At 42.8% G+C, this 1,153,433-nt stretch overlaps 4 protein-coding genes and 2 long non-coding RNA genes across 12 annotated transcripts; 4 read left to right on the forward strand and 2 right to left on the reverse strand.

Annotated features, from left to right (window-relative positions):
- Positions 1 to 24,628: 24,628 nt before the first annotated feature.
- Positions 24,629 to 108,669, forward strand: DNAJC15 (DnaJ heat shock protein family (Hsp40) member C15). Its single transcript, XM_070380251.1, has 6 exons — positions 24,629 to 24,785; positions 57,668 to 57,719; positions 60,871 to 60,944; positions 69,563 to 69,639; positions 81,618 to 81,688; positions 106,731 to 108,669. Exons 1-6 carry the CDS (start codon positions 24,681 to 24,683, stop codon positions 106,799 to 106,801), a joined length of 450 nt encoding a protein of 149 aa, XP_070236352.1. The 5' UTR covers positions 24,629 to 24,680; the 3' UTR covers positions 106,802 to 108,669.
- Positions 108,670 to 177,264: 68,595 nt separating this feature from the next.
- Positions 177,265 to 234,963, forward strand: LOC138990179 (uncharacterized). Its single transcript, XR_011466274.1, has 3 exons — positions 177,265 to 177,569; positions 222,840 to 222,927; positions 234,383 to 234,963. It is a non-coding gene; the product is annotated as an uncharacterized lncRNA (long non-coding RNA).
- On the reverse strand, positions 221,428 to 908,769 carry ENOX1 (ecto-NOX disulfide-thiol exchanger 1). 5 transcript variants are annotated; one of them, XM_070380253.1, is made up of 18 exons: positions 908,635 to 908,769; positions 772,556 to 772,621; positions 572,893 to 573,036; positions 536,034 to 536,180; positions 482,992 to 483,135; positions 481,851 to 481,988; positions 411,488 to 411,661; positions 410,053 to 410,259; positions 405,685 to 405,918; positions 392,502 to 392,714; positions 368,496 to 368,602; positions 364,457 to 364,574; positions 336,617 to 336,801; positions 294,646 to 294,753; positions 290,748 to 290,804; positions 258,589 to 258,691; positions 242,835 to 242,920; positions 221,428 to 222,373 (listed from the first exon to the last, which is right to left on the reverse strand). In XM_070380253.1, the coding sequence occupies exons 4-18, from the start codon at positions 536,119 to 536,121 to the stop codon at positions 222,242 to 222,244; spliced, it is 2,094 nt and encodes a 697-aa protein (XP_070236354.1). In that variant the 5' UTR covers positions 536,122 to 536,180; positions 572,893 to 573,036; positions 772,556 to 772,621; positions 908,635 to 908,769; the 3' UTR covers positions 221,428 to 222,241. The 5 variants fall into 5 exon arrangements, with proteins under 5 accessions (XP_070236354.1, XP_070236353.1, XP_070236356.1 ...); XM_070380252.1 differs by having other exon boundaries at positions 772,545 to 772,621; XM_070380255.1 differs by lacking the exon at positions 908,635 to 908,769 and adding an exon at positions 791,007 to 791,061.
- LOC106700849 (uncharacterized) lies at positions 908,690 to 916,573 on the forward strand. The gene is made up of 3 exons (XR_011466273.1): positions 908,690 to 908,827; positions 915,620 to 915,749; positions 916,074 to 916,573. It is a non-coding gene; the product is annotated as an uncharacterized lncRNA (long non-coding RNA).
- A 30,992-nt stretch (positions 916,574 to 947,565) lies between these two features.
- On the reverse strand, positions 947,566 to 973,199 carry CCDC122 (coiled-coil domain containing 122). Its single transcript, XM_005896128.2, has 5 exons — positions 973,157 to 973,199; positions 972,530 to 972,645; positions 965,136 to 965,534; positions 964,279 to 964,395; positions 947,566 to 947,715 (listed from the first exon to the last, which is right to left on the reverse strand). The coding sequence occupies exons 1-5, from the start codon at positions 973,197 to 973,199 to the stop codon at positions 947,566 to 947,568; spliced, it is 825 nt and encodes a 274-aa protein (XP_005896190.2).
- Positions 973,200 to 980,781: 7,582 nt separating this feature from the next.
- Positions 980,782 to 993,241, forward strand: LACC1 (laccase domain containing 1). Of its 3 annotated transcripts, none has more exons than XM_070380258.1 (7): positions 980,782 to 981,419; positions 983,104 to 983,708; positions 984,359 to 984,537; positions 987,743 to 987,908; positions 990,205 to 990,430; positions 990,858 to 991,018; positions 991,930 to 993,241. In XM_070380258.1, the coding sequence occupies exons 2-6, from the start codon at positions 983,159 to 983,161 to the stop codon at positions 991,015 to 991,017; spliced, it is 1,281 nt and encodes a 426-aa protein (XP_070236359.1). In that variant the 5' UTR covers positions 980,782 to 981,419; positions 983,104 to 983,158; the 3' UTR covers position 991,018; positions 991,930 to 993,241. The 3 variants fall into 3 exon arrangements, with proteins under 3 accessions (XP_070236359.1, XP_070236358.1, XP_070236360.1); XM_070380257.1 differs by having other exon boundaries at positions 980,783 to 981,326; XM_070380259.1 differs by lacking the exon at positions 980,782 to 981,419 and adding an exon at positions 981,506 to 981,715.
- The last annotated feature ends 160,192 nt before the right edge of the window (positions 993,242 to 1,153,433 follow it).

Here is a 1,153,433-nt window from a genome sequence, read left to right on the forward strand (position 1 = left end):
TGTTGAAACAGACTGCTGGCCCCTAATCCTTGTGTCTGAGACTCAGTAGGTCTGGGGTGGGACCCTGTCCGGTATTTTGAGGATTTACAAATAATCCGCATCAGTGGTTCTCAAATGGAGTTGGTTTTGCCTCCCGCAGACATTTGGCAATGCCTAGAGGTCATTATTGTGGAGCCTGGAAGTTGCTGGAGGGGGGACTACCGGCATCTAGTGGAGGCCGAGGAAGCTGCTAAACGCCCCACAGAGCACAGGACAGGCTTCCCCACACAGAACATCATCCTGCCCCAAACACAATGGATCAAGTTAAAAGCTTTTGAACAGCCAAGGAAACCATAAACAAGATGAAAAGACAACCTTCAGAATGGGAGAAAATAATTGCAAATGAAGCAACTGGCTATGGATTAATCTCCAAAATATGCAAGCAGCTCAGGCAGCTCAATATCAGAAAAACAAACAACCCAATCAAAAATGGACTGAAGACCTAAACAGGCATTTCTCCAAAGACATACAGACGGCCAAAAAACACATGAAAAGATGCTCAACATCGCTCATTATTAGAGAAATGCAAAGCAAGACTACAATATGGTATCATCTCACAGGGGTCAGAATGGCCCTCATCAAAAAATCTATAGACAAATACTGGAGAGGATGTGGAGAAAAGACAACCCTCTCGCACTATTGGTGGGAACGTAAACTGATCCAGCTACTTTGGAGAACAATATGGAGATTTCTTTAAAAACTAGGAATATAACTACCGTATGACCCAGAAATCCCACTACTGGGCATATAACCTGAGAAAACCACAGTTCTTAAAGACATATACACCCCAGTGTGCATTGCAGCACCATTTACAATAGCCAGGACATGGAAGCCACCTCATTGTCTATCGACGGATGAATGGATAAGAAGCGGTGGTACATATATACAAAGATATATTACTCAGCTATAAAAGTGAACAAATTTGAGTCAGTTCTAGTGAGTTGGATTAACCTAGAGCCTGTTATACAGAATGAAGTAAGTCAGAAAGAGAAAAATATCATATATTAATGCATACACATGGAATCTAGAGAAATGTTACTGATGAACCTATTTGTAGGACAGCAATAGAGATGCAGACATAAAGAACAGACTTGTGAACATAGTGAGGGAAGGAGAGGGTGGGATGAATTGAGAGAGTAGCATTGAAATATATACATGACTATATGTAAAACGATAGCCAGTGGGAATTCGCTGTATAACACAGGGAGCTCAACCCGGTGCTCTGTGACAACCTAAAGGGGTGGGATGGGGTGGGAGGTGGGAAGGAGATTCAAGAGGGAGAGGACGTATGTATACCTATGGCTGATTCATGTTGACGTATGGTAGAAACCAGCACCACATTGTAAAGCAATTATCCTCCAATTAAAAATAAATAAATTAGGAAAAGGAAGCAACAACCCACACCTGTATTCTTGTCTGGGTAATCTCGTGGACAGAGGAGCCTGATGGCCTACAGTTCATGGGGTCACAGGAGTTAGAGACGATTTACTGACTAAGCAACAACAAAGAGCCAGAGTCTAATGGTTGCTACTTTGTGGTGACTTTAAGGTTTTAGCTTTGTAAGTGGGTAAGTGGTACCACCATTCATTATTAATCAGGCGGAAGGTGAGAGAGTTTGATTTGAGACTGGGTGGGCTGGAGGTGCCCGAAAGGTGAGACATGCTTCCCATGGATCTGAGTGGTCTTTCTGGAGGTGATGAGCGTCAGAATCTCTACCCCTGGGAAAACACCACAGAAGCTTTTGTTTCAGAAGAGAAAGCAGTTGTTTTTGGTGGTTAGATCACATTCAGATTTTGAGTAAGGGAAAGCCCATTAGGGGAAAACCAGTTCTGTTAGAGGTAATAGTAAAACTGACTTTAGGAATGCACTTAGTTGACCATGTTTATTTTACAACACAACCGTGCAACACACCCATGTTTCAAACATAAAACAGAAATAGAAGATAATGGTCAAAATCTAAATCGCTTATTCTATTAATATTCACTACTCTTGGCTATGTTCTCAAAGTGTTTTTATTTTTATTTATTTATTTATTTTTTTTAATTAATTTTTATTACTTCTGTTCTTTTGGCCACACTATAGTGGTATGTGGAACTTCCCCAACTAGAGATTGAACCTGTGCTCTCTGCAATGGAAGCACAGAGTCTTAATCACTGGACCACCAGGGAAGTCCTCAAAGTGTTTTTAAAACCGTGAATCTGATTTGTGATTACAACAGACATCTACAAGCTTCTTCAGGTGCTTAAGAGGGAGTCATCTACCGCCTTACCACCCACCGTCTCACCTTCATGTGTTAGTCACTCAGTTGTGTCGGACTCTGCGACCCACGGGCTGTTGCCAGTCCAAGCTCACTCAGCTCAACACAAGAGGCCAATGAAAGAGACCAGGTGTTGAGGCAAGGAAAACTACTTTATTCTGAAAACCAGCTGACTGAGATGGCAGGCTAGTGCCTCAAAATAACCAATCACTGGGGGTCTGGATGCTCGGCTCTTCTATAGATCAGAGGAGGAGGGGCAGGGGAGGTGAGGAAGCAAAGTAAAAAGGCCATTAATCTTGCCAACATCTCCCAGAACAGGCAAGCGTCAGGCAGGGGATCTATAGGTGGACAGAGTCCTGAACAAAGGCGCTTAGTTTAACAGTCAGCCAGAGGGGCAGGATTCTCTGAGGCAGGCCATTCTGTATATTATAATAACAATAGCAACAAAAAATAAGCCAAAGCAACAGTTCCAACATGGAGTCAGCATTGGCTTCTTCTCTGCAACAGGACTGCAGCCCTCCAGGCTCCTCTGTCCATGGACTTCTCCAGGCAAGAATACTGGAATGGGCTGCCACTTCCTCCTCCAGGGGATCTTCCCGACCCAGGGATCATCCCAGATCTCCTGCATTGCAGGCACATTCTTTACCATCTGAGCCACCAGACAAGCCCACCGTATGTGTGTGCATTTGTATGAGAAGATGGGCTGGCCTTTTGCATGGCTTGTCCTGAGGTGTGTGCCTCTGCGGCATCACCGGTGGAGAGAAGCAGGGTAAGGGGGCAAGATTCTGGATCTCCATGCCTGCTCCCACTGGGGTCTTCCAGCCCTCATCTCTTCTGTACAGTGGACTGCTGCCTGATTTCTGTTTGAAGCAAGAGTTCTATGGCTTTAAAAGTTTGTAGAACCACTGTACTTATATGTTTTAAGACAGCAGTGCCCAACCTTTTTGACACCTGGGACCTGTTTCATAGAAGACAATTTTTCCACAGACCTGGGGGCAGGGGAGTGGTTTTGGGGATGATTCAAGCACATTACAGTGAAGTGAAAGTCGCTCAGTCATGTCCAACTCTTTGAGACCCCACGGGCTATACAGTCCATGGAATTCTCCAGGCTGGAATCCTGGAGTGGGTAGCCTTTCCCTTCTCCGGGGGATCTTCCCAACCCAGGGATTGAACCAGGGTCTCCTGCATCACAGGCAGATTCTTTACCAACTGAGCCACAAGGGAAGCCCGACTTGGATGGCATCACCGACTTGATGGACATGAGTGTGAGCAAGCTCCGGGAGTTGGTGATGGACAGGGAAGCCTGGCGTGCCGCAGTCCGTGGGGTCGCAAAGAGCCGGACACGACTGAGCGAGTGAACTGAACTGAAGCACGTTACTTTTACTGCGCGTTTTATTATTATTACATCAGCTCTACCTCCGATCATCAGGCGTTAGATCCTGGAGGATGGGGACCCCTGTTTTAGGGGACCGGGGGAATAGCTGAGGCCTAGTGAGATAAATTGCCTGAAATGTGGCCAATTAGTGATTTGTTTAGGAAATAGTTTTCTATTAAAATAGAACTGCCTCTGGGAAATAATCATTATTCATTCCTTTAGGTAAAGGAGTTTAATCTGAGCACAAGATATTTTGATGGGGGAAGAGGGAAGCTGAGGGAAAGAGGAGGATTCCAAAAAGCTGTGCAAAGGAAAACGCTGTTTAAATGAGACATTGTTGAGAAATGGCAATTCAGGGCTCAATGAGCAGGTTTAGCCAGCACCATAAGCAAAGATTGCAGCAAAAACAACCTTCACCAATTTGGTCTAATGCTAAAATATCCAGGTGTGTCTTTATTTTCTGAGGAAATAAATGGAAATATATAAAAATGTATCTGATTTTTAAATCAGTTGCCTTAGATATTCCTTCATTAGTGTGAATAAATAAATATAAATAGATATACATTGTAGTTGTTTAGTCCCTAAAGTGAAAGTGTTAGTCACTTGGTCGTGTCTGACTCTGACCTCATGAGCTGTCCATGGAATTCTTCAGGCAAGAGTCCTGGAGTGGGTGGGTTTCCGTTTCCTTCTTCAGGAGATCTTCCCAACTCAGGGATGGAACCCGGGTCTCCTACATTGCAGGCGGATTCTTTACAGATGAACCACCAGAGAAGCCCAAATAAAAATACATAGACTTGGCTTTTTCTTGTCATTAAGTGTCCCATGAAGGGCTTCCCTAGTGGCTCAGCTGGTAAAGAATCCGCCTGCAATGCAGGAGACCTGGGTTTGATCCCTGGGTTGGGAAGATCCCTTGAAGAAAGGAAAGGCTACCCACTCCAGTATTCTGGCCTGGAGAATTCCATGGACTGTATTGTCCATGGGCTCACAAAGAATCAGACATGACTGAGAACTTTCACTTTCACTTTCAAGTGTCCCATGAAAACAGTCTGAAAATTCTAAAAAGTCCTGCTTCCTTAAATTTGATCCTACAGCGGAAAGTTAGATTAACCCAATAGATTTAGGACAACAGTTACTTTAAAGGTTTTTTTTTTTTTTTTCTCTTGTAACAAAGGAACCACATGAAACACCCAATACTTGGCATAACCTCATTTTACGCATGTGTGTGTGTGTGTGAGTGTGTGTGAGAAAGAATGAGCATATCTATATCATGACAATTTCATATTCATTAGAAATTCTTCAAATTTGTAGCATAATATCATAGAATGCTGCAGTAATAAGTCACCTTAAATTCTTAAAGAAGAAATCTTTATTTAATGTTAAGCATATACCATCTACTCTGTCAACCCCAGATGCTATGGTGGGGAACAGACAGAACCTTGTTATTCCAGCTCCAAGTTTAAAATTATCTAACTACCACCTTATTTTAGGAAACAGAAAGTTAGAGAGGTAAAGTGAATGTCAGCATTATGTAACAATCCATGGCAGAACCAGAACTTGATTTAGGTCTTCTGACTACAAGTCTAGCAAACATTTTGAAAGATGATTGTGACAAAATATATTTTTGACAAAGTTCAAAATTTGGAACATTTCTCAATTATTATAATTTTGCCAGAGTGCAGCTATATATTATTTTTCCAAAACAGTTGTGTCAAAGGTTCTAAACCTATCAGAATCAACATTAATAGAAGCCTTAACACTTCAATATGCCTCCCTATAATTACATGATCAATTGATCTATATCATGACAGTACTTTATGCAACATGTCAAATTTGCAGCAAAACATGCTCATTTTAGCTCAAATTCCTTCTCTTTAACAGTATGAAAATACTTTATAGTGTAGCACAAAGACTTCTACTTAAGAATGGAAAGATGTACGTTTTCTCCCTCTATTTTTCTATTTACAGTGTGTCCTGTCACTTGGGAAAACAGGAAATGTAGAAATGTGCTTTTGATGCTATTTCCTGTCTTCTGGAAGGTGGCTGAATTTGTTTGTACATTTGACTCTGAGGAATACATAATCGCTCCCATCTCTGGGTTCTAATACTGTGTGGTAGCTGTCACAGGACTTCTACTGGAGCTTCTGTGGTGGTCTGGTGGTTGGGAATCTGCCTGCCATTGTAAGTGATGTAGGTTCGATCCCTGGTCTGGGAAGACCCCACATGCCACAGGGAAACTAAGCCCGTGCACCATAAGTATTGAGCCCAAGTGATCTAGAGCCCATGCTCTGCAACAAGAGAAGCCACTGCAGTGAGGAGCCCTTGCACCACAGCTAGAGAGTAGCTGCTGCTCGCCGCAACTAGAGAAAGTCTGAGAGCGTCAACAAAGACTCAGCGCAGCCCAAAATAAATAAATCTTTAAAAAAAAAAAAAAAAAGGCCTCTACTGGCTGCAGGGAGAAAGGAATCTCCCTTAACTCTGGAAAAACTTTTGAAGACTTGGTCAGTGGCTTGGGAGATTCCTCTGAACCGGTTCTTTAGCTGTGATAGATGAATCAAACAGAAACTCTACAGAGCACGGTCAGTTTTTTACCCAGCCACTGTGCTTTTTCCACAGGTGCCCCCTCTTTGGGAACTCCTAATTGTTACGATGTGTTAACTCTCAGCCAACTCTTTTGTGAGCATTCACAGTCCTTTGTAAATATGGCCAAGTCAATAAGAGAATGTGTGTTGCTAGAGACCTGGGGGCAAGGAGAGGTTAGGCAAAAGACTTGACCTTGAGACCTGGCAGTGCCATTTAAGAGTTTTTGACCTCAGGCAACCACTAAATCTCTCTGAACTTTGGTTGCTTCATTCGTAAGATGGAAATATGGATCATAATAATACCACCTGTCCGATCTACCTTTAGGGGTTTGCGAGGACCAAATGAGATAACATGTGAAAGTGGATCATAAATTACCTCTTGATGCCATATATAAATGGAGGTTATTTTTTTGAGCTGTCAATGCAAGAGCTTTATATATGTTTTCTAATAATACTTAAATTTGTCCTCATAGAGTTCTTAACTTCAGTTCCCACAGTGCTTGGCTTTCAATTGCTAAAACATTACAGAGCTATATCCTCAGTGTGTTTTATCTTGAACTCCCTTTCAGAATAGAAATAAAGCAGTATATACTTTTACTTACCAACATATAAATGCCTGGCACAGACGTGGAGTCCCCAATGGAACTGAAACTCTGTTGGCATAACTGGAAGACACTGGGCACTTCATAGACATTTGTGACACTGTTCTATCCCTAATACCTCTGGAAGCTGACAAGAGTTTCATTTACGTGGATAAAACCTAGGGTTCTCCTGTTTGACTTGATTTGAAATTCCCATGGCCTTTCAGTAATTCCAGGAGTGTGACTTGCGGTTGGGTTCCCCATAGGCATACCACACAGGTTGAAGTTGAAGACTCTTCTGAGTGGTCCTCAGCAGCCCAACTAGGTGGCTTCTTTTCTTGAGGTAGCAGTAAGACAATTCCTAAAAATGGTTAAGATAATGAAGTTACATGTAGCCCCAGGAAAGGGAGTGCTTCCTGTATTGTCTACCAAGGTTTGCTGTTCAAACTTTAGACTATGGATCTCTGTTTAGATCTTGGCTCCACCATTTACAACTGAGAGGTTTTGGGTGAATTACTGAATATCAAGAGGCTTCATTTCTTCATCAGTTAAATGGGAATAAAAGTCATGCTGCTGCTGCTAAGTCGCTACAGTCATGTCTGACTCTGTGCGACCCCACAGACGGCAGCCCACCAGGCTCCTCTGTCCCTGGGATTCTCCAGGCAAGGATACTGGATTATCCAGTATCCAACTGGATAATCCAGTATCCAACTGGAGTTGCCATTTCCTTCTCCAATGCATGCATGCATGTTAAGTCCCTTCAGTCATGACTGACTCTTGCAACCCCATGGACAGCAGCCCATCAGGGTCCTCTGCACATGGGATTCTCTAGGTAAGAATACTGGATTGGGTTGCCATTTCCTTCTCTGGAATAAGAGTCATCTGCTGCTGCTGTTGCTAAGTTGCTTCAGTCGTGTCCAACTCTGTGTGACCCCATAGACGGCCACCAGGCTCCCCCGTCCCTGGGATTCTCAAGGCAAGAACACTGGAATGGGTTGCCATTTCCTTCTCCAATGCAAGAAAGTGAAAAGTGAAAGTGAAGTCGCTCAGTCATGTCCGACCCTCAGCGACCCCATGGACTGCAGCCTACCAGGATGCTCGGTCCATGGGCTTTTCCAGGCAAGAGTACTGGAGCGGGGTGCTATTGCCTTCTTCGGAATAAGAGTCATAAGACCAACTAAATGGTGTTGTTGTATGCATTAGGTGGCTTCCCTGGTGGCTCAGTGGTAAAGAATCTGCCTGCCAATACAGGAGACACAGGTTCGATCCCTGGGTTAGGATAATCCCCTGGAGAAGGACAAGGAAACCCACTTCAGTTTTCTTACCAGGGAAATCCCATGGACAGAGGAGCCTGGCGCACTACAGTCCACAGGGTCACAAAAGAGTCAGACATGACTTAGTGACTAAACAACAACAGTGCTTGCTACCATGTATCCAACCTAGTATACTCAATAAATAAATGCAGTGATCATTTTTTAAACCCCAAAACTAAAACAAACTGGGCAATATACTTGAATAAACACTTTATACAGAAGAAGATATCCAAATAACTAACAAATAAATGAAAAGGAGCTCTGCTTCATTTGTCTTGGGGAAAATGCAAATTGAAATTACAATGATATACCTCCATGCACACAATAGAAGGGCTAAAATTAAAGAGAAAACTATTGTGAGCAAGGATGTGAAACAACTAGAAGTCTCATGCTCAGCTAATGGGCTTGTAAATTAGTATTACAACCTGTTTGGAAAACTGTTTGGCAGAATCTTCTAAGGCTGAATACTTTCATATCCAGCCATCCCACTGTACATGTGTTCTCTTAAGTCATGTGCAAGAATGTTTATATGAGGATCTTTCAGGGGAGTAGAAAACTAGAAACTGCTCACAAGTCTATCAACAAGAGATTAATAAATTGTAGTAAATTCCTCCAGGGTACTGCCATATAATAGTGGGTCTATATTTATCAAAATAGGAGCTAGTTGGCTTCCCTGGTGGCTCAGCGGTAGAGAATCCGCCTGCAATGCAGGAGATATGGGTTCGATCCCTAGGTCGGGAAGATCCTCCGGAGAAGGAAATGGCAACCCTCTCCAGTATTCTTGCTTGGAAAATCCTAATGGACAGAGGAGGCTAGTGGGTTGCAGTTTATGGGGTTGCAAAGACTCTTACATGACTTAGTGATTAAACAGCTAAATACTAGTTAGCCATTGTATTACTTCCTCAGGCCATTTGCAGTTATCACTGTATTTCTATCAAGCCTCTCCCCCTCCCCCCATGTAACTTAGACTGAATAAACTTTAGGTCCAGCTGCAATAGTAGAGACTCAAGTTAACTGTGGTTTAAACAGCTTAGAAATTTGCTCTTAGGTACCAGTTCTGGCATACGCAGGCTGCAGCCAGTATAGTAATTCTATGATGCCAAAGGTCTAGGCTCCTATTGTGTTGCTCTGCCTTCTCTAGGGTGTTTCCCTTATGTGCATCTAATGCATAAATAATCCAGCCAGTGACGAGGGAGAAAAGGAAATCAGAGGACAAGTCCATTCCTTTCAAGTGTACAACCCGGAGACTGCTCTCATCACTTTTGCTCACACATCATTGGTCAAATTTAGTTAATGGTCAAGCTCACTTGTAAGAGTGGCCAAGAAATTTAGTCTTAATTCAGTCATTCAAAACTTATTTCTTGAGTATCTAGTGTATACCAGGTATTGGGGTTAGAGCAGTGAATCAATCCACTGAAAAGCCCTGCCATTCTAGAAAACCCTTTCATTCTAGATGCGTGTGGTCATGAGTGCTCAGCTGCTTCAGTTGTGTCCGACTCTCTGGGACCCTATGGACTACAGCCCGCCAGGCTCCTCTGTCCATGGGATTCTTCAGGCAAGAATACTGGAGTGGGTTGCCATGCCCTCCTCCAGGGGATCTTCCTGACCCAGGGATTGAAACCAGGTCTCCAGTGTCCCCTGCACTGCAGGCAGATTCTTTACCACTGAGCCAAGGGGGAAGCCTCATTCTAGATGGACAACTAACAAAAATAAGATGTGTACTGTGTTAGATATTGTTAAGAACTATGGTAGTCAGATTTCAAGATGGCCTTCAGTAATTCTTGCTTCCTACCCCAAATCTGGGATAAAATGTAATGTAGTAGTAGGCATTTAATATAGATTTTAATACTTGGAAGTGTGGTGCAGTTTAACAAAAACTGAGAATATGGGCTTGGCTTTGGAACAGAGAACAGTACTTAAAAGACTTTTAGGAAAAAGATAGTGAAGTTTAGGACCATTAAAAACTGTTATTGGAAGCCTATTACCCTGTAAGGATGCTGCCAATGAAAGACGAGGGAATATGTTATCAGGAACTAAAGAATAGGGGATATTTGGTGTGCAGTGGTAGATAGTTTAGCAACATTGTTAGCTATGGTAATGTAGGCAGCAGGAAATATACTCAATAAATTGTTATCTAGCTAAGGAAATTTCCGGGCAGAATGTTGAAGATCCTGCCTAATTTATTCTTGCTGCTTATAATAAAATATAAGAAAGTGAAAGTGTTGGTCTCTCAATCATGTCTGACCCTTTGCAACCCCATGGACTATAGCCCACCAGGCTCCTCTGTCCGTGGGATTCTCTGTGCAACAATACTGGAGTGGGTTGCCATTACCTTCTCCAGGGGATCTTCCCAACCCAGGGATAGAACCTGGGTCTCCTGCAATGCAGGCAGATTCTTTACCATCTGAGACAAAAATATGAGAGGAGAGAGAGAGAACCTCAATGAAGGATTATGAAACAAAAAGGAGCCAGGACTTACTGGTTTTGGAAGCACCCTCTCAAATAGCAAACTAGGCTAAATTTAAGAAATGAGTTGTTGAAGGGACCAGATCAGAGCACCATCCTGAAAACCTAATGGAAAGAGGAAGCTGAGAGAGCAGCTGTTAATTCTTTTATTAAGACATCAGCATGACCTAAGGTTATAAATACCTCAGGAAATCATTCAGTCCAAGAATAAAAATTTTCAGAAACTCAAGAGTGTTGACCTTCAAAGTTTGTCCTTCAAGACAAAAAGCCAAGGTGGTGTTTTTTGTCCAATGGAATAAATCCAAATAAGATTCATTAAAAAAAAACAAAAAAAAAACCTTCAGACATTTTAAGAGAATGGTATTTGTAGAAACACTACCAGTTTGGACTGAAAGAGATGTATATTAAAAAAATGAAAAAAAGTCATACTGACATGAATTGGGCTGAGAAAACTTCACAGCTGTACACCTGGAGTACCTTTCCTGGGAGAAAGGTAACTTAAAGGACCGAACTTAAAGCCCCACATATAACCAAATGCCATAAAGAGTTATTCCTGGACTTCCCTGGTGGCCCCGTGGCTAAGAATCTGCCTGTTCATGAAGGGGTCATGGGTTCGATCCCAGATCCAGGAAGATTCCACCTGCCACGGAGCAATGAAGCCCGTGCACCACAGCTACTGAGCCTACATGCCCCCGAGCCCATGTTCCACAGCAGGAAAAGCCACTGTAGTGAGAAGCCCATACATTTCAAGGAAGAGTAGCCCCTGCTCGCCCCAACTAGAGGAAACCCACGTGCACCAACAAAGACCCAGCACAGCCAAAAATAAAAATAAATGAATAAGAAGGTCTGAGTCCTTATCAAGGGAGTATCAATCTGTGTCTCACTGGAGTTCAGAGTTGCTATAGCCCGGGGGTACCAGAGTATCATATTGGATATACTGGGGAAAGATACTTATCCCTTCACTTCATACACATGTAAGGAACCTCAGCTGTATAAGACCTGATTTAGATGACAAATTCTAGATTTGAGCTGGTGCTCTAATGGGATGAGATTTACAGGGGGGTAGGAGAAGGTGGGTGTATTGTGCATGTTGGAGAGATATGAGTCTTTGGGGACCCATGAGCACACTGTGGCAGCTAACCTCCAAGAGGGCTTCCAATGACTATTTAGGATAGACTGAAGGAAATCAAGGACGGAAGCAAGAAGGCGAGTTGAGAAGCTATTGCAATAATCCAGATGAGAAATGATGGTGGCTTGGGCCAGCACAATAGCCATAACAAGGTAATGAGAAATGGCAAGATTCTGGGATATGTCTTAAAAGTATAATGAACATGACTTTGAAAGTAGGATTAATAAGAAAAGACTGGATGTGAGTTATGCAGAAAGGATTCAAGATGATATAAAGTTATTTGGCATTATTGGCTGGAAGGATGGAGTTGCCATCAACTAATTTGGGGAAGGCTGAAGGTGATGGCACCCCACTCCAGTACTCTTGCCTGAAGAACCCCATGGATGGAGGAGCCTGGTGGGCTGAAGTCCACAGGGTCTCAAAGAGTCGGACACGACTGAGCGACTTCCCTTTCACTTTTCACTTTCATGCATTGGAGAAGGAAATGACAACCCACTCCAGTGTTCTTGCCTGGAGAATCCCAGGGACGGGGCATCCTGGTGGGCTGCCATCTATGGGGTTGCACAGAGTTGGACACGACTTAAGTGACTTAGCAGCAGCAGCAGCAGTAGCAGCAGAGAGAGAGACATGAGCTCACTTTCAGACTTGTTAAGTTTTAAAAGCCTACTTGATAACCAAGTACAGAAAGTTATTGAACTCCAAGGGTGAGTTCAAGAGCTTGCTTTTGAAAGTCACTCAGTCATGTCTGACTCTTTGCGACCCCGTGGACTATATAGTTCATGGAATTCTCCAGGCCAGAATACTGGAGTGGGTAGCCTTTTCCTTCTCCAGGGGATCTTCCCAACCCAGGGATCGAACACAGGTCTTCCACATTGCAGGTGGATTCTTTACCAGCTGAGAGTTCAAGAGAGATATTCCCAAACCGAAGATATAAATTTGGAACTCATCAGCAGGAAGATCCCCTGAGGAAGGCATGGAAATTCACTCCAGTATTCTTGCCTAGAGAATCCCATGGACAGAGGAGCATGGCAGACTACAGTCCATTGGGTCGCAAAGAGTCAGACATGACTCAAGTGATTTAGCATGCACTCAGCAACAGATAGAGAGTATTTAAAGTGAAGTGATTGGATGAGATTACCCAGGGAGTGAGTTTAGATAGAAAAGGGAGTTTGGGTGTCCCCTCCCCTTGTTTTAAAATATAAAATCAATTTTATAGTATTAAAATTTTACGAAACTTTTAAATATAGAAGAAGAGGAGAAAAGATATGTAAAGGAGAACTAGAATTCTCTCCCTGCTCGCTCCAGGCCCAGACTGGTCGGTCAGTACAAATGCACTGGGAATCCAGGAATGAATATTCATGAACCAGACTAAAGTTCCAGACGTGTGGGGTCAACACTGAAATGTAAGAACAAACAGACACATCTGAACCTCCATATCTCAAGTCCAACCAGGAAATATGGTAATAGACAAACTAGAAAAGCTATTGACTAGCAGTTGGTAAACCAGTTCTTTAGCTTCTAGCTCAGCGGTTCTCAATGTTGGCTATGCTGTGGAATCACTGAGGTTTGGGGTCTACCCAGAAGTACTCCACTGATTTAACTGGTCAGGGGCACGGCCTGGATGCTGGGAGTTCAATGTATAGCAAGGTTGGGAATCAGCATGTAGATGAAGAACCCTCCAGCGAATATCATCATTCTCAGCACCTTTAGGAGCAGCTCTCAATTTGCTTTTTACCCAAAAAGGTTAGAGAGAAGTTGCTATACTATAATAGAATGATGGCTTGAAAGGCTGAAAAATAGACAACATATAGGGAGAAGTCCTGAACATTTATTTTAAATTGCTTCTAGGAAATCATTTCTCAGACCATTAGGCTAAGACCACAGGGCTGTGTGCAAGCAGAATGACAATTTGGGCTCTTTTGCAGCTTGTGATAGGGTAGGCGTTGTAGTGTATAGCAGAAGAATCAGCAGCTGGTCTGTGAGGGAAGGATGTTGAAATATGTACACAGAATGCACTAAAGCAGAGGCTCTGGGGTGAATTTAATACCTGGCACTTCTCAGGGGAATGTGGGAAGAGTAAAGATACTAAAAAAAAATGTACTGATATAAGAAACACCTAACTATTGAGACAGTGCTTTCGGAACTCCTTCCAAACACGTATCTGTTGTGTCTGTTTGTCAGGGTCTCATTTCTTTGGATCCTGTGTAGGTGACCCCAAAAGTTCACATTGTTCTTTCAGGTAGAGTATAGGGGCATCACAGCAATGGGATGGGTTTTGTAGCACCGTGTTGTAAAAAATAAAAATGCTTTGAAGACCAAACCCACATTACCCTAAGTCCCTTTTGCTTTCAATGATTTATCTTGGGGACTTCCCAGGTGGTCCATTGATTAAGAATCAGCCTTCCAATGCAGGGAATGCAAGTTCGATCCTTGGTCGAGGCATTAAGATTCCACTTGACTCTGGGCAGCTGGAGACACCCCTGCCTCACAACTAGAGAAGCCACCTCCTCCCCCATCACCTCAAACAGAGAAAGACCAAGCACTGCAACAAAGGCCCAGGACAGCCAAAATAAATAATTAAAAATAATAATAAATAAATGATCATGGCTATAATCTAGGAAGGACATGTAAAATGCAAGAAAAGTAGTGCAGTTTGTACAATGTCAGTATTCAATATAGGTTTGGGGGCTCAATTTAGGTTAAAACAATGCAATAAACTTCTCAAAACCTCACACACTTATGCAGACTTTGGCCACAAGAACGAAGTCAAGACCCAAGCAAAACATGGTGTTTTTCTGTTTCCACGCTGTGTTTGTCAAGAGTGCTTTCTCTAAGGCAAAAGACCTTGGACTATCATGCTGTTATTCCCTTTCAGGGTGTATTCAATCCAAGAAATATGTGCTTCTGGCTTATGAAGCTCTACAATTGAGTTTTAAATCCCTGAGACAATAAATGAAGCAATCAATGTATCCTGTTATAAATAGTAATAGGCAGATTAGTTCTCAGTTATCATCCACAGTCTGTGCTTCAGACCAGATGTTTAATTCTGGCCCGAATGCTAAGCTGTGTTCTAAGGAGATGACTGATACTGGTTATTTGGGGAATTTTAAACAAGAAAGTTACTATATTGTCTCTTTTTCTTAAAGGGAACATGACCTTGAAATGAATTATGAGAGTCCTGTGAACCAGTTTCATTTTCTGTAAAACCTCTCCTACCCATTTACTTCTCGATTTCAGAGCCAGATGTCATTATTCCACACAGGAAATCATAAGGTGTTTTTTTTTTTTTTTTAATAATTGTTATGTAACTAGTGAACAATGACATACTGGATAATCTGGATCTACAAATAGTATTGTAACAGTGAGATGGTAGCATTTTTATAGATAATATAAATGTGCTCTACAGGAGGGTTGAGAATCTACAAAGAAATTTTCCATTTATTATCTCATTATTTATCCCGACTACTTCTACTATGTGAAGACTGTTAGTTTCTTAGTTTTAAAGATGAAAGCAACTCAGAATGAACACACTCGCACACAGACACACACACACACAAACACACTGGACTACTGGGGCTTCCCTGGTGGCTCAGATGGTAAAGAATCTCCCTGCAGTGTGGGAGACCCAGGTTCAATCTTGGGGAAGATCCTCTGGAGAAAGGAATGGCAGCCCACTACTGTATGTCAAACATTGTTAGGCACTGTGTTCGTTTCTGTACTACATCAGTTCCAAAATCAGGCTTCAAATCTAATTCCTCTAACTCTCTACCGCTCTCTACACTCTCTGGATAACATTGGGTATTTTTAAAGGAAGATACTATCCAGCAAGGAAATAAGGATTAAAGATACTGTCTTAATCCATTCAAGCTGCAATAACAAAATACCACAGACGGGGTGGCTTAGAAATTCATTGCTCACAGTTCCAGAAGTCAGAAAGCCCAAGATGGGGACACCAGCCGAGCTGGGTGAGGACCCTCTTCTGGGTCATAGACTTTTTGTTGTAGCCTCATGTGGCAGACTAGGCTAAGGTGTTCTGAGGAATCTGTTTTATAAAGGCACTAACCCCATTCATGAGGGCTGCACCCTCATGACCTAATCAGCTCCAAAAGACCCCACCTACTGATACCACCACCTTTACCAAGATTGCAATCCAAGTGTCAGCCAGGACAGCAATCTAATCTGAGGTTCAGGGTCCTCTTTCAAACCCACTGCTTGTTAGCAGAATTCAGTTCTTTGTGATAAAAGGAAAGAGGCCTTCATCTCTTAGAAGCCACTTACTATTTCCTGCCATGTGAGGAAGACAGTAATTTGCTACTACAAGGTCAAAAAGAGCTTCCAATCTCTCTTTTCAAAGTTTTCTCAATTTGAATTTTCAAGGGCTCACTGAATGTGATCTGGCCTGACCAAGCTAACATCAATTTTGATTAACCAAAAGTCAACTTACTGAAAGTGCAAGTGAAGTCATTCAGTCGTGTCCGACTCTTTGCCACCCCATGGATACCAGGCTCCTCCGTCCATGGGATTTTCTAGGCAAGAATACTGGAGTGGGTTGCCATTTCCTTCTCCAGGAAATCTTCCCCACCCAGGGATCAAACCCAGGTCTCCCGCATTGTAGACAGAAGCTTTACCGTCTGAGCCACCAGGGAAAATTCTTTCTCTTCCATCATGTTCACAAGTCCCATCTACACTAAGGGGTGAGGAATATATAACATGGTGTATACCCCAGGGGTCGCAATAAAAGAAAAGATTTAAACATATAAATTTGGGGAGGGTCACAGATATTCAGAAGATGAAGAGGTTGGTGGGTGGGGCTAAAAATCTCAAACTTCTAATCCCTTTGACTATCCTTATCCTAAGGTTACCCAGGGTGTATGGGGTGTGTGTGCTCAGTCACTCAGCCGTGTCCAACTCTTTGCAACCCCATGGACTGTAACCCACCAGGTTCCTCTGTCCATGGGATTCTCCAGGCAAGAATAATAGAATGGGTTGCCATTTCCTTCTCCAGGGGATCTTCCTGACCCAGGGATCGAACCCACTTCTCTTGCGTCTCCTGCATTGCAGGCGCATTCTCTACCATTAGGGCTACCTGGGAAGGCTACTGGGGGCCCCACCCTAAATCACGTTATTAGCTTAAACTCAGAGGGGCTCAGAAGCAACTCCCTAGGAATAACAAAAGGTGCTTCTCAGCGGAAATCCCAAGTGTTTTAGGAGCATTGTGCCCCAGACCATGGACAAAGACCAAATACATTTCTTATCATACCACAATTAGGAACCTATCTTCCACACACTTCTCCTCCTTTGGGGACAGAGAGAGACAAGGGAAGGGCTGGATTTGGAAAAATGTAGAACACACTAAATTTTCATTGTAATAGTGAGGTAATAACACAAAACTTGTTTTGCTGTCTTGTAGAAAAAGGCCGCCTCTCTCAACTATAAATTTGGCTGAGAGACAAGGAAAAAAATAATTATATATTCACCTCAGTCTTTCAACAAAGGCAGAAGGAGCTTTCCATTTCAAATTTGTTTTGTTTTGTACCACATGTGGGTTAATTAGATAAAACCATGTCATGTGCCAGATTCAATCAGCCTGAAAATAATCAGAAAACTGGGTTTGGCATTGTTTATGCTGTTTTGGCTCAGCTAAACAAAAGCACAAAATGTAAATTGGATCCAGAAAATAACGTATGGGTGTTGGTGCCAGGTTTTCGTTCATGGGATTATCTCTAGCTGGCACCTGAGCTGCAGATGCTGCTCGAGGGGACCATTAGACAAAACCACACGATGCTGACGCCCATTTTCCATGATTAGACAGTGAACACCCCCACAAAGGGCACTTAGTTTATTGCCTTTGACACAGGCCAAGCCCAGCTTTCCAGCTGTTGGCAGTCAACTTGAAAATACATGTTGGAGTTAAAAAATGAAAGCATGCTTTTGTTTGACTTATCACTAGTGATTTCCTTTAGATTCATTTTTGTTGTTGTTGTTTTCAAAAATCTGGAAGATTAGAAATACAGTCCTGAAACCACTCTTCAGCTATGTTTCAGATAGTTCAGCAAATATCATTAAGGAGAAGGCAGATCATTTCATTGTCATCCTACTGAAGTTCTAAAGAGTGAACATTTTAGCAAATATGCAAGTGATCACAAGAGTAACAAATAGTCATTTTAAAAACCTAATCATCTGTTTGATGATAAAATCCAAATTAGCTAGTTTTGCCTTCTCTTCCTGCTACATAAACTGTCTGTTATCAATACAGAGAGACATAGGATTGCACACTGCTCTCCTTATACCTTTTGTAAAAAGGATGTTCTGTAGAATATTCTAAAATGTGGTGTGGGTGGTGATGACTATCTCTTTAGTATGGGTGAAATTCTACCAGCAACCACATTCAACTTGCCACATTCAACGGGCACATTTTTTTCATTATCTGGGGGTACGTGGCATTTCTCATTATTTCAGCCCTTTTGAAATTTTCTTGGCTTTCATAACTCCACTCTCCCTGACTTCCAGCTCTTCTCCCACTGGGGAGTTCAGGTTTTGTGAGCATTAGCTGCCCGTGCTCCTTGTCTGATGCCTTACAATAAGCACCAGCACTTTCTCTCACCACAACCCAGTGTCAGAAGATTGGTGAGGTGACCCCAGTTTGGTTTGGTAACAAATGAACACAGAAACAAATGGGCTTCCCTTGTGGTGCTAGTGGTGGAGGATCTGCTTGGCAATGCAGGAGATGCAAGAGATTGAATTCTTGCATTCAATCCTTGGGTCAGGAAGATCCCCTTGAGTAGGAAATGGAAACCCACTCCAGTATTCTTGCCTGGAAAATCCCACGGATGGAGGAGGCTGGTGGGCTACAGTCCATGGGGTCACAAAGAGTCAGACACTATTGAGCGGCTGAGCACAAACACAGAAGCAAGGCAAAAGTAGAAAAGCAACAGAGCAGTGATAAGCCGGAATCCTAGTTCTTCCTCAAGGGATACATATAACAATATCTTTGAGTTCTTCTACAGAAACTAAGGCCCCTACCCAGTGATTTCCAGAACACCACCCTGTTACATCACTACCAACCAATCAGAAGAAAGTCTCACACTGCAGCCCACCCCCCATGTTGCCTATCAAACCTCTTCCCCCAAGACTATCGGGGAGTTCAGAGTTTTCGAGTACAAGCCATCTGTAGTGCTTTCTTGGCCCTTGTCATAAACCTTTCTCTGCTCCAAACTCTGACATTTTGGTCTGTTTGGCTTCACTGCACTAGGCACACAAAGTTGACACTTGACAGCAAGTGGTATGAAAAAATGCGGGGAAAGGGATGTTTGTGATTCAGTTCAGTTCAGTTCGGTCTCTCAATCATGTCTGTCTCTGTGCGACCCCATGAATCACAGCACGCCAGGCCTCCCTGTCCATCACCAACTCCCGGAGTCCACCCAAACCCATGTCCATTGAGTTGGTGATGCCATCCAACCATCTCATCCTCTGTCATCCCCCTCTCCTCCTGCCCTCAATCTTTCCCAGCATCAGGGTCTTTTCAGATGACTCTTTTCATTTGAAAAGAGTCAGCTCTTTGCATCAGGTGGCCAAAGTATTGGAATTTCAGATTCAACATCAATCCCTCCAATGAACACCTAGGAGTGATCTCCTTTAGGATGGACTGGTTGGATCTCCTTGCAGTCCAAGGAACTCTCAAGAGTCTTCTCCAACACTACAGTTCAAAAGCATCAATTCTTTGGCGCTTAGCTTTCTTTATAGTCCAATTATCACATCCATTCATGACTATTGGAAAAAGCATAGCCTTGACTAGACAGACCTTTGTTGGCAAAGTAATGTCTCTGCTTTTTAATATGCTGTCTAGATTGGTCATAACTTTCCTTCCAAGGAGTAAGCGTCTTTTAATTTCATGGCTGCAGTCACCATCTGCAGTGATTTTTGAGCCCCCCAAAAATAAAGTCAGCCACTGTTTCCCCATCTATTTCCCATGAAGTGATGGGACCAGATGCCATGATCTTCGTTTTCTGAATGCTGAGCTTTAAGTCAACTTTTTCACTCTCCTCTTTCACCTTCATCAAGAGGCTCTTTAGTTCTTCTTCACTTTCTGCCATAAGAGTGGTGTCATCTGCATATCTGAGGTTATTGATATTTCTCCTGGCAATCTTGATTTCCAGCTTGTGCTTATTCCAGCCCAGCGTTTCTCATGATGTACTCTGAATATAAGTTAAATAAGCAGGGTGACAATATATAGCCTTGAGGTACTCCTTTTCCTATTTGGAACCAGTCTGTTGTTCCATGTCCAGTTCTAACTGTTGCTTCCTGACCTGCATACACATTTCTCAAGAGGCAGGTCAGGTGGTCTGGTATTCCCATCTCTTTCAGAATTTTCCAGTTTATTGTGATCCACACAGTCTGTGAAGCTAACATGACACAAAAATCAACTGCTGTGTGTGGGCTTTATTTGGATCCAGACATCAATAAATCAGCTATTTAAACAATTTTTGTAACACTGTGAGAAATTTGGATATGAACTAGATGACAAAAAAAGTTATTAATTTTTATTGGATGTCACAATGGTATGATGTGTTAGAAAATGTCTATATTTAGCAGGAACATAAACTAAAATATTCAGAGTGAAATGAAATGGTATCTTAATTTGCTTTAAAATACTCCATCCAAAAAAGGAAAATAGAGAAGAGTATTGTGGCAGAATCTTGACAATTGTTTAATCTGGACTTAGGGGATGTGAGGTCTCATTATACTGTTCTTTCTACTCTTTAAATGCTTACATTTTAAAGTACAAAATTAAAGAGAAAGTAAAATAAAGATAACTTTCACTTCAAAACTATAAACTTCAGAGATGGAATAAACTTCAAGTGAAGTCTAATTAAGGACTCGGTTTCTTCTTAACCTCCTTGTAACTTTCAATGGCGTCTGCTGCATCCTCAGGCTAGCCTTCTAATGATCAGGGCACCATATGTCCTGGTAGGCCAGGACACTCCCAGTTACATCTGTTGTCCTAACACAACTATTTATAGCACTGTCTTTCATTCAGATGTGACCTAGTTTGGGATGATAAATTACATGGTCACCCTAGCTCACGGTTGTCAGCCAACTGTCAACCACAATTAGGGCTGCATACTACTCTGTTTATGTTCACCTGAATAGGAAGAAAGTGCTTTCCCTGAAGCAACCAGTAAACCTCTCCAATAATCCCTGTGTCCCAGAAGGGCTGTGTACCCATCCATGAACAAACATCATGGCCAGAGTGGTGGGTCCACTCTTGAGAGCAGGGAACAGTCAGTCCTTGGGTCCTTGTTTGGTGGGGCCAAGACCGATTGAACGTGGGGAGGAAACCACTAAATGTCACAACACGTCTTGCCATGTGTCTGCCAGCACCCTAGTTTAGGTCTCAACATCTCTTACTCTTACTCAGGCCACTGAAATAACTCTTGATGATCTCCTTCTTTTGACCCCACATGACTACCAGAATCTGATCATATCACTGCCACATTTGACATTTTTTGATGTCTTGCCTTCACCTGTAAAATAAAATCTAAATGCCTTTGCTCAATAAACAAAGCTGCTCCATATCTGGTCTTTGTCTGGTTATCTGTCTACCCTTATCCAACTTTGTTGTCTTTTTCACACTTTTCAGTTCAGTTCAGTTCAGTCACTCAGTTGTGTCCGACTCTGCGACCCCATGAATCGCAGCTTGCCAAGGCCTCCCTGTCCATCACCAACTCCCGGAGTTCACCCAAACTCATGTCCATCGAGTCAGTGATACCATCCAGCCATCTCATCCTCTGTTGTCCCCTTCTCCTCCTGCCCCCAATCCCTCCCAGCATCAGAGTCTTCCAATGAGTCAACTCTTTGCATGAGGTGGCCAAAGTACTTTAAGTTTAGCGAAACTGAATGACTTTCAGGACTGTTCGTATACAATGCTTTCATTGTCTCATACCCCCAAGCTTGCTTCCTTTTTATCTGTCCAGCAAACTTGTAGTCACCCTTCTATGGCCAACTTGAGCACTAACTTCTCCAACTCCTGCCTGGGTCCTTCTAGAACTTACTAGGTATATGGCATTGTTCTAAGAGTTTTACAAAAGTCAGTTTATTTAGTCCTCACACAGGAGGGGCTATTATGTTACTACTACCACAGACATACACTAGATTCACTATGTCTATGTCTATTCACGTACTCTATGTTTATCTGCAGGGTCAGAGTCTTTTTTTCTTCTTCTTTTTTTTTTTTTTTTAGAGCCAAAGTCTTTTATTTGAATGAGAGTCCTCTGATTCAATCTGCCTTTACTTTCTCCTACATTGGTAATCTATCTGTAACAAAGAAGAGTCAATTTTGACTCTTCCATGCTAGATCTGTTTCTTTGACTTTAACCCTTTTTTTTTTTTCGCCTGTTTTGTTATTATAATCACTCATAATGTCCTGACTCAGGGAATCCTGCCCCTCTGCCTGTGCTGTGCTGTGCTCAGTCTTATTTGACTCTTAGTGACCCCATGGACTCTAGCCCTCCAGGGCCCTCTGTCTATGGGATTCTCCAGGCAAGAACATTGGAGTGGGTTGCCATTTCCTTCTTCAGCCCCTCTGACTGGTAAGCTCAAGTTCAGAACCCTTGAGGCTCCAGGTCTAGTGGAAGTCAGCTGGTTTGCTATCCTGGACCTATTGGTTATAATCAGTTTATGTCCTATTCTCAGACTGTATCATTCTTTTAAATACTGTGCTTTGCCCCCTTCCCTTCCCATAACAGTTGGGGCTGGGAAGCAAGAAGAAAATATACAAGGAAGCAAACCCATGAAAGAGGTAATATAAGGAAAATAGTAGTTAATACTTATAGAATTTAACTCAGTATCCAGCACTGTTCTAAAAGCTTTACAAAAGTCAATTCATTTAATCCTCATACAGGAGGTGCTATTATTATCCCTCACTTTAGTAGTTCAGCTGGTAAAGAATCTATCTGCAATGCAGGAGAACCTGGTTCAATTCCTGGGTCAGGAAGATCTGCTGGAGAAGGAATAGGCTACCCACTCCAGTATTCTGGCCTGGAGAATTCAGGACTATACAGTCCACGGGGTCATAAGGAGTCCGACACTACTGAGTGACTTCTACTTTCACTTACTGATGAGAAGCTGAGGCACACAGAGGTCAATTTTTTTTTGCCAAAATCTTTTTAAACAAAAAATGTTGAAAACCTTTTTTTACTGAGATATATCTAAGATAAATTGCCTATATCTGCTTTTCTTTAAGAAAGTGTCAACTACAAATTCACTCTTGCCAAGAGGTTCGGCATCTGCCTCTCAAATGAACCCTCTGAGATTGAACCCTGTGCTGCAGCTGTTGACTGTCAACAGGCCCTAAAGGGAGTTAAGGGTGGAGAAAGACGCACTTTGTGCTCCAGGAGAACTGGAGGACAGGTCTTTAGATAAATATTTCCAGGAACTAAATTTCATGATCTCAATCCTTGCATGTCTTCATATCTAGAAAAGCACTAACTTCTTTCATGGTGACATCGGTTTCTCCTGACTAGCAGAAAACCTTTTGAAAGTTAGGTGCTTGATTGCTCTGAGCTCCCCCTTCACCAAAATCATATATACTGACCTTCCCCCACTACCTCTTCAGAGCGGTCTCTCAGAGCTATCTGAGGTAATGTCTCCCAGGCTGCAGTTCTCATTTTGCCCCAGGTGAAACTTAACTGGCAACTTTCACACTGTGTATCTTTTTTAGTAGACAAAAGTCTACTGAATGTAGTGTTGTAACAGGAGCAAAAGGGGCAGGGCACAACTTTTCAAAGAATGACTTAGCCCAAGGACGCAACGTAAACCGATTAGAATCAAATGGCAGACAAGACTAGACCTTGATCCTCCATCAGCAAGTGAAATGACACCCCCCAGAGGTGCCATGACAGTTCCAAGGCACTGTCAAAAGACCAAGGAGTGGGCAGTGACCCAAATTCTGGAAATCTCCACCCCTTCCCAAAAAGAGTTGGAATAATCCTCCCACTCATCAATATATGAAATTAACCAGCCACTAACCACACATTTCACAGCCTCACTCGCCCTCACTCTGCTATGGCCCACACTCTCAGTTCAGTTGAGTTACTCAGTCGTGTCCAACTCTTTGCGACCCCATGGACTGCAGCACATAAGGCCTCCCTTCCTGTCCATCACCAACTCCTGGAGTCCACCCAAACTCATGTCCATTGAGTTGATGATGCCATCCAACCATCTCATCCTCTGTCGTCCCTTTTTCCTCATGCCTTCAATCTTTCCCAGCATCAGGGTCTTTTCCAATGAGTCAGCTCTTTGCATCAGGTGGCCGAAGTATTGGAGTTTCAGCTTCAGCATCAGTCCTTCCAATGAACGCTCAGGACTGATTTCCTTTAGGATGGACAATAACAAAGTGGGTCTCTCTATATCCAAGTCAGCGCAAAACCATTTGTCGGGTGGAAGATAAAACAAGTTTCTTTGTAATTTCACCTTAAATATAGCCAGTCCTACGGGGGGAAGGGGTGGAATAAACAGATGGTCACTTCGATTGCCCTCGTGGATGGGAGAATTGTGGTTTTAAACAGAAGTATGATCAGTAGTTGAGGTGTGTGTGTAGGGGAGCGGGTATGGGTGGGTCTTAGGGACTTTCGGGGAACTTCAGTCACTGCACTGAGATCTCAGGATGTCTCCTCGTGTGGCTCAACACCAGATCTAACATCAGATTGTAAGGATGCGGGGAGGAAGCTCCTCGGGCTTTGTCCCCGGAGGTCTGCAAATGGGAAACAAACGACTTGATGGCACAAGCTGGGTGCGAACGAGATACCCTGGGGCCGCGGCCTCCACCAGCGAGGCGGGCGTGGCGTAGGTGAAACCCGCGAGCGCGTCCCGGCCTCACTAGTTTGTCCCTGCGGCCGCCCCGTAGGCACCGCGGCGCTCCGAGGGTCCCGAGCCGCGCCGCCATGGCTGCCGGGGTCGGCGTCGCGCCCGCCGGCGATGGCCTGCGCTATTCCGGGTCCTTGCAGCCCCCCGCCCAGCCGTCGGACGCCGACCTCGACCGCGGGCTGGTGAGTCTTAACCGGAGCTGCCGCCGTTCTGCCGCTCCGAGCTGCCCGGGCACGCCCGCTGGCGCCCCCTGGAGCCCCGCAGGCCCTGCCCGCGCCCCTCTGCGCCCCTTTACCCCCGAACCGGGGTCGTCCCGGCTGTTCATCCATTCTGACCCACCCCTCGTTCATTCAGCGTTCGTGCTGCTCTGTGCCCCGCGTCGACGAGTCGGCGTGTTGGGAGACTCTCTGGTCCCTCAAGGAGCTTCCCCTCTTCTCGGGGAGACGGACCAGCACCAGGCGAGCAGTTGCTGTGTGACGAGCTGTGGGATGGATGCTCGCATCCTAGGTGGAGACCCCAGGCCAGTCTGTCGGGGCTCGAGGGTGAGAGGCCAGGGGAGGCTTCTTGGAGAGAGCGGTGTAACCTTCGGTGTGAAGCTAAGATCTGAAGATTGAGTAGCAGCAAACTCGGTGAGGAGGGAAAAGTGTTTCAGACGCCAGCAGTAGTACCTACAAAGTCGTAGCTCAGGGGACACAGGGCTCATAGCAAGGGGTCTCTTCAGGCTGAATTGTAGAGCTGGGAAAAGAAACTGTCCAGTATCAACATACTGCGAGCCACATGTGTTTTTGTTCCTTTTTGTTTCGGTTGGTCCGGGTCTTAGTTGTGGCACGTTGAGGCACGCGGGGTTTTTAGTTGCAGCGTGTGAACTCTTTAGTTGTGGAACGTGGGGTCTAGTCCCCCTGACCAGGGATTGGAACCTGTGTCCCCGGCATTGGGACCTCAGATTCTCAGCCTCTGGACCACCTGGGAAGTCCACCACATACGTGTTCTCAGATTTTCCCTAGTAGTTAAGTCGCTAAGTCTTGTCCGACTCTTGGGACCCCATGGACTGTAGCCCAGCAGGCTCCTCTGTCCATGGGATTTTCCAGGCAAGAATACTGAAGTGGGTTGCCATTTCCTTCTCCAGGGCATCTTCCCGACCTAGGAATCGAACCGTGGTCTCCTGCATTGCAGGCAGATTCTTTACCAACTGAGCTATAAGGGAAGCCCATTATATACGGATTTTTTGTAGCCATATTAAAAAGTGAAAAATAAGTAGGTGGATTTAATTTTAATAATGTGTTTTTATTTAATCCTGTATGTCCACAGTGATGTCTTGACCTGAAATCAAATAAACATTATTAATGAGATGTTTTTTTTTTTTTTTTGGTACTAAGTCTTTGAAATCCAGTGAAACTTACACTTTCAGGATCTTTCAGTTTAGACACATTTCATGTACTCACTTGCCACCTGTAGTTAGTGGCTACTTTATTAATCTGTGCTCTTCTCCTATGGTGGGTACCAGGACATGGAAGCTTCTGGTAAGCAACACATAAACAGGTAGGTGAATGCTGAGAACATTAGTACCATTTTGATGAGCTTTAGGGGAGAGACAGGTTTGGGCTACTGTAAAGTTCTCTCAGGCTATGTGTGAGAAGAATGGATTAATTGGAGAAAAATCTGGAAACTTGGCTCTTTTATCTCTTATTCACATCACATTCCATCCTGATCCCACCCACAGTAATGTGTCTTGCCCTTAGATACACTGCACTTAATGTCCTTACTGTTGGTTGATTAGTCATACACAGTCTTGTGACGTCTTTTATGTTGCCCTGTCATTTTCCAGAGTTTTTTTGTTTCTTAAGAGCAGAGCCTGGGTATTTTCTTCTGTGGTGGTGCTTTAGTCGATAAGTTGTGTCCGACTCTTACAATCCCATGGACTGTAGCCTGCTAGGCTCCTCTGTCCATGGGATTCTCCAGGCAAGAATACTGGAGTGGGTTGCCATTTCCTTCTCCAGAGGATCTTCCCGACCCAGGAATTGAACCCTGGTCTCCTGCATTGCAGGCAGATTCTTTACTAACTGAAGGATTCTTTACCAACTGAGGGAAGCCCTTTTGTTCTAGTAAACACTCAATTTGTGCGGCTTCCCAGGTGGCGCTAGTGGTAAAGAAACCATCTGCTGATGTGGGGGACGCTAGAGACCAGTTAGATCCTTAGGTTGGGAAGATGCCCTGCAGGAGTGCATGGCAACCCACTCCAGTATTCTTGCCTGGAGAATCCCATGCACAGAGGAGCCTGGCAGGCTACAGTCCATGGGGTCGCAAAGAGTGAAGCAGCTTAGCATGCACGAAAGAACACGCAACTTATTCTTACCTGATTAACTGATAAATTTCTGGAACAGAGTCAGATGGGCTGGAAAGGTTTCAGAAAACAATATGCTTTCATTCAACAGACATTTCTTGACCACTGCTGGATACCTACCAGGTATCATCCTTGGAATGAGTAAATGAACAAAACAGATAAAGGTTTGAAGTAGCAAACTCTTTGAGTTCTTGCTGTGTCTGATTCATGCCACACCGCAACCCTGTGAGCAAGGTCCTTCTCAGTTGTCACTTAAATGAGGAGACAGAGACTCAGAAAGTGGTAACTCATCCAGGGTACTTCACCTAATAAGTGGCAGACCTAGGTTCTAAATCCTAACGCTCTCTGTTATTTATTTGGTTGTGCTGGGTTTTAGTTGCGAAAAACTCTTAGTTGTGGCATGAGGGATCTAGTTCCCTGACCAGGCATTGAACCAGGGCCCCCTACATTGGGAGCGTGAACTCTTAGCCACTGGACCATCAGGAAGTCCCCTAACACTCTTTCTACTGTGACTTGCTGACTCCTTAGAAATAAGGCTTTCTTTCTTTCTTTTTTTTCATTATTCAACTTTAAAAAGAAAATTGTAGTTGATTTACAGTGTTGTGCTCATTTCAGGTACATAGCAAAGTGATTGAGATATATATATATATATATTAGATTCTTTCCCCTTATAGGTTATTACAAAATATTGATTATAGTTCCCAGAAATAAGCCTTTCAGAATGGAGTGTTCTATCTGTGATATAAAGCAGATAAGATATTAGGTTGGGTAGAGCTCATCTCTTTATGGAGAATTGTAAAAATCTCAGTCCTGGACTGATTTGCAAGGCAATTGGAACCCTGTGGTATTTTGGAGATAGAAATAATAATGGTGATTTTTTTTTTTTTTTTTTTAACATCTGTAGATACTTCGGAAAAGGCATGTAGAGAATCTAAGCTGTCAGTCAGGAGACATCTTCAGTAGTCCAGGCACGTGGAGGCTAATGTGTAGGCCAGTGATTCTAAACCTTTCTAGCCCAGTGTCTCCTTTTTATAACGAATATGAAAGTCTCCTGTAATATCCTAAAGATTTATAGTCAATAAAAAATACCCATAAACATAATTTTTAAAAAGCAGTCTACTGCTCTAGTTGAAGCATAAAGTGCAATAAGTATTTTATTAGAAAATGACATGTCTGCTATTTAAATATGTAAGTGCTCAAGTATGATTACATTAGAAGACACAGTGAAGTACTGATCAGTTGCTGGCATATTGCACCAGGCCACAGAAATCATTGTGAGTGTGATGGCAAAAATGCAGGCTGATTTCAGATGTACTACACTGGCAGTTCAAATACCGTAAGTGCCATTGTCATCAACAAACTAATTTCTCCCAAGTTGTGAACAAGTTTTGGTTAAACCGTGGAATCTTTCCTCAATCTACATGGTAGCTGCACTTCTGGAAAATTCAGTCTTCACTAACACAAATGTTATATGTAGTAAAGTCCTAGACTAAGATGGTCGTACGCAGGCTTTTCACCTACTCAGTGTCCAGTGGAGTCTTTTGAAACCTTAAGGGATCCAGTTCGTTGTCCAGTGATGTCTCATGCATTTTAGGACTGCTAGGATCAAGAGTTGCTATCCATCAAATACCCGCCCTCCTATCCCTTATCGTGACAACCAAAATGTCCTCACAGATTTTCAGAAGGCCCCTGAGGGTCTTTTCTGCTTTTGTAGGGAATCATTGGTGCAGGCAGTGACCCGTGATGAGGTAAAAGATAAGAAAGTTGGTAGTAGTAACCTTGGGGGAACTCAGAGGTCCTGAGAGTGATGGGAAGGTGACAAAAGGTGGTGTAACAAAGAACAGAAAACTTAGGTATGGGATGCATTCACTCATCTCATTGAAAATAGTAGAAAATAAAGTGTCAAGGAATTGAAGACATTTTTCATATCATTTTTTAAAAGGATGCAACTTATTTTAAAGTTTTTGAAATGTGTATCTGTAGTCATATATAGTTCTGTCTCAGATAAGCTTGGGGATTAAGAATTCATGTTCACTAGCCTGTTTGAGAGATTAAAAAGATTAACATATAGGCAGAAACACCTGTGTAATACTTTGAATAAAATATCTTACAATTAAATATTTCATAATCAGAGGTCACAGTCAACTTTGTTTTAGCAAAGCTGCTTCTCATGGACAAGTAGAAAGGAAACTTTAGATTTTAGAGAAGAATATGAACAATCTTTGAAGCAGTTTGAACCATGCTCAGTTTGTATGATGTGGTAGCCTTTTAATTTTAGTACTTTCCCAAAGAGCATTCCTCCTAGTGTTGTTGGGCTGGTGTAGCTAGCTTCCTGGGTGGCTCAACGGTAAAGAATCTGCCTGCCAATGCAGGAGCCACTAGGAGACATGGCTTCTGTCCCTTGGTCCCCTTGGTGCCCTGGATCAGGAAGATCCCCTGGAGAAGGAAATGCCAACCCACCCCAGTATTCTTACCTGGAGAATTCCATGCACAGAGGAGCCTGGCAGGCTATAGTCCATGGGGTCACAAAGAGTCAGATAAGACTGAACACACACACACACACCCTTTTAAGAAAATTAGCCACATATGTTTCTGTGCAAGCAAAACTGATACATGAAAATCAAAACATATCAAACATGAAAATTATCAGCTGCTTATTCATTACCCAAAAAAGACCACTTTTGTTTTTCAATTGCAATTTGAATTTAAAATATTTGCCTTGAAGCTTCACTTTGAAGAAACCATATGGATTGTCTATTATATGCCCATATTTTCAGCCTTGCCCTATTTCGTTGCTGTTCCTTTTACCGTAGAATAGTGTTCCTGTCACTGTATCATAAGAGGAGGCTAAAATGTAAGCTGCATGGACAGGGACTTTGCTGTATTTCCAGCATTTGTAATGGTACCTGATACATGGTAAGCACTTCAAAAATAAACTGTTGAATGAGTAATTGTTATTGTGGAATGGAAGGAGTTTATTTTATCCTACAAATAAAAATACAAGATTCAGCTTATCTGAAGTGTAGTTCATTACATCCCCTCTCCATACATGGCAATTCTTGTCTGTCACCTACCTTGAATAATGCCATCATCATTCTTTCTCTTTTACCTCCATCAAGATATCTTCAGTCCATAAAGATACTTATTCTGTAATTCCTTTTTCTCTCTTCTCACTATTGGTTTTTATCATCTCTACCCTGGCCTGTTGTAATAGCCTTTAAAAACAGGTCTTTTTGCTCTGATCCTTTATAGTTTTAAACGTCACACTGCTATCAGTTATTTTTCTATACTTCAGGCCTAATTATAGGACTATAAATTTTTTAAATTATTTTACCAAGGTCCTTTTTATTAATTTACCAAGGTCCAAACTTTCCATGGGTTTCCACGGTGGCTCAGTGGTAAGAAGGAACCCGCCTACCAATGCAGGAGACGTGAGTTGTATCCCTGGAGAAGGAAATGACAGCCCACTCCAGTATTCTTGCCTGGAAAATCCCACGGACAGAGGAGCCTGGTGGGCTACAGTTCATGGGGTTGCAAAGAATCGGACATGACGTAGCGAGTAAACAACAACAAACTTCCGTGGTAACTGTTTAAATTGTATAAATATACCATTGTGATCTACAGGAGTCTTCATGAACTGACCCCTAAATAAACTGAGTTACCCAGCCCCATTTTCCATTCTCTGTTTGTACCCTGAGCTGTGACTTTACCTACTGTAGTTTTCTCCTCATCTGAAATTCTTTGCCTGCCAAACTCCTTTTAATTTTTTAAGACTCAGGTTATTGATGTGACACCTTGCCTGACTCTAGTCCCCTAGTAGAATAAAGTTGTTTCATCCTCAGTACTTCCTTAGAAAGTCATACAGTTTTTTATTAAATTATTTCTTATATCAAAATTATTTGTTTATGTATAAGCACCTGCGTTGTGAAGTCTCAAGGGTAAGAACTCACCTGCTTCTGTGATTGGCATTACAGTTGACCATGGTAGTCACTTAGTTGCTTATTTAAAGAACAGCTGTTAACTTTTATTACTACTGAGTGGCTTTATAAATAAACAGGGATGTTTAGTTCCATATACTTTTTTAAAATTTTAGTTTATTTTTTGGCTGCACTAGATCTTGCTTGCTGCACGCGGGCTTTCTCTAGTTGTGGCGAGCGGGTTTCTCTGCTTGCAGCAAGCTGGCTACTCATTGCTGTGGCTTCTGTTGTCGCAGAGCATGGGCTCTGGCACATGGGCTCAGTTGCCCCATGGCACCTGTGATCGTACCAGGCCCAGGGTCATGTCCCCTGCATTGGCAGCTGGGCTCCTAACCTCTGGGCCACCCAGGAAGTCCTTGGGTTCAACATATTGATGAGTGTGTTCTTTCTCTGGTGGATTTCTCCTTTATGTTAACGAAGGGAGAACAAGGGTCTGTATATGTCTTGCTCACTCCTCTTTTCCCCAGAATTTAGCACAAGGCCTGGCATAGATGCTAAATAAGTGTGTATTGATAAATAAATGCTAAGTGAACTTTCAGAGAGTGACTGGTCTCCCACCTTTGCTTTCTCCATCACAACTACTTTTTTGAGGCTGAATACTTTTTTACTTTTATTTCCCTCTGGTACAACTATTATCTATCTTGAACTTAAATGTTGCAGTCTCAGGATAGAAGTTTTAGCATTTTATAACACTTTCAGGCAGTTTATATTTATCTAGAAGGTTATTTACTGCTTATGCTGTTTTGGAAGAATAAAATGCCTTAGGGAATTTGTACACAATTTTTATGCTCCACCATCCCCTTCTCGCCCACCAGCAGCAGCGGCTTTGCTGGAGTGCACTGTTTTCCCTGTTCTCAGAAATGCTTTGATTCATGATAGCGGAACATTTAAAGTAATTTTTCTCGGTGTGTGTGTGTTTTGGTGAATATTTGAAACTAGTTGATGATAACAGATACCTGACTTGTCCCACCTGTTGACTTGCTGGCATTATTTAAATAGTGCTTCTTCTCTTGGAAATGTGTCTTTTAAACTAAAATTAGATATTCTTTACAGGCAAAGACAGTTTTAAAAATCTTTACTCTCTCAGTTCTCAACGTGTTACCAGGCATGGTTTATGCTGTATACATTTCTACCTAATGATTAACAGAGGAATGAAACAACTAGATGAAAGAAAAATGGAAGATTAGAGGACATAATGAATAAAAAAGACTGTCATAAATGAGATTCTCTGATTATTATTTTTTTTAATGGTAAAGAGACCATGTATTAAATGTCAAGTATAGTCAGAGTATACATATACTCTGACTTCTCCTGATGTTGCTTTTCAACTTTTGGGAATTGTATTGCTTGATGCTTCTGATAACATAGTTAGTCTCCAACTCTGTTTTTAAAGTCTGTCGATGCGCTTCAGTTTAATCGTTCTTCTGTAACACCAAGTATGTGGAAGCTGTGTGCTGGGTGTGTCGGGGAGATGAGTGAGCCAGCCCTGCCACCCTCAAGGTTGGAGGGCAGCCAACCTCTTTTGTAAAAGGCTGAGTAGTAGTTTCGGTTTGAGAACCTTATGGCCCCTGTCAGAGAATTTTAAGTAGAAGTTTTAGTAAGTGCCATGTTGTTGTTAAGGACTTCCCTGGTGGCACAAGCAGGAAAGAATCTGCCACCTGAGTTTGATCCCTGGGTCAGGAAGATTCCCCTGGAGAAGGAAATGGCAACCCACTCCAGTATTCTTGCCTGGAGAATCCTACGGACAGAGGAGCCTGGGGGGCTACCGTCCGTGGAATTGCAAAGAGTCGGACACGACTGAGTGCCTAACACTACGTTGTTCAGTCGCTAAGTTGTGTCTGACTTTGCAACCCCATGGACTGCAGCACGCCAGGCTTCCCTGTCCTTCACTGTCTCCCAGAGTTTACTCAAACTCATGTCTACTGAGTTGATGGTGCCATCCAGTCATCTCATCCTCTGTCACCCCCTTCTCCTCCTGCCCTCAATTTTTCCCAGTGTCAGGGTCTTTTCCGGTGAGTAGGCTCTTTGCATCAGGTGGCCAAGGTATTGGAGTTGATACCAAATTTGTTGATACCTTATTTATATTCCCACTTGGCATAACTCATTCCTTCCGTTTTAGAAAACTTGTGATATTCTACTGTTTAGAAACAGCTTAGAGTTGTTGACTGCTGTACTCTCATTTTTAAGTGTCAGTGTATCTATTTCTGGCACTGCTTATTGTCTATATTCTATCAATATGATAAAGTTTTTTTAACTGAGATTTTGTGGAGGATTTGTCTCAGGTGCTTATAGTATAAAATCACTTTTGGCCAGAACAAAAAGTGTGACCATGTGGGATCTTCTAAAGTCTTTTCTTTATTAATAATCTTTCTTAATATCATTAATAAACTTTTTTCTGAGTTTGTTTCTCCTTAAACAATGCTTCTCAATCTTTTCAACCTTTAATAAGGTACAAATTTTCATACCTGTCTCCTGCCCCCATATATTAATAATATTTTTTATTTTTGATCATTGAATATATACAATTGAGATAAAAATGCTATGAATGTATTGAGTTCATAATATGCAAACAAATAGGGAGGAAATGAACTAACTTTTTAGTGAATGCTATTAATCAAACACTGTTATATTTTTCCACTTCTCATAATAACCAGTGAAGTTAGATACTACTTTTTGTCATTTTACTCATAAGAAAACTAAGGATCAAAGTGGTCAATTAACTCTCTCAAGGTCATAGAGCTAGCAAGTGACCAGACTAGGATATGAAACCAACTTTAACTTTAAAAGTCCTTGACTGTTTTACATTACCATATTTTTTCCTGTTTTTACTTTCTGTTGTACATATTTTTTACTGTTCCATCATTTAGAAATCAGAAATTGATGAAATTCAGTTCCAAAAAATGATATACAGTCTTGGTTTGGGGGGTAATTTTTAGAGCCTTCAGAAGCTTCAAGATGTGTTTAAAAATTCTTAAATTTCAAAACAGAATTAATTTCATTTCATCTCAACTCAAAAAGGAAGAAAATAATACTGTATTATGAAACTTAAGCTAAAAGCATTGCTACTTTCAGAAATTATGGCCTTAAACTAAAAGACCCTATTGTAAAGGAGTAAAAGTAGCTTTCAGAAAATGTTGATTTCCCAAGAAAAAAGAATAAGCAAATTGCAAGGTGTTGCAGGTAAACCAAAAGAAAGAGTTTAAGGACTACTGGCCAGGGAATTCAAAGTGGGCATAATAAAAGACTAAGAGTACATGACGGGGGTGGTGCTAGCAGGAGACACAGCCATCACTCTTACAGTCAGGGGAGGGATAAAATTAAGGGATTAACTTCTCAAGGATCAAAAGGGAGATACCAAAGATCAGGTGTATTTGTTTTTATTGAAGAATTTGTTTTTAAAGTTTATTTTAAAGTAGACAGGTCAGAGGGTTTTCTGACTGGAGAAGTTAGTTATTATTAATAAACCCCTTGGCAACCACTCCAGTATTCTTGCCTAGAGAATCCCATGGATGGAGGAGCCTGGTGAGCTCTGGTCCATGGGGTCACAAAGAGTTGGACACGACTGAAGCAACTTAGCGCACCACTGAGTGGTGGGCTCATCCCAAGATTTTTCTTTTTTAATAACCTTTATTTTTTCCCCTGATTTTAAAAGAAACGATTGTATAATATCATATAGTAATCGAAATAGCTACCATTTATTGAATGTTTACTGCATGTAAAAATACAAGGTGACGTATCAGATCAGATCAGTCACTCAGTCGTGTCCGACTCTTTACGACCCCATGAATCGCAGCACGCCAGGCCTTCCTGTCCATCACCAACTCCCGGAGTTCACTGAGACTCACGTCCATCGAGTCAGTGATGCCATCCAGCCATCTCATCCTCCGTCGTCCCCTTCTCCTCCTGCCCCCAATCCCTCCCAGCATCAGAGTCTTTTCCAGTGAGTCAACTCTTCGCATCAGGTGGCCAAAGTACTGGAGTTTCAGCTTTAGCATCATTCCTTCCAAAGAAATCCCAGGGCTGATCTCCTTCAGAATGGACTGGTTGGATCTCCTTGCAGTCCAAGGGACTCTCAAGAGTCTTCTCCAACACCACAGTTCAAAAGCATCAATTCTTCAGTGCTCAGCCTTCTTCACAGTCCAACTCTCACATCCATACATGACCACAGGAAAAACCGTAGCCTTGACTAGACGAACCTTTGGTGGCAAAGTAATAGTAATGTCTTTGTTTTTGAATATGCTATCTAGGTTGGTCATAACTTTCCTTCCAAGGAGTAAGCGTCTTTTAATTTCATGGCTGCAGTCACCATCTGTAGCGATTTTGGCACCCCAAAAAATAAAGTCTGACACTGTTTCCACTGTTTCCCCATCTATTTCCCATGAAGTGATGGGACCGGATGCCATGATCTTCGTTTTGTGAATGTTGAGCTTTAAGCCAACTTTTTCACTGTCCTCTTTCACTTTCATCAAGAGGCTTTTGAGTTCCTCTTCACTTTCTGCCATAAGGGTGGTGTCATCTGCATATCTGAGGTTATTGATATTTTTCCCGGCAATCTTGATTCCAGCTTGTGTTTCTTCCAGCCCAGTGTTTCTCATGATGTACTCTGCATATAAGTTAAATAAACAGGGTGACTATCTATATACAGCCTTGACGTACTCCTTTTCCTATTTGGAACCAGTCTGTTGTTCCATGTCCAGTTCTAACTGTTGCTTCCTGACCTGCATACAGATTTCTCAAGAGGCAGGTCAGGTGCTCTGGTATTCCCATCTCTTCAGAATTTTCCACAGTTCCTTGTGATCCACACAGTCAAAGGCTTTGGCATAGTCAGTAAAGCAGAAATAGATGCTTTTTTGGAACTCTCTTGCTTTTTCTATGATGCAGTGGATGTTGGCAATTTGATCTCTGGTTCCTCTGCCTTTTCTAAAACCAGCTTGAACATCAGGAAGTTCACGGTTCACATATTGCTGAAGCCTGGCTTGGAGAATTTTGAGCATTACTTTGCTAGCGTGTGAGATGAGTGCAATTGTGTGGTAGTTTGAGCATTCTTTGGGATTGGAATGAACACTGACCTTTTCCAGTCCTGTGGCCACTGCTGAGTTTTCCAGATTTGCTGGCATATTGAGTGCAGCACTTTGACAGCATCATCTTTCAGGATTTGGAATAGCTCAATTGGAATTCCATCACCTCCACTAGCTTTGTTCGTAGTAATGCTTTCTAAGGCCCACTTGACTTCACATTCCAGGATGTCTGGCTCTAGGTGAGTGATCACACCATTGTGATTATCTGGGTCGTGAAGCTCTTTTTTGTACAGTTCTTCTGTGTATTCTTGCCATCTCTCCTTAATATCTTCTGCTTCTGTTAGGTCCATACCATTTCTGTCCTTTATCGAGCCCATCTTTGCATGAAATGTTCCTTTGGTATCTCTGATTTTCTTGAAGAATTGATGTATATATATGTCCTAATTCATAAAAACTCAGAGCAACCCGAGAGGTAGGTTATTATTAACCTCATTTTACAGATGAAGAAACACTGGTATCCCTGGAGAAGGAAACAGCAACCCACTCCAGTATTCTTACCAGGATAATCCCATGGACAGAGGAGCCTGGTGGGCTACAGTACATGGAGTTGCAGAGAGTCCGACATGACAGAGGATTGTGCACAGAGCATGAAACGCTAGTATAGAGGTTAAGTAACTTGTTCAGGGTTACATTGCAGACATGTAGAGAGCAATTCAAACCATGTTTCTCTGAATTGCAAAGTCTGTGATACAAAGTCTTTGTTTCAGTGAAAAAAGGTAATAAGAATATATAACTACTGTTAAATGTTTTGGTTTATAGGATTCCATTTTTTTTTTCCTGGTGTATATGCTGACCCTTCTGTCTTGTAACTTTTATTCTCTACCATGGTCTGTAAACATTCCTCAATATATTATTTAATTGTGGGTGCACATTTTTGATATGCCTTTGTTTATTTAACTATTCTATTGTTGGGTATTCAAATTGTTTCCAGTTTTATATATTACAAATAATGCAGTGATGCATATTCTCATGTAGACGTTTTTATGCACCTCTCTGTTTTCTTAGCCTAATGACATGAATATGTTTAAGGCTGTTGATTCCTAGGATGAAATTAACAGGCTGTCCCAACTTGAATTTGCAGCATCAGTTTGAGAATGTTCATTGAACCACTCCCTTGACAACCTGTAAGGCTTTGAGTTATTAGCTAAATGGATGCCTCTCTTTATTAATGGCCTTTATACTGGACTGTGACAGATTGCCACATGGCCCTACCCAGAAGTTGAAGGAGGTACTGGTAATTGTACTTTCATACTTAACAAACTGGTTGGTTTTATTTTAAATGTAGGACTTTTGGACATACAACTTCCTGTTGGAGGATGAGGGAAGGTAACATTTTGTGGGGTGGGGGGGGGAAATTGTAAGCAATGGGGACATCAAGAACCAGTGCTAGGGTCTAGTTTGACATTAGATAATTGACACTATTTTCTCTAGGTAGTTTATAAAACTACCCAGTAAGTGGTTGTGCAAGACTTCTTAAGGCTTTTGTGAACAGGCACTGAAGTCAGATAGGGATGTTTCTTTGAGTATGAACTCACACTGTAAACATAATTGAATGCTTTTATAGTCTATTAAAAGAGTGTGGAAGTAGTTTTTAATTGTTGCTTGAAGACCTAGGCTGTGTCTGGGATTAGGGTACCTGCGTTCCAGCCCCAGGGCAGACACTGATGATCATTGCTACATCTCAGACATGGCATGTGACTATTTAGGACCTGCATAAAAGGAAGGAAGTAGAGTGGGTTTTGACTAGATATTTTCTGTTATTTCTTTGAACTCTAGAAATGCCAACAAAACATTGGACAGCTTAAGGAAACTATTAAAAATAAAACAGAAACTTTTTTTGTATAAAAGTATAATGTCTCTGTTCCTAGCATATCATGTGTACTTCTGTTTGCACCTTTCAAAAGTCAGATAGAAACGGTTTCCAGAAAGAGACAATAAACAGGTGAATTGGCAGAAGTGTGTGATTGTGTGAGAGGAAGAGAGACAGGGAAGGCTCACTTGAAGGCAGGCTAAAATAGTTTAGAACTTCGTTTAGCATTTAGGAATAGTGTAGAACTCAATTCAGGAAGTTACTGGACAAAAGTAATCTAATGGAAGTACAATAATAAAATGATACAGGATATCAATGGGCTAAAAAAGTCCCCTTTCTCCAAATTTTAGAAAGTAGAATTAGGGAAACTCCCTAAACCTGAAAGAGTTAAATTTAGGGCCATTGAATAAAATAGCAGTGATGAACAAGTTAAACTAATTTCAGTATATGTATGTGTGTATGAAAATCGCTCAGTCATGTTCGACTCTGTGCGACCCCATGGACTGTATAGTCCATGGAATTCTCCAGGCCAGAATACTGGAGTAAGTAGCCTTTCCCTTCTCCAGGGGGTCTTCCCAACCCAGTGATCGAACCCAGGTCTTTACCCACTGAGCCACAAGGGAAGCCCAAGAATACTGGAGTGGGTATCCTACCCCTTCTCCAGCAGATCTTCCCAACCCAGGAATCAAACCGGGGTCTCCTGCATTGCAGGCAGATTCCTTACCAACTGAGCTATCAGGGAAGCCCTAGAACTAAATGAACCTTGAATTGCTCAGAAGACCAAGCTCTTGAGAGTGGGTATATCTGAAGCTTCAGGCCAAAGAACTCCTCTCACTGATAGACTTGACACATCTGGTGTCAGGAGGAATGAGCATGGATGCAAAGCCTGCCTGAGTTCTTACTTCCTAACATATCTTCCAAACACTGCAGTCATCTTTCAGTATCATTCTCATTTAATTTTTCTAATTAGAATTTGGTTTGTCCCTTTTTGGCCTGTCTGCTTAGGGTTATCATCTTGAGATGATTCCTATTGTTAGATAGATGGACGTTGACCTTATATTTTATAAGTTGTCCTGATATTTGAAATATTTCACAGGTTACTGGTATAATCTGTATTTAACATATTCTGTAGATGACCTCTGCCCTCTAACACACATGTATATTCAGTTGCAAAGACCTAAGGTCATGGTGGGGCTTCTCAAGTGGCTCAGTGGTAAGGAATCCACTTGCCAAGCAAGAAGTGTGGATTCGATGCCTGGGTCAAGATTCCCCTGGAGAAGGAAATGGCAACCCACTCAAGTATTCTTGCTTGGGAAATCCCATGGACAGGGGAGCCTGATACAGTCCATGGAGTTGCATTAAGTCACACATGACGTAATGACTAAACAGCAGCTGTAGCAGCAGCAAGGTCACAGTGAGTTAGGGCAGAATCTGAATCAAGATTGAGGTTTCCCAGCTTCTAACCTTTGTTCTCGCCTGTATCCTTCCTTTTCCTATCCTCACCTGTATCCTATCCCTCAGTTTTATCTTGACTCTTCTCAGAAGCCGTCTATGATACAGAAGCAGAGTCCTTAGCAACTGGCCATCTGTCTAGGGGCCATCTACCCACACATTGATCCATTCAGTCAGTTGACACTAACTTTTATTTAACCCATCATATATTCTAGGAATACAAAAATGAATAACGCTTGCTTCCTGCTCTCTGGAGGCTCACAGTTCAGTAAAGGAGACAAGTTATGAAGTTGTAATCTGGGATCACAGTAGACAAATAAACTGGGATGTAGAGAGACAAGGGAGTTTGAATAGAGGAGGGGGATTCAACAGCCACTGGCATTGATTTCTTTCATATTTGGAAGTTTACTTGATGCTGCTGCCTATCTAGAGTAGTTCTTTTTTTTTTTTTTTGCTATTTAGTAACTGATGTATAAAAATAGATTTAAGGGACTAGATCTGATAGAGTGCCTGATGAACTATCGACGGAGGTTCGTGACATTGTACAGGAGACAGGAATCAAGACCATCCCCAAGAAAAAGAAATGCAAAAATGCAAAATGGCTGTCTGAGGAGGCCTTACAAATAGCTGTGAAAAGAAGGGAAGTGAAACAGTAAAGGAAAAAAGGAAAGATATACCCATTTGAATGCAGAGTTCCAAAGAATAACAAGGAGAGATACGAAAGCCTTCCTCAGCAATCAATGCAAAGAAATAGAGGAAAACAATAGAATGGGAAAGACTAGAGATCTCTTCAAGAAAATTAGAGATACCAAGGGAACATTTCATGCAAAGATGGGGTCAATAAAGGACAGAAATGGTATGGACCTAACAAAAGCAGAAGATATTAAGAAGAAGTGGCAAGAATACACAGAAGAACTGTACAAAAAAGATCTTCACAACCCAGATCATCACGATGGTGTGATCACTCACCTAGAGCCAGACATCCTGGAATGTGAAGTCAAGTTGGCCTCAGGAAGCATCACTATGAACAAAGCTAGTGGAGGTGATGGAATTCCAGTTGAGCTATTTCAAATCCTAAAAGGTGATGCTATGAAAGTGCTGCACTCAATATGCCAGCAAATTTGGAAAACTCGGCAGTGGCCACAGGACTGGAAAAGGTCAGTTTTCATTCCAATCCAAAGAAAGGCAATGCCAAAAAATGCTCAAACTACCGCACAATTGCACTCATCTCACATGCTGCTAAAGTGATGCTTAAAATTCTCTAAGCCAGGCTTCAGCAATATGCGAACAGTGAACTTCCAGATGTGCAAGCTGGATTTAGAAAAGGCAGAGGAACCAGAGATCAAATTGCCAACATCCTCTGGATCATAGAAAAAGCAAGAGAGTTCCAGAAAAACATCTATTTCTGCTTTATTGACTATGCCAAAGCCTTTGACTGTGTGGATCACAAGAAACTGTGGAAAATTCTGAAAGAGATGGGAATACCAGACCACCTGATCTGCCTCTTGAGAAATTTGTATGCAGGTCAGGAAGCAACAGTTAGAACTGGACATGGAACAACAGACTGGTTCCAAATAGGAAAAGGAGTATGTCAAGGCTGTATATTGTCACCCTGCTTATTTAACTTATATGCAGAGTACATCATGAGAAATGCTGGGCTGAAAGAAACACAAGCTGGAATCAAGATTGCCGGGAGAAATATCAATAACCTTAGATATAGATGACACCACCTTTATGGCAGAAAGTGAAGAACTAAAGAGCCTCTTGATGAAAGTGAAAAAGGAGAGTGAAAAAGTTGGCTTAAAATTCAACATTCAGAAAACTAAGATCATGGCATCCGGTCCTATTACTTCATGGGAAATAGACGGGGAAACAGTGGACACAGTGGCTGACTTTATTTTTGTGGGCTCCAAAATCACTGCAGATGGTGATTGCAGCCATGAAATTAAAAGATGCTTATTCCTTGGAAGGAAAATTATGACCAACCTAGATAGCATATTAAAAAGCAGAGATGTTACTTTGCCAACAAAGATCCTTCTAGTCAAGGCTGTGGTTTTTCCAGTGGTCATGTATGGATGTGAGAGTTGGACTATAAAGAAAGCTGAGCACCAAAGAATTGATGCTTTTGAACTGTGGTGTTGGAGAAGACTCTTAGGGTCCCTTGGACTGCAAGGAGATCCAACCAGTCCATCCTAAATGAGATCAGTCCTGGGTGTTCATTGGAAGGACTGATGTTGAAGTTGAAACTCCAATAATTTGGCCACCTAATGCGGAGAGCTAACTCATTTGAAAAGACCCTGATGCTGGGAAAGATTGAGGGCAGGAGGAGAAGGGTACAACAGAGGATGAGATGGTTGGATGGCATCATCGACTCAATGGACATGGGTGGGTAGACTCCGAGAGTTGGTGATGGACAGGGAGGCCTGGCGTGCTGCGATTCATGGGGTCTCAGAGTCAGACATGACTGAGCGACCGAACTGAACTGATGTATATATATATATCTATCTGACATCCTGATGTGTTAGCGGCTATGGTCACTAATGCTATCTTTACATGAGCAGTGGTGAAAAAAATCTAATAAGTTCTAAAAGAAATTAGATAAATTTATGAATAAATAAATAGTTTTTGAGAACTCACATGTTTTGTTTTGAGATTGTGAATCAGTTTGTAACCTTTGTGAGATGATCTTATTAATCTGTATCTCTACCCCTAGTACAGTGCCTGGTTTGTAGTCAGCACCCAGATTAAATGTCACAAATTCAACATTTATTTATCTTGAATGAGTCAAGGGTTATGCCTAAAAGCAGTATTTTCTGGTTCTGAAACACAGCAGAAATACGTATCATTCAGGGTTCTCCGAAGAAACTGAGCTAAGTTGTTTGTATTACTTCTAAAGGAATCAGCTTACCTAGTTGTGGGAGCTGGCAAGTTTAAAATCTGTAGGGCAGGCCCACAGGGTGGAAACCTTCAGACGGCAGCTCATTCTTGAGTAGAATTTCTACTTCCCCAGGGAAATCTCAGTTTTTCATCTTAAGGCCTTTCAACTGATTGGATGAGGCCACTTGCATGATCAAAGAAACCCCTTTCCTTAATAAAGTCAGCTGAATATAGATGTCAGCCTGATGTACAAAATACCAATATGCCAACACCTGGCTTGGGATTTAATGGACTGACCTGACACGTAAAATTGACACATAAAATGAACCATCACAGTATCCTTGGGTTTGAGAACTTGAAGCCGAATGTGCAGCTTGGTTTGGCAAACCTATGATGAGCCCAGGGGCTCCTGATGCTCTGCAGGGCCACCAGGACTAGGCTGGTACTGAGACAGGACTTTCTGACTAGTCACATTTAATGTGAACAAAGAATACCTGCTTGTGTTACTAGAGACAAGGTTCGTATCATTAGGTCCCTGAATGAATGCACAGCAGCACTTTCTCACAAGTTACAGCAAGGATTTAAGTTTGGGGAACTTGTTGTCAGTTACATTAGAGAGTGGAGAAGCACTCGCTTGGCGTGAGCCTAGGGTTTTGTTTCTGACTGTCTTTGCTTCCGGATGTTGTTGTTTTGATTTGTTTCTGTTTTGCCCTTTTATTTCCTCTCTAGTCATGCTGTAGAAATGAATGCTTGCCTCTGGTTTAAAACAAGTGACTTTAACATTGAGCAAGTAAGATGTCACTAGCATTGTTTTTTCTCTTTTACTTAGGTTAAGTTTTTCACTTCAATTAGTTACAGAATTGGTGTTTTGAGTAAAGTGCAGGTGTATTTGTTTTGGGCAATGTAATGGTAAGGGCCAGGTAGATTAATGTGGATTGGTCCAATTTAGATACGAAAATCTGTGAAATTCATGTCAGCTTGAAATTTTAGGGAAGGATAATTGTAAAAAAAATAAAAATAAAAATTCTCTTCCTAAATGTCTTTGTATCATGTCTGCCCCTCTTTCTGGAATATAAATCCTCTCCTTCTTTTGATCTGCATGTGCAATACCTCTTTCTCCAATTCTGCTAATTTGCCAGCAGTCTTTCTTATTTCTTCCCTTTTTTCTCCTTTCCACTTGCTGTTGTTTAAATTCAAAGAGCTTTCTTTGGAGAAATTGAACCAAGTAATGAGGCCACATAAAACACCGAGTTCAGCAGAAAGTGATTTGCTTGTGATTAACCCTTGAGAATTGAACCACTGCCAGATAACGAAGAATGCAGTTTGAGACAACCTGCTCACTCTTCTTTTCCATTAGTAGATGAGACCCTTTCTTCCCCAGGTGTTAGGAATTCATGTACAGCTTTGCTCAGGTTTAATTTATCAAACTCAGGGTGGCATGTTTTTAGAAAAGCAAGACCAAAAGGGAGCTTATGACAGCCCTTCCCTCTGCCCCACTTCCTCCTACAGACTTTCCAGCAAAAGGCAACTCCATTCCTCCAGTTGTTTAAGGCAGTAACATTGACGTCTTTCCCCAAGCTTTATTAAAGTATAATTGGCAAATAAAACTGTGTGTATGTATGGTTTACAGCATGATGATTTCGTAGACATATACATTGTGAAATGATTACCATGCTGCTGCTGCTAAGTCGCTTCAGTCGTGTCTGACTCTGTGCCACCCCATAGACGGCAGCCCATAGGTTCCCCGTCCCTGGGATTCTCCAGGCAAGAACACTGGAGTGGGTTGCCATTTCCCTCTCCAATGCATGAAAATGAAAAGTGAAAGTGAAGTCGCTCAGTCGTGTTCGACTCTTAGCGACCCCATGGACTGCAGCCTACCAGGCTCCTCCGTCCATGGGATTTTCCAGGCAAGAGTACTGGAGTGGCAGTGATTACCATAATTCAGGCTAATCAACACATCTGTCATGTCCATCACATTGTTACTTTCTGTGTGTATATATGTGTGAGAACACTCAAGTTTCCTCTTTCAGCAAATTTCAAGTGTAAAACTTATTCATCTAACAGGAATTTTGACCCACATTACCCCATTTCACCCACTAATCACTGTTCTACTCTCTGCTTCTATGAGTTTGACTTTTTTTTAGATTCTACATATATATGTGAGGTCAATCAGTAATTTGTCCTTCTGTGTCTGACTTTATTTCATTTTGTGTTATGGCTTCCCTCGTGGCTCAGACAATAAAGAATCCACCTGCAATGCAGGAGTCCTGGGTTTGATCCCTGGGTCAGGAAGATCCCCTGGAGAAGGGAATGACAACCCACTCCAGTATTCTTGCCTAAGAATTCCATGGACAGAGAGGCCTAGTGAACTACAGTCCATGGGATCACAAAGAGTTGAACACATCCTCCAGGTTCATCCATGTTGTCACAAATGCTAGAATTTCCTTCTCTTTATGGGTGAGTAATATTCCATTGTACATGCATACCACATTTTCTTCGTTCATCGTCTTCTCTTTCCTTTATACCTCACATCCAGTCTCTCTCAACAAATCTTATTGGCTTTATCTTCAGAATATATCCAGAATCTGACCACTTCCCCCCAACTTCATGGCTAATCACTTCGGTCCAAGCTATCACAATCTCCTTCCTGGATTATTTTAAATGACTCCTAGCTCATCAGTGCCTCTGTCTTTGACATGTCTTTTCTCAGCATGACAACTAATAACCATTTTAGAATTGTACGTATGAAGTCTTAGGCCTCTTAAAACACATGGTTTATCGCACTCAGAAAAACTGAAGTCCTTATGCTGATGCTAAGGCCTGACGCAACCTGCTGTCCATGTTGCTTCTCTGCGCTCATTTTCTGTTCCTCCTTCTCTCCTTTCTTTGTGCGTGCTGGCCTCCTGAGTGTTCGCGGGCACAGCAGTTTATACACGCTTGCCTTAGGGACTTCGGATTTGTTGCCTCTGCCCACAATGGTTTCTCCTTAAATACTGACATGACTACACTTTCTTCCTATTTTTCGCCACCCAAAAGTCACCTTTTCAGTGAAGCTTCCTCTGTTCACTAATTTGTTGCTTTCATTGTATAAACACACGTGAATTCTCTGGTCGCTTCATTTTCTCCATTGCATGTATCACTTTCTGTGTATATTTTTCTGATTTCTGTTGTTTGTTGTCCGTCTCTTTGAAATACTCAGAGATGGGAGAAAGCCTCCAAATGGCTGAAAAAATGCCTGACTTTTTTTATTGGGAGTTTTGGTATTTTTCTTTGTTTAGCAGTTCAGTTACTCCTCCTTATTTCTCTACGTGGATATGTGAATTGTATTCATTTAAATTTTTGTAATGAAATTTACCTGGCACAGACCCTTAATTTCATCTTCTTTGTCTTCTGTGAGACTTTTGGATGTATTTACCTGGTCCAGGATATTTTGAAACATGATTATGTGTTAATTTCTTAATTAAATTTAACTGTCATTTTGCATTATATTTTCCCATTTCAATCATAATTCCATTCATTAGCAGACACCAATACACAGAACAAATAATACAAGTTCCAAAAGGCATCTGGGTAGTGAGGATGTTGCTTAAGATCATTTTCATCCCTTTATATTAATTTTTGAGAAACTGTGTGTGTGTGTGTGTATGCTCAGTTGTTTCCACCTCTGTGACCCCATGGACTGTAGCCTGCCAGGCTCCTCTGCCTGTGAAATTTCCCAGGCAAGAACACTGGAGTGGGTTGCCCTTTCCTTCTCCAGTGCATGAAAGTGAAAAGTAAAAGTGAAGTCGCTCAGTCGTGTCCGACTGGCAGTGCCCCCATGGACTTCGGCCCACCAGGCTCCTCCGTCCATGGGATTTTCCAGGCAAGAGTACTGGAGTGGGGTGCCATTGCCTTCTCCTATTACTAACTACTTTGTTAGACTGAAAATCTAGAGATAAGCAGTCCCTACATCCAGAAGCTCACATTTTAGAAGGGGTTTAAAATAGGTAAATCAGGGGAAAGGTTGGGGGAGGGATAGGTCGGGAGTTTGGGATTGGTATGTACAAACTGCTGTATTTAAAATAAAATGCTTTTCCATTAAATAAATAAAACATATGTCTAATTCTAAAAATAGAGAAAGGAATAGGCAAACTATTATTATTAATAAAGAATGTGCTATGTACTGTAATAGAACTGCTAAGTATTGGGTTGACCAAAAGTTTCGTTTGGGTTTTTCTAACAAACGAACCTTTTGGCCAACCCAGTACCTTGGGGTCACTGAAATGTTTTACTTGAGTGAAGAGATGGGTGATGAAATGAGGTGACCTTAAAGCTGTTTGTTGAAAAATAAGCAGGGATTTTCCAGGAGGACTGAAAATAGAAGAACAGGAAGGATTAGGAGTGAAAATGTGAGAGTGAAGGAAGGACTCACAGACATCTGCCATGTGTACACGGTGTATCGGCTGCTCTTCATGATCTTTTCTCATTATCATTTTGAGCTTCCTGTGATGTATATTTTCATATTCCCATTTTATAGATGAGGAAATGGGCCTAGAGACATCAGCTTAGGGTCCCAGATTTGGTCAAGATTGAGTTGAAATTAGAGCCCATACCTGATTAACTCTGAAGCCCGTGGAGTCTCCATTCAAGGCTGAAGGGATGAAAGACTGAGGAAGTTCATGCTTGCTTCACAGATGGAGACTGAAAAAAGTAAAGTACAGTAGTGGCAAAGAGGGATGGGGAGTGCTGTGAGTAAAGGGTGAGGGAGAGGGCGAAAGCCCAGCCAACAGCGGAAACCGTAGTTTTATAGTGGTGCTCTTTAGCGTAGATGTAAGACTTTTCTCCAGCCAGATTTAGCAGTCTAGGCAAAGGATTCTTTATGGTAACTCTCCAACCATTTTGAAATCAATCAGCAATTTCACTGGGAATATACTGTTTGTTAATTTATGCAGTGCTGTTATACATACGCTTGGACATTTTAAAATCTAAAATATTCATGTGTTGTTTGTAGTCATAGGGGATGCAGCGAAAACTATGCTGTTTGGCATTTTGAGAAATATCTGAAGTTGTCATGAATTTTTAAAACTTTTAATTCAATACCATTAGCCAGTAACACATACATTTGTTATGTGCATACATATCATCTTTGTTTTCCCTGGTGACCACGATAGGATTGCTAAAAACCAAATTTCCAAATTTGGCATGAATAGAATTTTTCTGTTTTCCTTATATAGACCACTTTCCCAAAACACTGGCCTAGACCAGTTGTAAAATAATTAGTGGGTAGAATTTTTACCTGACTGTAACTGATCTAAATTTTAGATATACATACCTTTTTTATAAAAAAGATCAAGTTGTTATAAATACGTGCTAGCATAATTTTACGTAGGAAAAAAAAATGGATCTAAGAATTCATTTAGATCTTTTACTTGAAAAATGTTAGCTACTTTTCCAGCCCTCTGAATCTTCAAAGAAAATGTTACAAAACTAAAACTTGCTGAAGGCAGTCTTGTGGATATTTAAAACCAATGAAAACACCTTGTGTGGCATCTACATTTACCATCTACTGTCAAGATTGCTGGGAGAAATATCAATAACCCCAGATATGCAGATGACACCACCCTTACGGCAGAAAGTGAAGAGGAACTAAAAAGCCTCTTGATGAAAGTGAAAGAGGAAAGTGAAAAAATTGGCTTAAAGCTCAACATTCAGAAAACTAAGATCATGGCATCTGGTCCATCACTTCATGGAAATAGATGGGGAAACAGTGTCAGACTTTATTTTTTGGGGCTCCAAAATCACTGCAGATGGTGACTGCAGCCATGAAATTAAAAGATGCTTACTCCTTGGAAGGAAAGTTATGACCAACCTAGATAGCATATTCAAAAGAGAGACATTACTTTGCCAACAAAGGTCGATCTAGTCAAGGCTATGGTTTTTCCTGTGGTCATGTATGGATGTGAGAGTTGGACTGTGAAGAAGGCTGAGTACCGAAGAATTGATGCTTTTGAACTGTAGTGTTGAGAAGACTCTTGAGAGTCCCTTGGACTGCAAGGAGATCCAACCAGTCCATTCTAAAGGAGATCAGTCCTGGGTGTTCTTTGGAAGGACTGATGCTAAAGTTGAAACTCCAATACTGTGGCCACCTCATGCGAAGAGCTGACTCACTGGAAAAGACTCTGATACTGGGAGGGATTGGGGGCAGGAGGAGAAGGGGACGACAGAGGATGAGATGGCTGGATGGCATCACTGACTTGATGGACGTGAGTCTGAGTGAACTCCGGGAGTTGGTGATGGACAGGGAGGCCTGGCGTGCTGTGTGATTCATGGGGTCGCAAAGAGTCGGACACGACTGAGCGACTGAACTGAACTGACTGACTGACTGATCTCCTACATATGTACGATACCTATGGCAGTTTTAGCTCAGGCCAGAGTACACGTGTATACATATCTGTCCTTTTAAATCACACTGCCTTATTTCTTTTCTTTTTAGCACATATTCTAATTTTCCAAAGTCAAAGAAATAGGAACATTTCTCTAGTTTCTATAAAAACACAGGCGTAGCATGATGTCAGTCTGGTTGCATGAAAGCAGTTTTGGACATTTAACCTGGCTATTGCCTGGTTGGTGGAAAATTACAGTACTAGTGTTACTAACCCCATGCCTCATTCTCCATTTTGCTTTTAAATGGTCTTTTCAACGTTTTGTTCTGTTACTGACAATTTAATTTTGAAGCATCATTGTTTAAAAAACATTCAAAATAGAAATTGAAGCACATCATTGTGCTTGACACTAGATCAAATATGGTGTTGTGTCTATAAAAGAAATAAAATAGATCCTGTTAGCCTGACGGTACAATACGAACATTTAAATAAATGTGAAATAGCATAGTGATAAAGCAAATGTGAAATTTTTTCAACAGTGGTAAAGTAGAGAAGATGTTGATGGAATTCTCTATTATTTACACAATTATGCTAAATGAACCATCGGCTATTTCCTTTTTTAAACCTCAGTTAGCTTAGATGTAATTTTATACTTTAAAAAATTTAAGGACAGATACAGGTATGGTTGAGAGTTCTCTGAACTACTTGGTTAGATGTCAGATAGACTCTCTTGTGCCTCCTACTTCCTGTATTTGTAGTTAGATGGTTACTTTTTTCTGTTTGGGTCATTCACATATATGAAGGGTTGGGGGAGCTTGTTGTTATTGTTGTTTAGTCGCTAAGTTGTGTCTGACTCTTTGTGACCCCGTGGACTGTAGCCTGCCAGGCTCCTCTGTCCATGGGATTTCCCAGGCAAGAATAATGGAGTGGCTTGCCCTTGCCATCTCCAAAGGATTTTCCAGACCCAGGGGTCAAACCCCTGTCTCCTGCTTGGCAGGCAGATTCTTTACTACTGAGCCACCTGGGAAGAGCTATCTAAATTCATGTCTGGAAAAAAATTCCATTGACTTTTTAGTGAATGAAAAACTGTTAGATAGGAAATAAATATTCTTTTCTAGGAAACAAATGATATTCTTATTTTGGACCATTTGAGGTTCAGTTCAGTTCAGTTGCTCAGCCGTGTCCGACTCTTTGCGACCCCACGAACTGCAGCACGCCAGGCCTCCCTGTCCATCACCAACTCCTGGAGTTCACTCAAACTCAAATCCATCGAGTTGGTGATGCCATCCAACCATCTCATCCTCTGTCGTCCCCTTCTCCTGCCCTCAATCTTTCCCACCATCAGGGACTTTTCAAATGAGTCAGTTCTTCACATCAGGTGGCCAAACTACTGGAGTTTCAGCTTCAACATCAGTCCTTCCAGTGAACACTCAGGACTCATTTCCTTTAGGATGGACTGGGTGGATCTCCTAGCAGTCCAAGGGACTCTCAAGAGTCTTCTCCAACACCATGGTTCAAAAGCATCAATTCTTCGGCGCTCAGCGTTATTCACAGTCCAATTCTCATATCCATACATGACCACTGGAAAAACCATAGCCTTGACTAGACGGACCTCTGTTGACAAAGCGATGTCTCTGCTTTTGAATATGCTATCTAGGTTGGTCATAACTTTCCTTCCAAGGAGTAAGCGTCTTTTAATTTCATGGCTGCAGTCACCATCTGCAGTGATTTTGGAGCCCCCAAAAATAAAGTCTGACACTGTTTCCACTGTTTCCCATCTATTTCCTATGATGTGATAGGACCAGATGCCATGATCTTCATTTTCTGAATGTTGAGTTTTAAGCCAACATTTTCACTCTCCTCTTTCACTTTCATCAAGAGGCTTTTTAGTTCCTCTTAACTTTCTGCCATAAGGGTGGTGTCATCTGCATATCTGAGGTTATTGATATTTCTCCCGGCAATCCTGATTCCAGCTTGTGCTTCTTCCAGCTCAGCGTTTCTCATGATGTACTCTGCATATAAGTTAAATAAGCAGGGTGACAATATACAGCCTTGACGTACTCCTTTTCCTATTTGGAACCAGTCTGTTGTTCCATGTCCAGTTCTAACTGTTGCTTCCTGACCTGCATACAGATTTCTCAAGAGGCAGGTCAGGTCTTCTGGTATTCTCATCTCTTTCAGAATTTTCCACAGTTTCCTGTGATCCACACAGTCAAAGGCTTTGGCATAGTCAGTAAAGCAGAAATAGATTTTTTTCTGGAACTCTCTTGCTTTTTCGATGATCCAGAGGATGTTGGCAATTTGATCTCTGGTTCCTCTGCCTTTTCTAAATCCAGCTTAAACATCTGGAAGTTCATGGTTCACGTATTGCTGAAGCCTGGCTTGGAGAATTTTGAGCATTACTTTACTAGCATGTGAGATGAGTGCAATTGTGCAGTAGTTTGACCATTCTTTGGCATTGCCTTTCTTTGGGATTGGAATGAAAACTGACCTTTTCCAGTCCTGTGGCCACTCCTGAGTTTTCCAAATTTGCTGGAGTATTGAGTGCAGCACTTTCACAGCATCATCTTTCAGGATTTGAAATAGCTCACCTGGAATTCCATCACCTCCACTAGCTTTGTTCGTAGTGATGCTTCCTGAGGCCAACTTGACTTCACATTCTAGGATGTCTGGCTCTAGGTGAGTGATCACACTATCGTGATTATCTGGGTTGTGAAGATCTTTTTTTACAGGTCTTCTGTGTATTCTTGCCATCTCTTCTTAATATCTTTTGCTTCTGTTAGGTCCATACCATTTCTGTCCTTTATCGAGCCCATCTTGGCATGAAATGTTCCCTTGGTATCTCTAATTTTCTTGAAGAGATCTCTAGTCTTTCCCATTCTGTTGTTTTCCTCTATTTCTTTGCATTGATTGCTGAGGAAGGCTTTCTTATCTCTCCTTGCTATTCTTTGGAACTCTGCATACAGATGATTATATCTTTCCTTTTCTCCTTTGCTTTTCACTTCTCTTCTTTTCACAGCTATTTGTAAGGCATCCTCAGACAGCCATTTTGCCTTTTTGCATTTCTTTTCCATGGGGATGGTCTTGATTCCTGTCTCCTGTACAATGTCAGGAACCTCTGTCCATAGTTCATCAGGCACTCTGTCTGTCAGATCTAGTCCCTTAAATCTATTTCTCACTTCCACTGTATAATCGTAAGGGATTTGATTTAGGTCATACCTGAATGGTCTAGTGGTTTTCCCTACTTGCTTCAATTTCAGTCTGAATTTGGCAATAAGGAGTTCATGATCTGAGCCACAGTCAGCTCTTGGTCATGTCTTTGCTGACTGTATAGAGCTTCTCCATCTTTGACTACAAAGAATATAGTCAGTCTGATTTTGGTGTTGACCATCTGGTGATGTCCATGTGTAGAGTCTTCTTTTGTGTCGTTGGAAGAGGGTGTTTGCTATGACCAGTGCGTTCTTTTGGCAAAACTCTTAGCCTTTGCCCTGCTTCATTCCGTACTCCAAGGGCAAATATGCCTGTTACTCCAGGCGTTCCTTGACTTGCTACTTTTGCATTCCGGTCCCATATAATGAAAAGGATATCTTTTTTGGGTGTTAGTTCTAAAAGGTCTTGCAGGTCTTCATAGAACCGTTCAACTTTAGCATCTTTAGCGTTACCAGTTGGGGCATAGGCTTGGATTACCGTGATATTGAATGGTTTGCCTTGGAAACAAACAGAGATCATTCTGTCATTTTTGAGATTGCATCCAAGTATTGCATTTCGGACTCTCTAGTTGACCATGATGGCTACTCCATTTCTTCTAAGGGATTCCTGCCCACAGTAGTAGATATAATGATCATCTGAGTTAAATTCACCCATTCCAGTCCATTTTAGTTCGCTGATTCCTAGAATGTCGACGTTCACTCTCGCCATCTCCTGTTGGACCACTTCCAATTTGCCTTGATTCATGGACCTAACATTCCAGGTTCCTATGCAATATTGCTCTTCACAGCATCAGACCTTGCTTCTATCAGCAGTCACATCCACAACTGGGTATTGTTTTGCTTTGACTCCATCCCTTCATTCTTTCTGGAGTTATTTCTCCACTGATCTCCAGTTCCAAATAGGGAAAGGAGTTTGTCAAGGCTATATATTGTCACCTGCTTATTTAACTTATATGTAGAATACACCTTGAGAAACACTGGGCTTGAAGAAGCACAAACTGGAATCAAGATTGCCAGGAGAAATATCAATAACCTCAGATATGCAGATGACACCACCCTTATGGCAGAAAGTGAAGAAGAACTAAAGAGCCTCTTGATGAAAGTGAAAGAGGAGAGTGAAAAAGTTGGCTTAAAGCTCAACATTCAGAAAACTAAGATCATGGCATCCAGTCCCATCGCTTCATGGGAAATAGATGGGGAAACAGTGGAAACAGTGTCAGATTTTATTTTGGGGGGCTCCAAAACAATGCAGATGGTGACTGCAGCCATGAAATTAAAATACGCTTACTCCTTGGAAGACAAGTTATGACCAACCTAGACAGCATATTAAAAAGCAGAGACATTACTTTGCCAACAAAGTCCGTCTAGTCAAAGGTATAGTTTTTCTAGTAGTCATGTATGGATGTGAGAGTTGGAGTGTAAAGAATGCTGAACGCCGAAGAATTGATGCTTTTGAACTATGGTGTTGGAGAAGACTCTTTAGAGTCTCTTGGACTGCAAGGAAATCTAACCAGTCTATCCTAAAGGAAATTAGTCCTGAGTTTTCATTGGAAGGACTGATGTTGAAACTGAAACTCTTAATACTTTGGCCACCTGATGTGAAGAACTGACTCATTTGCAAAGACTCTGACGTTGGGAAAGATTGAAGGTGCAAGGAGAAAGAGATGACGGAGGATGAGATGGTTGGATGGCGTCACCGACACAATGGACATTAGTCTGAATAAACCCCAGGAGTTGGTGATGGCCAGGGAAGCCTGACGTGCTGCAGACCATTGGGTTGCAAAGAGTTGGACATGACTGAGCAACTGAACTGAACTGAAGGTTAAAGATAAAGACCTTTGGGAGGTTAGCATTAGCAGTGGAGGCTCACCATGTTCAGCATCCTGTAGAGGACCCATTTGATACAAGCCTTTGCCTTATACGCTGCATCTCTTATGCATAATATAGTGACTCATGTATACTAATGCATGTGTCAGTGAGTAGTAATGGGTGGGTTTGGGGGACATAGTTTAATGAAGGGACTATGTGCAGAGTTGTGGGTAAACAAGAAAGGATGATGAATGACCCAGGGACTAGTGACAGTTGGAAACAGTACCTACTGAGGCAGAGAGGCAAGGGGTTGGGAACTGTGCTCCAGAACCCAGTGAGAGTTACAGGTGTGGGGGAGGAGCCGCTGAACAGGAGCTGTGGCTGAAGAGGAGGCACAGCAGGGAATAAATGGTACTGCTTTTCTGTGTCCTTCCACTGGTACTTTTCTGCTGATTCTTCCTTTTGAGAAAAGCAGTTTCACGTGCACAGGCTTTCAGCCCTGCTCGGCCTCATGAGGAGAGGTCTTGGACTCAGAGCACTTTTTTAGCAAAAGGTGAGGAGCTCACACAGCCTGTGTTTTGTGGGGTGATCGTTTCCTGTTTCAGTCTTGCCCCCAGCTTTCAGTATCTCAGATTCCAGGGATGGTGTGGGCTAAAGAGGGGAAGGGAGCACCGGGCCAGTTTCCTCTTGTCAGCCGTCATCCCCCAGCCCCGTGAAACTGGTGCACACAGCTGGGCTGGAGCTGATCTTTCTCTGCCCCTTCTCTGGGTAAGAAATGTTATTCTATCCAGTGCTTGAGCATCGTGGTTGGCTTCGAAACTTTGGTACCAAGATATACTGGGCAGAGATGTTTAGAGTCCTTTTCTGTGATTGGTAGCTAGTGCTTGGTGTTTTGTGAAACTTCCTCTCATTGGCAAACCCAACCAGTAGCAGGAGTGCAAATGAGGACTGGATAATGTAGTCTTTTGAGCTAAATGGAGACAGAGATATAGAGCAAGTCAGGGAAGAGCGGGAAATGAACCTGGGGGGACAAATGGACAGTAATCATTGGCGTATCCAATACTTATTTATTGAAAATTAAATTGAATTTTTAGCTGTTAAGTACAGTTGAGCCTTACATATTGTTAGATTAAAGTGGAAAATGACCAAATGCCTAATGGTTGAATGTTTTTGATATAAATATCTTGACATAAAAATCTCTTTAGTAAGGCAACTATTTTGTCTCATATATATTTGAATAGTCAGAATAGTAAAAATGATATAATAATTAATCTATAAAAAAGAGCCTACCTCAAAAACCACTTCTGTGAGTCTTCTTTTACTCAGACAAATTTAAAAGTGTATGTGCCAAGCCACTGTGCTAAGTCCTTTTAGTACATTATTACTATTATTCTAGAAGTGTATCCTAGAAGAATATCCTGGAAGAATCACCCCAGAAGTGTAGATACTGCTGCTCGGTGCTTGATTCATTGGTGAACAGAACAAATTCCACAAAGGTCAGAGATCTTTGTATTCTGGTATTAATATTTCTACACCATTTTGGTTTGGTGATTGTTATCATTAGTATTCATGTTTATCAGCCGTTTAGATTTTTGTTTTCTATGAAGTCCCCGACCTACTCTTTTGTCCATTTCTATTGGATTGTCTGTCTTATTAATGGGGAAGAACTCTCTGTATTTTTGGATATGTGCTTATTTTATGTGTTGCAAATGAGTTCTCCCATTCTGTGGCTGGTTCAAGCTGAAATACTGAGAATATGTCAAATCTTGATAGGCACAGATAGATATTTCTAGTGAGATAAAAGAGTAAGTAGAGTTTATAAGGAAGGACAATAAATTCACACATGAAGCAGTTGAGTACTTTGGTTGAACTGAGGATTTTTAAAGTGAACCAATGGAAAATAAGACTGGGAAACTCAAAATATGTAGTCCCTGGGAAGCTCTGGAAAATGGCAAAAATACACCTCAACAGAACTTCCTTTTCTTCCTTCTTTAAATGTTTCTTTTGTGTTTGCGTACAGCTGGTTAACAGTGTGGTGGCCCATTGTGTGCTGTTTCAGGTGAACAGCAAAGGGATTCAGCCAACCCAGAACATCTTCTTTAAGCCAATACACATCTCCCTTCAGTTTCAGGAGTAATTAAGTCTAGGCAGCCTGAAGGGAGGGCTTCCCTTGTGGCTCAGCTGGTAAAGAATCTGCCTGCAATGCAGGAGACCTGGGTTCGATCCTGGGTTGGGAAGATCCCCTGGAGAAGGGAAGGGCTACCCACTCCAGTATTCTGGCCTGGAGAATTCCATGGACTGTATAGTCCATGGGGTCGCAAAGACTCAGACACGACTGAGCGACTTTCACTTTCACTTAACCTAAAGGGAACCTTGAAGACTGTTTGGCCCCTCTGGCTAGCTAGCTCTAGGCTTGACCTCTACCAGAGAAAGAATCTTCCTTCCCTGAGATTGTCCCAGTGCTCTGCCCAGTGAGAAGGTGCATCTTAAAACTGGAACTGAAGAAACCTAGATGAACTTTCTTCATCTTGTCTATAAAGAGCTCTAGATTTCTCAGAGAGCGTTGCGTGCATGAGTGCTCAGTTGCTTTGGTCGTGTCCGACTCTTTGCGAGCCTATGGATTGTAGTCCACCAGGCCCCTCTGTCCATGGGATTCTTCAGGCAAGAATACTGGAGTGGGTTTGCTGTGCCCTTCTCCAAAGAGAGCCCTACTGGGTGTTAAAGTTAGAGCACCTTCATATGGTTGGCCTTTGTGTCCTGATGTTTATCCTTTTAGAGTCTCTTGTTGAATATTTAGGGGTTTAATTTCCTAAGACTTGCATTCCCTTACAGAACTTGAAAACTAATAGCTGTAGGGCTTTTTGGTTTTACTGTCCTTCCAGTCTCAACCTCCATTTTTTGACTTCTGCACTGATGTGAAATGAATCCATTCCTGTCCACTGGTGAGATTGTTGTAGCTATTCTTAGTCTTTGCTGGATGTGACGGATTTGCCTCTCTCACCACTAATCAGACAAAATCATTTCTATAGTGTCTCTCTTCAATTATGACCCCATCAAAATTTTGATTTGGCTGCAGATACCTGAAAACTGAAAATATGAGTAGTATCTTAGGAAGCCAGAATTTTATTTTTGTCTCTTATAAATAGAGGCTATCCAGGGGCACTGGCAGCTCCATGATCGTCCAGACCAGTGTCCTTCCACCTCATTTTTCCTCCTTCCTTGTCCGACACGGCGGCTTCTGGTATAATGTCTATATCGCAGCCAGTAGGAAGGAGGAATGGAGCAGGGGAGGGACATTCCCCCGCCCCCTGAAAGACTTCGCAGATGCTGCACGCACTGCTCTGCTTATATCCTATAAGCCAACATTTACTAAACAGTGCTGTACCTAAGCCTAAGGGATGCTTGGAAATATGTGTGTGGCTAAAAATAGGAATTTTTGATCCTGTAGAAGAAAGGGAGAATGGATCTTGGGGGCATCCATTGATCTTTGCTACCTAAAACCTTTTTCTGTTGTGACTTAAATATTTTCCCCAGGTGGTTAAGGAGAAAAGCAGAGAATAATATGGAGTGTATACCTAATTCAGAATTTATCTGGATGAGCTCATATTTTTAGACTCTGGATTTTTCGCTCTTATTTTAAAAGTTTTACCTTGGTCTAGGAAGGTAGAAATAAGCTAGTTATTAAGCTTTTCATCACTTTTACTAATTTTCCACAATTTGGCTTCTTGGCTACACTTGGATATCATATTTTATCAAATTTTTAAATAGAGCGGAGTCCATTTGTGCCTCACATATGTAAAGGAGGAGGAAATATTTGCCTTTTATATTTATGGAAGATAAATACACTAGACCCACTGTTAAGAATAGTCTATAGAAAACATTTTAGCAACAAGTAACATAAAAGCTCTTGGTCAGAATGAAGTCAAATACATGGAAATTGAATGAAGTCTAAAATTAGTTCACTGAAAATCAGCCAATATAATGTGTAGGAGATAGAATCTCATAGACACTGCAGATATTTAAACCTTCTACAGAGCAGAGCTTGAAGAAAATGTGATATTTAACATAATTGTTCTCATTATTTTAAATGATTTACTTTAAAAACTCATATGTAGCACTGTAAATGATAATCATTTTTTTCCTCTGTAGGCAAGAAGTTTGATAGCTGTGGGGCTGGGTATTGCAGCTCTTGGCTTTGCAGGTAAGATAAATAAAGGATACATATCAATAAATGTTGTAGGAGAAATATTTCCAAATAGCTTTTAGTGAATTTTGAGAAGACTCTCAGTTTTCTGAGGTTTTTGGTTTTAAGACATACATTCCCGTTCTTGACAGCGTTCATAGTCTGTGAACATTTGTCAGTATAGATAAACTTTGTGGTGAAGGAAATTAATGCTACCAAAGTTTGGGAAACTAGCCCCTGTAATAATTGATCTTCCTGACATTTTTTTAGTGTGAGCTATAGTATACTGTTAAAAAATAAACTTTAATGTGAAGCAGTATAAGTGATATGGGGCTCTTCTGTACGCCCATATTTATTTTTTTCTTGCAGATAAGTTTATACATTTTCTGTCAGTTCTTTCTGATGAGCTAGTTAGCCTTGGTAGTGTGTTTATTACTCAACTTAATGTATTGGTGTAATTTCTTTGGAAACCCAGGAGGATTTCTTTAACTGCCAAAAATCTTTTTAGAAAGAATAGTTATAAAGATTTAAAGTAAAATTGCTATTGCTTCCAGTCATTAATTTATAATTTTAAATTACATAGCTATTCTCTAATTAAATGTTCATCTGAGAGCATTTCTTTGTTGATAAAGATTTACATTTTTCAGTTAGCTTTTGTGTCTCCTAAGGGCCATGGGTTTGATCGTATTAATTGGATCTTCTTTGTAGGTGGAGCTATTAATACATTCTATTGTGGTTATATACAGTGACATCCAATAGGAAAAGAGACTTAAAAGATTTTATTCTGTTTTACATAATATTTAATTGCACACAGCTCTATTTAAAACACCTTACCAGTGAGAACTTTAAAAACAGGACGATCAGTGGTTCAGTTTTTCTTGGTTCTTATACCATCAAAGTCTTATGTCTCGTTATGTAACTATAGTTAACTACTTATGGAGGTTTCATGTGAAGAGTATCATGTCTGAAAAGGAATTTTGACAGACTTGCCCATAAACATAAAATAATTTTAGTATTAATTGCTATGGCAGAACAGGCATCAGTTCAGTTCAGTTGCTCAGTTGGGTCTGACTCTTTGTGACCCCATAGACTGCAGCACGCCAGCCCTCCCTGTCCATCACCAGCTCCCGGAGCTTGCTCAAACTCATGTCCATCAAGTCGGTGATGCCATCCAACCATCTCATCCTCTGTCATCCCCTTTTCCTTGCACCTTCAATCTTTCTCAGCATCAGGGTCTTTTCCAATGAGTCAGTTCTTCGCAACAGGTGGCCAAAGTATTGGAGTTTCAGCTTCAGCATCAGTCCTTCCAATGAACACCCAGCACTGATCTCCTTTAGGATGGACTGGTTGGATCTCCTTGCAGTCCAAGGGACTTTCAAGAGTCTTCTCCAACACCACAGTTCAAAAGCATCATTTCTTTGGCACTCAGCTTTCTTTATAGTCCAATTCTCATATCTATACATGACTACTAGAAAAACCATAGTTTTAACTAGACGGACCTTTGTTGGCAAAGTAATGTCTTTGCTTTTTAATATGTCTAGGTTGGTCATAGATTTTCTTCCAAGGAGCAAGCATCTTTTAATTTCATGGCTGCAGTCACCATCTGCAGTGATTTTGGAGCCCAAAAGAATAAAGCCTCTCACTGTTTCCATTATTTCCCCATCTATTTGCCATGAAGTCATAGGACTGGATGCCATGATCTTAGTTTTCTGAAAGCATGTCTTTCTCATTTCAAATAAAAATCTTATATTTGAATGTAAAATAAGAATAGGCATAGTTCAAATTCAAATGTAAGATTTTTATTTGAAATTAGAGAAAGATATGCTTTTGCCAAGGTCTTCTTTCTAAAATGAGAAGCATTGGTATATGTACTGCATACATATTACACTGTTGCCAAATTCATTTTACTAAGTAGAATATTAAATAGCAGGCATTTCTTTTTCATAGTCAACTACAACGAAAGTGTAGAATTTAGAAGAAAAGTATTCCTAGACTGTTAGAACTTTGTCTTCTCTTTTATGGTTAAAGTAAATGTCCAAATGTCAGTTCTTGAAGCCTTTGATTGCTTTTTTACATCAAGATTGCATGACTGTGGTTTTCAAGTAATTTTGAGACACTTTAAAAGCCATGGACATGAGTTTGAGCAAGCTCTGGGAGTTGGTGATGGACAGGGAAGCCTGGTGTGCTGCAGTCCATGGGGTTGCAAAGAGTTGGACACGATTGAGCGACTGAACTGAATTGAAAAGCCATATTTTATACTATTGAAGAATCAAATGAAAGTTGATCTCTATGTGATAAGAGATTTAGACGAGTTAGGGTTTCAGCTTTTTTAATTTTACTTTAACGTTCTCCTTGGTTTCAAGAGCTTTTTGTCTCCTACTTAGGTTGACTACTTCACATCTTCCTAGGTCTAACTAGCATCCTTTATTTTTCACTATAGCATGTTGTCTGAACAGGAATAACAGTATATTTAGACAGATAACTTGTTATAAGAAATCTATGTAGTTGAATTTTCCCAGTAGAAATCTTAATTTGCAAATAACGTGGTTAGAAACTTAAGAGGATCGTAGCTTTTAGAAAAGAGACACTAGTATTAGTAGACACACAGTCTGGTTAGGACACACAGTCTGATTGGCCTGATGATATTTTATTCCTGTTCTGTGCCCTCAAAACTGGTTAGGACCTGTTTTGCTATTGATTCTTAGTTGTCTAGTCTCAGAGGGGTTTTGAAATTAGGGTGACTAAGAAAGAAAAGCACTAAAATAAAAGAAGCTTTTGGTTATCCTCTGTGAGGAATTGATAGTAAACACATTCTTTATAAATATTTCCTACGTAATTGCTTTATTACTTTAGCGGTAACTTCATTAAAAGCAGTCCTGTGTTGTATAGATCATAAACATGACTTGTTTTCTATATATTTCAAAGTGATTATCATTGTGAGAAGCAATAGAATTGTTTTTTTTTAATTGGAGTAATTAAAATGAAATCTGTCCTCCATTTAACAAATTAGAAGTTTGAAAAAATGACTTGTCTTTCTGGTAGGTTTTGAAATAGTTATTTAACATATATAAAGTAGACTATAAATAACTGCTATGGTGAGCACCTTGTGGGTATTGGCTTTCATTACAGAAAATGTATTTGCCTTTATTCCTGTTACTATTATATTTAGGTCGCTACGCATTTCAGATCTGGAAACCTCTAGGACAAGTAATCACAGAAACTGCGAAGAAGATTTCAACTCCTGTAAGTTAAAAAAAATAGTTTAGTTAGAAATCTAAACTTACTTTGAAGTTTCCTGGGCATATTATATCTATGCTTATTCCTGACTTTGCTAATTACTATATTCCTTTTAGTAGTATTACATCAACTCTGAGATAATTTACTTTCCTTGTTTAATTAGTGTTCATTTATTCATTCAGTGATTGTCCTGTGCCAGGGCCTGGGCATAGCCGGTGAACAAAACAGACATGGTCCCTGTCCAGATGGAGTATACCCCCAAATTTATTTCATCTTGAAATTTGAAACTAGCTTCCTTGTACCACCACACCTGGCTGTCTCAAACTTGAAATTATATGATTCCAACTTTGAAACCCTATAGAGCTTATACATCCATCTACCAGCATCACGGCTACTCTGCTGAGTGGAATCTAAGTGAAGAATGAATGGTAGTAGGTATCTAAGAAGCTATATAGCCTAGTGAGCTGGGGTTTGTGACGCCTGGAGACCATGCCCAGAAAGCTCACGGAAGCAATGCAGCATTAACACTGACTTCTGGGAAACAGAAGATCTGGGATACATCAGCTTGGCTTACAGCAATTTGAGAATGAGTGACTTGTTTCAGCAAAGGCATTATAGGCCCCTGAGGCTTAGTTATGAACAATAACCATACTTTAAAAGGATGACAAGTGGACAGATAATTAAACTCAGGGACGAAAGAACTATAAGTGATTTTGCCGATTGAAAATGCATGTCTGTGATTAGAAGGAGCATGTGTTTATCTTCTGCTTTCCTGTTTATATTTCATCTTAAGTATTAATCGGTATTTACTAATAGCATTCATTCAACAAATGTTCATTAAGCACCTACTGCGTGAAAGTGGAAGTTGCTCAATCATGTCCGACTCTTTGCAACCCCATGGACTGTACAGTCCATGGAATTCTCCAGGCCAGAACACTGGAGTGGGTAGCCTTTCCCTTCTCCAGGGAACCTTCCCAATCCAGGATCAAACCCAGGTCTCCCGCACTGCAGGCAGAGTCTTTACCAGCTGAGCCACAGGGAAGCACCTGCTCCATACTAGACGCAATTGTGGGGAGTGCGAGGTGGTCATGAACCAGATAAAGACACTGCCCTCTAGTTTACTTTTTAGTGGAGACAATTAACAGATAAGTAAGATATATAATGGGAGAAGGCAATGGCACCCCACTCCAGTACTGTTGCCTGGAAAATCCCATGGACGGAGGAGCCTGGTAGGCTGCAGTCCATGGGGTCGCTAAGAGTCGGACACGACTGAGCAACTTCACTTTCACTTTTCACTTTCATGCATTGAAGAAGGAAATGGCAACCCACTCCAGTGTTCTTGCCTGGAGAATCCCAGGGACGGGGGAGCCTGGTAGGCTGCAGTCCGTGGGGTCGCACAGAGTCGGACACGACTGAAGCGACTTAGCAGCAGCAGCAAGATATATAATAATATAATATGTAGAGGTATTGAAGTTAGAAGTTTAGTTTTCTTTAAAAAACTAAATCAGGGTGCATGCATCCTAGTCACTTCAATTGTCCGACTCTTTGCAACCCCATGGACTGTAGCCCACCAGGCTCCTTTTTGTCCGTGGAATTTTCCAGGCAAAAATACTGGAGCGAGTTGCCATTTCCTCCTCCAGGGGATCTTCCTGACTCAGGAATCAAACCTGCGTCTCCTGTGTCTCCTGCATTGCAGGTGGAATCTTTACCACTGGGCCACCCAAATCAGAGTAAGAGGTTGATTTTTTAACAGCAGAGAAGAGTCTGTGTTAGATAGGTTAGGGAAGGTCTCTCTGACAAGGGAACAGACCATGTGAACATCTGAAGAGCTTCCTAGGTGGTGGGAATGCTGCAGAGATCCTGAGGTGGGAATGAGTTTAGCAGTAGGAGTAACTCCAGTATGTGGAAGGAATAGTGGTCATTTGGGCCCACATCACTTAGGGCCAAATCGACTGTGACAAGGACTGCAGATTTTAAGTCTGATGGAAAGCCTTTGGAAGGTTATGAGCAGGAGGGCAACAGACTAGAATAAGCCAGAGGAGAAGCTGTGAAATGTGTTGAAAGGGCATTGAGACAGTCCAGGGACTAGGTGATGGTCAGTGGAAATAGAGCAGTATGCCTGGAAATAGTGACGTAAATGTTTAAGTGTTTTTCCACGTTTGTTGTTGTCCAGTCCCTAAGTGGTATCCGACTCTTTGCAACCCCAGGGACTGCAGCACACCAGGCTCCTGTGTCCTCCACTATTTCCCGAAGAGTCTCACATTCATGTCCATTGAGTCAGTGATGCTATCTAACCATCTCATCCTTTACGGCTACATGTTTATGTATAGTAAATTGGGAGACTTTCAGAAATCATTTCTCTCCTGTTTGATGATCTTCAGTAGACAGACTTATAAAAAGAGTCATGTTTTGTAGAATTATATTATTTAATGTTGTAAAGGAAGGGAGAGAAAGAAAATGAGAAACGTTTCACTGCTCTGTGGAGGCTCACAGATAAGGTGGCCTAGTTTAAGAGACCGTCATGGGTATCCTGAAAGGCGGCCCCAGCATTTCTTAATAAGAGGAAAGGGATGCACACACACACCCGGCCCCCTTTCCCCTTCCCTCTGTGGGCTTCAAGTTAAGACAAGTGGCTTTCTTCTGGCCTCTTTTCCACAAAGTACTACTCATCCAGTTTGCAGTGAAGCCTCTTGGAGTATCTATCATCATCGTAATTAAACCTCAGTGAAGATATTAGTTTTTAAAAGTAATTCTTTAAACATTAATTGTTCCAGGGAAATTGAAGAATGAAAAATATGCATACTTTCCCTTGACATTGATCTCAGAAAGCCAAGTTCATAAGCTTGGCATTTCCAGTGTTTTGATTTTATAACTCTGTTCATTATTGAACCAGCTACTAACAGATAGGGACTGCAGTCACGCGCCAATAAATTCCTGTCACTAATTCCTGTCACTCAAAGGAGAAGGTTCGACTCAGGTTCCTATGGGCTCTCTCTTCATTTTTTCTCAAAGTGTATTTGCTCCTTCTATTCTTTAACATCAGTTTGTTCTTATATCTCATCTTTCTTTTTCTCATACTTCCCTCGGCCCCATTTTTCTGGAATGTTGCCTAGAATAGTTTCTTTCACATGGAATGTTTGGAGAGTTTGTTTCTTTCCCTCTTTACATATACAGCTGTTTGTTCTGTAAGATCCTCTTAGGTTTTTTCCTTCCAATGTGTCTCTGCTCCTGGAACTCATATTCGTGGCCTCTTTCAGCAGTTTGGTAGATTGGCTTCAACAGTTTAATTGAATGAGAGGATTGGCAGTGTGCTATGAGCACCGAGGTGGGTTATGTCCACAGTCACATCTCGTTGGAAGCAAGAAGCCCAGAGGCTGTCTGGGAACCTGCAGAACCCAGGAGTGGTTGAGTATTGTGTGAATTTTACTCCTTGGTATAAATGCCCCTCTCTTCAGCCCTCTGGGTTCTGAAACGTTGTCTGTTGCTAAGCCTCTCTGCTTCCCTTGGGACCTGCTCTGTACACTAAGATGCATTATAGGCATACGGTTCTCTTTTTTGGCCCGAGGGCTGAGGTGGCAGGTGGCAGCCCTCATGCCCTGTACTAATGGAGTTAGGAATGGTCTGTCTGCCGTCCTGGTTCAGTTAATTACCCTGAAGTTATGTTTTGTGTTTGTTGAGCCTGGATTTAGTGTTTTCTTCTTTCTTTCCTCTGGTGATTGGGTTGCTGTGATTTTTCTATATTTAGTGCAGTCTTACCTGTTTTCAACCTTTCAGGATTTCTTTGAACTTTCTGCTTTGGTACTTGTTCCATTTCTTGTTTTCTAGGCCTATTGTAGATTTTTCTTGTTTAAAATATCTCATTTCTCATTTCAAAGAGCCTTTGCAAAGTAAAAGACTAATTATTCAGTCTGCTATTTTGAATCAGAGCCTTTTACTTAATTTTTTAAAGTATTTATGTGTGTTTATTGACTCAGCTATTGTCTAATTACCCCTAATTTTTTTCTGGAGAAAAACCCAAGTCGTTCATCTTTTTTTGAGGCTTTTATTTTTCTATTTGTGAATTTGCCTTTTTACTTGAATACAAGTTTTTAAAATTGGACTTAAATTGTTTTTATGGTTAGGTGAAATTCATGGAAATAACACTAATTAAAACTCTCCTTCTGTGGATCTATAAATCAAATAGATGATTCTATATAATTAAGGTTTATACTTTATGTTAAATGTAAAAAGTATTTCTTCTCTTAAGACTATGGAATGATGTATTTTTCTGGTTGTTTGGAGGACTGTTATGTTTCAAGTGATTGAGTAAATTAGCTAATGAAGACTTTCATTTAACTTGGTTCATTTCACATCATTTTTTATAATATATAGCACTACAGTGGAGAAGGCAATGGCACCCCACTCCAGCACTTTTGCCTAGAAAATCCCATGGATTTTCTAGGAGGAAAAGCCTAGTAGGCTGCCTGGTAGGCTGCACTCCATGGGGTCACTAGAGTCGGACACGACTGAGCGACTTCACTTTCACTTTTCACTTTCATGCATTGGAGAAGGAAATGACAACCCACTCCAGTGTTCTTGCCTGGAGAATCCCAGGGACGGGGGAGCATGGTGGGCTGCCGTCTATGGGGTCGCACAGAGTTGGACACGACTGAAGTGACTTAGCAGCAGCAGCAGCAGCACTATAGCATTCAATGTTAATTTTAGTAAGAAAATTATTTTGACTTTTGTTTATATATTTATATATTTTATGAGTAAAATAATACAAATAGTAATTTGTAAGGATCAGAGTATCTTTCAAATAGACAACAGAATAAATCCCACTCTTTCTGTTCTTGGAAATTCTATTAGAAAAATGTAACTGTCTACTCCATCTGTTTGATATAGTTGTTCCTTATTGTAGTCACATTTTTTGTGAATCTTACCATTTTGTTGACCCACCAATGTTGTCAGAAAACAGTTCTGCACTGCCTATTTCTATATAAGCTAATAATGTAATGCAGTATTGGTATGTTATATTTGTAAGCTTCAAAGGGCTTCCAATTTCAATGGAAAATTATGTAATATAAAACCTAAACTCCATATGAGTTTAGAAGGCATGATTTTGTCTTCTGTCTACTTTTCTATATATAACCCCAAATATTAAATGTCTGTCCTCAAAAATGATCTAGTTCCTTCAGAAGGATCGTGATGATTGTGTGCTTACAGATTGACTTACTTTAAAGCAGGTCAGTATTTATGGTCTGAGCCTCATCCAGATGCTAGATTTTAACCTTGTCTTAGTCACCTTTTCTACCTGGAAAAAAACAAAGTAAAAAGTTTGTTTGGATGTAATAGCCGCTTTAGTGAACTTTGTGAATATAGTGGAAATGGCAGTTCATGAAATAACATCAATTTATGTTTATTGTATGCTGAACACTTCAAAATTTGGAACTCCCAAAGGTAGATACTCATAGAAATATTAGGGAGTAAGGTATGCATCTAGTAGAAATTTTAGCTGCTTGAGGGAAACCTTAAAGCCAGCTGTTCTTCCTCTGTTAGAGCCCTGCTCCTGTATGTATATTCCCTATGCAGCTCTTATTCTTTTATATATTCCTCTGTGTGTGTGTGTGTGTGCTTGTGTATATATACATAATTTGTCCATGTTAATATGTGTACTTAAATGATTTGATTCCCTTCCAGTTTGGAGGAGGAGATTGTTTTTTGTTTTCTTACTAGATTGTTAATTACTTGGGTTTGGAGTGGTACCTTATATTCCTCACAGCACTGGTACACAGACAGAGGAACAACTGTGTGGTGAAGGACAGAATTTCACTTGCCTCATTTGAAAAGTTCCTGGCACATATTAGGTGCTAAAGCATTTGTTGAAGGATTGTCAGGGGATTATTACCAATGGAAATTTATGACAAGCTGGTCAAAAAGAACAAGTTATATAAATGACCAGATCTGGCTCCCTGGGACTCTTTTTACACTCTAGTAATTTCCTTGGTTTCCTTTATTTAGTCCTTTTAAAAAAGAAAATTGTATAAGTAACCATGTTCATTGTTGAAAATTTAGAAAGTATAAATGAACATGAAGAAAATAATATTCATAATTCCACCACCCCAAAATAACACTGAGGGGGTATTCAGATTTTGTTTTATGCAAGCACATACTTATTTATCATTCCTTAGGAAAGAGTTCACATTTTAGAAACATGTGCACATTCAGTCATGTATGTATGTTCTTCCTTGGTAAAGTTGAGTTCACGCATACAGTTTTCTCTGAGAGCTCCTGAAAATAGTTGTGTCTCTCTGCTGTCTCCCATTCCTTTCTTCCTGTTCTCTCCTAAACTCACTCTAATCAAACCTTCATGCCCAGTCCCTTCACTTAGCCTTAGGTTTCAGATCAGATCAGATCAGCCGCTCAGTCGTGTCCGACTCTTTGCAGCCCCATGAATCGCAGCACGCCAGGCCTCCCTGTCCATCACCAACTCCCGGAGTTCACCCAGACCCACGTCCATCGAGTCAGTGATGCCATCCAGCAAAGGTTAAATCCAGAGGTCTAGCCTCAGCTCTGCTCCTATTTGGCCTGTCAGAAGCCCTGGAAACTGTTTCCACTTGGTCACTTTGGGCGCCTGCTTCTCCTCCCCCGCACTGCCGGGCCTACCCAGTGTCTGTTACTGACCCCCTCCGTTTCTCTGCTGCTGAATGTTGCAGTCTCTGGGGCTCAGTCTTCCTACTTCTTAGCTACACTCCGGCTCCAGGTGATCTCGTTTAGTCTCATGGCTTTAAATACCGCCTGTGTACTCATAATTCCCCAATGTTATCCCCAGGTCAGACATTTCCTCCACTTAACATACATAGTAGACATCTGAAACTTAATATAACCAAAACCAATCTCCTGATATCCATTACCCACAAAAAACAAATAACCATTCCTCCTCTAAGTCAATAATTGGCAGTTTAGGCCAGAAACCTTGCAGTCATTTGCAGTTGAAGTTCTCTGGAAAGCAGAATGAGACACAGATTAGCAAGCTGTTAGTTTATTAGAGAATGCTCTGAGGATCAACAGCTCCAGAAGGCAAGAAAGGGAAGAAGGATGGAGGGATAATTTAGGCTGCAGTGCAGTCTTAGCAAGGGTTGAGGCAGCCGGTGGGGGGCACAGGGTGGGGGCTCTGACTCTCAGGTGACTCATCGTGGTTGTCCCAGGTTGTGGCAAGGGGCCATGAAACTAAATGACATCACCTGGGAAGTAAATATAGAAAAGGAGCTCACAGACTGAGCCCTGGAGAACTCCAGTGTTTGTACCATGAGGTCAGCCGGTCATCAGCTAGAGGCTGCCCTGGGAAGGGGGCGTGGCATTCTTCAGCAGAGGCCCTTGCTGGAGTTTGACAGCAGAGTGCTGTCTGCCAGAAGCAGCCCTGGGATCTGAGGAGCAAGTGCCTTACTGCTGAAGGGGGCCCTGTGCTGAACACGGCAGTGTTTACCGCGTCATCTCTCCCTGCTTTTTCTCATATTCCACATTCAGTCCAAGCAAAGGTCATTTCTGCTCTCCATATCCACCCCAAATCTGACGGCTCTGACTTCTTCCTCTTCTACCAGTTTGCTCCAAACCACCCCTGTCTCTTGCCTAGATTATGGTTGTGCCCTCTTACTGGTCTCCTGCCTCTACTCTGTACCTGTCTCCGCACAGCAGAGTAATCCTTTGAATTAATCTCATGTATGCATCTATTTTTGGCTGTGCGGGGCTTCCTTGCTGCGTGGGCTTCTCTGTAGATGCAGCACGTGGGGACTGCTCTCTGGTTGCTGTGTGGGCTTCTCGTGTTGGGGAGCATGGGCTCTAGTGTGCACAGGCTTCACTAGTGGTGGCCATGTGCTCAGTAGTTGTGGCTCCCGGGCCCTAGAGCACAGCCTCAGTAGTTGTGGCCTGTGGACTTGGTTGCTCCATGGCCTGTGGGATCTTCCCAGATCAGAGACAAAGCCCTGTCTCCTGCATTGGCAGGCGGATTCTTACTCACTGAGTCTCCAGGGAAGCCCTGGAGTCGTCCAAGTCAAATCTGGGTGCCCAGTGCTCTGGCCATCCTGCCCCTGAGAGTAAAGCCCGGTCGTTCCCGACCTCCAGGGCCCTCCCCGTGGCCTCAGCCCCTCCCCTGCCACTCCTCTCCTCCCTGCTCGGGCCTCTCCAGCCACACTGACCCTACAATCCAAGAGGGAGTCTTCTGCTCCCTCTTGGCCTTCCTGTCTGCTCTCCTGATGTCCTCTCTATTTTGTCAGTTTCTCCTCCTCTTTCTCAGTCAGCCAGTGTTGTAGGTTAAAAAGATGTCTGTCATCTCAGCAGTAACTTGGTCAAGGTTATCCATTGAGAAAGTCCCTGTAGAGCTTAGAAAAAATTGAAGCCTTTTGTTTCTACCGGTCTCTTTTATTCCTTCAGTGTAGGAACATTGACATACTGGAAAGTGGAAACCATTGCTGACGTGCTTTGAGTGATGCCCAGGTTCCTTGTCCAGTGCTCTCCTGCCCTACCCCCACAATTCCAGGTTGACTTCTGGAAAATCTGTCACTCCCACTGCAGCTGTGTGGTGGGGTCGAGGTCATGCCCCTTCATACGTGGAACTAATCATTTCTCGCTATTTGTTCCCTGTTCAGAGCTTTTCATCCTACTATAAAGGAGGATTTGAACAGAAAATGAGTAGGCGAGAAGCAAGTCTCATTTTGGGTGTAAGGTAGGTGTCCTGCGTAAGTGTTATTTTGTTCTGTGGCTGAGTTTGTCGTGAAAAAGGAGAAAATGTGACAGTAAAATTATCCTTATATTTTAAATTATGAATAGGAGGCAGAGGAGAAAATAGGAAAGTTTTACATCTCAAACCTTGAGTCTAAGAGATTATCCTACTACTGATAAAAAAAAAATCAGGCATAGTTGTGATGTGCCTTTATTCCTTTACAAGGAGCTGTTGTATTTGAACACTAAAATTTTAAAGCAATTATCAAAATCCCTTATTGTGACATTAAATTCTTTCTGAATTCAGTTTTCTATTTGATTTGTATCATATTTTCAATTATAACATGGAATCTCTTTTGCAATTCTTCTGTAGTTCCACAATTTGACACCTAGCATGTTTTATTATTTCTGTCCTTTATCGAGCCCATCTTTGCATGAAATGTTCCTTTGGTGTCTCTAATTTTCTTGAAGAGATCTCTAGTCTTTCCCATTCTGTTGGCAGAAGATATTAAGAAGAGGTGGCAAGAATACACAGAACTGTACAAAAAAGATCTTCACGACCCAGATAATCACAATGGTGTGATCACTCACCTAGAGGCAGACGCTCTGGAATGTGAAGTCAAGTGGGCCTTAGAAAGCATCACTACGAACAAAGCTAGTGGAGGTGATGGAATTCGAGTTGAGCTATTTCAAATCCTGAAAGATGATGCTGTGAAAGTGCTGCACTCAATATGCCAGCAAATTGCTCCCACTGCTGGAAAACTCAGCAGTGGCCACAGGACTGGAAAAGGTCAGTGTTCATTCCAATCCCAAAGAAAGGCAATGCCAAGGAATGTTCAAACTACCGCACAATTGCACTCATCTCACATGCTAGTAAAGTAATGCTCAAAATTCTCCAAGCCAGGCTTCAGCAATACATGAACCATGAACTTCCAGATGTTCAAGCTGGTTTTAGAACAGGCAGAGGAACCAGAGACCAAATTGCCAACATCCACTGCATCATAGAAAAAGCAAGAGAGTTCCAGAAAAACATCTATTTCTGCTTTATTGACTATGCCAAAGCCTTTGACTGTGTGGATCACAAGAAACTGTGGAAAATTCTGAAAGAGATGGGAATACCACTTGACCTGCCTCTTGAGAAATCTGTATGCAGGTCAGGAAGCAACAGTTAGAACTGGACATGGAACAACAGACTGGTTCCAAATAGGAAAAGGAGTACGTCAAGGCTGTATATTGTCACCCTGCTTATTTAACTTATATGCCGAGTACATCATGAGAAACGCTGGGCTGGAAGAAGCACAAGCTGGAATCAAGATTTCTGGGAGAAATATCAATAACCTCAGATATGCAGATGACACCACCCTTATGGCAGAAAGTGAAGAGGAACTAAAAAGCCTCTTGATGAAAGTGAAAGTGGAGAATGAAAAAGTTGGCTTAAAGCTCAACATTCAGAAAACGAAGATCATGGCATCTGGTCCCATCACTTTATGGGAAATAGATGGGGAAACAGTGGAAACAGTGTCAGACTTTATTTTTGGGGCTCAAAAATCACTGCAGATGGTGATTGCAGCCATGAAATTAAAAGACGCTTACTCCTTGGAAGGAAAGTTATGACCAACCTAGATAGCGTATTCAAAAGCAGAGACATTACTTTGCAAACAAAGGTCCGTCTAGTCAAGGCTATGGTTTTTCCAGTAGTCATGTATGGATGTCAGAGTTGGACTGTGAAGAAAGCTGAGCGCCGAAGAATTGATGCTTTTGAACTGTGATGTTGGAGAAGACTTTTGAGAGTCCCTTGGACTGCAAGGAGATCCAACCAATCCATCCTAAAGGAGATCAGTCCTGGGTGTTTGTTGGAAGGACTGATGCTAAAGCTGAAACTCCAATACTTCGGCCACCTCATGCGAAGAGTTGACTCATTGGAAAAAGACCCTGATACTGGGAGGGATTGGGGGCAGGAGGAGAAGGGGACAACAGAGGATGAGATGGCTGGATGGCATCACCAACTCAATGCACATGAGTTTGGGTGAACTCTGGGAGTTGGTGATGGACAGGGAGGCCTGGCGTGCTGTGATTCATGGGGTCGCAAAGAGTTGGACACGATTGAGCGACTGAACTGAACTGATGTTTTATTATACTTATTTCACCTTAGTAGCCATTTATTGTCTGACTTTGGACAGTGTAGGAGATAGTTAATAATCCTTTGTGATTACTGTATGATATCATTTAACACTGAGAGTTAAGAATACATCCCCTAGCATAGATTTACCAGTATCTATATTTGTTTATGTTCCCTAGAGCTCACTCAAAATTTTATTTGGGTTGGTTATAGTATGTTACCTATGACAAATCTTACGGTGACTTAGTCAACATAATTAGGCAGAATAGATCATGAAGTCTTATATTGACAGAATTTTTAAATCTCTTTAGGTTAGCAGATATTTAAAGCCAAAACATTTTGTTATTTCTTATGACTAATCAAAACAAACAAACAAACAACACAAAAGGTGGGTAGGGGAGAAACAGGTCAGTTTGGCTTGGGGCTTCGTTTAAATATAAGAAGAGATGAGCTTTCTTACCAAGGATACAAAAACAAGGAATGATTTTAAGCAGGGGAACCACACTGTTAAATTAGCTATGTTGTTAACTATTCTTTGGTTTAATATTATTCTGAATGCCTCTGTTATTTTTCTGAGGTCCCCATATCATCTCATTCTGGATATGTGTACACAAAGTACATTACTAATCCAAACAAAAGTTTTTGAGGATATCATTTAATATCATCCAAGGTACTCCTCCTGTTTTTCGGGTAGATAATTTGGAGTTGACTTAAAATACATGGTTATTAAGTTTTATTCCAGTGAGCAGGAAGGTGTACAGAATTTCACAAGGAAAATTGAGTGACTCACAGCACGGACTCTGATAACAGTGAACCTGGGCACAAGTATCAGTGTTACCACTTGTTAGCTGCGTAGCCTCAGTCTCTTCATTAGTTTCTACTGCATAGGACTGCTGCAAAAACTAACACAGAGGAAGTTTTTTTAGCATAAACGTAGCAGTTAGTAACTACTCAGTAGATACCAGCTAAGCAAACAGATTCTGATTCTATCATGGAGGCACTGATTTTTAGCTTTTATGCACTTCTCCTTCATTTTTGATTTGCAGTTAATACTACTTTGCCTTGTTGGAATAATGTAAAATGCCCTGAGTGGTACCTTTTTTATCAAAGAAAGAAAGTGGAGTCGCTCAGTCATGTCCAACTCTTTGCGATCCCATGGCCTGCAGCCTACCAGGGTCCTCTGTCCATGGGATTTTCTAGGCAATAGTACTGGAATGGGGTACCATTTCCTTCTCCAGGGGATCTTCCCAACCCAAGGATCGAACCCCCGTCTCCCACATTGTAGACAGATGCCTTACTGTCTGAGCCACCGGGGAAGTCCTTTTTTTTAAAGAGCTTACCAAAGAACAGGTGCTGAATAAAGGTTGGTCCCCTCTCTTCCTGTCTCTCTCCTGAGTGCAAAGTCTAAATATTTGCCTTTAACACATTAAATAGAAAGGTAAAATTTATTTCCTCTAGCCCTTTCTTTCAGAGAAGGCAATGGCACCCCACTCCAGTACTCTTGCCTGGAAAATCCCATGGATGGAGGAGCCTGGTAGGCTGCAGTCCGTGGGGTTGCACAGAGTCGGGCACGACTGAGCGACTTCACTTTCAGTTTTCACGTTCATGCATTGGAGAAGGAAATGGCAACCCACTCCAGTGTTCTTGCCTGGAGAATCCCAGGGACAGAGGAGCCTAGTGGGCAGCCGTCTATGGGGTCACACAGAGTCGGACATGACTGAAGCGACTTAGCAGAAGCAGCAGCAGCAGCAGCCCTTTCTTTCAGTCAGGCAGTGTTGTTCTGAGGAGATTCTTTTAAGATGTGAATACATTGCTGTGGTTCCATTTTCCTTGGTCTTGGAATCCAAATGATTTAGACTGTATGACAAGTAGGTAAAGACAAAATGGAGCTGACTCTGATAATACCCTGTTTAAAAACAAAGAAATTCTCTTTGTTACTAGATGATTCTATGTTTTCTTACCATATTGAATAAAGCCTAAAATATTCTACTGAGTTGCTTGGGAAAACTTAACTATACCTGCTATTTTCTGAAAGTACACATACATTTGTGATATTCAGACTTTATAAAAACTTCTGTGGAACTCTCTTTAAATGTTATTTAATAGACTAGTAGTAGAAAAAGGTGAAACCAAAGCTGCTCTATTTGCTGCAGGATCAGGGAACACTGCTCTGTTCTAGGCACCCTAATCCCCTACTCTCAGTCAAATACGTTCCAGGGAGCAGTTTGAAATCCCTGATCTGGGCAAAATTGTATTTCAAGTTCCATTTTCAGTTCCTAGTGAAATTATCTGTGCTGGAGATATATCAGAGCTACATTTAATTTTTAATGCTTTGTTTAAGAACTGAGATTCCCTCACTTAGGTAGGTGCTTTGTTTCTAGGAATGCATCTGTTTCTTCCAGGGTTTGCAGTCTCTTATTGTATAGTACACCTCTTATCCTCTTAGCTTTGTATTTCTGTTGTATCAGTTGTAATCTCTCCATTTTCATTTCTGATTTTATCTGAATTCTGTTTCCCTGGTGAGTGTAGCTTCTGGTTTGTCTGTTTTCTTTACATTCTCCAAAAAAAAAAAAAGCTCTTGGTTTCATTGATTTTTTTTTTGTTCTTTTTTTTGGTCTTTTAGTCTCTATTTCATTTATTTTCACTGTGATTTTTATTTTCCTTCTACTAATTTTAGGCTTAGTTTGTTCTTCTTATACTTCCCTAAGGTGTAAAGTTAGGTTGTTTGAGTTCTTTTCTTTCCCCTTAATGTAGGATTTTAATACTATAAACTTTCCTCTTAGAACTGCTTTGGCTGCATCCCAGAAGTTTTAGTAGGTTGTTTCTTTGTCTCAAGATATATTTTTATTTTTCTTTTGGCTTCCCCTTTAACTTAAGACTTACGTATTTTCTTTATAGAAGAATACTTTATAAGCTTGTGTAGCAATTGATAGTGTATTTTTAACATGTCTGATGGTCTGTTATTTAACCCCAGGAGATTAGAAGCAGCAAGTAACTGGCAAGTAACAGCTTCAGACTAGAATCCTGCCAGAGTGGAGGATTGGCAACTGATAGCAAGGAATGTGGTGTTCAAAGCAGAATTTAAACATTTTATGACCAATTAGTAGAAGGGCAAGCAAACCTCCGCAGACCTTGGGAATTTCTTTCCACTTAACTGATATTCATGGTAGTTTTTTGAGTCATTCGAGAAATGCTAGATTAGATTATTTATACTTCACTTTTTTAATGTACATTTTTACTTATGAGAAAATTATAACTCAGAGAGTTAAGTAAGCAAGACACAGTTTTATAGGCAGTGAGTAATGGATTTAAACCAGTGTGTGAATGTCTCTAATAGTACCTGCTACTGGTCCCTGTTGTGTGGTTCCTCCATACAGACTGTTCTGAGTTTCATAGCAACCACCATGTGCTTTGAGTTAGCCACTGTTATTTCCGTGGGAGGCCCAAAAAAAGATCTTAATAAGCTAGTGTAAATGTTAAGTAGAAACACCAGGATTTTGTTACTGTTAGTGTAAATTTTTTTCCTTGACTGGAAGACGTACTAGAAAGAAGGATTTCCACTACTTGAATAAATTAGGTTTTACACGGATAATTTTAGGCTTATTTAACTTTCTCCTTCAAGTTTTGTTTAGAGTTTAGGCTCTCACAGCCAAGCTTTTCCCGTAGATTTCTCACAAAACTAAATAAATTAATGAGCTATGAAGAGTTTTGAGATGTTCTGTTGAAAGATAATAATAGTAAAAACTATTATGTAACATTTGCTACAAACACCAGACCTTGTTGTAGCACTTTGTTGGCATTAACTAATTTAATCCCTTGTAATTACTTTATGAGGACTATGTTGTTCCTGGCTCTGTTTTACAATGAAGAAACTGAAGCACAGAGAAGGTAAAAAATTTGGCCAAGGGCACCCCATCCTTCTTGGAGTAGGAAAAGGCAACCTACTCCAGTATTCTTGCCCTGAAAATCCCATGGACAGAGGAGCCTGGCAGGCTATAGTCCATGGGGTCGCAAAGAGTCAGGCCTGACTGAGTGTGTGAGCACACACACCCCATCCTTCATGGCAGTGCTGTGATTAAAATCCTGCTGTCTGGTAGCTCTAGAGTTCAGATACCTATTTGTTACATCATATGTACTGCCTTCCCCCCAAAGAGCTTGAAGCACAAGTTTTCACACTCAAAGTAATCATCTATAGACTATGATTTCCCTGTCCTAGTTCTTTTTTTTTTTTTCTAATTTTATTTTATTTTTAAACTTTACATAATTGTATTAGTTTTGCCAAATATCAAAATGAATCTGCCACAGGTATACATGTGTTCCCCATCCTGAACCCTCCTCCCACCTCCCTCCCCATACCATCCCTCTGGGTCGTCCCAGTGCACTAGCCCCAAGCATCCAGTATCGTGCATCGAACCTGGACTGGCAACTCGTTTCTTACATGATATTTTACATGTTTCAATGTCATTCTCCCAAATCTTCCCACCCTCTCCCTCTCCCACAGAGTCCATAAGACTGTTCTATACATCAGTGTCTCTTCCTGTCTCGTACACCGGGTTATTGTTACCATCTTTCTAAATTACATATATATGCGTTAGTATACTGTATTTATGTTTTTCCTTCTGGCTTACTTCACTCTGTATAATAGGCTCCAGTTTCATCCACCTCATTAGAACTGATTCAGATGTATTCTTTTTAATGGCTGAGTAATACTCCATTGTGTATATGTACCATAGCTTTCTTATCCATTCATCTGCTGATGGACATCTAGGTTGCTTCCATGTCCTGGCTATTATAAACAGTGCTGCGATGAACATTGGGGTACACGTGTCTCTTTCCCTTCTGGTTTCCTCAGTGTGTATGCCCAGCAGTGGGATTGCTGGATCATAAGGCAGTTCTATTTCCAGTTTTTTAAGGAATCTCCACACTGTTCTCCATAGTGGCTGTACTAGTTTGCATTCCCACCAACAGTGTAAGAGGGTTCCCTTTTCTCCACACCCTCTCCAGCATTTATTATTTGTAGACTTTTGGATCGCAGCCATTCTGACTGGTGTGAAATGGTACCTCATAGTGGTTTTGATTTGCATTTCTCTGATAATGAGTGATGTTGAGCATCTTTTCATGTGTTTGTTAGCCATCTGTATGTCTTCTTTGGAGAAATGTCTATTTAGTTCTTTGGCCCATTTTTTGATTGGGTCGTTTATTTTTTTGGAGTTGAGCTGTAGGAGTTGCTTGTATATTTTTGAGATTAGTTGTTTGTCAGTTGCTTCATTTTCTATTATTTTCTCCCATTCTGAAGGCTGTCTTTTCACCTTGCTAATAGTTTCCTTTGATGTGCAGAAGCTTTTAAGGTTAATTAGGTCCCATTTGTTTATTTTTTATTTTATTTCCAATATTCTGGGAGGTGGGTCATAGAGGATCCTGCTGTGATGTATGTCAGAGAGTGTTTTGCCTATGTTCTCCTCTAGGGAGTTTTATAGTTTCTGGTCTTACGTTTAGATCTTTAATCCATTTTGAGTTTATTTTTGTGTAAGGTGTTAGAAAGTGGTCTAGTTTCATTCTTTTACAAGTGGTTGACCAGATTTCCCAGCACCACTTGTTAAAGAGATTGTCTTTAATCGATTGTATCTTCTTACCTCCTTTGTCAAAGATAAGGTGTCCATATGTGCGTGGATTTATCTCTGGGCTTTCTATTTTATTCCATTGATCTATATTTCTGTCTTTGTGCCAGTACCATACTGTCTTGATAACTGTGGCTTTGTAGTAGAGCCTGAAGTCAGGTAGGTTGATTCCTCCAGTTCCATTCTTCTTTCTCAAGATCGCTTTGGCTATTCGAGGTTTTTTGTATTTCCATACAAATTGTGAAATTATTTGTTCTAGCTCTGTGAAGAATACTGTTGGTAGCTTGATAGGGATTGCGTTGAATCTATAAATTGCTTTGGGTAGTATACTCATTTTCACTATATTGATTCTTCCAATCCATGAACATGGTATATTTCTCCATCTATTAGTGTCCTCTTTGATTTCTTTCACCAGTGTTTTATAGTTTTCTATATATAGGTCTTTAGTTTCTTTAGGTAGATATATTCCTAAGTATTTTATTCTTTCCGTTGCAATGGTGAATGGAATTGTTTCCTTAATTTCTCTTTCTGTTTTCTCATTATTAGTGTATAGGAATGCAAGGGATTTGTGTGTGTTGATTTTATATCCTGCAACTTTGCTATAGTCATTGATTATTTCTAGTAATTTTCTGGTGGAATCTTTAGGGTTTTCTATGTAGAGAATCATGTCATCTGCAAATAGTGAGAGTTTTACTTCTTCTTTTCCAATTTGGATTCCTTTTATTTCTTTTTCTGCTCTGATTGCTGTGGCCAAAACTTCCAAAACTATGTTGAATAGTAATGGTGAAAGTGGGCACCCTTGTCTTGTTCCTGACTTTAGAGGAAATGCTTTCAATTTTTCACCATTGAAGATAATGTTTGCTGTGGGCTTGTCATATATAGCTTTTATTATGTTGAGGTATGTTCCTTCTATTCCTGCTTTCTGGAGAGTTTTTATCATAAATGGATGTTGAATTTTGTCAAAGGCTTTCTCTGCATCTATTGAGATAATCATATGGTTTTTATTTTTCAATTTGTTAATGTGGTGTATTACATTGATTGATTTGCGGATATTGAAGAATCCTTGCATCCCTGGGATAAAGCCCACTTGATCATGGTGTATGATCTTTTTAATGTGTTGTTGGATTCTGATTGCTAGAATTTTGTTAAGGATTTTTGCATCTATGTTCATCAGTGATATTGGCCTGTAGTTTTCTTTTTTTGTGGCATCTTTGTCAGGTTTTGGTATTAGGGTGATGGTGGCCTCATAGAATGAGTTTGGAAGTTTACCTTCCTCTGCATTGTTTGGAAGAGTTTGAGCAGGATAGGTGTTAGCTCTTCTCTAAATTTTTGGTAGAATTCGGCTGTGAAGCCGTCTGGACCGGGGCTTTTGTTTGCTGGAAGATTTTTGATTACAGTTTCAATTTACGTGCTTGTGATGGGTCTGTTAAGATTTTCTATTTCTTCCTGGTCCAGTTTTGGAAAGTTGTATTTTTCTAAGAATTTGTCCATTTCTTCCACGTTGTCCATTTTATTGGCATATAATTGTTGATAGTAGTCTCTTATGATCCTTTGTATTTCTGTGTTGTCTGTTGTGATCTCTCCATTTTCGTTTCTAATTTTGTTGATTTGATTATTCTCCCTTTGTTTCTTGATGAGTCTGGCTAATGGTTTGTCAATTTTATTTATCCTTTCAAAGAACCAGCTTTTGGTTTTGTTGATTTTTGCTATGGTCTCTTTTGTTTCTTTTGCATTTATTTCTGCTCTAATTTTTAAGATTTCTTTCCTTCTACTAACCCTGGGGTTCTTCATTTCTTCCTTTTCTAGTTGCTTTAGGTGTAGAGTTAGGTTATTTATTTGACTTTTTTCTTGTTTCTTGAGGTGTGCCTGTATTGCTATGAACTTTCCCCTTAGGACTGCTTTTACCGTGTCCCACAGATTTTGGATTGTTGTGTTTTCATTTTCATTCGTTTCTATGCAAATTTTGATTTCTTTTTTGATTTCTTCTGTGATTTGTTGGTTATTCAGCAGCGTGTTGTTCAGCCTCCATATGTTGGAATTTTTAATAGTTTTTCTCCTGTAATTGAGCTGTAATCTTACTGCATTGTGGTCAGAAAAAATGCTTGGAATGATTTCTATTTTTTTGAATTTACCAAGGCTAGCTTTATGGCCCAGGATGTGATCTATCCTGGAGAAGGTTCCATGTACGCTTGAGAAAAAGGTGAAATTCATTGTTTTGGGATGAAATGTCCTATAGATATCAATTAGGTCTAACTGGTCTATTGTATCATTTAAAGTTTGTATTTCCTTGTTAATTTTCTGTTTCGTTGATCTATCCATAGGTGTGAGTGGGGTATTAAAGTCTCCCACTATTATTGTGTTATTGTTAATTTCTCCTTTCATACTTGTTAGCATTTGTCTTACATACTGCGGTGCTCCCATGTTGGGTGCATATATATTTATAATTGTTATATCTTCTTCTTGGATTGATCCTTTGATCATTATGTAGTGACCTTCTTTGTCTCTTTTCACAGCCTTTGTTTTAAAGTCTATTTTATCTGATATGAATATTGCTACTCCTGCTTTCTTTTGGTCCCTATTTGCATGGAAAATCTTTTTCCAGCCCTTCACTTTCAGTCTGTATGTGTCCCCTGTTTTGAGGTGGGTCTCTTGTAGACAACATATGTAGGGGTCTTGTTTTTGTATCCATTCAGCCAGTCTTTGTCTTTTGGTTGGGGCATTCAACCCATTTACGTTTAAGGTAATTACTGATAAGTATGATCCCATTGCCATGTACTTTATTGTTTTGGGTTCGAGTTTATACACTGTTTTTGTGTTTCCTATCTAGAGAATATCCTTTAGTATTTGTTAGAGAGCTGGTTTGGTGGTGCAGAATTCTCTCAGCTTTTGCTTGTCTGAAAAGCTTTTGATTTCTCTTTCATACTTGAATGAGATCCTTGCTGGGTACAATAATCTGGGCTGTAGGTTATTTTCTTTCATCATTTTAAGTATGTCTTGCCATTCCCTCCTGGCTTGAAGAGTTTCTATTGAAAGATCAGCTGTTATCCTTATGGGAATTCCCTTGTGTGTTATTTGTTGTTTTTCCCTTGCTGCTTTTAATATTTGTTCTTTGTGTTTGATCTTTGTTAATTTGATTAATATGTGTCTTGGGGTGTTTCTCCTTGGGTTTATCCTGTTTGGGACTCTCTGGGTTTCTTGGACTTGGGTGATTATTTCCTTCCCCATTTTAGGGAAGTTTTCCACTATTATCTCCTCAAGTATTTTCTCATGTCTTTCTTTTTGTCTTCTTCTTCTGGAACCCCTATGATTTGAATGTTGTAGCGTTTAATATTGTCCTGGAGGTCTCTGAGATTGTCCTCATTTCTTTTAATTCGTTTTTCTTTTATCCTCTCTGATTCATTTATTTCTACCATTCTATCTTCTAATTCACTAATCCTATCTTCTGCCTCTGTTATTCTACTATTTATTTGCCTCCAGAGTGTTTTTAATTTCATTTATTGCATTATTCATTATATATTGACTCTTTTTTATTTCTTCTAGGTCCTTGTTAAACCTTTCTTGCATCTTCTCAATCCTTGTCTCCAGGCTATTTATCTGTGATTCCATTTTAGTTTCAAGATTTTGGATCAATTTCACTATCATTATTCGGAATTCTTTATCAGGTAGATTGCCTATCTCTTCCTCTTTTGTTTGGTTTGGTGGGCATTTATCCTGTTCCTTTATCTGCTGAGTATTCCTCAGTCTCTTCATCTTGTTTAAATTGCTGAGTTTGGGGTGTCCTTTCTGTATTCTGGCAGTTTGTAGAGTTCTCTTTATTGTGGCGTTTCCTCACTGTGTGTGGGTTTGTACAGGTGGCTTGTCAAGGTTTCCTGGTTAGGGAAGCTTGTGTCGGTGTTCTGGTGGGTGGAGCTGTATTTCTTCTCTCAGTCTAGGGGAAGGTCCTGGAGCGACACCCTACTGTGTGCAGCAGCCAGTGGGCAGGACCTGGCCTTGGGCTTTGCTCCTCCTGTCCTAGTTCTTGTGGATGTGTTTTTTTAATTGAGACAAAGGACTGAAGAAAGGTACATGCAGCATTGAATCTGATTTATTTTGATGGTTGGTAGAATGAAGTGACAAGCTGTAATTTTATATTTATCCACAAGATGGTGAAATTCTCATTAGTTTTTAATTTCTTGAAACTCATATAAACTGTTAATTTATAATCTGTATTTGACGCTATTTGTTATAAGCACTTTCTTTTTACAGCCCATCTGCCAGCAAGGCCAAGATTAGAGCAGCTCACAGGAGAATCATGATTTTGAATCACCCAGATAAAGGTAGGTAAAATTGCTGTTTTTCATAATACGTGAATCAGAATATGCTCTGAATTTCTTTGTTTACTTAAACTCATTATAAATGATAATAGTTAAAATGGAAATTTATGTGTCACACGTGTTGTGATTTTTCTTATAAATAAATGAGCCTTTAGATTGGAGTTCAGTGACTCACAGAAATGATAGATTTATAGTTATCAACTTTTGAGAACTTAGTTCCTGATTTCTATATGTAACTTATCTAACCCCTGTTTGAGGCTCCTAGCATTTTGATGGAAAAGAGAAAGGTGAGTTATGGACTCTTTGATTGTGTAAACTGATTTGGGCATAATGAATTGTATTTGTTTAACCTTACACATAAAAGCACAAGATTTAGAGACTATTCTCTAAATCTCTGCATGTATGTCACACATGATGCTGAGTTTCTTAATTTTATTTTGGAAGGCTCTAAGGCTGAGCCATTTGTTTTTCACTGGCCAGGTTTTTAATGTAAATTTATCTTACAGAAAGACAATTATTATAACTTTAACTACACTACAGCTGCTTGAGAGAGAAAGCCCATATGTTCATTACTGTTTCTGCTCTACAATAACAGATGGTAGAAAGTTACACTGTATTTTAGGAGTCAAAAGGGGGGGGGTGGCGGGTTGGGGGGGCAGAGAGTGCAGGGTTTCTTGTATCCTTACAGACTTTTAATTTACGAATTATTTTGAAAAATGTTAAAAGCAAATTTGGGGTTCCTATCCATCCTAACTAACTCCAAAATAAGGCATTCTTTTTCAGCTTTCTCACTTAATTACTTACTATAAAAATTCTTTTCACTAAATATCATCTCCTTTGGTTTTTGCACTTGCTATTCTTTCATGTGAATAAACCAGAGACTAAACTTTGAAAAGAGGTTTTGCTTAAAATTTCTAAACAGCTTCAACGGTTACTCAAAGATCCATTCAACTAATTTACTTTGCATTGTGGGCTTTCAGAGTCATTGACTTAGAAACGAATGTGTTTTAAGGGCCTACTTGAAGCTTTCTGTCTCCTAAACATCTTCCATCCCTTCCAGGTCAAGTGTGTGGCCTTCTCTGATTGATTGCAGGGGGATCAAGCACTTATGTCTTTCAGATGATTGACAAGTTATTGATTGTGTCTACTGGCAAAGAATTAAGCTCTAAAATGTTTCTAAAAGAATATATATTTTTAGATACTTTCAGTTAAAAAAAAAGAACGTTTATGTTTGTTATGAGCCAGTAGTGGTTAAAGAATTATTTATTCTGAGATTGTATATTTAAGAGAAGTGGGGCTGTTGGCTCCCCGTAATGTGCTTACTAATATCCTCCAGTATGGTGGCATTGTGGGAGGGAATGGATGCAGAAGTGTTATTCCCCGATTTTTGCCTTCTAGCTAGCAGCATGGGCTTGAACATCCCTTAATCTCTCTAAATGTCAGTGTTATCATCTACAAAATGAATGGATTTTTCACATGCCTTTTTTGGGTATATGATGTAATGTTTTTATGCTGTTGCTGCCAAGTTGCTTCAGTCGTGTCCGACTCTGTGCGACCCCATAGACGGCAGCCCACCAGGCTCCCCCGTCCCTGGGATTCTCCGGGCAAGAACACTGGAGTAGGTTGCCATTTCCTTCTCCAATGCATGAACGTGAAAAGTGAAAGTGAAGTTGTTCAGTCGTGTCCGACTCTTCATGACCCTATGGACTTCAGTCTACCAGGCTCCTCCGTCCATGGGATTTTCCAGGCAAGAGTACTGGAGTGGGCTGCCATTGCCTTCTCCTAATGTTTTTATATACCTGTTTAATTAATGAAGAACCCTATCTCTCTATTTGGATCACATTTTTAACTAAAGAAAGATGCTTTTAATCAACAGTTGTCAATAACAGATGTGTTGACAACTGGAGACATCTTGTCCATATAGCTGCTCATTCAGCCAACATTTTACAACATTTGGAGTTTCAGAGAGTTCTTAGACTTCTTCAAACCCATCCATATACTCATAGTTAAGAATTCCTGCTCTAGTAAAAGTATGATGATTTAAGGAATATTGCAACTACTTGAGGGAAAAGAATTCATGTATGTTGGAGCTGGGAGATAATCATAAATCTGAAAACTGTCCCTTCAAAGGGAAGGTTGTTTTGCTTCATTTTTAAAGGGAAGAAGATAATGGATTTTGTTGTTGTTTATTTTTACAATGGTTTACATATTCTGATTTCTAACTCTAGTAGTTTTTTTTTTTTTCAAGGAATATTTATTTATTTATTAGTCTGCACAGAATTTTAGTTGTGGCATTTGGGATCTAATTCTCTGACCAGGGAAGTGTGAGAATGGGCAGGCTTTCCTGGTGGCTCAGACCATAAAGAATCTGCCTACAGTGCAGGAGACCCTGGTGTGATCTCTGTTTCTGGAAGATCCTCTGGAGGAGGGAATGGCTTCCCACTCCAGTATTCTTTCCTAGAGAATCACATGGACAGAGGACCCTGGTAGGCTACAGTCCATGGGGTCTCAAAGATTTGGACACAGCTGAGCAACTAAGCACCTGAGAATCTGCAACTCTCAGTTTGCCTCCTCTTCTTATAATTCTTCACCATATTTGCTTTGGCCAGCTCACCCTTGAGTGTTATATAGGTGGTTAAAAAAACTTGACTTGTCTACCCAGTGCTTCTGAAATTCATGAATATTCTCCCCGCTACCACCCTACCCCAAATGACTTTTCTCTTGGTTTTGCCACCAGCTGGTAAAACAAAAGCTAGAACTTCAAATGTGTGATCTACGATAATTTGTTACATATTTCATTATCACCTTGGGCAGAGAAAGTGACACCAGAAAAATTAGGTGTGGAAATGACTGGAAGTAAGTTTTTTGTAATCAATTTTAAGTGAGCATTCAGATGTACTTTGGTAAAAAGTAAATTTTGCCTTTTCTTTGAGTGAAAAAATGTTAATGCAGTAAAAATGTCTCAGATCTTTGATCTGATGCCTTTAGAATACCTTTTAATTAGATTATAGTTGTAAAAATTACTGGAGAAAAAGGCTAGTTGTTATGAAGTCAGTAGGAGTGGTGTTAGTCACTAAGTTGTGTCCAACTCTTTGTGACCCCGTGGACTGTAGCCCACCAGGCTCTTCTGTCCGTGAAATTCTCCAGGCAGGAATACTGGAGTGGGTAGCCATACCCTTCTCCAGGGGATCTTCCTGACCCAGAGATCAAACCCGGGTCTCCTCCATTGCAGGCAGACTCTTTACCATTTGAGCCACCAAGGAAGCCCATATGAAGTCAGTGAAAGTGAAAGTCACATCCAACTCTTTGCGACCCCATGGACTGTAGCCTTCCAGGCTCCTCTGTCCATCGAATTCTGTAGGCAAGAATACTGGAGTTGGTAGCCATTCCATTCTCCAGGGGATCTTCCCAACCAGGGATTGAACCCAGGTCTTCCACATTGCAGGCAGATTCTTTACCGTCTTGAGCCATCAGGGAAGCCCAAGACAACTGGAGTAAGTAGCCTATCCCTTCTCTAGGGGATCTTCCTGAACCAGGGACTCCTGCATTGCAGGCAGATTCTTTACCAGCTGAGCTACCAGGGAAGCCCCAGGTAACTTGAAATCAGTAGTTTGACATTAATGCCTAACAAAAGTACAAAGGAAAACAGACTAAGTTAACTTTGAAAAACTATGGAACCTCTCATAGACTACCTAATCCGTGCTTCTCAAAGTGTAGTTGGCCTGTTCATTCCAGGCCAGTTTGTTAGCTGTGTGCAAGAAATCAAAAACTAAAATCAATAGTAAGCCTTCAGACATCTTTATAGCCATTTGACATTGTTGTGACATCAAGTATGGGATACCTTTGTGTTTTGTAAAATATTGGTCCACCACAAAGTAGAAGACAATTCTTTAAAGTGCTTCACCATGCAACATCACTTTCAGTCTACCTCAACCTTAAAGGAATCACTATCTTGATGCATAATATCATGGGTTAGCTTTGTGTCTTGAATATCTAGTCATGTGCATCTGGCTGCTTTCGATCAACATTGTCCCTATGGGATTCATCCCTGTTGTAATGTGGAACAATTGTTTGTTCATTCTCATTAATGTAGCAGCCTCAGCAAGGTGTGCACTGTGGACCCCCAGGATTACTCTTTTAGGAATTTACTCTTCCCCTTTTGGTTTTCAGGCCTTCTTTGGGTATACAAAGTAATTATTTTTTGAAATCCATGTGTTGGCTCAGATGGTAAAGAATCTGCCTGTAATGCAGGAGACCTGGGTTTGATCTCAGGGTTGGCAGGATCCCCTGGAGAAGGAAATGGCAACTGACTCCAGTATTCTTACCTGAAGAATTCTGTGGACAGAGGATCCTGGTAGGCTACAGTCCATGGCATCTCAGAGTCAGACCCGATTGAGTAACTATCACACACACATGTATTTTGTAGGAAAGTAACAATTTTCAAACTCTTTGGTCTCAGATCAAAAAGTATATCAATAAAAATGATCAACTAGAGAGATCTATCAGAGAAGGCAATGGCAGCCCACTCCAGTACTCTTGCCTGGAAAACCCCATGTATGGAGGAGCCTGGTAGGCTGCAGTCCATGGGGTCTCGAAGAGTCAGACATGACTGAGCGACTTCACTTTCACTTTCCCTTTCATGCATTGGGGAAGGAAATGGCAACCCACTCCAGTGTTCTTGCCTGGAGAATCCCAGGGACGGGGGAGCCTGGTGGGCTGCCGTCTGTGGGGTCGCACAGAGTCGGACATGACTGAAGCATCCTAGTAGCAGCAGCAGCAGCAGCAGAGAGATCTATGAATTAGAAGAGATTAATTTTCTTCACCTCCAAAATCACTGCAGATGGTGACTGCAACCATGAAATTAAAATATGCTTGCTTGCTCCTTGGAAGAAAATCTATGACAAACCTAGACAGCATATTAAAAAGCAGAGACATTACTTTGCCTACAAAGGTCTGTATAGTCAAAGCTATGGTTTTTCTAATAGTCATGTTTGGATGTGAGAGTTGGACCATAAAGAAGGCTGAGCACTGAAGAACTAATGCTTTCAAACTGTGGTGTTGGAGACGACGAGAGTCCCTTGGACTTCACTGAGAAAAAAAAAAACAGTCATTCCTAAAGGAAATCAACTCTTAGTATTCATTGGAAGGACTGACGCTGAAGCTGAAACTCCAGTACTTTGGCCACCTGATGGGAAAAGCCAGCTATTGGAAAAGACCCTGATGCTGGAAAAGAGAGAAGGCAGGAGGAGAAGGGGACGACAGAGGATGAGATGGTTGGATGACATCACCAACTCAGTGGATACAAGTTTGAGCAAGCTCTGGAAAATGGTGAAGAACAGGGAAGCCTGGTGTGCTGCAGTCCTTGGGGTCACAAAGAGTTGGACAGGACTGAACAACGACAAAATTTAAATTCAAAAAGGATAAATATAATATTATTTTAGGTCCCTAAAATCAACTGTATAAATATAGGAAAGAGACGTGGCAGTGTTTCACATGAAAGAGAGTCTTATGGGTATTTTTTATCTCAAAGGCTATAATATTCAACAGTGTAAAAGCCACTAAAAATAAGTCAGTGCATTCTTAAGCTGCATTAAAGGGCATACAGTATCTGTATTATAAGACTGAATATTTCCACAAACTTCTGTACTTGTCACTCATTTATTCTAGTATTACTAGCCAGTCAGTTTTGGGGGGTAATTAGGCAGTAAAGGCTAGTATGGAAAATGCTACATGATAAGGGCTTTTAAGGAGATGGATAGAGAGGAGAGCATTTGGAGAGGAGAGAGTTGCAGTATTATTGATAGTCAACCTAAAAATTCTAAGATCACTGACTCAGTGGACATGAGTTTGAGCAAACTTCAGGAGATGGTGATGGACAGGGAAGCCTGGTGTGCTGCAGTCCATGGGTCGTACAGAGTCGGACACGCCTGAGCAACTGAACAATAAATTGGGAGCTGGGCAGTGTTCTAGGCACTGGCACTCAGCAGTGGAAAAAGTGATGTTCAGGCAAAGCAGAAAAGGTCATATGAGATCAAAACCTGTTGGACTAGTTTCTTCTCAGAGGTATAATAGGACGTATTCTTGTAATGTGTAATAGGTAGAACCCTTTAGGACTTCCAACTCTAGGTTTCTGTGATTCTCTAATGATCTGATAAACTGAATCAGACTCTAAGTATTCTTCAGAGCCTTCTGTCTCTGTTTTTTTTTAAATTATATTGAGATATAATTCAAGTGCCATATGATTCATCTACTTAAAGTGTACAGTTCACTCAGTCAGTTCACTTGCTCAGTTGTGTTCGACTTTTTGCGGCACCCCATAGACTGCAGCATGCCAGGCCTCCCTGTCCTTCACCAACTCCCAGAGTCCACCCAAACCCATGTCCATTGAGTCAGTGATGCCATCCAGCCATCACATCCTCTGTCATCCCCTTCTCCTCCTGCCCCCAATCTTTACCAGCATCAGGGTCTTCTCAAACGAGTCAGGTCTTTGCATCAGGTGGCCAAAGTATTGGAGTTTCAGCTTCAGCAATAGCCCTTCCAATGAATATTCAGGACTGATTTCTTTTAGGATGGACTGGTTGGATCTCCTTGCAGTCCAAGGGACTCTCCAGAGTCTTCTCCAACACCACAGTTCAAAAGCATCAATTCTTCGGCACTCAGCTTTCTTTATAGTCCAACTCTCACATCCATACATGACTACTGGAAAAACCGTAGCCTTGACTAGATGGACCTTTGTTGACAAAGTAATGTCTCTGCTTTTTAATATGCTGTCTAGGTTGGTCATAGCTTTTCTTCCAAGGAGCAAGCGTCTTTTAATTTCATGGCTGCAGTCAACATCTGCAGTGATTTTGGAGCCCAGAAAAATAAAGTCTCTCACTGTTTACCCATCTACTTCCCATGAAGTGATGGGACCATATGCCATGATCTTCGTTTTCTGAATGTTGAGCTTTAAGCCAACTTTTTCACTCTCGTCTTTTACTTCCATCAAGAGGCTCTTTAGTTCTTCGCTTTCTGCCATAAGGGTGGTGTCATCTGCATATCCGAGGTTATTGACATTTCTCCCGGCAATCTTGATTCCAGCTTGTGCTTCACACTTCACTAGTCTTGAGTGTATTTATAGATGTGTGCAGCCGTCAGCATAGTCAGTTTTAGAACATTTTCACCCCCTCAGAAGGAACCCTGTCACCCTTTGGCCGCACCCTCACCCCGTCCCCTCCCCTCAGCTCTGTTCCACCGACCTGTATGTTTGGCCTTGTGCCGGCCCCACACAGTCTTGACAACCTTTGCGTTGTAATACGTTTTCATTTTCTGAAGTGTGAGTCCTCTTACTTTATTCTTCTTTTGTAGGATTGTTTTGGGTATTCTGGGTCCCCTGCAGGTGTAGGTGAATTTTAGAATCAGCTTGTCAGTTTTGACAAAGTTGACTGGAATTCTGATAGAGATTTTGTTGAATCTGTGAGTCAGCTTAGGGAGTATTGCCTGAGATCTTAATGTTAAATCTCTTTATCCATGGACATGGGATGATTTTTCATTTACTTAGACCTTTAATTCCTTTCAATAATATTTTGTAGTTCCAAAGTGTTTTATTCTTTTTGATGCTGTTGTGAATAAAATTATGTTCTTAACTTTATTTTTTGATTGTTTAATGTGAATGTATAGGAATATCATTCATTTGTTTTATATCCTTCAGTCTTGCTGAACTTGTTTATTCCAGTAGGTTTTTTTTTTTTTGGTAGGTTCATTCGGATTTTCTAACTATAAGACTATGTCATCTGTGAATAGTTTTATTTCTTCCTTACCAATATGGATGCAATTCATTTCTTTTTCTTACCCATTTTTCCCTGACTTGAATTTCCAGTACAGTATTGAAAAGAAGTTGTAAGAGGGGGCGTTCTTGTCTTGTTTCTGATCTTATGGAAAAGCATCCAGTTGCCTAATAATGGGTATTAGGCGAAGTGTGGTATTATTAACTGTGGGCTGTCCATAGATAACCTTTATCAAATTAGGAAGTTCCTTTCGAGTTATTGAGCCTTTTTATCATGAAATGACGTTGGACTTTGTCAAATGCTTTTTCTGCATCTATTAAGGCTATTATGAGATTTTTGTTTTTTATTCTGTTGATGTAATGAATTACATTAATTGGTTTTTGGCTGTTAAACCAACTTCTCATCCCTGAGAAAAATACCACTTAGTCATGGTGTGCAGATACTTTTAACGTGTTGTTGGATTTAGTTTACTAGTATTCTGTTGCATCTTCTACATTCACATTCATAAGAAATACTGATCTGTAGTTTTCTTGTGATGTCTTTGTTTGGCTTGGTATCAACATAGTATGGGTCTTATAAAACGAGTTAGAAAATTGTTCCTTCCCCCTCCATAAACCATCTGCACCTGGGTTTTCTTTGCATACATTTTTGATTACTGATTCAGTTTCTTTACTTGTAATAGGTCTATCAGATTATTTGTTTCTTCTTGAGACAGTTTTAGTAATTTATGTCCTTTGAGGAATTTGTCTAATTTTGTAGTTTAGGTTATTGAGATTTTTTCTTTTTAATACAGACATTTACAGCTATAATTGCCTTCTTAGCACTACTTAAATTGTAGTCTATACGTATTTATTTCCCAAATTTGTCCTTGTTAGTGATTTTTAGGGGCTTCCAGGTGGTGCTAGTGGTAAAAACTCATCTGCCAATGCAGGAGACCTAAGAGATGTAGGTTTGATCCTTAGGTAGGGAAGATCCCCTGGAGGAGGGCATGGCACCCGACTCCAGTATACTTGCTTGGAGAATCCCATGGACAGAAGAGCCTGGTGAGCTACAGTCCATAGAATCTCAAAGAGTCAGACACAACTGAAGTGACTTAGCACACATGCACGCGTTGATTTCTAATTTCATTCCGTTGTAGTTGGAGAAGATAATGTATTGCTTCTATCCTTTTAACTTATCGAGCTTTGTTTAATGGCCTAGCATATGATTCCTCCTGGATATTCTGTTGTTAGGTGGGGTGTTCTGTGGATGTCTGTCAGGTCCAGTTGGTTTAAGCATTGTACAAGTCTTCTACTTCCTTGTTGACCTTCTGTCTAGTTCTATCCTTTACTGAAAGTAGGACATTCTTATTGTTGAATTGTCTGTTTCTCTGTTCGTTTTGGTTTCATGTATTTTGATGCTCTGTTAGAGTGTGTGTGTGTGTGTGTGTGTGTGTGTGTGTGTGTGTGTTTATGTGCACACAGGCATGCATGTGCACTCAGTCACTCGGTCTTGTCCAACTGTTTGTGGCCCTATGGACTGTAGTGCACCAGGCTTCTCTGTCCATGAGATTTTCCAAGTGAGAATACTGGCGTGGGTTGCCATTTCCTTCTCCAGGGGATCTTCCTGACCCCGAGACTGAACCCTGTTCTCTTGAGTCTCCTACACTGGCAGGAGGATGCTTTACCACTGCACCACCTGAGTATAATTGTTTTATCTCTTTGTTGTTCAGTCACTCAGTCATGTCAGTCACTCGGTCATGTCCAACTCTCTGCAACCCATGGACTGCAGCATGAAGTCCATGTTATATCTCTAGTAACTTTTTTTGTTATAAAATCTCATATGAGTATAGCCATTCTAGCTTTTCCATAGTTGGTGTTTCATGATACATTTTTTCCCAATTCTTTTATTTGTGATTTTGAATCTAAGGTCTGTCTCAAGACTTGCCTGGTGGTCCAGTGGTTAAGACTTAGTCTTTCCACTGCAAGGGGCACAAATCTGATCCCTGTTCAGGGAGCTAAGATACTGCATGCTGTACAGCACAGCCAAAATAATAAAATTATTTTTATTATTTTATTTGAAATCTGTCTCCTGTAAAAGGACTATTGTTGGATCATGTTGTTTTAATCCAACCTGACAGTGTAATGACTAATTGGATTGTTAATCCATTCACATATGTTATTGATATAGTTTGATTTATGTCTGCATTTGCTTTTTGTTTTCTGTCTCGTGTCTTTTTTGCCCCTCTGTTTTTCTTCCTTTCTGTTTTCTTTTGTACTGAGTGAATATTTTCTAATGTAGTATTTTGATTTTATTACTTCATTATTTTTGAGGGTTTTTTTAAAGTGATTGCTCTAGGATCTAACCATATACATCTTAAGTTTTCAGAATTAGCTTCAGATTTAGACAAGCTTAATTCTTGTACTATATATAGAAATAATACTTCAATACTTCCCCCTTTTATGGTATTATTGTTATACATATAACATCTGCTAATGTCACAAGCCTAACAGTACATTGTTAGAAGCATTACTGTCTCCTGTCATTTTCTCAATCTGTAACACCTTTGCTCTTACAGATCTCCTTTGTGCTATTAATAGCACATATAATATGCATGTATTACATTTCTATATGTTATAGGCCCAATAATATGTTTTATGCATATTATTTTATACCATTACTTTTTCCATCAGCTAAGAGAAAAAACAAAATTAGGCATTTATATTGTCTTTTATAATTACACAGCTATATTACTAGTACTCTTTGTAGATATCAATTTAAATTACCATCTGAGGTCACTTTCTTTTAACCTAAAGAATTTCCTTTATTTATTCTAAAGTGGATCTGTTAACAGTAAATTCTTTCAGTTTTTGCTTATCTAGGATGCTGTTTCACCTTTGTCTCTGAATAACAGCTTTATTGAATAACGGGTCTTGGTCCACAGCTTTTTCTTTAAGGACTGTGATTATGTTATTCCATGGCCTTCCTGTTCTCCATGGTTTCTGCTAAATTAGCCTTTTATCGTATTGGGCTTCCATTATAAGTGACACATTGTCTTTCTTTTGCTACTATTAAAAGGTAAACTGAGGCATATTAAAAATTTTAAGAGTCTATTTGAGCAAAAATTGACTTGAATTTGGCAGCACCAAACTGGAAGTGGTGAGGAGCCCTCTAGAGGAAAGACTTCCATGGAAGAGGCAGAGCAAACAAGGAGTTACTTGATTGGCTATAGCATAAGAATTTGCTTTACTTGGAAAGTCCTAGTTGGCTCTGTGTGATTAGTTGTGCTTGGGTTTTAATCTCTTAATGTTGAGAGACTTATTGGCTTAGGGTTTAGTTTGATTATATAGTCTCCTAAGGCACTAAAGCCACCTCAATCTAATGGCATTTCTGTTTATTTAATTTAATGATACCTTCCATATTTTCTCCTTGTCTTCGACTTTTAGCATTTTTTTATGGTGTGTGTTTTAGGTCTTATTAGATTAATCCTACTTAGAGTTTGAGATTCTTGGGTATGTAGGTTATTGTTTTTCAATAACCTTGGAACGTTTTTAGCTACTATTTCTTTAAAGACTTTTCCCCCTCCTTTCCTCTCCTGGTACTCCCATTTCATATGATTTATGGATTTCACGATGTCCTACATTTCTCTGAGGTTACGGTTTTTTCCCCTTCATTCCCTTTTCTCTCTGATGTCAGCTTACATACTATCAATCACTGTATCTTCAAGTTCACTAGTTCTGTCTTATGCCAGTTCAGATCTTCTCTTGAGCCCTTCTAGTAAGTTTTTAAAAACTTTTAGTTCTGTGAATGTATGGTTCTGTGAATGTATAACGTAAAATTTTAGTTCTGTGAATGTATAATGGCTATTTTGGAATCGTTTCCCATAAATCCAACGTTTGGTCACTCTCACAGGTAGTTTCATGGCTTTTTTCATGATGTATACATGGGTCGTACTGCCGTACTTGCCTGCTCCTTCACATGCCTTGAAATACTTTGTTAGAAGCTGAATATATTAGATTATATATTATACCAGCTCTGGTCCGCCACCCTTTCACTGATGATGAAGGCTTGTTATTGTTGTTTGTTTATTTGTTTAGTAACTGGCTGGATTCTTTTAGTGAAGTAGCCTAAGGCCTTCTCAGAATGCCTTTCCTGTTTGGAACCACCATGCCTTGAGGACTAGGAAAAGAGTTTTCAAGGTCCCAGTATTTATTCTAAGGGAGCCAGGCCCAGGGTAGAGCTTCTGATCCACTTTCCTGTGCCTGAGCCTCAGCACTGGGGATCTGGGGGCCGGAAGTGAAATATACAGGTCCACCCAGCCCTTCCCAGAACGAGTCCTCTGTGCCGGAGCTGGGGAGGGAGGGAGCCCTGTGTTCTGACTGCAGCAGTCCAGTGTGGAGTCTCTGCCTTGCTGAGTGGAGAGGGGGAAAGGAACGAGTTATTTCCCACAGACTCCTGCCTCTCTTACTGAATTTTCATACTTCAATTCTTTTTTATTTTTGTTTTGAAGACCGTTTCTAGAGGCTTCCAGTGGTTGGGAGTTTATTATATAGTATTGACCAGTTGCATTGGGAAGTGGGTCAGTGGAACTCCTCATTCTGGAAGTCAGTCTCCTATATGCTGCTTCATGATTTTAACATCTTTCTTTTAAGAAGGGTGGGTGAACTTTAAGAACCCTTCAAATCAGCAGATGGCAATGCTTTTTACTTCAGTCTTACAGACTTGGGATGTAGAAATTCATGTTTTAATCAGAGTTAAGTGTAAGTAAATAAGTGTTAGTTGCTCAGTCATGCCTGACTCATTGCGACTCATGGACTGCAGCCCACCAGGCTCCTCTGTCCATGAGATTTTCCAGGCAAGGATACTGGAGGGGGTTGCCATTTCCTTCTCCAGGGTATCTTCCCAACCCAGGGATTGAACCTGGGTTTCCTGCACTGCAGGCAGATTCTTTACCAACTGAGCTACAGAGGAAGCCTAAGAAATATGTAAATCTGTATAAAGAAGACCCAAGGATAAAAGAGAACTTAATCTTCAAGTTGGTGTATTTTCTATGAAACTCACATTAGTAATAACTTATACAGCCATACCTCAAAGATACTGGATTCAGTTCCAAACCACCCCAATAAAACAAATACTGCAATAAAGCAAGTCACACAGACATTTTGGTTTCCCAACACATAGAAAAATTATGTTTTTACTATACTGTTGTCTGTTAAGTGTGAAATAGCATTATGCTTAAAAAACAGTGTGTACAATGAAATAATTTACTCAGTTATAAAAAAGAACACATTTGAGTCAGCTCTAATGAGGTGGATGAAACTGGAGCCTATTATACTGAGTGAAGTAAGTCAGAAAGAAAAATACCAATACAGTACATTAATGCATATATATCATATTTAGAAAGATGATAATGACAATCCTATATGCAAGACAGCAAAAGAGACACAGACATAAAGAACAGACTTTTGGACTCTGTGGGAGAAGGTGAGGGTGGGATGATTTGAGAGAATAGCTTTGAAACATGTATATTACCATATGTGAAACAGATGACCAGTCCAAGGTCGATGCATGAAACAGGGCGCTCAACGCCGGTGCACCAGGACAACCCGGGGGGATGGGACGGGGAGGGAGCTGGGAGGGGGGTTCGGGACGGGGAAACGCGTGTACACCTGTGGCTGAGTGAATATATGGCAAAGACCACCACAATAAAGTAATTAGCCTCCAATTAAAATAAGTAAATTGTAAAAAACTGTATATACATACTGTAATTAAAAAATAAACCTGCTATAAAAATGGCACCAATAGACTTACTTGACACAGGGTTGCCACAGACCTTCAATTTGTAAAAACTCAGTATCTGCAAAGTGCAATAAATCAAAGTCTGATCAGATAAGGCCTGCCTGTACCTAACCTGGCAGCAGTTGCTAGTTGTAGACTATTTGCTTATTTTCTCTTGTGCTGGTTAGGATTTTTTTTTTACCCAGATGTTTTTCAGATGTTTCTTTCTAGAGATGTTTATCCACTCCTAACACATTTGTTTGTTCTATTTTCTGTCTCTCTGGAGTGATTTTACTTTAGTGAAACTGGTCCTTGATGCAAGAAGATAAGGGAATGGTGATTCACCACTTCCTTCTCCCCATCAGGGACACACGTCTCAAGTCCCTGCTGTGTACTCAGCGAGATCTAAGGCATGATTTCTCTTCAAGATATGTACTATCTAATGAGTAGATAAGCATATATTAATATTTTAAAAGTAAACCACAAGGTGTGATTTTACAATCTTCCCAAGAAGGAAAGGGCTTCTCAGGTGGCACAGTGGTAAAGAACCCATCTGCTGATGCAGGAGATGAGAGATGCGAGTTCGATCCCTGGGTTGGGAGGACCCCTAGAGGAAGGCATGGCAACCCACTCCAGTATTCTTGCCTGGGGAATCCCATGGACTGAGGAGAATGGTGGGCTATTGTCCATAGGGTCAGTCTCCAAGTGACTTAGCACACTCAGGAAGGAAGAGGACCCAGGATGGAGTTACAGGCTTGAAGAAAGTAGAAAGGGTTTACAACAACCAAATGTTTAACATGGTAGAAATTTAATAAACAAATAATTATGTAACCAAACTGAGAGACAGCATGGTATGGTAACCTTCCTGGGAGTCCTGACCCTACCTCATTTTAACTCTGTGGCTAGGGTTGGGCAAGTAACTAAACTTCTTTGTGATTCAGTCTCTTTAGGTAAGGAAAATAAGAACTGAGCAACTACAAAGGATAGTTGGATGAACGAAAGGAAATAATACATTTGAATAATGCCTAATTACTATCCTCATCACTATGGTCTTCATCACAGGTTTTCTGAGCCCCAGTGATTTCTGGATAGTATTAATTGGTAGTATCATCAGACTTCACGGAGGTCAACATATCTCTAGTGTTTAATAAAGTTTTAAAAACTTAAATATACCTTCATAAAAGTACACAGCTCATTAAATATACAGCTCGATGCATTATCGTGAAGTGAATCCATTTACGTAGCCAGTACCCAGATTATGACAGAAAACAACAAAATTCTGTAAAGCAGTTATCCTTCAATTAAAAAATATATTAATGAAAAAAAAAATTGCACAAAGCTTTCTCCTCATGTACATTTCTAGTCATTCCCCACTCACCAATGACCACTGTTTTAGTTTTTATTGCCATAGATAAGCTTTGCCTGTTCTTGAACTTTATATATATATATATCATCTAAGTGTGTAGTCTTCTATGCTTTGCCTTTCCTCATTTTATTATCTTTGTGAAATTCATTCATGCAGCAGTGAATCCTGTAGTAATTCATTGATTCTTTTTGTTGCATAGTATTTCATTGCATGAGTGCTGCTACTGCTAAGTCACTTCAGTCGTGTCTGACTCTGTGTGACCCCATAGAAGGCAGCCCACCAGGCTCCGCCGTCCCTGGGAGTCTCCAGGCAAGAACACTGGAGTGGGTTGCCATTTCATTCTCCAATGCATGAAAGTGAAGAGTGAAAGTGAAGTCGCTTAGTCATGTCCGACTCTTCGCGACCCCAGCTTACTAGGCTCTTCTGTCTATGGGATTTTCCAGGCAAGAGTACTGGAATGGGGTGCCAGTGCCTTCTCCATCATTACATGATGAATATCCTGCCGTTTATCCGTTTTTTCTTTGCAGTTTCTTTTCTCTCTTTTGTTACCTGACTTTTGGGAACATCCTATACTCTTTTGTTCTAGATATGAGTCCACTGTATTACATATATCTTTTCTCTTTGGCTTATTTTTGCCCACCTTTATTGACGTTCATACATTAATAGAAATTTTTAATACTGTTACAGATCAGTTATAGTTGAAACTTTACCTTTATAATTATTGCTTTTATTGTTTAGGAAATTTTTGCTTGTCTCAAAGTCATGAAGTCAATTTCTGCAGACGTTATTATCTTACCTAGTTACGTCTTAGAATGGGATTTTGTATATGGTGTGAGACGAGGGTAAAGTTTCACTTATTTTTATTTGGATAACCAAGTGGTCTGGCACTATTTGTTGGAATTATTTCTCTATTTCCTTTCATCTTCCCTTGATTAATTTCTTGTGCCAATCTCCATGATGTTTTAATTATCTAGCTTTATAACAAATCCTCATTTCTGGTATATGAACTCTTTATATATTTTGTTATTAAGATTTGTGAGGGGTGAGCTATGTTTGGCCCTTTACATTTTAATGTAAGTTAGGAACTGCCTCATCAGTTTGCATATGCACATTCACAATTCACACACAAACCTCCTAGGATATGATTCAGTTCAGTTCAGTTCAGTTCAGTCGCTCAGCACTCCAGGCTTCCCTGTCCATCACCAACTCCCGGAGTTCACTCAGACTCATGTCCATTGAGTCAGTGATGCCATCCAGCCATCTCATCCTCTGTCATCCCCTTCTCCTCCTGCCCCCAATCCCTCCCAGCATCAGAGTCTTTTCCAATGAGTCAACTCTTTGCATGAGGTGGCCAAAGTATTAGAGTTTCACCTTTAGCATCAGTCCTTCCAAAGAACACCCAGGACTGATCTCCTTCAGAATGGACTGGTTGAATCTCCTTGCAGTCCAAGGGACTCTCAAGAGTCTTCTCCAACACCACAGTTCAAAAGCATCAATTCTTCGGCGCTCAGCTTTCTTCACAGTCCAACTCTCACATCCATACATGACCACAGGAAAACCATAGCCTTGACTAGATGAACCTTTGTTGGCAAAGTAATGTCTCTGCTTTTGAATATGCCATCTAGGTTGGTCATAACTTTCCTTCCAAGGAGTAAGCGTCTTTTAATTTCACGGCTGCAGTCACCATCTGCAGTGATTTTGGAGCCCCCCAAAATGAAGTCTGACACTGTTTCCACTATTTCCCCATCTATTTCCCATGAAGTGATGGGACCAGATGCCATGATCTTAGTTTTGAGATCTTAGTTTTAAAGCTTGAATGTTGAGCTTTAAGCCAACTTTTTCACTCTCCTCTTTCACTTTCAACAAGAGGCTTTTGAGTTCCTCTTCACTTTCTGCCATAAGGGTGGTGTCATCTCATATCTGAGGTTATTGATATTTCTCCCGGCAATCTTGATTCCAGCTTATGCTTCTTCCAGCCCAGTGTTTCTCATGATGTACTCTGCATATAAGTTAAATAAGCAGGGTGATAATATATGATTGGGATCACTATAAATCTGTCAGTCAGTATGGAGCAAATTGACATCTTTACAATAGTGATTTTTCAAATCCATGTACAAGACATCCTTTCATTTATTTCAGTTCAGTTCAGTCACTCAGTCGTGTCCGACTCTTTGTGACCCCATTGACTGCAGCACACCAGGCCTCCCTGTCCATCATCAACTCCCAGAGCTTACTGAACCTCATGTCCATCGAATCAGTGATGCCATCTGACCATCTCATCCTCTGTTGTCCCCTTTTCCTCCTGCCTTCAGTCTTTCCCAGCATCAGGGCCTTTTCAAATGAGTCAGCTCTTCACATCAGGTGGCCAAAGTATTGGACTCTCAGCTTCAGTATCAGTCCTTCCAATGAATATTCAGGGCTGATTTCCTTTAGGATGGACTGGTTGGATGTCCTTGCAGTCCAAGGGACTCTCCAGAGTCTTCTCCAGCACCACAGTTCAAAAGCATCAGTTCTTCAGCTTCAGCTTTCTTTATAGTGCAATTACCACATCCATACATAACTACTAGAAAAACCATAGCTTTGACTAGACAGACCTTTGTTAGCAAAGTAATGTCTCTGCTTTTTAATATGCTGCCTAGGCTAGTCATAACTTTCCTTCCAAGGAGCAAGCGTCTTTTAATTTCATGGCTGCAATCACCATCTGCAGTGATTTTGGAGCCCGAGAAAATAAAATCTCTCACTGTTTCTACTGTTTCCCCATCTATTTGCCTTGAAGTGATGGGACCAGATGCCATGATCTTAGTTTTCTGAATGTTGAGCTTTAAGCCAACTTTTTCACTCTCCTCTTTCACTTTCATCAAGAGGCTCTTTAGTTCTTCTTCACTTTCTGCCAGAAGGGTGGTGTCATCTGCATATGTGTGGTTATTGATATTTTTCCCAGCAATCTTGATTCCAGTTTGTGCTTCATCTAGGCCAGCATTTCTCATGATGTACTCTTCATATAAGTTAAATAAGCAGGGTGACAATATACAGCCTTGATGAACTCCTTTCCTGATTTGGAACCATTCTGTTGTTTCATGTCCAGTTCTAACTGTTGTTTCCTGACCTGCATACAGATTTCTCAAGAGGCAGGTCTGGTGGTCTGATATTCCCATCTCTCTAAGAATTTTCCACAGTTTGTTATGGTCCACACAGTCAGAGGCTTTGGCATAGTCAATAAAGCAGAAGTAGATGTTTTTCTGGAACTCTGTTGCTTTTTCGATGATTCAGTGGATGTTGGCAGTTTGATCTCTGGTTCCTCTGCCTTTGCTAAATACAGCTTTAACATCTAGAAGTTCTCGGTTCACGTACTGTTGAAGCCTCACTTAGAGAATTTTGAGCATTACACTGCTAGCGTGGGAGATGAGTGCAATTGTGCGATAGTTTGAACATTCTTTGGCATTGCCTTTCTTTGGGATTGGAATGAAAAGTGACCTTTTCCAGTCCTGTGGCCACTGCTGAGTTTTCCAAATGTGCTGACATATTGAGTGCAGCACATTCACAGCATCATTTTTTAGTATTGGAAATAGCTCAACTATAATTCCATCACCTCCACTATCTTTGTTTGTAGTGATGCTTCCTAAAGCCCACTTGATTTCACATTCCAGGATGTCTGGCTCTAGGAGAGTCATCATACCATCATGATTATTTGGGTCATGAAGATCTTTTTTGTATAGTTCTTCTGTGTATTCTTGCCACTTCTTCTTAATATCTTCTGCTTCTGTTAGGTCCATACCATTTCTGTCCTTTATTGTGCTCATCTTTGCATGAATTGTTCCCTTGGTATGTCTAATTTTCTTGAAGAGATCTCTAGTCTTTCCCATTCTGTTGTTTTCCTCTATTTCTTTGCACTGATTGCTGAGGAAGGCTTTCTTATCTCTCCTTGCTATTCTTTGGAACTCTGCATTTAGAGGTTATAACTTTCCTTTTCTCCTTTGCCTTTCACTTCTCTTCATTTCACAGCTATTTGTAAGGCGTCCTCGGACAACCATTTTGCCTTTTTGCATTTCTTTTCCATGGGGATAGTCTTGCTCCCTGTCTCCTGTACAATGTCACGAACCTCCGTCCATAGTTCTTCAGGCACTCTGTCTATCAGATCTAATCCCTTGAGTCTATTTCTCACTTCCACTGTATAATCGTAAGGGATTTGATTTAGGTCATACCTGAACAGTGCGTTCGTTCTCTTGGCAAAACTCTTTTAGCCTTTGCCCTACTTCATTCTGTACTCCAAGGCCAAATTTGCCTGTTACTCCAGGTGTTTCTTGACTTCCTACTTTTGCCTTCCAGTCCCCTATAATGAAAAGGACATCTTTGTTGGGTGTTATTTAGGTTACTTTATTTCAATGAGATTTTTCAGTTTGTAGTTATGCATCATTTGTTAGATTTGTTCCTAGGTGTTGATTATTCAAATGCTATTATATATTGTGTTGTTTTAAAAGTGTACACTATATACTTATTTCTAGGGCATAAAAATTTAATTTTTGTTTAAATTGCTGTCATATCCACCATTTTGTTAGATTTAGTTATTAATTCTGTGATTTTGTCGTTAGAGCCTTTTGATTTTTTTGCTTACTCAGTCATTCAGTTTATGACGAATGACAGTTTCTTTCTTTTTAGTCCTTTGGGGGAGGGAGTGGAGGGGGACATTGATTATAATATACGGCCAGAAACTCCAATAAAGTGTTAAATAGAAATGATAGTAGATATCTTTTCCTTGTTGCTTATCTCAGAGCCAAAGGTTTCTGCATTTTACTACTAAGTATGATATTTGCTATATTTTTTTGATAACTTCCTCTCACATAAAAGAAGTTTCCCTCTATTCTTAGCTTACTTAAAGTTTTTATCGTGAGTGTACATTTTCTGCATTTGTTTAAGTGATTATACATGTATTCTTCCTTATGTTGATGTAATGAATTAAATTGATTAATTTTCTAATGTTAAAGCCAGTCTTGGATTTCTCATATAAACCTAACTTGGTTATGAATTTAGTCTGATTTGATAAGCTGATATTTGCTTTTGCATCTGTGTTTATCTTGTGATATATTTTTTATCAGAGTTTGTCTCAAAGAATGCTACTCATAAAAAGAATTAAAATGTTTTCTTTTTCTCCTATTTTTTTCAGAAAAATTTACTGATACACCTATCCTGGCCAGAATTCTTATCTGTGGGAAGGTTTTTAGTTACAGATTCAGTTTCTTAAACAGTTACAATTCTCTTGATTTTTCCATTTCTTCTTGTATCATTTTATCTTGATACATTATTTTTCTTAGAATTTATTTCATTTAAATTTTAAATGCATTGCTAGGAACTTAATTAGTTTTTCTCAGAAATCTAACCTTTGGCTTGGTTAATTATCTTGAATGCTAATTTCTGTTGTGATATTTTCCTTGATGCTTAGGTAATTTACAAGTATATTGATTAATTTCCAAACATTGTAATTCCCTATCTGTATTACTGATTTTCAGCTTAATTCTACCATTGTTAATTCATGTATCAGTACTTCTCAAACTGTCTTGATAGAGGACTTGTTTTTTGTTTTCCCAATCTCTGTTGGGCTGGTAACTTTTGTAAAATATAACAAAAATGATTTTATTAGAAAATTGAAATAAAAAGACATACAAGATCTAAGCCCTAATTTTTCATCATTAGATTCTGCAGATGCACGGTATTATGTTTGGCTGTAGTATTTGCTGAACACTTGCTCTCAGTTTCTAAACCTAGTTTAGTTCAGTAACTCTCACTGTGGTTCAGTAACACCTGTACCCCAGCACTGATCCATGGAACTGAATTCAGGTAGCACTGCTTATTGTGATTTGAGTCTTTGAAGTTTGTTGAAACTTGCTTTAGAGCTCAGCACATGTTGACTTCAGTAAATGTTCTGTGTGCTGTTTAAATGGAGGTCACTCTGCAGTTGTAGGGTGGAGTGCTTTCTGTATGTCATTTAGATCAAGTGTGTTCAGTATTTCGTTTTATCTAACCCTTCCATGGATTACTGAGAGAGGTATATTAAATCTCTCATTGATTATGGATTCATGTGTTTCCCCCTTTAGTTCTGTCCTTGTTTTTCTTATATATCTTAAACCTATGTTATCAGTTCAGTTCGGTCACTCAGTCATGTCCGACTCTTTGCGACCCCATGAACCGCAGCACGCCAGGCCTCCCTGTCCATCACCAGCTCCCGGAGTTCACTCAAACTCACGTCCATTGAGTCGGTGATGCCATCCAACCATCTCATCCTCTGTCGTCCCCTTCTCCTCCTGCCCCCAATCCCTCCTAGAAAGAGGGTCTTTTCAAATGAGTCAGCTCTTCGTATCAGGTGGCCAAAATATTAGGGTTTCAGCTTCAACATCAGTGAACACCCAGGACTGATTTCCTTTAGGATGGACTGGTTGGATGTCCTTGCAGTCCAAGGGACTCTCAAGAGTCTTCTCCAACACCACAGTTCAAAATCATCAGTTCTTCGGCGCTCAGCTTTCTTTATAGTCCAACTCTCACATGCATACATGACTACTGGATAAACCATAGCCTTGACTAGATGGACCTTTGTTGACAAAGTAATATCTCTGCTTTTTAATACGCTGTCTAGGTTGGTCATAACTTTCCTTCCAAGGAGTAAGCGTCTTTTAATTTCATGGCTGCAGTCACCATCTGCAGTGATTTTGGAGCCCCCGAAAATAAAGTCAGCTGCTATTTCCACTGTTTCCCCATCTATTTGCCACGAAGTGATGGGACCAGATACCATGATCTTAGTTTTCTGAATGTTGAGCTTTAAGCCAACTTTTTCACTCTCCTCTTTCACTTTCATCAAGAGGCTCTTTAGTTCTTCACTTTCTGCCATAAGGATGGTATCATCTGCATATCATATGTTATCAGATATATTCAAATTTAAGATTGGCCCTTTTAACACTTCGAAATTTCTCCCTTTTATTGCTAGTGTTGGATTTTGCCTTAAAGTGTACTTCATCTGATAATTAGCATACCAGTGCCAACTTTACTTTCATTGGTGTATGCCTTTTTATATTGCTTTAGAAAGATTGTCTCAAAAAAAAAAAAAGATGGTATCTTGTAACCAACATATAGTTTGCTGGTTAGTTTATTCATCAACCATATTGATCTATAATTTGCATACAATAAAATGTATATTTAAATGCATGGTTTGATGAGATTTGAGAAATACATACCCCCATGTAACACTAGCATAATGAAGACGTAGAACATTTCAAAGCTGAAAAGGTTCCTTGGTGTTCTTTCTCATTGCTAGTCTCTGCTCCATCTTGAGCAGTCACCATTCTACGTTCTCCCACTGTAGATGTGTTTCATGCAAGTGGAATTGTATCGTATGTACTATTTTGTGTCTGATTTCTTTGAAGACAAGAAGCAGCGCAGAATGTTGGACTGATCACAGCACATTTCCTTATCTCCAGGATCTTGACACTCAAGTCCTGGCTGACTTGGTAGACCTCCAGTGCCTTCATACTGCTGTGTTTGAATTGTATTGAAGTGTTCTAGTTGGTATCAGTGGGAGGGGTGGTCTAAAACCTAATAGTCCACGAAAGCCCAAAGCTGAAGAGCTCCAGTAGTCATACAGTGAAGGTACAAAGGTTCGAGATCGAGTTTGGGGGTGAGTTTTCTGATTAAATGGAATCCAAGAAATCTGAACAGGACTGAAAGATTCAAAAGTGTATTTTTCCATTAAATAAAGGATATGTATCCTATATATTTTCTGTCAGTTGAGATTTAGTGCCAGAAACAAGGTGTTTTAAGCAGAAGAGCATTTAGTGCAGGAAATGAATGGTTATAAATTGTTGCGAGGTCTAAAGGAGTAAATTTTAGGCTTGGCTTGCAAAAGTGGCTCCGCTGGTAATTACAGAGCTGCTCTGTCAGAGGAGCTCCTCACTGACTACCCCAGGGACCACCGCTAGGGCTGTACAAAAAGCGTAGTTGCTGCCCTCACAGCACCACGATCCCGCTTGCTAGCGGCAGTAAAAAGAGGCCCAGCAAGAAAGCCTTTCTCTTTTCCGCTTTCCAGATTTCACAGGAGTGCCTCCCACTGACAGATGCTGATTTGAACCAAGCACTGTTCAGTGGGAATATGTACGTGTGTGTGCGTGCGCCTGTGTTGGTTGCTTAGTCATGTCCGACTCTTTGCGACCCCGTGGACTGTGGCTCCTCTGTCCATGGAGTTCTCCAGGCAAGAATACTGGAGTGGGTTGTCATTCCCCTCTCCAGGGGATCTTCCCGACCCAGGGATCGAACCCAGGTCTCCTGCATTGCAGGTGGACTCTACTGAGCCACCAGGGAAGCCCCCAAAGGGCGTATAGCAATTGTAATTTTTGGCTTAGGAACTTTGCCCAGTTTTAGGAAGATAGAATAAGGGTAGAATGAGAACTGAACCCAGAGTTTCAGCCATGCACGTAAGTGAAAAGTCCAGTGTCCCTCTCACTAAGAGGGTGAGGGGAATTCAGTGTTGTTCTGAGTAAACTGTCAGTCATTTCCTCTAGCATTGCCATCAATAAATATAATGTTTAATGAGACTTTCGATCTTCTGTGCTTTTCTTTTTTTTCTTTCTGCTAACTGAGCATATTATGGCCAATGATTGAAATATCCAGAATGCATTTCAATCAATTAAAGGTTATGTTTGAGTTCAATTAATATTTTAATATTTGTGGAGGGTATACAAGATGCCTGGCATTACCTTGGTAACTCTAAAAATGGAAACAGCTTACCACCAAGAGTGACATTACCTAATTCTGAGATCATTTTCAAAGATAATCCTGATATCAGTTTATTTCATAACCAAGCGCATATGGAAACTTGCATTGGTTTCATTTCTGATTCTTACTGTGTATTCAAGGACACTCTGATATATTCATTCCGTAAGTGCTTATAGCAATTCAGATCTTGATGTGAAAATGTCAGTGATCTCCTCAAGGGTGGAAAGCTAACTATAGCTCCTTGAGCGCCACCCTTCCATTGCTGATTCATTTCCTGCTTCCTTTTTCCTTCTCAAATGGGTGGTGTGATATCAGTAAAAGGCCCAGATAAAGTCAGGACAGTGCATACGCCACTGCTGTCTAGATGTTTTGTGTGTGTGTGGTTTGTTGTGAGCCACTCAGGTCTTAAGATGTTTTCAACAGCTGTGGATCATTTGTACTCAAGGGGGAGAATAAAAAATAAAAAACAAACACAGAGACTGGTGAGCTGGACTGTTAGCTTGAGTGTTAAGCATGAAAGTGTTCAGGACTAGAAGTTAGAAGGTGTATGATGCTTAAATATTTTTAGTGTGACAGTTTGGGGCCAGTATTTTTATATGTAAGGGAGCTCCTGTTTGTCATTTATAATGATTCTGAATTTGAAATTCACCTCAGTTTTCCTCTTGCTCTTTACGTTAGAAATAATTCATTGTGAAGAATTATGAAAACTGACTTCATTTTATTTAAGGCGCAGTGACGCTGTCTGTGCTCCATAAGTATTCTGATGGCACTGTGTCAGAGAGCAGGGGGCATACCCTTTAACGTTATTTTTATTATCACTGATTTGTTATAATATTATTTACTAATATTGACCAATATTAGTGAAATACTTTTAGAGCTGGGTAGTATATAGTTGCCTTTTTAACTTATTTTTATGAAAATGTATGGTTTGATAAAACTTTGAAGGCACCCTTGGATTGCTTCACCTCCTTCAGAAAGATAACTTCCTTCATAGAAGAATGTTCTTTCCTTAAAAACAAACAGAAAAAATTACATCTTGGAGAAGGACTGTTATTTTATTTACCTAACCATCCACTTCAGAAAATTCTCTGATCAGATATTTGGCATTTGAAAGGTAATGTCTGACCAGTGAAATGTTTGAGTGTGTTTTAAATTACTCCTGATCATAAGTTTATTTTTCTCAGAGATTATCCTTGACTGTTAGGTATCTGTAGTGCTTCATTGAACGAGTTTAAGTTATACTGTTGTGATTTCTAGAGAGCTTATAAAATAATTTGTCAGGGCATGAATGTGTGGGAAAATATCAGAGACATCTAACTGAGTGTTTTTCTTTATTTGAGACTTTAAAAAATGTCAGTAGTGAAGTGTCCTTTAATCCATTTTCTTTTCTTTGTCCTCTCAGGTGGGTCTCCTTACTTAGCAACCAAAATTAATGAAGCGAAAGACCTGCTAGAAGCAACCACCAAACACTGATGGACGCTCAAGGACCACTCTGAGGGAGAAGAAGGGGGGCCTTATAAAAGCTGTCCTGCACATTAGTCTAAACCGTGGCATTCACAATTTCATATGTGCACCGACCACAGCCATTTCTTCCGTGTCTGAGCTATGTGATAATAAAAGATGAACAGTCTAGCTTTGTATTAGCTTTCAAAGGAGCACATGGAAACTCTAGCACTGATCTTTCCCCCTCATTTTCTTCCTCTCTCTGATAGTCATACATTTGAAGACTTCTACTACTAAGTTCCCCCGACCCCAGCCCCTGCAGCAGTATCATTATCAGTAATATAATTGGAATTTGGGAGCAAGAGTGTAGAATTTTTTGCTGCTTATATTTATGCTCGCATTGTCCCTTGTTTCTTCAAAGGAATTTAGCACTCTGCCTATGTGAAGTGCTTTAAATGTTATGAGACGAAACCCTGACTGCCACCCCAGGAAAGTGAACTGAAGCTTGATGGAATTTACTAAAGGGTGTTTTGTAAAGCAGTGGTTAGGAAAGAACACTGCTCTCCCAGAGATCCCAAGGCTGTAGCATGAGAACTTGGAGAGCTGCTAAAATGATTAAAGGTTTACAGAATGAGCCCTGTGAGGAAAGCCTGGAAATTGCTGGGAGAAGTCTGAGGGATTCGTACTTAATTATATAGTCTTCTGGTGCTGTGTACTTATTCAATTATGCATTCTACAAATATTTGTACCACCTGTAGCGGGTGAGGCACTGTAGGGGTCCTCAGGAGTTCCAGGTGTGAACCAGGCACGGATCGTGACCCAAAGGAACTTGAATTTAGAGGAAAGATAAACCACAGGAGTACTATTAGAGAGGCACAGATGATAGGCAAAGAAGTTCAAAATAAAAGACTATTTTACACTGGGCGTCAGGGGGGCGTGTCATAGAATCAGTAGCGTAGAGCTGGGCTTTAAAAACAATGAGATATACCATATGATGGGTGAGTCAGAATTAGCAGAAATAGGGTATATTAGTTCATTGGAGTGCAGGGTTTCTCCAAAGTAACGGATGAACACACAGTCTGGAAGGGCTGGCCCTGTAATGTGCAGTGCATTCAATTATTTTTTTTTTCCCCCTCAACACAGCCCCTGGTTATCATCACTTTTCTAAAAGGGAGAAAAGAGAGAGTCAGAATACCAGCATATTTCTTGTACTGCTTTACGACGCTGGGCTCATCCCAGGTAAACAGAACTACCACGTTTCATCTGTCTTAAACACTCTTGTAATAGTCTAGAGGCATCTTTGATTTTACGACATCCTGTAGTTGGGAGTTCTCAGCATTGGTGATACTGACTCATTGAGCTGCTGATTCCTGCTTGTGGGGGGCTCTCCTGTGTATGGTAGGATGATTAGCAACATCCCTGCCTGCACCTACGAAAGGCCAGGAGCGCCCCCTCTGTTGTGACAACCGAAAATGTATCTAGATGTTGCCAAACGTTCCTTGGAGGGCAAAATTGCCCCAGGTAGAGAGCCACTGCTCTAAATGTTAACCGTGTTTTCCTTTGGTACATGAAATAATGGATGGCCTGACTTGAAATTGATTCTTAGGGTCACTGAAATACGGCTCTCGCTTTAAAATCCCCTGTGTGTCACAGTTTTTTGTGCTTTAGTATGTTTTCTGGCCCACTGCTGCCCCGGTACCTTGAGTGCCCTCCTGATACCCAGATCTCCACGTGTTCTAAGCCTGGGGATAGTTGAAGGCCAAGCTGAAAAGTCTGTCTCTCCTTTTCTGGTGCTTCCAGCAAAAGTAATCCCATGAATTGTCAGCTCTCAGTGAACAAGGATTGTATCTGTCTTGGTCACTGCTACATTGACACTCAATAAATATTTGTTAAATGAACGAATACATTCCCGTAGCACTTTATTCTTCACATTTGGTAACTTGTGAAACAACTCTTTGTGTGACATGACTTATTTCTTCTACAAAAGTACAAGAACCTTTAGAGCAAGAATCTTGTCATTTGTCTTTGTAACCTCCTTAAGAGTGGAGCACTTGGGACTTTGTAGACATCATAAAGTTGTAAGTACTAAAAAAAATGTTTTTTGAATACTATGCTTCAAAAAATGTAACCACTAGTTTTGAAAGTTATGTTATGCAATATTGGGGTACCCTCAGAACATACCTGTTAGTTGACATCATTTTCTAGTCCACACTGTGTTCATGAAAATTTAAGTCCCCAGCACTAGCTTGAAATTTCCTTCATTCTATTCTCATTTATCTGTTGAGTGTGTGCCCAAAAATCAGACACCTGGTTTTAAGTACTATCCTCCTATCACATAATCTGGGGCAATTAATCTGCAAGGCTTTAATTGCCTCATCTATAAAATAGAGAAAATAATAACCCTATCTAAAAAGGTCCATCTAGTCAAGGCTATGGTTTTTCCAGTGGTCATGTATGGATGTGAGAGTTGGACTGTGAAGAAGGCTGAGCGCCGAAGAATTGATGCTTTTGAACTGTGGTGTTGGAGAAGACTCTTGAGAGTCCCTTGGACTGCAAGGAGATCCAACCAGTCCATCCTAAAGGAGATCAGTCCTGGGTGTTCATTGGAGGGACTGATGCTGAAGCTGAAACTCCAGTACTTTGGCCACCTCATGCGAAGAGCTGACTCATTGGAAAAGACCCTGATGCTGGGAGGGGTTGGGGGCAGGAGGAGAAGGGGACGACAGAGGATGAGATGGCTGGATGGCATCACCAACTCGATGGATGTGAGTTTGGGTAAGCTCCGGGAGTTGGTGCTGGACAGGGAGGCCTGGCATGCTGCGATTCATGGGGTTGCAAAGAGTCGGACACGACTGAGCGACTGAACTGAACTGAAAAAGGTTGTTATATGGAATAAGGTTGTATAAATAAAGCATTTAGTCATATAGCAAATGCTCAAAAAATGCAATTATTGCTTCTTTCAGTATCCCCTCTGTGAGAATACCTTGAAATAAGGTTTGGTATATGTTCCAGTAATCACTGATTGTACTCTTGAATTTTCCATCTAAGTAGTGCATGGTGGAGACAGTTCATCTCCGCTCATGAAGCATCAACTGGAACTTTTGGCTTGGAGGTTAACTGGGGGTGTCGGCCTGGAGCCTCCACACTACAGAGGTGTTAATCGCATCACAGCAGCTGGGGTCTAAGAGACAGGAAGAGGAAGCTTCAAACTCAGCCTGAGTCTGAAAACTGGCAGTTTTGATGGAAAACTCATGGAGCCCCCCAAGATTCAAAAGGAGAAGACATACAGAGAATGGTGAAAAAATTAGTGACCATCAAGCGGTTATCACTTTTAATATGTAGTAGGTCTGGATTTTCACCGCCCCCCCACCCCCCGCCCCAATCAAATCAGCTAAGGCTTTGCCTTTAAAAAATTCTCCAGGAATATCGAATTTAAGTTCAACCAACTGGTGTAGTTTCAGGTGATACAACTATTATTTTAGGTAGATATTAATTCAGTAGTCAGTCTCAGAATACTTATAAATGCCAGAATACTTATGAAATTGGCTAAGCGGCTACCCATCGTCAACTCCTTATTATCTGTAGAAAGCTTACTTGAATGGTTACCAATCTTCAGTAAGTATTGCCTTTATATATTTGCTATTATTGCAGATTCTTCTTAATTAAGTTCTTTGTTGATGCAGTTTTTGTTTATTCTTACATCTTAGAAGCAGTCTGAGGGAGCAGGAAAGACCTTTTGAAAACAAAGCAGTTACTTCCCATATTCCAGAGAAAGTGTAAGTCAAGTGGACAGTTATCTAAAGGGGGCACAGAATGCCATGTATAGTATGGTTGATGGTGCCAGTCTCTAGCTTGAAGTCAAAAGTAGAAGTTTAATAAAGACAAAAGTGTGTTCATTGTGGGAGACATTGTTTTATTTAATTTTCCAATCATTTCGTTTTGGTTTGAAGTGCATTTTGGTTATTCAGCAAATAGAATATTTACTTTATCAGGCAATGAAAATACAAAATTGGCTCATTTTTAAAATGTGTTGGATTCTCAAACAGAAGGAAGAACAGGTTCTTAGAGAAATCTGCCCCACCCCCCACCCCCCGATGCTTTTGAATTAAGAAATTCTAAGACTTGTATGATTGGGTATGTTTGTGATTACCCAGCAGGGTCATAAGAAATAACATACTTTATCCCAAGTATAGAAATCCTCTGGTTGTCATGGGGGACCTTGAATCTGCAACACATTTGGCGATTAGTTGGCGATTAGCTTAAGGTAGCTTCATGACATTGTGGGGGAAGATGAATCAACCAGGCTGTTAATGTCAAAAATACAGTTTCTATGACTCCACCCCCTTAGGATGAACTCCAGAGGCTGCAGTGAGAAGTGAAGTACCCAAGGAGGCCAGCTCATTTCACACAGTGGGAACCACGCCATCCACAAGCCTTCTGCACCTCGCCCAGCACCTCCTGAACAAAGGCCTCTGGCTGCCAGGAGGGTTTGCTAGCAGCAGAGTACAGGAGACGTGCCAGCACCAAGCCTCCCTCTTGATGGAAAGGCAGCCCAAAGGGCATGTCCTGTTAGCACCAGGTCAGTATCATCTGCTTGTCAAAAATAGACCATGAAGTATGAGACAGAATTATACTTACAGTGGAGTTAGACACATTAGGAGATTAGTTAATATACTAGCTGGAAAACTTGAGAAGATTCTCTGGGCTCATTTTTTAGGTGGAATCTTAGTGATCTGGATCACTGCCCACCAGTGAAATTGCTGGACTTGGTAGACAAAGAAAATGTTCCTTCTAATGATTTTTATGAGCTGAGTAGCTATTGTTCCCAGCTGAGTGCTCTTTTCCTTTTTTTTATTGTTGCTGAGCAAAGAATTTATAAAAACCTTTCCCTTTTTTTTTTTTTTTTTATTAAAACCCTGCTCAATTGAAATGGAAGTTCATTAAGTACTGTTCATTTCTCTTCCTGTCATAATAGCCCTGCCCTGCTCTGCTCTATTCAGCAGTGCCTGGCAGCACTGGTCAACATTTTAAGTCTGAACAGACTATTATATAGATATAGATATGCAATATCCAACATCAAGAGGAAGTTTAATTTCACATGGGCAGAATAGGATCACTCAGGCTAGATGTTGACCATAAATTTCAAATCTTCACCTCAATTTAGAGCGTGGGGAATGCCCGTGGAAAATTAAATCAACAGTCGGAAACTGTTGTGCCAAGCAGCCTGCCCACACTGTCTCTCTGTTTTCACAGCACCTGTTAAGAGATAGGTACTTTTATTATCCCCATTTTAGAGATGAAGAAACAAAGGCTCAGAGGCGTTTAAGAGCTTTGCCAAGAATCCATAGCTAGTAAATGGTAAGACTGGGATCCAAATCTGCTTTGGCTTGACTCTGAAGCACGTGTGTTGTTCAGTCGCTCAGTCATGTCCTACTCTGCAACCTCATGAACTGCAGCACACCAGGCTTCCCTGTCCTTGACTATCTCCCTGAGTTTGTTCAAACTCATGTCCATTGAGCAGCGATGCCATCCAACCATCTCATCCTCTGTCGCCCCCTTCTCCTCCTGCCCTCAGTCTTTCCCAACATCAGGGTCTTTTCTTTTTTCTTTGCATCAGGTGGCCAAAGTATTGGAGCTTCAGCTTCAGCATCAGTCCTTCCAGTGAATATTCAGAGTTGATTTCCTTTAGGATGGACTGGATTGACCTTGCTGTCCAAGGGTTCATTGCACTAATTGTAGGTATATGGGAATCATGGTAGAAGGAAGGGCCTGGAGAAGCTCTTGGCTCATTTTTTGATGGTTGTGACCTTGGGCTATAGTTTGGGAAGCAGGCTTATGGATGGATCTAGCGTCACTTGGCATGAGCAGGGAGTAGTTAATGTCCTTCATTTTGGCTTGGAAGCTTGTGGTGTCCATCCAACCACTCACAGGAAAAGTTCAGTTGTAGAGTTTAGCAGTGTGTACTTCTCTAACTTAAAGTGGGGCTGGAGGAATCTTTGTTGATATTTTATTTGAAACATTCATGGGCAAAAGCTTTCAAGGAGAATGTCTAGAGCAAGGTTCAGAAAACAGCTTACGTAAGTGAGGCAGCAGACCTTGGGGAGAGAAGAGAAATGGAGAAATTGCTCAGTATAATACAGGTGAGAATAAGAAGCCTGCATTTATTGAAAGACGTAGCAAGGCAATGAAAAAAGGTTAGAGAGGCAACTGAACTAAAAAAAGATAACTTACACCTTGAAAGGGAATTGAGTGCTCAGTAGAACTTTTCAAAATTACTTTCCTGTATTCCCAAGTGTGGACTGGGTTATTGGTTCATGCCATGCTTTTATGCCAAATTCCAAAATTACACTTACACAAAGAGTTGAGTTGACCCATAGAACCTGAGTCGTCAATCTGACTGGGTCTTTAAGGTTGTCACTTAACTTTCTGTCCTTTCACCTGCTCTAATCAAATGGTGAAAAAGTTTAATTTCTAGAGGAGATTTCTACCACCTCATTACTATAATACTCATGGCAGCTTTGTGAGTTCCACGAACATGGGTATTCCTACATTCAAAAAATAAGAGCATTCCAAAGCCAACTCATTTTCCTTTCTATTTATCTACTCTTAGATTATCAGTGCCTTTCTTCTTTCCTTCTAGAATGTGGATAACCAACAGTTGACTTTAAAACTGTTTACATTTTGGCTTCCATGCCTCTGGAGTAGGATGAAAATATCTAATATTTTTTTTCCTGCGGTGAGCTGTCGGACTCTATTTGCACAGTCTGCCTCTCCCATCTGGCCTGGAATGTTGGATGGCAGTGTTCAGAAAGAGCAGTGTGTACACAGAAATGCAACCTTCTCTCATTGACCCCCTCGGATCTGATTTATGCTTTGTCCCTCAGCTTCTTGGTACTTAGCTATTCAGTTTGCATTCCATTTCACTGCATTTTGTACTCACTGCATTTTTGTTGGCTTGTTTTCCTCTTTGTAAGCAGATTTTTTTAATCTGATATATGAAAGTAAATTAATAATAAATACTACCATGTTTGTTTTGCTCTAAAATTATAAAGAATAAACTGTAAGATAGTTTCATCTATTTTGTTTTCTGAATACAATCAAAATTAAATCTGACTTGCTAAAATTGAATTTATACTCAACTTTTCTGTTGTACAACTCTTGAAGAAAAGACACTAACCTATGTGTTATGTAGCTTCATCTGCCCTATGAACCCTCATACAGACCCTACTCTAGTTTCTTTCCAGCCCTCCCCGCTGCAGGAGATGCTGGGCCCATCATCTCTCAGAACACAGTATTGATGGGTTCACTTCTAAAGGCAGCTATCGGAAACCAAAGTCATAGACCTGTGGACTCTCTCAGAAGCCATGAGTGAAACTTCGGTTTTCACCTCTCATACCAAAACAGGCAAGGGAAAACACAGAAATCAGCCCCACATTACTTTAAAACTAATTTTAGTATTTACCTCTCACCTCATAAGGCAGATGGGCTTCCCTCGCAGTTTCTGCTTCCTTGTTTTTTTTTTTTTGGTCTGAGGCTTCCCAGGTGGTGCAGTGGTAAAGAACCCACCTGCCAATGCAGGAGACACGAGACGCAGGTTCTGTCCCTGGGTCAGGAAGATCCTCTGGAGGAGGGCATGGCAACCCACTGTAGTATTCTGGCCTGGAGAATCCCATGGACAGAGGAGCCTGGTGGGCTGCTGTCCACGGGGTCACAGAGAGTCGGACGCGACTGAGCGCACGGCAGACACGGCACGTCTTCACGTCAGTCTTTGGCCTGCAGCACTCTGGACTGCATAAAGAGCTCTAAACACAGGCATTGGTAATAGAAATGCTGACACGGCCCAACTGTCACCCCTGGCATGTGTTACTGAATATGTCTGCACCCACGCTGGGATCCCATACTTGATGTGAATGGAGGATGAGGCCGTTTCCAGCGTCTGACGGGGAGAGTCCAGACAGGTGTGCTCCCTATTTCTCCTCTCCCGACACACACACACACACGCACACGCACACACACACACACACCCAGGGGATGGCGCGCACACACACACACACCCCCCAGGGGATGGCCACAGCTTAATTATCTTCTCTTCCAAGGCCAGTTAGACCTTTGGAGTGTGTTGCCATCACTTAACACACACCCCCGGGAGAGTCTTACATTGTCGTGAGACACGGTCCTGTGACATGTTTTCAAACCAGTGGAGGAAAGAGGACGGACCTCGCTGGGCCAGTGGAGGAAAGAGGACGGACCGCGCTGGGCCAGTGGAGGAAAGAGGACGGACTGCGCTGGGCCAACATAACACGAAGAGAGTGCCTGCCGCCAAATGCAACCTTGGATCCTGTCTTGTCAGGGAGGAATATGTTTTCACAGCAGTCTGTGATTTAAGCACAATATGCGGAATCGGTGAGCATGTTATATTTGACTGTGCTGATGGGATTTATGTATGGAACATCAGTTTCCCGTACAGACATAATGGAGTACATAGTACCATGATATGAGAACTGTAAGCATACTGATGGTGTGTGGGATATTCGACGTTAAGAAATTTAATGATGAGGAAAATCAGAGAAAACCTGAAAATATGCAAATAATGAAATTATTAATTTGAATTTTTGTTCAAGATGTATGTGAAGCAGCCACGTCCTCCATATACTCTGTGGAAATACGAAACAAATTAGATCTTAATGTGTCACCATCTTCCTTTTTGGATTGATTTCTTTAAACAGAGCTGCTGCTGCTGCTGCTGCTGCTGCTAAGTCGTATCAGTCATGTCCGACTCTGTGCAACCCCATAGGCGGCAGCCCACCAGGCTCCTCCGTCGCTGGGATTTTCCAGGCAAGAGTACTGGAGTGGGTTGCCTGCACTTTCTCCGTTTAAACAGAGCAATAATGCCTAAAGGATGGGTTCCCAGGGTCTGGTCTGTGGCTGGATAATGTGCTGTCGGTTACAGCTTCTTCTCTTAGGGCTCTGAGTGGTGTCCAGTGTCAAGAGGTCTGATGGCCTCTTGTGTTTTTTTTTTTTTTTGAAATTTAGTCTTTATTAAATTTTTACAATATTGCTTGTGTTTTGCTTTTTTGGCCGTGAGGCATGTGGGATCTGAGCTTCCCAACCAGGGATCGAACCTGCACCCAGTGCATTGGAAGGCAAAGTCTTAACCACTGGACCAGCAGGGAAGTCCTCCCTTTTGTATTTCTTAATATCAAGGGAGTAGGGTGTTTTCCTCCCATAGCCTGGCTGACAGTTACGCCTGGGGAAAGAAGAACAGTTGGGCTAAACTGGCTGGAAATATCTGGAGCCGTGAATACCTTGTTAGCGGAGGTCAGCAGGTCAGGTGGTAATTGCTCAGAGCCCCATTCAGGGCCGGCGATGGAATTACCATAGTATAAATTGGCTTCAGGGGACAAATCGATCAACCGAAAGAGGTTTAACGATTTTTAGTGTTCAGTTACAATAAGGGTTCGACTTTCTGGATTCAGTGAAGGGATGTGTGGCAGTTGACTCGCTTAATTTTAGGCTGTGTGTCCCCCATCTGACCCCCAGCAACACTGTTTCTCGTTCCCAAGGCTGCCTCAGCCCAAGACAGCTTGTGGTCTTTGCTGTCTGGGAGTTACACATCCACAGTGGCAGCGAGCGTCCCTCTCTCTCCTAATGAGCCCATCGGTTTTGTCCTCTCCTGGTCTTGGCCTTTTTTCTTTTTCACTCTCGCACCAGTTACACCTCAGGACCCTCGTGGCCTTGGGGCAGCCGGGTGACATTCCTCCTGGTCCGTTCATGAGCCCAGCCTGGCGGCCCAGCCTGCCTCGCTTGCTTTCTCGTGGAAGACCTCTAGCTCGCCTGCCCATGGAGGGAGATGGTAAGACTAATGAAAAAGGGATGAGAACCGAGTAGGAGAAATGCAGTGACTGTTCAGGACTCTTTGGAGAGACGTGTTTGTTCAAGGCATTAGTAATATTTTTGCAGGGAACAGCAACATTGATTTTTCACCCAAGAACCATTCTGCCTTTGCACAGAGTCACCAGAGCATTGAACCTTTCTCGTTTGTAAATGGGCAAGGTGCCTCACCCATGGCCTAATAGCATGGACTTTGAGGCTGGTATTTTTTTATTTCCAGCTCCAGGCATGAATCTTTGCTCCATTTTGCAGGTGGTCTGGGAGCTCTTCTATTCACCGAAATCTGTCTTGGGTAATACCGCATTATTTTTAAGTTTTCTCTCTGGGGCTCAGTGGATGAGTTCGCTGATGTTAAGCTCAGACTCTCTTGTGCATAGAATGCTCTGCATGTGTTCCAGGCTGCAAATCTACCACGCTGATGAGCTTAAAATTTTCCTTTGCAGCCCAGCCAATCAGGTGTCCGGCTAAACCTTGATGCCAATTAGTGTGTTTCACAGAGCCAGGTGTGGAGCTGCCAGGTAACAGCTGCAAGCCAGCTGCACTGCTCTAATGGGATCTGCAACACGTTGGGCTCTGTGTGAAGATGTCTTGTTTTCACTTGACGGGGAGTTATCAGTGGTCTGGTCCTCCACCCACTCCGTTAGGCAGACACACCCACACGTGTTACCAATTCGATCTGAGTTCAGAGGATGACCGTACCTGGTGTTGCTCTTCCTGCTGCTGATATTTATGGTGCTGCCTCCTGGGAACCTGCATTCACCCATCCAAAGTGCTTTCAGAGGGGCAAGGACAACAAATCTGTTATTATCAGGGCATTTTCTGATAATACTGCATGCCTAACCTACATTATCCCATCAAGATTTATTTGAGAATTTTGTGTTCTCTTCTTTAAAAATATATTTAAAGGTGGCAATTTTTCCTCAAAGAACACACCTGAGTTCCTGTTATCTGGGGGCTGGAGACATGGGTTCTGGTCCTGTAGCTCTGCAGCTAATGAGCTGTGTGCCTGGGCAAGACACAGCCTTTTCTGAGGCCCTTTGGATTTGCTGTTCTCTGAGGAGCATGGAATATGTAGAAGCAGCACAGAGCTGCTGCTGCTGCTGCTAAGTCGCTTCAGTCATGTCTGACTCTGAGTGATCCCATAGACGGCAGCCCACCAGGCTCCCCAGTCCCTGGGATTCTCCAGGCAAGAACACTGGAGTGGGTTGCCATTTCCTTCTCCAATGCATGAAAGTGAAAAGTGAAAGTGAAGTCGCTCAGTCGTGCCTGACTCTTAGCGACCCCATGGACTGGAGCCTACCAGGCTCCTCCATCCATGGGATTTTCCAGGCAAGAGTACTGGAGTGGGGTGCCATTGCCTTCTCCGGCAGCACAGAGACCTACGTGTAAATCCCTGATCCACATTCTGTTAGCAGAGTGACCTGGTGGAAGTTTTGTCGCCTCTCTTTTGGTTTTCTGACCCATAAAATGGGTATAATATGTACTTCTAAGAGTTATTTGGGGAGTTTAACGATTTTGTAGATAGTGATATACCAGCCTAGTGTCTACATGGTAGCTTTTCCCAAAAATGTCCATTTTTCTTTGTCCTTTCTCTTTGGCTTTGCTGTTTTTTTCTTTCAAGACATTACAACAAAAATAAATGGATTTTTTTTTTTTTTAATTTGGCTGCGTCAGATCTTAGTTATGGCACTCAGGATCCTTGTTGCATCATGTGGGAGCTTTTGTTGCGTCACAGAGACTCTAGCTGGCGTCATGTGGGCTGCAGTAGTTGAAGTAGGAGAGCTCTCGAGTTGAGGCACACGGGCTCCAGAGTGGGGCTCAGCAGTGTGGCAGTCGTGTGGGCTCAGTTCCTCTGCTACGTGTGGGATCTTAGTTTCCAGACTAGGGATTCAGCCTGTGTCCCCTACATTGCAAGGCAGATTTGTAACCGCTGGACCACCAAGAAAGTCCCTAAATGGATTTTTTTTTTTAAAGAATGATTAACAAATTACCAATGCAGTTGGCCACTGAAAAAATGAGGGCCTTGGGCACCAATCCCCATCCACCACCACACCTCCAGTGGAAAATCCTTGTACAACTTTATAGTCAGCACTCTGTCAGCGGTTCTGCATTTCTGAATTCAATCAACTGCAGATGACATAGCACTGTACTTACTATTGAAAAAATTCCATGTACAGTCAATCCATGCAGTTCAAACCCATGTTGTTCAAAGGTCAGCTGTAATTCCAACATCCTGATATCAACTGTTTTCATTTTTTTCTGAGGCTCCTTCCAGTACATCTTAACATAGAGCCTTAGGAATTTGCCTAAGGAGAAATATGCAGAAATAGTGCAGGAGATGCCTGTGGAGAAGTATATAGATCTCTCAATTGGAAATCAGAAAAATTATACTATTTTATAATGAGATTATAATGAAAATTAGAATTGCTTTACTAAAATAACTGATTATCAATACTGAGAAATAGCTGAAAATTCAAGAGAATTTAGAGAAGGAAAAAAACAGTCCTGTGACCAGGTTTATGGCAAAGCAAAGTACAATGCTGATATGGGAGACAGATGGGCACCTGGAGCACGCAGCTGATGTTTCTCAAGAGGAGCAAAACTGAAAATTTGGTTTTCAGCCAGACAAGAACAATGCCTGTTTCCTTCCCTCCATTGTATGGAGGGAGTCACTAACATGGAGGAATTTGTTGTAGCAAAAACACGAATGAGTGAACAGCCTTTGGCATGTAACAGCCAAAAAGGCCTACAAGAGTTACGCAATCTTGGTTATTCTTTAGCTGTTACTAACAAACACTTGCAGCTGGACTTGTCCTTCACAAAGCTAAGTACTCTCTGACCCATATAGATGACACTCGGCACCAGGCACTCTTTTCCCCCTGCACTCTCTTGTGGCATTCTGCATTTCTAAAAGAAGGTCATGGGCTCCTAACTTCAGGGACACAAGATGCAGTTGCTGATTCATCTGATGCCAGCTGTGACCGTTTTGAAACTCTGCAAGAGAAAACAAGAGCTAGGCCTTCAATAGGGTATAAAACCTCTCCCTGTTCCCAAGAAAGTGGGGTGGGGGCGCTGCACAGTCCTTGAGGCACTGGCCTGCCGTGTTTCCCTTTGGCCTGGCAAAAATAATAAAGCCAGTCTTTCTATCTCCTCCAAATCCTGTCTCCCTATTTCCGTTTGGCACTTGTGGACAGGGAGCCAAGATTTTGGCAACAATACTAATAGCTGTCAGTTACTGGCCTGAGAGTCGTGCCAAACATTTCCTATATTCATTAGCTCTTCAGTCCTTACAGAAACCAGGGAGCTAGGTATTTGTATCCCCATTTCATCCAGGAAGAGGGCACTCAAGAGCTGAAGCACTTTTCTCAGCGTTTTAACCTTGAAATTGGATCTCTTTCCCCTTAGCCTGCTGCCTCCCAGGGCACATTCCCAGCTGAGCCCAAAACTTGCCCTTAAAATTCTTAGCCTGAGTTCTCAAAACCTTAGGTCCTGGCCAGAACTTGGATGCTGGAAATTTTATTACGTCTCCTCAGGGTGGTCATTCATTCCAACCTGATCACAGTCCAAGGACCTGCCTCACCTCTCAGGACATTAGTCACTTGTCATGTTGCGTTTAGGACGCCAGAGGACGCATCCATTGCAACGAACAGGAGGCGTGGTGACAAATTGACTTCAAAAGCTGGCGCTGGGACTGGAAAAGGCCTTATAGATCTTCAGGCGTTCTTTAGACGTCTTTGATGGATTTCCAGATCCACAGTATTTTTTAAGCACGTATCACAGCAAAGAGGATAAACACTGTGTGTTAAAAGGAGACAGCATCAGGTCTGGGGGCAAGAGAGATTGCTACCGTTTGATGGCGCCTCTGTGGGAAACAGCAAGATTCTAAGAAGTCGGACTTCCCTCCGTATTTCACTCCACCCCGACCCTGCCACTTTGCTCTGCTGCGGGAACATCACGTGGGCAGAGTCAAAAGCTCTCCTGAAGCCCCCTGAAGGCCGCATCTGTTATTTCCTTATCTGTGTGCCCTTTCATCCTATCAAACAAGGATATTAAATTGGTTTCTGGCACCACTGGTTCTCCAGAAAGCTCCTTTGGCTGCTCAATCAACCAAAGAGGGCGGATTTATTTGGGTGTTGCCTTTGGGAGTTAGTGGGAAAAAAAGAAAAAAGCCACCCGCAGTTGGTGGAAAGGCATGAGCTGCTGTGCCAGACCTTTGTCAAGAGGATGGCGGCCAAATGGGCAGATGGGATCCACGCAGGGCCAGTGGAGAGCCTCTTCATTTAGCCTCGGAGTCCTTTCCCAGCCCGCTCTGGGAAATAGGAAAGCTGTGGAAGATAAGAACGTGAGTCAGAGAAACCATCCAGGAGCCTGTGTGTGAAAAGCTCACCTCCAGATTGCACCAGCTATTGCTGAGAAGAGCTGAAAACCAGAATTCAATACTGGTTTTGCTCACGCAGCCTGAAAGGCTCTCCCTTGCCTTGTCCTTTTTGTGAGTAAATGTCTACCTCTCTGGGGCTTTTCCAGTGGCTCAGCAGTAAAGAATCCACCTGCCAATGCAGGCGATGCACGAGACGTAAGGGACGTGAATTCCATCCCTGGCTCAGGAAGATTCCCTGGAGACGGAAATAGCAATCCACTCCAGTATTCTTGCCTGAGAAATCCCATGGACAGAGGAGCCTGAAGAAGAGCTGGACACAACTGAGCGACTAAATAGCAATAGATGTACCTCTCCATCCTTCAAAGGGTGCCCCCTTTTGGGGGCTTTCCCAGCTCTGCCTCCCCTCTGGCTTTGCAGGAGAGCCCACTGGCCCTTCTTCGTGCATCCTTAGCACAGTGAGATGACCTCTTGGCGCAGCCGTGTGGGTGCATATTATTATATGTATTTGTATTTTGACATGTTCCAAAAAGGAGATACTGTCGATTACAAATGTGTAATTAAAATGTAAAATAAACCATTCACTTTAGGTGACAAAATCAAAGGAAAATAGGGATTAGACAGGTAAGAAAAAACAAAGAATGAAGTTTGTGCATAAATTCCATGCTGTGTGTTCTTCTACTCAGGTTCAGGTGGGCCATTGCGTCTACCCTAAGCTTTCTGGAAGCCAGCTCAGCTCTGTTGAGGGGTTGCGAACAATGTCCTCCACAACATCTTTAGAAAAGACATCATACACTGCACGGGGCTGTGTCGTACAGCATCCTTTCCTGTTCAGTCATGGCGTCACACTTGAGTGCCCTTTGGAGAAAGTAGTTCTGCCGGGCGGCCAGTACAGTGTTGGCTTGGTTAGATTCACAGATGGGCTTCATTCATTGAATCAGGGTCGTTGCAGATCTTGATGACTTCAGTGGAGATCTGGTTACGTGTTGTAGTGGCACATGGTGTTCGTGAAGGAATATTCATTTCTTTTCATCGCCAAGCATCTCAGTCTCTTCTTAGCTTTGTGGATTTCCCTGAGCTGAGGTGGACCCTGCCTCCCTTTGTAGAAACTGCAAATGGCAACCCCTTGCTTGGCCAGACTCCCCTGTAGCCAGCAGATGGGCAAATGGCCCAGCCTCCACCAGCCTGCCCCCAAATGAGGGCACTGGCAGTGGCTAACTTTCTGAGGGCAGCACTGGCACCCTGGCCTGTGCTAGCTGGTGGTTGATGTCAGAAGCATCAGTAATGGAGGCTGTGACTACCCCCCCCACCCCCCCACCCTACCCGCCACCCCTCCAAGTCCATCCAAGCCACGGTGCTTGCTGCAGGATGCCAAACCTGGCTCTTCTGCCTTCTCTATGATTCTGTGCGCTCATCAATATCCCTGTAATGAGTTCCTTTTCTGCTTAGATCAGCCTGAGTTGGTTCCAGTTGTTAAAGAAAGAACCTGCCTGACACACAGAGCTCTTCTACTCTGCCTCCCGCCACCTACGCACAGAGGGAAGGGAAGTCAAACTGCTGCGAAAATCAGGGCTGCACGAGCACGTAAGGACACATTCCAGGTCTGTCCACAGAGAGTGACCGAGAGGCACAGCCAGGCAAATGGGACAGAGGGAGTGCTGGCCTCCAGGAATCTCAAAGCCTGGAATTGTGCTGTCCAATACGGTAGGCAGCGGCTACATGTGGCCGTTTAAATAGAAACTTAAGTCATATGCAATTAAATTAAAATCTGTTATTGTTGTTCAGTCGCTAAGTAGTGTCAGACTCTTTGAGACCCCGCTGGACTGCAGCACACCAGGCTTCCTTGTCCTACTCTGTCTCCCGGAGTTTGCTGAAACTCATGTCCACTGAGTCAGTGATGTTCTCTAACCATGTCATGTTCTGTCGCCGCCTTCTCTTCCTGCCTTCAATCTTTCCCAGCATCAGGGTCTTCTCTAATGAGTCACTCACATCAGGTGGCCAAAGTATTAGAGCTTCAGCTTCAGCAACAGTGCTTCCAATGAATACTCAGGGCTGATCTCCTTTAGGATGGACTGGTTGGATCTCCTTACAGTCCAAGGGACTCTCAAGAGTCTTCTCCAACACCACTAGTCGAAATCATCAATTCTTTGGTGCTCAGCTTTCTTTATGGTCCAACTCTCACATTGTCAGCAAAGTAATGTCTCTGCTTTTTAATACACTGTGTAGGTTTGTCATAGCATTTCTTCCCAAGGAGCAAGCATCTTTTAATTTCATGGCGGCAGTCACCATCTGCAGTGATTTTGGAGCCCGAGAAAATAAAATCTGTCAGTGTTTTCAATTTTTCCCCATCTAGTTGCCATGAAGTGATGGGACCAGATGCCATGGTCTTATTTTTTCAATGTTAATTTTCAAGCTAGCTTTTTCATTCTCCTCTTTACCCTCATCAAGAGGCTCTTTAGTTCCTCTTCACTTTCGGGTGGTGTCATCTGCATATCTGAGGTTGTTGATATTTCTCCTGGCAATCTTGGGTCCAGCTTGTGCTTCATCCATCCCAGCATTTCACGTGATATACTCTGCATATGTTAAATAAGCAGGGTGACAATATACAGCCTCGATGTACTCCTTTCCCAATTTTGAACCAGTCTGTTGTTCCATGTCCGGTTCCAACTGCTGCTTCACATACAGGTTTCTCAGAAGACAGGTAAGGTGATCTGGTATTCCCATCTCTTTAAGAACTTTCCACAGTTTGCTGTGATCCACACAGGTGCACTACCCACATATCAAATATTCAGTAGCCACATTCACCTCGTGGCTACCATTTTGTACAGCAAAGAGAGAGAACATTTTCAACATTAGAGAAAGTTCCATTGAGCCACACTGGCTGAAAACCTTGAAATTCCAGGCTCAGTGGCAGGACTACTGCCTTCTTTGGTCACACCTATCCTTTCTGGTGGCTGATGGTCAGAGTACAAAGGCAGTGGAGCAGCAGCCATATGCTTCTCCATCCTGATGGACCTCAAATCCACACCAGCTGGCAGGACCAGGAAGCCCTGGGTGTGCCCTGAGAGAAGCCTCGGCGACACGGGGAGCCCCCTTTACTCTCCTGTGTCTTCATTTTGTGTCCCTTTACACTGCTTTTTTAGGTTGACTCAGGGGAAACAAAAGTAAAGGCTTTTGTGTCTAGTGTTTGCATCTAGTCCTCACCGTCATCCTTGTCTTTCCGGGACCTGGACCATGCTCTGCAGCCCAGGCCAGGACAGAGTCTGCCTAAGGGATGCAGAGCGTGTGTTAGCGGCAGGGGCTATGTGCTCACCCAGGACCTAGCATAGTGCTCGGCATACTGGAAGCACCCAGCGAAATTCACTGGGTTGACATGGATCTAATGCAAACTCCAAGGGACCTGATGTAGGACAGTCAGATTATTTTCATCCCAGACATCGTTCACCCAAGGGGTGAGGGAGACACTGATGATGATGATGTGATGGTGCAGGTGTGTAAAAGATGGGACTAAAGTATATGAGCTCCTTATAACGAATTAAGCAAAATAGGGGACATATGTTTGGTGCTATGGGAATGTTTTTCTTTTAAAATTCCTTAAATATTGTTATAGATATCAGAGGGGTTAAGAATGTTCAGATAGAGGTGATTCCTTCTGTGAAACGGCAATACCAGTACCTATTCATGGATACAGTAGGGGTTTCCCTGATGGCTCACCTGGTAAAGAATCCACCTGCAATGCAGGAGACCTGGGTTCGATCCCTGAGTTGGGAAGATCCCCCTGGAGAACACAACAGCCGGAGAATTCAGTATTCCAGCCTGGAGAATTCCATGGACTGTATAGGCCACGGGGTCGCAAAGAGGTGGACACGACTGAGTGACTTTCACCCTGTGAAATAGTGACATCCACTATTCACCCTGGTGGCTCAGATGGTAAAGAATCTGCCTGCAATGTGGGAGACCCAGGTATAATCCCTGGGTAGGGAAGATCCCCTGGAGGAGGCAATGGCAATCCACTCCTATATTCTTGCCTGGAAGATGCCATGGACCGAGGAGCCTGGCCAGCTATGGTCCATAGGGTTGCAAAGAGTCAGACCTGACTGAGCAACTAACACTTTGACTTTTCACGGACTGTATAAGGACTAAGTGAGATAATGCAAGGAAAACATTTAGGATGGTCTTTGGCACCTAAATATGGGCTTCCCCAGTAGCTCAGCTGGTAAAAAAAATCCTCCTGCAATGCAGGAGACCTGGGTTTGATCCCTGGGTTGGGAAGATCCTCTGGAGAAGGGATAGGCTACCCATTCCAGTATGCTGGCCTGGAGAATTCCATGGAATGTATATAGTCCATGGGGTTGCAAAGAGTTGGACACGACTGAGTGACTTTCATTTCACTTTGGCACCTAAATACTAAGTATGAGGTGGCGATTACTGTTATTTTTTGCCTTGGAAATCTGCAGGATAATAAAAGATCGGGGACCCTGGGCATCCCTTCATGTTGTGGCTTCGGTCTCCCTTCCTGTAGGGCAGGGAAGGGAAGGCTCTGGACCTGGGGACCCGTCTGGCACCTGAGAGCCCTCAGCCCTCTACCCACAGGGAGCTGTGCTAAGCCTCCACTGCACACTCCCTGCCTGAGGATGCTGCCAACCTTCTCAGGCTCTTTTAGGCCTCTTGGCTTTAAGCCATAGGGATTTGGAGAGATTAAAAAAAAAAAAAAAAAAGAATTCCAGGCTTGTCATCTTTGCCCTTTGCAGCAATTTTATCCAAAACAAAGACACCCTCCAGCTGTCTTTCTGTGGCTCCCCCTCCTTCCTTCTGGTGAGTCCTGCAGCTAAGAACCAGGGCCTCTCTCAGTCTCCTGGGAAAACCCGAAGAGCTGCTTTTTCTCCACCCCCTGCTCTCTCTGTAGGTTTCTGTCTTTCTGTGCGTGTGTTTCTGCCCCTCCCTTCTCCCTCGTCTTGGGCTCTCTGTGTCCCTAGAATCCTCTCCACCCCTCCAGGGGCTGTGGTCTGGAGTGCAGCCGCTACTAAGGACCATGCCCCCCAGGCCTCCACCACAGCATCACCAGACACTGGTTGGTGATGTAGGGCAGGGCCACCCATCAGTAAATGGATTCTTTGTTCCTGGGCCCAAGATAAAACTGCATCTTCCTTCTATCAGCCCTTTTCCCTACAAAGCAATTACAGTATACGGGGTCCTGCCTGGAAAAACTGGTGGTGAGAAAGTCACCTGGCAAGTCTTGCAAGACAAATTTTGGAACAACCAGGGTAATGAAATAAAATCTCAGCAGCTGTCTTACAGATGCAGTCTGCTTTTAAGCATGCAAAATAACTAAGAATAAAATGATTATAATGAAAGCGCTGCACTTTATCTGAACCCACTCATTATCTGTTTTTTGGTATATATTCTTCCCCTCTTTGTTTCTCGGGATAACCTTTTTATAGTAGGGGAGGTTGTACTATTATCTCCATTTTTTTAATGTATTTATTTTGGCTATGCTGGGTCTTCATGGCTTTTCTCTAGTTGCAGCAAGCAGAGGCTACTCTCTAATTGTGGCGCACGGGCTTCTGATGGCAGTGGCTTCTCTTGTTCCAGAGCATGGCCTCTGCAGCACGAGGGCTTCAGTGGTTGCTGCTCCTGGGGTCTAGAGCACAGGCTCAGTAGTTGTGGCTCACGGGCTTAGTTGCTCCAAGGTATGTGGGATTTTCCTGGATCAGGTATCGAACCTGTGTCTCCTGCATTGGCAGGTGGATTATTTGCCACTGAGCTACCAGGGCAGCCCTATTATCTCCATCTTTAAAGGTGGGAACTGGGGCTCAGAGAGCCATCGTGATTGGCACACTGTCACAGACTTGGTTTTACTGCACCAGGGCCCAGATACTCATTTACTAGGGATGGGTTTTCAGCCCCTGTCATTCCCTCCACACCCCTGTCAACGCTAGGACTCTATAGTTACCACCAGAAATTCCAGACCACGCAGACCAAGCTTGCCCAAGAGAATCTGTATGGCTTTGATGACCTTGGTGTCCTCTATAAATCACGGTCACCATGAGATGCTCCTGGGGACTCTGGGCTGAAGGGCCATTCAGAGCTCTAATCACATTCTGGGTCTTAGTCCACCGCCGGTGAGTCTTAGAGCAGAGCATCAAGTGCAGAAACAGTAAACCCTGGTGACAGAAGGAGCTCTCTGAGGTTTCGGTGGAATAAATGACTCCACTGGCTGGATTTCTCTAAAAGCAGTGAAACGCAATTCCTCCTGCGATACTGGGATAAACAAAATGTAATCTACAGCATTGTCCTAGCTCATCCAAATCGTGTCTTCCTTTTTCATGAAAGTAATTGAAAAAAAATTGCAGAGAGCTTCAGGAGCGTTATCTTATTTGGATCCGATTTTAAGCAGAACGCCGAACATTTCCTACTGAAGGCAACTGCCGTGTTGCTGTAAACGCAGGCGAACTTCAAGGTGAAGGAGCTCCCGTGTACAATCACAAATGCAAATGTTTAAAGCTACTTGACAATTTTCCCCTTGCAGCTGCCCATTTTATCTCTTGCGAAACTAGTAATGATACAAGCAGTTGATTATGGTTTACAATAGCAATAAACCTCTCACAATTGGTTGTTTCCAAAATAAATAGCCATTCTGTTAAATGTTAAATAACAAGTCATAAACGGTTGAAAACAACCAATTTCTTGTGGATTATTGCCTGAATAAATTTCAACAAGAATGGCAGATCATTAAGCTGTAAACACCACAGATCAAAATCATTGAAAGTTTTTCAAAAAATCAGTCAATCAAGGAATCCATCAAGAACTCCCATTTTACAAACCAAATCACACCACACATTCTAGTGTTCTCTTTGGAGCTTCTCCTTTGCTGGTCATGGTTAGCTTGATACTTGTCCAAATCCTTCCATATATTTTCAGAATTAAAGAATGCTTTTTTTTTTTTTTGGTCATGTTGGTGCCTTGTGGGATCTTAGTTCCCTGACTAGTGATCGAACCTGTTCCCCTCCCCGAAAATGATACCTAGCCTGGTAGTTAACCTTGCCCATTCTGAGAGCTTGCAGTTTCACTTAGCTGCATTCTACAAGCCCTACACTTAAAGTCTACAATATTCCAATTGATAAAACACAGACCTGTCCACTAAGTTAAACATTTGAGTCAAAGCTCAGTGGCAAATATATTCAAACCGCAGCTCTAATACAGGCTTTTCTTGTGAGAGGAGCCAACTTCATCCGGGTGATTGACAGAAGATTCCTCGCCATAGCAACCAGGGTTCTCTCTCTGGAATAACAACATTAACCTCTTTCATAACCAGTTTTTCACTGGTAAGTTTAAGAGCTAGTTGCATGCATCTTGTGTGATCCTTTGTTTCTATTTTTGAATGAACAGTTCAAACTTAGATAAAAATAGAACAAGATGCAGGGAAACCAAATTAATTTCTCATTCCTCCTGAAAAAAGCATCATAATGGGTCTTGTAGGCAGAAGAGTTAAAGGGCAGGAAGGGTCCCCGTGTCTTCTGAGCACAGGGTGATGGCAGAGAGATTTCTGTTCATCTGCTGCCTCTGAAATAACCCTACAGCATTGATTTGCTTTGTGCTGTCATGGGACCAGGGTAAAGAATTTTTTTTCAGATTTTATTCCTGCTTCATTATTTGAGGGGCTTCCCTGGTGGCTCAGCTGGTAGAGACTCTACCTGCAATGTGGGAGACCCAGGTTTAGTCCCTGGGTTGGGAAGATCCCCTGGAGAAGGGAATGTCAACCCACTCCAGTATTCTTGCCTGGAGAATTCCATGGACAGAGGAGCCTGGAAGGCTACAATCCATGGAGTCTCAAAGAGTCAAACACAACACTTTCACTTTAACACTTCATTATTTGAGCTCATAATCCCTAATAACACACACACACACCATACAGACACACCCCTACTTAGGTGTGATCCAGTGCAAAGCAATAAATGGTCTGTAGAAAATGGTAGGAAAATATATATGCTCTCCAGAAAAACATGCATATTCCATCATCTTTTTGAAAGGAATTGCTAAATAGATCTGGAACCACCTCCTCTGTCTTGTATCTAATGTTCTGGAGAACCATGGACATCAGTGACTTGCCATGTCACTGAAGTATCTCACCAGCCCCTCACAGGGATGCTGTGATAAAGTTCTGGATTGGACTTTTTTTTCTTTAATATTTATTTATTTGGCTGCTCCAGGTCGTAGCTGTGGACTGTGGGCTCTTTGGTTGCAGCATGTGGGATCTAGTTCCTCTACTGGCCTGAACCTGTGTCCCCTGCACTGGGAGCACAGTCTTAGCCACTGGATCAGCAGGGAAATCCCTGGACTGGGCTTCTAGTCAGAGACTTTGGTGAACATCATGGCACTCAAGCCTTGGGGAACATGGAGGCTATGATGAGGAGAGACCACAGCCCTAGATGGGCCACTGCCAAATTCTCCCCATCTCTTGTCTCGGCTGGGATCCATTTCCCACTGGAGCCACCTCGATTGCAATTCCTCCCTTGAGAGGCTGAGTGGTCTTTCTCCACGCTTGTGTATCACTCAGAGCCACAGTGTTGAAGCCAGGACCTCACTGGAACCTTGGAGACCTTTGGTCCTCTGCTGAGGAGCAAGTAGGAGGGAAGGAAAAAAGGTTCTGCTTGGATCAAAGGAAGAGGGATCTGGAAAATGGTTTCTTAAAAGAGCTAAATCATGTGCGGCATAAGGGGGCAAGGGTGGCCATCTGGCAGAATCACTCCAGGTGAACCTCAGACCTGATTTGCAGTTAAATGAAGAAACTCATAGCCAGAAGGCATGACAAACGGATCCCAACAAGTATTCTGTATAGCAGTTTTATCCTAAGTTTGGAAGTAGGAAGAACTCTGAGATCCCCACTGTACTGGACACAAACCCTGCAGGCCTCCTAAGACCCTCTTGGTGACCACCTTGTTTCCAAAGATGCAGCCAGAGTCGGCCCCTCACTGAGAAACGGCGTGCAGGGCAGCACCCTGGTGTCACGCTGCTTCTTGTCCTCCCTGCCTGGTCCTCCTTTAGCCCTCTCACTCCCACCTCCCCAGGATTTCACTTTCCAAACAAAGTAGCTGCAATGTCATCCTTGCCTCTGGATATGTATGGGGGGGGGGTACCAAGAAAACTACCTGGATGAATCAGATTCAGGGTCGGACAAGGTTCTCTGAACACTTTATAGGCAAAGGAGTGGGTGGTGAAGGGCATGGCCCTTCTCTCTGAGGAAATCTGAAGACTCCCCTTCACTTGCTAAATGATCCCTGACTTTACAGAGCCACCTGGGGAGGCTGCCAAGGCTGAGGTTTGAAGAAGGTTGCCTTAACCACTTTTTAGAAATAGGGTAATGGGGAGGCTTCCCTGGTGGTCCAGTGGTTAAGATGCCCACTTCCACTGCAGAGGGCACAGCTTCCATCCCTGGTCTGGGAACAAAGATCCTAAATGCTGTGATCAGATCAGACCAGATCAGTCGCTCAGTCGTGTCCGACTCTTTGTGACCCCATGAATTGCAGCACGCCAGGCCTCCCTGTCCATCACCAACTCCTGGAGTTCACTCAGACTCACGTCCATCAAGTCAGTGATGCCATCCAGCCATCTCATCCTCTGTCGTCCCCTTCTCCTCCTGCCCCCAATTCCTCCCAGCATCAGAGTCTTTTCCAATGAGTCAACTCTTCGCATGAGGTGGCCAAAGTACTGGACTTTCAGCTTTAGCATCATTCCTTCCAAAGAAATCCCAGGGCTGATCTCCTTCAGAATGGACTGGTTGGATCTCCTAGCAGTCCAAGGGACTCTCAAGAGTCTTCTCCAACACCACAGTTCAAAAGCATCAATTCTTTGGCACTCAGCCTTCTTCATAGTCCAACTCTCACATCCATACATGACCACTGGAAAAACCATAGCCTTGACTAGACGGACCTTTGTTGGCAAAGTAATATCTCTGCTTTTGAATATGCTATCTAGGTTGGTCATAACTTTCCTTCCAAGGAGTAAGCATCTTTTACTTTCATGGCTGCAGTCACCATCTGCAGTGATTTTGGAGCCCAGAAAAATAAAGTCTGACACTGTTTCCACTGTTTCCCCATCTATTTCCCATGAAGTGGTGGGACCGGATGCCATGATCTTCATTTTCTGAATGTTGAGCTTTAAGCCAACTTTTTCACTCTCCATTTTCACTTTCATCAAGAGGCTTTTTAGTTCCTCTTCACTTTCTGCCATAAGGGTGGTGTCATCTGCATATCTGAAGTTATTGATATTTCTCCCGGCAATCTTGATTCCAGTTTGTGTTTCTTCCAGTCCAGCGTTTCTCATGATGTACTCTGCATAGAAGTTAAATAAACAGGGTGACTATCTATATACAGCCTTGACGTACTGCTTTTCCTATTTGGAACCAGTCTGTTGTCCCATGTCCAGTTCTAACTGCTGCTTCCTGACCTGACCCACATACAAATTTCTCAAGAGGCAGATCAGGTGGTCCGGTATTCCCATCTCTTTCAGAATTTTCCACAGTTTCTTGTGATCCACACAGTCAAAGGCTTTGGCATAGTCAATAAAGCAGAAATAGATGTTTTTCTGGAACTCTCTTGCTTTCTCCATGATCCAGCGGATGTTGGCAATTTGATCTCTGGTTCCTCTGCCTTTTCTAAAACCAGCTTGAACATCAGGAAGTTCACGGTTCACATATTGCTGAAGCCTGGCTTGGAGAATTTTGAGCATTACACTGCTAGCGTGGGAGATGAGTGCAATTGTGCAGTAGTTTGAGCATTCTTTGGCATTGCCTTTCTTTGGGATTGGAATGAAAACTGACCTTTTCCAGTCCTGTGGCCACTGCTGAGCTTTCCAAATTTGCTGGCATATTGAGTGCAGCACTTTCACAGCATCATCTTTCAGGATTTGGAATAGCTCAACTGGAATTCTATCACCTCCACTAGCTTTGTTCGTAGTGATGCTTTCTAAGGCCCACTTGACTTAACATTCCAGGATGTCTGGCTCTAGGTGAGTGATCACACCATCGTGATTATCTGGGTCGTGAAGATCTTTTTTGTACAGTTCTTCTGTGTATTTTTGCCATCTCTTCTTAATATCTTCTGCTTCTGTTAGGTCCATACCATTTCTGTCCTTTATTGAGCCCATCTTTGCATGAAATGTTCCCTTGGTATCTCTGATTTTCTTGAAGAGATCTCTAGTCTTTCCCATTCTGTTGTTTTCCTCTATTTCTTTGCATTGATCACTGAAGAAGGCTTTCTTATCTCTTGCTATTCTTTGGAACTTTGCATTCAGATGTTTATATCTTTCCTTTTCTCCTTTGCTTTTCACTTCTCTTCTTTTCACAGCTATTTGTAAGGCATCCTCAGACAACCATTTTGCCTTTTTGCATTTCTTTTCCATGGGGATGGTCTTGATCCCTGTCTCCTGTACAATGTCACGAACCTCATTCCATAGTTCATCAGCACTCTATCTATCAGATCTAGGCCCTTAAATATATTTCTCACTTATAATCATAAATGCTGTGAGGCTTGGCCGAAAAGACCAAAAAGAAATAAAGAGCCTTTGATACATCTGCTAAGGGTCAAACAGGGAGAAAATTAAGTCTCCTAGCGTCCAAGGTGTTTGCAAGGTGTTTCTCCTAAAACAGAACTTTCTTTTAATAGTCAACAGAACAACAGCAACTGCAGCGAAACTGCACAGATTGCTTGGTCCTCAACCGGGGAGCCCTCAGGCCCGCCTTGAACACGCGCAGAGGCGGGGCCCCCCAGGCGCCAAGGAAGGCAGGCCGGAGCCCCGCCCGCACTCCGCGCCCTCCTCTTGCAGTCTCGCTACAACCTTCGTCTCCTGTGAATATTTCAGTGTTTACAGGTGTGCTGGTTGCTTCACGCTCCTGGCCCTGCATCCTAGGATTTCCTGTGTTGCAGAGTCGCTGTGGGGCTGGTTGCTTGCAGCTGGTGCTAATAAGGCCACCGTCTGGGTTCAGGCCCCATCGGGGCCTGTTCACTCTGCTCCGCGGCCAGAGGCTGAAGCTCTGTGTTCACTTCTGGTCAAGGGCACGTGGCAAAGGGGGCGGGCGACCTCTCCGGGAGGAAGTTACTCCTCATGGTGTCTTCACCGCTGCAGAGGTCAGCACGGTTTTCTCCAGGATTCTCTTCTCTCTAAGGAGGTATGTGTTTTTAGAATTTGCCTTTTTCATGCCATCAGCAAGTACTCACCAAGCACCTGTTATGTATTTAGGACAGTGAGGCACTCCCTTTGTCTGTTTGATCATCCATTCTTCATTCACTAGAATACAGTCCCCTAGAGGGAGGGGCATTCTGTGGATGTCACGAAATAAACTAGGTGGGGTTATAGGTTTTTTTTATAAGTTTTTGTATAATATAATACACAGGAATAGACTTACTCAAATATTTATTGACTATTGTCTCTTGGACACTAGGAATACAACAGTGAAACAAACAAATTACAACATCTCTGTTCTCATGGAGTTTATGTTCCAGTGTGGAGAGTGATAGTAAAGAAAAGCTGGTAAAAAAAAAAAAAAAATATATATATATATATATATGTATGTATGTTCCCTGATGATAGGGCTTCCCTGGTGGCTCAGAGGGTAAAGCGTCTGCCTGCAATGCAGGAGACCTGGGTTCGATCCCTGGGTCAGGAAGATCCCCTGGAGAAGGAAATGGCAACCCACTCCAGTACTCTTGCCTGGAAAATCCCATGGACAGAGAAGCCTGGTAGACTACAGTCCATGGGATCGCAGAGTCGGACACGACCAAGCGACTTTACTTTCCCTGATGATAAGTGCCAAGGAGAAAAAAGCCGAGATGGAGGTTTCTGGGGAGTATCCTGCGGTTATAAACAAGGCGGTCAGCGCACACCTCGCTGAAGTGACACTATGTGAGGACCTGAAAGTGGGGAGACTGAGCTGTGTGGGTACCAGACCGGAGAATGGCTCAGGCAGAAGGAGAGCGAAGGTGGAGACCACGGCGAGGGCGCGTGCATGCTGTGTTGTTGGAAGCATGCACTGGGGCACCGCCGTGAGTGAAGGTTGGCAATGGAGACGCCCCAAGAAAGAGGGGAAGGAGGGGGACCAGGGAGGGTCCACGGGCACTGGGAAGGGCTCTTGTTTCCTTCTGAAGATGGAGGCTCCTCCAAGGTGGTCCTTTGGAGCAGGGCGGTAAAAGCTCGACATGAATGTGTTCATCCGCATTCCTACGGCGGGACTAGGTGATGGCGGGCGTTTTCAGACTTGAGGGCTGAGCGTGGCTCCCTGCCCCACCCTGACCCCCACGTGCTGCAACCCTGGGAGTCACGTGTGGTGGCATCTTGGGAGCCCCCACGGAACCTGGGATTACTTGATCCACCAGCCAGGCGCGTGGGAGCGCAGAACAGACGCGGAAGAAGAAAGGCTTGAGTCATGTCTTACCTTGTAGATTACAGCCATCCTTTCACATTTGCCAGGAAACGGGAAACTTACTCACCACGTGACCCAAGGCCACATGAGTGAAGGAGAAAGCACCAAGTGTCAAGAAGGAAGTCGTTGCCTTGGGGTTATGGGGGGCGGGATGTGTGTGGTTAGAATCCTTAGAGAAGGGAAATCGGAGCGGGTCCTGAGACGTGGGGGGCCATGTGGGTTTGTGAACAGGAGCTGGGAGGGCGTTGCAAATCTTCGTCCCTGAGTGAGGGATGGTAAGACATTTTGGACCCTTTCGGAGGTCAGAAATAGGACGATCTCAGCTGGAATGGAGGGGCCTTGTTGGGAAAGAGTGAGGAAAGGGTGGCAAAGAGTGAGCCAGACCGTGGAACCCCTGGCGTGCCAGCTGGAGAAGTGTGGACTTTTTCCTGAGGGTGCTTCACTGCTTTAGATGGCAGGGTGCTTCAGACAGAGCCCTGTCAGTTTCCTTCATGCCTGAGTATGTGCAGGCGGTAGCCCTGCCAGATGTAACATAACAGGAGACCCACTTAAATTTGGATTTCAGATAAACAGTGAATAATTTTCAATACAAATATGCCCCACGAAATATTTGAGGCTTAAATACAGGTGCATTTAAATTTCAGATAGACGATGGACAGTTTTTAGGATAGTGCAGTGTTATGTCTCATGCAATATTGGGGATATACTTACACTTTAGAAAATTCATTTTTTATATGAAATTAAATTTTAACTTGACATCCGTATCTTTTTATTTAAGTCTGTCAAGCCTAGGATGTGAAGCTGAATCAATGCTGCTCTGCGATGCTATGGACACCAGGCCAGAGTGCCCTCCTGTTACACTAATTGGCCTGGGCAGCTCTGCCCCTGGGGAGCTGATTCCTTGGCCTCCCCGGTGCCGGCTCAACTAATAGCTCCAGCCTCTGAGTTGCCCCAGAGAACTACCAGCAGGCCCCCGTCTGCCTCCCCAAACCTGCCTCACTAGGCATAGAATAGGAATCGTGATTTTGCCAGCAAAACAGTGGCAGCCCTGAGGATCAATATGGGTCCTGATGTGCAGAGTGGGGAATACACAGTCTACTATCCTAAATCAGTATTGATTGTACAAGCGGGCTGTCATCACCCAATCAGGCATAGTGAAATGAGATGTTGGTGGCAGGCTGCCTCTTCATGGAGAACTCTTCAAACACCCCTTAGACTCTTAACAGGCTCAGAGGAAAGAGCAGTGAGTTCGAGTTCTTTGCTTTTACTAATGCAGTGCCTTGGGGAGCTGCATCATGTTCTTTGTTTTTGTTTTCTTTTCTTTTTTTTTAATGCAAAAATGAGAGGGGAAAAAAATCTCTAGCGGTCTTCTCTCCTTTGGGACTCTCTCTTTTAAATGTGATCCGTTCAGTTCAAGAACCAAAACACAAAGACAGTAAAAAACAATAGAATTTGCATTGAAAGGCTCAGATGTGTTGGACTCTGTAGTGAGCATTTTGTACGTTTTGTGAGGTCATATCCTTAGAAGAATTCTATGAGAGAGGTAGTATTCTCCTCATTGTGCAGATTTAGAACTAGGGACTCACTGAGGCTCAGTGATTTGCTCAGGACCACACAGCCTGCCAGTGTGTCAGTGTTACTCAGTCGTGTCCTGACTCTCTGTGACCTGATGGACTGTGGCCCACCAGGCTCCTCTGTCCATAGAATTCTCCAGATAAGAATACTGGAGTGGGGAGTCATTCCTTTCTCTAGAGGAATCTTCCCAACCAAGGGATCGAACCCATGTCTCCTGCATTGCAGGCAGATATTTTACCATCTGAGCCACCAGGGAAGCCTGCCAGTGGGTCAGAGTCTTGGTTTAAACCCGGATCAGTTTGACTTGTAACACTCCTGCTGGCTTAAGGACCTGGTTAAGCTGCATACACACAGCTGGTTTGTCAGGCCAGCTTGTCCTTGAAAATTCTGAATTACCTGGTGGTCCAGTGGTTAGGACTTGGTGCTCTCCCTGTGGTGGGCCTGGATTTGATCCCTGGTCAGGGAATAAGGATCCTGCAAGCTGCTGGGTGTGGCCAAAAAGAAAAATTGTAACTGATCAACATCCTCGGAGAACCTGTCTCTGGTTGCTTGGAAAACCTCAGCTACTTCTCTCTGCTCTCACAGGATTTCCGTTCCGCCTGTGTTGCAGAGCCTCTGCCATTGTGCTGTAAAAACACCCACCTTTCTACTTATTCTCAAAGTCCTCAAGGTCAAAGCCTTCTTTCTATCAAGTGTGTGTCTCTCTACATTGAGGGACCAGAGTACTGTTTGGCACACAGTAGACTCTCAGTAAATATCTGCTGCTGGATACTATTATTTCCAATTCCCTTTTCCCATTTGTTTAGGGAGTCCAAGAATGCTGTTGTGTTGGTGTGTGGCATTTGTCACTGCTGGCCTTATGCACTCCTCTATCTATTTTCTTACCCTGAGTTTTCTATTTTCCTGTCTTCGATGGTCACTCAGCTAACTGGCCAACACCAGCACTGATAAGGGCTTCCCTGGTGGCTCAAACGGTAAAGAATCTGCCTGTAATGCAGGAGACCTGGGTTCAATCCCTGGGTTGGGAAGATTTGGAAGAGGGCATGGCAACCCACTCCAGTGTTTTTGCCTGGAGAATTCCATGGACAGAGGAGCCTGGCGGGCTACAGTCCATGGGGTCGCAAAGACTCGGACACGACTGAGTAACTAAGCACAGCACAGTACTGATAAAGGAATCTTCTGGGGTCAAAAGGTTGGAGCAACAGGGATGCCAGGATGCATATATTTGCAGAAGTCCAAGATGGTCTTCTCAACTGCCCTTCCTTGTGATCTGATGGAAAGGTAGTGGCAGAGTGAGCCCAATGGAAGGCCTCACGTCCCAGATTTAGGGTCTTAAGGCTGATGTATTGGGTTGGCCAAAAGTTGGGGTTTTTCCACAACATCTTATTGGCCAACCCAATGTTTTCAGTCACAGCAATACAGGGATGGAGTGTCCAGAGAAGAATGAAAAATATGCCAGTGAAAGAGGATGGCAGATTGGCTCTGATCCTGTCTTCTCACAAGAACTTCTTGGAAAGTCACCCTGTTTTTGAAAAGAGTACATGTTCCCAGAAAACCTCTTTCAGGAAGTAGACGGTACATCGTCCCTTGATTCTGCTTCCAGAAGGAAATGTGGTTATCAAGGGAAATGTGGGAGTGCCCGTGTCCTCTGGCCCTTCGGGGATGAACAGGCCACGAAGCCAGTAACTGGTGTTCATGGACAGGTATTGGCTAAGAGGTTGAATGCGTTCCCAGCCTAGCCACCGGGAGCTCAAACACGAAGGAAGTGTGTATATGGAGATCCAGCCTTTAAACGCTCCTGGCGTTTGTGTTCTTCTGCAGATCCGAGGTCCTTCAAGGGGTTTTATGACTAACAGTGATTGCCCTGTCACATTAATTCATCTCCCACAGGCTGTTTTTCTTTCAGGTCCTATCTGGGGCAAAGATGACTGTGTTAAAAGTTGGGGCTTGTTCTTGCTGACAGAGTTAAATTTGGTCTGTGTTTCTTCTGCACAAGAAGCGGAGCCTGAACTGCACTGAACAACTGTCTTGAGGGCACGTCCAGTGCTGAGTTTGTCTCTCTCATCTTCATCCTTTTATTGTTTTCGTTACAGTATATATTTCAGTGGTGTCAGGATTTTTTAAGGCTCCACCTTGGGAGAAGCTCAAGAAATGGCCTGTGTTAGCATTGGTGAGGCTCAGACAGGTTTATGCATATGAGCCGGGCTGTTTATTGATCCCATGAAATAAGAAACCGTTGAAATATCCTGGTTGTGTGAAATATAACCCTTGACCAGCCAAAGCCATTTGTCTGCCTTGCCTGTTGAGAGAAGCACATTTAAAATTCCACACCTGGGAGGAACTTCTTGGAAAGAATATTTCATGCAAATGAATACATTCTTTGGACTTGCACTGCAATTTGGATTAGAAAATATGAGCTTGTTATGCCTGGACATAAATTTTGTTAGAGGCCACCTTGAGAATGACAGCATGGATTATTCCGGGGGTCTTGTGTAGGATCCGTCACGGAGCAGGTTTTAGATGTATTTGTCTCCACATCCTGCGTGAGGGGTTTGAAGCTTGAACCGCTGCTGCTGCTGGTTTAATGCTGTATGTTGCTAGGGTGGAGGCCCTGCAAGGTTCAGAATTTTAAAATAAAGTGCTGGAATCTGCTGGGAAGAAATGGAGATTGGTTATTAATTCCCATCTTGAGGGCTTTATGGATAGTTACTGGGGGGGAAAGAACTTCCAACAATTAAAGTCAGAGATTAATATTTTGTACACGTTTTGTATTTGGGAGAATGTTATGTTTTCCTTGAGAGGTTTGACTTTATTTTTTAAGCTAGCCTGTGAAATATGGCTAAGGAATATTGGAGAAACTTCAAGAAGTTTCTAAGTAATGTTGAAGAAACTTCCAGTCAAGACCAGGGACACTAATCCGGCCCCAGACTTTCTTTTTCACAACTTGCCATTTCTGAAAGCCTGAGCTTGGCAGGCAGCTGAGTGTGGTTTGAGCACCTTACTAGAGAAAGCTTTGGGACAGCCTTGCTGTGAGGTCATGGGGGCTTCAGGCCCTGGGCAGAACTTGGTTATGAGTCTGTTACTGCCATGTGCTTGGCCATGCACACTGCAAAAACTTTATAAATTGAAAAAGAGGGAATTCTCTGGTGGTCCAGTGGTTAGGACTCCATACTTCCAGTACTGGGGCCCAGGTTTGATCCCCGGTCAGGAAACTAGGATCCTGCAAGCCACTCAACATGGCCAAAGGAAAAAAAAGTAATTGGAAAAAAAATATATATATATATAATTATAGTGAGTGAAAATCGCTCGGTCATGTCCGACTGTTTGTGACCCCATAGACTATACAGTCCATGGAATTCTCCAGGCCAGAACACTGGAGTGTGTACCCGTTCTCCAGAAAATAGTAGTATTAAATTAAAAGTTCATATCATAAAATTGTATTAAATTTTATATTATAGTCTGACCTGCCTCTTGAGAAACCTATATGCAGGTCAGGAAGCAACAGTTAGAACTGGACATGGAACAACAGACTGGTTCCAAATAGGAAAAGGAGTACGTCAAGGTTGTATATTGTCACCCTGCTTATTTAACTTCTATGCAGAGTACATCATGAGAAACGCTGGGCTGGAAGAAGCACAAGCTGGAATCAAGACTGCCGGGAAAAATATCAATAACCTCAGATATGCAGATGACACCACCCTTATGGCAGAAAGTGAAGAGGAACTCAAAAGCCTCTTGATGAAAGTGAAAATGGAGAGTGAAAAAGTTGGCTTAAAGCTCAATATTCAGAAAATGAAGATCATGGCATCTGGTCCCATCGCTTCATGGCAGATGGATGGGGAAACAGTGGAAACAGTGTCAGACTTTATTTTTTTGAGCTCCAAAATCACTGCAGATGGTGATTGCAGCCATGAAATTAAAAGACGCTTACTCCTTGGAAGGCAAGTTATGACCAACCTAGATAGCATATTCAAAAGCAGAGATATTACTTTGCCAACAAAGGTCCGTCTAGTCAAGGCTATGGTTTTTCCAGTGGTCATGTATGGATGTGAGAGTTGGACTGTGAAGAAAGCTGAGCACTGAAGAATTGATGCTTTTGAACTGTGGTGTTGGAGAAGACTCTTGAGAGTCCCTTGGACTGCAAGGAGATCCAACCAGTCCATCCTAAAAGAGATCAGTCCTGGGTGTTCATTGAAGGGACTGATGCTGAAGCTGAAACTCCAATATTTTGGCCACCTGATGCGAAGAGCTGACTCATTGGAAAAGACCCTGATGCTGGGAGGGATTGGGAGCAGGAGGAGAAGGGGACAACAGAGGATGAGATAGCTGGATGGCATCACAGACTTGATGGACATGAGTTTGAGTGAACTCTGGGAGTTGGTAATGGACAGGGAGGCCTGGCGTGCTGTGATTCATGGGGTCGCAAAGAGTCAGACATGACTGAGTGACTGAACTGAACTTAAAGTATAATATATAATAAATTTATAAATATATATTACTTATATATATCATATCATACTAACATTTCTATTAAATTGTGTATTATAATAGCATAATAAAATTAGATTAAATTATATTAAATATATTTATAATACATATTATAACAATTGCATATAATTGTTACTGAATATATAACTATATTCTATAATTCTATCTATAGCTATATATTATATATATTATAAATACATTATATTTATATCTATATCTATATATTATCTGTGTGTATTTATACATGTATCTTATCACATAGAGTTTGAGAAGGTGCTATTCGGAGAGTGACTATGAGGTTATCTTGAAGATGCGGTCTCACACTCAGCATAAGGGCTGTAGGAAGTGGTGTCTGCCCTGATGTTCCTCTTTGGAGTCGTGGACATCATCATCCTGATGTCAACACTTTTCTGGTTTTTGTTTCTCAAACACTCATGTGTTAGATTCATAAACACGTGATGACTTAGGCTGAACTGAGAGTGGGGACAGGAGCAGACAGCAGGCTAGAGAGCTTTTCCACCAGAGCTCTTGGTCTCTGCTCTTAGGGCCCTCTCTGTGGCCAGAGTCCTAACTTCACTGTCCACTGGTTCCTCGTGGGGAATTTCAACAGGAGCTTTTAGCTGGTAATGACCACACTGTTCTAGGTGCTACAGGACATGAAGATCATCAGAATAACCCATTGTTAGTTATCAGAGTTTACAAAAGGCTTTTCTCATTCTCCATCTCATGAACTCTTCTCCCTCAAGGAGAACTCTAGTTCTGAGCCTGAAGGTGGCCCTCCCCTAGAAGGTCCTCCCAACGCCAGAGCCCTCAGCTGGGGAGCCTTTTGAGGGGCTCGGCGTTCCCACTTGTGTGGAAGAACTTCTGTGATATTATTGTTTTCTAGTCTGTGGGCCACCCACCCGGGGGGCATAGAATCTGATGAGGTGGCACATGCGCCTCCCACCAGCTTGTTGGATGTCTGCGTTGTCTTTGGGTATTGAATGTCTTCTGGGGGGCAGCTTCTGATCTTTTGTGCCAGTGGTTGTTTGGCAGGTATTTGTGATTTGGTGTGCTCATGAGCGGGGGTGAGCTTTTAGTTCATACAGGAAACCTCCTTGTCTGCAGTCACCTGTCCGAGGAGCCTGCCCACGACAGGCTTCCTCACACAGTTTTGTTCAAATTAGTAGTTACTGGAATTGGAACGTTTCAAGGCCCCTGGGAAAGGATGGGTTAGTGTTGAAAGAGTACATTCGAGGGTTTGAAATAAGATGTAGAAAGAAAGGAGAGAGAGAGGAGAGGGGCCCATGGTCCCAGTGGGTGGACCCCAGTGCTTTCTGGAAGGGCTTCCCTGCTGCTCAGAGGACAGAGGTCTCACCAGAATCAGTGGGTAATCCCGACCTGTTGGCAAGACGGGCCAGATTGCCTTCATGCCCTGATTCACACACACACAGAAGGTTTTAATGCTTTTCCCTCATTCACAAGAGTGCATCAAGCTTTAAAGATCCCTGTGCTACAGGTTGAACTGTGTCCCCCACTAAAGGGGTGTTGAAGTCCCAACCCCCCGGCGCAGATGTGACCTTGTTTGGAAACAAGAGTCATTGCAGATGAAATCAGTTAAGATGGAGTCATACTGGAGTAGGGTGGGCCCCTAACCTATTGTGACTGGTGTTCTTCCAAAAAAGCCAAGTATGGAGAGAAACACGCAGGGAGAACCCCACGCAATGATAAAGGCAGAGCCTGGAGCGACACACCTCCACGCTAAGGAGTGCTGAGGACGGCCGACAGCAAACAGAAATTAGGGAGAAAAAGAAATGGACCCTCCCCAAGGGGCTTCAGAGAGAGCACGGCCCTGCTGGAACCTCGGGTTTAGACTTCCTGCCTGCAGAATTCTAAGAGAACAAACCTCTGTTGTTTTAAGCCTCCCAGTTTGTGGTACTTGTTACAGCAGCCCTGGCAAACTAATGGTTTGACCTTATGGCCCGTACAACAGAATCACAACTGCATTTACTTGTGAGCAAATTTGATCTCATTCAAGAGTCTAGGAGCTCGTAAGCATCCCTAGAGCCCACTGCCTAACACAGATCACAGAGCACACTAGTAAATATGGGTTGAATGAATACATCTTAGGAGTTTAGATCTCAGTGGTATATTAAATACAAATAAAATGTTAGAATTAACAAGGGAGAAATGACTGCCTAGATTGATGTATGTATTTTATTTATAACACTATATAATCTCATTTACAATGTGCAGGAATGAATATTATGCCATACTTTGAAACCCTAAGTAGTGGCTCCTCCACGAAACGAGTGAAACAGAAGTCTGTGTCTTGTCCCTGAGGTTGAAGATGACTGCTGTGTTGGTCAAACAAGAGACCTTGGTCTTTACCACCTCGTTAACTTCTTAGCATCTTTTCTGGTTTCTCACTGGAGCTAGAATGGCTGCTGAGGGACCCTCCCTGCCTGTGAGATTTACATTAGTGGAGATTTAAAGCAAACACTACTTCAAAACTAGCAGTAACTTCAAAAATTGACTGAGGTTAATGCCCCGAGGCAGAACCTCAGATCATCAATTTAACTTACCTGGTTCTTAATGGCTGGGAAACAGCTGGCATCTGGGTAACCCCTGGGTACCTAGGAGGCCACAACAGGAGGGACCCCGTGCCTTGGAAGAGATGTATGATATTAATCTCATTGGATCTTTGTTTCTGAGTAGCAATTTAGCAGATACTCGGTTGCTGCTACTGCCGCCGCTAAGTCGCTTCAGTCATGTCCGACTCTTCGCGACCCCATGGACTGCAGCTACCAGGCTCTTCCATCCATGGGATTTTCCAGGCAAGAGTACTGGAGTGGGCTGCCATTGCCTTCTCCAATACTCGTTGAGAGGGACCATCGCATACATATGTTTGCATGTGTGTCCCTAAATGAACCAAAACCAGCAGAGTAAAGGGTTAATAAGGATCCATATTGCAAACACTTATTGAAGATGTATAAGAAAATATATGGGAGATAAGAGAAAGAAAAACAAACGAGTTAGAAAGGGTCCTGAATCCTTTAATGACTTTGTCCTTCTTTTCACAGTTTACCTCTTCTTTGTACTTAAAGATTCTGGTTCCATTGGGTGCTGTCATTTACTTCTTACTCAAAGGAGATCAGCAGTGACATTTTGGGAGATTTCCTTTTTTTTAGACCCTGAGAGAGCGCGCACCATCAGCCTCATCCTTAAGTTTATCATCCACAGACACATCTTACTCAATCCAGGTATTAACTTTAACCTTATGCCAGGTTCAATGCTTCACAGTTGAATGCAAAGATAAGTCAAACAGAGCTCCAGATTATGAAGAGTTTATGATCTAGAGAAGGGATTAGATGCATTGTGTAGGTATGAAAGCGTCCCTTTGTTTTCTGTTCTTAAGGGTCATCTTGGCCAACCCTTGGAGGGCAATCAGGAAGTTGAGTCACATTGGCACCCAGATCTGGAGTTTTCCCTGCCATCTCCTATTCGTGAGTCTCTTCTCTGCATCTGTGTCAACAGGTAATCTCAGAAGTCACCTACTCAAAGGGCTGGACGAGATCCACCTCTCCCTGGACCCCTCGATGCTTCGGCCCCCACGAAGTCCAGTAACTCAGGTGACAATGTAGATATGTGGAGTTCTGTCCTGAATGGTTAACAGTGTGGAGGTCTCGTTTGGGTTCTAACCTTTCCAGAGATGGTATAGGTTGCTACCCGGGGATACAGAAGGTGAGATCTACTTGACTGTGGGCCCAGCAAGGGCTCAGTGACAAATCCAGGGCTCCTGGGTCACTCTGGACAGCAGCAGTGTGAGTGTCCAGGACCAACATGTGCCCTTTTGCGCCCTCCCCTGGAACTAGGGCCAGCCCAGCCTCCCTAGTGACTCACAGGAGGAGGAGAACGGACTCAGAGGGCAGATAGCTGGCTGGCCCTCCCCAAAGGCAAGCTTGTCTATGACCCCCATCTCCACCCCCTGGGAACACGATGGACCATTGGCCTGAGAGAAGGAGGGGGACTGAACCTGTCCCCTACTTTTAAGGGAAGCACCCCCACCCATGGGCATGTGGGATGTGTGCCCAGGAATTTCTCTCTCTGCTCATCCATCAGGTCAGTGCCCCCTCCTTTGGTCAAAGGGCCCAGATGATGAGAAAGGGAACTAAACTCTGCATTCCAATCCTTCCTTCTGATCTTGGGGTGGAAATTTCCTTCCCTCCATGAAAATGAGCTTTGGGTGCTGCTGCTGCTGTGAAGTCGCTTCAGTCGTGTCCAACTCTGTGCAGCCCCATAGACGGTGCAGCTAAGAATGCCCTGGAAGAGAGGCAGGACAAACAACGACCAGACAGACCCTCCAGAATATTCTGAATTGGATGGCATCACCGACTCAATGGACGTGAGTCTGAGCAAACTCCGGGAGATAGTGAAGGCCAGAGAAGCCTGGTGTGCTGCAGTCCATGGGGTTGCAAAGAGTCAGACATGACTTAGTGACCGAAAAACAACAGAAAGAAGATTAGAGCTGAAACTCCAGGTAGACATTTCTTTCTCCTACAGCTTTCAGACCTGCATGAGGGAATTGTCCCGCCACACCTCCCCACCCCCGCTCACCTAGCTCTGGCCCTGAATCCTGCCCCCCCACCAACCGTCCCTACAGTGACCCTCCCAGGTCTCAGCACCGGGACCCCACGCCCGCACTGTGCCTTTCTGAGGGTTACTTTGAGAATCTGGTAACGCACATCTTAGCCTAGGTGTGCGGCGATGTTTGCTTCTTCTTCATCACAGCTGCTGCGTGGGGTGGGCCACGGACTCCACCCTGTGGCCCCAGGGGAGCTGCGGGTGGGCTGACTACCTCAGCAGGCCATACATGAAGTTTGCTTGGTGAGACAAGTCTGGATTTTCCGCAGAGAGCACATGACCTCATTCTAGAACCCTGCATGGGGAGAGGGGTGTGTTTGCCATCGCTGGCTTTGGGTCTTGACTCTTAGGAAGAGTGGACACTCACTGTCCTGTCCCTCCAAGACCCTGAGACCTTCAAGAGGCCACGGGGAGATGCTCACTGTCGTGGCGTAAGATGTGGCAGCGGGCCCGGTGCACTGCCTCAGGTTAAAGTGTTCTGATCCAGGTTTTCTCCTAATGAGAGCTCGTCGGAAGAAGGGTCTCCAGGTGCACCCTCAACCTACAGACAAGGAAGCCTGGCGTGCTGTGGCCCGTGGGGTCCCAAAGAGTCAGACGCGATTGAGCAACAACAGAGATGTAAATCAGTGAGCTTACTCAGGGAGAGAAGGTTGAGAAGCGCACAGAAGTTACTGAGTTTTGATGGAATGTAGGCAGGCACCAGAGGACGCGCCCTGGGGAGGGAAGGAGGGACGGAAGAAACCCCAGGAGCAGAGGCTCGGAAGTGAAAAAGCAAATCTAGCCCGTGTGGTTAAATGAAAGTGAGGGGGAACGTGAGGTTTACCGTTTGGCTGGGTGTAGGGAGTAAGTGGGGAGGTGGGAAGACTGACAGAGAACCAGGGCTGAAAGGCAGGCTGTGCAGCTCCAGCTTCATGTGGAAGGCATCCCACGGCGATGGAAGATTACTGAAGAGAGCACACTGATCAAGCAGACCTTTAGAGATTAATCCCGCAGCGGTGTGGAGGTGGGCCTGGAGGGCAGATTAGGATGCTGATGGTGGTAACGAAGAAGACATAATAGTAAAATTATGAAGACAGTCATGGTTTTCAGCACTTTGTGTCCATTACCTTCTGTAATCCCCTCAACACTCCTGTGAAAAGAGATGACTGTTTTCTCTACTTTACAGATAGTGAAAGTGAGGAACAGATAAGTTTGGTAATTTACCAGGTCACCCAGCTAATAAGGAAGAGACCTGCTAATGAGGACTGACTGTACAGCACAGGGAACTCTACTCAGTGCTCTGCTGTGACCTAAATGGGGAGGAAATCCACAAAAGAGGGGATATATGTGTATACATAGCTGAGTCACTTTGCTGCACAGCTGAAACTAACACAGCATTTTAAGGCAACTATACTCCAATAAAAGGCAATTTTAAAAATATGGATTCATGAAACTACAAAATTACAGAAATATGGAACAGCAACAACAAAAGGGAGACCTAGATACAGCCAGGGGCTGTCATCTATTCATTTAGACAAACCACAAGGAGAGCCAGAGCAAAAGTGGGGTCGCCAGAAAGGCAGAGATGGTTGGGCTGTCACAGAATCAGAGGCCACCAGATGGTAATGATAGCAGGAGGCTGGGTCTCTGGAAGCGGTGCTAATGGCACTGAGATAGGGGCACCCAGGGGTGGAGCTGGCTTCCAGAGCTAGATGGGGCACCGAGGTCACCACTAGCATTTCTGCCCCCAGCCCCGGAAATCCTGCAATAGTCACCCCACTGCCGTCTCTCCTTTCTGCTTGCTCTCACCATCCACTCTACATGGTGATGTCTACACTATGGAAAGCAGATCGCAGCACTCTTCTGAAATCTTCCAGTCTTCACAGCTCATCAGTCTAAACCCCAGGTTCCTTACCCTGTCCAGCAGACCCTACATGAAGTGGCCACAGTCTCTCGGACAGCGTCTCACAGCCCTGTGCCCCAGCCGCCTGGCTTCCATCTCCCTGGCTCCGCACGTGTTCCCCATGACCAGCCACGTGCCCCCTACGCCGCCGGAGCCCCGCCCATCTGTGAGCCTCCACGTGGCCGCCGGCCTCTCTCCGCCTTGCTCCAGGCTCGCAGGCCCCTGCTGCAGTGCTCACCGCGGAGCCGCCTGCCTGGGCTGTGTCCTCTGAAGGGATTCCTCCGTTTATCACATTTCTCAGTCTCATCGATCGCCACGAATGTCATCACGTTCACGTGCCTGTGTATGTATTGCTTTCCCAACGCTATGGAAACAAGTGACCACTCCTGGTGACACAGAAATGTGTTCTCTTATGGTTATGCAGAGCAGAGAGCCAAGAAAAGCGTCCTGGGGCCACAGTCAAGGTGTCAGCCGGCAGGGCCACATTCCCTGCAGGTTCTATAGGAGAATCGTGTTCTTTTTTTTTTTTTTTTAACAAATGCATTGTTTTTGTTTATTTGGAAAACTTTCTCACTCACTCTTTTTTTTCTTTTTGCTGCCCCCCTACTCTTTTTTTTTTTGCTGCCCCAGGTCTTGGTTGCAGCATGCCGGCTCCTTTAGTCACAGCCTGTGGGATCTAGTTCCCTGACCAGGGATTGAACCCGGGCCCCCTGCACTGGGAGCAGAGTCTCAGCCATTGGAGGGAAGTCCAATGGAAAGTCCCTGGAAAAATTTTTTAAAGCAGGTATTTATCACTTTTCCATTTATGTTCTTTTCTTATTGTTTAAAATTTATTTTTTTAAATATATTTGATGAGCCACCAATGAAGCCCAAAGGCAAGGGAAGTATAGTTGATTTACATGTTAATTTCTGCTTTCAGCAAAGGGATTCAGTTATATATGATTCTTTTCCATCTTCTTTTCCACTAGCTTTATTACAGGGTATTGAATGTAGTTCCCTGTGCTGTACAGTAGGACCCTGTTGTTTATCTGCTGATACCTGCATCTGCTGATCCCAAACTCTAGCCCATCCCTCCTCCACCCCGCCTCTCCCCTTGACAGCCACAAGTCTGTTCTCTGTGTCTATGAATGTGTTTCTGTTTCATTGATAAGATTCTATGTATAAGTGATATCACATGGTATTCGTCTTTCTCTTTCCCACTTACTTCATACTGTTTGTGGCGTTCTCAAGGCAAGAATCCTGAAGTGGTTTGCCATTGCCTTCTCCAGTGGACCACGTTTTGTCAGAACTCTCCACCGTGACCCGTCCGTCTTCACTTGGTAGGATAATCTCTAGATCCACTCATGTTGCTGCAAATGCCAGTGTTTCATTCTGGGAGACTCTCTTCTTGCCTCTTGCACTTCCTGATGGCCGCTGGCATTCCTTGGCTCGTGGCCATATCACTCCAGTCTTCAAGGCCAGCGTCTCTCTGTGCCATCGTATTACTTCCTCTTTTGTGTGACAGCGTCAGAATCTCCCTCTCCTTCTGTCTTAGAAGAAAACATATGAATGCACTTGGGATCCACTCTAATAATCCAACATAATCTCCCCATGTCAACACCATTAACTTAATCACATCCACAAAGATATTCTTTCCACGTTAGGTGACATTTACATGGAGAATTCTGCATGTGGAAGGAAGTTGAGCCTAATTATCTCTAAGGATTCCTCGGAAAATTCTATGAAAGAATGAGCCCATTTAAAAAGGAACATACAGAGAGGGAAATGAGGAAAGACACTCCACTGCTTTGCCATATATTTTGGTCTAGGGATTAGGAACTGATATCTTTGGGAGGCCATTATTCAACCTCCTGCAATTTCTGTTTCCCTCCACTTGCTCAGTGGAAGAAATCTACTATATCCTACATACCTAGAACATAGCAGGTGCTCAATCATCATTTATTAAATCAATCAATAAATTAATATAGCCAAGTGTATTTTATTCTTAAAAGTATTTTTCATTATATGTTCATCATTTAAAAATAACCCACCATACGATTCCAACTTTTATAACAATAAAATAGCTTTGATATAACAGTCACATAAATGAAAACATGATTTAATGAAATGGCATTTTATGAGCTTTAGGCAAGCAAACGTTTGAATTATCTTGTTTAAATTAAATGGCTCTTTTGTGTTCAGTAGTAAGCATCACTAAGTGTGTCTATCTTGCTAATACAGTGGCATCATTATATTCTGAATTATACAATTTAATTACATGTAACTTGAAATTTAAACTGAAACATTGTTGAGGCATAAGCCTGACCTTCACTTCCACTCATTCCTGTTTTTTTCCCAAATTATGTGACACTGAGAAACGGTTAACAAAATCTTAGTTTTTCAGTTGCTTAAAGAAACCGCAAGGAATGGACAACTCTGGTTCTCACCCTGGCTTTGCCACTTATAGGCTACATAACCCTGGGCAAGATATTCAAGCAGCTAAGATACTCAGACCCCACTCTATGAAATACAGCTCTTGAGCAGCCTGAGATGAGGTAAGATAAGCACCTCAAATATGCCTGTTCACTGTCAGCCGGTACCAGCTCCCTCTTCCTCCATCCTTTCGCTCAAACAAGCCAGAAAAAAATAACTTAGATCTAATAAATAACTCTTCAAACCCACGCCACTGTACGTAAACATATTGGCTTAAAATATATAGGTGGCGCACACTGCATGAAGTCCCGACCACCCCAGCGTGAGCTGTGCTCTATGACTTTCCTGTTGTGTTGGGCACTGCGCCTAGCTGCTCCGTGAAACTTGACTCCTCCCCCGGGGGACCAGAGCTCCTGACTGGTTTGGGCTTCCCTTGTAGTTCAGCTGGCAAAGAATCCGCCTGCAATGAGGGAGACCTGGGTTCGATCCCTGGGTTGGAAAGATCCTCTGGAGAAGGGAACGGCTACCTACTCCAGTGTTATGGCCTGGAGAATTCCATTGACTGTATACCATGGGGTCACAGAGTCAGACACGGGTGAGCGACTTTCACTACTTTCACTTTCCAGGGGACCAGGGTCCAGGAGTGAGAAGAAGTGAAGCTGAGCCCTTTTCAAAGGCTCAGAGAACGTGCTCCTTTAGGCATCTGGTGGTTAATAGGAGCGCCATACTACAAACCCCCTCCATGGACCACAACTTGGTCATGGTGAATGGAAGGACTGATGTTTGGGCCACCTGATGTGAAGAGCCAGCTCACTGGGAAAGACCCTGATGCTGGGAAAGATTGAGGGCAAGAGGAGAAGGAGGAGACGGAGGATGAGATGGTTGGATGACATCATCGACTTAGTGGACATGAGTTTGAGCAAACTCTGGGGGATGGTGAAGGACAGGGAAGCCTGGTGTGCTGCAGTTCATGGGGTCACAGAGTCAGACATGACTTAGTGACTGAACAACAACCAGCAAATCAGGCTGGGTTGGCTGGCAGAGGGAAGGGGGGCGTGGAATTTGCCATCAGAACCGTCCAAGGGACTGAGAGAGAGAGAGAAGGGGACTGAAGCAGGGTGATGGCCAGGTTTTCTTCAAGGAGAAACAGACTACATAACCACATATATTTTTGGAACTTAAAAAAAAGGGGGGCCAGTTTACCAACCTGAGAGACAGGGGTGTCAGAAGTCACAGAATATATGTCAAAGCAGAGTGGAGTGTTTTTCTTCCTTTCCCCTCTGTACTTCCTTTTTTTATGGGCTCACTATTTCAGAGAATTTGAGTTTCAGAAGAGTCTTTAGAGATAATTAGGCTCGACCTCCTTCCCCAAGCAGAAATCTCCTTTATGATGTTCACAACAGATGGCCATCCTTTGTCATGTTGCTTTCATTATGATTTATTTTCTTCAGTAATCAGTTTTTATAGAACACCATTAAGCTAAGGAGTTTGTTTCTCAAGTCCCCAAGAAATGCCTCTCTCTTTACAATGTGTGTGTGTGTGTGTGTGTGTGTGTGTGTGTGTGTGTGTCCGTCCCATATCCCATTCCACCCTGGGACTTTCTGACCCTGGTGGCCCTAACTATTAGTAGGGACAGGAAAGGGAAAAAAGACTTGACTTTTCAGGCATAACTCTTGGACTGAATTTAGTGCCAGGGGATGGGAAGGGCAGGAATAATTTTTAAAAATATCTCCTAGCTTGAGAAACATCTTTCTGACCTTTAGTGTTATTTTTTTCCCAAATAGTGCCAATCAAGATTTCATCCTTCTTCAAGTAACCAGGTCCAAAGAAAATTTTTATTTATTTTTTTGTTTCATTTTTCGGCTGTGCCATCCAGGTTACAGGATCTTAGTTCCCGGACCAGGGATTGAACCTGATCCCTAGGCACATGGAGTCCTAACCATGTGTGTGTGTGTGTGTGTGTGTGTGCAGTCACTCAGTCGTGTCTGACTTTACAACCCATGGACTGTAGCCCGCCAGGCTCTCTGTCCATGAAGTTTTCCAGGCAAGAATACTGGAATGGGTTGCCATTTCCTCCTCCAGGGGATCTTCCTGAGTCAGGGATCGAACCCACATCTCCTGCGTCTCCTGCATTAGCAGGCAGGTTCTTTACCACTGTGCCACCTGGAAAGCCCCCCTAACCACTGGACAGCCAGGGAAATCCCCAAAGAAAAATTCTATAGATACAAAAAAGCATGCAAAAACGTAATAAACATTTGAGAGTCCTGGGATTATGCTGCTGCTTCAGTTTTCATATCCTGCTCTTTTCATATTGTGTTGTTGACATGTCCCGTATCATTATATGTTCCCCTGCAGCCTAACTCCTAATTATGTGTTGTGTTCTGTTGTCTGGCTGTGGATTTATTTACTTGACCAGCCCCTTCTAGTTCCTCTCACGTCTTGCCTCCTTATGCTGGTCAGGGAAGCTGCCTCTGGCATAAGCCCTTCTTAATCTCCCTTGACTTCTGTCCAGACACATAAATGCTCGTCCCAGCGTATCTGGATGGTGTGATACAATTACAGTGTGTTTCTGGGGAGTCATCACAGTGGTGCTGTGAGAAGGAGAGCCAGAGCCAGAGATTCTAACGTTACAGAATCTTGAATCCACCTGGAGCTGATGGGCTTACTTACTTGGATTATCCACTCCTGTAAGTAGACACACACACACACACACACACACACACACACACACACAGTCCAACTTCATAGAAGAACTCGTGGGCCAATAGGATTCAACCTGCTGGTTTGACTTCTGAGTTTCCAGTTCTCTGTCTCATACGGTGCTGCCTGAACAGCTGTTTTTGAGGACAGCCTTGGTCCGTGGTCCTTGACCTTGTTCTAATGACTTCCACCTCCTCCGGCCGTAGATCCACACCCTGGACACTGGCAAGCTCTTACTTCCTCCCACGTCCTGCGCTGTATGTAACTGCCGTCTTCACTGTGGTGTCCTTGGAGGGCAGACTGAGTTGTCACATAAAAGAATGCCCTCTTCTCGGCATTGCGCTCAGTCCTCTGGACCTTAAGCAGTGCTGCGTATGCCCTGGTTCTCCAGTGGTATTGGCAGTGATGCGGCTTTACCTCCCTGTGGCTTTAGAGGCGGTGGAGAAAAACACCCAAGAGAGGACGCCAAAGGCAGACACGTGTGGTGCCTCATGGTAGCTGCTGGAGTCGGCTGTCACCCGCTTTCTCCCAGTACCGGCTTTGCCTCCAAGCTGCAGAAATGGCCATGTGCCCCCCACCCCCTCCCTGGACACAGCACTCAGCCTAGGCTTGGATCTGAGACCCATACAGAGTTAATCAGAGGCTGTCCCTGGGGTTGGGAGACCTGGGTTCTGTCTCTGGGTGGGGAAGATCCCCTGGAGGAGGGCATGGCAACCCACTCCAGTCTTCTTGCCTGGAGAATCCCATGGACAGAGGCGCCTGATGGGCTGTAGTCCGCAGGGCCACAGAGTTGGACATGACTGAGCAGCTAAGCACACAGACATAAATCCGTGGGGTTGACTCACATAGCTCTGTTCTGGGCCATGCAGACGAAGAGGAAAAATGAGGCTGTACATAAAAGAGGGCAAAGACAGCAGAAATGAGAGAATGAGAGCAGCGAAGAGAAGAAGTGTCGTGGAGGCGCTGAGCGTTGATTTGGTCCTTGAGGTCCGGCCGCCTCCACTACTACTTCAGTTACATGAAAATCCTCAGCATCCTCCTCATTTCTTCCTGACTTACAAGAAAGATGGTTCATTGTACGTGTGTTCCATGCAGCCACAGCTGAGAACAGTCCAGAATGTCATAGTGCCAGGGTGAAGGACCAAAAGGGACTGCTTTGATATGAGCAAGGTGGGTCTCTCAAAGGCAGTTGAGGCCATCAAAATAGCTCCAGATGTTCCAAACCCATTGAGACAGGTTCTAGACTGTAGGCATGCATGTGTGCATGCCAAGTCGCTTCAGTCTTTTCCGGCTCTTTGGGACCTCATGCACTGTAGCCCGTCACACTCCTCTGTCCACAGGATTCTCCAGGCAAGAATACTGGAGTGGGTAGCCATTTCCTTCTCCAGGAGATCTTCCTGACCCAGGGATTGAACCCGGGTCTCCTGCATTGCAGGCAGATTCTTCACTGTCTGAGACATCAGGGGAGCCCCATAATCCAACAGTTCGTACCAGCATCCCTGGCCTCTGGCTTCCCTTGTTTCTGCTCATGTGGCTTCTGTGGGTATAAAGTCTCCTTGGCCCTCTGCCTCATCTTTCTTCTTTGGCACTTCAGCTTGTGCGTTTGCTTCTTCCTCTGCTTCGCTCTCATGACGTGGAGGTTTCTCAGAAGATGGTGCTAAGGCTTAGAGCCTCTGCCTCCTTCTTAATAATGGGAGTCAATTATTCTCTTGTATAGGCTAGTTTTTGATGGTCTCTGACACATGGCCAAGCTGGCCCTGGCTAATGCACATTCTGGTGCCAGCAGATGCCAGTTTGATTTGTGAATACAGATGAGACACCCTCTAGGGACTTCTGGAAATGGCAGGAGGACACTTTGAGAAAGAACCATTTCCTGCAGGCAAGCAGAATGAGGTCTCCTGCAATAAGAATTTGGATTCTGAAAGGGAAATATGACCTTGCTTTGTAATCACAGGCTATTGTGCGTGCGTGCGTGCTCAGTCATGTCTGACTCTTTGTGATTCCATGGACTGTGGCCTGCCTGGCTCCTCTGTCCATGGAATTTTCCAGGCAACAATACTGGATTGGGCTGCCATGCCCTTCTCCAGGGGATCTGCCTGACCCAGGGATCAAACCCGTGTCTCTTGTGTTGGGAGGCAGATTCTTTACCACTGTGCCTCAAGTCATGCAAATCTCTTAGCCAACTGGTGCCTGCTGGATCTTGGCCACCTGCCTGGCGCTATAGGATCTCAGACAAGATCAGACACAAATCTGAAATGTAGCTGTGGTAGTCACTTGGGTTCTGACTGGACACCCTCCGCTTCACTCAACAGTCTACAGAGAGGGACTTTCAAGGTAGGATTGTGAGGTTTTAATGGTAAGATCGGTGTAAAGAGGTGCTTCCCAGGTGGCTCAGTGGTAAAGAATTTGCCTGCAAATGCAGGAGACATGGTTTCGATCCCTAAGTTGAGAAGATCCCCTGGAGAAGGGCATGGCAATCCCCTCTAGAATTTTTGTCTGGGAAACACCATGGACAGGGGAGCCTGGTGGGCTTCAGAGTCACAAAGAGTCAGATACAACCGAGCGACTAAACAACAGCAATGTAGAGAGAGGAGGTGGCAGTGATTTAGTCACTCAGTCGTGTCCGACTCTGGAGACCCCATGGACTTCAGCCCTCCAGACTCCTCTGTCATGGGATTTTCCAGGCAAGAATACTGGAGTGGGCTGCCATTCCTCCTCCAGTAGAGAGAGGGGGAGGAGGAATAATCAAGGGTAACATCAAGGTTTAAGGTTGGGGAGGCAGGTTTTGGTGATGCCACTAACCTAGATTAAAAAAGTTATTGAGGACTGGGGACTTCCCTGGTGATCCAGTGGCTAAGACTTCTGACTGCCATTGCAGGGGGCCTGGGTTAGATGCCTGGTCAGGGGACTAGATCCCACATGTGGCAACTAAGAGTTTGCCTGCCGCAACTAAGACCCTGCATGCTACAACTAAGACCCAGCACGGCCAATGTTAAAAGAAAGTGTCGAGGGAGACCAGGCACATGGCAGAGATCAATTCAAAGCTGGACACATTACAAGGGCAGAGCATGCAGGACACAGAGATCCAGGGTGTCTGCTGTTGAAGTGGGTGCTTGGAAAGCAGATCTAGAACTCAGGAACAGAGAGCTCCCAGCTGGCACTTAAGAGCTAGAGGTCACAGACATATAGATGGGCTTGAAACCTTAGTGACTAAATTATATTACTTAAGACGATGGCTGTGAAGTTTCCTAGGTTTACTGTGACAAATTATCAAACTCAGTGGCATCAAGAGGTGGAAACTCCCCGCCCCGACACAGTTCAGGAGGCTAGAAGTCTGCAATCAAGCTGTTACCAGGGCCTTGTTCCCTCTGAGAACTCCTGAATTCTTCCATGCTGCTTCCTACCTTCTGATAGCTGCTGTACTAAAAAACCCAAAAAACAAAAAAACTCAACAAACTAAACTTTTAAGACCTTTATTGACTGTAGTCAATGATTTATGAGTTGACCAGCACCCCAGAAAGGAGCTCTGAGGAGCTGTACAAAATAGCAGACTCATAGGCAGAAGGATGTGGGAACAAGGAGGTTATACTAGACAAAGAAGCCGCGGGTTGTTGCAAGGTTACTGTCCTTTAGGGGAAGGCACGTGTCTATGTAGCAGAAGACCTCACTGGAGTGAACAGCTGATTCCTGATTGGCTTAAAATTCCATCTCTGGAAGAGGCTGAAACTATAAGTATTAGATCTCAGTTTAGTGACATGGAGCTGAGCATAAGTGACTCCATTTTGGGCCTGTTGTTTTAACACTGGCGATGTTGGTGTTCCTTGGCTTGCAATGGCATTGTTGCAATCTCTGCCTCTATTTGTCATGTGGCCTTCTTCCTTTTGTGTCTTTGTGGGTTGTCTCCTTGTTTATAAGGACATTAATCATACTGAATTTAAGATCCTTCCTAGTCAACTGAAAAAAAATGTACAACCTAAAAGCTGCAAATTATATGTTATTTGGGGACCATACTGAGGACTATAGCTTGGGAGACAGCCTCTCAGACAGCTGTAAGGAACTGCTCCCCAGAGGTAAGGAAGGAGCCAGGATATATAGGAATATTTGCCGGAAAAAAACATGTAGTTGGACATTAAAAGATTAATGCTAGTTGCAAAAAAACAGACATCTCAAGTTAATGGTTTGAGTGCTTTTCTGTGTGTGGGAAGATGCAAGAGTCTGTGTTCACTGAAATTATTCCTTTGATATGCGTCTTAACTTTCTAGGGCCAGTATCCTGTTTTTCTCCATCCTGAATTCCCCTCAGGGTGCACCATCTGGCCATCAGCAGTGGCTGATGGCTTGATGGCAGGCAACATTCTTTGCCCACAACCTTATCTTAACTTCCGTTGCAGAAGCCAGTTGCAACTCACTTGCCTGGTGAATTCCATGGACAGAGGAGCCTGGCAGGCTGCAGTCCATGGGGTCACAGAGAGTCGGATATGACTGAGCAACTAGAATTTTAACTTAACCAGTTATATCTGCCAAAACTCTAGTTCCAAACAAGGTCATGTTCTGAGGTTCTGGGAGGATATAAATTTAGGGGGACACTATTCAACCCAGCATGTTGGGAAGAGAAAAGGCAAGCTAAGGACAGAACTGTGAGAAGCACTGACACTGTAGAGGCTGGAAGGAAGGTGTCAGCAGAGAAATGAGAGGTGAAGAAAGGAGATAGGAGAGAGGGAAGGGGAAAGAAAGCCAAGGTGGGGTTCTCTGTGGTCCAGTGGTTGGGAATCCCACCTGGCAACGCAGGGATGCTGGCTCAATCCCTGGCCTTGGAAGATCCCACATGCCTTGGGCAGCTAAGCCCATGCGCTGTAGAGCCTGTGCTCCAAACCAGAGGAGCCAGCACAGTGAGAAGCCCATGCACTGCAGCTAGTGAGTAGCCCCTGCTTGGTGCAACTCGAGAAAGCCTGCATGCAGCAGTGAAGACCCAGCACAGCCCCAAATTAAATACAATAAATGGAAGCCAAGGGGGCAGAGAGTCTTCTCGAAGAGCAGGGGCTAACCCACATCCAGAGCTGCTGAGAGAGCAAGCATCCCTCAGAGGGTACTGGGAACCTCAGTGGGGACCAGTCATCCCAGTTTACCCCTGACTGGTGGAGCTGCCTTGGATGTAGGACTTCCCATGCTAAACGTGGATGGAACCAGGCCCACCTGGACAGGGAGTCTCCCCGCTTCCCCACCCACTCACCACCTGTCATTATTTAGAGCTGAGGGTGGATAGAAGGTGGGGTGCAGCCTAATGAATTGGGGAGTGAGTGGGAACTCAGATACGTACTTCCTAGGGCGTGGTTGTGGCTCTGATGGTGGACTAGTTGTGTTTTTCTGAGAATATTCGCCACAGTGGGAATTTTCTTGGTTAGAATGTGGACTGGGATGTTTAAGTCCCCAATGAAGTCTTCAGGTAAGGCCAGCTCAGTCTCTATAACCCCCTGACATCATGGAACAACCAAATATGGGAGATCAAAATGTTCCTCAAAGGCAGGGAAAGCCACTCCGACCCTCCTTGGCTGGTGGGAAACTCTGGGGCATGCTTTTTAAATGAACCCAGTTTTGAAAGTTCACCTTACTCCACTGAATGGGATCGCGACCTCGCTCTGCCTTCAGAGCACTTATCTTCAAAGTTTTCAGCACCAGGCGGAAACCTTGATTTTCCTTAAAAAGAAATCATCAGAATGTCTGATTTCGTCCGGACATCTGGATGTGTGATTTCATTATTCATGGTTGGTACTCCTCTTCTGGCTCTTGGTCTGTAGTTTTCAGAATATGTGCCTAAGCAGGCTCTCTTTTCCATTAACTGATCCCTTTACCCTCTCAGCCCAGAATCACTCTCCATTTATTCCTGATAAAGCGCTGATGCTGTGAGTCAGCATATATTACATCTGTTATGATACAAGCACAGCACTAGACTGCTTTCCAGCCCAGATCCACATCCAGATCACTGTCAGGGATCCTCAAGTGTTTGCTGATGATAAACAGCACAGGGGCCTGGGGAATTTTTCACAACCGTCAGATCTGGGGAAGGAATCCTTTTCTAGAACAGATCTCAGAGCCTGTCACCAGTCTCCCAATTCTACTGCTAGCTTGCCAAGGTAGTTAAATAATCTCGGCCTTAAGTCAATAATAAGCATTTTAAGATACACAGAAAAAGGAGTTCCCTGGCAGGTCAGTGGTTAGGACTTTGAGCTTTCACTGCAGAGGGCGTGGGTTCAATCCCTGGTCAGAGAACTGAGAACCCGCAAGTGTGGCGAGGCCAGAACAAAAACACCCCATGTTAAAGCACCATTTAATTTAAATTCTTAAATGGCTTTCCACCTCTTTTTTTTTTTCTCTACAGTTTTCTCTTTTATATTGGAGTGTAGCCAATTAACATCGAAGGGACTCAGCCATACATATACATGTATCCATTCTCACCTAAATTCCCCTCCCATCCAGGCTGCCAGATAACATGGAGCAGAGTTCCCTGTGCTCTGCAGTAGCTCCCTGTTGGCTGTCCATTTTAAATATAGCAGTGTATGCATGACTGTCCCGAACTCCCTAACTAGCCCTGACCCCCACCTCCACAACTCTAAGTTCATTCTCTCAGTCTGTGAGTCAATTTCTGTTTCATAAGTAAATTCATTTGTATCATTTCTTTTTTGATTCCACATATAAGGGAAGTCATATGATATTTCTCCTTCTCTGTCTGACTTAACTCACTCGACATGACAATCTCTAGATCCATCCATGTTTGCCTTCAGCACCTTTAAGGCTGGAAAAACATCTCAAAGCCTAGCACACTCTTTTGGATCTAATGCATAGGACTGGACATTTAATTAGCATTTTCAGGTAGACCAGTGATTTGGGGTTTGACTTGAGAGTGAATAGATGATATATTTCTTAACTAGTAGTTATGAAACTTTGTGGAACTAAAGCTCACAGTCTTATTTTTATTTTCTTCCTGCTGGATCATTGAAAAAGCTAGAGAGTTTCAGAAAAATATCTATTTCTGCATTATTGACTATGCCAAAGCCTTTGTGTGGATCACAATAAACTGCGGAAAATTCTGAAAGAGATGGGGATACCAGACCACCTGACCTGCCTCTTGAGAAACCTATATGCAGGTCAGGAAGCATCAGTTAGAACTGGACATGGAACAGCAGACTGGTTCCAAATAGGAAAAGGAGTACGTCAAGGCCGTATATTGTTGCCCTGCTTATTTAACTTATACGCAGAGTATATCATGAGAAACGCTGGGCTGGAAGAAGCACAAGCTGGAATCAAGATTGCCGGGAGAAATATCAATAACCTCAGACATGCAGATGACACCACCCTTATGGCAGAAAGTGAAGAGGAACTAAAGAGCCTCTTGATGAAAGTGAAAGCAGAGAGTGAAAAAGTTGGCTTAAAGCTCAACATTCAGAAAACTAAGATCATGGCATCTGGTCTCATCACTTCATGGGAAGTAGATGGGGAAACAGTGGAAACAGTGTCAGACTTTATTTTTCTGGGCTCCAAAATCACTGCAGATGGTGACTGCAGCCATGAAATTAAAAGACGCTTACTCCTTGGAAGGAAATTTATGACCAACCTAGATAGCATATTCAAAACCAGAGACATTACTTTCCTAACAAAGGTCTGTCTAGTCAAGGCTATGGTTTTTCAAGTGGTCATGTATGGATGTGAAAGTTGGACTGTGAAGAAAGCTGAGCACCGAAGAATTGATGTTTTTGAACTATGGTGTTGGAGAAGACTCTTGAGAGTCCCTTGGATTGCAAGGAAATCCAACCAGTCCATCCTAAAGAAGATCAGTCCTGGGTGTTCATTGGAAGGAATGATGCTACAGCTGAAACTCCAGTACTTTGGCCACCTCATGTGAAGAGTTGACTCATTGGAAAAGACTCTGATGCTGGGAGGAATTGGGGGCAGGAGGAGAAGGGGACGACAGAGGATGAGATGGCTGGATGGCATCACTGACTTAATGGACATGAGTTTGAGTGAACTCCAGGAGTTGGTGATGAACAGGGAGGCCTGGCATGCTGCAATTCATGAGGTCACAGGGAGTCGGACACGACTGAGTGACTGAACTGAACTGAACTGAATATATTACTTGTGCTGCTGTATATACTGCCACTAAATTTAAAAAGGATGTGTTTTGTTACAAGTAAAAGTAAACCTACATAGCAGGGGCTTAAGCAATAAGTATGTTTTTAATTTACTCACCAAGAAGTCTGGAGGTAGGTGATTTCTGGCTAAGTTTAGAATTTCTGTGACATAAAGACACCAGATTGTCATCTCATATGTTTCTCTGGCCTTCTCATGGCCACAACGTGGCTGCCACAGCTCTAAGCACCACCTGCTCACCCGATCCTGGACAAAAGGCAGAAAGTAGGGTCACATAAGAGTGTTCTCCCTGTGGGCCTCCCTCCTTTGATCAGGAAGGGAAAATACTTCCCAGATACCTCCAAGCATAGTTCCGTTTAGCAGCACCTTCCATTGCAAAGGAGGCTTGGGACATGAGTCTCTAGCATTTTCACTCTTCACAGTGGGAGGCGGGCAAAAGGGAAGTGGGATTTGGAGTGGAACCATACGGCAGTGTTTGCCATGGGATCATGCTTATTGATCTTAGTCCTTCAACCTCCGACTTGGAAACAGATAAACCATCTGTTTTCCCTTCCTGGGGAGTAGCAAGTTATGAATAAATTATGCTGCCAGAGCCCAGAGAGTCCTTAAGGCAAAATACTGTCAATCCAAGGCCCTCATTTCATTAAACCCATATTAGTTTGTATTGCTTATTTGATGGCCTCTGATTGCTCCCTAGGATGGGAAGGATTGGCAGTGAAGGAGAAGAGGAGAACAGTCCCTCACATCCAGTGTTCCAGCCCCTCTCCCCAGCACTGAATACACATAAAGACGTATTCCAGCCATGTCTGGGTAACCAGGAAGCTATGGCTACAGGTTCATAGCAGGGGGGTTGATACGTTCGAGACCATGGAGAAGGCCACTGGGAAGAGGAGACGTCGCTGAGAGAGCAGCTTCAGGTGCCAGTGAGGAAGTTGGAAGTGTTGGGGAACCCTAGGCCTTCACACAGCCCTGAAATAACTTCTTTGTCAAGCCACCTCCCTGCCTCCCACGCAGTCTGATTCCATCTTCCCAATTCTCTTCATCTCAGGATTCTTAAAGGGGCTTTAAGAAAGTTTCATTTCCAGAGGACATTTGCTCTGGAAGCAGCAGTGTAGACCCACGGGTCTCCACTGGAGAGCTTGAGCGTCCTAGAGGCTGAGCAAGGCAAGCTTCCCGAAGAATCAACTATAGCCATGGAATCGCCACTGTCACTGTGGGCCTGAGCCTCTTAAGTTGGCCCAGGCTTCCTATGCCACAGGGCTCGAGCCACAAACACAGACAGCCCTTGCTCTCTGCAGGTCTCTCTCCCGAGGTTCACGCACACTTCTGTCTTTATTTTCCCTCCTCAGAGCCTCACTGTTTTGCGGACCTGACTCCGCTTTCTCTCTCTGACACTATCTGTTTCCTGCTCCCTGGTGTTTGCGGGGCACAGGCAGAGGCCCCCACTGACCACTCCAAGCCCCTGGGGACCCACCCTGCTCAGGCTAGCCTACTCAGCCAAGAAAAGACATGCTGACTATGAACACGGCCTGCACCTTGGAGGTTAGACGTGAACAGGCTTCCTCGAGAGTTTTCTGTGTCTGGTCTGCCTTTTTCCTGTGCCACTATCTGTTCCTCTGTTCCCCCTCATACTCTGCTCTGGCTCCCAGAAATGGTAGTGCTGCGTGGTCTTCATGTAAAGGTCATCCCAATGGACTGTCACCCCCACAGGCTCCTGGGGCTTGTTGGGGAGGCCTGACTTGACATCTGGTTTCCAGAAGTGCCAGCAGACTCAGGACACCATCTAAGCATGGCCCGACCTTTGATTGAATCAGTTTGAAAACAGTCACAAGGAATTTGCAGCCCAGATGTCAGCTGGAATCCTATTGACTTTTGAGTCGTGATTGACATTGGCTTCAGGGCACAGTGAGCAAAGGCAGGGACCCAGGAGTCCATGTGCCCGGATCCTGCATCTGGGTACTCTGTGACTCCCTGTGTGATCCTGGGCAGGTGACTGAACCCCTCTGTTCCTTCATCTGTAGACTAGGCATAATCATGCTCTTTTTTACAGTTGGGGTGACGATTCACGAGCTGTTGCAAGCAAAGCATGCAGAACAGGGCCAGACCTGCGGTGTCGCCATTAGCTCCGCCCCTTTCCCCTGGCAGCCCTGGCCCTGCAGCTCTGCTGTGGCTCAGGGGCCGTTCCAGGGGCTGTCTCACTGCCCCGTGCTCCCTGGTGGTTTTCTACACAGCCACCCCATTCTGGGTGCCACCCACTTTCCTATCTTGCTTTCCTGTTTTTTTGGCTGCTCCATCTGGCATGCAGGGTCCGCGACCAACGATTGACCTCGTGCCGTCTGCATTGGAAATGCAGAGTCTTAACCACTAGACCACCATGGAAGTTCTCAGCCCTGCTGTGTTTGCTCTCCCAAATACCTCTAATCTCTAAGGTTGGGTAGGCAGACAGCTTTCTGAAGTTGTAGGGCAAGGAGAGGGATTTGTAATACAGTGCTGCACAACTTAGATCAAAATATAATACATCCAGTTCTTAAAAGTTCTTTGAACTCCACAGTCCCTAGCCTCCAGCCCTCTCCTCGTCTCTCTTTTCTGATTGCCTTTTCCCTTACCTTTATCCCTCTGTCTGCTTATGACAAAATCCTTGAGGCTTTACCTCTGCCCTGAATATTCCAAGTTTTTTTTTTTTTTTTCCTTGAACAAAGATAGCTCTTTTGCCCTTAGAGGAACTCAAGTTGCAGCTTCTTAACTAAAAAAATATTCTGCTGTTTATATGTTGATCATGATAACTGATAGTGACAAGCAGAGAATTTTTTAACAGGCACTAATAAGAAAATGGTAACTAACAACCATCATTAGCATGCATTTTACAGTATACAGAATAAGTTCAAATTTCTTATTGTCTCACTTGAAGTTTCTTTTCTGTTTATGCCTGAAGGGTTTATAAATACAGGCTTCGTAGCAGAGGAGGGAATCACAGAATTTCCCGTGAAGACACATGCACACGTGTGCACAGCTCCCTGTTTTATGTGGACTCTGGGATGTTCACATAAAGCTCCGTAAGGGGCAAGGCCCCAGATCAATTAATAGGCAAAGTCATTGACGCAGTGTCTGTTGATCCCAAGTCCTGGGCTGGAAACTCCTGACACCACGGGCCCCCGTGAGGAGCTATTACAACCTTTTTCTCCTAGTGGATACACGTATTGAGTTTCTGAGAATTCAGAGAACGGATGGGCTCATCTTCCTCTGGGATTATTGGGTCATTTCTCAGCATGTCTGCAGCCTGAAACAAGAGCGAGGCCCTGATGAATCACACTCAACATCCACAGTTCAAGCAGGAGAAATCTGAAATTTGAGCGGAAATTTAAGTACTTCCGAGCACACACCCTTTCATCTTCAAGGACTAATTCACTTTGTTTATTTTATACATCTCTGTAGGGTCAGGTTGCCGTTCCTGGACCCTTATTTCTTAACAATTGGTGGGTGGAGGGACACTTGTAAGTATATTCATTCAGTGGGAGAGCTTGCTTTGACATGTATTTCATTGGTAGAGGCCATAAATACTTTCCGCACACGTGTTTGTGTATCCGTGTGATGCCTCATTTTGGAAAGCAACAATAACAACTGCATGATTAAGCCACAGAGAGGCTAATGTTTCAGCTGGCCGCGTGGAGAAGACAAACAGAGATCATCTTGTCAAGTCATGAAATGGATTGTGCTCTGGTACGAGCTGCCTGCTTATTTCTGGGTTTTGCAGTTCCAGGACTTGAATTTAACCTGTGACTTAAGGTATCTCATGACCTCAGGAAACTTACAAGCTTCTCTCTGTCCCTACCCCAGAGTCACTGCGTGGATGGGATGGAAAGCTGCTAGAAGCCTACAGCTTGGATCAGTCATTGCCCAGGCCTTTTCAGAGCGTCCCTGAATAGTTAAAGAAATGGAGCCCAGTGACTTGTCTGGAATGTCCTTAAGGCTCTTTGCCACCATCAGAGCTTTTAACATAGATTTAATGTCTCCATCGCTGGATCAGAAACTCCAGGCAGAGACTGTATCCTATTTATCTCCATATATCGAGCATCTAAAAAGCAGACATCACTTTGCTGACAAAGGTCCATATAGTCAAAGCTTTGTTTTTTTTCCAGTAATCATATGCGCATGTGAGAGTTGGACAATAAAGAATGCTGAGCACCAAAGAATTGATGCTTTCAAATTGTGAAGCTGGATAAGACTCTTGAGAGTCCCTTGGATTGCAAAGACATCAAACCAGTTTCAATCCTAAAGGAAATCAACTCTGAATGTTCATTGGAAGAACTGATACTGAAGCTCCAATACTTTGGCCACGTGACGCAAAGAGCTGACTCATTGGAAAAGACCCTGATGCTGGGAAAGATTGAGGGCAGGAGGAGAAGGGGATGACAGAGGATGAGATGGTTGGATGGCATCATTGACTCGATGGACATGAGTTTGAGCAAGCTCCAGAAGGTAGTGAAGGACAGGAGAGCCTGGTGTACTGCAGTCCTTGGGGTTGCAGAGAGTTGGACATGACTGAGTGACTGAACAACAACAATAACAATCCAGCATCGAACATAATTACCCTATTACAGTAATGGATTAACAGGTTTGTTGATTGAATAAATGAATGGCCCTGTGCCAAGGGGAGAGTGAAATTAGTTTTGTCTGAATTGAATGATTCTGCTATGACAGCACTCACTTTCCTAGTTTTCTTTGGCTCACTTTATGTCTCTTGTGCCGACTAGAAGTTGTGAGTCGCCATCTGGTTCTACAAGGATTAAGTTTCTTTCTCTAGTCACCGCAGCCAGTGACCATGAGCACACTCTGAAAAGAGTTCAGGGCAGAAGTCAGAAAGGAGGCCCTCTGTGCTCTGGAAAAACTTGCAGGACAGGACTTCAGGTAGTTCGATATTTCCAGGAGAAAGTTTTATGAACCCAATTTCTTGCATCTTCTATCTAGAAAAGCACTACAGGCATTACTGGAGACATCTGCTCCATGTGATTAATAGCAACCTCCTTGTGACTAGCAGCAATTTTCTGCTAAAGTGTGTGCTTGACTGTATGTATCCCCCCTTCATTAAATTTACATATATATATGTATATGCTGGCCTCCCCGCCGCCTCTTCAGAGCAGTGCCCCAGAGCTCTCTGAGAGGCTGTCTCCCGGGCTACAGTCCTCATTAGGCCCCAGATAAAATTTGGCTCACAACCCTCACGTTGTGCATTTTTTTTTTCAGTTGACGGCTGCATATAGGTAATGAATATTGATTGAGAACACTTACACTTTACTTATTCACTTTGTCCCTCAACTGACATGATAATGAATAATTCTGTCATAAAATCAAATGCAAGATCAAACTTAGGGTGACATACTGAGTGAAGTAAGTCAGACAGAAAAAGAGAAATATCATGCGATAGTGCTTATATGCAGAATCTTTAAAAAAAGGATACAAACGAACTTATTTATGAAACAGAAACAGACTCAGACTTGGAGAAATGAACTTAGGGTTGAGGGTGCAGGGGGGAGGGGGAGGGAAGAGAGAGGGAGTTTGGGGTGGACATGTACACACTGCTCTATTTAAAATTAATAACCAACAAGGACCTACTTGCTGTATAGCACAGGAAACTCTGTTAATATTCTGTAACAATTGGGAAAAGAAATTGAAAATGAACAGATTCTCTGCATAGATGTGTATAACTGAATCACTTGTTGTACACTTGAAACTAACACAGCATTGTTAATCAATGACGTCGTTGTGTGTGTTCCGTCGCTAAGCTGTGTCCGACCCCAGGGACTGCTGGCATGCCAGGCTTCTCTGTTCTGCACTGTCTCCCAAAGTTTGCTCAAACTCATGTTTATTGAGTCGGTGATGTTATCAACTAATAACCATCGATTAATAGCTAATCAACTATACTCCAATATAATATAAGAAGTTTAAAAAACAAAGTCAAAGGGAGGCATGAGGGATTGGGACCTTGGGAGAAGAGATGCCTAAGCCCATCCTGAGGCCAGGCCTGATGGAGTGTATGCACAGCCAGCTCCCAGGGGCAGTTTGAAATGTGTTTGTCAGGAGGAGAGAAAACGAGCAGCCCTTAATGGGTGGGGCTCAAGGATGCTAAACAGCCTCTAACATTTGGGTTGGTCCCTGTAATGAAGAATCTTTGTCCCAGTGCCATTCATACGGGAGTCATCTTTTATATTGTAAGTTTAATTTCGGGATATGATGTTTCTTTGCTTCCTCCACACTTTTCTTCCTTTTTCTTCTTTTTAAAAAAATATGTATTTTTATTTGACTGTGCCAGGTCTTAGCTATAACATGCAGGGACCTAGTTCTCTGACCAGGGATTGAACCTGGGCTCCCTGCATTGCAAGAGCGGAGATGTAGCCCCCTGGACCACCAAAGAAGTCCCTCCTCCTTTTTTTTTGAAATTTCTTTTCTTTCTTCCCACCTCCCCTTCCTTCTTCCAAAACTTAAGCATCTACTACAAGAAATCTATATGGAAGGCTATGAAGATGAATCAGCCAGGAACTTGGCCTCAGGGAGCAGAGTCATGCAAGAAGAGAGACGACGTGCTTAGAAACAAGAGGACTGGGCAGAAAATAATAAGCGGAAGGCGAGTAAAAGTCGTGTTAGAGGAGATCAGGCCGAGAGATGTGTTTGGTGTTTTCAGTGAAATGCATCTTACGAATCAATACCTGATCGTGTTTACAGAGCTTAACAGTTTACAAAGGTCTCTCCTATGAAATTTCTGGTCTGTGTTCATTCTTACAATAACCTATAAAGGTGCTTGCTTGTCCTCAGATTTATTCCTCACTGGTTCTCTGCTCTGCTCTGTATCCCCAGGGCCCTGACCCTGCAGTCCAGGTGAGTGCTCAGTCACTCATTCATGTCCGACTCTTTGCGAACCTATAGAGTATATCCCGTGGGCTCCTCTGTCCATGGGGTTCTCCAGGCAAGATTACTGGATTGGCTTGTGCTGCCCTCCTCCAGGGGATCTTCCCCACCCAGGGATAGAACCAGCATCTCTTAGGTCTCCTGCATCATCAGGTGGGTTCTTTACTGCTGGTGCCACCTGGGAAGCCCCTCCTGCAGGCCATGCCCCCATTTCTTATCAGCTGGTTTCTCACAGGGTTCAGTTAATGGGAGCACTGGTGGGAGTGTGAGCTGCTCTGTTAAGCTGTGAGGGTCTGTGTCTTTTCTGGGCCCCACTTCCCACCAGACAGGCCTCGGTGCCTGGACTCGAGTCCTGCCTCCTCCTGCTTTCTGCTTCCTTGTTGCAAATCTCTGGTTACCTTAACCATCTTTTCCTGGGTCTCAGAGCCTCCATCACCTGACTAAGCAACGCCTTGCATTCAATTCCCTTGGTTGTAAATATATGAAGGGGATTATGTTTTCCTAATTAGATCCTAATTAGAAGGAAAGCATTATTCTTAGCATTTAGAGATAAGAAGAGAGAAGAATTAAAGGACTTTCCCAAGGTCAACCAGGCATATGAGGAAGAGCCCAGGTCTGTCTCCTGACTCCAAATACAGGCCTTTATCCACTGCTTCCTGCTGCTTCCCACTGAGCTAATATCGATGGAAAAGATTTTTCCAAGATCGTATGAAAGACATATCGGTTTTTTTTTTCTTCCTCTTTTAAGGTTTTGTGATGTGGCTTTTGTTTTGATTTGTTCTTGGAAAAAGTTAAAGTATTAGCTAGATTGGGAGAATGCCTCACAAGTGCTTATGGGTATCAGTCTGACATTTCGCTCTGTTGCTCAATATAGCCTCACAGAGTAATGCATGTTGGTATAGTCACATGGATTAGCAAGTGACTGGTGCAAGATAAAGTCCTCACAGTATTTTATGCCATAATTTTGTTGTTGTTTAATTGCTAAGTTGTGTCCGAGTCTTTTAAGAGCCCACGGACTGTAGCCTGCCAGGATCCTCCGTCCATGGGATTTCCCAGGCAAGAATACTGGAGTGGGTTGCCGTGCCCTCTTTCAGGGGGTCTTCCTGACCCCAGGATTGAACTCACATCTCCCACAGCTCCTAAACCCCTGGGGAAGCCCCTTATGCCATACTATCTCAGAGTATTGCCATGATTGTCATGATTGTCTCACCTTGGGAGAAAATGAAAAGTAAAGATATTGAAAATGCTTTGGGTTTAGAAACATTCTGATAAACATGTGAATCAGAGATACACTTGTACAGGTTACCACACCCTTTACAAGAATAGTTTAATTCTTCAGTGTTACTGAACTAAATACTAAATGTTCGTACTCACTAGATCAATTAATTCAACAATAATAAATACCTGTTCTCTGAAAAAGCTTTTTTTAAAAAATAAGTTTACTGATTTATTTTTGGCTGCACTGGGTCTTCGTTGCTGCGGTAACTTTCCTAGTTGCGGTGCACGACTTCTCACTGTGAGGCCTTCTCTTGTTGCAGAGCAAGGTCTGTAGAGTGCTGGCTCAGTGGTTGTGGTCCATGGCTTAGCTGCCCCGAGGCACGTGGTATCTTCCTGGACCAGGATCGAATCTGTGTCCCCTGCATTGCAGATGGAATCTTAACCGCTGGACCACCAGGGAGGTCCTCTGAAAAAGCTTTTGAGGGAGGGTCTGAATCTGAAGTAAGGGTCTTGGTGGGTATAGGCCAGTGGGGTGCTGGTCTGGAAAGGATGGGCAGGAATGGGGGTTTTGTATGAAAGCTCAGTTTAGGGGATGCTTGCCCAGAAGACTCATTTGGGGTGGGGACTCTTTGTTCAGATAATACTATGACTTGACTCCTATTATTTCTTGTATAGAACAAGTAACTGAAAATAAGAGTTTAGAAGCCATAAGTCATGGTTTATCATGGACCATGGACCACATCCATTGCCAGGCACATCTATCTTGCCTTGAAAGCAGAGAAGGAGGAATAGGATAAAAAGCATTTGGTGGTGCGATTTCCTTCTTTGCACATGAAACCCAAAAAAATAGCCTCTCTTTCTCTCTCTCTCTTTTAAGTGTGTGGCATTGAATGCTATATTATCAACATCCTTGAAGGATTGGGTTTGGATGAGTTTTCAAATAAATCCCAGTGATTCTCAATTGTGGATTCTAGTGGACAATTGGAAAGTTGTGGGTCGTTTTGTTAGACACAAAATGGGGTTGTTTGGTATATGTCACGGTAGCAAGGCCAGCTCCACAAAACAAAGAATTATACTAGAATTATTGCATCCACCCCGAGGTGTAACACTGTGAGGTGCTCTGTTGTGCCTGTCCCATTTAAACTGTAGAGCTGAGAGTTGAGACTATACTGTTGCTGGGGCTGGGACTAGGGTCTTCCCTGGAAAAGAGGAAAAGGCTTTTTTTTTTCCCAGGTCTTCCCTGGAAAAGGCTTCCAGATATGAGCTTTTTGTAAAGGAGGTGATTTATCAGGAAAAATTCTCATAGTTCTTTGGGGCAAGACATCTAAGAGTGCTTCTGCTTGGAGCAGAAGTAGGACCACCTGCAAAAGAGAGTTATCATGGATCACATTAGATGTGTGGCTTAGAGGTGGCGTCGGCTCTCAGCAGAGAGAACGGGTGAGTTGGTGCAGTTATCACCAGGCTTCTTTGGGCTGTGGAAGGAGCAAGCTGGCCTGTTTCATCTAGCCCCACTGCTGAGCAGCATCTTTTCCACGTTGTTAGGTTGGTGGAAAGTGCGAGTCCTTGGGAGGGTGCATTTAAATGGCTGCAGCAGCCTCTGATGTCTTGGTGGTGATGGTAATGATGCAAATGAAAGAGCACTCAAGGAAATGCCAAAGGGGAAAAGAATAAGACTGCATGGTCCACTCACCCCTTCGCCCTTGGGGAGTCTCCTGCTGTTACCAACTTCGGAAGATTGCGGTTTTATTTTGTTGAGGGAGTTATGGGTAGATGCTCATTTGTCCTCCCTGGGCACTTTAGAAGACGACACTTCCCAGGAGTTCGTGTGAGGCTGAGGTGACCCACGGAATGTGGGTGGAAGTGACCCATGCCACTGCTCGACCTGGCTCCTAGAATCTCCTCTGAGGTGCTTAGCTTATTCTGTCTGTTCCCTGTCCAAGGACACTGTGGAGGCAATCCATGGGAGCAGTCCGGTTCCGGGGTATTGCACAGAGGCATCCGCCCAGGAGAGTCACCCTACTCTGGACTGAGACGTGAATAGTAATTAAATTTATGTTGTATCAAGCCGCTGAGATTTGAGGTTAATTTGCTACAGCATCATAGCCTAGTTTTTGTACAAAAACGTTGAAAGAGCAGCAATCAATGAACTGTTGCTGATTACCTGAGAAAGGGGTAAGGAGCTCAGCGAGGTGATAGAACCCAGGAGAACTGCTCTGCCTAGCCTTGCAGTCTCAGGGTTTAGGTGGTGGGGTTGGCCTTCTGGGTTGTCTCTGGCCAATCATCTTGCTTGTTGCCCTTTTTGGTCTGAGTCAAGGCCTTTCCTGGTGGCACATCATCTCTCAGTCGAGATGGATTTCAGCTTGAGAGTTTCTGGGAGGTTGGCAGGATGTGTTGGCAGATACCATGGCTGGTGTCTCCTCCCTCCTTTTGTTCCCTGCTGAATTCTTCCAGTTGGCGGCCGCTGGTCAGTTCTGTGTTCCTTATCGGGACCTCCTTTTGTGAGATAACTCATGCAAGTGGGTAATTATCGTGCTTGGCAAGGGCAGGTGGTTTTGGTCAATGGTTCCCTAACAACTGCCCTCTGAGAGACTTCATACTCAAGATACTTCTGCAGAGTTGGGTGGAGGTCTCTTCTGTAACTACTTCTTGCTAGGAGTGGGCATCATCTTGCTCAGTAGAGTAGAAGTCTCTACCTGATCTAAGTAGGGTACTTCATGTCTGAAACTGGCTTCCAGCCTTGTAGTAATGACAATTTAGCCTGAAACTGTAGGAGCCTGTTGGAGATAAGCTCTGTGAGCAGTTGAAACAGACAACAATTATTCGAATCTGCCCTTTGGAACTCAAGGAAGGTAAAGGAGGTGGAATGAAGCCTTTTTGCCACAAACAAGAAACAGGGGACATATAGAATTTGTACCTGGAGCCCTGCAGCCTTCTGCCCAGTTTCATATGCATTCACACCATGAAACTAACCAAGCAGGACCCCGTGGCGCCTTCTTGTTGGAGCAGGCCTTCCCCCAGTTCCTCCCTAAGTACCTAGATAATAGTATTTCGTGCATATTTCCTGAGTTGCTTTGTAGATGTGAAAACCCCTTACCAGAAAGAAGATACTAACTCTTTGATGACCATAAGCCACAGCCCCAGGCCTCCTGGAGCCTAAGGACTGATAATGTTAACCCCTGTGACACAGCCCTTACCTTAAGCCCTTACCTTACCTTACCATCAGCCAGAGATGCACAAGTTAATCACATACTCTGTGACACTCCCCCAACACCCCTCCCCCACCACCCCCTTGGTCCCAAGCTGGCTTTTGAAAGTACTTTTAAAACCATTAGGGCACCCTGAGGGATGGAATGGGGAGGGAGGTGGGCGGGGGGTTCACGATGGGGAACACATGTACACCCGTGGCTGATTCATGTCAATGTATGGCAAAAGCACTACCATATTGTAAAGTAATTAGCCTCCAATTAAAATTAAAAAAAAGAAAAAAAAACCCTTAGGGGAGCTTAGAGTTTTTAGGGCATGCGCCACCGTCTCCTTGCATGGCTTTGAAATAAACCTTTCTCTGCTCCAAACTCTAACAGTACAGTTTATTTGGCCTCACTGTGTGTGGGGCACACAAACTTTCACTAATAAAACTTGTAACCTTATAAATATTATTTTAAATTTTAGTAGCTTGTAATTGTACTTTGAGGGCTTCCCCTGACGGCTAAGCAGTTAAGAATCTGCCTGCTAATGCAGGAGACACAGGTTTTATCCCCAGGTTGGGAAGATCCCCTGGAGAAGAAAATGGGAACTGACTCTAGTATTCTTGCCTGGGAAATCCCACGGACAGAGGAGCCTGATGGGCTACAGTCCATAGGGTGGCAAAGAGTCAGACACAACTTAGCAATTGAACAACAACAAACAACAAATCGTACTTCGAACTTTCTACATATACACTTGTTTTCTGCAAAATAAAAAAAAAAAGAGGAAAAGATTGTTTTATCCCTTCCTCTCCAGCTCTTATATATATTTATTTTTCTGGCTTCATTGTGCTGCCTAGAACTTTTATTAAAATATATGAATATAAGTGGTAATAGCCCGCATATCTGAATCACTTCAAATCTCAGAGCAAAATCTTTCAACAATTTACCATTAACTGTGATGACTGCTGCGGGTTTGGATAGATAGTCTTTAATAGATAAAAAATATTCCCTTCTCTTCTTTGTTAACAAAGAGGTTTATTTTTTATGAAAGGATGTTGAATTTCTGCATCTGTTGAGATGATCCTATTTTGTCTTTTATTCTGTTAATGTGATAAAATACATTGATTTTTGTTGTTGTTTTTTTCTCCCCTCCAGCTCTGTCATTTATTTGCATAACTCCTTGGGAGAAGCAGTAAAGAGAGGTCTGTTACATCTTCAAAACAGAGAAGGGCATACTGTACTTTATGTCTGCTTGTTCAAAGAGTTACAATATATGCCACATGGAAGAAATGATGCCATCCTAATTTTGAAGCTGATCGCTAAACCCGTCAGCCTTTTATAATTACAGTCCATGCTAGAGATTGCAAACTGGTGACCAGTGTGGGTAAACGTGGCCTGCAAGTGGGTTTTGTCTAGCCCACAGTGGTTTTAAACTCTCCCTCACCCCAATTCTGAAGGAGATCAGCCCTGGGATTTCTTTGGAGGGAATGATGCTAAAGCTGAAACTCCAGTACTTTGGCCACCTCATGCGAAGAGTTGACTCATTGGAAAAGACTCTGATGCTGGGAGGGATTGGGGGCAGGAGGAGAAGGGGATGACAGAGGATGAGATGGCTGGATGGCATCACTGACTCGATGGACGTGAGTCTGAGTAAACTCCAGGAGTTGGTGATGGACAGGGAGGCCTGGCGTGCTGTAATTCATGGGGTTGCGAAGAGTCGGACATGACTGAGCGACTGAACTGAACTGGATACCCCCAATTTGTTGCTGGAGACACAAAGATTTTACATCTTTGATTTCAGCTTTCTCTCTTTAAAAAAAAATTTATTTATGGCTGCGTTGGGTCTTCATTACTATTCTTGGGCTTTCTCGAGTTGTGGCGAGCGGGGACTGCTCTCTGGGTGCGGTGCATGGCTTCTCATTGCAGCGGCTCCTCTTGTTGCAGAGTGCGGGCTCTAGGTGCGCAGGCTTTAGGAGCTGTGGTGCGTGCATGGGCTTAGTTGCCCCATGGCATGTGGAATTTTCTTGGACCAGGGATCCAACCTGTGCCTTCTGCATTGGCAGGCGGATTGTTAACCATTGTGCCATCAGGGAAGTTAAGTCCTCAGCTTTCTCTTTAAAAACCAGCAAAAAAGCTGACGCTAATGAACCCGTGCAGCAATCAGCTGAAGAGAACAGGCCCCCTTTGAAAAGGCAAAGCATCCGTCTGTAATTTGCCTCCGGTACATCCGTTCATACCACATTTCTACTTCTAATTTTATTGCACATTTTGTTATCTTGGCAGACTACCTGCCCTTTCACAAAAATGTTGTTTAGCAAGTAAACAAAATATAAAAACATTACAATTTACACTGCTGTAAAATGCTGGAATCAAGCAGCAAATTAAGGGGCAAGTAGTGAAACCGAGCAGGGCCCTGTGGGGCTCCCTGGTGCCGGGGCTTTTCTGTCTTCATTTCTTGTGGGCAAGACTCCAGCCTCCATGGCCTTCCCTGAGTTCCAAAGGGCGGGTTCAAGGGAGGAACTGGTCCTCAGTTCCTTGGAGGAGCAGCCAAGAGACCACCTGAGGCAAGATTAAAGGGACCAGAGAAGCTCATCAAGATTGGGAGACCCACCACCTGAGAGGGCTCCCCAGGTAGCCCTAGTGGTAAAGAACCTGCCTGCCAGTGCAGGAGAGATATAGGATGAAAGTTCGATCCCTGGGTGGGGACGATCCCCTGGAGAAGGAAATGGCAACCCACTCCAGTATTCTAGCCTGGAGATCCCATGGACAGAGGAGCCTGGCGGGCTACAGTCCACAGGGTCTCACAGAGCCAGACACGACTGAAGTGACTTAGCATGCACACACCACCTGAGAGGAGATTAAGGGAGTGCAAGCCCTGCTCACACCCGAATCTTGTCAGAGACCCACTTTAAAAAATGTTATTTATTTTTTAATTGAAGGATAATTGCTTTACAGAATTTTGTTGGTTTCTGCCCAACATCAGTGTGAATCAGCCACAGGGGTACATGTGTCCCCTCCCTCCTGAACCTCCCTCCCATCTCCCGCCCCATCCTACCCCTCTAGGTTGATACAGAGCCCGTTTGAGTTCCCTGAGCCACACAGCAAATTCCCATTGGCTATCTAGTTTACATATGGTAATGTGAGTTTCCATGCTACTCAGAGATCCCACTTTTGAACAGCTGTTACACATCTCATCAAGTCCTCTGGAGTTGAGACACTTGTCCAAGGGCAAAGCCAGGTCTTCTCCCTTCGCCTGTCAAAGCAATAAGTCTGTCCTTTTCTATGTCACTTACAACGCTGTCTCCGGGATGTGATTTTACAACGACATACAGAGAGGCTGAGTTTTTGGTAAGTGGAAGTTTAGAACTTGGATTTTAAGATTTCAAGGCAAGCCAAACCATATATACAGCTTAGAAAATATTGTATGGTAAAACATAAGGTAAACCCCATGGAGCCCTATACCAAGGTCACAGGACGAAAATTTCTGGAATTAAGCAAGCTCCATAGCAACTGCTGCCATGAACCTCCTGATCGTAACTGGCCAGTTCCTGACCCCATAATACTGACCCTATTAGCCAGCCAGAGCATCCTAAACAATCACCTAATGCCCCTCTTCCAGCTGGAATTTTCTCTGTCTTGAGGCTATAAAAATTGGCCACTAGCCTCCGAAAGGGGTCAGCTGTGCCTTGAGCCAGCCTGCTGTTCTAACAGTGTCTCCCACTCTAATGAACTATTCTCCTCTCATTCTGCCTAAAATATCTGGAAATTGTTTTCCAATCCATGCACAGACCACGACAGACCCTAAAGTTAAGAAAATTTGTAAAGCCATTTGTCAGCAATTTTTCAGACTACAAAGATGTTTTATTTATCTCGTTAAACTGTAAAGATTTCACTGACATAAATTTAAACTATTTTGTGGAATGACCACTTCCTAGATAATTGAAGCAATTTACATATTACAGAATATATTCTATAGAACATATTCTATAATTTGAAATCAGACCCAAGAGTGTATTATAAACAATAAACTGTCCTTAAGTATTGGGTTGGGCAAAAAGCTCATTTGGATTTTTCAATAAGATGTTACAGAAAAACCCAAAAGAACTTTTTGGCCACCCCAGTATATGACCTATGATTTATTTGGTATGACTAATTTTACTACACTTCAATTCCAGGCACAAAATAGTTTAGTTTTTTATTTTAATTGGAGTAGGTGGGAGAAAAAGCAGGGTGAGTGTTTAAAAACAAAACAACTTTTCATTTACGTTACAAATCACAAGCTGAAGATACTCTCCAGCAGAGACTCAGAAGCAGTATGATAACTGTTTGGTAAGTAACAGTAATCCAAAAAATTGCAATCCAAATACATTAAAAAAAAAAGTTCTTTTGTAGATATTTCAGAATCCCAAGCTCTTCCTTACATTACAGGAAAAAATGCAAATAAATTTATATTTGAGGCAATATGACAATCCACATCTTTCTCGGGATAGACCATACCAGGCCCCTCAGACGGCAGGATGTTAATCTAGCTTGTCTGCCCATTCCATGAGGCCACTCAAAACATCCTGAACTGTCAAAGAACCTAACTCTTGGGTTGTTCTTAACAATTTTGGATATTTCATGGATTTCTGGGAGTCACTTTCCAGTTTTCATATCACATAAATGGAGAGAGAGGGGCCATTTCCCATGCGTGCTGGGAAATTTCATGTGAAATCCCTTCCTGGATTCATTCTAGCAGTTTCCAGCTTTTCTGCATCTCTTGAATCCAAGGGCTTTCCAGGTGGTGCCTAGTGGTAAAGAACCTGCCTGCCAAAGCAGGAGACACCGGAGACATGGGTTTGATCCCTGGGTTGGGAAGATCCCACTGGAGGAAGGAAATGGCAACCCACTTCAGTATTTTTGCCAGGATAATCCTGTGGACAGAGGAGCCTGGTGGGTTATCATCCATGGGGTCACAGAGAGTCAGAGACGACTGAAACAACACGCATGCACCACTTGATTCCAAATGCTTTAAAGGGACGTGCAGAGCAAGAGGCAAAAAAAGATAGTTTGAGATGTGAAGTTCACACGCAGGTGCGCTGCCCCTCTGAGCTCAGCAACTGCGGGGCGCGGTACCTTCCAGTCCTTTCCAAGCCACAGAAAGCTTGTTTGGTAATTCTGCAGATTAATCACAACTGACCCTGCTGCTCCACTGCTGAGTTCTACCCAAATGCCTGCGAAGGCGTCCCAGAGCAGCAGGCTGCCACTGTGAGAGGCCCAGACAGCAGTGATTCTCAGCACGTTAGCGTCTGCAGGCAGCCCAGCACCCGGGTCGTGGTGACAACCCCAGACACTGAGTGTCCCACCATCCACACAGGTGGTCACTGTCTCCCTTGGAAGCGGTTGGGGGAAGACGCATGGATGGGGAGACCCGCCGTTCTCGTGGAAGGCTGGGATACGGGCCTGGAAGCAAAGGCACTGGCCAACACAAAAGGGCAGGGGGCAAACAGGATGCGTCATTAACCAGGTAGCGGGTGAACGCTTTATCTGAGCCCTTGGCTGAAGGGCCTGGGCTTAGGGCACGCACTCCAGGCAGAGGCGAGGCGACCACAGATGAAGCCTGGCCTCGCAGTGCCACCCTTGTCAGCCAGGTTGCTTGTGTCCAAAGAAGCGGCAGTCCCTTTAACCAGGGTGGTCCAGGCCAGAAGTTGTCTTGAGGCTACTGTGGGCAGCTGCGTCCATCGCAGCTCAGGACGCAGGGGCGGTCCCAGACCCAGCTGGCCGCATACATTCAGCGCAGGCGCACTAGCAGCTGGCCTCCTGCAGAATCTCAATTTGGAGACTTTGGGTCACTCGAAAGGCAGCAGGCAGGTTTTCTTAGTCTTGCTGTGACTCCAGCTCCTGCTCCGCCTGGCCCTGGGGGCTGGAGCTACAGCTCCTGCTCAGCCCGGAGAGCCTCCACGAGCTTCTGCTTTACGAAATTCAGCCCGTCGTGGTACTTAAGTCTGCAAGGTGAGTACCTACCCCCAACAGCCATGGCAGCTTGTTCTGGAAGTTGTCAATACATTGCTTTTTGAATGTTTAAACACACTTGTGTGTGTGTGTGTGTGTGTGTGTGTTTTTCTTTCTTAGACACAATTCGGCCATGGTGTGTTTTCTTTTCTGTATATTGTTGACTTTGGTTTGCTAAAATTTTGCATCAGGTTTTTGCATGTAATGTGAGAGACGGACCTCTAATTTTCTTTTGTTGGTATGTCCTTGGCGAACTTTAGTTTCAGTGTTATGCCTTCCTCATTGAATGAGCTGGGAAGTAGTCCCTCTTTTAACAGTCTGCAAAGTTTATCAGGCAGGATGTAATTTATTCCTTAAAATATGTCGACCGAGAAAAAGCGCACACTGTGAGAGTTGTGAGTTAAGTTTTATTTGGGAAAATGAGGATTGCAGCCTGGGAGACAGCCTCTCAAGATAGTTCTGAGAACCTGCGCAGAAGAGCTAAGGGGAGGGTCAGTATGTATGAGGTTTTAAGGGATAAGTGCAAACAAGAATACATTTTGGCAGAAGGTTGCTGCTGGTCACCAGAAGTAAGATGTCTCCCCTAATGATTTTAGTGCTTTTCTAGGTATGAGAAGATGCGAGAAACTGGACTCAAAATAAGTTCACCATACAAATGCAACTTTTCCATATGGGATATTTTTTCAAGTTTTTAATCTTTTTTATCACAAACTTACACAAAATACTTCTCAGAAGTCGTATTCGGTAGACTTCTTACATCTCATTTGTCAGAACTGTGACTCAGAAACAGTATTTGGAGCGTTGATCATTTTCACCTGACCCACTGCTGCCACAAACAAGACGGGGCTTCTGTTAGATGACAGGAAAAATCAGTTAAGTGGGTCTTAGTTCTTTAGCTTTTGTATAATTTTTCTTTTAAGATTTCTCATTTAAGTGATATCATATGATATTTGTCTTTCTCTATCTGACTTATTTCACTTACTATGGTAATCTCCAGGTCATCCATGTTGCTGCACAGATATTATTTCATTTTTTTTAATGTTTGAGTAGTATTCCATAATAACATCCCATGCCATAGTACTCATTCCATATGTACCACGTCTTCTTCATCCGTTTCTCTGTGGATGGATATTTATGTTGCTTCCATGTCTTGGCTTCTGTAAACAGTGCTACAGTGAACATTGGCATGCACATATTCTTTCAAACCATGGCTTTCTCTGGATACATGCCCAGGAGTGGGATTGCTGTGTCATATGGTAAGTAAGTGTTAGTCGCTCAGTCGTGCCCGACTCTTTGCGACCCCATGGACTGCAGCTCACCAGGTTCCCCTGTCCATGAGATTTACCAGGCAATGATACTGGAGTGGGTTGCTGTTTCCTTCTCCAGCTCTACTTTTAGTTTTCCAAGGACCCTCCATACTGTTTTCCATGTGCCAATTTACATTCCCACCAACAAAGTGGGAGGGTTCTTCCCTTTTCTCCATTCCCTCTCCAGCATTTATTGTTTGTAGATTTTTTTGATGATGGTCCTTCTAACTAGTGTAAGGCGATATCTCATGATAGTTTTGTTTTTTCAGCTTTTTATTTTATATTGGGGTATATAGGTGATTAGCAATGTTGATTGTTTAATTAGTTTCAGGTGATTAATTAGTCTCAGGTATACAGCAAAGTGATTTAGTTATACATATTCCTTTATCTGGGGGCTTCCCAGGTGGCTCAGGCAGTAAAGGATTCACCTGCAATGCAGGAGACCTGTGTTTGATTCATGGGTTGGGAAGATCCTCTGGAGAAGGGAAGGACTACCCACTCTAGTATTCTTGCCTGGAGAATTCCATGGACAGAGGAGCCTGGCGGGCTGTAGTCCATGGGGCTGCAGAGTCAGACAGGACTGAGCGACTAACACACTATACATGTATCTAGGGCTTCCCAGATGGCACTAGTGGGAAAGAACCTGCCTGACAATGCAGGTGGAGACCCGGGTTCAGTCTCTGGGCTGGGAAGAGCCCGTGGAGGAGGGCATGGCAGTCCACTCCAGTGTTCTTGCCTGAAGAATCCCATGGACAGGATTCTGGGGTCCATGGGATCACAGAGGCAGATACGACTGAAGTGACTTAGCACTCATGCATACATGTATCTATTCTTGTTCTAATTCTTTCCCCATTTAGGTTGTTATGCAATACTGAGCGGAGTTCCCTGTGCTGTACAGTAGGTCCTAGTTCATTACCCATTTAAAATATAGCAGTGTGTACACGTCACATCCAGACTCCCTAACTATCCCTCCCTTCTCCCTCCTCCCTTAGAACCATGAGTTCATTCTCTTGAGTCTGCGAGTCTTTTTTTGTTTTATAAATAAGTTGATTTATATCAGTGTTTTTAGATATGCATATAAATGGTAGCATATGAATATTTGTCTTTCTTTGATTTATGTCTCGCTAAGGATGACAATCTCTAGGTCCGTCCATGTTGCTGCAAACAGCATTATTTCATTCTTTTTAATGGCTAGTTAATATTTTATTGTATATGTGTGCCAGATCTTCTTAATGCATTCCTCTGTTGATGGCCATTTAGGTTGCTTCAATGTCTTGGCTATTGTAAACTGCACTTCAATGAACACTAGGGTGCATTTGTACTTTCGGACCATGTTTTTCTCTGGATATATGCCCAGGAGTGGGATTGCAAGGCCATATGGTAGCTCTATTTTTAGTTTTTTAAGGAACCTTCATACTGTTCTCCACAGTGGCTGTACCAGTTTACATTCCCACCAATAGTGTAGGAGGGTTCCCTCTCTCTGCACCCTCTCCAACATTTATTGTCTGTAGATTTTTCGATGGTGGCCATTCTGACCAGTGTGAGGTGATAACCTCATGATAGTTTTGAGTTGCATTTTTCTAATAATTGATGGTGTAGAGCATCTTTTCATGTGCTGCTTGGCCATCTGTATGTCTTCTTTGGAGAAATGTCTGTTTAAGCTTTCTGTCCTCTGCCCATTTTTAAATTTTTTTTTTGTATTGAGCTGCATGAGCTGTTACTAGATTTTGGAGATTAATCCCTATGAGTCCCATCGTTTGCAGATATTTTTGCCCATTCTGTGGGTTGTTTTTTTTTTGTTTTGTTTATGGTTTCCTTTGCAGTGCAAAAACTTTTGGGTTCAGTTAGGTCCCATTTGTTTGCTTTTGTTTTTTCATTAGTCTAAGAGATGTATTGAAAAGGATATGGCTGCAGCTTACGTCCAGGAATGTTCTGCCTGTGTTTTCTTTTAAGAATTTTTTAGTATCAGGTCTTACATTCAGCTCTTTAATTCATTTTGAGTTTATTTTTGTGTGTGGTGTTAAAGAATGCTCTAATTTCTTTCTTTTACTTGTAGCTGTCTAGTTTTTCCAGCACCACTTATCGAAGAGACTGACTTTTCTTCATTGTATAATCTTGCTTCCCCTAATTGACCATAGACGTATGGGTTTCTTCTGGGCTTCTATCATGCTCCGCTGATTTATATTTCTGTTTTTGTGTTACTATCATGCTGTTTTGATGACTATAGGATTGTAGGACAGTTTGAAGTCAGGGAGCCTAATGCTTCCAGCTCCATTTTTTTCTTTCTCAAGGTTGTATTGGCTGTTTGGGGTCTTTTGTGTCTCCATACATATTTAAATCGTTTTGTTCTAGTTCTGTGAAAAATGCCATTGGTAATTTGGTAGGGATTGCATTGAATCTATAGATTGCCTTGGGGAGTGTAGTCATTTTGACAATATTGATTCTTCTGATCCAAGAACACAGTAAATCTTTCCATCTGTTTGCATGTCTTCAATTTCTTTCATCAGTGTCTTATAGTTTTCAGAGTACACGTCTTTTGCTTCTGTAGGTAGGTTCATTCCAAGGTATTTCATTCTTTTTAATGTGATGGTAAGTGGGATTGTTTCCCTAATTTCTCTTTCTGATCTTTTATTGTTTGTATATAGAAATGCAACAGATTCCTGTGCATTAATTTTGTATTCTGACTTTACCAATTTATGGATGATATCTAGTAGTTTTCTAGTAGCATCTTTAGGATTTTCTATGTATTATGTATTAGTATTACATTATCTGAAGATATTGACAGTTTCACTTCTTATTTTCCAATTTGGATTCCTTTTATATCTTTTTCTTCTCTGATTGCCATGACTGGGACTTTCAGAACTATTTTGAATAGAAGTGGTGAGAGTGGACATCCTTGTCTTGCTCCTGAACTTAGAGGAAATGCATTCAGCTTTTCACTATTGAGTATGATGTTAGCTGTAGGATTGTCATATATGGGCAATATTATGTGGAGGAATGTTCTCTCTAAGCCCTCTTTCTGGAGAGTTTTTATTATAAGTGAGTGTTGAATTTTTTCAAAAGCTTTTTCTGCATTTCTTGAGATGATCACATGATTTTTATTCTTCAATTTGTTTATGTGGTGTATCCAACACTTACTGGTTTATGGATATTGAATAATCTTTCCATCCCTGGGATAAATTCCATTTTATCATCGTATATAGTCCTTTTAATGTATTGTTGGATTCTGTTTGCTAGTATTGTGTTGAGGATTTTTGTGTATATGTTTCTTAGTGATCCTGGCCTGATTTTGGTATCAAGGTAGTGGTGGCCTCATAGAATGAGTTCAGGAGTGTTTCTTCTGCAATTCTTTGGAATAGTTTCAGAAGGATACTAAATGTTCCTTCTCTAAATGTTTGGTGTAATTTCTCTGTGAAGCCGTCTGCTTTTGGACTTTTGTTTGTTGAGAGTTTTTAAGTTACTGATTCAATTTCAGTAATAGTAATTGGTCGGTTCATATTTTCAGTTTCTTCCTGGTTCAGCCTTGGGTGATTGTACATTTCTAAGAATTTATTCATTTCTTCTAGCTTGTGTATTTTATCGGTATTTAGTTACTCATAGTAGTCTCTTATCCTTTTTATTTCTTTGGTGAAGGTTGTAACTTCTTTTTTATTTGATTTTATTGACCCTCACCCTCTCTCTCTCTTTCTTGATGAGTCTGGCTAAAGTTTTATTAATTATGTTTATCTTCTCAGAGAAATAGCTTTTAGTTTAATTGACCTTTTCTATTGCTTTTGTAGTATCTAGTTTATTTATTCTGTACTGATCCTTACGATTTCTTTCCTTTTGCTAACTTTGGGTTTTGGTTTTTCCTCCTTCTCTAGTTGCTTTAGGTACAAGGTTAGGCTTTTTATTTGAGATTTCTGTTTCCTGAGGTAGTATTGTATGGGGCTTCTCTGGTGGCTCAGATGGTAATGAATCTACCTGCAATGCAGGAGACCTGGGTTCAATCCTTGGGTCAGGAGGATCTCCTGGAGGAGGGCATGGCAACCCACTCCAGTATTCTTGCCTGGAGAATTCTTTGGACAGAGAGGAGTCTGGTGGGCCCCAGTCCATGAGTTGCAAAGAGTCAGACATGACTGAGTGAGCAACACTTTCGCTATCATAGTACAATAAACTTCCCTCTTAGAACTGCTTTTGCTGTGTCCTGTAGGGTTGAGGTCCTCATGCCTTTTTTTTTTGTCTCTAGATGCTGTTTGATTTTCTCTTTGATTTCTTCAGCGATTCATTGGTTGTTCAGTAGCCTGTTGTTCAGCATCCATGTGTTTGTGTTTTCTGCAGATCTAATAGTGGATTTCAAATGTCATAGCATTGTAGTTGGAAAAGATGCTTGATATTTTAATTTTCTTAAATTTACTGAGGCTCACTTTGTGGCCCAGTGTGTGATCCATCCTAGAGAACGTTTCTTGTGCACTTGAGAAGAATGTGTAGTCTTCTTCTTCTTCGCTTGATCCATTGATCATTATGTAGTATCCCCTGTCTCTTAACAGTCTTTTGCTTTAAATTTTATTTTGTCTTCCATGAGTATTGATACACTGGCTTTCCTTTGATTTCCACTTGCATGGAATACCTTTTTATGTCCCCCCCACTTTCCGTCTGTATGTGTTGCTATATCTGAAGTGGGTCTCTTATAGACAGCATATATAAGGGTCTTTTTAAAAATATGTATTTTAAATTTTATTTGGCTGTGTCAGGTCTTAGTTGCAGCATGCAGGATCTTTAGTTGAAATATGTGGGATTTTTAGTTGTAGCATACAAACTCTAGGTCCTTGACCAGGGATTGAACCCAGCCCCCTTGCATTGGGAGCATGGACTCTTAGCCACTGGACCACCAGGGAAGTCTCCACAGGTCTTGATTTTGTATCCTTTCACCCAGTCTGCTTCTCTTGGTTGGGGCATTTAATCTGCTTACATTTAAGGTAATTAACAATATGTATATTCTTAACTGCCATTTTGTTAATTGTTTTGCATTTATTTTTGTAGGTCTTCTTTTCTTCCCTTACTCTCTTGTTCTCTTGTGATTTGATGACTGTCTTTAGTGTTGTGTTTGGATTCCTTTTTCTTTTTTGTCTGTACATAGATTATAGATTTTTTTGTTGTTTGTGGTGACCATGTGTTTTGGTATAGCAGTCTATATGTAAGCAGAATTGTTGTAAGTTTCTGGTCTTTTAACTTCAAAGGCATTTACAATGTTTTGCATTTATAGTATTTTCTCATGATTCCTAGTTTAGATATCTTAGTTCTATTTGTATGATTTCCTACCTTTCAGTTCAGTTCAGTTGCTCAGTCGTGTCCGACTCTTTGACAACCACATGAATTACAGCACGCCAGGCCTCCCTGTCCATCACCAACTCCCGGAGTTCACTCAAACTCACGTCCATTGAGTCGATGAAACCATCCAGCCACCTCATCCTCTGTCATCCCCTTCTTCTCCTACTCGCAATCCCTCCCAGCATCAGAGTCTTTTTCCAATGAGTCAACTCTTCGCATGAGGTGGCCAAAGTACTGGAGTTTCAGCTTCAGCATCATTCCTTCCAAAGAAATCCCAGGGCTGATCTCCTTCAGAATGGACTGGCTGGATCTCCTTGCAGTCCAAGGGACTCTCAAGAGTCTTCTCCAACACCACAGTTCAAAAGCATCAATTCTTCGGCACTCAGCTTTCTTCACAGTCCAACTCTCACATCCATACATGACCACTGGAAAAACCATAGCCTTGACTAGACGGACCTTTGTTGTCAAAGTAATGTCTTTGCTTTTGAATATGCTATCTAGGTTGGTCATAACTTTTCTTCCAAGGAATAAGTGTCTTTTAATTTAACTGTTTGCTTTTACCAGTGAGCTTTTCCATTTGTAATTTCCTTGTTTCTAGTCCTGGCCTTTTCTTTTGCACCTAGAAAAGTTTCTTTAGCATTTGTTGCAAAGCTTGTCTGGTGGTGCTGAATTCTCTTAGCTTTTGCTTGTCTGTCTATGGTTTTTCCAGTGGTCATGTATGGATGTGAGAGTTGGACTGTGAAGAAAGCTGAGCACCAAAGAATTGATGCTTTTGAACTGTGGTGTTGGAGAAGACTCTTGAGAGTCCCTTGGACTGAAGGAAATCCAACCAGTCCATTCTAACAGAGATCAGTCCTGGGTGTTCATTGGAAGGACTGATGCTGAAGCTGAAACTCCAGTACTTTGGCCACCTGATGTGAAGAGCTGACTCATTGGAAAAGACCCTGATGCTGGGAGGGATTGGGCGCAGGAGGAGAAGGGGACGACAGAGGATGAGATGGCTGGATGGCATCACCGACTTGATGGACATGAGTTTGGGTAAACTCGGACAGGGAGGCCTGGCATGCTGCAATTCATGGGGTCGCAAAGAGTCGGACACAACTGAGTGACTGAACTGAACTGAAAGCTTTTAATTTCTCCATCAAATCTGAATGACAGCCTTGTTGGGTAGAGTATTCTTGGTTGTAGCTTCTTCCCTTTCATAACTTTAAATATATCATGTCACCTCTGTCTGGCCTGCGTGAGTTTCTGCTAAGAAATCAGCTCATAACCTATCTTTAGTGGGACTTTGCTTATATATTATTTGTTGCTTTTCTCTTATGCTCTTAATGCTTCTTCTGTGTCTTTAATTTTTGTCAGTATGGTTACCATGTGTCTTGGGCTGTTCCTCCTTGGGCTCATCCTGCCTGGGACTCTCTGTGCTTCCTGGACTTGAGTGACTGTTTCCTTTCACATGTTAAGGAAGTTTACAGCTATTATCTTTTTCAAATATCTTCTTGGGTCCTTTCTCCCTCACTTCTGCTTCTGGGACCCCTATAATGTGAATGTTGGTGTGTTTAATGTTGTCCCAGACATCTTTTAGACCGTCTTCATTTCTTTCATGGAAACGGCAACCCACTCCAGTGTTCTTGCCTGGAGATTCCCAGGGACGGTGGAGCCTGGTGGGCTGCCGTCTGTGGGGTCGCACAGAGTCGGACACGACTGAAGCGACTTAGCAGCAGCGGCGGCATTTCTTTCACTCTCTTTTCTTTCTTTTGTTCTGTGACTGATTTCCACCATTCTGTCTTTCAGCTCACTTATTTGTTCGTCTGCCTCACTTTTTCAGTTGATTCCTTCTAGTGTATTTTTCATATTGCAGTTACTGTACTGTCCAGCTTTTGTTCTTTAGTTCTTCTAGGTCTGTGTTAGACATTTATTGTATCTTCTCAATCTGTGCCTCCATTCTTTTTCTGAGATCATGGATCATCTTGACAGTCATTATTTTGAATTTTTTTCAGGTAGACCACCAGTCTCCACTTCACTTTGTTCTTCTCCTGGGGTTCTATCTCCTTCATCTGGGACATATTCCTCTACCATCTCATTCTGTCTAACTTTCTGTAATTGTTATTTCCATTCTGCAGGTGGCAGGGTTGTAGTTCTTCTTGCTTCTGTTGTCTGCCCCCCTGGTGGATGAGGCTAAGAGGCTTGGGCAGGCTTTCTTGGGGGAGGGACTAGTCCTTGCCCACTGGTGGTAGAGCGGGGTCTTGTGTCTCTGGTGGGCAAGGCCATTTCAGGGGGTGTGTTGAGTGGGCGACTGTGTACTCAGGAAGACTTCACGCCACCTGTATGTTGATAGGTGCAGCTATATTCCTGTCCTGTTGGTTGGCTGGCCTGAGGCATCCCAGCATTGGCGCCTACAGGCTGTTGGAGGAGGCCCCGTCTTGGTGAGAGAATGGTGGACCCCAGGAGGGCTCATACCAGTGACTTCTCCCCAAAACTGCTACTTCAGTGTCTGTCCCAGCAATGAGCCACAGCTAACCCCGCCTCCATAGTAGATGCTCAGTACCAACAGGTGGGTCTGACCCAGGTTCTTATGAGGTCATTGCTTATTCCATTTGGGCTGCTATAACAAACAAAACTGTAGACTGGGTATTTTAAACAAATATTTGTGCCTCACTGTTCTGGAGGCTGGAAAGTCCAAGATCAAAATGCCAGCAGATTTGGTGTCTGGTGAGAACTCACTTCCGGTTCATAGATATCTTTTCAGGAAAAGATTTTATCTGAAGGCCTGTTCTGCCAGTTTTTCCTAAGCACAGAGTGCCTCATTCCTGATCTCTACCCTAGACTCTTTTCAGAGTGTGTTGAAGGTCATTGGCCAATAACTTCATCCTTATAGAGGCAGATGGCAAGCAACAGTTTTTAGTTGTCAAATATTTGATGAAAGTGTTGAATTCCTCTGGATTTCAGATTTTCATTGAGGCCAAGGCTTTAGATTATGGGTTTGGTCCTTTAATAGATGTAGAACTATTCAGATGTAGAACTATTTGGTTTGGGTAAGTTGAGCTTTCCCTAGGGTAGATTCCATCTAAAAATTTAAATTAATTGGCTCAAAATTGTTCATAGTAAGCTCTTATGATTTTTCCAATATAGGATCTGTAAGGTGTTACTTTTTTCATTCTTAATTTTGGTTGTTTGTGTTCCCTCTGTCTCTGTGTCCCTCCTTCTCTTTTTCATACACATAGCTTCTCTGGGCTCATCTTGTTCAGGCTGGTCAGTTACAGACTTGGGCCACATCTAACCTTGAGTCTGTTTTTGTCAATAAAGTTTTATTGACACACAGCCACACCTAGTCATTTATTGTCTATGGCCGCTTTCACTCTACAATGCCAGATAGAGCTGCACAGAGACCACAGGCCTGCCAAGACTAAAATAATAATAATACACCCGGCCCTTTACAGAAAAAGGATCTACTTGAACAACTTTCAAATATACTATAAAGCAGTGTTAACAGTAGTTTTCGGGTTGTACATTACATCCCAAGGGTTGTTTTTTATTTTACTTTCTTCTTTGTAGCTTTTGTGTTTTCAAAACCTTTTTATATTGAATATGTACTATTTTATAATCTAGAAACAGTCATAAAATAAACCCATGGCTCACCTTAATCCAATGGATTGTGTGAATCCAGTTCTGAAGGATTAAAATACCATCTTTTTTTCAATTAAAGTACAGTTGATTTGTGATACTATATTAGTTTGAGGTGTACACCATAGGGATCGAGTATTTTTATAGATTATATTCTAAAGTTATTATAAGTATTGACTGTGTTTCCTGCGGTGTGTGATAGATCCTTGTATCATAATAGTTTGCACCTCTTAATCTCCTCCTCGTATTGCTCCTCCCTCCTTCCTCTCCCCACTGGTGACCACTAATTTGTTCTCTGAATCGATGAGTCTGTTTCTGTTTTGTTATATTCATTTACTTTGTTTTTCAGATTACACGTATAAGTGATAACGTGCAGTATTTGTCTTTCTCTCTTTGACTTATTTCATTGAGCATAAATACCTCCAGGTCCATCTGTGTTGTTACAAATGGCAAAATTTTGTTCTTTCTTGTGGCTGATAACACAAAGTCTTTAGCGAGCTAGAGATTCTTTGTATTTTTAAACAATTTAGTTCCTATATTTCACACTAAGAAGACAAGAGCTTGGGGGAAGCCACATGGGAGGCTCCTGGCACGTGAGACCGAGCGTCTTTGCGCTGCTCCAGGGAGCAGTCTGCTCCGTGGCTGTAGTTGTCTTGTCTGTAGTTGACAGCGGTTTTAGCCCTTGCGGCCTTGGTCGTCTTCAGTTTTATTGATTGAATTAATACTTCTTTATCTACAAAAAGTAGAATGGATTTTTTAAAAAGTCTTTTTCATTATGACAAGAATCTATCCAATTGGATTCTATTAACTAAAAATTTTGGTTTAAAAGCATCTAAGTAGTATTAAGGGAATTCTCTTCTTGAACTTTCTAATTAGCTTTCATAAGAGCCAATTTCCACCCCTCCACTCCCTTTTTTTTATAGAGCAGGTCATTTGTAGATGGATCTTATCTTCAAAGGAAGGCTGAAGAGGGGCAGTTTGGTTTCTTGACTGATTACACAGCTTTTCCGTATGGGATGTTTTATTTTACATTCTTGAATTAATCGTTAGCTGATTTCCCATATCTGATTCCATTTGGAATAGCAGTCCTGTTCCATTTGGGCTGCTCTAACAAAAATACAGACTGGGTGCTTTTCACAAATGAATTTTTGGCTGTGCCGTGTCTTCGTTGCCGTGCACGGGCTTTCTCACCACGGGTTGTGGTGAGCGCGGGCTCCTTTCCCCTGTGGTGGCTTCTCTGACTGTGGAGCGCGGGCTCTAGGCTCAGGCTTCGGCTGCTGCGGAGCACAGCGTCAGCTGCCCTGCAGCATATGCAGTCTTCCTGGACCAGGGACCAAAAGCGTGTCCCCTGCATTGGCAGGCAGGTTCTTAACCACTGGATCACCAGGGAAATCCCTAGACTGGGTGTTTAAAAGACAAATACTTATTTCTTACTATTCTGGAGGCTAGCAGCTCTGAGATCAAGATGCTGGCAGATTTGGTGTTTGGTGAGAACTCACTTCCTCGTTCATAGCCTGCTGCCTTCTCGTTATAACCCAGCATGGTGGAAGAAGGCAAGGGGACCCTCTAGGGTCTCTTTTACGGGGGCACTGATTCGTGTGGGTTCCACCCTCATGACCTAATCACTCCCAAAGGCCCCACCTCCTGATATATCACGCTGGGGGCTAAGGATGTTAACTTATGAATTTTGGGGGAACACAGACATTCATTCTATAACATCTGACTTTTGTTTTCTTTCAAATGTTGATTAACTGATTTTTTTTTCCCCCTCCATCCCCTTCCCCCTCTTTCTTCCTTGAGTTTCAGAAACCTAGCAAACTTATTTTATATATTGATTCACATATGGATACTCTGGGAACTTTCTAAAGGTTTTTATTGGTCTTTTTGGCTAAACATTTTGCTGATAGTCCCAGGACCCTGAATTCTTCCCTAATTCAATGAAATGGCCTGTTTTAATATTTAAACTGGTCTGCAAGAGTAAGGCCATCTTGATACAACTAAGAGTTCTGCCACCCTGGACTATTGCTCAAAACATATTTCAGTTTTATTTGAAAGCTTTTTTATGTGTATCCCCCAAAGCACCTTAGTTGAAAATCTAATATGTCTGGAGCTTTATACAGACCAATGTCTCTTTCTTGCTTTCTGTATACCAGTAAAATTGTGTATTTCATTTTAACCGCAATCTGCCCGTGTTTAAAATATAAAGCTAAGGTTAAGAATTTTACTGCTAACAACCCCACCTGGACATCTCAGTTTCGAGATACAATCTCACAGAGACCGTTTTATTAGCCCCACAGCTCAACCCTACTAAATATGCCAGTTTATCTTATTAATCCTTGGCTACAAAAATATCAGAATCATTTACGAGCTAAAGTTTGTTTTAGCCTTTTAGTTTTCTGGACCTTTTCCACGTTATTTCCATTAGCCTGGGGGAGGAGAGTCTCGGACTTGGGGACAGAGAGGCTTTGGGACTGGCCACCCACTGTAGCTGGCCTCTGCTGCTGGTCCCTTGGCCCTAGGACTTTGTACCTCCTTGTGGAAAAAGGGCATGAAGGTGGTAGAGAAGGAGAATGCCTCTCCTGGACTTCTACGGCCGGGCTCTGATGAATCTTTTTTTTTAATTAATGTTTGTTTACTTACTTTATTTTTGGCCCCGCTGGGTCTTCATCCAGCTTTTCTCTAGTTGTGACGAGCAGGGGCTGCTCTTCATTGCAGCGCACAGGCTTCTCGTTACAGCAGCTTCTCTGATTTTTTTTTAATTGAATGATAATTGCTTTACAGAATTTTATTGTTTAGCATTTTATATGTTTAGCTTCTTATGCAGGAGCACGGGCTCTGGGCACGAGGGCTTCAGTATTGCAGGATGTGCACTCAGCGCTGTGACTCCCAGGCGGAGTTGCACGTGGAATCTTCTCGGCCCAGGGGTCCAACCCAAGTCCCCTGCATTGGCAAGCGCATTCTGAGCCACTGGACCACCAGGGGAGTCCAGGCCCTCTTTGATGTAAGAGGGTCTCCTGTCTTATCCAGGGAGGAACAACCTGGATGCCTGCTGTTGCTTAGTTGGAGGTTGGGGGTTCCATGTCTGGGTGGCCTTCCTTTTTGGGTGTCGGGGGGTGCAAGATGCCCTCCCACTGTGTTGCTCCTCCGGTCCCAAAGCAGCCGGCTTTCTTCTTATCACATCTTGCTCTCCTTTGGTGCCTGCTGTGCTGTTCCCAGTTTTTATTCTTGTGTTTAGTGCAGATGAGTCAGGAGGATGGGCCCCCACCCCTCTTGTCTGAACCGGCTTTCTTAGCTGTATAAAAGGTTTTATTTTATTCATACTTCTTCACTTATTTATAAAATAATGCCCTACATTCAGGGACCATATGTGGTTTTTCATGCCAGAAGAACTCCAGGATTTATTCTCTGCTCATAGACAGGAGCAGTGATTAGACTGAAATGCTGTAGAACCCATGAAATACAGCTTGGACCAATTCTCCAGCGGGGCCTCAGGATGTCTTGAGTTGCCTTCCAGACCTCACGCTCATGTTCACGTTTTGCCATCATACTCAGGAGATGGGCAAAAATGTGTAAGTCTGTTGGAATTAGGGGCTGGGGAACCAGTGCCATGCACCCCCTGCCCTTTCATGGTAACAAGGACACTGGCTGCTTGCTGAATCAGAGATCTTTATTGCTTGGAAGATTTGGCCCCACCTGGCTTTTCTTGCCACCCAACAGAAACTTGGCCATGTCTCGAATTTTATTTACCAAAGCAAAGTGCCCAGCTGAAGCCTGGGCCTCACAACCACTGGGCTTCAGGAATGTCTGGGGGCGACGTGGAGAACTTACAGACAGAGCTGACAGCATCTCCTGGGAAAGAGCGTAACCCCGTCCACTGCTGGACCTCAGACGTGGGCGTGCATTTTTTCTTTTTTTGACTGTTCTCTTTGCTTCACATTCTGTATCCAGCCTCTCTTCACATTCTGTATCTAACCTCTTGTCAACACCACCTTCTATATATCCAGAATCCAGCATCTTCTCATTGTCTCCATGGCTGCTGTTATTCAGTCGCTCAGTCGTGTCTGACTCTCTGTGACCCCATGGACTGTAGCCCGCCAGGCTCCTCTATCCGTGGGATTTCCCAGGCAAGAATACTGGAGTGGGTTGCCGTTTCCTTCTCCAGGGGATCTTCCCAGACCAGGGATCAGGCCCACCTCTCCTGCATTGGCAGGCGGGTTCTTTACCGCTGAGCTACCAGGGAAGCCCTAATGAGAAGCCAGCCAGGGAGGTCTCAATGGCTACGTCCCCACACAATACCAGTGCGCTGGCTGGCCAGCTGATATCCCCTTCCTTCTAGCTCCTTCACCACTGAACTGCAAGTCAGGTGATGAAACTGCCCTGTTTAAATCCCTCCGGTATTTCCAGCTCGCTCAGGGTAAGATTCAAAGTTCTTTGGTGGCCCTGGGGCGCCCACAGAATACTTCATGACCTCATTTCCTCCATCTCTCCTCCTTGTTCATTCTTCTGCAGTAATCGTGGCAGCTCTCAAACCTGCCAGACACCCTCCCACCTCAGCACCCCCCACACACAACCCTCTGCCTTCGGTGATCTTCCCTGTACATTCACATGACTGACTTTAACCTCTCAAATAAGCCCCCTTGTCAACAGGTCCTTGATAACCCTGGTATCTGGGCCGGCTGGCTAGACGGTAAAGAATCCACCTGCAATGCGGAAGACCTGGGTTCGATCCCTGGGTTGGGAAGATCCCCGGAGAAAGGAATGGCTATGCATTTCAGTATTCTAGCCTAGAGAAACCCATGCACCGAGGAGCCTGGCAGGCTACAGTCCATCAGGTTGCAGAGAGTCAGACACGACTGAGCTATGGACACTAACAAGCGTGGTATATAAATACTCTTCACTCCTGGGTCACTCTCAATCCCCTTACTCTGCTCTGTTTCTCTTCACTGCACCTGGCATCTCTTGACATAGATATGTATTTGTCTAAGGAACATGTAAGAGAGGGAGAGAGGACTCTGATGTGTTCCTTCCGTATCACCAGAACCTGGGACAGAGCTTGACATGTGATTGGTGTTCGCTGATGAAGGAGAGAATGGATGTAGATGATAGCCTACATCTCTTCAAGGTGGGACTGGGACGCCTCCTGCAAGAGCTTGTCATCGTGAAACGAGGCATGTGAGAGAGTTAACCCAGTGCCAAGGAGGGTTGTTCTAAAGACTGAGTCATGACTGTCAGGTCCAGTACCCATTGGACACATTTTGGGGTCTTTGAAAGACAGGAGGACTTTACATAACATCAGAAAGATCCATTCCATTTCGCCGGACTGGAAAACCTGGGCGCCCAAACCAGCGCTGGTGTGGGAGGGAATGTTCTTCTCTTTTCTCCTGGCGTTGGTTTCCTGTGTCTGTGACACGCACAGCCGACACTTGGCAGGTTGAAACAGGACCCACTCGTTCTCGCATAGATCTGTGAGTCAGAAGTCCTGGCTGGGCTCTCTGCCTAGTGTCTCGCAGGCCAAAGTCGTGGTGTCGGTCAGGCAGGCTCTTCCCTGGAGTCTCTGGGGAGGATCCTGCTTCCAAAGTCATTGAGATTGTTGACAGGGTTCACCTCCTGTGGCCAAAGGACTGAGGTCCTTGTCTCCTTTCTGACTGTCAGTCAGGGGCCGGTATCAGCTGCCAGAGGGCATCTGCATTTCTTTCTGCATTGGCCCTCGGTCTTCAAGGCAGCAGTGATACATCAGATCCTTCTGCTGCATATTTCTCTGACTTCCCTCTCTTCCGTGGGCTGCGGAGAGCTCTGCTTCTAAAGGGCTCATTCAGTTTGAGTGAGGCCCAGCTGGATCCTCTTTCCTTTGCCCTAAAAAGTAACATAACCATAGGAGTGACATCCCATGATGTTTGTGGATTCGACCCATACTCCCAAGGGAAGGGGCACGAAGCAAGGGTCACAGCGGATGGTTCTTAGAATTCTACCTAACTCAGCTCACTGCACATCACAGCACAGTTGGGTTCTGAGAGGGTCCCGGGCATCAGAAATGATACCTGACGAGAGGCAGTGGAACCCACTGTATTTGTGAGACAAATAGTGGGACTCCTGTTCAGCCCTGGGGAATTCTGGAGGGAAATGGGATGCTTCTGGGAGAGGCGCTGCCCTTGTGGCTTGGCAGACCAGTGGCACTGGCAGGAATAGACTGTTTATGGACCCGTGAGAGATGCCTGGTAGAGAACTGCAGAAAGCCTTGAGAAACAAAGACTTTTCAAAGGGTCGGTGATCCTATAGCAGCAGATGGGGGCCACCGACGAATCAAATGTGAGTCATTACTGTTCAGGTGAGATGTTTGTGTATAAGAAAGTGAGGACTGAGGAAATTTGCCCCTGTGAGAGCGGATGTTAGCAACTTAGTCTGAGGTCTTGAAGATCTGTGGTCTTTCAGCTCAAGATCTTAACCTGATAAGTGGGGCTTCCCTGCTGGCTCAGTTGGTAAAGAATCTGCCTGCCGGTGTAGGAGACGTGAGTTCAATCCCTGAGTCAAGAAGATCCTCTGGAGGAGGAAATGGCAACCCACTCCAGTATTCTTGCCTGGGCAATTCCATGGACGGAGGAGCCTGGCGGGCTACAGTCCACAGGGTTGCAAGAATCGGACACGACTTAGCGACTAAACAACAACCTGGTAAGCAGCTAAGCCAGGTCAAGCTCTAAAGCCCGTTGAGTTCTCTGAACTTCCCTGGTGGTCCAGTGGTTAAGAATCTGCCTGCCAGTGCAAGGGACGTGGGTTCGATTCCTGGCCCGGGAAGATTCCACATGCTAGGGGGCAACTAAACCTGTGTGCTGGCGTAACTGAAACTTGCACCCCAGAGCCGGAGCTCTCCAGCAAGAGTGGCCACAGCAGTGAGAAGCCCAAGCACCACAATGAAGAGTAGTAGCCCCTGCTCGCCACAACCAGAGAAAGTCCATGTGTAGCAAAAAAGACCCAGCATGGCCAAAAATAAGCCTAAAACATTTTTTAAAGCCCCTGAATTCTCTTAAGCACTGTGCCAGGGGTGGGAAGCAAGTGGCAGACTTGCTGTGCTGGGCACACCCGCGCATGCCCCAGCACTGACTGACCACATAGACCTCCTGGTGAGCCTTGGACTCATCCAGACTGACCGCCACTGCCGATAAAACAGTGGAAATCCAGGACAGAACTCACCTCCTATCCCTCAGCTACATTATACCACAAATCCCAGCCATGCCAGAGACAGAAAATTTCTACTTCTTTCTTACTCTAGCTGCAAAATTGCATATTGTAAGTGTTAAAGGAAGCCGTTGACTCCCTCTGTTATGTACCATTAGTTGAATCTGACTGAGAAGAGAAAGTGAGGAGAATTGAAATCTTTTATACATTTTTTAAGGGCTATTACTCAGACTTATATGAATTCAGGGATCCTCTTCTGTGAGCGTTCCCCTTTTCTAATGAATGGAAAAGGAATTAAAATGATTAGATGGCAGGGATATAGACCCATAGAGGATGTAGCAGAGCCATTTGTGCTATTTAACCTTCTTAGAGCTCGCGATGGTCACATTAAGAGGCAGTGCCCTGTTCGCACGGACAAGCAGAGCAGGCTTAGAGAGCTGTTGGGATGCCCGTGCTAGTGGAAGTTACTGAAGGCCGTGCGAGCTGTCGCCATGAGAGGCACAGGGGTCTCTTGGGTGGCGCAGAAGCTCTCTTCAGAAGTAGGAATATATGGGGGCTACCGGAGCCTTTTGTGGCCTTGAGGTTAGAACCTGGAAGGTTAACTTGTTAAAACATTTTTATTGAAGTGTAGTTGATTTACCACGTTGTGTTAATTTCTGGTGTACGAAAAAAAAAAGTGATTCAGTTATATGTGTGTATAAATGTGTTTTTTTATATTCCTTTCCACTGTGGTCTATTATATTGAATATGATTTCCTGTGCTATACAGCAAGACTTTGTTGTTTATCCATTATCCCTATTTGCATGTACACACACACACACATAATTGTTTGTATCTGCTAGTCCCAAACTTGCCTGGTGGCTCCATCAGTAGAGAATCCACCTGTAATGCAGGAGACCCAGATTCAATCCCTGGGAGGGGAAGATCCCCTGGAGAAGGAAATGGCTACCCACTGCAGTATCCTTGCCTGGGAAATCCCATGGACAGAGGAGCCTGGTGGGCTCCAGTCCATAGGGTTGCAGAGTTGGACGCGCCTAAACCACCAGCAATGCCAAACTCTCGGTCCGTCCCTGTCCCACCACTGCCTCTGGCAACCACAAATCTGTTCTCTTTGAGTCTGTGTCTTTAACTTCTTTATATAGACTTCTTAAGGATGGATCTATACTGCACAGCCAGCTCACACACAAGAAATCAGGTATTTCTAGATTAGACAGTTGAGTCGAAGAGGAAAACCATGACTCAGTCTAAAAACCAGTAACAGGTTATGTGACAGTAACACTTTATGAGGTTACCTTCCAGAGCCCGGTGATACAGCTCTGACTTGTTCCCCCCAACTGCTCCTGACCAGGTGGGAGCCACCTGATCTCAAAGCTTTCTGTATGGTTCTTCTCTCTTCTGGTCTGCCCTTTCTTTCCTCTTTGTCTGGCTACCTGCAGTTCAGTCGTCAGATCTCAGTGTGAGTGTCACGCCCTGCAGGCCTGATCAGATGCCCCAGTTACACGCCTGCCTGGAGCCCTGGACTTGGTCTCAGTTACCCTTGTAGTTGCTTTTTTAGTGATGCTTTACTAAGTGAGTAATTGTGGAGCTCGTTGCTTAATAAGGTTTTAAGTTCCTTGAGGGCAGGGCTTAGCTGCCCTCAAGTGGAGTGGGTAGCCATTTCCTTTCTTCTTCATGTCTGTATCTGCAAAGCCTGACTCAGTGTTTAACTCTCAGGCAGGGGCCCAGAGACCATGTGTGCAATGAGAGAAAGAATCAAAACACCAGAGCGTGGCCTTTGGAGCATGGCTGTGATGGAAGCGTGCTGCAGATGGGCCTGGTTCTCAGTATGCCTTCTCCCTCTGGTAGCATCTCTTATCCTGTAGACTTCCACCAATTCTGAGTTCATGCGTATAGGCCTGACTTAACTCTCAGCTGGCTGTTGGGTATTTCCCCAGTTAAGAAACTGAGCTGACAATGACCAGGGCTATTTTAAGCTGTTGTTGGAGAATCTTCACAGTGTGTTTCTAGGTCCCAGGTGCTGGGAGGATTCTAAATTGGTAACCAAGGTGCTGATCTAGGAAATGTCATGTTCCATGAGGAGCTTCTCTTGAGACTCTGAAATTAGGCCACATGGCAGATGGGAGAGGTGGGAGGGAAATTTTTTTGTGGTGGCGATGTGTAGGAAGATGGATCAAGCAACTGTTTTTGTTTTTAACAGAAGCTGTGTTAGTCAAAAATGTCCGCAAGAGATCTGGCATTTTTATTAAGCCTCTAGAAAAGCTATGCACCTCAAAAATATGGGCCTTACAGGCAAGGGCTCTGCTCGTTGGTTAATTGTGGGAGGTTTGGTGGGTGGTTAGTTGTTTGTTTTCTTCTGGTCAAGGCTTGCCTTTCTTGCATTCGATCGTTTTTATTTATCTGGCTGTGGTCAGGTCTTCATTGCGGCAGGTGGTATCTTGTTGCGGCACATGGGCTGTCCAGTTGCAGCATGAGGGCTCCAGGGCGTGCAGACTCAGGAGCTGCAGAGCACAGGCTTAGTTGCTCTGAGGCATGTGGGATCATAGTTCCCTGACCAGGGATCAAACCAGCGTCCCTTGCATTAGAAAGAAAGAAAGTGAAAGTCTCTCAGTCGTGTCTGACTCTTTATGATCCCATGGACTGTAGTCCATGGAATTCTCCAGGCCAGAATACTGGAGTGGGTAGCCTTTCCCTTCTCCAGGGGATCTTCCCAACCCAGGGATCCAACCCAGGTCTCCTGCCTTGCAGGCGGATTCTTTACCAGCTGAGCCACAAGGGAAGCCCAAGAACACTTGAGTGGGTAGCCTATCCCTTCTCCAGTGGATCTTCCCGACCCAGGAATTGAACCAGGGTCTCCTGCATGAGAAGGTGGATTCTTGACCACTGGGCCACCAGGGAAGTTCCAGGGCTTGACTTTCTAATTGACTAACAAAGTCACGAGACTCCCTTACCTCGTCAGAAGTGGGTCTTTCTGGTCAGAATCAACCCCCCAGGGCCTTGGTGCTCCCAGAGCGGTTGGTAGACATTTCATTTCATTCTGCGCACCCCCCAGCAGGCAGCAGGCCACGTAGCATAGGAAGCCTGTTGCTCAGGTCTGTGTCCAGAGCCTCAGCCACGGGGCATCATCACATGCTTGTCCTCAGGACAGGGTGTGTTGGTCTCCGAACTGAACGTGTTAGAGCAGTGACCCGGCCTCCCCATCACCACCAGCCAGGGACTGGCTGTGGAGAAACCAGTCCAAAGCATCTGGCCCATTTCCATTTTTTCCCTTTTGTTGTGTGAGTTTCGCTTCCATCTTTCCCTCTCTCGCATTCTTTCTTCCACCTTCCCTCTCGGTCTCATTCTCTTTCTCCGTTTCTGCCTCTGTGTGTGGTTTTTCTTATTCTTCTTTGTCTGCTTCTCTCTCCTCTCCCCCTTCTCTGTGCCACGGAAGGGTGTGTAGGTGTTTAACTGCACAAGGATGCCTTGCCAAGATGAGAAATGAGGGCTGAAACCCAGCCTCCACTCTGCTCGCTAAGGCATAAGCACGGGCATGGGGTTTTGCCTACCCAGAGGAAGCATCTTTTTCTACTTTACAAAAAAGGATTTTGGGGGGCTAACAGCCACTGTTTCCTTCCTGAGAATACTCCCAGGGGAGACAGTCATGGTCTGTTTTTCTGCTTGACCCAGGCTTCCTCAAACTCTCAAGAGGAACCTCCTTTCCCCTCCTTCTCTCACCTGCTGACCAAATCTGAGTGGGTTAGAATTGTCTTTGCATCAGCAACATACCATTAAACATGTCTTTCTGCAGTATTCTTGTGCTTTCATCTTTTTTCTGCTGATCCTTTAATTTTGTTGGAGCTCTTTTGCGTGGAAGAGCTAACCTTTCAGTCGCGTGCCTTAGATGTTTAACTCTGAATTTCTCTTCTCAGTTGTCTGTTTAAACCCTCTTAAGCTCTTGTTGATCCATGGGCAGCGGTGGTGTTTATTTAACAGCGGTGTTAGTTCCGTAGCCTCTCACGGGACATATTGAGGATGGGGGCTGTCTTTGTAAGATGTTAGAAGTCAGACAGCTGCGGACTTGGAATTTCAAGTTCTTGGAATTCTCTTGAAGTTACGGTCATTTCTAACTTTGCTTTGTGTCCATAGTGCCCGGCAAGTTGTTTGGCTGGCACAGGATAGGTATTCATCAAGACTGCCGCATGCCCCAAAAGTGTTAGTTGCTCAGTCGTGTCTGACTCTTTGCGACCCCATGGACTGTAGCCTGCCAGCTCCTCTGTCCATGGGATTCTCCAGGCAAGAATACTGGAGTGGGTGGCCATTCCCTTCTCTAGAGGATCTTCCCAACCCAGGGATTGAACCCAGGTCTACCCTCATTACAGGTGGATTCTTTACCAGCTGAACCACAAGGAAAGCCCAAGAATACTGGAGTGGTTAGCCTATCGCTTCTCCAGCAGATCTTCCCGACCCAGGAATTAAACTAGCGTCTCCTGCATTGCAGGCAGATTCTTTACTGTTTGAGCCACTAGGGAAGCCCGCATGCCCCAAAGAAGGGCATAAATAAAGCCTCCTTTCACTGCAGGCTGACTTAGAGACTCATCCTGGTGCTAAAAGGAGCCATTATAGATCTACCCTGAGGTGGGTGCCCTGGCCCTCACACTCAGCTGACCATGGTAGAGTGAGATACCACCTCTGTTAGGCTCTGTGTGAGATGCAGGAAACGTGAGCAGATTAGACCCAGCCAGCTAAAACACATCAATTACTTGGGGAAAGCCAGCTTCCGCAGAGCACGGCCGCATGTCAGGACCCTCAGCTTCGGAGAGATTGTTCCTTGGTCCCCTGTTCCAGCGTGGTGGTGCCGGCAGCTTTGCTTTGCCTTTTTTTTGGCTCCAGCTGACTTCCTGCTGACCCCCAGCCCCTGGCTCCTGCTTGGTGTTAGAGTGGCCCTCAGCTTCCAGGGTCCCTCCCTCCCGACGGCCTCTCTCCATGGGCCCTGCTCTCCGGCTTTTCTAGGGGGACCTAGTGGGCTGCTGCATGCTGCAGAGCCCTTGCGCCCGACAGAGCCTTGTCTACGGGGAGGCCCTTAGACGGGTGCCAGGCGGGGGCAGGTGTTCAAGGCTCCCCCGGAGTCCTCCCAGAGCCTGGCCTTTGCTTGTGAGGGCTGCTGCTGTCCCTTGAGCATCAGACCTCAGTGTTCCTAAGGTTATAGTCTGTCCCGTTCAGCACTGACCCCATTCAGTGCCGCTGTGCCAGCAATACTGTTATGGTTTAAATAAACCCAGGCTGGCACTGAAACAGTCAGGGAGAGGACAGTGGAGCAAGTCAGCCGGTAGAGGGAGCACCCTCGAAGCTCTAGGCCCCGCTGGGTGCTTGCAAGTCATAGACACATGGCCTGGTTCACAGTCACTTCTGCTCGGCTGTGATTCCTTTCTATGTCATTGACTCGAATGACTGAGAAAAGGTGCTGGGGGTGTCTCAGAAGTGCCAAGGGACAGTATCACACTGGCAGTGTCTTCCCAACCTTTGAGTTTCCTTCAAGAAAATGGTTCAGAAAATGGCATTAGGCCATCAGGGATTGGCAGAAATCTTTTGATGTTATGAAAGAATGACATCGTAAAACTCCCTGCAGCCTGGGAGCACTGACTGAAGATTCTCTGGAATTGGGAGAAGTCAGGGCTGGAGCATGCCAGGCTCCAGGGGATTTGAGGCGAACAGGCACTGCCTTATCAAGGGCTGATTGACCGTGATTCAGGGGGTGACTGTGTTATCTTCATCCCGCCCCTGCCTCATGCTGTTTCCCAAGAAACGCACTCAAGACAATCACCAGGAAGAGTCCCACTCTTTTCTTTTTGTAAACTTTTTGTTTTATATTGGAATATAGCTGGTGAATGGTATTGTGAGTTTCAGGTGACCAGCGAAGGGACTCAGCCATATATACACATGTATCCATTCTCCCTCCCCCCCGCCCCCCATAGAGGCTGCCACATATCATGGAGCAGAGTTCCCTGTGCCTCACAGTAGGTCCTTTCTCTCTTTAATATAGCAGTGTGTACAGGCAACCATAAGTCCATTCTCCAAGTCTGAAAGTCTCTTTCTGTCTTGTAAGTTCATTTGTAGCCTTTCTTTTTAGATTCCACGTATAAGGGATGTCATACACTATTTCTGCTTCTCTGTCTGTCTTCACTCCATGTGACCCTCTCTAGGCCCTTCCATGTTGCTGCAAATGGCATTATCTCATTCTTTTTATTGGCTGAGGAATAGAGCCCCCCTCTCGCCCCCAGCCTCGCACTGGCACTCATTGGGATTTTCTCTGCCAACGTGAGGCATTAACGGTGCTGAATCTGCCCTCTTGTTCCACAGTGAGTGTTGCCGTGAGTCCAGATGCAGCTTTCCTTTCGGGGGCTTGGCAGCTGGTCCAAGCCTCCTGCCTGGCTTTGCGCTGGGGGGAACTGGGGAGAGGCAGCCCACGCCATCGTCCTGGTGCCCCTCGATTGATCTCCCCCTGTATGCGGCAGACTCAGTCCCTGGCGCCATCCATCCTGCACATTTCATGAACAGTAAATTCATTTGAAAACCCTGCCGCTGAGCAGCCATCTGTCTCCATTTTTGTCAATCTGCTATTATAACAGTGCTACTGTGCCATGAGGCCGCCTTTCACGGACAACTCCTTGATCCGAAGGCGACCGTGCTCAATGTGGAGACAAGAGCGATGGGCCGGGCTGACAGCATTTCCACCCACTAGCCTTTCATCGCTGGAGCCTGGAATTTAAATCTTGTTTTTGACCCAAGGTGGTGGTATTGATGGTTTCTATGTTTTGCTCTGCTTGATTTATATACTTTAAGATTACAGAGTGTTCCAAGGTCCTGATTTATAACTTATTAGGTACGAAGAAGGCAGACAAATGTTGTTACCACTTCAGAGATGCTGGTGGATAAACTGAGGCATAGAGTGGTTACCTTTCCAAGGTCAGATAGCAAAGGAGGAAAAATTGGAATGTGTCTTGGAATTATCTCCCTCTTAAACAATGGAGCTGTCTCCCTTTAACCATGTTTTTTAAATTTTTTTTTTGGTACTATTTAAACATTTCACAAAACTGCTACACATGGACTTTTTTTTCCTTCTCCAGAGACTGGTCTGAAAATAGCAGAGAGAACTGGCAGCTCTGGGCTGAGTTGTAAGAAGCTGACACCTGGATCCTAAGCCAGTTTTTAATACATAACATCCTACGGTGTTTCTCCTTGCAGCACTGGAGACCTCTCTGCACTAATCATTTTTTATTAGAGTTGAGGAACATATTAAACAAAACCCAAAAAACCGCAACAACATAAAAACCTCTGAAACCAAGCCAAGGATGCAGATGGGATTGTAGGCAGTGGGAACTCCTCTTGCAAAGGAAGCTTGGTAACTTAGGCTCTGTTTCCATGTGCTTGTCTCTGGATGGAATCGTTTGCAAGAGCTCAGAGTGTATTTTCCTATGCTTCCCATCAGTGAGCACCCTTAAAAGCCATTCTGGGTGAGAGAAGAAGAGTTTTAAGTGGCGAACCTGGTAGCTTAGATGGTAAAGAATCTGTCTGCAATGCAGAAGACCGGGGTTCGATCCCTGGGGAGGGAAGATCCCCTGGAGAAGGGAATTGCTATCCACTCAGGTACTCTCGGAGGAGCCTGGTAGGCTGCAGTCCATGGGGTCACTAAGAGTTGGATACGACTGAGCGTCTTCTCTTTCACTTTTCACTTTCATGCATTGGAGAAGGAAATGGCAACCCATTCCAGTGTTCTTGCCTGGAGAACCCCAGGGATGGGGGAGCCTGGTGGGCTGCTGTCTATGGGGTGGCACAGAGTTGGACATAACTGAAGTGACTTAGCAGCTGCAGCAGCCAGTACTCTCACCTAGAGAATTCCATGGACAAAGGAGCCTGGTGGGCTCCATGGGGTCATGATGAGTTGGACATGACTGAGCGCCTAACACTTCGAGGTGCAAACAGGTTTTCAGAGCTCTTGGAAGTTTCATTATTTCCATGGCCCTGGCATGCCTTATCTGTTAACATGGAGACTTAACCTGAGACAAGCCTGATCTGACCTGCAGGCGTGGACTTCAGGGAAGGCAGGTGGCTCTTGTGCTCATCCTTGCAGCATCCAGGGCTGTCACCAGCTTCACTTCCGTCCACCTTTCTCTGAGGGAAGTGCTTGGCATCGACACATTCCCTCCAGTCTCCTTGTCAGTCCTCTTTGTGGCCTTCCCACTGCTTCATTTTTTTTTTTCCAATACATTGGGCACACCACCTCCTTCCAGCCAGAATTGAAAAGGCCAGCTTGTCTTTGAATAGTCAGTGGGTGTCAAGGTAAACCCTTCTGTCTTATTTAAATTTTTTTTTACTTATTTGGCTGTGTCGGGCCTCAGTTGTGGCACGCAGGGTCTTCTTTGTGTCATGAGGGAGCTTTCTTTGCAGCACGTGGACTCAGGCTTCAGTAATTGTGGCATGTGGACTTAGTTGCTCCCATGACTCGTGGGATCTTAGTTACCCCACCAGGGATCAAACCCACAGCCCCGGTATTAGAAGGCTGATTCTTAACCACCGGACCACCAGGGAGGTGCCGACTTCTGCCTTACTCTTGTTCCCTGGGGTGATGGTTGACTTTAAGAGTCAACTGGGATAGGTATGGCACCCAGCTGTTTGGTAGCTGAGATACTGCTGTGAAGGTACTTTTTAGATGTGGGTGACATTTAAATTGGTTGACTTTGAGTAAAGCAGATTACCCTCATAAGGTAGGTGGGCCTCATCCGGTCTGTTGAAGAGGAAGACGGGCCACTGCTGGAGAGGCTGTGCCCGAGGAGGAGTGTCAGAGCGGGCGGGCTGCTCCAGGTCCCGAGTTTATTGCTGGTCAGTCTGAGGTCACAGGCTGGTCTGTGGGCCTGGGTGCTCCCCACAACTGGGCTGGCTGTGCGCCCGTGCTCAGGCCACTGGACGGTCAGGACCACCGCTGAGTGGTCTAAAGTGTTCTTCCGCTGACTCTTCAACAGAGACGGAAGTAAGCGTGACCAAAAAAGTGAATTGGTAGTATTCGCTGTGGAGTATTACGAGGATTAAATGAGGGTGGACTTGCCACACAGTGAATGCTGTGTGTTTATTAAATTAACCTAGTATCCGTCTATTGCTCTGATGCTGTACGCATAAGAAGATGTCCATGTATGTACGCTCATGTGAGGAGAGGTGGAGAAAACCACGCAGTGCTCTTCATGGTGTTCCCAAATCTCTGTTTCTAGTTTTTCTGGAGGCACGTGGTTGGTGTGGTAGTAAAGGAAAGAGCAGGAACATTTGGAGGTAGATCCAGCCACCTTCAAACCTCTCTCTCCCATCTGCACGTGGTATGATTTACAGCAAGTGATACTACCTTTTTGAGATTTCAGACTTTTTTTTAAAACATTGAAGTATAGTTAATTTACAATGTTAATTTCTGCTGTACAGCAGAGTGATTCAGTTATACATATATATATACACACACACCTTCTTTTAAAATATTCTTTTCCATTATGGACTGAATATAGCTCCCTGTGCTGTATACACAGCAGCAGGAGCGTGTCGTTTATCCCTTCTATATACTAATTGTTTGCATCTGCTATTTCCAAACTCCCAGCCCACCCCTCCCCCACCTGGCCCTGGCAGCCACAGCGTTATTCTCTGTCTTTGAGTCTATTTCTGTTTTATAGACACATTCGTCTGTGCCATGTTTTAGCTTTCACATGTAAATGATGTCATATGGTATTTGTCTTTCTCTTTCTGACTTACTTCAATCTGGATGATAATCTCGAGGTCCGTCCATGTTGCTGCAGATGGTATTATTATTATTATTTTTTTAATGGCTGAGTAATATTCCATTGTATATATATATACCACTTCTTTTTTTTTAATATTTTTTTAATTGAAGGATAATTGCTTTACAGAATTCTGTTGTTTCCTGTCAAACATCAACATGGATCGGCCATAGGTGTACATATATCCCCTCCCTTTTGAACCTCCTTCCCACCTCCCTCCCCATCCCACCGCTCTAGGTGGATACAGAGCCCCTGTTTGAGTTTCCTGAGCCATACAGCAAATTCCCTTTGGCTATCTATTTTACATATGGTAATGTAAGTGTCCATGTTAATCTCTCCACACATCTCACCTCTCCTCTCCTCTCCCCATGTCCATAAGTCTGTTCTCTATGTTTCTCCATTGCTGCCTTGCAAATAAATTCATTGGTACCATCTTTCTAGATTCCATACATATGCATTAGTATATATTTATCTTTCTCTTGCCAAGTTACTTCACTCTGTATAATAGGCTCTAGGTTCATCCACCTCATTAGAATTGGCCCCAGTGTGTTCCTGTTTATGGCTGAGTAACATTCCGTCATGTATATGTGCCACATCTTCTTTATCCATTCATGTGTATCAGTGGACGTTGAGGCTTCCGTGTCCTGGCTGTTGGGAGTGGTGCTGCTGTTAACACTGGTGTGCACGTATCCTTTTGGATTAGAGTTTTGTCTGGATATATGCCCAGGAAATGGTGCTTCCTGGGTGGCACTAGTAGTAAAGAACCTGCCTGTCAACACAGGAGACGTAAGAGACTCAAGTTCAATCCCTGGGTCGAGAAGGATCCCCCTGGAGGAGGGCGTGGCAACCCATTCCTGTATTCTTGCCTGGAGAATCCCGTGGACAGAGGACCTAATGGGCTACCATCCACAGGGTCACAGAGAGTTGGACATGACCGCAATGATTTAGCACACGTGCGTGTGCCCAGGAATGGGATTTCTGGATCATATGGTAGCTCGATTTTTAGTTTTCTGAGGAACCTCCATACTGTTTTCCATAGTGGCTGTAACAACTTACATTCCCAGCAACAGTATAGGAAGGTTCTCTTTTCTTTATATCCTTGCCAGCATTTGTAATTTGCGGAGTTTTAAATGATGACCATTCTGATCAATGTGAGGTGGTATCTCATGGTAGTTTCCATTTGCATTTTTCTAATAATTAGCGATGTTGAGCATGTTTTCATGTGCCTGTTGGCCACTGTATTTCTTCGTCTGAGATCTGTATGGTTAGGGCTTTTATTTTTAAATTGGGTTGTTTTTTGTTGGTGGTGGTGAGCTGTGTGAGCTGTTTGTATGTTTTGGAAATCAAGCCCTTGTTGGTTGCACTGTTTGCAGATACTTTCTCCCATTTTAGGTTGTCCTTTCGTCTTGTAAAAATGGTTTCTTTTCTTGTGCAATAGCTTGTGAGTTTGATTAGGCCCCACGTTTATTTTTGTTTTTAGTTCTCTTGCCTCGGGAGACTGACCTAAGAAAACACTGGTGCGATGTGTGTCAGAGAGTGTTTTCCCTGTGGTCTCTTCTAGGAGTTTTATGATTTCATGTCTTTTGCATAAGTCTTTATCCATTTTGAGTTTATTTTTGTGTATGGTGAGAAGGGGGGTTTCTAACTTCATCTCTTTACATGTGGGCGTCCAATTTCCCCAACATCACTTGCTGAAGAGACTGGACCCTAGGCTTTTTAAGACTCTTAATTGGACCTCAGCTTGATGGGGTGGAGGTCTTGGGAGATTTACTTAGGAATCCACAGAGAATTCACTGTGAGACGATGCACGCTTTGGTGAATCACCGAAGCTGACCACCATTGAGAAGCAGGCTTTCTGAACGTGATACCCTGTCATGCTACTGGAATCTTCAATAGTTTAGCCCCTAAGTTTGTCCCAGTTTGCTCAAGAATGATGGTTGTAGACATATTGGAAGCCTGATAAAGAGCTTTAAAACCTGGTGAGTGGCGCAGCAGAAGTTATTAGAGGATAAATGGGGACGAGATCAGACCAGCTACCAAATGAGGGTGTTTCAGGTGAACAGCCGTGAGAAGTCTCAGCTACCCGCAAGGCTGCGGGCTTGGAAGGAAGCTTGGCTCCCAGGGACGTTACCTGGTGATAGTGGGGTGGTCTCCATTTCAGTAACAACAACAGGGAATTCCCTGGCTGTCCAGAGGTTGGGACTCCAAACTTCCATCGCAGGGGGCACAGGTTCACTCTCTGGTCATGGAACTAAGATCCCACATCCAGGCTGCATGGTGCAGCCAAAAACAAAATGAAAAAATAAAATTGCGATTTCGTTTTTCTCATAGTCTAGAACAGTGGTTCTTAGCCAATAGAGATGTTGCCCTTCAGGGGCCCTTTGACAATATCTAGAGTCAGTGTTCTTGCCTGGAGAATCCCAGGGACAGGGAAGCCTGGTGGGCTGCCGTCTATGGGGTCGCACAGAGTCGGGCACGACTGAAGCGACTTAGCAGCAGCAGCAGCAGCGGAGTCTGTTCTGATTGCCATTTCCGGAGTAGGGGGTGAGGGGTGCTGTTGTCATCCAGGGGCATCTAGGGCTTCCCGGGTGGCACTAGTGGTAAAGAAGGCACCTGCCTGTGCAGGACGTGCAGGAGATGTGGGTTCGATCCTGGGTCAGGAGGATCTCCTGGAGGAGGAAATGGCAACCCACTGCAGCATTCTTGCCTGGAGAATCCCCATGGACAGAGGAGCCTGGCAGGCTACAGTCCATGGGGTCACACAGAGTTGGACACGGCTGAGTGATTGAGCAGGGGTGTCTCCAGCATCCCCCAGAGCAAAAGGCAGCCTCAGAACAAAGTATGCGACTCAAAACATGAATAGCAACGAGGTGGAGACGCCCTGCTCTAGAGGCCTCTGGGAAGGGGAGGCCGCCCAGGTCTGTGCTGTCAGACTGCTGGCTGGAGAGGCCTAGAGTCATAGCTCCTCTGTCCATGGATTCTGCAGGAAGGAACACTGGAGTGGGTTGCCATGCCCCTCTCAGGGCCAGGGATCGAACTCAGGTCTCCTGCGCTGCAGGCAGATTCTTTACCATCTGAGCCACCAGGGAAGCCCTGCAGGAGAACAGGAGACTGAAACGTATTTTGGATGTTTCCTCCAAGACAAAGGAGTTTATTTAATGCCGAGTTCTGTGCTATGGACGCTACCACAGCACAACCAGATATTGGACGAAAATGATATGAGACCAGTTCACCTCACTGCCTCATTGCGACAGTGAGGTAAAGCCAGGATGGATTTCATGATGGAACAATAGCTTCCCTGACAAAGGGACTTTGTTTCCGCCCTTTTCGATACTTCCTGTGCCATCTCCTCCTGCTCCAGGCTTTATCTCCCCAGTTAGAGGGCAAACTCTGAGTTGCCAAGGGCTATGGATTCTCTCCCCTTTCCCGGGCCTTCTGCCATTCCTCACAAAGGGCAGGCCCTCAGGAAGGAAATGTTTAATAAAGGAAAGTCACCATTCAGCTTAATGTAGTCCAACAGGCTGACAACCTGAGAAAAAAAATTAGGACAGGAAGAAGAAAACCACCCTCAGTGATGAATGTTCTAAAATTAGAGTCTGCAGTACAGGTAGTGTATTTCCTTAGAATATTAATATGCCCTCCCTGGAGTATATCATGGAGATTTCTCTGGGAAATTAGCAAGCACACGGGAAGAGTTTCAGGCTGGAAGGATAGTTTGAATATCTTAAGTGATTGAAATAAGCAAATTAAAAAATGAACTTGTTATATTCAGGACCAGATTAATAACAGGGCAGTTAGTTTTAGGCCATTTTTATGGTGGCAGATAGGAAGCACAAGAGGATTCTTATGTCTCAAAGAGGCATTCATCAAAATGTTTTTACAGTCTTCAAGTTTCAAGGGAACAGAAAGAACAGTGTTTCCAACCTATTGTGCTTAGGAGGGTGTGACGGCTTTAAGACAGCTCCATGGCAAAGCCAGGACTAAAACAGTTTCTTGACCACAAGACTGACATCCTGTGCTGTTTCACCTGCCCTCCATCGTGATGCCTGATGTTCTACCACTGACAGGTGAGGAAATGAAAAGATGGTAGGTGTTTGGTCAGGCCAATGTGGACATGCGTTCCAGCTTTACGCTCCCATTCTGTGAGGCTTGGTTAGCTTTCCTGACTCTTGAGTTCTCATGTGGGAGTAAAGAAAATAATTACCACAAGCAGTTCATTAATCTGTCCCATGAAAGCTGCTTCTAGGTCTCCTAAAGCTCGCTCTTGTAATGCAGTCATTATAGATTTTCGTCATTACAGATTTTCATAACTTAGACCAGTGCTTCTCAGAATGTGATTTGAGAAACACTTGGTCTGCAAGGTATCTTCAGCAATTTTTCTCTCATTAATGTGTTTCCTGGCTAAATGTATGTGTGAGATACCAGTTAAACCAAGGTAAACAGACACAGGAATTCTCAGAGCCTTTTATAGGTTAGTAAGTACAGTGACTCACCAAAACGATATAATAAATAGCATTTCACAAATTTGCGAACAAAGAAGTCTTTCTTTTTAGTGGAATATCTCATAACATCTTCTGGAACACTAGTTTTTATGGAAGATAGTTTTGGAATTATGGTAGGTTGATTGCATTGCTCCCCACCCTGGTTTCTGGGCTCAGTCATATGACTTATTTTGGCCAACTGGTGTTTAGTAAAGGAAATTAGTCCTGAATATTCATCGGAAGGACTGACGCTGAATCTGAAACTCCAATACTTTGCCACCTGATGTGAAGAACTGACTCATTGGAAAAGACCCTGATGCTGGGAAAGATTGAAGGCAGGAGGAGAAGGGGACGACAGAGGATGAGATGGTTGGATGGCACCACCAACTCAATGGACATGAGTTTGAGCAAACTCTGGGAGTTGGTGGTGGACAGGGAAGCCTGGCATGCTGAAGTCCATGGGGTTGCAAAGATTCGGACATGACTGAGCCACTGAACTGAAGTGTGATGAAAATAAGAGACCTGGAAAGGCCTTGTGCATTCAGGCTTTCTGTCTTGCTGCTCTTTATAATGAAGACATTGGTCACACCCTTCTCGTGCTTCTTTGTCATCATGAGTGTATGCTAGGGCTGCTCTGATGGAAGGATGAGACTTATGGACAGTGGATTTGTCACAGCTGAGGTCTTTGAGACATGTTTGCTTCAAGCCAATTACCACCAGAAACATGATCCCAGCCATTAGCTAGTTGACTTAAAAAAACATGCAAGTCAGGGAATCCCCTGGTCGTCCGGTGGTTGGGATGCCATGCCTCCACTACTAGAAACCTGGGGAATCAATCAGTGGTTGGGGAACTAAGATCCCACAAACGGTGTGTGTGGCACAGCTTCCCGCCCCCAACCGCCCCCCCAAAAAAGCAAGTGAGCCCAGTCAAGATCAGGAGAAATTCTCAACTTAAATCACACACCTGCAGACCTGTGATCACCATTAATGTGTGACAGGAGAAAACTGACATGGAAATTGGAATGGAAACTGGTACAGAAGTGAAATGTCTACACTGATCTCAACTGCTCACTTTATTCATACGTGCACAATACACTTACCCCTTCCTCCCAAGAGCCCTGATGATGTCATTTAATCACAGCATCAGGCTCAAGTTCCAGGGTCTCAAAATGAATAACATGTTCAAATGTGGCTCCTGGATATAAATTCTTTGTGACAAAAAGGCCTATGAATGAAAAGGGTAAGCTATTTTATCCCAAATCTTATACACTAGGGTAAGGAAGGACAGGGTAGTTATAGCAGACAATCCCATTCACAAGATGAATGGAAATTACATGAGGCAGCAGTTCACACCAGTTCTGAAATCCAGTCCTGTGAATGCTGCCAGGAGCGCCTGTCCCAGAGGAGGCGAACGTTCCTTGACTGGGCCTCAGCGCTGCTCCGAGAGCGCCTCTGCGGTCTGTCGTCTTCTGTGGCTCTCTGCGCTACTGTCTGGGATGGCTTGCTGGCCCTCTCTCCTTGGTTACCTCTTTGTGCTTTGAACAGTTTTCTCGCCCTGCTTTTTCCTTGTGAAAATGAGGAACCTAGGGATTTTGTTACTTTTTCAACAGTCCGGTTTTTTTAGGATAAATTGGTAGAACTCTTGCCAATATAGTGCCCTCAATATTTTTGTGGGTTTCTTACAAATCTGATGAGCCAAAAGCAATACCTACAATTCTTTTAGAGCTAGAGCTCTGTCTAGACATAATTACTGTTTGGGCAAGTGAGGTTTCTGTGGGGGCAGTGCTTTGAAGGCTCCTACCAGTCCTTTTGTCTAGTTTAGAAGTTCTTCTAGGTTCTTCTTTGTTTCTTTCAGATGTCATAATAAAAGGTCTTAAATGTTTGTTTGGCTCCTTGCCCCAGGTGTTATTTTACTTTGAGAATCTTTTGCTGACTGAAGAGACAAGAGATTGTTTTCCAACCAAGAAGTTACCTTTCTTCTGTAGCCCCTTTAAACTTGTTTATTTTTCTGGCCATGCTGGGTCTTTGTTGCTGGGCACGGGCTTTCTCTAGCTGTGGTGAGTGGGATATACTCTCCTCTGTGGTGGGCAGGCTCCTCACTGAGGTGGCTTCTCTTACAGCGAAGCCCAGGCTAGGCACGCGCACGGGCTTCGGTGCAGGACGCAGGCTCTGGTTGTGGTGCACGGGCTTAGTTGCTCTGTGGCATGTGGGATCTTCTTGGACCAGGGGTCGAACCTGTGTTCCCTGCATTGGCAGCTGGATTCTTAACCACTGCACCACCAGGAAAGTCCCTCGATTATTTCTCAAACCCTTCTGATTTCTCGTAGGAACCTCATTGATACGTGGGTAGCGAGAGCCACTGGTACTTTCAGGGTTCTGCCTAGATATGTTATTACTCAAATCCCCAAGTTCAGTAGGTACATTTCTTCTCTTCTGAATTAACAAATGGCGGTATTACCAGTTTTTTTGGCTACTGCATAACCAATGTTGCTATTTTTTCCATCCTTCTATAGCAGTTTTCTTATTACTTTTCCCACTTCTGCCCATTTCTTGGTCTCAAAGACACTGTCTCATTTTTTTACTCTTTTGTTATAACAGCACCCTAATTCTAAATCACAGTTTCTCTGTCAGTTATCTGTTGCCACAAATAATGCTGCATAACAAGTCACCCCAAAATTCAGTGGCTTAAAACAGCCATTTAATTAGCTCGCAAATCTGCTGATTCACATTAAGGCTGAAGTGTACTTGTCTCTGATACGTTCTCTTGATTACTTAGATTATTCATCCTGTGTTCTAGCTAGCCCCCTGTGTTCTCATAGCCATGGCAAGAGAGCAGGCAGAGATGTGCAGGTGCTGGTCAAGCTTCTGCTAATATTTCTTCGGCCAAAAAGCAGGGCAAAATGACCAAGTCCAGAGTTGAAGTGGGAGGAGATTACAAAATTACAAGGAAGGAGGGGTAGATACAGGAGAGCCATTGAATAGGGCTGTTGATAGTCTTCATTTGCTATAGGAATTGTTGCAGTATATATAAGAACCTTGCTCCATTGCCTCTCTGGAGCAGAGCTCATTGATGTCCTCATGGGTTAGCTAGCTCAGTTTTCTTGCCTTTTCTGACTCTTTTGTAAATTTTTTTTGTAAACCCACCTACATTATTATTATTATTATTTTTTTTGGCCAGTATCATCTTTTAAAGGCATGTTTCATATACTTACTAATATTATCTAGAGGGGTTAGTTGAAGAAGGCAGTGGCGGCCCACTGTAGTACTCTTGCCTGGAGAATCCCATGGACGGAGGAGCCTGGTGGGCTGCAGTCCATGGGGTCACTAAGAGTCGGACACGACTGAGCGACTTCACTTTCACACATTGGAGAAGGAAATGGCAACCCACTCCAGTGTTCTTGCCTGGAGAATCCCAGGGATGGCGGAGCCTGGTGGGCTGCCGTCTATGGGGTCGCACAGAGTCGGACACGACTGAAATGACTTGGCAGCAGCAGAGGGGTTAGTGGCACCTTCTCTTATTTGTCCTCTAAGTGAATCATCCTCCTGGGAAGAGTGAATAGCTGATAGAAGAGGGAAGCACTTGAGGGGGCAAAAATGATGACCAGTAGCAGAGATGTTTGAGTGTCAGTGTATGCGTGTAAATGTGGCTACATAAAGATGCATTTGTATGATGTGTGCATATCTGTGTGAAGTTTTATTAGTATGCGACTAATATACATCTGTGCACATGTGCATTTGTGCCTGTATATATGCACAGTGGTGGGTGCTCCTTCCCAGCTTATTAAAAAAAAATACCACTGTATTTGATCTGATAAATCATGAGACAGTGACAGGACAAAGTCTTATGGGAAAAAAGGAAACAGGAGTCCAAAGGGTTAATGAGAACAAAGCGGGAGTGGAGTGCCTCCAAGTTTGAGAATCTTCCGGCAGTAATGAACGTTTCCTTACCCCTTCACCCCACTTCCTCCACGTTGTCCCTTAAACCTGGATGCTGGAGAAATAGGAGCTAAAACATCCCTTTTGCCATTATATAAAGTGATATGAAGCAGAGAAGCACAAGAGAGATTTTATTCCTCTGATTCTCCCACCAAAATGTCCCCTTCTTATTGGAGGTCAAGGACCAGGGAGAAGACATCCAGTCCTTTCTCAGTCCCAAGATCGGGATGTTGTCCTGTTTCCTTTGGAATATTTTATATTTGAAAAAACACAGCAGGTTTGTCTTCGCCAAGACTGCCTTCCAAGAGGTCTGGTTTGAGTTAGGAACTTTACCGGTTCTTCGTTGATTTCTAGAGTCCCTAAAACCTCCCAGTGAGACCACGGGAATGCGGAGTCCTTCAGAAGGCCGAGATGTAGCTCCTCGCAGTCCACCAGGCTCTTGGGACCGCAGGAGATTTCCTGTTATGCTGTGTGAAGGCATTTGTTATTCCAGGGAGGAATCAGGAAGCTGAAGCCACTTAATGTGTTAGTGGTGACCTCTGGGGGGAGATTCTTTCCAACTGGCAGTGGACTGTGGAGGCCCTGAGATGGAAAACGGCTGCTAAGTTCTGTGAGCTTAGATGACTAGTAAGTCCCGGATAATGGGAAGAATTACAGGAAGACTATGAGACAGGTTGTTCCTATCATCCCCATTTCAGAGATCAAGTCACGCTCCTGTGATCACTCACTTGAAATGATTCCAGAAAAATGGAATCTCACTGTACTGCTTCTGACCAGGTGAGCCACCCCTTCCATGAGCAAAAAACTGGAGGCTCCTCCTTTATCAGCCCGTAGAAGTAAGCGGTATAAAATACTTGACTCTAGGTTGGCATCGTCTAGATCTCGCTGTCTGTTCTCTGCCACCCAGTTTGCTTGCATATAGCACCACACAGCCTTTTCTTGGCAGATGTTGAACCGAAGTTCCCTTTATCTGCTCAAGGAACAGCTGTTGGTGGTGTTCAGTCACCCATCTGTGTCTGACTCTTCTGCAAACCCCATGGATTGGAATTTTCCAGGCAAGAATACTGGAATTGGGTTCTCATTTCCTTTCTCCAGTGGATCTTCCCAACCCAGGGATTGAACCCACGTCTCCTGCATTGCAAGCGGATTCTTTTACCACTGAGCCTTTGGGGGAGCCCCCAAGGAACAGATACTGAGGTGCAAAGTCCTTCCCAGCTACTTGCCCAGTCTTAGGAAGTGACAATTATCCTAAGAATTCATAGCACTTCCTATTTGAAACTTGATTTACTGTGATTGTAAGTCATAAAAATGATACATGATATGTTGATTTGACGTAACAATCAATGTCTGTTTAATAAACGACCCACAATGGCGTTCATATATTATCACCATCTGAAGACAGTGTTTGACTTGCCAGCCCATATTTCACATTCTATCTCAAAAAAATACAAGAGACAAACCCTCACTTATGCATAAGCATATTCAAAGGCAAAAGACTTATTTATTGATGAGAGCCTCAAATTGACCAATTTTTAGCTTTTTCTTTTGAAGAGAAGAATGCTTTCTGAAAAGAGATTGCTACCAGATGTTGTGGGTTGCATAGCACTCACTCAGATATGAAAAGCAGATGAAATGGAATATTCTGGTTTCTGCTTCAGTCCTATTCTTATCTACACGTACCTCTTCTTAAGTGAACTTGACAGTCTGGGGTTTGATATTAAGATAGACTGCTTTAGTAAACAAGAAAAAGAGTTTTTACTCCCTACAACAACAAATGAGCTTTATATAGGAATTTCTTCGTGCAGGGGAAGATATTACAATTTTCAACACACAATAAATACATTTGCTAGACAAAAAAATGCATTTCATTCCCTGCAATGCACTTTCTGTTGTACATTAACCACTTTCTTGCTTTGTCTAGAAAAGTACCATTTTTCTGTAAAATGTTTGCAATTTCTTTTTATGAGTCTGTTTTTCCCACGAAGTAAGAACGTTCCATTACATAGCTCTGTACAATAAATGTACATTATGTAAGAGGTGAAATGGGCAGTTGAAACGTCTGAGCTTTATTGTTTGTGTATCTCCATGGTTCTGAGAGCAGGCAAAGAGAGTTAAAATTCTGGACCCGAACAGCTAATTTTATTAACACAACTCGTCTGTAATTACTAGATTTACTGGAGTCCTTTACTTTGACTCTCTCAGCAACTATAATAGATGTGTATGTTCTCTTAAAATAATACTATGGCATGTTCCAGCTACAGCTATAATTTTTCTTGACCATGTTTCTGCTGGGTTAAAGAGAACATAATTAATACTTTATTTAATCCTTGCATACTGTATACCTAGTTGATCATCGTTCAAAATGGCAGTTGTCCAGAGCCATACAATGTCTTCACAGTTGAATGTATATGACCCTGATTACTGTTTGTTGGAAATAAACCAAATAAGTAAAAAGGGAGTTGCTACAAAGAATTCTGGTTCTAGATGTTCTCCTGGCTGAGGGTCACTGTGATGATGACTGCCTATTTGCATATAAGCATTGCAAAGTCTTGGCAGGTTAGGGGGCTTCCCTGGTTGTTCAGATGGTATAAAATCTGCCTGCAATGCAGGAGACTTGGGTTTGATCCTGGGGTCAGTAAGATCCCCTGGAGAAGGGAGTGGCTACACACTCCAGTATTCTTGCCCAGAGACTTCCATGGACTGAGGAAGCTGATATGGGATACAGTCCATGGGGTCACAAAGAGTTGAATGTGACTGACCTCCTTTCTTTGTAGGCTGCTGCTGCCAAGTCACTTCAGTCGTGTCTGACTCTGCGACCCCACAGACAGCAGCCCACCAGGCTCCTCTGTACCTGGGATTCTCCAGGCAAGAACACTGGAGTGGGTTGCCATTTCCTTCTCTAATGCATGAAAGTGAAAAGTGAAAGTGAAGTCACTTAGTCGTGTCTGACTCTTTGCGACCCCGTGGACTACAGCCTACGAGGCTCCTCTGTCCATGGGATTTTCCAGGCAAGAGTACTGGAGAATCCCAGAGTTCCAATTATTTTCCTTATGTTGATTTTACATTTGTACATATTTAATAGACTATTTGTGGGGATGATGACTATATCTGTTTTATACTATTATTTGTCTTATTTTATTCTTATATTTAGAAATATATTATTGGCTGGTTATCCCTAAGGGCAGGAATAGACAAATAGCAGGGAAAGGGGCTTGCCTACTTTGCTTGGGATGATGTATATAAAGTTTCTGTGTTCTGTGTTTTAAACTGGGGTAAGTTTTTAAAAAAATTTTAAAATGTATTTAGGCTGTGCTGGGTACGACAGAGGATGAGATGGCTGGATGGCATCACTGACTCGATGGACGTGAATCTCAGTGAACTCCGGGAGTTGGTGATGGACAGAGAGGCCTGGCGTGCTGCGATTCATGGGGTCGCAGAGTCGGACACGACTGAGTGACTGAACTGATCTGATCTGATCTGGGTCTTCGCTGCTGTGTGGGCTTCTCTCTACTTGCAGCAACTGGGGGCTACTCTCTAGCTGCGGTGTGCAGGCTTCACGTTGCAGTGGCTTCTTTTGTTGCGAGGACGGGCTCCAGGGCGTGCAGGCTGCAGTAGCAGCAGCACACAGGCTTAGTAGTTGTGGCTCCTGGCCTCTGGAGAACAGACTCAGTAGTTGTGGCCCACGGGCTTAGTTGCTCCATGGCGTGTGGAATCTTGCCTGATCAGAGATCGAACCCGTGGCTCCTGCATTGGCAGGCGGATTCTTTACCACTGAGCCACAGGGTCACCCTGAAGTTCAGTTTTTGAAGAAACCAGTGACTTCAGTCTCCCTGGCTCCGATCTGGGTGCTTTATGCATGCTGTCTTACTGAATCAATCACCGTGATCCTCTGACATAGGTGTTAACATTACTGTATCACGAATGTGGGCTAGCACCTCCCTGGGGTTAAGTAACGTAGCTGGGGCTGGACTCGACTCCACACCGGCTCAACACTCCCCTAGTATGAGAAACGGTCAGGTGTTTGAAGCCCAGACATTTTTCAAAGAAGATCCACTTTCTGAGAGCAGAAGAGGGGAACCGGAGTTGGTGGAACAAGAAACACAAACTTTTTAGTGATCTAATATAGAAACACATTCATAGTAAGTTGTTTAGCTCTGAAATGTTTGTTTGGTATGCTGCTTGTGAAAGCTGTAGTTTATTCAGATACTAATGACAGACAGACTGACTGAATATACATGTGAGCCTTTTACCACGTTGGTGTAAAGTGAGCCAAGCTAGGAGATTTTAGGACTCGAACATCTCTCTATTTTCTCAGTTTATGAGGAGAAACTATGAGTATGATGGTAAAATAGTTCTTACGGTTTTGGGATAAAATGTCTTATATTGAGTGAAACACAGCATCCATTTTTAGAAAATGGATTAAAAAAAAAACCCTCAAAGTGAAACATCTCCAACCCTTACCAAGAGAAAATAACTCGTCACATATCACATTTGTTGCATGGATATTTGTTGAAACAGTCTTTTTCTACACAATTACTGCCAACATTTTCTACTTTTGTCATTTCATTTTTATTACCCTCAATGAAAATGAGGTTTATCTAGATGGAAGCAAACTTCTCTACACTTGCAAATGTTGTTTTTGATGTGGTATTTACTAAAAGTACTTAAGTACTTTCAAACGTAGACAAGGGACTTTTCCTTGCTGCAGTAGATAACAGGTACTTAAGCCAGCAAGAAGAGTTCTCATACAACAAAGTATTATTCAGCTTCAGAAAGGAATGAAATTCTGACACATGCTATGGATGAATCTGGAAGACATTCAGCTAGGTGAAATACGTGAGACTGTACATTCAAAGAGACATAACGTAGGATAGAGGCTACCAGGGGCTGGAAGGAGGGGGATAGGGAGTTATTGTTTAATGGGTGTATTACAGTTTTTGTTGAGGATGATGAAAAAGTTATACAGTGGTGACTAGCTGTGTCACCACTGTGAATGTGTTTAATGCCACTGATTTATACAATTATGAATGGTTAAAAGTATAAACGTTATGTGTATTTTCCCACAATAAAAAATTTTAACATATTCCTGCCATATTACATGTATGCAGGTACAGGGGATTTTTGCAGAAACTAATGCCTGTGGTAATTTGTTATGTAAGTGAATATTTAAATGTGTACAGTCAGTAACATTCAGGTGTACCAAAAGATGTATTAAAATGTCTCTGGTCAATAATGTGTTAAAAAAGAAGACTTCTGCCAGGATCTTACAGCTGAGAAGAAGAAAGTTCTGGCCTTTATTCTTTATTGGGCCTAATACCTCAATATGATTTGATTCAACAAATTCAGAAAATTCCTGTGTGGGCTTTTCTTTCATTCATTGGGTCCGTTCAGTCAATAAATGCCTAAAACTCATGGTGTGTCATGTCAGTCTGCGGTCTGTGTCAACCCTTACTCATAGAGGGTTGAGTAAGGGAGGTCTCCAGCCTGCAGGACGTGGGAGAGACAGCTCCGTCCATGAAGGGTTACAATACAGAACTCAGGCCGCAGTGGGAACTTACTGCAGTAGTGGTGGGAACCAGAAGAGGATCCTGGAGACCAGGGCTTCATCGAAGAGTTGCTAATCGATCTGGGTTTCAACCTTAAGAAGGAATTGGGTTGCTTCTTGTATTTCCATAGCATACAGTATATTATTGCTCACATTTTCTGTCTTGGAATCTAGGATCTAAAATATTTGCAGCCTTTTAAAATATTTTGTAATTTTTTTCTTTTGTGTCTAAGCAAACTGATCTCTGGAGGCAGAAAAACATCTTGGTTCTTTCTCTGTCTTGCGTTCTAAATATTTATAAGTAACATCACTCTGAGAAATATTCAAAGTAAATGAGACAGGCTTGGATCCCTCAAAGAGCCTGTGATCTAATGGGGAGATGAGGCAAAGACTGCTGGGGAGTCAGTGCCTGAAGAAATCGTCCACATGGATAATGGTCATGCAGAGGCAGACTTCTGGGGGATGGAGAAAAGTTTCACGGCTGAGGAGAGAGGCTTTGTGTTTCCTCTTAAAGCTGTGTAGAATTGTGACGAGTAGTGCATGCATACAGACTCAGCCACTTCAGTTGTATCCATCTCTTTGCGACCCCCTGGACGGTAGCCCGCCAGGCTCCTCTGTCCACGGGATTCTCCAGGCAAGAATACTGGAGTGGGTTGCCATTTCATTCTCCAGGGGATCTTCCTGACCAAGGGATCAAACCTGAGTCTCTTACATCTCCTGTATTGGAAGGCAGGTTCAGGTAAAGTATTTCTCTTTGGATAGATAGATATGAACAAAAGCCGATAGACAAAAACTTATTAGTCTTATTTAGGGGAGCAGTGAGAAAGCAATCCAGAAAGACCCATCGGGCCCAGGTAACAGGATTTCCAAACTTTCAACATTTTGCTGCTTCTCAGAATCCAAGAATGATGATTTGTTACTGGGTGGGTTTAGGAGATAAAGGTCTTCCCACCTGTATGCATGTACAGGGGATGGAGAATAAAGGAGAGCAAAAGCGGAGGTCTGAAGGCCCTGGGTGAGCACTGAGCTCATGGGAGGAGTGGGGACAGATTGAGAAGCGTGGCATGGTAAAAAGAACAATGTGTTTTGGAGTCACTGGGTCCTGGTTTCAAACCCTGTATTCAGAATTGTCTAACCATGCAAATTTGGCCAGATTGTTAGCACGTGTGAGCCTCCTTCTCCTTGTGTGACAAATGAGGACAATAACACTGTCCTTTTTAATAGGATTATCCCGAGGATTAGGGAGGATGGGATGACAGGAAGACGCCCCTCAGAAGTACCAACGCCATTTCCTTCCCCAGGTGACCTCTAAAGTCCTGTCTGAAACCAGCATGCATGTGAAATAATTCAGAAGTTTGTTTTTTTTTCCTGGCAAAAATAAGTTATTCACATAATTGAAGTTAGAAAGCAGTGTCTTATCTCAGATCTAATATAAGGTCATGCCAGCTCCTTCTCCTGAGCAGAAGCCCTAAGTTGGGGTCTGCCCTGTGCAGTGTATCCTCAGGCTAAAGTGACTGTGGGCAACACTTGAAAGTATGAATGCACACTTGGAAACGTTGACCAGGTTTCAGCTTGCAGATGGTCTAGGTTATGGTACTTTCCTTTGGGCCCCTGCTAGAAGTTGTCTTTAACTGCCACTTGACTGAATTTGTCTCTTCTAATTCTTTTTCAGGTGAGCCTCTTAGGTCCTCTATTTTATGGTAACCTTATCTGTAAATAAGGAGGTCCCCTTTCGGATTGCTGTATCCTTATTTGCCTCCTGACCTAAACATGTCAGGATGACGGTGGTGGTGGGCATTCACAGATGGCAGTGAAGAGACCTCAAGTGTTTCGGCATTGATATGACATTGATATTTAGGTTGGATCATGGCTCCATTATCAAATCTTTCCTGTCACATGGTTCGCATCATATAGACACTTTTGGGAAAATTTATTTTCCCCATTGAATTCTGAGTTCATTGGTTGGGGTGGTGAGGGGTTCCTTTCTTATTCAGCTGCATATTCATGGTGTTAGCACTAAGCCTGAATATAACATATGTGTAGATATTTATGCGAGGCATGAATAAGAATCTTCATTTATCAGGACTCAATAAAAAGAGCCGGAGGACAATAATGTCCAGTAGGAAATTATGAATGTCTTTTTGGAATTTTAAATAACATTCACTGTTCAGCTGTCTTCCTAAAAAATGTTTCATTTAAAATCAATCAGTATCTTGAATACTTGTTTTTTTGTGATTCTCATGTAAGGAAACAGGAGGGAAACACAATTGAAAGCTCTATTCTACTTACATTTAAAGAAGGGAAACCTAAATTGTTGACGTGTGAATTTTTTAATTCTTTTTCTAACTTGTATGTTTTCTGGAAAACATACAAATAAACCCAGGAATTAATAATAGTAAGTAACTGGCTACTTTGTTTCTATGCACGAGGACACAAAACAAACATAAAATTTATGTTGATTATATTTGGCTGTCATATCTTGGTATTTTCAAATAATACCCATTTTAACGCTATATAATCTTTTCTGAGTACTTTCTACTTTATGATTTTTATATATTGCTGTCTGAAATGTTTTGTCTCTTCATGTCACTTACGCATTTATTTAGTCATTTAAAAATAATGGGCTATGAGATGGGATTGAATAATGTGACCAATATTTCTTAAAATATATCAAAGAATAATTTGCAAAACCAATATGGTAGAAGTCATATTTATTGAAAAAAATTAATATCTTTGCTATAAAATTTGTAACAGCAATATTTACTGAATGTTTATTTTGATGCATAAACCTGAATGTTACATACCAAGTACAACACAGGAGCACTAGTTCATCTTTTATTTACATTTTATGAAAATCGTTATGCAGTCCATGTTAAAAGAATGTATGATGGAGGATTGTTACATTAGAAAAATAATATTCTTGGTAAAGCATTCTCAAGGAGTCCCATCACATTTTCTGCCTCTTCAATAAGGCAAAAAAGTCCCTAGAACAGCATATAACTTAATTTACAAAATGCAGTAACTGTTCAGACACATATTCAAGTTTTCTTTTGGTATGATTTTTTTTCCTTACTGTAAAATTACTTTTTTTCTTTCTTCTTTTTTTACTAAAACAGAAAGACTTTCAGGAAAATGTCATTGAATGATTTCAGCTATACATTACATATACAGCTTTGTAGCCTAGCAACGACCATTGCTACACCATTATTTAAATAGTCTCCTTGGTGAGCTAGTCTCAAATGTAGCATATTTTAGGGTTCTGCCATCACTATGACTGTGGAATCATTGGTTTTCATAGCAAACAGATCTGTCACAGTATGAAGCTTTGTTTTAGGGAACTGGTACACAATTACATTTCCACTCACAAGAGAACGCCACAGATGTAACTACAGTCAGGCTCTGCCGGCTCCATAAAGGTCCCTTGTTGGACCTGCCCCAAACCTCCTGGGCTCAAGCGGCACAGCCCTGGCCGGGTTCAGGCGGTTTCACCCAGAGATTTCATCGCTCTTCACAGTTAGGTAGTTTTAATTCCTTCGAAGGCACACAACTTCCACCTTTTTTCCAGCGTTGCTCCCACGCCTGTGAATTCCTGCTTAAACATGCGTGGCAACCTCATCAAAAGCATTTCGATTTCGTTTGCAGATATCTGTTAGAAAGGAAGAAAAGTCACTTTTGGGAGGGGAACTCATCTTACAGGAGGCAGGGGGCTGAGTAAGGACGCGCTTTCCCAAATGAGACAAGCGTGCGGTTTTCCGCTTGGCAAGTAAGGTCTTTACAGAAGGAGCGCGAGATAAAGGGCTGAGAGTGATTCGCTGCATCGTTTCCTGGGCAGCTGTTAGGAGAGGGGCATGGGATAAGCAGGTGGAAAGTTCCAGGTTCACTCTTCATATGGATGACTGCCTTACTGGCAGCGTGATGTCTGAGCAGCCCTGCCTTGATCTAAAAAGGAGATGGGGGGAGATTTAAGATAGCTCAGCGCAAACTGATCACCACTTCTGGAGAACCACAGTCCTCTGATCCAAAGGGCAGCTCTGCTGTCTGGCTCAGTGAGGACCAGAGGACCGGTGGGTAGATGTCCTGTCACCCTAACTTCCTTCTCTTAACTTTCACAGGGGCCAGAAGACCACATAGCTTTAGGAATAAAAATGAAACTCAGCACCCACAGCAATAAAAGTCTCAATGTCTAGTCATAAAACCCAGGTAAGTTTTTTAAATGCAATTTTTTTTTCTTCTCCCAATTTTTATTACATATATTTTTATATCAATAATTCATTTTTTCTTAAAGATTGGAACAACCACAATCTTTCTACTCTAACACAGCCATTGCTCTTATTTTCCTGTTTGCATCCTAATCCATGCCATATATATATATAGGGATCTCAGATAGAAAGTTGACTGGGATCCTGAATTTGTTTAAATTTTGTATCATTCTATTGTTATGAGCTAAAAATGGCCCTACCAAGATAGTCTCCGTAAGTCACAGAAAGGGGGAATAACAACATTCAGTAAAGATGTGTGCAGACTACAGGCTTAGCACAGCTTTGGACATTCAGAAATGCTCGGCAAATAAGACATTCTTTTTTCATGGTGCAATCACTGTACAGATACTCTGTGTGTCCTAAGTTGCTTCAGTTGTGCCCAGCTTCTTTGTGACCCGGTGGACTGTAGTCTGCCAGCTTCCTCTGCCCATGGGGACTCTCCAGGGGATCTTGCTGGCCCAGGGATTGAACCCGCCTCCTCATGTCTCCTGCATTGGTAGGTGGGTTCTTTACCAGTAGTGCCACCTTGGATACTTCCCAGTTAACAATTAAGAGAGACCAAACAACTGATACCACAGAATACAAAAGTGTAAGAGGATACTAGGAATAATCATATGCCAACAAGTTGGACAACCTATAAGAAATGGATACGTTTCTAGAAACTATACAACCCACCAAAACTGAATCAAGAAGAAATAGATATTTTGAACAGATAGATCACTAGAAGTGAAATAGAATCTGTAATTAAAAAAACAAAAAACACAAAAAACTCCCTGCAAACGAAAGTCCAGGACCAGATGGCTTCACTGGGGAATTCTACCAAACACACAAAGGAACTACACGGATTCTTCTCAAACTCTTCCAACAGACGGAAGAAGGAATATTCCCAAAGTTGTTATAGGAAGCCACCATCACCTGATACCAATGTCAAAAAAATGATAGGCCACTATGTGGGGCTTCCTATGTGGTGCCAGTGGTAAATCTCCCTGCCAGTGTAGGAGACGTAAGAGATGCAGGTTCAGTCCCTGGGTTGGGAAGACTCCCTGGAGAATGAAAGGGCACCCCACTCTATATTCTTGCTGAGAATCTCATGGACAGAGGAGCCTGGTGGGCTGCAGGCCATGGGGTTGCAAAGAGTCAGACACAACTTAGCGTCTGAGCACATATCTTTGATGAATAACAGATACAAAATTTAACACAAAATATTGGATCAAACTAGATGGATGCATGGTTAGTAGGAAGTCCATCTTGCCATGGCTGACTTTGAAGAGAGAGGTAAAAGTGAACGTGAAGTCGCTCAGTCGTGTCTGACTCTTTGTGACCCCATGGACTGTAGCCTACCAGGCTCCTCTGTCCATGGGATTTTCCAGGCAAGAATACTGGAGTGGGGTGCCATTTCCTTCTCCAGGGGATCTTCCCGACCCAGGGATTGAACCCGGGTCTCCCTCATTGTAGACAGATACTTTACCGTCTGAGTCACCAGGGAAGTCGAGAGAGGTAGAGAGCCATAATTCAGGGAACACAGACAGCTTCTAGAACCTGGACAAGGACCCCTGCCAGTGTTGCTGGGGCATCCTGCATCACTCAGAGCCCCAGAAGTTGCCCTGTTAGTGCTGAAGACAGTTCTGTAATGGATGTACAATTAGACTTCATTATCATCACTGTGAAGGGGTGCTGTTGTGCCTACTGATAAAGAGTTTATTCATCATGCTGATGGCAGAATAGAAGGCACTTGAGCTCACTTCCTCACATAAGCACACCAAAATCCCAACCCATTGCTGAACCACCACTGATAAAAAAGACTTGAACCTACCAAAAAAGATATTCTAATCCAAAGATGTAAAGAAGAAACTCAACAAAAAGGTAAGAGGGGTGCACGTGTGATATAGTCGAATCCCAATGCCCCCTGGGTGGGTGACCCACAAACTGGAGAAGAAATACACAGCAGAAGGTCTCCCACAAGAGTGAGAATTCTGAGTCGGACTCCTTAGCCTTGGGTTCTGGCCTTAGGAGGCGGCATGCCCAGAGCATTTGGTTATGAAAGCCACTAGTGCTTGAGCACAGAAGTTCCGCAGGACTGGGCTAAACAGCAAGTCCGCTCTTGGGGGGCTACACGATGTCTCGTGTACGCCAAGAGCCAGGGCCAAAGCAGTGACTTTGTAAGAGCCTGGGCCAGACCTACCTGCTGGTCTTGGAGGGTCTCCTGGGGGAGGCAGGGGGTGGTGGGGCTCACTGTGGGGACACAGACACTGGTGGCAGAAGTGCTGGGGACAGTTCATCTGTGCGAGCTCTCCTGGAGGCTGCCATTTTGGAACCAAGACCTGGCCCCACCCAAAAGCCTGTAGGCTCTGGTGCTGGGACACCTCAGGCCAAACCACCACCAAGGTGGGAACACAGCCCCTCCCATCAGCAGACTGGCTGCCTAAAGACTTCCTGAGCCCCCAGCCACCTTTAGACTCGCCCCTTGCCACAGCCCCACCCACCAGTGGGCATGTACCAGCCCTTCCCATCAGGAAGCCTGGATAAACCTCTAGACCAGCCTCACCTTCGGGCAAGACACCCCGAAGCAAGAGAACTACAATCCAGCAACACGTGAAACTCAGTCAGCAAATGCAGACCAGAGCCTACCCTGGGACCAGCTGGTCCCTGGCCCTTGGACAAGAGGGGGTGTGTACTGCTAGGACATGAAGGACAGCCCCTATACAATGCCACTTCTCCAAAGTCGAGAAACATAACTTTCCACTTACATAAAAATGTGCTGCTAAACTGGAGCTCCAATATTTGGCCACCTGATGTGAAAAGCCAACTCACTGGAAAAAGACCTTGATGCTGGGCAAGACTGAGGACAGAAGGGGTGACAGAGGATGAGATGGTTGGATGGCATGACTGACTCGATGGACATGAGTTTCAGTAAACTCAGGGAGATGATGAACAGGGAAGCCTGGTGTGCTGCAGTCTATGGGGTCACAGAGAGTCAGACATGACTGAGTGACTGAGTTGTTGTTACAGCATACAGTTAGAAATTGAGACGTGAGATGGTAGAGGAATATGTTTCAGATGAAGAAACAAGATAAAACCATAGAAGGACAACTAAGTGACCTGGAGATAGGCAATCCACGCAAGAAAGAGTTCAGAGTAATGACGGTAGGGATGACCCAAGAACTCAGGGAAAGAATGAATGCAGAGTGAGAAGTTACAAATTTTTAATAAAGAGCTAGAAAATATAAAGAACAAGAGTCGATGAATACAGTAACTGAGATGAAAAAAGTAGAATCAATAGCAGAAAAAAACGAGGCAAAAGAACGGATAAGTGAGCTGGAAGAAAGTCATGGAAATCACTGCCACAGAATAGAATAAAGAAAAAAAAAAAGATAATGAAAAGAGGACAGTTTAAGAGATCTCTGGGACAACATCAGATGTACTAATGTTTGCATGATCGGGGTTCCAGAAGGCTTAGGGCCTGAGAAGATATTCAAAAAGAGAATAGTTGAAAACTTCCTTAACATGGGGAAGGAAACAGTCACCCAAATCCAGTAAGAAAGTCCCAGGCAGGATAAACCCGAGGACGAACAACATACCAAGATGTATACTAATCAAACTGACAAAAATATTAAGTCAACAAGAGAAAAGCAACAAATAACATACACAGGAATCCCCATAAGGTTATCAGCTAATTTTTTTCAGCAGAAACTCCAGGTCAGAAGGGAGTGGCATGATATAATTAAAGTGATGAATGGAAAAAGCTACAACTGAGAAAATTCTACCCAGCAAGGCACTCATTCAGATTTGACAGAGGAATCCAAAGCTGTACAGACAGGCAGATGCCAAGAGAACTCAGCACCACCAAACCAGCTCTACACGAAATGCCAGAAGAACTCCAGTAGGTGGAAAGGAAAAGGCCACAACTAGAAACAAGAAAATTATGAAATGGGAAAGCTCACCAGTAAAGGCAGACAACGGTAAAGGTAGGAAATCATCCACACACAACTATATCTAAACTAGTAACAGGAGAGGAGAGTACAAATGCAGGATATTTGAAATGCATTTGAAATTAAGAGATCAGCAATTTAAAATAATCATGTGTATGTATATATACATGTGTGTGTGTGTACACAGAATGCTATATATCAAAACCTCATGGTAACTGCCAGTAAAAAACTATAATATATATTTTTAGGCAAAAAAGAAAAATGAATCCCAACACAACAGCAAAGATATCCATCAAATCATAGGATAAGAGAATAAAAGAAGGAAAAAGACCTACAAAAACAAATCCAAAACAATTAACAAAATGGCAGTAAGAACATACATATCAATAACTACCTTAAATGTAAATAGATAAAAGGATCCAACCAAAAGATACAGACTGGCTAAATACAACAAGACCCATATATATGCTGTCTATAAGAGACCCACTTCAGACCTAGAGACACATGCAGACTGTCAGGGGATGGAAAAAGATATTCCATGCAAATGGAAATCAAAAGAAAGCTAGAGTAGGAATACTCGTATTGCACAAAATAGACTTTAAAATAAAAGGCATGTTACAAGAGACAAAGAAGGACACTACATAACAATCAAGGGATCAATCCAAGAGAAGATACAACAGTTGTAACTATATATATACGCACCCAACATAGGAGTACCTTGATATATAAAGCAAATGTTCACAGACATAAAAGGAGAAACTGATAGCAACATAATAATGGCTGGGGGCTTTTAACACTCCAGTTTCATCACTGGACAGATCATCCAGATAGAAAACCAATAAGGAAGTACAGGCCTTAAAGGACACATTTATACCAATTGGACTTAGTTGATATTTAAAGAGCATTTCATTCAAAAGCAATCGAATACACATTCTTCTCAAGTGCACATGGAACATTCTCTAGGACTGATCACAGGCTTGGCACAAAGTAAACCTCAGTAAATTTAAGAAAATTGCAATCATATCAAGCATCTTTTCTGAGCACAGCACTATGAGATTAGAATCAATTACCAAAAAAAAGAAGCTGGAAACACAGTCATGTGGAGGCTAAACAAGATGCTTCTAAACAACCAATGGATCACTGAAGAAATAAAAAAAGAAATAAAAAAATACCTAGATACAAATGAAAACAAAAGCACGATGATTCAAAACCTATGGGACACAGCAAAAGCCGTTCTAAGAGGGACGTTTATAGCAATACAGTCTTACATCAGGAAGCAAGAAGAACAAACAATACCTAAAGCTAGTAGGAGGAAAGAAATAAGATCAGAAATAAATGAAATAGAGATTACAAACACAACAGAAAAGATCAAACTAAAAGCTGGTTCTTTGAATAAACAAAATTGATAAACCTTTTGGCAGATTCATCAAGAAAAAAAGAGAGGGCACGCAGGTCAATAACATCAGAGATGAAAAAGGAGAAGTCAGACTGTCAGCACAGAAATACAGACGGTCATAAAGGACTGTTACAAGTTACTGTGTGCGAAGTCACCTTGGTCATGTCTGACTCTGTGTGACCCTAAGGGCTGTAGCCCACCCAGGCTCCTCTGTCCATGGGATTCTCCAAGCAAGAATAGTGGAGTGGGTTGCCGTGCCCTTCTCCAGGGGATCTTCTCAACCCAGGGACCGAACCTTTGTATCTTACGTCTCCTGTATTGGCAGGTGGGTTCTTGACCAGCTGAGCCACCTTCGAAGCCCTACACCTGTAAAATGTACAGACTAGAAGAAATGGACAAATTCATAGAAAGTCAAAAGAAAATCTCCGAAGACTGAACCAGGATGAAATAGAAAATAATGGACCAATTACCACTACTGAAATTGAATCAGTAATTTAAAAATTCTCAACAACAAAAGTCCAGCAGCAGGTGGCTTCACAGACTACTTTCAGACACTTTGGAAGAGTTAATACCTGTTCTTCTGAAACTTGTCCAAAGAATTTCAAGAAGGGAACACTCTTGAACTCATTCTACAAGGCCACTATCAACCTGATACCAGAGTTAGACAAAGATACCACAGAAGAGAAGATTATCGGCCAGTATCACCGATGAACAGAGATGGAAACATCCTCAAGAAAATACTAGCAAACCAACTCCAACAGTACATTAAAAGGATCATACACTATGATCAAATGGGATTTATCCCAGGGATGCGAGGGTTTTTCAATATCCACAGTGTGGATGAGTATGATATACCATATTAATACATTATTGCCTGGGGGATTTTTGCAGGGACTAACACCTGTTGCTGGTGATTGTTATGCAAATGAACATTAAAATATCTCAATAACGTTGTGTAATAATATGTCTGTGGTCAATAACTTATTAACAAATTGAAGAATACAAACCACATGATATCAATAAGTGCAGAAAAACATTTTGAAAAAATTCAGCCTTCTTTTATGATAAAAACTCTCCAGAAAGTGGGCACAGACGGAACATGCTTCAACATAATAAAGGCCATTTATGACAAACCCACGGCTAACATCATACTCAGTGGTGAAACTCTTGAAAGCATTTCCTCTCAGATCAGGAACAAGACAAGGAGGATATATACAGTCTCACCACTTCTATTCAACATAGTTTTGTAAGTTCTAGCCACAGTTCAGTTCAGTTCAGCCGCTCAGTCGTGTCCAACTCTTTGCAACCCCATGAACTACAGCATGCCAGGCCTCCCTGTCCATCATCAATTCCCAGAGTTCACCCAAACCTATGTCCATTGAGTTGGTGATGCCATCGAACCATCTCATCCTCTGTCGTCCCCTTCTCCTCCTGCCCTCAATCTTTCCCAACATCAGGGTCTTTTCAAATGAGTCAGCTCTTTGCATCAGGTGGCCAAAATATTGGAGTTTCAACTTCAACATCAGTCTTTCCAATGAACACCCAGGACTGATCTCCTTCAGAATGGACTGGTTGGATCTCCTTGCAGTCCAAGGGACTCTCAAGAGTCTTCTCCAACACCACAGTTCAAAAGCATCAATTCTTCTGCACTCAGCTTTCTTTATAGTCCAACTCTCACATCCATACATGACTACTGGAAAAAACATAGCCTTGACTAGATGGACCTTTGTTGACAAAGAAATATCTCTGGTTTTTAATATGCTGTCTAGGTTGGTCATAACTTTCCTTCCAAGGCCACAACAGACAAAAGAAATAAAATGTATCCAAATTGGGAGAAAAGATGTCAAACTGTCACTATATGCATATGACATGATGCTATATATAGAAAACCCTAAAAAGACCACACAAAAATGACTAAAATTAATAAAATAATACAATAAAGTAGCAGAATACAGGAGAAGGCAATGGCACCCCACTCCAGTACTCTTGCCTGGAAAATCCCATGGATGGAGGAGCCTGGTGGGCTGCCAGTCCATGGGGTCACTAAGAGTTGGACACGACCGAGTGACTTCACTTTTCACTTTCACACACTGGAGAAGGAAATGGCAACCCACTCCATCGTTCTTGTGTGGAGAATCCCAGGGACGGAGGAGCCTGGTGGGCTGCCGTCTATGGGGTCACACAGAGTCGGACACAACTGAAGTGACTTAGCAGCAGCAGAATACAAATTGATGTACAGAAATCTGTTGCATTTTTTTACTTTGCACTAACAATGAAATATCAGAAAGGGAAAGTAAAAAACAAAAATCCCTTTGAAAAAATCATATAAAAAATACTTACGAATAAACCTGACTTAGGAGGTGAAAGATTTACATGCTGAGAATAATGAGACAATTGAAGATGATTCAAAGAAACAGAAAGATACCACATGCTCTAGGGTTTTATTAATAATCAGGATGATTAAAAAGGCATACTGTCCAAGACAATCTGCAGATTTAATATGATTCCTGTCAAATTACCCACAGAACAAAGAATCCTAAAGTCTATATGGAACCATGAAAGACTCGGAATTGCCAAAGCAACCCTTGGGGAAAAGAACAAAGCAGGAAGATTAACCCTCCTAGATTTCAGGCAGCAGTAGCTGTTCATCGCCAGGTGGTGTCCTGCTCTTTGCAGCCCCATAGACTGCAGCATGCCAGGCCTCCCTGTTCCTCACCATCTCCTGCAGTTTGCCCAAGACAATAGAAAGCTTCAATAATCAAAATGGTATGGTAGACATGGATAACAGAAATAGACATGGATAAACAAAAACAGACATGGATAACAGCCCAGAAATAAACCCACACACCTGTGGTCAATTTTCGACAAAGGAGGCAAGACTGTAAGGGAGGAAAGACAGTTTCTTCAGCAAGTGGTGTTGGGAAAGCTGGACAGCTGCATATAAATCCATGAAGTCAGATCACTCCCTCACACCTCTCTCACACCGTATGCAAAAATAAACTCAAAATGACACCATAAAAATCCTAGGAAGAATACAGGCAAAACATTTTCTGACATAAATTATACCGATGTTTTCTTAGCTTAATCTCTCAATACAATAGAAATAAAAGCAAGTGGGACCTAATTAAACTTAAAAGCTTTTGTACAGCAAAGGAAACTATAAACAAAATGAAAAGACTACATACAGAATGGGGGAAAATATTTGCAAACAATGTGACCGACAAGGGCTTAATTCAGAAAAGACACAAACAGCTCATCTAATAGTAGTAAACAACAACCCAATCGGAACATGGGCAGAAGGTCTAAACAGATATTTCTCCAAAGAAGAAGTACAGATGGACAATTGGTATATGGAAAGACGCTCAACATCACTAATTAGAGAAATGCAAATCAAAGTTACAATGAAGTATCACCTCACACTGGTCAGAATGGCCATGATTCAAAAAACTACAAATAACAAATGTTGGAGAAGGTGCGGACAGAAGGGAGCCCTCCCACACTGCTGATGGGAATGTAAGTTGGTACAGCCACTGTGGAGAGTAGTGTTATTATTAGGATTGTGTGTAAAATGTAACACAGGGCCTGGCACAGGTTCAATTTCTCTCTCTATCCGAATTTCAGCAATGCTGATCGAATCCTGCATGCTCACATCAGGTCTTCGGTGACTGGTGGGTCAAACTCTGTGCTGAAAAGCAGCAACACGTTGTCTCCTATGGTAGCTTCTGACCTGAGCCTAGACTTCAACCACAAAGGAAGCAGAGGTCGGCAAGAGGCAGTGGAGAGGCGGCACCACGTCCTGAGACTGGGTCCGTGCTTCAAGTGCACTGTCTCATCAAAAAGTTATCTAAACAGGCAAATCAGCCGTTCACTTGCTAGAAGGAAGAAATGCAGACGCAGAAGTTCACTTTCCAGTCACGAATGACCATTAACCTGCTTTACCATCTTGCCTGGCTTCCAGGCTGGCTCAACGGTAAAGATTCTCCCTGCCAAGCAGGAGATGTCAGTTCGATCGTGGGATCAAGAAGATCCCCTGGAGAAGGAACTGTCACTTGACTTCAGGATTCTTGCCTGGAGAATCCCATGGACAGAGGAGCCTGGTGGGCTACAGTCCATGGGGTTGCAAAAGAGTCAGACGTGACCGAGCGACTGAACAACCACCGCCACCATCTTGCCTAAGTCACCAAGTGTCTTTGGGCATTTTCTCACTCGCAGGAAAGGAATTGGAAGGAAACTCATCGGATGCTCTAAGGACTTCTGCTGCAGTGTTGCCCCAGCACACGCTAACACTGGGTTTTGGGCAGGCCTTTAAAATTCACCTGTCCACGAGGTTGTGGCGGAGATCTCAAACTGAGAGAATGTGATAGGTCTTTTGCGCACTTTTAAGCTCAAAACAAATGGCAGCCAACACTAGGCAGCACTTACTATGTGCCAGATACTGCTGTAAATGCTTTTCATCTATTAAGCCATTTAATACACATAAAAAACCCATTCTGTAGGCAGTGAAGCTAAGGTACAGAGATGTTAAGTGAGTTGTCTGAAGTCACACATCTAAATAGTAGTGAAACTGGCATTTGAAATTCTCATGATTACTTAGCTGGAATAACCAGTTAGCCAGAAATGATTATAACAACCATTGGTGTCTTCAGAAGTAGTTAACTATGCACGATACTGGATGCTTGGGGCTGGTGCACTGGAACGACCCAGACGGAGGGTATGGGGAGGGAGAAGGGAGGAGGGTTCAGGATGGGGAACACAGGTATACCTGTGGCGGATTCATTTCAATATTTGGCAAAACTAATACAATATTGTAAATTTTAAAAATAAAATTAAAATTTAAAAATAAAATAAAATATATCTGAGCAGTAAATGCTATTAAAAAAAAAAAAAGTAGGTAAAGAGTCTAGGGTGGTGAAAAAAAAAAAGAAGTAGTTAACTGCCAGTTGCTGTTGATACTGCAAGGTAACGGCCTGATTCAGCCAGGATGGTGTAAATATTATAATATGGACAGGGATACAATTATAGCACAGGCACCTCAAATGAAATCTTATCTAAAATACCCATTAAAAAATAAATAAAAAGCTCTGCAAAATGAAAAGGCAATCTACCGAATAGGAAAAATACTGCAAGTCATATGTCTGATAAAGGGTTAATATTCACAATGTACAAAGAACTCACAAAATCAGTAGCAAAAAACCTAGGAATCCAATCGAAAAAATGAGTGAGGATCTGAACGTTTTCCAAAGATGACATACAGATGGCCAACAGATACATGAAAAGGTGTTTAACATCACTAATCAAGAGAAAAAAAAAAACACACAGTGAGATATTATTGTGAATAATCTAGAGATAGTTAAAAGTATAGAGAGGATCAGGGCTTCCCTGGTGGTCCAGCGGCTAGACTCTGAGCTCCTGATGCAGGGAGCCTGGGTTCGAGCCTTGGTCAGGGAACCAGATCCCACATATCACAACTAAAGATCCTGTGTGCTGCAGCGAAGATTGAAGATCCCACATGCCTCAGCTAAGACTGGGCACAACAAAATAAATAGGGCAAGGACGTTGCTGTGTATGTTACTTGCAAAGACCAAGTCATTTTATGTGAATATAAAGGATTTGAGCATCTGTGGATTTTGGTAACCACAGGGTTTCTTTGAGCCAGTCACCTGCAGATACCAAAGGACAACAGTATTGGGGAAGCAATTAAAAGGAGCCTGATGCCAGGAAAAAAAAATTCATTTACTAATAAGGTGCTCAGCTAGATTCTAGAGCCATTCCCTTAAAGATGTTTATATCTCATGTGAGAAGAAACAGCAAGGAGAAACTGCTTCATGTTATTATTTTGATGGTTTTTAAACCTTTTCCCTTCCTGATAAAACAACCTATATGACATGTGACATTTGGGGATTTTCAAGACAAATTCAAGAGAAAATTTGTCCTTCTGTTTTAGTGTATGGCTGAAGAAGAATGTTAACCTACAAATTTCTTCACTTTAATTCTTTTTTTCTTCTCTTCCTTATTAAAACATGCCAGCCGTTATGATCCTGCCTTCACGGTATCCTTTCTCTTCCTCTCAGTCATTTCGTGGTCTTCAGAACTGGAAGCGTCATGGAATCATCACAAAGACACAGCACTCAGCGCTCACTGGCTGCGATCAGAGCCAGAGGGACCCATCTCCCGGCCAGGTGTGCAGGATTCCCTTCCCCAGACCCCTTCTGAGGCCGGGGATTCTCCCTGAGCACCTGTGGGTCACGGATGGAACCCTGGGGTCCAGGGCAGGGCTGCTGCCGGCCCAGCTGGTACGTGGAGAGGCTGGAGCTCCGCGCTGGGCTCCTGATGCTGCATCCAGCCCGGCTTTCCAGCACCGCATTCGCTTTCTCACAAGGATACTATGAGACGAATCAGATACACGAAGCTAAGAGAATCCCGTGTGGCGTTATGATATAGGTCAGAAACGTGCTGTGACTGTGAAATCTCATTTTCCCATACACCACATGTTGGTGCTCTGGCAACTGGGGAGGGTTGTCATAAACATGATGCTTTTATTTCCTCTTACCCAGCTGGTTTTTATTCCGGGAAACTGGGGTCTGTGTGTCTTTTTATTCTTCGATGTTGTCAGTGGCTCCCCCTCACTTCTGTTTAAAATTTTCTAACGTTTATTCTTTGAGAAAGGATTGATTTGCTCTAATTAGAAGGAAAAGAAAGGATGAGAAGGAATAAAGGCTCTAACCAAGGGGCTTGCGTGATGGTGGTTTGTGAGAGGCAGAGGTCATCTGTAAGATGTACTTGCTTTATTTTCTGGTTTGCTGACTCTGGTTCAAGCCCACTGCCTCCTTGCCAGGCCACTAAGCACATGTATACACGGACACAGGAAGGCATAAATAAATTTTATCATCGGGGATGGTTGGCTCCGTGTCCCATATCAGTCAGCCAAGGGAGGCCAGTGGAGAAGGGGTTTTCATTTTGGGGGACTGAAGAGACACCCACATAGGCTTTGTCAAGGCTGGAGAGTCAAGAGAAGCCAACTGCAAAAATCTTTTTTCTTTTTGTGGAATGAACTGACTGTTAGCCTTTCCTGCACGTTGAGATCTTACTCATCCTTCACATCCCTGGGCAGGGCACGGTGTCGCTACACGCCACACAGATGCCTTGCAGCGAATATCGAATATCCGCAGAGAGACATGCAGAGTGTGGGTGGGGAGGGAGGCAGGACACAGCAAGAAACGGGAGAGGGGAAAAGGGAAAGACGATAAACGGAAGTGAGGACCTGGGGGAAAGAGAAGGAAAGGGCTGGGAGGCAGAGGATCAGGGAGGAAGGCGAGGAGGTGTGAGGTAAAGCACAGGAAAGCAGGAAGAAGAGAACAGAAGGAAAGAACCAGAAGGAGAAGAGGAAAGATCTGGAGGGAAATGGAGAGAGGAAGGAGGGGAGAAAGGGGAGAGAGGTGGTGAGGACCGCTCAGGCGCCCCAGAGGAGCCATGAGAACCAGCACGGACTCGCGGGCGCCCCTGCTGGTCATGATCCGCACGCACTTTGCTCTTCTCCAACCCCTGTTGCGCTCCTTGTCTGCCCACCCTACCGAGGGAACATCTCATTAGTTCACCTCTGACTCTCAAGTTCCTTCATAAATACACCATTTGCTCATTGAGACTACAAGCTTTTTGAGAGCAGCGTCCTTCCTTAGATTTCTTTTGTACCCTGGCCACTCCCCGTTCTGCCTTGTCCATAGGAAACACGGAGTTTAAAAAAAAAAAGCAGTGACTTAACCAAGTAGTCACTGGGTCCCTGGTACCCTCTTCAGTTATAACTCCCTTTCTGCTTTTCATGCGGCCAGATGGAAGTCTCCTTACCTCCAAACCTTCCTATGCCACATGCTTTTCTAGAGGCGCTGTGACGTCTGGAAAACACATTCATGATAGCCTGTCTAAGCAACAGAACACTCACTCACTCAGGTGGCTACTCAGGAGAACACCAGAATATACGTAATATTAAAGATTATTCAGGTAGGGGGACTTCTCCGGTGGCCCAGTGGTGAAGACTTCACCTTCCAGTGCAGGGGGTACTGGGTTCAAGCCCCGGTTGGGGAATTAAGATCCCATGTGAAAGGGTCAGTTGCTGAGTCGTGTCCGACTCTTTGCAACCCCATGGACTGTAGCCCGCAAGGCTCCTCTGTCCATGGGATTCCCCAGGCAAGAATACTGGAGTGGGCTGCCATGCCCTCCTCCAGGGGCTCTTCCCGACCCAGGGATTGAACCCAGGTCTCCCGCACTGCAGGCAGATTCTTTACATCTGAACCACCTGAGATTCCACATGCTTTGCGGCTGAAAAAAACCCAAAACATAAAACAGAAGCAATATTGCAACAATTTTCAATAAAGACTTTAAAAATGGTCCACAGTGAAAAAAATCTACAAAAAAAAAAAAAAGATTATTCAGGTAGGCAATCTCACAAACACTATTTGGAACATTTTCTCCAACCTTACCGTCCAGCTATCATATAGGGAAGAATGCTCTCCAATTAAGGTCTATTTTGCACCTCCTTGGAACTGACAAGATATTTTATCTATTTCACAGGAATGCTTCCAGTATACAGATGCAAATGGTTTTCCCCTCTGGTGGGAAAGGAACATGTCATGAGCACCCAAGTCTGTTACCAAACATGGTGTCATGTCCCAAATGGCAGCTCTTTCTAAAAAAAATTAGCCTCTGTGGCCCCATTATATCGAGTCTGGTCTCAGAATCAAATTGTTCACTTTATGAGTTTTAGGAAGAGGCTGCTGGCATGTAGGTGGGGAGCCAGAGACACTTGGAGAACTGGGTCTGAATCTCTTAGACAGTACTGGGGGAAGATCAGAGGTTTCCCCCCTCTTCACTGTTAGACAGAAAATATTCATCTGCTGATGCTCAGATGTGACATCTGCAAGGCTTAGGATAAGCCAGTGAGCTCAAAAGGCTCTGGGCTGATATGAGATATTCTAGGTATTGATCATAAAGCATTTTCAAGATAGTGTTGCCCGTTTGGAAAAGATTACCTGCCTGTGCCCGGGGCATGAGTTTTGACTCAGTAAAGCTTCAGGAAGCCATCTCCCCCCAACCACTCTGGCACTGTCTTCCTCTGAATGCATCTTTCTGACTTGGTCATATGTTTGTGACATAAGAGAGCTGAGCAAATGAGAGTGAGTGGTTTAGAAGAGGCAGGAAAGAAAAAAAAAAAAAAAAAGGGCAGAAAAAGTATTTAACCGGAAAATGGACTATTTGGGGATACACAGTTTTAGGGACCCCTGTGCAATGTACATGCCCATCCTAACTTAAATTAATTCCTGTCTCTCCTTCCATTTCTGACCATCCATATCCTCATCTGTGGCCTTCAGGGAACTCCTAAGAAAAACAGCTCTGCTACAGGCTGGACGGAAGCTGCTTTCCTTGTTCCTGTCTGCATGTGTGTGCTGAGTCACTCAGTCGTGTCTGACTCTTTGTGACCCCATGGATTGTAGCCCGCCAGGCTCCTCCGTCCATGGGATTCTCCAGGCAAGAATATGGGAGCGAGTTGCCATTTCCTTCTCCAGGGATCTTCCTGACCTAGGGATCTAACCCAGATATCTTGCATTATTGCAAATGCCTTCTTTACCATCTGAGCCACCAGGAAAGCCCATCAAAACAGGGCAAGGCAGAATCGAAATGTTATCTTAACAGCAGTGGTGATGGTGACTCTGTCTGATCTCAAGGAAACAATACTGTGCTAAGTAGAATTTCTACAAAGCCCTCTCAGGACTTCCCTTGGTGGTCTAGTGGTTAAAAAATCCACCTTGTCATGCAGGGGACTTGGGTTCAATCCCTGGTCAGGGAATTAAGATCCCACATGCCACAGAGCAACTAAACCCAAGTGCTGCAACTTCCGAGCCCAAATGCCACGACTAGAGAGTTCATGTGCCGCCAGCAAGAGATTCTGCACGATGCAGCGAAGATCCTGTGTGCTGCAGCTGAGACTCAACGCAGCCAGGTGAACAACCAAACGAACAAATAGTAAAAAGCAGGCGCCCTCTCAGCAGAGTCAGCAAACGTCCCGAGCTGTGGAAGCCAGGCTGAATTCCCCATCTTCATGCAACATTCACCAAAACTCTGGAGTGGGTGGGGGGAACTGTGACACTCAGCTTGTCCTGATTAACCAGAGTGGGTGCCGGGAGCTAACCAGGATTAACTAGCAGGATTAACCAGGCCACTGTGCAGGAGAATGTCAGCGGCAGGGCCGCGGCCCTGCAGGGTCCTGAGCCTCCTGGTAGCAGATGCGACGACAGGGCCCTGGAGGACACCTAGAGGACAAACCACTCCTCGATTTACTATCTGCTAAGATTCTGGGGCTGTGGGATTCCAGTCTAAAGCCGTAATCTGCTCTCTGGATTAAAAGTCTTAAATATCCTCTCAGCCTCACTGGGTTAGAAAGAATATTTGGTCCAGTCCTTGGCACCCAGGAGTTTTAGTCAGAACACTTTTTTTAATATAAAGTGAAAGTGAAGTCACTCAGTCGTGTTTGACTCTTTGTGACTCCATGGACTGTAGCCTACCAGGCTCCTCTGTCCATGGGATTTTCCAGGCAAGAATACTGGAGTGGGGTGCCATATTTAAATTTTATATATAAATATTAAAATGTTTTATATTTATGTATAAATATTTGTTTTATATGTATATTTTATATTTTATATGTATAAATATTTTGTTTTGTATTTATGTATAAATATTTTGTTTTTAATATTTATGTATAAATATTTATATATTATAATATCTATGTATGGATTTATTTTAATATTTATGTACATTAATATATGTATAAATATTTATATAATATGTATATTATATTTATATAAATACATGTTTATATATAGGAGAGTGAAAAAGTTTGCTTAAAGCTCAACATTCAGAAAACTAAGATCATGGCATCCGGTCCCATCACTTCATGGGAAATAGATGGGGAAACAGTGGAAACAGTGTCAGACTATTTTTTGGGGCTCCAAAATCACTGCAGATGGTGACTGTAGCCATGAAATTAAAAGACGCTTACTCCTTGGAAGGAAAGTTATGACCAACCTAGATAGCATATTCAAAAGCAGAGACATTACTTTACCAACAAAGGTTCGTCTAGTCAAGGCTATGGTTTTTCCAGTGGTCATATATAGATGTGAGAGTTGGACTGTGAAGAAAGGTGAGCTCCGAAGAATTGATGCTTTTGAACTGTGGTGTTGGATAAGACTCTTGAGAGTCCCTTGGACTGCAAGGAGATCCAACCAGTCCATTCTGAAGGAGATCAGTCCTGGGTATTCATTGGAAGGACTGATGTCGAAGCTGAAACTCCAATACTTTGGCCACCTCATGCGAAGAGTTGACTCACTGGAAAAGACCCTGATGCTGGGAGGGCTTGGGGGCAGGAGGAGAAGGGGATGACAGAGGATGAGATGGCTGAATGGCATCACTGACTCGATGCACATGAGTTTGAGTGAACTTTGGGAGTTGGTGATGGACAGGGAGGCCTGGCGTGCTGCAGTCCAGGGGGTTGCAAAGAGTCGGACACGACTGAGCGACTGGACTGAACTGAACTGAATGTTTATATAGATAGATAGATAGATAGATAGATACTTTTTACCTTAGACATGAGTAAAGAATTTGACAGTCCCACTAAGCATTTGAGCCAGGAGATGGAGGGCTGTCTGGAGGAGATGCCATGTGTTTTCTCTGTGAGGGTAACGCTGTCTTCTAAAATGAAACTACGAGTCTGAGAGGAAATGGAATTCCCCTTCTGGAAAAGTCCGCCATCCAAGGGCCGGAGACCAGGTGTATGACTTCTCTCCTCAGTGAGGGAGACCACACAGATCTCAGCTGAGCAAGGGGGTGATGGACCCTGCCTTGAGGGTGAGAGTGGAACAAGAACTCCTGAGCTGCTCACCATCATGTAAGTGACCATACCCGGATGTCCGCGCACGGGCTCACGCACGCCTCACGGGCGCGCACGTCGGACTAGCGCCCTGCCGTGATTACACAGCTAACAAATGGGTTTCTAGTGAAGCGACCACTGCTTTCTCAAAAGGCTTCCCGCTTGGGGTTTCTAGAAAGGGAAGGAGAGAAATGTCAACAGTCCGAGGGAAGGATGATAGCAACAACAGGAATCATTTCTTGAGGGCTCATTCTATGCCAAGAACACTGGTGCGGGCGGTGTTTCATTTACTCCTCCAGACAAAGGTAGTGGTGATATCAGGAAGGATGACACTGGAGAAGGAAAGCACAGCCAAGAAGCCCTTCAAAGGCTGCTTTCAACAAAGGCACGTTGTATTGCTCCTCCTCCTCTCTTCTGAATTCACAAGAGTGTTTTCTGTACCTCGAGCCCAACCCCTTCCAAGTGAGGGGAGACCACAGGGAGGGCAGTGCCATGATTCTGAATATCGAGACTCTTCCAATCATCAGGCTTCCCTGGTGGCTCGGTGGTAAAGAATCCACCTGCGAGCGCAGGAGATGTGAGTTTGATCTCTGGACCCGGGAGATCCCAAATGCTGCAGAGCGACTAAGCCCGTGTGCTGTAACTACTGAGCCTGTGCTCTAGGGTCCGGGAACCGCAGCTACTGAAGCCCATGCACCTGAGAGCCCACGCTCTGTAGTAAGAGAAGCTTCAACAGTGAGAGGACTCAACACGGCAGCAAAGGGTGGCCCCCACTTGCCGCCAGCTAGACAAAGCCCATGCAGCAGCGAAGACCCAGTACCGCCAAAACGAAATCATTTTTTTTAAAAAGTTACAGAAAGACCCTTACAATCCCCTCCTTCCACAGGGCCGGTCCACCCTGTCCTCAGCTGCAGGAGACTCAAGAGGGCATGGATCTCTATGACTGCAAACCACCTTTTGTTCCAGCTTATTTCTCTTGAAGGTGAAGTGTAAGGCCCCGTGAGAAAGGTCAATCGTTTGTGGGATCGTGCACTGGTTTGATCATCTGCATCAAGAGAAGATGACAATGCAACCCTACAGTCGATCCTGACCACTGAAACTGAAGAGTCAGGATGACTGACGTGTACTGAGGTCAGAGAGCTGCAGGCCATGGACCCAGTCCTGTACACCCCATGAACCTTACTGCCCTCAATGTAAGACCTGCTTATTTCCATTGGCCTTCCCAGAAGGACACTTAGCAGGCTGCCCAGTGACAGGCCCAGCATCTCTGTCCCTTCCAGGGCTGCCTGAGGCAGTCCTGGTTAATGCTACTACTTTATTTCGACAGTGAATAAATCACTTCAAAATCACTCCAAAATCACTGCAGATGGTGACTGCAGCCATGAAATTAAAAGACGCTTGCTCCTTGGAAGAAAAGTTATGACCAACCTAGACAGCATATTCAAAAGCAGAAACATTACTTTGCCGACAAAGGTCTGTCTAGTTAAAGCTATGGCTTTTTCAGTAGTCGTGCATGGATGTGAGAGTTGGACTATAAAGAAAGCTGAGTGCAGAAGAATTGATGCTTTTGAACTGTGGTGTTGGAGAAGACTCTTGAGAGTTCCTTGGACAGCAAGGAAATCCAACCAGTCCATCCTAAAGGAGATTAGTCCTGGGTGTTCATTGGAAGGACTGATGTTGAAGCTGAAGCTCCAATACTTTGGCCACCTGATGCAAAGAGCTGACTCATTTGAAAAGACCCTTATGCTGGGAAAGACTGAAGGCAGGAGGAGAAGGGGATGACAGAGGATGAGATGGTTGGATGGCATCACTAACTCAATGCATATGAGTTTGAGTGAACTCCGGGAGTTGGTGATGGATAGGGAGGCCTGGCGTGCTGCAGTCCATGGGGTCGCAAAGAGTCAGACATGACTGAGCGACTGAACTGAACTTATTTCAACAGAGGCCCCTCTCACCCTTCACCAGGATCTGATACTTATACTGAGCTTTTTGTCTCTTCTTTTTTGGCGCACAAATGCCTCTATGGGCTAGGAGCGCAGCTGTCTGCAGAGGAGGAAAACTAGCCTCTGAGAAGAGAGGAGTAATGTCCTGACCTGGGTGTGCCTCTCGAGGTGCATAGCTGAGAACTTTTGTAGTCATTTTTTTTCCATTTGGGGAATGATGCTAAATACCACTGCTAACACAGTTTTTTTGAGAGTTGTATCAGATCTTTATGTAATTTGAGGTGATTTTCCTCTATTGTGTTGAGCCCTTAGCATAGAGTTCTGGGAGGACGCGGCCGAAGGGTAATGCCCCATTAGCTGCCCTGACCTTGTATCTCCCTTGTGCGGACTTTCAAACCAAACTGCACTTTCAAATCCCTCATATGCTGCTCAAAGTCATTTGATGTCTGCTTAAAGTCAGCGTCATTTTCGATAACGGCTTTTCTTTCCAAAGGGACAAAAGCAAGGAAAAGAAGACATTCTCTGCCAGAAACTGAGTTCTTGTGAAGAAATACAGACAGACCTCCATCCGCTGTTATATCCCTAACACAGATCACACGGGTTCAACCTGCAGCCAGCAACCAACGTCCTAAGTTTTCGCAATGCCAGTTGAGAAAAAGGACTTACCTTGGAGTCCAGCTGCTGCATGTACGACCAGAGATATTCTATATTGGCTCCGAAAGGATGGACGTGAAGAAATGTGGATATGATGCCTGAAATGAAGAGGGCAAATGGATGTTATTGAGAGGCAAGTAAAAATCTCAGGCGAATATTGTCATCTGACCCCAGTGACAGCTTTGTCAGGGCCGAGTCGTGGTCTTGCCCCTTGTATCCGTGCTCGGCAAGCATTCAGTAATAGCCTGTTTTGAAGACAGTAATAGTAGCGTGGCCAACAGAACATTGTCTCCTGGAAAGACCGTAGTTAGAAAAGCAAGACTGAGAAAATACACAGATGAATAAAGGTATTTCCAAACAGAGGCTTCTGGCAGCATTTCAACTACCAATTTTATGCTTGATTTACCAATATAAAATTGTAGTTATTGGAAGGATCAAGTGATCCCCTTCCTCCCCCTCGATGGACTTCGCAATATGAAAATGGCTCCTGCGGCTGTGCCAGAGAGCACGCTGCCTCCAATTCCCCTGGTAATTACCAATGCTAGTTACAGGAAATATTTAGTCCCTCTTTTCCCTCACTGCCACTGAAGGAAGCACAAATCCTCTGCTATTTCCCCCTGGCTGTTGCTGTTGTTTCAAGGGAGCCAGCCCGCTCTCCCCTCTCTGCTGTAATTTACAAGATCATTTTAAAAGGCCTGGGAATGGATGGTTTGGCTGGAGTCTGATTATAAATCAGAGGGCTTTTTCCATCGTGAAATTCAACTGTCAACATTGCACTGACAAATGAAAAGCTGAATGTCGGTGTTAGGGCTGAAGGAAAAGCATCACCCTCCTACCTCCCTGCTCCTACATCCAAAATTAAAACAGGGAAAATGAGAATGTTGACCCCACGGGCTGTATACTCCTGTTTTTAAGAAACCATGTTCAGACTGACGTTTTTGGCTTCTCTTTGGAACAGGCTTTGAGATGAATCACGTTTGTGGATGAGGCCCCTGATGTTCTGTTTATTGTGACGCTTTGGTGCTTGAGAGCCAAAGGTCAAAGGAAAGACCCACACTGGTATGCAACTGGTCATGGTCATCTTATCGACTGCAGGGTGTCCTGGGACTGCCCTGGGATAGGATCTCATGGCCCCCTGGGCTCCCGTGAGATGCTTGGAATGCTCCGGATGAGTGTCAGTTTTTAAAGAAAAATTTCCCAGTTTATCCTTAGGCTGAGAACAGAGAACCAAGAGGTCTACACAAATACTCTTAAGACTGGTCCTCAGAGCACTTTAGTGGGTGCTTTCTTGGACAGTGAAATGGGGAACATAGAAACACTTTTCCATAAAGCTAAAATCTCAGTTTTCAGAGATTGAACTTTTCCCTGAAATAAAAAGAGCTACTGTTTTATTCTGATATTATGTTCTTCTTCTTCTTCTTTTCTTAAAATGTCCTTCTCTGAAATAATGGTGATGATAAGTTAGGGATGGAGTAAAGGGACAGAACAGTTGATTAAATAGTTAATCCCACTAGGGGACTGTAGATAAAGGAAAAAGTATGGGAGACCGCTATAAATTAATGACCTCTAGGACATCTATGCTCTCTGCACACCTAAAAAATAATTTATGGAAAGGCGTCATTTCAAAGTGAAAGATCCTCATTGTGAGACCTGAAATAATTTTTTCCATACTGCCGTGACAGTAACCTCCTTGGATCATGAGGTACAAGGAGATGTCCCCCCTCTCCACCAACATAGAGGAGGAACTGATGATGGAAGCGTAATGTCTACTCAAGAATGAGGAAGAAGGTAGTCCTTTCCCGCTCCCTACTTTTCCTTTAAAACTGTAGCTCTCTAAGTTCTTGGGGCTCGAAACCTCTTGCCCACCTGCTTGTAAGCCTCCCATGGGAAGTATTCTAGTGAATCACTTCTTACCCATCACTTTGCCTCTTGCTGATTCTTTCTGTGTTGAGACATAAAGGACTAGAGCTCCGGAGCCCTCTGAACGCCACCGAGCAGTTTCAGATAGCAGGTAGCAATGGTAGTTTTAATCTAAGTGGCAAACAGCCATTTTAAAAACTTTTATTTTGTATTGGGGTTCAGGTGATTAAACATGTTGTGATAGTTTCAGGTGAACAGCAAAGGGATTCAGACATTTATATATATCTGTACCCATTCTCCCTAACTTCCGTCCCATCCAGGCTGTCACATAATACTGAGCAGAGTTCCATGTGCTCTACAGCGGTCCTTGCTGATTATCCATTTTACATAGAGCAGTGTGTACAGGCAACCATAAGTTCATTCTCTAAGTATGTGAGTCTCTTTCTGTGTTGCAAGTTCATGTGTATAATTTCTTTTTAGATGCCACATATAAGGGATGTCATACGATATTTCTCCTTCACACTTCCCTTAGTGTGACAATCTCTAGATCCACCCATGTTGCTGCAGATGGCACTCTTTCATTCTTTTTTTTAATGGCAAACAGCCATTTTTAATATACTTAAGTGGAATTGTTTTGTCCCTCTCCTACTGCTTCATTTGCTACTTTGTGTTTGAACTATTTCCCTGTGCCTGAAATTCTCAAATCTGGTGAGGTGGCACTGTAATTCTGTCACCAGTATAGAAGCTTGTGAATGATTTACTTAGAAAGTAAATTAGAAGTCTTTAAAAAAAAATAATACTTTGATTTGCATTCCTTAGGTGGGAGAGAGGGGGCAGAATTCTCATGGGGAATTGCTTCTATTTCAGGATGGTGAGTGGTGCTTCTCTGCTGTCCCAGGCTGAGGACGAGTGGTTCAGTGTCCACTGCTTTCCAGAGAAGAGCTTCCGACAAATGGTGGGCAGACCCCCAGCCCCTGTAAGGGGGAAAGGCGGTGGACAGGGAAGGGAGGGGCAGCCAGTGCTGGCTTTGTGGGAAGGCGAGGGTGTTCCCAGTGAGAAGCTCTTTGCTTTTCCTCTCAAGTGGGATGCTTCCAGGGAGGGAGGAGGCACCTCAAGAGAGCAGCCTGGAGAGACTGGAGGGGTCCTGCAAGAGGGGGACGGGCATTCCTTTCCCTGGTGGGACATCCACTTAGGCAGCAGACTGACTGATCTGGCTTTGCTGTGAGCCGAGCACAGGGGAGACGGTGGGGCTGAGACGGGGAGCGGTGTGGCGCAGCAGCCTGTGGGTGACAGGACTGTAAGCGTCCCATGGGACATGGGGGCATCTCAGAAGGTGGACGGGCTTGAGCAGTCTTACAGGTGTCGCAGGGGCTCCAGCAAATAGAGAAAACAACATTTTTCACATTAATATCCCTATGGGACAAAGAATCATCAGCATCTCCTGGGTAACCCAGCTTCTCCTCTGAATACCCTTGGGGGTGTGCCATGAAGTTAAATGCGCCCAACAGGATGGACAGTATGGTTTAGAAGAGAGTGGGGTGGGGCCGAGGGGGAGTGACTGACAACTCTGGGCCTAAAGAGAGGAAGATATGAAGGAGGAAATTTAGGGATACCGGAGACAGGAGGACCTGGAGTGGCTGCTTTTCTTGCCTCTGTGATGCTGGCATCCCTCCTCCTTACAGTCCCTCAGCCCCAATCTTGGGTCTCTACCCCCAAGGAACTCTTCCCTTAGACAATATTTGTGTGTTCAGGTTCAGCAGCAGGAGTATAGTATACATTTACAGTAAATGTATGTTGAGGGCCTTCCTGGTGGTTCAGTGGCTAAGACTGCGAACTCCCAATGCAGGGGGCCCAGGTTCCATCCCTGCTCAGGGAACTAGATCCAGTGTGCTGCCTTAAAGATGGAAGATCTCACATGCTACCACTAAAAGACCTGGGGCAGCCAAAGAAATAAGTTAAAAAAAAAAAAACATTGTTCAGTGGCTAAGTCATGTCCGGCTCTTTGCGACCCTGTGGACTGCAACACACCAGGCTTCCCTGTTCTTCACTGTCTCCTGGAGTTTGCTCAAACTCACGTCCATTGAGTTGATGATGCCATCCATCCATCTCATCCTCTGTTGTCCCCTTCTCCTCTTGCCCTCTATCTGTCCCAGCATCAAATGTACCTTGAATGAATTTATCCTCTAGAACTGAGAATAGCTAGTATACTTCTTGACATTTCTACTGTTCTGTTATTGATAAACGAGGAGAAATAAGAACCTTAAAAATTGGTACCAGTACTCACTAATGATATCATACTTCCTCAAAAGCAGGTAACTTTGAAGTACTATTCATCAGTGATTCCTGCCCTTTGCTCATGCTTTACAGATTCAAGAGAGTAACCTGGATATTTTGGGTGCAGAAACTTCTTACTGAAACTATTTTGCTCATAAAGCTAAGGGGAAAATGCTCATGTGATTTCTAGATATGTCTCTAAGGTCAGATTAGAAACCCTAATCCAGACATGAGTCTTTTTCCCTAGGAGAGTATTTAGAACCATCTTAGTGGTAGCTGATATTAACAAGCCATTAGCTTTTCTTTATAAAAGTTTAAGGAGTTGTCACTAGATACCTGTGGGGCCAAAGCAGGAATTTAAATAAAGGTTCTCCAAGCTTTACCTCTGGATGGGAACCAAGTTATTCAGTATTGATAGAGACACAGTAGAAATGGGAAACACGAGTCATCATCTCTGGCAAGTCCTGCACCCCCTCCTCCCTCCTCCTCTGCCCATCCCAGTAGCATCGCCAGAAGCATCAGTCATGCCATCTGAGAACATGTAGTGTCCAGGCCCTGGTTCTGGATCAGTTCATTTTAGGGAAGCTTTCTAAATAATCAACTAAAGCTTCTTGCTACATTGCTTTAGTCGTGTCCGACTCTTTGTGACCCTATGGACTGTAGCCCACCAGGCTCCTCTGTCCATGGGGATTCTCCAGGCAAGAACACTGGAGTGAGTTGCCATGGGGATCTTCCCCACCCAGGGATAGAACTCATGTCTCTTAGGTCTTCTGCATTGGCAGGTGGGTTCTTTACCGCTACCATCACCTGGGAAGCCCTCCTTTAAAGGAACTGGGAGATTTCCTGAGGCTGGAAAAAAAAAATGATAGGTATAACTCAAAATCTAATCTATAAACCCAGAAATGGAAACTATTTATGGTTCTCTGGAAGACCATAAAGACCATAAAGGCTTGATAAAAGAAACACAAGGAACTGAGGGTGGAGAACTCAGCCATTACTGAACTGATGGATCTCAAAGAGGGATGGATTCAACAGCTGGTCTTGGTTCGATCCATGGAGAATCAAGGTCTCCATGTTTAAGACTGGATTTCCCAACAGTGGAAAATACAACTCTAAATTAGCTAAATTAAGAAAATAAAGAAGAAACAGAGGAGGCTGTCAGTACTCTTAGATTTGCAACACAGCTCAGGGCCTAGTTTATAAAGAAACACAAGCCAGCTCTATACACCTTGTGGTAAATCCCTCACTAGGAAGACCCATTTAAACAGGCACATTAAGACATTTTTAGCTTTTCCCATCAAAGTCATCTAGCCCATTCTTGATTTCAGACCTCACTAAGACCAAGGGAGCAGCATTTCAATTAGATTTGTACGGATTCATCTCCTTAGCAGCATTTGGGTACTAAGTCCTAGGGAGTATTGCATTGCACACACAGACAAGGTTCTTGAAGAAGACATTGCTCTTGAAGAACTAATTTTCTAGGTAAGCAACACAGACGATAAACACAAAGATTAAAAATAAAACGAGGACTTCCCTTGTGGTCCAGTGCTTGGGAATCTGCCTGCCAGTGCAGGGGACATGAGTTCAATCCCTGGCCCGGAAAGATTCCGCATGCCTCGGAGCAGCTAAGCCCGTGAGCCACGACTGCTGAACCCTCATGCTGCAACTGCTGAGGCCCCTGCACCCTAGAGCCCGCTCTGAAACCAAGAGACACCAGCACAGAGAGGAGCCTGCGCTCCACAGCTGGAGAGCAGCTCCACTCGCTGCAGCTGGTCCACGTACGGCAACAAAGACCCAGCACAGCCAAAAATAAAATTATAAAACAAAAGGAGATGCTTTCAGATGGTGAACACAGTGCGGAAAAGAAAGCAGGTGACAGGACAGCACTGGGAGCGGCCCCAAGCGCGGAGGAGGCTGCTTTGCAGGAGGCCAGTGGAGGCAAGCTGCCCGAGGGCAGCTGAGGAGTCAGCCACAGTGAGCCAGGGGCGATGGCTCGGGGAGCGGCCACAGCACGTGCAAAGGGCCTGAGGTAGGAACAGGGTGGCAGGAACACGTGCGGCTGGGGAGCGACAGCGTGCACTCAGAGGTAGGTGGGGGGCCAGACCACACAGGGCCCCCGCTTCAGGAGGCTGGATTGAGCTCTAAATACGGCAGGAAACTAGTGGAAGGTTCTAAGCAGGGACATGATGTGAACTGAATCACGTTTTAAAAATTTCATTCGAGTGGCTGCACAGCAAACAGACAAAAGGAAACTGGCAGGCAAATTAGAAGCGTTTGCAACAACCACTGGATCACTGAAGAAATCACAGAATGAATTTAAAAAGATACCTGGAGACAAATGAAAACGAAAACACGATGCTCCGAAACCTATGGGATGCAGCACAGACAGTTCTAAGAGGGAATTTTATAGTGATGCAGGTTTACTTCAGGAAACAAAGAACTCTCAAATAACCTAAACTTACACCTAAAGCAACTAGAGCAAGAATAATAAACAAAACCCAGGGTTAGTAGAAGGAGAAAAATCATAAAGATCAGAGCAGAAATAAATGAAATAGAGACTTAACAACAACAAAAAGCTGGCTCTTCGAAAAGATAAACAAAACTGATAAACCATGAGCCAGACTCAGCAAGAAAAAAAGAGGGTACAAGTCAATAAAATAAGATATGAGAGAGGAAAAGTTACAGCCTTCACCACATAAATACCAAGGATTGTAAGAGACTACTATGAGCAGCTATATATACCAATAAAATGGAAAACCTAGAAGAAATGGACAAATTCTTAGAACTAAAAGTACAATCTCCCAAGACCAAACCAGGGAGAAACAGAAAATGTTAACAGATCAATTACCAGTACTGTAACTGAGTTAGAATTAAACTCCTAGCAAACAAAAGTCCAGGCCAGATGGCTTCACAGGTAAGTTGTACCATTTAGGGAAGAGTTAACAGTTAGCCTTCTGAAACTATTAAAAAGAAACTGCAGAGGACCTAACACTTCCAAACTCATTCTATGAAGTCAGAATCACTCTGATACCAAAACCAGACAAAGATACTACAAGATAAGAAAACTACAGGCCAATATCACTCATGAGCATAGATACAAAAATTCTCAACAAAATACCAGCAAACCAACTCTAACAATATATTAAAAATATCATACACCATGATCAAGTGGGATTAATCCCAGGGATGCAAGGAGATTTCAGTATCTGAAAATCAATCAGCGTGATATACCACATTAACAAAGACTACAATAGATGCAGGAAAAAGCTTTTGATAAAATTCAACATCCATTCATGATAAAAACTCTAGAAAGTGGGTACAGAGGGAACATACCTCAATGTAGTACATGGATTTTTTTTTTCTCTTGGAAAGTGAAAGAAAGTGAAGTTGCTCAGTCGTGTCCGACTCTTTGTGACCCCAAGGACTGTAGCCTATCAGGCTCCTCTGTCCATGGAATTTTCCAGGCAAGAATACTGGAGTGGGTTGCCATTCCCTTCTCCAGGGGATCTTCCTGACCCAGGGATTGAACCTGGGTCTCTTGCACTGCAGGCAAATGCTTTACCGTCTGAGCCACTAGGGAAGCTTTTCTCTTATGGACTCCTATTTTTCAAAATTGTACTGATACTGGTACCAAAACAAACATATAGATCAATGGGACAGAATAGAAAGCCCAGAAAGAAACCTACACACTCATAGCCAATTAATCTGCAACAAGCGAGACACGAGTATACAATGGAATAAAGATAGTCTCTTTAACAAGTGATGCTGGGAAAACTGGAACACCTACATGTAAAAGGGTGAAATTAGAACGTTCTCCAACATCATACACAAAAATAAACTCAAGATGGATTAAAGACTAAATTTAAGACTGGGTACGATAAAACTAGAGGAAAACATAGGCAGGACGCTCTTTGATGTAAATTGCTGCAATATTCTTTTATATCTGTCTCTAGAAGGCTTAGCTCTGCAGAAGAATAGCTGTCCTTAGACGCAGTCATATCTTGCTGGAAATCAGTAGAGGCCTAACCAGGAGTCTGGAGAGTCAGCAGGGAGAGGTTATGTGAAATCTGGGTCTCCCCCTAAGCCGCTGGGGACAGCTGCCTGTGGGCGGCTGCAGAGGACAGAGCATTTATGAGAAGTGGAGACAGGCAAGACTGGGAGTGGGTGGCAGAAGGCTGATCAAACACTTCTGTGCTTTGGTCTAATGTTTCTCAGTGCCCTGGGATTTTAAAAACCTTTAATTGTCCAAAAAGTAGGTTTTCCCACTTATTTGTTGATTGTAAATACTGGATCTCGCACAGCTTTGTAAAACTGTGTCTTTTTCTCTTAATTTTAAAATTAATTTTTATTGGAGTATAGTCGCTTTACAATGTTGTGTTTCTGCTGTACAGCAAAATGAATCAGCCCCATGTATACATACATTCCCTCCTTTTTGGACTTCCTTTCCATTCAGGTCACCGAAGTGCATTAAGCAGACTTTCTTATGCTGTACAATATTATTTCGGTGTGGCTCCGACAGTCAAGAATCTGCCTGCAATGCAGGAGACCCGGGTTTGATCCCTGGGGTTGTGAAGATCCCCTGGAGAAGGGAATGGCAACCCACTCTAGTATTCTTGCCTGAAGAATTCCACGGACAGAAGAGCCTAGTGGGCTATAGTCCACAGGGTCACAAAGAGTTGGACACGACTGAGCGACTAACACTTTTCACACTGTACAATATATTCTCATTAGTTATCTGTTTTATATATAGCATCAATAGTATATATGTCTGTCTTATTTTTAACTAAACTGCTGAGACCGCACTTAGCTCTTTCAGTAAGTTGCTCCTTGTATCTGAAATGGCCTTGGAAACTCCCCATCTATCCAGAGGAACTCTATCCATCCTGTAGGACGCCCTCAACTGTCCTTTCATCCCAAAAGGCATCTGCAGCAGAAGCAGCTCCTTCGCTGTGTTTCTGATTTGACTTTCATCGTCACTGACTACTTTCTTTCTCGTTAGTCTATAAAGTTCTCAAGGGGAGAGCTCGTCTCATCAGCACCATCAGCTAACACACATCTTGGCACATGGTAGGCCGCTAGTTCCTGAAACAGACCCAGAGGTGCCCTCTTCAGTATCACCTCAGATGTTAGTCTCTCAATAAACCGAACCTCTGTGCCTGAGGACAAAGACTCTGCCAATTAAACAGGCTGCTCAGATGATTCTTTTCCACAGTACAAAAGGTTAGTTGCTCAGTTGTGTGTGACTCTTCGTGATCCCATGGACTGTAGCCCACTAGGCTCACCTGTCCATGGAATTTTTCAGGCAAGAATCCTGCGGTGGGTTGCCATTCCCTTTTCCAGGGGATCTTCCCAACCCAGGGATCGAACCCAGGTCTCCTGCATTGCAGGCAGATTCTTTACCGTCTGAGCCACCAGGGAAGCCTTTTTCCACAATGAAGCCTGGTAATTTTTATGCAGGCTTTTGACAAAAGTTTGTTGGTTTATTGATATGGACATTTGTGTTATGGAAACAAGATTTAGGTCGATGACTCATTCTTTATGGTCAGTAGCCTTCAGACAAGAACACACTCCCTAGATTACTTTTCTCAGGTGAAGCCTAAATAAAGCCTTAACTCTTCACTGAAAACACCAAAAAGTTGCCACTCAACCTTCTATAAGTGTTTTTATCTACAGTTCCTTCATCTGCTTTCTAATACCCATGCGTTAGGGGGAACATTCCAATTCAGATGCAGACTGGCTGTGAGCAGGTGGGTTACATAGTGAGAGCGATGGATACGGTGGTCACAGTAGGAGGGGTGGGGCTTGATGTGAACAGTCATCTTGGTTACGCATAAAATGTGTGTCGTGACCCATAGAGGGGCCACAGGCCAGGCCACAGTGATATGTAAAGAAGCCTGCCTGATCATTAAGAATGTGAGGATGGTTCTCAGGGATACGGCTAAGTTTTGAATAACAACTTCATAAACAGAGTTGTTGAGAAGGTTTGGGCTGTATTTGGATGGGATTTACAATGATGACTAGCACTGCTGGGGTGCTGATCAAGGCTGCTGGGAATGGAAATCTATTGTGTTAGAATTAATTAAGCAGGAGAAGATGGAGTGATGCAGAGTTAGACTGTCAGCATCTCCTCAGAGCTGTCTGCTTATCAATAAAAAATGTTGATCCATTCTCCTTCCTAACAATAGCCAGGGGTTTCCAACTGAACCTAGCTCCAAAGCTTTGGTTCTAAACCAAAAGTATTGACTCATGCTCTCCCACATGAATTCAACACATGCCAAATCCAACATGTAGGGCACATGTGAAATGAACCAGGAGTTCTGGCATAGACACTGGGCAATGTCAAGCTGACCTAATGTGTGGTTACTATATAGTTTTGAGATATAAAATGCTACCCTCCCAAATTTCCATAAAAATGTAATTCTGTTAGGTTCAATTATATGCCAACCTGTCTTCACAAGAATCGATTGATTCCAGCAATTAAAATACTAACGTGCTTTCCAAGGGCCTAGCTTCTTTGGTTGAGTTGGAACATAGCACTCAATGCCCATTAATTGTGAAGCGGAAAGTTTGGCAGAACGGTGGAACTCCCAAGAGACTCAGGATGGAAATCTACAAAGATCCAAGTAGTGTTACAGATGAAATCCCACTGATCTTCTTTAATGTACACATAATCTATATGCCTTAAAGACACCACTTTTATAAAATGGTCATGAGAATGCCTAGAAAGAATACACACTTTGGCCCAGATAAATTCATGTCACAAATTAAAGTCACACACAAGGACTGCGCATTGTTTAGGAAGTGCCAGCCTCAGTTTTAAGTTTTCTGTAGATAAAATTCATTTGAGTAGCTTATCTCTCACTCCTCTCTTCCAGGCAATCAAGGCTTGTTCCACTTTGCATTTTTATATAAAATTTGTGTGTCCCAAGAGGGTTTTAACTGAATATATTTGCATGCAGCATATACTATAGGCACCTAGATATGATGAAGGTTTTGTTAATAAGCATTTCTAATACAAGGGAGATTTTCTGCTGTGCTCCTAGCCTTTTAGAGTGACTTAGGGCAGGCCTACTGTATCCTTGATATGGGTTTAGTTTTTCCAAGGGCAGATTCCAGGGAAATTCCAGAGTACTGCTGACCCCTCCAGATGTATCACAAGTCCAGGGGACTCCCAAAATCATTCTGCCTACAAGTGTTCTTCAGAAAAGAACTAGAATCTCCCCCCTCTCTCTAGCTTGCTCCAAAGCAGTTCTGAACCCGCAGTCTGTCATTCTGTCTCTATCACAGTCCTTATCCAGATTCCAGAAGCTGCAGGAGAGCTCTCTATGGCCCCAGCATTTGGGTGTCCACAAAATATGAATGGCCAAACTCAACTAGTAGAGCGGCACATTTAATTCAGGGGGCAACTGCAAGATCCATGTCACCAATCTTAGAAACTCTTTCTCTGGAACTTGCCTGGTGGTCCAGGGGTTACGATTCTGCGCTTCTGACACGGGAGTGGAAATTCAATCCCTGGTTGGGGAACTGAGATTCCACATGCCACGTGGTGTGGTCAAAAATAAAATAATAAAAAAAAAGAAACCAAAAAAAGAAAAAAGGAACTTCTCTCTACTTTTGGCCATTCTTTTGGATGATTACTCTCTCTCTGAGTACAAAATGGTGTAAGTACCTAGGTATTTTGGGTAGGGTTTGGGCAGGAAGTCACATCTGTAATCAAACTTCCATTAAATAAAGTTAAATAAAATACTGAGGTGGAGAGGTAGTGGAGAAATGAAGGGAAAATTAAACTCCCAAATTTAATCAAACTCTAAATCTCGAATCTTACTTCTCGTTAAACAGCCTCATATATTGATTCAAAATGAGTTTCACATCCTTTTTTTTTTTTGCCCAGCCCTGAACTGCAAATGCTAATATGAGAGACCACTTTGAAAGCTCAAAAGTGAAGGAAAAGTTCTGGAAAATTTGGAGTTGGTTGTACCTAAATTTTATTGAAGATCCTGATTTACAAAATTTATTATTCTAAACAGACATGAATTTACCCATTTTTAAGTTTTTTCCCTAAGATTAGAGACCTGAGTCGAGCTGACATGTTTTAAATGTAACCCTCCCGTTTCCTCCCATTCACCTACATTGTGTAAAGCATTTCTAAACTTCAGAGGTGGCTGACTGAAAAAAATGGTGTGTGGTGTGTGTGTCTATATGGACAGTCCCTGACTTACAGTGGTTCCACTTAATGACTTCTCGACTTTATGATAGTGTGAGAGCAGTGTGCATTTAGTAAGAACCGTAGTTTGAATTTTGGCTTTTCCTGGGCTAGTGCCACGACACCCCCCGTGACACTGGACAGCCGTATCGAGCCGCGGCTCCCTGTCAGCCACGCGACCGTGAGGGGAACAGCCAACACGCTGAGAACTACTCTGCACCCTACAGCCAGCTCTGTCTTAAAGTTTCAGTACTGTAGTCAATAAGCTACATGAGATATTCAGCACTTTATTATAAGTAGACTTTGTGTTAGATGGTTGCCTGTTAGCTCATGTAAGCGTTCTGAGGTAGGCTGGGCTAAGCTATGACGTTTGGTGAGTGAAAGAAAAGTGAAAGTATTAGTCACTCAGTTTGTATCTGACTCTTTGAGACTCCATTGACTGCCCGGCTCCTCTGTCCATGGAATTCTCCGGGCAAGAATACTGCAATGGTGGCCATTCCCTTCTCCAGGGGATTCTTCCAGACCCAGGGATGGAACCTGGGTCTCCTGCATTGCAGGCAGATTCTTTAGTGTTTGAGCCACTAGGGAAGTTAGGTGTATTAGATCCATTTTTGACTTAGGTATTTTCAACTTAAGATGAGTTTATTGGCATGTAACCCCATCATAAACTGAGGAAGATCTGTGTGTGTGTATGTGTAATATAAATGCTGCAAAATAAATTTATATATGTAAAATAAAAACTGTGTGTGTAAATATAGGGGCTTCCCTGGTGGCTCACATGTTAAAGAATCTGCCTGCAATGCAGGAGACCTGGGTTCAATCCCTGGGTCAGAAAGATCATCTGGAGGAGGAAATGGCAACCCACTCCAGTATTCTGGCCTGGAGAATTCCATGGATAGAGCAGCCTAGCAGGCTACAGTCCATGGGATCCCAAAGAGTTGGACATAACTGAGCGACTTCAGTGTATGTGTATATATAAATATGCATATATATGTATGTGTGTGTGTATATAGCTAGCTAGCTAGATTTTTATATTATATAATATAAAATCTAGCTAGCTAGCTATATAGTTGGAGAAGGCAATGGCACCCCACTCCAATATTCTTGCCTGGAAAATCCCAGGGACGGAGGAGCCTGGTGGGCTGCAGTCCATGGGGTCGCACAGAGTCGGACACGACTGAAGCGACTTAGCAGCAGCAGCAGCAGCTGCTATATAATAATTATGTAGCTGATATTGTAAATGAACTATGTTCTCCAAGTAGAACATAAAAGCAGCAGCAATCTATACTGACAGGAAAGAAGTAAAGAAAATGGACCCTGTTCCCATTTTTTAAAAACTGCCAAGTGGTTTATATTACTCAGACGTAAAGAGGGAGCGTTTACTGTTGATCATTAAATATGTACTCCAGTCATACCCTAAAAGCACTGTGGGAGAAACCACAACTTTGCCACACTGAGCAAAAGAGAAACTGTTGTCAAGAGTCTGACATATTTTCCAGTAAAAGAAAAATCCAGTTGCCAACTACATGTGGGTTCATTTTGGGCTCCTGGAACCAACAACACATCAGCATGTCTTATGAAACTCATGCACGGCTGTATATCATCACAGAAAAAAAAATAATTGGTTTTCCTTAGAGTATCTCTAAGTTGATGTCATATTCAATAACCCTGTAGTTGAAAAATCTATATGTGATGGATGAAGTCTGGACTGTCTTTTGAGTTTAATTCCTCCCGTGCCAGATTCTCCAGGACCTGAGGTACCTGTAGTTCTGAGGTGAGTGCCTGCAGTATTTAGAAAATGCAGCCACGTGCTACTCCTGCCAGATAACGAACTACGGAAGAACAGTTTGTCTCACGTGGACCGCAGCCTCGTTCCTCACTCCTAACCACGCCGAGGGGGAGCCCGGCTAACCTTGGGACCTGACATCGGGCTCAGTGCCGAGGTGTGGCTAGGTCGGCGCTGTGCATCAGGGAGTGAGGCTGCTGGCTTCGCCTCCTCTGGATTTGACGACTTTGGGAACAGCCTGAAATATACGGGCTACCAAGGTGGGGTCCCCGGCGTGCTACCAACACATCACCATCAGGAACACTTCCTTATGAGACTGAGTGATACCTTTGTATATGCTGATGGATTGGGGGTTTGGGTTTAGCAGATGCAACCTGGTAGATACAGAATGGACAGGCAACAAGGTCCTACTGTCGAGGACAGGGAGCTATACTGTGTCCTGTACTAAACCACAGAGGAAGAGTATGAAAAAGAATGGATACATATATATCCTTCTACTTCTCTGTCTATCTGCTCTATTAATTTTTGAGAGTTTGATATTGAAACTCCAACTAAAAATCTTCATTTATCTACTTAAAAAATAACTAATATATTATGGAACTATATGTAACTTTGTTCTGTATTTTCCAAGTCTCCTGCAAATGTGTTATCATACTTAAATAATTTTAAAGATTAAACAAACAAAAAAGAGTGTGTGTGTGTGTGTGTGTCTGTATAACTGGGCCACTTAGCTGTAGACCGGTAATTAACACAACATTGTAATTCAGCTGTATTTCAATAAAAATAATTTTAAAAAGAACATTTAGAGCTTTCTCTGGGCCTGGCAAAGAAAAAGCCAAGCTTGATATATTTTTTGGGGCAACTTGAATATGTTTTAGGCAAACACCAACTTTCTTCCTTCTTTTCTTTCATGAGCATCTCGTTTCATTTACCTTGGAGAAATGAATCCAAACTCGGGCAGGGAATCCTGGTCAGCTGTCCTAGCCTAGCCAGCTCTGTGGTCTAGATGGCCCTGTATCATTAGTGCTGCAGGTCTGGCCTTGGAGCTGACCTCAGGGCATGGCTGCTCCTGAGTCTGGAGATCTGGTTTCGGGTAGAAGATCCCCTTTGGACTGAATCCAACCCGGCCTCCAGTTGTGGCCACATCTTGAAATCGAGATTTGTAACATGTGACTTGCAAGTTAATCTGTTTTTCTTGTATTCAGTTTTATGTTGGATAACCAACTATACATGGTTGGAAAGTGAAAGTGAAAGTTGCTCAGTCGTTTCCGACTCTTTGTGACCTCATGGACTATATATTCCATGGAATTCTCCAGGCCAGAACACTGGAGTGGGTAGCCTTTCCTTTCTCCAGGGGATCTTCCCAAACCAGGGATGGAACTCAGGGATCGAACCCAGGTCTCCCGCACTGCAAACAGATTCTTTACCAGCTGAGCCACAAGGGAAGCCCAAGAGCAACTCAGGGGCTGGTCTGCCCCTGATTTGTAATGTGTGTAATATAATCTTGATGAAGTTAATCCTATCTTTGACCAGAAGACAAAGCTTTTAAATCATCAACACGTTAGAGGTGAATAACTTAAAAATACTGCTTAAGTGAATTATTACTAACGAGAGAACAGATGAGGAAAACAGAATTTCCTTACCAATCAGCAGAGCTTCTTTCTCTGATTTTAAGCCTTGGCTTCTTTTCTCAGTGTTGTTCTCTCGGTCTTGGTTGACCAATGCGACTGTCAATACATTGATTTCCTATGAAGTCAAAAAACAAAAACATGTAGGTTTTTTGTGCATTCCGACAAAAGCAACGAGGTCTTTTAAAGTCTGTAAGAGAGGTCACTGCTTCTATTTATAGTCGAAGATCAACTTTTATAACTGGCTGGCCTACTTACCCAAGAGTAGAAAAGTAATTCTAAAACTTAGGTTCCCAGCTACTGCCTCTAGTGAACTAAGTACTAAATAACTGAAAAAGTGGCACATTTTGTGCAAACTGTGTTATTTTTGTCCACGTTTTGATAAAACTCTGTTAGCAAAAAAAAAAAAAAAAAAATTGACCATAGCTAACTTTAAGAAGTTTTGAAGTATGAAAAATTTTTCTGAAAAGCATATACAGACTGATTTACAATATTATGTGAGTAATCTGTGTCAGTGTATGAGGACACAGGCCTGTGGGAAGGTCAGATAGAACTGGTAGGAGTGTTTAAGTGGAGTAAGTATATCCTTATACACAACTGCAAAAGGAAGATAAAGCAAAGGTTGGGAAATTCTTTTCTTTGAAAACTAAAAATGAAGAATTGTACAACAAGTTGGTATGGGAGGCTGGACTATTTTTAGTTTTTTATATGGTCTTTTTAATGAAAAAGAGAAAAAGATTTAACTCATATTGTCCCAGACTTGATATTAGGACTCATAATGGGAATAATTTAATAGAAAATCAAGTTTAATGATCGGAGACCTGTATATATGGGATGGCAGAATCATTAGTGTAGTTGATTCTTGTTGGAGGGCAATTTCTCACTGAAAGATACGTCTCAAAGAAGGACTAGCCCACTGATAAAGAATTAAGGATAGGGGCTTCCCTGGTGGCTCAGTGGTAAAAAAAAAAAAAAAAAAATTCCACCTGCTAATGCAGGAGACATGGGTTCGAGCCCTGGTCAGGGAGGATCCACATGCTGTGGAGCACTTAAGCTTGTGTGCCACAACTATTGAGCCTGTGATCTAGAACCCTGGAGCTGCGAATGCTGAGCCTGCACCCCACAGCAAGAGAAGTCACTGTAATGAGAAGCCTGCTCACGGCGACTAGAAAGTAGTCCTCACTCTGCACAACTGGAGGGAAGCCCATTCAGCAATGAAGACACAGCACGACAAAAAACAAAACAAAAAAACAAAACTGTCATCTTAAAAAAAAAAGAATTAAGGACACTGTTTCCATTAGCGGATGGATTCTGTCAGAAGGACAGAGGGTAGGGAGGCAGGGACAGAGGACAACTTAGATGGTTTGGCCAGTGATCCCAGGATTGGAGCTGGTTACAGCACAGATATTTAGCTAACCTTTACACATTAACAAAGCTGGCCAGATAAAAGAATATAGGAAATTGTTAGAAGCGTGTTGAGTCTGTAAAGAGCACACCCCAACCTGAAAGCATTCAAATTAAGAATGATCGGGGCAAGTCTGGAGCCTGTTAGACACAAAAGGTCATGAGAATGAAAGATGCTCTTATACTTGCACAGAAGGGATCTTGGAAACCAGTCCCAGCAGAAACACAATTCAGAACTTGAAAACAATAAACCCAAAGGTTTATGTAGATGAGATGAGAACACCTGATAAAGAAGAGTCACAGGCAATTCCTTCTGTGATGAAGTGTTTTAAGGGCTAGTAGAGAAGGCAATGGCACCCAACTCCAGTACTCTTGCCTGGGAAATCCCAGGACGAAGGAGCCTGGTAGGCTGCAGCCCGTGGGGTTGCACAGAGTCGGGCATGACTGAGCGACTTCACTTTTACTTTTCACTTTCATGCATTGGAGAAGGAAATGGCAACCCACTCCAGTGTTCTTGCCTGGAGAATCCCAGGGACAGAGGAGCCTGGTGGGCTGCCGTCTATGGGGTCGCACAGAGTCGGACACGACTGAAGCGACTTAACAGCAGCAGCAGCAGCAGCAGCAGAGATGTATCAAGAAAGAGGACGGATCAACATTAACCAGGATGATGACACTGTTATTTAAGAGAAATATAAATAATGAACTTCAGGGCTGAGTAGAAACAGTATCTCTGAGAAGGGGTGCTCTGTTAACAGCCAGGATGATGACGGGGGCCAAATGAGATCACGAGCAGAGTTTAGCAGATAACAGACCCACATTAGCTGCCAAAACTGAGTGGTGTCCTGGGGCATTGCACAGCTGAGGATCCGGGTTGTTTGGGGAATATGGATCACAGAGGGCAGGCAGCAGGTCAGAAACCAGCAAGAAGAGGAAGGGCAGGCCAGACCAAGGCCAGTCAAGAGTGCTGTAAGGCACCCGTCCTCATGTCCAAAGCTGAAGTCATAAAAGAAAGGGACTTTGAGCAGCCTCCAATAAATGTGGCTCAGTCAACAAGGACTCAGATGTGCCTCACCAGTGACTGTTGCTTTGATGATTGGAAAATTGAAAGTCCTGGGAGCAACTTTCTGTGGAAGTATTTTTTTCAGACTGAAAATGACAGCCTATGCTCTGCTCTTAGTATAAAATCCACGGTTTAAGTCTAAATCCTAGTCTGACCTTAAGGGTTTCATATTCTCTACTTAGGATGTTACAACTTATCTATTTAGTAATTGGGGAACATCTTTTACTACGACACTGGATCACAGGTTAGAAAGACTTAGGCCCATTTCTTAAAAAAAATTAACTGTTCATCCCCCCCCCCACCAAATCTATGGAATATAGAAGGAACTTTCACCATCAGAAGCATAAAATTGTTGTTGAGTCGTTCAGTCCTGTCTGACTCTTTGCGACCGCGTGGACTGCAGCACACGAGGCTTCCCTGTCCTTCACCATCTCCTGGAGCTTGCTCAAACTCATGCCCATTGAGTCGGTGATGCCATCCAACCATCTCAGCCTCTGTTGTCCCCTTCTCCTCCCGCCTTCAATCTTCTCCAGCATCAGGGTCTTTTCCAATGAGTCAGCTCTTTGTACCAGGTGGCCAAAGTATTGGAGCTTCAGCCTCAGCATCAGCCCCTCCAATGCATATTCAGGATTGATTTCCTTTAGGACGGACTGGTTGGATCTTCTTGCAGTCCAAGGGACTCTCAAGGGTCTTCTCCAGCACCACAGTTCAAAAACATAAATTCTTCAGCATTCAGCCTTCTTTATGGTCCAACTCTCACATTCATACATAACTACTGGAAAAACCATAGCTTTGACTATATGGACCTTTGTAGGCAAAGTAACATCTCTGCTTTTTAATATGCTGTCTAGGTTTGTCATAGCTTTTCTTCCAAGGAGCAGGCATCTTTCAATTTCATGGCTGTAGTCATTGTCTACAGTGATTTTGGAGCCCAAGAAAATAGTCTCTCACCGTTTCCATTGTTTCCTTATTTGCCATGAAGTGGAAAATAGAATTTGTATCTTTTATCCCATACAAATTCTTTGCCCTGATAGATGTAACATGCCCTTAAGAATTACATGTCTACTAGTGAAGGTGTCCAGGTGCTTAAGAGACTGAAAACTGGATACAGTAAGTGCAGGTTGGGTTAGGAAGAGAGGTTATCAAGGACAAATTGCTAATAGTGTACAAAGTACACACTAGGAAGGAAACATTAGGATGGGGATCAAGGGTTTCTTCACCGTGAGATCAATAGGATTATGAAATAGTATTCCAAGGGCAGTGGCAAGAACACCATTCACTTGACATGGTCGAAAAGCACTCCAGACTAGAAAATGCACAATAAGTAACAATCCTGCACTTGGCAGGAGAATGAGCAAGATTATCTAATAAATCTTTTCGCCGTCTACCTTTTAACTCTAATTTCTGTGACACTTACAGGGAATCATGAAAGGCCTGGAAGAAGAGGTTTTCAATAACTGGAAACCACAGATGCCATGGAGGGTTTTTTCAGACTTCTGAAAGGTTAGCTACTCAAAGGCAGACATTTCTCCTTTAAGAGTCCTTGTCAATTACTTTAAGAGATGGCCAAAGTAATTTATCCATTTAGAGAAGCTGTTTTTCAATAATTTACTGTGCTAGGTTCGTGCTTTGTTGTTTTGTTTTTGTTCTCCTCCACCTACCAAGCCCCTAAGAACCAAGTACATGACTTCTCCAGCCTTATAAAATCCTCGTTTACTCCTTTCATTATTCCTGTGACCTCCTTAACTTTCATGCTAATTTCTTTCCACCACAAAGTTTCTCGAATACATGGTGTATACCCACTGTGGCTACTGCCTCACCACCTGGAATCTCAGCTTCCTCATTATTCACCCCCTGATACTATCCTTTGAACTGCTTATATTTTTCTCAGTCTTTGTACCATGTGATATTTGACATCACTCACTCATCCCTTCTTAAACCCTCTGCCTCACTTGCTTCTGTTACATAAGAAGTCCTGGTCTTTTTCCTCCTAATTTTTAATTTCATCTTCATTGGCTTTTTTATTCCCTCTGTTGGCCCAGGGTCTTCCTGGTGGCTCAGATGGTAAAAAATCTGTCTGCAATGCAGGAGACCTGGGTTCAATCCTGGGTCGGGAACATCCCCTGGAGAAGGGAATGGCAACTCAGTCCAGTATTCTTTCCTGGAGAATTCCATGCACAGAGAAGCCTGGTGGGCTACAGTCCATGGGGTCACAAAGAGTCGGACACGACTGAGCAACTAACACACTGCTGGCCCAGTACACATGGATAAAATGGTAACTTTCTTATACTCTTAACTGGGGTACTTTTGCCAAAGCTCAGTCACCACTTTTTCTCCTCTATTTCCTTTGATAAGAGTTCTTTCATTCTTCTGGGTTCATCTATCATCACAGTTCACGCTTTAACTTCTGTTCCTTATCATCAATGGACCCCTGGGCTTGCTTGCTTTATCACTTCCCATTTCAAATTCAAAATGAAAGGTGGGGGCTCCCCCAGTGACACAGTGGATAGGAATCCACCCGCCAATGCCAGGGACATGGATTCAATCCTGGGTCCAGGAACATTTCACATGCCATGGAGCAACTAGCCTGTTGCCACAACTGCTGACCCCGCGTGCCCTGAGAGCCACACGCTGCGACTGCTGACCCTGGGTGCCCTGAGAGCCGCACGCTGCAACTGCTGACCCTTCATGCCCTGAGAGCCGCACGCTGCAACTGCTGACCCTGCGTGCCCTGAGAGCCGCACGCTGCGACTGCTGAGCCCACGTGTAGCAACTAATAAGGCCCGTGCACCTAGAGGCCGTGCTCCACAACAAGAGAAGCCAGGGCAGTGAGAAGCCACTGCCCTGCAAGGAGGAGTAGCCCCTACTTGCCACAACTAGAGAAAGCCTGAGTGCAGCAACAAAGACCCAGTGCAACCAAATAAATAAAGAAAAATAAATAAATTCACAAAAATGAGAGCTGGTCGTGAGGTGGCAGAAGGCACCCTACATGCTTAAGTTTTGCCTTGGCTCCTCTACGAACAATGAGTTGACCTTGGGTAAGGAAAGCAACATCTTCAAGCCTCGGATCAATAGTCTAAAAATGAGGGTGCTGGAGAGGGTTCATCATCTTTGAATGTATGCGTCATGGAACCCCATCTCTAAAATTAACTAGGAGCAGATCTCTAGAATTCCCAGTCTATTACTTCTTTCTTCTGTTTTATAATATAGGACTTCTATTTAAAGCTTCATTTAAAGGGATGTCCTCATTTTTATTAAAACATTTTTGATTATTCTTTTTTTAATGTAAATTTATTTATTTTAATTAGAGGCTAGTTACTTCACAATATTGTATTGGTTTTGCCATACATCAACATGAATCCGCCACGGGTGTACATGTGATTATTCTTTATAAAGTCCATTACTGTCTTAAAAATTAATGTAAATGCATATTCTCTGCAAAACAACATGATTTCAGAATAGAAAAAAAGAGGCTTTCTTTAAGGTGCAATTCTTACCCCCAGTATACTGTCTGTACTTAACCATCTGTTAAAACTCTGCGGAGGAGCGTGTGTCAGGGGTGGTGGTCAGGATAGGAGTTAAATACTTATTTACTTATTATTTAAAGTAATACCTTAATAAGTATTTGCCGAGGGAGGAGGGAGGAGGGTTCAGGATGGGGAACACGTGTATACCTGTGGCTGATTCATGTTGATATATGGCAAAACCAATACAATACTGTAAAGTTAAAAAATAAAAACAAATAAAACAAATAATAAAAAAAAAACAGTACAAAAAGGGTTCAAAAAAGTTTAAAATATGTGCAGACTGTGACTTTAGAGGGTAAGAAAGTAACAGTATATGACAAAATACATTCATTAGGAGGAAAACAAAGTTCAAAATTTATAAGACATAATATTTCTTTAAATAAGTGTAAGCAAATTAAATTCAACAGATAATAGTAACTACAAAATATAAAATTATTCAGTGTATTAGAGCAAGGTATGCTTCAGTTACATTATGATGTTCCTCTCTAATTATTTAGTCTGGAATACAAGTCAGTGTTCTCACCTCACACCAGTCAGAATGGCCATCATAAAAAAAAAAAACAACTATAAACAGTAAATGCAAGAGAGGATGTGGAGAAAAGGGAACCCTACTGCAGTGTTGCTGGGAGTGTAAACTGGCACAGCCACTCTGAAGAGCAGTATGGAGATTCCTTAACAAACTAGGAGTAAAACTACTCTATGACCCACAATCCCACCACTGGGCATACACCCTGACAAAATCACAATTCTAAAAGATACATGTACCCCGATGTTCATTGCTGTACTATTTACAATAGCCAGGACATGGAAGCACCCGAGGTGCCCACTGACAGGTGAATGGATAAGGAAGTAGTGGTACATATACCCAATGGACTATCACTCAGACATAAAGAGCAAAGAATGTGAGTCAGCTGTAGTGAGGTGGGTGAACCTAGAACCTGTTACACAGAGTGAAGTCAATCAGAAAGAGAAGAACAAATACCGTACAGTAACACATGTATATGGAATCTGAAAAACAGGACTGACGAACCTATTTACAGAAAAGAAATGGAGTTGCAGACCCAGAGGAGGACTTGCGGACACAGCAGAGGAAGAGGGCAGGATTAACTGAGAAAGAGGCACTGGCGTATAATATACACAACCACGTGTCGAGCAGCTAACTAGTGGGAAGTTGCTCCGTAACACAGGGAGCCCAGCCCGGCACTCTGTGACGACCTCGAGGGATGGGATGGAAGCAGGGAGGGAGGCTCCCGAGGGGGGTGATATATGTATCCAGTCTAGTTGTATACGGATAGCTAATTCTCCTTTCTGTATAGCAAAAACCAATACAGCAATGTAGAGCAATTATCCTCTAATTAAAAAATTAATTAAAAATAAAAGACTGCATCCTTTGGAATGAGTGGAATGTCCTTATTTAAAAAATGTGTGCATCCAGGTCCCTCCTGATGTAGTGCTTCTTCTAAAATTCTATAATGCCTACATTCTAAAATGTCCAGTTCACCTCACCTGTCAGGGCTGCATTTTCTTCTAACTTCTCTCTTTCACTAGTAGCACCATCATCCTTTCACTTGCAGGCCTTTGGTTCATCCTCTCCTGCCCCCAAAGACTTTTCTAGATCAGGATCCCATCGAGGATCTGTGAAATCTCTCTCCTGCTTCTCTCCCATCGCCACTCCCAGTGCTCCACTCTCAGTCCGCTTCATTTCTTCCTTGGACCACAGCAGGGACCTCCTGCTTTGTCTGTCTCTGCATCTGGCTTCTCCCTCTTCAAATCGACCTTATATGGTATTACCAGATCGGTTTTCTAAAATGCCACTTTCATCTTGTCAGTCTCCACTTTAAAACTCAGATGCCTGGGGACTTCCCTGGTGGCTCAGTGGCTAAGACTCTGCTCCAAATGCTGGGTTCTATCCCTGGTCGGGGAACTAGATCCCACATGCTGGAACTGAGACCCAGTGCAGCCACATAAAAACAAAAATTAAAAAAACACACCACCACTTTGGATGCTTTCTGATAACCCGTGGAAAAACGCCAGATTGAGCCTGGCATTTCGGATTCAGTCCTCCCCTTACAGCCTCTCTTCTTTAGATGGTAGGTCCAGATACATTCTTAGAAAACCCTCTCCTCTTTTCTTCACCACCTCCTACATGTATTTTCACACACAGTACAAATCCCGTATCTCTTAGCAGCACTGATTCCAGCCTATCTGTAAGCCTCCCTTATCTCAACACATTTCCTATGTCACTTAGTGTGGCAGTTGCCCACTTGCACATCTGGCATAAACCGAGGATCACCTGTGCTTGCTTCTGCAAAACTGCCAGCTCCTGCAGGGCACTCACATATCCCAGCAAGTGAGGCAGCCTGGCCAGGTGGGACCTGTGTTCCGATTCTGTCCCCATTATTTACGTACTGGATAACTTCAGGCAGGGAGTCTCTGAACTGTCTTACATAAACCACGGAGAACAACGTATGCCTATCCCTCTGGGGTGCTGTGAAGACCAAACGTCATCCGTGAAATGGTGCTTTTGAAGACTATAACTTCTAGGAATACTGTGCCATCACCGTTATTAAGATCATTATTTCCTTTTATTATTCTCAAGACCGACCGGGTACAGAACAGGTGCATATACATACTTGGGGGGGGTACTCCACCTACGGGAGAGTTTTGTGTAAGACCCTGGCTACGGTTACACAAAAGCACGTGTGCAAAAGGGACAAACTGCAGCAGGGTTCGAACTGTGCATAGTCTGTTTTCTTAATGCTCTGTGGCACTCTTACTATCCTGCTATCCTCTGATTTAGAAAGAAATAAAAAGACGCCGTTCTGAAGAGCTGTACGTAAGCACACTCGGTAGCTGATTACTGAATAACACACCAAACGACATCCCCACGCCCCCGCCACACACATCTGAGATAAGGAGACCTCCATCCTGTGGCCCTCCAAGGGCTACTAGTACAAGGTGAGTGAGAGAGTCGTCAAGATTCGCTTGGTCAAGATTCACCGTGTCGCCTACCCACTGCCAACACCACGCCGTGAGACCCTGGTTCCTTCTCTGCCTCCTTTGTTTGTGCCCAGGCCTTAATCCTAGACATCACACTCCATGAAGCCAGGGGCCCTGCAGACAACCGTCAAGATGCCCATCAGCTACTTCAGCAGACTTTACTTAACACTTTTTCAAGATACCAAAGCAATCCATCAAGCGCCATGGCAGTCTCTAGTAGCCTTCAGCTAGTTTGCACAAGATTAGAACCACAGTCGGGGAGGAAGAATGGATTCTTCTCCTGCTTTTCTTTATGAGCCAGTGACTAAGTTGGTTATACGGCAGGTACCCCTGATAAATGAAGGACAATAAATGAAGGCTGATAAATGAAGGATGACCCATAAACAACGGCCTGGAATAGTGAAAGGATATTCCCAGGTGGCACAGTGGTAAAAGAATCTACCCACCAATGCCGGGCACATAGAGACAGAGGTTCCATCCCTGGGTCGGGAAGATTCCCTGGAGGCTGAAATGGCAACCCACTCCAGTGTTCTTGCCTGGAAAATCCCACGGGCAGAGGAGCCTAGTGGGCTACATCCACGGGGTTGCAAAGAGTTGGCCGTGACTGAGCACACACACAGAACGGTGGAAAAACGGTGGATTTAGACACAGAAGACTGGTCCTAAGCGCCACTTACTTGCTGTGGGCCCTCATTTCATTATCCCTCTTTGTTGAAAGTGGGCTTGGTAGTGGATGAGTCCTATAGTCTCTTCTTGCCCCCGGATTTCATCTCTGCTATGTGCTGTTTTCCCTGACTTGGTGCTTCCATCCAAGTAAGACAGCCAGCTTGGCACTGACGATATATACTTACCCTGCATTTCAGTGTCAATAAAAATTAGAGAGAAAAGAAAAGGAAGAGGGAAGAAAAAAAAAAACATTTAAAAAGCAAATGGATGGGAAAAGGATTGTCGAGAATGAGTAGCTGAGTAAACTTCAAGATTCCTTAAGGTTTAAGGGAATGTAAGAATGGATCAATCCCCAAGAGTGAACATGATGGCAGGGATTTTCTGTGGCTTAGAAGTTCCAAGGACCCACTAATCTTACCAGTTGCTGAAGCTCGGTACCACCAGTCCTGAGGGTCAGGGCACTCCACCCACCTTTGCTCAGCAGCCTTTGATGTCCAGGGTCTGCAGAGGGGAGCCTCAGAGAGACCGTCTGAGAGCAGACGTGTGGCTCCTGCCCTCAGCCAAGAGGCAGGGATTCATCACAGCACTAGCTCATTTTCTGTGCTGGGATGTTCCACCTCATTGAGTTTCAATGCCTGGACTTAGACCCAGAGGGCATGCATCATGTCCTAAGACACCTAAAAGATTTTCTAAGATTTCCAATCACAAAGATTAAAACAGGTGAGAACCGATTAAGAAATCAGCTGCAACTCCACTACTTTGGCCACCGGATGTGAAGAACTGACTCATTCTGAAAAGACCCTGAGGCTGGGAAAGATTGAAGGAGGGAGGAGAAGGGGATGACAGAGGATGAGATGGTTGGATGGGATCACTGACTCAATGAGTTTGGGTAGACTCTGGGAGTTGGTGATGGACAGGGAGACCTGGCGTGCTGTAGTCCATGGGGTTGCAAAGAGTCAGACATGACTGTGACTGAACTGAACTGACTGATTAAGAAAGAGAAAACTCAGGGTAGTTTAGTTACCTGAGATAAAGCACTTCTCCCGGTGGCTTTCTTTCTAGATCATCCTTGGTGATATTTATTTAATAAACATAGACAATGCTTACTCTGTGTAGGCAGTATTATAAGAACCTTATGGGGACTTCCCTGGTGGCCCAGTGGCTAAGACTCTGCGCTCCCAGGCTCAGTCCCTGGTTGGGGAACTAGATCCCACATGCTATAACTAAAATGATCCCACAATCCACAGTGAAGACAGAAGATCCCGTGTGCCATGACTAAGACCCAGCACAGCCAAATACAGAAATAAGTAACTGAACAAAGAACTTTACACGTACGAACTCATGCAATCACACACGAACTCATGCAATCCTCCTCAGGAAGACTGAGCCCTAGGCGGTCAGCACTGCTGCACTGCCATTTTACAGACGAGGCAAGCGAGGACTGGAGCAGCTGAGCACTTGCATGAGATTACAGAACCAGTAAGGAGCAGACTGTGGACGTGAACCTGTGCTGTCTCCCTCTAGAGTCTTAACCACTGTGCTGGGCTCCCTCTCTGGCCTTTGTAAATTGCAGAATGCCTGTTGAGTCCTGGGCCCCCTCTGTCATCAGTCCTGGCCCACCGGGGAGTCAGCAGGGGCTCCAGGCTGACTGATGAGTGGTGGCTCGGGGGCAGCTGCAAACGCAGAGGGGAGCAGGGAGGAGAGTCGTGGTCCAGGGTTCGCCCTGCCTGAGCCAGCAGGGGCCTGGCTCGGGAGCAGGGTTAGCAGGGACAGGCCTGGCTCTCTGCTGCTATTACGTGGTGACTCCCTGTCCTTTGGACAAGTGTGACTTGTTGTAACCATGGTCCATGCAACAGGGAAGGGTTTCAAAGGCAGGATGCTGGGGCCAGTGAGGAGGAAGAAGATGCTGCATGCATGCCCTCCTGGTTTTGAAGATGTGTGTGGGGGAAAGCTGGGGTCAGGGCATGCTCCAAAGACCAAGGGAGGGCCGTGGGTGGGTCTGGCTGAGAGAGGGAAGAGGCTCGGGCAGGGGGAACACGGGGGAGCCCCAGCCACACTCCAGGTAAGTTGAGGTGATGGGAGAAGACAGAAAATCAGGGGATTCAGAGCCATTCTAGAGGAAGAACGGGGACTTCCCTGGTGGTCCAGTAGTTAAGACTTTGTGCTTCCAATGTAAGGGATATGGGTTCGATCCTTGGTCAGGGAACTAACATCCCACATGCCATGCCTTGCGGCCAAGAAAATACAAAAAAAAAAAAAAAAAAATAAAGAATGAACAGATTGTGTGTGTGTGAAGCAGAAAGTCTGGACAACTAGCAGAATAATGACTCCAGAATCAGGGGTCACAAAGAACGAGAAGGACTGGCCCCAGCAGTTGAGGTAGCTGGAAAGTTAACACTTAAACATATAACGAAAGCACTCATAATAAATACTCGAAATTAACTCTGTACTGTTGTTTAACTCTGTCCGAATCTTGGGCAGGTAGCTGAAAGTATGGGTCCTGACCTCAGGACAGCATCTGGGCTGGGAGCGGCTCTCCAGCCACCCTCTGTCTCCGCCTCCCGCAGGTGACAGCTGCTACCTGCTGTACCCCCGCCATCCTCTGGTGTCTCTACCAGGACTCGCGGGACCGTTCCACCTGCAGGCATTTCTCTACACGGACACAGTGTCCTCAGGGGCTACACAGTCCTCTGCACACAGCTAAATCTGCAACCAATATATTTTTTTAAAAGAATAAATAGTAAGTAGACTCGGTAATCTTTGTTGAATTAAATCAAGCACGTCTGTTATTACATGGAGAGGCATAAATTTTGTAGACAAAACTGACTGGCAGTCATAGGATCAGGTCAGTAGCCCCGGCCAGGAGTGATTTACCAGGAGTCTGTTGTTCAGTTGCTAAGTTGTGGCTGACTCTTTGTGACCCCATGAACTGCAGCTCGCCAGGCTTCTCTGTCCTTCACTATCTCCCAGAGTTTGCTCAAACTCCTGTCCTAGACTGGAAGTCTAGGAGGACGACGTGTAATGAAAAGAGAAAATAAACAATGCAGTTGCTCTGGGTATTTTACATCCTTTGGTCCCTAAATGTATTTGTTGTGGCATCATTTTAAAGTAAAATAATTTCTTTACTAGTTTAGATTCAGTTGGTACAAAGTTAATTTTGAGTTTGTATCTGTCGTTATTGCTTTCAATATGTTTTAAAGTATTAACATTTTTGGGGACGTCACATTATAAGCTTATAACTCTTTTCTTTCTTTTTAAAACTGAAGACAATTCTCGAGTTCACTTTAATTTTTAAAACATTTCTTGGCTTTCTCATTACAAATAAATATGTATTTATAAATAAACATATATTTTTAATATAGAACATTGACAGAATATAGATTTTAAAAAATAACTGGAATTCTACTACCCAGTTATAAGCACTATTAACATTCAGTTATCTTACCTTTCATATTTTACATATAACTCTCCTCCCACATACATGCACACATATATTTATATTATATAATATACATACACACATGAATGCATATATACAGTTGTATGTGTGTATATATAGTTCAATTTTTTTTTAATCTATTTTTTAATTGAAGGATAATTGCTTTACAGAATTTCACTGTTTTCTGTCAAACATCAACATGAATTGGCCATAGGTATGGGATTATCCCACAAATACTTTTAATAAGAAAACTCTGATAGGGAAGAGCAATTTCAATTTTGTGATGTTTTCCATTAAATACTAAGAGCATACTGCTGCCTGGATCACAGCTTAATTATGGCTATCACAGTTCACACCAAGCTTAAACTGTGGTCTCAAGCTGGTGATTAGATGACTTTCTTTTCTGGCATAGTTTTGTGGCAGCCACATTAAATAAAACTGAAGTAAATGTAAGAAAAATCACTCTTTTGTCTTCCTTTAGCTCCATTCAGTGAAGCGCGGGTTGCAGTATTTTGTTTTACTGTATGCCACTACAGATGTTGCCAAATGAAAAAAAAAATACCCTTGATCTCAGAAACAGTTGTGTATTTCTCTTCAGTACATAAAAATGTGACCCCTACTACTGTATCTACCCAAGTCCATACCCTTCATAGGCTGAAAAAGTACTGACATGAAAAATCTCCTTAACCAATAAAAATGGAGCAGCAAATAGAAGAAACTAAAGCGAAATACTTCTAAATGTATGTACGTGCATCCAGAATTAGTCAGTTTGATTCATCTTGTATGATACTGACTCTATTGCCGGTAAAGATTAATTGTATTATGGCGCTCTTGGCATGTTATTTTCCCAGTCCATTTCTCAGTATGACATTTCTTATTTTTCTCCGCTACAAAGCACCCACTATTATAATTTTCACCTGCTGAGTTTACATTACTAATGATAATATTAAAATTCAGAGTTTTTTTTTGACCTTTATAGAGGTAAATTAGGTCATGAGAATAGATGGGATGCAATCTGATAAATGGGAAAGAGAGACATTTAATTATGATTAAGGTAAGATCAAATTCCACAGGGCTTGCCCGCCATACTGAGATCTCAGTAAACATTAAAGCGTCTCTCCTCCCCCATGCACCAAAATCCAATTCTCTTTCCTCACGGCCTTCCGGCATATGCCAGCTCTGAGAAATACTCCAAGAATGAAGTGGTCTGGATTGCTGATGTATGGTGCATGATGGATGTAGAATTTGGAGTCCTCTGAACTAAAAAAATAATGGCACTGATAGTCAGCCCTTGCTGAGTGCTTGGTAGCTGCCAGGATCCAGCCCTGCTAGCCTCCCCACTTTATAGATGATAAAATCGAGGCATAAATAAGTTAGTTTCCTAAGCTCACATACCCATAAAGTGGTGGCTCTAAGACCCGGCTCCAGGGAGTCAGCCCGTCGAGCTGACAGAGTCTGACAGGTATAGACAAGAGTCTATACCGCCCTTGTGCAAGGTACTTCTCAGGGAATCACAGCTTCTGGACTTTGCTCAAGTCTATAATCCCAGCCCAAGTCCCTTCCTTGCTGAGAGGACTGAAGCACGTGTTTGGGGATTTCCCTTTTCAGCATCTGCTGTCTCCACAATAGGCCATGGGCTCTCTGAGAATGGGGACTGAGCTGTAGTCACACATGCTCCCAATACACAGCACTGTGTCTAGGACACTACCCTGCCCATCACGTGGACTTGGGTGGACACAGGAGCATCTGGTTGTGAGTAGTCCCCAAATGACTGTGATTTCTTATAAACCAGAATCTGGTGATTCCTAGCTGTATATTCTCCTTTTGGCATTGAATCACAGCAAAGTTCAACCTTTAGACTTAAGTCTCTGGACACATCAGTTCAGTATAATCCAACCCACTGAACCTCCACCACTCTCTTATCCATCAAATATGTATTGAGTATGTACTATATGGTTGGTTTCATGCTAGATAAGATTCAAAGATGGCTAATAGTGCTTCCTACTCTGAAAGAACTTAAGAGTCTAGAGGATGGACAGACACATAAACTATATTAAAACAGTGTGATGTAACTCTGACAAGCGCTGGCTTTAGGGGCTGTGGAAGCCCGCAGCAGCTTAATCTGGACTGGACAGTAGGCAGCAGCTACTCAAAGTGTGGCCTGCTGAGTGTTGGCACTGGGAGCTTCATCAAGTGCAAGTTCTCAGACCTCAGCCCAAACCTTCCCAATCTCTAAGCAGGGCCCAACAACCTGTGCTTTAAAATTCTGCTCTCCTTTTGATTCTGTTGCTTACTAAAGTTTGAGTAGCACCACCGTAGAGAGTATAAAATTCACAGAGGCGCTAACCATCAGGCAAGAAAACTTACACCAAATCAAATCTGTAAAATAAGAAAGCTGGATGAGCAATCCCTGCTACTTAAATTCTAACTTTCACAGCTGGCAAGACTTTTGTACACATCTTACACTGAACTGCAACAAAATGAGCTTAATCTCTGAGATCAGCTGCAGATAATATATAGAAGGAATCACCTAATCAGGCCAAAGAGATTCACAGAGCTGTCTGAATTATGTCCATCAATAAGTATTAGAAATGTATTATATTACAGATGTGCCTACGTACATAGGCTCATCACTATGTTAGGTTCTGGAACGCGTACCTACATATTATGGGCCCTTAAGGCACTTAAACCTAAGTTGAGGAGCCTATCATATCTGGGTGGTTCAGAATGTTTGAGACAATGATAAATTCTGTGGGAATAAGAAGAAGATGGTCATTAACTTGGGCTGATCCCAAGAAGTGGGAACTCAGCTGGGCTTAAACACAGTAGAATTTGCATTGCGGACCCAAAGCATGACAAAAGATGGAGGAAAACTGAGTTACCAATTTAAAAAGTCAAACTATTTAGAGTTTTTAGTGAATGGTGCTGGGAAAGATTGAGGGCAGGAGGAGAAGGGGACGACAGAGGATGAGATGACTGGATGGCATCACCGACTCAATGGACATGGGTTTGGGTGAACTCCGGCAGCTGGTGACGGACAAGGAGGCCTGGCATGCTGCGGTTCATGGGTTCGCAAAGAGTTGGACAAGACTGAGTGACTGAACTAAACTGAACTTTGACCTGTTGACTAAAGTCATTTATTTAGGAGACCGGGTCAACAGTTACTCCCAGTAGCAGGCCAATAGTCATTTCTGTTCTGACCAAGGGGACCAACCTGAGAATTGGTCCCCTTGTAAAATGTAAAATGTCCAGGAACCACACCCAAGCTTACAGCGGTGCGACACACATCCTTCTGCACACGTGTGTCTGTGTGTGTATACACGTGGTGACAGGAGCAGGGAATTACACCCGCACAGGTGTGGGAGCTTTACACAGGTCATGCCTGAAGACTTCTGTCCTAGCTTCAAGTCCTCCTTCTCAAAGCTGGCATGGAAAGAAATTGTGCAGATTCTGAAAGTCTCATGAACATAAGCAGCTTATGAGCATATGCTGAACAGTTTGGAAACTGTCCAGACAAAGAAAGGCACTCTGAGATCTCACAGGGAAGCTGACCTAACAATAAAAATGACGGCGATGCTGAGCATCATGGCCACAAATCTCTCCTACAAGGGCAGTTTCAGGGCTGGAAAGGCTGAGGCGTAGAGGATTTTCTTGGGGGGAAGAAAAGGAACAGAAATCTTAAAACAACAATGACAAACAAAACCTATTAAGTGTTCTGAGGCTGTGAGTCTCTCTAGAGAGAACATAAAATGTGAAGGCCTTTCCCATCAGCAGGAGTGGCTGGAAGCTTTCCTTCCCAGCTCAACAGTCTGCTCTGCCTGGATCGGGAAAACATGGAGGAGGGCGACGCAGAGGTTGGCGGGCAGAAGTTCTGAAATTTTGTGAGGCCGTAAGTCAGGTTTCGGAGAAGGCAATGGCACCCCACTCCAGGACTCTTGCCTGGAGAATCCCATGGATGGAGGAGCCTAGTAGGCTGCAGTCCGTGGGGTCGCTAAGAGTTGGACAGGACTGAGCGACTTCACTTTCACTTTTCACTTTCCACTTTCATGCACTGGAGAAGGAAATGGCAAGCCACTCCAGTATTCTTGCCTGGAGAATCCCAGGAACGGTGGAGTCTGTTGGGCTGCCGTCTACGGGGTTGCACAGAGTCGGACACGACTGAAGCGACTTAGCAGCAGCAGCAGCAGCAAGTCAGGTTTAAAGCCACAAGCAGGAGCTGCGCGGCCTTCCTGAAGGTGTGGTTACGCTGCCCTGTTCCAGATAGCTACAGACAGGATGTCTGGTGCCTGGGAGTGCAGGGTGGGCGGGTGGCCCTCTGGGCAGGGTGGGCAGGCTGGGAAGGAGGGAGGGGGTGCTCATTTGGCCATGAACTCATGGCTGGGGGCACGATTCTCACCTGTCAGGCCCTTAACAGGGTGGGGTGCAGGGGCGGGGGGAAAGAGGAGCCTCTATCAGAGCAAGAAGGGCTTGTGAGGCTGAAGGACTGGAATGCACTTCAGGTGCTGGCAGGTCGTCTGAAATTTCCAAGTCTGACCTTTACAACCCCCTCCAGGAAGTCCGCCAGGATTGCAGCTGCAGATTAGCATCTGGGTTTGTTGTTGTTGTTTTTTTTTTTTTTTTTTTGGCCTGGAATTCCAGGGTAAACTTATTTTGGGGTAAAGTTTCCATGACATGGGCATATTTGTATGACAACGTACACCTTTGGTGAAGGCAGTTTGGCCAACTTGAGCTGGCAGGGACAGGTGTGGTGGTTGGCAGCCCTTGCTCTTCTGCCTGTGGCTTTACAAGTGCTGGCGGCTGCAGAAAGTGATGGAAACTTGGCAAAACTTTTCCTGTGGTGATCTGTTCTGCCCCACCTCCCCTTTTTTTCTTCTTTCCACCTACTTTTCTTCTTTGTCACTTTCCTACACATTTCCTCGAAGAAACGCCACAGTCTAGTGAGTTATGTGCCACTGTGATGGACGAGGTCTGGAGATGAGCAGTGTGTGTGGAGAGAGAGAGGCTGACCTGCCCTGCACAGAGTTCTAGAAACCTCTTCAGACCCCAGGAAGCACCGAGCAGGAAATCCCTGAGCGAGACCAGTGTCACGGGTGGTGAGCCGGGCGACGCTGGCCCCAGCCTGGGAAGAAGCATCTCTTACTTCCCTTTCTCTTGGGCCCCGTGGTGGGAAGAAACAAGGACTGTGGAAATCACTGCACGACGTTTAATATTCTAAAAACAACAACGGGGCTTCCCAGTGGTCCAGGGCTTAAGGATCCGCCTTGCCATGCAGGCAAGGACCCGTGTTCGATCCCTGGTCCGGGAGGATCCTGCCTGTGGTGGGGTGACTAGGCCCGTGGGCCACGACTACTGAGCTTGTGCTCTAGAGTCCGGGGGCTGCAACTACCGAGCCCACGGGCCGCAAATACCGAAGCCCGCAGGCCGAGAGTCCTGCAGAAAGAGAAGCCACCGTACCGCAACCAGAGAGGAGCCCCTGCTCGCCGCAACTAGAGAAAGTCTGCACATGGCAATGAAGACCCAGTACGGCCAAAGATTAAAAAAGAAAAAACAAATGTCTAGGAAGCCCTACGGCTCCTAAGAAACACAAGGACTAACAAGAGAGGATGCCCACCCCCTGGTGAACCCCTGTTCCCCGGCGGAAGAACGGAAGCAGCCTCAGAGAAGAAGGTGCCCCGCGTTCCCCTACCATCTTCCGGAGGCCCCATAACCGCTTCCGTCCACCTTCTGGGCCCCTGGCTTTTTTCATAAACGCTCCTCAGCCTTCTTCCTGTTCTGTTCTGAGCAGCACACCTTGCAGGGATAAGCAGGATCTCCTGGGAGAAAGGGATTGCGCTCTCTGGGTTTATTACACTTCAGAGTGATACTGCCTGCACTCAACTCAGGTCTGTGTGTTTCTGTCTGCGTCTCTTGCTGATGGTTTGGAGTTTCCATGTATCTGCTGGGCCATCTTAGAAAAGAAAAGTGAATTTTCTATTTGGACTTGGAACTCTTTCCATCCTTTTACTTGAAACCTTCTTCTCAACTGCATGTATCCTCCTGAGACAGTGGACTAGCCTCGTTTGTACAGGGGTGGTCTGGGTCTGAGGTCCACACAGAGAACAGACTCTGCCCTCCCCCAGGCCACCAGGAAGATAGCCCTCTAGTTCACAGCACAAATTCCTCCAATAACATGTCTCTGCCTTGTTCTTCTAAATCATTTATGAAGGCTATACAGTTTGCCTGTATCTTCAGAATGCAGACTTTTTTCATGCCTTTTATGGGGGACACACTGCACAGTATGTGGGATCTTAGTTCCCTGACTGACCAGGGATCAAACGCACGCCCCCGGCATTGGAAGTGCAGAGTCTTAACCACTGGATCACCAGGGAAGTCCCAGAATGTAGGCATTCTTGGGAGCTGTTTCCCTTTCCAATTGAGAACTCAGTACCCACTCTCTGTGGTAACTCTGTATCTTTCCAGCTGCATCAGTCAAGTCCCACTTCTGTGCGACCCCATGCATTGTAGCCCACCAGGCTCCTCTGTTCATGAGATTCTCCAGGCAAGAATAGTGAGTGGGTTGCCATGCCCTCCTCCAGAGGTTCTTCCCAATACAGGGATCTAACTCATATCTCCTGCATGTCCTGTTGCAGGCAGATTCTTTACTGTTGAGCCACTGTGGAATTCCCTCGATGTGGTAACAACCAGACATTATTATGTGTTGTTTACTTCATCACTTACCATGTAGGCGATGAGGTTTAATCTTTCTAAAGAATCAGAGAGGAGTTTGGGGAGATAGGATACATGTATATATATGGCTGAGTCCCTTTGCTGTCCACTTGAAACTATTCCAACATTGTTAATCAGCTATACTTCAATACAAAATAAAAAGTAAAAAAAAACAAAAACAAAGAATCAGTGGATCTTCCTCTAACAGTTCAGTTTAGTTCAGTCGTGTCCGACTCTTTGCGACCCCATGGACTGCAGCACGCAGTCCCTGTCCATCGCCAGTTCCTGGAGTTTGCTCAAACTCATGTCCATTGAGTCGGTGATGCCATCCAACCATCTCAGCCTCTGTCGTTCCCTTCTCCTCCTGCCTTCAATCTTCCCTAGCATCAGGGTCTTTTCCAATGAGTCAGCTCTTTCCATCAGGTGGCCAAAGTACTGGTGTTTCAGCTTCAACATCAGTCCTTCCAATGAATATTCCAATGATTTCCTTTAGGATGGATCTCATTGCAGTCCAAAGGACTCTCAAGAGTCTTCCCTAACACCACAGTTCAAAAGCATCAATTCTTTGGTGCTCAGCTTTCTTTGTAGTCCAACTCTCACATCCATACATGACTACTGGAAAAACCATAGCCTTGACTAGATGGACCTTTGTTGACAAAGTAATGTCTCTGCTTTTTAATATGCTGTCTAGGTTGGTCATAACTTCCCTTCCAAGGAGTAAGCATCTTTTAATTTCATGGCTGCAGTCACCATCTGCAGTGATTTTGGAGCCCCCCAAAATAAAGTCAGCCACTGTTTTCTCATCTATTTGCCATGAAGCGATGGGACCAGATACCATGATCTCAGTTTTCTGAATGTTGAATTTTAAGCCAACTTTTTCACTCTCCTCTTTCACTTTCATCAAGAGGCTCTTTAGTTCTTCTTCACTTTCTGCCATAAGGACGGTATCATCTGCATATCTGAGGTTATTGATATTTCTTCTGGCAATCTTGATTCCAGTTTGTACTTCATCCAGTCCAGCATTTCTCATGATGTACTCTGCATATAAGTTAAATAAGCAGGGTGACAATATACAGCCTTGACGTACTCCTTTTCCTATTTGGAACCAGTCTGTTGTTCCATGTCCAGTTCTAACTGTTGCTTCCTGACCTGCATATAGATTTCTCAGGAGACAGGTCAGGCGGTCTGGTATTCCCATCTCTTTCAGAATTTTCCACAGTTTGTTGTGGTCCACACAGTCAAAGGCTTTGGCATAGTCAATAAAGCAGAAATAGATGTTTTTCTGGAACTCTCTTCCTTTTTCCATGATCCAGCGGATGTTGGCAATTTGATCTCTGGTTCCTCTGCCTTTTCTGAAACCAGCTTGAACATCTGGAAGTTCACGGTTCATGTATTGCTGAAGCCTGGCTTGGAGAATTTTGAGCATTCCTTTGCTAGCGTGTGAGATGGGTGCAATTGTGCGGTAGTTTGAACATTCTTTGGCATTGCCCTTCTTTGGGATTGGAATGAAAATTGACCTTTTCCAGTCCTGTGGCCACTGCTGAGTTTTCCAAATTTGCTGGCATATTGAGTGCTGCGCTTTCACAGAATCATGTTTTAGGATTTGAAATAGCTCAACTGGAATTCCATCATCTCCACTAGCTTTGTTTGTAGTGATGCTTCCTAAGGCCCACTTGACTTCACATTCCAGGATGTCTGGCTCTAGGTGAGTGATCACACCATTGTGATTGGGTCGTGAAGATCTTTTTTGTATAGTTTTTCTGTGTATTCTTGCCAACTCTTCTTAATATCTTCTGCTTCTGTTAGGTCCATACGATTTCTGTCCTTTATTGTTCCCATCTTGGCATGTAATGTTCCCTTGGTAATTCTAATTTTCTTGAAGAGATCTCCAGTCTTTCCCATTCTATTGTTTTCCTCTGTTTCTTTGCACTGATCACTGAGGAAGGCTTTCTTATCTCTCCTTTCTATTGTTTCGAACTCTCCATACAAATGGATATATCTTCCCTTTTCTCCTTTGCCTTTCGCTTCTCTTCTTTCCATAGCTATTTTTAAGGCCTCCTCAGACAACCATTTTGCATTTTTACATTTCTTTTTCTTGAGGATGGTCTTGATCACTGCCTCCTGTACAATGTCAGGAACCTCTGTCCATAGTTCTTTAGGCACTGTGTCTATCAGATCTAATCCCTTGAATCTATTTGTCACTTCTACTGTATAATCATAAGGGATCTATCACTAAATCCCAATTAAGTGGAAAAGCTTGCCCATTTCAAAAGTGCTTAAATGGTGGACGAATTAACTAATGCATTGTTAAAGACTAGTCACTGCACACTATCTATGACAGCAAAGACAACATTTTAAAGTCCCACAGGAGGCACATTAAGTAACCTACAGGACACCTACGGCATGAAGTATGTAAGCAGTCATTAAAAGAAAGAGAAAATCAAGTGTCATGTATTAACACATATATATGGAATCTAGATGTCTCTAGAAAGCAGAGACATTACTTTGCCAACAAAGGTACATCTAGTCAAACCTATGGTTTTTCCAGTAGTCCTGTATAGCGTGAGAGTTGGACTATAAAGAAAGATGAGCACCAAAGAATTGATGCTTTTGAACTGTGGTGTTGGAAAAGACTCTTGAGAGTCCCTTGGACTGCAAGGAGATCCAACCAGTCCATTCTAAAGGAGGTCAGTCCTGAATACTCATTGGAAGGACTGATGCTGAAGCTGAGTTTGGCCACCTGATGCAAAGAGCTGACTCATTGGAAAAGACCCTCATGCTGGGAAAGATTGAAGGTAGGAGAAGGGGATGACAGAGGATGAGATGGTTGGATGGCATCACTGACTCAATGTACATGGGTTTAAGCAAGCTCTGGGAGTTCATGATGGACAGGGAGGCCTGCAGTCCATGAGGCTGCAAAGTGTCGGACACGACTGAGTGACTGAACTGAACTGAGAAAGATGCTCCTGATGAACCTATTTGCAGAGCAGCAGTGGAGACGCAGACACAGGGAACAGACTTGTGCACACAGTGGGGGAAGGAGAGGGGGGACGAGCTGAGAGAGCAGCGCTGGAAGGTGTGCATCACCACGTGCAAAATACACAGCCAGCGGGAATTTGCCGTGTGACTCAGGGAACCCAACTAGCACTCTGTGCCAACCTAGAGGGGAGGGAGGTGGGAGGGAGGCTCAGAAGGAGGGGCCTATGTACACCATGGCTGACTCATGTTGATGAATAGCAAAACCAACACAGCGTTGCAAAGCAATTATCCTCCAATTAAAAGTATAATAAATTAAAAACATAGAAATGTCACATTAAGAAAATCTCTTTGATAACATGGGAGAATGCTCATGATTCACCATGAAAAATAAATGTAGGCTGTAAAACTGCCCATATGGTAAACTGTAAATCTGGTAAAAGTGTGTATGTGTGTACACAGACAAAGCTGAAGGAAACACAAAGAAGTGTGAACACTCATTTCTGAGTCGTAAGATTGCAGGTGGTTGTATTCTCTGTATTTTCTTGCACTGTCCACATTTTCTACAAAAAGAAATGCTCTTTTAAGTTAACAACGTGTGTGTGTGTGTATTGGATCTATAAAAGTTACTAACCTTTCATTGTAAACAATTGCTTTTGCTTCTACATCACATAGGATTATCATTAACCTTTGGGGGGAAGAGTATTGGTTTCCAAAATGGAAAACTTTGGTTTCAGATCTTGGCATCAGGTATAAAACTATCATGTCTGTGTCAGACCATTTCACTCAGTACTGAAATTTATGTCTCCTTTGGCTGTTTCTAACTTGACCTGGGGGAGAAAGTGTTTTCACTTCTCCAAATCCAACCTGTCAGCTTTATTAAACATGTGCCAATCCTATTAGAGTTGACTCATTGGAAGAGACTCTGATGCTGGGAAAGATTGAAGGCAAAAGGAGAAGGCAGCGGTAGAGGATGAGATGGTTGGATGGCATCACCGATTCAATGGAGATGAACTTGGGCAAACTCCGGGAGATAGTGAGTGACAGGGAGGCCTGGCGTGTGCTGCAATTCAGGGGGTCGCAAAGAGTCGGACACGACCTAACGACTGAACACCACCACCGCCAATCCTATTACATGCTCCAAATCCTCTAATGGCCAGGCAGGTCCTCAGAGCTCCTGTCCCTGACAAAAAGGACCAACTGCAGCACCGGCTCCAGCTGCAGAAAAACAGGGTGTACTTGGCAGGAAGGCTCCTGGTAAGGAACCTCTCGAGTGTTTGCCAGAAACAAAAGCACGAACCCTGAAGTCAGCTTTGGTCTATCCTGACAGCAGCTCCCTTTCTCATCCTTCCCTGGAGCTCTGCAGGTGTTGGGGAGTGGGTGTACAAATAGAGTCTCCTCCCACCATCAATTCTTTCCAAGAGGGCTGGGTCGGGATGGGTGTAGGTTTTTTCAGAAGGAATTTTGGATTTCACAGCAAATGGCATGGCAGAAAGCTAATTCACCAAAACAAAACATCGTTAACTAGCTGCATGCGGGCAGGAGAGTAGAGGGGGTTGCGGTGGGAAAGTTAGCAGCAGCAGGAAAAAAGCTACATTTCAGAGGCTGTGACTGGAGGAAGAGGCTGGACTTTGGGTGTGAACATTTAATATGTGAACAGGAACATATCTTGTAGGATAAAGGAAATATTAGGCTTCCCAGTGGCACCAGTGGTAAAAAACCCGCCTGCCAATGCAGGAGACATGAGAGATGTGGGTTTGATCCCTGGGTCGGGAAGAACCCCGGAGGAGGGGCCTGGCAACCCACTCCAGTATTCTTGCCTGGAGAATCCCATGGACAGAGGGGCCTGGTGGGCTGCGGTTCATAAAGCTGCAAAGTCAGACATAAATGAAGCAACTTAGCATGCACGCACGTCCAGAGCAAGGGTGACCTCAGGCAGCTACAGCTGTGGGCCCATCTCTCCCTGAAGGAAGACAAAGTAGCTACTGATTTTCCAGTTGAGCTTTTCAGGGGTTTCAAAGCCCCCTATATATTCACGCATGGTGCCCTATGCCCACCAGCGTCTCCTCCCTGTGGACCCAATCCTTCCAAGAAAGGTCTTATCTCCAGAGAGTTTATGAAAACATGCCAACTAGCTACCTCAAGCCCGTTCATTATTTGCACTGTGGTATCAACCTGAAGGCAGGAGGAGAAGGGGACGACAGATGACGAGATGGCTGGATGGCATCACTGACTCAATGGACATGAGTTTAAGCAAGTTCCAGGAGAAGGCGAAGGACAGGGAAGCCTGGTGTGCTGCAGTCCATGGGGTCACAAAGAATCGGACATGACTGAGCGACTGAACGACAACAATCGACCTGAAGGTGGAGAGTAAGTCTCGATGGAATGAGACAGACAGAAAGTGAGTTTTGGTAAGAGCAGGGCATGATGACAGCATCAGCTCCAAGTAGGGCAGAGACAAGGTCCATAGCAGTTACCTATGGATCTCCAAAACCCAGCATCACACCCGGCACGCGGAAGGATGGGGCAGTAATAATAGCCAGTACTTCCTGGCCACATCAGCACTGCTAAGCAATGCTCACGGGAACCCTGCGAGGTAGCTGCGATCAGTACCTTCATCTTCCATGTGAATTAAATGGTGGTGCAGGGCGCCATGCATGGCTCAGGGTCTACCAGACAGTAAATGACAGAACCAGGACTAAAGCCAGGCTGCTTGGCACCCAGCTCTGCTCCTAACCTCCACACTCTCCTGCCTCCTTCAATGAATACTTGGGTTTACTGAGTCAAAAAGGGGTGGAAGGTGAAGTCAGACAAACATAATATGATCACTCATATGGGGAATCTAATTTTTTCTTTAAAATATGATACAAATGAACTTATTTACAAAACAGAAATAGACTTACAGATATTGAAAGCAAACTTATGGGTTATCAAAGGGAAAACATGGTGGGTATAAATCAGGAGCTTGGGCTGAACATACATCGTGCCTGCACTCAGTTGAGTTCGACTCTTTGCAACCCCATGGAGTGGAGCCTTCCAGGCTCCTCTGTCCATGGATTCTCCAGGCAAGAATCCTGGAGTGGGTTGCCATTTCCTCCTCCAGGGGATCTTCCCAATCCAGGGATCAAACCCATGTCTCCGGCATCTCCTGCACTGGCAGGCAGATTCTTTTACCACTGACCCCGCTGGGGAGCCCTGAATGTACATACCACCATATGTAAGATGGATAACCAACAAGGATCTATATAATACAGGGAACTCTACTCAATGTTTTCTGATGACCTATATGTGAAAAGAATCTAAAAGAGAATGAAGACGTGTATATGGAAAACTGAATCAGTTTGTTGCACTCCTGAAACTAACACAATGTTAGTCAACCAACTGCTATTCGCTTCAGTCGTGTCCGACTCTGTGCGACCCCACAGACGGCACCCCACCAGGCTCCTCTGTCCCTGGGATTCTCCAGGCAAGAATACTGGAGTGGGTCGCCATTTCCTTCTCCAAGTAAACCAACTACACTACAATAATTTTTTTTTTAAGGAATGGAAGCCTGTGTTGGAACACAAACTGAGGGACTCTGTACAGCTCAGGGTGAGAAGAAGGACATGCAGGGGCTGGAAGGACCGTGATGTCTGTCTGCAGTCTCACCGCTGGGGTCTGGCAGGCACATGCTCCCTGGGCTGGTGCCCCAGCTCCCGCCCGCGGAGCCTGTGCAACGGGGTGGAAGGGGGCTGAGGGGCTCCTTCCTGTCTTGTCTATTCCTCTTTCGGTTCAAGAGCAGGCGCCCCCGGCCCCCCCCCCCCCCACGAGCGGGCAGGAAGTTGTTACGGGAGGAAAGGGCAGAGCCTGGGTTGTCTCCGCCCTTTGAGACTAGGGTCCCAGTTTCCTGTGGGTTTTTTCTCTTTTGCCTTGTTAAATACATGAATATGTATGCTTCTGTCTCGTGCTTATGCACCTGAAAGACGAGAGCACACCCTAAAACCGGGCCCAGAATTCGGCACCAGCAAAGCTCCCCGCATGCAGTACACACCGTTAGGATACCTGGTGAACGGTGGCTGTCTGCTGCGACATGCTAAACCTGAAGAAGGCCTTCACACTGCAGCTCTTTCATAGATGCCTCATCCATAGATGCCTATGGACACACTGAGGATTCACTTTCTTGTAGACACAACGTGAAAAGCTGAAAAATATTTTCTCTTTTGTGTTTTTTATTTTTGGGGATGGGAAAGGTATTCCACGGGATGGGGGTAACCTTCAACACCACAAATTCAAACTCTTTGCAGATTGCCAATGGTTTCTCTATCTCCAGTGTGTGAGCCTGAAGTAGGCAAACAGAGGTTGGGAGCAGCAGCTTGCCTGGAGTAGACGCAAAGAGGGAGGAGAAAAAAAATCCATGGGAAGGGACTCTCCTGGCTGTCCAGTGGTTAAGACCCTGTGTGTCCAAAGTAGGAGGCGCAGGTTCGATCCCTGGTCAGGGAACCAAGATCCCACAAGCTATGTGGTGTGGCCAAACAAAAACAAAGTTCATGGAACACCTTGAGAATAAATTGTTCTGTATACATTGCTGGCTTAAGTAGCCACTTTATTCAATCCCTCTTACTCTCACAGCCTTTCTCTCTCTCTTCCCTTCTACCAAACGTATGTACGTAAGGGTCATAGCTGGCGATGGGATACCTCTGGGAGGCATTTGGGAGGAAGGTTGTTAAAAAAGATGCAAGATGAGGACAGATATTAAATTCTTTTAATTCAATAAATTAACAGTAATACTTTGAGATTCTATTTTTAAAGTGATATTTTAATATCTGTTACATATAGTGAGCTGGGACCAGGTTAGTTATTCAGCAATCCTAGAAATTAAGAGAGAGCTGAGAGGAAAAAAAAAAATCATAGCTTGGGCTTTTAGGAAAGAAAATTGGTTCTGGAATAACTGAAATCTCTAAAGGATCTGTGCTAAAGGCTAGTTTTAAACTTCGGTGTACTTATACAAATCCAGTTTCAAATATAGGGAAAAACCTATTTCAAATCCCAAATGCAGTCCTCTTAGAGAAAAAGCCTTGGCAATCGATCTGTTTCTGGCGCTAATGCTTGTGGATTAGTTGTCAGAATCTTTTTTCTTGTGGGCGCAAGCCTACAGAAGGTCTTGTGTGTGGGACAAGGGTCGGCTTTGCAAGGGTACCTCTGCTTGGGGACTTCAAGAATACTGAATGAGGTGTCAGGCAGATACTGTCGTTGCTCCAGAAGACGCGAAAACGACAGAAAAGTATAAGTGACTGCCTGACTCGACATGCAGCCAGTGTCCCATAAGCTTGGCTCTTGAGGTTAAACTGGCCAATGAGTTATTAAATCGTTAAGATTCCACGTATCTTTGAGTGGATCCCTTTAGGATGACTGATGGATATGATCCATGTGCACCTGCCAAGCTAATATTCTTTCGATTAAAAAAAAATAATGTTACTTATTTATTTAGTTTTGGCTGTGCTGGGTCTTCATTGCTGCTCAGCTTTCACCCAGTTGCGGCGTGCGGGCTTCTCTTGTTGGGGAGCATGGGCTCCAGGCTGCCAGGGCCTCAGCAGTTGCAGCTCCTGGACCCTAGAGCACAGGCTCAATAGTTGTGGTGCTTAGTTGCCCTGCAGTATATGGGATCTTCCCAGACCAGGGACTGAACCCATGTCTCTCACACTGGCAGGCAGATTCTTTACCACTGAGCCACGAGGGAAGCTCCCACCCTAACATTCTGAATGCCCAGCAGTTCTATGAGGTCCGAATCTCCCTGCCAGACTTCTAATGTACAGAATCCTCCAGAAACAAACAGGAGCAATGCAGACCAAGATTTATGGACGTGTAAATCATGGCATTTTTTATAATGTTAAAAAATAATGTTAAAAAAATAAGAAGTTAAAAGCCTAACACATTAGGCATGCAGTTCAATTAGTTCATGTCTCCATTCTACAGCCATTAAGAACCATGCTTTTGAGGAACATTTGTTGACATGAAAAATATTCATGATATAATGAGAAATCAGAAAGGTATAAAACACAAGACACTATGAAATCATATTTATTTCTTATTCCTTTTTTTAATGGTTTTTCCCCTCTGATCATATACATGCATGTGATTGAGAAGAACTAAAATAAAATACTGATAGTGACTATTTCTGAGTAATGAGATCTTTTTCTCTAACCTCTGTGTGTTGTCTAGTCACTCTCTCGTGTCCAACTCTTTTTCGACTCCATGGACTGCAGTCCACCGGGCTCCTCTGTCCATGGGATTTCCCAGACAAGAATACAGAAGTGGGTTGCCATTTCCTTCTCCAGGGGATCTTCCCAACCCAGAGACTGAACCCGTTTCCTGCTTGGCAGGTGGATTCTTTACCACTGAGCCACCAGGGAAGCCTTACTACCTACCTTTGTATTCTTTTCTGTGATTTTCCAGTTTCATACAAAGCTCCTTTTCTAATAAAATATATTGTTTTAAGGAAGCAACTGTTAATCTCACAAGAATATCCAGCAAAGCCAGTGCCAGTCTACTATATATTATTAATAAATGATAAATGTACAAAGTTCTTGTCCTTGCATGTGAATAATGATGGTTGAAAAAAAAAATCTATATGCCTTAGTCAATAACCTCTGGGCCAGAAGCTTTAAACCTCATGATCCACATTAAAATTCAGCATGTCAAAGCACTGCCTACTGTATTAAATACTGCTGATACTGATGCATGAAACGGGAATTGATACCTGTTGAGAAGGTACGCTGGGCCGGGTGTTTATATATAGCGTTTTGCATAGGTCACTTCTAGACGAGGAAGGTGAAGTTCTAAGAGGTCTAATTACTGGTTCTGGTCACATGGCTAGTCAGTGATCAAAGTGGATGCAAACCTTCTCAGTCTGACCACAGAGTGAAAACTTCAGATGACACACAGATATTAAAAAAAAAACAACTTAAACTATTTTGCTAGTGCTCTGAATGTGTGGCCCAAATAACTACGTTTTGTTTCTCATCTTGCACCACAGCCTGGAAGAGGTGCTGGAGAAGCTGCCTAAAGGAGACAGCATGACGGAAAAGAGAAAGGCAAGGGAACAATCCACCTACAGGGAGACACCTGAGTAAACAGGCAATTCTTAGGGCTGCAGAAACCAGCCTAGCCCTCTGCCCAGTGACAGAGAAGGCAAGCCATTGCTACCAGCTCCATCAGTCTGCGAATCTCTCCCCCCTGTCTCCCCCCAGCAAGGTCTTGCTCCTCCCTCCTACTCGGCGTGCACGAATAACATCTCTCAATGGTGGTTTTTGGTGGTTGATTACAAAGCACATGTCATGGATTCTAGAGAGGTTTAAAAATTTTTTTTTTCATAATTTTTTTAATTTTTTGGCCATGCCTCATGGCATGTGGGATCTTAATTCCCTGACCAGGGATCAAACATGCACTCCCTGTATTGGAAGCGCAGTCTTAACGACTGGACTGCCAGGGAAGTACCTAGAGGTACTTTTAAACATTAAAACTTTCCTTTAGAGAGGACATCAGACCTTAAAGATGATCTCTTTTCACTCTTTCCATTCAATAATAAACGTCTTTAGACATATCATAAGAAAGAGCTTACAGACTAGACATTGTGTCAGGCCTGTCTTCCCATGCATCATCCTGTTTAATGCCATCAGCAGATGAGTTCAGAATCTTAACAACGTCCTAGTGTGAGGTTAGAACCTCACAGTCACTTAGTGATTCCGTATCAAGTATCGCATTTGCTTCCCACAGTAAACCTTAAGGAAGGAGAGGGAGGTGCTATCACCCCATTTTACAGATCAGGAGGGTGAGGCACACTGCCACTTTGCCTGGCTTATTGGATTAGACAGCAGCTTCCTCGAAAGGCACGGAGGGGCTGACTCTGGGGAGGCAGGGAGTGGTGCACGCAAAAATTCTGAAACATAGCAGCAATGTGTCCCTGGAAGACAGGATCCTGAAAAAGCGTTTTCAGGTAGGGATGGAGTAATCAGACACTGGAGGGTGAAGACAAACGCTGCTTAGGCCTCACTGTTGCCTGTGGAGAGCTCTGGGTGAACGGCTTCCTTCCCTAACTTTCCAGGAGGTCATGCTTGATTATCCATTACGGAGAAGCCATAACAACCACATCTTAAGGTTCCCATGTGCCTTAGCTTATTGTATCATTGTGAGTTTTTTGAGGTAGGCTTTGTAGATAATTTTGCAAATGAAGCTCAGAGGGGTTTAGGAACAGGTTAAGCTGACATAGCGAGTAAGCAGCAAAGTCGGGATTTCAAACCACATCACATCACGTCCACCTCACCTTCCTGCACACGTGTCTCATCTTGTGTGTTGCCTGCCCGCGTGTTCCTTAGCTCATCAGTCTTTTGTTGTAGGTTTTTGAGGGCAGACGGCAAGCCTTATATTTCTTTGTAACCACCCCTCCGGGACTGAGCAGAGCCCCACGCACACAGTAGGTTCTCAAAAAGCATCATATGTCAAATATCTGTTTGGGAGTAACAGAAGTTATCAAGAGGGACTCTTTGGTACTCTGAATGTCAGGCTCTCTGCTGTATATAATTAAAACAAGAGTGAACACGAGATGTGTAATTTCTCCCAGCTCCAGCTTAATCAGGCATTCATTACCATGTCTGACTCTCTGTTACGTGAAGAGAACTGCTCAGTAAGCATGTTCTGTGATGAGGCCAGTCAGATACAGACAGACATCAAAGAGATTTCAGAAAAGGCACAAACAAAATCATCAAACATGTGGAGAGACAATGATCTCCATGGCGTACTGCTTCATCTGAGACTAAAGAACTTACAAGGTAAAGAGGGTATTTGACTACTAAGGAGAAAGAAGCTGGGTGCCAAGTGGGATCGGGTACCATTAGCCTCTCTCAAGAGGAAGGACGGCACCACGCTACTGATCTGGGTCAGAGACAGAGGGAGGTACACATTCAGGGGTTTTTCTGGGAGAAGGAGTTTGCTTTGAACCCTCTTCAGCACAGCAAGCATTTCACTGTGATGGCTATCACAATCATTTCACTACCATCTTCACAGCCAGGCAAACCTAACAAATACACATGCAATATACAACTTATTATCCTGCTGGGTCTCATTCCATTTGCCATCCCAACACCACATTAGTTTACAGCTTTCAAAACATAAAGGGCTCGAATGAATTCATTGAGATTGGAACTTTTATGACACAGATCAGCTCAAGTACTTCTACGCTGACATTTGGTAACCTAAGCTAATAGGACTTACCCTATTTTATTGCCAAACCACACACGGGTCATCTTCATAAGCTACTGAGAGGCAGGGTTTCTGACTTCCTTTGTGTTAAAAAGTGCCACCTTCTCATGAGCATTTAATCAACACCAAGCAAAAAAAGCAAACGTCAGATTCGGGGTACCTACATTTGTGTCCTCGTGGCTGTGGCCATTGGTCTCGACCAACTCCTTGGTACCCTTCAACTGCAGGTTTAAAGAGAAAACAAAAACAGAACAAAAACCCAAATGAATAAGCAAGCATATCTATTAAGTGCATAACATCCTGTTGACCCTGATTTATCTGAAGCTACACTTCAGAAAACTTCCAACAAGAAAAAAAACAGAAGGAGCACATAATTCTAACGAGTCTTACTGAAACCAGTTTGAGGCCAATATTTTATGAAACTTGATGGCTGGCAAAAAAATAAATGGGCCTTGGCCATTCTTTTTAAATAATAAGATTAGAAAGCAGTTTCATAGGCATAAAATGTATAAAATTGGTTCTTAAGAATAATAAATGATTTCATTTCCTCGTTGTATTGCTATTAATTTAAACCCTGCAGTGTTTGCAAGTTGCCGCCAGCTAAATGATGTTATACTAATGATTATTCGAGAGTGATGTATTTTCAGTCGCTTTAATGCGCTGCAGCGCTACTGTACTCGTCCTCCTAGAGAACCTATTCGAATGACTGACGTGATTTCTGGAGGCCTAGAGGAAGATGCTCTGCTGCTTTTTGGAAAGGAAGAAATGGGACCTCGGCTCCTTGGTCACCGAGGCATTAGAAGCAAAGCTGAGACTTTTAACAGTGCACATCTGAAAATGCCCTTCTCTCTGTTCTCTCTCAGAAGGCTTAGGAGTAATCAGTTACCGGGAGATTTCCCGGAAACCTTTAATTGGCGTTTTTATTCCAGCCTGACTTGAAGCAAACACGTGGAGACAAAGAACAAGGGCAGAGGTGAGCAGCCTTGCAGCTGTCTGCTGGCATTTCTTCCTGGCTTATTGCGCTTAGGAAGCAGCATCTTCAGCACTCTCTTTTTTTAATGCCTAAAATAAAGCACTCACAGTGCGATATAAATGCTTGAAGTTTGAAAGAAAATAAATGCACCACCAACATGTGTGACTCAGATGTTGGTTCTTTTGGGTTCTATGTACATGTCAGAAGGAAAGCTTTTTTGGTTTTTGCAAGGCGATCTCAAACTCTCAGCAAGAAAGGCACCCACTCTCCAAGCCAAGAGCAGGGCTCTGCCAAAGCCGTGGCGACATGAAGGGGCTGAGGACGGGGCAGCAGACTGCGGAACCGTGGAGCCGAAGAAGGCTCACTTCCACATCATCGCACTTGAGAAAGAGACATTCTGTCCAGGGGTCCTCAGGGTGGCACCACGGATGTTTCTGCACACCAGGATGAGGGAGCGCGGGCAACGTGTGTCAAACGTGAGAAGCCAAGTGTACCTCGGCAACAGGAAGCCCAGCTGGTCAGGGCACGAAGGGACTTCAAAACCCCTGCTTTCCGATCTGAGAGTTTTCTTTCCATGGGCGACCCTCACCATCTCCCTCACGGCTTCTCCCGCCTTGCAACTCACGCTTCCGGGAGTTAAGAGTGGGGCTGGCTCAGAAGAAGGTTTTGCTGTTTTTCAGTGGAAGGAATGGACTCTATTTAAAGCCCTGTCCCACCTTCACATGTTTCCCAGCACAAACATACCCATTGCTCTCCTTCTTCTGTTTAAATAAATTCCATTGTCCTGCTTTGTGTTACCCTCACTCTGCCGTGTGTGTGTGAGATCTCACTCCCCATTTGCCTGCTCTCTGCTGTGGGATCCACATGTGTCCTCCTTGCCTGGGGCGGTGGGCTGGCCTCTCCGTCCTCACCAGCCTACCCTCTGTCCCCTCTGGAGCTGCTGCTCCCCTCGAGATGGAGAGGTTGGCATCGTGTCCGAGGACACCTGGGCTTAAGTACAGGGTGTCGAAAAGTGAGTGTTAGTTGCTCAATCGTGTCCAGCTCTTTGTGACCTCATGGACTGTAGCCTTCCAGGCTCCGCTGTCCATGGAATTCTCCAGGCAAGAATACTGGAGTGGGTTGCCATGACCTTCTCCAGAGGATCTTCCCAACCCAGGGACTGAACCCGGGTCTCCTGCATCGCAGGCAGATTCTTTACCATCTGAGCCACCAGGGAAGCCCATGCAGAGGTAGGTGTGCTTCTAATTGTACGTGCGTGTGTGGGTGTGTGGTGGTGGCGATACGGAGTATGGCAGAAGGAATATGTCCACTGCCTGCTCTCGTCTCTAAGATGACAGATGGGGGCACCAGCTGAGGGGCTCTTGAGAAAACAGCAGCCGATGGGCCCTCTTAGACTTATGTATTCTTGGGGTCTTTGCTTGAAAAAGAGCCATCCCATTAGCACAGCAGATTTTAAAATGCTTCCTCTCCAGTCATACTTCCTAGGTCTTCAATGATTTCAGTTGTTCTGAATCTCTTTCATGTTACCCATTTATCCTTTTTTTTTAAGGAATGGAGAATGAAGTGTGATGCTTCACCACAGCTTCTGTGTGCTCACTGCTCTTTAAAAACGCGTGTCATGACAAGGATATAGCAATGTGATCTGCAAAACTTAGCGTCTATTTTTATGACTCGGGTTTGGACTTCACATCAACATAAAGGACTGGAGTCCTTTAGAGGAAGAGGAATTCACCCCCCTCATCCCAGTAAATCAAAGAGACAGAGAGAGAAAACACAAAACAACAAAGCTCAGGGACGTGCATGTTTGATCAGGTGCAAATCTGGACCAAATGTGCTCCAATTTTTTGGAAGCTTTTTCATAATGCAAAGGAAGAAAGAACAGGACAGAAGAAAGACTGCAGGTCTCTTAGACAGCAGGTCACTGTGAATTTAGTCATCAATATTTCCCAGTTCAATCTAACTTCTCCAAAATCATACACAGTCAGACTCAGTCTGTTATTGTCTTAATCATATAAAGATAATGATTAGTTTAAGAAAGGATTTTCCTCCAAAGCTAAAAAAGCTTATAAACTATCCAACACCTTCAAGGTTCTCTCACAATTCACTGATACTTGTAGAGGAAAGTGACTGAAAATGTATTTTCTTGGTTTCAAACCATTAAAAAATCATTTGTACAGTGACTGAGTCACAGTGGGCTAGGTCATACTTCCCCAACTTCATAGGTTTTTTTTTTTTAAATCACTTTTGAAGTGATTTATGTTGTACAAAGGACCTCCTCATATATCATGGTAAGTGAAAATTTTAAAGCAATCTAAATTTGACTACCCCCAAAGGGTTGGGGCTACTACATGTGATTTTTTTTCCCCTTCCATTTGCCATTCATTACTTCATGGGCAGCCTGTGAAGGCCAGAAATAGGAAAGTATTTCAGGAACTTGCCTGGCTTCTCCTGTGTAGATAACGGGGCTTAGATTTCACTCAGCTGCCAAGCAATCCATCTTACCCTGCTGTAAGACAATACTTTCAAATCCACTTATCAATGTCAGGCCACACTTTAGTATCAGAGAAAGCCAGGATGAAATGATCAGATTTACAAACTTCGGATAAAAGGTCTGTTGCTCACCCTGGCTAGATAAGTGTCCTGATGTACAGGGGAGAGTTTTGTGGGTTTTTTTTTTGTTTTTAATGTTGCTATGAATCAGTCCTTTTTATTCAGATGTCTGCAGGAGGACCATGGGCTATGCTAAACTCATTTTCCTCACGATTAGACTTAAGATGAAACTAGCTGCTTGCTCTGAAATTTATCTGCATCTCCAATGTTTTAAAATTTAATCAAAATTCATTTGTCTTCTGGAAGAAAGTTTCACAGATCGCTGGAAGGCTTGGATGGCCTAAGAGGTACCAAAGTGAGAACAGAGATGCTGGAGATAAGATTAATAATCCCACGCAGCAAAGCTGGGAGGTTGGGATGGTCCAGGATAATCCTACTGCAGATTAACTTCATCCAATGCTTGCATATGCGTCAAACACGGGGAAGCGTGTGTCTGTGTTTGAACTGATTCGCGGGTCGGAGCTGTGGCTTTCACTTACTTGTTCCTGGAGAACTTTGAGTAATGCTTGTGTGTGTGACTGCTCTTCCTTTGCTTGCTCCAGTTCTGACTTTTTGTTGTTCAACTCCTCCTGGATGGTCAGCAATTGCTGTGAAATTAAAGGATGTTTACAATAAGATAGAAGGCCAACTGGAATATTTTAAGATAATCAGAACATCCATTCCAAAACACAAGAAAAAAATTTTGTACACGCCTTAAAGTGTAATCTGGACTTCAGTTGACTTTTTAAAATGCGCATTTCACCCCCTACATAGGGTAACGAGCATGCAGTTAATGCCACAGTCTCAGGCTGTTGGTGACACTGATGCACAATGCTTGTGTCAGTGTCTGTGAAGGCACCTTTGTTTGCCTTTGAACAGATGCACATTTATAAAAATAATGCATGTTAGGTAGGAAGTTAGGCATGAGCAACCAGGGGTGCCCTAGCAGGAAAGGATGAAAGCTGATCTCTAAACCCCATCCCAGAGGCAACCAGGAGAGCTCACAGACGTGCTACAAAATTACCACAGAGACTTTTCCACCTCCTGAACATGTGCCCTAGCACACAGGGGATACAAACTAACCACAGGGGCCTCCTCTAGTAACCTTAGGCAGCTAGGAGTCCATTAAAGGCTCATGAATATTCTACACATATATGCATCTGATTGTAACAGACTCAATTATGAGAAGACATACACAACAGAACCTGCTGTTATATAACTTGAGAGTGTCCATCAGCCTTGAGCCTATGCCTATTTGCATTCCCTTTCATTGACTGGTGGTGGGTACAAGCCCTATTTTGCACAGGGCACAAGCAAAGGAGGAGACAGGAAGTATAAAAAGGGGGAAGACAGGAGGTATTGTGAGAGGACTATGACTCCTGCCTGTGTCTTGGGGACTATCTGTCTAATAAAACTTCTGTTTCCTTGGGCTGTAACTTGTCTGTTGTTTTAAACCCTTTAGTCAATTGTTCCAAACGTTTGTTGCAACAAGAAGCGAGGAAACGAAATGCAGAATCATGGTAAGAAACAAAAATATTGATAGCTGAAGAGATTAAAAAAAAAACACAACACTTAAAATAATTAGTCCATGTCCAAGGTTACATCAGTTTACACTGGACCCTACAGCTAGCTTTAGAGTAGCTCTGTAAAGCCGTTTCGCCAGGTGGTTGGGACCACAAACGAGACTTTTACTTTCTCTGTTATGACGGTGATGTTTTATTAGATCAGCAGGACTCAGGTCCAAACAGCAATCAATATATCAGCAGAGAAAACTGCTGATATAAGCTGTCAAAACACTCAGCTATGGCCTGCACTGCTATTTGGAAGCAAGGCACTGATGGTATTGCTGGAAGCTTGAGCGGTCCTTGCCCCCATCAACTGTAACTCACGCAGAGGCTCACCTGGCCTGCCAGGAGGATGCGGCTACCCAGCACTAATTCTCTGTAACGCGGTTCTCTGTTAATATAGACACAGGCTGGAGAACACATTCAAGAGCTTCCAAACAGGCCCTGGAAACAGTGTGTCTATTCAGAGCTTCTTGACAACAGAGGGCTAGTTTGCAAAGACAAATGTGTGTTTCTTCTGCTCCCGCACAAAACAAGTGGTGCCCTAATGACATGGAAATGTCAGTGCGTAGCCATCTCCACGCCAAGGCTGCTGCTTCTGGGGCTTGACAAGCTGGCTGCAGAGCTGCCTGGCTGGTTCTGAACTACCAAGGCTGGAATAAACAATGGCACTGGATTCCCGGTGCTTAAACCTACCAACTGGAAGGATTAAATCAGATCTTCAAATCCGCTAGTTTAGGGGGTATGTTGAAGACAGGAAGTGCTCAGAAAAACACACTGTGTCTTAACCCCCGGGCTTGCTTGTCCTGGCCCCTCACCTGGTGCGGGATATAGATTTAAACATAAACAGTGATTTCCCTGCAGTTTTGAAAACACTCAGTGCCTCTTATTTCACCACCTGCCCCGATCATACACTGCCCATATGAGGCAATACACACAGCCCACGCGGGCTCCCTTTAGACGTGATGTGGTTTAATGGGTACCAATTGATTACAGCGCAGAAACCAGAGGGCCGTATTGTACTTTGGCACCATGACAGGTAACGAAAATGGCCCTTTCCAAACGGTGGGGAATGATCCTGTTTCCTTATTCTCATTCACGACCAGCCCCAGAATGGTTCTGAAGGGATCTGGTGCTCTGACTTCCATGATGCTGAGTGGATTTTTTGTGTCATTAGACAATTTCGAATCCAATCCTGAAACCTCCTTTCAAAATGAGCCGAATAGAGGACAGGGAATTATCTTCAACAGCTCCTGTTCACTCACTGCTGTAAGCGAAGTAGCAAAACTTAGAGAAACAACTGATGTCTGGCTGAAGGGGGCTGGCCACGCTAAGGATGGCGCCCCTGGACAATGGAAAACCAGGCAGCCATTAAAAATGAAGTTACACAAATGTCTCTGGACACAGGAGAAACTCAACATACTGTTCCCTGCATGAGGGGTTCACTGAATTTTGCAAAACAGAAAAGGATCTGGATAGAGTCTGCGGGTGAGTAGGTTCGTGGATCCTTCTGTTAGTCTGGCTTATAATTTTCTGGGAAGTCTGTAAGGAGCAGACACTGCTGTAGTAATAATAAGAAAAAAAAAAAGCAAATGAACTTAAATAACATTGAGGAAACAACAAAGAGGAAAACTACCCAGACACAACTCTCAGTTATCATTACCAACACTGTGAATAAATCAGAGGGCAAGCGAGAACCCTACTGGAGTCTGCCATTTCAGCCACACGTTACAACACTGCTTCATTCAAAACATGACTGTGTGTGCACACGTGCACGCGTGCACATACACACACTCCCTTCCTTGGACCTCACTTCCCAGGTTAGCATCTATCTTTTCTCACTCTTACGTGGAATCACGCTTTTTAATTTAAATTGTAATTCCAATTTAATTCTTTAAATCAAAAAGTGTGATTCCAAGGAATCATCTGCATTTCCTTCTCTTCTCATATGCAGGCAACCATTTTCAATGGTTTCTCTTTTATTTGAATGTGTTTTTCCAAAATATATACTGTTGTCGTGTGAGTATGCAATTGCATGTAAGTGGCTGTGCCATATTTCATGTTTACTATGTTTTTTACAAAGCGCTATTCTTTTAAGATAACCATGTTGATATGCATATATCTCTAACTACTGCCTCTGGTGGCTGCGTAATAGTCTATGGGGCATGTCCACCCAGTTATACCTATTTCGCTCTCCCAGTGAAGCCCACTCAGATTACCCCCATTTCTTGCCCCCTGTCAGGGCTACAGTGGGAGACTCTGGTGCTTGTCCCTCCGGACCTGTGGGATACTTTCCCTGGTGTGTATCCAGCAGTGGATCTGCTGGTTCACAGGACACGCTTGAGGATTTCACTGCCAAAGCGGCTTTACAGAATGGCTATACAGTCTGCCCACTCACCAGTGCTGGATGAGTTACTGTGTCCACACTTCACATTACCTAGCTTTCTAATATCTGTCAGTCTAATAATATCAAGATTCTTCATCTTTTAAAATCATCTCATACTTTCTCTGATCCCCTGTGATTTTAGGCTTTACTTCCACATGTATAACTTGGGTTTAGAAAAGGCAGAAAAACCAGAGATCAAATTGCCAACATCTGTTGGATCATAGAAAAAGCCAGAGAATTCCAGAAAAACATCTACTTTTGCTTCATTGACTATGCAAAAGTCTTTGCATGGATCACAACTGTGGAAAATTTTTAAATAGATGGAAGTATCAGACCACCTTACCTGTCTCCTCAGAAACCTGTGTGAGGGTCGAGAAGCAAGAGTTAGAACCAGACATGGAACAATGGACTGCTTCAAAACTGGGAAAGGAGTATGACAAGGCTGTATATTGTCACCCTGTTTATTTAACTTACATGCAGAGTACATGATGCAAAATGCTGCACTGGATGAATCTCAAGCTGGAATCAGGACTGCTGGGAGAAATATCAACAACCTCAGATATGCAGATGATACTATTCTAATGGCAGAAAGTGAATACAAACTAAAGAGCCTCTTGATGAAGGTGAAAGAGGAGAGTGAAAAAGCTGGCTTAAAACTCAACGTTCAAAAAACTAAGATCATGACATCTGGTCCCATCAGTACATGGCAAACAGAAGGGGAAAAAGTAGAAACAGTGACAGATTTTATTTTCTTGGGCTCCAAAATCACTGCAGATGGTGACTGCAGCCATGAAATTAAAAAATGCTTGCTCCTTGGAAGGAAAGCTATAGCAAACCTAGACAGCATATTAAAAAGCAGAGACATCGCTTTGCTGACAAAGATCCATATAGCCAAAGCTATGGTTTTTCCAGTGGACATGTATGGATACGACAGTTGGACCATAAAGAAGGCTGAAGAATTGATGAGCCATAAAGATGGATATGACAAGTTGACAGATATAAAGCTCTGAAGAACTGATGCTTTTGGTGCTGGAGAAGACTCTTGAAGGTCCCTTGGACTGCAAGGAGATCTAACCAGTCAATTCCAAAGGAAATCAACCCTAAGTATTCACTGGAAGAACTGATCCTGAAGTTCTAATACTTTGGCCACCTGATCCGAAGAGCCGACTCACTGGAAAAGACCCTGATGCTGGGGAAGATTGAAGGCAAAAGGAGAAGAGGGCAGTAGAGGATGTGATGGTTAGATAGCATCACTGATTCAATGGACATAAATTTAAGCAAACTCCAGGAGATGGTGAAGGGCAGGGAAGCCTGGTATGCTGCAGCCCATGAGGTCTCAAAGAGTTGGACACGACTTACTGATTGAACACACACACACACACAGTGTGCATACGTCAATGCTAGTCTCTAAGTTTGCCCCAGCCTCCCCTCCCCCGCCTGGGACCACATGTCTGTTCTCTACGGCTGTGTCTCTATTCCTGCCACACAAAAAGGCTCATCTGTGCCATTCTTCATAAAAATCAGAGACATTACTTTGCCGACAAAGGTCCATCTAGTCAAAGATATGGTTTTTCCAGTAGTCATGTATGGATGTGAGAGTTGGACCATAAAGAAAGCTGAGCGCCAAAGAATTGATGCTTTTGAACTGTGGTGTTGGAGAAGACTCTTGAGAGTCCCTTGGACTGCAAGGAGATCCAACCGGTCCATCCTAAAGGAAATCAGTCATGAATATTCATTGGAAGGACTGATGCTGAAGCTGAAACTCCAATACTTTGGCTACCTGATGGGAAGAACTGACTCATTGGAAAAGACCCTGAAGCTGGGAAAGTTTGAAGGTGGGAGGAGAAGGGGACGACAGAGGATGAGATGGTTGGATGGCATCACTGATTCGATGGACATGAGTTCGTGTAGGCTCTGGGAGTTGGTGATGGACTGGAAGCCTGGAGTGCTGCAGGCAATGGGGTAGCATAGAGTCAGACACATTGGACTGGACTGAACTGACCCGTTTTTGCGGATTCCATATATGTGCAGTAATATATGATATTTTCTTTCTTCTGACTTACTTCACTCTGAATTACAGACTCTAGGTTCATCCACATCACTACAAACAACCCAATTTTGTTCCTTTTCATGACTGAGTAGTATTCCATTGTGTATATGTACCACAACTTCTTGATCCATTCATCTGTTGATGAACATTAAGGTTGCTTCCATGTCCTGCCTATTGTAAACAGTGTTGCAATGAACATTTAAGTCAACTTAAAGCATGCTTTCAGGCTAAAATCAAATCATTTGATGACTTATAATGTAGAAAAGAGCTGCACCCTCTAGCCAGACAACGCCCCTCACTAAGGCACAGGGTTGGGCAGTGGAGCAGGGCCTTATTCTCATCCCCATTCACCCATCTGGCCTGTTGTCCTGCTCGGGGCAAAGCTTGCACAACTATTTGCAGCAGTTTTGGGGTTCCTCCTCAATAAAGACCCCCTCCATTCATCCAAGCAAAGCTAGTTTTCTTTCATCTTCCCAAAGCACTTTTATATGACTTATTACAGTTCATAGGAATCTCCCCAGCTAGACTACATCCACCAAGGGCAGAAGCCATAACTGGGTTACCTCTAACATACAGTAGGTGCTGAATGAATGAATGAGTAAAGAGGTAAATGAATATTTGCTCTGGTTCACCCAATTCTATGAGATTAAGCCATAATCTAGCAAAAAACAAAACAAAGGAAAAAACCACACACACACACACCAAACTAAAACAAGCTCAGTAACTACTTGATCTATCACTGGGTAACTTATTGTTCCAGACATATGGATATATGAAAGCTTCAGAGGGAAACAGCAGTTCCACGAAAGGCATTCTGATTCATTACTCTGGAAGTAATAGATGCTGTCCTGAAGCTATAGGGGAATATTTCTTCAAAGTCTAAGGAAGCCTAATCAGTGAATTTATAATTATGTAATTTCTTCCCCATGTCCCACCGGAAAGCAAACAAATAAACCAAAACCGCCACTAGGAAAAACAAAATCAACACAGCCCTAGAGTACTGTTTGCATTCTTTCAAACCGTTTCTTTTGTTTATCAAACATCAACTCATGAACCTAATATTTATGTATTCAAAACAGTGGTAATTCAGAACTGCTATTCCATATTTGACTAGATGCCCTATAAAAACAATGAGATAGCCTGCAACTAGATAATTTAAGTCAGGCTTTCTGGGTCTTTTTTCTCTTCAAATTTATGAAACTGTATAATGTTCTTTCCGGTTTGAATTTTTAAGTACCAAAGTGCCTCAATTACAGAAGTTCACAGGTAGCAAGAACTTAATCAGAAGAGCCTTTCGGTTGGACTGGCTGACTGCAGCATAATTTTAATTTAACAGCGGAGAGTGTGGCATTAAACAGATGCACTATTACATCTTTTGGTGGTTACAACTGACTCTGTTCCAATTAGACAATTATCCATATGCCAATCAAGTGCAAACACTCGGGCGGACAATAACAGGTAAATAAATGCAGTACCTGACACATCTTGATGTTTCCAGGCCACTGATTTAATAGGATCATTTGTAATGCTCTTTGGGGATGTAGACTTCGGTGTGTAATGGGTCTTTCTCTCTGACAAATTCAAAGTGCATTACAAATGTTATTTGGAGCCCCAGAATAAGTGAGGTCACATTTCCATTTTTATAGATGGGCGAATCATGGGCGCCCAAAGGTTAAGTCATGGACCTGAAGCCATGGTGTCTTGCAAAGACCTACCGCTTGCCCAACTCAATTTCCCTGCTTCAAACTGCACTTTTTACCCTGGCAACCACATCAAACCCTTAATATGAGAGGGAAATGAGGACATGCGAGGTTTAAAACCCTCCTAGCAAGGACTTCCCGGAGAAGGCAATGGCACCCCATTCCAGTGTTCTTGCCTGGAGAATCCCAGGGACGGGGGAGCCTGGTGGGCTTCCATCTATGAGGTCGCATAGTTGGACACGACTGAAGCGACTTAGCAGCAGCAGCAGCAAGGCCTTCCACCTAGGCTTTCACCATTTTCCACTTACGAGTGAGGCCGTTTTTGTACCTTGTGGGACATGCTTTTCATGCACCCTTTGTGAGCAGTATGGTAAATTTCACTTTCCTTTAAAAACTGTAACTCTCTCCTTGTCTTTCTTGCTTACGTTTTATACTTTCGTCACTAAAGTGAAGTCTATATAACTAAAAGATAGTATAAAGTTAGATCCCATGAAAATCATGGACTATGGTGCAAATTCACGGTAGGAAGTACACCAGCAACGTCTGATGATGAGCTGTTGTTTGTTGACTCACTCAGTCGTGTCTGACACTTTGCGACCCCATGGTCTGCAGCACGCCAGGCTCCCCTGTCCTCTATGTTCTGGAGTTTGCTCAAACTCACATCCATTGGGTCGATGATGCCATCCAACCATCTCATCCTCTGTCGCCCCCTTCTCCTCCCGCCCTCAATATTTCCCAGCATCGGGGTCTTTTCCAATGAGTCGAATGATAAGGTGACGCTCACAGAACTGTGATACCTCAGGAATCTTTGGCAGGACTGGTGAGCTGCTGGGGCATGGAGGTGGTGCTTGGTGTAAAACCGAGAGGATCCCTAAATAGAACACTGATTTTGTGTCTTTCATGGTGGTGGTGGAGCACTTTCTAAATTTACAGTGGTGGCAAAGTCACATGAACTTATGCCACGAGGTAGATACACACTGACAGTGACCGCCAATCACACACAAGGCTCTGCCTGAAGGTAGACACAACTAACAGCATTCCTGACAAAAGAGAGAAACCCCGCTCAGGGGAAGGACAGTCATTTACCACCTGGCACCTATAACGTTCACTTTTCTCCTTGGGAGAAGAAAAAAAAAGGATGGAATTGAACTAGCTTGAATTTTTGGGGTCACATGAGATGCTGCTGCTAAGTCACTTCAGTCGTGTCTGACTCTGTGTGACCCCATAGACGGCAGCCCACCAGGCTCCCCCGTCCCTGGGATTCTCCAGGCAAGAACACTGGAGTGGGTTGCCATTTCCTTCTCCAATGCATGAAAGTGAAAAGTCAAAGTGAAGTCGCTCAGTCGTGTCCGACTCTTAGTGACCCCATGGACTGCAGCCCACCACGCTCCTCCTTCGATGGGATTTTCCAGGCAAACGTACTGGAGTGGGGTGCCATTGCCTTCTCTGACATAAGACTACTCAAAATTTATTCTAGTTTAAAATGTCACTGGCTTTGGACTTCCCTGGTGGTACAGTGGGTGAGAATCCGCCTGCCAAGGTGGGGGACATGGGTTCAGTCCCTGGTCTGGGAAGATCACACTTGCCATGCAGCAGCAAAGCCCAGGCGCCACATCTAGTGACCCACGCACCCGAGAGCCTGGGCTCCACAAGAGAAGCCTCTGCAATGAGAAGCCTGCACACCACGAAAAAGAGCAGTCCCTGCTAGCCGCAGCTAGAGAAAGCCTGGGCAGCCTCAGAGACCCAGAACAGTCAAAAATAAAAAATAAATAAATTTAAAAAATGTCATCTGCTTTTCCCTGCGGATGAAAGTGCACTTCAATTTACCTTAAGACCCAAGGGTGATGAAGACTGTGGCCGGGTATACCCACCCAGGCACCTCCCTCTCCACCTCTGGCTTGGTGACCCCTAGGGGAGAAACATCTCTCGGAGAGAGCCCCACCATTCAGATGACTGATAACAGGACTACTGGATCACAGAAATGAAATTGTGCTCCGAGCCTAATATCCTATTACAGCAGGCTATACATATTTAATTCCTTGGGTCTTTCCTCATAAATCAATTCCTTCAGGCCCTTAATCTCGTCAATATCTTTTCTGATATTGAATTTTAAATGCCAATCTCATTGCTAGGCAGAAAGGCAATCTCTTGCTCATGATGGGATCAGGTTTCATTTACAACTGAGAGATGCTTGGAGTCTGGTGCTGTTTCCTGACCCCGCTGTCACAAATCCTGATGTCGGCCGGAACCAAACAGCTGAAGGGCAGGTCTGACCAGGCTGGTCCTCTGAGAGGTCGAGACCAGGAACCCTGGGGTCATGTCTGTGGGTGCTCTGGGACAGCTCTGGGAGACTGGGGAGAAGGCAGAAAGTGTTTTCAGGGGTGTGGATCCTTGGTGGGGGGTCCTGTGAAACATGGGCACCCTGCCACCCACCCAGGGCAGTGTGCTGATGGGGGTCTGCTTCTCTGAATGTATGTGTCTGACCCAAGATACACACAGCATGCATACATCAGAGTAAGATCTCAGGAAGTGGGTGAAGGGAAGGAGAGGCTTGTGGATTCTTTGGAGGGGAAGCGTGAAATCCAGAGGGCAAGGGTTTGGAGCGGGAATGTTTCCAGGTTCCCCGGGGCTGGTCCCTAACACTGGGATCTCCCTGGTTGCAAGGAAAGGGAAAAAAAATTCACGAATTCTGTGAGCTGTGCAGAATTTCCAGAGGGGAGCAGGAACGATGAATGTTAAGACTTCAAGAGTGTGGGAAACACGGGGAACTACTGAGATGAGGATTTGGGGGCCTAAGTATGCAGCGGTAGGGTTCCCACAGTGGGGCTCTAGGCGCTGTCGGACTTGGTACAGGTAATAAGCAAGTGCAACTGCACAGAACTGAACAAAAATTAAACTAGCCAAAGGTCCATCTATTGACTATCAGTGCACCAGCAATTCGAACAAAATCGGACAAAACACTCCATCCTGATAAAAATCCTTTGTTGACCTAAAACCTAAACAGTTGCTGCCTTTGCTGTTAAGATTCAACGTATATGTAAGCTTCAAATGAGTACTGTTCCATCTCTTACCCTCTAATAAACATACTTTATGTAGAAACTAATTTGGAAAATGTTGGTGTCACAGTCTGCTCCCCGCCAACCCTCCCCCACCCCCACAGACTCACACAGGACTCAGCTAAGCCCAGTTTTGGGGCTTAAAAGCACTTGAGCTCATCTAAATCCCATGGACGGAGGAGCCTGGTAGGCTGCAGTCCATGGGGTCACGAAGAGTCGGACACAACTGAGCGACTTCACTTTCACTTTTCACTTTCATGCACTGGAGAAGGAAATGGCAACCCACTCCAGTGTTCTTGCCTGGAGAATCCCAGGGACGGGGGAGCCTGGTGGGCTGCCGTCTATGGGGTCGCATAGAGTCGGACACGACTGAAGTGACTTAGTAGCAGCAGCAGAGCTCATCTAAGACACACAGTGTCCCCAACCCCTGCAGCACTACACAAATTCCTAGATTTCTACAGCAGATTCAAAATAAACAATGAGAACACAGTTGTTGCCAAGACTAAGAACTAGAACTGAGTTACTCTATTTCATCTCACAAGACCCCTTAAAGAAATTTTATGTCAAAAATTGGAAACAGTGAAATGTGGTGAGAACTACGAACCATTTATTGTTGAGTGCAGAATTGATTTCTTATGTGAAATATTTTTACTGAATTTTCATATTTTACAAGCCGAAATAAATTCTTTCAAAATTGTTAAATGTTTGCCTTAAAACTAAAGGACAAATCAAGAAAACGTTACGTCAGTGACACTAACAGCAGTTGTCTAAACTGTACCCTTTGCATTTAGTTTTGTTAAGATTCACAGGCAGGAGGAGAAGTGGGTGACAGAGGATGAGATGGTTGGATGGCATCATTGACTTGATGGATATGAGTTTGAGTGAACTCTGGGATATACTGAAGCATAGGGAAGCCTGGTTTGCTACAGTCCACGAGTCTACAGCAAAGAGTCATGACTGGGCAACTGAACAACAACAAACATTCAAAGATCCACATATTTACTGGCCATTTACGTACTGTAATATATTCAGTTCAGTTTAGTTCAGTCGATCAGTTGTGTCCGACTTTTTGCGACCCCATGAATCGCAGCATGCCAGGCCTCCCAGTCCATCATCAACTCCTGGAGTTCACCCAGACTCACGTCCATCGAGTCAGTGATGCCATCCAGCCATCTCATCCTCTGTCGTCCCCTTCTCCTCCTGCCCCCAATCCCTCCCAGCATCAGAGTCTTTTGCAATGAGTCAACTCTTCGCATGAGGTGGCCAAAGTACTGGGGTTTCAGCTTTAGCATCATTCCTTGCAAAGAAATCCCAGGGCTGATCTCCTTGAGAATGGACTGGTTGGATCTCTTTGCAGTCCAAGGGACTCTCAAGAGTCCTCTCCAACACCACAGTTCAAAAGCATCAATTCTTTGGTGCTCAGTTTTCTTTATAGAGACATACTGTAATATATTAACTATAATCAAAATATCAAAGTTCAAACTGCTAAGTGAGCTAAAAAAAAGATTTAATAGATGTGATTTTTCTCCCTTTTCATTTTACTATTTTATTAAAATTTTGTAGGCATCATATATGTGAAATTCAATATCAGAAAAATTTCATTGTATTTCTTTCTTGGCCATTATTATTACTTGTTTCATTTCATGATTATTACTGAAAATAAGCTGATTATTACTGAAAATAAGCCTGTCACATAGAGGAGGAGGATGTTTAAAATCAGATCCTCCCTGAGTGTCAAGTTACACCAGGCACACTGCTGGCAGGCAGCCCACTGTCTGGGCAGGAGAGGAGATCATGACCTTGGGGTGGAGGACTGTGTCATCAGACAGAGTTTTAGAGACCATTTCCGCTACTTGGATATCCTCTTGGGAGGGCCTTGTGTGAAAGACAAGATACTTTCTGGCATTTGTACAATCCAGTAGTTACTTACCATGATACATGATACCCCGATCAGGCAACATTATGAAAAGAAGTCCAGCCAAGGTTTGGCGAAAAGGCCAAAAAAAAAAAAAGAAGCCCCAGATCATCATTCCAAGGTTAATATGGTCAGCTCTGAGGCTGATGTGCTGTGTGGCCTTGAGCAAGCCACGTTACTGCTCTGGTCTCCTCTCTCCCTCGCAACTGTCTCATGAGGAATGATGTATCATGTGCAAAGCAACACATCAATTAATGTCCTGCTTACCGGACTCATGAAGATAACAAAAAGGGTTTGGAAGACTCTAAAATCTGCTTTCTCTTCTTCAGATGATTTTTCAATAGTGTAATTTGCAGGGTCGTTTTAACCTCCTGTCTTCCACTTTCCTCACATGTTACACAAAGATGACAGTACTTACGAGAGGGATATTATGAGACTAAAGAATACCCATTAAGTACAGAAGGCTCCTTGAATGGCAAAGGGTACCAAGTTAAATGAAAGCGCTGTCACAATCCTCTCTGCAAAAATGGAGAGACTAAGGTCAAGTGACTTTTAACTTCCACGAGTGGGCACTCTTGGGGATTAATATTCAGAGGCAAGGTCTGCTGTTCAGGCCTGTGCTAGTCAGGCCAGTTGTCCTCCTTCAGCCAATTTTCAAAACACAGGGCCAGCCAACATGAATTAACACCATTCATGCAATTCCCAAGAGAAGGTGTCAACTGCTTTGCCAGAGTAGGAATACAGATCGGTGATGCTCTCTCTGTTGCCTCTGCTGGCAATTCTGCTGCAAATGATAATCCAATTTGCTGGGATTTATTTATTCTTATCACTTTTTTTGGGGGGGTAATTATATAAGGTGGTCATCACCCCAGCCTCTGGGCACATGTACAGCTGTTAATGTAGAAATTTAAAATATTAACATGCTTTCCAGCCAGGTTGGCCCATTTACTTCAAACAAGCACAGAATTGCACAGCTGGGTCTCGAATCGCGCCCCAAGGGCCAACAGAGATTTGTTCTTTGTCTGCAGAGTTTATAACCCAGTCATGAGCAAGCTTGTAGCTAGAAAATCCTTTTATGGATGACCTGTGACCAAAATTCTGTGGCCATCTCTGAAGGTGACTGATGCAAAGTGATCTGGGCCTCATTCAGAACAGCCCACGGAGAGCAAAGCGTGCTCGCTGTAGTATCAACAAGATACTACCATCATCACTGGCCACCTGGGCTGCAGTTTTAGAAATGAACATTTAAAAAAGTTATTTTTAAATTTGTTATTAATTGAAGGATAATCACAGTACTATGTTGCTTTCTGCCATACATCCACATGGATCAGCCACAGGAATACATACGTCCCCTCTCTCTTGAGCTTCCCTCCCACCTCCCACTCTAGGTTGTCACAGAGCCCTGATTTGAGTTCCCTGAGTTATACAGCAAATTCCCACTGGCTACCTATTTTACATAAGCTAGTGTATATGTTTCCATGCTACGCTCTCCAAGGAATGCCCATTTTGAATTAATGGTTAACACTAAGAATGCAAGTTGTGGTTTTGAGAGGTTTTAGTTGAGTCCCAATTGGTGAGAAAGCTGTCATGATCTAACATGTGCTGCATATAAATGAGAGAAAAAAACAGCTGACAGTTTTCTCTCTACATCAGCCACAGATATCTGACAAAGGATGGACATGGGTCATCACCTACGTCACTTAACTCCCAATTAATGAAAGAACTTCAGGGAAGCCAATTCAATGACAACAATATTCTCAATTTTCCTTTGTTAACACAAGTTAATGTTTTTACGGCTACGAGACTCACACATCCAGGGGCAGGGTGAGAGGACGGTGAGAAGTGCCCCTGAACTGAGGACTTCAACCCTGCAACAAGGTTTGTAAATACTGGGCACATTCACCTGTCACAGAAGACGTGGGAGGCAGAGGACGTCTGCTCATCCCCCGAGGTTTCCACGTTACTTTAATACACTGGGGCTGGTCTGGAACCCCACATGAGCAGTCTCAGAGTAACTGGAACCTTCTGGAGGTCTCCAAGCTTCACTGGTTTCTGGCTCCAGGGCCATGTCCTGGGGAGACAGGTGAGGGCCTCACCAGATAAGGACAGTTTCCCTGGACTTCCCTGGTGGTCCTGGTCCAGTGGTTAAGGATCCACCTGTCAGCGCAGGGGACATGGTTTGATTCCTGGTCTGGGACGATTCCACATGCCGTGAGGCAACTAAGCCCGTGCTGTGCAACAAGGGAAGCCACTGCAGTGAAGCCGGCACCACAGAGAGTAGCTCCCGCCTGCCACAGCTAAGGGCAGCAACGGAGATGCAGACACAGAGAACAGACTTGCAGACACGGTGGGAGAGGGCGGGACAAACAGAGAGCAGCACTGGAACATATATATTCAGTTCAGTTCAGTCGCTCAGTCGTGTCTGACTCTTTGCGACCCCATGAATCGCAGCACGCCAGGCTTTCCTGTCCATCACCAACTCCCGGAGCTTACTCAAACTCATGTCCATTGAGTTGGTGATGCCATCCAGCCATCTCATCCTCTGTCGTCCCCTTCTCCTTCTGCCCCCAATCCCTCCCAGGATCATCAAAATATCAAAGTTCAAACTGCTAAGTGAGCTAAAAAAAAGATTTAATAGATGTGATTTTTCTCCCTTTTCATTTTACTATTTTATTAAAATTTTGTAGGCATCATATATGTGAAATTCAATATCAGAAAAATTTCATTGTATTTCTTTCTTGGCCATTATTATTACTTGTTTCATTTCATGATTATTACTGAAAATAAGCTGATTATTACTGAAAATAAGCCTGTCACATAGAGGAGGAGGATGTTTAAAATCAGATCCTCCCTGAGTGTCAAGTTACACCAGGCACACTGCTGGCAGGCAGCCCACTGTCTGGGCAGGAGAGGAGATCATGACCTTGGGGTGGAGGACTGTGTCATCAGACAGAGTTTTAGAGACCATTTCCGCTACTTGGATATCCTCTTGGGAGGGCCTTGTGTGAAAGACAAGATACTTTCTGGCATTTGTACAATCCAGTAGTTACTTACCATGATACATGATACCCCGATCAGGCAACATTATGAAAAGAAGTCCAGCCAAGGTTTGGCGAAAAGGCCAAAAAAAAAAAAAGAAGCCCCAGATCATCATTCCAAGGTTAATATGGTCAGCTCTGAGGCTGGCGTGCTGTGTGGCCTTGAGCAAGCCACGTTACTGCTCTGGTCTCCTCTCCTCATAACTGTCTCATGAGGAATGATGTATCATGTGCAAAGCAACACATCAATTAATGTCCTGCTTACCGGACTCATGAAGATAACAAAAAGGGTTTGGAAGACTCTAAAATCTGCTTTCTCTTCTTCAGATGATTTTTCAATAGTGTAATTTGCAGGGTCGTTTTAACCTCCTGTCTTCCACTTTCCTCACATGTTACACAAAGATGACAGTACTTACGAGAGGGATATTATGAGACTAAAGAATACCCATTAAGTACAGAAGGCTCCTTGAATGGCAAAGGGTACCAAGTTAAATGAAAGCGCTGTCACAATCCTCTCTGCAAAAATGGAGAGACTAAGGTCAAGTGACTTTTAACTTCCACGAGTGGGCACTCTTGGGGATTAATATTCAGAGGCAAGGTCTGCTGTTCAGGCCTGTGCTAGTCAGGCCAGTTGTCCTCCTTCAGCCAATTTTCAAAACACAGGGCCAGCCAACATGAATTAACACCATTCATGCAATTCCCAAGAGAAGGTGTCAACTGCTTTGCCAGAGTAGGAATACAGATCGGTGATGCTCTCTCTGTTGCCTCTGCTGGCAATTCTGCTGCAAATGATAATCCAATTTGCTGGGATTTATTTATTCTTATCACTTTTTGGGGTAATTATATAAGGTGGTCATCACCCCAGCCTCTGGGCACATGTACAGCTGTTAATGCAGAAATTTAAAATATTAACATGCTTTCCAGCCAGGTTGGCCCATTTACTTCAAACAAGCACAGAATTGCACAGCTGGGTCTCGAATCACGCCCAAGGGCCAACAGAGATTTGTTCTTTGTCTGCAGAGTTTATAACCCAGTCATGAGCAAGCTTGTAGCTAGAAAATCCTTTTATGGATGACCTGTGACCAAAATTCTGTGGCCATCTCTGAAGGTGACTGATGCAAAGTGATCTGGGCCTCATTCAGAACAGCCCACGGAGAGCAAAGCTCTTGAGCTGTAGTATCAACAAGATACTACCATCATCACTGGCCACCTGGGCTGCAGTTTTAGAAATGAACATTTAAAAAAGTTATTTTTAAATTTGTTATTAATTGAAGGATAATCACAGTACTATGTTGCTTTCTGCCATACATCCACATGGATCAGCCACAGGAATACATACGTCCCCTCTCTCTTGAGCTTCCCTCCCACCTCCCACTCTAGGTTGTCACAGAGCCCTGATTTGAGTTCCCTGAGTTATACAGCAAATTCCCACTGGCTACCTATTTTACATAAGCTAGTGTATATGTTTCCATGCTACGCTCTCCAAGGAATGCCCATTTTGAATTAATGGTTAACACTAAGAATGCAAGTTGTGGTTTTGAGAGGTTTTAGTTGAGTCCCAATTGGTGAGAAAGCTGTCATGATCTAACATGTGCTGCATATAAATGAGAGAAAAAAACAGCTGACAGTTTTCTCTCTACATCAATACAGATATCTGACAAAGGATGGACATGGGTCATCACCTACGTCACTTAACTCCCAATTAATGAAAGAACTTCAGGGAAGCCAATTCAATGACAACAATATTCTCAATTTTCCTTTGTTAACACAAGTTAATGTTTTTACGGGACTGAGACTCACATCCAGGGGCAGGGTGAGAGGACGGTGAGAAGTGCCCCTGAACTGAGGACTTCAACCCTGCAACAAGGTTTGTAAATACTGGGCACATTCACCTGTCACAGAAGACGTGGGAGGCAGAGGACGTCTGCTCATCCCCCGAGGTTTCCACGTTACTTTAATACACTGGGGCTGGTCTGGAACCCCACATGAGCAGTCTCAGAGTAACTGGAACCTTCTGGAGGTCTCCAAGCTTCACTGGTTTCTGGCTCCAGGGCCATGTCCTGGGGAGACAGGTGAGGGCCTCACCAGATAAGGACAGTTTCCCTGGACTTCCCTGGTGGTCCTGGTCCAGTGGTTAAGGATCCACCTGTCAGCGCAGGGGACATGGTTTGATTCCTGGTCTGGGACGATTCCACATGCCGTGAGGCAACTAAGCCCGTGCTGTGCAACAAGGGAAGCCACTGCAGTGAGAAGCCGGCACCACAGAGAGTAGCTCCGCCTGCCACAGCTAAGGGGCAGCAACGGAGATGCAGACACAGAGAACAGACTTGCAGACACGGTGGGGAGAGGGGCGGGACAAACAGAGAGCAGCACTGGAACATATATATTCAGTTCAGTTCAGTCGCTCAGTCGTGTCTGACTCTTTGCGACCCCATGAATCGCAGCACGCCAGGCTTTCCTGTCCATCACCAACTCCCGGAGCTTACTCAAACTCATGTCCATTGAGTTGGTGATGCCATCCAGCCATCTCATCCTCTGTCGTCCCCTTCTCCTTCTGCCCCCAATCCCTCCCAGGATCAGGGTCTTTTCCCAATGAGTCAACCCTTCACATGAGGTGGCCAAAGTACTGGAGTTTTAGCTTCAGCATCAATCCTCCCAAAGAACACCCAGGACTGAGCTCCCTTAGAATGGACTGGTTGCATCTTTTGCAGTCCAAGGGACTCTCAAGAGTCTTCTCCAACATCACAGTTCAAAAGCATCAATTCTTTGGCGCTCAGCTTTCTTCACAGTCCAACTCTCACATTCATTCATACATGACTACCGGAAAAACCATAGCCTTGACTAGACGGACTTTTGTTGGCAAAGTAATGTCTCTGCTTTTGAATATGCTATCTAGGTTGGTCATAACTTTCCTTCCAAGGAGCAAGCGTCCTTTAATTTCATGGCTGCAATCACCATCTGCAGTGATTTTGGAGCCTCAAAAAATAAAGTCCGACACTGTTTCCACTGTTTTCCCATCCATTTCCTGCGGGGAGCGAGCTCCGTCCCTGGCAAAGGTCATGAGGAAGGAGGCTTGGCATACGCAAAGGCGGGATCAAGCCTCAGGAGTCTCCCTGGAAATTCTCGAGCAATCTACCCCCAAAACCAGAGTCTGCCTACTTTCTGCTTTGTGCTTTCACCTACACCTCTGACTTTACGGGGGGCTGTCCCCCACTACCTCTCTCTGAAAAAAGAGTTAGCTTACAGCTCCAGTTAATAATTCCTGGGTGTGACAGTGTTTCAACCTACAAACTCCTTTGGAAGTCCTCTAGCCTGCCTGAATAGGTTTTTTCCGGCCACATGTGATTGTTCAGAGCCTCCCAACTGTGAGAGGCAGGAGATGTTCTAAATTGTCTAAACACAGATTCTTTTGAGTAGTTAAAAGATTGATTAGAAATTGTATTGGTGAAGGGTTTTTCACTTATTGGGCCAATGTTTGCTGCTAAGTCTCCATACCCCTTACCTACTGTGTCCTTGGCAGTGTACTGATTGATATAACGGGTGTATAGAAATGTAAGTAGTAGCCTCAATGTTTGTAACCTTGGACGCTTGAGTTAATTCTTTTCTTGATTGAGCCCACCTCACCTTTGCCCTACAGGAATGCAACTCTATCCAATGCTTTTTGGAGGCTGGCGCCTGACTTTAGAATAATCACCTGACTTTGGAATAATCACCTTTAGAGAAAAATAAGTTTCTTAAAATGTTAACAGGCCTCCTGGCCAGAAGATGATGTAAATCACCTGAACTTTTGCATATGATAAGTTTGAAAGCCTGGCTTCGATTAGAACCAGGAACTGCTGTCCTTGCATGACTCCACCCCTTCCCCCTTATCCTCTTATGCACAACTTAAGGTATAAACTACTTTGAAAAATAAAGTACACTCCTTTTTGTTCATCGAAATTTGGTCTCCCCGTGTCGTTCTTTCTTTCACCTTCTGGCTGAATTTTTCCTTTGAGGCGGGGAAGCTCGTCAAGCCTACTAATTTTGCCTGGGCTTCTAAGATCCGACCGGGGAGGCTTTAGTGTCTCCTCTCCTTCGGGAGAATGGGAGGACGCCTGCGGCCTTCGTAGGTGATGTTAATTCCCTGCTTTGGAATTTTATTCAGCCTCTTTTCTTCACTGAATTTTCCTACTGAGCTATCCTTATTTCAGCCGCTTTTCTCCACTAATTTCCTCACTGAGCTATCCTCATTCTATTACTCTTTATATCCTTAATTAACGTTTAATTAAGCAATTGTTTCCTGATCTTCGCCTACGCCGTCTCTCCTTCGAATACCCTGGATCAGCCGGGGCTGGTCCCCGGCAATTTCCCATGAAGTGATGGGATCCAATGCCATGATCTTAGTTTTCTGAATGTTGAGCTTTAAGCCAACTTTTTCACTCTCCTCTTTCACTTCCATCAAGAGGCTTTTTAGCTCCTCTTCACTTTCTGCCATAAGGGTAGTGTCATCTGCATATCTGAGGTTATTGATATTTCTTCTGGCAATCTTGATTCCAGCTTGTGCTTCTTCCAGCCCAGCGTTTCTCATGATGTATATATTACTCTATGTAAAATTAGATAGCCAATGGGGATTTGCTGTTTGATGTAGGGAGCTCAAAGCTGGTGCTCTGCGACAATCTAGAGGGGTGGGATGGGGTGGATGGTGAAAGGGAGGTTCGAGAGGGAGGGGGCACATGTATACCTACAGCTGATTCATGCTGACCATGAATCAGATCAACAGAGCCAACACAATACTGTAAAGCAATTATTCTCCAGTTACAAATAAATACATTTGAATTAAAAAAGAAAGCCCACACATAGCAATAAAGACCCAGCACAGCCACAAGCAGCTCATATACCAGAAAAACAAACAACCCAACCAAAAAGTGGGCAAAAGACCGAAACAGCCATTTCTCCAAGCAGACAAACAGCTTGCTAATAAACACATGACAAGATGCTCAACATTGCTCATTATTAGAAAAAGGCAACCCCAAACTACAATGAGTTATCACCTCATGTTGGTCAGAATGCACATCATCAAAAAACCCACAAACAAGTGCTTGAGGGTGTGAAGAAAAGGGAACCCCCTTGCACTGTTGGAAGGAATGTAAATTGATACAGCCACTATGGAAGACAGAATGGAGATTCCTTAAAAAACTAGGAATAAAACTACTACACGAACCAGCAATCCCACTACTAGGCATACACCCTGAGGAAACCAAAACTGAAAGACACATGTACCCCAATGTTCACTGCAGCACCATTTACAGTAGCCAGCACAGGGAAGCAACCTAGCTGTTCATCGATAGATGAATGGATAAAGAAGCCGTGGTACATATATACAATGGAATATTCAGTTCAGTTCAGTTGTTCAGTAGTGTCTGACTCTTTGTGAACCCATGGTTCATAGCACACCAGGGTTCCCTGTCCTTCACCATCTCCCGGAGCTTGCTCAAACTCATGTCCACTAAGTCAGTGATGCCATCCAACCATCTCATCCTCTGTCGTCCCCTTCTCCTCCCGCCTTCAATCTTTCCCAGCATCAGGGTTTTTTCCAAGGAGTTAGTTCTTCGCATCAAGTGGCCAAAGTATTGGAGTTTCAGCTTCAGCATCAGTCCTTCCAATGAACACCCAGGACTGATTTCCTTTAGGATGGACTGGTTGGATCTCCTTGCAGTCCAAGGGACTCTCAAGAGTCTTCTCCAGCACCACAGTTCAAAAGCATCACTTCTTCAGCGCTCAGCCCTCTTCACAGTCCAACTCTCACATCCATACGTGACCACTGGAAAAACCATAGCCTTGACTAGACGGACTTTTGTTGGCAAAGTAATGTCTCTGCTTTCCAATATGCTGTCTAGGTTGGTCATAACTTTCCTTCCAAGAAGCAAGTATCCTAATTTCATGGCTGCAGTCACCATCTGCGTGATTTTGGAGCCCCCAAAATAAAGTCTGTCACTCTTTCCATTGTTTCCCCATCTACTTCCCATGAAGTGATGGGACTGGATGCCATAATCTTAGTTTTCTCAATGTTGAGTTTTAAGCCAACTTTTCACTCTCCTCTTTCACTTTCATCAAGAGGCTCTTTAGTTCTTCTTCACTTTCTGCCATAAGGGTGGTGTCATCTGCATATCTGAGGTTATTGATATTTCTTCTGGCAATCTTGATTCCAGCTTGTGCTTCTTGCAGCCTGGCATTTCACATGATGTACTCTGCATATAAGTTAAATAAGCAGGGTGACAATATACAGCTTTGACATACTCCTTCCCTTATTTGGAACCAGTCTGTTGTTCCATGTCCAGTTCTAACTGTTGCTTCTTGACCTACATACAGATTTCTCAGGAAGCAGGTAAAGTAGTCTGGTACTCCCATGTCTTGAAGAATTTTCCACAGTTTGTTGTGATCCATACAGTCAAAGGCTTTGGTGTAGTCAATAAAGCAAAAGTAGATGTTTTTCTGGAACTCTCTTATTTTCTCAATGATCCAATTGATGTTGGCAATTTGATATCTGGTTCCTCTGCCTTCTCTAAATCCAGCTTGAACATCTGGAAGTTCATGGTTCACGTACTGATAAAGCCTGGCTTGGAGAATTTTGAGCATTCCTTTGCTAGCATGGGAGATGAGTGCAATTGTTCAGTAGTTTGAACATTCTTTGGCATTGCCTTTCTTTGGGACTGGGATGAAAACTGACGTTTTCTAGTCCTGTGAGTGGAGTTTTCCAAATTTGCTGGCATAATGAGTGCAGCACTTTCACAGCATCATCTTTCAGGATTTGAAATAGCTCAACTGGAATTCCATCACCTCCACTAGCTTTGTTCGTAGTGATGCTTCCCAAGGCCCACTTAACTTCACATTCCAGGATATCTGGCTCTAGGTGGGTGATCACACCATTGTGGTTATCTGGGTCATGAAGATCTTTTTTGTATGGATCTTCTGTGTATTCTTGCCACCTCTTGTGAATATCTTCTGCTTCTGTGAGGTCCATACCATTTCTGTCCTTTATCGAGCCCATCTTTGCATGACATGTTCCCTTGGTATCTCTAATTTTCTTGAAGAGATCTCTAGTCTTTCCCATTCTGTTGTTTTCCTCTATTTCTTTGCATTGATCACTGTGGAAGGCTTTCCTATCTCTCCTTGCTATTCTTTGGAACTCTGCATTCAGATGGGTATATCTTTCCTTTTCTCCTTTGGAATGGAGTATTACTTAGTAATATTCCATTTTCCATTTTCTCCTTAGTAATGGGATATTACTCAGACATAAAAAGGAACACATTTGAGTCAGTTCTAATGAGGTGGATGAATCTAGAGTCTATTATACAGAGTGAAGTAAGTCAGAAAGAGAAAAACAAATATCATATATTAATGCATATATATGGAGTCTAGAAAGGTGGTGCTGATGAACCTATTTGTAGAGCAGCAGTGAAGATGCAGTCATAGACAACAGACTCGTGAACGTGGTGGGGCGGGGAGGAAGGGGGGCGGATGGAGAGAGGAGCATGGATGCATAGACACTGCCATGCATAAAGCGGTCAATGGGAACTTGCTGTATGACTCAGGGAACTTAAACTGGGGCTCGGTAATAACCTAGAGGAGTGGGATGGGCAAGGAGGTGGGCGGGTGGGGACATACGTACAACTATGATTGATTCATGGTGATGTATGGCAGAAACCAATGCAATGTTGTAAAACAATTATCCTTCGATTAAAAGTGAATAAATTAGAAAATATATATATATTTATATATATATATATATATTTCAAAAGGAGCAGTTTCCCTGAGGCGCTTTAACCACCTGCAGGCATCCTCGGAGGCAGCTACTTAGCCTTTGGACTACCTGAGGCTTGCTAGTCTCTGAACTGTAGACTGTCATACAGAAAAAAAAAAAAAAAAAACAGACAAAACCCCAGCAAGAGTAGCAGCAGCTGCAACAGAAAAGCTCAACAGAGACTGCCACTGTGAAATGTGCCACATGTTCTTAATATCTGGGGCTGAGATCTATCAGGTAAAATGAAATACGGTACCACCCATTTTGCATAGATCTCAAGGACGCAGACAGAAAATTACCATTTTAAACCAATTTTCTCTGCTTCTGAAACATTAAACATAGGAAGCATTAAAGAAGTGAGCTGAATCTCTCAGACCCTTTACAATAAACGGTGTCAGCATGGCCGTGAATGATAACAGCAAAAAAGGCTCCCAAGGTATAAAAATTAAGAGAAATTAAAGTTGTAGTTCCACACTTAGTATCAATATCAATCTACCCTGTGATGATGTCTTCCTCCAGCCTCAGCAATCCCTCAACTAGAGATCAGAGACTGCATGCAATGGAACCCTGCGGGTGGGAATTCTACCTATGTCCTTTGACTGAAAATTTCAGCCACAGGCTTTGCCGAAGTCAGCAGAAAGACCACCATCTAGCAAGAATGATCAGCATCTGTGATATACAGCCAGTTAACAAGCATTCTAGAAATAGGAAAATCAACACCAAGATGACTTTTTTTCTAAAAGAAACAAAAAAGAAACCACATTTTTAGGGTCTGCCAATAGACTTTGCGTGGCAATGATTTTTGCTTCCAAAGGACAATTTGAAAATGTAAATCATGATACAGGCAAGTGACATAAAGCAGTTACATTCTAGTCCAAGTGATTATATCAGGATTAAGAAGGATTATGTAAGGATTACATTGGGAAGGTTAAAAAAAAAATCACTTGTTTTGCCACTGAGTTCACTGTGGATAATGTTTTAACAAGAAATGAAGGTTTTATTTTATTCCAAGTTGTTACAATCTTCATTTTTTTACTTAGTTTTATATTAATATTATGAATGGATATTCAGTAGCTGTTAAAAAGATTATATTATTCTGACTTAACCTGTTAATGGGGTTACATTATATTAATAGACTTTTATAATATTGAACCAACCTTGAATTCCTGGAATAAATCCAATAGGGTGGTTTATAAAATACTAGATTAGATTAAGTTTCCAAAAGGAATTTTAAATCTAAGTTCATAAGTGAGACAGACCTGTAATTCCTCCACCCCTCTTTTTTACTGCCTTTGTCCTGTTTTGGTATCAAGTGTACTATTTATGCCAGCCTTATGAGTTAGTTGGAAAGCTTTTCCTCCTATTATCTGAACAATTCTGTAAAAGATTGTCATAATTTTCATTGAATATTTGGTAGAACTTTTCTGTAAATCCATTTTGGATCCATTGCTTTGATGTGAGGTTTTTCAGTTACTACCTCCAGTTTTTAAAATGAGATCATCCAGGCTTTTGATTTTTCCCTGATTTAATTTTAACACATTTTTTTCCTTTAGCGATCTTTACATATCACCTGAGTTTAAAAACTTGTCGTAAAGCTAGTCCTGATTTTTTTCATAGCTCTGTAATCTCTGTCATATCTAAAGTTGTAACTCATTTAAAAAATGTTATTTATTAGTTTATTCTCTTTCTGATCACTGTTGCCAAATATTTCTATTAACCAGTCTTTTCAAATAGGCAACAACTGCCTTTGCTGATCTTCTGCAGAGTATGACTCTGCTACTTTAGTAAGTTCTGTGCTTATTTTTGGAGAAGGCAATGGCACCCCACTCCAGCACTCTGGCCTGGAAAATACCATGGACGGAGGAGACTGGTAGGCTGCAGTCCATGGGGTCGCACAGAGTTGGACATGACTGAAGCGACTTAGCAGCAGCAGCAGCAGCAGCAGCAATGCTTATCTTTACTTATGTTTCCTTCTTTGTGTTTATTCTTTTAAAATAAGAATTCAATGCTTACTTCTGTTTCCAATTTTCTTTTTTCCAAAAACAGACATTTAAAAGTCTAAAATTTTTCCTCTAGGTTCTGTTTTAGCTCCATCCCACAAGTTTTGATATGCTGTATTTTAATTATCAATTATCAAGTATTTTAAAATTACAATCCTGATTTCTTTTTATGTGGATTTATATGTGTGTTTTAAATTTTCTAAGTATATAGAATTTATTTTAGTCATCCTCTGTGACATTGATTCTTAATAATTTTAATGTGGTCAGAAAATACAATAGCACCACTTTGAAATTTATTGAGATTTGCCTTAAGGTCTACTATGGAATTAATTTTTGTAAATATTCCAGAAATATTTGAAAAGTACAGTTTTCTGAACAGGTCCTGCTAATCAACAGTGTAGGAATCAACATAATATTGTAAAGCAATTATCCTCCAATTAAAAATAAATACATTTTTAAAAGAGTGTAGAAGCTGAATGCTATGGAAATGTTTCATCAACTGCAAACATCAGCAGGAAGAGCAAGAGGAAGGGAAGAGCAGAGCTGCTTTAAAAAGTGTCCTTATTCCCTGTCGTCTTTTAAGGTCTTTCACTAAGAGTGGGCTTGGCATGTCGCCATTGTCCTTTAAAGTCTCAATGTGTGACATAACCTCACTTTCAAAAGATTAGGAAAAATAATTAGGAAGAAATTTTAAGCACCATGCTACCTGGATCGGAGCTTTCTTACTACTCTTTCTAAGCCTTGGTTCCTTGATACGCATGATGTACATGTCAGCTCTCAGGATGCAAGGTTCTCAAAACATCTGGATGGTAGAAGACAGTCTGAACAGAAATGTATATGACTGTATGTACACGCACTCAGTGCGAGTGAAGACAGAATGGCTGTTTCCCGAGGCTGCAGTCATTCTTTCAGAGCCCTGGGGCCATGCCTGTAGTACCTAATGAGGTCAGCGACTAATAAGTTCCTTAGCATCTAATAGCAGCAGAGAGCATCCATGACTTCTAAAGACAGAAGTGCTCAAAAAACCCTTACACTTCAACAAAGACTTGTCAGAAAGTGGGTTCTATTCAATCAGTGAGATGAGGTTGTTATGTATTTGGGCATGACTAGGAGAAGCAGCGGATATTAAGAATCAGGGAAGCTGGTTCACAGGTTTTAGTAGCCGAGACTAAAACATGTGTGGTGACTCAACAATTTGTTCTTTACTTCATCCATTCTTTACTCAGAGAGTTGCTGGATATACAAAAAATAAAAATTAGCCTTTAAAGATGGACCTTAGGTGCCAGGATTAATCTCTATCCATTATCAGAAGAAAAAAGAGACTGACAGTTATTTGACACGTTGGGGGAAGGGTCATAGCCCCCTGTGTCTCAATTCATTTTCCAGGGGGTAGGAGACCAATATGAATGAGCGTAAAAGGAAAAGATTCTCAGAATGCAAGCATGAGCAGGCGGAGCAAGGAGCCAAGGACCGAGAACCAGGAGCCGTGAGGAGCAGGAGGTGAGCTTGGGGTTTGGGGGTAGGGCTTAGCTCAGTGACTTCAACTCTATTTGATTAAAATTAGGAAATAAGTGGGCCGGATTAGGGGCTCAGCAATGCCCCTCTTAGCTTTCACAGTCTGTGTTTCGTAGTTCTCTTGGGGTAACCGTGGTGGTAACAATCTCTTGCTGTGCTGCAATTGAGCCCATGCCCAGTCCAAAATTTATATCGAAAGCAGAATTCCCATTATCATCATATGCTAGCTTGTTTTTTATACTGTGGGTGGGCCATGAGAAATGACAAGAAAACTGTGAACCTAAAATCAAGCATATCTATCACGAGCTGGGCAGAAAAAGCAGACTAAAAAGGCCAGCCTAATCAGTTAAGATCCAAGGGTTCAGGAGGGAAAGATCAGACTTGAGAGTGCTCCTTAAGTGATCCGGTGATTCTCGGAAATCTGAGCTCATGATATCCTGTGTAGAGGGGTGAAACTTCATCCAGAACACTCCTTTTCTCCTTCTCCCTAAATGATAACTAAGAGGACCACCTGGGGAAAATCATTTTGTAAAGAGAAACTTGGCACAAGACCCTTTTTATGGACTTTACAGTTACATCATTACCAAGATTTTCCTGAAATAAACTGTGAGTAGCACTGGAGATGAGAAATACATGCCACAAGGGAAGAAATATTGGAGAAGGACATGGCAACCCACTCCAGTGTTCTTGCGTGGAGAATCCCAGGGACGGGGGAGCCTGGTGGGCTGCCGTCTATGGGGTTGCACAGAGTCGGACATGACTGAAGTGACTTAGCAGCAGCAGGGAAGAAATATAAACCCAGGAGAAAAAAAGACAAGATACACAGAGAATTAGCGAAGGACAAAATTGCAGGGCACCAGTCTGTGTTTAAATTATTGAAAAATGTATAATGCACTGGTTCAGGAAATGACTTTGGGAAAAATGTAAATCACGGGTGAAAACATATATCTCTAACACCGGGAACGAGAGCCCCGGGGCTTGCCAATGAAAGTCTTGTGACTGGAATACATGAGTGATACCAGCTTAAAATAAAGTGGTGGTGGAGGAGGACATAGAAACATGAACTGTGTGTGCGTGGAGGGGACAGCAGAATGAACTACACGTGTAATCACAATAAATTACAGAACAAACGAAAGAAGGGAAAAAGTGAAAATAAAGGCATGAAGTGCATTCTGCTCATCTCTCATTTATAAGTACCGTTTGTAATGCCCATTCCTTGGAAACCTATAACCAGAGTGCTAATATACTTTCTCCTTTTATATCTTCCAGAAAATAAAGCTGCTCTGGCCATTTACTAAGTGTGTGTGCACACGTGTGTCTGTGTCTGTGTGTGTATGTGAGACACAGAGTGGGTGAGACAGACAGACTGACCCAGCGACACACAGAGAGGCAACAGAAACCGGAGAGGCGATCACCAGACTGAAGAAGCTGCATCGAGTTAAGAACTTCATGAGGCAGGGTCTTTTCAGCGATCAATTGAGTGAAGTGGGTGGTTTATAAAGGGAGGGCCAGATTGGGCACTAACTTTGTTTAAGCTTCCCTTGGTGACTATTCTGGGTGCTTTGTTAAACAGAGGAGAAAACGTAGTCTTTAACTAACCATTCCAACATCTTGGTACTGAATTCCCAGCTCCACTCTTTGGCTACAATTCCAGAAACGTGAACTGACTGCGTTCGGCTAGTCCACTGGTCGATATTTAAAAATGATAACGCTGCATGTTTATGCGCACAGAGAGAAAGAGACTGAAACAATATATGTAAATGTTACCCACAGTGATATCTGGGAAGCCACACCCTGAATGATGTGTTTCCTTTTATATGCTTCTTTTAGGTTTCCCAGTTTTCCGCACTGAGCACACACTGTTTTGTAAGATGGAAAATAAAACAAAAATTAACAAGACAAACCTATACCCAGAAAAACTGCAGCTCCCACCCACACTTCTCCTCCCCTGTGTTTATTCTCTTACTCAGCTGAAGATTCCTTCCCCCTCTGAGTCATTCTTTCTCCTTTGTTTCCAGGCGGTCTTCTTTCACCCCCGCCACACTTCTCCCTGCTTTCTCTTCACAGCCCTCATTTCTGATGAGGAGGAAATTGGCTGCCCTTGCTAATCCTCATGTTTCCTCTCCTAACCAGCTGCATGGAGAAAGCCCCAGAGCACAATTCCCTCCCAACGGCAGCCCAATTGGAGAGATGGATTAATTACATCGGTCTGGCTGCGAGCGTGACACCTGCTGTACGCAGGCGGCCATGTGTGCGTCCGGGCCCAGGGCTTTGGTGTGGATGAGCCTGTCTCTTTGCATTGGCAGATGCTGAAGAAAGAGAGTCAAGGCCAGGACACAGGGATTCATTTCAGCGTTCACGGCTGCAGGGGAGACCCGACAGTGGTCAAGCAGTACGTGTCTGCAGCCAGAGTCCATTTTGATTTACTGCATTTAAGAAAAGATCCATGGCGCTGTAAATCTGGGACTCCTGGCCTGGTATATGGCCCATACGTCAGGAGGCAATTTCTAAAAGAGGTGGTGGAGGGGAAGGTCATTTAAAGGTCATCCACCAACTATGGCTGACAGTGTCGGGGGAAAAGCCAAATTCTTTTATCCTGGGAATGGCTGCGAATCTACCAACAGTCCATATTTCCCAGGGCAGACGTCGGGCAAAGTGGCAAAAGGTAGAAGCTGAGAGATTTTAATGGTCTGCAGGGCGATGCCATTATGTCTACCCCTGGCTCCTGCACTGATCTGTCCGCTAGTCTCATTAATTTTTAGAAGAGATGATTACTAATGAGGATGCATTTGATGATCAAATTAATTACTGGCAGAGCAGGAGCACTCAGGGTCAACTGAAACCTCCCAGAGTTAAACTTTATTAGGGCTTCTCTTTCTTGTCCCAGAAATGAAGAGAATTATTTTCACAGTTCAAATCTAATAAATAAAAGCCGCATGTGTGTTATTTTCTTCTTGCTGGTTCTTACTCTGCCCAGGTAAAAATCAAGGGCTGGGACACAGAGTCGGCAAACAGTCAGTGGATTTTGGCCAAAAGTATTTCTAATGAGTGAGGAGCTCTGGAAGGTGTCCTGGGCCCCTGGTTACCGCAGCTCTGAAGCCCCACTTCTCTGCAGGGTCCACTGTGGGGAGTTACAGGGAGACAGAGAATGCAGAGACCGTGGTCTGGCAGGACTGGCCTGGAATTCTGACTCTGCTGCGTCAGGACCCTGGGCAAGTCACTGGCCATCTCCAGGTCTCAGGTTTTCCCCCGAGAAACCACAGTGAGCACATGCTCCCGAGGTATGAGCGCCGAGAAGAGGAATGAAGGGGTTTCTGGGGCATAACTGAGGGGAGCGGGTCCCCCAGCCATAAAGGGGTGTAAGAACAACAGAACAAGCCACCGAAGGGTCGGGAACCGCATGTCTCCAGACTTACTCTGTGAGTCCTGGGTCTTCTCCTGCATGCTTGTGCCAAGTCACTTCAGTCATGTCTGACTCTCCAGGGCATCTTCCTGACCCAGGGCTCAAACCTGTGTCTCTTGTGTCTCCTGCATTGGCAGGCAGGTTCTTTACCACGAGTGCCACCAGGGAAGCCCCGAGTCTTCTCTTAAACCTCCGCACTTCTTCATGCTGGCCCCGAGAATGCAGCGATCGCAGCTGGCATCTGTGGAACGGCTTTTCCAAACGCGTTCACGTACATGGCCTCATTTCATGGTCGCAAACCCTGATGGAGGTGAGCAGGGTCCGTTTTCCAGGTTAAGAACCTGAGGTTCAGACAGGCTGACTTATGCAGTGTTGTGCAGGAGACGGCCAGGCTGGACACCCTCTCCGTCCCACCGGTTCGGTGTCTTCCTCTTCTTGTGAAAGGCTCAGTGTCCCTCACGTCCACGAAGGCGGCCTATCTCCTTTCTCATCAGAAGGTCTCTGTGTCCGGTGAAAACGGTACGATGCCCCGTGGCCTGCCCCTGTCTGAAACTACTACAAACAGCAGTTTCCTCTCCACGCACATCACTTTTGGTCCTTTGTATCTTGTCCAGATTTAAAAGGGCAAGTGCCTTCACCACTCCCAACCCCCTCAGCAGATGTCAGGTGGGATCATTTCAAATGCGATGGGAATGAGCCAAGGACCTGTGCACTGGTTTCCACTTCTGGTTCCAAATGTCCCCAACCATCCCTTCAAGACTCTCACTCAGCAGTGGGTACCAGACGTCCTTTAGAAGTGCCAGGGAGTGTGATCTGCAAGTGCTAGAAAACGGACATGCTGCCAGCAGGACAACTGATATTTAGCTGAAGGTAAGAGGTGCTGAATTATAAATGAGGGTATCATCACCATCACGCGGGCTGCTATTACAATGCACCATCCCACAGTCCGACTCCTTTGGCTTCCCGGGTGGCTCAGTGGTAGAGAATCCACCTGCCAAGCAGGAGATGTAGGTTCGATCCCTGGGTGGGAAGATCCCCCGGAGGAGGAAATGGCCACGTGTTCCACTATTCTGGCCCAGGAAATCTCATGGAGAGAGGAGCCTGGTGGGCTATAGTACATGGGTCACAGAGTCAGACACGACTTAGCGACTGAGCAACAGCAAATCCCAAGGTAATGGTTGAAGAATAGGCAGAAAATGAAACGACAAACTCTGGGGTAGTTACGTGAAAAGGAACGATGACCACGGTGGACCCCGGACTCAGCAGCTGTTGTGAAACCTGATGTCTTGCCTTGGAACTTATGTCAAGCCACACTTTGAGAGATGTACATGTTTTTATGATTGTTCTGATTTTAGCAAAATGTCAAAAATCTTTGATATGAATGTGGGAAACGTCTTATGAGTTGTTTTTTGATTCAGAAAGAAAGAGACTGCATCTGGGTAGCTTAAATAGAATAAACATGCCTATGTCTCCGCAGCCACAGCTTGTAAAAATTCCAGATGTGTGTGTGTATGTCTTTATGCACAGAAATATTTTTTTGAACTTTTTAAGACTACAGAATGTTTTATTACTTGCCCATAAAGATTGCCCAGACCCTTTCTCTACACTGTAATAATGCAATTTTCTTGCCTTGACCAGTGATACCAAAGTATTTTCTGCACTGATGTAAAATATTTTCATACAGTAAAGATATGGATGAGTAAACAACCAAAATTCCCAGGATACTTCTTCAACTGAGCAATTTTGAGGTTCATGAGTCCTCCCTAGGAAGAAAATCCTCATAATAAACTGCAACTTAAATTCCCAACGAATCAGTCTTTAGTTTTGCCCAGCCTGCACCGAGTTCACTGATCTATATATTTGACAAAAGCTCTTAAAAGTTAACCTGCCATTATAAAAGTGGTGAATCCCTTCTTTTAGAGAACTTTCTCCTCTTCTCTTTCTTCTGTGTTAATGTCCGCATCACTGTGTTTTTAACTCCGGAGGAAGATGTGTCCTTCTGCTGCCTCTCCAGTGTCTCCACGCATCCTTCTCCTGGAGGAAGATGTGTCCTTCTGCTGCCTCTCCAGTGTCTCCACGCATCCTTCTCCTTTCTCTACCTCCAGCATCTTCTAACCTACTCTTCACAGGCCCACTGAGGCTGAGGCTTGCCTTCCTCCATATCATTCGTTTTTTTCAGTTCTGTGCCTCTTTCTCTCTTCGAGGGCAGCCAGCCAACATAGACTGGAGAAAAGTCACCCCGTTAAGCAGTATTTCTATTTTCATTCATGAGGATAAGTCCATGAGTCACATTTTTAAAGAGCCACCTGAAGGGCTTCCGTAGCGGCACAGTGGGTAGGAATCCACCTGCCAATGCAGGGGACGTGGGTTCCATCCCTCGTCTGGGAAGATTCCACGTGCCACGGAGCGACTAAGCCCGTGCACCACAACCACTCCAAGCTGCATGCTCTAGGGCCTGAGAGCTGCAGCTACCGAGCCCGAGAGCTGCAGCTACAGAGCCTGAGAGCTGCAGCTACCGAGCCAGAATGCTGCAGCTACCGAAGCCCGAGTGCCTGGGTGCTCCACAGCAAGAGAAGCAACTGCAGCGAAGAGTCCGTGCGCTGCAAACAGAGAAGAGCCCCTGCTTGATGCAACGAGAGAAAAGCCTGTGCGGTAACAAATTATGAGTTATAATTAATTAATCAATTATAATTATATAAATTAATTATACAGTCATAATTAATAATAAAAAGAATCAACTTAAAAATCCAACTTCCCGTCACCTTGTTCAGACTATTCATCTCCCTTTTCTCCTCCCCTAAATGCCCCTAATTTGTGTATCTGCCTTCCTCATCCTGAAGCATCCATCTTTATTCTAAAATATGCTGCCTTAAGTTCCTATGTTCCTACCTCCTAGATGTTTAGAAAACGTGCTCTCTCTTCTTCTCTTGTTTCTGCAAAGCCAGAATAACGTGGAATGTTCCCCCCAAGCTCCGTTCCCCTTCCACTCTCCAGGCACCATACTAACCCAGGATTCGTTCAAGGACTGGATTAAAACCAAGAGCTCCTGAAACAGGTTCTTGTTCAAAATGTCAGACCCAGTCCATGGGTGTTTGGTTTTGCTTTTTCTCTCCTCCACAGACAACTGAAATGTATGTCAGTGAATAAACTTAAGAGCAATGCGAATACAAGGGAAACGCCAGGGAGTTCTTCATGTAGGACAGACTCTGGCATTTGCGGAATCCCCAACTCTCCTCAAAATGAAGCCTGCCAGTCAGTGAGCTGCTGAAAGGGAGACTCCGCTATGGGGAGACCTGGACTCAGCCATCGGCAAACCACACAGCATCCTGAACGGCGGCCTCCAGCCCTTCATCCCAGATACAAACAGGCTACTAAGCATGACCTCCCAGGAGAAGAAACCCGGAGCACGAAGGAGACAGATGGAGACACAGAAATGAAGCAAGCAGTCCTGGAATAAACAGAAATGGTTCAGGACCAAAAAGAACTTAAAAAAAGAATTCTAATTGGTATTCTCAAAAAGATTGAGAAGAGACGGTAACCGAAAAATAGCACTGCATGAAAAGATAATAAACAAAGAACAGAAATAACATGTGCAAATAAAGTAATGTGACGATCAAATAGAAACTTCAGCGGAAAGGATAAAAGATAAAGTTTAAACAGATCATATGAGAAAAAGGATAATGGACAGAGAGCACTGGCTTCGTAGGTCCATTATCTGACTGCTGGGCATTTTCAGAAAGCAAATACAAATGCAAATCAGAAGTGAACAGTTGTGAGAGAACAGAGATGCCTGTTGCATCTGTCCGTGTTCTCTGCCTGCAGAATCTCACCCATGTTCCTTGTAGCGCCGTCTTTGAAGGCCACTGGGAGCAATGGGGCTGCTGGCCTTCATAGGATTTTCACAATGTTTAAGGGAGATGCTCTTTTTTTCCCCCCAAATTTAAAAAGAAGTTATCTGAAGTTGTCTTGGGTAAGTTCATTTTACTTGTCTTCCTCTAAAATCTTCTAATGATCAAAAACACCCCCAGCCCAGCACAACCAGCATCCTCACACACTCATCATCACAGCAGCCCTGGACATGACTCCTGCTGCCATAACAACGACCCTACCTGTGACCTGTGCACGCCAGACCTCCTGACACGTGAGTCTGGGAAGGCAAAGCAAACACAAACTTTTCACTATCTCTTAAAAAAAAAAGTACTTACTTAGACAACTGAATAGTTTAAAGAAGATTTCAGAAGAGATGCCTAACTTTCCTTATAGTGGTCAGATGCACTCACTGGTGTTCTCATTTCAACACATTTTTCATTTAATTTATAATACATATCCCACAAACCAATCCTTGATGATTTGGCAAAACTCGCTGGGGTTACGTTGTATTTTAGGAGAGTGACGTTATTGTATTTCTTTGCCCTCTTCTGCACGATTAGTCTAGATTAGGAGTTGTAATACATATACAGAGATTTCCACATATGCTCCTCTTTAAGCATAAAGTGGGGAAAAAAATTGTTATTTAATTTCTGAAATAGTGTTGATCGTAATAGGACTCTTTTCCCAATTCCCCTGCCCCGGTCTCTTTTGCTGAAAGCTGTCAAGACAGCTGACTAGCCCTGGTCTTTACCAATGTCAAGCCAAAAGCGTAACAGAGTTCTATGTGGGCCAATAAACCATTGGCCTTAAGACAGCTGGTCTCAAGACAGTTGGTCTTCAATGACATTTGTTAACAGTATTAAATAGCATTGGCTGAAATTCAGTGTGTATGAGGGAGCCTTCTGATATAACCGTCATTAGTCACTCACATGGAGAAGGCAATGGCAACCCACTCCAGTACTCTTGCCTGGCAAATCCCATGGATGGAGGAGCCTGGTAGGCTGTAGTCCATGGGGTCGCTAGGAGTCTGACACAACTGAGAGACTTCACTTTCACTTTTCACTTTCATGCATTGGAGAAGGAAATGGCAACCCACTCCAGTGTTCTTGCCTGGAGAATCCCAGGGACGGGGGAGCCTGGTGGGCTGCCATCTCTGGGGTCACACAGAGTTGGACATGACTGAAGCGACTTAGCAGCAGCAGCAGCAGCAGTCACTCACAGTTTTAGGACCGGCAGCTTATAATGGTATCCTGTTGTTATCTAAATATTTACCATCCTATAGGACTTACACATGGCTTCAAAAAGAATTCTGATTAAGTTGCTTATTTAGAAATATGACAAACTGACTTATTCTCATGAAGTAGAACACAAATCCTACTTAATGAAACTGTGGTTAAAACCATAAAAAGATACTACTATACACTGCTTCAGTCAGTCAGTTCAGTCGCTCAGTCGTGTCCGACTCTTTGCGACCCCATGAATCGCAGCACGCCAGGCCTCCCTGTCCATCACCAACTCCCAGAGTTCACTCAGACTCATGTCCATCGAGTCAGTGATGCCATCCAGCCATCTCATCCTCTGTTGTCCCCTTCTCCTCCTGTCCCCAATCCCTCCCAGCATCAGAGTCTTTTCCAATGAGTCAACTCTTCCCATGGGCTGGCCAAAGTACTGGAGTTTCAGCTTCAACATCATTCCTTCCAAAGAAATCCCAGGGCTGATCTCCTTGAGAATGGACTGGTTGGATCTCCTTGCAGTCCAAGGGACTCTCAAGAGTCTTCTCCAACACCACAGTTCAAAAGCATCAATTCTTTGGCACTCAGCCTTCTTCACAGTCCAACTCTGACATCCATACATGACCACTGGAAAAACCATAGCCTTGACTAGACGAACCTTTGTTGACAAAGTAATGTCTACGCTTTTGAATATGCTATCTAGGTTGGTCATAACTTTCCTTCCAAGGACTAAGTGTCTTTTAATTTCATGGCTGCAGTCACCATCTGCAGTGATTTTGGAGCCTCAAAAAATAAAGTCTGACACTGTTTCCACTGTTTCCCCCTCTATTTCCCATGAAGTGATCGGACCAGATGCCATGATCTTAGTTTTCTGAATGTTGAGCTTTAAGCCAACTTTTTCACTCTCCACTTTCACTTTCATCAGGAGGCTTTTTAGTTCCTCTTCACTTTCTGCCATAAGGGTGGTGTCATCTGCATATCTGAGGTTATTGATATTTCTCCCGGCAATCTTGATTCCAGCTTGTGCTTCTTCCAATCCAGCATTTCTCATGATGTACTCTGCATATAAGTTAAATAAGCAGGGTGACAATATACAGCCTTGACGAACTCCTTTTCCTATTTGAAACCAGTCTGTTGTTCCATGTCCAGTTCTAAATTGTTGCTTCCTGACCTGCATACAGAGTTCTCAAGAGGCAGGTCAGGTGGTCTGGTATTCTCATCTCTTTCAGAATTTTCCACAGTTTCTTGTGATCTACACAGTCAAAGGCTTTGGCATAGTCAATAAAGCAGAAATAGATGTTTTTCTGGAACTCTCTTGCTTTTTTGATGATCCAGTGGATGTTGGCAATTTGATCTCTGGTTCCTATGCGTCTTCTAAAACCAGCTTGAACATCAGGAAGTTCACAGTTCACATATTGCTGAAGCCTGGCTTGGAGAATTTTGAGCATTACTTTACTAGCATGTGAGATGAGTGCAATTGTGTGGTAGTTTGAGCATTCTTTGGCATTGCCTTTCTTTGGGATTGGAATGAAAAGTGACCTTTTCCAGTCATGTGGCCACTGCTGAGTTTTCCAAATTTGCTGGCATATTGAGTGCAGCACTTTCACAGCATCATCTTTCAGGATTTGAAATAGCTCAACAGGAATTCCATCACCTCCACTAGCTTTGTTCATAGTGATGCTTTCTAAGGCCCACTTGACTTCACATTCTAGGATGTCTGGCTCTAGGTCAGTGATCACATCATCGTGATCATCTGGGTCATGAAGATCTTTTTTGTACAGTTCTTCTGTGTATTCTTGCCATCTCTTCTTAATATCTTCTGCTTCTGTTAGGTCCATACCACTTCTGTCCTTTATTGTGCCCACCTTTGCATGAAAGGTTCCCTTGGTATCTCTAATTTTCTTGAAGAGATTTCTAGTCTTTCCCATTCTGTTGTTTTCCTCTATTTCTTTGCATTGATCACTGAGGAAGGCTTTCTTATCTCTCCTTGCTATTCTTTGGAACTCTGCATTCAGATGCTTATATCTTTCCTTTTCTCCTTTGCTTTTTGCTTCTCTTCTTTTCACAGCTATTTGTAAGGCCTCCCCAGACAGCCATTTTGCTTGTTTGCATTTCTTTTCCATGGGGATGGTCTTGATCCCTGTCTCCTGTACAATGTCACGAACCTCAGTCCATAGTTCATCAGGCACTCTATCTATCAGATCTAGGCCCTTAAATCTATTTCTCACTTCCACTGTATAATCATAAGGGATTTGATTTAGGTCATACCTGAATGGTCGAGTGGTTTTCCCTACTTTCTTCAATTTAAGTCTGAATTTGGTAATAAGGAGTTCATGATCTGAGCCACAGTCAGCTCCCGGTCTTGTTTTTGTTGACTGTATGGAGCTATACACTGCTTATAGTGACTAAAAAAAGAATAAAACAAAACTAACTGGCCACTCCAAGTGCTGGCTGACAAGGATGCTGGAATTCTCATGTAATCTTTCGGGAATGCACATCAGGAAAGACATTCTGGAAAACAGTTTAGCAGTTTCTTAAAAAGTCAAACACACCATATGACCCAGCAATTCTATATTTACCCAAGTGAGATGAAAAAATTATGTCCAAACAAAAAGCCTGTAAACGGAATGTTTATAACAGATTTATTCACATTGGCTTCAAACAGGACACCGTCCGAATGTCCATTAACTGGTGACTAGACAAACCAAGTATGGCCCTTCCTCACAATGGAATACCATTCAGCATAGAGAGAATGAACAGCAGACACACCCAGCAATACGGATGCCTCACAAATCCATCATGCTGAGGGACAAGAGCCAGACTCAAGAGGCTGTACATCCTGTCCAAGTGCTCAGCTACTTCGGTTGTGTCCAGCTCTGTGCGGCCCTCTGGACTGTAGCCTGCTGGGCTCCTCTGTCCATGGGATTTCTGGGGCAAGCATACTGGAGTGGGTTTCCATTTCCTTCTCCAGGGGATCTTCCCGAGCCAGGGATCGAACCTGGGGATCGACGCAGGGATCGAGCGTCTCTTACGTCAGCCTGTATTGGCAGGTGGGCTCCTTACCACTAGTGCCCCTGGGAAGTATATACACCATGACTCCACTTATATGACTTCCTTGAAAGGGCAGAACCAGGAAGGCAGAAAACAAGTCAGTGGTTCCGAGGAGTGGGGTGGACTAAAAAGGGGCATGAGAGAATTTGGGGGTGCTGGTGGTGATAGAATTGTTTCATATACTGATTGTGGCAGTGACTCACAGAACCCTGAAAATAGTCTTTTTCACTGTGCGTAAATTTTACTTCGATAAACCCAAGAAAACACTTCAGTGTGGTAACCTGAAGATAAGTAAGAATTTCAAGTATGGATATGCTTTCCTTGGATACCTAAAGATACAAACAAAAGCCCACAACCTCACTCTCCCCATGGCAGAGACTGGTTAACTTTGTCACCAGCTTCAGATCAGGTAAAGGCTATCGTGTTGCCATGGATACCAACTATTACTTCATTTTGTGTGAAACCTCTAATACGAAACTGTGACTCACATGCAGGGCAGGAGGAAGACTGAGAAACACCCAAATTCACCTGAGGCTTTTTTTCACTTTTCCAAACCCTGCCCGTATTTCCTGCATGAACTCATGAGAAACTATGTGAAGTCAGTGAACACATCCTTCAGGGATGGAAAGAAGAAAGGTAAGCAACTTTCCAGCTAAACTTGAAGGCAGTTCTAAAAACTGTATGCTAGTCCTAAGGCTAGTAAGGCTGTTTATATTGTTTTGTTTATTGCAGAATAATTTTCCCTAGATGGATTGCTAAGACAGTAACACGTGAGAGACCAACACCCTCCTCTATCTGCTGACTTTCCTGGGAGGTGATTATTTTCTGATTTATAAAGTGGACAGCAGGCAGACTGAGGGTGGGTTTTAAAGTTAGGAGAATTCTTCACAGTGGGGCTCAAATCGACAGGTTGTAGGAATTCATTCAAAGTGAGTAAGGTAGGAAGATGACTCTTAAGAAGCACACACATTTAAAAACTCTATTAAAGATGTGTTCCACAATAATCACCATGGGTCCACCTAAGGGCCAGTGAGAATGAAAACTGTACCTGCTGCCACTGACCTAGTCGTCTCACGTGCTAAGGAGGTGCTACATGGACCCCTGGGGCATCAGTTCTCCCCACACCCTGCCCTGCTCTTTCCAAGATCCCAGAGTCCCCCAGAGGCACTGGGCTAGTTCTTGCCCCTGTAGCTCTGTCCCTTCTTTCTTCCATTCAACAAATTTTGACATCTCCTCTATGTGTGCTGCTGATGGAATTGTGCCCCCCTCCAAATTTAGAGTCACGTACAGATGTGAGAGCTGGACAATAAAGAAGAAAAAGTGCTGAAAACTGATGGTTTCAAATTGTGGTGCTAAAGAAGAGTCTTGAGAATCCCTCGGAAAGCAAGGAGATCAAACCAGTCAACCTTAAAGGAAATCAACCCTGAATACTCTTTGGAAGGACTGATGCCAAAGCTGAAGCTCCAATACTTTGGCCACCTGATGTGAAGACCTGACTCATTGGAAAAGACCCTGACGCTGGCAAAGATTGAAGGCAGAAGAAGAAGTGGGTGGCAGAGGATGAGATGGTTGGATGGCATCACCAATTTAATGGACATGAACTTGAGTAAACTCTGGGAGACGGTGAGGGACAGGAAAGCCTGGTGTGCTGCAGTCCAGGAGGTTGCAAAGAGTCGGATGTGACTTGGCGACTGAACAACCACCACCACCAAATCTATATGGTGATGTCCCAAACATCTGTACTTCAGAATGCAAACTTATGGAAACAGAATCCGTGCAGGTGTTATGAGTTAAGATGAAGTCATATTTTAATAGTGTGGGCCCCTTAACCCTGTACAGATTGTGACCCCGGCACACACACAAGGAGAAGGTCATGTGAAGATGAAGGCAGGGAGCGGGGTGATGCGTCTACAAGCCGAGGAAGCACAAAGCTTGCCAGCAAACCCACAGAAGCCAGGGGAGAGAAGAGAGCAGACACTCCCTTGGGTCCCACAGGGAACCAACCAACTTTGCCAGCAACCTGGTCGTGCACTTCTAGGCCTACAACTGTGACCATAACTTTCTGTGATTTAGACCAAACCAGAAGAAACCAAGACAGACCTCCAAACAAAACTCCCCTGCCCCCCAAACAACACAAACATAGGAAAGGACGCTTTCTACGGACAAGGAGATTCTGCAAACGTGTAAGAGGCTGCAAGAGGAGAACTGTCCCTTTAAGGGGCTGGAGCTCAGTGAGGATGCCCAGCACAGTGGACCAGTGTGGACCAGAGCATGCTTCTTCCTGATGGGCCAGCCCACCCTGCCTCCTGACTTCTCTCACGTTTGAAACTTCAGCCGCCTTCAAGGTTTTGATCCACTTTTCAAGCAACCAGGGTCACCTTTCTTTAGAGGAAAAGAGGGCCCCGTTGCAGGAGATAGGAGATAGTAGCTTGCCGGCTAGATCTGGCGTCATGGTCCTCGGAGAAATGGCCAGACGCTCCTCTTGGCAAAGGCACCGCACACCCCCCGATGGGGACAGATGGACAACCCCAGGAGCCCCGCATGGCAGCTGTTACACCAATTTTCAAGTGCGGGGGCCCGAGCCCCACCTGTAATAACATTTTCCTGGCTGGCTCTGACCTCTGAATCTCGCTGATTTGTCTAACACACACTGTGAACATCAGCGAGTCAGGACTCAAAGCCAAGACGGCAGAACTGCTTTTAAATGGCAGGAGATGCTTAAGACAGGATTTCTGTGACTTGGTCATTAACTTGTTTACATCCTGATCTGCGCTTCTCTCTCACGTCCCTTCCTCTCAATTATTTTTTCCCTCCCTTGATACTGCAACCTGTTTTTGGCGAAGGTTTCAGCAGCAGTTACCTCTCATCTTTAAGACACTTCTGTAGGCAATTCAGGCTCCTGCTCTTAGACAGCAGTCAATACAGATGGGGGAATTTGAAAAAATATCCTACTCACTCCATCATTTTCTATCAGCCTGCTTGTATTTCCCCCATTTAACGAAAAACAATCTTTATTCCTCCCCCCTAGAAAGGAGAGGTTAAATTGATATATTCAGGAGTAACACAAGTACACTTGTATGATGATAATTTCAGCTATATTTATTCTAAGATAACTCAAAGGCCCAAAGCCCTTAAGTGCGTCACACATCAATCGATGTTTCCAGATATAAATCTAGGTATGACTCTTTGACCCTCTGCAGCCAGTGCCCAGGTTATCCCAGCCCTTGAGCCCTCGTTCCCCATAGTTCATGTTCCTTCTCCTTCCTACAGAGCCCATCACTTCTGTTTCTTTCTTACACTAGCTGGAAAGATCCAGATTTAATCTGAATGTGCCAAACTGAAGCCCGTGGCTCTTTAACAAAAAGCAGAGACGTTGGCCTCTTTCTGAAGCTGCCCATCGCCCTGAATTCCAGTCTTTCATCCAACCCGACAGCAAACATTTCTGAAATACAGAGTGTTTCCAAAAAACCAGTCTACATCTTAAGTATCACCCGGGAGAAGAGGAAATAAAAACAGTTTACACGTTCATCGATCTCGAAAACAAACTCGCCACGCTTTTATAAAAATCAGTCTGCTTGCTTGTAAGTGGAGACGTTCTAAGATTACACAACGCTGGTGTTGTGATGGGCACGGATTTTCTAACCATTTGCCAGGGGGCTACATTTCCCGTGTGGAGCTTTCAATGCCTTAGATTCTCTTTGTTTCCCACCTGGAGGGTGTAGTTATTGATACTGCAACCTATTTCTTTGTGTGGCTTCTCCCCAGACCCTCTCCTCCCACAAAACATCATCGGGACTTTCCTGATCCCACCACTCAGCTTTTCTGCTGTCCTTTTTTCTCCTCCAGCTTCCCGCCACCCCCGTCCCCTGAGCACACGTGCCCCTTGCTCTCCGAGCAGAGGCGCAGGTACCTGCTGCATGCCTTGCATCGTCTGCTGCAGGAACTGCACCTGCTGGTCCTTGGTCAGGTTTTCCTCCGTCCGAAACAGCTGCTCCTTCTCCTGCTTCAGCAGCTCTACCTCGTTCCTGTAGGCGTCCAGCTGCCATCGGAGGCTGTCATTCTCCTCTTTAAGTGCGTAGGCCTGGGCGGCCAGGGCTGCGGGGCAGACAGAACAAGTTCAAGTGAGTAACCGTCTCGCTGAGATGGAGGGCCTTCAGTGCTAAAGGGAGCCTTGCACCCCAATTTTTTATTTTCTAATTTTTGTTGTTGTTGTTGATGTGGACCATTTTAAAAGTCTTTATGGAATTGGTTACAGTATTGCTTCTGTCTTATGTTTTGGTTTTTTGGTGCAAGGCATGTGGGATCTAAGCTCCCCCACCAGGGATCGAACTCACACCTCCGGCACTGGATGGCCAGGGGAGTCCCCCCTCACTCTGATTCGTCACCTTTGTGCCAAACTTAAATGCCCTACCGTGGGGCGCTGCTTCATTTTATGGCTGGTGCTGCCTTATTTTGCAGCTCACTTCTTTGGGAATGTGTTAGCTATTCTGTCTGTCCCATCTTATGGGTGCCTGTGGGTACAGGATGAATTCCTTCTGAATTCTTGTCTCCTGACCCCTGCCCCGACCCTAGGCTCCCTCTTAAAAACTGATCTGGGTTGGTGGTGATGAAAGCGCTCAGAATTCCAGGCAGACACTCTGTCTGCCTTGTGACTGCCCTCTCCCTTTTGGCAGGATGGCTCAGCTCCCTGGAGGGCCATGTTCACGTCATTCGTGGTCCCCAGGTGGAGGCATGCAGCCACAGCCACCCAGGGGAAGGTGGCGGGGATGGATCCACACACCGTTCCTTCCCGCTGAACTGCCAGGACAGACTGCACAAGCCTGTTAGCTCCTTCTAACTCCTCTCAGGACGGAGACCTGGTTTCATCTGTTTCACCAACAGTCTCCTACCCTACTCCTTCCTGAAACCCGAAGTGGGGGGCTCAGAGCTCACTCACCTCCCCACCCGATGGAGAAACCGGGACGGGTAATTCAGGGCCTTACACATCTCACGACTCCAAAAGTAACTGAAGTGGAATACAGAAGAGTGAATGGGACCAAGGAAAACTGAGGATGGGGACTCCCTTCCTTCGTCTCTAGCTGACTACTTGGTGGTCTCCGCAGCAATCACAATAGCTTTCTGAGCTCTCACAATGTAACAGACGCTGGACCCCACACTCACTCACTCCATCTCCCCCATCAGCTTCTGATGTGGGTGCTGTTCTTATTACTCCGCTTTACAGATGAGAAAAAATGAGGTACATGGATGTTACAGAACTTGTCTGATTTCACAGAGAAAGTACCATCAACAGCCTTCAAACCCAGGTCAGGAAAAAAAAAAAAAAAAATCCCAGGTCAGGCTCCAGAGTCTCTGCTCCCAGTCACTGGGCTATTCTGCCAGCCCAATGGGTTTAGTTCTGAACAGATTATTTTAAAAGAGCCCCCAATTCTCTCTCTCTTTTTTTTTTTTACCAGTCTCCCATACTTTCTCTGCCTCCTTCAGAAAATCCATTCACTACTTTTGTAAGCAAGATAAAAGGGGAGATATTTCAAAAGTCTGTTATCAGAAGCTTCTTTAAAGACGTGACTTCTGGTTTGTAAGGACATGGTGTGGAACCTCGCTCCAGCAGGTTCTTGGTCGAGGATCATTTCCACCCCCTCCCCAACAATCCCCCAGTTCCAAAGCCAGATCAAGGTCAGCCTCTCAGGTCACAGTTCCACCATGAAGAGGTGACAGATGTGAACAGAGTTGTTCTGAAAACCCACTGAGCTCTCTCCTCAAATAACCACCATCAAATCACATCAATAGTGGTTTAATAGTTGAGTGTTTTATGGCATTCTACTTTGTAAAATTGATGATGTATATAGTACACACTGAAAGACTAATCAAATAGAACATGCAATTAACCAGAAAATTCCCTACCTCAAACCATCAGGGATCAACTAGTCAACGAGCATTCACTGCATATGCACTCTGTGCCGGAGCCTGTCTGGGCCTCTTGGATCACAAAATAAGGAGACAGAGTATGTCTCTCCTCTCAAAGAGCTTGACATACAACAGATACCTATAAGTGTGAAAGGAATGTACTCAAAGGAAGAGAGAAGAGGCTAATGCCTGACATGTATGCTATGTGCTAAGTTGCTCAGTTGTGTCTGACTCTTTGCAAACCCACGGACTGTAGCCCACCAGGCCCCTCTGTCCATGGGATTCTCTAGGCAAGAATACTGGAGTGGGTTGCCATGCCCTCCTCCAGGGGATCTTCCCCACCTAGGGACTGAACCCACGTCTCTTACATCTCCTGTATTGGCAGGTGGGTTCTATACCACCAGTGCCACCTGGGAAGCCCACTGTGGCACTCAAAAAATACTGGTTGGATAAATACATGAGCGACCAACTTAGTGTCAGGGTGTATGACAGGGGAATCCATTCTACAGGAATTCAGAGGAGAGAAAGGAAAAAGCAGATGGGAATAATAAAGGAGGGCTTTGAAGGCTGAAAGCCCATGAACTGGTGAAGGGCGTCTCAGTCAGGAACAAGAGCTGAAGCAAAACCCAGAGATGGGAAGGCAGACTACTCCGGGCAGGAAGCAGAGAAGCTTGACCAAAAGTGCAAGAGTCCGTCTGGAAGCAGTGAGAGAAAGGTGAGCCGTGCTGCATGATGAGAGGGGACGGAGGCCAGCTGGACCGCTGGGCCAACGGGGCGGCCAGCTGAGCACTGCTGAAGGTGCCTGGCAGTGGAAGATGTGACGAAATTGGTGATTTAGGAAGATGGGTTTGGCAATGGTGCATGGAATGAACTGGAGGCTGAAGAGGATGAGTAAAGGAAATTTTATTTGCTGTATATGTATGTGCAAACCCCAGAAACTGCCAGTTTTACAGTTTTCAGGGACTGACTCATAAATCAGAAACGACCCAGGGTCCACCTTGGAGTATGGGCTGAGTGTGTGCATGTGTGCTAAGTCGCTTCAGCCGTGTCTGACTCTGCAACTCTCTGGACCGTGGCCCCCCAGGCTCCTCTGTCCATGGGACTCTCCAGGCAAGAATACTGGAGCGGGTTGCCATGCCCTCCTCCAGGGGATCTTCCCGATCCAGGGATGGAACCTGTGACTCCTGCATTGCAGGCAGATTCTTTACTGCTGAGCCACCAGGGGAGCCCAGAGTACGAGCTGGTGGTTTTTTAAACATGGTGCGGCCCAACACTATACCGCCTCAGGTCCTGTCCACACCCTGACACACACCCTGACAACTCAGTTTACCAACCCTAGGGAAATGGTTACCAGGCATCATTTAAGAGAGGGATGTTGTAATAGGGCAAAATTAGAGAAAACGCAAATGACAGAAAAAGTGTTGGTGCTACAGAAGCACATTACTACATTTAGTAGCATTCAAAGACACTTAAGTCATTTCCTTAGGAAGCTCCATTTGGCCCCTTCTCAGTTCAGAGTGGCATTTTTATTATCATAACTGATAGCAGGTGTTCGTGAAGAAATCGATTAGTATGCAGAGATGGAAATTACATTTTCCAAATGAATTGCCGAGTCTGCAAGATATGCTGAAATCTGGGTAGCAAAATGCAAGCAGCTATAAAGCATGTGCCAGCAACGTTATTTAAATAAATTGTCTGAACATAAATACATAGAGGGAAGTGCACCATCCATTATTTTAGGACTTCTCTTAGAATGGCACAGCTGACAGCTCTTACTCTTGGCTTGAGCTGAGTGACCACTGCTCCTGCCAAGTAGGATACAACGTCGTTAGCATTTCTGGAATAGGCATGTGATATCATCATATTAAAAAAGATGAAAAAAAAAAATCCAGCAGGTGTAACTATCCACTCTCATCCCCCACTCCCCTCCCCCCAAATCAATACCATAGCCAACCCCATCAACATTTATATAATTGGGGCATATAACTGATTTACATTCCTTATTAAGTGATTTCAAGCCTGATATCTGCAAAAAAAATCTTGGTTTCTCATGTGGCTGCAAAGTGGTTATTTTATAAAGGGTGAGAAATTGTCTATTGACTCCACTTAACTTCTGGCCACCTGTTTGTAAACATTTTTCAGCATCATGCTGCATGGATCCGCCCCTCAGATGAGGCTTCCTGGAAGAAGTTAGATTATGTTTCTTGGACCACGGCTCCAAAGGAAACAAAAAATCCTAATCATTTCTAAGTTAATATCATTTCTCGGTATATTCAAAATGCAGAAACTTGAAAGGTCTACCTTTTCCTCTCTTTTTTTTTCTAGGATACTGCATTAAACAGTTTTGAAAATGTATAATGAAGCTTCCAGGATAAAATTTACCCTTGAATTACATTCGATTACAATACAAATGGCAACAAACCTACCATTCAAATAAGCAGGATTAAAAATAAAATGACACTAGGCATCTTTTTGTAGGAATTCCTGTGGCGTATGCACTGTGTTGCAACAAATAGAATATTGAACATGTGGATTACTGACTTTCAATAAAATTTAAAGAAAAAGAATACAGTGAGACACTTTAAATGTAAACTATTCTGAACATAACTGAATTTTGCTTTGGTGAGTTTAAGTGAAAGTTGCTCAGTCGTGTCCGATTCTTTGTGACCCCATGGACTACACAGTCCATGGAATTCTCCAGACCAGAATACTGGAGTGGGTAGCCGTTCTCTTGTCAAGGGTATCTTCCCAACCCAGGGATCGAACCCAGGTCTCCTGTGTTGCAGGCAGATTATTTACCATCTGAGCCACAAGGGAAGCCCAAGAACATTGGAGTGGGTATCCTATCCCTTCTCTAGCGGATCTTCCTGACCCAGAAATTGAACCCAGGTCTCCTGCGTTACAGGTGAATTTTTTACCAGCTGAGACACCAGGGAAAAGCGCTGCTGTATCCAAGGGTGTCTCAGATCATCATTCATTCATTCACCAATCAGCTGTGTGAAGCCACATGCAGGGAGCTGTGACCTCCACGAGGTAAAGCCAATGCAGGCATCAGCTTATCCTTGCTCAGGACCTTAGGAAAATTCTGTTACAGGGATTTTCTGGTTGGATCAAAACAGAAATAAAGACACTGGAAAAACCCTGTTAAACAAGATTAAATTCCATTTCAAAAATTAGCACTAGACTACTAAAATTAACCAAAGCGTATCAAAGTTGATCCAAAGATTGAATTGCATCACTGTAAACGAGGCTTAAAGGCATTACAGCACCTCCCTGCACCCTTGACTAGATCCTATACAAACCAGTATTCTTCATATTAATTATGGTCAGAGTGACCTCCTCTTCCGACTCCTCTATTACTTACTGTGTTTCCATGGGAACAGATAATGGCATGCTTAACTTCTTTAAGTAAATAATCTGGTGAAAGCCTTGAAATCTCTCTCTTAGCAGCCTGAGCCAGCCTCAGAAAAATAATTAGCACTCTATGGAAATATGTAAGTTATTTTGGGTTATGTCCCAGTAAGCTGACAGTATGTTAATATCTTTTTCCTGCTCAGGCAAGATGTAACTAAATAATCAAACACTATAACATATTGTTTCTAACAATATCTGGATTTCTTGAGAACTTGGTGTCACTGGGGGACTCTGTGTTTAATGTCCCTCCCTCCCCTCTTCCAGCTGTCCTCCTGGAATGGCAGGAGGACGCTGCTGAGCTGTGCATCGCCTCCTCGTGTGCAAAGAGCATCGCTTCCAAGGATTTCATCAGCTGCGACCGATACAAGCACTTGTGCTAACAGGTCCAGAGCCCAGGATGACGGGATGGGTCTGAGACCTGGAAGACATGGCTGCCGTATTTGTTTGCCTTCCAGCTCCCACAGACCTGGGCACCTAGGGACCAGGCTCCATCTGCCTCTCTGCGTCTGCTCTTCTTCTTGAAGGGCGCCTGGGGTGTCCAGTTGCTCTGCTGTGGCACAGATACCACGCTATGTCATGCTTTTCTCTGCTTGGTGAAGCTCATTCTTGAGGGGTGACCGGGCCAGGCACTGCCATCTGACTGGTTTTCACGGATGCAGCGTGAGGGGTGTGAGATGTGCCTTCTGCTCAATCCCTCATTCTCTTCTTGCTGCTGAAACAGGCCTGGGTCTCTGAATCACTGCATGGAGGAAAGGTGCCCAGGGACCAAGAATACCTGCTTTGGATTCTACTAGGCTCCAAAATCACTGTGGATGGTGATTGCATCCATGAAATTAAAAGACGCTTACTCCTTGGAAGAAAAGTTATGACCAACCTAGATAGCATATTCAAAAGCAGAGACATTACTTTGTCAACAAAGGTCTGTCTAGTCAAGGCTATGGTTTTTCCAGTGGTCGTGTATGGATGTTGAGAGTTGGACGGTGAAGAAAGCTGAGCACCGAAGAATTGATGCTTTTGAACTGTGATGTTGGAGAAGACTCTTGAGAGTCCCTTAGACTGCAAGGAGATCCAACCAGTCCATCCTAAAGAAGATCAGTCCTGGGTGTTCATTGGAAGGACTGATGCTGAAGCTGAAACTCCAATACTTTGGCCACCTCATGTGAAGAGTTGACTCATTGGAGAAGACCCTAATGCTGGGAATGACTGGGGGCAGAAGGGGACGACAGAGGATGAGATGGCTGGATGGCATCACCGACTCGATGGACATGAGTTTGAGTGAACTCTGGGAGTTGGTGATGGACAGGGAGGCCTGGTGTGCTGTGATTCATGGGGTGGCAAAGAGTCAGACATAACTGAGAGACTGAACTGAACTGTGCCCAATAAACAAGCTTTTTTTTTCTTTGAAGTTTTGGGACTTAACTGTAGAGCAGCTGACACTATTCTACCCCAGTTTCCCAAACACTGGCTTGGATCAGAAACTCCCAGTAGGTGTGTTTAACACGTTATTTCTTGGTCCTCCCCCAGAGTTTCCAATGGGATTATGTCAAGGATGTGGCTTGAGAATCTGCATTCCTCCAAGTTCCCCGTGATGCTGATGTTGCTGGGGCTGAGACCACATTGGAGAGCAGCAGCTCAGACCACGGCTCCATCTACTCCTTGGCTTCTGAACTGCGGCTACAGTTAGCTTGTTTGGACAAATACTTCTGAGGGCACCACAGGCTCAGCCTGGCCTTCTGGTTTCATTCCTTGACCTTCTGAATGAGCCCCAGCCCCATGCTCTGCACCAGGGTAGGCAGTCCTGTCCCAGCCCTGTCCCCATGCCCCAGCTACCTCCTTATAAAAACGGGGAGATCTGAGCAGAAGATACAGTCACCACCACTTTCCTGTCCCTGGTTTTTTCACCAACAGTACCAGCAGGCATAGCAGTAGTAATGAAAACAGTAATAGCAGTAGTAATAGCTAAGGATGTTACATGCCTAAGCCGATGATTTACACAATCTCCTTCTGCCCTCGTGGAAACATGACATAGTAAATATGACTATTATTTCTTTTTTCCAGGAGATAGGACTAAATTTGAGAGACGTGGAGGTTACACAGCTGGCTGGAGGTGCAGGGTTTATCCTCGGCAGGGGGAACTCCAGCATCTGCACCTCCCAAAGTAACGCCACTGGGGTGGCCTCGCACAGCGAGTGCTGCAGCTTGAGAGCAAAAGGAAACCAGGGGCCCTGCTGCAGGGCCTGCTCTGTTCCTAACAGAGGCGAACACTGCTTTGCTGGCTCTGCTTGGTGACTGTTCGCAGGAATGGGGCTCTGTTATGGAGGCAGAGGGGATGAGACTGTTTTAAAACAAACACCCACGGATCTTCTGCAGGAGTTGTTTGGGAATAAGCCATGTGGAAGTTAAACTAAGGATTCTAGAGTCTTGAGGCTTGATTTGATCCACTCGGCAGGGATCCTGTCTTCTGTGCTGTGTCCCTCTTCTATGAAACAGCAGCACTGAGGCTGCCAACCACTGAGCATCTGGGTTTTGGCCAGTTAGTGAGGCTCCCTGACTTGACCACAAGTGTATGGCTTTATTTCTGAGCCTCTGGGGTGTTCCATTGTGCTATATGTCTATTTTTGTGCCAGGCCATACTATTTGGATGATTGTAGCTTTGTAGTATAGCCTTAAGTGATGAGGTCTGATTCCTTAAGCTCCACTCTTCTCTCACAGAAAACTCTAATTTGAAAAGATACACGCACCCAATGTTCATAGCAGCACTACTTACAACAGCTAAGACATGGAAGCAACTTAAGCATCCATCACAAATGAATGGATAAGGAAGATGTGGTATATACACACAATGCAATACTACTCCACCATAAAAAAGAAGGAAATATGGCCATTTGCAACAACATGCATGGACCTAGAGTTATCACAGTAAATTAAGTAAGCCAGAGACAACATCATAAGGTATCACTTATATACGGAATCTTAAAAAAAGTAAGCTTATTTACAAAATAGACTCACAGACATAGAAAAGCTATGGTTACCAAAGGGGAGATGGTGAGAGATAAATTACGAGTTTAGGATTAAAACATGTACACCAATATACAGAAAATAGATAACTAACAAGGACCTACTGTATAGCTCAAAGAACAATATTCACTATCTTGTAATAACCTATAATGGAAAAGAATCTAAAAAAGAATACACACACACACACACACACTTGTGTGTGTGCTAAGTCGCTTCAGTTGTGTCTGACTTTTTGCTACCCTATGGACCACAGCCTGCCAGGCTCCTCTGTCCATGGGATTCTCCAGGCAAGAATACTGGAATGGGTTGCCATGCCCTTCTCCAATATATATATGTATGTATATATAACTGAATCACTTTTTGCACACCTGAAACTAGCACAACATGGTAAACCAACTGTATTTCAATACAATTTTTTTTTTTAAATAAAAGGCTCTATGAAGACAGCCAGGTCCAAGGGCTCAGGCTGCTCTTGCGGTCCTGAAGGATGTTCCAGTGCACACCGTACCCATCTGAACGCCCCTATGCTGTGCCTTTCTAAGTGTCTTCAGCTGAAGGAAAGGTGGTAGAAACCCCTCTTCCCACAGATTCCCCTGGTCTGAATGGGCTCAGAAAGGTCCAGGACAAGGACCAGATGGCCCTCAGATGACAGGACAAAGCCCTGGCTCCTCGGGCTGGTGTCACGGCATGCCTCCTAGCATCCTGGCACAGGGCTGGGGAGCATCAGACGCCTGCCTCGCAGCTAGTCTCCTGCTAGACAGCCTCTCCTGCTCCCAACAAACTAAAATCGATCTGTTTTCCAGCAACACCTGTATCGCCACCGAAGCAGCAATCTTATTCCAACTGCCGGCGGAAATTCCTTCTGTTACAGTTTTCAGGATTATTATCATTACAACTTAGCATTGACATAACATTTTCTGTTTGCAGCGTCTGTGCATTAGCGGTGATTAGGGAGAGCTCACCAGAAGCACAATGCAGTGTCTATTTCCATCTTTGTGTGAGGTCAGTGGAATAAGGGTAATTTGAAGAGTGCAGGTAAGCTGGATCCTGTTATTATAATGGCTTGTGCGAGTCTGCAGGCACACCTGGCAGCAGGTGACTCGGGAAAAGAAAAAAAACAATCTTCCAAGACCCTGTTCACGGACCTCCTCCTAAGGACATGATCTGCTGGTGGCCGTGACTACGCTGTGCCCCTGGGCCACTGACGCTGCTGAGAACTGACCTCACACCTCACTGCTTTTCCATCAACGTTACTATATCTGATACCCCCACCCCCAACTCTCCCATTCACTGTCCTGGAGGGAAGTAAGTGAAAGAAAGAGGCACGCCTGTTTCTTCTACGAGCAGGGAGCAGGGTGAGTCTGCCATTTAAAAGGGTCCTCGGGGAGGCATAGAGTCCAGCAAAGCTCAGCTCCTCACCTGCGCTAGGCGAGCACACCTGCCTGACCTCGGGGGCTCGGTGCCCAGCGATGGGGACATGAGACAGGCATGGATGGGCCTGGGGGTCCCGCACCTGCTCTCCCCTCCCCATGCTGTGGTGGTCGGACAGAGGGAGAGGCTGGGAAAGGAGGGCTGCTGGGGGGCGGGTTGGACCTTGAAGGCAGGCTCACGCTGCGAAAGGCTGCAGGACTCGGGAGCGGGCCGCCGCCGTGAGGATCACGTTCACCGTGGACCCAAGGAGCCGGTGCCAGCGACAAGGCGAGATGGACGCGGGGAGGGGAGGAGGCTGGGCTGCCGAGGGCCCCGTCTGCAGTCACCACAGCGGACGCGTCAAGAGCGGCATTTCCACCAACTCTCCCTTTTAAAATCGGACTTCAGTTTGCTTTTCCACCTTCGGTCTCTATTTTGATTTCCAAGACACACAGCTACCTTTTTACCACCCCCCATCTCTGAAAGCTTTAAGGTTTCTTTTTTAAGGCCGTCAGACTTAAGACCGATATCCGTCCCAGAAGGACGCAGGTTTTCGGGAACAAGGGCCCCACCCTGGCCATGCCCTCGCCTCCTAGGCACCCTCTCCGGGGACGGTGCTCCGCCCTCGCTCGCAGCTGGTCTCTCCAGAGAGAACAGCTTCAAACAGCAAGCCTTTCCCTGAAGGCATTCACTGCTCTCCCTTCCTCGCCTCGCTCTCCTCCCGACCCGCAGATTTCTTTCCCTTTTAACCAACAGTCACTTCCAATTTTCTTCAAGAAACCTTTCCCTCAAGGAGTGATGTTTTTCTACTTGTTCTAACCCCCTGCACATACACACGCGCGCACACACATACACACACTCTTTCTATATGGATGGTTTCTACCACACAAGACACACCCCACTCTGAAATGTGGAGGTCAGCCCACGTGAAGCGTGTGCTCAGTCCTAGACACCATCCTTCACAAGAAAGAGTGGCCTTTTCCACAAAAAGGTTATTAAAACACCAAATACCTGGGGTAACACAGATGAGCTAAAAAGAAAGCCTCTGGCTCCCCTCAGGTTTTGTGCGGAGCATAAACCCAGTCTGAGGAACAGGAACCGAGGCTGCTGGGAAGCAGTGGGCAGCGAATCCCCTCCACACGAGCCTCGTCACCAATGCTGAGACCGGCTGAAGCTCACATGTTGTGTCTGGCACCGGGGCAAGAGACTACCGCCTTCTCTAGACACATAACCAAGGTGGAATGACACTGGCACCCCTGTGCCACTAAGTCGTGTCTGACTCTGTGCGATCCCATGGACTGTAGCCCGCCAGCCTCCTCCACCCACGGATTCTCCAGGCAAGAATACTGGAGAGGGTTGCAGTTTTCTTCTCCAGGGGATCTTCCCGACCCAGGGATTGAACCTGTGTCTTCCGTGCTGCAGGCAGATTCTCTACCGCTGAGCCACCAGGGGAGCACAGAATGACCTGTCGCCCAGCCAGCAGTCCAAGTTTGCTCCACACACAGCCGCCGCCTGTCCTACCTCGGTGTCTCGTGAAAGGGAGTTCCTGGACCCACCCCAGCCCCCCCGGAATCTGAGCTTCTGACACGGGGTCTGAGGTTGTGCATTTCAGCAAGCTTCGAGGGTGACTCTAACGCCAAAGTTTTAGGACCACTTCACTAGCCTTTAGGGACCAGATCCCTGGTTTCTCCATAATGTGCTTTCAGGCTTGTGCTTCTTTCATTATTTTTTGACACCTGCTTTCTCTCAGCCTTTTCCTAACGGCTTCTGTTACTGAAAAGACTTTTCCCCTCTCAAGCTTGTACCGTCCAGCATGGCTTTCCAGGATTTTCTGCCTTCTGTTCTGCCTTCTCACACTTCGCTCATCTATCTCCCTGCTCCTCTGAACGCTGCTTACTGCCCTTCCCGTGATGATATTGTGACTGAATGCTTTCATAAATCCTCCAGGCAGTGTCTCCAAAACACATTTCTCTGATCTACTAGATGTGGTTGTGTATTACTTTTTCTCGCGGGCATATTTCTGGAGAGATCGCGGCTGCAGTGGGTTTGCAGCCTGCACCCAGGATAGGCTGGGCTGCACCCTCGTGCTCACCGGTGGGGCAGGGGCGGCACTAATCGCCCTTGACCGAGGGCCCTTGGACCAGCGTCTCACGGGAGGAGTGGAGACCCTTCCTGCGTGCGAGCTCTCCGCAGACCGGTCGGTAGGTCCTGCGAGGCCCTTCTCTTTGGCCAAGGCCCAGACAGCCCTGCTTTCTTCTCTCACCGCTGATGGATGAGAGAACAGTCGCTGGCCATTCTCCCAGCATCAGAGAAGAGCAAGAACTCTGTCCTTGGCCCTCATCCCATCTTTCTGCATCAGGCTACTTTCTTTTTCCTCCCAGCTAGTCTTTTTTCCCAATTAACCGAGGGCTATTAGGGTGCATCGCACACAGATATGGGGGGAATTCTCCACCTGGATCATGCATGCCATACTTAAATAAACTACCTCCCTTTCTTCTCTCTTTGGTCCTTTATTGTTGCCTATCTCAGTTGCTTCCTCTCGACTAAACATTTTTATCTTCTACTTCATTTTCATTCTCTTCTTCTCTCTTTTTAGTTGGGGTATAGTTGCTTTACAAAGTTGTGCTAGTTTCTGCTGTACAACCAAGTGACTCAGTTATACATTTACATATATCCCCCTCCCTCTTGGACCTCCCTACCTCCTACTCTTCATGCTACCCCTCTATGTCCCCACAGAGCCCTGAGTATAGCTCCCTGTTTGTTACCTTACAATCTCTCTCTTTTTTTACCTTCTTTTCCACCTATAATTGACAGCCACCAATTCTCCTGTCACGGGCCAGTGGTTTCCAATCCTTTGTACGTCAGACCTGCCTGAGGAGTACTGTAATAACAGATGTACCTGGGCATTAACCTCTGGGCACTGGTGTCGTGCAAAGCTTCCCAGGTCTTCCCACTCACAGCCAGGGCTGGGAACCGCTCATTTCACTTTCTGTGATTGTTCAGCGGTATCTGTTCTCCACCTTGTCACGGTACCACTTGCAAAATGCCTTGGAAACCCTTAGTTGGTTATTTCTTACAAAGTTGAGGAAACCCTCTTAGGATGAACCTTATATTACTGCTGAGAATGCTGAGGCTTGGAGAAGGGACATCACTGGCTGAGCCACACTGGAAACAACTCAAAACTTCCTCTGGGGGCCTCTTACCTTGTCTGGTTCAAAGTTATTTCTGAACTCTGTGGTGAATCCAACATCTCTCTTCCAGCAACACCAATTCTCACTCATGTGGGCCACTTTCTCAGAGCTTTTCTAATGGTTTGACCACCCAGGTGAGGTGGTCTTCAAAAGAGCATCAGTGTGAGGTTGGCATCCCTCAATCAGGCCCAGAAAATGGGAAGGAAATATGAGAAGCAGCCTTTAAAACACTTATCTTCAGGGACTTCCCTGGTGGGCCAGTGGTTAGGACTCTGTGCCTCCACTGCAGCAGGCTCGATCCCTCGTCGGGGAACGAAGATCCCACATTCCACGAGGTGTGGCCAAACAAAAAACTTATTTCCAAAACTCAAAGTTCTCTCCTCCAGCCAGACGGCTTCAGCTGGACACCTCTTTCCATTACTTCTTTTCATCCCTAGAGCTTGAGTGTGACCAAATTCTGCTTTAACAACCTCGGCATTCATCTTCTTGGAGTCCTTGGGCAGGGAAAAGTGCGTGTGTTTCATAAACTGACTGGATGGCTAAATTATAGCATATTTTTCCCTGAGAGAGAGTTGTTCGGATATTAAAACCCACTATATATCGAGTATGATCATGCTTCTCACATCCCCACAAATAGCAGTTCTTGCTTTGCTTATTAAAATGATGTTTCTGATGGGGATAATTTTTCAGGTAGCAATGTTTTATTCTTACTGGTGACGCCTTAGGATCCCTCTGCAAGTGCTGAAGCCCCAGTTCAGCACAATTAATCGGACGCTAAATGCTTTAAAACAGCACTGCCCCTTTTTCTAATTGAGAAGTAGTGCTGTTTGGGCAAGTTGAGAAGGTGACCTTGATTGAATTAGAAAGGTCAGGGACAGAACAGACTTCAAGCTCATATTCAATGATTTTAAAGAAATGACTTCCCTCCAATTAAGCAGGAATTAGCATGAAATATTTTGTTTCTGAAAGGTGAAAAGAATTCCCCCGAGAAAGCAGTTCTCTGCTTACTAGCTTTTTATTGAACTCGGGAGAGAAGGTGGTTTTATATCAAGTGCTTTGTTAACATGGTGTTGATGGCCTGGCATCAATTACACTATTCCTTTGGAGCCTAAATGTTATATAGAATGGGCAAAATGTCCAATCTAAGTTTTGATTTCTATTTCAAAAGCTCAAGGACCTAACAACTTTCTGTTACTACCAAAGGAAAAAAAAAAGCTCTATTTTTCCATCTGCAATCATCTCAACCTAGTTCCAGGAGAAAAATGGTTTCAAACATTACCTGACATATTTCTTTGTTGTTTTCCCTTTTAGCTCCATCCGTCACCTTGCCAAGTCTCCCATCTTTTAATGACCTGAAAGAACACACCCGTCTTCCTGCTCTAAACAGTAACATGCAGATGTCTCTGCATAATTCTGGAAGAGGCTCCCACAGAGAAGTGAGGAGGACAGGACACAGGTGGTGATTCAGGGACCACCGCGTGCATCTGAGCGGCAGCGGTTCTAAGAGGACGCTGGGTGGGCTGTTCTGCATCCCAGCGTCTGCCCTTGTCAACCTCAAAGAGTCGTGCAGACACAGATTATACAATATGCAAGAGTGAGGCAGAGCAGTGTTAGGAAGAGAGAAGGGGCTTTACAGCTATATGCGTTATGAGACTTGGGGGCAATTGTCAACCTCCATTAGACCTCAGGGTTCTCATCTGAAAAACATGGTCAGTACTGTGAGGATCAAACAGATAACAGATTTTTTTTTTTGGTCTAAGCTGAAAAAATATCCTTCAACAGATTAAAAAATTAGTTGAATTGGTTCTTCCTAGTTTTTATTTCCAATCCATTTGGTTAACAAATTCTTGTCCGTTGACTATGTACCCTGCAAGGTGCTGGCCATTCCGGGAGGTTAAAAGATCCTGACCTAGTCCTGAAGGAGTAGATGGGTGGAAAGTCTTCCATCTCACCATTATTTACTTAAACAAACAAAAAAACAAACAAAAACCAGGCAAACTTCCTCCAGGATGACAGAATTCAGCTGAATAGATTTACCCTTCTTTTCAGATCCTCGAAGCATTCACGGCTCTGCCTGTGAGAGTTTATCTGTTAGTCTTGGCTTTGACTTCTGAGGGTGTGGAGAGCAGGTGCAGGATGGACCTATGATCCAGTGTTATTCCAAGGAAAGGAGATCTCTGGTAGCTACTGGGATTTTTCAGAGTAGGAAAACAACATGCTCAGTTCAAAGACTGTCTCAAACAGTCTTACAAGACTTTGCTACTTTTCCTCCTTAATACGGCACCGCAAGACATGATATCATGGTCCCATATGCGTTGCAAGTAAGAGTTCACTAAATATTTGTTTTATCATTGCTTTGTATTATGGCATTGCTTAAGACAATTTCATAGAAACAAAGGGCTGAGGATAGAGAAATGGCTAGCTTTACAACTTTCAGATTATATAACTAGAAGAAAAGTCTAGAATGGCAAGTGGAGACATTTCTTAAACAACTGACTGGTAAATCACTAAAGAAAAGAATAACAAAATTCTGTGAAGCAATTATCCTTCAATTAAAAAAAAAGAATTAAATCTCTTATCCTGCTTCCAAGAGATTTGCTAAACTCGTATTACCACTTAAGTTTTGCCTAAAAACTTGTAATTACAAAAAATCACTAATACAAACTTGCAGAATTTATTCAGCATTCCAGCTACTTATTGTTGGGGGTAAAAACTACATTTTTGTCATTATAATTTTGGATATAGGGTAAGAAAGGAAAGGACCTAATACTTCTAAGATCTCTTTACAATCAAAACATGCCCGAGTCTGTGTATCTCAATAAGATTACTACTGTAGATGCTCTCCTTCAGACATATATTTTCCAGATTGATTGAGGGGTACATCTCATAAAGAAGAAGCCTCAGGAGCAAGGAAGGAGGGGGAATGCTTCAACAGGTCTTGAAATTAGATGGGAAGTCAATGAGTTTCAGGTAGCCTCTCCCAGTCCCTGGGCATGCAGAGAAAACATGAGATGGGAAATCAAAGAACTAATACTGTAGCTCGGATCACTCTTGATCAATCATCACATCTGCGCTTGCATCTAGGGTAGTTCTATTTTCCTCTTTGGCTTTTTGGAGAGTCAGGGAATGGAACACTTGGGCTTCCATTGGAAGACAGTGTATCTATCTGGTTTATCAAAGGCATACATGACATGGCATGATTCCTCCCCCATGTACATACTTCAGTTCTTCACAGCATGTCTTCTTCTTGCTCAAAGCCACAGAACAGGCTGTTTTTGAGGAAATAAATATCACTCGACTTGAAAAGGGATTGTGCCAGTTTGCTGAATATTTTTAGAAGCTGGCATTTCTGCTGGCATGAGCTAGAGAACAGTTTGCTGCATGCACTGTGTGTGCTGAAGCTAACTTCTTTCTAGTCAGCAGAAAATCCCGAGAGTAATGGGAAGACCAAGAGAAAGCCGCAATGAGCTTGGTCAGGATGAGCACTTTCAGGTAACGAACATACCCCGTCTACCTCTGCCTCCCAATGCCCTCATGGCGCCATGCATGAGGCAGGCACTCAATGTCCTTGGCGGATTTCACTGACTCTGTTGATGCCACTCAAGGTGTCTGAGGGATATTCTGGAGCCTTTCCCCCTCTAACACGCACGGAGCGGTGCCACAGCAAGATCATCAACCTGGAAAGAAGGGAACTAGTACTGAGTTCAGGACCTTCTACTTACTATCTTGGGCAAATAACATAACTTCTCAACGTAGAGCTGCACACTCCTATCTGTGCAGAGGCGGGTATACAAAATGATTTCTCAGCGTTTCTTCCACATCTGATGAAGAGACTCGTCATTGCCAATCTCCTTGTGATGAGGAGCTTCGCTGGTGGTCCAGCAGTAAGAAACCACCTTGCAGTGCAAAGGGGACCCTGATTCGATCCTTGGTCTGGGAAGACCCCAGACCCAAGCAACTAAGCCAGTGCACCACAACTACAGAGCCTGGGCTTCAGCTACTGATGCCCGTGTGCCTAGAGCCCGTGCTCCACAAGAGAAGATCGCACACCGCAGCGAGAGAAAGCCCGTGCGCAGTAACGAAGACCAGCTCAGCCAAATAAATATTAAAAAAAAAAAAAAAGAACTTCACATGTCTGCCTAGATTTGAACTTGAATGATTTCTTAGATCTTTAGTTTAGTAGCTATGCAAATATGATCATACTCAGAATAGGAAACTGCAAGACAATATGGTCTAGGAAGCTGTAAAATACAGAAAATTAAATGTGATAATTCCGTTTGGGTTTTCCTGATAGTTCAGTTGGTAAAGAATCTGCCTGCAATGCAGGAGACCCCGGTTCGATTCCTGGGTCAGGAAGAGCCACTGGAGAGGGGATAGGTTACCCACTCCAGTATTCTTGGGCTTTCCTTGTGACTCAGCTGATAAAGTATCTAACATGCAGTGCGGAAGACCTGGGTTTGATCCCTGGGTTGGGAAGATCCCCTGGAGAAGAGAAAGGCTACCCACTCCAGTATTCTGGCCTGGAGAATGCCATGGACTGTATAGTCCATGGAGTCGCAAAGAGTAGGACTGAGTGACTTTCACTTTTACTTTCCCTGTCCAGGGTGCCCAAGTATCATAAATAGCAAGTGGACTTTCTAAGAAAGGGAAGAGATAATTACTGCTACTCCTTTAAATTACTTTTCCATTAGTTCTATGGCACTTAAAGGTGTATGCTGCTGCTGCTGCTAAGTCGTTTCAGTTGTGTCCGACTCTGTGCGACCCCATAGACGGCAGCCCACCAGGCTCCCCCGTCCCTGGGATTCTCCAGGCAAGAACACTGGAGTGGGTTGCCATTTCCTTCTCCAATGCATGAAAGTGAAAAGTGAAAGTGAAGTTGCTCAGTCGTGTCCGACTCTTCGCAACCCCATGGACTGCAGCCTACCAGGCTCCTCCATCCATGGGATTCTCTAGGCAAAAGTACTGGAGTGGGATGCCATTGCCTTCTCCGAATACGTGTCTACATACTCCCTATCCATAAATCTAACAACTTGGTGATTGCTTATAATGGACCTCACTTGTGCAGCATTGGATAAATGTAGATCTTTATTTTACGGCATATTCTCACCAGTTCACATGATTTTTTCTGAGTTATAATGTCTAGTGATTCATTTATTGATTTCTGTATATAACTAGGCATGAAATACATTATTTACAAATTTGTCTAAAGAATTTCTCCATGTAAATTTTGTATGTGTACTTAGCCAAAGTGGGGAGGAACCCAGAGTTCTCCTCCTTTATTTTGACAATATTTGGATATATCCGGAGTACACATTAGATCTGGTTCCAGACACATGTTCCTCCCTGGCCCCTCTTTGGTCTTCTTTTGAATAACTAGTCTACATATAAAATGCATTCCTTTCTTCTCTTGTAACAATATATCAAGATCAATGAAAAAACACCAAAGTACTGCATAAGAGCACCGGATATCCTTCTTAATGCTCATAGCCTATTGACGTAACTGACTAAATCCTCTTTTGATGTTTTTTAAATAAAACTCAGTGAATAGAGATAGATTAATCTTAACTCTGATCATATGATGAAGTCTAATTTTGCTTTGTGTTTGGCCTTCTCGCAATAAAACAACTATGTAAGCAACTCTTTATGTAAACTTTTTTTGTTGTTCTCTTATTAAACCAGCAAAACCAGCAATGAAAGCAGCCTATGGGCAACACTGTTAAAAGTCAAGGTACACTCACTACATATCGCTGTCTTGAACAATGCAGTATAAAAGCACAGAATTAGGAAGAATTAGGAGGATTCCAATATACTGTTCACGAACAGTACATTAGGGCTAAGAAGCTGGTAGTAGCATATGTTTTAATATGGTCTGGTATCGATTCTTTTGGCCAATGTCCTGCTTTAACAGTGGTATAGTCACACTTGAAGATTTCAGATGGAAAGGTAGAGAAGAAAATCAATAGATGCTATCTTTCCACGACCAACCAGCTACATATCTGTATGGTTTTCCGCCATGCTCACATTTAAGGGACCTGAAAGACGCTATGGGGAAGGCTGGCCCAATTTTCAAGCTTTAATAACCTTAGGTATCTACTCTGACCACCTCAAAGACTACAGCTTTAAATCATAAAAGGTTCACAGGAAGGAGTCTATGACCCAGAAAGGATACACATGCATTTGCTCTATATTTTCTGTTTAATTAACATATAAAAAAAGCTTTAAAAAACTTCACTTGCCATACAAACTGATCTGACTGAAAACAAAATCATAGAGAATTGTTTCTGAGCTTTAAAAATATATATAAAGATGCTTATATAGTTAGGCTGTGCAGAAGAAACAGAATTAAAAACTAAAGTCTTTTGTTGCGTTATAATTAACACAGTTTTATCTTTTACTATTGGCAATAATTAGATTCTCAAAAATTAACAAGTATTATTTATATAAAAAGTAATTTCATTTTTGAAGTGCTACAGCCTGCTGGAGGGCAATGGATTGATCTACTAAAAGCATTTTCTATAAGCACCAACTAGAAACATAGGTGGGCACTTGAAACATTACCTCAAGTTTGAAAAGAATAATTCTCATTTTGTAATCAGAAATTTCGACTTTTAGTTACAAACTAAGAGGAAAAATTAGGAATAAATGCTGCTAAAGAATTCTTTTTTACATTTAGAAGAGAAAAAGGAAAGAGTCACAAACTTACCCAGATTCTGTCATCTAAACTCGCATGAAAATACTCTGCTGTTTTTTTCCAGAAGTTGTGCAAACCCCAGTTAAATTCCAACAACACTGTGTTAATTTTGCTCAAATGCAAGCTGAAAACATATTTTAACATCCTGTCAGAATGAGATACTAAGAGTGTCGATAAAATGACACTAAAATAAATGTAAATTTAGATTGCTGTTACAAGTGGCTGCCTGGCTCTGGGAAGATGCTAGGTTGCTATAGTACTTTCCATAGCAACTTTGCATCTTATTACATAAATATTCCCTCAGTGTCCTTAGAGCCTGCTAAGAAAACAGGATTAAATCTACTCCCCAACGTAATGATCCCGCAATCAAACCTTATCAGAATGAAATGCCCAGAAAACACAATAAACTGTAATGTAGATCGCAGTGCTCCTGGCAGCTCAAAGGCATCTGAGTACCACAGGCGGGTCAGGGGCAGCTGTGCTGTGACCTCAAGCTGCCCACCGGTCACTTGTCTACACTCCCTCTGGGTCAAGGTCTCTGCACCTCTTCCTTCCTAAACATTGCTTGGTAAGTTCCCCATTTTTCTCCACTGCCTGCCATCTGTCCATCCGCCCAGGTGCTCTTCACCACACTCTGGGGGCTCCAGTCACCAGGCAGGAAGCCAGGGTTTCAGAGAGCAAATGCAGCGGGGCTAGAAGCACGTGCTGGGCTGTCACCCAGGAAACCAAGCAGAGAACCCGCTGGGCTCCAAGCTAGGATGGACCAGGCGGGGATGGCCAGAGACTCTCCGCCAGGGCTCGCCTGGGTTCTCTGGAGGGGCCACACAGCTAAGTGGCTGAAGCATTAGGGAAAAATCCATGGTCTCTGAGACACAGCACAATTTCAGCAACATGAACTGATTCGACACGAAACACACGATTATGGAAAATTTGTGCATATATGAGAGCAATATTGGGAATACGGCATTGTTGTGTGCTACAGAAAAACAAGATTATAAAGGGATTTGGCTTAAAGAGAGTTGAAGCTCCAAATGTGAATTTACACAACAGATAAGCACGGTCTGGTGGGACAGGTGTGTTGCTGTGACAAGCAACCCTCCACCACAGGGCTGGGACTTTCCGGGTGGCAGCAGTGGTAAAGAACCCACCTGCCAATGCAGGGGATACAAGAGATGTGGGTTTGACCCCTGGGTGAGGAAGATCCTCTGGAGGAGGGCATGGCAACCCACTCCAGTATTCTTGCCTGGAGAATCCCATGGACAGAGGAGCCTGGAGGGCTACAGTCCACAGGGTCGCACAGAGTTGGACACGACAGAAGCGACTTAGCACGCACGACGCACACCTCTTACATATAAAAGGTAAAGAATGATTTATACACTTTTCAGAAATACATCCATCATGAGATGAGAACTGCAGCTGCATGTGAAATCACCAGGGAACTGAAAAATCTGCCCCAAATAAACATTGATTTGATTTCCTTTGGCAAGATTAGCAAGATTAAAATACAAAGGAAGAAACAGAGGAAAAACCTGGACTGCTTGCAAATGAAGCTCCATGTCAAGAGATTAGGAGCGAAGCTGGCTGCTCAGCACACTTCTGAAGACTGATTTCCTCATCTTGAAGACATGTAATTGTAGCTGATCACATCTCCTTGTCTGGCCCTGGAGGTCCCAGAAGACATTCAGTTGTGGTAATAAAATGCTCATGTTTAACTCGGTGGCGACTGATGGACACACATCACCATTCTTATCTCTCTTTTGGGATACCATCGCATGTGAAGACAGGAAGTCTACAAACACCTTAGGTGAGCCTCTGGGGCTGGTGTCTAATTGGAATGCCTCTGTTGGGTCTCCTTTATGGCTCTCAAAAGCACTTCCTTCCAGGAAATAAACTGAATCAGAAAAATGAAGGCAGTCCTGGTGTTCAAAGAGATCAGGGATAGCCAGAGAGCTTTATGATTATTAATCTTTTAACCTGACTTCCGGCTGTATATGAAACTTTAGACATACTGAATACTGATGACCCAATTATGAGTCCCTAACGTGACTCAGTTGTCAAAAATCCTTGTTTAACTTCTTATTGGAATTAAAAAGAAGTCTGTATCTATGCTGTGGTTGAGTCTCCATGGAAAATCGACAACCTGGACAACACTCTTCATAATTAAGAGTATTGGTCCCTACAAAGAACTCCGAGTTTAAATGAGGTGTAGTTAAAATCCAAGAGTGTCTGTACATTATGAAATGGTTTAAGGGTTGTGTATTAAGCAAGGGCTGTTTTAGTTTTACTTTTCTCAAATCTGTGTTCAACATATAATGTATACTCACCAAATACTGCGTGAGGTACACACACTGGAAGCGATGCTCATTTTGTTTTATATGGAATTTAAATTAATGGCCTAAAACATATTTGGCTTCAGGCACTGCGTTTCTATTAACTTAAAAAAAATGTTCATATTTCTCTTCAAAAAGTATCTTATAGCCTGGAGGGCAAGGTAGACTGTGTCTGAACTCTCCCTGTACTCCTGGGTCCATAGTGCCTTGAACACAAGAAGGTGACTGACAGATGCTTGCTGATCACTAGGTTAACACTGAGTTTCAACTCTGGTTCATGGCCTCTTCAGCATGTGGCATGGGAATTCCGGGTATGCAAAAGTTCTGAACGTTGCGGAGAAATCAACCATCCCTGTTTGAACACGCCACTTAATGCCTGACGTTGCAGTTTAACCGGAGCAAGTGTTCTTAGGGCTACCATCCTCTGGTTGACTTACGGGACGGCACCATCCAAAACAGACAGGAAGAAGACTGAAGTCAACCAACGTTTATTGAGCACTTACTTGGTGAAAGGCCCAGTACCAGGTGTTGGAGGAGGATTAAGATAAGAGGCAAAGTTAACAGCCACTGAGTTACTTGTCATGTGCTAGCTGGATGGGCTTCCCAAGGCGCACTGACTCACTGAACTCTCTCAACACTGATGCTGATCAGGTTCTGCCAAAGGAGGCCTTACGCTTTAGGACAGACTTCCTCACTCCTTCCCTTCCTTCCAGTGCACTCCTGCGCCCCCTCCACTGGTGATCTGGAGGGAGGAAGGAGAAAGGGGGAGGGAGAAGCAAACCGGGGAGAGGGAGGGAGAGGGAGTGGGCGGGAGAGAAGGAGAGAAGTAGGAATAGACTTGGCTTCAAAAGTTTGGCTTGATTGCAGCAGGAGGCAGACTGTGCAACAATACATTTGAATTTTTATCAGAAATTATCTTCAGGGGTTTTGGAGCAGGATGCCAGTCTTCCTGAACGAACGCTTTTGATTCGTCTGTCTTGATTTTCAAATGTATTAACAAAACTCATTTTCATTTTCATTAGCATTTCAGTTTGGCTCCGGCAACCCCCTTTCCCCTCTTTAAGAGTCACCTGCTGAGCCTCAGTGACCAGCCTGCCCAGAGTGATCTGGAAGGGACAGCTGGTCTGGGCAAACTCTGGCCAAAGACACTCTGTAAATTACCAGGAGCGGTCAACAGCCAAAGTACAAGGAAGCACTCTTCTTGATCAGAAGAGCAGAGATGGCCTGAAAAACTGTGATTAAAGGAAAAGATTAAACTCAAGGTATCATAGAAATCCTTCCTTTTCTGAAAACCAAAGTCCATTCTCTCCCCATCAGAAATAAAACCTGTGGAGGTTGGGTTTTTGTTCTGGGACAGCAGGGCTGGTAGGAGGCTCCCAGGAGGGGATTCCTCCCTGGCATTTCTAAGAATTTCTGGGTCAGCTGCTGCCAGAAAGGTCTGAGGCAAAATCTCAAGATTTCAGAGAAGAGGAAGGGCCAGAGGATTCCTTGGAGCAGGGAACCCCAACCTCTGGGATCTGATGCCTGATGACCTGAGGTGGAGCTGATGTAATAATAATAGAAATAAAGTGCACAATACATGCAATGTGCTTGAATCATCCTGAAACGGTACGCCCACCCCTCAGTCCATGGAAAAATTCTCTTCCATGAATCCAGCCTCTGGTGTCAAAAAGGTCGGGAATCACTGCAAAAGATGCAGAAGCTTACTTCTATCATGAGTCTGGCAATTTCCCTTCAGCCTCTGAAGACACCTGCTAAGAGGTGACTAGACATGCAAATTTGTACCTAAAAAAAAAAAAAATGAGTGGCCTGTTACCTAAAGAGATGCCTCTGAAAGACCTGTTTCCCTCAGGCTGCGGCTCAGGCAGCTGGACCTGACCCACTTTCAGTAGTTCACAGGGATCTTTTGTCTGAGGCTTGGCCAAAGATCAAGGGGATTCCTGCTCTCAGGCTGTGCCCCCGGAATAGGCAGGGCTGAGAGAACCACCACCTGCCTTTTGGCAGGGTCTTGAGGGCCCGGTGGAACAAGGATGGCTTTTCCTTCCATCTCATCAGTCTTGCACTTTCCCCATAAACCACAGGCCACGTTCTCTGGTCCATCTCGTTTGGAAAAGCACAAGAAAGACTCTGAACTCCTCAGGGCCTGGCATTTGCTCTCTGGTTCTTTCATCTCTGCTCTTGGCACCTGGTGTGGATCATGTACTGGTTGAGTTCATTAATTCTGCTGACCAAAGGAACAAGCCTAGAGAACATTCTGCAAGTTCAGGTCCTATTTCAGGCTCTTATGAGGTGCCTGGGGGAAAAAAGTCATAGCAGTCTGGGAAGGGGTCTTCGGTCAAACCTCCTGGGAGCATCTTTGTGGTCCTGACTGAGAAGAGAGGTCCTTGGTATCTCGCGGATTCTTCTCGAGCAGAGATTGCAGGTCATTCTATAGGAACATGCTTACTACCACAGTCTGTAAGATTTTTCTCTGTGGCTTATTATTATTCTTGTCTGCTCCCGAGTAGGCTATGAAATTATACATATTTCTTACTTGAGAAATTGGTAGGTTGTTTAAAAAGAAATGTCACCACCCCTCAAATAGGAAAAAAAACTTACAGTTTCAATCAGAATTCCTGATTGAGCCTAGTCTTTTCTTCTCTACCTACCTTATAAGGTTGTTAAGGATCCGAGTTTTGTGCAAACTTGCCCCACATCTAGAAACTTCAAAAATGATGAAAGCCTTTTTTGAGAAAAAAAATTACTAATTTATTGGAAGAGCTTGTTGAATTTAAGAAAAATCACACCCAAACTCACTCTCTTCTTCTGATATATGAAAGTGTGCAGAATAGAAATGCTGTGCAGAAGGTGCTTTCCTCACATAAGCAAATCCAAACCCAATAATCGAGCAGTCCTGAGAAACGTGACATCAGTTTAATAAGAGACATTACATGTGTCACATAAGTGTTTGGTTCATTTTCCAGACAAAAGATATATGGCTTCAAAACACAGCGCTGTGGTGCCTGCTTTTACGCTAGGCTTTAAAAGATTTAAATGAATGGAATTTGAGGATGAAAGGGAAATTTTCTAAGGCCTGGCTCTCAAACTTGAGCCTGCATTGGGATTCCCCACAGGCTTTTTTAAATCACAGATTTTTGGATCTCACAACCCTCCTCTTCCATCCCCTGGAGTTTCTGACTCAGTAAGTCCTGAGTAAGACCCAAGAAGTTAACATTTTGAATAAGGTTCTAGGTGATGCTAATATTGCTGGACTGGGGAACAATGTTTTCAAGAACCACTGCTCTAAGGAAACGAAACTCCCCTCTGTATACTTCTGTGCAGGAGCTTTTTCTTGTGATCATCATATGCTTCAGGTATTCTCTCCTAAAGCACTGCAGAAACAGAGTGTTCTGACAGCTTAAAAATTTTTTTTAATTAATTAGTTTAAAAAACAGAAGTATAGTTGATTTACATTGCCGTGCCACTCTCTGCTGTGATTCAGTTATACACACACATTCTTTTCCACTATGTATCCCAGGTGACTGGACTTCTTATAGTTGCCTGTGCTGTGCAGTAGGACCTTGCTGTTTATCTGGTCTAAATGTAATAGCTTACATTTGCCAATCCCGAATTCCTAGTCCATCCCTCTCCTTCCCCCGCTGCCCTTTGGCAACAACAAGTCTATTCTCCGTGTCTGTGAGCCTATCTCTGTTTTGTGGACAGGTTCATTTTGCCATATTTTAGACTCCACATATAAATGATACCGTGCTTTCTCTGACTCACTTCACTTAGTATGATAATCTCTAGCTGCATCCATGTTGCTGCAAATGGCATTATTTCACTCTTTTCTATGGCTGAGTAGTATTCCATTGTGTATATGCACCACATCCTCTTTATCCATTCGTGTGTCGATGGACACTTAGGTTGTCTCCAGGAGGCATAACTCTCCCAGACTTCAGAAAATACTACAAAGCTGCAGTAATCAAAACAGTGTGGTTATCTGAACAACAACAGACATACTGACCAATGGAATAGAACAGAGTCCAGAAGTAAATCCACACACCTACGGTCAATTACTCTCTGTCAAAGGAACTAAGAATATACAATGGGGAAAAGACAGTAACTTCATCAAATGGTGCTGAGAAAGCTGTACAACTGCATGTAGATCGACATTAGGACACACGCTCATGTCATGCACAAAAGTAAACTCAAAATGGTTTAAAGACTTAAACATAAGACATGACAACACAGAACTTCTAGAAGAGAAAACAGGAAAATCATTCTCTGACCTAAATTATACCCATATTTTCTTAGGTCAGTCTCCCAAGGCAATAGAAATTAAAAAAAATTAATACATGGGACCTAATCAAACTTACAAGGTTTTGCACAGTAAAGGAAACCATAAAAAAAAAAAAAAGACAAAGAGACAATCTACGGACTGGAAGAAAATAAGATGTGACTGGCAAAGGCTTAATCTCCAAAATATACAAATAGCTCATACAAATAAACAACAACAGAAAACAACCAACCCTATTTAAAAATGGACAGAAGACCTTAATAGACATTTTTCCAAAGACGACATACACATGGCAAGTAGGCACATGAGAAGATGCTCAGTATCACTGTTAGAGAAATGCAAATCAAAACACCGATCAGAACAGCCATCATTAAAAAAGTTTACGAACAATACACACTGGAGAGGATTGGGAAAAGGGAACCCCCCGACACTGTTGGTGGGAATATAAGCTGGAACAACCGCTGTAGAGAACAGCCTGGAAGTCCCTCAGGAAACTAAAAATAGAACTACTGTATGACCCAGCAATCCCACTGCTAGGCATATACCTGGACAAAACTCTAATTCAGAAAGATACACATAACCTACGTTCATAGCAGCACTCCTGACAACAGCCAAGGCACAGAAGCAGCCTAACTGACAACTTTGAAATCCTGATGACCTGATCATTTTGTAATCCTCATTTTGGCCTCTACTAACAAATTCATAAAAATCCATTGTTCCTGGTCACCTGAGTCTTCCTGTTAAAAGGCCTGGGAGAGGGGACTGTTTTATCCCCTTTTTGGCAATGGTGGCAAGGGTGGTTGTCCCAGGCCCTTTAGGCAACACTCCTCCCCTCAGACAAGCAGTCTCCCTGGGTGTCTCCTACCTCTGAGTGAGCATTTCCCCTGCATGCTTTTATTGATACAACACCGAGGGAATTACACACAATTTGAGAAAAAGAGTTTTAAGTCGGCCTCTCAGATTAGTCAGAGCATATAAAGCAAGGTTTTCTCTAAGCCTCTCTCCTTTTTATAACTCAAGGATTGATGCCCCTTTCTTGGTACTGAATAGGGCCATCCCTTTGATCATAGGTTAGGAACTAAAATTTATTGGAAAAAAATCTAATTCTCCAAGCATGTTGCTTTGGAGGCTAGAAACCTTCTTTAGGGATTAAACATTTCCCATGAAAGAAGTACACTGACTGAAACCAAATTTTATCTGTATTTCAGCATCAGCAGTGGCTGCCACACTCTGGAAGAGGATTTTTATGGGAACAGGCAAATGTCCCCGAAAAAAAAATGTCTTAACAGCCCCAGACTCAGGCACATAAGAAACAAATGGGACAATTTAAATCATTATGTTTCCAAAAAGGAATTTCAAGTTCTATTAATAAAAGGCAGAGTCACTCAAAGATGAAAAGTTTAGCGTAACTCAAATAAAAGTGAGTGATGTGACCACCTGCCGATATGTACGCCCCAGCTAAGATTAGGAAGATCATTACGGCAGCTCACAGGGGTGTGGTGGTGATCAGCGTTACCTGATTCATCGACTCTCATTTTTTTAGTGGGGCTGTCACAGTTCTCATCGTCCGACATTTCCATCTCTTCTTCGCGACGGATGCCCATAAGCTGCTCACTCTGAGCATTCCGAAGTTCCTGGAAGCAGAGGACCCACGGGCGTCAGAGTTGCAGACACATGACACTGCTTTCTCAGCGGTCTCTCGGGGTATTAAGACTGATACAGACATGTCTTCACCTCCCAAACACTGCCCCACCTAACCCAGAGGGGAGTTCTGCAGGGTCTGTGGTGCGGACAGACCGAGGGATTCGGCATCCGATTCGCGAGAAACCCCTGCTCACCAAAGGTGAGTCAAGGGCTTGTAAGCAAGATATTCAATCTCTTGAGTCTTAATTTCCTCTTTGGTAAAAATGGGGGCAATAACATCCACCCAGGCAGGGCTGTTTTGAGGCTCCCACAGAAATGTCTATTACCAGGAATGGCACGCAGGAGGGGCTCAGCTAGTGATTAGAAATACACACAGGAGGATTTTTAAAAAGGCCTCATCTACCCCTGAACCACTGGGGTCACTTTGGGGATACTTCATCTTTCTTAGGGTCAATTCATTCACTGAGATAGTGTAACAATAAGAGTTTTGAGGATAAACAAGTTAATGCATGTGACATTCTTAGCATCATGTGAGATTTGGTTCATTAAGTTGAAAATTAAGTTCATGCGTAATAGTGTCCCTGCACATGTATGTATGTGCTCACATGTGATCTCTCTCTCTCTCTCTCACACACACACACACACACACACACACACACTTACTTCAGATATCCAAAGGTGTTCCAGGACAAAATAAAAGCAGATGCCTTCTTTTCTGGCATTTCACATTATCACAGGGGTTTATTGTTTGTGATGTAATGGTTGTTTTAGCATCCCTTTAAGATCTAAGGATTGTATCTTTCTCTGTTTCCTAGAGAAGTGACTGTAATCAAGGCATTTAATTTCTTTGAGTCTCAGTCTACTCACACATAAACGAGATAGTAGTAATACAAGGCTGTTTGAATGGAAAAGTGTTATGTTAAAATTCATTTTCGAAAATAAAGACTTAGATAATAAATTGTTTACTACTGTGCCTAAAAATCAGGACACTGTAATGGTTTACATTAAATTACTATATTACTATTTTGCATCAAGCTGGATATTATATATTTGTAAATTCTTATCTATTCTGTTCTCTTATATGTTCTGGTCTTAAAGAGGGAAAAAAAAATAAGAGCAGGGTTGCATTATTATTTTTCTCCCCATTTAAACCAAGGTCTCTAAATAAAAGTCAAACAGTTAAAATAATTTCACTTTATAATAAATGACTCTATGACTCACAATAAAACTAAATCACAGCACTAACGTGTCAGTGGCATGACTTTAAACGCAAAGTGCCCTTTCAATGGATGGATGTGTCTGTATTATTCTGTTATAGGTCCTCTCAATTCTCCTCTCTCCATAATGCACACATTTTAACTGAAGCACGATGGATGGGGAATTATGTTTTGCCAATCACACTCGCACGGTCAGCTCTGAACCCCAGGAACCACTACTGCAGAAACAGGGAAGTCACAAGACAGGGAGAAGGAGAGGTAGAAGGGACGTCCCTGGGACAGGACCACCCGTCACCGGGCAGTCCTGAGCGGCACAGGATGAAGGCAGTGTTCCCTTATTTGACCGTGCCACCCAGCAGAGAGAGGTTCCAATTCCGCCTTAATAACACCATCGGAGCTCAGAGGTGGTTGTCACATGTGATTAGTGGGGAGGTTTTTAGATTGTGGACAGCTAATCTTTCCACTGACAAGGAGCCCACTTCCCCAGGAGGTGGCCTGAAAATACTCGAAACAAAGAAACTTCAGGTGGAAAGAATAAAGGAGGCTGAAAGGGTCTGTTGTTTAGTCTTTACAATTAATGACAAACTGTCATACAGTAGCTGTTCTCGGAAGGGTGATGGAAAGGAAAAAAAAATTGAAGGGGGAACAAAAAGCGGTGGGTGTTTCCACAGGGTGCCTCTGGTTCAGCAGTAAATCACTAGTACACTCTAATAAATCTGTAAAGGTGTTGCCGATAATTAACAGATGCTGTTCACGGGAACGTGGAAAAAATCAAGCCAATTATCAAGCTTATATGCAACTGAGAAATCATCCACAATGTTAAACTGCCAACTGGTATTTAATCAGTTAGGCGACACGGAGGAGAGAAAATCAAAGGTAATTTAGAATTCTATCTCCTGGTGTATCAAAAGAGGCGGTGGGAGCGGCAAGGAGATGCAAAGACCCTTTCCAGGAGCATCTCTCTGGACTGCTTCCGTTTCTGCCTCCCGGGAGGGAGTGAAGCAAGCAGGGTTCCTTGGGACAAAGCCAGAACCCTTTGTGTGTCCCGTTCAGCAAAGGAGAGGATGGCCCTGCACAGGAGGCGGCGGCGGGGCTAGGGGAGCAGGATCAGACATGGCAGGAAGCCTGATGGATCAATGAGTTGCTGACACTCACATATTAATGCCAGATTTGGTAGGTCTGGATTTATCCAGAGTTAAGCCACCTGCCCTTCTCTTAACATTTCTCCTAGTATGTCTGGTTTTGTGTGAAGCCAAAAAAGCAAACAATTCATAGGCAGATCATTCCCACACCTGAATCGTGCTTTGTGGATTCCAATGAGTGTCTCAGAACACTCATCTTGGATATTTCATCACTGATTTCCGGGACTCTTTCCTCCTGAAAATCAACACTGACATGGATCCTGAGTCAGTCAGTGTCTGCGAGGGCCTGAGATGAGCTCCTGTTGGTTTTCTGTCCCCCTTTTCCCCAACATTAAAGAGAAACCCCACCTCCTCCTTATCCATCATCCTGGGCAGAGGAACAGAATTGTATCAGTCACCAGCCACATTCTCCGAATTTGTGAACAAAATAAAAAATGTCCTTCTTCATAATAAATTGCACTAGCGTTTTAAGTGTCCCATTATTGTGAAGTCATTCAGTATTCACCATAATAACAGTGATAATAAAGGATTCATTTGGTATGCATGTGGATGCTACATCCAGCGCCACTGGTATTCAACTGTAATTTAGCATTAGTTAATGGGCACTTAAAATGCTACCCAGATGACTGATTCCCCGGCACTTTGTGGTTCCTCAAACTCTACATAAAACACTTATTTTCCAAGTGTAGCCAAAATCATTAAATAAATAAACCTTACCTTCTATAAGTTTGGGATTTGGAAGGAGGGGGTTATCATTTAGAGAGCTTTAATATTAACATGCTAGAGATGGAGAAGCATCCAAATGAAAGACATTCTCTCGTTAAATAAAAAAAAAGGAAGAAGCAAACAAAGACAGTATACTTACTTTCAAATTACAGGTTCAAAGCGAACACTACACTGCAGGGTTAAAAATAACAGCTGGACAGGTAATGACTCATGACACATTCTGGTTCTTGTAGGTGGCAGGGAAGGTCGAGGTCTGAGCCCTTGCCTCGGGGTAGATACTCACACTTCACACATGCACTGATGCAGAAAGGTGGGCAGTGCTAGCCAGGACATTCACTACCTGGGGACATCTGCTCTGGGGAGGGATCTGACGGGGCCCCTCGGCTGGCACAGGAGACTACAGCACTGCTTAAGATGAGAAGACGTGGCTGAAAGGCACACTTGCCCTTTCTAGCCAAGGGGCAAATGGAACCATGGTGCCGCAGAACACTGGAAAAAAACAACTCAGTCAAGACCAGTTTTCTATTTTACGTTACACTTTTTCGGCACAACGATTACGCCAAGGGCTTATTTCCGAGCTCTTTCCTATGAATGGGAGAGATGCTTTTCTCTGCAGGAAAGAAAAGCTCTCCGTCCTCCAAGCATCAGGTCAGCTGCTTTTATGGACCAGGGGACCAATCTGAGCTGGATGTGGGGCTGACAGTGAGACAGGACACGGGCCGGTGGACTGCCCGCTGTAACAGAAACCATCATGGCTGTAGCCACACTCTTCCCTGCCAATCCAGCTGTGTGACGGTGGTTAGAAAGTAATAATAAAATCACCAACCTCAGAGTGCTTTCGCCAAATGTCTATGTTCTTGCGCTGAGCTTTCGAGAAATGGTCCCAAGCTTTTTGTCTGGTAGAAGCGTTGAAAACGGCCACAATCTGCTCAACTTTGGTGAACAAGGAAGTCAAACAAGACAAGTAATTTATGTTGTGATCACTCCAGGGAAGCAAAGCAAAGGCACTAAGAGTCTATAGATGATGTCACAGTAGAAATGACATCATCCATATCCATCCAATTCGTGCCTTTTCGTACTTACATGTTAGCAAGGTTGGGGAGGTCTCCCTTCAAGTCTGTCTCCACAACTTTAGGTTAACACAAATTCTAAATACGGCTGGGAAAAGGGCATGGACATTGGCACCCCAGCCTTCTTTAGCTCGTGTCTAAAAACATGACTTGGTGGATCTGTCAATGTAGATCTATAGATATCCAGGCACTGGTGGTGGCATACAGATACCGATCTACAAATCCAGGAATGCCTGGGGTTGGGGCCTGAGAAGTGAAGCCGGGGTGGAGCGGCTGAACGAGGAAGTGGCAAACATCCATCTTTCCCTCTGCTGGCCTCCATCTCAAGGGCCCTGTTGCCGCCCTCTGAAGACATTACCGTGTCCAAGTTCCAAGGTGGGGCAGTGAGTAGTGGTGTCACATTTCCCCTCGATCTCAAGGCCATTTTTACTCGTTGGTCCCCCTTTCTCCCCTGTGGCACCCACTGCAGCCAGCTCTCCAGCCCTCTGGCAGTAAACAGGAGCCACTGCCTCCACTTCAAGACAGACCAAGGCTCTCACCCAACCAGCAGCACACTGCATGCAGATCTTAATGCAACACCATATGGCGCCCTCCACGCTTTCAGCACGGCCACGACCATTCTCGGTGACTCCGTTTTCACTTTCATAAAGCTCCCCTCCCCCCTCAGGCTCCCAACACCCTTGAAGTTCTACTTCTATCACTTTGACTTAACACAGCACTTCTGTGGCTTCCAGGCAAGGTGCTGTGTCCATGGTCAGTGCTGAGGGGTGGTGAACAAAGCTCTCCAGGGAAAGGAAAGGACTCTTAGCAGTGGAGCTCAGAGGCGGGGCCAACCGACTGCAGATTTAATTTTGCTCAAGCGGTTATCAATCTACTAAGCACGGGATTAAGGAAATCGTGGCACTGAATGAACCATATGATTAAACCCGAACTTCTAAACATTTAGGAAATGTTAGGAAAGCACAGGTAAAATGAGCTTCTTATGGATGCTAACGCTCTGCTTAACATAAATCTTTCTTAAGTGATTTCCCAGGGCTCTATTATAAAAAAGGACATCAAAGCTCTTCCCAATCTTCCAGGTGTCCAAAGAATGTCAAAGAGAAATAGAATAATGCCCACAGAAGAGCAGCACCTGGTGCCCTGATTTCAAAAGTGAGCCCACAAAACAAACAAGTGTGTGATGGAGGAGAGGAAGAAAGCGGATTTCCTTCACTGACTACACGGTGCTGGCTAAGTTGCTGCAGTCGTGTCTGACTCTTCACGACCCTATGGACTGTAGCCCACCAGGCTCCTCTATCCATGGGGATTTTCTAAGCCAAGATTACTGGAGTGGGTTGCCATGCCTTCCTCCAGGGGATCTTCCCGACCCAGGGATCGAACCTGCGTCTCTCATGTCTCCTGTATTGGCAGGTGGGTTCTTCACAACTGAGCCACCCGGGAAGCCCTACTACCTGGTAAATATCTTCTAATATTAACAAGCAACTACTTCTCACTCTGTGGGTGATTTTCAAAGGGGCTCTCCCGTGGACTGTTTTCTGCCTCAAGGGAATCCCAACTCCAAATCTCATCAAACTTCATCCTCCGGTCACCTGATGAATTTGTTGCGCTTACTTGGAACAGGAGGATCGGTGGGCAGCTAAGCTCTCCCCCACCTTGAGTATACTCGGTTCCCCTCTCCCACCTCACCTAGAGGAAGGAACACTTCCAGGCCAGTCCCGCCAAGCCACCCCCAGTGCTGACTTTCCCCTGATCACCCACCCCCAGGGCTCCGCTCAGCTGCGCGGCTGGTGGAGAACTGGTTCGGCTTCCGCCGCCTGGGTTTCCTGTTGCTTTGTCTGCGGGGAGGCTGCGAGAATCTGGGGCTTCAAGCTGCCTGCTGCACGGGCAACACAGAGCAGCCGGCCCAAAAGGCCACGGTGGGATCCACCGTCTAATAAGATTATCTGTCCGGGGTGGTGATCGTGGGATTGTTAGAGAGTAAAGGGCTCCATTGCTTTTAATAGTAGAACTCTAACCAGCATCATGGTTAGATGACGGTGTCCTGAATGGTGGGCGTCCTGACACCAGGCCTGAGGACAAAGCACAGGACAGGTTGAGACGGAGTATCTGGGGGGTGCAAGTCAACATTCTGCTAGCAGTGAGGGAAGGCTGTTAATAGAGGGGATATACAACAGTGAAAATGGTGAAGTCACATGTGTGTGTGTGGAGTGGCAGGAAAGTAAGAGGGATCATTAATGCATGTGGAGGCGTACAGAAGGCAAGGCACGTAGAGAAAAGACTGCGCAGGTTCAAGGGTTAAAACAGACTCCTGGGTATCTACTGAAGCCCAGTACTCTTGAATGAGGTTAAATGCCTCAATTATTTAGTACATGTTATTACCACATCTCAGGGCATAAGTTCAATTCATTCATTCATTCAGCAAACATAGAAGATCCTCCAAATGAACAAGCATTTGACTGATTGCTAGAAACACACAATTAAGACAGAGCTCATGCCCTTGATGAGATCACTGTCTCTAGGGAGAAATAAAGACAAGCAGGTAATTACCCTACACAAGAGAGGTATTGATGACAGCTACCAGTCCATTCTAAAGGAGATCAGCCCTGGGTGTTCTTTGGAAGGAATGATGCTAAAGCTGAAACTCCAGTACTTTGGCCACTTCATGCAAAGAGTTGACTCACTGGAAAAGACTCTGATGCTGGGAGGGATTGGGGGCAGGAGGAGAAGGGGACAACAGAGGATGAGATGGCTGGATGGCATCACCAACTGGATGGACGTGAGTCTGAGTGAACTCTGGGAGTTGGTGAGGGACAGGGAGGCCTGGTGTGCTGTGATTCATGGGGTCGCAAAGAGTTGGACATGACTGAGTGACTGAACTGAACTGAACTGATGGGGACACAGTAACTAACTCCGTTAGGCAGAAATCAGATGGAACATCCCTAAAGAAGGCCACATCTGCTAAGTCTTAAATGATGAATCAGTGGCTTGCCCAGTAGAGAAGGCAGGGGCGACTGGTTCAAAGGTGGGCATGGAGCTGTGAAAGGACTTTGTGTGAAAGTAGCTGGTGGGGATGGGGCTGAATCTGGGTGAGGATGACTCAGGAGGGACTGTATATGTTACAAGCCAGAGTGTGACTGTATACTGTAGACCAGAGGAGGCACCAGCAAGCAGGATTTGTTGGGGAGAGATGATGAAGGCTTGGGACTAATACAGGGTGCTGGGTGGAGAGAGGAGCAAGGAGTCAATAGGACACAGTGGCTGACTTGCTGTAAGGTTGGACAGAAGGGAGAACAGAATGGCTCAAGCTTGGGGAGTACACCAGAGACCAAGAGGATGAGCACAGTGGAGGTCTGCGAGAGGAGATCAGGAGCTGACTTCTGGACAGGCTGAATCTGAGATACCTGAAGGTCATCCAGATGGAGCCAAAACATTAACACACATTGGAAGTTTGGGGAAAAAAGTAAGAATTCAGAGATTTATCTTGAATTTTCTGGGCCATTTTCAACTTCATGTAATTAATTGTATTCTGTTCAATTGCACATTAACTAAAATGATTATCTTTATTTCTTGTTAAGTTTTATACTCCCTACCCCGCCCCACATATTAACAAGTTAAAAAAACCTCAAAACTAAAACCCCCAAACTGGGTAACTTGGCTTAGGTTTAAAAAATAACTTGCACAGTATTTCTGAGGTCCAGCTGACTCCTCTCATTTTGGTGCAGACTAACTGTGAACCAGCTGTGTCTTTCAAATGAAAAGTGCACGAAAGGACTCAGAAGAATGCTCGGCTCGGCATGGATTCATCCTCATTAGGGAAACACTATCTCAAAGAGTATGCCCTCATGGATGGGATTCCAAGACAGTGTATTTTTTTAAATCATAAATCAGGATGACTGCTAGGATTGATGTCCCAGGGAAAGACCATTCAGTCTTCATTGTCTCCAGCAGGACACACCAAAGAGCAAGTTGGTGAATTTGACTACCACTCACCACTTCCCCAGTATGATTTATACAACATATTCTATAAGGCAAAACTACAAGTAGTTGCTAACGTGGGATCTTCAACACTCTACTTCAATGCTGAGACAGAGAAATAGTACACAAGACGGTGCTGGCCTGAGTTGACAAAGACAGCGTGCAGAAGTTGAGCTGTGAGCAGAATAAACTCACGTCAACCCCCACGGGGCCTTCACAACCCAGGGATCTGCAGAGTGGTGGCTGGAGGCCCCACACCAGCTTACAGCGGTTAGAATACTTCAGCATTTTGGAAGCATTATCAATAGAAAGAGCTCTCAGTAAGAGAATTAATATGTACTCTTCATACTTTGCAAATCTCCCCTCCCACTCTATGTATTTAGTCCAGTTCAGCCACTCTGTCGTGTCCAGCTCTTTGCAACCCCATGGATGACAGCATGTCACACCTCCCTGTCCATCACCAACTCCCGGAGCTTGTTCAAGCTCACATCCATTGAGTCGGTGATGCCATGTGTTTCTACATATTAGGTTTGCCTAAATTTAGGTTATTTGAGAAAAATGAAAAAAATTAAAAGTGATGGCCATAAGAGGAAATGAAGTTGGGTCATTTGTGGTGGATGTGGATGGACCAGAGTCTGTCATACAGAGTGAAGTAGGTCAGAAAGGGAAAAACATATATGTGATATTTTATATTATTATAATAATATATAATATTACTATATTATATATTATTATATATCGGAGAGGGTAATGGCACCCCACTCCAGTACTCTTGCCTGGAAAATCCCATGGACGGAGGAGCCTGGTGAGCTGCAGTCCATGTGGTTGCTGAAGGTTGGGCATGACTGAGCGACTTCACTTTCACTTTTCACTTTCATGCACTGGAGAAGGAAATGGCAACCCACTCCAGTGTTTTTGCCTGGAGAATCCCAGGGACGAGGGAGCCTGGTGGGCTGCCGTCTATGGGGTCACACAGAGTCGGACACGACTGAAGTGACTTAGCAGCTATAATTACAATGCATACATGTGAAATCTAGAAAAATGGTACAGAGGAGCCTGTCTGCAGGGCAGGAATAGAGATACAGACGCAGAGAACAGACGATGGGGACACAGAGGGGCAAGGGGAGGGTGAGACGAACTGGGGCAGGAGGACTGACGTATAAACACCGCCACGCGTGAAGAAGCTAGCTAGTGGGAAGCTGCCGTAGACCACCGGGAGCTCAGCGCGGGGCTCTGCGCTGACCTGGAGCGTGGGATGGGGGTGGGAAGGAAGTCCAAGAGGGAGCGCGTATCTGGGTACATAGAACTGATTCACTTCCTTGTACAGCAGAAACTAACACAACCCTGTGAGGCAATTACGTGTGTGCGCGCTCAGTGGTGTCAGGCTCTCTGCAGCCCATCGGGCTCCTCTGCCCATGGAATCCTCCAGGCAAAAATACTGGAGTTGGGTGCCGTTTCCTGCTCCAAAGAATCCTCCTGACCCAGGGATTGAACCCCAAAACAATTATCCTCAATAAAAGAATGAGAGAGACTGATTTTTTTCAAAAGGATGCTTGAATGTCCGTCTTCGGGGTGACAGTCGAGTCCCCGAGGACACATCTGGCAGGTGTGAAGGAACATAAGGGAAGGACGAAGAGAGGAAATGGCTCATCACCCTTTGAAGAAACTCCTGTGAAAGGATAAACTGAAGTATACTAAACTTTGTGAAGTTTATTTCAGCAAAAGTGGATTCCAACCGAGCAGGAGGGAACCGGAAGTGGCCAGGAGTGCTCCGCTGACGGGAGCCGGGGAGACTCCCCGGGAGCAGGCAGAGGCTGAGCAAGGGTACTGCTGACTCGCTGGCGCTCAGACTCCGGCTGCTTATTTGCGAGCGGCTGCCCTTAGGTTTCTGTCTTAACCTTGAGGCATGTGCAGGCAGAGGGTTTGGTTTCCAGCCCCACCATGGCCTGAGAGCTTCTTCAGCCTAATGGCCTCTACGTTTAAGAGTGAGTGTGAGTGCGTGTGAGTGTGTGAGTGTGTGTGTGTGTGTCCGGCTTTTTGTAATCCCCTGGACTCTAGCCCCGCCAGGCTCCTCTGTCCATGGACTTTTCCGGGCAAGAACATTGGAGTGGGTTGCCATTTCCTACTCCAGGGATCCTCCTGACTCAGTGATCGAACCCACGTATCTTGCAAGTCCTGCATTGGCAAGTGAAGTCTTTGCTGCTGTGCTGCTGGGAAGCCCAACTGAACACCTTACCAGTGATTATTTGTTCTCTTATACACGTAACAGGCACACATACTTGTTAGGATTTTTTTTTAATTCTGAAGAATTTATACACATAGGCGTGTATGTCGAGTGTATAAGAGAACTGAACAGTCTATTAGTGAGTGACTATCCATTCTCTTATACACATAACATGCACATGTATGTGTATAAATTCCTCAGAACTTCAAAAAAATCCTAAGACTAAGTAATTTAATACATTTTCCCAGTATTTCACCCCCACTTCAAACTGGACCTCTGTTGACTTCAGAACAGACTTCTTACATGAGAGAGCACTTTACAAATCCTCTTGAGAAGCACTTGACTTCAGTCTTCTCAGAAAAGACAAGCTCAGAACAGGGCGTTCGGGGTAAACACCCAGGACAGATCCCACTCCAATACATTTCTGGGGAAGGAGCCAGGCACCAGACTTCTGGGCTGCCCCAGGCTCCTGGTTTTTGAGCTCTGGACAGAAAAGCATTGGAAACAGTCAAAGAGAAAGTTAGGCTCCTCCAGAGAACAAACACAGACCTCCTCCTCCATATCCTCCTGAGCTTATGTCTGAGTCTCTGAACCTCCTGCATCTTCTGTTCCCACCAAACAGCTGTGACAGAACCTCCCATCCATTTGGCGGTGGTGGTTTAATCGCTGTCTGTGTCTGACTCTTGGGGCCCCATGGACTGTAGCTTGCCAGGCTCCTCTGTCCATGGAATTCTGCAGGCAAGAATACTGGAGCGAACTGCCATTCCCTTCTCCAGGGGATGTTCCCAACCCAGGGATCAAACCCAGCTCTCCTGCACTGCAAGCAGATTTTGACTGAGCCACTAGGAAAGGCTGATACCTGGAGAAATTGATGAAGTCCTCATAGGCAGTAGGCCTGCTTACATAGAGCACCTCAAACAAATCTTCCAGGCAGAATGTTTGTTCTTAAAACTTACCTAGGTTCCTGATAGAACCTTAAACTCTGTGGGTTTCAGAGGAAATTTAATTTCCCTTTAAGGGCTAACATTTTCCCAAATTCTCTGCGAATGGCTTTGAGAGATTTTCAAAGGCATATAACAAGTGAAAGAGGGGAGTTTCCCCACCCTGGCTCATCAGTGCTGTTATTAAATACTAAAAGCCGGGGTGGGATGGATGAGCCTTGGCCTTGGATTGAAGAATTAGAACAGAGAAAGGAGTAAGTGATCCAGGGCTTCTGGGATGCCCAGAGGAGCGAGACAAAGCCAGAGGGAGGAGCAGTTAGTGTCGAACACAGCATGGGCGGCTGCTAGAGTGGCTCCCAGAGATTCCTGTGCCCTTACTCTGGTTCTGGGTCCTCAGCTCAGGAGCCAGTCTGGCGGGAAGCCCAGGAAACGGAATTAACTCGGCCAAACCCATACATTAAGGAGGCATGGGCTGGAATTTCAAGTCGAGGAGGAAAAACGGCCTTCTGGGTTCTGTCTTGAGACGAGTCAAACGAATCACGCTGTGTAACCCTGTGAGATCCATGACAGCCTTGTTAAAAAGTAAAAGTGATGGTCGCTCAGTTGTGTCCCACACTTCGTGACCCCATGGACTGTAGTCCACCAGGCTCTTCTGGCCATGGAATTCTCCAGGCAAGAACACTGGAGTGGGTTGCCATTCCCTTTTCCAGGGGATCTTCCCGACCCGGGAATCAAACTCGGGTCTTCTGCAGTGTGGGTACGTGCTAGGCCACTTCAGTCATGTCTGACTCTCTTCGACCCTCTGGACCATAGCCTGCCAGGCTCCTCTGTCCATGGGATTTGCCAGGCAAGAACACTGGAGTGGGTAGCCATTTCCTTCTCCAGGGGATCTGCCCGACCTAGGGATCAAACTCACGTCTCTTACGTCTCCTGCTCTATAGGCAGATTCTTTACCATCTGAGCCACCTGCAGCCCAAACATCACCAGCAGGTGCCACGGTTCTGAACTTCCTGTCTGGATGAGGTAAAAAATCCGATTTTGGGGGGGAATGGGATGGGGCTAGGAAGAAACACATACTGATCAAAAAAAAAAAAAAAAAAAAAAAGGAAAAAGAAAAGGATCCTTTTAGCAAATTTTAAGCAAGCAAGAAATGGTGACACTGTTCAAATAAATGCTAGGATATTGGACAGTGACTTTTTAAGCTGTGAATAAATCCCACTACATTTCAGAGAACTGTAGATGCCTTTATTTAATGTATCTATTCAAAGATTCAGGGAAGTAACATAACAAAAATCCATGAGACTATTATAATTTTAATGGTTCCTTACAATATATAGAACTCATTAGGCTTTTTAAGATCCAATAAATCACCCTGTCTAGATTATCCCTTTGGACTAAATGAAAGTAATATATGTATATACAAAAAAAGGAATAAATTGAAAAGTCAAAGTCTATCTCCCCATCCTGACTACTTCCCACTCAGTGTCTCTTTTTATTTCTTTACTTATATTTTTTAACTGGAGGATAATTGCTGTACAACGTTGTGTTAGTTTCTGCTGTATGACAAAGTGAATCAGTTATGTGTATACATATACAGCCTCCTGCTTGAACCTCCCTCCATCTGAATCAATTATGTGTATACATATACAGCCTCCTGCTTGAACCTCCCTCCATCTGAATCAATTATGTGTATACATATACAGCCTCCTGCTTGAACCTCCCTCCATCTGAATCAATTATGTGTATACATATACAGCCTCCTGCTTGAACCTCCCTCCGTCTGAATCAATTATATGTATACATATACAGCTTCCTGCTTGTATATGCATGGAACCTCCCTCCATCCCTCTCCTCTAGGTCATCACAGAACATGTGGCTGAGCTCTGTGTTGTTCAGTACGTTCTGTGTCTCTCTTTAAACTACTGTTAAGAGCCTATCCCTCCAGAGAAAATGTTATACACAGAGTACACACTTGTATTTTTCTATGCGCAACCTTTTTAAACTTACATAGAAGTGCTATTATATACACTGTGCTATATCTGAGCTTTCCTGGTGGCTCAGATGGTAAAGAATCTGCCTGCAATGCAGGAGACCTGCATTCGATCCCTGGATTGGGAAGATCCCCTGGAGAAGGGAATGGCAATCCACCGCAGTATTTTTGCCTGGAGAATTCCACAGGGTCGTATTTGGAAATCTAGCCTTATGTGCATAATTAACAAGGCCACAGTGGACACCCTCAGACCTAACTTCTGGCACATTCTTACGTAAATATCTTTTTTTAATTTTATTTTTAAACTTTACAAATTGTATTAGTTTTGCCAAATATCAAAATGAATCCGCCACAGGTATACTTATAAGAGATTCTTAGCAGTGGGAAAAAGATAAAGAACATCTGAATTTTTAAGTGCTATCACCAAGTTTCATTACAATTTTCTGCCCACTAAGTGTTTTTCAGATTCTTTTCCTATCCCATGTCAACAGCTGGTAATCAAGTGTTTAAATTCTGCCATTCCTGATCAATGAGAAAAGGCTTGAAGGACATGATGACCAATGCTCTGAATCTGAGCTATCTACGTTTGCAGTTTCCATTATGAATCATAGAAAGATGCCTACAGATTTGTCAAAACGGCCCCTTTGTCAGTGGTCAGCTTGTCTATCATTCATCAGGAAGGGGAGAGATACAGTTTCCGGGTGTCCCTTCTTCTTTGTGACCTTCAAAATGGTGACCCTGCCTTCCTCTGGGTCATCATCAACTCCATGAGTGGTGCTAGGAAAATCAGACAACAGTTGTTGGCTATTTCTACTTACTTAGACTTAACTGGGCAGACACTACACTCGATTTTAAACAGTGGTTTTCAAAATGTGGATCCTGGACCAGTACCATAAGCATCACTTGAAAACTTATTAAAATGCAAGGAGCCCCTACACTTACTGATTAGAAACTCTAGGGGTGGGGTCCAGCAACTTATTCTTCTGAAAACACTTTCCCAGTTTCATTGAGATGTAATTGACATTATGTAAATTTAAGGTGTACAACATAATGATTTCCTATAGGTAGATATTGTGAAATGATTACCCCAAGGTTACTTAACATCCATCATCTCACCTGGGTATCATATTTTTTTCTTGTGATGAAAAATATTTAAGATTTACTGTCTTAGAAACTTTAAAGTATGCAATACAGTATTGTTAACTATTGTTGCCATGCTGTACATTCCATCCCTAGGAATTATTTATAACTAGAAGTTTGTGCCTTTTGACTGCCTTCATCACTTTCCTGCACCTCCACCTTCTGTCTCTGGCAACCACCAGTCTAGCAAACGCTCTTTTCTAAGGTCTCCAGATCATACTCACACATAATAAAAGTTTGAGAATCTCTGATTTAAAAATATTATCTCATTTAAATTTCCCAACAACTCTCCATATATTGAACACTATGGTTTTTCTAGTAGTCATGTATGGATATGAGAGTTGGACCATAGAGAAGGCTGAGCACAAAAGAATTGATGCTTTCAAACTGTGGTGTTGGAGAAGACTCTTGAGAGTCCCTTGGACAGCAAGGAGACCAAACCAGTCAATCCTAAAGGAAATCAAGCCTGAATATCCACTGGAAGTACTGATGCTGAAGCTGAAGCTCCAAAACTTTGGCCACCTGATGTGAGGAGCCGACTCACTGGCAAAGACTCTGATGCTGGTAAAGACTGAGGGCAGGAAGAGAAGGGGGCAACAGAGGATGAGGTGGTTGGATGGCATCATTGACTCAATGGACCTGAGTCTGAGCAGACTCTGGGAGACAGTGAAGTACAGAAAAGCCTGGTGTGCTGCAGTCCATTGGGTTGCAAAGAGTTGGATATGACTGAGCGATGAACAACCATAACTCTCTGAGGCAAGAGTTATCGTTATGCCTGTTTCACTGACAAAGAAACTGAGATTCACAGAGAGGTGTTGTTACCAGTCACATACTTGACAAGTGGTAAAGTTGGAAATGGAAACAGCATCTGGGCAACTTCACATCATGCATTTATAACCATTTGTATGTGGATCTCTACTATAAGCCCAAGTCTTATGAACACTGGGGAGTGCCAGACCTTTTACAAGGCACTGAAGAAAAAAAACGCCAAAGATACTGCTACAGCCCCAAGGAACCCCAGTATGAAAACTGCTGGAACGGAGGTGGCAGAAGACGTCAAAGGAGGCGGGAATGACTTTAACAACAGCTGGAGAAAAGCTGTAAGTAAGTAGAATTTTCTAACACAAAGAAGCCAAATATTTGTGTTTATGCACAATAAAGGACAGAAACATATGAACCTAATAGAAACAGAAGATATTAAGAAGAGGCGGCAAGAATACACAGAAGAACTGTACAAAAAAGAGCTTCATGACCCAGATAACCACGATAGTGTGATCACTCACCTAGAGCCAGACATCGGAGAAGGCAATGGCACCCCACTCCAGTACTCTTGCCTGGAAAATCCCATGGACAGAGGAGCCTGGTGGGCTGCAGTCCATGGGGCCACTAAGAGTTGGACACGACTGAGCGACTTCACTTTCACTTTTCACTTTCATGCATTGGAGAAGGAAATGGCAACCCACTCCAGTGTTCTTGCCTGGAGAATCCCAGGGATGGGGGAGCCTGGTGGGCTGCTGTCTATGGGGTCGCACAGAGTCGGACACGACTGAAGCGACTTAGCAGCAGCAGCAGCAGAGCCAGACATCCTGGAGTCCAACGTCAAACAGGCCTTTAGGAAGCATCACTACGAGAACAAAGCTACTGGAGGTCATGGAATTTCAGCTGATCTGGATTCCAGCTATTTCCAATCCTAAAAGATGATGCTGTGAAAGTGGTGCACTCAATGTGCCAGCAAATTTTGAAAACTCAGCAGTGGCCACAGGATGGGAAAAGGTCAGTTTTCATTCCAATCTCAAAGAAAGTCAATGCCAAAGAATGCTCAAACTACCGCACAACTGCACTCATCTCACACGCTAGCAAAGTAATGCTCAAAATTCTCCAAGCCAGGCTTCAATAGTATGTGAACCGAAAACATCCAGATGTTCAAGCTGGATTTAGAAAAGGCAGAGGAACCAGAGATCAAATTGCCAACATCCACTGGATCACAGAAAAAGCAAGAGAATCCCAGGAAAACATCTACTTCTGCTTCATTTACTATGCTAAAGCCTTTAACCGTGTGGATCACAACATAATACGGAAGATTCTTAAAGGGATGGGAATATCAGACCACCTGACCTGCCTGATAGGAAACCTGTACTCAGGTCAAGAAACAACAGTTAGAAGCGGACATGGAACGATAGACTGGTTCCAAATTGGGAAAGGAGTACGTCAAGGCTGTATACTGTCACCCTGCTTATTTAACTTCTATGCAAGTACATCATGAGAAACGCTGGGCTGGATGAAGCACAAGTTTGGAATCAAGATTTCTGGCAGAAACATCAATAACCTCAGATATGCAGATGACACCACCCTTGTGGCAGAAAGTGAAGAACTAAAGAGCCTCCTGATGAAAGTGAAGGAGAGTGACAAAGCTGGCTTGAAAATCAACATTCAAACAACAAAGATCATGGCATTCGGTCCCATCATTTCATGGCAAATAGATGGAGAAACAATGGAAATAGTGACAGACTTTATTTTCTTGGGCTCCAAAATCACTGTGGACGGTGACTTCAGCCATGAAATTAAAAGATGCCTGCTCCTTGGAAGAAAAGCTCTGACAAACCTAGACAGCATATTAAAAAGCAGAGACATTACTTTGCCCACAAAGATCTATCCAGTCCAAGCTATGGTTTTTCCAGTAGTCATGTATGGATGTGTGAAGGACTGATGCTGAAGCGGAAGCTCCAATACTTCAGCGACCTGTTGTGAAGAACTAAGTCATTAGTTCTTTCTAAGTCATCAGAAAAGCCTCTGATGCTGGGAAAGATTGAAGGCAGGAGGAGAAGGGGACGACAGAGGATGACATGGCTGGATGGCACCACCGACTCAATGGACGTGAGTTTGAGCAAACTCCAGAAGTTGGTGACAGACAGGGAGGCCTGGTGTGCTGTGGTCCATGGGGTGGCAAAGAGTCGGACATGACTGAGCGACCGAACAACGATGATGGGACAAGAAACTGCATTGAGCCCTCTCCAATCTGAAAGACACCAAGGAAGTCTGAGAGTCTGGAAAGTGGGCCCCTGCTCGCCTGTCTGCCAGACTGCAACTGATCCCTCTTGCGGTGCATCCTCAGCACGTGCTTTCATCTGTTAAGAAAATCTGTCCTGCTTCTGTTTGTCACTGTTGTTGAACAAATGCCTCGGCCGGGAAAGCTCAAGGCAGGGCTGGGTGAGAGCTTTTAGGGGTCTAGGAGTGGCGGAGGGCTTCGGGGTACCCTGGGAGGGCGGGGAGGGGCAGCGAGGCTGCGTGGCTGAGGCTGCGGCTCCACCTCTCAGCAGCCACGCAGCCTGCAGAAACCTACCTCAGTTTGAATCCCTTGGTCAAGAGAGGTGGACCAGTCAGCCCCGTGCATCCTTCCTATCCCTGTCGTCCCACCACATAGACACCCACAAACTTCTTGTGAAGGGACAAATGGCTTCTCAGCTCACATGCCGACCTGCTTGAGCGGGGCAGGCCCACCTGAGCCTCCTGGCTCCTCCAACAGAGCTCTCCCGCCGTCTGTGGCTGCGCTCTCACCAGCTGCACGGGACGGTGTCCTTTCTTTGAGCACACATACTAACTTGTACTCCCTTCTCAGTTGCACAGAGAGTTACGGACGCGTCGGCCTTCAAGGAACTTTCCTGGCCCCTCACTTTCCCTCAGATCTAATGTGAAGGACCTGTGGCTTTAAAGGGTCTTTGGTAAAAGATATTTCTTTTAAACGTGTGATTCTTTCCAAAGTAGCTCAGAGGCTGTTTCCTCACAGGAGCCCCCTGCCCCCGTTTCTCCTCCTCTTCCCCTCCCCCTTGCCCTGGGAAGTGGTTTCTTTCCCAGACCCTGAAACTGGGCTCGGATCAACAGGGGAAAGGCTTTCATCCTTAGCGCCCGAGAGTTAGATCTAATATTTCCTGAAGTTCTGTGTTTCACGCAACATTTGTATGTTAATTCTTAAAATATAGCCCTCTAAAATTCTTCATTGTTCCAGAGTGTGACACGTAACTTCTCTCTCATCTTTTGCTATCCTTACATTTTAAAAGAAAGGCCAATATCATAGTGTATTACTTAACCAACCATATATATAGGTACAGGTATGCCTCCTCGGGTGGTGCAGTGAAGAATCCGCCTGCCAATGCAGGAGACACAGGAGACCTGGGTTCTATCCCTGGGTCAAGGAAGAACCCCTGGAGAAGGAAAATGGCAACCCACTCTGCTATTCCTGCCTGGAGAATCCTGTGGACAGAGGAGCCTGGCGGGCTACATGGGGGTCACAAAGTTGGACATGACCGAGCACGCATAGAAGGACAGACAGACAGACGGAGGCGATACCAAAAAGGCTCAACTCAGTTCTGCCAAATTTCTAGAAACTTCTGCTATCTGCTTTGCTGTCCTATGGAACAGAAAACTGTGCTCATCATTGACTGGGAAGTTATTACAAAAGATATTGTCTCTGGATATTTTTTCCCCTAGAGCCAAGAGGTTTTTTTTTTTTTAATGAAACTTTCATTTGCAGCACTGACAACACTAGAAAATATAGCCATCTGTGTAATTTAGAGGAAAAGCAGAAAACCTGGCGAGTGGCTAAGGCAGTCATGGGGAACTTCCTTCCCAAGGATGTACAACAGCGATGACGACCACAGACATGGGAAAACATTTTAACACTTCATAAAACTCTTTTTTTCCCGACAGCAGGGACATGGGAGCCAAATTTCCCTTGGTGGAAATTTAAAAAAATACTAATAATAAACTGAAAAGTTTGGCTCAGAAGTTCCTAAGGAGGAAATGATTTCAGAGAAAGCCTTTTAGGCGGGAGAAATGTGAACAAGGATGCCAATCTGCCTGAAAGGGGGGGGGTTGGGGTTTAGAGGGAGATCAGACACCCCTCACATTTCACTCCAGCCCTCTGCGCGCTACCTGGCACTTAATAGGGACCCTGTAAATATCGTGGATGGGTGTCATCATTCATTCAGACACCAGAGGCTTTTACGATTTCAGTCAAGAAAACAGATGAGGACGTGCCAGAGGAGATGCAAGGTGCAGCCTCTCTGATATGAATTTTGGCCGATCAGTAGTCACACATGATCTCAGGGGGCAAACGTGGCTTAAAGCTCACAGTGCCACCTGGAGCTGTAACCCGCAGTGGGGCAGAGTGGGGACAGGCATGGGTGGGGGGCACCCGCCGATCCTCTGTTCTGTGATCAGCTCAGGAGCCACTGACATCCTGGCTGGGTCCTGGCAGGTGCTGGCCGTGTGCAGACATTCAGGGATGTTCAGGGGCTGAAGCTGTTGATACAATACAATACGCGTGTGTGGTCAGTTGTGCCCGACTTTGTGACGCCGTGGACTGTAGACCGCCAGCCCCCGCTGTCCACAGGGATTCCCAGGCAGGAATACTGGAGTGGGTTGCCATTTCCTACTCCAGGCAATCTTCCTGGCCCAGGGATCGAACCCCTCCTCCCCCGTCCACTGCACTGGCAGGAGGATTCTTTAGCACTGAGTCACCTGGGAAGCCGGCTGATAGGATAAGGACAGGGGGTACTTCCAGAGTGGGAAGATACAATCCTACGGGATCGTCTGGTCGAACACTTTCCCCATAGAGATGATGAAACAAGACTCAAGGAGCTTCAGGATCTTTCCTAAAGTGACCTGCCTAACTTATGATCAAGCTGGGACTAAAATCAGGATCTCCTGGTGCCTGGTTGAAAGTCTTTCCACTGTTTTTGAGATCTAAGACGAGGTTGATGCCATTCCCTATCATAAAGGTACAAAGCAAATTTGCATGATGGTTCTAACCTTTCCAATCGGCAGGTTAAAACAATATTAATAACAGTGCTACAATACTACTTCTACAAAATTCTCAACTACGGTACACTCTGTGTATTTCACTTTTAAGGGGAAGGGTATATTAGAGCAAAGTCAGATGAGATTATGGCTTACCTCAAAATCCAACACTGAGAATGAGTTTTAGGTTAACAGGTTCCATTGCAATTTCCAATCTTCAGTTTCGTCTACCATATCTGATCAACAACCAACACTTGTACTGAGGTGCTTACAAGTATCACGTCTGAAAGTGGTACAGCGAGGTAAGAAGAGAGAATAGCAGATGGACTCTGTCTTTGGTTAGCCTAAAATCGTGCTAGAGGAACAAGCCAAACCCCCAAAACCTGATGCTTAGAAAATCATCAAATGCTCAAGCGGACAGTATTAACAAGCGCCACAGAAGGGAGGAGAGAGGGTGGTGGTTATGTGTAGAAAAGACAGGAAAAGTTCCCCGAGGAGGTGCGATAGGAGCTTTGGTTCTTATCGGACAAGAGACAGGGGGGAGGTCCAAGCGTGGAGGTGAGAGAGAGGGTTGTGCTAGAGGCAAAGACTTCCTTTTCTAACCATGTTGTAGCATTTCTATTCGGTGTGATGCCAGCACACTTCTTTACCCCCACCTGCAAACTATAAATTCATATTTATAACATCCTCCTCTCATCATTTTCAGCTTTCACGAACACACATCACACAAAGAAAGTGAACTGTCTGAGAAGCTGAGTCTTGGTTTCTAAGCTACCCACAGACTGCTAAATGGTGGGGGCCCAAGAGGTCTGGTCTCAGAACCTCAGTTTTCTCTTCTCTAAAATGAGAAGGTTTGGGCCCACAAGTGTCTGAAGTCCCCCCTCCAGGTCTGACACTGCTCGTTAATATTTATGGCATGTACTCTTTTTTTAAAAAACTTTACTTTGTATTAGGGTAGAGCCAGTTAGGGGCTTCCCAGATAGCTCAGTTAGTAAAGAATCCACCTGCAATGCAGGAGACCCCGGTTTGATTACTGAGTCGGAAAGATCCCCTAGAGAAGGGATAGGCTACCTATTCCAGTATTCTTGGGCTTCCCTGGTGGCTCATATGGTAAAGATTCCACCTGCCATGTGGGAAACCTGGGTTCGACTTCTGGGTTGGGAAGATCCCCTGGAGGAGGGCATGGCAGCCCACTCCAGTATTCTTGCCTAGAAAACCCCACGGACAGAGGAGCCTGGGGGGCTACGGTCCAAGGGGTCGCCAAGAGTCAGACACAACTGAGCACGTGCACAGAGCCAATTAGCAATGCTGTGCCAGTTTCAGCTGAAAGGTGAGGGGACTCAGCCACATATACACATGTATCCATTCTCCCCCAAACTCCTCTCCCACTCAGGCTGCCACATAACATGGAGCAGAGTTCTCCTGCATGACGGGCAGCTTTTTTACCGCTGAGTCACCAGGGAAGCCCTCCGTGATGGCACATATTCTTAGCATCACTAGGCCCTTCTCCATCACCATCTGCTTCCTGTTTGCCTTTTCCACACCTTCCTCCCTTCCCCGTCTCCTCTCTCACCGAGGAGTGTGCTGGGAAAGTCCCAGAGTGGCATGATCACGGAGTGTTTAAATTTTCATCAGACGTGTGTGCGTGTTGTAACAAGGCATGCCCAATTGATCATCTTGGCATGCATATTAATAATTGAGAGCCGTAGAACATGCTTCCTCAACTTTATAAACAGTTTCTCTCTGAGCTTTGAAATGACAAGCTTTGCTCATAACTGAAAAACTGAACTCAGGCAGGCCTATGGGGAGTTTCCTTGGAGGTATTAATGTTTAAAAAGCGAAGAAGATCAAAACCTGAAAGTCTCTCACTTGGGAAACCAGGAGGAGTTTCTGCTCAATGGGCAGGTTAAGAGATGACATAAAGATGAAAAAAGGATGATGTGAGAATAAAATGGCATAAGGATGAGATGATTCACCTGCACTGAATTGTCTTTTTCCCTTTCTTCATATCTAGTAAATGAGAATCTATCCAGCTGGCCTTGAAAGAAAGGGAAAGACCCAGGGGCCCCAGCAGGATAAAGGAGGCTCTCACCTAAACATCTTGGAAAACTGCACATTCATAGTCAGAGGTGGAAAATGATCCAAAATACGAGTGGATGCTGTACTCCCCAAACTCTTGGTTGGGTTTAGCTGCTGCCCTTTGACACGCTACACCAGGGTCCACATGGAAACAATGCCCATTGGATTATAATTACATAGCCCACCCTGGGGTGAAGGCTGGAGACAGGAAGAAAGTCAGAACTTAAATAAATGTTGGCGGAACTGAATACCAACAAAGCTAGAAGGTAACTGCTGGCCTCTGATGCAGACCTTGAAATAAATCACAACTTTATATTATTATTCATGGCTCTTGATTTTGTTTCCCCTTTGAGCAAATGCTATTTGTTCAAATATGAAAACAAGGACAAATGTGATCCGCAAAGCAAGGAGATACATGCATTCAACCCAGCTTAATGGACTAACATTTCATGCAATTTCCCTTTCCCCGTTCAACAAAATCTATATAGGCATTCACACTTTAACTGCACTTGGACCTTTGGAATATACCTGAATTTTCCTGGAAGTTGTTAGATGGACACCGCCTTCAATGCCAGGCCAACCCCACTTACTGTAACAAGTTAGTTCAACAATAGACCTGCTCCCAAACTACCTATGAACAACTCCCTGAGACTTGGCTTTCTAATAGAAAGGCTCCCATGGGACGCTAGAACAATTGTGGGGATCTTTTAAGTGGGAGGAAGACACTGCCAAGTAACCAGCAGATTTCCAGCCACTTTGCAGAGTCAAAGCTGAGATGTCATTCCTGAATCTTAGTGCTTTACAATCTTAATCTAATTCTAAAGGAGAAAGCCAAATGTGACTCTCGCAGTGTCTGCCAGGAATATTAAAGCCGACAAATGGGGGGTTTGACTGGTTCTGCTTTTGGAAAATTTGACAAGTATGAAGACTGCTGTGGACTTCAGCAGCTATTACTTTAGAGGCAGCTCTATGGATACCAAACTCAGCCTGAAGCCAGCTGGGGAAGCAGAGAATGTGGTGGAGACCGAGAAACATTAACTCCACCAGACCTGAAACAAGATCTGTTTCAAAATTCAAAGGCGGATGAAATGTACACATACCTACCACGTTAGCCAGGTTACCACTAACATTTTCATGACGAATTTCATGTTAGAATCTGGATCCCTTTTGCATCTGGGGAATTGTCATCTTTGTAACAGCACACAGAAATGAACGGAAAATTCTGGTTGTTCAGTGAGCTGTGCAATGCCTGTTCTATCTCAGAGGTCTAACTCCAGCTGAGGCTCACATTGAAAGGATCTGCATATTTTCAAGTCACCCTCAAGGGTCCCGGCTATTGATGATTCACTCGAAGGCCTCTCAGAGCTTCCGGCTGAGGCGTGTAGCCCTTGGACAGCCCTGGGGGCCATCAAGTTCACCTGGGCTTTTCACCGTTTCTGTTGGCTGCCGAAATACTTCCAGGATCAAAATACAGGGTTATGGAGGAATCTCTTAAATACTAACAGGGAGATGGGGAATGCACAGGCTGTTAGACGGTGACAAGTGGGAGATGTCAATGTGAACTTTGGTGTTTATTTTGCTACCTCAACTCTCCTTATATCCTCTGGCCTGCAACCAAGTCTGGTAAAATATAACGATCTCCAACAAAAGCATAGCTGGTGAGCTCTCTATTCAGTCTGTTTGATTATACATGCAAGGTGAAAACTCCACAGACAGGACTAACACTGGTGAAAAACTCTTCTGGGAGGTTCCTAGAAACGTCTTAGCTCACTGTTTCAGGCTTACTTCCTGTCTTCTTTGCAATGCACTCATTCATTCACTCACTCCCTCACCCATGGAATATTTATTTCTTGCATATTTCCACATCCCAGGCACCTGATACACATCGGTGACTAAGAGACACATACATTTTCCTTTGTGACACTTATAATAATCATAACCAGACAATTTATCAAATTATATCCATTTAGATGGGCTTCCCAGGTGGTGCTAGGGGTAAAGAACCCAACCGCCAACACAGGAGACATGAGATGCAGGTTTCATCTCTGGGTCGGGAATATCCCCCTGGAGGACAGCATGGCAACCCACTCCAGTATTCTTGCCTGGTGAATCCCATGGACAGAGGAGCCCGGTAGGCTACAGTCCACAGGGTCACAAAGAGTCAGACACGACTGAAGTGACTTAGCATGCACCCATTTGGATAAGTGCTCTGAGGGACTGATGAAATATGAATGGTGAGCCTGCTAGGAGAGGGGAGATCAGGAAGGCCTCTCTGATAGGATGGTCTTACAGCCAGGACTGAAAGGATGAGAAGGATTCTAGATTGCAGACTGCAAGGACGAGAACATCAGACAGAGGGAATGGAATGGCTCAGAGATGGGAGGGAGCTTTGATGGGCTCAGCAGGAAAAAGGCCAATGGAGATGACGCCTTGTGAGTCGAGCGAAAGCTGAAGCAGAAGAGGCAAGCACAGTGAGCTTGGGAAGATGAATGTTATTTTAAGTGCAATGGGAATCTACTCAAGGGATTTCAGTGGAGAAGATGTGCTCTGAATTATGTCAGATGATGTGTGAAAAATAGATTGAGCTGGAGTAAGGTGGAAAGGGAAGAATCACACATGGCAGAAACTGCAAAATGTCTGCCTGCAGCCATTCTCCCCTCCTTCCTTACCTGAACTCCAGATTTATTCTGGAGGGAAATGGGTCCAGTCAAAAGAGTCTGTTTCCCATTTTCCTTGTATAAATAGCTTGGCATGGCCGCATGTAATACTTCTGCACAAGACATAAATAGAAGCCTGTTGGGGACTTTTTGGCAAGTTTTGCTTTTCTGTTTTAAAGGTACAGCCCTTTCCTCTTTCTTTCCTCCTCTCCTTTTTCTTCTGTGATTCCAGCTAGTAAAAAAAGAAGTGATGGCAGGAGAAACAGCAGACCTCTTAGACAACTATCTAAGAAAGCTAATAACATCACAGAAACCTCAGGCCTGGCGCTTTTCAACTACCAAACCAGTGCCAACACTCTGGGTTTCACCGTATGGAGAACGAAAACTCTCCATTTGTTAAGATCAAGTTTGGTGGGGGGTTTCTATTACTCCCAGACACCATCATCGTTCAGGCAGCCTGCACTTGAAAGGCTATAGTGAAAATGAAGAAAAGTGGGCCAATTTGAATGCTGAAACAATGGGATTTCCTGATAGCCTAGATGGATTTTGGTGGTGGGAGATGGTGGGTGTGAAAAGTACTCAACAGGATCTGAGTCGGAGAATTAGTAAAATGGGAAGGAAAAACCCAAAGAGGGGCAGGTTTGAAGATTAAAAGCAAGAACTGAACTTTTGATATTGTACAGGTGAGGTGCCTAAGCGGTGTCTATGAGAGTAATCTCCATTTCTATGATTTCCATGAGACGGGATCTTCCTCCAAAATCTCTGGCCTTGCTCTGGCCCTTCATTCTCTCCTTTGCATGGAGGGAGAAAGTAAATCCGCTTGCCTGGACAGAATACAGTGAACCCTTGACTAACACGGGTTTGAGCTGTGTGGGTCCACTCACATATACTGTACTACAATATGGCATCATCCATGCTTAGATATGGAACCCCAGACAGGGAGGGCCGGCTGCAAAGCTACACTCGGATTTTTCATCACATGTACATCACTCGAGGGTCACCTGTACTCATTCCCATCAGCTTCTCCACATGTGATGTGGCGCATACAGATACAGGCTCCGCAGGAAGAAGCCTGTGGTCCTCAGCACTGCCTGTGGCTGGAAGCTCAACCCCCAGGTCAGCACTGGGGAGCCCACCATGGCTGCAGATCTCAGTCCCGTGATCCGGTTCAGCCTTGATCAGGAGTAACAAGCTGGTGTTGGTATCCCCACGTGCTACACCTGTCTGTCTGTCTCTCAGTGGTTTCACACCTTGGCCCACTTCTACCTGTGTAAGGTTGGACATGTCCTGTTCACTCAGCCACATGATTGCGTGCTTGTTTTTAACAGGGGCTTCTTGGAAAAGATACTGCCAGAAAAAACAAAAGCCCTCCCCTATTCTAACGCCTTCCTATATTCCTTGTGAGAGTTAAGGATCGAATCTTCCCTGCCCAGTGGGACGATAAACTGCATAGGAATGAGGATTTATTTAAAACTGATGCTAGTATGCAAAGGGTAATCGGTGATCATTCTATTGTTCAGACAGCTGGCTTCTTGCCTCAACTTTGCAGAGGTTGTATTATTAGAATTGGTGTGGCCTTTCCTGGTCTCTGCTACCAACCCACCCTACCCCTCCTCCACCTACTAAATCCATTCTCTATTTCTCTCCTTTACAGGTGGTCTGGGTGTTAGTGTATTTATCCTAGCTCTAGTAACCCAAACTTCAGAACTGCTGGGCATACACAGCCGGGTAAAAGGTCATTGCTCACCACTAGGGAATCTAGGGAAGGCAGTCTGACGGTGACGTCTATGAGATATACCAGTTCTATTGTTCCTGTAAAGACAGGTGTCCTAGGTTGGTGTCATGCTGGATATCTGGTCACTTATCAGAGTTTATGTTTGGGAGTTATTTGACACTGTAGCAAAAATGGTCTTTTGACAACAAAGTCAAATAAAACACATTTACAGCGAGGCTTCTGGTTTTTCCTTCCCTTTTCTCTTTCCATCCTATCAGGCACATTATTGCTGGAGTTTATACTGATGAAAGAGGTGATGGGTATTTTGGCATAGTGTATCATTGAAAATAATACTTATCCTCAGACTGAGTATGTAAATTGCATGTGTCACCGTCCTGTGTGGGACCTTGCACCTGGTGTGGAATGGAGCGTGGCACTGTCACAGTGCCATTCAGTGGCTTTTACCAGGCGAGGGCACATCAGCAGCTGTGATGCATGCGGCCACAGACACAGAGAGCACGCCCATAAAAATAAAAAAAAAAATCCGTCCTTTTTTTGAATAGAGCCCTGGGTAATTACCCTAACCATTGTTCTATGAGAAAGCCCTGTTTACACCATTTCATCAGTTTAGGATCTAGATGGGAATGATCACCGGCATTAAGTGGTGAAGGCAATTTGCTTTTTCAATGAAGAAAGGACCAAAAAAAAAAAAAAATAATAGCACTGAAAGATCTCTGCTCCTGAGTTGCCCGTGTTCACAGCCAAGGCTCACCCCACATGAAAAGGATCCTGAGGAGGAGTCTGTCTGACCTTCCTCCTAAACAGAGCCCAAGGATAACGAGGACAGTGTGTTCTGGGGCTGCTTCTACTCTCAGTGCAGGGAGGACGTGGGCTCTGTGTACCCAGCCTATGGGGGACGGTGGCTGCCCTGAGGGGTGGTGTGGACTGCGGAGGGTCCAGCAGGCATGGGAGCATCTGTCCACCCCGCCCTGAGGCCCGGACGGGGTGTTCTGCGGAAAAGCTACAGAAACGTTGCTCACCTTGAGAAGTAAGCTCTCAGGGCGGGGTCCGTGTTCCTCCAAGATGCCACAGAACATGAAACTGGTTATGAGGTTTGGCCATTCGGTATGAAGTAAGATGGGAAACTATGGGACTACTTACCCCCAAATGGGAAAAAAAAAAAATGAGTACACAAGAAAAGGCAACATCACGACAAAAAGAGATGGCCCCCAGAAATCTTACTTACATTGAGTGAGGATGCCGGTTAAGGCGTTTTTGAAGTTCTCCTTGGCCTCCTCCATCTCCTGCTCGTGGGTGGCCTTCTCGTTCATCAGCCGGCGCACGTGGCTGTTGGCTGACTGCACCATGGAGTAGAAGTGGTTTGCGGACCGCCGGTTCACCTCCCCTCGCTCGATCCAGGACAGCAGCACCGTGATGGCCTCTGAAAACTTGCTGTCGTCTGCAAATGGAAGACCACCAAGTTCAAATCATGCCAAGGCAAGGTCTTGGTTTTCACTTCAGGTCCTCTCCAAAGGCATAGCACAGTCCATCCTGTGTATATGTGAGTGTGTGTTAGTTGCTGAATCGTGTCCGACTCTTTGAGACCCCATGGACTGTAGCCCGCCAGGCTCCTCTGTCCATGGAATTCTCCAGGCCAGAATACCGGAGTGGGTAGCCATTCCCTTCTCCAGGAGATCTTCCCAACCCAGGGATCTAAGCCAGGTCTCCCGCATTGCAGGCAGATTCTTCACCCTCTGAGCCACTAATGGCCACAACTTGACCTTGTGAGCTTTCCTGCAACTAATGGTTCCATCATCACTTAGCTTCTCTTTCCTCATCTGACTGCACGGCACTACAAAGCCACCCAAGAAACAAAGAGTGGCTTACCCTCAGATTACCAACTTGGTGAGCCCAGTTTCAGAAGATCTGTTCTGGGGATCCTTTGAAATATGACACAACTGCATTCTCCACCAAACCCAGATTTCTCTTTCTCAAGACTGGCTCAAAAAACTGTTACCTGTTTGGCCTCCAGTTCATTTCCTTATTCTTTTATTGGTAACAGCATACAGCAATATCAGTTTTCTGACTTAGAATCTACTGAGTTATGGGCAGGATGTGGATGACGGGTGAAATTACTTTTAAAAGTAGTCATGATGTAAGATATTGTTCCCAAGCTGGTAGTAGCAATAGGTCAATTCTTGTTCTGCTGCAGTTCAAAACCAATTTCACTTTAGGTTGACTTTAGGTTTACTATAACATATTTGATTATGGTGAAAACTAGACCATTTCCATGCTTTCAACAAAAGAGGACCTCTTCCTGGGGGGCGTGGGGGTCAGTGTGTGTGTTGGGGAGGCTGCTAGAAATCCATCTGTGTTTGATTTAGGAGTATGGGGCTTGGGGTAGGGGCCAGGAGGTTCCACCTGCAAGTAAGTGATAAAGTTCATTTCAAAAGAAAGCAAATAGACTTGCCTGTTTGCAAACAGTTACTGGAGCAGATCTCTGTTGTACGGCTTGGACATGGGAAAAAAGCAAGTCTGGAGGTGATTAATTGGAACCGGAAGTTGTATGTCAGTTACTACAACACAAATCAATCCTGCCGCTGCAAGCGCTGGGCTTGTTTTCTAAACTTGAGAAGTCTTTCGTTTTTGTATTTTTCTAGCCTCTAAAAACATAATTTATGAAAAATATCCTAGAAGCGAACACATTATAAATTAATTACACTCCAATAAGAATTATTGTAAAAATAAAGAAAACAAAAATATCCTGCATTTTCCAAGGAAACGGAGTCAGGGTCCTAAATATCAGGAGGAAAATTAAGACTAAAAGATTCAGATACTTACTCATTTATTTGACAAATACCGAGCGGCTACTATGTTCCTTCCATTAGAGGAACACCAGAGACATCCTTGTACGCTGTGTATGTGTGTGCGTTATTGTTTATATATTATATATTGGTCATATATACATACACACAAATCCATATTCACACACACACATACATACATATACGCACACACACTCCAGATGAACAGATAGAGGGTGATTCATATTTAGTAAAGGGATCTTATTTTATTTTACTACCCAGATATTTTCTAATCAGGCACTGTTAGTATTTTACACCCCATACGAAGCGTGCATTTGCAGAGTGCTTTCTGAGTTTTGCAGAGCGCTACAGAAAAACCCTTCATCCCTTTTCTCCCAGGCATCCCCTCCCAGACCGGGGCACGACTTCACGGCTGCGGCTGCTGCCTGCCCCAGAAGTACGTGCACTGTACGCAGGCAGGCTAGCCTGCCCCGTGCCCGTGGAGCGGGTTCTGCCCTCTCCAGGCTGGAAATCGCGCTGCTGATGGGCCACCATCTCTAGTCCTCTCCCGCCCAGGTGGTGCCCGTCTGGGCTTGGGGATCAAAGCTTTATTCCTGAGCAAACCTGCCCCCGGGGCCCTCACGCTTTGATCTGAGGAGATAACTGGCCTGAGGAAGGCCCACGGGGCAGCCTGCACAGGAAGGACTCAAGTTTCCTTGCCAATTTCAACCTGCCGCTGAGCGAGTGTGTGCACGTGTTCAGCGTCATGGCTGGCCCACGCAGTTCTGTTAACTCTGGGATTTCAGTCTGAGTTCAACCCTCAGTGAACTCCAGCTGCACGAGTTTCTTATCTCATTTCATGGATCGGAGCGGGCTAGTACAGAGTCCATCATACAACTTAACACCGTGTTCAGCCCGAGGAGAGGCCCATAATTTAGCATGATGCTTGTGGGAGCCCCACTGCAACACTTACAGTCAGAATAAACTCTGCCTCCCTTCCACTCTCTGCCTCTCTCCCTGCCTATGTATGTTAAGAGAATGGGCCTCTGAAAAGACAGCAGAAATCTACCTGATGCCTTTAAGAAATCTTTTCTACCTGCCCCCCGGCTTCTTAAAAGATAACAACAGAAAAGGGAACTATTGACTTCATGGACCATTCTCCCCCTTTGCTGTGACTTTTTCATCTCTGTGTAACACAAAGAAAAATCCTAAACGAGAGAGAGACAGAGAGAGAGCAAGAGAGAGAGAGAACGAGAGAGAGAGCGAGCGAGCACGCACAAACAATGGGGCCCCATCTTCCTTTCACCCATGAATGGGCACGGTTTTTCTTCTCTTGCTTGTGGTTACACAGATCATAAATACCCTTAGTGTCAGGAAGAACACACTTAAATTTTAAAAACAGATGTTTGCTTAAATGATCTAAAAGCCAATTTTTATTGCTCTTCACTCTTAGACCTAAAGTGTAAGTTCGCCAGTAGATTATAGTTAATACATAGTTTTCAGAGAGAGAGCAATTTTAGGATTAAGCAATTAAAAATACACAACGAAAAAGCAATGAAAAAGTAAGTAGGCAAGAGACTTGCTACTATCATAACAAGCAATAGTAGGCAGATTCCATTCTCAATATATGTGAATAAAATAAAATACATATTATATATTAGATATATCATATACATATGTACATATGGCTTAGTATATAGTTTTGAAAACTTCCAGTTTCATCATTTCTGAACTTTCTGTAGCAGGCTCATGGATGACTGATGCACTACATTTAAATTAACCATGAAAACATTAGTTAACATGTGATTGGTTAAGTCTAGTCAATATTTGTTGCCATGCAAGAAGTGAATTTATATTAATTAAGGCTAAGCCGGCAGCTCCTTCTGAATGGCTACATGAGTGTGTTGGGAGTGGTCATTTTCAATATCCGAATGAAAATTCAATTCTGTCTTCAGGGGAAAGATCACTAAGAAAACAGGAAACAATATAAACTAATTTAAACAGGCCATAGATTGCAGCACTATTACAGCTATTTATGTGGAAAGAAATTAATACAGCTCATAAAAATCACATCCAAGATGCAATTAGAAAAATTCCAAACACTTTTTGTGAACATGCTTGGACTCAACTCTGAACATTAGTGCCCTTTAGAAAACAGAATGGGCAAACACATCTTCTTCATACTAAGAACCGGGAAAGTTTGCATATTATGGAGCAACTATGGACCATCTGGTCTTCCCTAGTGGATAAGACCGTAAAGAATCTGCCTGCAATGCACAAGACCTGGGTTCAATCCTTGGGTCAGGAAGATCCCCTGGATAAGGGAATGGCAACCCACTCCAAGTGTTCTTGCCTGGAGAATTCCATGACAGAGGAGCCTGACGGGCTACTTACTGCCCATGGGGTTGCAAAGAGTCGGACACAACTGAGCGACTTTCACTTTCACATGGGCCATTTATTTGCTCACTAAAAATTCTCCAATGTTGACTAATCAGGGACTTTGCAATGTCACACCTGGATTACTGCAATCATTTGTTCCATGGCCTCCCTTGATTGGCATTTCCCCTTTCAATCCATTCGCTGTTCCTTTGTCATGCTCCTCTTTGTTAACACAGTTTTGACCAGAGATATATTAATATCTCTTTTGTTACCTGAACAGTATGGACTGGAGACTTTTCAATACGTTTTCAGAGAGTGATCCCGTGAACATCACCGGGTGAAGTTGTGAGAGCTTAAAACTGATCAAGGGTTCACTGTACAAATTATGATTGTCATTATCTTTCACATTTTGCTCCACTAGGTTTCTGTTTCAGCCTTGTGTATATTATAAATGCAAAATTTTCAAAAATGACGCATTGCGAAACTTTGAATGAAAAAAAAAGAATTTTTCAGTGAATCTTATGCAGATACCTTGATTGTCCACATGACATATGTACTAGTGTTTCAGAAGATGCCAGTTCTTCAGAATACGGTTCTGATTCAGACAATGTGAACATTAGAACAACAAAAAGACAAAAAACCTTAGTGATTGATTCTGACACAAAAAGTGAAAATGAAAGTCACGGTGCTGAACTTCCTTTGCTTCTACAGAAGAGTGGATTGAAGACAACATTTCATGAAAATTAGAAGACTTTACACGGGTGTGCCAGGTGTAACTATTGCATATAATAACCCGCCAAGTGTTAATAAAATAACAGAATTATTTTTTTGGCCGGTCAAAATAAAAATAGCCAGCCTCAGATATTAGTTTCTGCAAAAAAAAAAAAAAAAAAAAAAAACCCAGTTAATAATGAGTTAAGCACCCCGCCCTTGCCTCCCTAATTCTGCATGTGCTATGTACTCATCCTAGGGTCCCTGGAGATCCTGGTCGACCCAGCTAACTGGTCTGCTTCCCTCAAGAGTCAGCCTAAGTGCCTTTCATAAAGGAAGCTTTCCTCTAACCTTAACATGAATCAAGGATCCCTTTGCTAATGTTCCTATAATTCCTTACATATCCTTTTATTAAAATATTAGTCATTCTGTACAATAATTGTTGGTTCATGTACCAACTGGCCTTCTAAAGCTCTGAGGGGTTAGGATGAGAAGAAAATTTCCAAGACATATTTCAACCTTCTGTTCACTCTGAGTTTTTCCCTTTGTACTTTATTTCATTACACTCTGTGTCTAATAGATTTGCAGTGCATTAGTACTGGAAAGTTACAGCAAGTCCAATGGTCAAGAGTTGATAATAAACATTTTAATTTCATGTTGAAGAGTATTTTCACGTTGTCCACCAGAGATAAATGTTCTCATGGCACTTAGGCTGGCTGGTCCTTTTATCCTTCAGGCCTCTGAGGTTATTTCCATTAGCAATGAAAGTTAAGAGTGATCTCAGAAAATTACACAGAAGTCTTCCACAGTAAGCTAACCAGCTTATCCAATGACTTAAAAATCTTTTGAACTTTTTTTTTTTTTTAATTCTGGAAAAGTAATAACCTTTACATTTAACCTTGTATTTAGCTTTTTAATTCTGGGAAGGGAATGATTTAGCTTTGTGAGGACTAAAGAATATTATAATGATGGTCGCACTTCAATATCGCTACCTGAATCCATACCCAGTTCATTTTATTTCTAGTTACTTCAGAATTTGTCAACCTCTCTCCCTATCCCCCTTTCTCATGTTTATTCAGCATGAGGCACGCAGTAGGCATTTTAAAAATTGCATTTGGGATACATGCATGCATTCTAAGTTGCTTCAGTTGTGTCTGACTCTTTGTGACCCTATGGACTGTAGCCCACCAGGCTCCTCTGTCCATGGGATTCTCCAGACAAGAATACTGGGTGGGTTGCCATGTCCTTCTCAAGGGGGATCTTTCAGAGCCAGGGATCAGCTGTTTTCTACACTGGTAGGTGGGTTCCTTACCACTAGCGCCACCTGGGAAGCTCACATATGGGATACATCTCTCCTATTCCAAGACCATAAGCATGAGTCTCATTCTGGGGCGTGCTGAAAGTACAGTCTCACCCTTACTCAGGCCTCCTGACTCAGAATCTGCATCCTCATCCAAGTGTTTCCTATGCACATTGAAACTGGAGAAGACCTGGAAGACATCACTCAATAAAAACCAGGGAAACTGGTTAGGAGCTTACCTAACTTAAAAAGATCATGAAAACCGGAAATGGAAAGGGGCATCTGAGAGAGTGGAGAATACTGAAAGACCTTCACGTGACTCCCGTGAGATTTATGAATCTCTGTCCGCAAACCCTCCACTCCCACTTAAAGAATAGCGGCTTAAACATCAGTCATCTTTATGCCAGAAAAAGAATGTGAAAAATAAGTCAAAGTCTTGGAAATGGGCACTGAGAGGGCAGCAGATTTTTTCGATGGAATGCCGGACTGGAGGACGCTCTGGGATTTTCTGATTTTACCAGGGTGTGAATCTCCAACTGTCATTGACTAGGCTATTTTACCATGCTTTAGGGACAGAACGTAAATTGTGAAAACTAATAATGTAAATAATTCTTCTCTGTAATAATATAAATGAATTTTTGTCCAAAAGAAAATATAAGTCTTCACAAAGCAAACTCTCTTTTGAACCAGTTTTAACATCTTGTTCTCTCATTAATTAATGCCTTAAATAAAATCACTGACACATGTTCATTTCATATTTGTAAGACAGTCATGATTCCATTGTCACAGCATCCTCAAGCAACCACTGATTGTAAGCTCCTCGGAGGCAGGGCCCATGCCATGGTCGTATCTGAAACCCCAGGCAGGGCACAGAGCCCAGGGCCCAACAGGTGGGCACTCGGTGACCTTTAATGAAATGGATGTGCAGACAATGAAGGGGAAAAGGAATCAAACCGGTAAGGAGTTTCTTCTCCCTCTTTGTGGGCAGAGGAGATCTGGCCCTGAACTTCAGAAGGCAAGGGCGGGATGACTTGAGAGAAGAGCCCTGAAATATGTACATTACCATATGTAAAACAGATGACCAGTGCAAGTTTGATGCATGAAGCAGGGCATCCAAAGCTGGGGCTCTGGGACCACCCAGAGGGATGGGGTGGGGAGGGAGGGTGGGTTCAGGATTGGGGGGGTGGGCACATGTATAGCTCTGGCCGATTCACACTGATGTATGGCAAAAAGCCATCACAATACTGTAAAGTAATCATCCTTTAATTAAAATAAATAAATTAATTATATACACAGGCAGGACAAGAGCCAAGACAATGAACCCTGAATATGAAAACTGAAATGCGTTAGTGGAACCTGATTTCTGGCGGGTCCAGAAAGGAATGATAGGAAGGGAGAGTTCGCATTTGAACAAAATGTCTCAAGAATGAGAGGAAAAAAGTTAAGACATTCTACAATGCTTTTCAAAGAAATGGGGGTGGACACACACACAAACATACTGAATGATGTGTCTATAAAATTGTCCCTGGTTTCTGGCTTGATAGGTAGAGATAACTTACGGTGTACATATTGATCCAGGCGGAATGGCTATTTCAGGATGGCACTACAACATCCCCCAAATTTTACTATGTGTTCCTAAAACATGGACATCCCAAAACAAAGCTCCATCTCTGGCTGCTCAATTAACCATCAGAAGGGGTGGTACCTCACCTACCCTGCAGATCACGGATAGCATGAAAAGCTACAGAAATGATTAATACTTTCCCCCCTACCCGGTGGTTCAGCACTAAAGAATCTGTCTGCAATGCAGGAGACGCAGGTTCGATCCCTGGGTTCAGAAGATCCCTTGGAGGAGGGAAATGGCAACCCACTCCAGTATTCTTGCCTGGAGAATTCCATGGACAGAGGAGCCTGGCAGGCCATAGTTCATGGGGTCACAAAGAGTCAGAGAGTCAGACACAATTTAGTGACTAAATAACAACAACCCTACCCTATAAGCTCACTCTCTCTCTCTCACACACACAAACTCTCAGATTTAGCACACGAACGTGCACTGATTATTCCTGCTTTTGGATCAGGCAAAATGTGAATAGATAAAATGGCCCATCTCGCCTCTGTGAAGGTCAGTAATGCCAAAGAAGTGATTCTCAAACAGGCTCCCATGCTTCACATCTCCTGTGTCCTGAGAAAGAAGTCTGGCTTTCAGCTAATGGAATTTCCACTTGGCTCATAGCATTATTGATTCTTTCTTTCTTAGAACCATAATGTTGACAACCATCTCAGTAAGATGCTGGCAACCTCTTCCACCCTTTCTTCCTCTGCTAGGCTGTTTCGGAGCCATTCCGTATGCAAATCAGAGACAAGTCCTTGGAAATTAGGAATGCTGATCCCAGGAAGACTGTATCCTGGATAACACATAGGAAACAGGGAGTCCCAAGGACACTGCTTGTAAAGCTTGTAAAACTTCACCTGAGGCCGAGAGAAACCATTCTTTCATCACATGGTGAAAGATTATGCCAAGTTTTCTAAAAGGGGGAAAAGGACACAAAAACTTTGAAATGCTCTTGCCAGGAGAAATCCCCCCATGAATCAGGAAATCATCTCTCCTCACTGTCTAATCAATCTCTTCCTTCCACAGTCCAAACACGAGGCTCCTCCCGGGGTGGATGGTCTGTCTTAGAAAGGCAGAAATTCATTATCTCATCTGCCGGGTGCTACCGTCTCCAATAAAGTGCAATTATGCTGGTATTGAGCCCCTTCTCACTTTCTCAAAGCCATGCTATAAACTCTGCATCTGTGAGAAGTTACTTTCCAGTCAGTCTTCATTAAGTGGAATTGTCTCAGAACAATGTCTATTTAATCCGTGGGGTGCCCACTAATTTTCTTTTTTAGAATCTGCATTAACCTTAACAGACGTTGGGCATTTGGTGTCTTAGACAGTACACAATTGCAACTCAGTGTCTCATCTGACTTCAGAAGGCCTGGGGGGTCACTGGATCGGGGCTACCTGGTCCCAGGAGGTTGTCCATCTCTCATCCCAGAACAGTGCTTTGTAACTGTCTGGATCACTCAAGTAATCCAAAACTAAACGCAAACTTGGTAAGGCAGGGGCTTTGTGTTCCCCTGGCCTCACAGTGTCAGGGTCCAGCAGAGCGCTCAGGGATGCATGTGGAGTGAATGAATGATGGCTGAGGGCATGTCCCCATGCCCTCCCCACGCTTTCATTCCTGGCGTTGCGGCCGGAAATTCAACACACTCACACGCTCCCAGCAGCGAAGGAAGAGAGAAATGGAATAACCTACTGAGCATCTACTATTAAGCATAGTTTTAACACTGGGCAGGACATGGAGGGCCTTGTGGGTCATAACTTGTGTGGTCAAGACTTGGCCAGAGGGGAAGGTTGAGGGGAAGGGATAGTTAGGGAGTTTGGGATGGACGTGTACATACTGCTATATTTAAAATGGAAAACCAGCAAGGACCTGGTGTATAGTACTGGGAACTCTACTGTTACGGGCAGCCTGGATGGGAGGGAAGTCTGGGGGGAATGGATACATGTATAGGTATGGCTGAGTCCCTTTGCTATTCACCTGAAATGACCGCAACACTGTTGATCGGCTATACCTCAATACAAAATAAAAGCTTTTTAAAAAAGATTCAGGTAGGACAGATTTTGCTGGATAAAGCTGATTTTCCACAAGAAAATTGTAAGGATAAACAAGTATGATATAAAAGAGGGGAAAAAATGCTTGTAATAAACCTGAGATAGCAAGATTTCTCATGGGAAGAAAAAAAAAATCAAATCCAATTAGGTATTTTCAGATTGCATTTCCATTTCCTTTCTGACCCAGGCTTATTTTACCCGAGGTCTTGATGGCATTTATATCCCCATATCAAGGAAAATCATCTTCAGGGAAACAGTTTCCTTGGCTCCTCCTGTCTGGCTTTTCAGTGTTACAAGAAGCATGGAGTGGATTTCCTCTCTGAGGCAGCCAATTTCCTAAGCAATTAAATGCTGTTTATGTTCCAAACTCTGTGCTCTGGTTGAAACTGTCAAGCTTGATACTACCTGACTGTTGCCTAAGAACCCAGGCTAGTTCATTCTACTGTAACTGCCATCTATTAAAATTTCCAATCTGTTCTCTCCTCAAGGGATCACACAGTACTTGGCAAAGGTGCCGCTTCTAAATTCTGCATATTATGCTCTTCTATATAAATATATATTTCTGAAATGGCAGGGTTTGTAAATGACTTTACCAAACGGATACCCCAGTCTGCTATCCTCTTACAGGAAGGGCCACGCCGTGTGGCTTCTACGTGCAGACACTCTGGCGCTAGCTTCTTAAAAAGAACATTAATGCAGATGCCAAGCTTTCCTGAAATTCCTCCACGGGGTCACCGTGCCAGGGTGCACGTTTCTGTCACTTCTTGGTGTGGACACGATCGAATGCAGGATAGCTGATGTAGTACGTTTAGCTGATATACACAAAGTGCTCGAGACAGTAGTGTTAGTCACTCAGTCGTGTCCATCTCTTTGAGACTCCATGACTGTAGCCTGCCAGGCTCTTCTGTCCATGGGATTTTCCAGGCAAGAATACTGGAGTGGGTTGCCATTCCCTTCTCCAGGGGATCTTTCTGATCCAGGGATCAAACCCAGATCTCCTGTGTTGCAGGCAGATTCTTCACTTGTCTGAGCTACAGGAAGACAATGTGCTGGATAGTAAAGGAAAAATTATTTGTTCCGAGATCAACATTCCTGCTTGAGAAGGGTGTTTTTTCTCACTCTGCCCACTCCTTATGGATTCTGGTCTGAACAGAAAAGTGAGAGGGTGTCTACATTTGCATTTTATATGCTTTTTTTGCATTTTATATGCTTTTTATTAAAGGGACAGCCACAGCCTATGTATTCATGATGGCAGGGCTTGCCTTTGTGGAGAGCCAGAGCACATGCCAAGGGGCATTGGTAAGAAGGACTCCATGGTTATGTCAACTAAAGAAGGTTCCACAAGGACTAAGTCATTGGGCACCACAGCTGCTGACTTTCAACACAGCCTGAAAGGAATTCAGAGCAGGGACTGGCATGCGGCACTCTGTGCTCTGGGAACACCGGCAGAACGGACCTCCAGATAGGCAGATATTTTTGGGAGGAAGTTTCATGAGTCCAGGTTCTTGCCTTGTCCCTGACGGAGAAAAGTACTAAAACCGTTTACCAAGATGTCTGTTCCTCGTGACTAGCAGCAACCTTGTGCTGAGATGCCTGCTTGGTGGCAGGTAGCCCCTTCACCAAAATCACGCATACACTTCCTCCTTAACCTGTATCTCTGGAAAAGCTCCTCAGAGCCATCTTGAGAGGCTGTCTTCTGAGCTGCAGTCCTCAGTAACACACCAAATAAACTCAACTCTCACAAGGTGCGTTTTTCAAAAAATTTTCCAGGTCCACAGTTTCAGAGGGGCATTTCAGTGGCAATTACATCTGATTAAGGGTCCCCAAGGCCAGAGGAGAGGATGAAGACTAGAAGCAGAAGTCTTTTTGGTTTTTTTTTAATTCTTTTTTAGGACTTCCTTGGTGGCCCAGTGGTTAAGAATCTACCTGTCAGTGCAAGGGACGCAGGTTCAATCTCTGATCTGGGAAGATTCTACAGGTTGTGGAGCAACTAAGCCCACCCTAGAGCCTGAGCTCTGCAACAAGAGAAACCACAGCAACGAGAAGCCTGCGCACAGCAAGTGCAGAGTAGCGACCACTCACCGCAACTAGAGAATACCCACGTGCGGCGACAAAGACTCAGGGAAGCCAAAGATAAATGAATAAATAAATTATTTTAAAAAATTCTTAAAAAAAAAATAGAATGTCAACGTTTTATCTTCCGAAAATAGGTCTGGGGCACTAAATAGGTCTAGGAAACTAAAGTTTCCTTTAGTGAAAACACACAATCCACTTTGAACACTGCCAGCTAGGCTCTAAAACACTCCCAAGGATAAATCACATCTCTCCTCTCCTAAGAGTCCTTCATGACTTCTGCACTGTTTATGGAGCAAAACCCAGATCCAGCGGCAGCCCTCGGGGCTCCCCCGTCTGGCTCCACACTGGGTTCCCAGCATCACCTTCACTCCCGTGAGCTTCCAAGCGGCTCTCACGTTCCCCAGAGGAGGCAACATGCCTCCCTCTTTCTGTGCCCAATTCCCCATCTGCTTCCCTGCGTCTTTTTTCCTAGGGCTCCCGCCTCTGACAAGAATGTCTTTGGACCCTTTCTTCCCCTGGTGGGGGGGAATTCTTGTTTCTCTTGCAATGTTCAAGCTCTGCCTCCTCTGTGAAAGCTTTCTTGACACCTTCCTCAAATCACGCACACGTGTCCCTGAGTTCCCAAGTGTGCTGCTCACATCCTGATGGACCACTGTGTCACTGGCTTTGTCACAGTGTGTCATTTCCTTGTAGACACTTGTGTGTGGCCAGTGACCATGACCTGTGTTCTCTCTTTAAAACCTGACATGCTGGGTAACTGAGGAAGGACTGACCGCCACTTGCCTGTGCAGGGCACCCATGTTGCTGGGGTCAACAACTCTGACCAAGAAGGAAACAGAACTCACACACATGTCCTCCTACCTTCAAAATCTGGACCCTTCCCAACCATCTGTGGTTCACTGCGGCAGGTACTAAAGCCTCTGTCTGTCTGTCTCTCCCAGGGTCTCAAACCGGGAGAGGAGCGCAGCAAACATTCAAAGAAATGAAACGCTCTCACTTCTAAACCTCATTCTTCTGCAGGTGTTAGCAGGGTCCCTTCCACTCCGGCTCTGAAGACAGAGGGGCCCTCTTCTACATTTCTCTTCTGTCCTGCATGGGTCCCAGCTTGGTTTCTGATGAGCCTCTGGGGAAGCTTGGTTAAGAGCCCAGTGGAGGTGCAGACCATACAGATCAGCAGGAGCCCTGGGACCGCCCAGCCCCACAGGAGGAGACACGGGCTCATTCAACACGGTGGGAACCTGGTAGCCTGCTTTGCAGTTGTACAGGAGCTCTCCTGCCTGTCTTTGCACGACTTTTGTTGAGTGATGAAGGCACCCAATAAGGGAGAACTCAGGGACGAGGGCCGGGCTCTGTCCAGGGAGCATGAGGAAGCCCAGGTGGGTAACGCCAGCTCTATGAGATCAGGATGCAAAGGGCCAGGAAAGATGCCTGGGGCCTCGGCGCCTGGGGAGGGCGCTGGCATGCGCGGACGCAGAGGAAGCCGGTGCCAGGCTCCTACCTTTGAGCTTCTCGGCCAGCAGGGCGGCCTCGTGCTCCGAGTAGTGCATGATGGGCGGTGGCGAGGGCGGCCGCAGGCGGTCCTCCTCCAGCTTGCGCCGGTGCCGCTCCTCGCGGGCGCGCATCCGCTGCTTGCACTCCCACTCGTAGAAGTCGTCGCGCGCCTGGGCGAAGTCCACGTGCAGGCGGCCCGAATCCTTTTTGTCCGTGCTGGACCCTAAGCGCATCCGGTAACCTGAAACCAATGGGGGAGTCCGGTCACATGACAGGGTCACGACATGGTCCCGTGCCACTGTCGACAGTCGGGTCCAGGCCATTCAAGGTGAGCCTGGGAGCTCTCGCTGACCTCTTTTTCCCTTAAGAAGGACATCCTTCCCAGGGGAGGTGGGAAGCTGCTGTCCTCTGCGATTTGGAATGGGGCCAAGATGTATCTGTTACAGATGGGCAGCTAAACTCTTCGCTGGGAAGTGATCTCCAAACCAGTGTTACCAAGATGATCTCAAGAACCAGGACACCTATCCTAACTCCTTCTTCCCTCTGGCTTCCAGGAAGCTCACAAACAAACGGAGCAGGGAGCTTTTTTTCTACACCCCTCTGCTTTTTATGGCCTCAATTTTCTATTTTCAACATACTATAACTCTACCTCATAAGCTCACTTACATTCTTTTCGAAAGCGGTGGAGTGTGAGTAAAGAAAGAATATCTATGATATTTAAAAAGGTCTAAGTAGTAAATTCTACCACACCTCACTCACAGGCTATTGCTTCATTCTCCTGTTGCTTCATTCTGCCACTCCGTTCTCTGTCTTGGCAGCTGCAAAAGCCACAACTACCACGGCAATTTGGCAATGCTGTTTTATTTCCACTTATCCTCTGGGGCACGCAGGAGAATATTTTACCTTCAATCAAGAGGCCTTCCTTACAGCCCTCCAGCACCTCATCTGGCACACAGCACTGCACAAATTGTTTGTGTGCAATCTCTGAAGGCCACAGGAACCCGTGTGAGAACCCAAAGCTAGACCAAAAAAGAAAAAAGGAGCCGGAGGTCTCTGGGGGATTTGCTGTGAGCTACACAACTTACAGAGATTATGAGCCGCAACTGGAGCTGAGACATCAACACACACGTAACTGCAACCGGACCGCCAGCCTAACTTCAAATGGAGGAGGCCTGGCTTTGAGGTTGCTCTTTAGTTTGGGGTGCTCGGATTTTAGAAACATAAATTCAGGTCCCAGCAGGATCCTGGCTGTTGGGGGCCACCAGAAGAGAGAGCAGAAGGAGCGCTTTTGCCGTGTGGGGACTGCGCACATGAGCCACCACTGCGAGATGCCGGACAGCACAGCGCTGATGCGTGCGCTCTCACGGTGAATTTCAGAGGATTGTCTTAGTACCTGGGGTTGAAACTGAGCCCAAAATCCCAGGACGGCCTGGCGCCTCCCCAGGAGGGCACTTCACATCTTTGAAAAGTTACAAACGTGAAATTGATCTCACATCTGATTCCTGTTATGACCATCTCCCTTCCAAGTTTAAAGGATATTCTCCCAAAATGGGAAGACATAACAATACCTATCAATACTGATCACAGAGGAGCAGTATTAATGCTAAAGCAGAGTGTATCTTGGCTGTGGGCCGTGGAGAACTTAACAAACCAGCAGGCTGTGGTAATATATACCTAACAGCTGAGCAGGCAGAATGGCCTAAGACTGGTCAGCTGTCCCAAATGGCCAAGAAACTTTCCCCTGCTCGGGTCCAGAACATCACTTTTCAGATGTTTATGGTTCCAGAAAGCACCGTCTCTTTCACCCAAACACCATCATTAAGGCTCTTAAAAGAGCCTATGATGAGGCCGAGTCTAAATTTAACTTGGCCTTCAGATGTGATCACGGTCCTAAAATTAGACAGGCCATCCAGCTGGGCTCCGGCTTGCAGTAAAGCTTGCACACGGGAGGGGCAGCCTGTCTGCCTTCCTGCCCCTCCCAATCAGCCCTTCAGATCTTCCCGGGACGATGCTGCACCCGGGCAGGGGACGCTGGAGGTGAGGCCTTTGCTGTGGGCTCCTTCTGCTGCCAAGGGGCAGTCAGGAGGGGGCCCAGATCAGAGCTTGAAAAAAAAAAAAATGTAGCATCAAGGCATAAATTTGGGACTTTCAAGTGCCTAAATTCGGGACTATTCATCTCTGGCAGTGTACTATGAGGTTTCTGATTGGGTCTAAACATTGTGCTATGTTGGTGTTGAAAAGCACCTCTGATTTATTCTAACTCCTTCATTTAATAAGGTGGGATAAAGTCACAGTTATATTGGTAGAGCTGTGATTAGAATCTGAATTCCCAGGGCAAGGCTCCTGAGAAACCAGTCCTACTTTATCATCATCAGGATATTTGTGTTAAAAACAACCACTTACTGAATGGTACCCATGCTGCATATGTCCTGCTAGGTGCTTAATATCCATTATTCCCATTATTTGGATTTATTCCTTGTAATCATCTGATGAGGTAGCACTGTTACTGTCTCAATTTTGCAGATGAGAAAACAGAGGCTCCGAGAGAGGTTATCTTGCCCGAGGCATGTGAAACCCAGTGCCAAGCACTCAACAGAACTCCTGGTTGTCTAATAGATTACTCTGATGCTGTAGCTCAAGAGTTGCAAGAAACATGTGTGCTGTACAATATTTCTATGTTTTGTCTTCCATCTCCATTTTGGAATACTATTAGGTTTTTGCCCCAGTTTGTCAGGTTTTTTTGGAATAAAGGTTTTAAAATTCCCCAGGTCACTATTTAGCACAGGGATATCTCTGCAGTGTTGGAATAACCCCAAGGCTTCTGGGGTTTGCAAAAGAATTTGATGGCCATAGGGGCTGACGGCAGAGAAGGCAATGGCACCCCACTCCAGTACTCTTGCCTGGAAAATCCCATGGACGGAGGAGCCTGGTAGGCTGCGGTCCATGAGGTCGCTAAGAGTCTGACCCAACTGAGCGACTTCACTTTCACTTTCTTCATGCATTGGAGAAGGAAATGGCAACCCACTCCAGTGTTCTTGCCTGGAGAATCCCAGGGACGAGGAAGCCTGGTGGGCTGCCATCTACGGGGTCAAAGAGTTGGACATGACTGAAGCGACTTAGCAGCAGCAGCAGCAGCAGGGGCTTACTGCAGAAGTTAAGAAAACCTGGTAGTAATGTTCAGATTTTTTTTCCTATTATTTTCTCACCTTTCCTCACTGGCTTTGCTTCAGGAAGAGGGAGGTGGCATGCAGAGTGACAGACTGAAAGGTGCAGATGAAGAAAGAGAGGGAAGGAAGAGCAGTGAATTAAATCCAAAAAGATGTCCTTCAATGCTCTGCGATTCTTAGACTTGGCAAAGACCTTACTGACAGGCTCCGTATGAAACAGGACGGGAAGACAGTAGGGCACAACCCTTAAAGAATGACATGACCTCGAGCCTTATCATATGCTCAGTGTAATATACTAGTGTATGCTAAATGACACCCCACCAGCACTGGGGCAATTCTGAGGCAACCATAAAAGGTCAAAAAGTGGGCAGTGGCCCAATACCTGGAAATCTCCACGCCTTCCCTAAAATCGTTCGAATAATCCTCCCACTCATTAGCCTATAAAATAACAGCTCCTAAAAATGAACCATGCCATATTTCAGGGCTCTCTTTCACCTTCTGAGATGGCCTCATTCTGTCTGCAGAGTGTGTTTCTCTCTAAATAAATCTACTTCGTACCTATCACTTTGTCTCCAAATTCTTTCACGATGGAGGAAGAACCTTAAATTCACTGGGAACACTTGCTCCAACACCCACCTGATGGAAGGCAGCCTTACATTCCTAGTTTCCACATCTGTAAAAACCGCCTGTAAATGGCACCAGAGAAGCAGGGCTGGTGGGTGGGCTTAGAGGCTAAGTGCGCGAGCCAACGGAGGGAGACTCGGCCTGCCCTCGGCCACGACCACCTCCTGTAAGGCACTGATCTTAAACCGGTGCCCTGTTGTCTAGAAAGTGAACCACTTCTGAAAAACTGAAATTACGCTGAGAGAGGGCTGTATTCCCCCCGAGAATTACATCTGATAATAACAGCGGTCCTTGGTAGTCATAATATTGCTTCACAGCTAATAAGCATTTGAGGACACTGATTAGAAAGCCAATGGAATCCCTAAAGCCTGGATGATAGGAAACACACGCCTGCAGCCTAGAGGTGCGCTCACAGACTTCGAGGTTCTGGCACTTGGGGGAAAAGGCAGAATTCCTCCTCTCCAGCCCCAAATTGTGAGCGCTTTTATTGCACATTAAGGCCAAAGGGAATACACTCATATTAATATCACAAAACATCACCAAAGCGCCGGGGGGAAAGAAACCCCTTATGTAATGCAAAGTACCAGAAAGGTAAATGGCTTTATCAACCATGAACTCCTCGGCGAAGCGGATGTGACAGAAATTCTTCTTGCTTTTCCGAATCGCTGTGATGTCACCGCACTGCTCAAAGACTTCCTGGATGATCTCCTCGGTGGCGTTTTCCGGTAAGCCTCCAACAAAGACAGTCTTACACCCGGGAGGTCGTTCTCTTGTGGAGGGGGGTGGGAGATCTGAGAATCACAACCAAACACAGGGTGTTTTGCCTTTTACTTATTTTTGCTCTATTTTATTTTATTTTTCTTTTCTCTGGTTCACCTGGCAAAAGTCACACTCGCAGACTTTCTCTATTTTGAGCAATGATGAATGTCTACAGCGACGGATATGGATGGGGGTGTCAGGTTTCCAGTGCCTGCCTCCTTCCCACCTCTCTGTTCCTCTCTGCTCCTTTCTACAGAGTGGCTATGCCCGTCCACGAACAGAGATAAAGCAAATGTGAGCATAATTTCATTTCTCCTTCATAATACAGAGGCCCTGAGAACCGGCGGGGGCTGGGGGGGAAGCCTTCAGAAACTACAAAGCATGATGAAATGACAACATGCTGGAAACCTGAGGCTGGTTATCTGCTTTGTCTTTCTCGGGTATAATGGAGCGACGAGGCAGAACGGGAAACAGCCGGAAAGCGGGCACGGTACTTACTTGGCTGGGAAACAGCGGGCCTGAAAAAAATACGCTTTCAAAAAAAATTATTCACATTTAAATGAGCAAACTCCCAAATTTGAGGGAGGCTGTATAAAAAGATAATATGTACACTGTCACAACATTTTACCTAGTTTATATGTAGATTACTAAAGCAATCTTCTAGAAGGTCCACTTTAAAAAGGCAACACTGATTAATACGAATAAAAAAAAATTCAGCTATTTAAGCCCATAAACTTAGCATCAGAAGTTAAATAAAAAAAAAAAAAAACTGGCCTATTCATTTCATCAAATCTATGTTTCCTTCAAGTGAAGGCAATCTGGCCCAGGAGCTCGCAGATGTGGGCTCCCCCCACCAAAATTGCTAACTGCCAAATTAATTCTGTTTTCCATCTAGCAAAACACATTTCAGGGTTTCTCTCCTGCATTTGTGAAGATGGATGGAAGTGTGCACATATTTCACACTCTGATCCGCAGCAAATGCTAGACTTCATTGTGCACACACAAAAAAAAGATTCTTAATGCTGTTTATACATCCCCAATCACACGTGTGCCCTTCATGGTGTCGATTCAGCTCCTGGAAAGACACAGGGACCCACAGATTTTTTCTGTTCTAGAGACAAAGGACTTCTGTAGCATGATCCCCACTCTGCGTACCAAAGTGGAAAACTTTGAGTCATATTCGGAAAATGAATACTATATTTAAAAAAGACAAAGAAATTAAAACTTGATGATCAAATACTGCTTACAGTTGCCACTTACTTGGATTTTGAGGGAAAAGAGTACAACTTTTGCAGTGGATTATTTCTTTGACGACAGCCACTTCTGTTGGCGGTGGGGGTGGTACCAGCCCCAGGCCTGGTATCATCGGATTAATAGGGGTGATCCCAGTCATCATGTTGAGGCCCGGATCAAAGCCTGGTACACAGATCGAGTCTGTAAAGTACATAAAATATCATTTTGGCTGGTGGATCTTAGATCAGTTTCTGTGGTTACTTTGCTGTTTTCCCGCAAAGGTGATTTGACTTTCGGCTTTCTATTTTTTAGGAATTTCTCATTGGCATAAATATAGCAATACAGAAAGGTAACGAGTAAAGATGAACTTAATGCTTCATGGAAAAGAAGATATGTTATTTAAAATGTTAACACAGCAGGACAGAAGATAGCATATTAGAGTGCAAAACCATGAACCAGGAAGCTCTGCTATTATTGTCAACTCTATTTTCTGTTTCTTAACTTCCAATGCAGATGTGACTGGCTTATGACCAAGGAGGTGGGAAGAATGTATTTAACACTGAAGTGCCCAGTGAATCCAATTGTCAACCTGGTTTTATCAAAAGAGGCTTCTTATCCAAATGACCTAGATTTAAGAAAAGTTCAATTTAGATGTGCATACTTTATAATGATGCATTCAGGTCCAACCTCTCCTATTTCCACCGGGAAATGAAAAACAAAGAGTGATTATAATTACGAAGGCTGGGTTAGATACATTATCTGCATACTCAGTCGAATCTGATTCTTTGCAATCCCATGGACTATAGCACGCAAGGCTCCTCTGTCTGTGGGATTCTCCAGGCAAGAATACTGGAATGGGTAGTCATTTCCTTCCCCAGGGAATCTTCCTGACCCAGGGATAAAACCCACACCTCCTGCGGCTCCTGCACTGGTGGGTGGATTCTTTAACACCAAGACACCTGGGAAGCCCATGGGTTAGATACATGTGGGCATAAAATTAGCTATATACATTTCTGAGATCTGTGGGATAATCACACATTCTTCCTCTAATTCAATCAGCAAATAATTGACTGCCCTTCTGAAATCTTTATTTGTGGAATATAAAAAATACAGCTTTATGCACTGCAATAAAAATGGAAGGGCACAAAAACGATGGGTTTTCCAATATAAACACTGAATTTTTTTTTTTTTTTAGTGTGATAATAAAAGAAGTCATTTCAAAGGGATATAAAAGTTTTTTTTTTTTTTTTTTTTAATTAGTAAGGCCTTTCTAAGGGTGGGGATTGTTACAGTGCACTGTGTCTGTGAGTAGCTGCAAGGAGATTTCTCTCCTGAGGATTCTTCCGTTTTCAGTATTTAACAAATACTTTCCCTGGCGGCGTGGTACTGCTCCCAGGCAGACAGACCAGCAGCTCAGACGCCGCTGGCGACCCTCCACAACCAGAATGAAGTTTTCTTCTCTAATTTCTCTTTTTTCCGCCATTATTCTAGCGCATTCCCCTCCTTCCCTCCTGCCCCCTCTCCTTTGGGGTGCTCATGTCCAGCTGGTGCCTCAGGCCCTTGGGAGGCCTCACTCTTTGCTTGGCTGAGCTGACAGGTCAGCTATGCCCAGAGGCAGGTGAGGAAGGGACAACTCCAGGCTCTGTTTGCTAAGACAGGCCAGGACAGAGGCCCAGCACCAACTTTTCCTTTCCCGGAAGAAGCCTGTTAGAGCTTTCTTCTAGCTACTTCGGGTGTTTCCGCTTCTCTTCTGGGCTGAACGGAAGCAGCAGGGTGATCCTGCTTTATGACCCCAAGAGGACCACTGGCCCATTTATGAGGAGATTCATTTAATCTGACTGCATACCAGCCTCACTTCAGTAAAAGGAGGTGGGGTTTTGGGTTTGGTTTTTGCCTTTTTTTTTTTTTTTTTTAAAGAAACCCTCCATGTAAATGCCAAAGAAGCATTGTCTTTCAAAGCAGTGGCCCTGACATCCTAGGCCCTTCTTCTATATAATCATGGCCCTCAGTATCTTTGTCTCTCACATGGGGCTTTGAGTGGACAGTCTCTGCGAGCACGAACCTCTGAGGACTCCAGGATTCTGCACTGATAACTGCTCAAAACAAAGTGAGGTACAAATATCAAAATTTGGAAGTGACAGAGACAGGTCTAACACTCTGCTTATTCACTTGAAATTTTCATGAAGTTTCAGTCTTATTCCCATTTCACAGATAAACTAATCAAGGCTTAAAGCCGGAAAGTCAGATTTCCAACATCATAGAGCAAATGAATGGCAGAGTCAGAACTAGGGCCCAGGTCTCTGGCCCTGGTTTTAAATATATCTCTTTTTATAACCACTTGAAAGTTTCCACTGAGAATGACCCAACACTATCATTCACATAATGCGTGCCACTACTACAAATGTACTCTACTCTTAAAAAAAAAAATCAAGATACAGCCTTCTGATCCAGATGCCAATTCTAAAGGAGAAGGTCCAGAATAGAACGGCTTCCAATGTCATCATCACTGACATAACTTATTGGCTGCTAAGGAGAACATATTAGAAATAGACATATTGCCAAGGGGAATATTGGCACGGTGATGCCTTTATTTAATCTCGTTCCATACATGAGATTTGTCTGTTTCTTTCCTGGCCTGGCTCTTACTATTGTTTGCCAACACAGGGTGATTTAAGGCTGAAACCACTCAGGACTGCAAACCCTGAAATGAGGGCTCCGTGAATGGCAATAACCAGATGTTTCCCCAAATGAGACGAGGGGTCCAGCCCTTGACTTCTCTTTTAGTTGTGGCAGACTTCTGTTTTCTTTTTGAAGGCCAAATAAATAAAGACATCTTCAGAAATAGAAACAAAAGATTAACAACTCTTGAGTAAAAATCTGAATACACAGCAAGAGTTACTTTGCTTTTTCTGAGATGTGAATACAAAGAGATTGGGGAGGGCTTAATGAAATCCGCATGGTGAGTGCAGTAGTCTGCAAAGCACTTCGCAAGGAATTAGTGCTTAAATTATGTTGGACCTCAAAGAATCTGAGATTCTGTATTTGAGGGAAAAAGGTAAGAAAGATTAGACTTAAAAAATTATGAACCCATTACTTTTTAACAATATATGAACACATGAAAACTGTTTTCTCAAACAGCACAGGAGTGTATTTTGGACGGATGCATTAAAGAAAATGCACAAGTTTTGAAGGTGTGAGAGACACGCGCATAACAAGACAAAGGTGAGGAGACAATGGATGCTCTTAGAGTCAGTTCCTCGTCTTGCTTTGAACTTGAAAGATGGTGAGCTCTAATTCCACTCAGGGAAAAGAGGGAGGAGGTGGGAAACTGCAGCAAGAAATAATTCGATTAAGCTATGGCAAACCTGGAGATCGTATTAAAAAGCAGAGACATCACTTTGCCGACAAAGGTCCACATAGTCCACGCTATGGTTTTTCCAGTAGTCATGTACAGATGTGAGAGTTGGACCATAAAGAAGGCTGAGTGCCGAAGAACTGATGCTTTTGAATTGTGGTGCTGGAGAAGACTCTTCAGAGTCCCTTGGATGGCAAAGAAATTAAACCAATCTATTCTAAAGAAAATCAATCCTGAATATTCAACGGAAAGGCCTGATGCTGAAGCTGAAACTCCAATACTTTGGCCACGTGATATGAAGAGCCAACTCACAGGAAAAGACCCTGATGCTGGCAAAGGTTGAGGGTAGAAGAAGGGGGTAGCAGAGGATGAGATGGTTGGATGGCATCATCAACTCAGTGTACATGAGTTTGAGCAAACTCTGGGAGACAGTGAAGGACAGAGGAGCCTGGCACGCTACCGTCCACTGGGTTGCCAAGAGTCAGACACGACTGAGTGAATGAACATGACAAGTATATAATAGAACTTTCTTCTACAGTTTTTTTCTTTAGAAACTATACTTAAGCAAGAGGAAGCATCACTTATTGCCAAGTTTGCAGCCAGGTCCAGCTGCTCTCTGTATGGCTAGCTGCGATCACAGAGACAGCAAGGCTGTAGCTCAGAAAATACTTTAATTGTCTTTCCCCAATTGGACAAGACAAAAACAGAAACAAAAATCCTGTTGAATCGGTTTAGTGTTTTATCAACCAGATGACCATTTTTCAGAGGGCGACTTGTGGTTTGTGTTGCAAGCTTTTGAGGTATGGCAGTCGAATCCATCCATCCATCCATTCATTTGACACATGCTGAGCACATACAATTGCCAGGATCTGGAGTTACACAGGTAACAGCAACACATTCCCCACTTGGGAGAAATCACAGAGTTTGAAGAGAGCAGGAAGGATGAGGACCACCCTCAGCAGAAGAGCTGAGACATGTGAACGGAGGTGCAAAGGGCTAAGAGTCGTCCAGGAAGGGGCCAGCCAGGGGGAGCCTGATAGGAGAAGTCCGAATAATCCTGAGGCCACAGTACAGGGAGCACGTGACGGTGTGGCCGTGATGTGATGAGGGGATCTTGCCGTTCGAGCCAGTGTGGCACCACCGGATGGTGGCCACTGAAGGCCAGGTGTGCCCTCTGCCAGGCCAGAGGCCCTGAGCTGGGTTCTGTGCTGCCCTCCATCCCTCCTGCTCTCTTCAACTGCTGCCCCGAGCAGTGGCTTTCCCCTTTTCTGTCCTTCTAGGCATTGCCTCAGTAAACAATCTCATATTTAAGGTGAGCACTAGATCCCATTTGAAAGAAAGGCAATGCATAGTATGGTCAAGGCTGGACAGAACTGAGTTAGGTGTGGGCTGGACTGTGGCCGAGTGGACGGACATATGCTGTCAGTGCCAAGAACAAGGGCAGCACAGGAGGCAGGACACAGCGCCCCAAGAGAAGAAAAGAGAAAAAAAGGTGGGAATCAGGCCAACTGGTAGCACTTGAGGTCTGGTGATGGCGAGAGATCGTGAGCAGCAGACAAAACACGAAGCCAGGCTGGCTGACTTTGCCAGGAGACACTGTCCGCAGGTCACAAAGCCTGAGCCACCCTGGTCCACGGCTCTGACTTATTCCAGGGGAAACTGGAGTTTGGCAACAACACTATGGGGTCACAGGTCAAGAAAAACTAGGCAATCGGGCAGGTTACCTGAGTGGAGACTCAGGCTGGAGAAGTAAGACACTCCGAGATGCCAGGAGTGACGCCTGGGGCTTGCAGGAGGAAGCAAACACTCTGGTTATAGGTCCCGGAGTACAGGGCAGGGCACTGCCAGGTCAACCCAGCGGGATGCTGAGTCCCAGAAGCAGGGTGCTGGGGTCCCCTTCCTCCTACCAGAGGAAGCCCAGGGAGCTGCCAGGCATGGGGTTCAGGGCCCAGGGCATGTACAGGCAGAGACAGGCAGGAGGGGTCCCATGAGATGTGCAGTAACTCCCCTCCTTTCTCAAGAAGTGCTGACTCAAAACAATGGGATATATGGGGACATTCTTTTTCTTGGAGTTGAGGATGGTGATGCTGTTTTTCGCAAGGGCTTCTCACTGCAATTGACAAGTCTTGCTTCCGTAAGATCAGTTAAGCTTATGGATTATTAAGGCAATGCTTTTTTCCAATCCAGGTCCGCCTTTCCTTTAATAGCCTTAAAAATCATTTTATGATCAACAGGGAAAAGCAGATGCTAAAAAGGGTGACCTTGAAGTAGACAGATGTGGGCACAGCCAGGTGAACAGAAGTTAAGTTCCTCAACTCCTCTCAGCTTCAGCATCTTCATTAGGTAAAGGCGAACATGAACACTGAACACTCTACATCCACAAAACGGGAGCATCAGAGAGGACAGTCTTCAGGACAGTCGGGTACGGACCTGTAAGTGCCCGCGTCTGCAGTTAGACGGCCTATGGGCAGGCCCCTGGGTCTCCCACGTACTGGCTGTGTGACCTCAGGAAACTGAACTAACCGTGTTAAATCTCACTTATAATAGCCATAAAATGGGGATAATCATATTTCAACCTTAATATTCTTGGGTGGATTAAACAGGATTAAATAAAAACCCAAAGTGTTTAACATAACATCTAACATATGGTCGACAAACGGTAACGGTTGCCTACGACATTAGTATGGATTTTCACATCTACTTAATGTAACCTTAAATAAGTATGTTATCAACACTGCAGACACATAAAACATCACCATGGGGCTCCCCTGGTGTTTCAGTGGTAAACAATCCACCTGCCAAAGCAGGAGACATGGATTCCATCCCTCATGTGGGAAAATTCCACATGCCTCAGAGGAACTGAAGGAAATTGACCCTGAATATTCATTGGAAGGACTGATGCTGAAGCTCCAATATTTCAGCCACCTGATGCAAAGAGCAAACTCATTAGAAAAAACCCTGATGTTGGGAAAGACTGAAGGAAGGAGAAGAAGGGGGTGACCGAGGATGAGATGGTTGGATGGTATCACTGACTCAATGGACATGAATTTGAGCAAACTCTGGGAGACAGTGGAGGAGATAGTGGAGATTGCAAAGAGTTGGACATGACTTAGTGACTGAACAACATCTAAGCCCATGCGTCACAACTACTGAGCCTGTGCTCTGGAGCCTGGAAACCACATGACGGAGCCCATGTGCCACAAAAACTGAAGCCCATGCATTCTAGAGCCTATGCTCTCAACAAGAGAAGCCGCTGCAATGGGAAGCTTGTGCACTGCAACGGAGATCAGCCACTGCTCGCCAGAACTAGAGACAAGCCCGCACAGCAGCGCTGTAGTGTTAGCTGAGTCACGTCCGACTCTCTGCGACCCCATGGACTATATAGCCTGCCAGGTTCCTCGATCCACAGGATTCTCCAGGCAAGAACACTGGAGTGGGATGCCATTTCCTTCTCCATGACCCAGGCACAGCCAAAAATAAATAAATACATAAAATTATCTTTAAAAAATCATGATGATGGTAAATTTCATTTGACTAACATTTGAATGCTGGACTTTGGCTAGGTACTTGGCCTGCAAAGACAAAGATGGGAGTCCTTTCTTAGTGAAATCAATAGTCTAGTGGCAGAAACAACTACACAGAAAATGACAATACCGTGGGAGAACTGTTGCAGAACATTTAACCAAAAGGTGCTATGGAAATACAGAGAAGGGGGCATCGGAACCCGTTTGGGGCAGGGGTTGTCATGGCTTAAACTGTGTCCCCCAAACAGGTGTGTTGAATTCCTAATTCCCCTAGGAAGCTGAGAATGTGACTTTATTTAGAAATGGGTCTTTGCGGATGTGATCAAGTTAAGGTGAGGTCATACTCTGCTTAGGGTGGGCCCTATCTAACAGGACTGGGGTCCTTATAAGAAGAGGAAAGACACAGACAGACACACAGAGAAGATGGAAGCAGTGACTGAGAGGAGGAGGCTGCAAGCCAAGGAGTCCAGCGGAGCACTGACGAAAACCAGCAGCTAGGAGAAAGGTGCGAAACAGGTTCTCCTCTAGATCCTTCGGACATAAGACAGCCCAGGCAATACCTTGATTCCAGACTTCTCGCCTCCAAAACCATGAGAGAAGACATTTCTGCTTTAAGCCCTCCCACTCTGTTCTCTGTTACGACAGCCCTAGGAGACTGATCCAGAGGGATAGCATCATTGAAGGAACCCAAGAAGGGGGGCGGGGGTGACAGCTGACCTGGGTCTTAAAAAGGATGGCTTCTACATACGCACCGGGCATATAAAAAAGGTATTTCCACAACATCCTTATCAGGATCAGAAACATAAAGATAGTTCTAAATATTCTCTTAGAAGAAGGGTTCAAAGCCAGCCCCCTGTGGGCAGAACAGCCCTTCGGTTTTTCCTCTGTGGAAATACAATCCTAGAAGACTGCCATATATTTGTTGAGAACAATCTGATCACAAAGATTGCACGTTAATGTAATTGTGTACTTTTAAACAGCTACGTGAGGCTTCCCAGATGACGCTAGTGGTAAAGAACCTGCCTGGCTATGCAGGTAGATGTAAGAAACACAGGTTTGATCCCTGGGTTGGGAAGATCCCTTGGAGGAAGGTACAGTAAACCCCTCCAGTATTCTTGCCTGGAGAATCCCACAGACACAGGAGCCTGGCGGGCTACAGTCCATGGGGTCACAAAGAGTCGGACACAATTGAAGTGACTTAGCATGCATGCACACGAACTAGCAGAATCTTGAGGAAAGCAAAATTGAAAATGCTGCTGTGATCTTCCTGAAGAGACTGGGAGGCGGAGAGGTGTGTGCCATTTAATCCCAAGGTGCATATCCCAAGTAAGCTCCTGGAGCCCCGCCCAGCTGTGCACGCCTTACAAAGACCTCATCCCATCAGTAAAGCCCCCTGTCTCCTATGGCAGATGCAATGCTGGCAGTTAGAGGAAACGCAGCTGTCAACAGCTAACTTGAGACAGAAGATCTGTGCCCGTGTCTGTAAATATGACATGACGCCAAGTGAACGGGATTTTTTCAGAACTTCTGACCCAAACTGGTGCAGGGAAGAACTGACGGCTGGAAAGGGCTCTGTCAGATTTTTCTACTAACGTGCATGTGGGAACCAGACACGTTCTGATGGAGTGGGAGGTAAACGCCCATCAAAGGTTCTGGGAAATTCATTCACCCTGAGGGCCGGGGGATTTGAATTTTCTGCCAGGGCAGTTTGGGTACAGAGGCCCGAGCTGTCACACTCCAAGGGAGCCGCTCTGTGTCCCCTGGGCTTGCGGAACACACTCCTCAGACACAATGGCCTCACCAGTGAGGCATAAAGATGGTGGACGGTGCCTGCCAGGCAGGATGGGCTCGATCAGAGAAGGAAGCAAAGGCGACTGGGCATTATCACGGACCATCACATCTCAGAGCTGCAGGGGACTCGGGCATTTCCTAGTCCTACCATCTCAATTTGGAGATGAGAAAACCCAGAGAGGTGAAGTGACTTGCCCAAAGCAACAGAGCTGAAGAGGCATACAGTTGGAACTGGAATCGAAAGTCCTGGGCTTGCTCATTGTGCGTTTGCAGTCTCCAACGCCTCTGCATCCTGCCTTTATTGGGATACACCTAATGACAACCACCTCTGTATTTGCTGCCTCCCAGGATAACCCATTCTGTTGTCCAACTTTTTAAATTTTTTGATGTAGATGATTTTCTAAAGTCTTTATTGAATTTGTTACAATATTGCTTCTGTTTTGTGTTCAGTTTTTTGGCCTGGGGCATGTGGGATCTTAGCTCTTCCATCAGAGATTGAACCCATACCCCCTGAGCACCGGAAGCTGAGTCTTAACCCCCGGACCACTAAGAAAGTCCCTCTAATGGTTTTCACTATGAGATACTGACTGATACGCGGAGAAGAACTGATGCTTTGAACTGTGGGGCTGGAGAAGACTCTCGAGAGTCCCTTAGACAGCAAGGAGATAAAACCAGTGAATCCTAGAGGAAATTAACCCTGAACATTCACTGGAAGGACTGATGCAGAAGCTCTAATACTTTGGTCACCTGATGCACAGAACTGACTCACTGGAAAAGACCCTGATGTTGGGAAAGATCGAGGGCAGGAGGAGAAGGTGGCTGCAGAAGATGAGATGGTTGGATGGTGTCACCGACTCAATGGACAGAGTTTGAGCAAACTCTGGGAGATGGTGAAGGACAGGATAGAGGAGTCTGGCGTGCTGCAGTCCATGGGGTTGCAAAGGGTTGGACACGACTGAACAACAACAGTCTATCTGCTGTCTTTGGCCTGGACTCCTGGGCTATTCCCAGGTCGAGTTCTCTCCCACCTTTACTGCTCAAACCCATGGAGAATGGTCACAGGAACACCTGAGTTTCCTCTCAGCCGCCCTGGGCATCCTGCTCCCATAGTCCTTCTATGTGTGATTGTCCTCGAAGACCCGCTTTCCTGAGGTCTAGGGGTTTTCTCTAGAAACAAGCCATGCAGACGCTGGCCCCTCTGATCAGGAGTGCTCGCTCCCTTTCTGAATTCTAAACTCTGTGGTTTTGCTGACTGGGTGCATCGTGACTGAAAGACAGTGGTCACGTTGGAGTGCCCGCTCTGTGCCAGGCGGTGCCCACAGCTTCATGTCCGTTCGTGATTTGGGTCTTTCTGGCAGTTCCATCACAAAGGTGACATCCATCGAAGGACCCCAATCAACTGGAACACGCGTCTGGTCTCCTCAGGGTGCTGTCGTGCAGCACGCAGTTGGTACTGTGAAACAAAACAGACAATTCTGCATTCTGCACTGAATTGCCCTGATCTGTGTTTTTTAGGTTCTTCTCCTGTCTTGAATGTTCCCTCCTGGACCTTCAGCGTCTTATACGAAAGCAGGACAAGTCTTTCAGTAAGTTCCTGCCCCATCCAATTCCCCAGCAAATTTCTCTTTGCAGGTCATGCTTGGCCACAGGAGACAAGATGCCCTTAGACATATCCCATTTAGTTGCCTTCCCCTTAATGTTTATTTCTTCTGAAAGCTTTGTTGTTCATTGGGTCCAGTTTTGAGGGCCATTGCCAAGTCTCCTGGCATACAGGGTGACCCCTATTTCCTTGTGTTGGGAACTTATCAGTTCAGTTCAGTCACTCAGTCATGTCTGACTCTTTGTGACCCCTGGACTGCAGCAAGCCAGGCTTCCCTGTCCTTCACCAACTCCTGGACTTTACTCAAATTCATGTCCATCAAGTTGATGATGCCATCTAACCATCTCATCCTCTGTCGTGCTCTTCTCCCCCAACTTCAATCTTACCCAGCATCAGGGTCTTTTTCAATGAGTCGGCTCTTTGCATCAGGTGGCCAAAGTATTGGAGCTTCAGCTTCAGCATCAATCCTTCCAATGAATATTCAGGACTGATTTCCTTTAGGATTGACTATTTGGATCTCCCTGAAGTCCAAGGGACTCTCAAGAGTCTTCTCCAACACCACAGTTCAAAAGCATCAATTCTTCGGTGCTCAGTCCTCTTTATGGTCCAACTCTCACATCCATACATGACTACTGGAAAAACCATAGCTTTGACTAGACAGACCTTTGTTGGCGAAGTAATGTCTCTGCTTTTTAATATGCTGTCTAGGTTTGTCATAGCTTTTCTTCCAAGGAGCAAGTGTTTTAATTTCATGGCTGCAGTCACCATCTGCAGTGATTTTGGAGCCCAAGAAAGTAAAGTCAGCCACTGTCTCCACTGTTTCCCCGTCTATTTGCCAGGAGGCAATGGGACCGCACTGAGTTCTTTCCCCTGCTCTGCAGCCTCCTGGCCCTCTCCCGCTTGTTTCTGTGTCTTGGCTGAATGTTCTCCATGGCAAACTATTTACAGTGTATAGGACATCCACGCTACTCCAGTCCGCCGAGATGTTCTTGAGCAGATGAAGTAACTTCAGGGTTTTCCATTTTTGGGGGGCCACATCACGTGGCATGTGGGATCTCCTAGTTTCTTGACCAGAGATCAAACCCATGTCCCCTGCATTTGAAGTGTGGAGTCTTCACCACTGGACCCCCAGGGAAACCCCTTTCCTATTTATTTCACAGGTACCTGCCCTTCCTCTCAGTTTCCAGTTTGTAACCTCTTGTGGGCAAATATCCAGGGTAGGCCTTTTAGACAGACCTACCCTTGAAGGGTTTTCTACGCCATCTTTTTCCCTCCCTATGGCTATTTAGGCTCGAATTAGCTCTCGTCCCGGAGAAGGCAATGGCACCCCATTCCAGTACTCTTGCCTGGAAACTCCCATGGATGGAGAAGTCTGGTGGGCTCCAGTCCATGGGGTCGCTAAGAGTCGGACACAACTGAGTGACTTCCCTTTCACTTTCATGCATTGGAGAAGGAAATAGCAACCCACTCCAGTGTTCTTGCCTGGAGAATCCCGGGACACTGGAGCCTGGTGGGCTGCCATCTCTAGGGTCGAACGGAGTCGGACACAACTGAAGCGACTTAGCAGCAGCAGCAGCAGTAGCTCTCATCCGGAGCGCTGTGAAAGCCTCTTTGTCTGCCCAGAAGCTTCTTTTCCCTTCCTCCCTCTTCTCCTGCCCTCCCTGACCCCTGCTCTCTCCCCCTTCATCCCCTTCTCACCCTCCTGGACCTGGGATCAGCCAGTGATGCTCACAGGAATAGACCCTAATTGGGGCCTCTAAATTGCTTCTTTCAAACTTTTCACATCCCTATCTCATTAGCCGATGATTAATTTTCTCTCTGTACGATGTTAAGTGACTTTGTACACCAGGACTGTTACATAATGATAGGGGGGAAAGGACTGAATAGGCTCGTCGTGTTCTAGGCTTTGTCCTCACTGACACGCTTATGGCGAGGGAGCAGAAAGTAGAGGTGAAACGCTGTTGAACGCTGAGAAATATTTTTGACTCTTCAGTCAAACACGTAAGAAGCGGTTTTTAATTTTTACCCATTTATTTATCTGATTAGTGAAGTGAAAGTGAAGTCGCTGAGTCGTATCCGACTCTTTTCGACCCCATGGACTGTGGCCTACCAGGCTCTTCCCTCCATGGGATTCTCCAGGCAAGAGTACTGGAGTGGGTTGCCATTTCCTTCTCCAGGGGATCTTCCCGACCCAGGGATCGAACCCGGGTATCCCACATTCTAAGCACTTTAACCTCTGAGCCACCAGCGACACCTTTATCTGTTTATCTGCCCAACTTTCCAAGAAGTAGGCACACTCCACGTGTACGTGGGAGGGCTAGAGAGTTTATGTCCACATATTTGTTTCTGGCATTCAATGCCTCTTCATTCTGCAGAGACGTTTCCTCTTCTTCAAAGTCAGGGTAATTGCCAGGCGTGATATTGATATAAAGCCCGCTGTTCAGTTCAGTCGCTCAGTAGTGTCCGACTCTCTGTGACCCCATAGACTGCAGTACACCAGGCTTCCCTGTCCATCACCAACTCCTGAAGTTTACTCAAACTCATATCCATTGAGTCAGAGATGCCATCCAACCATCTCATCCTGTGTCGTCCCCTTCTCCCCCACCTTCAATCTTACCCAGCATCAGGGTCTTTTTCAATGGGTTGCCTCTTTGCATCAGATGCAGAGGTGGTATTTCACAGCCTCGAAACGTCTTTATAGAGATCTTACCTGTGAAACCTACATCTTTCCAAGGTAATATACAGGACCTAACCTTTTCATTTTATTTATCAACCTTAGTTTCAGTTGCAAAGGCATCTGGGAGATAGGTAACATCTCATAAATTTAAACAGGAACAAAGGAAAGCATATTCAATGTGTAGCATCACAGAAAACATTCACAGCATATTATCTTAAACAATTTATGTAGGTTTCGATTTAAACTTACTGTTTGATGGGGCTCAAGGAACACATAGTTGGTCTCTTTCAATAAGATCAGCACAGGGCTGTGGACTTGGAGAGAAAATAGAGCCTATTTTAAAGTAAACACTTCACACTTCTAAAGGAAACTTCAAATCGTGTATTGTATTTAAATCACAGACTAATCTAATATTAATTTAATTTTTCCACTGTGGAAATATCACCTTAACTCTCGGGTCTAATACAGCCCCTGGCACCTGGTGTCACCCTCAAGAAATATTTGTGAAGTGAATAAAAGAAACCGCAAAATTCACAGAATTGACAAGAGTTCCTACTAAGGGGACAAGACAAGGCAATGCACAGCGGTTAGAACTGTAGGGTCACTGCACAGATTCATGGAAGATTCTAGAGCAAATGATATCTGGTGTTCTTTATACTGATATTTAGCTTATTAACTGAACAGTGAGAGCGATGAGGGTTTCTGCCAGTCATTCCTCTTCATATCATTGGAAAATGATGTGATTGTGATTGTTACTCACATGTTACCGATAATGAGTCTGAGAGGCAGAGGAGCGAGGGGGTGCTCAAGACCACAGAGGACACTACAGGACAGGTCTCAGCGCTCGTCCGTGTTGCATTTAACACCTTCCTGCCAGCTCATGGCTGCAAAACACAGACCTGATCCTACAGCCATGGGACGGAGAGGCAGGAGGGTGGTACGGTATCTAAATTCGTACAAAGACAATTTTGCTTGGGTGCACTTCAAAAATTCAGGACAGGAATGGGTACCATTTTTTTTTTTAACTACAACTTACTTTCATGCCAGAGTATGAATGCTAGAATCTAATGGCATAAGTCAGAGTCACTTTATGAAAGCAGGCTTACAAAAGAGGTAGAAATAAAATCCAGATTCGACTACTGCTAACATTTTACATAGGAGCACAAGCCATATTTAATACACACTGTCTCTGATTTTATATTATGTTCAATTAAGGGAAAAATAAAGATGGGGGAAAATAAGGATGGAGGGGGAATGAAAGGAAATGTAGACTCTGGGTAGGAATCAGGAAATAAGGGGGAAAATAAGAGCTGAAGATGGAAAGGAAAGAGAAATCAAACAGAAAGGCTGCCAATGGATTAAGGAATGGTCTGAGTCCTGAATTCAAGGGCGGGCCTGCCCTCCTGTCCAGCAAACTAGCCTATCTCCATACTTCATCTGTAGAAAGAGGAATAAAAATGACCACTTGATAGGGTGGTCATGATAATGACCATAAAACACATAAAGGGCTTGGAAGAGTGCCTGGAATATAAGAAATGCTTGATACATATTAGCTAATCACTTCGATGATGAGTATTATGTATATTTGAGTGTGCAGAGCAGGGCCAATCCCTGGGCCACGGACTGATGCCAGTCCACGCCTGTTAGGAACTGGCTTGCCCAGCAGGAGGCTGAGTGGTGAGCGGGCGAGCCAAGCTTCATCTGTATTTACAGCCACTCCCCATTGCTCACATCGCGTCCTGAGCTCTGGCTCCCATTAGATCAGCGGTGGCTTAGATTCTCATAGGAGCGCGAACCCTCCTGTGAACTGCGCATGCCACGGATCCAGGTTGCGCTCTCTTTACGAAAATCTATTGCCTGATGATCCGATTCAGCATTGTGGTGAGCTGTACAGTTATTTCATTATATATCACAATGTAATAATCAGAGAAATAAAGAACACAATAAATGTAACGGCTTGAATCATCCTAAACCGCCCCCCTCTCCCTGATCCCTGGAAAAATTGTCTTCCACGAAACCGGTCCCTGGTGCTGAGATGGGTGAGAACCGCAGGTGTGGAGCACACGTGTGTGTGCCACACTTGTACATGGTACAATATCGCCCTGGTGTCCTTCCTTAAAAAAAAAAAAAAGGCCTCCTGCAGTCTGTTTCTAAGTTAATGTTCTGTTATCTATCTAAATTCCAAGAAGTAATTCTTTAGGTGGAAATCAGAGGGTCTTTTCTAGGTAAACAGAGGGGGTAGAGCTGTACAGGTTCCCACAGGCAACACTTCTCTGTAAGTTTAGCACCAGAGAAAAACTCCTCTCTGCCCCCGAGGGTCCAGGATATTTTTCTGTGCCTGGAAATGAGAATTAGAGAATTCAGAGCTGTTTACACTCAGCTTTTTCTGCAGGAATATTAGGTGCTATACCCAAACACACCATGCTATTCACATATCTGGCATGTCTGCTTTCTCCTTAAATTTAGTTTTTCCCTTTGTAATCCTGTTTTATTAACTTAAATGAACATGTCTATGTTATTAAGCTTCTTTATACATACACACACAGTCTTTAAATAAATTAAAACTGAGCAGTGCCAGACTTTAAAAATACTTTGTTACATCTGATGCTCTGGCCAGATTTAATTATTTACATGTTAATATGAATTTTAATTTAGAAAATGCCAAACCATACTCTCTGATAGCCTGTCATTTCTAGCTATACTTTGAGAAATCTCAGTGGCTGATTTTTTTTCAGAGAAGGAAACTAAGGTGGAATAATTTTGCTAAGAAATTGCCATTTAAAATGAATTCAGCCTTTTGGGCCGAATGTGGTATTAGACTTTGAGGAACATTTCCAAACAACATGTTTTGGTCAAGTCCTCCTCCAGGGTGTCAATCCCTCAACATGAAAAACTCAGAGAATTCATGCCTGGCATGAAAAATAGATTGTAATTTTTTTTTTTTTTTTTTTCCTGGAGAGTTCAGGGTGAGGAGCAGAGATTAGTCCACAGATCTTCATTTGAAATTACTTTCTGTCCAGTGGTAAATCCACAGAATGTTTTTGTTCTTCATTTGGGGGTCCACATCTCCTGCTTCTCGCTCATTCCCAGAGGCCTCTGGCTTTGAACTGTCACTAAGTCTTTATACAACACTATCTTTCCCACATCCTTTCTCCATCATTTAATGAGCTAGTCCTCATTACATCTCTCCGAGATCATTCCCCCTTTAAACATGAGTGAGGAGGCTGGGCTTTGGGAGACTAAAGACATTTGCCCACAGCATCACTGGACTCGGAGGACAGGCAGATGGTGGGCCATCCCTTCCTGGCTGTGGTGAGGGTCTGTTCGCCTACAGTCTTCCAGGAAACCCAGGGCACAGGGGGAGAGCCAGGATGCTCGACATGCAGGGCTCAGCCCCACGTCCCCCTCAGGCTCCTCACTGCAGACCTGAGGCGCCCGCCTGCCCTGCCTAGTTCCCACTGTCACTGCGGATGCCAGATGTCATGATGGACATTTATATGCCGGCCATTTACAAACCCGAAAGCAACATCCAAATGTAAATTATAGTTAGGATTTTTCCACTTCAGAGACCTCTAGGGCTCCACAATGGTGCTAAGTGCTTCTCCTGTGCAGAAAGAGAATCCAATATATTATTTTGTATATTACTGTGCTTTAAAGAGCAGACAGGAGCACGGCAGGAAGGAGGAGAGGGAGGGGAGAGGGGCATGATATATGTGTGTGTGTGTGTTTGTGTGTGTGTCGTATATCCTCTTTCTTCTCACTATAACCCATGGTGCCAACACAACCATGCCACTCTCCACGTTAGGGCCATCACTCAGTTTTACAGCTGGAACACTGAGGAGCTGAGAAATCTACTGTCCTGGGTCCCTCTGAGATCTCTGCTCATTCCTTATCTACAAGGATGTTAAGTCATGTGCTAATGGCTGGGGGAGCAGAGATAAGCCAGGAGCCCAGGCTCTGTGGCGCTCAGTACACTGTGACACAGATGCGTGGGCACATAGCCACATAAGAAAGAGGCAGCAAAATTCGGGAGGATTCTGGCCTACACAGCATCCGCGCCATCCCCTTGAAAAGAGCCGGTCCACACTCTGAAGGACAAGGAGCCTTCTCACTGCAAGTATCTGCCCAGCTGAGCCACTGGGTCCCTGAGCCTGAGCACCGACTTCTGTAAATACATTCCCAAGTCAGACAGCGGCTGCCCCCCGGGGCTGGAGCTGCACTTACGACCGCGGTCATTTTTGCCACATTTATCAAATGACTCTTTGAGGGCAGAGGACTGTCTGGTGTTTTGTTTCTTTATCTGTGTTACTATATATCTTTCTCTTCGTCTTAGTTCTGGGGACATTCTGGATCAACAGGCCTCCATCAGGCTGAGTTTATATCAGAAGCATCCCTGGAGTGGAGGATGGAGGTACAGATCTGTCAGGGACAGAGTCTGAGGCTCTGCTAACCTACAGCTGCTGGTTGAAACCGGACAGGGAATCTCCATCTGTCAGAAATGCCAGAGTAGAAATGCTAGCTCGGGCATTCAGACCCTTATTCAATTATGGTTTTTTTCTTTTGACTGTAACAAAAACAGATCGTAACACTTTTTTTGTTTTTTTAAACACGTGGTATTTCAGTCAAAAGGATCTGAAACCTTGATCACAGGTATTTTTCTTTCTTCCATCATGCAGTGATGGGACAGAGGTGTGAGGGAAAGGAATAATTTCTGCATAAAGTGTCTATTGCACAAACAGAGCTAAGTTGAGCTAAAATCACAGAGTGAACTAGGAGGATGTATCAAGTGTGAATCATGCAGTTTGATTCTGGGACCTTACTTGGGGCTTCCCAGGTGGCTCAGTGGGAAAGAATCCACCTGCCCATGCAGATGTGGGTTTGTTTGGTCTCGAGGTTGAGAAGACTTCCTGGGAAAGAAATGGCAACCCACTCCAGTAGTCTTGCCTGGGAAATCCCATGGACAGAGGAGCCTGGCAGGCTACAATCCATGGGTTCGCAGGAGTTGGACAGGACTTAGCGACTAACAACAGCAACGACCCTTACTCGATGGCTTGAACAGAGAACTCTGTGACACACTTATCAAACACCGTCATCACCAAGCACTTGTCCACAAAGCTTGAGTTGGATGCTGGGGACACAAAAAGGTTGAAAACAAGGGTTTGGGCTTCATGGCTCCAACGGGACAGAAACTTCCAGGGAGAATAAAAGTGACAGATACAAAGGGCCTTCATGTGTTGAAAGGCATCTCAAAAGGAAATGAAAGGGCTGATGGTACAGGTGACGTTACCTGATTCATTGACAGTGGAGAGTGAAAAAGAGAGCCACGCATGTGAGCGGGAAATCCCAAACCCTGAGAATGATGTCAGAGAAACCCAGTCCCACAAGGTGTCCCTCACACTGTTCTTCTTGGCCCCCATCTGTCAAGGGGCTCTGCTAGGATGGCTCTGAAATGCTATCACCTTAAGAAGCAGAGAAGGATGCACTGGGAGGATGCAGGTCAGACTCCTGCCAAGCTTTCAGAACTGAGTTCAGGTACCTCTCCCCTTGCGTTACACTTCCACACCTGGCCCTGCTACCACTGACCTCTCCGGTGGCCATGGACACCAGCTCCCCCATGGACTGACTTTATACCAGCATGACTGGGAGGTTTCCTGAGTTATGGTGATCACTACCCAATTTTCTGCTTCTTTACCATCTCTTTCATGCCTCTTCCCTCCTACTAAGAGCTCCTGGGTATAATCCCCGCTTTCTCTTTGGATGAATCGCCCTCTGAGTTGTGGCTGGCCTTGAAGAACACATGTGGACCATGGAGGAAGGTTTGGTTAGGGTCTGGAAGGGTACTCACTTTTACTGAGTATCCCAGGGGCATGGCAAGATGCTAGCGACCTTAGCAACCTTGATCCAAGTTGTAGAAATTAACCTTTTCTACAGCAGTACATGAGAAATTAAGGAAGGGAAGAAATTTAAGTCAGGTGGTCACTTAGCAATGGCTGAGTCAGAAGGCAAAGCTAGGTCAATCTTACTGCAAAACTCCTTTTGTGACTTCAGGACTGTCAATGACAAGCCAGTGAACTGGATGGATTATGGGGTTTCATCACTACACAGGACTGACCTTTAGCTGGTAAACACCAGGATGGCCATATCACCATTTCAGGCCAGCATCTGTTGTTTGGTCAGTGCCCAAGACCTAACAGTTGTTAAATATTTGGATATCATTGTTGCCCTTACTCAAACAAAATATGTGGCAAATGTTTAAACTTCTGCTTCTGGTGAGATGAGAGTAACAGAGACTGAAAATGCTCTCCCACCTGAAACAATGAAAAAGCCAGATAAAATAGATGAAATGTGGTTTTCAGATAATGGACATCAGGCAGTATAAGACAATCATTCCTAAGAGACAGGGAAACAAACAAGGCGAGCCACGTGACTCCCGGGGTACTTCCAAGAGAGGGTTTTCAGGACGCAGCACAGGCAGGAGGAGCCCTGCAGCTTCCTCGAGTGAAGACATAATAGGCAGTCTGGGGAGGTCAAGTCCATCAGAGCTTGCAGGGCAGGGTGCTGGAGAAAAGAACTACAGACACATGTGTATGTACACACACGCCCATAAACACACAGCTCCCAGACTTAAGAGGACCTACTTCAAGACTTCCGCTGAGGACTGGTGATAAATGCATATGAGGACACTATTCAAGGCTGAGAGAAGAACCACTGAAAAGGACTGGAAGAATTAATCCCTAGTGATCACAAAGCTGGGGAGAGTTCGTGCCCTCATCAGCCACAGCAGAAAAGTCTCACAATTCTCAAGGTATTGGGTAGAATACCCTGAATAGTATGGCCTCATTGGTAGGGCAAAATTAACCCTAGATTAATAAAGCTTCAAGTGCAAGTCGCTCAGTCATGTCCAACTCTGCGGCCCCATGGACTATACAGTCCATGGCATTCTCTAGACCAGAATACTGGAGTGGGTAGCCTTTCCTTTCTCCAGGGGATTGTCCCAGCCCAAGGATTGAACCCAGGTCTCCCACACTGCAGGTGGATTCTTTACCAGCCGAGCCAGCCGAGCCAGCTTCAAAGCAAGACTTAAAAGGTTGAGACTATTTCCAATTAACTTAAATGTCTCCTGGAATAAACCTCAAGGATATTTAGAGGAATAAAAACATATCCAACACCTAATAAGGTGAAATTCATGTTTGGCAACCAATGAAAAATTACTTCCACATGTGATAGGCTAACACAAATCTGTGAATATGTTATTTTACATGGTTAAGGGATATTAAGGCTGCAGATGGCATGAAGGTTGCAAAACAGCTGACCTTAAGAGAGATGACCCTGGATGATTTAGGGGGCCCAATATAATCATAAGCGTCCTTAAATGGGGAAGAGGGGGGCAGAAGAAAAAGTTAAAATGATTTGATGTGAGAAGGATTCAACCCACATTACAAGGCTTTGAAGACGGACGGGGGCCATAAGCCAAGGAATGCAGGCAACACTGAGAAGCTGGAAAAGGCAAGGAAGCAGATTTTCCTCTGGAGCCTCCAGAAAGGAATGCAGAGTTGATGACACGTTGATTTGAGCCTAACAAGGCCTTCTAACCTACTGAAGTGTACACTGATAAATTGTGTTGTTTTAAGCCTCTAAGTTTGTGGTAACTAGTTACAGCAAAAGAAAGAAATACACCAAGCACATAAAGAAGAAAATGTGACCTACAATAAAGAGAAACACACATCAGTAGAAACAATAACATAAATAACATTAATTATTTATGAGACACCATTAGTAGATGAGAAAATTAAAATGGTTACAACTGTGCTCCATGTGTTCAAGGAGATAGAATACAGAAGACTGAACACATTATATAGACTTGGAAGATTTAAAAAACACAAGTTGAACTTATTTAAAAGTAAATCCAATTGAACTTCTAGAGGTGACAACCATAATGCATGGCATGAAAATACAATGCATAAAATTAACAGCAGATAAAAAATTAAATTACAGATAGTGAATTTGCAGACAATAGTAATAGGAACCACCTAAAAATGAAACACAGGGGTAAAAATAAGAAAAATATAAACAGAACATAAAAAGAGCTGTGGTACAATGACAAATGGCCTAATATACTTGTAATTACTATCTCTGAAAGAAGGTAATTGAGCCAGAACAATATCTGATGGCTGAAGATTCTCTAAATTTGATAAAAACCATAAACTCAGAAATCCAAGAAGCTAAGGAATACATGGTAAAAAAAAATGAAGAAAAGTATATCAAGATACATCATAATCAAGTTGTTTAAAACCAGGGATAAAGAAAAATTATTAAAGGCATCCAGAGAAAAACAGATATGTTATATACAGAGGAATAAAGATAACAATGAGAACAGATTTCTTATTGAAAAAAATTCAAGCGAAATGATTGAAATGATACCTTTAAAGAATTGTACAAAAAAAATTGTCAACATAAAATTCTGTAACAAAAAAAATCTTTCAAAAATGAAAGCAACATATTGACATTTCGGGACATAAAAGCAAAGAATCCACACAGTCGATCTACACTATGGTAATATTAAATAAAGTCCTTTAGGCAGTAAAATTGCAAAATTAAGTCTGAAAACTGCAAAATTCAGACTTACACTGAAGTAGGAAAAACCACTAGGTCATTCAGGTATGATCTAAGTCAAATCCCCTATGATTATACAGTAGAAGTGACAAATAGATTCAAGGGATTAGACCTGATAGAGTGCCTGAATAACTACAGATGAAGGTTTGAAACACTGTACAGGAGGCAGTGACCAAAACCATCCCAAAGAAAAAGACATGGTTGTCTGAAGAAGCTTTATAAACAGCTGAGGAAAGAAGAGAAGTGAAAGGTAAAGGAGAAAGGGAAAGATATACCCAACTGAATGCAGAGTTCCAAAGAACAGCAAGGAGAGATAAGAAAGTCTTCTTAAATGAACAATGCAAAGAAATAAAGGAAAACAATAGAATGGCAAAGACTAGAGATCTCTTCAAGAAAATTAGAGATCCCAAGGGAACATTTCATGCAAAGATGGGCTCAATAAAGGACAGAAACTGTATGGACCTAACAGAAGCAGAAGAGATAAAGAAGAAGTGGCAAGAAGAACTGTACAAAAAGTTCTTAATGACCCAAATAACCACGATGGTGTGGTCACTCACCTAGAACCAGACATCCTGGAGTGTGAGGTTAAGTAGGTCTTAGGAAACATTACTACGAATCAAGCTAGTGGAGGTGATGGAATTCCAGCTGAGCTATTTCATATCCTAAAAGACGATGCTGTGGAAGTGTTGCACTCAATATGCCAGCAAATTTGGAAAACTCAGCAGTGGCCACAGGACTGGAAAAGGTCAGTTTTCATTCCAATCCCAAAGAAGGGCAATGCCAAGAACTACTGCAAAACTGTACTCATTTCACATGCTGGCAAGGTAATGCTCAAAATCCTTCAAGCTAGACTTTAGCAGTACATGGACTGAGCACTTCCAGATGTAAAAGCTGAATTTAGAAAAGACAAAGGAACTGGAATCAAATTGCCAGCATCATTTGGAATATAGAAAAAGCAAAGGAATTCCAGAAAAACATGTACTTGTGCTTCATTGACTATGCTAAAATCTTTGACTGTGTGGATCACAAAAAAATGTGGAAAACTCTTAAAGAGATGGGAATACTGGATCACCTTACCTGTCTCTCAAGAAACCTGTATGCAGGTCAAGAAGCAACAGAACAGGACATGGAACAACGGACTGGTTTCAAATTGGGAAAGGAGTACATCAAGACTGTATATTGTCTCCCTGCTTATTTAACTGCTATGCAGAGTACATCATGTGACATGCCACACTGGAGGAATCACAACCTGGAATCAAGACGGCCAGGAGAAATATCAATAACCTCAGACATGCAGATGACACCAACCTAATGGAAGAAAGCGAAGAGGAACTAAAGGACTTCTTGATGAAGGTGAAAGAGGAGAGTAAAAAAGCTGGCTTAAAATTCAAGATTAAAAAAAACTAAGATCATGGCATCTGGTCCCATCACTTCATGGCAAATACATGGGGAAACAATGGACAGAGTGATAGACTTTATTTTCCTTGGAAGAAAAGCTATGACAAACCTAGACAGAGTATTAAAAAGCAGAGCTATCACTTTGTCAGCAAAGGTTCATACAGTCAAAGTTATGGTTTTTCCAGTGGTCATGTACAGATGTGAGAGCTGGACCAGAAACAAGACTGAGCACTGAAGAACTGATGCTTTCGAATGTGGTGCTGGAGAAGACTCTTGAGAGTCCTCTGGACAGCAAAGAGATCAAATTAGTCAGTACTAAAGGAAATCAACCCTGAATATTCACTGGAAGGACTGATTCTGATGCTGAAGCTCCAGTGCCTTGGCCACCTGATGCGAGCAAAGAGCCAGCTCATTGGAAAAGCCCCCGATGCTTGGAAAGATGGAGGGCAGGAGAAGTAGGCAACAGAGGATGGGATAGTTGGATGCCATCACTGACTCAATGGACATGAACTTGAGCAAGCTCTGGGAGATGGTGAAGGACAGGGAAGCCTGGCGTGCTGTAGTCCACGGGGTTGCAAAGAGTTGGACATGCCTGAGCCACTGAACTACAAAAAGACAGTAAAAAAGTGAAAGGAAATGTAAATTTTAGCCTTATTCTCCACAAAGGGAAGATGAAAAAGGGAAATGGTAAGTACGTAATTCCGTGTAAAACAGATTTTTATATTTCTTTAAAAGATAATTGAAAAAGCAAAAATACTAGCAATGTATTTTGGGTTCATAGCAAATGTAGAAGTAAAATGTATAAAAGCAAATAGCACATAAAACAAGAGAGGGAAATAAAATTATATTGTTTATGGTTCTTGTACTATACATGAAGTGATAAGTCAACAAGAGAGAAAATTGGAATTGTAAAAGATACTCAATTGAAAAGAACAGAGAAAAACAGAAAGGCTGGCATAAAGATCAGAACAGATAAATAAAACCCATCAGTCAGATTGATTTTAACCCAACTGATAATCATATTAAAGGTAAGCAGTCCAAATACCCTAATTAAAAGGCAGAGATTGTTAGATTGGATTAAAAAGGCAAGGCTCAACTATATGCTGCCTACAAGTAACTCATGTTAAATTTGAAACCATAAATAGGTTAAAAGTATTTAAATTCTATACCATGCTAATACTAGTCAAAAGGAAACTGGGGAAGAAAGCTATTATTAGTACCAGACAAAATGGATATTAGAACAAAAAATTATCAGGTATACAGGGATCACTTCAACATAATAAAGGAGTCAAATAATTAAGAGAACATAATGATCCCAAAACATTTCTGCACTGAATAAGAGGACTTTAAAATACCTGACATAAACATTGACAGAATGGAAAGATGATGTAGAAAAATCTATAACAGAGATTTCAATAACTCCCTAGTAACAACTTCAGAGAAGGCAATGGCAACCCACTCCAGTACTCTTGCCTGGAAAATCCCATGGACAGAGGAGCCTGGTGGGCTACAGTCCATGGGGTCGCTAAGAGTCGAACACGACTGAGCGACTTCACTTTGACTTTTCACTTTCATGCATTGGAGAAGGAAATGGCAACCCACTCCAGTGTTCTTGCCTGGAGAATCCCAGGGACGGGGGAGCCTGGTGGGCTGCCGTCTATGGGGTCGCACAGAGTCGGACACGACTGAAGCGACTTAGCAGCAGCAGCAGCAGCAGCAGTAACAACTTGCCAGAGCAAGTAGGCAGCAAACCAGTAAGAACACAGAAAGCTCAAACACTATCAATCAATGTGACCTACTCACATCTGTAGAACACTTCTCTTAACAATACGAGAAAACATTCTTTTCAATTGTACACAATGCATTTACCAAATAGACCATATTCTGAGCGTAAAGCAAATCTCAATAAAATTACAAAGATACAAGTCATAAAAAGCATATTCTCCAACCACAATAAAATAAAATCAGAAAGTAATGACAGAAAAGCACTTGGACAATCAAATATTTGGAAAATAATGTATTTCTGAATAACTTGTAGGGTCAGAAAAGAAATCAAAAGAGAAATTTTAAAATATTTTAAATTAAATGAAAATATATACAACAAACCAAACTTCATGAGATGTGGCTACAGCAATACTTAAGAGGGATATTTACGGCACAATACTGCCCAATTAGAAAAGAGTCTCAAATCAGTGAAACTGACCTCCATCTGAAAAGTCTGGAAAAAATGATGAGTAAATTAAGCATAACATAAACAGCAAAAACAGATAAAAACAGGAATCAAATATAAAACATTAAAATTAAAGAGAAAAATCAATGAAACCAAATGCTAATTCTTTGTGAAAATCAGTGAAATTGATAAACCTTTAGCCGGGATTAGGAAGCAAAAAAGACAGAAGATACAACATACAGATATTAGGCATGAGAGAGCTACATAATTACAGTTCCTAGTAAGTATAACTTGATACTGTGAACAAATTTATGTCAATAAATTGTACCACTTGGATGGAACAGATTTCTTGAAAGACACATATTAGTGAAACTCACTAAAGTAAATGTAAATAATCTATATAGTTCAATATCTATTACAGGAACTGAATTCATAATTAAATCATTCTTACAAGGAAACTCCGGTCCAAGATGACTTCACTAGAGAATCGTACCTAGCATAAATTAAATACTAAATAAAACATGATATTAATTTCTCTATAAACTCAGAAAACTGAAGAGAAGGCAATACTTTTCAATTTATTTTATGATGCCAACATTACACTAATACCAAAACCAGGCAAAGAAGAAAAGAAATAATAGAAGAAAAGAAAAACATAGGTAATATCAGTCGTGATCTTTGATGAAAAATTTTAGGAAATTAAATCTAGTGACCTGTATAAAGGATAACACATTACAACAAAGTAGGGTTTATTCCAGGAATGCAAAGGTGACTTACACTAAAAAAACAAAAAAAAAAAAATCAATGTAATTTACCAAAGTAGCAGGCGGAAAAAAAAAAAAACCAAACTCACAATTATCTCCACAGAAGCAGAAAAAGCATCTGAAAAAACCCAACATCCGACTCTCTCAACTTAGTAAAGATGACAAACTTAAAATCTACAGACATCCTCATACTTAACTGTCTTTTCTTTATAACATCAGGAACAAGGCAAGGATATCCACTCTTAGCATTTATAGTCATCCTTCAATATATATGACAACAGAGAAGATTTTCAGGAGGATTATACCTAGTGAAAGAAGCCAGAATTTGAGTACATTCTGCATGATACATGTATATAAAATTACGGAAAATGCAAAATAATTTATAGAGACAAACAGAAGATTCATGATTGCCTGGGTATTGAGGGTGTGGGGCAGTGGGTTTGAATAGGAGGAGAGTATTTACAAAAAGAACAAGGAAGCTTTGAGCTGTGACAAATATGTTCATTATTTTGATTGTAATGGTGATTTCACAAGTATATTCACATGCCAAAGCTTATCAGGTTATACAATTTAAATACATATAGCTTATTGTGCATCAATTATACTTCATACGTATATGAAGTAAAATTTAAAACAAACAGCCCACTATTATGCTAATTCTATCATTTCAGAAGTCAACAAGAAATATGCAGGAAATTATAGATGAACTCAGCAAAATTTGGCATGGTTCCTGATCTCAGGCAGTTTTGAAAATTATAGATGACTTGGTAGGGCTTCCCAGGTAGCTCAGCTGGTGAAGAATCCACCTGCAATACGGGAGACCCTGGTTGATTCCTGAGTCAGGAAGTTCCCCTGGAGAAAGGATAGGCTACCCACCCGGTATTCTTGGGCTTCCCTGGTGAGACGTAAAGAATCCACCTGCAATGTGGGAGACCTGGGTTCATTTCTGGGTTGGGAAGATTCCTTGAGAAGGAAATGGTAACCCACTCAAGTATTTTTTCCTGGAAAATCCCCATGGAAGAACAATCTGGTGGGCTACAGTCCATGGGGTCATAAAAAGAGTTGGACACCACTGACCGACTAAGCACAGCACAGGGTGAGATTAATTCTCATTCTGAACTCAATCCAAGAGTGACAAAGTCTCCCAAGTAACATTAACAACTTGCAGGGTTTTAGATGTCACTGTGTATCTGAATTTCCACCCAACTGTAGAGGCTGGGAGAAGGCAATGGCACCCCACTCCAGTACTCTTGCCTGGAAAATCCCACAGACGGAGGAGCCTGGTGGGCTGCAGTCCATGGGGTCGCTGCCAGTCGGACACGACCGAGCGACTTCACTTTCACTTTTCACTGTCATGCATTGGAGAAGGAAAGGGCAACCCACTCCAGTGTTCTTGCCTGGAGAATCCCAGGGACGAGGGAGCCTGGTGGGCTGCCATCTATGGGGTCACACAGAGTCGGACACGACTGAAGCGACTTAGCAGCAGTGTATCTGAATTTCCACCCAACTGTATTAGCTCAAATTCCTCTCCCGACTTGTTAAATTTCAAGACTTCTCCTTGGAGCCATGAGCCGAATAAGAAAAACACAGATGGTTCAACCTCACTGTAATAATGATTCAAGGCAAGCACAGCTTAAGCTGTTTGTATTTCAGATTTTAAAATAGAATTGAGGAAAGCAACATCACTATCCCGGATGCTAGAGTGAGTATTGAGGCAAAGCAAGTTTAGATCTTGCTAATATTGCAACATGATTCCTTTCAGTTTGCAATCCATGTAAATCCATACACCCTTCCACGGCTTCCCTCAGCATTAGTATTTTAAACAAATTCTGCATGCTTAATAAATAAAGTCTACTTATTTATTCAAAGGCAACAGACCCTACGGTACTATCAACACAGGCTTCCCTTGTGGTCTCCTGCTGCTGCTGTTGATGGGGCTGCAATTACAGAAAAGGGTTCTTGGGAAAGAAGAAATGACACCATTACCATCAACAGGAATTCCCCCAGCACTGTGGAGACTCTATTGAAAGCAAGACAAAGACAGTCTGTTGTTGGCAGAATGCATAGAGTTCGCTTGGCACGGCTTTGCTGTTTCTAGACACCACCCTGCAGGTTGTGTGTGTGTGTGTGTGTGTTCTGGACACCACCCTGCAGGTTGTGTTGTGTGTGTGTGTGTGTGTGTGTGTGTGTGTGTGTGTTCTGGACACCACCGTGCAGGTTGTGTTGTGTGTGTGTGGTGTGTGTGTGTGTATGTGTGTGTTCTAGACACCACCCTGCAGGTTGTATGTGTGTGTGTGTGTGTGTGTTCTGGACACCACCCTGCAGGTTGTGTTTTTGTGTGTGTGTGTGTGTGTGTGTGTGTTCTGGACACCACCCTGCAGGTTGTGTTGTGTGTGTGTGGTGTGTGTGTGTGTGTGTGTTCTAGACACCACCCTGCAGGTTGTATGTGTGTGTGTGTGTTCTGGACACCACCCTGCAGGTTGTGTTTTGTGTGTGTGTGTGTGTGTGTGTGTGTGTGTTCTGGACACCCACCGCAGGTTGTGTTGTGTGTGTGTGTGTGTGTGTGTGTGTGTTCTAGACACCACCCTGCAGGTTGTATGTGTGTGTGTGTGTGTTCTGGACACCACCCTGCAGGTTGTGTTTTGTGTGTGTGTGTGGGGTGTGTGTGTGTGTGTGTGTTCTGGACACCACCCTGCAGGTTGTGGGGTGTGTGTGTGTGTGTGTGTGTGTGTGTGTGTGTGTGTGTGTTAGCCGCTCAGTCATGTCCGACTCTTTGCAACCCCATGAACTGTAGCTCTGCCCATGGGATTCTCCAGGCAAGAATACTGGAGTGGGTTGCCATTTCCTCCTCCAGGGGATCTTCCCGACACAGGGATGGAACCTTGGTCTCCTGCATTGTAGGCAGATTCTTTACTGTCTGAGCCACCAGAGAAGCCCACCCTTCAGGTTGATGATGCTCAACTCTGAGCATCCCCCTTCTCCTTCAGCATCTTTCTGGGTAAAAGTCTCAGAAAGGGAAGGCTGCCACTCCTAGGAAAATGCAGGAGGCTGATAGGCAGGGGAGCAGGTGACTTGTGCGCATTTTCTGGTTGTGCCATTCCCTGGAAGCATGACTCAGGACAGATCCCTCAGCCCCTCTGAGCCTTGGGGGCACTTACTTGTAAAAATGAGCTACGATCAGCACCTCTTTCATTACATAAGGATTAGATAATAACTGTAAGATGCTTGACAAAATGCCTGGCACATACACAATGAATGTAAGCAATTATTACTATTAACACAGCTTCGCAGACACAACAATAGTTGTGGAGAATGGATGACTGAAGCATCTCTAAACTGCCTCCTCCTGACAAGCACAGGAGGAATAAGACAGAGAAGTACTTCCTCCTAATGATGCAGTAAAATCTTCCATGAAAAAGTGCTGTACAAAACCACTCTATCAAATAATAACGATACTAATACCTTCACTTCATGGGAAATAGATGGGGAACCAGTGGAAACAGTGTCAGACCATTTTTCTGGGCTCCAAGATCACTGCAGATGGTGACTGCAGCCATGAAATTAAAAGACGCTACTCTTTGGAAGGAAAGTTATGACCAACCTAGACAGCATATTCAAAAGCAGAGACATTACTTTGCCAACACAGGTCCGTCTAGTCAAGGCTATGGTTTTTCCTGTGGTCATGTATGGATGTGAGAGTTGGACTGTGAAGAAGGCTGAGCACCGAAGAATTGATGCTTTTGAACTGTGGTGTTGGAGAAGACTTTTGAGAGTCCCTTGGACTGCAAGGAGATCCAACCAGTCCATTCTGAAGGAGATCAGCCCTGGGATTTCTTTGGAAGGACTGATGCTAAATCTGAAACTCTAGTACTTTGGCCACCTCATGCAAGAAGAGTTGACTCACTGGAAAAGACTCTGATGCTGGGAGGGCTTGGGGACAGGAGGAGAAGGGGATTACAGAGGATGACATGGCTGGGTGGCATCACTGACTCGATGGACATGAGTCTGAGTGAACTCTGGGAGTTGGTGATGGACAGGGAGGCCTGGCGTGCTGCGATTCATGGGGTCACAAAGAGTCGGACACGACTGATCGACTAAACTGAATACCATCAGTTGTTGAGTATCTTTGAATATAATGCAAAGGCATCACATACACTATATTATTAATTCCCACCACAATCCCAAGAAGCAGACAACAGCACTCCCATTTTCCAGACAGGGAAACTCAGGCCTGAAGAAGTTGAATGCTTTGCCTCAGCTCACATGGCTGATAGGAGCATTTCTGCACAGAGCCTGACAGGGCCTGCTCTTTAGAACATGATTTTGCCACGATGCCATGTGATTTTTCAACAGACCAAGTGGTGCTGTGCTTTGAGCAAAGCTGTTCAGAAGGAAAACAAATCTTTCAACAGGCAGAGTTTCCAAGAGGTCATAGTCTTTTGAAATTATTAAAAGAAGGATGGTCTCACATAGTGCTGGGTGAACCATACGTTCCTCATCACATCTGAATGAGGAGGTAACATCATCGTTGCTGAGCCATTTCTGTGTTTCAAGAGAATATACTTGAAATGATAATGACTTTTTTTTCCCCCTGCTTTTTCCTTTGTCCCTACCTGGTACCGCAATTCAAATCAGGCTGTTCAGTTTTCTTCCTCAGGGAAGGATATTATGCAGATAGCACAGAGCAAAGAAATGTGTGGCATGGTGGCATACGGTCTTGTGAGAGTTGGAAGGACCTGGGGCATCAAGATCCAGAGCAGAGCTTCCTGTTTCCCAGGGCGAGGGAAATAGTCTCTGAGATAAACCTTTAGTTTTGGGATTAGGAAGCAAAAAGACAGAAGATACAACATACAGATATTAGGCATGAGAGAGCTACATAATTACAGTTCCTAGTAAGTATAACTTGATACTGTGAACAAATTTATGTCAATAAATTGTACCACTTGGATGGAACAGATTTCTTGAAAGACACATATTAGTGAAACTCACTAAAGTAAATGTAAATAATCTATATAGTTCAATATCTATTACAGGAACTGAATTCATAATTAAATCATTCTTACAAGGAAACTCCGGTCCAAGATGACTTCACTAGAGAATCGTACCCTAGCATAAATTAAATACTAAATAAAACATGATATTAATTTCTCTATAAACTCAGAAAACTGAAGAGAAGGCAATACTTTTCAATTTATTTTATGATGCCAACATTACACTAATACCAAAACCAGGCAAAGAAGAAAAGAAATAATAGAAGAAAAGAAAAACATAGGTAATATCAGTCGTGATCTTTGATGAAAAATTTTAGGAAATTAAATCTAGTGACCTGTATAAAGGATAACACATTACAACAAAGTAGGGTTTATTCCAGGAATGCAAAGGTGACTTACACTAAAAAAACAAACAAAAAAAAAATCAATGTAATTTACCAAAGTAGCAGGCGGAAAAAGAAAAAAAAAAACCAAACTCACAATTATCTCCACAGAAGCAGAAAAAGCATCTGAAAAAACCCAACATCCGACTCTCTCAACTTAGTAAAGATGACAAACTTAAAATCTACAGACATCCTCATACTTAACTGTCTTTTCTTTATAACATCAGGAACAAGGCAAGGATATCCACTCTTAGCATTTATAGTCATCCTTCAATATATATGACAACAGAGAAGATTTTCAGGAGGATTATACCTAGTGAAAGAAGCCAGAATTTGAGTACATTCTGCATGATACATGTATATAAAATTACGGAAAATGCAAAATAATTTATAGAGACAAACAGAAGATTCATGATTGCCTGGGTATTGAGGTGTGGGGGGCAGTGGGTTTGAATAGGGAGGGAGAGTATTTACAAAAAGAACAAGGAAGCTTTGAGCTGTGACAAATATGTTCATTATTTTGATTGTAATGGTGATTTCACAAGTATATTCACATGCCAAAGCTTATCAGGTTATACAATTTAAATACATATAGCTTATTGTGCATCAATTATACTTCATACGTATATGAAGTAAAATTTAAAAACAAACAGCCCACTATTATGCTAATTCTATCATTTCAGAAGTCAACAAGAAATATGCAGGAAATTATAGATGAACTCAGCAAAATTTGGCATGGTTCCTGATCTCAGGCAGTTTTGAAAATTATAGATGACTTGGTAGGGCTTCCCAGGTAGCTCAGCTGGTGAAGAATCCACCTGCAATACGGGAGACCCTGGTTGGATTCCTGAGTCAGGAAGTTCCCCTGGAGAAAGGATAGGCTACCCACTCCGGTATTCTTGGGCTTCCCTGGTGAGACGTAAAGAATCCACCTGCAATGTGGGAGACCTGGGTTCATTTCCTGGGTTGGGAAGATTCCTTGGAGAAGGAAATGGTAACCCACTCAAGTATTTTTTCCTGGAAAATCCCCATGGAAGAACAATCTGGTGGGCTACAGTCCATGGGGTCGCAAAAGAGTTGGACACCACTGACCGACTAAGCACAGCACAGGGTGAGATTAATTCTCATTCTGAACTCAATCCAAGAGTGACAAAGTCTCCCAAGTAACATTAACAACTTGCAGGGTTTTAGATGTCACTGTGTATCTGAATTTCCACCCAACTGTAGAGGCTGGGAGAAGGCAATGGCACCCCACTCCAGTACTCTTGCCTGGAAAATCCCACAGACGGAGGAGCCTGGTGGGCTGCAGTCCATGGGGTCGCTGCCAGTCGGACACGACCGAGCGACTTCACTTTCACTTTTCACTGTCATGCATTGGAGAAGGAAAGGGCAACCCACTCCAGTGTTCTTGCCTGGAGAATCCCAGGGACGAGGAGCCTGGTGGGCTGCCATCTATGGGGTCACACAGAGTCGGACACGACTGAAGCGACTTAGCAGCAGTGTATCTGAATTTCCACCCAACTGTATTAGCTCAAATTCCTCTCCCGACTTGTTAAATTTCAAGACTTCTCCTTGGAGCCATGAGCCGAATAAGAAAAACACAGATGGTTCAACCTCACTGTAATAATGATTCAAGGCAAGCACAGCTTAAGCTGTTTGTATTTCAGATTTTAAAATAGAATTGAGGAAAGCAACATCACTATCCCGGATGCTAGAGTGAGTATTGAGGCAAAGCAAGTTTAGATCTTGCTAATATTGCAACATGATTCCTTTCAGTTTGCAATCCATGCGAAATCCATACACCCTTCCACGGCTTCCCTCAGCATTAGTATTTTAAACAAATTCTGCATGCTTAATAAATAAAGTCTACTTATTTATTCAAAGGCAACAGACCCTACGGTACTATCAACACAGGCTTCCCTTGTGGTCTCCTGCTGCTGCTGTTGATGGGGCTGCAATTACAGAAAAGGGTTCTTGGGAAAGAAGAAATGACACCATTACCATCAACAGGAATTCCCCCAGCACTGTGGAGACTCTATTGAAAGCAAGACAAAGACAGTCTGTTGTTGGCAGAATGCATAGAGTTCGCTTGGCACGGCTTTGCTGTTTCTAGACACCACCCTGCAGGTTGTGTGTGTGTGTGTGTGTGTGTGTTCTGGACACCACCGTGCAGGTTGTGTTGTGTGTGTGTGTGTGTGTGTGTGTGTGTGTGTGTTCTGACACCCACCGCAGGTTGTGTTGTGTGTGTGTGGTGTGTGTGTGTATATGTGTGTTCTAGACACCACCCTGCAGGTTGTATGTGTGTGTGTGTGTGTGTGTTCTGACACCACCCTGCAGGTTGTGTTTTTGTGTGTGTGTGTGTGTGTGTGTGTTCTGGACACCACCCTGCAGGTTGTGTTGTGTGTGTGTGGTGTGTGTGTGTGTGTGTGTTCTAGACACCACCCTGCAGGTTGTATGTGTGTGTGTGTGTGTTCTGGACACCACCCTGCAGGTTGTGTTTTGTGTGTGTGTGTGTGTGTGTGTGTGTGTGTGTGTTCTGGACACCACCGTGCAGGTTGTGTTGTGTGTGTGTGGTGTGTGTGTGTGTGTTCTAGACACCACCCTGCAGGTTGTATGTGTGTGTGTGTGTGTTCTGGACACCACCCTGCAGGTTGTGTTTTGTGTGTGTGTGTGGGTGTGTGTGTGTGTGTGTGTTCTGGACACCACCCTGCAGGTTGTGGGTGTGTGTGTGTGTGTGTGTGTGTGTGTGTGTGTGTGTGTGTGTTAGCCGCTCAGTCATGTCCGACTCTTTGCAACCCCATGAACTGTAGCTCTGCCCATGGGATTCTCCAGGCAAGAATACTGGAGTGGGTTGCCATTTCCTCCTCCAGGGGATCTTCCCGACACAGGGATGGAACCTTGGTCTCCTGCATTGTAGGCAGATTCTTTACTGTCTGAGCCACCAGAGAAGCCCACCCTTCAGGTTGATGATGCTCAACTCTGAGCATCCCCCTTCTCCTTCAGCATCTTTCTGGGTAAAAGTCTCAGAAAGGGAAGGCTGCCACTCCTAGGAAAATGCAGGAGGCTGATAGGCAGGGAGCAGGTGACTTGTGCGCATTTTCTGGTTGTGCCATTCCCTGGAAGCATGACTCAGGACAGATCCCTCAGCCCCTCTGAGCCTTGGGGGCACTTACTTGTAAAAATGAGCTACGATCAGCACCTCTTTCATTACATAAGGATTAGATAATAACTGTAAGATGCTTGACAAAATGCCTGGCACATACACAATGAATGTAAGCAATTATTACTATTAACACAGCTTCGCAGACACAACAATAGTTGTGGAGAATGGATGACTGAAGCATCTCTAAACTGCCTCCTCCTGACAAGCACAGGAGGAATAAGACAGAGAAGTACTTCCTCCTAATGATGCAGTAAAATCTTCCATGAAAAAGTGCTGTACAAAACCACTCTATCAAATAATAACGATACTAATACCTTCACTTCATGGGAAATAGATGGGGAACCAGTGGAAACAGTGTCAGACCATTTTTCTGGGCTCCAAGATCACTGCAGATGGTGACTGCAGCCATGAAATTAAAAGACGCTTACTCTTTGGAAGGAAAGTTATGACCAACCTAGACAGCATATTCAAAAGCAGAGACATTACTTTGCCAACACAGGTCCGTCTAGTCAAGGCTATGGTTTTTCCTGTGGTCATGTATGGATGTGAGAGTTGGACTGTGAAGAAGGCTGAGCACCGAAGAATTGATGCTTTTGAACTGTGGTGTTGGAGAAGACTTTTGAGAGTCCCTTGGACTGCAAGGAGATCCAACCAGTCCATTCTGAAGGAGATCAGCCCTGGGATTTCTTTGGAAGGACTGATGCTAAATCTGAAACTCTAGTACTTTGGCCACCTCATGCGAAGAGTTGACTCACTGGAAAAGACTCTGATGCTGGGAGGGCTTGGGGACAGGAGGAGAAGGGGATTACAGAGGATGACATGGCTGGGTGGCATCACTGACTCGATGGACATGAGTCTGAGTGAACTCTGGGAGTTGGTGATGGACAGGGAGGCCTGGCGTGCTGCGATTCATGGGGTCACAAAGAGTCGGACACGACTGATCGACTAAACTGAATACCATCAGTTGTTGAGTATCTTTGAATATAATGCAAAGGCATCACATACACTATATTATTAATTCCCACCACAATCCCAAGAAGCAGACAACAGCACTCCCATTTTCCAGACAGGGAAACTCAGGCCTGAAGAAGTTGAATGCTTTGCCTCAGCTCACATGGCTGATAGGAGCATTTCTGCACAGAGCCTGACAGGGCCTGCTCTTTAGAACATGATTTTGCCACGATGCCATGTGATTTTTCAACAGACCAAGTGGTGCTGTGCTTTGAGCAAAGCTGTTCAGAAGGAAAACAAATCTTTCAACAGGCAGAGTTTCCAAGAGGTCATAGTCTTTTGAAATTATTAAAAGAAGGATGGTCTCACATAGTGCTGGGTGAACCATACGTTCCTCATCACATCTGAATGAGGAGGTAACATCATCGTTGCTGAGCCATTTCTGTGTTTCAAGAGAATATACTTGAAATGATAATGACTTTTTTTTCCCCCTGCTTTTTCCTTTGTCCCTACCTGGTACCGCAATTCAAATCAGGCTGTTCAGTTTTCTTCCTCAGGGAAGGATATTATGCAGATAGCACAGAGCAAAGAAATGTGTGGCATGGTGGCATACGGTCTTGTGAGAGTTGGAAGGACCTGGGGCATCAAGATCCAGAGCAGAGCTTCCTGTTTCCCAGGGCGAGGGAAATAGTCTCTGACTGATGCGTTTTAATGTATATTTGGAGGATTTCATGAATAAAAATTACAAAGTAATTATAAGCAGAAGAAAATTTTATCTTATACTATCAGTAAGCTCATAGCTATGAAAATATTCTCAAGATTCTCAAGAAACCATATAATGATTAACTTGTATATAAAGTGACAATTCTATGAAAACATAGTCGCTTACATTAAATTCAAATTGCAACTACTAAAAATACTTGCAATATGTATGACAGATAAAAGGCAAAACCTCTAGCATATAAAGAACACTAATAATTTTTTTAAAAAGGAAAATGTTTCAGTAGGAAACAAACAGGTAATTTACGAGAGAAGACATAGATACATACAGTCTGTCAAGATTTGAAATAGAGACAGGATTTGTGGTTGCCAGAGGTGAGAGGTGGGGAAAGGAGTCAGATGAAGGTGGTCAAAGGTATGAACTTCCAATTACTAGATGAGTAAGTCATGAACTACATACTGGCTGCACTGAACACTACTGAGTGTTATACAGTAAAGCTGTTAAGAGACTAAACCCCAAGAGTTCTTAAGATAGGAAAAAAAAAATTTCTATCTTAATGAGATGGTGGATATTAACTATAGTTACTGTGGCCATCATTTCATGATACAGAAGTTAAATCATCGTGTTGTACACCTTAAACTTACATAATGCTGAATGTCAGCTGTGTCTTAAACTGGAAATTAAAAAGATTTGAAAAGGTTCAAATAAAAGCAAGATTCTTTTCACTCATCAGCAAAGATTTAAATTACAATCATAGCAGTTTTAGCAAGGATTTGAGAGATGGGCCAGCATTACAAGTGGCTAAGTCAATTATTATGAATCCAAAGACTTTTTACTGACATGAGAAAACTGTCTTCTTCCTCCCTGGTATGAAAAAGTGATAAGCAATTATGTATTTGAAAGGATACCATATTTTTAGTACCAAATACATTTGTTTATACTTTTGTAGAAAAAGTGACTGGAAGGAAATACATCAATGTAAGTTGTGGGAACTCTGAGCCTTTAGATTACAATATTTTTCTTCTAAAGACAACAGAATTTTTACAGTAAAATTATGCTATAAAATTTTTCTCTGCATATTCCAAGTTCCTCTAAAAAAAGAAAATCTCTATCTTTGATAGAAACTGGATGAGACAAGATTCATGTTACACATCCCTCCTATTGTCACTGAGACACGCTGATAATGTATACAGTTTCTTTGTAATAGTACTGGTGTTGTTTTCCCAAAAGGATTATTTAAGATTGGATGCGTAGGTCTGTTGGAAAATGTAACTTTACGTAAAATCATGTTTTAGAACTGGAAGTCCAGTTCAGCAGGGATGAAGAGAACACAAATGACGGTACAGTATTAACACATTATTATTTTGTTCCAAGTAAATGATATGCTTAGTAGCTGCTTTGCACTCAGCAAATCTACAACTGGGAGAAAAGTTGATAAAAACTACTGCTTACCAAATAGTATATTAATAAACCATTGTTTACTCCCTCATTGTTTACTTAGGTATAAAAATTTAAACTTTTTACTTAATTTACAAACAAAAAACTAGAAATAAAATTACTTTGGGGCACTATAATTTAAGCGTTACATGAACAGGATGGTTCCTTTTGGGAAATGAACTTTGAAATTCTACTTAATACTTTAGTAAGTAAAAATTCTCTTCAGGTGCTCTTTTAAAATGGTTACAACTGGTTTTTAACACATTTTAGTTTATTCTTCCTAGTAGCCTTTGACCACAGGCTTTCAAATTCCTACCAGCAATCAGACTTCAAATATCAAAACTTGACCTGATAACATTAACTACAGAAAAAGCTTGTGAAACACAGTTTTTAAAATTGGAAGGTTAAAAAATAAACCCTACTGGATTTAGAAATGAGAGAAGAAAACTTTCTGAAAGATGTTGAGTGCTCTGTAAGATGAAGTCCTCTGCTTCATCAATAGACTCTTCCCCCAGCAAATACTAGTAAGTGCCTTTTAAGACAGACCTGCCCACCCTCTCCTGAATCTTACCTCCTGGTGGGGAATTGATGGAACATAAACCATAGAGCAAGAAGCTACCTTCAGGCAGTGGTCAGTGCCCAGCGAGGGATGTTACCTGGAGGTAAAGAGGAGGCAGGAAGCCCCGTGGCTGGTGAAGGAGGCGCTTGCTGGTCACGTCACTTTTGATTTGAGCTCAGAACAACAAGGAGTCTGGCTGTGAGAGGTGGGAAGCTCTAGGTGAGGAGATGCTAGGCAGAGGGAATGGAAGGGGCAAAGGCCTGAAGGCAAGAATAAGCTTAGCGCATAGCAGAACCAGGCATACAAGGAGGCCAGAGTGGATGCAGCCTGGTGGGCAATGGGTACAGTGAGGACAGATTATGCATTTTGCAAACTGCTCCCAAGAACCTCCCTGTCCCTACTCTTCAACTGGATAATCACTACGTTTTATGACTTTCTGCTTCAGTGATCATTCATTAGTATTTTCACTTTAAAAAGGAAGATGTGAAAACTTTGGTTGTTTTAATTCTATTCTAATTGCTAGAGGTTATGGACAGAGGAGCTAGTGGGCTACATACAATTCACAGGATTGTAAAGAGTCAGGCATGATAGAGCATGCACACATAGAGATACACACGCATATATGTATATATAATGTGTATGTGATTATATAAACATATGTACGTTTATAAACATATATACATATGTATTAACATGTATACACACACACACACTCATATGCTGGTATTTGCCAGACATTCAGCCTAGGCAGCGGTCCCCAACCTTTTCAGCACCAAGGGCCTGTTTGGTGGAAGACAATTTGTCCACAGACTGCAGGGTGGGGCAGGGGGCAATGGTTTCGGGATGATCAAAGCACATTACAGCTATTGTGCACTTTATTTCTATTATTATCACATCAGCACCATCTCAGATCATCAGGCGTTAGAATCCAGAGGATGGGGACCCCCGCTCTAGAGAAACAGTGGCTTAAAAATCTTGGCAGAAGAGGCAAACTTGAATGAGCATGATTTGGAAGAGCCTGAAGCAGAGTCAGCCACAGGTGGGTGGCCGCTTTCCCCCACCAGAGAGAGCAGCTCAGGATGCCAGTGAAACCAGAGATGACTAATAAGACACATGAATGACACGGACAGGTATATTCTGAAAACAGAGTGGGAAAACACTAACATTAGAGATGGAGTCAATAATAACAATGAAGGCTGCCAGAATTAAGCAGATGGGTGTCATTTAAGAAATTTGATCTAAATAGAGAAGAAATTCAACCCATGTGTGAGAATGCTTCAGCTGTTTTGTTTGAGGAGAAACTAATCTTGCTCACTGGAAACAATCAGAAGTCTAAGCAAGAAAAGGCCATGAAGGACGGTACCTAAAAGGCAATTCAGGGGGAATCCCCTGGTGGTCCAGTGGTTAGGACTCCATGCTTCCAGTGTAGATCGAATGGGTTCGATCCCTGATCAGGGAGCTAGGGTTCTGCATGCTGCATGGCACGGCCAAAACATTTTTTTTTTTTAAAGCAAATTAGAATGACACAAAAACAATAATGTTGGCGAATGAAGTATAACAGTAAATTTTCTTTGCTTGCCCAGAGTTCTGGAAATGAGTTGACAGGGGAGAGGACAGTGTTTCTTACACTCCATCACTCTCTGGAGTAAACTGTCTGACAGGGCTTCAGGTCAACACCCCTGACCCACATCAGTTATGCACCCATGCGTGCCTGGCACTGTCTCTGCTCACAGAGAGGAAAGCACACTAAAGAAAAGAGGCCTGCTGTGAACATCCCCTGGCACGTGGAGTGTCTCCATTGTACAAAACCCGACCAGCAGAGTAAATAATGGAAACAGACGGACTCTAGCCCAGGGTCACACCGCATCATCAAAGCCATCACTGCCTTGGTGTGGACAGGGAAGGGCATCACTGGGCTTGCCCCAAGCTACCAGGGGAGGCTACCTGAACGGAGTGGAGCTGGAGGTACCCGCGGAGGAGCTGGCAGACTTTAGGTGGGTGAGAAACTAGGGGAAGGTGTTCCTGAATCATTAACAGCTCAGCAAGAGTGGTTCAATCTGATCCAACTGTGAGCCTAGAAATATTGTCGGATTATTAACTAGCAGGTGAAAGCACAGAAAACAAACCCCTGGTGTTACTGCGGGCTTCCATCTGGCTGCAGGACCATTAGGAGGCCCTTTAAATTATGACTCTTGGGCAAGACAAAGAAAGCAGAACTTGTGCTCACTAAATTAGCAAAAATAATTTCAGTAACACCCTGGGTGAGCAAGGATGCTAAAAAGAAAACATTCAGGCATTTCTGATGAAGGTATAAATTGTAAAGCCCTTTCAAAAGTAATTTTGTGATGTCTCCAGAGTAACTGCAATGATCATTATTTTCTGACCTGGAAACTGACCTTAAAGAAATATTCCAAATGGGAAATAAAAAGTCCAAGATACCAACTGCAGAGTTACTTATACTATCTGAAAACTGGAAACATCTCAAAGACCACCAACAGAGGAGTCAAAGCAATGCAAATCAATCAATGTGTGAGATCTTTTTCACCCAAGGAGAAAGTTTAAAATGTTTTTAAATATCCACTATCACTGTGAGAGTTGGACCATAAGGAAGGCTGAGTGCCAAAGAATTGATGCTTTTGAAATGCGGTGCTGGAGAAGACTCTTGAAGAGTCCCTTTGACGCAAGGAGATCCAACCAGTCCATCCTAAGGAAATAAACCCTGAATGTTCACTGAAAGGACGGATGCTGAAGCTGAAACTCCAATACTTTGGCCACCTGATGCAAAGAGCTGACTCACTGGTACCGACTCTGCTGATGAGAAAGACCGAAGGCAGGAGGAGGAGAGGGCGGCAGATGAGACGGTTAGACAGCATCACCAACTCAATAAACATGAATTGGAGCAAACTCCAGGAGACAGTGAAGGAAGCAGAAGGGTACATTTTCGTTTTCCCGTCAACCTCGCTTCACAAAGCTCTGGCTGTGCCTAAGCCCGGGCTCAACCAAGGAAGGGAGCCAGTGTAGCATCTGTGCAGCCCATTGCGTGTCCATGTGGGACAGGCTCCTTCTCTGAGTCAATCAACCCTGTGTTCTGTGTCCAGTGGCTTCTCCCTGGGTCCTGGGCTTAGGAAGGAAAAGGAAATGAGGCCAGACCTGCTCTAATCATGTTCATGAGAACCAGAAAGCAAGACTTGGGGCAAATATGTAAATGAAGTCTACATCATTATTATGAATTATTCAGTTCAGTTCAGTCACGAAGTCATGTCTGACTCCTTGTGACCCCATGAACCGCAGCACACCAGGCCTCCCTGTCCATCACCAACTCCCGGAGTCCACCCAAACCCATGTCCATTGAGTTGGTGATGCCATCCAACCATCTCATCCTCTGTTATCCCCTTCTCTTCCTGCCCTCAATCTTTCCCAGCATCAGGGTCTTTTCCAATGAGTCAGCTCTTCGCATCAGGTGGCCAAAGTATTAGAGTTTCAGCTTCAACATCAGTTCTTCCAATGAACACCCAGGACTGATCTCCTATTATGAATTAAGAGTCACTAATAAGGATCGTTAAGAATTTATTGTAATATAGTACCCCTTGTATGGAAAGCTAAGAGCACCAATTTAGGCGAAATAGTAAGATTTGGAAGTTAGAAGGGACTTTAGATAGTCATTTCTCATATTGGTATTTAGGGTTTAATTTTTCAGAGAGGTTTTGGGTACCGTATTTCATTTACACCTTAGTGATCCACTCCACGGTGCCATGTGTTTCTTATACTATCCCCATGCTTCTAGCAGATGTTTATAACCTGTCAGGACCCTCTTTCCTGCTAAAGTTGTTGTTGTTCAGTCGGTCAGTCGTGTCTGACTCTCTTGTGACCCCATGGACTGCAGCACGCCAGGCTTCCTTGTCCTTCATTATCTCAGGAAGCTTGCTCAAAGTCGTGTCCATTGAGTCAGTGGTGCCATCCAACCATCTATCTCACCCTCTGTCACCTTCTCCTCCTCCAGCCCTCTGTCTTTCCCAGCATCAGTGTCTTTCCCAGCATCAGTGTCTTTTCCAGTATGTCAGCTCTTTGCATCAGGTGCTGGGATGGACCTCACCATGTCTCCTGCATTGGCAGGCCGATTCTTTTACCACTGAGCCACCAGGGAAGCTCACAGACTAGAGAAAATCCTAACCAAGCAGCCTTGTTGGTTCTTACTGTGATTGCTTTTCCTCATGGCTAGATCTGATTTATGAATTGACAGTTCCTTAAAGAAAATTCAGAACTTAGTGAAAACACGAGTAGGAAGATAGTGAAGGACAGGGAAGCCTGGTGTGATGTAGTCCATGGGATCTCAAAGAGTCGGACACAACTTAGCAACAAGAAAAACAGGTGTGAGGGTAAAATGGGTGAAATTTTTGGAAATGACAATTTGGCAACATCTAAACTTAAAATATTCACTCCTCTAAGTCAATTCTAGAAATTTAGTCTTTTGACTACCAACTATCCAGTACTTAAGGTGTGTACAGGACTTCACTAAATTCCAAGGCATCTGCTAATTTCCTTTCAAAATTATGTAATACACAATACCTTTAATCCCTAAAAAAAGGATGTCATGATAGATACTGTTATTATTACTATTATCTTTTGGCCATGCCATGTGGCATGGGGATCTTTTCTTCCAACCAGGGATGGAACCTGTGCCCCCCGCACTGGAAGATCAAGTCTTAACCCCTGGGCCTCCATGGAAGTCCATGATAGATACTGTTGATAGGCCCATTTTCTAATGAGGAACATGAAGGTCACAGAGATTAAGGGATTCATCCTTGTTGTTGTTCAGTTGCTAAGTTGTATCCGAATCTTCGAGACCCCATGGACCGCAGCACTCCAGGCCTCCCTGTCCCTCACCATCTCCCAGTTTGCCCAAATTCATGTCCATTGAATCAGTGATGCCATCCAGCCATCTCATCCTCTGCCACCCTCTTTTCCTTTTGCCTTCCATCTTCCCCAGTACCAGGGTCTTTTCCAATGAGTCATCTTTTCACACCAGGTGGCAAAGTAGGAGCTTCAGCATGAGTCATTCCAATGAATATTCAGGACTGATTACCCTTAGGATTGAGTGGTTTGATCTCCTTTCGGTCCAAGGGACTCTCAAAATTCTTCTCCAGCACCACAGTTCAAAACCATCAATTCTTCAAGACTTAGCCTTCTTTATAGTTCAATTCTCACATCCATACATGACTACTGGAAAACCACAGCTTTGACTAGACGGACCTCTATTGGCAAAGTGATGTCTTTGCTTTTTAATATGCTGTCTAGGTTTGTCATAGCCTTCCTTCGAAGGAGCAAGCGTCTTCTAATTCATGATTGCAGTCACCATCTGCAGTGATTTTGGAGCCCAAGCAGTGAGAATCTGTCACCACTTCCACTTTTTCCCCTTCTATTTGCCATGAAGTGATGGGACCAAATGCCAAAATCTTCATTTTCTGAATGTTGAGTTTTAAACCAGCTTTTTCACTCTCCTCTTTAATCCTCATCAAGAGGCTCCTTAGTTCCTCTTTGTTTTCTGCCATTAGAGGGGTATCATCTGCATATCTGAGGTTGTTGATATTTCTCCCAGCAATCTTGATTCCAGCTTGTAACTCATCCTTATCCCTACTAGCCCTAAATTCATATGCCTAGCAAGTACAAGTCAAATCCTTTACTCATGTTTCTAGTGTCCCATGATGCAAATGGTGGGAATTTTATAAGGCTAAAAATACAGTCATCTTGTTTATGTCAAACATCTCTTTGTTTAGCCACAGAACTCCATTTCACGGAGGCAAACCCCAAGGATCTGGGGGCTAATTCTGTACTTTCTGTGGAATAATGGGTAACACTGCTCCCACTATATTCTGCAGGGGGGCAGTGTTGTTGGGGGGAGGAGAGAGACACTGGCAGGGAGGGAAAGAGAAATGGCCCCTTAGGTAGGAAGAAGCGTGAGGCTGTTGGTCCTCTAACCTAGCCCATGAGAAAGAACACACAGAAATAACTTATATGCAAATATAAGATGCTGTGTGAATGCTTAAGTGGAGGTGAGGATTATGAAATCTATTATTCACAATTGCTGCATATACTTGGAGAGCAGATTCCAACAGGGAGGTGAGGTCTTATTATTTCACAGCAGGAGAAGTAATAATCCTTATTGCTTCTAAAAGCCGTGTGGACTACAATGGATTTCACAATAATCAATTAATTAACCAAAGTAAATATTTAGAAGGAGTTACAGCACAAAACGATGATATCAAGGCATGCAAATGAGCTTCAGACATGTAAACGCGCTCTCTAGAAGGAGAGATTACACAAAAAGGGGCCGTGGTGTTGCACCAGATGGCCGGTAATAACTTCAGTGGACACATGGCATTATTGTTCTGTTACTTATCAAGGAAAACGTCTGCAAAAATTCAGTCAGTATACACAGGGTTTGCCAGTGACAGGACCGCATCAGTTGAGAATGTGTTTCATTTTGAGTTTTAAAATCCTCCCACTCAACAGCCGGATTCTAGACCAAGGATTCACTATTTCTCTATGCCTCAGTTTTACCATCTACACTATGGACTGAAATGCTTAGCTCAGACCAAGGGCTTTGGGGCTCTTTCTTCCCAAGGACTCTGCTTTTTGCACGAGCCCCTCTGTCCTGAATCTCACACTTCTTCCTACCTAAGGGGTCATTTCCAAAAGTGAACTGTTACGTCTGAGTTCATTTTAATTTTCTCTTGATCTTGTATCTCCCTCAAGTTACCTTTAAATTTACCTGCCCTCTTTGCAGACAAAAACCTTCAAAGCGTCCTTCGTTTGTTTGTTTATATCTTTTTAAAAAATTAATTTTATTGGCAGATAGTCGATTTACAGTGTTGTCTTAGTTTCTGTTGCACAGCAAAGTGAACCAGTTATATATATACCTATACCCATTTTTTTTTTAATTAAAAAAATACATATTTTTTAGGCTGCACTGCATGGCATGTGGGATCTTAGTTCCTGACCAGGGATTGAAACCTCCTCCCCGCCCCCTGCAGTGGAAGCGTGCAGTCCTGGACGGAACCTCCAGGGAAGGCCCTCTGTTCCATCTTTAAGCCACCAACCTGGTTTCTATTTGCACCAGCAGCAGTGACTCTCGTTCAGGTCCCCAGTGACCTCCCCACTATGGCCTTTCCACTTCACCTCTCAGACAGTATCAGTCCTGTGGCTGCTCCACGGCTGAGAAACGTGACTTGGCCCCCAGAAGGTCATGCGTCTGTCTCCTCCTCATCTTCTGGGCGCTCCTTCTCGATCTCCTTAACTGACTCACCTCTTCCTCCTGAACATTAAATGCTGTGGATTTTCAAGGCCTGCTCTCCTCCCCTCCCTCTGTCCGCTCCAGCCTGTCTCCCTTTGCGATGGATACAGGTCTTTCTATGTGTGGACACGTCTGCCCCCGTGTCTCCCACTCCGCACTCTCGTTTCCCTCTGCCTACTTCATGCCACTTAGATTTTCTCACAAGAGCTCACACTGAGGATGCACAGATATGAATACACAGTTCTTCCCCTATTTGTTCCTCTTTTACTCGTTTTATGAAATGTCTCCACCATTTACTCTGTTTCTTGAGCTAGAAACGAGGGGTCCATCTTGATTCCACTTTTTCTCCCATTCTCCTCTCATCTAATCACAAAGTCCTGAGCTCTCACCCTCAAAAATCAATCACAGGCCCATCCTCATCTCTCCGACTTCACTCCCACCCTCCCACCCCCGGGGAAAGCCGCACTCACTCTAATCCTCTGACTGGGACTCACAAAGTTTCTTGGCTAATTCCCGCATGTCCAGCCCCACCCCAGCACTGAAACCCATTCTCCTTTACCATTCAAATTTAATTATGGAGTCTCTTCGTTGAGTGAGTGAATGAATGATAGAATGATTGAATGAATGAATGAATGAATAGAATAACCGTCAGTTAATCTCAGACTTGAGGAGGGCATGGTAACCACTCCAAGTATTCTTGCCTAGAGAATCCCATGGACAGAGGAACCTACCGAGCTACAGTACGTGGGGTTGCAAAGAGTCACACACGGCTGAAGCAACTTAGCACGCACGTAGTCTCAGAATTAAGTCCAGACCCTTTCTCAGGATGCAGGGAGCCTCGAACCACCTCTACAACTCTTCCCATAACAGCCTCCACTCCATCCCCTAAACTGGCCCTCTGGTAGTTCTTCAAGCAAGTCAAGCTCCTTCTGCCTTGAGGGTCCCTCATACGCGCTTCCTTCCACACTTTCCACAGTGGACTCCTCCCTATCCTTCAGGATCTCGGGCTAAATGCTGAGCTGATTCCATAAAGATCTACGGTCGAGTCCCTCCTTCGGGCACTACCATTGCAGCACCCTGTTCTCTCCTTCCTAGCAATCGTTATGACTTGTAATGATGCGCTTGTGAATTTGTTTGCCTGCTTACTATCTGTTTCCAGCATCAGACAATAGCTCCATGAGGGCAGAAATAACTTTAGTTCTGAAAAGTGGACAAGTAAAGAAGGCAATGAGGGACAGAGGGATGGAAGGAAGGGAGGGATGAAAAGGGGATGGAGGGAGGGAAGCACGGGCAGAGGAAGGGAAAACGGATAGATATCGTCAAGTTATATAAAATCAGAGGGAGTATAGAATCCTTAAAACTGGGAGGTGGCCATATTAATCCAAAAATTCATATTCGTGAGAATAAAATTTTAGTTTCAACACTTTCTGCATATTTTGGCTTTATTTTTACATACACATTAAAAAATTTTTTTTTCCTTAAAAGCTACCAGTTTCTGTACAAATTTGTTTGTTTTTTTTTTAGCCAAAGCATGAAAAGCATGACTCTTCTGACAGGTCTTTAAAAGGAATCCCTTCTCTGCTTTCTTTTCTCTGTCCTTAGCCCAAACAAACAAAAACAGAAGGTGTGAGGGCAAGGCTGCTGCTGGAGTGGGGCAGATCCCTTGTCTTGATCATTCTAAGTTAGTACCAAGGAGTCTGAGGCAAAGCCAGGTACTGTTCTGTAGATATTTCTGATATTGCATTCAGTTCAGTTCAGTTCAGTCGTTTAGTCGTGTCCGACTCTTTGCGACCCAATGAATCGCAGCATGCCAAGCCTCCCTGTCCATCACCAACTCCTGGAGTTCACTCAGACTCACGTCCATCGAGTCAGGGATGCCATCCAGTCATCTCATCCTCTGTCATCCCCTTCTCCTCCTGCCCCCAATCCCTCCCAGCATCAGAGTCTTTTCCAATGAGTCAACTCTTCCCATGAGGTGGCCAAAGTACTGGAGTTTCAGCTTTAGCATCATTCCTTCCAAAGAAATCCCAGGGCTGATCTCCTTCAGAATGGACTGGTTGGATCTCCTTGCAGTCCAAGGGATTCTCAAGAGTCTTCTCCAACACCACAGTTCAAAAGCATCAATTCTTCGGCGCTCAGCCTTCTTCACGGTCCAACTCTCACATCCATACATGACCACTGGAAAAACCATAGCCTTGACTAGACGGACCTTTGTTGGCAAAGTAATGTCTTTGCTTTTGAAAATGCTATCTAGGTTGGTCATAACTTTCCTTCCAAGGAGTAAGCGTCTTTTAATTTCATGGCTGCAATCACCATCTGCAGTGATTTTGGAGCCCCCAAAAATAAAGTCTGACAGTGTTTCCACTGTTTCCCCATCTATTTCCCATGAAATGATGGGACCAGATGCCATGATCTTCGTTTTCTGAATGTTGAGCTTTAAGCCAACTTTTTTAAGCCACTTAGCATTAGTTATAAATAATTCATATAAAAGAGGTGAACCACAAATAATATGAGGAAAGCGTATGAAGCACTGTATGCTTTTGAATTGCTGCTGGGAGGAAATTCATTGTCAGCCAGAACACAATAGGGCTTCGCCCTTTGGCTGTGGAGCTGCTGGAAGTAGAAGTGAGGCGCAACAAGAATCCTACACAGTCGTGTGGCTGCCCGCTCTGAGTACTCAGGCCCACAACCTGATGAAGGGTAACCAGAAGCCCTTAAGGAAGGTACTGTTTAATTTATTTTTTCAAATAGGAGAAAAAGCATGGGCCAGTAGGGGGGGATGCTTTCAAACTGTGGTGTTGGAGAAGACTCTTGAGAGTCTCTTGGACTGCAAGGAGATCCAACCAGCCCATCCTAAAGGAAATCAACCCTGAATATTCATTGGAAGGACTGGTGCTGAAGCTGAAACTCCAATACTTTGGCCACCTGATGTGAAGAGTTGACTCTCTGGAAAAGACCCTCATGTTGGGAGAGATTGAAGGCAGAAGGAGAAGGGGATGACAGAGGATGAGATGGTTGGATGGCATCAAACTCAACAGACATGAGTTTGAGCAAACTCCGGGAGATGGTGAAGGACAGGGAAGCCTGGCGTGCTGCAGTTCATGGGACTGAAGAGTCAGACACGAACGGGCAACCGACCAACAACAATACAAAGAGAGAGTGGGTAAACGGGCAAGAAGAAACAGACAAAAGGTTCTGTTTATAATCATTCACTGAGCATGCCCTGTGCTGGGAGGTGTGGGGGCACAAAGATGAATAAAATGCAGTGTCCCTTAAAAGGCTTAGCATTAAGCAGAAGATACAGACTGGATGGAAGGAGGGGTGGACGGATAGATGGGCAGATGGATACATTCACAGGTGCAGCATGAAAAAAAGATGAATGGCCAAGCCTGGTCTCCTGGGGAAAAGAAAGTAACCAGGATGCAAAATTTAATGAGGAAGAGTTAAAGAGACTCCGATTATAAATGTGGAGAAATGAACACGCTTCATTAATTTTATCTGTATCTCCGTTGCCTTGGGAAATATCAACAGACCTTCCCTTTATTTTACTGTACACAAGACTCTCATAGTGAATGAATGAAAAATGTGGTCTCCTGTTGATTAACTCTTGTGCTCAGGCAATCAAGGTTAGAGATTAGTTGTTGCTTTACAGTTTCCTTCAGTGACAGTGGCACTCTCAGACCTGGCACGCTCTTTAGCAGGCGTGGAAGGGAACAGGCAAGAGCGCCTGGGTGATCCTCTCCACCTACCAAAGATGGAGGAAACAGTCAAGATACAGTATTCGACAGAACTGAACTAGACCCTATCCTGATCTCTAGCTCCTCATCCATGAAATGCCGGGTCTGGGTCAGCCGGAGGTTTTCTTCACATCTATTCTGGTGTTGGCTGCCTGGAGCACCATGTCAAGATATAAAACACATCCTACTTTAGGAGAATTGATGCTTTTCAACTGTGGTGCTGGAGAAGACTATTGAGAGTCCCCTGGACAGCAAGGAGATCAAGCCCATCAATTCTAAAGGAAATCACCCCTGAATATTCATTGGAAGGACACATGCTGAAGCTGAAACTCCAATACTTTGGCCCACTTGATGCGAAGAACTGACTCATTGGAAAAGATCCTCATGCTGGGACAGATTGAAGGCAGGAGGAGAAGGGGACGACAGAGGATGAGATGGTTGGATGGCATCACTGATTCAATGGACATGAGTTTGAACAAACTTCCAGAGATAATGAAGGACAAGGAAGCCTGTTATGCTACAGTTTATGGGGCTGCAAGGAATCGGACATGACTGAGCAGCTAAACAATAACAACAACTTTAGTAGGAAAGAGGGTCCTGATAGGTTATAAGCATCTGCTATAAGCATGGGGATAGTATAAGAAACATGTGTCACTGTGGAGTGGATCACTAAGGTGTAAATGAAATAGGGTACCCGAAACCTCTCTGAAAAATTAAACCCTAAATACCAATATAAGAAATGACTATCTAAAGTCCCTTCTAACTTCCAAATCTTACTATTTCACCTAAATTGGTGCTCTTAGCTTTCCATACAAGGGGTACTATATTACAATAAATTCTTAATGATTCTTATTAGTGATTCTTTTTTTTTTTTATTATTAGTGATTCTTAATAATTCATAATAATGATTTAGACTTCATTTGTATTTTTGCCCCAAGTCTTGCTTTCTGGTTCTCATGAACATGATTAGAGCAGGTCTGGCCTCATTTCCTTTTCCTTCCTAAGCCCAGGACCCAGGGAGAAGCCACTGGACACAGAACACAGGGTTGAATGACTCAGAGAAGGAGCCTGTCCCACATGGACACGCGATGGGCCGCACAGATGCTGCGTTGGCTCCCTGCCTTGGTTTGAGCCCGGGTTCAGGCGCGGCCGGAGCTTTGTGAAGCGAGGTCAGAGAGAAAACAAAAACATACACTTCTGCTTCCTTCCTGCTCAGGTTTTCACTAAGTTCCTAATTTTCTTTAAGGAACTGTCAATTCATAAGTCAGATCTAGCCATGATGAAAAGCAATTACATAATAAGAGCAAGCCAGGCTGCTTGGTTAGGATTTTCTCTGGTCTATGGACTTCCCTGCTGGCTCTGTGGTAAAGAATCAGCCAGCCAATGCAGAAGATGTGGTGAATTCAATCCCTGGGTAGGGAAGATCCCCTGGAGGAGGAAATGGTAACCAACTCCAGTATTCTTGCCTGGAGAATCTCATGGGCAGAGGAGCCTGGCGGGCTACAGCATGGGGTCACAGATAGTTGGACACGCCTGAGAGACTAAACAAAATGGTCTGTACCCTATTAGCTTTAGCTGACAAGAAAGGCTGAGATAGATACAGAAGGCCCTGCTCACACTCTTGCCAAAATGACTTGAACTGACAGTCTCCAGTTTCTAGAATCTATGCGACCTTCACCTCCACATTTGCCATTGGTTATTGGATATTCAGCAGATGCCAATAAGGCAAACGGCTTGAAACTGGTGGGAGTCAAGTCCTTCCCTCTCCTGAAGTTGCTTCTTCAAAGCCTAGAAAGATTATGGAGTTCCTTACAGTGATTCTCCCACAGCATTCCCAAGGCCATGTCTGCGATTAACTTTGCAGGGGCTCTCTCAGTCCACTGAAGAACAAATAAATAAACAAAAATGAACAAAAACCACCATCACCACCACCAGAAAGATTACCTTAATTACAGAGCTACTCATCCTGTGGTTCTCGTTAAAAGTTACCATCCTGCTTTACTTCCTCAAGATGTTACCTGGATGCCTGTCACTGTGCGTAGTAAGTAAGGGACTTATATTCTAGACATGAGGATTTTCCTAAATCTCGAAATTTCAGAGCCTTAGTGGAATCTGGACACCCTCCTTAGACAGGTGGGCAGAAGAGGGCCCTCAGAATCTGTGCAACTTGGCTGGCGGTCGCTTAGCCCTCATGGAACTGCAGAGGGGGCTCACACCCCGCCTCCCGGTGCTCCACTTCCCTACCTGAGGCTGCCTGGCGTTTCTGGCACCTGTGTGTGCCCCCAGTCTTCTCGGGTCAGTTAGGACCCTCTCTGGCCCCTGTGGAGCCTCTCGCCTGCCCTTCACCTGGCCCAGCCCCAGAGAGGATGACACAGAAAACCAGACATGGATGACATCACCGTCTTCCTCTATTATTTCCCTAAATTGCTTTTTTCCCTACCCATGACGAGGCAGTATTTTCTCACAGCTGGGGATGAGCAAATTCAAAGAGATGTTCTCAAATGCATGGTTTCCGAGAGAGAGAGGCCACAGAGTTTTGGAAACAGCCAATGAACATTTTTGAGTGATTGCCTGGCTCATGAAAATGTCTCTGGTTAGAAGCTCTTCTGCAGTGATTCACTCTGAGCGAGGGTCCCCTGCAGAGACTTGAGCTGCCTCGCATAAGGGTGGTGAGGCAGATTTTTCCTGCTGAGATGGAATAAATATCTAGGAAGCATTAACTGATGGAGGTCACCAGAGTTCCAGCCAGTGAACTGAGGAATATTTCTTTAAAGATGCCCTCGTGGTCATAAAGCCTTAGTGAACTTGAAGACTACAGTATTTCTCCTTCAGCTTAAGGATTAAGTGTCTCTTCGCCTACAGGCATAAACTTTCAGAAGTCAAGCTTCAAGGTCAAAGCTGTGCTTTCTATGAGAGCAAGTAACTGTCCTTGATGAGGAAGAAAATATAGTTTATTATAGTCTGGGGATGTGTGTCTTGATGCTTGAGATTTTTTTAAGATAAAATCTGTTTTTAGATGAGATTATACACAGTGCTTAAACATAGTAAATTCCCTGGTGGCTCAGACAGTAAAGAAACTGCCTGCAATGCAGGAGACTCAGGTTCAATCCCTGGGTCAGGAAGATTCCATGGAGGAGGCCATGGCTACCCACTCTAGGATTCTTGTCTGGAGAACCCCATGGACAGAGGAATCTGGCTGGCTACAGTCCATGGGGTTGCAGTAAGTCGGACATGTCTGAGCGAGCCACACTTGCACTTTCATCGGATTTTTAGCCTTACATCAGCAGTCCCTTGTTAGCTACTTTTTGGCTCAGGCACTTTCACACACTCACACACACACCACTAGTAAAATTATGGTATAGTTAAGAAATGTAGTATCAGACAAGTTTCTCTACCTATTCGCAGACCCAGTCGGGTAATTTTGTTTGCTTCCCAACAGCTCAGGCTCTGAAGTACCTCAAGGAGTTGTGTTCTCAAGTCTTCCGTTGTCATTTCTGGGTCTTAGGAGGTCTGAAATAGGACTGGGAATCTACATTCCAGGGAATGCTGGCACAAGTGACTTCTGGAAATTACTTTGGGTAATACCGTCACAGAGGTACCATTTATGGGTGTGCGCTGGTGTGCTGCAGTCCATGGGGTTGCAGAGAGTCAGACACAACACAGCGACTGAACAAGAGCTAGTGCACAGGAGAAGGGCCGTCACTGCTCCTAGAAGAGGAGAACATTCAGAACGAGAGTCCTCGTTCAGAGGGGCCAAGTCTTCTCTTCTCATTCCCTTCACACAGAGAGTCACCCAAGAAGGCTCTTCCCCACTTCCTACGCCCCCCCACACTGCCCTCCAATGAGCGTACAGGAAGGGCACGTTTTGGATCTCCGCACTGTTTCCCACACTTCACGTCACCCCTTGCAGGAACTGCAACAGTCCTCTGGTAATAATGCTGGTATTATTATGGCCCTTTTACAGGCAGACGGACTCAGGGAAATGAAATCCATTGCCCCAGGATATACAGTTAAGGGAAAGAGCCTGGATTCAAACCCAAGACCTCAGGCCACCACCTGCTTCTCATAGAGAGCTCGTCAATTTGTAAGGAAAAGGATTCTTTTTCTGCAAAGACCACAGGAAGGGTCCTCCTTTACTGCTGCTACTGGCTAACTCCCCCTTGCTTCCTCACGCCTCCCGACCCTGCTGACCCCCTGCTTGCCCTCATGGGCTTCCTCCATCCAGCGACCCCTCCATATTCTCTGACACGGGTCCTCCCCGTTTCGCTGCTCTGTCTCCAGTCTGCTGTAGGACTGCATGGTCAGGCTCCATGACGACTCTCCTGTGATGCTTATCCTATCCTCTTTGGACCCCTGTCCTTTTCTTCCAGCCTCCTTCTAAAACCCAACCAGGACAAAGGCCACCCTCCTTCTCCATGCCCACCCACTGGGAACATGCCCCATTGCTCAGGGAAACCATGTGAGCTCCCAGTGAGTTTTCTTCAATCTCCCTAAACTTCCACATTCAGTTTCTTCCTGCTTCTCCAGTGATTACCTTCAAGGGCTCTCCCTTCTCAGACCTTTCATTCCTCATCAGCCCACCTAACCTCACCAGATAGCTTTGCCTCCTACTTTTCTGAGAATGCAGAATCCTTCAGCCAAGAACTCCTTCCACCTGTGTTCACCAAATCCACAAGTCACACCCTTGCTCTGGATTCAGGACCATCCAAGAGTGAATATTTAAGCTGATCCAAGTACATCTTGCTAGTCCCTTGGATGACAAGGAGATCAAACCAGTCTATCCTAAAGGAAATCAACCCTGAATACTCACTGGAAGGACTGATGCTGAGGCTGAAGGTCCAATCCTTTGGCCACCTGATGCGAAGAGCCAACTCAATAGAAAAGACCCTGATGCTGGGAAAGACTGAGGGCAAGAGGATGAGATGTTTAGATAGCGTCACTGACACAACAGCCACGAGTTTGAGCAAACTCTGGGAGACAATGAAGGACAGGGAAGCCTGACATGCTGCAGTCCATGGGGGTCACAAAGAGTTGGACACTATTTAGCAACTGAACAACAAAGTTCATCTCATGAGCATTAATCACTGAAAAATTCAGTTTCTTTTATCCTTTGGGAGCACTTTCTTATTTTCAGACTGAAATGTACATATTCACCTTATTTCATCATCGTTTCTGGTTAGGATATTAACCAGACAGCATGACCACCATGATTTTATTCATAGCAGCCAACTTTATATTACTAAACTATTCCTGGTTAAATTGTAGTACAGATCTTAGATCACTGGACCTCAAGTCCTAAAATTGTAAGGTTTAATAGAAATCTCCAGGTTTCAAGCACAATGATATGCATAAAAATTAAATAACTGAAATCTTTTAAACTTCAATGCAATACAAAAATAAATCTCTACAATCATTACTTCTCCCCAATCTCCAAGATATATTTCCACCTAAGGTATTTATCTTAAAAAATAAAAGTGTAAAGATAGGGCTAGCTTGAGGTAAAAATGTAGAAGATTTTGCTTGAATCATTCCTTCCCAGTTCCCAATATAATAGAAATAGTTTAGGCAGCCAGAACTGGATTTCAATTCCAGCACTGCCTCCTTCTGAGTAAGTTAACAAACATCACCCAGGCTCAGTTCCCTTGTCTCTAATACCAAGTAAATTATATTTAGCTAGCAGAAAAGTAATTGAAAGTATTTAGAGTATTTGGTACGCATTAGGTGTTCAATTGGAGAAGGCAATGGCACCCTACTCCAGTACTCTTGCCTGGAAAATCCCATGGATGGAGGAGCCTGGTAGGCTGCAGTCCATGGGGTCGCTGAGGGTCGGACACGACTGAGCGACTTCACTTTCACTTTTCACTTTCATGCATTGGAGAAGGAAATGGCAACCCACTCCAGTGTTCTTGCCTGGAGAATCCCAGGGACGGGGGAGCCTGGTGGGCTGCCGTCTATGGGGTCGCACAGAGTCGGACATGACTGAAGCGACTTAGCAGCAGCAGGTGCTCAATAATTGGTGGGCATGTTACTATTCTTTTCAGTGTTCCTAGTAAAGTCATTCATACCATAGCCTCAGATTTATACTGAGTATGTCTTTAGAGAAAGCACGCAGGCACACTTTTTTAAAAAGACTTGAAAACTTCTGTTTCTAGTCATGAGGAAGCAACAGGGACAGAATCAAACCTTCTGCCTCAAGCAACTGAAAGGTGAGAGACTTTCCTGGCAGTCCAGTGGCTAAGACTCCTCGCTCCCAAAGCAGGGGGCCCAGGTTCGATCCGTGGTGGGGCGATGAGATCCCACATGCTGCAGCTAAGATCCAGCAGAGACAAGTAAATAAATAAACAAAAATAAGTGTTCAAAAAAGACAAAACACATGAATGACAGTTTTCAGTCACTGGACAATGGGAAGTAGAAGACAGTGATCACTGAGAGAACGGAGACAGATGAAGTGAAAAACATCAATCGCCCCAGTCTGCTGTCTAGGAGGTTTCAGGGATTTACCTCAGGGAAGAGAAACACAGAGCCTAAGGGGGTACCTGAGTTCAGTGTCTGAGGAGGCTGCCGCTGCTGCTGCTAAGTCACTTCAGTCGTGTCCGACTCTGTGCAACCCCATAGATGGCAGCCCACCAGGCTCCCCCGTCCCTGGGATTCTCCAGGCAAGAACACTGGAGTGGGTTGCCATTTCCTTCTCCAATGCATGAAAGTGAAAATGAAAGTGAAGTCGATAGCTGGAAATTACAGGGCTGAGCACTGGGGAGGAAGGAGCTAATCAGAGAGAGGGCGCTCTGGAGACCTTTGGATGGCTCCCCTCAAGACTCTGGATGAGTTTTGATCAGGCATGTGAGGGAAGTACTAAGGCTGAGGCAAAAACCATGGGAGAGGAGAAGTAGGTGCAACCATTTCTGAAGCTCGCAAAGCTCTGGGAACAGATCAGATTTCCAATAGCCAGACAGGGGAAACCCTGCAATGTACTTGAGTAAAGGTCCAGCAGGGTATTGATTCAGAAGGAGGATAAAATTATCTCCAGGCCAAAGGCTGCTCGAGACCCAATTACCCAAGATTCAAACAAAGTCTTAGAATGAAGTAAACTGTTTTTAAAATATTGAAAGGAAAACAAAAAAGATTCTACCACCTAATAATGTAAAATTCACAATGTCTGGCATCCATCAAAGAATTACTAGGCACACAAAGCAGTAGAAAAATATAGCCCAACAAGGGGAGAAAAACTAACCTAAAGAAGGACACTTCGAGACATCACATATAACAGAATTGGTCGATGAAGGCTTCCTGGGTGGCTCAGTGGTAAAGAATCTGCCTGCCAATGCAGGAGACATGAGACACGGTTCAATCTCTGGTTTGGGAAGATCCCCTAGAGAAGGAAATGGCAACTCACACCAGAATTCCTGCCTGGGAAATCCCATGGACAGAGGAGCCTGGAGGGCTACAGTTCATGGAATTGCAGAAAGTCAGACATGACTGAGCATCTGAGCACCACACAAAAACAGCTATTGTAAATAGACTCCATATGTTCTAGAAGGTAAATGAAAGCCTAAGCATAAGAAAAAGAGATGGGAAAGATACAAAAGAAAAAAAAAAAAAAAAAAAAGGATAAAAAGAAAAAGGAAATAATCTCACAGACATCAAATAAGGAGGATGACGGCTATTGCTAACCTCGATTAACGACATAAAAGCTATACTATTCCGAGTATCAGGTACAAAAGTGACTTTTCCAAAATTAATACATTTTATATAACTAATTATATAAAAAGTCAAATCATACATTCTTTCATCTATGTAGTTATTGAGCACTCAGCTCTGTGTTTGATGATGAAGAAATAGAAAGCTGAATTAGACACGGTTCTTGCTTGTGTAAGTGTACAGTCCAGCAATCTGTTCAATAAATGATAGTCTAATTATAAAAGGCATAACTCAACTACAACTCAAAAACACAACATCTAACACAGAAAATGATCAGGCTATGAAATAAGAGAAAATAAAAAGAAATGAGATACAGAAAAATACATACAATTATTCCATTTTTACAAGTAAAAAGCTCTGAAATTAATTCAAAACAAAAACCTAATATACAGTAACGTGCATCTGTGCGTGTGCACATATGGGATAGAAATGCACAAGCTGATTTTAATACAGGAATTTAACTGTTTGGTTTTTTTCTTTCTGTTCCCAGATGCATTAATGTCTACTATGAGGCCAGGATACAATTTTCCATTATGAAATGCATATATTTCCCTTCAGTTCATGTTGCTGTCAAAAATATCAAAGCTTCTCCATCCCAGGGGAAGAAAAGGAAACCAAGAAAACTAGGGGATGTGTGTGTCTGTGATGTATATGCATGTGCCGTTGCTGTTTAGTTTTAAGTTGTGTCCACTCTTTATAACCCCATGGTCTGTAGCCCACCAGGCTCCTCTGTCCATGGGATTCTCAACGCAAGAATGCTGGAGTGGGTTGCCATTTCCTTCTCCAGGGGATCTTTCCAACCGAGGGATGGAACCCACGTCTCCTTCATGACAGGTGGATTCTCTACCACTGAGTCACTTGGGAAGCCTGTACGCATGTGTACATGCATGATATATTTCTATGCAACATGTGTATACTTAAAAATATCCATCCATACAGAAATATACATACAATTCTATGACTGTATTTTCTCTAGTTTTAGCCTAGTGAGTAAGAAAGTGACTTGCCTAATTCAAAAGGCTAGTTGAATAGTGCATATACCCGGGTATGACAGATCAAAGACTAAGCTAATCAAGAGATGGACACCAGCTTAAAAAAATTTTTTTTTAATTGTTAGGGCATACACAAGAAGAAAAAAATTACACATTGATAATTCAAAAAAAAGTGAAGAGGAACTAAAAAGCCTCTTGATGAAAGTGAAAGAGGAGAGTGAAAAAGTTGGCTTAAAGCTCAACATTCAGAAAACGAAGATCATGGCATCTGGTCCCATCATTTCATGGGAAATAGATGGGGAAACAGTGGAAACAGTGTCAGACTTTATTTTTGGGGGCTCCAAAATCACTGCAGATGGTGATAGCAGCCATGAAATTAAAAGACGCTTACTCCTTGGAAGGAAAGTTATGACCAACCTAGATAGCATATTCAAAAGCAGAGACATTACTTTGCCAACAAAGGTCCATCTAGTCAAGGTTATGGTTTTTCCAGTGGTCGTGTATGGATGTGAGAGTTGGACTGTGAAGAAAGCTGAGTGACGAAAAATTGATGCTTTTGAACTGTGGTGTTGGAGAAGACTCTTGAGAGTCCCTTGGATTGCAAGGAGATCCAACCAGTCCATTCTAAAGGAGATCAGCCCTGGGATTTCTTTGGAAGGAATGATGCTAAAGCTGAAACTCCAGCACTTTGGCCATCTCATGTGAAGAGTTGACTCATTGGAAAAGACCCTGATGCTGGTGGGGGGGGGGGTTGGGGACAGGAGGAGAAGGGGACGACAGAGGATGAGATGGCTGGATAGCATCACCGACTCGATGGACATGAGTTTGGGTGAACTCTGGGAGTTGGTGATGAACAGGGAGGCCCGGCGTGCTGTGATTCATGGGGTCGCAAAGAGTTGGACACGACTAAGTGACTGATCTGAACTGAATTCAAAAGAAGTCAGTCTAGGGGGAGGAGCCAAGATGGCGGAGGAGTAGGACGGGGAGAACACTTTCTCCCCCACAAATTCATCAAAAGAGCATTTAAACGTCAAGTAAATTCTACAAAACAACTTCTGAATGCCGGCAGAGGATACCAGGCACCCAGAAAAGCAACCCAACTCTTCGAAAGGAGGTCAACCAGCTACAACATGCAATGCCAGTTCAACAAAGATATAAAACTACAGCTGACCACGGAAAATATCACACACCCTTGGACACGGCTATAACGACTCTGAGGATTGAGACTAGCAAAAGGGGGAGGCCCAATACCCCTCGCCGTCCTAGTTCAGCAGGAAGTAGCCAGAAAGACCTCGATGCCCCGATTCCCAAAGAATTGGGCCTCCCATCTCTTGAGGGGGGAATGTTAGGTAGGTAGAATAGGGAAAAGGAGTCCAAAATGGCGGTGGCTAAAAGACAAGGAAGGTCCGAGGACCAGAGTGAAGACTTCAGGCAGAACAAACAGAACAAACAGCACTCCTGGCTAAGCCCAATTTGCATAGGGCAGGCCCAGGTGAAGGAAAAAACATATAAAAGGAGGAGCCAAAGCGCTTTCTCACAAACTCTCTCTCCCACGTGCGTGCGGGCACGCTCTCGCTCTCTCTCTCTCGCTCTCGCTCTCTCTCTTTCTCTCGCTCTGGCTCTTGCTCTTGCCCTCTCGCTCTCGGACTCTCTCTCCCGCGTGCATGCGTGCGGTCTCTCTCTCTCTCTTTCTCCCTCCCCACGCACTCCTCCACTCTCTTCTCTTTGAGTCTTGGATTCTATTGCTATCTTATAAATAAAATGGAGCTGTAACACTGAAAAAAAAAAAAAAAAAAAAAGAAGTCAGTCTACAAAGAAGTAATTTTACACAGCAAGTAATAATTATGTGCTTCATTCCATGAAAGAGGAAAAAAAATGACAGTATTTCAAATAACTATCGTGTTACACAAGCACTTGGAAAGGGCTTCCATTTTACAGCATCTCTAGCCAACGAGGACATGGGCCATTGTCACTGGTGGGGAGTTATTGGAGGACAAGCCTTGATTTGTCTGGAGTGACATCAATTACTGTACACGGTACCTCGTACAGGAAGGAGCAAACAGCTTCTGAAAAAACTTTCCACAGGTTCTCTTCCCTCTAGAAATACTGTAGACTCACACACATCGCTAACAAAGCACTAGAACACCAGCTCCAGCAGTGCGTGTGAATTTGCAGCGCCTGTGGCAATGCCTGACACACAGCGGGTGCACAGTGCTCCAGTCTACCATTCATCTCTTTAGGGATTCCCAAAAGCCTCCGGATGTGGGGCCAGATGCCTTCTACCACCCTTCAGTGCAGTCCCTACAAAACAACTTGGGTGATTTCCTCCCCCTCCTCTTTTAAACATGAGTCAGAGGTTGCTTCCCTGCTTGAAATCCTTCAATAGCTTGCACTTCAAATAACATCTGTACTCCTCACTTTGGCAGGCACGATCTGGCCCAGCCAACCTCTCCAGACACACGTTAAGGACCAGCCTGACAACCCACCCCATGCCAATTTCCTTCTCCTGCCCAACCATACACACCTTTCATTTCCTTTCAAGAGCCAGGTTCTTACCACCTCAGGCCTTTCCACGGGGCTTTTTCTGTTTTTAGAATTTTCTCATCTTCCCAAACTCGCCTTTTCTTCCTGTTCTTCCCTCCTACTACTGGAATAATTTTAATCTATCCTTGGGGTCTTGGCATGAATATAACTTCTTCAAGGGGACCTTATCTGAACACCCTCCAATTGCTCCGAGGCGAGTCAGGCTTCCAGCTCTCTTTGGTAACAGCCCACGATTGTAATTATATGATCACCTGCACAGCTATTTGGAAAACATCTGCTTCTTTAGAAATGTGTCTCTCCATAGGAGCATCACCTGTCTGTCGTGTAAACTGCTGTTTCTCTAGTGTCTTGTAAAATACGGAGTGCATTATGAACCTTCAGTGATGGTGCGGTGAATGAATGAATACACCAATGTACCGCCCTGCTGTCCTGAGAAAAAAAGGGTAAATAACCGTGGAAAGTATAACAGAACTGTCAGGGAGACATGAAATCAGGTATATAAATTGTGAAACGTTAATTCGAGGGCCTACTTATTTTCTGGCACTTGATAATGAGAAGTCTTCCAACACGATGGGAAATGAAAACAAAAGAGGACTGAACATCATCTTCTAGAAGAGTCCAACCACTAAGCCCCCAGGCTATCCGCATCCCTTAATCATGCCGGTGCCATCATTAGTATCAAGAGGGACTAAGAAAAAGGACGTTTGCTGGTTGGAGTATAACTTTCATTTAAAAACAAGTGTGTGGAATAGTTTACCATCAGAGAGTCTGAGTATCTCTGTGAGCTGGTGAGAAAGCTTTGGTTATAGATCTCCGGGTTACATTTTTAAAGTCTCTGACAACTTCTCTTATTTCAGACCTTGGAATCCAGCAACAATAGAAATCGAGCGGGTCAAAGAAAGGAGAAGATGAAGGAGTTATCTGGAGATGCAGTTGGAGCCTAGGCTGATCCCTGCATGAGTAGCTGAGGGCCTATGTTAATTTCAGAGCAAAAGCGTGACTAGCAGAGACAGGAGTCAGCGGCCGTCCACGCGCACCAAAGCAACGTCTCCACCCCTGCTTCTCTCATGAGCGCGAGACCCTTACATGTGACTGATCACCACGTGCTTCCTTCAACAGCCTCTTCGTATTCCACACATCCAAAAAGGAACACACCCTCTTCTCCCCAGCCCCCTTCTCCCTTCCCTGTTCTCAGTCAATGACCGCACCACTTACACAATTTCCAAAGCCAGAAGCCCAGGATTAATGGGTTTACTGTTGATTATTCACTTTCCGTGCATTTCACATGGACTCAGTTATCAATTCCTTCTTTTTTTTTTCTTTAATTAAATGTTCCCTTCACTTCTCTCCCCACTGTGACAATAATTGCCATTATTATCTCATGGCTGGGTAACCACTACACCCTCTCACCAGATTTCTTTGCCACCAGCCTTTCCCCACTCCCATCAGTTCTCTGCAGGACTTAACACAAGTTCTCTGTGGAACTACAGATCTACATTCCACATGTAAGTGATATCACATGAAACTTATCTTTGTCTGTCTGACTTACTTCACTTAGTATGACAATCTCTAGGGGAGGGATAAATTGAGAGATTGGCATTGACATATACACACTACCATTTATAAAACAGATAACTAATAAGGACCTACTGCATAGCACAGCGGAGAAGGCAATGGCACCCCACTCCAGTACTCTTGCCTGGAAAATCCCATGGATGGAGGAGCCTGGTAGGCTGCAGTCCATGCGGTTGCTAGGAGTCAGACACGACTGAGCGACTTCACTTTCACTTTTACTCTCATGCATTGGAGAAGGAAATGGCAACCCACTCCAGTGTTCTTGCCTGGAGAATCCCAGGGACGGGAGCCTGGTGGGCTGCCGTCTATGGGGTCGCACAGAGTCGGACACGACTGAAGCGACTCAGCAGCAGCAGCAGCAGTGTAGTACAGGGAGCTCTACTTAATACTCTGTAGTGGTCTACATGGGAAAAGAACCTAAAAAAGAGTGGATGTATGTGGTTGTAAGACTGATTCACTTTCCTATACACCTGAAAAGCGTACAGTATTGTAAATCCAGCACACACCAATAAAAATGACAAAATAACCCCACAAACACACACACACAAAAACAAGTAAAAAACTAGAGCTCTAATCATAGGACTCCCCAGCTTACCACTCTTCAGCCATATCCTATAGCGTCCTTTATTTGTTAGTGTCATTGCTACTCATCATGCTGATTTGTATTTGTTTATCCCCGCCTCTCTATTTCTCCCACTAGGCTCTCATATAGGAGAGTGAGGTCTATGTATTGTAATCCCAGTATTCATCACCACATCTGGCTTGATAAATCCAAGTTAAAAGAGAGATGCTTCAGGAGATGAAAGGATTTAACAAATGCCTCTTCATATCTGGGCATATTGAAGAGGATAAAGGTGTTCCTGGGAGGATTAAACAACCCAACAAGGAAGCTAGACAAAAAATATTCAGAGGAAGCAGAGTGGAATTAAAATGAGTGCAGGCATCCATGAGTGAGAGAGGAAGAGGACAGCTCATGTCCCCATGAGCTGTGAAGCTAAGCTCTTCTCAGAGTGGCAGGGAACAGGGATGCGGAGAGTGAACTCAGAGCTTCAGAAGGAACTGCAAGGTAGGAACCGAGGACGAACTCCGATACCTGTGAGATTTAAGCCACGATAAGGCAGGTGGCACTTCCACAGCTAATGGGGAGTTGTGATGCCTTTTCTGAACACGTATTTGAAACACAACAAATGTCACACTAAGAAACCTGAGGTAAGAGATATATGTCCACTTTAAGTCAATAACAGGGCTTCCCTGGAGGCTCGGATGATGAAGAAACCACCTGCCAATGCGGGAGACCTGGGTTCGATCCCTGCGTTGGGAAGATCCCCTGGAGAAGGGAATGGCTACCCACTCCCGTGTTCTTGCCTGGAGAATTCCATGGACAGAGGAGCCTGGAGGGCTACAGTCCATGGGGTTGCAAAGAGTCAGACACGACTGTGCGACTAACACACAACAAGTCAATAACAGCTAAGGAGAGATTGCTGATGTTAGGCAAGAAAACTTCAAAAAGTTTAGAGCAAAGCAAGGTATAAACTCATGTCCAGAGAACATCCAGGAAATATTACCAGCTCCCAGGCGGGCCTGGGCAGGCAACTTAACACCTGGTCAACTCAGCTGCTGCTTTCCAACCCTTTCAGTTGATGGCTATGACTCTGGAGGAGAAGCCAGGATATACAGAGAAGGGGACAGCTGGTTGCACAGATGGTGTGAAGCTTGGGATTTGATATTCTCAGTTTCAATCAATGACACCAGAGATGGGGGCGCTCCTGGGAAGTGACACTGTGTATCACAGGCAACACCAGACCACATGAGGATTATTTTGAAACCTGAGATTAGGAAGTGACACTGCTCAGTAAAAAACACACACACACACACACACACACAACTGTAAACCAGATCACAGGGAGCATACCAGAGAGGGCAACAAAAGATGGATGGATGGCCGTGGCCTGGGATCTCCATAGCCGAAGGGAAAATCTGGTTTGATGGCAGTATTCTAATGTCTCGTGAGATGTTAACAGATATTTGTTAAAGGCTAAGTTATGTTTGGGGAATCCAAGATACACGCCACTACTCTTTCAAACTGCACATTAGCAGAGTCAAGGCTCTGAGGAAACCCACAGAGAAAGCAATCATCACAGCCTCGTCTAACTCAATGAAACTATGAGACATGCCGTGTGGGGCCACCCAGGATGGATGGGTCATGGTGGAGAGTTCTGACAAAACATCCACTGGAGAAGGGAATGGCAAACCAGTTCAGTATTCTTGCCTTGAGAACCCCATGAACAGTATGGAAAGGCAAAAAGATAGGACACTGAAAGATGAACTCCCCAGGTCGGTAGGTACCCTATCTCGAGATCAGTGGAGAAGGGTGAGACGGCTGGATGGCATCACCGACTCAATGCACATGAGTTTGAGCAAGCTCTGGGAGATGGTGGAGGACAGGAGACCTGGCAGACCATAATTCGTGGGGTCACAAACAGTCGGACATGACTGAGCAACTGAACTGAACTATGTTAAACCCAGAATCTACCATGGTCATTAGGCCACATAAATACTTACACGACATCCACCCCACCTAACAACTGTAAGACACTGATGTTCCATCAGGCCAGTTTAGAAAATCTGGATCTATACTAAGGCACAAGGTATGGATAATAGAAACAAATCAACAATAACAAAAATTTGAAAATTCCTCAAAACTAAAAATATGTGGAATAAAATAAGTGTCCAATACTATAAGGAGGCAAATATTATCTCATGATAAACCAAGACTTTCAGTGTGGGATTTACGACCGGAGTACAGGTGGTGCTAGTGGTAAAGAACCCGCCAGCCAATGCAGGAGACATACGAGACGCAGGTTTGATCCCTGGGTCAGGAAGATCCCCTGGAGGAGGGGATGGCAACACACTCCAGTCTTCTTGCCTGGAGAATTCCATGGACAGAGGAGCTGGGTGGCCTATAGTCCATGGGGTCGCACAGAGCTGGACATGACTGAAGTGACTGAGCATGCAAGCACTTACCAGTAGAATGGTTCATTTGGGATAAAATAAGCAAATTCGATGAAATGATCTTGAGTAGCACTACATATAAAGAAGGTAGATGAGGAAGTTCATGAAAGTGGGAAGGGGACTGTGGTGATGATGAAAGGGGAGGAACATTAAAGAGGTGTAATCGTGGGAGCTCACAATGACCCATCAGAATGGCATGATACAGCAACCATAAATGCATTTGATTTCCTGGGAAATCCTTTTGATAAAATCAGAGGATATGAAAAATGTGTGTCCTGCTTTGTTGATAATTCATATTTCCCAATAAACAGGGAAAAAGTAGTAAGGAATGGGATTCAGTGTCAATTTGATTTGAATAAGCAAGGAAAGAGTAGTTGGTCATTTAGAAATACCAGAAACTTTGGGAGAAGGCCAAGTGCTCATAAAATCTAACCTCTCTGTCATCCTGTCAGAGACAATTTAGAGGAGATTTCTTGGAAGGAAGGGTACAGTTAAAAGTTGCCTCAGACAGGTGCTAGCATGAAAACTGGGCGAGGGGCAACATTCTTCGGCTCTATGATTATGGGGGGAAGAAACAGCACCACCCATTAGGTACTTCATGTGAATATACAACAGAGCTGTAAGAACTGAAATGATGTGGAGGCGGCAAAAAAGAGAGGTTGGTAGTACAGAACAGATACTTTAGAAATAGATTAAACGTGCACAAGTGAACTTCCGATAAAAGAGGAAAGTATATCCATGGAGGCATGGACAATTAGGACTATGTATCAACTGTAGAGAGTGGGCAAAACCTTTCTGCATTTAGAAATGGAATACTCAAAAAGGACTCATAAAGGAAATGGTAAACTTTCTTTTTTTAAAAAAGAAATAATATTAAAGAGGTGAAAAACAGACTAGATAAATATTTTTAGAGAATATGAACTGCAAGATTAAAATAATTTTCCAGGTAAGAATGCTGGGGTGGGTTGCCATTTCCTCCTCCGGGGGATCTTCCCAACCCAGGGATCTAACCCACACCTCTTATGTCTCCTGCACTGGCAGGCAGATTCCTGACCAACTGCGCCACCTGGGAAGCCCCTTAAAATGCTTAAAAGCAATGACCAAATACAAGCCAATAAAAAAGTCAGCCCGAATCCTATGTGATAAGTGGATATAGCATGAAAGTAACCTATTTACAAAAGAGGAAATATGAGTGAAAAAATAAATGAAGGAAAATGCCACAATTTAAAAAGAGTAGTTATAAAATAATTTAAGGCAAAAGAACAGGATGCCACCTTTGCATATCAAGTCAGTAAATATTAAATATGCATTTATATTTTGGAAATTAATTGTCCAGTATTTAACAAGAAACTTTAAAATGTTCATTTCTTTTGACCGACTAATTCTACATGTAGGAGTCAATCCAAGGGAAATAATTCTAATTGCCAAAAACTTCTATGCATAAAAAAGGTTCACCATAATATCGTTAAAAAACATCACAAGGAAGAAAGGGAGGAGTAAGAGTTAATGTTTAATGCATGCTTACTATGTGTAGGTACTATGCAGTTAGTGTATGTCATAAGTTATCATATTTCAATCTTACAACTGTCTCATGAAATAGATACAATTATCATTTTATAGAAAAGGTAAAATACTTAAACTCAAAGAGATTAAGTTCTCCAGAAACTTGGCTAGGAAGAAAATAAAATAAAAAAAAAAAAAAAAAAAAAGGAAACAGCTTAAGTGCAAATACAGAAAAACTGGTGAAGATTTATTCAAAGGACTATTCTAAAATTTTAATATAAAACTATAAAATGGAAAAAAAATAATTTAGGATAAGGTGTTAATAAAAATACGTAATAGAGATTTCTATATTTAATAGTACTCACATACTTCATAGAGAAAAGACTGGAAGACAATATATACACAGTAACCAAGCACAACAGAACTTTACCCTGAGAGAGTCTCGACAAAGGAAGTCTGCAGGCCGCCACGAGAACAAAGCCAAGTGCAGTTCCCCTGATGGGTGGGGAGGGATGACGCAGGATGCTCCACAAGACCCCAAAAGGCTCAGATGCAGCTTAAGCACTTTGGCTAATATAGGAGATGGAGAATGTAATTCAGGGCAGATACGGTAAATCTTCTACAACGAGTAGGGCTGTAATTCTTTTCATGGTAAGTTGCTGGGAAAATCATAAATCGGTCATGGTTAAAATGTCAGAAGACTCAAAATCATAAGAAAAAAATAATGAATTATTGAGGTTGTGGCTTACCCTGGAAGTCATACAACACTTTCTGAGAGGAGTGGAGGTGGAGACAAGAGTAAAGTGATTTCTGCTGTATGAATATTTCAATTAGACAGCTGGGAAAATTTGGGACAGAAACATATAAATCTGTACTCTCAAGTTATTAGGAGGAAGTATTTGTCTAGATTAGCTTTAGGGAAAAGGGGTCTGGATAAACACATGTTCAAATGATAGAAAATGTCATTTATGTGCATACACACACATCCCATAGCAGACTAAGCCTCTACTGCATTTATTTTACAACATTTTGGGGAATTTTATAAATAGCCTAAGCATAATGTTTTGTAATATTAATATCTGACTTTCCTTTTCGTGTCTCCCACCTTCCTTTGCTTCCTGTCCTCTCTTCTCCTTTGTTGTGTTATAGAAGAAAGGGCATTACATACACGCTTATATTCGTGTACACACTGCCACACGCAGTACGTATAACTCACTACAGCTAGTTTAGACGCTTACATGTACTGCCCTATTGACAAAACAAAAACAACAAAAAATCAAATGCTTGCTCAACTCAGCTCAAAGTCCACACATATATGGGTGTGCAACTTAGTAACTCTCCAAAGGCAATAGGTTTATACTTAATGTATCCTGTCTACTCTAATACAACTTGATGTGCAAAAGTGAGTTGTTCTTCTGACATATAAGAATGACCATAGTGTAATTCCAATCCCAAAGAAGGGCAATGCCAAAGAATGCCGAATCTACTGCACAACTATACTCATTTCACATGCTGGCAAGGTAATGCTCAACATCCTTCAAGCTAGGCTTCAGCAGTACATGAACCAAGATACACAAACTGGATTTCGAAAAGGCAGAGGAACCAGAGATCAAACTGGCAACATCTGCTGGATCACAGAAAAAGCAAGAGATTCCAGAAAAACATCTACTTCTACTTCATTGACAATGTTAAAGCCTTTGACTGTGTGGATCATAACAAACTGTGGAAAATTCTTCAAGAGATGGGAATACCAGACCACTTTATCTGTCTCCCTGAGAAACTTGCATGCAGGGCAACGAGCAACAGTTAGAACCGGACATGGAACAACAGACTGGCTCAAAATTGGGAAAGGAGTACATCAAGGCTGTGTATTGTCACCCTGCTTATTTAACTTCTATGCAGAGTATATCATGTGAAATGCTGGGCTGGAGGAATCACAAGCTGGAGTCAAGATTTCAGGGAGAAATATTAATACCTCAGATATGCAGATGATATCACTCTACTGGCAGAAAGTGAAGAGGAACTAAAGAGCCTCTTGATGAGGGTGAAAGAGGAGAGGGAAAAACATGGCTTAAAACAACATTCAAAAAACTAAGATCACACCATCTGGTCCCATAACTTCATGGCAAATAGATGGGGAAAAAATGGAAACAGTGACAGAATTTATTTTCTTGGGCTCCAAAATCACTGCAGATGATGACTGCAGGCATAAAATTAAAAGATGCTTGCTCCTTGGAAGAAAAGCTACAAGAAACCTTGATGGCATATTAAAAAGCAGAGACATTACTTTGCTGACAAAAGTCCATCTAGTCAAAGCTATGGTTTTTCCAGTAGTCATGCATGGATGTGAGTTGAACCATAAAGAAGGTTGAGTGTTAAAGAATTGATGCTTTTGAACTGTGGTGCTAGAAAATAGTCGAGAGTCCCCAGGAGAGTACGGAGCTCAAATTAGTCAATTCTAAAGGAAATCAGTCCTGAATATTCATTGGAAGGACTGATAACTGAAGCTGAAGTTCCAATATTTTGATCACCTGATGTGAAGAACTGACTCATTGGAAAAGACCCTGATGCTGGGAAACATTGAAGGCAGGAGGAGAAGGGGATGACAGAGGATGAGATGGTTGGATGGCATCACCAACTCGATGGACATGAGTTTGAATAAACTCCGGGAGATAGTGAAGGACAGGGAAGCCTGGTGTGCTGCAGTCTACGGGGTTGCAAAGAGGTGGACACGACTTAGTGACTGAGACCTGGGTTTGATCCCTGGGTCAGGAACATCCCCTGGAGAATGGAATGGCAACCCACTCCAGTATTCTTGCCTGGAGAATCTCATGGACAGAGGAGCCTGGTGGGCTACAGTCCGTGTGGTTGCAAGAGTTGAACACAACTTCAGGACTAAACCACATTAGCGACATGGCATAATAACTGTCAGTTTTCCATTGAAAATTCTGGAAAGGCAGAGAGGCAGGGACCACCTCTGCACCAGGACAGTGCCTCAAAAAACGTGTGTTAAGTGAGTGAATAAGTTGAGTAAAGTGGATACAGGAGACCTGAGCATCTTTCCAGGCAGCACAAATCCCATCTCACTGATGACATCTTTCCTCAGACCCCAGGCATTGATCCTTCTGGAAATTACTATAGTACTAGTCTGAACCACCTCTTAGCCCATGATTCTACCCATTATTTTTTTTTTTTTTTGCTGGTTTTTAATCACTATGTTTTTTAATTCGGGGAGACATGCTCCCTGAATCCTCAAGGACACTTATATAGGTATATATTTATTCTATTTCCCAAAGCATTTGTTACAGAGCACATGGAAAATCAGCAACAAACTTGTTAAATTCAATGATGAACTCTTTCCAAAGACTTCCTACTTTGTGACGTCTCCAAACATTTTCTCTCTCAAATGCATTACTATTATGACAATTCCAAAATATGATGGAAAGAAACCATGGAACACAATGTCAGTTGACTCGGGCTTCTAAGCCTTGCCATTTCAGTGCTGGAAAAGCCACCCACCCAAACTCCGGGCCCCTCTTCCCCTATTTTTAACATGGGAACACGAACCTTAGCCGCAACCACCATTAGGACCTACCTGTCTCAAAGAGAAGACTGGAATCAAATGCTGTAACATCCGTGGAAGAGCTTTGCAAATTGGAAAGCAAATATTAGCTCTACTATTTACCTTTTTAAAATACAAAATTCATGTTGCAATGCCATCAGTGAGAGATACTGCATGTGAGTTTTTTTCTGGGAACGGCTGTTCGGCAGAAGAGCGAAGTGACGAGGACAAGACACTCAGGCACATGGCCTGCCAAACACGCCCTGGGCATAAATCCCAGGCCAGGCTCAACATTTGTGTGTGGAAAGATTACGAGGTGCCAAGCACCCAAGCCTGCCGGCGCGGCTGCAGACATCTTCCAACCCCAGAGAGGGCTTACCTGACACGAGCTGCTGTCCAGGCAACCCCACGGGAACCATGCCCAAGTTATTCATGGCGGTGGCCCAGGCGGTGGGGTCTGTCACCGACATGTTTAGCTGGGTCGCGTCTATTGCGATGCTCCCCAAACCATCGGCCGCTGCGGGTGGGAAAGCAAACCGACTTAGATTCCACCGGCGAGGGTGTCTGAAAACAAATTGCGTTTCTGGAGACGTGAGGCTTCCTTTAAGCACATTCCCAAATCACAAAAAAATACGGCACTGTAATTGACACCAACACTTTCTCCAGACGTCAACATGACGGAACACATTCTGGGAGGAAACTTAATGACATGCAGTTTATATCATACTCAGCGTGCCATTAAGGATGCACCTCTAGGGGGGAAAAAAATGAAGAATCACTTCCTTTTCCCAGGGAAACATTAGTTAAGTTCCCCAGTGAAGAGGACTCTTTGGGTAAAACAAGTCAATTGGGTAAGAATAAATTTGTCTGTTTGTGAGTGTAATTCTGAAGCAGGAACACCCTCTAACTATCTAATACAAATCTCCAAATTCAGTTGTCGAGCACTGAAAGCAGTCCTGATTGAATTTATTAAGACTTACCTTATAACACATTCCATCCTTAACAAATAATGAACATTCGTACATGAAATGCAGGTGCCTGTCTGAAGTGACTCCCAAAATATTTCTTACAAGCACAGACTTTTATTAAGACAAAATAAATAATATTGAAAACAAATAGCACAGAGCTAAAAAAGAAGACAGCAAAATATATCAAACTGGACTTGATGCTCTTTTTTGTTTTAAAGAAATTTATTTTCTCAATTATCTTTGGTTAAAGTCTTTATTGAGTTTGTTACAATTTTTGCTTCCGTCTTATGCTTTGGTTTTTTGGCCTGGAGGCATGTGGGATCTAAGCTCCCTGATGGAGGGATCTAAACCACACTCTCTACACTGGAAGGCAAAGTCTTAACCACCAGCCCACCAGCGCAGTCTGAGTTAACTGTGACGTTCACTAGTTCCACGGCCTGGCTTGTTTGAGGAGCCCAGGCTCCTGCTTCGACACGTTTCCATGGCTGGGGAGCCTTTCCACTATGATGCAAAATGCCCGCCTTGTGTCCTGTGCTGGCCACCGACATTTACCTGCAGCCATCATCTGAGGAAGCTGCTGGGAACACTGGGTGATGCTCTCAACGCCACCTGCATCTACGACTGAATTACGAGCATCCTGAGCGGCAGGAGCGCTTTGATGGCTGAGTGCAGGGTCCCCGCGGACATCATCGGATTCTGCAAAAGGGGGAGAGCAGTGGGGTGAGAAAGACTTCTGGGGCAAATCTGTCGTCTACTCCAAACAACAACAGCAAACAAACAATGGCAATTTGCAGTGGCACGCACAGAAGCGAAGTCGCCTCCTTGTAGAGTCTCAGTTTCAGCGGCCGGGAGACATGAGGGTCAACCGGCGACCACCTGGAGCAGGGCTGGCTGAATAAACAGCCCCTCTGTGGAGCGGCTAGTACCTGGCCTCCAGCTGAACAGACTTCACAAACGGAGCTTATCAGGCCCCACACAGCCTCCTCCACACACGGCACATCAATGGAGAGGGCAGACTCGCGGCACATGTGATTTTTTTAAGTTCAAAAATTAATTGATGTTATTTTCGAAGACAGTCATCTGTGAAACGTATTCAGACAGGGAGAAAAAGTGGGGAAAAGGAGGAAAAAAGCAATAAGCTATTCACGGTGAGATTGGTAAAGGACGTGCCCAAAATACAATCGTGCGAAAAGGTGAAAGGGAAGAATGGCATGCCGCCTGCCCATCGAAGAAGTGCAGAGCGTGATGGGGCCACCGAGGAAAAGCACTTGCTTTTTTTTATTTCTATGACAAGATATGATTAACTGGCTGTACCTTGCTTGGTCTGAGTTTTCCTGAGAATTGAACAGCTTATATATAAACGTATTTTTATAAGCCTTTTCAAAGCACTTTTCTAACCAAAAAAACCCACAATAAAACATTACAAAAAGTTGCAAAGGGCCCCTCCAGACTTCACTATTTTTACAATGCTATGCTTTCTCTCCATCCTTAAAAATGCAAAAACATACCCTTCCTATATACATGTTAAGTGCACTTTCACCAGCTTGAGACTAGAAGATAAAATATATCACTTGAATTTTACATAGACGGGTAAAACAACTGAATGCAAAGTATTTATTTTTATTTAGGTATCCATTTAGAAATTTTTATTACATGTGCTTCTTTTAATAGGTATTTTAGAATTAGTGTTACAGTCTGTGTGTTAGTATATCTAGTATGAAGATTGGCCCTTTGATTTCTTTGATTCTTAGGTGGGAGAATCAGTGATCCCTTTGAACACTACTCTCAATAAATAAATAAATTTTCCAGGTGAGTGTAAGTTTCATTCAAATGGAAGCTCAGGTTTCAATATCTCAAGGATAGGTAGGTATTGAGCAAATTGTTTCTTTGGTCTCCATGAATCCCTAGCCCTCAGCACAGGGACATGAGAAATGGTAGGGAATTGTTTTCCATAGTCTATCAGGAAGATGAAACCTTTTCATCAAGAAGCAGTCCAGGTTTGATGCACGATACTGGATGCTTGGGGCTGGTGCACTGGGACGACCCAGAGGGAGGGTATGGGGAGGGAGGAGGGAGGAGGGTTCAGGATGGGGAACACAGGTATACCTGTGGCGGATTCATTTCGATATTTGCAAAACTAATACAATATTGTAAAGTTTAAAAATAAAATAAAATTAAAAAAAAAGAAGCAGTGAAATGATTCCAATTTTGGGAGCAAACTGTACTCAGGACAAATGTTTTATACCGCGCAATTAGACTCTTCTACCTAAATGAATTCAGAATGTGTTTATGTCTTACATGCCTCCATTATCTTAGGCAATGAATGCCATCAAAGAGATTCTCACCATGTAAAATAAAGCCAGTAACATCAAGGCATAAGTAACCAAATGCCTGCCCTCTCGCTGTACACTCACTAGCGACATTTCTATGGTGGAACCTTAAAGCAATTTTCTTCTCTCCACATCCACCTATTTCAGAACACCAAAGCAGAGACAGGCTAGAATGTGTTCATTCTTTTGCTCAAATGGCCCAGAAGTAGAGGCAGATCGGATCACTGCAAGGCCACTGTTTGTCTTACTTATCGCCCACTGAAGTTTAGTTGGCTTGCTTTTTTCTTTTCTAGCTCAAGTTCTCCCCAAATGGGCATTAATCACAACTTTTTCCTGTCCAATGAGTCTGCAGTTCTGGAACACTGTATCAGAGAACATCCCTCTGTTGTGTAGGCTTTATGACTTGCACCTGACCGGCCATGTTTCACTTTGCCTTTTTCACTGTAGTGTTTTAGGGGTGGTGTTAGTCTTCTTGGCTTTTTAACTGTCTGTTCCAGTGTTCGTTTTCACTTTAATGACTGCGGTCTTACAAAGGGGCATCAAGTGTCCTGGTGGCCCATAGCTTCTACCTACACTTTGCATCACCATCTTAATAAACTATTGTTTCATGGAGAAAAAACACTAACAAACTGCTACTGTTTCACCAAAAAAACTATTGTTTCCTTGGCAAGTTGTGCTTTGTAAACCTAAAGTTGCTCCTAATGAGACTTAATTATTATTCTGGAATTTATGAATAGTTCCAACAGTGATTTTTATACTCTACTAACTTCTATTGTTCCTATCGAGTACCTGCCTCTCTAAATGATTCAAGGCCATAATACCTAATTTATCATTCTAATCAATTTCTCTGCCTTAGTTTTCTTATTTCTAAACGATACAAAAGACTGATATTCTTAATGATGTTTATTTACACACAGACATGTGGGGAGTTAAAAATTACAGCTAATAAAGCACTTGGAATAAAGCAGGTATTAATTATTATTATTTTATTTGGAAGTGTAGCTTGACATTAAGGTACCCTGGGATCTTGGTGTTCCACTGGATAATTATGTAATTAATTTTAAAACAGTTAGTAACACTCAATATTTCTAAAAGTAAGGGCTGCCCTAGTTTTCTGTGTCACATCTAAATTGTACCAGAATATTTCTTCCTTTTCCACTGTTCTTTTGTAAAATAATGTAATTTAAAAAATGTACAAATGTTTCTCTCTAGGTTTTTTTTTTTTTTTCCAAGCTATGAAACTACAAAAGCCTTCAAGAGATTCATGATCAATTGTGAAACTGGCAGTTTCTATTTACAGCTATTAGTGAGGTAAGATTATTCCCAATCAGGAATTGGGAATTCCCAAATTCCCAATGTATAAAATGCCTAGGATAACAATACAGTTTTGTCCAAGGTTCAATGGAAATCTAACCTGTTCTTTGTTAAGTTTCATTCAAGTACAAAATCTCACACCCAATTTCATAATTGTTCAATACAATATATTTATACTCAGGATTTTACTGGGCTGTATCAATGGAGCAAATAGCTTTGAAACTCACCAACGCTTTGACTGTGTGGATCACAGTAAACTGTGGAAAATTCTGAAAGAGATGGGAATACCAGACCACCTGACCTGCCTCTAGACAAACCTGTATGCAGGTCAGGAAGCAAGTTAGAACTGGACATGGAACAACAGACTGGTTCCAAATAGGAAAAGGAGTACATCAGGCTGTATATTGTCACCCTGCTTATTTAACTTATATGCAGAGTACATCATGAGACACGCTGGAGGAAGTACAAGCTGGAATCAAGATTGCTGGGAGAAATACCAATAACCTCAGATATGCAGAGGATACCACCCTTATGGTAGAAAGTGAAGAAGAACTAAACAGCCTCTTGATGAAAGTGAAAGAGGAGAGTGAAAAAGTTGGCTTAAAGCTCAACATTCAGAAAACTAAGATCATGGCATCTGGTCCCATCACTTCATGGCAAATAGATGGGGAAACAGTGGAAACAGTAGCTGACTTTATTTTTTTGGGCTCCAAAATCACTGCAGATGGTGACTGCAGCCATGAAATTAAAAGACACTTACTCCCTGGAAGGAAAGTTATGACCAACCTAGACAGCATATTCAAAAGCAGAGACATTATTTTGCCAACAAAGGTCCGTCTAGTCAAGGCTATGGTTTTTCTAGTGGTCATGTATGGATGTGAGAGTTGGACTATAAAGAAAGCTGAGTGCAGAAGAATTGATGCTTTTGAACTGTGGTGTTGGAGAAGACTCTTGAGAGTCCCTTGGACTGCAAGGAGATCCAACCAGTCCCTCCTAAAGGAGATCAGTCCTGGGTATTCATTGTAAGGACTGATGTTGAAGCTGAAACTCCAATACTTTGGCCACCTGATGTGGAGAGCTGACTCATTGGAAAAGACCCTGATGCTGGAAAAGATTGAAGGCAGGAGGAGAAGGGGATGACAGAGGATGAGATGGTTGGATGGCATCACCAACTTGATGGACATGGGTTTGGGTGGACTCTGGGAGTTGGCGATGGACAAGGAGGCCTGGCGTGTTGCGGTTCATGGGGTCGCAAAGAGCCGGACACGACTGAGCAACTGAACTGAACTGAAGCCTAAGAAAATATTGCTTGGCCTAAAAGAAAGACACAGGCTTCTCCTGCTCTAACACAACTCTTTGCACCTGTCCAACTCTTACAGGTCCCAAGCATACACACATGCACACTCTGTGAGTAATAAAAATCCCACACACTGTGAGTAATAAAAATCCATCTATAACTGTCCACAAAACAGATTCCTATTAAAAAATTCTGAGCACTAAATTTTTTTCTTTTTTAAAAGAATGACCTAAGTCCTTAGTTTCATGCCTACTTTAATAGAAGAATAATTATACTGAGGAAGTCAGTTTTATTAGTTTCTTGTTGAGAGTTGATTCCAAAGGAAACCTATCTCATAGGACATCTGAAATTTTTTTAATTTACAGGAAATAGTCGTAGCATTATCATGGGTTCCTTTTATAGAAAAAAGAAAAATGCATTCCCAAAGCTCTACTTTCTACTTCTATTACTAAGAAAATATTCTCACTTTGATCTCCATGTAGTCAGTAGGATGCTCTCTGGAGGTTATGGAAATGCTCATAGTTTAAAACAACACAGAATATTGTTAAATTGACATTACTTATGTTTTAACTCCATGATTTTTAAGCAACTATTTAGGAATAAAGGAGACATTTCTGCTTCCTATAATGATAAACAGTAACTCAGTAATTTTCCCACTGAGAAACAACCAGAAGAGCCTAGTATCTTTCATCAGTTTTATAAAATTCTCACTGTTATCTCTTCAAACACAAAAGGATCACAAAGACATGTTTAAATTATTGAAGAGGATTACTAAACAGGCTTCTGAGGAGAACAGGTCCTCTTAACTGATCTAGGATCTGGGTGGAATCTGTTAAGTTTCAAGGCAGAGTGGAGTTGCTCTGCAAAATGTGGTTAAAAAGAAAAAGAACACCAAGGCTAAATACTTTGAGGAGGGGAAGAAAAGAAGGGATCTTTGGGGGTCACTCATGAGAAAAGGGGACTTCAGAGAAGAGAAATGACCAAATCCAGACTACTGGGAAATATACAGTGTAGATCTTGCCCCTGTGCCCTCTAAGGAAATGTCAGTAAAGACTACATTACATCTTACTAATAGTTTTTATGCGGGAGTAATTCTTGGATGGTGGATACCCTTTAGAGGCAAGAGCCTGAAGAGGATAATAAGGAGGCAGTTGATGACAGAGACAACTCAGGGTACTACGTGATAACACACGATGAAGTTTTCATATCTGTTAAACATAGAGGATGTTGGATATTAATGATCAATGTCTCCTGATTAGTGTGGAATAAAAGGATTAACGTTTGGAGAAGAGATTTCGATTATATTAAAGTTTATGAGGCATGAGATTTTGTGGGGGGAATTTCTGATGAGAGAATTGCAGGGTAGGAATACTACATCAACTAAAGCTAGAAAGGTCCTACTTGGTAATGGAAGAGAAAAAGCCACCTCTTGGCAGAGGACGAACTGGGCTGGGGTCGACTCAGGCAGGGTTGAACCCTGTAGTACTTTCTATCAAATCCGTGAAATCGACAGGGCTTTTTAAATAAAACCTGACCTATAACCTTTAGTTTTGTATTGGTATGTTCATGAAGTCACTAGACTCTTTCCAAAGGGGCCATGATGTGACATGTCTCACAGCCCGGTGCACCCGAGGAGAAAAATGCCACTTCTGTGCTGAGTAATTTTTAGCTTGTCCTTTGTGGCTCAGCTGGTAAAGAATCCACCTGCAATGCGGAAGACCTGGGTTCAATCCCTGGGTTGGGAAGATCCCCTGGAGAGGGGAAAGGCTACCCACTCTATTCTGGCCTGGAGAATTCCACGGACTGTATAGTCCATGGGGTCACAAAGAGTCAGACACGACTGAGTGGCTTTCACTTTCTTTTAAGGCAAGAAGACAAAGGAGATGTGTATTCCCTCCTCTGTGTTCCCACAGCGCTGTGTTCTACACACCAGCACTCGGAACTTCATACTCTAATTAGCTGTTTATGTCTACATCCCTGATAAACAGCATACTTAGAATGAACATGGAAACTGACCATTTTTGCATACTCTGCAGCAAGCAAGTACAGTACCTAGAATTATGACAGATGCTCAGTATACATATAAAATTGTTTATAAGTCTATACATTTAAATCCTTATGTATAAATTACACATTATATATATGTTTTTCAAGAAAATTCAGGCATAAAAGGAAGGAAAGAAAGTAAAAAGGAAAATAACAGAGGGAGACAAGGAAGTAATAAGAGAACAAAAAGACAGAATTCAGTTCCAGGGTCCAATCTCAAAGGCTGGAGGTTTGAAAGCTAAAGAAAAAAGGGAAAACTGCAATTGAAAACTAGAACACAAGATGAAATTTAAAATATCAAAGACAATTTTTTAAAATGTTAGATTTTTCCAGATGTCTTGGTGCAATTAACAAGTCACTCTCCAAGAGCTAAGACCCCACACCTCCCTGGTAACCAACACAGGGTCATAAGCACGTGACTGTCATGTCCTCCTTTTGTGAGACTTCTTCCCAGCTATTCTGGAGGAGCCGAAATCCATAAATAATGGCATCTCCAGGTCCATTCAGCAGTACATTAGTGTAACAAAGGCATATAGGTATAGTGGTAAAGACGTGAAATCAGGGTAAGAAAGGGAAAGTTTCCATTTGGCAGGCACCGCAGAGGATAAAAAGCAGGTCTGGCCATTTCTCAAACACAGAATGCCATTAAGGGTCTGTGATTGTATCCTCCATCTTTCTACTTTGTCGAGTAGCCAATTTTAAACTACAAATCATCATCCTTCCAGCTGAGGGGAGGAAATGGTTACTGAAGGGAGGATGAAGTTTTGCCCACGACATATCTATTTCTGAAGAACTGGATGCTGAGAGAGGGGAGTGGGGACTGAATATGAGAGAGACAGAAGGTCTCCCTCTGAAATGATGTGATCAAACAAAAGAACCAACTTTGCCAAAGAGATAACCTAACCAGCATGGCAGGACAGCAGATAAAGCCAATTATCTTTTGACACAAAGAAAAATACTATTTGGCATTACTTACCTAAGTGTAGAGAAATGACAGAGGTAAAATTATTTTGTTTTCAGGAGCTCTTTGCTTTTAAAAAAATTACACTTTATATTTCTAAACTGAACAAAGTAATAAATGAGAAAGCTCGAGACCACAGGAATAAAGTACTTCTCTTTCCATTAAAAACAGAAATGAAAAGAAAATAGAACTGGATGCTACTATGATAATATATATTTCAAAGTCTTTGCAGAGACACCTTCCATACTTAGGATAGTTCAGATTTTCTGAAAAGGGCAATATTATACTTGAAAACTGTTTATGAATCATGTAATAGGTCAGTTAAGTCCCCTCACTAATGGCTACCTACCAGTGGAGACAAACTCACCCAAGTTCATAGAATATCAATATTCTAACCTGAGAGTTCATCACGTGTAACTTCACCCAGATACAAAAGTCCCCAAAATGTTGCTGACAGGCAACAATCTCAGGACAGCCTTAGAATCTCCCTTCAGCAGAGGTCTTATCTGGAAAACAAGATATCTGAGCTCTTTCAGTCCTGCCTCTACAGTGACGTGCGGCCTTGGGCAAGTGACTCTTCCAGCCCCTCCCTAGGGATATGGAGGCATAACTTAATATCTGCCAAATTAGTCAGTCACGGACAAGTTTATAAAAGGAAATTAAGGACAGGCATCCCCTGGTGGTCCAGTGGGTGAGAATCCGCCTTGCAGTGCAGGGGACGCTGGTTTGATCCGTGGCCCGCGGAGATCCCACATGCTGTGGGATGACTGAGCCCCTGAGCCGCAACTACTGAGCACACGCACCTTAGAGCCTGTACTCCACAAAAAGGGGAGCCACCGCAGCACAACTAGAGAGCACCCCGCCCTCTGCGCAACTGGAGGACACGGCAACGAAGACCCAGTGCGGCCACAAATAAGGAAAAGAGAAAAAGTAAACAAGGCCATATCAGGGAATTCTTGCTTCCCCTCAACAGACTAGCTTTTTCTGCAGGCACCTCTCTGTTCGCTTTCTTTCCCATTGAAAAAGTTCTACAGAACAGACAATGTAAGCGGAAGGCTGGAGCTACCTAAAAACTTCTCTTGAAAACTATGGGAGGCCGATGGAGAAAGCAGAGAGAACAAGAGTCCTTTGGAGAAAGATGGTAACACCTCCCGAAGAGGCTTCAGGTCGACTTCTGGCTTCAAAGACCCAGCCACCATCTAGGTTGAGCGAGAATGCATGTACATGAACGCCTGAGTCCCCTCGCTGCTCACCTGAAACTGTCACACACTGTTGGTTAATTGGCTACACCCCAATATAAAACAAAAACTTGTTTTTTTTTTTTTTTTTTTTTTATCTCTATAAACCATAGGCAGTCCCACAGATCAAAGAACTTTTTTTTTTTAATGGAATGCACAGTTGTAGAAAGGCGATTGGTCATAAACTGATCATTTTGAACCATACTTATGCACTGAAAGTGATTTCTGGAAGCATCTTCTTATGTAAGGGAAAGCAGAGGACATTTAACTCTACAATTTGTGCTGTCTGGTACTCAGCTGTTTTTTTTTTTTTTTTTCATTACACTCTCATATCACACCTTGACCCAACCATGGAAAATATATTAAGCTACAGAGTGGAACACTTTAATGGTAGAGGGTGAAAAAAGTGACCCTTAAACGGCTGCAAACTCTGGTAAATGAGTTACCTGTTCTCCAAAAAGCCTTGAGCAGAGCTCTTTAATCTATGGAAATCCACCTGCAATAAAACCTGGATGGGGCTGTGACTGGCGTGAGCTGGCTGCTCATCCTGTTTAATCTCTCTCCTTGGAGGGTCAACAAGAACATGTTAGTTACTCTTTAAACTAATGTGCTCTTAATGATGCCATTGCAACATGATGAATAAAGCATTAGCCCCACAGCCATGATTGCCCAAGGAGCAGGACACCTCACCTCCAGCGTGTTACTGGGGCTGGAGACCTTGTTTTCTCTTCCCTAAATGAGCACCCACAGCCCTTGCTGATTCTCTGTAACCGGTAGGCAGGAGTCTGGAGGCCCTGGGCTCCCGGGGATGATCCTTTTTACTCTTCGGGGAGTCACAGGTGGAGACAAGGGGCTGCGCTGGTTGGGAGGGGCCCCCAAGGCACAGTGCAAACGCCTGTGCAGTGAGATTTCCAACTGGAAAGTTCAAGGCTGGCAGGGAGCATCCTGAGGAAATGGGTCAAACCTTGGTTGCTACTGGCCGTGCTTGGCAACATTCAAAAAGAGCTGTTGCTGTTATTCAGTAGCTAAGTTGTGTCTGACTCTTTTGTGACCCCTTGGACTGTAGCCCAACAGGCTCCTCTGTCCATGGGATTTTCCAGGCAAGAATACTGCAGTGGGTTGCCATTTCCTTCTCCAGGGGTTCTTCCCAACCCAGGGATCGAACCCACATCTCTTGAATGGGCAGGTGGATTCTTTACCACTGAGCCACTTGGGAAGACTCTCAAAAACAGGGGGTGGGATAAATGATGATAAGGTTCCAGCATTGAAGACAATGTTGAAGGTCAGTGTAAAATGCTGCTGCTATTTGAGCATAATTCCATCCTTTGCCTCCCTTCCCCTTTCTCTCCCCACCTCTCCCCTATCCCCCTCTCAGTAACAGAATCCAATCCAAAGGTTTAAATATGCTGCCCCCTACCCCACCTTCTCCCGTGAACACTCATTCTCCCTGTCAGTGCCAGCAGGAGATGCAATTCGCCTCTTCAGCATGTCTTAAAGAAAATCTTCCTTCCGTACAAGGGGATGGCATTTGGAGGACTAAGCTCCTCAAATGGAATCTCTTTCTCTACTCCTATCTTCCAGATTAAGAACCCATCGGCCCGGGCAAAGTAGCCTATTTCTTTAAGTATGACTCTGTTAACAATGAGGCACTAAAGGCACCAATGTCTAGGATAATGTGGGAGAGCTGAAAATGGCTTGTGTTAACCTGTAATGAAACATGCACGACCAAAAGCAAATAGTTGTTTAATGAAATACCGGTGCATTCTGTATTATGACAACGTCTCTAATTAGCAAATTTAGATCTCATTAGAGTTAAAAGTCATCTGTAAGCAGGGCTTACTCACATTGCAAAAAAAAAAAAAAAAACCCTGAGCTTGCACAGTTATAGAAAAATCAGAGTTGGTTGTAGATGAAATGAGTAACGTGAAGGCAAGTAATTTCAAAAGCAGAATTACAAAGACCCTGCCTGGTACTTCCCTGGTGATCCAGTGGTTAGGACTCCATGGTTCAACTGCAGGGGGTACAGGTCAGATCCCTGACCAGGGAACTAAGATCCCACATGCTGTTGATGTTTGGCAGAAACCAACACAATTCTGTAAAGCAATTAAAAAATAATTTATATTTTTTTAAAAAAAAAAAAAAGGTCCCACATGATGTACAGTGTGGCCAAGGGGGAAAAGAAAAAAGTCCTGCTCAAAAGTCATGTAGACAAGGTCATACTGAATGTCATGCGTGAGTGCATTTCATATGTTTGATACAATGTGGGATGAGGCCTCCAGAAGAAGGCTGTGGGTGCCTGGAGCCTGTGAAGTTTTAAGTGGCTGTTTTGAGGCACCACCCGGCCCCTTCTTTCCTCCGGCACATGAGATAAACAAAGCTCCGTCTCCCCTCAAATTCACCAAACTCGGGTTAAGATCAAATGCCATCCCCAGTTATTTATTCACAGATTACTTACAAATTACCAGCAGGGGAGTAAGCGAAAACTGACCCGAAAGAACACAGATCTGAGAGGAAAACATCTGGCTCCACGTGCTGAATGTAATTTCATGTTAGCTGAGAGTAATCATATTTATTTATGGTTTTATTATTTATAAAAAAAGAAATTATGCCGAATGTGCTTAGCGTGAATTACAGTGTATTGCTATTGCTGCCACGGTTTATTATTTTCACAGCTAGATGGCTTAAGCCCAACCTAAACAAATATTTTAAAAGAATTCCCACTAGCAATGTCACTTCCCCCTTTTTAGTCTTACTGCAAAAAACTGTCTGTTCTTCAAGGACTCTGATGTTCTTACTCTTGTGCATTTCTAAATTTTATGATTTATTATATGAGATAACGCTTACTGTAAAATGATGACTAAGAAAATAAGAAGCAATGAGCAGTGGTTGAGCCATGCAGGGAATGAGTTGACGGCACTTAAGAACCTCGTAGCTCTCAACTCCAAACATAATCCAGGCCTAGGCCCATTAATGCAATCAGGATAATGATTTCATTACTCGCACGATGAAGCAGACATGTGTTCATGCACTTATCCAGCATATCAACCTGACACAATCTCTACAATACAAAGAGCTTTTTTTCATAATTAATTAGCTAAAAGTAAGGTGGATATAACTGTGAGACACACAATCAACATGAAAACTAAAGGTAGCATTATTTCCAGACTGCCCACAGGAAAATCTCTTAACATTAGTCTCTTTCTTTAATAGAGGACACCATCTTCATGCAAACAGGCTTCCCAAACTCTTGCTACCATTCCTATTCATCAGCTAATTCAACCGCCCTTTCTTTGAGCAGTGAAATTTGCATGAAAAAGCAGTGATATAATTTCTCCCCATAACATCACTGTATGTCAGGTAGATGGAAACTAATGTTCTTATGCGGACACTTTTATTTTAAAGGCATTTTTACTAACACTAACTTGGCCTGAATTTTTTTTTTTTTTAAAGCTTAAGTCCATAAAGTGAAAGGAAAATGTCATTTCCTAAGCGCTCTCCATGAGGTACACAGCAGGAAATTAGCTTACTATGTAACGTCTATATCCTTCATTTCATGAAAACTCCCAACAACCCGTGAGACAGTTGTTATTAGCACTTATGTTTTTGCAATAGAAGAAAACTTAAGTTTCAGAAAATTAAAGACTGACTCATGTACCTTGGGTCACAAGGCTAATGACTGGCAAAGCCCAGGGTTCAATCTGTCTTAGCCTGGACCTCTGTTGTTACAGACTTGAGGAACTTTTCTCTAAGAAAGAGCCAGAGTAGGAGGTCCCTTTCGGTTTTGACTGATTCTGAAGACAGAGGAATCTGGGGGAAAAGGGTTAGTTACATCACCTAGGGATGCAGTCACTCAATAGATCTTTATTAAAAGCTTCCTATATGCAGGTCCCCATGCTTGAAAGCAGGAATACGGTGAACAAGACAGACCCCATCTTCAAGGAGTCTGCAAACTAAGAGGCACCAGTAGATGAATGAATACAACAAAATAGAGACTCACAGATGCAGAGAATACACTAGTGGTTACCAACGGGAAGAGCAAAGGGGACTAAGAGGTACAAGTGTTAGTCTCTCAGTCGTGTCTGACTCTTTGCAACCCCATGGACTGAAGCCCGTCAGGCTACTCTTTCCATGGAATTCTCCAGGCAACAATATGTGAGTGGGTAGCCATTCCCTTCCCCAGGGGAATCTTCCCAACCCAGGGATCGAACCCAGGTCTCCCGCATTGCAGGCAGATTCTTTACTGTCTGAGGGACCAGGGAAGCCCAAGAGGTACAAACCACTAAATATAAAATAAATAATATACCAGGATATGATGTATAGCACAGAAAATAGAGCCAACAGTTTATAATAACTATATGGAGTATAATGTACAAATATATTGAATCAATTCAGGTATATATATGTTATATACCTGAAATTATAATCTGGTCCCATCACTTCATGGCAAATAGATGGGGGAAAAAATGCTAACAGTGACAGACTTTATTTTTTGGGGCTTCCAAATCACTGTGGACTGTGACTGCAGCCATGAAATAAAAAGACGCTTACTCCTTGGAAGAAAAGCAGATGACAAACCTAGACAGCATATTAAAAAGCAGAGACATTACTTTGCCAACAAAGGTCTGTCTAGTCAAAGCAATGGTTTCTCCAGGAGTTATGAATGGATGTGAGAGTTGGACCATAAAGAAGGCTGAGCGCTGAAGAACTGATGCTTTTGAACTGTGGTGTTGCAGAAGATTCATGAGAGTCCCATGAAAAGCAAGGAGATCAAACAAGTCAATCCTAAAGGAAATCAACCCTGAATAGTCATTGGAAGTACTGATGCTGAAGCTCTAGTTCTTTGGCCACCTGATGCGAAGAGCCGACTCATTGGAAAAGACCCTGATGCTGGGAAAGACTGTGGGCAGGAGGAGAAGGGGAAGACAGAAGATGAGATGGTTGCATGGCATCACTGACCCGATGGACATGAGTTTGAGCAAGCTCCGGGAGTTGGTGATGGACAGGGAGGCCTGGCATGCTGCAGTCCATGGGGTCACAGTGTCGGACACGACTGAGCAACTGATCTGAACTGATTATAACAAAACAGCAACACAGCTAGATTCTGGATGTAACCACGTTTTAACATATTGTTAATCTTGAAGAAAGGAAGGGAAGTCACTAAGATTCTTCCCTCCCCACCCACCTCCCTCCTACCCTCTCCCCGCAAAATGAGAAAGACAAGTGGGCTGAAACCAGAAGCTGCTGGAGCAGTAAATAAACATGAAGCTAGATTTTTCGGAGGGAAATGCCAGCACTGGCTTTGTGTCAGATGACAGCCTGTCCTGGTGAGGCGGAGCCAGCATCCCTTGTTGACTTGGAAACCTTTTGCATCTTTGCATGGTCCTCCCTCCAGTCCCAGTCATCCACCTTGACCCTCCTACTTCAGGTATAAAATAGACAGGGGGATAAAACATGAGCAAATCAGCAGAAATCACTGCTGGAGAACATTTCAAGACCCATGCTTTAGGGAGAAGTACATTTTTTCTTAGAATATTGATTGTGCATCTAGAGAAAAAGAGGTGGAGAGGAAATGTGTAAGACATCTATCTAGGGTTGATCTGCAGGCTGAGGGTTTTAATGGGCTGGGTCTTATCAGAAAGCCTCACAGATGCCTTTGCCCACACTGGGCTTAACTCTGTTCAAATGCAGTAAGCCCCCGACATATGAACAAGTTCCATACCAACAGTGTGTTCTTAAGTCCAACTTGTTCATGAAGTCCAACAAAGTTAGCCTAGGTACCCAACTGATACCACTGGCTATATAGTCAGTTCAGTTCAGTCACTCAGTCATGTTCGACTCTTTAAGACCCCATGGACTGCAGCATGCCAGGCTTCCCTGTCCAGCAACTGCTCCCAGAGCTTGCTCAAACTCATGTCCATCAAGTCGCTGATGCCGTCCAACCATCTCATCCTCTGTCGTCCCCTTCTTCTGCCTTCAATCTTTCCCAGCATCAGGGTCTTTATATGTGAGTCAGTTCTTCACACATCAGGTGGCCAAAGTACTGGAGCTTCAGTTTCATTCCTTCTAATGAATATTCAGGACTGATTTCCCTTAGGGTTGACTGGCTTGATTTCCTTGTAGTCCAAGGGACTCTCAAGAGTCTTCTCTAACACCACAGTTCAAAAGCATCAATTCTTCAGTGCTCAGCTTTCTTTATGGTCCAACTCTCCCATCCATACATGACTACTGGAAAATAGCTTTGACTAGACAGACCTTTGTTGGCAAAGTAATGTCTCTGCTTTTTAATATGCTGTCTAGGTTTGTCATAGGAAAAGGAGTACGTCAAGGCTGTATACTGTCACCCTGCTTATTTAACTTATATGCAGAGCACATCATGAGAAACACTGGGCTTGAAGAAGCACAAGCTGGAATCAAGAATCCCAGGAGAAATATCAATAACCTCAGATATGCAGATGACACCACCTTTATGGCAGAAAGTGAAGAAGACCTAATGAGCCTCTTGATGAAAGTGAAAGAGGAGAGTGAAAAAGTTGGCTTAAAGCTCAATGTTCAGAAAACTAAGATCATGGCATCTGGTCCTATCACTTTATGGCAAATAGATGGGGAAACAGTGGCTGACTTTATTTTTTTGGGCTCCAAAATACCTGCAGATGATGATTGCAGCCACAAGAAACTAAAAGACGCTTACTCCTTGGAAGGAAAGTTATGACCAACCTAGATAGCATATTCAAAAGCAGAGACATTACTTTGCCAACAAAGGTCCATCTAGTCAAGGCTATGGTTTTTCCAGTGGTCATGTATGGATGTGAGAGTTGGACTATAAGGAAAGCTGAGCGCCAAAGAATTGATGCTTTTGAACTGTGGTATTGGAGAAGACTCTTGAGAGTCCCTTAGACTGCAAGGAGATCCAACCAGTCCATCCTAAAGGAGATCAGTCCTGGGTGTTCACTGGAAGAGCTGATGTTGAAGCTGAAACTCCAATACTTTGGCCACCTGATGTGAAGAAATGACTCATTGGAAAAGACCCTGATGCTGGGAAAGACTGATGGCAGGAGAAGGGGGCGACACAGGATGAGATGATTGGATGACATCACCAACTCAATAGACATGAGTTTGGGTAAACTCCGGGAGTTGGTGATGGACAGGGAGGCCTGGCCTGCTGTGGTTCAGGGGGTCACAAAGAGTTAGACACAAGTGAGCAACTGAATTGAACTGAACTAGGTTTGTCATAGCTTTTCTTCCAAGGAACAAGCATCTTTTAATTTCATGGCTGCAGACACCATGTATAGCGATTTGGGAGCCCAAGAAAATAAAGTCTGTCACTGTTGGCAATTTTTTCCCCATCTATTTGCCATGAAGTGATGGGACCGGATGCAATGATATTCGTTTTTTGAATGTTGAGTTTTAAGCCAGCATTTTCACTCTCCTCTTTCACTTTCATCAAGATACTCTTTAGTTCTTCTTTGCTTTCTGCCATAAGGGTGGTGTCTTCTGCATATCTGAGGTTATCGATATTTCTCCCAGAAATCTTGATTCCACCCTGTACTTCATGCAGCCCTGCATTTCTCATGATGTACTCTGCATATAAGTTAAATAAGCAGGGTGACAATATATAGCCTTGATGTACTCCTTTCCCAATTTGGAACCTGTCCGTTGTTCCATGTCCAGTTCTATCTGTTGCTTCTCGACCTGCATACAGGTTTCTCAGCATGCAGGTAAGGTGGTCTGGTATTCCCATCTCTTGAAGAATTTTCCACAGTTTGTTGTGATCTATAAAGTCAAAGACTTTGGCGTAGTCAATAAATCAGAAGTAGATGTTTTTTTGGGAACTCTCTTGTTTTTTCAATGATCCGATGGATGTTGGCAATTTGATCTCTGGTTCCTCTGACTTTTCTAAATCCAGCTTGGACATCTGGAAGTTCCCAATTCATATGTTGTTGAAGCCTGGCTTGGAGAATTTTGAGCATTCCTTTGCTAGCGTGTGAGATGAGTGCAATTGTGCGGTAGTTTGAACATTCTTAGGCATTGCCTTTCTTTGGGATTGGGCTATATAGTGCTGCACTGTATTAGGTCTATAACACTTCTCACATAAATAATACATATATAAAAAACAAACACACAGGGACACACACAAACATTTAAAATCCGACAGTACAGTACCTTGAAAAGTAAAATAATGTAGTACGCCAGCTGGCATACAGGGGCACATTCACATCTTTGAATATTTTGCAACTTGAAGGTTGTATGTAGGGCTTCAGATCAGATCAGATCAGATCAGTCACTCAGTCGTGTCCGACTCTTTGCGACCCCATGAATCACAGCATGCCAGGCCTCCCTGTCCATCACCAACTCCCGGAGTTCACTCAGACTCACGTCCAGTGAGTCAGTGATGCCATCCAGCCATCTCATCCTCTGTCGTCCCCTTCTCCTCTGGCCCCCAATCCCTCCCAGCATCAGAGTCTTTTCCAAGGAGTCAACTCTTCGAATGAGGTGGCCAAAGTATTGGAGTTTCAGCTTTAGTATCATTCCTTCCAAAGAAATCCCAGGGCTGATCTCCTTCAGAATAGACTGGTTGGATCTCCTTGCAGTCCAAGGGACTCTCAAGAGTCTTCTCCAACACCACAGTTCAAAAGCATCAATTCTTCGGCGCTCAGCCTTCTTCACAGTCCAACTCTCACATCCATACATGACCACAGGAAAAATGAGAGTAAATCTGTGATTTGAGCTGAGAGCTTGTTGCAAGTATCATTACCATCAGGGATCGCCAAGAACTGTTATCCCTGTGTAGAAAGCTTCTACTGTCATCTCCAACTCACCGTATCACCATCACCAACACAAAGAGGACAGTGAGAGAGAAGGCTGCCAAGATACACAGGCTGGTCGGGGCCACCTGAGTGGGAGGGCTGGGAGGTAAAGTTGGGTTACTGTTCCCCTCACCCCTTCTGTACTAGCGCTCCTTCCTGCCTACTTCTCTTCCTTCACAAGCTATCTCATTCCGCTGGTAGCTGGCTACAAGGCTGACCTGGAGTTCAAGTCTCCTTTCTGCCTTCCACCATGAACAAGAGCTACAGGAAGTGGAGGTATCAGGGCAGGGGAAAGCTGGGAGCTGAGTGAACCAGAAACACCACCTTCTGTCCTCCGGGGCTGCTGACATCCTGGCGGTGCTGCCAGCACAGGATCTGTTAGTGTGTGACCCACACGTGAATCCAAGTCCCACTGCCTGCTTATCAGGATGGCTACCCTGTGCCAACTATCGTCTCCCCTTACAGTGAAGATGACCTTACACACTGAGAGCTGATCTGGGGACCCCCTTTCTGCTTCTCCTATAAAACCAAGCACAGCAGTTTAGCAGCACAATTTATACATCACAGGAGAGCTCCCATCACAAGTCCCCTCTGGGCCAGTTCCCTGAGCTTCTCCACTTGATGTACCTTCAGATCTCATCTCACGAGTTATTTGAGGGGCTCATGCCTAATGCCTTTTGGAGGAACTAAAAGAAAGGAAGCATTGCTGTCAATGCTGTGAGACATTTTGATGGTTAAAATCTAGATCCCTTTACAGAGGTTCTCACGGAGGAATACTTTTGATTATAAAACAGCAGCAAAACTTCCACAAAGGACAATTTCATGAGTGCATATTTATACCAACTTTCCCCTCTGAAAAGTACATATTCTGGACTCTCTGGGTTTTTTTTTTTTTTTTTTTCTATCAGTATTTTGGCTTGATTCATTGTTGGTTCACACGACACCAGAATAATAAGCTAGGTGGCTTGAGGCTGTGAGTGGCAGGGCTTGGCAGCAGCATCACAGTCTTGATCTGTGAACTCCTGTGGTCCAGGAGATCAAACATGGGGAAGGCTTGGAGTGCCCACCTTGATGACTTAATCCATTAAACCAAGTTCAGAACAGCAGCCAACAGCAGCATGGATCATTTGACTACATTACTTGCCACTGGCTCACACACTCAGGAACCAAAGAGATGAACAGGCCATTTTAGGCAGAGCAGCCAATTAAAAAGGAAATGTGAGCTAATCCTGAAATGCGATGCAGAAGAAAAGAGAGGTTATAATTGGATCCTTTCTGAGAGTTTACTGAGCTCAAATTGTTTCTGAATTTGCAATCTCCTTGCTGAGTTAAACTGCAAAAATAAGTTTATATGAGGAGAAAAGGTGATTTCTGAAATATATTAAGTATAATATATAATGGCTGTAAATTTATACATGAAATCCAGAAAAGTGTTTTTCTTTCTTCATGCCACATGATCGCAGTCTTATTTTATACTCTACTAGATTTCTTTTTTCTTTCTTTGGCCATGCCTCGCAGTTTTGGGGGATCTCAGTTCCCCAATCAGGGACTGAACCTAGGCCCATGACAGTGAACACACCAAGTCCTAACCACGGGACCCCCAGGGAATTCCCAGCCACTAGTTTTCTCGTACGTGAATATTCTTGACCCAAATCAATGAAAGCGTATGAAATATAAGCAACGGGGTCTCCATATGGAGATGGACCAAGACACTGAACTGCATGGCACTGCTTGTCTTGCCCACTGCAGCAAACACCATGCCTGGTATTAAGAAGTGGAACATGACTTCACTCTCACTAAGTGGGGGTGGTGGAGGGTGTTAGAACCAGAACAGAGGAGAAGCTAGGCCAACAGCCTACTCTTTAGCTTCCTCCATTTACCAAAAATAAAACCGCCAAAACCCCAACCAGCTTTTAGTTCGCACCACATTTGAAGTTTCCCAAGAGAAAAACTTAATAGCAGTAACAAGGGCATCTGCCTGCCAATGCGGGAGACAAGGTTCGATCCCTGGTCCAGGAAGATCCCACATGCCACGGAGCAACTGAGCCCATGCGCCCCAACTACTGAGTCCTCGTGCCACAACTCCTGAAGCCTGTGCACACCAGAGCTCGTGCTCTGCAACAGGAGGAGCCAGGGCAGTGGGAAGCCGGTGAATCGCAACTCAACAGCAGCCCCTACTCGTCACAACTGGAGACAAGCTGGCACAGCAGTGAAGCCCCAGCACACTCTAAATGAATAATTAAAGTTATCTAAAAAATAGCAGTAACAAGATGTTGAGGTTGATAGAAGCCAGTGTGCCCCCTGTCCATTCATCTACCTTCTATTGAAACTAAATCAGGAAACTGCAGCCTATGTGGTCAGAAGGTCTTCCTAGTTATATTCATAATTTCCTCCCCTCCTTTCTGTGCTCCAGAGAACACCTTCATAGACATGGGGCGTTTTAAAATTCTGATCAGAATTGGCAGTAGGAAAAGAGCTGGGGAAATAACGGAGACTCCAGTACTTATGTGAGACGTTTATAAACCCCATGAATTTTTAACAAAGGAACAATATTCACAATTATATTTGAAATGAGGTTTTCTTTGTGGGCGCGCTTATGGTAAGTGGAGTGTGAGTGGATTTTACTTTATATTCAGTAAACGACACCAAGTGCAAAAAAAAAAACCACAATGCAACAGAAAATAAAAGCAAATTGTTGATTGTTCTCAAATCTTTTTTCTTGTAGATTTTCAGAAGTGTGGCAGTTTTCCAATTGTATTTCATTTTATTTAAATGCCACATATATGCCAAGGAACTCAATGGTACAGAAAGTCGTTTTCCAACATTCCTAACCCAAAGCTATGCTTTTGCATTTTATAGAGAAGTTGTTTGTTTTCAACTGTTAAAAAAAAAAAAATCCAAATGTAGAACTTTGGGGGAGAAAGACATTAAAAAAAAAGCCGTCTCAAATAAATACTGAAAAAATTTAATAGTGTAGACGATAAGAGTGATTTACCAGAAACTTTCAACCTGGATTCCCTGGTGGCTGAGATAGTAAAGAATCTGCCCACAGTGCAGGAGACCCAGGTTCGATCCCTGGGTTGGGAAGATCCCCTGGAGAAGGGCATGCCAACCTACTCCAATATTCTTGCCTAGAGAATTTCATGGACAGAAGATAAGAAAAGAGCATGAAGCTGTAGCTACTTAATTTGCATTTTGAGGCTAAAGCTTACCTCTCATCTTCATATGGCTTGGGTTTCTAGCTTCACAGAAACATACAGAGCTTCTTATTGCCCGCTGAGGTCTGAGATTCTGCCTTCTCATCACCCCTGCTGTCTCATTTCCTATAGCCCCCTTTTTCCCCAGGGCTTCCAGCCCACAAGCTTTGCTACTGTTCCCTGAGCCTGCCAAGCAGAATCCTATCCGTGACTCGGCACCTGTGGTTCCTCCAGACACCTGGACACTGGCCCTGTCCTCTCCCTCAGCCTCGCCTCTGCTGAACCATCACCCTCTGCAGACAGGCCATCCCTGACCTGCCAAAAAGAGCAACTTCAGCTCCCTTCCGTCCTTCCACCAGCTGGATTTTTCCCCAGAGGATTTCTCAGTATTTGAGGTTATATTATATAACTATTTCTTTGATAAGTTGGGTCTTTGCCTAAGGGCAGGCTGCCTTTCAAAAACTGTTCACATGGTTCCTGCTAACCCATCATCAACCAAAACAGCGTCTGGAACGCAGCAGAACATGCACGCTCCCCTCCCCCCACACAAAAGCACCGAACACACAGAACGAGTAGGTCTGTGTATGCGCGCGTGTGTGTGTACATGTACATTCATATACATACATACTGCATTGTGTTTTTTTCCTTTTTTTTTCTATTTTTCTGATGCTTTAACATCTGGGCCCTTCCGGACCCTGGAGGGATTGCCAAGGATTGTTGGCTAAAGACAGTCAACCATAGGAGCATATTCTTCAAATGCAAGCCAATCAATTGAGAGCTCGTATCTTCAATCCACTCCACTAAGCCCCTGCCCTAACCACCCCAGGACTAGGCACCCGACAACTAGAAACAGCCCTGTACCTCATAACCTGCTGAAGTGATTCAAACTAGCCAATTCTAAACCGATCTGCCCTGCTTTACCTGTTCTTTCTTTCAGAAACTACCAGGACCTATTGCTCACTCTCTCCCCTTGTTCAGTCTGCATCCTGACCCTGACCCTGACCCAGGGTGGCATGCTTTATCTTCTTAGGATCTGTGAGTGACACACGACCTCATCGATGGCAGTCTGCTTCTGACCTTTGGCTTCACCATAGCTGGGTAATACTAAAATCTACGTTTTATAATTCATCATACAAATCTGCTGAATGACTCAAGGAATGCCACTGAGTCCTCTGTATATCCAAGGAATATGATAGATAATCATCACCAGGAGTTATGGTATCTTTGGACTCACAATAAATAAAATAACTGTACCATTTTAAAGTAAAGCAAAGAGAAGGTCGCTCAGTCATGTCTGACTCCTTGCAACTCAACCCTTTGGACTGGAGCCCTCCAGGCTCTTCTGTCCATGGGCTTCTCCAGGCAAGAATACTGGAGTGGGTTGCCATTTCCTCCTCCAGGGGATCTTCCTGACCCAGGGATCAAACCAAGGTCTCCTGTATTACAGGCAGGTTCTTTACTGTCTGAGCCACCAAGGAAGCTATTTTAAAGATGTATAGGTAATCTGGCCTTCATCTTGGTTCTGAGAATAATTTATAAATGGATTGTTTTCTAAGGTTATTATTGCTGGTTTTCTATTTGACCTTCCAGCTTTTTTGGGGTAGGAGGTAGTCTAGAGCCCATCAGTGAATAGGAGCAGCTTTCCTTGTTCTTTCTGCCATGGACACAAATAATAAACCCTGGACATCAAACACCAGTTAATTGTCAGTAAAACACATACAAGTTTATTCTCTATACATGCAATAAAATAAGAAGTCCTACTCAAACTTTTCTAAATACAGCGAGCTCTCAAACCAGTGGGGACACATTTCTTCAACAAAAGCCCTTGGTTAGCTTTCCTAGCACATGAGAACACAGGTGTTCTCTTTTTATTCCAAGAAAATGCAGTTCATGCTGTTCCAGGGCCCACTGCTCAGAAGCCTGGATGTTCTCTGCTGGAACATATACCTCGGGCAGGGCCAGACTGGGCCTGCAGGCATGGCAGCTGTGGAAAAGGATCCTGGGAAGCTGACCTTGGAGTCACCCTCACAGTAAGTGCCGGGGAATGTCGGGGGTGTTACCCGTTACATGCACCTGGTGAGGACGAGAGCCGGGGGCTGGCATCTTCAGCACAGTAGGGATGGGCCAGAAAGAGAGAGAGACATCCACAGGAATGGCCGGGGGAGTTTCTGGAATGAACTGGAGGGAGCTTTAACCCTGCCAGTTGCTGTCTTTGGCAGGAGAGACCTCGCTGGGGTTTGAGAGCCTGGGAAGCCTGACTCTCTCAGGGGGAGTAGCCAACGGAGCCTCCCACTCTCTGAAGCTGTCTGCTTGCAAGTTTATGCCTCCTGTATTCGCACCACACAGCCATTCCTAATCGTGGTCACCCTGCAGACAACCGCACACTTCCTATCAGAAATGCTACTTGACCTGCGTGAGGTGTTGGTCATCGAAACAGAGGAACCTTCACAAAACTCCAGAAAGGTCAGAAAACTGTGCTCGTGTGCTTTGAAAACGTGCTTTCCAAATACATGCGAGTTACTTTACCCTGCAAGACAGACTCTAGGTCCAACCACATCGTGACCAATGACCCAATTTTACTCCTTTTTATGGCTTAGGGATCGTGTATTAACACAGATGTTTGGAATCTAGAAAGATGGTGCAGATGAGCCTGTTTGTGGGGCAGGAACAGAGAACAGAGGCAGAGAGCGGACATGTGCACCAGGAGGGGAAGGGGAGGGTGAGATGGATTGGGAAAGCGGGAAAGTAGGATTGACATATACATATACTGCCATGGGCAAAATGGCAAGCTAGCGGGAGCTTCCCTATAGCACAAGGAGCTCAGCTCAGTGCTCTGTGATGACCGGGAGGGGTGGGTGGGAGGGCTCAACAGGGAGGGGATGTATGTATACATGTAGCTGATTCATGTTGCGGTACTGCAGAAACTAACACAACATTGCAAAGCAAGTAGCCTCCCATTAAAAAATGCACACAACTGCATCAGAAACAAACAAACAAATGCAGGGATTAATAATTTACAGCAGAGGAGTCCAGAGCGCTCCCTCCAGTCCACTGGCTCTCCTTTTCCGCTTGGCCCCCTAGCCATCCTCACAGATGGCTGCTCCCCGGAGAGCCATCCTCACAGAGGCTCCTCCCTCTCGTCTCTGTGCCTCCTTCCTTCCAGGCTTGCAGCCTGGCCCCCCTCCTCTGAGGAATCTCGCAAGACCCACTGTTTATGGCTTGATCCCTCCAACTCCAGACCTCCTCCGGGGTGACATGTTCCTCTGTTATTATATCCAGGGATTCAATGTGAGCCACGAAACCCTCATTCTGATTTTTAATAGTTATGTTTACTTTAAGCCACATTAAACGGATATCTTTGAGGATTTTTTTTTTAAAAGGTCAAATATTGGCAGTTTCATACAGTTCAACCTAATATGTGTCAGGAATAAAAAAAATGTATTAAAAGAAAACCATACAATTTTGCAGGTATTATTTCTTTTTTTTCTTTTTTTTTTTTTAGGTATTATTTCTTAGGAAGAGGTTTCAGTTCAGTTCAGTTGCTCAGTCATGTCCGACTCTTTGCGACCCCATGAATCGCAGCATGCCAGGCCTCCCTGTCCATCACCAACACCCGGAGTCCACCCAAACCCATGTCTATCGAGTTAGTGATGCCATCCAACCATCTAATCCTCTGTCATCCCCTTCTCCTCCTGCCCTCAATCTTTCCCAGCATCAGGGTCTTTTCCAATGAGTCAGCTCTTTGCATGAGGTGGCCAAAGTATTAGGAGTTTCAGCTTCAGCATCAGTCCTTCCAATGAATACCCAGGACTGATCTCCTTTAGGATGGACTAGTTGGATCTCCTTGCAGTCCAAGGGGCTCTCAAGAGTCTTCACCAACACCACAGTTCAAAAGCATCAATTCTTCGGTGCTCAGCTTTCTTTATAGTCCAACTAGGTACTTTTTTGAGTCACGTATAAAGAAGTAAATAAATGCTTCTGATGACACAGAAACAACAAAAGTTGTTAAGCTGGTATCCACCATCAAACGGCAGGACAGCAGAACAAATGCATTTTGACAACCAGTGTTCCATATGCCCCTCTGGCCATTTAACCTGCCTGGGGGTTTTGCGTGCGTGGCTATTTTCTTTGCTTATCTGTGCTTAGGTTTTCTCTCCAACTAGTTTGGAGAAGGAAATGGCAACCCACTCCAGTGTTCTTGCCTGGAGAATCCCATGGACAGAGAAGCCTGGTAGGCTGCAGTCCATGGGGTCGCACAGAGTCGGACACGACTGAAGTGACTTAGCAGCAGCAGCAGCAGTTCCCCAGGCAGGCAAAGGCAGCGAGCAAGGTGAATGGTGAACCTCTTAGTGCAGGACCTTGTGCACAGCAGACAAACCCAGGAGGGGGACCTGGTCGCTACGATGATGCTCTCTCACCAGGAAGCATTGTTTGTTTTCCTTCTTATTATTCCAAAGCCAGAAACTGATGGGCCACGCTGTTCTGGTCAGGAGGGCTGAGACCTGGAGCAATTTACCACTCAGGACTCTTAGTAGCACTGCTTGTTAGAAACTGCCAAGAAGTGTTAGGAGGCACTGTGGTCTGCTGGACAGAACATGGGTTGACCACCTGGACTCACTCTATTCAGCGGAACAGTACGCACAGTTCCCTCTGCTCCTCAGTCCCAGTGGGCAGGGCCGCGAGCAGGTGGGAGAAGAGAGACTTCGAGAAGCTAGCTCCTCCTGGGACAGCCTCCTGGCACCTGACCCCCGGCCCCCATCCAGCTACTGAGCACTGCAACCAGCATCAAAGTGTAAAAGAAAGTCAAAGTTCCTCAGCCTTGTCCGACTCTTTGCGACCCCATGGACTGTAGCCCACCAGGCTCCTCTGTCCATGGAATTCTCCAGGCAAGAATACTGGAGTGGGTTGCCATGCCCCCCTGCAAGGGGATCTTCCCAACCCTCCTGCATTGCAGGTGGTTTTTTTTTTTTTTTAACCATCTGAGCCACCAGGGAAGCCCGGGCTCGATTAAACACTGTCCTTTATCTATTTATTTATTTTTTTGCAGTTTCAAAATTCTCTGAAGAGTTTTATTCTTTTATTTTTTTTAATTTATTTATTTTAATTGGAGGCTAATTACTTTACAATATGTGGTGGTTTTTGCCATACATTGACATGAATCCGCCACAGATGTACATGTGTCCCCCGTCCTGAACCCCCTTCCCACCTCCCTCCCCATCCCGTTCCTCTGGGTCATCCCAGTGCACCAGCCCTGAGCACCCTGTCTCATGCATCGAACCTGGACTGGCAATCTGTTTCACATATGGTAATACACATATTTCAATGCTATTCTCTCAGATCATCCCACCCTCGCCCTCTCCCACAGAGTCCAAAAGACTATTCTATACATGTATGTCTCTCCTGCTGTCTCGCATAAAATGATGCCTGTAATTGCAGCAACATGGAAGGGCCCAGAGATTGTCACAGTGAGTGAAGTCAGACAGAGAAAGACAAACATCATATGATATCTTTTATATGAGGAATATAAAAAAATGGTACAAATTACCTTATAAATAAAACAGAGAGTCACAGATGTAGAAAACAAACTTACGGTTACTAGGCAGGAAAGGGGGCAAAGGAATAAATTGGAAGACTGGGACTGATAGGTACGCTGCTGCTGCTGCTGCTGCTGCTAAGTCACTTCAGTCGTGTCCGACTTTGTGAGACCCCATAGACGGCAGCCCACCAGGCTCCCCCATCCCTGGGATTCTCCAGGCAAGAACACTGGAGTGGGTTGCCATTTCCTTCTCCAATGCAGGAAAGTGAAAAGTGAAAGGGAAGTTGCTCAGTCGTGCCGGACTCTTCGCGACCCCATGGACTGCAGCCCACCAGGCTCCTCCATCCATGGGATTTTCCAGGCAAGAGTACTGGAGTGGGGTGCCATCACCTTCTCCGGATAGGTACACACTGCTATACATAAAATAGGTAACTAGTAAGGACCTGCTGTGCAGCACAAGGAACTCTACTCAGTACTCTGTAATGGCCTATATGGGCAAAGAATTTTAAAAAAAGAGTGTTTACATGTATAACTGATTCACTTTGCTGTACACTGGAAACTAACACAACATTATAAATCAATTATCTTCAATACGTTAAAAAAAAAAAAATGATGCCTGACTCTTTCAAAATGTGTGGGGCTAATTATGACTCCCATGCTTTAAATCATTCATGTCACTTGGATAGCTTCTATATGTCATTTCTTTTTTAAACATATAAAATATTTTGCACAGTTGATATTCTGAAAGCTCTTATAACTCAGCTTTTATATTAAATCCAGTGTTAAAAAAAAAAAAATCCTAACCAGTCTTCACAGCAATGCAGAGAACGACATGTCTCCATAGCACCTAGGAAGTCGGTCACTAGATGCTGCAAGTGATAATATTAGAGGAAAAAACTTTTTTATTGTAGAAATGGGTGGTGAGGAGACAGAAAAGATGCTATTTTCTTCTGGGGTGTCAGGGAAGCACCACAGAGAAGAAAAATATGGGCTGAGTCTTGAAGGATAAAAAATACCTCAGTAGGAAAAGAGAGGGAAAGCGAGCCTATGGCTCAGGAAGGGAATGGTAACCCCTGATGCTTGAAATCCAGAGTGGGAGGGGCCCCTGAAAGGACATAGCTCTCTCTCCCCCACTGTACCCCGAAGTGAAGTCACTCAGATTACAGGGGTCTCCATATCCATATAAAGACAGGGATGGCTTTTATTCTCTAAAGTGTTGCTCTGAGGAAAATGTCAAGGGATATAAAGGTATGCTTCCTAAGTAAAACACTTTCCTACATAAAGATGCCAGTTAATCAAACAGAAAATGAAACTCACCTTCTTTTTTTTTCCATAAAAAATAGACTGAAGAGATTAGGAAAGTCTCGATAATGTAAACAAGCATTTAGTCACCAACCCATGCAATATGAAAACTAGGGTTTTACTGCTCAAAAGCATGAGAGATCCTTTTAGTAGAGAGAAAATAGTGTCCATATTTTAACAGCATAGAAAGTAATCTCAGAATTCATTTAACCAAAAGAGTGAAAAAATACACTAAATATTACATATTTTAAGAGAGTTTTAAATAAAGTCACAGAGGGCAGATTTACAATGGTTTGACTAAACTAGGTTAGGAATGGCAGGAGTCTCTTCCCAAGCTTTGAGGACACGGAAGAACTAAATAACAGCCTAGTTATTATATTGACTAGCTGCAAAAAAAAAAAAAAAAAAAAAGTCAATAACAACATGAAGGTGATTGGACTCTTAGATGGAAGTTACTGTACCAGTCTGGATTCTGTAATAGTGAGGAGAGAGAACGTTAATTCTAATCAGATCCACAGCACTGACTTAGGAAAAACATTTTAAAACATCAGCAAAAAGATACGTATAAAAGGAACACAGAGATACTAGTTATAATTTAAAAGAGACTCTGAAAAAGAAGATTTTGATCATATAACTACACAGTCATAATCTTAGTAAAAGAAAAGGGGATGCTGCTATGGAACTGACCGTGTCTGTACAAGAACTCTGATGAATTCTGATTCTACCAGGATGAAATAAATGGAAGCAGTGACACACAGAGATCATCATAAAGGGGTTGGAAGAATCCTTAGGAGAACATTGCAGAGGCCTAAATCCAGAAGGACTGGGATTGAACATTTTGAAAAACTACCAGAGGCGGTACTCAGAGTATGTTTTAAAATATCTGAAGAGAAGGAACAAGGAAAAATTAAAATCTTTTGGAGGAAGGTCATTAACAATAAACAGCAACGTTCACAGGACTGTCACAATTCCCCTTTTGTACATTTCCCTCTGCAAGCAAAATAATCCACGCATGCAAACAAAATAGTCCGTAAATTGGGAAGGTGTAATAAACAACACAAGCATGGGACGTCTGCCTGAGGAGGTGGTGGGAGTGAGGAGAGGGAAAGCATTAGGTGAGCAAAGGATGTTCTCAAAATAAGAAGCAAGAGTAAAACTCCATCCCGGGAGGAGAGTGGCCAAGATGGTAGACTGGATTGCAGATGGTAGACTGGATTGCAGATGGTAGATTAGGAAGCTCCTGACCTCACCTCTTCTCACGGACACATCAGAATCATGACTATTTACAGAGAAACTACTGAAGAGAAAGCCCAGAAGACCAGCACAAGAGATCTTCTACAACTAAAGACATGAGGAAGGAACCACAACAAGACAAGAAGCAGGGAGAGCAGAGACCCAGCACAGGCAAGACCCACGTTCCCCAGTGGGTGACCCAAAACTTGAAGGTAATTACAACTGCAGAGGTTCTCCCCAAGGAGCGAGGGGTCTGAGCCCCACACTGGGCTCCCTAGCCCAGGGTTCCTGTGCTGGAAAGATAAGCCCCCAGAACGCTTGGCTTTGGAGGCTAGTGGGGCTTACATTTGGGAGAGCTGGAGGGCTGTGGGAAACTGAGACGCCACTCTAAAAGAAGCGCGCATGAAGTCTCTCAAGCTCCAGGATCAGGGCAGAAGTGGCCATTCGACAGGAGCCTAGGTCAGGCCCCCCTGCTGATCCTGGAGAGCCTCCCAAGAGGCAGAAGGCAACTGGAACTCGACCTGGGGATACAGATGCTGGCAGCAGGGATTTTTGAAAGCTCATTCCCACAAGGACACTGATGCCAGCAAGCAGCATTTTGGCATTCTCCCTCCAGCTTACTAGCCTCAGCATCCAACCCTGGCCCCATCCAGCAGTCTGCAGGCACCAGCACTAGGATGCTTCAGGCCAAGCAGCAGCTGGGAAGGGACACGGCTCCACCCCCCAGCAGACAGGCTGCCTAAAGACCCGAGCCCACGCCTTCCCAGAACTTGGCCTCAACAGCCAGAACGCTCAGGGTCTGGACCTACCCACCAGGAACACCAGGGCCTAGGAGCCAAAGACCCTGAGATCCAGCTCCACCCACCAGTGGGCCAGCAACAGCCCAGGGATCAGCCCCAGGACCCCCTGGGCCAAGCTCTGCCCACTAGCAGGCCAGCACCAGTTCTGAGACAGCTTGGGGGACCCCTCATTCAGCCACCCTGGTCCAGTCGTACTCCCCTGCAAGTCAACACCAACGTTGGGACATCTCAGACTCCAGCTGTGTCAGAAACCGATTCGACCCTCCAGCAGGCTGAGAGCAGATCTGGGATCCCTGGTCCCACAACGACCCACTCCAGAACCTGGCTCTGCCAACCTCTGCACAGTAGGCTAGCAGCCTCCACACCAGGCAGGGCGTGGCAACCATCAGGACTGGGAGCCAGCCTGGCAGACTGCCAACGGGAGTCAGCGCATCACTAGTGAAGTGAGCTGCAGCTGATAAAAGGGGAACTCCTAGAGTACACGGATCACTCTGGTGACCAGCGGGGATGGCACTGCCAGGACACACAGGACCTCGCCTACAAAAGGCCACTTCCCCAACGTTGGGAAATATAACCAACCCACCAAACCTATGAGAGGCTTCCCTCATAGCTCAGTCAGTAAAGATTCTGCCTGTAATTCAGGCGACCTGGCTTTGAATCCTGGGTCGGGAAGATCCCCTGGAGAAGGAAATGGTAACCCACTCTAGTATTCTTACCTGGAGAATCAAATGGACAGAGGAGCCTGGAAGGCTAGGTCACAGAGAGTCAGACATGACTCGGCAACTAAACCACCACCACCACCAAACACAAAGAAATAAAACCAGGAAATCAGGCAAAATGAAGTGACAGAGGAATATGTTCTTCATTTTGGAACAAGAGAAAACCGTAGAACTAAGGGGAATGGAGCTAAGCAATCGACCCAATAAAGAGCTCGAGGTAATGATCATAAGGACGTTCAAGGAACTCAGGAGAAGACTGGATGGACAGAGTGAGAAGCCAGAAGTCTTCAACCAAAGAGGCAAAAAATATGAAGAACTAAACTGAGATGAAGAATCCAGTAATTTTAATAAAAAATACATAAGAAGGAACCAACAGAAAGTGAGAAGATACAGAGGAACAGATCATCAAGCTGGAAATCACAGTAGTGGACTGTGAACAGAAAAATGAGCACAGTATGAGAGGCTTTTGGGCCAACTTTATGTGTACCAACATTCATACCATAGGGTCCCAGAAGGAGAAGACAGAGAGAAAGGGGCTGAGAATATACCTGGGGACATAGTATCTGAAAACCTTTCCTAACCTAGGAAATAAAACAGATATCCAGGTCCAGGAATCACAGAGTCCCAAACAGGATAAACCCAAATAGGTCCACACCAAGACATGTTGTAATTCAAATGGCAAAAATTAAAGAGATAAAAGCATCAAAAGGAAAGCAACAAGTTATATACAAGGGAGCACCCATAAGGCTATCAGCTAAGAAATTCTGCAGACCAAGGGAAAACCTACAACCAAAAATCCTCTACCTAGCAAGGCTCTCCTTCAGATTTTATGGAGATCAAAAGTTTTACAAATAACAGTATCTTGTAATGGCCTATAATGGAGGGGAGTAAAAATGCAGGATGGTTAAAATGCATTTGAACTTAAGAGATCAGCAGCAATCTTGAAGCGAACGCGGTATAATACAGGTTAAATGCTACTCACTTTACTCTCTCACAAAAAACCTGAGCTTGCAGCAAGTCTATCAGGATTAGGTCATTTGACTTTGAGAGCTTAGTGCAACTTTGAAACTGCCCGTAGTGACTACTAGAATTCTAAGGAGTTAGCATCAGTTTTAAAATGAAAACTTATTAGCTCTGTGTCTATGGGAAAAGGACAAAGGATGAGAGTAATCTTCATATATTAGAAGGAAAGCAGACATATAAAATGGACTGGATTAGCTAAGCAATACACCAGAAAAATGGAATTCAGACCTGTAGGAGAGGATACAGGAAACCAGCTTCAGGTTCATTTATTCTTTTTCCCTCATTTATTCTTTTTCCCTCAGTCAGTGAGTATTCAGTTAACTCCTATTGTGTGTAGCACAAGTTTGAGGCAAATAAAAAACCAAAAAACCTCATTCCAAAGAAGGCTGCCCCAGATAGATACGTCAGTATATGGATATATGTAATTAGTCACTTCTGTCGTGTCTGACTCTGCAACCTCATGGACTGTAGCCCACCAGGCTTCTCTCTCCATGGGATTTCCCAGGCAAGAATATTGGAGTGGGTTGCCGTTTCCTCCTCTAGTGGATCTTCCCGACACAGGGATAGAACCTGAGTCTCTTGTGCCTCCTGAATTGGGAGGTAGGTTCTTTACCACTAGCGCTACCTGGGAAGCCCAGGATATAAGTAAGCACATAGATAAATGGGTGCATCAATTAAAACATAGGTTAATATAAAGAACAGAGAGAAAGAACGAACCAGTCAAACTACCTTTGGAAGCAATTTTAGATTTTCTTGAAGGATGAATGAAGGTGAAAACTGGAATAAAGAGTGTTTCAGGCATTGGTCACACTATGAGCACAGACCATGAATGGAAATGTGCATGGTATGGTATAGAAATGAGTGTTTCTGTCTGCCTGGAACTGTAGGGCAAACGGTGAAATGGCGCGGAATGGTGCTGAAAATACAGGTGGGGGGCCAAGCTGGAGGGTCTGATCTCCACTGGAAATGAGGGCCAAGCAGAGTGTTCTACACCGGGAGTGACAGGATTACATTCGTAGCTTAGAAACCTTCCCAGAGTAAAGTAAGGGTCTCCTCACAGGGAGGGAAACTTGGGGAGGCTAATTTCAAAACAGTTCCTACAGACCAGGCAAGATGAGATTGTGGCAGCAGAGATGGAGAGGGGACCAGATTCGAGAGAGAATCCTGGAGACAGGAGTCCACCTGGATTTTCCTGATGGCTCAAATGGCAAAGCATCTGCCGCATTGTAGCGGGAGACCGGGGTTCAATCCCTGGAGAAGGAAACGGCAACCCACTTCAGTATTCTTGCCTGGAAAATCCCATGGATGGAGGAACCAGGTAGGCTACAGTCCATGGGGTCACAAAGAGTCGGACACGACTGAGTGACTTCACTTTCTTTCTTTCTTTCCTGGAGACAGAGAGCTAGGACTGGAAGGGCAGTTGGAATACATATGTGATGGTGCAAGAAGGTCATGTTCAAAAACTATTCCCAGGTTTCTGGCTCCGGGGATTGGTGAATAAAAGCAGGAGATTTCCAGGGCACCAGGAACAGGTAAAGTATTAAGTTCAGTTCAAAAGGAGGAAAACGTGAGTTTTCCATAGAGCAATTAAATGCTTCCATTCCTGAACTAATAATAATATAGAGAGACATGCTTGTTCCTAGGCTTCTCTGAGTAGCCACGAAACTAGCCTCTGCATCTAGCACAGAGGTTCTCAGCCTTTGATGGACACCGGAGTCACTTAAGAAGGTTTTTACAAGTGCACATGCTGGTTTCCAGGCTTCCTCAGTGGCTCACTGATAAAGAATCTGCCTGCAACGTAGGAGCCACAGGAGATGCGGGTTCAATCCCTGAGTTGGGAAGATCTCCTGGAAGAGGGCGTGGCAAACCACTCCAGTATTCTTGCCTGGAAAATCCCATGACGGAGGAGCCTGGCAGGTTTACAGTCCATGGGGCCGCAAAGAGTTGGATACAGCTGAAGCGACTTAGCACATGTGCATGCATGCTGGTTTCCACCCTCAGATTTTTAAGCCTTTGGTGGGTTCAATGTGAGGGCCAGGCATTAAAAAAAAAAAAAAAAAGCTCCAATAGAAGATTCTTATGTGTGTCAAAATTTGACAGCCACTGGAACATAGAGCTGATAAACAACAGATTAATTTCAAAAGAAGAGAGGGAGAAGGAGAAGGCTTCCTGCAGTTTTTGAATCAGCAGCTGGTTGACCTTCTATACTCAACAGCATGGTGTTGGCTGTCAAGTCTGCACAGTGCCCTTTCAGATCTTTCAATCTCAAGGGTTCAAGATCATGCTGTTACAGAAACCCCGGATTCTACCCTTCCAGACAGTGCGCCAGCTGAGTGATTACTGGCTCGACCTGAAGACTCTTATATCTCTGACATTATTAATGACCTCTTACGGCAAGCTGTCCTTTAACTTGATAACATTTTGTATATTTGTAAATACATATTTTTATCCATTTGCTTTTCTTCCTATGCCTGTCTCTTCTACTAGACTGAAGTTTCATACAGGCAGGCCTTCTGTTTCTTTTGCTCATGACTGTGTATCTAGCACCTACCGAGGAAAACACAGGTGCTCAGTGAATAAATGAGCAATGAGTCAGATTTTTCTCATGAAAATGTTTCGGCCACTCTGAGTCACTTTCAGTATGCCTACAGATTCATCCAGGAGGGTCTTACAGACCCAGGAAACAGTTTCAGAAGTGTTGAAATTACATACAGCTGCAGACAAGATATTTTTAGACCTTCTTCCTCGAGAAAACATTTTGGTTCCAAGAACTCTGATGTTCTATACGATAGCTCCGTAGATAAAATAAGTCAAATTTTAAAATGGGGAATAAATAAAAGGGTGAAATAGGGACAGATGTTTTGCCTAAAAAATACAGTTTAAGCTCTGGTATTGTTCCTCATCGAGACCTAGGAAGTCGTACCCTCAAAAGTCTGATGAACTTGGGGCTTTCATATCATCTGTGTTAACGATCAGTCTAATGATTAGGTACAAAACAAACGAAGGGTGAGCTAATGGGGAAAAAACTCAAAGTTAATACTAGCAGAATAATTAAAGAAACAGAAAAAGGGCTAACTTCAAGAGCCAAAAACATTAAACATTTTTATATTGTGATCAGTGTGCTTCTATATGTTTGATCAAACATTTGCCAGGACTTCCCTGGCAGTCCATCTGTTAAGACGCCATGCTTCCACTGCAGGGGACAAGGGTTTGATCTCTGGTTGGTGAACGGAGGTCCTACACACCACAGGGCATAACCAAAAAATAGAAAAAAACAAAAGCAAAAAACAATGACCAACAGTAGTTGCTATGATATTTAATTAACTCAAGACATTTCAAAACATTTTACTATCCCGAGAGCTAATTTGAGGTGTTTATTTTTTTTTAACACAAAAATTACCAGCATTCTACTTTTCCTAAAATTTGCCAGGCACCTATTATATGCAACCACTTTTCACATTTATGATCTCATCTGATTTCTCACAACAACTTTATAGATCAGGAAACAAAAAAATCAGAGTAGTCTCAGATGTATGCCGAAAACTGAAATACTGTTGGAAAAAAAAGTGTCAATTAAAATTTAAAAATCACTTAAGTATCATGCTAATCCAAATGAAAAATATAGAGTATACTTATAAAAGCATATTTTATTAATATTAAAATGGTAAATGTAGATTTTATCAGAATGCTAGAAGAATACTATGCTCTAATTAATGATATAATTTGGCTTAATAAACAGAAAATAATACTGTTTCAGTTGATGTTATCAAAAAGATCTTAAGATTAGTGATATGATATATGGACATCATGTGCCCATAACACACCAAGAAGGGTAATAGCACTTCTGAGATATCCTTGCCAAAATTGCACAACCTCAATTAAATCATGAGAGAACCTGAGATGAACTCAGATCAAAGACATCTAACCAGTACTCTTCAAAAACATCATAAACAGGAAAGACAAAGAAAGAATACCAAAAAAAGAGAAAGAATGTAGAGATGTCCTATTCATTTTATATCTCTGATGTATTCAGATCATCTTTCTGAAGCTCAGTAGTCAGTGCATAGTATTGGCTGTATAAATGTAGGTTTAAAAAACTGGATTAATTCCATATCACACCCAGGGTATTAGCTAAATTCTGTGATGCAAGCTTATTTTCTTATCATTTGCAATTTTCCCCAAACAGCTATTTAAAAAAAAAAAAAACAACAACTAGAGATTTCAGTTAACTGATTGAGAATTACATTATGCTAAGCTCAATCTACATGTCATTTCTTACAAAGGCTGTGTATCTTTCTCAATCAGTATCTCAGCCGAGATGATTAGAGTTATGACGGGTGTTGCCACCGTCCAAACAGGAGAGCAGGCAGACAGGAGAAGTCAAACCAAAAGAGGGTGGGGGACACTGAAGCAAGGAGGAAGGAAACATTTTTCCCTTGAAACACACTCGTTAACCTGGGAGTACTGCTAGAAGCTCCAGGCTAGAAGTGAGCACTCACTCCTAAACAGATTTTAATTTTTAATCCAGCTGAATAGGTCAGGTGCTGCTCTCCCACCTGGAGGCCCGTCCCTGGACCAACCTGCCCCAAGGCAGTACTGCAGGTCTGCTAGTAATGTTCTCACTGGGTAACTGCTACCTCCAGGCCACCACGTGACTGCGTGTTCTCATCCCAAAGACCCGCAATAAAAGGGAAGGGATCGCGCAGTGAGGTAGGGGGCTTCTTCTTAGATGTTTTTTAGGAGTGAGAAGAGACACAGCCAATAAACATTTTTTTTTTTAATGGAGGTGGGAGGGGGGAGAATATCCATGTTTGAAATGAAATTCTCATAAATAAAGATCAGCTTTACTACTTAATTAAAATTGGGTGGCGGCACAAATGCTGGTCCAAATGTGATGCTGACGAGACAAACGCACAGACACGAGAAAGATCTCCCAGGAAATCAGAACGCCTAAGTGTAGGGAGAATTGAACAGAGAAGGCGTCCACATGTGGGGCTAAAACAAACCAAGATGAACGGAGGGTGACTGACTCCCAAGCTTTCTGCAGACCTAAGATCAGCTGGGTATTGGCATAGGCAGGCCTCAGCTGTCCATGAAAAATGAGAGCAGGTTTTAAAAGCTGCAGTTTAATTTCGAGGGTACTCAACATTTCTCGTAGTGCTTACTGGAAGAGGCCAACACCCGTGTGTTTTATTGATGCACGGCAGAACCTCAGTCTAAAAGCACCAGGTCTGCCTCGTGGCATTTGCTGAGGGTGTTTTAAACGCATAGTTCCAGAGTCAAGAACATTGTCTCTTGGACTCAGTGAATGCATTATTAAAGGACTTTTGCTGTGCCCAACACGGGGTGGGGAGAAGAGGGGGGCAGAAGCCTCACATTCTGAATGCAAGGGGACAATGACGAAGTCATGCGCTATAAACTCTAACGGCAACAACCCCAACTCACACTCCACCGCCCCCTCGTCAATTCTCTTTTGGCCAATCTAAAAAAAAAAAAAGAAAAAAAAAAGGCAAATGGAAACATTTAAATAGAACTTATATAAAACTTCAGTTCCAAGCACAGTCTCTTTGGTTCTTTGGTGAATAAGGCTTTCACATCAGCCCTCGTCAGCCAGTTCTACTTGCAAACCATGAGTATAACATACTGGCTGTTTCCAGTAAGATTTGTGTTAAAATCATTAAATGCCCACACGAGCAATTTTTTTTATTAACTGAACCAGAAATAATACATAATGCATACCAATTTTACGACACAGAAGAGTTATTCACTTTTAGTAAGCCAAGAATATCTGTTGTACAAATTAAAAATCTTAGGAATAAGTCCGATGTTTTAAATAGACTATGGAAAAGCATGAAGCTTATGCCAAGCGAATTTGGAATGCAGGAGAGCCTGTATCATTCTAGGAAAAATACAGTTCTACAACAGGCAAATTCTCTTGATAAGTTCAAAAATGATCCATTTTCATTTAGAAAATGATACCCTTTCACTTGGAAAAGTATTTTTTAAACTGCTGCCTTGGTGCATTTTAATACATAATTTGATTTATAGACATCAGATTTACACACAACTTTTCTAGCATGTATCTTTGGCATAAGGCAAAGTGAACTGGTGACCAAAACTTCTTTCCTGTTAAGATGTGGGCAGCAAACACATGACCAGTATCCCCAGATGCATGGCAATAATATATGCAAAGTCCTATGTACAACTTTCCCTTTCAAGATAAGAATATAAAACAGTTTCTTCAGAAAATTCCAGAAGACCATGGTTTTAAAATTATACCTTTACTTGATATACTTTTCCCAAACTCAGAACCTTTATATTAAAAAGAGCTGGTGCTGATACAATGAGTCGACCACATAAATATGTACAGAGCTCCCAGGGCACCTCATCTTCTGTGCTCTGAGCAGGGAGGCAGGTGATGGGAGACGTCAGGCACCGTCTGCTGGTCCTGCCTTCGGGGAGCCCACGACTGGGTTGGCAGCACAGGTAACATGTAACTGGTTCGAATGTGCTGGAACTATATTCTCATGGAATGAGTCAAACGCTCTGATGGAGCAGAAGACCAAGGATTCTGGAACAGGACATGAGAGCAGGAAGGGCTGATGCTCAGCGGAGGAGATGACATTGGAGCTGGGTCTTAAAGGATGAAGATTAGGGAAGGCAGGCGAGAGCATTCCAAGCCAGGGGGAAAATCACACCAGCCCATCTACCCCAAGTGCTTATTACTGGATGTTTAAAATTTCCTTCAAAAGACTCAGTTTTGTGAAGTCTTAACGTGAAATAAAAATCACGAACGATATGGTTTCTTTCTCACTGGCCTGGCCTTCTCACAAGCAGCCTAGACATTTCGGAAGTATACGTCACAAGAAAGAGAGGATTTAAAGTTATCTTGGTGGAGGGACTTACTTCCCTGCTGGTTCAATGGCCCTGCACTCCCAATGTAGGAGCCTGGGATCAATCCCTGGTCAGGGGACTGGATCCCAACTAAGAGTTCTCATGCCACAAATAAAAAGATCCAGCATGTCACAACCAAAAATGAGCCCGCATGCTGCTGCTAAGACCTGGCACCGCCAACTGAGGAAATGCATCTATATATGTTAAATACGGTACCCCACCAGGAACAGAGAAAGTGAGAATGTGTCCATAACTGAAACAATAGATGGAATTAGCACTGCAGATGTTTGCAACTGAGAAGTGCTACCACCGCCATTCGGAAAAGCATACTGCAATCATCACAGCTTTTTGGTCTGTTTCAAATATAAGTTAAATTGAAAGAAAGAGGGTCTGCTAAGAAAAAAGTCTGCCAAGAGCTATTAACTCGAGTGTGTAAGAATTTTGCTTTGGAAGGGAAGACAGCAAGGAGAAACTGATCAATTGCTCCCATTTAATCCCATCAGTCTCCCGAATGGAGACGAGGGCTGGACTGCAGCCTTCATGTTTCGTATTGCGTCCCTCTCCTGCCTCAGAGGGATAAGGAAGAGGGAAGCAAGGTCCCCTGGGAAGACCTGGATGGAGGAAGCATTAGGTTCTAATGCCCAAGTGAAGATGGTGCTGAGAGGCTGAGACCAACAGAAGGACAGGAGTTTACTGGGTTTTCACAGTTGCTATATGCTAACGATAGTGGAGTTAAAAGCCTGAAGGAAATTTAAGGACTGGAAAAGGTCAATTTTCATTCCAATCCCAAAGAAAGGCAATGCCAAAGAATGCTCAAACTACCGCACAATTGCTGTCATCTCACATGCTAGTAAAGTAATGCTCAAAATTCTCCAAGCCAGGCTTCAGCAATACGTGAACCATGAACTTCCAGATGTTCAAGCTGGTTTTAGAAAAGGCAGAGGAACCAGAGATCAAATTGCCAACATCTGCTGGATAATCAAAAAAGAAGAGTTCCAGAAAAACATCTATTTCTGCTTTATTGACTATGCCAAAGCCTTTGTCTGTGTGGATCACAATAAACTGTGGAAAATTCTGAAAGAGATGGGAATCCCAGACCACCTGACCTGCCTCTTGAGAAACCTATATGCAGGTCAGGAAGCAACAGTTAAAACTGGACATGGAACAACAGACTGGTTCCAAATAGGAAAAGGAGTACATCAAGGCTGTATATTGTCACCCTGCTCATTTAACTTATATGCAGAGTACATCATGAGAAACACTGGACTGGAAGAAGCACAAGCTGGAATCAAGATTTCCAGGAGAAATATCAATAACCTCAGATATGCAGATGACACCACCCATATGGCAGAAAGTGAAGAGGAACTAAAAAGCCTCTTGATGAAAGTGAAAGAGGAGAGTGAAAAAGTTGGCTTAAAGCTCAACATTCAGAAAACTAAGATCGTGGCATCTGGTCCCATCACTTCATGAGAAATAGCTGGGGAAACAGTGGAAACAGTGTCACACTTTATTTTTTTGGGCTCCAAAATCACTGCAGATGGTGACTGCAGCCATGAAATTAAAAGACGCTTACTCCTTGGAAGGAAAGTTATGACCAACCTAGATAGCATATTCAAAAGCAGAGACATCACTTTGCCAAGAAAGGTCCGTCTAGTCAAGGCTATGGTTTTTTCAGTGGTCATGTGAGAGTTGGACTGTAAGGAAAGCTGAGCCATGAAGAACTGATGCTTTTGAACTGTGGTGCTGGAGAAGACTCTAAGAGTCCCTTGGACTGCAAGGAGATCCAACCAGTCCATTCTAAAGGAGATTAGTCCTGTTTGTTCATTGGAAGGACTGATGCTAAAGCTGAAACTCCAATACTTTGGCCACCTCATGTGAAGAGTTGACTCTTTGAAAAAGACCCTGATGTTGGGAGGGATTGGGGGCAGGAGGAGAAGTGGACGACAGAGGATGAGATGGCTGGATGGCATCACTGACTCGATGGACATGAGTTTGAGTGAACTCCAGGAGTTGGTGATAGACAGGGAGGCCTGGCGTGCTGCGATTCATGGGGTCGCAAAGAGTCGGACACAAACTGAACTGAACTGAAGGCACCTAGAACCTAATTATAATAGGGTTATACATTTGCTTCTTCACATTTTACAAAATGAAGTTAATTCATTCATATTGGTATTTTTTTCAAAGAGGTGTACGCATATGTGTAAGTGTGTGTGTGTGTGTGTGCCCAAGAGAGGTTAAAAAGATAAACCAAGTATCCGGACTGTGTGCAGTGTTTACTTTGAGCCACGGACAAGCAGAGCCAAGCTGTAGGGAGAATGGATTTAGGAAGATGAGCCTTGGGGATTAACCCTCTTATTATTCCCCTTGTAAAAGAAGGCGGCTTCAGAGAGCTGAGCGTGTCTCCCTGGAATCCATGGGTCCCCCTCCTCCCCAGGCGGGTGTGTGGGCTGCCTGCAGCTCCGGGTCTGCTGCTGACTCACTGCCTGAGCTTGGGCTGGTCGTGGCTCTCCCGGGCGGAGAGGAAAGGCCCGGGCGTGGATTATACACTTGGCACTGGCCTTCCTCCCCCAGTGTCCTCTGATTTAACAGCACAACGTGATGTTCTAAAGAAATGTTATCATCCTTCTGGGTTTCATATTTGCACGTGTTAGAGCCCCTGTAATAATAACAATGCCCCACCTAGTGTCAGAACAGGGAATACTGACTCAGGAGTGTGAGCAGGCCCTTCATGGCTTCAGGGCTCAGAATGGCAGGGGGCATGACAGATGCCTGCTTAGGGGGAGGGGGTGGTCTTTCTCTTGTCCCCCATGCCCAACTTGGTGATGTGGGACATTTTTTAAAAAAGGTCTCCTGGAATCACCTTTCCCACTCTCCTCACTGGCAGCCATCACCATCAACCTGAGAGAGCCCCCGGGGGATGGAGACAGGCAGGCAGCACCTTCCCAAGAGCCCGAAAGACGCTGGGAGAGCTGCCAGCAAGCCTCCCAGTTCTGGCCTCCTGGACTTATACAGGGGACTTCTGCAGGGCTTTGATCCTCTACCCTCCCTTCCTCCCTTCTTTCTTTCCAAATGCTCCAGCAACAAAAACCGCTCCAGCCAGCTGACAGCTAACCACACACATTTCCAACTTCCCAGGTTCTGTGCAGCTCTGCCCTCCCCTCGCTAGGTGGGCCCCACAGGAAAGAAGCCAAGGGAGGGGACGATACCCGCACGGGGGCAACACATGTGTCATTGAGACGTGGTCCTCCCCCTTATGTGTTTGACACTCCTCTGGATTTTTCTGTGTGTGTGTCTCCATTAAGTGCCAGGGCAATTTAATTTTTATATTGCTGCGTACAAACTGCTTCATTTTGGAACCTGCCTCCCTCTTCGGATGCAGGTCAGTTCGGCGGAACAGTGTCTACCTCGGGCCAGACACCGTTTTAATGACGTCTGGGCTGAGAGAACATGTTGAGCCCACGCTCAGAAATTCTCTGTCATGCTTCCTTCCCAGTGTGCTCTCAGCCTGTGACCTAGGTGACTAGAGGCACATTTTACTTTCTGTGACCAAGTTCAGTGCCAGAGGGTTACCATCCTCAAGCCTCATTCCCATGATGGCTGGATCCACCCCACCAGCAGGGGCTGAGCTTCCGGAATGCACACAAGCTGGCTGGGCTGACGCTTCCAAAGACTCACCTGCTCTGATCTCTTCCAACTGGTGGCCTCCACTACTCTGCCTTCTAGTCTTACCTTCTGATCAGTCACTGAATTGTGACTTCTGCCCAGCCCTCAGCCCTGGCTTGTCAGGTTAACGTGCCTCGACATTCCAAAATCAGCTTGATTCTAAGTGGCCCATATTGTCCTCAACTCCCTCATTCCCCAGGATCTTCAAGCCCATCCTGAAGGCAATGCGTCCTCTGCCTGAATTTAGACCGATGCTTTTGAACTGTGGTGCTGGAGAAGACTCTTGAGAGTCCCTTGGACAGCAAGGAGATCCAACCAGTCCATCCTAAAGGAAATCAACCCTGAATATTCATTGGAAGGACTGATGCTGAAGTTGAAGCTCCAATACTTTGGCCACTTTATGCGAAGAGCCGACTCATTGGAAAAGACCCCGATGCTGAGAAAGACTGAAGGCAGGAAGAGAAGGAGACAACAGAGGATGAGATGGTTGGATGGCATCACTGACTCGACGGATATGAGTTTGAGCAAGCTCTGGGAGACAGTGAAGGCCAGTGAAGCCTGGCGTGCTGCAGTCCACGGGGTCGCAGAGTTGGACACGACTTAGAGACTGAACAATGACAAGGAGCGATGGTCTCAGCTCAGTTCCACTGACATCCATTCAGAACCGGCAGCTGTGGTACCCTTGGGAACAGCTGTTACCCAACCAACAACTGAGGCAGCCCCCACAGAACACTCACAAATGAGATTTGCCTTAGGGAGCCACCAGGACATAGGGGTCTCTGCAAATTACTCGAGAAAGAAAACATCTGGAGTATTTCCTGAACACCTAGAACAGTGGCAGGCACACTATGGGGATCCTTCAAAATTTGGCAAACTACGTAAAGACATCTTTCAGATAACAAACCGCAAATATTGAGAGTTATGATCAGATACTCTAAGTTCCCTCAGGGTAGAGAGTCTGGGTTTATATCCATCCTCAGGACCAGGGCAGGACCTGGCATTTAGTAGAACTGGCAAATATTTGCTGAGTTAGAATGACTTTGTTGATAAGAGCATGTCAAGCTACCTTTGAAGGATATCTAATGTCCCAGGAATGTGGATGAGGCCGGACTTCTGAAGATATACAAAACACAACTATCAGATGGGTGGGAGTCCTGAATCTATCAATACACGCTAGGGTGTTCCTGAGCATGAGAGCCTGTGAGTCTGTCCGGTGAGCGTGGACCACCACACGACAGGAGTGGGGACTCCGCAGGACAGTCTGTGACCCTGCTGCATTTCCCTTCTTCTGGGATCCTTGGCACCTTCAGGTCTGACCTGGGATGCAGGAGATGGACAGCTACTTACTCATAAGCAAAAGCAGGAATGTGGGTTTGGCCCAGCATCTCTGATGCCTGAAACACATCGAGAGTAAGCAGTCAGCTATAGGCCTCTAATGGAGCACAGCAGAGTTGCCCAAACAGTTAGATGGCAAGGAGCTAAGACGATCAGGCTTCTAGTGAATGGTGTAAGTAAGCCTAGTAGCTTAGAGCATTTAGGTACTTATTTTTATGGCTTAAGAACTCCATGAATGTTTGGGACTCTATACTTAGGTTAATCAAGGGAACATGATTTTCAAAATATATTAAAAGAGGTTAGTGTTCATTTCACATAAAATAGAAAGGATCCATCTTTAAAATGCTCACAGCAACTGGTGCTTTTAATTGAGCAGAAAAAACATATACAGACATATAAATGTTTCATCCTAGCTAGGGTTCCTGACAGTCCTCCTCAGAGATACATTTCCACAATGGATGTTTCAATTACTTATGACAGTAATATTTATTGAAAGGTGAAACCATAAATGTATAGGCACTTGAAACATTATTGACCAAAAGTAAATTACACTGCAGCTGGTGTGCTGCATTTTAGCCCTGCTTTGATTTTATCAGCATTTGTCAATTAATCAACGTGAACCTTGTAAAACATGTTCTCTTATTAGTGGAAACAAGCAAGTGCTTGCAGACTCTGAAGGAAAGGTCATATAATAATTTGCTAATTGTGCAAAGACGGATCTAAATTTTTTAAAAAACGGAAACTCGCATTACCACCCTGCAAGAACAGAAGTTTCAGTTCAAACTTGCTAACTAAATCATGGTCAAAGGTTGAGCTTTTTTTTTTTTTTTATATTAAATACGGAGAAAGATTAAGAAGGAAAGAAATTAATCTAGCTGCAGATTTTCAAAATATATTTTAGGAAGCTTTTGTTGTCACCTCTGACCCTTCACTTTCATGCATTGGAGAAGGAAATGGCAACCCGGTACTCCAGTGTTCTTGCCTGGAGACTCCCAGGGATGGGGGAGCCTGGTAGGCTGCCGTCTCAGGGGTCGCACAGAGTCGGACACGACTGAAGCGACTTAGCAGCAGCAGCAGCAGCTAACCCTTCAGAGCTGCTGCCAACCTTGAGGCTAGGGTTATATAAACAAATAAACTATATTTCCTTGGCAGACAAGTGAAGAGAGAAAAAGACAAAGCCACAGAAACGGGAAATGAAGCAGCACAAAAGAGCCTGGCAGGGCAGTGTTTTCTTTCCTTCTTTTTTCTTTGCCTCAATTCATCCTTCATTCTTCTAGATGAGATGTCAGCCCCTTACTTCTGCCTGCCCGGTTCATTTTAAGTTCAATAAGTGAGAAAGAAGCTGAGCCCGGCTCTCCCTGGAGGGAAGACAGGCTTTGTTCACACCCACCACCTCTCCTGGCCACCTAGAGCAGGCTTTACCTTCTGGGCAGAGCACTACCCCCACCACCCAGCTTGCTGCGGTCACCAGAAGGGCTCGAGGAAGTTTAAAATGGGTAACATACCTCGGAGAGCAATTTTTACCCTGGGGTCTGCAGGGCTGAACCGAGAAATCCGCACCATCTTAGAAGTTTAAGAGCAACTTAAGAGGAGATCTCGTGCCTTGAGGCGTTTGGAAGAGTCGGAGTTTTGAACACAGCTGAGAGAGAGAACATTCCTTGAATGGGGATGGGGCTTGGCAGATGGTCTGGGCAAAATGCATTGCTGCAGGGCTCCTTTTATAACAGCGAGGCCTGGGTGGCTCTCAGCTTGCTCAAACTGGCTTATCAATCCATTCCATTCCATTGGATTCCGCGTTCTAAGTAAGTCATTATTTTAAGTCATTTTGGGTACATTTCCCTAAACAGATGCAAACACTCCTTTCCTGTGTGAGACTCCCTTGGGCGAATTAGGTTTCTTAGAATAGGGTCAGGGAGCAATGAAACAAAATACCTACTACCAACAAGCCTGTGGCTTCAGGGGATGCTGTCATTTTTTTTTTTTTTTTTGGTAGGCCAAAAAAATTTGACTACAAGTCAAATTTTAGAGACTCTTCGGGCAGTAATGTTGAATCTGATTGGGCCACGAATGTTAAGCAAAATCCTGCTATCCGCAGCCCAACTTTCCTTTTGCAGTCATGACAAATAAGTCCCCCTACCCCCAGGCTGATCAAAGTATAACTGACAAATAAATTTGTATGACATTTGTATAAACATGATGATTTGATATACTGGGCTGACCAAACACAATGTTCGTTTGGGCTTTTTCATAACATCTTATGGGAAAACTCGAAGGAACTTTTTGGTCAACCCGATACACATGATCAAATAACAATTCATAATTGAAGGCAAAACGAAAAAAAAACTTAAACACAGATTTTTTGTTTCCCTCTGCCTGTTTGGGCCTCCTCCCTCCCCTCGAGTGTGCACTGTGAAGCTGGTTCATATGTTAACCAGACCTCCCAAACGGCAAAAAGGCCAGTTCAACCATAAAGATCGATTTCTCTTCTGGCACCAGCCATGTAACTCCTTGGAAGAGAAGCATTCCTTTCTCAGTCCTGTAAGGGGTCACGATGACCCACACTTGCCTTGTATGTGTACACATCTCTGCACATACAGAGCCAATATATTATTCCCCTTACAGATAGTGACTGGTGCAGAAGAGACTGATCAAAAGATCGAGGAGATCCTGGGCGGCACTAGTGGAGGTTCTTAGCTTAAATATTTACGACCTTGCTCATCTTACTAGCTGTTATTACTTGCATTCTTGCATTATACTACTTGTATTCTATTTTACAAGATTATTGTTTCTCGTACTATGAAATACGATGATAAATGGTAAAGTGATAAAAAAAAAATGACCAGGTGACTTGAAACAATATACCAAACACAGAGTTCTATTAACATCCATGATAGCAAGTATAACTCTAGATGTGAGAAGAGAAAACTCTAGATGTGGATTAGAGAAAACCATCTCCTGAACCATAACAGAGTCTTGGTTCCCTTACCTATAAAACTGGGCTTTTGGCTACTGTTAATGAGACCTAGTGAGTTAACAGCACATTGAGAAGCCTATCAACGAAATCCTTGCCTGACCTGGAAATGAACATTCCTAGCACAGTGGGACAAATTGGTCCTGGTATGCCTCCAAAACCGAGGGTGAAATTAAGACTGAAAAGGAGGGACTGTAAAATAAAGAAGGTTGTTCACCATCCAGTTCTACAAGACTCAAGTCATTAACCACTGCAATTGCTGACCTACAACACACCCTCAAAGGAATTCGGGGCAAAGATTAGGATGCAGTTACTTCGTGCTCTAGGAAAACTGGCAAAATTGACCCTAAGATCACTAGACATTTTAGGAGAAAATTTTATCAGCTCTCAGATCCTTGTATCCTCTGAATGTAGAAAAGCCCTAAAACCATGAAACACTTCTCTTCCTTGCAACCAGCAGTAACCTTCTACGAAAATGCTTGCTTAATTGCATGCACCCCCTTCTCCAAAATTCACACATACATCAACCTCCCCACTTTACCTCTTTGGAACAGCTCTCAAAGTTCTCAACTGTCTTTCAGGTTATAATCCCCAGGTTGGCTTGAATAAAATTTACACTTCTTTCTTAGATTTATTATTGATTAATTTTTTTTTATCAACACACATTATATTGTGAAATGACCACAATAAAGCAGTTAACATACCCATCACCTTGTGTGTGTGTGGGAGTGGTCAGTGACAAAGGTTTATTTTTTTATGGAAGCACAACTGATAGTCATAAAATAATGAAAATTTTCCTTATCTAATATTTCTAATTAAAAGCTGCTAACCAAATCCTATTTCCTTAATAAAACTGTAGCAAAAATTTTTATAAGGGAAAAGCTACCATGAAATTATTATCTTCCATTCTCATCATCTTACCTAACACATGTGGAATATTTCTGAAATAGATATTCCTTACTGTATTTTTTTCTTTGAGTCTTAGGGAGAAAAATCCCTTTTATACTCTTTTAATATTTGCTTCTATGAACTTCAGCTTCAGTTAGCTCACTTCCATACATCAAGATTCTTTTCAAAGCAGAAGAGAAGAAAAAGGAATAAGAAAAACTCAAGTCGTTTCAGTTATGTCCAACTCTTTGCGACCCCATGGACTGTAGCCCGCCAAGCTCCTCTGTCCACAGGATTTCCCAAGCAAGAATACTGGGGTGGGTTGCCATTTCCTTCTCTAGGGAATCTTCCCAACCCGGGAATTGAACCTGTGTCTCCTGTGACTCCTGCATTGGCAGGCGAATTCTTTACCATTGAGACACGAGGGAAGCCCAAGAGGTAAATGCAAACGTGGCGAGGGAAGCTGCTGGGTGACCTGAAAGCCACTCCCTGGTAGGAGTGATCTCTACCTAAAACATACACACGGTATTAAGAAACCACAGCGAAGAAATGAATGGATGTGGGTGGCCGGTTTTCACTTGTTTCCTGGATGTCTCAGACTACTGTAAATAAGTGTGTTTCGATTCAAATGGTTCCATTATCTTGGAGGGCCTAAGCATTTGTAATAGCAGTTTCTGGAGTATGCAAAGCTTATGCTTAAGGAGCATTACTGGCATTCAATGCAGTCAGACTGCGTTAAGCAGATTTACAACCCTGTTCACGGCTCTCCTTGATCGTCTTTATTTAAAAGTAAGTTCAGCCTGACGAGGTGGCTTAAGAGTCTGCCTGTGTTTCAGCCTGTTAGCCATGCCCACCAGAATGCCTGGCTCTGCTGTGTACCCTTCACCACTTCTCTAAATGAAACTCCAGGTGCCAAGGTGAATGGGCAGGACTGGCAGGTGGCACTTCACTAGGAAAGAAAGCTTCCCGGGGCAGCTTGTTTTCAAACGTATCCAGGGCTGCGGTTGCCCAGGCGGCTCAGTGGTAAAGAGCCCGCCCACCAATGCAGGAGATGTGGGTTAGATCCCTGGGTCAGGAAGATCCCCTGGAAAAGGAAAAGGCAACTCACTCCAGGATTCTTGCCTGGGAAATCCCATGGACAGAGGAGCCAGGCAGGCTACAGTTCCATGGGGTTGCAAAGAGTCGGACATGACTTGGTGACTGAACAATGACACGGCTAGCAGATTGGGAGACACGTGTCACTGAAAAGACAGTTTGTTGCCTATAGTTCCCAAGAGGAGGGGTGTGCAGTGCCACAACGGGCCACGCACGGGCAAGGCCACGTGGAGAGGCACCAGGATTGCCCACGAGCAGAGGAAATAAGGGGAAAGTGTGGACAAAAGTCTCTCCTGTGGTTTCTGCAAGGTAAGAAGGTTCTGAATTCGGCAGCTTAAATATTTTCAGCGTGTTCTAAGGCACTGGGACGACTGTCCAGCAGCTGGCCCTGGTATAATCTGGGGCAGGGGGATAGTGCTCTGGATAACAAGAGCCTGATAAAAAGGGGCAGGTGTGACACAGCCTCAGGACTGGTTCACCTGCAAACCAATGGTGTGATCCCAGGCAAGCTGTTTGCTATCTCTGTGTGAGTGTGTGGAAGTCGCTCAGTTGTGTGCAACTCTTTGTGACCCCATGGACTATACAGTCCATGGGATTCTCCAGGCCAGAATACTGGAGTGGGTAGCCTTTCCCTTCTCCAGGGGATCTTCCCAACCCAGGGATCAAACCCAGGTCTCCCAGATTGGAGGTGGATTCTTTACCAGCTGAGCCACAAAGGAAGCCCTAGGAATTAGCTAACTCTGGGTAAGAGCAGTGCCTCCCCGGCATCTGGAAGACTCTGAGACCTCAAAATACATCTCACAAAATACCGAACATAAAAAACAAGACTAATACGAGCCTGTCTGGAACACTGCTATAAGAAACATAAAAACAGAGCTTCTCAAATTTTATTGTGCCTAGGATTCACTTGGGTATTTTGTTAAATGGCAACATCTAATTCTGATTCATTGGATCAACTGGGATTTGAAACTTTGCATTTCTAATAAAGTCCTCAGTGATGCTGGGACCTTGATGATGCTTTGAGTCATTAGGGATAAGAATATTCCTGGGTCAGCTTCTGCAGGGAAAACAGAAGAACTTAACATTTACTGAGCCCTGCTTTGCACTAGATACCACGAGGCCCTGAATACACACATTTCACCTTGTTTTGCTTGGACAATATCCTTTGCTTTTAAGAAGAATTATCCCAATATTATAGGGAAGGGAACTAAGACTCAGGATGGTTAAGTAACCTGCCACAGGTCAGTTAGCTGAGACTCAGAAGATATAAATACATCTGACCTAGAAACCCAATTTTTCCTCACCACAACCTAAGTACAGATGGTTTCTGTGATGGAAAATAAAAAGTCTCTGTTGGTAAAGGCTTCATAAAATATAGACTGTGGACTTGAATGGTGGTCCATACACAACTTGACTTCTGGAAAGAAGAGAAATTCTGACTGGTGTCCATTATCTCAGGACCAGAAATAAACAGTGCTGACTAAATAACTTATATTTTACTATAGCCAGTGGAGAAACATTTTAGATGGATTCTCTATTACACTTGTGTCTTTATTTTAGAAAGTGATGCACGTCCACGGTGAAGATAGAAACAGTAAGAGTCTGCCTTCCTCCCACGTGCCCTATGTTGTATAGAGAGAACTACTGTTACCTCTCTGTCCGTTTCTAGAAATTCTATGCAAATAGTAACCTCCTATGCAAATAATCAGCTTTCCCACACAAATTCATTCATTCCAGTCATTTATTTTTCCAGGGGGAGAAGCAGTAAATAAAACATGCAACATCCCTCATCACCTGACATTCGAGTGGGTGAGCTACATCACAAACAAATACACATTATGTCAAATGGGAATAACTGGTAATGAAGAAAAAGCCAGCAGTGGAGGGCACGTGTTTGCAACTATAAATGGAGTGGTTAAGGAGGGCTTCATGGAAAAGATGGTATCTGAGTAGACATGAAGAAGGCCCACTTATTCCACATTTACTTTTCCCCTTTAGCAATATATATTAAAGCCCTTGCTGTATCAGAACATAGAGATCTACCTCATTCTTGCTAATGGCTTCATAGTTACTCCGCTGTTCACATACACCATAACACAAGATGGGCATATTCTGTTATCTTCACAAAGGAAACATTTTACATTCATCTTGTGATTTAATTTGTTAGGGGATCATCTGAGTGGTTATAAGGAGATGTGAGCAGTGTGGTGTAAAGCCTGATGGAGTAGAAAGAGCAATTAGGTGCAAAGCTGGGGTTGGAAATCCTAGTGCCTGGTCAACCAGATGACTGTGTTATTACTGACTATTTCCTGAAAATCTGCTTCATATTGGTTTCCCAGGTAGCCCTAATGGTAAAGAACCTGCCTGCCAATGCAGGAGACATAAAAGACATAGGTTTGATCCCTGGGTTGAGAAAATCTCCTGGAGGAGGGCCTGGCAACCCACTCTGGTATTCTTGCCTTGCCTGAGGAATGCTACGGGCAGAGAAGCCTGGCAGGCTACAGTCTATACGGTCGCACAGAGTCGGACACAACTAAATGGATTGAGCACCCACGCACTGCTTTATATTAGCGCTTTATCCTTTTATGCTACATCTTAGACAGGGCTATATCCACCACGTACAGGGAGATATCTAAAAGCTTCTCTACCCTGAGACCAAGGCAACATTCTACTGATGTTTTGCTCAATTCCAAGCTACCCTATAATCCCTGGAGAGTCAAATATAAACTCCCTGGGCGACACTTTTCCACATTCTCCACAAAGGAAACACAAGCAAAAGTTTTAGGGAGCAGCTAACCCTCTGGGCTCTGAGTACGATCTTCCTCTTTTAGGAGAAAACACATCAGCTTCCTTAAAACAAAAAGGCACATAAATTCCTTTCCTTCCAGTAATATTTCTTTATACAGATACAGATGTTTAGCATCGGGCCATATGACTGAACAGATTTCAAATGTAATGGAAGATTCATTTATTCATTTAATTATTATCTGAGGCAGTACCTGTATTATGTCCGCACTCTGCCAGCCTCTGGAAGAGGAATAAATATCTGTGCAATATGGTTCCTACCCTTGCTACCTGCTAACTCTGAATAGACTCGACAAGGGAAAAAAAAAAAAAAAAAGGACTGACTGAAAGCCATGTGTGGTCAGTGGTGCCAAGGATAAAGCAAGAGGAATTAAAGAAAAGAGGAGGATGCTGTGATCCAGAGAGGGAGTCCTGGCTGAGATACAAACAGGAAGAGATGCAGGTGGAACCAGGGGATTTGGGGAAGGGATGTGTATGTGTCTTGGGGATAGATATGAAAGGAAGGTGAATATAACTATGTTTTATATTTTTGTGACCCCATGGACTGCAGCCCGCTAGGATCCTTTGTCCATGGAATTTTTTAGGCAAGAATACTGGAGTGAGTTTTCATTTCCTCCTCCAAGGATCTTCCTGACCCAGGGATTGAACCCACTGTCTCCTGCATTGGCAGGTGAATTATTTACCACTGCACCAATTATATAAGCAAAGGCTGAGGTGAGGGAAAATACAGGCATTATAAAGGGAACAGGAAGTGGCCCAGTAGAGTTTAAACACAGACTATGGGGGTGGTTGCAGATGACAGGAGGTGTCAGCTGGAGTCAGACTGGTAGACAGTTCTCAGGCCCCTATTTTGTTGTTAGACATGAGATAGATAAACGAGTCCTGAAAGAGATTGAGAAAAGCACCACCGACCTCTTCTTGCACTGTGTTTGCTTTTTCTGGGAGAGGGGTACTGTGTGCTTTGCTTTTATAGCCTCTGTTTCTGATTCCAGTAGATTTAAAAACCAACTTAAAACCTTTCAAAGTCACATATGCCTAGAGCTTAAAAAGGCAAGCAGGGTATAAGAGCTCCCCGACACCACTTGTCCCTGCCACCCCTCCTTCTCCTCCGAAAGCACGTGTGTGTGTGTGTGTGTGTGTGTGGTTTACTTTTTTTTTTTAATTTATTTATTTTAATTGGAGGCTAATTACTTTACAATATTGTAGTGGTTTTTGCCATACATTGACATGAATCAGCCATGGGTATACACGTGTCCCCGTCCTGAACTCCCCTCCCACCTCCCTCCCCATCCCATCCCTCTGGGTCATCCCAGTGCACCAGCCCTGAGCACCCTGTCTCATGCATTAAACCTGGACTGGCGATCTGTTTCACATATGATATTATACACGTTTCAATGCTATTCTCTCAAATCATCCCACCCTCAACTTCTCCCACAGAGTCTGGTTTGCTTTTATTATGAAAGATGATGCTTTGCCTAAGCAAGCAGCCTCTGATACAGGTAAGACTTTTGCCTCAACTGGTTCCTTTCAGTATGGTTATACCTATGGGCTGGCCCAGGGCAGGAAGCCTAACCAGTAAATCTAACCCAGCCCTCCCCACCTCAAGGAGGTTGAATCCTGTCGTGGAAAAGGACACCACTTTTAACTTTCAATTCTGATATCTGATTCCATATATTTAAGTGATACATGTACACTGATATTTCTTAAATGATCATTTGTAGAGCTTACCTAATGTCTTACTACTCTGTAAAATGAGGAACACTCGACACTCTTATACCATCACCACCTTCCAAAGAGCATTCTTCTCTCATCTTTCCAGTTGGCTAAACTGGAATCTGGGGTTAAATCAATATTCTTTGTTTGCATTGTTATGCCATGCAATATCGTTCACTTTTAAGTCACGCCCTACAAGAACACACTTCCTAGCTTATTCCATCTTTTTCATTTGTGCTGTCTTTTTTCTTCCTTTTCGTGTGTATTTATTACTAACGGCCCTCAATTTTGCAGAGGAACTATAAAAGCCCTACTACCACCCTTTCTGACGTGAGCAACTCCATCAGTGACCCTCTCAGACCTGTTTGTCCCTCCACAGGCCTCCCATTCAGTCCGTCCAGGCTAGTGGTTCCCCAGGCCAGCTGCCCACCTGTTGTCCTGGGGCTTCTTTTTAACACCATCTGGCGAAATCCCTGTGCCTCTCGCCTGTGCTGGGTCCCCCGCCTCCTGGATCCCATGGTTGCCTCTTTCTTGGTTTACAGCCTCATTTTTGTGGAGCTCATTCTCTAGTAGCTTCCTGAGAAAAGGTACACGGGAGGTAAATTTGTTGAGACCTTTCTTGTGTGTCTGAAAAACGTCTTAACTTCTACTCTCACGCTTGCCTGCTTATTAAGTTTTCTCAGTTCAGTTCAGTTCAGTCACTCAGTCGTGTCCGACTCTTTGCGACCCCATGAATCGTAGCACGCCAGGCCTCCCTGTCCATCACCAACTCCCGGAGTTCACTCAGACTCACGTCCATCAAGTCAGTGATGCCATCCAGCCATCTCATCATCCTCTGTCGTCCCCTTCTCCTCCTGCCCCCAATCCCTCCCACCATCAAAGTCTTTTCCAATGAGGCTTAATTCTAAGTAAAATTCATTTCCCTTTAGAACTCTGAAGGCTGAGTTTCACTGTCTTCTAGCGTCCAGGGCTGCGGTTGAGAAGTCTGAAGGCCACTTGTTCTCTTGACCTTTCATCTGTGACCTGGTTTGTTTCGCTGGAAGGTTTAGGAATCTTTTAAGTCCCTGGGATGCTGAAACCTCAGAGTAAAGAACCTTAATGAAACTTCTTTACTTATCCATTGTTCTGGGTACTTTCTCCCCTTTAAAACTGGAAATTCCTATTCTGGTTTGAAATTTTTCCTGTATTATTCTTTGATATAATACATCATTTTTTTTTTCTATCTTTCCTTTGGGGAATAGCTAAGGTAAAATGCTGAAGCTGGTGGGCTGATCCAATCCATTTTTTACCTTCTTTCCCCTACCCTGCTATAACTGCTGCCTGTTAATCTACTTTCTAGAAACTTTGCATGACATGACCTTTTACATCTCTGAATAATTTTGTTTTTAACTATGAGTTTAATTTCCAAGATCTTTTTCTCATTTTCTGATTGTTTCTTTTTTTCATAGAATTTACCTTTTATTTCATGGATGTCATATTGTCTCCCATCTTTCTGAAGATACTATAGGTTTTTAAAAGCTCTTCTTTTGCTTCTTGAATTGTCAATATTTTCCCCAAACCCTCTAACCCATTTCTATTTTGATCTCAATATTTTATTCTGTATTTTCTATTGGGAGCCATACTCACATCTATATGTGATAGTCATCATATGTATTATACATAAGTAATACAAAGAATTTATTTATATTTAGGGCGGTGAGTCCTCACACAATGAATTGGAAACACTGACTGGGGGCCGGTACGCTTATCCGGCAGGCGTCCCCCGAGGTAACTGGGTGGGACTCCAAATGCCAGTCCGGTCATTTAGTTTCTCTAGATAAGAATCCTTTAATCTTCTGTTTACAGAGCCTGTCGTGGCTACAAATGCTCTCGGGGCTCAGCTGTAGGACAGTCCGGGCGGGTCTCACCTACTTGTTCACTCTACGGGGTTGCATTGAATTCCCCTGGTTTCCCCTCTCTATCCTAGGCTTCAGTTTCCTGAGTGTGGAGCATCTCGGAGCCCAAGACTACGCCCCAAGCCTCCATCAGGGACACAGGTTTGGGAGCGGCTGTGTGAGGGTGGGAGAGGAACAGGGCCAAGTTCGTGCGTGTACTCTTTCACCAAGTATTATTGATCACTCTGCAACCGCTGTCAGCCTCCTCCAGGCTCACCCGCATGCCCATTCTAAGCCTCCCCAGGATCCTGCAGAATAGATTTGCAGGCTTCTCTCGGGACCCCTCACCAGTGCCCCCATCACAGGGCCAGCTTCCCAAAGTTTGCTCATATCTCCTGTTTAGTACCACCTGCTTCTCTGCTCTCTCTCAGTCTCTATCTCTGTATAGTATTTTTTTTCTTATTCTTTGCCAAAATTTTAGGGAGATTTTTGGAATAAGAAGATTTAAATGCATGTGTTCAATCTGACAGAACCACAAGCTCCCAGTCTTATGAATTTTACTTTGTCATCTATGTACTTACTATGTACGTCACCCTAGTCTAGACAGTTTATCCAGAGAACCTTAGGTGTTACCCTAAACCAATTGCTAACTACCTAACAACTACTTTCAGGTGGGGTATTGTCAAAATCATTTTAATTCTCAGTGATTTTCTACAGAGTACAAGTTCAAAGTGAGCTGGACTCTTACAAATTTATCTTTACAGCATCTCATCATTATCCTGGTTCTAGAAGTTTGGACCAAAGGTCAATTTGAAGTAGATGCCACATCCATTTTCAAATAAGAAGGAAGGAAGGAGAGGTGGGAGGTGGAAAGGGAGGAGGGAGAGATGAAGGGAGAGATGGAGGGAAGCAGGGAGGAAAAAAAGAAACAGACATCCAGAAAATGATTTAAAAACAGAACAGTAAGGGGGCTGGTCCAACAAATACTATTTTAAGAAAAGCTATGTAAGTTTATTAAATAAGAAGGGAGACAGCAGAAAACAACCTGACTTTAAGATAACTAAATGAGCACTCACTTGGAAGGCAGTTGCTTAACTCCTACCACCCAATGTTAGCTGTGAAACTCCGGTTACTCATTCAACAACTTGCCTTCAGAATTCATATAAAAAAATCACCATTATCCAGCTAGAAATTATATACATATGAGATTCTTGCAAATAGTTGCGAGATCACCTTCCAATTATGTACTCACCCTTTTATTGCCTAAATGTATATGTACATACACATACATATGTATATTAATGTATATATGTAGGTATTCCTCACCTCATCCCCCTTAAGACAGCTTGCTGGTTGTTCTTTTAATATATTACTTCAATGTATTTTTATTTTCCTAAGTACATTTCCTACAAATTTCTCTACTTCAGTTCATTTCAGTCGCTCAGTCGTATCTGATTCTTTGTGACCCCATGAATCACAGTACGCCAGGCCTCCCTGTCCATCACCAACTCCTGGAGTCTACCCAAACCCATGTCCATTGAGTTGGTGATGCCATCCAGCCATCTCATCCTCTGTCGTCCCCTTCTCCTCCTGCCCCCAATCCCTCCCAGCATCAGAGTCTTCTCAAATGAGTTAGCTCTTCGCATCAGGTAGCCAAAGTACTGGAGTTTCAGCTTCAACATCAGTCCTTCCAATGAACACCCAGGACTGATCTCCTCTAGGATGGACTGGTTGGATCTCCTTGCAGTCCAAGGGACTCTCAAGAGTCTTCTCCAACACCACAGTTCAAAAGCATCAATTCTTCGGTGCTCAGTTTTATTTATAGTCCAACTCTCACATCCATACATGACCACTGGAAAAACCATAGCCTTGACTAGACGGACCTTTGTTGGCAAAGTAATATGCAATTCTTTCTACTCTCTGCTATACTCAACTATGGGCCAATTAGTTTTTAAAGAGGTATTCACGTTGTCAACAAGAATGATCCTAATGTAGCTGAAACCACATCTCCATCTCTGAGTTTGATAAGATGAAAAACTCTGTAGTCAGATTGACCTTGTTTTCAATTTCACTTCTACTTACTGAATGTCTGACCTTTCAGTTCAGTTCAGTTCAGTCGCTCAGTCGTGTCCGACTCTTTGCGACCCCATGAATCGCAGCACGCCAGGCCTCCCTGTCCATCACCAACTCCTGGACCTTTAGGGAGCTAAATAATCTCTCCAAGAGGAAAATGGACATACTATTATCCATTTTGCAGGCTGTTACATGGATGAAATCATAAAATGCATATAAAGAACTTGACATATTATAGGTGTTCAATAAATTAAATCTATTAAAATCAGAACATGAGAAGATATTGAAACCTTGACTCTTGAAAAATTCAGGTTCTTTACCACGAGCACCACCAGGGAAGCCCCAGATCACTGGCAGGCTGGTCAACGGGAAGCAGCTTGTCAGTCACGGAAGAGCAAGAGGGGAGTACTTACAGGCAACGAGGGAAGGCTGTGTGAAAGTGGGGGTGGGGAGAAGGCCTGGAAGAAAATTACTTTATTTTGGGTCAGTTCCTTAACCTGTAGTTTATCTGTCTACAAAATTAGGAAGTTGGATGAAGTCCCTCCAGATACTCACAATGAAGAGTTCTGTGGTTGGATAATTTTGGAATATGAGTCTTCATGTCATGCCTGTCCCCTCCCCCATTTACGGCAGCAGCTTGATTTTCTTTTACCTGGAATATTACAAATCTGAAAGTGTTAGTCACCCCATGTGTCTGACTCTTTGTGACTCCGTGGGTGTAGCCTGCCAGGCTCCTCTGTCCATCGATTTCCTAGGCAAGGATGCTAGAGTAGGTTGCATTTCCTTCTTCAGGGAATCTTCCTGACCCAGGGACTGAACCGGGGTCTCCTGCATTGCAGGCAGATGCTTTACCATCTGAGCCACCAGGGACAGCCTACAAATCCTTTCCACATTTCCCCTCCCCACCCAGGTACTACGTATTAGCATACTCTAGAAAGGATGGATGAGCTGATCTGCAGTTTCTCATCCTAAAATATGTTTCTCTGAGTTTTACTACTTCACCCAAATGTTTGGTTAAGGAAAAAAAGGATAAATGTGATGTGTCGGGAGCTTTATTTATTGGTGCTTTCTCCTATAGCAGCATATAACTTTTAGAGTGGGAGAAAAAAATATCTTTCATAATTTCAGTGAAACCAGCTATTTCTTAGTTTAACATTTTAGCTATGGCACCATCCATGTCTTGGGCAGGTGATCACCAAAGCATTGGTTGAACTGCTGCCAAGTCAGTGGATTTAATTTGGTTATGAAGATAGACATATTACTGGGACACATCTGGCGATTTTGGCAGACGGTGAATGAAATGAATCAACCGTGGAGTAATTGGACTGGCTGCTCAGTGATCAACATGACCGGAATGGAAAATAACTGTGGGATAAATTAATCCTTACACGGCAGGACTGTACCATTATTCCAGAATACACCTCAAATCGGTATTCAAGATGAATATACTTTCAGGTACAATTACCAATTCAAACAATTAAGGTATTTCTAGTAGAAAAATATGTTCACTTTTTCTATCAATCTACCAACATTCATTTTTATCTAAAAGGAAAAGACAGTGCTGTTTGCTGGGAATGGAAGCATTTAGTAGGAAGGAGGCCCAAGAACCTTACCAGAGAAAAGAGCCAGGAGCCAGATGCTCTGTAACTTTCCATGGAGCCTTCAGTAAGTCTTTGTTTTCTTTTAAAAATAACTAACCTCAAGTAGCTTATAATTTAGCTGATTATATTTACACATTTGGGGTTTCCATTTCATGCCTTCTTACGTTACAAAATCATTTTTAATTCTGCTACGTAGTGGAGATAAAAGTGAACAAATATTTCAATGTTCTTTAGTTAGCCATTGAGCTGGACAAAAATTCATTTGGGTTTTTCTGTAAGATGAAAAGAAAACCTCAAACAAACTTTTGGGCCAATCCCCAATACAATGAAGCTCCCCTCTCCCAGTTTCACCTTAATTGCAAGAATTCTATCAAAACCTGTTGCAATGTTCTTTTTCATTCTCTCTTGATATGTCTCCCACCCCTCAAGACTGCTAAGGTTCTAATTATGTCTATGTTTTCATTGAATACTCTATTCCCACCCCCAAAATACATTTCCTTCTTCTCAAGAGGAAGTTAATCAATTCTGTCAAAATAAAGTTCATCAGTTCTGTAGGATCCAAATGCTGAGCTTTAGTAGTAGAGTGACCACCTGAGAGGTTTTTGTGTAGGGCTTTCTGTATTCCTCTGTCCATAGATTTCTCTAGGCAAGAATACTGGAGTGGGCTGTCATTCCCATCTCCAGGGGATCTTCCCAACCTAGGGACCAAACCCAGGTCTGCTGTGTTGCAGACTCTTTACCTCCAGAGCCACCAGGGGAGCCCCAAACCAGCACAAGCCCCTGACAAATGAAGACTGTGGGCCACCTTTGTTGGTAGCTTGAGAGGAGGATTGGAAGTGGCAAAGGCTGCCTGCATCAGAAAGTTGCCACGTTAATCCTCTCATTAGAAGCACCCCTCTTTCATCACTAACCAGCTGTAGAACGCCATCTAACAGCAGATAGAGGAGCACATTTAATGACCTTTACCTTTCCCTTACACCAGTGGTTCTCAGTCTTGGCTTCTCACCAAAATCATCTGGTAAGCTTTTTTTTTTTTTTAATGATACCATTCCCTGACTTACCTGAACTGAAGTTTAGCCCTGGTCATCAGCATAGATGTCTAAAATTTCAGAGCTTATTCTAACGTTATCCAGGGCGAAGAAACACTGCTTGGCATCCATTCTGGGATTCAAACTACAGGTCTAGCAAGAGTCATTCAAAAGCAAGGAGAAAACTACTTTATTATCTCTGACTTTTAAAAGATTGCATGCACGTTTCCACTTCACATTTAAAACAAATGAGAACCACAAACCGACTTTAAATGTAGCTCAAACGGTAAAGAATCTGCCTGCAATGCAGGAGACCCGGATTCAATCCCTGGGTTGGGAAGATCCTCTGGAGAAGGGAATGGCAACCCACTCCAGTATTCCTGCCTGGAGAATCCCACGGACAGAGGAACCTGGAGGGCTACAGTCTATGGGGTGGCAAAGAGTCGGACACGACTGAGCGACTAACACTACTAGGGTTCATGATATGTTTCTCCCTTGTGTTTTCATTCTGATTATCAATCACCACCATCCACTGAGTTTTTTTTTTTTTTTTTTTTTTTTTGCACAGGAAAATGTTTTAGGTAGGTACTGTGGGGCTACAGTGATTTCAAACCCAAGGTTTCTGCCTTCGGGGAGCTCACACAGGAAAAGGTGACTAGATGATAAAGCAAATGACCTCACAGAGGAGACTCAAAGAAGGAAATGGCTGTAGCCTGAGATGGTCAGGAATTCTGCACAGAGGAGGTAGGACTTGAAGAAGGCCTTGGAGGACTGGCTAGCATTCTAATCAGAAAAGGCCTGGGACTTCCCTGGTGGTCCAGCGATTAGGAATCTGTCTTGCAATGCAGGGAACATGGGTTTGATCCCTGGTCCAGTAACTAAGATCCCATGAGCTGCGGAGCAACTAAGCCTTCCTGGGAACCACAACTACTGAGCCCATATGCTCTGCCCTCTGCGCTCCAGAGACCCAGTGCTGCAACCAGAGTCTGTGCACCACGGTGAAGGGTCCCGCATCCTGCAATGAGGATCCCACGTGCCACAACTGAGTCCCGACGCGGCCAAATTAATTAATTTTAAAAAGAAGCAAAGACCTTCCAAGGAGGAAGTGGGTACGATGCAATCAGACTACCAAATTTAAATATATACACAAATAATAAAGTTCATATTCTGAGAAATGTGAACTATATGAAGCCAACTGCTGAGCAAAGAGACATAATGAGCTCAGTCACTTTTTTTTTTTTTTTTTTTTGGAGATAACCACTCTTGACATAGAAAAGAAGAATTAAACTGGCAGATGAAACAGCTGGTTCAGCTGAAGCAAAAAGACAAGCTTGGCATATAACTCAGAGAACAAGCCACAGAACAGCAGCCTCACACGGTACAGGGTCCTTCCCTCTCACGCTGGGCCCACAGAAGAGACCTAATTACCCAGGCATCAAGGCAAAAGCTGCCCAGAGCATCGCCAAAGCCTTGAGGTTCCCACTCTACACGATCGCATGACTATCTAATGTTGAAGGAATATATTCAGGACAAAAATCGTCCAAAAGTTATGTGTTGACTTTTACATTATGTGATGGTCAATCACTGATTTTCAACCACTTTTCTAATGCAATGGCTTTCTCTCTGGATTTCAGAATTCAAGTACCACTTGAATTTGTCCCTGCCCCCTAAAATAGTTAGTTTTCATCTTAGAAAACTAAGATGTTTTCAACCTAGAAAACCAGATATTCCAATATCTGGTCTTCGGGCAAGACAGTAACTAAATGCCAATAACCGATCTGGGTCTGCATCATCCCAGGAAGTCAGCTGGCAAGAAGAACATTTAGAAGTAGGCACCACTGGTTATTTCACACATTATTAACTTATATTACAATTCAAATAAGCTTACAGCTGGCAAAAAAAAAAAAAAAAAATCTCTTCTGTAAAGTGATCTCAAACATAATAGGCTTAATCAGAGATAAATTAAATTAGGCAGCCATGCATACTATAGCATATTAATTCTGAGTAGTTATTAAATACATTTTCTGTTATCAGTGGTGTGAACAACATTATACGCAAACAAATTCTTCCAGAGGACAGCAAATAAAGTTTATGTTTGGGATGCTGTGTGCCTGACATTTCCCCATACCTCCTTATAACGTTAAATAATCTTTTCTGCTAATAATGGCACTGGGTTAAGTCTCCACAAATGAGTCAACTTCCCTCCCAGGCTATTAAGCAAAAGAACAGCAGGGGAAACTGCCAGTGTGGTTTTGGTTTTCTCCAAAGGAAACTTTTCTACCTTTCTGCCCCAAATTTTAGAAAGAAGGCATTAGTAAGTCAAGCTGAAGCAAAACTGTCCAAAATATAAGGTGGTGAATATCCATTAGGTTAAAAATGATGTATTTCATTCTGTGTTTTGGGGAGCCTGTTATGCCCGAGAATATTCAAAGAAGGAAATTACTAAAGTTGAATGATCTTTTGTAAATAACATCCTCCCATCCTGTGTTTCCTTGAATGGTAGTAATCTAAGCCATCAAACTAGCACTCTGATTGCACAGACCAGGAAGTGGTGGCTCTGTGAAAGAAAAGAAAAAGAGACATCTAAAGGATGAAAAGATACATCAAGGAAGGTAATGTACACACACATATATACACACATTACCTTCCTGGATGTACTTCTGCCATATTACCTTGTTCTTTCATTAATCAACCAGGCCCTTCAATTTCTGTATCCAGAAGCAATTCAAGTTGCTAGGAATGAGCCCCCCTCCCCCTGCCAACCCACCAAGTCTGAGAAAAATGTTTGACACTCCTTGCGCTTTGCACATTTAAAACTCAATGTAAGGTGACAAGAACATTAAGCTGCCCAGTGAGCAAAATGTGAAACTAATCACTATCTGTTCTTAGCCATGGGTATAGTAATTGGGAAATTAAACTGCCTGAGAATAGCTGGGCCACCTGCATCAGAAAGCATCTCCTTGGAATGACTAATGAAGACAAATGTATGCTTTACTGACAACTCCAGCAGCCTGAAAAGGCACACTACACTACCTACTTCATTTACAGTAAAGGTAAGCACACTGCAGATTTTTCATTTCAAAGCAGGGGTCCCCAACTCCGGGATCCGATGCCTGAGAATCTGAGGCAGGAAATAAAGTACTCGATAAACATAATGTGCTTGAGTCATCCCCAAACTATCCCCCACCTCCCTCCCGTCTGTGGAAAGATTGTGTTCCACGAAACCTGTCTCTGGTGCCAAAAAGGTTAGGGACTGCTGATTTAAAGGAATAAAACCTAACCACCTGCAACATTTTGTACATACATACTGATTGAATTGGACTTCCCAGGCGGTGCTAGTGGTAGAGAATCCTCCTGCCAATGCAGGAGACACAAGAGATGTGGGTTTGAGCCGTGGGTCAGGAAGATCCCCTGGAGGAGGGCAAGGCAACCCACTGCAGTATTCTTGCTGGGAGAATCCCATAGATAGAAGAGCCTGGCGGGCTACAGTCCACAGGTTTGCAAAGAGTCAGACACGACTAAAGTGACTTAGCATGAACACAAAGCACTGGTTGAATTCACATTGTTATTTACTCTTGAAAACCCAACACTTCTCTTTTTAAGTTGGCAAACTGGGATCAACTTGCTGACTAAAATGTTGAATTGCAGCTTTATAACAACTAGATTCAAATAAATAAAACTTCAAAAAATACCTTTATTTTAAATAAACTTGCTGTTATTCATCCATCCATCCATTCTGCATTCATACATCCATTCTATATTTACTGAATACCTACTATGTGCTAGGTACTGCTTGATATTTGGCAGAGAGAGAGACAGAGAGGGATGAATGACAGTTCCTTAAGGAGTCTGTCAACTCTTGGAGGAAAGCTGCACGCACACAGCCAATTTCTACATGTTCTTGTAGGAATCATTTCAGAGTACCTTCCCTTTCCTTGGAGACTTCAGAGAGGAGGTGAGTCTGGAGCTGCATTTTAGGACCAGGTCAAAAGGGTACAAAATGAAGAGTTTTTGTGGCTGAAGAGGCTTGAGAAAAAAAGCCTTGGAAAATGAGAGGCAAGCATATGCAAAATCAATAAGAAGGCTGTGGTCTGAATGAGAAAAAGAAATCGCCTTCAGAGTATATGAAGGAAATAAATACAAGAGGCCAGAAAGTCAACCAGAGAAAGAAATGGCAACCCACTCCAGTATTATTGCCTGGAAAAATCCTATAGACACAGGAGCCTGGTGGGCTACAGTCTATAGGGTCGCAAGAGTTGGACACGGACTTAGCAACTAAACCACCACCACCAGAAGGTCAACAGATGATGGTGAAGGCCAGGCAAGGGTGAGGCTGTGCAGGGCCCCAGAAGACAGGTCCAGGATGTGGCATTTCATTCTGTGGGGCAGTTGTTTGCAACACACAGGACGGGGGGACCCTCGGGTCACAAGAAGGGAGGGAGGCAGACTGGGGAGGAGTCAAGAGTAAGGAAGCGGCCGGCCAGTCAGGACGCCAGGCCCTCAAACTCTGCTTCAATTCCAGTAGCTTGGCCAATGTCTATCTCCTATCGGGCCTTCTAAATTTTTAAAATACGTGTTTTGAGTTTGGAAAAGTTTGAGATTTACAACAGTTGCAAAGCTAATACAAAGAGTTCCCCTTAAACACCTCACCCAGTTTCCCTTGACATTAACCTCTTCATGTTACCACAGCCCAGTTGTCACAGCCGAGAAGCCAGCCCTTGCACAGCGCTGTTAACTCCGGCTCCAATCACATTTCACCAGTATTTCCACACGCGTACCTTCTCTGTTCCATAGTCCATGCCAAGACATCACACTGCATTGAGTCACCGTGTCTCTTTCGTCTCTTTTCATGTGTGACAGTTTTTCGGTTTTTTTTCCTTGTTAACTCATGACCTTGACAGTCTGAAGAAATAGGAGCCAGGTATTTTTGTTCTCACTCTGTGTTTGTCAGATGTTTTCCTCATGACTAGACCAGGGTTATGGGTTTGGGGAAGAATACCACAGAGGCGAGGTACATTTTTCATTTTGTCATATCAGGGGGCATATATCATCAACAAGTCTTGGCAATTGCCACGCTAACCTTGAACACTTGGCTAGGTGGTGTTTGTTGGGTTTCTCTGCTGTGAACTCACCACTTTCCCTCTTCACATACACTCTTATTTGGAAGCCGGTCTCCCCGGGCCACACTGACGGACGAGGGTAAGCTTCACTTTCTGGAGGGGGCTGTATCTACCCACATTATTTGGAATTCTTCTACAAGGAAGATTTGTTCCTCCTACTGCCATTACTCACTGGTTCAACCCTTTATATTACAGTGAACTCATGCATATTTATATTTTAGATTATAATCCAATAAACACCACATTACCTATTCCATTGCACAAACTATTCCAGCTTTGGCTGCTGGTGACTGTTTTTAGGTTGTCTCTCACATTCTTCTGACGGGCCCCCATCCTGTTGTTTTCTGAGCACTTTTACTGTTTTAGGGAATCCAGATAATCCAGTCTTACATTGTACTTTCACTACCATAGCTCCAGAACCAGCCATTTTTCCAAAGATCCCTTGTCTTTTTTTTTTTTATGGAAGATGATATTTAGAAACTAGTATCTGGGTATGGGTGTGCTAGATGCTTCTGGGGTATCACTGCTCCCAGGCCCTCTCAGCAGAAAGTGAGGAAATGTATGTGTATCTGTGTGTGTGTATATACATATAAATATATATATAGTGTAATATAACAATTATAGCTATATATATATCGGAGAAGGCAATGGCACCTCACTCCAGTACTCTCGCCTGGAGACTCCCATGGATGGAGCAGCCTGGTAGGCTTGCAGTCCATGGGGTCCCTAAGAGTCGGACACGACTCAGCGACTTCACTTTCATGCGTTGGAGAAGGAGATGGCAACCCATTCCAGTGTTCTTGCCTGGAGAATCCCAGGGGCGGGGGAGCCTGGTGGGCTGCCGTCTATGGGGTCACACAGAGTCGGACACGACTGAAGTGACTTAGCAGCAGCAGCAGCTATATATATATATATATGTATATAAATTGCTTCTATAATCATTAATCAGTGTATATATTACACTAAACATGAATTCATACTAATATGTCCAACTATACCCCAGTACTAAATGGTTCATTTTGGTTTTCCCTCCCTGCTTATCTGCAAAAGCCCTGACAGAGAGAACCTGGCTCTCACCATCCATCCATTTACTTATGTATTTGACTCCAGTATTCGAACCTTCTTTTGAAAATGAAATTCTATTACTTTAAAATAATAGAAAAAAAAAACTTGAAAACAAACACAAATCAGTTTGAGAGGTATTTTACAAGATTAATTCACAGAACTTAAGTGATTGGATGTGGAAAGTGAGAGAAGCTAGAAATAAATGTGGATTAAGTAATGGGGTGAACAGTGTCTTTTTATCTCAGTTTTAAAAAAATACACGGGGGGGAAAGGATTTGGGAAGAAAATAATTGAGTCTGGGGAATTTAAAATGGAATATCCATGTGGACATGCATCAAAGACCTCCTGAAATGAGGGTCAGGATTTTAAGAGAGTTCTAAGCTGTAAAAGTAAATTTCAGGATCTTAAACCTAAAAAGGAAGATAGAAAATCTTGGGGCCAAATAAAAAGGCCAGGAAAATAAAATGAATAGAAATAGAAGGTAAGGGACGACAGCCTACACAACAATAATACTGAAAAATACATGTTGAATACAGGAACATGTACTATCTCTCCACTGATTTAGATCATCTTTAATTTCTTTAAACATGCTTTGTAGTTTTCATTGTATATGTCTTGTACTTCCATTATTAAATCTTGTCCTAAGTTTTTTTTTTGATACCATTTTAAATTGAAATGCTTTCTAGATCATTCATTGCTGCTGTAAAGAAATGTAAGTAGTTTTTAATATACTCATCTTCTATCCTGCAAGTCTGCTGAACTCATTTCCTAGATCTACAGTTTTGGGGTGAATTCCTTAGGATTTCATATATATAAGACTGTGTCATCTACACACAGAGTTTGTTTTGTTTGAAAGTGAAAGTAAAAGTCATGTCCAACTCTCTGCGAGCCCATGAACTATGGAGTCTATGGAATTCTCCAGGCCAGAATCCTGGAGTGGGTAGCTGTTCCCTTCTCCAGGGGATCTTCCCAACCCAGGGATCGAACCCAGGTCTCCCACGTTGCAGGCAGATTCTTTACCAACTGAGCTATCAGGAAAGCCCTGTTTTGTTTGTCCCTTTTCAATCCAGATGCCTTTTATTTTACTTGCCTGCTTTTGTTAGAATCTCCAAAATATAACGAATAAAAGTGGCAAGAGCAGACAACTTTTTTTGTTGTTTTTTTTTAATCTCAAGTAGGAAACTTTCGGTCTTTCACCATGGATGCTCACAGATAGTTCATTATCAGGTTGAGAAAGTTTCTCTAGATTCTTAGTTTGCTGAGGTTTTTTTTTTTTTTAATAACTTATTTATTTCTGGCTGTGCTGGGTCTTCCTTGCTGTGTGGGCTTTTCTCTGGCTGCAGCAAGTGGGGGCAGCTCTAGTCCTCTTTGAGGCGGCTTCTCTCGTTGTGCAGCATGGGTTCTAAGGTGCACAGGCTTTAGCGGTTGCAGCCCCAGGGCTCTGGAGCACAGGTTCAATAGTTGTGACGCACAGCCGCAGCTGCTCTGTGGCATGGGGGATCTTCCTGGGTTAGGGATCAAACCCGTGTCTCCTGAATTGGCAAGTGGACTCTTTATCACTGAGCCACCAGGGATGCCTGAGTGTTTTTTAATGAAAGGTATTTTGACAAATGCTCTTCCTGCATTGGTTGAGATAGTCATAAGGCTTTTGTCTTTTCTTCTATTAATATGGAGTCTTACATTGATAAATTTTTGAATGTTGAACTAACCTTGCATTCCTGGGACAAATCCCACTTAGTCATGGTGTAGAATCCTCTCTACAAGTTGTTGCATTTGATTTGCTAGAATTTTATTGAATATTTTTGAGTCTACATTTATAATATTGGTTTGTACATTTGTTTGATTTTGGTATCAGGAAAATAGCACAACTGCAGTTTTACATATTAGCAGGAAAGAATTGGAAGATAAAAATTTTAATTACACCTAAATTATTAAGATCAGCCCTGGGATTTCTTTGGAAGGAATGATGCTAAAGCTGAAACTCCAGTACTTTGGCCACCTCATGCGAAGAGTTGACTCATTGGAAAAGACTCTGATGCTGGGAGGGATTGGGGGCAGGAGGAGAAGGGGACGACAGAGGATGAGATGGCTGGATGGCATCACTGACTCAATGGATGTGAGTCTGAGTGAACTCCGGGAGTTGGTGATGGACAGGGAGGCCTGGCGTGCTGCGGTTCATGGGGTCGCAAAGAGTCAGACACGACTGAGTGACTGAAACAAACTGAAATTATTAAAACTACATTAAATTCTTAGTGATAAATGAACCAAGAGGTATGCACAAATTACACACTAAAAACTATAAAACACTGCTGAGAAATATTAATGAAGAGACAACATATATTTATGGATTGAAAGGCTCAATACTGATGTCAATTCTTTCCAAACTGAGACTTAAATTTAACATATTCTCAACTGCAATCTGACTGAACTGATTACTTTTAGAAACTGACTAGCTAATTCTAAAATTTATATAAATTCTCAGAATAAATATCTAAGCCAATATTACAAAAGAACAACAAAGATGGAGGGCTTACATATCTGGCTTGACGTCTTACTGTAAAGCTACAGTAATCAATACAGTACGGCCCAAGCATAAGAAGCAATAAAATCAGTGGAACAGCATAGAGAGCTAGAAGTAGGTGCACATTTATCTGGTCACTTGATTTTTGCAAATATCACTTAGGCATTCCAACAAGGAAAGCAAAGGCTTTTCAAAAATACTCTTAGAAAAACTAAATATCCTATAAAGAAAATAATAAGCCCTACCCTGACCTCTTATAACATACAAAACTTCAATAAGGATCATAAATCTAAGCATAAAAGCTTAAACTATAAAATTTCTCAAAGAAACCACAGAATTTTTTTTGACTTGAGCGTAAAGCTGTTTTAGGATACAGATAACAGTACTTATGACTAGATTTTGAAATGTATGAAAAAAATTTCAGAATTTATGAAAAGATTCTAATAAATTATACCCTCTAAGTTAAAACCTCTGATCAACAAAAAAACATCATTAAGAGAATTAGTAGGCAATCCATAGATTAGAATTGGAAGGAAATAGTTGCAATGTATACATTAATAAAATACTAGAGACATATATCTTATACCTCAAAAATAAAAATACATACAAACAACCCAACACAGAACGATGTGCAAATAATGTAATAATGTAAAAAAAAAAAACTTTAAAGATATATGAATAGCTCGTAAGCACATGAAGACGTCAACATATTAGTTATCAAAATTGCATATTACATCACAATGAAATATCACTACAAACCCAATTCTAGCTTACCAGAATGGCTAAAATTAAAGAGACTGACAAGACCAGATGGCTAAGGGTATGTAACAACTAAAGCCATCATCTAGTGGTGGTGTGGATATAAAAGGGTGCAGCTAACTTTGGACAAAGACTTCTTCTAAAACTATATCTACTATGACTAAAATTCCACTTTCAGATACGGACCTAATAGAAATGAATCCCTAGGGTCACAAAAGACTTGGTTGAGAATGTGCATGGCAACTTCATTCATAGCAGTCGGAGCCTGAGAAGAGCACAGGTGTCCATCCATAGAACAACGGATAAACAAACCGTGAAACAGTCACACAACCAGACGTCACTAAGCAGGAGACAGAAGTGAACCGCTGATAGACCCAAGAACAATCTCAAAAGCATACTATGGAAAAGAAGCCTGACACAGAAGAGCATCAGTATATGGATCGATTTATGCGGAGTTCTGGAACTAGTGAAAGTGTTAGCAGCTCAGTCGTTTCTTACTCTTTGAGACCCCATGGACTATATAGCATGCCAAGCTCCTCTGTTCATGGAATTGTGTCTTAAAGAGTGGGTCATGACTAAAGTGACAGAGCACGCACGGAATTAGAATTGATTTACTCTGGGAAGTGGGTGGAGGGCGAGATGTGCTGGGAAGGAGTATGAGGGAACTCTCTGGGGGTGATACATACCTGGATAGCACAGGTCTATGTATTTGTTAGAAGTCATGGAAATAGACACTAGATCTATGCATTTTACGTAAATAGGCAAATTTTAACCTAACAATTTTACTTAAAAAATAAGAATCATGTAAAAAAATTATAAACTTTGAATTCTACTAATGGTACATATGCCCAAGTATTTGGGATAACTGTAGAGATGTCTGGAGATCAGCCCTGGGATTTCTTTGGAGGGAATGATGCTGAAGCTGCAACTCCAGTACTTTGGCCACCTCATGCGAAGAGCTGACTCACTGGAAAAGACTCTGATGCTGAGAGGGATTGGGGGCAGGAGGAGAAGGGGATGACAGAGGATGAGATGCCTGGATGGTATCACTGACTCGATGGACGTGGGTCTGAGTGAACTCCGGGAGGTGGTGATGGACAGGGAGGCCTGGCGTGCTGCAATTCATAGGTTTGCAAAGAGTCAGACACGACTGAGCGACTGAACTGAACTGAACTGAACTGTAGAGATGTCTACCACTTACTGAGAAATGTTTCCAAGAATATGGTGGATTCATGGATAAAGAGAGAGATGTGTAGAGGTAAGCATCTGAGTGACCACTGTAAATTTCTTTCGACTTTTCTGTACGGTTAAATATTTCTCTAATAAAATGTTGCCAAAGGAAAAAAATCCTTAAAACCTGAGTCTTTCCTTCTGGCTTACTTCACTCTGTATAATAGGCTCCAGTTTCATCCACCTCATTAGAACTGATTCAAATGTTTTCTTTTTAATGGCTGAGTAATACTCCATTGTGTATATGTACCATAGCTTTCTTATCCATTCATCTGCTGATGGACATCTAGGTTGCTTCCATGTCCTGGCTATTATAAACAGTGCTGCGATGAACACTGGGGTACACGTGTCTCTTTCCCTTCTGGTTTCCTCAGTGTGTATGCCCAGCAGATAACACATATATATGGAATTTAGAAAGATGGTAACAATAACCCTGTGTACGAGACAGCAAAAGAGACACTGATGTATAGAACAGTCTTATGGACTCCATGGGAGAGGGAGAGGGTGGGAAGATTTGGGAGAATGGCACTGAAACATATAAAATATCATGTATGAAACGAGATGCCAGTCCAGGTTCAATGCACGATACTGGATGCTTGGGGCTAGTGCACTGGGACGACCCAGAGGGATGGTATGGGGAGGGAGGAGGGAGGAGGGTTCAGGATGGGGAACACATGTATACCTGTGGTGGATTCATTTTGATATTTGGCAAAACTAATACAATTGTGTAAAGTTTAAAAATAAAATAAAAAAAAAAAACTGAGTCTTTCACAGTAAATAATAAAAAAGAAAAGAGAAAGTTCAAAGAAAAAAAAAGAAAGCAATAGTCGTTCAGTCATGTCCAACTCTTTTTGACTCCATGGACTGCAGCCTGCCAGGCTCTCTGTCCATGGGATTCTCCAGACAAGAATACTGGAGTGGGTAGTCATTCCCTTCTCCAGGCAGTCTTCCTGACTCAGGGATCAAACCCATGTTTCCTGCACTTTAGGCAGATGCTTTACCATCTGAGCCACCAGGGAAAGTCCAATAAATAAAAGGAAAAAGTTCAAAGGAAAAAAAAAAGAAAGCAATCCCAACTTCTTAAGTTATTAGCCATATGAACTTGACAAAGCTTTTAAATAAACAGTCTATGTCTAAATTTCCTTATCTGTAAAGTTAAAATGATAAATAATATCTTCTATGTGTATATACTAGTCACTTAGTCTCTGGCTCCTTGAGACCCCATGGACTGCAGCCTGCCAGGTTCCTCTGTCCATGGAATTTTCCAGGCAAGAATACCGTGAGAATACTGGACTGGATAGCCATTCTCTTCTCCAGGGGATCTTCCTGACCCAGGGATCGAACCCAGGTCTCCTGCCTGGCAGGCAGATTCTTTACCACCTGAGCCATCAGGGAAGCCCAGCACCATCTGCACAGGATCCTTAAAGGGCTACACTTGCTAATATATGTAAAGAAGATTCTTGATATAAATAAGCACGGAGTAAATGTCTCAGCCACTATTTCTGGTGAGCATGGGGTGCCCGTGGCCATAAACCCATAAAAATAAGATGTCTCAGAAACAGAAGAGGGGACACTGTGTGCACACTGGAGTGAGCTGTCACGTTTGCTGCACAGGTGACATTAGACTCGCTGTGATTTCTTTTTTTCTGGGCACTGTGTCATTGATCAAGACCCCTAAGTGAATGAGCCAGGAGAATGGAAATATTATTTTAAAAAAACTCATAAAGCATATTTTTAGAAATGGTATTTCCTTGACTTTTCGTTCCAGGAAAATAAGAACACACTGCGTGGAGCCTGCTGGGCCCAGAAAAGAAAGCCTGCCAGATGCCACAGCAATAAACAGAGTGGGGCTTCAGAGAAGAAATGGAAATGAGAGCATGTAACACTATGGTTCCAACGCCCTCACCATCTGATATTTAGCCCACTGAAAGGATGGGGGCTTTTGGAAATTCACTTTTGTAGGTCACCTTTAATTAATTTTATTTATTTGTTTAGCAAACATTTTAATCACAGCCTACCATGAGCAGCATTCTATGCATGCCCCCCAGGACATAAGCAAAATGAAGCTGAGTGAGGTAATTTTAGGAAGAAAAAAAGTTCTAAGTGCAGTATAATGAGAGGTTAGTCCTATTTGCACCTGCCACATCCTTTTTCAATATTTATTCTAAAAATGCACTTTTTAACATTTTCAATCAATAGATTAAGTAGCCACATATTTTCATAAATGACAGGGATGCTCAGGAAAAGAGACAGGAGGATGTGTTATGTGAGTTATGTCTTACTTTGCTGAGAAATGCGTAAGTAGAAATACGTTTTTGTAAATTGTATTTCCTTCAGTGCTTGTATTATCGTTTTTATAAATAGATATTGTAAACACAAGTAGGATTTCTTAATGTGATATCTTTGACTTTTAATTTAGTAAATGCTTCTGAGAAGAAAACTGGGCTCTAGAATGTTGAAAATTGACTCAGTCTATGATGAACACTGTCCTTTCAGTTTTCAAATATATACACTTGTGATAATTCTAAGAAGCTGATATTGATGAATTTTTACCCAGAATTTTAAAAAACAACAACAAAAAATTCTTTTAAATGAAAAGAAAAGTACATCCTGTTCCCCTGACTCATCTTTATTTTGGGATTATACGTTCTGTGCTAAAATTTAGGATGGAAGTTCTAACAGGGATGGCATTGTTCAGCAAATACCAGACCTTTGTGTGTGTGAACATTTTCAAATGAATGGAAATGGTCTTAGACATTTTATCTGGAAAACTTTCGCCTATAGTATTTATTCAAATACTGTCCATATTTTCAGGGAAGGATTCAGAAAAATGTCTTTCTCATGAAAAGAAGTCATTCCCTTGTGTCTATTTATAAAGGAACTCTCTCTCTCTCCTCCCTACACGACACAACATACAGGCCCTGTGCTATCAATAGAAGCAAAAGATAAAATTAAAGAAACACTGACTGCATGCCAAATTCTGGGATAAGAGAGAACAGAAAGCCGGTCAGCAATCACCTCTCCTAGCCCTGATCTTTTCCTCCCACTTATCTCTCCCAGGCTGGGGATGTCTGTGACCTTTTTTCTGAGGGGAGACACAAGCTGTGAGTCGGGTGCCCCGCACTTTAAAGTCTTATTCTTCTTCCTCTTGAGTGAAACCTTAACTGTTAAGAGGAAATGAAATGTTCTGTGCCAATGAAACTACTCAGTCACTTGGAAATCATCTTTCTGGGTTTCAGCACCGATACATCTATGATGTTAAAAAACATTCTTTCAATTTAAATAATAATGAATTTGTCACAGAAGTACATTAAGAGCCCTATATGCAAATAAGGGGCTTCCCTGGGGGCCCAGTGGTAAAGAATCTGCTGGGCATTGCAGGAGATGCGGGTTTGATCCCTGGGTCAGGAAGATCCCCTTGAAAAGGATATGGCAACCTGATCCAGGATTCTTGCCTGGAGAATCCCATGGACAGAGGAGGCTGGTGGGCTGCAGTCCATGGGGTTGCTAAAGAAGCCGGACATGACTTAGTAACTAAGGAACAACAGCAACAACATTCAAATAAATCTCTCCACTGACTTCAGGTGAATCCACTGTTTTCTAAATCAATACCTGTTTCTTAGAATGATCAAAGGCAAACTTTTGTTAGTTCCTCCCCATGCAGATCATCTCAGAGTAAAATTATTATGGAGAAATTAGGGATTCATAAGGCAAGACAGAGAGGGTTTTTTTGCTATTGTTCTTGTTATTGGGATTTTTATTAACCACAAGCTCATACGACTGCATTTATTGAGAGTGCCTAACTGCCTTGAAATGAAACATCACATGATTCTAACAAGTGTGCTCTGTCTAGCTCACCCAAATTAGGAAGGCTTCCCTGTATTCATTTTGTCTCTTTCACAAGCATCCTTGAGGTTCTTTATTCTGAATTACTTATGACTGTGTTTCAGGTATTAAGAGCACACTTGAAATTTACAATTTTTCTAAATTCCTAACACTTATTAGCTTTGTTTTCTGCCTAGACCTGTTAACCTAATTTTGTCTTCAACACTTCGGGGGATAACACACTGCTTGTTTTTAAATTCTGCATAGCTCTTTCTACATTCAGGACCCCCAATTCACGTTTTAGTTTGCTCAGTATGAATTTGATGATCCTCTGCTGCTGCTTAGTCGCTTCAGTCGTGTCCGACTCTGTGCGACCCCATAGACGGCAGCCCGCCAGGCTCCCCCGTCCCTGAGATTCTCCAGGCAAGAACACTGGAGTGGGTTGCCATTTCCTTCTCCAACGCATGAAAGTGGAAAGTGAAAGTGAAGTCGCTCAGTCGTGAGTTAAAACCACGCTTACTAATTTTTTCATTCTTCTCCTTTACGTTTCAAACTTGAACAGATACTTCTTGAAAATTTTATAATCCAGCGTCATGACCAATCTTTCCACCAAGCGTTGGTGGCCTAATTCTTTTTATTTTTCTAAAGTTCTGTGGACTGTGATATAAAGAAAAAGAAAAGGAAATGCAGAAGGACGATGGTAGGCCTGTTACTGGACACATTTCCTCATTTCCCTCTGCAGCTTCATCTCCTTGGACAGTGTCAGAACCCAGAGGCTCCACCCCAACTCCTGAGAGGATGGACCTGCAGAGAAAAGGGGAGGAAGGCAGGGAAGGCTGCAGACCTGGTGGTAACTTGAGCTGAGTCCCCAGGCCCCAACTTGGAGGCAGACAGATGGCCAGAGCAGCAACTTCATTTCCTAAAGTGAAATCCACCAGAAATTAACAGTGTGCAATTTGTGGGGATTCCAGCACACTTATTAACAAGTATGCCAAATGAGAACCCAAAGTCATCTGCAGATCTGTCATTATGATGGATACTGATTAAAAAATCATACATTTACTGTTATAAAATAGCACTAATAATCTCATAATGGGGACATTGGTTCTACCAGAACAAATTCTACATAAAACCATATGTGAGTTAAGATTTAAAGGCATTTCCTTGCAGATTTCAGATATACAGGAAGACCTAAATAGTATGGCCAGCAGAGCAGCTCTAGGTAATGTGGGCAAGAATTTCTGGCTGAAATCCTATTTTCTGAAGACTTATACTCAGTGACAAATGTCTGCTGGAGACTAAACTTGGCACAGATCTTAGGTTAGTAGAACTCCATCAAATGCAGCAAAAATAAGGATTAAGCGTAGGGGAAAACCCTATAAACTTGACTTTCAGAAGAGACTAGAGCATTGTGTGCAAGGGAAACCAAAGGAAATTCTCAATACTTACTGATCTTTTTATATAGAAAATTACTTTGGCAAGTGCTAAGATCACTTACAGTCCAATAATTTCCAGTACCTTGAAAAGAATAAGTAAAAAGAACAAGAATTGAGCCTCAGAAAGGCTCTGTCAGTTCTAAAAATAATTGGTTTACTCTTCAATTTTTCAAAGTTTCATTTTTTTAGTGATGTCAACTGGCTCATCCCACAGTCATATATAAAAATATAATGGACTAAAACAACCTTAAATTTTTAGAATAACAGAGTTTCAGGCCCATCTAAACACTGAGATACACAGCTCTCAAAATTTTGAGAGAGTAGACATTTGTTTTAGAGCCCTAAATAATCTGGTAACCCTAAATAGAGACTTTGATTTTAATAATTTTGGGAATAATAACATTTTGTATTCTCAGGTAACTCCGGTCCTTGTTTTTAGATCTCAGTTTCCAGTCACAGGAGATATAAATGCTGAAGTTCAGTGTTTTAGTAGATGGAAGACTATTACCAGGAACATTAAAATGTCTCCAAGTCAAATGACCATATAACTTCTACAAATATTTATTACTGTTACCTTTATAAATATTTATTACTTTGTTCATTTATTCAACCATTCACCAAATATTTATTCAGAACATACTAGGCAAAATACAAAACAACTCTAAAATCTATTAAAAAGTACAAATATAGATTCATTTGAAGATTTTTGATAGCTCCCATTTTTTGAGGTACCAGAAATTAAAAGACACTTAATTTGAGATAGATCTTGAAACATTATATCTAACTTTGAAAGAAATAATGCATATTTTCCTAATGTGATTATGAAACTAAGGAAGTATTTGATTAGTTTAATGGGAGAGAAAGGCCTCCCAAACTAGCTAATCTCTGAGATGGAAAATAAGAAACTGTGCAAATGCCCTTTAAAATGTATCTCTGAGAAACACCAATTGAATCTCAGAGGCTAAAAATTAGACATAATCCCTTCTTTCTTTTTTTAAATTCTCTCTTGTTAAGTCTTTGCTTTATTTCTTTTGTCTTTTCTTGTGGTTCAGACATAATTATACTTGATTTCTATGGAATAATAAAGCCACATTAGAAACTGCTCCCAGAAAAAAATCAGTAGAAAAGGGCAGAGGCACAGCAAACAGCAACAAGACAAAACAGAAAACTTTGTTGACAGAAAGGAAATAAAAAGGTTTTCTAGTATAAAGAATAACTAGCTCTCAAGTGCCTATTCAATGGCAAGGAGGGCCCTGCATTACCAAACACTGAACCCACAGCTACATGTCTCCCCGTCTAGTGAATGATGGATGAATGAGGGGTGCAGGAAGGCGGCTGTCCAGAAAAAAAAGACGACCTGTAAATGTTCCATTATGAGAAGGGAAGTACATACAACGATCAATTACGATGAACCAGTCAAATGTCCATGTATTACCAGATCCAGAACGAAACCAACGGCTGGAATTCCCTGGCAGTCCTGTGATTAGGACTCCACGCTCTCACAGCCAAGGGTCTGGGGTCAACCCTTGATCAGGGAACCAGGATTCCACAAGCCACACGGCCTGCCCTCCACTTACCCCAAAAAAACTGTTAAGGAAAAACAAATTGGAAGGTATAAATTCAGTATGATCTCATCTATGAAAACTTGAAAGAAATATTCCACATCCATTGACACAGACATAACTAGTAAGGAAATGGAACATATAACACAAACGGAATAAAATACAAAATCTTATAAGTGATATTATCTATGGGATGTTTAAATATTAGAAAGAATGGTACTTTTTTTTCACTTTAAAAAACAGATATCCAGAACTTTGGCAGAATTAACATTTTAAGCTATGGCGGTGGAGATGGAGGCCAAAACGGTGAGTAGGTGGACCTGGGCTCACATCCTCCCACAGAGAACTAAAATTAGAACACAGAGCAACTCTCGATGAGAATGATCTGAAGACTAGCTGAAAAGATTTTTTTCAGTTGCAAACATTTCCTCCCGTTTGGAGGGTTATATTTTCATCTTGTTTATAGTTTCCTTTGCTATGCAAAAGCTTTTCGCTTTAATTCGGCCTTTTAGTTTAAAAGGCCCCTTTGTTTGTTTTTATTTTCACTACAGCAGCAGGTGGGTCAAAGAAGATCTAGTTGTGATTTACATCACAGCGCTCTTCCTATGTTTTCCTCTAAGAGTTTTAGAGTGTCCGGTCTTACATTTACTTCTTTAATCCATTTTGAGTTTATTTTTCAAAGGAGGCACTGATAAGGGATTAACCTCAAAAAATACGAACAGCTCTTGCTGCTCAATATAAAAAAATAAAAAAAATAAAAGCATGGAAGACCTAAATGGACACTTCTCCACAGCAGACACAGAAATGGCCAAGAGGCACAGGCACATGAAAATATGCTGCTGCTGCTACTGCAGCTAAGTCACTTCAGTCGTGTTTGACCCTGTGCAACCCCAAGGATGGCAGCCCACCAGGCTCCCCATCCCTTGGATTCTCCAGGCAAGAACACTGGAGTGGGTTGCCATTTCCTTCTCCAATGCATGAAAGTGAAAAGTGAAAGTGAAGTCGATCAGTCGTGTCTGACTCTTAGCGACCCCATGGACTGCAGCCTACCAGGCTCCTCCGTCCACGGGATTTTCCAGGCAAGAGTACCGGAGTGGGGTGCCACTGCTAATTACTAGAGAAATGTAGATCAAAAGACTTGCTCTACAAAGAGTTATTACGTCACATAGGTCAGAATGGCCATCATCAAACAATCAACAAACAATAAATGCTGGAGAAGAGGTGGAGAAAAGGAAACCCTCTTGTACTATTAGTCAGTCAGTTCAGTTGCTCAGTCGTGTCTGATTCTTTGTGACCCCATGAATCGCAGCACGCCAGGCCTCCCTGTCCATCACCAACTCCTGGAGTTCACTCAGACTCACGTCCATCGAGTCAGTGATGCCATCCAGCCATCTCATCCTCTGTCGTCCCCTTCTCCTCCTGCCCCCAATCCCTCCCAGCATCAGAGTCTTTTCCAATGAGTCAACTCTTCACATGAGATGGCCAAAGTACTGGAGTTTCAGCTTTAGCATCATTCCCTCCAAAGAAATTCCGGGGCTGATCCTTTAGAATGGACTGGTTGGATCCCTTGCAGTCCAAGGGACTCTCAACACTCTTCTCCAACACCACAGTTCAAAAGCATCAATTCTTCGGCGCTCAGCCTTCTTCACAGTCCAACTCTCACATCCATACATGACCATGGGAAAAACCATAGCCTTGACTAGACGAACATTTGTTGGCAAAGTAATGTCTCTGCTTATGAATATGCTATCTGGCTTGGTCATAACTTTCCTTCCAAGGAGTAAGCGTCTTTTAATTTCATTGCTGCAGTCACCATCTGCAGTGATTTTGGAGCCCCCCAAAATAAAGTCTGACACTGTTTCCACTGTTTCCCCATCTATTTCCCATGAAGTGATGGGACCGGATGCCATAATCTTCGTTTTCTGAATGTTGAGCTTTAAGCCAACTTTTTCAGTCTCCACTTTCACTTTCACCAAGAGACTTTTTAGTTCCTCTTCACTTTCTGCCATAGGGTGGTGTCATCTGCATATCTGAGGTTATTGATATTTCTCCCGGCAATCTTGATTCCAGCTTGTGTTTCTTCCAGTCCAGTGTTTCTCATGATGTACTCTGCATAGAAGTTAAATAAGCAGGGTGGCAATATACAGCCTTGACGGACTCCTTTTCGTATTTGGAACCAGTCTGTTGTTCCATGTCCAGGTCTAACTGTTGCTTCCTGACCTGCATACAGATTTCTTAAGAGGCAGGTTGGGTGGTCTGGTATTCCCATCTCTTTCAGAATTTTCCACAGTGTATTGTGATCCATGCAGTCAAAGGCTTTGGCATAGTCAATAAAGCAGAAATAGATGTTTTTCTGGAACTCTCTTACTTTTTCAAAACATGATCCAACGGATGTTGGCAATTTGATCTCTGGTTCCTCTGCCTTTTCTAAAACCAATTTGAACATCAGGAAGTTCACAGTTCACGTATTGCTACAGCCTGGCTTGGAGAATTTTGAGCATTATTTTACTAGTGTGTGAGATGAGTGCAATTGTGTGGTAGTTTGAGCATTCTTTGGCACTGCCTTTCTTTGGGATTGGAATGAAAACTGACCTTTTCCAGTCCTGTGGCCACTGCTGAGTTTTCCAAATTTGCTGGCATATTGAGTGCAGCACTTTCACAGCATCATCTTTCAGGATTTGAAATAGCTCAACTGGAATTCCATCACCTCCACTAGCTTTGTTCGTAGTGATGCTTTCTAAGGTCCACTTGACTTCACATTCCAGGATGTCTGGCTCTAGGTGAGTGATCACACCATAGTGATTATCTGGGTCGTGAAGAACTTTTTTGTACAGTTCTTCTGTGTATTCTTGCCATCTCTTCTTAATATCTTCTGCTTCTGTTAGGTCCATACCATTTCTGTCCTTTATCGAGCTCATCTTTGCATGAAATGTTCCCTTGGTATCTCAAATTTTCTTGAAGAGATCTCTAGTCTTTCCCATTCTGTTGTTTTCCTCTATTTCTTTGCATTGATCGCTGAGGAAGGCTTTCTTATCTCTTCTTGCTATTCTTTGGAACTCTGCATTCAGATGCTTATATCTTTCCTTTCTCCTTTGCTTTTCGCTTCTCTTCTTTTCACAGCTATTTGTAAGGCCTCCCGAGAGAGCCATTTTGCTTTTTTGCATTTCTTTTCCATGGGGATGGTCTTGATCCCTGTCTCCTGTACAATGTCATGAACCTCATTCCATAGTTCATCAAGCACTCTATCTATCAGATCTAGGCCCTTAAGTCTATTTCTCACTTCCACTGTATAATCATAAGGGATTTGATTTAGGTCATACCTGAATGGTCTAGTGGTTTTCCCTACTTTCTTCAATTTAAGTCTGAATTTGGTAATAAGGAGTTCATGATCTGAGCCACAGTCAGCTCCTGGTCCTGTTTTTGTTGACTGTATAGAGCTTCTCCATCTTTGGCTGCAAAGAATATAATCAGTCTGATTTCAGTGTTGACCATCTGGTGATGTCCATGTATAGAGTCTTCTCTTGTGTTGTTGGAAGAGGGTGTTTGTTATGACCAGTGCATTTTCTTGGCAAAACTCTATTAGTCTTTGCCCTGCTTCATTCCGTATTCCAAGGCCAAATTTGCCTGTTACTCCAGGTGTTTCTTGACTTCCTACTTTTGCATTCCAGTCCCCTATAATGAAAAGGACATCTTTTTTGGGTGTTCGTTCTAAAAGGTCTTGTAGGTCTTCATAGAACTGTTCAGCTTTAGCTTCTTCAGTGTTACTGGTTGGGGCATAGACTTGGATTACTGTGATATTGAATGGTTTGCCTTAGAAACGAACAGAGATCATTCTGTCATTTTTGAGATTGTATCCAAGTACTGCATTTCGGACTCTTTTGTCGACCATGATGCCTACTTAGATTGATGCAGGCACTATGGCAAACATTATGAAGGTTCCTTAAAAAACTAAAAACAGAACTACCATATGACCCAGCAATTCTACTATGGGGCATGTACCCTGAAAAAAATCATACTTTCAAAAGACACATGCACACCAATGTTCACTGCAGCACTATTTACAAAACCCAGTACATGGAAGCAACCTAGATGTCCACCAGCAGAGGAATGGATAAAGAGGATGTGGTACATATCTGCATTGGACAATACTCAGCCATGAAAAGGAACCCAATTGGGTCATTTGTAGTGATGTGGATGGACCTAGAGTCTGTCATACAAAGTCAAAGAGAAAAACAAATGCTGTGTTAATATACAATAGAAAAACATATGGAAAGTGGAAAAATGGAACAGGTGAACCTATTTGCAGGGCAGGAGGAGAGATGCGGATGTAGGGAATGGACGTGTGGACATGGGGGTGGGGGGGGGGATGCACGGTACGATTAGGAGTCACATATATACAGCACTGTGTGTAAAACAGATGGTGAGTGGGAATCTGCGATGACCTAGACGGGTGGGACTGGGTGGGGTGGGTGGGGGGGGGGTCCAAGAGGGAGAAGATACATGTATACGTACAGCTGATTCACTTCATCATACAACAGAAACACTGTAAAGTAACTATACTCCAATTTTTTTAAAAAGATCTTCTCCAACAGAAGATATAAATAAGGAACCCACAATAAGATCAGTAGGAGAGGCAGAGATGCCATATAGTCAAGACCCGCATCCAAAGGTAGGTAGCCCACATATAGGAGAATAATCACAGCTGCAGAGACTTCCCTCAAGGAGCAAGGAGTCTGAGCCTAACCTTGGGCTCAAAAGCCTGGGGGGTCCTGCATCAGGAACATGAGCCAGAGTTTCTGGCTTTGAAGGACAGCAGAGCTTGCATTCAGGAGAACCAGAGGCTACAGGAAACAGAGACTCTTCTCTTAAAGGGCACGTTCCAAATCAAAAGCAACTGGAAAGGAGCCTGATTCAGACACATCTGCTGGTCTTGGAGAGCCTTCCAGAGAGGCAAGAGGCTACTGGCACTTCCCCTGCTGACAGAGACACTGGAGGCGGCCATTCTTAGGAGCTTATTCTACCATGAGAAGACCAGTGCTGACAGACACCACGCTGGAGCCCTCCTCTAGTTTACTGGTGCCCGGACCTGGCCTCACTAGTCAACTTTGCAGCATCAGTCCCGGGATGCCCTACACTAAGCAGCCAGCCTTGCAGGGACATAGCCTCACCCACCATCAGGCTAGCACCAGGCCCTGGACTTCCTGGGTTACGCAGGCAGCTATGCCAGGACACAGCTCCACCCACCAGTGGCCAGCAGCCTCTGCACTAGGCAGAGTCTTAAACCCAACAGGCTGGGGACCTGTCACATCAGTATACCCACCGTAATCAGCCCCCCGCCCCCACAGAAGGGCCCAAGCAGCCCACAATGGGGAGGAACTCCTAGATCATTTGGCTCAGGTGAACAGAAGGGAGTGTGCATCTGGGCCCCATAGATGTCTCCTACATAAAAAGGTCGAATTTCCAAGATCAGGACATGCAACTGACCTACCTAACTTCCATAAACAAAAACAGAGAACAGGCAAAATAAGGCAAGAGGGGAACAGGTTCAAAATGAAGGAACAAGGTAAAATCTTAGAAAGGCTAAGCAAAGTAGAGACAAGTAGTCTACCCAGTAAAGAGTTCAAGGCAATGATCATAAAGATGCTTGATGAACTTGGGTGAAGAATGGGTGAACACGGTAAAATGTTTAAGAGAGACTTACAAAATAAAAAGAAGAAATAAGCAGAGATGAAGAATACAATGACTGAAATAAAAAAGAAGGAAAGTACAGTAGATTTCGTGATACAGAGGAAAGGATCGGCAAGCTGGAAGACAGAGTAGTGGCAATCACTCAAGTTGAACAAAAAAAAAAAAAAAGATTTCAAAACTGAGGCTACATCAAGACATCTATGGGACAACGTCAGGTGTACTAATATTCTAAGGGTCCCAAAAAGAAAGAAAGGGGTAGAGAACCGATTTGAAGACATAACATCTAAAAATTTCCCTGAGAAAGGCAATGGACATCCAAATCTGGGAAGCTCAGAGAATATCAAACAAGGTGAACTCAAAGAGGCTGACACCAAGATATATTAAAATTAAAATGGCAACAAATAAAGAGAAAATATTAACAGCAACAAGAGAAAAGCAATTATTTACATACAAGGGAACTCACAAAAGGCTATCAGCTGACATTTCAGCAGAAATTCTGCAGGTCAGAAGAATGACACTATATTTTCAGAGGGATGAAAGGAAAAACATACACAATTAAAAATACTGTACTCAGCAAGGCCATAATTCAGGTTTGGAGGAGGGACGAAGAGTTTCAGAGACAAGCCAAAGCTAAAGGAGTCCAGGACCACTAACCCGGCTTTATGTGCATGTGTGTGCTGAGTTGTGTCCGACTCTTTGTGACCCCACGGACTAGGCTCCACCGCCTGTGGAATTTTCCAGGCAAGAATGCTGGAGTGAGTTGCCATTTCCTATTCCAGGGGATCTCTCCAACCCAGAGATAGAACCAGTGTCTCTAGCATCTCCTGCACTGGCAGGAGGATTCTTTACGACTGTGCCACCTGGAGAGCCCCAGAAACAGGCTTTCTAAAAAATGTTGAAAGAACTTCTTTAAGCAAAATGGCACACCTAGAAATACGAAAACTATAAAAGGAAAAATCTCATTGGTAAAAGCAAACATACAATAAAGCTGGCAGTATCAGGCTTCCTGGTTTCAAGCGATTATACAAAGCTACAGTCATCAAAACAGTATGGTGCTGGCACAAAAGCAAAAACCTAGATAAAAGGAACAGAATACGGAGCCCAGGAGTAAACCTATGCCTATGTGGGCAATCAGTCGATGACAAACGGGGCAACAATACAAACAGGGATAAGACAGCATCTTCAATAAACGGTGTTGGGAAAACTAGGCGGCATGCAAAGAACCAAACTGGATACCTTTCACACCACATAAAAAACAAACTTAAAAAGGACTGAAACTTAAATAACCTGACACCACAGAACTCCTCGGAGAAAACATAGGCCGTATTCTCTTTGACATTGGCCTTGGCAATAACTTTCTGGCTATGTCTCCTTAGGAAAGGGAGACAAGAGTAAAATTTTAAAACTGGGACTGCATCAAGCTAAAAGACTTTTGCACGATGAAGGAAACTGTTAACAAGATGAAGAGGCTGCCTAGTGAATGGGAGAAGATATTTGCAAATGAATCTCTGATATGGGGTTAATATCCCAAATATATAAAACTCATATAACTCAACATCAAAAAATGAACTACTGACCAAAAACTGGGCAGAGAACCGGAACATTTTTTTTTTTTAAAGAAGACACATGAAAAATGCTCGACATTACCAGTCATCAGGGAAATGCAAAGTAAAATCACAATGAGCTATCACCTCACACCTGTTAGAATGGTTATTACCAAAAAGACAAGTGCTGGTGAGGATGTGGAGAAAAAGCAGCCCTAGAAAACTGTTGGTGAGAATGCAAATTGGTACAGTCTCTCTGGAAAGTAATATGGAGGTTTCTCATAAAACAGAACTACCATATGATCCAGCACTTCCACCTCTGGGTGTTGCTCTGACAAAAACAGTGATTTGCAAAGATATATGTACCCCTATATTCAATGCAGTGCTATTTACAATAGGAAAGATATGGAAACAAGTTAAATGTCTATCAATAGATAAATGGATTAAGGAAGTGGTGCATATATTCAATTGGAATATAAGTCATAAAAGAGAATGAAATCTTGCCATTGATGACAACATGGGTGGATTGGGGGGTATTATCGGCAGTGAATTCGGTCAGACAAAGAGAGACAAATGCTGTATGATTTCATTCATATATGGAATCTAAAAACCAAAACAAATGAACAGATATAAAAGAGCAGACTCAACAGATATAGAGAACAAAACAGGTAGTTACCAGAGGGGAAGGGGTTGAGGAAAGAGTGAAATAGTTGAGGAAGATTAAGAGGTACAACCTTCCAATTACAAAAAAGAAAAGAAAAAGTGAGCCTCGGGGAGGAAATGTCCAGCGTGGGAAATATAATTAGTTATATTCTAATATCTTTGTCTGTTGACAGATGGTAATTAGACGTATCATGGTGATAATATTGTAATGTACAGAAATACGGAATCACTATCTTGTCCACCTGGAATTTGCATAATGATATAGGCCAGTTATACCTCAATGTTAAAAAACTCTGAACACTTGGAAGAAACACATAAAAATGCTAATAATGATGGGTATCTCTGGGGGTAGGTATCTTTGGCAGTTTTTAATTTTTACCTTATGTTTTATGTATTGCTAGTTTTATGTCATCAACATGTATTGTGTATAAAATTGGAAAGAAAACAAAAACAAATTCACTAAAAATAATAAAATAAAACATGGCAGTAAATAGACTTTATTATTTTCCGTAGGCTTAAATTACTTCATAATAAAATTTAATGTATTTTTAAATTTTGTGGTTTAAAAGAAGCATCCTGTAGAAATTCAGGCAATTAGAAGGAACTATTCCAATAGGTTCAATTTTCTTATTGTTGAGCCTGGACTATACAAGGCTGATTATTTTCCATCTTTATCAAGAGGAACAATGGAATATTAATATAAGAGAAGAAACTGGCCTTGATATAAATCACTGCCACTTTTGGCAAATGGATAGTCATTTCCAGAAGGAGGTGAATTATCTGAACATATTAGTAATTACATTGAATCCTGTAGCTTCAAGAGTGTTTCAACTCACACATTATCCATGAAGGTTACTCTTTTTCTTCCTTACTGGGTATGAATATGAAGCTTTAGGGGCATGATCAATGGACTGTACATTTTCATTGCTGTTAAACATGCATAATTAGAGTCTGGATTTCACAGTAACAATTGTCAGTGGTAAAGAATCTGCCTGTCAATGCAGGGGACACAAAAGATGTGGGTTCGAATCCTGGGTTGGGAAGATTCCCCTGGAGGAAGAAATGGCAACCCGCTCCAGTATTCTTGCCTAGAAAATTCCATGGACAGAGGAACCTGATGAGTTACAGTTCATGGGGTCTCAAAGAGTCAGACACGACTGAGCGACAGCATGCATAAAGTATGGACTAGCCTTGCAAGACCACAACTGACTTTTTATTTTAAATCCCTCACAAAACTTCTTTTAGATTGAAAATTGCCATTAGACATTTTCTAATGTAATTCCAAGGAGCTGGTTGCGTGCTGGGGGTCTCCAGCAAGAAAGGAAGCCACAAACATTTTAACTTTGGATCATATGTAATTTTTAGAATTAACAGCAAGAGTCAGAGCGTTTCCTTGGTTTTTAAATCATAGTGGTAAATAAGTTAGAAACATTTCACTAGTGAGGCGAGACTCACTTGAGATATATTGTTAAACATGAGGGGTGAAAATATATCACAGACACAAGTGGTATTACACAGCACACCATTTTTCTGAAAACACAGTCTCCATGCATGAGCATCAGATATATACCCACCGTAAGAGAGCATATTGACCTATAATTTTCAATATTACATCCTTGTATTTTTTATTATATGCTATTTTTCAACTAGTAGAGGAACATGGTCTCATAAAGCTAATATTTATTCTTCCATGTTTATAGAGCTAGTGGTACACTTCAGGAAATGAGAAACTCCAAGAAGCCAAATAGAACTCGGTGTCCTGAACACCCAAGAAGGGAGGACAGGAAAACCGCCATGTTTAAAAAAATCAGGACCAGAAACTCAGCTATAAAGCTTTAAATAATTCAACAACACAAGCTAAGGGAAGCCTTTGGTGTTATTTCTGTCTCTATAATAGTAGTCTTTTTTTATAGATGATAAATCTTATGCAGGAGTCTTCATTTTAGTAGAAAGCAAAGAAAAAGAGTCCTTTAGTCTAGTTCCCATGCGCAACTCTGCACTTGCTGTGTGTATTTTGTGCAAGCCAAGGCAGACGGTACGTGTAACCCACATAACAACCAAGATACCCCTAACTGTATTTTTAAGTCACGAATTACCCTCATCTTCTTATTAAGTAAACTATACAACAAGCTCCCCTGGTGACTCAGTGGTAAAGAATCCACCTGCCAATGTAGGGGACACAGGTCCAATCCCTGTGTCGGGAAGATCCCCCGGAGAAGGAAAGGCAATCCATTCCTGTACTCTTGCCTGGGAGATCCCATGGACAGAGGAGCCCGGCGGGTGACAATCCATGGGGTCACAAGATAGAGACACAATGCAGTGACTCAGCAACAACAAAACTCTGTACTAGGGAATTCAGTGATTCCTTGTGTTAAAGCAAATAGTAGCAAATGAGAATTTGTTTTCCTATGGAAAGGTTGTGCCTGTATTAATGGTAAATGTCTCAAAAGATCAGAGCCTTAACAAAGCTTTTATGGGAAACATTTCCCGAAACCCATTGTTTCTATGCCCTTTCCTTTTCATGGAGAGCCTCACTTGAGGTTTTGGAAGAATCCAGAGAAATAAAAGGCATTAAGTCATGACCCCATTCTCTGCATGCATGAAGAATGAAAGGGGGTGGAGGGGATGCCAGAAGGTAAGTGAGGAACAAGACAGAAATGTGGATGGAAGGTGGGTGAGGAAGGAGTATCGGGTCTGATGGGAGAGAGAGTTTGGGCTGCAGTAAAGGACTGGGTGAAGTCCTTATACCCTGATCCCTGAAGTCAGCCTATGACACGGGGCAGAGAGCTGAAACTGTGATGCGTGCCACAGACGCAAGTGAAAAACTACTCCTTTGCTCCTTACCTTTTCCAGTCTCCCCTCGGATTTCAGCTGCTCTGCCCCTTCCCTCTCTCCGTGACTGAGTGGGTGTCACAACAGTGACACACCCGCGCCACCACTTCCGCTGTGGTCTGGGCCCTCTCCTTTCTGTACGTCCCCAGAGCTCTCCACTCTCTCCTATTTTCCTGCACTGAGTTCTGAGATTATCATCCCCAGATCCATGTTCCTGTAGCAAACAACAGTGACCTCCTCTAGACACCAAATCAGAAAGTCTGGTTCTCAAAAAAGCATCCATATACACATATTGGTGCGTTTCTAGACAGCTGAAAAATCAATGCAAGCCCAGAGTTTTCAGAATGATAGGATGGGAAGAGGATGGCACCCAGAGTTAAAATGGGGTCCGGGCCAACCTCACCATTTGCTCAGCTCTGCCTGTTTCAGCCTGTTCAGTTCTTGCTGAAGACTCTGTGGTCTGGGCAGTCCCGGTCCTCCTTAATAGGGATGTGAGGAGGTTTGAATCTGGTTATATTACACCAACCAGGGGCTGGGGGCAGGGGTGCTGCTGGTCTGCAGTTCCTGGAAGGCAGGGCTACTAACCTTTCTAAACTCCATGGGCCGATCTTACAGCATAAAGAAAAAAATCCCCTGGGACTTCCCCGGTGGGCCAGTGGTTAAGATTCTGCACTTCCAATGCAAGCAGGGCAGGTTCGATCCCTGGTCAAGGAATTAAGATCCCACGTGCCATGTCAAGAAAAAAAAATTAAAAAAAAAAAAAGAAGCACTCCCTTCAAAATGTCAATAGTAGCCCCACAGAGGAACACCAATAGATGATTTTTAATGCTCCAGTAACATGTCTGTATTGTTAAACTTAAGCAGAATGTAGAGAATTTAAGAGACTGAGAACAAAACTGTGAGGGTAAAGAAATTTGTGGGTTGTATGATCTCATAGGAAAGGTTCAGAAAAATGTGTTTCTCTCTCCTGAAGAGCAAAAGGATGACTTGAGACTTGAGTCTGTAATGATGCAGGGGGACTCTGACCAACACATTCCCTGTCTCCGTGGCAGCAGAAGTAAACTGCTGCGTGAGGAGGTCAAGAATCCCTGAGGCTTTTAGACAAGGAGGCTCTAAGAAAGGAGAATCTGTATTAGGATTCAAAAGGAAAGTGGATACGTAGAATGAAGGTCTGAAGACAGATTCTTGTTGGTTTCAGATGGTTCAAGTGGGGTCCTGCTTGCCGAGTAGGGAAGAACATTTGGGTCACTTGTCAAGTTCTTCCCAGTGCCTCTATTTAATACAGATACTCTTTGTTATGTCTCTGCACACCACAGTGTCCTACCAGACTGGAGAGTTAAGGTGGAAATACAACTTCCCATCTCCCCACCCCCCTACACACACACACGCCTCATCCTTCAAAGAAAGTCAATCATGGGGCCCAGCAATGAAGGCTACAGTGGGAAAACTGGAGTCTAGCCCGGCAGGGCAGTGAAATCCACTTTGATTTCTCAGTAGCAATAAAAGAAATTAAAAAAAAAAAAAAACAGAGTAGAGAACTATTTAGGGGAGAAAACATTTGTCACCGTGGACAGAATGAAAGTCCAACCAAATGAAATAAACGCCTGTGGAAAAAGACATGCCATTCCGGAAGAACTACGTTCCTTCTTCCATGCTCTGTTTAGCTTCTGTGCACTCAGTGTACAAAGCTTTATTTGTGAGCTTGATCATTTTTTCATCTATGAAAGAGGCGGGGATTAACTTCAGCCTTTAGGTGGGTCTTTTATCAGAAAGTACTTTCAAAATAAAAGTGATTTACTTGGTACCATCTCAACAGCAGAACACGCATTTCTGAAATAAAATACCTGTTGTGCTAGCAAGCTTTGTCCTTAAGTAACCAACAATATAGTTAGTAATCTTTTAAGCTGTTAACACACACGCATTAAACAACGACCCTGTTCTACCACAGCAAATCATACAGTGAGTACCCCTTGTTACGGCTAAATGAAAACATTCTGACTACTGAGACTGTATAAGTTGAAAAATGTCAAAATGATAACACTAGTTGATATTGACAAATGCAGTTTTGATTTTCAATGTTTCAAAGCATAATTTATCTGCAAAGTCTTAGCTAATTGAAAGTACTTAACAAAATCTGATATATGTAGACACTCAACATAAATTCATTGAATCTATTCAGTTAGAATTTATGAACACAGAAATAAAACTTGTTTAAGCCAACGTGGGGATATGTTATTTCTAATATCCTTGTAACATCCCACAGAGTATATAATAATAAACATGAGAAACAGCATATCAAATTTCTTCTCATTTCTATCTGTCTCCCAGTGAAATCAAAGGATTACAATCTGTTACATAATCTACTTCCAGAGTTCTTATTGCAATAGAGTAAGACTATTACCCATTTAAAAAATAACGTTGAAAATTAAGAATAACTTCATGAGACAAATGGAAAACTTAACACAAACCTTAAGAGCTCCAGGAGACGAGAAGACAAACGTGTTCACTGGGGACTTGACTGAAACCACTTATTCACAAAACTCTTTTAAATGGAAGCTGTTCACAAAGGCAGTCCCATGGAAGACAGTGGAGCTTCGACATGCTAGATGCTCCTGTAAGGAGAAAAAAGCACTCCATTAGGACACGTCCAAAGTATTGTGACTGTCAGAACCGGCCACTGTAGTCAGAACATGCTGGAATAGCATCTACCACTACTGTTAAAAGTATTAATTGCTATTAATTTTGCACTCCCAGATCGTCATATTCATAAATGGCAGGGTGGGATGGGAACCTTTTCAGCACTGTCTCTAGAAATGACCAAGGGCCAGCAGCACTTTATACTTAAGTGAATCTGCTTTTCTCCTTCTTTCACCAGATGAGGGTTGAAGGACAGTTCTCAACATGAAGGTAGCAACACTGATGTTCACCGAGAGCCCACCAGCTGTGAGACCCCGGGCACAGGCTCTCTGATTTGAGGAATGGCCCTGCCACTGGAAGGCACTGGCGCCATTTCCCAGATAAGAAAACGAAGGCACAGGTTCCTGATCAGGCTGAAAACCAGGGCATCAAAGCCCAAAGGCCTCTTCCCTCACTTCACTCTGTGGTCTGTGTGCTTTAGAAAACTAGTTCACCAGGCACAGTTGCTATGGAGAACAGTATGGAGCGTCCTTAAAAAAAAAAAAACTACAGAGAGTTACCATATGATCCCACAATCCCACCCCTGGGCATATATCCAGAAAATAAGGCAACTCTGCAGCCCAATGGCCACAGCAGCACTATTTACAAGAGTCAAGATACGGAAGCAACCTAAGTGTCCATCAACAGATGAATGGATGAGAAGATGTGGGGTATTACTCAGACATAAAAAAGAATGAAATAATGCCATTTGCAGCAACATGGGTGTACCTAGAGAGTATCGTACTAAGTGAAGTAAGTCAGACAGAGAAAGACAAATACCGTATGATATCATTTAGATGTGGAATAAAAAAAATGATACAAAAGAGCGATACTTACAAAACAGAAAAAGACTTACAGACATAGAGAACAAACATGGTTACCAAGCGGGGAAGCGTGGAGGAGGGGGACAAATTAGGTGAATGGGATTAACAGATACAAACTACTATATGCAAAATTATATAAACAACAAGGATCTGCTGTACAGCACAGGGAACTATATTCAATATCCTGGAATAACCTACAACGGAAAAGATCTGAAATATATATATAAAACGGGACCACTCTACTATATACCAGAAACTAACACATTATTGTAAATCAACTACATATTTAAGGGCCTAGATCTGATAGATAGAGTGCCTGATGAACTATGGAATGAGGTTCGTGACATTGTACAGGAGACAGGGATCAAGACCATTCCCATAGAAAAGAAACGCAAAAAAGCAAAATGGCTGTCTGGGGAGGCCTTACAAATAGCTGTGAAAAGAAGAGAAGCGAAAAGCAAAGGAGAAAAGGAAAGATATAAACATCTGAATGCAGAGTTCCAAAGAATAGGAAGAAGAGATAAGAAAGCCTTCTTCAGCGATCAATGCAAAGAAATAGAGGAAAACAACAGAATGGGAAAGACTAGGGATCTCTTCAAGAAAATCAGAGATACCAAAGGAACATTTCATGCAAAGATGAGCTCGATAAAGGACAGAAATGGTATGGACCTAACAGAAGCAGAAGATATTAAGAAGAGGTGGCAAGAATACACAGAAGAACTGTACAAAAAAGATCTTCATGACCCAGATAATCACTATGGTATGATCACTCACCTAGAGCCAGACATCCTGGAATGTGAAGTCAAGTGGCCTTAGAAAGCATCACTACGAACAAAGCTAGTGGAGGTGATAGAATTCCAGTTGAGCTATTTCAAATCCTGAAAGATGATGCTGTGAAAGTGCTGCACTCAATATGCCAGCAAATTTGGAAAACTCAGCAGTGGCCACAGGACTGGAAAAGGTCAGTTTTCATTCCAATCCCAAAGAAAGGCAATGCCAAAGAATGCTCAAACTACTGCACAATTGCACTCATCTCACACACTAGTAAAGTAATGTTCAAAATTCTCCAAGCCAGGCTTCAGCAAGAACTGTGAACTTCCTGATGTTCAAGCTGGTTTTAGAAAAGGCAGAGGAACCAGAGATCAAATTGCCAACATCCGCTGGATCATGGAAAAAGCAAGAGAGCTCCAGAAAAACATCTATTTCTGCTTTATTGACTATGCCAAGGCCTTTGACTGTGTGGATCACAAGAAACTGTGGAAAATTCTGAAAGAGATGGGAATACCGGACCACCTGATCTGCCTCTTGAGAAATTTGTATGCAGGTCAGGAAGCAACAGTTAGAACTGGACATGCAACAACAGACTGGTTCCAAATAGGAAAAGGAGTTCGTCAAGGCTGTATATTGTCGCCCTGTTTATGTAACTTCTATGCAGAGTACATCATGAGAAACACTGGACTGGAAGAAACACAAGCTGGAATCAAGAATGCTGGGAGAAATATCAATAACCTCAGATATGCAGATGCCACCACCCTTATGGCAGAAAGTGAAGAGGAACTCAAAAGCCTCTTGATGAAAGTGAAAGTGGAAAGTGAAAAAGTTGGCTTAAAGCTCAACATTCAGAAAACGAAGATCATGGCATCCAGTCCCATCACTTCATGGGAAATAGATGGGGAAACAGTGGAAACAGTGTCAGACTTTATTTTTCTGGGCTCCAAAATCACTACAGATGGTGACTGCAGCCATGAAATTAAAAGACGCTTACTCCTTGGAAGGAAAGTTATGACCAACCTAGATAGCATATTGAAAAGCAGACACATTACTTTGCCAACAAAGGTTTGTCTAGTCAAGGCTATGGTTTTTCCTGTGGTCATGTATGGACGTGAGAGTTGGACTGTGAAGAAGGCTGAGCACTGAAGAATTGATGCTTTTGAACTGTGGTGTTGGAGAAGACTCTTGAGAGTCCCTTGGACTGCAAGGAGATCCAACCAGTCCATTCTGGAGATCAACCTTGGGATTTCTTTGGAAGGAATGATGCTAAAGCTGAAACTCCAGTACTTTGGCCACCTCATGCGAAGAGTTGACTCATTGGAAAAGACTCTGATGCTGGGAGGGATTGGGGGCAGGAGGAGAAGGGGACGACGGAGGATGAGATGGCTGGATGGCATCACTGACTCGATGGACGTGAGTCTGAGTGAACTCCGGGAGTTGGTGATGGACAGGGAGGCCTGGCATGCTGCGATTCATGGGGTCGCAAAGAGTCGGACACGACTGAGCGACTGATCTGATCTGACACTTTAAAAAAAAAGAAAAATATTTAATAAACAGAATTTTGACAGGGGAACAGGTTACACTGCAATATACCAAATGAACTCACATATTACTAAATTGATCAAGAAAATTCCTCTTCTAATTTGCTTTAGTTTTATATCAGACATTGTCTCACTGAGTCAGGAGTCATGGAAATGCAGACACCCAGCTCTACACGGTGCACTTTCTCTCCCACCTTCTTCCTGATGCAGAGAGAGCCCTCTGGAGCCCCAGGGGTCTCCTGGTGTGGTGGGGAGGTTTGTGCATGCCCTGGGACATCAGCGATACCAAGGCGAAGGCCGCATCTTCCTCTGGCACCTCCATATGGCCCACAGTTCCTTCGTTGGCCAGGGGAAAGAGGACATCACCTTTGCCTAAGGAGAACCGTGTCCCTGACGCAGGGATGGAGCCTGCATCCCTGTGGCTATCTCTGAGTGACAGGACTGTATCTCCTTGTAGCTGTGTCCATCTATGAGGGCCAACCGACAGGTCTCGGCAGAGCTCCATCTATTGATAGATTTATTCTCTTATTTTCAGTCAAGTACCTACATGTTTTGGGTTGTTCCGGTGCCAAGAGCTGACCTTCCATCAGTTTTCCTAGCATCTATGTTTGTGGCGTGTTTTGTATTTATTACCTTGTAGTCAATCACTTCAAAATTCCCCTCAAAGTGCCAACTTTTAATGGCATTGTCTTCTGTACAAGCCTTGGAACTTTTAGCTCATATCCACACTGAGGCTGGGAAGCTTTACAGAAAGGCTAGGGAAGGATGAGGAAGGTCACGTGAAACTTTAAAAACTTTTCATTTTATTTTAGGCAACAAAAGCTTAAGGCATGAATAAAGAAATAAGGAAGAATGATTGACAGCATTTTCAGAGCTCTGCAGACGTGGAGCCTAGGATTACTACATGGGGCCAAAAGAAAAAACAACCGAGCCAAACACAGCCAGTTTATCTTTGCATAAAAGAAGGAAGAAGAGCTTGACAAGGAACAGGGAATGGAAGTATCTGGACCACAGAATCTAAGCTAAATGACAAGAATACAAAATAAACAGCAACTGTTCTTAAAACTTCACAGACTAGCATTCTCATTTCTTCACACTGCTTAAAAACAAAGTTTCAGGTGGAATGCCTCAACTTATAGATTGTGTTTTCCATAAAATATTGATGGTGCCTTCCAAGCAGTCACTCAGCCACAATTCACTGCAGACTTCATTTTTAAATTTTATTGAAACATAATTGATTTTCAAATGTTATGTTAGTTTCAGATATACAGCAGCATGATTTAATTATATATGTATACAAATATATATGTACATAAACATAGATTCCTTTTTACATTCTCTTCCATTAAAGGTTATTACAAGATACTGAGCAAAGCTCCCTGTGCTACACAGTAAGACTTTGTTGGTTAATATTTTTTATGTGCTGCTGTTTTTGAGTCATGCCCGACTCTTTTGCGACCCCATGGACTACAGCCCACTAGGCTCCTCTGTCCATGGGATTTCCCAGGCAAGAATGCTGGAGTGGGTCGGCATTTCCTTCTTCAGGGGATCTTCCTGACTCAGGGATCAAACTGGGGTTTCCTGCACTGGTAGGTAGATTCTTTACCACAGGGAAGTCCCATTTTGTATATAGTAGTGTGTATATTTTAATCCCAAGCTCTTAATTTACCCCTCGCCTGCTTTCCTCTATGGTAACTATAAGTTTGTTTTCTGTATCTATGAATCTATTTCTGTTTTGTAATTAAGCTTATTTGTATCATTTTTTAGATCTCTCATATACGTGTTATCATATGATATCTGTCTTTCTCCAAGCCAGACAGAGAAAGACAAATATCACAGTGCATACTTCTGAGTCATCAACGTGTCGGAGAATTCCAAGAATACTGAAAAAAAAGGCAACATAGTTTTTCCCTCAAGCATCTTACTGGTTTGGAATGGGATGCTACTTGGATGTCCAAAATTTAAGAAGGAGGTGCTAGTACGTGGCTGAAAGAATCGGGTCTGGACCAGACTGCCTGGGGGTGTTCTTGTTTCATCAGTTAGTAGCTGTGTGATCTTAGGCAAAGGCACCTAAGACTCTTTAACCCTGGCTTCCTCCTCAGCAAAATACAGAAATGATATACTTCCCATGTAAGTTGCTGTGAGCATTAAGTAAGATAACCTATGTAAAGAGTTATATAAGAGTCGGACTGACTTAGCGACTAAACAAGCAAACAGCAAATGATATAAAGTGCTCGGCACAATAAGAGGAGCACGGTAAGAACGCATCAGTTGGTAGTGAGGAGAAGTGCTGTTATATAACAGACCACGATGACGTCAGTGAGGGAAGAAGTGCTCTGAAGCTTGGGAAGGACTGGAGATCCTCTTTCTTGGGGACGAGGGGGATAGTGAAAGTGTCAGTGAGGAAGGTAGCATTTAAGATCAACCATAACTGAACACACACAAATAATTCAGCTTTTACAGAAATCCTCTAATGATAATTGAAAAGTTAGAAAATATGCTACTTGAGAAAAAAAAAAAAAAGGTCCATGAAATTAGACATTATTTTCCAGGATCTGGTGTGGAAGTAGGCATCTATCATAACCACCCGACCAGGGAATAATACAAAGGAGAATCTATGTATTGCTACGAAGAAAGATACAATGACCCACTGGGTCCTATTCTATTCAACTGTAATCCAACACGACACCAGGGCTTTTAATGGAACTTGGCACGCTCTGGACACACCATTTCTAAACTTAGCCTCAAATTGAAGTCACAAGGCTTGTGACTCAAATCTCCAACGTGACCTTTTACAGGGCATTGTTCAAGGAAACATGCCTGTCATCGTGCAGAGAAACTATATGCCCTTTCATTCCCGCAAGTATGATGAAAAGATGCCCCACATTGTTACAGGCACAGAGCCGCAAAAGGACTCCGACTTTGACTCTCTAGAAGCAACGAAAACAAAGACTCTATTTGATTTTGTATCCTTCATGTAGAAATGCTGTCTTATCGCATTAATGAACATTCCTATTTCCCCTATATTCTGGACTTTATTTAATTCAAAAGAAGCTTGGCAGGAATCTCATCATTTGTGGATTTAAAATACAGTGCCTCTGAATAAATCCCCCTTTCAAGGGCTTACTGAGCCACGCTACTCTGTCCTTGTCAGACCCATAGAATATTTTACTGAACAGAAGAGCTGAAGCACACGGTAACTCAAATTCCCCAACACCTTCTCTGCTTCCCAGCCCTGGGAGGTCTGCTGAAGGAGGGTGGACTTTAAAAGACGTGGTGTCATCATTCCCTCCTCACCCTTCTTTATTTCTTCTACTGAATTATAGAATCCTGTCAACTCCTCTTCCCATTCACCCAACTCATGACATCACACCTCATATACCACAATAAGCTTTTTGCTGGTGTTCCTTCTTGTAGTTCATCCTACAGTCAAAAATATCTTGTATCTCAGTCTACAGTGGCGATAAGGAAGTATTTGAAAAAAAATGAAGGCATGAATATATAAATGAAAAAATTTTAACGTAACTATATATTCATGCACTACTCAGTAACTTTCTATGAAATTAAAAGATGCTTGCTCCTTGCAAGAAAAGCTCTGACAATCCTAGACAGCCTGTTAAAAAGCAGAGACATCATTTTTGCCGATGAAGGTCCGACTAGTCAAAAATATGCTTTTTCCAGTGGTCAGGTACAGATGTGAGAGTTAAACCATAAAGAAGGCTGAGCACTGAAAAATTGATGCCTTTGAACTGTGGTGTTGGAGAAGATTCTTGAGAGTCCTTTGGACATCAAGGAGATCAAACCAGTCAATCCTAAAGGAAATCAACCCTGAATATTCACTGGAAGGACTGATGCTGAAGCTCCAGTACTTTGGCTACCTGATGCAAAGAACTGACTCACTGGAAAAGCCCCTGATGCTGGGAAAGACTGAAGGTAGGAGGAGAAGGGGACGACAGAGGATGAGATAGTTGGATGATATCACTGACTCAAGGGACATGAGTCTGAGCAAACTCTGGGAAACAGAGGACAGGGAAGCCTGGCATGCTGCAGTCCATGGGGTTACAAAAAGTCGGACATGACTGAGCAACTCAACAACAACCAACTGAGTCACTTACAATGTCTCCCTATTTTCTTAAGGATCGGATCTACGTCCTCATTATGAATACCTGTTTCCACCATTCTCTCTAACCTTAAAACATACTATTTCTGATCCAAATCCTTGGGTCAACTAAAAACTGTCTGCTCATTATATTACAGTGAATCTTAACTAGGGATGCGTCAAAGTTACCCATGTCAACTAAACTGCAATCACCAGAGGAAAGCTGTCACTACATGCATTTTCCAAATGCTCCACAGATGCTCAGATGTACACGGCTTGTGAGGAACCACTGCTGCTGCTTCTCTTCCTCTTGGTGTATGAACCCACCTAGCACAGCTCAGGGAAGCCTCCCCTTTTAAGTGAGACTTCCCAAGCCACAGCAGTATTCCATCCTTTCTCTAGTTCCTTATCATAGAGTTAAAACATTTCAAATTAGAAAGGATCTTCCGCTGATTCTCTTGACTGACTCTATTCCAGTATTCACACACTTAGGTAATCCCCTCTCCTTCCCCACCTTGAGTGTGGGTGAGACCTAGTCTTCTGACGAACAAAGTACGGCAAAAGTGATGGGAAGTGACCTCTCTCTTGCCCTCTGACCCTAATGATGCCAGCTGCCATGCTGGCAGTGCTCTCTGGAGAGGCCCACTGGCAAAGGTCTGAGGCCCTCAGTCCATCCAGCTGTCAGGGAACTGAGCCCTGCCAATGATCACTGGGTGAGCTTGGAAATGGATCCTGGTGCGGTTGAGCCAGGGGAACTGCAGATCAGCCCCAACTGGGATAACTGTGCGTCTGACCGCCACCCTGACTGAAGCCAGGTGAGGGACCATGAGCCGGAGGACTGCCCTGGGCCATGCAGATCCCTGACTGATAGTTAGTGTTACGTGTCGTTTGGTGAGGCCACAGTACTCAGATATTTAGTTCAACACCAGTGTGAATGATGCTGTGAAAGGATTTTTTTTATATGAAATTAACATTTAAATCAGTAGATGCTGAGTAAAGCAGACTAACCTATGCAGTGCTGGTGGGTCTCATCCAATCAGATGAAGGCCTTAAAAGAGAACCATCTGAGGTCTCCTGAGAAAGAGGTATAATGCTTACAGACTGCCTCTGGACTTGAGCTGAAACAACACTTCCTCAGATCTCCAGTCTGCCCTGCAGATTTTGGACTTGCCAGCCCCCATAATCACATGAGGTAATTCTCTGAAATAAAGTTCTCTACAAATAGGTAAAGATACTGATATATATATGCGTGTATCTCTATATATTTGTGTATGTGTGTGTATAGAGGAAAAAGGTTGAGCGTCCAAGAATTGATGCTTTTGAACTGTGGTGCTGGACGAGACTCTTGAGAGCCCCTTGCACTGCAAGGAGATCCAACCAGTCCATCCTAAAGGAAACCAACCCTGTATATTCTACAGAATGACTGATCTGATGCTGAAATTCCAATACTTTGGCCACCTGATGCGAAAAGCCAGCTCACTGGAAAAGACCCTGATGCTAGGAAAGATAGAAGGCAAAAGGAGAAGGGGGCAGCAGATAATAAGATGGTTAGATAACATCATCGACTCAACTGACACGAATTTCAGCAAACTCCAGGAGACAGTAAGGGACAGAGGAGCCTGGCGGGCTATCGTCCAAGGGGTCACAGAGAGTCAGACACGACTTAACTGAACAACAATATGCATGCACGTGCACGCGTGTGTGTGTATTCATACTCTACACACATGCACCCTGTTGGTGGTATTTCTCTGGGGAAATACTTAAGTTTCAGGGTAATTTGTTAAGCAGCAATACATGACTAATATGAGACTCCTCCCCCTCCATAGCACTAACCACACTGAATTATAATTGCTTTTTAAATTCCTCTCTAATTAGGGCTTCAAGTTCTGTTAAGGCAGGCATCATGTTCACCATGCTTGCAACCACATCTACAGCTCTCAGTATTGTGTCTGGTATATGGCTGGGGCCCAATACATATTTGTTAAATAAACAAGTAAGTGATAAAGCTTTCACAGCAGCGTCTTCATATTACAAAAAAAAAAAAAAAGATGCAAAACAAAACAAAAAACAATGAGACAATTCTGTAACTAAAATTGTTACTGTTTATAAGTACAGGTTCCTTCAAAAGGGGTACTAATCAATGTGAAAAATTTTAAATGACACATATATTGCTTTACTGTAGAGATGAGAGAGGCTGTGACATATTTGGAGACTGAGAGAATTTATGGAGCTGGAGAATAAGACTAGGGTGTGAATTCCAGAATAACAAATTTGAAATTTTGTCAACCGGCTTAGAGCTACTGAAGTGTTCTTGTTTCAGATGGATTTTGACCAGGAGTGTTTTTTTGAGGATAAATGTGGCATCAGTGTTCTGAATAATTAAAAAAAGAATAAAGGAGAGGACTATTGCTAAGAGAGTGAAATAGAAATATAGTTGTGAAAGTATAAAGGAAGGCCTAGATGGAAGGAAAAAAAAGCAGAGAATAGAGGAAATTCCACAAATTAGATGGAAGTCATGATAAAATAGAAGAAATAATCAAAGCTGCAAGAATATTTTAAGCCTGGGTTTGAGGAAAATTTTAAGAACACTGACCGAATGTGGGAATTCAAGAGGGGGACCTGGTGTGTGAGCACAGGCCCAGGAGAGTGGAATGGGACAATCCACGCTGCTCTAAGCTTTAGAAGTCACATTCCTTTCCATGTTCATGACTACTGATATAATAAATCTTCCCCCAAAGATCAGTGCAGAATACAGAGTATGTCTACAGTTTCTTTCAAGTGGCATATAATTTACATACAGTAAAATGCACAGATTTTAGGCATGTACTTCAGTGCGGAGCATCCGCAAATGTAACCAAATGTAACCAAACACTAGTTAAGATAAACAGCCTTTTCATCACTCCAGAAAGTGCCTTTCCGTCAAGCCCTTCCAAAAGGGGAGCTCTGGTTTCCATCTCTGTCAACGGCTTGGTCTGTACTTGAACTTCATATATACAGAATCATAGATTATATGTTATTTTTCGTCTGGCTTCCTTTGCACCACAGTGACTATACTTTATTCTTGTTGTTAAGTCTATTCAGTTAATTCATGAGCATTAGTGTATAAAAAATATTGTTTAAATGAGTATCATTCCATGGTAGGAAAACACCATAGCTTCTTACCCACTCTCCGGTTGATAGACATTGAGGTTGATCCAGTTTTCAGCCACTATAAAGTTATTACAAACACTCTGATACAGGCTTTTTCTAAATACACGCTCTCATTTCTCTTAAGTAAACAAGTAGATCGAGGCTGATGGGGCCCAGGGCAGGTTCACTCTAAGGAGCCACTAGTTTTCCAAAAACGGCTGTAATATTTTGCATCGCCACCAGTACTGACTGACTGCGAGCTCCCGAAGTCCTGACCAACATTCCGCATCATCGCTGCTTTTATTTGTAGCCAAGTCTAGTAGCTGTGAAGTGGTATTTAACTTTGCATTTCCCTCAAGACTACCGATGTCATTATTGATCCTCAAATATTTACTGGGCGCTCTGATACCTTCTTTTGTGAAGGTTCTGTTCAAGAAACTTTGCCCCTTTGGGGAAAGGGTGTTTTCTGTCTTCTTAAAGTGAGTTGTAAAGGTTCTGTAGAGATTCTGGATGCAATTTCTCGGTCAGAAGTATGTATTACACAGTATTTTCCCTGTCTGTGGTATCTCTATTAATAACCTGTTATTAATGTTCGCCTGTTTACGAATGGAAGTTCTTCATTTTGGCCAAGTCCAATTAATTTGTTTCCCCTGTAGTGTTAGCGCTTTCGGTATTCGAAAAAATAGTTGCCATCTTTCTAAGACACTGGCTTACATTTTTTTCTAGAAGCTTTACTGCTTTTGCTTTCACATGGAGATCTATGATACATCCTGAATTACTTCCTGTGTGAAAGTGAAAGTCATTCAGTCTTGTCCAACTCTTTGTGATCCCATGGACTATACACTCCATGCAATTTTCCAGGCCAGAATACTGGAGTGGGTAGCTGCTTCATTCTCCAGGGTATCTTCGCAACCCAGGGATTGAACCCAGGCCTCTCGCATTGCAGGCAGATTCTTTACCAGCTGAGCCACAAGAGAAGCCCAGGAATACTGGAGTGAGGTGGGCATTAAGTTTCACTGTGTTTCAACACAGTTTGAATGGTTCCAGCACCATCTGTTGATGGACTGTTCCTTTATTCCACTAAACTGCTTTGATATCTTTGTTGAAAATCAATTAACTATATAGTTGTTTATTTCCGATTCTGTTTCACTGATCTGTTTCTCTACCTTTTGTCTAATATTAGATTTTCTTAATTATTGATGCTTTTAGAGTAAGTCTTAAAATCAGGAAGTGAGGGTTCCCCCACACTGTCATTCATTTTTAAAAAAATGTTTGACTTGGACTTCCCTGGCAGTCCAGTGGTGAGACTCCATGCTCCCAACACAGCGGGCATGGGTTTGATTCCTGGTTAGGGAAGATCCCGTATGCTGCATGGCACAGCCAAAAAAGTTTAAAAAAAAAAAAAAAAAGAGAGAGAAAAAAAAAAGTTTGACTCAGTTTTTTAAAAAAGAGGAAGAAAATGTTTTGATTTTTGTAAGCCCCTGTATTTTCATATAGATTTTAGAAACTGTCAATTTCTATATACTATTTGGGAAAACCAACATCTTAAAAATACTGATTCTTCCATTACATATATAATATATATATATATTTTCCACCTAGGTCATCTTTATCAGAAATATTTTCTAATTTTCAGTATTTAGGTATTATGTTTTTCATTTAAATATATCACTATTTTATGGTATTGATATTATTGTAAGTGGTGGTGTTTTTTAATTTCATTTTCTAATTATATTTTCATGTATAGAAATACAATTGATATTTTACAATGACCTTGTATCCTGAGGCCTTGATAAATTGAATAGATTTCTGCCAAGTTCAAATAGATCTTTTTAGATTTCTTAGAATTTTCCAGATATGCAGTCATACCATTTGCAAACAGAGACAGTTCAATCACGTCTTCCTTTCCAATCTGTTAACTTCTAAAATTTCTTTTAGTAGCTAATCCTATTTCATTGGCTAGAACCTCGAGTTCAACGTTAAACAGAACCAGTGAGAGTGGACATGCATGCCGCCTTCTTGATTTAGGAGGAAAGAATTCATTGCTTCAGCTTTTTATTTTTGGAGGCATAGTTGGTTTACAATATTATATTGGTGTCAGGTGTACAGTATCGTGACTCAGAACCTTTACAGAGTATGCTACATTAAATGTCATTATGACAGCTAGACTGCCTGTGCTGTGCGCTGTATCTGTGCTGCTCATCTACTGTATACCTAGTGGCTTGTGTCTCTTAACCTCAATCTGTCCTTACCTCATTCCCTCTCCTCACTGGTAATCACTAGTCTGTTTTCTGAATTTGTGAATCTGTTTGTTTTGCTATATACATCTGTCAGTTTAACTTTTAAATTCCACTTCTAAGTGATATCACACAGGGAGTGATATGTGTGATATCTTTGTGTATGTGTCTTTGACTTATTTCACTAAGCATAATATTATCTAGGGCCATGCACATTGTTACAAATGGCAACATTTCATTCTTTTCTTATGGATAAGTAATATTCCACTACACACACACACACACACACACCCCCTTAATCCAGTTGTCTATTGATGGTACTGATGTGTACGTGGGTTGCTTCCACGTCTTGGGTATTGTAGCTAGTGCTATGAACACTGTGGTGCATGAATCTTATCAAATATAGTTTTCATGTTTTCCAGATATATACCCAGGAGAGGAACTGTTGGATCAATAGGGTAGTTTTATTTTCAGGTTTTTGAAAGACGCTCCACACTGGTTTTCATAGTGGCTGCACCAATTTACATCCCCACCAACAGTGTATGAAGATTCTCTTTTCTCCAGATCTTCAGCAACGTTTGTTATTTGCAGGCTTTTTGATAATAGCTAGTCTGACAGGCATGAGGTAATATCTTTTTCTTTTGATTTGCATTTCTCTAATAATCAGTGATGCTGAGCATCTTTTCATGTGCCTATTAGCCATATGTATGTCTTCTCTGGAAAAAAGAGAAGTCTTTTGTCGGGTCTTCCGTCCAATTTTTAATCAGGTTGGTTTTTTTTTTAGATATTGAGTTACGTGTGCTATTTATATATTTTGGCTATTAGCCACCTGTTACATCATTTGCAAATATTTTCTCCCATTCCACAGGTTGCCTTTTGTTTTGTTGATGATTTCCTTTGCTGAGAAAACGTTTTAAGTTTAAGTAGGTGACTTTTTTTTAAATTTTTGCTTTTATTTCTTTTGCCTTAGATTCAGAAATGTACTGCTACAATTTATGTCAGAGTGTTCTGTCTATGTTCTCTTCTAGATGTATGGTTTCAGGTCCTACTTAGGTCATTGATACATTTTACCTTTAATCGAGTTTAATTTTTGTCTCTGGCTGAGGAAATGTTCTAATCTCACTCTTTACAGGCAGCTGTCCAGTTTTCTCAGCATCACTTACTGAAGAGACGGATGGTCTTTCCGTCACTGTATATCTTTGCCTCTTTCACTGCAGGCTAATTGACCACAGACGTATGGGTTTGTTTCTGGGCTCTCTGTTCTGTTGCATTGACCTTATGTCTGTTTTCGTGCCAATGTCATGCTTTCTTGATTGCTGTACCTTTGTCATAGTCTGAAGTCTGGGAAGGTGATACCTTCGTTCAGCTCTGTTCTTTTTGCTCAATATTGCTTTGGAAATTCAGAATCCTTTTTACCAGTAATTCCAACAAATTCTAGAATTATTTGTTCCAGTTCTGTAAAAATAGGTCATGGGTAATCTGACAGGGACTACATTAAATCTATAGACTGCTCTGGGTGGTATGGCCATTTTAACAATATGAACTCTCCCAGTCCAAGAGCATGGAATATCTTGTCCATTTCTTTGTATCATCTTCAATTCCTTTAATCAATATTGTTATAGTTTATAGAGCATAGGACTTTTACCTCCTTGGTTAAGCTTATTTTTCTTTCTGATGCAAATTTAAACAGGACTGCTTTTTTACTTTCTATTTCTGATAGTTCATTACTGATGTACAGAAAAGCATCAGATTTCTGTACTACTAATTTTGTATCCTGCAACTATAATCCTTTTTCTATATCACTGCATTCTATTCCTAATTGTGAATTAGATATTTTTGCATCTATGGTCATGATAGATATTAATGTGTATTTTTTTTAAACTGTGTCAGGACTTGGTAATAAAGTAGTATATATTGCAGAAAATGACTTAGGAAGTGTTCCACTCTATTTTCTGTTATTTACTTAAGATTAGTGTCATTCCTTCCTCAAATATTTGAAGAAATTCACTAATAATACCATCTGGATCTGGGGGGATTTTGGTTGTTGTTATGGGAATGTTAAATTTAATTAAACAAATCCAGAGCTAGTTCTACCTTCCATTTTTTCTTGTATCAGTTTTAGCTGGATTTGTATCTTATAAAACAAGAAATTTTGCCAATTTCCTCTACGATGACTTTGTTCCTCACTACTTCTCACAGCCTCCAATAACAATTCCTGCACTTATTTTTTCCCTTGCCACTTCACTTGCTGAGCTAGATCTATCTCTCCAGGCTTCCTTTCTTGACATATTCAGATTGATGTTACTGTTTCTCTCTTCTGTGAGCTTCTCCAGTCCTTACTAATTCAATCGCGTACTGTCTTATATTTTCCATTTTCTTTTATTAGTTTATTTTATCTCTGAAAATAGATTATAGAATTCTTGAAGGCAGAAATTATACCTTAAACTTCATTGTTCCCCATAGCAACTAGCATAGTCATTTAACATTAAATAAATATTTATGAGATTATTGATTTGTCCACTGTGGGTTAGTTTAAACATCTACTGTGGATGAGTTTGCAGCACCTTACATAGTGCCAGGAAGCATGGAGAGTTAAAATTAATGATAGTAATAAGAAACTAGTATCAGGCACACTAAAAGGCATAGGAGCCAACCTGAAAGAGCTCCCAATGGCCAAAACTGGAACAATTTGAGAAACAAAGCAAATAATTACAGTACCCGACCATATAATCCAAAGAATAAAATAAACAGCATGAGTTCATAGTCCTGTAAATAAATTAATGAACAAACAAATAAATGGGAGAAAAAAGGCTCTTCTTCCTTACAGAATTTTAGGTAGAAAATGCAGAGGGAAGGAGGGAGAGAGAAAACAATTAGAAACCCAGCAGGAAATGCTACGGATATGATCTAACGATGAATATTGAAATTAGTTGGGAACATTTTAAGGAGGAACAGTTAAATAACCTTAAAGTAGCCCACCCTAAAATATTTATTAATTACTGCAGTCGATTTAACGCATGCCCCCAATTCTTTGATAGTCTCCTATCTGGGATATGCAACAACTTCTCTCCCTTTGACTGTGTGCCAGACTCAGTGACTTGCTTGAAATGGATATAACATGGAAAAATAAAATGGCCAACTGTGAAGAAACCTGGTAGATACTACCTTAATCAACTGACCAAGGTTCATACTACCAGGGTAAGACATGTTGATATCATATACCTTTTATATGGTGAGAAGTGCGCTTCACCACTGTGGTATTCTTCCCTATAATCCCAAACTCTCATCTAGTCAACACAAAACATCATGAAAAAAAAAAAAAACTGAAGAATATTCTACAAAATGTCTGACCAGTACAATTCAAAGCTGTCAGAGTCGTGAAAGATAAAAAATAAAACTGAAACTGTTAGAGCCTGGAGGGCACTAAGCGGGACAGGGTCCCCTGGCATCCTAGACTGGACCCTGGGACAGAAGAAAGGACAGATCTGAAGGTCTGGTAGAGTCTGGCTGCAATATGAAGTGTAGATAACTACATTTCATCAATGCTAATTTATTAGTTTCGATGGGTATACCATAGTTTGGTATTCTTTATGGGAAGCTGGGTGAAGAGTACAGAAGAACTCTCTGAATTGTTTTTCCAACTCTTTGGTAAACTTAAAATTATTTCGAAAGGAAAAGGTTTTTTTTTTTTTTCTGCTGTTTAAAAAAAATATTGGGAATATAGTTAATTTACAATGTTGCATTAGTTTCAAGTTTTTTAAACACTGTTTTACTTTTTAAAACAAAGTGCTACATTCTCTAATTATATCATTATTAAAAACCAAACAAAACAAAACCTTGTATTGGAATTGCTTCATCAAATTCAAAATGTTAAGGCTTTTGATATGTATCAATTATAGTGGCTTCAATTGCTATTAAAGGAAATTTAAAAACCCAATCAACATTTAAATATCTTAAAATATAATAAAGGTTTTTTAATGGCTCTCATACAGTCCACAGATAACTCAGGTCACAAAGCTTGCTTCCCTCCAGTAGCTCGACAGTGTTATCTCCTGCTTCTTTCTGTCCTCTGCTCTGCCTAGTTTGGTTAAGAGCCTCCTTTTCTCACAGATACCAAATGGCTGCCAACAATTCCTGGGGATACATTTTCTCTCTTTCATGCTCAGAGGAAGAGCACATCTTCCCCAACCCTCAAACAAAAGCCCCAAGCTTTCCTCTAGATCAGGTTGTGTCACGTGCCCATTCCTGAGCTTTGACAAGGCACTGAGATACTGTCGATATGCAGAGGCTTCCCTGGTGGCTGAGCCAGCAAAGAATCCACTCGCAGTGCAGGGGATCCAGGTTCCATCCCTGGGCTGGGAGGTCCCCTGGAGAAGGAAAGGGCAACCCACTCCACTATTCTTGCCTGGGAAATCCCATGGACAGAGGAGCCTGGTGGGCTACAGTGCGTGGGGTCACAGAGAGTCAGAAAGGACTCAGTGACTAAACCACCACCACCAACAGAATACCACAGACTGGGTGGCTTATAAACAGAGAAGGAAAAAAAAAAAAACCAGTCCCATAAAGAATGTGAATCCAGGTTTCCTCCAGCCTTCACTTATACTGAGAATTAACCTTTAAAAGATCACAATAAAATCAAAAGCTGCCAACATGACAACGAAAATGAGTAGGCCAGTAAGGAAAGCCTTTCTCATTTGTTTGGCTGCCTGCATCTTAGCTTCCTGGGCAGGGATCAAACTTGCACCAACCCCGCCCCCAACCCCTCCGCCTGCAGCGGAAGCATGGTCTCAACCACTGGACTACTAGGGAAGGCCAAGGCTTTTTAATTTAAAAAATCTATTACATCACTCCACACACTGATGTTTGGGAACACTGGAATTTTGTGCTCTTTGTGTTTATATTAATAACTGGACTTATACTCCTTTTTCTGAAACATAGGGTAGTTTGGATTTATAATTACACTAAGTTTATGAAACAGGATAAACAAGAGCAGTTTATTAGAAACATTTTAGCTTATTACTAACATTATGACTATTAGGAATAGCTACAACTATTCCTAAGACGACACAGGGTACCATTAAGAGAAGGAAATAATAAAGGCCAATTCCATAACTACTCTCACTTCAAAAATCACTGAGATAATACTGATCTTCTTAGGGAACAAAAGAACCTAACAGGTATCCTTTGATGAGGCAGTGCCAAATTATTTCACATTTTAGCTTCTCAAACAACTGTAAAAAGAGACAAGATTTATACTGGTTGTACTTGCTTCCAGCTCAAATGGCAAACTGATCATGTCAGTTTATCCCACGCCTTCCCAGGTTCTCATTAATATTCAGGTCAAGAAACCAAGTAGGCACAAATCTACAAAACCAAAGAAAAGAGGAATGGATGAAACAGTCCAGCAAAATTCTAGACGATGGAGTTGATCAGAAAGCAGACAAAGTTATAACCTGAAAACACTTAAGAAGGAAGGATGACCATGACAATACAGAAACTTGGGAGGATCCTGCAAGGAAACAGCCAGGTTTCCCATAAGCACCCTAGAAAAAGCAGGACGACAGGACATACAATCTCTGATGATTCAGTCCCCAATCAAATTTTCATTCTTAAATACATTTGGACATAAATTATTTGGACATATTCTTAAGTATATTTGGACAACAACTGTTGACAGACATTTGTATTGAAAGATAAAGGAAAAGATCTTCAATAAGCAAAATCCAACCAAACAAAAATGATCTTTGAGAAAACCTGAATAATTTGAGGAACAGTACTTGAAAACATTGAGAAATAAGAACACAATTCTGTTTTAAAAAGGAACACTCAGAATAAGAAAGGTTATTAGAAAATTTAAAGTATAACAGTCAAAAATTAAAAAAAAAACACAACAATATAAGGTAAGGAAACAATTTTGAATAAGTCCCCCTGAAAGTTAGGCAAAAAAACTAAGACAGAAAAAGTCCAAGAGGAAAAAAAAAAAATGTACAGAAGCCAACCAGAAGTTCCCACTAATACAGATTTTTTAAAGAATTCTAAAGCAGGAAAACAGAGGAAAGGGAATGATCAAAGAAATAATTTAAAAGAATTCCCACACCTATAGGTCACAACTCTTCAAAATGAAAGGGCCCATCAAGAAGGCCATCAAAAAAGCACATGAAGAAAAGAACCACAATCAGATAAGTTTTGGTAAGAGATCATAAAAGTCAGTTTCTAAAAATTGAAGGGAGGAAAAAAGTAACTTTCAAAGAGGCAAGAATCATATTTCTTACCAGCATTACTAAATGCTAAAAAATAGGGCAATGTCTTCCAAGTTCCCAAGAAAAACTTACTAACCTATAATTCTTGATCTAGCCAAAACACTAATTATTTACAGATACACAGAAACTGAGAATATTTACCTCTTATATACCCTTTCTGGTGGTTCAACAGTAAAGAATCTGCCTGCAAAACAGGAGATCTGGGTTCAGTCCCTGGGTCAGGAAGATCCCCTGAAGAAAGAAATGGCAACCCACTCCAGGATTCTTGCTGGGAAATCCCATGGACAGAGGAGCCTGGTGGGCTACAGACCTAAGAGTAACAAAGAGTGGGACACAGCTTAGTGACCAAACAGCAACAACAACACATACCCTCTGTAGGAGGATCCCTGAAGTATGCTTCAGCAGTACATGGAATTAAAGTGAGAAAGACAGATCCAAGGAAGCTTAGTGGAAGACGAGATGCCTAGACTACAGATGCTCCAGGCTGCGGACAGTATAAAGTATATAAGAAAAGGGGGTATTGCAAAGAAGCTGAAAGGATTTAAGGATTCCATAAAGACAGATTATGGGGGAAAATAAAAACTATCAGAAACTCAAGGGAAAACAAAAAATTACAAAAGGCAAAGTAATCACAATATACTACTTCAATCGGCAGTAACAATGCTTGCTGCTGCTAAGTCGCTTCAGTCATGTTCAACTCTGTGCGACCCCATAGACGGAAGCCCACCAGGCTCCCCTGTCCCTGGGATTCTCCAGGCAAGAACACTGGAGTGGGTTGCCATTTCCTTCTCCAATGCATGAAAGGGAAAAGTGAAAGTGAAGTCGCTCAGTCGTGTCCGACTCTTAGCGACCCCATGGACTGCAGCTTACCAAGCTCCTCTGTCCATGGGATTTTCCAGGCAAGAACACTGGAGTGGGGTGCCATTGCCTTCTCTGGTAACAATGCTTAGATACTCATAATAGTTTTTGTTAAATTTTTTAACCTTCAGAGTCAACCTACTAACATAACATTAAGACCTTCAGATGACTAAAACTAGGTATAAATGAAATTAGCTTTAATAGTGTAAAATTCAAAGTCCAAGTGAGAGAAACTAGAAAATATTAAAGCCAGAAGTTACGGAAAGAGTAATAATCTCATCTTATAAACTAAGGAATCACTAGATACTGCCTATAGTTAATAACTATATTAACTATTGACTATGACTTTCCTGGTGGCTCAGATGGTAAAGTGTCTGCCTACAATGTGGGAGACCTGGGTTCAGTCCCTGGGTTAGGAAGATCTCCTGGAGGAGGAAATGGCAATCCACTCCAGTACTCTTGCCTGGAAAATCCCCGGATGGAAGAGCTTGGTAGGCTACAGTCCATGGGGTCACAAAGAGTCGGACATGAATGAGTGACTTCGCTTTCTTCTTTCTTTCTGCAGTTAATAAGGGGCTTCCCAGGTGGCACTAGTGGTAAAGAAGCTTCCTGCCAATGCAGGAGATGTAAGAGACACGGGTTCAATCCCTGGTTTGGGAAGATCTCCTGGAGAAGGTCATGGCAACCCACTCCAGTACTCTTGTCTGGAGAATCCCATGGACAGAGGAGCCTGGCAGGCTACAGTCCATGGGGTCGTACAGAGTTGAACATGACCGAAGTGACTTAGCACACACACATGGTTAATAAAATAGAAATAAGCACAGTTAATAAGATAGAAATAAGCATATTATTTAAAGGTATGTAGGCAACAAAAGAACTAAAAATGGTAGTATATTGAAAGTGGGACGGCTGTATTACAAATAAGCTAGATCTTTATCATAATATTAAGTTAATTAACAATATCTAAATTTAACAAATCAATAATGGTTAATATACTGCACATACAGACACTCAAGACAGCCAATATTACAAATATATTTAGAGCTATAAACGCAAAAATTGTAAACATAGGAACATATAAAAGAATTGTAAGTTTTTCTCTGTGCTGGGGGTGAGGTCTAGGACAATAGCTTTGCATTATAAGCCCATGGCTTTTTTTTTTCCAAAAAGTGTACAAATATGTACACTTTTATACATACTTATATATATTATCAATAAAATGCATGTATATATGTATGTGTCTATATATATGCATTTTATCAATAAAAATAAGTATTTTTGAAATATTTAACATTTTGAATGTGAAATATTTATTAACACTTTAAAAATCTATCTGGAAATCATCCCACTAGAATATGCTTCATAGTGTAGCCCTCAAGATTTAAATAAGGTCTTGGTATTTCATAAATTAAAACAGTACATTTTAAAGTCTCAAATAGAGACTGGGTCTTCTACAAATTCTAATGGCCCAAAAAGTGCTGATGAAATTTAAAACTGATGTGATTACAGTATTTATGAAAAATACAGGAGGTAAGCAAATGCCTGTCCTTCATGACTCTCCGTGATGGCATCTGACAGGTGTCAGAGAAAAGGAGGCACGCTGACCTCTAGCTGACCAATACAACAACAAACGACTCCTTGGCTGGAGCGTCCTTAAACCCCCCGAGTCCGTCATTTATGCCCTGTGTGGTTCCCAAAAAGCTAGACCACAAACTGCCCATCAGAATTGGGTCTGTGGAGCACATCCCCAGCCTTCATGTCTAGGTGACAATACCCCCTCTATCAAACACGATGAAGCTCGAACGACAGGCAGAGCAGGACACCACAGAATTTATGTCACTTGAAATTTGGGATGTACCTGATGTGGCATGAATTTGAATTTTCTGGTTATAATAAACTGCTCTGTGATATGGATTTGGAAAAAGTGAAAATGAAGTGGAAAATCTTCAGAGGAGACAAATGTCAGAATAAGAAAGACGGTAGAGTCTGTGGATGGTATTCTCATTCATCTTCAAATTTCTTTTGCTCTGTTTTTAAATATTTCAAATGAAGAGTTTTTCCAGTGTCATTTGATAGAGGCAAACATCTGAAACTCAGCAGCAGACTTTAAATAGTTTCATCTTGTAGGATGCTTTAAAAATGAATGCTGGCTTGCTTTTCCTAAAGAAAAAAAAAAAATGCAGGCTTCTAGCCCCCCACCCCTTCTTGAATGAGAATTTTCCAGCTGTTGCTGAGTTTCCAGACTTTATGTTCTCAGGGTTGGATAGTCCTACTAGTAAATATTCCTTTGCAGCAAAAATTAGGGCTCAGAAAGACTGGCAAGCGGTAATGGACTTCAGATCTCTGTTGGAAGTGTTTACGGGAAAAGCCTGGGTATTTGTGTATGTATCTATATGTCTGTGTCTATATACATATAAAACTAGAAGAGAGAAGTCACCAAACTGTTTCTGCAATGAAATAAATAACCACCAAAAAAAGTAAGTAATTCATAAATGTTATAGGATTCTCTTCCTTATGAATGAAATCAGAGCTTAAAGAGCCTTAAGATAACAGCATGTAAATTTCATAAGCCTTCTAGAATCTGGAAAGAACAAGAAGTTGCTCCCCTGCCTGCCTGCACTGCCATTTCTGAGGCATTCACATGTGGCAATTGTTGCCACTAACGTTATAGTTACTATGCAATCCTTTTAAGTAGGTAAGATTCATGACAGCGAGTTCCATGTCTCACTTACTACTGTATCCCACTGTCTGGAACAGAGCCTGACATATAATAGGGACTTCGTCAATTTTGAACCTGAATAGCAACCTTATTTCATTGTACAGAACAAAGGAGCAAGGAGAGACGAAAATGCTTTGCGAATTCTCACTCTAAGATTTTAGTGATGGCTGTTGCTATTCTGCATAATCCAGTTCCCTGCTGGGGACAGTTCCTAAGGGCTCTGACAAAGCTGTTGCCTGCATTTTTAAGTCTAATACCAGGGTATATAATTAAAAGCACCTACAGAGGTAAGAGGGCTTCCCTGGTGGCTCAGTGGTAAAGAATCTGCCTGCCAACGCAGGAGACATGGGTTCGATCCTCCCCTGGAGAAGGAAATGGCAGCCCACTCCAGTATTCTTGCCTGGGGAATCCCGTAGACAGAGGCATCTGGTGGCTTATAGTCCATGGGGTCGAAAAGAGTCAGACACAAGTAAGCGCACAGGCAGGCACAGAGGCGAGAGGCAGACCCGCACAGCTGCTGAGCATAAACCCTGGAGTCAGGCTGCCTGCGATCAAATTCCACTCAATGGCACACTTTCTGGCTATATGACCTTGTTGTTCAGCCACTAAGTCGTGTCCGACTCTGGTACCCCATGGACTACAGCACATCAGGCTTCCCTGTCCTTCGCTATCTCCCAGAGCTTGCTCAAACTCATGTCCATTGAGACGGTGATGCCATCCAAACACCTCATCCTCTGTTGTCCCCTTCTCCTCTTGCCCTTAATTTTTTCCCAGTATCAGGGTCTTTTCCAATGAGTCTACTCTTTGCATCAGCCGGACAAACTGTGGTGAGTTTTTTCACCTCTGTTGGCAACCCACTCCAGATTTCTTGTCTGGGAAATCCCATGGACAGAGGAGCCTGGTGGGCTACAGTCCATAGGGTCACAAAGAGTCAGACAGGGCTTAGCAACAAACAATTACACTTTTTCTATGCTTCACTGGCTTATCTGTTAACTGGGAGATAATGGTGCCTAACTTACATGGCAATTGTTGAAAATGACTGCAAGGAGATCCAACCAGTCCATCGTAAAGGAAATCAGTCCTGAATATTCATTGGAAGGACTGATGCTGAAGCTGAAACTCCAATACTTTGGCCACCAGATGCGAAGAACGGACTCATTGGAAAGGACCCTGATGCTGGGAAAGATTGAAGGCAGGAGGAAAAGGGGACGATAAAGGATGAGATGGCTGGATGGTGTCACATACTTGATGGACATGAGTTTGAGTAAACTCCGGGAGTTGGTTTGGACAGGGAAGCCTGGTGTGCTGCAGTCCATGGGGTCACAAAGAGTTGGACACAACTGAGCAACTGAACTGAACTGATAAGTAACTCATTGAAAAAGCTTCTGAGTGCTGATGCTGCTACTCCTATTACTACAGGGAAGCAGGAAAAAACAAAGAAATTCAGTCATCTCCATACTGCTTGTTTTTAATTTTTTTTTTTTTACCAGTGCCATACAAATTTAAGCATAGAGTTTATATTCCTGAATTCCTCTGAATATTCAACTTAATGCCCTATTTTTCTATATATTTAGCTCCTTCAAGAACCCAGTGGAACTACAGTTTGGCAAGTTACAGGTTTCAGATAAAACTAGGATATCAGCTGAGGCATGAAATCACGGAGGGAACTTCATGCAGCTGTGCATGTTTTTCAAAGCATGTTGCTGTGATTTCTTTTTCGTGAAGGCCTTTTATTTTTTTTCTATTTTATTTATTTTGTTTTATTTTATTTTTTAACTTTACAATATTGTATTGGTTAAAGTGACATGGACACTGCAATCGTTTAAAACATACAACTATTTTAATTTTTACTGAGATCTGCTTTCGCGATGTCCTTGGAGTTGGTAAGCTGACACGTTTTCTGACAGCGGTTTCATTCAGAAGAGCTTAGTTTATGATTAGTGTGCACACGGTGGAGGCGGTGCTGCTGTTTATATTGACGCTGCGCTCCACTAGTATTGAAATCCAGATGCCAGTTTACTTCATCGCACACATATCAGACTGACCCGAATTCTTCCAGAGACTTAAAAGGAAAAATCCCAAGTGAAACCACACACCATTTGTGAGCCACACTCTGTGCGGTGGGCGAGACCTTTCAGTTAGAACTTAACTAAATCTAGGTCAAGGGATTCTCTTGGAGGAGGGCAGGGAGCAGTAGTTTGCCAAAGAAATTCTAAAATTTCCAAAATAAAGCATAATGCAATATGCCATTTCACTGATTCTGAGTTATTCTTGTATAGTGGTTTGAGAAATGTCAGACCAGTGGTGGTCTGCCTCATTTCATCTCCTTGTAGAAGAAAAAACTGTCACCAGCCAGCTCCTGCTTCAAACTTTGATAATTTTGCAGGTTCATTCTAAGAGAACTAAGAAATCCCCAGAAATGTCCTTCCCTGGGGTGACCATGGCAATACCTTCGTGTAAAGCCTAGAAGCGTGTGTGACTGACTGACTGATTTATATTTTATAAGATCAGGTTTCCCTGGTGGTTCAGTAGTAAAGAATCGCCTGCTAATTCGGGAGACCCGGGTTGGATCCTTGGGTTGGGAAGATCCCCTGGAGTAGGCAATGGCAACCCATTCCAGTATTTTTGCCTGGGAAATCCCAGGGACAGGGGAGCCTGGCGAGCTACAGTCATGGGCTCACAAAAGAGTCATATACGACTTAGCAACTAAACAACAAGATCAGTTTGAGCTTTTCTATTACTAGGAAGTCCAAAGATGGCTATTTGGATTTAAACCACTACAAGCAGTTATACAAAAATCTTTCCAGAAGGAAAGAGCTCAGAAAATTAATTCTAACTTACGTTCCTTCTGACTGTGCTGTACACTTGCGATAATACACACTGTTTGAGGCACTTTTACCATTTTGCACATTTTCATCCCCAAATTCAAACCTAATCCATCCTGAGAACAAAAGCTGGCAAGAAGCACTTCAAGTGATAAGCGAACAAAATGCAACAGAAAAGCAACATCCTGACACGGAAATGTCATGTGAGTTGCTGAATGGCACACTGCTCCAAAGTTTACCATAACATTTTGAAAGCCTTTGCCAGTGAGCATATAATTGACTGAAAGCCTTGCCAGCACTGTTTTAGAGATGTCTAACATACTACATAATAAAGAAAATCATTTACAAAGAAAGCTAAGTGTTAAAAATGCATTTTTAGAGAGCTTTCAAAACCAGTGTTTCCCCTCCCATTTATGGCCAAGGAAATAACTACGATATTATCTAGTTTAATATTTTCATGTTCATACTTTACTCACTGCCTATCATTTACATTTTTGCATGGCAGTCAAGTCAGACACAACTGAGCGACTTCACTTTCACTTTCCACTTTCATGCATTGGAGAAGGAAATGGCAACCCACTCCAGTGTTCTTGCCTGGAGAATCCCAAGGATGGAGAAGCCTCTAGGCTGCAGTCCATGGGGTCGCACAGAGTTGGACATGACTGAAGTGACTTAGCAGCAGCAGCAAGTCAATCACCCTAAGAATGTAAGAAGTACAAATTTCTTGGCTCAAAATGCTATCAGTTAAGATCCTGACTCATGAGGTCAGAATCTACCCTTTCTTGTGAGTGTTATATTCTCCCATTCATCCACCCGCCCAACCATGCATCCATCTAGTCATCCATCATCTATCTATCCATTTTTCTAACAAATACTCGCCAAGTATCTAAGCTGCAGCAAGCATTGTGCGGTTGCCAGAGACTTAATGATGAACAAGACAGAGTTCCTGCCACCATGGATTTACAGGATAGCTGGGAAGACTCTTAGTGAAAGGAATAATAATTTTAATTTGGGATAAAGAAATTAAAGAAAGAATAAAGGTCCTGGGATGGAGGCAGAACAGAATGCTAGATGGGAAACAGGAAGGTCATAAAGGAGTCCTAAAGAAATGGCATTTATCCTGAGGCCTTAAGAATAAGTAGTACTAGGTCAGAAAAAAATGAAGGGACTTGTGGGGGCCAGAGGGAACAGCACCATGGAGGGAGTGGAACATTAAAAACAAAGAAACCTCAAAGAAGGAGGGGCTGGTGTGTAAAGAACTCTTTAGTGGCAAGTAATGAGACTGGAAATATGGGCACAGGTTGGGACCCTTCCTATTCTTCTATGATTCGTTTTTTTCCTTTCTCTTATTATTTACTGTTTTAATCAACACTAGACAGGGTAAATGCTGAAGATACAACCTGAAGTAATAATAAAGAATTTAAGTATTATTCCATTATTCTTAGCACAAACCTCATCTTGCAATCCAGTGAATTGTCGAAATACAAGCACTATCCATCTACTCCCCTAGAAAATCTGGGAGCTCTTAAATAGCAAGTATCATGATCACATCTTCAACTGTGATTTACATTTCTTTTATGAGACTTACTATAATGAGGGAAAAAACACAAAAGGAACAACTACATTTAAAACTGATAAAAATCACAAGTGCTCCTTCAAGTAAACTTTGAGCTAAAGTTCAACTTTAAGTAACGATTCTCCCTTAGCTGTTGATCACATAATTTGCAAAACAAGTTTTCAAGGAAAAATAAGAATCTCAACACTACAATTTTGCATTATTATATGAGCACAATTGTTTTCCTAGAATACATCAAAATCTTTAACCATGAAATGCATATATTAAAGCAATGCTTATTTACATACTGACACACTTAGGGACACATTTGTCTGTGGATCTATTTCTGTCTTAGCTGGCAGGGAGAGGAGCAGTAATAATTAGCTTTTATTCTTGTGGTATCTATTTCATAGTCACCTCTAGAGACAAAAGAGGTAATTTTGGATTTCACCTTTTTTGTTGGATTCTATTACAATTAAAGTGGAATAAAAAAAAACTCAAATTAGTTTTATATGTCCTAAATTTCCAACTGAGAGTTTTTTTGTTTTTAATTCTAACTAGTTATTTGCATCACAGTAAGTCCCTATGGGTAGCTGCTAAATTCCTAAACCAGAAGCAACTATATTTCAGGAAGAGGGTTTATATCTTAATACCTAATATGTTTTTATCTTTATAAATTAAAAAAAAAAGATCTCTTCTAGCCTTCTGTTTTTTTCTAAATTCTCTCTTCACGTTGGCATGGGAACTTGCGGCTGTAGCCAAACACATTGGTCAAGAGAGAGTGTTCACTTCAACAGCTGGAAGGGAAAAATGAGCAGAATCTGCCGGCCAACAATCCTCTGTGTGCTCCCCACCCAAGTGCTGGGTTCTGGCCCCATGCTGTTCGGTCAGCCTATTCTGATTAACCCTTCCACATTCAGTTGTTCAGCTGTCCCACACGATACACTGAAATCTAGCCCAGCAAACAGCAGGCCTACTTGGGCTTAATCTGTGGCACTTTCTTGTAACCAGAGCTGTCTAACAATGGGACTATTTGTCCTATAAAGTAGTAACGTAACTGAACAGGACTCTACGGGGCCTTCCTGGGACAGACCTGCTCCACATCCTCTGCTTTAGCTCCTCTCTGAAGTGCTTAGATAACAGTATTTGACTGCTTGCCAACGCAGGTTCGATCCTTGGGTTGGGAAGGTCCCCTGGAGCAGGAAATGGCAACCCACTGCAGGATTCTTGCCTGGAGAATCCTATGACTGGAAGAGCCTGGCAGGCTGCAGTCCACAGAGTCACAAAGAGTGGGACACGACTGACTGACGTATACAACAACAATAAGCGTTTTGTTGTTTTTTTTAAGCGGTTTTTGATGCACATTTCCTGAGTTGTTTTGCAGGTGTTAAAAACCTCCCCCTGTCCAACAAAAGGAAGATGGTGACTACTTAAGGCCCATGAGCACACAGCCTCAGGCCTCCTGGAGCCTAAGGACTGATGATGTGAACACCTGTGACAGTACCCTGCCACCCCACCACGGGCGAAGGACTGTGCACAATCTGTGACTCCCAGCTCCTTCACCTGACCTGTAAAAATGCTTTGCCAAAACCCTTGGGGAGCTCAGGGCTTTTTAGGGTATGAACCACCTTGTCTCTCTGCAGAGCCCTGCAATAAGCCTTTCTTTGCTCCAGACTCCAACATTTCAGTGCTCGGCCTCACTGTGCATGGAGCACGTGAACTTGTGTTAACAGGAACTTCCTTTATCTTTATCTGCTGAGCACTGGAATATTAGCTGGATAATCAAATGAGATACTAGAGAAGAGACAGGTGGATTCCATGGAAAAACGTGGGCACAGGTCCAGTTTCCACACCCTCACCCTTCCCAATCCTGAAACAGCCGTGTCCTCAGGGGTGAGGCTTTCTGCTGGCCCAAATGTGGGTTGAGGCTCCCTCCCTTCCAGTCACGAGACCACTTTACAACGGTCAATTCATTAGTGCCTTTCAGAAGCTAGTCTCCTTTCATCTTCACAGCAGAGCCAGGACAGTATTCCCGGACGAATACAGGAGATGCTCACAGTGAAGTTGCTTCCTTGGTGGTTCAAACAGCAAAGAATCTTGCCTGCACTGCAGGAGACCCCGGTTTGATCCCTGGGTCCGGAAGATCTCCAGGAGAAGGGAATAGCTACCAACTCCAGTATTCTTGCCTGAGAAATCCCATGGACAGAGGAGACTGACCGGCCATAGTCCATGGGGCAGCAAAGAGTCGGATACGAACGAGCAGCTAACTCTTCACAATATTAAGCGACATGCCCAGGGTTACACGACTAGGATGTGGCAGAGCTGGGACCAGAATACAGTCCTTCTGAGTCCCTAGAGGTCACCTGCTTCTAAAGGGCAAACGCTCAGGCAATGTCTCAAGAGTCTGGGACTATGTGTGTGAAAATCACTGATCACTGGGGTGGTTTTTTAAATGTTCATTTCTGGATCCCAGTCAAGAGTGAGTAATTAGATTCTCTGGAGGGTGGGGCCAAGAGTGCATTTTAACAATCTGTCTGGGTAATCCTTGCTCACAGTGGCCTTGGAGGACTGCCGCACTACATCTTTTCTTCCATCTCTAAACTTTGGAGGAGCTTGTCATTAGGAACATTTCTGGGATTTTTTTTATCCATCAATGGAGTGTCTTTTATGAATAAGCCACCACACCCTGACCTTCCCGGTCACATATATTAACACATTATTGACCAGAGACATATTACAACTCCAGGCGTTAGCATCTGCAAAAATCCCCCAGTCGATAATGTGTTAACAAATGCTCATAGAGTATTTACTACTTGCTAGGCCCTGTTACTTGATTAACTTCTCACCACAACCTCACAGTAGCTGACATTGCCATTATACTCATGTTACAGAGGAGGAAACGCATACACAGAGAGGTTAAAGGGACTTGCCTCAAATCGCACTCAAGACAGGAGCTCGGACTCTCTGGCTCAAGTTCGTGTTTAGCTATTGCACTAGGCTAGACCCGCAGCTTCAAACCAAGATTTGTAACTGCCCTGAGCAGTGCTGGGGGAGCTCTGCTCACAGCCACCTTCGGCCTGAGCCTACTGAATCAGCTTAGGGTCATCCAAAGCGCCCCTGCTCCACGTGCGTTGCCTCCCTGTATTTGGTTCTCTTTGCCAGCATGCCCTGTACGCCCCACCCCTCTCTTCACACAGCTAATGCCTTCTCATCCGGCAAAACCTGGACACAACACCCAGATGTCCAGGACACGTGATGGTCCCCTCTGCTTCGCCTCTAGGCCCCGGAGCACACTGGCCTCCTGACACCAGTCACACTGAGCACACCTGCAGACCTACTCCCGTCCTCCACCAGGAGACTCTAAACCCCTCAGGGTGGACATCGAGCCTTGATTATTATCTGCCCAGCTGTCTGGAGGTGAGCCAGAGCGCCAGAGATATTCAGGGCATAGACGACTGGTTGTTTGCAAAGTAAGGAACGGTCATTCGTTTTATTTTCAGTAATAAAATTTACCCAAGGTTTCTAAACCCCTGTGCTCATTTACATATCATTAATTTCTGGACAGCAAGCCTGAATAATAGTAAGCGAAAGCCAGTGCCAACTGGAGATCAATCCAAATTTCCGATAAAATGTCTCTGAAACTATGATTTAAGTCAGTGGGAAATCTTCTGTGGACCTGTGAAAATGGCGAAATGAACCACTGGTTTTCAGGGAAGCGCCTATACCCATTAGTGCATGCTGGTTTGGGTGCTGAAAATGTGCAAGCAAATGGGGGTAGTGAAGCTTGGCTTGTGAACGCGGTCCTTCCCTCTCCAGCTGGCAGGAGCCAGAAATTTTGAGAGCTCCCGCTCTCCTGGCTACTACTGCAGGATCAAGTTTCCCCGCTCGGCAATGACTGCTGAAGCCATCTAGGGAAAACAACATTGTTCTACAGAAGAAGAACACAGAGGACAATGGGGACGGCTTAGTTCCCTTGGCTCCTGCTTCTAGAAAAGTCTGCTTGGTGTTTATCTAACTTGTCTCTCAGCGGCCTAGTACATCAAACAGAAGAGTTGCAAAACATTCTATAGTCATAGGGTAAGAATAGTTTACATGCCTAGAAAGCCACCCGAATTGTAATCAAATTCCTCAAACAAGCAAAGCGGCCCCAAATACAGAACATTAGCCTCCCCATCTTACGTGGCTTACTAAATTCTTGAGATTGCATACATGCTGAACAGACTCACTGACACTTTTTTTTTCCTTCCTTTAAAAGAGATTTAGTCTTTACCCTCACATCAAAGAAAGAATATCAAAGAAACACAAAATGGAATTTGTGATTAGTAGAAACAGACCGTATTAATTTTTCCTTCTAAACAATACCCTAAGACGAAAACAGGCTAAAGCTATTATGCTAATTCAGTGATGGAGAGCTCAGATTGTGACACAAATAAACAATGTGTTTCAGATAAAACAGACTATACACTGTACCTCACAATTATATTTTATGGTGGAATATATATTTATGAAGCTTTTGGCCTGGTGATTTAAGAGAAATGCCCTCAAGTCTTCAAGTTTCTCTAAGTTCCATGTGAAACATTACAGCTCTGTGACTTCCATTACTTATGGAAATAAAGCCCAATGTCTTTGAACAAAAGTCCAGGAGTCAGTGCCCTCTGCCTTGGTTGTAGGACGGATGGACTCTGGTGTGGGCTAATTATCTTGGCTCTGCCCTGAAGTCAAGGAATGCACTATTATTTTCCTTCCTAACAGAGCCTAGGAGACAAGTCAGGGAGCCCTGATGGCTGATCAAAGAAACAAAACCAATCTAAAGAATGCATTCCTCACCAGGAAGAACTCATTAACCATATCAATAAGGCTTGTTGTTGTTCGGTCGCTAAGAGACCCCATGAACTGCAGCACGCCAGGCTTCCCCATCCTCCCGGAGTTCGCTCAGACTCAGGTTCATGGATTCGGTGATGCCACCCAACCAGCTCCTCCTCTGTCGCCCCCTTCTTCTTCTGTCCTCAATCTCTCCCAGCATCAGCGTCTCTCCTTTAGATACCCCACCTCCTCCTTTCAGTTCATCCTCAGGAGAGATGCACTGTGAGAACTCATCCAAGTGTTTAATCATTCACTGATACTAGATTTCCTCTGATAGGTGAGACTATGTTTTCTCTCCCACAACCTGGCACCAAATGCTGCCACGTATGCAACCATCTATTGGCAAGCGGGCACAACAACAGGCATGTACTCAATTCCATGAGAAATCTCTCTCTGTTCTTTTTGGTGTTCCAACAACATTTTGGATCAAAAGTTCAATGCAGGCAGGTATCATGATATTCTAATGCACCATTCAGCTAACTCTTTTAGTTAGTTAAGGATAGTCTTACATATAAGACTGGGCTACACTACCAACTGACCGGTCATGTTCAAAAGGTGACTGGCTTTCCCATATTTGGTTCACTAGATTCTAACATCCTATTTATCCACAAATCTTGAATCCCTTCATTTCACTGTTTGGGAGTAAATTCTTCACTTCAGCTCAGTTCAGTTGCTAGTTGTGTCCGACTCTTTGCGACCCCATGAACTGCAGCACGCCAGGCCTCTCTGTCCATCACCAACTCCCAGAGTCCACCCAAACCCATGTCCATTGAGTCGGTGATGCCATCCAATCAACTCATCCTCTGTCATCCCCTTCTCCTCCTGCCCTCAATCTTTCCCAGCATCAGGGTCTTTTCCAACGAGTCAGCTCTTCACATCAGGTGGCCAAAGTATTGGAGTTTCAGCTTCAACATCAGTCCTTCCAATGAACACCCAGGACTGATCTCTTTTAGGATGGACTGGGTGGATCTCCTTGCAGTCCAAGGGACTCTCAAGAGTCTTCTCCAACACCACAGTTCAAAAGCATCAATTCTTCGGCGCTCAGCTTTCTTTATGGTCCAACTCTCACATCCAAATCCTCCTCATTGATCAGATCCAAAGATCACTGAAACATTTATTGTAATCATCTCGTGAATCTTCCAAATACTAGCAAAAAACCTGAACTCAATAGTCTGTTAGGAATTATATATATCCATCACTGAGATGCAGATTAACTCACATACAGCACACACACACACACTACACCCCACTACGTCTACAATGAAGAATTTAAAAGTAAATTATAGAAAACATAACCAAGCAGGTTATCCATTCATTTTAACACTCTTTCATTAAATTTAAGATTGAAATGAATAATTCTAGGCAATACATGATAAAACTCTCTCTCTCCTACTCACGTCAGAAATTCCTGCCAAACCTTACTTCCTTTCCACAGTGTATGAAAGACCTGGTAGCCAAAGAGAGCATGGATGGAGGACATGAACAGCCTGGGTGCTGGTTCCAATGCAAATTACCATGTGGTACCTTCTGGTTAGGAATCTCTGTGCAACAGTTTCCTCCAGAGTTACTGTCAGGGCAACTGAAACGCATATTAATTCACATCAAATTGCAACAAATTCACCATCCACGGTATATACCACCTTCGGCCCACAGCCTGTAGCACTGCATTAATCACACGCTGGTCTGGGAAAAAGAAAACAAAAACAAACAAAAAAACCAACAACAAAAGAACTTCTCTGCCTACTAATAAGGAACGAATAAAGAACAGATTCTCTATTCAAAGAACAAAACTTCAACCTATGTCTACAGCCTACCTGGCCACCACCTGGACCATTTCTTCCCATTTCCTGCCTCTGGGTTTCAGCTCAAACTGTTCCCAGCATCTGATATGCCTTTCCACACACCCCCCTAGGGTAGGATCTCCCTCTAACCAGTTCTGAGACTGTGATGAGTTCACCTCAGTTTGCCTAGAGCACCCGGGAGAAAGTCTATACTGAGTATGTGGTCAACAGCCAAAGTGGGCCCAGGAGAGTGAGGACCAGGACATCCCATATCACGGAGCCCAGGAGCCGGCCGTGGGGGGAGCAGGGAGTTGGTCAGCAAGAGGAGGCAGAACCAAACACAGCAAGTGCTCAGAACTCTTTATCCCACGTGATCTTCTCTCACAATCCCCCTCTCGGCAGTCCCAGGCTCACACTCAAAGCCCTTGTCTCTGCTGCCCTGTCTTAGACTAAGGAAATGGATCCAGACTTCCAACGGGCTCAGAGTCCCTGCTACTAATAGACCCCCACTGTTACATATGACTTCCCCATCCCTGAACATTTACACCACTTTCTAAGAGTCCACGGATGTGTCTGGGCCCTGAGCTTCGTGAACGAGCCTGGGCCTCATTCATCTTAAGTGTGCCCAGAACCCAGCAGAGCAATTGGCCAGTAGAAAACGCTCTGCAAAATGTTCATCAAATAATTGAATAAACACATGAACTCTAGAAATGTGGCAGGGCCTGCTGACAGGCTGCTCTACTGGCTCGGTGAGCAGGTTTCATCACAATGACCCTGGGCAGTGCCCATTCTTTTGCTCACTCTCCCACAGCAGGTCAGAAGCCAGTCCTAAAGTGCCTTCCCCAGCAACCCCTGTTGGCATGGACTCTACGGGTACTGCCCCTGGTCCTTCCTTATATTCCCTGAAGGATAAAAATAACCCTGCACACATAGGTATCTTGATGTTCTCATTATTTTACTAACAAGTTCTCTAAAGTAAATGGCAAGTTTTTTTTTTTTTTTAATTTCAGAACTATGTTTTATTTAAATTCTTAAAAACTGTCTAATATCACTGCTATGGGTCTGAATGTTTGTGCCCCCGTCCCCCACAAATTCATACATTAAAACCCAGTGTGACGGTACTAGAAGATGGGGGCCTTTGGGGAGTGTTTAGCTCATGAAGGTAAAGCCCTCATAGGTAGGATGAGTGTCTTCATAAAAGAGGCTTGAGAAAGATCCAATACCTCGCCCGTCCTGTAAGGTTACAGAGAAAAGACACCAGGAAATGGGCCTTCATGGGATGCAGAATTTGCCCACACTTTGATGCTGACCTTTGTAGCCTCCAGAACCTTAAGAAATACACTGCTGTTGTTTATAAGCCACTCAATTTATGGCATTTATTAGTCTGATAGACTAAGATGTAAAAACGTGAAAGTGTTAGTTGCTCAGTCGTGTCCTGTTCTTTGCAAACCCGTGGACTGTGGCCTGCCAGGCTTCTCTGTCCATGGGATTCTCCAGGCAAGAATATTGGACTAGGTAGTCATTCCTTTCTCCAGGGGACCTTCCCAACCCAGGGATTGAACTGGGTCTCCTGCACTGTAGGCAGATTCTTTCACATCTGAGCCACCAGTTGAGTCCCTTGACTGGACTAAGATAACTACTAATAAATACTGACTTATCTCCTACTACATGCAAGAAACTAGGCTGGTTGGGTTAGGTCCAGAAAATAAAACACAATCTTTTTTACTCATGAGGCTTTTTATCTAACATGGGGAGACATGGTTTGTCCCCACAAAGAAAAGTGAAAGAAAGTGAAAGTGAATAGTCACTCAGTTGTGTCTGATTCTTTGCGACCCCATGGACTATAGCCTACCAGGCTCCTCTGTCCAAGGGATTTCCCAGGCAAGAATCCTGGAGTGGGTTGCCATTTCCTCCTCCAGGGGATCTTCCCGACCCAGGGATCAAACCCAAGTCTCCTGCATTGTAGGCAGATTCTGTAGCACTAAGTTGCCAGGGAAACCACCACCAAATGAGCTCCGCAGACACAGCACTGGAGGACTTGACTGCGGCGGCCGTCAGTCAGATGCGCGTTTGGAAAGAAGGTGGCGCCGTGACGGAAGCGCAATGTGAGCACGTAAGGGTCAGGGAAGTAACAGCAAGCAGATTCAGGTCTCAGGACGCTTTGCAAGAACCCTGGCAGGAAGAGGCCTCGACAGCACACCAGGAGCACGGCAGGCTCTGCGTCAGGAACCTCGTGATCACAGCAGCAGGCTTGCCCTGGGCCCCGACCACCACCCGAGGTGACCGTCGCTCTTTAAGAGCCATCCTCTCCTGAACTCTCTCATCCCTGTGAGATGTCAGGACTGAAAGAGAACACAATTTGCTAAACTAAGCAGCTAGCAAATAATTGAGGCTGCTGAAAACTTTTCAGTGTGGCTTATTTGTACGGGATGAAAAGAGAAAAAGTGACCTGACAGAGAAAAGCAGGGTTGCTACGATCACCAGAGGCGCACCAAATGACCAATGGTTTTAGCAAACACCTCAGGAGACGGGCAATTAAAACGGCCACACGAGGAGCTGGAGGGCACGACAACATGGCAGAGCTTCTTGCATCTGCGAAGTTCACCTCTAACCGCACTTAACTTCATAAACCCAGGAGGAGCCCCATTCTTTACAAGTTTAATTTCAAAGGTCTAGCAAAGGAATTCGAGACTACTGTACTTCTTTTCACAGGCACATTATAAAATATTAGCAGAATGCCATAAATGAATCAAAATGAGGCTACAGTGACTTTCTCCAACGTAGAAAACTACCCTTCTCTTCATTATCTGCAGAGGACTTAGCATCAACTCTGTTAAGTTCAACAGGAAATTGCCTGTACTTGCCAAAAAATATGACATTACTCAGAGAGGTGAGACATAAAACCTGTGCCAACTATTGCTAATTATTGGGTTGGTCAAAAATTTCATTCGGGTTTTTCTGTAAGATCTTCTGGAAAAACCTAAATGAACTTTTTGCCCAATCTAATACACTATAGAAAAATGCAGTCATTCTCTTTCACATATAATCAAATCGGCTGAGAGTAAAGACGGGAAAAACCAACACTTAACTGGTTACCTTATTCAACTTCCACAACCCTGTGAAGCAGGTTTAATTACCTTCATTTTCATTGATGATGGAAGTGAGTTTAGAAGAGCAATTTGTCCAAGGCCATGAAGCTAATAAGGGGTAGAGCTGGGACTCAAAACCTGAGTCCAAAAGCTCTTGAGTCTTTGTGCACAAGTAAACACTCTATGTTCAGTGAATGATGCAGGAGGGTAGGCAAGGGGGGATACGGTGTGCTAAGAGACTGCTTTACCCTCTGGCCCGACCGCTGAGCAGAGTGAACTGTGATGCCAACACTCATGACGACTGGGCAGGGACAAGAGAGGCCAAATGGGGCTCGAATGAATGGGTTGGGGAGAAAGAGATGCTTGCACAGATACGTGGAGTTCAGTGAATCAAAAGACAGTGACTAGCCATAGGCTATAATTATGCCTATCAAATTCTAGGTTTTTAAAAATAGAATTTCATGTCAAGTATCTCACTGTAAAGAAACACAATTATGTAGATGATCTGGCTATTTGAAGACCACCCTGGGCTGGCAGATGAGAACAGAAGGTGGGTTTCCATCAGAAGACCCCATTTGTTCATTCTCACGCCAGTGACTGATCCCCAGTTACATGAACAATAGTTCACTGGTCAGGGTGGAAGATACATGTGATTAAGGGACTATAATATTGCAGAGGAAGACTGATAAACAACAAACATTCCAACACAGAGTCAAACGCAGAATGTGATCTGTACTCATCACCCTGCAAGTCCAGAGAAGACAGGAACATGGTTTCCGAGCACTCCAAGGTCCCTTCCAGCCACCACCCCTAATACTCCCAGCCCAGGCAAAAACAGAAAGGGATGAACTAGGAGGTCCATGTTTTAACCCACATGTAAATAAACAACATGATTCCTTCCAGCTCAGCTAAAGGGAAGGAGGGAGGGGAGAAGAACGAACCAAAGACAGGAGGAAAACTCTTACGCACTAACTTTAAGGAATTTGTCAGAAATTCACGTGGTATAAACGCTGTGTGTATGCTTTACTGGAAACGGTTTTCCCTAACGTGGCATGCCTGAGGACACAGCACTATTTTCCAAACAAGAGAAAAGCGTGCTTTAGACCATTAGCTCTCATTTGGAGCTTGTGAAAAAGTCAATAGAATTTGACTTGTGTCCAGACCCTTTGCATGAGGTACACTGACCTCTTGTGTCTAGAAATTCGCTTTTTTTTTCTATAAGAAAACAATTAAGTTTTATAGGTATATGATGAAAGGCACAAATTGATAAACTCTAATGTTTTACTGACATGACCAGTTGAATAATAATAGACCTAGCATTAATTTTAGACCAAGGAGATATCCACTCTCATTAGACATGTCTGGATACAACTCAATGTGATGACTGGAGTAGGAAATGGCAACCCACTCCAGTATTCTTGCCTGGAAAATTACTTGGACAGAGGAGCCTGGTGGGCCACAGGCCGTGAGGCTGCAAAGAGCTGGACATGACTAAGCACACATGCACACATGCAGGGTGATGATGCATGCCATGCAGGATACTCTAAGACCCTGTAGAGAGAGAAAGCAGGATCATCCAAAGACTGAGCCGGAGGCTCAGCCCAGTTTCCGGAACAACAGATCCTGCTCTGGTACCTGGCTCCCACAGGAGGAAGGGCTGTGGCCGAGTTCTCCTTCCTGTGAGACCAGTGACTACACTTACCCACGAGGAAGGCTACAATCTCCCTGTACCTTCTACATTTTGCATACAAGTCCAGTCCTTTGGTATCCAAGTAGTTCTTTGTCCCTGAGCCTTACAAGGCCACTCTCGCATCCCTCCTCCTTAAAAGGAAGGAGAGCAGAGGACGTAAGCCCTGAACAGCCTCTGTACTTGATCAAGCTGGGGAGGAGGGGTCAGTACCACAGTGTTCTCAACACCCAGCTTTACACCCAAAGATACTTTGCCCTAAAGGGACACTGGTTGGGACAATCATGAATTGAAGTTTGAACAAAAAGACTGAAAGTATAAATTGTTCAATACTGTATTTCTACCATATTTTAATCATTTATTTGTAAGGCTAACTCCTCTACTGGACTCAGAGCTCCCTGAGGTCTGGGACTATATCCTCAAGGCCTAGCTCAGTCTGGCAGATAGAGTGAGCTCGTTACATGCTTGTCAAATACACGAAAAAATTAGTGCTACAAGGCAACAGAGTTGCCCCAAATGAAATACGGATTTCAAAGCTGATGTGGCATTTAAGTATTTATAAGACACCATGGAGAATGATTAGTAGAGTCAGGAATAGAATCAAACCCTAAGTATCTGATGATTTATTTGTGGGTGAGAGCATTTGAGAGAGAATGTGGTTATCAAGGTGGGGTCACCTTCTGACAAATCAGAGGCTGATGTTCAATGGCATATATATCAACATTCTTGAATTAGGAGGAAAAAATCCTATTTAAAAATAGGGAAATTGAAAAAAAAATTAACGAGATTCAGATAATTCAATATTTTACTACTAAACCACAGAGATCTAGATTACTAGGGAATAGCAATTGCTTTGAATTAAATACCACTCTGGGTAAGCCAGTGTTAGCTTAATGAGCTTTCTGTGTACTGGGCTTAATAAAAAATTATATTAGTTGTTTCATACAAATATGGTAGAGTTGATGAATTACTCATAATGAAGGAAAATAACTCCTAATCCATTTTAATAATTCCCTTATTTCAAAATACAGAAATTTATCCCTAAGCACACAGAATCCTGGATGATGATACAGGCTCAGAGAAATTAAGTGATTTGCTGGAGTCACATACCTAATTAATGATGGAGACAAGATCGGAATTGTGGTCTCCCAACTCCTTGTCTGGTACACTTTCCGCCACCTAAGTGGTTCCCTAACAGTGCTCCGTGGAGCCCTCCAGGCACCCAGGAATGGGGCACGGAGACCTGGAGGACAGATTCCCACAGCTTGCCTCCTCGTGCCTTCTTGGCAAGTAGACTCCCTGGGTTTTCAGTGGTTTAGTACCAGATTTACGGATTTCATGCTGTTGAAAAAAATACTAAAAAAAAATTATCATCATGCCATAAAAAAAGTCTATTTTGTTACTAAAAACATTTGGTATTAAACAATCTCAGAATAAATTGAGATTCTTGATAAAACACAATACTGTCCTACATTTTTCTCATTTCACTACGGATCACAGAGGGGAAAAAACATGGAAAGGAATGTTCTGTAGACCTGCATTTGATAAGTGATGATTTTGTGGGGAAAACACAGTATCTAGGTGTCTCAACCACATCCCAGTAGCAGAGTACCCCTGACTGAGCTGTTTCGTCCTCCGCGTTTCTGTCTGTTAAAATTCAGTAATAATTCCCGACCCACATACTTCAGGGGTTCTTCCTTCACAAAAAATTGAGTCTGCTTATTCTCAAAATGTGGCCTCGGGACCACCTACAAAAGCAACATCTGAGGTGCAGATTAAAAACCCCTGTTCCTTGGCCCTGCCCTAGATGAGGCTCTCAGAAAATGAGATCCAGCTCTCAGAGACGCGGGTCAGGAGGCAGTAAACCTGGGCTCTTCTTTTGCCGGTGGCGCTGTGTCTTATCTGTTCATCCTGGTGGAGACCAGTGTGGATTTCAAGGATGGAATTCCTTTGCGACTCTGCACTAACTAGGAGATAACTAAAAAGGAGACCATGAAAAGGAGGGCAGGACCAGGGAGGACCAGAATAACGAGAACATCACTTATTCTCACAGCTGCTGTTTTCTCCTTTGACAAAGACTGTGACCGGTATCACTGACTTTTTAACCCACCCTGCTCAACTCTTCACAGGTAAGCTATTTTTAAGCAGAATCTTTCAAGGATTAAAAAAAAAAAAAAATCTTTTGACAGATGCTGAGTTGCTCTGGCAGAAGTGACCAGGGACCTGTCCCTTGAGCCCACTCTCTCGGACACCTTCCACCCTCCAGGTGGCCTCTGAAGCCCCCTAACCCGGAAGAGAGCAGAACGACCCCAGCTCTGAGGTGTCAGTCTGGCTCCGGAGAAGGTAAATCTAACCATCAAGCATCAAACATCAACCGGTGCCGTTGGCTCAACTATAGTTAGCACAGAAAATACAGCCCACCACCTGATTCTTCTTCTTGACCAGGGATTCATGTGCAGAAGAATGGCGGGCACAGCCCAACACAAACACCACCAAGGAGAAGACCCTAACCCTGAACTTTTCAAATCCATTACTCACAGCGTCTTCCATTTCTCCACATCCTCATCAATGCTTGCTATTTTCTGTTTTGCTTTTTTTTTTTAATTTTTATAGTAGTCATTCTAAAGGGTGTGAGGAGATAGCCCACTGTGGTTTTGATCTGCATTTCCCTAACGATTGTGGGAGCATCTTTTCATACACCTGCTGGCCATTTGTATGTCTTTTTTGAAGAAAACTCTGTTCAAGGGCTTTGCCCATTTTTAAATTGAGTTTTGTTGCTGTTGCTGTTATCTTTGTAGGGGTTCTCTATAAATTCTGGATATTAATCCCTTATCAGATATATGCAAATATTTTCTGTCGTTCAGTGGGTTACTAAGTGGTATATTTTTTAATTACTAGGATTTTAATATATTTTTGGCTGATGTCTTAACCTTTCCATAATTTATTTTGGATGGTGTACTCCTACAGAAGAGAGATGAGCCTGTTAGTCTGATCTGTGAAATTCTTAGCAAGCAATGCTCTACACAGGTTCAATGCCTGATGTTTTTGATGACGACTTTGAAACAATGTAGGATATTATTTGGTATCATTTTTCTTTCAATCACTTTTTTTCCTATTTGGTTGGCAAATAAGAGTATAACTTAATTAAAAGCACATAATGTGGCCTGATTATGAATAAAATGTCCCAGCTCACTAGAGCATAATTCCTACAGCATTTGTGGAGAATTAACTAGCTTTATTAAAGATTTGGAGGACTAGTCACTTTTTCATCATCCTTTACATCTTGCACTTAAAAGTCTTTGTTTCTTATCCATTATTTTCATCCTTTATTCTGGCCTTGTAAAAACAAGATGAAAATGTTAAAAAATCACAGACATTTCTAAACGACTTCTTCATGCTCTGTAATAATAGAAAGGCATAGTTTTCTAAAATATCAGTTAAAAAGTAAGATTTTCACGTTCTTCGAACTAGAAGGCCAAAGAGACAAAAAGAAAAGCAGCAGTTAGCAGAACAGTTTGGATTTAAATTTTTTGTAGTCTAAAATAACTTTACGTTCATAAACAATTTCTCCCAAACTCCATACTCACACTAACCATACTGGGTTGGCCAAAAAGTAAAGATGTAACGAAAAAACCCGAATGAACTTTTTGGTCAACCCCATATTACAGGTCAGGGATACCAGTTCCAAGTCCTGAAGCAGAAGATCACCCAGTTAAACACAGCTTACTCTACTTTCTAACTTGGAATCTGCTCTGAAGTTAAACAGCAGGGCAAGCCACAGCCTCCCTCAATGTGGGTCTCTTCCCCTCCCAAAGACCCATGCCTGAGTGCCTTGCACAGTACCTGACATACAGCACACACTCAATACAAGTCTGTTAAGTAAACTAACAATTTAAATATATTAGCTAGGGTTTGTGGTGTATTATGTGCCAGGCCCTGTGCTGTGTGCTCCAAGCTGTGATGTCACAACTCCAGGGGCTGCTGTTGTCACTTTCTAACAGCCACACTATACTACACTCAATTGTGTATTTCTTCCCATCAACCCCAGTTGATATATATATATATATATATATATATAGCCTTTCTCTCCTCTAAAAATTCTACTGCATGCTACTGAAGGAAAAAGAAAAGGGACTTGGTATTTTTATCTTGATTTTTGGGGACTCCCATTTCTCAATCTTTTTGTATAAGTAGAGTTTATTAAACTTGTTTCAGCTCAGCTGGGAAGAAGTCTAGAAGCAATATATTTTTGAGTTTCATCCTCTCCCACTCAATTCAGTTGCATGCATCTTGCAAGCAGGCTTCCAAGGTGGCACTAGTGGTAAAGAATCCACCTGCCAATGTAGGAGATGTAAGAGACGCAGGTTCGATGCCTGGGTCTGGAAGATCCTCTGGAGTAGGGAATGGCAACCCACCCCAGTATTCTTGCCGGGAAAATTCCATGGACAGTGGAGCCTGGCGGGCTGCAGTCCATGGTGTCCCAAAGAATCAGATATGCCTGAGCACATCTTGCAGGAAGGAAAAACAATGCATATGACATATGCAATAAAAAATCTGAGTGAGGCGGCAAAGTTTCAACAACTAGAATTATTACTGGTTATGATTAAAATATAAGGACACCTGAATTTCTCTTTTCTGTTTATGCTGTTTGAGTCTCATTAAGTCCATGTTTCTGCTTTCTTCTAAATATTATTTTCCATATTTCAAACATCTAATTAAGTAAACACAATGTAAACTGAGATGATATACTGTTTGGAAAACCATAAAATTATAGAGTAGATAGGCTTCCATTATAATCCAATTTTCACTCCATCATAATTTTCCCAAAGGGTTTCCTCTGGGGTCGAAACTTTCTAAGCTCGGTTTTGGCTCAAACCTGAATGTTTTAATTCATGAGAATTTGAAAAAGATTTAACTCCACCTTTTCTCTGCTGATCATGAGTTTGTTTTCCATAAAAGTAGACCAGGGTTTCACCTCATTTTGTTGACATAGCTTCTGCCAGATCCCCTTTCTCCTGAATCCTTGAGCACTTAATTAATTCCATCCTGTAAATGGCACAAAAGACTAATGAGTTGATCTTCTTTGATCCATTCCCCTGCCAGTTCTACCCCTTGCATACTGTACCCTCTGGTATATGCTCTCTTGGTACCCAGGACTATTGTCTTACTACGGACACCTAGAATTGTTGGATCAAACGGGATGCAGATTTTAAATAGTCATAGATATATATTGACACACTAACTTATAAAATGACTGCAAAAATTACTATCATTCCACCTATACACAAGAGTGTATCTATTCTCTATATTCATCAACACTAAATATTATCAATTTGCTGGATAAAAATTCCTTCTCTGTTATTTTAACATAAACTTTCATCAGTGTTATGAGTTTGGATATTTTATTGCTCACTTTTTGTAATGCTATCACTCATTTGCTTTTCATTTCGTTGTGGAAGATCTAGACGTTAGTTTTAGAAGGTTCTGCACCTCTAAAGATATCTTTATTGTACCTTCATGTTTGAGACTTTCTGGGCTCAAAATAATCTTCCATGAAAATTAAAGGTTTTATACTTCACTGTATTACAAAATTTAGGATAGCCAAAAGAAGTCTGCTAACATAATGCTTCCTTTCTTCTTAGGTAACTTTCTTTTTCATCCTTGGGAACAGAATTTTTTTCATTATCCTATTCTAAGAGTTCTGAAATTTCATCACGGGGCACATAGGTATAGGCTGTTTTTCTTTCATTTTGCTGGAAATTGGTCAAATCATTTAAATCTCAAGGCACAAGTCTATCTCCAACTTAGAGGAATTATCTTCTGGCTATTTCTCTGATAATTTCTTTGATTATTTTCTTATCTATTTCTCCGCTCGCTTCTAGAATTCGTAGTCAGCAGACGCTTGACCTCGTGGATTGATTTTTCATGCCCCCGCATCTCTCTTGTGCTTTCATTTTGTGACTCATTGGCTTTGCGTTTGGGGAGGAGGCTTTCAGATTCCAAATCACTATTCTGGCATTCAGCATTTTCATTCCATTATTCAGCCATTCCATTGATTTTTTTCATTTGAAGACTGGGATCTCTTTCTGGTTCTGATTCTATGATTTGCATTTTTTAATTTTTAAACTGAAGCAGTATCATGTTCCTCTACACTTGAAACACACTTTCATGAGGTTAGCATGTACAAAATTTGACTCCCAAACTGCATGTGCCCCAATACAACATTTCAGTTAGGTTGCTTAATGCAGAAATTGGGGGAGAATCCCATAACACTATTGTGTGCATAACTAAACAGTGAATTATATGCTACTAACAATAACGGTAGTTAATATATGTTGCAAATTTCCTGCTTTTTAAAGTATCTGACAAGCTCATTTAATCATTAGAGAAACTCTGTTACTATTTTACAGAAAAAAAAAAACATTGATAGAAAGTGGCTAATTGCTGCTGCTGCTAAGTCGCTTCAGTCATGTCCAACTCTGTGTGACCCCATAGACGGCAGCCCACCAGGCTCCCCCATCCCTGGGATTCTCCAGGGAAGAATACTGGAGTAGGTTGCCATTTCCTCCTCCAATGCATGAAAGTGAAAAGTGAAAGTGAAGTCGCGCAGTCGCGTCCGACTCTTTGCTACCCCATGGACTGCAGCCTGCCAGGCTCCTCCGTCCATGGGATTTTCCAGGCAAGAGTACTGGAGTGGGGTGCTATTGCCTTCTCCATAATTGCTACTAGTAATTATTATTGCTAGTAATTACTAGCAATACTACTAGTAGTATTGTTGTATCATTTCTAGTGATACCAAATACTACCAGAGAAGTAGAGGAGTCAGGTTTGATCCCAGGCAGAGTATCTCTAGCATCCACTCAATTAAAAAAGTCAATAGTCTAACAGTTGTTTGCACAACTATTAAAACAACAAACAGACAATTAATGCAGCTGTCGTGCTAAGCAGTGCAACCTGGATAGTCTAGAGTTTAGATGCCAAAATGCTTCTGAGTCAGGATCCCTCTGAATCAACCACTGAAGCTAGGAACACTCTCCTGGGCATCTATGACATTTTAATATCCATCTCATGTTCCAGGAGACCTGTGAGCAAAGGCAATCTTAGAGCAGACAGGAAGTAACTAACAAAGCATCCTCTGTTCACAGTATTTCAAACAATACCTATCAGCTCTCATAAATCATCTGCTGCAGTGGAGGTAACAAGCTTGACGCTGATATTTTTAAGACCTGAAGTATATAATCAGAGGAGACAAGTTGTTTGGGGGGTTTACTTTGATAGACGGAAAGAGTACAATTTCTCCAAAAGAACCAAAGTGGCGCAAAGGAGAGGTGCTGCCATTCAATTATTTCTTCCTTATCATTTCTGATAGAAAGTCCCCTGGGAGTGACCCTGCAGAGCCTACCTGTGTCCAAATGCCCTCAGCTAGGGAGCATCATACAAGTGATGCTGAGAAATGAAAATGACAGGACTTGGAAAATGGCTGCAGCTGAGTGCCAACCAGCAGAAATCTCTTCTGTGCAGATAAGGCATCATCAGAATCTGAATACAGTTATCTTTCCACATTAGCCCTAAGTGGTGTGTGGAATCAACCAGGTTGAGAATGATTAAAAGTTAAGAGGGTGTAGTTTCCGTGACAATAACATTAAACAAAACTGCCTCAACTAAAGTACTGCTGGCTATTTTTAAATCTTTAAGAACAAACAGGAAATCGCTAAATCATTAAAATCAAATTAGCATAATTTAGGATCTAAAATTATTAGAGTGTTAATGCAATGATGACATTTCTGTAAACTCAGTTAATGAAAAATCACTGTTACTTCTTGGGAGGAAGCAATTGCATTAACTAAGATCATTGGGTACCCTTTAGACACTTCATCTTAGTATGAGCCAAAATTTCTATGAGTAATATGAATGCTAATATTTTATATGAAATTAAATATTAAAATTAAATTAGGATGAAAACTCATGGTGATATATAATAGTACATAGAAAAAGGAATTTTCTACTTCTCTATTCAAAATATGCATACAAATGAATAAAAACTAAAATAAACAGTTGTAAAAACAAATTCTAGTGATCGTTTGCACCACACTGCACCTGTAGTTAACAATTCTGTACTGTACACTTGGAAAGTTAAGAGGGCACCCTGCTCGCCAAAACCAAACAAAACCTACACACAGCAATGAAGATCCAGCACAGCCAAAAACAAATAAATTTTAAAAAAAATTATGCACCCAACATAGGAGCACCACAATATGTAAGACAAATGCTAACAAGTAAAAAAGGGGAAATTAATAATAACACAATTATAGTGGGAGACTTCAATACCCCACTCACACCTATGGATAGATCAACTAAACGGAAAATTAACAAGGAGACACAAACTTTAAATGATACAACAGACCAGTTACACCTAATTGATATCTACAGGACATTTCACCCCAAAACAATGAAGTTCACCTTTTTCTCAAGTGCACATGGAACCTTCTCCAGGATAGATCACATCCTGGGCCATAAATCTAGTCTTGGTAAATTCAAAAAAAAATGAAATCATTCCAAGCATCTTTTCTGACCACAACGAAGTAAGATTAGATGTCAATTACAGGAGAAAAACTATTAAAAATTCCAACATATGGAGGCTGAACAACACGCTGCTGAATAACCAACAAACCACAGAAGAAATCAAAAAAGAAATCAAAATATGCATAGAAACAAATGAAAATGAAAACACAACAACCCAAAACCTATGGGAAACTGTAAAAGCAGTGCTAAGGGGAAGGTTCATAGAAATACAGGCATACATCAAGAAACAAGAAAAAAGTCAAATAAATAACTTAACTCTAAACCTAAAGCAACTATAAAAGGAAGAAATGAAGAACCTCAGGGTTAGGAGAAGGAAAGAAATCTTAAAAATTAGGGCAGAAATAAATGCAAAAGAAACAAAAGAGACCATAGCAAAAATCAACAAAGCTAAAAGCTAGTTCTTTGAGAAGATAAATAAAATTGACAAACCATTAGCCAGACTTATCAAGAAACAAAGGGAGAAAAATCACATCAACAAAATTAGAAATGAAAATGGAGAGATCGCTACAGACAACACGGAAATACAAAGGATCATAAGAGACTACTATCAGCAAGGCGGCTGCGACAGGCGCGCCAAAGCGCGGCGTAGAGGAGCCACCCCACGTCCGAGGTCAGGGGCAGAAGCCGGGAGGACCCTATGCCTGAAGGGCGGTGGCCAAGAGGAGTTACCCCACGTCCAAGATCAGGGGCAGCGGGCCGAGAGTACCAGACTGCCACGGCGCAGGAACGGCTGAGAGGAGCTACCCCGCGTCCGAGATCGGGGGGCGGCTGAGAGGAAATACCGAGAGTCCGAGGTCAGGGGTGGCGACGAGAGGAGTTACCCCACGTTAGAGGTCAGGGGCGGCGGCTGGGAGGAGATACCCCACGCCCCACGCCTGAGGCCAGGGGCGGCAGGCGGAAGGAGCAATCCCATGCCTGAGGCCAGGGGTGGTGGCCAGGAGGACCAACCCCACGTCTAAGGAGCCAAGGCTGCACGGGCACAGGAGGGCCTAGAGGAGCTACCCCACGTTGAAGGTCAGGAAGGGTGGCGGTGAGGAGATACCCCTCATCCAAGGTAAGGAGCAGCAGCTGTGCTTTGCTAGAACAGCCGTGAAGAGATACCCCACGCCCAAGGTAAGAGAAACCCAAGTAAGACGGTAGGTGTTACAAGAGGGCATCAGAAGGCAAACACACTGAAACCATACTCACAGAAAACTAGTCAGTCTAATCGCACTAGGACCACAGCCTTGTCTAACTCAATGAAACTAAGCCATGCCCATGGGGCAACCCAAGATGGGTAGGTCATGGTGGACAGATTTGACAGAATGTGGTCCACTAGAGAAGGGAATAGCAAACCACTTCAGTATTCTTGCCTTGAGAACCCCATGAACAGTATGAAAAGGCAAAATGATAGGATACTGAAAGAGGAACTCCCAAGGTCAGTAGGTGCCCAATATGCTACTGGAGATCAGTGGAGAAATAACTCCAGAAAGAATGAAGGGATGGAGCTAAAGCAAAAACAATACCCAGCTGTGGATGTGACTGGTGATAGAAGCAAGGTCCGATGCTATAAAGAGCAATATTGCATAGGAACCTGGAATGTCAGGTCCATGAATCAAGGCAAATCGGAAGTGGTCAAACAAGAGATGGCAAGGGTGGATCTCGACATTCTAGAAATCAGCGAACTGAAATGGACTGGAATGGGTGAATTTAACTCAGATGACCATTATATTTACTACTGCGGACAGGAATCCCTCAGAAGAAATGGAGTGGCCATCATGGTCAACAAAAGAGTCTGAAATGCAGTACTTGGATGCAATCTCAAAAACGACAGAATGATCTCTGTTCGTTTCCAAGGCAAACCATTCAATATCACAGTAATCCAAGTCTATGCCCCAACCAGTAACGCTGAAGAAGCTGAAGTTGAATGGTTCTATTAAGACCTACAAGACCTTTTAGAACTAACACCCAAAAAGGATGTCCTTTTGATTATAGGGGACTGGAATGCAAAAGTAGGAAGTCAAGAAACACCTGGAGTAACAGGCAAATTTGGCCTTGGAATACGGAATGAAGCAGGGCAAAGACTAATAGAGTTTTGCCAAGAAAATGCACTACTCATAACAAACACCCTCTTCCAACAACACAAGAGAAGACTCTATACATGGACATCACCAGATGGTCAACACCGAAATCAGATTGATTATATTCTTTGCAGCCAAAGATGGACAAGCTCTATACAGTCAGCAAAAACAAGACTAGGAGCTGAGTGTGGCTCAGACCATGAACTCCTTATTGCCAAATTCAGACTTAAATTGAAGAAAGTAGGGAAAACCACTAGACCATTCAGGTATGACCTAAATCAAATCCCTTATGATTATACAGTGGAAGTGAGAAATAGATTTAAGGGCCTAGATCTGATAGATAGAGTGCCTGATGAACTATGGAATGAGGTTCGTGACATTGTACAGGAGACAGGGATCAAGACCATTCCCATAGAAAAGAAATGCAAAAAAACAAAATGGCTGTTGGGGAGGCCCTACAAATAGCTATGAAAAGAAGAGAAGTGAAAAGCAAAGGAGAAAAGGAAAGATATAAACATCTGAATGCAGAGTTCCAGAGAATAGCAAGAAGAGATAAGAAAGCCTTCTTCAGCGATCAATGCAAAGAAATAGAGGAAAACAACAGAATGCGAAAAACTAGTGATCTCTTCAAGAAAATCAGAGATACCAAAGGAATATTTCATGCAAAGATGAGCTCAATAAAGGACAGAAATGGTATGGACCTAACAGAAGCAGAAGATATTAAGAAGAGGTGGCAAGAATACACAGAAGAACTGTACAAAAAAGATCTTCATGACCCAGATAATCACTATGGTGTGATCACTCACCTAGAGCCAGACATCCTGGAATGTGAAGTCAAGTGGGCCTTAGAAAGCATCACTACGAACAAAGCTAGTGGAAGTGATGGAATTCCAATTGAGCTATTCCAAATCCTGATAGATGATGCTGTGAAAGTGCTGCATTCAATAGGCCAGCAAATTTGGAAAACTCAGCAGTGGCCACAGGACTGGAAAAGGTCAGTTTTCATTCCAATCCCAAAGAAAGGCAATGCCAAAGAATGCTCAAACTACTGCACAACTGCACTCATCTCACACACTAGTAAAGTAATGCTGAAAATTCTCCAAGCCAGGCTTCAGCAATACGTGAACTGTGAACTTCCTGATGTTCAAGCTGGTTTTAGAAAAGGCAGAGGAACCAGAGATCAAATTGCCAACATCTGCTGGATCATGGAAAAAGCAAGAGAGTTCCAGAAAAACATCTATTTCTGCTTTATTGACTATGCCAAAGCCTTTGACTGTGTGGATCACAAGAAACTGTGGAAAATTCTGAAAGAGATGGGAATAACAGAACACCTGATCTGCCTCTTGAGAAATTTGTATGCAGGTCAGGAAGTAACAGTTAGAACTGGACATGGAACAACAGACTGGTTCCAAATAGGAAAAGGACTTCGTCAAGGCTATATATTGTCACCCCGTTTATTTAACTTATATGCAGAGTACATCATGAGAAACGCTGGACTGGAAGAAACACAAGCTGCAATCAAGACTGCCAGGAGAAATATCAATAACCTCAGATATGCAGATGACACCACCCTTATGGCACAAAGTGAAGAGGAACTCAAAAGCCTCTTGATGAAAGTGAAAGTGGAGAGTGAAAAAGTTGGCTTAAAGCTCAACATTCAGAAAATGAAGATCATGGCATTGGTCGCATCACTTCATGGGAAATAGATGGGCAAACAGTGGAAACAGTGTCAGACTTTATTTTATTGGGCTCCAAAATCACTACAAATGGTGACTGCAGCCATGAAATTAAAAGACGCTTACTCCTTGGAAGGAAAGTTATGACCAACCTAGATAGCATATTGAAAAGCAGAGACATTACTTTGCCAACAAAGGTTTGTCTAGTCAAGGCTATAGTTTTTCCTGGGGTCATATATGGATGTAAGAGTTGGACTGTGAAGAAGGCTGAGCACCGAAGAATTGATGCTTTTGAACTATAGTGTTGGAGAAGACTCTTGAGAGTCCCTTGGACTGCAAGGAGATCCAACCAGTCCATTCTGAAGGAGATCAGCCCTGAGATTTCTTTGGAAGGAATGATGCTACAGCTGAAACTCCAGTACTTTGGCCACCTCATGCAAAGAGTTGACTCATTGGAAAAGACTCTGATGCTGGGAGGGATTGGGGGCAGGAGGAGAAGGGGACGACAGAGGATGAGATGGCTGGATGGCATCACTGACTCGATGGACGTGAGTCTGAGTGAACTCCGTGAGTTGGTGATGGACAGGGAGGCCTGGTGTGCTGCGATTCATGGGGTCACACAGAGTCGGACACAACTGAGTGACTGATCTGATCTGATCAGCAACTATATGCCAATAAAATGGACAACTTGGAAGAAATAGACAAGTTCTTAGAAAAGTATAACTTTCCAAAACTGAACCAGGAAGAAATGGAAAATCTTAACAGACCTATCACAAGCACAGAAATTGAAACTGTAATCAGAAATCTTCCAGCAAACAAAAGCCCAGGACCAGATGGCTTCACAGCTGAATTCTACCAAAAGTTTAGAGAAGAGCTAACACCTATCCTACTCAAACTCTTCCAGAAAATTGCAGAGGAAGGTAAATTTCCAAACTCATTCTATGAGACCACCATCACCCTAATACCAAAACCTGACAAAGATGCCACAATTAAAGAAAACTACAGGCTAATATCACTGATGAACACAGATGCAAAAATCCTTAACAAAATTCTAGCAAACAGAATCCAACAACATATTAAAAAGATCATACATCATGACCAAGTGGGCTTTCTCCCAGGGATGCAAGGATTCTTCAATATCTGCAAATCAATCAATGTAATACACCACATTAACAAATTGAAAAATAAAAGCCATATGATTATCTCAATAGATGCAGAGAAAGCCTTTGACAAAATTCAACATCCATTTATGATAAAAACCCTCCAGAAAGCAGGAATAGAAAGAACATACCTCAACATAATAAAAGCTATATATGACAAACCCACAGCAAACATTATCCTCAATGGTGAAAAATTGAAAGCATTTCCCCTAAAGTCAGGAACAAGACAAGAGTGCCCACTCTCACCACTACTATTCAACATAGTTTTGGAAGTTTTGGCGACAGCAATCAAAGCAGAAAAAGAAATAAAAGGAATCCAGATTGGAAAAGAAGTAAAACTCTCACTGTTTGCAGATGACATGATCCTCTGCATAGAAAACCCTAAAGACTCCACCAGAAAATTACTAGAGCTAATCAATGAATATAGTACAGTTGCAGGATATAAAACCAACACACAGAAATCTCTTGCATTCTATACACTAACAATGAGAAAACAGGAAGAGAGATTAAGGAAACAATTTTCTCATTGTTAGTGTATAGGAATGCAAGGGATTTATGTGTGTTGATTTTATCAGAGGACACAAAACAGATGGAGAAATATACCCTGTTCATGGATCGGAAGAATCAATATAGTGAAAATGAGTATACTACACAAAGTAATCTATAGATTCAATGCAATCCCTATCAAGCTACCAACGGTATTTTTCACAGAGCTAGAACAAATAATTTCACAATTTGTATGGAAATACAAAAAACCTCGAATAGCCAAAGTAATCTTGAAAAAGAAGAATGGAACTGGAGGAATCAACCTACTTGATTTCAGGCTCTACTACAAAGCCACAGTCATCAAGACAGTATGGTACTGGCACAAAGACAGAAATATAGATCAATGGAACAAAATAGAAAGCCCAGAGATAAATCCACGCACTTATGGACCCCTTAGCTTCGACAAAGGAGGCAAGAACATATAAATGGAGAAAAGACAATCTCTTTAACAAGTGGTGCTGGGAAAACTGGTCAATGACTTGTAAAAAAAAAAAAAAAAATGAAACCAGAACACTTTCTAACACCATACACAAAAATAAACTCAAAATGGATTAAAGATCTAAACATAAGACCAGAAACTATAAAACTCCTAGAGGAGAACATAGGCAAAACACTCTCCGACATACATCACAGCAGGATCCTCTATGACCCACCTCCCAGAATATTGGAAATAAAAGCAAAACTAAACAAATGGCACCTAATTAAAATTAAAAGCTTTTGCACAACAAAGGAAACTGTAAGCAAGGTGAAAAGACAGCTTCAGAATGGGAGAAAATAATAGCAAACGAAGCAACTGACAAAGAATTAATCTCAAAAATATACAAGCAACTCCTGCAGCTCAATTCCAGAAAAATAAACGACCCAATCAAAAAATGGGCCAAAAACTAAACAGACATTTCTCCAAAGAAGACATACATATGGCTAACATACACATGAAAAGATGTTCAACATCACTCATTATCAGAGAAATGCAAACCAAAACCACAATGAGGTACCATTTCACGCCAGTCAGAATGGCTGCAGTCCAAAAGTCTATAAGCAACAAATGCTGGAGAGGGTGTGGAGCAAAGGGAACCCTCTTACACTGTTGGTGGGGATGCAAACTAGTACAGCCACTATGGAGAACAGTGTGGAGATTCCTTAAAAAACTGGAGATAGAACTGTCATATGACCCAGCAATCCCACTGCTGGGCATACAGACCAAGGAAACCAGAATTGAAAGAGACACATGTATCCCAATGTTCATCGCAGCACTGTTTATAATAGCCAGGACCCAGAAGCAACCTAGATGTCCATCAGCAGACGAATGGATAAGAAAGCTGTGGTACATATACACAATGGAATATCACTCAGCCATTAAAAAGAATATATTTGAATCAGTTTTAATGAGGTGGATAAAACTGGAGCCTATTATACAGAGTGAAGTAAGCCAGAAAGAAAAACACCAATACATTATACTAACGCATATATATGGAATTTAGAAAGATGGCAACGATAACCCTCTACGTGAGACATTAAAAGAGACACAGATGTATAGAACAGTCTCTTGGACTATGTGGGAGAGGGAGAGGGTGGGATGGTTTGGGAGAATGGCATTGAAACATGTATATTATCAAATGTGAAACAGATCGCCAGTCCAGGTTCAATGCATGAGACAGGGTGCTCGGGGCTGGTGTACTGGGATGACCCAGAGGGATGGGATGGGGAGGGAGGTCCAGGATGGGGAACACATGTACACCCGTGGCAGATTCATGTCAATGTATGGCAAAACCAATACAATATTGTAAAGTAATTAGTCTGCAAAACATAAATAAATAATTCAATACAAAACTTACAAAAATAAAATAAAAAATTTAAGAGCGTAGATCTTATGAGTTCACACACAACAATAAAAAATTTTTACAGGAATAAAAATAATCCCCTTAGGGTTATGGGAGTATAAGAGGTTTCTTATTTTGCTAAAAATGTCAAAATATTTAATTTCTAACATGTTAAAGATGGAAACAATAACTATACTGGTACCAAATATTATCAGTGGGAAACTCTGTAAAATAAACAAAATGAAGAAAATAAAAGGACCACTAATTCTTTTATCCTGCGATATTACCATTGTTTAACAGTTGGATATGGGGCTTCCCAGGTGCCACAGCGGTAAAGAATCCACCTGACAATGCAGGAGATGCACAAGAGGTGTGGGATCCATCCCTTTGTCCAGAAGATCCCCTGGAGGAGGAAATGGCCAGCCACTCCAGTACTCTTACTGGAAAATTCCATGGACAGAAGAGCCTGGAGGGCTCTGATCCATGGGGTCGCAAAGAGCAGGACACGACCAAGCACAACAAATAGACCACACACACACACACACACACACACACCAGTTTGCTATATACTTTTCAGTTTTTCTCTTTACTAGAAGAAATATTTTCAAATGTTGGGCAATTTTTCTGCCCCTTTATTATTGACATGCTATGGACTTTTCCCCCACATTTTAAAATGTTTTTCCCTAACAGTAGTTCTCAAAGGATGGTCTGCAGACTCCTAAGTGTTCCCTGACCGTCTTTCTTTGGATCTGCGAAGTCAAACCTATTATGTTTTCATGACAACACTAAAATGTGGTTTGCCTTTTTCACCAAGTTGATCTTTGCGCTGATGGGGTAAAGGCCAGCATGGGTAAAACCGCTATAGTCTTCAAGGTAGTTTCTGAGTATGGAACGGTATCAAAAGACAACATTCAGAATTATTTGAAAGGGCTACTGAAATACTCCTCCCATTTATCTGTGAGATGGAATTTTCTTTATATTCTTCCACTGAAACATATCATTCACAGATTGAACAGTGAAGTAGGTATGAGAATCCAGATATTTGCCAGTCAGTAAGACATTAAAATAGGAAATTAAATATTAAATTAAAACAGGAAATAGAATTTCCAAATAGGAAAAGGAGTCCGTCAAGGCTGTATATTGTCACCCTGCTTATTTAACTTATATGCAGAGTACATCATGAGAAACGCTGGACTGGAAGAAACACAAGCTGGAATCAAGATTGCCAGAAGAAATATCAATAACCTCAGATATGCAGATGACACCACCCTTATGGCAGAAAGTGAAGAGGAACTCAAAACCCTCTTGATGAAAGTGAAAGTGGAGACTGAAAAAGTTGGCTTAAAGCTCAACATTCAGAAAACGAAGATCATGGCCTCTGGTCCCATTACTTCATGGGAGACAGATGGGGAAACAGTGGAAACAGTGTCAGACTTTATTCTTTTGGGCTCCAAAGTCACTGCAGATGGTGACTGCAGCCATGAAATTAAAAGACGCTTACTCCTTGGAAGGAAAGTTATGACCAACCTAGAGAGCATATTCAAAAGCAGAGATATTACTTTGCCAACAAAGGTCCGTCTAGTCAAGGCTATGGTTTTTCCTGTGGTCATGTATGGATGTGAGAGTTGAACTGTGAAGAAGGCTGAGTGCTGAAGAATTGATGCTTTTGAACTGTGGTGTTGGAGAAGACTTGAGAGTCCCTTGGACTGCAAGGAGATCCAACCAGTCCATTCTGAAGGAGATCAGCCCTGGGATTTCTTTGGAAGGAATGATGCTAAAGCTGAAACTCCAGTACTTTGACAGCCTCATGCGAAGAGTTGACTCATTGGAAAAGACTCTGACACTGGGAGGGATTGGGGGCAGGAGCAGAAGGGGACAACAGAGGATGAGATGGCTGGATGGCATCACCTACTCGATGGGCGTGAGTCTGAGTGAACTCTGGGAGTTGGTATGGACAGGTAGGGCTGGCATGCTGCGATTCATGGGGTCGCAGAGTCGGACACGACTGAGTGACTGAACTGAACTAAACTGACTGAAGACATTAAAGAGATTTGTGAAAACTGAAAAGACCACTTACTGTTTTCACTAAAATTTTTGTTCTTGAAAACTTGTATTCCAAAAAGTATGTGATTTATGTTAACAGGTAAAGGTAATATGTTTAATGTTGTTTTTAAATATATAAATAGAGATATATTAATATTTTTCTATTTAATTTCTAATACAGTAAATATTGATAGATATAAATCACATGAATTAAGGTTCTTTGGCATCTTCAGTCATTTTTAAGGGTGTAAACAAGCCCGGAGACCACAAAGTTTGGGAAGGGATTTTCTATGTTTTGGGCAGACCACATGGCATATGGGATTTTAGTTCCTGATCAGGGATGGAACCTGTGGCCTCCTGCAGTGGGAGTGTTAGGTCTTAGCCACTGGCCTGCCAGGAAAGTCCCAAGAAAGGACTTTTATCAAAAAAATAGTGGTCTTTTTAATGTGTGTGTATGCTCAGTCACTCAGTCATGTCCAACTCTTTGCGGCCCCATGGACTGTAGCCCACCAGGCTCCTCTGTCCACGGGATTTTCCAGGCAAGGATACTGGAGTGGATTGCCACTGCCCACTCCAGGAATCTTCCCAACCCAGTGATTGAACCTGCATCTCTTGCATCTCCTGACTTGGAAAGTGGGTTCTTTACCACTAGTGCTACCTGGGAAGCCCAAAGTCTTTTTAATGGGCATGCCTTAATGTATTTAACACTAGAATATACAGTTCTTGAAAGCAAAAACTACCTAAAGGGCCTGGAGAGTGAGCTATAGCTCCTGGCATTCCAGGTCCTTCCCCCAGAGGTGGGGCGGATGCAAGACCAGGAGCAAAGGCCAGACTCCCCTTGACTGTTTGGGCACAGCCATGCTCACTCTTCTGCTTAGCTTTTTCTCTCTTCTCTATATTTTGTCTAATTTTTCTAGGATTTCCACAGAAACAATGTTCAAAGAAGGTGAAACACAAATTTATTTCAGTAAGCCACATGATGCTTTCCTTGAGCTCACCTTATACTTCTGATATCTTCATTTTTTTTTTTAATTTCAACCTCAGTCCGGTTGTGTCCTGAGCACCTTAGTTTTCTCACTCCCTTCCCATCTTCATCGCCTCTCAGTCAAATACCAGAGATGTGAATGGCCCTTAATGAATTAGAATTATTTAAATCAGCCTTTTTTTTAAAAAATGTTAAGAATATACAAAGGAGTACTAAGAACTCATGGCCCGGATTACTTATTTTGCAAATTCGGATTTTCTTAAATCAGGATGATTTTTTATTTTTTTTTAATTAATCTAGTAGAATGAAAAAAAGAGTCTGTTCAGAGTCCTAAAGCATAAAAATTCCGTAAAATGCCATTCTCTCATGCATTATTACTACTTTTAATGAATTAAATATATACACAGTTAACCTCATTAATCTCAAATGGTCTCCAGGGGGCTTGCCTAAGTCACCTTAAACATGACTATACTCCCTAAAATGTATTCTGCAGTACCTGGGCATTTTCACTGTTATAGAGGCACTTGCGTACCCATTTAGTCTGGTATCCATGCAGGAAGGTTAAAGAGCCTAGAACTAAAGGACAGTACAGTCATGTGAGGTTCTCAAACTGTGAACACAGGAGCAGCAGATCCTTTCTGTAGTTCAGATGCAGTGCGAGAAATTTTTACCAGGGATTTTCAAATGTGAATGTTGAGTTTTGCCTCTGCAATCGTATCCTGACCCTTTCTATTTTATACCAATCCACTCCCTTCCGTGCAACTGATCCCTTCCATTTTACCAGTCAGTCACAGACAGACTGCGGGTCCTCAATAAAAGGAGATCCTCAAGGAATCTAAGGAAGGTTACGAAACAGCCCACTGGGAGCCTCCTCCCAGCGTCGTCCGGGCCTGGGTTACCGGCATTCGCTCTGGTCTTATGTTCTCAAGGTGAGGCCCACCATCACTGCAACCACTGAACGAAGCTCTTCCTTACCTCTACAATTCGCCCATGGCCCTGCTCCTATAGGTCTACCTTTTTCTTCTCCCAGGGTAAGAAAGTGATTTATTATTATTATTATTATTATTTTGGATAGAGTCTTGTCATTTTCCAGGGATAATGATGTTGCCTTCTTTCCCTCCTATAACAGGAAGAGAAAACATACAAAAATTATAAAAACTAAATACTGCTCCCTCCCTCATCCCCTAAGTCCTAGAGGGGTAAAGACAGTAACGCATCACCAAGGAAGGAAAATGCACCTCAACTCGCTTTTCCAGGGTTGTAGACAGTGATGTGGTTGGTCTCTGGAAGGTACAGTCATTCCCAGGTGAGCACAGCAGGAATCCCTGCTTTTGGAGGCAGATGTCTCAAGTGGCCTTCTCACTCAGGTACTTTTCCACCAGCAACGATTATGCCCTCCAGAGATGCCTGTGGTTGTCAGAACTGGGAGAGCGGGAGTGGGGGACTGTGTGCCCCTGGCATCCAGTGGGTAGAAGGCAGTGCTTAGTTGCTTCAGTCGTGTCTGACTTTCTTTGACCCTGTGGACTGCAGCCCGCCAGGCTCCTCCATCCATGGGATTCTCCAGCAAGAATACTGGAGTGGGTTGCCATGCCCTTCTCCAGGGGATCTTCCCAACCGAGGGACTGAACCCACGTCTCCTGCATTGCAGGTGGATTCTTTACCATATGAGCCACCAGAGAAGCCCAAGAATACTAGAGTGGGTGGCCTATCCCTTCACCAGGGGAACTTCCTGGCCCAGGAATAGAACTGGGGTCTCCTGCATTGCAGGTGGATTCCTTACCAGCTGAACCACCAGGTAGAAGGTGGGAATGCTGTTAACCATCCTACACACACGGGAGGGCCCTCACAGCAAGGCATTACCTGGCACAAAACATCAAAAGGTTGAGAAACTCTGCCCCCATCTAATGCAAGACGTGCAGATTCTGGATTCATGGATATAAATGGAAACACGGCTTGCAGTTCTCAATAGTTCATTCAACTCTTTGCATTTTTGCACTGTGTGCATTGTCAGCGTGATCTGGTCTCCAGCTCTAACACCTACCTACTAGTTGCGGAGTCTTGGGCAAGGCACTGAAACCTTATGCCTCATCAACGAATGGAAAAACACACACACACACACAACAATAACACCTTCAAGACAACTGTCATAGTGTTACATTAGAAACACATATAAAATACATGCTCAGTGAGTAAATGTTAGCACCTACTGCCAACACCATCCCGTCACCACCATTATGATCACCGCCAAATACTTAATGACTACCAGGAGCCTGGTGCTGTGTTTGGACATGAAAATACACTAATAGAAAAAAAAAAACAAAACACTTGGAATGTACGCTCAAGGAGCTCACGGAAACACACAGCTAAGCCAAAATGTAATTAGGAGCCACAGCCTGCAGTTCTGAAATTGTAGAGGATTTTCCCAAAGCGAGAGACACACTTATGAGCCCTCTGCGTCTTCAACGAGATGCATCTCCTCCGGCATCACAGGGTCCTATGCTTGTCCTAACCGGGTCTTCTCACGCTCTGCTTCCCTGTGACCTCTTTCTCCCATTATAACATCGGGTTCTTTGGTTCTGGACCTCAGGCCTTTTGTAGTGAAGAGTTACTCTCACAGCAAAGAGAAAACAGTGTGTAAGTGGCATGACTTCCCGTGGATCGCAGAAAGGAGGAGGGCTGACCCTATCACCATGCTGAAAATCCAGGGGTCAAAGGTTCAGCCCAGGAGGAGCTTGTGGTCAGCATGTACCATCAATCTACTGCTCCTCGTGGCATTTTTGGCGTGGCATGAGCTAGAAACTCTTAATTTAGCAGAAAAAAGCATCTTTCAAGGAAAAAAAAAATTCCCCCAGTTAAAAAACCTCTTCAGAATTTTATTGTATCAAGTGACTTTTACTTATCCCTCTTACACCATCAGGTGCACCTTAATTCCTTGCTCTGTGCAAGAAAGTTATAATCTGCACATGCACATTAGAATCTGTAACTGTATGAACGACTGCGGTGTCACATTCACTAGAAATAACGACCTGGAGCATAAATAAATAGGGTATGGAAGGAAAGCATATGTCTTACGACAGTATCCTTTAAGCCCTCCAGCTCAGAAAAGAAGTTCTGTCTTGCATCATTGTACACATTCAGCAGCCCAAAAAATTACTTGAAAGGTAAAAGCTCCATTTAGATGGTGCATATTTTTTGTGGATTTGGATTAAACCCAAATGATTATTTTTCGGTTAATGTGGAAACACTGGAAAAATGAATCATGTTTTAATTGCCATAATGCTGTATCATTTATTTACACTAGAAATGATTGGTGAATCTGGTTTGGTGGTAAGTCCTAAACAAGCCAATTAGTACACAGATTAACCTCTATAATCACTCTCCAGCCAATTGCATTCCATAATTTTTTCATAAAATTAGTTTGCACTCATGTTTCTTAATGAGGCAGGTAACTCGCCTTGCATTTCAGAAACCTGGTCCTCTCACATAGGAAAATTGACAGGCTTTGCCTTGAAGAAATGTATTGCTGATTTACTTGCATGTAATACAGAAATCCTCTAATTTTCTCAAAGGCTTCAAACCATAAGAGGATATAAGATAATTAGTTTTGGGGCTAGGCTTCTCTTGTGGCCTAGACTGTAAAGCATCTACCTGCAATGCAGGAGACTCAGGTTCGATCCCTGGGTTGGGAAGATCTCCTGGAGAAGGGAATGGCTACCTACTCCAGTATTCTTGCCTGGAGAATCCCATGGACAGAGTCTGGTGGGCTACAGTCTATGGGGTCGTGAAGAGTCGGACACGACTGATCGACCAGCACTTTCACTTTTTTCATTAAAAAAAGTTTCACTTAAAAAAAAAGAACTTCATAGGTTCTCAACTCTATAAACCTTTCTTCAAGAAAAATACACATCCCAGACCAGAATGATAGAGAGGGCAGAGAAGTGCCTTCATGACAAGCTTTCTCCTTCAAAGTACGTCATCACTTCCCATAACACTGCTTTGTTGAGTCACTAAGTCATGTTTGACTCTTTGCAACCCCACGGGCAGCAGCATGCCAAGCTTCCCTGTCCTTCACTAACCCACAGAGTTTGCTCAAATTCATGTCCATTGAGTCAGTGGTACCATAACACCTCCCGTAACACTTGTCTATTATTCTGGTCACTCATAATCTTACATGTTTGGGAAGTAATATTTTTAAGATCTAATTGTGATAAGCACTAACGTGTCCCCCTTTTGCTGGGGCGGTCCCAGGCATGTACTTATTTATGTCCCAAACTGAAGCCCCATGTGTCCCTGAAGTCAGGTGTCCCCTGGCATGTGGAGGATCATCCGTGGACTTGTCCACGTAGACAAGAGGAACCAAGGAGCCTCCTAAGCTAAGAATGGAAGGAAAAGGATCAAGAAGGATCTTCTAAGACAAGGGACAATGCTACTCGTAGAAAGAACTGATGCTGAGAATAACAAAGTATCCTCTCTGAATACAGAGGGACTGTTGGAGCAGGTGAGCAAGAGTCCTCAGTAGAGAAATGACAATGAATGCAGTGCCAACAAAGAAGACAGTTGATCTGAAACCTCAGTGGGGCACTAGAAATGCAAGATGTGAGTAGCGTTTACCCAGCAGCATGTATCAGTGTACAGAAGATAGCTCTCACTCCTGAGCTGCAGCTAAGCGCCCGAGATGTGAGGCTCTGTCACCCTCGAATGGGCATGGGTAGAAATCACAACTCTAAGCAGCCCATAGGGACCGCATGTGGAGGCACAGCCACTGGAAGCCCTCCCTGGGGTGGGAGCAGAATGAACTTGCTGGTGATCAGCAGTGATCAAAAGGACTCGCTTGCAGAATATAAGTGAGACATTCACTGGAGATTCTGAAGTACTAGGGAGGAATCTGACAGCGCTATTATCGAGAGCCAAAGAAACACTGTTTTGTAACTGTTCCTGTGATTTGTTTTTATTCCCAGGATGAAGCGGCTCAGGATATACAGGAACCATGTGGAAGTAATCATGGTGACTGCGATAATAGCTACTTTATTTTTCTGCGTAGTTCTCGGCATCATTTCTGTGAATCAGGACAACTGCATTGAACTATTTCACTGGAAATTAATAAGATGTCAAGTTAAATTATAAAAGATCCTGTGGTATGAGACACAATATCCAGAAGCGTTGAGCTGGGGCCAGGTGGGGAGGGAGGGAACTGCTGAAAATCAGTGTTTCTTCTACCCTCTCATGATGACGAAGCACAAACATGAAAACTTTCTTGCCATATTACTGACAGAAACCGAGAAATCGGAGGATGACTTGGGGTACCCCTGGCACCACAGTCGGCACCCATCAGGGAGAGTTCTCAAAGATACGAGGCAACAGAAGGCATTCTCGAGGCTGGTACTCAGCCTCTGTCCTCCAAGCAAGTAACAGCCCTACCTCTCAGTGAACTTGCATTTCCGGGGCCCTTGGACAGAGCCTCCTTGGGCCTATGACAGCTCGTCCCAGATCTTGCCCCTGACCTGTCTTCTGGATCTGGCCATGCCTTCCACTTCTGCATGCCTCTCAATATGGGTATTCTTCCAGGCAATGTCTAACTTAAAATCATAATACTTAAACTCCTCGTGGGCTTCCCCGGTAGCTGGTAAAGAATCCACCTGAAATGCAGAAGACCCCGGTTTGATTCCTGGGTCAGGAAGATCCACTGGAGAAGGGATAGGCTACCCACTCCAGTATTCTTGGGCTCCTCTGGGGGCTCAGCTGGTAAAGCATCTGCCTGCAATGTGGAAGACCTGGGTTTGATCCCTGGGTTGGGAAGATCCCCCGGAGATGGGAACGGCTACCCACTCCAGCATTATGGCCTGGAGAATTCCATGGACTATTTCATGGGGTCACAAAGAGTCAGACATTGACTGAGTGACTGTCACTCACTTTAACCTCCTCTTAACATCTTTCTAGGCATTCTACATGGCATCAAACATAAAGAGTATCCCCTTCATTTTTCTTTTATTTCATCAATTCTGATGAAATGAAATCATAGAGAAGATGAGCGATTAAATGTCCAATGGCACAGCACAGGCCTGGAAGAGGCCAGAATGACCTCCGACAGGACACAGGCTTTAATTATAGATCTAGGGGGCACGGATGTAACATATAACGTTGACACTGGAGTGCATACTCTTTTCAAATTAAGACAATTTCCTTTTCTTCCTGGCATCCTAAGAGTTACTATTATGCTGCTGCTGCTAAGTCACTTCAGTCGTGTCTGACTCTGTGCGACCCCATAGACGGCAGCCCACCAGGCACCGCCATCCCTGGGATTCTCCAGGCAAGAACACTGGAGTGGGTTGCCATTTCCTTCGATGCATGAAAGGGAAAAGTGAAAGTGAAGTCGCTCAGTCGTGTTCAACTCTCAGCGACCCCATGGACTGCAGCCCACCAGGCTCCTCTGTCCGTGGGATTTTCCAGGCAAGAGTACTGGAGTGGGGTGCTGTTACTATCATGGGCTAATTTTTAATTTCAATCAATACTTTCTTGACTTATAACAAAATAATCACACAATGTTCCTCTTTTATTAAAAAAATGGAACAGAAAATTATATTAAATCAATATTGTGCTATACCTTAAACTCAATTGTTCATGTGGTAACATTTTTATATATTAATTAACTTGCTAATACTTTCTTCAGAAATTTTATACCTATTAAATTTGTTGATAGTATTTTTCAGTATCTGTAAGGAACTATAATGATACCTTTTTTCATCTCTGACTACTGTATTCTCTTTTCCTTGTTTGACCTTGTCATTTCTAACAGACTTTTCAAAGAACAAAGTGGCTTGGATGATGGTGTCTGCTATATATTTGTTTAGAAATATTCACTATTTTCTGCTCTTCTCTTTATTTTCTTCCTTCCCACTAATTTCTTTCAGTTTTATCTTTTTGAGATGGATATTCAGTTAATCAATTTTCAGACTTTATTCTAACATACGCACTTAAGGCTAAAAATTTCCATAAAGACGGATTTAGTTGCATTTTATACATGAAATTTTGAGATGTCAAAATTTCATTATCATTCAGGTAAAAATACTTTCTAAATACCATTGTTATTTCTTCTTTGACATATTTCATTATGTAGAAGAATTGTTAACTTTTTAGTATAAAAATACTCAAGATTTTAGTGTTGTTTAGATCACTGTCTTGTCACTGATATAGCTTAAATGAGTAGTGATCAGCTTTTAATCATTTGTAAGATTTTAATCCTTTCAAATATTTTGAGACTTGACTTCTGATCTGGTCAAGTTTGGTATATCCCATGTATATTAGAAAAAGATGATTTTCTGGATTTGCTGTGTGTTCAATTCTCTTTATGTGTCCATGTCTAAAGTTCGTTATAGTGTTCAAACCTTCTAAACACTAACTTTTTGTCTGTTCTATTACTGAAGAAGATAATCAAAATCTCTTACTATCCGTTATTAAAAAAATTTTTTTTTTCTCTTAGTTTCACCGCTTTTTGCTTTATTTAGCTCTTATTATTAAGTGGCTAAAACTTAACAATTATTATAACTTTCAAATGAATTAAAGCTTTAACCATTGTAAAATATCATCTTTATATCCTGTAATATTTTTGCTTGGATGGAGGGACAACATTGGCATCTGCATTTTACGGTTTTTTCCCAATTTTTTAACTTCTAACATCTTTATAGCCTTATATTATATGTGTGCACGCACATGTGTGCATAGCATTAAGTTGGATCTTATCCAATTTAACTTCTGCCCTTTAATTAGAACATCATGACTATTTACAATTAATATGTTCTATTTACAGTTAATACAATTGCTAATATATTTAGACTGAAGTCTACTATATTATCATATACTTAGCTTTCTGAGGATCAGTATCAACTTCAATTGTGGGTTTTAGGAAAATTAAAATATCCTAAATCAAACTTTGCATCGGTAAGTATTCTTCAAGATTTAAAAACAAACGAGGAAAACCTCTGCAATGCAGGCCTGTGAATGCAGTTACAGAGACGTATTAAAAAATATATCAAGTATGTAGCACCAAGAAAAATACTCAATATTTTGTAATAACCTGCAAAGGAAGAGAACGTTCGACCTGTATCTCCATTTACCTACCTATCTGTAACTGAATCACTTTGCTATACTCTTGAAACTAACATGACATTGTAAATCAACAATATTTCAGTAAAAAATTTTAAAAAATAGAGCAAGTGATGACAGCATCATAAGGACATATGCACAATCTCCTGAGAGGACCCCTGTGGGAGAAACAGCTCATGATGCTTGGGGTCAGAAGGTACACAGGATGGCTCTGGGAAGGAGAGAGCCTTGGTGCATTTGAGGAGGAGACGGGATGTGTGGCAAGAAGTGGTAAGATTAGTGAGACGGGCACATGCTAGACCCTCAGAGCTTTGTGGGGTTGTTGACTGTGTTAGAAACCCACTTCCCAGTATAGAGGGCAATGCCATGGTATGATTTATGTTTTTAATAGTTTACCCGGGCAGCTCTAGTAAAAGCTGATGAGAAAAGGCAAGAATGGAAGTGGGTGGACGGTAAGGTTAGCCATTTCAGACTCCAAGAGACATCTCCCTGCCAAAGCCATGTCTCCTACTTGACAGAAGCAGGTGGAATTCAAAGTATCTCTCAGGCTGGAATCATTAGGAGATAATTAACAATGACTCACATGGGAAGCAAGGGACAGGGTGCTGTTAATGATGGCATCGTCATTCCAGCCACACAACACGGATGTGAAGTGTTAGTAAGGAATTTTTATCTACAATGAAGTCTAATAATTATAGGCCATTTATCAAACTTACCGATTAGCTTATCATTATCTTATTTTCATTACTTAATAAACTTTCCAAATTGCAAGCTTATGAAAACCTCTCACGGTTTGACAAACGCCAATCTCTAATGTTTTTCCTTTGTGGTGTTTGTGTTAAAAATGATTTCAAAGAAAAGTGAATGGTACCCTACATACTACCCAATATTATTCTTCTCACAAAAGACATTATAAGGTTTGGTCGGAAACCTTCTCAGTGGTTCATATCAGGTTAACACTGACTCTAAAAAAATTAAAATGCAAAACTTTTGTTCTCTTGCACTTCTCACAAGAAAGCAAAATTGAAGTAGACGATTCTGCTGAACGACAATTTGCTTCCCCCTAACACAAAGCCTCAGCACCACTGCTTCCAAAAGAAGCATTTCTATTGTAGAAACCATCATGTTTCTTGCTGAAGTGATCACCCTCAAAACATTTACTGGGCCTGCCTTTCATTGAGGTTTTCAAGTTTTGACCTCTGTCTTGAAAAGAAAATGATAAAGTCCCTAATGGAATTCTAAGACTGGTGAATAACAAAGTTCTTCTTTTCTTTCTCCCAGTTATAAAATGATGCCAAAAAACATCCAAAAGAAAGAATATTTTCTGAACATTAGAGAAGCTTCATTTATAGGAGGTGGGGGGGGGGAACCACCCTCAACAATCATAAACTGCAAAGCACCAGTAAAAAATAATACACATCCCTCAGCTGCAAAAACCAAGTGATACAGACACCAGAGGTCCCTGGAATGTAAAGAACAGGCATGTGGGCTTCCCTGGTGGCTAATAAAGAAAATCTGCCTGCCGATACAGAAGATGTGGGTTTGATCCCTGGTCCAGGAAGATCCCACACACCATGGAGCAACTAAGCCCGTGCACCCCAAATGACTGAGCCTGTGCTCTAGAGCCCATGCCACAACTGCTGATGCCCAAGGGACCCAGAACCCCTGCTCTGCAATGAGAGAGGCCACCGCAACGAGAAGCCCGTTCACCGCATCTAGAGGGTAGCCCCCACTTGCCACAGCGAGAGAAAAACCTGCACAGCAATGAAGCTTCAGCATAGCCAAAATAAAATACATAAATAAAATTAAAAAGTATTAAAAAATAATAAAGCACAGGCATGTGTGTTAGATTCGCTGAAAAAGTTCTTTAAGTTTTTCCATAACATCCTATGGAAATGAACATTTTGGCCAACACAATACATGGGAATGTGGAACAAGGAAGGGGGTGAAAGAGGAGGAGGGGTGTTGGGGTTTCTCTTGCTTTCAATAGAGATGCTTCTCCTGGGGTTAAGGAATAAAGAGAGGAGAGAAAACACAGTTGATGGATTAGACAGAACCTTGTTTTTCAAACACTATGTACTGAGCCATTAATGAATGGTTTGTGACCAGAATTTATGAGCTAGAATAGAAGGTATCAGAGTACATCATATGAATAGAGGTAATATTTTATGAAAGGTTTCATATATGTATGAATATACTTTGTGAGAATGTGTAAATGTGTATTATTGATTTGTCACATAAAATGCTTTTAACTCTATGCGTGTGTGCTCAGCCACTCAGCTATGTCTGACTCTTTGTGACCCCACGGACTGACTGTCGCCTGCCAGGCTCCTCTGTTTATGGAATTTTCCAGGCAAGAACTCTGGAGTGGGTTGCCACTTACTACTCCAGGGAATCTTCCTGACCCTGGAATCAAACCAGTGTCTCCTGTGTCTCCTGCATTGGCAGCAGATTCTTTACCACTGAGCGACCCGGGAAGCCCTTTGAACTCTGTGGTCTGCCACAAAAAGTGAGTCTGAGCTACAGCAGTTAAGGTTCCCTTTCCCCTTCTTCTACCAGGAAAGGACTGTCTGTTAAATATCTTTTGCTCATTTTTTACTTGGACTTCATAACTTCAAAATAAGACACTGAGGTTTCGCTTTAGCCCTGTTCCTGGTCACAGAACAGAGAAGAAAATCTTGCTTCCGAAGTTTCAGAAGTTATCCCTGCCTTGTCTCACTCTGTGTCACATGGTGATTCTCCTTAAGTTGTCCTCAAACCCTTTAGCCACACTAGATCACTGGGCTTTCAAAGATTAGGAAGATCCTTTCTCCGTTGGGTATCTGTTTGTTAGAGGGTCTTAAAAACTGGCATATGAGCTGGCTTTATTTGAAAGTACATTCCTATCTAAACTATTGTCCAACTGAAAAGGAGGGAAAAAAAAAAAGGATGCAATGAATCAAAATCACTTCCATGCTGTATAAACTTGGGAAATTATTCATCCTCTCTGAGCCTTAGTTTCTTTGGCTATAAATTAAAGTTAATACTACCTCTGAAGCCAGATTGTTGCAAGGAGTGGAGATGATTCCTACAAAGTGCCCAACAAAAGTTAGGCATTTGAGAAATGACTATTTTGAACTATAATAACCCGAGAACCCAAGCACACAACTGCTTCTTATCCCTCTTCTGTATGAGCAGGCATCTTGCTTCCTACCCTCACTTTTCATCTCTTTTCATCCCGAGTGCAACGCAGGGCCTGACATCCAGTAGATGCTTGATAAAAGTTGACAGAATTGAATTAAAAAAAAAAAAATGGTGGTGTTGTGTTTTCTTGATAACAGAGTATCCCTACTGCCAAAGCAATTATGAGGGCCAGTCTTTATGCCCGTATCAGCTTACTGGGCTTTCTGTGGACTAGGAGTGTAATCCCAATGGGAAACACCGACTGCCCAAATGGTCTGACAACAAACGAAGTCAAGCTCCATCAGGTGAGCCACATCTGCCCTGACAGGAAGTTAGTGCTTCTCTCTGCTCCCCCCAAAAAAAACAGTAATTGAAAGCACCCAGGGGTCAAGATGAGCCTCGCACTTGGACTGAGGAGAAAGTGGTATTTTTGCTTATCTTCAAAAGCAGAGACTGGGTTGATAAGAGAGAACAGTTGTTTTGCTCAGAAACAAGCCCGTGACAGACTATATTGAATAGGAAAGTGTGAAAGTGTTACTAGTTCAATCGGGTCCGACGCTTTGTGACCCCGTGGACTGTAGCCCACCAGGCTCCTCTGTCCATGGAATTTTCCAGGCAAGAAATACTGGAGTGGGTTGCCATTCTCTTCTACAAGCAATCTTCCTGACCCATGGATCCAACCCAGGTCTCCTGCATTACAAGCAGATTCTTTACCATCTGAGCCACCAGGGAAGCCTGTACTGAATAGAAACTAATCCTTATTTTCTCTTCCAACCTTTCTTCTGCTCCCATCTCTAAACACACACCTCACACCCCTAAATCTGCATGCACTGAGCTGTCTTCCCAACCCCAGTCCCTCAGGTGGCAAGGCCTCTCTGAGCACTTGTCCAAACCAACCTCACCCGAGCCCCGCTCTCTTGTGACCACAGAGCTTCATCTGAGGCTGGAGGGGAGCCTGGGTCTGAGGTCTCTCTGCTGTCTCAGAGGAAGTCCAGATATTGTTAACGCAAAATGTCTGTGGCACCAAATAAAACAGGCCACGTGTGTCTCCGTAAACAATCGGTCATCTCTAAAGGACCCCGGGGTGTATGAAGGTGCGAAGTGTTCTCATCCTTCCATCTTCAAAGCAACAATGAAAATACAGTTCTTGGTCATCTAGCCTTTCCGGCTGACCCAAGGGTAGCATCTGCTTTCTCTTCTGCCTTTAAACTGCTTCACAGAAACGATCTTTGTATCAGATTTCTTTCTGTGTCCTCTCTTACACACACAAATAAGAGGCCCAGAGGAGGAGGAGATGGGAGGGTGGGGAGGACGGAACAGAATCCCACGGATGGCGTCAGTCAGAGGCCTGGTCTGCGGCCCCCTGGTCTCTATGAAAGGTCGGCTGAGAATGCTGGGCCTTCCTGCTTCTCCCTCTGTTTTTCTGCCGGGCGCCAGGGTTACACATTCCATAAAGCAAAGCCAAAGGTCACATGTGGAAAAATGACAAGGAACTTTCAGGGACTTGTGGATTTTCGAAAGTTGACATCCACGCTGTGTGGCAGTGTGCGTGTTCCCTGGGGGCGTCTGTGTCAGAAGGATGTTTCAGAGGAAGATGTCTCCTCCAGAACAAACCATAGAAAGTCTGACATCCCCTGTTCTCTCTTCTCTTTCAGCCAAGGTAGTCATGTACGGATATGAGAGTTGAACTACAAAGAACGCTGAGAGCTGAAGAACTGATGCCTTTGAACTGTGGTGCTGGAGAAGACTCTTGACAGTCCCCTGGACTGCAAGGAGATCAAACCAGTCAATCCTGGAGGAAATCAACCCTGATTATTTGTTGGACAGACTGATGCTGAAGCTCCAATACTTTGGCCACTTGATGCAAACAGCCAACTTACTGGAAAAGACCCTGACGCTGGGAAAGATTGAAGGCAGAAGAAGGGAGTGAGAGAGGAGAGATGGCTGGATGGCATTACCAGCTTAATGGACATGAGTTTGAGGAAACTCAGGGAGACAGTGAAAGACAGGGAAGCCTGGTGTGCTGCAGTCCATGGGGTCACAGACAGTTGGACACGACTTAGCGACTGAACAATAACAACCTGGTCTGAGCCACGTGGACCTCTGATAGGTACAGGGAGGGATGTGGTGGGGTGCTGTGTCCACTGGCTGAAGTTTTCCTGGTAATGGCAAGGGGCAACTGAACTACTGCCTTCTGTCTGATCCATTTATAACAGTGGATCAGCATTTGAACAGGTCTAGAAAATTTAGATGTTCATTATTAACTGAGGCCCTATATAGTGCCCGATGATAATTAAATGCTGAGAAGACAGTGGTGAATAAGGTCCCCGTCCTCATGGAAAGTGTATTTTTTAAAATTGCAAGAACAATTTTATTAAGCGGCATTTTACTTAGGCCTTGAAAGTTTGCCTGAAAGCCAAGAAAAATAAAGTAAATGAAAAATGTGGCCCCCCAAAAAAATGTGCTCCAGGCACAACAAACAAACAATCAGAACCTCAAGGAAGAAAATGTGTTCCCAGTGCTGCTGCTGCTAAGTCGCTTCAGTCGTGTCCGACTCTGTGTGACCCTATAGACGGCAGCCCACCAGGCTCCCCCGCCCCTGGGATTCTCCAGGCAAGAACACTGGAGTGGGTTGCCATTTCCTTCTCCAAGGCATGAAAGGGAAGAGTGAAAGTGAAGTCGCTCAGTCCTGTCCGACTCTTAGCGACCCCATGGACTGCAGCCCACCAGGCTCCTCTGTCCATGGGATTTTCCAGGCAAGAGTACTGGAGTGGGTGCCATCGCCTTCTCCAGTGATCACAGTGCACTACTTGGCTAAACTGTTAAAAAGGAAACACAAAGACAAAGTGCGTGGAAGTTATGGCACACAAAAGGAAACAAAGCATATGTAATTATGCTAGTCCATGAATTCTAGTGGTAACAGGAAAGAGACAAGCTAAAAGCAATTTCAAAGTGTTGTGCTGTCAAGGAGGTAAAATGCGGTCAGTGGATGGAGTGACTGGATATGGAGTGGTGTTAGGAAGGTTTAAAGAAGGCGTCTAGGAGGAGTGCCTTTTCCTGGGGTTCAGATGGTAAAGAATCTGCCTGCAATGCAGGAGACCTGGGTTCGATCCCTGGGTCAGGAAGATCCCCTGGAGAAGAAGGGAATGGCTACCCACTCCAGTATTCTTGCCTGGAGAATCCCATGGATAGAAGAGTCTGGTGGTCTACAGTCCATGGGATCGCAGAGAATCGGACATAACTAAGCGACCACACTTTCACTTTCTAGGAAGAGCTGGTATTCAAGCTGAAAGCTTAAGGATCAGAAAAAGTCACCAAGCTCTGGTTCTGGTCAAGAGCAGCACAGGCAGCAGATGCAAATGCCCTGTGGCCACGTGGAGGGGAAGTCTGACCTGGACACCTGGGGTCTGCTAAACACTGAGCAAGTGGCACAAGGAAAGGTCACGGGGCAGGAGGGCCAGATCCCATGGGGGCCTGTGGACAGTGAGGAGTTCCCATGTCACTTTCACAGCAAAGGGGAGCCACTGCAAGGGACGTAAATCAAAAGAAATAAAGTCCCTTTACCTTCTCACTGCGTGTCTCCAGCTCAGCGCCTTCTATGGATCCATGCCTCCCAAGACTGCAGATTTCCAGGGCACAGAGATGTGGGCCCTGCACCCCCAATTTCTGCTTTTTTTATTATTATTTGTGAAAAATACTTAATGAAGACTGAACTTTTGAGGACTTCCCTAGAGGTCCAGTGGCTAAGACTCTGAGATCCCAACACAGGGGGCCCGGTTTTGATTCTGGGTCAGGGAACAAGATCCCACAGGACGCAACTAAGGATCTCACATGCTGTAGGGAAGACGGAAGATCCTGTGGGCCACGACTAAGATCAGGGGCAGCCAAATACAGTTTTAAAATAAATAAAAATACTGAACTATGATGATAAACTGTTTACATCTAAATAAACCTATCATTCTGGAGAAGGCAATGGCACCCCTCTCCAGTACTCTTGCCTGGAATATCCCATGGGTGGAGGAGCCTGGTAGGCTGCAGTCCATGGGGTGCTAAGAGTAGGGCACGACTGAGCGACTTCACTTTCACTTTTCACTTTCATGCCTTGGAGAAGGAAATGGCAACCCACTCCAGTGTCCTTGCCTGGAGAATCCCAGGGATGGGGGAGCCTGGTGGGCATGCGTCTATGGGGTCGCACAAAGTCGGACACGACTGAAGCGACTTAGCAAATCTATCATTCAAAGAGCCTTTTATGGGACTTCCCTGGTGGTCTAGTGGTTAAGACTCTGCACTTCCCATGCAGAGGGTACGGGTCTGTTCCCTGGTCAGGGCACTAAGATCCACATGCTGAGGGGTGTGGTCAAAAGGTTAAAAAAAAAAAAAAAAAAGGAGAGAGAGATCTTTTACCTACCACCAGTCTCACCATTCTTGGGTGTTTCAGAACAGCTTCAACAGCAAGACACAGGAACTAGAAAACATTTGTGTATGCGTGCATGCTCAGTCGTGTCTGACTTTTTCGTGACCCCATGGACTCTAGCCCACCAGGCTCCTCTGTCCATGGGGTCCTACAGCCAAGAATACTGGTATGGGTTGCCATTTCCTTCTCCAGGGGATCAGACCCATATTTCCTGCATTAGCAGAAGCATTCTTTTACCACTGAGCCTCCAGGGAAGCCCCAGAAAACAGTCAGAAAAGTACAAATTACTCCAAATCATCCTTCTCACAAATCCCTCAGCTTGATTTGCCCGGCCTTGATGTCAGACTGAATTCCCTGGAAGCGAGTGTCTTCTGCGCAGTATCTGAGATACAAACAATGCGGGCTGGACTAAATAGCTCTCTTCCCACATGTGTTGTCAGCATCTCCCTTCGGACCAATTGAGGATTATTGTTTCAACAAGGCATGCAAGCTCACTGTTTGCTAAGCTGGCTCAGCCGACCATTAAATCATAGGAGAGATGGACCTGGCCCATCCTCTTGCCTCCGAACTGGATCACTTCTCCAAGAACCCGGCCCTCGGTCCAAAGACCAACTGGAGAACAGGCTCTTTAGCAAAGTCTGAATTGCATTTTCCTGAGGGAAGAGTCCTGTAATACGATCAACTACTTTTGTCAAGTTAACGTTCCTTAGTCTACACCTGCTTTAGTTTCCTTAAATGAAAACAAACCAGAGACAAAAGTACAGAAGTGAAATGGCTTCAAAGAGGCAGAGAATCCATAGAAGAACACATTAACTTAATTTGTACCCCTAGATAAATGACAAGATATGTGCGTAAGGGGAGCAAACGTTTTAAAAAATTCATTAATGGTGTGTGAAGATGAAAGTTATCTCTGGCTGAAAAGGTAACTGATAAAAGACATCAAAGAGAATGCTCTGGAAGTGCACTTGCTAAATAATCACCAGACAAGACAGACAGAGGTGCAATCTGGCTTTGCTTTCGTCTTGTAGATCCCAAGAGGATGCTTTCATTTTGAAATACTGGTGAGCAAACCACGCAGGAAGTTTTACAATTTGGAATGACTAGTTTGAGTTAACAATGGATGGTCATGCGTGCTAAGCTGCTTCAGTCATGTCTGACTCTGTGCGACCCCATGGGCCATAGCCCACCAGGCTCCTCTGTCCAAGGGACTCTCCAGGCAAGAATACTGGAGTGGGTTGCTATGCACTCCTCCAGGGGATCTTCCCCACCCAGGGATTGAACCTGCATCTCTTAAGTCTCCTGGATTGGCAGATAGATTCTTTATCACTAGCGCCACTAAAAAAAAAAAAAAAAAAAGTTCTGCCCCAATACATCTGCAAATGTTCAGACAGCTCCAAAAATCTGCAAGGGAGACTAAACCAGGGACAGCTCTTCAGAAGCTCTTCTGGAAAGTGGGACTCTCTAGTGCTGAGATACCACTGCAAACCCTAGAAGAGAGAGGGGTCTGAGATCCCAAGTGCGGTCAGGTAAGGCAGGTGCAGATACAAAAATGGTGTGCGGGTTTAACTTCCCCAAATGCCAAGGGCATTGATGTCCAGAAACCTAAGTCCTCTCCACCGAGAGGGTAGTTGGAGAATATATTACTATAAAAACAAAATAAAGTTTTATAAAAAATTAATGATTTTCTATGTCTAAAATTTGGTGAAAGGCTTCTTTCCTTTTGTGTGTAATTGATATAAAGTGCTGTTCTGAAATAAGGCTTTAAGAAACTAAGCTTAAATTTCTGATAAATACATGTGAAAACAGGATATAAGCTTCCCTTTCAGAGGAAATATTGGGGAACTGCCACGGATTCTTTTTAAATCAAAAGTAACAAAATTCTGCTTTAAAAAGAAAACACAAAAAAACCCAAAACAATTTATTTAGAACTATCCCAGTTTCAAATGACAGAAACCCAATCCAAAGTAACTAAAGAAAAAAGGAAAATTTATTGGCACGCTTAACAGAAAAGTCCAAAGGATAACATATTCAGGTATGGCTAGATCTAGGCGCTTAAATTATATTATCAGAAACTTTCTCCTTCATTCAGTTAAAGCCTTAGCTATGGTTTTGTTTTTAAGCAGGTTATCGTTAATAGAACCAAAATAATTACCAGAAGTCTAGATTTCTGCTGTATCATATAACCACCTCAAGCTTAAAACAAAAATAAAGCAAAATTCTTCCATGAGTTCAAGAAATATTTTAAGATTGGTCTCATGAACCTGGCTTGCTTCACATGCTAGCTCTGTGGGCTGCAAGCAGGGTGAGGGAATAATACTCTGAGTAGGATGGTGTCCGCACCATTTGAATTCCTCAAGTTATCAAGAGACCTAAGGCAACCTTAGACCTAAGGCTCCTAAGGAAAACTTGGGATCTTGTTACAAGGAAAGGAATACACGCCATCACATAAGACCAAGAGACATTTACTGTATGATATCTACTGTTCCCTCCATTCACCTGTTTCCTCCTTTTTTCATCAAAATCCTATCCAAATTAATTTCAGCTACACCCTCTAGCAACCCTCCCCCCACCAAAGTCCACTGGATTGCTCACTCAAAGTGGTTAATTAAAAAGAAAATCTTTTTTCAGACTCTCACCCATTGGTTTCAGACCCCTTCCTGGTTCTCCCACTGACTCTTGTGCTTCCCTGTGCAGCCGAAGTCCATACACTTTTTGAAACTCTCTGCTTATGTATTCATATTAAATATAACAAATTCCCCAAGGCTTTTCATCCTTGCCACCTAGGACCATCCTTGGCATAAAAACAGCAAATATTTGTGGTTGAGAGAGACAGTTCTGTCTTATAATGTATCAGTGAGTCTGTTGTAAGATCGGTCATACTGAATTTACTAAGGGAGAGCAATGAAACAGTCTCCAGAAGACCTTGCATCTTAATGCCTCTATCTTGTAAATGGAAATTTGAAAATTCAGTCGCTGAGAAATGAGTTGTTACCTAGTCTCGAAAGCCCAACTCAGACAAGCATAGCAAAACATTAACTGCTATTTTAAAATATTTTAAAATAATTCATTAGGAAGTGCTCGCCCTTCTGTTCAACCTAGCAAAATAACTTTAATGCAACTTTAATTCCATTTTATGTTTTCAGCTTACAGTGTTGACTTTACAAAAATAGAAGTTCTGTGGTTCACAATGACCAAAGACATTTCATGTCAAAATAGCTATAGATCAATAATACATGCTTTTTCAGATGATGGCATTTTAAACACTGCTTAAATTGACTACCACTTAAAATATGAACAGTATAAGTGGAATCTAGAGGATGCTGCTCGGGCATCCTGCAAACATACACAAGCTCTGAGCCTCACTCACATCTGTCTCCTCCTCAGCGTCAGAATAAAATGAGGATTATCTCACAAGAACCCGGTTCTCAGTTTAGAACCGTCCACTTCAAGTGGAAGTCCATGATCAAGCCCTAAAAGCTGTACTGAACCCCACATCAAGGTCCTGTCGGTTCAGGAAAGACTGATGCTGAGGTCCTAGGAGCAAGGGGAAGAGAAACCAATACTAGCTAGGGAAGATCTGGGGTTGGGTATCTTACGCACACATGGTGGGTGTCCCACCATCCGCAAGTTTTCATGCAACATGGGATCTTCCTTCAGAGCTCATCATCACCTAGTTTCTGGAGGGAAAAATGGCCTGAGCAGGACTTCTCAAGAGATGGTGCAGGCGAGCAGAGAACCACATTTGCCATTCCTTATGGGCAACTTAGGGCCATTTCAAATTGTTTTGCCCACACATCTTTCTCTTCTTCTACCTGATTGCAGACAAGGTGCATCTCTCCCTTCTTGAAATAAGATGAAATTCCACTCTTCAGAGAATCAACTACCACGGAGACACTAAGAGAGAACTATCACTGGCCTGGTTGCTACATGAGAAAATGAAACCTAAGAGAAGTGAAGTAACTTTCCCACAATAATGTGCTCCAAGACCCCAATTCTCCTTCTCCTTCCAAAGATTCTAAGGGTTATCTTCAGGATACTTATTCTTGGCAAAGGAGCTGCACTTAATGTTAGTAAGAGAGTTAATCTTGGATGAACCTTTTCAGATATTACAAAAGAAACCTAAATCACCATTTTATGCTATTAAAGCAAGGGTTTCATATGACAAAATATGCCTCAACTGTTGAAAAGTTTAGACTACAAACAACCCATATTTAGAGAGTACATCCCTAATGTATTTGTGTCTTATCCCAGCAACATCCTTCAAGTACTCTAATAACCCGAGACTTTTTTTTTAAGTAACTTTAGAGAACTCTCAGAAACACACACAATCCTAAATTTAATTTCGCTTGGCTTTGTAAAATAAAATCAAAATCACAGATGCCATCCCCTCAAGACATGCTTTCTCAGATCCTCCTCCAAGCACCACACACCCGCGGAACACAGAAGGAGCTGACATTTGACGTGAGGGCTCAGAATGGGGTGATTAAATCAAGTCTGGGGGACTGCTTATCGTCTAAAAAGAATCACATGGTGTATTTCTGCTCCAAGAAACTGCTGACCTTTTAAAGCAAACAAAGCATTTTTATATACCCGAAACATTTTTTTTTAAATCTTAAAAGGTACATTATAATTTGGTCAAATTTAATAGTTGTAGGTTTAATAAATTGCAACCATCACTGATTCTGTTGGACGGCAAAGCAAAAGAACATTTGCTATCTTAACACCACATAAATCACACATTACATCATGATGACCCAATCTCCCACTAGGCTGTTACTAGCCTCCCAGCTCCTGCAGGCTTCCTTCCAGGGCCACACCTGCCCACGGCAACGGGAAGACGGCCCAGTGCAACTGCGCATGTGCAACAGCCCAGCCGCATTGAGACCGGACTTAACACGTGTAGCAGTGAGCTTAGAGTCCCGGTGTCTCAGCTAATGGAGAATCCGCCTACAATGTGGGAGACCTGGGTTTGATCCCTGGGTTGGGAAGATCACCTGGAGAAGGGAAAGGCTACCCACTCCAGTATTCTGGCCCGGAGAATTCCATGGACCGTATAGTCCATGGGGCCACAGAGTCGGACACGACTTGAGCGACTTCCACTTAGTGTCTTTTTAAATTTTCTTCAAAAAACCCTCCACCGCACTTTTTCAGCTGAGTAGCAGCCACTCTATAAGGAAGCTGGACTTGGTTCTTAGCCGGCCTGATCGCTGCCTGATGCTCCGTGCCCACGTCCTCTCCCCAGCCTCTGCCAGGAAGGAGCAAGCGACCTGTAGCCACGATCCTCTGAGAGATTTCTCATGTCTAACCAGGCCTCTTTGAGGGTTCTGATTTAGGAAAGAAAATGCTTAAGTATTTACTGACAGCCCCCACCTCTCGGTGGGAGACATTTTCTGATGTCACAGAAGCGTGCCATGTGCCAACCTAGCTTTGAAATTCCTAGAAGCTACAAAAGAGGGCCCACCTCTGCTCTGGGAGGCAAACAGAGCATCGTAATATATCTATTAACCTGAGGCTCTTAGTTAAAGAAATGCAGCTTTGACTGTATTCCAAGAACCTTCCTCCTTCCCTTTTCATTCTTCTTTCCTCCCTTTTTTCTTTCTCATAAACACAGAATTTTAGGGTCAGGAGAGACTGATGGTTAAATCATTCAGCTCCCGTGGCTGTATACTTTCTCCTCCCTTTGTTTCCACTTTGTCTCCCTGCCCCTGCATGCTTCCTGCACCCTTCCTCCCTGCTCCCGCTTGCTCTGAGATCCCTGCGGCCTACAGGGTAGGCAGAGGCAGGATGCTGCCTTCCTGGGATGAACAGCAGGACTCAGACAGCCCAGAGGTCCCATAAGGGTTTGTGCGTGATGTGTGCTCAGTTGTGCCTGACTCTCTGCGACCCCAAGGACTGCAGCCCGCCAGGCTTCTGTGTCTATGCAAGTGGAGTGTCCATGCTAGAGTGGGCTGCCATTTCCTCCTCCAAGGGATCTTTCCAGCCCAGGGATAGAACTCACATCTCCTGCATTAGCAGGTGGATGATTTACCACAGAGCGACCTGAGAAGCCCAGCATAAGGGTTTAGGCCATGTCATAATTTGAGGTTCAGGACCAAGCCACCCGAAAGGACCTACCTGACTGCATAGTCCTTTGTCTGTCTTAGCACATGACAATGAAACTAGGTGCTCAGTTTCTATTGAATAAATGGATAAATTGTTTATCTGATAAATAACATACTTGAAGGCCATCATTTTCTTTTAAAATGGAAACACACCCATAGGAGAATTAAGGAAGGAACTTTCTTTGGTCACAAAGACCTTATTATGAACTGTTTCATCAAAGTACTTTTCCCTAATTCAGTCAGCCAGAATTGGAGGAGAAAAATGAGATTTTGTAATGACACTGAGAGGGCAAAGGTGCAATAATTTTGGAGGCCGGGCTATTCTGTACGTGGGCAGGTGGAAGGTTGAGAGGTCTTGGAACAAAACGGGCACTTTGGGCAGGGGCAAGCTACAGACACAATGGGCACCTGAAGGTAAGAGAGGACACCAGGAGATGGGAAAGGTAAGAGAAAGGAGAGACGGCAACAGCACAGAACATGAGCATCACTATTACCATTGGATTAGCATTATGCTGCTGCTGAGCCTCGCAGAGCCTGCACTGAGTGGTCCATGACAAGTCAATGGTGAACGCAGGACTACCACCATTCGACAAGTATTTTAATTTTCCAAAACAAACAAACAAACAAAAACTGCTCCATAAGACAGACGCTTACTCCTTGGAAGGAAAGTTATGACCAACCTAGATAGCATATTCCAAAGCAAAGACATTACTTTGCCAACAAAGGTCCATCTAGTCAAGGCTATGGTTTTTCCCGTGGTCATGTATGGATGTGAGAGTTGGACTGTGAAGAAGGCTGAGCGCCGAAGAATTGATGCTTTTGAACTGTGGTGTTGGAGAAGACTCTTGAGAGTCCCTTGGACTGCAAGGAGATCCAACCAGTCCATTCTGAAGGAGATCAGCCCTGGGATTTCTTCAGAAGGAATGATGCTAAAGCTGAAACTCCAGTACTTTGGCCACCTCATGTGAAGAGTTGACTCACTGGAAAAGACTCTGATGCTGGGAGGGATTGGGGGCAGGAGGAGAAGGGAACGACAGAGGATGAGATGGCTGGATGGCATCACTGACTCGATGGACGTGAGTCTGAGTGAACTCCGGGAGTTGGTGATGGACAGGGAGGCCTGACGTGCTATGATTCATGGGTCGCAAGAGTCGGACATGACTGAGCGACTCAACTGAACTGAACTGAAGACAGACTGGGCTTGACCTTTGGCTGCCGTGATGACTAAGTCTGAAAAGAAAACTCATACTTTACTGGGGTCAAATACTCACAGTTCCTCAGAACTGCCTCACTAAAACATATCTGCCTACTTCCTTTTTTATTTCATTTGTATGATTTGATTTTGCTTTGGTTTCTGGTTTTACAAATTGTTAGTTCCCAAGTAGATAATGACAAGTGGAGGGATTAAAGGAAATGCAGAATGATGAAGCAGAAAGCCCAGCATAAATCAGGCACATGGCGATGTTTACCTAAGGTAGACACGCTAAAGTATTGACTTGTTTTTGTTACTGTTTCCCTTCTAAGCCCAGAATGCTGTGAGAAAGCACAAAGTTATCTTTTCAAGAATACTAATGCTACTGGGAAAAATATAAATAATGACAGGTAGGTCCCTGCAATAATATAATAAGTATACAAGGCATTCCTCATTATGTCCAAAGAGATTTTCCCATCCCTTCCAAGATGTATACAAGATACAAAAAAGTAGGTGGACATAAAGATGCATCTATACATCAGTAGAAACCACATGGACAAAACAGGGTGCAATATTACTGACTTAGCAGTAGTCCTAATTGAAATCCCATTTCTGCCTACATTTATTTCAAAAGAAATCCCTCAGTGGCCCATATGACATATCAGAAGATTGTTAGAATTAATAAACTAATTCATAAAGGGTACAAAGTCAACATATAAAAATAAGTTGTGTTTTGATACACTAAAAAAAGAAATATCTTAAAAATGTTCTATCTTAAGAAGAAATAAAGAATCCCATAGACATTACAATAGGATCAAAAATAACAAAATATTTAGGAATAAATTTAACCAAGGGGGTGAAAGATCTATATGTTGAAAATTATGACACTGATGAAAGAAACTGAAGCAGATAAAAATAAATGGAAAGAAATTCCAAGTTCATGCATTGGAAGACTTAATATTATAGTCAATACTACCAAAAAGTGAACTATGGATTTAATGCAATCCCTACCAAAAAAAAAAAAATTAAAAATCCACCCTAAGATTCACAGGGGACTCTAAACAGTCAAAGCAATCTCAACAAAGCACAAAGTAAGAAGTCTCACACTTCCTGAATTCAAAACATGGCCAACAGGACGGGAAAAGATGCTCAAACATCACTAAGCATTAGGGAAATGCAAACCAAAACCACAACGAGCTATCACCTCACACTTCTTAAAACTGCAGTTAGCAGAAAAGCCAAGAAATAACACGTTAACAATGATACAGAGAAAAAGAAATCCCACTGCACTTCTTTTTTTTAAACTTACTTACGTCGGAGAATAATTATTTTACAACTTTGTGGTGGTTACTGCCATACATCAACATGAGTCAGTCACAGGTATATATATATGTTCCCTCCCTCTTAAACCTAAAGAGCCTCTTGATGAAAGTGAAAGAGGAGAGTGAAAAAGCTGGCTTAAAACTCAACATTCAAAAAACTAAGGCCATGGCATCCAGTCCCATCACTTCATGGCAAATATGTGGGGAAACAATGGAAACAGTGACAGACTTATTTTCTTGGGCTCCAAAATCACTGCAGATGGTGACTGCAGCCATGAAATTAACAGACACTTGATCCTAACAAGAAAGGCTATGACCAACCTAGACAGCATATTAAAAAACAGAGACATTACTTTGCCAACAAAGGTCTGTCTTGTCAAAGCTATGGTTTTTCCAGTAGTCGTGTATGGATGTGAGAGTTGGACTATAAAGAAAGCTGAGCACCGAAGAACTGATGCTTTTGTGGAGTTGGAGAAGACTCTTGAGAGTCCCGTGGACTGCAAGGAGATCCAACCAGTCCATCCTAAAGGAAATAAGTCCCAAATATTCATTAGAAGGACTGACGCTGAAGCTGAAACTCCAATACTTTGGCCACCTGATGACAAGAACTGACTCTTTGGAAAAGACCCTGATGCTGGGAGGGATTGGGGGCAGGAGAAGGGGACAACAGAGGATGAGATGGCTGGATGGCATCACCGACTCAATGGACATGAGTTTGAGTAAGCTCCGGGAGTTGGTGATGGACAGGAAAGTCTGGCGTGCTGCAGTCCGTGGGGTCACAGAGAGTCGAACATGACTGAGTGACTGAACTGAACTCTTGAATCTCCCTCATACCTCCCACCCCGTCCCACTCCTCCCCTGCGGAACTCTTTCAGTTCAGTTCAGTCGATCAGTCGTGTCCGACTCTCTGCAACCCCATGAATCGCAGCACACCAGGCCTCCCTGTCCATCACCAACTCCCGGAGTTCACTCAGACTCACATCCATCGAGTCAGTGATGCCATCCAGCCATCTCATCCTCTGTCGTCCCCTTCTCCTCCTGCCCCCAATCCCTCCCAGCATCAGAGTCTTTTCCAATGAGTCAACTCTTTGCATGAGGTGGCCAAAGTACTGGAGTTTCAGCTTTAGCATCAGTCCTTCCAAAGAAATCCCAGGGCTGATCTCCTTTAGGATGGTCTGGTTGGATCTCCTTGCAATCCAAGGGACTTGCAAGAGTCTTCTCCAACACCACAGTTCAAAAGCATCAATTCTTCGGCACTCAGCCTTCTTCACAGTCCAAATCTCACATCCATACATGACCACAGGAAAAACCATAGCCTTGACTAGACGGACCTTTGTTGGCAAAGTGATGTCTCTGCTTTTGAATATGCTATCTAGGTTGGTCATAACCTTCCTTCCAAGGAGTAAGTGTCTTTTAATTTCATGGCTGCAGTCACCATCTGCAGTGATTTTGGAGCCCAGAAAAATGAAGTCTGACACTGTTTCCACTGTTTCCCCATCTATTTCCCATGAAGTGATGGGACCAGATGCCATGATCTTCATTTTCTGAATGTTGAGCTTTAAGCCAACTTTTTCACTCTCCGCTTTCACTTTCATCAAGAGGCTTTTTAGTTCCTCTTCACTTTCTGCCATAAGGGTGGTGTCATCTGCATATCTGAGATTATTGATATTTCTCCTGGAAATCTTGATTCCAGCTTGTGTTTCTTCCAGTCCAGTGTTTCTCATGATGTACTCTGCATATAAGTTAAATAAGCAGGGTGACAATATACAGCCTTGACGTACTCCTTTTCCTATTTGGAACCAGTCTGTTGTTCCATGTCCAGTTCTAACTGTTGCTTCCTGACCTGCATACAAATTTCTCAAGAGGCAGATCAGGTGTTCTGGTATTCCCATCTCTTTCAGAATTTTCCACAGTTTGTTGTGATCCACACAGTCAAAGGCTTTGGCATAGTCAATAAAGCAGAAATAGATGTTTTTCTGGAACTCTCTTGCTTTTTGTCTGTTGTTCCATGTCCAGTTCTAACTGTTGCTTCCTGATCTGCATACAGATTTCTCAAGAGGCAGGTCAGGTGGTCTGGTATTCCCATCTCTTTCAGAATTTTCCACAGTTTATTGTGATCCACACAGTCAAAGGCTTTGGCATGGTCAATAAAGCAGAAATAGATGTTTATGGGAATGTAAAGTGGTGCAGCCACTACAGAAAACAGAATGGAGCTTCCTCAGAACATTAAAACTAGAACTATATATAGTATGACCCATCTATCCCATTTCTGGGTGTACAGCCAAGTTAAATCTCTGTCTCAAAGAGAGATCTGCACCTCCATGCTCACTGCAGCATTATTCACAACAGGCAAGAGGCGGGAACGACCTGATGCCCATCACTGAGGGAATAAACAAAGTAATGTGTACATATAGTGTGGAATATTAATTTAGCCACAAGAAAGGTAGAAATCCTGACTTTCGTGATAACATAGAAGGACCTAAGGGTCGCACGCTAAGTGAAATAAATCGGACAGGAAAAGATAAGCACTGTGTGTTCTCACTTACATGTGGAATCTGAAAAAGCTGACATCACAGAAACAGAAAGTAGAATGGTGGTCATCAGGGACTGAGGGGTGGGGAAAACGGAGAGATGCCAGGTCAAAGGGCACAAACTTCCAACTGTAAGACAAATTCTGGGGGAGTCAATGCACAGCATGGCAACTATAGTTAACAGCACTGAATTATACACACACACATATACATATATGAATGTTGTTAAGACAGTCGATCTTAAATATTATCACCATCAAAAATGGTAATTATGTGAGGGGACAGAGATGTTAACTAATCATATTATGGCAACCATTTCACAATATGTACGTGCATCAAATCACCACACTGTATACCCTGAACTTACATATATGTCAATAACATTGCAATAAAGTTGGGGGGAAGGGAGGGAGTTACATATGTGTAAGTGCTGCATAATTTACAGCACTTTACATTCATAATCTCCTGTCATGTTTATAGTTTTTTTTGAAGCTCTCATTCTAAAATGATGAAATTGGTCCCCAAAGGACTAGTGTGACCACTATAAGGATACACAGCTACTGGTCATAAAACCGAGAACCAAAGCTGGTCTTCCAGCCCAATATACTTCCTGTTGCATTACCAAAATTTTCCTTTTCTTTACTTGCATCAATTTCCAGAGTACAGCACTATAAACCCAACATCTGTACACACTACAAAGTGATCGCTACTGCAAGCTGCTGTAGCTACTGCGAGTTCCCGTCCGTCAGCATACGGTTGACACCACCCACCTTACCCATTTCTCTCACTGCCCAACTGCCTTCCCCTCTGGTAACCACTCATCTACTCTCTGTGTCTATGAGTTTGCTTTTATCTTTTTTGTTAATTTGCTTTGGTTTTTAAAATTATACATATGAGTTAGAACATACGGGCTTCCCTGGTGGCTCAGACCTACAATGCAGGAGACTTGGGTTTGATCCCTGGGAGGGGAAGATCCTCTGGAGAAGGAAATGGCCCCCCACTCCAGTACTCTTGCCTGGAGAATGCCATGGATGGAGGAGCGTGGTAGGCTACGGTCCATGGGGTTGCAAAGAGTCGGACACGACTGAGCGACTTCACTTTCATTTCAGGACATGTGGTATCTGTTTTTTGCCACCTGATTTATCCCACTCAGCATAACACCTTCAAAGTCCATCCATGTTGTCTCAGATGGCAGGATTTCATTCTTTTCATGGCCGAGTAGTAGTTCACTGTATTTGTACTGCATCACCTTTATCCATTCATCCATCAATGTAAACTTTATTTTGTTTTCCTATCTCGGCAATTGTAAATAACTGTTGCAATGAACACAGAGGTGCATACATGATTTTCAATTAGTGTTTTCGTATTCTTCATATCAATACAGAGAATTAGAGTAACTGGACCATATGGAGGACCCATAACTTAATTTTTGGAGGACTCTCCATATAGTCTTCCATAACGGCTGTGCCAATTTCCAGTCTCACCAACAGTGTATAACGGTTCCCTGTTCTCTCCATTGGAGAAGGAAACGGCAACCCACTCCAGTATTCATGCCTGGAAAATCCCATGGACCGAGGAGCCTGGTGGGCTACAATCCATGGGGTCGCAAAGAGTCGGACACGACTGAGCGACTTCTGTGTGTTTGTGTGTTCTCTCCATCTTCTCCAACATCTGCCATTTTTTGTCTTTTTTTAATAATAGCCATTCTAACAGGTGTGAAATGACATCTCATGGTGGTTGTGATTTGCATTTCCTTAATATTTAGTAATGTTGAACATCTTTTCATACACCTGTTGGCCATCTGAATGCCTTCTTTGGAACAATGTCTATTCAGGTCCTCTATATATATATATATTTTTTTAAATCAGGTTATTATTTTGCTGTTATTATTGATCTGGGATATAAACCTGTTATTGGACATATGATTTGTGAATATCTTCTCCCATTCAGTAGGCTACCGTTTCATTGATGGTTTCCTTCACCAGGGAGAAGCTTTTAATTTGACACAGTCCCATTTGTTTATTTTCCAGCACCTTTAAAAACTTTCCAAATTGGGCTAATTATACCTTGGAAATAATTAAGACTTCCAAGACATTTTGAAAGTACAAAGAAGCTTTATCTATAACAAAGTGATACTTGCATTTTTAACATGTCTTTATACCCAAGAGTTCGAGTGTTGAATGATACATTCCTGTCCATAGGTATCCTTGGATACTAAACTCTAAAATATAAATCAACACCAAACTCAGAACATCCCAAATCTTTCAAAAGTAAAAAGAAGTTAGGATCAAGGAGAGAAGCTATGGAGAAGAGAGCTATGATGGCATCACCTTGGCCGCGCCCTACTCACCGCAGGAAGGGCAGCTGCCACCGGCGTTCCGTGCGTCCTCCACCGTCCATGCTCTCAGCCCTTGTTTCTCTGCCTTGGACCCAACTTTGCTAATTTCACAGTACCGGACAATACTTCTTTGTGTTATTTAAAGTACTCTATTTAGGCCCGTTGACTCCACTAATTAGTCTATAAATATTGGACCTTTACCCACCGCTTTGGTAAGCGAGATAATTCCGGGGGAAAGGCCAAAGCCTTTATGGTCAATCAGATGATGAGAGAGGGAGTATGGTCTTTCAGCTGAGGACAATGGACAACATTATGTGGCGAGACAGAAGCTATTAGCAGGATCAATATTTCTCCTAGCACCTTAATAAATCATTGCATCAGAGCCCCGACAGAGGATGGAGACCTCAGTCTACCTATGTGGAGGCTTCTAAACTGGAAAATAAAATTCCATTTAAACTACAAAGACTTAACTGGCACACAAAGGAAATGACAGGTGACGGCCTCCGGGTTCTGAGTGTGTTTGGAGTTTTTAAATTATTAGTGGGGGAAGAAAGGCAGAAAGACAAAGAACGCTGCTACTCTCCAGGCTGCACATTTACAATTTGCAACTGGTAAATATGTATGAATCTGCTCCACTAGTTCGGCATGACAGACAGCTCCAAAGAGACAGCACAGAGCAGAGGAAGCCTGGTGGGAAGCTCAGTGGCTATAACCCACCTTCCCCACACTTAACAGTCCTCAAACTTCCTGAATCTCCTCTTACTTAAATACTCTCCTTTGAGAATGGTTTCTTAACATGAAAAGTATTTTGATGCCAACGGACATTCAAAGCATAGCCAAGTGTCCCACGCTCAGCTCTAACTATATCACAAGGTGTAAATAACAGTCAATCCTAAAGGAAATTAACCTATATATTCTTTGGAAGGACTGATGCTGAAGCTCCAGTGAGTTGGCCACCAGATGTGAAGAACTGCTGCTGCTGCTGCTAAGTCACTTCAGTCGTGTCCAACTCTGTGCGACCCCATAGATGGCAGCCCACCAGGCTCCCCTGTCCCTGGGATTCTCCAGGCAAGAACACTGGAGTGGGTTGCCATTTCCTTCTCCAATGCAGGAAAGTGAAAAGTCAAAGTGAAGTCGCTCAGTCGTGTCCGACCCTTAGCATGGACTGCAGCCCACCAGGCTCCTCCATCCATGGGATTTTCCAGGCAAGAGTACCGGAGTGCGAAGAACTGACTCACTGGCAAAACCCTGATGCTGGCAAAGATTGAGGGCAGGGGGAGAAGGGAGGGACAGAGAATGAGATGGCTGGATGGCTTCATCAACTCAATGGACATGAGTTTGAGCAAACTCCGGGAGACAGTGAAGGACAGGGAAGCCTGGCGTGCTGCAGTCCAAACAGTCACAAAGAGTCAGACATGACTGAGTGACTGAACAACAACAAAAATAATTGCATCTGTTTTATAAACTCCTAACCTCCCCTGTTCTCTTTGATGTTTACAAGAAAACAAGCAATTAAAAATAGTTACTAGGCCTAGCTGTCCAATTATTTTAACCATAGAACTAATTGTTTTTCTTTTCTAATAAGTACCCAAAGACAAAAGAAACATTTTGCAGTGATCAACACAGGGAACATTAGGCTTTCTGTTAAGGACACTGTATCTCCTTTTTTTTTTAATACAGATAGTGAATATAGACACTACTTTGATTCCACTACGACTTTTTCTTTGTGCTACAATGCTTAATTAAAAACATTTTTTTTTCTTATAATCACAAATGACTTTACTGTAGGTCTCTCAAATCATGCAGCAAATGAAAGCTGAGAACTAAGAGGTCACAGCAGGAAATTTGTTTAGAAAAGGCTATAGCTGTCAAACCAGCAATAAAAGAAAGCCAGGCTCCCTAACAGCTTAAGATATTCTTCATGATTGATGAATTCATTTCACAAACATTTATCAGATGTTTAAATATAAGTTTGATAAGAATTATATCAAAGCAAAGTTCCCAGAAGGTTCCATCCTCAAAGAGAGCGACCATCTAAACGGGCACATGGCAGGCACACATCAGAAAGTTACACAACATTACCGGATTTAAGTTATAACACAAAGTAATGCTCAACTGTCACAAGCACTGCATGTAATCATGAGCCAAGGAGGGGCTACAGCAAAACTTAAATAGAAATCTCTACTGGCAGGAGCCTTCAGGGAAAGGACTAGGGGAAAAGGTAACACAGCCGAGTGAGACAGGATTTGAGTGGGTGAAAAAGAACACTAAAATACTCCTGAAGGAAAAGCAAGACAAACCAGTGAAAGCACAGAGTCCACTGCGAGGCTGAAGGTTCACGCGGCAGATCAGAGCAAGCAAGGGCAGAAAAGTCCACCCGAACGACCAGGAAGGGAAGGGGCAGGACCGCCTGAAACTCCAGGTGAGGAAAGTTTATGATGGGAGAAGAGACGGAGAGTCGCGAGATGCTCTGACAATCTCCAAGTCCAGGAGCGTCTGGGGTGTAGAAACCGCAAAGGAAGAAGATACCCTCTCTACATAATAGGCACGTTTCACGTATGGCCAGAGTTGCAGAAGGAAGTCAGAGCTTTCAGGAGACGCAGGGGCAAGCCACAAGTTCAGAGAAGGGGTGCTGGGGGCATGGTTCTTGCAGAAGGAACTCCTTGATGGGAATACAAGTGAGGGTATGTGAGAGGAACCCCTGCCTGGATGGTTTCTGAGACAGGAGGGACAAAGGTGGCAGACATGAGAAGCACAGGGACTTTGAATGCAATCTGGTGTCACAGGTTCTAGGGCTCTGCTCCATGCTAGAAATAGCACCTTCCTTCAGCCTCGCCTGTCACTGGCAAGAATCATCTCCTAAGAGATGATCTTTACATCTCAACCAGCCCCGTTCCAACAGCTGAAAGAGCTGGGTTGAAAGCAGAAGATTCACTTTGTGGATGAAGTAGAAAAAACAGGAATGGGGAGAAACATGTTGGTTAGGACGGGGCCTAGAGGGTTCACTAGAACGGTCAATCTTCCACCCAAATCCCTTGCCTTATGAAGTTCCAGAAAGTCCAGGCACAGTGACCCACTGAGGGAAATTGCATCAAAGAGAAGAGGTGGAGGGGTCCTGGCTGTGAGAGCCGTGCCCCTTGGGCCAGTGCTGCTTGGAAGACTGGGTCTGTGGTGCAGGCTGAGGGCTGGAAACCAACGTGGTGGTGGGCTGTCAACAAGGCAGCGTCTGCTACTTCGGGTGCCTCCGGGGGAATGCTTCTGCCAGACTCTGAGCTGGAAGCTGCCCTTGCGGCTCCACAAGCAACTTTCTGACGGCTTTCAGTGTTACAGAAGAAAGGCCCTCAGCTGTTGGGTCAGTGTCGGGACTTGACTGGTTGGGAGAATTCTGCCCTGAGGTCACCAGTGTGACTTGTTCATCTGGTGTCCTTGATCAAGCAGCAGTGGATCCGAGAACAATTAGCTGTTTGTTCATCTGCGTGAGGCTGAGCGAGGCAGGACAGGCGATCCAGCCGGACTTAGGCTCTGGCATCGCACTCAAGGAGTCAGGATGCCGCTCCCAGGGTTTGTTTGTATGGGCGACAGGGCAAGTCCAGCGTTTCTATTGTGGATCACAGTGAATTAGTCACTGATTTGCCTTCGTTGCTCTGACAAGCTTTATTTATTTTTGCCTCTGTGACAAGGAGACACTCCCACCTTTCAATATTAAATAGATTGGGCAATTAATTATTTTTTCATTCTTTGTTTTTCCCACTCTTTCAGGTAAAAGGGAAAATGGATCGTTATGGCAAATTATAGATACTAATGAATAAAAAACAAAAAGATTAAAGAGAAGTAGATTTGTGTAAAAAAAAATATTGAATTAAAAAAAAAATGTTTTCATGTAGCAGAACTTCCTTTTACCAGCCGGTCTTGGGGACTGAGCTATCTTTCTTATGAAAGAGCATTTCTTTTCTGCGACATGATCTACTTCTCTCCACTAACCACACTTTGTCCCTTTCTAAAGAGGATGAAAACAACACGAGGAAACTTGTTTTCAGCCTCCCTAGCCCTTGCCCCTCTTCTCTGAACCACGTGGACATTACAAAAAAAGGTGCCACAAACGGAACAGAAATGTGTTACCAGGGACGCGTCCTCAGTTCACTGCACTACTCGCTCAGCTAACCTGGCAAACTCAGCCACATCTGGCCCCCTGGCAAGTCTTGGTGGGATTCAGCCGTGCCAGTCCACAGAAGGAGCTGGCAACCCACTCCAGTACTCTTGCCTGGAGAATCCTGTGGACAGAGGAGTCTGGTGGGCTGCCGTCTATGGGGTTGCACAGAGTCGGACACAACTGAAGCAACTTAGCAACAGCAGTCCAGAGAAGCAGTGCTGAGACTGAGACCATCCCTCTGGCCTGCTGATCCCTCAAATGTGCAAAGGTCACAGGCCACAAAAACGCCTCCTCCAACACATGCAACCTTACTTGGTGTTTTCATAGTTTTTTTTTTTTTTTTTTTTCTCTCTCTCATTTTTCAGTGCTTGATTCTCTCCTTTAACAAAAACCATTTTTGTCCTCTGGCTGCTTATAAACCTCACTGGAATCCAGAATCCTGAGCACAACCTTACTTTCCTCATGACATGGGAGAAAGTACAGACTCAGGGAGATTTCAAATCTGTGGACCCGAAACCCACTGTGGATTCTGTAAGATTTAGATCTCACTGTCTCTTAGGCAGTTCAAACCGCTTCTGAAAAGAAATGCCTATTTAAATAGGCTTCCTCTATGGTTCCTGAGGTTTAACTAAGTTATCACAAATCATAAGTATATTAAAAAAAAGAAAAAAAAAGTGAACAGGAGAATAAGAATCCTAACTGCAGAGAATACGTGGAATTTCCTCCTGCAAGTCAGTAGCCAAAGGTAATACAGTAGGAAAGGAATCGTCCAGAACAGTGGTGGGAATGACAGCCACAAAGATCAGCAAAATGTATATAATGTATAACAAAGAAAACCTTAACTTTTAACAGGAGCATGGACCACAAGGAAAAATACCTAGTTCTTTGGGGTAACATAAAAAATGCATAAATATATTCTTCTTTAATAAAGGGCTTTCAATACACTCTAACTGGGGGTTTTCTTCAAAACGAATATATGATTAAAGTCAAAGTTTCAGCTGGTTCAAAAGACTAACCAAGAAATAAAGGCTTCCCTACAAACGGAGTCTCACTTTCTAGATAATAACCCTACAGTTTCAAGTACAGTTCATGCATATAAAAGCATATATATCCATTTATTTACATATGTGCATATTTTCTGGTACATGCTTAATCTATATGGAAACTGGCTATTTTCTTCAGATGTGCTCAACTATATATAAAATTCCTACAGCACTGGTTTGCATCATTGCCATGGATTGACTTACCCTTTTTTGACAGCTACTTTGTATCTTACTGAACAGGTTATCATAAACACTGATATTCCTACTGAAACAGGAGGGAAGGGGGCAGGGCACGACCTTTGAAGAATGACATGGGCCTAGGGCACAGTATCAACCGATGGGAACCAAATGGGTCCAAGATGGCAGACACGTCAACTCGACTAGGCCTTAATGCTCAGAATAAGCTCCCTGCAAACATGTCAGCAAGCTAAATGACGCACCCAGAGGTGCCATGACAGCTCCAAGGTCGACCATCAGAGACCAGAAAGTGGGCGGTGGCCCGTTCCCTGGAAATCTCAGCCGCTTCCCCAAAACATTTGGAATAATCCTCCCACTCGTTAGCTTATGAAATTACCCGGCCCATAGAAGCTAATCACAGCACATTTCGCGGCTTCCACTTGCCCTCTGCGATGGCCCACACTCTGTGGAGTGTGTTTCCTTCTGAATAAAATCCACTTCTTACCTATCACTTTGTCTCCCACTGAATTCCTTCTGCCATGAGACACAAAGAACCTGATCCTCAGTAAGTCCAAACACCAGGTGAGTGATTTTAATTAAAAGACCGTGGGTTTGAGTCTCAGGCAGGGCTTTGGCCGGGTTCGAGTCCCAGACGTGTGGGTTAGAGTCCTAATCTAAGGTAAATGGTTTCACTATGCACATACTTTGAGGTTACTTCCAAGTTTTAACTGTTATAAAAGAAGATGCAATATGCTTTCCTGCAGTGAGAGCTGCCTATCTTGTACAAATAGACCTAAAATTCCTCCAGAAAACCACCTTGCCCATCTACACTCCTTCCAACAGTGTGAAAAGTTTTCACCATCACTAGATAACATCAGAGCTTAAATTGTTTTTAATTGACAAGTGAAAAATGCCACCTCATTTTAACTATTTTTTTTCTTTCATCACTAATGAGGTCATGTTTCTTGGCTACTGTATTTTTCTCAGAATTAACCATTCATATTCTTTACTTATTTTCTTCTACCGGGTTGTTATTGTTTAATGACGCAAACATAGGAGCCCCTCGCCTAGCAAGGAAATTAGCCCATCGACTGTCATACGTATTACAAATCCTTTTCCTGATTTTCATTTGTCTGTTGACTAAAGTTTTGTTTCAGAGTGGGAGGCAGTCTTCTAGAAAGTTAGGTATTATTAAACAATATGTCAGCAGCTGTATTGAATGCAAGGTCACCAGAACTCATTGACGGAAAGCCCTTCTAGTAGGCTCTGACCGTGGGGTCACTCTCACCCAGCTTTTCTTGCCTTATCCTCAGACAGGATCCTGACTCAAAAGTGCCTGTTCCTTTTATCTAGAGGTTGCTCAAAAGCCAGTAAATATTTGTTTTATTTGTTCCCCCTCGTTCCTTGCCCAAAATTTTGGGGAGAGTCAGGAAGAAAAGAACTCATTTGATAAAATAAATTCGGCCACTTCCTAGGATTCCGTTTCCATCCTCCCAGTGATTAGCCCGAATCTTATACTCCAGGGTTCTGCACCCTGTCCCTCGTCGTCACCGGTGACATGGGTCATCAGGCTGTGCCCCCTGTAGGGCACTGGCCGGACTTGCCACCGGCACGCACAGAATGACAGGGCAGGAGTCCAGCCAACAGAGAGCTCGCCTGTACTTCTGCAGGTGGGAGACGGTGACAAAGGCCAAATCCTCACCCCCAACTTGTTCACGGTATTGCCCAGAGCTCCAAGGCTCAGAATCCTTAACTATGAGATACAGATAAATACAGGGTGTCCGAATAATAAAAGCAGCTACATAAGAGGACTCCTATATCTGCTTGCAATACAGGAGACCCGGGTTTGATACCTGGGTCAGGAAGATGCCCTGGAGAAGGGCATGGCAACCCACTCCAGTATTCTTGCCTGGAAAATTCCATGGACAGGTGTGACTGGTGGGCTACAGTCCATGGAGTGGCAAAGAGTTGGACACGACTGAGCAACTAACACACTTCATATCATAGGATTCCTATATGGTAAAAGGAATTTTTACATAGAGCAGCGCCTGGCACATGGCAAGGTTTTAAATAAACATGTGGTGTGATTTAGTCGCTAAATCATGTCCAACTCTTGCGATCCCAGGGACTGGAGCCTGCCAAACTCCTCTGTCCATGGGATTCTCCAGGCAAGAATACTGGAGTGGGCTGCCATTCCCTTCTCCAGGGGGAATCTTCCCAACCCAGGAACTGAACCTGGGTCTCCTGCATTGCAGGTGGATTCTTTACCTACTGAGCCATGAGGGAAGCCCTAAATAAACATGGTTCGTTAATGATAATGAGACCAGAGAGCAATGTAAATTAAGAGTGTGATAAAATCCAACCAGCCTTACTCCAGCACTAGGTGACCGCAGAAAAGGGAGCCCTGCGGGGTCTGTGAAGAAATGCAACAAGGAAAAGGCAGGACGTGAGAAGGAGGACTAAGATAAGCAAAGACCAGTGCTGTGTGCATTCCGAAGGCGAGGCTGGGAGGAGCCTTAAAGACACCACTTCCCCCAGACCCTGAGTAAAGCAGGGTGGGCACAACCAAAGCAGCATTGAGACAGGAGGAGGAAATGGAGACTGCCCAGGAGTTAACCTCTCAGGCAGCTGCACTCTGTTTGTTTGGAGACGAAAATGTTTACTTACTCTTTGCTCTCAAGGAATAAACTGGATCAGCTGTTATCTCAGAAAGAGAGCTAACCCGGAACAGAAGAGAGGAAAGCTGCCTTCCCAAAGTTTCTCTCTCTGGCAAATGTTTGCAAAGAGAAGCACCTTTCCCACAGAAGCCCTGCCTTACACCGTAAGGCTTCTGTGTGTGCTGTGTGCTTGGCTGTGTTCAACTCTGTGCGACCCCTGGGCTGTAACCCCCCAGGCTCCTCTGTCCACGGGGTTTCCCAGAGAAGGATACTGGAAGGGTTGCCATTTCCTCCTCCAGGGGGTCTTCCTGACCCAGGCGTCGAACCCGCATCTCTTGCACCTCCTGCGCTGGCGGACAGATTCCAGGCTTATGGGAAGGAGAATTTCTAGGTTGGCCCCTGCAGCCCCGGCTGATAAACGCTGCTAAGGCAGGGCTGGAAGCCCACCTGGCTCAGTCATTCATTTGATATTTGATGTCTGCCTACCACCTGGGCACGGCTCTCCTAAGAGAGGAGTGGCGGTCGTGGGCAGACACACAAGGTGTCCACATTCTGGGGTTTGTTCAGTGCGTGTGGGGGGCGGGGGAGGGAGGTGAGGGAGTGGGAAGAGCGAGGGCCGCAGAGCAGAAGAGTAAACGAATGGATGAAGGAGGTGCCATCAGACAGGAAAAGTGCCGCGGGGAAGGTAAAGGCAAGCCCCATCCTGGGGTGGAAGGTCACTTTGAGGAAGCAGCACCAGATGACACCTGAATGAAGAGACAGATCAGCAGCAGGAAGTTCTGGGCAGAAAAAAGCAAAAATCAGAGCAAAGCAGTGGAGGCTGGGAAACGCCCAGTGTGTTCCCGGCACAAAAAAAAGCCAGCGAGGCTGGAGCCCAGCGAAGGGGAAAGTGCCAGGGGCCATGCTTCCTAAACAGAACGTGACTCCATGTTCCACCTTCATATATCATGCCCACATGTCCCCCTCCCTCTGCCAAGGTCTTCATTGGCAGTGCCTGCCAGAGATTTGGTGCTAGTGGTAAAGAACCTGCCTGTCAATGCAAGAGACCTAAGAGATGCGGGTTTGATCCCTGGGTCGGGAAGATCCCCTGGAGGAGGGCATGGCAACCCACTCCAGTATTCTTGCCTGGAGAATCCCATGGACAGAGGAGCCTGGTGGGCTACAGTCCATAGGGTTGCAAAGACAAAGCAACTTGGCACGCACCAGGGGTTTAGCAGCTCCTTAGCTGCTGACACAGAATGCGTGAGGCCAGGTCTTCAGAAGGGCCCAAGGCCAGCAGGTCTCACGCAGGGATCCAGCACGGGGCCTTGGGATTCCAAGGATGGAAGGAAAGTGAAATGCTTGAGTGAGTGAAGGGTAACGAGGTACTCATGGCTCCAGTACCCAGAAAAGTCACCCTGGATATTATATATAAGGGGGGAGGGTGGATTTCAACCCACCTTCAGAGAATTTTCGTCTGACTTAAAGGAAAGATACATGCCTCCCCCTCCACCCCTTAGTTTGCCTGTGAGCTTCCAAATTAGCACTTTGGACAAAAATCAACTGGGAAGAGCAGAATTCCAAGGGAGTCCTATGTGCAAACCAAGACCAGGGGAAGGAGACAACTGCTGACGTATCACTAACCTTTTGGGATTCACGTAAGTACTAAAACAAAACAAAATGCTATCCTAGTAAATGTCCCTAAGGATGACCCTGAGAAGCAAAACCAAACCACTGATGGTGGAAGTGAATCTCACGTAGTAGGATGATTTTTAAAGCAGTTTTTCTACCTGCTGGCATATTTTCAAAATGCCTACTCTTTATAATCACCGTGAATATTACAGTATCAAAATAACTTGTGACTGATAATTAAGAACAGAAAATTTAAGAAGTGCCTGTTTTTCTAAGCTGAGTTTCAAGTAAATGATTTCTACTAAAATCATGCTTTCCTACAGAAATGTTGAATATAAGTAAGTTGCTCTGAAGAGCTACAGTTAACACTTTTTCCCCACTTGCCATTTATCAGCAAGGATTAATAGGCTAGTTTATATCTGACACCACACTTCTTTACTCTTAAAATAGTAAGACCGAATTTGACTGCTTTCTTAAAAAGAATGTTTGTTCCACAGTCACAAAGAATAAAACTCAATGAACTTGTCACCAAAGGTTAGGCATTTTGAACATTTCAGGTATAGTCATTTTTGGGCAAACCATCAATGCATGGGTGGAAGAATTTTATGCTTATTATATCACATGAATTCTACTCTACTAATAGTTCTAAAGGGCTTCCCTGGTGGCTTAGATGGTAAAGAATCTGCCTGCAAAGCAGAAGACCTGGGTTCGATCCCTGGGTAGGGAAAATTCCCCTGGAGTAGGAAATGGCAACCCACTCCAGTATTCTTGCCTGGGAAAGTCTATGGGGTCGCAAAGAGCCATACACAACTGAGTGATTTATCACTTCACTTCAATAATTCTAAAGAAGATGAACACCTAAATTGAATAAATGTACTTGATTTCTGGATATGGGACACACACATTGTTATCCTCAATGGCAACAGCATCTCTATATTCCGTTAGAACGTGACTTTTTGTTCAAGTTCTATGTGCAGCAATAGAGAAGGAATTTTGGTTACATGAATAAAAAGAATAAAGCATTATTTCTGAAAGACAAAGAGCTAAAACTAGAAGCTAAGAACTTCGTGTTATTTGGACTGTTATCATTTGATAGAAGAATAATTAAAAGACATTGCTTCCACTCTTGGAAGAAAAGGTATAGATCTTTGAAAATTTAATAATGTACTAATCTATACACATATTCTGCATAAAACGTGGTAAAAGTGGGTGAGACTGTTTTTCAAATTATAAAATACTGCAAACTGTAAGTGCATGTCATTATTACTGGAGTCGATTTATTCTGCCATTTATTATCACTGAAGCCCTGTCCATAATTATTTTTTTCACTGACCAGGCACAGGTCATTTAAAATAAAAATGAGCGGAAGCATCTGATCCCCTAGAAGGAGAAACAGCTAATGGAAAAAGGTATTCCGGGGACTTCCCTGGTGGTCCAGTGGTTAAGAATCCACCTTCCAGCACAGGGGATGTGGGTTTGATCACTGGTCGGGGAACTAAGATTCCGCATGCAACTAAGCCCGCGCAGTAACTAGAGAGCACGTGTGCTGCAGCAACTGAACCTGTGCGCTCCAGAGCCCGTGGCCACAAGACAAAGTCCACGCGCCACAGAACAAAAAGCCTGCATGCTGCAACACACGCCCAGTGCAGCCAAAATAATTTTTTTTAAAGAAAAATTTATTCCATCCACGAAATGAATGTGTTGATTCATAATCTGAATGAAGTACCTTCCTCTGAGTCAATTCTGATTGGTTTTTCCAAGCTCTTTTTTAAATTCACCAGAACGGATGAAGCAAAAAAAGATACAACGAAAACCCGATCGTGTAATTAGCGGCCTGGAAGCTTAGAATGAAAACCATGTCATAACCAGGTCCTCGATAGGAAGGTCAGTATCAGGGTGTATCCCTTACACTTAACTCTGAAAAGTCAGCAAAGTAACATATTTAATATTTATTTTTTTTATTTTTTTAATTTTATTTTTAAATTTTACATAATTGTATTAGTTTTGCCAAATATAACACATTTTAATATAAAATCAGCATCAGGGGATTTTTCTTCCTGTGAGCATTAATTTTTAATACTTTAACCTCCATTACTATTTTAAAAAGTATTTACTCTTCAGTCCAATGAGTTCTATCATTTTCATGTAACCTTTCTATAATAGTTTTAATTGTCTAAGATGGTTTAAAATGGATAAAATTATATCCAGTAAATAAATGGCTTGCCAAGAGTTACTCTGTTTCCTTTAAAAAAAAATTAAAATTGCTTGAAATGACAAATATAACTCCCAAAGTTAATTTCATACAGTAAATGATTAATCTTCATAGATTTATAAGAAGTAAAATGAGAATCAAGATATCCCTAATTTAGAGGAGAAAAACTGAGGTTCAGAGAAATAAGCACCTTGTCGAGAAGGGATCGGTGCTTAACCCACAACTCCACTGTGCTCCTTTCCCATAATCAAAGCTGCAAGGAAGAGAAACCGAATTTACAAGGGAGATTTCATAAATTCTGATAACATGAGTCAGGGTATGCTTATGTAACTTCAAACATCTTGGAATTTAACAAGCTAGAAATCCAGAGCTTGATATTTATTGAATTACACACATGCCTTTCCTTGCTCTCTTGTTTACAAGTTTACAATAAATATTTATAGGATATTTTGATTGGTGAATTCTAGCCAGTGTGCTCTCTAATGAGACTACAGCTTGTTTGGGTTTTAAAGCTTTCTGACACTTAAAAATGTTTACTTTGAGTTCCACAACAACATATGGGATCCTTTTTGTAAGCTAAATTTTATATGATTTTAAATAAAAAAAAAAAAAAGGAGAAAAAGCCTCAGAGTTAGCAGTAATATTGGATCACGAGGACTTTCTGTGTCATCCCTCTTTGTATCAGTGAGGATGTAGTTTCTTATACTTAGAAGAGTTTAAAAGCACAAGCAAAATTTTTGCTCTTCGTATAACTCCAAAGTCTCTACTGTGCAACAGAGTAGAATGATTAGCAGATGTAATCCAAATGTATTGTAGGTTTCAAAGAATTTAGTCATTAAAAAAAAAAAAAAAGTTTGCTTTGGGTCTCTCAAAATCACAGAAAATGCTCCTTCGCTGTAAAAATGCTGATCGGTTGTACTCTCACAAAACAAAATATGAAAAATTCCTAGGTGCTGGGTTTTTCTTTGTGATAGACTAACAGTCTCCCCAACCCCCGATTCTTTGACCAACAGCACTATTATTTATAAATGAGTTAAATCAAATAGTAGATAGCCATAGCCACAATGCTGCTGCTGCTGCTGCTAAGTCGCTTCAGTCGTGTCCGACTCTGTGCGACCCCATAGACGGCAGCCCACCAGACCCCGCCGTCCCTGGGATTCTCCAGGCAAGAACACTGGAGTAGGTTGCCATTTCCTCCTCCTATGCATGAAAGCGAAAAGTGAAAGTGAAGTCGCTCAGTCGTGTCCGACTCTTAGCGACCCCATTGACTGCAGCCTACCAGGCTCCTCCATCCACTGGATTTTCCAGGCAGGAGTACTGGAGTGGGGTGCCATCGCCTTCAATACTTAGCTCAAAGGTGTGAGATAAATGCTTTGCCTCAAAAGGATAACCCAGAAACCATGTTCCGCCTTCCCTGATGCACATGGAACCTTCCAGAACAGCTGGCAGGCAGTGCACTGTCCGTGTGACACACTAACACCTTAAGAATACCCAAAATCTGAGTTAACACATCAGCTTTTGACAAGGAAGAGCTGTCCTCAACAAACACATCAGGGTGCCTTTGGAAGGAAGTCAGACATCCCTCTGGCCATTTCTGTCCCTAAGAAAGATACAAATCACAGTTTCCCCATCAACCCAGCACGTGTTGTCAAATTAGCCTGCTCCTCCTGAAGTTCTGAGGGTCAAGCTGGATCACACGTTGAGAGGAGAGAGCAGCACAAATGAGAAAGAACCAAGCGATGGAAACAGCACATCCACACACGGTCATCAGTTTCAGCTTCGTCCACGTCGTCACCCGGAACAGACCCCAAAACTACAGAACTGCATTTTCCTGGGTCTGCCAAAATTTAAGCTGCTACATGAATTTGTTGACTTAGGCCCATTATTAGAATAATTATTATTTTTTCATCACAATCATTAAACTTACAAAACTCATTTTATTAATGAAATTAGACAGAGGAAAGCAAACCGACTTCATTTCCAAAACGAATTTTAATCTATTCATAGTTGGCTGCCCAGGGGTCAGGAGTGAGAAGCACATGGAGGCCGAGGACAACAGAAAAGTGTGACTGACTGATTTCATGCTGTACATTAAGGGTGCTGACCTGTTGAATCTCCAGGGCTTACAACACAGGTAAGGTAATCAATAAACATTAAAATAATCAGTTCATGCAATATGGCTGAGGTCTCTTTGCAAGAGGGCCTTTAAAAAAGAAATAGGTAACAAACAGTAAATAGTTGTATTCCCTAAGATATGCCTTGATTTATGAATCCATGCACTTCCACACACTCAAGCTTCATCTGGCATACTTCCAGAGTTCTTAAAAGGGTCTTCCTGCCTCCATCCTCTCAGCCTTTTCCGAAGCACATTGCTATTAAAATGACCTTCTCTATAACTATATTGGATCACATCTGCCCTTCTCACCCCAGGTTCTGCATTCTTATTGGGCTCGTTTATCACTTCATGGGAAATAGATGGGGAAACAGTGGAAACAGTGTCAGACTTTATTTTTCTGGGCTCCAAAATCCCTGCAGATGGTGACTGCAGCCATGAAATTAAAAGACGCTTACTCCGCGGAAGGAAAGTTATGACCAACCTAGATAGCATATTCAAAAGCAGAGACATTACTTTGCCAACAAAGGTTCGTCTAGTCAAGGCTATGGTTTTTCCTGTGGTCATGTATGGATGTGAGAGTTGGACTGTGAAGAAGGCTGAGCACTGAAGAATTGATGCTTTTGAACTGTGGTGTTGGAGAAGACTCTTGAGAGTCCCTTGGACTGCAAGGAGATCTAACCAGTCCATTCTGAAGGAGATCAGCCCTGGGATTTCTTTGGAAGGAATGATGCTAAAGCTGAAACTCCAGTACTTTGGCCACCTCATGCGAAGAGTTGACTCATTGGAAAAGACGCTGATGCTGGGAGGGATTGGGGGCAGGAGGAGAAGGGGACGACAGAGGATGAGATGGCTGGATGGCATCACTGATTCGATGGACGTGAGTCTGGGTGAACTCCAGGAGTTGGTGATGGACAGGGAGGCCTGGCGTGCTGCGATTCATGGGGTTGCAAAGAGTCGGACACGACTAAGCGACTGAACTGAACTGAACTGAAGAAACATGGCACACAGATTATAAAAACCGACCGTGGCAGGCAGATAAACAGATTGGAAGGATGGATGGATGGGAGGGCGGGAGGCAAGCTGGGATGCTGGCTGGTTTGTTGAATCAATGAACAGACATAAAGAGGGAAACAGAGAAGGATCTTAAGATAGACCCCAGATATTCACCCAGGATATCTTCATTAACCAATTTATCAGTTATCTGGAGAATACTTTTTCTGTTCTCTGAGCCCTTTGCTTTGGCTCACAGGCCTTCACGAAAGCTTTGATTTCATTTTAACCCCTAGGCGTGGGTGAAAGACACTCCGACACTCCCCCAGAGAGACTCTCAAGAGAGTCCCCTAGGATTCCTGCGTGGAGAGGGAGATTGAGACAACGCCTCTTTACTCAGGCCAAGCTCCTTAGCTTGCAAACCTTGCCTTTCTCCATCTGGCCTCTGCTGTTCTCAGTCAGCTTCATCTATCACTAATTCTCATTCCCCAAGGATGAGCCCCTGGTAGCTCCCCAACCATATCATGATACGTCTACTTCCATGTCTTTTCACATGATGGTTTTGCTTTTCTGCCTGCTTGATAAATTCCAACGTGGTTCTGAACATCCAGTTTATAAATTATCCCATGTCACACCCTGGGAAAAGTTGGTTATTCCCTTCTCTAGATTAGCTCTGTTAACTCTCCCATAAATATAACTGCACCAATCACATGTCCTGTCTATGAGTTTAAATTAATATCTGAGAGCAGGAACTTTGTCTTAATTTGTTTCTGTTCTCTTAGCACCCAGCACAGTTTGGACACACTGGGGTAGCTTCAGATGTTGTCAAGTTACAAGGCAAAGGGAATAGTGACTATTAACCAAGAGACGAGATAAGAAATAAAAACTGACTGTTTTGTGTGACGTAATTTGTTTCATTTCAGTTCAGTTCAGTCACTCAGTTGTGTCTGACTCTTTGCAACCCCATGAATCGCAGCACGCCAGGCCTCCCTGTCCATCACCAACTCCTGGAGTTCACCCAGACTCACGTCCATCGAGTCAGTGATGCCATCCAGCCATCTCATCCTCTGTCGTCCCCTTCTCCTCCTGTCCCCAATCCCTCCCAGCATGAGTCTTTTCCAATGAGTCAACTCTTCACATGAGGTGGCCAAAGTACTGGAGTTTCAGCTTTAGCATCATTCCTTCCAAAGAAATCCCAGGGCTGATCTCCAGAATGGACTGGTTGGATCTCCTTGCAGTCCAAGGGACTCTCAAGAGTCTTCTTCAACACCACAGTTCAAAAGCATCAATTCTTCGGCGCTCAGCCTTCTTCACAGTCCAACTCTCACATCCATACATGACCACTTGAAAAACCATAGCCTTGACTAGACGAACCTTTGTTGGCAAAGTAATGTCTCTGCTTTTGAATATGCTATCTAGGTTGGTCATAACTTTCCTTCCAAGGAGTAAGCGTCTTTTAATTTCATGGCTGCAGTCACCATCTGCAGTGATTTTGGAACCCAAAAAATAAAGTATGACACTGTTTCCACTGTTTCCCCATCTATTTCCCATGAAGTGATGGGACTGGATACCATGATCTTCGTTTTCTGAATGTTGAGCTTTAAGCCAACTTTTTCACTCTCCACTTTCACTTTCATCAAGAGGCTTTTTAGTTCCTCTTCACTTTCTGCCATAAGGGTTGTTTCATTTAGAGATGCTCAAATTTCAAACTTCCAGTAAGATGTGCCCCAAAGGGAACCAGAAAGTTGGGAAAGCTGGGTGTACAGCTGGGGAAAGGGGTTAGGGCTAAAGACAGTCATTTGGGAGTTTTTACATAGGCGGCAGTGGAAGGTATGGGTGGATAAAGAGGATCTGATAAAAGACAAGAGAAGAACTTTACAGAAAAGCTCTGGGAAATAACATGGGAAAGAACCTAGAGAACTTAAGAGGCCAAAGGTGTTAAAAAGTTAACATTAGAAGGTGCATCAGCCATGTGAGTGTCCCACAACGCTCATGTGGGATGGACGTTAAATGGAGATGATGGATTTTACACGTTGGGGAAATGAAGTGCAGAGAAAAGTAAGACGCCACTGAGAGCAAATTCAGTGGAGGGAAAGGACCAGGACAACACAGACTGTGGCTGCTGAGAGTGAACGAGTATCTTTCATCCTGACTCATCACTGAGATGGTGTGCGTGGATGGAAGATGGCTTCAGCAGGAAGCCTTCAGTGGCTGCCTAAGTGGGGAGTGAAGGAAGGCGTGATGGGGAGGTATGATGAGAAGGCATCAGCAAATGAGCAAAGCAGGAAGGATGCTCCTCTGCCCACTGCAACCTTTTACTTTACATTTGGGGCAAGATGTCCCTGGGAAAGTGCTTCCATGATTCCTATTGGGGATAAATGTTTACCCCGCCCCTCCCTTCCTCATGTTTCTGCAGAGGTAAGAGAACATCAGCTTCCCAAGAAGGGGCAAGTCGCTGCATTCCCCGTTACTTCTCCTTGAGAAGAAGCAATTTATCTGATTTTTATGTTTGGGGAAAGTTAATGAGCATGTCGACCTCATCACCTTCCTCCCGTAGAATCAGAGGCAGCACAGAACCTCCTTTTCATTTTCAATAGCCCGCCACAGCTGGGGAAGACTGGGCTGTCAAGCTCTGCCTGTAGCTGAAGGGCCAGATTATATCCAAGGGGCTGTATTAGGAAACCCACGTGGTCACAGATGTAAACCAATTTGGTTGACAAACTCAAATGAGAACCAACCAGCTCGTGTTCTCCGGTTCAGTCCTACTGATAGTAAGGCATACGGTATGTGCATCACGTGTCTGACTCCCCTGTTTGCCTTTCAACTAGACTGGAATTCAAGGGGAGAATGTGTATTTAATTACAACCACCTTAAAGCTAACTTTCAAGGAGACTGTTGCTGCTACTGCCAAGTCGCTTCAGTCGTGTCCGACTCTGTGCGACCCCATAGACGGCAGCCCACCAGGCTCCCCTGTCCCTGGGATTCTCCAGACAAGAACACTGGAGTGGGTTGCCATTTCCTTCTCCAGTGCATGGATCAGATCAGATAAGTCGCTCAGTCGTGTCCGACTCTTTGTGACCCCATGAATCACAGCACGCCAGGCCTCCCTGTCCATCACCAACTCCCGGAGTTCACTCAGACTCACGTCTATCGAGTCAGTGATGCCATCCAGCCATCTCATCCTCTGTTGTCCCCTTCTCCTCTTGCCCCCAATTCCTCCCAGCATCAGCATCTTTTCCAATGAGTCAACTCTTCGCATGAGGTGGCCAAAGTACTGGAGTTTCAGCTTTAGCATCATTCCTTCCAAAGAACACCCAGGGCTGATCTCCTTTAGAATGGACTGGTTGGATCTCCTTACAGTTCAAGGGACTCTCAAGAGCCTTCTCCAACACCCACAGTTCAAAAGCATCAATTCTTCGGCACTTAGCCTTCTTCACAGTCCAACTCTCACATCCATACATGACCACAGGAAACACCATAGCCTTGACTAGACGAACCTTTGTTGGCAAAGTAATGTGAAAAGCAAAAGTGAAATCGCTCAGTCGTGTCCGACTCTTCGCGACCCCATGGACTGCAGCCTACCAGGCTCCTCCACCCATGTGATTTTCCAGGCAAGAGTACTGGAGTGGGTTGCCATTGCCTTCTCCAAGGAGACTGTTAGAGACACAGAAATATAAGGTCTCCAGTTCTCATCTGCCAGTTAAAGGGGTGAGAGTGACTAATACCTAAAATCCTTTGTGTGTGCGCACGCGCTCAGTCGTGTCTGACTCTTTGCACCCCTCTGGACTGTAACCCGCCAGGCTCCTCTCTCCACGGGACTTTAAAGGCAAGAACACTGGAGTGGGTTGCCATTTCCTCCTCTAGGGGATCTTCCTGACTCAGGGATCAAACCCACATCTTTTGTGCCTCCTGCATTGGCAGGCAGATTCTTTACCACTGTGCCACGTGGGAAGCCCTCAAATTCCTTTCATCCATCTCTAAACATTCGTGTGTTCTTGTATACAAGCGCATAAGATATAAGCAGGGGGAATCAGGAGTCAGAGACATCCGAGGAGCAAAAGAAAGTAAAGATTTCAAGTAGAAGCAGGCAGGTAACCAGGTAGTTCAGCAGAAAAGCCTCCTGGGATGAAGGCAGATTGAGAGATCAGAGGGTGGGTACCTTATCAAGAGCAATCTCCAAGAGAAAAACGATCAAAAGAATGAAGACCACTGTACATAAACAAGAACGTATATACACGCCTACAGACATAGAGGAAATGACACAGGCAAACCAAAGAAACAAAGCATCCACCTGGAAAAAAAATTCCTCCCCATTCCACTGATGAGAAATCTATGCTTATATAAGCCTGTTCCCTCACTAGATTACAAAACTTGGTGCCTCTGCATCTAAATTTTCCCAAGGGGGCGGGGAACGAAACAACCACAAAATGCTTAAAGGAAAATGCTAAGGACTGTTTGGCTCAAAGACCAAAACAGAGACTTTTAACTGAGCTGAGGACGGCAGAATGTTATTTTGCTCTCTTGTCCCTTGGAAGCTCTGAGACCTTTTCAGTTCCAAGATTCCATATGCCAGGGGCGTAGGTGAGGAGGGGTTCCAGGCTGTGAGCGCCATGGGGACCGTGATGATCTGGGTCAGGTCAAGGCACTCATGGCCTGAGGACCAATGCATTTCATCCGATTCATCAGTGAGCACCTCTGGGAACAGAGGGGAAGAAAGCTTTTTTTTTTTCCAGCTGCTGTAAACAGAAATCTCAGTGAGCTCTGTCCTGAATTCTTGCACAGGAAATCTCTGCTCACCTGCCTTCTGAGACGCAGGTCTCTGGCAGGCACCCTCCAGAGGCCCAGGTGAGATGCGGTCCATGCAGAGAAATTGGTTGCTATGTGTTTCATTGTGGCAACCTCGATCCATGAGGGCAAAGCCGATCCACCGGGCTTTCAGCTATAATCCCCCCCGGAATCTCTCCCTGCTGTTCCAGGGATAATTGTCTGGTTATCCCCGAGGCCAGTTCTTACAGCTTTCACATAAAAATCACCTCTTGCATAAGACATGAAGTTTAAAATCATCCCTTCGTAGCTATCACTGAGTCACTCTGTTACCTCTGGGACAGATATAAATTATGCATTCTTTGAGTCTCCTTAAAATTTGAGAGGCACAGGGGGACAGAGAAGGATCTCATTGGCATATATATACATATACATATATATATACATATACATGGCGTTTCAGAAAGAAACAATAACTTGTATGATATTAACTGCTCCAGAGGCTCCTGCATGGTCAAGAAAATTGCATAAAGCGTGAGAAACTAACAGCAGGCTTGCATGCTAATGACGGCTGGTGACAAGGACTCGTTGAATGTCACTGCTTCCTGTCCTCACGCTGCTTGTTGTCCTTATCTCAGCGACATCTCCACAACTGATGCAGCCCCAGGAGTGAGCATTCTTCTGGGCATCGGTGACCACGAGGGCACTCAGCAGGGCCTGCATTCAAACCCTCTGCGTGCCTTTGCCAGCCCTTCCCCCCACGCCACTCCTTGATACCGAGAGTCCTCCGTCTGTACCCTGGAGATGGGTAGGGATCCTCCGGAGCTAGTTTGATTTTTACCCCTTGGTGCCACCCAGGCCCGCGAACACGTGGCTGTTCCTATTTCAGAGAGGGTGTGCCACGTTCTTAATTAGCATGAGGAAAATGCAACGGCTGTCACCGGGAGAAAAAAGGGATCTGTGTGTTGTGGTGCTCGCCTGCGACAATGACCTGTTTCACACCAGCATCTGGCCGGTGTTGATGAGCTCTTCCAGACGTGTGTGTGTGGGGCGGGGGGGGCAGCACGGCCCAGCAAGTGCGTTACCCAGACGCCCACGGAGCGCTACAGATGTTCCATGCCACAGTCCACATTCAACACGGACCTGACTCATTTTTTCCCATTGTTATTCTAATAAAAGAACCTTCCTGAGAGAATCAAGGGTCTGATTCTCGTTTACCTCAGAGGCCTCAAATAATCTGCGTGCATGCTTGCTCAGTTGTGTCCAACTCTTTGTGACCTCATAGACTGTGACCCGCCAGGCTCTGCTGTCCATGGGATTTCCCAGGCAAGAAAACCAGAGCTGAGTTGCCACTTCCTCCTCCAGCAGATCGTCCCAACCCAGGGATGGAACTCATGTCTCCTGCATAGGTAGGCAGACTCTTTACCACTGCACCACCTAGGAAGCCCGCCTGAGATAACCTGAAGGCAAATGAAAGAACAGCATCCTCCCAGATCAGTCTCACCACTGAGGTTAACTCCATTGCGTGGTCTCTAAGAGCTGCTGGTGACTGTTGGAGGAGTTTCCTGACTGATGGGAAAAATGAAACAAACTTCAGTCTCCTGCTTGAAAGGCTTCCCTTGGGGAAAATGCACCGTGTAATGTTAACTTTTCAATTTAAAAATTACAGACATATGGAAACTACTGCTCCCCTCACCACAAACAGGAGGGAAAATCACTGTCCAGATGCTAAAACATGTACCACTGTCGCCGAAAACATCCACCAATTCTGTATGAAATGCCTGAAGCATTTCATTGACCTAATGAGGTTACTGCCAGGGATACAAATAAGGAGAAGAGAGAACGAAACTGAGAAAGAATTTTGTGTGTGAATTGCCATATTTCTCCTGTCATTTCACCAATTTCCTTCTTCAAAATTACAACATGGACTGCAGATCTTCAAGGCTAGTACTTCGTATGGCAGAGCGAGTTCTATTTAAAATGTAATACATGTGTCCATCTGATAGGAGAGAACAAGGGCCCACGGGAGAGGTTTTTCAGATAGGGACAGGGTTGTGTGTGTGTGTTAGTCTGTAGCCCGCCAGGCTCCTCTGTCCATGGAATTCTCCAGGCAAGAATACTGCAGTGGGTTGCCATTCCCTTCTCCAGGGGATCTTCCAAACCCAGGTCCCTGCATTACAAGCAGAGTTTTTTCCTTTGGAGCCACCAGGGAATCCCCTGCGTGGGGTCTTAGAAAGGTATAAAGATGCCAATCAGGAAAGTGAACCACAGAAAGGCTACTCCCAGCCGCTTAGTCAAAGTGTGGTGCGGTGAGCTGATTTTGCAAAGCAAAGAGTTCTTTCAGCCTGAGCCCTTGCGGCATGTACCACTCGGGTACCTTGACCTCCGTGGCACAATCCATCAATTTCTACTAAAATTAATGATGTGGGTTGAAATCAGAGCTTGGAAGACACTGATGGAAATGGTTTGATGAGTAAGCCACGCATACCACTTCCTAAGTTTCCCATCGTGGTAATTCACTGTGAGACATGGGCGGACACATAGAATGCTAGCGCTTCCACTGCTGATCAAAATAGACGCTTCGTTTTCCACTTTAATCCCAGCCAGAGCATCTGTACCGTCTCAACACCTGTCATGCTTGAATTATCCATCAAGAGGAACCACAGGTTTCCAAAAAACACACTTTATCATCATAGGGGATTCCTTGCTTGAGAACCATGACACAGATATTTACGCCAATTTGCTGCTGAGACACGAGGCACGGAAGATCCAGGACACTCAGGATGCTGCCACAGTGACTGACATCAGGACCGGGTACTGTCAATGGCACCATGCCTGGACCTGCCGGATGCTCTAGGAACTAAGCATCAGACTGAAATGGGATGGAGAGGGAAACGGACTAACGAAAGCCGGATGTTCTCACGCCTTCCCTCGTGGAAGTTTCTGCAAAGTAAGGTCTGAAAACACAGACGAGACTAAGACGATATACAAGGCTGTGGAATACAGAAGACAAACAGGACCAGGAAGACTCAAGAGGAGCTCTTTTTGGCCGGTTGAGAGGCAGGCAAAGCGGGTGCAGGGGCAGTAACAACAGGGAGAACAGGATTCCTGGAGGAGGGCACAGGGAAGAGGCAGCTCACTGCTTTACAAGGTTTGGGCTCAAGTTCACCTAGGACTTGACCAGGGGTTCAGAGTCCATCAGTCAGTGCAGGGAACAGGGGCTCAATCCCTGGTCGGGGAAGATTCCAGGTGACAGGGAGCAACTAAGCCCATGCGCCATGACTACTGAAGCCTGCGTGCCTGCAGCTTATGCTCCACAACAAGAAAAGCCTCTGCGATAAGGAGCCCATGCATCACAACTAGACAGTAAGAGTCCCCGCTGGCCGTAACTAGAGAAAGCCCATGGGCAGCGACAAAGACCCAGTGCAGCCGAAAATAAAAGTGAATAAAGTTCATCTAAACCAACTCAGGTTCGACCCCTGGGTCGGGAAGATCCCCTGGAGAAGAAAATGGTCACCCACTCCAGTATTCTTGCCTGGAGAATCCCATGGACAGAGGGGCCTGGTGGGCTACAGTCCATGGGCTCACAAAGAGTCAGACACGACTGAGAGTGCCCAAACTGAATTTTAAATTTAAGTACCTATAACTAAAGAATAGTTTTGACTTTGAAAGAAAAAGTGCAGGTGTCAGGTATGGAGTGAATCACCTGGTCCTCTGATATATCACTTTACTGAGAATACACATCAGTATAAAAGACCTCCTGAAAGGAGACAGGCCAGCGTATGGACCTCTCATTTCGGCTTATAATGAGAACTACGAGGGAGCTTGACTCCCACCTGACACTTTCCATCTCCGAGGCCCCCTTGGAAGCAAGCGCTGCCTGCTGATGGGTGAGAGCTGCGAGGAAAGCCTGCCAAAGTGAGGGGTTTCCCGCGACCAGCCAGGCCCGTCTCAGGAGGCCCTGACACCATGCTCTCGCAGCCATCCACACCTGCCTCTGACGAGCGGAAAACACGTCAGCTCCTCTCTGGACAGAGGTAAGTGACACAGGAGACTTCAGGAGTCGGCCTTCAGGCTGTATCTTCCAAGCACCTAAAAGCAGTGTTGGTACAGTATTCCTAAGAAGTGGAGGTGGGAGCTGGACTGTGAAGAAAGCAGAGCACCGAAGAGCTGATGCTTTTGAACTGTGGTGTTGGAGAAGGCTCTTGAGAGTCCCTTGGACTGCAAGGAGATCCAACCAGTCCATCCTAAAGGAGATCAGTCCTGAGTGTTCATTGGAAGGACTGCTGCTGAAGCTGAAACTCCAATACTTTGGCCACTTGGTGCAAAGAACTGACTCATTTGAAAAGACCCTGATGCTGGGAAAGAGTGAAGATGCAAAGAGAAGGGGACGACAGAGGATGAGATGGCTGGATGGCATCCCCGACTTGATGGACGTGAGTTTGGGTGAACTCCGGGAGTTGGTGATGGACAGGGAGGCCTGGTGTGCTGCAGTCCATGGGGTCACAGAGAGTCAGACACGACTGAGTGACTGAAGTGAACTGAAGAAGTGCCCAGCCTTCATGCTGACCCAGCAAACCTTGGGCTTTTCTCAAGAGTCTTGTGTTACACAATGCTTTTACACTGCAGTTATCACCCAATGACTGTTTATCCTGGTGCCTCAGAACAGCGGGACCAGGACTGTCATCAGAAGAGTAAGACACAGATTCCTCAGTCATTCAGCAAAGTGCTGGCTGAAGTCCTCTTTACCCAATAAAACGTCTGCCTGGGATTTCAGGATTTTATACCAGGTTCTCCTTTGTAAAATCAATGTGCCATGACCTTCTCCTAGTTACAAGGGATGAACATGTGCACCATGAGTTTATCTATAGGGCTAAATCCTGGGAAGGACATTCTAGAACTACATTGCAATATGTAAGTTCCTAAAGACTGAAAAGAAAAAAAAACATGAAATAATTTACATTCTGTTGTGAAGTATCAACTTCGTAGTCTAATGAGAAACTTGTGAGAGGAGAAAATGAAAATAAAAATATTTTCTTCAATTAAAAAGACAACTCAGGGAGAATTGTTGAGAATGAAGAAAATGAGATCTTAAAAAGCAGGCAGAATAGCTGCCTAAATCTGCTTCCCAGGTGACACTAATGGTAAAAGAACCCCCCCACCCCCACCCCACCGATGTAGGAGATGCAGGTTCAATCCCTGGGTCAGGAAGATCCCCTGGAGGAGGAAATGGTAACCCACTCAGTAGTTTTGCCTGGAGATTCCCATGGAGAGAGGAGCCTGGGGGGCTACAGTCCACGGGGTCGCAAATGAGTCAGACGTGACTGAAGTGACTTAGCACAGCACACCGCTGCCTAACAAAGGCATAGCCAGTCCCACCACTTTCCCACTTAGACTGGCCCCAAATCCTTAACAGGAACTCTTGCCATAAGACACCAGAAGCTATCTGGATGGTTAAACGGAGTGAAGTGGAGTAGCTCATCTCTCCTGCTTTTAAGACCTGACCCATCCATCATTCACGTCTCTCCTTTCTTCAGGGAATCTTCCCACACCAAATGGGCTTAGGTTCCATGCAGGGTGATCTCACAGGCCTCTGTGCTTTTTCTTGATATAAATCACACCTGCACTTATTTTTCCACATCTCTTGACCCCCCTGGATCTGAGCTGTCCAGTATCGTAGGCCCTAGTTCACGCGTGGCTACTGAGACTTGAAATGCAGTGAGTTCAAATGGAGATGCGCTTTCATGTAAGATACACGTTGATTGGATTTGGAAGGCATTATGTGAATTCTGCTAGAAGGATGCAGCCTGGCTGACACCTCGATTTGAGTGCACTCCATTAAATCCTCTGACCTTTGGTTCTATTAGAGAAGACATGTGGGTTGTTTTAAACCCACTGTGGCTGCTAGAAGGTGGACCTATATGGATTACATAGTATTTCTGCTGGATGGAAAGCAAAAGTCAAGTCACTCAGTCGTGTCTGACTCTTTGTGACCCCATGAATTGTAGCCTACCAGGTTCCTCTGTCCTTGGGATTTTCCAGGCAAGAGTACTAGAGTGGGTTGCCATTTCCTTCTCCAGGGGATCTTCCCGACCCAGGGATTGAACCTGGGTCTCCTGCACTGCAGGGAGACTCTTTACCGTCTGAGCCACCAGATGGAACTGGGGTCAGTTATAAGCTCCAAGAGGTCACGGCTCCCTGCCTTGCCCCATCACACACTCTGGCTCAAGCTAGCTAGTTCAAAAGAGCAGGAATGAAGGGAGCAATTTAAATAGAGTTCCTCTCCTTTCAGAAATCTGTAATCCACTCATTACTCTGATAAACATTCTATTCTATTCTAAAATTTGCAATCCACTCATTACTCTAAGCCAGGTACTGTGAAAGGCCCCGAGGACACAGAAATAAACAAGAAGTGGTTGCCAGGGGCTCAGAGGGGAAGAGAGATGGGAGTAACTGCATGATGGGTATAGGGTTTCCTCTGAGGAGGATGAAACTGCTTTGGAGCTTGATGGCAGCGGCGACTGCATAACTCTGTGAAGGTACTAAATGTCACTGAACTGTTCACTTTAAAATGGTTAATTTTTTATTATGTGAATTTCATGTCAATAAAAACTAATAAAACAGGAAGATGGCACTGTCCCTGGTCCCTGACTTCAGGGATCTCAGTGTAGCTCAGAGTGGTATGTACATGAACATGTGTGTGCCATAACGCACTAGAGACCTATGCCAGAGCCGTATCCAGGTCACAGCTGCTTACAGGGGATCCATGGCCGGGTGGAGAGAATGTGCCTGGGTAAAAAAAACAGGTGTCAGGAAAAGCCTGAAAAGGGAATGGCAGCTGTTTTTCCTAAATCTTCCTAAATTTTCCTAAATATGATTTTTTTCTTTTTAAACCTTGCGAAAGTAGAAGGACGACTAATTCCACAGAGAAAGCTCAAACATTCATAGCAACCCTAAGTGACTTCTCAAACTCTTGGCTTTCTCTATCAGTCTCTGTCTGCTTGTACGTCTCTAGTCGGATTCAGTCCTTATACGGGAAAGCCAGAGTCCTTAAAGTCACAGCTATGATAATTACTCACAAACACAGAACCTTTGGGGTAAGAGTTGTTTAAAATGGGAAACTAGAGAAAGGGAAATGGGAACCACAGACTTGATCGATTCTATGGGTGATGCAATAAAATGGGCATGCAATGTATAATCAGAGAGAAAGAAGGGAAAAATAAAATAAAATAAAACCAGTTTTGCTCTGAATTTTTTTGACTATGCAGGACAGTCATTTGAAGCCATCTGGCTGCTGATACAACCAAGATGGAGAGACCTAAACACAACTTGGGAGGAACACCAGGAGGTCATCAGAGTCACAGGACAGACAGCAAGGCAGCTAAGAACATTTGGCTGCTCTTCCAGTCGGGAAAGACTTAAACACCACCTGGAAATATTAATAAAAACGATCTCAACTAAGAGCTGACTCAAGCTCAACTTTAGTGTAAACAAAGGGGAAACGGTAAGTTTGAGAAAATATATTTTGATTGAACAGGATTCTATAGTGTTTCCAAAAGTTTTGACACGTATGAAAACTTTCATTTCTAATTCTTAATAATGATGAATGAAAACACAAATATTAATTCTCAATCCAAATGCTACTTCTTCTGAAAGGACTTCCTATCAAAAGGAGAATCACTCAATAATTATAAAAAGTCACCTCTTGCTTTATTTTTATTAGATCACTATCTGATACTTTCGTGTTCACTATCTGTTTGCTCCTGCTTTCCTCTTTCTAGAAGGTCAGCTTGATTTGAGCACAAATGGTATTTCTTGTCCACTGTTTCATCCACAGCATTTGAGAGTGCCAAGTCTTTGAAGGTAACTTTGCTGAACGAATAAACAAATTCAAATTTATTATTACCTGACTTAATTCCACATCCCATCTCCTCCCAATGGTTTATAAAACTTTATAACTGAAAGACATTAATTTTGTATCTAGTCTAGAGGTCATACTCGACTAATTGAGTATAAGTAGGGATGTGAGAGTTTGACCATAAGGAAACCTGAGGGACAAAGAATTGATGCTTTCAAACTGCGGTGCTGGAGAAGACTCTTGAGAGTCCCTTGGACAGCAAGGAGATCCAACCAGTCAACCCTAAAGTAAATCAGTCCTGAGTATTCATTGGAAGGACTGATGCTGAGGCTGAAGCTCCAATACTTTGGCCACTTGATGTGAACAACTGACTCACTGGAAAAGACCCTGATGCTGGGAAAGACTGAAGCCAGGAGGAGAAGGGAATGACAGAGGATGAGATGGTTGGATGGCATCACCGACTCGATGGACATGAGTTTAAGCAAGCTCCAGGAGATGGTGAAGGCCAGGGAAGCCTGGAGTGCTGCAGGACATGGGGTCTCAAAGAGTTGGACACAACTGAGCGACTGAACAACAAAAATATAGGATCATTTAAGAGCATAACACCAGAAACCCTACTGCCTAGATAGGAATTCTCATTCCTTATTTTTTTTCTTCTAGGATATGACCTTGGGTAAGCTACTTAACCTTTCTCTGACTTGGGTTTCCTCATCAGTAAAAATCAAGTTATATCACATGGTTGAAGACTAAGCGTCTAAAATAGTGTCTGGAACCTACTAAGCACTAATAGAAACTCCATAATGGATGGAGACTTCCCTGGTGGCTCAGATGGTAAAGAGTCTGCCTGCAGTGCGGGAGACTTGGGATCATTATCTGCGTGGGGAAAATACCCTGGAAAAGGAAATGGCAACCCACTCTAGTTCTTACCTAAGAATCCTATGGATGGAGGAACCTGGTACGTTACAGTCCATGGGGTTGCAAAGAGTCGGACATGATGAGCGACTTCACTTTCTTTCACTTTCCATAATGGGTGGAAGTCACAGAAGAAAGAGTGGTGGCTTAACAAAATGTGGAATTTTCTGTCCTTAGATGGTTTCAGGAATGAGTTTTCTATACCCAGAGGTATTCAAACAGAGACTTAATGCCCACTCATTGGACATACTGGGAGAAAGATTCATGCAGCAGAAAGCCATTGACAAAGGTAACTCTTAACATCCCCCTTCCTGTTCCTGAAACCTTTAGCTCTTATGGTAATGACTAACACAGTGAACTGAAGCTAAGAAGGAGACAGCACAGCTCCCAAGTGCAAAAGCAAAGAGCATTTTAGGCTCCAGATTTTCATAACAGAGTTGATGTCTTTTCGTATGTGAGGAACTTCCTGCTGACGTCTGACCACCAGTGTCGGTCTTTCCTGACCTCCTCACAAGGAGTGAGGGGTAGATGAACATAGGGACTGGGGTACATGTGTTCTTGGAGATACTAAAAGTTAGACTTACTTAGAAGGCTTACAATAAAGAAAACTAAAAGGAATGTGGAGGGAAGAAATTATAAAGATGCTGAGATCTGCAAATGAGCCAAAAAAAAAAAAAAAACCCAGACAAAAACACATAGTTCTTAATGGGAAAGGAAGAATTTAAATATATTCACATTTAAAGAAATCCATATCTTACTACAGAGAGAGGGATAGGAAACTGGGAACAAGCCAGCCTCTCCCCAAGAGGCCCGAGGTAGCAAAGAGCAGGCTCGGGGAGTTCTGGGGCCAAAAAGACAACCATCGGAGGGACAGGCTGGGCAGGAAGGGCGATGTGCATGGGGAGTTCATCAAGACGCAACAGCTCATAGCAAGTCTTTTTAAAAGAGGGTGAGACCTGAAATCTAGGTTCAGCATGAACGAACGTTATCAGTGGGTTCTAACTGGTGATAAGGAGAGACATAACCTGGGACACTCGAGTCTGTGAGAAACACAAAATCCGACGTCACCTGCAACACCAGGAAAGACCATTAAATGGCATTCTGAGTTCGTTTTCACATTAGGTGAGTTTTTTTTTTTTTTTTTCCCATCTTACACATGTGGTCTCATTTTACTTTATTTATTTTTTGCTTATTGTCACTGAAGCACCATTTATTGAATGGTCCAGTTTAACTGCACTGATCTGACATACCTTTTTATTTTTTAACTAAGAGAAGGATTTTTTTAAATTGAGTTTACAATATTGGTTTGATTTCTGTCATACATCAACATGAATTAACGATAGGTGTACACATGTCCCCCCATCTTGAACCTCCTTCTGATCTCCCGGCCTTTCCCACCCCTCTAGGTTATTAGAGTCTCACGTGAGTTCCGAGTCATACAGCAGATCCCCACTGGCTGTCTGTTTCCGTATGTTAGTGTCTGTGTGTCCATGCTGCTCTCCCCACTCACCTCACCCCCTCCCTCCTCTCCCCCTGTATTAGGTCAAGTTTTATGATACTACATACACTGCAAATTAACGACCTGAGCATGCTGAGTCAGCCGACCTTCAGTCTTTTGTTTCTGTAAACAATAATGGACCTTTTAGTACCAATAAGTAATGGTATGAGCATTCGCAGACATATCATACCTTAATTCTAACCAGTGGCCGATTTGGAGCAGCTTCCCTGTGAGGTATTTTCAAGGGCTGACCAGAATAGCTCTGCACTAAGAACAGTCTGTATGCTCAGGTGAATACCTAAAAATACCCACTTATTCTCCTTTCTAAAGCAGTCAAAGTCATTTTCAACCACCCTACAAAAGACTTTGATGTCAGTGTGTGTTAGCTTCAGCTAAGCTGTTTCAAATCCTATCCACACATTTGGGAAGATTCTTTCAAATTGGTGAGTTAACCAAAAGTTACTTTGAAATTGCTATACCCTGTCCACACTGTTTGCATACAAATATTTAAATTTATTTTAATTAGAGGCTAATTACTTTACAATATTGAATTGGTTTTGCCATGCATCAACATGAATCCGCTACGGGTGTACACGTGTTCCCCATACTGAACCCCCCTCCCACCTCCCTCCCCGTACCATCCCTCTGGGACATCCAAGTGCACCAGCCCCAAGCATCCTGTATCCTGCATCAAGCCTGGACTGGCGATTTGTTTCTTATATGATATTATACATGTTTCAATGCCATTGTCCCAAATCATCCCACCCTGTCCCTCTCCCACAGAGTCCAAAAGACTGTTCTATACATCTGTGTCTCTTTTGCTGTCTCGCATACAGGGTTATCATTACCATCTTTCTAAATTCCATATATATGCGTTAGTATACTGTATTGGTGTTTTTCTTTCTGGCTTACTTCACCTGTATAATAGGCTCCAGTTTCATCCACCTCATTAAAATCCATTCAAATGTATTCTTTTTAATGGCTAAGTGATACTCCATTGTGTATATGTACCACAGCTTTCTTATCCATTCATCTGCTGATGGACATCTAGGTTACTTCCATGTCCTGGCTATTATAAACAGTGCTGTGATGAACATTGGGGTACACGTGTCTCTTTCAGTTCTGGTTTCCTCGGTGTGTATGCCCAGCAGTGGGATTGCTGGGTCATAAGGCAGTTCTATTTCCAGGTTTTTAAGGAATCTCCACACTGTTCTCCATAGTGGCTGTACTAGTTTGCATTCCCACCAACAGTGTAAGAGGGTTCCCTTTTCTCCACACCCTCTCCAGCATTTATTGCTTGTAGACTTTTGGATCGCAGCCATTCTGACTGGCGTGAAATGGTACCTCATTGTGGTTTTGATTTGCATTTCTCTGATAATGAGTGATGTTGAGCATCTTTTCATGTGTTTGTTAGCCATCTGTATGTCCTCTTTAGAGAAATGTCTATTTAGTTCTTTGGCCCATTTTTTGACTGGGTCGTTTATTTTTCTGGAATTGAGCTGTAGGAGTTGCTCGTATATTTTTGAGATTAGTTGTTTGTCAGTTGCTTCATTTGCTATTATTTTCTCCTGTTCTGAAGGCTGTCTTTTCACCTTGCTTATAGTTTCCTTTGTTGTGCAGAAGCTTTTGATTTTAATTAGGTCCCATTTGTTTACTTTTGCTTTTATTTCCAATATTCTAGGAGGTGGATCATAGAGGATCCTGCTGTGACTTATATCAGGGAGTGTTTTGCCTATGTTCTCCTCTAAGAGTTTTATAGTTTCTGGTCTTACGTTTAGATCTTTAATCCATTTTGAGTTTATTTTTGTGTATGGTGTTAGAAAGTGTTCTAGTTTCATTCTTTTACAAGTGGTTGACCAGCACCACTTGTTAAAGAGATGATCTTTTCTCCATTGTATATTTTTGCCTCCTTTGTCAAAGATAAGGTGTCCGTAGGTGCGTGGATTTATCTTTGGGCTTTCTATTTTGTTCCATTGATCTATATTTCTGTCTTTGTGCCAGTACCATACTGTCTTGATGACTGTGGCTTTGTAGTACAGCCTGAAGTCAGGCAGGTTGATTCCTCCAGTTCCATTCTTCTTTCTCAAGATTGCTTTGGCTATTCGAGGATTTTGGTATTTCCATACAAATTGTGAAATTATTTGTTCTAGCTCTGTGAAAAATACCATTGGTAGCTTGATAGGGATTGCATTGAATCTATAGATTGCTTTGGGTAGTATACTCATTTTCACTATATTGATTCTTCCAATCCATGAACACAGTATGTTTCTCCATCTATTTGTGTCCTCTTTGATTTCTTTCACCAGTGTTTTATAGTTTTCTATATATAGGTCTTTAGTTTCTTTAGGTAGATATATTCCTAAGTATTTTATTCTTTTCGTTGCAATGGTGAATCGAATTGTTTCCTTAATTTCTCTATTTTCTCATTATTAGTGTATAGGAATGCAAGGGATTTTTGTGTGTTGGTTTTATATCCTGCAACTTTACTATATTCACTGATTAGCTCTAGTAATTTTCTGGTGGACTCTTTAGGGTTTTCTATGTAGAGGATCATGTCATCTGCAAACTGTGAGAGTTTTATTTCTTCTTTTCCAATTTGGATTCCATTTATTTCTTTTTCTGCTCTGATTGCTGTGGCCAAAACTTCCAAAACTATGCTGAATAGTAGTGGTGAGAGTGGGCACCCTTGTCTTGTTCCTGACTTTAGGGGAAATGCTTTCAATTTTTCACCATTGAGGATAATGTTTGCTGTGGGTTTGTCATATATAGCTTTTATTATGTTGAGGTATATTCCTTCTATTTCTGCTTTCTGGAGAGTTTTTATCATAAATGGATGTTGAATTTTGTCAAAGGCTTTCTATGCATCTATTGAGATAATCATACAGTTTTTATTTTTCAATTTGTTAATGTGGTATATTACATTGATTGATTTGTGGATATTGAAGACTCCTTGCATCCCTGGGATAAAGCCCACTTGGTCATGGTGTATGATCTTTTTAATGTGTTGTTGGATCCTGATTGCTAGAATTTTGTTAAGGATTTTTGCATCTGTGTTCATCAGTGATCAGATCAGATCAGATCAGTCGCTCAGTCATGTCCAACTCTTTGTGACCCCATGAATCGCAGCTCCCCAGGCCTCCCTGTCCATCACCAACTCCCGGAGTTCACCCAGACTCATGTCCATCGAGTCAGTGATGCCATCCAGCCATCTCATCCTCTGTCGTCCCCTTCTTCTCCTGCCCCCAATCCGTCCCAGCATCAGAGTCTTTTCCAATGAGTCAACTCTTCGCATGAGGTGGCCAAAGTACTGGACTTTCAGTTTTAGCATCATTCCTTCCAAAGAAATCTCAGGGCTGATCTCCTTCAGAATGGACTGGTTGGATCTCCTTGCAGTCCAAGGGACTCTCAAGAGTCTTCTCCAACACCACAGTTTAAAAGCATCAATTCTTCGGTGCTCAGCCTTCTTCAAAGTTCAACTCTCACATCCATACATGACCACAGGAAAAACCATAGCCTTGACTAGACGAACTTTTGTTGGCAAAGTAATGTCTTTGCTTTTGAATATGCTATCTAGGTTGGTCATAACTTTCCTTCCAAGGAGTAAGCTTCTTTTAATTTCATGGCTGCAGTCACCATCTGCACTGAGTTTGGAGCCCCCAAAAATAAAGTCTGACACTGTTTCCACTGTTTCTCCATGTATTTCCCATGAAGTGATGGGACCGGATGCCATGATCTTCATTTTCTGAATGTTTCTTTTTTTGTGGCATCTTCGTCAGGTTTTGGTTTTAGAGTGATGGTAGCCTCACAGAATGAGTTTGGAAGTTTACCTTCCTCTGTAATTTTCTGGAAGAGTTTGAGTAGGATAGGTGTTAGCTCTTCTGTAAATTTTTGGTAGAATTCAGCTGTGAAGCTGTCTGGACCTGGGCTTTTGTTTGCTGGAAGATTTCTGATTACAGTTTCAATTTCCATGCTTGTGATTTTTAGTAAGCTCATCTTACGTTCTAAGAACTTCAGGATTTATTTTTATAGATAAGGTCCCACCTTTTTTCAATGGAAATCTGATTTTTTTCTGTGCTATATGTACATAAATTGGCTTGAGTCTTTAGAAATTTATTTTAGAACTAAAAAAGTTTTCAAATTTCACGTATGAATATTGTGTAGTATGCCATATTTACATTCAAGAACTCATCAATTTTATACAGCTTGCCCTTGGGGAGATTAAATTGCAGCAGATGGTAATAAAAGTTAGGACTCTGTTGAAATATGATACATTGACTTATTTTAAGGCTATTGGAAGAGTTAGATTATTTGGGAGACCTTTCTGGTAGTCTCTTGCACCCTAACAAGAGCAAAATATTGGAAGGGGAAGGGTCTGACTCAAGCAATTTTAGTTATCTCCGATTGCAACTGGCTCCTTCTGCCATCACTATTTAATTGATTTCATCAGATCCTCAAGAGAGGGAAAGAAAAAAATGTCTTCATATATAATTTTAAATAATTTCTTTAAAAATCTTGAATTTTCTCATAAGACATAAAACTATCATATAAATGAGCAGGGGAAAAAAAGTTTAAAAACAGTTTCCAACCACAAGTGATTCAAAGTTACAAACGGTAACCATCTAGAGGGTATTTTTCATTGTCAAATAAACCAGTGAAGCTTACTGGCCTAAACTGCATGGAAGCCAGGGAAGGTAAAATCCTGCAACACACAGGAGAGACAGTCACAAACAAGAACTGTCTCCACCTAACATGTCAACAAGGTAAGAAGCACAGAAACAAGTGAGGAGCAGAAAACTACTTTTCTCTTTCCATTCATGATAAAACAAGTATACAAAAAATGGTAATGATTTATAATATCTGAAAGCCATAATTTAAATAGCAGATCTAATTAGTACAGATCATATCCACATTCTGAAAACAGAGAAAATAATCTTTCCCAGCATCCGTCAAATGGGCACAAAATTTGACAATGTATTACACCAAAAATAAAACATCAATAAATTTCACTAAATAGAATAGTATAGAAAATATTCTTTTCTCATGATGTAATAAATCTGTCAATTACTAACAAAATTAGAAAAAGGTAAACTGTATCATCTGAAAATTTTAAACCTCTCATAATTTGGGGGTCCAAAAAAGTAATATCTAGAAAACAACTATATGGAAAAAAACTCCATGGCATAGTTAAAGCAGTGCCCAAAGAAAAATTCTTAACAGCTTATTTAATAAACAGAAAGGAATAAAAAATAAAATAAGCACTCAAGATAGGGTGTTAAAGGAAATAAAAACTATAGGAGACAGAAAAGGGAATGTAGATAAGTGTAAGTTAATTAGAAGAAAAGAAAAAAGAGTAGAGGATTGATAAATAAATCTAAAGGCTTAAACTGTTAGCTAACCAAGTCAAGGGGGATGACCAAGTCAAGGGGAATAAGGAGGCTGACACAATCAAAATAAGAAACAGTAAGAGGTATACTACACTGATATAGAAGATTAAAAAGAAACAAACAGATTTCTTGCTGAACTCTATACAAATAAATTTCAAAACTTGGATGAAAGACGTAATTTTATAGAACATATGGTATGCCAAACTGGCTCCAGGAAAAAAAGATTTAGACCAATTATCATGCAAATAAAGGAAATAAATGGTTATTCCCAAAACTGGACACACACACACACACAAGGCCTAGACAATTTCACAGTATAATTTGCCAGAACTTTAAAATAATACATAATTCGAATATCATTTAGACTCTTCTAGAGCACAAGGGGAAAAAGACAAAGGTGATTTCCAAGTTCTTTGTACAAAGCAATAGTAACGTTGATACCAAAATCTGGCAGCCTACACCAAAGAGAAAATTATAGTGCAAACTCACTTAGGGATAGCTGTGTGGAAATTTGAAACCAAACAGTGACAAACAGAACCCAGTAGAGAATAAAACAATATGCATAGCCAGATGGAATTCATTTCAGGAATGTAAAGAATTAAAAAAACTTAGGAATACATCTGTCAACATCAAATTCCTCAAAGCCTTTGACTGTGTGGATAACAACAAACTGTGGAAAATTCTTCAAGAGATGGGAATACCAGACCACCTGACCTGACTCCTGAGAAATGTGTATACAGCTCAAGAAGCAACAATTAGAACCAGACATGGAACAACAGACTGGTTCGAAATTGGGAAAGGAGTACGTCAAGGCTGTATACTGTCACTCTACTTATTTAACTTATATGCAGAGTACATCAGGCAAAATGCCAGGCTGGATGAAGCACAAACTGGAATCAAGATTTCCAGGAGAAATATCAAAAACCTCAGATACGTAGATGACACCACCCTTATGGCAGAAAGCAAAGAAAACCTAAGAGCTTCTTGATCAAAGTGAAAGGAAAGTGAAAAAGTTGGCTTAAAACTCAACATCTAAAAAACTAAGATCATGGCATCCAGTCCCATCATTTCATGGCAAATAGATGGAGAAACAATGGAAACAGTGACTGACTTTATTTTCTTGGGCTCCAAAATCACTGCAGATGGTGACTGCAGTCATGACATTAAAAGATGCTTGCTCCTTGGAAGAAAAGCTATGACCAACCTAGACAGCATATTAAAAAGCAGAGACATTGCTTTGCTGACAAAGGTCCATCTAGTCAAAGCTATGGTTTTTCCAGTGGTCATGTATGGATTCCAGAGTTGGACTATAAAGAAACTGAGTGCCAAAGAACTGATGCTTTGAAACTGTGGTGTTGGAGAAGACTCTTCGGAGTCCCTTGGACTGCAAGGAGATCCAACTACTCAATCCTAAAGGAAATTAGTCCTGAATATTCATTGGAAGGATTAACGCTGAAGCTGAAACTCCAACACACTGGCCACATGGTGTGAAGACCTGACTCCTTGGGAAAGACCCTGATGCTGGGAAAGACTGAGGGCAGGAGGAAAAGGGGACGACAGAGGATGAGATGGCTGGATGGCATCACCGACTTGATGGACGTGAGTTTGAGCAAGCTCTGGGAGCCAGTGATGGACAGGCAAGCCTGGCTTCCCGTCCTGCAGTGGGGACGCAGTGGGGTCGCAAAGAGTCGGGTATGACTGAGCAACTCAACTGAGGGCACTCAGTTCATGAATGATTTCCCTCTCCATGTTAATCCCATCACTCCAGCGACAGTCATCCTATGTCATTCAGCCTTCCATGTACTTAATGTTATTTCCTATCTCTTGACCTCTCCTAATTTTGTATCTCTGTTTGAAATGTCATGAGTTCCAACTTCTTCCCGTTTCTCAATATTCTATTCACTCATCAAAACCGCAATTTAAGGGACTTCCCTGGTGGTCCAGTGGCTAAGACTCTGCACTCCCAATGCAGGGGGCTGGTGCAGCCAAATAAACAAAATAAATTTCAAAAAACTTGCATCTAAATGTTAACCTATAAGAAAAGCTTCCTTGATTCTCCCACAATCAGAAACCTCTCTTCTTATGCTGACCACTGAAGAGCTCCATTTCTCTCTCTGTCCCTTCCTTCTTCCGTCCTTCTCTCACGGCACATGTATTTAACCCTGTAGAGTAGGTATCAGTACCTGTAAGACATGACTTCTCCTATCAGACTGGAAACTTTTTGAGGGTAAGGGCCCTGTCTTGAGCTTTCCAGGTGGCGCAGTGGTAAAGAATCCACCTACCAATGCAGGAGACACAAGAGACGCAGATTCAATCCCTGTATGGGGAAAATCTCCTGAAAGAGGAAATAGCAACAGGTTCCAGTATTGTTACCTGGAAAATTCCATGGACGGAGGAGCCTGGTGGGCTACAGTCCATGGGGTCGCAAAGAGTCAGACACGACTGAGCGACAGAAACAGACACTCCACGCCATGTCTACAGGATATACCATGTCTTAGATGCTGCTGTCTGCCAATCTTCCCAAGTACCAATCCTTCCATACTTGCGTGTTTTGGAGCACAGACACACAGAAATCAAGACCTTAAAGGCAAAAAGCGAGCTGCAGACTTGTGAGCAATGCTGTCCTTAAAATGTTACTGCATATGCACAGAAGGAAAAGTTAGCATCTTGCAGTAGCCATGCAAGCCCCACTCTCACCCCACACCCGCAATCAGGGCAGCATGACACAGGCTCAAGCTCCTGACCAGGAAACCCTAATCACAATACCTTCCACCAGCCAGTAAGCTGACAGCAACGACTAACTGCAGAAGCCCAAAAATGGCTAGAAGCATTGACTCAAGGCACGGGAGGGGAGTGGGGGAATGAGTGAAGAAGTCAGGATGGAACAGTTGGTTTCATTAGAGTGTCGATATGGAAGCAGGTACTTCTCACGCCCACCTTAGCACACCTGTTAGGCACAGTCATCCTCTTCACATTTTCACGCAGCTCCAGATATTAACCTGTGCTCTCAAATTTCACTGGAAATGTGTAAGCTTGTGAGACAGTCATAATGTCGAGTTTCAAAATGTGTGCGCAATTTGTTATGCATGGTGGGGTCAGCAGTCCTACCAGAATGACACTGGGAGCTCTGCCGAGAGCAGAATATTAAACAGAGTGGAGATGACGTGGTATAATATGAGACATCGACACTGGGTCAGGAAGGACCAAAAGGCTACGTTCCAACAACTGCTGATACACTTTCTGAGAACTGGACTTTCAACCTAAACCTATTATGTTGTTTCCAGGTGCTATTTCAAAAGCAATGAAAACGTTCTGGCTCGTTCTGGATATAGGAGTTACAGTTTAAGACCATATCAAATGCAGAAGTTGACATACCTAGCACTTTCCTAGTAGGGAAGTGGAGTGATGACTTCTCTTTTTTGGCCTGCCCCTCCTGTTGATCCATCCCTTCCACAGAATGTGCCCTTCTGAGATATTCGAGATGCCCTCTCTTGGTATTCCTCCTACTTCTCTCAGGCTCCCTCATCTTTTCCCACCTTCCCTTATATTTCAGGGGTCCCCAGCCTCTGTATTCAGTCCTCATCTCATGTCACACCGCACATTCTGCCATTTCCGAGCTCACTACTGTTCACTGTCTCAACCCCAAACTAAAATTGAAGTCTTATGTCATGAACAAGGAGAAGGAAATGGCAACCCATTCCGGTATTCTTGTCTGGGAAATCCCATTCACAGAGGCGCCTGGTGGGCTGTGGTCCATGGGGTCGCAAAGAGTTAGACATGACTTAGTGATTAAATCGGAGAAGGAAATGGCAACCCACTCCAGTATTCTTGCCTGGATAATCCCAGGGACGGAGGAGCCTGGTGGGCTGCCGTCTATGGGGTTGCACAGAGTCGAACACGACTGAAGCGCCTTAGCAGCAGCAGCAATAGTCATGAACAACATCTCTATCTCACACAGCAAATTCCCAATAGCTATCTACCTTACATATGGCAATGTATATATCTCTATGCCAGCCTCTCCATTCCCACCTTCTCCTTCCCCCCGCCGTGTTCACAAGCCTGTTCTGTCTGCGACTCCACTGCTCCCCTGTAAACAGGTTCATCAGTACCGTATTTCTAGATTCCATATGTGTGCGTTAATATACAGTATTTGGCTTTCTTTTTCTGGCTTACTTCATATCCTCCAATAAAAAAAAATTTTTACATGTCTTTCTCAGATAAGAATCTTGTACCCAATGGTCCCCAATATGTTGCCAGCTGCACGTGCATAAACTGAACTCACCTTGTCCAACCCAACCAAGAGAGTCTAAATGATGGCCCCCCAAAGATGTCCATGTCCTTATCCCCAGAATCTCTGAATATGGTACTTCACATGGCAAAAGGAATTTCATAGAGGTGATTTGGTTACACACACTGTGGTTATCTGGCTGGGCTCAATATAGTCACAAAAGTGCCAAGGAGAATGAGGCAGGAGAATCAGCGTTACAGTAATTGAATGTGGGAATGACCTGACTGCCCAGGTGGTCCCGGTGGTTAAGAGTCTGCGCTTCCAACGCAAGGGCCGTGGGTTCAATCCCTGGTCAGGGAACTAAGACCCCACGTGACACATGGCATGACAAAAGCCAAAAAAGTAAAATGGCAGCCGTGAAACAAAGAATGGAAACAGCTTCTAGAAGTTGGAAGAAGCACGGAAGGGTCCTTCCTTAGAGTGTCTGAAGAGAGTACAGCCATGCTGACATCTTGATGTTAGCCCAGTGAAACCCATTCAGACTTCTGATCTCCAGAATTATAACAATTTTACCCTGCTGCAAACCATTAATTTTGTGGTAATTTACTACAGCAGCCATTGAAATTCAGAGTCCATGGCACCATCCTGAAGCATCCTCAGATTCATTAATCGCTCTAGATTATCACTCTCCCATATGCCTTGCCAGGAACTACTGACTCTGCCTCATCAATTCGTCATGTTCCCTTCCAACATCTGTTCATATGTCCACGGCTACTCTCAGAGACAGATCTACATCCCAGAATGCTTACTGGTCTCCCTGAACCTGCTTAGAACACTCCCTCCCCCAACCCCAATCTGGGCAAGGTCAGTCTTCAAACTTTCCCCAGGGGATCTCCACAAGGCACAAATCTGATCAAGGTGCAAACCAAATGCCTCACTACTGACAACAGACTGATAATATGTTTCTTTTACCTGAAATAGCATTTTCATAGATTGACACCCACCCAATTTTAATCTCTGTCCTCTGTCTATAAACTCGGTGCTCCACACTGCATTCCCATCGTATTTGGTACTTCCGCTCTATTCTGTCTCTTCACTACTTGTCTGTGGCCAGTTTCTACATAGAGTTCAATTCCAAACTGCCTGTGTGTTGGCAAGCTCTTGACTGTGACCTCCTTGAAGGCTGGAACCTCGGTCCATCTCCTTCTCAGTGCTAGCCCAGCCCTCGTGCTGAACAAGGAGACGGGACAAGCCTTTCCTTCTCGTGACCTCTGGCCTATGCCTGCCCTACCTTAGGGCAATCTGGCTCATATTTGGCTTCGGAATTACCTTGAGAATTAACTCTGTAAGACACCATGCCCTCATACCCCTGTATTCTCAAACAGCAGGTGCTAGATTTGAGAAGTGATCCAACAACAACCCACCCTGGGATCAGGGCCACTTCTTCTAGGGTGAAGAACTCCACCTTAAAAGACAGATTTAGGACAAGAGACCCCTGTCAGTCTGAGTTCTGCTGCAGACGAGACTCATTCAGAGCTCTTCTTGCACCACCTACTCTCTTTCCCTCCTTGGTCATAAAGAATTCCACTTTCTTCCCATTTGCAGCGTGGATAAATTTTTTTTGTACTTTCAAATAATCTCCATTCCTTTTCTCTGGCCCATATCCAATTTCTGAATATTGTGTGCAAAATACAGAAATGAAAATGAAACTCTAATATGGGCTTTATCAATGTTTAACACAGTGAGTGAAGTATTTCATGATTCTGGTGGATTATGTTCTGGTTAACTCAACCCATATCGTGTATGTCTGCCTTTTTGCTAACAGTCCTATATTGCGGACTCATATCCCTGAGTGACAGGGTGAGAATGACTTTTTATATGCAGAATACGTATGTGCCAATCCCACTCTATATGATGGCTAGGATAATTTACCAGTATTTTCCTTTTCTAGAATAAGAAAAAAGAAAAACTCACACATTAGCTAAGAACTGTCTGATGCGCTGACAGTATAGTTCACCTTGATTTGATGTTCCTCTCGATGATTGCAACCATCAGGTTCAAATCGGAGCCTCACAAAGTTCTCTAGCAGTCCTCTTCACTTTTAAATATATGTTACATATTTGTGTGGGTAACAATTCAACTCCAAGTAAAAAATAAATGCACTTATTTTTTAACTACCAGTTGATACAAACTTCAATCTAGATTAAGTAAATTGCTGTTAATTTAAGTAAGTTCATTTCAGAAGCCCTAAAACACCAGAATGATGATTTAGACAGACCATGTGAAGACAGTCCTAGGAGTTATCCTCTGATTTCATTCATCTCTGTGTATTTTTGTTTGTTTGTTTAAATCTACAATGAGAAAGACAGTGTTGAGAGCAGAAAACTTTAAAAAAAAATTTTTTTTTCTGATAAAGCAATGGAAACAAAGACCCACATTATGTTTCTGAACTGAAATGAAAGAAAATAAACAAAAAATGTTATTTCTAATTCAATTCTGGGGAAAAAATCTCAATCTAGATTAAGTAAATTTCTGTTAATTTAAGTTCATTATACTTTCTCACACTGACCTGAAAAAATTGAAGCATGAATATTAGAAAGAAATGTTTTGACATACAATAAACATAGATTTAATATTATATCATTGAAACAAGATGTATAAGTGAGTGAATTTGGAGAGGAAAGGTATGGATCACGGACTTAGCTCATTCATGCACCATCAAACCAAAAAAGTCACATTTTGCCTCTAGATCTCTATTTCTTTTTTTAAGTAAAAATAATCAGTAATCAAACTAACACTTATTCCTTGTCTTAAGGCCATAGGACTGGAAAAAGTCAGATTCAAAGCCTCAATGCCCTCAAATATTAGCATTACACAAAGCAGAATATAAAACAGTCACGTTCCAAATAGCTAAAGAAATAAAAAAGAGAACAATTTTAATACACAAAAATATAAGACTATCAAAAAACAGACTTAGATGATAAAACAGATGTTTGGAAAATAAAAAGAAATTTTTTGAAACTGAAATTGAACGTTACACATATTAGAACACACCTGAGGGTCTTGCCAGGTGGCTCAGTGGTAAAGAAGCCGCCTGCCAGTGGCGGAGACAGGGGTTCAGTCCCTGGGCCGGGACCATCCCACACGCCTTGGAGCAACTAAGCCCAAGCGTCATAACTATGGAGCCGGGGCTCAAGAGCCTGGAAGCTAAAACTACCGAAGCCTGTGTGCCCACAGCAAGAGAAGCCACCGCAGTGAGAAGCCCGCCCACTGCAACTGGAGAGTAGCCCCGGCTCAGGGCAACTAGAGAAAAAGCCCACGTAGCAACGAAGACCCAGCACGGCCAAAAGTTAATAAATAATTAAGAAAAAAAAACCTCAGTGAACCAGAAGACAGACCAAGACATATAAACCAGATTATCACATAAAGTGACAAAGAAAATGGAAAATGTGGGAAAGTGGCTATGAGACAAAGACAATAGAAATGACAAGAAATGTATTATAATTGAAGTTGTCTTTATCAAAAGACACTGTAAAGAAAGTGAAGAGCTAATCCACAAACGTGGTGAAAGTGATACCAACAAAGGATGTTATACAGAATATAGGAGAAGACGAAAGCATGAATGCTCAATACAGTTATGAATGGAAACTCAAATATCCAGAGAAATTTACCATTTAACACCCAAGATTTGGAAAAATTAAAAAAAAAAAACTTGTAGTTCCAAATGTTAACAAGAACTCAGAACACTGAGAACCGGTAGAATATTAAATCTGCCCAACCACTTCAGAAAGTAATTTAGCATCTTATCTGGAGATGCACACCCCTTGACTAATCACTTCAATGATTAAATATATTCCCCAAAGAAACACACGCACCCATGAAACAGGGACCCGAGAAAGCTCAAAGGTCTTGACAGCATGGTTTGTAATAGTGGGAAAAAATCTAACTATAAGCAACTCGAATCATGCCCATCAACAGATCATTAAAAACTTCTGGAAGAGTCATAGAATATTTCGGAGCAGTGAAAATTAATGAAGTATAGCTACACTGATCAACACAATAAATCTCAGAAAACCATGCTGAGTTTTAAAAATAAAAAAGGCAAAACAGTCTCACTCTACATAAACTTCAAAAGCATATAAAAGAATACATTGTCTACAAATACACTGCTGCCGCTGTTCAGTTGCTAGGTCATTTCCAACTCTTCACGACCCCATGGACTGTGGCCCGCCAGATTTCTCTGTTTATGGGATTTCCCAGGCAAGATTACTGGAGTGGGTTGCCATTTCCTTCTTCACGGAATCTTCCAGGATCAAGGATCAAACCCGTGTCTCCTGCATTGGCAGGCGGATTCTTTGCCACTGAGCCACCAGGGAAGCCCCTACAGATATATACATGTGTAGTAAAACCCTAAGACAGAGCATGATCACTGAAGCAAAGTGGTTTGCTGGGAGACAGAGGAGAGAGGATAAAATCAGAGAGGAGACAGGAGCCATCTGCTTTATTCCTAAGGTCTATTTCTTAAGCTGTGTGACACACACAGCTGCTGTTTTACTAGTCCTTACAATATATTAACATGTTAAGTATTTTTCACTGTATGTATAAAATATTCCAATACAATTCTAAAAAGAGCACCGAGGAAAGGAAACAATGAACCTGAGTAGGACTGAGGGCTCGGCCAGGTACGTCTTTGATTCTCTCCCACCTGTGTCGTTTCTCAGACTTAAAGGTACACCTTGCAGGTTCCACCCACAAATCCGGCCGAAGGATAATCAAGGTTTGGGCTAATAAAAGTTTGAGCTAATACTTTCCAAGGAACCTTTCAAGTCAAAAGACCAGCTTTGGCTTTGAAGTCCTCCTGGTAACCCCCACGTCTGCAGGCGTCACCTTCTCCTGGTAGAAAACCCCCCCACCACTGCCCAGTAGCTCGTCAACGGAGGTGACCAGGGCCACCTGTAGGCCACTTCAAAAAGCTTCCTGGAGTCTCTTCTAGACTAATTACTCCTAATTATCACCATGCTCTGTATGTATTTTCACAGTATATGGCTGGCAAGTTTTTAATCATTCATCTTACAGGGGGAAAAAATCATTTGAACACCTTTTGGACTAGAGATGAAGGTGAAAGGAATCCAAGAAAATGTACCAGGACAACATCTTGTAATTAGATATCTATTTAAACGCAAGTGACTTTCAGATTTCAGACTTTTGTGGCTGTGTGTCTGCTCCCCGGTGTTTCCTAAAACATTCAGTCCTTATAAAGATAACTTAGTACAATTGTCGTGATTTAAAATCTTGAGGGTCTGAGACAGGGAAAGATGGGTGACTAAATAACTTGTGGGAACATTCATGTGGTTTCATTCACAGGTGATTAAAAATACTATCGCTGTTTTAATAAAAACACACACAAAATGAAAAACAAAATCCTAGAAAGAAACAGTAAGTGCAAGGCGATTTGACTTACTCTGATCTACTCTTGTAAGTGATAGAACATTAATATATCTACTAGTATGTGATTTAAGTTAATTCCTCAAAATTAGTTTGGTTGGATTTTAAAATTTTTTCAACAGTATGCAATGCTATTGGTATATATTCTTTTATGCTGAAAACACAATCTTAATGAAATATATTATAGAAGAAAGAAAAAAAGGGAGGGAGAAAAGAAGGAAAGAAGAAAGGAATCAAACTTTTGCTAAAGAGAGCCTACATGATTCAACTAACCCACTTTAAGGTATGCTGATGTTTGCCCGATTAATATCCTTCTCTGCAGATAAAAGGTCCCCAAACAGCTAATGTTTATCATGTAAAGTCAAAGTGTTAGTCATGTCCCACTCTGCAACCCCAAGGACTATACTTGCCAGACTCCTCTGTCCATGGAATTCTCCAGGCAAGAATACAGAGTGGGTAACCATTCCCTTCTCTAGGGATCTTCCCAACCCAGGGAACAAACCCGGGTCTCCTGTACTACAGGCAGGCAGATTCTTTAACACTAAGCCATCATACACTCTCCTAAAGTCAAATTTGGATCTGATACAGTCGGTGCTAAATACTCGAGCACTCTGAAAAATCAACCTCTAGCACGTTGCTGAAGGCAATGGCACCCCACTCCAGTACTCTTGCCTGGAAAACCCCATGGATGGAGGAGCCTGGTAGCCTATAGTCCATGGCGTCGCTAAGAGTCGGACACGACTAAGCGACTTCACTTTCACTTTTCACTTGCATGCACCGGAGAAGGAACTGGCAACCCCCTCCAGTGTTCTTGCCTGGAGAACCCCAGGGACAGAGAAGCCCAGTGGGCTGCTGTCTATGGGGTCGCATAGAGTCGGACTCGAGTGAAGTGACTTAGCAGCAGCAGCACGTCGCTAGTAAGTATTCCTTGGCTGCAAAACTATACAATTTCAGAAATTCTTAAAATTCCACTTGATATTCCAGCATCATTGATGTTCTCAAAAATATTAGTACCTCTCATAATAATTATTCAGTAACAATATTTGGTTAGTGTTTCCAATATTAACAGAATAAATGCCAATGAATTCCCATCACTGCTAGTACACTCTGTTTAAAATTTTTGCTAACAATGGTTTTAGAGGAGAGCTGCGGTCTAGGGTCTGGTCCAGATTGCTGCCTGGAGTGACTTTCCCATCTACTTAACTTCCTGCAGGGTTGGGTGGATCGACTGTTTGGCAGACAACCAAGGGATTCCACTGTTTTGCCCAGAATGCATCTTCAGGTCCACATAGTTCCAGGGAAAACAACCAAAATAAAGAAACAAGCCCACAGCCTTACCAATCGATGGATAAGAAATATAACTGTCTGGGGATGGGGTGAGCGGAGGGAGTCTGGGAGACCCTTACAGGACAGCCCTTCCAGGGCTGCAACTTCCCCAACTGCCTTCCGTTAGTTACCCTGCCTGTAATGAAACCTTGAAGATAAATAAATACACCAGAAACGTCTCTTTCCTCTCAGCAGATGTACTCTTTTAGTTGAGGCAATCACAAGCCAGCCAGATTTCAGGAGAGGGGTTAGAGTCCCTAAAATTAAAAAGGCAGCCCTTCAAAACCTTTAAAGCTTATCTGGAAGGTGAAGTCAACTGAGCGGAGCTACAGAGAGAGTTTCCTGCTTAGCAGGAGTCTGGCAGGGTAGGGGGGTGTTTGAGGGGGGGAAGCCTCATCCTTGAGGATCCATTTGGATTTGTATGAATAATTCTACTGCTGTCCCCCTACCCCTAGCCCAGAACACACTAGCACCTCTTTCCAAACAATTCATCAGCCTTTCTCCAGGGGAAGATCTGGACTATTTAAAACTCAGTTCACAGTGAGGATGCTCAGTAAACATGAGTTATTTGAACTACGTCTCTTCTCCGAGTGTCAAAATATATGGTTGGTTTTGCACAGAAGCTGAGCGATGGAGTCTGGAGGCACACCAAAACTACACGTTCAGGCAATTGCATCCATCCGAGTTTTTGGACTAGGGTCCCATCCTCTTACCACCAAGTTCTAGCGTGCTCTCTGCAAGGTTTTCTCTTACAGAGCCCCATCAACACAATCCCATTTGCTCTTGGGTGGGTGAAAGTGTGCAGAATTGCAAGGAAAGAAGGCAGAAGGGATTCCCAAGATGTGCAGATAATCTGCCCCTTAAAATGTTTCTCCTCCCTTGGCAACCTGGGAAGTGGTCCCTGGGGGTGAGTACAATCCCTGGAAGAGATGATTTTGATCGTGAGCAAGTATGAATGGCTGGGATGAAAATAGCAACTGACTTGGGTCTACAAACAGAGGTCAAGGACATCTTTCCATGGGCACTGTCACTAGCGCCTGTCTGGTGTAACGGTGGAATAAACATTAGTCTGTACACACACACACACACACACACAATTCCTCAAAACAGCATCTTCATATGAGGAGAGCTATATTTGTACAAAACAATATGTTTGAAGATTACGGACAATGTAACAACAATTCCCGCGTTATTCTCTTGTTTAGGACTTCAGTTCAAAAGGCTAATTAGTATTTTGTTTCAGCTGGAGGGAGAGGGGGCTCAGGCTGACAGGGGACCTGCAGATCTAACTGCTGGTGGACAGACTAGGCAGTGAGGACATGCCAGGCATTGCGGGGCCTTTCATGCATCATCTCACTGAACTCTCCCTGCAACCCTGGCAGGCAAGCAGGAGTTATTACCCTGATCTTACAAAAGTGAAGAAACAGAGCTTGAGTGAATGTACATAACTTTTTGCAGCCCCCAAAGCTAATTGTTGGTGGAGCCAACATTCCAACAGACCCAGGCCTGACTCCAAATTCCGCCCTTGAGGCTACACCACTGTTTCCTGGGAGCTGGGGCTTGTGGAGGCCGTGGAGGTGACCTGCTCCAGTGTCCCTTCAAGAGAGCCCACGGAAGGGACTCTCCCGGTGATCTGGGGGCTAAGACTCCGCACTCCCAATGCAGGCGGCCCAAGGGCCTAGTCAGGGAACTAGATCCCACATGCCGCAACTAAGACTGAGGATCCTGCATGCCACAATAGGACCCAGAACAGCCAAATAAACAAACAAACATTTTACAAAGAGAACACGAGCCTGCTGCAGGGAGCCTGGCCAACAGATAGGTGCTGGACCTTTCCATCCATGGTGGCTTTCCTGCGAGACCACAATTCCAGAAGACTTTTCTCTGCCCGTGTCTGAGCACAGTGAGGTAGAATAACTGGCCCATTCAGGCCAGACCTGGGGCTCCTCTAAAGCTGTGCCACCCAGTTTGGTAGGCACTAGCAGCACGTGATAACTGAGCACCTCAAATGTGGGCAGTGTGACTAAGGAGATAAACACTTAACTTCCTTTTAATTGATTTAAATCTAAGTAGCTCCAAGAGGCTACTGGCTACCAGACTGGATGGTACAGATACAGGACATTTCTGCTACTGCAGAAAGTTGTACTAAACTGCATTGCCCTTAAAAGACAAGCCTTCTCAGGTGACAGTGGTAAAGAATCCAGCTCCCAATGTAGGAGATGCCGGTCGGGAAGATCCCCTGGAGAAGCAAATGGCAGCCCACTCCAGTACTCTTGTCTGGGAAATCCCTTAGAAAGAGACGAGGCTGGCAAGCTACAGTCCATGGGGTTGCAGAGAAGAGAATCAGACATAACTTAGCGACTGAACAACAGCAACGGGAAAGACAACTTCTGCCTGAAGAGACCATCAGACTGCAATGTGCACATATCAAGAAGCAGCAGTGAGAAAGCCTGACCTGAGAGGCGCCTGCCCTTCAGACAGTCATCTCAGGAGACCCTGCAGACGCAGGGAAGGCTGTGGGAGGTGAAGCAAGGTGGGTGGCCCGCAGGAAGGGGGCAGGCACGGAGCGCACGTGACTCAGAGCCACGCTGCCTCTTTGGGGCTGGCAGCAGGGCTGCGGAGAAGAAAGGGCGTCTCAGGGAGGGAAGAGTGGCAAACCGAGGTCAGAATGGGGTGCAGCGGGCAGGGTTTTATGTGGCTCCTGAGAGAGACGGGAAACTAGGGCCCAGAGGCGGCGAGGGTCTGTGGGTAAGACCAGGTAGGCGCTGGTGACGTGTGTTTCTTCACCAGTTTCTCCTACGCTCTTCTTTCTCTTTGATCGCCTGACTCTAAACTCCTCACGAAAAATCTTAATTGGCCCTCGTTTGCCTCCACCCTCCAGTCACCAGGGAGAAACAATATTTTGTTTCTTTTATGTATTAGACTTTTACACTCACTAGTCTTCATGCAGTTTAACATTAAATTTTTTTTTTTCTCAAAGAGAGTTAATCGAGAGATTGAAATTGGCATATATACACACCACCATGTGTAAAACAGCTGGTGGGAAGCTGCTATTCAGCAGAGGGAGCTCAGCTCAGTGCTCCGTGACAACCTAGAGAGGGGTGGGGTGCCAGGGCAGGAGACCCAAGAGGGAGGCACAGATGTGTACATACAGCTGGTTCTCTGTGTTGTACAGCAGAAACCAACACACCATTGTAAAGTGATTACACTCCAATACACAAAAAAGAAGAGCTAACTGTCCTTTAAATATGTATTGTGACCCTCCATTAACCGTCTTTCATTGGGTCACAGAGTCAGTGACGAGACGAGGTTACCCTTTTTACCTTTATCAGGGGTATTTTTGCAGGGAAATGTTGGCCAACATTAGCTTTCTTGTATAAAATTTAAAAAAAAATCTCTTGCAAAATCAAATACACTTATAAAATATGTATATACAATCTCACTTACTGTAAAGCTGTAGTCAACACAAAGGTCTTCTTTTAAAACAGTCTACCTTAGGAGCTACCTGCAAACTAATATCTGTTCTGTTATTTACTAGTTATTAGCCTGAATTGGTACCTAAACCATAACATGAGAAAATAAAAGATTCATATCAACAGCTTTAAATTCCATAGCCTCAATTCCCAGATATGCTCTTATTAGTTGGTTTTATGAATTTCTCTTCAAAATGTGTGGAATTAATGCATTCATCTAAAAAGGCAGCTAAGAATTCATACACAGCTTAAAAGCTACAAACTTCAGAAACACAGATGTTCTACCAAATTCTCACTTGCTTACTTCCAGCTAAATTCATCACTGAGGTTTAAAAAGATTTTCTAAACTGTCAAGGATAAAAAAAAAAAAAATGGTAGTATACATTCACATCTGGCTGTGTCACCATCTAGGCGATTATAGACATTAAACATCTGGGCAGGGGAGAGGATCTGTTTGGGAGCTTTTGGCTACCATGACAACTGAGTGTAGTCTCTGCTTATCTACTTCTAACACCACTGCAGGCCTTTCGTTTTTATTCAAAAAGCCCACAGTAGGCACCATTTTAAAACAGCGATCATCATGGTAACTAATACTTACATGTAAGAAGTCAGTTCCTAGAGCATATCTCTTATTCCTGTTGTTTATTACTACGGACAAATTCTTTCTAGTCGCAGTCACGCAGAGAAAGTAGTCTGGGGGCTTCCCTGGTGGTTTAGATAGGCTTTCCGGGTGGAGTTAGTGGTAAAGTACCTGTCTGCTGATGCAGAAGACATAAGAGACATGGGCTCGATCTATGGATCGGGAAGATCCCCTGGAGAGGAGCATGGCAAATCACTCTAGTATTCTCGCCTGGATAATCCCATGGACAGAGGAACCTGGCAGGCTACAGTCCATAGGGTCAAAAAGAGGTGGACAGGACTGAAGCGACTTAGCACACACACGTGCTGGTGGTTTAGTGGTTAAGAATCCATCTTGCCACGCAAGGCATGTGGGTTTGATCCCTGACCAGGGAACTAAGATCCCACATGCAGCGGAGCGACTGAGTCCATGTGCTGCAGCTGGAGAGTCTGTGAGACGCAACAAAGACACTACGTGCTGCAACTAAGGCCCTGTGCAGTCAAATAAGTAATAAATGAACAAAATACACAGAGCACGTGGGGAGACATGCTTTCCAAAGAGCTACAGATGACCAAACGCTCGAAAAAATGAACATCAACAGACATCAGAAGACGCAAATCAAAACCACAATGAGGTATCACCTCACACCTGTCAAAATGGGTATCATGAAACAACAGTCAACAAGACTTTCGGAGAAGACGTGGAGAAAAGCGGACCCTTCAACACACCAGACTGCTGGTTATACACAGCTCCCAATCACTCTGGTGTCCTAAAATCAGCCAGGCTTGGAAAATGCTAAAAATTAGGCCTCTTTACTCCCTGAGAGTCAAGTAACCGGCATAGCACTTTCCTCCTAAAAATATGTATCACCCTCCCCACAAGAAAATAGGCTTCGTGAAAGCATATTTAGACAAAAACAAGTCGTTTTTGTCTATTTTAAACAATGTTTTCCACAAGACCTATACTGCCTACGTGGGTGCCGCGTGCTAAGTCTGCTTCGCTCGTGTCCGACTCTTTGGGACCCCAGGGACTGTAGCCCGCCAGGCTCCTCTGTCTATGGGATTTCCCAGGCAAGAATACTGGAGTGGGTTGCCATTTCCTTCTCCAGGGGATCTTCCTGACCCAGGGGTCAAACCCTGAGTCTCTCACATCTCCTGCATCGGCAGGCAGGTTCTTTATCACCAGCGCCACCTGGGGCCTATAAGGCTTGGCAAATATTTGTTGAATGAATTCATATTCTGCTGTGTCTCCTATACTCAAGCACATTGAAAGAGCCAAAACTCCAATCCTCCATTGCAAACTAGTGTAAGCACACCCTATGGTTCAGACAGCCTGGCCCTTTCCCTGGCCTACTTCATCTGCCCACAAAGGGGTGCCGGCATGCTTTGTGCCCAGCAGGTGCAAGGCCTGCCATGAAACTCAGTCTCTGGAAATATCTCCAACCGAAGAAGGGCAAACAGTAAATCTGCAAAAAAAAAAAAAAAAAAGCATGACATGGCCGTTTTTCACTTTTACTGTAACTTGTTAAAAACAAAAAGTTAAACTATAGGCAATATGGAGTGCTATGTATAAAACCGGAGGACAGGGTCTGGGCTCCTTTAAAATGCATTATTTAGAATGTGAAACCACTTTCTTCTGAAAGCTTTATTCCTGCTTCTCTTTAAAATATGTATTATTTTATTTATGTATTAAATTTGTATTATATTTATTATTATAAATATTTATTTATTATTTGGCTGTGTTGGGTCTCAGCTGTGCTCTGCGGGATTTTGACAGGTGTGAGGTGATACCTGGAGAAGGCACTGGCACCCCACTCCAGTACTCTTGCCTGGAAAATCCCATGGATGGAGGAGTCTAGTAGGCTGCAGTCCATGGGGTCGCTAAGACTCGTGTCACTTTCCCTTTTCCCTTTCATGCATTGGAGAAGGAAATGGCAACCCACTCCAGTGTTCTTGCCTGGAGAATCCCAGGGATGGAGGAGCCTGGTGGGCTGCCGTCTATGGGGTCGCACAGAGTCGGACACGACTGAAGCAACTTAGCAGCAGCAGCAGCAAGGTGATACCTCGTTGTGGTTTTGATTTGCATCCCCTGATGTTCGTTGACGTTCAGCATCTTCTCATGTGTTTGGTCACCTGCAGGTCTAGTTGTGGTTAAAGTGAGTCAGTTGCTCCGCCGCACATGGGACCTTAGTTCTCTGACCAGGACCCGAACCTGTGTCCCCTGCACGGCAAGGCAGATTCTTAACCACTGGCCCACCAGAAAGTCCCAGAATGTGAAACCTTTTTTTTTTTTCCCCCTAAAAATTCAAGAAGTAGTTTAACAGAAGCTCTGAAGGCAGCACCAAGCTGACAAGGACCTGGAGAGTTAGTATTCCTCCACTTACTCTAAGGAGAGTCCTGTGGTAAGTGGCGTGGTTCCAGAGAAAGAACACTGATGACCCCCTGAAAAGTGTTAATGGCATCCTAACTAGATTTAAGTGAAAACAGTTGAGTGTTAGTGCGCCTGCTGAAGTGCGTGGAGGCGGTCAGAATGCTGTGGGGAAGCTGGAAGAGGCTCTGACAGAGCCAATAGACTCACAGCCCGGGGGAACTGGGCCATGAGTACGTAGCCTGTAGCTTAGTGTGCAGAGAGGCTCATTTTTCATAAACCACACTTTCTAGTTTTCCTTATGTAGGCGTTGCCAATATACCCCAAATAACTCATTTATAACTGCGTAACTTATTAGTAAAAAGTTCCTTCTGATTTTCCTTATTTTCAACCATTATCAGTGGGCAGTAAGTTAATTCCTTGGCAGCAATGTTACCTAAAGGCTGGTCTGGCCACAGAGGAACCCTGGGCTGGTATGTCTCTAGAGCTCTCAATTCCCCCAAAGCAATGACACGTCATTTCACACATGTGCTTGCTAGGTTGCTTTAGTTGGACACTGAAGTGACTGAGCACAATCCTAAAAAAAAAAAAATCAGCATGAAAAAAAAACCTAGTTCTGAGTCATGGACCAAAGCTGACTACGTTACAGCATAAACCACTGCAAGTGTTAGCTGTGATAAGCTATAAAGACTCCTAATAGAACTACTGCTGATAGGCATAACAAAATTCTGAATCCCAGGTTTTATATCAGCTATAATCTTACAGACTCTTATATGCACATGAGTGCCAAGTCGCTTCAGTCAGTTTCGACTCTTTGCAACCTATGGACTGTAGCCCACCAGGCTGTGCCCATGGGATTCTCCAGGCAAGAATACTGGAGTGGGTTGCCGTGATCTTCTCCAGGGGATCTTCCCAACCCAGGGATCAAACCCGCATCTCTCACATCCGCTGCACTGGCAGGCAGGTTCTTTACCACTAGCGCCACCTGAGAAGCCCTATTTCACATGACTTACCAATAATTCTGTAGGGTGGATGTGACAATCCTCATGCTATAATTGTGAAAACCTACGCCCAAGGAGGTTACAGCTTACCAGTTAGGGCAAATACGGACACTCAAATCCCAGACCACAGACCCAAGAACCTACTGCTCTTTCTACCGCATGATGAAGATTCTACTGGAAGAAAATTTAGTCTCTTCGGAGATGTGCTGGGCCTGGGTATCTGTGAGGACACCTGAGCAAAGCCTCAGGTAGACATCTTATGGACACTCTATAGTCCTGATTCCAGAGTTTTGCTTTTTCTTTTTTTTTAATTTTTGACTGTACTGGGTCTTTGCCGCTGTATGTGGGCTTTCTCCACTTGCAGTGAGTGGGGGCTATTTTCCAGTTGCAGCATTTGTGGGTTTCTCATTGTGGTGCCTTTTTGCAGAGCATGGGCTCTAGAGTGTACGGGCTTAGTAGCCCCATGGCATGTGGGATTTCCCCTGATTCTTAGCCACTGGAAGTCCCAGATCCCTGGTTCTTATCTGCCTAAATCCCATCTTGTGCAGTTAAGGGTACTGCACCAAGCTTATGGCTGTTGTTGCTTATTCACCAAGTTGGGTCTGACACTTTTGTGACCCCTACAGACTGCAGCCCGCCAAGGATCCACAGTCCATGACATTTCCCAGGCAAGAATACTGGAGTGGGTTGCCATTTCCTCCTCCAGGGCATCTTCTCGACCCAGGGATCAAACCCACGTCTCCTGCATTGGCAGGCAGGTCCTTTACCACTGAGCCACCAGGGAAGCCAAAGGCTTACAGCTAGTGACACCCAAGTCACTGAGCTGCCGGGGATCGCTTCCTGGTGTCTAGGATGCAGAATGGCAGGGAATGACTCCTTCATGTGACACCAACTGTACAGTATCTTCCTCTGTTAAATGTTCCCGGGAAGAAAGTTTCAGAAACACATCCTCTGCATCACTAAAGACATTTCAGTAACTGCATCTTTAATACATGAAAACATCCTCTTACTGAGGGCTAAGAACGAGTAGGAGTGTGGGAAGAGCGATGTATTATTTCGGGTTGAAACTCTCGATAATAAAAGGACTGACTTTTAAACAACATATTTTTTTCCCCAAAAAACTTAAATTATGTCTATTCTGTTCAGTGTCACAAATATTTTTATCTCCTATGCAAAGAACATTGTGCTGGGTGTCAAAAGATACAGAGATGAATAAGAGATGATTTCTTCCCTCGAGGAATCATTGATCTAATGAAAGATGGGAATCTTTCTAGAATAGAATTTACATGTGCCTACCTTCTTAAGAATAATATTGTACAACTTTTCCTTGGTGGCTTAGGGCATCGTTATAAATATCCGCTGTTGTCCTGGCAACAAGAGTGGGCACAGCTGTAGTTAGAAATGAGCATACTCTGGCACTAAGGGCTACCGATCACGGGGGTTAACCAAAAGCTTGTCGTCTGCCTTCTGGAACTGGCTGGCTGGCTGGCAAGACAGATACACGTATCCTTCTGCTCCCTGGTCTTTTCCCATTCTTCTCATGCTGTACATGAGCCAAAGACATGCTGCATGACAAATGTGCTTTGAACATGCACACAACTGTCTTAAGTCTTCACTGAGGCTCTCCAGGGCTAAACTCTTCTGCTGAGCACCCTGTTGAGTCCCCAGAGTTTCCCTGAAGGTCACTTCTTATCGCTGAGACCTTCTCTGATGTCAGTGTCAGCCACCCGTCTCCCTGCAGTCACTTGAATGTCCACAATGTTGGCACCGCCCCTTCAAATCTCTGCCAAGTACCCTGCAACGCTTCACTCTGTTGTCCTCCAATGACACTGTGCCCGACATGCCTAGCAGAGAGTAATCGGAGAGCAGGCGCTGGAGAAAGGCCAGTCTTTGATGTGACCCTCGCCCTGGTCTCGGCATCTTTCACACCATCGGGTGGACTCATACAGATACTGCTCTGTGGTCAGCAAACCCAGACATCACAACACGTCACTTTTTATTTGTGTGCATCTGGGAACAAAGTTCGGGCTTCCCCGGCGGCCCTCGTGGTGAAGAACCCGCCTGCCGATGCAGGAGACAGAAGAGACTCGGGTTCACTCCCCGGGTGGGGAAGGTCCCCTGGAGGAGGGCATGGCAGCCCACCCCAGTATGCTTGCCTGGAGAATCTCATGAACAGAGGAGCCTAGTGGGCCACAGCCCACAGGGTCGCACAGAGTCAGACACTCCTGAAGTGACTTAGCACACACGTGAACAAAGTTTTCTTTTCTCCTTCACCTCTGCACAAGACATTCATCATGCTTGCCACAACTCAATCTTAATGGTACAGTCTGATAGCTTAAAAGCTCCTTAGTATTTTCATAAATTTTCTCCACTTGGTGGTTCTTTTTAATAAAATAGTCACTTTGGCTTTATTTATATTTTTACAAACAGTTTGTATTTCAGTTATAACATAATTCTGGGTCTGAGTCATGTTATCATGGACGCACAACTCAAGTTTTCTAGAAGCATCACCATCATTCCGAGGCTGCTCCCTCTCATCTAATGATGGCAAACCTATAGATGAGATGGAAGTCTAAGGCTTGCAGCTAAAAGACAAAGCAACTATAAAGTATGGCACACGCAGCATCTGATTATTTCTCTCCAGGTAACCTCACACTTGCAATTCAAAAAAAAAAAAAATGGTCTTGTCTTCTTTTGTAACATAAAAACAATGTCATGGAATCCTAATTTTATTTTAATCTCCTTGCAGGCTCTCATTAAAGCTAGCACATATTATAATTGAATTGAAAAGTGATAACCATTACATTATTATGGCATAAGAATTAATGTAAGGTGCATCAGGGCAAATATTAAAATAACTACTATGAATGTACGAAGAACATGACTCCACTATACTCTTAGGGGTTTCATTTAGGTAAGAATTATTCCTATCTCCTTCTTATTCATCCAGACGAGAGCCAGATAAATGACAGTCGAGGATCTAAACTTATTTTTACTAATAGGGTTGTTTTCTCAGAGAATAACTTCCTTATGATTGCCCCAGTTTTGAAAATTTGCACCTCTCAGCCCTGGGTGTTGTTTGGAAGGACTGATGCTAAAGCTGAAATTCCAGTACTTTGGCCACCTCATGCGAAGAGCTGACTCATTGGAAAAAACTCTGATGCTGGGAGGGATTGGGGGCAGGAGGAGAAGGGGACGACAGAGGATGAGATGGCTGGATGGCATCACCGACTCGATGGATGTGAGTTTGAACTCCAGGAGATGGTGATGGACAGGGAGGCCTGGCGTGCTGCGATTCATGGGGTCGCAAAGAGTCGGACACGACTGAGCAACTGAATTGAACTGAACCGAACCTCTCATGAGTATATGAAAATTCTGAATGTTTCACATCAACCTATTTGAAATTTACATGGCAGGGTTCCAAGCTGGGACTTACAAAGTGCTCATCCCTCCCACGCAACAACCATCTGCCCTGGTCCTCAAGACAGTGTCCAAACACCAAAGTGCTCTTGGGACTTATGCAATGTTTTCGTGGTATTTTCAGGTGGTAAATGAATTCTAGCTTGGTATCCATTCAAACTGATATTTCTAAAGTATTTACTCAACCTTTATTAGCTGGAATTGGGGGAAACTTCTTTTATTAAGAAAAGTATGTATCTCTTCATGGTTAGTTAGCAGGCCTAGCTGATGCGCTGAATGAATGTATCACTTTCTCTTGTGTCAATCTTTTTCACATTTTTTGGGCTCATTACTGGCTAAAATTAGTTATTCACACTCATGAGGGCAGCAGTAACCTACATATATTGAGCTACAACACGGATTGCAAAGTTCTTTGGTTTCTGTTCGTGTTGTCAAAAACATTTTCCACTTTTCCCTGGTCCTTTTTCCCAGCTCAATCTTCCTTTACGATATGTCAAAACCAAGCAAACTCTTGGAAAGCACACAGACAACAAAATAAATGTACAGCATGGTGACAATAGTTAATACTGTAATATATATTTGAAAGCTAAGAACATAAATCTGAAAAGTTTTCATCACAAGAAAGAAAAACTAACTGTGTGTGGTGATGGATGTTAACTAGACTCACTGTGGTTGATCATTTTACAATATATACATATTTCAAATCATTATGTTGCACACCAAAAACTGATATAATGTTAAATGTCAATTTTATGTCAATAAAAGAACATAAATTTAGAAAATAAACAAATCACTTATTTCCAATAAACAGGCCTATATATAATACTACTCGGTATAAGAATTTCAAGCGACTGCATTTCCCAATTCCAGTGATCACAATAGTGGTGAGTCTGGCTGTAACATAGCACAAAATATCCAATACAGTTCAGCAATGCCAACGATTATTATAGTTATGAAAATATTCAATAGAGGCAGTTCAGCAACTGTCAGCCAACGATTCTTATGGTTATCTTGCCCCCACACCCCTGTGAGGAGGTTGGAATAAATTTTGTCTTGTCAGTTGCCGAAGAGTTACATGTGGAAATCTGGGTTAATACATAACACATTTCCTATTAACTAATGATCCTCTATCAGTACTGGTGCCTGAAGACTCTGCCTTTCCTTAATTCAGATCTGTTTACCAAGGCACATACTTGTATCCCTGGATCCATCTATCAGACGTCAAGAATGACACTGACACTTGGAAGACTAATTCTCAGTCTAAACATTTAAATGTTATATGCTAAATTACGTCGCAGGATCTGAAGCAAGCAACTTGCAAACCTGACTCAGTCACACATCCGGTGCGGCCCTGTCCAGATGTCGGAATGCATCAGTCATTTCGGATTAACTTATAATGAGAGAACTCAAGGCACAACCCACGCAGTCTCAGAGGTCTACTTAGGTGACGACAAAGACCTATGATGCCCCCTGAAGTATGGCTGACTCTCCAGTCTCGTTAAGAATATACGTTTCTGACATTTTAAATATCTTAAGTCAGGGATTTGAGCCACTTGGGAAAAACAGTGTTGCAGCATGTAATTTAGGTTATTTCAACAGAGCCAGTTTAATCTTAAATCACCGTTTCTAACGCATTCTAGCAATGCTTCTTTTGTAAAGCCACTCTGCACAGTAGTTACAGCAATCATCAAATGTGATGTAACAACAAATTACATGTAGGGTCTGCAAAACATGTCAACCTCCCGGCAGTTGGGAGCTTTGCCCCGGAGCCTGGGCTTGCCGCTGGGATGGTACTCTTCTTCATCAGTTTCAGCAATGCCACACTGCTTCCCAGCCTACGAAGGCACAGGCCTCAAACACAGACCCCCTAAGCACTCTCCAAGACACTGATACTACCTTCAGCGTAGACACTTTCTTTCCCTTTTGGCAAATTCTACATGCTTTTCCAGTCAATCACTATCAACAGTCATCTTCATATATGAATATTAATACTGTATATTAAATAATTCTTGGTAACTTGTTTGGTGGGAATAATTGAAAGGTGGGGGGGTGGTTCACCCTGGTGGCTCAGTGGTAAAGAATCCGCCTGTCAAAGCAGGAGATCCAGGTTTAATCCCTGGGTCGGGAAGATCCCCTGGAGAAGGAAATGGCAACCCACTCCATATGCCTGCCTGGGAAATCCCACAGACAGAGGAGCCTGGCCAGCTACGGTCCATGAGACTGCAGAGAGTTGGACACGACTGAGCAACTGAACACACACACACGATCATAAGCAAGCAAGCCAAAGGAAAATCATTTCCACTACGAAAAGCTGACCTCTGAGAAGCAGTCTGAGAGAAGAGATTAATGCCCAAGGCAGGATCATTTCTAATAAGACAGTGGGTATTACATCAAGGAAGAGCAGACAGAGTGTATTTCCCAGTGACCAGCCCATTCGATGGTAGCAGAACATGTTGGAAATGAGAAAACACAGCCATACCCCGTATGGATGACATTCATCGCCTTGTGAGTCACTAGTCAAGAGCAGCATATCTGAAGGTTGAGAAAGATCTGGAAGGGAACTGGATTATCACCAACAAATAGTTCTAAATGGATAGAAGCAACAGCTTTGCTGCCATCCCAGCTGTCATCAATTACAAAGGGCAGGTTTTTTTTTTTTTGCTAAAGACAAAGGAATAGAATTATAGGTTCTTTCCCAAAGAGTAAAAAGAGAGCAGACTTTATGACTTTTGGAAAGCTTTGACCCAAGAATTCCTATAAGGTGACTTGAAAATTAATGTTTTTTTTTTTTCCCTAAGGGAACTTGTATTAAAAATTAATCTAATAACCAGTTAATTATCATAAATTATCCTCAGTATTTTTCCCACCAAGACTTTTATGACTCTCAAAATAAATCAGTAGCATTATGACCTGTGCCTTCCACTACAGCCCAGGACTTTGTTCCATAAACCCAATACAATAAATTGCATTTCTCATCATCGATCATTCTCTTTGCAAAGAAATATTAAGCCTTACACTTCACAATGAATATTTTTGGGTGATTAAAATTGCACTTAAGGAACATTTCTGAGTGATAATAAAAGTTTCCCTAGTTGCCTCCTTAGTTTTTTAAGAAACTGCCAAACCATTTTCCAAGTTGGCTGTATAATTACACATTCCTATCAACAATCGATCAGTGATCTAGTCTCTCTGCTTCCCTGCCAGCGTTTGCTCTTGTTACCAGTTTTAATTCAGCTATTGTGATAGATGTACAGTGATTTCGCACTGTGATTTTAATATGCATTTCCATGATGGCTAAGGACACCAACATGTTTTCACATGCTTATTGGCCACTATATATAACCTTCGATGAAATTCTTCCTCTCTTTTCCCCATTCTCTAACTAGACTGCTTTTCAGCGTGCACTTTTGAGAGTTCTTTATGCATTCTAGGGCACTAGCTCTTTCACAGATTAATGGTTTGCAAATATTTTCTCCCAGTCTGTAGCGTACATTTTTATCCTCCCAACAGTCTTTGGCAGAGCAACACAACTTCATATGAACAAGTTCTGAAAATGTTTTCTTTTGTGGATCATGCTTTTGGCATCAAGTTAAAAACTCTTTGTGCCTACACACCGAAGATTTCATCCTATTTTCTCCTAACAGTTTTGTACTTAAGTCCATGATCTATTGTGAGTTATTTTTTGTTAAAATAAGGTTCATTTTTCACCTATTAATGTCACATTGCTCCAGCACTGTTTGTTAAAAAAGGTATCCTGAGATATTCCCAGTTCTTGGTATGAAGTGTGATTTTCAATTAAACTCTGAACATTTTTGTATTATGCGCCGAGACACTGATCTTATTTAAACTCACCTTAACAAGGCTTTCCCTGACAGGGATGACACTACCTCATTATTGCTAAGTGAAAGTAGAAGTCCAGGTTCCCTAATGGGCCTCCACTGACACAGAAGTGCAGAATTTTGTTACCTGAGTATCCATTTTCACATGTGGAGCCCTTGTACTTTATTATCTCACACCTTTATTTTCCAGACATTTTGGCCTCATAGTCCTTAAGTGCTACTTCAACAGTAGTGGAAACAGAATATTCCAAGCAGCAATAAAATATCCTTTAAAAAGGAATACAATTAAAACACCTCCCTCAGTTAAACCTTACTGCCATTATTACATGCTCCCCAAAACAGGCTTTGCTTATTTTAATTCAAAAGCTGAACTTCCTGCTTTTCTCTGCAAAGAAACACGTTAACAGAAAAGGATTAACTCCTTGGGGACCTCAGTGTATTACATAAAAGGGTGTGTGTGTGTGTGTACACACTTCTGATAATATTTGCTCACTGGAATACTTTGGGGGAAAAGAAATGCATACAAATATAACTCAACATAATACCATCTAGCTATAAACTCTTCATACATTTTCTTTGGAATGGTCCACTCTAGTTTCTTCCATGCATTTTTTTTTTCTTTTTATAAAATGGGCTGACACTATAAACATCATTTGGAACCCTGCTTTATTCACTTAACATTAAATAATGTGTTTTCCCATTTGGTTAAATGGTCTTTAAAAACATGAGTCTTTAATGGCTATAGTAATATTCTACCTTATGAAGGTGCCATAATTTATTTAAATGTTCTTCTATTTGAGGCTATGTTTCCACACTTTTGCTGTTTTTAATGATATTGCAATGCATACCCTTTACCATAAATCTTTGATCTATTTTTTTCTTAGGGCAGATTGCTAGAATTTGGATTACCGGATTGCAGTTACCAGTAACGCCAGGCTCCGTTCTAGAGCAGGAAGTACTGCTGCGGGTCAGGACTTGGTTCCCTCTTGCCCATGGGCCTGAAAGGAGTTTGCAGATTCTGCATCCTTCCAGCAACACAAGGCCGGGGTTGTCTTCAGAGTACTTGTTTAGGTCACACCATGTGGCCAGGCAAGCCTGACGCTCCTCCTGCTTGCGCCAAGATCTACTGGCTTCCTGTGCTCCTTAAAGAAGCTGCTGGGAACCAGGGAAACTGAGTCATGCGTGCTTCCTCTAGTTTGCATCCCACCTCTTTTCACCTCTGCAACTGTGAGGGCCAAGGGCAGGGTATGAGTCAGCAGAACGGTGCTTTTTGCAGAAGCCTTACTTGTTAATTTATTTCAGGACAAATAAAAGGGTTACAGTATCAGTCCATTTAAAACAAAATCGGTGACTTCCCTGGTGGTCCAGTGGTTAAGAATCTGCCTGCCAATGCAGGGAACGCACGTTTAATCCCCAACCCAGGAAGATGCCACATGCTGGCAGGGGGGAGAGGGCAACTGAGCCCACATGGGAAAGCCACTGACCCCGTGTGCTGCAACTGACTAGGTCTACTTTAGAGCCTGTGTTCTGCAACAAGAGAAGCCAGGCCAACTACAGAGTAGCCCCTGTCACAACGAGAGAAAGTTCATGCACAGCAGCAAATCCAGTGCAGTCAAAAGTAAACAAATACAATTATAAAACAAAACAAAATAGAAAAAGAAAACTAGGAACACAATACCTATATGTAAATATATTTCTATTTATCTATTGCCAAAATTTAGGACACTAGTTTCATTACGCTGTGTGACTGCATTACTGCTGCTAAGTCGCTTCAGTCGTGTCCGACTCTGTGCGACCCCATAGATGGCAGCCCACCAGGCTCCCCCATCCCCGGGATTCTCCAGGCAAGAACACTGGAGTGGGTTGCCATTTCCTTCTCCAATCTCCAATTACACAATGCTCTTAATAAAGCACTTTCAAGCTATTTTCTTTTCTTAATAGAATATGTTATTTAATTGTAAAACTGTACACTACCTCCTTATACCCTTTAAAACAAGAATATTTTCCATTGCTGTCAAGACAAACAGGAGTATCTTTACACAAAAGAACTCATCTGTCAACTTACTTTAAAACACCCAATTTCCATCAGCTGTTTGCTCTCCCTAGGAGCAGCCTTAGCAGGGGATAATTTACATTTTATTTATTCATGTTCTTTGCTCATTTTTCTATTGAGGTGTTAAGGTTTCTTTTTCTTATGAATTTAGGAAATTCCTTTAAGTATTGATGATATTAACTCTAAGTCTGTCATATTAGTTGCAAAATTTTCCCCCAGTTTTCAGAGGCATTTGATTCTGAATATGATTTCAGAAATGTTTAACTTTAGGACATTAAAATATGTCTTTTACTTCAGCATTTTTTCTTTTGCACAGTTAGGACACTTTCCCAAGTCCCAAATCACATACACACTAAGCTATGTTTTCTTCTCGTTTTATTATGATTTTGATATCATTTTTATCATATAATAAATTATTTCACCTACTGGATCTTTTAAAGCCCTTGCATTTGTACTACTGTGTTATCTGATGATTCTCATACTGTTTACTGGGGGGTATATTGAATATTTTGGAAGGCAAATATTCTTTCCTCCACTACCATTTATTTACCTTTTCCTCAAAAATTTAACTAGCTCATCCATTCATTAATCCAAATGAATTTCATAGTCAATAGTTTCAATATAAAAATTCTCTTAGATTTTAAACATAAGATTTAAATTTTGATTATTAAAGACGCTTACACCAGTAAGCATGCAAAAAGGCATTTAATTTCACTACTAATCATAGCACAAGTTATTTGCCATCTAAAAGTAGGTAGAAATTTTAAAGCTTGATAATGTTTGGGGTGGTATAAATATTGGGGAAATTAGCACTTTCAAAGACCACTGATGACAAAGGAAATTGGTAGTTATTTTAGAGGAAGTTTTTCATATCCAAGAAAATATAAAATGCATGTACCATTTTATCCAACAATCCCCCTTCTAGGACTCTGTCTCACAAATATTTTTACACATGTACATAAGGATACAAGGCAGGTCACTCACTCCCTGCACCATCGTTTGCAATTAGCCTGTAACGGAATCCAGATTAAAAAACCACTTTAGGGGAATGATAAAATATAGAGTGTCCATACAGTAGAATATTGTTCAGCTCTTAAACAGAACGAAGCAGATCTATTTGTAATGATCTATGCGGAACAAAAACCTCTAACATACAGTAGTCCCCCCTTAATTGCTGCTTTGCTTTCTGAGATTTCAGTTACCTGTGGTCGATACAGTCTGAAAATACTAAATGGAAAATTTCAGTAATAAACGAGTCCTGAGATTTAAGCTGCACGTCATTCTAAGTAGTGAGATGAAATCTCATGCTGTCCTCACCTGTCCCACGTGGGATGAGAACCATCCTTTTGACCAGCGTATCCCACCTGCCAGTCACTCAGCGGCTGTCTCAGTTATCAGATCAACTGTCTAGATATCTCAGTGCTTGTATCCAAGTCACCCCCTTTTTTTTAACTTAATAATGGCCCTAAAGTACAAGAGTAGTGATTCAGGCAATTTTGGATGTGTCAAAGCCAAGAAGGAAAATGCTTCATTTAACTGAAAAGGTGAAAGTTCTTAATAAGGAGGGGGGGGGGAGTCATACACTGACGTTGCTAAGATCCACATTAAGAACAAATCTTCTGTCGCGAAACTGTGAAGAAGGAAGAAGAAATCCGTGCTAACTTTGCTGCTGCATCTCAGCAGTAAAAGTTACAGCCCTAAGGCATGATCAAGCATTTACTTAAGATGGAAAAGGGATGAAACATGTACAATAAGATATTTTGAGAAATCAAAACTACAATGATTCACCACCTCACACTGGACAGAATGGCCATGATTAGAAAGTCTGCAAATAACAAATGCTGGAGAGGGCGTGGATAGAAGGGAACCCTCCTGCATTGTTGGTGGGAATGCAAGGGGGTGCAGCCATGGTGGAAAACAGGATGGAGATTCCTCAGAAAAGGAAACAAAAAAAACCAGAATGACCACATGATCCAGTAATTCCACGCCTGTGCATTTATGTAGACAAAACTATCATTCAAAAGGATATATGCCCCCAGCATTCAGTGCAGCCCTGTTCACAAGAGCCAAGACATGTCCATTGGCGGATGAATGGATAAAGAACATGTGGTACATATATACTACGGAACACTCCTCAGCCATAAAAATAACGTCATCTGCAGTGACATGCACGCAACTAGAGATTATCTCATGAAGTACATCAGGAAGAGAAAAGCAAACAACACATGATGTCACTTATGTGGCATCTAAACCTATGATTCTATGAACCTACCTGTGAAACAGACTGGAAGTCCTACTATAGAGCACAAGGTCCTACTATAGAGCACAGAGAACGACAGTTAACATCCTATGATAAACCATACTGGAGAAGAATATTTAAGAAAAGATGGTTTGAGAGACAGACACATATTCATACAACTTTTATTACAGCGTATTGTCATAATTGTTCTATTTTGTTATTATTATATTTAGTCTCTTACTGGGCCTAATCCATTAAGTAAACTTTATCACAGATATGTATGCATAGGAAAAAAACAGTATATATACAGAGTTCAGCACTATGCAAGGTTTCAGGCATCCAGTGGGGGCCTTGGGACATCTCCCCTATAGATTAGGGGAACTACCACATACTATTAAATAAAAAATTAGTTTCCAAACAATATGACCAACACAACGCTATTTATACTTAAAACGTCTGTCTTCATGTGTTGAGAGGTAGTTGTGCTGTGCTAAGCCACTTCAGTCGTGTCTGACCCTTTGTGACACTATGGACACTCCTCTGTCCGTGGGATTCTCCAGGCAAGCATACTGGAGTGGGTTGTCATACCCTCCTCCAGGGGAATCTTCCCTACCCAGGGACTAAACCCAAGTCTCATGTCTTCCGCATTGGTGGGTGAGTTCTTGACCACCAGGGCCACCTAGGAAGCCCCTGAGGGGTAGCAGGTGTAAAAATATTGCGAAGGGCAGACACTAAAAGGGTAATTTTATTTACTTCTGGGGAGTAAGTGAAATTAAGAGAGTAGAAAGGAAGACTAACAGTTAATCTAAGTATTTTGTACATTACTTTTCTGCTATAATGTTGTGTTCATATACAACCTCCATGTTTTAAATTTAAAAATTTAAAAGCAATACCTAGTCACTACTTATCTTTTCCTGGACCACCATTTTGGGTTTCTACATGTTTATTTCCTCTCTAACTGGAAGAAAGTTATTCATACTTGGAGTTGGCCAACAAATAAATAAAGTGTGAATCCCGGCTGGCTGTGCTGCTTGGGTACTAGTTTCTGAACCCCCTCTGGTTTCTATCCTACGGTCCAAGTTAGCCTGGAAACTTCTAGGGTTTAGCCAGCATTCATTTTGGACTACCCTAAATGACTGGGGTGAGATTTCTTTTTTCTCACTGCAAATTTTTCTACCCTCCCCACCCCGCCACCCCAAGTCCCAGCAAACAAAGAGAAAAGCTACAATCCACAGGATCAGTGAGCTTCGTCTGTCTCCACATAAAGCAGTCTGAGTGTGTTATGTGGGGGAGGGGACCTTACCACTGCATGGATTTTATTCCCCACCTCCTGCACCACCCACTAGACAAGGAGAGTAAACTTCTAGGAACTGTAGTCTACAGGGACATAAAAAACCTTGGTGCAGAGGAGAAACTCTGTTACAATAATTTTTTTTTTTTTTGGCTGTGCCGCACAGCTTGCAGGATCTCATTTCCCCAGTCAGGGGTTGAACTCGGGCCCCAGCAGTAAAGGCATTGAGCTCAAACCACTGGACCACCAGGGAACATCCATCTGCTACAGTATTTTGAACACGTCAAAAAAAGCACATGGCCCACGGGAGAACACTGCTCGGACTTTCTTTTGGTACAGAAATCCAGCAGTGGCCAACAACTTTCAGTCTCAATTCAGCTCTATCAGCCTAACCATCAGTAGAAATTCCTCCAGGAATCCTGCAAGAGGCTGTCGGTCCTATTTTCCACGGGTACACTACATGTCTTTATCCTTTGCTGTGTCACCAGGGGTACTTAAGCGGAAAGCTGGGAGAGGCTGCATCAGGGCTCATCAGCCAGATGACACTGGAAACGTGGTCTTCTGCAAATAAAAGTCAAGCCCCAAATACAACACATCATCAATGGACAAAAGGGGCCATAGACACAAAAGGTGTACGTGGACAAACACAACCGTTAAGACCTTTTCTGTATCGCGGTGGTGTACCCACTACTTACTAATCAATCATGGCGGCTCCCCAGGGCGCTAATTCTCCCGAGGACCAAATTCCCATTTATGGTGTATGTGTGCAGAGGAGAGAAAACGTTTCTATGACAGCTGCTCTGAAAGATCAGGACCAAAGGGACAGAAAGGAATGAAAAGCAGCATAACAATACAGGGAGCCTGAAATCTGAGTGGAAATACAGACAGACAGTGGAGGATAAAAGGGGGATTAATACCTGTGAAGTGATGAGAGAGGACAGAGTCCTAGACCGGGTCCCAGAGAAAAACCCTGTATACTGTCAGTGGGAAATGGAAGCTCTGCTGGAAAAGATCTTCAGTCTAATTTTTTTCAGACTTAAAACTGGGATTTTGTGCCACCAGGAAACAGCGGGTAAGCAGGAAAGCAAAGGCAATTTATCACAGTGATCGTATCCACTGATAAGCATTTCTTTGTTTGAACAAATGCCCACTCTTAAAAACCAAGTCGCCATCAAATTAACAACTTGGCTTCCAGTGATGTTCCCTGTAATAATAATTTAAAAAAACCTTCCAAAAATATAAAAAATACTGACCATTCGATAATTGTTGGTCTTTCGACAAAGATAAACTAAGAAGGATATGCTAAGAAGGATGTCTGCCACTCTTTAGCTTAAATGTGGAAATGTATGTTCAATCTATATACCTCCTGCAATTTCCACATGAGAGAGGGGATAACACACTTAAAGTTATCCAGCATCAGTAAAATATGATGTACATCAGTATTCTGTTGGACCTCGTCAGCTACTCTAGGGCAATCAGACGGCAAAGGAGGGGCCAGGACTTGCGCTAGACTTGCTGTTGGAGCTAGCTGTGCGTGCTCAGGGTGGACAAAGCATAATGCTGTGACCTCCATTCAGGGCAAAAGAAAACTAGGGAGTCCCAGGATCCAGGGCCATATGCAGTCCTTGGAGGCCGTCCTGCATGGTCAGCAGGCTGTCAACAGGGAAGCAGCAAGACCCTGTGTCCCTGGGCTGGACTTCCCAGCACAGCCACTGATGCAGACAGTGGAGTGAGTTGGGCCTCAATCCTACAAATGACAGGATAAGAAGAGAGTTCTGACCTGGACCACATTCAAGTCAACTGAGTTCAGGAAATCGGGGCACAGAAGGTTTGCTGTTTAATAAGAAGCCAACCTAGACAGCATATTGAAAAACAGAGACATTAATTACTTTGCCAACAAACATCTGTCTAGTCAAGGCTATGGTTTTTCCAGTGGTCATGTATGGATGTGAGAGTTGGACTGTGAAGAAAGCTGAGCACTGAAGAATTGATGCTTTTGAACTGTGGTGTTGGAGAAGACTCCTGAGAGTCCCTTGGACTGCAAGGAGATCCAACCAGTCCATCCTAAAGGAGCTCAGTCCTGGGTGTTCATTGGAAGGACTGATGTTGAAGCTGAAACTCCAATACTTTGGCCACCTGATGCGAAGAACTGACTCATTTGAAAAGACCCTGATGCTGAAAAGATTGAGGGCAAGAGAAGAAGGGGACGACAGAGGATGAGATGGCTGGATGGCATCACCGACTCAATGGACATGGGTTTGGACAGACTCTTGGAGTTGATGATGGACAGGGAGGCCTGGTGTGCTGCAGTTCATGGGGTTGCAAAGAGTTGGACATGACTGAACTGAACTGAAGAGGCATCAAGAGGCTGCTCTTGTTCAGCTGCTCAGTCTTGTCCGACCCTTTGCGACCCTATGGATGCAGCACACCAGGCATCACCAAGGGTTAACATCGAATGGACTGCCGATGTGTCAGGGGGACTCGGAACCACACCCAGGGCCACACAAGTGCTCATGACACTGCAAAGACTACAAAAGGATCTCCTATTTATAGTGAGAGTAGCATCACAAAACATCCCATTTCAAATGACGGAATCTTCCCTTGAAGTCTGCAGTTAACAGCCTTCCTGGAATCATAGGATGCTGACTCTGGAAGAGCAGGTGGACCATTGGCTCAGGCTGCCCAAGCTCCAGGGTAACTTGCTGCTTGGCTTTGGTTTTCTCATCCCAGCAGTCTCTATGAACACCTCTGGAGACTCTTGAAAGCTCATGAACTTTTGTGATGAGGCTCTTATTAACAAGTAGAATCTTAGCAAAAAGGGTCCTATAGTGTGGCCTTTTCCTACTAATTCGACACATCTAAAGAGGATAACCAGGGACTTTCCTGATGGTGCAGTGGTGAAGAATCTGCCTTGCAATGGTGAGGAGGTGGGCTTGATCCCTGATCGGGGAACTAGGATCCCACATGCCAGGGGGGCAACTAAGCCCACGCACCACAACTAGAGAGCCCGTGTCACAACCAGAGATCATGCACCAGAACGAAAGGCCCCATGTGACGCGAGGAAGAGCCTGTGTGCTGCAACTAAGACCAGACAGTCAAATAAATATTCTTTTAAATCCATTATAAAAAAAATAAAGGGAATAATAACACTTCAAAATGGGTCAGAGCAGTCTAGGTTCCTTCACTCAAATCCTTGGAAAAGCGGACATGCTAACAAGCCCACCAACACCGTGTAGGACTGACAATGAAGTAAATCACGTTCATTGCGGGTGAGCACAGTCTCCCTCACCCGTGTGTGCCCAGCTCTGTCTTTCCAGGGACAGGGGCTGGTGTGTTGGGACTGTCTTTGTCCTTCAGAAGCTGGGGGTCTGCGGGTCCTGGCTGCCCTCTGTGGACTGGGGAGCTGAGTGACATCAGGTTTCATTAGGAGGCAGGAAGGAGAAGGGCTGGTCACGGCCACACATAGGAAGCGGGGTGGGGGCTGGGTATAAGGGCCACAGGTGTCCCCAGCCCAATCCAATCAGGAAGAAGCCCCAGCAAGACCCCGGGCTCCTAGTAAAAGGTGCCCTCAGAAGCAGCTTGTGGCAGGAGGCACCCCGTGTCTTGGCACGCACCCTTGCTCTACTCATCTCGAGCTCAAGCACACCTTTCAAACTGCTGATCACACAATGCTCTGCCTAACCCGTTGGTTCTTTCTGTACAAGTATAACTGGAGACTAAGTAATCAGCAGATGACCTGCTCTCTTCCCTGGCTTCCCCTTCAGTAATCTCATGAACAAACTATGAACAAGGTGAGCATCTTGGGAAGGATCACAAGAAGTCAGCAAGCCTGCACACGCTAAGTGGTGGAAATGACACTGACCCCCCATCTCAATGATTAGATGAGATGACTTCCCTTTCCCCTTCAAAAACTTTCATAGCTGAGCAGAATCTTTGGAACCAGTTTTTGCAGGACAATGAGGCCACCATCTGCCCAGACTGCCGGCATTCTGATTAAAGGCAAATTTCCTTTCTGCCAGCATCTGCCCCCTCTCTCGAGTACTGATTTCTGAGTGGTGAGCAACTGAGTTCAGTAACACCCCCAGTTCTCCATGGAGGGCCGCCTTCAGATGAGCCTTACTCCAAGCATAAGTGAGGAGCTGACATCCAGAGCTCCTCCTAGGCCCATAGTGGCCTGGACAGCTATTAGGACACGGAGACCTCCCAGGTCTGACTCATCTTGGCACCAGAGGAGGAAGACTAGAAAGAAAAGAAAGGGCTGGAGGAGAGAAAAAAAAAAAAAACACTTTTCTATGACTCTAACTTTATGGAGAATAGCATAAGCTTTCTATGGGGGCTGCATGGAAATCCCAGGGGACTCAGCTCACAGTGTCTCCCCTTTCATAGAATTCCAGTCTGGGCACCATCCCCATGTTAGGATTAAAAGTATTCAGAACCAACTTTCCAAGAGCTCCAAGTATTGCACACACGCATTTGTTTTTATTAACCTGCTACATCTTTACAAAATTCCCTGTTATTTGGTTAGAAATGAACAAAGCAGGGTTAAACGCTTACGTCTTTTTCAACCACTGAAGCACAACTGAAAGAGAACAATCTACCACAGGTAATACAAAAAGTTAAGGAGGATGCTTGGAAAAATCGGTCCCAAAAGGAGAAAAAGAAGATCACTAGCACAAGTCTATACAGGCAAAGCTACGGTTTTTCCAGTAGTCATGTACAGATGTGAGAGTTGGACCATAAAGAAGGCTGAGCACCAAAGAATTGATGCTTTCAAACTGGTGCTGGAGAAGACTCTTGAAGAGTCCCTTAGACAGCAAGGAGATCAAACCAGTCAATCCTAAATGAAATCAACCCAGAATATTCATTGGAAGGACTGATGCTGAAGCGCCAACCCTTTGGCCGCCTGATGCAAAGAGATGACTCACAGGAAAAGACTGTGATGCTGGGAAAGATTGAGGGCAAAAGGAGAAGGGGGTGGCAGAGGATGAGACTGTTAGACAGCATCACTGACTCAATGAACATGAATTTGAGCAAACTCCGGGAAACACTGGAGGACAGAGGAGCCCGGCACGCTGCAGTCCACGAGGTCACAGAGTCAGACATGACTTAGGGACTGAACAAGACAGCCCTTACCCCAGTGAAGCCTCGCAGCCTACGGAGAGCCAGCAGAGGCCAGGCCTACCCATACCCCTCCCTAGTCGCAGACAGATACTCACAAAGCAGGAGGTAAATTCAGAGCATGCACAGGTTAGGTGTTTCTGATCTCAGAGGGTAGCTGCCACATTCGAATTCAAATCCTTTAAGAATGGCCCTCATAGGGACTTACCCAGTGGTCCAGTGGTCGAGGGTCCACCTGCCAGTGCCGGGGACATCTGTTTGATTCCTAGTCCGGGAGGATCCCATATGCCTCAGAGCAGCTGAGCCAGCAGATCACTACTAAAGCCCAAGCACCCTAGAGCCTATACTCTTGACCGCGATGAGGAGCCCGTGCTCTGCAACTAGAGAGTAGCCCCTGCTAGTAGCCAAAGTAGAGGAGGCCCAACGAGCAGCACCAAAAACCCAGTGCGGCCAGAAACACACAAATGATAAAATAAAAATGATTCAAGAAACGAACAAAAAGCATGGCATTCATAAACGCTGAGCATCTCTGCTTTATCCACAGAGATTTCCAAAACACGCACCTCCTGTCTTGCCCCACTTTTAAGAACAGTCTTTCCCAACATGTGCAATAGAACTGCAAAGGGGCGGGACACTGTGGGGCCTTCGGGGACAAATCCTCCCCCATCTCTGAAGTTCCCAGACAACCTTATCTGATTCGCCTTTCCTGAGTTGTTTTATAGATGCTAAAATCTCCATCAGAGAGACTAATGTGATGGTTGTGAGCACACAGCCCCCAGATGGCCTGATACTCCTCTGTTATCCCACTGTCGACCAATCAGAGAACTGTGCTCAAGCTGATCTCATAACCCTGCCATGTGACTCTGTTTCCTCACCCTTGTCTTTAAAAAGTCTTTGCTGAAACCCATCCAGGGAGTTCAGGGGTATTTTGAGCATTAGCTTCCTGGGCTCCTTGTCTGCTGCCTCACAATAAACACTGCACTTTCCTTCACCTCAAGCCAGAGGCAGCAGATAGGCGAGTGGACCCCAAGTCTGGTTTAGAAGCATAATGAGTTACTCACCATTTCCTCAACCAGTTAAGCCTGCAAATGGCAGGCATGTTTCACCTTTGTCCTACCAGGATTTCGCAAGGTTGAGAACAGGGGTTTAATTTGAAACTCTTCATTACAAAACTCACCTCATCTGGCAAAGGGGAAAATCCCAATCATCACATTCTTTGCTGAACATCACTAGAGGAAGCCAGAAAAAGACAAGGACCAGGAGAAAGGGTCAAAGAGCAACTCTTTAGCTTCTGAAAGAAGCACAGGCCACTCTGTCCAACTCCCAAAATCAGAGCTTGCTGTATTCAGTTCAGCCCTGCTGCTAAGTCGCTTCAGTCGTGTCCGACTCTGTGCAACCCCATAGATGGCAGCCCACCAGGCTCCCCCGTCCCTGGGATTCTCCAGGCAAGTTCAACCCTAACAACCATGTATGGACGAGATTTTTATCACAACAGTCTCATTCTGCAAAATAGGACTACATTGGCTTGCCTTTCTTGATGGCCAAGAAATAATGGTACATCTTGTAAACAGAGACTGGTTACTTCAGGGAAGTGGTGGCGGGGGCGAGGGAGGGTGATAGGAATTAATTTCAAATCTATCACATAGTTTCAAGTTATCTCCCATGAGATTTACAGAGCCCAGCACTGGAAGCAGTAATTTTCATAATTTATTGGAAATTGCATCTCAGCCAAAGTGGTGTGTTGTGTCCTCACAGTGAGACTTCACCCAGGGAAACAATTAACTCACCCTACCATCATAACTGTCCAGGGTCTTTTTCAGAAAACTGTAATATTTGACCCTCTAATTCTGAGAAAGTTTCTTTAAATGCACTGCACTTTAGCAAAGACTGTAATTTAAGGAACTGATTTCTAACCTAGTAAACTTCTTTGCCAACTAAACCAAAGAGTTTCTATCTGTGAAACACACAGCAATAATAGAACCAAATGTCTATTTTTCTGGAATCGTACATTTCCCAGCAGGATTGCTTAACCATGCCTTTTTTTATGGATACATATTTGCTTCTCTAAGGCCATTTCATAATCTGCTAAAATATACTTTTATATAAAATATATAATTTATATATTTGAAAAGTATGTTTATATGTTTACATGTCTGTACATGTGTTTATGTGTGTATATGCATGTGTGTGTATGTGTGGGTGTGAATATGAACAAATTGGCACAAATTTAGACTGAGAAAATCACTGATAAAGGATGCTGCATATTGCACATATATCTGAATACTGGATTTTAAAACCACTGCTGATAGCACTATTTTATTAAAATTATGCAATTAATTCACTGAGGCTTCCAGCTCAGAATATAACTCTCCACAAATCTGGATTTTTCAGTTTTAGTTTTCTGTTGTTTTAGAAGTATTAACACCTCTTTAGGAACTATAAACAACATCCGGCTGGCATGACATTAACACAAACACTACAAGAAATGTGATGCATACAAACTACTACATTAAGAGAAAAAAAATCTGAGAAATTAAGTAAAATTAGTTAACAAGGAAAAAACTGGCTATTGCATAAAAGTAAGAACCTAATATTTTCTTAAGGAGATTTATACTGACAATACCTTGACCTTAGTCTTAGATCACCAATACCCTATTTGACTCATTAACTGAATTGAAATAAAAATAACAGCATCGATCAGGACACTCGGAGCTGACAACAGTACCCTCCCATAATACATCCTATGATAGATCAGCAGTCTGACTCAGCATGATTTTTTTTTTTAAAGGTCTTGAAAAATGCCCTTTGCATCTATGAGTGATTTATTTAGAAAATTTTCAATACTCTTTTTATTAAATAAAGCTTTTATTGTTATTCTTGCTATCATTATATAAAAATATGTATTTTGGCAGCCTTACAAAATTAATTTTAAAATAATTCCCCCAAATTATTGCATTGAAAGCAGAGTATACATATCCCTCAAAATAAACATCTCTTTTATCTGAGTAATTGAAGCCAAGCAATGTTTATGCCCTGCTTTAAAAGAAAAAAAAATAATTAAAATTTCAGGCTCATCCTATCTACTTTCATAGCTCCTTAATTCCACAATATCCAATTTTTTTTCTACATTTTAACATTTTTGAAAATGAGATACATCCTAAGATAAAATCTATATTAAATATGGGTTTATTCTTTATCTCCTAAAACACTTTTAATGCATCCAGCAATCCACAGTGAAAGAGACATGAGAAAACACATGATTTTTCACATGCCTACTACTGACTAGGCATGTAGGTTCTGCTATATGCTTAATAAAACAGTACTTCTCACACACAGTCCCTAGAGGCAGCCTAATGCCCACAATCATCGCTGTTCTGCTTGAAAGAAAGGAAAAGGGTGGCACCGACAGCCACCAGAAATAATAGAAAAGTGAACCGGGTACTTCTCCGGTTCCCGGTGCCGCAAGCGGGGGTCACGTGATTCACTTCTGGCCAATGGGAAGAAAGCAGAGAAGCAGCTGTCTTAGGAAGAGAGACATTGCTGGTGTGACCCCTGCTCTTCCTGTCCATCCCGCCTTACGCTTTAAGGATAATGGTACCAAGGCTCAGAGAGGTTAAAATAACTCAACCCAAACCATGCCTTTCCTAACTGGCTAAGCCAGAGGCGAATGCCTCAGGGCAATCGGCCAATTCCTTAGAAGCCAATTTCTTTAGAAAGCTAAAATGTTACCGGGGTAATATGCGCCAGTCAAATCAAATTTCATCATGCAATCCTTCATATAACAAGCGCAATATAAAAACAGCACTCTGAGGTAGGAAGAAGCCTGTCCCACTGCCTACCCACTCACTCACCCACCCAAAGAAAGCCTGCCTAGAACCACTCATCTATCTTGTAACCAGCAGTCACTGCCTGCTAAAATTCTGCAAACAAGGCTTCCCTGGTGGATCAGCGGTAAAGAATCCACCTGCCAATGCAGGAGACACAGGTTAGATCCCTGGTCTGAGAATATGCCACTTGTTGCAGAGCAACTAAACCCATGCGTCACAACAAGAGAACCCACAGAGATGAGAAGCCCAGGCACCACAGTGAGGAGTCGTCCCTACTCGCTGCAAAAGGGAAAGACCGCATGCAGTGATGAGGATCCAGCACAGCCCAAAATTATTTTTTTTTTTTTAAAAAGAAAGAAACCCAGAACCCAGAACTCTGTCCAAATTTGCCGAGCACCTACTCTGACTAAAGCTCTAACATGCCCCTGCTCTCAAGGCCCTTGAGTCCCTGTGACTTTTGTGTGATTTATATCAACTCAATGGAAATCAGAGACATTATCATAGAAAAATTTTATAGTCTCATTTGCCTCTTAAGATATCTCAAATTCGATTTTTGAAGCTTTCCATCCTACAAAACCCTAAAATATACACTAATCAAAATCAAAATATCCAGACTGATCATGGCCACAACGATAACCATTTATTACTGAGCACAATGTAATAGGCGTTATTTTAAATGCTTTCCAATTTCTAATACACATTAGATACTATTATTATAATTTTAAAAAATGAATTAAAAAAGCTTACAGACTTAATAACCTGTCCAAATTTATGTATGCTAATAACCACTACACAATGCAGCCTCCAATTTCAAAAGATCCTGCCCTCATTCTGTAAGTTCTTTAAAAAAGGATAACAGTTCCAGTACTCACATGTACAGAGTTTTATCTGTCTCTATGGGTCTGTTTTTCCAGAAAAACATCTATGTCTGCTTTACTGACTATGCCAAAGCCTTTGACTGTGTGGATCACAATAAACTGGAAAATTCTGAAAGAGATGGAGTACCAGACCACCTGACCTGCCTCTTGAGAAATCCGTATGCAGGCCAGGAAGCAACAGTTAGAACTGGACATGGAAAAACAGACTGGTTCCAAATTGGGAAAGGAGCACATCAAGGCTGTACATTATCACCCTGCTTTTTTAACTTCTACGCAGAATACATCATGAGAAATGCTGGGCTGGAGGAAGCACAAGCTGGAATCAAGATTGCTGGGAGAAATATCAATAACCTCAGATATGCAGATGACACCACCCTTATGGCAGAAAATGAACAACTAAAGAGCCTCTTGATGAAAGGGAAAGAAGAGAGTGAAAAAGTTGGCTTAAAGCTCAACATTCAGAAAACTAAGATCATGTCATCCAGTCCCATCATTTCATGGGAAATAGATGGGGAAACAGTGGCTGCGGATGGTGATTGCAACCAGGAAATTAAAAGAGACTTTCTCCTTGGAAGGAAAGTTATGAGCAACCTAGATAGCATATTCAAAAGCAGAGACATTACTTTGCCAACAAAGGTTCATCTAGTCAAGGCTATGGTTTTTCCAGTGGTCATGTATGGATGTGAGAGCTGGACTATAAAGAAAGCTGAGCGCAGAAGAATTGATGCTTTTGAATTGTGGTGTTGGAGAAGACCTTGAGAGTCCCTTGGACTGCAAGGAGATCCAACCAATCCATCCTAAAGGAGATCAGTCCTTGGTGTTCATTGGAAGGACTAATGTTGAAGCTGAAACTCCAATACTTTGGCCACCTGATGTGGAGAGCTGACTCATTTGAAAAGACTCTAATGCTGGGAAAGATTGAGGGCAGGAGGAGAAAGGGACGACAGGGGATGAGATGGTTGGATGGCATCACCAACACAATGGACATGGGTTTGGGTGGACTCCGGGAGTTGGTGATGGACAGGGAGGCCTGGGGTGCTGCAGTTCATGGGGTCGCAAAGAGTCGGACACAACTGAGCGACTGAACTGAACTGGTGGGTCTGTTTGCTTTGACTGTCCCCAAATTAAATCAGTATCAGGAAAGCAAGCTAGGAGCTCAAAGCTGAGAGAAATATTACCCATTTGGAAAGGGCCCTTTGTGGTGAAAAAAATACATCAATAAGGTAAAGAATAGGAAGTGTTTACCAAGAAAGTTTCCAACACCTCATACTTTCTGAACTGAAGGAATTATTGGAGAAAATTATATTTTTAGAAAAGCATTTAGGGACTCCCCTGGTGGTCCAGTAGTTAAAGACATCCCCTGCAACACAAGTGGTATGGGTTCGATCCCTGGCTGGGGAGCTAAGATCTCACATGCCTCATGGCCAAAAAACCAAAACTTAAAATAGAAGCAATCTTGTAACAAGTTCAATAAAGACTTTAAAAATGGTCCACATTAAAAAAAATTTTTTTTTTTAAAGAAAAGCATTTAAATTTATCCTAAGGGTATTGCTCATACAAAGGTCATTTCAACAAAATGATTTTCAAAGTAACAGAAGCAGAACCTAGGGAGGCGGCACTCAAGAGAAGGCCACAGCAGAATCCAGACTGATTTGCCCCCTGTCCAAGGAGTAGAAAACACAGACCTCATTTCCCCAAGATCCTGCTGGGACTGAATATCTTTACTTACTTAACTACTCATCCATGATACTATCTGAAAAAAATGCTGACCCTGCAACTTTGGGCAGATGCCTGCTGTGGCCTCAACAACTCTCTTTATTGAAATATCCATTTTCCTGTCTAATAGAGCCCAGAGTTTGAAGCTCCTTCACTTGAGCTGACTTTCTACTGCTTTATCTCTGCTATGGCTGCATTTGTGCTAGGTGTGCAATATTTGTCTCTGTGACCACGTACAGTCCAAGGCAAAGAAAAATACAAGTAGAAAATGAAAAGGAAGAGACATTTCTTTCACTGTCTTGCAAAATAAAACAACTACAGTTAGGTAGGAAAAAAATTCCTGTAAAAAATTAACTCCCATCGTTTTTTACTTACAAAGGAAAATTGTTGATGTAAGCAAACTGATCTCTATGTGTATGTGTGTCCTGTCTCACCAATATGCAAGCTCCTCTTCTGTATTATAAGGCTCTAAAGGGCATGGGTAAATTCAAGAAACCTCCCTTCTCACATGGGACGATGCTGAGGCCGGGGCCATGGTGGCTGTGCTCCCACTGGGTACTCTCTGGTTGTAAGGGAGCTGAGCTGATTTGCTGATGACGTGGCCAGGTTTGTCACTACACACCCAGACAGAACCCTGCCCAGGGGAGGGGCTTATTTAACATGAGTTGGACTAAACGGAAATAATGTCAGTGTTATCCAGTTACCTCCACTAGCAACCAATCTAGGCGAGCTTTGGTATTTTCTAAATTGTTCATTTGCTTTACTCTCTTTAGAATTGTTACTATTTTTAAAGTGTAGGCATATGGTTATACTTAGCTGGAAGTAAATATTTAACCCAATCTCTACTAAGTAAAGCCATTAACATTTTGCATACAATCTGAAGACATATACAAAAATACATATATACACAAACACACATTTGGAATAAAAGCTGTTCTCATCATAAGAGTGCTGTTTTCTATTTGGTAACAGTGAATAGAGATTTACACATCAGGAGGCAGACACCTTACCATTTATCTTTCGTCAGCCCATCTGCCAAAATACATCAACTTTCCTCTCCACCTCCACCTCCTCAGTCATGAATGCCCTCATATTCAGGATGCGCACATGCTAAGTCACTTCAGCCGTATTCGACTCTGAGACCCCTTGGACTGTAGCCCACCAGGCTCCTCCGTCCATGGGATTCTCCAAGCCAGAATACTGGAGTGGGTTGCCATGCCCTCCTCCAGGGGATCTTCCTGACCCAGGGATTGAGCCTGCATTTCTTGCGTCTCCAGCACTGGCAGGTGGGTTCTTTACCCCTAGTACCACCTGCTGCTGCTGCTGCTAAGTCACTTCAGTCGTGTCCGACTCTGTGCGACCCCATAGACGGCAGCCCACAAGGCTCTGCCGTCCCTGGGATTCTCCAGGCAAGTACCACCTGGGAAGCCCTAAATTCAGAACACAGTAGCTGCTTATTTTAAAAAAGTCTAGAACCTCACAGCTGCTCCCAACAGGTCTCATTCTGTTCCCACTGCAGAGCTTTCACCTTATTTGTCAAAACTGAAAACCTGTTTCCTACTTTTCATTGGAGAGATCGATTAAACTGATAAAAATAGAACCCCAAACTGCCATAGCTCTTTTAGTCATCTTAATGAACTGTAATTAGTTTCTAAATATTCAGTTCCTGATTCCCGATAAAACTGAGGGCATAGGCTCATGCGAGCTCTGGTTATTTCTTAACACCAGTGCTGGTAACAGAAATGTAACAGTCCATTTCTTCCCCCTGGTCTTTATGTTTTCAACTCTGATTAGCATGTGTGTGGCTGGTAAATAACTGAATTGGTTTTTACAGTGAGTGACATATTTTGAAATTTGCAAAGCATCTAATGCTGGGAAATCAAGCCAACTCTTGCTTTTCCCAAGATAGCTCTGTGCACTCCAGTAATAATAAGCTGGAGCAGATCTTGACTTTCCTATTAGCATTTCACAATTTATGAGCTTTTGATATCCATGGGATGATTTTTAGAGGATGATTTTAATTCCCCAGTGTACCCAGATAACTAGGAAAATAATAGACAATAAATGAGTGCTTTAGAGAAGGAATTTAACTAAGAATTTAAAGCTTCACCCAAGCTGAAAGTAATCAAAGAAACTTTATAATGGTCCTGATCTGACTTCAGTATTCCCTTGACATTATAAAAGGAATGTACCAGCTTTGAATAACTTACTCCATTTAGGCTGCACAACTATTCTATGACGCAGTAGTCATTATCTACAACAGTTGTATGAGGAGATTAAGGCTCAGATATTTTAGGCAAGTTATAGACTTAGGAATTAGCAGATCTTAAATTCAGTCCAGATCCAGTTGCATTCAATTTAGATCAGCCACCTTCACAGCGCTCACCAACCCCCAGGCATAAGGCATAAAGTGAGTTCTTGAACTTCCTGACATTACCACAGGCACCATGTGGATCCTTTCGGGGCTTCCCAGGTGGCACCAGTGATAAAGAACCCGCCTGCTAATGCAGGAGACCTAAGAGACACATGTTGGATCCCTGGGTCAAGGAAGATCCCCTGAAGGAGGGCATAACAACCCACTCCAGTATTCTTGCCTGAAGAATCCCATGGACAGAGGAGGTTAGCAGGCTATAGTCCATAGGGTCACAAAGAGTCGGACGTGAATGAAGCGGCTTACCACATAGCATATGGACTTGTGTATCAAGTTTAAACCTAAAAAATATTCAAAGTTCATTTATTTCATAGATTATCCAAGACTTTTGGCTTCAATTTATCACTGATTACATACTGAGCAGGAAATGGTAGGGCTACAATTTCCAACCATGATCTTACGTAAAGATTTAACATATCTGTGGAATTTGAAAAATCAAATATAAAGAAACTTATACCTCAAATAATAATTTTCTTAATAGAATTTGCCTAGTAAGTTTATCATGGAAATCAAAGTGTGTATTGTTCTAAGCAAAAATCTTTAAGTTTCCATCAGTATCATCCACTGACAAAGTATTAAAGTCTTAAACTTTGTCACACCTGTAACAAAGCTGTGTGTCAACCACACACCCCCTGCATGCTCCAGGTAAACCACTTTTAATCTATATATCCTTCAATTACCAATTCATTAGAAGTTTGAAACTCCATAGTAATTAAATATTTAAGCAACAAGTTTGGCAGAATCACCATCCAGAAGTATTGAGAACTCACTAAGTGAACAGAATTAGAAATGGATTTTTTTTCCCCCAAAGTGAATTCAGATTATACCAACTCACTGGTACAATTCCGGCTACTTAAACACAAACACCTCTGATAGGTCATTATTAGGAATTTCTGCTAATTATGCATTAGGTTCTACTGGGAAACTTCATTACACGTCTTGTGACAGCATTTGTCCCAGACTATCTTTACAAGGATGTCTGTAAAGTGAACAGCCTAGAAGGATGAAGACAGTGTCTCCCTCCAGGACAAATAACAGACTGGTTACCTGACCAGGATATTAAAGGCTGGATATGTTTGCCAGCAGCCCTTTATAACAGTGGTCCCCAACTGTTTCGGCACCAGGAACCAGTTTCCGTGGAAGACAATTTTTCCATGCACCAGAGGGCCAGTGGGGATGAGGGGATGGTTTCAGGATAATTCAAGTGCATTACATTTATTGTGTACTTTATTTCTAATCTGATGCCACTGCTGATCTCACAAGGAGGTATTGGGCCGAAGCCTGGAGTCTGGCGACCCCTGCTTTATAAGAATGATGGCTTCTTAAGCTCTGCCCGCCTCAGCTGTGACACAGACCCTCCTGGGTGAAGCACCCACTGGGGTCGCTAGGCCCTGCCCCTCTGGGAGTTGAAGGCCAAGAGAAACTAAGGCAAACTGGAAGCTCCCACTGCCCGCTGGGCCATGAGGAAATAAAATCCTTTGTGTCTGACCCAGGATTTTCCTGTCTATTTCCAACCGGTATAGAACTGGGTCAGGGGCAGAGTTCACAGGCAAGGTAAAATCTCAGAGCCTTTACTGCTCTTGACAGTTATGTATGATTGATTAAGTATTTGCAGAGGCTCTTAACTCCAAGGTAAGTTTCTGCACCTCCCTTCTGAAGCCTGAAACTCACAGCCACCACGTGCGTTCACACAATTACGGCAAACCCACTGAAGAAAACCACCTTCCTACAAGACCTGGCCACCTGTCAGCTAGTAAAATGAGGAGGTTGCAGAACAAGCGGAGGCGGCTTGTCCACTGTCCGCTTATTAGTACCTTAGTGACCATGGATCTGCACGCCCAAAACAAGACATCCTTCTAATGCCCTGATGGATTACATGCTTCCCCAGGCTGACCTGTAAATCCCCGCCATCAATCAGTTTCATGGGAAGAAAAGCTCCTGTCTTGCTCCCGTTTTTTGCTCAGGTTTTTGAGGCGCGGAGGTGCCCCTACTTGGTTCCGTTCCCCCACCTTGCCAGTCTGGCATGTGGACAGTAATAACGAAGATTTACAGGGCCCTTCTCAACAACCATTTGATCCTTGTCCCACCTGGAGATGCCGACGATTTGTAGGCTCTCTTCACAGGAGGCTCAGCAAATCCAAGTGCTGCCCCCGAACCCAGGTCTGGTAACTGATGCAGCAGACGTGTCAGCTCGGGGCTTCCGAGCCTTTCCCCTGTAATGGTTTCAGTCTCCGGTTCAGTGAAGGGCTCAGCCCGCGCCCGCTCCGCCGGCCCCGGACGCGATGCGCCCACGGGTCGCATGGTCCAGCCTCCTAGCAGCATCTCCCGCGCCCGCCCAACCGCGGGGCTGCGCCTGCGCACAGCACCTCGTGCCTCCGCTTCCTGGAGACCCCAGGTCCCATCACCCACCCGTTCCCACACACACCTGCAAGACACCGAGGCTCTCTCAAAGCTCCTTCGTGCTAAATCGCCGCAGTCAACCTGACTTCTTTGCGGCCCTATGGACCGCAGCCCGCCAGGCTCCTCTGTCCAAAGGATTCTCCCAGGCAAGAACACTGGAGTGGGTTGCCAATTCCTTCGCCAGGGAATCTTCCCCGCCCAGGAATTGAACCCCTGTCTCCCGCGTTGGCAGGAGGGTTCTTTACCAAAAGCGCCACCTGGGAAGTCCCTTTAGCTCTTTTCAGCTACTCTCAAAATGGCCCCACGAGCGGCAAGGCAGGAGAGCCATTACAGAGCAGGACCTAGAGCCAGAAGACATGGGGTTTAGAACTCCAGCTCAATTACATATTAGTTGTATGATCTCAGGTGACTTATTTAACTTCTCTGTGCCTTAGTTTCATCATCCATATAATGGCGATAATAACTACCTCTGTTACAGTATGGCATGAATTAATTACTCCAAGCAGGCCTGTACTCAGCAAACGTATCTGTCACCACTACTAGTACAACCACTCTGAGTCCCCACTGGACACACGGATCCCATTTTCGGTTAGCACCTCAATTTCTCATCGTCAGGCCTGGACCTGCAGGTGAACTTTTCCAGGGTCGTCACATCCACAGCTAGCCTAGCCCACTCTGCCATCAGAAACGTAATTGTCAAAGACAACATGACAAGCTCCAGAAATCTTTATCATTGAATGAATAAATGCACTGAGCAACGCTGTCCTCTACGATATATATTCTGAAAGAGAAATGAAACTCTGGGCTAGATCATCCTCTGCCTGCTCTTTGAGTAAATTCACATAATAGGCAGAAAAATAATCCCCCTCCACGCTCCTCACAAGACATCCATGAACTTCTCCTGGAGCCTATGAGTATGTTATCTTACCTGACCAAAGGACTTTGCAGACTTGAGTAACAAGGATATTGAGACGGCAGGATTTCCTAGTTTATCTAAGTGAACCCAATCTAATCACATGAATCCTTAAAGCAGAGAAAGCACCCCAGCTGCAGTGAATTAGAGAGATGGCAACCCAAGAAAGATTCAACTCACCACGGCTGGCTTTAAAAACTTTGAAAGGGGTGCAAATCAAGGAATGTGTGTGGCTTCAAGAAGCTGAAACAGGCAAGAAAATGGATTCCCCCGGAGCCTCCAGAAAGGAACACAGACCGGCTAACACCTTGGCGTTAACCCAGTGAGACCTGTGTGGGCTTCTGATCTCTAGAACTTTAAGATAACAAATCCCTATCAAGTTGCTAAGTTTGTGGTAACTTGTTGCTGCAACAAAAGAAAGCTAATGGAGTCCCTCTGGATTCCCCTCATAGGGAAAGACCACAAGCCAGTATATGGGTACTATATTACTGTGGGATTGAGCAACAGAAAAGCACATACTTCCTCACTAATTCATTCTTTCACTGAGTCACTCGATGAATTTGAATTATGAAGCACTTGCCATAAGCCAGGCACCATTCTATGTGTTAGGAAAAACAACAGTAGACCAGGGAGGCACGGTTGGCTTCTGCTGCATGGAGCGTATGTCCCAGAGGTAACAGAGAGAGAGAGACACTAAACAGGCCAATAAAGAAATAAAACCATTTCAAACCGTGGTAGGTGCTGTGAAGAAAATGAAACAGAATGATGAGACAGAGAACACAGGGAGCAGAGCTGGGGGGAAGGAAATCCCAGACTGGGAGGGAGGAAGGCTCTCTAAGAAATGACATTTGAGCTGAAATCAAAAAGGTACAAGGAGTCAGCAAGGCAGAGATCTAAGTCAGCTCCCGAGCTGCTAACCCGCAGCTGACCAAGACATTCTTACTGAGACTGTAAGAGATGAAATAGCCACTCTGAGAAACTGACAAGACTTCTTGCTCCGAAGAAAAATGCACTGTGTGAATCGCTGCTCCAAAGACAAGTGCACCGTGTGAGCTGTTTCACTCATTTTCCTGTCCTCCCTCTTCACAACCATGACTTCCAAGGCTCTATTTTTTAACATACTTAAGGAGCAGGGTCGGAGAAGGCAATGGCACCCCACTCCAGTACCCTTGCCTGGAAAATCCCATGGACGGAGGAGCCTGGTAGGCTGCAGTCCATGGGGTCGATAACAGTCGGACACGACTGAGCGACTTCACTTTCACTTTTCACTTTCATGCATTGGAGAAGGAAACGGCAACCCACTCCAGTGTTCTTGCCTGGAGAATCCCAGGGACGGGGAAGACTGGTGGGCTGCCGTCTATGGGGTTGCACAGAGTCAGACACGACTGAAGCGACTTAGCAGCAGCAAGAAGCAGGGTAAAGGCACCACTACCCGCCAAGCCCCTGATAACCACTTGGTGCTCTCCTTATCTGAATATGGACGTGGTTAGGTTCCTGGGACAGCTAGATTGCTCTTACTTGTGACGGATTCCCCGGTGGCTGATGCCTCTCTCAGTGACACTGGCTCCAGGACCAAATTCCTTGCTCAGGGTTCAGACTCAGATGGAGAACCAGAGCTGATGCAGACCCCGCTGGCTCATCCTGTACGCTTAATTAGGAGGAAAAAATATCAAAGTCTGTAGATGGTGAGGAAACGTGTAAGATTCTCTCTCCTGTCCTGTCAGGGAGGAATGATGGCTGCTGTCAATCAAAACATACATACACAGGATAAACCACTTGATTTATCTATTAAAGGGCAACTTGCTCTGACAACTATGGTAAGCTGGTGAAAACAACTCCAATTTTTAGTAAGACTGCTACAGTGTCATTAATACCTTTCACAACTGCTTCTCTCTTAGGTCCTTTATGAAGGTCAAACTAGAATACCCAAGGTATCTGCCACGAGTCAGCACTTCCAGACATACACAATTCAGAGCAGTGCACACCGCCTTGCACACTTGCTAAGGGTTTCTTCCACATACACCTTCCCATGTGAGAAGGGGACAAAGCTGAGATACACAAATGAGTCAGTTTCTAGAGATATGCTACCCATTCCTTATATGTTAATATAATAAACATACATATAGAAATTAAAATTTCATTTCAGCCATGAAATTAAAAGATGCTTGCATCTTGGAAGAAAAGCTATGACAAAGCTAGCCAGCATATTAAAAAACAGAGACATCACTTTGCTAACAAAGGTCCATATAGTCAGCATTATGGTTTTTCCAGTGGTCATGGATGCATGCGATAGTTAGACCATAAACAAGGCTGATAACTGAAGAATTTATGCTTTCGAACTGTGATGCTGGAGAAGATTCTTTAGAGTCCCTTGGACTGCAAGGGGATCAAACCAGTCAATCCTAAAGGAAATCAACCCTTAATATTCATTGGAAAGAGTGATGCTAAAGATAAAGCTCCAATAATTTGACCATTTGATGCAAAGAACTGACTGACTGGGAAAGACCCTGATTCTGGGAAAGACTGAAGGCAGGAGAAGGTGACGACAGAGGATGCCATGACTGGATGGCATCACTGATTCCAGGAGATAGTGAAGGATGGGGAAGCCTGGTGTGCTGCAGTTTATGGGGTCACAAAGAGTCGGATGCAACTTAATGACTGAACAATAACAACATATAGACTTACTATTGAGTGGGAAGGCTTCTGTGTTGGGGAGTTGGGGTGCAAGGTTAACACTGTGGATCACTGACCCTGAGGATGGTGATCAGATTTTAGAGCCAGAATATCTGAGTCTGATTTCCAACTCCACAAAATAACAACTATATGACCTTAAACAGGACACACCTCTGATCAAGCATCAATTCTTTCTTCTCTATTGATTGAGGTTGAAAGAAATGCCCTTTCACCTGTTCAGAGGGTTCTCACAACCTAAAAATGAGGTTATTGGGAAGGAGCAAATTAGCTAAAGCGGCAGTGGTCAGGCTCTCTCGCCCCATGCCCTCTCGCTCTCCCCCCACGTCTTGTAAGTAATGATTTTGTAGCAGCTGAGCTCACTTATAGCACCGCACATACACCTCACAAGCTACGTGCTTGGCCATGGGCTACTTCTGTTCTGTGAGCATACATAAGCTCCACCTGGAAAGCCCTTGAGGGCGTGTTGGGCTGTGTTGTGTCGTGTTATGTCTGCTGCTGCCACCATGTGGGAACCAAAAAAGGTAGAGTCTGCTTCTTGGGTGCACTTTGATAATTTAAAAGGTGAGTTTCTAAAATCTTTAAATTTTTCTCTTGAATCTCTGGATTCCCTTTTGACCTTAATAGAAATTAACATTATGCGCTTTAGAAGTTCTCAATATTGTTTTCTTTTAGATGGGAGCTCTCATCACCAGGGATATTTAGGATCATAGAACTAAAATTTTTAACATAACGAATCATTGATTTACTTATGAACAGTACTTCAGATAATAAGTAGCTTACTCAGTAATGAATCTGCCTGCAATGCAGGAGACCCAGCTTTGATTCCTGGGTTGGGAAGATCCCCTGGAGAAGGAAATGGCAACCCACCCTAGTATTCTTGCCTGGAGAATCCCATAGAAAGAGGAGCCTGGTGGGCTACAGTCCATAGGGTTGCAGGAGTTGGACACAACTTAGCTTCTAAACCACAGATAATAAGTACATATTTTTAAATAATTTAAATCTTAGAAATTAAAGCAGATATCTTTTAGAGTTGTGAAGATTTAGTGAGAAAACTGTGGTCATGTTAAATGCACAATAGATCTCTCTTTCTTCAGCTGTAAATGTAGTCAGTTTATACCTCTGAATGAGTTTAGTTTCTTGATCTTTATCTGTACATGTAAAGGCTTCCAACCTGGAACATATATGAAGACAACACTGCTGCTGCTGCTAAGTCGCTTCAGTCACGTCCGACTCTGTGCGACCCCATAGACGGCAGCCCACCAGGCTCCCCCATCCCTGGGATTCTCCAGGCAAGAACACTGGACTGGGTTGCCATTTCCTTCTCCAATGCATGAAAGTGAAAAAATAAAGTGAAGTCGCTCAGTCGTGTCTGACTCCTAGCGACCCCATGGACTGCAGCCTACCAGGCTCCTCCGTCCATGGGATTTTCCAGGCAAGAGTACTGGAGTGGGGTGCCATTGCCTTTTCCTGAAAACAACGCATGTGTATACAAAAGTTTGACTTATTAACAAAAGTAGTTGTTACATATTGTGAAGTATAGTCGGTGAAGGAAATGGCTACCCACTCCAGTATTCTTGCCTGGAGAATCCCATGGACAAAGGAGCCTGGCAGGCTACAGTCCATGGGGTCACAAAGAGTCGGACACGACTGAGCGACTAACACACACACACACACACACACGGCTGCTGCACCAGCCAGAAAAGAATAAATGTGTCTGCAGTTCCTACAGCTTCTCACATTTTCTTCCAGCCTCTTAGCTCGCGCCGTGCCTAAAGTGGGTTCAGTAGACAGTGCGCACAATGAGACACGCAAGACAGAGATGTACTCTGTGAACTAAACACAAGTGTAAACCCAAGTCCCCTGGCCTTCTCGTTCGTGGTGCTACAAATATGCTGGGTTTAAGGCAAAAGCCTGGGTCCCACGTCTCCACACTCTGCCGGGGAGTCCTCTTCTCAGTCATTCTCTCTGCAGTGCCCAGGTGGCGGTGGGCAAGGCCATTCCTAATCTGAGAGCCTTCCTCTCCTCTTCGCCTGTGCTTTTCCCCGTTGCTCTGGCCTTCGTTGCTCCACCACTCCACAGGTTACAAAGGACACCACTAACGACCCTGTCTGGACACACAACTTCCTGTAGAACACCAACTCCAGGCCCGGCCATCAGGGAAACCACTTCCACTCTTGGGCCTTGCTCTTTCAAAACTGACCACCAGGAAGGAGTCATTAGGCATTATGACCAGTTCTTTACAGGGACTGACAAACGTTATATATTAAGGGCCAGATAATATTGTAAACTTCAAAGGCTTTAGTAATGTATCTAACACATTCTTTTTTGCTTTGTTTTTTCAACGTGTTAAAAACAATCCTGAGCCTTTGTCCTTACAAAAACAGGTCTGGATATGTCCCAGGGCCAGAGTCTGCCCACCCATGCCTTATGCCACAGCCTCCTTCCTCCAGGAGCACGCCTGTTTCTCTGTGTGTGAGGAGGTGTCTGCTGTAGTAACGGGAGTTGCTGCCGCTGGTAAGTCACTTCAGTCGTGTCCGACTCTGCGACCCCATAGCCGGCAGCCCACCAGGCTCCCCTGTCCCTGGGATTCTCCAGGCAAGAACACTGGAGTGGGTTGCCATTTCCTTCTCCAATGCATGAAAGTGAAAGTGAAGTCACTCAGTCGTGTCCGACTCTTTGCGACCCCATGGACTGCAGCCTACCAGGCTCCTCCGTCCATGGGATTTTCCAAGAGTGCTGGAGTGGGGTGCCGTCGCCTTCTCCGAAGGGGAGTTGAGGGGACGCTAGTTAAGTCAGGAGAGGTACCTTGAGTCTCTGTTATCTTGGCTACCCAGGCTGTTGCTCAGCCTAGTTCCACTCGCAGACTTCTTCCCTCTCTCAATCTGGCCTCTTTTGAGGAATCCTGAGCCATGGGAGAAAGCAGTCCGTGTCTGAGCTCCAGAAGTGAGTTAGGCTCAATTTCTCACACTCAGTGCTCCTGTAAAGCAAGCATGTGGCTTCCATGCCTCCTGGACATTCTATGGCAGTTAGAAGGCCACTCTGGCCGCAGCACACGGATGGAAGCTGCGGGCTGCAGTTACCTATGATACCATCCAGCTCGCCAAAAAGGCATCACTGGGCCACCTAGAGTATCTTAGACATTTATAAGCTGCTATGGACAGGACAGGAGTCACTAAGTTATTTGCGACCCCACGGACTATAGCTTTACAGGCTCCTCTGTCCATGATATTTTCCAGGCGAGAATAATGGAGTGGGTTGCCATTTACTTCTCCATAAGATGCTATGCTTATTATCATAAAGGAAGCGGGGGGAGGAGAGGAGAAGGAAAAAGGGAGATGAGGGAAAGGAAAGGAAGAGAAACCACTGCAGAATATTTCATTTGGATGTCATTATAACCACAGAGCCATTTTTACCTGATACTTAGAGCAAATTTATCAAACACTGTCACATTATCCAAAAGCAAAAGTGAGACTCCTCATCATCGATGGCAAGGCCAAAGAATGTTCAAACCATCACACAATTGCACTCATCTCACACGCTAGCCAAGTAATGCTCAAATTCTTCAAGCCAGGCTTCAACAGTATGTGAACCGTGAACTTCCAGATATTCAAGCTGCATTTAGAAAAGGCAGAGAAACCAGAGATCAAATTGCCAACACCCACTGGATCATCGATAAAGCACAAGAGTTCCAGAAAAACATCTAGTTCTGCTTTACTGACTATGCCAAAGCCTTTGACTGTGTGGATCACAACAAACTATGGAAGATTTTTAAAGAGATGGGAATACCAGACCACCTTAAATGCCTCCTGAGAAATCTGTATGCAGGTCAAGAAGCAACAGTTAGAACTGGACATGGAACAACAGACTGGTTCCAAATTGGGAAAGGAGTACGCCAAGGCTGTATATTGTCACCCTGTTTATTTAACTTATATGCATCATACAAAATGCCGGGCAAGCTGGAATCAAGATTGCTGGGAGAAATATCAATAATCTCAGACATGCAGGTGACACCACCCTTATGGCAGAAAGTGAAGAAGAACTAAAGAGCCTCTTGATGAAAGTGAAAGAGGAGAGTGAAAAAGTTGGCTTAAAGCTCAACATTCAGAAAACTAAGATCATGGCATCTGGTCCCAGCACTTTCTGGCAAATAGATGGGGAAACAGTGGAAACAGTGACAGACTACTTTTGGGGGCTCCAAAATCACTGCAGATGGTGACTGCAGCCCTGAAATTAAAAGATGCTTACTCCTTGGAAGAAAAGCTATGACCAACCCAGACAGCATATTAAAAAGCAGAGACATTACTTTGCCAACAAAGGTCCGTCTAGTCAAAGCTATGGTTTTTCCAGTGGGCATGTATGGATGTGAGAGTTGGACTATAAAGAAAGCTGAGCACAAAAGAATTGATGTTTTTGAACTGTAGTGTTGGAGAAGACTCTTGAGAGTCCCTTGGACTGCAAGGAGATCCAACCAGTTCATCCTAAGGGAAATCAGTCCTGAATACTCATTGGAAGGATTGATGCTGAAGCTGAAACTCCAATATTTTGGCCACCTGATGTGAAGAGCTGACTCACTTGAAAAGACCCTGATGCTGGGAAAGATTGAAGGCAGGAGCAGAAGGAGACGACAGAGGATGTGATGGTTGGATGGCATCACCGACTCAATGGATATGAGTTTGAGTAAGCTCTGGGAGTTGGTGATGGCAGGGAGGCCTGACGTGTGGGGTCGCAAAGAGTCGGACACGACTGAGCGACTGAACTGAACTGACTGAAAGGAGAGAGTAGATTTGGTCCTCAATGAACATCTCCCCTTCTTAATAGATAACTTCACTTTGATTCTTCTTGATTTTCACACACATGCCATAAGTCAAGGCCTTCCCACGTGTGCTGCTACTGCTGCTGCTGCTAAGTCGCTTCAGTCATGTCCAACTCTGTGACCCCATAGATGGCAGCCCACCAGGCTCTGCCGTCCCTGGGATTCTCCAGGCAAGAACACTGGAGTGGGCTGCCATTGCCTTCTCCATTGTGTGAAAGTGAAAAGTGAAAGTGAAGTCGCTCAGTCTCGTCCGACTTGTAACGACCCCGTGGACTTGCAGCCTACCAGGCTCCTCCATCCATGGGATTTTCTAGGCAAGAGTACTGGAGTGGCTTGCCATTGCCTTCTCCGTTCCCATGTGTGCTCAGCTACAAATCAGTAAGTGAGTCCCCTCAACCCACAAAGGAGCCAGAAAACAGGGCCCCTTCATCTCTGTGTCTCAGCATAGATCGGTCACCTGAAGGTGCCTCTCTCGGGGCACGAATGGGGGATGGAAGTCCCCTCTGACCCTGGAAGATCCAGCTGTGCCCAAGGACACCCATGAGGGCGGGTTCTCATCCTGATTCTTGTCTTTGACAAGCTGCACAACACCACGCAGAGGTCATGACACGGGCTGCGAGTCCATGTCCACAGACGCGATGAATTCAGTCCATCTTCTAAGCAACTGGCACTAAGCTGACATGGAAGCCGGTGATAATATTCATGGCGTTGATGATGGTGATGGTGGTGCCGTTACCAACTGGTCAGCCAGAAAGCCTTTGCTCATTGTCACTTAAGGAGGGCTGACTTTGAGAGGGCTGGAGACAACGTAGAGATGGAGAGGGTGAAGCCATCCCGAGAACTGGTAAGTTGTAGGAGGAGGGTGACTAACAGCCATGAAGATGATCAGAAAGAAGAAGGGTAAAAAAAAAAAAATTAGCCCAACTAAGACACCAGAGCTGACTGCTGGAGCTGAGGATGGAGGCCTGTCCCCACGGAAGATGCCGAATGCCGGGAGGTCTACACTGAAAGAGCACTTTCCTCAGTAGCGGGAAGGTTTGGGAGGCCTTGTCTGGGCTGACAGAAGAGGAACACAGCAGAGAAGCTGGGGGTCAGTGATGTGGTTTCAGCCGCTCAGAGGAGAAGGAAGAGACACAGGTGGTGCCTGGAGCTGCACCAGGAGGAAAATGGAAAACCTGAAACTGCCTGTAAGAGGCCAGGGAGAGCACCAGTGACAGGTCGGAAGGGAAGGAGGAAAGGTCGGGCAGTCAGGGCTGGCGGAAGTGCCTGGCCCAGGCAGACTGACGGCTGTGTTTTGGTTGCCAAGACAACGAGCCTAAGTAACAGCCTGAGAGGCCCCAGACTCCCTCTCTGGGGTCCATCTGCATCTGGGTTATGCCTTGCAGACCTGATCTTCTCCCACTTACACGTACAATGTGCTACTCTTGTTGCATGAGGTATGTTTATCACCTGAAACAACTCGCAGGTTACAATCAATCACGATTCAGAAACACATATTTCTCAGCGTCGTTAGTGGAAACAAATGTCTGCAACAACGAAGCTGAAGCCAATCACAGGAAAGAAAAAGAACAGCATTCTAACCTTTAGCATTACCCATAACTTCTTTAAACACAGAGAATGTTACAGCAGAGATCTACTTTTCCCAGCAGAGAATGTACTTCATATTTTCCTCTGGAAACTAAAGATACTACATATAAATTTAAAATCATATATTTCTTCAAAGTATTAATTTTTAAAGCGGCCAAAATTGCTAACAACCAGGGAAAGTACCGACTTATAAATTACGTGCTTGGTACATAGTATACATTGTGAATTTGCATGCATATTAAATGCAAATAACCAGAAGAGTGTAACATTAACGCTTCAAATTTATATGTGCAAAAGACAGTAAATTCTAACACTGAAATTCTTCCCAGAAAAAAAATTAACTCGCCTCATCCCATGTGATTACTGCAGTCCGTGGAGCAGCCTCAGTGTAGAGTTCAGGAAGAATATAACTTTTATCAGTTATGCCCATCCCACCAACCAGGTAGAGCTCACAAGACCATTTGGCATCGTGTGAGGCAGTGGTCGGGTATTGATACTGCTCAGCTTTTCAAAGTTTGTTTTTTTTAATAATTTGACAGGAAAAAAATGTTCCACTAAAACTGCCACCTTTGAATCACTAAGAGAACCTTTCTGCCTTGTAAAGATTTAAACACTGAGGAAATGGGGCAGGAAACAGCTGACTCTGCTCTTCCACTAAAGGAGAAGTCAGAGATTTGCGATGGTAAAATTTTACATGTCAGCTTGGTCAGCTGTGGTGCCCAGTAATTTGATCCAGCAATAGTCTAGCTGTGGCTGTAAAGGTACTTCTGTAGGTGTGACTGGCATTATCCATCTGTTACCTTTCAGTGAAAGAGGCCACCCTGGACAGTCTGAGTGGGCCTCATACGATAAGCTGGAGGTCTTAAGAGCAGAAACTGAGTTTCCAGGCGAAAAGGGAATTCTGCCTAAAAACTACAGAAATCTGGCCTATGTTTTTAACCTGTTGACTTGCCCTAAAGATTCCAGATTCAAGGCTACAACATCAACTCCTGTCTGCTGGCCAGCCAAGTGAGTGTCAGACTTGCCTGCTTCACGCAACTGTGTGAAACAATTACTTAAAATAAACAAACTATCACACACACATACACACACATACACACATACACATGTAACACATACACACACATACACATGTATATACACACACATACATATACACACACACATATATATATGCATGATATCTATTGATTCTATTTGTCTGGAAAACCCTGAGTGATACAGGATTCAAAAGGATTTCCCATTTAGAACAAAGTGTCCAGTATTATAATCCATCCTGGAGGCTGGGTGAATGTTGCTTGATTTTGATTACAATGTAAAAATTAATGTATTCTTTTTTTAATTTATTTTGAGACATATAACACTACATCAATTTCACATGTACAACATAATGATTCAATATATGTATATATTGCAAAACAATTACCATAAGAAGTCAGGTTATTGTCAGTCACCACCCATAACTACAAACTTTTTTCTTGGGATGAGAAGTTTTAGTATCTAGTCTCTCAGCAAGGTCTGAATGTATAATACAGTATTACAGTCACCACGCTCTACAGTACATGGCAATGACTTACTGATTTTGTAACTATTAGTCTGTACCTTTTGACACTTTTGCTCCTTTTTCAAAAAGCTCCACCACTTCAGAATGCAAACCTATCTTGAAAATTGCCTTCCTGATACTCATTTAAAGACTTTTCACTCCAATAGGCTGACTCTAGGAAGAATAATGGGGAACTGTATTTGTAAAGGAGCTCGTGAAAATCTCTTGGGTGGCTGAACATCCGGTTAGCAATACCGGTCTGGAGCTCACCTTGTTTGTATTTATATTGTGAATTCTTTGTAGATGCTAAGTCTTGGGGAATAAGATTGCCCACCACCCCCCCCCCACAACATTTATGACCTAAAAGCAAAGATCATGCCATCAGCTCTAATAAAGCAAATATCCGTGTCAAGTTCAGATCAAACAATTTCACGGGTTTAATGCCACTCTGATCGCTCCTTCTCTGTCTCCTTTCTCCCTTGGCCTCACCAAAGCAGCTTACTGTGTGTGCACTCCCGCCTCGGCTCTTACTGTCTCCTCTTTGCAACATGGAATGCTTATCCCCACACCCGGATCCAATTACTGTGTGTACACAGCCCAACCCAGGCTTGTGTTTCCTTTCCTGGACCGATAACTCTTCTCACATCCTTTTATTTATTGCCAACTGCAGGATCTCCTGGGGCAGGAAGAATGAGGGGAAGGGTCCTACCATGTCCAAAGGATAATCAATCAATTTAACAAATTTCTATCTTTTGCAAACTGATCCTTTGCCACGGTTCCATGACTTGTAAGCTGGGAAGAGAACTGACCTATTCTGGAAGGCATCTGGACATTTGATGCATAATCTTTTGGATAACCCCGACACCTTTTTTTTTTTTTTTTTTGGACCTGTAGGGATGGGAGGAGTTCTCCAAGGCAGCCGAGGAAAATCTCTTCTCTTTCTCCCTTCTTCACTGCAGCCCTTCTCACCAAATGCCTGCCTCTTTCCTCTTCTTTTGAGTTTCTGTATAGCCCACAAGCATCACCTCCCCTAAATGTCATTTTGATCATGTCACTTGTTGCCAAGAGTTCCAAATGTTTCTTCAAGAAAATTAAATTTCCATCCCAGATCTCAAACCCACCAGATGACTCCCTGCTTTCCTCCTACTCCTCTTTTCTAGCCCCGCCCCCGAACTCTGACCCCGCCCCCACTCCCTGGTCCCAGCCCTGCCCAGTCCCTTCTCTGCTCTCCAGATGGTGATGCTAACCCTTCTCTCCCCTGCGTGCGTGCGTGCGTGCGTGCGTGCTCAGTCCCTTTAGCCATGTCCAACCTTTTGTGACCCGATAGACTGTCCATGGAATTCTCCAGGGAAGAATACTAGAGTGGGAAGCCATTCTCTTCTCCAGGGGATCTTCCCGACCAGGGATCGAACCCACATCTTTCATGAGTCTTGCACTGGCAGGCAGGTTCTTTACTTGCCCTCTTTCTAGAATCTTCTTTTGAATCTTTGCTTGAAACAGAAGTCCCTTAACTTTATAAAACTAATTCCTGCTCAGTTTTCACAGGGAACATTCAAGAGCTGATGGGCTTCCTGGATCCCATATCCCAAATAATTAAGTCAACATGGTTATCCACCATTCCTGATTCAGATCCTGAAGTTGGGACTCACAGCGCACATCCAGGAAATCCTGGAGCAAAAAGTCAGTAACCACCTGAGTAATAACGCTCTTGATCTCATCTGAAAGCACGCCTACTTGTTTCAATCTCCTAATAAAATCACAAATGAAAAACCTCCCCCAAATTTAACCTTTCCTCTCTGCAAATTCTCTTAGACAGGAAACTGGTCTACACAAGTATTATTAGGCATGCATACCAGAATGCATTTCCCATTGTGATTTATGCACATTACCTACAGTTATGGATGTATTTTTGGAAAATTGTTTTTTAAATATTTAATAGCCATTAAACGGGTAAAATAATACTCCGCGCCTTATGGAACAGTGAGAAGTCATTCTAGCACTTTTTGCAAGAATTTGCAATTGTAATCAGTAATTTGGGCAGAAAGAATGCCAGTGGTTTTCAATCATCACTGGTAAAAATGTAAATTCTTTAAAATTAAGACTCTGAAGTTCACCTGCATTAATCTACTGCTAATGCAAGCTGGGACTATTCCCTAGGATTTTGAATGGCTTAACATCAGCAAGACATGTCACAAACTCCATCCAAATCATTCAATACATATCATGCATTATTCCAAACCTCTCAGAAGATGAAACAGAGAGAGGCAACGAGAGTGTTTGAAGAACAAAAGGAAAAATGAAGCACAGAGACCTTGGGTTAAAAGTATAAAACCCTTGAGAGGGTTTTAAGGACATTTTAGAGTCCTGAAAACTGAAGACAAATCAGCAGGCCCATTAACTCAGCAGTGAATTAAAGCGTCATTGTTTCCAATTTCAGCCTTGAATATGGAGGGCGCCAAATGGACCACATTCTCCTTCCCTAATGTAGAAGGACAGTGAGCAGTCACTACTCTGTATACTGAAGTACCTTTCTTCTTTTCCAGCTAATTTAGTGAAAGAGTGCTATCCATTTCCTACCTCTTTTGAAACATTATTACTAACTTCCCTAGGACCACATTAAAGGGATAGTGAGAAAATTAACAATTGGAGATTCAAAACAACACAAGCTCTTCCCCATTCATTTCAACTTTTCTTCCTTTTAGTCAAAGGTACTGTTTATTATCTTCAGATGTTCTGTTCTTTATTGTAATACTTGAAACAGAGTGGAAAATACAGCATGTGGATAATCCACAAACTGAAGAGTCCAACTTGTTGTGACCCCATGGACTGTAGCCCGCCAGGCTCCTCTGTCCCTGGGGATTCTCCAGGCAAGAATACTGGAGTGGGTTGCTGTGCCCTCCTCCAGGGCAACTTCCCGATGCAAGGATGGAACCGAGGTCTCCCACACTGCTGGCAGATTCTTTACCATCTGAGCCATCAGGGAAGCCCAATACTTGAGACAAAATGGAAAATACAGCATGTGGATAATGTAGAAACTAAAGAAACTCTGAATTTAAGAAGTGAGCCGTATTCCACAATTATCTACATTTGCTTGCCTCATCTCATGGAAATGGAGTCAAAGCAGCTCCTTCCAATCTCTGGATGAGGTAAAAGGTCTGGAAGATCTAATGTGAACACATGAGAGATATTCCTAAAGAATCAGCTTGTATTTATACTAAAAAATGTTCATGATGCAGTCTCACCAGTTAAGTAGGGATAGGCCCATGGGTTAACTGCTTGCAACTCTTGCAGTCCTTTCGCGGGCCTCTGCTTCCACATCCAGAAGTCAGTGCATCCCAAGTGGTAGGTCTCAGCACACTGCTGTGCTGTGAACTGGCTCCAGATCTGCTGTGAGGTCCTGACACCACTGGGCCATGATACCCACATCGACATGCTGCTGTACAAGGCACCACTGCCCTTCTGGAGAAGTGGCCGATGCAGCTGGAGGGAGGTGTTTGCATTTCAGATGTGCAAGGAACATCTGGACATAGGTGTGGCTCTAGGAAGTTGGGGAGAGAGAATTGCTGGGCAAAGCTACAGGTCTCAGCTCCCCAAATTCTCTCTTTATGGATTTCAGAAACTTCTTTCTGCTGGGGGCTAATGCACCCTTTCCTTGGCATCCAAGCAACCTATGGGGTAACTGCTCTGACAATGAACATGCATTTTACAAATTAGGGCCCTGCCATTATTTTTAATTACTTCATAGACAAAAAAAAAAAAAATACAATGGGCAGTATCAGAGTATCGCATGTACAGAGCAAAGAGAAGTATTAAAGCAATTGAATTTTTTAAATACAAACTTTCAAAAATATTGTTGTAAAATTTGGAATAATGTGGAAACAGCTCGAATATTTCTTAATTGCTGCCTGTATAGTATCTGACAGTGACGAACACGAATGCCAGGAGAAGAATCACTGACATCTTGATCAAGATTTCTATGAGACTATTTCAGGCAAATAAGCAATATGAAACAAAGTTACATTCATGAAAACAAATTCAAGTTTCTTATTAGAAATTTGAGAACATTTTATTTGGAAGTTTCTTATCTATGCAGTAATCCCAAATGGATGTTCTCAACTATATGCACCACCATGAGGTGAAATTGAGGGCTGATTTAAATAATGTGCTTATGTTAGCACCTCTGGGATTTTCAATTTTAGGTATTATCTACTGACCTCTCACAGAGAAGGCAATGGCAACCCACTCCAGTACTCTTGTCTGGAAAATCCCATGGACGGAGGAGCCTGGTAGGCTGCAGTCCATGGGGTCGCTAAGAGTTGGGCACGACTGAATGACTTCACTTTCACTTTTCACTTTCATGCATTGGAGAAGGAAATGGCAACCCACTCCAGTGCTCTTGCCTGGAGAATCCCAGGGATGGGGGAGCCTGGTGGGCTGCCGTCTATGGGGTTGCACAGAGTCGGACATGACTGAAGTGACTCAGCAGCAGCTACTGACCTCTCAAAGAGGAAGATGAGGGTTCCTTTGTTTCCTCCACATATACTTGTCCCATATTTCTGTCCTGTCAGATTTCTAGCACAAGTGTGGTTATGTTAAATACCAATTTTTATATCATTGTAACTACAGACACTCTTAATGTCTGAGTCAGGTATTTTTCACGGGCTTCCCAGGTGGCTCAGTGGGAAAGAATCCACCTGCAAATGCAGGAGCCAAAGGAGATGCGGGTTCATTCCCTGGGTCAGGAAGATCTCCTGGAGAAGCCAATGGCAGCCCACTCCAGTATTCTTGCTGGGAAACCCCATGGACAGATGAGCCTGGCGGGCTACAGTCCATGGGCTCGCAAAGAGTCAGACACGGCTGAGCGCACCAAGCACACATGTATTATTAATGCTACTCAATGATTATATTTCCTTTTCAACATTATTTCTTCTTCCTGGAGTTAATCTCTGTTGCATTCAGGTTACTTTCCTTATATATCTACCATGAGGTTATCCCCAAAGCCTCCCCAAGTTCTGTAAACTTCTTTACATTTTATCAATGTTATCTTCAAGAGGTCTTTCCTGTAGCCCCCAGCTTACTCCTGTTGAGATCAGCGGGACACTTGTCCCTCTCCATGCCTGGCTCTTCTGTTGTCCTGTCTCTGGGATCTGGGGCCTTCTTTCTCCCCCACCCCCAACTGGTTTATGCTATCATTTTGCATTCCAGTCCCCTATCACGAAAAGGACATCTTTTTTGGGTGTTAATTCTAGAAGATCTTGTAAGTCTTCATAGAGCCGTTCAGCTTCAGCTTCTTCGGCATTACTAGTTGGGGCATAGACTTGGATTACTGTGTTATTGAATGGTCTGCCCAGGAAAGGAACAGAGGTCATTCTGTCATTTTTGAGAGTGCATCCAAGTACTGCATTTCAGACTCTTGTTGGCTATGAGGGCTACTCCATTTCTTCCAAGGGATGCTTGCCCACAGTAGTAGATATAATGATCATCTGAATTAAGTTCGCCCATTCCAGGCTATTTTAGTTCACTGATTTCTAAAATGTCGATGTTCACTCTTGCCATCCCCTATTTGACCACTTCCAATTTACCTTGATTCATGGACCTAAAATTGCAGGTTCCTATGCAATATTGTTCTTTACAGCATTGGACTTTACTTTCACCACCAGTCACATCCACAGCTGGGCGTGGTTTCCACTTTGTCTCAGCCTCTTCATTCTTTCTGGAGCTATTGCTTCACTTACCTCTGGTAGCATATTGGGCACCTACCAACCTTGGGAGTTCATCTTCCAGTGTCATATCCATTTGCCTTTTCATACTGTTCATGGGGTTCTCAAGGCAAGAATACTGAAGTGGTTTGCCATTCCCTTCTCCAGTGGAACATGTTTTGTCAGAACTCTCCACCATGACCCTACATGGCATGGCTCATAGTTTCACTGAGTTAGACAAGGCTGTGGTCCGTGTGATCAGTTTGGTTAGCTTTCTGTGATTGTGGCTTTCATCCTGTATGCCCTCTGATGGAGAAGGATAAGAGGCTTGTAGAAGCTTCCTGATGGTAGGGACTGGCTGTGGGGGAATCTGGGTCTTGTTCTGATGGGCGGGGCCATGCCCAGTAAATCTTTAATCCAATTTTCTCTTGATGGGGAGTGGAATGAAAAAGTAGGAAGTCAAGAGATACCTGGAGTAACAGACAATGTTGCCTGTTTGTACTCCAATGTTGCCTTGGAGTACAAAATGAAGCAGGACAAAGGCTAACAGAGTTTTGCCAAGAGAACACACTGGTCATAGCAAACACCCTCTTCCAACAACACAAGAGAAGACTCTACACGTGGACATTACGAGAGAATCAATACAGAAATCAGACTGATTGTATTCTTTGCAATTGAAGATGGAGAAGCTCTATACAGTCAGCAAAAACAAGACTGGGAGCTGACTGTAGCTCAGATCATGAACTCCCTATTGCCAAATTCAGACTTAAATTGAAGAAAGTAGGGAAAACTACTAGACCATTCAGATATGACCTAAATCAAATCCCTTATGATTATACCGTGGAAGTGAGAAATAGATTCAAGGGATTCAATCTGATATACAGATTGCCTGAAGAACTATGGACGGAGGTTCATGACATTGTACAGGAGGTGGTGATCAAAACCATCCCTAAGGAAAAAAAAATGTAAAAAGGCAAAATGGCTGTCTGAGGAGGCGTTACAAATAGCTGTGAAAAGAAGAGAACTGAAAGGCAAAGGAGAAAAGGAAAGATATACCCATTTGAATGCAGAGTTCCAAAGAATAGCAAGGAGAGATAAGAAAGCCTTCCTCAGTGATCAATGCAAAGAAACAGAGGAGAACAATAGAATAGGGAAGACCAGAGATCTCTTCAAGAAAATTAGAGATAGCAAGGAAACATTTCATGCAAAGATGGGCACAATAAAGGATAGAAACGATATGGACCTAACAGAAGCAGAAGATATTAGGAAGAGGTGGCAAGAATACACAGAAGGACTATCAAGAAAGATCTTTATGACCCAGATAACCACAATAGTATGATCACTCACCTAGAGCCAGACATCCTGGAATGCGAAGTCAAGTAGGCCTTAGGAACCATCACTACAGACAAAGCTAGTGGAGGTGATGAAATTCCAGCTGAGCTATTTCGAATCCTAAAAAAATGATGCTGTGAAAGTGCTACACACAATATGCTAGCAAATTTGGAAAACTCAGCAGTGGCCACAGGACTGGAAAAGGTCAGTTTTCATTTAATCCCAAAGAAAGGCAATGCCAAAGAATGTTCAAACTACCGTACAATTTCACTTATCTCACACGCTAGCAAAATAATGCTCACAATTCTCCAAGCCAGGCTTCAACAGTATGGGAACCGAGAACTTCCAGATGTTCAAGCTGGTTTTAGAAAAGGCAGAGGAACCAAAGATCAAATTAACAATGTCAACTGGATCATAGAAGAAGCAAGAGAATTCCAGAAAAACATCTACTTCTGCTTTATTGACTATGCCAAACCTCAACTGTGTGGATCACAACAAACTCTGGAAAATTCTTCAAGAGATGGGAATAATACCAGACCACCTTACATGCCTCCTGATAAATCTGTATGTAGGTCAAGAAGCAACAGTTAGAACTGGACATGGAACAATGGACTGGTTCCAAACTGGGAAAGGAGTACGTCAAGGCTGTATATTATCACCCTGCTTATTTAACTCATTTGCAGAGTACATCATGCAAAATGCCAGGCTGGATGAAGCACAAGATAGAATCAAGAGTGCTGAGAGAAATATCAATAACCTCAGATAGGCAGATGGCACTACCCTTATGGCAGAGAGGGAAGATGAACTAAAGAGCCTCTTGATGAAAGTGAAGAGAAGAAGAGTGAAAAAGCTGGCTTAAAACTCAACACTCAAAAAACAAAGTTCATAGCGTCTGGTCCCGTCACTTCATGGCAAATATATGGTGAAAAAAGTGGAGACAGTGGCAGATTTTATTTATTTTCTTGGGCTCCAAAATCACTGCAGGTGGTGATTGCAGCCATTAAATTAAAAGATGCTTGCTCCTTGGAAGAAAAGCTATGATCAACCTAGACAGAGTATTAAAAAGCAGAGACATTACTTTGCTGACAAAGGTCTGTCTAGTCAAAGCTATGGTTTTTCCAGAAGTCATGTACAGATATAAGAGTTGGACTATAAAGAAAGCTGAGTGCTGAAGAATTGATGCTTTTGAACTGTTGTGTCTGGAGAAGACTCTTTGGAGTCCCTTGGACTGCAAGGAGATCATACCAGTCAATCCTAAAGGAAATCAGTCCCGAATATTCATTGGAAGGACTGATGCTGAAGCTGAAGCTCCAAAACTTTGGACATCTGATGCGAGGAACTAACTCACTGGAAAAGACCCTGGTGCTGGGAAAGATTGAAGGCAGGAGGAGAAGGCGATGACAGAGGATGAGATGGTTGGATGACATTACTGACTCAATGGACAATGAGTTTGAGCAAGCTGTGGGAGGTGATGCTGGACAAGGCAAGCCTGGTGTGCTGCAATCCATGGAATCACAGAGCGTCAGACACGACTGAGGGACTGAACTGGCTGACTGGCCCTGTCATTTGCTAGCATGCTGTCACATTTCATGATGAGCACTGGTACTATCTTTTAATTGGGAAACTCCTGTCTTTGGTTGGGGAATTCTGTTGAATTAGTCCTTTGATGGTTTTCTGTCCTCTGCTTTCTATATTCTCTCAAGCTGGGTGGTACTATTTTTGGACATTGGACCTCATGGGCCAATCCTATAAATTTCTTGTCTTTTTTTTTTTCTATATTACTTCGTATTTTTCCTTTTTACTTCACATTCTGAGAAATTTCCTTAACTTTAATCTCCCAAGTCTTACAAATTCTTTTCTGTGTCCCAGCTGCAATATCACACCTTATGTCTCTGAAGATACAAGTGATTTCTTTTTTTAAGATTTCTTCCTTCTTGCAAAGGTTCTGTTTCCTCGAAGTTGCTTTATTTTTCCTGTTTGCACGTTTTAGTGTCTGTCTCTCATAAGAGAAACTTTTCTTAAATATCTCATGTTCCTTGGCTGTCTGCTGATAATTAAAGAAAGCCAATAGAAAGGGTTGTATGGTGGGGAGAGGGGTGGGGTGGAAGGAGAGTTGACTTGGGATTCACTTTAGGATTGTTCTAGTTAGGCCTGTTCTTTGGGGAACCCCTGATTCAGCACCCTTGTGTTATATTTTTAGGTCAGAATCCCAGGGAAGTCTCCTGGGGTCTCATGTAGGCAGGTTATCACCCTGTGTCCTCAGGCTAGAGGGCAGGGAGAAGACGGTAACTGTAATTGGTAAATCAATGCAATCACCCTGATTTCAACACTATGTATGGATAATACCACTTTTTACTTTTCCTGACACCTTCCGAATCGCATGGACGGAGGAGCCTGGTAGGCTGCAGTCCATGGGGTCGCTAGGAGTTGGACACGACTGAGCGACTTCCCTTTCACTTTCCACTTTCATGCATTGGAGAAGGAAATGGCAACCCACTCCAGTGTTCCAGTGTTCTTGCCTGGAGAATCCCAGGGATGGAGGAGCCTGGCGGGCTGCCGTCTATGGGGTCGCACAGAGTCGGACACGACTGACGTGACTTAGCATTCCGATGCAGAAGCCTCTATTTTATCATCTCTACAGAAAAAACAAATAAACGAAAAACTCCATTCCTATGTTAGAATGGAAGGGGGGCAGCTACCTGCTTGTGTGAAGTTGGGGAGCAGATCTAAACGTTCATCAATAATCCTGATTTTAGTCCTATCTTCAGGCTCATTTACAAGGGGTTCTTGTTGCTGAAAATTCCTGAGCTTCTGTAGAATCCATCAGTGTAAATTCTTCTTTACACTGTAAATTCTTCTTTACACTTCTTTACACAATGAAGAAGGCTACTTCTTCATTTCTCCTCTGCTCAATAAGCTACCAATCATTCACAGATTCCAAAATGCTATGGTAATTGCCCCATTTCTTTGTTCTTTTAGGTGAGTGATTGTTTTTTCAGATAGATCACTTAAATGTCATTTTAATGGTGTCTTGAAAAGTACCAGAAACTAAAACATGTATCATCTATAATTGGAAACCTATCTCACTCTTCATCTTTCCACATTGACATTGAAATGGGGATTATTCAGCTTTTTAAAAAAAATTTTAAACCGTTCAGACCAACTCCAGTGTTCACATGGAATTTATTGTTGTTCAGTCACTAAGTGGTGTCCAACTCTTTGTGACCCCTTAGACTATAGCCCGCCAGGTTCCTCTGTCCATGGGATTCTCCAGGCAAGAATACTGGAGAGGAAATACTTGCCATTTCCTCCTCCAAGGGATCTTCCCAACCTAAGGATAGAATCCAAGTCTCCTGCTTTGGCAGGTGGATTCTTTACCACTAAGCTACCAGCAAAGCCCTTAGATGAAATAGAAAGCAGGAAAAAGAGCAGCTTGGGAATTTAGGTGAAACTGAACCTAATAATTGTATATTTTTATAAATCAATATGTCATGCTGCTCTAACAATGTATTGGGCATTGTGGGAAATTAAAATATATCCCTATTTCAGAATAGCATCTAAAAATTCTCAAAAAGGTTAAATATTTTAAAATGTCCTTAAATGGATCACGAGCCTTAAAAAAGGTATCTGGAGGGGGAAAAGCCACCACACAGAAGAGCTGAATGATAAGAAGCAAAGCCAATGGAGGAAAAAGGACTTAAACTCAGTTTTGAAGAACAAACATCAGAAACATTTCTACTGTAGAGTCTGCAAACTGTGTATCAGATACAAAGCGATCAATTGATTGAGAAATAAGATTTATTTAATGCAGACCAAGACTGCTGGGAGAATGGAGAAAAAGCTCTTCTACTTAAAATACAGCTGCTTTAAGTCTTTACTCTTAGCTTTTCACCATTGTGGGTCCTTAAAATGTTGAAATTGTTTTTTAAAATTCCAGTTTAGTTCACAACAAACCTGTGAAAAGAGATACAGTGCCATGTTATACTTTTCAGGGATCTTCAGATTTAAAGTCACACTCCTATAGACATTGAAAACCCCATTATCACTGAAATATGCTCATGCACTAAGTCCTGCCTGACTCTTTGCAATCCCATGGACTGTAGCCCACCAGGTTCCTCTGTTCATGTGATTTCCCAGGCAAGAATACTGGCGTGGGTTGCCATTTCCTCCTCCAAGGGATCTTCCCCACCCAAGGACTGAAACCACATCTTCTGTGTCTCCTGCCTTGGCAGGCGGATTCTTTACCACTGAGCCACCTGGAAAGCCCAACTTCTGGTAAAACAATTCTGTTACTGTGTGCCTGCAATGCTTTAGTTCCTCATACCATTTATCTCACTGAAATAAACGTCTTCACGACACAGTTCTTGATAACACACAGTTTTAAGGAAGATCACGTTTGCCTTGGCCAGATGGACTCTAATTGGAGGGATATAGATATGAGAAGAAGACTTCCAAGGAGAGCATCCTGCCTGTTTGAAAACGGGATGATGCCCTGCAGAGATCCATGTGCCTTCCATCGGGCCCAGGTAGGGCCAGTGGGAGTTGAGTGTGGACAGACAGTGGGAGAAGTCTAAACGCAGAAGCTCTTCAGAGCCACGGGCTGCGGAAGGGTGTAAAGTACAAAGAGCCTGTAACTTGGGAGACAAAAGGGAGACGCAAGCTTTCTGGAGAGGCAGTAATGTCATCAAAGGGATATTTCCCGCGAAATGTAATTTGCTAGTGCTCTACAGGGCAGAAAACTTAGTCACAGGAAACAGGTCAGACCTTAAATAACACAGAGACCCGAGGTCACCAAGACTGGCCTGGAAGGCCAGGCAGCAACGTGAGAGAGAACCCACTGCAGAGGTCAGTGCGATGGAGCCGACTCCACTTACAGCATGACGGACGCAGTCCAGCAAGGAGAAGGGGCGGGACTGAATCAGTACCCACGGAAGGACTTACGCTGAAGTTGCATTTCAAGAAAAATCCGTGGTCTCCTCTGGCTTTTAACTCAAGAAACCTTTCCTGAGTATCTACTATGTGCGAGGCAGACCAGCTTTGCTCATCACTTTGTCCCGTAACCTTATGAGCTGAATGTAAAAAATTCCAGCTAATTGATTTCACAGACTGATTGATGTTCTTCTGTAAGAACAACAGATTGATTTTTTTTATAGACAGCAATACTAATTCTTCCATTATGTTCTTCTCTCTCGGTGCACAGAGTCCAATCGACTTTAGGGCCAAGTCAATGTGAAGAGCAGAAGAGAGGCATTAAGAGAAACAAGGTCCATTAGATCCAATATTGCCTCAATTACTTTAATTCCATTATTCCTGTTCATATTACTCCTGTAATCGATATTCCCTTTCGGTTATTCATGTTTACCCTTTTCAAACTCACAAGTAATAGGATTATGGTCTTTTGAGCTCAGTGGCAACAGACTTTCATAAATATATTTCTGCATTTGTGATTATCTCCAGATCTGCGGCGGCGAAGTCTTAAATTGAATCAAGTCTTCCAGGGCCATCTCCTGGAGAGATGCAGAGCTTCTTCTTAATGCAATAGAGGTGCTCTTACCTGTTATGTCATTTGTCATTCACTGTCAAGATGGGGCCTATACGGCTTCATGGCTTTCTAAGTCTCTTCTTCGCGCGTCCCAGCCTTAGGGTGGATAAACTAGCTTTCAGAGTGGACGTTCCAGCTTTTTGTCTAATGTAACCCTCCTCCCTTTGCTGACAATCATTCTGCCCTGAGACAGGTCATCTGGATCCTTCTTTAACCACTGCTTCTCCCAGATGGCAAGTAATCAATCCCTCGGTTCCACCTCTGTAGCGGCCTTACAAATTACGGGAACTCTGTCTTCCCTCCACTCTTCACACACATCAATGCAGCGTTCACTGTTTGCAAGAAGCTGTGCTTTGAGCACAAACAGGACATGTAATAAGTACATGGCCCTTTCCCTAAGCACCTGCCAGCCCTTCCCAGGGTGTTAATGAACTGAGTCGTGACATCACAGAGGCAGGTGTCAACCCGTGATGTGAAGAGCTTGTTGAAAGTTCCCCTGGAATGAAGAAAAGGTAAATTATGAATGGAGAAAAGTTTTCATAGAGGAGATGAATTTAAGTGAGGTCCTGAAGGATGGTGGCGGGGGACGTTCTGAAGATGGAGCTTGAATGGGAAAAGAATAAACTGTGGGTGAGAATCCAAAGTAGGCGAATGTAGCCAGGACTGACTGACAGAGTGAATACTGGGGTGGCCAAAAGGTTCGTCTGGGTATTTCGTGAGACGGTACAAAAAACCCAAACGAACGTTTTGGCCAACCTAGTCAGGGCACTGAGGTCATCAAGCACCGGCTTAGGAAGGCCTGACTTCCTCTTAGCAGCAGCGAGGCGGGGAAGTGTGGCAGGGGGTGAGCCTGCTGGCACGGGCAGCCTCGCTGCTGTGGGCAGAATGGAGGCAAGTACAGGCTGCAGACCTGAGATGAGAGGAGGGCTCACAGTGTGCAACACAGCTCCTGGGGGCCATGGTCCTCTCTGCTCTGTTTATTAAACACTGAGAGCAATGACGATGTCATGCTTATTTAATAATATGCCAGGCCCTGTGCTGCTGCTACTGCTGCTGCTAAGTCGCTTTAGTCGTGTCCGACTCTGTGCGACCCGTGCTCGTCATCTTGAAACCATCATCTCATTTCCCACTCACAGTGGCCTGGGGAGACGGGGCTGCTCCCACCCTCCCGCGGAGCCTCAGCCAGCTCGCGCTCCAGCAGCATTAGCCACGCAGCGAGGACCACGCGCCGCACCCTGCCCGCCCCCACCACGCCCCTCCCTGCCCTCCCCCACCACGCCCCTCCCTGCCCTCCCCCACCACGCCCCTCCCTGCCCTCCCCCTCGCCGCACCCCAGCTCCCCCACGCCTCACCCTGCCCCGCCTCACGCCACACCCCTCCCCTCCCCAGACCGCACCCCTCCCCTCCAGACCGCACCCCTCCCCCCCACACCGCACCCCTCCCCCCCACGCTGCACCCCTGCCCCGCACGCGGCCCTGCGGAGCCGCCTCCCATCTCCATCCCCTCCCCCCACCCCTGCCTCCTTTCGGACTTTCTCTCCACCACACTGGTCCCTCTGGCACGGTTCTCTTTCTTCCAACCTCCACTCAGATTCAGACCTTCTCCGTAAAGCATTTCCTGAGGCCCCCCGAGCCAGCTCCACTGCTCTTTTTCCTGTGTGTGAGGAGCCCACAGCCCAGAGCGCCAGCAGAGCAGCCATCTCTGCATGATCGTCTCCCACCTAGATTGTAACCCTCTTCCTGTGACCCCCCCCCCAGGGACACTTTTGGCACGCGTGAGAAGGACAATATTTGCCTGAATGAACAAATGAAGAAACGGAAGGGTCCTATGAACACACAATAGAAGAGGGAACGAAAAACTTAGGAAAAGGTGGTCATGGACGCAAAGGGGAAAGGAAAGCAAAAATATGAAAGAATTATAGAAAATTTGACAAAGCTTCCTGAGAGCTAAATGTCGGGGGAGCAAGTGATGGAGGGGCATGCCAAGCTTCTGAGCTCTGCGCCAGAAGCCCTCCACTCCTCTCCATGACTTTTTTATTATCAGCTTAAAAGCACTGAGTATTAACGCACGGATTTAAAAGAAACAAAAAAGGAACTGTCAGGAGACAGAGGCAGAAAAAGAACCCAAGGAGAACAAACACTAAGATTTGTATCTTAACTTACCCATGTGCAAACATCTTCGGAGAAAGTCTGATAGAATTCAAAGCACAAGTTCTTTAATTAAAATACTTCGCATGTATCATAAATACACTCTAAAATTTCAGAGGTCTTTAAAAAAACTGTTAATTACTAACAACAACAAAAAAATAATAATTTCCCCTTTGTTTAAAGATCCGAGTTTCATAATGACTATGTGTATTATCAGTTCCACGAAACGCATATATCTGAATTTTCAGAAATCTCAGATTACTGAAATTAGAGTGTAAAATGCAAATAGAGGAAAATACTTAGCAATAGTAAATTAGTTTCTAGTTTTCAAGGCACTTAAGGTTTTATTTCTGGTGTATTTCTCTTTAATGGTAGAGAAGTGTTAGGTACACACAAAATAACCTAGTTATTAAAATAAGATTATAACAAAAATTATACCAACGCATAATTTAGGCACTCAGTTCAGTTCAGTTGCTCAGTCATGTCCGACTCTTTGTGACCCCATGAATCGCAGCACACCAGGCCTCCCTGTCCATCACCAACTCCCAGAGTTCACTCAAACTCATGTCCATCAAGTTGGTGATGCCATCCAGACATCTCATCCTCTGTCGTCCCCTTCTCCTCCTGCCCCCAATCCCTCCCAGTATCAGGGTCTTTTCCAATGAGTCAACTCTTCCCATGAGGTGGCCAAAGTACTGGAGTTTCAGCTTCAGCATCAGTCCTTCCAATGAACACCCAGGACTGATCTCCTTTAGGATGGACTGGTTGGATCTCCTTGCAGTCCAAGGGACTCTCAAGAGTCTTCTCCAACACCACAGTTCAAAAGCATCAATTCTTCTGCATTCAGCTTTCTTCACAGTCCAACTCTCACATCCATACATGACCACAGGAAAACCATAGCATTAACTAGACGGACCTTTGTTGACAAAGTACTGTCTCTGCTTTTCAATATGCTATCTAGGTTGGTCGTAACTTTCCTTCCAAGGAGTAAGCGTCTTTTAATTTCATGGCTGCAGTCACCATCTGAAGTAATTTGGGAACCCCCCAAAATAAAGTCTGACACTGTTTCCACTGTTTCCCCATCTATTTCCCATGAAGTGATGGGACCAGATGCCACTAAGCAAGCTGTTTGCTTAGTGGTAAAGAATCTGCCTTCAATGCAGGAGACACGGGATTGATCCTTGGGTCTAGAACATCCCCTGGAGAAGGAAATGGCAATTCACTCTAGTACTCTTGCTTGGGAAATCCCATGGACAGAGGAGCACGGTGGGCTACAGTCTATGGGGTCACAAAAGAGTTGGACACGACTTAGCGACTAACAACAAACAGTTTAATGATCAAGATGCAATTGCTCATTGAACCTGACACATCACTATCAAAGAGTTCTTCCACAATTATTCTGATATGATCATTGTGTGACCAAAATCAATTGTTTTAATTTATGCCTGTTGACATTCTCACATACCAAATGAGGAGATTTACATAGTAAGTTACAGAAGGCTTGTAATAGAGAGTACTATGCACTTTGATAAAATGGAAAAGAAAGTAAACACTGGAGGCATGAAGATGAAGTTATACAACCATATATGGTGGCATTTGCTGGAACTCTGCCTGCAAGCATCTCATACCCTGTAAATATGTTATGTAATTTACCAATTTCCTTAGGACTAGTGTCAACATAAAAATGCGAAAATGACTTATTTTCATTTTCACTTTCTCCTGCCTGTCATCATCTTATAAATCCAGTGCTATCTGGACCAACGCTATTATTTGGCCATAGGACAGCCTCCGTGGGGTTGAGAAGCCTGGAAGTCAATTACCCCAGCCTGCCTGCTGTGCAGCCTTGGGGAAGTCAAGCTGGAACCCCGTGGTCCACAGGACTAGCCCAGGGGCTGACATCAATTCACAGGATCCCTAAAGATGTCTGCTTCACTCCTCGGACCAGGTTCCCATGCCCTTGGACTTCACTCAGCAGGAGGCTTCCTTTGGGGACAGAAAGGTAAGCCGTTCTGTAAGACTTTTTTTCCTGGAAGTCACAGTAGACACATCCAGAAAGCTCACCCTTGCAGGAAATAAGGGTTCTCTAAATAAACATCTCTGAGAAATGTATCCTTTAACTGCTATCTGGAGACCAGCATCCTCATAATGTTATCAAATCTAAACACACAAAAGGCTGCAGCTAATAGTCTGAGCTGAGGAAGCACAGAGAAGAGAGAAGACACAACAGGGGCAGGTCTGTTTCAGGAGCGCGTTTAGAGATGAGAGCTCTGGAACAGAATGTTAAATTTAATAAGTGCAAAGTGATACAGCTGGAAAGAAAGAACAGCCCAGCTAAGTATGATTTAAATGGTATTGAATTAGCTGGAAAGATACATTGATGTTCTGATAGAGGTAGTGTGTCAACTGGCAGCTCAGCCTGAGATGCGACAGAGAAAGCGGGCCGGGCTCATGCAGAGTGCTACCTTTTAGAAATTGTCTACCTGCTCTTACTTTTAAAGGGACAACTCTTATCCCATTTAGGATGTTGTTGAACTTGGACTCTCCCAAAAGTTAGAGCTTGCTGAGGACAACAGAGTAGAAGTCCTGTCCACTCCTAGTCACTGAGCTTTACTTTTGCCAACTGAATTTGACGATGGTCATTACGGTCTCTGCCATTCGCTCATTCAACCAATATTAAGCAACAAGCTTGGTTCTAGTTTCTTCAGGGCAAACCAAAATGAATGAATTTGCCTTTCCTTAGACAATGTTATGGGTTGAATTTATGTATCCCCAAAAGATATGAAAGTCTTAATTAAATGTGGCCTCATTTAGACATAGAATCTATGCAGATGGTTAAATTACGAGAGAAGTCATTAAAGGCGTCTCTAATTCAATATGATAGGTGTCTTTAGAAGGGGGGAAATTTGAACATGGAGATAGACAATTCAAAGACACAGCAAGAAGATGGCCATTCATAGGCCAGGGAACACCTGAGATACCAGAAGCTGGGACAGGCAAGGACCACATTCTCCCTTACAACTTCCAGAAGGATTGAAGCCTGCTGACACTTTGATTTCAGATTTCTGGCTTCCAGATGACAAGTGTCTGTTGTTTGAGCCATCCAGCCCTTGTTAGTTCGTTACAGCTGCCAGAGAAAATGAATACAGACTGAGTTACGAAAGAGTGATACCAGTGACAAAATTGCCATGGTCAACAGAACTCCTGTGGGGTCTATCCACAGATAGTTAATGGGGCCGCGTTCCGTACTGCACCAGAGGTTACCACCATCGACATCAGTTCCACAAAGGCCACCAAAGAATAAAGATGGTTTATATCCTACACAGAGATTGACCCAATGGGAACTGTTTAATCCTCTAAAAAGATGATCAGAAAGAAAGAAGCAATAAAGGTTAATGGAAAATTAATCCTGGTGACCTATTTGGGCAAATCAAAGTTGTGGGACATACATGTATTTAAAAGGAAAATGCAAAGACACTCTATAGAAGGGCAACTTCAGATAAGGGGACAGAGATAAGACTTTAATTAGAAGAGTCTTTGGTGTTCACCCATTTACATCAATATTGAAAAGATAAAAGCCTTCTGATAAGGTAATAAAGATGAACAATTATAAGAAGTCTATGTTAACTCTGTAGAAGATGGAGAGAGATTTCTGGTGACCAGTCCTGTTTTGTCCCTGGTTGTAGGGAGTCTGAGATGCTTCCAAAATGTGCATTAATTCAGTGAGACCACCCATGACTGGCCCTCTGCACGCTGGTTATCAGTGAGTAGAACACACACAAGAGAATGATGTAAACTGAATGTTGTCTCAAACAGTGACAGGCAACCTGCCGCTGGTCATGCCCGTGGCCTGTGGGACTCACCACTCCTTCACCTGCTCATGATGAGCACGTTCTCCTCCAGGGATTATAAAGATGGCATCATACTGGCTGCGGATGACCTGGAAAATAAAGGCCACCTTGTTAGAGAAGACTTCCAACTTCGAACTCAGAGATCTGTTGGAACACATGTAAGCAGAGGCGAGGTTTCTCTTGCAAAATTCAAGCTGAACATTGCCTCTTCCTACTTGCTGCCATTCTAACTGACTATCCTTGGAGAACTTCTCTGCTTGGTCACAATCAATAAATGTGAAGGTCTCATAAACACAGCCCTTGAACTGCTGATCTTCCAAAGAATATTTCTGCTTTAAAGTCATCCCTATTGCTAAAGTAGCTACACCAGGGCCAGGGCCTCCCAAATCTGGAAAAGCCTAAATAAATAAAGCTGTATATTAAAAGGAGTACAACCTAGAGGATCATTTGAAAGCAGTTTTGGGGGCTGATCAGTCTAGGGTTTCTCTGTTTAAGTGTGGGAAAGATTTCTCACAAATTTGCAAGCTGAAATAAGAGTTAGATACTTATAAGTTTCCCCCTAGGAAGTCTGCTGTTCTGCAGACTATAAAAATGCATCTAGGTATTTGCATAGAATAAATCCCAACTTTATTTACTAGAACCATTTTTAAAATCCTGTTACTCAAGTCGGGTCTACCGACCAGCAACCTCAGCATCCCCAGGGAATGTGAAATGCTCAAAACTCCTGAAACAGAATCAGCATTTTCACAAGATCCTCACGTTAAGTCCTATGCATACTCATGTCTGAGAAGCATGGCTCTGAAGTGCCTCATGCATATGGCCTGCAATTACGAGACTCACAAGAAACAGGCTGCCAGAAACTTCAAGACCATCCTCTGGTGTCCAGGAGTGAATGGACTCATAATTCATTAATTATAGTTGAATAAACTCCCCAGAAGCTCCTTACTGCTGGCTAAATCAACTTTTCCTTTTCAGAACAGATAGGCTAATGGTACACATACGTAAAAGCATAGCTCATTCTAGAAGAATTTGCTTTTATACTCATAAGACAACCACCATAGCCATTCATTTATTCCATAAGCAGTTAGTGAACATCTATTCAGATGCTCCATAATAACTAACACAGGCTTCCCTGGTGGCTCAGCAGTAAAGACTCTCCCTGCCAATGCAGGAGATGCGGGTTCCATCCCTGGGTTGGGAAGATCCCTTGGAGAAGGAAGTGGCAACCCACTCCAGTATTCTTGTCTGGAGAATCCCATGGACAGAGGAGCCTGGCGGGCTACAGGCCATGGGGTTCCAAAGAATCGAACGTGACTTCGTGACTAAACAACAACAATAATAACCAGCATGGGCAAAGAGTCCAGAATGTGCAGAAGGATAGGAATTACAATAGGAATGGGAGCTCTAATCAGGAAGGGTCAGGACCAGAAGCCAGGGTGTAGAGGAAGACAGGGGTGCTCACTTTAGAGAGCACCTGCCCAGACCTTGAACATCGTGAAGGCTTCCTGCCCACCTTCAGGCACAGTGAGTGTGGCGCTGGATTAGGGCAAGTCCCCAGCCCAGCAACGAACAAGTCAACTACCTTACTTAGAGAAAAATATTGGTTTGGGACTGTATAGATTGTTTTTCCCAACCGCTTTGAATATTTGTATGCATGAGCTCTAAATGCAGCAACCCTCAGGAAGAGTTTTTCCCTTTCAACTCTCCTACCTGTACACAAGGAAGGATGGCAGACATCAAATGCAAGCAGCCCTGACTCAGAAGTCTGCCCAACACTGCGAGGCGGCAGGGAAAACAGAGCCGGGTCTCCATGTCGACTCTCTGATCACACAGTGTCAATGCAATCGCAACCGGCAACACGGGGGGCCATAAACAGAATGGCACTGAAGTTAACACAAAAGTCAGGGAACTGTCTGCCGGGAGGGACCCTAGCTGTTTGCCGGGTGCACTGCTGGGAGCAACTGAAGGCTCTTAGGGAGACCACCATGTACACACCTTTCTCTGTGTCTGGCTCCTCTCTCCGCATTTAAATCGTTCTCATCCTGTCTCCTTCCCCCTGGCTTCCGCTTCCTCTGACTCATTCTCCTTCTCTCTTACCACCTCCAAGTGCCCTCCCACCCCTCATCTCACTCTCTTTTCCCCCTTTTCAATCTGCCTGCTTTCTCACCCCCTCCTGCTAAGAGATGAAGGAGAGGAGGAAGAGAAGCGAGGATGACGGAGCATCTTTATCCCTTGCCCACCTTGACCTTGCTTCCCTTTTCTCTGCTAACATTCCCACACTTCTTTTCCCTCTTCTTTCTTCGTTTGTTTTAATTGGAGTCTAATTGCTTTACAATATCACATTAGTCTCTGTTGTACAACAACATGAATCTGCTATATGCATGCACGTGTCTCCCCGCTCTGGGACCTCACTCCCCACTCCCCCCATCCTCCCCATCTCGGTCATCACAGAGCTTCAGGCTGAGCTCCCTGTGCTGCAGAGCAGCTACAGCTGGCTCTCTCTTATAGGCTACTGCACACATGGTAGTGTAAACATGTCCAAGGGCCTCTCCCAGTTTGTCCCACCCTCCCCCCAACCTGTGTCCACACGTCCATTCGCCGCGTCTGCATCTCCAATGCTGCCCTGCAAACAGGCTCATCAGTACCGTCTTTCTGGACTCCACATATATGCATTCCTATACGATATCTGCCTTTCTCTTTCTGACTTGTTTCACTCGGTATGACAGGCGCTAGGTTCATCCACATCTCTGCAGATTTTTTTGTCTTTCCCCTCTGCCGTGTTATCTCTTTTCCTAGCGTTGAACCTGTCATGAGTGTGCGCCCAGGCATCCCAGGCATAGAGCTTGAAAGTAACAGCACGATGGCTGGACTCCTCTGCTGTCGTGTCATCACACTTGAAGTCCGCACGTTCTCCCAACCAGCTGCCAGATCAATGTTGAGAAAGGAAAAAAAAAACCCACACTTTAAAAATGCAGTAAGCTAGCATTTTCTTAGCAGTCTTTAAAATGTCGAACAATGCTGAACTATTCAGCTGCTGTGCTCAAAGGGTACACAGACGTAAAATATACCCAGTAAAAGGGTTTCATTCTACCACTGGTTTTTCCTAAGGACACTCCCTTCAACCTGCCATGACTCCAACCCTTTCCCTAGTGTCGCCTGACCCCTCTCTGTGCCGATCCCCCAAACCTTCCAGGAATGACTGAAACCTGCCTTGTCACAGGCTGGAGTTCCCAGAGTGCTTCCCGACAAAGACACAGCGCAGCAGACAAAAAGGCTCCGTGAACACCCCGTCAGGAAGCCTTACCAGTTACAGCTTAAAAAATATATGAAGATTATTATAATACAGAAATTGTCTGGTAGCACCACTTCCTGCATGAAATGCACTCAGGGAGTACTCCGCAGAGTAGGCTGTGATACGGTAATCTCACACGTACTCTCTGAATTGCAGAAAAGCCATTTGGTTTCCTTTATATATTTCACTCTTATTTTCACCCCTGTGAACCCTCAGCAAAGCTCCAGACAACTCTGCTCAGTTCACCCTTTTGTTTCAGAGAGCAGACGTAGTATGTGCCCCTGGCATAGAGTATATGCTGCCCAAATATCTGAGGAATGAGTTAATTAACCGAAGAATCAACTGATCAATCAATATCAGCCCAAGACACGACACAATTAAGCAGCCGGAGGGAAACACTATGGCACACGGGTGTACTTTGAAAATCTACCCCGGGCTTTTTCCATTGGCCCTAATCATAAAGTCAGCCTAGCGCAGTGGGTGTAACTCACCTCCAAGAAGTCAAAGGGGCAGAGGGACTGACTGCGGATAGAATGGTCAGATGTGACAACTGCCATTCTAACAGCAAATGGGCAGATAGAAAAACTCTATAGAACTGACAAAAGTTCTCAAAAGAAAAAAAAAATAATAATAACGTAGCCCAGGATAAATGAGTCAAGCCCTCCATGTATCCCTGCATGATGCTGTGCCCCTGCTCTATAATCAGTGATGCTCTCATCACACTTTCTCACACCTTCAACAGTGTCTGAGTCAGGCTAGCAGTGAGGACCTGGCCATTGGTCACCAAGATTTCCTAGGCGAGTCAAGAAGGCTCCAGAATGGATTCACTCTGCAGACCAGGAAAGGCATTGCAATCCTATCTTAGAGAAGGCGAAGAGAGACATGACAGATTGAACTAGGTCTAAACTAGTCCAAAACGTCCCACCTCTCTGGATTCACGTGAGAATTCAGGGGCCAGGTCAGCTGGCCCCCAAAATAGGAAGTCACTGCATATCAACCAACAAGAGTTACAGAAGAGCCAGCCTATCGGCAGTGTTTTTCTTATATCTGGCTCTGACTCTCTCAGTGTATTTCATTACAAATAATCAACACTCTTCCCAAAGTCAGCATGCACTTTCTTCATGTTCAAAAATCACAAGTGGTTCTTTTGAACACTAGCAGCATTCAGTTCAGTTCAGTTGCTCAGTCATGTCTGACTCTCTGCGACCGCATGGACTGCAGCACACCAGGCTTCCCTGTCCATCACCAACTCCCAGAGCTTGCTCAAACTTATGTCCATCGAGTTGGTGATGCCATCCAACTATCTCATCCTCTGTCGTCCCCTTCTCTTCCTGCCTTCAATCTTTCCCAGCCTCAGGGTCTTTTCCAAGGAGTCAATTCTTCACATCAGGTGGCCAAAGTATTGGAATTTCAGCTTCAGCATCAGTTCTTCCAATGAATATTCAGGACTAATTTCTTTTAGGATTGACTAGTTTGATCTCCTTGCTGTCCAAGGGCCTCTCAAGAGTCCTCTCCAGCATCACAGTTCAAAAGCATCAATTCTTCAGCGCTCAGCTTTCTTTATAGTCCAACTCTCACATCCATACATGACTACTGGAAAAACCAAAGGTTTGACTAGACAGACCTTTGTTGGCAAAGTAATGTCTCTGCTTTTTAATATTCTGTCTAGGTTGGTCATACCATTAGCAGCATTAACACCATTAAAGTGATTGAGCTGAGATGGTCACCTCTCCAGAAACCCATCCAATTATCCCGTAGAAAGAGCCTCCTATGTTAACTTTCAACTCCACTGCCCCTCCGACCTGAAACAGTTTTAACAAATGCCCTGCAGTCTGAAAAGAAGGATGTGACCTCGTAAGGAAGAAACTTTGACAACTCTAGCTAGAATGAATGTATTTTCATTTACATCTGACCCAGAGTAAAGTACCTCAATGACCCATCAATAGAAAAAAGAAGAAAATATCTTAAAATAATCCCTGCTGCTGCTAAGTCGCTTCAGTTGTGTCCGACTCCGTGCGACCCCATAGACGGCAGCCCACCAGGCTCCCCCGTCCCTGGGATTCTCCAGGCAAGAACACTGGAGTGGGTTGCCATTTCCTTCTCCAATGCATGAAAGTGAAAAGTGAAAAGCGAAGTCGCTCAGTCGTGTCCGACTCTTAGCGACCCCATGGACTTCAGCCTACCAAGCTCCTCCGTCTATGGGATTTTCCAGACAAGAGTACTGGAGTGGGGCGCCATTGCCTTCTCCAAAATAATCCCTAGATATGATATATATCACTACATCTGCATATCATGAGACCTAGATTTGTTACCATTCAACAAAGAGTGCTTTCTAATAGTAAGGAACTGAGAAAAAGACACCATGATTTAACGCTTTCTCCTCCTAAATGTAATTTTGAGGTTTCAAGCAATATAGTTTCCTACCTATATAAAGCCCATAGCTCTACAATTTCAGTATCAACTATACATCACTGTAAATATTTTGAGGAAAAAATAATAGTTGTATTTGCCATCTTCGTCCACTCCCTAAAGGTGTGCGAGTGCGTGTATCCTAAGTCGCTTCAGTCGTGTCCAGGTCTTTGCGACCTCATGGACTGTAGCTCTCCAGGTTCCTCTGTCCATGGGGATTCTCCAGGCAAGAAGACTGGAGTGAGTTGCCATGCCCTCCTCCAGTGGATCTTCCCGACCCAGGGATCAAACCCAGTCTTTCATGTCTTCTGCACTGGCAGATGGGTTCTTTACCACTAGTGCCAGCTGGGAAGCCTTCCCCCTAAAGGTTTACTGCAATGTTTTGCGCTGGGCCCTTAAGGATGGCAAAGGGAGGGGGCATGAATCTATGATCGCCCACAGCCAGTTCTCAGTGCAGTGTCCCCTTCTGATTAACAGCATTTCTTTTCCAGATCAACTCCCTGTTCAGTTGACCAGCATCTCAACATGTGTGCATTTCTTCTAATCTCACCTCAATAAGCTACTGCTTGTGGGAGGATAAAAACCCACTTCCTTCCACATTTGTGGGCCTGTGTGTATTTGAGTGTTCATCTCTCATACGATTTCCAAGTTAGAACTCTAGATCAAGTAGACAAAATAATGCATATGCAAAAAGAACTACAGCATGAAGACAGATCAAGGAAGGGGGAACCCTGCCCATCACTTCTACTACATCTTTGAAAGATATAATTCAGCTAACCCCCTCCCAGTCCCAAGATCCCTTGAACAGCAAGGAGATCCAACCAGTTTATCCTAAAGGAAATTAGTCCTGAATATTCATTGGAAGGACTGAAGCTGAAACTCCAATACTTTGGCCACCTGATGAGAAGAACTGACTCACTAGAAAAAACCCTGATGCTGGGAAAGATTGAAGAGGGAGGAGAACAGGACGACAGAAGATGAGATGGCTGGATGGCATCACTGACTCAATGGACATGACTTTGAGCAAGCTCCGGGAGTTGGTGATGGACAGGGAAGCCTGGCTTGCTGCAGTCCATGGGGTTGCAAAGAGTCAGACACGACTGAGTGACTGAACTGTGAACTAAACTGAGTCTCTAGATCCTGCCAAGCCCTCCATTAAACAGATCTTCCTGAGGGAGGGTTGGGTGAACACCACTGTAAGAGATGACCACATATTTCCATAGTTTACGAGGATAAAGCAATTACAGCTTCAGTCATTCATGAATAAAGCCTCTTTAACATTTTAATGAGAACATTAAACTCAGCTGCACTTGGTTTGGCCTCCCTAGAAAGTCTGTTAGCCTTGGAGAAAGTTTCTTTAGGAAGCGGTAATGAAATTGCAGGTTCTCTGTTCCACCACCCCCAGCCCCGAGGGAAGCCTGGGCTACGAACACTGGCTGCACAGTGACTCTCCTGAAAGAGCCCACATATTCTGATAAGGCTACAGTTTGGCGAATGAGAGAAGGCATCTGGAGAAATACCTTCTCCTCTGCAGCATCCGTGCGCTTGTGTGTGCTCACTCATTTTATATCTGACTTGTCCCCTAATTCGCTTTTTATGTTATACACAGCTTGGAGTACAATGTGCGACTCAATAAATGTTCAATCATACTTTTCTGCTATTCTCCCTTAATCATTTTTCTACCGCCTCTGTGCTCCTTTGCGATGTGACCGATTCCCACTAAGGCTCCCAACTGCCGCTTGCCTGGAGGCCCATTAAATTCGGCAGACATCCGAGGGAGCTTCAGGTGCAAAAGGTGAACGAGAAATAACTCTCAGACTCAGGGACTTAACACGAATGTCTGCCTCTTCCTCCAAAAAAAACCTGGAGCCGTGCGAATGAAAGAGTGTGTCACCTCAAAGACCAACTACGGGGGAGGAGTGAAGCTAACGGGGGCTCATGTATGCGGGTCGCTGATGCCTTCAATCCTTCCAACATTTACTGAGCATCTTCTATGCACTGGCCTGTTCTAGATACTCAGCTGCAGCCAGAAGTAAGGCAGACAAGACCTCCACTCCCACAAAACTTGAGATCCTGTGGGAGAGACAGGCAGTAAACAATAAAAGAAAATGTCAGAAGGTAACAAGTGCTAGGAAGAACATACAGAGGGTGATGTGACACGAGAGGCTAGTTAAGTAGGGTGGACAGGAAAAGGCAAGCAGAGTGAAAAGCTATAGCAAAAGACGCGAGGGAATCTTAAAGGCATAGCACTAAGTGAAAGAAGCTAATCTGAAAAGGCTACCCACTGTATGATTCCAACTATATGACATTCTAGAAAAGGCAAAATTAGAATGGAGACAATAAAAAGATCAGTGGTTGCTGGGGATGCGAAGAGGGTGAGATAAACAGGAGGCACTCAGAGGATTATTAGGGCAGTGAAACTTCTGTATGATACTATTGCGTTGGCCAATAGGTTCATTTGGGTTTTTTCCATAAGATGTAATGGAAAAAGCCTAATGAAGTTTTTGGCCAACCAAGTATATAATGGTAGACACGCGTCATCATCCATTTTTCAAAATCCATAGAATGAATGTGCGACACCAAGAGTGAACCTGAAGGTTAACTACAGACCTTGGGTGATGGTCACATGTCAGTGGAGGCTCATCAGTTGTAATAAATGTATCGCTCTGGTAGGGGGTGTCCATAGTGGGAAAGACCGTATAATGTGGGCGGGAGATACATGAGAATGCTCTGTACTTTCTCCTCAATTTTGCTGTAAACCTAAGATTGCTCTAAAAAGATAAAACCTATGGTTTAAAAAATCCTTTGGGATCTTCCTGGTGGTCCAGTGGCTAAGACTCTGTGCTCCCAATGCTGGGGGCCCAGGTTTGATTCCTAGTCAGGGAACTAATACCGGGTGCCACAACTAAGACCAGGAGTAGAAAAATAAGTAAATAAAAATTTAAAAACATTAAAATAAATATAAATTTCAAAATCGTTACAATAAGCAAGCGTGGGGTGTTGAAGAATGAAAAGGGGTAAAGCTTCGCTAGAGCACAGTAAACCAGGCAGGAAGAAGGAGGCCACCAAGGAAGCCAAGGAGGTCATGGTTAGAAGTGTGGATTTCATTCTAGAAGCATCAGGAGCCACTGGCTAGTCTGAAGCCGGCCCTGTCATCAGGTGCTTTCTGTTTCTGAAAAATCACTCGGGCTCCCATGTGGAAGATGGATGGGTGACAGCGAGGAATCAACAGAGGCTGATGAGAGTGGTCAAGGGCGGCAGCGGTAGCAGGGGGTGGATCGGAAATATGCTGTGAAAGAAGAACTGGCAGAATCGGTGACGGATATACTGGAAACGGGAGGTGAGGGAGAAAGAGAAACCAGAGATGATTTCTGAATGGGAGGAGCGCCCATTCACAGAGATGGGGAAGACCCTTGGGAAACTACCTATGAAGACCACACAAGGAGCATGTGAAGCCCAGATGAAGAACTGGGGCTTCAGGCTCACCGAGGGAACTCCAGGTCAACTTGCTTGACCTCTGCCGTAATGTGAAGGGCAGATGTGTGTGTGCGTGTGATACCGCACTCACAGATTTGGATATATGCAAACATGCATCGTGCTTAAGAGACGGGCTTTGCAATTCAAAGCAAATCTGAAATCGTTTCAACAATTGAGATAAAGCGTAGGAGTTGTGTTACTGTTGTCGTTTTTTCCATTAGCGTGCAAGGCAGCTGAGGACAATTGAGGTGAAGCGTCTTGGTGGCAGTCACACAGCCAGGGATCAGCAGAGCTCACACTAGGAACCAGGTCTCCTTGAAGGAATTCACACCACCTGTCACACTCTCTGTAGATCATCCGGAATATGCAGGGCGCCCACGAGCCCCGCTCTCCATGTGGGAACACACTCCCGGGGTGAAGGAAGGGTGGGGGTGTCGTGGTCCTTTCCTTTAGCTCATCCTGTCTGGACGCTATTGAAACCATCGCTACGGCAAGGCTGACAAACTACAGAAAATCAATACCATGCAAGCCGACCTCTCAGAGAGCAAATTAAATATTCAAGTGCAACGTGACGCCGATTTTTCAACAGAGGTTTTAATTATGAACACGCCCTGCAGAAACCTCCTTGGGGTGCCACACACGGAGCGTCCTCAGAAACTAAAGAAGCTGGCCTGATACCACCTCTCCAGGACTTCCTCCCCTGTGTCTTAGGTTTCCCCAAGAACACCAGAAGCACTGAACACATTTGAGAAAGAGGAAAAAGTGAAGCATTGGCAGGTTGGGGGTTTTTGCAGTATCATTTAAAGGAGGAAAATTCAACTAGATGGAATCACCCTAAAATCATTCTGATCATATCTGAAGAAGATGGGGGGCAGGCCTGGGAGGGCTGGGCACGCTCTCTCATCTGCATACCACCTCACAGGAGTTCAAAACAGTCTCTGCTTGGCCTCTTTCCTGTTGGTCCAGTGGACAAGACTTTGCCTTCCAATGTAGAGTGTCAAAGTTCAATCCCTGGCTGGGGAGCTGAGATCCCACATGCCTGGTGCCAGAAAACTAAAACATAAGACAGAAGCAATATTGTAGCAAATTCAATGTTTGCTCAGTCACTTCGGTCCTATCTGACTCTTTGCGACCCCATGGACCATAGCCTTCCAGGCTCCTCTGTCCATGAGATTTCCCAGGCAAGAATACTGGAGTGGGTTGCCATGCCCTCCTCCAGGGGATCATCCTGACCCAGGGATTGAACCCGCGTCTCCTTTGTCTCCTGCATTGCAGGCAGATTCCTTACCGCTGAGCCACCAGGAAAGCCCAAACATTAAAATTGGTTCACATTAACAACAACAACAACAAAAGACTGTGCTTCCACTGCAGGGGGCACAGGTCCAATCTTTGGCTGGAGAACTAAGATGCCACGTGGGGTGCAGCCAAAATAAAAATGTCTCTCCTTTTTCCATCTACTGGGCTGTCCATCATCCACCAGGCTCCCTTGAAGCTGTGAGGTCTCCCACCTCGCCGTTCTGAAGTCCGAAAGGGAAACAGTGAGGGGCGTCTGCTTCTGTGTTTCTTGCTGTGAGTCGCACACTCCCTGCTCTTACTGAATGTGGCTCGTTTGTGTCTTGTTGATTTGCAGGCTTCCTCTCCACGGCTTCTGTCTACTAATGTGTTTCCAAAGGACCCCTGCATGGTAGGCAGAGCCCTGCTAACAGACAACAGGGCCACTGTGAATGGGCGCACCCTAGCCAGACTGAGAACACGCAGAGAAGGAGATTTGGGGGAAAGCAGTTTGAGATGCTTGGTCAGCAACGTCCTGTCCTCCAAGCTGGAGATTTAGAAATTCATCTGTCAGGGTTAAAACCACATGGCACAATGGGACTCCCTCCCCCTTCAATACCGGCTTTCTTTCCAAAGCTTTCACGAAGGCACGTAGTACCGACAGGCTCTCCGCACACACCAAAGGAGGGTGGACACTCGCTCTATTGTTAGACAGATGCTCAGGCGGCTCCCTGTCTGAAACTCCCCGCTGGTTCCCACCACGGCTCCATTCCCATCAAGTTCCTCCACCGGGCCCCATCACGCTGTGAACCCCTCTCTGCCCTGCAGAACCCTTTGTCCTGCCTGAAAGTGAAAGTGTTAGTCGCTCAGTCGTGTCCAACTCTTTGCAACCCGATGGACTGCAGCCCGCCAGGCTCCTTTGTCCATGGGATTCTCCAGGCAAGGAGACTGGAGTGGGTAGCCATTCCCGTCTCCACAGGACTGTCCCGACCCAGGGATTGAACCCGAGTCTCCAACACTGCAGGCAGATTCTTTACCATCTGAGGGGACAGATCCTAGGACGGATTCTTCACCATCCAGGGAATGCCTGGACACGTCATTTTCTTAACTCCATTTTCTCATATCAGTGAAGTTTTCTTGCCTTTTTTTTTTTTTTTGATGCTGTGGTGATTGAGATTTGCAAAGAGAGTTCAGAAAAGACAGATGGCGAGAGTGAAGGCAAACTGGGGATAATTCAGAGTGGACTCAATTCAGACGGTCTGAGCCTAGGAAAAGCCCAAGCTGGTGGTCAAGATGGGCTGATGGGGGGAAGCCTGGGGAGCAGACGGGGACACAAGTAGGAATGACTGAAAACAAGTGGGTGAGATACCAGGGGTGGCATTCAAGACAGCAGGCTTTCGACACCCCTGTGGGACACCTTAGAGGCAACTTTGGAGGCTAGAAGCAGAAGGCTACAGGAGGCCAGGGGTCCCTGACACAGGAGACGGCGAGGAACACAGTACGTAATAAGGCAAATGCTCACGCTCATCTTCCTAAGAGTCAAAGCAACCTCCCTCAACAGCTCTATTTCTTGTCTTCTATCACAGCTTGAGCCTGATGCCAAATGCTCTTTTATCCTCATAAGACACCTGAGACCCGGCCTGCCAATTATCAGAGTGATGATCCTATCTCTACACAATTAGACGCTACAGCTTTTCTGCCAATCACTTCTCACATCTATTATGTCATTTAATTCTCACCGCACTAGGTGACATGCATGTTTGCATGCTCAGTCACGTCCAACTCTGCGACCCCATGGACTGTGGCCAGCCAGGCTCCTCTGTCCACGGGATTTTCCAGGCAAGAATACTGAAGTAGGTTGCCATGCACTAACCCAGGGGATCGTCCCCACCCAAGGATCAAACCCATGTCTCCTGTGTCCATTGCATTGGCAGGGGGATTCTTTACCACTGAGCCACCTGAGAAGCACCACATGACATAAGCACTATTAAATCAATGAATCCAGGTTCAAAGAGATTTAAAGTTGTGCCCATTTCCACCCCAAGGGAAAGAGCCTTCTCTCAAACCCAGGTCTTGTGACTTGAGATCCTATGCTTTCTAGAAGATGCTGTTACTATATTTCTTGTTCTTTACCTCTATGTGCTGTAAATTTTACTCATCTAGGTTTGGCTGGGCTTTCCCGATAGCTCATGGGTAAAGAAGGTGCCTGCAATACAGCACACACGGGAGATGCAGGTTCGAGCCCAGGGTCAGGAAGATCTCTGGAGAAGGGAATGGCAACCCACTCCAGTATTCTTGCCTGGAGAATTCCATGGACAGAGGGGCCTGGCAGGCTACAGTCCATGGGGTCGCAAAGAGTCAGATATGACTGACTAAACACAGGCTTCACTACTTCAGAATTTCTGAGGCAATAACCATCATCAAGTGACACCCCACTTACTTGGAATCCAGGAGATGCTATGACAAATATGCACCCAATTTCATACAGGGTGCCAAAGGGGGAAGCTACCAGTCTAAAGGAGGAGAAAAACAAAGCTTGCTTTTGCTTAGTCATGAGGCCTTAGGCACCAGTTTCATACCACTATGCAATTAAAAAATTAATTTGCTAACTACAAGTGATTTGTTTTGTGGCTAAGCAATATTTTTAATTAAAAAAATATCCCCCCAAATATGACAAATATGATCTGAAAGTAATAATACTGGGTCTACGATGGTGGACGCATGCTCAGTTGCTCAATTGTGTTCGATGCTTCAAAACCCCATGGATTGTATAGCCCACCAGGCTCCTCTGTCCATGATATTTCCCAGACAAGAATACTGGAGTGGGTTGCCATTTCCACCCCCAGGGTATCTTCCCAAATCAGGGATCAAACCCTGGTCTCCTGCATTAGCAGACAGATTCTTTATCACTGACCTACCTGGGAAGCCCCCACTGAGTCTAGAGGCTAAAATCAAAACCATCCCAGTCATACGGTTTTGTCGAGTAATTTTACTATTTATTACATTACCCTGTAGTTCAGATTTCTATCAATTCATATCTGCATCTCCTTAAAGAGTTTGGCATTTTAAAGCTGATCTCCAAATATCTGTTGAATGGATGGATAGATACATAAGCAAATGAATACATGTGTCCATCAGGCGACTCTCCATGCTAACCGAAGAGGGAAATGCTACTTGCTTCAAGGACAAAGGGCCGAGTCACATGGATACAGATTGGAATTCTGTTTGCCAGCTGTGTCATTGTGGGCAAATTAATTCACTCCTTGAGTCTGAGTTTCCTCATCAGCTAAACGGACACCACTGAGTACCACACAGAACTGGCTGAGGATCAAATGACGTCATAGACTTACTGCCTGGGTTGCAGAAGTTGCGGTAGCTTATTTATCTCCCCTTCTGTCTCCCACATTTAGTGTGTCCCTCTTTCATTGTCCTGACCCAGAGATCGAACCAACGTCTCTCCTATCTCCAGCATTGGCAGGCAGATTCTTGACCACTAGCACCATCTGGGAAGCCCAATCCCCTTTCATACCAACCTTTATTATGGTGCTTCAGTACAAAAAACCCTGTGGTAAATATCAAATTTATTTACAGTGATGGTCCATCTCCCCTCCACTAACATCAGACTCATCTATTCATGGTCTAGAGACAAGTTGTTGTACATAACAGGTGTTCAACAGATTTCTTTGACTAAATATTTTGCAGACTAAATGAGTAAATGTCTCAGAGAAGTGAAGCTCATCAATACTTTTTATATTTGAAAACTTTCTAAAATGTAATGTACACTTAACCACTTGGCTAAAAGAACAGGTTAAAGGAACTTTAATTTTTTCTTGACTTGGGGTTGTCAACATAAATGTAAGTTTTAGCACTGGAATGGGAATTTTTAATTCCTTGTAGTCTTTTTACATTGGTTGATTTGCTCACATTGAAACTGAAAGTGTTAGTTGCTCTGCTGCTGCTGCTGCTAAGTCGCTTCAGTCATGTCTGACTCTGTGCGATCCCATAGACGGCAGCCCACCAGGCTTCCCCGTCCCTGGGATTCTCCAGGCAAGAACACTGGAGTGAGTTGCCATTTCCTTCTCCAGTGCATGAAAGTAAAAAGTGAAAGTGAAGTCGCTCAGTCGTGTCCGACTCTAGCGACCCCACGGACTGCAGCCTACCAGGCTCCCCTGTCCGTGGGATTTTCCAGGCAAAAGTACTGGAGTGGGGTGCCACTGCCTTCTCCGGTTAGTTGCTTAGCTGTGTCCAACTCTTTGTGACCCCACGGACTACACTGTCCAAGCAATTCTCCAGGCAAGAATATTGGCGTGGGCAGCCGTTTGCTTCTCCAGGGGATCTTCCCAACCCAAGGATCAAACATGGGTCTCCCACATTGCAGGCAGATTCTTTACCATCTGAGCCACCTGGGAAGCTTGCTCACACTAAATTTTCCCAGATTTTGACATTTTGACCATGGTTTTCATTTCTTCCTGTGGTCAGGGGCTTCATCCCCTGGAAGGCATGAGACATTGGGGAATTAAGAGAAAGTCCTCGTCATCTTCAAAGAGTTTACCAGACCTCATTCTCAAGAGATTTCTCATCTGTTTCTGCTTCATGACATGTATGTTTGCTAAGAGCTTGAAGGAGGGCCCACAGCTTTCCTAGACCAAGGAGTACTGCTCTATCCCTAATGCCTTCCACATAGAAGGCACTCAACAAATACCTATAAAGTGAATGAACAGAGTAAATAGTACGCAACCTTTGTCCTCACCATTTTCTATCTGAAGACTTTATTCTAATCCACGACTAGGCCCCTTACTTGTTTGAGGCTGTAATATCTCATCTGCAAAATCAAACAGTTGGGTAAGGGATCTCTAAGATCACGTTCAACATTCATCTTCCATGATCCTATACTCCTGTCTACCTGTGCATGTTCCAGATTATAGAGTTGTTGGAAATCCGATCACTACGTAACTTAGATCTTAGAGACATAATGAATAAATAATGCATCCTTCACCCTCTAATCCAGACGTCCTCACAGGAGATATTATCCTTGTACCACGGCAACAAATACAGAAAAAATGAGCTCTCTTATTTCTTTCTCTCATCCCTAACATCATACATAACAGGAGAAGGACTGACCTTGGGATGTAAACATATCGATCCATTTTTTTTCCCCGTGCCAAGTGTTCATAAGTGAAAAACTAGTCTGTCTCCAAAGGAGTCAATTGCATTCAGGCCAATAAAACTTTAAAGGAAAAAAATTTTTTTCCTAACAACTAAATCTAGCGCTTTCACTGACCCTATGTGCCCAGCTATTTCTCGGTTCATATATTAACTTCTCAGCTACATTTGTTTAAATGATAACTGTAGTTACACTGTTTGTACAGAAGTATAATTCAACTCCTTGAAACCAGTCTTTCTTAAAGTGGAAACTTCTAAATTAAAAGCGTTTATACAGACAGGAAGTAGACACTTTCAAACACCAGGTTAAAGGTCTGTCAACCCAATTCTCTGCACAGCTGGGAGGCCACTTATGGGCACAGTTTCTCCCCTGGAGACAGTGGATCCCTCTCATAGCTTTCTCTAGGTAGGATTGGGCCCCTTTAATTCCATCCTGCACAAATTCGATGTATACCTTCCTCAAGCACTGTATCAAACTCTCAAGGGGATGCAGAAAATGAATAAAACATCATCTCTGCCTCAGAGGAGACGCAGCAAGGCCAAGAGGATAAAAGCAGCGACACTGGAAAACAACTGCCTGAGGACGCAAGCTGGCTTAACCGTAATCAGCCAGAGACCTTGGACAAGTTACTTAACCTTTCTGATCCAGCATCTTCATCAGCACAGTGGTGCTAATGACAGGACCTAGTTAGTGCTGCTATAGGGACAGCTGAGTAACTTCCCTGATGGCATTAAGAGCTGGTTCCTGCATCATGATCATCATCTATATGAACACACAACCCATGATTTTAAATTTTTCATTGTCCTATTGAGTAAAATTATAACAGATTCTAGGAAATAAAAGGAATTTAAAAAAAAAAAAAAACAGACAACCTGGAAAACTATTCCATTCAGTTCAGTTGCTCAGTCATGTCCGACTCTTTGCAACCCCATGGACGCCAGGCCTCCCTGTCCATCACCAACTCCCGGAGTTTACCAAGCTCATGTCCATCGAGTCGGTGATGCCATCCAATTATCTCATCCTCTGTCATCCCCTTCTCCTCCTGCCTTCAATCTTTACAATATTGTATTGGTTTTGCCATATAGCAAAATGAATCCGCCACAGGTATACATGTGTTCCCCATCCTGAACCCTCCTCTCTCCTCCCTCCTCATACCATCCCTCTGGGTCATCCCAGTGCACCAACCCCAAGCATCCAGTATCGTGCATCGAACCTGGACTGGCGACTCGTTTCATATATGATATTATACATATTTCAATGCCATTCTCCCAAATCATCCCACCCTCTCCCTCTCCCACAGAGTCCAAAAGACTGTTTTATACATCAGTGTCTCTTTTGCTGTCTTGTATACAGGGTTATTGTTACCATCTTTCTAAATTCCATATATATGAGTTAGTATACTGTATTGGTGTTTTCCTTTCTGGCTTACTTCACTCTGTATAATAGGCTCCAGTTTCATCCACCTCATTAGAACTGATTCAAATGTATTCTTTTTAATGGCTGAGTAATACTCCATTGTGTGTATGTACCACAGCTTTCTTATCTATTCATCTGCTGATGGACATCTAGGTTGCTTCCATGTCCTGGCTATTATAAACAGTGCTGTGATGAACATTGGGATACATGTGTCTCTTTCAATTCTGGTTTCTGCCTTCAATCTTTTCCAGCATTGGGGTCTTTTCAAAAGAGTGAGCTCTTCACATAAGGTGGCCAAAGTATTGGGAGCTTCAGCTTCAACATCAGTCCTTTCAGTTAATATTCAGGACTGATTTCCTTTAGGATGGACTGATTGGAAAACTATTGGGTTGGCCAAAAAATTGTTTGGATTTTTCCATAAGATAGGAATAACTGGAACAAACTTTTTGGTCAACCTAATACTTTCCAACAAATTTCATTATTCTTCTGTCTTCCTAATGAATCTTAACAACATCTATCCTCAGAGTGATGTAAAGATGGTGGTCGGTAGGAATGTAGAGAAAAATGTAAACAATTATGGGACAGAAAGAAAAGGAGAGGAAAAGGAGGGAGAGCAGGCAGGAGGCACATTTCTGAGCTAGCTGAACCATCAGGTAGACAGGAGGTGAACTAAGCTGGAGATAACCCTTGTGGCAGCCTTGCCCTGATTTGTTTGCTCCTCTGCCCAGAAAATCCTTCCTCAAGCACTAAGCTACCACACTTTTCCTTAAAACTCTGTGTTTTTCTTTCCACTGTTCACACCTCTGTTTTACAGAATATGAGATACAGAAAGGACCTCATTGTTGCTGCTTAGTCATTCAGCCCTGTCTCACTCTTTGTGGCCCCATGGCCTGCAGATGGCCAGGCTCCTCTGTCCATGGGACTCTCCAGGCAAGAATACTGGAGTGGGTAGCCATTCCCTTCTCCAGGGGATCTTTCCAACCCAAGGATCAAACCCAGGTCTCCTGCATTGGCAGGTGGATTCTTTACCACTGAGCCACCAGGGAAACCCATAAAGACTCTCAGAGGTCACCCAATGCAGCTCCCTATTTCACACATGGGAAAAATTTGAAGGGCAACAAGACCAAAAACTGAGGGCTGACGAGACCAAAAACTGAGGGCCAATGAGACCAAACACTGAGGGCAACGAGACTAAACACTGAGGGCCAACGAGACTAAACACTGACGGCAACGAGACTAAACACTGAGGGCAACGAGACTAAACACTGAGGGCAACGAGACCAAACACCAAGGGCAAGAGACTAAACACTGAGGGCAACGAGACCAAACACTGAGGGCAAGAGACTAAACACTGAGGGCAACAGACTAAACACTGAGGGCAACAGACTAAACACTGAGGGCAACGAGACTAAACACTGAGGGCCAAAGAGACCAAATCATTTACCTGGGGCTAGATAGCTCCACAGTGGCAGAGACAACATGCACGCTGGACTCCCAGTGCCCCAGATCTGTGCTGTCTCCTTTAGGACAATAAATTGGGTGAAAATGAGTCACTCAGTGCCTCTTTGTGACCCCATGGACTACACAGTCCATGAAATTCTCCAGGACAGAATACTGGCGTGGGTACCCTTTCCTGTCTCCGTGGGATCCTCCCAACCCAGGGATCAAACCCAGATCTCCTGCATGGCAGGTGGATGCTTCACCAGCTAAGCCACAAGGGAAGCCCAAGAATACTGGAGTGGGTAGCCTATCCCTTCTCCAGTGGACCGTCCTGACCCAGGAATTGAACTGGGGTCTCCTGTATTGCAGGCTGATTCTTTACCAACTGAGCTATGAGGGAAGCCATTTACCCAAGTGGAGTCTGACTGGCCCTTATACAGTCAGGTATGTAAGTTTTTATCTTGGGAAGAAAATCTTGAGAAATATTTTTAAATGAATTAACAAGAAGCTTACTGTTTTTAATTCAATAAACATGTTTTATTATTAACTTCATTGCCTGCTAAGCCTGAAATTAGGTTTTCCTATGCTTGGGTAGGTCCTGCCTAACCAATAACACAACAATCAGATTTCAATTAAACAGATACTCACTCTTGGGCTACACACACACAACCACACACACACACACACCCTCAAAGAGGCACTTAATCAAAACACAATTTAAGCCCATTCTTGCTGTCATTCTTCTGGCCTGTATTTAAGAAGCAGGTATCAAATATAAGATAAGGCTCTCTGAATAAGGCTCTCTCCAAGTTACTCATTCTCCAAAGTAGGAATGTTTCTTGCTACTGCTTCCTATTTCTAACCCAACAACAAAAGGCAGCCTCCCCAAAGGACTCCTCCACAAGCTTTTGACTCTGTCTTCTCTGTGAGTCCTTGGTCTGTTTGGGCAAAACCAGATCAGTAGTCTCCTGAAGACTTTTAACTTTCCTTCTTCCTAGTTTTCAATTCTGCAATGGAAGAGGGAGGCTCTGAAAACAGAGCTTTTGATGCGTTTTAACAATATATTTAGAAACAGAGAATTCTGTGGTGGTCCAGTGGTTAAGACTGCCCCTTCCAAAGCAAAGGGTATGGGTTTGATCCCTGTTTGGGGAGATCAGATCCCACAAGTCTCATGGCCAAATAACCCCAAATTAAACAGAAATAATATGGTAACAAATTCAACAAAGACTTGTTTTAAAAAAATCCTATAAAAATAAACACAGTAAGTATGTTTTTGCACTGTGGTTTTAGCTCAGATCCTTATGGGTAAGCATCTGGTTAAAACAAACATTTTAACGTGAGAAGAAGCCACTTGTTTGCTGATGCCCGCCCCCTTCCCTTCCCTGCTCTCAGGGTAGTTGGGTGTGTCCTCTGTTCCTCAGTCCTGCCCGATGCTTTGCGACCCCATGGACTGTAGCCCACCAGGCTCCTCTGTCCACGGGATTTCCCAGGCAAGGATACTGGAGTGCGCTGCCATTTCCTCCTCCAGGGGATCTTCCCCACCCTGAGGCTGAACCCCAGTCTCCTGTGTCTCCTGCATTGGCAGGCAAATTCTTTACCACTGAGCCACCTAGGAAGCCATGTGGATGCGCCCTCCCTGTGATTAAAATTTGGGCTCTCTTCTCACATTGCTTAGACTAGAGGAACATGTGAATCTGGGCCACTAAAAATAACTCAGTTCTGTTGCCTAAATAGGTGTTTACTTTTAGTAGACTACAGCCACATAGAGCCTATTTATTAGAACTGCGCTCGGTGAAGTGGTGTTTACATGGATTACACTCTATGACAACGATTTATTTTGTTTTTCTTATTCTCTTTCTTTTTCTTGCACAGTCGAGATAGGCTGGTGGTAGCTGTGGCTGCTGTTCTCATTCATATGAAATTCAATTACAGGAGAAGCAGAAGAATGTGGCATTGCCAAAACAACTGCAAAAATCAAACACTGAGACTCAGGAAGACCTGAGCCAAAATCTGAAAGTTTCTATGGAAAAAAAAAAAAAAAGCTGCCGCATCTTCCTACCCTGCCTGCCAACTAGCAGAGGCAGTTCACTCTCTCCAGATGCCTCTCAGAAAAAAAACACGTCACAAGTAACAGGAACTGAGATCCTTAGGGAGCCAATTAGATTTAAGCCGTTTTCTAAATTCTGTTAAAAAAAAAAAAAGGAAAAAAAATCAGAAAAATAAAAACACACAAAAAATCCCAACCTGGCACTTGAAATGACATTTTACATATTCTGCTTAGGGCCTGTGGAATAATACTCAGATAATGACTAGTTGTCATGTTTATAAAATAAACCTCGAGTTTTTCATGTAACAGAATAGAATCACTGGCGAGGAAAACAAACTGCTTCAGAGCAAGAAGAAGGTGGCCCAACAAATCTGATAGGTACCTCATCCTTTGTCTTTGGAATATCAGCTAAAACATGACCAATTAGGCCAAGGTCGGTGGCAGGTAATCGCAGAAAAGTTCTCCTCCAAGAGCTGGCTGGGTGATGCTCTGAGCTTCCTACAACCGTCCCGCAAAGGCACGATGGGACAGTGCTATCAGGCAAGAGGACTTCTAGATCTCACACCCCCAATACAAGTTCCTCAGCTATCCTTTGACAAATGATGATGGCAGAAGGTGAGACAGGGAAGAGAAGCAACTTCATAAAGGCCAGTGAGGGTGTCGCCAGGTGCAGAAGCAGGTCTGGGTTTCAGCTTCTGGTGGGACCCAGGGACCTGGTGTCCCGTGCCTCCTGCATCTCTGCAGAGCTCACCATACTAATTCCATGGCTAGCTGTATTTCCTCATTAGATGTACAGCAGATGTGTCAAAGACAACAGAATCAGGCAAAAAGCCAGTAAGACTTACACATAATCAACTTCAGTTGGGTTTCTGAGATGGTTTATCTTCACTCCAGGATGAAATGGCCCCAGATCCATCTCCAAAGATGGTTTTGTAAAAAGCAACCAGACTCCATCAGACCCTCACTCACTCCTTCACCCTGTCTTTAGTATGCCATCAAAGGAACTGGGTCCAAGACGTGAACAAAGAGGTAAAAAGGAAACATGCCCTCAAGAAAATATTGCAGGGCTCCTGGGCAAGGACATGCTTTTGTCCCATCATGTGTTTGAAGACGTGTGTGTGTGTGTGTGTGTGTGTGTGTGTGTGTGTGCTGGGTCATGTCCACCTCTGTGCAACCACATGGAATGTAGCCCACCAGGGCCCTCTGTCCATGGAATTTTCCAGGCAAGAACACTGGAGCTGGTTGCCATTTCCTCCTCCAAGGGATCTTCCCAACTCAGGGACAGAACTCGCATCCCCTGTGTCTCCTGCATTGGCAGAAAGATTCTTTACCACTGAGTCACCAGAGAAGCCCACGTGACTAAACGTGAACTTTATCCAAAGATGAAGATGCCAGTATCTATGCAAGAAGCAACTCACGAGTCAGCACTTCATCTTTCTCAAGTTCTACCTTAAATATAACCTATTCCGTGAGGTTGTTCTAATGCCCTAACCGGAAATAACATCTTCTTCACTTGAGTTTAACTATGTATGTAATTGTCTTATTGCCCCTTAAGTTCTTTGAACAAGGATATTTTACTGAGTGGAAAGAATGAAATATAATGAACATAAGATTCTTGACTATGTGGTACAGACAGCTATTGAGGGATCCAAGTGGTCAGGGAGGACTTTACCGAGTTACACTTAATAGGACACCAGAGTTAAACTGTCAAAGGAAGAAAGGAGCAGATCCAAAATTAAGGAAGAAGATAAGCCTGAGGTCCTGGGATGTCACCTAACATATTCATTTAAAGTCTGTATGCTCTGCTCTGCTTAGTCTCTCAGTCATGTCTGACACTTTCCGACCCCATGGACTATAGCCCGCCAGGCTCCTCTGTCCATGGGATTCTCCAGGCACGAATACTGGACTGGGTTGCCATGCCCTCCTCCAGGGGATCTTCCTGACCCAGGGATTAAACCCATGTCTCCCGAATTGCAGTGGATTCTTCACCACATAAGCCATCAGGGAAGACCATTTAAAGTCTTGTAACTTCTAATAGTATGTCAAAAGGCTTTCCATGTGGGTTGGTTGGTAAAGAATCTGCCTGCAATGCAGGAGACCACGGGCAATGCAAGAGATGTGGGTTCGATCCTTGAGTGGGGAAGATTCCCCTGGAGAAGGCCAAGAAAGACACCGAAAGGTCCTTTTAAGATGGGAACATCATTCGCATGATGGTGCTCCTAATCCATACCAATGACAGGAATCACTAGAGGATAATAACATCTTTGTTTTTGAGGCCATGGAATGCCTCTGAGGACCATCCGCCTGCAGAGCATTTTCAGAAACAATTGAATTCCCAGGCTGCATTAACCATGTTGAAAAATATGACCTCTATGGTAACAAGAAAGGATTAAGAGCTTAATTAAGCCAATGCTCCCTCGTGCCCAGCATGCCTGCCAATCACGATCAGTGACAAGTTATGTCTCTTCATATACTTTTTGAACCAATATTTTCTTGGATAATTACAACATGGGACTACATACATTGTCTCAGTTCAATTCAGTTCAGTTGCTCAGTTATGTCTGACTCTTTGCAACCCCATGGACTGTAGCACACCAGGCCTCCCTGTCCATCACCAACTCCCGGAGTTTACATAAACTCACATCCATTGAGTCGGTGATGCCATCCAACCAGCTCATCCTCTGTCGTCCCTTTCTTCTCCTGCCTTCAATCTTTCCCAGCATCAGGGTCTTTTCAAATGAGTAACTAAACAGCATCAATATAAATATTTCAGCCTTGCAATTACTTTCAAAGAAATTTAGAATCTCTTTTTAGAGCTAATACCTTTTAGAAATAAGTGTTCCTTCAGCATTTGCTTTCTTTCTGGCCCCAATGTACAAATCATTCTGTTTTTCCTCACTTTTCCAAGATCCTCAGGGTCATTCTCTAAGGCTGTCTGCTTTAAAGACAACTTGGTGCCAAAGATCCCACCCCAGCTCTGAAGTTCACTTGGATGACACTTTCACACACTGGGTCTCTTCCTATTTACCTCCATCCAAATCTAGTCATTTTCTGCATAAAAGTTTCACTTCCCAGGAGCTGCAACCTACCTCTTGCACATTTTCCACCTATTTCCCTGGGTAGGCAGCTGCCCAGAAGGCAGCAGGGAGGAGGAGCTTTTTGATCTAATGAAGCTACTCTGCAGGACTCACAGCTAATGGCTAGGAGCTGGGCTGGTAGTTCTCTGGGGAGCGCAGGTGAGCGCAAGTGTAAAGGCTCAGCTGAGAGTCATCACGGTGCCTCGCTTGTAGCCTAGAGCATAGACTCCCACTTCGGAGCGGTAACCTGTTAATGGCTTACATAATGAAGAAATGAGTCAGTGTACTTGGCAATTCAGACCTGAGCTATGGGAGGCCTCAATTCAAAAGGGAATTCTGAAAGACAAGTATCAAATGGTGACATGGTGACATTTTTTTTTTTTTCTTTAAGGTGCTGTTAGTGGGGAAGAAAGGCTATTAAGTGATAGACATTTGTATTCTTCTGCTGTTTTCAGCTTTCTGGGCTTTTAGATGACTGCTGGCTCCAGGTTGAGCCCAGCTTGGGTCAGCCCTGGGCATCCTGGGGAATGAGAGCACCTTGACCTGCTGAGCCCAGACCCATTATGGAGCAGATTCAACCTCCTTGGGAACTGAAGATGCCTCCCGGCCTTTTAGAAGACCCAGGGCAAAACTCACCACGGGATTTGTTTTTTAAATTGAAGTCTAGTCGAATTGCAATGTTGTGTTAATTACTGCTGTATAGCAAAGTGACTCAGTTATATATGTATGTGTGTGTGTGTGTGTGTATATATTCTTTTTCTAGTCTTTTCCATTATGATTTATACAGGTTATTGAATTCAGTTCCCTGTGAGATACAGTAGGACCATGAATGAAATAATGCCACTTGCAGCAACACGGATACAACTCGAGATGATCACACTAAGTGAAGTACGAAAGACAAATACCATATGCCATCACTTGTATGTGGAATGAAAATATGACAGAAATGAACCTACCCAGGAAACAGAAATAGAACCAGGGACTTAGAGAACAGACTGGCAGTTGTCAAGGGTAGAGGAGAAGGGAGAGGGTTGAATTGGGAGTTCTGGATCCTGGGTGCAAACTGGTAATGCATGGAATGGATAAACAACTACACGGTTTAAAACAATGAGATGTCTCATAATATAAAGTCTTGGCTAACATAAACCAATCAAGGAGTCAAAAGTCACAGGTGAGACCTTAGGAGAGATAACCTTTCGGCAAGCTCTTGCCATGGTCATGGCTAAAATGGCAAATGAAAGTCTCTTGACCTTCTAAACAGAGAAGAGGCAATAGGCAAGGCTTAGAGCGACTTCCCTTTCACTTTTCACTTTCATGCACTGGAGAAGGCAATGGCAACCCACTCCAGTGTTCTTGCCTAGAGAATCCCAGGGACGGGGGAGCCTGGTGGGCTGCCGTCTATGGGGTCACACAGAGTCGGACACGACTGAAGTGACTTAGCAGCAGTAGAGTTTGGGACTCAACAAAAGATAACCTTAATGAGCTCTTAGGATATGCCAGGATCTTATTTGTATTACCTCACTGAATCCTCATAACAATCTTTGAGGCAGATGGTGGTATACTGAGCTGGCCAAAAAGTTCATCTGGATTTTAATCTCTCATGGGAAAACCCAAATAAACCTTTTGGCCAATCCAACAATATTATTTATAGTATTGAATTCCCATTTTTAAGATGAAGAAACTGAAGCTTATGAGCTTAAGTAAATCATCCATATTTCCCCAATCTGATGGGATTTAAATGAAAGTGAAAGTGTTAGTCACTCCTCAGGTCCGACTCTTTGTGACCCCATGAACTGTCTCCCACCAGGCTCCTCTGTCCATGGGATTCTCTAGGCAAGAATACTGGTTGCCATGCCCTCCTCCAGGGGATCTTTCCGACCCAGGGATCAAGCCTGGGTTTCCTGAATTGCAGGCAGTTTCTTTACCATGTGAACCACCAGGGAAGCTCCCACATGCTATCAATTACTTACAGTGTCAGTGGCCAAGGAGATTTTTTAAATAAGAATTAGCCTGTTTCCAAGAAATTTTGTAGGATGAAGGAAAGGGGTAAGCAAGAAAAATAAGAATTCTTGGGGGAAAAAAAAAGCTGAGAAGAATAAAAAGAAACAACTCGAAGAAAACAGAATTTCTCTGCCATATTGTCAGTTCATTTCTGTTATCTGGCTTAATGAGGCAGGAGGAAGTTCTAAAGTCGGACGATGTGAACATTTGCCCACAAAGACTGGGGCTTGTTCATAGCCAAGCAAATTGTCTGTTAAACACAGTTTCCAGTGTAGACTCAGACCTCACTCACATGGGGTTGCTCTTATTCACCAGCGATCTGTCCCCACCAGTCATCTGTGGCTATTTCAAGAGGTCAACGCCCAGGAGCTGAGTTTTCCAACTGAGTCTCCTCCTTGGAGAGGCAGGGGAGGGCTGGTGACATCATGGGAACAGTGTCTGTCTTCTCCGCTATGACTCAACTGAACATGTCAAAGAAACGCTACTCTTGCTGGCCCCAGAGCAATGCATGAATGATTCGATTTGCCCAGCAAAGTCCATGGAAAACAGCAGGCTACCTCTATCCCAGTTCCACGAAAAAGTGGGCAAGGCAGCCATGAGAAGTTACTCAGGCAAACCCGAACCACCAGAGAGAGGCGACCTTGACCCGCCTCCTTCACTCCCCCCATAAAAACGTGTACACACATCTGCATGTTCCTCTTGCCGAAAACGGGACAAGACAATCGGCTTCCTTCCTGCTCTGTGCTCTCATTCTACGTTAGACCAACTGCTAAGTTACGGACCTTACCAGACTGTCCTGCCGTCTACTCCACCTGTGTGGCTTCCCAGGTGGCTCAGTGGGAAAGAATCCACCCGCCAACGCTGGAGATGCGGGTTTGATCCCTGAGTTGGGAAGATCCCCTGGAGAAGGAAACGGCAAACCACTCCAGTATTCTTGCCTGGGAAATCCCATGGCCAGAGGAGCCTGCTGGGCTACAGTCCACGGGTCGCAAAAAGTTGGACATGGCTCATCGACTAAGCAACAACTTTCCACTTAGGTAACAGCTCCTCTTATCCCCTGAATATCTGAGTCCCATTCATCTGATATCATGTGTAACAAACACTGTTAACAAACCAATGTAAGATTGAATGTAATGATGAGTGAAGGACAACTTGCTCCCAGTTCAGCTCAGCTTAGCCACTCAGTCGTGTCCGACTCTTTGCAACCCCATGGACTGCAGCACACCAGGCCTCCCTGTCCATCACCAACTCCTGGAGCTTACTCAAACTCATGTCCATTGAGTCGGTGATGCCAGCCAACCATCTCATCCTCTGTCATCCCCTTCTCCTCCTGCCCTCAATCATTCCCAGCATCAGGGTCTTTTCAAATGAGTCAGCTCTTTGCATCAGGTGGTCAAAGTATTGGAGTTTAAGCTTCAACATCACTCCTTCCAATGAACATTCAGGACTGATCTCATTTAGGATGGACTGGTTGGGTCTCCTTGCAGTCCAAGGGACTCTCAAGAGTCTTCTCCAACACCATAGTTCAAAATCATCAATTCTTCGGTGCTCAGCTTTCTTTATAATCCAACTCTCCCATCCATACATGACCACTGGAAAAACCATAGTCTTGACTAGATGGACCTTTGTTGGCAAAGTAATGTCTTGGCTTTTTAATATGCTGTCTAGATTGGTCATAACTTTTCTTCCAAGGAGTAAGTGTCTTTTTATTTCATGGCTGCAGTTACCAGCTGCAGTGACTTGACTTTGGAGCCCCCCAAAATAAAATCTGTCACTGTTTCCACTGTTTCCCCATCTATTTGCCATGAAGTGATGGGACCGGATGCCATGATCGGTGCCCTGCAAGAGTCTATTTCCCAGTCCCGTGTAAGTTCTGGCAGCTCTATAGTGGGGTTAATGGTGACTTCCTCCAAGAGGACGTATGCCATACCCGTACCCAGAGCCCCTGTCCCTGTGGCAGACCACTGCTGACCCATAGCTCCACAGGAGACGCTCACAGTTCTGTCTCCGTCTCTGTGGAGTCCCTGGGTCCTGGTGCGCACAAGGTTTGTTTGCAACTTGCTCCCAGGCTCAGGCTAACTGGGGCAACAAGAAATGTGCTCTATTGCTTATGACTGAAGATGGCTGACGCTGTCACACTTGGCGAGGGGTAGATCATGCGCATTTGTTGTGTTAGACGTCCAGGATGTTTGGGCACTTAATGAATGAGTTTCATGTGTGGTTATATGTGCATGTATAACCATGCAGCTTTTTGGCTGGCCAAAAAGTTCATTTGGGTTTTTTGAAAGATGCTACAGAAAAACTAGAATAGACTTTTTTTGGCCAACCAAATATTTTGCATTTTCCTCTGCAGAATTCATCACTTCCACTTTGTATCCACCAAGCCTGCCTATCTCATAATTTTCTCCCTTAATCACGTATTTCTTTGGACTTAATTCAAGTAAAATCCTTAATCTAAAATGGTATTCTCCTTCTTACTATAAGACTCCAGAGAGAGGAAAGGGTAGAAAATGTGACCTGGAACCACCTCACAGAGCTGCCCGCAACACGCCAGCTGAGCTCCAAGTATGATGGATGCTAGAGTTTCAGCAAGACTCAATACAGACGTGGCCACTCCTCTTGCAGAATTTACAGTCAGTGGTCGAAAGAGATAATAAGGTGAGTAAAGCATACTAACAATGACAATGGAAACATAGGGTGTTACAAGAGCGCAGAGGAAAGAGATCAAAGCTAATCTGGAAATCCGGAAGGGCCCCCTAGACAAAGTCCTTTCAAGTTTTGACCTGAGAAATAACCAAGACTTATCCAAGTGCAACAGGACTGTGGGAAAGAGGAGGGGAAGACCCAGAGACAGGGGAGAGCACAGCATGTGAAAGAACTTACAGAATGTTGTCGTTCCGTTTATTCGCTCAGTCATGCCAGACTCTTTGTGACCCCATGGACTATAGCTTGCCAGGCTCCTCTGTCCCAGGCAAGAATACTGGAGTGGGTTCCCATTTCTTTCTCCAGGGGATCTTCCGGAGCCAGGGATGAGACCTGCATCTCCTGCACTGGCAGCTGGATTCTTACCACTGAGCCACCAGGGAAGCCCACTTAAAGAATGGCTGGGATTTAAGTCAGGAAACGGCTCGAGCCCCAGCTACTCTATTCTCAGGGCAATCAAGAACACTGAAGGATTTTAACCAAGATGGTGACATTTGGATGTGAGTTTCAGCAGAGAGACTGGGGTTGTAGAGAAAGACGTCTAGATTTGCAGTTGTACCATTAGAGTAGGCTAAGTGCAGCAATAAATAGATCTTCAACATTTTCCTTTTAGCACGATTACTTGGCTGCCATATGGAGAATGGATTATAAAACTGCAAGACTAGATACACAGAAGCCACTTAGGATGCTGTTGCAGTCGTCCAGATGAGGGTGCTAATGGCCATGATGGAGATGGAGAGAAGTGGATGGGTGCAAGAGAAGATTAAGAAGACAGAATTAACAGACTGTGACAATCTTAGGTCAGGGGAGGGCAAAGGTTTCCTTAAAGGGCCAGAGAGGAAGAAATTAGGCTTTGCCAACCATAAAATTTCGGTCATAATGACTCAACTCTGCTGTTTTGGTTGAGAGAGTAGACATAGACAATATCCAACATCCACACTGTACCTGTGTTCCAGTAAAATTTCCCTTACCAAAAAAAACATGTCAACAGGCCAAATTTAGCCCAGGGCTGATGCCTGCAGACCCCTGGACTAAGTGAGGGATGAAGCAGGAAGAGTATGAAAAAACGGTCCCAAGCATGGGGCATGAGCCCCTGGATGGCTAGCTTACTATTTTCAAAAATATTGATTTACTGGCCATGCTGGATCTTCACTGTTGCACATGGGCTTTCTCTAGCTGCGTGAGCAGGGCTTCCTCCTTGTTGGGGTACACAGACGGCTCACTGCAGCGGCTTCCCGGGCTGCGGCTCGAGGACTCCAGGCGCTCGGGCTTCGGTAGTTGAGCGCACTGGCTTAGTCACCTCGTGCCATGTGGAATCTCCCTGGAACCTGTGTCCTCTGCACTGGCACATGGATTCTTAACCACTGGACCACCAGGAAAGCACCCTCCCCACCGCCACCAACCCGGCTTGCTGTTCACAGACAAAGGGATGCTGGAGACAGAGCGGCATCAGAGAGAGGGAGGTGTGGCCAGTTTTTAGACAAGCTGAGTTCAAGAGACCTGAGAGACACCGCTCAGATCCTAGATACAGGACACATGGGGATCTGGGAGTTGTCTTGGGGGAGCAGACTCAATGTTACAAGCAGATAACCACAAGTCTGCAGCTTCAGTAATAATAAGGTTCTCAGATGGTGATGCCAGACACTCCGAGGGGGAAGCGGGGACAATCATTCCAGGATCCTGTCGGGTAGCAGCGCCTCGTTACCACCCACAAGGATGACAGTTCAGGGAGGAGCACTGGCAGGAGCCCTCTGGGGGTCAGGTCGGAAGACGGCATCATGTCTGCCCACCACCCACTGGAGAGACGTCACCCACACGGCCATGGAACTGCAAGAAAGGCTGGGGACGCGGTGGAGTTGAGTCCCAGAATGTCTAGGATCAAGGGTAGAGTGGATGTGGGGGGGAGGTCACCAGGATGGACCACCAGAGTCAAAACTACCTACAGGCTAGAAGGCTTGAGGGTGAATAAGAGAGATTCAGATAACGTGACGAGTGAGACCAAGTCCATGGCCCAGAAGGACACTGATACGAGATGAACGGAGAAGATTCATCCCCGAACAATCCAGCCAAGGAGAGGAACGACAGGGGGAAAAGAAAGCTGGGAGAGTGTGTGAGAGATTTAATGAACATATGCAGACATGAGCACAAATTTAGTCGTTAAGCATCAAGCACATCTTTGACAAGCTGACACATATTTGGTATCTCTGGTATTTAGATGAGTGTGTGCTCAGACGCTCAGTCGTGTCCAACTCTTTGCAGTCCCTTGGACTGTAGCCCGCCAGGCTCCTCTGCCCATGGGATTTTCCAGGAAAGAATACTGGAATGGGTTACCATTCCCTTCTCCAAGGGATCTTCCCGACCCAGAGATCAACCCGCATCTCTTGTGTCTCCTGCAGTGACAGGCGGGTTCTTTACCACTAGCACCACCTGGGAAGCCTCTATTTAGATGAGAAAGGAGCCAAACTGCCTTTAAGAAAAAAAGGCAAATCAGCTCCTCCAAAAATTCTAGGTTTCCCTTACCATTTAGATGGACTGCTATAGGGCTATGTAGGGCAATCATTTTGTTTCCATTCACTTTTGTGTCCATAAGTCAATGTATATAGATAAAATGTGTTTTCTGTATCAAAAATGTTATTTGGTCTTATACACATTGTGAACATACTAATATAAATATATGCCTGTCTGTATACACACACTGACTCAGCACTCCCCGAGTTCATTCCTACAATGCATTTTCACTACATTCCTACATTTCTTTTTCACTTCTAGTTTTTGGCAATTCATTCCTACAATGCATTTTCACTACATTCCTACATTTCTTTTTCACTTCTAGTTTTTGGCAATTTTCCATACTCTGTGCTTTGTTCAAGGCCCTTCCACCTCCCATCCAACCCACATTTAGTCCTTGCTCCCAATGAGAAGACCAAGAAAAAAAAGCTGTATTCCACCCTGATAACACTTGAAGCACTGCTTCATTATTACAAAATACAACAGAGCCTGTTGCTGAAACAAGAAAATCAAGGCCAGAACACCTAAGCTCCTGTCTTCAGCTATTCTGAGCCCAGGAGACCTCAGCTGAGAAAAGAGAAAAAAATCTGAGATCGAGCAGAGTTGTGTCTACCAACCTTCCCACTTTTAGAATGTGAAATCTTTAGGGTACAGAAGGGGCTTCCAAGGGTTTTGAATCTGGAACACTCTTCAGCAGAAAATCAGCCAGCCTTGCTTATAAATACGTTTAAAAAAGACAAGTAGCTTTTTAAAAAATGATCTGCCCAGGAAGTACACAGATGGTAAAGAAAGTAAAATTAGTAACCTCTTCTACTTGCCCAGCATAAATTATTATGTACTCAATCCGACCAAGTGACTATTTATAAGCCTGACCTCGAACACCGTGGGGTTCAATAAATATGACTTGCAGATGGTGACAATGTTCCCCATATTTCCTTAATGACACGCAGGTGGCAGCTCAGTGGCACAAATCATATGCATTTTATTTTCCCTTCACTGCTCCTCATCTTGTAACTCACATCAGGTCTAACTACTGGAAAAAGCCTCCCAATTAGCAAAATTAATTCTTCCTTTGATTTGAGAGAGACCAGCCCGTGTTTACAAGCAAGGAAAAACTTTGCAAGCAGCATTTCTGCCCTGACTTCTGTGATGAGATGTTCTGTCAGCTCCAACAAGGCTTTCTTATTGCTACTTTTATAGGGGCATCATTATTCAAAGTCAGCTCGCTTCAAATATCATCTGCAGAGCACACATGGAGAAATTTGGCTGCTGATGCAGATAATGTATGAAACTGAGAGACTGCAACTTGTTTCCCACCGGCCAGATCAAATATGTAAGTTTTAAAAAAAGATTCTAGACTCTTTCAGCTGTTTTGGGGGGAGTTGTAGGAGACGGGCAGGAGTTCACCAACACAAGGTATACAAATGTCACAGGCAGTTGTTCAAAAAGATTATGCAAATGTGAAATTCACAATTTGAACCTCTATTATCTGATGCTTCAAACGGCCGCTGGGCTAGAAAGCCCATTGATTTTCCTTGGTCAGATTCTCCTCCTATCTCTGTCATTCTAAAATCACCAAGCCAACTCAGCTGCCTCTTCCTCTTCACTAGATGGTCTCGTTTCCTCCCAGTCTAGAAAGTGAAGGCCATTCAGCCGCGCTGGGAACCCTGGGCCCCCCGCCGTGTTCTCCCACCAGCTCATCAATCATCCTGCGTGAGCCGTCACCAGAGGGCTGCCCATCACCCCCGTCTCTCCCTCCACCACCTTGGTTTAGGTCCTGTCACCCTTTACTTGGACCAGCGCAGAAATGACTCGTGATCTCCTTGCCAGGCTCAATTTCTGTACAATGGATTCAGCTCATGGAAAGCAAACAAAACCTACCTAAAACAGAATTCAAAAAGTAAACAGTCTCTGCTTAAAACACTTTCATGAAAAACACCCTCTGAAAATAAATCTAAACTTTTTAAAAGGCAGTAGGAGCCCCAAACATCAGGTACCAGACCACAGCTACAACCTCATTTCTCATGTTGTCTGCCTATTTCTCTCTCTGATACACATACACACACACACACACACACACACACCCCTGCCCTTCTAGTGATACACACACACACACCACACACACACCTGCCCTTCTAGTGATACATACACACACACACACCTGCCCTTCTAGTCCCCACCTCATGAACCACTCACACTAAAGTTGCTGCCCAGAATGCATTCCTTGTTCCTGACCCTCACGTGGCTCCTCCCAGTGCACGTTTGCAGCAGGGACCACCTCTGCTCTTGGCCAACTCAGGACGCCTTCTCAGCGCTCTCCACGTACTCTCTATCCAACTCTTCGAGTGGAAGCTAAAACTGCCATTCAACAACACATTTTTGTATCTCTGAGTTAACAGCACAGTTATCTACAGAGTACAATAACAGAATTATATCCAAACCCATGAGAATTTTGTGTATGATGAAAGTGGAAAAGCTATGGACTCTCAAATAATGGTGCCCAGATAATGGGTTAAAAATGTAGAAATGACCATTTTGGATACTCAGCCAGTTATCTTACCCCCAAATTAATTCCAGTTAGATTAAGTATTCAAATGTCCAAAAAAAAAAAAAAATCACAGAAGAATTAAAAGACAATTCATGAGACAAGATCTGTAACATAAAGGAAAGACTTTTCCAAGCATGATGTTAAAAACCAGAAACTATAAAGATTGATATATGTAACTAAATACATAAATAAGTAGCTTTTTAATTGGAGAAAAGTACTGTAGTCCAAGGGAAAAGACAATCAACAAATTCAGAAAAATGCCTAGTGGGTATATTACCTAGTTTGAATAAACTGATTCAAATGGAAGAAAGTTAATCTCCATAGTATGTAAAGAATTCTTGAGAACCAATACAAAAAGATAAACCTTCTATTAGAAAAAGCAAAACAAATGATATAAACAGACACACAAATTGCTTCTCAATCCATGTAAAGTTTTCAAACTCTTAAGTCAGAGAAATTCAATTTTTCAGTGATATTTTGCATGTAAGAACAGCAAAGATTAAAAAAATACTCTGGATTATTGAAAGTATGAGACAGGGGCACTGTTAAATACTGCTGAGAAGAAAGGTCTAGGAAGCAGTTTGATAATGAGTCTCAAAAACTCTGACCCTGAATTTTTCCCAGAATTTATCCTGCAGAACAATCTAAACATCCAGCACCGCAGGGGAGGGGGGAGGGTTCTTAATAAAATACTATATCTCCTTCACTCCAGTGTTCTTGCCTGGAGAATCCCAGGGACGGGGGAGCCTGGTGGGCTGCCGTCTGGGGTCGCACAGAGTCGGACACGACTGAAGCGACTTAGCAGCAGCAGCAGCATGGCACTATTATCATATACCCATCAAAATTCAAGATACATGCACACACAAAAAAATATATACACAAAAAGATATATGCACACACACACAAAGATACATACACAAAAAGCTATGCTTGATATGTCAATTTTTTAAATTGATTTAAAAACAACCAAAAACATCCTATTTTAAGATATGTCTGTTTATTTGCACAGGAAAAAAAAGAATTTGGAAGGACATTTACCAAAACGTAAACCATCATGATCTCAGAAAGATGAGAATATGAATTCCTTCTTTATATCTTCTTTCCTTCTTCTTCATACCTTTTCATATTATCTGATTTTTTTGACCAAGTGTATGTATACTTTTATCATTCAAATAATTACCAACAATAAAACTATTACCACTATTTAAAAAGGATGAATAAAATGGAGAAAGAAGACAAAATCAGTCTTCATACAAATAGATTGAGAGAGCCCAGAGTCTCTGAAAGAGACTAAAAGAGCTGTCGTTTTAACTGAATTATGCCAACCAGGAACAGGGGATAGTGATGAAGTTCATCTTCTACAGGGGTGCCAAACCCCACTGGCACAACACAACAGGAGTGTCAGGGGACGCACACTGACGGAAGCCACCCGCCCTGGCCAGGCACCATAGCAACCATTCGCATAAACTGCTTTGACAGGAGGTCCTGGTAAGGAACACGGAACTAATAGGCCACCACCAACAGGGAGAGCTCAGGAAAGGTCAAAAGGAGACACCATGTGTCCAACCAGCTCCCAGAATCCTTCTTGCTGGCATCCATCTTGGCTGAACAAGGCATGCACCACCAGGAAAGACTCTGAGTCAGAATGACTGGCTAAAGCCAACCCGGAAACTAATCCCATTACCATAAAACCCGAGACTGCGAGCCACATGGCAGAGCAGTCCTCCTGGGTTCCCTTACCCCTACTGCTCTCTGCCCGGGAGCCCCTTCCCAATTAAACCTCCTGCTTCGTCAGCATGTGTGTCTCCTCGGACAATTCATTTCCGAGTGTTTGACAAGAGCCCAGTTTTGGGCCCTGGAAGGGGGCCCCCTTCTTGCAACAGGGCCACCTGAACTAATACCTGAACAATTTACACCATGAATTTACTTTTCAGAATCTCTCTCCTATATGAGATGATCAACAGATACTCTGATCTCACTAAGCATAAAACAATGATTAACTGTTCTTTTTCATAACAGAGTAAATAAAGCTAATATCCTCCTTCCCTCATTATGACACTTTGGCTAGTTTTAGACAGGAAAAAAAAAAGTTGGAAGACTTCAATTCTAAGGATAAATCTGTGAATAGGTTAGCAGGACATGTAAGTCTACACACAATTTTTTTTTTTTAATTCCTATGATTAGCTAATACTTATCACAAAAACAGATGGGTATCAGAATATGGTTAGAAGAACAACAAACCAGATGTCAACTAACTAAACTTTAAATTCTACGCATTTTATTAACCAATATAATTTTAAGTCCATTGTTTAAAAATAGGGCGTTTCAACCATGGGGAGTAGGGGAAAGCCAAGACTCAGTGATTGGTCTTTCTGAAGACAAAAGAAGTAAAAGCTATTTATAGTGACCTTTGAATGTTTACCTTTGAGCTGGCTAATCAGATGTAAATTGTCACTCCATGGATATGCATAATCAACTTTATTCCCTTTGCTAATTGAGAAATAGAGCTGTTCAGGTCAGGAAACATTTGAAAAATACACCAAGCTTGCTTAGTGGAGCAAGGTCTTTTAAAAAGTCATAGTTTCCATATGGTAAAATCATGGAAATTAGACTTACAGGGGGGAAAAAAAAAAAAAAAACACTAAGAAAGGCTAATTTGTTATTGAGCTGCTAGTCTGGGTTGGAACAAAATCAGTCTTAACAATTTCAAATCTTTATTCACTGATGTGTTGTTGGACATTTCAGTTGCTTCTATGTCCTGGCTATTGTAAATAGTGCTGCAGTGAACACGGGTACATGTGTCCTTTGGAATTATGATATTCTCAGGGCATATGCCTGGAGAAGGCAATGGCACCCCACTCCAGTACTCTTGCCTGGAAAATCCCATGGACGGAGGAGCCTGGTAGGCTGCAGTCCATGCGTTCGCTAAGAGTCGGACACGACTGAGCGACTTCCCTTTTCACTTTAATGCACTGGAGAAGGAAATGGCAACCCACTCCAGTGTTCTTGCCTGGAGAATCCCAAGGACGGCAGAGCCTGGTGGGCTGCTGTCCATAGGATCGCACAGAGTCGGACACGACTGAAGCGACGCAGCAGCAGCAGCAGCAGGGCATATGCCCAGTAGTGGGGTTGCTGGGTCTAGGGTAATTCTATGTTTCGCTTTTTTAGGAGCCTCCATACTGTTATCCATGGTGGCCGTATCAATTTACATTCCCACCAACAGTGCAAGAGGGTTCCCTTTTCTCCATACGCTCTACAGCATTTATTATTTGTAGGTAATTTTGATGATGGCCATTCTGACCTGGGTGAGGTGATACCTCATGGTAGTTTAACACATACGTGTGCAATCTAGAGAAATGGTACAGATGAACCTATTCCCAAGGCAGGCAGATGTAAAGAGCAGGCATGTGGACATGGGGGGGTGGGACGGGCAGGGAAGTGGAGGGTGGGATGAATTGGGAGATGCGGACTGACGTCTATACACTACCATGGGTGAAAACAGCTAGTGGGAAGAAGACGCTATAAAGCACAGGAAGCTCCGCTCCGTGCTCTGCAATGACCTAGAGGGGTGGGAGGGAGACCCAAGAGGGAGGGGATACATGTAAGCATACGGCTGATTCTGTTCATGGAACAGCAGAAACTAACACAACATTGTAAAGCAATTATATTCCAATTTAAAAAAACTCAAACCTGGAATTTTTTTTTTTAAACACTTACGTTCAAAAATAACTCCATCAGCCTTTATGGAAAAGCATTCCATCACTTTACTACGCTGAGTTCCTCTCCTGCTGAGTGTACGCTTTTCCCCAGCCAGCAGTGGCTGTGGCTTGGAGGTCACTTTGCCAGGACACTTATTTATCTACTGAACTTGGTTCACACAAGTCAGTCCTTCCCTTTCTTTGACTCTCCTTAAGCCTCTTTAATTTTCTTTAAAACTGATCCCCAGTAGGTAAGTGGGTCTCATCTCAATTGGGTAAAAATGGGCCAATACATTCTCTGGACAGACACTTCAAGGTTATTTCCATCTTTATAATCCTAGTGGAAGTGTCCATTATTTCAGTTATTGTTGGGGTTCTGGAACAAGTGACTGACGCCGCAGCCACCTGCAAGGACCACCTCGCTTCTCTGATTCCGAGATAGGACCCACTTCCACCTTAGTCAGTGCCTTCCTTGTATAAGAAGCCCAATTTCTCTCCCTCTTTGAGACAGTCCTCATTCATGAACATTCTCTCCCTTTTAACCACGGGAGTAAAACCCCCTCCTTAATTGTTTGGTGCATTTGGTCTCCCATACGGTGCATGTAAGAAATGAAGAGCCACCATTCAGTGTAAGCCCCAGCCACTCTCTTCGCAGGAGGATGGACAAGCGCTCTATTTCTTGGGAGGCTGGAAAACCCGAGGAACAGAGGAACAGGAGGCAGGGCACTCAGAACACAGTCCACAGCCCCCCTTAGTCCAGGCGCGGGAAGGCACATGTGGCAGGGTGGGTCTTTATCCTGGGGGGTCCTGACCTCAAACTCACTCAGCTGGCTCAGCTAACAGGCATCACAGAGCCACATGTTCACAAGACACACCCGATATGCGCACTAAGGCCCTCTGAGAAGGAAACATAATTAGTGGAGTAAGTACGTGTTTCGAGGAACGGTGCCTTGCTCCACCCTGACTACTCACTGCAGGGTCCTACGAGGGTTACTTAACTTGTCTGAGCCTTAAATTTCTCCTCTGTAAAAGTGCTTTCACCAGCCTCCCAGAGTCAGAGGGCCCACCCTGGTTCAATGAAACATTCAAATTCCTTCCCTGTTTACCTTTAAATTCTCTAATCATTTCTTGGCTTTTTTAAAATTAACAATTCTGTGGAGATGCCATTCACATACTATAAAAATTCACCCTTTTCAAGCTGATGTGCTGTGGTGTGCTTAGCTGCTCAGTTGTGTCCAGCTCTTCGCAACCCCATGGTCTGCAGCCCACCAGGCTCCTCTGTCGATGGGGATTCTCCAGGCAAGAATACTGGAGTGGGTTGTCATGCCCTTTTCCAGAGGATCTTCCCAACCCAGGTGTCCCGCATTGCAGGTGGATTCTTTACCACCTGAGTCACCAGAGAAGCCCTTTAAAGTGGATAATTCAGTGGTTTTTAGTGTATTCAGAGTTGTGCAACTACTACCACCATGTAATCTCATAACATGCTCGTTATCCCAGAAAGGAAAGCCCATATCCATTAGCAGTCACTCCCCATCTCTCCATCACAACCACTAATCTACTTTCTGTTTTTATGGATTTGCCTAGATGCCTTCTAGGCTCATCCATATTGCAGCATGCATCAGCACTTCATTCCTTTTTATAGCTGAAGCACATTTCATTGTTGGGATATAAGATATTTCCCTTATCCATTCATCAGTTGATGGACATGTTTAGCTAACATGAATAATGCTGTCATGAACATTTGCATACGGACACGACGGAGCGACTGATCTGAATCTGATCTGAACACTATGGATGTAACATACTGTCAGTTCTCCAGGGTATACATCCAAGAGAATTCCAGGGTCATAAGGTCACTCTATGTCTAACCTTTGGAGGAAATGCCAAACTGTTTTCCATAGTGGTCATACCATCCTCTTTGCTTTTGTCCTTTGGGTTCCTTCTGTGTCTGCTTTCCGGTTGTTCAGTCTCATCTGGGAAGTAACTAGGGTTTTTGTAAAGGTGTTTCCTACAGAAAGAGTAATTTTTAGCCACTATAGGTAGAGAAAGGGCTCCCCAGGTGGCTCAGTGGTAAAGAATACACCTGCCAATGCAGGAGACGCCAGAGATGCAGGTTGGATCACTGGGTCAGGAAGATCCCCTGGAGGAGGAAATGGAAACTCACTCCAGCATCCTTGACTGGAAAACTCCATGGACAAAGGAGCCTAGTGGGTTACAGTCCATAGGGTTGCAAAGAGTCAAACACGACTGAGCCACTGTGCAAGAACGCCTATGTGGAGAAAACACACAAGGTGGCTGACATGGACGCACAAGACGCACATAGAGGCACACAGACGCACAAAACGCATATAGACGCACAAGACGCACATAGACGCACAAGACGCACAAAGTGGCGCACACAGACAGGTCATCCACGTAGGACAGCAGTGGCGCTTGGAGTTCAGGGGCCAATTCAGGAAGTTCTGAGGGGGGTTCAGGATGGCTTAAATTTCTAGGCCCTAGATTTATAACAATACACCACACAAATGTAAGTATACCTGCATCTTTATTTCAAGGACTTACAGTATAACTGCAACAATACAACAGGAATGTATATAATGACAAAATACGGTTTTAAAGAAACCTAACATGTGAGAGAACAATTCCTGCTGTGCACATTAGGGAAGATTACTTTGGAGCAGAGACCATCTTTCCTGGCTCTTAAAGGCTTAAATTTTATGAAGAGGAACAAATCTCAGAAGGAATTATGTAAGTAAACGTACCTAGTGAAGGTATGAATGAGAGGGGGGATTAGGAAAACAGAGGAGAAACAAGGAAGAATTGACATTCTGGCAACTGACCGAATGTGCCAAGTGAGGCCCAAAGTAGAATAAAGATGCCTCCCAGATTTGGGGCTGAGACAGTCAGATCAGATCAGATCAGTCGCTCAGTCATGTCCGACTCTTTGCGACCTCATGAATCGCAGCACTCCAGGCCTCCCTGTCCATCACCTACTCCTGGAGTTCACTCAGACTCACGTCCATCGAGTCAGTGATGCCATCCAGCCATCTCATCCTCTGTCGTCCCCTTCTCCTCCTGACCCCAATCCACACCCCCCCCCAGCATCAGAGTCTTTTCCAATGAGTCAACTCTTCGCATGAGGTGGCCAAAGTACTGGAGTTTCAGCTTTAGCATCAGTCCTTCCAAAGAAATCCCAGGGCTGATCTCCTTCAGAATGGACTAGTTGGATCTCCTTGCAGTCCAAGGGACTCTCAAGAGTCTTCTCCAACACCACAGTTCAAAAGCATCAATTCTTCTGCATTCAGCTTTCTTCACAGTCCAACTCTCACATCCATACATGACCACAGGAAAAACCATAGCCTTGACTAGCTGGACCTTTGTTGGCAAAGTAATGTCTCTGCTTTTGAATATGCTATCTAGGTTGGTCATAACTTTCCTTCCAGGGAGTAAGCGTCTTTTAATTTCATGGCCGCAGTCACCATCTGCAGTGATTTTGGAGCCCCAAAAAATAAAGCCTGACACTGTTTCCACTGTTTCCCCATCTATTTCCCATGAAGTGATGGGAAATAGATGGATGCCATGATCTTCGTTTTCTGAATGTTGAGCTTTAAGCCAACTTTTTCACTCTCCACCTTCACTTTCATCAAGAGGCTTTTTAGTTCCTCTTCACTTTCTGCCATAAGGGTGGTGTCATCTACATATCTGAGATTATTGATATTTCTCCTGGCAATCTTGGTTCCAGCTTGTGTTTCTTCCAGTCCATCGTTTCTCATGATGTACTCTGCATATAAGTTAAATAAACAGGGTGACAATATACAGCCTTGACGGACTCCTTTTCCTATTTGGAACCAGTCTGTTGTTCCATGTCCAGTTCTGACTGTTGCTTCCTGACCTGAATACAGATTTCTCAAGGGGCAGATCAGGTGGTCTGGTATTCCAGATGCCAGTAACATAAATAATGGCAAAGGCTAGAAGACCTTGCATAAGAGGGAAGCAATGAGTCAGTTCCTTTCCAGAAACCTACAGAGTTTAAAGTCCAGAGGAGGGACCTTCCCTGGTGGTCCAGTGGTTACGATTTAGCCTTCCAATGCAGGGGCCGCGGGTTTGATCTCTGGTTAGGGAGCTGAGATCCCACAGGCCTCTAGACCAAAAAACCAAAATATAAAACAGAAACAAAACTTTAACAAATTCAATAAAGACTTTAAAAAATGGTTCACATTAAAAAAAAAAAAATCTTGGGAAAGAAAAAAAAAAAGTCCAGGAGAACACATGTAGGTGGGGTCTACCGGTCAAAGGAAAACATAGAAATGGGGATTAGGAAATATTTCCTCATTGAAGTCATTGCTGAAGCTCTCAGAGGACGTAATAAGAGAAGAAAAAACGGCCTGTCTCAGCTTCTACCCAAACAGGAAATCAGTCCTCTGGGAAAGCCAAGGAAATCAGGACTATGCTGGGTCAGGATTTGGGAAACTGACCCAACTTTAGGACTAAGCCTCAAGGCAGGCAGTCAGCATTTCAAGCACGAGGGTCTAAAGGCCACGGCAGACTCAGGCTTAACCAGACCAGGGCTGACATCTGGGGGATTTAATCCGCTAAGTCAGGCCTAGCAGTAGGAATTCCCCATCAGAGAAGTAAGAGATTTCTGAGCTACCTCCTGCACTGACTGAAGAGGTGAAGGGCAGTGTCCAGCCTCCCAGGACAAGCAAGAGCTGAGCAGAATGTCCAGGTTCCATCTGAAAGGATGGGCTGCACAACGGCTCTGCTTCACACAGGATGGACAGATGCCGTGGAGTGGGGTGCCAAGCCTCAGCCTGCCTCCTCACTCAGACGGGAACCCAACATGCTATTGTCAATGACTTCCATGGGGCTTTCTGACCTTCTCAGGAAACGTCCAGCAACCCAGTGAAGCCAGACCTTCAGCTACTCCGGAACCAGGGCTGAGGAAGAAAGGGACAGGGCTATACAGAACATCTGTATTTGTTGGGGCAAAGAAGGAAGAGGGAGAAAAATGATGAGGCAGAGAAGACATTCAAAGGACACTCTGCACCTTAGTGAGACTGAGACTGACGCAGGAGAGAAGTCAGGAAAGTCAGAGGCAGAGGAGAAGACTCAGCAGAAATGAGTGGCTCACCAGGGAACCCTCTGGATCCCCTGGTTTTCACAAAAACGTTCACTGCACTGTATCCATTAGTGATGTGCTACCACAAATAATGCTGTGCCGGGCCATTTATTAAAGCTCTCTTTTTGGTTTTTGGCAACTGATACGTAAGAGTAGCAACTCCTATATACACACCTTTTAGTGAACATATCCAATCTTGATCTAGAAACTCTCCCAAAAGCAGAAGGAAAAATCAAGAATATAAATTGGAACTATGGGCCTCCACAAGCTCTCATCCCTAGAGTACCAGAAAAATGTAAGAAATGCTGCAGAATGCCAAGTCATGGCAGAAATGACAAAATGTAAAATTCAGTGGTGATAGATGGTGATAGAATAGATAGATGGTGAACTAAAATGTAAACAATTAAATTATATTCTAAAAAGGATCTTTTGGAAATTTAAAAGATGGTAGTTTTAATACAAACAAAAACTCACAAAAATTGAAGAGTTGTTTTTTTCCCCTCCTCTTTTATGGAGGCAAAAAGTAAAACAAAAATCATCTTAACACCAAGATCAAAAAATAGAGAATTTCAATCAACACTGCTGCACTTTTCACAAAATTACAACAGGCTGAAAACTGCCAGCAGCACATGTCAGATCTTTTGTACACTTCACTAAAGATGTATTTATTCAAAACAAAATGTCTCCCAGTGATCCCGCTGTAGAAGAAACATGAGTCATATATGCTGAGAAACTCTCGTCACAGTTTTAACCTTTTGGGGGAGAAAAAAAAAAATGCAGAGCTTCCAGCCCATCCACTGGAAACTGAAGAAGCCTGTGAAGAACAATTTCACAGTTTTAAAAAGCAAGAATTGCTTTGGCAGTTTGAGGCCTGATACCCAACACTGCAGATATAGAAGTGAAGAACTCATTCCAGTTCATGACTGCCTTACAATTTGAGAAACAATTGTACAACGACTCATTCTGAAACCTGTATGGACGCTGGGACCAACACAGCAAAGCTTGAAGGATTAAAAAACAACAAAAAAAAAGCTCAGTGGATAATAAACCAGCATGGCAACTTAGGCCCTCCATGAAGCAGCTCAAGGAAAAGCTTGTGAAATGAAAGTCGCTCAGTCATGTCCAACTCTTTGCAACACCAGGGACTATATAGTCCATGGAATTCTCCAGGCCAGAATACTGGATTGGGTAGCCTTTCCCTTCTCCAGGGTATCTTCCCAACCCAGGGATTGAACCCAGGTCTCCCGCATTACAGGCAGATTCTTTACCAGCTGAGCCACAAGGGAAGCCCAAGAATACTGGAGTGGGTAGCCTATCCCTTCTCCAGGGGATCTGCCCGACCCAGGAATCAAACCAGGTTCTCCTGCATTGCTGGCAGACTCTTTACCAACTGAGCTATGAGGGAAAAGCTTGGGGACCCCTAATACCACGCTGTGCCTGCAGTGTAGAATGACTTGATGGAGGCATGCCACCTATGGAATGATCAACAAGCCACACAGACCACTTCTTATTTACATGCTGTGGCTTCCCATTCAGGGTTCTGATCCGGGGCTCTACAGAGGAACATATCCACTCCCCTGTTAGGGAAAAGCAATAAAGAGATTCGTTCTCATTCTCGGATGGAGCAACTGCTCTGGTCCAATAGCAACTGCTTGAGGGATGACAGTTTCCAGAGCTTTCTTAAAGTGACTCCTTTTCTGAATACTAAATAACTTTTCCCATGCTTTTTGAGTGAGCTGAAAAACCAGTTTTAGAAGATAAGATATTAAACCATTTCTATAGGGAATAAGAACACTGGAGATTATTTACTTTGCTGTAATTACTCCAGCACATAGGGAGATTAGCTTTCAAATACTACCAGGTTTGCATAGAGAGATTTCAATAATGAAGAAAAATTAGTGCATGTTTTGAATATTTAGGGGCTTGAAATATATATTACTGCTAAAGAGTGAACACTGGTTAATACCTGTGCAGTGAATAATAATTACCCAAACCATTCATTGCTCCCAAGTTTCTTTCCCCCCAAATAACAATTTGTTTTTTAAAAGCATCTTGATTTTTATTAGAGCCAACAGTACATTAGTAAATGAAATGTATTTGCACATCCAACAAATGAGTTTGAGCTTCACAAGTCTTGGATTTTAAATCAAGCAGCAAGGCAGTCAACACTCTCATTCAGTAAGGGCAGAAAAAAATCTGCTTTTGACTTAAAAAAAAAAACAATTTTCAGGAAGAGATAAATGGCCTTTAAAATTTCATTATTTACTAGGATATTTGGAGGGGATTTTCAAGATTATTGGTACCATGACTTTAGCTGGCATAAAATGTATTACTGCAAAAGTTCTCATAGCGTTCCCAGCTTTATAAGCTCTATGCAGCTACTTGTTATCTTTCAGGGGAGAAGTTGCTAAGATTAAATGAAAATGTTTACATAACTTTTTTTTTTTTTAACTGTTTACTTTGAAATAGTTATGGACTCACAGAAAATTAAAAAATAATATTACAGAGTTCTGTGTACTTTTAGCCCAGGTTCCCCCAAATGGTAACATGTTACATTATAATACAACATCAAATCAGATTTCCTGGTGATCCAGTGGTTTAGAATCCACTTGCCAATGCAGGACCAGGGTTCAATTCCTGGTTCAGGAAGATTCCACATGCCCAGGGGCAACTAATAAGCCCATGGACCATAACTACTGAGCCCATGTGCCGTAACTACTGAAGCCCAAATGCCCTAGAGCCCACACTCTGCAACACGAAGAGCCACCACAATGAGAAGCCCACGTACTGCAAATAGAAAGTAGCCCCCATTTGTTGCATCTAGAGAAAGCCCACTTGCAGCAACTAAGATCCAGCACACACAAAAAGAAACAATAAACCAATAAAATTTTTAAAAATACACATTAATCCAGGAAACAATATTGGTACAATACTCTTATAAAAACTACAGGCTTTATTCAGATTTTACCACTTTTACATGCATTCACGTCTGTGTCTGTGTGTCCACACACATGTATGCACTTCTATGTAATTGTATCCCCTATACAGATTTAGGTAACAACCATTTCAAATGAGAACCTCTCTTACCAGGAATTCTTTCATGCTACTCCCTGCATCCCATCCCTGTCCTTGGTTACCACTAATGTGTACTTCATCTCTAGAACTCTGTCATTTCAAGAATGTTATACATTATGGAATCACATATTATGAAATCTCTTGAGATTGCCTTTTTTCCTACTCAGCATAATGCCCTTTAGATCCATCCAAGATGTTGCATGTATTAATAGCTTGTTTGCACCCTTTTTGGTGCTCTGAAATATTGCTAGCATTTTCATCATCATACAAATTGACTGGGCTCAAAAATATAATGGTGGATTTTACTGGATCAATAAATAATACTCCTCTCATGTTCCAAACAAAATAAGAAAGCAAATGAAGCAGTCATTCAGGGCCAGAGATATCAGTGTATTACTGTTCAACCTGATTGGAGAGTGTGGCTTTTTATCTGCAGCCAAAAGCACTGGCTGACATTCTACTGCAGGATTAAACTTCTTCACTGGCATAAGCTGGAAAACCACTGGTAGACGGATCAGAAAGTTGGGGGCAAGCTCACTTCCTATTCCCCAACTCATCTCTCAAGAAAGTTCAGACACTTCAGAGGCTGAGGAGACACAGTGAAATAAGAAGTGTTCCTTCCATATGCTTCCTTCCTCGGGTGTAGCGTTCACATTTTCTCTCCCCCACAGAAACACAAAGATTATGGAATAATTATTCCACCCAACAATTTAGCTTTCTTCTCTTGTCCCATTCACAATCTTTTTTGCTTATCCCCTTCATTTATGGGTAACCAGAAATGTGACCATCTCCCTAAGCAGGGACTAGTTTTCAAGACTATAAGTCTAGGCAGCTTCAGGCGGCATTTTCAGCTACCTCTTTTAGGACCTCTGGGAATGTCACACATCTATCCTCCTCCTATGATCGAAAGGCCCAGGGATGAGCCTATTTCTAAATTAGTTCTATACTGGGGTCCCCAGCCTCTGAGATCTAATGCCTGATAATCTGAGGTGGAGCTGATATAATAATAATAGAAACAAAGTGCACACTAAATGTACTGCATTTGAATTATCACAAAACCATCCCCTAATCCCTGGTCTGTGGAAAAACTGTCTTCCATGAAATCAGTTCCTGGTGCCAAAAAGGCTGGGGACTATGGCACTACAGACTATCTCAACACTATTTCTCAACAGTGGATTTTCACTCAGGAGCTGAAACAGTCAAGGCGAAACGTATAACCAAAAGGCAATACAGTAGGAGTTCAGAGAACTTAGCATAAATTCTGAATGAAAACTGTGTCTGTTTTGTTTTCCCCTTGTTTTTTCACAAGAAATGGCTAACTATAAAAAATATGCTATATTTACCAATTCTGTAGCAGTCTTCCTTAAGAAGCTATTTCCTTATTAGTGTCTCAAGTTTAACATTTTAAAGAAACAACCTTGTATCTAATGGAATATATTTTATTTTTTAAAATTACATGTGATGGATGGCAAAATGGTAAACTAGAACAAGTTGTTGTATCTCTTACTCGGGCAAAAATCTGGAGAAATATCCCTTTTTAAAAAATCAAGTATAGTTGATTTACAATATTGTGTTAGTTTCTGTACAGCAAAATGATTCAGTTTTATATAAAATGATTCAGTTTTATATATATATATATATACACATATATATATATAATATATATATATATAATTTGAAGAAAATATCCTTAATAAAAAAGAACTAAAATTCTAACACACCCAAACGTCACAGATAAGGAATGACACCAAAGAGAGATGTACTCTTGTACTTTTCTTAATAGTGAAAAGACTGTGTTAAAAGACTATTCATGCTAGGACTAAAGTCAAAACCAAAACAGGCCTACATTAATGAAGCCTTACGCCAAGCCTCCACAAGTTTAATGTGATCACGACATAGCACAACTAGCTGCTACAACACAACACAAATATATTCAGAGCAAAGATAATCTAAAGCATCTACAACATATTATCCACAATATCAGCATGCAATAGAAGTTCACTAGATATAAAAATAGGAAAATGGGACACATAAACAAGAGAAAATTCAGGCAATAGAAACAACTCTGATGTTGGCATTAGCAAACAAAATTATGGTAAAGATGTTATAAAATCTATATGAGAAATTTGGTCTAAAGAATGATTAGCTAGGGGATTTTAGGAAAGGTATAGAAACTGTAAAATTGGACACGTGTAAATCCTAAACAGAAAAATACATTATTTGAAATTGGAAATTTTAATGACTGAAACAATCAGCATATTGGCTACAAAAAAGAATCAGTAAACTTGAAGTGAAGTCAACAGAAAGCATCCAAACTAAAGCATAAAAATCAGAGAAATAGTCAAATTTACTATCATTATAGAGTCTCAATAAACTGAAGGATGTTACAAGGTAGTCTAACATACTTATAATTGGATACCTCAGAGGAGAGAAAAAGAAAACACACCCATACATATGCACACATATACATATAGGTTACATATGTTTAACTGAATCACCATATACCTGAAATTAACACAACACTGTAAATCAACTACACTTCAATTTCTAAAATGTCATTAAACATTAAGAAGAAAGTTCCAATAAGTTTAAGAAGGCTGATATATATCAAACACCTTTTCCAAGCACTACAGTATAAAACTAGAAATCAGTTATAAGAATGGAACATTCACAAATCTGTAATTAGACAAAATGCTACTGAACAAAGAGTTAAAGAAAAAATCAAAAGGGGAATCAAAAAAATCTTCAGACAAACAAAAATAGAAACAATAGACCAAAATTTATGGAACATAACAGAACTAGGTTTATGCAGGAAGTTCATAAAAACCTCAAATAAACAACATAATTTTACACCTCAAGGAACTAGAAAAAAAGAACAAATGAAGCCCAAAGTTAATAAAAGAAAGGATATAACAAAGATCAGAGAGGAAATAAATGAAATAGAGACTAAAAAATCAATAGAAAAGATCAATGAAACTAAAAGCTGGTTTTTTGAAAAAAATTAAGCAAAATAGACAACACTTTAGCTAGACTCATCAAAAAGAAAAAGGACTCAAATACATGATAGAGGAGATATTATAACCAATACCACACAAATAAAAGTGTTGTAAGAGACTACTATGTAAAATTATATGTGAATAAATTGAAAAACCTAGAAGAAATGGATAAATTCCTAGAAAGACAACCTACCAAGACTGAATAAAGAAGATACAGAAAATCTAAATAGACCAATTACTAGGAAGAAGATTAAATCAGTAAACAAAGCTTCCCCCAAAACTAAAGTTCAAGACCAAACAATTTCACTGTGAATTCTACCAAATATACAAAGAAAAATTAGTATTAATTTTCCAAACCTTTCCAAAAAATAGAAGAGGAAGAAACACTGCCAAACTGACTTCACAAGGCAAGCATTACCCTGACACCAAACCAGACAAGGACACTACAGGAAAAAAATTAAAAGCCAGTGTGCCTGATGCACGGACTTCCCTGAGGCTCAGATGGCGAAGAATCTGCCTGCAAATCCTGGTTCAATCTCTGGGTCAAGAAGATCTCCTGGAGAAGGACATGGCAACCCACTCCAGTATTCTTGCCTGGAGAATCCCATGGACAGAGGCGCCTGGAGGGCTGCAGTCCATGGGGTCACAAAGAGTCAGACATGACTGAGCAACTAATACTACTAACCCTGATGCACACAGATGCAAAGATCTTCAGTGATATGTTAGCAAACTAAATTCAACACTGCATTAGAAAGATTCTATACAAAATGATCAAGAGGGATTCATTCCAGGTTAAAATGGTGGTTCAATATCTGCAAAACAATGCCATACATCACACTGACAAAATGAAGGATAAAAATCATATGATCATCTCAGTAGGTGCAGAAAAACCTGTTGACAAAATTTAATATCCTTTCATGATTAAAAAAACAAAAACTTTAAACAAACTGAGTGTATCTCAGTATGTGTTATGTGTGCTAAATAGCTTCAGTCATGTCTGACTCTTTGTGACCCCATGGACTGTAGCCCGCCAGGCTCCTCTGTCTATGGGATTCTCTGGGCAAGAATAGGAGACATTCCTCACCCAGGGGTCAAACCTGCATCTCATATCACAGTATAATAAAGGCTATATACAATGAGCCTAAAGCTAACATTATAGTCAACAGTGAAGAGCTTCAAGCTTTTCCTATAAGATTATGTACAAGACAAGGATGCTCACTCTTACCATTTCTATTCAAAATTTTACTGGAAGTCCTAGAGAGAACAATTAAGGAAGAAGAAAAATAAAAGGCATTCAAATTGGAAAGGAAGAAGTAAAAATGCCTCCATCTGCAGGTGATGTAATATTATATATTAAAAAACTAAGGATTCTACCACAAAACTGTTAGAACTAAAAAAGCAAATTCAGCAAATTTCCAGGATACAAAATCAATACATAAAATCAGTGGCCTTTCTATACAGTAACAACAAAATACCAGAAAGATAAATTAAGAAAACAACGTCATTTATAGAACAAATAAAATACTTAGAAATAAACTTTACCAAGGAGATGAAAGATACCTACACTGAAAAGCACAAGATATTCATTAAAGAAACTGAAGAAGATACAAATACATGGTAAGATATTCCAAGCTCATGGAATGGAAGAAATAATATTGTTAAAATATCCATATACCCAAAGCATTCTATAGATTCAGGGCAACCCCTATCAAAATTCCAATGGCATTTTTCACGGAATTTTTTAAGAGTCAAAGTTTATATGGTACATTAAAAGGTTTTCAGCATAATGAATCCTCAGGGAAATGTAAATCAAAACCACACTGTAGTATCACCAAATAATCTTTAAAAAGAAGAATAAAATGGAAAGACAAAAGCTGGTTTTAAATTTTACAAAAATACAGTAATCAAGAAAATAAATACTGATATAACAGATGAATAAATCAAGGGACTAGAAAAAAGAAATGGGAAATATGTATGGACATATATGACCAACTAATTTTCAAAAAAGGCACAAAAATAATCCACTAGAGAAAGTATAATCTTTTAAACAAATGATGCTGAAACAACTGCAAATCTTTAATGATAAAATGTGTGCCTCAAAGAAGACAGAAAAAGTAACCCAAGATGGTTCACAGGCCTGAACATAAAAACTGAAACTGTCAAGCAGCTAGATGAAAACATAGGAAAATGCCTTTCTGTCCTAAAGATGGCAAAGATCTTTCTGCACACAAACCCACTAAGGGCTAGGCCAAAAAAAAAACCCTGATATCATTTGCCAAAATTAAAACTTCTGCTCTTCAAAGACATCGTTTAGAAAATGAAAAGAAAAGACATAAATAGGAAGAAAATATTTGAAAGATACATACCTGACAAAGGACTTGTATTCACAATACTTTTATTCTATAATCTAATAATAAAGAAATAGAAAATAAAATAAAAAATAAACAAGCGTTAAATAGGACCTTCACACAAGAAGATACAAATGGTCAATTAGCACATGTAAGGATGTTCAATTAGACATCACTAGTTATCTAGGAAACAGAAAATTAAAACCAGAATGAGACCTACCTATCGGAATGGTGACCAAAAAGATGAGAATGTGGAGCATCGAGAGCTCTCAGACATCACTAACGGGAACATAAAATGATAAGACTGCTTTAGAGAAGCACTGGCAGATTTTCGTGTATCTATCCAGTGATGTAATAATTCCATTCCCAGGTATTTACACTTTCTGTCCCCTCATCCACCAAGAAAGGTATTGGACACAAATGTTTATAGCAGCTGTATATATACTAGTCAATTAATCAAAACAACTAAAAATCCCATCAGCTGCTTGATGGATAAACAAAGTGCGGGGTATCCATACAACAAAATTAGGGACGGCAATAAAAGAAATAAGCTGCTGATATTGACAACAATCTGAAGGAAATTTTTAATATCATGCTATGCTGAAGACACCAGACATGAGTATATAATGTATCAGTTCAGTCCAGTCACTCAGTCACGTCTGACTCTTTGCGACCCCGTGGACCGCAGCACACCAGGCTTCCCTGTCCATCACCATCTCCCAGAGTTTACCCAAACTGATGTCCATTGAGTCAGTGATGCCATCCAACCATCTCATCCTCTGTCATCCCTTTCTCCTCCTGCCTTCAATCTTTCCCAGCATCAGAGTCTTTTCCAGTGAGTCAGTTCTTCACATCAGGTGGCCAAAGAACTGGAGGTTCAGGTTCAACATCAGTCCTTCCAATGAATATTCAGGACTGATTTCCTTTAGGATGGACTGGTTGGATCTCCTTGCAGTCCAAGGGACTCTCAAGAGTCTTCTCCAACACCACAGTTCAAAAGCATCAATTCTTTGGTGCTCAGCTTTCTTTATAGTCCAACTCTCATATCCACACATGATTAAAACCATAGCCTTGACGAGAGGGACCATTGTTGGCAAGGTAATGTCTCTGCTTTTTAATATGCTGTCTAGGTTGGTCACAACTTTTCTTCCAAGGAGCAAGCGTCTTTTAATTTCATGGCAGCGGCCACCATCTGCAGTGATTTTGGAGCCCCCGGAAATAGTCTGTCATTGTTTCCACTGTTTCCCCATCTATTTCCCATGAAGTGATGGGACCGGATGCCTCAGTTCTCTGAATCTGAGTTTTAAGCCAACTTTTTCATTCTCCTCTTTCACTTTCATTAAGAGGCTCTTGAGTTCTTCTTTGCTTTCTGCCATAAGGGTGGTGTCATCTGCATATCTGAGATTATTGATATTTCCCCCAGCAATGTTGATTACAGCTTGTGCTTCATCCAGCTGAGCATTTCTCATGATGTACTTTGCATATAAGTTGAATAAGCAGAGTGACAATATTCAGCCTTGACGTACTCCTCTCCCGATATAATGGATAATTTAATTTCTATAAATTCCTACAACAGGTCAAACCAAGATGCATTGACAAACATCAGAAAAGCAATTGTATTTGTGCTTCAGAGAAGGATAAGGAAAGTGACTAGAAAAAGGTAAGAGGGCTTAATCTGGGAGATCAAAATTCCCATCCTTTGCTTGGAGTGGTAGTTACATATGTATATACATTTGACAACTTCATCAAACCATACAGTTAAAATCAGTGCAATTTATACATGTCAGTTATACTGTCCCCGCCCAAAAGATACATATTTCCTAAATGATTCTAAAATGCAAGCAATATCTTGTTAACAAAAATAACATTTTAAAAGGGATATATAAGTACAGAAACAAAAGGATAAGAATATTTATATATCAGATATGAATGAACCAGCAGAGACCTAGCATAGCATTCTTAATAAGTGACAAAAAATAGAATTCAAGGAAAAATCATAAGGGACAAAGAAATCACATGTTAACAAATAGAAGAGGAATTTGAGAATATAAATCTATCATGTACATAAATGCACCTAACAATCTTGTCTCAGAATAAGGAGACAAGTGGATATATCTAAAATTGTAATTATGATATTAACTTACACTCTTGGAAACTGATGGATCATGAAGACAATAAAGTAGCAAAACAATAGAATATAATAACACAGCGAAAAACTGAAACTAGTAGCTTTAGATAAGACTTTGCATTAAGGAGAGAAATGTGCTTAGAACACTCCTGAAAAATGATGATGTAACAGGCCACAAGAAAATAAATTCCAAAGAATCGACATCATATAGAGGGACTTCCTACTGGTCCAGTGGTTAGGACTCCGCACTTCCACTCCTAGGGGCATGGGATCACTATGGTCAGAGAACTAAGATACCACGCTCTGCAACAGGGCCAAAAAAAAGTGATATAGAAAATGTCCATTGAAAAAAATGTCCTACGATTATAATACATAATAAACTCAGAAACTGATCACAACAGGGAAGCTAATCAACAACAAAAAGGACCTGTGTCTGGAAAATACATGTTGTTCAGTCGCTCAGTCGTGTTCGACTCTTTGCAACCCCACGGACTGCAGCACACCAGGCTTCCCTGTCCTTCACCAACTCCCGGAGCTTGCTCAACCTCATGTCCATTGAGTCGGTGATGCCATCCAACCATCTCGTTCTCTGTTGCCCGCTTCTCCTCCTGCCTTCCATCTTTCCCATCATCAGGATCTTTTCCAATGAGTCGACTCTTCAAATCAGGTGGCCAAAGTATTGGAGCTTCAGCTTCTGCAGTCCCTCCAATGAACACCCAGGACTGACTTCCCTTAGGATGGACCGACTGGATCTCCTTGCAGTCCAAGGGACTCTAGTCTAGAGTCTTATCCAGCACCACAGTTGGAAAGCATCATACCATACCACAAGAACAAAGACCGGGGGTGGGGGGATGTGGGCCAAGTGTGTAAAGGGAATGAAAATTACAAATTTATAACTGAAAAGTTATGAAATAAATAACTCATGGGGATGTAATGTATAACATGTTTACCATAAATAATACTATTATCTATAGCAATATCATATAGTATTTATTATGTTGAAATTTGCTATGAGACTAAAACTTAAAAGTTCTCATTACAAGAAAAATATTTTGTAATTATGTGTGGTGGCAAGTGTTAACCAAACTAATTGGGTGATCATTTCATAATATATAGAAATATCAAGTCATTACATTGTACATTAAACTAATTGGGTGAAAACTTTAGGAAAGAAATATCAAGTCATTACATTGTACATCGGAAACTAACATAATGTTATATGTCAGTTACACTTCAATAAATAAATATTAGTTAAAAAATAAAACCAGATACAATTACAAACATAAAATTTTAAATGAGAAAAGAATAACCATTAAACATTCCAAAAAACATTAAATATCAGAATTAAGATGAAGTACGAACCTTCATTAAACACAAAAAATTAGAAATTGTATAATGTATAAAAAATAGAAACTATAATAATGATTGTTTTATTTTGGGTGCACAACATGTGGGATCTTTGTTCCCTGACCAGGCACTGAACCCACACCCCTTGCCCTGGAAGCTTAGAGTCTTAACCACTGGAGGGCCAAGGAAGTCCCACAGTAATTTACAAAATCTCTTCCACAACAAAAAAGATCAGTCTCAGATCATGTTACCATCAAGCTGTACTTTTAAGGAATAGAAAATCCCTATTTCATAGTCTTTGCCAACAAAGGTCCATCTAGTCAAGGCTATGGTTTTTCCAGTAGTCATGTATGGATCTAAGAGTTGAACTGGGAAGAAAGCTGAGTGCCGAAGAGTTGATGCTTTTAAACTGTGGTGTTGGAGAAGACTCTTGAGAGTCCCTTGGACTGCAAGGAGATCCAACCAGTCCATTCTGAAGGAGATCAGCCCTGGGATTTCTTTGCAAGGAATGATGCTAAAGCTGAAACTCCAGTACTTTGGCCACCTCATGCGAAGAGTTGACTCATTGGAAAAGCCTCTGATCCTGGGAGGGATTGGGGGCAGGAGGAGAAGGGGACGACAGAGGATGAGATGGCTGGATGGCATCTCTGACTCGATGGACGTGAGTCTGGGTGAACTCCGGGAGTTGGTGATGGACAGGGAGGCCTGGCATGCTGCAATTCATGGGGTCGCAAAGAGTCAAACATGACTGAGCAACTGAACTGAACTGATCTCATACTCTGACTAGTATACAGGAAAAGAAGAACAGCTGTCTAATATACTGGATGAGAACAGTGGTATCTTAATCATAAATCTTGATAAGGACAATGCAAGAAAATCTTATTAATTAACATAGATGCAAATACCCTAAAGTAAACATTAGCTGAAACTCCAATACTTCGGCCACCTGATGCGAAGAACTGACTCATTTGAAAAGACCCTGATGCTGGGAATGATTGAAGGTGGGAGGAGAAGGGGATGACAGAGGATGGGATGGTTGGATGGCATCACCGACTTGATGGACATGAGTTTGAGCAAGCTCCAGGAGTTAGTGAAGGACAGGGAAGCCTGGTATGCTGCAGTCCATGGGGTTGCAAAGAGTCACACACGACTGAGCAACTGAACTGAACACTGGTGCACACAGGTGCACACACTCATTCACGTACACATGCACACACATGCATCCATGTTCACATGCTCAGAGTTAGGTGTGAGCACTGGTTTCCATGGCTTTGTCTGCTCTAGGCTGCCTCTCTGTCTGGAAGCTGAATTGTTCATGCAGTGACTGAGCATTCCGCCTCCCCCTGAATCCTCCCCAAACCAATGGAAACAACCAGTGGCTGGGAAACTGTGAGATAAGGAGATTACAGGTGAAAGGAATGGGAACTAGAAATGCTCCAAGTCCTAAGGCATTCATAGGCAAGACACATGATTCAAAACTTCATCTCAACATAAGGAATCAAAAGCAGCACCCACCAGAGAACCCAAATGCCGCTCACCAAGTATGGCCAGCCTTGGAACACACAGTGGAGCAGCCAGAACTCTGAGAGACCAGCCAGAAAACTCAAAGGGTTTACTACACTATGGCCAGGCTTCCCAGGTGGCACTAGGAGTAAAGAATCTGCCTGCTGATGCAGGAGATATAAGAGATCGTGGGTTTGATTCCTGGATCGGGAAGATCCTCTGGAGGAGGGCATGGCAACCCACTCCAGTATTCTTGCCTGAAGAATCCCATGGACAGAGGAGCCTGGTGGGCTATAGTCCAAGGGGTCACAAAGAGTCAGACATGACTGAAGTGACTTAGCAGCATCAGCAAACCCTTTGACCATGGACCAAATGGACCACATCACCTCCTAACCCCTAGCCTGTCCAGATGAATGGGTATCTTGCCCAATTCTGGCCTCCTGTCTCAGGTTACCACAGAAGGTATCAGAACCCACAGGCTATCTCTGAGACATGATTAGGGCAATGTCTTTAAATTCACTGGGATTTTCACATATAAGGAAAAGAACTTACAGCCTGTTTACCTAATCCTTTCTTCAAGTACATATACTTGGAAAAAAAGTTCAAGATTTATATCTCTAACTGTAGTCATTTTAAAAGCAAGACAGAGAATTAATAGTGTTTCATTTTGAGGGGAAATTGTCTAAAGCTAATATAAATTACTTACATTATTATTGAAAAATCACATATATAAAACTGATGTTTCTCTCAGGATGATATTTGCAGATTTATAGATCCTATGCAATATAAATGAGAATAAGGAAGCCAGGATCTTATTCACTTTTTCTCATGCCACACAGAGTAAACGTTCTGTAAGCCTACCATGATGTCCTTGCCCAGACCACCCTGGACCTTAGCTGTTCCTACACCTAATGGGTCCCTTACCCCATCTTCCATGCCGTGGCACAGGTTTTCCCTCATGTAGAAATCCTTTCAATGACTCTCTTTTTTTAAATTGAGATATAACTGACATGTAACATTGTATTATATTCAGGGATACAACATAATGGTTCAGTAATACAGCTTTTTTCTTGCGATGAGAACTTTTAAGATCTACTACTGTCTACTCCCCTGGTGGGTCAGATGGTAACAGACTCGCCTGCCAATGCAGGAGACTGGGGTTCAACCCCTAGATTAGGAAGATCCCCTGGAGAAGGAACTGGCAACCCACTCCAGTGTTCTTGCCAGGAGAATTCCATGGACAGAGGAGCCTGGTGGGCTACAATCCATGGGGCCTTAAAGAGTAGGACATGACTGAGTGACCAACACTTTCACTGTCTTAGCAGCTTTCAAAGATGCAATACAGCATCATAAACTACAGTCACTGCTTATCTTTATCAACAGCTTCCTCCAACAGCTACTCGATTTTATCTTCCCCTTGAAACTTTCCTGCCAGGCGTCCAAGCCCATAGGGCTGTCCTAATTACCATTCAGCCTTGCATTCAACTGACCTGTTTCTTCGCTGGGCAGGGCTGGCCTCATGGGGTCCCTAGGGAACCCATGAAGTGTGGGAGTTTGACAAGGCTCAAAGCCCAAGATAAGTACATTTATCACTGAGTAGCGAGTAGGTAGAGGCACTGAACGTCCCCAAAGGCCATGCTTTTCATTGGAACCAGAACCTGATCTGACTGCAGAAAGAAGGCAACAGGTCTAAACATTAGTCAACCATTTATGCTGAAAATAATGCCACAGAGAGAAAAAGAACGAGAGGGTAATCCATAGTCTGGTTTCCTCTCAGGACTTCCTTATTTATCAGTAAGAAAAGGTAGAAAGAGTGTTAGGTAGAATATGCACATGAGAAGCAAAATAAGCAACTGAGGTCGTTTTGTGCAGCGTTTCCACTGTTCCGGTAAGAATGAGACACACAGGACTTCTGTACTTTCAGTGATTCCACATACAAGTTTAGTGCCCTTACATTTATATTTACAACCTGCATTGCATCACCAAAAAATGAATGGTAAAGTTCATGCTGAGTGTCAAAGAACTGATGCTTTTGAACTGTGGTGTTGGAGAAGACTCTTGAGAGTCCCTTGGACTGCAAAGAGATCCAACCAGTCCATCCTAAAGGAGATCAGTCCTGGGTGTTCATTGGAAGGGCTGATGTTGAAGCTGAAACTCCAATACTTTGGCCACCTGATGCGAAGAGCTGATTCATCTGAAAAGACCCTGATACTGGGAAAGATTGAGGGCAGGAGGAGAAGGGGACGACAGAGGATGAGATGGTTGGATGGCATCACTGACTCGATGGACATGGGTTTGGGTGGACTCTGGGAGTTGGTGATGGACAGGGAGGCCTGGCATGCTGCGGTTCATGGGGTTGCAAAGAGTCGGACATGACTGAGCAACTGAACTGAACCGAATAATTTACATTTTCAATTGTTCCTTACGTAGAATGACATTAAATAGCAAGTAAAAAAGAAAGAAAGAAACCACAAAAGAGAACAAAAAAATTATATTTCATACCTTTAATGGCTTCTTTTTCCCCTGTTTTTGAACAAGCGGCCCCTCGTTTTCAGTTGCTCTGGACCCCGCAGCCAGCCCTGCCTCTAAAACTTACGTTCCCAGAGGGCAATGACTTCTCTTTATCCATGGCTGTATGACTGCAGTACCTCGGCCCCTACTTTTGAGTTCAGTAAGTATCTGTTGGATCTGGAATATGGTGGGTATAATAAAGAAAAAAGACCACAGGGTCCCAAACTAGGATAACAATAATCTGGCTCTCTGCTCTGAGCAGGACAGAACACACCTGGGATGTTAAGCCCAGTTCCAGGGGTCACATGTGAAGGGATCTGCCTGTGATGCTAGAGACCAGGGTTCAATCCCTGGGTTGGGAAGATCCCCTGGAGAAGGAAACTGCAACCCACTCCAGTATTCTGGCCTGGAGAATTCCACGGACAGAGGAGCCTGGCGGGCTACTAAGGTACGTAGGTACTAAGGTACACAGGGTCGCTAAGAGTCAGACACCACTGAGCAATTAACTTTGGTAACATATTACCTGCATGAACCAAAGGAAAATTAATTAACCGTTGGCAGCATCAGTTTTCTCTTTTGCAAAATAAGGATAATAAGGTGTTTTTAAAAAGATAAGAGGGGAACACAACCGCTGACTCCTAACCACTGAACATCTGCTACTGAGAAAAGAGAAGGTTTAAGAGTGACGTGTAAGAGCCCAGTAGAAGCCAACGGAAAGAAGCTTCTAAGAAGGCATAAAACCAATATGAAGAATTTACGAAGGCAAACATGAGCCTGCCTGGGGATACAGTAACTTCCTTGTCCTTTGAGAGAGGGGAGGAGTACTTGACAAAGTTTTAAGAAGCGTGCAATATCAGATAAAGACTAGGACAGAAAATCAGAGAAGGCAATGGCACCCCACTCCAGTACCTCTTGCTTGGAAAATCCCATGGACGGAGGAGCCTGGTAGGCTGCAATCCATGGGGTCACTAAGAGTCAGACATGACTGAGCGACTTCACTTTCACTTTTCACTTTTATGCACTGGAGAAGGAAATGGCAGCCCACTCCAGTGTTCTTGCCTGGAGAATCCCAGGGACGGGGGAGCCTGGTGGGCTGCCGTCTATGGGGTCGCACAGAGTCGGACATGACTGAAGTGACTTAGCATAGCATAGCATAGGACAGAAAATAGTAACAATGATTACAGTAGACGTGGTTTCCCGGCAGATTCTAAGTGCCAGACGCTACAAGAGGTGCTTTACACATATTACCTTAGTGAATCATAACAAGCAATCCACGAGGTAGGCAATATTCCTCTTATTACTGTTATTCTTAGAGGATAAATAAGAAAATTTAATTAATTTATTCAAGTTCACCAAGCTAGTATATTATGAAGACAGCCACTTACCACCGAATTCTAATTCTGAGACTCCAAAACACTGGACAACATTCACCCACATGCTAAATGAAATAAGAATGATTACAAATCCTGTGTCTGAATGTGAAAGACTCCCCAGATGGTACCCTCAATGTCACACCAATATGACAGCACCCATCTGAATCATTATGAGGGAACCTACAAGATGCAAGAAACCGTCAAGGAGAATTACATCATTCTCAAGCAGAGCTTCAAAACATCAAGGAGCCAGAAGGCGTTTTCTTCCCTGAACATCCACAGAGTTACTGAGTTTCCAGCCTGCCCCAAACTGTTGCTCCATCTACCAAAACAGCTGAGTTTCTGGAGCTCTATCACTACACATATGATTCCCAATGTTGTCCTCAGCCTCCATCTGCAGAGCAAGTGAGAGCGCAGGTCTGCCAGAAAGCAGCTTTGTCCCATTTTAAGATATGTGCTGCAGCTTTTTATACTCACACATCTTGAAAATCACCCTCGGAAAGCCATATTTGGGTGTTTGGGTACATGGTAGTCTAGCAGGTGTGAAATTACCACTTTGTGGGACATAATTCACTTTATCCGCCTTGTTTCCTACCACGAAAGCCCAGAACGTGGTTGAAACCAACATCTGTCGAAAGCAAAGCAGGGATGCTCATTTAAATGCTTCCCTTTCCAAAACGTGACTCAGGAGCCATGAAAGTGTTCTGGATTCTACCTGTTAGGATTGTTTTGAAATGACATCACCCCAGATTTCAACTGAAAATTCAGAAGTGGAAAACAGCCTACTCTATCTGCTATTCTTAAAAGGACTTTGAACTCCTAATCTTCTTATATTCATTTTTGGTAATTAACAAAGCACTCTATGGGCTTCCCTGGTGGCTCAGCTGGTAAAGACTCTGCCTGCCATGTGGGAGACCTGGGTTCAATCCCTGGGTTGGGAAGATCCCCTGGAGAAGGGAAAGGCTACCCACTCCAGTATTCTGGCCTGGAGGACTGCATGGACTGTATACTCCATGGGATCACAAAGAATCTGACATGACTGAGCGACTTTCACTTCACTTCACTATGAGTACAAGTGCATTTCTGGTGTACTTCTGCAAAAAGGGAAAGCCCACAACGAGAGTCACTGAAAACACTCAGATTTAGAAGTGAGTTGACAACATAGCTGAAATGGGATCCAAGATTCTTTCTATCCAGGTGTTGCTCTCCATCAAATCGGTGGTAGCATTTTAAAAACCTATACAAATGCCTGAAAGAAAAAAGACAAAAAAAGAAAGAAAAATGTATATGAAAGAAAGAAGTCTTGGACCATATCCTCAAGCTACAAGTAGGAAAAGGGGAAACTAGACACCTGAATGTTTCATTAGGATAAAAATGTCCACAAACCCGCTCTGCCACTGAAAAGTTAGTCTGTGCTATCTAATCAGCAGTACAACACCTTATCTCTTCACATCACTAGGCTGTTTTTATATCTGAAACTACGCAATATATTACACTGTAATACCTATCTGCTTCAAACCACAATAGAAAAGTACCTACACAGCATAAATCACACATGACATCACATTAGGACTTTTAAATAATGCTGTGAACACCAGGAAAAGATTCTAGGGGTCCATTTTTCATGTTCTTTTTGCTACTGCCCAAATGGAGGTGCTTACTTTGCCTCTCTACCAGTTCCTTTCAATTCAAGAAATCAAATGTGTACAAAGAACTTTCCATGTGTGAAAGGTACCAAATGCTACCATACAAATAGGAACGCCACATCCATCCTCCGCAAGACCCAGAACGCTGAGTTCATAAACACCGAGTCTATCTTCGCTCTACCCCTCCTGATGAGTCTGATTCCTGCTTCTCCTTCCGTGCTCCTTTTGACACCTGATTTACCCAGACATCCAACTCATGGAAGGAAAGGGCAGGAGAGGGAATTCCCACAGCATCCACGCCTCCCTCTCTCCTTGGCAGCACGAATGTACCACATGGAGGAAATAATCTACTGTCTGAACCTGGGCGCAAGGACAATTTTATTCACTTGCGTACTTTCCTTGACTAGCACAATAGTGGAAACTCAGTCAACACCAAATGCATATGTAAAGATTAAACAAAGACCAGTCAAGTCTCTCTTTGAATTATAACCCTGGTAACAGGTTTTGGAGGAAATTCAACTAAAGAGTAAAATGAACTTCAAGATTCTGGATGGCTTCCAATCCGTATTTGACTAATTCACCCTTCCTCAAAAGAACACATTTTCTCTTTCTCTCTATCCCCTCCTTTTCTGTCCTTCCCCTTCCCCATCTCTCTGTTTCACACACCCAGCTTCTATTTAAACCTATCAAGAAATATACTTTTATATTATTCAGTTACCCTGCTTCCTCTTGCTGTGAAAGCAGCATATATGAGATAATGACAAAATAAAAATTATCTGACTCTATTATTCTCATCATGAGAGCACAGGGCCATTGAGAGAAAGGGAAGGCCAGAGCATGGCTGGCAGCATTGAATGCTCTGCTATTTAGCAGGACAAAGTGAAGGTAACATTTCTTGCATGTCAGGAATTCAAGCATTATTACATGGAATGTATGTTCCAACTTCCTTGATTATTAGGTTGTAATTCTAAAGCATCTGACCTTGGCAGGAGAGGATAAGCGAAGATTTTCTTGACTGCCATTAAGAAGGAGTGATGAGTGCATTTTCAATTTTGTTTTTATGAGGAAACCAAACAGGAGCTCCTTTCCCACTGATTAAGCAATCATCAGCCAATCACTCTGAGCCTGAAAAGTTGACTGTAAACGCCGTTACTTCCCTAAAATGCTTGAATGTTAAGAGGTGAGGGTATGATTAATTGGGCCTTTATAATTACCAGAAATCTAAAGAGTAAGGAGAAAATGGTGATGTCAGAAGATCCTGAGCTTACCTCCTCCAATGGACACAATAAATCTACAACTATATATAGAATAAACCCTATGGAAATGGACCTGAAGACTGGATGAAAAGAAGGTAAAAGTGTCAGTCACTCAGTTTTGTCCAACTGTTTGACAATACATGGACTGTAGCTCACCAGGCTCCTCTGTCCATGGAATTCTCCAAGCAAGAATACTGGACTGGGTTGCCGTTTCCTACTCCAGGGGATCTTCCCCCAACCGCAGGGATCGAACCCAGGTCCTCTGCTTTACAGGCAGATTCTCTACCACCTGAGCCATAGCATTTACTTCCAATAAAAACAACCTCCAAATGAAGAGTAGAAGGACATTGAGATGGGGAGCAGAGGAAGAGAGAGAGTCTTATCAAAGGGAAACACACACCAGCCATGGTGATTCACAATTGGGAGGGATCACAAAGGTACTTTTTTACTCCTTTCCCCTAGGTTTTATACTTTTGATGACGTTTTACATTTTTAAGTTTTATACATACCTTAACAAATCATTGTTATTTTAGTTAATTAATTATGGTACCTTTATCTTTTAAACTTCATACTTGCTTTGTAAGTGACTGATCCACTATATTTATTACATATTTCCTTTTCCAGATAAATTTTTAATTTTGTATGTTTTATTATTATTAAATAGTGGCAATTTTTCAGTTTCAGTTCAGTCGCTCACTCATGTTCAGCTCTTTGCGACCTCATGGACTGCAGCACGCCAGGCTTTCCTGTCCATCACCAACTCCCGGAGCTTATTCAAACTCATGTCCATCGAGTCAGTGATGCCATCCAACCATCTCATCCTCTGTCATTGTCGTCCCCTCCTCTTCTCGCCTTCAATCTTTTTCAGCATCAGGATCTTTTCCAATGAGTCAGTTCTTAGCATCAGTCAGTTCAGTTCAGTCGCTCAGTCGTGTCCGACTCTTTGCGACCCCATGAATTGCAGCACTCCAGGCCTCCCTGTCCATCACCAACTCCCGGAGTTCACTCAGACTCATGTCCATCGAGTCAGTGATGCCATCCAGACATCTCCTCCTCTGTCGTCCCCTTCTCCTCCTGCCCCCAATCCCTCCCAGCATCAGAGTCTTTTCCAATGAGTCAACTCTTCACATGAGGTGGCCAAAGTACTGGAGTTTCAGCTTTAGCATCATTCCTTCCAAAGGAATCCCAGGGCTGATCTCCTTCAGAATGGACTGGTTGGATCTCCTTGCAGTCCAAGGGACTCTCAAGAGTCTTCTCCAACACCACAGTTCAAAAGCATCAATTCTTCAGCGCTCAGCTTTCTTCACAGTCCAATTCTCACATCCATACACGACCACTGCAAAAACCACAGCTCTGACTAGACGGACCTTTGCTGGCAAAGTAATGTCTTTGGCTTTTAGCATCCTGTCTAGCTTGGTCATAGATTTTCTTCCAAGGAGCAAGTATCTTTTAATTTCATGGCTGCAGCCACCATCTGCAGTGATTTTGGAGCCCAACAAATAATCTCTCACTGTTTCCATTGTTTTTCCATCTATTTACCAGGAAGTGATGGAACCGAATGCCATGATCTTAGTTTTCTGAATACTGAGTTTTAAGCCAACTTTTTCACTCTCCTCTTTCACTTTCATCAAGAGCCTTTTTAGTTCTTCTTCTCTTTTTGCCATAAGGTGGTGTCTTTTGCATATCTGAGGTTATTGATATTTTTCCCAGCAATCTTGATTCCAGCTTATGCTTCATCCAGTCCGGCATTTCACATGATGTGCTCCACAAATAAGTTAAAAAGCAGGGTGACAATTTAGGTAAGTCCAATGAACATTTCTTGTAGTGATGGTTTAGTGATGATGAACCTCTCTATCTTTTGCTTATTTGAGCAAATCTTGATCTCTCCTGCATTTTGAGTGGTTATCTTTGCTGGGTAGAGAATTCTTAGTTGGAAGACTTTTTTTTTCTTCTTTTAGCACTTTGAATATTTAATGCCAGTGCCTTCTGGCCCACAAAGTTTTGCTGAGAGCGATGGCAAAAGGTAGTAAGATCAAGTTTTGGAATGTGTTCAAATTTAATTTGCTACCAACTTAAAACACCCTGCTATTTACATAGGATGCTATATTTGAACCTCACACTAACCACAAGAGAAAAACTTATAGTAAATCACAAAAGACAATGAGAAAGGAATCTAAAGATGACACTAAATAAAATCATTAGAAAACAAGGGAGGAGAGAAAGAAAAGAAAAACAGGAATTACAAAAATGCCTAGAAAACAATTAACATACTAGCAACAAGCATATACCTATCAATAATCAAAGTAAATGGACCATATTCACCAATCACAAGACACAGAGTGGCTCAATGGATACAAAAACAAGATCCATATATATCTGCCTACAAGAAGCTTATTTCAGGAGAAAAAAAAACACAGACTGAAAGTGAAGGGGTTAAAAAAGACACGCCATTCAAATGGAAATGAAAAGAAGGCTGGAGTATCTATATTCATATCAGAGAAAAAAGACTTTAAAGCAAGGACTGTACAGAAGACAAAGAAGGGCATTACATAAATGATAATAAGAGGAATCCAGCAAGAAGATAGAATGCTTATAAATGTACATGCACCCAGCACAGGAGTGCCAAGACATATAAAGTAATTGTTAGTGAACTGAAAGGGAGAAGTTGAAAGCAATACCTTAATGGTAAGGGATTTCAACATCCCACTTACATAAATGGATAGATCATCCAGACATAAAATCAATAAGGAAACACTGGCCTTAAATGACACATTAGGTTGGATAGATTTAATAGATATATGCAGAACATTCCATGCAAAATCGATAGAAAAGACATTCTTCTCAAGTGCACAGGAAATAGTCTCCTAGATAGGCTGCATGCTGGGACACAAAACAAGTCTCAGTCAATTCAGGAAAACTGAAACAATGCCATCCTCTCCAACTACAAAGGTACGAAAACTAAAAATCATCCACGAGGAAAAAACAGGAAAAAGCACAAAAGTATGGAGATTAAACAACATTCTACTGAACAACCAGTGAGCCATATAAGAAAGAGAAACTTTTAAAATACCTAATGAGAAATGAAAACAGAAATGAAGTACAACATACAAAAAATTATAGGATGTAGTGAAGTCTTTTCTAAGATAGATATTCACAGAGACACAGGCCTACCTCAAAAAAAAATAAACAAAAAATCCCAAATAAACAATCTAACTTCATACTTAAAACACCAAGAAACAGAAGAACAAATGCAGTGTAAAACTAATCAAGAGAAAGTAGATAATAAACATTAGAGAGGAAATAAATAGAGGCAACAGAAAAGACTGATGAAACTAGAGCTGCTTCTTTGAAAAGAAATTAAATCAACAAAACTTTGGCTAGACTAACCAAGAAAAAGAATCAAAGAGGACTCAAAAATCAGAAATCAAAGAAAAAATGTATAACAGATAACACAAAAATACAAAGGATAAGAGACTACAACAAATAATTACACACAAACAAAATAGACAACCGATAAAAATGGTTAAAGTTCTACAAATGTACAATCTTCCAAGAATGAATCAGGAAGAAATAAAAAATCTGAATAGACTGAATACTAGCAAGGAGCTTAAGACCCCAAAATCTCCCAACAAACAAATGCCAGGACTAGATGGATTCACTTTTGAATTCTACAGATCACTCAAAGATCATCTATGGATCACTCTACAGATCATTTTCAAACTCTTCAAAAAATTGAAGAGGAATGAAGCCTTCCAAACATTTCATGAACCAGAATTTTCCTGATACCAAATCAGACAAGGACAATGTAAGAACAGAGAATTATAGGCAATATTCCTAATGAAAATAAGACACAAAAATTTTCAACAAAATATTAGTAAACTGGATATAACAATATTTTAAAAGGATCATATATCATGATCATGTAGTATTTATTAGAGGGATGTGAAGATGGTTCAATATACACAAATCAATCAATATGATATCACATTAACAAAAAGATAAAAATCATAAGATTATCTCAAGAGGTGCATAAGAAGCTTTAAAGAAAATTCAACATCCATTTATGATAAAAATTCCCAACAGTGCAGGTATAGAGCAGAATGTACCTCAATATAATAAAGGCCATATGTGATAAGCCCATAGTTAACATCATACTCAACAGTGAAAAGCTTAAAGCTTTTCCTCTAAGATCAGGAAGAATACAGGGATGCCCATTCAGTTTTATTGAGTATTGTATTGGAGTTCCTAACCACAACAATTAGACAAGAAAAAAATAGTAGGCATTCAAATTGGAAAGGAAGAAATAAAACTGTCACTAATTGCAGATGACCTGATACTGTATATATAAAACCCCAAAGATTTCATCAAAAACTGTTAGAAATAATAAATGAATTCAGTAAAGTAACAGGATAAAAAATTAATATGGAGTAAACTGTGATGTTTCTGAGTGAGTGACGAGTGAGTGATGTCTCTCAGTCGTGTCCGACTCTTTGGGACCCCGTGGACTGTAGACTACTAGGCTTCTCCGTCCATGGGATTTTCCAGGCAAGAGTACTGGAGTGGGTTGCCATTGCCTTCTCCAGAGGATCTTCCTGACCCAGGGATTGAACCCGGGTCTTCTGTATTGTAGGCAGACACTTTTACCATCTGAGCTACCAGGGAAGTCCAGGATACAAAATTAATACAAAGTAACCTATGATGTTACTACACACCAATAACAAACTAGCAGAAAGAGAAATTAAGAAAACAATCTCATTTTCAATTACATTGAAAAGAATAAAATATCTGGGAATAAATTTAACCAAGGAGGTGAAGGACATATACTTTGAAAACTGTAAGACACTGATGATAGAAACTGAAGAAGATACAAATAAATGGAAAGATGTTCTATGTTCATGGACTGAAAGAATATTGTTAAAATGTCCCTAGTACCCAAAACAAAGCAATCCAATACAATCCATATCAAAAATCTAATGGCATATTCCACAAAACTAAAACATATAATTCTAAAATTTGTATGGAAATGCCAATGACCCCAAATAGTCAAAACTATTTAAGAAAGAACAAATCTGAAGTCACATTTCCTGACTTCAAACCAGAGCACAAAACTATGATAATGAAAATAGTATAGTACTAGCATAAAAGCGGACATACAGATCAGTGGAACAGAATTTAGAGCCCAGAAATAAATTCACACATATATGGACAAAGGATTTATGATAAAAGAGCAAAGAACATATAATGAAGAATGGATAGTTTCTTCAAAATATAGTTCTGGGAAAAGTGGACAGCCACATGCAAAAAATGAATCTAGACCACTATCATATACCATGCACAAAAATTAACTCAAAATGGAACACTTCAATGTAAGACCTGAAACCACAGGTGTCAGAAGAAAACATAGGTAGTAACCTCACTGTCATCAACCTTAGTGATGCTTTTGTGGATCTAACTCTGAGGACCAGGGAAACAAAAACAAATAGTACTATATCAAACTAAAAAGCTTCTGCACAGTGAAGGAAGATATCAAAATGAAAAGGAAACTATGGAATGTGAGAAGAAATTCTCAAACTATATATCCAGTATGGGGTTAATATCCAACATATGTGAAGAACTCATATAACTCAACAGTAAAAAAATTAAAACCGCATTAAAAACAGGCAGGGGATTTGAATACACATATTTCCAAAGAAGACCTATGGATGAACAACAGGCAGAGGAAAAGGTATTCCACATCACTAATTATAAGGAAAATGCAAATCAAAACTACAAGGAGATCACACCTGCTAAAATGGTTATTATCAAGAAGACAATAACAAAATAATGTGGAGAAAAAGGACCCATCATACACCAGTGGTGTGACTGTATATTGATACACCCACTGGAAAACAGTATGGAGGATCATCAAAAACATTAAGACTAGAACTACCACATGGCCAATGTATCTACCCAAAGAATATGTAAACGTTAGCTCAAAAAGATATCTGCATCCCTATGCTCACTGCAGCATTATTTACAGTAACCAATATATGGAAATAACCTGAGTGCCCATCAACAGACAAATGGATAAAGAAAATGTGAGACAGACATGGACACAATGGAATATTACTTAGCCGTAAAAAGAATGAAACCCTGCCATTTGCGATAACCTGGACAAAGGTATGCTATATGAAATAAGTCACACAGAGAAAGACAAATACCATGTGATTTCATTCATATGTGAAATCTAACAACAACAACAAAAAAAAACACATTAACAAACAAAAGAAAAGAAGAGATCAGGTACAGAGATCATGTACAGGTACAGAGATCAGGTTACTGGTTACCAGAGGGGAAGGGGCTGGCTGTGGGTAAAAACTGGGATAGGAGGAAAGCTGTGTTGTGATGAACGGCAACTAGACTGATGACGGTGACCGCCTGGCACTACATACAGGCATCAAACTAAAACACTGTGTATGCAGTGCTGTGCTCAGTCCCTAAGTCCTGTCCAACTCTTTGGAACTCTTTGGACTGTAGCCCACCAGGCTCCTCTGTCCATGGGGGTTTCCAGGCAAGAATACTGGAGAGGGTTGCCATTTCCTCCTTCAGGGGATCTTCCTGACCCAGGGCTCAAATCTGGGTCTCTCTCGTCTCCTGCACTGCAGGTGGATCCTTTGCCACTGAGCCATCAGGAAAGCCCCGTGATGAACATGTAAAATATCATGTAAGAAACGAGTTGCCAGTCCAGGTTCGATGCACGATACTGGATGCTTGGGGCTAGTGCACTGGGACGACCCAGAGGGATGGTATGGGGAGGGAGGAGGGAGGAGGGTTCAGGATGGGGAACACATGTATACCTGTGGCGGATTCATTTTGATATTTGGCAAAACTAATACAATTATGTAAAGTTTAAAAATAAAATTAAAAAATAAATAAATAAATAAAACATATAAATGATAATAGTAATAATAAGTGAAGTATATGGAGGCTCACCAACTAGAGATGCTCTTCTCTTGCTCTGACGTGTCCCAATCAGAAGAGCTAACACATCGGCAGTCAAAGTCACGCTTCTCTCCCTGAGACCAGGCCAGACTCTTTGTCTCCAAGGTCAGGTTTACTTTCCACCAGTAAGAAATGTCTGCAGGAGCAGTAACTGCTGGTCACTGTTGCTGCATATTTTTACAGCCACCTTCTGCTCCAGGCCACCTATGAGCCACTTAAAGATAGTTTTGATGCTCCTAACTTTTTTGGTAATCAGACATGATCCAAAGAGGGCATGATGACATATTAGTTTTCAAAGCAAGCCACGTATTTACACAACAAGGGAACGGAAAAAAAATGGTCATGCAACTGAAAAAAAAATGTAAAACCACAGAAAGGCACACACGGAAGGACAGAGAAGATCTCAAGCTTTTAACTCTACCTTTCGTTATGCAACTCACGGTTCCAACTTTACTCATCCAGTGACCATCCCATCATCCGCATGAGATTAAAAAGTGAACTACTAGGGAACACTAGAATCCGCCCCCAAAAAATATTCTTATGCTTTAAACAATCAAGGACAAGGCGAAGACCAGCCTTAATGGAGGAAGTAGAAATTCTCCTCTGGTCAGAATTCAGCTCCAAAGAGACTAAAGAAAACATATTGCTTCTTTTAGGCAAAAGCATTGGAACTTTGGCCTCAAGGGCAAAGTCTTACACCAAGAACATCCTGAATATTGTCTCAGTCCTTTCTTTCCTCTGTGCAAATGTTGGTTGTTGTTGCTGTTGAGTCACTAAGTCGTATCTGACTCTTTGCAACCCCAGGAACTGCAGCACACCAGGATTCCCTGTCCTTCACTATCTCCCGGAGTTTGCTCAAACTCATGTGCACTGCAGAGAAGGCAATGGCAACCCCCTCCAGTACTCTTGCCTGGAAAATCCCACAGACGGAGGAGCCTGGTAGGCTGCCATCCATGGGGTCACGAAGAGTCAGACACGACTGAAGCGACTTAGCAGCAGCAGCGTCCATTGAGTTGGCAATGCCATCCAACCATCTCATCCTCTGTCGCCCCTTTCTCCTACTGCCCTCAATCTTTCCCAGCATCAGAGTCTCTTCTAGTGAGCTGGCTCTTCACATCAGGTGGCCAAAGGATTGGTGCTTCAGCTTCAGCATCAGTCCTTCCAATGAATACTCATGCTTGACTTCCTTTAGCATTGACCAGTTTGACCTCCTCGCTGTCCAAGGGACCCTCCAGAGTCTTCTCCAGCACCACAGTTCTAAAGCATCTACTCTTTGGCTCTCAGCCTTCTTTATGGTCCAATTCCTACAGCCATACACGACTACTGATACTGACACCCCATCTCTTTCCTGGGGTCCTTCTTGCCATCTCAGACTCCAGAGTACAGGCTGAAGTCCCCCAGAGCACTTTCTGTTGTTGCTGTCGTTAATCTTGACAATGTTGTGCTGGTTTCTGCCATACAACAAAGCGAATCAGCCATAATGACACATATATCCCCTCCCTCCAGGTCATCACAGAGCATCACACTGGGCTCCCTGTGCTCCACAGTATGTTCTCACCAGCTACTTTAACAAACTCAAGTTACATGGCTTTTTATGATCATTCTGTGGCTAATTTCTCACTACACATGTTCAACTGTATGGAAGTAAAGGAGTAACACCCACCTTCAGATCCAGCAATCATCCCCCTGCACACACACAACCAGTACAGGTCCTGCTTTGCAAGTGTGTTCATGGCTAGCTTTGCGACCCCATGGACTGTGGCCCACCAGTCTCCCCTGTCCATGGAAATCTCCAGGCAAGAACACTGGAGTGGGCTGCTATTTCCTTCTCGAGGGGATCTTCCTTACCCAGGGATCGAACCCAGGTCTCGAGCATTGCAGGTGGATTCTATACCATCTGAGCCACCACGGAAGCCCCAGAATTTTGCTTCCCTCACTCTTGGTAGACAATGTAGACGTAGATTAAAATTACTTCAATCTACATCCTTTTCTATCCTTGGCTGGCAGGCAACCTAAGTAGACTGTCATTAAACAGTGGTTCTAGAAAGTTTGTGTTAGGCATGGGGTTCCCTGAAGTCAGGGGGCTCACCACAGGGATGGTGAAAGATGGTGGTGGAGTCCACATGTGGCTGCTGCAGAGGAAGAGGGGAGGAGAAGAGACCAGGCAGAAGTGTGCAGAAGCACTGATCTGAATTAAACGCTGTGCGGCACAGCCCAGGGAAAGGCAGGATTCAACAGCCTCCCTCCCCCACCTCCCCACCCCACCCTTTAATCAAATGTACGGAGCCATCTGAAAAACAGTATCAACTTTGAAGGTTTGTTTAATGCTAAAATCATTACCCTTACTATTAGGTATTTGATTACTGATTCTTTCATTTTAAAGAAATTCTTTCATTTTAAAGAAAAACAAATTTTCAGGTAAGCTGTAGGTACAAAATAGGCATTTTTGCACATCTGGTATAGACACTAGTATCACCAATCCACAGCAAGAAATCATTCTAGATTTAAAACAAAAGCCCCCGCTTAGCCTCCTTTCTATCACAGGAAATGTACAATAGTCTAAAATAGTCAAGGCCCTGCAACCAGCTGTGCGAATTTAGTACCCCTTGGGCTTTCATAAAACCAATTTCCCCTCCTTTTATTTCCCTTTACTTTTTTCTTTTGATCTTTTTTTTCTTCTTCCTTGAAGAGGTATGAAGAGACAAAAATGAGGTGGGGATGGGGCAAGAGACCTATGAATCAAACCAGACTGGATTTCACGAGTCAAGAGCACATTCTTTTCCTCGGGTAGTCCTCAGAATAAAAGAAAAAAGGGAAAACCTCAAATTCGTAAGTTTCAGTTCAATGCTATTGCTTAATGTGGAATTAAATACAATCCTAAGGGAAATTAACCCTGAATACTCATTGGAAGGACTAACACTAAAGCTGGAAGCTCCAATATTTTGGCCACCTGATGCGAATGGCTGACTCACTGGGAAAGACCCTGATGCTGGGAAAGACTGAGGGCAAGAGGAGAAGGGGGCGACAGAGGATGAGATGGTTGGATGGCATCACCGACTCAATGGATATGAACTTGGGCAAACTCCAGGAGATAGCAAAGGACAGGGAGACCTGGCGTGCTGCAGTTCATGGGGTTGCAAAGAGTCGGACACGACTCAGCAACTGAACAACAATGACAAAATACAGTCTGAACAAAATAGTATCATTTGTCAAGTTAAAGACTTTGAGGGGGTCAAAAGCATTTTGCTTATTTCTTCCTGTAGCTATTTGCCAGGCCATCTTAGATCGCAAGACTTCATGAGGTGGCGACATCCATCTGGGTCTAGTGTAGTGGCTCATCTCTCCAGCATTTAACACTCTGTCCCTTCAGTGGACATCTGGAGAGCTTGGGCAAATGCATCATTTTTTCCCATAAAGTGCACTGAGATCAAGGGCTCTCTGGGATGGTAACAGAGGCTGAGTAAAATAAGAATTTAATACATTCGTTTGAGAACATGAGTACTGGGTTAAGGGGGAAAAAAAGAAAAACTTCAACACATTTGCTCACAGCAGAACTTGCTGCAGAATGTGAGACGCAGTGGGAATTGCTAAGCGAGAGATACAGTGAGCCATAGTTCCCAAGACTTACCTGGCCACTAAAACTCCTCGGGGCTGCATGTGTGCTAAGTTGCCTAGTCGTGTCTGACTCTTTGTAACCTTATGAACTGTAGCCCGCCAGGCTCCTCTGTCCATGGGATTCTCTAGGCAAGAATACTGGGGTGGGTTTCCACGCTCTCCTCCAGGGGATCTTCCCAACCCAGGGATCGAACCTGCATCTTTTACAACACCTGCATTGGCAAGTGGGTTCTTTATGACTAGTGCCACCTGGGAAGCCTCTTCTTGGGGTTACATGTCACTAATCAATGTTCTATAAAACATAAGTAGAAGGTAGAAAATGGACTACATATTTGCAACCCAATCATACATATTTACAAAATGGTTTGCCTAAGTTCGTAAACAGCAGCTGGAGGTGTGTGGATACCAAGAACCTGAGTGCCTGGGAGAGGAGGGTGGAGAGCAAGTTTCTGCCCTTTCTTTGGTCAGGTAAGCTGGGCACCCAGTTACCTTCCAACGCAAACCTGAGTCCCTCTCTCAGCTTTATTCATTCTTAGTTGTGGCATGGGGGATCCTTTTTTATTTCTCTCTTTAGTAGTAGGATGTGGGGTCCAGTTCCCCCAAAAGGGACTGAACCTGGGCCTCCTGCACTGGGAGTACAGGGTCTTAGCCACTAGACCACCAGGGAAGTCCCTCCCCTTCCCTGAATTTGCGGTCCCCTCTATCCACGGGAGTAGGGAATCTTTTCCACTCTCACAATTTTACCTGCCATCCATATGCCATGTGTTTACTCACTCAGTCATGCCCAATTCTTTGCAACCCTTTGGACTGTAGCCCACCAATTTCCTCTGTCCATAGGATTTTCCAAGCAAGAATACTGGTGTGGGTTGCCATTTTCCTTTTTCAGGGGATCTTCCTGACCCAGGGATTGAACCCGTGTCTCTTGTGTCTCCTGCACTGCAGGCGGATTCTTTACCTGCTGATCCATCAGGGAAGAGCTGTATGCTAATGGATCCAAAATTGATAACTAGAGTTAGCCACCTTAAACACTTCTGAAGCAAAGAGAAGAAAAGAAAGGAAAAAAAAAAACAAAACAAGGAGACAACAGGAGAGAAGAGTGGACTCTCCACGGCTGGCCGTGCAGCAGAGAAACTGTTCCTGTCCCATGGAACATCAAATCGGGCCTTGCCTCTTCCTACTCCATAAACCTGATCCTCCACTTCTGCTCCCAGTTTCCTCTGTAGATGCCAGCACTCCTCTAGCTGCCCAAAGAAGAAATCTCAGACTCATTCTATTTTCCACCGTTGCCCTCAGAACCTTCCATCCAGTTAAACTCCAAGCTGGGCTGCTTTTACCAACAAGATTCCAATTCTCCCTTTTAGCCTGGATAACCCCCAAAAATCTCCCTTTAAATAGTGTGCATGCCTCTGGCCATGTTCCACCCTCAAACCCATCCCCAGAGAACCTGGTGAAACACAAAACCAACTCCATCAAGTGTGTGTGCTCAGTCACTTCAGTCGTGTCTGACTCTTCGCAACCCCATGGACTGTAGCCCGCCAGGCTCCTCTGTCCATGGGATTCTCCAGGCGAGACTTCTGGAGTGGGTTGCCAGCTCACTCTCCAGGGGATCCTCCTGACCCAGGGACTGAACCTGAGTCTCTTACGCCTCCTGCATTGGCAGGCAGGTTCTTCACCACTAGCGCCCCCTGGGAAGCCCTGTCTCCATCACATCTGTAATCAAAACCCTTCATCAGCACCGTATCATCTAGAGGCCAAAGCCCCAACTCCCTAACTCAGGCTCCCATGTAGCCTCTGCCCAACGCCCAGCCTCACCATCAGGGGCCCGTACTTCACGTGGTCTGGAAACTGCTCCTGACTTCCTGCTGTGCCTGAGTTATTTCTGACCTTGGTACTTCTGTCTATGCTGTTCCCTCATCCTCAGCTTCACCCTGAAGCATTCAGCTCAGGCACCCTCTCCTCCAGGAAGCCTTCCCTGGCCCCAGCGAGTCTGGCGATCCATTCCCAGTACTTCTGTGATACTCTGTAACCTGCTACCTTCATAGGCTGCCTCACTCTTACTTATATATTTATTTTAAACTGAAGTATAGCTGATATATTTATTTTTAAGTGTTTTTAAATCTGGACCATTTCTAAAGTCTTCACTGAATTGGTTACTGTGGGAAAAAGTAATTATCTTATAATTAAAATAAATAACTTTTTTAGACGTGAAAGTAAAAATGTTAGTTGCTCAGTCATGTCTGACTGATTCTTTGTGACCCCATGGACTGCAGCCTGCCAGGCTCCTCTGTCCATGGGATTTGCCAGGCAAGAATACTAGAGTGGGAAAATTAGTATACTACCCAAAGCAATCTATAGATTCAATGCAATCCCTATCAAGCTACCAACGGTATTTTTCACAGAACTAGAACAAACAATTTTGCAATTTGTATGGAAATACAAAAAATCCTCGAATAGCCAAAGCAATCTTGAGAAAGAAGAATGGAACCAGAGGAATCAATGTGCCTGACTTCAGACTACACTACAAAGCTACGGTCATCAAGACAGTATGGTACTGGCACAGAGGCAGAAATATAGATGAATGGAACAAAACAGAAAGCCCAGAGATAAATCCACACACCTATGGACACCTTATCTTTGATAAAGAAGGCAAAAATATACAATGGAGAAAAGACAATCTCTTTAACAAATGGTGCTGGGAAAACTGGTCAAACGCCTGTAAAAGAATGAAACTAGAACACTTTCTAACACCATACACAAAAATAAACTCAAAATGGATTAAAGATCTAAATGTAAGACCAGAAACTATAAAACTCCTAGAGGAAAACATAGGCAGAACACCCTCTGACATAAATCACAGCAGGATCCTCTATGACCCACCTCCCAGAGTAATGGAAATAAAAGCAAAAATAAACAAATGGGATCTAATTAAACTTAAAAGCTTTTGCTCAATGAAGCAAACTTTAAGCAAGGTGAAAAGACAGCCTTCAGAATGGGAGAAAATAATAGCAAACAAAGCAACTGACAAAGAATTAATCTCAAAAATACACTAGCAGATCATGCAGCTCAATACCAAAAAAATAAACAACCCAGTCAAAAAATGGGCCAAAGAAGTAAACAGACATTTCTCCAAAAAAGACATACAGATGGCTAACAAACACATGAAAATCACTCAACATCACTCATTATCAGAGAAATACACATCAAAACCACACTGAGGTGCCATCTCACGCTGGTCAGAATGGCTGCGATCCAAAAGTCTACAAACAATACATGCTGGAGAGGGTGTGGAGCAAAGGGAACTCTCTTACACTGTTGGTGGGAATGCAAACTAGTACAGCCACTGTGGAGAACAGTGTGGAGATTCCTTAAAAAACTGGAAATAGAACTGCCATATGACCCAGCAATCCCACTGCTGGGCATACACATCGAGGAAACCAGAACTGAAAGAGACACATGTACCCCAATGTTCACTGCAGCACTGTTTATAATAGCCAGGACATGGAAGCAACCTAGATGTCCATCAGCAGACAAATGGACAAGAAAGCTGTGGTACATATACACAATGGAGTATTACTCAACTATTAAAAAGAATACATTTGAATCAGTTTTAATGAGTTGAATGAAACTGGAGCCTATTATACAGAGTGAAGTAAGTCAGAAAGAGAAACGCCAGTATATTAACAGTATATATATTACAGTATATTAACACATATATATGGAATTTAGAAAGATGGTGATGATGACCCTATATGCAAGACAGCAAAAGAGACACAGATGTAAAGAACAGACTTTTGGACTCTGTGGGAAAAGGCAAGGGTGGGATGATTTGAGAGAATAGCACTGAAACATGTATACTGCCATATGTGAAATAGGAACAACAAAAAAAAGAATACTATAGTGGGTTGCCATTTCCTCCTCCAGGGGATCTTCCTGACCCAGAGATCAAACCTGGGTCTCCTGCACTGGCAGATGGATTCTTTACCACTGAGCCACCAGGGAAGCCCTAGTTACTATATTGCTCCTGTTTTGTGTTTTGGTTTGCCGGCTAAGAGTTATATAGGACCTTAGCTCACTGACCAGGAATCAAACCTGCACCCCAAGCACTGGAAGGCGAAGTCTTAACCACAGGACCACCACGGAAGTCCCCTTACTCTTCCTTGAGGGTGTGTCTCGTCCTTGAGGGCAGAAGCAATGTATTACCTCTGTATACTGTCACCCTGCTTATTTAACTTATGCAGAGTACATCATGCAAAAAGCTGAGCTGGATAAATCACAAGCTGGAATCAAGATTTCAGGGAGAAATATCAACAACCTCAGATATGTGGATGATGCCACTTTAATGGCAGAAAGTGAAGAGGAAGTAAAGAGCCTCTTAATGAGGGTGAAAGAAGAGAGTGAAAAAGCTGGCTTAAAACTCAACATTCAAAAAACTAAGATCATGGCATCGGGTCCCATCACTTTATGGCAAATAGATGGGGAAAAAGTGGACACAATGACAGATTTTATTTTCCTGGGCTCCAACATCACTGGGAATGATGACTGCAGCCATGAAATTAAAAGGCACTTGCTTCTTGAAAGGAAAACTATGACCAACCTAGACAGCATATTAAAAATTAGAGACATTACTTTGTGATAAAGGTCTGTATAGTTAAAGCTATAGTTTTTCCAATAGTCATGTACAGATGTGAGAATTGGACCATAAAGAAGGCTGAGTGTCAAAGAATTGATGCTTTTGAACTGTGGTGTTAGAGAAGACTCTTGAGAGTCCCTTGGACAGTGAGGAGATCAAACCAGTCAATCCTAAAGGAAAAAAACCCTAATACTCAGTGTGAGGACTGATCATGAAGCTGAAGCTCCCATACTTTGGCCACTTGATACGAAGAGCCGACTCACTGGAAAAAACCCTGATGCTGGGAAAGATTGAAGGCGAAAGCAGAAGCGGGCAGCTGAAGATGAGATGGTTAGATAGCACCACTGACTCAATGGATATGAATCTGAGCAAACTCCAGGAGACAGCGAAGGAAGGGGAGCCTGGTGTGCTGCAGTCCGTGACGTCACGGAGAGTTGGACATGACTTAGCAAATGAACAACAGCAACAACCAAGTTCCGAGCACCGTGCCGATTACGTAAGAGGCGACCAAGGACATGCCCACACCATAAGCAGCTATGACAAGCACAGACCCACTCACCCGACCTTGTCCCTGAGTTCCCGCCCACCTCTAAGAACCATGGCCAAGCTCTAGGTAAGAGCCATGGTAAGTCATATCAATTTGCCATACACAAGAGAGTACTCCAATATAAACGTCACTAATCTGGCTGGCCTTTCCAAGCTAGTCTTAACTAATGAGGTTTTATCTGTTGAGATGCTTCATAAAGAGCTTTTTGGACTGAATTATTCTGACGTGTGCCCCAGTTCTCTGTCACTTTTCATGGATGGAGACTTCCATAAGAAATGACAGAGTTTACAATTTTTTCAAAGTTTGTGTTGAGGATATTTCTAGGCAGAATATTAGAGCCACCTGTTTTCACTCAATCATAACTCCCTTCCTCAGCCAAACTTATTTAAGCTTGGTCCCAGTCCTATTTTTTTTTTCTTTCTTTGGGAATAATTTGAGGGGGAAAAAAAAACCCATTTAGCCATTCTGGAGTGAGAGGAGATTTAAAATGATTAAAACATACTTTACATTGAAGGTGTAACTGCTTTTGGCTCAGAATAACCAACATAATTCAAAAATGCATTCCAACTACCTTTCAATTTAGTATCTAGCTTACTCTTCCTGATGAAATCACCATCTAACCAGCTTAAAGCAAAATAAAATACTTTTCAGTTAAAAAAGGACTAAAGCTATCACTTCTGAGTGAAGGCAATCAGCATAGTATTTTAGCAGAACATCATGATTATTATAATACATAATAAAAATAAACACTTCTGCCATTGGGGTCCTTGGCTCTGCAGAGGAAAGAACAGAGCTTGACCCATGGGCTTGAAATGTAAATTAAAAACATAATATGAGCCACACAAGTTTCACAGGTTAAAGTTAATTAACATTTTATCCCAAGCAAAGGAGGAAAAGGGAAAGAAAAATAAAATCAATATTAAGAGAATCAAAAATCACTTCCAACCTTATAGGAGGCATCTGTAATGTGAGTATAACTGAAAAGACATCACCAAGCCCTATCTGATACCCCCTCCTCCTGCCCCTACTCAGCCAACCCTTAAAAACAGCATACGTGTGGTTGATTCAGCCTCACGAAGCCAATGGCAGACCTGCCAAGAGACACCAGATGGATCAGATTAATTCCAGGGACTCATTCCTGTTTTATGACTGACTCTTCTCTCTTTTGTCTTCCCTTTATGACTAGGCATCCCAGGTCGGGCAGTGGTAAAGAATCCACCTGCCAATTCAGGAAATCAAAGGTTTGATCCCTGAATCTGGAAGATCTCCTGGAGGAGGAAATGGAAACCCACTCCAGTATTTTTACCTGGAAAATTCCATGGATAGAGGAACCTGGCAGGCTACAGTCCATAGAATCACAGAGAGTCAGACACAACTGAATGACTAAGTACACATGTACTCCTTAAAAGTATCTGATGACAGAAAATACACTGAACCTAGATTTATCACACACCGCATTTATCCTCTTTTTTTTAAATTGAAGTATAGTTGATTTATAGTATATTAGCTATAGGTATATGACATATGATTCAATATTTTTATAGATTAATTATACTCCATTTAAAGTTATTAAAAGTAAAGTCTATATTTCCTTGTTCTATGCAAGGATCCTTCTATGCAAGGATCCTTGTTGCTTATCTATTCCACACATGTACCTCAATGTTCACAGTTGCACTGCTTACAACAGACAAGAGATGGATGTAACCTGAGAGTCTACCGACAGATGAATGGATAAAGAAGATGTGGGATATACGCACATGGGATATTACTTAACATAAAAAATCAAATTTTGTCATTTGCAACAATATGGATGGACCTAGAGGATATTACACCCAGGGAAGTAAGTCAGAGAAAAACAAATACTCCATATTATCACTTACATATGGAATCTAAAAAGTAAAACGAATGTATGTAACGGAATAGAACAGACAGACTCACAGACAGAGAAAACAAACTGCTGCTGCTGCTGCTGCTAAGTCGCTTCAGTCGTGTCTGTGCGACCCCATAGATGGCAGCCCACGAGGCTCCCCCGTCCCTGGGATTCTCCAGGCAAGAACACTGGAGTGGGTTGCCATTTCCTTCTCAAACAAAAAACCAAACTAGTGGTTATAAAACAAACTAGTGGTTACTAACAGGTAGAGAGAAGCAGAGAGGGGCAAGACAGGAATATGGGATGAAGAGATACACCATAGTTATTTTTATGTATGCACCCTCAATTCCTTTCAACCAAAGACCATTTGAAATTGATGTATAAACAATCCAGGGCTTCCCAAGTGGTGCTAGTGGTAAAGAACCCACCTGCAGGAGACATAAGAGACTTGGGTTCGAACCCCGGGGTCAGGAAGATCCCCTGGAGGTGGACATGGTGACCCACTCCAGTATTCTTGCCTGGAGAATCCCATGGACAGAGGAGCCTGGCGGGCCGTAGGGGTCGCAGAGAGCCAGACACGACTGAAGCGACTTAGCAAGCACACATAAACAACTTAGGCTTCTAGAATACACTTTTGTCCTCATAAAAATTAGCTATATCTTCTACCAAGTCACTGAAATACACATGCCAAATCAAGAATCAGGCCCTGTCAGCCTCCTACTATTTAAAAACATGCTTTTAAGTGAACTATCTGCTCCATACTGAAGAACTAATGAATGGAGCTAAAAAAAAAAGTGAAAAAAAGACAAAGTGCTAGTAAGTGAAAGAGTAATAAGATACATGTCTCTTAAACCTTGCTCCAAGATTTTCCTAAATGAGAATCCCCACAAGCATTAAGTTGGCAGATTCTAAAAGCTCAGACAGTGGAGCACGATTTGGGCATCACTACCTATGAACGCTTTGGGCTCACTCACCACATTCTCTCTGGCCTTTCGGTCCCCCCCAGGGAAGCAAGACAAAGCAAGCTCTCCACCTGCCCATCAGACTGCTCCGGGTGCGACAGAGGCCAGGCCGTACACGGTGACGGCTCACACCACAGACACAAATTACAACTAATCGCTCAGGGGCACACGCACAAAGTAAAAGACAGCCCGTGTCTGAGAGACCAGGCCCGTCCTAAGAGGCAGCTCAGTGTTATCAGTCCCTTTCCTGGAACCTTCCCTCCATCCCTGGTGTGGAGGGTAAAACTCTATCCAGGACATGCCCTCCCACCTGGATGTTCAGGCCCCATTTCTCACAAAAAGTGTATGTATCATGGGCGATGGGGAATAAAAATATAAGGATTTTACGTATCCAAAGTCAATCCTAAAGGAAATCAACCCTGAATATTCACTGGGAGGACTGCTGGCAAAGCTGAAGCTCCAATACTTTGACCACCTGATGTGAAAAGCCGATTCACTGGAAAAGACCCTGATGCTGGGAAACAGTGAGAGCAAAGAGAAGCGGGCAACAGAGGATGAGATGGTTGAATAGCATTATTGATTAAATGGACGTGAGTTTGAGCAAACTCAGGGAGATAGTGAAGGACAGGGAAACCAGTGTGGGGCAGTCCCTGGGGTTGCGAAGAGTCAGACACGACTTAGCAATTAAGCAACAAATAATCTTATATGATTCTTATTGGGGAACAGTAACAAACAGACACACACACACGTGTGTGTGTATTACAACACTGTATTTTATATAAATGGTACATAAAATACCTTCTACAGCAAGAGAAAAGACAAAGTGATAATTGCTATGTGAAAGGCCCCATAACCATGTGAAGAACAGCATCGGCTCAGTTATTTCCCACACAAAGAACTGGAAGATAATAACCTCTATGCACAAACGAATCCGGGGCTTTACAAACATGTCAGAAGCATCAAAAGGCATTAACGTAAGCCACATCCAACGTGGCAATTTATCCTTAGACTTTGTCTCAATGCTCCCAAGTAAAACCAAGACCCAGTTTCTCAATATACCAAAAGCACTGTCCTTTAAAAAGCTTTTTCATCTCTCTTTGTACCAGAGACTTGTTTTCTAAACACATCGTTCAGATTGCTGACCTGCAGGTTCAACCCCTCAAGAGGCTCCCTGCATCTTAGACATGGAAGGAAGAAAAGAGCTTTAGGGTTATGTTGGGGTGAACTGTGTCCCCCAAAATGGGACACTGAAGCCTCAAATCCAGTATTTGTGGATCCAAACTTATTTGGAAATAGATGTAATCAAGTGAAGATGAGACCATTACGGTGAGTCCTAATCCGATCTGACTGATAGATACCTTTATAGGAAGAAGGGAACAGATATTGACACACAAGTGTCCCCTGAGGACCAAGGCAGAGACTGAAGTGCCGCAACCCAGGCTAAGGGGCGCCAAGGTCTGCCTTCCGCTGTTGCCAGCAAGCCGCCGGAAACCAAGAAGGGACAAGGAAGGACAGCAACCCCCCAGCCCTGGCACCTGAGATGTCGGGGGAGCATGGCCCTGCCAAAACTTTAATTTCAGACTTCCGGACTTCAGAACTAGGAGCCAGCAAATTTGTGTTGATTTAAGTGATACTGTTTGTGGCACTTTCTTATGGCAACCCTCGGAAGCTAACACAAGGCACATCTTTCTTTTACCTCCCAAGCAGGACTTCATGAAAATTAATCCTGATAGGGGTCTAAGTCGAGCCCATAGAAGCTCCCTCCATAACCTACGCAAGTGTTAGTCGCTCAGTCGTGTCCGACCAACTGTTTGCGACTCACCAGGCTCCACTGTCCATGGAATTCTCCAGACAAGGATCCTGGAGTGGGCAGCTGATCCCTTCTCCAGGAGATCTTCCCAACTCAGGGATCGAACCCAGGTCTCCCAGATTGCCGGCAGATTCTTTACCACCTGGGCCACCAGGGGAGCTCCATAACCTATACCAGTGGATAAAACCCCCTGACACTAGAAATTCGTGTCTGTAACTAAGAGAGAAACTTGCTGCAAGCTGCCACCTTCAAGCCTGAAAGAATCTTTGGAAACTGCTGAGGTCACCCTGCCTTCCTATCCCCAGGGGACTCATCCTGGACCAGGCGATGAAGCAGATCCGGCAATCAACTTCTCACCTGTCATTTGCTTCTTCAGAACACCCAGCTCTAAAGAGCCCCTAGCAACCTGATGTTTTAACAGCCACAGGTATGAGCGCATAGAGGATGACAGCCCTGGATTATTTAATGAGATCACAGCGTGTAACACTAGCAAACGGGAAGACTGAGCACTCGTGTTGAAGAGACGGTAATACTGTGTGATATGAAGGGGATGCCAGTTTGCTCTGTGTGGAACAAAGGCATGTGGGATGTATTCATTAGGACAGAGGACAGCTCCAGAGACACAGAAGCAGAGAACTCACTACAAGAGCCAGTTATGCTTTTAGAGGTCGCATCCTGTAATTTTACAGACGAGAAAAACCACGCTCAAGACACATCTTGAGGACTCCACTGCCAACCCTGACTTAGGCAGGCCTTGTGCCAGACTACTGTCTGTCTGCTTCTCAATCTCCAAAGAGTGGGGCGATGATGTCTTTTTTTTTGCAGGGGGGTGATGATGTCTCCATAATGTGCCTTTTTTTCCCCCTCCTTTTGAGTTTTTTAAAGCCTCAAACATATGCTTTGGTTTCTTTTAAGTTGGAAGATAATTGCTTTACAGTGATGTGCCGTTTCTGCTAGACAACAATGCAAATCAGCCATAAGTGTGTGTGTGTGTATTTACATATACACGTGTGTATACATATTTACATATACACGTGTGTGTGTTTACATATATGTGTTTGTGTGTATATTTATATATACATGTGTGTATATATATTTACATATGCGCGTGTGTTTACATATACGCGTGTGTGTTTACATATACATGGGTGCGTGTGTTTTTACATATACACGTGTATATATATTTACATATACATGTGTATATATTTACATATACACGTGTGTGTTTACATATACACGTGTGTGTGTTTACATATACACGTGTGTGTGTGTGTGTGTGTGTGTGTGTGTGTGTGTCCCCTCTCTCGAGTCCCCTCCCACCAGGTCAATACAGAGCACCAGGCTGGCGTACCTGTTATATAGCAACCTCCCACCTGCTGTCTGTCCTCTACATGGTAGCCTACATATGTCAGCACTGCTCTCTCAGTCTGCCCCACCCTCTCCTTCCCCGGCTGGGTCCACAAGTCAGTCCTCGACGTCTGTGTCTCTACTCCTGCCTGCAAATAGGTTCATCAGTACCATTTTAGATGCCCCAGTTAAAGCCAATTCTGTGCCCACAAAAAAAAAGGCAAAAACTCTCAATATTTTTAAGTGGAAAGTGGATTTGGGAAAATGGAAAAGATATTCCTATACAGTAAGTGTTAATCAAAATTCTCAGTGTTTAAACATATCAGAAAGCATGACATTTAAGGTAATAATCTAGTAGTTGGGGCTTTAAAGATCACAATTACAACTTGGCTTTTCTGAACAGACATTAAAAAAAAAAGTCCTTTCTGCTACATGTTAAAAAATAATAATAATAATGTAATCAATAAACCACATTACAGTATTTACCAAATTGAAACAGGTGATATTTATTACCACTCTTCTTCAACCACACAAAGTACTCGGAGAATTAGGAAGGCGAATGAAAAAGGCAAATGTGGAGCAAAAAAAATCAAATGTGAAAGACGAAAGGCCACGGAGAAAACTAAGTCAAAAGCTAAGGATGGTTAACACACACAGATCGCATCAGACCATAAGGCTGGTCAAGGTGAAGGCTTAAAACAACCCGGGCCTCCCATTCAGCACTGACCACAGCACAATGATGGGAAGATGCCACGCTTCCTCAGATTTCCCATAAAAGGGCAGCAGCAGAAGGAAAAGTGAGCAAAACACAATGACGACCAAAACCCATCTTCAGGACTAACTCCTTCCGTTTTCCTCCTTTTATTGATTTTTTTTTAAGCCTACTTTGCACTCTCCCAGGCAGCTTGGTTGCAGGGAACACCATTTAATGCACCTATTGATTCGATCGTACACATTTATACGTGTGTAGAAACTTCTGCTACAGTGCCTTTATTGATCTTTTAATTGGTAATGGAGGCCAAACAACCTGACAAGAGCCTTACTGCAAATATTTTTTATTTTCTCAAGTGAGGGCAAGAAAATCATCAAAAATATTCAACAAATGAAGCACTGTGCTTTGCTTACCTTGGGTTATGTCTTAGAAATGCTGTCACTAAGAATTTTTTTTTTCTAAAGTCAAAATTACGTAAGACTGAACAACTCATTTGGATGGAAATGTCTTTTTTTTTTTTTTCAATTTCTAGAAATATTCCTGCTACCGCTGCTGCTAAGTCGCTTCAGTCGTGTCCGACTCTGTATGACCCCATAGACGGCAGCCCACCAGGCTTCCCCGTCCCCGGGATTCTCCAGGCAAGAACACTGGAGTGGGTTGCCATTTCCTTCTCCAACGCATGAAAGTGAAAAGTGAAAGTGAACTCACTCAGTCGTGTCCGACTCTTAGCGACCCCATGGACTGCAGCCCACCAGGCTCCTCCGTCCATGGGATTTTCCAGGCAAGAGTACTGGAGTAGGGTGCCATTGCCTTCTCCATTCTGGCCTGACTGGTCATTAATATTAACAGAGGGTCTACATATCTTGAGGTTTCTGGGCTGGCTCAGTGGTAAAGAATCCACCTGCTAATGCAGGAGATGCAGGTTCGCTCCCTGGCTTGAGAAGATCCTCTGGAGGAGGAAATGGCAACCCATTTCAGTATTCTTGCCTGCGAAGTTCCATAGAGAGAGGAGCCTGGAGGGCTACAGTTCATGGAGTTGCAAAAGAGTCCGACAGAACTACTGAACAACTGCGACACATATCCTGAAGTTCTTCTGGGAACTACCAGCCTGGGCATGCGTCTGGTGCCTGATGCAGATTTCCTCCAGCAAACGATCTCTGGGAAATCTCTGCCTGTCTCAGCAGCGGCAGTGAACTGAACACGTGAACAGGCTGACAGGCTCCACTGTCTCCCACGCTCCCCGTTTCCGAGCATGACATGCTTCTTCCGTGTGGTTCAGATCTTCACTGAGTTCTTCTGGATAGATGGGAGCTCTTCCCCAGCACTGATCTCACTGACCAAGGACACCACCCAAACCTGTGCAAGTTATACACATTGCCCAGAACGCCTAGTTAATGCACTTATATATCAACAGTGCACAGCAGAATAACATAGTCAAACAAGGAAGGAGACGAGGCCTGACCTTCCAGAGAGGCCCACCTGATTTAAGGCCTGGTATTCACAAATACCAGTGCTATTGAGCAAGGCGTAATTTGTGAACATCGCGACTATACCTTGACGTTTATTATTTAAAATTCATGTATAGCTAATTTGCCAATCTCACTGAACACACAACGGGCCCTCACATGGCAAACAGAACTAATAATATGGGATCTAATTCTTATGCAGCCCCACATCCCACACAGGGGATCAACCTCACTTGAACCAATTCTGACAGGAGAACAGGGGCTGTGATTTTAGGCCATTTTCCTCTTTTATTTTCTGCAGAATTCTTACTTTAAATTAAACCTACATCCATAACTGTAATTTGTTCCCTTGAAAATCTTCAGGATTTTTGAATTAAAATGTGTAGGAAAATATTATTATTCATAAGATGGTATTGTCCAAATATTATAAAGCATTGGAAATGCCATATTTTTTATTTTGTAATATGAAAACTTTCAAAAGCCCTTTTTATCCAGGCTCAAAGAGCACACAGTATATGATAAAACCTAGAGGAAAAGAATTTTATAAACTAATCATAGTTTTTTAAATATAAGAATCTCTAATCAGTTTTTCAACATAACAAAATGTAGTTTTTACAGTCAAACGATCTAGTAATTTAAGGAAAAGCTCTGTGACATTAAGTGAAAAAAACAAAAAGATCTTACACCAAAAACATTCATTCTATGGTTAACTGCCTTTCTCTAGTGCAATGTATAGAATTACAATGGAATTAGTTCTTAAGTTATCAATTAAAAAGGTTAATTGGTAAAGATAATATTAACCCATTCTATTTAAATGGTCCATCTCTCATCCACATTTAAATAGAAACAGTGCTTTCATTTGCTGCTTTTCAAAAAGAAGTGCCTTCCAAATAATAATCCTTTAATGGCATATCATTAGAGATGTTTCAAAAAAATAATAAAGACAGTTAATGTCTAATAGGCATACCAAGATGGCAACTGATTCCTCTTGGGTTATATTTGCTCAGTCCCTTTTCCTGTTACCTGACCATAACAAGCATCCTAAGCATAGATTAACAATTTTTGCCTAAAAAACTCTGAAACCATCTCATTTACTCATACTAGCTTTTTGTTGTTCAGTTGCTCAGTCGTGTCTCACTCTTTGCAACCCCACAGACCGCAGCCCGCCAAGCTCCTCTGTCTATGGGGATTTTTCAGGCAAGAATAGAGGAGTGGGTTGCCATTTCCTTCTCCAAGGGATCTTCCTGACCCAGGAATCAAACCCACATCACCTGTGTCTCCTACATCGCAGGTGGATTCTTCACCGCTGAGCTACTGGGGAAGCCTTTGCTAATCAGCAACTCATTCTTACCAAGGCCCAACACCACCCTAACTAAAGCTGCAGAAGAGGCACTTTCTTTAACCCAGTCCTTTTGTGCTCTGGAGGTCATCCCATACCATGTCCTTGCTGAATCTTCTCAACTAGCAGCCGAGACCCTCACCCTCAACTATTCATGACTTCACAGGGTAGCCTCTTTATGGACAGTATTCCCAAATCTGGCCAATCTGCAAAGGCACAGTTCCTAAAAACCTATCCTTTCTCTCCTTTCTTCTGTCCGCTACCGTTTCCTAGGTTCCAACCATCTAATCAGATTGATGGCAATTTTTCACTAAGAATCTTGTACTGATCCATTCATTCAACAAGTGTCCACTGAGCACCAACTATGTGTCAGCATTCTTCTAGGTGCTAGGGGTATATCGATGGGTGGGATCAGATCAGGACGTTCACCTTCATGAGAGGCTAACACAATACATATGCGAACTAACTGATAATAAAGATAGATGTAGGTATGTATATATATATTCCGTTAGATGTTTCTCAGAGAAATAAAGGAAAAGAACATAAAAGAAGAGCTGTGGTTGTGGGACTGCATTTTAAATAAGATGGTTACACAGGCGATTAGCTGCATAAAGGCCTGAAGAGGGGAGAAAGTCCCGTGGAGGGACATGGGGAAAGCGTTCCAGGCAGAGGACAGCAGATTCCTAAGTATCAAGTCTAATATTTCTGAGCAACAGAAAGGAGGCCAATGCGTCTCAACTGGGGTACATGAGGCGAAGTGTAGTCAGGGCAGGCACCAAGGACCGCTGTAAAGACTCTGCTTTTACTCTGAACGGGGAGGGAAGCTACTGGAGGGTTCTCAGCAAAGGAATACCATCACTTACTATTTTCAAAACATCTATACAGGAAGTCCCCGACATACGAACCTTCAAGTCACGAGCTTTCAAGGATGCAGACCTGTGTTCCGTCGACGTCCGGCGGGATGAGACTGCCGCTCGCCCTCCGGGTCTATCACTGACGACTCTCAGCTGTATCATCTCCCGCTGCCTCTCTCGCCTCCACCCAGAAGCTCTTGCCTGTTCCCTCGGGGCCAGCACCTGGATGCCGGCTGCTGTCCTGCACAACTGTACTTTTCAAGGCACCGCACTGTCAGATTAAACACATTTTCTTTATTTCTATGTTTGTTTTTATGTATTATTTGTATGGGAAGTATTATAAACCTATTATAGAACAGAATGATACGTTGAGTGCATTAGTTGGGTACCTACCTAGGCTAACACTGCTGGACTTACAAACAAACTGGATTTAACAAATGTGCTCTCGGAATGGAACTCGCTTGTATGCGGGGAACTTACTGTATTGAGATACAACTGACAAACCATATGTTCTTCTGTTTGTAAAGTGTACAATTCACTGGTCTTTAGTGTATTCATGGAATTATGAAACCATCACCACAATCAACCCTAGAACATCTGCATCACTCCAAAAAGAAACGCCATGCCCCGCAGCAGCACTCCCCAAGCCTCAAGCTCCTAGCCTAGGCAACTCCTCCGTAGACTTGCCTATTCCAGACACATCATATAAATGGCATCATGCAACACGTGCTCTTTTGTCACTGGCTTCTTTCACTTAGCATAATGTTTTTAAGGGTCGCTCTGGTTGTAGCATATACCAGTACTTCATTTCTTTTCACTGCGAAATAGCATTCCATTAAATGGATATACCACACATGGTTTATCCAGTCATCAGTTGACGGACATTTGGGTTGCTTCCATTGGGTAACTGTCACAAATAATGCTTTTAAGAACATTTGTATTGTAGTTTTTATACAGATGTGCGTGTGTGCTAAGTCACTTCAGTTGTGTTTGACTCTTCAAAAAGCTATGGCGTGAGCCCGCCAGGCTCCTCTGTCCATGGTATCTCCAGGCAAGAATACTGGAGTGGGTTGCCATGCCCTCTGCCAGTTTTATACAGACATGCATTGTCAGCTATCTTGGGTAAATATAATGCCTAAAAGTACACTTGCTGGGTCATATGCTTAACCTTTTGAGGAACTGCAAAGCTGTTTTCCAAAGTGGTTGAAATATTTTTACTTTCTACCAGTAGTGTGTGAGAGTTCCAACTTCTCCATATTCTCAACACTTGTAATTGTACCTGTCTTTTTGATCACAGCCACCTAAGCTGGTATAAAGTAGCATCTCATTGTGGTTTTGATTTGCATTTCACAGATGGCCAATAATATTGAGCATCTTTTTCTTCTTACAGGTCATTTGTACATCCTCTTTGGAAAATGCATATTCAGATCCCCCATTGTTTTTTTTTTTTTAATAGGGAAAGTCTTTTTATTACTGAGTTGTGAGAGTTCACTACATATTCTAGATAAAGGTCCCTCATCAAATATATGGTTTGCAAATATTTCCTATCATTTTTGTAAGCTGTCATTTCATTTTTTTATGATTTGCCATAAAACATTAGAGTTTTTAATTTTGATGAAATTCAAATTATCTATTTTTTCTTTTATTTTCTTGTGCTTTGGGGGGTCATATCTCAGATGACCCCATTGCTTAATCCAAGATTGTGAATTTTTATACTTTTGTCTCTTTCTCAGAGATTTATCATTTTAGCTCTTATTTTTACATCTTTAATTAATTTTTGTATACCGTGTGAGAGAAGGGTGTCTAACTTTATTCTTTTGTATGTAGAAACCACGTTTGTTTCAGCATCTTTTGAAAAGACTGTTGGTTCTCCACTTAATTACTGGCTCCCATGTCAAACTAAACTATACTTTAACAGGATTTGTCTGTTGCCCTTAAATTGGCCAGGTAAGAGATGATGGTGGCTCAACAAGGAGGGTGACATGGCAATGCTGAGAAGTGGTCAAATTCTGGATACGTTTTGAAAATTGAGCTGATGAGACTTGCTTAGAGATTGGATGTGGGTGCAAAAGGAAAAGAGGACTTAAAGTCAGCTCCAATACGTTTGCCTTGATGTCACACAGACTGTAATTCTGGTTTGGAAAAGAGTCACATGATCATCCAGGCTCCTCTGGCCATGGAATTCTCTGGGCAAGAATGCTGGAGAGGGCTGCCATTCCCTTCTCCAGGGGATCTTCCACACTAAGGACAGAACCCGGGTGTCCTGCATCTTCTGCATCACAGGTGGATTCTTTACTGCTGAGCCCCCGGGGAAGCCCCTTTATGAGGAAAGAGGTGGCTTAAATGCCCCTGTTCCGGATGAGAGCAGACGGACCATTCAGAAGGCTACCGTGATAATCCTTCTTTAAGGATTTATCTGAATTGTCCCTAGTCCTTCCTAGAGACACAGTGACTGACCTCTGACAAATAATTAGTTGTGAGAACTACAACTCTCACCATGGGGCAATGCAGAAGACGGTACAGGCTAGAAGGGATTTTTAGGCATCCTTCAAGTCACACTCCTGCAGAAGGTATCCACTGGAAGACAGGAGAGTTTCATTTCCTATTAACTCAAGCAGCTCTTGTAGCAGACCTGCTAATAGGCCCAGCCCTGCGGGTTCTCAGGCATTAATCTTCAAGTTCTATGAAAGCCCCTTGAGAAGATGGTCAAGGCACAACTCACACAGCTCACGTCTCCACACTGGTGAAAATAAGCAGCACATCTCTAGCGTTCCTTAAAGGGACTTGATCTCCCTCCCCTGGCCTCTGGAGCAGCAGGTCAAGCAGGACAAGGATGTGACACGCAGGGAGGGAGCAGGGGCATTTAAATCACCTCTTTCCTCATAAAGGGGATTCTCCGGGGGCTCAGCAGTAAAGAATCCACCTGCCATGCAGAAGACACAGGAGACCTGGGTTCGAGCCCTGGTCGGGAAGATCACTGAAGAAGGGAATGGGAACCCACGCCAGCATTCTTTCCTGGACAATTCCATGGACAGAGGAGCCTGTCGGGCTACAGTCCATGGGGTCACAGAGTCAGACACGACTAAAGTGACTTAGCACGCATGCACGTTCTTATTAAAAAAAAAAAAAAGGTGATTTTCTTCTGGATTTAGCATCCCTCCTCTCCCCTCTAGCCTAGCCAAGGTTTCCATTTCAGTGAAACTCTATGGAGTCCGGAGGGCACGGGGAAGAGCTAGTGCTCCTTTCAAGGGAAGGCTGGGAGGCATGTCTGAAAACCGGCTCTGGACAACCTTGAACTAGATCTGAGAACCTGCTCTACAGACAGACAAAGAGCCTCTGTTCAGGACCCTAATAAGTCCCTCAAGTCATTCCTTGTCAGTGAAGCAACAGCTAATGAGCAAGCAGTGCCTCTCAGCACTAGACACACTCAGAGGGAAGGAGGCCAGGCTAGCACGTCAAGGATTTCCAAGGCACACAAAGGAAAATGTAAATCTGTCCCCGGGCCTGGAGACAAGACAAAGACCAAATGGAATCGGAGAGGAGGTTGTTAAGCAGTTCGTTACAGATGCGTGGGAGGCTTTCGATGGACCCCTCCAAGACGGACGTTAAAACAAACAACCCAAATGTAAATATGAAGACTGTTTGCTTCAATTAAGTCTAAGCTACAGGAGTGTGAACTTTCCTATTGCCTCCGTGCACCACTCTGCCAGTGCCTTCACCATTATTAAAGTGTGTTTACACAGGGTTTGGCTTTTCATCTATTATGGAAAAATTACATCTTGCCCACAGCACTACAGGGGCCTGAGCACAGTAAATCCCCCACTGACCTTGAACCCAAGCTACAACAAACAGTCACTCTCCTTGGTGCTGAACTGCCTAAATAATGCACTGCATACATGCCTATGAATATAAATTACAACTACAAGTCATCTTACCAACAGGGTTTTCCAGAATCCAGTGTTTGTAGAGGCACTTGGATGTAGACAAAATCCTTGGGGAGATAACTGGGAAGACGTTCCCTGGCAGAAGATGATCATGTATGTACTGAACACTAAGACTCTTGAGAGTCCCTTGGACTGCAAGGACATCAAACCAGTCCGTCCTAAAGGAGATCAGTCCTGAATACACATTGGAAGGGCTGATGCTGAAGCTGAAGCTCCAATACTTTGGCCACCTGATGCAAAGAACTGACTCATCAGAAAAGACCCTGATACTGGAAAAGATTGAAGGTGGGAGGAGAAGGGGACAGCAGATGGTTGGATGGCATCACCGACTTGAGGAGTTGGTGACAGACAGGGAGGCCTGGAGTGCTGCAGTCCATGGGGTTGCAAAGAGTCGGACACAACTGAGCAACGGAACTGAACTGAACTGAGGAGTGCTCAGTCATGTCCAACTCTTTGCGACCCCAGGGACTGTAGCCCGCCAGGCTCCTCTGTCCATGGAATTCTCCAGGCAAGAATACTGGAGAGGGTAGCTGTTCCTGTCTCCAGGGGATCTTCCCAACCCAGGGATCGAACCTGGGTCTCCTGCATTGCAGGCAGATTCTTTACCGTCTGAGCCACCAGGAAGCCCAAACACACACAAGAGTGTGCTGGGGTTGGAGCCCCACCAAGGAGGTGGCAAGACTGCAGCAGCCTCTGGTCAGAAAGCTTCACAACGGTGGAGGAAGAAGAAGTTGCAAGAGCAGAGGTAATTGCAAGGAAAAGCTCAAACTGGCAAAGCATCGTGAGACGGGTAACAGGAAGCAAGAGTGAAAGAAGACAAAAAACATCAACCAGAATGTCGATCTCATGGAAAATGGCATTTCCATTAGAACCACCAAGAAAATGCATCCACACGGAAAAGTGCTTCTAAAATAACGTTAAATGAGAAAAGCAAGATATAAAACAGTGAATGCACTATGGTTGCAATCACGTATACAAAAGGTTGAAAGGTGGACGGGAATCTATCAATAGAAAATTCAAAACGACCAAACGACAGTGGTAGAATTATGGACAAATCAGTTTTCTTTTAAAATGACTTCTAATCTTATGGTAAAGACACATGTGTATACACTCACCATATTTTTATAGGCAATTAGAGTGTACGTAAATATTCACTGCAGGCCTGTAATGGTTTAAAAAATGGGAAGCGATTCAAACATCCGTTTATCAGGGACAGATCAAATAAATTCTGGCATATACAGAAAATGACTTCCTATGCCACTTTAAACACAGAGGTATATCTGTCTGTACTGACATGCAGCTAAGTCTGTGAGACACAGCCAAGTAAAATTTTTAAAAGGCAAGATGCAGAAAAAGATGCATGATATAATAATATTTTTATTAAAATAAATAACTGCATTAGTATATGCTGGTATATATACAGGAAAGAAAGGGTTTGGAGTAACAGACATAAATGCAGGGAAAATTATGGGACTGCATGTTTTCATTTCCTACATTAATGTATGTCTCTGATGCTTTCACTTTTCACTTTCATGCATTGGAGAAGGAAATGGCAACCCACTCCAGTGTTCTTGCCTGGAGAATCCCAGAGATGGGGGAGCCTGGTGGGCTGCCGTTTATGGGGTCGCACAGAGTCGGACACAACTGAGGTGACTTAGCAGCAGCAACAGCAGCTGATGCTTGAATTTTGTACAATATAAACTTATATGGGTCACAGTTTTAAAGAGTGAAAACTGAACCAAAATTTTTGACATCGACTAGCATCTGTGGGCTTCCCTTGTGGTTCAGTGTTAGAGAATCCGCCTGCAATTCAGGAGACACAGGAGATGCAGGTTCGATCCCTGGGTCAGGAAGATCCCTTGGAGAAGGAAATGGCAACCCACCCCAGTATTCTTGCCTGGAGAATCCCCATGGACAGAGGAGCTGGCGGGCTACAGTCCATGGGGTCACGAGGAGTAGGACATGACTGAGCAACTAACACTTTTCACTACAACTTGAGAGTCCATGTGCTAAGATCTCACATCATGCAGCAAAGATCCCACGTGCTGCAACTAAGCCCCGATGCAGCCAAATAAATAAATAAATAACAAAGATATAAATTTCTTAAAAAAAGAAAAAAAAGAAGTCTATCCCAGGGTAATAAGTGGTAAAATCTAAGCACAGCTTTGAAGAGCAGAGGGTGGGTAGGGCTGCGGTGGCGCAGGGTATGAAAAGCGGTGGTCACACTGAGCTCTGACCTGGGCAGGGAGCTAACCAGTTGCCCTGAGTTGAAGGGTAGGAGGAACGAGAAAACCCCCTGAACCAAAGGAGAAGGTACTTCACAGGGTACGAAGATCCACTGACCATTCACAGAGTCCCAAGGGGAAAAAAATGACAGGGAATTTCTGAAACGCAGAAGGAGGTGGCAAAAACATGGAAAAAGCAAGGCTGAGAATGACTGGGTAACAGTGAGTAAAACAGCTCAAAAGAATATCAAGAGGCGAGGAAACAGAATTTATGCGGGGACTCATAACATATGGCTGATTTACCAAAAGCTGGTCAGGCACCCAGTAAGCTGGCTGCAAACCCATGAACCTGAAATCTTCTTTCTTGCTTTCAAAAAGCAATCAGAACTTCAAAATGCAGTTTGTCTGCCCTTAACAAGTTCAGCAAATTTCAGCTGAAAATCACTGTTCCTTACAGATCCTGTTAGTCCGTGTCACCATGTCCCAGATGTTCCTAGGAATCGGAACAGCTAATTTGTTCAGTTACCAAGCCCTCCCATCCAGTAGGTGAGGAGAGCTGACAAGAGGAAGCAGCATCCCTCAGTATAAACAGTAAAATGATAGGCTCGGCTCTACCTCTCACAGGCACATCTAAACCACCAGGTGCCTCAGGCTCCCAGTCTGAAAAATGGGTACACAGAATTGTGAGATTCAAATGATAGAAAAATGATAACTCAGTGTCCTGGACATAGCACAACACTCAAATGTTACTGAATGAACACATGAACCGAGGTAGCTTGGTGCTACAGGTACTATTATCTTGCGTAAAACAAAGGTATGGGAAAGGGTAACATTCTAGTGAATTCTCTCTTACTGAAGTAAGGACAAGTCACTTCCTTTTAACATCCAAGTCTTCCATCTACTGCTTCTACTACTGTTACTGCCCTTCCTGGGCATTTATAACACATCCTCAACATTGCAAAGGATTATTTCTGTGCTTTTTGGCTTTCCTCTTTAGAACCGTAAGATCTCAGATGGCGAGGGATGTGACTTCAGGATTCATGAGCAGGCAAATTACCAACAAACATTATAAAGCCACGCAGAGAAGTATGCATGTCCAAGCCTTCCTCAGGCCCAGGGCGGACCCTACGGTGCAAAGGTTTATGTGGTGGCAGTGAAGGGGACCCCAGATCCTTTGGCAACGCTGAGGTGAGGCAGTCTTCAGAGCACATCAAACGGGGTACCTTTCACTTGAAGGGCATTAGGATTAAGCAATACTCTCTAGGTTAGGGGTTGTTAACTCTAGGTCCTTGGATTCCGAAGGGACTCACAGATGGAATTCACAGAGGTGCTGATACTCAACTGGGGAAAAAAGTCAGATCTTTATTTTTGCCAAAATAAACAACAAACAATTGATTAGCCGCTAAGCTTCGGCTGACTCTTTAGCGACCCCATGGACTATACAGTCTGCCAGGTTCCTCCATCCACGGGATTTCCAGGCAAGAATACTGGAGTGGGTTACCATTTCCTTCTCCAGGGGATCTTTCTGACCCAGGAACTGAATCCATGTCTCCTGCATTGGCAGGCGGATTCTTTACCACTGAGCCACCTGGGAAGCATTTTTTATTTTTTCTTACCAATATCCAATTGAAATTTAGCATTTGCTTCAATTATGGATCTAGGCAACAAATCACAGTAGCATTAATGGGACTTGTACATTTGTCACCAACGGAAGCCATCAATGTTTTCAGATCTCATCGTAACTGACACTGATACCTGAAAACATCATGTACATTTACAATCAGCTTGAAATTACAGCAGTTACTATTCCCTCTGCCAGATCTAATATAAGCAAAGAGCACATGTGATATTACTACAAAACAGATTTGACTTAATACTTGATAACTATAATTAACATAATTGGTTCCTTATTATTCTATGTATTTCCTCTTACATCTTTACATACTTTGCTCTGAGAAGCAAAAATAAATTCTGCCGTACTACCAAAGATGTCCATGACACTGAAAAAGTATAAGGAGCCCTGGACTGCACCGCCCAACAACTGCAAACACCATGCAGGCTTGAAACGATGCAAATGCAAAGGTGGAAACGTCTGAGACCTGTAATTATTCTGAGATGCGTGAGTTGCTTATGTTGACGAGAAAGTTCGAAATTGATGACAAGACTTACATAATAGAGCAGCCCATGCATGAGACAGTCCAATCTGAGTTCTTTTTATAACCTTTTTCCCTTTGGGTTAAAAAAAAAAAAAAAACAAGCATCTGAGTCAAGCGCTTGGCTTTGAATTCTATCTCAAATTTACTGTCTGGCCTTGGGCAAGCCAGTAAACCTCTCTAAGCCTCATTTTTGCTCATCTATAAAATGTGAATGATAATACCTGTCTCAAAGCATTATTAAGAGGATTAAATAATACATGCAAAACACTAAATAATACATGCAAAGTACTTAGCACAGTACCTCACATAGTAAGTACTCAATAAATCAGAGCAATATCACTGCTTTGTCATTAATGGCATTTGAATCATAACTTATATTGAGACTTAAGATGATTTCTTTAAAAGATTATACAATCAAGAGGCAATATAATACACTGCCTCAGAACACAGACTCTAAAGATAGACTGCTCGCGTTTGAATGCTCCTCCACCACTTACAAGCTGTGTAACTGAGTAAGCACCTCAGTTTTTTTGAGATTGAGTTTCTAGATCTGTAAAATAGGGAAAACGGTCATATCCGCTTCATAGGATTGTTACAAAGGCCAAGTTACAGCCATATGCGAAGCCCACTACAAAGCGCCTGCTGCTGCTGCTAAGTCGCTTCAGTCGTGTCCGACTCTGTGCGACCCCATAGACGGCAGCCCACCAGGCTCCGCCGTCCCTGGGATTCTCCAGGCAAGAACACTGGAGTGGGTTGCCATTTCCTTCTCCAATGCATGAAAGTGAAAAGTGAAAGTGAAGTCGCTCAGTCGTGCCCGACTCTGAGCGACCCCATGGACTGCAGCCTACCAGGCTCCTCCGTCTGTGGGATTTTCCAGGCAAGAGTACTGGAGTGGGGTGCCATTGCCTTCTCCGACAAAGCACCTGGCAAACGGTAAATACTTGGTGATCATCAGCTATTGCTACATCATCAATAGTCATTATATAATGGTTTCACAACAGGCGACACAGAACTCTTTCTTCTTCCTCTCATCTTCATTTCAGTGATGAATGACCATAAATGAAGTGGAGAAGTCCCATTTCAACAAAACTATTTCCTGGAGAAGGGAATAGCAAGCCAGTCCAGTATTCTTGCCTGAAGAATTGCATGGACAGAGGAATTCAGCTGTAAACCTGGAGGGCTGCAGTCTGCAGGGTCACAAAGAGTCGGATGCGACTGAGACTAACATATTTACATGAATATATTTGGATGCTAATAAGAACAAGGCAGGGAGGAAATTCAGCTGCAGTTATTTCCTAGGAGGGATTAGAAAGGCCCCACTTCTCAGGGCTTTGTAACCAAGGCCAAGCTCACATAGAAAGATACTTAAAAAAGAAATGCTTCCCTCATGACCACAGATCTGTGTCGAAGAGGGACAAGCATAACTCTGCTTCTGTTCCTTTAAATAGGCACCGAGGGGGCCTCTGTGGCCCGGGCTGGAGCTCACCTTGGAGAAAGGAGCCATGGAGACGCGGGGCTCGGTGACAGCGAGGGCCACGTCAGCATCACGGGACAGAGGTGCACCTGTGCTCAGCAGGGGGCCGGCCCTACTCCTCACCCCGCAATTAGTAGGGTTTGGCTTAATTTAAAACCTGCACCTACCACTCATCTCTCAGAATGGGACTGAGGCTGTTTTCTGAACTTAGGGTCACAGTAAAAACAATAATCATGATGATAATAAACACATTCACTTCTCCTCATCTTTTAAGGGAGCTGAGTAATCAGTAACCCAGCAATTCACCATCACGGCAAAATCAGGAAACAAAACTATCCTCACCATCACTGTATTTCCTTGCTTTTTACTCATAAAAATCAGAAACTTTTACTCATAAGCTTTAGGAATTCAGGGTTCTCTGCTGTCTGTAATATTAACACTCTCGGCATATAGGGAGTAAATATTAAAATCAAATGATGATACGTAAGTACCATAATTCTGATAGATGATAAAATGAATGCTCATCGCTCTCCCCAGTATGCCACAAAAATGCAAGGGTTGGATCTGCTTTTTATTACAAAATAACAATTAAAAGATTCCTAAGTTACCAGTTTGAAAGTCAGAAGCAGGAAATCTTTAGGTTTTCCCCAGCTGCATGCAGCGGTATTCCCTGGAGATTGAGTTTTCCAACACATATAGCTAAAGGTCCACACCAAGAAGGAAGGAAAACAAGAAGCTTTTCATACCAGGAAAGCAAAATTTGGCATACTCTGGGCTCAGTGGCCAAAGGTTATCGGGGAGTAAAAATATTTACAATGGAATCGGGGTTAGTTGGTAATTAGAGGGCTCTCCTCTTCGGGCTCAAGTCGTGCCAGTATTATTATTTCCAGCATCCCTTAACAGGAGCCACAGTAAAACATTCCAACTGAGGGATTAACAGTGCCCTTTCCATGCTGGCTTTCAGCACTGCAGGGGCGCTGCCAAGCACCCAGGGAGACGCAAGTCTGGGCTTCAGCGCCTGGACCACTGGAGCTCAACCACACCGAGATGCTTTCCAAATCTCCAGGCTGCTGAGTTTGGTTCTCAGCTCCGGGCTGATGCGATTCTGTGGCAGAGCAGGTTCACAATGAGGATTAAGGCAACATCTCGGATCTGGGATCTTCTGACAAAGCAGCCTTGGACCAAGACTGGTACATGTGCACTGTCAACAGATGGGGTGAGGGGAAGACAGGAGAGAAATCCAGGAATGGATGTCCACGGCAATGTGTCTGCAGAGTTGGCATTAAGTGCCAAATTTTCCACAGGACCCCGTTTTGGGGGGGGGGGCCATTCAAAACACAATACCTATCCCAGGAAGTGATCATATGGGACCTTCATCAACGGAAATTTTTCTTATTTAGCTAAAATCCTGCATATCCTTAATTATCAGAGTTAAGCATTCATTCTAGGGTAAAAATAATCTTCCTTAAACACAGCCTCCTCCTCCCTCCTGTCCTAAATGGGAAGGAAATCTAAAAAAGAGGGGATATATGTATCCATACAGCAAGAAGACTAACATAACATTGTAAAGCAACTACACTCCAATAAAATTCATTTAAAAAAATACATGGCCTATTACTGCCCAGATTAAACAGCTTTGGTGGCTTTCCTGTACCTAGGAGCTAAAAATCCTAACACTGCAGAATGATGAGCAAGACCTCTACGGTCTGGTCCCTATCTACTTCTCTGCACCGCCTTTACCTCCAGGCTGCCAGGATGCTAAACCTCCCTGTGAGTCCTCAAAACTTCTGCCGCGCTCCTTCACACCTCCCAGCCCTCACTGAGCCTCTGTACTCTGTTCTGTCTTTGCAGCATTTCTGACAAATGCGTATCCACCTTTCCCAGCTCGGCGAAGATCACCTTCCCGGGAAAGACTGACCACCCCTTTCTTCGCACCCACGCCGTGCCCTGTAACCTCCTGCCTGCCACAGCCCTGCACTACACTGGTTCTTCCTAGTTTTATGGAGGAGTAACTCAAATTCACTGCACATTTTAAGTGTACAGTTTCGTAAGGTTTAGCATAGGCTGTACCTGTGAAAATATGACCGCAATCAAGATCATGAACATAGCCCACACTAGCTTCAAAAGCTTTTCACGCCCTGCTGCCATCTCTCCCTGTCACCCGCTCCTGGCCTTTTCTCATCCTCAGGAAAAACTGATTTGCTTTCAGACACTATAAATTCACTCTCATTTTTAACAGTTTTAAATATACGGAACTATAGGTATGTATTCTTTCAGTTGAGGACAGAGGACTTGTTCCTTTCATTCAGCATAATTACACTGAGATTCATCCATGCTCTTGCACGAATCAATAGTTCATGACCTTTTATTCCTGCGTCATTTCAGCACAGATAGGGAGACCCAGATTCGATCCCTGGGACGGGAATATTCCCTGGAGAAGGAAATGGCAACCCACTACTCCAGTATTCTTGCCTGGGAAATCCCATGACAGAGGAGCCTGGAGGGCTAGACTCCCTGGGGTCACAAAAGAGTCAGACACAACTTGGCTACTGAACAGCAGCAGGAACAAAGGGCTGTGCTACAGTAAGTCTGCTCTCTCACCTACTGATGACCATTTGAGTTGTTTCAACATTTTGGCTATTGCAAACTCCACTGCTATGAACCATTCATCCGTAAGTCTCTGAGCAGACACATGTTGTTATTTTTTTCTCTTGAGTAAACATTTAGAAGTGGGAATGGATGAATCATACGCAAGATGTTTAATTTTCTTAAGGAACTATTTTAAGGAACCGCCAAACTATTTTCCCTAGTGGCTATTCCATTTTATATTCCCAGGAACAAAGTATGAAAGTTCATTTCCTCCAAAGCCTCATGGACATTTGATATGGTTAGCTGTTTTAATTATAGCCATTCTAATATGTCTTTGTGTTATTTCATTGGAGTTTTAATTTGCACTTTCCTCGTGATTCATGATGTTCAGCATCTTTCCATGTATTTATTTCTATTTCTTCCTTGGTGAAATATCTGTTCGTGTCACATGTCCATTATTTTAGTTGGTTGCTTATTTTCTTATTATTAAGTTTTGAGAATAATTCATATATTCTGGATACAAGTCCATTATCATATGTATTTGGAAATATTTTCTCCCAATCTGTTGCATTTTCTTAACAGTATCTTTTGAAGAGCAGAATTTTTAATTTTAGATGAAGTCTAATTTATCAATTTGTTCTTTTATGGATTGTAGTTTCTGATCTAAGAGCTAAGAAATCTTTTTGTTTTTTTCATGACTGTATTAAGTTTAATGTGTATAGCACAATGGTTTGATTTACCTGTATTATGAAATGATGACAATAGGTTTAACTAACATCCATAAAATCTAAGAAATCTTTGTCGAACCCAATGTCACAAAGACTTTTCCCTATGCTTTCTTCTATAAGATTTATAGTTTTATGTTCTCCTCATATGTCTATAATCTATTCTGTGTTCACTTTAATACATACTACAAGGCATGCTTCAGCGATCATTTTTTCGCTTTTGGATGCTGAATGGTTTCAGAGTCATTTGTTGAAGAAACAATCCTAGAGTCAGTGAATGAATCTAGGATTCCTTTGTCTATAACACACATGCACGTGTAACTCTTTCTGTCTCTTTCTGCTGTTCTAGCACTCTATACGTTTACTAAATTAACAGCACCACACTCTCGGTTACTAAGCTTTATAAGTCATTAAATCACCTAGTTTTTGTCTTTCAGTTTTGCTCATCTCTTCCAGAGTTGTTTTGGCTAGCTAGTCTAGTATCTCTGCATTTCTCTGTGACTTTTTAAGTTCATCTTTGCAATTTCAAAAACTACCAGCATTTTGATTGTGGGTGAATCTACAGATCAGTTTGGGGAAAACGGACATCGTAACAATATTGAGACTTCTGACCATGTACAAAAACACACCTCTCCATTTATTTAGGTCTTCTTTAGTTTTTCTCAGTAACAACGTGTGCATTTTTAGCGTCTAGGTTTTGCACATCTTTCATCAGGTTTATTCATAAGTATTTCTGTCTTCGATGCTATTGTAAATGGCATTTATTTCAATTTCTGATTGCTCAGTGTTAGTATAAAACAACTATTTTTATGTATTGATATTGTATCCTAGAATCTTGATCACTGGAATTAAGTTGCCATCTCAATGCCTCAGGGGAGAAAGAAAGTTGATCACAACCACATTCAGGAAACTGTATGCTGTGGAGATATATTTCCTAGGGGAAAATAAAGGAAGTCAAATATCTCAACATTCCTGTTTCTATATTTCTGACCTAGATGGTTCGAATGAGTCCTTGAGATCATGAGCCAAGTGCTTCGGAAAAAGTTCTAAGATTAAATGCACATGGTCCTTCCTAAACTGTTTCTGAAATGAGCAACAGTATAATCCCTCAGCACAGAAAAGGAACTCCAGGGAGTCCGTAATAGTAGAGCTTCACCAACCTATTGGCCCTGATTCCTTCAGAGTGGTTTCTGCTCTTTTCCTCACCCTTTTATGACCAGGTTTTCTCAGTGGGAATCTAGCCCTTCCATTTCAGAACTGGGCCATAAATTGGAGGTTTTCCTCTATGAATCTACTTGCATGATGAATGATTAGTCTTGAGTTCCTGATTCTGAATTCTACGTATGAATACACGTCTACAGCCTGTGTAACTGAATCCACTTACGTGCTTATTGACCCCGCATCCATAAATAGGATGCCTGCTTCCCAGTGCAACATATCCTGTTTGCTGCATTGATTCTCCACAAGAGAAAATTCTGAGGTCACGTGTTCCACCATCCTTCACATCCCCAGAATTCTATCTGCTTGGGGCATAAAAGAAAGGACACCATTGTTACAAACCCCAGAACACAAAACCACTTCTCCATCCTACACTGCACAGGGAACGTCAAAGCATGCTCCTGAACTGAAAGGATCAGGGCTAGAATGCGAGCATCTCCAGCTATATTCACGTCTCCAGATGGCTATCACTGTCAGAAGCAGCACCCTTGAGTATGAATGGCACAAGCTATGAACACCAGAGCTCAATGGAGACGCCCGGGGAGAAACATACAGAATTAACATCAAAGAACGAAATCTGGTCAAAACTCCCTCAACCTGCTTCCTATCTTTCTGCGTTAATGTAACAGTTATTCAGGAGGCCTCTGCTGCTGTCTTAATCAGGGTCTCGCATACCTGGGAAGCTCTAATGCCTGTCCCTCCCATTCTCTTTTTCTGGTTATAAAGCATTACCTGTGGGCCATGAATTTCTCTCATATTAAAAAAAAAAAAAACAAACTTTGTACAACCATCATACACTTTACAGTATAAATTACAAAACACAATGAAGCCAAAATAAGAAAACAAATCATCATTAAACTAGCCAGCAAGAAATCACCACTCCTAACATCTGGTATATATTCTCTCAGACTTTTCTTCCTTGTTACAACATTTTCAAAACAAATGAAATCAGAAAGCTATCCACAGTGATCTTCTAAGTTGTCGAGGAGGTAAGCATGGCAGGAACACATGTTGATTATTTTTTGCTGCGATTTTACCGAGAGAAGTAAACGTCACAGAGAGTGTTAAAACCTCCAACAAAAGCCGTAAAATAATTATGGTGTGACGCCTGTACTCCCTCCGGCCGCCTGTGGTTCATTACTAAAATGAGCAGAATTAACTAACAAATGGAGAAATCCCTCACTAATTAGAACACCGTACTCGGAACACTCACTCAGCCAGGTAGCACAGACAGAGCTCTGGACAGCCCGGGTGCACAGGACCGCACACTGGGGGGCGGGAAATGGGGAAAAGATGAGGGTCATGTCGCTGCTGCTGAGAAGGAAAGAAATTTAATAAATGCAAGAGACCCAAAAAAAAAAAAAGTGTATATGAAGTGGGAGATACAAGCTGCTACTTGGCACTGTTCTGTACACCCATTTCTCTCACTGGGCTGGAAGTCCTCAGCAGGTGTGTGTATATATATACACTTTTTATATATGAAGTGTATACATATATTTGACTATACCCCTTAGCATGCAGGAGCTTAGTTCCCTAACCAAGGAGGGGATCCAAGTCCCTGGTAGTGCAAGCACCGAGTCTTAACCACTGGAATGCTGGGGAAGTCCCCTTAGCAGGTATATTAATCGTCTTTTTTGTATCCCCCATGCGTGGCCCTTAGTTAAGATTTGCTAGATGAATTTAGGACTGCCCTAGAAGCAGATGAGTTAAAACTGGAAGGGAAGAAATTAGCCTACAAAACATACTACAAAAAAAGATGAAGATATAATCTTCTTTAATTATAACTGTCCCATTCTGATTTTGGCAGAAGTCAACCCTGCATGTGTTAAAGGTAAATGCTTATAAATAAGCTGGATAAAATTAAGGCCCTAGGCATCTTTAATCCAATTTCTTAACACACACATACACACACACACACAGGTTTTCCAACTCCTAGGCAAATATACAGGGCTTCCCAAGTGGCTCGGTGGTAAAGAATCCACCTGCGAATGCAGGAGACTCGAATTTGATTCCGGTGTTGGGAAGATCCCCTGGGGAAGGAAATGGCAACCCACTCCAGTATTCTTGCCTGGAAAATCCCATGGACAGAAGAGCCTGGCAGGCAACAGTCCATGGGGTCACAAAGAGTCAGACACAACTGAGCGACTTAGCATGATGACTAGTCAAATATACTTTCACAAGTACACTACTTGTGTATTATAAAATAAAAATGAGAGTTGGACCATAAAGAAGGCTGAGAACTGAAGAACTGATGCTTTCAAACTGTGGTGCTGGAGAAGACTCTTGAGAGTCCCTTGGACTGCAAGGAGATCAAACCAGTCCATCCTAAAGGAAATCAGTCCTGATTAGTCATTGGAAGGACTGATTCTGAAGTTGAAGCTCCAATGCTTTGGCCACCTGATGCGAAGAACTGAATCTTGGAAAAGACCCTGATGCTGTGAAAGACTAAAGGCACCAGGTGAAGGGGATGACAGAGGATGAGGTGGTTGGATGGCATCACCAACTCAATGGATATGAGTTTGAGCAAGCTCTGAGGAGTTGTTGATGGACAGGGAAGCCTGGCGTGCTACAGTCCATGGGGTCGCAAAGATTCAGACATGAATGAGCAACTGAACTGAACCGAAAATAAAAATGGGTGGAAGATAATTATACAAGATACCTGATGTGGTATGTTAATTGCAAAATGGCCCTCAATTCTCTGTTACTCTCTGTATCCATACTCTTGGATATTTGATTTTGCAATTTCTCCCTTCAAGAGGTAGATGGTCTATTTTCTTGCTTCTCGAGTCATGGCTGGCCTTGTGACTTGCTGTGATTAATATAATACAAGGGAAGTGAAGGTGTGCCAGGTCCAAGTTGTTGTCTTGTTGTTCAGTAGCTAAGTCACGTCTGACTCTTTGTGACCTCATGGACTGCAGCATGTCAGGCCTCCCTGTCCTTCACCATCTCCCAGAGCTTGCTCAAACTCATGTCCATTGAGTTGATGATGCCATCCAACCATCTCATCCTCTGGCGCCCTCTTCTCCTTCTGCCTTCAATCTTTCCCAGCATCAGGGCCTTTCCCAAAGAGTCGGCTGTTCGCATCAGGTGGTAAAGTATTGGAGCTTAGACTTATGACTCAAAAGACCTGGAGGACCTCCACTCTCTCAGAACCCTGCCCGGTCACCAGACTGGCCTGTTGGATGAAGGCAGACAAGAGGGATGTGGCCCCATCACTCCTGCCGACAGACAGCCGACCACCAGACTTGGGGCTGCCCAGGCCTGAGCCATGTGGCAATGTGCAGACAGAGGCAGATGAAACCCACCCTGAGATAACACTAAAAACCCACCAAGGTGGCTAAATAAAAAATAAGGATCACACCACGTGTTGGTAAGGAGGCAGCGAAACTGGATCACACAATTGTCGCTGGTGAGGGTGTGAAATGGGATAGCCATTGTGGAAAATAGTTTGGCAGTTTCTTATAAAATGAAGGCTCAGATGGTAAAGAATCTGCTTGCAATGTGGGAGATCCAGGTTCGATTCTTGGGTCAGGAAGATTCCCTGAAGAAGGAAATGGCAACCCACTCCAGTATTCTGGCCTAGAGAATCCCATGGACAGGGCAGCCTGGTGGGCTACAGTCCCTAGGGTCACAAAGAGTCAGACATGTCTGAGTGACTAATACTTTCATTTTCCGCTATAAAAAAAAACACGAGGGAATTCCCTAGTGGTCTGGTGTTTGGGAGGCTGCCTACTATTGAAGGGGGTGAAGGTTCAATCCCTGATCAGGAAATTAAGATCCCACATGCTGCAGGGTATGGCCAAAAATTAAAATAAATAAAACTTGAAAAAAATCCTTTAAAAAAAAAATGAAACTACCCACCACTCATACTCTTGGGCATTCATCCTAGAGAAGTAATATGTTCAAAACAAAAAACCTACACACACGTCCACAGCAATTTTATTCTTAGCAGCTGAAAACCTGAAACAACCGTTTTTTAACATGCTTAAAAGCAGTCCAGTTTTTTAACATGCTTAAAAAACTGGACTGCTCCTCAACAACGAGTGTGCTAAGTCGCTTCAGTTGTGTCCAACTTTGTGCGACCCCATGGACTGTAGCTGTAGCCTGCCAGGCTCCTCCGTCCATGGGATTTTCCCAGGCAAGAATATTGGAGTGGGTTGCCATTTCCTGCTCCAACTATAAGACGTAACAAACTCTTGGCACACATCAATTCATGTGGTCAAGGCGCTCACTAGTGAACAGAGCCTACAGCAAGGGAAAGGAGACCTTATCTGCTCAAGGACCGGGAAACTTAGCTAACTCCATTTAGAAAAAGCTGTAGAATGGAACAAAGAAAATGTGTGTCAAACAGCTGGGTAAATGAAAACCTAGGCTGGAAATGGATAAGTCGCTATAATACACCTAAAGAGATGTAATTAAACACATATCCCGAGAATCACAAGATCTTGCAGTCAAACTTATTTCCTTTTAAACTTTCAACCCCTCAAGCTATGCTCCACAATGCCTAATGAGAAAGTATCTCCCTTTAAAAAAAAAGTAAAGGAGATGCTGACCAGCCAGTATCTTTCAGAGTTGAACGTTAACTGTAACACTCTAAATCAGAGCTTGGTGTAGGCATCCCAAGCTGCACATCAGAGTCATCGGGATAAGCATTTTGAAAATGAGAATTAATGGCCTCCATCTTCTATCACCTTGGAATGATAGAGAGTGATGTCACTTCTGGGTGTAGATAAAGGCAACAGTTTAAGACACTTACTTCTTTGATGGCATCTGAATCCAGCCGAGGTTCAGGTTCATCAAGCTGCACTGCGTTTAAGGGCATCCATTCATCCATCCATTCATTCAACAGGTAATCACCGGGCATCTCCTTTGTGTTAGGTACCACATCAGATGCTGCAGCTACAACTGTGAGCAAGGGTGACATGATCTCTGCCTTCATGAGACTTCTATTCCACGAGGCGAGGAACTTAATTTTTTTTTCTTTCTTTTCAAACATTTTATTTTGTGTTGGAGTATAGCCAATTGACAATGCTGTGATCGTTTCAGGTGAACAGCAAAAGGACTCAGCCATACATCCACAGGTATCCACTCTTCCCCAACACCCCCTCCCACCCAGGCTGCCACGTAATACAGAGTTCCATGTGCTATCCAGTAGGTCCTTGTTGTTATCCATTTTGAATACAGCAGTGTGTACATGCCCGTCCCAAACTCCCTAACTATCCCTTCCCGGGGGGCAACCATAAGTTTGTTCTCTAAGTCTGTAAGTAGGAGAGGAGCTTAATTACTTGTTGATAACAAAATGTACAATAATGGGGATTATAGAGGGGCTTAAGACATCACCAGATGCAGAAGAATCTACTCATCTGAAAAGTTATCATCAACAGTAAGTTGATCTCTTCCACACAATGTAAAAATAGCTCAATTTTTTTTTTTTTTTTTTGCCATTTAAGTAATGAAAACAAATACTTCATTTTGCCTGCCATTATCAAAGAGTATTCTGGTCTGGCTGAGTGAATTTTCTAGAAAGCTGTAAACATTTTACTTAAAATTTCAAAAAACTACCAGTGACCCAGTGAAGTTGCTCACTCGTGTCCGACTCTTTTGCGATCCCATGGACTGTAGCCTACAGGGCTCCTCCATCCATGGGATTTTCCAGGCAAGAGTATTGGAGTGGGCTGCCATTCCCTTCTCCAGGGGATCTTCCCGACCCAGGGATCGAACCCAGGTCTCCTACACTGCAGGCGGACCCTTTACCGTCTGAGCCACCAGCGAAGCCTAAAAAACTACAATCCTTCTACAATGCAACAAGTTATTCACACTTCTGTATCAGTACACTGCACAGGCGACTGGAATTTACTCTCCTTTCAATGGTGACACTGAGAATTCTGCCCAAGAGGACTGGACCTCTGGCCTGCTGTCTGCCCAGACCTGCCTACCGCCTCTCCAGGAGGACATCAGCATTGGGCGCATCACACAGCCCAGGGCAGCACCGTGGTCTGTCTCCCGTACAGCCCACTCATTCCAGGGGCATGAGTCCCTGCCACCTGCCTCCACCACCACTCCTCACTTCTCACCTGCTTTCTTCAGCTTTTATTCTCCTTGTATTTTCTAAGCTAGATCAAAAATGAAAATTTCCAAGGGAACCCAAACAGCAGGCACAGTGTTCAAATTTAAAGTAAAAAGACCCTTTGCCTACAACAGAATTCAAATGCATTGGATTTGTGAAAAGTCTTTTGGGGGGGGGGGGGGTGTGTCGGGGGAGGGTGCTGAGGGATACTGTGCTTTCCTGCCTTCGCTTCAGAATCACAGCTATCCCAGAGCAGAAAAGTAGAAGAAAACAAAGAAAGAAACACCACCTGCCTGGCAGTGAGAACTATGTCAATTCATATTACTACAGCATTTTTCCCTCAGAGGAGATTTGTACTATTATCTTGCTTATTTTCCCCAAATGCATGAGATACAGAAAAAAACCAAGTACAGCTATTAATACTTTGAGAGGGAGGTTGTGGTGATCAAGACTGTGAGTTGTCCAAAGTCACAGGAAGAGACCTGAGGGTCTTCCTGCCTCGTGGTCTTCATTTTCATCCCAAAAAACAATGTTTCCCAAGGCTTCCAGAGACGAGCTGCCCACAAGATACCTGATTTTCTGCTCAGATATAGAGACACTGGAATTAAAAAAAAAAAAAAAAAAAAAAGGAAGTTCCTCAAAACTAAGATCAGTAAATTTTTCTAATAGATGTTTTCAATCATGAAAACCACCATTATTTCACACAAAGATTTATGGTACCTTAAAGTACCTAAAACTTATAGGAAAATACTCATTTTTCTACACCATCAGATGGACTTGTCACTTTGAAACTGCTGAGATAAATGCAAAAACTCTCAGAGTACTTGTCATACAGTGAAAAAAAAAAAAAGGCAGCAGCATGCTATGACAGCATGTAAAACTACACACTTTCACAAGACTCTGCATTAGAAAGTTACAAATATTAACCACCCGCCCACTCTCTTTGGCTGTCCTCTCAGGCACTAGACCGGATTGTTTTCAGATGAATTTCACTATGGGGACCCACCTCTACTGGCTATTCAACTAGAGGGACTCCGGTGCCTCTTCTTTCTCCTCATTAGTGTCTGCGGAATCTCCCAGGATGCTTGTTATATGATATAAGTGTTCACAATGGTCTCGTTGCTTTAAGCCAAATTTGTGTCACTTCCCAGCCTCAATGAGTAAAATACTACCAACTTCTACAGCAGAGGAGTTGGAAATAGCATTCCGGGCAGTCAGCAGCACATCAGGAAGAGAAACAAAAATGGTAAAATAAAAGCGTGAGTCTGTGTCCTTCTTGAGGTCACTGCTGCCTCCTCCTGTAAATCTAATCACTGCACATCCTCCTCCTCCACTTTTTCTGCACCAGATGTCAAATAAAGCTGGACCTCCCACTCCAGTACCCTTGCCTGGGAAATCCCGTGGGCAGAGGAGCCTGGCACACTACACTAAGAGTCGGGCACGACTTCTCGATTAAACAACAACTAGTGGGCATAGAGGAATCACGTTTAAAGAGCCCAGGTGAGCGTGAGGCGGCCAGGACTGCCGAGATGCGTCTTGAGGGACAGCTCAGCGCTGGCAGGAGTCCAGAGAATTCCTCTGACAACATCTCCATCAGGCGAGAGGCTCATAAATTAAAGCCGCCCGGGGGCAGTTTAAACTCTGTTACCAGCCTGGTCTCCTTCCACACTGCCCCTTCTGTTTGCAGCTCCCAGATAAGGGTGAGCTCAGGGTGTGGCCACTGCCAGTCCTTCTGTGCAGACCTCCTTCCAACCTTCCCCTTCCTCCCCAGCCTGACGTTGAGAAGAGAGAAGCAAAGCTGTGCAGGTAGGGCGTCGTCATTTAGTCTATGGGGAAAGCCAGGCCTCCGTTCTCTGCGATAATTGGGAAGTTACCTCCCTTTTAATGCTCCAATTGGAGTTTCTTCCTTATCAACTTCCTCTGCTGTTTACTCAACCAGGGGATAAAATTTGCATTTAACTCCCTACAACTGCTGCTGTATGTCTTTTAAGTCAGGTCCCCAGCCTCAGGATCTAGTGCCTGATGACCTGAGGTGGAGCTAATGTAATAATAATAGAAATAAAGTGCACACTAAATGTAATGCATTTGAATCATCACAAAACCATCCCCTAATCCCTAGTCTGTGGAAAAACTGTCTTCCACAAAACCCGTCCCATGGTACCGAAAAGGCTGGGGACTGCTGCTCTAAGCGGTACTGCTACCAGTTAAGTACTGAACTAGACAAAACAAAATATAGAAAGAAAAGAAGAAGCTGGATCTCTTGCCTCCAAGAAGAGTCAGCCAGTGGTACCCATGTTCACCAGGAAGACGTCAAGAATCTGGGACACTCATTCACTTGGATCCTACAGTCCCAAGGAAAGGCACTTGGGATAGCCAACTGTGAAAGTTAGGCAGGATATCTTCTCTTACTTTTCATCATGCAAAACGATATTTATTCTACCTGAAATCAGAAAGCATTTTAAGAAAAAAAAAGGGGGTCACATTATATGAAGCCCATATTTATGGACTATTTACATTTTCTGTTAATGTAATTAAGAGGATGTCTAAATGATTCAATCAATTCTCAATTATTCCTACTAATGGAGTGGATCAATACAGTTGGAGAGCCTGAAATGGCAGCCCACGAAGTTTAATGATGGCTCATAAATCCCGTCTCTTTATTATTGGTAGATGGGTGCGTTGAATATTCTTCAGGTTTAATAGAATTCATCAATTCACAGTGCTTGGGACTCTTAGAGGGTCGTTCTGTTCAACCTTCTTTTGCACACAAGGGAAACCTGGCTTAAAATGCTGAAGGCACCACCACTGTAAACGGAAGGTGGGGCGGGGCTCAGTGTAACCATGGCAACTGACACTGTGCCGTAGAGCCCTTGGCCTATATTTTAAAAGAAGTCTTAAAAACAACTAGTTGCTTCAGTTAGTGTCTTTCACCTCCAGCCCCATCCTTAGTAGACTTCCCAAAACACTAGTAACAAATACCACCTACTGAGAACCTCCTCAGTACAAGTTTCAGATGGATTTAATACTCCAGCATACATAGGACTTAATGTCCTTCCATCATGCCATGGCTATGGATTGACATCTTCCTCGAGGAAATAAGCAATTAGCAATTTTGATTTTAAAAATGGATCATTGAAATTTTTGCTAGCCTGGAAGCAGCAAAAGGCTTCTGTAGATCAATTATGCAAGAGGGGTAACATAGCAACTTACTTAAAAATAAAATGTGAGCGCAGGCTGGAAATAGAGTTACATGCATCCGCATGGAGACGGAAGACTCACAGAGCATCTGGATCCTCAACACGTGAGGATGTAGCCTGTTCCAGAAGAATTCTGAAGGCGACTCCAGACTTCCCACAACCTTCCCTGGCAGCACATGCTCCCGTCTGCCTCTCTCAGCACCATCAGGAATGAGACACCAATTTCAAAGCTGCCTGCGTCCATGAGTGGCTGAGTCGCGTTAGCCATGTCCGACTCTCTGTGACTCCATAGGCTGTAGCCCACCAGGCTCCTCTGTCCCTGGAATTCTCCAGGAAAGAATACTGGAGTGGGCCACCAAACATTCCTCCAGAGGATCTTTCTGACCCAGGGACCAAACCCAGGTCTCATGTTTGCTGCGCTGGCAGGCAGGTTCTTTACCACTAGTGCCACCTGAGAAGTCCCTAAAACCTGCCTACTGCAATTTAATGGGGCTTCCCTGGTGGCTCAGATGGTAGAGAATCCGCCTGCAACGCAAGAGACTCAGGAGCAGGAGACCCAGGTTTGATCCCTGGGGTGGGAAGATCCCCTGGAGGAGGAAACGGCAACCCACTCTAGTCTTCTTAACTGGGAAATTCCATGAACAGAGGAGCCTGGTGGGCTACAGTCCATGGGGTCACAAGAGTTGGACAGGACTTAGTGACTAAACAACTGTCATTGAATAGGTGTGGTGCTTTTTTCTAAATTTGCCAAAATGAGGTCGCTGACAACATAAACAAGGGGATACGGTGCCGCTCACGTGTCGGTGCTACAGAGGAAAAGGTGCCTCAACCTACCTCTCCCAGTCCCAGCCCACACCCCAAAACATCTATGCAAACATTTCTAAACGTACAAAAAAAGTGAACACGAGAGAGTTCGAGAAATCCTTGAGAGGTCTGTGAATGAGAACACTGCTGGAACAGAAGGTCTTATATTCCACAAGGAAACATCCTCATAAACCCAGCTGAGAAATGAGCCCACTTGTAACCACACAACCGGGCGCCGGGATAATTACAATAGAAACACTTTATTTCAAATCATGAAAAGAGTTACACTTGATCTTCTTGTTAGCAGGGGCTGTGCAGACAGCAACATTAACTGTGAAATGTAAGGGCAGATAACAGCTGATTTGAAAGGGGATTGTGTAAATCTAGTTAAGGAGCAACTTTAGAAGATTATTTTCAATTACTGAGATAGCATCATGGTTCTCAGGAAAAAAAAAAATGGAAAGGTTTGTTCTTTACACCACATACAGTGTACTGAGTCTAACAAAACCACCTGCTTTCAGGCAATAATATCAGCCAGCAGCTAATACGCCTTGCTTCCACTTTACCCTCCCCTTCTTCAAGTCATTTTCAATTATTGCTAGCACTCACTCAGCTCTGTGACCAAAAAGTCATTTCAGCAGGAGAAACAGCTTTAAAAGAAAGATCCCCTTCAGAATAATTACTAAAAGCTTTTAGATTTCCAAGTGCCAAATATACATAGCCTGGGAGACCTCTAAACTAGGGCCGAGGTCAGGCAGGTAAAGAAAGGGTGTCTGATCGTTGATGGAGTGGCAATTGCTTCACCTGTCGGAACACTTAACCCAGAACGTCTGGGCCTTGGCCCCCAGTCACCCCAGCTCATATACAGGAATGCACGCAGATTCATACGTTGCCCAAAATGCAAGCTACATTGCTAGCTACATGAGATAACCTTGTCAAGTGAAATCCCCATTTGTCATTTGCTTTAACGTGGCTTGTGTAGGGGGTGCTAATGCTACAAAGAATCTAGCCTAAGAGCTTCCCTCGTGGCTCAGTGGTAGAGAGCCTGCCTGGCGGGTTCAAATCCTGGGTTGGGAAGATCCCCTGGAGAAGGAAATGGCAACTCACTCCAGTATTCTTGCCTGGAGAATCCTGTGGACAGAGGAGCCTGGTGGCTACAGTCCATGGGGTTGCAAAGAGTCGGACATGACTGAGTGACTGACACTCTCACTGAATTTGTTTCCTCACCTTTAAAACTGGGACAATAATAATTACCCAGTTCATTCAGAAGTCACAATGATCAAAAGATAAGATGGTACTTTGCACACTATTAGATGCTGTATAAATGCAAGTAATGATTAATATCTCAGTGTACAAATATAATATCTCCACATGCAGCAAAAATGTTATTATTCCCCATGTGCACCACATGCCTATGCTCGATTTCCATATTCTTTTCCCAAAAGTGAAAATCGCTCAGTCATATCCAACTCTTTGCAACCCCATGGACTTATATATATACAGCCCATGGAATTCTCCAGGCCAGAACACTAGAGTGGGTAGCCTTTCTCTTCTCCAGGAGATCTTCCCAACCCAGGGATCGAACCCAGGTCTCCTGCATTGCAGGCGGATTCTTTACCAGCTGAGCCACCAGGGAAGCCCGAGAATCCTGGAGTGGGTAGCCTATCCCTTCTCCAATGGATCTGCTGAACCCAGGAACCAAACTGGGGTCTCCTGAATTGCTGGCGGATTCTTTACCAACTGAGCCATCAGGGAAGCCTAATCAGAAAGAGAAATTAAAAATTTAGCAGAAGAGCACACTTCACTGTCTTTAAAAAAATGTTCTTCTGACACTGAAACTAAATATTTAAAAGTCAGAGAATCATTAAAGTCACTTTACATGCACTTCTCCTCCCATTCAAGGGCTTCCCTGGTGGCTCAGATGGTAAAGAATCCACTTGCCAATGCAGGAGACCCAGGTTTGATCCCTGAGTCATGAAGATCCCCTGGAGGAGGGCATGGCATCCTGGAAAATCCCCATGGACAGAGGAGCCTGGGGGGCTGCAGTCCATAGCGTTGCAAAGAGTTGGACACGACTGTGGCTGAAGAGCAACAACTCTTCCCTTTAATTAGCCACAATTTTCTGTGCAGGTGTGTGACTACAGATGCCACCAAATCCTGCAGATTCCGCCATCAGGCTGTCACCTCAAAAGCAAAACGGCACCTCTCTAGAAGCACAGCTCCACAACATCCTGGAGGACTGGGGCAGCTCTCTGAAGAGGCAAAGCAAACCGAGAGATGATGTCACTCTTCAGCTGGTGGGAACTGAGGACTGTGTGCTCAAGGTTTCTCTTCAAATACCTCTGCTCTTCCTAACCAAAATGCTCCCTTGTCACAGAAACAGAAAGAATTCTCTCAGTTGATCAAGACCACCGCTGCACAGTAGGAAATCCTAAAGCAGTTCTCTGAGCTTGAGGAAGCACAGCATCCTAGCCTCATCCAAGCCACAACCACGCCCTCTGAGGCCCCAGGACAACAGGGCATTGTCTTCGCAACGTTTCAGTGGCAGAAGGACGGGCTTGATACAATGACGCCTCAAAGCCCGTACGCTCCCAACTGTCCCATTATGGATTTGTCATCGTTTTAAGGTGACAAAAAAAAACTCTAAAATGACGTTTACAGTCCACTGCTCCCTTCCTACAGAAGAACTGAATGGGGACTTCCCTGGGGGCCCAGAGGTTGAGACGTCACCTTCCAACGCAGCGGCTGCGGGGCTGATCCCTGGTCCAGGGGAACTGGGGTCCTGCATGCCTCCTGGCCAAAAAGCCAGAAAAGAAACAACAGGGGCAATACTGCAACAAATTCAGTCAAGACTTTAAAAATGGTCCACATCAGGGCATCCCTGGTGGTCCAGTGGTTAAGAATCCGCCTTGCAATGCAGGGAACCCCAGCTCGATCCCTGGTCTGGGAAGCTCCCTCATGACCGGGGCAACTAAGCCCCTGTGTCACAACTGCTGAAGTCCGAACACAAGCCTGCCCTCGGCAGCAAGGGAAGCCGCTGCGATGAGAAGCCCACACGCCACAACTAGAGAAAGTCCTTGTGTAGCAAAGAGCGCCCAGTGTGGCCAAAAATAAATCAATAAAAAATAAATACACAATTTAAAAAAATAGCCCACATCAAAAGAAGAAGAATGAAACAGACATAGTTTCTAAACATGCAGATATATTCAAGGTCAAGCTACGGCTAGTCAAAATCCTGCAAAACAGCTAAACAAATCTCATCATTGGCTGGGAGGCTGGGAACATTAGAGTCCTCACTAAAGGGATGGATGAAAAGCCTGTCCCAGCTGCAAGTGATCATAAGCGACTTGATCATCAGCTGCCCGCTACAGCTGTATGCACCGCTCAGCTCACCCAAAGAGATTCACGCTCTCGTGGTGCCAAAATAAATGTCTCTCGTCAAAAAAAAAAAAAAAAATCGCCCATTTGAAAATAACTCTCTAATCTGCATCCTTTCAATAGAACTGAAGTGCACTTCACCAACACAGAGGACGGGCATCTTGAATTAGCAGAGAACTATTTTTAACACATGAAGGATAAGATATGAAATTAGTTTCACGGGGAATGAGAACCTCGGAGATTATTTACTTTGCCTTAATTACTTTGACTCACCATTAATTTAGCTTTCCTAGGGTACTCAATATTTCACGCTAAGATTTGGAGACCAAAGAGACGGGAGCACAAGTCTCCAGCTCCGGGTCGGGCGGAGGCGCGGATGGTCGAAGCCCAGTCACAGTGTGTGCCGCTCGAGAACACGTTCAGGGGCCCGTTTCTGTTGTTTTTCCACCCCGGGACCAGGAGCTGTGCCCTGAAGGATGCACAGAGCCAAACTTTATTCAGCTTCTGTTCAACTCCTCGGCCAATAACATCACTAGTGCTCACAGCTACTCAGGCGACTGCCAAATAGGGCAAGCCGCGACTGCCTGGAGCCTAGGGGAAGTGAGCTGGGGCTGCACGCTTCAAGAAGTTGTTAATGATCGGTGCAGCTGGGCGATGCAGTGATTCCCAAGAAAGGAGACAGAGGAGCCAGCCTAGCAGACAGTCCACGATGGCTGCATGCGAGCATCCGTGGGTCAGGAGGCGCTCAGCTCCCAGTAAAGCACTCACGATGCCCGGGGGCTGCTGTGTGCAGCTGGGCACTGACTGAAGTCCTGCAACGCACCCCCGGGGCCCAAATCGCCTGCCCGCCGGCAGACGCCGCGAACAAGGGCTGCGCCCGGCAGCAGACAGCAATGCACAGGTTCCCGGATGCAGGAGGGGACTTGCTGGGATCACTCAACCTGCTGGTGCTTCCCCCATCCTCCTGCTCCACGTGGCCTTCAGCAGTTGGGGGGCTTGGGAGAGGGGTGCAGTGGGCAGAGACCCTGAGACCCACGATCTTTCTGACCCACAATCGAAAGGACTCTCCCTTACTCTCAAGGTCAGAAGAACTGACCGTGTGTTACGTAATCCCATTCCTGAGACTTCAAGCCCTTCTTTTTCTCCAGGAGGCACGCTACACCCTGACATTCTCTTTTCCCCTATAAAGGTATTTTTCACTCCGACACAGCTGTGCTTTATTTGGAAGTTGCCCTTTTGCTTCTTTCTCTTGATGAGGATATTGTTTGACTTCACCGAGCTGTAGCCTTCGAGCGTGCTGAACCCATATCAACAACGGAGCAGCGAGGTTCACACGTCTCCAGAACTCTGCAACTTCTCTATTGGTGATAAAATAGCTCTCATGGAAATATGCTTCCACGATAAACATTTCTAATTTAGCAATAATAATTTATATTTCTGTAGCACATGCATAGCTTTGAAACATGCTCACATATATTATGAAAGAGAAAGTGTGAAAGTGTTAGTCACTCAATTGTGTCCTGACTCTTAGTAACCCAACAGAGTGTAGCCCACCAGGCTTCTCTGTCCATGGGATTCTCCAGGCAAGAATACTGGAGTAGGGTGCCATCGCCTTCCCTCCTGACCCAGGGATCGAACCCAGAGCTCCTGCACTGCAGGCAGATTCTTTACCATCTGAGCCACCAGGGAAGCCTATGCTTCATCTTAGCTACTTTTCCCCACCGGGCCCCTTTCCACCAGGCTCCTGCTCATGAAACTGCCACCATGTAGTCATGTCCCACAGGGAACTCTGTCCTCTTTGTCACTGCCGACGCAACAACAGTGGATGTCACTGCAGCTTTCTGGGTCACACACCTCATTTGTGCCATTCGCACTTTCAGTCCCTTTTATCATTTACAATTCTCCAGTGACTCTCCTCACTGCCATATCTTAATTTTAATACTAGACATTACATTCATTCCTTGGCATCATCAGAGAAAACAAAGCACAATGCCATTAATCATTTCCACTGGGCAGAAAAGGAGCCTCAAAACACAGTGTGGTGGAAGACAGGGTTCAAACTTCCTACCTCTTCCTCCTACCGGCTGTGACAGTGGACCAGGTGCTCAATCTTCTGGAGCTTTGCTTTCCTCTGGCCACTGACATAAGAAAAGGTTGCCATGAGGATTAAACTGGACGGCATGTCAACTGTGCCTGCAAATACACAAGAGACGCCAACTGCAATCCTCCTGCTGGGTCCCCACTCACGCAACTGTCATTCACACCAGCAAAGGTGATCCCACAAACAGCACCTCTGCACCCTTGGGTCCCTCAAAGCGTGTCTTCGCAGGAGCCTCGCCACTCACTTCCTCCAAAGGATGACCACGGCACACGAGATCCTATCGTCCCAAAGATCACTGGTTTCCAAGCTTTTTTTCCTACAAAATTCAACTGCAAGACGTTCCAACGTACTACAGTTGAAACTGCAGGGTACATGCATGAATGGCCATCCTCTCCTGGCGTTTCCAATCCCATCTGGCCTGTCTTCCTATCACCCTGAGACGGGAGTCGACAGCAACAAAGTGGATGCAGAGCACGTGCTGATGGCAATTTGCAGGTGGCCACTCAGGGCACCCAAAGAGCCATCCCTGAGCCGCCGCCCACCAAGCACGAGACTTGCAGCTGGCAGAATCTGTCCTTTTTGCCTGCCTGGTGAAACATTTTTATACCACAGAAGCTTTGATTAATCTTAAATTCTGTCACATCAAATTTGTCTTGCTCAGAAAAATTGTGACATCTGAAATTCTGCTGTAAATCTGAAGTCTCTGCTTAATGATTCAAAAACTTAAAAAAAAAAAAGGCTCCCAACAGGCAGTTGAGGGATTTCAACATGTAACTGGCAAAAGGGTGGTTTTAGAGCTTGGATGGTGGGTGGCTTACGGCTATTAGATGGAAAGTGGACATACTTTTTGATCCAGAAACTCTTCTAATAAGAATTTACCCCAGTGAGGTCACTGTGCAGGTGTAAAATGGTGTACATACAAGCATACTTAGAGTGGCAATGATTTTTCAATAGAAAAATCAGAAACAACTTAAAACGTCCATCAGTAAAGCCTGGAGTAGGGGCTTCCCAGGCGGCTCAGCGGTAAAAATCCGCCTGCCAAGCAGGTAATGTGGGTTCAGTCCCTGGGTCAGGAAGATCCCTTGGAGAAGGAAATGGCAACCCACTCCAGTATTCTTGCCTGGAGAATCCCATGGATAGAGGAGCCTGGAGGGCTACAAAAGGGTCACAAAAGAGTCAGACACGGCTGAGTGACTAAACAACAACAAAGTCTGGAGTCAAGCCTAAGAGACGGCATTAGCTGCCTCCTCAGCAAGCTGCCTCCTCAGCAAGCTGTTTCCGGTATTTTCTAGCAGAACTCTGGATGTGTGTATGCACTGAGATTGGGTCAGATTAGCACAAACTTCTACCCAAATCTGAAGCAATCAGTGCATGCCACTTCCCTGGTAGCTTTACCTATGATGGTTCAAGCAGAAGGAAGCCAGGATTTTTTTTTTTTTTTTTTTTTTTTTTTTGATGACGATGATGATTTGTTTATTTGATGATTAAGAGCAGCTATCTTTCACTGGACAGTGAATGGATCCCTAGAACTTCAGCTGTTTTGCCATCATGAGGAGCAAGGAAAAAAGCAAGTTCTAAAGAAAGAAATCCTGAATCCTGATTAAATCATGCCTGCAGCCCCAGCCCACAGGATTTTTCAGTATGTTCTATTATTTAAGCTAGTATGCCCTGGGATTTGCATTACTCACAATGAAAAGCATCCAGTACAACTATTCAGTCATTAAAAAGATAAGATATATTTGTTGACATGGAAGGATGCCCAGCACACGTCAGTAGAACAACAGAGTAGATTACAGAATAGCATGCACAGCAAAATCCCTTTTATTTAGAATTTCATCTGTATATCATGTATACATGTACATGTGCAGATACATACATATATATATATAGAGAGAGACAGAGACAGAGACAGAGAGATATGCCTGGAAGAACTTTACTAAAATGTCAGCAAAGGTTAGCTCCAATATTTCTGAAGACTTTAACCTTCCTCTTTGTATTCTTCTAAAGTGTTTGCTCTCATATAACAACATGAATTTGGGCAGGGCACAGAAAAATCAAGCTTTAAGGAAAGTTATTTACTGATTCTGTGTATCTTGAGCGTAAAATAAGTGGACAGTTTTACCTCCTATCCCTCACAAATCCTAAGTATTTCAAGATTAAAAAAAATGAAGATGCTAGCCAGACACTCAAAATATTATTTCTTTATAAAATTCCATGATGAAGCAGTGAAACCACTTTAAGATCTGAGTTTGTACACTGCTGAAAAAGAAACACAGCTCGAGGTGCCTAAGCGTCTTTCTAGGAGAGTGGAAATAATATTAATCAAAATGAAACATCTTCTTAAAGAAGCTGAGCACCTCATTTTCCCAAAAGGGAAAGCGGGAGTAGGGGGAGGGCAGGAGGGGCAGAGAGAGGGCAACCCACAGCTGCTTCCAGAAAGAGCAGTGCCAGTGGGCAGGAAAAGGGCACAGGGCGGGCTGCTGTGGGATGCTGCCATGCTGGGGTGCAGACAGCTTAACCCCTTGGCTGCTGGCGGACAGCCGCACCCTTTTCTTATGGGGACAGTTCCCCCAGCAAACCTAACCCCACTCCCCAGCAGCGAGGACTGTGACAGTCCCTTCAAGCTCTCCAAAGGTGATCGCTTCAAGCAGACTAGAAAGCTAGATGCTCTCCATGAGCTATCTCAGTTCTAAAGGTATAATTCAACCAAACGTATTATCTAAACTGTTGGGAGGAAGAGGATTATTTGAAAGATCCAAACACCATTAGGACAGAATCATCTGAGTGGCTTAGACGTGGCGGGAAATTCTGTCTGTAAGAGGTAGCACTGGGTTAGAAAAACATACCAAAGGCAAGTGGAAAAGAGAAGTCAAAGACAAAAATCTCCATCTCTTTGTTGGTGATTTTTACTACAGCTTGTAGGATTTTCTGACTATGAAGTCTCAAAAACTTTGGCTCTAAAGTCAGTTATTTTGAGGACATATCTCTTTAAAGTTGTAAGAATCTTGTAACTAGAAGGTAACTCCAAAAATACCAAGATGGTTTTCTTTACAAGTTAATTTCCTGCAGTTGTTGGCTTTTTTTTTTTTTTTTTTTTAACAATAAATTAGGCTTCCCAGGTGGCTCAGTGGTAAAGAATCTGCCTGCCAAGCAGGAGATGCTGGTTCGATCCCCAGGTTGGGCAGATCTCTGCAGAAGGAAATGGCAACTCACTCCATGGTTCTTGCCAGGAGAATCCCATAGACACAGGAGCCCGGCGGGCTACAGCCCATGTGGTCACAAGAGTCAGACGTGATTTAGCGACTAAACATCAACACGATAAATTACTACACAGTACCTACACTGTATTTCATGATAATGCCATTGCTCACAAGTCACTCGGGGAGAGGCAGGATACTCCCCAAGGGAAAAGAATCAAAAACAAACACCACCCATAGAATTATCTACATTACACATCCCAGTCCGCCTTCAGGATTAAGTCAAAGATACATCTCGGAAAAGCATCTCTCCCACTCAGTCACAAGCACGCGCTAGGCAATCCGTTTGTCTATCCTGTGTCTCGTTCTGATTCATCCCTCTTGGATGGACTGCTGGCGACCTTCAACCTGAAAGGGCATTGGAATGAGAAGACAGTAAGTGGTTCTCAAACCGCAGTTCCCGTAAGAATCCCTTAGGGAACCCGCCTCATTCCTTCTGCTTCGGTATCTGGGAGTGGGCTTAAGAAGCTGTACCTCCAACAAGCATCCTCCACACGTCTCAATGGGGTGTGGATCACCCTTTGGGAAACACTGACGTAGGCTATTACAAGGTGACCAAGCCACTTGCAGATGATCGCACGTGACGGTCCGACGCTCACGCGGCTCACCGCACCCTTCTCCACATCTCGGGTGACTCCTCTGGCCCCCCTGGTCCAGGAAGCCACGCCACCACCTCTTCCTGCAGTCGACTCTAATTTCCCAGTTGCTTGTCTTGCTTCCACTCTTGCCCTCTCTAATTCCGTCTCCAAAAGCTTGCCAGAAAGATGTTACGCAATAAAATCGCACCACGTGACTCCCTAAAACCCACGACTGCTGCGTGGGTCGGGGGTTTCCATTCCGGGTGGTGAAAATGTTTTAGGATGGACATGGGTGGCAACTGCACAACGCTGTGAACACACAAAACGCCGATTTGTTCACTTTAAAATGCTTCGGCTTGTGTTGTATAAATTTCACCCCGATTAAAAAGAAAGAAAGAAAAACAAAACAAAAACCTTTTCAGTGATGCCCCAGGGTGTTTGGGCTAAAATCCAAAGTTCTCAGCTTGGCCTGGCAGGTCCTGCACCACCAGACCCCAGCCTACCCTCAGCAGCCTCATGCCAGCCACGGTCACCCTCATTCTGCCCTGAAGCCACACCGCCTCTTCCAGGGACTCCCGCTCACACACAGACCCTCCCCACCACCGCGCCCTGCAACAACCCCAACCAATCTCCAGGTCTTGAATGACTCTCCCACACAGGCCTTCCCTAACCACCCTCACGGTATCTTTTCAGAGAAACCTGGTCTTTTCCAAGAACTTCTCATAAGCTTCAGTTACATCATGCTTTTTGTTTTACTTGATATTCTTTCCAGTAAACTATGGACTCCCCGGAGGACAGGACCGGGACTTTCTGTCCGCTCCTGTGTTCCCAGCACCCAGTGGGAACCTGGCAACCATAAAATCATTTGGCACAAACGTTTGTGTAGTGTGCCTTCCTCCAAAACCATTAACCCTTTGCTACAAACAGAGTAGAGAGCTGGGTCACAATATGACGGGAGATTTAAAATATACATGCCAACATTATAAATAACTAGATGAGAAACGTCACAGACCACTGAGGGCCGACTCAGCACAGTACAGAGACACCCACCTGGCGCAGAAAGCAAGCTCTCTGCCTTCTGCAGCACCTGCTTTGTTTCTGGGCAGTGTCAAGTCCCTGATGCCCAAGAAAACTCCAGATCCAGACTGTCTCCTCGTGCCACTGCCCATCGCTGAGGAATACGGGAAGAAACAGAGACTGTATCTCTGCAGAGAGATACACCTGAGCCAGGTGCAAGACCAACCTTCGGAAGGATGTCAGGGGAACCCGTGGGCTGGCTCTCTCGTGGGTACCAATTCCTCAAAGGAAACTGCGGAGAGCCTGACCTGGGAAGAGAGGATGCTGAACTCAGTCTGTTCTGAGGGATATTTCTTTGCAAGAGAAATAGAGGAGAAACTCACATAAGAGCAGACATAATTGGTGTTTTGTTACTAAACAAACTGTTCTTTGGTGATTATAGGTGTGCAACTGCCTTATTCTTTTCAATCTTGCATTTGTATTAACTAGAACCCTAATTTGTAAGTGTGTCTTAATTAACTTCCTTCAAAGCTTCTGCCCATTGAAAACAAGCTTATTTCTTTTCCATTGTTGGCTCACTCAGAGCCTCTAATCCACAGTCCTTGGGCCCAGCTCTCACCACTTGAGCTCACCGTGGAGAGCAGAGACTAGCAAGTGACCCAGCTCCAAGTAGACCCATCTGTGCAAAACTCTGCATGAGCTCTGTTCCCCCCACAACGGCAGGAGAACATCAGACATTTACTACCCATGTCATCAGTTATTTCTCAATACTTAAATTGTCCTTTAGCCAAAGCTCTTGACTTCCCTAAGCCCCAGTCCTTAGACCTGGTGGTGATTTGCATGACTGGGAATTTAGGGTATCTCCCTGTATACTGAGGGCTCCCCATGTTGCTCAGTAGTAAAGAATCCACCTGCTAATACAAGAGACACAAGAGACGCAGTCCGATCCTTGGGTCAGGAAGATCCCTTGGAGAAGGGAATGGCAACTCACTCCAGTCAGGTCTTGCCTGGAGAATCCCATGGACAGAGGAGCCTGAGGGCTATAGTCCATGGGGTTGCCAAGAGTCAGACAGCTGAACACTTGTGTGCTGCAACACCAAAAGGTTCTGCTCCGGGCACCTGAGGATGGGGCACCTACAACTGGGCTGTGTGTGCAAGCTCTTGGACCTCTTGGTCGAAGACAACTTGAAGGTTTTCTCCTCGCTCCAATTCCCAGCTCTCTGTGCTCAACTGGAGACCCCCTGGAGAAGGGACAGAGCTGCCCCTGTGGCCAACTATGGGCCCTTTATGGAAGCAACCAACAAGACTTGCCCTCCAGCAGGAGAGGAGCCTGGGCACAGTCCTTATGGCAGAAGCACAAGACGACCGTGCCAGCTGGCCACCAGCATGGCTTCCTCTGATGCAGCTCCTAAGTTAGCTTTATACTGGAAGATGCCACTTGAGTCCTACCTCCTTCTTCCCAAAGCATCCTTATTAACGTTCTTACCAATGGTTTACTACAAAACCACATACACTTCTACAGGAGATGAGGGGGTGAGCAGCCTGGTAACACATTTTGAAAGCATCTCAGTATGGGAAAGTGAAGTGCCTGCAAACCCAGGGTTGTTGTTTAGTCGCTAAGTCATGTCCAACTCTTTTGTGACCCCATGGACTGTAGCCTGTCAGGCTCCTCTGTCCATGGGATTCACCAGGCAAGAATACTGGAGTGGGTTGCCATTCCCTTCTCCAGGGGATCTTCCTGACCCAGGGATAGAACCTGAGTCTGCTGCATTGCAGGCGGATTCTTTACCACTGAGCCACCAGGGAAGTCCAGCATAGATACAACTGTAAACCAAAGCACAATCAGGAGTGAGTCGTGAGACCAACACACGAATATAGGCTATAAGGACATTACACACAGGAGATGGAGCCAGCCAGAAAAACCACTTGCAGAAAATAATTCAGGGATGGTTAGACAAAGAGAAGCTCAAGGACAGATTACAAGGACATCAGGGGAGGTTGCCAAAATGCAGAATATATTTGACAAAGAGAAATTAGCGCTTCGGAAACCAGAGCCTAGGAGAAGATGAATAGTCACTAAAAGGAAGGAGACTCCTAGTGGGAGGCGGTGACATTAAAAATGCAGGTACTTTCTGCCAGGACTGGAGCTGGCCAGATTCTTGCGGTGGAAGAAGCCAGCATGTCACAAAGAGGAAAATCTCATCAGATGTTTATCATTCCCACGCTTTGAGGACCTGGGGACTATCTAACTAAGGAAACAGGAATCTCTACAAGTATATTTCACAGAGGAAATGTATAGGCGAGAATCGGTGACTCGGGTGATGGGAGGAGCATCACTAACTAGCCTACACCGGTCTAGTTAGATAATCCAGAGACTAGCTCAAAGCAGGAAGCTGCCGCCTCCCCTGGGCTGACAGGGGACAACAGACAAGAAGAGGAGGTAGGGCTGCAGGCGTCCAAGGTCACTTGTGAGCAGCTGGAACCACAGAAGTCCCATCAGGCATGAGTGGTGCTACGGGGAGGGACTCCCACTGCCAGGGCTGCCCCAGGAAGCTGGAGGAAAGAAAAAATATACCCTCCCTGGCTGGGCCCTTCTCCCTGCTGCCTCCTACGTGCCTCCAGAGGGCTGAGGACAGCAAAAGCCAGAAGACCCAGAAACCTCAGAGAGCAGCCTGCAAGGGTGAGCCCCCAGGACCCAGAGGGGAGGTGGAGACCAGGAGCGCTGGGATGCTGGAAGGGCTGCGCGCTGTAGCAGACAAGCTTCCCTTCCAACAGGCGCACTTTTAAAAGAGTCCCTTACCGGGGCCTCCCTGGTGGCGCGGCGTAGAGAATCCGTCTGCCAGCGCAGGAGACACAGGTTCGGACTCTGCAACCACTGGAGACAGGGGTTCGAACTCTGCAACCACTGAAGCCCGTGCCCTAGAGCCCGTGGTCCGCAGCCAAAGGAGCCCCTGCAAGGAGAAGCCCAAGCACCGAAACGAGAGCAGGCCCCGCTCGCCGCGACTAGAGAAAGGCCGGCGCAGCGACAATGACCGAGCGCGAGCCAAACTGAGTAACAAAGGTTGGGGAATTTATTCTATCCTTTATAGTTTATTCTATAATTTATATAATACCCTTTCTTCAGTTACAATTACTCCGGGACTAGTCTTAACAAGAGCATTTTCCCCCCAAAATCCTAGGGGAAAAAAAGGCTCTTTGAAAAAATATAGGTATCGAATAGGAGAAAATATACATGAGCAAGGCTGAGCGCACACCTCCAAGTAAGTCCAAGTGAAACGGGAAATCTGAGGAAGACTGGCCTGCAGCCATCCAGGTTGGTCATGATGCCGTCCTACAGGTCTGAAAGATGTTACCAGGGGCAGGGGGTGGGGGTGGGGTGGGAAATGTTACCAGACACAGGCTCACGGCTTCCTGGCAGTCTTTGGAAGTCTATTGGAAGGCCACACGTCCAATAGAGAGAGCTTGGGTTCGATCTCTGGTCGGGAACTAAGATCCTGGCATGCCACCCAGCCAAAAAAATTAAGTGTACAACTTGAAAAGTTTCAAACTGATTTACACATTAAAAAAAAAAAAAAGTACAGAGGTTCTGTGTTACTTCTTACAACTGCACAAGAATCTATAACCATCTCCAAATTAAAATTTTAATTAAAAAATATCATAAGTATGTGCATGCATGCTAATTCATTTCAGTCGTGTCCGACTTTTGAGATCCCATGGACTGTAGCCAGCCAGGCTCCTCTGTCCATGGAGTGTTCCAGGCAACAATACTGGAGTGGGTGCATTCCTTTCTCCAGGGGATCTTCCCCAACCCAGGGATTGAACCTCATCTGTCTCCTGCATTGGCAGGCAGGTACTTTACCACTAGCGCCACCTGGGAAGCTCAGACATACCTGCAGCTCTTCTCAATTATTAAGCCTTCTTCCTTTCCACTGTGTTTCCCCCGTAAGTGTCTCCAGTTTGTATACTCACAAGCACAGCATCTCTGCTCTCAGGACTCTGATCTGCCTGTGCAGCGAGGCTCAGGAAGGTCTGAGCTGGCCCCATCTGCAGCTCCTCCAAATTCTGTCTATTCTGTGTTATTGGCTCAGGGCTACTTTTGCAGAAATATGATGGTGTCGCTTACTCGTGTTTGATTCTTCAGCCTTGGCCTTTCTGACTGCAGACGGAAGCCAGGACATTAGTATTCACGCACAGGACAATTAGGAGGCTGCCTGATCTTAGTACAGATTAGCTAACAAGCCTTAACCTGCTCATTTCACAATGAAGTATTCATTTCAAAACTGCTCTCTTTCTGGAATGCATGCTTTCCTTCCCGCACCCTCTGGTCTCCTGTGAGAGCTGGCGGCCTAAGAACCAGTGGGAGAAGCTGCGTTGGGAGAGCCTGGCACTTTGACAGATCAAGAGGCAAGAGCCAGCCCACCCCAGCCACCACTCATCCACTTAGCTAAAATACAGGCTCCGGGAGAAGCAGGGAAAACAATAGACAGAAGTGCATGCTAGGTCTTCCGGAAACTGATGCTGGATGAAAATCCCTTCTTAGCCAAGAGTATGAGGGTGGGGGGAAAAAATCACTATTCATCACAAAATGGACACACACCACGGACATCTCCCCAACTCTCCTTCTCTACCACTCCACAAATCCTGCCTGTGAAATATAACTTTCTTCCTTTAATGATCTGGTGGTGAATTATTTATATGCTTCAATTTATCTTTCTGTCTTCTTTTATTTATGCCCAGAATTGTACTACTTAACTCCAAGACAGCCTGACCAGGACTGCAAGCAAGGCAGAGGCAACCCAGCCCTTTAGGGGGTTACTGAGCCGGAGGGACAGAGCAGGCGGAGCTGTGGGGAGGGGACCAAGGTCTCGGTCTAGGGACGTGCTAAGTGAGCCCACGTCTCAGGCCTTTGCATCACGCTGACTTTTCCAGCCAGCTTTCCATCCAAATCCATCTTGTATCCCGTCCCCATCTCCAGCCCCCCAGCTACTATCTTCACTATTTGTCTGGGCAGCACCACCTCGGAGCTGGTCTCCATGCCCCCAATTCTATCAATCCCTCCCCCCCAACACCTGTTATCAAGAGTAACAATGCCATCATCACAATTCTTTAGCAGCTCTCTATCACCTGAAGCCAGAGCTCCCAAATCTCCCTCATTAGTGAAACCTGTGTGGTAGTGATTCAGTCACTAAATCATGTCCGACTCTTGCAACCCCATGGACTGTAGCCCGCCAGGCTCCTCTGTCCATGGGATTTCCCAGGCAAGAATACTAGAGTGGGTTGCCATTTCCTTCTTCAGGGGATCTTCCCTCCCAGATCAGGAATCACACTCAAGTCTCCTGCACTGCAGGCAGATTCTTTACTGCTGAGCCAGTGGGGGGCATTACTTTTAAAATAAATAAATCAAGCAGATTCTTCAGTGTCTTATGTTGGGTTTCTCTTGAAACAGACCTTGAGACCGAGGTCTCTTAAATGCAAGTTATTCAACTGAGAGAGGATCCTGGGCAGGACTAGTTCCTGGGGAGGAAGGAAGCCAAGTAAGCCCATATGCTGCAGGAGACGGCCACCACGGGCAGCACCGTCAGTCTCACTAGGGGATCCTAGGACATTGTGCAGGACACGGGTCAGTCTCTGCATGGGCTGGGTCAGGAGGCCAGGGCACTGCCTCCCTGCTCTCTTTGGTCATCAGCTGAGGTCCACTTCTGGGGTCACTTAGCTTCGCTGTCCCACGGCTGCCCCACAAGTCAGAGAGAAAGCCCTCAGGTGGAGAACAGTAGATGCCTGCAGAAGAATTCTGCAGAAGTGTACAAGAGCGTGAGTGTCTGGGTGTATGAATGCGTCTACCTGACCTGGCCATGTCCCTGAAGATTCTGATTCGGGAGGCTGCGGGGTGGGACCCAGGAATCAGCGCTGTGGCAAGCACTGCTGCTGCTGCTGCTGCTAAGTCGCTTCAGTCGTGTCCGACTCTGTGCAACCCCATGATGGCAGCCCACCAGGCTCCGCCATCCCTGGGATTCTCCAGGCAAGAATACTGGAGTGGGTTGCCATTTCCTTCTCCAATGCATGAAAGTGAAAAGTGAAAGGGAAGTCGCTCAGTTGTGTCCGACTCTTAGTGACCCCATGGCACTGAGTGGGACTCTTTTGCACAGGCAGATTGTGAAACACTGACCCATATCATGAAGTGCAAAACCTTCAGTAGCAGCTCCCAGCAGTCACCTGTAAACCACACGGAACTTGTGCCCTTTCCACAGTCTTCCTTTAGGCAGCATACTCTTCTACAAGCAGGAAATGTGCTGTAAGAATGTCTGTGATCCCCAGAGCCAAATACCAGTCATACAGTAAATGCTCAATAAATGTGTATTGATGAAACCACCCTGAAAAGAAACAGTATGGTACTAGGTACCTCGGCTCCCTGGACAAAACTATCTTCCAAATCTCTCAAAATAGTAGTAAAATGAAAAAAATACTATCGAGCACCTAATCTATGCAAGACACTCAGGAGTTCCTCCTGAGATGCTCCATAACTGCTGATCCGTGTGCATGTTAACAGAGACCTGCTGCTATAACACAAAACGGTGAATTAATCCCTACAAGGCATACAAAAGACTGAGGTCATGGTAGGAAGGTGAAGGATGCTTTCCAAGGAACTGGAAGCCTTTGGGCTTGACCCTACCTGGTCATTCTGCGGGGGTTGTCCCCATAAACACGGTCGCCCTCCTCCTACTTCACAGAGATGGAGCGGGATGAAGAGGAAAGTCGTATTTCAGCAGCAGGCGCTGATGTCTCAGGATGAAGGCTTCTTCCGAAGACCAGAAATTTGGTACCTGGGGCCTCGATAGGAACTCTGGGCTCCACCCTCAGAGGCACAACAGTTTCTGCGATTTTCAAGGACCTCTCTCGCAAACGAGACCAAAGCAGAGGCCTGGGCACTCGGAGTCACTACAGACCTCATCGGTGGCTTTTCTCCCCGGTCTGGGATGTTAAACCACAGCGCGGTGGCCACGCTCCAGTCTGGATAAGCAGGCTGGGGCTAGCAGACTTCCCCCTCCCGCTGCAGCTAAATAAAGTATTCCTTCAGACCAGCTGCCCTAACCTTTGTTAAGCTGCTGTGGGCTATTAAAGAGTTCTTCTGTACTTAGGATGGCTGTGTGTGTGAAAAATCAACACCCCTGGTATAACTTTCTACACCGACAAGAAGTACGTTCCAAAACATCACTGGCTACATTAGTGCTTTTGATATGCTTTTATACAGGGCTGGAAACAATTCGAAAAGTATTTCTTCTCCATTTGCCAGGCTTTTGCTGTTCATGAAGATACAGACCAAAATATGTACAACATCACAAAAAGGAGGTGGCAGGTGCATACTTCACAAAACACAGTCTGCTGCAAGCCAAGCGCTGCTGCAGGTACCGGGTGCTGACGGAGAGGCCACAGGTTATGCGGTCAGCACAAACGTGACATTTTTCCAAGGGGAATAATTCAATTTAATTCTTCCTCTTCTGCTGCATTTCTGAAAATCTGAATCCATCGACTTCGCTTAAAATCTATCAAACACAGGTAGCCCCATTCAATACTATTTCTGTCCACCCTTAAAATTAGAACCACCTAAAGAAGAATACGTAAGACCTTAAACTCAGTATGTGGGTGGGTGTGGAAGTGTATATGTGTCAAAGAATGAGAAAATATGCTTTCTTGGCCAGCCTGTAGGGCAGCAAATGGGATGCTGTTTAGATAAATATTTATTTGTTTGCTTGTTTTTAGCAATCATCCTATTTGTGTGGGTGAGAGTTTACAGCTTATAATAGCAGAAGCTGACATAAGGAAGTAGAAAACATAAATATCTCTTGCTTAAAGATTCTCTTTACTGTATGAAAAAAAAATACAAATCAGGCCCTTTGGCATTCTATTGTTAGGACAAAAACAACAAAAAGGAAAAAAAAATGCCAACACATATGTATGCATACACACACATTATCTTGAACATGAAGATAGAAGAAGGAGGTTAATTAAATTTCAAGATTCCAGTGGACTAAATTAAATGTATGAACTACAGAATATTTAACACCATGCCACAAAAAGACAGTTCTGATTTTTTTAAATAATAATAACTTTAAATTTTAGATTACTCCTAGAAGACCCGGAGCAAGTGCTTGTCCTGAACTACAGACTATGAAAAATAACTCTAAAAATCAGCCAAGTTCACTTGAAATCTGCCAAATTATTCTGCTTGGAAATCCTTCTAGCTAGAACAAGTTAACACCAGGCTTCTAACACTAGGTGAAACTCGCTGTAAATCAATTTATTCCCCCCGACCAATCTGCTAAAGTGCATGCTTTTCTGGTGAAAATGATTCTTCAATGATACTTAATACTGTCACTATGTTGTTTCTCCAACCAGTCCGATCCAAGTTCTTCTTCCAGTTAAGGTGTATTAAAGTTAAATGCCTACCTTTGTCATAAATAAGAAACGACAGAACACAGATCTTCAAAGTATTTATGGCAGAAGGAAACTCAAAATGTATCGCCCATGCAATACATTTCTAAGCTTAAAAAGAAGGCTTAATAAAGCACATGTGATTCACGTTCCCATCCAATACTCCATTCATTAGCATCTCAGGGTTCAGAAACAATCTATGCCATTGTCATCTCTCACAGATAGATGACTATCCTCCACAAGCAGGCTTCAGGTGACACCTTTGGCAAAACAGTTTTGAAAAGGACCAAAAGTAGAGTTATGCAGCAACATAGTCTGTCCTGGGTACTTTATTTTAAAAAAATTTTTTTTATTCTATACTGGAGCACAGCTGATTAACAATGTTGTATTAGAGTCAGGTGTACAGCAAAGTGACTCAGTTATACATACACGTGCATCTATTCTTTTTCAAATCATTTTCCCATTTAGCTTATTACAGAATATCGAGCAGCATTCCCTGTGCTACACAGTAGGTCCTTGTTGGCTAACTGTTTTAAATATAGCATGTGTACATGTCAATCCCAATCCCCAATCTTGCCTCTCACCAACTCATCCCCGGGGAACCATAAATTCAGTTCTCTAAGTCTGTGAGTCTGTGTCTGTTTTCTAAATAAGTTTTTTTTTTTTTGAAGCCCTGATCATTAGACCAACAATATGTCTATCCCTTGCAGACAGAAGACCACGAGTGATTAATTAGCTGTAATGGTTAAACTCTTACAGGTATACCCGCTGACCAACACAATCCTCAATCTGATCCCCATTTTAAATTCATATAGAGAAAAGGAGAACATTAAAAACTCTCCAAAGATGTAAACAATTAACAAAGCAAGCGAAAGGGCATCCCCAGTTTGAGGAAAGAGGTGGGAGTCCCAGGACTTTCTGAGACTGAAGGCTGTACACAAGGTATCTAAAACCAAACAGAGACTGGTGTCAACACTGAATTTTGACTCCCAAATACTACTGTGTTCTTCTAATGATCTTTATCAGGGTAAAAATCCTGATTATAAATTATGTGTAAATAAAGAACAAAGAAAGAATGATTTGGGGGAGGAAACGGGGTTGGGGGGCGGATTTTCAAGTGTGACCCAAGGCAAGACCTCCTGGAGAGGGCTCGGTCACCAGGTCTGAGTCACAACATTTCCCTGGGCCTCAGTGTCCCTTAAAACTAAAGGCTTAGGCCACAGCATCCATCTCTAACTCCCTCCTGGCAGTAAAACCCAGTCACCTATTTAGATATCAGAGAGAACTCAAGTGTTTGTAAAATCCTAAGAGCATCTGAGAGCGGCAGAAAATGTGCTCATGGTGTTTACAAAGGGGAGAATGAGGAGGGTCTAAACAATCCTCCCAGCCTTGCATTTTTCAGTTTCTACAGGGCTTAAGAGGGCAATTGAAATTAGATGCTTCATTTCATCCCACAATAACAATGTAATTCTGATTGTAACAAAATGTTGAAATGTTCTTTTTAAAAACATCCCCCTCCAAAGGAAACAGCTTCACCTTCCTCAAATGCAACTTGGTAGAGCTGTCTCCTCCGGAGGGCTGCAATGCCCGAGCTACAGTGTGAGTGTCAGGATGTGGAAGCAGCTGTCACCGCTTTGTTTTTCATTCACAGTAGGTGGTTGCCAAGCAACAAAATACTATTGTCTGTTTCCATGATCTATTGGCCAATTCTACCGGTGATAATGCTTTCCACAGTTTAAAATAGGGCCACCTTTTAGACAAGAAGAAAGGCGAAAAAATTCTAAGAACAATAAACATATATATAAGCAAACACAATGAAGGTATCCCTAAATTATGTTTATAAACATACAGCTGTGTGTGGATATGCATACATACGTTTTGCATGTGTATGTATGTGTGTGTGTGACTATTTATTATACATTCTCCTCCTACCTACCTCCAAACTCATCTAAATTGAATAGGCCAAAAACTAGATCTAAATCCCAGAGGGCAAATTAAAGCATGACCTAGAGAGACGAAAACACAGTCAGAATTATTTTCTCAACAACAGCAATAACTTCCAACTTGCCAGATGTATCAAATTCTGTCTCTTGAATACAAAGTTCTCCAGTCATGAAAGCAATTCTACTGATATAAAAATAATAAATGGAATGCCTTTACTATCTACTTTGGAATCACTGATCATTTGTTGTTTTACTTCATGTCATCATCTGCTACCCCTGTGTACAAAGATAATAATTCAAATGGGAAAATTCTGTTTTTCTTTACACCCAAGAATATTAACATATATTCACTTTTAAAATAATTGAATTGTTCTCTCTGGAATAGCCTCATGTGATTCCCCACTTTGTTCTGATATTGGTCCCTCAGGAATAGCAGTCATGCTATGTTACTCTTGCATATTTCACTAGCTTACAAATAAAATAACGCAGTGTACTCAATATAAAGCTGTCAACATTCGCTTGCATCAGTTGCTGTTTGTTTTCCATTGACAAGGCTTCTAAAGATAAGAATTACAATATTCTTAGATGTACAGACACAACATCAAAACAGCCTGAAGGAATTAAAGCTCGAAACTGCTAGAGGCAATCATGCTTTGAAATGAAGAGAAATCAGTATCACTTATGCACACGCATATATTTCTGCAAAGACCCTAAATAATGCCAGAACAGTCTCTGCATTTTATGCAACGCTCATCCATCTTCCTTCACAATATTTCCAAACCACTTTAACTATTTAGTTCAATTCTCTAAACAAGCCTTTGAAATTCACCTTTTGAAATTCACCACAACTTGTAAATCTACACGTTGTAAGAAACTGGTAATAAGCAAAACTCATTACGTCGGTTGACGTTATTACTGTAAAATCTGCTATCAAAAGGGCAACTTTAGCAAAACAGAAACAGAGTGTGTTAAATAATTAACTGAATACTAGTCAAATGATCACTTTTCCGGACAGAACCATCCTCAGCAGACCGCTCCTGGGAGTGAGCGCCCAATCCAGGTTTCTCCTTCAGGTCTCACCCCACACATGACCCACTTCCTTCTCCCGCAGCTTCTCAAGCTTGTTCACCTGTATCCCGACCTCACTAAGAAATATGCTCTCCCCACTTTCTCCACCTTTTCCGTATTCCTTAGACACTCATTACTTTCTGCAAACCACCGGACTCAAACCTGCAGTTTGCCACGAACCTCCCCATAAACACTTGTCTTCCCGATTCTTCTAGATCTGCTTTAAAAATCTCCGCCACCGAACAAATACAATATTAATAAAAGAAAGGCTACAAGCCAGTTGATTTTTTAATGTCATAGCAGCAAAATGTTGGGGGGGAAAAAGACAGAAAGGAGACATGCAGGCGTGTACTTGGAGGAAAGCGGGTGGGAGTGTAGCTCTGCACAGTGGGTCGCGGGGACTCAAGGGGCCTCGCTTCCCCTACCTGTCGACCCCACTTCCCCCATGTGCGCACCGCCGCTGACAACCACAACACTCCCGGACCACCCCCTCCGGAAAGGGGGCGGGGTTATGCCTTCGGCCAATCAGAACCCGCAAGCCCCGGGTGTCCAACCTATGGGGTGGCCCTGGCCATGCCGGGGGAGGACGCAGGGTGGTCGGGGAGGGGCCGCGTCCGTGGGAGGCGCGCACGTGTCGGGTCCGGGGAGGCGGGGAGGATGCGAGGCGGCGGGCGTCCGGGTCCCGAGGCGTGGGCTCTGCACCCTGGCATCCCCCGAGTCCCGCTGCCCAGTTCCTCTTTTGCCTTGGCCCGTTCGGGCGGGACATGCTCCCGCCGAAAAAAAAAAAAAGACCAGTCCACAACGTCGGACTTCCCCCCACCCCGCCTCCGAGTAAGGGGACAGTCACAGATAACAGTAGTACCCGGCTCAGACAAGACCGGGAGGAAAGTTTCAGGCCCGCACCCGACGAAGTCCTCCAGGGCTGGGAGGAGGACGGAGGCTGGGCGGGAGGGTGACGACCTGGAAAGCAGAGGGCAGCGGGAGGGCTGCGCGAGCCGGGCGCGGACCGGGGCGCGGTGCTTGGGGGACGCTAGCGGCGGGGTGCGCTGTCCAAGGTGTACGGGAGGTGGTGGGCGCGCGGCGGGCGCGGATCCCGGAGCCAACACTGGCTGGCGGCGGCGGGGGAGAGAGCTCGGAACGGCTGTCCGGGGGCGCCAGGCACCACCCCCCCCCCACCCCGCCACCCAGGCTTGTAAAAGTGAGCCTAGTGGAGCTGAGACAGGAAAGGGAAGGGCGCGGGCGGCTGCGCCGAAGCCCCTCACGCTCCCCTGCACCCCTCCCTCCCGGCCGCACCTCGAGCTCCTTTCCTTTCTCCCCTTCCCCCGCCCCGAGCCCACTCCTCTCCGTGCCTCGATCCCCGTACCGCGGCGGGGGCGGGACCGCGAAACCCCCGCTCTAAGCCCGGACGCCCCAGGGATGCTGCGGGCCCCCCGGAGCTGCTTACCTGGGGCCGCGGCACCAGGAGCGGGCGCGGCGCGGCTCCTCCTCGCCTCCGCGCCCTCCTTCTCCGCTTCTCCCCGGACTCTGTCCTGGGCGCCGAGCTCTGAGACCGGGCCGGGCTGCAGCCGCCTTCCCCGCCGTCGCCTCGGCCGCCGCTGCCGCAGACAGAGGACGCCCAGTGGCGGCTGGAAGCCCGTGTGAGTAGCGGCGCCGGAGATTCCGCGGCTCCGGGCGCGCGGCCGTGCGCACGCGCGCCGGCGAGTGTGAGTGTGTGTGAGTGTGCGCGCGCGCGCCCACGGGGAGGGGGGAAGAGGCCGAGAGATGCTCGTAGGGACCGAGGCAAAATTCTCCTGCCTCGGGAATCCGTAAACCGGGGAAGGAGGCTCGAACGCGCGTCTCGCCGCGGGGAGGAGCTGCCCGCCGGGCGACGCCGAGGAGGAGGGGGCGGCCGCGCCGGACGCGCAGGTTCCGGATCCGAGCGGGGCTGAACCGAGCGGGACGCGCAGCCACGGACGCAGCGGAGGCGGCGCCCGCAGCCCACAGTCGCGCTGCCCGCTCTGGGGAGGGGCCGGGCCGCTCGCTCCCGCCGCCGCCGTCCGCACTTCTTGGCTGGGCGCGGAGGCCAGGGATCGAGACCCCCACCGCTGCCACCTCGACCGTGGAAGCGCCCCGGGCCGAGCCGGGGAACCCGGGCGCACGTGGCCGATTACCGGCTGCAGCCGGCGTGCGCAAGGGCTCCAGGCGTGCGGTGGGCGGTGGACCCCGGGCGGCGCGGCCCGCCGCCTCCGCTGGGTGGAGGAAGCCGGGCGGGGGAGCGGGGGTGAGGTCGGTCCAGGGTGCGGTCGGCAGGCAGAGTCGAGGGTTGTGGGGGGCTTCCGCTCCGGGCGGAACGTTGCCTGTTTTCCCCTTCGGGGGGCACTTTTCCTCAAAGTTATCCACTGCCCAGGTAAAAGTGCTGGGTTCCTCTTTGTTTGGAGCCAGCTTACTGTGTAAGGCATCTGAACACTGTGCTGCTTTGAAGTCCGGCTTCTCCAAGAACCAGCCAGCCTGGCGCCTCTTAAACCTTTTAAACCGCTACTCTCTCACTCATCCAGGCTACACTTTATATCACAGAAATAAAATGTCCCAGTACATTTACATGCCTTTTCTCCTAAAAGATTTGTCGTCCTAGCGGTATTCTTTTCCCTGCTTATTTTAAATTCGGAGTGCACTGTTATTCACTCAAGAATTTCTTAAAAGGTCATAAGGTCTGTTTGATACTTGAAATAACCCGTCTGAGTCCGCCGGCAGGGGTTGTGTTCCGCGTACTTTTGCATGTCCTCCAGTACTGAGCCCAGCACCGAGCACTCTGTGTGTTCTCTATAAACATTAAATGAATGACATTGTTTTCTAGCTTCACATGTCCTGAAGGCAAAGGCTTGGATGCTGGGAAAGTCATTACCACCCCACCAGGCTTGCTTGATTTTCACTTAGGCCATTACCCTGTGTGTGTGTGACTATTTCCCCTCTGGCGGCCTGAGCCCCAATGCAAAGAAAGATAGCAGAGAATACTGACCCTTAGTGCTGTCTCGCCAAGGTGCAGGTAGAGTGCACTCTGCAGGGAACCCCAGAGGACACCCCGGGTGAGAAGGCTAAAGAGTGCTTCATTTCAGTCCTGGGGGAATCCGGTCTCTCAATCGGAAAGTCACATTTCATTAGCAGTTTATAATGTCTTTTTTTTTCGTGCAGGACAGGAAGAGAAATTTAAGAGAAATGCACGCTTCTAATAGCTTGTCAGGTACAAGCTTTTTCTTGTAAAAAGCATTACTTCATGGCTACTTGCCAATCTATGCAGGGTCATCTCAGATTTCTAATTCTGCTGTAGCACCGAGCCCACACAGTTCCACGCTGGTATTTCCACAATTATCCTCTGAGAAGCAGAAGTCCTCGATTTTACATTGCATACTAAATTTCAGTGCGTTTGAACTCGGGCTGCTCTATGAGCTGCTTCTCTCTCCACTCATGATATCACAGCTTTGAAGCAGAACGGAAATAAAGTGAAAATTAAAATGGATTTATTTGGGTGCTGCCTTGTGTTCTCTAGTGGGAGTCCCTTTAAATGACTTGTCTTCTGTCACTCAATTTACAATCATTTTGGAAGCCATTTGTTGTGCTATGGAATTCATGTGCTTTTTTGTTAAGTTAAAAGCGTGGATATTTAAATTTTTTACTTGAAAGGAAGCTCTAGAACTTGAAGGAGCAGAAAATCTCTGACACTCCAAATGGACTCTTGACAGCCAACCTTTAAAATGGGTATGAGTCAAAGTCTTCCAGTGTAATTGTAAAGCTTTATTTTGCTTAGAAAGATGCCTTAAGGGTTTCATTCAACAGCTTCCCAAGAGCTTGCTCATTTGGTAGGATGGAAGAATGGAACAAAGCCATAACTTCTCTGATGAGCACCAAAGGGAACAGACTTGGCCTTGTAAAAACAAAAACATTTACAAGAAGCCAAAATTTAAAAACAAGAATGTAGGCTTGCAGCAGTCCTAATAAATGTTAATTTAAAAGATAAACAATAGAAAAAAATCACAACATAAGAGTTAAAAGTGCTTCTGACCCACTTAACGTTTGGAGGAGGAGCTAGGATTAAAATGCTATAAACCATGGCTCTTCATGCTAGCTAAACACTAAATAATAATAAAATGTTCTACTGAAAGATCCATTTTCATATGTTATTATCAGTTAAACTGAGAATTAATAGCATAATTATAAAGGTTTGATTTTTCTTCCTTAAAAGGGAATGCTCCTTAACATAACTGCCTTTTTAAAAAATTCGCAGCAGTGCAATAAACCCAGTTAAACGTTAACTTAGAAATACAGGACTGGAAAAGGGTAGAGTGTGTAGAGAAACACTTTAAACTGATTTGACCACAACTAACTAACCTATTCTGTCCATCTACAGAAACAACAAAAGCTTTCTAATTCTGAAGACTGGTAAATTTAGGCTGTGAGATGTACCATGAATTCAAAAATCAACTCCTCATGCTGGGAGCCGATTGCCCCAAATTCTTTCAAGTGAGAAGACAGGGACCGTTAGCTGAAATGCCGCTGTTGAGTTTAGTGGTGTGAGCGTGCATAAGGATACAGGTAATTTCCCCCATAATTAGGTCGCAGATCACTTCGTGCATTAGAGTTTTAAATAATAAAAAATACCTTGACCTGCACATGGACCCAAATGCCAGCTCAGTAAAGAGTGCAGCCTGGGAATAAGAAGAAGTTTCAATTACCCTGTCTTCATGCTTTATACACTGGTTTATTCCAGATATTATTAAATGCTTAGGGCAATTTAATTCTAACTGGAGATCAGGCATGTTTAGGAAAGTAAAAGATCAGAAAAAAAGGTTATAGTGTATTCCAAGCAAGTGTAGATGGGCCTCCAGAGTTATCAGTGCTGATATTCGAGATGCAGGAGAAAATATTAAATACCACTTGTTCTTAATAGTTTATGGAATGATGGATTTCCTGGGAGTGAAGAACATTCTAGATCCTCTCCCCAGCTAAGTGAACATATGAACACAAAAAAAAAAACTGAATAAAATTTCAGAGAGTTAAGGGAACACCCTCTGAAGCTCAGGGTAAGAACCCCCATATAACATAGATCCTTTACACATTGATATTTATGGCTAAAGGGAACTGAATTGGTAGATACACTACTATCCTTACATCTGTTTTTAATCTAATAAGTTATTTAACTGCCAAAGCCAAGAAGGTGCAGAAGAAAATCAGTAAACCCCACAAGTCACTATTGAGTACCTACTTCATCAGTTCAGTTCAGTTCTGTCGCTCAGCCGTGTCCGACTCTTTGCGACCCCATGGATGGCAGCACGCCAGGCTTCCCTGTCCATCACCAACTCCCGGAACTTGCCCAAACTCAGGCCTATCAAGTCAGTGATGCCATCCAACCATCTCATCCTCTGTTGTCCTCTTCTCCTCCTTGTCTTCAGTCTTTCCCAGCATCAGGGTCTTAACCTACTTCATAATCAGTACTACTCCTCACGCCATGATTGTTACCAATAAAGTATAAAATGCAATCTATCACTGCCTCTAAGGAGCCTACAATCCAGCTATCATTATTCTTGGAAACAAAAAAGTAAACATAAGCATACTTTATCACTTGACAACAAACTTAAACTTGAATTACCAATGTGACTTAGTGAGCCACTGGTTAAGTAAATAAACCAACTGAAAACTGATTAGTGGCCAAGGTATATATACATATTTCATATTCATATTTCCTAGTAGTGATCACTTAGATTATCACATGATGTATAAGGTGAAAAGCTCATCTGATGCTGAATTCTGAATTTTAAATTGGGGACAAGAAGAAAATTATGGACAAGAAAAAATCAACCATATTGGCAACGGCAGCTGTGAATTGCCTATCATTGGGGATCCTTGGGCAGAATGGAATTGATTAGAATATGCTAATCAATTTTATAGACTTTATATTTCAACTGATTCATAAGTTAGTAGGGCTACCCATGTATTTTGAAGTTTCCATATCTACAAAGACCCTTTAGTCTATTCTTGGATAATGTTATTATAATACTTTATTATCACTCTCCTTAAAATTTCTTAGTTTTGCCCTATGTTCTTTTCACTTATTAACATGATTTTTAAAAATTTATTTAATTTTAATTGGAGGATAACTGCTTTACAATATTGTGTTGGTTTCTGCCACACATCAACATGAATCAGTCATAAGTATACCTAGGTCCCCTCCAACACGACTTAGTTTTGGCTAATAGAGCTTTTGAAACTACAACTCTTCACTCAATTCATGAAAAACTTATAAATAGGAAAAGCAATAACCCAAGGAAACAAGAAGCTTTCAGGTGAAGGCAGTGTTAAGGGGAAGTCCCCTGCCACTTACAGGGTGGCACAAACATAAAATCAGACATGTGATTCAGTTCAGTTCACTCGCTCAGTCATGTCCACCTCTTTGCAACCCCATGGACTGCAGCACGCCAGGCTTCCCTGTCCATCACCAACTCCCGGAGCTTCCTCAAACTCATGTCCATTGAGTCGGTGATGCCATCCAACCATCTCATCCTCTGTCGTCCCCTTCTCTTCCTGCCTTCAATCTTTCCCAGCATCAGGGTCTTTTCCAAGGAGTCAGTTCTTTGCATCAGGTGGCCAAAGTATTGGACAGCTTCAGCATCAGTCCTTCCAATGACTATTCAGGACTGATTTCCTTTCGGATGGACTGGTTAGATCTCCTTGAAGTCCAAGGAACTCTCAAGAGTCTTCTCCAACACCAGAGTTCAAAATGTGATTAGAGCTGTGGAAAGCTCACCCATCCATGTGTTGACCATTTAGATAACCTGCCTCACCAAGTACCAGGACTACCAGTCACATCTTTTTACTTTTCCAGCGGTAGTCTTGATGTCATATAAAAATGGCACTGAGCACCAAGTGTATGATCCAAGGTCAATCCCAGCCTGGTTTTAACCTTTTTAAAGGTGCCGGGAGACCTTGGCAACTCACTTTCTAAGCTTCAGTTGACCTTGCTGTGTAATCCGGACAATAATAACTACCTCATTGGTTAAGAACATTACAACGTGAGAAAGGGTTTCTCATGTAGGAGCTTAGTAACTCTTGCACAGTCTTGGATCTAAATCAAGTGTGTGGCAGAAAATTGGAACATGTACATGAATGGGCAGCTCCCATAGAAATGCTGGAGCCTTTGTAAGACTATAACTTAGAGAACATTGAACTGATTTGATGATTTCTTGGAGCCTCTTCCAAGGATATTTTAAGAAAACCACAGACAACCAGAAGTTGGCAGAAACAGACACATTGCAGGAAATTGTGGGCTCCATAATTCTAGAGGTGCTGTAATTCTGTAAATTCTGCTGCTGTTGCAAAACCCAAGCTTTTGTGTTCATTTGTTTTTAATTAGTCTCTGTTTTTCCTGCCACACAGATCCTGCTTCTCCAGTGGTGCTCTGAGTTGCTAACTTAGCTATAGGAACGTTTATTTTACAGATTAAGGCCAACCATAAAATTTCTTTTGTTTTTAAACAAAAATAATTCACTGTTTATCCCTCCTTAATTGTGAAAGCAGTGTGTGTGCTCACTGGGGGAAAAAGGGCAATACAGAAAAGTATAAAGAAGAAAACAATTGTTGTTTAACATGCCTTCTCAGGGAACAACCAACATTCCTACTTTGGTGTGGATCCTTCCAGACATTTTCTTTGCATCATTTTATTCTTTTAAAATGTCATTCAAGTCAACATATCAGCCACTTAAATATATGCCACCAGCATTTTAGCAAAAATAATTAGACTCTTTCACAAAAAGGTTCAAGTGTTTTCATATTTTTTTCTTCCTTTCATACCCTTTCTTATCAGGATGGTTTCTTTGCTCAGCAAGTCCTTTAAATGGGATTTTACCAAGTCATCCTTGAAACCTTTCCTTTGTACTTCCCCACTTTGAACACATCTAACAATGAGCACTTTTTAGTGACCCTTTAAAAACTTCATCTCACCTTGAGCTGACGTATTCTGGAGTCACAAGCCCTGCTCCTTGGCCTCTAGCCATTCTGTGGATGCTTTGCATTACTTAACCCCCACCCCCAAGATGTGGTCCAGCACTGACCTTGGATCTGGTACTGAATTCCCTGATGGAACAGGAAAGATTCTTGATTTCAATAAGTAACCAGAATGTTCACTGGAGTGACCATCTACTGGTTATACAGAAGGTTGGCCAGGAGGTAAATTATTTGAGTTCATGTTTTGCGTCAACTGCTGCAGGCAAAATTTGGGAAGTATGTTTTATTTTGTTTTCAGGGTCCATAAACAGTCCTTCAAGACACAAATGCTGACTGTAATTCCAAAAGAATCTCCTGCTTTTGCAACTGAGCATACTCATTATTTTACCTAGGAAGCTATCATTGTTAATGAAACATGTAACAATGCTTATAATTTTGCTGATTTGTTAATTGTACAGAGCACAAGTTCCCAAAGTAAAACAACTCCAACTCAGCCTATCCCACTCTGCCAATCCAAGAGACCAGGACATCTGGCATCACTCTTGAAATCTAAAGAACTGACAAGAAGAAGGAAGGAAAGAAAACAAGGTGAGATTAATTATCTATAGGAGCTTTCTAAGGAATATACACTCTATACTGTGAATTATGAAAGTTTTAAGTAAGTTACCACGCTCTATGTGCAACTCATATAAGAAAATAATGAGATAATAAAATGCAACATATGAGATAAGCTAAAATCTTAGAAATTGCATACATGGCATAGCAGTATGCATTAAAAAGTTTTAGAGAATTGATAACATGTCTCTGGCATTCATCAGAGCCACCATGTTTGGAAAATCAGAGAATTTCAGCAACTGGAAAGGTATACTTGAGTTGTGCAGGATCATTTATCCTGGTTCTTTCCTGTCCTAGATGCTGCAAGTTTATGTCTATAGATCCACCTTGGACTGAGAAGTTGTCTTAGGCAGGAAAAGGTACCATGTGTACAGCACTGACTCTGAAAGGTGAGGTGAGAGAAGAAACAGCAAGTCCGAAACCTGGAGACAGGACGCGGCCGCTGCTCTGGAACCAAGTCCATGAGAACTGGGTAGCCATGGGATGCGTCTCGTGTGTGGGACTTGGCTTGGTTAAAGCGCGAAGGGGTCAATGTGCTCCACTTTGATTTCTTTTGACCCCAATTCTCAGAAGTCAGCCTTTATTTCAACTAATATAACAAGGCCATATTTGACCAGAATAATTAAGAAAAGTTAAGTACCAAAATATTTTTTAATTTAATTAGTAAATACTTTATAGAATTATGCTAAAATATACTATATTGTATATCCTTTAATCTTCACAAATTAAAATCAGTGGTATAAATATAATATTTAATAGTAAGATAAAGAGCATAGAACAGTAAAAATATTATAGGATTTAAGATCAGATTGAGCTAAATTTAAATCATACTTCTGTCACTCTCTGAGTGAATATGGGTGAGTTTTTCAGGTGTTTTTTTTTTTTCAAGATCAGTAAAATGAACTTTTTAAAAAATTGGAATATAATCAACTGATTTAAAATGTATGAGTTTCAAGTGTACAGCAAAGTGATTCAGATATATATACACACACACATATATACCTACATATGCATATGTGTGTGTATATATGTATGTGTGTGTGTGTGTGTGTGTGTGTATATATATATATATTCAGTCCTGGGGTCACGAAGATCTCCTGGAGGAGGATGGCAACCCACTCCAGCATTTTGCCTGGAGATCCACATGGACAGAGGAACCTGGCGGGCTACAGTCCATGGAGTCGAAAAGAGTGGGACACGACTGAGCAACTGATCTGATCTGATCTGATCTGATCAGCTAGCATGAATCATTTGCTCGGGGCCAGACCACTCCTCAATTTATTGAAACTGTAAAACTGTGGACCGAGGCCCAGACCGTGAAAATTTCATTAAGAGTCACAACATGTGTGATCCAGCCTGAAACATTCAGTGATTTTCATATCATAAAAATCACAAGTTTTTGGAAGTAAATTAACTTAAGTTCTTTTCTATATTTAAGATAGTCCAAGAGTCAAATTTTCAAATGCAAATATTCAGTCTCTATATTTCTTAATCTGTGGTAAGGGATTAAATCAGTATAAAGAAGAGTTTTGAGACAAAGAAAGTGATTGCATTGTAATTCAGTTAAGAAAGATGATGGGATTGTCCTCTCTGAAACTCTTAAAGTGAAAGTGAAGTTGCTCAGTCGTGTCCGACTCTTTGCGACCCCATGGACTGTTTGCCTACCAGGCTCCTTTGTCCATGGGATTTTCCAGGCAATAGTACTGGAGTTTTGCCATTTCCTTCTCCAGGGGATCTTCCCGACCCAGGGATCGAACCCGGGTCTCCTGCATTGTAGACAGATGCTTTACCATCTAAATAGGTCTAAATGAAAGTATTTATACACAGTACTTCCTAAAGGCAGACACTGATAATCAACCAAGTACTCTTCTAGTCATATGATTCTCTGATACTATAGAACAGAAAATTCAGAGTAGGATGATATGTTTCGATAGTTTTATTACATGACAATTATAGAAGGAAAAATTAAAAGAAAGGGAAATTGGCCTTCAGCATGTGTTTTAGTAAGACAGTTTTTATTTCAGATTTCTGAAATGGAGACAACAGTCTGGGAGAGAAGAAACAAGATTTTTTTATTGTGATAAAAGATCTTTGGTTAAAGATTTTGTTTTTATTGTATGTGTGTTTGTGGGAGAGAGAGAGAGACCTAAGCTACCTGCTATGGACTGAATGTTTGCGTCCCCCCAAAAATTCATATGTGGAAGACTAATCCCCAAAGTGATAGTATTGGTATTAGGAGATGGGGCCTTTGGGAGGTAATTAGGTCATGAGGATGGAGCCCTCATGAATGGGATTAGTGCCCTTACAAGAAGAGACAAGAGAACTTGTTCTTTGCCATGTGAGACTAAGACAAGAAGATAGCCATCTGCAAGCCATGAAGGGAGTCTTCACAAGACCCTGGATCTACCAACACCTTGATCGTGGACCTCCCAGCCTTCATAACTGTGCAAATAAATGTTTTTGTTTAAGTCACCAAGTCTATGGTATTCTGTTATATGAGCCTTAACTATAGCACTACCTCAGGAGTTACTGTAGTGGTGGTTGTCTTTTACCCCAACTTTGGCAAAGGGGCCATGCTGTAATCTGTTCTTGTACTAGAAGACTATTAGGATTTCCAGGAAATCATTAAAGTTTTGCTACAACCATGCATAATTATGTGATTGTGTATGTGTTTTACTTATACAGTCTTCTCATTAATTAGACATTTAACTAGAATCTTATTTCATTCTTTAGAAAAGAGATGTCAATTATGACTTTATATTTGGGTTATGTTTCTCTAAAGCTATTTTCACTCTCTTTTTAGATTTCATGTTACATAGACTACCTGTAACTAATGAAAATAAACTAAATGCTTTATGCTTTAAACTTTTTTGGTGAATCTCACATCAGGGCTCTTTTGCTTTTTTTGGAGAATTCTAACCATGTTATAAAGGAAAATGTCATAAAACTATGCAGAACCACAATCCACAATTAAATCTTCACAGTGGCATTCCTTAAGGCAGAGTTTGCCCCAAACAACCATTTCATGAAATTCTACTAATAACTGCATTACTCTAGAAACCAATGGAATGGACTTGTAAATCCTACAGATGGAATAAGATGAGTGTAAAAGGTACAAGGCTTCCAAGTTCAAGCCATGCTTTAAGTTTCCTTTTAAATTTATTTACCAGGTTTTTCTTTTTCCAGCACATTTTAACAGCAACTTATTTTAGAATGTTGACTTATTTTTATGTGACATGAAGATGGAAAACACATCTAAGAGTCAGAAAATCTGGGTTCAAGCCACGAGTCTCTCTCTTACTGTCTTACTTCCAGTAAATTATTTTAACAACTCCTGCCCAGCTTTTTCATCTGTAAATTAGAGATAATGGTGATGCCCATCTCATGAAGTTATTATGAAGATTAAATTTAATTATTCATGTAAAATATTTGTAAAACCTAAGGCATCATATAGATACTAAAATACCTGGGGGAGTAGTATTACAATTGTTACTACTTAAAAATACTAATATTTTCAAAGCTAACTGTAGGATCACAGTCAACTGAGTTTAACTACTTAGTATAGTTTCTAGAGCAAAATAAAGAATCTCCTTGATGTACATTGCATACCAACATCGATGTTTCCCCCATTGAGGGCTCAAAGTAGTATAAAGCATAGAGCATCTTGTTGGATTCAACTGCCCCATGCTATTTATTCCTTTCTTTTTTTTTAATCGACATATAATCTTTTTTTAAATTGACATATAGTTGATTTACAAAATTTCAAGTGTACAGCAAGGTGATGCAGTTGTATATGAATATGTGTATCTTTTTCACATTCTTTTCCATTTTAAGTCATTACAAGATACTGAAAATAGTTCCTTGTGCTGTACAGTAGGTCCTCATTGTTTATCTATTTTATATATAGTAGTGTGTATCTGTTAATCCCAAGTTCCTCATTTATCCCTCCTCCTACTTAACTCTTTCCACTTTGGTAACTAAGTTGTTTTTGTTTTTTTTTTTTTAATCTCTATGAGTCTATTTTTGTTCTGTAAATAAGCTCATTTGTTTCATAGTTTTAGACTCCACATATATGTGGTATCATATGATGTTTGTCTTTGTCTGACTTATTCCCTACTTTTTACTCAATTTCTTTTCAGTCCTCCTATAGCTTTCTTTTTATTTTGCATTATGTGGATTATTTTTTCACAAGAAACAAATATCCTAAGGGCTATGCAAAAATGCCGTTAACCCTTGCCATCTAAGAAATTCACAGGCCTTTTATAAACATGTTAATGATCATCACACAATACTGTCTACCTTGAATGTTTTCTCATCGTTCTGTCACGCATGTCTGCCTAGTTTAAAATCACAGGGCAGGAACTCTAATTCTGTCTGTAAACCAGGGAGCGAGCATTGTTGTTTGATAAATGCCACAAAGCAACAGCATGCATGTGAGGTGAATAGGTGGAAATTATTATTTCTGTCTATTGCACGGTGAAAATGGGCACTTTACAATTTTCAAAGCATTCTCCTATCGATTGCCTGGTTTGTCCATCATACCGACACTGTGAAGAAGCTGGATGGGGCACGTTGACTGTTGGCCTCCATGTGTGAAAGCAGAGAGTGAGACTAAAAGGTTAAGTGCCCGCTCTCAGGTTCCTTGGCAAGTCAGCAGCACAGCCAGAGCAGAACCTCTGCCCATGCTCCTCTTAACTGATACCCCAGGAACTTCACAGCTGTCACTGGGGCTGTCTGTGAACACATCAGGAAGCATATCTATCCTCTTTCCTTTGAAACTCAGCACTGAACTCTGACTGGGGCCCACAGCAAGTGCTCAATAAACAGTTGTTTGATTAATTAATTAATACTATGGATGTCCTGTCGGCAAGATTCAAGAAATAATTATTGAATCCATAGTGAGGCCTGTATCTCTGCCATCAAGGCTGTTGCTCAGCCCACAGAAAATCATGATATATTTCTAATTTTCTGTTTCATTTAGGGCAACTTGTGAGGCCAGTTGTCAATCCCACTTTCCAGTCATATCGTTCTCTCAACAAGTTGATACCCCTGTTCAGTAGCCCAGTCATACAGCCATCACTCTGATAGACTCAACTATAACCTATAAAACACATTAGAAGAGCCCTTAAAAGTTTCACTTCTCATCTCATTAAGAAAATGTGTGACTTGTTACTGCCAGAATCTTCTGTGTTGTCCAGAATTCAGACACTGATACCAGGACACATGTGACCGAGTATCTGCTATGAAGGTCCTCTGTTTGTGCTAGTGGCATACAAGAGTTCTGAGACATTGGTGCTTAGACTGAGCGCTGGAAAGTGCTGGGCATGCAAGCTGGGTTGTGCAATAAGGGAGCTGGGGACTGTAGAGAGTAAGGAAGGGAAGGCTATGAGAATGGCTTTCCATTTCCCAGCAATGCTTTTCTTAGATGTGCCAGAAACAGTGAGGGATCTTCTCACCTAGATGAGACTGAGCTGAAGGGGCTGGTTGCTCACGCGTTAGTTGCTAGCGTGATCATCAACCCTTGGTGGTACCAGAATCAAAGACAAGGCAAGTGTTTGAATGTGCACTAGTGTAGGGACAAAGTCGACATCCTCCACCGCCTTTCTATGTATGCTTTCGTTTTGCAGAAGCATTTTAGTGTGTTAGTAGCATTTGGCCTAATTATCTTTTCAAAATGGTTCAAGGAAGTCAGTGGTTGAACTTATTTTCTTTTAATCATAATCAATTCTGATTACAATCCAAGAGACTGCCAACACTTTCTCACCCACACAGCCTTTGTTAGACAGACATATTGGTGAATTCAGCTAAGTCTGCATCCTCAGTCCAGTTTTTCAATTTCTAGTAAACTGACAAAACATCCATCAAACTATTTCTCTTGGAAGAAAATCTTATTTAAAATGAAGACCTTATGATAAAATGTTCTAATAACATTTTGAGAAATTGTAGAATATATAACCCTGGATTCTTGAGCGCCAATATCATGTGGTAGTTCAATTTTAATATCCCTTCCATAAAACCATCTGAGATTTTAAGTACTTTTTCAACTTTTTATATCAAATGAGAGATCTGAGAGACACACAGAGAAAAGGACAGAAGAGAGTGGGTCCAAACTCCCTATTTCTTGATCCTTATGTCTTCTTTATGTTCATTTTGCTTAACCTTTTCACATCCTGACTAGGCACATATTAACGAATATCTCTGAATATCACAAAATAATACACACACACACACACAGAAAATATCTAAGTTAACAAACCTAAACATCTAAATATCAACCAGTCCTCCTATTTAAATTAAACTATAGACAAATACTTGTCGGGTGTTTCCCTACTCTTCAAGTAGGGAAGCTAATTTCCATTAATAGGAGTCAACAAATGAATGACTTAGAAACAACAGTGTCTTCCTTTTGGTGTCCTGTTATTCCACAATTTCACTGTACTTAATAACATTTTTACAGTGTCATTTTTGTTAAATTTTAAATGAACTAATAGATGCTTTTTATGGTAATTCTATTATTATTTACTTTTAAAATTGTTTAAAAATAATTATCAACAAACTAATTTTTTGTAGTTGCAAATCCAGGTTTTCATATATCCAATTATTTAAGGGTCCACCTATGCTCTGAGTTAATTTTTAAGCAAATATTGAGCTACTCCTATATTTCAGGCACTGTGACAAAATACTGCAATCACTTCCTATGGGGCATGTATTATTATCCTCATTTTTTATAGATGACAAGTTCTGCTTCAGAAAGGTTAAATAAGTTCTCAAGGTAAGAAAACAAATAAATAGAGTCGGACATGACTGAGAGACTTCACTTTCACTTTTCACTTTCATGCACTGGAGAAGGAAATGGCAACCCACTCCAGTGTTCTTGCCTGGAGAATCCCAGGGACGGGGCAGCCTGGTGGGCTGCCGTCTATGGGGTCGCACAGAGTCTGACACGACTGAAGCGACTTAGCAGTAGCAGCAGCATCTATCTATGAATCCAGATCTGTCTTTCTGCAAGGCCTGTGTTCTTTTCAGTATATCATATGGTTTCTCAAATCTCAGAACCACCAAGGTTTATATAGATACAACAACACAAAAATACACACAAGAAGAGCAGGATTCTCTCTTTTTTAAAAATAATCTTGACATCCAAAAAACAACTGCACTGAAAAGACATGAGTATCAGTAGTGAACTTCTGACATCTTGGTATATACCTGCCTTGGCTTTAACCTGGATAAAATCTTTTTTTTTTTTTTTTAATTGAAGGATAATTGCTTTACAGAATCTTTTTGTTTTCTGTCAAACTGCAACATGAATCAGCCATAGGTGTACATATATCTCCTCCCTTTTGAACTTCCCTCCCATCTCCCTCCCCATCCCACCCCTCTAAGTGCATACAGAGCCCCTGTTTGAGTTCCCTGAGCCATACAGCAAATTCCCATTGGCTATCCATTTTAAATATGGTGATGTAAGTTTCCATGTTACTCTCTCCATACATCTCACCTCTCCTCCCCATCCCCATGTCCAAAGTCTTAATTAACACTGGACCAACCTTGAGGAATCAACCTTGCTTTTAGTAAATATGGTTTGTGAGGGAGATACTTTGCCATTTTCTGCACTTCTAAACAGTTGTGTCACCAGGTATAAAGACTAACAGCAGATTTAATCAGCTATTTATTTCTATAAAGAGAGAGACTCTTATTATTCACCAAGAATAGACTGCATTTTGGGATACTATAATAGGTGGCCGAAATAACAACTGAAATTCTGAATACATTAGAACCCCCACCATGTTGCCAACCAATTAAAATTGACAACCAAGTAGAGCAAATACACATGGATAAATAAAATTCAAAATGTTTCTAAGGTGATCCCCCTCTTACCTCTTTACTAGTTGGTATTTTTCTTCCCTCTGAACATTCCAGTTTCAATTTGTTAATATTTTTCTGCTTGGCTTCTGAATTTTAATCAAATTGAATACAGACAGACATCAAATTTTAATTCGCAGGAGAATACCTTGGCACTTTGATGTATTTAGTGCTCTGATGTTGGGAAACTATCACTAACTAGAAATACTAGCTTTTGTAGACAATATATAATTTTCATAATCTTAAACCAGGATGGGGAAAAATAGATACTATACTAAACGTTTCAGCCATGTGTTCACCTCTCTGCATTAAATTAGTATTGGCAGCTGAGTAGGAGATTACAGGGTACAGCTGCTTTAACCTTCAACAGTAAATGATGCTTGCTGAATTGCCTCTGTGTGCCTGCCTCTAAAGCCCAAGAAGCTTAAAAATATAGGCTTGATGCTAATGATGAGAAAACACAGTAAATTAGTATCCTGTAGGTTGGGGGAGGGGAGAAGGCAATGGCACCCCAGTCCAGTACTCTTGCCTGGAAAATCCCATGGAAGGAGGAGCCTGGTGGGCTGCAGTCCATGGGGTCGCAAAGAGTCGGACACGACTGAGTGACTTCACTTTCACTTTTCACTTTCATGCATTGGAGAAGGAAATGGCAACCCACTCCAGTGTTCTTGCCTGGAGAATCCCAGGGATGGGGGAGCCTGGTGGGCTGCCGTCTATGGGGTCGCACAGAGTCGGACACGACTGACGCGACTTAGCAGCAGCAGCAGCAGCAGGCTGGAGGAGGGTTACAACTAAATATACTGCTGATAGAAATTATGGAATTTATTTTTCTGAAGTTTTTAGAAAGTTTTGTATCAAGCTTGACTGATTCTGGGAGATTAAGTTTGATACAACAGCATAAACAACAGATAGCACTATTTGATTATCTGCTGTGGATGCTGCACTGTATGGATGCTTATACTATCTGGTTTCATTTTCATAGTATCCTTATGGAATAGGCATTGCTATCACAATTATACACACGGTAAAAATGATGCTCAGACAAGTTAAATACTGGACCCAGGGTCCTATGATTAGAGCTGGGGCTGGAACCCCCAGAGCTCACACCAGTGCTCCATCTGGTCTCAGTGACCTACCCACAAGGATTACACCTTGTTTGTCTCATCAAGAGACACAACGAGAGGTTTGTTCATAAATGTATTATAGCATTTTTTAAAAAATGATGTTCGAGAACAGCAAAGTATAATCCCAATACAAACAATTTCATTTTAGCACAAGTGCAGTTCTGGCCTAAAATTGATTTTGAGCCTACATCTTTTTTGAAGAGGGAGCATCTGTAGAGTGGATGGGGGTGGGTGGCAGAGGAGAAATACATCTGTCTCAGCAGCACTGAAGGAAAAGGGACAAGCTAAAAATGCATTCTACGCTCAGACAAGATTAATAATCCTTAAGTACTTTTCTATTTAATAAATTGTGACAGAGTTACTCAGTGTAGGTCCAGAAGAGGACATAATGATTGGGCTTCTTGTAAGGAACGCTTTTTTTAAAACAGAGCTTGGATTTATATTATTGTGAAAACAAATAGATTTGGAGGCAAGGGGAATGTTTCCTTGCTGAATTAATTTGTAAAAAGTAGCAGACAGTGCCATCTACTGGGCTTTAATTTTCTGTTTGTGAGAAGTTTTTCTAACAGCTGTGTACATGTATCAGAGAAGGCAATGGCATCCCACTCTAGGACATGTATATTCAATATACATACACAAGATAAATAAAACAATAAAATAAGAAAAAATGTGTTACCTGTCATGAAGATATTTTAAAGTGGCTGTTTGTTTGTTTATGAATACATTCTAGGTTACTTTACTAATGGTATTAACAGAAATATTCAATAAAAACAGAAATCTATTTTGATAATAGGGATTCCCAGGTGGTACAGTAGTGAAGAATCCATCTGCCAATGTGGGAAATGCAAGAGATGTGGGTTTGATCCCTGGGTTGGGAAGATCCCCTGGAGGAGGAAATGGCAACCTACTCCAGTATTCTTGCCTGGGAAATCCCATGGACAGGGGAGCCTGGTGGGCTACAGTCCATGGGGTCATGAAGAGTCAGACATGACTGAGTGGCTGGGCACACAAGGCACTGTGATGTTTAAAAAGATCTTTCTAGAAAGAAACTTAAATTACCCTACATGGAAGCATCAGGTAAAATTTGAGTGAAACCTCCACAGGTTATGAGATAACCCATCTCCTCTGGTCAGCTGACAACTCTCCAACCTCAGTCTGATCTACCTCAGAGGCTAACATATTACCTTCTCTACAGAGAAGAGGAGGAATAAAATAACTTATCCTGGGAAGGAGACCAGGGCCTATGTGGTGTGCACGATGCTGGTTCTATGCTTCCCATATGGTGGGAAAAGATGGCTGGAAGTGTTGTCCTATCTCTTCCCAGGAGGACTCAGGGCACTGCGTCACCTGGCTTCCATACCAGTCAGTGTGCAAGGTGGTTCGTGATCTACCACCTGGCAACATCCTGCACAGTGTTTCACAAACTGAGGTCCTCGAACCACCCACATAGGAATTACCTGGGGAGCTTGCAAAAGACTGAGGTTCCCAGTCTGAACCTAAGATGTGCTTAATCATAAACCCCTGGTTCCGGCACCCAGACATTTTCATTTAACAAGATGTGCTTATGCATGTTGAGGTTTGATGACCACAGTCCAGCACCTTGGGATTCTTGACTCTGTAGCCTCTGTGGTACCTAAGACCACACTGCAGGCGGGTAGGCCTCCAAGCATCCATCTAGGCCTTCCCCGATTGGGCTGTTCTGGAACACTGTGTGTCTGCACATTAGCACCATCTGTGGCATTTAAAAAGCTGTGCGTCATTCACCCATAAAAAAGAATGAAATTATGCCATCTGCAGCAACATGGATGGACCTAGGGTTTATGAGACTAAGTGAAGTAAGCAGGAGAAAGACAGATATCATGTATCACTTATGTGTGGAATTCAAAAACTTTTAAATGAACTTATCTACAAAACAGAAAGACTCACAGACATAAAAAACAATCTTACAGTTATCAAAGAAAGCAGGGGAGAGGATGAATTGGGAATTTGGGATTAACAGATGCGCTCTCCTTAAAAATAATGGATAAAGACCTACTGTATAGCACAGGGAACTATATTCACTATCTTGTAATAACTTACAATGAAAAAGATATATATAACTGAAACACTTTGCTGTACACCTGAAATCTTGTAAATCAAGTATATTTCAATAAAAAAGTTGCTGAAGGCATACAAAAAAAGTCTTTCACAACATAGATTTACTTGAAATACATTTTAAGAAATTATCCATTCTTGGGTCCTAGCTCAGTGATCTCGATTAACTGGGTGTCTCCCTAGGTCACACCAATGTACAGCCAGTCTTGGTAAGGTGCAGCTCTGGGGAGACTCCAGGCCTACCCCAACAAAGGCAGTCTTCAGGAAAACTATGGAGCAGACGGGAAGCATCTGCTGGCCATCTCCTGCTGCTTTGTGAATGTCCCCTCCTTCGTCTTGGCACCTGTCTCTCCATGTGGGCTGCTCCCCTCTTACTCCCAACACTCAGATTCCTTTCATTTATCCCATTCTTTATCAGTCTCATTAATGGCAATTTACCTCTCCCAGAACATTAACTTCTAATGAACTTCAGTGCTCAGCAGGTGGCCTATAAACATAAAATATTACTTTGTCATACACTGTAACAGGATATCAATAGATTATTTATTCTTTTCCCAACTATGTCCTCAGATTGGTGCTCCTTCTTCAGATCAGGTGTCAAACACTTTGGCCTGGTAAAGGCTCTCTGATGTGATGGTGACACATGTGTGTGGTCCACAGAGTGTGTGAAGTGTGTGGCAGTGTAGACAGGGGTTCACTCACCTGGCCTTTTGTGGAAGTCGGCTCATGTGTGGTGTCACCTCTCCTGAACATGCTGGTGCAGTAAGGCCACCTGACTGTCAGTAAATCAGACCTTCTCTCACTCTCCCTGAGGACAACAGTGACACCAGGGAAATGCAACCCCAGGACTGACAACACCCTCGTGTCAGTTAACTACAGCCAGTTCAGCCATCAAACCCAGCTCGGGTTCGAGCCCCCCTGTGAAGTCTTCTCCTAGGTCAGCTCTGTCTGCAGTGATCTCTTCTTGTTTAAAGCCACAGCACTTACAGCTCGACACTCTCCGTGACAACTAGTCACTGGTTTAAAATACTTCAGTTGTGTTGAAGAAGGCCTTGAAGAAAGATGATTTGAAAGTGAACATTTGCAATAATGTGGAGCATGGGTATTGGTGTTACAATTCTTGAAAATATTCTCATAAGAGGCAGGGACCATGTATTTATTATCTTTGATATCACGCTCATAGTATCTCCTATCTCATTAAATAGTGGCTCATTTAATGTAACTTTTTCTTTCCTACTTGTCCTAGGGGCTAAGATGCAAATAGCAATTTTTGAAGTGTTCAAAAGCTCCTTTAATGCAGGACTTGCTGAGTATTCAGCAGATTGGAGGTTACAGTCAACAGAGTAGAATTATGTCTGAGGTTGAGACCCTCTGAAAATCACTGTCATGAAATTTTGATTCAGTCTCTTCCATACCAATTCCTTCTTCACGTGGTGACCTTAGAAGTCTACTTATTTCATTTCATCCAGCTCTAATGGGCTCTCCAGCTTGTCTCTTCATGCAGAACTCCTCCCAGTGCAATTCCATTATGCTCTAAGCACAACTTTTGCCCTGTTTCCCCAGACACTTCCATAGCCATAAAACACTTCCTCTTCTTACTGGTTGTTGGTTATCCTTTTCCAGAGGATCTTAACTTTGGCAACAAATCAGAAACATTGGAATAACTCTGTCAAATGCTGATGCCCAGGTCTCTTAAGCAAGTCTGATTTCATTGGTTTGGAGTGGACTCAAGGGGTCAGTATTTTAAAAAATCTCTGAGGTGATTTTTACGGAGCTTTCCTGGTTGCTCTGATGGTAAAGAATCTGCCTGGAATGCAGGAGACCTGGGTTTGATCCCTGGGTCGGGAAGATCCCCTGGAGAAGGGAATGGCAACCCATTCCAGTATTCTTGCCTGGAGAATTCCACGGACAGAGGAGCCTGGAGGGCTACAGTCCATGGGTTGCAGAGTCAGACACTACTGAGCGACTAACATTTTCACTTTCAGGTGATTTTAGTATGAGAATTGAGAACACTACTTTTCTTATGCTCAGCTAGGAAGCTCCTATTCTGTCTTTCTCATCAAATTTAAGTCAAAATTCCTGACTTAAGATGTAACTATTAAAATTAATATATGAAAATATTGACATTTACAGAAAGTAGGCAGACAGTGGTATACACTGTATAAATCTGAATATAATTGTATAAATACAATGTATTTGAAGTGTTGTACTCTACCTTATTTCCATCAGCTTATGTAGCTAACTAAAATCCTCAGATATTTTAAAGGTTTTAAGGCTAGGGATTCTCCCAAATGTGTTTAATATATTAATTATAAATGGGTATGAAATGGAAAGCTCTGGTAAAATAAGACCTTGGAAATCTTCACCAGTGTTCTCTCTTCCCAAGCATTTCTCTTTAGTGCTGGAGAAATTAAAGGGTTGAGAGGTATGTTTGCTTTAAGGACTGCCTTGAATGGAATTTAGAAACACGACTCCCACTCAAATGTGCTGCCCAGTAGATGATGTTGCCAGCCATCGTATCTAACCCGGTTTACTGCCCACTCAGTGCACTGTTTCCAGGATTTATTTGTTAATTACCTTTGAAGACAATAGCACAGGATACTTCTCAACCCATCTCTATGTTTTGCATGGCACATCAGTATCCAGGGGATATGTGAATGGCTAATAAATATATGTGTGTAACAGGTTTCACTAAAATAGAATGATTCACATTAGGACAAAATGCCCTCCTCCATCCATTTGAAATTGTTTTATTTAACTGCATTCCACATTATTTTGGGCTGCCATCTATGGGGTCGCACAGAGTCGGACACGACTGAAGCGACTTAGCAGCAGCAGCAGCAGCAGCCACATTATTAGATCCCTACTCTTTCTGTCAGTAACCAGTGGAGATGACAATGGTGTAAAGTCTGCATGTCTAACCATCTATTTTATCAGCAAATATTAGCTGATCTGAAATACATAATTCATTTATAAAGTGTGTTTTTGAACACATTTGAAGAATGAGAGTATTTTTAATCTGCCAATTTTGCTGAATAGGTATTTATGGGTATATGGGAACTCCAAGGAAAATTATGAAAGAATTCACAACCAATTGTGGGATGAGCCTTAGAAGGGTACTGAGATTGTTATGAAACCATGCCATCCTTCCAAAAACATATTCTGTTCTGTGAGCTGAAAACAGCCGTTTCTGTTTCTTTTTAAAGAACTTTAACAGATTTTTCTACGTTTGGGTTCAGAGATGCGTAATTGAAAAATCAAAAGACTTGACAAGTCAGAAAGCCAGACTGAGAAGAAGCAGAACACACAGGTGTGCAATACTTGACAGCCCCCCAACCATGCTGCCTCCTTTTTTTAACTGCAGACCCATTATGTAGGTTTATTTTCTTTGTTCTGTTTTACTCGTTAACTAAGCATGTCAAAGTTGACCCAGCAGCATCTAAAAGCTTTGTAGAAGTAAAGTGGAATCTAGTGACACAGTAGCATCACATATTTTTAAGTATGAAATATGTCCTTTTAGAATGATTATTAACATTGGATAAATGCCCAGGTAATGAATATTTTTGCTATCTTAGACATTAACAGAGAAGATCAATAGAATAGCAAATTGTCAGAACATGATGGTCCCCTGCTGCCACAACAAGGACAAGCTAAAATCTAGAAAGGAGAGAGTGAAAAGAAGCCAACTTTGTGACAATTAGCAATTAGCAGTGACTTGTGGCTTTTGGCTACTATTGATCAACTGACAAAAGAAGAAAGAGGGAGGGTGAAGGGGAAGAGAGGAGAGAAAGGAATGTCTTCTTCACATTGTTCTACTAAAGAAAACTATCAATGTTTGTAAAATTTTGAATTAGAAACCAGAAGGCACTCCTCATTGGATACCATGATTTACATGGTTACACATTGATTACAGAGCAAATCATTCCTTCAGCCTCCTATATGATAATGGCAGTTGACTTCACCTCCTCTTCAACCATTCCAAGAAAATTTGTTTCAATGAGCAAAAACCTGGCCTACATTAGTAGATCATTGCTTCCCTGGTAGCTCAGCTGGTAAAGAATCTGCCTGCAGTGCAGGAGACCCCGGTTTGATTCCTGAGTCAGGAAGATCCCCTGGAGAAGGGATAGGCTACCCACTCCAGTGTTCTTGGGCTTCCCTCATGGCTCAGATGGTAAAGAATCCGCCTGCAATGCAGGAGATCTGGATTCAATCCCTGGGTTTGGAAAATCCCATGGAGGAGGGCATGGCAACCCACTCTAGTATTCTTGCCTGGAGAATCCCTATGGACAGAGGAGCCTGGTGGGCTACAGTCCATAGAGTCTCAGAGTCAGACACAGCTGAGCAACTAAGCCCAGCACAGGGCCATGTGACACATAAATCCAGGAACAATATTCTAGAGGATACTTACTGATTTAGCAGGTATGACTTTCAAATCACAAACACAACTGTGCGAAAAATATCTGTTTACTTTCTAAAATGCACCTTAATTTCTGACTCCAGACTTCCTATCACTCCTGCCAGGAAATCTTAATTTCCTGCTTCTCTTGGAAGCCTCCTTGGCCCCCAAACGTCTCATCATTCCTGGACTTTGCACATCCCAACCAGTGGACACCAGAGAGGTGCCAGGTTTGAGCCAGCTCCTGAGGCTGCCCATTGAAGTGGAAGGATCCCAGCATAAGGAGACTGTGGGTGCACGACAGAGGCTGGGAGCTGCAGGGGATGGTAGGAGGCCATATGGAAGGTATTCTATGAGAGAACGGTGCAGACTAGAGTTCCCTGACTGGGAGGGATTTAAATCACAAGCACAAACACCTAGACAGAGAGTCTACATCTGACAGAAGACAAACAGCAAAGCTAAGTACATAGGCTTTTGCTCTTCCCTCTCAGCCCTCCTCCTTGACCTTGGGGTGTGGAAAGGAGGTCGTGGTGTTGCGAGTTGGAGATTGGAAGAAGACGGCAGTAGAAGCAGCCTGCACTTCTTAATCCTGGCACCCAAACAAAAGCAGGAGTCAGACCTCAGCTGAGAGAAGAGAAGTCTTATTGTAAGCAGGGAATTAGAGTTACATTTATGCCTGCCTGAAGACAGGACTGTCTTTTAATTTTGATTTGAAAAGACAGTCTTGTCTCCTTGGAAGGAAAGTTATGACCAACCTAGATGGCATATTAAAGCAGAGACATTACTTTGCCAACAAAGGTCTGTCTAGTCAAGGCTATGGTTTTTCCAGTAGTCATGTATGGATGTGAGAGTTGGACTATAAAGAAAGCTGAGCACCAAAGAATTGATGCTTTTGACTGTGGTGTTGGAGAAGACTCTTGAGAGTCCCTTGGACTGCAAGGAGATCCAACCAGTCCATCCTAAAGGAGATCAGTCCTGAATATTCATTGCAAGGACTGATGTTGAAGCTGAAACTCCAATACTTTGGCCACCTGATGCGAAGAACTGACTCATTGGAAAAGACCCTGATGCTGGGAAAGATTGAAGGTGGGAGCAGAAGGGGACAACAGAGGAAGAGATGGTTGGATGGCATCATCAACTCAATGGACATGAGTTTGAGTAAACTCTGGGAATTGGTAATGGACAGAAAGGTCTGCTGTGCTGTAGTCCATAGGGTTGCAAAGAGTTGGACACAACTGAGTGACTGGACTGAACTGCCCTGCTCAGTTATGAGTTCTGTAACTAAACTGACTCCTGAGATACCTTAGAATTCACACAACTGTCTGGGCTTTCTGATTCAGAGTCAACCTGGTGTTATATATGATCTGCTATAGGTTTGGGAGTTATAGGATATATTCCAGCAAGTTTTGTTCAAGCATTTGTTAAAATAAAAATTTATTTTCTTTTAAAAATGGAAGTATAGTCGATTTATAATATTGTGTTAGTTTCAGGTGTATAGCAAAGTAATTCAGTTACACATATTTTTTTCTGATTCTTTCCATTATAGACTTTTACAATATATTGAATGTAGTTCCCTGTGCTATACAATAAATCCTTTTTGTTTATCTCGGTTATATATAGTGTTGTTTATCTGTTAATCCTACTCTTCAAGTTCATCCCTCCCCTGTCTTTTACCCCTTTGGTAACTGTAAGTTTGTTTTCTAACATCTGTGAGTCTGTTTCTGTTTTGTAAATAAGTTTACTTGTATTATTTTTAGATTCCACATATAAGTGATATCATATAAACAATTTACTTTGCAGAGATAGGATAAAATGGCATCAACCTACTAGCTGGTTTTAGAGCTATAACGAAGAAAAACATCTGGGCTTAGTTTTTTACTTTAAAGGAGAAATCAGAAAATTTAAACTGCTACCTCTTCGTATTTATTTGGTATATTTTGAGACTTCAAAAAGAAAAAAGTGTAGGTTGCTTAAAGGCCTTGTGGCTTGCTCCAAAATTGTTAGTTTCCAATTTAACTTAGACTACTGAGTTGGTTAGCTGAGGACTGCTTGCAGGAGAGGGACTTACTTAATGATGACAGAGAACACTGACATATATAAACTTCATGTTTTGAAAATCATTATGCTGGATTTATGGTAAGTTATAATATTCACAGAACACTATGTGGATAACATATCATAGTAATGACTCCACAGCCAAAACAACCTAGAGACTTAGATCCAGCAGAGAAGCCAGTGATGTAGATACATGCTCAGAGATGTGGTTCTCTTCTCTCCCTCCATGAAGCAGCCCTCCCAACCCTACCCGGCCTCAAAGTCAGTATATCTGATTCAAATATGTTCTTTCACTCTCTCCCGCATAGTAACTAGACCTGTGTGCTATGGGTATCCCAGCACACAATGGCTGTAGTTTGAAATATCCAATTTTTTTCCCTTTCCTTTTCATCCAAATCCTATCCATCATCACAAAGATAGTTCATATTGTTCATTCCTCTGAAAATTTGTAAAATATGTTGGTAGTTCATTACAATTACTCTTCCAGTGTTGCTGAACTGATTCATCTGTTTCATATCTTATTGGAAGGCACACTTGGGTATAAGATAAAGGAGAAAAAGGATTATGCATTGTACTTTATATTACATTGCAGAGAGATGCAGTTAGTAGATGTACAATTCTTGAATAAATGATCCAGAACCTTGGAATGCTTAATTAAATCAAGTTACATATTTGTGTGGTGCCCTAGCAAATATTGAGCATTTCTTAGGTATCTCATACATATTAGCACTCCACTTGTAATCTGAGATGTCAAATTTAATTTTAAAATAAACCAACAAGTCACGCAAACTACTTCCCAGGTATGAGTTCAACCTTCTTTTTTACAACTTTTATATTTACCGCCATACTAGCAAATGGAGAGAACAGACATTTAAAATGACTTCCCTCTGGTAAAAGTCCATAATTTTTTAAGAAAATTAAAAAGTGTTTGACACACTGAAGTTATTTAATCCAATTTCCATCCCATCTTTTGCTATGCTTGCTGACCCTGGACAAGAGAACTTCGCTGAATAAACACTGCAAAGTTGAAATTAGTAGGTTCACCACGGATTTACACCAACCATGGATTTACTCTAATCAGCACCATTTAGATCATTTTAATGGTCCCATCCCTTTCTTTTCTAGCTTTGTGGCAGCTCACATAATTCCCCTTTTCCTCTAATGCGCTAACACTACACTCTCACCCTCAGCTGTTTCCTTACCCTCTAATAATCAAGAACTCCTTTGATTTCCCATTTTATTTCAGTTGTCCTATTCCTTTATTCATTTTGTTTTCCATCCTGATTCAGGAGTGCTCTTTCTTCTCAAGGCTACTCCCTTCCTTTCTGCCCTGGAACCTGTCCCCTCCTGGCTTCCAGGAGCAGCATCCATGAATCAGCTTTCACTCTCCTATATCTTCAATGCTGCCCTTTTCAAGAGCCCTGCAAGCCTGGTCACCCTTTTATTTACCCTGTAAGTCATCTTGCATTTCTATAGAACGGTCAATATATGCTATCTCAATTTACCCACTTCTTGAGTTGGATGTATGGCGTCCCTCTGGTCCTCATACCTAGGGCCACAAATCCCAGTCCTAAGGGGTAGTAAGCTTGTGCTTAGATTCTATGACAAAACTAGTGACAAGGGAGCAACTGTCACCCCTTAGATTTAGTTTTGAATCTCTAGGTCAGGTGCTCCTACCAGAACTAGATGCTGCCTGCGTGTGTGCACACTCAGTCACCTCACTCAGTAACGTCTGACTCTTTGCAGCCCTATGGACTGTAGCCTGCCAGGCTCCTCTGCGCAAAGGATGCTCCAGGCAAGAATACTGGAGTGGGCTGCCACGCCCTCCTCCAGAGGATAGTCCTGATCAATCCAGGAATCGAATCCACATCTCCTGTGGTTCCTACTTTGCAGGCGGATTCTTTACCACCAAGCCTCCTGGGAAGCCAAGATGCTGCCTGTTGTCACTGCTACTAGAACTTACAGAAGCTAGTCACCTACTGGCTTCAATTTCTGCCTACTACTAACTCCCAATGCATTCTTTTCTTCCCGCTTCACATTTGGACAGACCTCAGAACGTTGACTTTACTATTGATAAAGCTAATTGGTAAATGTATCTTAGATATTTAGGCTAATAATTTTATTAAATTGGATTTTCTCCTGTAAGAGCAGACTAGAATGCACCCTTTCTGCACTTGCTTTGCAGTCTGGCTTACAAGAAAAAGGATCAGAGAATAAGCATGATTCCAAATCAACAAAAGGTAAGTCACTCATCTACTGGGACAAGTGGAAGATCAGAGATTAGCTGAAAACATTCCTACCATAATTTTCCATTCCTGGAGAGTAGATTGGACATTCTCTTCCCTTTATGGAAATATGAGTCATGGGGAATAAATGTTCTACACTATCCATCCTCTGCCTCCTTGCTAAGGCTTCTCCTAACTGCTCCTCTGTGCCAGAAAGCCTCTAATCTTAGCCATCATGGGAGCCCTGTGGCTGCTGGAATACACTCACTCCTTAACCCTATATGCCATTTTCTGGCTCAAAGATCAACTGTAAGACTGTAACTACTCAATCCAGTGACACCTTCCCAGTCTCAAATTCTCAGCTCTAAAATTCTGATCACTTCCCATCTGACTGTGGAAAAACAGACAAAGGTCATGGGGTCATGCAATACGGTTTTGTATACTGCTTCTTATATGATCACCAATGTTTCCAATCAGAAGGGATCTCTCTTCATAACTAAGGTCCTCTAAAATTAACATTCCTACTGATGTAGTGAGGAATGGGAGCTCTGGAGTAAAGTCAGATCACAGGTTACATTTGAGTCCAAAATCTGACACATACTAGTTAAATGACTTCATCTAACTTTCCACTGCTTCAGTAATTTCATTCATAAATTGAGAATTTTATTAAGTAATAGTAATACTAATTATATTAACAGTAGTTAGTATGTACTGAATATTTCATTCTAATCACTAAGGACTTTATATGCATTATCTTATGTGATCTACAACAACTTCCTGAAGCAAATAGTATTATTATTCCCATTCTACAGATTTTAAAACTGAGACTTAATAAATATAGAAACTTGCCCCTAATCACACCACAAATGGATAATAGCTTGGACTAGTAAAATCTAGTAAAACAGGTATCAGAACTCAGGTTTATATAACTGTAAAGTTAAAGCTCTTAACCACTGTATTTTTCTACTTTCCCTATACTTAACTATATGTAAAGATCTTCTACAGGGCCTCGTACAGAATATGAAGCCATTAGATAGTCAGCTGGCATCATCATGATGGTGTTGTCATCGTTATTATTGAACAAAGGATTACATTCTAACTTGGACAACAGTCTTTGTGTAGTCTTTTCTCAACTTGTTTTTATATCATTTGAGGAAAGGAGTCAGTCTTTTTCTCTGAAAATGTTATAGTGTTATTCATGTACTAGAAGAAAACATAGGTATGTTCCTTTATAAGTTAGGTACAGTGAAAACTGTCCTGTGACACCAAATATAGAAGTAATAAAAAAATTGATAAATTTAACTATATAAAAATGAAATGATGTTTGCATGGAAAAATGTACTATAAGCAAAGTAAAAAGACAAGCTCAGGGCTGGTGCACTGGGATGACCCTGAGGAATGGGATGGGGAGGGATGGGGGTTCCGGGTGGGGAACACATGTGCACCCGCAGCTGATTCATGTCAATGTTTGGCAAAAACCACTACGATATTGTAATTAGCCTCCAATTAAAATAAATTAATTAATTTTTTAAAAAGGACAAGCAACAAACTGGAATAAATATTTGCTAATTGTATCACAAATAAAAGATTCTTCTGTCATCGAGATAGATGTGTTGAGCAATGAAATAAAATACAGAGCCCAGAAATAAACCCTCCCATGTGTGGTCAAACAATTCTTGACAAGAGTGCCAAGACCATCCAATGGGGAGAGGACAGTCTATTCAGCACATAGAGCTAGAACTCCAGATATCCACACACAAAAGAATGATGTTGGACCCGTACCTTCTATTATGCACAAAATTAACTCAAAACAGATGAAAGACCTAAATGTAAGAATCCAAACAATAAAACTCTTAGAAAAAAGCAAAAAGGAAAAGCTTCATGACACTGGATTTGGCAAGAATTTTAGGGGTATGATACAAAAGCACAATCAAAAAGAAAAACTAAATAAAAGGCTTTCATCAAAATTTTCTGCATATCAAAGGATGTACTCAACAGAGCAGAAAGGAAATTCATGGAGTGGGAAAATATTTGTAAATACATATATGATAAACAATTACTATCTAGAATATATAAATGACAAAAATAAAAGCCCACTTAAAAATGGAGAAAGGTTTTGAGTACACATTTCTCCAAAGAAGATATACAAATGGCCAATAACCAAATGAAATGATGCTCTACACCACTCATCATTAGGGAAGCACATCTCAAAACCAAAGTGAGATATCAATTTGTATCTATCATTTTATATCCATCACTTTACATCTAATTATAAAAACAAAATATGAGTTGGTACGATGTTGAGAAATTGGAATGAGTGTGCATTGCTGTCTCTCAGGTTTGGGAATGAGTTCAGCGTAAGTGATCGATATAATATATGGCTACCATAAAAGCCTCTGTACACTTAAGTTGCATTAACAGAAAACTGAGCCCCAAGAATGGGATGAAATAGGTCTCTTCTACAAGGACTGGTCAGACTACACCTTAAGTGTCATTTTCTGCTTTGCATCTTTCAGAGGACAATGTCAGGGCAGAGGACATCCAGAGGGATGTGACTACGATGGTGGAGGAGCACAAACTAAAGTCACATGAGTTGCTACAAAAGAACTGGGAATATTTAGCTCAGAGAAAACAATTCTTGGGCTAGACATGAGCTACATATTCCCAGCTCTTTGAAACCAAGTTCATAGCCACTTTAAAAACTACGTAATTAAAATATATATCTCCTAATTTTTACAATCTACTTTTCCTCTTAATTCATTCAGCAAATTTATACTCAGTAATATTCATATTAATAAGGTATTTTTATCATTGTTTTTAATAAGGTATATTTGGCTTTTCATTTTTTTTATTCACTCCATTCCAGGGTCCATCATATTAAATAGTGCTGCAATTTTTATTCAGATTCAAAGAATGCTTACAATTTCAAGGACTTTGGTTTTCTTTGAATTTATTCACCTAAATTGTGATGTATTAGCAATTACAATAGTTAATATCACAGAATACACATTGTCCTTTTGTATATGGGATGTTAAACTATGTTACCATTGTCATTTATTTATCAGCTACTCAGTGCTATTCTCAAACAGCCCTGGTTAAAGCAGCCATAATTATACTAAGCTATAGCTGAAATGAAAGTATCTGGGAAGCATCCTAATGAAGGCTCAAAACCCCCTTTCTACAAGAAAATTAGCACTCTTAAAGGCCTAATAAGCATGGTTAAGGATACTTCTGATGCCAAAACTGAAAAGCACTCAAAACTCCCATGCCATCAGCTTGTGGAAGATCGCCATTCAAGGGGGAAAAAGCAAAGACTATTTGAAAATGATTAAAAGAGAGGCTATTTTGATATAAAGAATAATATAATAGACATGGAAAGCTGGTTTTTTGAAAATGATTGTGCTACAGATGTAATTAGGAAAGCTATAAAGTGTGTCATTGAAAAAATATATTAGAAATATGGTTAAACTCCATAATTATGCATAACCCATATAGAAACAATAAAACAAAGTGAAATTGCCCCAAATCATCCTGAATAGGCATTATATTTATGAGTAATATATGATATGCCATTCAGAGAAATGTTATGGTTTCCATTTTTAAGAAAGATTTTCTTTCTATTTCCATACAGGCCCCTTGTTTATATTTTCATGAAACTTTTACAGATTTCCTCTTTAAAATATAGAGTATTTTATACAGTTTTTCAATACATAAAACTCTTTTAAAAAGCATGGTGCAAACTGTTTATAATTGAAGAACACAAAAGCATATTTCTTGTGGCTTGTTAGACATGTTTATTTTCATTAGGGTTACCTAAAAGTTTCATTTCATTTTCTAGAAAACTGTTTAAAGAAAAGTTTTGGTCTTAATAAATATTCACATATTTTGGCTTAAAACCATAAAAGTAAATTTTGGAAGTAATCTTCATGTTCTTTTATAAATTATAAATGAATTATCTGTTATTTGGAATCATTCAATGTCAGTCAAATGATTCCATGCTGGACTCTCCATAATTAAGCCAAACATTTAAAAGCTTAAAGTTATTTTAACCTATTTTAAACAAGGAACTCTACATAAGTTCTCTAAATTGTAAACCAATATCTATTTTGAGTCAAAATTCATGATGTAGATTTCTTAGTACTTCTAAGCTATTATAGAGAAATACTTCTAAGTTCATTACAGAGAAACTAAGGCATTTGATTTTATTTTCCTTTTTTAATTTATTTTAGTTGGAGGCTAATTACTTCACAATATTTTGGTAGGTTTTTGCCATACATTCACATGAATCAGCCATGAGTGAACATGTGTTTAAATGTAGTTCAAGCTTTATAGTAGCTGAACTTGGTTCTGATGCTGTATTAGTATTGACTCGTAGGTGACAGAACTTGAGGCAAAGGGAATATGTGAAAATATGTGCCTACAGAAGAATTAGAATTTTGCTTTCGCTGGAATACAGGGTTCATTGTTAAGCAGAGCAGAAAACAAAAATTGAAAAGTGGATTAATAGGCAGGTTGGGACAGATTTTTAAGTGTTTACTGTTTAGTCCTAAAGTGGATTTTGTGTTTTGGAAAGGTTTTCTTTTTTTCAGAAAAAGTGTTTCATGCTCAGTTTTTACTCAAAGACGATAACTCAAGCACTAACATTAACAATAAGATTAGAGGTGGGAGCGACTGAAAATAGGGGTATTGGGAGATATTGATCACAAGAGTAATGGTCGATCATTTTATTCACTAATTCATTCAATGTAAAGCTGAGCATCTATTATGCAGGCCAGATATTTGCTTGCTAATGGAAATGAAAAAACAGAATAAAATAGAAACTTTCAGAGTGTGATGAGTGAAAACAATCATGAGAACTTAATAACTGCTTTGTAGTCCATCTCAAACGTCACCTCTTCTTTTAAACTCTCCCACCCTCGTCTGGAAATAATTGCACCTTATTTTGTGTTTCCACAGGGCTTGGTTTATGTTTCTATTACAGATGTTTTATGTTGTATTTGACCCTTACACACACACACACATACATACATACATACATATATATATATATATCTTGCCAACTAAATTGATCTAGATAGAAAGAACCATGTCATATTCACTGAACAGAGAAGGTAGAACATAAAATTTTTTCTTTGTCATCATCAGCTGGTTCTAACTCATACCAGTCAGCTTTTTTTTAAATATTATGTTACAAAATGAAAGCCATTGTTCAAATTTTGTTCATACCACTGGGCCCTACTTCCATAAATATCTGACATTTTTCAGAGTTTTAAATTATTTACATCAGCTTAAAGTTTTGAGGACTAGCAATATTAATGTTTTTAAGTGTTTGAAGGCCTAGAGCAAAAAGTCTAAAATTTACTTTAGCCTAGGTTAAAACCATTTTCACAACAGTAATAATGGTTTTTCGTAACTGTTACTAATTTTACATTTTTCAGTGTTTCTAAAGTAAAAAAAAATCATAAAGATATTATAAAATACCCTTAGCAATAAATACTTTTACAATGACTGTAAATTTTCTGAAGCCATGATGACAGGTGCTATGACTCTGACTCTTTACAATGTTCTGTCTTCTAGACCCACATTTCTTTGTAATATTCTGAGCTAATTACTCTTGATCTGCAGCAGGCTGTTACTGTAGTATTTTGAGCTGTAGTGAAATAATGAATGATTAAAAGGGAGAACAGCTAATTTTAAGAAATGGATAAGATTAGGAAGGATCGTTGAAAGAAAAAAGAAACAGGATGACTGTACAAAACAGTAACTGATTGAGTATACTTGAAGGCTCATAGTATTTTTACTGTTGTACTAAATATCGGGAGTAAAGTTTGTGCCTTTTGGCTTGCCTTTTTAACTTAAACACAAATATTAAAATTATACTAAATGAAAAAGCAAGGGAGTTCCAGAAAAACATCTATTTCTGCTTTATTGACTATGCCAAAGCCTTTGACTGTGTGGATCACAATAAACTGTGGAAAATTTTGAAAGCGATGGGAATACCAGACCACCTGACCTGCCTCTTGAGAAATCTGTATGCAGGTCAGGAAGCAACAGTTAGAACTGGACATGGAACAGCAGACTGGTTCCAAATAGGAAAAGGAGTACGTCAAGGCTGTATATTATCACCCTGCTTATTTAACTTATATGCAGAGTACATCATGAGAAACACTGGACTGGAAGAAACACAAGCTGGAATCAAGATTGCCGGGAGAAATATCAATAACCTCAGATATGCAGATGACACCACCCTTATGGCAGAAAGTGAAGAGGAACTCAAAAGCCTCTTGATGAAAGTGAAAGTGGAGAGTGAAAAAGTTGGCTTAAAGCTCAACATTTAGAAAACGAAGATCATGGCATCTGGTCCCATCACTTCATGGGAAATAGATGGAGAAACAGTGGAAACAGTGTCAGACTGTATTTTTTTGGGCTCCAAAATCACTGCAGATGGTGACTGCAGCCATGAAATTAAAAGACACTTACTCCTTGGAAGGAAAGTTATGACCAACCTAGATAGCATATTAAGAAGCAGAGACATTACTTTACCAACAAAGGTCCGTCTAGTCAAGGCTATGGTTTTTCCAGTGGTCATGTATGGATGTGAGAGTTGGACTGTGAAGAAGGCTGAACACCGAAGAATTGATGCTTTTGAACTGTGGTGTTGGAGAAGACTCTTGAGAGTCCCTTGCACTGCAAGGATATCCAACCAGTCCATTCTGAAAGAAATCAGCCCTGGGATTTCTTTGGAGGGAATGATGCTGAAGCTGAAACTCCAGTACTTTGGCCATCTCATGCGAAGAGTTGACTCATTGGAAAAGAGTCTGATGCTGGGAGGGATTGGGGACAGGAGGAGAAGGGGACGACAGAGGATGAGATGGCTGGATGGCATCACCGCCTCGATGGACGTGAGTCTGAGTGAACTCCGGGAGTTGGTGACAGACAGGGAGGCCTGGTGTGCTGCGATTCATGGGGTCGCAAAGAGTCGGACGCGACTAAGCGACTGAACTGAACTGAACTGAAATGGAATAGTGATTGGATTTCAAAGGTGCTAAGTTTCTTGCTTTTTAAAAAATTATTTTTATTTTCTGTTGCTGCTGCAGCTGGAAGCAGAATGGATCTGCAATGAGGAACAGGAGTAAAGTAATACTCATCTCTTGAAAATAGAGATTTTGGTGTGTAATTATTTTTGCAAGGTGACTTAGTTTGGGATCCCCAGAAGCAGACTCTGAGAAAGTAGTTTATCCCAGTTTCTCCTGGGAGAGTGAAGTTCTGGGAGAGTAAGGGATGCAAGAATGGAAAGAAGAAGCCAAGTGAGGCTGTTGTATTGGACAAAGTCCTTTTGAGGGTAGCAAACCTCCCACAGACAGTATTAGGTGAGAGCTAGTAGAAGTAAAATTATGGCTCACTCGGGAGAGGGGTGCTCAACAGGATTTTAAAAAAAGATCTGAGAGGATCTGGGCAGAGCACTGACTGCGTAGTGTTTTGCATAAAATTTATCTTTGTGACGCATTTCGAAGTAAAGATGGAGCTTCCTGCATAAGACAGTTGCAAATTAAAGATTGTCTTCAGTGTTCAGGATCTGTATTTAGGCCAGTGAATTAAACTTTGAGTTACAACAAAAATGGGAACTGGAGCTTAAAGATGATACAACTGGAGCTGTTCAGGGAGTGAGAAAAGGAAAGCTCTGAAGGTGGAAATGCTATTTTTTGATGGAAAGAAAAAGAAAAGTGGGAGAATTAGACTAATTATTAGGAAACTGTGCATGAGTAATTACATTGACAGATTAATTGAGATTGAAAGGCATAGAGGATGAATAATCTAAATTGGTGAAAGATTAGAAAAAGAATGGACTCTTTTGAGAATTGAGTGCTTTATATAAACTTGTATGAACCACAGATAAAATAGCAACATTTTCTAACTTCCCAACCAAGTCAATATCACATCCAATGGATGGAGGCGTCCTCAAAGCAGCATCCCTCTAAGGAGCAACAGACACTTGACAATGGCTGTGCACTGTCCGCGTGGAAAGATGGCTGAGAAGAGAGCTATGTGATGTTTTCAGCCCAGGGATACATCTGGCTGGCTCACTGGGCGTGAATTAGTTAACACTATGGGGTCGCACAGACAGGACTGAAGCCACTTAGCAGCAGCAGCAGCAGCAGCAGCAGTCTCTAAAGACAAAACAACTCGGTTCTGCAGGATTGTTGGCTTTCTCTCACATCACACACACAATGAGGCACTATGCAATCAAGGAAAAGAAAGTCTTGAGAGCACCTTGAGGAAGCTTCTCCGATATGAGCACAGGCATTACAAATTTCTATTCTACATAAAACAATGTCACAGAGAGTAATAAGTAGATGAGGGGGATGGTATGTCTCGACGTAAATGTTTTGGACAAGAGAAATTTGAAAATGTATCTCAGATGGGCAGCGCATCATCATTGCCTCTAAATTACCCTGTGCTATGTGACTGAGCAATACTGCAAATATCTGTAATTTAAGTGTTTTATTCTGATTCTTACATGGTTGGTATGCCAGAGAGCTTTTTAAAACTATTTATCACGTTAACTCTGGTTTTGCTTTTGGAATACATCATCTAATTAATTAAGAGATTGAAGTTTCATTACTTCATGTCTGTCTTTACTGGGTTATGTCAGCAGCAACTCTGTCATTACTAAATCATATGCTATTTTTATGTTTCTCAAGATCTAGACCTCACAGTCATCATTTAAATAGAACATTACAGGGGAGAAAAAGCAATTTGAAGCATCCCATTCTTAGCTATGTATTGAATAAATCTATTCTGCTATTTTAGTATCTATTTCAGTTTATTTTTCCTTGTTTCGGTCATAGTTCAGTAACGTTCAGGAGAAAGTGCTATATGGTAAGCTAATGTGATATAGAAGACGCGTTACTTACCTGCCAAATTTATCAGAAAAGTAAAAGAAAAAATCCTTCCCTTAGAAATACATTATAAATTTAAGTAAACCAATACAGGATAAGTTATTTATGACAGGCATATAACTTTTTCTGATCATTAGCTTTACTAATCATTAGCTTAATTTTTGAAAAATAAAATATTTATAGTACTGAAAACATGAGCAACTAATAAATCAGATAGTTTTTAGTTGAAAAACCACAAGTTTTTCTTAATCTACTGACTCTCCCTACCAAAAAATAGTCCTAAATTTCCACAGTATTGATGGAGGCCTTAATTATTTTTATGGATGAATAAAAGATTCCAAGTTCAATCAATGAAAATGATATAGGAACTTTGCATGTTAACTGCTATACCCTATATGGCTCACACAGTAAACAATCTCTCTGCAATGCAGGAAACTTGGGTTCAATCCCTGGGTTGGGAAGATACCCTGCAGAAGGAAACGGCTACCCACTCCAGTACTCTTGCCTGGAGAATTCCAAGGACAGAGGAGCCTGGTGGGCAACACGACTGAGCAACTAACACTTTTCTTGTGAACTTTACAAGGTTCCAAAACAACCTTTATAAGTAGAATTTCACTTCCCTTGCAAAATGCTTTACTAATACTAACTTGCATGCACTGTTATCTATGGATCTAAGTGCTTTTAAAAAAAAGACATTTTAAAACAGTTGTAGGTTTACAACAAAATTGAGAGAAAGAGGTTTCCCATATACTTCCTGTTCCCACACATGTGTAGGCCCCCCATTTATTAACATTACTCACCAGAATGGCACATTTTTTTAAACCAAGGGTAAACCTACCTCAAAATCACCCAAAGGCCACAGTTTACCTTAGGATTCACCCTTGGTATTGTACATTCTATGCATTTGGACAAATGTATAATGACATATATCCATCATTATGGTATCATACAAAATATTTTCAACGCCTCCCCAAAAATTCTTTATGTTCTGCCTAATCATCTCTCCTCTAACCCCTCACCCCCTAGTGACTCTGGCAACCCCTGGTCTTTTTGCTGTCTCCTTAGTTTTGCCTTTTCCAGAATGTCATATAGTTGAACTTAGGTAAACTTTTCAGATTGGCTTCTTTCACTTAGTAATATACACTGAAGTTTTGTCATATCTTTTCATTGCTTGATAATATTTCTTTCTTAAGCCCTGAATAATATTCCATTATTTGCCTGTAAAACAGCTTATTTACTCATTCACCTACTGAAGGTCATCTTGGCTGCTTCCAAGTTTTGGCAATTATGAAAAAAAGCTGCCATAATCATCATAATCATGTGATTTGGTGTGGACTTTGGTTTTCTATACTCCTTTGGATAAATACCAAAGAGTGTGACTGCAGGACCATATCTTAAGAGTATGATTAGTTTTGTAAGAAACTGCCAAAGAGTCTTCTAAAATGACTTGCCTTCCCAGCAGCAATAAACGAAGTCTCTGTTGCTCCGCATTCTCATCAACATTTGGCGGTGCTGGTGTTCCAGCTTTTGGCCATTCTAATAGGTATATGGCAGTACCTCATTGATTTATTTCTCATTTCCCTGATGACATTTCATGTGGAGCATCTTTTCATGTGCTTATTTGCCATCTGTATATCTTCTCTGGTGAGGCATCTGTTAAGGTCTCTGGCCCATTTTTTAATCTGGTTATTTGTTTTCTTATTGCTGAGTTTTAAAATTTTACTTTATATTTTAAATAATGGTTCTTTACCAGGTTTGTCTTTTGCAAATATTTTCTTTCAGTCAATGGCTCGTCTTATCACTCTCTTGACAGTGTCTATTACAGAGCAAACATTTTTAATTTTAATGACGTCTAGCTCTTCAATTATTTCTTTCATGAGTTGTGCCTTTGGTGTTGTATCTAAGAAGGACATCCCTATGTCGATGGTCATCTAGGTTTTCTCCTATGTATCTTCTATCAGTTTAATAATCTTGCATTTTGAAGTTATGTCTGTGATCTAGTAACCTTAACCCTAGTCCTAAAAAAGTAGCAAGAAAAAAAAAAAAAAATCTAGTTCTGAGTCATGGACCAAAGCTGACTGTGTTACAACATAAGCCACTTGAAGTGTTAGCCGTGATTAGCCATGCAAATTCCTAATAGGACTACAATTATTAGGCATAATAAGATTATTAATATCAGGTTTTAAATCAGCTATAATCTAACTGAGTCTTTGCACGTAGATAAGTGAGGACAAAATAGACCTGAGATACTTGTTTAATGTTATTGCTTTGGACTCATTAAATCCTAAAAGAGAGCATTTTAAAATCATATCTTAAATAATTAATAATTTATTTCTGCTTCTAAAAATTTGACTCAATGGAGCCACAAGAAGGAATGCTTTTACTCTAGAAGTGACAAATTAAGTATTGATTTGTGGCTGTGGACATACATGAGAAAAAATACATGCTATTCTACATTGGCTAACATTCATTTTTCAAGAGGTAGTATGTTTGTCTTACATGATGCTATAACTTGAATTTAGTTATAAAATAGTAAGAATGTATAGACAGAAAAGTGAACAAAAGATTGTATACATTGCAAAGCTCTAAAATACATTTATCCAACAGCAAAGAAAAAATGATTGTTACCTTCTGGATAAAGGAGAAAACTAAGTAAATATCGAAAGCCTTGAATACATAACATTATAATAAATGTCAATATTTACGGACTTCTTTGAAGCCAAGGTAAAAGAGCAGGTTGTCTGAAACAGACAACCATTTAAAATACCTTAAAAATTCAAATCATTGAAAATGCAAGTGCTTCTTTCTTCTAAATGTTTGCTTCATATAATAGTGAAGGCAACATGTTTATAAATAGGCATTGATGAGTTCAGGACATCTTATACACTCAAAATATTCATACAGAGTCTTTCACTATTCTGTGAGCCTTCCTACTGTCTCTCTATTGCTATCAATTATAGTGTTGGAAGGAACTTTAACAAAGAGATGACTGATTCAAAATAGGAGAAAATATATCTGTCCTTAAGACAACCCCTTGATAGTGGATGCTGTTGTTAAGACCCAAAGGATATTCTCACCTTTCTATCCCATAATTTTTGTGGCATAGTCCAGGCCCTACAACACCCTATAGCCATGCTAGTCTTTCATTCCAATACGTTTTCTCAGTTCAGCAGCGGTTTTTTCCAGCTGTTGGATGTTCCATTGCCATTGTCTTCTATTTGAGTGAAGTTTATTTACCTGACAGTGCAAACGCTTAAGAATTGCACCGTATCTTTTATGTCGTACCTATTAAAAGAAGAGCACATATCAACAGGGCTTGAGAAAGAAAAATAGTAAGCAGCCATAAAGGATATTTTGACTACTCTAAATAGGAAAGCACTCAATTAAAAATTACTTAATACATAATAATGTTAATAAAAAATAAATAGTAATTATAACTATTTATTCAATGCTTACTACATGTTAGATACTGTGATGAGAGCTTTTTACATATGATTAAACCCTCGTAATTCCTTATGAGGTAAAGATTATTATTCCTATTTTTGTATAAACTGAAGGTCAAAGAGTTTAAGTCACACACTCAAGGTTTCACAGCTGGTAAATGATGGTGTTTGGGATTTGAACCCAAGGCAAGCATTTGTGATGGAAGGCCTTCTACTTATCAAAGTAGTTTCCAGTTAAGAGATATATATTTTTTTTTCCTGTATCAAGTGGTTCACTGAAATATAGACCCAACTGATCTAAAAGATCTGGGAAATAATGTAGGCCATTTTCCTGCCAGTAGGTCAGTATTTATACGTGACACAGTACATATACCACATTTTGTTTATCCGTTCATCCATCTAAGGACATTTGGGTTGTTCCTATTTCTGGCTATTGGGACTAATGCTGCGATGAATGTGGGTGTATGAATATTCCTTTGAGAGACTGTTTTCAATTTTGGGGGGCATATACCCTGAAGTAGAACTGTTGGATCGTTTAATAATTCTATTTTGAGGAATTGCCATGCTGTTTTCTACTCTGGTTGTACTAGTTTACATTCTCACCAGCATGGAGGAGGGTTCCATTTCTACACATACTGAAAGTACTTTATACTATCTGCCTTTCTGGTCATAATCAGAGCCATCTTATGATGGTATGATGTGGTATTTCCTTTGAGTGTAACAGTGGTGTTGTGGTAAAATGTCCTTTTTAAATGAACTGATAGAATAATATTAATAGAATAACGGGACTGCGGAAGTTACCCCTTCATTCTCATATCTGATTAAGAGAGACCTCTAGTCAATCAGGAAGGTGCTGCTGCTGCTGCTAAGTCACTTCAGTCGTGTCCAACTCTGTGCGACCCCATAGACGGCAGCCCACCAGGCTCCCCCGTCCCTGGGATTCCCCAGGCAAGAACACTGGAGTGGCTTGCCATTTCCTTCTCCAGTGCATGAAAGTGAAAAGTCAAAGTGAAGTCACTCAGTCGTGTCCTACTCTTAGCGACCCCATGGACTGCAACCTACCAGGCTCCTCCTCTAGGTCAATACAAAAAGAATCAATTTGTCAGAACACCAGGTCACATTTATCAAAGTAACTAATTTGCCAAAAAAGCTTATAGCTTAAGATGGCTGTAGAGAGACAAGACTCTGGGTTTCTGGGGCCTTAAGACTCTGCCCCAAGCTGTCTCCCCTTCTCTCTGTAACTCAGCTTTCCTTTCTACTGGGGCCCTTCTTCCTGGGACCCTCAGAGGAGCGCCCCCCCCCCCTCAGAGCTCCTCCCTTAGTGAGCTCAGAGTTTCTTTACCTTTATCATGCCATGGCTCATTTTGATAGTATAGCAAGGACCACGAACTCCTTCTTAGAATGCTTTTAAATGTATAAAATATAATACACGGGATTACAAAAGAAATCAATTATATGGAAACACAGTTCTGCAGAGCATCAGGGGAACTAGGACAGAGACACTCTAGGTATTCCAAAATACTGATATAAAAACTCATCAACTAAGTCTTCACGTAAATAACTAAAAACTTTATATATCTTTTGAAGTTTTCAGTTTTTTTAATTCTGAAAATTCAGATAGTTCATTCAAACTGGTGAACTAGGCCTCCTGATATGTTGGCAAAACAGAAACTGACTTTAAAAGAATTATAAATAAATTAGTAAACAGAAACATTATCATATTAGGTAATGAAACTATATTCAAAAGAAGATTTTAATATATCAAATATATTCAAAGGGATATATATCAAGTTGGCTTCCTAGGTGGTGCTAGCAGTAAAGAATCCACCTGCCAATGCGGGAGACTTAAGGGATGTTGGTTTGATCCCTGGGTTAGGAAGATCTCCTGGAGTAGGAAATGACACCTCCCTCCAATATTCTTGCCTGGAAAAGTCCATGGGCAGAGGAGCATGGTGGGTTATAATATAAACTAAAGAAAGAATAATCCATCAGAAGGGATTATGTGAAGAACACAGCATAAAAATGGGCAAGTGAAGATAGTTCCCACTCAGTGACTCTCTGATAAGAATGACACTGTTATGGAGATTGGCTCCTTGAGTGTCCAGAGCCAGAGGTCAAGAGCACTCAAACTCAAGTGATGGACTTGATTCCCATGCTCAGTAACTAGCTTTATGATTATCTGGCTTCCAGTGTCATTTCCTTACAAGGAGAAGAAGCACTAATGCCCGATACAAGTTTTCTGATTTCCTTGAGAGTTTTGTGCATTCTTGTAAATTAATAAACTGGCATTTGAGTTTTATATAGTTGCTGTTTGTGAACTCTAGTAACACTTCTTTATATCTCCCCAATCCTGGGATACTTACAAGGTCAAGTTTCTAAGCTAATAAGGCTAAAAGGCAGTTTTGGCCGAGAAGTGACTTCGTAAAGGTGAAGGTCACATTGGGAGCTTTCTTGGAGGCCGGCCAATTGTTCAGCCTCTATAGGTATAATTCTGACTTTGGTAAGTGTCAATACTTAAACTTGAATACCATTATACACCTAAGGATGTAGTGGTTCTGTAGAAAATATAGCTTTTTTTTGCCTCTAGGAAATGGATACATTACTATTCTTATTTACTTATTGTTACCCTTGCGGCAGAAATGAGAATAATAATGAAGCAGGGGTGGTGCCCACAGAACACAGGGGTAACAAGAACTGCCTCTTCATTCCCTTCGCTCTAGACATACTTCACTTCCAGAATCTGAGTCCAGGTATGTTCTCATCTTAAGACCTCTGCACCTGTTTTTTTCCTTTGCCTGAAAAACTATTCCTCAGACTTTCATGACTAGCTCCATCACTTCTTTACATTGGGTTCTGAAAGTTGAACATACTCTGATTCCTGAGATAAACTTTGCCTGGTCATGAGGTATTAACTTTTTTATATATACCAGCTATAGTAAATTTGAAAATATTTTGCATCTATGTTCATGAGGAACACTGGTCTGTAATTACTTTTCTGATAATGTTCCTGTTCATTTTGTGTGTCAGGGTTAGGCTGGCCTCCCAAAATAAGCTTGGAAGAGTTCCCACCTCAATTTTCTGAAAGACTTTGTATAATCTAGATATTATTTCTTCCTTAAATATGTGGTAGAATTTACCAGTGAGGTTATGTCAATCTTAAGCTTTCCTTATGGGAAGGGTTTTAATTATGAGCTCAATTTCATTGATTTCTAATTCATAACATTTATATAGCCTAATTTGAAATGGATCATAGAGCTAAACATAAAAGTAACTTCTTCCTGTGTTGATGATATGTGTATTTTTCAAGGAATTTGCCCATCTCATCTAAGCTGTCAAATTTATTGACATGAAGTTGTTTAAAAGAGGCTTTTATCACCTTTTTAAGTCTATAGGACCTAAAGCAGTAGCCCCACTATCCTCCTTTTTCTGATCAGTATTGTTACGGTTTATCGATTTTATCAGTCTTTTGGCTTTGTCAATTTTTCTGTTTTTCCATTTTCTGTTTCTTTCATTTCTACTATTTATTATGTCATTTCTCCCTATTTGCTATTGGCTTATTTTTCTAGTCCCCTATGATAGAAGCTTAGACAATTGTTTCTAAACCTTTTTTGTTTCTAATATACACATTTAAAGCTGTAAGTTTTCCTCTAAATACTGCTTTAATTGTACCTCACAATATTTATATGCTGTTTTCATTATCATTCAATTTAAAATATTTTCTAATAATTCTTGTGATTTCTTCTTTGACTCAAGGATTATTTATAATTGTGATGCTTAATTTCAAAATGTTGACGTATTTTCTAGCTTTGGAACTGTTACTGACTTCTACCTGAATTCTGTTGTGATTAAAGAATATATAATTCTTTGAAATTTATCATCCAGTATACTGTCTATCTTGGTGAAAGTTTCATGTACATTTGAAAACAAAGTATAATCAATAGTTGCTAGGTAGAGTATTTTATAAGTAGTAATTAAGTTTAGTTGGTAGATTAGTTGTTCAAATTTTCTATATGCTTGCTTATTGATTTTGTATATTGGTCTATCAATTACTCAAAAAAGTTAAGCTCTCTAGTATGACTGTAGATTTGTGTCTTTTTGTTTTTAATTTTGTCCATTTCTACTTCTGTATTTTGAAGCACTGTGATTAGGTAAATTTATATTTATTCAGTTCAGTTCAGTTCATTATTATTATTCATTTCTGACAAACTGACTGGCTGTCTTCAACTTTGGGGATAGTCCATACCTTAGAATCTACTTGATATTAATATAGTCATGCCCAGCTTTCTTAAGATTGATGTCTTCATAGTTTATCTTTTTCCATCTTTCAAATCATGTGTTTATATTCAAAATGTATCTCTTATGAAAAAGTTACGTTACCAAACTGTTTTTTCAATCCAATCTGAAAATTTTCCCCTTTTAATTGGATTTTTTAGTCCATTTACATTTGATGTAACTAATGGTATGCTTGGATTTAAGGCTACCATTTCAATATCTGTGTTCTATTAGTCTCTTTTGCCTTTTTTATTTCTTATTTTCTCTCTTCAGAGTGGATCACAGGCTTAAATACAGAATGCAAAACCACAGATCTCCTAGGAGATAACACAGGAGAAACCTAGATGACCTTGGGTTTGGTGATGTCTTTTTACATACAACACTGAAGACATAATTCATGAAAGAAATAATTGATAAGCTGGACCTCATTAAGCCTTCTGCTCTATAAAAGATACTGTCAAGAGAATAAAACAAGACAGACTGGGAGAAAATATTTCTAAAAGACGCATCTGATAACTGCTATTCAAAATGCACAACAAATTCTTAAAACACAACAATAAGAAAAAAAATAACCAGATTAAAAAATAGGCCAGAAACCTGAACAAACACCATATCAAAGAAGACAAACAAATGGTAAATAAGTATATGAAAATATGCCCAACAAGAAATGTCATTAGGGAAATGAAAAGCAAAACAAGATATCACTACACATCTATTGGAAAGGCCAAAATCTGGAACACCAACAACATCAAATGCTAGTGAGGATTGTGAGCAATGGGAACTCTCTCCTTCATTTCTAGTGGGCATGAGAAATGGTCCAGCCACTTTGGGAGACAATTTGGCAATTTCCTACAAAACTAACCATATTCTACCACATGATCTAGCAATCATAATCTTTGGCATTTACCCAAAGTGCTTCCCTGGTGTCTCAGTGGTAAAGAATCTGCCTGCAATGTAGGAGACTGCCTGCAATACAGGAGACCAATTTGATCCCTGGGTCAGGAAGTTTCTCTGGAGAAGGAAATGGCAACCCACTCCAGTATTCTTGCCTGGAAAATCCCATGGACAGATGAGCCTAGCAGTACAGTCCATAGGGTCACAAAGAGCTGGATACAACTGATCGACTAAACCAATTCAATTCAAGCGAGTTGAAAACTGATGTTTACACAAAAACAGATGTTTATAGCACCTTTATTCATAATTTCTCAAACTTGGAAGCAACCAAGATGCCCTTCAGTAGGTGAAAAATAAACTGTTGTATATCCAGACAGGCTGGTTCCAAATTGGGAAAGGAGTATGTCAAGGCTGTATATTGTCACCCTGCTTATTTAACTTATATGCAGAATACATCATGAGAAATGCCAGGCTGGATGAAGCACAAGCTGGAATCAAGATTGCCAGGAGAAATATCAATAACCTCAGATACACAGATGACACCACACTGGTGAAAGTAAAGAGTAACTAAAGAGCCTCTTGATGAAAGTGAAAGAGGAGTGAAAAAGTTGGCTAAAAATTCAACATTCAGAAAACTAAGATCTTGGCATTCGGTCCCATCACTTCATGGCAAATAGACAGGGAAACAATAGAAACAGTAACAGACTTTATTTTGGGAGGCTCCAAAATCACTGCAGATGGTGACTGCAGCCATGAAATCAAAAGATGCTTGCTCCTTGGAAGAAAAGCAATGACCAATCTCGACAGCATATTATAAAGCAGAGACATTACTTTGCTGACAAATGTCCATCTAGTCAAAACTATGGTTTTTCCAGTAGTCATGTATGGATGTGAGATTTGGACCCTAAAGAAAGCTGACTGCTGAAGAATTGATGCTTTTAAACTGTGGTGCTGGATAAGACTCTTGAGAGTCCCTTGGACTGCAAGGAGATCAAACCAGTCAATCCTAAAGGAAATCAGTACTGACTATTCATTGGAAGGACTGATGCTGAAGCTGAAACTCCAATACTTTGGCCACCTGATGCGAAGAACGAATTCATTGGAAAAGACCCTGATGCTTGGGAAGATTGAAGGCAGGAGGAGAAGGGGATGACAGAGGATGAGATGGTTGGATGGCATCACCAACTCAATGGACATGAGTTTGAGCAAACTCCGGGAGTTGGTGATGGTCAGGGAAGCGTGCTACAGTCCATGGGGTTGCAGAGTCAGACACGACTGAGCCACTGAACTGAACTGAATTGATATCCAGACAATGGAATATTATTTAGCAATAAAAAGATAAATAAATAAAAGAAAAAATGAGCTATCAAGCCATGAAATGACACAAGGAACTTTAAATGCAATTACTAAGTGAAAGAAGCCAATCTGAAAAGGCCACAAAGTATATGATTCTAACTATATGACAGTCTGGAAAAGGTAAAACCATGGAGACAGTAGAACCATTTTTAGAAAAGATTGGGCTTTCCTGGTGGCTCAGATGTAAAGAATCAGCCTGCAATGCAGGAGACCTGGGTTCAATCCCTGGGTTGGGAAGATTCCCTGGAGAAGGGACTGGCAGCCCACTCCAGTATTCTTGCCTGGGAAATTCCATGTACAGAGAAGCCTGGCAGGCTACAGTCCACGGGGTCACAAAGAGCTGGACACAACTGAGAGACTTTCAGGGCTTCCCTGGTTGCTCAGAAGGTAAAAAGATTGGGAGTAGAGTCCAAAAGACGTAGACTTATATTCTATTCTGTCTCTTATCACTAGCTATATAAAATTACACAAGTTATTTAAATTTTCTGAAATTCTGTAAAATATGTTACTATGAGAATTTAAATGGGATAGCTTTTAAAAAGTACTTGATCCAAACTTATTCTACGAGGCCACCATCACCCCAATACCAAAACCTGACAAAGATGCCACAAAAAAAGAAAACTACAGGCCAATATCACTGATGAACATAGATGAAAAAATCCTTAATAAAATTCTAGAAATCAGAATCCAACAACACATTAAAAAGATCATACACCATGACCAAGTGGGCTTTATCCCAGGGATGCAAGGATTCTTCAATATCCACAAATCAATCAATGTAATACACCACATTAACAAATTGAAAAATAAAAGCCATATGATTATCTCAATAGATGCAGAGAAAGCCTTTGATAAAATTCAACATCCATTTATAATAAAAACTCTCCAGAAAGCAGGAATAGAAGGAACATACCTCAACATAATAAAAGCTATATATGACAAACCCACAGCAAACATTATCCTCAATGGTGAAAAATTGAAAGCATTTCCCCTAAAGTCAGGAATAAGACAAGGGTGCCCACTCTCACCACTACTATTCAGCATAGTTTTGGAAGTTTTGGCCACAGCAATCAGAGCAGAAAAAGAAATAAAAGGAATCCAGATTGGAAAAGAAGAAGTAAAACTCTCACTGTTTGCAGATGACATGATCCTCTACATAGAAAACCCTAAAGACTCCACCAGAAGATTACTAGAGCTAATCAATGAATATAGTAAAGTGGCAGGATATAAAATCAACACACAGAAATCCCTTGCATTCCTATACACTAATAATGAGAAAATAGAAAGAGAAATTAAGGAAACAATTCCATTCACCATTGCAACGAAAAGAATAAAATACTTAGGAATATATCTACCTAAAGAAACTAAAGACCTATATATAGAAAACTATAAAACACTGGTGAAAGAAATCAAAGAGGACACTAATAGATGGAGAAATATACCATGTTCATGGATTGGAAGAATCAATATAGTGAAAATGAGTATACTACCCAAAGCAATCTGTAGATTCAATGCAATCCCTATCAAGCTACCAACGGTATTTTTCACAGAGCTATAACAAATAATTTCACAATTTGTATGGAAATACAAAAAACCTTGAATAGCCAAAGCAATCTTGAGAAAGAAGAATGGAAGAGGAGGAATCAACCTGCCTGACTTCAGGCTCTACTACAAAGCCACAGTCATCAAGACAGTATGGTACTGGCACAAAGACAGAAATATAGATCAATGGAACAAAATAGCCCACAGATAAACCCACGCACCTACGGACACCTTATCTTTGACAAAGGAGGCAAGAATATACAGTGGAGAAAAGACAATCTCTTTAACAAGTGGTGCTGGGAAAACTGGTCAACCACTTGTAAAAGAATGAAACTAGAACACTTTCTAACACCATACACAAAAATAAACTCAAAATGGATTAAAGATCTAAACATAAGACCAGAAACTATAAAACTCTTAGAGGAAAACATAGGCAAAACACTCTCCCACATACATCACAGCAGGATCCCCTATGACCCACCTCCCAGAATATTGGAAATAAAAGCAAAAATAAAAAAATGGGACCTAATTAAAATTAAAAGCTTCTGCACAACAAAAGAAACTATAAGCAAGGTGAAAAGACAGCCTTCAGAATGGGAGAAAATAATAGCCAATGAAGCAACTGACAAACAACTAATCTCAAAAATATACAAGCAACTCCTGCAGCTCAATTCCAGAAAAATAAACGACCCAATCAAAAAATAGGCCAAAAAACTAAATAGACATTTTTCCAAAGAAAACATACAGATGGCTAACAAACACATGAAAAGATGCTCAACATCACTCTTTATCAGAGAAATGCAAATCAAAACCACAATGAGGTACCATTTCACGCCAGTCAGAATGGCTGCTATCCAAAAGTCTATAAGCAGTAAATGCTGGAGAGGGTGTGAGAAAAGGGAACCCTCTTACACTGTTGGTGGGAATGCAAACTAGTACAGCCACTATGGAGAACAGTGTGGAGATTCCTTAAAAAACTGGAAATAGAACTGCCTTATGACCCAGCAATCCCACTGCTGGGCATACACACTGAGGAAACCAGAAGTGAAAGAGACACGTGTATCCCAATGTTCATTGCAGCCCTGTTTATAATAGCCAGGACATGGAAGCAACCTAGATGTCCATCAGCAGATGAATGGATAAGAAAGCAGTGGTACATATACACATGGAGTATTACTCAGCCATTAAAAAGAATACATTTGAATCAGTTCTAATGAGGTGGATGAAACTGGAGCCTATTATACAGAGTGAAGTAAGCCAGAAAGAAAAACACCAATACAGTGTACTAATGCATATATATGGAATTTAGAAAGATGATAACAATAACCCTGTATGCGAGACAGCAAAAGAGACACAGATGTATAGAACAGTCTTTTGGACTCTGTGGGAGAGGGAGGGGAGGGATGATTTGGGAGAATGGCATTGAAACATGTATAATATCATGTAAGAAACGAATCACCAGTCCAGGTTCAATGCAGGATACAGGAAGCTTGGGGCTGGTGCACTGGGATGACCCAGAGTGATGGTATGGGGAGGGAGGTGGGAGAGGGGTTCAGGATGGGAAACACGTGTACACCTGTGGCGGATGCATGCTGATGTATGGCAAAACCAATACAATATTGTAAAGTTAAAAAAATAAATAAATAAACAAAAAGTACTTGAAAAATACCAGGCAATCAATAAACAACAACTGATTTAATAATACTGAACATTTCTCCCCGTATTTTTGTTACTATGTCATCTAGCTATCCGAATCATTCTTACCTTGCCTTTAGTTTACCTTTCTACCTTTGTTTCTTTGGGGTTTTCACCTAGGACAGGCTTTCTAGTAGTGCAGTCATTTCTGTGGCTGACCTCAGTAAGTGAATGGATTAGTTAATTGTGTAAGTTGTATGCTGTACTGTAACAAGTTAAACGTGTTTTGTTCCTGCTCCCTAGTAGCTCCGAAAGCACTCTTAAATTTTTCCTGTACTTTAAATTTGGAGCTCAAATTGAACAAAATTTAGGCAAGAGTAACCAGCAATGAATCTTAAGGTGCTTTGCATAATACCTATTATCACAAAATGTTACTTGCAGCACTCATCATTTGCTAAGAACGTCTTAAATGCTCTAGTTTCTCCTTCCTGAAAATGCTTAGATTTGGCAAATAACATGTTCTTAAACCTTGAACTAAAAATTACTGATCGTTGCCTAATGCTTTGTATTAGAAGCTTTGTGTTTGTATGCTTTGAATTTTGCTTCCTAATTTTTTCGTCAGTGACTCATAACTTATCTTTGTTTTCTCTCTCTTATCTCTAGTTCCTTTCTTCTACAATGTATTTAAAGACAGACAGTAGACAGGGGAAAAAAGGCATTTGGGGGTAAGTATTTGAAATACTTCCTTCACTCAGACATGGCCTAAAACAACCAAACACATTTACTTTATTTAAAAAAATATAAAATCCAAAAACCATTTTCATTTTTTCTTAATCAAAAATGTGAACAGTAGCATTAATATGAAGATTAAACATGCAAAGCACAAAATGTTTGAAAGAGTTAAACATTAGAACAAAAGAATGCTATGACCTAGGTAAAAGATGACCAAGAACTGCACCAAGGCCACAGCCAAATACATCCAGAAGGGGAAGAAAAAAAAAAAAAGAATCGAAAAAGAAAAAAGTAATAAAAATCTGTTTAAATTTATCCTTTCAAAAAACTGCTTGTTTTGAGAAAGAGGTTACTTGGATCAACGATAAATTCTCATCAAGCAATAAGAGAAATTGTTGGGGAAAAAAAAAAACATGCAGTGTTTCAAGGCAATGCTGTGGCATTTGTCCTTCAATGTGATAGTTTATTATAGATAATCTCTGATTTCTTAGATTTTCATTTTTTCATTTCATTTTTCAACCATAATATAGTAATAGAATTGAGGACTATTTTTAATACATTAGAGTTAATAAAACTAAGATTAAAAAGTCTAAAAGAGTCTTTAGTAACCCTATTATGAAAGCTTAAAATTAGTAACCCTATTATGAAAGCTTAAAAAGAGTTTATTAAATTTCAGCATAATAAGTATAATGATGAAAACATTAAAAACTGAATATCAAGCTCAGTGACATTCCATCTAAATCTAACATTAGTAGTCACTTACATCACCCTTTACCACTAAATATACCCATGTACACTTCTGCTTCTGTCAAAATAAAGTATAAGTATTTCATATAACTACTCCTCATGCCAAGTACAACTAAAAACCCTGGACATTGGATATAATATTAACATAAGAAGTTCTGAAAGGTGGAGAGAAGAAGGCAAACTGACTGGAGGCCTTAGGATTCAAGGAACGACTTGGTAATAGCTCCCTGGGTTTTCATTTGGCCTCATATATCACAGATAAGAGGAAGGAAGAAAGAAAGCTCAAAATGCCAACAGACGCAGACAGCAACAAAACAAAACAAATCCAGGAAAAGCCTGCTCTCTAATCAAAGGACCAGGAAAAGGGCAGCCTAAGACTGAAAATTTTGAGGTAGCAGCTACTCTACTGAAGACAAACACCACGGAAAAAACATCAATGGCTCCGCCACCACCCACACCAGCAAACACTGAGTGAAAGCCTAAACTTTCACCATTGCTGGGCTATAACAGGGCCCCAGTCCTCTTGCTGGGCTGGTGTCAGAGAAGGCTGAGTAGGGAGACAGGACTCTTCACTCCCTCTGGAAAGTAACAACCACATCCTCTGGTGTGAGGGGAGCCCCTTTGGGGAGGCTAGACTTCTGCTCCATCTAGTGGCTAACAAGGCACTCTCCCCCTTCCCACTGGGAGAGTGTCAGAGGAGGCCTAGTGGAGAGTCGAGGTTTTTTACCATCATTCAGCAGTAGCAAGGCCGCATCTTTGTGGGAGCAGTAATGAGGTGCTCCTGCCCCGCCCAGCCAGGGGCTTATCAGCAGAAGCCTAGCAGGCAGCCAGGACTCCCATTTCTGACCAGCAGTAACAGGAAGTCCTTATTCCCTCCACCAGTGTTCACGGAGTCTCTGAACTTCCACTACTATGTGGAAGTAACAATGAAACAGACTCTTACAACATAATACCCAACATGTCCAGAGTTCAACAGAAAATCACTCACCAAAGCAAGAACCAGGAAACTCTCAAACTAAATAAGAAATAACAATCAACATGTGCCAACACCGAGAAAATGCAGAGGTTAGAATTATCTGGCGGGCATTTTAAAGCCATCATCATAAAAATGTTTCAATGAGTAATTAAGGAATGTGCCTGAAACAAATAAAAATATTAAAAGTCTCAGAAAAGGAATAAAATATTCAAAAAACCAAATGGAAACGACACAATAACTGAAATAAAAAACTTAGTGGGATGGCTGAATAGCAGAATGGAGGGGATAAAGGACAGAATCAGTGAATGTAAGATAGAACACTAAGGTGTATGCAATATGACCAAACAGAGAGACAAAGGACTTAAAAAAAAGAAATGAAGAGAGCCTCAGGGACCCGTGGGACTCCATCAAAAAAAGACGTATAATTTCTGCCATGAGAGTTCTGGAAGAATAGGAGAAAGAGGGCAGACCTGCAAAAGTTTCAAATAAACTCGAACTGAAAATTTCCAAAATTTAGCAAAAGACATAAGCCTACAGAACTGAGAAGTTAAGAATTTTCAAAATCAGATAAATCCAAAGAAATTAATTCCAGAAAAAAACCCACTCCAGTACTTTTGCCTGGAAAATCCCATGGATGGAGAAGCCTGGTAGGCTACAGTCCATGGGGTCACTGAGAGTCAGACACGACTGAGCGACTTCACTCAAAGACAGCAAAGCTTGAAAGCATCGAGAAACAAATGTCTGAGAGGAAAACAATTCAATTCAAATGACAGTGAATTTCCCATTAGAAATTACGGAGACCAGAAAGAAGTGGGACAGCATTTTTCAACTAAAAAGAACAGTTAACCCAGAAATATATATCCAGCAAAAACATCTTTCAAAGATGAAAGGGGAACGAAGACATTTTCAGATGAAAAAAAAGAAAAAAAATCCCAAGACTGGCACCAGCTGACCTCTCCTAAAAGAATGAATTTAGAAGCTTGAAAGAGAAATAAAACAATAAAGGAGGAAATCTTAGAACATCAGGGAGGAAGAAAGAATATGGTGGAGCAAAAATACAGATAAATACAATAGACAGATGGAAAGGGCATAGCTAAAGGGTATCAGGTTTCTTTTGAAGTGATGAAAATTTTAAAAATTGACTATGGTAATGGTTACAAGGGCTTCCTTGGTGGATCGGTGGTAAAGAGTCTGCCTGCAGTGCAGGAGATACATGAGATGTGGGTCCAATACCTGTATTCATATTAAAAAACTATTTAATTATGCATTTTAAATGAGTGAATTATATGTTATGTGATTTATATCTCAGTAAAGCTGTTTTAAAAATCAGAATCATGGTAGCCTGAGAAAAAGGGACAAGAGACCTTTCTAGGCATGATGCAGAAGTTTTATATCTTGTTCAGTCATTGTAACACAGGTATAAATTGTCAAAATTAAACAAGCTGCTGCTGCTGCTAAGTCACATCAGTCCTGTCCGACTCCGTGCGACCCCATAGACAGCAGCCCACCAGGCTCCTCCGCCCCTGAGATTCTCCAGGCAAGAACACTGGAGTGGGTTGCCATTTCCTTCTCCAATGCACGAAAGTGAAAGTGAAGTCACTCAGGCATGTCCGACTCTTAGAATCCCATGGACTGCAGCCCACCAGGCTCCTCCATCCATGGGAGTTTCCAGGCAAGAGTACTAGAGTGGGTCACCAGTGCCTTCTCCGAAACAAGCTAAAGCCTTACAAATAATGTACCTACTCTTATGACAGCTATACTTTAATAAAAATTATTAAGAATCTCAAATTTCTTTCCAAAATGCTTTTACCAGTTTATACTCATACCAATAGTATTTTAGAATTCAGGTGGTCCACATCTTACAAACTGTTAATATTGATAATTGACAGGCCAAATTTGGGGCCTTATTTTGGGGCTTGATTTATCAATCCCTTATTTAACTTACATGCAGAGTACATCATGAGAAACGCTGGACTGGAAGAAACACAAGCTGGAATCAAGATTGCTGGGAGAAATATCAATAACCTCACATACGCAGATGATACCACCCTTATGGCAGAAAGTGAAGAGGAACTCAAAAGCCTCTTGATGAAAGTGAAAGTGGAGAGTGAAGAAGTTGGCTTAAAGCTCAACATTCAGAAAACGAAGATCATGGCATCCGGTCCCATCACTTCATGGGAAATAGATGGGGAAACAGTGGAAACAGTGTCAGACTTTATTTTGGGGGCTCCAAAATCACTGAAGATGGTGGCTGCAGCCATGAAATTAAAAGACGCTTACTCCTTGGAAGGAAAGTTATGACCAACCTAGATAGCATATTCAAAAGCAGAGACATTACTTTGCCAACAAAGGTTCGTTTAGTCAAGGCTATGGTTTTTCCTGTGGTCGTGTATGGATGTGAGAGCTGGACTGTGAAGAAGGCTGAGTGCTGAAGAATTGATGCTTTTGAACTGTGGTGTTGGGGAAGACTCTTGAGAGTCCCTTGGACTGCAAGGCTATCCAACCAGTCCATTCTGAAGGAGATCAGTCCTGGGATTTCTTTGGAAGGAATGATGCTAAAGCTGAAACTCCAGTACTTTGGCCACCTCATGCGAAGAGTTGACTCATTGGAAAAGACTCTGATGCTGGGAGGGATTGGGGGCAAGAGGAGAAGGGGACGACAGAGGATGAGATGGCTGGATGGCATCACTGACTCGATGGATGTGAGTCTCAGTGAACTCCGGGAGTTGGTGACAGACAGGGAGGCCTGGCGTGCTGCGATTCATGGGGTCTCAAAGAGTCGGACAGGACTGAGAGACTGATCTGATCTGATCTGATCTGATCTACTGTTAATGAGGTTGGTCATAATTTCCATTGGGTTTTATCTTTTTTTATATATATATTTATGTTTTAAAAAGTAAGACTTTTCAAACCATATTCCCAAGGTTCTATGGCTTGTTCAAAATTTTCTTATCGCTTAGTCACTTATGTATGTTACAAATACACCCTCTCAAAACGAGTCTAGTCTTCTTTATTGTTATGCTGCATCTCAATAATCTAGAAATTTATGATATAGCCAAAAGTAGTATTTAATCATGCAGTTTGGATATATGTCTGTGTCTTTTAAAATAAATACTTCTGTAATGCAAATGCAAAGTAATTTTGTCTCATATTATCTTTAATCCTTGTGGAAGTCTATGTATGTACATGTTCAGAGGTAGGAATCTAATTTTACTGCAAAACTGTTGTAATTTTTTCACGTGACTAACATTTTGTTTGTTCCATTTATGATGGATTATTTCTAGATTCCTTTTTTCTGCTTCATTAACCATTTTTTCTATTTCTATGCCACATATATAGATTTATAATAAATCTTGATATTTAGAAGGGTAAAAATATCCATTTATTTACATTGCTAGTAAAATAGAAGATAAAATCATGGTGTTTCTTAAAGAGAATGTTTTGTAAAGGTGAGGGCTTTTGTCTTCAAATTCCTGTTGCTTTTTCATTGTGTCAAATTAGTCACAAGCAAGTTGAAAATATGCATCTTTTTATTTTCCAAAGTAATTTTAAAGGGTGAAAATTGTTTGCCTTAACAACATACACTTTTCCCTTTTTGTTCCCCACTCATCTAAACAATGACTGTAAGGCCTACCGTGGCATCTCAAATTCAGTCTCACTTTTAGTTTATCATTCAGTTTGCTTTCTAATTGGATTATTGAAAATTACAGATAGGAAGTCAGAGGTTTAGAATATCAACACTTCCATTGTCTTTACTTTGAAGAGTCTTTAATTTCTGTCTATGAATGGTCCTTTTTGACTGGATAGCCTCTGCTGTCTATCCATATTAATTGGTTACAAAGCTGATGGAATGTGGAGAAGGAAATGGCAACCCACTCCAGTATTCTTGCCTGGGTAATCCAAAGGCCAGAGGAGCCTGGTGAGCTACAGTCCTTGGGGTTGCAAGAGTTGAACATGACTTAGTGACTAAACCACCACCACCACCTGATGGAATGAGACCTGGAAGAACTCTAGGCCAGACTGAAGTAAGACCAAGTACTTAATTTTCTTGAATACATTCAAATATCTGAATATTTGGGAGTTATCTATACTTATCTATTAATAGTTTGGATGTATCAACTGTTTTTCGTAGTTCTTTTTGGTTCTCTGTTTTGGGAACTGACAGTAAACTACACAAATTATGACTACAGTATTAATAAAAGTTTAAAAATGATCCCATAAAACATTGAAATCCAGATATTTAAGACTTACCTCTATTTCTTTTCTTAACTTTTCATGTGTCTTTATTTCTTCCTCAAGAAAACAAGTTTGTTCACTGATGGATTCTTCTACACTTGTAATTTCATCCTTCAGTTTTGTAATATCTTCCTGTATGTTTATAAAATTTAAAATATACATGTCAAACAATGAATCGCCAATATAAATCCAAGATTTCAGTGTTTCTATAATTTAAGATTAACCATGACATTTAATTTTGATTAATACGATTAGAATGTTACTTCTATAGGTATAAGGAACGAGAAAGCATTATTCAAACAAGCAAACCTTAGATTTGAAGATACAAAAGTAAAAACCAAATGAAAATAAGACACAAAGGAAAGCGGAAGTCATAGCGGCAACTGTTTGGCAATGCTGTATGGATATTTTTTTAATTCTTAGGAAGAAATAATAGATATTTTAAGTTTTTATCTCCCAAAGTCTTCAAAGAATATTAAGATGCTTAGGGTGCAATTATTAATTCACATTGTTTGTGTAACAGCATTAAGCACACTAAATAGATTTTAATTGGTCTGGATCCATTAGACTAGAAGCTAGTTAACATTTTTGTGAGTCACACTTTCTGTAACAAATGGATTAATTGTTCATCTGATTTTGTTGGACCACATATTTTTATTAGTCCACAAGGGATTTGGGGATGTTTCCTTTATGCATTTGTACTTTTGACATAGTTGTTACATAACTCATGCACTAAACAAGGTTTTAAAAGCTGTGAATCCAGTTAGAGCACTCATGGGTATTTTACCAAGTTAATGATAATTTATCACTGAGTAAGTGTACTCACAAAAAAAGGAATACTAGGAAATGTTTTAATAAGTGACATTTCAAACCTGTGCTTGTCTCATCAGGTTTCCCTCTGGATTTTGGAGATCCAGCTTAAGTTCCTCTTTCATTGTCTTTAGTTTTTTAACAAGGTCTCGTTTCTCATTGAGTTCAGTCATGAATGACCATTTGTTCTCTACCTCTCTCAAACTATCTTTATGTGCTTTTATCTTGGCATAGTATTCATTATATTTTATCATTTGTTCCTCAAAATTTTCTTGGGCTGTTTCTATGTCAGATTTAAGCTTCACATTTTCCACGTGTAAGGATTTGATTTGATTTTCCAGGTCTCCACACTGAAGTCTGGTATTCTGTATGGCAGCATCTTGCTGATAAATTTGCCTTTCTGTTTCTTTAGTTTCTGCAGAGACAGATGCTATTTGTATTTCAAGCTCATGAAGTTCATTCTGTAAGATATTTCAACATTATTGTTATTAATTCATGATATTCAACATGAAAGAAAAGCCATTGTTTTGACCCACAGTGTGTGTAGAAAAATCACTTAACATAAAAAATATTTTTTATCAAATATAGAAAAATTGATGCATAGTAGGAGACATGTAATAAAGTAATGAAATTATCATATAATCAGAGAGAGCCCAGGGTTACATATTTCTTATTTTTTAATGTTCATCTAATTCTCAGTATTAAAATTTTATCATTTGTCTTGACATTTTATATATAAAAAATACTTTACAATAATTTTAACAATATATTTATGGGCATCAGAAGTACAAACTAAAGAAAAATTTATGATAAAAATGATAAAACTCTGAGTTAAAAGAACAAAAGATCTAAGTTCTAGTGCCCTTACTGCTGTTTACTAGTTGGGGTGATTATACTTGCTGTGCTCAGTTGCTCAGTCATGTCAGATTCTTTGTGACCCCATGGATTGTAGCCCACCAGGCTCCTCTCTCTGTCCATGGAGATTCTCCAGGCAAGAGTACTGGAGTGTGTTGCCATGCCCTCCTCCCAGGGATCTTCCCAACCTAGGGATCAAACCCAGGTCTCCTGCACTGCAGGCAGGTTCTTAACCATCTGAGCCACCAGGGAAGCCCATGATCAACTAGCAAACTTAATTATCCTATTCAAGCCTCACTTGCTTCACTTGTAAGATAAGTATGAAGGTATATTTATCTTTGCCTCCCATGTGGTACAGTGGTAAAGAATCTGCCTGCCAACGTAGGAGGTTCAGGAAACGTGGGTTCGATTCCTGGGTCAGGAGATCTCCTGGAGAGGGAAATGGCAACCCACTTCCACGATCTTGTCTGGACAATCCCATGGATAGAGGAGCCTGGTGGGCTACAGTCCACAGGGTTGCAAAGAGTCGGACATGACAGAGCACACATAACTCTTACCTCTCTGGGGCATTTGACATTTCTAACCAGCACCTGCTTTTTAGAACCTACCCAACACACATCTCTGTTTCTCAGATACCTCTGAGCATTCCTTCTCTGTCTCATTGGTTCCTTAAAATATAGATTTTCCTCAGGGTGCAGTCATCATAATTTTCTTCTCTCATTCTATCTATACTCCTTGGATAATCTTACACATACTTAGATCTTGAGATACATGTATACTGATGATTCACAGAATGTAAGTGGCTATTAAGTCCTAGGCCCAGCTACCACTGGGCATCTCAAATTCACTGTCCAAAAATCAGACGACACCTCCCCTCCCGTGGCCCATCCTGTTCTCCCTTGTATCAGTTGCCAATTGTCAGAACCACAAAAACTCTGTAACACACTAGTGTTTATTGCTACCAACTAGTTTGTTCTGTTAACTTCAGGTGGTTTTGTTCAAATGTCTGGAGATCGGCAGTCTATAAAATGGTTTAGGTTGGCTTCAACTGGGCTGACCTGGGTGTCTTGGCTTTGCTTCACGTATATCTTTTCCTCCAGTGGGCCAGATCAGGTATGTCCTTCTCATGATTATAGTAGATGTAAATAATGGAAGCCCAATTATGTAAAAAATTTTTCAAACTTCTGTTAGAATAACATCTACTAACATTCATCTGGTCACATGATCAAACTTCTCAGTGGAGGGGTAGAAAGTGTGTCCACCCACTATGGGAGGTCATTATAATGATAAATAGTAAAGGGTGTGGATATACACAAGGATGAATATTTGGGACCAAAAATGCAAATTACCACACCTCTATATTCCCAAACTTAGTTAATGGTATTCTTTTGGGAGCCATATTTAATTTCTCACTTCTGTTTATATTTAGCATTAGTTGCTCAGTCGTGTTCGACTCTTTGCAACCCCATAGCCCGCTAAGCTCCTCTGTCCATGGAATTCTCCAGGCCAGAATACTGGAGTGGGTAGCTGTTCCCTTCTCCAGGGGATCTTCCTGACCCAGGGATCAAACCTGAGTCTCCCGCATTGCAGGCACATTCTTCACTGTCTGAGCGATCATGGAAGCCCTCTTTATATTTAACTATTCATCAAATTCTGTAGATTTTCCCACCAGTATAACTATAGGCCTTTATTCTTTTTCTTCTATCCAGTATGGTCATCCTCTTTAAATAAATGTATAACTACGGGAGGGAAGCACTTCACTAAGAAGGCAGACCCAGCCTATCATTTTCTTAACAGAGACAGGAGAGGGAAGTACACTGAAAGATACAACATGCTGATGAACTTCAATCTTTATCTCCAGTTTTGATTTTTAAAATGCCCATCTGACATTCTATTTGGATATCTAACAGACATCTCAATATACATGTTCAGAAGTTCAGTTCAGTTCAGTTCATTTCAGTTGCTCAGTCGTGTCCGACTCTTTGCGACCCCATGAATCGCAGCACGCCAGGCGTCCCTGTCCATCACCAACTCCCGGAGTTCACTCAGACTCACGTCCATCGAGTCCGTGATGCCATCCAGCCATCTCATCCTCTGTAGTCCCCTTCTCCTCCTGCCCCCAACCCCTCCCAGCATCAGAGTCTTGGATTCCAATGAGCCAACTCTTCGCATGAGGTGGCCAAAGTACTGGAGTTTCAGCTTTAGCATCATTCCTTCCAAGGAACACCCTGGACTAATCTCCTTTAGAATGGACTGGTTGGATCTCCTTGCAGTCCAAGGGACTCTCAAGAGTCTTCTCCAACACCACAGTTCAAAAGCATCAAACTTCGGTGCTCCTAAAAGAGCTTTTAATTTGCAAGCCCAATATGTTCCTCTTTCAGACTTTCTGATTTCAATAAACTTTCCACCTTGGATACTAAAAGACCTAGAAGCCATTCTTGATTCTTCCCTTTATCTTATCATCACAACCTATTTAACAGCAAACCTTGATGCCTGGGCCTCTAAAATAAAATCCCAACTCACTTCTGACCAGTCTTTGTAGCATGGCCCAGCTCTTAACCGATCTCCCTGTTTCCATGCTTCTTCCTCTCCCTCAACTAGAACTTCCAACACTGTTCTTCAAAGTTGTTCCGGTTATATAGGTTCTTTGCATTTCCATAGGTCTTTTAGAATCAGTCTGTCAAGTTCTCTAAAAAAGCCTGATGGAATTTTGGGTAGAACTGCTTTTAAACAATAGATAGAAGAGAAAGACCTGATGTGTTAACAATACTGAATCTTATGATTCATGAAAATGGTATATCTCTCTATTTTGGTCTTTAATTTCTCTCAACAGTGTGTTGCAGTTTTTAGTACACAGGTCTTACATCTTGTCTTAGTTTGCTATAGCACAGCCATAACAAAATATCATAGACTTAGTGGCTAAAACAACACAAATTTATCTCTCACAGTTCTGTAGGTTGGTCAGAGTGTTAGCATAGTCAGGTTCTGGTCAGAATTCTTCCTGGCTTGCAGAGGGCCAACTTCTCACTGTGTCGTTACATAACAAAGAGCAAGCTCTCTGGTATCTTTTCTTCTAAGGGCACTAACCCTACCACCAGGATCCCACCCTCATGACATCATCTAAGCCTAATTACCTGACAAAAACCTCATCTCCAACCACAATCACATGGGTTTTTATGGCTTCAGCATATGCATTTTGGGGGTGATACAAACATTCAGTCTATAATACAATACTTTTGTTAAATTTACCCCTATTTCATAATTTTGATGCCACTGTAAATAACAATGCATTTTAAATTTCAATTTCTGATTGTTTCTTTTAAAATGTAGAAATACAACTGGTTTTTATAATTAATCTTATCTTGCAACCTTTCTAAACTCCCTTATTAGTCCTGAAAAAGTGAAAGTGAAAGTCACTCAGTCATGTCCGACTCTTTGAGACCCCATGGACTATAAAATCCATGGAATTCTCCAGGCCAGAATACTGGAGTGGGTAGCCTTTCCCTTCTCCAGGGGATCTTCCCAACCCAGGGATTGAACCCAGGTCTCCCACATTGCAGGTGGATTCTTATTAGTCCTAATAGATTTTAAAATAATAGATTCCTTAGGATTTACTCAAAAAAATCATGCTGTATGTGAATAAAAACAGTTTTACTCCCTCCTTTCCAATCGGGATACCTTTTATTTCTTTTTCTGTGAAGGTGTGGCTTGAATTATCGGTACCACAGAATGAGCAGATGTGATAAGAAGACATATGCTTGCCTTATCTCTGTTCTTAGGAGAAAAATATTCAGTCTTCCACTCTTACGTATGTTGCCTGTAGGATTTATGTAGATGCCCCTTTTAGTTCGCTAGAACTTTCTTCTATTCCTAATTTGCTGGTAGTTTTTATCTTAAATTGATGTTGGATTATAACAAGTATCTTTCATGCATCCAGAATTCTCTTTCTAAAACATAAGTTTAATCATTTACTCTTTTGAAGTCTATCAAAACCCTCTCATCAACTCTAAAATAAAATTTAAGCTTCTTTTCATGCTATACATCTCCTATTGCTTCTCAAAATACACTCTATGTTATTCCACTACCAAACTACTTATAGCTCTATGAATGTACCAATGCTATTTCAGGCCTCTGAATTTTCTGGTTTTTTTTTTTTTTTTTTTGCCTAGAATATCACATCCTCGTTTCCCTTTAATCCTCAAACCAATCCCATACACCCAATCATTCTAGTGAACTCCAGCTATTCTTTAAAACTCAACTGATCATTCCTTTTTCAATGTTAAATCTGTGTTTATGTCTCTATTGTTGACATACTTCCCTGCATGTAATTATTTGTTTAGTTATTTGTCTCCCTCTTCAACAGATGGTGAGGACTTCTCTGGTGGCTCAGATGGCAAAAGAAAACACTTGCAATGCAGGAGACCCAGGTTCCATCTCTGGGTCAGGAAGATCCCCTGGAGAAGGGAATGGCAACCGACTCCAGTATTCTTGCCTGGAGAATTCCATGGACAGGGGAGCCTGGTGGGCTAAAGTTCATGGGGTCACAAAGAGTCTGATATGACTGACTAACACTTTCACTTTCATTTTCAACAGATGGTGAGTAGCTTAAGAGTGAGGACAATGTCCAGCAAAATGTTTAACAGAAATTAGGTTCTCAATATAAATGAAATAACATCTCTAAAACTCCTTGAAGATTGACAAGTTTTATGGAATGATTCTTTATAGAAATCTAAGACATTATTATTTTTATATTATATCCTACTGTCAACTTGTGTTCTTTCCTAAAGTGACTTAGTTCAGTTCAGTGGCTCAGTCGTGTCTGACTCTGTGCCACCCCATGGACTGCAGCACACCAGGCCTCCCTGTCCATCTCCAACTCCTGGAGCTTGCTCAAACTCATGTCCATTGAGTCAGTGATGCCATCCAACCATCTCATCCTCTGTCATCCCCTTCTCCTCCTGCCTTCAGTCTTTCACAGTATCAGGGTCCTTTCCAGTGCATCAGTTCCTCACATCAGGTGGCCAAATTGGAGTTTCAGCTTCAACATCAGTCCTTCCAATGAACACCTTTAGGACTGATCTCCTTTAGGATGGACTGGTTGGATTTCCTTGCAGTCCAAGGGACTCTTAACAGTCTCCTCCAACACCACAGTTCAAAAGCATCAATTCTTCCACCCTCAGCTTTCTTTATAGTCCAACTCTCACATCCATACATGACTACTGGAAAAACCATAGTTTTCACTAGACAGACCTTTGTCAGCAAAGCAATGTCTCTGCTTTTTAATATGCTGTTGAGATTGGTCATCACTTTTCTTCCAAGGAGCAAGTGTTTTTTAATTTCATGCAATGCAAATATTTACAAGAAATCTATACTACCACATAGTGTAATTATTATCATATCTGTTGATGCATTAATGCCTAAAACCATATTCAAAATCTGGTCCTACACTGCCCACCAGGGTCCCAGCAAGGATACCTTAAGTAATGTTTACAAGTATTCTCTCATTTAATTATCATGAAAACCTTACAGATAGGTCCTATTATTATCTCCATTTTACAAATGAGAAAACAGAAGCATGGAAAGATTAAATCAAGGAGCTAGAAGTAGCAAATCATCTCCTGGCAATTCAGATCTAGAGTATATTCTTTTCATATCAATGATACATTTAATTTAAAAAATCTTTAAAAAGTAAAAACACTGTTTTCATTTTTCCTTCTTCCGCTTTATTAACAGAATAATTATGTCTATGCTGAATACAAAAACATGTATGGCTTTCAGATTCCTGCGATGGAATTATGAACATATTTTGAAATTTAGGTGTTAGTTGCTCAGTCGTGTCCGACTCTTTGTTACCCCATGGACTATAGCCTGCCAGGTTCCTCTGTCCATGGGATTCTCCAGGCAAGAATACGGAAGTGGGCTGCCATTTCCTTCTCCAGGAAAAATTTAAGGAACACAGAAATGTTCCTTATCTATCTGAAATTTTCATTGGCAACTAGTAATTTCTAAGCCACATCTTTAAAAATACTGGCTTAAAAACTTAACCTTCCTTCAATTCAGCATTTTAGGAAAAACTATCAAATAAAGTTAAAATAATTCTATGTGACCACTGTGTTCTATATGCTTATCTATAGTATGATGACACTGTTGAATCTCTGCACAATGAATAGGTAAAATGTTCCTCAAAACTGGAATATTCATGTAGATTTTACTTAAGGATGTTATGTGTGCTTAGTCACTCAGTCATGTCCGACTCTTTGTGACCCCATGGATATGGCCCACCAGGCTCCTCTGTCCATGGGAATTCTCCAGTGAAGAATACTGGAGTGGATTGCTATGCCCTCCTCCAGGGGATCTTCCCAACCCAGGGATCGAACCCAGGTCTCCTGCATTGCAGGTGGATTATTTACCATCTAAGACACCAGTGAAGCCCTTACTTAAGGACACAAGAATAATTTAGAAGGTATAAATATGAACATTAGAAATGTTATATTGCTTCCTCAGAAGTTATTAAGTTTGCTTAATAACTTCCCTCTTACTAATTTAATATAGTTTTGAAGAACATAAAAACTCATTTACAAGACTTTGTGAAACAGGTTACCTGCAAATGGAACAGAACTTTTCTGTTTCTTTCTATTTCTGATGTTTGTGATTGTTGTTGCTTTGCAACTTGTTCTACAGCATCGGTTAATGACGATGTGTCTTGTTTAGCCAGAGCTAGACAAAAAGAATAAAGTACATAATAAAAATCTAAACACAAACATTGTAAGAAACTTATGTTTCATCACCCCAAATCATGAAAATTGTGATGTTTTCTCATTAATAAACTAAATTTAGGGTTGATATTCTTCCCTTTCTGACTATATACAAAACTAAAATCAAAGGCCATGATAATAGACAATTCAAAGTCACCTACTGCAATACTACACCTGTTCCTTTATGGAACATTATAAATATTTTGATTGTCCTAAAATTTTCTATCCAGACCGTCTGCACATATACTATAATTATAGTGCTACCATAACAACTATTTCTCAATTACAGTTGATGAATTTTCATTATAGGCCTGCATTTTCAGGTTGTTATGTCTTTTCTAAACACTCTAGAAGCTTCCTCCTGGCAGCTTTCCTCTAATTTGCTAGTAATTTTAACCCAATTTTCCTATCACACTACTTTTTCTGTTACTGCTCATCTTTCAGCTCTATATTTATGCAAAGTGCTTCATTACCTTCTTTGGGAACTCCTTGACTCTTCCTTTCGTTTTCTGACATTCTTGTGTCTCTTTCCACCTTTTCAGTTCACCTTTTCTCATACAAAATAATCAGTGCTGATAATCTTTCACTTTTATTTTTTGTTGTTGTTATGTATTAGTGATCCTGAAAGTAAATTAACTGTCAAATGTGTCACAGGGATGGCAATGACATTCATCATCAGTTCCAAGAATTAAAATACAATGATTGAGTGAGAGATGGGGGAAGAAAGTAGAACTTTCTATGGAACTTGCTTGTCCTGTTTTTTAGCTGTTATGACCCTGAGAAGTTTCTTAATTTATTTGATCATCAATATCCTCGTCTGTAAAACTTCGCAGGGCTAGTGTAACAATGAATGTGGGCTTCCCCAGGTGGCGCTAGTGCTAAAGAATTCACCTGCCAATGCAGGAACCACAAGAGACGGAGGTTCCCAGAGACCTGGGAATGTGGGTTCCCAGAAGTGGGTCGGGAAGATCCCTTGGAGTAGTAACTGGCAACCTACTCTAGTATTCTTGTTTGGAAAATTTCCTGGTCAGAGGAGCCTGGTGGACTACTGTCCATGGGGCCACAATAAATTGGACATGACTGATCACACAATCGGAGAAGGCAATGGCACCCCACTATAATGAATGTATGTAACACACTCAGCACAGTATCCGACATATATCTTAAGTAAATAATTATCTCCAGTACTATTGTGAAGTGTATTCTAAAACTACAACCAGAATATGTGAAAAACAGTAACAAGATGGATTAGCAATGGCATTCCTGTCCAGTGCCAGCCAGGGTAAGCCTCACACAGGTTTAAAATCACCAACCTCCGCTATACTTGGGAGAAACTGATGAGATGAAGGGGGAGATATTTTTCTATCTTGAAAGGTGAAAAGAAAGAGTTCTTTCCTCTACCAGGGAATGAATGCAATGAATGAATGCTGAGTTGGCAGAATTAAAGACATTACCAGTTTTTGGAAAAAGCATATCTGATTTTGCCTGTCCATTCCTGTACAGAAGAAATCACACAATTATGCATGATTAATAACAGGAATGTAATGTTTCTGCTTAACATTTGAACATATGGATTTTTCTTTTTAGGTGACATCTTTTAAAAAAAATCTTAGTTGATTTTTTATAGAACTTGTGAATCTTTCCAAATCATACTAAAGTCATGATAGACTTTGCCAGCCAAAAGAAGTAAAATATTATCATAACAGTAAGGCATGTATATAAGGAAGCTTCCACAAGGAAGTGTGCAAAATCACTAAATATCTTTCTAAAGATTGGTTAAATATTGATACAGAGTACTTGTATACTAGTTATAAGTGTTTTTAAAAAACAAAATTTTAAAAGATTGCAATCTGATAAAAACAACAAAGTTAAATCACTTCCTAAGTCAGGAAACTCAAATCTATCCAGAAATATCTTATCAAGCTAAAGAAGTCCTGAGAGAAATACTCAACAGTGTCATAATCACCTCTGAGAATATATGATTCTTTCCTGTTTATTCACATTACTTCCTTTCTTCAAACCTCACTTCTGATCTGCCTCCTCCACGAAGTCTTCCCTGATACTGAGTCCATTCACTCATGCCATTACTCTGTCTTTTCTGCCCCCAGATCAATGCCAATGAATCCAAGCTCTTTAGCTTTTTTGTATGGGTTTCATGGTTACAGATGTTATTCTTAGTGTTACCTATGTTGAAAATGCATACCGTCTACATTTACACTTTCAGTGAGTTCTCTCAATTGATTATAAAGATAAACAACTAAATAGTGCTTTAGTTTTTTGCCCCACTGTTCTAAATGTTTTAGATTTTTTAAAAATGAACATTATATAGTGCTGATTCTGTGCTATGTGTGGGAACTCTATAAATATTCGATTTATAAATATTAACTTATTTAGCCCTATGAGGTAGATACTACTAGGTCTTGGAGTAAGGGCTAATCTTGAACCAAGGTTGAGCAACTGCTAGTTTACTAGGTAAATTCTTTCCAACCTGAGACTCAGGTTCCTTATCGATAATAGTAGCAGCCTCATTAGATTACTGTGAGGATGAAGTGAAATAATGAATGTATTTAGCAAATTTCTGCCACTCAACTATTTCTATTCCTATTACTGAATTTACAGTATTTTATACTGTATTTCCTTATTATACTATAAGCTCCAGGAAAGTAAATACAGTGTCTTATTCATTTTCATATTCTCTACAAAGTATTTGATGAAGAAACCAAAAAAAAAAAAAAATAGAAAATTAGATTTTTACAGTAAAAATAAAGTAATCGGTACTTTTGGATCTCTACTCCTGAAGCAGCATACACTGAAGAACTATTGGGTGATGTTTCTTTAAACAAGCTATTCATGAAAGAATATCTAGTTTAAAATTGAGAAAGTAATTGTTTTTTTTCCAGATCTCCTAAAATGGACAAAAAATAAAAATGAAAATAAACTACTGCCATCTACTGATAATTCCTTAAAATTGCATAAATCAATGAAAACAAGAGTTTAGAGATTAGACAATATCAGTTATTCTTTCATTCAAGCCACATATGGGGTACATATATATATATATATATACAAAACATTGTGGGAAATATAAATATGAATTAAGTGACTCTGATTTTAAAAATAAAAACCTTATAATATCTACAGTATTTGATAATAGACAAGTATTACATGTAAAAAATCATTTAGGAAAAACACTTTCAACTAAATAACTAGCTTTACAGAAAACAATGCAATGGAAATACTATAATAAACCACCATGTCCTATATTAACTACTGTTGTTTAGTCGTTAAGTCATGTCTGACTCTTTAAAACCCCATGGACTACAGCACACCAGGCTTCCCTGTCCTTCTCTATCTCCCAGAGTTTGCTCAAATTCACATCCATTGAGTTGATGATGCCATCTTACCATCTCATCCTCTTCTGCCCTCTTCTCCTTTTGCCTTCAAATATTAACTATAGCCAATATTTATTAATTACCTGTAAGTATTTCCACATAGTGGGGTCATTCCTGGTGGCTCAGTGGTAAAGAATCCACTGGCCAATGCAGGAGACATGGGTTTGATTCCTGGGTTGGGAAGATCCTCTGGAGGAGGAAACAGCAACCTGCTCCAGTCTTCTTGCCTGGGAAATTCCATGGATAGAGGAGCCTGGCAGGCTACAGTCCATGGGGTTGCAAAGAGCCAGACATGACTTAGTGACTAAGCAACAACTTTCACATAGATTATCTATTTTATCCTTCAGAGCAGTCCTACAGTCTAGACATTATTTTTACCTATATTTTGAAAATAAGGAAACTAAAGTTTGGAGAAATTAAGAAATTTGCCAAAGGTCATACATCCAAGTAGGAAGCATGAAATTTGAATTAGGATCCAAATTAACATTAGGTATTCAATATGTACTTAGGCATTGTAATAAACAACATTTGTGCACCATCTCATTTGAATTCAAGAGGCAAGTGCCTATAATTGGCCCTTGGGAGGAGATTTTTAAAAGGCCATGTTTCCAGCTTTTGGAAATTCATCATCTAGTACCTCCCTCTAAGTTAATGAACAAAATAAAGCAAGGCTGTCAAATCCTTCCCCCCACCCTCCCAACCCCAGAGTTTTGAGAGCTTCCGGCTTAAAAGAATTAAGAGGCAGCCATCCATGTGCATCCATGTCACATAAACATCATTTTTCATCCAGAATGGAAAATACTGCTATGTGGACTTGCCAGGTAGTTTTAGTTAAGTTTATAATTTCCTCCCACCTCTTTTAGAGCAAATATTTTATGAGAAAACAAGGAGAGAAAAATTGTGTAGATAATTTTCAAATGGCTATGAAATTGCCTTTGGTTTTGTTTTCCAAGTGGGAGAGGAAGTTTAATACTTCAAGTTGATTTCAACTGGGAAAGCTAGAAAACTAACCTGGGGAAAGATAAAAGTTTTCCAGGAAACTGAGACCTAAAAAAAAAAAAATGGAATCAGTTCTGGATGGCTCAGTTCCAACAAAAAACTAAAGAGGCATCATGGAAAAAATATAACATACTGCACATATTAGTAAGTATCAATAATACACAATTCAGGTAAAAAAGACTATTTCTACCACAGGTTTTCAAGAGAAGCCAGAACATCAGAGTCATCCCAAAAGAATAAATTAATTGAATCATTAAAATTAAAAAAATTATTATAATATCATACTTATTATATGGCAGAGTCTTAGAATCTACTGAAACTAGGGATTATTCTCTTCTGTGGCTAGGCGATGAGATTAAAGTTTCAGGTTGCTGAAAACAGAAAGTAACCAGAGGATTGGTACTGTTCCTTAAGTTCCTTTCAGAGAGAATGTAGAGAATATTTATATATTATTCATTGTTTATAGCTTTCAGTCGAAGGTGGGATTTCTCTGAGCGAGTTTGGTGTAGGAAGCAGGGCACAGAAAGCCATGCTCTGTGATAACCTGGAGGAAGGAACAGGGTGGAGAGGGAGGTGGGAGGGGGCTTCAGCATGGAGAGGTCCTATGATGGATTCATACTGATGTATGGCAAAAACCATCAAAATACTGTAAAGCAATTATCCTCCAATTAAAATACATAAATAAATATTTTTTAAAAAGATTTCTGCCTCCATAATTACAAGAGAACACATTTTGTTGTTTTAAGCCATCCAGTTTGGTCATTTGTTATGGAAACTAATAAGTTTTTCACAAGGAAGTTTGCATGTTTTATGTCCATTTCTGGAAGGACTCATAAACTCTAATGTAAATGGTTTAAAGACAACTGTTACCAGTTTTAAAATTATCAAGATAAGGATTTACATGGTGATGTAACAACTCCTGGTGATTTTCCCAATGGTTCCCCTTAACAGCCAGGCACTATCTCTGTCCCCCAAAGACTTTTTAAGTCTCTATGGGTGAAGTAGATGCAAAGTCAAATAATGAAAATGTAGAGGTACAGTGTGTGTTTTCTAAGTCTACCCACACTTAACCTCTCACCAATTAACTCATTCTATTTCCTTTTAAATCATAAGCTGCAAATCTCCACATCATGCTCAATGTGCATGCTGAATGCTGAAGGGTTAGAAAGCCATTCTCCAATGAGTCTGCCCACTCCTGCTGCTACCAGTGAAAACTGTACATCTGACAATGTCACTTGTTTGTTCTCAAACCTGTTTATGCCAGTTGAACCTGTCACTGTGCTTTCACAATTTAATTAAGTCTTAAGTAAACCAATGTGATAGTGTGGGAAAAAAAGTTTGTTCTTTAAAAGCTACATTTACATTTTTCAAGACCCAATTAAGGTGAGTTGCTTGAATGAGTGAGATAACTATAAAAAGATTATAAAGAAGCAATTTGCACTCCGATAGCTTCACAAGTGTCTCTTGCGTGCATGATAAGTCGCTTCAGTTGTGTCCAACTCCTTGCGATCCCATGGACTGTAGCCCGCCAGACTCCTCTGTCCATGGGATTCTCCAGGCAAGAATACTGGAGTGGGTTGCCATTCCTTTCTCCAGGGCATCTTCCTGGCCCAAGGATTCATAGAACCTATGTCTCTCCTGCATTGGCAGGTAGGTTCTCTACCGCTAGCGCCACTCAGGAAGCCTCATTTTCCTCTTAAAAGAATGAAATTTTGAGAAAGCTTAGCTGATGGTTGGGAAGTGTACTTTACGGTAGCAATATGATGCAGAACTCTAATCTGGAGGCCATGTACAGGCTGTGGCAAAAGGCTGTGCCCTCAACAGACTGGCAAACAAGCATGTAGCTGTTTCAGGTTAAAAAAAGAAACTTTAAGGTATTATGGTATATTTTTTATACTTTTTCATGACTGGTTTAACTTTCCTTTGAAACAGTTTTATTTAGATATAATTTATATACTACCGTGTTCATATTTATGAAGTATACAATTTAATCTTTAATTGACTTTTTCAATGTATTGCTTGGTTATGGATCCAGACTGCATCTATGAATGAGCTTCTCCTGTACAAACAAAATGCTCAAAGAAGTAGTTGATTGCGCTTGGTGAGGGGATGGGGCTTCAAGGAAGGTTATATTTGAGCTTGGAGGGTCTTGAACAAGTAGCTGTTTTTAAAAAAAGTATATATAGAGAACAGTGTTCTAAGTAGAAGAAATAGTTTATGTAAAGGATGAAATCAAAAAAATAAATAAATAAAGGATGAAATCATATGGTGTTCCAAGAAACAACCTTTAGTTTGAGTGGTTTGGTAATAGGGAAGTCATTTTTTCAAATCTAATTATGCATCTGAATCATCTGTAGAGATTAAAACAAAACAAAAAGCAAAGCAAAACAGGCTGAGACTTGACTCCTTGAGTTTCAGATTCAAATGTGTATCTGGAGGTGGTAGAGGGGGGTGGTCCCTGCATTTCTGCTTTTTAAAGTTCTACTTGTAGTTCTGATGGGCCACCAGGATTGAGAACCACTGGAGTGGAGGAATGGGGATGAGATGAGTGTCAGATCAGGCCATAGTCCTGGACCGGATGGTGAAAGGAAATGGTTTGTAAATACAGTATAATGACAAACTTTCTCTTCCCTGACGGCTTCTCTATTTTGAAATATTTCTTTTTAACTTGTTTACTGTTGCATGACAGGACATAAATGCCCACCATCGTCTATAAAACCAGACATAAATGTTTTAACCCAGCTTTGTAACTAAAGACCTCCATTTTGTTTACAGTGATATTCAACATAAAACAAGCTTGGGGCAGAGGGGATCTGCTGCTACACCTACCACTCAGTGCTCTTAATGTCCAGAAAAATAATGAAAATACAGTTTTCGGAAAAAAAAAATCTGCCAGATACTGAAGAGTGGGTTAACTGGTGGGTGGATTGGGGACCATATTCTCTACTCAAACAGAATAGCAGCAGTCTCAGTTCCCAGTGCTCTTCTAAACTCCCAGATTGCTGAGATTCTTTCAGGGAAACATTCTTCAGAACTTCTCATGTGAGCAACTGTCAGAAAAAAGGGACCCCTCCTTCCATCATAACCAGTGCCACAGGAAGCACCTTGTCTCCTGCGCTTTGACAGTTGGAGATAGTTTCCCTTTGGCCATAGCATCTGCCATCTACATAGGTAGGAGCTGTTCAGTATTTTAAAATAAACAAATGTTACGCTCTTTGAGGGGAGAAAGGGGTGCTAATTTACATTTTTATCACAACTCTTAAGGTCAGTGCCTTCTAATTTTCTATGCTTGGCCCATATTTTTATAAGGACATCGGTTTATCCACACACGTGAAGGAGCTATGAAGTCTAGTCAGAAAGTTAGCCGGGATCAGCAAAAAAGGCAAAGGAGGGTTCCGCCAACTTGTTTCTGGAAACAAAGCCAAACAGTAAAGATGAAAGAAAAAAAATCTGCCTCAGGAGGCGCAGTAAGTGAACTTGGACGAGACACAGTGCCAAGTGCTAACGTAAGGAGGTTCTTGGGCCAGGGCTCTGAGGATGAAACTGGGGGTCCCGAGCGCGCAGAGCGCGGCCTCAGGAGAGGGCGTCGTCGCCCGGGGAGGGAGGCGGCCGCGCCCCCTCCGCCGCGCGCCCCGTCAGGAGGCCGGCCCGCTGCCTCACGGCCCGCCCGCCCCTCACCCGCCCCGCCTCCCGCCCGGGGACCTGCCTATAGCTCCCCTCGGCCCGGCCACTGCTCGGTTCCCGTTCCTCCTCCAGGAGCCGCGCGGCGGGTGCGGGCTGGCGGCCGCCGAACCCGGAACTGCTGACGGTTCCCGGCGCTCCAGCGCGTCCGCCCCCCGGGTCGCTCCCGCTCCCCGTCCCCCGGCCCCCCGGCCCGGCCTCCGCAGCCGTCGGGTGGAAGCGGGGCGGGTGCGCCGTCCGCAGTCGAACTGGTGCAGCGGCTGAGGCGGAACGGGCGCCGCCCTCACAGCGGCGGGCACCCGGCTGAAGACTGCGGGGGCGCACGCTCGCGGCCTCTGGGTCTCGTTCAGGCTCAGGACCGGGGCTGGCAGACGCCTCAGAGCTCGAGCTCGCCGCCGAGCGTGCAACCGAAAGTGACGGAGGACGGCCTCGAGTGTGCGCCCGACCGTCAGAAAGGCCCGCAGGGGCTGCAGGAGTCGGGGCGAGGGCCCGGCATGTGGGCAGCGGCCGACCCACGGGGCCGAGCGTCTACCGGGCGGTGGCCGAGGCGTCTGTCGTGCGGCTTTACTCGGTGCGGAGGGCGGGGGTTAGGAGGGGCAGAGGCTGACACCGGAGGGGTCACCAGAGACAAAGCGGCAGCCCGGAGGGGCCGGCAGGGGCTGGGGTGAGAAACCGTGTGCGTGTAGTCGGGGAGTGAGGAGAGCCGGGCTGGGGCGGGGGCAGGGGTGAGGAGAGCCGGGCGGGGTGGGGGGTGCGCACGTGATCCAAATGGCAGTTGCTTGCGTGACCGTTGGACTTAGGAAGGGACCGAGTGCCAAGTGCTAATGTAACGAGGTGCTGCCATACCCGTGAATGCTGGAGGCAAACCTCTTGGTCATCTCTGCTCTTAACCTTCAAAACGGATTTTTTTTTTTAATTGAAGTACAGTTAATTTACAATATTAATTTTGGGTTCAACATGGTGAGTCAACGTTTTTATAAATTATACGCCATTTAAGGTTATTCGCAAATACTGGCTGTATTCTTTGTGGGGTACAATATACCCGTGTAGCTTATTTATTTTATAAATAGTAGTTTGTATCTTAATCCCCTTACCCCTATCTTGCCCCTCTCCGCCTTCCCTCAACCTGCTGGTAACCGCTCATACCTGTGAGTCTGTTTGCGGGGGGCGGGGGGTGGGCAGAAATACAATTTTCTGAAAAAAAAAAAAAACTTTTTAATTTTAAATGCAACTCCATTTAATTTTATTGAACTTAAGGCCAAGGTATTAAGACATGGCATCTGGCCCTATCACTTAATGGGAAATAGATGGGGAAACAGTGGAAACAGTGTCAGACTTTATTTTGGGGGGCTCCAAAATCACTGCAGATGGTGATTGCAGCCATGAAATTAAAAGACGCTTACTCCTTGGAAGGAAAATTATGACCAACCTAGATAGCATGTTAAGAAGCAGAGACATATCTTTGCCAACAAAGGTCCATCTAGTCAAGGCTATGGTTTTTCCAGTGGTCATGTATGGATGTGAAAGCTGGAGTGTGAAGAAATCTGAGCGCCGAAGACTTGATGCTTTTGAACTGTGGTGTTGGAGAAGACTCTTGAGAGTCCCTTGGACTGCAAGGAGGTCCAACCAAACCAGTCCTTCCTAAAGGAGATCATTCCTGGGTGTTCATTGGAAGGACTGATGCTAAAGCTGAAACTCCAGTACTTTGGCCACCTCATGCAAAGACTTGACTCATTGGAAAAGACCCTGATGCTGGGAGGGATTGGGGGCAGGAGGAGAAGGGGATGACGGAGGATGAAATGGCTGGATAGCATCACCAACTCAATGCACATGAGTTTGGGTGAACTCCGGATTTGGTGATGGAAAGGGAGGGCTGGCATGCTGCAATTCATGGGGTTGCAAAGAGTCGGACATGACTGAGTAACTGAACTGAAGGCCCAGGTATCTCTTAGGAAGGGATGTGACCTAACAAGCCTATCATGTCAGGATTAATGATATATCAATGAAACGTTGACACCCTGTAATTAAAAAACAGGACTTCCTCCAAGTCAATAAGTAATTCCTCGCTTAAAATTTATTATCTGAAAACAAAACCAAACCTGTTGTTCTACTGGAAAGAGATAAAGTACACTCACAAAATGAATTAAGAGCTGGTTTTGCTTTCATTGTCATGGTTTTCTTCTGATAAACAGTGGATTAGCTTTTCTGGGAGGAGTACAGGCTCGCTATTCTGGTTACATTTTTAAATCAATGCAATTCTTCTTTTTACCCATCCACAAGTTTCCGTTGTAACTATAACTATATTGATATAATTTTGCATTCTTACTTATGCTAATTTTTCTTTACAGGTGAATTTTGGGGGACACACAAACTTCATTCAAGAACTTTGTACAGAATTGAAGGATGGCAGAAGCAGTGTTGATTGATCTCTTTGGTTTGAAACTGAACTCTCAGAAAAACTGTCATCAGACATTATTAAAGATATTGAATGCAGTCCGATATCACCATGGTGCCAAGGCCAAGTTCTTTTGCATAATGTGTTGTAGTAACATCAGCTGTGACCATGATAACTGTGAATTAGAAACAGGCAATGGATTATCAGCTCTCTTGAGAGAATTTGAGATTGTTAGCAATCCCAGCATGGCTGCCTCTTTGTATACAATTAAACAAAAAGTTGATGAAAGGAATTTGAGTTGCATTAAGGTAATTGTGCCTGTGCACCGGAAGACATTAATGAAGGCTTTCATTGATCAACTCTTTACTGATGTTTACAATTTTGAGTTTGAAGATCTACAGATGACTTTGAAGGGAGGTCTTTTGAAACAGTCTACTGAAGTAAACATAATCACATCTCAAGAACTAGAAGCAATCCAGAATGAAATAGAAACATATTTGAGAAGTTTGCCGGCACTGAAGGGAGAATTAACCATTATCACATCTCCTTTGATCCCAGGTATGTTAAACACTATCAGTTGTTTTACTTGAATATGAAAAGCGAGTCTTTCTTTACAGGTTGTTCATCGCTTTTAACCTTGCTTCTTTTGTAGACTGGTGTGAGATTTTGTGTTCCTTAGCATCAGTTACAACATGGGAGTGTCATGGACAGCCTTATAGAGTCACGAGTGTGAAGGGATAGTCCCTTCAAAGCCACTCTAAATAAATTTGCTTTATGCAAATTCAGCTTTAAGACAAGTCCCCCAGCCTTGGTTTTAGGTGAGATTTATGACCCTAAGCATTTCCTACTTAGAAATTCTGAAACCTTAACTCCGTAGTGCCTTCACAGAAGAGTGAAATTTAAAACAGTCAATCTCACTTATTAGTAAAAGGATATTTACTGTGAGCTATATGCTATTGGGATAACAAAAACTAATGGGGAAAAGATACCCTTTGAAGAGCAGTAATCCCATGGAGAAGGTAAAACAAACTCAAAACATTGTGTCATAAGAACAGATGAAGCTATAAAGAGCTGTAGAAATTAGAAACTGGATAAACTAATGCAGGGTGAGGTTATTAGGGAAAGTCTTAATGAGAGACTGGGTTTTTGTAAGGCTTTATAGTCTTTTGTACAGCCTGGTTTTAATCTTCATTGTTTATCCTCAACAGATACTTTCATACATGGATTTACTACAAGAACAGGTGGGATATCTTACATACCAACCCTTAGCTCATTCAATCTCTTCAGTAGTTCCAAACGGAGAGATCCCAAGGCTGTTGTTCAAGAAAATCTGCGTAGGTTGGGGAAGGCTGCAGGATTTAATGTGAATAAATTTTACCAAATAAAGGTACAATTTTGTTTCATATTTTGGAAGATTTAAAGTATATTCTTGACTCTGACAATGACTATATGGACTTTAAATAAGCTATTTAATGTTTACATCTAATGTTTTATCTAAAACTTAGGATAGTGTTTGTGATTATTTTTCTTAGAGATACATATCATATTCTAAAGATCAATTCTGTGATATAATACACACACACATACACACACACATCTGGAACTCCTTACATCTAAAAGTATAGTTGTTTTTTACTCACTAAGTTGTGTCCGATTCTTGTGACCCCATGGACTGTAGCCCACTGGCTCCTCTGTCTATGGGATTTCCCAGGCAAGAATACTGGAGTGGGTTGCCATTTCCTTCTCCAGGGTATCTTCCCGACCCAGGGATCAAACCTGAGTCTCCTACATTGGTAGGTGAGTTTTTTTTGTTTGTTTTTTAACCACTGAACCATGAGGAAAGCCCCAGAGTATAGTACCACTGCCTTTTTGATTTAGAGGTAAGTTTCCTGAATGGTGGGAGAGAAAAGCCATTGTTTTCTATATCAACACTAGGAGGAACTAGGGTAAAACTGATAATTGTTTCTTACAGGATTCTAGATTTCTCTGACTCCAGGAAAAGTAAAAATATTGACTTGGAAATTTAATTTCTTTCAGTCAATTAGTACTTCGTGGAAGGTACTGCTATTAGGTTTAGACCCTAATGCTGGCAAAGATTGAGGGCAGGAGGAGAAGAGGGTGACAGAGGATGAGATGGTTGGATGACATCATCAACTCAATGGACATGAGTTTGGGCAAATTCCACAAGATAATGAAGGACAGAGAAGACTGGTGTGCTGCCGTCAATTAAATCAAAGAGAGTCGGACACAACTGAGTGACTAAACAACTACTGCAGTTAGAGATTTACCGATCTCTAGTGAGGGCTGTTCGTGATGGATGGACTATTTCGAATTTTTTTAAATTTATTTTTAATTGGGGGAGATCTCTTCAGGAAAATTAGAGATACCAAGGGAAAATTTCATGCAAAGATGGGTTCAATAAATGACAGAAATGGTATGGACCTAACAGAAGCAAAAGATATTAAGAGATGGCAAGAATACACAGAAGAACTGTACAAAAAAGATCTTCAAGACCCAGATAATCGTGATGGTGTGATCACTCACCTAGAGCCAGACATCCTGGACTGTGAAGTCAAGTGGACCTTAGAAAGCATCACTACGAACAAAGCTAGTGGAGGTGGTGGAATTCCAGTTGAGCTATTTAAAATCCTGAAAGATGATGCTGTGAAAGTGCTGCACTCAATATGCCAGCAAATTTGGAAAACTCAGCAATGGCCACAGGACTGGAAAACATCAGTTTTCATTCCAGTCCCAAAGAAAGGCAGTGCCAAAGAATGCTCAAACAACTGCACAATTGCACTCATCTCACACGCTAGTAAAGTAATGCTCAAAATTCTCCAAGCCAGGCTTCAGCAATACGTGAACTGTGAACTTCCAGATGTTCAAGCTGATTTTAGAAAAGGCAGAGGAACCAGAGATCAAATTGTCAACATCTGCTGGATCATCAAAAAAGCAAGAGAGTTCCAGAAAACATCTATTTCTGCTTTATTGACTATGCCAAACCCTTTGACTGTGTGGATCACAAGAAACTGTGGAAAATTCTGAAAGAGATGGGCATACCAGACCACCTGACCTGCCTCTTGAGAAACCTATATGCAGATCAGGAAGCAACAGTTAGAACTGGACATTGAACAACAGACTGGTTCCAAATAGGAAAAGGAGTACGTCAAGGCTGTATATTGTCACCCTCCTTATTTAACTTCTATGCAGAGTACATCATGAGAAATGCTGGGCTGGAAGAAGTACAAGCTGGAATCAAGATTGCTGGGAGAAATATCAATAACCTCAGATATGCAGATGACAACATCCTTAAGGCAGAAAGTGAAGAGGAACTGAAGGGCCTCTTGATGAAAATGAAAGAGGAGAGTGAAAAAGTTGGCTTAAAGCTCAAGATTCAGAAAACTAGGATCATGGCATCTGGTCCCATCACTTCATGGGAAATAGATGGGGAAATGGTGGAAACAGTGTCAGACTTTATTTTGGGGGGTTCCAAAATCACTGCAGATGGTGATTGCGGCCATGAAATTAAAAGACGCTTACTCCTTGGGAGGAAAGTTATGACCAGCCTAGATAGCGTATTAAGAAGCAGAGACATTACTTTGCCAACAAAGGTCCGTCTAGTCAAGACTATGGTTTTTCCAGTGGTCATGTATGGATGTGAGAGTTGGACTGTGAAGAAGGCTGAGTGCCGAAGAATTGATGCTTTTGAACTGTGGTGTTGGAGAAGACTCTTGAGAGTCCCTTGGACTGCAAGGAGATCCAGCCAGTCCATCCTAAAGGAGACCAGTCCTGGGTGTTCATTGGAAGGACTCATGCTGAGGCTTAAACTCCAATACTTTGGCCACTTCATGTGAAGAGTTGATTCATTGGAAAAGTCAGCTGATGCTGGGAGGGACTGAGGGCAGGAGGAGAAGGGGATGACAGAGGATGAGATGGCTGGATGGCATCACCAACTCGATGCACATGAGTTTGGGTGAATTCCGGGTGTTGGTGATGAACAGGGAGGCCTGGCATGCTGTGATTCATGGAGTCGCAAAGAGTCGGACACGACTGAGCGACTGAACTGAACTGAACTGAACTGAATTGCTTTACAATGTTGTGTTAGTTTCTGCCGTACCACAATGTGAATCAGCCACAAGTATATATATATCTCCTCCCTTTTGAACCTCCCATTGGCTATCTGTTTTACATATGGAAGTGTATATATGTCAATACTACTCTCAACTGATCCCACCCTCTCTTCCCTGCCCTCCTGCTGTGACCACAAGTCTGTTCACTACACTTGTGAACACTTGTGAATACTACACTTGTATGCGTGTCTATTCCTGCACTACAAATAGGTTCATCAGTACTATTTTGATTTTTTTTTAAATGTTGAAGTCTGTTTTCCTTTGAGGAAAATACATAGAGATTATCATATCATAGAGTTAAATAAATTTGTTATTATATATATATGGACCTGATGTATTTAAGGAATGCTAGTAACCTTAAACTGGTTATATAATTTTGTACAAAATACATACTTTCAGAAAAGCTTATGGTATGAGAAATTCTATTTTAAAAACATTTTTATTTCACATCTTTGGTATTAGACTGATCATGCCAATGATGTCTGGATTATGGGAAGGAAGGAGCCTGAATCTTATGATGGAATCACCACAAATCAAAGAGGAGTCACAATAGCAGCTCTTGGTGCTGACTGTATTCCGATAGTTTTTGCAGATCCTGTCAAAAAAGCATGTGGGGTTGCTCACTCTGGTAAGTGTACTTAGTTAAGCACCTAGGATTTTTACCAATTTGGGGGGAAAGTTATAATTTTTCTCTGATGGACATTGTTTTTGTTCATTCTGTAAGTAATGGTCTGACTCTCTGTGACCTCATGGGCTGCAGCACTCCAGGCTTCCCTGTCCTTCACCATCTCCCAGAGCTTGCTCAAACTCATGGCCATTAAATCGACAATGCCATTCAACCATCTCATCCTCTGTCATCCCCTTCTCTTCCTGCCCTCAGTCTTTCCCAGCATTTAAATAGTTAATTACTACCCATGGTGATAAGTAAAGATAGAAGAGGGCTAGTAGACTCTTAGGTCAGGAGCAAATACAAGGAGTACTTACGTCAAATTATGTGACTCAGAGTATAATCCCTAAAGAAAGCAGTTACCTAGGCTGATTCCTGGGAGATTTGTAGGATTTGGCTAGGTACCAATGTTTCTCAGCAGGAGTGTTATTAACATTTGGGGCAAGATAGTCTTACATTGCAGACTTAAGTTTGCTTGGCTTTCAAAATTCTTAATGCCAGTTGTACTTGTTGTAATAACCAAAAAGAAAAGCCCTTATGCTTTTCAAAACATTCCCAGGGAGTTGTACTGAGTTGTATTGTCTCTGGTTTGAGAAGTCTACCCTTGAAGTCTAGGTAATAGGGAATAGGAAGGTTAGACATGTCATAGAAGGTGTTTTTGAAATGCAGCAGCAAGTGTAAAGATAAAAAACAAGATATGTTTGGAAAATTGCATGTAGTTTAATATGTTATAGTTGATTAGCTTTAACTATTCTCTGAAAATAAGAACAAAGAATTTTTAGGTGCTATGTTTGTTAAGGTTTTGGAATTTTGTTTGTTGGAAGTTTTTTAAAAATACTATTTAGATTATCCAGTGGTAATGAGTCTATGTAAAATGAGGAGTGCTTGTAAATCTATGGCTACTTTGTTTGCATTTTAGACTATAGACAAATAAAGTGGTTTTTTGTTTGTTTTGATCTAACTAAAGTAATGGAATTGAATGACTAGAAGTCAGGTTTACTATTTAACATTGTCAAAAGTTATTTAAAATATGAGTCTTAGTTCCTGGATATAAAACGTGAATATTATTTGTTACTTCCTGGGTTTTGAAACATTAAATTTAAAATTATGAAAGATAAATGAAACAGTCTTGAAAAGGAACAAAGTTAGATGTCTCATACTTCTTAATTTCAAAACTTATTATAAAGCTACAGTAATCAAAACAGTATGTATAGTACTGGCATAAAGACAATAGAGCAATGGAATGGAATAGACATTCCAGAAACAAACCCTTGCAATAGGGTCAGATGATTTTTGACAAGGTACCTAGACTATACAATGGGGAAAGGACAATTTCTTTAACAGATGGTACTGGGGAAACTGGATAGGCATATGCAAAAGAACAACGTTGGACCCTTACGTCATATATAAAAACTAACTCAAAGTGGATCAAAGATCTAAATGTAAGAGCTAAAACTCTAAAAATGAAAGATTAAATGTAAATCCTTGTGATCTTGGATTAAGCAATGGTTTCTTAGATATGATACCAAAAGCACAAGCAACAGAAGTAAAAATAGATAAGTTGGATTTTATCAAAAACAAATTTCTGTGCATCAAAGAACACAATCAACAAAGTAAAAAGTCAGCCCAACAGATTGAGAGTAAATATTTGCAGTTCATACATCTAATAAGGAGTTAATATTCAAAATACAAAAAGAATACCTACAGTTCAACAACAACAAAAACTAAAAGATTTGATTGAAAAATGGGTAAAGGACTTTAGTAGATCTTTCTCCAAAGATGATATACAAATGGTCAGTAAAAATGTGAAAAGATGCCCAACATCACTAATTTGGAAAAAGCAAATAAAAACCACAGGATATCACCTCACATCCATTAGAATGGCTGATATTTTTTAAAAAATGAAAATAAGTTTTGTTGAAGAGAAATGGAAACCATGATGCACTGTTGGTGGGAGTATAAAATGATGCAGCTGCCATGAAAAACTGTGATGATTCCTCAAAAAGTTTTAAATAGAATTCATATTATCCAACAGTTCCACTTCTGAACATATATCCAAAGAATTTAAAGCAGGATGTCAATAGGATATTTACACACCTATGCTCAAAACATAAATTATTCACAATAACTAAGAAGTGAAAGGACCCTTAGGAAAAATACATAAACTGACCCTGCTCATTTTTAACTTAGATATAAATTAAGATGACATTTTGTTATGTTAGGACTTTGCTTAGCTCTCTTTCTTCCTATTTACTAGGTTGGAGAGGTACCATGTTAGGTGTTGCTATGGCTACAGTGAACGCTATGAGAGCAGAATATGGCTGCAGTTTGGAAGACATTATTGTTGTATTGGGGCCTTCAGTCGGACCGTGCTGTTTTACTCTTCCAAGGGAATCAGCAAAGGCATTTCATAATCTTGATCCTGGATGTGTACGGCTGTTGGACTCACCAAATCCCTATGTTGACATCCGTAAAGCCACTAGGTATGTTTGATTTCAGGCTACCCTGTTGGTTTAGTGGTAAAGAACTCGCCTACCAATGCAGGAGATGTGGGTTTGATCGCTGGGTTGGGAAGATTCCCTGGAGAAGGAAATGGTAACCCACTCCAGTTTTTTTGCCTGGGAAACATCATGGACAGAGGAACCTGGCAGGCTGTAGTCCATGGGATCACAAAAGAGTCAGACAGGACTTAGCGATTAAACAACAATAACGACTGATTTCAGTCCAGAATTGTAATGGTGAAATCTACCATTTCCTGTTGTGTCCCTGTTCTGTAACTGAATGACAACTTGCATTGTTCCAAGCAGATCTTTTCCAGAGTTCTTTTACACTAATATCAATGCTTTTTCCATGCTGCTTTGTCTGTTGGTAAAGTAAAGTTTCTGTTTTTCGAAAAATGTTTATCCTAAGGATTCTTCTAGAACGGGGAGGAATTCTACCACAGAATATTCAGGACCAGAACCAGGATCTCAACCTCTGTACATCTTGTCATCCTGACAAGTATTTTTCCCATGTCCGCGATGGCCCTAACTTTGGTACACAGATTGGCTTCATCTCAGTTAGAGAATGAGGTACAGTAGCTTCTCTCTCCCTTCTCCTCCCTGCTTCCACCTTTCCCTCCCCTCATTTTGAAAAATAATTGTACTTAACTTCACTCCTTTATTCCTGTAGGAAGAATTAATTTTCTACTTTTTAGTGAAACAATAATGGTAGAACAGTTCATTTTCAGTGATGTACTCTAATATAAAAGGAAAGTATAAGTATATATGAGAGTATAAAAGTAAAACAATTTTTCATTAAATCCTTTTTGTATGCCATTTAACTCTCCTATATGCTCAACATCTTCTATTTTTATCATAACATCTTTATAATTTTTTAAATTCTTTTGAGTTTTAAGAAGAAATCCTTGCTAAAAAACCTAAATTCTAGAGTAATAATACATACACAGACCAGCCTAGTTTTACAACCAAACTTCCAACTGGTTATCTGTAGCAGGAGTTGATCAATTTTTTTAAAGATCTAGATAGTACACATTTTAGGTGTTGTGGGACACATCGTCTCTGTTCAGCTATACAAGTCTGCTTTTGTAGAGCAAAAGCAGACAGAAGCAGAAATGAATGAATATGTCTGTACTTCAGTAAAATTCTGTTGACAAAAAAACAGGTGAGGGGCCAGATTTGGTCCACAGGGTATAGTTTGCTGACACTTGAGCTACAATCATAGAGCAGGATTGAGTGTAATTTCATTAAATTAGTATTTCTTAGAGATGGATTTTTTTGGTTATACAAAATTTTGTGACAGTGATATGGCACTAACTCTTTAGCATATATCTGATTTTCCTTAAGGTTATTTTAACTGAATATTGTTTTTAGTCTTTACAATGTCTTTAACTCTTTAATATACAAAAGACTTTAATAAATTTAGTGATTCCTTTAATAGCACTACTAACGGTCTCATATTTGATTTCTATGTATTTTTACAGATACTTGACTGGATTTTTGCATAACTATTTCCTGCTTCCTTCCAAACCAACTGTAAGAAAGAAATGTAGCTGTTTGATATTCTTAAAACCAAAAGGATTACAATGAATAATTCAACTTTCATATATACTTTCATTATTATCCAAAGCCAAATGATTTATTGATTTTAACAATAACTGACACAAAATCAATATGATATAGTTTGTATGTTATACAGATAAGAATTATTCTTAAAGTTTGTCCTCTGTATTTGTTACATACATCAGGAATAAGTCTATTCAGTTTAGTATTTATTGGGTAGCCTCTATTTGTCAAGCATTCCGTGAATCATAGATGAAATCAAGATGAGTAATACTTTTTCCCTTTGAGTCTAATGTAGTGAAAGAGATAAACACTTCTAACACTTAAGTTTAATTTTAACAGCAGAAGAGTACAGGAGAAGGAGGATTAATTCTATCTGGAACACAGACTGGAGAAGGTATTGCAGAGAAAATGACTTGTCACATGGATCTGAAAGACATACAGACTTTTGGCAAAAAAAGAACAACCATAACAGGTTAAGGGAATACCATAAACTAGGGCATGAAACTGAAAGTGTTCTAGAAAGAGGAGGGTGTGGGTAGGAGTTACTGGAAAAACAGGTTAGAAACAAATTAGGGTCTTGACTGCTATGTCAAAGAATTTTGGAGTTTATTTTCCAGGCAAAGAGTAGGTATAGAAAGTAGGAGAGTGTTTTTATGTCCTTGGCATTATATTAACATGATGGATTTGTGAGAGACTAAAGCAGAGAGATTAGTTAAGAGACAATCAGAATACTTTAAAAAAGAAATAATGAAGCCCGAATGCAGTGGAAATTAAAATTGAGAGTAAATGAAATAGTATGACATTTCAGAGACAGAATCTGCAGATCCTGTTCCTAGAGCATGGAGGTGAGAGGTGAGGACCAGTGGGGAAATCCCTGATAACTCCCCAGTCTCTGCTTGATGACTATCTGGAGGGGCAGCCAAGATGGGGAAGAGGTTTGGGACACGGGAGGAATAATGAATTTGACACATAGACTGAAGGGCTTCCAGATGGAAATATGTGATCAACAATTAGATATAGAGACCTGGAACCTGGGAAGGAGCCATGAAGAAAGAGAGATTTGGGAGTTGGCTGTGCAGAGATAGTGCCTGGGTCTACTAGAATAGGCTGAGTCATCTTCACAGAAACACAGAGTGAGAAAAAAGGAGGTCCAAGGATGAAACCTTACACACCTGCATTTGAAGAGCCAGAAACTGAACCAGTAAAAAAGATTAATCTAGAAAAAAAAAATATATACAGTCATTTTGGGGAGAGAAGCCAGCATAAATATGAGAAGTACTCAAAAAGAAATCTTCAGGGAGTTCCTGGTGGCATAGTGGTTAGGATTTGGTGTTTCCACCGCGGAGGCCTGAATTTGATCCCTGGCCAGGGGTGGGAGGGATCATCCTGCATGCCGTTGGTTGCAGCCAAAACACAAAAATAAATAAGAAGCTAGTAGATTACTGTGTTGAGGCTGTTCTATGGGTCATTGTGGTGATGGATTTCAGTGCTTTGAGGAAGAGGATGCACCAGTGTCAACACTACTTTGCTAGTATTTATTGAAGTAAGTGAAGTTGCTCAGGTGTGTCTGACTTTTCGACCCCATGGACTGTAGCCCAGCAGGCTCCTCTGCCCATGAGATTTTCCAGGCAAGAATACTGGAGTGAGTTGCCATTTCCTTCTCCAGGAGATCTTCCCGACCCAGGGATTGAACCCGGGTCTCCCGCACTGTAGGCAGATGCTTTACCATCTGAGCTACCAGGGAAGTCCAGAGGACATAAAACGCTGGGGGCTGTATTTTGACACAAGGGGTGTATATGTATACTGTGTGTGTGGAGGGGCGGGGGTGAGTAGTTTTAAGCGTATGTGTAGGCTGAAGAGAAAAGTTAAGGTGTTTTCACTTGGGGAAATGGTATGGTACCTATTTTTACCATGAATTTTGTCACAGTGAACCTTAAAAGGATTTCTTATTTCGTACATGTATTTCTTACCTGAATATGCAGAAAATTACGTTTGTTTGGTACTTCTCATCCATTACCTCATTTTACCCTACAGGTACTCTAAAGTACATAAGTCAGGTGCTATTCCTTTTGTTCAGATGACCCTCGATGAGTTAGAGACTGAAATCACATAAATTGTGATAAAGTAAGATTTGAACCTATATGTCTTGTGACCCCATATCTCATTTCAGATTTTAGTTAATCAAAGCTATCTAAATTAAAATTTTACGACTTTTTGTTAATGTCAGTATTCTTATACTCAGTCAAAATTTTGTTGAGGTGCTAGGGTAGATTAAAAAATACAGTTGTAGCCCATATTTTTTTAATATCCAGTGAAAGGTGACAGTCAATACAACAATTTCAATACTGTGATATGTGTTGTATGGTTGTGACAACCTGATACCTTGTTTGTTTAATTCTTTTATGAAACTCATGAGAAATTTATATAAAATATCTCATTTCAAAGTAAGAAAGACAAGATAAATGTCGGGTACTAACACATATATCCGGAGAAGGAAATGGCAGTCCACTCCAGTGCTATTGCCTGGAAAAACCCATGGACAGAGGAGCTTGGTAGGCTACAGTCCATGGGATCGCAAAGAGTTGGACACGACTGAACGACTTCACTTTGACTTTCAACGCATATATATGGAATCTAGAGAGATGGTACTGATGAAATTATTTGCAGGGCAGCAGTGGAGAAACAGACATAAAGAACAGACTTATGGACAGATTGGGGGAGGAAGGAGAGGGTGAGATGTATGGAGAGAGTAACATGGAAACTTACATTACCATATGTAAAATGGATAGCCAATGGGGATTTTCTGTATGTCTCAGGAAACTCAAACAGGGGCTCTGTAACAACCTAGAGGGGTGGGCTGGGGAGGGAGATGGGAAGAAGGTTCAAGACGGAGGGAACATATGTATACCTCTGGTTAATTCATGTTGATATTTGGCAGAAAACATTTTGTAAAACAATTATACTTCAGTTAAAAAATAAATACATTTTTTAAAATACCTCATGTCTTCCAATTCAGGGAAGGCATTAAATACAAATTATAAGAGCAATTTCAAACTCATGCAAAATACTCTTTTGTTTCACGATTATAAGATTAAAGAATAATTCCACTGAGAAAAATGGGTAATTTTCCAATTTGTCGCTCTATATTAATCTGTTGAATGCAGAGTATTAGGTAGCCATGTTTTACTTTATGTACCAAAATATTCCAAAGCCAAATAAAAAATTATTTTTGAAAAAAATTACATTTGATTATTTATGACTGGATTATCTGTGTCAAAGCATATAAAGAGAAGTTGTCTCCTTGCAATTTTACTGAGTGAGAAGTATTGATTCAATAACTCAGAAACAGACTGTTACTGTTAAATAGTCATGTCTTATTGCCTCTACAAGAGTCTCTCTCACGTTTAAGCATTTGTATGTAGGTTTCTGGGACTTTCAGGGTGTAACTACAATGATGACTTTTAGTAAGTTTTGTTCTGTTTTCAATCTCAGTACTGCTTCTAACTGCACATAGAAAATACAAGTTATCATTTTAGTGAGACGATAAATTTTTAAATCAGAGTTCAGGAGATCATTTTTTAGAGGTACTAATTATCAAACTAAAATTTATCTAATTGTAATTTGAAATTCCAAGGGGTAGCATAGTGACTAATTATGCTATACTCCATTGCTTTACAAAGCAATGCAAAAAAATGGTCTTTCCATGACGAGGTAGTAGCTCTGCTACTTTCTACAAGTAGCTCTGTTCTGTTGCTTGGTATAAAGTTGAACCAATCTTAACCTATGTGTTTGTACAAAATACTTGTAAAGCTCTCATTTTAGATACAACTTCTTTACACTTTCAAGTAGATAAAAACATTTAGGAATCCTCACCTCCCTGGGTCTCACTTCTACAGAATCTCCAGTAACTGCTTCTCTGTAAGTAGATTTTGAGGGAGGAAATTCAGAGAAGCTTACTCTGTATCACGTGGCAAATAGATAATACCCATGGATTCATAAGCTGGAACTAAGAGGACAATGACATATGAATTACATCATTTTATATCTCAAAGTGGGATTTTACATTTTTTTCACCTGGTTTTCCTGAAGTTATCCTTCCAATGTATCCATCCTACTTCTTTATGTGAACTTTTAGAGAATGCCTTCAATCTATAGAAGTCCACTCAGTTATCTGTGTATTTGTGTGTGTAGACATAGATCTGTGTGTGTGCTAAATAGTAAATGAGAAATATCTATGTGCCATATACATAGCCTGTTCGCCCTAGCTAGTGTAAATTCACACAAAATACACTGGATGCAGTGGATCAGGTTTCTCTGTATAAAAATTTTGTGAATCGTGCAGTAAAGGATGGAAGCGTGGTCCCTGTGCTCACTGTAGTGTTTATGGGAACTCTGGCCTAGAGCATGCCCGTTTCCATTGTAGGCTATGTTTTAAACTTTACTTGTGATGGCAAAGATGAGGCAGCTCCTGTAAGTAATGCACTGTTCCATGCTAGGTCATCCTGTAACTAAGGAAGAGGAAATCTGCCAGTACTGTTTTTTCTGGATTTAATTTAGTTTGGACTCAATGATCACATGTCAGTTATGTGGAGACAAACTTCTCATACTCTCCCCACAGATGCATTTTCTGTGTAGAAAAAGATATGCTTATGTCACATCCCCCCTGTGTTTGTGTCAGGGGCCTGAGGTGAACTATGTACTTTTTGTATCTGGAGCAAGCTTTTTAATTCTCAGAAGGCTGGGGTGTCCAGTTACTCTATCTTCTTAAGCAATTAAAATTTCTAGCCGATTCAATAGCTCGAACTACTACAGTCCTTTCTAACAATAAAAAAGGGTACTCATTTCATGAGAAACATTTGAGTGTAAATTAGATGGATTTATGTGACAATTGAGTTTTGCATTTTCATCCTTTATTTTCTTATTTCTGCATCACTCATTACTACATTTACATCTTACCAGTGCTTCCCTATTCCTTCACTTTCCTTAAGCATGTGTTTTAGTCTGTTAGTGCTCTCAAGCTAAATTATCGGTGTATAAGAAATATGTGGAAGAGAGGATTAAGTTGATACCACAAATTCGAGGAAGTAAAAAAGTGATCCACAGTTTCCAACTGGTCAAGAACTGTAAAAAGGATAGGAGATACAGCCAAAACCAAGATGTCAACTACACTTCAGTAAAACTTTTTAAAAACTAAATTGGCTATACCATTTTACCAAAAAAAGAAGGCAGACTGTTCTAGATAAAAGTATGTTTATTAGACCTAACAATCCCATGTAATGAGCGGTTCCTACATTTTTGAGGCAATTGGGAAAAATTTAAATATGGTTGAGGTATTAAATGACAGGAATTATTAATTTGCTGCTGCTGCTAAGTCGCTTCAGTCGTGTCCGACTCTGTGCAACCCCAGAGACAGCAGCCCACCAGGTTCCCCGTCCCTGGGACTCTCCAGGCAAGAACACTGGAGTGGGTTGCCATTTCCTTCTCCAATGCATGAAAGTGAAAAGTGAAAAGTGAAAGTGAAGTCGCTCAGTCGTGTCCGACTTTTAGCGACCCCATGGACTGCAGCCCACCAGGCTCCTCTGCCCATGGGATTTTCCAGGCAAGAGTACTGGAGTGGGGTGCCATTTAATTTTTCTAGGGGTTAATGATATTGCAGTCTTGTTAAAAATGTCTGTTAATCCTTATTGAACTATGTAGGAGTAAACTGATATGTTACATGCCAGTTACTATGAAATATTTTAATAATAAAACGGATATGATGCAAGTGTGGCAGTATCTTGATAATTGTTGAACCTGAATGATGGTTATCTGGGGGTGCATTGTACTATTTACTCTGCTTTCCTGAATGTTTTCAATTGAGCCATAATTTCTTGCCCTGCTAGTAATATTTAAAGTAACATTTCTGTTTCAAAAAATATGTACGTGTTTCAGTTTTCTTTTTTTTAAAGCAGAAGATGAACAATGTCAACTCATTCTTGTACATACATGGTGTGGAGAGTGGAAAGAAGATAGCAAAAATCGGTTGAACTCTTGTTTAAAAGAAGAGTTTGAGGGTTGTATGTCATTTATATTAAATGACTGTTCTCTTATATAGAGGAGGAATAATTCACAAAATATCAGACAACAAGGAACTGCCTTTTCTGCTAAATAACAGCTATCTTAAAATAATAAGCTTACTTTCATCTTTTCTATTATATGAAATGGAATCTGGTTGATACAATGATTACTTTAATGAAAAACTACATGAAGAGTCTATCCTCTAGCATAAAAATAGACTAGGACAGAATAAAAATGTATGGCTTAATAGGAGTTTATGATAAAAGTCAGTGTTTTCCAATGAGAATTAATGGGACTGCCAAAAAAGCTCATGGGATCCCAGGTTGCCATATAGAAGTATACTTCTAGAATATGCAAAGTAATGTCTTTTTCTTCTAATAAATTGATTAGACAATATTTGGAACATTATATTTTGGGAAATAATCCTTGTATAAGGTCAAAGAAAAGCAATACTAATGGTGAGGGTAAAAAGAAAGAAAGTTCAGAGAAACATCTGCTTCTGCTTTATTGACTATGCCAAAGCCTTTGTGTGGATCACAACAAACTGTGGAAAATTCTTCAAGAGATGGGAATACCATAACACCTTACCTTCCTTCTGAGAAATCTGTATGCAGGTCAAGAAGCAACAGTTAGAACCAGACATGGAACAATGGACTGGTTCCAAATTGGGAAAGGAGTATGTCAAGGCTGTATATTGTCATCCTGCTTATTTAACTTATATGCAGAGTACATCATGAGAAATGCCGGGCTGGATGAAGCACAAGCTGGAACCATGATTGCCAGGAGAAATATCAATAACCTCAAGATAATACAGATGACACCACCCTTATGGCAAAGAGCAAAGAGGAACCAAAGAGCCTCTTGATGAGAGTGAAAACACTGTCTTAAAACTCAACATTCAAAAAATGAAGATCATGGCATCCTGTTCCATCACTTCATAACAAATAGATGGGGAAACAATGGAAACAGTGAGACTGTTTTCTTGGCTCCAAAATCACTGCAGGTGGTGACTTCGGCCATGAAATTAAAAGACACTTGCTCCTTGGAAGAAAAGCTATGACCAACCTAGCCAGCATATTAAAAAGCAGAGACATTACTTTGCTGACAAAGGTCCATCTAGTCAAAGCTATGGTTTTTCCAATAGTCATGTATGGATGTGAGAGTTGGACCATAGAGAAAGCTGAGTGCCAAAGAATTGATGCTTTTGAACTGTGGTGTTGGAGAAGACTCTTGAGAGTCCCTTAGACTGCAAGGAGATCAAACCAGTCAATCCTAAAAGAAATCAGTCCTGAATGTTCATTGGAAGGACTGATGTTGAAGCTGAAGCTCCAATACTTTGGCCACCTGATGTGAAGAACTGACTCATTAGAAAAGACCCTGATGTTGGAAAAGATTGAAGGCAAGAGAAGAGGACAGCAGAGGATGAGATGGTTGGATGGCATCACCAACTCAATGGACATGAGTTTGAGCAAGCTCCAGGAGTTGGAGACAGACAGGGAAGGCTGGTGTGCTGCAGTCCATGGGGTCACAAAGAGTTGAACACAACTGAGCAAGTGAACTGACTGGTGAGGGGACTCAAAGCCAGATTATGGGAGGCATGGTCAAAGGGCTAGAAATGATTAGTTTGGAGAAAAGAAGTCTAAATGGAATTCAAACACACTACAGGTATCTGATGTACAAAATGCTGAAGGGATAGAAAGAAAAAAGAACAAATTAGTGGAAATTATAGAAAGGCAACCTGCCATAATCCTTAAGTACCCCAGCAAGGCCCCATCTGCTGTTTCCTCCCTGCCACCCTCCCCCCGCCAGACCATTTATCAGGATAGTTTGAAGCAAGCAGCCTTTGAGGGATAAGTTAGAGATCCCACTTTGGAGAAAAGACAGACTTGTTCACTACTTATTATAAAAGCGGTGAATTCCCCAAGCTCAGTGTTCTTAACCTAGGACAAAACCCTACTGTGTGCATATAATATACCTGGGCCCCTCTTTGGTGCCCTCATTGACCTTGGACCATAAGGGAAACTAACTCAAATGTGATGTTTATCCTACTTGTTAACTATGAAAAATGGAAAATTTTGTCTCTGACTCAGACATCTCACATCTTCTGCCAACACTGGTGAAACAGTAATAGACTAATTTATTAGTTCATAAGTAGGATTAGATAAATAAATACCAGACCCAACAAAGGAAAAACACATTAGTTAGTGGGTTCCCTGTTGAAAGGTGTTCAAAAGTGGATGCACAAACCTTTATGTTAGAATACTGCATAGACATAGCAAAAACTAAAGCCCCACACTAATTTTCCTTAGACTTTTAATGTCATTCCATTTGAGTAAATTTTCTTTTTAGGGAACACAGTATATAGGTTTAGACTTCTCTGTAGAATACCAGAAGACTTTTATTGAGTTATCCCAAGAGAATATTGCTGTATCCCTCCAAGATGAACCATTAGGAAATCCCTGTATAAACATGATTCAATGCATCTTTAAATACCCAACTTCCACCCACTGTCCCTACATATCCCTAATCTCATAAATCTTTATTTGGTAGCAGATGAAGGAAAACTCAAAAAGTATTGAGCCAAAATTTAATTCATCCCTGACTTTTCATCAAAACTTTTGGCACCCTGAGGAGTCAAGACTTGAATCTCGAATCTCTGCCTTGGCAGCCCTCTTTCTGCCATATAAGAAGCTAAATGTCTCTTATTTGTCTTATTGGAAATTCATGAACTTCAGTTTTATTAGCCTTAGTGAAACTCTAGTATGTAATGTGGTAAGCACACTCATAATATTTTTCTTTCACTGCTAAAAGCCTCTCATTTATCAGAATACTTTGAAAAATATTTATTAAAATCTAGTCTGGCTTTTGCATGAGTGGTGTGATTCAGGTTTGCATCACATATGATATCCCTGAACACAAAGTTTTAACACAAGCTTCCTGTGGTAAGCTCACATTCTTTGTCTTCTTCTTTGCATATGATTTGTGCATCACACACATTCATCCGCTGGGTGGCGATGTGTACTCAGGGATATTTACTGTTTCTCGTTCCCTCAATCTAACTGAATTTGACATCAGATGTTTTTATTTGGAAAACTGGCCTTGTATCAAACCTTATGAAACAATATTACCTGAATTCAAGCTTCTACCTACAGAGACTTTAATAATTTTAATACTTCCTCCCAGCGACTGAACTGACCTGACCATTTGTTCTCAACCACATGCTCCTCCCAATATATTCACAGACCACACATTTGCAAAACAGATGATCCCTCATGCTCTTCTCAGTCCATGCCATTCTATAATTATTCATACCTCACTCCTTAAACACACATATGCCCTTTCTGTATTCCCCTAAACTGTTTTCCAACCCCAACACTCTTAGTTCCCTACCTCTCATTTCTGTGGCTTGTGCCTGACAATGGATTTTCCTCTTTTCCAATTTGTTTCTTAAATATCACATCTCCTTCATAGTGAAATCAAGAGACACATCATTAAGCTCCTATATAACTTGACAGATATCCACTCTGGTTCTTTACTACATCCTAGATAAGGAGAGCAGATTCAGGATATTCAGCCTTGGAAAGTTATGTAGTTGCACTTGACTTAACTGTACAAAATGTAGAATGAGACTAATTAACTAGCTGTATGTAAGATTTCGGGCATCCCTGGTGACTCAGCAGTAAAAAATTTGCCTGCCAAGGTAGGAGATGCAGGTTCAGTTCCTGAGTCAGGAAAATCCCCTGGAGAAGGAAATGGCAACCAAGTCCAGTATTCTTGCCTGGGAAATCTCATGGAAAGAGGAGCCTGGCGGGCTACAGCCCATGGGGTCACAAAAAGAGTAGGACACAAATCAGTGACTAAACAACAATATTCCATTATACATGTACATATCATCTTCCTTATCCATTCATCTATTGACGAGCACTTGGCCTAGTATGTGATCTATCCTGGAGAATGTGCCATGTATATTTGAAAAGATTGTATATTCTGCTGCTTTTGTATAGAGTGTTCTATTAATATTAAGCCATTTTGTTTAATGTGTCATTTAAGGCCTGTGTTTCTTTATTGGCTTTCTGTCTGGATGACCTGTCCACTGAAGTAAGTGGGCTGTTAAAGTCAATTTCTGTAAGTTACTGTCAATTTCACCCTTTATGTCTGTTAATATTTGCCTCATGGATTTAGATATTGGTGCTCAGATGTAAAAGAATCCGCCTGCAAAGGAGGAGACCTGAGTTTGATCCCTGGGTCAGAAAGATCCCCTGGAGAAGGAAAAGGCAACCCTCTCCAGTATTCTTGCCTGGAGAATCCCATGGACAGAGGAACCTGGTGGGCTATATAGTTCATGGGGCTGCAAGAGAGTCAGACATGACTTAGTGACTGAACAACAACGTGAAAGATTTATTTTCAATATAAGAAAGGGAAACCTCATAAGCAGCTTTCTCAATATGATTTAGAATGTAATTTTTATATACTACTGTAATTTAGTTCCACAAATGAGGCCTAACTAAGGTCAGGTTTATAGCTTATGGATTCATATGGGCCAGTTTTACAATGAGAGAAACTCTTCTGCAAAATATGAGACTCTGACATTCATAGTGGAAAACACTCTCAGTGATGTCTTCTCTCAAGAGAGAAAGAGACGAGATATAAGCCTTCACCATAGAAAACAATTCAAGAACGTATTAGCAACCACTACTACCATCCTGATACGCAAGGGACAACTTTGTTATAAAGTGTTTTATTTTTGAAATAAAGCCATCCTTGTCTCTACTGTTTCTAAAACTTTGAAAAAAAAAAAAAAGAAAGGAAAAACTTCCAAGAAATTAAATTTTTTGTCAAGTCTGATTGCAATATGAGAAAACTCACAAAAATTTATATATATGTATATATATGATTGAAAATAAAATCATAGTAATAGTAGCTGCATTAGATGGTGAAATTATGGAAACTCAGTTCTCCTTTCCTTTTTTCTGTATCTTTTTAATATTTTCTATTTATTTTAACGAACTATACTTTTTTCCCGGAGGAGGAAGTGGCAACCCACTCCAGTGTTCTTGCCTGGAGAACCCCCATGCAAAGAGGAGCCTGGCGGGCTACAGTCCATGGGCTCGCAAACAGTCAGACACTACTGAGCAACTAAGCACATACTTTTTTCAAAAGAAAAAATTATATGTAACTGTGTCTAAAACATATTTATTTCTCTGCCCTGGATTGAAAACCTTTTTCTTTCGTATATCCTTCTGCCATCTAATTTTCCAAAAGGTACTTAATAATATTTTGAAATTTCCTTGCACAACCACAAGGTGCTGAGTGTTTTGGGAGGGTTGGCTCAGGCTTTTTTTTTTTTTCCTGTTAAAGATTTATTTTAGAATAGCTTTTAGACTTACAGAGAATTGTAAAAAACAAGACAAACCAAAACATAACCACTTTTCCCTATTACTAACATCTTACATTAGTTTGGTACACTTATTGCAATTACTGAACCAATACTGATACAGTATTTTTAACTAAAGTTCAAACCTTATTCAGATGTCCTTTGTTTTCATGTCCTCTTTCTGTTCCAGGATCCCATCTACGACACTCCATTGCATTTAGTTGTCATATCTCCTTAGGCTCTTCTTGGCTACAAAAATTTCTTAGGCTTTCCTTATTTTTCATGACTTTGGCAGCTTTGAGGAATACTGGTCAGGTATTTTGTAGAATGCCCCTCAACTGGTATTTCTCTGATGTTTTTCTATTAATTAAACTTAGATTATGGATTTGGGGGAAGAAGACCACAGAGGTGAAGTCATTTCATGGGTAAGTGCTATCCCCATGACTTAGCACCATTGGTCACCTGGCTGAGGTAGTGTTTGTTAGATTTCTCCATTGTAAAGTCACTCTTTGCAGTTCATGCTTTACTCTTTGGTGGTCTGAGCACAGTTATGCTGGTTCCAAACAGGAAAAGGAGTACGTCAAGGCTGTATATTGTCACCCTGCTTATTTAACTTCTATGCAGAGTACATCATGAGAAACGCTGGGCTGGAAGAAGCACAAGCTGGAATCAAGATTGCCGGGAGAAATATCAATAACCTCAGATATGCAGATGACAACACCTTGATGGCAGAAAGTAAAGAGGAACTAAAAAGCCTCTTGATGAAAGTGAAAGAGGAGAGTGAAAAAGTTGGCTTAAAGCTCAACATTCAGAAAATGAAGATCATGGCATCTGGTCCTATCACTTCATAGGAAATAGATGGGGAAACAGTGGAAACAGTGTCAGGCTTTATTTTGGGGGGCTCCAAAATCACTGCAGATGGTGATTGCAGCCATGAAATTAAAAGACGCTTACTCCTTGGAAGAAAAGTTATGACCAAACTAGATAGCATATTGAAAAGCAGAGACATTACTTTGCCAACAAAGATCCATCTAGTCAAAGCTATGGTTTTTCCGGTGGTCTTGTATGGATGTGAAAGTTGGACTGTGAAGAAAACTGAGCGCTGAAGAATTGATGCTTTTGAAATGTGGTGTTGGAGAAGACTCTTGAGAGTCCCTTGGACTGCAAGGAGATCCAACCAGTCCATCCTAAAGGAGATTAGTCCTGGGTGTTCATTGGAAGGACTCATGTTGAAGCTGAAACTCCAGTACTTTGGCCACCTCATGCAAAGAGTTGACTCATTGGAAAAGACCCTGATCCTGGGAGGGATTGGGGGCAGAGAAGAAGGGGACAACAGAGGATGAGATGGCTGGATGGCATCACTGACTCGATGGACATGAGTTTGAGTAAACTCCGGGAATTGGTGATGGATAGGGAGGCCTGGCGTGCTGCGGTTCATGGGGTCGCAAAGAGTCAGACACGACTGAGCAACTGAACTGAACTGAACTGATGCTTACTGAGTAGGGAGTTATGTTCCACCTCTGTGAAGGCAGAGAATCTACATAAATTATTTGAAGATTTATGCAGAGGAGATTTGTCTACTCTTCTCCTTTTATTATCTATTCAATTATTTATATTAAAAGAAAAGAGAAACACTAATTTGAAAAGAAACATGCAGCCCAATGTTCACATAGCACTAGTTACAAGGCCGAAATATGGAAGCAACCTAAATGTCCATTGACAGATGAATGGATGAAGAAGGTGTGGCACATATATACAATGGAATACTACTCAGCCATTAACAAGAATGAAATGATTGCCATTTGCAGCAACATGAATGGACTCAGAGATTATCATACTAAGTGAAGTAAGTCAAGCAGAGAAAGACAAATATATGATATTACTCACATGTGAAACTAAAAAAATAAAATGTATGAATGAATATAACAAAACAGAAACAGACTCACAGATAAACAGAACAAACTAGTGTTACCAGTGGGGAAGGGGCAGGGAGGAGGGGCAAGATGTACGTAGGGGACTAAGAAATAAACCACTATGTGTAAAGTAAATAGGCTACAGGATATATCATACAACACAGGGAATATAGCCAATCTTTTATAATAACTTTAAATGGGAGTAGAAACTATAAAAATTTTGAATTACTGTGTTGTGCACTTGAAACAAATATCATATTATAAATCAATTATACTTTGATTAAAAAGAAAATTCAGTCATCCCAATGAATCTTTTTGTATTTTCAGGACTGATATGTAGCTTCTCTTCTGGCCCTATTAGCGATTCTACACACGCCAACACTGAGGCCCAGAGATCCGGCGACTTCCTTAGGTCACCCCCTAGTTAGCAGAATGGAACTGGATGCCTACTCTCTTGACCTTCGAATCAGAGCTCTTTTCACCACAGAGCTTTGCCTCATTTAATAACTGACTTATGCATTCAACTCATTCATTTGTTCTACAACAACAACAAAAAATAACCTGCGTAACTGCTCCTTACTTGTCACTCTGCTAGGATTTGCAGGTATTTAAATTTTTGGAGAGTTTATACCGCTTTAAAAGAATTGAATCTAAAAGTAGATAAACTTCCACCAGGTGGCACAAACCCTCAGACTGGCAAGAACATTTGGAAGTATTTTATAGGTAACCAGTTCAGCTTTTTCTTTCAGACTTTTTTTTTTTTTTTCTCAAATTCAGACAGTGAGAATTGGTCTGAATGTGTTATCCAGGTTCATCATTTTCTGTGAAGGTGCTACGCATCTTCCAGCCTTCCAGCAAAATCTTTGAGTTACTTTTCTGTTTCACTTCACATTTTACTTATGGAGTCACTGCTTGTTCAAATTGGCTCCTTCCCTCACCTGTAGATAGTTCACGCTGCTGCTGCTGCTGCTAAGTCACTTCAGTTGTGTCCGACTCTGTGCGACCCCATAGACGGCAGCCCACCAGGCTCCCCCATCCCTGGGAGTCTCCAGGCAAGAACACTAGAATGGGTTGCCATTTCCTTCTCCAATGAATGAAGGTGAAAAGTGAAAGTGAAGTCGCTCAGTCGTGTCCGACCCTCAGCGACCCCATGGATTGCAGCCTACCAGGCTCCTCTGTCCATGGGATTTTCCAGGCAAGGTAGTTCATAAAAGCCTCCAATTTGGCCGTGTCAGGGGAAAAACACCTGGGCTGGTCTCAGCCTACTGCCAGTTCACTGCCATTTCTGGACCTTGCTTCTGCTTTTCTCTTTCCCTGAAATTCCCCCTCTAAACTCTTTCATTACTGACTCACCAATGTTGAACAAACATTTAAGTAGGCATTAAGGTGATGCTAATATAAAAAAGTCCTAAACTACATACTCTCTCCTCACACTGTTATGTCCCTCCCTACCCTTCTGAGGGTAGAGAATATCTTGTTGATAAAATGGTTTTATAAACAAATAGATTGAAAGCATTTGCCAGAAACTATGGTGGCCAAATTACTGGCCTTGTAGAGATGGTCAAGAAAGAACATGGTCCTTGGGTTAGGACTGGATACAGAGTTAAATATAGTTTTACACAGTGAGATGAAAAGGCATGGTATTTCAAAGTCTGACAATGGATAGAAGGTAGGAGGTATATAGGCAAATGGCCAATGCGGTGTGAAGAAGAAAGACAGGGACGAGATTTTGAGGGCCTTTGAATTACACGCAAAGAAGTGTTACGACTTACATACTGGGCACTCCTATGTTGGGAGAATGTTATGGTTTAGACACTTGGAGTCACTGAAATATTTAGAAGGGGGGATGACACAGACTTTCACTTTAGAAATGTCATCTGCAACTGTGTGTGGCGTATATTAGAGAGAGGTGAGATCAGATACGAGGCAACCAGCTAGGAAAAGGGCATAGAGCCTGGGTGGAGAAGTGAAGGCCTGAGCCAGGGTAGAAGCCAGAAGCTGTCTGAAGGAGATCAGGGATGAATCTGAGAGATTCAACAGAATTTGATGAGGAATCAGACTTGAGAGTAAAGAGAGTGTTTTGTGACCACAGTTTCCTGATTTAGGTCACTGGGTGAGTGATGATGTTATTAATCAGGGTAGAGGATACAGGAGGCTGAGCAATTTTTAGGAGGTAGTGATGATGAACGTCTTGAGTCTACTTGAGGACATATTATCCAATTATTTGCACTAATCAGCTTCATACATTATTAATACACAGGTTAGAATGAAAGATTCCATAGAGAAAAATCGCCTGCTGCCATTCATCAATCAATCAATATGCTGTCAAAAGTATTTTAGGGGTTAAGTGGAATGGGTATTGTGGAACATACATCCCAAACTTTCCAAGACAGTTTTACTTCCTACAGTTTTATTCTTTTTAATAAACACAAGTCATTAAATGTATAATTAATATGATTTAACTTTTTATCTCTTGTAAAGACTGTTCTCATAAGTAAGTCCATAAATAATTAAAAGGTTTAAGATCTGAGTCCTGTTAGTTAGGAATCTGTAGCCTAGTCCAGAGGAAGAATTCGACACCCAGTGGGAAACCATTTAGTGATCAACTGTAGTGTACAGAAAGCATCTGTTTTTTGGGGCAGAGAGGGCTGCACCGAGGAGAAGCTGGAACTGCAGCAAAACTCTGAAGGCTGAGCAGTATCTGAAAGTCTGACCCTGAGTGAGGAGAGTCGCCTTAGGAAAGGAGCCAAACTGGAAATGACCTCACCGTGTCCGAGGGAGATGGAGGACCATGACCTTTCTTGATTTGTCTTTTGGCTCAGCCACAAGGAGAGGCTGCTGGGTGCTGTGACGCCTATTTCTGCCTTCCTATATCCGTCTCCTCAGCAGGATTCATATGTGATCATTTTTCTATGATAGAATGAAAATTTCTAGTTGTGTGGATTCCAGGATTTCTTTTTGTCATCCCCTTTCTGGCTTTTTCCCATTTGCATCTCATTCTGCATTTTAGCTTTTCTGACCTGAGTCCTAAAAGCTTTTGCTAGATTGTAGGATTCCCTAGTCACCTTAGTCTCTATTTTGGGTAAGATTCCTGTTTTCCTGTGAGGTATACACACAGTCTTTTGAGGCAGTGTTACTGGAATTCCCATTAGAGTTAACTGTATAACAGTGAGGTATTCTTCTAGCATAATGGATAGATAAATGTGTGGTACTGAAAAATCCATAATGTAAGGAAGACACGTAATAGTGACTCCTGCACAGAGGCATCTGATAATTTTTTGTAAATGAATTAATCTTATGTAATAACCTATTTAAAAAAGAATACGTCTTTTCTGTTCTACACCTTAAAAAAAATTTACCTATTTCATTGCAGCGTGCAGGGTCTCAGTAGTTGCCACATACAGCATAGTTGCCCCATGGCATGTGGGATCTTAGTTTCCTGACCAGGGATCAAACCCACATCCTCTGCATTGGAAGGTGGATTCTTAACCACTGGAGAACCAGGGAAGTCCCATGTTATATACTTTTCAAAATCACTTTTTACCATCAGAACAACAACAAATACAGTAGAGGCTCCAGAGATACATGGTGAGGTCATACTTCTTCTGAGACGATTCCTCTGGCTTCTCCTTAAGTCAAGCTCTGACTCCCGAGGCTGTGAGAGCAGGTGTGGGTCAGAGGCCTTGTGTGTCAACCCCCTTCTTTCCAGGGTCCCTAGCTCAGGGGTCTGTTAGAAGTATATCAAAACATTAGTCCAAGCGGCTGGCTCCACTTCAGCTACGGTGCTCTAATGGGAGTTCTGAACACTCTGAAAACAGTCCATTCTTTAAGGTTGATGAACATTCCTTTTATAATTTGCTGACACTTTGTGTTGGACAAGCTACTAATATATCTGATAGACCAAAATTAAAATTCAGCTAGCCGTACTCTGATGGTTGATCATAAACCCAAAATTGGCAAAGTCCAATTAATGAGGTTTTATTATCCACATATGCATGTGTATGTATATAGGGTTACATGTATGTAAATCAATAAGGATAGCAATTTAGAACTGAAGGGACACAGAAAAATGAATTCTATTTAAAGCTTACAATTTAGCAGATGAAGAGATCTGTGCCTGGTAAATTGTACTTCTTGTACCCAAGAGACTAGCTCTATATTTAAACACAGTCCAGAAATAGCCTCCTTTACAGATGTAATTTGCTATGATTCCATGGCTCCACTGAGCACATACATGTTATGTAATGCTCTTAGTCCTATTAGCTGTGTCTTCTCTTCCTGTAAGTCTCCAACCACTTTGAAGATAGATTTTATCTTTTTACAATCTTCATTTATCTTTGCCCAGTCCCTCCCCATGTCTGGTACTGGACCGAGCATCAGTCAAGCCAACAGGCAGCCATGATCCTGCACTGAAATTAAGGAAACACACAATCAGCTGATAGATTTCTTGGGAGCTTTGCAAATCTTCTGCTCCAGTACACCTGACAGCTTCCCCAGTTAACCTTGTGTGCTGTTTGGAGTGCTGTGGTCTTTACTCTTCTCCTGATAGTGGGAAGCTCTGCCCTTATGATAGGGCTATCCCATCCCATTGTTTCCCCACCCTAACACCAACAATTGCAGGGCACTGCACTGGGTTTGCCTTTCTCTGGTTTGGATACAATTTAGAATTGTTGCCACTCACCAGCCCTCTTTTAATGGTGCCCCTCAGCTCAATCTCCTCCATTCAGGCAACCTGAGTAGTAAATAACACAGCAGCCCGTGCAATCCCACCCTGAGATCTAAAGCTATTGCTTGCCTGGCACTGTTACATAAAATAAATGGGTGTTGAATAATTTGAAAGAGTGAATGTGGATATTATTCACTCAACTAGTATTTACTGAATACCTAATATATTATACAGTGTAGTAAATAGCAGAGACATCATTTTGCTGACAAAGGTCCATACAGCCAAAACTATGGTTTTTCCAGTAGTCATGTACAGATGTGAGTGGAGGACCATAAAGAAGGCTGAGCACTGAAGAATTGATGTTTTCAAATTGTGGTGATCTTCTTGAGAGTCCCTTGGACTGCAAGTAGATCAAACCAGTCAATCCTAAAGGAAATCAACCCTAAATATTCATTGGAAGGACTGTTGTTAAAGCTCTAATACTCTGGCTACCTGAGGCGCAGAGCTGACTTACTGGAAAAGACCCTGATGCAGGGAAAGATTGAAGGCTAAAGGACAAGAGGGCAGCAGAGGATGAGGTGGTTAGATAGCATCACCAACTCAGTGGACATGAATTTGAGCAAACTCTGGGAGATAGTGGAGGACAGAGGAGCCTGGCATGCGACAGTCCATGAGGTCACAAAGAGCTGGACATAATTTAGCAACAACAGTGGCTCAGATGGTAAAGAATCTGCCTGCAGTGCAGGAGACCTGGGTTCGATCCCTGGGTTAGGAAGAACCCCTGGAGAAGGGAAAGGCTACCCACTCCAGTATTCTGGCCCGGAAAATTCCATGGACTGTATAGTCCATGGGCTCACAAAGAGTCAGACACGACTGAGTGACTTTCACTGAAATTAGCAACAACAACAACAACAACCTGATACATACGATACCAGATCCTTTTCCAGGTGCTGGAGACACAACCAAAAACAAGATCAAGTTTCTGCCCTCCTGGAGTTTACATTCTAGCAGGAAGGGCACAATAAACAAATAAATTAACAGATATATAATATAAAGTAACTGCTTAAGAGTTAAGTGCTGTGAAAAAACAAGAAGCAGGAGAAGGGAATGGAAAATGACGTCACTAATCAACATCTCTAATCATCAGAGAAACACAAATCAAAACCTCAGTGAGGTATCACCCACACTGTCAGAAGGGCTATTATCAAAAAGACGAGATACAACAGGTATCGGCGACAGTGTGGGAAAAGGGAACTCTTGTGTACTGCAGATGAAACTGTAAATTGGTGCAGGCACTTTGTAAAACAGTGTGGAGGTTTCTCAAAAAGTTAAAAATGAAAAAAAGAGAGAGGTATTGCCCCTGAACAGGAAGTCACTATTATTATTGTGACAAATGTTACTGAGAGATCACAGGTCATTTATTGAGTGTCTTCCATTTGTTGGGTATTTGTTGGGCATTCAAAATTTAGAGATGGATAAAACACGGGCCTTGACTTCAAGAAGCCCCAGGACAGAACTGTGAACAAATCAAAATGTCAGGGAATGAATGCCACAAAAGCATTTACAGCTCTCCAAGCTTGCTGCTCGTTCCCACTTTATACATGAGACACCAAGACTCAGGATTAAATGATTTGTTCAGTGTTGTACAACAGACAAAACTGAAATCCAGCATGGAGATAGGGAGTTAACACCTAAACCCTACCTGTCGTTCCATACAACCTTTCTCAGAAAGCGAGAGCAGAGGGGATCCAGCCCAGTGCCTCTCTGGATGCTGGAATCCTTGCATCCTTCAGCACAAAGTCAACGTCTTGGTGAATTTGGTCATAGATGATGAAAGTAAAACGGAGGATTACATATGCTTTGTCTTGGTTTATAAGTCTATTCTTTTTACCCATTGGCAGGTTGTCCATCAAACTAGCATTTGTAATATTAAGTAGAGAGCTAGATTTGCATATCTATCCTGGGCTAGTAGAAATATGAGGTGTCCCCTGGAGGGTACGTTGGTCAGTTTTCAAAATATCTGAGTCATAGGTCATAGCCTTTTAGTGAGTTGGATTTTTGTTAATATAATGATGATAGTATTTTGATGATAAAGGGAAAACTGAATGGATCATTAGGTCTTCCATTCCTGAGAAGTAAGAAGTATTGTGGGCAGTCATATGGTATCCTGAGAGTTAGAGTGTATGTACAATTACAACTTTCAGCTCTGTTAGCCACTATGGAGCTATTACTATAATGTCCTATATCAGTATTTATTAAGTGTGCCATAACAGTTTAATATGAAATGGCTCTTCATATTCATTCAGAAAAATGTCCATGAGCTAAATGTTTGCAGAACATTTACCATAACTCTGTTAAGGTAAATTATAGGTACCATACTATTGTTCCTGTGTTAAGAAAGAGAAATCCAACTAGAGGAGGAAATAAAAATATGCACTTCGTGTATAGAACAGTCTTTTGGACTCTGTGGGAGAGGGAGAGGGTGGGATGATTTGGGAGAATGGCATTGAAACATGTATAATATCATGTATGAAACGAGTCGCCGGTCCAGGTTCGATGCACGATACTGGATGCTTGGGGCTGGTGCACTGGGACGACCAAGAGGGATGGTACGGGGAGGGAGGAGGGAGGAGGGTTCAGGATGGGGAACACGTGTATACCTGTGGCAGATTCATGTTGATATATGGCAAAACCAATACAATATTGTAAAGTTAAAAAATAAAAAATAAAAATAATAAAAATCCAAAAAAAAATAAACTGAATGAAAAGCACAGACCAATTATCAGTGTTTATTTAAAATAAATATATAGTAAATTTAAAACAAAATATGCACTTCACTTGGGTACAGTAATAAATCATTGGAAAAGTCCAAAGTAGGACAAAATTCTAGTGACTACTAGCCTGGATTAATAGAACTTTAGTTTTTAAAACAAACTTTTGGGGAATATGAAGGGCACAAAAACAAACCTGACCACTAAGACTTAATTTTGTGTGGCCTATCGGAGAGAAAGTTAATGAGCACATTTAATGCTCCGGCAAGAACTGGGATAATTATGAAAACTAAGAAGGACGGGAAAGCTTGACCAATCAGGACAACATTTCTGTGCCATTGTTTTACACTGGAGATGTTTGCATTTTGTTCATTTCTTATAGTGAGTTTTGTATTGTCTCTTTGAGGTCTGGATTTTGTTTTACTTCAGTTCTAGTTAGCATAATGCTGAATGCCAGTATTCTGTTACTTCAATTCTCCCCTCCTTTCCGAATTCCCAAGCCCTTCCATGGAAACTCAGTATTAAAAGTCTGTCTCAGGAGTGGGTTGCCATGCCCTCCTCCAGGGGATTTTCCCGACCCAGGGATCGAACCCACGTCTCTTGTATCTCCTGCAACAGCAGTCAGGTTGTTTACCACTAGAACCACCTTGGAAGTCCCTTCGTTAACAAAGGCCCTGGCAAATCTGCAGGTGTGCCTTCCCCACCTTGATGACGGAGCATTGGAACCAAGTTGAGCCTGTTGTTCAGGTAGCCTTCACTCTTGAATCTGCTGGAACACAGTTTCAATAGACCTCTGGTGGAATCTAGAAAATAATGACAAGGAAAAAAAAAAATCACCCAATGCAGGTCTAGATGTTCAGAATATTTTATTTACAGTGGGCAAATATCCTTACAGTTTTAGGAGCCCTTCCCACGTGTGTGTTTGATATAGAAACAGAATCTCAGATGTTTCTCTCTCTGGAGAGGATATTTATTTACATAAAAGAAAGGCAAGGTTAGAATGGTTTGTCTATGAACCTGTGTGAGCAAGCCCCTGGTATAAGGAACTAGATCTATTAGGATCTATTTATTATTACTATCTAGCAACTAGGGTCTATTCTCTTTTTATTGGTTTTATTTTTTCTTTTGTCTTATTTTTTAAAAGAGAAGTAGATGGAAAAACATATGGCCCTCTTCCTTTGGATCAGAAGGTAAACATTCTCTTATCATGGAGCAAATTATTTGGGAAAGAGTAAATTAAAAAGTTAGAACAATTTGAGATGGGAACACTCAGCCTGTTTCTTTGCCAATAATGGATATTACCTCATGACTATGTTTGAAATTTTCCTCAGCCTGTTTTTAAGGGCTGGAATTGATCAATTTAAGCATTTCCATGACACCAACTTGACTTTTCTCCATCTGAATTTCATATATTTGCTTCTAGCTAGAAGGTAATTTGTTTGGCTCATTATAAAAAATGTTGAAATGGCCAAAGTTTCCAAGATCATTTCTATTTTTTTTCTTTCTTTTGGTAAAACCAAACTGCTTAGCCAATTGTCCAATTAAAATTAATTTCCTATGAAGGAAACTTCTTCTTATGGTGAGTGTTCCTAATTTACTTGGACATCTTTAGATATATTGGGTTGGCCAAAAGGCTAGTTTTCCATAAACTTATGGAAAAACCTGATGAGCTTTTTGGCAAACCCAATAATTTGATTATTTTATGATGGTTAGACTTTTCTTTCCTTTGGACCAGCATCTATTCTGTGACTTTTCCCTTTCTGTACTTTTTTCCTACTCATTATTCAGATAGTTTTGCTCTTCTAGTATCATACTATTTTAATCACTGTAGCTTTGTAATATATTTTGAAATTAGGATACCTCCACTTTATTCTTCTTTCTCAAGATCTCAGGATCAAAATAGCTTTGGTTATTCAAGATCTTTTGTGATTTCATATGAATTTTAGGATTTTTTTTCTATAATAAGATACCATTGGGATTTTGATGGAAATAGTATTGAACCTGTAGATTGCTTTGGATAATATGGATATCTTAACAATATTGAGTCTAAACATGGGGTGTTTTCCATTTATTTGTATTTTTATTTTCTTCTTTCTTTCTTCAATGTAGTTCAGTTTTCAGTGTACAAGTTTTTCCAACTATTTGGTTAAGTTTATTCCTAAGTATTTTATGCTTTTGATGTTACTGAAAACGGGACTGTTTTCTTGATTTTCTTTTTGGATATTTCATAGTTAATATATAGAAATGGACCTTGTTTTTTAAATTAATTAATTAATTTTAATTGGAGGCTAATTACTTTACAATATTGTAGTGATTTTGGCCATATGGAATTTGTTTTTGTCTGTTGATTTTCTATCCTGAAGTTTCCTGAATTCATAATTAGTTCTAAGATTTTTGTATGTGTGTGAAATCTTTAGAATTTGCTGTGTATAGGAGCAAATTCAGAGAAGGCAATGGCACCCCACTCCAGTACTCTTGCCTGGAAAATCCCATGGGTGGAGGAGCCTGGTAGGCTCCAGTCCATGGGGTCGCTAAGAGTCTGGCACAACTAAGCGACTTCACTTTCACTTTTCACTTTCATGCATTGGAGAAGCAAATGGCAACCCACTCCAGTGTTCTTGCCTGGAGAATCCCAGGGACAGGGGAGCCTGGTGGGCTGCCGTCTATGGGGTCACACAGAGTCGGACACGACTGAGGCGACTTAGCAGCAGCAGCAGCAGGAGCAAATTATCTGTAAACAGAGATGCTTTTACTTTTTCCTTTCTGATTTGGATGCCTTTCGTTTTTCCTTGCCTAATTGCTTTAAGACTTTCCATACTATGTTGAACAGAAGTTTCACCACTATATTTCAATCAAACGCCAGTAATAGTGATTTAATCTCTTATATATATATATATTTTTTTTCTCTTTCTTTCCAACACTGCTGCCACTTTGGTTTTCATCACTTCTCTCTGCAACAGCCTAACTGATTTCATCCTGATCCTACGTTGCTCCTTTTGATTTTTACACCTCTCTGTGGAGTGACATTTCAGTAATAAAAATGCTCCCTTTCTTAAACACATGTTATGTAGTCCTTTAACTTTTAGGACAAAAATAACATTTTCTTTTTTTGCTTAGCATGTAAGGCCCTGCATGATCTGATTTTCAGACATCTCTTTAGTTTTTGTCTTTTACCAGCCCTTCATACAAAGCATTTACCAAGTAGAACTCCTATCACCATCTAAATATTGTGTACTTTCCTACCCCTGGTCTGTGGTGCAAGCTTTGAACATTATAAGATTTTTTTCAGATGATCTTCTTATCCTTCGACTCATTCATCATGTCAGCTCAGTGTCATTGTCACCCAATTTCATTCAGATGTCCCTCTTTTGTGTTCTTATAGTGTCCATATCACATATCTTTTTAAGTAGACCACATGCATCTGGAGTTGTTACTCTATGCTTTTTTAGTGTATTTTTACTATGAAAAGTGAATTAAGTGCAAGTGTTAGTTACTCAGTCATGTCTGACTCTTTGTGACCCCGTGGACTGTAGCCCATGAGGCTTCTCTGTCCATGGGATTCTCCAGGAAAGAATACTGGAGTGGGTAGCCATTCCCTTCTCCAGGGATCTTCCTGACCCAGGGATCAAACCCAGGTCTCCCTCATTGCAGGCAGACTCTTTACCATCTGAGCCACCAGGGAAACCCATTTTCTACTATAGTCACTGATTATTTTTACATTCTAACAAAATAAATAATTGAGGGAATACCTATTGAGGGACTTGATAGTGTTGGGCTGCAGAAGAGAATGGTGTGGAGGGGTGAGGTGGGCAATAGAGAGGTAATGGGTCATGATACCTGTTTCCACACCTGAGAGCTTTCCTAATGGAGGATTTATAAAGCCATCTGGGGGATACTGCAGCAGAGCAGACTTTCTCTTGATATGGGAAAAATGAGCAGTGTTGTTTGAATAAAGAATAGACTACTGGGTCATGAGGAAGTGAATAAATCACTTATGGGTCTGTTTAGAGAAATGTTGGACTGTGTCTTTTGATTAAGTTTTCTGTTGAAGGAAGGAATTCAGCCTTTTCTGGAGGGCTAGGTCAGATGGCCTATGAGGTTTCTTCCTAATGTTTAAAAAAGTATTTATTTATTCATTTATTTTTGGTTGCATGGGGTCTTAGCTGTAGAACGTAGGAGATTTCCATTGTGGTGTGAGGGCCCTTTGTTGAGGTAGGAACATAGGGGAAATGTCTGTACCTTCCTTTCAAGTTTGCTGTAAACCTAAAGCTGCTCTAAAAGGTAATGTATTTAAAAAAGTAAATAACAGCCTCGTCGCACTTATACCCTGAAAACAGACTGACCTACCTAGTAGCATTCAGAAACTACCAGTATAGGCAAAGGATTTACTGCACAAGTGTTTGATGGAGCGGCTTCCTGATTTCTGTGTTTCACTCTTTTCCTCATCAGTAGTATCCCATTCCTGATGGCCAGTATTTCGCAGTACAGTGGTCAAGGAACGATGTTTCATGTATCCTAAGACACCTATCTCATTCTACCTTGTGTTATTAACACATTGCTTTTTTTGTGCTTGAATATCCACCCAATTAGATACTGAATGATGTCTTCAATTTTCATTTACCCTCTGTAGCTTTAGTATCTGTCCTTAGCAAGGATTCCATAAGTAATTGTTAAGCTTAATTGAATTCAGGTGACAGGGCAAAACAGATTCAGCTAATCCATTCTAAAATAATGTGGTATCTACCAGAGGGATAAAACTAGGAAAAAAAAGAAAAACCTGAACCTGGGACCTCACGATACTCTGGCATTTCAGCTCCTGAAATGTGGCAAGTGGATAGTACAGGCCGGTTGGTGAGGGAGAAATGCCCATTACAGGGTGGGGAGGTGAACGGTACAGCTGAGAGTCATAGCAGGCATGGGGGGCTGAGCACCTCCGTCCTGACTTAGCCTTAAGTGGTCCTCAGTAGCATCCGACAGGCAGACCCCCCTGGGGATCCAGGAAATATTGCAAACACAGGGAATTCATTCCACTGTTAATGTTGGCTAGATTACACACAGTATGAGTTTAAATACCAGAATTCACAAAGCAAGAATGTTTCTGTCTTTTTCATAGGAAACTAAAAATGGCATTAGCCTCCAAAGACAAAGAAAGAAACCACCAGATTTTTCAAGAGGAGGAGAAAGGATTTTGATTCCTTTTTTTTTTTTTCTTACAGATTTTTTTTATGGCTCACAAAGCTATGCTCATGAATCCTTTGGTGTTGACAGCAAGGTATCCCACAGTATCTACCAGGTAGCTGTTGATCTGTAAATCATCCACCTTCTCTCCCAGACTTATTGCCTCTGGGGAGCCCCTGCATGGCAGCATCCTGCTTGGAGCTGAAAATAATTGCTGATCTTTATAAAGGCACAGAGAGGCCTGAGGGAAGAAATGCTGGACCTAAAGAATAGCGGCAGTGGTACAAAAGGAGCTGACCAGTCTGTATAGTAACCTTTTACTCAAAAATTCAACTGAAAGCCTTCCCAAGTCTGCACGTCCAGTTCTGTTGGCCTGTTATCTGCGGCAGCAGAGATCAGATATGATGACAAAGCTATGTGAACCCTGGGTGGAGAGACATTCCCGTGATGTGCCCTGTGGGACTTTTTCCTTCCAGCTGACAGCATCGTCTGTTTAAAAAAAAAAAAAAAAATTATGCTTCTAATCAAGACTGAAGCTGAGAAATTGTCCTGACAGGGATGGAAGCTGTAGCATGCATGGCCTGTTCGATTTGCATTCTTTGTTCAGTGGGATGCAAAGTCACTACCAACAAATTGAAATACCAAGGCTCTTCTCTCTGACTTTCCTATACACAATCATTCCACCATCCACATGCATGCCTGCAGACATGCACATCCACCTTACTACTACAGAGTCAAGTCTTTTTTTCTTCTTAGTTTCAGGTGGAATCAGTCAATTTCGCTCTGTGTATCTCTCTCTCTCCAATGCTTCCCTGACTCATGGCTGACTTTCCTTCCAGATTTGGTTGTTTTAAATTCAGGACAACCTTGATAAAATAAAGACACTGTACCACTAAGGAGATTTGAGGGAAAGATAAAAAGCCTCTGTCCTTAAAGGAAACACCAAAAGTTGAGTCAAAAAATTTTTTTGAGTGGGCATTAGTTGCTGTAATAAGTGACCATTTCCCCACAATGATTAATTTGAAAGGGACAAGAGTTATCTACAAGTATACAGTTTGATGCGTTTGGTAGGGGAAAAAACAAGCCTCCTTACTTTATAATGACAGCTTGTGTTTTAGGTCTCTTCCTAATGTGGGGATGTTGCCAAGGCAATAGCTTGGCAATCTTCTACATGGCTGCTTTTTACATTAATCCACACAGGCTTCACGGATGTTAATCTTTATAACATACCTATGTAGTCCAGAAGGGCAGACTCTTTTTAGTCTGTTTTTCATGAAGAATAATAGAAAACGAATGTTTCTGGCCTCCCTTCTCCTTCCCAGGACACACTGTCAGTGACCAAACCTTGGATTATGGCATGGCCTTAGGACCTCAGCCCAGGACTGTGGAGAAAAGAGAGCAGGAGGCCTAAAGGGAATGAATGCAACAAGCCAGAGCAAGGACACAGCTGATGGTCAGAGCTGCAAGGTCAGCTACTGAGAAAACATGGAGGCCAGCGGGCAGAAGCCCAAAAGGAACCAGAGCCAAAAGTCACAGTTAGCAAAGCTCAGAGCCAAAGCACAAGACAGGAACCAAAGAAGCAATCAGCACTGAGCAAGAATGTCCAGTGTCAGCATTCAGCAAGTGCCCTCGTGACCTCCCTCAGTGCAAGGGCTCTTCCTTGCCCCCGATGTGGGCAGCTCCTTTGGAAAGCAGCCACTACAGCTGGGCTTGGGGGTGCAATTAACCTTGGAGTCAGGGTGAGCTGTTTACACTTTTACTAGCTTTCCACTATGAGGAGACAGAGTAGAGACAAGATCTTTATACCTAAGATGTCTCTGGAGTCATTAAATTCACCAAAGTGACCTTTATGGAGGCAGGGCTTAGACTAGGGTGGGCGAGTGAGGTACCAAGGGTGTCAGAATTAAGGGGGCATTCACTCTTTGGGTCATACAGATGCAGGCCACTGGGACTCAGAAAGGGGAAGGCGCCTCCCTACACAAGGCTGAGCACATGGCCCTGATACCCGATGGCCTCTGTTCTCTCTTAAGAGTATTTTCTTCGAGAAGAACAGAGAGGAACTTCCCTGGTGGTCCAGTGGTTAAGAATCTGCCTTCCAAGGCAGGGGACATGGGTTCGACCCCTGGTCTGGGAACTAAGATCCCACATGGCTTGGGACAACTGAGCCCACCAGCACCGCAACTACTGAGCCCAAAGACCACAACTAGAGAGAAGCCCACACACCGCAACGAGGACCCTGTGCGCGCAACCCAACCCAACGCGGCCAAGTAAATGCTAAAAAAAAGAACAGAGAGAAAGTTACTGAGAGACTTCAGCAAATACTGAATGAATAGATAACGAATTAAAACTGACAACAGGGAGAACCGGACTCACACAAACCCCATGAAAATACTCAGTGCTCTTCATTTTAGTTCCACCTGGTGAGAAACAGACTTGTTTTATTTTATATACTAACTTTTTTGAATCAATATGTATGTTAAGTGCCCACAAGCTTTACCTCTGAAACTTATCATTTTAATCACTTTAATTGATTCTGATCCCAACCAAGTAATATGTTAAGGAAAGCACAAGTACAAGAGAAATAGCGTAAAACTTTATCCAAGAAGACTTATACATCAGTTTTGATTTGGGTTGGTTGTGAAGAGCTCCCTCACATCCATATTCTAAACTGAAACAGGAGTTTCTTCAATTTTCCATTCAAGAGTGATTTTCTTTCTCCCTTTTTCCCCCCACTGGGCTCCACAGATTGGGCTGTCTTTTCTCAGCTTCTGGGGCTGTCATCTGCCTCTGGGGTTTATAGTTGCTGACAACGAGCTTCAATAATTCATGAGGAACAGGACCCATTTTCTCAGTTGGCTCAGTGATGCAAAGCAGATTAAAAACATGCTTTTTGTCAGTGAAATAAGTCAAGAGGAATCAGAGACACCCTACAAGGAGTAATATTGAAGGAGTTGCTGCTGTGAAATGTTTTCCTACCAAAGCACAACCAGATAAAACCAGAAACACACTGGGGTCTCACCAGTATCCTTGAATCTTGCTTGCCTGGTGACTGTACTCAAGACTTCCCTGTCCCACCTCCAGAGTGTGGAGTTGATTTATTGTGGCTCTCAGGTTTGAGAAAGGGAAATCTAAGGACAAAATGAAATTCTAAATTCACTCACTCAATTTACAACCTTCTGCTTGCATTTGTCTGCTAATTATGTCAGTAAGATGTTTCAGTTCAATTCAGTTCAGTCGCTCAGTCATGTCTGACTCTTTGCGACCCCATGAACCACAGCACGTGAGGCCTCCCTGTCCATCACCAACTCCCAGAGTTAGGTAACGACTATTATGCATTGTTTCCTTAACTGTCTTCAAAAGAAGATGCCTTTTATATCTGTGTGGTCTCAGACAATAGGTCAGGAAGGAGAAGGCCACACAGCCTTGACACTGACTCTTCAGAGAAAGAGCCTCCTGGGAATGTGCTGTTGCTCAGGTGTCTTTAATATTAAATGTAAAAGTTCTGTGTCAGGCTCAAGTCCCCACACTGGCCTCATCCCAGAGGAGGCTGGAGCCTGCCAGGGCTTTCCACGTCCCAATTCTGTTGATCGATTCTGCTCATTGAAATTCAGCAGCAAAAGAAGCTACCTGATCCCTGCAGCCAGCTCCTCTCCCTGTGTAAACAGGACCGTGGCTCACAGGCATCGTAAACCACGGTTTCCATGGCCAAGTTCAATACTCTGGTTTCTCTCTGAAGCCAATAACCAGACCCCTCCAGATGAAGAATGTATTTATTTAGGTTCACGCAGAAACCAAAGTAGAAAGAAGGGTGGGTGAGAAAATCCTATACTAGTCTTTGCAGTTGAGCTGAGAGCCGCTTCGTGGAGCCTGGCTGACCGCATCAGCGGCCATGGACACATACCACGCCCTTTGCATGACCTTGGCAGGTCTTGCATTTTCAGTTCGATTTCAGCATTAGTGGTTTTCCCAGATTTTTCTTCCTTGTCTTTCCCACATATCTCATATTATTACAAAGAGTGTATTTTGGATAGACTGGTCCTAGTCATTAAGTGAAAAATTATGCTTTTGAAGAGTGTATTTGTAATGAAATATTGCAAGGTTCATTATCTGGAAATCAGGTGACATCTGCTATGTCCTTATATATATATATATATATATCAGGACATAAAAATGTACACAGATATACAGATAGATGGGCTTCCCTGATGGTTCAGTGGTAAAGAATCTACCTGCCAACGCAAGAGAAGCAAGAGACATGGGTTTGATCCCTGAGTCAGGCAGATCCTCTGGAGTAGGAAATGGCAACCCATTCTAGTATTCTTATCTGGAAAATTCCATGGACAGAGGAGCCTGGTGGGCTACAGTCCATATGGCAGCAAAGAGTGAGACATGACTGAGCAACTGAGCACACATATAGATAAATAGTTCTAGGTGTAAAATATTAACTGTATTTATATGAAGTTTTCTTTAGGTAAGTAAATATAACTTAACCTTGGTTCCACTTGGCTTTTGGCAAGAGGTTGGCGTCTTGTTTTTCATCCAATTGGCAAATGCACATAATTAATAAATGAATTTAAAGGATATGATTTCTCCTTTCGTTTTCTTTAACATGCAATTTGAGATTGGAATAAGACAGAATGAATATCAGTGGAGGCCCAAAACCTTCCATAAACTTTAATGGGATAAGCCTGCGGTAGCTGGAACCCTAGCCCTGGAGGTCTACACTGATCCAGAAATTCCAGTCATCAAAATCCGACTGTTTTTTGCGGGAGTGGGGGGGAGTGGGGGTGGGTGGGTGGGCGGGGGTTCTCTATAATATTCTGAAGCTTGTGGTAGTCCTAAAAGGGTTGCCCCTTCACTCTTACAACTTTGCCCCAGGCTGAAGAAAGAACTGACTTCGAAATGTGTTCTGAAAGCGACTTAGTCCCAGCTCTCGCCTCACAAAGGTGAGTCTTCTAGGTGTTAAAACTATCATGGCTCCAGATACAGGGGATGTGCTCATAGGCTTCACTGCAGGGATGCTGGGAGCAACTTGCTCCCTCAGGTGAGTGCCACATGGACACACCAAAACGCAGGAGTGGGCCCAAGACTGTGACATGCTCTGGTCTTACCATGTACTGCGCCAGCAGAGTCCGGCTCGGCGCACAGCACAATGCCACACTCACAACACAGCAGAGCCTGACTCAGCACACAACACAACGCTACACTCACGACACAGCAGAGCCCAGCTCGGCACATGCCGCAGCGCCACACTCACGACACAGCAGAGCCCGGCTCCGCACACGCCGCAGCGCCACACTCACAACACAACAGAGACCAGCTCCGCACACGCCGCAGCGCCATACTCACAACAGCAGAGCCCGGCTCGGCACACGCTGCAGCGCCACACTCACAACACAGCAGAGCCTGACTCGGCACACAACACAACGCCACACTCACGACACAGCTGAGGCATCAGTTTTGAGACCATACCTCATAAAGAGGTGCGGGTCCTTATCCGGGGTGCAGTGTCTACTTGGTATTAATGGCTGTTATATGGTGTGGCATCCTCAGCGGGCAGAATAGAGTTCCGAGAATTAGTAGAGGCAGGACTGGCCCTGCTTACCATCACCCTGGTTACCTTCTTGGAGAATTTCTCTTCCTCTCCTTCAATGTCTAGGTTCTGTGGGTTTAATGGCCCTGATTCCCTCTGGTCCTTCCACCAGAGGACATGGCTGAGTCCTGTAACCGTAGTTGACAGCTGGGCCCTCTGGGTTCCTTGTGCCAGGGGACCGACAGGCCAGAAGGGGATGTCTCCTGGCATCAGGAGACTGGGAGCCTGTCATACAGTGCAGGCAGGGAAGAATCTATTTGACACCCATATTTTTTAGGTGCCTCTTGGTGCTGCTTTGCCCATTTTTAACCGTAATAGACAAGTTCAGAAACCCTCGTCAGAGAAGAACATGGTGACTGGGAGCTCGGACTCTGCTGGTGGGTGGGTTTTTGCCAGCAGGTGAGACACCCAGCCCTGCGGAGGTACCAGATGAGATTGAGGAGAATATAGAATGGGTGGTGGAGGAGCAGACAGTGAGTTTCCCTTGGGACTCCAAGACTGGCTGCTAAGCTGGGGCTGTACCTAATGTCCGAAACCTCAGTAAGTTTTACTTGAGAAAGGATACACCAGCATCTTAACAAAACTGCTTCCAGAATGTCTACAAAGTATATTCAAAGGGTGGACTTGTGAACTCTGTCAAGTGCAGCCTAGATCCTCATTCAGTACCAAAAAGCTTATTCCCCAAGCTGCTGAGAGTGCTGCAAATGGATAGCTTTGGCTGTCAACTTTGTTTGGAATAGTCTGAACTGAAGACAGCCACTGGCATCCAGGAGCAGGTTGACCTGAGGATGTCAGACTTGTTGCCTCTTGCTGAAACAGTTATCTCTGTACTTTGCAGCTTCAGAACTCAACTGTGGGGTTTGCTGAGGTTTTTGTTAAGACTGTGCTGCTGCTGCTAAGTCACTTCAGTCGTGTCCGACTCTGTGCGACCCCATAGACGGCAGCCCACCAGGCTCCCCCATCCCTGGGATTCTCCAGGCAAGAACACTGGAGTGGGTTGCCATTTGCTTCTCCAATGCATGAAAGTGAAAACTGAAAGTGAACTCGCTCAGTTGTGTCTGACTCTTCACAACCCCATGGACTGCAGCCTACCAGGCTCCTCCTTCCATGGGATTTTCCAGGCAAGAGTACTGGAGTGGGGTGTCATTTGTATCCTAATATCTCCCTTTTTGTCTTCCTTCCCTTCCTCAGGTGTTGATCAAGACAACCAATAATGAACTTCCTCCATGAAAACTACTCCTCAGTTTCTGGTTCCAGAGAAACCTAACTTGCAGCAGCGCTATGAAAAAAACCAAACAGGGTTGTTGTTGTTCAGTAACTAGGTTGTTTCTGACTCAGAGGATGAGATGGTTGGATGGCATCACTGACTCAATGGATTATGAATTTGCACAAACCCCTGGAGATAGTGAAGGACAGAGAAGCTTGGCATGCTACGGTCCATGGAGTCACAAAGACTTGAAACAGGGTAATGGAATAAATATCAGGAGGGGCTGGGCTTCCCAGGTAGCTCAGTGGTGAAGAAGCCAATGCAGGAGATGCAGGGCATATAGGTTCGATCCTTGGGTTGGGAAAATCCCCTGGAGGAGGAAATGGCAACCTGCTCCAGTATTCTTGTCAAAGAAAAACCTATGGACAGAGGAACCTGATGGGCTAAAGTTCATGGGGTTGCAAAAGAATTGGACACAGATGAGCACAGATCAGGAGGGGATGCTCTATTCAAGACAGGCAGGTAGGACTCCTCCAAGGAGCTGATATTTGAGCTAATATGTGAATGATGAAAAAGGGCATGGAAAGATCTGGGGGAGAGCCTTCCAGACAGACAGATGTATGAAGACCCTAAGGGAAGAATGAATTGGATATGTTCCCCAAAAAGGCCAGTGTTAACACAAGTGTGATAAACAAAAAATGGGCTGGTAGAAAAAGCTGCCACATATGGAGTCTGAACTTTATTCTAAATATGGTAAAGTATTATTAGTGATAATTTAAAGTATTACTTTGACTTCTACTTTGCAAGCATAGTGAATGAGTTGCTGATGTTCAAAAGAGAATCGGGAAGGATGGTGAGATATAAGACCACCCAGGAAAGAAATGCAGTGTTTGGGGCAAGCGTGGTGATGGTGGTGTGTGACTGATTTTGCTATTTATTTCAGAGGTGAATCTAAAAGAAGTTGTGATGGGTTAGGTGTAGGAGAGTGAAAAAAGAGTAATTAAAAATGACCCCTAGGATAGGCCATGAGCATATAGGGCCACTTCACTAACTGGGATCTGAAAGACTAGCAATACAACAGAGGAGAATGTTTGAGAGGAAATCTAAAGCAATCTGAGGGTAGGGTATAAGGTTCTAGAGAAAAGAATAGATTCAAAGTTTAATTACCTAATTAAGTAGTGAATTCAACCTTGCTGATCTTTGCCATCCTTCTCTGCCTCAGTTTCCAGTTTTCCATTCTTTCCTAGGCATTTTGACATTTGTCAGCCCTCCATCTATAATTGCCTATAAACTGGTAGCAGTTTCTCAGAGATTTTGCATTTTCAGCCACCTCCCAGGTAACACTGATGCTGTGGTCAGAGCATCAAGGTTTCAGTCAGACAGACCCCATTTTGAATTATTTCCTGGCCAATTATTAACTGTATAAAGCTGGTAAAATTTAAATCTCAGAGCTTTCGTTTCTTTTAAAACGGGAACAATACAATTACTTTATAAAGTTACTGAGAGAATTAAACGATGTCATGTCTCTCAAGCATAAAGCAAGCTGCCCAACTCCTGACTCACACTGGGGCGCACTAATTTAGTCTCCCTCTCGTTTGGACTCAAACAAGCTGTATATTCACAAATTATACTAAAATTTAAAACATCATTATAAGACCACTGGCGTTTAGAGAATTGTGCAGTTTCCACTACAGCTAAGTAATTCCAGTGGTCCACAGAACATAGTCATTTGAACTTGCCTGAGCTATGCTTTTGAGTTCTGCACACTGAGGGGAGGGTCACTGGCAGGTGAGTCCTGTTCCCGGGGTGAGACCTGTGCAAGGCCCTCATCTCAGCCTAACTTCAGGGTCCTTGGTTCATAGGGCCTAATCCATGCAGCTTTTGTGAAGCAAGAGAACCTCTATATTTTATGGAAAATGTTCCTGCTAAACAAAGGCACAGACAGAAAAACAACAAATAACTCAAACCAACCAATGCAGAGTGTTGGCATGAAAGTGAAGCAAAAATAAGAAATCTAGGAAATAATGATGATTAAGCAGCAAAATAGGAGTTTAGACTAATTTGTGGCGTGGGAATGCCACATTGGCGGTGGCTTGGAGCCATGATATGAATGCTTTTACTATTTGTCCCGTAAGGAAATAAGGAAAGGCAATTCAAAAACGATTTCAATAAATTTTCCAGACAGCATTCATATTAGTTGCTTTATAAATGAGTCTACTCCTCTATTTATAGAATTATAAAGGTCTTAGGGGGTCAATTAAGAGTTTTTAACGATATCTGACTGAACCTTATGGAAAAAATTCTGTGCTATAATGGTATCTGTGATCTGGGGAATTTGTAAATTGTGAAGTGGAAATTGTTAACCATTGGGTTACACTGTAAAGAGAGAATTGGCATCTTTCATTTTCTGATTTACACTAAGATCATGGTGATTGTCAATAGATATTCAGCATCATATACACAAAATACAGGGATAAATAAGACATGCCCTCTTTTGAGGAAGGGAAAACACTGGCTCCATGATACAAATATAACATAACCCTGAAAATCGGGAGGGTAAATTGTCCTCGGGAAATAATATTGGGGTCTGTAACTGGCAGATGCTCATAATATAGGTGCATTTAAACAATGGCTAATCCCTCAGTAGCCATTCAGAGAGACAAAGGGGAGATATAATTTCTTATGATGCTAAAGCACTTGTGGCTCAGCTGGTAAAGAATCCGCCTACAATGTGGGAGACCTGGGTTCAATCCCTGGATTGGGAAGATCCCCTGGAGAAGGGAGAGGCTATCCACTCCAGTATTCTGGCCTGGAGAATTCCAGGGACTATACAGTCCATGGGGTCTCAAAGAGTCAGACACGACTGAGCAACTTCCACTTTCACTTTCAAAGCACTGAGCTAACTCTCAGAGATAAGACACATCCTAAAAGTGATCAGCAGATCTCAGCACTTTCTATCTCTGTAAAGTTACTTAACTTTGGATCCTTCCTGTGCTAGCTAGGGCTAAAACATGCTTAAAGATAAATCTATTTCCACAAAAAATAATTTATATATTTACATCCACAAACAAAACAAGACAGCAGTCACATTTTCTTTTCACAAGGCCCTGATCAGTCTCAACACTGTGGTGTTCCTTTCATTTGAGCCTTGCGATCCTTGTGGGACTTGCCATGGTTGTTTGAAGAGTCTGAGTTGAATTCTGTAGACATGTTAGGCTATGTTGCAGAAAGACTGGTATTTCCTAGGGCAGGTTAAAGAGAGTAAACTACAAGATCAATTAAAATTCAATTGGACACTAATTCCTCTGCATTATCTTTTGGAACCCTCGCTTAAAATGCAGATACTCTAGGGAGGGTAATGCATTAAAGATCCTTAAGAGAAACGCTATCAAGAGAGCCGAGGCCAAGGTCAATTTCTATCTGAATTCCTCAAAATGTCACTCATTCTTAGAAGGCTTTTCAAGACTTTTTCAAGAATTCACTTAAAAGTCTTATCAGTGATTTCCTAGTCTCCTGAGTGGAGATAGGCTAACCACTGGCATCACCAATGAAATGAAATGCGGAGAAAAAAATGTAGCACAGCATTCAAGTGGTCTTAATCAAAGCGGGGAAATAAACTTTTGTTGAGTGTCCCAAGTCCCTGACTCTGTCCTTTGAGCTTTGCACATGGTGTCTCATCAAATCCCTTCCAATGCCATTATGCTCTTACTTCTATCACTGTTTTATGGACGGGAAGCTGAGGCTATGGGAGGCTAAGTAGCTGCCATTAGGAGCTGATAAATAGCAGATCTTGGAGTCAAAGTTGACCTTTCTCCTTTCAAATCTCACTAACCCCAGAAAAAGATCTTATGCAGGAAATCTTGTCCAGGGCATTTTGGTTCTCGCCGTCAGCATCCAGGTCTATAAGATTCTGATTGGTACAGAGGATCTTCAAGAGAAGACATGTAGAGGATAAAAGGTTAACATGTTAAGTATTACGAGACCTACTCTCGAGCAGGTTTGGAGCAGCAATGGAAGGAAGGCTATTTCCCGTGTCCTATTTAGAAGTGCCTCATTTCTTTATTTTTAAAATATTAAAAAAAGTGAGTCTGTGTCAAAGCTAAACATAATCTTGCCATATGATCCAGCGATCATGCTCCCAAATAAGCCAAAACTCAGGTCCACATAAAACATTGCACACACATTTTTATAGCCGCTTTACTTCAACCTGTGCAAATTGTATGCAACCAAGATGTAATTCAATAGATGAATGGATAGGCAAATTGTGGTACATTCAGACAATGGAAAATTACTTAGTGATGGGAAGAAGTGAGCTAGTGAAAAAGTCATGGAGGAAACAGTGCATATTGCAAATGAAAGAAGCCAGGCTGAAAGGCTCCATACTGTATGATTCTATGACATTCTGGAAAACAGATCTATAGACAGAGTAGAAATATCAGAGGTTGCCGGGGGGTTAGTGGGGTTGGTGGGGTAGGGGAAGGAGATGAATAGCTGGCACACAGAGCATTTTTAGGGAAGAAAACTATTCTGCATAATACCATAACAGTGGCTATATGACCATGCGTTTATCAAAACCACAGAACCGTACAACACAATGAACCCTGGTGTAAAACTGTGAACTTCAGTTAATAATAATGTGTCAGTATTGGTCCACTGATTGTACCACACCAACGCAAGGTGTTAATAATAGGAAAACTGTGGGCAAAAGGTGGGATGTCTTAGAAAGAGACTATGTGGGAACTCCGTACTTTCTGTTCAATTTTTCTATAAACTTAAAACTGCTCTAAGAAGTACATTAATTTAAAAAATCATTCTAAATCTAGACAATAATATTGTCCTATAATTATGTAATGTGATAAATATCACTACAATGGTAATCATATTACAATACAGAAGTGTATCAAAGAACATCTTGTACATCTTAAGTTTACACAATGTTGTCATTCAGTCACTATGTCGGGTCCAAATCCAGGACTCCATGGATTGCAGCCTGCCAGGCTCCTCTGTCCTCTACTTTTTTCCCGACTTCACTCATTTTCATGTCCATTGAGTAAGTTGCTATCTTACAATCTCATCCTCTGCTGCCCCCTTCTCCTTTTGCCTTCAGTCTTTCCCAGCATCAGGGTCTTTTCCAATGAGTTGGGTCTTTTCCGATGAGTCAGCTCTTTGCATCAGGTGGCCAAAGAATTGAAGCTCCAGCTTCGATGTTACATACCAAATATATTAAATAAAAAATTCAGCATTCCCTGGTAGTCCAGTGCTTAAGACTCCATGTTTCTACTGCAGGGAACATGGGTTTCACCCCTGGTCAGGGAACTAAGATCCCACATGCTATGTGGCATGGTCAAAAACTTAAACAAACAAAAAAATTCAAATACTTGAAGACAAAACTTCAGGTGGATACAGTCTATGGGCCACCACTTTGGATCTCTGCTAAAACTGGTTTCCAGTACTCAGTAAATGCTAGTGTTCAACAAATTTAAAAAAATAAAAAATTTAAAATGTCAATCATTCCAAAACGATTCCATTTTTCTAACATCTTGTTAAACTATAGCAGGTACAGGTAGAGAAAAAAGAAGTAATAAGAATAGTGTAAAGGAAAGGAAGAGGCAGAAAAAATATGAGGATTATAATAAACTAAAATAAAATTTGTGCTAGCAGGGGAAAGAAAGGAGATTAGAAATTCACAGAGCCACGTCTTCTAATCTTTTTCCTTCTTTTCTTCCTTTGTTCTTTTCTGGGCCATGAGGTAGGAAGGAGGACTTCAGCAAGCCTAGAATGTGGAGTAAGATGACAGCATGGAATCGTAAAAACAGTCTATGCACTTTCCCCAAGGCGGACATCCTACTTAGGACTGACTGAAGCCCAGGATGTCTGGAACAGTATATACTTATGAGATGGTTAAGGCTGAGATGGTTAAACTCTAATTTCTGGGTGGTTGCGGGAAGAGAATGTACAAGGTGCTGCCACTGGAAGAATCAAGGGGCTGAACGACGGGGAGCCAGCTTTCCGTCTGGATGTCAAGTGTAAACAGGACACACGGGCCGTGGGTGGGTGAGTGCTGGAAATCATCCGCAGCTGTGAAATGGAGACTTAAGCGTGAGGAGGTGAAGGAGCTTGGAGGATGGGGGAGGATCTCCCCCAAACAATTTTTCTTTTCTGTCGAGGAGTAATATCACTACAATGGCATTCTCTGTGTACTTGTGGATTTAAATGTTTTATTGCCTTTACTGCCTCCCTACTGAAGTTTCTAGAGGAAAAATGGTACATGTTCGTGCTCAATCCACATTTTAACTGAAAGCCAGTTTGTCAATATGCAAGAATTTAAAATCATCTCTGGATGTCTCTGAAACATAAATAAGAATTGCTACTTTTTCACTGTTGTTCTAAGAGCAGATTGACAAATAAAAGCACCCACACTCGGTATGCCCCTTGGGGAATGTTTTATAATGAAATGAGAATCAAGAAATAGATCATTGCCAAGGGGACATTTTGGGACTAACTTTTCTGGTCATATTTAAGATCAAATCCCCACAGAAAGGTGGCAACATTATGATATAAAACTGTTGTTCTGGATTTTGTTGGCTTATTATTACAGGAAAAGAACAAAAAAACCCAACAGAATGCAACAATTATCAAACATGTAATAATTATCAAACATTGATCATCAAAATAATTATCAATCATTAGGAATGATTATTTTACTCATTTGATGCAAAGACTAGAAACCTAATGTGAGATTTCAATGGAATATTCAAATTTTATTTACCAGAAATCCTCCAAGTACATGAGCATATTCTAAATATATTCTACTTATGCTTTTTGGTCTTCATGGAATTACTTCTGTTTTTACAGATAAACATCCCTCCTGTTACTAGTCACCAGTGGTGATTCTGGATATTAAAAAAAACAAAACACACTATCACAAAACAAGCACACATTTGTTAAGAAGCCTGACACCAATTTGTGATAGTGGTTTCTTTTTTCCATTCTGTTTTGTGTAGCTGGAAAGTCAGGCTACATTTTTTTTAAAGAATGAAATAAATCCTTGTAATTGAGGGAGTTTAGTGACATTCTCCTCACATGCCATCATTAGTGACTGCCGGAGTCTGATCTTAGATAATTGCTTTATTAGCCTCCATCATTATGAAGATTTATTTAGCATCAAAAGTTGATAGTCTGCCAGACTTAGCTGCTGCTATAATATTATATGGCCAGAAAAAGTAGACGATGGGAGGAAAACATGGAAAGTATGTTTGAGTCTAGCAAAGTAATAGGGTAGATATAAAACTCCTTTTAAAAGACTTCAGAAGTTTTGAGATTTTTCAGACCTTCTAAATACATGGAGCATTTAAAGGAGAGGAATGTGGAGCTAGCTGAATGGGAATTATTTCAGACATGTGTGGCTGTAGGCAGGAGTTGGGGGTGAGAAAATGGAATGAAGGGAATTAGGATTAAGTAGAGGAAGGAGACCCGAGAAGTGCACTGAGTTGGGTGGGATAAGCCTAGACACTGACAGCATCTTGTGTGTTGTGCATGAACTGTGAGCTCTTAGTGAATGGCAGCTGATGTAGCAGAAAAACTGAGAAAGTGCTGTAGAATTGAGAGTCTGGAGCTGACGTATTACTTAGAAACTGTGACGCATGTGATCCAACGCCTAAGTTGTGTCACTTTACAAAAGCATTTTATAAAAGTAGAATAGGCAATCCAAGCTTTAATATGCTTCTCAAAAATATTCAAGGAAGCCCAGGTATGTGACTCAAAGCATATTTAACTACAGTCTTTTTTAACCTGCAGCCCACAGTTCCCAGCATGCTACGTGCACAGGGATGTTGACTCTCCTGTCATTATTTAGCAAATTGCCTAATAAATGAGAATAGAGTTTCCAATATTATCAGCAGGTTTTCATGAAAGGTATTGGTATAAACATTGTTAAGTAGATTCTGGATTACAGGTTTTCTGTTGACTATCCTTTTCTTTGTATCTAATGAAGTTTAAGGGAAAAATGATCCACCTGTGTTTCTTGGCCCTCCCACAAATAGTCAGAATTCCATTGGTTGCCATGGCATAGCCTGTTTTTGTGATAGAAGCTTTACTGGATTGATGACTTGTACTGAGAAAACTGTGATGCCCCAAGTTTTTCTCCTTGAGTTATTGTCCATCCAGGAAAGACGCTGGTTTAAAGAAGAAAAATATTTTTTTTGAAGGAGCCCCAAATCTCTGTTGTGTTTGCCCATGTGAACACCAATCCAATGGAAAAAAAATTACCATGTTGCCTGTCTTAGCAACAAAGTGCCTACTGCTGCTGCTGCTGCTGAGTCACGTCAGTCGTGTCCGACTCTGTGTGACCCCACAGATGGCAGCCCACCAGGCTCCCCCGTCCCTGGGATTCTCCAGGCAAGAACACTGGAGTGGGTTGGCATTTCCTCCTCCAATGCATGAAAGGGAAAAGTGAAAGTGAAGTCGCTCAATCGTGTCCGACTCTTCTCGACCCCATGGTCTGCAGCCTACCAGGCTCCTCCGTCCATGGGATTTTCCAGGCAAGAGTACTGGAGTGGGGTGCCATTGCCTTCTCCTCGCCTTCTCCTAGTGCTAATTAAATGGCTAAAATATGTACTAAAACCTATAATTAGAAAAATTCCTGTAAAAATCAGTAAATCTGAAACAAACCAATTGATTTATTAACTCAGCCTAAGGAAATTTTATCCTTGATAACTTATAATTGAGAGAAAAGTCCGGATTTGTTTATCACAGCAGACTAATGGACAGATCCGTTTCATTTTTATATTAAGGAATACTTTCCCAAACCCAATCCATTAAGTCATGCTTAATTAAAACATAAAATATGGTTCAAAATTCTACATAAAAAATTATTCTTTAGTTTTTCATCCTAGAGAAATCCTAGAGTAGATTTGTAACTCTATAAAATCAGAAGAATAAATATTCAGTAAACACATATGATGGGTCAGGCCTTGCCTTAAGTCTTATGGGAGGAAAAAAAATTCCTGTCTTAAAATCTAGTAGAAGAACATAGTTAAGAACTGAAAGTTTAAATAGTATCATAAGATATAAGTAATAAAGAGAACAATGGAAAAACACATACAAGGCCACCTGTGAGTATATGTCAGACATTAAAATTCCTTTGGAAATCAGTAGTTCAGCTATTACCCACTCCAGTGTTCTTGCCTGGAGAATCCCAGGGGCGAGGGAGCCTGGTGGGCTGCCGTCTATGGGGTCACACAGGGTCGAACACGACTGAAGCGACTTAGCAGCAACAGCAGCAGCAGTTCAGCTATTTGGCTAAAGAACAGAGTTTCTGAAGATGGTATACTTCCCTAGTGGCTCAGATGGTAAAGAATCTGCCTGCAATGCAGGAGACCCAAGTTCCAACCCTGGGTCAGAAAGATCCCTTGAAAAAGGGAATGGCAACCCACTCCAGTATTCTTGTCTGGAGAATTCCATGGACAGAAGAGCCTGGCGGGCTACAGTCCATGGGGTTGCCAAGAGTTGGACACAACTGAGCAACTAACGCACTTTCTGGGTAGAGGAGATAGGCCTAAGAAAGAAAAACTGTGGTAAAATTATGGGCCTTAGATGCCAGGCTAAGGTTTTAGAACTTGATTTTACAGGGAAACCACTGAAAGATTTAAATTCTAACCTTCAATGGAGAAGTGAAAAATCAGAGCAGCATGTTGGAAAGGTGACCCTTTCAGCTGTGTGCAGACTGCACAGAGAAAACTTCAGACACTGAGATGGCTTAGAAGGTATGGCCATTTCCCAGGTTGTTTAGGTCCCTCCAGGGAAATGGGATGGGCTTGCCACCATCCCAAATTCAATTCAGGGGTCCAGAATGATGACACCACACACAAATAGAGTCCAAGAAGCTTTATTACTCACACAATGGAGATTTTAAGGGAGTACAGGACAAATTCCCAAGCAGGTCTAAAGGTTTGAGAGAGCAGGCAGGTCTGACTGGCATGACTTTTTAGGATGGTGAGAGCATAGGGATGGAGTGAGCGTCCTCTCACATGTGCTGAGGCTTGTGTGATCTGAATTTCCTGCTGTACCAAAGGAGGGAGCACCCAGGCTATTTTTTAGCTGGTTCAGATGTGGGGCAGAAGGAGAAGGGGAATAATAATGTGGCTGGAAAGTTGTCAGCAGACATCAAAAGTGGAGTCTGATTCACTGTAATGCACACATAAGGTAGGAAGTGCCAAATGAATGCTGTCAATATTTTATACATGAGCTATAACCCTCCACCTGATAGAACCTGCATTGTAGGAGGCAGGTATCTGGAAGAATGGATTTTCATAAGCGTGCAGTTATATAACATTCAATTTACAGGCCTATCGAGGGCCTTTGGAATGTCAAAGAGGAAGTCTCCAGGGCTCTGAAATAAATATCCCAGGAACTCTTGACCTTTTGTTCACTGCATTTCTTTTAAAACAAAATCTAATATATTGCTTATGTTTGGAAAAAGATTTTTTGAAAAACTCAAAGCTAAATGGAATTTGTTTGCATCTGGGGTCACAGTTGTAGATTCTATCCTTCAATAAATCAGTTAGTTTTGGTTTGAGGACCAGTTCCATGCTGCCAACCTATGTGTACAGTAATAATTATCTAGAAAGCTTGTTTACAATGTCCATTTCAGCCCTCAACCCCTGGGATTCTGAGTGAGAGGTTTTGTGTGGGTTTGAGGAATGTACCGTATGACAAGTGTTCCTGATACAGGGCTCTACAGGCCTCACTTGAGAAGCATCACCCCACGGTGTACCTAGGACTGCAGTAGGTGTTGCAAAGCTTCATGTAAAGTTTAACACGATCATAATGAACAAGACATGTATGGATGTGAGAGCTGGACTATAAAGAAAGCTGAGTGCTGAAGCATTGATGCTTTTGAACTGTGGTGTTGGAGAAGACTCTTGAGAGTCCCTTGGATGGCAAGGAGATCCAACCAGTCCATCCCAAAGGAAATCAGTCCTGAATATTCATTGGAGGGACTGATGTTGAAGGTGAAACTCCAATACTTTGGCCACCTGATGTGAAGAACTGACTAATTTGTAAAGACCCTGATGCTGGGAAAGATTGAAGGCGGGAGGAGAAGGGTATGACAGAGGATGAGATGGTTGGATGGCATCACTGACTCGATGGACATGAGTTTGGGTAAACTCTGGGAGTTGGTGATGGACAGGGAGGCCTTGCATGCTGCAGTCCATGGGGTCGCAAAGAGTCAGACACGACTGAGTGACTGAACTGAACTGAATGAACAATAAGTTGACTGCTTTACTGGTTCTTTCTCTGTTTAACCAACCTCTAACTTCTGCACCTGTGAAGTTTGTAAAAGCAAACTTAAAAGCCAGGACTATGATTCTGTTTAGTTACTGTTCAGGAGTTGGCAGTGCTTGAGCACTTACTATGAGAAAGGGCTGTATGTACTTTTTCTTTTTTGATTTTCACAAAGTCAAATAATTATCACATTATATAATGTATAAAAATTGAGGTTCAGTAAGATTAAGTGACTTGCCTAAGTCACACAAGCACTAAGTGGTTAAATGCAGATTCAAATTTAATGTTGTCTAAATCAAACTCATGTTATTAACCACGACACTCTACTGTCAGGAGTCCGGTTCTAGCTTTGCAGTCTCACTTGAGTGGTGACAGGGGTCCCACGGCACTCAGAGCAAGGGGAAAATTAGGCAGTTGCCTGTTTAGTTTTCTCATATATTGACTGTAGAATAATGAATGTTGGTTTGATACCATATGTATCTCTGTTTTCCAGGGTAGAATTTGCCTTATTGGCTGGCACATCAGCCCTTCTGAGAGCTTCTGGAAGACTTGGATTTTGTAGGTTGCTTCCCCTAAGCACAGTTTGTCTAGTTTAGAATAGCACTTTTTGGGCCAGTCACTTTTACAAGGCTGAGAGGAACTAGGGTGGCCATGAGCCAGTGAGGGGAAGGGTGATGAGACTTGGGGGCTAGGAAGTATGCAGGGCACAGATCAGACAGGGTTTGGATGTCACGTCAGAAATTTGGCTTTTGGTCTAAGTATGGCGAGGAACAAATGGAGTGTTTCAGATAGGAGATTTGGTGCTCTGATTTTGTCTTAAAATAGCCTTTTGGTTGCTATGTGAAGAATGGATGAGAGGAAACAAGAGTTGAATGGGAATATGGATAAGGAGGTTATTTTACTCTATTTTAAATGTGGAAAAGTTCCTCATAAAGGAAAAGCCAACAGAGGAAGAAAACTGATAGTTTTAGCCTTGATGGAGCAGAAGCAGAGTGGAACACAGAAAAAAAAACAAACTTTTTTTAGAGGCTTCCACACTTCTTCCTCAAAGTAACTTTGGAGAGAAGAAGAAGGAGAGAAAATCAGAACTTGAGCATTTCAGATTTCATTTTTTTTTTTGCTCCTTGTTAGCCTTCTAAAACCCAGGTACTCCCCCACCCCCCACCAATATTTTTCTAAACTTCAGCAGTGTTGACTCTGAAAGCCTACCTACCAGGCAGGTGTCTAAGACAATGGTAATCTCTCTAGGAAATTATGTATGTAAATATCTTTCCTTGGAGAGTTGAAGAAAAATATGTTTCTTGATGGTGGATAAGAACCTAGATCTGGAGTTTTTCTCCATCATACAGTGTACTCCTGGAGTGGCTTGAAAGCAGCAACCTGGTGTCATAAGGTGAGCGTCTCCTTGTCTGAGAAAAGCCACTCAAACTGCCATGAGACCTAAATGGAGAGCAGGTTCCATAGATGCTGTGCTTTTTCCACATAAAACTCCCTTGATGGCAAGCGACAGAAACCCAACTTGAATCACTGCAATGGAGAAGGGTGTTTACTGTAAGCATATATGTCTCCTGGAAATCAAGATCAGAAAGACGGCTTGGCTTCTGGAACAACGGGGTGAGGTTTTTGAAAACCCGGACTCCCCAGACTATTTTTTTAAAAAACAGTTCCATCTACCTGACAGAGAAGACAGCTGCTGAAAGCCCTCAGAACTTTAATCACTTATACAGAGATAGAGAATGTGATGCTCTCAACCCAAGTGTAAAACTCCGGAAGAAAAAGCTTGTTGGCTCTGCTTGGGTTAGGTCTTATCCTGTGAATAACTACGTCAGAGGAGGGTAGCACTGGGCTAACAGAGTGGACTCTACAGCATCCATGGAGGTGGATAGGAGGGGGCAAATCTTTGAGGAGAGTTGAAAAAACACAGGTTTCTTCAGAAGTTTCCAATGATAGAAAGGTACTAGATAAAAAGCCCTACAGATATCCACTGCACAAGACAGTTTGTGTACGTGAATGTTGGTGGAACTAGTTCTCTTAAATTAATGACCAACCTAAAGCATCAAAAAAGCAGGAGAACACTCAATCCAGAGATATCTAAGCATTGAGAAAACAGAATTAGTAACAGAGGTGGAGTCTGTATTTTTCAGTTAACTGTTATTTGCATAAGCCATTTCAGAGAAGGATTGACTTCTTTGCCTTCTATATGTAAATGGTATGTTAATTTCCATGAGCTGGATTTTCCTATAATGAGGGAAAATGCTTATTTATAAAGTTTATGAGAGAACAAAGTCCCTCTTAGCCTCTCCCCTATCTTCCCAGTCTGCTGGATGAAGACATTTACTCCTGTTAACATATAAAAATATGGATAATCTACACAAATAAATCATAGACATATTTTGCATTTCAATATACATAAATCCTATGGGTTTTTAAAATACTTTATCTAGATATAATTTCAAACTTAAAGAACACCATATCCCCCCATCCAGATTCTCCCTTACTAGCATTTTACCACATTTGCTCCTTCATTTTCTGTCTTTATAGATAAGGATATGGATACAGATATACCCATCAGTGTTAAGTTTTTTCTGAATCATATGAGGGGAAGTTGCAAATATGATGCTCTATCATATCTGGATCCTTCGGTGTATATTTTTGCACATCCTTTCCGCAAACAAGGACACTTTTCTACATTCTACCATACACATTTGCCAATCAGGAAGCTGGCACTCATACTACTGATAACACTACTCTCTGATCCACAATCCACAGATGCCATTCACATTCCTTCAACTGTCTCCGAAATGTCTATTCCTCTGTCTCATTCAAGATCCAATCCAGAATCATGTGTTACATTTAGTTCTCTTTTTTCTAGAGCAGTTCTCATTCTTCCCCTGTCTACCATGGCCTTGACGTTTTAAATTCTGTATCTGTATTTAGTTCCATCTTCATTCTATATAATGTCCTTCAACTTGAGTCTGTGCAATGATTCCTCATGCTCAAACAATAATGCCCATGCATTCTTGAAAGCAATACCCCCCAGAAACGATGCTACCCCTGCTCTTCTCAGGGCACCACACAGGAGACAATATAATGCTGACCCATTCCACCATGGTGATGTAAACACTGATCACCTTCTGTGGGAGGCCTTCAAAGATGTCCTAGCTCTAACCCCAGGAACCTGCATTATCTCACCTTAGGTGGCAGAAAAGACTTGGCAGATGTATTTAATGTTAAAGACTTTGAGTTGCTAAGGTTATCTTGGATTTTCCAAATGGGTCCAATCTAATCACATGAGTCCTTTATAAAGAAAAATGTGAAAGTCGCTCAGTTGTGTCCGACTCTTTGTGACCCCATGGACTGTATTCTGCTAGGCTCCAGGCAAGAATACTGGAGTGGGTAGCAGTTCCCTTCTCCAGGAGATCTTCCCAACCCAGGGACTGAACCCAGGTCTCCCAAATTGCAGGTGGATTCTTTACCGTCTGAGCCACCAGGGAGAAGAGACTTTATTAAGTCAATAGAGAACCAGAGAGATGATGGTGTGAGATGGCAATCCACCATGGCTGGCTTTGGAAATACAGGCCAGGAACCGAGGAATGCAGACAGCCTCACGATGACGGAAAAGGCGAAGAAATGGCATCTCCCAGGAAGTCCCCAGAAAGCAGCAGAGTCCAACTTTAGCACAGTGAGAATCCTATCAGACTTCTCACCTACAGAACTGTAAAGATAATATCAATAACTGAGTATTCTTTAAGCCCTCAAGTTTTTGATAATTCACTGCAGCAGCAATTGTAAATAGATGTACTTGGTCAACATGATATGTTTGGTTGAAATCTATTGCTTGGGCTTATCTGAACATAACAGGATATTAAAAGAGCATTGTGGTTCTCACAGATCAGATCAGAGGCTTGGGAACAAAGGCTTGGCCACGGTCAGAAATCAAGGTAGCGCTGAAATACCAAGAGATGGGATTCAGAAGCTATGGTAATAATTCCATTCTGATGTGTTACTCCACCAAGACTACGCACAATGGGGAATGAATAGCTATGCATTTCGCCAAAGGAGTTTAGATCTTATCAGCTCAGACAGAGAGAGCCTTAAGCATTTTGTAACTTTATAAAGACGAGGTTTTCCATTCAGCTTCTCCCTAAATCTGTACATTAGTTTCCCCTCTTTTAGATGTAGCTTCTGGTTTTCTCTTGGAGTTCAAGTCCATACGAAACTCAAGATCGGTAGCAATCTTGATGCTTTTTAAGTCTTTGCTCCTTCCTTCCCTTTCCCTCCTTTCTTTCTTCCCTCCCTCCCTTTTTCTTCCACTTTTTTTTCTTTGTCTCTTCTCAGTCTTTATGGAAAAAAAGAAAGCACATTCCTGGGAAGTTCTCCAGCCTGTTTTTCTGCTATATCTTTGCACTTACAGTCTTCTCTGCCTGAGTTGCCCCCTCGCCCTCTCTATGGGCAAACTACCACTTATCCTTCACCAGGAATCATTATCTTCTTTTTTTTCCCCACTGGTGGTTTTTTTAATTGAGGTATAGTTGATGTATAATATTATGTAAGTTACAAGTGTACTAATATAGTGTTTCACAATTTTTAAAGGTTATACTCCATTTATAGTTATTATAAAATACTGGCTATGTTCCCTTGTGTTGTCCAATTTAACCTTCTACCTTATTTTATGCACAATTGTGCCTTAGTCCCCTACCCCTATATTGCCCCTCTCCTTTTCCCTCTCTTCACCATTATCCCTAGTTTGATCTCTTTATCTGTGAGTCTGCTGCTTTTTTCATTATATTCACCAGTTTGTTGTTTTTTTAGATTCCACATATAAATGATGTAATACAATATTTAGCTTTCTCTGTCTGACTTATTTCACTTAGCATAATGCTCTCCAAGTTCATCCTCTGAGGCATTACTGTGTCTTCTCTGACCTTTAACTACAGCATCATTAGTGACATTAGTTTTCTCTCTTTCTCCTTCTCCCAGACCCTCAGCTCCTTTCAGGAGTTATCATCAGGAGTTTAGCACTGTGACTGGTCTGTGGTACAGCCAGTATGTTCTCATACCAACCTCCACATACGGTTTATCATATGAAGTGTGAGATGTGTTTGGTGAAAGAGGACAGTATTTTCACTCATTCCTACCTTGCCTCAAGTAAAGATTCACAGAAAACTTTTAGAGGAAGCAAAGGATTCTAAAGTTGATTACATCTTTTTGATATAATCCTAATTCTTTAGGATTCTCAAAGGGGCAGATACATTTAATGTCCAGCTCCTACCCACTTCAAGAATCACTTCTAGGGGGCCGGGAACGTACAAGTGTGACACAAGTGTGCTGCTAACCTCGTTTTTATTGTGGAAAGGTGGGAGCAGGAACAGGGGATCTTCACTTAGATTTTAATGTGGGACAGAACCTTCTGGAAGAGTCTGAGCACCAGGAACTCTTAAGATAAGGGCGTCAATAAACCTGGAAGGTAGTAACAAGAATGTCAAAACTTACAAAACTAGAATTAACCTTTAAGTTTCATGACTGCTCATATAATTATAGGAAACAAATAAAAGTTTAGAGCTGGAAGGGATTGTCACAAACATTTTAAACCAATTTCTAACCCATCAATTGTTACGGATTACTGATGAACTTGGTAGGTGGCCCTCTTCAGCATTCCTCTCGTCTCTTACCCTGACATTGCCAGTGGAAAGTTCCCAGCGAATCGCTGCTTTAGGGACAGGGATAGGAGGGCAGAGAGATGCAGCTACTTGCTTTGCCCACTCCCGGAGGGGAGATTCAAAAGATAAAAACACTGGAGACACAAGGACAGTCTATCTCCATTCTCAAGATCATTTATTTATGTTTTCAATCCTTTGTTTCATTCTAAAAATTATTTAAAACTCTATGTGAAAACATATGTACAGTGCTGCTGTACACATGTGCCATATAATCGAAAGACAACAAAATCAGAGACAAGATTAACACACAAAATCCTTGAAATATATTCCCTGAAGAGGATCCAGATTTGGCTCTGAACTTCCTAGCTGCCAAGTAAAATGAAATGTAATTCATTACAACGTGTAGACTGTCTAAAAATGAAAACAAATCCCTTTTTTTCAGAGACGCACAGCTCTTGATATTGAGAATTGAGAGAAACCTCTCCTGTGATTTCCCATGGAGATCAACATCCTCAACAATAGTTTCTGCCATAAATAAAATGACAAGCGTAGAGTGACTTCCTCCTCTTACCTTCCTGTATGCAAGTCAAAGAGGCACAATGCCAAAGCATAGCTATTAATAGTAAGCAAAGGGCCAAAGCAGTAAAGTCGAAAGCAATGTTTTTTCCCCTTAGCTCTTTAAGATTCAAGGGGGAGGAGTGGACTCCTGTAGTCTTAATGTAATCTTCTTTGAGTGACATTTTTTACAACTAAGTGTTTTATTTGAGAAAGTTCCACAAAGAAGAGTATATAGTCTGTTTATAACGTAATTTTCAGGTTACTGAGAAAGCGGTTTCCTACATACATTTTAAGAATAAACAGAGAAGGGCAGGTTTGACATCTCTTTAGACATTTTATGAATAATAAAGGGTCTAACCAGGACATGTGACTGCCCCGGTGGCAGTCCCAACTTCACTCAGGGTTACCCTTAGGCAGGGCCAAGATCTTCCCCAGAAACTAATTACTTATTTAACCTGAACACACAGGCAATTCATGCCAGAAGCACTATGGGTTAATACATGTCCACAAAATTTTCACTGGAAAATGGTTCCATTAAGTGATGAACATCACCTGAAATGGCTATTAAAAAAAAAAAAATCAAAGATATAGTCTAATTTAAAGAACTAATGTAAAATACTATTTAATACAAACTAGTTAAAATTCAGAATCTCTGAGCTCAAAATGACAGGATTCTGTAATGGCTGATGTTCATTTGTTCTTTCTGTTTATAGGAATGGCTGTCTAGCTTATGACATCAAACTATGTCATCAATTTCCAGCTATGATGAAATACCTGTGTTTCTGCTGGAAAACAAAGAACCATTAAAAAAAAAAAATAGAAGAAGAAGACTTGCTGCAGCCTTGCCAACGCAATCAAGACATAAAGATCCAAGGAAAGGGAATGGCAGAGAAGTGAACCAACTTCAGTGTCAGTTTTTCTCCTGGGGCGTTTTCTGAGCCTCGGTCTAGAGTGAGAGATGAGATTTTGGGCAGAGAACTGCTAAAAGGCAGATGATTTAACAACTAAAAACATTAACTTCTGTAAAGAGAAAATTAAGTGAAGAAAAAGTAAAACAGGCATATAAAAGTTACTAATCATACCCAATTAGGGAGGATAACTCCCTTCCCACAAGTACCCTCAAGGGGCTATGACCTCTGCACCCTGATAAACTCAGTACCCGGGTCAGGGGTGGGTGGGAGGTTCACTCCCCACAGTGTCACCTGCCTACTGCACTTGGTACTGCCAGCCCGGATGCCACCCTGGAGTGCATGTCCTGTCTGAAGGTGGCGTGGAGCACATCCCACCCTTTGGGTGGGAGAGGGCAGGAAGAGGAGGCTGAGCATGTCCTGAGGTGCCAGGGAGTGGGAGAGTGGGTGCTGAGAGCCTGTCTGAGAGAGGGGAGCTGAGATGGGCCCTCCTGTGGGCCAAGCCTCCGAGCCATCAGCACATGCTCAAGAGACTCCTAGACTTCATTTTAAAACTAAGTCAGAGATGAAATGAAGAGTTTTAAGACAATGGCATTAACCACAAGCGTAAGGCCCTTGTGGGCATGCGACACTGTGACTGCACCAGTAGCATCCCCGTGAACCTGGCCTTGGTTAGAAATGCTGTGTTCAAGGTTGTGCAGCCTGGCCATCATCTGCTGGTGGGTCTTCCTCCAGTGCCAAGTTATTTCTTGCTTCAGCCTCTGTTTTTTGATGTTTTGTGCTTCATTTAAAACCACATTCTTTTTCTTGTTAGTAATTAGCTTTAACAATTCTCATGTCTGAACTCTTCCATAGAAAATGTGGAATGAAGGTATGGCTAATTTTCAGGGATAGCATGTGAATATTCTTAAATAAATAAAAAATAAATATATACATCTTCATTGGTTTTAACTGGGTTGGGTTAAATTTTGTCTCTATGATTCCCCATGCTATTTTATTTTGATCATCAAAGATACTATTTAGTTCTCCAAGGGACCTCTTCTGACATATTAGTTTTCCTGGTTTTAAGTGGAAAATTAGAATATCACACTGATTTGCATTACCTAGATCTGATGAATGAAAATATTAAAAACTGAAGTTCTATTCAGAAAAATACATTTCAAACTCCCAAAGAGGTAGATGTGACTTTTCTGTTGGTTGTTTTCACTTTGGTTTTCAAGATTTCTGATAAAGAGTGAAGCCCAAAGCCAAATAATCATACTGAAAACACTTCGGGCTAAGATTGACTAATGTCTGTAAAGGCCCTCTTTTAGAAACTTGTGTAAGATTCTAATTCAGACAACCAAGCCAGGATTGTGAAATTATAACTTCTCATGGCACAGCTAACACACTTTGTTTCCTGGCTCCAAAGAAAAGTATAATCTTAACATGTATCCAGTACCTCTTAAAATATATTCTGACTCATCTCTCAAACTCCAGGCCCTATATTCCTGCTATAAATTTGATATTTAAGTACATGTTGAAGCCCCAGGGGACGTGAGCTTGGTTAGCAGGGAGCCCTATTTATAATCTGCAAGCTCCATTTGTTTTTCTTATCTTTCTGAGACTTCTGGCTCAGTTAACAAGGTGGAGTTGGAAGCTTTAGCAAAGAACTCAGCAGTTTAGACAGTATAATGAGGGAAAGAGGCCTTAAAGGAGGGGAGGTTATCGAGCCCCACGACAATGAGGTCAAACGATACCAAAACATTGGAGTTTGGAGCACAGAAGGGTTTATTGCAGGGCCTCGCAAGGAGCTGGGTGCCTTATGCCTTAAAAACTCTGAACTCCTCAAAATGTTTTCCAGGCAAGCCCTTTTCTAGGAAAGGTGTGTGAGGGTGTGTGTTGCGGGGGGGCGGGTAAGGGGGGCGGGGGGCGTGAGGTGTGACTAGTTGTTGCAAACTTCTTGGTATCAGATCCTGTATTCTTGAGGTTAGGTCATGGTCAGGTCATGATACTCCTTCAAATCACCACCAAAACAAATGCTTTTCTCTGTTATGACAAGATTGGGCAAGGTCCCAAAGCTCAACTTTCACCCTTCGAGGTCCAGGCCTTGGCTAAGTGGAGGAGGGGTCTCTATGCAGGCCAGTCACCCTGCCTGGAGAGCATTCGTCCAGCACCGGGACTGGGTTCACCCGCCAGCACTGGGCCTGGCTGAGGAGGCAGATCTCAGCTGGCGGGGCCAGGTCTCCAGACCCTACCCAGCCTCATCACCGAGGCAGGCAGAAGCCCAAGACATAGTCCGTCTTCAGGCTTTTCATTTACACCGCAGAGAATCAGTTGTATGGGATCACTAGGAATACAGTCAGGTCAATTCCCAGCTCACAATTGCCTTTCTTAGAAAACAGCCCCAGCCACAGAGGTGGGCCTGAAGTAATGCTGTGCAATGCCCTGAAGTAATGCTGTGCAATGCCCTGAAGTAATGCTGTGCAATGCCCTTGCAACTCAACCCTGACCTCCGGCTATCTCTTAGGCGTCAACAACTGATCTAAGCTGTACCAGTTTTTGAAACTTGAATGGAGAGACTGCGGTTGGTTGAAGCTCTTATCTTAATAGCCATGTCTGTACATACTCCAGTTGCTGGGCGCTCCATGGGTCACATAGTGAGGGCCTGGGGAGAGGTTTGCTGCTGCTTCAAGGCATGGGCCCGGCCAGGGGTGGCCATGGAGAGGGCCCTGGAGCTCTAGAGACACAGCCCTCAGTCTCTTCTGGGGCCCTCAGCTCACCCACCAGCCTAGGCCAGAGGCCTGCCTGGCCCAGAGCGAAGGTCTCAATCCACCTCTTACCACATGCTCTGGGGCAAGGACCACTGGGAGCTGACTATTGGCTGAGCTGGACCTTTAACCTCCCGGCTCAGGGTCTCGCAATAACGACTGGGTGCCCGCCCTGCTCAAAGGGCCAGCAAGACTTGGTAATAAGCGTAGACACCTAGACAGGGCAGTTAGAAGTCGTTCTCTATTTCCCACCCCGCTACCCTCCACTTCTCTTGCTAAGATCTCCAAAGCATACCTTGTTTTACCTGTCGAGTACGTGGGAGGGGTGGCGATAACTCCGATGATGCGGTATTGGGAGGCCGTGGTGACAGGAGGAGAAAGGGAGTTCCCAGAAGCTTGGCTGGTATGCCCCGACTCAGTGCTATGCTGGAGAAGGTCGTATTGACTTAAGAGAATCGACTGTTACTTGAAATGGCCCAGACATCCTGGAATGTGAAGTCAAGTGGGCCTTAGAAAACATCACTACGAACAAAGCTAGTGGAGGTGATGGAATTCCAGTTGAGCTATTTCAAATCCTGAAAGGTGATGCTGTGAAAGTGCTGCACTCAATATGCCAGCAAATTTGGAAAACTCAGCAGTAGCCACAGGACTGGAAAAGTCAGTTTTCATTCCAATCCCAAAGAAAGGCAATCCAAAGAATGCTCAAACTACCGCACAATTGTACTCATCTCACACGCTAGTAAAGTAATGCTCAAAATTCTCCAAGCGAGGCTTCAGCAATATGTGAACCATGAACTTCCTGATGTTCCAGCTGGTTTTAGAAAAGGCAGAGGAACCAGAGATCAAATTGCCAACATCCACTGGATCATGGAAAAAGCAAGAGGGTTCCAGAAAAACATCTATTTCTGCTTTATTGACTATGTCAAAGCCTTTGACTATGTGAATCACAATCAACTGTGGAAAATTCTGAAAGAGATGGGCATACCAGACCACTTGACCTGCCTCTTGAGAAACCTATGTGCAGGTCAGGAAGCAACAGTTAGAACCGGACATGGAACAACAGACTGGTTCCTAATAGGAAAAGGAGTCCGTCAAGGCTGTATATTGTCATCCTGCTTATTTAACTTCTATGCAGAGTGCATCATGAGAAATACTGGGCTGGAGGAAGCACAAGCTGGAATCAAGACTGCCGGGAGAATATTAATAACCTCAGATATGCAGATAACACCACCCTTATGGCAGAAAGTGAAGAGGAACCAAAAAGCCTGTTGATGAAAGTGAAAGAGGAGAGTGAAAAAGTTGGCTTAAAGCTCAACATTCAGAAAACTAAGATCATGGCATCTGGTCCTATCACTTCATGGGAAATAGATGGGGAAACAGTGTCAGACTTTATTTTTGGGGGCTCCAAAATCACTGCAGATGGTGACTGCAGCCATGAAATTAAAAGTCATTTACTCCTTGGAAGGAAAGTTATGACCAACCTAGATAGCATGTTAAAAAGCAGAGACATTACTTTGCCAACAAAGGTCCATCTAGTCAAGGCTATGGTTTCTCCTGTGGTCATGTATGGATGTGAGAGTTGGACTGTGAAGAAAGCTGAGTGCTGAAGAATTGATGCTTTTGAACTGTGGTGTTGGAGAAGACTCTTGAGAGTCCTTGGACTGCAAGGAGATCCAACCAGTGCATTCTAAAGGAGATCAGTCCTGGGTGGTCTTTGGAAGGAATGATGCTAAAGCTGAAGCTCCAATACTTTGGTCACCTCATGCCAAGAGTTGACTCATTGGAAAAGACCCTGATGCTGGGAGGGATTGGGGTCAGGAGGAGAAGGGGACGACAGAGGATGAGATGGCTGGATAGCATCACTGACTCGATGGACATGAGTTTGAGTAGACTCTGGGAGTTGGTGATGGACAGGGAGGCCTGGCGTGCTTCGATTCATGGGGTCGCAAAGAGTCGGACATGACTGAGTGACTGAACTGAACTGAACTGAACAGATCAACGCCCCCATTCACCCACCCAGTAGCCCAGGATTTGATTTACCAGGGCTATGGTTTCTGATTTTACTACTTTCTAGAAATATTATCTGGCTCCCTCTTATTGGAGGGAGTTCTATGGCTCTTCCCTGGTGATGCTCTGAGGCCCTTGTCTCCATTTATCACCATTATTTATAGACCTGCCTTAATTCCCAGTCATGTGGGCCATAATGGCTTAGCACATAATAGATGCTTCACAAATGTCCCTTGTATCAATGGACCCATAAAATACATATTTTCAATTCACATTAAAACTAGGGAAAGATAGATCTTCACTAGCAGCATTGTTTTTTCATTCCTTTATTCATATATGGAACATTTAATGAGCTCCAATCAGATAACAATGTACTCAGTCTGGGGATTTACTACAGAGTAAAGCATGTTTCTTTTCTTCAAGCTCACAGTTTTTTTGAGGAAGACATGTATAAATAATCACACTACACTTACATGTATGTATTAATAATAAAATATGAATAAAGAGTCATGTTCAATTTTAAGAATGAATGTGTTAGAGTATGGGTGTGTTTTTATAAGGAATGTGTTAAGAATCATCTGTAATAATATGAAACTTGAAATACTGTAGGTATCAATCAGTAAGGCACTGATTAATTAAATAATCACCAATAAAATAAAATAATTACCAATAAAATGGAATGCTATGAAGCCACTAGAATCAGGTAGGGTTATGGATGCTGATATGGAAAGAATCTCAAAGATGTAGTTTTTCAAAGGAAAGAATAGTACAATGAAAAGTTGCATGTATATAATAATTCTTTTTTATTAAAACAGTATCTATATAATATATTTGCATGTAAGAATGCTATTACATGCATACAAAAAATTTTAAGGGAAACATAAGGTTGTTATCTTTAAAAGAGATTGTGGAGAGGTAGATTTTTTTCACATTTAAGTTTTGATATTTATATATTCCAATTCTCTATTATCAGTAATTGTAAATTTTATATAACCATTAGGTGGTGGTGGTGATTTAATTGCTAAATTATGTCTGACTCTCGTGACACCATGGACTGTAGCCCACAAGTCTCCTCTGTCCACAGGATTTCCCAGGCAAAAGTACTGGAGTGGGTTGCCATTTCCTTCTCCAATAACCATTTGGTAATATTTATCAAAAATGTGTAAGTGCCTACCTTTCATTCCAATATTTTTAGTACCAGGTACATATCCTACCAAACAAGAGCACAAAGGCTGGTGTGCGAGAATGTTTGGCCCATCACCTAAACTGATGAAAATCAGGAGCGAAACACCCATAAACAGGGGGCAGTTTGAATGAACTGCTACAGTACATCGAAGCAATGGCATATCAGGCAGTGGTACAAACAGATAAGGTCTTGAAAAAAAATGCCCCTGGTTACAAAGCAGTGTATTACACCTTCACTGGTGGTGTGGTTTAGTCACTCAGTCATGTCTGACTCTTGCGACGCTATGGACTGTAGCCCACCAGGCTCCTCTGTCCATGGGATTCTCCAGGCAAGGATACTGGAGTGGGTTGCAATTTCCTTCTCCAAGGGATGTTCCCAACTCAGGGATCGAACCTGGGTCTCCTGCATTGCATGTAGATTCTTTACCAACTGAGCCACCAGGGAAGCCTGCCCTCATAATAATGAAAATATATATTCATATAGACAATAGAGTCATATCCAATGAGGGGATTCGGTCTTGGAGCGAATTCATCAGCTGAGAATCAACTCCAGTCAGAACTGGATCTATGAGGGCTAGGAACACACCCAGCTCAGGTTCACCCTCCACAGGCCTGGAAGCAGCTCTCCGGAGGGTGAGTGGAGTCCTGGCTTGTATTCCACAGGCTCTGTTAAGGCTCTGTGCTCCATGGAGTAGAATATGTAGTCTGAATTTCTCTACTTGTCTTGCTTTCTCTTTGTAATTTTCTCCATTTCTACATATTTTTATAACACGTGCATTCATCGGTTTGGTAGGTTGTAATACAATAACAACAGGTAAAGATTTATTTGGAGAAAAAGATCCAAAGGGCTATGTGCCAAAGCAAACAGCTTACTTCTGAGAAAGGGGTGGAGATAGAAAAAGACAAAATACTTTTTCTTTGTGCCTTTTATACTGTTTGAGTGCATATTATGTTATACTTGGTAAAGTATATATTATTTTACACTTAGTATTTTATGTTAAAAAGAAAATTAAAAAACTGATATGGCTAACACAAACATAAGGAAGTGTGGAGGGGTATGAGACAAAGGTGTGTTGAGAGACTGGATTTGATTCTGTCGATAATGAGAAGCACATGGAGATTTTTAACCTCTAAGGGTGGTGAGAGTCAACTGGTATTTTTGGGAGACAGGATTGAAAATTATAGGCACTGGTGAGAGGCAGACTGAGTTTACAAACTAGTTATCTTTTGGTTTTTATTTATGGTATGAAAATACTCCTTATCTAATTTTGGATGGAAATACTTTGCGCTGGAGGTTCCTAGGGTATAGTGAATAAGTCCCGACGTGGCTTTTAAGAGTAGACGAAGGGCCACACGCTCCGGCCCCTTCTTTCCTCTCTGCAGTCGCCCTCATTTCATGTCCCAGCTCCATTAAGAGTCTATGGTGTCTTAGCAAGAGGGAAATTCAGGCTCTTCCTGAGTCGTGCAGGTGGACAGATAGTGTTGCAGGAAAGAAAACCTCCCAGCAGGGGTGGGCCTTTCTGGAATACAGAGCTGGACAATCCCCATCCTGAGGGTATCAAGGGTGTCAGGGAGTTTGGCAGTTGTCACGTGAGGGTGGCCTGCGTCGTGCTCAGTGGCATTGACTCCTGGCAGATGGACTGGGCTCTTTGACTCAGAGTGATTTTGATTCCTTCAGCTGGTGAGGGTCACAGCGTGCCAGTCTCCTCCAGGACAGGCTTGAATGAAAACCACCATGTCAATGTAGGGGGGATGAGAGTCCAGTGGAGGACCAATCACTGGACTTGCAATACTTCATGTTAGGGGAGGTGGCCCAGAAACTCTCCAGCAGAAGAGGCAGGAAGGGAGGTCATGCATCATTTATGTGCTGCTTTGGTCCAGAATATTGTCTGCTCTTGTTGGCAAATACTGTATGCTGTCCAGGAACGTGGCAGTGGGGCTGGGTGAAGTCCTCTGCTTTGAAAGAGACCTATTCTAACAACCCCAAAAAGCTTCGGGGGGAAGGTCACTACCTATCACTTGCTCAGATGAGATAGCTTTAATCTACAATAAGTCTGAGGCCCATGTTGATACCATTCATAGAGACTGGTTCTTTCATTATATACCTAGCCAGTTCCTAAGACAGGCCTTCCCAGGAAGGGTGGATCAAGACCATTTCTAGTGTTGGTCACATCATAGAAATTAAACAATTATCTCCCTTTCTGTTTCTAACTCAAATCCACTCCACTGGCTCCATTTCTTTCTACCTTTGTGGTAACTTTATGTTGGACTTTTTTTTTATCCTCTCTGCCACTTACCTTGATTGTGCGTACATGCTAAGTCACTTCAGTGGTGTCCAGCTCTTTGCGACCCCATGCCCTGCAGCCCACCAGGCTCCTCTGCTCGTGGGAATTCTCCAGACAATAACATGGAAGTGGGTTTCTCCAGGGAATCATCCCAACACACGGATTGAACCTTCATCTCTTCTGTCTCCTGCATTGGCAGGCAAGTTCTTTACCACTATCACCACCTAGGAAGCCCTACCTTGCTTGGTAACACCCTAGATAGATCATTCCAACTTATTCGTTCATTCATATCATTTACTGTTTCAACAAGTACTGTGTGTGTTGAGTGCTTGTGTGGATCAGGTCCCATGTGAGGCACTAGGAACATAATGCTGAACAAAGAGAGTCATGGCCTTGCCCTCGTGTTACTTGAAGCTGGGAGCAGGATTAAAGCATGAAACAAGGAATAACAGGAAAACGCAAAGCCACACTGTGAGAAGGCAATGATGGACTGCTAAGAGAGGTCACATAAAAGGAGAATCCTCTGGCAGGGAAAGTCGGAGAGGGCTTTGCTGGGGAGATGACTCTGCCGAGTTCTTTATTCAGAACAGCCTGGCTTTTGGCCAAAGTTGATGAACTTCCTACCAGAAAGTGAAACAACATTTCCCAAGTCACTTTAAAAGAATGCGAAATAAAGGAGTCCTGTTACACCATAGTTCTAGGTCAACGGTACTTAGGCAGCTGTAGTCACAGAACGGAGGGCCACTCAAGTAACTCTGAAGGACAGAAATAAATAAGCAACTAAAGACAGCAAGCAGAAATACCCTGCTCTGCTTATTAAAGGGTACAGTCCCTTCCTAACACCTGAATCTATGAAGTTAAAAAGACAGCCATTTTCCACTTACTTTGGGCACTTTTTCCTTCTGAATGTTTTGTTCTGTCACCAGCCTATTAAAACCCATTTCCAGCATTTTTTTTTTTCCAGTTTTTCAAGGTCCTTTGGGATTTTGACCAGCAGCTATTTCTCTCCTCACAAAGAGACCTGCATTAAGCTGTCTCTGATGAGAATGGATTGAGTTATTTGACTTTCAAGCTGAAGGAACTTTGGGAGGTAAATGCAGGTGTCAAGCAACGCCCTCTGCTTTCTGGAATCCCAGGATGGAATTTCCAGCCATAAGCAAAGGTGCCAGTTAGCATTTCTGGATGGAGAGTCTGACTAACAAGCTCCTTTCTCAGGAACCAGGAATGACAGTTGCCTGGCACTAGTTATTAGCAGCTGTGGAACTGGACCACCCTGGTGATGTGTTACAGAGCTCTCTTCAGAATTCCCCCAGCCAAGAGGAGACTCATGAGGCAGGATTTTAGGAACTGCATGGGAAGCCATCTTGAAATTTCAGAGAAACTTGTCTGGCTTACAAATCATGAAAATAAATAAATGCTATGTTGGAGAAGACTCTTGAGAGTCCCTTGGACTGCAAGGAGATCCAACCAGTCCATTCTGAAGGAGATCAGCCCTGGGATTTCTTTGGAAGGAATGATGCTAAAGCTGAAACTCCAGTACTTTGGTCACCTCATGCGAAGAGTTGACTCATTGGAAAAGACTCTGATGTTGGGAGGGATTGGGGGCAGGAGGAGGAGGGGACGACGGAGGATGAGATGGCTGGATGGCATCACTGACTCGGACGGACATGAGTCTGAGTGAACTCCGGGAGTTGGTGAGGGACAGGGAGGCCTGGCATGCTGCGATTCATGGGGTCGCAAAGAGTCGGACACGACTGAGCGACTGAACTGAACTGAACTGACTGATGTATTTTGAAAGAGAAACAGGGCTGTCTAAGTGTGGGGAGATTGAAATGGATGCAAACACATATATATATATATATATACTAACTTCCTCTTTACTGACAAGACCCCGAGAAGACAATGGCTTCCAGGGCAAATGGAGGAAAATGGTCACAGTTAGTTTGAGGTGTTTAAATCATTAGACGCCCTACAAGCCACAAGGCAGTGGATGCACAAATTAAGCAAGAGAGATTCGTGGTAAAAGAACAAATTAGCCAGTAATGGAAATGTTCAGCTGTTACGAAACTTATCGTTGCTAACATGTAGGAGTAATTAAAATAATTCCAAACTAATAAAGCTCCTTAATATTGAAAACAGGGAGACAGTTCACTTAAAGTACATTTATTTTGTACTTAGTATATTTAGCATTTCACATCCTGTGAGCATCATGACAATCCATTTTTACATGTTGATATGAGTTTATTTCTCATTATAAACAAAACACTTTTATCATGAATAAGTTAAAGAGATGGAGAGATATTAAGTTAAAAACAAAATTCACAGGGAAATGCCAACTGAGATCACTACTGTTAAGAATTTTGTCAACATCCTTACAGACACTTCAGGCTGTGTGTGTGTGTGTGTGTGTGTGTGTGTGTGTACCTAGGCTTCCTTGGTAGCTCAGCTGGTAAAAGAATCTGCTTGCAATGCAGGAGACCCTGGTTCAATTCCTGGGTTTGGAAGATCCTCTGCAGGAGGGCATGGCAACCCATTCCAGTATTCTTATCTGGAGAATCCCCATGGACAGAGGAGCCTGGTGGGCTACAGTCCATGGGATTGCAAAGAGTCAGACATGATGAGCGACTAAGCATAGCACAGCATATATATATATTAGATACTGGTATAATAATTTTGTATTTGCTACCAGGTTGAGACATTGCAGTATATACACAGTCAATAAATATCTTTTTTTCCTACTCTGTAGGAAAGAGATTTTGTTCACTTATCATTTTCTTCTACCTTGTTATTCAGATTACAGTAATTACTATGAAAGAAAGAGGGAAGAGAAGCAAGAAGAGATGGGTTGATCAGTTTGGGAGCAAAGCTGGTGGCTGAGACTGCAAAAGCTGCTGGGGAGAGAGAGGATTCAGGAAGGAGCTATACAGTGTGAGAGAACAGGATGAGAAAGGTGGGGTGCAGAAGATATTTTAAGATATGATGCTGTGAGTTAGGAGCTGTATGTTCTTTACTTTTTTCTGGAAGGTGAGAGCAAAGACTGAAATTGCTGGCTTGGTTAAGTCTTTTGGTAGCTGGGCCATTTCTGTGAAGGTTGTGGAGCTGTGAGTGGATCACAGTGGGATCTGGGATTCATTTGATTTATACACAAATGGGATTATATCAACTATGCTGCTTTGTAATTCCTTTTCTCTCAAAAATGTCGTGGTGCTTCTTCTCAAGTCAACAAACGTGAATCTCTGTGATTCTCTTAAGTGGAGGCACAGAGTCTCTGGAGGGGAATATATCACATCTTTCTAAACTGAGCCCATGTTGGTGGATGTTTAGGTTTCTAATGATGATGAAAGTCTTTATATATCTTGGCATATTTTTGTGACTATCTCACTGGGATAGACTATTTATACCTAATAAATAAGCTGTTTATTAGGTATGATATTTTACATTTAAAATTTTATTACATAATGCCAACAACAAGTCACACTAAGTTGTACCTCCATGGAGTATAAAAGTCCCATAGCCACCCAAACTCATTCTTATCATCTATTAATACTTTGCAGGTGAGAACTGCCACGATTTGGACAACATATCTAGAGTATACATCTGAAGAAGCTGAAACCCAGGAAGACTGAGGGACTCTCATCTAAGATGTTAGAACTGAATCGCTCTAGTCTGGTGATCTCTCTAGAGGTGTCTTGTGCCTGGAAAAGCCAAATGACAGTGACATCTGTTAGGCCTCAAGGGGCACTAACGCTGCCCAGAAGGGAAAGGTAGATACTGAAAAGTGGTGAATGAAACTATTTTCAGTTCAACTCATCTGTAACCGGGGTACACACCATGGTGATAAGACGATGTGTATAAAAGTACTTCGTGGGCCTTCCCTGGTGGTCCAGTGGTTAGGAATCGGCCTCGCAATGCAGGGAACACTGGCTTAATCCCTGATCCGGGAAGATCCCACATGTCATGGGGCAACTAAGCCCGTGCGCCACAACTACTGAAGCCCTGGTGCGCACAGCTTACGCTCCGTGACAAGAGAAGCCGCTGCAGTGAGAGGTCCACGCACCACAACTGCAGAATAGCCCCACTATGCAACTAGAGAAGGCCCACACGCAGCAACGAAGACCCGGCACGGCCAAAAATAAATAAACGCACGTTTTTAAACAAGTGCTTTGTACATTGTTAGAGACTGAAGCATCACTTGTGAAAGCAACTGTCCCCTTCCTCGGCACAGTCAGAGCTCTGCTTAGCTAACTGAAGCTCTATAAACACTCTGCTTTGACCTTGCATCTCAGTGTCATTTTTATCTTTTGCAACCTGATAGCCGAGTTCCCAGTAAATGAAGTATTTATTACCAAAAAGTGCTGACAGGGTCATTGCCAATCTGGACCATGTTTCCTTGTGATATCCTGATGATTTAAAGCCAGAACATCTGATTCTGTGCTGTCCTGTAGCAAATGTACTAACAGACAGTATTTGCATCTATCAATTCACATCCCCAGGTTGCCTCTGACCTCGGCCTAGGGGGCTTGTTGATTTTATGCTTATTTATGTTCATTTTGTCTCTAGAAAAGTGGTTCCAGATGGTCCTCTCTGAGTTTATTTTACCAGCTCAGGTCTTGCCTGATTCTTAGGGATTTCGGTCACCCGAGCAGCTGTGTTTAACCTTGTCTGTTAGTCCCTGCCCAAGAAACTCATGCGAATTGGCAATACTTCTGAAAACACAAGTGAGACTAAATTACAAATGGAGAAAGTGTCTGGGTTAAAATAAACTGTCACCAGACCAAAGCTATCTCTTTCCATGTTCTTTTTTTCTGTAAGAAAAACAGGGAACTAGATCTGATCTTATTCTTAGGTGAGATTTGTTGTTCAAATCTTTTAAAAAGCACGTATCTTAGAATTTCTCTTCTGTAAGAACGGGACGGGTTGCAGTTCAGTTATCTGCTTGTAGTAATAAAGCTTCAAATCTAATTTCTGCTGTTCTGCCTTTGGTATTTTATTTCGAACAAGAATAGCACAGAAAAAAAAAATGGATAGAGGACTTTGTAATTGGAGCGTGTCTTGTGTTGCCTAGTTACTGGGACCTTCTGGAGATTAGATTTTCAGGATGCTTAAATGCACAGAACAGCAAACAAAACTCTTACCTCGCCGGTAATTCCTCTGTGAGGACAGGACAACCTCTATGGTTGGAAACTTAGGTGAAGGGAGAAAATCATAATAAATAATAATTATTTTCAACTATATCTGCCCCTAAGAGATGATCTTGCCATCCCAGAAACATGGTCAATGAGAAGTGTTCTCATTCAATATGATGGACTGCATCCTGCTTTAATTCTGGGGCTCCTATGATAAGTATCCACTCGCCTGCTTATCTTCAAAAGCTGCCCCTGCAATCTGAAAGAGAAGAGGGCCTTCTAATTCATTGGTCTTGAAAAAAGTAAAATACAGGCTTTCAAGTATCCCTAAGGAGGGCGCTATAGGATTTTTGTTAGAAATGGACCTGAAGACAGAGAGCCAAGCCGGTGAGGCTTATCCTCCTCCTTCAGCTAGCTAATTTAGAATGAAACTTCTGCCAAATGATGCTTTTAGCTCAGCATCGTCATTGCCCCTTTCTATGTTCTCTCCTGCATCACAGGAGGGAAATCTAAAATGTCACTCTCCTGAATTCCTTTCCAGGAGAATTCTGGGTTAAGTCTGCCAATGATAAGAACTCAGGTGAGATTAGGAAGGAGAAGAGGAGAATGTGTTTTCTCCTGTGATAGCCCCGTGGAGGGAGCTAAGATCACTGCTGACAGCTTCCCTAGGATACAGAGTTTGGGCAGAGGGGCAGCCCGTCAGATAAGCAGTGAGGCCACTGATGTCGGTTTCCCGCCATCACTGCATCTCCAGGTCTCCTAGCCTGCACTCTTGACCTTTGCCCCCTCAACTCTTCCAAATCTTTCTAGTTTTCTATATTAAGTAACTCCCGACTCAAAATGCATAGTCATTTTTTTAGCCTTCCTGAATAATCCTGAATGACACAAAAGTACAGAAACAAAGGCTCAATACTCTGGTTCCCAGAGTTAATAAACCTGAATTTTGATTATCACCAAATTATAGACCAGTATATGGCTTACAGACATAAAAATATATACGGTATAATTTCACATCTATAATGTTCAAAAGCAAAGTAATTTGTGGTGTTGGAAATAAGGACAGAGGTTATGTTTAAAGAGTGTCAAGAGGGTCATGATTTGGTGAACCATTTGGAGGGTTTTGAATGCTGGTAAGCATCACTACGAACAAAGCTAGTGGAGGTGATGGAATTCCAGTTGAGCTATTTCAAATCCTGAAAGATGATGCTGTGAAAGTGCTGCACTCAATATGCCAGCAAATTTGGAAAACTCAGAAGTGGCCACAGGACTGGAAAAGGGCAGTTTTCATTCCAATCCCAAAGAAAAGCAATGCCAAAGAATGCTCAAACTACTGCACAATTGTACTCATCTCACATGCTAGTAAAGTAATGCTCAAAATTCTCCAAGCGAGGCTTCAGCAATATGTGAACTGTGAACTTCCAGATGTTCAAGCTGGTTTTAGAAAAGGCAGAGGAACCAGAGATCAAATTGTCAACATCTGCTGGATCATGGAAAAAGCAAGAGAGTTCCAGAAAAACATCTATTTCTGCTTTATTGACTATGCCAAAGCCTTTGACTGTGTGGATCATGATAAACTGGAAAATTCTGAAAGAGATGGGAATACCAGACCACCTGACCTGCCTCTTGAGAAATCTGTATGCAGGTCAGGAAGCAACAGTTAGGACTGGACATGGAACAACAGACTGGTTCCAAATAGGAAAAGGAGTCCGTCAAGGCTGTATATTGTCACCCTGCTTATTTAACTTCTATGCAGAGTACATCATGAGAAACGCTGGACTGGAAGAAGCACAAGCTGGAATCAAGATTGCCGGGAGAAATATCAATAACCTCAGATATGCAGATGACACCACCCTTATGGCAGAAAATGAAGAGGAACTAAAAAGCCTCTTGATGAAAGTGAAAGTGGAGAGTTAAAAAGTTGGCTTAAAGCTCAACACTCAGAAAACGAAGATCATGGCATCTGGTCCCATCACTTCATGGGAAATAGATGGGGAGACAGTGGAAACAGTGTCAGACTTTATTTTTTGGGCTCCAAAATCACTGCAGATGGTGACTGCAGCCATGAAATTAAAAGATGCTTACTCCTTGGAAGGAAAGTTATGACCAGCCTAGATAGCATGTTGAAAAGCAGAGACATTACTTTGCCAACAAAGGTCCATCTAGTCAAGGCTATGGTTTTTCCAGTGGTCATGTATGGATGTGAGAGTTGGACTGTGAAGAAAGCTGAGCACTGAAGAATTGATGCTTTTGAACTGTGGTGTTGGGGAAGACTCTTGAGAGTCCTTGGGACTGCAAGGAGATCCAACCAGTCCATTCTGAAGGAGATCAGCCCTGGGATTTCTTTGGAAGGAATGATGCTAAAGCTGAAACTCCAGTACTTTGGCCACCTCATGCAAAGAGTTGACTCATTGGAAAAGACTCTGATGCTGGGAGGGATTGTGGGCAGGAGGAGAACGGGACGATGGAGGATGAGATGGCTGGATGGCATCACTGACTCGATGGACGTGAGTCTGAGTGAACTCCGGGAGTTGGTGATGGACAGGGAGGCCTGGCGTGCTGCAATTCATGGGGTCGCAAAGAGTCGAACACAACTGAGCGACTGAACTGAACTGAATGTTTGATTTCTTCATCAAGTTGGTTCTTAGATGGATGAATTCTTTTTGTAATAATTCTTTAAGCAAGAGAACTATAATTTATAATTTTCTTTACAGATGTTCAACTTTAATATGTATTTAAAAAATGTAAGGCCGGTAGAAAATCTCATTTTTTAGTTTGAAGCCTAAAATAACAGTGTTTTATTTAAGTTCAATCTTACTCTTTGACAGTTGCTAAAGAAAAAGATAACTAGAGAAGCCTGATTGAGACTTTTAACAATTAAATCAGATTATAATTGGATAGAAGACTGAGCTTGAAGGCAGCAAGTGACCCAACTTACTCCGCCAAAATTTGCCTTCAAGCTCAATCTTCTACCCACTTATAATCTGATTTAATTGTTAAAATTCTCAATCAGACTTCTCTAGTTATCTTTTTCCCAATTAAAAAAGTTTATGGTTAAATTGAAATCAACATTACATAAAAACAGGTAAGTGGAATCAATTAGAGCTAATTTGTCATCTCAGGCATTAGTTAAGAAATGTCAGGCTCTCCAGTAAAAAGATCTATGTGTAACATGGGCAGAGAATGTGCAGACCTTACCAAGGTATTTAAAATTTAGGAATAGGAAGCAGAGATGCTGCTTCAACAATGGGCTACTGTGAATTGAAAGTGGCTCCAACTCAGGCAAAAAACACATGCTGTAAAACATCACCATGAAAAATTCATTGAATACTGCTTGAAAACCCACGCTAATTTTGCCCACTTGTTCATTTCCCACAGCTTCTGCTACCACTGAGCTGCCTAGATAGTCATCTCTCAGGGCTTGGGATTCCTAAGGCATACTGGACACATCAGCTCAGCATTCCCTTTCCTGCTGTTCTTGTCCAGAGAGTATGGGCTGACCGTGAATGCCCTCTGAGTTAGAACCTTGAGTTTTATTAAGGGGCCTCTAGTTTCTGGAGACAGAGAAGGCAATGGCAACCCACTCCAGTACTCTTGCCTGGAAAATCCCATGGGTGGAGGAGCCTTGTAGGCTGCAGTCCATGGCGTCGCTAAGGGTCAGACACGACTGAGCGACTTCCCTTTCACTTTTCACTTTCATGCCTTGGAGAAGGAAATGGCACCCAGTGTTCTTGCCTGGAGAATCCCAAGGACGGCGGAGCCTGGTGGGCTGCCGCCTATGGGGTTGCACAGAGTCAGACACGACTAAAGGGACTCAGCAGCAGCACCAGCAGCAGTTCCTGGAGAGCTCTGGATTCATAGTTAACAAAGGATAAGAAGATTCTTTTGGCAGAGTTCTCCCTTGCCCCACACAACTTTTGCTAGGATCAAAATCTTAACATATTCCAGGACATTCTAGGTTCATTACAACACACATATGGTTTTGAAATCTTTTAATCCATGACTTTCAGAAATCAGCAATAGTGTGAATTTTTGAGCTCCTTGACTTTTTCTGAACTTGCATCCAGCATAATCCAGAAAAGACTACTTCTTATCATCTATTTATTCAACATCCACTATATGCCTGGCAGTGAGCTTGGTGCTGAAGTCATATAATGAGTAAGATATAGTCTCTGTCTCTAGGAAGCTCTTGATTGGTTGCAGAACAGTCATGCAAATTGATAGTCTAGTCACAGGAATGAATTTTGGTGCTAGTTAAAGCACCAAAATTTACATCCTAACTATGACTTTTAAATTTTGTTTTCCTGATACTTCTTTGCTGGTGATCTTCCAGTGTAAGGCTAACTTCTATTTTGATTAGGGGCTTCCCTAGAGGCTCAGCAGTAAAGAATCTTCCTGTCATGCAGGAGCCTCAGGAGACGTGGGTTCGATCCCTGGATCAGAAAGATCCTCTGGAGAAAGGAATGGCAACCCACTCCAGTATTTTTGCCTGGAGAATCCCATGGACAGAAGAGCCTGGTGGGCTACAGTCCATAGGTTTGCAAAGATATGGACATGACTGAAGAGACTTAGTATGCATGCACTATTTTGATTAAAGAATTTTTTTCAGAGAATTCATCCTGCTTGACTTCATTTAAAAGTACTAAGCCTAGGCATAGTTTAGGAGTATCCCAAGTTCAGAAGATGAAAAGAATATACATATAAGAATTGGGCTGGGACTTCTTGCTTGAAATTGATACTAATTGAAAGTCCTAGGAGTAGGGAATTTTATGGCAAGAAGCTCCTATAATGGTGACTTGTAAACTAAGTTTGAGAAGGTTCTGAGAGATATATTGATGTTGTGTTGAAAGAAAGGTCAAAGATAGTGCCTAGTATGTTTAACTGTCACCTATCAACAGATGACACTTCAGTGATACAGCTGCTGCTGCTGCTGCTGCTAAGTCACTTCAGTCGTGTCTGACTCTGTGCGACCCCATAGACGGCAGCCCACCAGTCTCCCCTGTCCCTGGGATTCTCCAGGCAAGAACACTGGAGTGGGTTGCCATTTCCTTCTCCAATGCATGAAAGTGAAAGTGAAGTCCCTCAGGCATGTCCAACTCTTCCTGACCCCATGGACTGCAGCCCACGAGGCTCCTCCACCCATGGGATTCTCCAGGCAAGAGGACTGGAGTGGGTGCCATCGCCTTCTCTGAGTGATACAGCTGAGAGCATGGAAATTTAACATAGTTTCTGTAGTCTCCAAGTTTCTCTGTCTTTTCAGAGCAGAACATTCTATCCTAACTCAGGAATTATTCCTGAAATTTTTGTCTGGAAAATAAATTAGCTGCCAAATTTGATCAGAGACTTGAACCAGAAAAGATTCTCAGTCATGCAAGAGGTTTTTTTAACTTAATATTTATTGCCCTTGGGTTCAAACAAATCAGAATTTGGTTAAAAACTCTGCTGAAGGACTCTCCTTCAGTCTTGATGGAAAGATCTGGTGATGAATATTCAAAAGATCAGGAATTACAGGTCATGTGACTTGGGCTGGATGACAGGAGTAGGAAGAACTGGGTGGAAGTTGGGGGTTTCCACCTTGAGTAAAGGAGAAGCCATAGCTTGGCTCACTAATCACTGCAAGTAAGGGCTACAGGCCTAGAGGGTTCAAGAGAGCCTACCTTCAATAGAAGCTGGAAATCTGCATATGTCTTTGGGTTTCCCTAATTTTTAATTATGGTCAACTAATTAGGAACTAGAAAAAGGTAAAAGGAAAATAACTTTGCTTCCAGTTAGGATCTAGAGACATGTGAAAGCCTTTTGCTTCCATAGGTAACAAAAAGAAAGATCCATAAAAAATTTAAATCATAATTTTCCATGGGGCAAGCAAAGAGCAGTGGTTACACGGAAGCCTTGATGAACAGAACTGGCTCAATAATTCTCCTTCCAAACCAAATTTTACCAAGAAATCAACAGTAAAGGAGGAGGATGGTAAGTAGAGAGGAAATAACAGAAAACCTATGTTCCCATGGTAACTGAATTCCAGGACCCTGATTGAGCTGACTCTAAAGATGAACCAAAAATACGTACAAACTTTCTTGTAGCTCAAATACTGAAAATCAAAAAGGTAGTGACAAGGAAGATGGCGTTGTGCTCAACATCAATTTTTATCTGAGAAATGCAAATTGAAACCACAATGAGATGCAATTTTAGAGCTACTTAGACTGACTAAAAGTATGACATCAAATGTTGGCAAGAAGGAGAAACCACTGGAACATTTCTACCCAGCTGGTGGGACTATAATCACTTTGGAGCACTCATTGGCAGTTTCCTATAGTGTTATGTACGCCTATTCATGGCAAAGCAATTCTATTCCTATGCATATACCTAAGCAGTATAAAAAGTTTATCCATCAAAAGACTGTAAAGTAATGTTCTTTACAGCAGCTTTATTCATAGTAGCTGAAAACACTCCTAAAAATATAAGCTTGTTAAAAATATAAGTGCCTGGGACTCCAGGCACACACTTTTAGAATCAGGAATGGCATTGAGGAACACTGCATGTAGACCGAGCACCTGTTGATTGACCCCATCGAGGGGCCGCTGAATTCAGTGACTACACTCTGCAGTGGATGTGTTTGCCTTTCTCAAGAAAAGCACCAGGAGTCTTTGCACTTAAAATAACCAGGCGCCAAGGGGTCAAGTGGTGAACTTTGCTACCATTGGTTAACATCTGGGTCATGCAAGTGGCATTTTTTCTTCACAGCGCTCTCCTTAATAAATGTCAAATATTTCTTTCCTGGCAATCAACACTGGGGAGTAATCTGCTTTCCAGCTTCCATCCAGGGTTAAAATAAGTTTGACGTCCTTCTCCACAAAAACAAGTTTAGCAAATATCAATCCTTTCAGCAAATGATTGAGTTTTAAATTGTGTCTTAATAATATTCTTCCATCTTCCAAACAGCTGGGCTGGAGGAATTTTGTGGGAATGCAGATCTGAAACCCAGGGGTAGGAGGTGGGGTGGGGAGGCAATTTCACAGGGTCTAGTCAATGAGCTGTCATGCCAATCCACATTTGCAGTGTTTCTGCCTATTCAGTGAGTTGAAACTAGAAGAAAGTATTTTTTCTCCAAACATTTCTCCTGATCACTTTCATGTGATTGCCATCTTTTCATCTTGTGCAGAAAGTCTGAGCCCAAAAAGCAGACTTCATTTCTGTGCTATTGATTGAAAGAGAAAAGGTGTGCTGAGAGTACTATAGGAACTTCCATCTAAAGAGACTAATCATCTTTTATTTCTGCTGAAGAAATAAAAAGGCAAGTGGGTGGGTGCTCAGTAATGTCCAACTCTTAGGGACCCCATGGACTGTAGCCCGCCAGGCTCCTCTGTCCATGGGATTTTCCAGGCAAGATTACTGGAGTGGGTTGCCATTTCCTTCTTCAGGGGATCTTCCCGACCCAGGGATCAAACCCATATCTCCTACATCTCTTTCCTTGGCAGGTGGATTCTTTACCTCACCACAAGAGAGATAGGTAAAATGGATTTTTCCCCCTAAGCCTACCTTGTGAGCACACATGTGCAAGTGTGTGCCTTTATGTGTACACGTGTGTGCCTTTATGTGTATACGTGTATACTCACAGATGTGAACCAAGCTGAAGTTAGCACCCTTCAGGTTACAATGGGAGGCCTGGAGCATTCCCTATGGACTCAGGCATGTGAGTGTGTAAGGACATAGGGCAATGTTTGGCAGATAGATGTCTTTTCTTTTCTCTGATAGTAGCCTGGCTGGTGTGCCGAGGTCCTGGGGGAAGTACTGCTACAGATACTGAAGTCTAGCCCGGTGAAGCCTCTTAGGCTGACAGATAGGAGTGAATCTTGAAAGTCCATCAACTCTGCCAACTCACTTTCAAATGGAAGGCACGCCAGGCTGACTCAACAAATAACTCAGCATCAGTCTGGGAAAGTCTGCTGGAGGAAATGGAGGAAGAGAGGTGAGAGAGCACAGGTCTACATGGGAAGAAACTGATTTGTTAGGTCTGACTTCTGTCAACAATCAAGGCAGTTCATCCTGGTGTCATCTTAATTATCTTCTATCCAAAAAAAAAAAAAAAAAAGGCGGTAAGTGGCAACAATTAATTTGTACTGTAAATTAATTATTATTTTTCTTTCTAGGAATTCTTCTGACTCACAAAGCATATTATATAACCATCTGTTTTTCTCTAAAGATAAATTCTAACCTAATCTAAAGATAGATTCAGTCATTTCTGTCTCCTCAGAAAAGGTACTAACATCAATACTGAGCATGTGTGTGTGTGTGTTGGGGTGGGGGTTGGGGGGGTATTTGGTGGTTTTTCTTTTGCACACAGCTAAGTTTTGCGTCCTCTAAGGGAACTCATGGCTTCCCTGGTTCCTCAGATGGTAAGAATCCGCCCCCAACGTGGGAGACCTGGATTCAATCCCAGGGTTGGGAAGACCCCCTCGAGAAGGGAATGGCAACCCACTCCAGTATTCTTGCTTGGAGAATTCCATGGAAAGAGGAGCCTGGAAGGCTACAGTCCATGGAGTCACAAAGAGTCGGACACGACTGAGGGACTAACACTTTCACTTAAAATTTCTCTTGCTTTCTGGTCTCCAAACTCTAATGACCAGTTGTTTGTAGGACTACATGCTTTGCAGAAGCCAGGGATCAAACTTATCTTACTCTGGGGCTTAGAAGGAAAGAGAACCTTCCTCAAGGTAAGGATGAGGAATTCACACAAGCCAATACTTCAGAGGGGATGTGGGTTCTCACCTGGCTTGGCACCATTCTTAGAAGTGATATCACTTATCTACTCAGTTTTGACTTCTTTTCTAAGGAAATAGAGACAGCAGTGCATCTCACGTCTTTTTGGAAAGCAAGAACAAATGAACACGATCATCTGCTTTTCTACCTTCTGATTTCTCCTTTTTGCTTATTACATACTGTCTAATAAAGGGCCAGTGGGAACATTTTATCTATTTATTTAACACTTATTTACTGTTTCGGAGAAGGCAATGGCACCCCACTCCAGTACTCTTGCCTGGAAAATCCCATGGACGGAGGAGCCTGGTGGGCTGCAGTCCATGGGGTCGCTAAGAGTCGGACACGACCGAGGGACTTCCCTTTCACTTTTCACTTTCATGCATTGGAGGAGGAAATGGCAACTCACTCCAGTGTTCTTGCCTGAAGAATCCCAGGGACGGGGGAGCCTGGTGGGCTGCCGTCTATGGGACTGCACAGAGTCGGACACGACTGAAACAACTTAGCAACAAATTTACTGTTTATTTATTTAACACTCATCTATTGATTCAACAACTTCTGCTAGTATCTGGGTAGGAATTATACCTGCTCAGGTGTAGCTAGGGACAGTGGACTGGGCGAGGTGGTGGTCTGCTCAGGCACTGTCATCTGGAGTAAGTTGTGTCTGAAATCAGGAGGGGAAAGCACCTGTTTGGAACATGATATAATAAATGACTTATAAGTAGCTTCTTTAATCTCCCCTTCCACGCAGTCCCTTCATTCCTTGGTCTTGGACCCTGAGGATGCTAAGTTCTCCTGTTTTCTACACAAACTTAACCCAAAGAACTCTCAGACCAGAGCAGTCAGCAGAGGAGCTGCATGGTCTCCACACATATGGCCAGCCTCCCAGCCCTCCCAGAGACCCACGCCCGCACTCCCCACTCCCAGGAAAATCTAGCATCCTGACCTGTGCAGAGGAAGGACTGAACTGTTTGTTGAGTCAGTGAGAAAGTGGATAAAAAAACACGTTCACTTTTCTGTGGCACCTCCGCTCTCCCGTTTTTAGTCTGAGTGAAGATAATCCAAGAGAACATTCTCTGACAGAGATGAAAGCCTCGAGGCATTTGTTTTATGTCCTGGAGAACAAACAAGGAGATCTGAAGCAAAGCCTTCCCGCAGAGCCCTGAGCTCCTAGGGCCACTGATAACGACGTGGTTTTGAAGTGTGGGCAGTGGATCAGAACTCTCAGAAAGGAGGCTCCTTGGGACCCTGGGCTCTCTGCTCTGCTAGCCTGGACGTCCTTAACAAGAGCACTGGCGGGGAAGAAGGCAGCAGTCAAAGGATAAAAAGTTCTCAGTTCCACTCAGGATTTGGCCATGTTGTTTAAGAGACATCTTGAAAGAGCAAATGATAAAAACCGTACACTGTACATCGAGTGGAGAATTCTGTGGGCTCAGTCTGAGAAGTGGATCTCTGCTCTGGCTGTAGGGCCAACAGTCATGCCCAGAAACATGAATTCAAGTTTGGTAATAACACACAGGATTCTTCCAATAGCTAACCTTCAGAGACTATCAGGTGGCTCCTTCCTGACCAGCTATGTCACTGGAGGTACCGGCCTTCAGGAACTGTCTCCTCAATAGCTCCTTGCTTGCTTACAAACTTCCATGGACACCCAGTTGCTTCTGTGGTCCCTGTAAAAAACCAGATAAACCATAACACTTAGCAACTCATCATTCTTTAGAGATTAGCAATGTGGAAATAATATCTATTGTTTTCATCATTTGAGTCTGAAGAAGCGTCTGAGAATCTATAACCCGCTACACTAAATGTAACACAACACAAAAGCAGCTAGTCTTTCAAGGAGATATCCGCGTATCAGCTCTCTGGAGAGGCCGTGGGAAAGCCTGTTTTGGATTTTTCTCTTTTCTGGCCTAACAAAGTTTTGCATGCCCACGACAGCTCCCCTCCTCAGGCTCATGTGTTTCTGAAAATTGTTCCTTGCTCTTAGCTTACTCTGTTCTCTGTGAGCCAATCTTTTCATGCCTTTAAATGTTAACATTTAAAACACGTCCTCAAGCCTTTGGCCTCCTAGAAGACTTTTCAGAAAACTCTCTAAATTCTTCACTTTGGTTGGCTCAGCTAGAGCTGGTTTGAAGTCATAAGAAGCCATATCTGTGATTTCTGTTTATCATTTGCATGCGGTCCTGTGTTTGCATTTAAGTTAGACTTGGTATCTGTCCCAGGTGGGCAAGGAAGGTCTTTGACTTCGTCATAATCTGGAGAGGCACGTCATGCATGTGACAGATGATGTTAATGGGGTCTCACTGATCAGCTAAAAGGGTGGACAGACTGAACTTGGCAGAGAGGAAATGAAACATGAAGGCCTGAGGGTGGCTGAAGAAAAGGCAGAGTTATCCCATCCCAGTGGACTGCGCTCCACTGACGGGCTCCTGTTCAAATATAACAGAGAACAGCAGGGACTCGATGCATCAGTCAGGGACTAGATGCATTTACCATCTGATGGATATTTGGTTGTTTCCTGCTTGGGGTTCTCAGTCCAGTTCCTGGAAGACATATGCCCTGCAGACTGCAAGTTCCAGTTAGAGGGGAATTACATCTTTTTAAAAAATACAGTTTTCAGAAATACAACATAAATAAATAAAATCCAGTACTGAAGGCAGGAAGAAACAGCCGTCTCCTAATGTTTAGCTGAAATAGCTTTTCCTCCACTACGTGGGACACATATTGTTCAGTTCCTTCATTGAAGACAGATTGGAAAAATGAGAAGCAGTTGAGTTGGGGAAATTAATTACTGTATCATTGTGTCAAATGCTGTAATGCTTTAAACGTAGGATTAGATGGAGTTCATCTGGGGACTAATTGTTGAGAGGCAGCATAGGATAAAGGAAGAAAACAAAAGCAAGATGTTCTTGAGTCAGTCATTTAATCATCCTCCTAGACAAAAGATAACCTTGTGTTATAAGTCTTCAGGTTATAGAATGAAAGATGCTTTTTACATTCTCTTGTACACCAAGGGCATAATCTGACCCAGTTGTAACCCAACCTGTGAATCAAAAAGTTTCTTTATAACAGGATTTAATTGTTCTTGTCTGGAATTTTCCCCCTCATTGCAGTTGTGGGATTTAATTAATTTTTACCCACAGGTCAGTCACTTCAAGGCAGATGCCATAAAAGGACAAAAAATTGTCTTAATGTGGGTTAGGATTAGATGCAGGCTGCTTCATTTTATTACTATTATCAATTGTTTAAAGAGCTTTGCTGAATGATCTCATTGTACGCGTGCCTTGAGGCTTTCTAGAGCAATTTGGAAAATACATTACAGAATAAACCACAAGATTATTAAAATGACTTTAAACAGCATGAGTCCAATTTCCAAAGGAGGTTATAATACCCATATTTACTCATATTTCATCTTCGTAAGTAATTATTCACACCCCATATTTCAAGAATAAAATTTGTAAGAATGAGTCCCCACTTAATTATCTCATCCCCTCTTTCTTCTTTTATTTCTGTTCTTTTTATTCTAAGAAGTAACTTTCTGGCTTCTAGCGAGAGCTCACAGGGGAATTTAATAACAAGAGGCTGAGTGATCTAGATGAAAACATCAGAATCCCTCCTTCATGTACTTTCCTTTCTATACATCTAATTTTTTCCCCATCAAGGAATACCTTTTGAAGAAAAAAACAGAGCGGGTTTGTTCTCACCATGGTTGGCAAAGAATTAAATCACGGTTTCTTCTTACTGCTCTTTAATTGCCTGTTTCTTACTTGTTTCTGCCCCTGTGTTCCCTGAAGTGTTAACGACTGGGCTGGAGCCACTGAGAATGATTAGAACAAGGATGGAGCAAAGAACAGCTTCTCCCGGGACATCTGCTGGCGGATCCAACCCCCTGTGACCCCAGGGGCCACAGGAACAGACTGGATGAAATTTGCCTGAAGAGGTTGCCTATCGCTAACCTGTTCCAGACCAAACATACCAACATATTAAATATGAAACCCAAAAGAAAAGGATATTCTAAATAAAGACCTTTTCATCACTTTGTAAATATATTTTCTTCACCTTTTCTAATTCCTTTTTTTTTTTTTTGCCTTTCTTCCATATTAATTATCATAGATATATTTCAAATCAAGATCTCTATCACAACCCCTCTTTTATTTCTAGATAAAGTGTTTGACATGGAAGGATGATTTTTCATGAAAATATGAAATAACTTGCCTGTCTCCATTGTTAAGAGAGACAGAGTGTTGGATTCTGTCTTCATGAGTTCCAGATCCAGTGATGATATTAACTACTGCACATAACCACACAGTACCTCTGCTTATTTCGTTGTAAAATAGTTGTGTGTGTTAGTTGATCAGTCGTGTCCGACTCTTTGTGACCCCATGGACTATAGCCTGCCAGGCTAATCTGTTCATGGAATTTTCCAGGCAAGAATACTGGAGTTTGGGTTGCCATTTCCTTCTCCAGGGGATCTTCCCAATCTAGGGATCAAATCTGGGTCCCCTGTATTGCATGCAGATTCTTCACCATCTGAGCCACCAGGGAAGTTGTAAAATAGGTATGATATGATATTTAATACCTTCATTTCACAGAGCCTGGGTGAGGCTGGAGTGAGATAAATACTGAATAAAACTTAAAATGGAAAATACATACTACAGAAACATGAAGTGTAGTGCATGGTAAAGAGCAGAGTCATAACTTGATCTTGTCTTTTGTTCCTTGTTTGCTTTTTGCATTATGCCAAGCAAATAATAACAGCCACTATTTATGTTTCAAGCACTGTGCTAAGTGGTTTGTATATACTATTTATTTATATAATTACTGGTTACTATTACCATCTCTTTTTTCCAGATGAGGAAACAAAGGCACAGAGAGGTATAATAAGTTGCCCAAAGTCACACAGCTGGTAATGTAGTGGGTTGAATTTTGCCCCTGCAAAAGAAATATATCCCAGTCCTACCCTCTGTACTTGGGCAAGTGACTATTTGAAAAAGCGTCTTCATAGATATAATTAAACGGAAGATCTTGAGATAAGGTTATCCTGGATTATGGTGGGCCCTACATGTAATGTGAGCATGCTTATACAAAAGGCAGATGGACACACAGACACAGAGGGGAAATGGCCATGTGAAGATAGAAGCAGGGACTGGAGAAATGCTGCCATAAGCCTGGACATGTCTGGGGCCACCAGAAATGAGCAAGAGACAAGGAAAGAGTCGTCCCTAAAGCCTTCAGAGGAAGCGAGGCCCCACGGACCGCTTGATTTAGGAACTTGAAGTGACTAGAATGGTGGGAAAGTGCCTTTCTGTTGTCTTAGACCATCCAGTTTGTGGTGATAAGTGACAACAGCTGTAGGAAACCACCACAGGGCCCACCCCAGGATTCAAACAGAGCAAGCACGACACCAGAGTGGAAACACTTGGTCATTTTCTCTTAATTTCCTTTTTATTTGAAATACAAGTAAACTTGGGAGAAAAGCAAAATTTCCAACTCAGTGTGGTATGATTGTTTCCGTGAAATGAAAGGGTTAATAAATTGTGGGCCTGTGCTGTTACACAAACTAAAACATCAAAATCATTTTTATGTGAGGACGGGGTTGTTGAACGCTAAGCTTTCAAAATATTTGGTCCAGAAGTTCAGTTCAGTTCAATCGCTCAGTTGTGTCTGACTCTTTGAGACCCCATGGACTGCAGCACGCCAGGCCTCCCTGTCCTTCATTATCTCCTGGAGCTTGCTCAAGCTCATGTCCATCAAGTCAATGATGCCATCCAACCATCTCATCCTCTGTCATCCCCTTCTCCTCCTGCCTGCAATCTTTCCCAGCATCAGAGTCTTTTCCAGTGAGTCAGTTCTTCACATCAGATGGCAAAGTATCGGAGTTTCAGCTTCAACATCAGTCCTTCCAAAGAATAGTCAGGACTGATTTCCTTTAAGATGGACTGGTTGGATCTCATTGTCCAAGGGACTCCCAAGAGTCTTCTCCAACACCACAGTTCAAAAGCATCAATTCTTTTGTGCTCAGCTTTCTTTATAGTCCAACTCTTACATCCATACATGACTACTGGAAAAACCATAGCCTTGACTAGACAGACCTTTGTTGGCAAAGTAATGTCTCTGCTTTTTAACATGCTGTCTAGGTTGGTCATAACTTCTCTTCCAAGGAGTAAGCGTCTTTTTATTTCATGGCTGCAGTCACCATTTGCAGTGATTTTGGAGCCCAAGAAAATTAAGTCTGCCACTGTTTCCACTAAGTATTCCACTGTTTCCCCATCTATTTGCCATGAAGTGATGGGACCAGATGCCATGATCTTAGTTTTCTGAATCTTGAGCTTTAAGCCAACTTTTTCACTCTCCTCTTTCACTTTCATCAAGAGGCTCCTTAGTTCTTCACTTTCTGCCATAAGGATGGTGTCATCTGCATATCTGAGGTTATTGATATTTCTCCCGGCAATCTTGATTCCAGCTTGTGCTTCTTCCAGCCCAGTGTTTCTCATGATGTACTCTGCATAGAAGTTAAATAAGCAGGGTGACAATATATAGCCTTGACGGACTCCTTTTCCTATTTGGAACCAGTCTGTTGTTCCATGTCCAGTTCTAACTGTTGCTCCTGACCTGCATATAGGTTTCTCAAGAGGCAGGTCAGGTGGTCTGGTATTCCCATCTCTTTCAGAATTTCCCACAGTTTCTTGTGATCCACACAGTCAAAGGCTTTGGCATAGTCAATAAAGCAGAAATAGATGTTTTTCTGGAACTCTCTTGCTTTTTCCATGATCCAGCAGATGTTGGCAATTTGATTTCTGGTTCCTCTGCCTTTTCTAAAACCAGCTTAAACATCTGGAAGTTCATGGTTCACCTACTGTTGAAGCCTGGCTTGGAGATTTTTAGCATTACTTTCCTGGTATGTGAGATGAGTGCAATTGTGTGGTAGTTTGAGCATTCTTTGGCATTGCCTTTCTTTGGGATTGGAAAGAAAACTGACCTGTGGCCACTGCTGAGTTTTCCAAATTTGCTGGCATTTTGAGTGCAGCACTTTCACAGCATCATCTTTTAGGATTTGAAATAGCTCAACTGGAATTTCATCACCTCCACTAGCTTTGCTCGTAGTGATGCTTCCTAAGGCCCACTTGACTTCACAATCCAGGATGTCTGGCTCTAGGTGAGTGATCATACCATCGTGATTATCTGGGTTGTGAAGATCTTTTTTGTACAGTTCTTCTGTGTATTCCTGCCACCTCTTCTTAATATCTTCTGCTTCTGTTAGGTCCATACCATTTCTGTCCTTTATTGAACCCATCTTTTCATGAAATGTTCCCTTGGTATCTCTAATTTTCATGAAGAGATCTCTAGTCTTTCCCATTCTATTGTTTTCCTCTGTTTTTTTGCATTGATCGCTGAGGAAGGCTTTCTTATCTCTCCTTGCTATTCTTTGGAGAAGTAACCTACAATAATTTAGTTTTTTAAAAAATTAAAAATCCTTTACAGAAAGAGAAAATAGTACATTAACCCTCAGCATAGATAAGCAAACTTACTAACATGTAAACCCTATAAGGCTCAGTGGCTCAGTGGTAAAGAATCCACCAGGCAATGCAGGAGACGTGGGTTTGATCTCTGGGTTGTGAAGATCCTCTGGAGAAGGAAATGGCAACCCACTCCAGTATTCTTGCCTGGATAATCCCATGGGCAGAGGAGCCTGGTGAGCTACAGTCCATGGCATCATAAGAGTCAAACACGACTGAACGACTAAAGAAAAACAACAAGAAACCCAGTAAGAGCAGAACACAAGAACATTTTATTTGACGAGCTAAGATCTGTGCTATTATTATCAGTAACAATGACAATGTCAGCTTGGGATCAATACATCTTGTCTTGTGTACTTAGAGAAAAAGCAAAACAATTCCTTAGAGATATTGGGTCTCTTGGGCCAGATTAAAACTCCTCTGAACAATCTAGGGTTTCTTAACATGGTTAATACATTTTACTCATGAATAAATTTTTGTTCCAGAAAATTCTCTCCATTTCCAATGATTTATAATACACCATTAGAAAGCTTTTATAAATATAATTCTTTCGAGGTTGAATAAAACTTTGGGTTGAGGCTGCTTCCTCTCTTCCTTGCCTCTGGGACATCAGCTATGCATGATAGCAATTCAGCTGGATAGCTCAGGAATCGCTCCTTCACCTTCCTCTGAGAGACACAGAGGAGCAGTGAGTTTCAGGGAAAGAGGAAGTGAGCACCACAATGAGGATCCCAGTCTACCAGCTACTAAGCTTTGTCTTTTCATGCTCAGTAAAATTTGAGTCTGCTTGAGCCAATGCCCTAACTTCATCTCTGAGGTCTCGCCTAACTCTGACTCAACATTTGAGATGGTTTTTGCAACCCTCCCCTTAGTTTTCACAACCCTCCCCTTGGTTTTCCATCTAGTCCATCAGATTCAAATGTCCTTACTGTAGCCCTTCTTTTCCCCTGTCAGTTCAATCTCAACCTGGGACTTCTCTCAGTTACTCATGGTGTTGAGCTCAGCACCGTTCTCTCTGGAATCAAGGCTCACAACTTTGCCATCATCTTTGATCGTGGCCCCCCATTATTTGGACTTTTGATCATTTATCAAGGGCTGGTAATCATACTCCATAATGCCTCCCCTATATAAGTTGTCCTCTCCATTCCCACTGTTCTTCACTGCCAAGGTCAAGTTCTGACCCTGCCTCCTGCCTTGACTATTGAACCACCCTATAACAGGACTTTTTCCCATGTAATACGTCACATACTTGCAGTCAAGATTTGCCTGTGCTCTACAATTTTCCACTTCTCTCTCCAGTCTACAAGATACATTTCAACTTCCTTGAGCTGATCATTGATGTCACCTGACAGTCTGGTCTCAGAATACGATTTCAGACTTGCTCCCTACTCCTGCCTTCGTTCATGCAGCCAGGCTTCAGTACTTCCTCTTTCTGAAATAGCATTTCCTTCTCACTTCCTGCCTTCTATTATTGCATTTCCTCAGCTTGCAAATCCAGTTCTCCCCACTCTGCAAGCCTGAATTTTAGCCCACACAAATTCCTCTCAGATTCTACTTCTTCCAGGATTCCAACACTCCCATCTGAAATAGAGGCAAAGTATTATGAGGATGCAGAATGCCAAGTCGTTTGAGTCATGTCTAACTCTCTTTGATGCATGAACCATAGCCTGCCAGTCTCCTCTGTCCATGGGATTCTCCAGGCAAGAATACTGGAGTAGGTTGCCATGCCCTCCTCCAGGGGATCTTCCTGATCCAGGGATCAAACCCACATCTCCTACATTGCAGGTGGATTCTTTACCACTGAGCCACCAAGGAAGTCCATTAACTATTATACTAGGTACCAAAAACACAGAGAAAAACGGGACTGCTTTTTCAGCATTTTACAATAGTGCGGAGATAGATAAGTAAACAGATAACCAAACCTGGGGTGATATAAAACTAGATAAATAGGGTACTGTGTAAGGATACCCGGTCTTTATTTGGAGGAGAACAAGATCAGGGTTCCAGAAAGGGCAGTTATTGCAGGTCCATGCTGTGAGTGCACACAAATTTGAAGTCTGTTGAAGGAGTTCTGTCTTGGTTGTTAAGAAGCTGCTCTGATACCCTGGATGCCTGGGCCCAATTCTGTGATCTCCCCGGGATTCAGCTGGGCAGAAGGTCTCCAGTACCTCTGCCAGCACTCCAGCCCACATCTGTTCTTGTTGCTCAGACCTTGACATCCAATAGGTATTTTCAGTATCTCTGCTGCCTGTCTCACTAAAAGTTTGGGATTGACAGAGATGGTGAGAGAAATAATCTAGCCCACTTGACCAGGGCGTGGCCCAGCTCTCGCCAACTTGGCTGCTCTCCCAGGGTTAATGCTGTTATCTGAAGTCAGTGCTCTGTGATCACCAAAATCCGGGTTGTGTCCTCTTCCCTTAGAATGTTTCTCATCCTCATAATTTCCCATTATTCTGCTATTTTCAACATTTATGGATTTCTCTTTTCTTATGGCTTTAGGACCCTGCTCTAGGCTTCAAACTCTTGGATGTATGATCAATAAAGCTAGTGAAGTAATTGAATCTTACAGATATAAACCGTGACTTTATGTCTTTAGCAGGGAGGCACTCGCCCATAGGTGTCCCTTTCTCCCTAGAAAGGAGAGCCTCCTTCTGATGACACGTCTTGCCCCAGTCATTGCTGTCCCTCCTCTGTGTCCTGTCCGCCAACACTGGACTCCTGACATCCAAGTAAATTCAGAGACCTCGCTGGAATCACTGAAAGAGTTACTGTTTGATTTGACAGTCTCACTATTGTCCACTGAAATTTTACCAGTAAGTTCAAGTGACAGCTGGGGGACATAGCAAAGAAAAGGTTTTCATTATCAGAGGCCTTAGTGAGATGTGCTCATGGTCAAGTTTTAGCTAGGTCAAGAGGGGCTGGAAACTCAGGGGCTGAGTCTTGCGGAGGTCAAACATCAACTGACTCTCAGCACATTGTCGACGCTCTGGGTTTGCCAAGTTTCTTGTACAAAACGGTGCTGTTTTTCTCTAGAGCAGTTTATGTGCTCAGTAGTAGAGCCAAGGCAGGCTCACCGTTTGTTTTCATACCTTTTGGGAGCTTAGCCTGTGTGATCTGCAGAGGTCTGGATTAACAGTCCTTTCACCTGGTGTCTCACAGGTTGAGTCAGTTCTTGGCCCCTCGGCTGACTTGTGGGCTCCAGCAAGCAGCTGTGATGGTCATTATTTCCCATCTGCTTGTCCCCCTCCACTCCTAATTTTGAAAGGAGAATGCACTGCTGCTACTGCTGACCTGTAGCCTATTCGTACCCTATCCTTTTCCAGAGTATTTTCTGTTAGGCAAAAGCAAACACAACAAAAAAAGTCAAAAACACAACAAAACTTGAAACATCAAGTGGATGGATCTGTGTAATCAGTCCTTAGCTCTTAAGGGTGTTGCAAATTGAGACCCTATCCTGATTTCATCTTATTTTTGAAACTCTTGTACTTCAATCTCTGTTCATTTTGTTCTGTTCCTTCCTTGAGGTTAGAGCTTAAGCTCCCAGCTCTGATTAGTAGCTCTTCAAAATAGTAGACAACTATTTTGTCTACATTATCTGTCTGTCTGTCTATCTATCTGTCATTGATCTTCTCTATTTTTATCACTTGTTTATCTTCAGAATTATCTCATAATTCTCTTATTCAGCACTATGCTTTACTCGATTTACACATATGTAGTATTTATTACAAATAAATCACTAACACTGTTTATGATAGTAGGATCATTTCTTCCCTTTCATTTGTACTTGGAACTAAAGTAGCACCCACTATATCAAATATTTCTAATATGATTTTATCAAAATTATTCTCCTTGAGTGAGGTAATTGTGGTAGATTTTTGTAGATCACCTATTTGTTGTTGTTATTTCTTTAGAAGCAACTTTTTTCCTGAATTTTTGATATAAAAACTCTTTATTTAATAATTTGACCTACCCTAATATATTCAAAGCTGAGCACTGAAGAATTGATGCTTTTGGACTGTGGTGTTGGAGAAGACTCTTGAGAGTCCCTTGGACTGCAAGGAGATCCAACCAGTCCATTCTGAAGATCAGTCCTGGGTGTTCATTGGAAGGACTGATGTTGAAGCTAAAACTCCAATACTTTGACCACCTCATGCAAAGAGTTGACTCATTGGAAAAGACCCTGATGCTGGGAAAGATTGAGGGCAGAAGGAGATGGGGACGACAGAGGATGAGATGGTTGGATGGCATCACCGACTCAATGGACATGAGTTTGAGTGAACTCTGGGAGATAGTGATGGACAGGGAGGCCTGGCGTGCTGTGATTCATGGGGTCGCAAAGAGTCGGACACAATTGAGCGACTAAACTGAACTGAACATATTCAAAACACTTTTATATGGAATTTTTTCCCCTGAATTAAAAATTTTACCAAATAGAATTAACATGTAACTTTATATTAGTTTTAAATGTACAACATAATGATTCAATATTTGTATACATAGTAAAATGGTCGTCACAATAAGTCTAGTTAATATCTATCACCAGACATATTTACACATTTTTTGCCTTTGATGGGAACTTTTAAGACACTCAGTGACCTTCAAATACACAAAGCAGAACGATTAACTTAGTCAGTACGATTAACTTAGTCACCATGCTGTAGATTACATTCCCATGACTTACTTACTTTGTAACTGGAAGTGTTGTACATTTGATCCCTTTCACCTATTTTGTTCATAATCTATATTTAAAAAATTCCAAACAGCTGGGTCTGAACTGACCTCTTCATCGCTGCACAGATGTCTCTCTGCTTCACTCATCCCGTATGTCTCAGCCTGGCTAATAATGTTTCCATTTGACCTGAGCCAAACTAGAAACTCCACTGTTCTTTTTTTCTTTAACCCACCATATTCCATTTGTGTTCAGTGGTTGCAGATTTTGCAACATAGTTCCCCCGTTTTCCAAGTGCACTTTTCCAAGTCCGCTGAGCCTGACTTGGCCCAGGTCACCACGGTTCACCTGGTGGAGTCATCTTCTATTGGCTCCACTGTAACCAGTCGGTCTAGTCACTGTACTCCACTCCTTTCCCCTCTGTGCTCTGCTTGTGTTCATTTATCATTGTTTTGTTCCTTAACTTCCTGCTTTTTTTTTTCCTGCCCTCAAAGCACTTCTCAGCTGAGAACATCCCAATTGAAAATTGCTTTAATTCCTTTCGGGGATGTGGTAAAGTATGAAAGCAAAATAAAACAAACAGCACAAACAACCCAGGAAGAAGAGTCCCCTGGTTCTCCAGACTCAGGTTCCCAGAGCCATTCGTGAGCCCCACAGCAGGGCAGGCAGTGTCTTCCTGGTACCCCCGCAGGACTGGTCAGACACTGGCTGCTTCTCTCCCAAGACTGGAAGTCGTTTGACTGCGGAGGATGGGGACCATGTCTCACCCACCCTTCGTTCCTCCTTTTCCAGTTACTGTTTAACAAGTTCACACCAGGTAGGTCCTGCTGTGCCCAGGGTGGTCTCCATTTGACTCTGCAGCCCCTCCCCGCTCCCCCGAGTCAGTGCCTGCAAGACAGAAGTAGTTTTCCTCTGTGGTCCCACTTGGGTTCACTGGCTTAAAACCATGCACTTTCTGTGGCCATCTTCTTTCTTTACTGAAAATTATCCTGATTCCTGGCTAAAACACCTATATCTTCTCCAGAATCTGGACTGTGCCTGATGTGAGTATAGGTTCTTGCTCTCTGTCTGGTATTGTGATTTGTAAACTTTCTGGGTAAGCTAGCCAAAAATGCAGATTTCTGTGGCTCGTTCCCCCAACATTGTGATTAATACCCCAACAAACTGTAATATATGTTCTCCCATTCATGTCTGGGATCAAGAAAGGGCCTCCTTTCCTTCACCAGAGAACCCACCTCATTAGCCTTGCTCTGATTGGGGCGCTGCTCACCCCAAATCAATCCGGTGGTCAGAGTGACCACCCATAACTACCCATGCTGTTGATTCATTTGGATGACTCAAAGCCAAGAGCTTAACATCTTTAATCACATTGACAGAATTTAGTTTGGTTTTGTGATCCATAAGTGCCGGTTTCCCCAGGTGTGCAGGTAAAAATGCTTTATAGACAAGAATGGGAAGTGACTGAACCCAAATGAGTTGAAAAAGGAACAAGGTTTTCAGAAGAGAACCATGGGTGTTGGTTGTTCTTCACTATGCCTTCTTATTCATCTTTATGTATAGCCACTAGCAGATGCCTGGTGTAATGCATGGTTAAGGCTCATTATGTTTTTGTCAAGTGAATGATAAATAAGTGAATGTATCTTTACTGTAAGTAATTGAGATGTGTTTTAGTAAATTCATTTGGTCCTCTAGAGTTTCATCTACTTTAAATTCCATAAGGTTTTGTGTTGGTGTATTTCTGTTTCAGGCTGAACATCTTTATGTTTACATAATCATAATCCTCTCCATGTAATCTAATGTTCTAGGGATATCAAAACACCAAAATTGTTCATCACAGAGTGACACAAAGCTGACGGCAAAAATGTCAAAGGTAACAACAATAAGACTCCTCTGTTAGGAATAGCATTATCAATTGAATGGCCAACAGTGCTCTATTTTTGTTATCAATGTTACTGCTTTCAATCTTAAATATGCAGAATATTGATTTAACACAGCTTGCTACAAAACACTGATATCAAATTCATGTCTGCTGCAAAATACCACATCTCAAATCTGCTTTCTTAGATTTCAAAATTGACATTTAATTAGGGAGAAATTTGTTTTACGCCTGTGGCAAGTTGATGGTATTAGTTATACACTGCTGCTTAATAATCCACTCTAAAATTCACTCACTTAAAACAACAATAATTTATTTTGATCATGAATCTTAAATTTGTCAGGGCTCAGCAGGGATAACTCATTTGCTCAATTAGAGGTCAGCTGGGGTGAGCTTGACAGGATTCATGTGTTGCTTGGGCTTCCTGAGAGCATGGTAGGTGGTTCTCAAATATAAGCATCCTGAGAGAGAGAAAGTGAAAACCAGTGTCTTTAAGGCCAGTGTATGGAAACCAGCATAGTGCCTTTACTTCTGAATTCTATTAGTCAAGCAGTCATAAAGCCCACATTTACAGAGAGGAAATACTTATGGCAATGTTTGTAAATGCCACAGCGATCTCAGTCTTGGCTCTTGCCCATATAAATGAAGTTTTACTGAAACACTGAATTGTTATCATATCGATTTTCTAAGACTCTCAGAAGTAATTCAACTCCTTAGAATATTAGACATCTCCCTTTGATTCAAGAAATCTGACTCTATTTCTTCAATGAAACGATCCTGTATGTGCCTGGGTGTGTGTTAAGTCACTTCAGTCGTGTATGACTCTTTGCAACCCTGTGGACTACAGCCTGCCAGGCTCCTCTGTCTGTGGGATTCTCCAGGCAAGAATACTAGAGTGGGTTGCCATGCCCTCCTCCAGGGGATCTTCCTGACCCAGGGATTGAACCTGTGTCTCCTTTGACTCCTGCATTGCAGGCTGATTCTTTACCACTGAGCAACTGGGGAAACCCCGAAACAATCCTAACATGCACAAATTCCCCCAGGCATCTGTGCTAACTAACCCTCATATGTCAAGGTGGCCCTGGTCACTGTACTCAGTTGGAATTTTTCTCTGGGCCATAGTACCCTTATCCTGCAGCTAGAGAAGTGGGAGGTGAGCTTGCTGAAAGACTTGTCAGCCAAAGGATGCCTACTCTTCTTCTGTGAAAAATAGACCCTAACTTGGAACACTTCAATTCTTGCCAGAAAATTGTCCAAGACAATTCAGATGTGAATGCTTTACAGTACCTCTTTGCTTGAATTATTTGGGGGCGTGACTGGTTAAATACAAAGCGAACATGTAAACAGCTTCCTGAGAAAACAGTGATGCCATTCAGTGCATCCCCAGGAAACACAACTCTTTTGGAAATGTTGAATCTCCTCGTGAGAAAAGACTTCAGAGATCACACAATCTATGTTCCTCTGCCAGAGAATGATGCCAAGTGGGGAGTACATGGTGGGGTGGACATGGGAGTAGGAAAGAAAAGGGTGCATTTCTTTGTAATAATCAGAAAAGTTTAATGTGACTCTCTGGTATGTGCATATTCATCTGCCACGCAAAGCTGTACAATGGATGTGGGAAATCCTCTTTGGCGACCCAGCATGATCTAGGATATAACAGAAATAAAAGTACCTTTTAATTTCACTCTGCTTGCTGTTTCTCTGTTGCTGAGATGACTGCGGAGGGTTTCCTCATGACACGAAGCAGTGCTAGTCACTGTGTTTGGTTGGTACATGGCACCTGGTCCCTGGAAGTACCATGGTCCTAGTGGGAGGCAGAAAGGAGAACAGAGAACAATGTGGATATTGTCACCGGCCTTTGTCTACTCCAAGATTTACATGACTTGAGAGGGGTAAAATCCTAGAGACTCTCCTTTTACTAAAAGGAACTTTTCATTTGTCAAAAATGTACATGTTTTCTGGATGTTGAGCAGGAAAATTTCTCTAATGTGTAAGTGCAGGGAAGCACTCTCAGTATTTGCAAAACGCCATTCCCCTAGATTTGGCCAAGATCAGGTAATGCAGATTTTTATTTCCTACCTACCCTTTTCTTATGTTTGACTCTCCCCTGGGAGCTTCTATTCTTTGAGCACAAATTTATGCCAACATTATTAGAAAAAAATGTTTTTTTCTAAATCACAAACTTCCTTGTGTGATGGTGGAAGAATGTCAGGCAGAACACAATTTTGTTATATTTCCCTTTCAAGGAACACCCACGGTCAATTTGTCAACAAAACTGGAAATAAATCTAGGTTGAGATGATTGTTAATTGGCTTTTAATTAATACTTCTGAAAAACCTATAATTATGAGCAACTGGTTCTTGGAGTCATACCAAATTTGTTCAAAAACAGGAAGCAAATATTCGTACTACCTTTGAAATATATTGTCCCTCTATCTTCAAACTTGAAAATGCTTTGAATTTACTTCCAAAGAATTCTCATATAAAGGAATCTATTGTGTCCCTTTTTAACCTTATACATTTCTTGTGCTAATATACTTCCATTTTAATCTGCTGTTACTCTTTTAAATATCAGATTTCAAAATGCAGCACATAAAGATGAACTATGCAGTTCATTATACTTTCTTCCTCAAGTTAAGAATATAATCTGCCCACAACACCTGCTGTCTTGGTGGTTATGTTTTCTTTTCCTCTGGGTTCATTGTTGTCCCATAAGGCCCAGAAATTGCATCTTCAGTTTAGCTGGTCATTCTTCTTGAGCAGAGAAGGCTGTTTCTCTGCCACTGGGACATAAAACTCTACATTTTTAAAATTTTGTTTCTTATTTCAAATATCTGTCCTATGCTTCAAGGCTTTAGAGTTATTTTTCAGTTTTCTCTAGAAGACAGTGTTAGCTTTGTTTTCCAAATCTTCTTTTATATTTTATCTAGAATGTGGATTGAGAGTTCTAGCTTCTTCATGGCTAGCCTCTCCATGTCCTTCTCTTTCTTTGGTTTTTCCTGACTGTCTTGTGTTTACTTTTATTCACTTCCTAAAGTGGATTATCCAGATCATCCCTTTTATTTATGAATCCTGGGTTAGTGTCCTCTCGCTCTCTCTCTGTCTCTTCCTTTCAGCCAGGAGCTATAGAGTGGATGGGTGACCTGTAGATATGGGGTTAGGAATGCAGTTCTATATCTATTAAAAAATTGATTGATAGGATTACAGGATGCGGGTGGCGGGGGGGGGGGGGGGATAAACTGGATTAAACCACAGGAGCTATTCATCACACAAATGTGAATTATTTCCAGGAAATTTTATTTCAGTGTCCGTAGAGAAAGGGGATGCTGAGGTTAAGGGCTCAGTGATGAAGATGCCAGATGAACACCTACAAAGGATAACAGAAAAGAACTGTATCTCTATGGTTATGAAAATCTAGAAGGGATAAGACTAGTCGTCAAAGAAAGAAAGAATTTGAACTGAGGTGGAGGGCAAGGGGGAAGTTAGGTCATAGAGTTTCAAACATAAAACCTAGTAGATGGAGGAAATTGGTACCAATGATACAGAAAGAGATTAACATTAGATTCAAACTAAGGAGAGTGTATCTGATGTCCCACAGAAAAAGAGAATTATCTCCAGAACAGGGGCAAGAAGCATTTTGAAAATGGAAAAAGCCAGACTTGGGTGTGTGACCTGCAGACTTAGCCACTGGCTGAATACCTACAATTTAGGCCTTGGGTAGAATTCATTGCCTGAGACAGCAAGGCCTCCCAGACAGAGCAGAGTAACAAAGTCTGTGTGTGTTTTAAGCCGCTTCAGTTGTGTCTGACTCTCTGGGATCCCATGGACTGTAGCCCACCAGGCTCCTCTGTTCATGGGGTTCTCCAGGCAAAAGTACTGGAGTGGATTGCCGTGCCCTCCTCCAGGGTGAGTAACAAAGTACAAGGATTGATGTCTGAAGAGGAGTTTTGAGCCCTGACAATATGTATTGGCTAGTCTCTGTGGGGAATTTGGGGGACTCAGTGTTTCAAGGTGTCCTAGGCAGATACTTTTCATTATTCTTCTTTAATTTCTTCTTTTGCTGCATGTATGCTCTGAGTCACCTGGAGTTAATTATAGGACTTCCTGCACCTTCTCCTTTTACTCTGTCCCCCATTTGTCAGGAGTGGGGACATTGTAAAGATGAAATGAGATGTAGCATTTAGAAGCACTGTGAGCAGAGAAGCATAAGAGTTGAAAGTGGCCCATCTAAATCGGGTTGGTTTTCTATGATGCTCTGACACCCTATTTCTCACCCTCTGATTGTATCAAGATACAGTAAACTCTGAGTGTAGCATCCTGAAACTGTTGGATGTTTTTCAACAAACATTGATTAAGCCTGTAGTAAGTATCTGTATCTGGTGTAAACAATGGAGATACCAGAGGAAGACCTAGGGCTGTGACATAGGTCTGCAGGGGAGGCCAGGGGGCAGCCAGGCTTATAAAGCCTGAAGTTTCTGTGATTTGCAGGGTTCTCTCTAAGAAAAAAAAAAAAAAAAAACAACTTACAAATATAAATTTAAGTATAAAAGGGAAGTGTTACTTGTTTAGGGTGAGAAAAAAATTCCAACAAAATAAAAGTCAGACAAATAACACAAATATAAAATCTAGGTAGGAAAAAATATATAGTATTTTTATTAACTAACTGCATAACAAACTTCTATTACTTTTTTCCCTGTATTTTTTGACTATAAATTCTTTGATCACCTCTTCATATGACAATGATTTTTAAAAATTTATTTTTAATTGGAGGATAATTGCTCTTCAATACTGTGTTGTCTTCTGCCATACAACAACACCAATCAGCCACAAGCACACATATGATTTTTTACGATTATTTTTCATAGAAAGACAGAAATGTAATTCAGTCTTTCTGGTCACATAGTTCCAAGTGAATTTTTTTTTTATTATTGATCATTTTGACTAGATATGATTAAAGGCTGAATCACTTACTTAACAATTTTATGTATTGAAAGACACCTTGCACATTGCAAGCCTTGCTTCACCTCACTGCCCTCACGGTTCGTGCCTCGCGCGGCAAGCTGTTCCTGTTAGGCGCAGCGCCCGTCTCCACGCTTCTCGTGTCACGGTACAGGGGGAGTCAGCCCCGTGGGTAGGAGGCGTGCTCCTGGAAGCCATTCCTACACTGGGACAGCCAGTGTCACTTAACTATACATGGAAGTGTTTATGAATCACATAAATACACCTGATTAAATCCAAATAAATGTCTCTCTATATCAACTCTCTCTAAGCTGGATCCCTCAAATACCCCCAGCCTTTCCAAACTACCTAACATGAGGAAACATATGTAAAGTGGGATGGGGTCGGTCAGAGTGGGACAGAAAACAGTGGTCTTAAGTCACTGCAGTTAAAATAGATCATATATGCAAACCTTGTAAAGATCTATGACCTCATGAATGCACAAGGCCCCAGGACCTTTGCGAATGAAGTGTCCTGACACTTGAGTTTTATTAGCTAGTAGCTCAGTCATGTCCGATTCTTTGCGACCCCGTGGACTGTAGCCTATCAGGCTCCTCTGTCCATGGGATTTTCCAGGCAAGAGTGCTGGAGTGGATTGTCATTTCCTTCTCCAGGGGATCTTCCTGACCCAGGAATCGAACCCAGGTCTCCTGCATTGCAGGCAGATGCTTTACCGTCTGAGCCACCAGGGAATCCACCTGTGGGGAGGAAGGTAGATAACATGACTGAGTGAATAAAGACATCACAGCGATATGGAACTTGGAGCCAAGTCTTGAAAGATAAGGGGAGATTTTTTTAGCAGGTCAGTGGGAATGGCCAGGGCTCATGGGAGGTGCCAGTGAAAGAGTCAAAGATAGAATGGTAAGAGTGGGAGGAGAATCAGATGAGTATGGTGGCTTTGGGGAGTTTAGAGCAAATTTCAACAAGGGATGGTTAAGTGCTGTGACAAGTCCAAGTAGATGAGAACATAAAGGGGTCTATTGGATTCAGCAATAAGGAAGTCACGTGGTGACCTCTGCCACTGTGGTCTCAGTGTTTTACAAGTGAAAGTCACTCAGTAGTGTCGACTGTTTGTGACCCCATGGTCTATACAGCCCATGGAATTCTCCAGGCCAGAATACTGGAGTGGGTAGCCTTTCCCTTCTCCAGCGGTTCTTCCCAACCCAGGGATCGAACCCAGGTCTCCCATATTGAAGGTGGATTCTTTACCAGCTGAACCACAAGGGAAGCCCTATGTGGTGCAGTGGGTGTCAGTGGTGGGGTGTCAGTGGTGCAGTGGGTGTCAGTGGTGCAGTGGGTGGCAGTGGTGGGATGTCAGTGATGCAGTGGGTGGCAGTGGTGCAGTGGGTAGCAGTGGTGGGATGTCAGTGATGCAGTGGGTGGCAGTGGTGCAGTGGGTAGCAGTGGTGGGATGTCAGTGATGCAGTGGGTGGCAGTGGTACAGTGGGTGGCAGTGGTGGGATGTCAGTGATGCAGTGGTGGCAGTGGTGCAGTGCATGGCAGTGGTGGGATGGCAGTGGTGCAGTGTGTGGCAGTGGTGCAGTGGGTGGCAGTGATGTTCTATGGGCTGAGGGGGGAATGGACCACAAGGAAGCTGACATGTTGATTCTCTTCAGTTAAGAAGTGTGCCTGGGCAGGGAAGAAGAGGCAGAGTGCTGTAGGTGTAAGAAAGCATTAGGACTGACTAGGGACTCTTAGCACTGTTTTTTGATTAAAGAGGAGGGTGCCCTAGGATGTTAAGAATGTCCTGGAATGAAGCTGGTAAAGAGAGATGTTTTCCTGGTCTGAGCAGAGGGTGTGTGGGTTCCATTTGCTCGTAATGTTGCAAACCTGCTTCTAATGCCTTGGAAATTCTCTAGGATGACTTCCAACCCCAATCAGCTAAGCTTGCATACAGGTCCTCAGAAGAGTCTGTACCTGCTCATCCCAACATCCCACGTGGTGGCCCTCAGCTCAGCCCTGCCCTCTCGTCCCACACAAAGAAAGTATTGAGTTCACATTCAGTTTTCCCTCAGTTTCTCAATCTCATTTCACCTCTTGTCCCAATCTTCTGCTTTTGTGTATCTCTCTCTATACTCTTTCTTTTCTAATACGACATATTTCCCATGCCATTATATTCTTCAAAGATATAACTTTTAAGTGACTGCATAATATTCTATAACATGGATTATCCATGTGCTGTGTTGTGCTGTGCTTAGTCACTCAGTCGTGTCTGACTCTTTGCAACCCCATGGACTGTAGCCCACCAGGCTTCTCTGTCCATGGGGATTCTCCAGGCAAGAATCCTGGAGTGGGTTGCCATGCCCTCCTCCAGGGGATCTTCCCAACCCAGGGTCGAACCCAGGTCTCCCACATTACAGGTGTATTCTTTACCAGCTAAGCTATCAGGGAAGCCCAGATTGGTCATTACTTATTCTAAATCTTTGTTGGACTTTTTGTCTGTTTCGAGATGAATTTTCAGTTGTCTAAATTTTTATGCACAGTAGTTGCTTATTCCCTGAGGACCAATTTTAAAAAATTTTCAAGAAATGGAATCACTTACACAAAGATATGCATGTTTATATGGCTTTTGACATATATTGCCAAATCGCTTTCTTGATCTCTCAAATGTTTGATGATAATGAGGTACTGAGAGATCAAAAGCATTTGCATTTGATGAAACACATCTGAATAACATGATAAAATGGAAAGTCTTAAGTAATCATCCTGATACATTTGGGTAAAAGCTGGATTTGATTGTTTTTGTCCATATTTTGAATTGACTAAGGAATGGAGAACTGGCCTCCACATTTCCTAACTACATTTTGTGAAAATTTATTAAGATAAATTGCTTCAGACATACAGTTGGAACTTTCTGGTTCTTAGATTGTGGTTACTGCCCTAACTGGTCAGCCTGGGGTGAAAAACACTTCCTGGCAGTTAGCAGGCTCATTATTCTGGGATCTAGAAACATGAGAGCCAACAAGAGGAAAGCTAATCCGCCAAATAAACAAACAGGCATGGTGGACACATAAGGGGCAGTCAGCTCAGGACAGTAAAATACCCTCAGGGAGAGAGGCTGAAAGACCCACCTCCTCCTGCCTTGCACCCCAGGGGGCCCTAAATCCTGGCCCCCTCTGGGAGAACTCAGGATGCTTGCCACCTTTCTGGTCCTCCCCTGGTCCCCAGGTTCTAGGATCTTGCAGAATAGCCTGAGGATAAATGAGAGGTTAAACAAAGGAGGAGAGCTTTCCAGAGGCTCTCTCTCGGGAGATTTTGCCAAATTTCTGGGAATATATAAGAAGCTTAGGCTGTGAAAACCTGGGTGATACATCACTAGGGGAAATCCAGCTTTATATTTTTTAACCAAAGCTCTTTTTAAAATGTTCCCTTTTGGATTTCAAAATGCTCCCTTTTCCAAGTTACAATCACATAGAAGCATCAAACAAGAAAGCTCTTTGATAACACCCTATTTGGGGAAGGGTGGAGATGAGAAAGATGTGGGTGGGAGCTGTTGGGCTTGGTCACAGTCTAAGAAGCTGAACTTTGATCATTCAGCAGAGAAGGGGCAAGACCATGATGCCTCCAATTCACAACCTCAGACCAAAACTCATTAATAAGTCATGTCTCACCCACTCCATTAATGATCAGCAAATGATGCGAACTCTAGCCAAGAGACCCAGACTTCAGGACACAGTGTCAAATAACAGCTGACACAGTCAACTAAAAATAGTACTTTGGATTCAAATGAGTGATTCAGATTTGTTTTCTTACCTTTGCCTGGAATAGTATTATACAGAGGACGGCTGTTTTGAAATGTTTCTCTTTTATGTGAAAGGAAGGTTTTATTGCAACCAGCTGGCCAGTGAGCTCAGATTCAGCTCGGCAGGAATTGGATCACCCACATGTCCATCTCCAAGGCTGAGGGGATTTGGCACTGCTGGCCTCCTAAACATATGCATGCACTTGACTCTGTAGACCAGGTCACTGAGAACAAGAGATGGTTTGGGAAGTTACGTCAAAGTTTTACACCATTTCCAGAAACTTCTCCCTTTGTACTCTTCCCATCATTCTCCTTCTTCATAAGACAAGAGCAATTAAACGGCTAACTGGTCAGTGATGAAAGACACAAGCTAAACAACTTAGGATACTCTTTGGCTGAGATGATAACTGAAGAACCAAATTGATCTTTCCAGAATACGCCCATATACTTAGTCAGTTTAAATGTGTTGACCAAACTGACCAGATAATTTAATAAAATCTACAATAAAGCATACATTTGTTTCTGACTGGATATTAGTAGTCTTTTGCATCAAATTTGTTGGTACTGGCTAATCAGATTGATCAATGTGCCTTTCTGAATTTCTTTTTTTTTTTAATTTTTTAAAATTTTATTTTATTTTTTAACTTTACAATATTGTATTGGTTTTGCCATATATCAACATGAATCTGCCACAGGTATACATGTGTTCCCCATCCTGAACCCTCCTCCCTACTCCCTCCCTGTACCATCCCTCTGGCTTTTCCCAGTGCACCAGCCTCAAGCATCCAGTACCGTGCATTGAACCTGGACTGGCGACTCGTTTCATATATGATATTATACATGTTTCAATGCCATTCTCCCAAATCATCCCACCCTATCCCTCTCCCTCAGAACTTTCTGAATTTCAATCAGTATCACTACATGTTAGGCCCATGAAGGATGTCTAAGCTGTACGTTCTCAAGGTTTTGTCCACTATGAAATGCATACCCCTTGAATGTAGATGAATTTCTATTTTGTATAAGCTTCTCTCCCCCTTGGACATTTTCCTGCCACTCAGCCAATTAGCAGATTCCATTGTGTTTAGGGAACATACAATGTGTCTACTTTCCTTGCCTGGTCATTTGTGTCTTGGGCAATGGTCCTTGGTGTCATGAGAACAGAGAATGGAGTCCAAAGAAAAGTGTGCAAGTCAGTTTTCTATAGGGATTGCAGACCAGCAGTACATGTTCAGAACCCAATTATTATTTCCAAAAGGGACAGCACAGGAAGGGGCTGTCACACTGTGACACCTGCTGGAGTAGAAGCTGAGTGGAACCCGGGAGAGATGGAGTCAGAGTTTAGACCATGAGGCTTCAAGAGAATTCCTCGAGCCAGGAATTCACAGAAGCTCTACAGCAGCTTCTTAGTCCTCAGACATGGGTGTGGGAGGAGCAATTAGAGAGTGACTACAATGGCAACCCACTCCAGTATTCTTGCCTGGAGAATCCCAAGGACAGAGGAACCCACTGGGTCGCAAAGAGTCAGACACGACTGAAGCAACTTAGCACACACACACAGCAGATGCAGCCAGTGGTGGCACCAGACTTCAGGATCAGAGGCCCTAACAAAACCTCATTAGGAGTTCCTAATCTATAGACCCCAGTCCAAACACACTGGACTCTTCACACAGACATGCAAAGAGTACTGTGGGCCTAAGTGTTTCATGAATGTGCTAGAAACTTCAGTGATGCCATCAGTTCCTGGTCTCACTGTTAGACTGAGGATCAACTGGCATGTGAGCTGTGAAAGTCTGTGTGTGGCGGCTGCAGCCCCAAGGAGAGCTAACCCCCCAGCCTATTTCTTCCCAAAGCCTTTCTCTTCTCTTCCTCACCCCCTTCCTTTCTCCACTGGGTCTCAGAACTGTCATCAGACTCCTAAATCCTGATGTTAAGACCTGTAGAAACCCCTCAGGTTCGTCTGCTGAGTGGCCAGTCTCTGCAATGGGGCCCTTCGGCTGGTCCAGTGGGGCCGGGACCACTCTCCCCTGTGCTTCCTCACCAGCACCCACGTGAAGACCCTACCACTAACACCACCTTGTTCTAATGGTGGTTTTGGATCTTTGTCAACAGAGTCAGAGTTTGTACCCCATGCAAGAAGCATAGCCCCTTCCTGGAGAAGTCCCTTCCTCCTTAAAAGAAGAAGAGTGGGAGGTTGTGCAAACAGGAATGGAGAACACATTTTGTGCTCCAAGAAGTTCTGTACCCCTAAGAGCGAGAAATGACACTCACTGGTCAAGAGAGAGCAGCCATGCTTCTACTGGCTCTCTCTCCAACTATCCGAAGGCAGGCTGGGTAGTGGCTTCTCAGGAGGGAGAGACGGAAGGGAGGGAAGGAAGGAAGGAGAGGGAGGGAGAGACAGGCAGGGCAGAGGGTAACCCTTCATCTTCTTATTGCAAAAAAAGTGCCACAGAAAATAGCAATGCCTTGAGAAAAGTAAATAAGGCAGCTTGTACCCTATAAACTCAAGGCAGGCTTGGGGTGAACAATGGGGTTCTCATAAAATCTGAATGGTGTCAGTGGAAACTAGTAATGAGTTAGGCAGGCTTGTAAGTTGTGCAATCTTTCAACAGGTTGGAGGATAGACAGGTTACTTCCAGGAATTTTACTCATTCCTTAAATTCTTTTCTGAGTGGATCTGTGTTAAACAACTGAATGGTAGTGCCAAGCAGGAACTGCAAAGCAGCCAAAAATGATAAAGAAATGTGAGGGAAGGCCCAGGAGAGGGCAGGGTCTGAGTGTTCTGGCACCAGAAGCAGAGCTTGCAACCTAGATCCTACAATTCTGCCAGTTTTTCACAAAACCATGGCTACTTTGTCAGCTGACACCTTGGAATCGCCCTTTATTATTAACTTTTGAATGATTCCAGTATAAAACAAAATCAATTCCTGATTCATTAGACTCTACAAAAATAGTGATGGTATTGAGTTGTAGTAGGCACACTTGAAAAGACCCTGTTCCTGGGAAAGATTGGGGGCAGGAGGAGAAGGGGATGACAGAGGATGAGATGGTTGGATGGCATCACCGACTCGATGGACATGGGTTTGGGTGAACTCCGGGAGTTGGTGATGGACAGGGAGGCCTGGCATGCTGCGGTTCATGGGGTCGCAAAGAGTTGGACACAACTGAGTGACTGAACTGAACTGAAGGCACGTTTGACAGTATTATTAATATAAAGGTCTAAAAGTGACTTGGTAAACCCTAGTTTAAAACTACGTTTCTCTTAGACCTTCGTGTGAAGTTTTCTCTTTTGGAGACTGATTTAACAGCATGTTAACACTGATTTGATGAGGAAGAGGATGGTAATTAAGAAATTTTGAAATACAAATGGCCAAGGAAATAGAATTTTCATTAATGGAAATGGGAAAGCCCCCAGAAATGACTAGCTTGAGAGAAAGCTGATGTATTACACATGAAGTGTGAGATGTGGGTAAAACACCAAGTTAGAAACAGCAGGTGGGAAGCAAGTATAAACCTGGAGGAAATTTTGGTAATTAGCATATTGCAAAAGCCAAGGAAGCAGATATGATTGAAATGGGAGAGAAAGTGAGGGAGAAGAAGAGGAAGATCAAATAGCATGTGGAGAATCCAGCTCCGAGGAGATCAGCTGAGGATAAGCTTCCGGTGGAGGAAGCAAAGGAAGAAACTAAAGACAGAACCAGTGCAGAGCTTGGTGCTGTGGAGGCCAGGGGGGAATGTGAGCAGCCAAGATGGCCTGCGCTCTAACAGCTCTGGGGCTTGTCTTCTGTGACTCTCCCCTCAACGCTCCCCTCTCCTGTGACTGGCTCCCTTGCCATTCCTGGAGCAGGCAGGTAGGCCCCACCATGGGGTCTTAGCCCTGCTCAGCCTCTCTGCCTGGAGCACCCCCACCCCGGAGGTCCACACAATTGGCAGTCACTTCCTTCAGGTCTCTGCTCGATTGTCACATTCTCAGTGTGGTCTGCCTGCTCTCTTTCCTGTTTTCCCTAGGACCGCTTAATATATTAGGAAAAGTAAAGTGAAGGTGCCCAGTCGTGTCTGACTCTTGGTAACCTCATCGACTATGGCATACCAGGCTCCTCCATCCATGGGATTTTCCAGGCAAGGGTACTGGAGTGGGTTTCCATTTCCTTTTCCAGAAGATCTTCCCGATCCAGGGATTGAACCCAGGTCTCCCACATTGCAGGCAGACACTTTACCTTCTGAGCCACCAGGGAAGCAAATATTACTGGAGTGGGTAGCCTTTCCCTTCTCCAGGGGATCTTCCCAACCCAGGGATTGAACCCAGGTCTCCTGCATTGCAGGTAGATTCTTTACCATCTGAGCCACAAGGGAAGCCCAAGAATACTGGAGTGGGTAGCCTATCCCTCCTCCAGTGGATCTTCCCCACCCAGGAATCGAACCAGGGTCTCCTGCATTATAGGCGGATTCTTTACCAACTGAGCTATGAGGGAAGCCATTTAATATATTGATGCTGGATAATTTACTTACTCATTTGTCTACAAAATAATAATTGCTTATGCTGTTTGATATCAGTCTAATCAAATATAAACATCATGAAGGCACCTTTCCTGAGTGCCTACAACAGTCCTTAAGTATACAGAAATATCAAATGACTATTTGTTGAAGGAAAGAATGAACCATATTGGACAGAGCTGAGAGGACAAGGTGGCTAGCGCAGGGGAGTGGGCAAGGTCACTGGACTTGATCTTGGGTGATCTCAGCCTGCATCAGCTTGGAGCAGGGCCAGGGTTCCCAGCAAGAGATTGAGACAGGGTCGCAGCGGAGGAACAGATTCTAGCTACTAGACCAGTGGTCAGTGAGAAGGGTCCTGGCCTTCAGCTTTGCAGAAAAAAATTTCCACAAAGAAAGTAGTGAAGTAAAGTGTTTATTAAGAGGAAAAAGAGTATATACAGAACGTGCGGGTAGGCGCACAGGCAGACTGAGAGAGTCACTGAGTTTTGCCCTTGTGGTAGTTTGAATTACTTTCACGGGGCCCAGCCTTCTCCCTTAATTGTCGTACTGTTCTGGTCTTGGAGTTTTGGTCCATAGGGAATGAATCTCCAATGGCTTTATCCTGGTGGGGGCCCATTCTGCCTCCTGCCTCAGACTGATGTTTGGGAAATTCTTGGCAGATCTAGTGAGGGAAGTTTGGGGATGGTAACTGGGGGCTGGGCAGGGTAGAGGAAGTGGAGGCAGCAAGGTCAGAGAGCTAATTCAGTTACATTTGGGCATATTTAAAACTCCAGATCTGCAAGTAACTGGATCTGCTCTTCATGCTGCCGGTTTTGGAAGACAAATCAAAGGCACGCACTGGGTTGGCATTCACAATGGGCTGGTCTGTGTGGAGCTGCAGTCTAGAGGGCGGGCTGTGACCTGCACTGTCTGCAAATCCATGTGAGATTGAGCTGTGCTATGAAGGACGGCACACACAGCCTGTTCCAGTACCACCTATTTTAAGACAATCCAGCTTTCTGCAAAACCCAAAGCTACAAATCTCATGAGTCCAGAGTGATGGATTTCAGAGATAAGAGAGAAAAGGGAAGTGGGAAACCAACTCAGAATGCAGCTAGGGCTCCACAAAGAGCACAGTAAGAAAGGGGAAGAAGCCATCCCCTGCTGAGATAAGGCGACAGTCTGGGCCTGCCCCAGAGAAAAACAACCCTGTCCAAGGGCCGCGGGGGACGAAAGGGCGCAGGGAGGAGGCCGTTCTCGGAAGTGAAGACGGCCAGAGGAGAACAACAAGCTCAATTATAGAAAGATCCGCAGGAAGAGGATCTGCTGCAGGAGGGAGTTTTGGAATCTGAGACAGTGAATAAGCCAGAAACTGAGGAGTCAAAGAGGAGAGGGGAAGAGAAAACCCTGAGGGCAGTCAAAGCAGAGTTAAATGCATTTCAAGAACAGGTTCCAAGAATAGGAGAATAGGCGAGGCCGCACAGAGAGCTCAAGGAGGAACTTGAGGAACAAAGCAAAAAATAAATAAATGGAGGAGACGAACAGAAACTCTGAGGGTACCTTTCGTACCAGAGCCTGGGAAATGTTCAAGGGTGTGTGGAATTTGATGTTGGGTCATTAATTCATGCCACTGTGCCATGTATTTGCATAAGTAACACATCAACACCTTGTGAGAGGCAAATGCAACGCAGAGAACTGGGGCCCCCCGGAGATGGGGGAAATGATGCTCACCCAAGGAGTCAGTAGCGTTTGACCCTAGAGAACATGGAAGGTGGGCTCACTAGGAGTCCACTCCCTGGTGGACACTGGAGCCACTGGGGAAAAACTCACAACACTCTCTATCTGGTATAGAAGGCTTGATCAATGAGCCAGAAAATATTTCCTTTCGTTGCCATCAGCAGCAGGTAGCACTGGGATCTCCAGCAACTGCTGCGGGGTGGCCTCCTTGCGTCTTAGGCCTTGGCAGGGGCTTGTTTTAACTACGTTCACACAGGAACAACAATGGTTAACATTAACCGGTGGGGGGTGGGGGAGGTCCATGTCATGTGCTGTGCTGAGCTCTTTATAGACAGTCCATCCTGATTATCTGTGAATTCTACTTTTGCTTATTTGCTAGAATGTGTTTGTGACTCCAAAATCAATACTCACAGAGCTGTTGTGGTCATTTGGGGACAAGGGCACACAGAAAAATCTGAGTCCCCTGACATGCATGTGTGTTCCTAGCTGAGGTCACACAGGGTGGCTCTGCTTGTTTCAACTTTCATACTGTAAACAAGCCAACTTTTTGGAGTCTTTGTGCTTTTTGTTGGTGATTTCACAGTTTGATATGGGCCCCAAGTGTAATAATGCTGAAGTGCCTTATAGTATTATTGCTAAGCACAAGAAGGCTGTGATATTTTTAGACAAAAAGGTATACATTAGATAAACTTTGTTTCAGCATGAGTTCTGATGCTATTGGCCATGAGTTTAACCTTAACGAATCAGCACTATGTATTATTATTTTTTATTCTTTCTTTTTTAAAAATTATTTATTTATTTTAAAAATGTTGGCTGCGCTGGGCCATCATTGCTGCTCTTGGGGTTTTTCTAGTTTTGGTGACTGGGAGCTACTCTCCCGTTGTGATGTTGGGCTTCTCATTGAGGTGGCTTCTCTTGTGGCTCAGGGACTCTAGAGCACAGGTTTGTATATTTATTTATTTGACTGTTTCGGGTCTTAGTTGTGCCATGAGGGGTCTTTTGTTGCAGCACATGGACTCTCTAGTTGTGTCCTGGGCTCAATAATTGCAGCACCGAGCTCTCTGAGCTGCTCCACAGCATATGGGATCTTAGTTCCCTGACCAGGGATCAAACTTGTGTCCCCTGCATTGCAAAGCTGTCCCTTAACCCCTGGACCACCAGGGAAGTCCCAACACTATATTAAATAAGTTGTTTTTAAACAGAAACACACACAAGACAAGATTATGTTTTGATTAGTTGAGAAAAATGTGACCAGAGGCTCTCAGGAATCTAAATCTGTATTTCCTCTCCCAGTGATAGTTCAGTATTTTCTAATTTAGTTCATGGTGACTCTATAGACCATAACTGCCATGAATAATGAGAACTGACTATACATTATTTCACTAAATAATCATGGTTCCAGAAATTAATTCTACAAGGGGATTCCCTGGTGGCTCAGCAATAAAAAATTCACCTGCAATTCAAGAGACGTGGGTTTGATCTCTGGGTAGGGAAGATCCCCTACCCATTTCCAGAAGGAAATGGCAACCCACTCCAGTATTCTTGCATGGGAAATCCCATGGACAGGGGAGCCCGGCGGGCTACAGTCCATAGGGTTGCAAAGATGCTGACTTGACTTAGCTACTGAACTACCAATTCTACAAAGGTCACATTTTACAAAAAGGCCTAGAGAGGTTAAATATTGTGTTCAAAGCTTTAATACTGGCAAGGAAGTAGAACCTAGTTCTGACTCTGAATCTCCAGCTCATGATGCTGATATTACTTTGGCATGAAAGTGGATGCTGGGAAATGGTGGATTCCCCACAATGTACGGAGGATTTTATTCGTGAACAAAACTTAAGTTGGTCTGAGGAAGTTCCTAGAAATTGCTTAATGGGAATTTTAAGTAGAACCAGAATTTCTAAAATCACAAGTAGAGAAAGAACCAGGAAACTAGTTTGTTGTTTTTGCTATGACTTTAGTTTATATTCCGAAATGGGATGGCCTGGGGAGACCTGGGTCTACATGAGGTTGTGATCATGCTTTGAAGAGAACAAAACACTGTAAAATACGTGATTCAAAAGGAAAACACTGAGCTGGGAGCAGGAAGTCCTATTCTAAACCTAATTCTGCCAGTAACTGCTGGCGAGCTTTGAGAAAGTCCTCTTCACAGCTCTGCACGTTTGCTGCTCCACCTGAAACATGAACGTACTGGTGGGTGATTCCCTCTGCTCTGATTTTAGGCTCTGAAAACTGTATAGCTTCTAACTGAGTGACGTCAGTTCTATTCTGCCTGGGATAGACCCAGTTTACACCTTTTGTCTTGGCATAATTATTAACAGCATCTTTCACTCTCACAAGTGTGACAATCTGGACAATAAATTACACAATTGTCCTGTGGTCAACCCATACTTGTTCTGTGTGTTTTCTTGGTTAGATCAGATACAAGGAAGCCCGTAGGAATGAAGACCATCTGGGTTTCTCCTTCCAGATACACTGGGTTCCTGGTGTCAGGTCACTGAGCTGCTTGGCTGCCACCTGCTGCCAGGTTCCTGGTCTCTCCAACCTGGCACTTGCCTCACACCTTGGGTCTCTATACCAAGGAACTTGCTGCTTAACCTGGGGAAAAATTCTGATTTGGCTTTTGATTCCCCCAAAAGAAAATTATATCCATTGGACTGTAAAAAGAGGACAGTCTTCGATACAGAGAAGTAACTTGATATAGCACTGCTGATTAAAGGACAGGGGGTGCCTCAGTGAGGTCATTCCTGGTTGTACTAGGTGATGCCTTTTTAAACAAATTGCCTGCATTCACGGTATAATTCTATCCACACTGATTGAATGTAACAAAAATATATTTTCAAATGTAGAAATAAAAAAGCTAGACTGAGAAGTGAAATGTCGAAACAAAAGCTTCTGGTAGACTTTTGAGTCTTCTGAAATGTACTGTTTGTTTTTCTAAACACTGCTTCACCCTCTTATTGTCACATAAGAAAATTACATGAATGAATCACTATTCAAAAAATAAGGAAATAGATAAAAGCTTCTATTAAACAAAATATATTTTCCTTCACTCACTCAAATTTTATAGAAATAAAACACACACACACAAAAAGAAAATAATTATACCCTATTCTTTTTGATTGGTTAAAATGCACTAGATAATTTTATTACACTGTTAGCCAGACACTTCTTCCCAGACAGTAAAATACAAGCTTTAACATAGATCAGATTAAATAATCCTAAACCTTTTGAATATAGTTTAGAAAATGAAATAATCAATTAATCTAATTCTCTAACCTGTGTTTCAGGTTCAAATGCTCCTTTCCTGTCTTTCTGGGTAAACTTCAGCTATTCAATCCAGAAAATGTAACATGTTAATGACTGAACAAACCTCCAGACTGGCATCTTAATTGAAATCCTGTTTCTGCGTGCTGCTCACAGGTTAGGAATGAACAATTTCTCAGTAGCAGTTGCTTGCTTCCTGGAAAGAGCTCTGGTTCAGAAAGGAGAGTTGGGGGAGAACTTGTACTTGGTGCAAACCTAACTGACTGACTTGTGTCTCTTATTACAACCCTAAGACAATATCAAAATGGATTATTGGCTAAAAGATCACATTCCTTCGAACCTGCCAACTAGAAACTCAAATGGAAGACTGTACCCTGGATGCTCTGAATCAAAGATGTCAAAGTAGCCTTGGGTCTCTCCCTTCGTGAGGCTTGCTCTGTGGTCAGGAAATGTGGTCAGGACCTAGGGAAACCCAAGGCCTGGCAGGGGCTCTGCTAGTCTACACCCTTAAGAGGAAGAAACCACCAACAACTTTGATCTGGTTCAGTTCAGAAATTAAAACCCCCTGTCACTGCCCCAGAGGGATAATTTGATTTTATGAGCAAATAGCAAAAGGCATTTTGCCTTGAAAAAAAAGAAAGAAAGAAAAATACTGTAAAAAATCTGTTAGCTGTTGGTTTCTTACAGTTTCTACAATTATCTTATGAAATGCTAGATGTTTGTAGAACATTTTGTTTTGTTGCTGACATGTGTTAAGTGAAAATCTCTTATGATGTTGGGCTTTTATGCTTAATATGTTTTCTGTTAATAATCCTCGTTTGATTATGAAAAAATGAAACAAATGTTGTCTCTTTGTTTTGTGTCTGGTTCAAGATATTTGACTTTTAAATGTTGGCCAAAGGAAGGAGAATGTGGTTGCTGTTTGTTGAGCTTGGAGGAAGAAATTCCCTATGAGTGTTAGTTGAACTCATTGGTACTCCTGCTTACCTGCTACCCATTCTCCTCCCCAGCCACTTTCTCCTTAAATGTTTCACCAACATGTACCTCATGTTTGGGCATAACTACATGCACCATTTCATCTTCTTCTTTTATCTAACATTTGGAGTAAAATAAAAGTTAGAGAGTAACCGATTCACATCTTAAACTATTGGCAAAGACTGACCAGGCCAAGCCCAGAGACACAGATTATATTTAAGATCAAGATTCAGAAGCAAGGTAGGTGAAGAAGGTCCAGGGTCAGGGAGGCCACAGGTTTGAGGTGATGATGAATGATCACCAGCGCCCACGAGACTCTGCTCAGGGCTGGCCCTTCAGCCTCTTCTCGGTTTTCTATGAGCAGGTGTCTCTGGGCCCACCTTAGGTAGGCAAACATCCTGGGAGTGGGAGACCAGAGGTGTTCTCTGCCTCTGACTGGACGTACTAGATTCAAGTTCTAGGAATCTTGGTGAGATTTTACATTTCCAGTGGTCATGTATGGATGTGAGAGTTGGACTGTGAAGAAAGCTGAGCACCGAAGAATTGATGCTTTTGAACTGTGGTGTTGGAGAAGACTCTTGAGAGTCCCTTGGACTGCAAGGAGATCCAACTAGTCCATTCTAAAGGAGATCAGCCCTGGGTGTTCTTCGGAGGGAATGATGCTGAAGCTGAAACTCCAGTACTTTGGCCACCTCGTGCGAAGAGTTGACTCATTGGAAAAGACTCTGATGCTGGGAGGGATTGGGGGCAGGAGGAGAAGGGGACGACAGAGGATGAGATGGCTGGATGGCATCACCGACTCGATGGACATGGGTTTGGGTGAACTCCGGGAGATGGTGATGGACAGGGAGGCCTGGCGTGCTGCGATTCATGGGGTTGCAAAGAGTCGGACGTGACTGAACGACTGAACTGAACTGAACTGAATTTTTATTTTCTCAAGGTAGGGACAAAACTATACAATTTAAGTAATTCTGTTTAATGTAAATCAGGGAAGGAAAAAGAAAGGTCACTAAGAAGTCTGTTCCATACCATGCACAGACCATAATATTCATATAAACTGGAGAGGATGCTCAGAATTGAGAATATTCTGTATAAAGGAATAATAGAAGCAAGTCCTACAAAACGTTCTGATGAACCCAAATATATTTACAGTAGTGAAAAAATAAAGAGTGCCCTTTATCCATTACAAATTTGACAGGTTTAGTAAAGAACTGTTTCTACACTTACTGTATGACATTAAAGGAGGAGCAGGGAGAGAGTTCATCATATGAGTCTAGTGAGTCAATGAGGACTTTTTCCTGTTGGGGAGGAAACTATCAAAGGTAAGAAGCCTAGGAAAAGAGACATATTTTGACCAAGTTTTTTTTTTTTTTCTGTTCCCATGGTCTGGCCTCGAAAAGAGAGATCACAGAACAGGAAAAAAAAAAAAAGTCTGAAGCTTCACAAGAGATGAGTTCCAGGAGACAGTGAAGGAGGACAGGGAAGCCTGGTGTGCTGCAGTCCATGGGGTCGCAAACAGTTGGACACAACTGAGCAAGTGAACAAAAAACGGGTGGGTAACTAGCTCTTCTTCCATAAAGAAGATGCTCTTCCTGATCCTCAACAGGCGAAAAAAATGAAATCTCAGTAGCTTTCTAGGAGGAAGGGCAGGAAAAGAAACAGTGGAGGGAATTTCATCCCTAGCTACCGGAGGTCCCACAGATGCAATAAAGATCTGGGACCTGAGTGTGATAAGTGATCACCTGTGATGAATCAAAAGTGCCCCAGGAAGGGAAAAGAAAGACTTGGTCTTTTTTGCAGTGGCTGACAATATTGGAGTGTGACAAAGAGACTGATAAGGAGATCACATACTTAAGGGTATGCCTTCAAATTTTATTCTGTAATTTATTATATCTTATATATGTAAAATAGCTAACTCTGAAAATGAAATTGTTTTAGAAAACATTTTTTAATAAAAAAATCCTAGCTAGGCATTTTCCTGTTTCTGCAGTTTTTCCTAAGTAAAGAAAGCTGTCTGCAGACCCTCCAGCCCTTCAGGAGATACTGGTGCTTATGTGGTGCATAATCATTTCAGATTTAATGCACAAATAATCAGGCCCTGGAAGGCTGGCCTTAAGCATTTATACTTTTTAACTGATGGCAAATGTTAAACTCTAGGAACAAACAAATGCTCACTCAGTTCATCATGTGGGGAAAAAATATATATAAGCATACAAGCCATGGAGCCAGAGAGACACAGGTTCAAACTCCAGCTGCAAAGTGAATAGCCATGTCACCTATAACCTCTGAGATTTTTGTTTCACACTGCATCAGGTGATTTATATATTTATAATATATATGATTTATAACAAGGTGTACAGTTGTAGGAATTATATATAATACATACCAAGTGCAAACACAGCACCTCCAGAACTTTAGGGCCTCAAGAAGAGCTCATTACTGTTAATACAGGAGACTGTGAGGGCATCCATATTTTTATAAATATGGATACCTTATAGATGGAGTATCTTAAATCTTGTGATTTTAAAATCCTTTTGATCTCCTAAATATAAAGCTCTAATTCAGCATTCAGGAATATGGTTCTGGGAAATGTTAAGAAGTACAACATTTTAATTCAAACTAGAAATATTTTTGGCCTCACTTAGGGTGACCAACTTGCCTGCTTTGATCTGAACTGAAGGAGTCCCTGGGATGTGGGACTTTTAGTATAGAAACTGGGAAATTCCCAGGCAAACCAAGATGGGTCAGTCATTCTAGCCTCACCTCAAAAGTACCTGACCTTTTAACACCACCTGGGATCCTTACCTGGAAACCTGTAGGAATCAAATCCTTGAGTCACAACCCAGACCTATTGGGTCAGAAACTCTAGATTGAGGTCTAGCGATTGCATTTAAATGAGTTCTCCAGGTGATTTTGAGACGTGCAGCACGCTAATGTTTGAGAAATGTTTGTTTATAATATGTGATTTATGTCAGACTAAGACATTTCACCAGAGAAGGCAATGGCAGCCCACTCCAGTACTCTTGCCTGGAAAATCCCATGGACAGAGGAGCCTGGTAGGCTGCAGTCCATGGGGTCGCTGAGGGTCATGACGGACATGACTGAGCGACTTCACTTTCACTTTTCACTTTCATGCATTGGAGAAGGAAATGGCAACCCACTCCAGTGATCTTGCCTGGAGAATCCCAGGGACAGGGGAGCCTGGTGGGCTGCCATCTATGGGGTTGCACAGAGTCGGACACGACTGAAGCGACATAGCAGCAGAAGCAGCAGCAAGACATTTCACAGAGGAAATGTGAATAGAAAGAAACAATGTATTAACCCTATTTCAAGATACTTAAGTCAATATTTTCACAACTGATATTTTCCATTATTAATGTTTCCCAAGTTCTCTGTCATTTCATCACTGAGCTATGATCAGTAAGGAATGAGAAAGAAGACCAAGATACTGTAAACAAGATACTGTAATTCAGCTCAGAAAGTAAGCTTCAGCCAGTTACAGCTTTGAGGGAAGGTTGGTAGGAGTGTAGTTATGCAAACTAAAACCCAGGTTCTAGTCTAATGGTTTCTCTACGTTTGCAAAACATTACACAGTGAGTTTCCAGGGCTGGGTCTAGGGCAGTAAGTGTGTAGGTATGGCCAGAGAATATCTCTGGAGGGAATCACCCAGGAGACTCCCAAATTAATGTCATTTTAGTTCCTGCAACAACCACACCAGTCAATTCCTCAGAAGGCTCTGGTTACTTTTGCAAAGCAAACCAGGGGAATTTTCAAAATACTTGGTCATTATATATGACTTCATATATTTGAACGTCTAGGACACAGGACTGGGCAACAATCCATTTTATCCAATATTGAAATCTTCACAACAGGCCCCTCAGCAGCTAACAGAGTTTTCTCAGTGAAGGGTGACTGCTTTTGGTACTGAGTGAAGAGGGATGAAAGAACAGCCAGATAACAATGAGGAGTGCAAGTGAGGAGTGGAATGAAAGGAAGGTCATTAAACTCTCATTGTCGCCACTTTTCCAGTGGGAATTGTGGGATGTCGGCAAACGACCAAGGAGCTATGACTTGATCATTTTTCACTGATTGCCTTGATTTTTGCATACAAATATAACATAAGCATATATCATTCCAGATTTGCCACAGACCCTAATTTTCCCTCCAATAATAGGCCTAATCACACTCTTCTTTCCCAAGAAGGATGATTTCTGTTTGACCAGGGATAGAATCAGCCGAGGCTTCTTCAATTGGCATACTTTTCCCCTTCATCCCACTGTGAAGTCCTAAAGGTCAAGTCCTTTTCTTGCTAAACCTAAGAATCACAAAGGCCAAAGTTGTTGCTAGAGGGTACTAACTTCTGTCTCAGTTTAAAATATGTAACTTTTCTATTATGCTTAGCATAGCCCCTTCTGTCTGAAAGACAGATATATATTCTTTTTTATATTCTTTTCCAGTATAGGCTATTATAAGATATTGAATATTGTCATTTTATCCCATCCAGCAAAGCAAATGTTCTTCATTGTTCCTTCATGATTTAGTTACTGCAGGATATGAATGTAACTTTCTCTGGGAAAAAACAAAACACTAAACAGACAAAAATTCAGAAACAAGGTTTCAGGCTAGTTTCCCTGATTTTTGAGAGATGAAATGGAGGAGATTTGTGCAGGGGAGATGCTGGGAGGTACTGTGTGGGTCGGGCCTGGCAGACACTCAAGGCGTTAAGTCTGGATTTGAATCCAGACTAGAAAATCGTTACTTGCTAAAGGTCTTGAGAATTTGGGCCCAGAAAAGTCTATGTCAATAGATATTAGCTTTGAAAGAATTTATGATTTTGCAGAACTAGAAAAAAGTTTTAACTATTAACCTTTTCTGTCCTACTGTAGAACATCTCTGTCTTGGCCCAACCCAAGCTGTGTGTAAGAGCAGTCATTTATAATTTCTGGCCTCACAAGCCAGCACTTAAATTCTAGAAAAGGAGCTCAAAGCAGCTCATAGTCTCTCACCATAGCAGGATTTGAAGTCTGCTTCTGAGTTAAATCCATGCCTTCTGGAGGCCTCTTATAAATTAGTGGCAAAATGAAAAATTATTTATACTTTAATAACTTACATAATGTAAAACTTGGTGACTATAGTTGATAACACTGTATTATCATCGAAATTTGTTAAGAGAGTAAAACTTTGTTCTCATCAAAAAACAAAAAAGAAAGATATATATGTGATGTGACGGATGTGTTAATTAAACAGATGGTGGGTTTAAAAAAATTATGCTTGACTATCAAGTAGAGAAGTAGTGTATTAATTTCACTATCATATAAGCATAAATGACCAAACATAGTCTCCTCATTTCTTTGGAAATCATACCCCGTCTAGTTTCTTAGGGATACAAGTGTGAAAGAGGGAAAAAGAATAATTACTGTTTAGTTCCCTGGATGCCAGGAGTGAAAAGGACTAAACTAACTTTTGATGAGCACCTTCTGTATGCCGGCTGCTGTGCATATGAACTGAGATGAAGGGATCTCAGTTAACTTTCACAACCACTTTATAAAGTAAGTATTTTTTCTTCCCATTTTAAATGAGGACACCATGGCTCACTGCCTTTTGTTAAAATACAACAGCTAAGCATCCAGAAGCTCATGGGGCCAAGATGTGAACACATGTCTCACTGACGCCCAAGCCCATGTGCTTCCCAATGTGAAATGATGCTCCCCAGAGTGGTCCTGGTTTGGGGCTAGTCCTGGGCCTGGATTTCCCAAAGCAATGAACACTGGTAGAGCTGTGAAGCTGGGCAGGTTATTGAGTTTCTTCCCTCCCAGTTTTCTCCTAAAATCTAATCTTAATTTGCGGCTGTAACCCTGCATTCCAAGGCTCACATTGAGCTTGGATTTTCCTCATTACTTTAGCAGTTACTTTCTTACTTGCAATGAGCTGATTCCATCTCTGATCACTGTGCCACCAGTTCCCCAGTCATTCCTCTTACCCACTGCCCACAGTATAGCTGTTTAAAGTCCTACACATGAGCGATCGAACAATGTTAACTGTGATCACTCCTCTTCGTAAGGTCATTCACCAGTTTCTCAGTGTATTCATTCCTTGGGCTACTGCAACAAATGACTCCCAACCTGGGTGGTTTAAATAACAGAACTATATTCTCCCAAAGTACTGCAGGCCAGAAGTTCAAAATTAAGATATTGGCAGGGCCATGCTTCCTCTGAAAGTGCTAGACAAGAGCTTTCCATGTCTCTTCTTGGTTTCTATTAATCCTTAGCTTGTAGGTACATCACTCCAGGCCTTGTATCTACCCTCTATCTCTATCTTTCTTCTTATAAGGACAAAAGTCATTGGATTTAACCCCCACTCTTATCCACTATGGATCCAGTACTCCAGGCAAGAGTACTGGAGTGGTTTGCCATTTCCTTCTCCAGGGGAAGTGAAGTCACTCAGTCATGTCCGACTCTTTTCGACCCTGTGGACTGTAGCCTACCAGGCTCCTCTGTCCATGGGATTCTCCAGGCAAGAGTACTGGAGTGGATTGCCATTTCCTTCTCCAGGGGATCTTCCCAACCCAGGGATCAAACACAGGTCTTCCGCATTGGAGGCAGACGCTTCAACCTCTGAGCCACCAGGGAAGCCCCCAATCTTAACGAGTTATATCTGCAAAGACCCTATTTCTAAGTAAGGTCACATTCTGAGGTTCCAGGAAGACATAAATTTTTTTGGGGGTGGAGGGGGGCACAATATTCAATATAGTGTACTTAGGGACTTACTGGCCCTCATTCTCTGCTGAAACTCACCACATGGGGTCTCCTGGTGGTGAGAGTGCCTAGAGCAACAAATGGGCTCAGAAAGACCTTGGAAGCCATTTGAATATGAAGTTCTATTCCTTACTGAGGAGACTGCAACAGACTATTCATTCTCCTGCTTGCTGCTGCTGCTTCTGCTGCTAAGTCCCTTCAGTCGTGTTCGACTCTGTGCGACCCCATAGACGGCAACCCCCCAGGCTCCCCTGTCCCTGGGATTCTCCAGGCAAGAATATTGGAGTGGGTTGCCATTTCCTTCTCCAATTGCCTTCTCCTCCCTGCTTGTTATGAAACAGGTAATAGATTTAACTAGCTGTGAACACATATTTTACCATTTGACATATGGTTAATTATACTTTAAAGTGGGCTTCCTTGATGGCTCAGATGGTAATGAATTTGCCTGCAATGCAAGAGACCTGGGCTCCCTCCCTTGGTCAGGAAGATCCTCTGGAGGAAGAAATGGCAACCAACACCAGTATTCTTGCCTGGACAGTTCCGTGGACAAAGGAACCTGGTGGGCTACCGTCCATGGGGTCACAAAGAGTTGGATATGACTGAGCAATTAACAATATTTTAACAGAAAAAATGCCCTGAAGATATAGCAAAATGCCCTGAAAATAAGGCAAAAGGTTTATATCACCATCAGAGAAAAAGCATATCAGTTTAACAGATGATAGAAATAGCTTTAAAAAAAAACACAAAAAACTCTTTAATGAAAAAAAGCTAACAAATTTTAAGTTGTGCTTGCCAAAACATAGCTCTCATAGACAGACATGTATTTGGTAACTTTTTCAAGGGCTTGAAGTATTGGGATGGCCAAAAATTTGTTCAGGTTTTTCTGTGGGATGTGTCTGTAAACCTGAACAAATATTTTGGACAATGAAAGAAAGATTTTTTTAAAAATTCAGTTAGATCTAAAGTTCTACCCACCCTCATATACAATGTCAACTGAAATTCCGACAAACTGGTCACACATGTTTACAGGCAGAATCACGATTTTGTACTATGGTCTCCAAGTGAATTACACTGGAGAGAAAGCAAGGATATTTTGCTTATTATCCTCCATTAGCCAAACTGGATTTACAGCTCACAAAGAACAGTCACAAGAAACTGCAGAACAGACCAGGAACTTGCGCTGATGGAAATAATCTCAATTTAAATAAACTTTAAGAAGCTTGCTGAATATAACTGTTATGGCAGCCTTTCAAAGATCACTTTCCCAAGTGGACTTATTTGAAAAGAAGTTAGCCAGACTGGAGACAATCTGGAAAACTCTATTCTTGCTATATTTACTATTTTTCTGTGAAGGTGGGAGGGCTCAGGGGAACAATGTACAGGGGACTAGAGAGACACCATCCTTCTCTAAACCTTGAGATTTGCAAAGAGGTGGAATAAACAAGCATTGCTAAACAGGCAGAGAGTGTGTACATCTCGAAGACTGTTTTAAAAGTGTGCAAGCCTCTGGACTACAGAGCTTGTCTAGCAGGCTATGTTAATGCCTTAATGTTTGTCAGGAAACAACACAGGCAATTAGCTTACAGCATGGACTTGAAAACCAGTCAGACTTGTAAAGGAGTCCCTCTAATGTCTCTATGAGTAACAAAATTAATTTCCATACATTTCATCATACTGAAATCAAAGCTTGTGAAAGTGTCTATTACATAAAGTTACAACATGCCTTAAATAAGGTAACACATGCAAAATGAATGGCATGTAAGTGTTCAGTTTATGTTGGCAATTACTAGAAACCCTTTTCTCATTTGTTTTGTTTTGTTTTGTCTTTGGAATGTTCAGAGACAACTTTCTAATAGTTAAACACAAGGCTTAACTGCCTTTTCAGGGGAATTTCCACTGCAAACTTTGTAGGCATGAGGCCCAGGGGTCTGTGTTCTTGGGCTTGAGGTCCCCTTAACAGCTGTGCAGTGGGAGGGGGGATGCATTCAGAGTTAACAGATTTGCACTGGAGTGCCGGTGCTGCCACTCACGAGTCAGCCCAGCCTCTCTAGGCCTGATTTCTACCTGCGGATGGAACCCGTCCTGTTCCAGAACACTGGGTTTGTATCCATAGCTGATACGACAAGTAAGCCTACAGAGAGAACTGGTGAGAGGACATGGACTTGAATGGGGGTCATGGTTGGTAGGGTTAGAATACAGATAGATGGTGAAGTTTAGGGGAAAAGGAAGATGATGAAAGAAGAGGAGAATCAAATGGTTGTAGAGGAAAGGGATGAGGGAGACAAACGAAGAAAAGAGAGGGAGAAAGAGGAAGGAGAGTAGGAAAAAAGAGGAGAGGGTTGACTGGGAATCCCTATTCTGCTTGATTGTGTAAGTGAGGAGCAGTGGCCTGATCCCTGCAACCGGACTGAGAGCTCAGGGCTGTGGCTGACAGTGCTGACTGCCCTGAATGAGGACATTTTGTGAAGTCAGCATTGCTGTACCTTTCCTTTCCAGGAATTGGGATTTGGAGACAACAACTTTCTCCAAGGGGTAAGTGCAGTATCAGACCAAAAACAGGATTGTTTGAAATGTTCTTAGAAAAGGAAACAGAAAGGAGAGAGGGAGGAAGTTATTACATAAATAATGCAAGAAAATTTCCCTGGAGAACATAAGAATTTGGAGAAAAGGGCCCTTCAAATACACAGCAGCATAATAAAATGAAAGACACAACAAGGTTCATGATAGTCCTGAAATTTTATGACGTTCAGGAACAGTAAAACATAAGCATCCAAGAGGAAAAAATAGGTCACACAGCATAGATTAGGAATTAGAGGGGCATCCGTCTCCTCAAGGACAACACTAGAAGCTAAAATACAATAGAACAAAGTCTTCCGTTCGTCAAGAAACTATTTTCTAACCTCGATTTCTATACCCAACCCAATTAAGTATTTTCAGATGTAGTCAAGAGTTGATTTGCCACACAGTTTCTTAGGGAGCAACAAAATGTGTTCTATATAAATTAAGAAAAAGAAAGAAAGAAAAGAGAGAAAGAGGCGAGGAAGAGGGATTCAGGAAACACAGGCTTTATTACAGGAGAGAAGCAAAGGGAATTCCCAGTCTTCTGCTAAGGGTAAAACCTTAAGAGTCCTAGAAACAGTGAAGACTGGAACAGAAAGGCAAGGAGCTGTGAGAAGGTTGTAGGAAAAAGAAATTGAAACTGATGTCACCAGATGCATTCGATCATGTTGAGAGACTCGGGAGTTCAGGTGGAGACTTGAATGAAAACCAAATAGAAAATAGAATAAATTCTATTTATTGGTGGGGGGAGGGAGTTAACTAAGAAAGGAATGTAATCATAGTAAATTACATAGCTCAGCTCTGATGATGTTTACTGCCATAATAGTATAAATACTGAATCCTTATGTAATCACAAATCATAATAAGCTACAATGGAAGGATGACTGAGGGGAAAGTCTGGAGGGTGAAACAGGAGAAGTAAATTCTAATCTTTCAATTTAATAATTTAATATATACTATCTAAGTGTGAGAAGGAAATGGCAACCCATTCCAGTATTTCTTGCCTGGAAAATTCCATGAACAGAGGAGCCTGGTGGGCTTCAGTCCATGGGGGTCACAAAGAATTGGACATTGCTAAGCATGCACATTCCACCCCACACCATCTAAGTGTGAGAAAACATTCAGAAATGATAAAAGCATGTTATAAAAATGGACATAAATAATTTAAAAAGAGTTAATAGTAGTTGGCCCTGGGAAGCAGGAGTTTGGAAAGAAAATGCTGCTTTTTTCATTATTGTTGCTTTGAGACTTGCAGCAATATTGAGTTTTTAAATTATATATATATCAATTAATTTATAATTATAATTTAATAATTATAAAAGTTATAATTAAAGTGTATTTGGAATGTAGGAAAAAAAATACCTCAATATGATGAATGAAGTGAAAACCCAGAAAATCCTTAACAGATAAATATTATATATTCATTTTACATGGGAAAAAATTGAAGCCCAGAGAGCTTGTACACACATATAGTTACTAAGTGGTAGACCCTGAGCTCAAACCCAGTCTTTCTGATTTTGTATTCCAGGCTTCCTCACAATAGTCCTGTCTCCCATTATCTTTTACTTTAAAATTGTCATGTTGCTATAAATAATACACCTACACAGGGTTTCTCAGGTGGTGCTAGTGGTAAAAAGAACCCACCTGCCAATGCAGGAGAGGTAAGAGACATGGATTCAATCCTTGGGTCAGGAAGACCCCTTGGAGGAGGGCATGACACCCACTCCAGTATTCTTGCCTGGAGAGTCCCGTGACAGAGGAGCCTGGAGGGCTACAGTCCATAGGGTCACAGAGCTGAACATGACTTAAGTGACTTAGCATGCATGCATGCACATGGTAGCAACTAAAAAAATCTGAATATACAAAATGACAGCCTTCATTAGTCATGTCTTAGCTAAATGAACGGAATCTAATGTCACCATTGCATCCTCGGTTTGGAACAGAGATGAGCATTCAGGTGAATAGTAGGTACAGCTTTAGGGTCTAAAGCTTTCTCTAGTGGGTAGATGCTTCTCTGTAGAACATCCCAAGACACCATAAACTGATATCACTTCTGGATTTGAATAAGTGCTTCTGGGAAATAACATTTCTATTTGCTCTCATGACTGCATTAAACCTTAATGATGTACCTAACATGGGGGCTAGACAAGAATATTTTAATTGAGTGTCAACTATACACTAGTGCACTCTTCTAGATTTATTTTCAAAAAGCTATAAGCTTTGATAAGTTCTCAGTTCTCATCTATTAGTTTGAGGTAGGCCCCGGTTAATATCACTTCCCTTCCCCAAGCACAGGGCATCACCAGCCTTCTCCTTGGTAACTAGATATTTTTTACCTCCTTTGACACTAGCTCCTGGATCCGCAATTATGATGTCTACAATTTGAAGAATTCAAGGGCAGCTCCAGTAAAATAAACAAAATCTAATTATGTTAAGATTGGACTTGGCCTGATGTAGGATGATTGGTTTTCATTCTATATATGTGAACACCTGCAAAAATGGCAAATGTCAAGATGTTTCTTGGCAAACTTTATGAAAATACTACAGGAAAAATTTAGATTGAGTTGCTACATATCCTATCAATTTGACCTCTCTAATATAAGTTCTGGGGTTTTTAATTTACAAATTCTTGGAATTTTATTCAAAATGATGCATGTATGTGCATTTCAAAAGAAGACGGTCCATAACTTTCATCATATCTAGATGAAAAAAAGAGGTTCAAGGCATAAAAAAATGAAGTTCATGTGAAATTCTTTAATTATAGTCTCCTTGGTGAAAATATAAGGATTGTTACAATGGGTATTCGTAATTTCCAAGAAATAGAAAGTATTAAATATGTCCTTCTTCATGACTATTCAATTATTTTTCTATTTCTGGAACTATAAATCTCAAAGTTCATCTAAGACAAATATTTCCCCTCCCATGCCATCCCCTAAATTTCTTTTTTTTCTAGCTTTTGAGGATTCATATGAGATTATCAATACTTTTTATTGCAACTTCCAAGTTGAATTTTCTACTTCTTTCTCTGCATTGTGTAGTGAGCATGTCTGTGTGTGCAAGCTAAGTGGCATCAGTCATGTCTGACTCTTTCCGACCCTATGGACTGTAGCCCACCAGGCTCCTCTGTCCAAGGGATTCTCCAGGCAAGAATATGGGGGTGGATTGCCATGCCCTCCTCCAGGGGATCTTCCAGACCCAGGGATCAAACCTGTGTCTTCTGTGTTTCAGCAGATTCTTTACCGCTGAGCCACTGGGAAAGTCCATAGTGAGCATCAGATCAGATCAGATCAGATCAGCCGCTCAGTCATGTCCAACTCTTTGCGATCCCATGAATCGCAGCACGCCAGGCCTCCCTGTCCATCACCAACTCCCAGAGTTCACTCAGACTCCATCGAGTCAGTGATGCCATCCAGCCATCTCATCCTCTGTCATCCCCTTCTCCTTCTGCCCCCAATCCCTCCCAGTATCAGAGTCTTTTCCAATGAGTCAACTCTTCACATGAGGTGGCCAAAGTACTGGAGTTTCAGCTTTAGCATCATTCCTTCCAAAGAAATCCCAGGTCTGATCTCCTTCAGAATGGACTGGTTGGATCTCCTTGCAGTCCAAGGGACCCTCAAGAGTCTTCTTCAACACCACAGTTCAAAAGCATCAATTCTTCGGTGCTCAGCTTTCTTCACAGTCCAACTCTCACATCCATACATGACCACAGGAAAAACCATAGCCTTGACTAGATGAACCTTTGTTGGCAAAGTAATGTCTCTGCTTTTGCATACTTAACACAAAAGTGAAAATCTAAAGCATGACATTATTCAGTGATGCCAATGGTGGAACCCGGCTCATCTTCCCCTTTTTCTTTCATTGATCAGATGTAGCTTTTGTGTCATCTCTGCTAGAGCTCTCAAGAGACATTTTCCAGTAAGCAATTACAGAGAAAGTAAAGGGTCAACTCAGTCATGGGTGTGTGGTCTGGATTTCGGAAATTTTTAAAGACATTTCATCATTGGTAAATTTAACCTCTAGCAAACTGGAAGCAGCACATAAAATTTCCAGAAAGGACATTCAACTGATCATTCTCATGAAGGAACATGTTTCTGTAATATTTTAAAGACCGACTATAGAATAGTTTGGATTATGAATAAACAGAACACATACTCTCAAAAACTTAATAACTGACTGAGAACAGCCTTTGGAGTGGAAAGAGAAATAATCTGTAGGTCAAGTCAGGTCTTCAGGTAAAGTGATGATAGCAGAGGGGCCACCACGATGTGGAATCACTTCCTTTCCTTTTCACATCAAGAAAATAAATTCTAAAAATGCATCTATAAATTTTTTAAATTTGAGTGTAACTTCTTCACAATGTCGTGTTAGTTTCTGCTGTACAACAAAGTGAATCAGATACGTAGATTTCCTCCTTCATGGCCCTCCTTCCCCTTCTTCCATCCCACTCATCTAGGTCATCACAGAGCACCAAGCTGAGCCCCCATACCAAGTCATGCTAACCAAATCAGTGAGACACTAAAGTATAAATCAGATGTAAGTGTATTTATCTGTGCAAAGCAGAATATATCTATCAGAGTCTGTTGTAACTGTTTCTTTTACTTTCATATCCACTTCTTGGAATCTGGGAAAACAAAAACAACCAACAGTTGAAAACTGAGAGTAGAATTGTAACAGAGAAAACTGACTACGGGAAGATTCCTAACGAACGAGCTTGACTTAACCAAAAGCACCGCTCTCAGATATGAGTGATTTTATAACTGCCTGATGACTCTTGGGCTGGACGTCCTTCATTTGTAAATGGAATCTGCCACTTTCTTGATGTGAACCATTGGTTGAGACAATTGACTTTCTAAGCCTCACAAAAATAACAGTGCCTACCTCCTAAGGTTGTTATAACTTTGACTAAGATAACTAGTGTAAAGAGTTTAGCATTGTGTTTGACTAAGATAATTAGTTTAAAGAGCTTAACAATCTCACGAAAGTGAAAGTGAAGTCGCTCAGTCATGCCCAACCAACTCTTTACAACCCCATGGACAGTAGCCGCACGAAGCTCCTCCATCCATGGGATTCCCCAGGCAAGAGTACTGGAGTGGGTTGCCATTTCCTTCTCCAGGGAATCTTCCCGACCCAGGGATCGAAACCAGGTCTCCTGCATTATAGACAGACACTTTACCGTCTGAGCCACCAGGGAAGTCTAATAAATTAGATCCATAGACCCTTTGTTGAATTTCATTTTTCCTCTTACCCTTGTATTTTTTTCCTTTTCCTTCTTCCTCTCATTCTTAAACAACTACATAATTTTTCCCTTAAAATTGAGATAAATCTGTATCTGAGAAATACTTAGTATTATTTTATGTTTAAAATAAACATAAATGTTTAAAATGTTAAAAGTTTACATAAATGACATTGTACTCTAACCTCATTCTGTTTCATTCATCTTTCATGTTACTAAATGAGAATCTGCTTCATTAGTTTTGACTGTTAGTTACATGATGTCTTGATATGCGTATAAGACTTACTTTATTTATGTGCTCACTTAGTGATAAACATAGTGGCTTGCATCTCTTTGCTTCTCCCAAATAACTCTGTGATCAGCAGACAAGTGCATTGTTCCTTGGGAAGGTACAAGCTTTTCTCTCAGGTATATTTTTGGTGTGAAATTGCTGAGTCATAAATTCATGTGTTTCCATATAATGGACCTGAAAGGACAGCTTACACTTTTACATACTTTTCCAGTAGAGCAAGAAGGGGAATGGGATTGGAGATGGAAAATGAAAGTAATGAAACAAAGACCTCTCAGATGGCTACTAATAATGTGAGTACGATCATCTCAGTCCTGTGCACCTGAGGTCCTTAAAACTGAAATATGACTTGGGACTTCCCTGGTGGTCCCGTGGTTAAAAATCTGCCTGCCAATGTAGAGGACATGGGTTTGATACCTGGTCCCGGAATATCCCACATGCACTGGAGCAGCTAGAGCAACTAAGCCTGCGAGCCACAACCACTGAAGCCTGTGTGCCCTAGAGCCCGTGCTTCGCAGCAAGAGAAGCCGCTGCAAATGAGAAGCCCGCGCACTGCAACGGAGAGTATAGCCCTCGCTCCCCAAAACTAGAGAGAGCCCACACACCGAACCAGAGACCACGCGAAGAAAAGAAAGAAGAAAAAAACCAAAGAAAAAAGAATATGACTTAATGCACTAACAATATAAACACAATGCTTACTACAATGGCTCAGCATCACCCCCTGTGCTCCAGAGCCAGGATGTCAGCCTCCCATTATCCTATCAAGATGCTGCAATGAGATGCTGTCTGTGAAGTCCTTGAAACTCTTGAGACAGATTCTATATGAACAATGCAAATATTACTCTGAAAAAACAGATCTTAAAATTTTGATGATTGATCTCTTTGTTAACCAGCACTGGAGACAGCAATGACTTAAATAGTCTGTTTGAGCCTGACTGTGGCTGATTCTCAACTAGCCTAAAAAAATGTCTTAAAAGTGGACACTTGTGCCTATTTCATCCAATCAAAGAATGAATGGAAGGTCTCACATTGAAGTCACATATAATTTAGACAAATATATTAGCAAGAGGTATAGAATCAGTTTTGAAGTAGCAGTAAGTGCAAAAAGGAACATCAAACAAGGTTCAGGTGTTAGTTTAAATTTACACTCATAAATGGATATGCCTTTAAAAAAACCAAACATAGAAAATCACTCAAGCTATTTTGTCTACGCCAAAAGATTAAAATAACAATATCTTACATTTTCAATAGCACTTTTTGCTTTTTTTTTTGGTAGATCCAGAGTCAAACAACAAGTATGACAGCTTTTCAAACCTGGATAAAGTGATTATTTCTTTAGGAATTACAGACAGACCTGAAAAGGGGCTCCCCACGTGGCTCAGTGGTAAAGAATCTCTCTGCCAATACAAGGACACAAGAGACACGGGTTTGATCCCTGGGTTGGAGTAGATCCTGGAGCAGGAAATGGCAACCCACTCCAGTATTCTTGCCTGGTAAATTCCATAGACAGAGGAGCCTGCAAGGCTGCAGTCCATGGGGTCGCAAAGAGTCAGACACGACTGAGCACAGCACAGCACAAACCTGAAAAGGGGGTCATAATGATTTTCTTCAGAAATAATAAGAGAACTAAAGCATAAGAACTAGACCTGGAAAAACAGACTAGTCCCAAATAGGGAAAGGAGTACACCAAGGCTCTATATTGTCACCTTGCTTATTTAACTTATATGCAGAGTACATCATGAGAAACACTGGGCTGGATGAAGCACAAGCTGGATCAAGATTGCTGGGAGAAATATCAATAACCTCAGATATGCAGATGACACCACCCTAATGACAGAAAGTGAAGAAGAACTAAAGAGCCTCTTGATGAAAGTTGAAAGAGGACAGTGAAAAAGTTGGCTTAAATCTCAACATTCAGAAAACTAAGGTCATGGCATGTGGTCCCATCACTTCATGGCAAATAGATGGGGAAACAGTGGAAACAGTGACAGACTTTATTTTTTGGGGGGTTCCAAAATCGCTGCAGATGGTAACTGCAGCCATGAAATTAAAAGATGCTTGCTCCTTGGAAGAAAAGTTATGACCAACCTAGACAGCATATTAAAAAGCAGAAACATTACTTTTCCAACAAAGGTCCATCTAGTCAAAGCCATGGTTTTTCCAGTAGTCCTGTATAGATGTGAGAGTTGGACTATAAAGAAAGCTGAGTGCAGAAGAATTGATGCTTTTGAACTGTGGTGTTGGAGAAGACTCTTGAGAGTCCTTTAGACTGCAAGGAGATTCAACTAGTCCATCCTAGAGAAAATCACTCCTGAATGTTCATTGGAAGGACTGATGCTGAAGCTGAAACTCCAATACTTTGGCTACTTGATGCGAAGAACTGACTCATTTGAAAAGACCTTGATGCTGGGAAAGATTGAAGTTGGGAGGAGAAAGCGATGACAGAGGATGAGATGATTCGATGGCATCACTGACTCAATGGACATGAATTTGAGTAAGCTCCAGGAGTTGGTGATGGACAGGGAAACCCAGTGTGCTGCAGTCCACAGGGTTGCAAAGAGTTGGACACGACTGAGTGACTGAACTGAACTGATCACCACTAAGTTTGAAAAACCTTTCCATTTTGTAAAATTGAATTTCATTTAATTTTTTCCTCTCTTTTTGTCTTTATCATTACTTGTCTAATATATGTGCACTCCTCAAACTGATCTGTATAAGTTCTGTTTATAATATTTAAACATATATTTTATGTAAATATATCAGAGCTGAAGAAGGGACAATAATTTGTGATTAAATCCAATCTCTTAATCCAGTTTTTGGGAGTTCTCTGTGAAACCTTGTCCTCAGCGCTTTGCCCCTTTTAACTCCAACTAGTTATATGTTTACTGATTTAGGGAACAGGAAAATTCACCTCCTCAAATAGGGCATTTTCTGAATTGAAATCTTTTTAGAGGGACTTTGATGTGTCAAATAGCTGTGACTCTTTTAGAAGTAAGTAATAACTGCTGGTATTAAAAACACCAGTTAAGACATATACTCACCTCTGTTCTATATATAAGATGTGTTTACATACCTGATATTGTACAAATATGTGTAGTACAGCATAATTTTCCAAATGCAATCTAGATGAATCCCCTTTTCTGGGGTAAGAAAAGCGACTTGCAATATAATCTCTTTGTCATAACCCTCAAGTAGTATCTTCTGGGCTTGAAAGTGTGCTGAAGATTGTGTGTTAGCTTACAACTCAACATGAGGTCTGCACCAAACTCCTCTCTCTGTCTCCTTCATCACACCAGGATATACACCTTGGAACAGCCATCATATTGTCTTACTTCACCCGCCTTCTTCCTTGTGTCACTCAATTCTAATAGAAGAAATTGCTCTGTTCATAACAGAGATACTCTGATTCTAGAATTCAAAGATTGGAATTTGAGACACACACATGAAATAGAACTTATTTTAGCTCTAAGAGTTCTGGTGAATATTAAGGAACAGGTTTTAAATTTTTTATTTTTAATATGATCCAGCAAATCTGTAGCATCTTCCTTATAAAGCAAAGCATCAACAATCACCCATTTGCTGGCTCCTGCTCTGCCTTGGGTCATCTGAAGTCAATTACTGCCATCCTTGGAGGATGGTAGAAAAAGCCAGTGAAATCAGGCACTAATTCAATGACATGCTCATTGTTCCACTCATTTAGGCAAGCAGTTTTCAGAACAGGGAAGCATTCTATATACCCCTGGCTGTTCTAAATTAATTCAGAAAATAAATGTAATGATTAGATCCTTTGCTGTTTATCTCTAGTTCTCAGCCGTCATATGGGATACAAGACCCCAGAGTCGTCTTGCTCATGAGAGGACTAGTGAACATTCAGAAAAGCCTAAATGTACTCTCACTGGGTCACAGGGATTTGGAAGGAAGAATATATGCTGTGGTATTTGTGGTTCTGCCTTGTAGAATTGATATCCTTAATTATAGGCAGCAGATGGGACAGTGAGTGAATGAATGACCTTGTAAGCTCCCTCCCCCAAGTAGACTTAATGCCATCACAGCTCAGAGGCAATCACTGTCCATCGGCTCCAGGTCAGCCTGTGATGGGGCTAGGGGCCTGGGCTATGAGAAAGAGATTGGCTAGGTCAAATTCATGGAATCAAAGAAAGGAATGAATGGTGGCTACTAGGGTCAGGGAGAGAAGGAGATGAGGAGTTGTTCATCAAGGGGCTTAAAGTTTCAGTTAAATAAGAGGAGTAAGTTCTAGATATCTGTCCAACATTCTACCTGTAGTCATCATGCTATATTGTACACTTAAACATCTGTTAAAGGGTGGATCTCACATTATGTGTTTTTACCACAATACAATAAAATTTAAAGAAAAAAAAAAAACAAACAGCAGAATCAGACTCATTTTCCTCATGACTTAGTGGTAAAGAATCTGCCCGCAATGCAGGAGACACAGGTTTGCTCCCTGGGTTGGGAAGATCCCCTGGAGAAGGAGAATGGCAACCTACTCCAGTATTCTTCCCTGAAAAATCCCATGGACAGAAGAAGCCTGGTGGGCTACAGTCCATAAGGTTGCAAAAAGTCAAACCTGACTGAGTGACTGAGCTTGCAAGTTTAGCAGATTACAGGACCCAAGAATTGGTATCAGTGACAGTCTAAAGCATGACTCAGGCCAGAGGGAACCAACAATGAAAAGAAAAACCTTTCTCTTTTCAGAGGAAGAATTCTCTGCTTTCAGAAACACTGGATGCCTCTTTACCCCACATCCCTATGGCAAAATGCTTTTCTCATCTACAAAACACTGGTTTACAGTTTACTAGAAGCTTGCAATTGTTTCGCTACCTAGTAACCCACATTTACAATTTCTACCACAAGAGCGGCATAGATGAAGATGGAGTACAACACCTGAAATAATAGGATTTTACAGGAAATAATGTAGATGAAGCCTTTTGCCCTTAATGACCCATAATAAAATGTTCTTGTTACCAAGCTCTGCAGGCGAGCCTAGTGAGGTTACCATGGTAACGTGCAGCTGCGCCTCCACACTGTTGCTTAATGATCAGTGTGATGTCAGGCCCTTGAGATAACCACGAGATTAGACAAATCTTTACAGCCACAGTGACAGTCCACTTGGGACTTCAGTTATGTCTGGATGAGGGCTCCTGTGTCCAGGTATAATTAAAATACACTCAGACTTATGATTGGAAATGCTTTCGGCAGAGAATCAGGTCATCTTTTTAATTTTCTGTTCACTCTCATTTCTCCACATGAGTGGCCAGTCAGAAGTGAGCCAGAAATGGGGCAGGCAGGGCACATCGCGGAGGATGACGCCTCCACACCTGTGCTGGGTGGGTGGCATGGGTGGGATCATTGGCTGGTCCATTCTGGTCCGCATCCAGGAAGGACATGATGAAGACCTTTCATCCCTTCTTCCCATGTTCCCTGCATCAACCTTCTGCCGTGGCTGAGCCTGAAATTCTCACTATGATTCTTTACTCAATTTAGACAAAAAAAAAAAAGTCAGGATGTTTTGAGTATAATTTTCAAAATTTGTCATTTGGGAGGAAAAAACAAGTCCTTGAAGACTGTCCTTTTCCTTCTCCTTTTTTTTATTCCTCTTTTCCTTCCCCCATTTTTTTTGTCTTAAAAGTGTATTATTAGTGCCATTATCTGCCAGGCAATTACCAGGAAGATGAGGATGAATAAGGCTCAGTCAGTTCAGTTCAGTTTAGTTCAGTCACTCAATCGTGTCTCACTCTTTGTGACCCCATGGACTGCAGCATGCCAGGCTTCCCTGTCCATCATCAACTCCTGAAGCTTACTCAACCTCATGTCCATCTCCAATGAGTTGGTGATGCCATCCAACCATCTCATCCTCCGTCGTCCCCTTCTCCTCCTGCCCTCAGTCTTTCCCAGCATCAGGGTCTTTTCCAGTGAGTCAGTTCTTCGCATCAGGTGACCAAAGTATTGGAGTTTCAGCTTCAGCATCAGTCCTTCCAATGAATATTCACAACTGATCTCTTTTAGGATTGACTTGTTTGATCTCCTTGCAGTCCAAGAGACTCTCAAGAATCTTCTCCAATACCATGGTTCAAAAGCATCAATTCCTTGACACTCAACTTTCTTTATGGTCCAACTCTCACATCCATACATGACTACTGGAAAAGCCATTACTTTGATTGTATAGACCTTTGTCAGTAAAGTAATGTCTCTGCTTTGTAATATGCTGTATAGGTTGGTCATAACTTTTCTTTCAAGGAGTAAGCGTCTTTTAATTTCATGGTTACAGTCACCATCTGCAGTGACTTTGGAGCCCAAGAAAATAAAGTTTGTCATGGTTTCTATTGTTTCCCCATCTATTTGCCATGAAGTGATGATCTTCGTTTTTTGAATGTTGAGTTTTAAGCCAGCTTTATCACTCTCTCTTTCAGTTTCATCAAGAGGCTCTTTAGTTCTTTGCTTTCTGCCATATCTGAGATTATTGATATTTCTCCCAGCAATCTTGGTTCCAGCTTGTGTTTCATCTAGCCTGGAATTTTTCATGATGTACTCTGCATATAAGTTAAATAAGCAAGGGGACAATATATAGCCTTGGCATACTCCTTTCCCAATTTGGGACCAGTCTGTTGTTCCATGTCTGGTTCTAACTGTTGCTTCTTGACTTGCGTACACATTTCTCAGGAGGCAGGTAAGGTGGTCTGGTATTCCCATCTCTTTAAGAATTTTCCATAGTTTGTTCTGATCCACACATTCAAAGGCTCTAGCTTTTGAGTCAAAGGCTCAGTACATTTTCTCTAAGGAGCCTACAGGTTATCAAGTGGGATATGGCATGTAAGCAAACAGGGAAGATAGAGACATACAGGCTTCCCTGGTGGCTCAGATGGTAAAGAATTTGCCTACAATTCAGGAAACCCAGGTTCGATCCCTGGGTTGGTAAGATCCACTGGAGAAGGGAATGGCTACCTACTCCAGTATTCTTGCCTGGAGAAATCCATGGACAGAGAAGCCTGGCAGGCTACAGTCCATGGGGTTGCAAAGAGCTGGACATGACTGAGCAACTAACACACACACATGCAAAGAGACAGAGGCATGCACAAGGCCCACGCAAATAAATGCTACCTGAGGGAGAGCAGGACTGGCTTGGAGAGAAAGTGATGCTTGGGAGACTTTTTGAAAGGAAATTAGTGGGATTGGGAGAGGGTGGTAGAGGGGACAATGTGAGTAAAGACTCAAGGCATAGAATGATCTTGAATGTTTGGAGAACTGCAAGTAATTCAGAATGGCTGGAGCTATGGACTTGAGAGCAGTCCAGGGGAGAAATAAGACAGGTAGGTAGGCAGGGTCCAGATTCTAATGAGTTTGGGCTTTATTTTTCAGGTAAATAGGAGCTACTTAGGGTTTCTAGGAAAGAAGGCAGAGAATTATAATTGCTATCTAGGAAGATTATTCTTCTAGCAAAGGAAAGCATGGACATGGGGCAATTAGGAAGCTATTGAAATAATATGACTACAGAAGACATTTGGAGAAGGCAATGGCACCCCACTCCAGTACTCTTGCCTGGAAAATCCCATGGACGGAGGAGCCTGGTAGACTGCAGTCCATGGGTCGCTAAGAGTCAGACACGACTGAGCGACTTCACTTTCACTTTTCACTTCCATGCATTGGAGAAGGAAATGGCAACCCACTCCAGTGTTCTTGCCTGGAGAATCCCAGGAACAGGGGATCCTGGTGGGCTGCCGTCTATGGGGTCGCACAGAGTCGGACACGACTGAAGCGACTTAGCAGCAGCAGAAGACATTTAACATGTTTTTTTTCATTTATTTGTTTTCTGTCTAGCATCTGCTTTTTGGAAGAGAACTGCCTGGTTATCAACCCTTGGCCCATCTTCATAGGAGTGGACATAGGACCCAAACCCAGCCCATTATGGTACCCTAGTCCTGGTTCATTATGATTGGTTTGGGGATGGGCACCTAATCTGAGCAGCACAGAGCAGAAGGCTTCTCTCATGAAATTTCACACACGGACTTCTGGATGTAGAATTCTTTTTCTTTATTTTGTTTTCCCTTCCTTCCTGATGAAAGGATGCAGGCTTTGATATCTAGAAGCCCCCTCTCCTGCTACATACAGAGGTCCCTTTGATCATCAAGCCAGTTAGATGAAAATACATTAAAAGGTGGGAAAACAGAGGTTTATTGACATTCTTTGAGCCCCCTAGGATCTAGGACCTAGATTCAGCTGTGTTGAAACAACATGCATCAAAAAGTTACTTTTTGCTTGAGCAAACTGGGGTTAGCTTTTCCTGAATAAGATAATCTGGTAAAAACGGCGAGACCCTGAGTTGAGGCTAGAGAGAATGGTTTCAGTGATGTTAATGAAACTTCAGGTAATAGAGAAGTAAAGTGTGTGAAAAGTACTAACAGAGGCACCTACAAAGTGCTGGAGGATCACATATGTTGGACACACCAGCCATGAGCCTCCAACTCCGGCACAACTAGGGGTTGTGAAGTTTCTGCTTTGGTGAGTACATTGATGAAGAGCATTTCTTCTTTCAAGAGGCGCTATCTCCTTTGGAGTGACCAGATTTATAGGAGTTTAACTTTATGTTGAGCTGATTTTGTCTTCATGCTCACTGGCCCTGGTTCTTTGTTCAGTTCAAACTTGATAGAATATATTTAGTCTCTCTTTTACAGAAAATCCTCTTTACATTGTAATAAGGCTTCCCTTGTGGCTCAGCTGGTAAAGAATCTACCTGCAATGTGGGAGACCTGGGTTCGATCCCTGGGTTGGGAAGATCCCCTGGAGAAGGGAAAGGCTACTCCAATATTCTAGCCTGGAGAATTCCATGGTATAGTTCATGGGGTTGCAAAGAGTTGGACATGACTGAGCGACTTTCACTTTCACTTCAAGGCAGCTGCATATTTCTTTTATCTCCCCCTTTCCAATGTAAACATCATGTCTCTAGTTCCCTTCCAATGTATTTGATGGGACTTGGTTTGGGTGGTTTTTAAAATGGTACTTATTGGTATGGGCTTCCCAGGTGTCGCAGTGGGAAAGAATCCACCTGCCTATGTAGGAGATGCAGGTTCAATCCCTGTGCCGGAATATCCCCCAGAGAAGGAAATGGCAACCCACTCCAGTATTCTTGCCTGGAGAATTCCATGGACAGAGGAGCCTGGAAGGCTTCAGTCTATCTATGGGCTTGCAAAGAGTCAGATTCAACTTAGCAACTAAACAAAAAACACTTATCAGTATGTAATGTTATCAACTATTTGTTTATCTTCTTTGTTTTCAATATATATTTATTTTAATTGGAGGCTAATTACTTTACAATATTGTAGTGTGGTTTTGCCATACATTGACTTGAATCCACCATGAGTGTACATGTGTTCCCCATCCTGAACATCCCTCCCACCTCCCTCCCCATCCCATCCCTCTGGGTCATCCCAGTGCATGAGCCCCGAGCACCCTGTATCATGCATCGAACCTGGACTGGCAATTCATTTCAAATATGATAATATACATGTTTCAATGCCATTCCCCCAAACCATCCCACCCTTGCCTTCTCCCACGGAGTCCAAAAGACTGTTCTATACATCTGTGTCTCTTTTGTTGTCTCACATATAGGGTTATCGTTACCATCTTTCTAAATTCCATATATATGCATTAGTATACTGTATTGGTGTTTTTCTTTCTGGCTTACTTCACTCTGTATAATAGGCTCCAGTTTCATCCACCTCATTAGAACTGATTCAAATGTATTCTTTTCAATGGCTGAGTAATATTCCATTGTGTATATGTACCACAGCTTTCTTATCCATTCGTCTGCTGATGGACATCTAGGTTGCTTCCATGTCCTGGCTATTATAAACAGTGCTGCGATGAACATTGGGGTACACGTGTCTCTTTCAATTCTAGTTTCCTCGGTGTGTATGCCCAGCAGTGGGATTGCTGGGTTGTATGGCAGTTCTATTTCCAGTTTTTTAAGGAACCTCCACACTGTTCTCCCTAGTGACTGTACTAGTTTGCATTCCCACCAACAGTGTAAGAGGGTTCCCTTTTCTCCACACCCTCTCCAGCATTTATTGCTTGTAGACTTTTGGATAGCAGCCATTCTGACTGGCATGAAATGGTACCTCATTGTGGTTTTGATTTGCATTTCTCTAATAATGAGTGATGTTGAGCATCTTTTCATGTGTTTGTTAGCCATATGTATGTCTTCTTTGGAGAAATGTCTGTTTAGTTCTTTAGCCCATTTTTTGATTGGTTCATGTATTTTTCTGGAATTGAGCTGCAGAAGTTGCTTGTATATTTTTGAGATTATTTCTTTGTCAGTTGCTTAATTTGCTATTATTTTCTCCCATTCTGAAGGCTGTCTTTTCACCTTGCTTATAGTTTCCTTTGTTGTGCAAAAGCTTTTAATTTTAATTAGGTCCCATTTGTTTATTTTTTCTTTTATTTCTGTTTCTCTGAGAGGTAGGTCATAGAGGATTTTGCTGTGATTTATGTTGGAGAGTGTTTTGCCTATGTTCTCCTCTAGGAGTTTTATAGTTTCTGGTCTTATGTTTAGATCTTTAATCCATTTTGAGTTTATTTTGTGTATGGTATTAGAAAGTGTTCTATTTTCATTCTTTTACAAGTGGTTGACCAGTTTTCCCAGCACCACTTGTTAAAGAGATTGTCTTTTCTCCATTGTGTATTCTTGCCTCCTTTGTCGAAGATAAGGTGACCATAGGTGTGTAGATTTATCTCTGGGCTTTATGTTTTGTTTCATTGATCTATATTTCTGTCTTTGTGCCAGTACCATACTGTCCTGATGACTGTGGCTTTGTAGTAGAGCCTGAAGTCCAGCAGGTTGATTCCTCCAGTTCCATTCTTCTTTCTCAAGATTGCTTTGGCTAGTCGAGGATTTTTGTATTTCCATACAAATTGTGAAATTATTTGTTCTAGTTCTGTTAAAAATACCATTGGTAGCTTGATAGAGATTGCATTGAATCTATAGATTGCTTTGGGTAGTATACTCATTTTCACTATATTGATTCTTCCGATCCATGAACATGGTATATTTCTCCATCTATTTGTGTCCTCTTTGATTTCTTTCATCAGTGTTTTATAGTTTTCTATATATAGGTCTTTTGTTTCTTTAGGTAGATATATTCCTAAGCATTTATTCTTTTCATTGCAATAGTGAATGGAATTGTTCCCTTAATTTCTCTTTCTGTTTTCTCATCTTTAGTGTATAGGAATGCAAGGGATTTCTGTGTGTTGATTTTATATCCTGCCACTTTACTATATTCATTGATTAGCTCTAGTAATTTTCTGGTGGAGTCTTTAGGGTTTTCTATGTAGAGGATCATGTCATCTGCAAACAGTGAGAGTTTTACTTCCTCTTTTCCAATCTGGATTCCTTTTATTTCTTTTTCTGCTCTGACTGCTGTGGCCAAAACTTCCAAAACTATGTTGAATAGTAGTGGTGAGAGTGGGCACCCTTGTCTTATTCCTGACTTTAGGGGAAATGCTTTTAATTTTTCACCATTGAGGATAATGTTTGCTGTGGGTTTGTCATATATAGCTTTAATTATGTTGAGGTATGTTCCTTCTATTCCTGCTTTCTGGAGAGTTTTTATCATAAATGGATGTTGAATTTTGTCAAAGGCTTTCTCTGCATCTATTGAGATAATCATATGGTTGTTTATCTTCCGTTTTCATTAAATAGTCACCTCTGTGTGAACAGGTACCTTGTGTGTTTTGCCCACCATTTATTCCCAGCACCAAAATCAGTGACAAAAACAAAGTAGGCACTCAGTAAACATTTGCTGGGGAATAGTTTCTAGTTTCTAGCTCATCACCATCTCAATGGATCTCTTGTTTGCCTACGGCTCAACTAACATTCAGTAGCCAGTGCAGGATGCTCTGGTATCTGTAGAGCCATCACAGAATGCAAGTGGGTAGTTGCCAACTTTTTCTGGATCTTTATATCTATATGATGTGCCCCAACATTGTACTGGCTCTGGGGGAGCTGCACTACATTGTCACCCTATGTCAGTCATCTCAAACCATTAAGTCTTTTTCATGAAGCAGCTGCTAAGCCCTGTCTTCCCATTCTGTAATGGCATTGCTAGGTTATTATATTTTTTGATTCTTCAGAATTTCACATATATCCATACTAAATTAAGCCCATTGAAGGTCAGCATGATTTTTTGCTTGTGACAATGTCATTAAATTTTTAGTTCCCCCAGCTTTCTACTAACAGCATAATCAATGAATCTGACTTTAGCCTTCCAGAAGTAAGGCTTTCTGCATCACTCATGTCCAATCTCCCCAAATCCTAGCATAAGGCCTGGTGTTTAGAGCATACTCAGTTGAATGTTTAGAGCATACTCAGGTAAATGTTTATTGGACAAACTTGAAAGACATACCTCATAGTTTTCAAGTTTTGATTAAAATGTTAAAAAAGGACAGAATATTTTAGCTTTCTTCCAGAAACATCCTTTTTTGGTATCTATCTCTCGATATGTATTAATCCAAATGTATTTAGATTCAGCTAATTTTTCTCCTTCATCTTTGTCATAAGGAAGGTTTCGGGGATATTTTGCTGTCAACAAGGTACACTGCACTTACACTATAGAAACTATTTCAATGAAAGATGAGTTTAGACTGATATAACTTGATGTTAAGGAACTGCACTGGCTCTCAGTAACTGTCAGCTCCTCTTCCACAGGTTCCAGAGTCTCCCTTTCTGAGCAACATGTCTGATTAGCCCTCTTGTAGACACTCCAGTGGGAGCAGAATTTCTGGGAGGCAATCATGAATCTACATTGACTTTTCAGGTTGCTGCAGCAGATCAGGATGCATTGCAGGATGGGAGTTATGGGAGAGAAGCAGCTACTAAAACTCCAGATGGTATATTTTTAAAGTATTTATATTTATATTTTTGGATGAGATAAATTCTCATTTTGTTTAGAAAAGCCATCCCATATCCATATATATTCAAACTATAGCCACTGACAGTTATAAGTAGGCATGTCCTAGGTATACCTCTAGGGATGCCTGTATCCCCTGTTTAAGCAGGAGGATAATTTCTGGCAGACTGCTCATCCTAGGTTTGGTCCAAGAGTATGCTGAATGGAGGAGGTAGGAAAGAGGAGTTGGAGATTACTATGCTCCACCCACATCCCCTGCTAGGGCCATCTGAGTTGAGTATGTTGGTTACATCAGCATTATTTTTTCCTCTATGCTATAGTAATGACTCTGGAATACTATGAAGGACCTTTCTTAGATTTCAATGTCCTTCAAAACCAAAGAGCATATGGAACAGACCAAGCCCTTAGCCTCTTTCAACATAAAGTGGAATGATCCTTCTGACTTGAGTGGCTTCCCCCAGAACCCATAGCATAAAGAGCCACATTTCCTTGAAATCCACAGGACATTTAGTAACAACCATGGCATCTCCTGCATGATTTATGGCTACCTCTTCTCTGTGGGTTTTGGCAGGAAGAAGGGAATTCATATTTGGCTATATATGGGCCAATTCAACAGGCTTGTGGCATCATTTTGGTCATGCTAATTTGAGGAGGCTGTCACTTCCCTCGAGACTGTGTCAGTATGATTACTATCACATCTCTATTCTCCATAGTCTGTAAATTAGGAATGGGTAAGAATGCAGACAGTTCACAGAGATGTTATTTTTTCTCATTTTTCTTTCTCTTTTAGGCACTTTTAAATGGATTACTGAAAAATGTTGCCAAACTTAATTTTTTGCTTCATAAGGCATAAGAGAGTTTCTCCACCCCACCTACCCCTGTCCCCTGTTTCTCACCCTCTTTTTTTCTTTCTCTCTCTCTCTTTAGAAAATGTTCAGAAAAGCATGAGTATCACAGGGTCAGAGTATCATTACAAAGTACACTACCACTATAATGAGCTAAATGGTACCTCAGTGTCTTAAAGAGTCTCTGCCTTGTCATATGTGTTGAACTGATTGCTGGAAAATACTAAACTGTGGGGAAGATTTTAATTCATAGCCCTTCTGAGGCCAAGGAGGGCTTCCCTGGTGGCTCAGCAAAAAAAAAAAAAAAAAAATCTGCCTGCAATGCAGGAGATGGGGATTTGATTCCTGGGTCAGGACAATCCCCTGGAGGAGGCCATGGCAACCCACTCCAATATTCTTGCCAGGAAAATCCCATGGACATAGCAGTCTGGCAGATTACAGTCCATAGGGTCACAAAGAGTCAGACACAGATGAACCAACTGAGCACACACCGGGGCCAAGGACAGAGTCTGGCTTATTTGAAGTGCACTGAGCTTACTGATATCAAGTACCTCCCTCGAAGAGTACTATTTGAATAAAAAGAATGCATAGTAGTAATAGCCCGATAAACATTTGCTGACATGCATTTACAGATTCAGTGAAGACACCTTAATTTCACTGCTTCCCTATTTCTCCACCAGATGGCAGAAGAAGGGCCAGGAAACTGAGCGTGAGATAATTTTGATTCTTAGCTATTAAATACGAGATGTACCAAAGGCAGGAAATAAACTGTGATATGTATTGCTACGATTTTATTTTTATTATATGTCCTAGTCTTGCCTGGAGAATCCCAGGGATGGGGGAGCCTGGTGGGCTGCCATCTATGGGGTCGCACAGAGTCGGACACGACTGAAGCGACTTAGCAGCAGCAACAGCAGATGGAAATATCTGGAAATGAAGAAAAGGCTGTAGAGAACTTAGGTGAATCTTAGAATTTAGGTTGGAGATGACAAATTAAGCCAGGGATGACAGACCAAAGGATATATTAATCCTCTTTGTGGTATCCTGATGAAATGGCTACTGGGGACAGGAGAATGAGTCAATGGGTTCATCCACTCTCCCTTTGTATTTGGAAATATAATAAGAAAGACAAGTGGATATGAGAAATGCTCACTTATCCAGTACTGTAATGGCTCCAGGTCTTACAGGAATTACATTTTCTACTCCTATTTACTGTTACTTTTGAAGCTAAACCCTTAAAATCCATCTCACTGGATAGTTAAAATGTATGAGGAAATAAAAGGGGTTAGCTGGGGACCCGAGGGCCATCAGCCAATAAAAAGAAGAGCCTGCATTCTTACAGCCGGTAAATGTTTAACATCTTGGCACTGTCAAGGGTTGCCCAAGTTTATTTACCAAGTTCTCAAACAGACTGGGGAAAATATTTTATTATTCCTGTATAAATGGATTTAAAAGGGGGAATTTGTAAAAGACAGCGTGCTTCAGTCGGAAAACAATGCCATTCCCCTTCACTCTCCTCCATATCAAACACCGACAGCATTTCTCATGATTTACACCATCTGTCTTTTGAGATAAACATCCATTAGGTTACAGTTGAGAAAGAAAGGGGGTGAGTTGTAAAAAAAATTGTTTTGAGAATATTCTTTTCAGGTAATAAGCTGCATGCTAGAAGTGGAAAATTAATTTTAAGACAGTGGATCAGAGATTTTCTTTTTTATCCATATCTGCAAAGAATATTTTAAGAAGCACACACATATTTATGATACTTTTTTTTTTTTGCACATCCGCTCTGTTTTCTGAGACTTTGGCTTTAACCTTTTCTAGTCACCATAGCAACAAAGACACAAAAACAACATCCACACTAAGAGCTGAATATATGAGGTAGAATTTCCAGTGATACACACGGAATGTATATTTGACCTAAGCATTACAAAAAGAGATTAATGTAATCTTAAACATAGTAAATTGTCTGAATGAGTCATAAAATGGAAATAGTGTATATGGTAGGAAAATGTAATCTCATAAATGATCTGAAGAAAAATAGTGTTGGATTCCCCTTTTCTCTAGATTCCCTTCTCTCTTCCTGATGTAAAGAACGTCACGGGGAAACTTGAAGAAAATCATTCTAAGGCTTTATTTTTCTTCCTTCTAAAGTCTAAGTCTATTTTCTGAAACAAATGATTTATTCTTAGACAAATCATAAACCTGTAATCTGAGACACGGGTCTTGCGAAAACACTTCAGCACTTCCAATTCCTGGCTGTAAATTGCTTTCCTAAAAACCCTTCTAAGTGTTCACTCTGCATTCTGAAAGAAGAAAACAGATGCTGAAAATTCACCCTGATAAGCTCTGACTACTGTCTAGGGTGCTTCTCACACAGAATCCGTGAAAGCAGGGGGATGCATAGATTCTACAGTGGAATAAAGGCTGGACCCATGCTCACAGTTCTGCCCTGAACTTTGAGTAGCATCTTGAAAGGAATCAAAAAGGGGTCCTGCTCTTGCTGTGACAAGGGTAACACCAGCAGTGAGACAAGTGAGCACTGGGGAGTTTTTGGGCAAGGGTGAAGAGCCACGGGAGAGAAGCAGGGAAGTGTGAACGTCACAGACACAAAGTGAAGGCCAGCAGGGCGCCTCGCACAGATGCTGAATAAACGCTTTTGGATACGATTGAGTGATCAAAGTGTGGTGTTCGTGTCAGGCAGTCTCAGCATCATCGCCTGTGGATGCCTTTGGCAAGCTAGATCCTGATTTATTTGGGGGGTTGGACTGTTGAAGGAATGCTGTGCCCTTAGGCTCATCGTGAATGGGCAGCCATGCCTCTTGATTGAGCCACACTCCTCTGGTTTTGGAAGCCTGTGTTGAGCACCTGCCCTGTGAAAAGCTGTCTCAGGTGTGTTTTTCAGACTCCTTGGGAGTTGCTACAACCTAGCTCTTCAGTTTTCTTATGTCTAAAACGAGATACAAGTCCACCAGTAATAAGTAACTAACTATAAGTAGTTAGTTACTTATTATTAGTAATAAGTAACTAATACTAAATAACTTATATAAGTAACATTTAAGTACAAAATCTAACTCATAATACTGCATGGTGGTAAAGAAAAAAATTTAAGCAGCTGTTGTAAAAATTTAAGGTCCTTTTCATCAGAATGTTCTTCTGCTAGCATCCATCAAGGAGGTGGCATAGCAGAGTAGGGAGAATGTTGGCCTGAGAGGCCGGAGAAGCAAATTTAAGTCCCAGATGGTTGGAGATTTGCCGTGAGACCTGAAAAAACCTCTCAACCTCTCAACCAGTTTTCTCATCGGCAAAAGTAAAATGCTGGTCTAGAACACCTTATATTGAATATTTGATTATTCTCGTGAGAATTAAGTAAAGAATTGAGAGTGTAGTGTCTCTGGTAAGTCAATTCTACTTCTGACTCCCTCAGATAACCCTCTAGACACCCAGAAAAAGGGGAGATACATTTACATTCAAATTTTCCAGTTGGGTTTGGGAAATCAGAATTAAAAGCCAACACATCTTACATTCCAGAAAACATGGCCCTAGAGTGGGAAAGAGAGAAGCCAACTGCTATACAGTTAACACCAGCCCTGTCTCTGCTCCTGACCTGCCTGGCCACCCCCGTCCAGGTCAATCACTCGGAAAAGCCAGCAACCAAAGAGCCATGTGCATAAAGGGTGTGGGTATGAAGGCAGGTGGGAGAAAGAGATAAAAGACTTTCCCGGTCCCTAAGTAAATAAAATTTTTTTAGTATCCAGTGGAGAAGAATAGGCATTGTTATCGGTTACCTAAGACCAACTTTTAGGACTTTGAACACTCTTAGACTTTTCCAGTTAAAAAACAATGTGGTGTGTGCACGTACGTATGCACTATATGTACATGTATATATTATATCCTGGACTTCCCTGGTGGCTCAGCAGTAAAGAATCCACCTGCAATGCAAGAGTTGCAGGAGCTGCAGGTTTGATCCCTGGATTGGATATAGGATCCCAGGGATCCCATGGCAACCCACTCCAGTAGTCTCGCCTAGAGAATCCCATGAACAGAGAGCAGCCTGATGGTCTACAGTCCATAGGGTCGAAAAGAGTCGGACACCACTGAGCAACTTATCACATCCACATTATCCCTTACATAAGAATCCCAGGGAAGTGCTAACCTTTCCACTAGCAGTCTCCTCTTTGATTCTACATCTTACTCTTTGTCTTTAGCAATAAGGCATAAGCCCAATGAGGTACAGAGATTTGAAATGTGCTGAAGTCTTTTCTAGATATTCTTCTTTGTGTGAACACTCCCTTCATCCTGCCTTCTGCCAGGTTCTCCCACCATTACAAAGTATAAGTACAGAACTTGAGAATTCTAACTACTGTGGGAAATTGTAATTGCCTACACATCTTATATTTGCTACTGTTTCCATGACAGACTGCCTTCTTTCTAGGAGAAAGAAACATTTCTAAAAGATCATCATTATATCACTTTGAAAGATTAAAAAAAAAAAAAGATGGAGGCTCTGGGAAAGTATTAAGATGGAATAACACTGTATGGATCTAAAATTACTTATAACATTTATAAAATTCCTCAAGCACTTCTAATCTGCGAAAATTTAAAGTTCAGCCTTTTCCGTGTTTTTTTTTTTTTTTGGCACAGAATACAAAAGGGTAAATAACTTTTGAACATTTTTTGGTGATACCATAAGATTTGGATTTATTGATGTGGATCAATGCTGAGTGATACATTTTATGCTGAAGAGGTCATTGCTATTTTGGCATGGAATAGAGAGGTTATATCTATATCTCTTCAGTGATTCTCATTTGGACTATATTTCTCTTTGCTTTCCCCATATTGTTCTACAGTTACTCACATAAGGATTTTACAGCCATCAATCTATTTGCCAATTCTTTCTGTAATTTCAACATCGGTTTTGATTATCCTCCTAGAAACTCTTGTGAAGTGATATGTGATAAATGTTAATTTATATCCCAAAGAGATGTTGTTCCTCAGCCTAGATACACAGGATTTGATAGTTTCAGAAGACCTAGTTGAGAATACATAGGATACCACACACACATACACACACACACACAATTAATAGCAACAATGAAAATGACTCCCCTCTCCTTATTCCTCATCTGTGTTTCTCTTATGGATCATCCACCAATAAAATTAGAGATAATGTTCTTAAAGGATAAAATTCTCACACTTGGCCATATCTTTATATAAAGCAGCTCACAATTAACTACTGACAACTGTGAATGAGTTTATCATAGTCTCTGAGTTTTGACAGAAGAGATAGATTTTGCTATGAACTGCATGGGGAATGTTAGAAGGAAAAATTATGTGAGTGAGGAGAGCATGGTGGGAAAAAAAGAGAGAGAAGGGGTTGGAAAAAACTCTACAGTACCATATTGAGTCTAACAGGACTGGATCCAAATTCTGGGTCCTTCATTCAACACTTGTTTTGTATGCTTGAACTAGTTATTTGCTCTCTATGATCCTTAGGTTATTCAGGTGTAAAAAGAATAAAAATACCTACATCACTGGATTGATTTGAGAATTATGTTAAATTATAAGTTTAAAGCATATAGTGCAATTCCATTAAAAATAATTTTTACTTTCATCAATTTGTAATTTCCCAAGCATAAAAATAATCTCTATATGACTATGAAAAAAAACTTGAAACATTTCTTTTTTGAAGAATGGTAACTAAGTGAATTTCTTATTCTAAGGGAGTAGTTAAATGTTTGGAAGGAAACTATCTATAAAACAGAGCTTAACACTGATACCTAACAATGGAGAAAATGAAAAGTGAATTAGAGCAGGTTTATGCTACAAGGGACACATTTTAGAGAGATACACTATGCAAAGAGTAACCAGAAGAAAGCTGGAGTGGCTACACTAACATCAGACAAAATAGACTTTAAGACAAAGGATATTCTTAGAGAAAAAAGGGGGGATTTAGTAATGATAAAAGGAAACAAGAACATATAACAGGAAGATATAATAATCATTAAGTGTATATTATGCTCCTTACAACAGATTGCTCCAAAATGCATGGAACAAAAACTGACAAAATGATCATAGCAATACACAAGTCAACAACTTCAGTTGGTGATTTAAATACTCCTCTCTCAGTAACTGACAGAATTAGAAAGATCAGTAAGAAAGATTTGAACAATGTGAACCAAATTGACCTAGTTGACATATATAATGCACTCCATCACCGACAGCAGAATGCACATTCTTTTCAAGTGGATGTGGAGAAGTTTCCATTATAGATATTATGACAATTCCATAAAGCAAATAGTAATAAATTTAATAGGATTAAAATTATACTAAGTAATTCTATGACTACAATGAAGCTAAATTAAAAACTAAATCACAAAACAAAATCTGGGAACTCAAAATTTGGAAATTAATCAGCACAATTCTAAAGAGCTCATGTCTCAAAAAAGAAGTCATACTTATGAACATGGGGCCAGGGAGGAAGGAGAGAGTGGGAATGTATGGAGAAAAGAACATGGAAACATTATTACCATAAGTAAAACAGAAAGCCAATGTGAGTTTGCTGTGTGACTCAGGGACTCAAACCTCGTCAACCCCGGGCTCTGTAACAACCAAGAGGGGTGGGATGGGGAGGCAGGTGGGTGGGAAGTTCAAGAGAGAGGGGACATAGGTATATATGGCTGATTTATGTTGGTGTTTGACAGAAACCAATGCAATATTATAGAGCAATTATCCTTCAATTAAAAATAAATAAATTTAATTATAAAAATAAGTCACAAAACAAGTTAGAAAATATTGTGAGCTAATTAAAAATGACAACAAATCATATCAAAATCTGTACACTATGGCTAAAATAGTGCTTAGAGGAAAATTAGTGATAAATACTTACACAGAATTAAAAAGAAAGATCTAAAATCATTAATCTAAGTTTCCATCATAAGAAGCTGGAAAAGAAAAGTAAATCAAACCCAAAGGGAGCAGGAGAAAATAATAAAAAGCTGAATCAGTCGCTCAGTCATGTCCAACTCTTTGCGACCCCATGAATCGCAGCACGCCAGGCCTCCCTGTCCATCACCAACTCCCAGAGTTCACCCAGACTCACGTCCATCAAGTCAGCGATGCCATCTAGCCATCTCATCCTCTGTCGTCCCCTTCTCCTCCTGCCCTCAATCCCTCCCAGCATCAGAGTCTTTTCCAATGAGTCAACTCTTCACATGAGGTGGCCAAAGTACTGGAGTTTGAGCTTTAGCATCATTCCTTCCAAAGAAATCCCAGGGCTGATCTCCTTCAGAATGGACTGGTTGGATCTCCTTGCAGTCCAAGGGACTCTCAAGAGTCTTCTCCAACACCACAGTTCAAAAGCATCAATTCTTCGGCACTCAGCCTTCTTCACAGTCCAACTCTCACATCCATACATGACCACAGGAAAAACCATAGCCTTGACTAGACGAACCTTTGTTGGCAAAGTAATGTCTCTGCTTTTCAATATGCTATCTAGTTTGGTCATAACTTTCCTTTCAAGGGGTAAAGCGTCTTTTAATTTCATGGCAGCAGTCACCATCTGTAGTGATTTTGGAGCCCCCAGAAATAAAGTCTGACACTGTTTCCACTGTTTCCCCATCTATTTCCCATGAAGTGATGGGACCAGAAGCCATGATCTTCATTTTCTGAATGTTGAGCTTTAAGCCAACTTTTTCACTCTCCTCTTTCACCTTCATCAAGAGGCTTTTTACTTCCTCTTCACTTTCTGCCATAAGGGTGGTGTCATCTGCATATCTGAGGTTATTGATATTTCTCCCGGCAATCTTGATTCCAACTTTTGTTTCTTCCAGTCCAGCATTTCTCATAATGTACTCTGTATAGAAGTTAAATAAACAGGGTGACAATATACAGCCTTGACATACTCCTTTTCCTATTTGGAACCAGTCTGTTGTTGGAAATTAGTAAATTAGAAAACAGAAAAACAATTTCAATTACACTAAATTTTGGTTCTGTGAAAACATTAACAAAATTGATAAACCTTTACTTAGCCTGACCAAGGAAAGATGGAAGTAGACATAAATTGCCAAAATAGGAACAAAAGAGATACATTAACACAAACTGTGAAGAAATTAAAATAGTTATAAGGGAATATTATGAATAGCTTTATTTAACAAACTAGACAATTTAAATGAAATGGACAAATTCCAAGAAAGACACAAATTACTAAAACTGACTTTAAAAGAAATAATAAATCTGAATGGATCTACATCAAGTAATTAAATTGAATTAGCAATTAAAACTCTTTCCATATAGAAAATCTGAGACCAAATGACTTTACTGGTAAAATCTATCAAGTCATTTCTTCTAAGGAAGAAATAACACCAATTCTACACACACTCAGAAAATAAAGGAAGGAATACTTATCCACTTATTTAATGAGGCCAGCATTCCTTTGATGGCAAAGCAAGACAGTTATCATTAAAAAAGTGAATAAATAAAACTATGGAATAATAACAGTCACTTACTAGTTTTAACTATGGAATAATAACAAAGTTTATTTATAAAACATTAGCAGATAAAATTCACAGATGTAAGAAAAAAGAACTATAAATGATGTAAAGCAGGATTTGCGAGAGTAGTTTTAAGTTAAAAAAATCAATGTATTGTGTAATACACAATATTAGGAAAAAGGGCAAAAACCATATAAACATCTCAATAAATATAGGAAAAAGAACTAGAAAAAGCACAATACCCATTAGTGTTTAAAATTCCCAACAAACAAGGAGGAAAAGAGAACTTCCTTAATTTAATAAAGAGCATCTATGAGAAAACACAACAACCCTACAGTTGATATCATACTTAGTGAAAGACTAAATTTTCTCTCCCTTAGACTGGCACATTAATTGTATATTGGGCGCTCTATTCAGTGAAGTAAAGCAAGGAAAAACCTAAAGTTATACAGTTTAGAAAGGGAGATGTAAAATGTTTTGTTCACAGATGAAATGATCTTGTATAAAAAAAAAAATCCTAAGGAATCTAAGAAAAAGCTGTTAGAACTAATGGTGAGTGTTTACCAAGGTAACATGAAGATGAACACACAGACAGCAACGTATTCTTATATACTAGCAACAACCTAAAAATACAATTAATAAAAGAATTCCACTCACCACAATATAAAAGAGAACATAATACTTAGGAATAATTTCTATTTCTTTAAAAAGATAAGACCTCTACATTGAAAATTATAATACATTGCTGAAAGAAATTAAAGAAGACCTAAATGAATGAGAAATATGTCATGTTCATGGGTTGTGTAACTTGATATTAAGATGTCAACTTTCCACAAATTGATCCAGAGATTAAAAATGATCTCTACCAGATTCTGGCTGGGTCTTTTATTATATTCAATTAGTTGATCCTAGGAACCATATGTAAGAGCAAAGGACATAGAACAGTCAGAACAATTTTGAGAAAGAGGAACAAAGTTGAAAGAACACTACCTGATTTCAAAGCTCTCCATAAAGCAATAGCAGGCGGGACAGTGTGATGTCGGTAATGGCAAACATAAAAATCAATGGTTCAGAATAGTCCAGAAATAAGACCACACACATATGTTCAATTTATTTTCAACAAATGTGCCAGGGTAATTCAAAGGGAGAAAAATAGTCTTTTCAACAAATGGACCTGAAATAATTGGATATCTATTGGCAAAAATAATAATAATAACTTTAAATTGATCTCAGAAATTGAAGAGTTGAAATTCAAAGAGAACACAGGAGAAAAATCTTTGTGATTTTAGATTAGTAAATATTTCTTAGATGTGACATCACAAGCACATCTTCACAAGATACTACTAAGAAAATGAAAAGACAAGACAGAGGGAAATAGTTTCAAAACATCTGATAAAGGACTTTCATATAAACAAGTAACTTTTACAATTCAATAAGACAAACAACCATTAAAAATGAGAAATGATTTGAATAGACATTTCTCTAAAGAAGACATACAAATGATTAATAAACACATATGTTCCATGCTACCAGTCATTAATGAACGCAAATTAAAACTTCAAGATACAACTACACACTTACTGCATGCACACGTATATGCTAAGTCGCTTCAGTTGTGTCCGACTTTTTGCGACACAATTGACTGTAGCCCGCCAGGCTGCTCCATCCATGGGATTTCCCAGGCAAGAATACTGGAGTAGGTTGCCAGTTCCTTCTCCAGGGGATCTTCCTGACCCGGGGAGCGAACCCGTGTCTCCCACATTGGCAGGCAGACTCATTACCACTGAGCCGCCAAGGAAGCCCTCATAAACGTAATGGTAAGCAAAAGAAGCCAAATGCATTAAGCTATAATGATTACATTTTAAATAATTTCTAAAAAAGACAAAAAAGCTTGGGGCTAGGGAGAAATCAGGGATTATCTGAAAACAGTTCAAGGGAATTTTTTCATTGATGAAAATGTGCTAAAAATGAATGCTTCTGAATGTTCATAACATTTTTTTAAAAAAATCAAAACTAGAAGCAACCAAGATATTCTTTAAGAGGCAAATGTCTAAACAAACTACAGTATAGCCATATGATAAAATACTATTCAGTCATAATAGAAACGTGTTGTCAAGACACAAAAAGACATGGATGCATCTTAACTGCATACAGCTATGTAAAAGGAGCCAAGCTGAAAGAGCTATGTACCATGTGAAGAGTCAGTGTTACAGAGATAGTAAAAGAATCACTGGACAGGGAAGATGGACAGGGAAGCACGCTGCAGTCCATGGGGTCGCAAAGAGTTGAACGTGACTGAGCGACTGAACAGAAAAGAATCACTGGTTGCCAAGAGTTCAAGGTCGTGGTGGGGGAGTATTGAATAAGTGAAGCACAGAGGATGTTTTAAAGTGGCAAAACTATTCTGTATGTTACTGAAAGTGTGGGCACACACCACTGTGCATTTTGTCCAAACCCAGTGAACTTTAAACCATGAAGAATGAAACTCGGTTTATGTAAACTTTTTAAGAAATCATTTAAGATGTCAGGGGATACAGGGAGTAATGCAAACTATGACAAGAGACTCTAACTATGTCACAGTGTATCAAACAACCTCACTAAGAGCAAAGGAGAGGTGCTGACCTTAGTAATTTAGGGAATGAGTGGAGTCTGTAAGACTTAAAGGAGAAAGAATTTGCACATAAGCACTGTACTCTTGACTAGTAAAGTTGTTTCTAATAGGGATGTGGACTAACGATTCGGAAACTACTACATGTATATTGGAGTTGACCAACCAAGTAAATGGATGATGGATAATGAGAGCGCGATTTCTCACTATTACAGCGGATGTTAACAGACAAGCAAGGGGAGAAGGCCACAATGAACCATGAATGGATCAGGTTTGGTGACATCAGTATGAACTCGTGTTTAGCTTAATAAAGATACAGTTAGTTATATAACAAAATATTTTAAATATGTATAAATACATAGATGAGTACACTTACATAGATTCCTTTGCTCTGTCTGCTGAAAGGCTGCAGAAGCACCAACACCCCGGTAGCAATAAGCACACCTTGTATGCAAATCTTGATTTCTAATACCATTCCCAATAAAAGGAACTAGAACTCCTTGGAGAAATGGCTAATTCTAAGGCTAGGTCAACAAGATGATCCTGGAGCATCTTATAGTCCGGAAGGTAAGGAAGTGTCCTAAAAATGAAAATGAGAGCAAAACAAACAAAACCCCACAATAAGGGATGTAGGAGTCAACTAAAAGAGCTCCCAATGTCCAGTGCTGAAACCATTTGGGGGAAAAATCAGATAAGAAGTATTGCCTTATAATTCAAAGTGCAAAATAAATGTCTGTGAGCACATATTGATATAAAGAACTGAATGGATAAATTACTGGGTATAAGGTAAGTGTCTCCTATGCAGAAGAATTCCAAATAATTTATGTAGATACTCTGTCCTCAAGAATTGGGGCATATCTCTCCCACACTTTTAGTGTGGCTGTATAGCCTACACATGGTGCCTTTTTTCAGAGGAGTACAATATGAAACAGGGAATTAAAAAATGACTTTGCAGTGCAGAAGCCTGATAGACATGACCTCAGCCAGGTGACCAAGGTTAATGACAACAGTGATGTTATGTTGATACGATTCTTAATACAATGTAATGAAAAATGGTACTTAATCTCTTTGGTCTTCCTCTCTCAAACCATAATCCCAATCTAACCATGAGAGAAAAATCAGATCAATTCCTGCTTGGTAACAACCTAGAGGGGTAGGATGGGGAGAGTGGTGGAGGGATGTTCAGGGAGGGGACATGGGTAAACCCATGGCTGATTCATCTTGATGTTTGGTAGAAACCAACACGATACTGTAAAGCAATTACCCTTCAATTAAAAACAAATTTTAAAAAATCAGACCAATTCCAACTAAGAGTCATTCTATGAAATACCAGACAAAGTCTCCTCAAAACTGTCAAGTCATCTATAACAAGGAAAGTCTAAAAAACTGCCACAGCTAAGAAGAAACTTCAGGAGCCATGATGACTAAATGTAATGTTGTGTCCCAGATGAGATTCTATAACAGAAAAAAGGAAATTAGGTAAAAACTAAGAAAACTAAATGATGGCCTCTAGTTCATAATAATGTTTCAACACTGGCTTATCAATTGCAGCAAATACACCACTCTAATATAAGACGTTAACAGAGGAAAGTGAGTGTGGGTATATGAGAACTCTCTGAACCACCTTCACAAGTGTTTGGTAAACCTAAAATTGTTCTAAAAATAAAGATTAGTTACAAAAAATTTACTCTTTTTTCTGTGATATTATAAGACTGATCAAGGGAGAATATATAGAAGAGTCTGGGATAAACTGAACTGATAGCATACAGATAAATTCCAGAAAAAATGTGTTCCCTGTGGCTCTGTACTGCTTCAGTGCTAAAGTGGCAGCCAGAAAAGGCTGAGTTAGAATGATCACTATTACTTATTGGGCAGAAATTTCCACTGTTAACAGCTGAGAAAACATGACATGGAACCCTTGAACAGAACTGAAACAGGAAAATACAGTCTCTCGACTTTGTTTTCTGTATGCAGCTGACATCTCCTAGGAACAAATGGCTGGATTTTTCTTTGTAGAGCCTGCAAGATGTTTCTTTCAGGAAACTAGCTTTAATAACTGTAGAATGCGGTCCAATGTTCAAAGGCTCCTTAATTCATTTGATGCCTAAAAGGACTTTGTGAAGTGGGTTTTGTTATTACTTAGAGGAAGAAACACATTCAGGGACAGTAAGTAATTTGCACAGACTATACATCTAAACGTGGGCTTCCCTGGTGGCTCAGTTGGTAAAGAATCCTTCTGCAATGCAGATGAGGGTTCAGTCCCTGGGTCGGGAAGATCCCCTGGAGAAGGAAATGACAACCCACTCCAGTATTCTTGCCTGGGAACTCCCACAAACAGATGAGCCTGGTGGCTACAATCCATGGAGTTGCAAGAGTCAGAGACACTTAGCGACAAAACCACCATACATCTAAATGGTAGTGGAATTGGAATTAACACCTAATACCCTTTCTACAACTAAAATGTGTTTTGAGAAAAGCCTTTGTTCTGTCCTTTGGCACATGTTAGAAAATACCAGGCATTTAGAACAAAGTGTCATCTGTTGAGTGAGAACACCACAGGTGGTCTTTGGCCTTCTAAGTGGGCATGGGTACAAACCTCAAATTTTTTTCTGCCTATCACGGTCTCAATTCAGTCATTTAGTTTCTTCTTTCAACCTGTTCCCCAAAGGCTCTCATTGTCTCTGCTTCTTGTACGAGTCTGATCTGATCTTTGGGTCTCATTATTCCTGCTCAGCTGGTAAGCAGTCCCTCTATACCTTACTTGATCTCGCTTCATACCATAATTTAGCTTTCTTTTTAAAATTTTGTTCCTATTTTTTTTTTGGTGATAACATTTAAGTTCTACTCTTTTAGCAAATGTCAATTATGCAGTGTAGTGTTATCAACTATAGTCACGTCTTTTACATTAGATCCTCAGATCTTATTTATCTTACAGCAGAAAATTCGGCTTTGAATTTCTCACTCACTTGCCTGATACTGAGACACTGGTCTCTGTCCCTGTTTTGCCTTGGTCCTGACCAAGAGTGATACATGACAAAGAGCATTAGACTGTTAGAGATGACCCAAAGGCCATTTCAAATAGGCTCTCTGTACTATTTTTAAAAGTTCACTGAAAAATGAAGTACTTGAGAATTCACAGTTATTATGAACATGTAATTCTACTTCATCTCTCTTTTCGGGGAGATAAGTCTTAATATGTGCCACTTCTATTGAAGGAGATGAGGAATTGGGTCATTATCTTCAGTTTCACAGTAATATTTCACTGACCCTTAAAAATACTATTAAAATGGCATAGAAATGAATTCTTCAAATCAGACTTTAACAGGGGAGAAAAATAATACTGTACATTAGAAAAACAAGCTTTTCTTTAGGAAGGGATCTTGGGTTTTAACAATCTAACCTATTAAGGTACAAGGCATTATGAGATGTGTTTATTAATAGTTCCTATCTTTGTTGGGGTTATTGTGGAAGAGATTCACATATCACATGACAGTGTGGAGGGCCTTGGGAAACGGAACTGATGACTTTTGAAGTCAGTCTTTTAAATCTATGTATCAAATGAAATTTTGTATTGGTTCACCCCAGTCCATTAAAACTCATCTGTGTTGCCAGATGCTTTGGCAGTTCTCATCACTTCTGGCTTCTACTTCTGAATTCGAGCCTACATGCTCCTAGGAAGACTGAGAGAGTCTTATACTTCTAAAGGCTGTAGAGCCACTGGTTTTTGCCTCCATGTGACCAGGCACTGAATGGCAATGTTCTCTTGCCTTCAGAGGCTGCCAGGTAAGCTGGGGAAGAACAACCTTAGAGGGCTAAAAACTTAGAATGAGAAGGCAGGGAGAAGGGTCCACCTACAAGTGCTGAGAAGTTAACCTAACAGAGGGAATGCTGTCTCAGAGCATATGGAAATAAGCCATAGGTACGGGCAAGGGCATTTGAAGTAGGAAGATTGTCTTGTAGAGGAGGAGCTCAAAGCAGAAGAGCAGGGGCGTTATGAGAGACAGGCAGAGGAACTCTGTGAAGATTGCAGTATGAAGGGATGGATACTGAGAAGTCCAGGCAGGCAGAAAATATAAAGAATCTCTTAGCAAGTAGCAGGGCTTCACCTTCTATGTCAAAGTTCAAAAGCAAGACTCTAGTCTCTGACTCACCCTTGTGGCTTGGGAACAAAGAGGTGGGCAGGCAAGAGTAAGGCAGGGCATGGTGCAAGAGACAATGGCCAGCAAGTAGAACACAGGCTGCCTGGGGTGGTGGAGAAGGGGAAATGGGGAGCTGGTGTTTCATGGGTATAGAAATTCAGTTTGGAATGATTAAAAAGTTCTGAAGGTAGATGTGGTGATGGTTGCTCGACAATGTGAATGAATGCACAATATGAAGATACTGTGCATTTAAAATGATTAAAATGATAGATTATATGTCATGTCTACTGCAACAAAAACATTTTAAAAGAAGAAAAAAACATTTTAATATAGAAAGCATAAGATTTCCAATGCAGGAACTCAGACACTAGGGACAAGGGAGAAACCAAATTCTCAGAACTGGCACCTGAGGTAGAGACTAGCTCTTAGGGTAAGATAGAAGGACCTATGTACAAGGGCAGAGCTGGACTGGGAAACACGTAACTTTGTGCAGAGGCTCAGGGTGTGTTCTGGAACTTCTTGTTGCTGTTTAAACCTCAGAAGGTTGAGCCTGAAACTGGACATAAGTAACCTCAGCTATGGAGGGAGAAGCCTGGAGAGGCTGGATGTTGGGCAAGACTAATTCATGTTGCTTTCCTGTGATCTCATTTTCCTTACCCAGAACTCACTTTGGGGATGACAAGAAGAAACATCAGCCCTGAGAAAAACCAGAGTCCCCACTGAAGGAAATAATTTGAGAATGAACAGAGTAGAAAGAGGATATGGAGCTTCTAAGATTTTAGGCCAACTCACTAACTGGTAGACAATTGTTCCTTTTAAAGAACTCTATGCCTTTTCACTAATGAATTCATGTCCCCATAGAGCCATAAAGGATGAGAATTTGGCCCAAATGTATACTTAAACTGGATTGCCTTGTAAGAAGGCTTTAAAAAAAAAATAAAAGGCAGCCACCTGTGACTTATTAAGACTGTTAATGTACTCATTGACATAAATACCTGAAGGGTTTTCTACAACAGCTGGAACATGGCTCACAGATCTTTTGTGTCTGCTTTTTAATGTACTTCCAATGTGACTTCATAAAATTGTAACCACTACCACCAGTGGGACTGTGGCTTTGTTTAACTCCCTGAGTCCATCTTCCATCACTATTGATGTTAAGTGGTTATTAATACAGCCTACTCTAAATGTCTTAAAGATAAAAATCAAAACCCACATAAGTTACCAATTGAGAGACAAGGCTTAAAAGACTTAGGCAATTCAAATCTGCATGTCCTTAGCCACAACCCTCACAAAATGGCATTTTTCTAGCTCTACCCTCATACACTCTCGGTAGAGTCTTCAACCCCCTCAAATTCGTCCAGTGAGGGTCTTAGAGAAGGCTCAAATTCTTCCCATTTGGTGCATCCCAAGGGTTCAAACAACTAACCTTCTTGGCCCTTATGAGACCCCAGTGTGCCCAGACTTCCATGTGCTGTATCTTCTTTGCCTGAGGGAAGAGGTTGGCCTTCAATGCCCACCAGAGAGGCTGACTGTTCCAGATGTCCAAAGTGAGGCTGACGGTGACCAAGGTAAAAGGAATGAATATCTGGGTCACAGCTGTCAGTCATGACAGACCCTGTACTGTCCTCAAAGCAGCTCTGTCTCCACCTCATTGCCCTTGAGCTTTGTTCAGTTCAGTTCAGTTGCTCAGTCGTGTCTGACTCTTTGCAACCCCATGGACTGCAGCATACCAGGCTTCCCTGTCCTTCACCAACTCCTGTTTGAGCTTGCCCAAACTCATGTCCATCGAGTTGGTGATGCCATCCAACCATATCATTCTCTGTCCTCCCCTTCTCCTCCTGTCCTCAATCTTCCCTAGCATCAGGGTCTTTTCCAATGCGTCAGCTCTCTGCATCAGGTGACCAAAGTATTGGAGCTTCAACATCAGTCCTTCCAATGAACACCCAGGACTGATCTCCTTTAGGATGGACTGGCTGGATCTCCTTGCAGTCCAAGGGACTCTCAAGAGTCTTATCCAACACCATAGTTAAAACACATCATTTCTTAGGCTCTCAGCTTTCTTTATAGTCCAACTCTCACATCCGTACATGACTACTGGAAAAACCATAGCTTTGACCAGATGGACCTATGTCAGCAAAGTAATGTCTGTGCTTTTTAGTATGCTGTCTAGGTTGGTCATAGTTTTTCTTCCAAGGAGCAAGTCTTTTAGTTTCATGGTTACAGTCACCATCTGCAGTGATTTTGGAGCCCAAGAAAATAAGGTCTGTCGCGGTTTCCACTGTTTGCCCATCTGTTTGCCATGAAGTGGCGTGAAGTGAACATGAGCTTTCTTCAACCACTGTCCATTCTTTCAGTCCACAGTGTTCATTGAAAACCTATTATTTACTGAGCCCCAAAGTAGGCTCGTGGTGTATAGTTACGGCCAAGTAAGCATCATGGAGTTTACATCCTGTGTGTAGACTGACAGCCAACAAGCAAACAAGCTAATAGATGGACAATTACCAGCGTGAAGTGCTGAGAAGGAAATAGTCACGGTGCTGTGATGAGGAATAAGAGTTGATGGGACTGCCAGGATGCGGCCTCATTCAGGAAATGACATTTACATTGAGAACCAAAGGGAGAGAAAAAAACAACCCTTTAAGGATTACACACACACACACACACACACACACAGACACACACATCTGTTTATTTAACAATATTTTGGAATCTCTGTTGTGCTTTGGAACTGGGCTGGATTCTGGGAGTAGAGCCATAAACAAAACAGAGGTGGTCTTGGCCTTATGAAATTTACAAGCAAGTAGAACAGATACTGAACAACTAACTAACATGACGTAGGTATTGATGTAGAAAATCAGAGGGTTTAGGGAGGGAGGAACAGAAGGAGCCGGCAATCTGAGGGGCTCCAGTGAAGGCTTCCTGGTGAAGTGATATTTAAACTCAGCTCTGAAATATAAGTGAAGTTAGTTCAGTAAATACATGGATAGAGAGTTTCAGGCAAAACATGTGCAAAGCATGTGTAGAGGCCCGGAGGCAGGAGAGATTAGTCTTTCCAAGAACCAGTCTTATAGTACTAATTCTTTCTCCAGAGAGTCTCAGTTTTCACAGAAACAGCTTGTCATGGGCTCATTCCATCAGCCCTCCAGGCATGCTGGCCACTGGGTCCACAGCTCACACTTCAGCCAGGATTCCTGCCACACCACGGTGAAAAGACCTGAGTTCAGGCTTTCAGTCCACAGTTTCTTGAGCACCTAGCCATAAATTACGGTTCTCTAGATGAACTTCTTGCCTTCAAGAAACAACTGGTCACTTAGTAGAGGAGTAAAGAGTGTTATATTAAAATTATGTATAAAGAACTATGGGAAGATCGAGCAAGGAGTGATTGACTCACCCCGGGGGCCACAGAGAGGTCATCTCAGAGGGTAAGGAGGGAGAGAGAAAGAAAAGGTAACACTGATGTGGGGATGAACACATGGAAAACATGTGAGAGAAAGAACTGTGTGCCTGGGAAATAACAAGATGTTGGTGAAATAGACCATTCTTATTAACTCGATGGACATGAGTTTGAATAAACTCCGGGAGTTGGTGATGGACAGGGAGGCCTGGCGTGCTGCGATTCATGGGGTCGCAAAGAGTCGGACACGACTGAGCGACTGAACTGAACTGAACTGATGAACTCTACAATGAACATATTGCATACATTGTATACACCTCGAATACATTTTCCTCCCTAGAGCTGACTTCTCTGCATTTAGCAATAGCTGTGATTTTGTAACTGATGAGATTCTCCAAGGAGGCAGAATTAAAGGCTAAGGGAATAAGTGATCCAATGCCAGTGGTCATATGAGTAAAAGAAAGAGGAATCCCCCAGGAGCCAAACTGAGGCCACAAAGCTTCACTTCCCCTTATCACTTTTCAGCCGCCTTCACAGATAATCAGGGATTATATACGATATAGATCCTCTTCTTACCAGGAAAGAAGTCGCCTGCCATCCCCACAGGAAGGCCCCCAGCCCCCTGGTAGCGCTCCATATTCCCCACCCGACCCCCAGTGTCGGAGCCTCTGCTGTTCGGAAGCTTTTAGGCACAGCTTTTCCCCTGTGACTGATGGGAAAAATCAATTTGCTTGTGGCCATTTCTTAATTAAAGTGGCATTACACAAAAACAAATTTAGAAATTGCAGTAACTCAGAGCTGTTAGAAAATGAAGACAAGAAGGGGGAAAAGTGGGTGTGGGGAGAATCCTAGAAAGAGGAAATGAGTCCATGTGAGAAACTCTTTCCCAGTGAGCCCCCATATTAATCACAGCTTTCAGGCGGCAGCCTCAGAGGCCACAGCTGGGTGATAATTAGGAACCGAGCAATCATTCGGAAAGGAGTACAAGATGGAACATTATTAGGCGACTTTTTTTCTTTTCTTTTTTTAACCCAGAAGTGTACTCAGGTTCCTTAATAGCTTTGAAAAGCTAGAACATTAAACATGAAGGCAGGATGTCAGGAGCAACGGAAAACTCAAGCATGGGTTTTCTTCTGTCGGTCCTAGAGTCTAGTCATGTAGTCACATTAAATTAAAATACTCCAGTAGCTGCCAGGGGCTGGGAAGGAGAGAGGGATGAACAAGTGGAGTTTAGGGAATTTTTAGGCAGTGAAACTATTATGTATGATAATTTCATGTGGATACATGGCATTACATATTTGTAAAATCACAGAAATGTACAACACAAAAATTGAACCCAAGGTACAGACTTTAGTTAATAATAATGTGTTAATATTGGTCCGTCAATTGTAACAAATATACCAAATCAATGAAAAGGGTTAATAATAGGGGAAACTGGAGGGAAGAAAGGGAATAATTGGGGGCTTTGTACTTTCTATGCAATTTTTCTGTAAACCTAAAAATGCTCTAAGAACTAAAGTCTTTTAGTTAAAAAAAATTAAGATATTCCAAAGGTTAATTGCTGAATTTGATCGCTTGTACTTTATTCAATATTCCAGGACATTTATTGAATTTCCACTGCATGCTATTTCCTATTTCAGACACTCAGGACTCAATGGTTAGAGACAAAATCCCTGCCTTCTTGGAGTTTTTTTTCTGGTTGGGAAACAGATAATCAATTCGTAAAAACTCAAATAATGTCAGGCAGTAAATGTTATGGAGGGACATAGATCAGCACAGTGCACAGGCAGGGGAGGTAGAAGCCGTGTGTGTTAGACTTGGTGGTCAGGGAAGTGCTCCCAGCAGGGATGTGTGAGGGTGGCCCTGAGTGAGGAAGTGAGAGAGAAGCCAAGAAGACCACTCAGAGAGAAGTCCTGGAGTCCTGCAGAGAGAGAAGAAAGCCCCCTTATGATGCGGGACTGTGTGGCTGCGGAGCAGTGAAGAGGAGCTTATTATGCAAAGAAGCCAAAGTGATGGCTAGAGATCAGATCATATAAGGCCATGCGAGCTGTGTAGGAACTCCAGATTTATTCCAAGCATGACAAAATGTCAAGGGAGAAGCAACCCAAGTGTCCACAGACAGATGAATGGATGAACAAAATGTGGTATATACATTACATACAAAGTGTGGTATTATACAACGCAACATTATTCAGGTTTTAAAAGGAAGGAAATTTTTGCACATGCTACGACATGGATAAACTTTGATGATATCATCACCATTATTGGCTAAGCGAAATAAAAGTGAAGGTTAGTCACTCAGTTGTGTCCGACTCTGTGATCCTATGGACTGCAGCCTGCCAGGCTCCTCTGTCCATGGAATTCTGCAGGTAAGAATACTGGAGTGGGTAGCCATTTCCTTCTCCAGGGGATCTCCCTGACCCAGGGATTGAACCTGGGTCTCCTTCATTGCAGGCAGATTCTTTACCGTTTGAGCCAGCAGGGAAATAAGTCAATCACAAAAAGATAAACACTGTGATTCCACTAACATGAGGTACCCAGAGTGGTCCAATTCATAGACAGAAAGTAGAAGGGTAGTAGCCCAAGGCTGGGAGGGAGGCAATGAGGAATGGTTGTTTAATAGACAGACAGTTTTAGTTCTGCAGGTTAAAAAGGGTGCTAGAGATGAGTTGCACAACAGTGTGAATGTACTTACACTACTGAGCTATGCCAACTAGGTCACAGTTCTCAGATGACATGATTGTTAGATGTATCCCAATCTCAAAGATGTTAAAATGTAAAGAAAAAATTTATCTATTTCCATTTCCAGGTTTTCCTGGTGCTTTAGAAGGTAAAGCGTCTACCTGCAATGCCAGAGACCCAGCTTGATCCCTGGGTTATGAAGATCCCCTGGAGAAGGAAATTGCAACCCACTCCAGTACTCTTGCCTGGAAAATCCCATGGACGGAGGAGCTTGGAAGGCTGCAGTCCATGGGGTTGCTGAGGGTCGGACACGACTGAGTGACTTCACTTTCACTTTTCACTTTCATGCATTGGAGAAGGAAATGGCAACCCACTCCAGTGTTCTTGCCTGGAGAATCCCAGGGACAGGGGAGCCTGATGGGCTGCCGTCTATGGGGTCGCACAGAGTCGGATACAACTGATGTGACTTAGCAGCTAGTACTCTTGCCTGGAAAATCCCATGGTCAGAGGAGCCTGGTAGGCTATAGTCCACGGGGTTGCAAAGAGTCAGACATGACCGAGCAACTTCACTTTCCTTTCCTTATGTCCATTTCCAATGATTATTGTAATAAATTGCCACAAACTTGGTGGCTTAAAACATCAGAAATTTAGGTCCAAGTTGTATTATGAGGTTGAAACCAAAACCATATTCCTTCAGAGGCACTAGGGGAGAACTCATTTCCTTGCCTTTTTCAGTTCTTAGAACTGCAATCCTTATGTTCCTTGGCTTGTCGCCCCTTCCTCCTTCTTTAGCTGCAGTGTCTTCTTTCAATTATCACATTACTGTCTGTGTCTACAGTCAAATCTCCCTAGCCTCCAATTTTTTTCCTTTTCCTTTTTTACATTTATTTTTTAATTGGAGGAAAGCTAATGTTGTGCTGGTTTCTGCTGTACTTGCCTCCATCTTACAGGGATATTTGTGGTTTTATTTAGGGCCCACCTGAATATCCTGGGCAATCTTCTCACTTGAAGATTCTAAATCACATTTGCAAAGTCTTTTTTGGCTTATATGGGAACATTTACAAATTCCTAGGATTAGACCCTGGATATTTTGGGGGGCCAATATTCAGCCCATCTCAGAATCTTCAGTCCAGTTCAGTTCAGTTTGTGACCCCATAGACTGCAGCATACCAGGCTTCCCTGTTCATCACCAACTCCCGGAGCTTGCTCTAATTCACGCCCATTGGGTCAGTGATGCCATCCAACCATCTCATCCTCTGTTGTTCCCTTCTCCTCCTGCCCTCAATCTTTCTCAGCATCAGGGTTTTCTCCAGTGAGTCAGCTCTTTGCATCAGGTGGCCAAAGTATTGGGGCTTCAGCTTCAGCATCAGTTCTTCCAATGAATATTCAGGACTGATCTCCTTTAGGATGGACTGGTTGGATCTCCTTGATGTCCAAGGGTCTCTCAAGAATCTTCTCCAACACAACAGTTCAAAAGCATCAGTTCTTTGGCGCTCAGCTGTCTTTATGGTCCAACTCTCATATCCATACATGACTACTGGAAAAACCATAGCTTTGACCAGATGGACCTTTGTTGACAAAGTAATGTCTCTGCTTTTTAATATGCTAGGTTGGTCATAGCTTTTCTTCCAAGGAGCAAGTGTCTTTTAATTTCATGGTTACAGTCACCATCTGCAGAGATTTTGGAGCCCCCCAAAATAAAGTCTGACATTGTTTCCATTGTCTGCCCATCAATTTGCCATGAAGTGATAGGACCAGATGTCCTGATCTTAGTTTTTTGCATGTTGAATTTTAAACCAGCTTTTCACTCTCCTCTTTCACTTTCATCAAAAGGCTCTAGTTCCTCTTCACTTTCTGCCATAAGCATGGTGTCTTTTGCATATCTGAGGTTATTGAAATTTTCCCCAGCAATCTTGATTCCAGCTTGTGCTCAGAATCTTAGGCTTGATGAAATATGTGGATGTCACTCAAAGCCATAGCCTGCATGAGATCAAAAGGGAGTGAATATAGATAAAGAGGAGTCTGATGACTTGCCCTTGTGCACTCCACCATTCTGAAATCAGGAAAAGGAAAGGATCCATCAGAGAGGACTGAGGAGTAGTAGCCTCTAAAGTCTGAAACAGACAGGACATTATGTGTCTTTGTAGCCAATTAAAGAAGGTTTTCTCAAAAATAGGAAATTATCACTTGCTGAGTAAGATGACAGTTGGTGCCTTTGATAAAAACAATTTAAGAGGAGTGGTGTGTACAAGAGCCAAACTGGATGAGTTTAAGTGAAAATGAGTGGAGAGGGAGTGGGAAGAACCACATAGAAAACTCAAGGTTTTCTATAAAGAGAAATGGGGTGAGGGTGAGAAGGTTGGTGTTTTGCCAGGCCTTCAGGATGGGAAGGGAAGGGACAGGCAATTCTAATGATGGGCCATGGATTCTAAATCCAGTGAGATAACTTGAGGATATGGAGGCAGTGACATTGGAGGTAAGGTCTATACAATAGAGATTCTCGTTTGTGAATAATCTTTAAAGTTGTGATAGAAAGAGCCTGTTGATCTGTGTCCAGGTCATTATGCCGCAAATTAATTCTGCATTTCTAATCACAACGACAAGGAACTAAAGCTACATTGAAGTCTTACTGCATTCAAATGATAAATGGAATACAAGTCATAATTACAAAAACCACACTCCATTTGATTTTGATTTCTTTTTTTCTCAACCTTATAATGTTTAATTGTTTCATTTACCCATGAGAAACTACTAATAGCTCCTGGGACAATTATTATGAATTCTTTTATTGAAAGCATTTTCTCCCCCTTTTGCTAATTTCATACAACTCTTCTAATACAGACATTGAACGTTTGTTTTGAGAGAATTTCTAAGGCAAATTGTCTTCCATGTAAATGATTACATGACAATATGTAACAAGATACACATGATTATCCTGGAGATTTTGAGAAAGAGATAACAAGAATACCAATTATTGAGACCCTATTTATGTCAATCATTTTGCCAGGAAATTTCTAACCTGTGCAACAACATTGCAAGTTAGGCATTATAATCCTCATTTTACAAATGAAGAAGCAGAGACTCAAACCACATAGCTAAGACCACATGGCTGAGAAGTGACAGAACCTGGGAATTTGAACCCTAGCTGCCATGACTTCAAGACACCTTCTCACCCCTGCACTCTTCCTTTGATTTTTCCATATACTCTCTGGTACCACCTGCTTGGTGAATTACAGCATCACTGTCTACTGGGTTGGTATCTTTACTGTGGAAGGGCAGGTTGGTGGTTTGCTTTAGGCCAATAACCCAAGTAAACAGTCAGGTGGTTGTGTTTGTTCATTTCCTCCCTTATTCACTCATTTGACATGACCACTTATTATAGACTGCACACAGAACGGTGCTTTCCCCCCGAGGCTACCACGTTGTGCTCTCATATAACTGATGCACCTGCGACTTTTCAGTAGCTGAGGAAAAGGGGCTACTCAGTTCTGCCACCTTATTTTCAAATTTTCAGTATAAAATGATTAATTGTACCTGCCTCTCAATCATACCTTCTTTTATCATGTTACATTAAAAGATCATGGTTCAGTTCAGTTCAGACGCTCAGTCGTGACTGACTCTTTGCGACCCCATGAACCGCAGCACACCAGGCCTCCCTGTCCATCACCAACTCCCGGAGTCCACCCAAACCCATGTCCATCGAGTCAGTGATGCCATCCAACCATCACATCCTCTGTCGTCCCCTTCTCCTCCTGCCTTCAGTCTTTCCCAGCATCAGGGTCTTTTCCAATGAGTCAGCTCTTAGCATTAGGTGGCCAAAGTATTGGAGTTTCAGCTTCAGCATTAGTCCTTCCAATGAACACCCAGGACTGATCTCCTTTAGGATGGACTGGTTGGATCTCCTTGCAGTCCAAGGGACTCTCAAGAGTCTTCTCCAACACCACAGTTCAAAAGCTTCAATTCTTCAGCACTCAGCTTTCTTTATGTCCAACTCTCGCATCCATACACGACTACTGGAAAAACCATAGCCTTGACTAGATGGACCTTTGTTGGCAAAGTAATGTCTCTGCTTTTCAATATGCTGTCTAGGTTGGTCGTAACTTTCCTTCCAAGGAGTAAGCGTCTTTTAATTTCATAGCTGCAATCACCATCTGCAGTGATTTTGAAGCCCAGAAAAATAAAGTCAGCCACTGTTTCCACTGTTTCCCCATATATTTACCATAAAGTGATGGGACCAGATGTCATGATCTTAGTTTTCTGAATGTTGAGCTTTAAGCCAACTTTTTTACTCTCCTCTTTCACTTTCATCAAGAGGCTCTTTAGTTCTTCTTCACTTTCTGCCATAAGGGTGGTGCTACTAGATAAATGATCATATTTTTAGAATGAAATAACAGCCCACTTACTTTCTAAAAATGAATGAGCTATTAATGGTTCTCTTCCTCTTATACACACCCACACTGACATTGCAGAACTTGTTTTCCAGTACCATTCCCTTTGGTTTCAACTAATATCTTGCTGGTAATATTATCTCATGGTTTATTTTGTTCCTCCTATCACTTGGTTTCCAGCGTGACTACAGTGTAGTCATCTATTAAAAATGTGGTTGTCAAGTAATCAGTGTCTTAACTTCAGGTTGTTATTTTACATGACAGAAGAAATGCAACGCTTCTTTGATATTTAAATGTTTTTCATCAAAATGATATTTAGAAGTAAAAGAAAAAAAAGTAAAAGTTGAATTCATTTACATTTTAAAGAATCCTAGAGTACTTATAATATCAAATCAGCTGCCTCTCTGATAACATCAATGAAAGCTGGGCAAATACTAAAATGTAGCAATTCGAAGGCATTAGAGAATAATCAAGGGGGTAAGGAGGGAGGGGACAAATAACCTGGAAAGAAAGAAAATACCATGAGACAAGCTGACACTCTGTTGCTTTTCCCTTTGAGACATTTTACCAATGATAAACTGTGTAGGGTGAAA

Source organism: Bos mutus, chromosome 12 (genome assembly GCF_027580195.1).
Source record: "Bos mutus isolate GX-2022 chromosome 12, NWIPB_WYAK_1.1, whole genome shotgun sequence".
Classification (NCBI taxonomy): domain Eukaryota; kingdom Metazoa; phylum Chordata; class Mammalia; order Artiodactyla; family Bovidae; genus Bos; species Bos mutus.

Coding starts and splice junctions, on each gene's coding strand:
- ENOX1 (XM_070380253.1), bottom strand. CDS start 536,121: ATGGGATCCAGGAGGCGGGGGACCCAGCACAGGCGAGAGGCACAGGGA. Junction 410,260..411,487: donor TCTTTTCCCTCAAAATCCAA/GTAAGTGGCAAC, acceptor TGTGATTCTCAG/ATCTCCCACCCCCCTCCACA. Junction 294,754..336,616: donor CGATGCAAGGCATGCAGCAG/GTACCTGCGCCT, acceptor TTAATTTCACAG/CAATTGCTGACCATCCAGGA.
- LACC1 (XM_070380258.1), top strand. CDS start 983,159: ATGGCAGAAGCAGTGTTGATTGATCTCTTTGGTTTGAAACTGAACTCT. Junction 983,709..984,358: donor CACATCTCCTTTGATCCCAG/GTATGTTAAACA, acceptor TATCCTCAACAG/ATACTTTCATACATGGATTT. Junction 987,909..990,204: donor ATGTGGGGTTGCTCACTCTG/GTAAGTGTACTT, acceptor CCTATTTACTAG/GTTGGAGAGGTACCATGTTA.
- CCDC122 (XM_005896128.2), bottom strand. CDS start 973,199: ATGTCAGAAAACGAAAGGAAGAGTCAAGGAGTTCCCAAAGAAG. Junction 972,646..973,156: donor TCAAGGAGTTCCCAAAGAAG/GTAATGAAGCAC, acceptor CTTTTTGTCTAG/CTCTGGCTAAACAAGACACA. Junction 965,535..972,529: donor AAGTTCTGTTCCATTTGCAG/GTAACCTGTTTC, acceptor AATATCTTACAG/AATGAACTTCATGAGCTTGA.
- DNAJC15 (XM_070380251.1), top strand. CDS start 24,681: ATGGCTGCCGGGGTCGGCGTCGCGCCCGCCGGCGATGGCCTGCGCTAT. Junction 60,945..69,562: donor CGAAGAAGATTTCAACTCCT/GTAAGTTAAAAA, acceptor TTCCCTGTTCAG/AGCTTTTCATCCTACTATAA. Junction 81,689..106,730: donor TTTGAATCACCCAGATAAAG/GTAGGTAAAATT, acceptor TTGTCCTCTCAG/GTGGGTCTCCTTACTTAGCA.